Raw genomic sequence first — 1,153,433 nt, forward strand, 5'->3', positions numbered from 1 at the left:
TACAGATATTTTAGCTATAAAGTTTCAGCTTTAGTTCCTTCCCCTTCTTTTTTTCTCTCGAAGTAGGTGAAGTTGTTGTGTATAATTCCTTTGTGTTTTTGCTATGTTACAATGTGCACTTACATCTAACATATTATATATACATATATGCACATATATATACACATAATTTTGTTTATATGCCATTTATATTCTGTGACTTGATTTTTCTGTTTTTGAGATGTATCCATATGTAGGTTTATTTATTTATTTTATAGGTAGTGTAGAATTCCACTGTAACAGCTCTTTCACACTGTAATCTCTTGCTCTTTCCCTGACTACAGAACAGTTAGGTTACCCATTTTTGCTACTATGCAGTATTCAGAAAAAACTGTCGGCTGGGCACAGTGGCTCATGCCTGTAATCCCAGCACTTTGGGAGGCCGAGGTGGGCAGATCACGAGGTCAAGAGATCGAGATCATCCTGGCCAACATGGTGAAACCCTGTCTCTACTAAAAATACAAAAATTAGCTGAGCATGGTAGCGGGCGCCTGTAGTCCCAGCTACTTGGGAGGCTGAGGCAGGAGAATCGCTTGAACCCAGGAGGTGGAGATTGCAGTGAGCTGAGATTGTGCCATTGCACTCCAGCCTGGTGACAGAGTGAGACTCCGTCTCAAAAAAAAAAAAAAAAAAAAAGAAAACACTCTCAAACTGTTTTTCTTCTGCTCTTACACATCAACAATCAACACAGAAGACTTCTGTGACCCCAAAATATGTAAGGATTTCTCCCCACCAGCAAGCAAGCAATCAGTTCTGCTGTGGACACCAGTTGAGTGTCTTCCAATTCAGTTCTGATACTACTTATGCAGTGATAGTGTCAGATCCCACAGGTTGAGGGCTCAGTCCTACAAGATTGCGTCCTCCTTCCCATTGGTCACAAGTCTGGGCCTCTAGAACTTCTGTTCCACTGGCTTCAAGCAGGGGTTTCCATTATACCTTCTTTGGGTTGCATTAATTTGCTAGAGAGGCACAAAGAACTCAGGAAACACATTTTCTGGTTTATTATGAAGGAAATTTTAAGGGATATAGATAAACAGCCAGATGACAAGATACCTAGGATGAGATCTGCAAGGGTCCCGAATGAGCTTCTATCCCGGTGGAGTTGGAGTGCACCACCCTCCCACAACGTGGATGAGTTCTTGTTCACCTTCCGGTCAGCCTCCATGTGTTCAGCTCTCTGAACCCTGTTCTTTGGGCCTTTTATGGAGACTTCATTGGTTGTCCATGGTTGAAGTATGGACAATTATGTCGAAATGTGATTGCATAAAAGGGTATGCTCTAAACCCAACAAGGCCTGTCTGTGCTGTTCAGATTCTTCCTGGTCTTTCTGTGCAGCATTCCTTCCTCCAGAGTGTAGGGCAGGACTCTCTCTGGCCTGAGGGTCTTATGACCCACAATCAGATTAGATTCCTGTCTTGGGCAGGTGAAAGGAGAGCAGAAGGTCCCAGAGAGAGATTCTGTTCCCTGAGGCCTACTTCTGAGGCCTAAAGCACTCTCACATTATAACAAAAGGCTGTAACAAGGGTTACGAGACTTATGAAGTAGGAACCATGGGGGAAAATCTCTATCTATCTATCTATACATACATAGATAATCATAATATGGCAGAAGTGTTCAAGGAGTATCTTTGTAAGTGTACGTTTGGACTTTTCCAGGGAGACATCTAGACATGGAATTGCAGGGTTATAGGTACACATACCTTCACCTTTACTGGGTATTACCAAGTTGTTGTCCAAAGTGTCCATACCTGTTTTGCAATTCCACTATCTATCTAGGAATTCCCAACTTGGCCAGAACTTGGAGACATGGAACTTTGTAATATTTGCCAATTTAATGAGGGTAAATGACATCTCATTAAAAAAAAATTGATTATGGATAATCAATTCCTTCCCTCAGCTTTCAACAACTTTCTCATATGGTCCGTAAGAATGCGCCATCAAAAGAATGGCATTAATAATTTTCTGGATGTTGACACTGAATAGAAATGATAAAGGAAAGACAAAACAACTCATCTGCTTCTCATTCCTTATTTCTGTTCTCTAGCTTTTTTCTGCCTATAAAGCCAACCTCCTCTGCTTAGCTCATTGGAACACTGATTCTATTTTAGAGAATGAAATTTTGCCTATTCTGAAATTGCAAATAAAAGCCAATTAGATCTTTAAAGTAAATTTTTGTCTTTTTTTTCACTTTCAACTTTTTACCAGCCCTGCATACTAGGCCTGGCACCAGGTAGCATTTCCATGACTATTGACTCAGTGGGGTGTATCATCTTGCTGGGTGATCAAAATGAGGGTCAGTGCATGCTGTTACGAGGTTTATATATGTTGTGGGCACACATGTAAACTGTACTTAAAAAAACATAAAACTTATACAAAGATATTTTCACTAGTACACTGAAGTTCCAGTGCATTTCTATGAGAAAAAATTCAGAGTGCTGTACATAAACTTGAAAATTAATTATCATGGCTCCTGTTTACTTATATTTAGTACCTTCTATGTGGCAAGGACATGATAAAGAAAGGAGCAGTCCTTGACATCAGGGTGCTAGTTTGACACTTACAGCTAAGCCTCAATGTTTTTAGAAACTGGCCTGACACTCACAGCTAGGCCATGTTGTTCTGATGAACAGCATCTCACAGAACAGCAGTATCAGACAGGGTCACTCTGTGACCATGATGAAGTTAGACAAAACAAGACCACTTCCATGTTTTTTCTAAGCACAGACAATAACAAGGTCAGTGTGCAAATCACAAAATATCAATGTTAAATACATTCATGGGAAACGATTATAGACTAACCTCAGTTTTGGACTAATCTGCTGCACTAGGCTCCGGCAGACCAGACCTAAGCAGAATGGTCCCTCATGCTTATTGCCACGTAATCCAACTCACCTCTGAAATCGGCCAGTTTTCCAAAACCAGGAAATTCATAGCACCCAATCAGAAGGGGCCAAGTTTATCTGAGCTGGTATGTTAAGAAAGTTCCCCTCTGTTTTAACCCTATAAGGAAAGTAACTTTGAAACAACTCATCTGCTTCTCATTCCTTATTTCTGTTCTCTAGCTTTTTTCTGCCTATAAAGCCAACTTCCTCTGCTTAGCTTACTGGAACACTGATTCTATTTTAGAGAAGGAAGTTTTGCCTATTCTGGAATTGCAAATAAAAGCCAATTAGATCTTTAATTTGTTTTGTCTTTTGAAATCAAACATTCCGTTCTCTCCATGATGTGGATGACTAATGCTTCTTTGTCAGTTACAGCCTTAGGCTTGTCTTTTAGCCTGCCATCCTCCTAGATATGAACCGTCTGCACTTCCTGAAGGCACCTAATCTTAAGCAACCCTTCCCACCTCTTTCCATGGAGTCTTCACCAAATCACCTAATCAAAGCCCAGATCCTTTAAGTGCTTTCTAATACCATTTACCTAAGACATTCCATGGCTCCCCATAATGCATGTTCTCCCTCCCTGAGTAATAATCCCAACTTGTTCAACTACAATATTCCTGTAGGAACATTTACGAAACTCTAAGGGCTTTACATATGCTGTTATTTAGGCCTGAAAATGTCCCTCTTTCATAGGTATTAGTACAATTAGCCCCCTTTTGTAGATGAAGCAGCAACGAAAGTTAAACATCATCTCCAGTACCAAATAGCTAGTAAATGGCAGGAATAAAATCTGTATCTGGGTCTGTCATCAAGACATAAGGAACTACTTGTAGTTCTCCTGACCTTGCTGTTCTCCTGTAAGTTTTCCTAAAGATTATGTGCTCTTTGAGGACAGAGCTGTAGAGTCTGGCACAGTAAAACAAATATTAAAAAAAAAAACCTGTAGCGTGAAGACTTACTGAGAACCAAGGCTCATTTTTTGAACCTCTGTGCCAATCTCCTCAGAGTACCTAGAGTTGCTTCTTTTACCAAAATCAATACTGCATGTTTCTCAGAGTCTTGGCCTACACCACCTCCATATAATCAGAAGACAGATATCTTAAAGGAATAGTCCCAGGAAAAGCTCATTTTTAAAGGGGCTATATTGATGTGTTGAGAAAACAGTATTGGCCTTGTAGCTTGACCTGGGGTTTACACAACAAACTCTTCTGCATGGTTTCAGTTCAAGGCCCTTTGTTATGTGACCTTAAAGTTTCTTCACCTCTATGCTCTCTTGGCCTTGCTCCTGCCTGGAATGGAATGCCTTTTTAAAATGAATGCCCCACCACTGTTTCCTGCCTAGGGAAAACCTATGCAGCCTTCCTTTTACCTTTCCAGATGCACTCCTTCAGATTTAATAACTCCCCTTTTTGCTCTCAAGGAACTTCTAAAACAACTGCTATAGACATTTACATTCCTTGGTTAATTGTGTTACGGTTTGCGAACCAGATGAGACTGTGAGCTCCTGAAGGGCTCAGCTTAGCCTAGCTCTGTCTGATTTTGGGTGGACCCCTCTGCCACCTCAGAGCGAGCACTTAGGCAGGAAATATGTCCAGAAGGCTTCCTTTTGGAGCGTCGTGGGCCCCGTCGTTTTGTCCTGCCTAGTATCCCTTCCAGCACCGTACCCAGTCCCATAACTACTTTTTCCAGCCCCAGACGTGCAAGGAGAGGGCTAGCAGATGGTTTTATATTCCAGCGCTGCTCAAATGGTGGCGCAGGGCCTGTCTCGCCCGCCTTCCAGTTCTGCTGGAACCCTATTTCCAAATCCAAAGAAATCCAGCCCGATGACTTCCTCCACGGTCCCCGGCCTTTCTCCAAATCTGACGCCACTCTACGCCCTTAAGGTGAGCGGCCTGAACCGCCAGAAGGGTTGAGTGGCGGCATTGACAGGCAGCATGGCCAATCATGTTTCGCGACGCCCGGAAGGGGCGGTACCTCAGCGTGTCACTGATCCGGCGGCGCGGGATTGGCCAGTCCGGGCCAACACGGGTGGCGGGAGTTTTCGGATGTGTTGGCTGCGGCCCCGACTTCAGCGGTTGGGCTAGGCTGTGCTGACTGGGTGACGGACCCCGGGAGACAAACCCGTTGCCGATCCCTCAGCTCCCCACTTGCAGCTTGCTGAGTGGCCACCTTCTTTCCGGTCCCCAGAGCTGCGGGGAAAGATGGAACGGCACCGGCCGCGGCTGCACCACTCTACCCAAGGCTCAGCCTCTGGGACTCCCTACCCTTCCTCAGCCTCACTCCGCGGCTGCCGGGAAAGCAAGATGCCGGGCAGGAAGGGCCCCCAACGCCCTCCGCCACCCGGTGGCCCCGAGGAGCCTGGGGAGAAGCGCCCCAAATTTGTAAGTATCGCCTGGAGCTAGGGTGGGGCCGCTCCCGTCCCGCCGTAGGGCTGACTGCCGAGGGTGGGCCCACAAGAACTTGGGGACCAAATTTTATTCTAGAGATCCCGAGGTGCCAATCATCATAGATTGACAACGACCGGGTCTAGTTGTAGCTGGATCCTGTGACAAATGCCCAGATCTTTGTGTTGCCCCCAAATTTCTTAGGGCTGATGTGAAAAGCAGTTCAAATGTCTATATGCATTGACGTCATCTAGGTGGACAATGCATTTTTTAAGTCGAACTTCTCCCTTCTTCCCTAGTGTAAGAAGGTATAAGATATATCAAAGTGAACTTTTAGGTGACAGCATTTTTTTTTCTGCTTATTATTTTAATCTAATACGAACTTTTAATTACATATAAGAAATTTTAAGGTGGATATAATTTTCCAAGTTGAAACAGCTCGTTTTAAAACTTGGCGGGTGATGTGGTCACTACTAAAGAATGTTTTGCTTAGCTTGGAAAGAATTCTGAATATTTGAAACTTGCTATTCTGGTTTGCTTGTCTTTAACACTTAAGGAAAGTGTCATGATTAGCACCTTGTCTTTTCGTTGGTGTCAACTAGTGAAAGTATAGGCAGTGATGATTATTTTGGGGGGTGTGTGTGTAAATAAATCACATAGAGGATTGATAGATTTGGGATGAGTCCAACAGAATTGAAATTTCACATTTACCACTCCACCATTTTCCTAGGAATATGGAAAAACTACGTGTGTGTGTGTGTGTGTGATAGTACAGTATTTGTCTTATGTGGGCAAGTAAAAATTGTGAGAAATTTAATTCATGATTCGCAAATTAAGGGAATAATGGTTTGTGAACCAGTTGCTAACTATAACATTTAGTTAAAAATAATAGTTGAATAAGACTGAGAACCCATATTCTGATACATGAGATATATCAGAATACTGAAAATGAGGAACAGTGTAGATTAGTTATGCCAAATTAAGTATCAAAATGGTCATAGGAATAGTGACATTTTGCAGAAGGATCAAATACGGACTTGATCATTATCCTGACAGATCTGAAGAATGAATAGGACAGAGTTAACTTCCCAATGAAAGATTTTTGCCTCATGTGAGAAGAATCCTCTAAGGCAATGACTTTTCTTCCTTTTATAGTCTACTCTCTGGGTTAATAATCATATTTTATTTGGTTTTAACTTCTGTGGTCCAGAATACAAGGTGTTATTTTCTGTGACTCATTCCCAGCAAGGAGGTCATGAAAACAGGATCTAAATTAATATTTATGTTAAGTTTCATTGAAGGATTTGATCATTTGGTTTCTAGTCTCTGTGCTGTTTTTCATTCTTATGTATGTCACATTGACCATCTCAGCATGCCATTTATTAAAAGGGTTCTCATAAAGATGAAATGACATCTAAAAGATAGCACTCTTAAGCTGTAAAGGTAAAAAACACATCTAAAACACGGTGTTTTGGGGCAGGAGTCTGATTTGAATCATGACTTCCAATTAATTTAGAAGTAATTTGGACTCTTCTTTGAAGCTAATTTAGATTCTTGCTTATATGGTAACTTCTTTAGTTATATCTTCCAGTTCATTAATTTTGTTGTCAGCTATGTCTAATCTGCTGCTTTTCTGAATATTTGATTTTAGCAATTATTTTTTATTTTAATAAGTTCCATTTGCTTATTTTTCAAATCTGCCTGGGCATTCTTGATAGTCCTTTGTTTCTTATTCATTTATTTCTTTAGACATTTCCTACTTGGTTGTTCTTATTCTTTATTTGACAGTTCTGCTATTTGCAATCTGGGCAATCTACATTGACTCAAATTCATGATGCCTTGCTCTCTTTCGTGTCCTTGTTTATCTTTGTAAGATCATTGCTTTATCTTCACCTATAAGATTCCGGGGATGCTTTTCTTTGGAGAGAGTTTGAGTTTGTCTACCAGGAGCCTGGGCATGCTACTGATTTTGGACCACCTTCCTGTTGAACTGGAAATCTTAAGATGGACAGAAGTTCCAGGCACAGCTCTACTCTGTTCCTGTCCTAAAGCTCAGTATCCCAGTCTCAAGGCTGCTTCCTGAGCAGCTCTTCCCAATTTGCCTACCTTTCACTGCTCTGGATTGCATACCAGGAACTCTTGTTTTTTGGATGGAGAGGGATCTTTGAGACCGTCAAAGGTCCCAGCAATGCCTCAGAAAGTAATTGTACTTGCAGGTGTCAAGTCAGTCACTGTTCTTGCAGATCTCATGTCAGTTCTTGGCTTTTTCTTGATTGGATGAAGTGACATTATCCTAAATCTTTTCAGGTCCCCCAGTCATTATCCGAGCCTGGGACAGCTACTTTTGATTGGAACAAGTAATATAGGTTGGTGATGTGATGGATAGGAATAATTTAGGTGGCTAGTGTTTTGCACACTTCTGCAAAGCAGCAAGCAAGTAGTGAAATGGAGTGGTAAACTGGTCACTCCCTTCTGTCTTAGTGTAAGAAAGCAGGAGCTCTGGTACTTGCTGAAATCTTGTTTTACTTTGAGTCCTGATAAAGTAGGCAAACAAATTCTTGTTTTCTACTAAATGTATAGTTGCAGGCTTCACGTAACTTGCGAGTTGGGTAAAAGAGTTTGTAGCATAGATATCTGTTCCCATAAATAAGTATAAATAGTAGAAATTAGTCTATTGTAATTGTATGATACTTTGGCTGTGCCATGAATCAATTGACTTTGGGCTGCTTGTGAATTAACCAACATGGTCTCATTTGAAAATATCTTAAGCCGTGAGCATTGAGATGGTAGGGATAGCTACTGGGGCATAGAAGAGAGATGGAGGAGGCTGAGAGGACAGGGCAAGTATCTGGGTGGAGACTTTGTGAAAGCAGATAAAATTCCGTAGGAATTAAACTTGGAACCTGCCCTAGGCCACCCTCTTAATACCTGGACCCGAGGCCTATATCCTTTGTAGAACAGAACAGTTGTCCTACAGATTGTGGAAAGCCTTTCAGTAATACCTGTTTCTCATTGCTCTTAGCAACACACAGGTAGTGGTGGCAGAGCAAGACATGTGGCTTTTAGGAGAAGTGTCCATCTCCAGGATGTAGGTCAGTCCATTCAAAGGGAGCCTGTAAATTGGTGGTCCAAGTTGATGAAGGAATTGGTTTTAATTAGGAGAGTCCTCTAAAAGTTCTTACAGACTTCAGTTTAAATCATCTAATCGTTTCCATCGAATAGATTGGTAATTATTGATTGATTATGTCATTGTAGTACTTTCAGTTTTGGTTTTGAGATTTTTCTTTTTCCTTTCCTTTTTTTTTTTTTTGAGACGGAGTCTGGCTCTGTCGCCTAGGCTGGAGTGCAGTGGAGCGATCTCGGCTCACTGCAAGCTCCGCCTACCGGGTTCACGCCATTCTCCTGCCTCAGCCTCTCGAGTAGCCTCCCGAGTAGCTGGAACTACAGGCGCCCCCTACCACGCCCGGCTAATTTTTTTTTTTTTGTATTTTAGTAGAGACGGGGTTTCAGCGTGTTAGCCGGGATGGTCTTCATCTCCTGACTTCGTGATCCGCCGGCCTTGGCCTCCCAAAGTGCTGGGATTACAGGTGTGAGCCACCGCGCCCGGCAGGTTTTGAGATTTTTCATCTTGTCCTTTAATTTCTGTATATTTACCAGTTAACTTTTCTGAGTGAGCCAAGCACTGTTCTAGGTATGTTATAATTATCAACTCCTTTAATTCTTAGAAGAATCTTATGAGGTAGGTAGTGTTATTAACCTGGTTTGCCATAGGAGTAAACCAAGGTATACAGAGATTAAGCTGCCTAAAATCACACAGCTGCCAGTTCATGAGGCTGAGATTTGAACCTAGGCATGCTGGCTTCAGAGTATACATTCCTTTTTTTTTTTTGAGATGGAGTCTCGCCCAGACAGGAGTGCAGTGGCACAATCTTGGCTCATTGCAACCTCCACCTCCTGGGTTCAAGCGATTCTCCTGCCTCAGCCTTCTGGTAACTAGGATTACAGGCATGCGTCACCATGCCTGGCTAATTTTGTATTTTTAGTAGAGAAGGGGCTTCACCATGTTGGCCAGGCTAGTTTTGAACTCCCGACTTCAAGTGATCCACCTGCTTCGGCCTCCCAAAGTGCTGGGATTACGGGCGTGAGCCACTGCCCCTGGCTTCATCACTGTCCTGAATTCTCTCCAGTAGCTGTTGGGAACTTTACCGCTTCTTTTCTCATCCAGGAACCATTAGCAATAATTAGTGATGCCTTTAATGAATATATAATATGAGTATAGAATTGATTTTCTGATTATAGGCAGGCTGCGAGGTGAGAAGATTTACAAGGTTGGAGAATTTTTGTTGATTGTACAGGTAGTAGGAATTTGAGTAGAGATGAAATCCCAGTAAGCTTGATGAGATTAGTGCATGTTTGCCAATTACTTTGGGTTATTTGGAAGCAGGTGTAGTAGGCTGAACAATGATCTTCCAAAAGATAGACACTCCTTAATCCCTGGAACCCGTGAATGTTACCTTATACGGCAAAACATGACTTTACAGGTTTTTTTTTTTTTTTTTTTAAAAGAAAGGGGCCAGGCAGGAGCAACAATTAAACGCAATGTATGACTGTGCTGTGGTGTAACTTCTGACAGCAGGATGTCTGAAAGAGATACCGCTCTTTCTCTTCCAGCCCCTGAGAGACAGGGTATCTCATAGCCTCCAGCCTCCTGCCAGAAGGATGAGGAACCATCCTTCAGTGCTTGCCTGCCTGAGTTTGGGCTGCCACTCTTTGGAACTCCCTGCTCAGCTTCCCAGCCAGCCCAGATTGTGGAATGTGGCTGCTTCTACCCCGTTGGCTGGGGCAACCACAGGTGATTCAAGCAACCTCCACCTGGGCCTGTTGAACTCCACCAGGAGGCAGCCCCAAAGTTCCACACATCTGGACATCTGGGGCCTTGGACAGTGATAGGGTCAGCACATGGAGATTGAATCTATGTCTGAGGTGGATACACATTAACTTAGCTCACAAGCTTAATAAATAAACTGTAACCCAACTCATTAATGTATACCAGCCAGTGTGTGGCAGCCAAATCCTTCAAGGCATGCAGGCCCCAGAACAAAGGGGATTAACAAAGAGCAGATGAAAACAATTCTAGCCAGTAAGCTAAAGGAGAAATCTGGGGAATTCTGAGAAAGATGTCTTTGCTTTGTAAAAAGGGACTAACAAAAATTTTGCATCCAGTATTGGCTGAGTGGCTGTCATTGGACCACAGCCTCTCACATGACAAAATTATAAAAAGCAACTATTAAAACACTGGAGAGTGATCAAAAGACATGGCTATTGGAGTCAATACTTGGAAGAACGGACTAGCACTGGATAAGTTTGTCATTTTTTGCAGCTTTTTGCATAGGGGAAGCCCCTAATCAGGTTCATGATGGGTGGTTAAAACTAGAATATAAGCCCACAGTTGTACTGGCATAAGAAACCAGAGGGCAGAGTTCTGGTGACCATATAGCTGATAAATGAGGAGGAAGTCCTAGAAAGGAGAAGGAGCCACAAATGGGTAGCCCCAGATTCTGTGTGTAGACTCCTCAAATTTCTGAACCCCATATGTATGGGACAGACTCCAAGCAGCACAGGTAGGGCTAACGTATCTGAACTAAGATTTCAGGTCCCATCCAGCAGATGGGACAGTATGTGCAGTTTGAGAGTTAAGCCAAGTTAACTGCCTGCTAAAACAAACACAAAAAGCAATACTTCTCAGAAGAATAGAAGGAATTCAGAGTCCCGACACCATACATTCACAATGTTCAGGATACAGTGCAAAGGTACTTGACATTAGGAAAAAACAGGAAAATGTGACCCACACAAACAAGAAAAAGGAATCAGTGGAGACCAACCTCAAGATAACTCAGTTGTAAACATTAATAGACAAGGATTTTAAAGCAGTGGTATAACCATATTTTTTTTTTTTTTTTTTTTTTTTTTTTGAGACGGAGTCTCGCTCTGCCGCCCAGGCTGGAGTGCAATGGCCAGATCTCGGCTCACTGCAAGCTCCACATCCCGGGTTCACGCCATTCTCCTGCCTCAGCCTCCCGAGTATCTGGGACTACAGGCGCCCGCCACCTCGCCCAGCTAGTTTTTTGTATTTTTTAGTAGAGACGGGGTTTCACCGTGTCAGCCAGGATGGTCTTGATCTCCTGACCTCATGATCCGCCCGTCTCGGCCTCCCAAAGTGCTGAGATTACAGGCTTGAGCCACCGCGCCCGGCCGGTATAACCATATTTAAGAATATAAATGAAATATGCTCACAATGAATGAAAAGATAGGAAACCTCAGCAGAGAAACAGAAACTTTAAAAAGACCACAGTGGAAATTCTAGCATTGAAAAATACAACATCTAAAAGAAAAAGGCTAACAAGAAGCAATAGCCCATTTTTTTGCCTTTGGCCATAGTCAGGATGTGATGCTTATTTTGCCATAGTCTTCTTCTGGTCATGAGGATAGTCAGCTGAGGACAAGGCCCATGTGCTGTGCTACATATGGAAGAGCAAGAATATAGGAAGGGACTGGGTACGGTGGCACATGCCTGTAATCCCAGCACTTTGGGAGGCCAAGGCAGGTGGATCACTTGAGGCCAGGAATTCGATGCCAGCCTGGCCAACATAGTGAAACCCCATCTCTACTAAAAATACCAAAATTAGTCAGGCGTGGTGGTGGGCACCTGTAATCCCACCTACTCGGGAGGCTGAGGCAGGAGAATTGCTTGAATCTGGGAGGCAAAGGTTGCAGTAAGACGAGATTGCGCCACTGCCCTCCAGCCTGGGTGACAGAGTGAGACTCCTCTGTCTCAAAACAAAACAAAACAAAACAACACAAAAATATATATATATATATATGAAGGATTTGGGTCTCTGAGCCACTATAGATTAGATTAACCTAGGAACTTACCTGCCAGCAGACATCTTGTACTGGTAGAAAAAGAAAATGCAGTTATTCAAGCAACTTCTGTTTGGAGCTTATGATACTAATATGAGAAAGAAAGCATTGTTAGGGCTCAGAAAGTTATACCCCAAAATATGCCACTCTGGACTTCAAATTGAGAGAACCTGGGGAGCCGGAAATGCAAGAAAGGGTCTTCTCTGAAGTTCCCCTATCTACCTAAAGGTTGTATCCTCCAGAAGATACTCAACTGTTGTGAATCCCTTTCTCAGACATCTCAACTCAAATAGTTGCATCCTGAAGGAAGACTAGAGTTGACACCACACCAAGCCCCGACAAACTTTGTCTCAGACTGTTGTCTCTTCTTTGGGCCCATTCATCCCCCCTAAAGATTATTTACTCATCCTGTAAATTGCCTTACATCCCCCACTTCCTTCTTCCCTATGAAGAAAGTATTTAAGCTTTAGCCATCTGGCCCTTCTTTGAGTTTCATACTTTGTTTGACTCCACACTTGCCACACTGGCACATAATACCTCTGTATGCCTTTTCTCCTGTTTTCTTGTTTAAAGGACTTTACACAGATGATTAAGGATTTTAAAATGAGGAGATTATTCTGGATTATCACAGTGGCCCCTAAATGCAAACACATGTATTGTTATTTGACCACAGAAGAGGAGAAGGTGTTGTGATTGCAGGGGCAGAGATTGGTAATGCAGCCATCTGAAGCTGGAAGAGTCAAGGAATGCTACTCCCCTAGAACTTCTAGAAGGAGAGCATCCCACCTTCATTTTGGTGCAGTAAAACTGATTTGGGACTTCTGGCCTCTAGAACTGAGAGAATGAATTTCTGTTGTTTTAAGCTGCCAATTTGTGGTAATGTGTTAACACCTGCCATAGGAAATGAAGCTAGGTATAGTTACAAGGAGGACCATCAGATTCATTTAAATCTCTCCTTTCACTTTATTTCAGAGGGTTTGTAATTTGGGAGGGCAGAAGATAACCAAATTACAAAAGAAAAATAAACTGTAACTGGAATAACAACCAAAACCTCCATTCATGTTTTGTCTACTCTATGATATTTATGGTTTCTGTAAAGCTGGGAAAAGATAGATGTGATTTCTGAATGCTCTTTTTGGTTTTTTGAACTTGTTCCTTCATTGAATTCTCAGCTTAAGTGATGCTCTCAGTTGTCCTAGGGTTAAACTGTCAAGAATTTAGATACTGTTTTTAGTTGAAAGCTTTAGGCACCTAAATTTTATTCATGTCAGAATTCTACCTAACATACACCAGACATTGTAACCTTCAGAAGGAGGTAAAATCATTTTATTCAGGCTGCTCCTCTAAGAAATTGCTCTCAATTATACCAGCCTTTCTTTCCTTTCTATCCTTCTTAACAAAACAGAAAAACCCAGTTTTTTTTTTTTTTTAAATAAATGATTTATCAAAAGAAGCCATATATGTTAAGTGGCTTTTTGGGGGATATATTTAGTTGCTGAAAGTAGATAACATATGGTGTTTAATACTCCTGGACCACTCTGGGTCTTTTCTTTGAGGGTAAAAAGGGGTAGAGGTAGGGATAGGGATGATTGTCTCAGATTTAGAGCAAGGCTTAATTGCTTTTTTCAAAGACTCATGTCTTTAATTATGAAGCAAGCAAACTGACATACATTTATTACATGGTGAAATCTTGCATCTCATCTAGTCTATCTTGTAGCAATTGCTTCTGAACAGATGTTACCTGAAACACCTTTGTGCAGTTGGTGGAATGCTAAAATTTGTCATGCTTTTATTATTGTTGTCTTGAATTAACTCTACTTTATGACATAACTTTATTGCTGTGTCCTAGAATCTTTATATATTTATTGCCTTATAAATTGGATTTAAAATTGGCTTTTTATATAGAATGTAAATTAACATGTGTATAACTTGTTTATGCTTGCAGAATAATACAGGAAAAAACTGCTACGTATTACACTAATGTCATTGTCTTTAACTCAGCACATAGTATCCTCTAAACTAGGAATCAAATGAATGCTAAAGAATATGCTTATCCTTACACTCTTGCTTGTTTATCTCAGAAACTAATTTGACTTTTAGATCTATAAAATATAGATTAAGCATAACCTTTTACTTCATGGGATATTAAGGATCAAAGCATGGGCTTTCTTTGAACAGGATCTACAAAGGTAACTTTTCTCTCAGTAGCAGCAGGATGGCATTGAAATACCTTACCATTGGGAGTAATTTTTCTCAAATAGCAAATTGAATAGTCTTTATTAACTTAGGGGAAAATTTAGGAGTTTAAATAAGCTTTGGTCCTGAAACATTCATGTTACTAGTTACTTAGTGAAAAGTATTTGGAAATGCTTACCATAGATTTTATTCTTCAAAAGACCCACTGCTATCTTTTCTTACAGTTTTTTTGTAGAAGAAGCATTATGAGTAACATTTATGAGCAGTGACTTGAACCACTCTCAGGGGTTGAATCCCAGCAATATCACTTATTAGCTGTGTGAACTGAGCAATTACTTAACCTTTCTCTGTGCCTCCCCTTTCTCATGTGTAACATGGGGTTGTCATGAAGATTAAAAGTTATGTTTTGGGCCTGGAATAGTACCTGGCTCATTGTAACCTCTATGTAAATATTTACCATTTACAGGATTGTTGTTTTTGTTATCAACAGTAATCATAGTACAATTTTTGCCTATACCTTAGGGCATTAGGAATACATTGGATATTTGAATAGCTTTCTAATGCTGGAAAACTTAATTGAACCAGGCTTTTTCCTCTTGGTGTGGTGGAGGCAGAGGCATTCTGTTCTTAGTTCTTATCCTGGCGTACCAGGTAACATTTGGATTGATGCAGGGTTCTGATCTGATGGCTGAATGGTCAGAGCAAGTTTCTGAAGCTTTCTTAGGGGCCTGTTCTTTATTTCTAAAATGGAGGTAATATGATGATGAAACTTGGGGTACAAATGTAACTTACAAAAAAACCTATAAAGGAAACAACTTTAAACTTAGGAAAAAAAATTCTTGTGATACTCCAATATGGACTTGAATGATAATAAAAATAATGTTACTAATATATGTACAGATAAAAAACTAAGTATAACTCTTTATGCCTATCACTTTTTACAGCTATAAAACTAAAACAGATTTACATCTATAATCCAAAACAAAACTATAAAACCCATAAAATTCAAATTAACGGCAACATTAATTTAATGCGATTGATGATGTTTTGCTGAAATTAAGTCATCATTATTGGATTTAATAGTGGAAAAATATGTGTATATTTTGCTGTTTTTCTTTCTATCAATTTGATTCTTGGGTGGAAATGGAATCCCAGATGCTGAGGAAGATATGTGTAGACTGAGGAGTTCACAGATAGCCTTACACTGTTAGTAGGGGCCTGTCATCAGACACCATTATCTTTTTCATAGTTCTTGGCTTGAGGCTGTAGATGAAGTTGTGAACTGTAATACACCTGTTTTTAAAAAGAAAATAGCCATATATAAACATTTTTTAGTAAATGTTATGAAACTGTTGAAGCAGCAGAAAAAAATCAAAACTCTTATACTACCCGCTTCTATATTCATTTTTGTCTTGAAATCTAATTTTCCATACCTGTGGGTGCATAGTTCCCAGAATAGGGTGATTTTGGAATTATAAATAGGCTTTTGGAACTGAATTCTTCCTAAGTGGAAGAGCTTGTGAAAATCTGTTGTGTCATGATGTTGCTTGGCCCTCATTGGGTACCACATTGGTAGTAAATACAAAAGCATTTACAAAAGTAAAACCAAAAGTTCCTGACAGAACATGGTTATAGAGTGGGTCACTCACAATGTCCAGAATATGCTTACTTTAGTTCTAATGTTTAAGATGATCTTGAAAAAACGTAAGGCTTAAGTAGAATTTATGGAAGGCATCTGTAGACCAGTTTGGGGTACCCAGAGATGACTTGAGTCAAGAAATTAGATGTGTACCTGAACCAGGCAAATGTTTTTCACCTTAGTCCTTTGTTTAGTGATGAGATAAAAGTGATTAGTAAGTATTTATCAGTAGTGAAGGATGTATACAATGTGTTTCAAAACAGTTTGCTTCTAATAGTTTTTTTGGGTAAACAAGAAACTTGCAATCTTTAAAAAATATATTTTATATATGTGTCATACAAAAGAGGTGTAAAACATTGTATACTCACCAATAAGCTTAAAAAAATGAAATACCATAAATTCCATTGAAATGTTCATTTTCTCCCTTCCTATCTTTATCTCCTTTTAATCTTTACTCTTCATTTCCTGGGTTTATAGGGCTTTTTTTTTTTTTAAATTCAATTTTGATTTTTTTAAATTCAATTTTGATTTTTTAGGGTTCCAGTTTATATATATATACACACACACACATATAAATGCACATATATACATATACACATACATACACATATATGTGTGTATATATATGTTGCTAATATATGTACAGATATAAAACTAAGTATAACTCTTTATGCCTATCACTTTTTACATCTATAAAACTAAAACAGATTTACATCTACAATCCAAATATATATATAGATAGCTAGATAGCTAGGTAGATATATGTATCTTTCCCTAAAAGTAAATCTGTGAATGGAATTAATACTCCGTAGCTTTCTGATCTCTCCATCTTTGAGGATCATGGCAGATCTTAAATATCGGAAAGGAAGGGGGAGACTATCATTTAATGTATCAAATGTGAGTTCATTCTGCGTGCTGAGGGATTTGGGATATAACCAAGCAGCTGTGGTCTTAAGTATGCACCCTCTTGAGTTGAAGATGACTGAATACCTGTTCAGAGTACTGTAGTTCTCTCAAAGGAGTTATGGTGTAGAATTTCTTGAAGCCCTTAGTAAAAGCCCTTAGTGGATTAATTGTGATATCCATAATGCTGCATTTATTTGGTTAATTTTATTATGAAGTATCTTCCCAAGATATGGAGAATTTATCCCGTAATTGCTGCATTTTTTCTGAGGTTGGCTGTTTATTTGGGTGTCATAAAATGAAACTTTGTAACATTCAGTTTTTAAATAAAAGATTTGCAAATTGGTGACATTAGTTATGGACTTTACTATAGAATTAAACTGTTTTTGTTTATTAAAACGTTTGATTGAATTCATTGCATAATGACAATTACAATTCTTTTTTAATGAAAAAATTGACAGCCTGGGAAATGAACATGAAAAATGGAGTGCATATAATCTGCATTGAGAAATTCAATGTGACGATTTCACTTCTTTATAAAAGGTGACGGTCTCCAATTAAAACCATGTTCTAACTCCACTCGGTCTCTTTTGAGGGTATAATTTTGCTCTTATTGTTATGTTATATTGAACCTGCTTGTAGTTACTTTATGCATGTGTTTGTAAGCTTTTGGAAGTCACTTTCTCTGTGGTGCCTGGTATAGACTTGTGCTTACAGTAGGAATCTGAATGTTTGGCTAATTGAAAATCGAAACAAAGTACTCTTGTAACTTTATATTTCCTGGTTCATTAACCCATTCATGATGAATTTGTTTAAATGTTATTAATATGCCCTAATTATTCATTTCTTTTTATAAAAGATCCTAGTGGTGGTGGGCAAGGGTATGTAAAGACTACCAGAAACATATGTGGGTTATTGAAGAACTTGGGCCTGGCATTGTGGCTCTGAAGTCCCACCCTTAAACTGTGATAAAAAGACTTGAGAGAGACTCAGACATGGCTATATATCCTTGGGCAAATTATCAATCTTTGTGCCTCTGTTTTCCCTTCTGTAAAATGGAAGTAATTAGTCTCTATGCTTATAGATTGTTGTGAAGATTAGTTGAGTTAACACATGTTAACTCAACATGTTAGCTTAGGCACAGCACAATTAATATGTGGCAGCTATTATTAATAGGGAAGATCTCATCACTGTAGTGTTAAATTCTCAGTTGTTGACAACATTTTAACCTCTTCTTCTTGTTTCCTACTTCCTTTCTCCTCAGCATTTTTTTTTTTTTTTTTTTTTTTTCCTGGGGGACACTGGCATTGTGTCCAGGGACTCAGCCATTCATTTCGGTGGGACACACACCGAAGGTTTGTTTGGTGCCTGGATATATTCCCTTCCTTTCTGTTTCATGTAGACCTACAGTCTCTTGACATTGCCTCTCTTTCTCTGTCTGCCTCCTGCTGTCAACATTTGCTCCACACTAAACCCACACTCCACAAAAGTAACCATGGAGCTCCCTTTGAACTGGGATGCCTTCAAACTCCTCGCTTCCTCACACCTCACATAAGGTAGAATATCAATAAATAATAGAACCTTTGGCCTCCTTGTTCCGTTGCCTCAGATCTCCAAACCTGGAGCAACCTGGCAGGCTTCTGTGGCTGAACTGGGTTCCTGCATCCTGGTGGAAACCACGCCCAGCTTTGTGAACTGATGCCCTTAGACATTGGGTATCTATGTGTCCTCAGTGCTGCTAGATAACAATCATCATCACAATAACTGCATTTGTTCAGCTCGTACAATGGGCTGGGCAGTGTTTCAATCTCTTATCCCTCACACAGTGCCTTGAAATGGGCACTCTCCCTACTGTTACTTTGCACATGATGGGGTTGACACAGAGAGAGGTTAACTGGGAATGGGGTATGATGGGTCCTGGCTTTTAACTCGCTCTTTGGTCATCTCCTTTTCCATTTCTCACAGCATTTATGCTAAACCTTTATCACTGTCTTTACCTTATCTATGGGCCTGATTCTTTTTTGTCCCAAATAGTTTTTTTCAATTGAAAAAGCGGCCGGGCATGGTGGTTCATGTCTATAATCCCAGCACTTTGTGAGGCTGAAGTATGTGGATTGCTTGAGTCCAGGAGTTCAAGACCACCCTGGGCAACATGGTGAAACCCCGTCTGTACAAAAAAAATACAAAAAAATTAGCCTGGCATGGTGGTGCATTTCTGTAGTCCCAGCTGCTTGGGAGTCAGAGGTGGGAGGATTGCTTGAACCCGGAAAGCTGTGGTTGCAGTGAGCCATGATTGTGTCACTGCACTCCAGTCTGGGAAACAGAGCGGGATCCTGTCTTAAAAAATAAATAAACTGAAAAACAACGTCTGTACTTCTTAAAAAGTCCAACAATGTAGGAGTACAAAGGGAAATTCCCTAAGCCTCCCTTCCATCCTAGACCACCAATTAAGGTACCCCCCACCACCCGCCATGATGACATTTATTATTTTTTCTTTTTTAATGTGAAAGAAAGTACCAGAGAAGTAAAGAAACAAAAGATGGCTGCTCCATAGGGAGAGCAGCTCCAAGGGCTGCTGGTTAGCTTATTATTTTCTTTTATATCCTTTTTTTTTTGAGACAGTGTCTCACTCTGTTACCCAGGCTGGCATGCAGTGGTACAATCATGGCTCACTGCAGCCTCCACCTCTTGGACTCAAGCCATCCTCCCACCTCAGCTTCTGGAGTAGCTGGGACCACAGGCACGCTGCACTGCTTAGCTAATTTATTTATTTTTTGTAGAGACAGGGTGTCATCATGTTGTGGCTTGTCTTGAACTCTTGGGTTAAAGTAGTTCTTCTACCTCAACCTCTCGAAGTACTGGGATTGCCGATGTGAGCCACTGCACCTGGCTCTTTTGTATCATTCCAATGATATTCTGTGTATGTGTCAAGCACCCACTTTTTTTCCCACATGGGAACATACCACAGCATTCACTTAAGGTCTTACAAATGATTACTTCTGTCTCTTAGCATGCCCCTTGATACCTGTTTCAGAGAAAGTTTTCCTAGAGCTTGCTGTAATTGTCTATATCTGCAACCATTCTTCATTGTTTCTCTTCCAATATCCACACAAGGAATATATTTTCCTGTTCAAGGTTAATCTCTTTACTGCTGTTTTTGACCCATCCACATTCTGTCAGGAAAGTTTTGCTCTTTACACGCTCCATCCTGTAATGATGCTGAAATGTTTACCATTGTGAAAAAAAAAGCAGAAGGAAAACCAAACAACCCCTTTCTTCAACTTTCTCTTGACCCTTTGTCTCTCTGAATACCATGCTCTGCTTCCTTCCTTTTTAGCCACTTTTTGTGAATCACTTGTTTTCATTTATTCAGTAAAGTTTTGAATGCCAGTTATACTGAGCATAGCACACAGGTAGATGCAATTTGGTCCTTAATTTCAAGAGGTTTATATTCAGTCTGGTATGGGGAAAGAGAGGTGTGAATCAATACATACGCTTCAGTGTTACTGGGGTGTTCATGTAGCATAATCTGTAAGAACTCAGGCTGTGGAGTTCTTAAAGCTGTGGGCTTTTTTTTTGAGTCAGGGTCTTGCTCTGTTGTCCAGGCAGATCAACTGCCAAACCCAGTGCTGATTTTTGTTTTAAGCCTCACCCTATATGACTTCTTCATTGTATTTGTACTAACCTTGCCCTCCTTGAAACCATGGTCTAACATGTTCTTCTCTTCTGATCTTTGGTTACTCCTTTCCCTACCCTTTAAAATGAGTGTTTCCAAGTAATCTCTTTTTCTCTTTTGACTTTATGCATGCTTCTAGTGTGAACTCATCCTTTTTTTTTTTTTCTTTTCTTTTACTACCACTTAGATTAGTGCTTTCTGAGATGATGGAAATGTTGTGTCCTGCCATGTTCAATTTGATAGTCACTAGCTATATGTGGCTTTTGAGCACTTGAATGTGGCTACTGCTACCAAAGAGCTGAATTTTTAATTTGTGTAATTTGAATTAAGTTGTGTTTAAATAGCTACATGTGGCTAATGGCTGGCATATTGGACAGCTCAGATTTAGAAGCTGATGACTTCCTAAACTCCATCTTTATTTTAGGATGCTCTTTTGAGCTTCTGTCCAAAATATTCAACCTTATTTTACATGGATGGCTTAGAGGTACCTCAAACTCACCGTATCTCAACTCGAATTTATCTGCTTTCTTATAAACTTCTTTCTTTTGTTTTCTTTTAGTCAGTGCCATCATTTTATCCTTGAATTTATTTTCAACTTCTTGATCTTTAACTTCCATATGCATTGGTTATTCAGTAACCTTGATTGTGCCTCCTGGATACTTATAGCACTTGCCTCTTCTCTTCTACTGTCCCTGACCTCATTTATCTTACCTTCTATCTCTCTGCTGGGTTATTGCAATAGCTTCCTAACTGATTTCCTTGGCTCTGGTTCTTGGGTCTACCCTGTTTCATCCACCATGTTGCTGCTATAATAGTTTTCTTTGGAACCCAAGTGTGATTATGGAACCTGCTTAAAACCCTTCAGTTTTTCTCCTACATCATCCACAACTTAAAGGCCAAGTAGCATGATCTTGTTCTTTAATGACTTTGTCGTTGCCCACATTTCTAGGTTGGATCCCCCAGTTTCCACCTGAAATTCCAGTTCCTCATCCACACAATTTACTTGTAGGTCCCTGCATGATTGCAATGTATTTCTACAAGCTAGACCTCCTGTCTGGAAAGCTTTTGCTCTCTGCTGGTTTGGTCCATTCCAGTGTCCTCTGTACATGCTTGAAGCAAATCTGGACCCTGAGGTGTTCCCTGGTATCTGTAAGCAGCTCTTCTGGAATGCTTAGATCAGTATCGGTTATAGCACTAATCTCACTGTCCTGTACCTTACTGATTGAAGTTTCTGTTAGCCTTACTTATCTGATAGATGTGCTGGAGAGGGGAAGGGGAGGCCTAAGAGAAAATTTTCCCTATTTGAGTCTCTAGTTCCAAACATGTACTAAGTAGACTGATGAACAAATTTACCTTTTTTTTTTTGGTCCCAATCTCCTATACTTAAGAACCTTGGCTGCTCAGTCTTCCAAAAATGGCTATATTTTCCAAATTACCTTTTCTCTGTAAACAGAAATTTGCACATGTTGAAGACACAGGCTGAGAATTTTCCTATGGTATTCTTGGCCGCATTTTTTTTTTTTTTTCTAGTTCTCTTTCAACTGACAGACATTGGCCTACATTCAAGTTTAAAGGGACTACCTATGGCCTTGGAGGCTTCACCTGTGAGTCAGTGTTTCTTATAAACTACCTTCCAGTAACGTGATTTAACTTTTCGAGATATCATGGACATTTTATTCTGGCAAAGATGATGCACCTTTATAGCCTATGGAGCTACCCTCAATAAGTTTATGAGTGAAACAATATCAGTGATGACAGAAACAGGCATGTGAGAATTATCTTCACATCCTTGCGAGATCTGCAGTCCTTAGTAATTTTCACTAGATTATTAGGATCATTGGGTGCCTTCCCTTACCTGTGGCTGTCAGCTGCTGACTTCCTGCAACCCTTGTTGCCTTTTTTAATTAGTGTGTTTGAATGGTGCGATAATCAACCTAAAACTATTGTCCTTTTTAAAGTCCTATACAAATATGCTTGAATCATTGCTGAAGTCTCCTTTGGCATTGTTGGAAGATTTCCAAGGACAGTTAGACTGCAGTTGCTTGAGCTTGTGGCTGGACTACAGAAATTGGTGCGTTCATAACCAAAGTGCAATATAGAATGTAATGTGTTAGGATTTCACTGTATTGCATATGGCACAGTGCAAATTAGGTACAGTATTGGGCCGCTGTGTGTCAAATCCCATTCTAGAATTTCTCTCTCCAAATTCCCCACATTGCTTTGGATGACAAGTGCAAAGGAAAGCATTAAGGAGATGAATCTGTGTTTTTCAGTATGTTTAGCTCTGGCAGGCAGTTACTAATGTTATATTATTTTTTGAATCACCAAAAAGGGAAAATAAGTGACCCAGCTTATTTCTTTTTCCTCTAGAACTTATTGGATGGTAAACGTCTTCAGGGCAGGTACCATATTTTATAGATCTTTATGACCCAGCCCTCACCTGGTGGCCTGGTAACTTAGATGTGCAGTAACTATATCCTGTTCGGTTAATATTTCTGAAAGAAATGTAAAATGTAACCTACATCTTATGCATAGTACTGGAACTGCATGTAAAATCTGGAATTGTGCTCTTCATTTTTCAGATGCTAATTTTATAAATATGTAATCATCTTTTTGATTCCTTTTAAGAGATAAAACAATTTATAGGGTATAATAAAAAGTAGTATTAAATTATGCAGGAAAACTTAATGGTAATTCAGTTATTTAGAAAAAGTTCCACCGTTATCAATGATTTAAGAAATTAAATTTTCTTTAGCTGTTGTATTATAATTCCTGAGAAGCATTTTTTAGCGACATGTTGGAACGTGGATAGTTTTGGCTTATGCTTCAGTCTGAATTGGGAGGGTATGGTTTATAAGGTTTGTAATATATACCACGGCTTTAAAAATCTATAAATGAGAAATAAAAAAGCTTTTCATTTCTATTATATATTTGAGAGCAACTTAAAAAAAAAAGAGAGGAAACACCCTAGCAAATCATGTGTTCTTATTAGTGTTAGTCGATTGACAGAATTGCAACCCCCCTCTATGCCCATTTATCTCTGAGGTTTTAAGATATGGTTTTGTAGTCAGTGTTGTTGTTATCATTTAGTAATCGTCCAATTGGAATTATGCTCTTTTTTCTTGTTGAGATTTCATTTTTGAATTCTTTGCTTCATAAATAATTCAGAAACTGCTTCAGCAGCTGGCTGTCCCATCATAGTTCTGGGGACTGAGGGAAAGGAAGGAGAATGAGGCTGGATTTTTGACTCATTCCCAGCCTAGGCACTCACCAACCCTTATAAGTCACTTCTGTGCTATTCAATTTCCTGTTCGCTAAGATGGGGATAATAGTAAATGTTTAGGGTTGCTGGGTATACTAGTAATTGCGAAGTGCCCAGTAAGTTGTAGTAGTAGTGATAAAGTGGGCTATATCATATGGGTACTTAGGGACCCATTTAGCAATTTTGGGTTCTGTCTCAAAGGCTCAGTTAAAGGTCTAAAGGAACAGATCCCTATACAATATCTACTTTAATCCTGAAAAGAGGAATTGTAAAGATACGTAAGACTAGCACCTGGAATCAAGCTGGCCCTCATGAAGGACTGGAACCAGGAACTAAAAGCTGACAGCTTTTCTCATTCTCTCTCCCTTTCTCAGGCCATCCAGCGTCTCTGCTTCTCACTAGGCATGGCTCCACTGTTGGTTCTCTGCATTGTGTGGCTTCCACTGCTTTGATCTTCACACAGCCAAGCCTAGAACCTCATAATTCCAGATAGACATATATGTCCTTGGTGCATGCAAGAGTAGAGCCTGATTTTCATCTCTGAATTCCAATTCCAGAATTCTGGGAAAATGGAGATTTGATTGGCTCTGCTTGGGTTTATATTCTGTCTTGTGTTTAGCTGTGGCCAGGGCTGGCTTACAAGGAACAGTGAAGACCGGTGAGCCTACCTCAATGGCACAGGCATTCTCAGAGAAGAGATGGTGTGCAGGAGGCAGATACACTCATATGCGTCTACCTTGTTTACATGTGGGGATCTTTGGAGATTCCTTGATGACAGTCTTGATACTGAAAGACTGAGTCTAAAATAGTTTGCCTAGTTTTAGTCGTTTGTATCCTGGTTGCACATTAGAGTTACCTGGGGGATCTTTAAAATTATCCGTGGCAGGCAGCCTTTCACGTGTTGTCATATTTCTTTGGGGCTCAAATATGGGGGTTGAGAAATCTACGCAGTGGCAGTTTCCTAATGCCATCCCCAGAGCCAGCATGTCGCCAGGGCCTCAGGAGACTCACAGTCAGCTGGATGAATGAGATGTGAGGTAGACAGATCGAGTAGGTACTGCAGATAAAAATTTAGAGTAAGGGTGGATCAACCTTCATTATTATAGAGAAATGATCTCATTTCCATCCTCCCACAGCTCCATCTTTGGGTATTGATTCATTTGGCCTGGGATATTACATAGGCATCTGTATTGGGAAAAGAGCACAAACTTTCAGGTGTTTCTCATATGTAGTCAGGTTGATAACCACTGCCTAAAATGTTCCCTGCACCATGGTAGGGCTGGGGATTCAAAGTTGAGGGGAACATAGTACCTGCCACATGCAAACAGAAGAGGAGGTATAAACACAAACTGCAAGACAGACCATGGTCAGGGACCCGACGGAATTGTAAACAAAAGGGCCTTGGGAGGATGGAAATGAGATCATTTCTCCATAATAATGAAAGTTGATCCACCCTTACTCTAAATTTTTATCTGCGATCTGTTTACCTCACATCTCATTCATCCAGCTGACTGTGAGTCTCCTGAGGCCCTGGCAACATGCTGGCTCTGTGGATGGCATTAGGAAACCGCCACTGCGTAGATTTCTCAACCCCCATATTTGAGCCCCAAAGAAATATGACAACACGTGAAAGGCCCCAGAGGGCAGTCCAACATAACTGACAGCCAGCAAAACAGAGCTGCTGGTAAAGTGACCGTGACAAAAATCAAGCCGACAGGAGAGGCAGTTCACATTTAAAATGGATTCAGATGGATTACAGACTTGTTACAGGGCCCTAGAGGAGAAGACTGTTGGGAGTATCCTTGGGGAGAATGATTAAGAGCTGAACCCAGGTGATGCCTATATGGATCTTACTGTGAAGGGAGCGGCATAACATAGGTCAAAGTTTCTGAACCTCAGGTGTAGTATTTTGTGTACTATGGCCTTTTCTATTAAGTCTCCTACCAACCCTATGGGGAAGATGCTTGCTTGCCTCATGGCACAGTTAAGAAATTCAGGCTCAGAGGGTTTAAGTGCCCAAGATCACACAGATGATTGGTATCAGAGCTGGATTCTAATCCAGGTGAGTTTTATCCCAGAGCCCAGTCTGTTCACCTCTGCTCAGTACTGCTCTATTGTGCCACAGCGCAAGGCAGGACATAAAATTCCCACCAGAGGCATGCTTGATGTGGGTAAACTTAGAGAACCTTCCTGAATCAGGCAGCATTTGAAAGGTGAGCCAGGTATTGAGAGGGAGAGGACTGCAGTAGTGTCTTGGTCAAGGCCCGGAAATAAACAGAAACCAAGGTAGGCTGGTTTAAGGTGGGGATTATTTAGGAAAGTATTAAAAGAGAAAGTCTGGCCAGATGAGATGGCTCACACCTGTAATCCCAGCATTTTGGAAGGCTGAGGCAGAAGGATCACTTGAAGCTAAGAGTTCAAGACCAGTCTGGGCAACATAGTGGGACCACCGTCTGTACCAAAAAAAAAAAAAAAAGAAAAAATGTGGAGCATGGTGGTGTGCTCCTGTAATCCTAGCTACTTGGGAGACTGATTGCTTGAGCTCACTAGTTCGAGACTGCAGTGAGCTATGATCACTCCATTGCATTCCAGCTTGGGCGACACAGCAAGACCCTGCCTCTTTAAAAAAAAAAAAAAAAAGAAAGGAAAAGGGCATATTGGAGATGCTGAGGTAAATCAGAGATTATTAACTGCAGGAAGGAAGAGTCCCTGATCGTAGGTGCTGTAGGAGGGGCAACCATGGCTGGTGCTGGGCTGTCTGCAAGGGTTCCTGTTGCGTGGACTCACACACGTATGGACCACATTACCATCTGAGTTTAGACCTCTTGGGGGGACTCCTTCGGGTTGGTGCTCAAACTTCCGAATTGTCCTCAGATTTATGTTTAAATGGTTGTAAATACTGTTTTTCTTACCCTCTTTTCTCTAGACATGCTTAACTGGTCCCTCTACCCCCTGGACTAATTCCATATTAAAAAAAATAGTTGATAGAATTAACTGAGTTTTTCCAAAAGTTGCCTGTATTGGCTTTACAGTGCTTTGAGAGTATTTCTAATACCTTCTGGTAAATGACTCGTGGAAGCATAACCAAGCCACTTAAAGGGCCCTCAAGTAAATAATGATTATTTGAGTACAGACCTTCCTCTCTGCCTTCAGTAATTTGTATAATATGCTGATCTGATTATTATTTACTGTGTAAGTTGATTACTTACATTTGTATACTTAAAAAATATTTGTGATTATTCAGTTAGAAAAGTAAAAGCCCATGTCTTTGAAATGGTCTGGGACTGATCTGCCTCCTTCCCTCTCACTGACTTCAGTTTGTGCTGTTGGAGCCAGCAAGCTCTCTTGTTTCTTGAACATCAGGCATACTCCTCCTGACAGCCTTGTTATGGCTGTTCTTTCTGTTGGAAACACTCCCCTGCCCATCCACACCTTAGCCTACTGGCAACTTTGCTCAAACACCACTTTGTCAATGAGGCCTATGCCTGCCTCACTTCCCCATGTTTAAAATTGCAACCTGCAAACCCTCTTGGCTTACGCTACTTTTTATTTTTATCAGAGCATTCATCACCTTCTAACATCTTAAATAAGTAATTTGCTTATTGTCTGTTTCCCCAATAAAGATAAGTTCCTTTAGGGCAAAAATTTTTGTTTTATTTATTGATCTCTCCCTTGTCAAGAATATAGCAATATTTAATTAACAGTTGTTGCATGAATGATTGTTTTAGGAATCTCTCATTCTGTTAGAAGAGCAAATTCTACATTCCAAGTTTTACCTGAATTATGGCTAAAATTTTGTTTGCCTTTAGTTTTAGATCGTTGCTATAATGCTTGCCTCTTAATTAGCATGTATTTAAGCATATGTGATTAGCAGGTGGAGACTCCGCCTTTTCTTCCAATCACCATTGAATACCTTGTTATGATGCATTTTGGTTATTGGTTTATCTTGTTTTTTTAGTTATAAGCTCATACGGGGAGAGACTGGGTCTTCATATTTAACGTGTCTCACACATGTTGTTGGCCTAATTATATTGTCTAGTAGAAAAAAACTAGAATTATGAGACTATGTCTTGCTTAAAATCTTAATCTTTTATTTTATTTCTTATATTTCAGCATCTTGACCTTATTTACATTAAGGAATTATCTAGTAAGTGGTATTTACCCTAACTTTCTCAAGGTGGCATGATATCATTTACATTTACAATAAAGAAAAATGATAGATTTCTTTTAACTCTGCCATTAATAAGTGTCATAAAGTAGAAAAATAAAGCAAAGTCAATATATTATTGTTGCCACAGAAATTGAATTTGTGTCAAAAGGATTTGTGCTTGTGATGTAGTGATTCGTATATTTTTCTTGGAATTAAGTCTGTAGCAGGTGACAACATCAATAATTCACAGAACCAAGGAGCTTTTTGAGATTGGTTAATTTATATATGTGAATTAGAAAACACATGAATAATGAGCTTAATATATTCTGACATACTTGAAAATATGCATTAAAAACTAGCCTATTAAAAGTCTGTGCACATAATATTTATTAGATGTTTTTTAGATTTTCATTTTTTCTTTTTCTAATACATACCTTTTTATTTGAAAAGGAACAATCTATATTTTCTGCTCAATCTGAAAAGTATTATCCATAGTAACTTAAAAAAAACTTTCTGTATTGAAAATAAATATGCTTATTGTAGATAGTTGGGAAAATACATGAAGATATGAAAAAATCCCCACAAATCCCATAATCCAGATGTATAAAATTACCTGTGATTCCTGTTTTATATTTTCCATATCTATGTATATTAATGATGTTGGAATTATGTTACATATGCAATTTTAAATGCACTTTTTTTCAGGTACCATTATATTGTAAACATTTTTCCATGTCATTACAGTCCATATTGGTAGGACTGTGATTTATTTAATCTTTCCTATGTTTGGGGAAATGTCAGGCTGATTACAGTTCTAGCTATTTAAAGTAATGCTGTAATGATACATATTTGTATATAAACTTTTGATTCCATTTCTTAATTCCCAAGTATAGATTCTAGAAGTAGAATTATTAGGTTAAAGTGTGAACATGGAATTTGTTTTACCAAATTGTTTCCTAAAATGATTTAACCAAATTTCCTTTCTTTATGGTGATGCTGAAATATAAACAAAATCTTTCTCAAATATATGTGAAAGAATAGGTGATGCTCTGTTAGTCTCAGGAACATCCAATCTAAATTTGTGTTGTGGACAAGATGTCTAGGACGCTAAGCCACTCTCAGAAGTAATTTAGTAGTTGGGATAAGCTTCAATGTGATTCTGGGAGTTCTGCGATCAGTCTAATTCTCGGTATAGCCAATACTGTAAATGCTTTTCAGCCTTCTCCAGACAGTGAAAAAGGTCTTGGATTCCCATAACCTAGAACTGAACCTACTTGTAAAGTGGTTCAGAGGTTCGATTTGCTTTTCCCTGGACATGTTGCAAAAGAGTTTTTGATCTGGTAGTAGAGGTGAAAAGAACTGGAATAGATGAAGAGACATCTTAAAATAAGTACAAAAGCTGTGTTACTAAATTAGCCATTATATTTTTCCTTTTACCCCCACATTGAATGAGATCATTCAAGGGAAAAGAATATTGGAGTTATGTTAGAATGAAAAATGACTTGTTAGGTACCTAGCCTCTGTAGGGTGCAATCTAGTTCAGAGTTCCAAGCCACAATATGATAACTGTTTTTTTCTAGAGAGACAGTTCTTTCCTAGCAGGTATGTTGCCTCCTTAAACCTTGTGTTCTCAGAGAAATGAATCTTTTCACTTCTATGGACACTTGAATCATGCCTCCTCCTGAAAGCTGATCTCTCTTGTTGGCCCTCCTTTCACGATGGAGAATTTGAGGGGCAGAGAGTTCTGGATACTTGAGTGCACGACAGTAGAGAAGCCTTGGATAATGAGTAATACATGGTATGTTTGTCTTTCTGAGGTTGGCAGAATTGCAGTTTTGAATAAATGAGCAGATTAAAAGAGGCTGGAGAGCGTTTCCTAATTCTCACCAGTTCCTAACATCTCCCCTTTCACTTTTTTCCACCTTGGACTGAAAAAACATGTGAACTTAAAAGTTTTTCTTTGTAGTGTCAAAGAGCCAGCTCTACTCTTGTCCTCAGTGCTATGAAAGCTTCAGTGTTATTTTTGGACCTTTCTTAGATGTTAAATCTGGAGCCCTTAAAGAATAATATTTTCACATCTATGTGTGTTGTGTAGTTGCCAGGGAAATGATCCATAGATAGACTCTGTAGGTGTGTTCAGTGTCATGGCTGGTAGGAATATTACTTTAAATTTTCATAGTCTTTATAATTGGTGTTGACGTTGAGATAAACACAGGTGTGTGGACTAGAAATGTTATTAGATTGAAGTACATATTCATAAATTATTGATGGAAAGGAATAATCTGGACTTCAAAACAAAAATGGGAGCAACATCTCAATCTATTATCAGCCATAGATTATGATTAAGAGAAGACTGATCTTTTCTTTTTTCCCTTAAGATATCCTCCCCTCCCCTCCCCTCCCCTCCCTCCCTCCCTCCCTTCCTTCCTGTTAGTAACCTGTGATTTATTCATTTTATCAAGCAAATGGTGTCATGTCATAGTCTGATATAATGAACAATTTTTAACACTTAGGTACTAAGTTTATGTTTGAGACTGAATGATTTGTACCTTAGACTAAGCATTTAAATAAATGATGCAATTGGTAATTAATCCTACATACCAGAGATTGTTGAATTATCTTAAAACAGTACTAATCGATACTTTTCACTTCATGGCAGTAAGGCCTGTCTCAACTCTATCAGCTCCCTGTCTTCACTTCTTTGAAATCCTCTTGTACTTCTTATCTGTACTCTTCATGTGGCTTGTTTCAGGTATGTCCAGTTTTTAAAGTGAGCTACATGATGAGAAATTCATATGTGTGCAGGCTGAGGGAATGTTTAATGGCTGATAGTGGTGGAGTATGGAGTAGAGTTTCTCACGTGGTCCTGGGCATGCTGCCACTTCATTACAGGCATGACTCCTTAAACATGTGGGTTCCCAGGTCCCACCTTAGACTTACTGAATAAGAATATTGGTAGACTGAGGCCCTGTAATCTAGCTTTTCAAAGAAAGCCTTGGTGTGATTCTTGTGCATGCCAAATGAACAAAAACCTGGAAAAACCAGCTGGTCCAGAGGATTTAGCTTATGAAAATTGTGTCTGAGTCTGTAATCTTACAAGTTTTCCTCTTGTTGGTAATCCCTCATAACCCACTTAAATGATGTAAATTTTTGGCCAAGCGTGGTGGCTCACTCCTGTAATCCCAGCACTTTGGGAGGCTGAGGTTGGAGGATCGCCTGAGGTCAGGATTTCGAGACTAGCCTGGCCAACATGGTGAAACCCTGTTTCCACTAAAAATACAAAAATTAGCCGGACATGGCAGCGCACGCCTGTGGTCCCAGCTACTCGAGAGGCTGAGGCAGGAGCATCACTTGAACCTGAGATCAAGTGCACCACTGCACTCCAGCCTGGGTGACCGAGTGAGACTGTGTCTTAAAAAAAAAAAAGTCAATTTTAATGGAATTAAACTGTGTCAGCCAAAGATTATTTAAAAATACTACCACATATTTGGTTCTTATAATAATAAATTGATGCAAGCCTACTGGCTTGAATCTGATGGTGGCTGTCATGTTCCTAATGATATCATTGGACAGACCCTTTGCTCCATTGGCCTGTAGTTCAGATGTGCTAACCAATGAAAGAAAACATAAAATTTGCGAAAAGTCTTGGGCTACAGCTTGGAATCTTTTTCACTGTGTGGACCTCCTGGGTTTGTCTATTGCTTTGTGTACTACAATTTATCTGTCTTTGTTACTTGTAAACTAAGTTAGTGGGGAAACTATTTCATATGCCTCTTGATATTCACAGCATTTAGCACAGTTCTCTGAAAGCTCTAAATCCATTTTTTGACAGCATGCACTATCTTCAATAAAAGTTTTGATGCATTGCTTAAATGGGAATATAGAGACCGATGTTCTGTGTTTCTACTTTTTTTCCCCCCGATTCCTATGTTCTTTTGAAGAAAAATCTATAAAGGCTTTTTTTCCTCTTTCAATTCCAGAGTGACCCTCTTGACCATTCATCCTAGGAACTGTCATTAACAGAAAACATTGTTACCCATCTGTATGTGGTTCTCCTTACTTTTTAGGGAGAAAATAGAAATAGTAAGTTGAGAAACATAGGACCATAGGAAGAAAGATGAGTTTTTAGCTTAGGAAAAGAGTCCTCATGTTCTTTAATATCACACCTTAACCAATAACCACTAGTCCTCTGGATAGAACTGTTTATAATTTAATATCATGAGTTTTATTTGATTTCAGTGCCATAAAACATTAATAACACCTATAGAGTCATAGGCCGGGTAGGTAATATACATAGAGGTCACAAAGTTACATTTATATATGAAAGTCTTAATAATGTCTAAAACTGTATGCTTCTAACTTTTTTTTTTTTTGGTAAATATAACCCTAAAAAGTTGCTATCAGGTTATTATTAGTTTTAAAGGTGTTCCTAGTTGCTTCCATTTAATAGTCAATTTTATGTTTCTATTTCCTTTTTGGAGTAGATGTCCACAATGGCTACTCATGAACTGGATTGATGTTTGCAGTTCCTATTTTCCTGAACTAGAAGATAGTAAAGAGCATTGCTGGTGGCTATAAAACAGAAATACTTCATTTTAAACAATACCTCAAGTTACACCATAAAATCAATATTTTTGTGTTACAAAGTTTTTTCTTATTTTAATTAAGGATATTACCCTTAATATTAAGTTTTGTGTTTACGAAAGTAAGGCTTAAAAGCCTCAGAGTTATCTGAGGATTTAGTCAGTCATTCTCTTCCTTTCTCCCTCTTCTTGGCAATTTCTACTTCATGGAGAGTCCCTATTTTATGTGTATAATACAAACAGGCAGGGCCTTGAGATCATGTAAACTTTCTAATGATAAACTTGCATTTAGTATTAATATTCCAACATCCTACAAAAGAGTACCACTTGATATAGTGTTTACATTTTTTCACTAAGTATTGAGTGTTTATTTTTTCTTTAATTCACGTTTAACGTTTAAAGTAAACTATGATGAGACATTCCAGTTTTTAAGGGAAATTATTAGTGCTTAGATTTATTTAGATTTTTTAATGCTAGCCTATCTTTAGTGGTTTAAGATTGCATGTGTGTACTTAACTATGTAATCTCTATTCTTCAGCAAACTAAATCTTGAAATGAAACCTATTCTGACTTCATTGTTTTGATGTAGACAAACACAATTCTCAGATCAGTTTTCCAGCTCCTTACTCTGTTAGTCAGTTTCTCCAGTCCTGTCTGGACCCTTGAATTTGCTGTGATTTCCTGCCCTATTGACTTCTCTTGCTGACAATGAGAATTGATAGGTAAGTGTTCTCTGGAAGAGAAGGAATAATGAATTTGACCTTCTTTTCTCTCAGACTCGGTTATACTCTCCACATCTACATCCCTTTGAGTTTTCTTACTTCTCCCTGCAAGATACACCTGCATCTTAATTCTGTTGTGATTCATCACATGTTCTTTGGGAAATATATAGGTTATAACTGGGCTTATGTACATACCTATATAGTTTGAAAACAGATCAAGCCTTTAGGAAATTAAATCTTTTAAAAAGCTATACCCTCAATGAGATAGTTTCAGAATGTATATATTAAAAAAAAAAAAAAAACAAAACCATGACCAAAAATGGATTCTTGTGTTGCCTTGTTTTTACATAACAGTGTCTGTTCTTTTTCCTGAACATTGTGAGCCCAGCTGAAATGGTAAAAAGACGGTCTAATTTTAGACCTTTGACAGTATATAAAAGTGTTTCTCTTGGATGTTTACAACTGGATTTTGCATCATGTAACTTGCATTTCCAATTTTCCTATCTAGTGTTATTTTCCTTTTACTTTCTGTATCTTTTGTGTAGTTTTTAGATCATAAATCTTGCCTGGACCCTAGTCGTCTTTATTTTAAAATTACTTATCTATTTTTATTGTCTTTTACTTTTAAAAATATCACATTTGTGGCATTTTCCTGAAGCAACTCAAGCTGGTTTTTGGGAATATTTTATTTGTTTAAATAGATGTTTTCTCTTTATTGTGGCATACCATCCTAAATAGGATTTCAGATTTATACTTTATTTCTTTGGCTTTACTTTTTAAGCATTAGCCCACTTGGCATGCCATTGTGCCAGAAGTTCACTACATGTCACTTTTTGTTTCTTTGTCACAGGAACTTGAACCCTTTTGAGAGTGGAACGAGATGTGATTGGAGTGATACCTCTGATTGTAGAATAACAAGAGTGAAATGTGGTTAACCAAATGCAATAGGCTGGAAGCCTTTACTGGCGGGAAGGCACACATACAACTGTTAGAGGAAGGGCGCCCCACACAGGCATTGCCCCAGCTCCTTTCTCTGCAAACTCAAGAGCCTTCTACATTTGGGTTTAATTTTAGTAATGGTCTCTGGGGTGACACTCTAGCCCTAAGTTCCTTACATACTTTACGGTCCCGCTCAGGATCCCAACCACTTTTAAGGACCACTGTGCCTACTTGTTAATTTCAAAGGCTGAAGATAGTATTTATTAAAAAAGCAAATTCTATAGCCTGGTATTAGACACTAATCCTTAGTTAATCCACTATTATTACTTCCTTATTCCCAAGTCAGTGTAGGTGATTCTAATTCAACAAGGCCGTTCAATCTGGAGCCTAGTGGTGTGGCTAATGGTCTTTCATTTGGCTACATTTTCTTTGGTATACACAACATTCATTTTAGATCCCAGTTACCTTCTTTCCTTTGTACTAGAAGAAGGAACATCTTGGTGAAAGAAAGGGAGAAGAGAATCTGGGATGGTGATTTACATTGTACGGATTTTTAATCTGGATCATCACTGAGGTAGATTCATGAGCATGAAGGTGTACTTGAGTATACCAACATGAATGATAAATTTCATTCTATTAAGTAAATGTTGAATTTAACTGTGTACCACTTAGTCTGTTAGATAATGGTTGTTAACACCTGTCCTTATAAAAGAGTAGACCTTGTTTCCTATTTAGAAAATGTGTTTTATTCTTTCCCTGCCCCTTTAAAAATTGAATGCTCCAGTGAATTAGAGAAGGGAGAATTGGTAATTGATTCTAGTTACTTGAATACAATATCTTGCCCGACACTGGGACTTATACAACTTAGATTTCTGTGTTTTTTCTCTAAATAATTGTTTTTCTTTTGAGTTGTATTTTGCAGGAAACTATTCACTCTCTAGAATGGTCTTATATTTGTCTAGCAAGGAAATCAGCAAAAGGGTTCTTGAAGCTAGCAATGCAATTGAAAATGTCTACTGTCACCACTGGTGATAAATCAAACTGATGTTAAAGATGCAAATAGTCATTTTAGTACATTCTTCTCCGTTACTAGAATTGCTTAAGTTAATTAAGCCAGCAAAGTACTTCATCATCTATTATGCTGCATACTAATGGTAAATTTAAAGTTTCACTGTTTTATAATATGAAAAATTTTCTGAAATATCATCACATTAAAATCTTTTATATCCAGTGTTCTTTTTTGTTTTATTTTTTCTATGTGCCCTCATTCTCAGACAGATCCATTGTGTTCTAAGTTCATATACTTAATGGTAATTAATACTGTTAATTGGGGTAATGTATTTATTGTACCATAATTAATTTTTTAGTTTGTGAGGTTTACAAAGTAAAAAAAATTTAGTAAGTGTTTGGAACTACCGCATGCAGGGTAACTTTTGTCCATCTTTTTGAGAAAGAGATTAAAACTATTATATATAATGTTTTTTTATTGGACTGTCAAAAATTTAATTACGTCCAAGTTAGGATTGTAGAATTTTGAATGTACCCTATTAACTAAAATAAAAAAGCTGTTATAAATTACTGATATGATTGCCTTTTTTTTAATTTGCAGCATTTAAATATTAGGACACTGACGGATGATATGGTAAGATTATCCTCAACTTTTCCTTTGTTATGAATCGTAACTAACCATATAACGTTGATGGTGTGCTGTGCTAACATCTTTGAAATTGCTAAAAGTCACAAATATTGGAAACATACTGTTCTTATAGTGCTGAAATAAGAGGTAGAAATGGTAAAATACACTAAATTGTTGGTTTTAAGTTGTAAAGTGAATGGTGGATATGTTAATTTAAAAAATTTATTTAATTACAAATTGTTAGTCAACTTTGAATCATTCAAATCAACTCTCACTCTTTAGGAATGAGTTGCACACTTCAAAAAACAGGTAAAAATAGCTAAAGACATGTCAGCTTTTCAGAAATACGTAGTTGCTAATTAAAGTAAGCCAGACTAAAATATTATGCATGTATATTTTTAAAATTTTGCTTAAAAATGAGAGAACTGGGCATGCTTTAGTATGTTTTTTATGTTGAAAATAATAGGGCTTCTCATAGTAAGTAACACTTTAAAGCACCATTATAGATTCTTGCATAGTCAAGTAAGTTTTTCTGAGAAATATATTTTTAAATGTAACTTGTGGTTAATAGTAAAAGAATAACCAGAAGAACAACAACAAAACACAAATAAACAATGACACCAAAAATATGTAAGTGTGTTATAGAGGAAAAAACATGGCCCCCCATTGACCAGGCTTTGCATTCAACTTCACCATATATGAAGCATGAAGAATGCCTAGACCATAGTAAGCACTTAGAAAATAGCACCTCTAATATCCAAAGTACTGTCTTATGTACCTGGTAAGGCAGAATACAAAGATGAATGAAACGTAGATCTTGACATGAATGATTTAAAAAATTGTATTAGAATGTTGATATGTTTTATTCCTTTGAATAGTACCTAAGAAAAGCATATTTACATATACTTTTCTGGATGACATTTTCATATACTAACACATAGAAATTGGTAACAGTACAGATTTCTCACCTTGCAAGGTAGATGTCTTTATTTTGCAGTTGACAGTATTGAGGCTCAGACAGATTAAGTAGCTTGCCCAAGTGTGCCCAGCTGGCAAGTGGTACAGTCATAGCTTGAATTTTGTTCCACATTGCTTCAAGTCTTATACTTACTATGCTAAGTTAACTCAGCTTGCAAAATGGCTTCTTAAGGCTGATAAACCATCTGCAATTTTTATGTTTGTATTTTTATGATATTCAATGGTGTATTTGTAACAGCTTTGATCTATAATTCATGGAGCATACAATTCACCCATTAAAAGTGTGTAATTTAGTGGTGTTCAGTATATTCAGAAGAATTGTACAACCATTACTACAGTCATTTTTAGAACATTTTTGTCACCCTTAAAAGAAACGTCATGTTCATAAATAGTCCCTCTCTGTTTTCCCTCAACTCCCTCAGTTCTAGGCAACCACCGGTCTACTTTCTGACTATAGATTTGTCTGTTCTGGACATTTCATATAAATTGACTCATATCATATGTGGTCTTTCGTGACTGACTTATTTCACTTACCATAAGGTGTTCAAGGTTCATTCTTACTGTTGCATGTATCAGTACTTCATTTGCTTTCTTTCTTTCTTTCTTTCTTTTTTTTTTTTTATTTTTGAGACAGAGTTTCACTCTGTTGTCCATGCTGAAATGCAATGATATGATCACGACTTACTGCAGTCTTGACCTCCTGGACTCAAGCAATCTTCCCACTTCAGCCTCCTGAGTAGCAGCGGGATTACAGACATGCACCACCTCACCTAGCTAATTTTTAAGTTTTTATTTTATTTTTATTTTTATTTTTTGGTTGAGACAGAGTCTCGCTTTGTCGCCCAGACTGGAGTGCAGTGGCCGGATCTCAGCTCACTGCAAGCTCCGCCTCCCGGGTTCACGCCATTCTCCTGCCTCAGCCTCCCGAGTAGCTGGGACTACAGACGCCCGCCACCTCGTCCGGCTAGGTTTTTTTTTGTATTTTTTAGTAGAGACGGGGTTTCACCGTGTTAGCCAGGATGGTCTCGATCTCCTGACCTTGTGATCCGCCCGTCTCGGCCTCCCAAAGTGCTGGGATTACAGGCTTGAGCTACCGCGCCCGGCCCAATTTTTAAGTTTTTAATTTTTTGGAGAGACAAGGTCTCCTTGTGTTGCCCAGGTTGGGTTTGAACTCCTGGGCTCAAGCAATCCTCCTGCCTTGGCCTCCAAAAGTTTTGGGATTGTAGGTGTTGAGCCACTGCACCAGCCTTATTCACTTTTATTGCTGGGTAATATTCTGTATGATGACATTTTTGAGGTTTATTCATATTTCATGGACATTGCATTTTTTTCTCTTTTAGCACTGCCCTTACTTTCATTATATGACAGTCGTTGTGCTGTGCACTGCCAACTCACAATCTTTACCTTTAGTTTTAGAAACTAGAGTCATGGGTGACTTCGGAATGCCATTCCAGAAGCCACGTTGCTCTATCTTATATTAATAATTGGATTCCTCATTGAGGACTTTCTTAGTTCTGTCTCTGACCTTCCGCCATTCCTCACCTCTCCCTTTATCCTTGCCATTGGCCTTGGTAAGGTAAAAACTTTTGAGTTGTTACCATAATGCCTGGTGCATATCTTCAACAATACATCATTTATTATCTGCCTTTCTCAATAGTTTAAACCTTTTGAAGGCAGGGATGCTATGTAATGAATACTTCTAGTACCTAGCATGCTTTCTGGTACATAGTGAGTATTTTAATAAATTTTTTGTTGAACAAGTGAGAGAGTCACTGCTCTCATAACCTGCCTGGTATTGGATCTCAGCCTGACTTAGCACTACTCAGGCTTCGCAGAGACAGAGTCTTGCTTTTTTTGCACAAGGTATGGGAGCTGTAATGAGGACCTTCTGTCAGTCTTTCTGACCGCTTGCCTGGATTGCTGAATGTTGCCTTGCCCCTCCTTTCTTCTTAAGTGTACACATGTCTGTCTCTCCTGGATTCCTCATTGACCCTCTTCACATGGACTTGCTGACAGAACTACTGTCTCCTCACTCTCACTGTTCTCTTTTGATCTTGTGCTTTAGCTTCTCTCTTGAGTAGGCCCAGAGTTAGTCCAGGGAAGGATCAGGCAGGTAGCCTAGTTTAGGCATCTGTATCTGTTGCTTTACAGATTTGAGAATAAGCATAGCTATCTTCAACAGGAGACACCAACGAGTAAATTCTTTCTTATTCATTGTTGACTGATGCAGTGTAGAAAGAGCATTGTTGGATTTGGAATCAGAAGATTCTTATTGAAAGACAGAATTTTACTACTTCTTAGCTCTGTTACCTTGGCAAATCAATTATTTGATTTTTCACTTATTTGTAAGTTGGGACTAATTAAACCATTTCTTCCTTTCTCATACAGTTTTGGTGAGTTTCTTAAATTTAAGTAAGTTGACCTGCTGTATTCAGTTCTGTCCCTTTTTACTCCTTTAAAAAATATTTCCTGATATATGGACGGAGAAGTGGTGTGACACATTTGCAGCTGAGCCTTCCAGGGTATATGTGTTACAGATCAATGCAGAGTTGTGAGAAGGGAATGGGTAGCTGGATATTTTGAGGGCTCTTTAAACTATTTCTGGTGTATTAGAGCTCAGGGCAGCATTTGCCAATGATACTTTGATATGTGCTGGCAATATGTTTTCTGATTGAAGTTTGCCCCCTTACAACATATACATTGCATGTATGCTTTCAGTGTAGAAATTCTTAATGTGAATAACCCTTTTTTTGGGCAGAACTTGAGAGAGGCATATAAAAATAGCATTGTGCTGTAGTCATACATTTGAATAACAGTATTTTAGAAACATTAAATGGAAACATCGCGGGAAGCATTAATGTTAAAAACCTATCTCTTTAGTCGTTTTGTTAAGGGTCTGCAAAAGTACTTCATGTTATAAGGTTATTTCTTGAGTTACTATCAGAATTGAATTGCACTGTCTTGTTAAAGGAATAATGGATTACTATAGTGTTGGGTTCCCTAGGCAGAGTAAATAGACTATTAGCAGTGTTTGTGCTATAAATATGAGCATTCTCTTTGTATAAAGTGCAGCTTAGGTGCTAGGGTAATAAATAAAGGTGAATAAATAATTGTTTAGCTTATAACTTCCATTGTTTATACCTGGGTTTTGAAGAAGGTTTTCCTCATAGAGGAAAAAAGTTGGGAGGAGGGAGAGTGAGGGGAGACCGGTTTGAAAAGGTAAGTTGGGACACGTTGAATGTGGATGTGACAATGCTGAATTATCCATCAGTGTGTCCACTGAGTGTTTTTGGAGTCTAGGAGTTGTTTTTGACTTGCTGTTTTCTCCCCTGTCCTTCACAGCCATTTGTCTACAGTATAGTACTTCTATGATCCTCATCTCTTTGTTCTTCTGACTGCAGCCTGCTTTACTGTTGTAATCCCTTGTTTGGCCTGCAGCCATGGTTTTCAAATCTTTTTGACTAGGTACTACAGTAGGAAATACATTTTGTTTTGTAGCCTGGCATGCATAAACTCCTAAACTCTGCTTCTCAGTTGAAACAAAAGTTTAAAAACCAATATTTAACATTTCTAAGCAAAATGAACTCATCTTTTTATTTCCATTCCTTTCTCATTTTCTTCACTCTTCTCCATGCCTTAAAAAAAAAAACAAAAAAAAAGGGTGATGAGTCTACTAAATTGATTTCATGACCCACAAATGGTTAACAGCTATAGCTAGAAAACCAAACTTGGCCTGCACAGAAACTAGAGGAAGTTATGAGGTCTTTTCATTACTGTCTATTGTTTATTATATGTAGTTGCATGTAGGAAAGCCAGGTTAGAGTGCCGCCTCTGCCATTTACTAGCTGTATGACTTTGTGTAAGTTATGTAGCTTTTGAGCCTTGGTATAGAGATAGTTTAAGGGACAAATTAAGTAAGATGCTTGGTAAACCATGCATTTATAATTTAGTGCTATGATTAGTAACATACACTTTTAAAAACTGAGGTATGATCCAGCAATCTCATTGCTGGGTATATACCCAAAGGAATATAAATTTTTCTACCATAAAGACATATGTACACATATGGTCATTGAAGCACCATTTACAATAGCAAAGACATGGAATCAATCTAAATGCCCATCAATGGCAGATTGGATAAAGTAAGTGTGGTACAAATACACCATGGAATACTATGCAGCCATAAAAAAGAACAAGATCATGTCCTTTGCAGGAACGTGGATGGAGCTGGAGGCCTTTATCCTTAGCAAAATAACACAAGAACAGAAAACCAAATACTACATGTTCTCACTTGCAAAGCGGAAGCTAAATGATGGGAACACATGGACACAAAGAGGGGAAAAACAGACACTGGGGCATGCTTGAGGGAGATGGGTGGGAGGAGGGAGAATAGTGGAAAAAATATCTATTAAGTACTAGTACTAGGACCAGTACCTGGCTGAAATACTCTGTACAACAAACCTATGTGACTTGAGTTTATCTATATAACAAACCTGCACATGTACCTCTGAACCTAAAAGTTAAAAAAATAATTGAAGTATGATATACTTACAATATAATGCACCAGTAGTGAGTATAATGTGATGAATTTTCAGAAGTATATACAATAATGTGTGCACTAGTTGTGATATGAAATATTTCCATCACCCCAAAAGGTTCCCTCTGTGCCCCCTTGCAGTCAATTCTCTTGTCCCATCCTGACTTTTGACAAACACTTATCAGCATTCTGAACTATAGTTCAGGTTTTAGAATTTCATATAAATGGAGTCATAAAGTGTGTTGCCTTTGTGTCTGGCTCTTTGTTTGGTAATACTACAATTGGTTTAACTATTCAACAGTTTGGGTTGTTTCCAGTTTTCGGCTATTATTAGTAAAGTTGCTATGAGCCTTTGAGTACAGTGTTTTTTTTTTTTTTTTTTTTTTGAGACGGAGTCTCGCTCTGTCGCCCAGCCCAGGCTGGAGTGCAGTGGCGCGATCTCGGCTCACTGCAAGCTCCGCCTCCCGGGTTCACGCCATTCTCCTGCCTCAGCCTCCCGAGTAGCTGGGACTACAGGCGCCCACAACCGCGCCCGGCTAATTTTTTGTATTTTTAGTAGAGACGGGGTTTCACCGTGGTCTCGATCTCCTGACCTTATGATCCGCCCGCCTCGGCCTCCCAAAGTGCTGGGATTACAGGCGTGAGCCACCGCGCCCGGCCAGTGTTTTTTTTTTTGTGTATATGTTTTTATCTTTGGTGGGAGTCATATAGTAAGTGCATGTTTAACTTGATAAGAAACTGACAAATTGTTTCCCACAATTACTAACGTTGAACATTTTTTTATGTGCTTATTTGACATTATTTTCTTGTTTAAATGTCTGTTACTAGACATAGGACTATTCAAGTAATCTATTTTTTCCTAAGTGAGCCGTGGTAGTTTATGTCTTTCAAGGACATAAATTTTACCTATATTGTTAAATTTAAATTTTTACCTATATTTAAAATTTTACCTATGTTGTTGAATGTATGGGCGTAAAGTTGTTTGTGATATTTTCTTATCCTTTTAATGCGGGATCTGTATTAATTACCACTTTGCAAGCCTCATATTGACAATGTGTTTTCTGTGTTTTTCTCTGTGACTAGTTTGACTAGAGGTTTGCCAGTTTTACTGATCTTTTGAAAAACTAGCTTCTGTTTTCACGAATTTTCTTTACAGTTCTTTTGTTTTTGTTTGTTTCACCTTTATTATTTACTTTCTTTTGTTTTATTATTTTTTTCTCTGATTTCTTAAGGTAGAACTCTAAGTCATTGATTTAAGACCTTTGTTTGCTAGCATATTAGATTTTTTATGCTATAAATTTCCCTCTGACAGCTGCTTTAGCTGCATTCCACAAAGTTTCATTGAATTGAATATTTTTAAACTTCTTATTTTCTTTGACCCATGGGTTATTTTGATATGTGTTATTTAACTTCCAAATATTTAGGGGTTTTACTGATATCTGACTGTGTCTGATTTGTAATTTAATTCCCTCATGGTCAGAGACCTGTACTTTGCATGAATTCTGTCCTTTCTGATTTTTTAAGTCTTACTTTATGTCCCAGAACGTGGTCTATCTTGGTCAGTGTTTGTGTGTATTCTGGATGGTTGATAGTGCTGTTCACATCTTCTGTATTCTTGTTAATTTTCTGTCTGTTTAACAGTTACTGAGAGAAGTGTCGAAGTCACCAACTGTGATTTTAGATTTTATATTTCCTGTTTGATCAGTTTTTGCTTCATGTATTTTGAAGCTTTGCAGTGAAGCGCATATTTAAGATTGTTGGCCTTCTTTATCTTTAATAAATGATGTTTTAAAATCACAAGTAATTTTCATTAGTTTTTAGTTCTTGGAAATTTATTGGATTTACTTACTCTACTTGATATAATCGTATGCTGCTTCTTTGGAGAACAAAGATTTCTTGACTTCTGTGACATCAAATTTTCTCAATTTCATACCCCTTTGACCTTTCATTATCTATCTAATAGCATAATTTTTCCTTTTTGCCTTAAATTATTGTTTTTTTCTCAGTTATTTTTCCTGATTCTACTGTTCTTTTCCTCAGTATGTAGTGTTTTACTTGGGTAATCACCTCTGAAGTTTTCAACTAACCATATATATCTCTGTTTAGGACCTTTTCCTCCAGTTGAGAAATAATTCATTGGCCTACTGAATAACCTCAATGGATATCTCATCTATTCTAGAAGCACTGTGTCCTCTAAGTTAAACCCTTTACTTTCCTCATAAACTTGTTTTATTCCTTATAGTCTCTTAGAAAGTAGCTCCACCTTTCCAATGTTTCTGATTATTTCTTGAATCTCTTCTTCTCTCAGTTCCTTCTATCAGAGTCCTAGTCTTCTCATTTTTTCCTCACTGGACTCTGGCAGCTTCCTGTTGCTACCTAAAATGCTGCCTTCCCACACAGCTATCAGACTGATCTATCTACATTGCCTATCTGTTCATGTTTTATGCTGTTTGAAACTGCTTAATTGCACCTGTTTTATATAGGTCAAGTCTAACATGGCAGATAAGGTCTTCATGGCAGGACCCTGCCTCTCTAACTTGATGATGTATCTCTCATTAGCATGCAGAAATCTTCTAGGGAATAGAAAGCTATAAGTTGCTGGAGAATTTACTTAGGGAGTATAAAAACATAATTAGGGGGCTAGGTGTAGTGGCTCATGCCTGTAATCATAGCACTTTGTTTGGGAGGCTGAAGTGGGAGGATTGCGTGAGCCCAGAAGTTCGAGATTAGCCTGGGCAAGATACGGAGACCTCGTCTCTACAGGAAAAAAAAAAAAAAATTAAATAAATAGCTGGATGTGATGGTATGAAGATGTGAACCTATAGTCCTAGTTCTAGCTACTTGGGAGACTGACGCAGGAGAACCACTTGAACCCAGGAGTTTGAGGCTACAGCGAGCCATGATTGCACCACTATACTCCAGTCTGGGTGACAGAGGGAAACCCTGACTTAAAAAAACAAAACAAAACAATATAGCTAGGGAATTGTTCTTGCTAATTAGAAGAACGGTGTGCTAAGTTACAGTAAGGACTGTGTAATTGTTAGCTATGTGCTAAAGAGTGTTCCAAACGTTTACTGTATAAACACATTTAATTGTAACACCAAGCCTCTGAGTAAGCACTGTTATTGCTCCCATCTTTAAAGATGGGGAAACGGGGAGGGGGGAGCGGGGAAGAGAGAGCTTAGGTATCTTGTTCAGAGTCATAGGGGGCAGCCAGGAAAACTGGCGGATTGGCTCCAGATAACATGATCTTTATCAAAAGCATTACAATGCCATTTAAGTACTATCCTTTTCTCCACTGAGAGCACCAAGTGTAAAATCTAGACGTATATCTCATTCTTTCCCTTTTTTTTTTTTGAGACAGGGTCTCGCTCTGTCACCCAGGGCAGTGGTGTGAACACAGCTCACTGTAGCCCCCACCCTCCAGCTCAGACCCCCAAGTAGCTGGGAATACAGACATACACCACCTTGACTGGCTAATTTTTGTATTTTTTTGTAGCAATGGGGTTTCTCCATGTTACCAAGACTGTATTTTCTGCTTTTCCCTTGATGCTATCTATATGAGACTTTTAAATGGAAAGGAGAAATTGTATCATAGCCATTGACCTTAATCCTGAGAAAATCATTATAATTATAAAGACATACTATATCTTAGATGTTTTCTAAGATGAGAAATGTTTTGAATATCTCAAGTAAACAAAACTGAAAAAAGTCCACCCCAAAGAAATAGTGAGGTGTTGGACTGAGAGGTCATCTGTTAAAGGATATGAGATTCTTTTAATTGTAAAGGACATGGAAAAACTTATCTGTATAGAAAGCACTTCACATATCTCAGAACAACTGCAGCCTGCACCCAGATACAGATACAGGCTTTCCTCGTTCTCCTCAAAGTTCTCGGGGTAATGGGGTCATAGAGCCACTGCAGAAATCACCTGCTGTGGATGTAGGTTCTAGTGAGTGAGTGGAAGCCTTCACCTCACTATTCACTTACCTCCTGACTGTTCTCTGGGCCTTCTTACTCAGTATAACTAACTGTTACCAGACAACTCTAGTACATTCCTGTGTGATTTCTGTGAGACTTCACTCAAAGATGAATGCGGCCTAATAGGACTGAGCTTTGTTTACCTGTACCTACCTAGATGTGATGTGTCTTGTGAGATATATGCTAAATTAGACATCATATTTATGAAAGAAAGGAAAATGACTTTACCTGAATTCGTGCCTAACTTTAAAGTCAAGTAATAGAACATAAGTCAGTAGCTTTTAAAAATAAAAGCTCAACCTAGAATTAAAATAGTTTTCTCTTATTCTAGTAGGATATTCTGTACTATAATTTGCTTTCTATTTTCATTAGCTTTTTATATTTTCCTTGGTAAGTTAATAACAATGAGTGATTAGAAGTGTGACCTCCCATCTGCCCCACCACAGTTTTTCAGTAAAGCTATATATGCATATTATACTCTTCTGTGTAAAGTAGAAATACCAGCATGGACTGGGGTGACTGAATGTAAAATACATCAAAACAAGTTCTGTTTTAAAGAACTTAAACTATTCACTTAGTCAGGTGGGCCTTTCTTAGCCCATTAATGCGTTAATTAGGACTTCCTGTACTTAAAATTTCAGTAATACTTAAGTACTATCTTAGAATCTTTAAATATTTATAGGATAGTTTAGAGAGCTCTTCCTCAAATCAGCACAAACTTGGGAATAAGATCAAGAGCTCTCAGAGTTGAATATACTAATATGTAGTAGGGTGTACAGACTTGTTTATTCATTCTTTTGTCCACTCGTTCATTAATAATTTGTTGAGTGCCTAGTACTATTTCAGAAATACAAATATGGAGAAAGAAGGTCTCTGTCGTCTGGGTGCAGTAGAGAAATGAATGTATAGACAATCAGTAGTTTTGGTGTGGTATGGTAGGAGCTGGAAGGTCAACTTGATCTTGGAAGACTTCATGTGAGGGTGACTTTTCAGCTGAGTTTTGAAGGATAGATTGGAATCTGGGCTGGCAGGAGTTGGTGTAATTTTTACTTCTTAATAATTTTACTTCTGGCATACCAATGAAATGGATTCGTAGTGGAAGCATGTGAGGTTGGCAAGTAGAAAGCGATTACTGATGTCTTCAGATGACTTTTTGTGTATGGGTATTACAGGTCTATGCTTTTTAAAATAAAATGTAATATATACAGAGCTAATTTACATTACTTCTCAAGTATACAGTATTAATATTTAAATATATGCAATTAGAATTGTACTTTGAGTAGATGGGTAGATAGAACTTTGGGGTTTCTTGAATGTTAGATTTTTTTCAATGATATGTGTGCTCCTTTTTGAATGAATGTTTTTCTTACTACCTTATATCATGGTATTAAGTAACATAAATTTATCCTTGTTTTTAATATAGGGGACTACTGTAAATTATCAGTGTTAGGAAGAGTCTGGATTTTCCTATTGAATATATAAAAGGCATAACACCTGGCATTCTCCCTTGATATGCTATGTTAATTATTTTTTATTTAAAATATCGTTGAGAAAAATTTAGCCAAGGCAAGAAGCAATGGCTGGGGTGTTCCAGGCCTAGAAGAAATTATTAATTTATTCACTTAACCAATATTAATATAACATCCACTACATGTTTAGAACTGTGGTAAGTTCAGAGGTGATTTAGTGAATAAAATAACAGTATCTGTTCTCAAGGACTTAAAGCCTAGTTCACAGGTAGTTAAAGAATTGTATACAAATTGACTGGGTGCTGTGGCTCACGCCTGTAATCCCACCATTTTGGGAGGTCAAGGCGGGTGGATCATGAGGTCAGGAGATCGAGACCATCCTGGCTAACACGGCAAAACCCCGTCTCTACTAAAAATACAAAAAAAAAATTAGCCGGGCGTGGTGGCGGGCGCCTGTAGTCCCAGCTACTCGGGAGGCTGAGGCAGGAGAATGGCGTGAACCCGGGAGGCGGAGCTTGCAGTGAGCTGAGATCCCGCCACTGCACTCCAGCCTGGGCGACAGAGCGAGACTCCATCTCCAAGAAAAAAAAAAAAAAGAAAAAAGAATTGTATACATATTATATGATGCAAGCACTAAGTCTTTGAGCATCTAACTCAGTCTTGAGGAATCAAAATAGGCTCTTACATGAGCTGTAGTTTAAGTTGGGAGCTGAAGATTGAGTTGAAATTAGCCAGGTAAGGGGTTGGGGTATGAGATGTGGGTGGGTTTTAGGCACAAGGAACAGCCTGTGCATGTTTAGGAGGCTCTAGGTTGTTCATTGCCTCTAGATCGTTCAGTGTAAGGTGGTGGAGTGGTGAAGAGATTGTCTAGAGAGGAAATAGGTTCAGATCAAGATGGACCTTTGAGCCAAGAGTGTTATCCTTTAAGTAAGGAGGGGGTATTGAAAGAGTTTAACCACAGAAGTGAGGAGCATGATTGAATTTGCATTTTCAGGAGTTTGAATGGTGTTGGGGTACAGAATTGCTATAGCATGGTAGGGAGAGAGGGCAGTGAAGAGATGGAGGCAGGTTAGAAGGTTAGGAGGCAGGTTAGAAGTGGCCCGAGCTAGCGACAGTAGGGACAGAGAGAAGATGAATTAAGGAGGTGCAGTCCACATGCTTTATGTCTTTATTAGTTTTCATTACAGTTATCACAATTCAAATCACCTTTCAGCAGAGCTGAGTCATAATCAATTCATATCATCAGTAAGCACCCCTTTGCTTCTCTCGCCATTGAGGTCCATTCATTCTTCTAATCTGATATTATCTCTCAAGTCCTTGAGACTTTCCAAACCCTCCTACTTTGCCCTTTGGAACTCAAAGTCTGTCATCTTCTTTGAATGTTCTCTTTCCTCCTTGCTGTAGTTGAAACCTGCATGTTCTTTGATGGCTTTATTTTCCTGGTGGCTTCTTACTTCAAAAGCTTCCAGCTCTCTTTGAAGCATAAACCATCAGAGTATACAACCTGTTGGTTCCTCCTTGTTGGTGGTCTCAACTGTAGGTCTTTTAGTCCCTCCCACTGATTCACTGAAGGCATTGGAACTTGAGTTACTTTCTTCTTTTCCACCACAATTTCTGCTATCATTCCGTGTCCACCTACCAGAGGTTCTTAGTTTGTGGTCCATGGACCACCAAGGGGTCTTGGTGGAATTCGTGGTGTCCTTGAAGAAAAAATTAAATCTTTATTTTCTTTAATCTGTAAATGAAATTTAGTATTTCTTTCAATTATGCATATAGGAAAAAAACCTATCAGCATACCAGAAAAACCCACAATAGTATTTGGCCTGTGACTTTATCACCAACAGAAATCAGATATTTTCAAAGCACAGTAGTTACTGAAGATATTTCAAAATGTGGTTTACATTTGGCACTATGTTGAAATTAGACTTGTCATCACCTTTGTTATTTAATGCAATAGTGAAGAACATTTACTGATATATTAAAATTTATTAATATTTTGATAACCTCATTTTACTTTAGTTCTTCGTATATATTTTAGACATTTAAAAGTATTCTATGAGGAACTCTGTAATTATCTATTGCTATATAACATTTCTCAAAACTTGGTGGCTTCAAGCAATAATAAACACTTGGTTTCCAAGCCGTTCTTGGATGGTTCTGTTTTGAGGTCTTTCATGAGATTATAATCATCTGTAGCCTTGATGGGGCTGAAATATCCATTTCCAAAGTGGCTCACTCATGACTGGCAAGTGGGTACTAATTGGTGTGGGGAGGCCTTGGTTCTTCCTTGTGCAGGCATCTCCAAACACTGCTCCATGGCATGACAGCTGGCCTTAGAACACATATTGCATGTTGTAACTTATTTTCAAGCAATTGAAGAAATTTTAAGATCATAAATGTGTTTTTCATTTAATAATAAAATACTATGTGAAACCTAAATGTGGACAAAATATAAGTAGATAATCAAGTATTTTTTGGTAGGGAGGGAACAGTAAGTTTTCGTCTTTTCAAAGAAGCCTCTGGCTAAAGAACTTCTTATAAATTTCACCAAAATACAAATTAAGAGCCAAAAAAGCCCATTTGTAACGTTGAGGAATATTGAAGTCAGAATGCAATTGATGGGATGGTAGGAATTGTTCCTGGATGATAAGTCTATGGCCTAAAACCGGCCTCGGCTTATCATACCTGAAAGATTGAATGGTTGATTTTTCTCTCCACAATAATACATCTTTGTACCAGTGATGTCACTAGTGTTTAAATGTAAAGACCATGGAACAGGCAGACATACTGCTTAGCAGTTAACATGTACTATAATTTTCATATCAGCATCACAAGTTCCCTGTTGTACTCCCATTCCAAAGCCCCCCTCTTAAGGTACTTTTCCCCACTCTAGAATGAATCGTTCATTCCTGTTGCTAGTTCACTTGGCTTATTTTCTTGGGGGCATTTAAAATATTGTACCTTAAATTATGATCCTTTATTGTATATTTTTCTCTCAAATGGTAAGCGTCTACAGGGATGGTAACTATGTTTTATATATTTTATCATCTAGTAATTGCTCATTCATTCATACCTTCAGCAAGTATTAATTGACTGACTGCTAACTATCAGGTACTGTGCTATAGGCTGCATATACAACGTCACTATAATGGTTATCTGTTGGTATGTAACAAGTTGACCCAAAACTTAGTGACTTAAAATAGCAAACATTTATCATTTCATACCACTTCTGTGTGTCAGGAATTTGGTAGTTGCTTAGCTGGGTGGTTCTGGGTTGGGGTCTGCCTTGAGTTTGCACTAAAAATGTTGGCTGGAGCTACGGTCATGTGAAGGCTTGACTGGGACTTTCAAGATGGCTCACTCACATGGCTGTTAGCAAGAAACCTGTTTATCTTTTGGCGGAAGCCCTCAGTTCTTTGTCACGTTCTTTGCCTCCCTTCAGGAGTTCTTGAGTGTTCTCATGATCTGGCAGCTGGCATATTCCAGAGTGAGTGATCCAAGAAGGAGCAAAACAAAAGCTGTAAAGTCTTTTATGATCTAGTCTTGAAAATTGCACTCCATAATTTCCACAATATCTATTGATTACATAAATCAGGATCACTGGCGCCACCTTAGAGACGGGCTGCCACAGTGATTAAAACAGTTGATGGTTTGTCTAGCATGGCTCTTACATTTTAGTTGGAAAGAGACAGAGTTAAAATTATGAAATAAATGAGATAATTATAGATTTTCGTAAGTCATATGAAAGGACATAGGAAGAGAATGTACTGTGTGTTGTGATGGAGAAGGGGTGGGTACATGCGCTACTTTAGATAAAGTGGTCAGGGAAGGCATTTCAGCCTTTTAAATCCAAAGATGAGAGTGAATAGCACTTTTATTTCCTGTTAACACCTCTCTGTAATAGGTACTATCATGGGAGGTTTCAGTAGCTTAGTTATGGTAACACAGTAAGCAAGTGGCTGGGCAGGATTCTGAAGTCAGACTCCAAGAGCCTTGCTTGTTTTTAATCAGCAAGTTCCCAGGTTAGTAATAAAGTTAACTAAAGAGCCAAGCTATGTTAGCTGTTAGGTTTTTGCCCCCTCTTTAAGCATAGTGTAAGACTGCATGAAAATAGAGAATTTCAAGCAATATATTTTATTCTGTATTTCAGGTATGTATTTGGATAGAATTGATTCTATAATGAAAAGGAATTTTTATTTCCTTAATAATTCTCCTGGATTTCGTGAAAATTTCTACTCCCTTCTGGGTTCTAATGAAGTATATTTATGATCATATGTAGTTTTTTCATACTTGTGAAATTGTAAGATGACTAATTATAATATTTTCCTTTTATTTTAAATAAAAAAATCACTTCCCTTGTTGTTTAAAGTGTTGTAATACTGAAAACCTCAAACACCGAGTTTTCACTTTTACAGTGATATACTACAGCTAAAAATTCAGATTGATTTTTTGAACCTTTTTTTTGGTTAATTTTTTTTAAACTGTCATTGCTGATTATCAGTGTGATTACTCAGTATGAGATAATACTCAGTAGGGTGCTCATTTAGCTTCCCCTGAAGATAAGTGATACTAATTTATAAAACTTAGCATACCCCAGACACAGTCAAAGCCATATTAATTAAGTATGGTGTACCATCTCCAAATTGGCATTATAACAGAATCTCCTCAGTCTTGCATGTGTTTAATTCTTCAACAACGGCAAATTGTTTGTATGCTTCACCTCTCTGGCTTGTGTTTCTTGCTCAACTTTAAGAGAAGAATTTTGTATAAAATTATGAAAATTTTACATGAAATAGGAAGTGCACAAACTGTAATACACACACATACACAACCCTCAGCCAAATTGCCAAATACAAGATAACCAACTTACGGTCAATATTAGGGGGATTCCTGTCATATTTTTATGTAAAAAGTATTTTTAAAGTTTGCTCAAGTGTTCTATTGTGCCTTGGTTTAAGCAAATTGTGTGTGCAATTTAATCAAAGATAGATTGAGTGATTTTTCCATGTGTGAATGGAGTCATAGTAACCTCTCTTTTTAAAAATGAAACTTCTTTTAAAACATGTAAAATGATTTGATAGTAAAGCTCACTTTGCACCTAGCTTTGTAATAGTGCCCAGATTTTGTAGAATCTGCTTGGAGTGCTCAATAGTGCATGGAATGCTTTTACTTTTAGCCTGAGATATTCACTAGTTGCTATTCCAGTATAGGAGGAAGTTTCAAGTTGCTATTCAAGTTGCTATTCCAGTATAGGAAGAAGGATTGTACTTACTTTTCTTTTATATTTCTTTCCTTATTTTTTTCTTTTATCCCTTCTTTTCTAGGAAAAGGAATAAAAGCATTATATTGAAAATGTGAAATACTGGTTGATCCTTTTGTATCTCATATTACTATTTTGCCCATTGTGGATTTGGATGCTAGAAGAAGGGAGTGCTATTTTTTTCCTGTCTTGCTTTCATCCGTCTATACTAGTGGTAGTGTACGAATCTATTTTTCCATTTGGGTAAAATTTATCTTTTCCCCAGAGTTTTAGGTGCTAAGCTTATGGGATAGGTGTGATAATTATATTTTATTATTAATATTATTACCTTTACAAATTATGTTATTGGTACAAGTATGGTTTTATTAGCTTTACTCTTGAAAACATTAGGGGCTGATTTTTTTCCTTTGTCCTATTTTTGCGCTCAATACTATGAAATTGTTAGGTACAAAAGTGTTTTGGAACTTGTTCTTTTATTATAATCTACTGTAAGGATTAAACAAATGTATTCAACCTAATGCTGCATTTCAAGCTCTTAGCCTGGTGCTCTTCATATAGAAAAGGCTCAGTAAATATTAGTAAAAATCTTATTAATTTTTATGACTTTTAAGGATTCTTTTTAAAAAAAGTTTTGGTTTTTGGTGAAAATTAAGATTTTATGTCTCCTATCACTGTTAGAACCATTAGGTTATGCATTTTCAAATTAGCTTGTGAAGTGCTTAAGCTTATTATTCCCATTTATTGACATGTTTACATTTATAATATTGATGTTGCATTAATGAAGTTTTGCTTAATTTCACTTCATTATAAGTTTGGCATATTAATTAAGCTACACTGGATTTTTTTTGGGGGGGTGTGTGTATGTAAAGAGCCAGGATAGTTTCTGTGCTTAGGAATTGATATTATCTGCACAGAAATGATGGCAATGAAGTAGTGACTTGGGAGATAAGTAACCAGTCCCATTTCCTAAAACAGTTTTTTTGGTTTCTCTCAGTTTCTTTTTTTTTTTTTTAAACATCAATAATGAGGGTACAAATGTACACAGGGATAGTATCTTCTGGACATATATTCATGTGGAGACAGTTTTATTTTTCTGAGTTATTCCAGAGTAGGAAATGCTTATGGTGGTGGGTTAGATGCCACTCTTTTTTGCTATTATAATACATTTCACATACCTCCTACATTTTCTGTATAGCTATATAATTACCTGTTTATGTGCTTGTCTCCTCCACTTGATAATTATTTAAGGTAAGTCTTATAAAGGCTTATTTATCTTTGTATCACCAATGTCTAATAGACAACTGTTGATTGCTCTTCATTTCTTTTTGTAGATCTGGGATTTCATCCCAGAACAAGTTAAGAAAAAGTTATATATGTATCACTTCCCTACAGCCTGAAAAACTTCTTTTACACTTTTTGTAGTACAGGTCTGCTGGAGACAGATTATCTCCGTTTTTGTCTGAAAGTGTGTTTCTTTTGTTTCTACTTATGAAAAGTAGTTTCACTGTATATGGAATCCCAGGATAAGACTACAGTTGATCCTGGAGCAGCATTGATTTGAACTGCACAGCTCCCCTTACACACAGGTGTTTTTTCAAAGAAATATATTGGAGATATTTCAAGATTTTCAGTAATTTGAAAAAACTTGCAGACAAACTGATTAGAAATATCGAAAAAAGAAAAAGTTCTGTATGTCTTGAATATATTTAAATAGTAGTCTATTTTCTCACTTAATACTGTAAAACATTTACAAATCTATTATAAAAAAGTTAAAATTAATCAAAACTTATAGGCACAAGCATGAACTAAAGATGGTGCCATTTGCAGTCAAGAGAAATGTGAACAAATGTAAAGATGCAGTATTGAACTATAACTTTATGAAATTAACTGTACCGCACACTATATTACTCTGTTAATGTTGTAGTCACCTCTGGTTGCTATTCCGGTGAGCTCAAGTGTGTTGAGTATCTACTTAAAATGTCATGTGACACTAATCACCTCCACTTGAGCAGTTAATCTCTCCAGTAAATTGCGTATTTCAGTAAAAACTGATCTCTTGCGGTTCTTGAGTATTTTTCATCATGTTTAGGGCAATACCGTAAACCCTGAGTAACACCATGGGACCCATACAAAGTGCCACTAGTGATGCTTGAAGTGCTCCCAAGAATCAGAGAAAACTCATAACATTACAAGAAAAAGGTGAATTGCTCGATACGTGAATTGTATAGATTGAGGTCTGTAGCTGCGTTGGTCACCATTTCAGGAGACAATTCATCTTGTAAACATATGATGTAAACTTACAGTATTGATAAATATAGTACAGTATTGTGAATGTATTTTCTTTCTTTTTAATAAAATTTTGTTTTCTCTAACTTATTATAAGAATACAGTAAATACATTTAACATACAACAATGTATTAATTGACTGTTTATGTTATTGGCCAGGTTTCCAGTTAACAGGAGCATATAAGTAGTTAAGTTTCTGGGGAGTCAAAAGTTATATGTGGACTTTGACTGCCCTAATCCCTGTGTTGTTCAAGAGTCAATCCTACCTTTCTTTCAGTACTTTAAAGATGCCATTCCATTATCTTTTGCCACCATTGTTTCTGGTGAGAAATTAGCTGTCATATCATTTTTTTTCTTGTGTATATAATGTATTTTTACTTCTCTGGCTGTACTTTTATGGTTTACTGTTTATTTTTAACTTTCAGCAGTTTGACCATGAAGTGCTTAGGGGTATGTAGGGGTGTGTGTGTGTGTGTGTGTGTGTGTGTCTGTGTGTGTGTCTTTTGTATTCTTTTTGGGTTTTGCTGAGCTTCTTGGATCTGTGAATTGAGTTATACATATATATATATTTAATCAATTTTGGAAAATTCTTAGTCATATCTTCTGAAATATTTCTTCTGTACCATTTCCACTCTCTCTTCTGCTTCTGGACCCCAGTTACACTTGTGTTACAACATCTGATGTTGTATCACAGATCATACTCATTTTTTTTTCTATCTCATTATTTTGTTTGTGTTTGAGTTTGGAACTTTCTATCAATCTGGGTTTAGGTTCACTGATTCTTCCTCAGCTTTCCAGGTGACTGTTAAGCTCATCTAAGAAAATCTTCATTTCTGATCTATTTTTTATTTCTAATTCATCCTTTTTTTTAAAAAAAATAGTTTCTGTGACTTTGCTGCTGCAATTATTCATCTCATGTGTAATGTCTACTCTTCATTATATCCTTTCAGGAAAAAATTGCCAATTTTAGGGTTAATGTAGAGTTCTCTTTTTGTTTTCAGTTCTACTTCTGGCTATTTCTTCAGGAAATCTCTTTGACCAGGCTTTGCCCCAGCCTTTAGATGGCATTATGACATGCTCTTTGAAAGTCCAGAATGTGTCATGGGAATTTCTCTCCATTCTTTTGCCTAGTCTATGGCCTTTGGAGGGCACCTGTTTGCATATGCCTTATGAAGTATTCATACAGCTTTCCTGTTCTGCTCTGAACTGTTGGCTTACTACCCCATTCAGTTGGTGAAGACTAGGGGAAAGAATTGGTAGGTGGGTATAGACTTGCCAAATGGCTTGGGCTTCATGTGGGGCTCCTTGAAATTCTAATGCCAACACCCATGCAGCTATCAATATTTCCTTAAAAATTTGGCTGGCTTTTCTTTACCCTTGTTTAACTTATTCTTCTTCCTCAACTGTTTGTCAGGGATAAGAGCATCTTGTTGTTTTCTGGTATTTGATCCTTGTAAGTTTCTTTGGGTCCTCAATTTTCTGTTGGGTTGATAACAGCAGCAAGTATAACTTTATATGTTTTCTGGTTTGTTTTGCTCGTTAGAATGAGAGCAGTGGTGTTTTTTGACAACTTTCTAAATCCTACAGGAAGCTGTCGTATTCTTAGTACTTTAATGTTTAAGTGATGTTAGGTGGACCATGGGTGAGTGCAGTACATAGTATTTTTCGTAGACATTATCTTCACAGTAAATTTAGAAACCTGTTTCGAAAGATAATACTTACCTTTACGTCTCATTATTTGAAGAAATCCTATTTCTTTAGTGAATTGAGTAAACAATACTGTGACTTAATTGTCCTTTTAAATTGAGACTTTGAGGTATCAGGTGTTTTTAATGGCTATACTAGCTCTGTCTATTAAAACTTTTTGCAATGATGGAGATGTTCTATATGCATTAGTATGCTGGCCACAAGCCACATGTGGCTCTTGAGCACTTGAAATGTAGGCTACTTCAATGAAGGAACTGAATTTTTAATATCATTCAATTTAATTTAATAATCATACATAGCTAGTGGCTACCATAATGAATAGTACAGGTTTATATACAGTATATGTGGTGAGAACAGTAGCTTAAAATGTATACAGCAATGATGAAAAACTCATGGAATCACTGTGCTGTTTGAGTATACTTGTATTCTTGATGCCTGGTTCAGCTTAAGACTTTTTTGCATTTTTGATTGTTGAAACATTGTATGACTCATGAAATGTATGAGTCTGGGTTCTTTGTGAGCAATAGAACTTGTGAAATTCAAACAATTTTGAATAAATGAATTATTAGCTTTGTAAACGAATATCTATGCTTTTTTGAAATGTCAGCAAGCTATTTGATTATCTAGTTATAGAAGAAATCTAATTGCAACAAAAATCTAGCTTATTTCTTAAGGCCTTAACCATTCTCTCGTGTAGATATTCAAGAAGTTTACATACTGACCAGCCTGAACAAAGATAAATAGTTTATCAGGCCAATAAACTATGAAGATAATTCAATTCCTAAAAATTCCTAAATCATGTTCCCCTCCCACCCCTACTCCAAGAGACAGTATGCATTATGGAAAGGGCAATAGGCAAAGGGGCCAGGAAGGGGTGGGGGATGGGACATTGAGTACTAGTTTGGGACCAACCCTAAATTAAGTAATCTTCTTTCTAAACTGCTTAATTTACTAATATATAAAGCAAAGGTCACCTGTCATTAGAATCTCAAATCTATGTGAGGTTTTAAGATTAGAAGGACTCTTTCAATGTTGTCTATCTTTAGATAGAACGGTTACTGAAAAATTTTCACCACTCTTTATTATTATTTTTAATTTTAAATATTCCAATGCTGAATGCCTCCTGATGAAATCACAATGATAACGCGATTGGCCCTCTTTGTTTTTCTCATTTTTGAGATGAGATAAATGTTGGGAAAGGAAATACTTAACGTGTGTCATTCTGTCTTTCTTTGTAGCTGGACAAATTTGCCAGCATAAGAATTCCAGGGAGCAAGAAAGAGAGACCTCCACTTCCCAACCTGAAGATGACATTTGCAAGCAGTGATTGCTCAGCGGCACCTTTAGAGATGATGGAGAACTTTCCAAAGCCATTGTCAGAGAGTGAACTCTTAGAACTTTTTGAAAAAATGATGGTAAGAATTTGATTCTTTAGGAAATGTTTGAGGAAAAAGCCTTAGCTTTTGCTCATGTTAATGGAACTCTAAGCATTTTTGGTAGTCATATTCCATGGCTAATTTCTGATGTCACTTAAGATAGCACTTTGGCCACAAAGAGTTTTTGGATTACAAAAATACGAAATCTGAAGAAAAACAACCTACCAGGTTTTGGTTTCGCAGAGAGTATGTAAAAACAAATACTCCAAAGTATCGAATGGTATATTTTTGTCTTGAGTAGATTATCTAAGTCAGCGGTCCCCATCCTTTTTGGCACCAGGGACTGATTTTATGGAAGACAATTTTTCCATGAGCGTTTCGGGGGTGGTGGAGATGATTTTGGGATGAAACTGTTCCACCTCACATCATCAGGCATTAGTTAGATTCTCATAAGGAGCATGCACAATTTACCATGGAGTTTGTGTTCCTATGAGAATCTAATGCCACTGATGATTTGACAGGAGGCGGAGCTCAGCCGGTAATGCTGGCTGGCCTGCTGCTCACCTCCTGCTGTGTGGCCCAGTTCCTAATGGGGTTGGGGATCCCTGACCTAAGTGGTCTGAGTCCAGTCCATGTTAAAATGATAGTCACTGTGCTCTACTGTTTTCTTTGTTATGGGCTGGATCTTAGACCTGACTTGTTCTATTCTTTCCTTAGTTTTTAGGATAACCAGGTTCTTTATGCATCATTTATGTCTGTAGAGACTTGAACTCACCTTTAAGTCTTTTTCTGGGTGCCTAACCTTTTTCTGGTTAGCCTTTGTCTCTGTTAATGAGGCTTATATGAAGATAACTCTCTTCAGTACTATCTTTGAGGACTCAAGATCGTCAAGTGCTGTTTTCTCCCATCTACGTGCTATATATCGAACCACTCACGTAAGTTATCCATCCATGAGATTCCAGGATGGCACTTTTATGGTTCACTTGTGGCTACTAGGTTAAAAAATTTCATCATAATTGTTGCTGCCATCTGAGTAAGTGGACTAAGTAGCCCATTGATGTTAAATATTTATGGAAGCCACATTTTATTTCCGGAAGTTAAAAGTACAACTACGTAGGAAGTACCGAATATAGTTTATGCTAGTGTTCTGTTACTGTTAGCTGGGAGGGGGCTAATACTATAAATTTTAATATTATTTAGAGGTCAGATGAATATCAGCATTTTTGAAATATTTACAGAATACTTTTTAAAATAACTAGGCCACATCACTTTTTCATCCTTAAGCAGGTCTACCTATTGGCATTAGATTTCGGTGATCAAATCCTCACTGGAGTAACTCAGCAGAAATAAAATGAAATTGTTGCCTTCTCAGGGCTGTCCAGTTTGCTAAGGGACAAGATGGTTACAACGAAGGCCTTTTTAAAAAAGAAGGAACAGATTCTTTCTTTCCCTTACTGATTCCTTGAGTATATTACAATACTCTGCAGGGAAAACTTGCTGTTGATTCTGAAGCTGAAAGGCTTTTGAAGGGTATTTTTGCCTTCTTTAAATGTGGATTAGGATATTTTTCAAACTTCTCAGCATACCATATTTTTGACAAATTTAGAGCTATTTCTATGTCTGGAGAATGCTAGCTTTAAACTGGCTTGATTTGTGGCTTATACATATCTGTTACATTTTTATTAGTAAGAATTCTCTTGAGAAAGCAACATTGAATAATCAGACATGGTAACCTTTTGGCATTTGTACCTACAGAGGCTTTATACCATTTAAAGTTTGCATCTAGGTTCTTTGCTTTGGCATTGTGCAATTTTTAAAATGATTGTTCTTATTTATCATTATCAAAGGTATTTAGTAATTTTTACATGAAGTAACAACTTTGTTTTGAAGAACACCTCTTTTCCCTCCTCAAGACAGTCCTTTGAAAGACTGTGCTGACTTGATTATTTAATGAATGTGAAGTACAGTGTAATAACTTCAACATTTGTATTCATTTCACTTGGGAAATTGATTTACTTCATCTCTGGGTAATAGTTTAGTTTCCGTGTGCATTCTTAAAAGTGGTGTTGAATTTTTAGTTATACCTAAAGGCTTTTTCCCCTGTTTGTCTTTAGGTGAAAGCTGAAATTCTAGCTCAAAGCCCATATTGGTTTCTGTATGACTATTAGATATGTGAAATAGTTGTGTTTGTCACTGCATTTATAACTTACGTTTCTAAAGTCAATTTCAGTGATTACTCCAGAACTCTTAGATACTTGTAAGTAGTTTTTCTTGAACGAGGTGAACATAATCGGTGTAAGTTGGAAGTGGCTAGTTTATTCCAGCTGTTGAACAACCTTTAAATCAGCCTCTCAGCTTATTTTTCTTCTGACCCTGGTTAAAAGTCCCAGGTGGGTTCCAGATATTTCCTATTGGTTTCAGATAATAAAAATCCTAGCTTAATATAAATTAATTTTCACCCAAAGCAAGCTGCTCCTTTTCCCCTGTTCAAGTTTGTTCCATTTCTAGTCTCCGGTAGGGGCAATTGTTGGGGATGTGGTTGGCCTCTTCTGTTTCTCCATCTTGCTTTTCCATTCTTCCCTATTCTCTGGGCTGAATCTGTCTCTTCTAAGATTAGATTGGGGTAGGGGGAGGGAAGAAATGAGCACTTGCTGGCCTAAGGTATCTATTGGTACCCTAGAGTGTTGTATTAGTTTCCTATTGCTGCTATAACAAATTACCATGGACTTTTTGTTTAAAGCAACACACATTTATTATAGTTCTGTAAGTGAGAAATCCTGGTCGGCTTGACTGGTTCTGTGGCAGTCACACACCATGTGAAAGAAGTGTGTGTCACTGTGGCACACACTTGTTTACTTTACTTTTCCTAATTTTCCTTCTCTCTGGCCAGTTTTTTTCCAGTTTACTCTCCATATCCCCTCTTCTATATGTTCTTTTACTTCCTCTGGGTGTTGCCTCTGCCTCTCAGTCTTATCTTTATACACTTGAGTTTTCTGCACACTCCTTTTGGGGGACTGGAGCCCTTTCATGTTGTAGAATATCTTTTATATTGTGACACCTTGGTATGTCTTCTACAGAAGAGCAGTTATAATCCAGCTTTCTAAAAGATGCTGAACCTCAACACATCAGAAAGTGAACTCATCATATTAAATACACCCCCCGACACACCCACCCACCCACTCACCAAAATTTCTGCTTCACTCTTAATTTCCTATCTCAAAAGTCCCCACTGAAGTCATACTTGGGAGTCATACTTGATCTCATTAAGGCATCGGTCACATCCATTTACTTCTCTATCCTCTTTAGCTCTTAATTTTATTTCCCCCCTGCTTTAGTTCAAGCTTTCATGTCCTCTTATCTAGGATATTGCAGTGTTCTCTGCCATTTATCTCCCTTTCTGCCTCTGTTAGAGAATTCTTATACTTCATTTTTGTATTTTTTTTTTTGAGATGGAGTCTTGCTGTGTCACCCAGGCTGGAGTGCAGTGGCACAATCTTGGCTTATTGCAACCTCTGCCGCCTGGGTTCAAGCAATCCCTGCTTCAACCTCCTGAGTAGTGGAGACTACAGGCACACACCACCATGCCAGCTAATTTTTGTATTTTTGGTTGAGATGGGGTTTCACCATGTTGGCCAGGCTGGTCTCGAACTCCTGACCTCACGTGATCCACTTGCCTTGGCCTCCCGAAGTGCTGGGATTATAGATGTGAGCCACCGCGCCTGGCCTTATACATACTTTAAGTCTTAGTTCAAGCATGACTCTAGTTATCTTCGCATATGCTTTCTGGGTTACGGATCCCTTAAATCTGCTTCTCAGAACTGCTTGTGTATGAGTCCATTGTGAAATACATTCTTTTTTTACTTTTCGTTTTTTAGATATCTGTCTTCCCATTAGATTAAATCCATGCAGTATCATCCATTGGTTTATCATACCAAACAAATGTCTGTTAAGTGCAGCTTCCTAACTTAGATTTCTAGGATACTATATTTCTCTTCACCTTAGACACTATACCTAGATGGAGATTAGCTTTAATTGCTAGTCAGCCCAATAACACAAAAATATTAAAATAACGAAAGGAAGATAGCTTTTTTCATGCATTCTACCTTTTCTTATTTTCACTATCAGTTGAGAGAATGAAAGCTGTGCAAGAAAGCTCATCTATCAGGATGCTATCATTAACAGGCATTAAATGAGTGCCAGTGATATCAAAATCATTCTGACAAAAATCATTTTAATTCTGGACTTCCTGTCTAGAATTGTTGTAACTGTAGAAAAAATGACCTGATAAAATTGCACAAAGTACTTAAGTATGAATAGTGATGTTCTATTTTTTTATTGGGAAGATGTTTATCAGACTTTTTTGTAATGTAGGAGAAAGCACATTTATAAAATGCCATCATCATATCTTAAGCATATGTTTGAAGTATGTCCTGGTAGTAAGAACTTAGATGACCTACTGTCTAATACATATATTGGCTTTTCAGTGTGGGAAACCTGGTTTGGATAATACCAAAGACATTCATATTTGACTTTGAAACAATTTTCCGTGTATAACATAGAGTGGAATCTAATTTTGTCCCACAGTGTTTTTTTAAATTATACAGTATTTCAGGCATACAAAAAATGTAGAACATAATATTAAAAATACAACCACAGGTATAATTGAACTCCCTTTTGTAATTCTTCTAATTCCCGCTTTTATCTTCTTTTCTTCCCTGAGGTGAACAGTACCCTGAATCCAATAGTTTTGGTCCCATACATTAAAGAAACTTTCCTTTTTTTTTTTTTTTTTTTTTCTGTATGTTGTATGGAACAAAACCTTTTTTCTTCTGAGATATTTGATGGTAAATTGCTGATTCAATGCCCCACAATCCTCTAATACTTTAGTGTATATTTTCTACAAGTAAGGACTTCCTTCTATATAACCACAATACAACCACCAAAATCAGAAAGTTAACACTAATCAATTTCTACCTCAGACACTATTAAAGTTTTATCAATAGTATCAATATGCTCTTTATAGCAAAAGAATCTAGTTCAGAATCATATGTTGCATTCAGTTACGTTTTTAAAATCTTCAGTCTGGAATATTTCCTATGTTTCCTTGTATTTTATGAATTTGACAATTTTGAAGATTGCAGGCTGGTTGATTTGTAGAACATCCCGGTTTGCATTAGTATTAGACTTTTTAAGTTTTGCAAGTAAACAAATGTAAACAGGATATCTCATACTTTAAAGATTTATATTTTTCTGATTATAAATGTATCCGAACATCTTTTCACATGCTTATTGGCCCTTTGGTTTACTCTTCTGTGAATTTCCTGTTTATATTTTTGCCCATTTTGTTGTTTGAGATTTCCATCTTTTTCATATTGATTTGTAGAATTTCCCGTATAGCCAGAATAATACTCATGTGTTCAGTTTTTAGGTGTTGCAAATATCTTGTCCTAGTCCGAATCTTGTCTTTTTACTTTTGTTAGTGGGGAAGGGGAGCTGAAGTACAAAAATGTAGAATTGTGGTCAAATTTATCAAGCTTTTTATGGTTTGTCCTTTTTGTATATTATTGAAGAAATCTATCCTGACATCATAAATCCATTCTCCTATATTTTCATTTAAAATTATTAGAAATATATATCTCTATGCCTGATGTGAGAGGTGGATCCAATTTTTTTCCACATAGTTTTCCCAGCAGCATTTATTTGAATAGTTCATTCTCTTTTATGATTTGTAATATCTCTAGTGTTACAGATCAAGTTTTTGCACATGTGGGTTTGTTTCTGAGGTTTGATTTTTGTCCATCAGTTGGTTTGTCCAATTCTGCATTTATGTCTGTTGTCTTAGTCACTGCAGCTGTATAATAAACGTTAATATCTAAGAGCCCTTTTTCCAGAGGAGAAAAGAAGAGCTCAGGTGAACCGATAAAAATCAGATATGACCATGTGCTTTTGATATTTTCGGTATAGAGGTGGGGAAGGTTCATCTTGCTAAGCTTATTCCATATTGCTACTCTTAGGGTACATACTAATGACAATTTTTCTTTCTTTCTTTATTCTCTTTAATTCTTGGTGTTAAAAATTTACGCATAGCTATTATGTTGGTCAAATAAATGAATACCTATTGTGTTGAGTGTGCAAGGAATATCTTAAGGATCAACCAAGAGTCTGAATGAAAAGAAAAACCAACAAAGACCCCTTTGTGTTAATTCTCTTAAGTGTTTATTGACAGCTGTGGATTTCTACCAGCAGCTTATTTCAAGTATTAGTATTCTTTACAAATCTCCTTTCCTATATCATGAACATTTTCTATTTCTTACAAACTAAAAACGTATATTAAGGCTTGACTAGATAAAATGAGAGAGGTTCTGTGGGAATGCTTTGTTCTGATTTATTACTTGCCACTCTTTTCCCTCTCCATTGAGTAGAAATTGAAAAATTCAGGGAAAGGTGGTTTAAAAGCAATCCAAATAATAACCCAAGTATGAAGAGGAAGAGGGAGAGAGTATAGTAGTTCAAGGCAATTATCAAGTTGATTCATGGGTTGTGTTTGTCAGGGGGATAATGTCAATGTTTAGTTGTTTCTTCTAGATCCAGATAAATGAGAAAATAAATGATTTAGGTGTATTGGATTTTGCCTGGTGGGATTTTTTTAGCACCACTAAAATGGTTAGAGGGAGGAATTTTAAAGGGATAAATGTTATGGTAACATTTTAGCATGCTATTTCACCAATTAGGAGCTGTGCAGGCAATTATTTGTGTATACCTGTGAAGGCCTTTTCTCAGTCATGTTTTCTTCTGTAAAAAAGTTGGCCTTAAGAAAAAAGTTGTATCTTAAGTCAAATGACCATTTTATCCTTTATGTAATTTATGAAGAAATTGTCATTTACTTAGAAAAGTTGAAAAACAAATATATGAATGAAGATCCTTTTTCATCACTGGTAGTGTGTTTTTTTTTTTTTTTGAGATGGAGTCTCGCTCTGTCCAGGCTGGATGGAGTACTGTGGTGCGATCTCAGCTCACTGCAAGCTCCGCCTCCTGGATTCATGCCATTCTCCTGCCTCAGCCTCCCAAGTAGCTGGGACTACAGGTGCCCGCCACCACTCCTGGCTGATTTTTTTTGTATTTTTAGTAGAGATGGGGTTTCACCGTGTTAGCCAGGATGGTCTCGATCTCCTGACTCGCAATCCGCCTGCCTCGGCCTCCCAAAGTGCTGGGATTACAAGCATGAGCCACCACGCCTGGCCAATCACTGGCAGTGTTCTTATCTGTAGGATTACACAACAGTTGTCTGTGATTGTAGGTGCTTATGCATACACTTGAACAATTCTGGCAAGGTTACATTCCAAAATAAATTAGAGTTGTGCAGCTTTCTGAATATTCAGCTCACTTCTTGTGTGTTCTGCTAAAATTTACAGTATATGAAAGAAAAGTGATATTTAATTTCTTATTATCTCATTGTGTATGTGTGTGTGTGTGTGTGTGTGTTCCTTGATACTGCATTATGATCAACTGAAATTTGTTTTTCAATTAAGATAGTTTACACTCTTCCCATATTCTCCAGTTAGAATATTTGGCCAAAAAATAGTGTTTATGAGTTCATTATCAATCTCTGGGTAAATGTCATTCTTTGGCTGCTGTTCTATTAATGAGCTAGCCATCTGACTTTCTTTTAATTTTAATGGGAATTGAGTAATCCAGTGTCTACTGGATAAGACAATGGAATTTCAACCCTGCTATTAGTAAAACCAAAAAATATAACTTTTTAATAATCACATTTATGTTAAAAATGATTATTTAAAGGTTTACTGTAAGGACATAGTAAAGCTCATAGGCAAAAGACTTTATAGCTGTTTTAAGCTATTTTATAGCCTCAATGTATTTATAGACAGCTTGAATATAGAAAAGTAGTAATAAAGTTAATTCTAAGTTCCAGGTTCTTGGTAGTATTTATCTTTTAGTTTTCTAATTATGTCTAAACCCAATCTAAGAATAAAATTTATTAAATTGCAGAACTAGATAAGATTCATTTTGTCTGCCCTATTCAACAGTGTATAATGACCCTGAATGAGGTCATGAAATCTTCTGTTTTTTTAATTTGGCACTAAGCCTTTCATGGTAGTAAAAACCTTAGTGTAATGAAAAGCTTGACCATTTGATATTGTGTGATGTCAAAGATGAATTCAAATGTAGTTAAGAACAGAATTACACTTTTAGCAGAACTCTGGATAAAATTGTGCTTATATGATGTTGAGCTCTGTCACAAAAGGGGAAATTAGGGGATCATTGTGGACCTCTTAAGATGCTTAACCAATTTGTGGCTTTAATAATATAATGCTAGCAAAACAGAGACTGCTACCAAGAATAATTATGTTGGCTTTAACCCCTAAAACAAAACATAATGTTATTGAAATTAGATGATTTGCTGTTGACTTAGTATGAATAAATGTTTGGTTTTGCTATGGCAGTGCTTCCAATTTTTGTCTTCCAACATTATGCTTATTGTTCCATTATAATACTGTATTTCGCGTATCCATTTTGTAATGCTAGTCATGCTCTGCCTGTCTGTAGTGTTTTTCCTTTTTGGTTGAATATCCTTCCACCTGACCATCTTCAGCAACTTGCTGCTTGTATATATTCACTTAATTCTGCAAATAGTCAATCATTTTAAATTTAATCTGACTCTCCATGGTGTTAACTGTCCTGCTCAACTTGATGTATGTAAATTTAATGAGCATGCTGTCTTGTAAAATCCACAGCCATGAATGAAAGTATTGAGTCTAACGTGTGTAATTCAGTTGGAAAAATGTCTGCTCTCTCCTTGCTGTTCTCTGCTTGATTGTGCCTTAGTGCTCCAACAAGTTGCATGTATGTGCACAGGTACTAAATTACATATTTCCCCCCTCTGTTTTTCCAATAAAATGTGAAAAAATATTTATTTGGTACTATTTTTAAAAAATCAGTCTAGTAGGGACTTAGGGTCCCTAAAAGCAGTAGCAAACTGGCAATTTGCTGGTGTGTGGGAACTTCTGACCCCATGCAACTTGTAGGAAGACTCTTTGGGAATGTCTTAAAAGTTGCTTGCTTGACCTGGTTTCCAGGTCAGGGCTGCTGCTGACTAATTTGGTGTCCTTGCGCAAGTTACAAAAGAGGTGTGTGCTTTCATTCTGGATGGACACAGCACCACACAAGGCCACAAGTTTGGAAGTCTGGAAGGGATGATGGAGTGAATCTGGAAGGGACCTTGACCCCATTCATTCCTCAACCAGGTACTGCTTGGCAGGGGTCAGTAGTTATATTGACTCTGTTCTAGGTCACTGAGGTTTAGTGTGGTTCTACTAGTGTTCCCTGGAAAAGTGGTGGATTTTAGCTTGGCCATCTCTGTGTCAGTGCCACAACCTGAAGATTTCTACCTCCAGAGTTGGAACTTATTCCCATCAGTGTTATCTGAAGATTCTTGAGAATTTTAGGAGCAGCAATTGCTCAGTGTTCTAGTCTGGGGCTGTATCATCTCCAGCTTTAGTTCCATCTCCCAGAAGATTACCTGCATCTCATAGGTTTGTCCTAAAATAGGATGAGCAAATTCTATTTGAGAACTTTTCTGTTATCTTCTTTATTTAGGAAATATTTAAAAAGTGACCATGGTGTTCCATGCATGGTGAAGGAGGCAGCATATATAGAAATATTTCTTTTAAATGTTATCTGTGAGGGAGAAAACAGAGAGTTACATGTAAAGAGCCAGAATTGAGGGAAGTTTTTTTGTTTAATTTTAATCCATTAAAGATTAACTTGCTTATATATTGATACTCAACCAACTGAGAGAATTTAGTGAAATAAAATAGAAGAGGATAATAGACATGTAATGCCCTTTTTGGAGGTGGGAGGAAAGGGGATCTCGAGCATAAATGAACAGGAATGTCTTTGGATAGATGCATTGGTTGGGTAGGGAGAGATTAGTGTGCAAATAAAATGGTAAAACAGCAGGAAATGGAATTATAGCTTTCTTTTCATAAAGGGAATTGAAATTTATTTACTGAGAATGATAGGCAGAAGTAGTAGTTTCATAGTTCCTGGAAAATAGCTAAGGTTTGAAATAAGTACCGTATGAAATGTGAAAAGAGAGACTAGTAGGATTTTCCATAAATGTTGTAAGAATTGATGAATCAACAGTGGCCTGCATTGGAAGAAAATGGAAGGATAAAAAAACTGGAGGTTTTTATTGGGGCGAGGAAAAAGGTGGTTTGGGAGTGGGAGAAGTGGCAAGATGGAAGATTGAGGTCAGAGATAAGGATTATGGAGATTCTGATGGTGCCTGTGGTGGAGCAGGTTTTAGATAATGAAAAGGTACAAGTGTGGTCATTAGGACTGTAGCTGAGGACAGTGGAAGTGGAGGTTGCATTGGCGAGGAAGCCAAGGACACTCTAGGGCAGGGGTGCCCAGTCTTTTGGCTTCCCTGAGCCACATTGGAAGAAGAAGACTTGTCTTGGACCACAACTAACATACACTAACACTTTTGATAGCTGATGAACTAAAAAAAAAAAAAAAAAAAAAAAAAAAAAAAAAAAAAAAAACCGCAAAAAAATCTTATAATGTAAAACATTATGAGATTATTAGAAAGTATTCGAATTTGTGTAGGGCCACATTCAAAACTGTCCTGGGTGCGAGCTGGAGAAGCTTGCTCTAGGTCCATTGTGGGTGATAGCAAGGTGTGGAGTGTCAGAGGAATCAACCCAAGTTGATGGCAGTGGACATGTTCAGTTAGATGGTACTAGCCCCAGGGAAATCGGATTTTAGATGATAACATAGATAAATAATATGGAAATAAGAATGAGGGAGATAAGATAGAACAGAGTTTAAATCTAAATTAAAGAACATGGTCAACTTCCAGAATTTTCCTAAACCTCAGCTCTCTCCTCAATAAAGAGGACATACCTCAAGTTACTGAGGATTAATTAATGCTTATAAATGTTTAGCACAGTGCCTGGCTCAAGAATTTGACCGTGTTTTAAGATTACAGGAGTACTAGAGGTCTTTGTAAAATGGTTCTGGGGGAATGGGTGAGAAGGTCAGTGCACAGAGCAGGTTTGGAATGAAAATAGGAGGAAATGTAAACAGTTGGAGAATTTTGTGTTTTGAATGGAATTCTGTTACCTGTGTCTGACCTACTTAACCCTTCCTCTCAGGACCCTTGGATTTGTCTTGATTGTGGTTTCGTTAGTCTCCTTTCCTCCTTCAATTCAGTGTGTATTTACTATAGCCGAATATTCTACAAACCTCTTCTTTTTATTTAGGGAATGTAAAAAAAAAATCTTCTTCTTTTTTTTTTAATAATGATATTCTGTTTTTCTTTTTTTACCCCAAATTATTTATAAAAAGTTCTGCTATTAAAATATTTTAATTTAGTCTTTTAAAATAACTTTTTATTTTGAAATAATTTTAGACTTACAAAAGAATTGCAAAAATAGTATAGAGAATTCTTGTATACCTTTCACCCAACTAACCCTAATGTTTACATCTTATATAACATTAGTACAATTATTAAAACTAAGAATTGAATACTGAGATAATATTACTAACTAAACTACAGACTTGCTTCAGATTTTGCCAGTTTTCCCACCCATGTCCTTTTTTTTTTTCCTTCCAGAATCTAATCCAGGATCACATCTTGCATTTATTTGTCATATCTCCTTCAGTCAATGACAGTTTCTTATCTTTTATGACCTTGATACTTCTGAAGAATTAGGGCTAGTTATTTTGTAGGGTGCTCTTAATTTGGGTTTGCCTGATTTCTTTTTTTCCTTGTGATTAGATTGAGGTATATTTTGGTATGAATACCACAGAGGTGGTCACCCTTCTCATTAGGTCGTAGCTGGAGGTTTGAAATATCAGTGTGTCCTATTATTGATGGTGTTAGCCTGGACAACTTTGTTAAGATGGTGTCTGCCAGCTTCCTCCCTTGTAAAGTTAGTATTTTCCCTCTATAATTAAGGAGAAAAAGGATATCTGCACAGTCTTAAAGTATCTCCTCAGTTTATTTTGCTATTTAGGTTATAATCTAATAATATCATTTTATTTTTCAAATTGTTCTAGTTTTGGCCACTTAACAGTTCTTGCAGTTTGGCTCATGTCCTTTTGACTTCCTTCCTTCCTTCCTTCCTTCCTTCCTTCCTTCCTTCCTTCCTTCCTTCCTTCCTTCCTTCCTTCCCTCCCTCCCTCCCTCCCTCCCTCCCTCCCTCCCTCCCTCCCTCCCTCCCTCCCTCCCTCCCTCCTTCCCTCCTTCCCTCCTTCCCTCCTTCCCTCCTTCCCTCCTTCCCTCCTTCCCTCCTTCCCTCCTTCCCTCCTTCCCTCCTTCCCTCCTTCCCTCCTTCCCTCCTTCCTTCCTTCCTTCCTTCCTTCCTTCCTTCCTTCCTTCCTTCCTTCCTTCCTTCCTTCCTTCTTTCCTTCCTTTTTCTTACTTTCTGGTACCGCACTAATTTGGTCTTCCTAATTCTGGTCTTTTTGGATGACATAGCTGTGTTCCCATGTATTGAATGAAAAAAGAAGTTTTCCAACTATTCTATTTCTGAAATCTATTCTTAGTGCTAGTCAGATTAGCACAGTAAAACAGCACAGTGATTCCGTTTAGCTATAGATTTTAATTAGAAAGTAATTGGCCAAAGGAAAACTATTTTTTTGATGTGGCAACTCTCAGTTTCCCCTGTCAAAACTGTGTCTATACATTTACAGGTGGTCCCCAACATATAGCAGTTTGACTTAACAATTTTTCGACTTTACAGTGGTGAAAGCAACATGGATTTGGTAGAGACTGTACTTCAAATTTTGAATTTTGATCTTTTCCTAGGCTAGCTATATGCAGTCTGACACTGTCTTGTAATGTGGGGCAGAAACTGAGAGCTGCAGCTCCCCTGTCAGCCATGAAATCATTAGGCTGAACGGCTGACTATACTGTGTCCCCAGCATTTTTTGGATATTGTGCTTTGTGTGTTCGCATTCCACCATGTCTACAAAATGTGCATCTCTGTATTCAAAATGTTATTATAAAATAGCATTTGTGTTAGATGATTTTGTCCACCTGTAGGCCAATGTAAGTGTTCTGAGCACGTTTAAGGGAGGCTAGGCTGAGTTGTGACATGCAGTAGGTTAGGTGTATTAAATGCATTTCTGCATTTCAATTTTTAATGGCTTTTTTGGGACATAACCCCATTGTAAGTTGAGCATCTGTATATTAGGAAGTACTATAAATGAGATAATTCATAATGTATATTGCTAACATGTTGTTAGAACTTTAACATCAAAAACAATAATATGCTCTTCAGACAGATTAAAATTTTGAAGAGGTGACTTGTCAAATAATGTTTTTGAATGAGATATATTCAGCCCAATAGCCAGTTGATAAGATTTTTCCATTTAAAGGGTAGAGATTTATTTCATATATCCATGGAAATTTTAACCTCATTCAGATTACTCACTGAGCCTTATGTATTTATGTTTTCTTTGTATTTCCTGTTCAGTATTTTACCTGTAATAGATATTTAATGAGATACGTACATGTATTGACATACTGATATACTGAGGTAAATGGCCATTTTAGAGCTATTTTACAATCTGTGTCTGCAGTGTCATTTTGTACCTATGCAGTGTTGTAGCACAGTAAAACAGCATGTCTTACTGACCTGTGTTTGAATGGAAGGATCGGTTAATACACAATAGTTTATATTGCCTTTTTTTTTAAGATCATCTATATGTGTTTCTATATTTATTCAGTTCAATTTGAAAGAAGTCTTATTTTAATATCAAGTAAATTATGTTCAGATGGTATAGTGGGTACTGTGGGTACCCCCTCCCAGCCCCTTTTTACCAGGTTGGTGTACCCATGCCCCAGGTGATGAGCATTGGCTTTTTTTTTTTTTTTTTTTTTTTGAGACGGAGTCTCACGCTGTTGCCCAGGCTGGAGTGCAGTGGCGCGATCTCGGCTCACTGCAAGCTCCGCCTCCCGGGTTCCCGCCATTCTCCTGCCTCAGCCTCCTGAGTAGCTGGGACTACAGGCGCCCGCCACCGCGCCCGGCTAATTTTTTGTATTTTTAGTAGAGACGGGGTTTCACTGTGGTCTCGATCTCCTGACCTTGTGATCCGCCCGCCTCGGCCTCCCAAAGTGCTGGGATTACAGGCTTGAGCCACCGCGCCCGGCCGAGCATTGGCTTCTAATGGCTCATAGATGCCCCTTTCTCCAGAGATTTGCCCTCATCAGAACTAGGATTCTGCAGCTAATGACTAACTTGAGGTTGTTGACGCTGGTTTCTGCTACCAGGTTATCTTGACTGTGGTGCATTTCAGGGTGAAGTGAGAATCCACCAGAGGCCACATTTAGTATGTCTTTTTTCCTCTTTTGTCTTACCTCCTTTACTCTATCCTGAGAGCAGCCCCACCTGCACCTGAATCCCTGTTTCAGGCTTTGCTTTTAAGGGAAACTGACCTTAGATAATGGAGACACAACATGATAATTTTGAGGAAATATAAACTAAGAAGCATAAAAAATGATGACTTGCTCACTTCTCCCCCACTGACCTTTCCCAAGTCTAGTTTCTTAGTTAGCCTTGGGAGATGCTTAACCCTTCTGGAATTGCAACATAAAATATGGATATGCGTTTTTTAGGAAAAAAAACTCCCAATAAATTTTCTAAGGACTTTGTGACTCCCTGAAGTTAAGTGCCACTGCCTTGTGGAGTTTTCTTCTTTCAGCCTTGTTTTCCATAAATAGAAATTCAAAATATATTCTAAAAATACTGTACCCCTAATGCTTTCACTCATATTTTCTCTCTACTGCCCCCTTATTTCTTTTTCTCTCTCTCTCATTTTTCTTTTTTAAAGGGCAGAGCTTTTCTTACTCTTTCAAGTGCCATTTCCTCCTGGACATATGGAGAATGACCTGTTAGATGAAGTTACATGCCTAGTGGGTATCCCACAAAGGTTTAGGGTGTTATGTAATTGATTCCAAACTTTTTTTGTTTTGTAGTATTGTCTTAATCCATTTTTATGTTGCTATAAAGGAATACCTGAGACTAAGTAATTTAAAAAAGAGGTTTATTTGGCTCTCAATTCTGCAAGCTATACAAGAAACATGGGACCAGCATCTGCTTTTGGTGAGGGCCTTAGGGAGCTTCCACTCATGATGAAAGGCAAGAAGGAGCTGGTGTGTGCAGAGATCAGATGGTGCGAGAGGAGGCAAGAGAGAAGGTGGTGGGGAGGTTCCAAACTCTTATTAACAGCCTACTCTCATGAGAATTAATAGGGCAAGAACTCAGTCGCCCCCACCGCAGGAAGGTCATTAATCTATGAATGAGGGAACTGCATCCATGACCCAGACACCGCCCACTAGGCCCTACCTCCAACACTGGGGATCAACTTTAAATATGAGATTTGCACGGGACATCATCCAAATTGGAGCAAGTATTATTTGTCTCCTTTTTGTTTTTTACACTACGACTGTCATCATACTTTTGTCAGGAAGGTGAGTGCCATATTTAGGCAAAAGAGGTGGGATAAACCATTGGAAGCAGCTGGGGGAACTTCGAGTTTCTCCCTTAATTCCAGATGTATCACTGTACTAGTCAGAGTTCTCCAGAGAAACAGAACCAATAGGATGTCTGCCTGTCTATGAGAGGGGATTTATTAGGAGGACCGGCTCACATGATTATAAAGGGCGAGAAGTCCTATAGTATGCTGTGTGCAAGCTGGAGAACCAGGAAAGTCAGCAGCATGGCTCAGTTCAGGTTCCAAATTTTCAAAACCAGGGAAGTTGTTGGCATAACTCAGTTGGAGGCTGAGGAGGTGGCTTAAGGCCTGAGAACTCCAGGGAGAGTGCCACTGGTGGAAGTCCCGGGGCCCAAAGGTTGAAGAACCTGTAGTTCTGATGTCCAAGGGCAGAAGAAGTTTGTGCCATTTCCAGAAGAGAGAAGGAGACTTAGCCTTTCTTCTGCCTTTTTGTTCTATCCAAGCTTTCAGCTGATTAGATGGTGCCTGCCCACAATGAGGGCAGATCTTCCTTACTCAGTCCAGTGATTCAAGTGCCAATCTCTTCTGAAAGACATACCTAGAGATAATGCTTTACCAGCTATCTGGGTATACTTTAAGCCAGAAGACTAACCTAAAATTAACCATCACACCTAAAATTAACCAACCCCCAAAATTAACCATCACAACCACTTTTGTGTATGAACTGGTGTTATCATCAAGATGTGTTTCCAAAAAGAAAGCAGAGGCCTTTGTAAAAAATTCTTTCTACTACTCACCTTGAAGTTTTATTTCAGTTTCAGCCATAACTAAAGGACTTTCTGTTTTTTGGTATTCTGCATATATTAAATATTTTAATTTACTAAAGAGACTGGATAATGTTTGGCCATTAGCCTGAAAATAAAAATACAGTGAATAATTTAAAACAGAACTTCCCAATGCTCTCAGGTTTCCCCACGTTTTCTAACAATTATCCCCTAACTATCTCATTACTCTCTTCCAGTGAAATTCTTTGTGGATAAATTAATTCATAAATTAAGAAAATCAATATGTCTTACTGTACTATATAATAAAAATATGTATTTCAATTTAAACAATTGGCCATGACTACTCAAGAAGGTATAGTAAATTCACACTCTTGAATCTCTGCTTCATACCTCTGTGAGTACAGCAGTGGCATTGTAGATTGGTAGATTGATATAGTTGTGCTGTTTTGGAGATTCAGATACCACAAACAGTATTTCCCTGGGACATCTACATTTCAGAGATGAAGCACAAGTATTGGTAAAGCTTAAAAAAAGCACAGTGTAACTATAATTTACAGAATAGTTTGATTCTTGGAAAATTCAGTAAAGTAAAACCATGCAATATAAAGTATTTAATACATAATAATTTTACATTTTACATCTATTTCTGGAATAGGAGACTGGCAGAACGTGTTTTCTAGTCACAACACTGCTGATCAAAACAGAAACTGGTCCAGACAGACTAAAGTATAAAAAAAAAAAAAACAGCAAAAACTGGCAGATGGGGCAAAAGCAATCCCTAGCTGCCCTAATTACTCATTAGCATAAGACACTCCCACAAGCGTCATGGCAATTTACAAATGCCATGGCAATGGCCCAGAAGTTACCACCCCTTTCCTAGAAAATTCTAAGTAATAATTTACATTGACCCACCCCCTAATCTGCATATAGCTAAGTGGGTTTAAGTGAGTATAATTACAGTTGCCAAGAGCCCATACATTGCTGACTCTGGGCACACTGCCTGTGAGTTAGCCCTGTTCCGCAAGGAGCAGCACCATTCGATAAAAGGTTGCTGTGTAACACCACCTTGCCTTTGAATTCTTTCTATGATGAAGCCATGAGCCCCACTGGGCTAAGCCCCAAATTTGGGGCTTACCTGTCCTGCAACAGTTCCATTGAATTTGGCTTAATTAAGGATGATTCTTTCTCTTTTTAAGGTATGTGAATCTCTCTGTGGGGCACAAGGTAGTTTTTACTGTACAGGTCAAACTGTGATGCTACCCCTGTAAATGCTGGTAGCATCACCTCAATTATTGTGACAACTAACATGCCTCAAGAAGTTTCCAAAATTTCCAAAATGCTTCCTGTGTCGTATTAAGGCCTACTGAGCCTTCCCTCACTAGCTTAGACAAGAAAAACGAAACAAAACAAACCTTTATTCACATAATTCGGTGTTTCTAACTAAAACAGCAAAAGTGACATTACTAATTACTACCTTTTATTGTAGTGTCAAATGGAACGGCTTCTAAGATCTTAAATATTTCTATCAAGGTAAAATGAAGAGAATTTTGACTTTTAAGTGCTTGAAGGGTTTGGTAGCCAAGAATTGAGTCAGCTAAAGGCATAAACTACAGTGTTTGATGAATGTAGCACTCTTATAAAATCTGTAAGAAATTTAATTTGCTAGGCTCCATAGGTGATCCAAAGTCCTGAATTTTATGATCCATTCTGAGTAGATATGAAGTTTATATACATTCAGATATTTTACATTGCACATCACAAATGACTCAGGGCTAAGTTCACGAGGACATTCATTTGAGCTGCCCTTCTCCTTTAGCCATTTCTGTCTTACCTCAGACGCCCTTTCCTTTGCCAGAACAGCCTCTTACTTCAGCAGCTTAATTAAGAGCAATTCATATATTTATGTGGATATATACCTGACTTGAATTTTTAGTTAAAATTAAGCTTGTAGCAAGATCTTGGTTACTTAAACCCTTATTTTGGTTGGTGCTGTTGAGAAATGTTCGATTTTAGGTGGTAGCTGTTTTTATAAGTACCACTTTTATGTAACTTAGAACATGCAATAAGTTAACTAGTTAACATTTTTGATAAGAGTAGGGAAAAGACAAAACTATAAAGTGCTTTGTCCTTTGCTGGAATCAGTACTGGATATTTGATATGTGCTTGCGGCTATCAGAATCTGAAACTTGGTTGGTTTATTTACTTTTTAATTTTTATGACTCACACGCAGCTCTTTCAAAGCAAGTGCAAGATAGCTTCAGGTGCAGCTGTTGTAAAAATACATAAATATATTGAAATTGTGAATCCTAATGACCTTATGAATGGCAGAAATCTGCAACTGTCTAATTATCTATAGTGATGTGAATGTAATTTTATTTGCCCGCTGTGAATTTTAAAAGTTCTTTTGGTAAGTATTTTACCTGTTAAAATGATCTAGAATACTTTTTTCTCTCCCTCTCCAGCTCTTTTTTCTCTCCTTCCTTCAGGCAGAACTACACGTAAATCATTCCAAAACAATTAATGCTGCTTTAGTCACAAATTATTGATTTTTCCATTCGTAGTGCATGTAGAATTGCTGCTCTACTTAGATTCCAAACTGAGGCATTTTAATTGTGTTTTCCAGGAAGATATGAATTTAAATGAAGATAAAAAGGCACCATTGCGGGAAAAGGACTTCAGTATCAAAAAAGAAATGGTGATGCAGTACATTAATACTGCTTCTAAGACAGTAAGTAAAACTGTCAAGTTGAAAAATACTGCTGAACATGTTTTCATATGGAAAACAACACATTTGTTTAATGAAGTGCTTAAGTTTGTGGGCAACTGTAATCAGAGGGCTTCTGAATGTATAATTAAGGGCACAAGTATTATACATTTGTTTAAATTAAAAATGTTTCTCATCTTATAACTTTTAAGCTGCTTGTGCTTTTTAGCTAGTTACATTGTTAAGAAACACTGTGGGGGGACTACTCTGTCACCTTTCCTTGTTAGTGAATTAATATAGTCATTTGATTTTTAATGTCACTTATAAATCAGAGTGATATTTGCATTATAGAAAAGTGAGACTGATTTTACTGTCTACATCAAGGTACATAATATTGGCTTAGAAGTGTATCTTAGTAATGTGAATCTCCCTATGAATAAAATTATCTTGTAACAAATTATAAATGTTGATATTAAAAGGAGCATTAGGCCTCTATGTGGCTGCCAATTTTCTAGAGACACATGAAATATGTGGGCGGAAGTAACGACTAAATGTCTAAGAAACCATGACTGGCACACAGAATCAATTGCATTTATTTCATGGGAAAACAAATGAGCTTGACTAGTCATATACAAATTGTGAATAAATGGATTGGATGAAAAATATAAAATGGAAGCCAATGAAGAAGCAATCAGTAGAAAGACAGTAGAAAATGATTTTGGCTCAATTTACAACAGAATTGGATTAGGAAAAAGTAGCTTAACACACTAGTTTTCCTTGTGTATTTTAACCTAAGTTCAGGTTACGAGAACATAAGTTATTTATACTTTAACTACATTTATCTGCTAGACCAGTGACTCTGAGGTATTTCTTTTGGAAGAAAGACACAAGTGATGTTTAATTTTTAAACATGTCTCATGTTTTGGCAACTTGCTCTTCAGGTATAGAAATCACGATGAGTACTGTGCTTTTTTTAGCTCTTTGTATAGATGGACTTTGTATCCCTGCTACTATGATACTGATACTAATTGCCTTTGTCCTTTAATGATATTTATATATCACAAATTGGTATTGGTCGGTTAAGAGTCAGAGCTCTGGTGTTTTGGATCTGCTTATGTATCTCTGCCTGACCTTGGAAATCTTATTTTACCTCTTTGATTCTCAATTTCCTTACCATAAAATGGGAATACCTACATAGTGGACTCATTATCAGAGTTAAATGGGCAGGCATGGTGGTTTGAGATGTCAAGGTGGAAGGACCTCTTGAGGCTAAGAGTTTGAAAGCAGCCTGGACAACATAGCAAAACTTTGTCTCGACCAGAAAAAGAAATTAGCTGGATGTGGTGATGAGATCCTGTAGTCCTGGCTACTTGGGAGACTGAGGTGGGAGGATTGCTTGAACCCAGGAGTTCAAGGCTGCAGTGAGCTTCGATCACATCACTGTACTCCAGCCTGGGTGACAGAATGAGACCCTGTCTCTGAAATAATAATAAAAACAAAATTAAATTGTTTATTCCATGATTAGAACACAACATATTTTATGACTAGTGACTGCCTTTTGTGGTAGCAGTGATGGTGGTAGCAATCATTTGTTTTTCTTTGTAATTTGTTTATTGTTCTTGTTATCGTAATCATTATACCATAATTTAAAATATAGGGAAAAGTACATCAGTAAAAATACAAATTTACTATTTGTAAGTTTACATTTCTAAGGGTTTTTTTTTTGTTGTTGTTTTTTAAGTGTCTATAAGGCCAGGTGTGGTGACTCATGCCTGTAATTCCAGCACCTTGGGAGGCGTAGGCAGGCAGATCACTTGAGCCCAGGAGTTTGAGACCAGCCTGGGCAACATAGTAAGGCCCTGTCTCAACAAAAGATACAAAAATTAGCTGGATGTGGTGTCTTGTGCCTGTAGTCCCAACTACTCAGGAAGCTGAGGTGGGAGGATTGCTTGAGCCCACAAGGCAGAGACCCGAGATAGCACCACTGCAGGTCAGGCAGCATTTTAGGCACTAGAGATGGTGCGTGAAGATAATCTATCACTGTGTCCTCTGGAGCAGCACTGGACGTACATAACAGAAACACATAAACATATATGTAATAGGAGGTGAAATGTGATATGGAAAAAAAATAACAGACGGGTGAGTGGAGATAGTGTTCATGTTTTGTGTAGTGTTCATGTCAGTGAAGACTACCCTGTTAAGGAATTGTAAATCTAACAAGTAGGAATTCATTTAATATAATTATAAGAGATATGACATCAGTTAGAACTGGTTTAGAAAACCTTGGCATGATAGTTCATATTAATTCTTGAATTTGAGATAATAAACATACTTTAAAGAAATAAACAGTTTTGAACGTTGTTATGTGGATCTATTTCAGTTTGCATTCACTGATTTTCAACTTTAATCCTCTAATCATTTTGGACTAAGGTTGAAATTTGTTTACCAGAATTAGGTAATTAAATTATCAGGATTGAAATAGATTAGTTATCTAAAGTGTGATTACAGCATTGACTCATTTAATTAGTGTGTGGAGGATCATGGCTCTTCCTAGGAAGGTTCTGAATAATTTGGCAGATGGTTAACATTCTAGAAAGTTCAAGCTGACCAGTCATTTATTTTTGCTCTGGAAGTAGAAACACATTTTATTAACTCTAGGGTACTGACTTTGTCATGCCACTTTATTTACATTAATGACTGTTGAAAAAGTTATGCTGAAAAGAACAGAATCAAAGTTCTTAGATACATTGTTCTACAAAGGATATGAAAAGGATAGAGGATAAAAAAGATATACTTTTGTTATGGTTTTAGGCTTACAATTGCTTCAAGATTCTCTTTTTTGGGTAAGCATTAATATTATTTTTTGGAAATTAGTACTGATATCTAACAGTGTATATGGTTTGAAAATATTTAACCCTCAAAATATTAACCCTCAAAGTAGGCCTAACGTAGATAAGGTTGGTTTTTAGAATTAAAAAAAAAATGCCACCAATCAAACTAGGTTATTTCTAAACCTTAGTAAGTTTGAATTTAGATGGCACAAGAATAAAACTGAATTTGTGCAGTTAGGAAGGATTATCACAATTTTATTAAGCAAGTGTTGTATTTAGAAGCAGAAAATATCAGATTTACATTTTTCTAACTTCTAGGTCATGGGAACGTGATCCAGGTTATTTTTTTACGTACACTCTCGTGGGCAGTTCCACTTGGGGGTTTTTGAGAAAGGTTTCCCTCCCTCATGAAAGGATCTAGAGTTGGAGAGCCACTTTGTTCTGCCATTGGATGTGGTTGTGAGAGGTTGTACAGTGCTTGATGTCACGGAGCTGCTTCTCTGGCTTAATGAGTTCCTGCCCCTAGACTCTTCATTATGTGAAGTGATGCAAGTTCTCATGGAAGCTGCTCCGAGTTTTTTCTTTGCCACTGTTAAGAGTCCTGATATACCATCCACATGCATTTTTGCCTGTGCTGGATCTTTAATTCTAATTCATTCTGGAAATTACTATTTCCATTCAAAGGAGCATCCTTAAGACGCTCCCCTCACTCAGTGTGGACTCACTCATAGCATAGATGAGAGAGGTGCTACAAGGCACTGTGCCCATTCAATGGTAAATGACTCAACTCAGATGTTTAACAGCAAGTTTATTGGAGAAAATGTCTTTTAGGAAGAATTCAGACTTGACTTGTTTGATCATGTAACTGGAGGGTAAGACTGCGATGCAGTTAGTGGTAAAGACCTTGATAGCAGGATGTGATGTGAATAGGCCAAATGAAAGAGGATCCATAGTTTCCAATAAATGTAAGAACAAAAAATTCTGGACCAGAACAGAGAATGCTCTTGTAAACCACAACTGCCTGAGGATTTTCACTATTTTTTAAAATAGAAAAGAATTAGAAATTAATATACAAATCTATTATATACATATAGATGTATTTAATAGTAATGCTTAACTTTGAGTATAGTTCTCATTCTTTATTAGAGTTTGACTATTTTTAATCTTATCTTCCCTTAGAATGCTTAAAGTACTCCATCAGATACTGTTAAAAGATGATTTCTGTGGTTAAGCTTCTTATGTTCGAGTGCACAAACCAAGCACAGAAGATATATCCTAATAGAATTGCTGCCTTCACTTAGTTTTCTTTTTCCTCTTTTCTTTTTGGGATGGTGCATCATACCCTATGTCTGTGATAGAAGTGTTTATTAATGCTTATTTTCTTGTAGGTGCTTGAGTTATATTAAAGGTGAGCTGTTTCTGGATATATTATTTCTGGATAATGTGAGAAAAATCTCGTGATGGGGGTCATGGGAGACCATGGATTAATTTATATACAATTAAAGTATGTGTTAAAAAGGATTCTTATTGATCTAAATCCATTCTGAACAAGATTTATATATTTTTTTCTCTATCAATCACAAAGGGTTAGTAAAAATAAAATATATGGCTGGGCTTGGTGGCTTACGCCTGTAATCCCAGCACTTTGGGAGGCCAAGGTGGGTGGATAATTTGAGGTCAGGAGTTCCAGACCATCCTGGCCAACATGGTGAAACCCCGTCTCTACTAAAAATACAAAAATTAGCTGGATGTGGTGGCACGCACCTGTAATCCCAGCTACTCAGGAGGCTGAGGCAGGAGAATCACTTGAACCCAGGAGGCGGAGGTTGTGGTGAGCCGAGATTGTGCCACTGCAGTACAGTCTGGGTGACAGAGTGAGACCCTGTCCCCCTCCTTGCCCCCCAAAAATAAATATAGATTATACCTTTCCTGTCTATTGAGAGGAAGGAGTCTTCTATTTGCTGTTCTACTTTTAGGTTTGTCAGGGTAATCTGCAGCAATATGAAACTAGGGAAGTCCTGAGAGGCCAAAACCTATATTCCAGACAAGTGAAAGCAGACCCTTGAAAGGAGGAGAAGATTCTTGAAGGAGGCAGAGACTCAGAGGGGCAGAGTAAGGATAGAGGGAAGGAGGCCAAGTTTGAGAGACAGATTAGAAAGGAGAACCAAAAAGATGTCTGGTCCTTTGTGGGGAGGCGGGGTTTCTGGGAGAGATTTGGAGAGATATTTAAAGAGATTTTGAGGGAAATTTTGGTTTATGTTATGTAGTGCAGTGTGTTTATTGTGTCTCCAAGAATACTTCAGTAGAGATGAACATTTGCTTATCAGTGCTTTGGGAGTTATCTTTTCCCCACAATTAATTTTCGTAGTTCAAGATGATTAAACTGTCCAGACAGTTTAATTACCTACAGATTACAACTGGACTGCTACCTGTTAGCATATTGCACCGCCGCTGTCCCCCCGCCCCACTTTTTGGCTGTACCATTAGGTTTAGATAAATGCTTTAAACATTTCTCTTTGAACTTTGTACTTCTGCTTAAAAGCTCTTCTGAATGCACTAGCTTGGAATCAGAAGTTGTGATAGACTCCTCATCTCCCTTATCCACATATCATTGGCATCTGTATTACAGCTGCATTAACATGTCCAGTTTAGGTGAGTTGATATCTAAGGATAGCCCAATCTCACATTTCTAAGATTCTTAATCAGAACATACAGTATTTTATATGTATGTTTTTGTTTTATCTTTTTTGATTTTTTTGGATCAAGAAGCAGAATTCTTCTTTTATAAATGCTCCTGAAAGTTTGCTAGCTCCTTCTTTTTCCCTGTCAAGCTGGTTTCCAAGTGAATGTAAGGGCTATTCTGAGGCATTTATTAGAAAAGTTTTGGATACAGTTTTAATTCTTTGAACGCTTCCTTAAGTATTATTGTAGTAGTTCTTCCTCAGACTTTTTAAACGTGAAAGTTAAATATCAAGTATTAATGATCATAACTTTATGAGGCATAAAGACCATAACAAAAGTTTTTTAAGCAACACAATGAAACAACTGAGTCTAAATTGAGTTCATAAGTGTAGAATTATAGTTTCTTGTGTGTGTATGTATATATTTGTGTGTATGGATATATGTATAATATAGTGTTTAAAAGCATTTTGAAAGGTCTTGTCATAGTACTGTTGTTCTAGCTCAATAGGCCATGATGTTCTCAAGGATGGAAGACCTTGTATTCTGCAATATTATTCTTCTAGGCGTATCTTGATCAGAAAAGAACTGTTTGAGAAAATATCAGTCATATATTTGGGTTTATGTGCACAGTCGACCCTCTGTATTCATGGGTTTTTCATCCATGAATTCAACTAACCACAGGTTGAAAATATTTGGAGAAACAATTGTGTCTACGCTGGACATGCACAGCTTTCTTTTATTGTTATTCCCTAAACAATATAATGACTATTTACATAGCATTTACTTTGTATTAGGTATCATAAGTCATCTAGAGATGATTTAAAATATATGGGAGGATGTGAATGTTATATGCAAATACTATGCCATTTTATATCAGAGACTGGAGCATCTCTGGATTCTGGTGTCTGTGGGAGGTCCTGGAACCGATCTCCCATGGATACTGAGGGGTGACTGCATTTTCTCTAGGTGGAAAATCTGGAATTGATTTGTTACTTTTAGCACTGATTTGTTAATATTGTAATATTAGTAGGGCATTTTAATGCATTTCAGTGTCAGTTTTTCTTGCTTTCAGTTATGGTTTCCAATGTTAACTTTGTAAAACATTGTCAGGTACAAGTAAATTAAGTTCTTTTTATTTTCTCTCACTTTTTGGTTGTTGTTACTTAAAGGAGGCTTACATTTTAACCACTAGAAACTTAGAAGAACCAAAGTTGCACACATTCTTGTTAACATTAACGTGGGTTTTTTTTTTTTTTGCTTCTATTTCAGATTACGGATTTGATAAAAACACCCCGTAACACAAAAGCTTAGTAAAAAGTTTGTGATTGACATTAGATATATCTAATAAACACAATGCCCTTATGATGCTTTGCCTGCTTGTTTCCAGGTCTTACTTGCTGACTAGCAGAAAATTTCAGAGCCTCAGCACAATGAACTGATTTCTTGTTAAGACTATTTTCTAATAATCTAGCTGGCACTTTAGTTTTCATTTGTCCCTATATAGGATAGGTTTTATGTATGCACAGTTAAAATGATCTTCCAACAGCTAAAATTCATCCAGATTCCTTGTGAGTTGTTTCTGGGCAGCACCAGTGGTGTTTCATGTTCTCTAGTATTACTGCATTGTGTTTTTGTTTAGGTAGGAGATGATAATGAAGAAACGGATCATCTTTTCTTTTTTTATAGGAGTAAATTATATTGCTCACATTAGAATTGTATACTTTCGATCTTTAAAAAATCTTATGGGTAGTTAAGACAGCTTTTCTTTTATTATAGCATTTTTAAAAAAAGGTTTCATCAGATATAGAAAAACTGCTATTTACTAGTTGAATTTTATTAGATCCTGAGTTGATTAATGATGTTTATACCACTTGTTGGCATTAGAGGTCATCCAAGGTTGTTTTCATCTTGTCACTGAATTGTTTTCATCTTGTCACTGAGGTGTTTCTTGGCCTAAGACATTTTCCTGTGCTCGTACTTACTGTTTAGATTTTTGTGAACATAATTAAACTTATGTCAAGTAGCCATGAATGTAGTGATAGCTCTGAAAGTGCCACAAGAGGCATGTGACATCCGTATATACAATTATAAAGAACCTTTTAAAACAAGGAACACTTCTAAAGGAGAAAGTGAAAATTTAAGAAAATAAATGCAATGTATGTGCAGGTGTCTTTCAGTGAGCAAAGGGGCTAAGTAATTGATGAAATGAGGAAAAAGTGTCCAGGAGTAATAGCTCTTGATCTTGATAGCCAGTAGAATCATCTGGGGGAACTTTAAGTATTTAAATGTCCAGGCCTTACCACTTACCACTTCCATAAAACAGTTCCTGTGGATGGGACCCAGGCATCAATATTGAGTAAAGCCCTCCTGGTGATTCTAGGGTACAGCCAAGAATGAGAACCACTGGGCTGTAGAAGATGAGCCTTATCACCAGATGTCTCTTAGTATAACATTAATTTAACAAGAGATCAGGAATTGACAGAATTTAAAGGCTAAGCATGGACCATTTAACTATTAAAACTATTATCTAGTGACAGTGGCTTCAAGGATAGTTTGCCATATGCATAACATCAAAGTGAGTGTTCAAGTAGCATAAATACTGGTAGCTGCCAAGAAATTCTGTATGACATTTGGTTACTAGTAGAAATAATCAAAGGAGAAGGTTAACTATTGTAACAGAGAAGAACCTGCTTTATTTTGGAAAAAGATGCCCAATAGAACAGGTATCAGTAAGGAGAAGAGTATGCCTGGTTTTAAAGCTTCAGTGAACTTATTCACCTTCCTAGTTGGTGGCATTAAACTTAAACACCTAAGCTATTTTGTACTTAAGGGATATCCTTTGATTTCTTAGTTATTCCTAAAGGGCATAAATTCTATACATACTTTAAAAAAATCCTTAATAGGCTAATCAATCACCTTGATGCCCAAAAGGCATTTGTTCCCAATTTAATGGTTTCCTGACTTGTTAGCATTTCCTCGCCAGCTCAGTGTAGTGGTTTCCCCCACAACTCTCAAGACAATAAATATGGTTGGTATAGCCTCTTACTATCAATGTGATGCAAAAATTTTTCAAATGCTTTTATTACCAGAAGGCCTTCCATAGTAGATTAAGTAAATTAAGGATCTGTCCTTAGGATTTGTTGAGGTGTGGAAACCAAATAGTCCAACAGTAAATTTAATCCTAGGTTTTTCCTTGTATATTACTGTTATGGTAGATTTTATTTTTGGATTTTTTTTTTTTTTTAAATTTTCTTGGGAAACTGCTTTGTACTACTTTGGTGAGTTTAAAACCTTTTTCCTTCATTTTTGTTAAGGATGACTTTGTTATACTCTCTTATTTAGTAGATATATTTAGTAGTAGTTTTTTAAATTTTTTTATTTAGGTCTGGAAGATATCTTACACCATCTTTAAATTTTGCACATGAGGGAATGGTTCAAGGGAGTGTGTGACATTCCCACATTAATGCCATGGCTAGGACTAGAAACTAGGGTTTTTGACTTAAAGAAAAAAAAAAACCCTTTGTCAAATAAAAATAGTTACAGAAAACGTCAAAAAACAAATCTGTAGCTTAATGAATTATCATAAGGAGAACACCACACAGATAAGTAAATAGAATAGAACCTTGCCAGTCATCCTGCAAAGTACTCCATCTGCCCTGTCCCATGCTAAAACCTCTCTTCAGTTTTATGTATATTTTAGCCTAAAAGTAATCACCATCTTGACTTTTATGGGAATCACTTCCTTGAGTTTCTTTCTAGTTTTATCACTCAAAAGTGCATCCGCAGACTATAGTATATTCTCTCTCTCTCTCTCTGTCTCTCTCTATCTATCTATCTATCTATCTATCTATCTATCTATCTATCACTCAAAAGTATATCATCAGACTATAGTTTATTCTTCCATCCATCTGTCCATCCATCCATCCATCCATCCATCCATCCATCCATCCATCGGGTCTTGCTCTGTCACCCAGGCTAGAGTACAGTAGTGATCATAGCTCACCGTAATACTGAATTATGTAGTGATCATAGCTCACCATACATAGCTAGAGAACAGTAGTGATCATAGCTCACCGTAATACTGAACTCCTGGGCTCAAGTGATCCTCCCACCTCAGCCTTCCAGAGTGCTGGGATTATAGGCATGCACCACTGTGGCCTTTCTTTATTTAAAAAAATTTTTTGAGAGGGAGTCTCTGGGTCTATTCTGTCCAATCACTGTTGAAGCAAGTGATAGATTCATGGGGTCAACACATGTGCTACTGTTGCTTATATTTTAAAATTTGGAATATCTCTATGTCTTGTTTTATCTTCAGTTATTTTATCCAGGACATTCTGAATTTTGCTGATTTGTATGTTTGTGGTAAAGTGAACATCCTGTCCTCTGTATTTCCTGCACAGAGACAGCTAGATCTAGAGGCATGATCAGACTCAGGTTTCATCTCTTTAACAAGATCATAAGGAGTATTATATTCTTTCATTAATATCTAGTTTGCAATTAGAATTCTATAATTTCATTTTCATTTATTGGAATACTTTTACAAAGAGACATCTCTCAAATACTGTTTGGTTAGCCAGTGATATAGGAAATTTAGGATAAATGCTTTATTCTTTTCCTTTATTTGCCAGCTTTCAATATATTGATTTCATTCTCTATCATTCTCTGAAGATGATCAATCATTTTTAATATCATCAAAAATTTATGCATTACAATTATTTTTAGTGAAAATCAAATTGTCCCATCTTTGGCCATTGGAACTTGTCTAGTTGACTCCTAGTCATTTTGGTCTGATGATCCAGCTCCTCCTCTAGAATATTTATACTGCTAAACCTGGTATCAGTTGACTCTTTCCTTTAGTGTGGGGAACGATATTTCAAAGTTTACAAGCTGAGGGCCAAGGATACTTACTGTTCTTTTTGTTTAATTGCTGTTTTTAGTGGAGAGATAGAAGAATAAAAAGCATGTGTGGATGTGTATTTAAAAAGTTTTTATTTTGCATATGTTCTGTCTCCACCTGCTATTTTTGTCCTACTATGTCAACATTGACTAAGCATATAGCCATTACATTTCACACTCTTCCTTTTAGTCCTCATTTAGTTTTAACCTCATTTAGTAACTATATGTGAATGCTCACCACTGTCCTTACATTATTTCTGCAGACATTTTGTTTGTCTGAAGTTTGTTCTTTAGTAGATTCCTCTGAAGGACTCATGGAAACAGTATTTCCTGAGTTTTGCATGTTAGTAATAGTGTATGCCCTTTATTGTTTAGTCAGCTTTGTTGGATATAAAATCCTTGGCTCACATGTTTTTTTGCTTAGGATCTTGAATAATACTATTTTTTTTTCTAGCGTAAAGCTTAATGGCATTGTTTTCAAAAGGTCAGCTGATAACTAACTTTTAGTTATTGTCTTTCTTTCTTTGGAATATCTGACTTAGGATTATCAAGTACACAGTATGCTCTTTTATTGTGTTTTTCTTTTTTTCTTAAATTTCTTTTTCTTTCATTGATGTGTTCTAGTTTTTTGCTTTGGTTTTCTTTTTCATGGATTCTGTTATCTGTATGTTGGATTTTTGTCTATCTTTAATATGCCATCTTCTCTCAAATGGTTTTTATCTTATTCTTTATTTCTTTTTAAGTTTTAAAAATTTTATTTAATTCATGTCTGCATTCTCTTATGACATTATGTTTATTCTTGTGTTCCTTGTTAGTTTTTATTTCTGAAATAATTTTTTAATTTCTATTTTTTTCTTGAATTCCCTCACTGCATTTTTGAGTGTGGCTTAGTCTACTTTAAATATTTTTTCATGTCTTATATGTTCTCTTAATGTCTCTTAGTTCACTTTGAAATTGTAAATTACAATTTGATTTATGGATTTGTCTTTGAAGTGTCTTTAATCTTTTACAGGAATTTTCTGCTCAATTTTGATTTCACTTTCAGCACTTTCTCTTCAGTGTAGGATCCTGTTCTGGAAGGAGCTGTGGCAACTCATGGGACATAGAGTCCTCCAGCCCCTTCAGATCTTTTCTGGGCCTCTTGTAGTCACCCACACTCCGTCTAGTTTCAGTTGCTGCTTTCAAATTGGCCTACTAAAATGTCCAATGGATATCTCTGGGCCATTTTGGAGTTACCTTGTTTTCATGTTCTTTAACTACTCTGTTGCCTCCCTTTGGTTCTTTCCATACGGATATTGCTACTGTGGGGATCTTGTGGGTGTTGGTGGTTTGTCTTCAACTTCCTTTAGTTTGAGGATTGTTGAGAAGGTATTTTGTCACTCAGTACTGTTGAGTATTTGATTTTGCTACTTAGTTATTTTGTCTTTTTTTGTGTGGGAGATCAGGGAGTTTTCAAAATTGTATTGCTGCTGCCGTCTGCCTAGATCCTCTAGTCTGATTTTGAATCTCATATTCTTTTCTTTATTCTATGCCAATTTATGTCTTTGGTTAAAAAACAATTCGGGGTTATTAGTACCCCCCTGCCCTAACTATTAGGGTAGAAAATGATGACATGTTTTCTATGTAACTTTTAGCTGTTAGCTCTTGGTTTTGCTGTTATTTCATCCATAAACTTACATTAAATCTCTTAATGGTCCATGACCTACAAATAGTTTTAAGCTTAATTTCTACGCTATGCTTATGCAGTGTTATCATTTCCTTATGTAGTTTCAGTAAATTATGCAGGATGCATCCCTTTCTGAATCCCATTGATAGTTGGGAAATTCAGACTGCCCTTCAGTACTATACCCCACCCCTAGAAAAATAGGTCTCATCTGCTTGTATATATCTATAAATTAGTGAGTGTGTTAAATCTATCACAGCATGAAATCACTTCAAGCGCTGTGAAAGACTATCTTAAAGAATTTAAATTGATTGCAGATGTTAGTGCAATTAAGCAGGCCTGATGAGCTCAGAATCATGTTTCTCAGATTTGAATATGAATTCATTTAAAAAAATTATAGTGATGTACTCCATGTAAATGGAGTTCATAGGCATGTAAGAGTTTTTATCACCTTCTGTTTTAAAATGGCTGAGCAATGTGAAAAGTGATGCGTGACCCATTGTGCAGATACTTGTATTACTTTGGATAAATGTGTATTATTTGTCTTAAGTATATAGAGGTGACACTGAATGATTATTTCCTTTGTTAATTCATTTGTCTATTGATTAGTTTGTCTATCTTTCATGTCTATAATTCATTTAAAAATTATCCTATAGACAGAAAGTATAATGTTATTTTGTTGCATTTTTAAGACAAAAAATTGAGTATGATAAACAAGTCAAATGTGTTGGCTTAGATTACAATTTTACTCTTGAGTTCAGATCTCTTGACTAACTGAACTTTACCTACCTTAATTTCTTTTGCTTTATTTTAGCTGAAATGTGAAAGCTTTCTAGTTATTATTTTAAAATACAGCATACTGGGTTTCAAATTAGAAAGTGAATTCTGAAACCAAACTATAACAAGATTAAGTAGAGTGTACGGTATGTTCATTTTCAATTTATTTCAAATTGATCTGTGCACATTAAGTAATTAAACTCATCAATTTCTATAGCACATTGTAGAATGTTATGGACATTAGGGCTTTATTATATATACAGTAGTAAAATAAAGTAGAAGAATGGTGAATAATTGTATTTTGCTACTGTTTTTAAATACTAAGAAAATCACTGAAATATTGTTTGAAGGGTAATGACATTAATGATTTTTAAATAGGGACAAAGAATACAATATATTTTTTCTAGATGGTAAAAATTAAAGCTGTATTCTGTACTATTTTATAATAACTTATTTAGCTTTTAAGACTGTACTTTGTTTCCTGGAGTTAAGAATCTAGCTTTGTTGCTTCTAACTTTGTGATTTCAGAAAATTCATTATTTTTCTTTAGGAGTCAGTTTACTAAATTACAAAATTTAGGGGTTTTTGTGTGGGAAAGTATGGAATAGGGGCTAGGTTTAAAGTCTTAACAGTTCAAGTCTTCTAATACAAGTTCAAGTAAAGTGTAAAATGAGCCTGAGTAAGTAAATGTTACGGTTGAAGCCTTCTTAAATCTGATTCATATCTGTAATGAAAAGTTTAATAAAAAGTTAATAAAACTGGGTATAAGAAAAAATAACACATATAGTATTTTTCCCACACATGAAATATACAAGTATTGTATTCACAGCCAATCTTTAGGTACTGAGTCAAACCCTTTTCTTTGAGTAGGAATGGCTCTCACTTTGTTTTTTCCCACGTAAGACATGCCCATAAGACATCATCTGTGATCATTTTTGTGTATGTTTTGAGTAGACCAATAATTTATACTTGTAAAGCAATCTAAGTTTAGATTTATAGGAGATGTGTATGGTTTTTACAATGTGATTTTTTTTGTTGTCTTAAACCTATATGTAATTTTTAAGATAAATTTTTTTAAGAACTTACCCTAATCTTGTCTTTCTTAAGCCCTAATAACACTCTTTCTTTGAATTCTCATATATGATTATATTAATGAACACAGAACAGTACATAAACAGGGGTACAAAAAGTCAGCTCTTGGTATTCCCAGAATTCAATTTATGGAAGTAGATGTGTAGCCTTCAGTATGCTTTGAGCATCTATTACTTACTATGTTATAGAATAATGGAAAGCCTAATACTGAACATCTATCTCTGGAATCTTAAATAAATCATGCTTTATTTTTTCTGGTGAACTTTGTTTTCTACCCCTTCCCCAACGGAGTCATAGCAATATATTTTTCTATAACTTGTTTTATTTTTCCCCCAGTTAACTTTTCTACCCTTTTTTTCTGTCAGAAATGACCTACTGAATTCAAACTGACTCAAAAACAGAGCATATTGGCTCGTGCATCTGAGAAGCCTGGTATTGGCTTCCGGCAGGCGTAGATCTGGGTTCTCAAATGACCTAAGGATCGGTTCTTTCCGTATCTCTTAGCCCCACTTTTCTAATCTTGGCTTCATTCATGTAAGTTCTTTCTGTATCTAGAAGGTTAGTAGAACCTCCCAGTTTAACACCTATATTTTAGGTCTATTAGTCTCCAAAAATTTTAGGTCACTGACCCCATTGATTTTTTAAAAGTTGATTGTACGTTACTAAGCTAATATATATGTATTATGAACATGTCTATACCTCATATTTGTTATATTCATTTTATATGTAATATAGATTTTATTTCAAATATATGTGAATTGAAAATATAAATAAAACAATGTATTACTATTTCATTTGCAAACTTTGCCTCTTAAATCGGTTTGGTCTCGCTTTAATTTTTATCATATTTTAGGTATGTTAGATTCATGACATAATTCCTTTTATTAGTTTTCTTCTAAAAATTATTCCCTTTTCCACTCCTGAATTTTAACTTTAAAAGACCCATTCTATTCTATCCCGTATAACTGAACTTAACCATATTCACTCAGGGATGTTCTGGGATCATGTGCAAACATGCAGTAACCATTATACTTCTCCAAAGTTCATGCTGACCTCCACCTTGCCCACTTCAAGTCTTTTTTCGTTCTTGCCTTGCCTATACTAATTCTGCCCTTCTTATACTACAAACCAGCTCCTGTTCTCTTTAGCCACATTTAATTATTCAGTTTGAGTTTGCTGTTTGGACTTCAGCATTGCCACTCTTTTTGCCTATTGAGTTAGTAGTTGAGGGCACTGAGTGAGATATAATACGCTTTGGTTCTGCCTTTTTGTGTTGCACTTGGAGGAAAAGACATGTACTGAGGTAATATGTCATTCAGGCAAAATAAATCCTTAAAAGAGTATTACTTTTGTGAATTCTTCATTATTCACTTTGATGGGGATCTTGGAGGCTCACAAACTTGACTGGTCAACATACAAAGACTCAGTTTGCATTTCATGAGCAGGCATACAATCTGTTTTAATGGAGACTGGTATATAAAAATCCAAATGTCACTTTAGTAATTTACAATCAGAAATATTGTTCTTAAGAATCTTGTAGTCTCTTCTCTCCTTATAGGCTAGTCTACACAGGAAGCCAAATGATAGAGAGTTGCTTACTTGGTTTGTTGGATGACCCACTATGGAGATAATCGGGCATATATTTAGACTAAGATCCTGCCACTGTGCTTGCACCCAGCATCATGTGCTTTCCTTTAATGTGATAAACTAGAAGCTCCACGAAGGCAGAGAAATCTAGCTGCAGCAAAAACTAGATAATTATGTTTATGTGTCTGAGCACTCCCTTTCCTGGGGAGTTGCAATGGTATTTTGCAGCACTTTAGGTCTCTGGTACCACGCAGACTGCCTCCTCCTGTAACACATGCTCACCTCTCTTAGAGTACTCTGAAATTGATAAAGTCATACTTTCTTATGGCAACTAAAATAAATTTATTTTATTTTGAGGTCACAAATTAATTTTATTTTGATATTGGTGCAACTGTGTGCGTGTGTGTGTAATCTCCTGGGTCATTTTACTGGGAGGCTCATTTTATCTCATATTTTGATTTTCCTTAATTTAATCTGAAGTTAATTATAATTTAAGATTTGGGAGTATCTTATAGTTGGCAAAATGTATCTCTCCTAAAGTATACTTCTTGTCTGGTTATGTTTTAGAGAAGAGTTAGATGAGAACTAGTGTTCTCATTTTATTTTTTCACTATTTAGATTTTATAGCTCATGATCTTTACACATTTCCCCCTGTCATTTTTGAGGATTTTTTTTTAGGACACAAAGGTTGTTTCAGTAATCAAAATAAAATGATTAGAAATTCTAAGATCAACTTGTTTAGTAATCAAGTAACATTCCAAGTATCATTGATTTATTCATATGCTCAAATTTAAAATTATTAAAATCAAAGATACAACTTAAAAGAATAGAGTATCTCTTAATGAAGCAGTCTTTAACTAGTGTGAAATAATTTGTTACTATTTTATTGCTTTGTTTTGTCTACTTATGTGAAAAAGGTGTATGATTTATATATACTTCTCACATTAACAGTGCTATAGAAGTAATGCTTTTCTTCTGATATATGATCAGAATTCAGATATCATTTTAATGCTCAATAAATAAGTAACAAGATAAATGAGTGAATAAAAGTCTTCAAATAATTACTTTTGTATAATGCTTATTTAAGATTAATAGGAAAATCCAAGTTAAGATTGTGACCAGTGGGTAATGTGCTGAGTAAAGGTATTTAAAATATAACAGTTTTAATAGTCTTTTTTCTTCTTTCAAAAGTGATTCATTGTTACAGAAAATTTAGAAAATATAAGACATTATGCGGAAATAAATAAAAATCCTACCAAAGATGAGGCATTTTTATGTAATATTAAGGTTGTTTTGATTTTTGAAAAGCCTATATAGGAATATTATAACAGTAAAACTAAGATTTCTATAACAGAAAAATTAAATATGACTTTTCCTGTTATGTCAGCGTTTTGACAGAAGCCCAGAGGCTGAGGCTATCAGGTGCTGAAACAACACAGCCATGAAAACAGACTGTGAAGCCTATTGTGCTACCATTAGCCTATCATCTACTTTGAAACTATACAAGATAAGGTTCACAGTAATTTAAGAAATGAAAGGTTGACAGAGGGGGTTTCTTTGGAGAGAGAGGTGTCAGAGTGCTGTGATATTATTTCTTTTTTTTTTTTTTTTTTTTTTTTGAGACGGAGTCTCACGCTGTTGCCCAGGCTGGAGTGCAGTGGCGCGATCTCGGCTCACTGCAAGCTCCGCCTCCCGGGTTCCCGCCATTCTCCTGCCTCAGCCTCCTGAGTAGCTGGGACTACAGGCGCCCGCCACCGCGCCCGGCTAATTTTTTGTATTTTTAGTAGAGACGGGGTTTCACTGTGGTCTCGATCTCCTGACCTTGTGATCCGCCCGCCTCGGCCTCCCAAAGTGCTGGGATTACAGGCTTGAGCCACCGCGCCCGGCCTGTGATATTATTTCTGACCCCTTGTGAGGGACTGGAGCCAAATGAGTGGGCGTTTGACAGAAGTACTCAGAGGTTGATGTGTATCCCTTCCAGTTTGGAGACACAGATTGGAACCTTACTCTATTAACTCTGCTAGGTCCTAAAGGCAAGAAGCTATTCGAACTGCTTTGGTGGCAGAGCAAAGAAACAGGATTAGATTTATGGTTGGAACAAGCTGGACTTGTGCCAAAATATTGGCCAGATGTGGATCTTTCAGAAGCCGTTGACTTTGACTTGTCTTAGGGGAATTTTGTCCCAAGGGGATGCCCTGAATGTGCAGTGACCCCAATAGGGGCAGTTTATGTAGGGTGGACTGCTATTTCTTTAGCAGTATTTCTTTACTGTCTGAGTAATGCACATATGCATTCCATGGAAGATGTAGTCAACACTTGGATTTCAGCTACATCTGGAGGACCATGGCACCAGAGTATAACAGTGATGCTTGATTATCGCAGTTTTCTCCATCTGTCTCCCTTTCCTCCCCACTGTGTCCAGCCCTGAAGGTAATGGAGGAAACCTGATAAGATGGCATGGTGGAATGGAAGTGCAAGGTGGGAAAATGGTGAAGATCTGCAGCCCTGTTCATCACTATAGATTTCTTTGAGTGAGGTTCACACTGAGAAAGGGGAGAAACTTTAACATAGTTAAGACTGTCTCTTCAGAAAGAAAAACTTTATGAGGCTAGATAAGTTAGCTGAAAATTATCATCCTGAGATATTAGCAAAATTAAACTTGAAGTGAGAGAGTGTTATTGAGCAGGTTAAAATCCAGAAGTCATAAGGGAAAAAAGATGGCTACATTTGCTAATACAACTAAAAACTTTTGTATGGGTAGTGAAAGAGACAGAGAGAGGGAGTAAGCAAAGTTAGAAGAAATAAAAAGCTGGAAGAAAATGTTTGCTGTATATCAATAATGTGTAAAGAACACTTACACATCATTAAGAAAAAGATGAACAAACCAACAGGAAGAAATTTATTTCATGTGAATAGGCAGTTCACCCAAGAAAAATTATGAATGTCATACATCCATATGAAAAGATGTTCAGTTTCAATATGTAAATTAAAATAAGTATGGAGAGCATTTTTTGTCTGTCATAATAGAAAAACTAAAGATTTTTGACAGTAAATGTTTGGTGAGAGTATAGAAATATATATCAATGCAAACTATTGCTAGTATAATTTGGCAGTATCTATGAAAATAAAAACTTGTAAACCCTACTGATGTAATAGTCCCACTATTTTGAACCTATTTTGTAAGAATAGCTTGAACATATAAAGATCTATGTATCAGGATGTTCTTGCAGCACATTTCAATTGTGTGAAATGTCAGGAAATTTAAAACTAAAATATTTATCAATAGAGACATGATTAAGTAATTTATAGTACAGTCATGCAGTTGATGGATAATACAGCTATTAAAACCAATGACTTAGATCTGACTTAGAAAATTACCCAATATTTTAAAAAAATAAAAGCATATATATAGTATGAACCAATTTTTGTTTAAAGACAGTGTGTGAGTTTATACTGTGAATAAGTAGATGTCTGTGTGTATCTGCCCATGTAAAGGAAAACCCTTGATGGATTCTAACCAAATGTGTAAAAGCATTTGCAGTGATTATCTTGCACTAGGGTTGGAGAGACTGGGGCAATAACTTTCATTTCCTTGTGTACTTCAAAAAGAGTAGTGAGATTATGGTTGACTTTTTATTGTGAGTGTTTGTGTATCTCAGGATAGTATTTTTTGACACACACACACAAAGGAGAATGTGGTATAAAGAGCTAGGGGAATAGGAAGGGCATCCATCCCTCGGATCACATCAGTCTTCTGGAGCGGTGAGATATAAACCGTTGCATAAATGACTGCTCCTTGATTTTAGGCTAAAATAATCCAGTCTTTCTTCTGTTAAGTGCAAGAAACTTGGCGTAGTTAATGTGAATAAGATAAGGTCTGTAGCACTTCAGAGAGCTCACAGTTTAGTAGAGAGAAAATGTATAAGCAGGTAAGAGGAGTACAATGTGATATATGGGCCCTAAGTATGTGCTAAAGTGCTGAAATATTGGCAGGAGCACAGTGTTGAAAATGCAGTACTCTGACTTATTGGATTTAATGGGAGAGACCCTGGATTGTCATCAGCATCTTAGCTGGCAACCTAAGCACTGCAACAAGCATCTCCTACTGTGGCTTTCTTTATCAAAGTTTTCAGCATTGGTACCAGAAAATATCCCTTTAGAATAATGTTTTCTTAGCAGAAACAAAATCTGATGTTGTTCCTAACAGAGAACACCATTTTTGTCTTGTTTACCAGGTCATTTTGCCACAGTGCAGATGGCCTGATAACATGGACCACATTTCAATTAGGAAAAATAAAAACAAATCAGCAGAGCTAATAGTATGCTGTTTGCAAAGCTTTTAAATGTGACTTGGAATAGCATACAAATTCATTTTATATTCTTGTAGTAAATTGGCACTCATTTAATCACTTTTATTTACAGAATTTAAAGTTTTGGAAACATCTGGGTAAATCTATGAATAATTTAAGTGTTCAGTTTGTGATCATTGCCAAATAGTGTTTATTAAGCATTTACTTATGTGTTACAATGCTGGATGCCATAAATATCACCATAAATGAAGAATAGAGGCAGCTTGGATATTTATCTCATAAAGGAGGTATATTACTACATTAAAATATATGAAAAGTATGATTTTATATTTGAAGAATTCATGTATTATCCATCTGAGAGTTCATTTAATGTTACATAAACGAATTTCTTTAAATCTAAAAAATTAGAGGACTAGATTTGATAACATCTAAGTTACTTTCCATTTTGCAAATCTTTCATTCCTTCATTTACCAGGAAATGCCACCCAATTATAATTCTTGCTTCCAAAACGATTCAGTTGAAAACTTGATATTTTCATCTTTTTTTTTTTTTGAGACAACATCCCACTCTGTTGCCCAGGCTGGAGTACAGTGGTGTCACCTTGGCTCATGGCAACCTCTACCTGCTGGGTTCAAGTGATTCTTCTGCCTCAGCCTCCTGAGTAGCTGAGATTACAGGCACCTGCCACCATGCCTGGCTAATTTTTGTATTTATAATAGAGATGGGGTTTTGCCATGTTGACCAGCCTGGTCTTGAACTCCTGACTTCAGGTGATCTGCCCACCTTGGCCTCCCGAATTGTTGGGATTACAGGTGTGAGCCACTGTGCCCAGCCTATATTTTCATCATAACACAACTTTTCAAAAGTGATGTATTATCATTGTAGAAAATACACAAAACAAAATGCAAGCCATTCATAATTTCTCTACCAGAGATAACTGTTGTTAACATTTTTGGTTACTTTATTTTCAGTCCCTGAAAATGAGATTGAAGACACCAACCTCAAAAGGTTGTTGTGAAGAATAAATGAATATTATTTTATATGTGTTGGCTGGCATATATGTTTGTTAAAGCATCTAGCAGTACTAAATGTAGGTGCATTCTTTAGTTATCTTTTAAGTGTCAGCCTTATTTCTGATATTATTTCTCTTTTATTTCAGTGATGTCCAGATTACGTTTCAACTTTTTATTCTGAGGTTTGTTAGAGACCTTTAGTAACTAGAACTCATAGTAAGCACTATAAGGTACATTTTGATGAAGATACATTTATAATCTAGTGTTTCTTGGTGCTATCCAATTTTCCATTTCAAGGAAAATTTTAATGTTCATATATATGAAAGTTAAGTCTGATAGAGTACTTACCTGTAGAGAAGCGCAAGGAATACACATTTTCCCCTGAAATTAATAAAATTAGTTATGGCCTGCTATAGATTGGTTTTCTTGTTCATGTGTGTAAATGCATGTTTGAAAACTTATCAATGAAGTTAACTCAGCAAGAACAGAGAAAAGACAGAGTGATAGTGAAAGCCTCTGTTAAGTGGATAGAGGAGGAGAAACGCATGAAAGGACAATGACCAGCTGCTACAAGCATATCTATATCTATAGGTACAGTGGAGAGAGGTAGAGAAGAATTAGATGAGATAGTATAGGAAGAGGGCAGTTCAGGCAGGAAAACACATAGTATCTTCCTTCAGGAGACTGGCAGATGCACATTGAGAAGAGACTTGTAGATTATGAGGTTCCTGATGGTCATTTGTAAGAGCTACCATGGGAGAGGACCCATGGGGGAAGGTAACCAAATCTATGGAGCCTTCTGAATTGAGTGTCTAGTGAAGAAGGGGGTTGGTGAATGTACCCAACACTGCTCAGATGTTTGGTGGTTAGCAATGAGGGATGAATTAGTAGCCTAATGGGAAGCAGAATTGAGGGAGGTTTGGGTGAGAGGGTGAGTGATTGAAAGGTTTGTAGAAAAGGAGTCACTAGGGAGAAAGAGATTGAAGATAAAAGCAGCAAATAGGTATTGGGATTAGATTGATGGTTTAGGGTTAAAAGTTTTAAAAATAAGAAATCACACATATTTCTCTGGGCAGAGAGATCAAGTATAGATAGAAGAAAACTTGTTTCCTTGACAGAGGAAATTTGAACCAGTTCGCGCTGCGTAGCTTCACTATTCTCAGTCAAGTAAGGGGCAAAGTTATGTGTTCAGAGTAGAGCAGATTTGAGGATAGTTTTGAGAAGAGCTCATAGGTTTTGAAGAGGCATTGAAGGAAATGGGATATGATAACAATATCTGAAAGCTATCTTGAGGGCCCACGTGAGATTGGAAAATATAAACAAATAATAATGCAGAATAATGGTTCTTAAATTCTGTTTAGTGCAGGAAACCTTTCTGTAAAAATGGAGTCTTACACAGTCCTCCCTCCTCCCTATATCTGAAAGATAAATGTGGAGCTATTCTGTTTGAAGAAGGATAGTGGGACTTAGAAGCCACGGTCAACTCTCTTACAGTCAGTTCTGAATCCTAGAACTCTGAGGAACTCAATGCAGACTGGAATTGTCTGTCCTGATGGGAGAGGAGGAAAGTGATCAGAAAAGGAAGATGATAAAAGAGAAATGGAAACTTTGGGGACAGCTTCTCCTTGGCTACAAATAGGTCAGAACAATCTCAATCTGTAAATAACACAATAGTGATTCTGAGGTTAAGGCTAGAGAACAAACATATAAAATGGGAAGTATTTTCTGATATTAAGTATTAGTCATTGTATCCATAACTTTTGGGTGAATGGAAGTGGGAATAAAAATTTTGTGTATTTAAGAAAAAGAAACATTTGTCAAATGGAAATTCTAAGTGTATTATTACTGTGGTTCTTAGGAATAATTTAAATAATAATGTCAATTATACACAATTTCAAAAACTTTAGCTATTGTGCATCAAGAAATAATTCAATTCCATTTCTCTCAAAATAAACCATGTAATGATATGTTCTTTGTATAAACATGTGGAGACTTAGGAACGCTGACATGGGTGGTGAGAATGGAAAATAATTTGTATAATACCAATTTTCTAGTACTGCCATAAAAACTGCAGTGTATCAAACTCAACAATTCAGTTGGGTAAGTATATGGCAGTGTTAGATTTCTTTGGGTTGTCGGTGACAGAAGCCTAACTTGAGATAATTTGAGCAAAAAGGGTAATTTTATTTGCTTGAATATTTGGAAAGGAAGGGGTAAGGTTTGGGATGACCAGAATGAAGTCTGATGCCAGGACATTTTCTCCTTTCTTCACTTGTCCTCTTTCTGAATGTTGATGTCCTTTTTGCAGACTGCAGAGCAGTTTTCTCCAAAAATTGAAAACTTGAAACTAAAATAAAGCATAGGCATAATCAACTGTTTTTTTGTCAAATTAAGCACAGGCAAAAGACAAATAATAGATCTGGTAAAAAACATTTCTGTTGATTTTTACAAAGAGCTACTACCAATACCCTGCAGTGGGCTTTTAGGACTTGGCTAGAAAAAAAGACCAAAAAAAAAAAAAAAAATCCAACAGAAAAGCCAAATCAAGAATGCAATCCCATTTACAGTAACCACAAAAGGAATAAAATACTTAGTAATGCAGCTGAGACATGAACGATCTCTACAATGAAAATTACAAAACATTGCTGAAATTGGAGAGAACAGAAATGGAAAAATGTCCTGTGCTCATGAATAGGAGGAATCAATATTGTTTAAATGGCCATACTGCCCAAAGCAATTTGCAGATTCAGTGCTATTCCTATCAAGCTACCAACAATATTTTTCACAGAATTAGAAAAAAAAATGTATTCTATAATTTCTGTGAGCCAAAAAAGGAGCTTGAATAGCCAAGGCAATCCTAAGCAAAAAGAACAAAGCCAGAGGCATTTCACTACCCAACTTCAAACTATACAACAAGCCTACAGTAACCAAAACAGCATAGTATTGGTACAAAAACAGACATACAGACCAGTGGAACAGGTTAGAGAAATGAGAAATAAAGCCATACACCTGTAACCATCTGATCTTTGACAAGGTTGATAATAACAAACCATAGGGAAAGGACCCCCTATTTAATTAATGGTGCTGGGATAACTGGCTAGCCATATGCAGAAGATTGAAACTGACCTCTTCTGTACACCATATACAAAAATTAACTCAAGATGGATTGAAGACTTAAATGTAAAATCTAAAACTACAAAAACCCTTAGAAGAAAACCTAGGAAACACCATTTTGGACATAGGACCTGGCAAATATTTCACGATGAAGACTCCAAAGGCAACTGCAACAAACCAAAAATTGACAAATGCGACTTAATTAACCAAAGAGCACCTTCACAGCAAAAGATACCATCAAGAGAGTAAACAGACAACCTACAGAATGAGAGAAAATATTTGCAAACTATACATCCAACAAAGGTCTGATAACCAGAATCCATAAGGAACTTGAATCAACAAGCAAAAAACAACCCCGTTAAAAAATGGGCAATGGACACGAACAGACCCTTTTTCAAAGAAGGCATACAAATAGCCAACAAGCATATGAAATGTGCTCAATATCACGAATCATTAGAGAAATACAAAGCTAAACCATAATGAGATACCATCTTACACCAGTCAGAATGGCTGTTATTAAAAAGTCAAAAAATAACAGGTGCTGGCGAGGCTGTGAAGAAAAATGAATGCTTATACACTGTTGGTTAGAATGTGAAGTAGTTCAACCATTGTTGAAAACAGTATGCTGTTTCCTTAAAGACCTAAAAACAACCACCATTCAGTCCAGCAATCCCATTACTGGGTATATACCCAAAGGAATATAAATCATTCTCCCATAAAGACACATGCATGCACATGTTCATTGCAGCACTTTTCACAATAGCAAAGACATAGAATCAACCTAAATACCCATCTACAGTGGACTGCATAGGAAAATGTGGTACGTATACACCATGGAATACTACACAGGCACACAAAAGAATGAAATCATGATCTTTGCAGCAACATGGATGGAGCTAGAGGTCATTATCCTAAGCAAAGTGATGCAGGAGCAGAAAACTAAATACTGCATTTATAAGCGGAAGCTAAACATTGAGTACACATGGACATGCAAAAGGGAACAAGAGACACTGGAGCCCACTTGAGGGTGGTGGATGGGAGGAGGGTGACGATTGAAAGACTATCAGGTACTGTGCTCATTGCCTGGGTGGCAAAATAATCTGTACATCAAACACCGTAATACGCAGTTTATCCATGTAACAAACCTGCACATGTATCCCTTGAACCTAAAATAAATGTTGGAATAAAAAAAAAAGAAAAATAAAAATGGGCTAACGATCTGAAAAGTCAATTCAGGAAGAACAAATTGAAATAAGTAAATACATCTGTAAAGACAATATGGCCGTGCGCGGTGGGTCAAGCCTGTAATCCCAGCACTTTGGAAGGCCGAGACGGGCTGATCACGAGGTCAGGATATCGAGACCATCCTGGCTAACACGGTGAAACCTCGTTTCTACTAAAAAATACAAAAAGCTAGCCGGGCGAGGTGGCGGGCGCCTGCAGTCCCAGCTACTCGGGAGGCTGAGGCAGGAGAATTGCATAAACCTGGGAGGCGGAGCTTGCAGTGAGCTGAGATCTGGCCACTGCACTCCAGCCTGGGCGACAGAGCGAGACTCCATCTAAAAAAAAAAAAGAAGACTTACAGTATGGATATTCAAATTAAAGTAACCTTATACCTACCAAGTATCTTTACTTTTCTAGTGGAGAAAAAATACCTTCAAACATGGCTGGTGGAACTGTGATGTAATATAGCATTTTTGGTAGAGTTATCTGAAATGTCTATGAAAGAAGAAAATATGCATGCTCATTGACCCGAGTCCACTCCTGGAACTCCATGGTATAGAACTGAAAGCACCCATAGATGAGCACATATGCACAAAGATGTGTTTTCTACAGTTTTATTCATTGCTGTTAAACAGTTGGAAACAAAAGGAGATGGTGAAGTGAAATGAGATACCATCTCACACCAGTTAGAATGGCAATCATTAAAAAGTCAGGAAACAACAGGTGCTGGAGAGGATGTGGAGAAATAGGAACACTTTTACACTGTTGGTGGGATTGTAAACTAGTTCAACCACTATGGAAAACAGTATGGCGTATCCTCAAGGATCTAGAACTAGAAGTACCATATGACCCAGCCATCCCATTACTGGGTATATACCCAAAGGATTATAAATCATGCTGCTATAAAGACACATGCACACGTATGTTTATTGAGGCACTATTCACAATAGCAAAGACTTGGAATCAACCCAAATGTCCATCAGAGACAGACTGGATTAAGAAAATGTGGCACATATACACCATGGAATACTATGCAGCCATAAAAAAGGATGAGTTTGTGTCCTTTGTAGGGACATGGATGCAGCTGGAAACCATCATTCTAAGCAAACTATCACAAGAACAGAAAACTAAACACCGCATGTTCTCACTCATAGGTGGGAACTGAACAATGAGATCACTTGGACTCGGAAAGGGGAACATCACACACCGGGGCCTATCACAGGGATGGGGGAGCGGGGAGGGATTGCATTGGGAGTTATACCTGATGTAAATGATGAGTTGATGGGTGCTGACGAGTTGATGGGTGCAGCACAGCAGCATGGCACAAGTATACATATGTAACAAACCTGCACGTTATGCACATGTACCCTAGAACTTAAAGTATAATAAAAAAAAAAAAAAGAAAAAAAAAGACTATTCATGTTATGGAGTAATATGCCCATATTAAAAAGAATGAATTTGAATAATATCAGATAACTTGAGGAACTTCCATGAGGTGAAAAATGAGAAAAGCAAATCTACAGAAAATCATGTAAGATGATTCTATTAAGAAATAATGGAATTATTCTCTATGTGTATATGTGTGTGTTTGCATGCACACACCTATATAGGATTTTATCTGTAGGGATTAAAATACAGAAAAGTATATATACCAGGCTTTTTACATGGTTTACTTTATGATGGGAAGGAGATAGAGAAGCTAGGCAAAAAATTATGCCGCTATGGATTTATGAAAAAAAAATCAGATAAATATACACTCAAATTAATAAAGAAGAGTTTAAAAATTGTTTAGAAAACTATATTAAAAGGGTAATATAGATTTGGTTACTTTCAGGAATTATGACTAAAGGATTTCAGAATGCCATATTTAAAGTCCATTTTTCAAACCAAAGAAGTTGAGAAATGTGAAAATGAGTCTCCGGACATAGTTTGAAGATGGCAGATAGACTTACTGTGAAGGAAATTAGCTTGAGGTAATGGCGTATATAAGTCTAATTGTATCTCCTCATCCTAGCAAGGGGTCAGCTATCTGTACATATCCATGTCTGTATTTGGCATTTAATAGATGTTGGTTGGATAAAGAGAGATGTTTATGCCTATTTATCCAATATGTATACCTACCAGGCCTGTAAATGTTGGTTGAGTAAATGCATTGGAAGATGTAAACAGTGTGACTTTCAGTAAGAAAGTAATTTTTTTTTTTTTTGAGATAGGGTCTCACACTGTCGCTCAGGCTGGAGTGCAGTGGCGTGATCATGGCTTACTGTAGACTCAATTCCTCGTGCTCAAGCAATCCTCTCACCTTAGCCTCCAGAGTATCTGGGACTACAGACTTATGCCACCATGCCTGCCTAATGTTTTATTTTTATTTTTTGTAGAGATGGGGGTCTCATTGTATTGCCTCGGCTGGTCTTGAACTCCTGGACTCAAGCGATGCTCTGGTCTCAGCCTCCCAAAGTGCTGGGATTATAGGCATGAGCCACCTCACCCAGCCAAGAAAATAATTAAAAAAAAAATGCAATTTAGAATACCAATTATATACCTCAATAAACATAGTTCCTTTTAGGAAAGATCTGTAATTCATTGTCACTTTGATACATTTTGATTAACTTGATGATATTGCGATATGTATGAAATCAGATTGATGATTGAGCAATCTAAAATGAATGTAAGCTGTTGCCAATTTAAGATGGAAAAAATAAATACCTGTTTTAGATTTTTAAGCAGTTTAAAATTCATATGGCATTGTGCCATTTCTGATTTTCACAAGAACTCTAATTTCATTGAGGGCAGGGATTATGTAATTTTTAATCTCCTCAGCCTGTAATGTAGCATATGAACAATAAGTTATTGATGAATAAAAGTGATTTGTAACTATAGTATATCTCAAACACAAATTAGTCTAGCACAATATATCCTTCAGTGGTGGTCTAGATTCACTTTCTCCTTTGCATTCAGTGACATTGCACTGGTTGCTTGTAATCAGCCATCTGGGAGTATTTACATCACATAGATTGGCAAACAATATTAGATTGTTTTTCTGTTACTGAGAAATGGTTGTTAAACATTTACCAGCAGCACCACTGTATTTATGTATGAATCATGACCTGTGGTATGGTAACTATACAAATTAATTCATGAAAGTGAATGTTACATTCTGTAATTTGTGATGTAATTGTCTTCATCAGAAATTAGATATAACATAACGTATAAGATATTTTTCTCACTTAGAAATTTTATTATTGTTTTATTATTATTAAAAAAGTTAATCTGTTAATCCAAGTGTGAATTACTCCACGTCCACTACTAGATTTGAGGGTGGTAGTATTTCAAGGATAAGCCAATTTACTTTCATGTTTAATGAGTGGCTTATTGCTTATGATACATGTTATTGAGTGCAAATGGCACTGAAAAATTATACTTCTATGAAAGTTATACTATTTTCTTGAATTTTCTTAGCTTGTTTCTAAAGAAATGATTTATTTAAAATGACATTTTGTTTTGATATATATGATTTGTAGGAAATGTGTAGGTTTCTGCAGATCATCATGAATATTAATTATTCTGAAATATCCAAAACAATGATTAAAAAATGACTTTTCAGGACCACTGTATTTTCTCCTTGGTTTTCCATTCAACATTAGAAAGATACTTAATTACTTACCCACCCCCACCAGTTTTTTGTTGCTCAAAGCTATGATTGTTGTGCTTTTCTTTCCTGTTAGTAGTTATTTGAGTAGTTGGCCTGGAAGATAGCATATTAATAAAGTATTTTGGGAACTTGTGAAAATTTTTTAAAGATCAACTCCAGAAATGAAAACTTGTTGATGAATTGACATGGATCATGTCTCCAAGTCATGACCTTTAGTTTGAGATACTGTAGCAGCAGTGTATCTCTTAGATTAGTGGAATTGTTTCATCTCTCCCTTGTTCATTCATTTTTCTTTTGACAAATATTGCTGTGTGTCAGGCACTGTTACTAGGCAGCAGGAATACTATGATGAACAAAGTTGATCATGGCCCTACCCTAATGTAGCTTACATTTTATTAGGGGAGTCAAACAATCAGTAAGTGCAACATAAGATCAGATTTGGGAACAGAAGAAATTGTAATAGTTGTATTATAATAGTTTAATAGTTGTGTTTTTGCTATTATTAATATAGATATAACTTGTTTTATTGTGCCTTGCTTTATGGGTCTTTGCAGATGCTGCTTTTTTTTTTTTTTTTTAAATAAAGGACTGGAAACCCTGCATTGAGCAAACCTATTAATGCCATTTTTCCAACAGCATGTGTTTACTTCATATTTCTGTGTCACGTTTTGGTATTTGGTAATTCTTGCAATATTTCAATCTTTCATATTATTTGTTTGTATATCTGTTATGCTGATCTGTGATTAGTGATCTTTGATGCTACTTTTGTAATTGCTTTAAGGTGCCACAAACCACACCCATGTTAGAAAGTAAAGTTAATAAGTGTTATGTGTGTTGTGACTACTCCATTGACCAGCTCTTTTCTGTTTCTCTTCCTCTCCTTGGGCCTCCCTGTTCCCTGAGGCACAGCAATGTTAAAATTAAGGCAGTTTATAACCCTACAATGACTTCTAAGTGTTCAGGTAAAAGGAAGAATCCCAAGTCTCTCATTTTAAATCAAAAGCTAAAAATGATTAAGCTTAGAGGAAGCTGAGATAGGCCAAAAGCTAAGCCTCTTGTGCCAAACAGCCACGCTGTGAATGCAAAGCAAAAATTCTAAAGGGAATTAAAAGTGCACTCCAGTGAACATGTGAATGATAAGAAAGCAAAGCAATCTTATTGTCGACATAGAGAAAGTTTTGAGTGGTTCAGTTAGAAGATCAAACAGCTACAACATTCTGTTAATCCAGAGCCTATTCCAGAGCAAGGACCTAACTCTCTTCAGTTTTATGAAGGCTGAGAGAGGTGAGGAAGTTACAGAAGAAAAGTTGGAACCTAGCAGAGGTTGGTTCATGAGATTTAAGGAAAGAAACTACCTTCACAACGTAAAAGTACAAGGTGAAGCAAGAAGCAAATGCTGATGTATCTGTTGCAGCAAGTTATCCAGAAGGTGTAGCTAATATCATTGATGAGGGTGGCTACACTAAATAACAGATTTTCAATATAGATGAAAAAGCCTTATATTTGAAAAAGATGCTGTCTAGGACTTTCAGCTACAGATAAGTCAATGTCTGGCTTTAATGCTTCAAAAGACAGGCTGACTCCTTTGTTGGGGCTAATGCAGCTGATAACTTGAAGTTGAAACCAGTGCTCAATTACCATTCCAAAAATCCTAGGGCCCCTAGGAATGATGCTAAATCTTCTCTACCTGCACTCCAGAAATGGAACAACAAATGCTGGATGGCAGCACATCTGTTTATAGCATGGTTTACTGAAAATTTTAAGCCCACTTGTTGAGACCTACTGTTCAGAAAAAAGATTCTTTTAAAAATATTTCTGTTCATTGACAATGCACTTAGTCACGTAAGAGTTCTGATGGAGAGGTATAAGGAGAGTAGTGTCTTTTTTTTTTTTTTTTAAGATGGAGTTTTGCTCTTGTTGCCCAGGCTGGAGTGCAATGGTGCGATCTTGGCTCACTGCAACCTCCGCCTCCCGGGTTTAAGCAATTATCCTGCCTCAGCCTCTAGAGTAGCTGGATTACAGGTGCGTGCCACCATGCCCGGCTAATTTTGTGTATTTTTTAGTAGAGACAGGGTTTCACCTTGTTGGCCAGGCGGGTCTCGAACTCCTGACCTCAGGTGATCCACTTGTCTCAGCCTCCCAAAATGTTGGTATTACAGGTGTTAGCCACTGTGCCTGGCTAGGAGAGTAATGTTTTTATGCATGTGAACACAACGTCCATTCTGCATCCCACGGATCAAAGAGTCATTTCAACTTTCAAGTCTTAAGTAAGAAATACATTTCTCAAGGCTGGAGCTGCCATAGATAGTGATTCCTCTCATGGAAAACCTTCTGGATAGGATTCACCATTCTAGAGGCTGTTGAGAGCATTTGTGATTCATGAGGGGAAGGCTATCTATGAACATTAACATGAGTTTTGAAGAAGCTGACTTCAACCCTCGTTGATGACTTTGAGGGGTTCAACACTTTAGTGGAGGAAAAACTGCAGATATGGTGTAAATAGCAAGAGAACTAGAATTAGAAGTGGAGCCTGAAGATGTGACAATTTCTGCAATGTTATGATAAAGCTCAACAAATGAGGAGTTGCTTCTTATGGGTGAGCAAAGAAAATGGTTTATTGAGATGGAAACTACTCCTGGTGAAGATGTTATAAACATTGTTCAAATGGCAATAAAGGATTCAGAATCTTCCATAAGTTTAGTTGATAAAGTAGCATTTGTGATGATTGACTCCAATTTTGAAAGAAGTTTGAAAGTAAAATGCTATCAAGTAGCATTGCATGCTACAGAAAAATCTTTCATGAAAGGAAGAGTCAGTTGACTTCATTGTTGTCTGATTTTAAGAAATTGCCACAGCTACCTTAATTGTCAGCAACCACCACACTGATTAGTCAGCTGCCATCAACATTGAGGGCAAGACCCTTCATCAGCAAAAATAGAACTTGCTGAAGGCTCAGAGAACCGTTACCATTTTTAGGCAAGCAAAATATTTTTAAATTATGTATGTTGTTTTAAGACCTAATGCTGTTGCTCACTTGATAAACTGCAATGTAGTGTAAACATAACTTTTCTGTGTACTGGGAAACCAAAAACTTCACATGACTCACTTTTTGTAATATCTATATGTTTTATTATCATGGTCTGTAACTGATCCTGCAATATCTCTGAGGTATGCCTGTATTTTTGTTCAGGTTCCTTCACAGTACCACAGAACTTGAGAATCTGGCATGTTTACCTTTTCTACTGGCACAGATATCCTTATTTATTCATGATGTTCATGAGGGGCTGTGCTTGGTGTATGTCAGAATGTAAAGGTTTAAAGGTAATTGGAAGGAAATAGTATACAGAAACACTGGTTTAAGTAGTAATCATAAAAAAAAACTACTCTGGGAAGAATTACCCAGCAAATTGGTAAAATTCCCAAGCATGTATTTCCAGAGCACAACAGGAATTTTGCAGGTTTTGTTAATTTTTGTATTTTTAACATGTAAAACACTGCTTGTATATAATAGATGTTCAGCAAAGGTAGAATGAATAAATGAGTATAAGTATCTTGTTTTAACCAGTAGCCCCAATATGGTTTTAATCAAGGAAGGATTACAAATTTTTTTTATGTTAAATTTTGAGTTCCTGTTTTCTGAGATGCATATAAAGATAAACCCAACATTTATCTTACTCTCAAGGAATCTTTAATCTTGCAGTCATAAAATGTCTAAATATGTCACTGAAACAAGGTAGAAATAATTAAGATAAAATAGAGGAAATAAACCTAAGGTGGGAATTTGAGGGTCAGCACTATCTCCTGCGGAGAGGGGTAGAAGAGGTTTTGTTGGGAAGGAACAGATAGGATTTGAACATTTGAAGGTGGGGTTGTAAAGGAGGCTGTAGGCAGTAAAGATGTTTGTATAGGGAAAACCATGGTATGCATAGCTGGATTGGAAAGTTGTTCTCCCCACCTCCCGGAGTTAAGGCTCTTATGAAAGAGAATAGTGGGATACAAGGTTGGAAAGGTAGGTTTTGGAGAATTTTTACCTTTTGTAGATAGTAGAAAATTGAATATTTTTGAGAAGAGTGAGATTGTTTGAGAGACGCTCCTTTGTGTCTATTAACAGGAAAAGCAATTCTCCCTGTATTTTGTCTTTTAAGTTCCTTGAAGTCAGACATGTTTAGTTTCCTTCTTATGTGTGGGGGTGATAGGTGTATCTGGGGGAGGGGCATGTTTTGTGATTAAATGTAGCAATTTTTTCCAGCTGTTTCTTTCTTGATTTTTTTTTTTAATGTTACCGTAGAACTGAGAAGATGTATTTGTTCATGTCTACCTGAACATGCCTCTTTGTGTAACCTTGTAAGCCTCTGGAGAGGCTTATGTCTCAGTCTTCCTCACTGTTGCTTGAATATATTTCTAACATACAGCTTTTTGTAACTTCATTTCCAATCAATTTTGCAGTTCCATCCTGTTGTCTGTGGGTTAAAGTCTCCTTTCCTTAGTATGAGGTAGGCACATTTCACTTTCTTGTTTCTGTGTATTTTGTGCTTCTATTCTCTCCCTTCCTATAAAACCTGTAATTGGGCGTATAGCTCGTAAAACACACCAGCTCTTCCACCTGACTCTGCCATGGCCCATATTGCTTTTGTTATTCTGCTTTCCAATCCTGGTCTTTTAAGACCTGGTTCTTGTAGGATCTCTGCTGGGAAGCTTTCCTGACCTTTACTGATGTCAGGAAAGCTTCCTGACATTAGTTGATGTCCCAACAATTGGGACATCTTCCCTTCTGCTCCCAGAGACTAGGTTCATGCACAGGCTCCCTTACTTTTTAACTGTTTAGATGTTCTTACTCAGCTGATAATGAGAACCTCATGGGCAGAATTTTCTTATTTCTTTTAGAGTTTCAGTAGTTATTATAACAGTATATAATATATACTTACATGGTTATTTGAATGTATCTTTTAGGTGGATAGCTGGGTTTTTACAGAACATCCTAGAAATTATGAATTTATAAAATCACTATATATAATTTTATATGTTATTAAAATTTTAAATTTTCATGTTTGTGAATATTCTTAGGAGCATGGTAGTTCAGTAAATTTAGGTCTATTATCCTTTTTACCCTCTCTTTTATTTAAGAAGTATTTATACATTATCTGTTTAGAACATAATAGTGCCCAGGATTCTGGGAAATATAAAAGGCATATGAGACAATCTGTTCAGTTAGTTACAAGGAGGATGAAGTATAAACAAATGAACAACACAACTCTTTTGGTTGGACTTTAGTTGCTTCTCATTTTGATCTATTCATTTGTTCAAGTTGTTCCCTTTCCCTATCCCGCAAACTATGGGTCAGTACTTTCTTCTTTTGCTTTACTCTATAAACTGCATAGCTTTAAAAACTGTTAATCATAAAAGAGAGTATTTGCTTATTGTGACAACAATGCAGGCATTTTCCCAGTATATTTCAATTCTGCAACTTCTTCCACTGGATAACCACTGTGAGCATTTTATACTGAGGAGACCGGAGGCCAAAGTCCCATAACGGATTGTAGTAGGGTGTGATCCAATGATCCAAAGATTTTGTTTTATCCTCTCTACTGTTTATTTTTTACCTGTATTTAGCTGGTACTGTTATTTATATGAAGAATAATCTAGAAAGTGAATTAGATTTTATTCTCTTTATGTTTTTGAGCTTTTTACTAATATAAACGATTACATTTATAAGCTAGCTTGTACATATGAAGAGGCAAGGTGGTGTTCTTCCAAAAATCAAGAAAATAAAAAAAAGGAAGACAGACTTAAAGTGTAAATGTAACAGTGACACTTGAAAGTAGTACTCTGAATTGTGGAGGCAAATAATTGTGCAATTACCTGAGGGATTGAAAAACAAATTGCCTAATTTTAAAGACTGGAACAGCTGGTGTTTTCTTGTCCCTCCTCCCCTTTTGTTGGTAAATGGCCAATGAAGTTCTGTTGTGGCTTTTCTTTTTACATAAACATAATCTATGCAATAAAGACGATAATGAACCAATGACTAAGAACATCAGTGGATTTTTTCTATCTGTTCAGATGTGCTGAACACATCTTCATCCTTCAATGAACCATCAAATAGAGGCTGGCAAATTAGAACATCCATGTTTATTTAATCAGCTCACCCACCCCCCAACTTTGAGCTGCCTTTAAATCTTTAAATCACAATTTGTTTTTTAGGTGGGATTAAACATTTTCCAGTACCAGAGGTATACTGAAGATGCTAAATAAAAACAAGTGGTCCTGTATGACACCATATGACCTTTTTATTTCATTTTATTGTTCAGAAAGGAAACATAATAATGATAATCTATGTAAAGTATTTTAAATGGCATGTTTAAAAACTTGAATTAAGGATTTCAGAAGAATTTGATTTGAATGTACCTTATAAATAGCATAAAGCATGAAACATTTGTAAATTTAAAAATAGTTGTGTAGTACTTTTAGATTATGTTTATACAGTAAAATCTATAAATCTTAAGGATACCACTTGATAAATTATCAATGAGTAAACACACCCATGTAATCAGTATCTAGCTGGGGAAATAGAATAATGCCCATAAACTCAAATGTTTCAGTCACTACCCTTTCTCCTCTTCAAGACAGCTTCTCTCTTGGCTTCTAACACTACACATTAGTTTTTTTCTATTTTATAAATGTTTTTTAAAACTTTTTATTTTTTAGTTTTTTAACCATTAAAAAATTTTTACTGAACATATAATACATATATAGAACATGTAAATCATACTTTTTACACATATCATATTAACAGTTTTTAATCTAATTCATATTTTTAATTTTAATTTTATTTCAACAGCTTTAGGGGTACAAGTGGTTTTTGGTTACATGTATGAGTTGGATAGTGGTGAAGTCTGGGATTTGGTGTACTTGTCACCTGGATAGTGTACATTGTACTCAACAGGTAATTTTTCATCCTCCAGGGTTTATTATACCACTCTGTATGCCTTTGTGTACACATAGCATAGCTCCAACTTATAAATGAGAACATGCAATATTTGGTTTTCAGTTCCTGAGTTACTTACATAGAATCATGGCCTCCAGGTCCATCCAAGTTGCTGCAAGATATGATTTTCTTCTTTTTCTATGGCCAAGTGTTATTACAGTATATGTGTATGTGTGTGTATATGTGTGTGTGTATACACACACACACACCCCGACACACCTATACACACCACATTTTCTTTATCCACTCACCAGTTGGTAGGCAGTTAGACTGGTTCCATGTCTTTGCAATTGTGGATTGTGCTGTGATAAACATATGCGTCCTGGTGTCTTTTTGATAAAGTGATTTGTGTAACTGCTACATTGAATGGTACATCTACTTTTAGTTCTTTGAGAAATCTCCCTACTGTTTTCCCATAAATGTTGTACTAATTTAAATCCCCACCAGCAGTGTATAAATGTTCCCTTTTTACCACATCCATACCAACATCTGCTATATTTGGCTTTTTAATAACGATCATTCTAGCTGAGTAAGGCAGTACCTCATTATAGTTTTAATTTGCATTTCCATGATGATTAGTGATGAGCAATTTTTCATTTTTTTGGTCCATTTTTATATCTTCTTTTGAGACTTCTTTTGTCAGAAGTGTCTATTCTTGTCATTTGCCCACTTTTTAAAGGAATTACCTGTTTTTTCTTGCTGATTTGAGTTCCTTTTAAGTTCTGGATATTACTTCTTTGTCAGATGCATAATTTGCATATATTTTCTCCCATTTTGTAGGTTGGCTCTTTACACTGATGATTTCTTTTGTTATGTAGAAGCTTTTAAGTTTAGTTAGGTTCCATTTATTTTTTTGTTTTTTGTTGCATTTGCTTTTGGGGTCTCACTCATAAATTATTTGCCAGGGCCAGTGTCCAGAAGAGTTTTTCCTAGGTTTTCATTTAGAATTTTAATGATTTCAGGTCTTAGATTAAGTCTTTAATCTATTTTAAGTTAATTTTTATATGTGGTGAGAGATAGGGATCCAGTTTTATTCTTCTACATGTGGCTATCAAATTTTCTTAGCACTATTTATTGAATAGGGTGTCCTTTCCCCAATTTATGTTTTAGTATGCTTTGTTGATGATCAGTGGTTGTAAGTATTTGGCTTTATTCCTGCATTCTCTATGCCGTTCCCTTGGTCTATGTATCTCCTTTTATACCAGTACCATGCTGTTTTGGTTACTATATCCCTGTTGTATAATTGGAATGTGATGCCTGCAGATTTGTTGTTTTTGCTCAGTATTGCTTTGGGTATCCCCTTCAGGGTCTTTTTTGGTTCCATATAAATTTTAGGAATGCTTTTTCTAATTCTGTGAAGAATGGGGTTGTTATCTTGATAGGAATTTGCACTGAATCTGTAGATTGCTTTAGGCGGTATGGTCGTTTTCATGATGTTGATTCTTTCAATTCAGGAACGTGAGATGTTATTTCCATTTGTGTCATCTGTGATTTCTTTAAGCAGTGTTTTGTTGTTCTCTTTGTAGAGATCTTTCACCTCCTTGGTTAAGTATATTCCTTGGTACTTTATTCTTCTGTAGCAGTTTTAAAAGGGATTGAGTTCTTGATTTGATTCTCAGCTTGGTTGTTGTTGGCATATGGCAGTGCTACTGATTTGTGTACAGTGATTTTGTAACCTGAATTCATTGATCAGATCTAGGAATCTTTTGGAGTAGTTTTTAGGGTTTTCTAGGTATAAGATCACATCATCAACAAACAGAGATAATTCGACTTCTTCTTAATGCCCTTTATTTCTTTCTCTTGCCTGATTGCTCTGGCTAGGACTTCTGGTATAGTGTTGAATAGAAGTGGTGAAAGTGAGCATCCTTGCCTTGTTCAAGTTCTTAGGAGGAAGGAAAAACTTGTTTTAATTGGGCAAAATTTAAATAATATAAAATTTATTATTTTAAATTGCATAGTTCAGTGGCATTTAATATCTTTACAATGTTATGCAATAGCACTACCATCTAGTTCCAGCACATTGTTGTCAACCCAAAAGGAAACTTCATATGGTTTAAGTAGTAACTCCCTATCTCTTCCCACTCCCCCAAATAGATTTGGCCAGTAGAAGTCTCTTCAAGCTAGTTCCTTTCTCCTTTTTTGTCCCTATCATTCTTTGAATACTTCCTCATTATCTTGCACAGTCTTCCAGGATCATTTGGTACTGTTCTACACCCAGCCTTGGAGTCAGGCATTTCTCCAAGGACCCCTAGTTCCTTTTAGTGGAGAATGTTATTTAGAATTCAAGATCTGGATGCTAGGTCTTTTAATGGTATATCTTCTGGGCCCTTATAGACAGAGCTAGGAAAAATAAAATAAAATAAAATAAATGCACATACACACAAATACATATGGGTGTGTATTTACATGTATGTGATACGTGTATATGTACATGAGTATATGTGTGTATATGAAATATGTGTAGATCCATGTATAGAAAAAACATATTTGTATACACATACCCATCTTTATTTTTCTTTTCATCTATATATATCTATGTATCTCTATCCCTCCAACTCTCTCCTTTCTCTGTCTCTATTTCTCCTTCTCTCCTCTCTTTTCTCTGTATATATAGATATTATAGCAGATAATATATATCACATATATAAAATAGACAATAGATAATATAGGTATATTATATATATATTCAAAAACCCAAAGTTCATGTTGATAATCTTCAGTTAGAGTCCAACATTACAGGGTTCATTCTAGCCTTCCATATTTTTATATTCTTATTTCTCAGACATTATTATTCATTTGAAATACAATTAGGTTTCTTGTGTTTGGATTTTTAGGATTTCCTTCCTCTCTTTCTGATATTAGTATTTCTCATTTCAAGTATATGAAACATTAACATAGTTCCAAAAGTCAGAACTATACAAAGAGGACTATTCTAAAAAAGTCAGAACTTCACAAAAAATAACTATGCAAAAAAATTGTCGCTTAGTCTCTCATCCCCCTTTCTTCTCTGGAAATTTTCTCTCCCCATCTTTTCTACCATATTCCCATCCACTCCGAACTAATATGATTGTATTAGTTCCTTGTTCCTTCCTGTGTCTTTTTGCACAAATGAAGAGATACATGTATTTTTTCATTTTTTTCTTTCATAAACTTAAGGTAATATACTGTAGATATTCTTTGGCATGTTTTACCATTACACATGATTTCTAGGATATGATTTTATCAGCTCATAGAGATATTGTCTGTTTTTCTTATAATTGCATGCTACTCCATTATGTGGTTCATCATGGTTTGTTTAAACTAGTATTCTCTGGCTATGGAAGAAACAGTTGACTGTTACCTGTATAGTATATCCTTTTTGAGGCTTAAGAGCTAAAACAATACTTCAGTTCTGGTCACGGTAAGCAGGTAAAAGTGTTAGAACACTGGAGTACTGCATTCAACAGTTGAAGCAACACTTCTTAAATATGTAAAATAGTCTAAATAATCAACTGTCTTATTGAAGGCAATGGGCCAATGCAGGAAAGCTTTTCCATTAGAATAGAGGTCATGCTGGTTAAATATTGATGGATAATAAGAGAATGTTGTGTGTCAAATTTCTTCTGTTATTTCAAGTTAGTTTCTAAGGGTCTAAAATTGGTATTAGATCATTATAATTATTCTTTATAGAGATATTTTAGAAGTGAAAAGGGAGGGAAGTAGCATATTTTCTGTCCTTTATCTTTTTTTTGGGTAAAATAGAGTTGGTAATTTTAAGCTTTTTAATGTACCCTATAACCAGCTTCCAAATTATAGGCAGAGTCTTTGGCACATAATGATACTCATTAAATGTTTGTTTAAAAAGCCAAGTAACTCTTTAAACGAATTCCTTGCTAAACTTTATTTTGTTGGTGAATGCACCTTTCTGCAATATTCTTCAACTTTCATAGTTTCTACTATGTGTTTGCATAAAATTATCTGTGAATAACAGATTTTATTGGCACTGGAGATCTGTTTGTATATGTTCTGAAAATGAGTTATTCATACAGCAGTGACAGCTTAGAGTTTCTGTTGATCAGTTACAGTAGAGATGCTTGAAATCATTTGTAAAATGCAAGGAAATAGTCGCAATGCATTTTAATAGTAATATGCATGGTAGTAATTTAGATTATAATTATCCTCTTGGCGGCAAGTGTGCTTACCCTTGTTTTGTACTGTGCTGACTCTGCTCTTTTCTTAAAATATTGTCCCTATCAGTGCAAACTATTTCTTTAAATAGTCTTGACACTTCATATCATCTCATTCTTCTTCACAAGTCTCATCACCTGAGTAGGTACTGGGAATTCAGCAGTTGCAAAACCAAAGAAAAACCGAGGCAGTTAATTAATGTTTATTGACTTAAATAGAAACTTACAGGCATAGAGATAGACACATATACCCATGCAAGAGTGCATATAACTTTCTTATCACTATGAGAACGTAAGCTTTTTCACTATTTAGGCTTTATGTAGATAACATTTTTCTGTTTTCTTTAATTTACTCGCTTAAATTACAAAGTAAATGTTATGGAGAAGGATCTAGAATCTAGTAACTAACTTCACATAAAAATTAAAGTTCAACCTATTATAGTTCTCTGATATTTTAATATTTTAATCTCTAGAGACTATATATTATAGGCCTTCATGTTAAAAAAAAATACTGGCTTTTTTTTTTTTATAGGTTTAAGTGTGATTTAAAGATTAAGCTAACACCAGCAGTTGAAGATGTTGCATAGTGAATTTTGGTATAGGCTATTATCTGGGAGAAATAAGATATCATTTAGTGAGTTGGAAAACAGTCTACCGTGATTGGAGTAGTGTTTAAGAATATAATTTCTGACTCCTTTGATATCACAGATATTCTAGGCAAACTTTTGCTTTAAGCAACTACCATATGTTAGATACTTTATTAGGCAGATAAAGAAGGTCATTGTCCTGATCGATATTGGCATTATGCTGTATCATCTTCTTTCAGAGTGTGTAGATATTTTAGATTTAGTTTTTTTTTTTTTAAACATTTTTTTATTTTAAAAATCTGATCATTAATAAATGGTAGATTCTTCATGGTTGTATAAATACCATTCGGTTATTTCAAAAATCAACTGGTAACTAGAAATTCAATGTATTTTTATTTTGTCATAGAAATGGTATTCCAAATACCATTTCTATGCAAGCAAACCAGTGAGATAGAATAGTGAGTGAACATATACTGAATAAATGTTACACCTGAACTGAGATGAAATGTAGTCATTTAGATAGGGACAAAATAATCTTTTCAAGACAGGTCAAAGATGAGGGTTACTATTACCTGTAATAGTTACCTAGCAAAAGAAAGAGTGTTTAGTTTTAGACAAACAGAAACGGTAAGGGAAATAAGTATGGGAAAGGGTATATTACTTTTTCTACCTTAGAATACATTTAATAAAGAATATGATAAGAGGAATCTATGTACTTTTCTTTCTATCCTGCATTTGGTATTTTAGAATAAAATTTGCTAAGGGATTTAAAAAGATTTAAAAATTATGTTGGATAAATATCCTTCTAATTTTTGTGATGTCAGGCAGACATCCTTATCTCACTAATGTGTTTTGATACCACAGGGGATAAAGCTTTCTAAGTATTTTCATCTTCATGGCTAATGGACTTAAAGATATGCAGCCGTGAGTATCCTTTCCCCCCTCCCTGTACTTCCCTCTTCCTTTGAAGTTATGTGAAATGAAATACAAGAGCTGTTCTTAAAAGGAGTATTTCTGATTATTCTTGTAATACAATATTTTTCCCCTCAATTTCCTTTCTTTTATACCTGTGTTTGGATAGTAATATAATAAAAGGTAGTTAATTGTGTTGAAAAATAGTCTCTCTGGTCTATTTCCTATTTGTTTAATTTGAGGGTTGTGTGTGACTTATCTTCTTCTTTCTTATTATTATTTCTTTTTTATTCTTTTGAGATGGAGTCTGGCTCTGTCGCCCGGCTGGAGTGCAGTGGCATGATCTCGGCTCTCTACAACCTCTGCCTCCCGGGTTCAAGTGATTCTCCTGCCTCAGCCTCCCAAGTAGCTGGGCCTACAGATGGATCCTACCAAATCTGGCTAATTTTTGTATTTTTAGTAGAGATAGGGTTTCACTGTGTTGGCCAGGCTGGTCTCGAACTCCTGACCTCAGGTGATCCGCCCACCTTGGCTCTTTTCTTATTTTAACCCTTAGTCTATGTGTACCTTCCATTTTATTATAACCTTATTCATTCACTGAACGCCATTCACTTTGCAAAGGACTGGTAATACAGTGATGAATTAGGCAGAAGCAGACACTGCCCTGTTCTAGTGGAGAAGATGGCATCACACAGAGATGCTGGCATGTATGACAGACTTCTTATACCTTGATGACTAGGCTACCTAGTTGATTGCTTTTCCTTATGCTACTACCACTTCTATCATCCCTAATGAGTTCATTATTCACGTTGGTGATGTGTCCAAGATTCCACTTTCTCATTTACTTGACTTTATCACTCCTAGTGAACTTTGTTTTTTCACCCAGTCTCAGCCACCTGGGACAGTAAAATACTACTTCTAAATATGATTTACAGACTTGCTTTCCTGAGCACTGTCTATCTTTCCTATTTACTTGGTATCTTCACTTTAAGAATTGTGCAACCCCATTGGCAATTCTGACCCATTGACTTTACATTTTTCATGTTCGTCACCTCCCTGTTCCTGCCATGCCCTTACTTCTCTCCTTATTTACTTAACACCCTCAGATCTTCACTCTCACACAAACCATCAGTTCGTTTGCCTCATTGTTCATACAAATCCTGCCCTTGGTTAAACTAAATTGCCCCCTCTCCTCTGCATCTGCACCTCAGCACAGCACGCATCTGGGAGGAAGCAGGTAGCTGCTACACTGACTAGTCTTTTTTTGAATGACCACAGTTAATAAGCAAGCCCTTAACAGTGCTCAGATATCCTACCACATGACCCTTTTTATTGCACTTCTTTACTTCCTGAAAACAATTTCCTACCTTCAGCTTGGCGTTCTCACTTTTAGTTGATTATATTGCTGCTTTTTTCACTGAGAATGTTGATGTAATCAGAATAGAACTGCCATACCTCACTTTCTAATCATCAGATCTGACAGTGTACCAGAATCTGTTTCCTTAAACTCTGCGTTTGCTCTTTTTACAGTGATAAACTTTTCTTGCAGCTATATAAGGTCAGTCTCTCCCCTTGTGTAGTAGGGCACATCCTCTGTCATCTACTCAAGTGGTTTTTGTTTGCTTGTTTTTTTTTTTTTTTTGAGACAGAGTTTCTCTCTTGTTGCCCAGGCTGGAGTGCAATGGTGTGATCTCAGCTTACTGCAACCTCTGCTTCCCAGGTTCAAGAAATTGTCCTGCCTCAGCCTCCTGAGTAGCTGGGATTGCAGGCGTGTGCCACCATGCCCGGCTAATTTTTGTATTTTTAGTAGAGACAAGGTTTCGCCATGTTGGCCAGGTTGGCCTCAAACTCCTGACTTCAGGTGATCCACCCGTCTTAGCCTCCCAAAGTATTGGGATTACAGGCGTGAGCCACCTTGCCTGACCGCTTGTTTGTTTTTCTGAGCCTGTACCTACCTCCCTGTGTCAGTTTTGTTTCCTTTACTTGGTCATTATCATCAGCATGCAAACATTACCATATATATATGTATTTTTTCCCACTCCCCCAAAATCATACCCCAGCATTCCCTCTAGCCACTGCACCCAGTTCTTTTCTCCCCTTTACAGAAAATCTAAGAGTTGTCCATTCTTGTTGCTTTTCTTCTTGAATTTATGATCAGGCTTATCCATAATCCACCGCTAAAACTGGTCTTTTCAAGGTCACAGTGATCAGTAGACATCATTCATTTACTTGCTGAGAACAAAAACCTGGACATCATCTTCAAATTTTCCTTTTTTCACTCTTACATATAAACTATCAGCCTCCTGTCTGCTGTACATTGAAAATTTACTTTCACATTGAGGACATCTAATGTTTTCTATCACTGCATCTTATGCCAGGCTAACAACAACTCTTGACCAGACAATGCCATAGTCTTCTAACTGACCTTGTTTCATGTTTTGCCATGTATAGTCTGCTGCCATATAGTAGTTAGAAAAATCCTTAAAAAATGTGTATTTCATCTTATACTTTCCATGCTCAGAGCTCTCCAATACTTATCCATCCCACTCAGAATAAAACCTAAAGTCCCTATCATAGTTTATAAGATCCTATCAGGGGATGGCATACTTTTTCTTAAATGGCCATACAGTAGATATTTTAGACTTTGTCACATATGGTCTCAGTTGCATCTGCTGTTGCTGTTGCTTCTGATTTCCTCACTACTTCCTCCTCCTCCTCTTCATTCTTTTCCTCTTCTTTCTAATAAGCATTTGAAAAATGTAAAAATCATTCTCAGCCCAAAGATCATACAAAAACATTTGACACTCAGGCTGTAGTTTTTCAGCTGCCTGCCTACAGGATCAGTCCTTGTCATCTGTAACTCTTATCATGTTCACTGAGTCTTCTCACTGTCTTCTAAATATGCCAAGTTCATTCCTGCCACAAGGAATGTGTATTTTCTCTTCTGTTGGCTAGAAGTGCTTTTTCTCAGGTTTCCCATGTCCTCTCCTCTTCATTCTAGTCTCTGCACAAGTGATATTTTCTTTGTTTCTGTCTTTTCTTTTTTTGGGACACAGTTTTGCTCTGTTGCCTAGGTTTGCGTGCAGTGGTGCAATCATGGCTCATGGCAACCTCAAACTCCTGGGATCAAGTGATCTTCCAACCTCAGTCTCCTGAGTATCTAGATCTACAGGCATGCACCACCATGCTGGGTTAATTAAGAAAAGTGTTTTTTGTAGAGATAGAGTCTCACTATATTGCCCAGTATATTTTTAAACTCCTAGCCTCTAGCAATCTTCCTGCCCCAGCCTCCCAAAGTGCTGGAATTACAGGCATGAGCCACCACGCTTAGCCTCACAAGCGTTATTTTCTTAGAGCAAAAGATAATATTTTCTCTAGAGGTTCTTAAATAGCTACTTCCCCATCACTCACTCTCTTTATTCTATCTCCCCCATCTGAGTAGATGGTACCATGTTTTGGCATAGACCAAAGTCCTAGGACTTACCTTTGACTTTTATTTCACTTCTGTGTCTACATCATGTAAACAGTACTTGGCACACAATAGGTGTTCAATATATCCTTTAAATAATAAGTAATAATGCAAGTTATTTTAATACAGAATAAGAGTTATGAAAAATGAACCCATAGATTGGGGGAAGGGACTTGTTGTGTGCTCACGAGAGGCCTTCTGTGGGAAGTCACTCTCAGCCCAGGTCTAACCAATGTTTAGGAGTAGGCCTGGGTAAGGCTTGTAGTAATGGTGGTGAGGGTTTGGGTAAGGGGGGAGTGTGTTAGAGGCAGGATTCTCAGGTGGGAATGCAGAATCCTTGAGGCAACAAACTGTTCAAGTTGGACAGTTCAATATTGCTGAAGTAATTATCGTTAGCTAGTGGATTTAGTCTGTCTTTCCTAGTTTATTGGTTAAATGTACTTGCTGCCCTATTTAAAATGTTGCCTCCTTTTTATCCCATCCTTCAGCCAAACACACCAAATTTAATAGCTCTGCTTCTGTGCCTGAATTGTAATGGCCCCAGAGAAAAGATTGACAGGTTAGTTTTGGTTTTTCATATAAATAGAACCATCTACTGTGTACATTTTGTTTGGGCTACTTCAACCTAGCATACTTTTTTGATTCCTTTGTCTTGTTGCATTTATCAATAGTGAATTCTTTTTATTGCTGCATAGTATTTCATTGTGTGGTTGTACTATAATTTGTTGATGAATCCTTGGGTTGTTCTCAGATTTTGACTGTTAAGAATAAAGGTATTCCATACATTGTAGATTTTTTCATTTTTTTCCTCCTACTTAACACCTAACTGTGCAATTGCTGAGTAATATGGGCAATGTATATTTAACTTAAAAGAAACAAACATTTTCCAGGGTATTTCATTTTATATGTCCACCAGTAGTGCAGAAGAGTTCCAGGAGTATCAAATTCTCACTACTCTAGGAGACTACTATAGGGACTATGTAGCACTCCCTCATTTGTGGTTCCAATTTGAACGTCCCTGCTGACAGGTGATCTTGAACATGTCCTCATGTGATTATTGCCCATTCACATATCTTCTGTTATGAAATTTTTAATTTGTTTGTTAATTTCTTTGTCTTATTACTATTGAGTTATAGGAGTTCTTTATTCTGAATACTAGTCCTTTATGAAATGTATCATTGGGAGAGGCAGTGTTGCATGGGTCCTGAGTTTCCCTACATCTTGCTGGCTATTCCAAGAATGCAAAGTTTGATTGCTCTTTACTCATCCCATTTTCAGAGTTGCATTTGCAGTGAGTAGCCTGGAGAGGCGAGGTTGTGCCTCCCTCTGCACAATGAGCATGCCTATTACTGCTCATTATAAAAATGGTGAGTACCCCAAGCTCAGTGTTCTTCTCTTATGATGCAATCCACTGCATGTGCAGGCATTCACCATGGGCCCTGCATTGTTCCCGTGTGATTTGGTGGGTTAGGGACCCAATACATGCATAATAAAGTCCTTTGTCTCTAATCCAGGAGTCTTGTGTTTTCTGCTAGCATCTGTGAAATAGTAACAGGCTAACTTAGCTTGTATGTAAGTTGAAATCTCAGACTCTATACAGTTCTTAACTGTATTGCAAATATTTTCTCCTGGTTTGTGCTTACCTTTCATTTCCTTACTGAAACTAATTTAATAAGAGACTTTTGAATTTAATGAGGTACAATATTTTGGTTTTATAGCTAGTACTCTTTGTGTCCTATTTAAGAAATCTTTTCCTTCTCCAAGGCAGGGAGGATTTTTACCTGTTTTCTTCTAGATGTTTTATAGTTTTAGCTTTTACTTTTAGGTCTAGGATCCAGGTTCACTTTCTTTCATATGAAAGTCCAATTGTTCTAGTACCATTTGTTGAAGAGATTCTTCTTCCCGCCATTGAATTACATTGGAAACTTTTGTGAAAATCGTTGACGATATGTTATATTTCTGGATTCTCTATTCCATTGATGCATGTACCACTCTAATTTGATTACTATAGATTTATAGTTAATCTTGAAATCAGATAATGTAAGCCCCCCAACTTTGTTCTTTATCACAATTGTTTTTCCTATTTTAGTTCTCCTTTATTTTCATATAAATTTTAGGATGTACTTCTCAATTTCTACAAAACACTTGATGGGATTTTGACAATAATCATTGATTGAATCTATGGGTTTTTTTTTTTTTTCCAGAAAATGTACTTAATGGATTTCTTAATAAAATTATGTCTTCTGATCTATGAATATGGTATGACATGTTTTTTTTTTATAGGTTGTCCTCAGTTTCTCTCCACAAATGTATTGTAGTTTTATCTATAGGTATTTCCTTTTTTCTTTTTTTTTTTTTTAAATATGTAAGTTTCTGGGATACATGTGTAGAACATGCAGGTTTGTTACATAGGTATACACATGGCGTGGTGATTTCCTGCACCCATCAACCCATCATTTACATTAGGTATTTGTCCTAATGCTATTCCTCTCCTAGCCCCCAACCCCAGAAAGGCCCCGGTATGTGAGGTTCCCCTCCCTGTGTCCATGTGTTCTCATTGTTCAACTCCAACTTACGAGTGAGAACATGGGGTGTTTGGTTTTCTCATTCTTTTTTATGGCTGCATAGTATTCCATGGTGTATATGTGCCACATTTTCTTTATCCAGTCTATCATTGATGGGCATTTGAGTTGGCTCCAAGTCTTTGCTATTGTGAACAGTGCTGCAATAAACATATGTGTGCATGTGTCTTTATATTAGAATGACTTATAATCCTTTGGGTATATACCCAGTAATGGGATCGCTGGGTCAAATGATATTTCTAGTTCTAGATCCTTGAGGAATCGCCACACTGTCTTCCACAATGGTTGAACTATTTACACTCCCACCAACAGTGTAAAAGTGTTCCTATTTCTCCACATCCTCTCCAGCATCTGTTGTTTCCTGACTTTTTAATGATCGCTATTCTAACTGGCGTGAGATGATATCTCATTTTGGTTTTGATTTGCATTTCTCTAATGACCGGTGATAATGAGCTTTTTTAATGTTTTTTGGCCACATGAACGTCTTCTGTTGAAAAGTGTCTGTTCATACCCTTACAGTAATTGGGTGATTTTATGATTGGGACATATAATATCCTGTTGAGTGATGATAAAATGAACTAAAGCAAAAAGATTTTTGGATGCCTGAACTCATCTCTGTAGGGATGTAGCTGTAAGGACTTTATAAAATGTGTATTCAGTTAGCTCTCATTTCATGGAATGGCATCTTTTGATTCAATTGAGTTTATTGCTATTCAGGAGATGGAAGAGAAGAGGTTCCAATGTTTTAAGATAATTAAAATCCTTATTTTTCATAATACAAATCAAAGGTAATAATGAATATTTAGAAATCTAAAAATATCAGGCACATTATTTAGACATATTAAGTAACTATCAGAAGAAACTGTTAAAGGAATTAGGAATTACTGTCTTTGTGAGACAGGGCTAAGATGTAGGATAGGTGGTTTTTGTTTTTTATCTTTTAATACCACTTTTATTCTTATCCACGTGCACTTATTGGTTATTCTCATACTTAAAAAGTATTTGCTACATGGAGCTTACTTATTGTTGAAGAAAAAAATCTATTTATTCAGTTGTAGTTTATTTCGATCCTACCCGAATTGCAAGTTTTTCGGAAATAAATTTGGAATGGGCTACAAGAGATCATCTAGTTAACCTCTACTGCTATATTTTTGGATAAAAATATTGGCCTGACAGCCTGCACAGGAAACTTGAAAAATTTATGGTATCAAGAAATTGTAAACAACCTACTTGCCCAAGAGCCAGGGACTAATTAAGTAAGTAATGCAATAGTCTGTAGGCAGGAAGAGGTCATATTTTTTATGGCTTATGTACTGACATTGGAATATGTTCATGAAGTGTTGCCTAAAGATAACAGTAGCCTATAGAACAATAGTTATCAAAGGATGTTTTAAATAAGTAAAGTATATTGTATTAGTTTGTTCTCACTCTGCTAATAAGATGTACCTGAGACTGGGTAATTTATTTATTTTTACTCTTATTTTTATTTTTTGAGATGGAGTTTCACTCTTGTTGCCCAGGCTGGAGTGCAATGGCACGATCTCAGCTCACCGCAACCTCTGCCTCCCAGGTTCAAGCGATTCTCCTGCCTCAGCCTCCTGAGTAGCTGGGATTATAGGCATGTGTCACGATGCCTGGCTAGTTTTGTATTTTTAACAGAGACAGGGTTTCTCCACGTTGGTCAGGCTGGTCTCGAACTCCCGACCTCAGGTGATGCGCCCACCTCGACCTCCCAAAGTGCTGGGATTACAGGCATGAGCCACTGTGCCTGGCCGAGACTAGGTAATTTATAAATAAAAAGGTTTAATGTACTCACAGTTTCACATGGCTAGGGAGGCCTCACAATCATGGCAGAAGGCAAAGGAGGAGCAAAGTCACATCTTATATGGCAGCAGGCAAGAAGTGACAGCGAAGGTGGGGGAAAAGCTTCTTATAAAACCATCAGATCTCGTGAGAACTCACTGAGTATCACGAGAACAGCATGGAGGTAAATGCTCTCATGATTCAGTTACCTCCTGTAGGGATTATGGGAACTACTATTCAAGATGAGATTTGGGTGGGGACACAGCCAAACCATATCATATATGTTTTAAAATATAAATATATGCAAATATATTAATACTCTATGAGAAAAATGCTTTATGTAGAAATATATTAGTAGTACTTATTTTGAGGCACCTTTGTTCTTGTTGCTTTTCTGTGTCCAAATTTTCTCTGTTGAACAATCAATCTTTTGGTAATTCAGAGCAAAAAGAGACATTGATAAGTGCTGTGTTGGTGCAAGTTGAATATGTTCTTTGAATGATATCAGTGACTGTGATAAAAATAATTGGATGTTCATTTTCATAGCTCTCACCATTTCCCCTTTTATTTTCTGAGATTGTACCATTGAATTCTTCTTTATTAAATTACTACTTTGATATTGACATGAATAAAAATAACCCTTCTTTACAGTGCTAATTTGTTTTGCTTTATTGGGAATGTTTTCTTGAATAACATTATATTAAATTAATAAAAACAAAAAACATGAAAAACACCTAATTTCCTGCCACTTCACCTGATCTTCTTTTGAACTTACACAATTCATTTCCTGCCATTGGATGGTGAATCTGTAATTTAAATAATATAATTCAGAACTTTATTGTTAGTTCACCATCCTCATCATTTCCTATCTAGGCTGTATAGATACCTTCTCAACAGATCTCTCTGCTTCTGATCTCAGAGTAAAAGTCCAAGTTCTTTGAGTGGACTGTAAAACCTACAGTCCCCTCCATCATAGCGTTTTTTTCCTATATCTGCATGGTTAGCTGTTTTATCTCCTTTAGACTTTTTATTTAAACACTCAAGTTTGAGTCCTTTGAAGTCTTCTCTCTGAGGCTTTCTTTGACCATCCTGTTTAAAATTGCGTGTCTCATATGATGCTACTTATTCTCTTTCCTGCTTTTCTTCTTCTCTACAGTGTGTATTATTTACAGTGCAATGCATTTTAGTTATTTCTCCCCATGTGTAGTAAAGCTACATATAGGTAGGAAGTTCAATCTTTTATTCTTCTTTCATCCCTGCTCTATTCTCAGTACTTAAAACAGTGCCCAATATTTAGTAGGTACTTAATGTTTGTTGAATAATGAGTGAACTCTAACTCTTCTAATTCATATTTCACACTGGAGTGATCCTTCCAAAACTCCCCAGGAGAGCTAGTTGCATAGTAGTGCTTTATCACTCCATGATCTGGCCTCTGTCTTCAGTTGCATATGTTTTTGTTTTTCTCTCCATGTGTACGTGCATATTATGTTTTGGTCTGGAAGTTAATTCCTTTCTCATTCTTTGCCTGCCTAATGCCTACTTACAAAAGAAAAACCAGGAAGATGTACCCCTGTTGTGTAGGCTTCCCTGATCTGTTCTGCCAAGTTAGATGTTCTTTGTTTGAGTCTCTTTGTGCTGTGTTACAGGAACTAGATTGTACTGAAAATTATTATTTTCTTGCTTGCATTTCTTCCAGACTTCACTTTTTGTTAATCCATGTGTCTATAGTGCCTAAAACTAGGCTTATAATGGTAGTTGAATGAATTAATACCTAACAGCCTTTTCTATGCTGCTTTGAATACTAATTTTAATAGGATAGTTCTTATATTGAGTTTTATTTTGTGTGTGCCTAAAAATATTACTGTATTTTAAGATATTTTCTATATTACACAATTGTTCTCCATGACATTTTACATTTGAGAAAGCAATTATTTCAATTTGCACACCTTCTGATGTTATATTAATATCTTTTGTGGATATCACAGATTATGAATTTATAGATTTTTGGGCAGAAGTAAGGAAATTATCTACCACCCCTGCCCAAATAGTGCTAATTAGAGTAGTTAAGTGATGCTGTTAGGGGGATTAACTTGTTATTTTTTAATGGGTAATCTCCATGCAGTATTAATCAAAAGTTTTTTTGACTTATTTTATAGGGGAGTCTTAAGAGAAGCCGACAAATCTCACCTCAGGAATTCATTCATGAGCTGAAAATGGGGTCTGCAGATGAGAGACTTGTCACATGCCTGGAGTCTCTCCGAGTGTCTTTGACCAGCAATCCTGTGAGGTAATTCATCTATTTGAACACCAACAGGGCAGATGTCATTAATGTGTTCTTTTAGTTTAATATTTTTTTTCATTGTGCCTGGTAAACCTCAACAGTTTCTTAAAGTACAAACTGAATACGTGATATTTATATGCAGGAAGAAATATAGTCTCAATAGTACCTTTTGCATTTATTACTGAGTGGTACATTGCTCAGGGACTTTAGAAAAGCTTTTTTCCCCCATAGAATTTTTAGAAACCTAAGGTGTTTTCTGAAAGAGAACTGTCATGTGAGAAACTACTAATTTAATATGACTGACTTTCACTCTGAATTTTGTCATTATATATTTACTTGCTGATGTTATTTGATATAGTAAGAAATACCACTAATTCAGTTTTTCTGTTGTTGGAAATGTCATTGTAGGACCCTATAGGTTAGTTTTGCTATATTTACCAAATAAAAGTACAGAACAACCAGAAATATTCAATTCTAGACACACACTAAAAAAAAATTTATCTGAAGTTCAAATTGAAGTGAGTATCCTGTACTTTATATGCAAACAGTACCATAGGTGTTTCCATAAGTCAGTTTTGAAATGGGGCTAATTTTTGGTGCCTCTAAGAAATAATTGTGAACAAAATTTAACAATCAATGTAAATATATTTTTATAAACTGGGCATATTTAAACTTGTCAGAGTATTGCATGGTGGGAGACAGACTTGTTAAAAAAACAAAAACCAGGAAGATATACCTGAAATATATCACGTATGTTAATTGTGGTGCCTAAAAAGAGAGATTTCAGTCTATTCGGAGGCCATATGCTAACTCGGAATTAAGTGGCTAAACAAGAGTATTCTTGAAAAAATTCAAGCAGAAGTTGTTATGAAATACCTAAACAGTCAGAATCAGAGAATTTCAGAGCTGCAAGGATTGTCGATCGGTTTTGGGTTTTTACTGTGTAAGAAATGAATGATTATTTCTGCATAAGAATATATGTATATGTAGTCATGTATGTGTGTGTGTGTGTGTGTGTGTGTGTGTGTGTTCTGAAAGCTAGAATTGCATACTATAATTGGAGGTTCATGATATGGAGAAGAATTTGCTCTGATTATTACTTTTTTGGAGATTTCTGTGGCTGGATTATAGTATGCAGAAATCCTTGACCATACAAGTATTTAAAAGAAAACAACCTTAACTGCTGAGATGTGAGACTGAGTGACATTTAACTAAGGAGTATGATGAGTAAACAAAGAAACTTTATTGTATTTCAACTTTATTTTTCCATATTTTGCCATTTCCAGTCTGTCCTATAGACTGCAAACTAATGGTGGGCATGAAACTAGGGCTTCATGTGTGTAATTTGCCTCTTGTTACCAGACACACTGTTTAGCATGCAGGAAATGCTCCATAAAGATTTGTTGATTGAAACAATGAGGTTTTAATTTTAGCCTTCTTTAATCTTACCTTGGCTAGTATTAGAAACTGAGAATGGATTAGGGAATTTATTTGACAGGTATATTCATAAATGAAGAGCTTTGGTGTCCAGCCTAATCTTTGCCTGTAAAATATGTTCATTTAAAAAAATGTTTGGCCAGACGTGGTAGCTCAAGCCTGTAATCCCAGCACTTTGGGAGGCTGAGGCGGGTGGATCACTTGAGGTCAGGCATTCCAGACCAGCCTGGCCAACATGGTGAAATCCCATCTGTACTAAAATTACAAAACTTAGCCGGGCATAGTGGCGGGCACCTGTAATCCCAGCTATTTGGGAGGCTGAGTCAGGAGAATTTCTTGAACCTGGGAGGCGGAGGTTGCAGTGAGCTGGGATCATGCCACTGCATTCCAGGCTTGGGTGACGAGAGTGGAAAAAAAAATTACTGAGCACCTGCTGTTTTCCAGTAGTATGTGCAGGTGTAGGGCTTGAGGGAACAAAGTAGATTCACACCATATTTCTGTGGAATTTAAACATAGGAAGAGGGTATTTGGGGGTTGACTGGGGAGACAATTCACACTCATTTCTCAATTTATCTGTCTGCCAGTGGGCACAGGAAATATTCATAGTTTTTTAATATAATGAGAAGTAGACCCTTTATTTACTACCATTATTATTCTCCTCTTCTTTATCTACTCAAAAGTAGATGTCTGTGCTAACAAAGGAAAACAAAATAGAAGGTATATATGAATTCATGCATCTTACAATGGATTATTATTGTGATTTTACCTAAAAACACTGGGAAATTATGCTATGTCTGGTTCATTTGAACCTTATTTGAAGAAGAAAAACTAGAAACTGGTGGAATTGTTTCTCTAAGGATTCACAATTCTAGAATATGTTATTAGGAATCCATGATGTTATCCATGAAGTACTTTTTTTTTTTAATTGAAAAGAATAGAAAATACTATCATTGGAGAATTTTTTCTGAAATCATGCCACTTTATTTTTAGAGAGAAAATTGAGAAGATCCTTTTTTTTTTTTTTTTTTTTGGAGATGGAGTCTCACTCTGTTGCCCAGGCTGGAGGGCAGTGGTGCAATCTCGGATCACTGCGGCCTCCATCTCCCGGGTTCAGGTGATTCTCCTGCCTCAGCCTCCCTGGTAGATGGTATTACACGTGCATGCCTGGCTAATTTTTGTATTTTTAGTAGAAGCAGGCCTCAGCATGTTGGCCAGGCTGGTCTTGAACTCCTGACCTCTAAGGATCCACGTGCCTCAGCCTGCCAAAGTACTGGGATTATAGATATGAGCCACTGTGCCTGGCCCAAGATGATACTTTTTGAATATTTCTTTGTCCAGTGTTCCTATTAGATAAATGACTTAGGTGGACATGTAAAACTGGGAACTTATGCCTGTGATCAAATTTTTGGACTTTCCTGTTAGTTATGATGTGCCTGCTCTTTAAATCAGTTTTTAATTTTTATACAGTATGTGACGAAAAAGGATTTCTAATTTTTGTCAAGTTTTGAGATCATTGTTAGACCTGTCATATCATTAAGTAAATTAAAGTTTTAAAAATGTCTGAATAGAACAAAAAAGAAAATTGAACTGATTGATGGTTTTCCGGTGCTGGTGTAGGTTCAGGATTTATTTAAATAAAAAATGAAGGAAGGCCGAGTACGGTGGCTCATGCCTGTAGTCCTGGCACTTTGGGAGGCTGAGACGGGCAGATCACTTTTAGCCAGGAGTTTGAGACCAGTCTGGTCAACATGGCAAAACCCCGTCTCTACTAAAAACACAAAAATTATCTGGACTTGGTGGTGCATGTCTGTACTCTGTGCCACTTGGGAGGCTGAAGCACAGGAATCCCTTGAACCTGGGAGGCAGAGGTTGCAGTGACCTGAGATCATGCCACTGCACTCCAGCCTGGGCAATAGAGTGAGACTCTATCTCAAAAAAAAAAAAAAAAAAAAAAAAAAAAAAATTCAAGGAAAAAGTAGACTCCTCCGTACTCCCAATTACCTCTCCCCTCTCGTCTCTGGGTATGTAATATTTTTAGAGCCACTCTTCAACTTCTGAAACTGCTTAGCAATTGTGAGCCATGTCAGCCTTTTACTCTCTATGAATTATGTGAAAACCAGTATGCTAAATACTAGATTATTTGTCTTGCTTTATGAGGATTTGATGTAGAGATCACAAACATCTTTTATTTGTTGTTTATTGATTATCTAGTATTCTTGGTGACAGTTTTGAGTTAGTTCTGAACACCAGGGAAAAGACCAATTTCTTCAAATTATCAAATATTACTTTTAGTGGATCTTGACATAGTCAATAATTATGTTTGAATTATGGAATACATTTGGTTAGAAACATAAAAAGGTAGACAGCAACATTATAGATCATACTCATCTATGCATATAGTGAAGGTGTCTTTATTTTCTCAATTTGACGTGCCTGTCAAGGGCAAGATTCTTTGTCTCAAAATCTAGGCTTATCAGGTTTTTGTGTTTTGAGATTTTAGGCATTATTTTCCATTAATCATAGTTAAAATTTTCATTTTCAAATTAACAAGAATAATTTTATCATAAAGTTCTATTTTTGTTAGATTTCTAAAGAGATTCTTAAGTTGATAACTATAATTTTGAGAAAATCATTTTGGAAAATTTTGCAGAAATGTGTGTGCTTACATGAAAACAAATAAATGGCCTTTGAATGTCATTATTCCATTTAATAATGTCATTTTTAGAATCTATTTTTTCTTCATTTCTGGAATTTAAAAACACAAAGCAGGTGGAAGATCTTGACTTTGGAGTTGATCTAGTTCAGTAAAGACAGAAACAGAAAAACTTGTGACAAGCAGTGAGATCATTGTACTCATTTTTATCAACATGATCTGAGGAAGTCTTTCAAGATCAGAAATTTGAAGTTGCTAATACTTTGACTTACTTTAAATTTTCAAATAAAATATTAAACGTTTCCAAAAGACAATTTGTCATAACAGTAAAACATGCATCTCCTTGCCTATTAATGAGGCTGAGACATAATATTGCCTATAGCTTTGAAGCTTTCTTTCATCCCTTCTTAATCCTATACCATCATTCATTCCTAAATACCCCTTCCCTACACTATTCTATGGTAACCACTATCTTGAGTTTTGGGTTTATCGTTCCTTTCAGTTATAGTTTTAGCATATACGTATTCCTAATTAACCTACTGTTTGGTTTTATATGTTTTTGAAGTGTATGTTAATGGATCATCTTCCATGCATTATTCTTAGAGTTGTATTTCCTCTCAATATTGTTTCACAGATTTATCCACCTTGATGTGTGCAGCTTTTCACATTTTTCCCAACTAATCATTTTCATACCTTGTATTTTAGGAATATCTATTATAAATAGCATATGAATAATTTTTTATCTCATCTGATAATCTTTGTCTTTACCTGGTAGTTTTAACTTTTTGTATCAATTGTGAAAATATGTTGGAATTTATGTCTGATGTTTCATTTTGAATTTTTAATTTACGCTGCTTTTTCCAGGTTCATCATCCAGACTGCTCCTGCTCCTCCTCATCTCTTCTTTCTGCTTCTTCCTTTTCTATATTCATCCTTTCTGTTTATTATCCTTAACTTCTTTTGGATTGATATTTAATTTCTTATTTTATTTTTCCTCATTTACTGATTTGGAAGACAAATGATCATTTTCTAATCTTAGAAAAGAAATTTAAAATGAACACACTTTAAAAAGAAATTTAACTTGCATGTACTTAAAAGGTACAAAAGTAAGCAATATCTCTTCTCTTGAACCAAAGAAAACTTTAATATCTTTTTTTACTTATATGCTAGTTTTGAGTGAAATTTCAGTTTATCTGTTTTCTTTTAATAAGTTAGATTTTACTATTATTGAGTCATATTATAAATATGTATATATATATATATATATATTTCTACATACATCATTCTTTTTTATTTTTGTTTGCTGCCGCTGATTATTTTACTTTTGCTTTAAGTATATTGTTAATATCCCTTAGTGAGAGTGTGATTGCAAAATTCTGTTTGAAAGTATCTTTTTAAAAAATGATGTTTAGTCAAGTTGACTCACAATTTTTTGTTGTTGTTGTTATACTTAATGTCTCAAAGTATCTATTTGCCTTTGCTTTGGAAGGATAGTCTTCCTAGGGCATGCAATTGAGATGCAATTGAGGGTTTTAGATATCTATGCTTAACACATTGAAGATATTATTTTCTCTTCTGACTTTCACTGCTATTTTTGAGAACTTGGCGTTTAGTAAAACTAATTCCTTTCCATGTAATCTGCCTTTTCTCTTTTGTCTGGTTCTATAATGTTTTCTTTATCTTTGGTGTTCTCGAGTTTTTTTTACGTGTCTGCGTGAGATTTCTTTCTTTTTTCTTCTGATAGAGATTTTTTTTTTTTTGGCTTTTTTAATATGATGGGTATCTTTCTGTGAAAATGTTGCCATTGTTTTGTCAAGTATTGCCTTTTCCCTTCTAATTATGTATATGTTAGAACTTCTTGTTCTATGCTGTATTATTTCCTATTCTATCATTAATACTTTCCATTTATTTGTCTCTCTCTATTACATTCTGGATATATTTTTTTAGATTTGCATGGCATGTTTTAGTATTTTAGATTAACAAGTTATAAAAACTTATTAAAAATTCACCTTAGGTGAAAAAGAGTTTGAGAATTAACAATATATTCAGATTCATTTTGATACTAGTAGTGATAATTTCTGAAATGGGCAGGTAGAGTAAGGTTTTCCTGGGTGTATTTCTTTTCTCTTTTTCCTTTCCTTTTTTTTTTTCCTTTCTCTCTCTTCTTCCTTTCTCTTTGATATTGATACATGGAGGTAAGTAATGCAGGCAGCTCTGTTTTCTTTCCTGTTATTCAATATGGTAGCCACTAGTTGCCTGTGGCTATTTAAATTTAGTTACCTAAAAATGAATAAAAAGAAACCCCACAACATATTTGCTTGAGAGCCACATGTAGTTAGTGGCTACCATTTTGGACAATATATATAGGCCATTTCTGTCATTGTAAGCAATTCTATTAGACAGTGCTGCCTAAGGGGCCTTGGTTCTGCATATCCACTTCTTTGATATATTAACTATATTATTATTACATTCTCAATGTTATATTCCAGATGGTGAGACTATTATAAAGAAAATAAACTCTGACAGATTGAAGATTATTTAAAAATCTGCAAGAATGATTGGACATTAATCTCAAGAGAATCCCAAGGGAATAAAAGAGTGATCTAAGGAAGGTTCCCTTCAGCAGGGAGTGCTGTCTTAGCAGGATGAGGCTAAGGGAGTGAGTGGGCTTTATACCAGGTATTAAGGAATAGAAAAGGAGAGATGAATTATGTCTGACAGGAAGTGCTATAGTTATGGTCCCTGGCAGTCATTGGTGTAACTGCCTGTAGCTGGGATGAGGGAATCAGCAATATAGTGCATCATAGCAGTCATAGAAACATCTCCTTTGGTAAATTAAAAACATTAGTGGGATGCATTTTTTAAACAGAGTTTTTGTTAGAGAGATGTGCCTACGTGTACCTCTTAAAGGCATTTTTTCAAGAGTACTTTCCAATAAGGAGTCAAAAAGTATTAGGTAGGATATTAATATACTTCTTTACCTGTTTATTTTGACACTGCCATCTATCTTTGAATATGCCTTCTATTATTTCTTAATTGCCATTCAGAGTAGCGTTGCTTATTAAATAAATATTTGTTGAAATTTCGAATTTTAGGTCATGTGACTGTCCTTTCTAAAAGCATGTCAGATTGATGAAATATTAATGAAAAAAATGTCCTGGAAGAAAGTAACTATTAATGTTTTCAAATAAGTACTAACTTTGTATTTTCAAAGGACAAGCGATTACTTTCTCATGCTTTCACAGTCCTTCCAAATCTAGCACCATTTCTCTAAGAGACCTCTAGAAGACTGAATGTTCCCTAGGGGTAGGAGACTGCCTCTTTTGTATGTTGTCATTCATTCTATAGCTTTTTTTTTGGTTTATAGATGTAGCAAAATGTTGTATAAATATTTGGTTTAAAAGTGTATCTGTATCTTAAAAGCTTTGGCTTTGAATACAGGGTTAACAGTAAACAAAGAACACATGGAAAATGTATTAATTGCTTTTAACAGACACGTATCTTCTATAGATGGTAAATAAGAGCTGCTCAGCTTAATTTATAGTTGACCTGAGAGGGCCTGGAATTATAAAATGCTCCAAATCTATTTTTTAAATATCTATATCTATATATGCCATATATATACACACACAGAGCATATATACATATACATGGTAAATATATTTGCCATATATATCTCCCAGTTTATTTAAAATATACATTTCTGTTTAAATGGCCAAGATTGACTATCTTTTTAAAAAAAATTCTGTTAACATGTAAAGTAAGTCACAATGTGACACAGAATCCAAAATCTTCATTTTTAACGCAGTTTCATATGACTACGAGAGCTCATATATTTCTAGAGTAGTTATATTCAGCTACTCTATTAAAAAATAGATTTTGGACCCTACGTTACTGATATTTAAGTACAACCGGGAGAAAATGTAACTAAAACCTAATTATTTGAGCTGGGCATGGTGGCACATGCCTGTAGTCCCGGTTACTTGGGAGGCTGAGGCAGGAGGATCTCTTGAGTCCAGAAATTCTGGACTGTGGTGCTCTGTGCCAATCAGGTGTCCACACTAAGTTCAGCATCAATATGGTGACCTCCTGAGAGCAGCAGACCACCAGATTGCCCAGTGAGGGATGAACCGGCCCAGGTCAGAAACAGAGTAGGTTAAACTCGCATGCTGAACAGTAGTGGGATTGTGCTTGTGAATAGCCACTGTACTCTAGCATGGGCAACACAGTGAGTCCCTGCCTCTTAAAACAGAGCAAAATAAAACAAACGTAATTTTTTGAAACTGTCATTTTACTGTTTAAAAGACAACAACAAAAGGTAAAGTGTTAAGCCAAAACAATTTGGAAAAAAATACTGTTAAACTTTACAGTTTCTTATGGATATAAAGGTGGAATATAATAAACTTTCTTTCTTTTTAATTGTTATTGCCTGTTTTCTGAGAATGCAAACCTTATGTGTTTATGGCTTTACAGCTATCAGTATGAAGCTATTAACTGAATATTTTGGTTTCTGTTGAAAGATAAATATTTTAAATGAGAGAAATTATTGAACTGCAGATACTAAAGCCTCTATTAGTATTTTACATAAAAAGAATCAGTATAGTTTATTCCTTAGATTAATTTTCTGGGCTTGTTATTATATCTTAGAGTATTGCCAGGTTAGTTAAGTAAAAGATTTTTAAAATGATGATGTTTATCTTGGTATTCCCTTACATATCTATACATGAAGAAAGGCCTTAATACAAAGGAAGGCATCACATTGACAGTAGGCGGAAGTTTTAATTTTTATGATTCAGAAAGCTTTTTAAGAGTAAAACTCAATTTTATCATTTAGATTGGTGATGGATTTCTAGTTCTTTTATTAGAGGGGGCGGTATATGTCTGAAAGGAACAGGTGCAGTTTATTTCAGCCTCTATTGTATATTAAATTTCATAAATAATAATTGACATAGTTTGGGTATTTGTTCTTGCTCAGATCTCCTGTTGAATTGAATGCTGAAGGTGGGGCCTGGTGGGAGGTGTTTGGCTCATTGGAGTAGATCCCAATGAATTTGGTGCTGTCTTTGCAATAGTGAGTGAATTTTCATGAGATCTGGTCATTTAAAAGTGTATGTCACCTCTGCCCACATTCTCTTTCTTGCTCCTGGTCTCACCATGTGATGTGCCGGTTGCCCCTTCACCTTCCGCCAAGCTTCCTAAGGCCAACCCAGAAGGCAAGCAGATGCTGGTGTCATGCTTCTTGTGCAGCCTGCAGAACCATGAGCCAATTAAACCTTTTTTCCTTAGAAATTACCCAGATGCAGATATTTCTTTATAGAAATGCAAGAATTGCTTAATACAGAAAATTGGTAATAAAGAGTGGGGCATTTGCTGTAAAAATATCTGAAAATGTGGAAGGAACTTTGGTACTAGGTGATGGGCAGAGGTTGGAAGAATTTGGAGAGCTCAGAAGAATATGGGAAATAAGGAAAAGTTTGAAACCTCCATGAGACTGGTTAAATAATTGTGACCAAAGTGCTGATAGTAATATGGACAGTGAAATCCATGCTGAGGAGGTCTCATGTAAATGAGGAACTTATTGAGAACCGGGAGCAAAGGTCATGCATGCTATGCCTTAGCAAAGAATTTGGCTGCATTTTGCTTCTGCCCTTGGGATTTGTGGAAGGTTGAACTTCAGAGTGATACAGGGTATCTGGTGGAAGAAATTTCTAAGCACCAAAACATTCAAGATGTGGCCTGGTTTCTTCTAATTGCCTATGTTCCGGTGTTGGAGCAAAGAAATTTATATTTGAATAGGAAGAAAAGCATAAAGGTTTGGAAAATTTGCAGCCTGCCCACATGGTAAAGAAAAAGCTTTTTTCAGAGAGTAACTCAAGAAGGCTGTGGAGCGACTACTTGCTAGACAAATTTGCATAACTAAAAAGGAGCGGAGAGTTAATGTCCAAGACAATAAGGGAAAAACCTTGAAGGCATTTCAGAGACCTTTGGCAGCCCCTCCCATCACAGGCCCAGAGGCCTAGTGGGGAAGAATAGTTTTGAGGGCCAGGCCTGGGGCCCTGCTGCTCTTTGTAGCCTTGAGACACTGCTCCTTGCTTCCCTGCCACTGTGGCTCCAGCCTCAGCTCAAAGGGGCCCTGGTCCAGCTTGGGCCACAGCTCCAGAGAGTGTAAGCTGTAAGTCTTGGTGACTTCTATGTGGTGTTAAGCCTGTGGGTGCACAGAGTGCAAGAGTTGAGGTTTGGTAGCCACTGCCTAGATTTCAGAGGATATATGGAGAAAGCCTGGGTGTCCAGGTAGAAGACTACTGTAAGGGCTGGCAGAATCCTCACATAGAACCTCTGCTAAGGTAGTGCCAAGGGGAAATGTGGGGTTGGACCCCCTACACCGAGTCCCCAATGGGACACTGCCTAGTGGAGTTGTGAGAAGGGGGTCGTTGCTCTTCAGACCCAGGAATGGTATATCCACCAGCATCTTGCACCCTATACCTGGAAAAGCCACAGACACTCAATGCTGGCACCTGAGAGCCGCTGTGGGTGGTGCACCCTGTAAAGCCACAGGGGCAGAGCTACCTAAGGCCTTGGGAGCCCACCCCTTGTACCAGTGTGGCCTGGATTGGGACACGGAGTCAAGAAGATTATTTTGGAATTCTAAGATTTAATGACTGCAGGCCAGGCGCGGTGGTTCACACCTGTAATCCCAGCACTTTGGGAGGCCAAGGTGGGCGGATCACGAGGTCAAGAGATTGAGACCATCCTTGCCAATGTGGTGAAATTCTGTCTCTACTAAAAATACAAAAATTAGCTGGGCATAGTGGCATGTGCCAGCTACTCAGGAGGTTGAGGTAGGAGAATCACTTGAACCTGGGAGGTGGAGGTTGCAGTGAGCCGAGATTGTGCCACTGTACTCCAGCCTGGTGACAGAGCGAGAGACTCCATCTCAATTAAAAAAAAAAAAGATTTAATGACTGCCCTACTGAGTTTCAAACTTGCCTATGGCCTACAGCCCCTTTGTTTTGGCTGATTTCTCCTATTTAGAATGGGAATGTTTACCTAATATCTGTACCCCCATTGTATCTTGGAAGTGAATGACTTGTTTTTGATTTTACAGGCTTGTTGGTAGAAGGGACTTGCCTTGTCTCAGATGAGACTTTGCACTTTGGACTTTTGAGTTAATGCTAGAATGAATTAAGACTTTGGGGGACTATTAGGAAGGCATGATCATAGTTTGCAATTTGAAAAGGATATGATATTTGGAAGGGGCTAAGGGCAAACTGATACAGATTGGATATTTGTCCCCACCCAAATCTCATGGTGAATTGTCATCTCTAGTGCTGGAGGTGGGGCCTGGTGGGAGGTGTTTGGATCATGGGTCCGATCCCTCGTGGCTTGGTGCTGTCTTTGTGATCGTGAGTGAGTTTTTGTAAGATCTCATCATTTACAAGTGTGCCTCCCTCGTCCCCTCTCCAGCCAACACACACACTTTGGCTCTGGCCGTGTGACATGCCTGCTACCCCTTCACCTTCTGCCATGATTAGAAGCTTCTTAAGGCCTTCCCAGAAGCAGAGTAGATGCTGGTGCTATACCTCCTGTACAACCTGCAGAACTGCGAGCCAATTAAACCTCTTTTCTTTATAAATTACCACGCCTCAGGCATTTCTTTATAGCAATGCAAGAATGGGCTAATACAATAATATGAAAGAAACACCCGAAAGAAACACCCAAAAGAAAGTTAGAGCCACTGATATCACCTGGAGTCCCTCTGCAGGGCTAAGTAGAAGTTTAGCTCATTTGAACAGAAGTCTGATAGAACTTTCTACAATGACAAAAATGGCCTATGTCTGTCTTGTTCATTACAGAAGCTGCTTACCACATGTGGCTGTTGAGCACTTGAAATATTGCTAGTGTGATTAGGATTTAAATTTTAATTAAAATTTAAATAGCCACATGTGTCTAGAGGCTACCCTATTGGACAACACATCCTTAGAGATCAGAAAAACATATTTCTCGTGCACTTGTTTTGAGCCTTTGTACTCTTGAGTCTGTACATGTGGCTGCCCTTTCCAGCATGCTATGAATTTCTGAGGAGGTGGACAAAGTGTTGTGTCATTGTGAAGCCTTAATATGGGACTCAGGAGAGAAGATCAGAGTACATGTTAAATGGATTTGAATAGTAAAAAGAGAATAAGGAGATTAATGCTTGAAATAAAGTAAAATACATGAGCCTGTACTGCTCATTTTGTAAGACAGGAGAGCAGGTATTTAAAGTGTTTTTATGCATTCTCTGTTTGGTATACTAGATGAGGTGCAAGGATTTCTTTTCTTAAATTGCTGAGATTCCTTTTAGAGAGAAACATCTAACACGTGAAATAATAAAACTCTTAAGCTCCTAAGTATGTGACATGGATAACATGTCACTAAAATATAGCACAGGATTTTGTAATCTGTACATGCAACAGGTATTGCAAGGGCTATGCTAGGTGCCACAGTAAATGAGAAGCATATAGGACAGAGAAACCTAGAACACAAAGAAATAAAATAAAAAGGTGTAATCAGTTCAGTAAAGAAAAAATGGGGACTGAGAGTGATTAATGGAGAGGTTTTTTTGATGTAGCTGATTATAGAAAGTCTTTCTGAGGTGGTGAAGTTTGACACCAAAGGACAAGGAACTAGTTTAGAGAAGAGTGGACAGTAGTACTGAACGTGAGGTGGACAAACTGTGTGGCAGAGGGATGGAAAAATCCAAAACGCTGTCAGAGAAGGTGGGCAGTGGCCAGGCCATGCGGGGGGTCATGGTCATAAAGATCGTGGTAAGGATACTGGATTTTCATTCTATGGAAGTTGGAGTCTGTTGAAGAGTTTCAAGCAGGAGATGAACTACTCTGGCTTTCTAAAAAGATAACTTTAACTGCTGCAGGGAGTGTGTTAGTGTTTTCTCAGGCTGCTATAAAGAACTGCCTGAGACTGGGTAATTTATAAAAGAAAGAGGTTTAATTGACCCACAGTTCTGCTTTACTGGAGAGGCCCCAGGAAACTTACAGTCATGGCAGAAGGCAAAGGAGAAGCAGGCACCTTCTTCACAGGGTGGCAGGATAGAGTGAGTGGAAGCAGGGGAAATGACAAACTCCCCTTATAAAGCCATCAGATCTTGTGAGAACTCACTCGCTTTCGAGAGAATAGCATGCGGGAAACCACTCCCATGATCCCATTACCTCCACGTGGTCCTGCCCTTGACATGTGGGGATTATGGGGATTACAATTTGAGGTGAGATATGGATGGGGACAAAAACCCAAATCATATCAGGGAGAATTGATTGAAGGGAGGAGAGGGCGGACAAGGAAGTGTGAGATAGGAGGCTCTGGCAGTAGTCACATGAATTAGGAGGGTGGCTTGTATGAGGATTGTAGCAGTGGTGGGCCAAGGGGTGGGTGAATCTTGCAGATAAATTGGAGGTGGAAACTGTAGGACCTGTTGGTGAATTGGATGTAGGATGTGAATGAAAAGGAGGAATTGAGAATAAGTTTTTTTTTTTACTTGAGCAAATAGGCAGATAGTAGTGCTGTTAACTGGGGTGGAGGAGGTTGTTACTTGTTCCGTGAATTTTGGAGAAGAAAAAAAATCTCCCCCCCTTTTTTTTTGAGACGGAGTCTTGCTCCGTCACCAGACTGGAGTGTAGTGACACTATCTCAGCTTACTGCAACCTCCGCTTCCCAGGTTCAAGTGATTCTTCTGCCTCAGCCTCCTGAGTAGCTGGGACTACAGGCGCCCGCCGCCACACCTGGCTAATTTTTGTTGTTTTAGTAGGGAAGGGGTTTCACCTTGTTGGCCAGGATGGTCTCGATCTCCTGACCTCGTGATCCGCCCGCCTCGGCCTCCCGAAGTGCTGGGATTACAGGTGTGAGGCACCGTGCCCGGCCCAAAATATCCCTTTTTAACATGTTAAGTTTGACATGTTTAAAATAGAGTATCACAGTTTGAGACATCAGGCAAGCCCCTAGATATGTGAGTCTAGAGCTTACATATGTGGAGTGGAGATATTTAAGCCCTGAGAATGGATGGAATCTCAGTGTGGGCAGGTTGTATGGAGAAGGAAGCTAAAGATGTAGGCGAGTGGTCAGAACAAGTTCTGAGGGACTCCGGGTTCAGAAAGTTCAGAAACAGATGATCCAGAAAGGGAAGAGGAGGCAGAAACACAGACTGAGGAGTAGCCAGTGGGGAGGAGAACGCCAAATGCTGATTTCTGGACCTAAAGGAAAAGTGTTTCAAAATAAGGGAGGGACAAACTGCATAGCGCGCTGCTGTGAGGTAGGGCAAGATGGTATTATTGGAATTGGCAAGAGGAAGGTTGTTGCATCCTTTGAGAAAATAGTTTTTTTTGGAGTCTTGGTGGTAGAAGCCAGACTGAAGTGAGATTGAGTGAATGGATGGCAAAAAGTGCTGACCATGCTTGTGAGAAATTTTTTGAGACCTTTTGCTATAAAAGAGAGGAGAGAAATGGGAACTAACTGGAGGGGTATCTGAGGTCAAGTGAATGGAACTTGGTGAGCACATGGAGAAATCAAATCAGTGAGAGTTCAAAGAAGATGGAACTGTGAATTGGCCTTGAAAGATGAAATTATTTCAGTTCTGTGGAGGGGAGCATTATGAGTGCATTGCTACACAAAGGTAGCAGTGAAATGTATGGAATCAAGGGAAGATCATGGATTTAATAATTAGGACTGCTCTGACTAGCATTGGGTAGTAGTGACAAGTATTTAGGGTGGCAACAAGTGGTGAAAGGCCTGAAACGTGACCATAATGTCTTTTCCACATATATTGTTGGCAAATTAGTCTGTATTTAAAATGAATAATTTAGTGGTTTTTTTTGAACTAACGATATTAAATTTGATACTAAGAAACTACTTAGTATCCAAACAAGGTATTTTCTTTTCTATAATATGTTCCTTTTAATAGGGGACTTAAGTTTTGATTAGAGCACATACCAGTATCTATGTTTTAAAATCTATAGTTCTTTTACTGTTTTTTCATCTAAAGGTCAAGAACTCTTGTTTCTTGTGCTTTGTTTTTTTATCATTCCTGTTAACCTGGTTTTATTTTCATTTTATTTGGAATGCTTTCTCTAGATATTTTATGCCTTTCAGTATGTTATAGCCAAAAAGAAACTAGGAGAATACTACATTTATTACTGTGTTATCTGATATGAAAAGTGGGAATAAATGATTGTTTTTAAATATACAGTGTCCTTAAGAAGTATATTTCAAGAAAATATACATATTCGTGGTTGTATTTTGAAAGTTAGTAGATTTGACAATCTGAACATTATTTATAGTAGTTCCTGAATTCCCAGCCTGGCTGTGTAATTTAGTGTAATTTGGGTGGATGCACCATTGAATGGCATGTAGGTGTATGTTTGTCTTGCCCCCAGGGCATGCTAAGTACTTTGTACTCCCTCCTAGAACTGTTCATTTTAAGTATTTAGTCACCTTGGTAAAGGTAGGTGAAAATGAAAGCTTAAAATAAGCTATAATTATATTCAGCATTGGTGATCTATTACTCTGACAGAGGAATGTAAATTGGATCTAGATATTATACAGTATTAAAGCTGACCTTCCAAGTTTAAGGTACGAAATTTGTTAGTTTGTCACATGTGAGCAGTAATGTATTTTTTTCTCCTTTTAAGAAGCTTTGTGTATTGATTTTAAACCATCTAGGTTTGTGTTTCCCTAGGCATTCATGTAAGATTATTTTTTTGGGTAATTAAAGATATTTTTCTTATTACAAAAAATATAAGTTCATTATAGGACAATAAGAAAATACACAAAAGCAAAATCAAGAAAAATGTATAATATTATCTACTTAAATAGACACTAACTTCTTGGAGGAAGAGAGAGAGAGACAGACAGACAGACACTCTGTCTACAGAGGAAGTCTTCCTGTCTAATACTGTTGGTTGATTGGTTAAAAATTTGCTTAAAGCATATAATCATCAAATAAATGATTCAAATATACTCCAAACATTTTTTTTTCAATCTAAAGGATAAACATTTTTTCTCTAGACATTTCATGTAGTGCCCAGACCTTTTCTTGGAGTGGGCAAAGGCTGATTGCATAAAGCATACCCATAATGCATTGTCTTCCTGATGTTGGTGTTTTAAAGTAGAACAGGATCATAAAGGCTCTGGCAAAGCAATCTGAATGCAGAACTATACTTCTGCTAAAAAAGAAAAAAAACAAACTTTTTTTTTGGTACTACGATTTCCCTTTAATATATGGTGGTTCCCACATTTACTTTTACAGCAATTTAAAAAGTAATCTACTTTTAACTTTCCAAATCATTAGGCTTAGTTTTCACAGAAGTACCTCTTTCCCCAATTGTGTGTTATCTGTTTATATAATATTAATCATATAAATACAATAGTAAGTACAACTGTCAAGAATGGATTTGGAAACAAACCCAACTGGTTCTGGTGGGAGCAGTGTGTGGGGATGTATAAGAGAGTAGAACACAAGCCTTGAATTAGCTGACTAGGTGGAGGATGGTTAAGAATGTGTTTGTATAGCTACACATATGTAATACCTTTCTTATATGTGAACCAAAACATTGAAGAATAATAATAGAAAACACCTTATATACTATTTCTGCTTTTTAAACTTAAGATATATGAGCATCATTCCACTTCAAGATTGTAGGCATAGTTTTTTAAGTTTGGTTTTGTTCCTAGGCCCTAGCTAAGTGAGGTAAGCATCTTCTTTGCTCCTCTAATATTCTCTGTTTATTTTTGTAATAGTGTTTATTGCACACGGTTTTTTTTTTTTTTATTATCCTCATTTCAGTCCTACAAATTTCTTCCATCAACTCTTTAATCCCAAATTATGTGTTTTTCTTTCTTCTTACTACCCCTTTTGTCTTTTAATTCTTTTGCAATCAGGATTTCACTTCCACAGAATTATTTACAAACTGCTCTTGAATTCATTTATTTATAGTTCTTTTTTTAGCCCTTATTTTATTTGACCTCATTTTAGCACCTGACTCTTGACTCCTCTGTCTTTTGAAACTTCTTCTTTTCTTTGGATTTGTTATGTCAGGTTTACTTGGTTCTCCTCTTACCACTGTCACTGCCTTTTTCTGATTTTCTTGGTGGGAGTTTTTGCCTATTCTCACACTCTAGCAGTGGATGTTTCAGACTTGTGTTTGAAAGATAGACTAAATACACTCTTATTTTTTTTTTTTTTTATTTTTTTGCTAAGCACAACTAGACATACTGGACATTATATGTGAAACAAATAGAAGAAGACAGGCTAGGAACCTTGGGACTTAAGGAACAATATGCTTGTGAGTTTGCTGGGTTGTCTTTCTGCCTTTTTGTCAGATTTGGAGGTAAAGAAGTGAGTAACCCAGAAATGACAGTGGGCACAGAACAAAGAAGTCCCAACAGAAGCCTTCTCTCTTAAACCAAAGGACCACGAAAATGGCAGCAAACAAGACAGAACATGTTGGCAATAACTGCTCTATATTTCTGCTGAATACCACAGAAAGAAATCTGTGGCCCCATCTCCACTCCCCCCACCGCCTGTCCCCACTATCAAAAAGCAAAGTGGGTAGCCTGGATTTCTACCTACAGAGGGCCGTAATGAGGCATTCTTCCCCCTCCCCACTGGCATTGTGTCCAAAGTGGCCAATAGAGTCAGGGCTTTCACCACCACCCAGTGATAACAGACGTCCACATCCCCCTTCCATGGTGCTATTGTAGGTTACATGGTGAGCATCATGAGGCAGTCCTTCTCTCCATCAGGGAGTGCCTAGATTCCCATCCATTCCAGGTGGTAACAAAGAATCTCTCTTGGACTTCTGTTTCCACCTTGCAGTAACAAGGTGGTGCTTTCTCTTCTTCCACTGGAACTGTGCCACAGGAAGCTTACTGAAATAAGAGGTTTATATAAGATTTATATAATCTTCTAACACGATATCCCAAATTTTCAAGCTTCAGTATAAAAAATATGTCATACCAAGAAGCGAGAAAATCACAAACTGAGTGAAAAAAGACAATAGATGACAACACTGATATGACAGAGATGGTAGAATTATCTGACAAGAATCTTTTGAAAAGCAGCCATCATAAAAGTGTTACAATAGGCAAATAGGAATGTGCCGAAACAAAAGAAAAAATATAGAAAGTCTCAGCAAAGAAATAGAGGAAACTTTATTTCTTCTTTTAAAGAACCAAATGGAAATCTTAGAAGTGAAAAATACAATAACTGAAGTAAAAAGCTTATTGGAGGGCTTCAAAAGCAAAACATGAGGCTGAAAGGAAAGAATTAGTGAACTAGATTATAGAATGATAGAAAGTATACAATCTGGACAACCAGGAAAAAATAGATTGGGAAAAAAATACATACAGAGTCTCAGGGAGTTATGGGTCTATAACCAAAGATCTAACATTCTTGTCATTGAAGTCTTGAGAGGAGAAAGAGGACAGGATAAAAAAGTACATGAAGAAATAATGGCTGAATAGAGTGGGCACGGTGGCTCATGCCTGTAATCCCAGCACTTTGGGAGGCCAAGGCAGCTGGATCACCTGAGGTCAGGAGTTTGAGAACAGCCTGGTCAACATGGTGAAACCCAATCTCTACTAAAAATACAAAATTAGCCAGGCATGGTGGCATGTGCCTGTAGTCCCAGCTACTCGGAAGGCTGAGGCAGGAGAATCGCTTAGAACCCGGGAGGAGGAGGTTGCAGTGAGCCGAGATTGCGCATTGCACTCCAGCCTGGGTGACAGAGTGAGACTCTGTCTGAAAATAAATAAATAATATATATATATACACATACGTATATATATGTATATGTATGTGGCTGAATAGTTCTCAAATTTGGCAAAAGATATAAACTTACATAAACTGAATCACAAACAGGATAAACTCAAAGAAATTCACACACAAACATATCAAAGTCAAATTCCTGAGAACTAGACTGGGTACGGTGGCCCACGCTTATAATCCCAGCACTTTGGGAGGCTGAGATGGGTGGGTGTCTTGAGGTCAGGAGTTTGAGACTAGCCTGGCCAAGATGGTGAAACCTCGTCTCTACTAAAAATACAAAAATTAGCCGGGTATGGTGGTGCGTTTATCTGTAGTCCCAGCTACTTGGGAGGCTAAGGCAGGATAATTGCTTGAACCCAGGAGGTGGAGGTTGCAGTGAGCTGAGATTGCACCACTGCCCTCCAATTTGGGAGACAGAGTGAGACTCTGTCTGAAAAAAAAAAAAAAAACTGAAAACTAAAGATAAATAAAAACATCTTGAAATCAGTGGCCAGATTGCCAATTTCATGAACTAAATGGGAAATATTACCAAGATATCAACAGGGTAATAAGGAAATACTTTGAACAACTTTAAATACACAGCTCAACAAGTTAGATGAACTAGATCAGTTCTTTGAAAAACACAAACTACTAAAACACACCCAACATGAAATCGATAATTTGGATGGCCCTCTGACTATTAAGAGAATTAAGTTCCTCCTCCCCAGCAAAAGATCTTCAGGTGCAGGTGATTTCACTGGAGAATTTTACCACAAACTTAAAGAAGAATTAATGCCAATTCTCCATAGTCTCTTCCAGAAAATAACAGAGCACAGAACAATTAATTTTCTTTTAAATGAGGCTTGAATTACCTGATAGCAAAACCAGACCAATACAGTACCAAGATAGAACAAAACAAAACCAAAACCCTCAAACTTACAAACCCATGTTCATCATGAATATAGTTACAAAAATCCTTATATAATGCATTGTATTGACAAGCAAAAGAGGAAAAGTCACTTGATCATTTGAATCGATACAGAAATAGCATTTGACAAAATTCAACACTTGTGCATAATGAAAACTCTGAGAAAAGTAGGAATAGAGGGTGAGTTCAGTTGTAAACCTAGAAAGATATATGTAAATTCTTAACACCCTGTCTCTGCAGAATGTGGCCCTTTTTGGAAACAGAGTCATTGCAGTGTAATTACTTAAGATGAGGTCATAAGGGAGTAGGGTGAAGTCTTGATCCAACATGACTTGTGTCCTTAAAAAAAGAAAGCAGAGATACAGAAAGAGTCTCATGTGATGACTGGAAGGATTGGCAGCTTCCATCAGAAGCTAGGAAGAGGCAGTGAAGGATTCTACCCAGAGTGCCAGGCAGCAGCCCTGCTGACACTTTGATTTTGAACACCTTGCTTCCAGAACTACAAGAGAATATATTTGTTGTTTTAAACTCCTCAGTTTGTGGTACTTTGTTGCTGCAGCCCCAGGAAACTAATACAGAGGGGAAATTTCTTAACTTGGTAAAGAGATCTAAAAAAATCCTGTAGTTAATATTCTATTTAGTGATGAAAGACTAAATGCTTTCCCTCTAAGACAGATTGAGAACAAGGCAAGGATGCCTGCTTTCAGGATGCTTATTTTACACCATGGGGAAGTTCTAGGTAGAACACTGAAGCAAGAAAAGGAAATAAAGGCATGCAGGTCAGAAAGGTAGAAATAAAACTGTCCCTATTTGCAAATGACATGGTTGTTTACATAGAGAATCTCAAGAAATCTACCAAAAACTGCTAGAACTTATCACTGAGTTCAGCAAGGTTGCAGGATTCAAGATAAAAATATAAAATTGTATTTCTATGTACTAGCAATGAACTTGTGGAAAATGAAATTAAAAACCCAATACTATTCATAATTGCTCAAAAAATAATTGTAATTTTAATGAATTAGCCATAGACTTTTATGCTGAAAACTACAAAATAATGATGAAAGGAGTTAAAGAAGATCCAAATAAATGGAGACATCTAGTGTTTATGAATAAGAGACTCAATTTGTTTGTCTATTTGGGTTATTGGCAGAATCCAATTTCTTGTGATTGTGGGATTAAGACTCATTTCTTTTCTAGCTGTCAGTTGAGGGCCATTCCCAGGTTTTTCAGTCTACCTACATTTTTTGGCTCTTGTTTGGCCTCCTTCATTTTCAAAACCAGTAAAGGTAAGTTGAGTCCCTTTTATGTTTTTTTTTTTTTTTTTTTGAGACAGAGCCTTGCTCTGTTGCCCAGGCTGGAGTGCAGTAGCACCATCTTGGCTCACTGCAGCCTCCGCCTCCTGGGTTCAAGGGATTCTCCTGCCTCTGCCTCCCAAGTAGCTGGGATTACAGGCACTCACCACCACACCCGGCTATTTTTGTTTTTCAGTAGAGATGGGGTTTTTCCATGTTGCCCAGGCAGGTCTCGAACTCCTGGCCTCAAGTGATCCACCTACCTCAGCCTCCCAAAGTGCTGGGATTACAGGTGTGAGCCAGGGTGCCCATCCCTTTTTATGCTTTGACTCTCTTTCTTTCATCTCATCTGTCTAACTAAGCTGGGAAATTAAGAATTATATGATTAGATTGTAACCACCTGGATAAACTAGGTTAATTTTCCTATTTTAAAATCATCTAATTAGCAACCTTAATTCCATCTGCAACTTGAGTTTCTCCTTTGCTACATGAGCTAATATATTTATAGGTTCTGAGTTTAAGATGTGCAGATCTTTTGTTGGGCAAGGGTAGAATTACTTTCTTTACTACATATGCCTAGTCCTTTTATGCCCTTCCATTGCCCATGGCATTATATATGTGGTTTTTCAAGATCAAGTCCTTTCTTACCTGTTTGGTTTTATCTCTGATACAGCTTTCTCTGTTGCTCAGCACAGGCCATTTCTTTTATGTTTAAGTCTTCATGTGTATACCCTCCTGCTTAGAAAGACTCAGGTCAGACAGCAGATGTTTTGAAGTTCCCAAGAGAGGTAGATATTGTACGTTCTGTTCCCAGAGAGCCATGACTATAGCATTTATTACATTATGGAAATAATTTTGTTCGATATTTGTTTTAACCACTAGTCTGTGATCTTTTCAAGGGCAGAGAACATACTTTATTCAGTTTTGTATTTCTCGTATTTAGTGCAGTATCAAGAACACAGTGTTCCCTTTAATAAAGGCTGACTTGGCCAGGTGTAGTGGCTTACACCTGTAATCCCAGAACTTTTGGAAGCTAAGGTGAGAGGATTTACTTGAGGTCAGGAGTTTGGACTAGCCTGGGCAACATAGTGAGACCTTATCTCTACAAAAATTAAAATTAGATGAATGTGGTGACACATGCTTGTAGTCCCAGTTACTAGGAGGGCTGAGGCAGGAGGATCGCTTGACCCCAAGAGGTTGAGGGGGCAGTGAGACATGATTGTGCCACTGTACTCCAGCCTGTGTGACAGACTGAGACCCTGTCTTTGGTTTTATCATCTTTGATTCAGTATGAATAAATAACAGTTCTGAAATTGCAATTGAAATTTCTAGCTTGAAGGTTGAGACAGGTTCAGTCATGGTGTGGAGATCTGTCATCTCTGTGTTTATTTCTGCATACATAAAGGCCACAAGCCTGGTTATCAGCAGACCTAGATGTTATTTCTAAGTTACTGTAACCTCTTATATATAACAATAGAAGAGACTTAGTTTCATTATAAAAAGATTTATTGAGCGCTCAGTCTATCCCATGCTTGAATAAATATGATATATAAGAAATGGTCCCTATACTCAAGGAGTATGCATCAGGTAAGATTACTCTTATGATCTGAGATTGCTCTTATGATCTGGTATGTTTATTCCAGATCATAAGGGTAATAATTCCAAGATTAATTCCATTATAATTCATGATGCATTTGTCTTTCTCTTTCTACAGCACATCTGGGAAGAAAGGTAGTAACTTTAAACAAAACAAAGGAAGGGTAGGAGGGTCAGTCTTTGGGGAAAAATACTTGAGAGTGCTTTGTTCCTTTTGGCCAGGAGATAAATCTGAGACCTGATTGTTGCCTGTATTGCTCAATGAGGTGACTGCGTTTATTTGCTTCCTAAAGCCAACAACGTGTCAGAAACCACTTTATACACTTTTTTCATCCTGTGTTTCTGGAAGTAGTAACTGAATTTCAAAGCCTAAGCTGCTTTTGACCATTTAAAGGCGGGTTAAACATTGTAATTCTGGGAATTTGTTCTCCCTCTCCTACTATTTGTTTTTGTTTGTTTTAATTTTTATTAAAATTCATCTCTTCTTTTCTCCTATATTGAGACCCCTACTAGGAGTGCTAAAGGGTAATATACTTAGAAGTTTTCCTTGAAGCAATTAGAGGAGTTTGATATTTCCTGTTACAGAATTTTAAGAGGTAGATTTTGTGTTAAATTAGTATTTAGCACACTACGGTTGCTCTTTTAAAGCAGTTTTTTCTGATACAAATGTCATACTGATCTCTATGTCATTTCTATTCATGAAAAAGAAACATGTGCATATTTATCCATGAATGCAGTTTATAGTTAAACCACATAATGCCTGAGGGTACTGTGCTGATAGGCACAGAAGAAATAGTGCAGATTTTAGTTCCTGGAGATTGATCATTTATAGATCAGTTGATAATTTTTTTCTAGGTTGCTGCTTACACTGATGATGAGAAATTTTTCATTTTTGTAGAAAGCTATGGATCTCAATAAACCTCTGTCAAGACAGCAGACCTACCTACTCAATATCACTTTTTATCTTGAACATCTTTTCCGGTGGAAATAGGAAGTGATTTCGTACCCCGTCCTTAAAAATAATATTGCTGAAAATAGTAGGGGTGAGAGTGAAACACTTGAGATTATTGCTTTATGAGTGATACTTGTTAATACAACAGTATGTTGAGTTTGCAAATTTTTAAGAAAACAGGGAGACATTTTATGCATATTTAATTTTTAATCTTTTTAATAAGTACTTTTGTTAGCTTTCTTTTAATTCTTATATTGTTTCTTTGGTTGTCAAGTGTCTCAGTTTTCTTTCCCTGTACCCTGTCCCACTTTTCTTGTTTTTGACATGTTTTATGAAATATAATGTGTAATCTGGTTTTCAGAAGGCCATTGCCCAACTCTCATTTTATTGTTGAGCATGGAACTTTAATAAGTTTTGTTTTATAGAGAATTTGTTTATATATAAAATGAGTGAGTAGGCATACATTGTATTTGAATAGTTCATATTCTATAGTTTAGGAGAGAGTTATATAGTGGGTCTAGAAATAGTTGACTTTAGACCATCTATGAGTCCCACTATTCTAGTTATAATTATGTTAAGGGTAATAAATTTTAAATAGCTATTTTTATTATTAATTATGTAGATCAGAGAACTTACTGATTTACATGGATTTGTGCTTCTTAAATTTTATAATGGGTCATAATGTAAGCATATTAAGTGTAACTAAGTCTTTTCGTTATATTCGCATAATTTAAAATTACTTTGCCTGTTTTGGTGTGAGGCAGTTTGATGAACAGTGATTTTATTCTTCACAATGATTAAAGGTGATAGCAGTATGAATAATCTGAAACCATTTATATTGGCTTTAGAATATCTTTGTGGCTGTACTTTTCAATATGGAGATTGTTGAAAATTTACTTCAAACAAAATACTGAAGGCCCTCTGTGAAGTATTAAAGAGGAGTGCCTTATGAACAGTCTCTCTCCATGCATCTCAATGTCAGCCCAAGTAAAACTCTCAGATTACTTCTCACTTCCCTGCTGCATGTGAAATAGGAATAAATTCAGAATAGGATGTCAACAAGGCAAACAGTTAAGTGAGATGCTGTGTTGTTTTCATGAATCATGAAAACAAGATTCAAAATGCCTATAGGTAATCTGTCTGTCGCTAATAGTAAAGAGTAAACCCTTCACTTTTGAAGTAGCATCCTGGTTTGAAAACAGCAACCTCTGTTTAACATTTTTCCTTACCTTAACTATAATAGCAATCTTCAGTCTTTCACAAGAGAGTATCTTTCCTGTTTAAGTGCATTTTAAAAATTAGTTATTTCATGGCTTTCACTGGCAAGATATGAGTAAAATATTGTCTGACAAGAGATTGCCAATCTATATGGCAAATTTCTTTTTCTTTTTTGTAAAATCAGAAATCCTCAACATTGATAGGTGTCAAGTTGTGTTTACAGAAATGTGCAAATGAAGAAGCTGGATTTTAAATAATATTTGTATTTTTTATATAAATATATTGCATTTGGTTTTTATTCTCTTGTTTTCACTAGAAATGTTATATTGTATCTTAAGGAAAAAATGATATTTTGGTATTTTTTGATGTATGACTTAAGCTTGTTTTTATTCTTTATAATGTTCTGTTTTTCATTCCTTGAAATTTTTTTTGAGATGGAGTTTTGCTCTTGTTGCCCAGGCTGGAGTACAATGGCGTGATCTTGGCTCACTGCAACCTCTGCCTCCTGGGTTCAAGCGATTTTCCTGCCTTAGCCTCTCCAAGTAGCTGGGATTATAGGCATGCACCACCACGCCTGGCTAATTTCGTATTTTTAGTAGAGATAGGGTTTCACCATGTTGGTCAGGCTGGTCTTGAACTCCTGATCTCAGGTGATCTACCTACCTCTGCCTCCACTTTGGGATTACAGGCAGGAGCCACTGTGCCTGGCTGAAATTTTGTTTTTAACGTCTTATTGTTCAAACACTACATATATTCATACATAAAATCACATGTATAAGCACATGCATCCAAATAAATATACACACGTGTATCTTTTCTTTCCTTCATTCTTTTGGCAACAGATTATTATCATTGTATTATTTATTGGCCTAGGTTTACTAATCTCCACTGAAAAAAGGTATTCATCTCTACTAAGGTAGTTTTCCTGTAATCCAGGCAAGCTGTTGTTTAGTGACAGTAATGTTCTAGTTATGTAAAGTCCTGTGATTGGGTCAGTGGGTTTATGGGACAGATTTCGTTTGCTGAAGATGGAGATACTCATTTAAAAACCAGCAATGCATTTTTTTTTTTTAATCGACTGAACTTTGAAACTTAGGAAATTCTTAACATTTATAGGAATGTAGTTCATTGGTTTGGGAAATTCTGCTAAAGCATCTGCTTTTTTTGATTAATTTTTGCCAGTAATCTTTTTCTTTATGTTGATCTACATCTTTCCTCCATAGATCTTTACTCACTTGTACAATTTGTCTTCTTTGGCGTAGCCCCAAATAGGCAGTAATTAGTGGTGTGCTGGTAAATATTTAGAGCCAGCTCTGGGTGCGTGGGCAGGGATGGCTCTGATTGGTTTGCCAGTTTCTTTGGTGTGAATACTTTCACTGTGGCTGATTTCAAGCTACCCATGTGATGTCCCTAAACATGAAGTATGTAAAAGATGTGCACAGTCTGCTCTTACAGACTTGTGTAAGCAGAGTTTAGCACACTATTGGCATATCCCATCTTTGCTTCTTTCGCAACCAAGATTATGAGTCATGAATAATTTTTATGTGTGGTGTTATTCTTATGTTTTAGTTACAATTAGGAATATAGCAAATATAAAATACTTGTAGGTATATAACATTATGATAACACAAGCTGCATTACTGACAATGTGTGACTACCTTTTTTCTGTTTTTCAGTTGGGTGGAAAACTTTGGACATGAGGGGCTTGGATTATTACTAGACATTTTGGAAAAATTGATTAGTGGAAAAATGTAAGTATTGCTAATAATTATTTTCAAGTAAGCATCATTCATGTGTCCAATTATAATTCAAACACTGCTATTTTTATGTCAATACAGCCAAGAAAAAGTTGTAAAGAAAAATCAACATAAAGTCATACAGTGTCTAAAAGCCCTGATGAATACGCAGGTATGTACATAGGTAATTAGTATTTGTCCATGACCAGTTTTGTGATATATGATTTTCAGTTGCAGTAAAGTGATGATATATCCTTCTGATGTGTTTTTCAGTCATGATGGAAAAATATTGAATTTTCTTGAATTCTAGTTTCAACTGTCTTGCAATAGGAGAAACTTGATAATGAAGTTTCTTCTGATGCTGAACTCCTCATGTGTAGGTTAATTCTCTCTCCCCACGCTTTCCTCCCCCTCAACCCTGCCCACCCCAATCCCATCTTCTTTCTTTTTTTCTCTCCCTCCACCACCTTTTCTCCACTTTTTTGTCCTCCTCTTCCTCTTTTCTTCCTTCCTTAATTTCCTCTCTCTCTTAACTCTCAAAAGTATGGCATGAGTCAGCTTTAAGATCATGATTATTAAATGTGAGCTGCAATAATACTTATTACCAAAGGTTCAAGTTGGGAAGATTTCTTATATTTTAGGAATTTAAAATCTACAATGAAATTAATGTAAACAGATACAAGCAGGTCTCAGAAATGGAGCAATGATGTAATATTGAGAACAAATGTAATATGGAGGAATTTGCATAAAGAATTTACATTAGAAGGGAGAAACCTGCTTGTGGCTCTCACCTATAATCTTACCACTTTGGGATATCGAGGCAGGAGGGATTGCTTGAGGCTAGGAGTTTGAGACCAGCCTGGGCAACATAGTGAGACGCCGTCTCTACAAAAAATAAAACAAATAGCTGGGCATGGTGGCATGTGCCTGTAGTCCCAGCTACTCAGGAGGCTGAGGTGAAAGGGTGGCTTGAGCCCAGGAGTTTGAGGTTATAGTGAACTGTGATTGAATCCCTGCACTCCAGCCTGGGAGACAGAGTAAATCCCTGTCTCTAAAACCAAACAAAACAAAGCAAAACAAAACAAAACAAAAAAACTGAAGAAAAGAGGAATTCTTAAGCTCTTTACTGAAGTTAGATTTTAGATTTATCTAGCAATGTTTCTTTTTTGCTTTTATACTGTTAACTGCAGAAATTAGCATTATCTTATGCCGTTTCTTTAAGCTCCAGCATCTAAACACATCTACCTCATGATGTGTGAAGTAATGATAGGTGTTTAAGTTGCTGTTAGACAGCATGGGAGGAAATTTTACCTGTGGTGGTATGATTATTTTTGTTTTATATCAAAACCATCTGTATATTTCTGATTAATTTTAATTTATAATATTTTACCTTATTCTCATTTAAAAATAAACTTTTATAGGGCTACACACTTAAGTACTAGTACACAAATTATTAAGATTTATTTTGTATTTCTTTTACTAAATGTATTAGCAAATATTTATATTTTCTAATTATTTTTGTCTTATTAAACAATGTATTTTTAAGCATTTTCTGGAGGTAAGCTTTCTATTTTTAATTAATGAAATGTTTTTTCTTCCTTTCCTACTCTAATCAGATATTATTTTCAAAGAAAATATATGATGGAGGAATCACAACTCCTTTTATGCTGAATTCATGGTTCTTTGAAAATCAGATATTAGATATATAAGATAGCTTTTTACGTATCTGTTTTAAGAGTAAATGAATGAAATAATCAAATTGCTGATAGGGAAAGGTCTTTTCCCATTAAGTACATAGAACTGGTTTAGGAAGCCCTTTCTAGAGTGAGAATATAGCAATTGGAAATTTTGTTAGTGATGGAAAGGCCGAAAGTAGAAAAAATCTAGGAACTTTTTTTAAACCAAAGGGGCATTTGGATCATAATTTGAATTTAGAAGAAAATCATGGTTAAAGTAAGGTGGTAGATAGAAGATAATATTCTTTCTTTGTTTCAGAATGAATCTGAGGAAGATTGAACTTTATTTATTTTCTAATTAATATACTATTATCCTCTTAAGAGATTTTTGTTGCTTGTAGTTTGTATACGTGGACCTATAAAATATTGCCATTTTATTTGGTGCTTTTATCTGTGTTATTAAGAATAAAAAGTTAAGTTATTGGTACTTAGTATTATAGTGTCTGAACTCTAAACCTAGCAATATGTGAAATTTTTGGTAAAGTTTTTTTTCCCTTCAAGATTGGTTAATGGTTTTCTTAATCTTTATTTGATCACATCTGTAAGTACAAAATTTGTTAAACCTCACTTATACAGTATTTGTTAGCATTCATTGAATGATGAAAATTTAAGTTTTAAGAGGAAAAAAATGTGCCTTATTTGGTACTAGTAATTAATTATACAATTAATGAGCAAATTTGATAACATTACATGAAAGTGAATTTCTTATAACATTAAATTGGACTAAGAGTATTTTTTAAATAGAAGAGAATTTTAATTGCCTAAGGGAAAGAAAATAAAAGATAATACGGATGAAAAGTTAGTATATTCAAATTGAAAGGTGATTAGAACAGAGGCTTCAGTTTGGTCAGTTAACTTTGTGTGTGTTGCTTTGAAGAGTGCACCCAAAGTGAGGGTGCTTTGCTCATGAAGCCAGCAACTTTACCCACATTATTTCTGCTACTGGGATTAGCTCACTGTGGGTGGCTGCTCAGCACCAGTAGTCATGCTGTGTGGGTCCAGATGTTGGGCATCCTACATGAGGATTTAGGGCATTAACTTTCTTCTACCTAAAACATCATCTTCAGTGCCTGAAATTCCATCTGTTAGCTAATAATAGGCCTCATGTGGAATGCAAGTGGAACCTGGCATTGATCCTCAGTTTAGAACAGGCCAGTTATCATATTGTCCGGAGTGTGTCCTTGACATTCAGGAAAGATACATCCTTAGACCTTTCAAAATTTGTCATGCCTCTCTAACCTAGAACAGGCCTCATTAAATATACTTTAATCCTAGCACTGGTAAGTTGACAACTTCTCACACAGAGTCAACAGTTTTTGTTTTGTTTTACTGTGTTTTTTAAATAATTGAGAGTAATTTTATACAAGTAGCAATTCTGTATTTAGGTATACTGAGTAGTAGTAATTGGCCTCATTCCAGTCTTAAAATGAGTGTGACACATTTTTGCATTACCAAAATCAGAGAATGTTACCTGGGATGGACTTTTGGGGTCACAGGATGATGGTTAAAACTGTGAAATCAGAGTATGCTCCTATTTCACCTTTCATACATGATGGTTTAGGGACAGAGGGCTTGACAGGGAAGGTAGGTAGTATCACTTGGAGGAAGTCAGCATGAGTCACCTTGGGTGGCTGGAGGAGTCACAGGATTCTGATTCTAGAAGGGCAGGTGTTAGCCAGGTAGATGGGAAAGGAAAAGGGAATACTAGAGGCAAGCTTTACTCAATTCCCAGGTTTATTAGGACAGAGCCAGCTCTTCTGTACTTGGTAATCATTGACTGACTTTCTGAATTGAATCTAAGTGGTACTTTATAAACCTGACAATTCCCTGGAATGATTATCAAGGCATATTGTAGTTTCTGGTCCTATGCCTGCCTTTTCATTCTTTTTCCAGATAGGTAATAGCCCAGGCTATCATAAAAGTAAGTATTTCCTGACTGTTTAGCTGTCTTGTTGTAAACTTTTCCCTATTACTAACAAGACAGAGTAATCTCTCCAGAATTCATATTCTGGGGCCCTTGGCCTTTCCTTGCACTTTCCCCATTGTTCCTGTGTTTCTTAGATAGTGGTTTAAAGTAAATGCAATATTTCAGTCCAATACAAATGGCCATATACAAGATAGGAAAGTTATAAATAGGATTTTATAACAATCAAAGTACTTGGGTCTAAGCTGGTTATAGATTCAACTTTGATGCTTACATGTAGTGCTGATCTTGAGTTTAGTTCATAGGCCTGTAATTGAGAATAAGGTCCTTTTTTAGTGTTTGGTAGCAACTCTGATTAGTCAATTTCTCATGCTTTAGTAGGATCCTCTGAGATGCATGCTAGGTAAATAGTACTGTTTTATTGTTTCTATTCATCCTCTGTATTTTGATAGTTATCTTTCATAGATATGTCATTAACATAATTTCTTATCTTCTAATTAGATTTGACTTCCTGGCAGTAGTAAATAAACTTTATCTTAATCCCAATTGTCCCATTTATAGAATGAGTTTACAACCGCATTGTTTTCCTTATAATAAATACCTTTGTGATTAGAATACCTGTGCCCATTATGGCAGTTTCTACATGGTAATTGCCCAAATCATACTTCAGTTTTTGCTTATTTATGAACTAAATGCTAATATCTAGGCCTATATTTTGTAATATGGTAGCTACATGTGGCTTCTGAGCATTTGAAATGTGGCTAGTCTGAATTGAGATGTGCTACAGTGTAAAATACACACTGGATTTCAACTGTTTAGGAAGAAAAAGAAGTGAAATGTCATCAATAAATGTTTTATATTGGTTATATGTTGAAATGATAATATTTGGGATGTATTGGATTAATTTTATTGAAAATAGTTTTGCTTGCTTGAAATTTCTAAATTACTCGTGTGATTTACTTTACATTTCTCTTGGACAGTGCTGATCTGTGTGTTTGCTTATGGTAATATATCTCTTACCAACCTTCCTTCCCAGGAAAAAAGATTTTCATGACCTCAGTGTCTGGTTCCGTATCTGGCTGTTTGTTTCATATGTTTCTGTTGGCTAATCCCATATTTCTTACTGTTTCCCTCTTTCTCCATTTGGCTAATTAACCTGTCTTAATAATTATCAGCTGTATTGTTGTAAAATCACCTTGAGTTATCTTTATTTGGTTTAGTTTTGTGGTTCTTGACATAAAGTGAATACCCTTATGAACTTTTGTTTTTTTTTTTGAGACGGAGTTTTGCTTTTGTTGCCCAGGCTGGAGTGCAATGGCACGATCTCGGCTCACTGCAATCTCCGCCTCCCAGGTCTAAGCAATTCTCCTGCCTCAGCCTCCTCCCAAGTAGCTGGGATTACAGGCATGCGCCACCATGCCCAGCTAATTTTGTATTTTTAGTAGAGACAGGGTTTCTCCATGTTGCTCAGGCTAGTCTCGAACTCCTGACCTCAGGTGATCCTCCCACCTTTGCCTCCCAGAGTGCTGGGATTATAGGTGTGAACCATGGTGCCTGGCCATGAACTTTTTAGAGTGTTACACAGTTTATATTTTTTGGCTTTGGTAAGTGTAAAAATATATTATCCTATAATAATTTTTTAGTAATTACATTTCCTTCAGGGCATTATTTTTCTAATTAATTTCTAACATTTGACATCTTATTTTCAAAATATTGCAGTATGGCTTGGAAAGAATTATGAGTGAGGAGAGGAGTCTTTCCTTATTGGCCAAAGCCATGGATCCCAGACACCCCAATATGATGACAGATGTGGTTAAACTTCTCTCTGCGGTATGCATTGTAGGGGAGGAAAGCATGTAAGTGTTATCAACCTTTTTCTCTAATCATATAATAATTTAATACAGATTGATTCATTTAATGTTTCATTATCTACTCTAGGCTAGAATTTACTAGAATTTAAATAAATGTTTAAATATTTAAGCAGCTAAGTTAGATTCTTATTGGCCGGAAATTTTTGAGTAATAATTATTTATCTTAATTGATTTGTTAGTTAGGGGCTAAAATACTTCTATGAAAAACTGATTTCTTTATCATATTTAAACTTTTTTTTTAACCGAAACCCTAAATTTAAAAACATTCTAAATGAAGGCTTTGAAAATATACAAACGGTTCTGTTTCTTATGTGATTTTTTTTTTTCCCCAGATAGAATTATTTCAAACTGTAGGTCTTCTCTATCCCCTTGTAAAAGCAAACATATTATGATTTGGAAATCTATATGTAAGGCAGACTAGAAAATGATTTATGTAATTGTAGTTTACTGGTTGAGGGTACAAAGTCCTTGAGCATAAAGCACATACTAGTGCTGTAAAGAACTTAACCACATTTGTTAGAAGTATAATTAAATACTGTTACATACATATTAAAGATAATTATAAAGATAAAGATTTTTAAAAATTTGGGTTCTAATTATAAGGAAGCATTTAAAAATTATTTAAAATGCCTTTTAAAAAAGATAAATATATAAAAACTAAACAGCCAAAAGAACTAACAGAAATATCCCACCCATGTAGGGGTTGGCAGAGCCCTGTAAGGGCAGCCTCCTGTGTTCATTTGAAAGTCAGCCTTGTGGAGGTCCTGCTGGAGTTGGAGGGATTGAGCAGGTTCAGCTTGATGGTTGGATAGTCAAAGACACCACTCGGCCTTGGCCTGGCAGTCTGCCCGCAAAGGGTGCCTACAGTGTTTATCTATAGAAGAGGTGTAGCCACACCTAGCAGCAGTCCCAAGCTTGCAAAGCCAGGCTTACAACTTCAGTACTTAAGACTGTATAAATGTTGGTGTACAAATCTAAGAGTGACTTTATGTGGACATATACTTTCTGAGCTTCCCTTCCCACTTTCTTCCTTTCCCTTTTCCCCCATCATTTTTTAATTCTCTCTTAACCTCCTCTTTTTCCCTTTTCTTCCTCCTCTTTCCTCTTGGACTCTTCCTTGCTTTTTTTTTCCCTTCCCTATTCTGTTATCCTTCCCTTTCCTTGTTTCAGAATGGGTGTCAATATCCTGTAAATAACATTTACGACTGCATGCCCATGTCCATGAACTGTGAGCTTCTCCAGTGTGCTGGATGCTGTTAACTATTTAAAAGAAGAGGAAGTATAGTTTTTGCATAATTATTATATTTTATATTGAATATTTATAATACCATACTATTATATATTTTTGACTATCATACAACTTCGTTTACTTAAACTTTTGAGGCATAAGGGTGCAGTGGTTAAGAGCATTTATATGGTGTCCACCACATAAACTGTCTGATTTCAGATTCTTGCTCCACCATTTCACAGATGTGAAACCTTGGACAGAATGCTTAACCTTTTTCTGGCTTAGTCTCCTAACCTATAATATGGGTTAATTATAGTACCCACCCCAAACAGTTGTTATATACTTTAAAATGAGTTGATATTTGTAAAGTGGTTTAAATGGTGCCTCATGTTAGTAAGCATTATATAAATGCTTGATAAACATCTTCACAGGGTTATTGTCAGGGATAACTGATTAAAATGTAATATGCTTAGAACTGTGCTTGATACATGGTATGTACTCGGTAAACTGCTTGTAAAATATATTGGCTGCTTAGGATATTGACTTTAGTAGGATAAAGCAATTGTATTATGGCATTTGTGTTTGCTACTTGCAATTTAATTGACTCAAATTTTCTAATAGCCTTGAAGAAGTTTTAGAAGCTTTAACTTCAGCTGGTGAAGAAAAAAAAATTGACAGATTTTTTTGTATTGTGGAAGGCCTCCGGCACAATTCAGTTCAACTGCAAGTAAGTTTTGTGTATATATAAAATCTATTTTTAAATGACATATATTTCTTTTAATTGTTTTGTGATTGGTTTATATGAAAACGTTGATATGAAGCTCTGCATGCCTTTTAATATTCTTTTATAGCATTATTTATTTATTTATTTTGAGGCGGAGTCTTGCATTGTCTCCCAGGCTGGAGTGGTGGCGCGTTCTCAGCTCAGTGCAAGCTCTGCCTCCCAGGTTCATACCATTCTTCTGCCTCAGCCTCCCAAGTAGCTGGGACTACAGGCGCCCGCCACCATGCCCGCCTAATTTTTTTGCATTTTTAGTAGAGACGGGGTTTCACTGTATTAGCCAAGATGGTCTCAATCTCCCCTGACCTCATGATCTGCCCACCTCGGCCTCCCAAAGTGCTGAGATTACAGGCATGAGCCACTGCATCTGGCCTAGCATTATTTTTAACATATAGAATTCCTATTTGTACTATGTCATAATTTATCTTACAGATACATCTTGGCACACAACAATGTAACCATTTCCTAGGTTGCTTTTCCTGTAGTAGAATTACTAGATTACCTTGTATAAGATATAATCATATGAACTGTTTATTCTATGTTAGTCTCATAAATTACTTTAACTTTTGAGATGTTTTGCCAATTAGGTAAATTAGGTCTTTTCATTGTTTTAATGTTAATAACTGAAAAGTTGAGCTTACATGAATAATAAGGAAACCCAAGGTTATAGATGTTTCCAAAAATACTGCTAAAAAGACACATTTAGACTTAAACATTTTAATATTCAAGCTGAATAACTAATATTCATTTAATTTCTCTTTCTTTTCTTAAAAAAGGAAAAGAGGCTTTTATTGGTATAATTGTTCAAGAGTGATCGTCTTAAAAAATATTAATACCTGATTCTCACCTCCATACTTTTAAAACTTAATTGGCATGGTGTGACCTGGACATTGGGAAATTTAAAATGATCCTCAGATGATCCTAATGTGCAGCAAAGTTTCGAAGCCAGTGTGTTAATAGATACGAAGTAAATCTGTTTCACACTTAATAAAAGTAAAAATTATGCATTTTTTTTTTTTAAGGTTCTGGGCAGTTTGGCCATTTTATATTTTCTTGATATGATAGGAATAGAAAAGCGAAATCTGAAATAAAAAAAAATAAAGTTAAAAATTAAAAGTAAACAAATGGTGTTTGAAAAATAATAGGCTGGGTGCGGTGGCTCATGCCTGTAATCCTAGCACTTTGGGAGGCTGAGGCAGGCGGATCACCTGAGGTCAGGAGTTCAAGACCAGCCTACTAAAATACAAAAATTAGCCGGGCATGATGGCGGGTACCTGTCCCAGCTACTCAGGAGGCTGAGACGGGAAAATTGCTTGAACCCCGAAGACAGTGGTTGCAGTGAGCCAAGATCATGCCACTGCATTCCAGCCTGGGTGGCTGAGCGAGACTCCAAGTCAAGAAAAAACAAAATGAGAATATGATAGGAGCTGTGAAACTAATAATTTAGTATGGACATTTCAGATGACAGTGTTAGCGAATAGCTAGTGAGGAACCCTATGTTGTGATTTGTTTCTCTTGGAATAGGCAGAATTGAAGACCTGAGTAGAGGGTCTCTATGGCATGGGTCCAGTAGGAACCTTTGGAAGAGAACCCCTTTTCATGCATTCTGGGCTTGTTAGATGACATTGGCGTGGAGGTCTGGGATGTGTTCCCCATCACTGACATAGACCTTGCCCATTTAGTTGCTGGAGGGACTAGAGTCTTTTAATTCATATACTACTAGCCTCATTTCCCTTCTCCTCCTCCTCTCTTTTCTCTTTGCTTTCTTCCGTCTCTTCTCTCCCATCTTGTCTCTGAGCTCCCCCTTCCCTTCTCTCCTTTTCCTTCCTATTGCTTTTCTTTTTCCTTTCTATTTTTGTGTCTTTCCTTGTCTGGTTGGTCTGTTGTAATCTGGTGCTTTTAACAAGTTTCTCTGTCATCTGATCCCAGGCTTTTTATTCATCTGAATATTAATGAAGAGTAACCCTAAAGAAAAGTTTGTAGAGGAAAGTTGAACAATTACTTTATCTGATTTTTTTGCAACTATCTATGGGTCTATAATTATTTGAGAATAAAAGGTTTATAAAAATGTTGGTAAAACTGGGGTCCCATCCTTTTGTTTACAACAGTATTACATTACATGAGGTTTTAAACTGTGAGGGAATAATGGCTTTAACAAGCCATTATTGTCCTGGTAAATGATATGATCTCCTCATTTATTGGAAAGTTTTGACTATTTCAGTCTAATTCTTGGTTATTTGGAATATTTGTTTTGGCTGTCAGACATAAAGGTAAATCTGTCTGACTTTTATTTTAATTAACTACAAATTAAATTGATGAGTATGAACTTGAAGGCAAACCATGTTGACTTAAAAAATTTAGGGAGTAAATTAAGTAATTTCTTTTATGGGTAGTTGTTCTAATTTTATTGAAGGTGCTCTTCTGTGGAAAAATAACATTTCTATAGTCATGATAAATTTATGTTTAGCTAGTAAATATCTAGAAAGAGAACTATCGGTTAAAAGTTTGGAATTTTATAGGTTGCTATTCTATAGAAAATATTAAGACTTAAATAAATATTGAGAATTCTGTTTATATAAAGTTTTGATACAGGTTTAATTTCTTTTATTAACAACTCTAGTCAGACTAAATTAACGTATCATAACATTTACCCATTTAAAATGTGTGATTCAGGTCAGGTGCAGTGGCTCATGCCTGTAATCCCAGCATTTTGGGAGCCCAAGGTGGGCAGATCATGAGGTCAGGAGATTGAGACCATCCTGGCTAACACGGTGAAACCCCATCTCTACTAAAAATACAAAAAAATTAGCCACGTGTGGTGGCAGGCGCCTGTAGTCCCACCTACTCGGGAGGCTGAGGCAGGAGAATGGTGTGAACCTGGGAGGTGGAGTTTGCAGTGAGCTGAGATTGCACCACTGCACTCTAGCCTAGGCAACAGAGCGAGACTGTCTCAAAAAAAACCAAAAAACAAAAAGTGTGATTCAGTTTTTTTTGTATATTAACAGATTTGTGGAATCTTTACCATAATCAATTTTAGAAGATTTTCATTGCCACACCAAAACAAAGTCCTCATCCCTTAGCTATAACTCCACAATCCTTTATTCTCTGTAGCCTGAGACAACTATTGATCTACTTTCTGTCTTTATAGAGTTGCATATTCCAGACATTTCACGTAAATGTAATCATGCATTATGTGGATCTTTGTGATTGGCTTCTTTTATTTATTAATTGCAAAATATTTTTGAGGTTCATTCATGTTGGAGTAGTGCATTTTAAAAAATTGCCACATATTCTTCATATGGGTGTAACACATTTTATCAGCTGTCAGTTGACAGACATTCGGGTTGTTTCTTCTCTTCAGCTGTTATGAAAAATGTTGCTGTGAACGTTTGTAGAGCTGATTTCTTTTTAAACTGCTGCTTATTTGCCATATTTAGTGTTGAGTGAATACAGCCAGGGAGGAGGAGAGCTTAGAGCCATGTTTTCCTTCCACAATTATGGAAGTCACGGGTATAATATAGTTTCTTTCTAATTTTTAACTTTTGTGGGACATAGTAGGTGATGATTCAATTTTTAAAAAGTTTTTGCCTATATATGTAGCTGATTATATTTGCTTTTAAGAAACTAATTGACTTAGTTGTAATTATATTTTCTGTTACAGTTAGTAGTAGTGTTAATTATTTGATATCCTATAAACAGTAAAATAAATTTCTTGGTGTAGTTCTCAGAGCTTAATTTTTAAGAAGTGAAAGGTTATTTTAGCATCATTCAAATTTATTTCTTTCTCATTTTTCTGATATGCTCAGGTTAAATTTCCATGCTCTTAATTGGGAATAGAAAATGGAAAGAATTGTTCTACATTCTTATTTTTTCTATTCAAATATTTTGTTGAAGGTTTTTACTCCTTGGTAAAGCTTTCTCATTGTTTTTAAGCCTAATGTGTGAAATAGGTAGCAGGTAACAGGCTTCAGAGTAAAAGGTACCATTTTCTAGAGTTCTAACTTAGGCCAAACAAACGAACAAAAAAAGTAACATAGATTCTGTTTTCTGCATCTTGCAGATTATGCTCTTTCTATATTCTTTAAAATTATCAAAAAACATTGTAGTAATATCTAAAAATACTTGTTTCTCTCTGTCTTTCTGAATTTTCCACAAATAAAGTATATTTTCGAGGTGTCTGGCTATCAATTTTCCCATAAAACGATTTGTACCCATTTTATTCCATTTTAATAAATTGCATTACTAAAATGTGCTAAACTAGATGACATTAGCAAATCACCAATTAAAAATAAAACTTTTTTATTGGTGAATAAAATAGGAACCAATTATTTGCTCTTAAATTGGAGAAAATGAGATAGCAAAATAAAAACATTCTTCATTGTTCTTTTACTGCAAAGTATATTTATGACAAAGTCTTTTTTTAAAGGAGAATAAGGAGAATTGTTACTTTTTTTGTTAGTCTGATCCTAATAATGATAATTTGTGATTATGATAGAATTGAGCAGACTTCCCCCATTTGATATTATATAGTAAGAAAATGATAAACTTTGTACCTAGAATAACTTTATTCTCATTATTATTATAATTCTCATTATTATTATCAAAATATTATTATCAGGGGCTGCGTGTGGTGGCTCACGCCTATAATCTCAGCACTTTGGGAGTCCGAGGTGGGCAAATCATGAGGTCAGGAGATCGAGACCATCCTGGCTAACGTGGTGAAACCCTGTCTCTACTAAAAATACAAAAAAAAAAAAAAAAAAAAATTAGCTGTGCGTGGTCGTGGGCACCTGTAGTTCCAGCTACTCAGGAGGCAGGAGAATGGCGTGAACCCAGGAGGCGGAGCTTGCAGTGAGCCAAAATTGCGCCACTGCACTCTAGCCTGGGTGACAGAGCAAAACTCTGTCTCAAAAACAAACAAGCAGAATATATATAAAATATATATATGGCTGCAAGCAACATAATCACTCTAGGTATTTTAAGCAGAAAATGGTATTACATAATTAAATACGCTGTGAAACAAATTGAACAGATTTCATCATAACCTATATCAATCAATTACTTTACAAATTTTGTACCTACCTTACAAGATTTCTGGTAGGCCCAGGGAGTCATGTGAGTAGTACATAGCTAGAAGTAATACAGAAGAAATGCCGTACCATATCACAGCAATGTTCTGATGGAAATGCCACTCCCATCTCTCTGCTGTGGTCAGCACTTGTGACACCAGGGACAGACAGCCTTCTGCCACAGTTGCCCCAGGAGAACCAAACCCTTCATCACAGAGTCCAGTATTCATGTGTGTGGTTGTCCCTCATGTTGGCCAGTTTTTCCTTAGTAGAAAAGGACTGGGATAATATTGGTTAACCAATCTCTAGTTTCTGCCACCCTTTAATTTTCTGTTACTTTTATTTCTATCCTCTTTTTCTTTTCCTTTCTGTGTCTTCTGTCTTCTTTTGTCAGAGTCATGCTTTCCTGGGTTATCAAGAGTATTTTCTAGATTTCAAAGAGTTTGTTGAAATCTTGCTGTTAGTCATAGGACTGATTGAATTGTGATATATTTTTTGAAGGGATTCAAAACATGGGAATCCTAGAGCTTTTGGGGTAGATATTTGGTTCTTCTTCAGTGTATATGTCCTCAAGCCTACAGTGATAGAATGCTGTAACTTCCTTTTCCTGTGGTTTCTCCCTGATCCAGTACCCATGGAGTTGCAGATGGGAGGGTCAGGAACATGAAGGGTCTTAGAGGATCTGCCACTTATAAACTGACATGTTAGTCTGCCACAGTTCTATTGGTGCTGTCAAAAGACATGAACTCCTAGGTTAAAAACAAAGCATTTTATTGCTCACAGCATTAGCAGCAGGCTGACTCGGCTTTGTGTCAGTTCCAAAGCCCATATTATGACACTCATAGTGTAATGTGAATACTGCCAGTTGCAGTGGGTTGTATTTTAGGAAAGAAACTTTGAGCATAGGGAATATTACTTTTATATTATGGGCAGCAATGACTGTGATTGATCTGAGTGATACAGGCTATGATGAAATCTGTTCAATTTGTTTCATAGCATACTTAATTAAGGATGCTGGTCAGTAGGACTGTGGGTAGCAGAAAGAGGCCTGTCTGGAGTATTGGCCTCAGTCCTGCCTTCCAGGTCCCAGATTTAGTCAGCTGAACAAATCCCATAATCTAATAAATCATCAGAGTCTACCTTAGAACATCAAGTGGCTTTTTTGTTTGTTTGTTTTACATCGTGTTTATTGTACTTTATATATCTTTCAATCAATACATACAGATCTATCTCCCTTTTTATTTTTATTATTTTTTAATTATATTTTAAGTTCTAGGGTACATGTGCACAATGTGCAGGTTTGTTACATATGTATACATGTGCCATGTTGGTTTGCTGCACCCATTAACCCGTCATTTACATCAGGTGTATCTCCTAATGCTATCCCTCGCCCCTGCCGCCACTCCATGACAGGCCCTGGTGTGTGATGTTCCTCACCCTGTGTCCAAGTGTTCTCATTGTTCAGTTCCCACCTTGAGAACACCTTGAGCGTGAGAACACGCAGTGTTTGGTTTTCTGTCCTCGCGATAGTTTGCTCAGAATGATGGTGTCTAGCTTCATCCACGTCCCTACAAAGGACATGAACTTTCTTTTTAAATTTTTTGATTTATCTTTCCACTTGGCCTGAGGTATTAATTCAGATACAGTATGACGTGTTAGTGATTATGCAAACTTCCCCTTGTTCAGCAAAGAAGTCTAGGACAATTCTTTCATTCATAACAATCCTGGTCAGTGAGTTGAAGCTGACCTGATTGTCTCCCAGGGCTGATGTGGTGTCACTGATCACTTTAGCTAAAATCAGGCATAGATTTTTTACCACTTCCCACTGTAGGGATAACGGCCTGCAGAGTGCACATAGTAAGTCAATTTTTTTCTCCAGGAAGCTCCCCAGAGTAACTAAGGATAGATTCAGTTTGGAGAGATCTCCATAGTTGCCTAAGGGTTGCATGATATACTGGTGACATGTCTTTAAACACTTGAACATTTCTTATGATCATACCTGTAGAGTTCAAGTCATGGTGTTTTTGAAGAGAGAGGCGAGTTAATGCCTGTCTTTCACACAAGATAAGTAGTCTTGAAAGGTGTACGTGGTGCTCCTGGAAGGAAAGTGTTGTTTATAGTTGTTGGGTGACCAAAATAGGACCTTTATTGGTTGAGGGACAACAGAGTGGCAGAGCTTTCAACTTGGCTTCCAGCTGGCTGATAAATATTACAGTTCTTGGTTCAGGAAATAATTAAGTCTAAACATTTTTGGATGGACTGTCTGAAGACAGTCAGTCCAACTTATCCTTTTTGTCAGTGCCATTCACCCACCCCACAGAATGACTGAGCTACAGTTATGGGACTTGGAATGGGGTAGATATCCAGAGAGAAGGGAAGATGTTTTGCATGGGAGATGCGGGAGCTTGATCTATTCTGATTGACCTCTTAGTAAAGTGTAGATAATGGTAATCAAATCATGGTCAGAACTTTCTGGTGGTGGATGAGAGGATGTGCTGTAGGAGAGGAACTTTGAACCTGCCTGCACTTTGCTGTAAAAGGAGACATTATCTTTATTATACTAGACATGAAGTGAGCCTCCTCTTTGCTCTGGAAAGAGATGCTATTTTCCAAGATTGTTTGGTATACACACATCCTTGAAGAACATGTAGATAAAAGACCATCAATGTCTTTACTTGCAATACAAGTGGAAATGAAATATGAGAGACCCAGGGAGAGTTGTCTTGCAACAGACAGAAGACCACAAACCTCCTAGTGTCATGTTGGCTACTTTTCCTTAAGCCCGGTGCTTCTAATGTTGTTCCTATACATTTGTTATATCTTGGATGTAGATTAAATGGAAGGAAACCCTCATTAATTTTGATTCTAGGGATACCTCAAGAATATTTTCCCTACATTAGTTACTGAATAAAGGGAATACCTGATTTCCACAGTTCCTGAGTCCAGAGAGGAGAAATAATTATGTCAGAGAGCAAATAAAGGAAAAGATGGGAAGCTTGTTTCTGGGTGAAAAAATTGTTTTGTTGTCTTTGATAGTTTGATGTGAATCTGTAGCATCTTTAGTTCTGAGCTTGCTCACTTAAAATATATACTTATATCCTTTTACTTAATTTCATTCAGGTTTCTAAATATGATTTTAGTATACTCTTTAGATATAATACCAATAGCTGGGTTTACATTGTCCTTCTGTGAATCTCTACTTTTTATGATTATCTAGTAAAGATAACCCAGATCTTGTCATTTCTTTACCCACTGTTGAAATACATAGCCATTGTTCACTTTAGGTCTTTTTTTTCCTATTGTAGAAAGATATATAACATAAAATTTACCGTTTTAACCATCTTTGAGAGTATAGTTAGTTCAGTGACATTAAACACATTCACATTGTTGTGCAACCCTTATATCTTCAGGCTTCTTAAGCTATAGCGATAGCATTGATGCAGTACTGGACAGGGGTGGCTGGTGGTTGGTATGTCTTTCTCGGATTCCTGTGGTAGATATTTCTTTACCCTAGGATATATTTTTCAAGGAAGCAAAAGCAAGGGATATAATCCAGGCTATTGGTGTCTCTGGAAATATTGCTAGAGAAAAACTGTGTTCCAAATGTATTTCAGTGTCTGGCATGTACATTGCACATGGTCTTAAGACATATCTCATGATAACATATGAAAATACAGCAGGTGGTCATATATAAAGAAAAATAAGAAAAAGTAAAAGTGTTCTGTTAAATACCTAAAAAATAAGAAATTTGATTAAGCTTCAGGTATAATACTTATGAGTCTAACAATTTGAAAATGACAACCCTTTTTGAAACTTGCTTTGTGAAATGAGGCTATTAGTCTTGGTTCTCTGAGAAGCAAGAGGTTTGATGTTTAAGGGACTAGAGGAAATGCCTGTGAGGGATGCTGGAGGAGGAGCTGGGGGAGGCTGGGAGAGCTGTCAAACTCAATGCAGACCTGACCCTAGGTGAAGGAGAAAGGGAAGGAGTGGAGATTGGGTGAAAGTGTCTCAGGCTGCCCTGCAGTTCTAGGAGAGCTTGGCAAGCCTGTTGGGGAATCCTTGAGCCAAAGTCCCATGTGTCCCAGGAACAGGTCTATTTTAGTATACTTGCTACACTCAAGCCTTGGCTGGGAGCAGGGAACTGTGACTTCAACTCAAATACTGTGATAGGTTTCAGAAGGTAGCAGCTGGGGCTGTAGGCCATTTATGTTTCCTGCAGTCAAAGATTGAGAGTTGCCTTGTTATGGCTGCTGCAAAGATAGTTAAATTTTTCCTTAACTTAAAAAAAAAATCTCTTCAATCTGTGGATTTCATTAAGTTTAATTAGAAGATAGATCTTTGAAAGTTTGATGGGATCTCATTTTTCCATGTCTGAAATAGTAGAAGAAGCAATATTTTAATAAATGAAAAAAGGATAACTTTTTATCATTATATAAATAGTTTCATTAAAGTTTTAAAAATAGTACCAAAAACCTTTCTTAATTGAGTGATAATCACTATATTTTGAAACTTGTCATTGGACAATAATCAGACATGACATTGAATACTCACATTAAAACAAATCAGAGGTTAAATGCCTTTCTTTGGTTGATTTTGTTCCCCCTACGACTTTAATCTTCAAAGTTTACCCAGGTTTTATTATGCCCAAGACCAAGTAAAAGTCTTCTTATAATGAATAGTTATATCTTGATTTACTGTTTTTTGTTTTAAGTATCTCTTCTGTCCCATCAAATCACTATTAATTAATTTTCTATTTTAAATAATTTTTTCTCACATTTAATGAAGGACTAAATGAAGAATACAGACTATTAGAAAAAGGCTAATTTTTAGGATCATTGTTGAGCTATCCCAGAAGGATGCAAAAGTTAAATTAATTCCTTTCTCTTCTGATTACTACTTTTATTGGGGTTTGCATGAATAGGATTGATATTTAAGTACCAGTCAATTAAAACATCAACTAGATTAAAATGGGTCAGTAAATAATAAGCCATTATGGTAGTAGACATTAAAGAAACAGATAATATTCTTATGTGAACTCATATTGTCATATGGAGCATACCCACGTATAAACTAATGGATACCATTATCTTGAGTTTACTGGCAGTTTTCTGAATCTACATTATAAGTCTATATAATACATTTCTTCATTTATTCTACATTGGACAACTAGAAAGATAATTAATGTCTTGAATGTAACTAAAACGTTTCATATTTAACTGATCAATTACTTATTCAGTGACTGCTATGTACTGGGCTATACTAGGTATTGGAACTACAAAGTTAAAAGAAATACACCTCTGCCCTTAAGAAGCTTATACTCAAGAATTTAAAGCCATCTAACATTTCATATGAAAACTGCAATAAATGCAGTTTTAGAAAAAGGCATGGGAGGACATAGAAGAAATTAATGATGTCTTGGGGGAGTTTCTGAATAAATATTTTAAGAATTCAAGTTGGTTCTTTTGTATTCCTGGTATAAATTATAGCTTATTGAGTCCTGCAGTTTATTTCTTTTTTTTTTTTTTTTTTTTGAGACGGAGTCTCACGCTGTTGCCCAGGCTGGAGTGCAGTGGCGCGATCTCGGCTCACTGCAAGCTCCGCCTCCTGGGTTCACGCCATTCTCCTGCCTCAGCCTCCTGAGTAGCTGGGACTACAGGCGCCCGCCACTGCGCCCGGCTAATTTTTTGTATTTTTAGTAGAGACGGGGTTTCACTGTGGTCTCGATCTCCTGACCTTGTGATCCGCCCGCCTCGGCCTCCCAAAGTGCTGGGATTACAGGCTTGAGCCACCGCGCCCGGCCAAGTCCTGCAGTTTATTTCTCTGAGTCTATATGGGGTACATGCAGTTACTTCAATGCATGTGTGTGAAATTTTAAAATCTTTGGAATTTCTCTATTTACACTGGAGGCAAAATATTTCTCCATAAGCATCATTTACCCATTTTAACTTGATAAATGTGAAATTTAATTGTGCAAAGAGAGAAATAATTTCTGCTATGGGGTAGGAAAGATGAATAGCAGTCTAAACTGTATCTTCCAGGCCCAGATAATAAGTTTTTGCGGACTCTGATGGAATTTTTATTTAAGTATTTTACTGGTTCTTGTTTTCAATCTGGATTTAGCTCCTGAAGCTGATATGTTGTTGCAGTGTAGAGCCGTCATTTAATTGTAAAAACATCTACTTATATCCAGGATGAACATGTTGACTCGGGTAAACTTTCTAAGAACTACCTACTTTTGCTGTTAGACAACTTTCTAAATCTTGTCAGCACAATCAGGTTGAAAGCATCTGCTCTGGCCGCCTTTGGAAAAACTGGATGGTCCTCCTGGATGGGGCTCAGGGATAGTGCCTGTTACTGAACCTTGAATTTTGTGCTTAAGTTTGTTGTCCAAAAAGGGTCAGGGAACCAAAGGTTAGAAAAAACAGTCTCATTACTGAGTATCCACCCAAAAGAAAAGAAATAAATATTTCAAAGGGATGCTAGTACTCGCATGTTTATTACAGCACTATTCACAATAGCAAAGATATGGAATAAACCTAAGTGTTTATCAGTGGATGAATGGATAAAGAAAATGTGGTACATATACACTGTGGAATACTATTCAACCATAAAAAGGAATGAAATCCTGTCATTTGCGGCAACATAGATGGAACTGGAGGCTATTATCTTAAGTGAAATCAACCAAGCACAGACAGACAAATATCACATGTTCTCACTTATATGTGGGAGCTAAAAATTGTGATCACATGGATGTAGAAAGTGGAAAGGTAGATAACAGGCTGGGAAGAGTGAAGTCGAGGCAGAGAAGGAAGAATGAAGAGAAGTGTGTAAAGGGTGCAAACGTACGGTAGAAGGGGTAAGTTTAATGTTTGATAGCAGAATGGAGTGACTGTATCTGACCAAATAGCAGAATAGAGTGACTGTATCTGACCAAATAAATGTATTGTACTCAGAGAATAGACACCGTAAATACTTTGACTTGATCACTGCACCTTATATGCATGTAACAAGATTTCTCATGTACAATAAATTTGTATAAACAAACACATTTGTCTTTTCTCATATTTGTGTTGAACATAGTAATTGCAGTAAATTATGTACCAAAGGAAATTTAGGTACTATGTATTCACATATGAAGAAAACTTCTCACTTTATTTTCAAGGGCAGAAAGCCACTTTGCTGATTCAGTGATGTAGATAGCGGCATGTTCCTCTATTTTGTTGTTAACCTCTTTCAGCTTCTAATGATTTTCCTTTGATCATTTGCCATGTTCTTAAGATTGCCTTTGACTGGCTCTGTCCCACATATTGAATATCTTTGAGATTTCTATTTACAGTTTATCTACTTTATTGGCCCCTGTTATGTCTTTACCTTCCCAGTTGATATTGCTACTTTTGTCCCACTCTTTGTCATTACCTTTTTGGCCGCTCACTTTCCTGTCTTAGGCTGTCTGGAGTTTGCTGGTGTCAGTCCTTCTACTATACTTTTAGTTTACTGCTTCCCTAAGGAAATCTTCAACTATCCTGAATCATAGATGGACACACACCCCTCCAGCTAGAAGTTACATTTAAAATACCTTTTCTCACGTAAGATCCTTTTTGATAATTGACACAAGAGTAATAAAGTGAGCTTACAGTATTGGCTTTCCAAACCATTATAATTGAATTTGTAATCCATAAAACCTAAAGATAAGTGTCTTTAAACAGACTTTTTAAAAACAAAGATAAAGGAGCAGTTACTTCTAACATATAAAGTTGCATTTAGGGCAAAGAGGAGAATATTTTAGAGCCAATTGCTTTGTTTACTGGCTGCATACGGCATCTGTGGGGAGGCAAGTGGTTTCCACTTGGAACAGTAACTTTATCCCTTTGTAGAAGCTATTCTTGTCAAGTCACCAGTGTTTTCATTTTGCCAAATGCGGTGGTATTTGGTTAGTCCTTGTTTTATTTGACCACATTTGACACAGTTGATCACTCTCTCACTGTTGAGACCACTTTCCATACTTCCAGGACACCACAATCTCCTTGTTTTCCTTCTACCTCACTTATGGTTTTTAACTTTTTTTTTTCCTTTAACTTATTTCTCTAATCTCCACGTTGAAACCTACAGTTGAAAAATGCCCTAAACAGTTCTTACTCCTCCTTTTTCCTCTGTACTGTCCCCTGGGTGATTCCATCTGAGATCTTGGTTTTTATATATTATTGCTATAGTAATTGCTTTATTTTGAACTGGAGTCTTCCATCTTCAATTTCCTTGTCAGCTTTTAAAATTTAGATCACTAATAGACATTTCCAACTTATCATCTCCAAAACTGAATCCTTCTCTCTTCCCAAGCCTGTTTCTTCCATGGTCATTTCTGTTTCAATAAATTACAATTTTGTCCTTGAAGTTGCTCAGGCCCAAAACCTTGGAGTCAGTCTTGATTCCTCTTTCTCTCAAAGAAATTTCCATCTTTTTTCACACCTGTATATCTAGTACCACGAACGGTGCCTGGTGTATAGTAGGCATCAATAAATAGGCTTTGAAGGAATGAAGTATGTGAGCCAATATCAGGGTAAACTGCCTGATATTGCCCAAAGATGGAAACTTTAGTTAACTAGGTGCTCTCAAGAAGATAGAAGCTCCTTATTTTCTTACCCTTATTAGCTCAGAGGGAGGTTGGTTTTGTAATGTATCACAATGATTTCTATAACATGCAAATTAAGAGAGATCATATGCTACATTTTTGGAACATCAAATACAGCACAGAGATTACTTCCTTATGACAAATATCTCACTTTTGTTTCTCATTTTTTGAGTATGAATATCTCCAGTTGACAGAAGTTGTAGGTACTCAGTAATTATTTTTTTAGTGAATGAATGATTCTAATATACATCTCGATCAGAATTTTGGAAGTAGGATTTATCTTATTCTCTAAAACCTGTTGCTCTTCTTGCATTTTGTATGTCTGCTAATGGTACCACTTTCTATCTAATTAAACAACAAAAGTGGGAAGCCTCTTGTAAATGCTTTTCTTGTACCTCATTCTATCAGTTTATATTTCAAATGTTGTTCAAACCTTCCTCCTTGCTCAAAAATTTACTTCTACAGTAGCTTCTGAACTTGAATCTATTGCCTCTGTTATTGTCCCCCCTTTGCGTAAAATTCCTTACGATTTTCACTATTTCTGGTTGAATCTGAATTTTGTGACTTGACACACAAGGCTATGCCTTATCTGTCTCCTGTCTCCTTGTTCAGCCTCATTTCTTGACTTCTTCCCATTACTTCCCTTTCTACCTTGACAAAGTACTCACAAAATTTGAATTACTTGTAATTTAAAGGTTCCATGTCTTTGAACATGTTAATTCCTGTGCTTAGAACTTCATTCTTCACTTCTGCATCAGGCCATTTTATTAATCCTTGAGTCGGTATTTTATTCAGCTGTCCTAGTTCTCATTTAGCATCTCCATATTCCCATTATTTACCAAACATATTTCTTATAGTATATAGTATGTTTTAATCATTTTACTGATATATCTTCATTGGACAGGCAAAATGTCCTGTTAGCCTTTGTAGTTTTTTAACCTTTCTCGGTGTTTCTAGGAGTTGATTGATATGGCATAAATGCTGATTGACACTCCCTTCTGCTGGTATGCTAAATTATTGTGAAATTATGTGATACCACAGGTATGTATCTCATTACGTATAAAACCTGGAAGGAACTCCTTGGTCTTTACCTTGATTATAGAATTATTTATCCATAAAGAACAATACATTTTAGTGCATACCTATATATATTCACAGACATGTTTGCATGATTTAAATTAAATAGATTGTAAGCCATGCTAATGGAAAATTATGATTAGAATTGGGAAGCAATTTTATAAATTTAACTTGAATTCATTATTTCAATTTAATTTCCTATTTCTTCTTCTATAGAGAATTACCTTTTTGAATATTTCCTGGAAATAATTTGGATTATCCTTTCCCTTATTTCTCAATTTCATGCTACTGTTGTCTACATATATTTATTTTCCATTTAGGTGATATTTACTGCTAGTTTTTGTGTTCCTTGTTTTTGCTACTTTCTTTGAGTTGTCTGTAATTTGTGTTTTTCTAGAAGCCAGGTGACTGAGTTTGATTTAGTTTCTCTGATTGTAGAGAAAAATTATTTATTTGCTCTTTCAGATCTTTGAAAATTATATGGCATTGCTGAAAAAAACATTTGTGGTTCCTGGGTAATGACTGGCAAGGGGGTGGAAGGAAAAAATTTTAAACTTGACTTTTTGAAATGAACTGGTTACAGCTGAATGAACGTGTACCGGAAAGGTAGATTCTGTTAAGTTTTTTTTTTTTTTAAAGTATGTTTTTCTTCTTCCTCTCTCTTCTGACATATTTCCCATTCCCACTTTAAACAACCTTAAGTTTCGACAGTAGAGGCATGCTGGTCAGATTTTAATGCTTAGATATCAAATATAACAATTACTATATATTTCAAACAGCGGGAATTGAGACTCCTGTTGGTGTCTTACTCCAAAACAGCATTTTAAATTCATATAAACCTTGCTTTAAGGGATGGAGAAAAGACAATTTAGGGAACAGCATGAGGTTAAACATATTGATCAGTAGTCCAGTAGTTCTTGCTAGACTTGGATAGAATGTAGACTTTAGAAAAATAGTATTATCAACAACAACAAAGAATGCTTCTCTAGAGAGACTGTCTTTTGTTTGCATTTTATGGATTTTGGAGGATGAAAGATATATTTTAGCCAGGGATTAAAAAAAAGTGGAGAAGTTGAAAGTTGAAGTGTTAAACATGAGCTGAGAAATTTTGTAATTTAAAAATTTTTATCATTTAAGTTCTATATTAAAGGATTTACTGAGCTCTGTTATTTATTTCTAGTTAAAACATAGGGTAATTTTGAATTTTTGCCAAAGTGTGAGAACCATTGCCTGATAAATTAACTTCTAGAAATTAATTATACAGTGTTTATTTATAACCTTGTTAACCAGAGTTAAGACATTTGTTGACCTTGAAGTCCTCGGAACTTTGAGTCTCTCTTGATGAATGGAAAATTATTTTATTATCCTATTTTAGGTAAGTGTTATCTATGCAATAGGTGTTTATCATTTTCAACTAAGATATGTTAAATTTCTCTTGTATGTGTGTAGAGTAATATTATTGGACAGAAACTTAGCTTTTGGTTACAAGTGTTTTTTTTTTTTTTGTTTGTTTTTTTAATGGAGCAGTAGTAATGGCTAATGTTTTTCCATCTTCCTTTCACCTCAGTAACCCTGAAATAAATAAGAAATAAATAACTCCACTGAAACTTTATTTCTTCTGTAGTTTATAACTGACTAAAATATTTTGCTTACAAATTGTTTTAATAGGAAAGATATTTAATAATGCTGGAATAAAACATTGAAGTTTAGTTTTGTTACTCTTTCTTTAATGTTGGAAACCCAGTCTGTCTCACTGTTTGATCTCTTGTAGGTAGCTTGTATGCAGCTCATCAATGCCCTGGTTACATCTCCTGATGATTTGGACTTTAGGCTTCACATCAGAAATGAATTTATGCGTTGTGGATTGAAAGAGATATTGCCAGTAAGTGCCCTGCAGTCTCCTTATTAATATTTAAATTAAAAGAGTACTTCAGTAGGGGGAAATTTAGATAAATTACCTTGAAGAATAATTTGTCTGTAGGAAAAGGCTTGAGTTTAAAAATCCATTTTTGAAATATAGATGATAAGATTTGAGTGTTATTTAACACTTTAAATATTTGAATGCTATAAATCAAGTTGAATGGTTGGTTTATTGTTTATATGTTTTTTATCCTTTTGCATAATTAAAAACAATAATTCATCATATTTTTTATTTCTATCTCTAGAATTTAAAATGCATTAAGAATGATGGCCTGGATATCCAACTTAAAGTCTTTGATGAGCATAAAGAGGAAGATTTGATTGAGTTATCCCATCGCCTCGAAGATATTAGAGCTGAACTTGAATATCCTTTTGTTCTAAAGTCTAGTCAAATCATATATAAAATTATTGCTAAATCCAAAATACTCAACCACAAATATTTAGCTCATTTCTATGTAACCAACATGAAATCAAACCTTCATGCGTCAGAAGAATGTTATTATTTTATTAGTTTGTGTGCTTTTATGAATACACCTATATGTAAGTGCATGCTGCAACTAACAAATGGATGCTGTAGATTAACTTATATGTATGTGTGCAATCTGTTCTGTTTTCTTTTTATATTTGACATTTCTCCTTCTACTCCGGGCTTTTCAGCTCTAGGAAAAGGGCAGTCTTAGTCACTGGCTGCTCTTTCCCTGCACCTTGGGTGCATACTCATGAGTCACATGTTAATCTGTGGGTCTGCAGATATCTGTGCTCCTCATGAGACCCACCAGGTTCCTATCCTCACCTGGGGCTTCTTCGTGATAGATTATGCCTGACCACCAGCTCTGTTGGTCAGGCAACCTTTAGAATTCAACACAGTATTCATAGATAGCTTCTCTACTATCTTTGTTCTCAACAGCCTCTGTGCTTAGGCGAGACAGATAGTTTGAGCTGATTGTAGAAAGGAAGTCAGGAAGTGTCAGGTTAAGTTACCATTTCCAGAGTTTTTCTACTACCCTCAATGCTAAATATCTGTATTTTATATTGAATATATAAGATGCCTGTATTAGAGTTTCAAAACCTTACAGAACAAATTCTGTCATATTATTGTAGTTGTTTGGTGTAGAGTATAAATAAATCCATATATTCCTTAATCAACTCACTGAAGCATATGATGTTTACAACATGGTGTGGAGCACAGTTAAAGAAACTAGAGCAGAGGGATATTTTATTTCTATTCTTCAGCATCTTTTGCTGATTCGAAATGATTATTTTATAAGGTAAGAAGAAGTTATATTCTAATGTTTTCTTTCACTAATAGAAATCTATTAATTGTGAAATTCACATCATATTTGCCTTTGACAAGCAAATGATTTTTATGTTTGTCATAACATTGATTCCTAGAATGTGTTGTTTCCTCTGGGCACATATTTAGATAGATGATGGTAAAATGATATTACTATTACTTTTTAAGCTCCTGTGGATTCCTGGTTACAACCTTTCATCTGAATAAAAATGCAAACAAGCAACAAATTACTAGTTGATCATGTGATAGATAATATGTTCTGGCTATTCCTTAGGCAGTAGAAATGATGTTGATAAGTTTCTTCTTATAAGTTACATGAAGGGCACTAAACATTGCCTTTATTCATGTTTAAGTAGCTGGCAAGCCTTAATAATACAGTTGTGTTTAATGTTGCCAATCTATCAAAAAGCCAGACAAATGGCTTTTAAAGATTGATTATGTCCTAGCCATCTGAATTTAACAAGTTATTTATCTTTTTTTTTTTTTTTTTTTTTTACCTCATCTACATTATAATGTGACTAAATATGGATGTTAGCGCCTAACTCACTGGGTTATTAGGTAGGTGAAATATGGGAAAGTGGGTAAAACTTCTAGCCAAACCCTTGGCATATGGTGTATGCTTAGTAAATGTTCTCTATATCTACTTTCCATTTCTATTACTCTTTTATGGTGGAAGCTGAGCTCTTTGAATATAAAATCATTTTGTTGCCACCAATTTAGGTTTGCTGAAATTTCATTCTCTTATACTTTGGGTGGTTTTTTCTTTTCTACTTAATTTCAAGTAGAATAATTTTTTAGACAAACTTCATTCAGGCTATGTCCTCTGGGTAATGTCAGAGGGTATGACTCAATTATTTTTTGATGTACCTAACAAGCAAGGAGGAGACCCAAAATGTTAAAACTTTAGGTTTTCCGGATGTGGGTAGGACATACATCAAAATTACTCTTTGTAGCCAGAAATCCCATTGATATTCTAAAATATGAGTTTAGTAACTGATTTTTTAAAATTTGCTTCTTTCTCATATTTTATTAAAAATAAACCAGTTTAAATATTTACATACTTGATAAATGCTAGATTAAGAATTGCTAATTTAGATTTTAAAATATCATTTGTATCATGCTGTTTATGATACTAACTACTCCAAATTTACTTAAAAATGAAACTGAAACTTCTACTTACTCTAAAGTAAACTCCATACATTTTTTGATCTGTGTGTGGTCGGTCCTGTCGTCCTTTGGATATTTGCCGCTGTTTGAGTACCCAGGAATTTAAGACTGTTGTTTTTTTTCAATGGTTTGAACGTGCCTGTAGTCCTGCAGGGGTTTATCATGCTTATGACTTTGATCCCTTCACCTGTGCCCTGAGAGGGCATGTGGTTGTATCTAGCTTCAAAACAGATTAAAAAACACAATTGTTTTAGGTTGTGTTCAGGTGATCCTATCATTTGAGTTAACTCAAGAGTCTTGGAGAAAGATTAACTTGTGGCATTACCAAAATGACATTAAGGCATAGAAATTTAGATATTTGGCCATCTTTTGAGTATGAACTTCTACATTTGATGCTCATCTATGTTAATTCCTTCTTTGGCTCTTTAAACTCCAGGTATCTTGGTTCCAGATATGGTTGCCACAAAGGCAGTGTTCTTCCTGTGACTGCTATACTCACGACAACTCCATCAATTTTGTCCTCGTGTTTCCAAACTCTCCTATTTATTATCGTGGTTGTTAATATTTATTAAAAATATGTTATGTTTTTATCCCAAGATTGTGTCAGAATTGTGATAATTCACATATATTTTCGTCGTGCATTTATTTTTTTAAAGTTTTATTTATTTAAATACAGTAAAACTTACTCTTGTTGGTGTACACATCTATGAGTGTTTTTTTTGTTTGTTTGTTTTTTACCTTCATTTTTTGGTTTCATCTACCTCAGAAGGACCTCTATTTTACTGTTTCAGCAATCTTAGATAACCTGTAACATTTTTTGTTTAATGAGCTCTTTAAACTACTTTTGATATGAACATACATAATTTTTCTTTTTCTTTTTACAAACAACAGGTTGTTCCATTGCAGAATGTTAAATGTTCTCATTTGAAATAATTGGTGGATGGAAAAATTAGAATCTTTTTTCATTTCTACTTTTGGAACAAAAGAAAGTTTGACAGAAATGGAATTCGATTGGAGAATATATGTCAAAGGCAGCCCCTTTTCCCCAGGAAAAAGGGAGGGGGCTGAAATAAAGCAAGATAATTGGATAGAGAAGATCAAATTCAGTTTTGCATAGAATAATTAAGGCTTACCATGACTAAAATACTATGGTAGTTAAATGAGCATGGGAGATAATTTCTGACATTTGTTAACAATACTACAGAGAAAAATGAAGATTTCAAAATCTCCTCCAACAAAAATAACATTTTATCAGTAATGGCAACTTAGTGTTCATCCCTTAATTAAGTTATTTGCATATTCCTCAGACACATTTACTACCTCACCAATATTTTCATGGAGATTATTTTCTAGATTTATATTTTTGGAATCCAGAAATGTTGTATATTATTCTTTGCTAGTATTGCCTCCCCAAAGAGTTTTTGCATGAAATTTCAGCTACATTACAGATGAACTCATAATTGGACATTATGGAGTTGAGGAAAAACTTACTAAAATTATGATTTCTTAAAAAAATGACATGAAATAGCTTGTGTTGTTAATTTAAAACATTTTCATTTTAAAAACATTAGAATAATATTAAGAGTAAAAAAGAAATACATCATTGAAATTTTTAAATGTGATAGATATAAATGTGTTTAAATGTATATACCACATGTAAATGTGGTAATTACGGCAGAAATATTTGGGAATGGGAGATAATGTCTTGAAAGAACTTGAACAAATAGAGGCATAGATAACACTTTTGATTTGTGCCCAGGAACCGTTTCTTAAACATTTTTACTCTATGACAGTTAATGATCATTAGTCATCTTTGCTAGTGTTAAGCTGTAGTAGATTTTCTTCACCATAATACATGGTTTATTAGGTGTAAGGTAAGTAGGTCAAGAGCAGTGGGTCATAGTTTATGGAAAGGAAAGCCTAACTGGCTTGAGGGACCAACACTTAGGTGATGAGGAGGATTTACAGAGGAGAAGTATGCTAAAAGTCATTAAGGAAAGAAGTTCTAGGGGATGATTTGGTATGGAGGACTGTGCTTCATTAGAATAGTACCCAACCTGTTTATCACTTTAGTTTGGTTTTACTTATAAAATCTTTTATCTGTTTCACATTTATTAAATCTTAAGGGATGTTTTGCTTATTGCCAAAGTAGATGGACTAGACTTAATTGTAATGACAACATAAAATCTACTTGGAGATTTTAGTTAAACTTCAATTTTTGGACAAATATTATTATACTGAATTTTTCATTTCCCTTTGAGTAAGAAATGTGAATTTGATATTGTATATAACTTACAGTATGAGTTTTAAATTTGATTTCACAAACACTTGGAAAACAGTATACCATATACTACCATAAAACTTTTTAGAAAAGATTTTTGTTTATTTTGATTATATTATGAAGTGAGTTAATGGTAGCTATTTCAGTGTGGTACAGTGGAAAGTTGATGACCTCTGAGCACTAATTTTAAGCACTTATCACTTCACTTTCAGCTAATTTACTTAATTCAAGGTTTTGACTTTTATTAAGAAAATTAAGGGACACTATATTTCCTAAAAGACTATAAAAATATGCTGTTTTGAATTCATTAAAAGCAAAGTGGTGACAATTGTATTTACTCTCACTTCCATGTAAAATCTGTTATGTCAACTGTTGAAACTATATTACTAATAAATTATTGAACTTGAAATCAATCTTAGCAAAAAAGTTTTGTTTTGATGTAAAGTTACACTAATGATTGATTGTACATTTACTCTTTTCTTTGGTTTTAGGCAACAGTACTTCAAATTAATTGATGAGTGTGTATCCCAGATTGTATTGCATAGAGATGGAATGGATCCAGACTTCACATATCGAAAAAGACTAGATTTAGATTTAACCGAGTTTGTAGGTGAGTATTTCTCTACTATTTAAAGGGAAATATCTTATTGTCTCTTATTCTATGAATGAGCTCTAGGGTATTGGTTCTCGGGTTGTGTATCTGGACTCCTGAGGGCCCTAATTGTCAAAACTGTTTTCATAATAGCACAAAAACATTATTTGCCTTTTTTATCGGGTTGGTATTTTGCACTGGTGGTGCAGAACAATGGTGAGTAAAACTCCTGGCACTTTGTTATGAATCAAGGCAGTGGCACTGAACTGTGGGAGTAGTCATTGTCATCTTTACTGTCAATAAAACAACAAAAAAACTGCCATTTTTTTACCTAAGAATGCCTTTGATAAGGTCCTAAAAATGTTAACTTTATGCAAGATGGACCCTTGCATACACATTGTTTTAATATTCTGTGTTAACAAATGGGATTTATACATACAGTACTTCTGCTGCATATGACCAGTGCCTGATGTTACAAATTCTCCATAGGCAAAAGATCTATTAAAAGAGTTCAATAAGAAAATATTTGTGTAATTGAGTTGCAAGCAGAATTGCCTGCCCCGCCGCCAAAGCCTTTTTTTTTTTAAAACTTGGGAATGACTCATACAGACGACAGCTTCTGTAACTTGAGAGTTGTTTTTTTTTTTTTTAAGATAATCAGAGCATTATTACTTAGTGTTGTAACATTTGAGTTTTTATTTACGTTTTCGTCAGGCACTTGCTTTCTTAAAAATGAAATAAAATGAGCCTATAACTTCAAAGAAAATGGCCGATAAATATGCTGCCAATGAGAAAATTTGAGTTTTTAAGTGGAAATTTGAATTTTGAAAAATTTGTATTTGCTGCTTTTAGGCTGACAGGTTCTCAATACTAAAATTATTTCCTGATGTCACTGGTGTTATTAACCTGATTATTCATTGTGATATTGTAGAAAGACATGTTAACATTTGGAACATTTGCATGACTCAGCACACCATTCTTTTCCATATGACCAGTGCCTGATGTTACAAATTCTACATAGGCAAAAGATCTATTACAAGTGCAACATTTATCAAGAGATTTTAGGGTAACAGAGTACAAGTTAATTGATATGATATGTGATTCCACATATCATATATGTTTAAAAATGCAACATTTATCAAGAGATTTTAGGGTAACAGGGTAAAGTTAATTGATATGATACGTGATTCCACATATCATATGTGTTTAAGAAGTCACCATTTGTCAGATTTCGATATAACATCAAAGAAGATTATCCACAATGATTTGAAAAAGCTATTAAAATACACCTCTCATTTTCAGCTGTGTATCTGTGCAGAGTTGTGTTTCTTTTCATATATTATCTGAGTCCAGGGAGAAGAATGAAATATAATTAGTGAAGAACTAGATAATAATGAAAATGCTTGTTTCTCTCTATAAGAGATAAACAATTAGAAGTTCCTGTGGTGGGGGGAGTGGGAAGAGGACGCAGAAATTAAGGAAATGGTGCTGTAAATATGCAGCACACTAAAATGTGGAATGATTTTGAATAGTATCTGAAAAAATTTATTCCACTGAGTCATTTAGGAATGGCAGCTGAGAGGTTTTTTTCACTGAGCTCTTGAGAAGGAAATAAAATATTTGAACACCATTTGCCTGTATAAGTGAAGCATGCTTACATAGTTTTAATAAATTAATTGTATTTACTGATTTTTAAATATTTAGAATAAACTCATAAGTAAATACAAAAGATTTAAATACAGAAGAGAATGTCATTGTATTTCTATGAATAGGTGAGAGAAGAACCAAAGTTGGACAATAGGGGAAAAAGGTGTTGGAAAGCATAAGGCACAGATAATTTGACATACTATAGCAAGAATTTTAAGTTATTGTTAAGGTAATGGGAATCAAAATTAAATATTTCATGCTCTGGAGTAATCCAATTTAGTAAATATCAAAAATTAGGATTAGATAGAGAACAAACACTGTTTTAATCTTTTATACCAGAATCTATAATGTCTTAAATAGATAAATCAAGAAATAATAGTTATGTACATTTTATTTAGAGTTAAGAAACTAACCACCAAAATAATCTGGTATAGAAATGGCCGTAAGAGGTTGCATTTAGGAAGTGTGATTGAGATTTGGATGCAGTAACTTTGTTGACTTATTTTTTATTATAAATTCTTCTGTAATACATTTTTATAAACCTTGTTCATGTATCACTTTCATTCAATAAAAAAGAAGGGATAGCATATATTATGGGAAATCCATATGAATTACTTGTCCTACATTGTGTTCTGTCATGTATATATATCGGAACTTATTTAAGCAATTCATTATTGATGGGCATTTAAGTTATTTTCAGGTTTTTTGTTTTTTTTGCTAACATCAGAAAATATTTTAATGATTATTCTGGCCTAATGGACAAGTCTTTGAAATGGAATTGCTAGGTTAAAAGAAAATCCATATTTACAATTTTAGTACATATTGCCTAGTTTTTCATCAGCAAAGTTCTTAACTTTCACTATTGGTTTCCTCATGTCAACTCCAACACTTGGCATTATCAGTCATTTAATCTTCACATTCATATTGTTAATTTTCATATTGATAGGGAATAATAAACATTATTCATCTGCTTTAGTGATTTTTTTAGTATCAATTTTTCTAACTTTCTGTTTATTACTGTTGCCGGGGTTTTTTTTTTGTTTTTTTTTAGCTTGGTCAGACATCATCTTTTTTCTTTAAAATATGTTCCAATTGGTGATAGAAATACTTGAGTGTTATTACAATTGAACATTCTCCTTTTGCCTGCTAGAAGTTTAAAACTGTTATTGAGTTTGGCTTTTCCTGTTTTCTGTTTTCTGGTATCATGCTTAGAAAAAGCCTTTTTCATTCCAACATTATAATTTTTTTTCCATTTTATTTATTACTGGTAGTATCAGTATTATTTTCTATGATATTTTTTCTTTCTAAACTTTTGAAGTCATAATGAGTTTAAGAACTATCACATTAAAAATTTCCTGTCATTGCAATTTTAGACGTTTGCGTAGATCAAGCAAAACTAGAAGAGTTTGAAGAGAAAGCATCAGAACTTTATAAGAAAGTAAGTAGTTTTGACTAACTTTGTAGTACTCTCTGGGGAACCACTGCAGGCATGCTTCTGCCTCAGGGAATTTGCTTGTTATTCCTTCTTTCTTCTTTATCTGCTTCAGGTGTGTGCACAGATGCCATCCACCAAGGAGGACTTTATAGACCATTGTATCTAAAAAATCTTAACTTCCCACTCCCAACCTTGACCTTCCCTATTCTTTCCTTATTTGTTTTCTTTCAATATATTTATCATCATCTGACATGCTACATAGTTTAGTATTTACATGTGAATGAATTATCTATTTCACCCTAAGAGTAAACTTTGAGGCATTTTGTTGCTTTATTTACTATCCCTGCACCAAGAACTTTTCCCGGCCCTTTGTAAGAACTAAAAAGATACTTTTTGAATGAGTAAGATGATTGAGCAAAATGTATGTAATCAAAATTTTAAGATTGTGGTAATTCTCAAGAAATCATATTATTTAGGCCCTTAAGAATGAAATGATATATAAAAATTTTAAGAGAAAAGTTAACTTGCTTTTAGTTTTGATTAAAGTTGTTTCATTGTATTAGTCCAACTTTATAAAATTGCCATGTTCATGGGTCATAGCTATTGGATATTACCAGTTTTGTTTCAACCCAGTAGTATTTCGAACCATCCAGCCAATTCCTTACTTTTCTTTAACCCATTTTTGCCTGAGATTGCAATTTTTTTGAGTTTTGAAAAATCAGACATTGGCAATGACCTTGAGCAGTAGGATATAAATAACTCCCACATGCTCAGCGTTCCAATAATGGAACAGTAGGCATAAATTTAAGGTACTGTTTTGTCCTTTTATCTCTGGCTTAACAAGTACCTATTTGACTTTTAATTTGTTGTTTCAATTCTTTGCATTTTAAATAGTCAATCTGATTTGAATTATTCAGATGGTTTTTCACATTGAAGGAGTGATAATAATTATTACTACTATTGCCCCCATGATGAACCCACAGCGAACATTTACTAAGTGAATATTTACTGTGTGTTAGGCATCATGCCAAGGAATATACGTTTTTGATGTGGCAGATATTAAATGTATCTTGAGGCAGTCACACATTTCTATAAACTTTGAAGATAAAACTTAAATTATAGGCACTATTTCGGAGGTTAAGACTAACTTAAGAAAAACATTATAAATGTCCTCAGGGGCCTTAAGGTTCTGACTTCACCAAACGCTAAATGAGAGGTTGTTATTTCCCAGGCCTTTGGCTGCAGGTTAGGATTACAGTTGTGAATATGATATTGTCGTTGCTCTGAAGTGACTTAGTTTAGTGGGGGAAACAAATTAATGGATCATTTAAATTTAGTCTCATAGTGTTACAGTGGATAGATGTTCGTGTTGTGGGGTGACCCTTCACCCAGCCAACATTGCATTCTGAGCTCGATAAGCACTTTAACTCTTTATAGGAAAGTAGTAGTAGACTTTCAAGTGCTTGATTTGGATACATCCCAGATAGTATAAATTTGATTTTGTTTCCATTTTTAGATATATAGTATGTATGAATGGAGTTAAAACATGAATGGAGTTAAAGTTTCTCAACAAATTTTTTAAAAATATTGTAGGCTTTAAATATGAATAGAAGAAAGACCTTGTTCAAGGTTAGTTGTCTCCTTTTAGTCAGAAATTATATGTCTTAGGTGTATTCAGAAAATACTATTTGCTCCATAAAATATTTCTATTGCCATATCATTTTGTATATATCAGCAAAAACTTTGTTCTGATAGCTTTATAAGGACACATGTAAATACTTTGCTTTAGGCAGGAAGCTATCATGGTTGCTAGACACATTCTTTATTTTGGTGCATAAATTTGAAAAATGAAGACCAGAAATGTCAGAAAGTATATAGAGAATATTGAATTACCAACCTTCTTGTACAGATGCACTCATACATTCACCCTAGGGAATGAAATTAAGCAGAGCCTCAACCTTAACTGTGTTTTTCAACATTTTTTGCGTGTAATTTTGTAAGTGTATTACCAATTATGACTGTGGTGGTTTTTATAATTTTTATCTTAAGTCCCGAAATAATTCTTTTTAATTATGAATTTTAGTCTAGGGTTTATGAAATAGGATAGTGCACATATTGATATTGTAGTAAGGCTTTTTCATTCTTACTCTTATAAGAAGAACAATTTTTTTTCTTGCTGTGTAGCAGTGAACTTTGTCTTAGTTGTCAAAAAGAGAAAATGACCTCTCAAAGATTTCTGATGCTGGGAGAGTGACTATGTTGACACAGTCATTCAACATATAAAGGAAGACTTGATGGGGTTGGCTCATCACTTCATTCAACAAATATTTATTTGACTTTAATTATAAATGTATGACACTGGAAAGGTGATGAATAAAGTGGAAAAGTTTCTCATATTTATGAGCTTTCAGGTTGGTGAGTGTTATTGAGGTGTATTACAGTAATATGTATGTTGGCGATTTTTTGTTACAGTGTGCAATTGGTGTGGTAGACAAACCCTATGTGGTATGTAAGCCCAGAGGAAAGGTCCCTTACCTAGTCATGGGTGGCCAGGGAAGCCTTCTCCAAGGAAGTGATGTCTAATCTGAGCCTTGAGGAATCACTATGAAGAACAATGCGAGATAGCCAAGAAAGGATGTGTATCTAAATTTCTTTTGAATTTCCTCTACATATCTCAAGCTGAGCATATCCAAAACCAAATTTATCTTTCTTCTCCCTAAAAATATCTTTTTCTCCTGCATTTTATAACCTTATTTATTTTCCCCAAATAACAACACTTTTTTTTCCAGCCTGTAAAACAACAAAACCCTGTAGTCATCTTAGATATACTCCTCTCTCTCATTTCCTTCATTCAGTCAGATACTAACATTTTTGGGTTCTGTAGTCTTTTTTCATTTCTTTGTCATTACCGTCTCCTCCACCTTAATTCAGAAGGCCTTCAGTTCTCTCTTGGATAACTGCAATAGCCTCCAAACCAATTTCCATGCCTCTAGTATGTCTTTTTCAGCCCATCTTTCACACTGCTGCTGGTTGAGTTTTTAAAAGTAAAATTTTGATTATGTTATTTACTTATTATACACACCCTAATAACTCTCTAGGATTTTTAAGAAAAAAGGATTAACTCTTTGGCTTACTGCAAAATTCCTTTCAGCAATTTTATTTCTGTGTACATCCCTGGCTTTATCCCCTTCAGTTTGTTCTCATATCTCTTTTTGTGCCCCTTACAAAGTATTGCTTGTCATTCATCCACACGCTGAAATGCTGGTAAATTTTTCAGACTTTGAGGTCAAGCATCATTCCTCCAGGAATCATTCCCCAGCTTTCAGTCTCTCTCTCTCTGTCTCTCTCTTTATTGCTGGTATTTTTAATGGATTTAGGGTTGTTAGTTTGCTTTTACTTCTCCACCAGCCACTGTGCTTACTAAAAAGTACACTGATCATATTCTGTTTAACTGTGTCTCCAGAACCTACCACTCTGAGGGGGCATATCTCGGGTGTGTTGTTAAATATTTATCGTGTAACGGGAAATAGGTAGATTAGGGCCAGATCCTAGAGGGTTCTTAGATAGTAATGATTGTAATGAAGTCACTGATAGTTTAAGAACAAAGGAGTCGTGTTATTTGAGCTGCCTTTTATAAAGAATAGCAACATTCAAAAAACAAATCTTATAGGGGGAAACATGTTTGGTTTTGAAAATATGTTTTTTTGTCTGTCTTGATAAGTTTTCATTAAGTGGTTGGAAATATATTCATGGACTGATTTGTAGCCTGGAATTCAGATGAGAAGCTGAGATATTGATAGGGATTTGTAAGCCATCAGTGTATGCATGGTGATTTAAACATGGGTGTGGAAGATGAGACAAGTAGGAGGGGGATGAGGAAAGAGTCCTATAGAGTGCCAACATTAGTGGGTTGGATTTTGTAGAAACCCATAACAGGAATTGGTAGGAGCACTCAAGGAGTAGCAGGAGAACCAGAAGTGTGTGTTGTAATGGAACATACAGAAAAGAGGTTGAATATGAAGGCCTATTTGTAGGTATTTATGCTATAGAACTGGCCTGTCTAATATGGGATGGTGGAAATGTTTTATAATCTATATTGTTCTACATGGTAGTCATCAGCCATATGTACCTATAGTGTACTTTTTAAAATGGCTGGTGTGACTGAGGAACTGAATTTTTAAACTTTATTTTTGATAATTTGTGTTTATATTTAAATAATCATTTGTGGTCAGTGGCTATGATATTGAAATAGCATGGCCCTAGAGAGACCACCTAAGATGAGACTGAGAGAAGTCCAGGGAATTTGGACTTCTGGAATTGGAATTTGGTAAGTCAGGGTTTTTAGAATGAATTATAGCTAAGTTGTGACAGATAATGACATGAATGGAGTTCAACAGGTCAGAAAAGTGAGTATGGTTTAAGAATACTCTTTGAAAAAGTTGACTTTTAAGCTAAAGAGAGATTGGTAAGAGGGGTTATAAGGAGTAAAATGAGGGATGAAAGTACAGAGGGGTTAACTATGCAAAGATGGTGTGAAGGCAATTGATTTAGCAAGTCCTTAGGGGGAAGCACTGGGTGACGGGGGAAGATGGGCGGACCTCTGAGACTCATGCATGGCTTGTTTAGTAGATTAGTAATTTGATTAGATTTAGGCTTAGAATCTTTTAAAATATTTAACGGTAAGAGTGGTTTGTAGGAGCTGTAGTAGTAGTGAGGAATGGTAATGTTGCTGTGGCTTAGGTCAACTGAAGGACACTTGGACAGTTTTTACCTATTAGTTTTTGTTAATAAAGGAACACAGGGTTGAGACTGAGAGGATCAGTAGTCTGAAATTTACCTTCCTTCCCTGTAAAATGGGAATTAAAGCGATATTTCTTATTTCACAGAGTTTTTGTAATGAAATCTAAGAATGCCTCTTTTTGTGCTTTAAAAACTATAAAGTATGGGGGGAGATAATACATGTGTAGGGTTAGGGGGTATGTGGAAAATCTCTATTTTCTGTTCAGTTTTGCCTTGAACCTAAAAACTGCTCCAAAAATTCGTCTGTTAAGTAAAACTGTAAAGCATTATCTACACGTTAATTGCAGGGAGGTGGCATAGTTTCATTTGAACTCAGACTCTGAAGGCAGGAAATCTGGCTTTTTAATCTCACATCTTTTACTAGCTATGAAGGACTAGCAACTGCCTCTGTGTTATTAAGGGCAAAATAAGATTCCCTTTATAAACTAAGTAAAAATAAAAGCCCTTTGTAAACGGTGGAGTTCTACATTGTTGTTATTTTCCTAATTGAGGTTTGAGTATATTTAAAATGTAGAGGCCACATTTGTGAGATAGTTGCATTTTTTTGATGGATTTTTTTTTCATTTTTTTTTTAAAGAAAGTCAAATGCTCGTGTTTGATTGTGAGACAAAAAGGAGATTTTTAGTTATAATAATGACAAAGTTGAATCTATTTGAATGCAAGATGAGAACTGGTGATTAGTGCATATATAAATTCTTATAGAAAACTCACTGGATTCACCAAATTTTATTGTTCGCTTTTTTTTTTCCAGAAGGTATTTCACTAGGGACTTTGAAAAATTAATTTATCATTACTTTCCCAATGATATTTGGAGATATTATGTTGTTATAGGAAAAAAAGTTAGAAACTGAATAGAATGGAGTTGTTTAGTAATAAAAAATATTAAAATGGAATCCCCTAAATCATGTTGATATACTTCAGATAAGTTTCAAGAATAAGTTTTTGCAAGTGGAGGGTGCGAGGAATTCGTACAATGCTTTGCTCTCTATTATTTTACACAAAGTCACAATAATATTTAGAGACTTTGAAGAAAATGCCAAGGTTACAGACAACTGTGGCCAGTTTGCTTTGCAGAGAGGTCACAGCTTTTGTCTGCGGCTTTTTTCTGCCCCCTTGTGAATGAATGATTTTGGTTGGGACCTGGAGGGGCCTAGAGAAAGACTCTCAGTGACTTTTCAAAACTCTACCACTCCTTTCATAAAATCAATTCAGGAATTTGTGTTCTACTGGCAGATCATTCGAGTCATATTTCTGTAAGAAGAATAGTGCTTTTCATTTTCATCTTTCTGTTTTTGTTATTATTTTTAATTTGTTTCAGTTTGAAAAAGAGTTTACCGACCACCAAGAAACTCAGGCTGAATTGCAGAAAAAAGAGGCAAAGATTAATGAGCTTCAAACAGAGCTACAAGCTTTTAAATCTCAGGTAAAATTCCACTTCGAGTGAATTTGGGTATTAAAAACACAGTGAGGGAGCGAAGGTTATGTTATATCTTCATAGCATCAAAATGTTTAAACTTTAATTTTGCTTGTGTATTTTTATAGCCTTATTTATATGTACTTGTGTTTTGCTTTTTTTTGGTCTTTTTTTTCTATATGTATGTATAGCTAAGCTTTTACTAATCATTCTGCTTTCTTATGTTTTGTTTGGGTTTTGTTCCTAATGTCACATGTTTCCTAAGTAATTAAGCATAAAGAGTAAGAAAATCTTTTACTCTCAGATTTGTTATTCATCACTGATCTTTATCCCACTACAGGAAATTATTGCTCAAGCTATTTATTTTTCAAAACCTTCAGCCTAGGGGTCCCTTGCAGTAAAAGATAACCTCTAGCTGAATGAGAACATTTTCTGATAATTTTTCAATTTCCAAAGTAAACAGATTTAAAACATGACAAAAAAGAGAGTAAATCTGGATTATGAAGCAGATAGCTCCCATGCACCCTCTACATATAAAACATTTAGATAGCAAGAAATACATAATCTGCATGCTGTATGTTGATGTAAGTAAGGAGGTAGAATATTCATAGCTAAATTTCTTCATGTAGATTTACGTACAGGATGATGAGCAATAAGTATAGTTTTGCTATTTTGCTTTCATCTTAATTTATGGTTATGTTGAAATAGTCTCAGGTATACTGTATCCTCTCTTATTGGCAATTTTGTTTTCTTTTAAATGCTTAGTGGATAGTTTTGTTACTGAGGCTGTCTGGAGATACCTTAAGAGATAGCTATCTGTTAATATTCAATTTGAGAAAAAAATTAAAATCTCCTATCTACAAGAAAATTATTCACATTCATCTTCGTTCTTTAGTGCTGCAAGAGGGAAGTATCACAATTTATTGAATTTTTTTTTTAATCTTTCCCATATGGCTCCTTGTCTTTCATATTGAAAGAAACATTTGATTGTGTCTGTACTTCAGACTGAGTTATAGACAATGGCTGAAATATTTATGACAAGTTTTTCTTGGTCTGGGCTAATGTAAATTTAAGAACTTTCTTTTCTTTTTAATTATATTCAGTTGAAGATTTATTTGTAAATCTTCTCCAGAAAATTCCAGTTTATAAAAAATGTATCCACCATTTTTGGATAAGTTATTGCTGCACAGTGCTTTTATATGATAGGAATAAGTATATGTTTTGAAAGTGAGATTAAATCAAGGAATCTCCTAAATTGTTTTAAATTGTATGCAGTGATGACCCATGTTTATGGCTATGAGAAGAAAAGCTAGAATTAGATACTTAATATTGGCCACCATATGCTCATGTTGGAACAACTGGCAAATTCTTTCTTTGGATGCTGGTTTATTTCTTATGAAATGAGGACATTTATCTTAAGATCTTTCTTTTTGTTCAAAGCTATGCGGACTATGAAGAGTATGAGTAAAATATGTTCTGTTATCTGTGATTTAACTCCTTTGCTCCTGTAGTCTCTTCACAACCAGGTACTTTAGGTGCTGGAGAGACATAGTGATGAGCCGATAGTCACAGTGTCTGGCCTCCCAAACCATATCTTCAAGTCAGTCTTCACACTTTATCAAATGAACTATTCTAGAGCAGAAATTCAGCCATATCTTTAAGACACTGATAGTTAATTATCAAATAACATTCAAAGGTTGGTACCATCTTTGAACACAGCAACCCAGATTACCACTGAACTGGTTTTTCTTTATACTTACTGGTTTTGATAAGGCATGCTTTTGATTTGTGGCCTCAACTTCTTTTATAACACTGTTTTCTTTGATTTCAGACGTCATTGATTTCAAGCTTTTGTACATGGTCTATTTTTCATAATTGTGCCATGAAAATTTAAAATTATGTAACATTTATTAAAGGCCCACCATGTGAAGGGCAGTTAGAATTGAAGTTTGTAATTTCAAGAAGCTAATCATATTACAAAAGTTATTTATTAACCCAGAATATCTTTTTTGTATCCATCGAAATGCATCTGTTAAATTCTTATTATGCCATGGAAACATGAGGACAAAAGTGACCAGTGGACACAGGTGGTTCTTTTTCACCCCTGATTTTACCTTGCTTCTCTGTGGCGTTTGATTCTGCAAAGCAGTCTTTTAGGTGGTGCTCTCTTCACTCATGGTTTTTGACCCTGTGCTTGGCTTTTTCTTTTCTTGTCTTTCATGCATTTATGCTATACATTTCTTCCATAGCTATCATGTACCATTCACTGCTTTAGGTGCTGGGGAAAGAGCAGTAAATAATACAAGATAGTCACTTACCTCATCAAGCTTATAATCTGTCAAAGAGATAAATGCTAATAATTCCTTAAATAAATTAACACTTTTGATAAGAGCTATTGAAAAGTACAAGGTGCTATGAGTGTATAATGAGTGGTCAGATAAGGCTTTCCCAAGGAAGGGACCTGGTAGCTCAGACTGAAGAGGCTAGTAGGAGATGGTCAGGTGAAGAGAATGTTCCAGGCAGAGAGGGAGCAGCATGTCCAAGGGCCCTGAAATTAGCATGAGGTTGGCACATACACGGAATTAGAAGAAAGGCACCTGCAAGACCAGATGGCAGGGACCAGATCATGACATACTTATATAGACCCTATGAAGAATTTTAATATGTTGTTGTTGTTGTTGTTTTCTCAAGTGCATTAGGACACCATTGAGAAGATCTGAGCAAAGGCATGATGTGGCAATATCATTTAAGTCCTTTTTTTGAAATCTTATTTTTTACTTATCACTTAAATGCTTGCGTTCCATAGAACTCTGTGCATAGACCCTTTGTCATGCTACATATTCTCTCCATACTGTGAGTGAACTTCTCTGCTTCCCTGACTTCAATGGTTTTCCAGAGACTACTGATTTTCAAATCTTCTAGATCCACATACCCATTTCCCTCCTGGACATTTCTACCTAGATGGTCATACCTGCCTCAAAACAGGGAATTATACTTCTGGCAATTATGTTTTTATGAGGGAAAAAAACCTGCAATCTTAAATTAGAAGAAAAATTGTTGGAATTTTGAATTTTGGTTTAACCATATGAAATTACTGATGTTTAATTATTTTGGTTTAAATGAATACCTTATTTTTGAGTAAAGTGCATATTTACAAGTTTTTTAGACATGTTCTTAGTTATGTCTCATTGTTTTTTTTCTCCAGTTTGGTGCCTTACCAGTTGATTGTAATATTCCTTTGCCTCCCTCTAAAGAAGGTGGAACTTCCTTATCTTCAGCACTTCCTCCTCCGCCTCCACTGCCTTCTGGTGGAGGGGTGCCGCCTCCACCCCCTCCTCCACCACCTCCTCCACTTCCAGGAATGCGGATGCCACTCGGTGGTCCTGTGCCTCCACCACCTCCCCTGGGATTCCTTGGAGGACAAAATTCTCCTCCTCTACCAACCCTGCCATTTGGGTTGAAACCAAAGAAAGAATTTAAACCTGAAATTAGCATGAGAAGATTGAATTGGTTAAAGGTAAAACAAATTAATAGAGGAAAATACTTTTACCTAGATCTAAATCTAATTTTGGATTTATATATACATAATTTCTAATGGAATTTAATTTATACATAATTTAATTTATATATATGTAATTTCAAATGTCGCTAATCAAAGTGACAATAAAATAGCGTTTTTTTTTTTGTTTTTTTGTTTTTTTTCTTAAAGTATTAGGATAAAGCCCTTTGATATTGACTAAGACTTTCTGGTTTATAAATATGGTGAGAGTTGATGTTGTTCCAGTGGAATGTGATTTGTAATTAAATTGATAATTAAATATTATTGCAGTGAATCCTATGTTTATGAAGCATTTCTCAAAAAAAAAAAAAAAATGATGGTGTTCCTAGGAAATTTTCTCTATTGATAGATGTTGGGAAAGTGTTAACTAGTTGTCAGAAGCTAATGTCTAGTCAGATCGTAAGAATTCAGACTTCTGCAGAAAAATGGTTTTATGGTAACAGAAACATGGAAAATGCTGTATAATGTATCCTGCCCTTCAAGATGTATATAGTGCAGGTAAGAATTGTTAGAGACTATGAGAAATGCAATTGAGAAGAAGCTAATTAAATCATATTTCAAATCCTCAACTATTGGATCATGGAAGCGTTTTCTTCCTAATAAGACGTTAACATCCTGCAGAACTTGTATCTCATTGAACACACTTTGGGGAAAAATCTTACAGATACAACTTTATAAATTTCTGCTGGTAGCTATGATAGTCTATGCATAATGCTTGGCCTCGGACAGGTGAACACTCACCTATTTATGAATCAGTCTTCTCTCTGATTGTAGATCAGACCTCATGAAATGACTGAAAACTGTTTCTGGATAAAAGTAAATGAAAATAAGTATGAAAATGTGGATTTGCTTTGTAAACTTGAGAATACATTTTGTTGCCATCAAAAAGGTAAGTTTTTGATTATTTATTAACTTATAATTTATTGATTATAATTATTATTTAATTAATTTAATTTTAGAATTTTAACATGATACTTTTTACATACCAATTTTTAGAAAACATTGGTTTTTGAATCCTGTACATGATATTTTTACATTCCTAATGGGCAAATAAATGGTATAATGAAATAAAGTGCTTAAAAAGTAAATTCTGTTTTAAAAATACAAAAGGTTAATATAAAATTTTGATTATTAAATTTTCTATATAATATTATTTTTGAAGATATTCCATTGGGATAAATTAGACTTTTGTAAAAGAGGACATTTTCAGAGACAGTTTTGGCATGAGAATGTCCTTTAGTTTGAAAAATAAAAAAACAAAATGTGTGCTTTCTTTTAGTTAGAATTTTACTACCCTTTAGTATTATAGTGACTTGGGGGGCTAGGAGAGGGATAGCATTAGGAGAAATACCCAATGTAGATGACGGGTTGATGGGTACAACTAACCACCATGGCGCATGTATAACTATGTAACAAACCTGCATGTTCTGCACATGTATCCCAGAACTTAAAGTATAATCCAAAAAAAATTACAGTGACTATCACATAATTTAATTAATTGCTATGAGTCACATGGGATAGAAATATCAAATTTATAGTGTCTTAAGAGTTAGCTTGAAAGAGAAGTATCTAAGTAGATTATATGATCTTTTCATTAAAAGCAATGGCATTCATTTTCCAGAATGTTTTGTGATAGGTTTTACCTATGCAGTGTGATTTTTAAAAAATTGTTTAGGTATTACGTAAGTCTGAAAATTGAACTTATTTCATCCAGTTTCGTGGGCCTGCTACTTACATTTCAAGACTGATCTCCACACAGAATTTTTAAGTATTATATAAAACTTACATTTTAGGTCTGTAGTGCAAAACACTTAGATCAATCATTACCTTTTAATTTTCCAAAAGAACTTTTTAACTGTAGACTTATGCCACCTATATCCCTGGGCTCATAGAACAAAGGAAGAGGTGGCAGGGAGAGATTGTACTGGGTGGATACAGGTCAGAGACTTTTGTGTAGAGGGTTGAGTTGACTTCTTAAATGTTGACTGTTATCCAGGCACCATGCTAGATGCCTTATACATCTGATTTAACTTGAGCACAGCAGCCAAAGAATGTTGGCAGATATTTTAAAAATGTATTTGTATTCCTTTGAATGACTTTCTGAAAGATTAGAAACTCTTTCTAAAAGGTAATTGTAAATTAGGAAATTCTTAATGTAAATTAGAAACTCTTTCTAAAAGGTAATTGTAAATTAAGGTAGTTTTCTAGAATTTGGTAAATCAAAAACCGTTAACAGATATTTTTGAGTACCATTTATCCTGACTAAAATATTAAAAATGGTATATTTTTGGTCTTTGAACACAGGGAGAATTTTCTCAGCAAGCTCACCCTAGTAAACTTGTGAATAAGATTTTAATTTTACCTTTTGATTATGAAGGATCAAAATTTTCTTTGAATAAGATTAGTGTACTCTTCTGGCAATCAAGGAAAATATATGGCAGTTAAAATTTGTATTTACATGTAAAACACTTCAGAATTTCAGATTTCATTATCTGGAATTGATTAGTTTTCCTTTTGCTTTCCTAGTAGGTACAAATGGTGGTTCCTAAAAACTATTTAAGTAATGCTGCCATAGAGCTACTCTCTCTTTTTTTCTCCTTACTCTGATTACTTTCTTAATTAATGAGGCTCAAAAGGGAAACTTGTTAGCATGTCTTTAATTTAGCTGTAGTGTTAGCCCTAAATGAAATAATTGGACCTTTAAAAAATTCTTAAGTCATCTAACTTTAGCCTTGAGATTCAAGGTTGAAAAAAAAAATGATATATTTGCTGAATCTAATAGTAGTTAGAAAGATTAAGGTGAAAAGGTGATCAGTTTTTGCATACTCCTTATTTCCATCTCTCTCTGCCTTTGTACTGCTGGTCCTTTGGCCTGAAATCTTTACTTGACTTAGAGGCTGGCAGAGGACTATGATACCTTCTGTCTCAACTCAACTCAAATGCTGCTTTCTTTTTTTCTGTGACAGTAGATGACATTTCCAAGGGGAACACAAAAGGTGGGGAAGCCCAGGGTTGTGACTTCGAGCAGTGCTAACATTTGTCAGTGGTAAGCAGAGATGAGCTGTAAAGGTGGCTATTTTTTTGAGACTTCATTTTAAAGAATAATTCCTAGAAAGCATTATTTGAGGAGTCCTAAGAATGCTTTTTGGCATTACTGGTCGTCTGGCAATCAAGGAAAATACATTGCAGTTAAAATGTGTATTTACATGCAAAACATTTCAGAGTATTTTATAGGAAAGGTCAGTCATTGCTCCGTTCAGAGAAACGGTATTTTATATTGCCATTTAATAGGAAAGATCAGAAAGGAAGGAAAGAGAAAGAGGTCCACAGAGCTTAGACAAGACTGGTCAAGTAGACAGGTTGCTCTTTGTGGTCTCTATTCGTGACCTGGCTGCTGAGGCATTGAGTCCAAATGTTACATTCACCTGTCCCCCTGACTGCAACATACTTCATTTGAATCAATTTTGTAATTGCTGCATAATTCAAAATTATGGCCGGGTGCAGTAGCTCCCGCCTATAATCTCAGCCCTTTGGAAGGCCGAGGTGGGTGAATCACTTGAGGCCGGGAGTTTGAGACCAACCTGGCCAACATGATAAGACCCCCATTTCTACTAAAAAAATTAAAACAAAAACAAACAAACAAAAAAAAAACCAGCCAGGCATGGTGGTGCACACCTGTAGTTCCAGCTACACCGGAGGCTGAGGCATGAGAATTGCTTGAACCTGGGAGGCAGAGGTTGCCGCGAGCCAGGATCATGCCACTGCACTCCAGCCTGGGCAACAGAGTAAGACTCTGTCTCAAAAAAAAGAAAAAAAAAAAAAACAACAACCGAAAACAAAAGTAAACCTGGTCACTTATATATTGTTCATTCCAAGGTGAAAATCCATTTGTCTTTCCACCCTTTAGCAAGCCAGTGTGGGAGATAGAGGCATTGGCTGCTGGCTGATTTTCATCACAACTAGGCGGGAAAGGATGGTAATTACTGAAGAATAGTGGGTTTTTTAGAGAAATGGCGTATCTCTGTTTTTTATTGCAGTAGTAACTGGACTGAGAATCAAGGCTATTTCTTTGATTATAAAGAAGGACATTCCATCCCAGGCATTTAAATGATAGATGCCAATCCTTTGTGCTTCCCAAGCATTCAAAAAAAAACAAAAACAAAAACAAAAACAAAAACAAAAACAAAACAAAACAACAACAAAATAGGTAGTAAGAACAAAGGAACCGAATCCAATCATTTAAAGAGATCCTTGAAGATTTCTCTCATGTAGCCTTTATTTGTTGTCAAATAAGTGGGGTTTTTTTCTTACGGTAGACACTACTTTAGGTTTTCAGGACTTTTACTGTTTAGACCACTGGGATTTACAAGTCTAATACATTGAGAGCTGGAAAAGGAGCTAATATCTATTGCACATACGTGATATATCAGTGCCTGAGCTGGGTTGTCTTCATATTATCTTGTTTAATCTTTACTGTATCTCAGCTGGGATCTTTTCTTTTGGTCTGCTGATGGCAAAACAATTCTGACTTCTTGCTATACTATCCTGCCCTACCTACGTTTACACTACCAAGATATTCTTGATAAAGGCTTGGATATTTCCTCTTAATTCCTGTTGCCTTTTATTACATTCCTACTTTTTTTTTTTTTTTTCCAATTAGATCTTACCTATTCTGCTTTTTAAATTAATCTTTGTGACCATTTATAACGCTTCTGTGGGAAAGTACCTTGTACCATATCTGTAGAGGAATAGGAATCCTCTCTAATCCTTTTCCTGTGAAAAATCAGTAATTTTTTCCTGATTCACTTACATCATTTTCTTTTATACTTTATTTTGCTGTTAAGTAACTCACTTTGGTTTTCTTGATTCTCTCTTGTAAGTTTTTGGGATACATCTCAGCTTTCTATATTTTAAATTATTCTGGAAATATATATAGACACTTTTCCAGATTATCTTTTTTCTTTTTCTCATACCTCCTCTTTCATATCTTCCACTTTTTCTTATTGGCTACCACTGCCCCACTCAACAAATATTTATTGGGTGCATATTGCATGTTGCGCCTCGTGCTTGACACTGGGGATGCCAGCATGAGTAAGGCAGGCGTGCTTCCCTGACTCCTGTTGCTTTTACATTCCTGATGAAACTCAGTCAAGCTCTTAGTTGAAGCATAATAACGAGGAGTGGAATAACAAATGCTGATTTGGATTTTAGAAAAGACTGACATATTTTACTAAATTCAGCTTCTGTTAAGACTTAACAAGGTTATAAAAGAACATTGTTTATATTTCTCTCTGAAATTTAATCATAATATTCACATATTGAACATTTGGTATCATCAAAATAATGCTAATGACCTGTGTGGTTTTTTTTTTTTTTTTTTTACCAGATTGGAAGCATCTGTTGGTTAATTTTTACAGGCTGTTGGAAAATGGATTAGAGTATACCAACAGGTTATTGGTGTTGGATTTGTCAAGTAAAATTAATATTAATTACTTTCATTATTCACAAACTGTTAACTTAATAGGGATTAAAGGGCTTTCTGAAAGTATATGAGTAGTCTAATTCACTTAGACTAATTTATTATGAAAATGTGGTTCCACAATTGTTAGTTTTCTGAAGTAATCATATTTTATAACAGGTATGTCATACTTGCCAGATAGGGCCCATAAATTGGTTTATAAATTATTTCTCAACTGAATAGTTATGGCATATGGAAAAAGTTAATGGATTATCCACTTAAAAACAAATGAAGCTTAGATTTCTGACATCATAGTTCAGTGGACAAAGAATTGAGGTAGTAAGTGATAAACATGGATTATCCCAGCAACTTGGCTGTGTTCAAGATGTTGCATTGTATTTGAAACATAATTTATTCCTCTGTACAAACAAATGTGTATAAAAATTTTGAAACTACCTCACAAGCCTACATTAAGGTGAACATATAGAAATATGTTTTTTTTTTTTTTTTTGGAATGCATGCTAATAAAGAGATGATGCCAAAATAAATGGAACATGTTTTATACATAGTAAAGTTTTCTGAAAAGAACAGAAGATTTCACAAATGCTAATTTGGAAGATTGGGGAGAAAGTCAGTAGAGAATGAAACATTTCTCTAGGGACATATCATTTGGTTCTTGTCTGTGGCTGAATCTCAAAAGTACTAAAGAATTAAGGAAATTATGAAATGGGTCAAGAATATCTTATCTTCCCATTAAAGGATCTCATTGTTACCAGTTACAGTACTTTCTCTGTTAAGGTGCTGAAGAAATGGGGATTTATTTTGAAAGCTTTAGAGAAATGGGAACTAAAGAGAGAGGCTAAAGAAAGTGGATTTATTTAGCTTGGAGCCACAGAAGACTTGCAAGTCCACCAAATGCTTTGGTTAAATGCTTAGTTACAGCATATCTTTGGTATAGTGTGGTAGAAATTTATGCATTGTAACATCTGTACAGTATGCAAGAAATATGTCTATTTTGAATCCCTATAAATAGACATGTTTCTTGCATGCTGTACAGATGTTACAAACAGAAAGAGAAGAAACTAGGGTGTAGGTATATTGGGGTGTGTACGTACATACACATAGCTTTTTCTTTCTTTTTTCTACTTTCCTACTTCTACTGGAGAAAGGAATGATATTAGGGTAATGGATTTAACTGGAGTCACTTGACTAATGGTAGATTGGAGGATACTGTTTCTTTTCCATTTTACAAGTTGACCTTGATATTTTAATATTGGTAGTAAGTTCTTAGTGGTGTGTCTGTAGCTATCATCTCTTAACAAAATTATAAAATTGTTACATTTCATTGTTGTTATCTCACACCTTTTGTCTCAAAATTTATCTTACATTTTCTCTATCTTCTGCCTTACTCTCCATTTCATCAGGGCAATTCTAGTTGCCCTCCTATTGCTTAAAGTGCACTTCCCTATTTTAGGCAGTTCTTTGCCTTGTCTGCATCATGTTCTGTCATTCAGGGCTCCCACTCAAATTAGTGCTTGTTATTAACCACCTGGAAATTTAAATGAGGCTTATCCTTCTGAATGCTCTATTGTAATGTTAAAGCATTAATAACATTTTGAGGCTGGGCACAATGGCTCATGCCTCTAATCTCAGCGCTTTGTGAGGCCAAGACAGGAGGATTGCTTGAGGCCAGGAATTCATGACCAGCGTGGGCAATGTAATGAGACCTGTCTGTACAAAAGTAGACATTGGGTGATAGAGTGAGACCCTGTCTCTATTTAAAAAGAAAAATTTGTAAATGTAGCTATTCACATACCTATCTCCTCCTTCCCCTCCCCCCCTCCTTACACATACTGTTTGCCTGACTAGGAGATGGAATCATCTAGAGTTAGAATGGTAACCTGATACCATCCTTGGAACACAGGAAGAGAATAGGGTCAAGATAGGAGAGTCAGAAGTAGATACAGGGTACTTCTTGCTGGATTAAATGCTATATAGCAATTTGGTATTAAATAAATAGTATAGCAAATAAATGGTATAAATATAGTAAATAGTAAATTCTATATAGCATTTTGATGTTAAACAGAATAAGTTATACATATTCTTAGAAAAATATGTAAAAAATAACTTAATTATATATTTTAGAACCTTGAATTTCACAATTTAGATTTTTAGGTGATTATGCATTCATGTGTTTAGGTAAGCTATTCTTGTCCCTCAAGGTTAAATCATTTGGGCATATGATCTTATAATGTATTCTGTGCATTTAATAGAAGCTTTCACATGTTTGTTGGCATCTGAGTAGGTAAGCCAGGTTAGAGACCTTTTGTTAGCACAACTTTCACTTGTCGAAGTTCATCTCTGTATCTTAAAAGAATGGGTGTTTCAAAGTCAGACACTTTATCCCAGAATTCTTTTTTTTTTTTGAGACTGAGTCTGGCTCTGTCGCCCAGGCTGGAGTGCAGTGGCCGGATCTCAGCTCACTGCAAGCTCTGCCTCCCGGGTTTACGCCATTCTCCTGCCTCAGCCTCCCGAGTAGCTGGGACCACAGGCGCCCGCCACTTCGCCCGGCTAGTTTTTTGTATTTTTTAGTAGAGATGGGGTTTCACCGTGTTAGCCAGGATGGTCTCGATCTCCTGACCTCGTGATCCGCCCGTCTCGGCCTCCCAAAGTGCTGGGATTACAGGCTTGAGCCACCGCGCCCGGCCTAGAATTCTTAACTTGGGGTCTGCAGATAGAATTCTGGGGTCTGAACTTGGATAAGAAAAACAATCACATACTTTAACCTCTAATTGAAATTTAGCTTTTTCTTCAATTATAGGCAACAAACATAGCAGTACCTATTAAATTTCCATGAGTACAGTTCATATATACTTTCAAAATACATTAGAATTATTTTAATTAAGTTGAAATATCATTTAAAATGATCAGTATTTCAAAATTAGAGTAGTTATTAGACCTGCAACTAGATCTTGTTATTTAATTCATTAATAAAGCAGATTTTGTTGATTGGTTCCACCTGGAAGCAGACACGGAGATGCTGGAGTGTGGGTTTCTTTTAAGGGTTAGGATGCAAGACTGCGCAGGTAAAACCTTAGACCATGGTGCAAACCTGACAAATCCTCAGCCAGTCTAGCTAGGAAGGAGCTCTGGAACAAATGATGCCTGTGAGAGGAGTCCCTCATTGGGCCCTAGTGGCAGTCCTTACTACTTGTGCCAGGCTCAGCCATAGGCTGAGGGCTGCCCAGGATGAGTGTGGCCTGGACTCAAAAGTTAAGGAGGATTCTAAAGTTGCTATAACTTGAAGCCTGTCAGCTAAATGCACTCCTTGCGACTGAATGGAAAGTTCTTCCGAAATGGAGATCTGAGCAGCACATCTACATTGCTTCCTCACATGTGTATTACTATTTCATAAACTGGTGTTTAATGCATTTTGATAGCTCCTTTCAAATATAATTTGCTTCCTTTGAAATCCTATATATTTTTGTTTATGCATTTAAAAATACTATTTTGAGAAAGGGTCCACTTCTTTGACTATCAATGGGGTCTTTGGTAAAAAAAAAAGGTCAAGAATTAATTCAGACTCTCTCATTTATGCAGTAGTGAAAGTGAAGTAACATCAAAGACCTGGGCCTGAGCCTGGGCTTAACTGCTGCCTATTTAAATTTATGTTGCCTTTTTTTTTTTTTTTAATTCAAGGAACCAATACATGTAATGAAATATTTCATCTAACTTAGAATAATGTTTTAAGGCAATTTTAACATCAGACTGTCCATTTTTGAATCTCACTTTAACAGACTACTATAATGCATTTATTAATAAAAGTATACTTAGATCAAATCTGGACAAAATATGAAACTCATTAGATGATAATAAAACAACATATTAATAATGTATTTTTTACTAGTTAAATGTTTGCTTATGTTACTTTATTTGCTCCCAGAAACATTTATGTGAAAGAACCAAGACAGATGTTGTATTCATTTATATGTAAGAAAGTTACATTCTTTGGTGAATTTCAGCTAAAAGAATCAGCTACTCTGAAGGGAATACAGATTCAAGTCTAAAGCCATTGGTCTTTGTGCTATGCCATGCTGCTTCTCTGATTAAAAGAAATCCTATTATGTTTTATTTAAAGTGCTCTGCTTTGATTTAAAATAATTTTCCTCTCATCTCCTGCCACCTTACCACTGCCCCACAGCAGTTCACCCTCATTCCACAATTTATATTAAAGGCTTTAAAAACTTGCCGTTTTTTATTAAGACCATCTTTCATCATTTGGTACCTCTATTCACTTCTGTAAGTATTTGAGCTGTAAATACTAACATCATGCTGTGTAATATACATGTGAAGTGAGGGATGTTGTAGAGCCCACCCTACAAGTGTGTGACCCTGGCTTTTACAGCTGTAGTTTCTTTCCTCTATAAAATGGGGGACATAATACCCATCTCATGAGGTTATTGTGAGGATTATATAATGCATATTGTAAAGCATCTTTTGCAGTGCCCAGCTCATTGTAGTTGCTCAGGAAATGTTAGCTGAACTTAAATGTTGAGAATACAGAACTCATTTCAACTTATAAAGTTTTGTGTATCATCTCTGAATCTTCCACAGTGTAACAAGTTAAATGGCCTATATTCACTGTAGCCTTGCTTTCAAGTGAAACTTTCTATATCATGAAACTACTGTGTTAACTGACCTATGTTAATAGCCACTTATGGAGACTACTGTAACACTAGTTCATACCATTAACTTTAGAAAATAATAATAGATTATTCTGTATATCTAGTTTCATTTTTATGTATGTCTTAAATGTCAAGTGCTTCATTAAGTTTCTTGAGACAGGGATTTGTTGAATCAGGGATAAATATAAAGCTCTTTTTTATTTCCTGATTTTCTTTTCCCCCCATGACTTCTTTCCTTTCAGTTGATGACTCATTCATGGAACTGGGGCCTAATAATATTTGAAATTTTGTGAGATTTGAAAGCTGAAATTCTAAACTTTGCTTTTCTTGTTGTGATTTCAGTTTTAGAGCATTGAACTGGTGACTTTGGGGGTGATCTTCAAAAACTCATTCACTCTCTTGTAAAATGTTACTTGTTTTTGCTATAATTCATTATTTTTGACAGTGATTTACATTTTCAGAGATTAGTGAGGATGGTAGAGATGGCTCAATATAATTATGGACCTGGGTTGAATTAAGGCATAGAGAAGCTTTATTTGATAGGCAAATAAGAATGCCAGATAAAGTGTATGGCTAAATTCTCTGAAGGGTTTGCAGGAGGCATGATAACTTTTAGTGTTTTTAGTTTCATAGATTGCTAGCAGAAGGTTCGGAAGAGTGATAATTTTTTAGGAATGGATTACTCCTTTTTTTCTCCTCCATTTGTGTGGTACAAGCTAATAGAAATTAGTTGGGTGAACCATATGTCATTATACCATTTTGACAATCGAAACCTTCACATGATTCAACTAAATATTCATTTCCTAAACTGCTGACAAATTATTAAGGAAATACATAAAGAAATGTCTTTCGTTTTTAGCTTAAATGAAAGTGAGTATTTATACTTTCCCTACTAGCTTGACAGGTAATAGATGAGGAGGACAGAACTCTTTTTTTTTTTTTTTTTTTTTTTGAGACAGAGTCTCGCTTAGTCGCCCAGGCTGGAGTGCAGTGGCGCGATCTCGGCTCACTGCAAGCTCCGCCTCCCGGGTTCACGCCATTCTCCTGCCTCAGCCTCCCGAGTAGCTGGGACTACAGGCGCCCGCCGCCTCGCCCGGCTAATTTTTTGCATTTTTAGTAGAGACGGGGTTTCACAGTGTTAGCCAGGATGGTCTCGATCTCCTGACCTTGTGATCCGCCCGCCTCGGCCTCCCAAAGTGCTGGGATTACAGGCGTGAGCCACCGCGCCCGGCTGAGGAGGACAGAACTCTTGAAGTAAAAATTATTCAACTCAGAATATGACTTACAGCCCCCAAATCTGTGATTGGAAAAAAAACCTTAGAATTTTACATTCTGTATTAGTGTATATAAATCAGTCCTTTCTTGTGAATCAGTGAGGAAATTTGCCTGCAGGGAATGATTAAAACAAGAAGTCTGGTAGTTGGTGGTCCTAGAGTTGGTTCATTCAACATCCCAGTGATGTCAGAACTCTAGGTTAACTTCTCATCTATTTTTCTTAGCTTTCTCTTCAATTTCAGCTTAGCTTAGCTAACAGAGACTGGAAGAATCATTATGCTCACCAATGGGGTTTGTATTAGTTTTCTATTGCTGCTATAACACATTACTATAGATTTAGCAGCTTTAAAAATGCAAATTTATTATCTTCCAATTCTATAGAAGTCCAGTATGGGTTTCACTAGTCTAAAATCAACAGGACTGTGTTCTTTTCTGGATGCTCTGGAGGAGAATATGTTTCCTTGCCTTTTCCAGTGGCTAGAGGCCACCCACATTCCTCAGCTTGTGGTCTCCTTCCTGTATCATCAAAGCCAGCAACAGCAGAGCAAGTCATCTTGTTACATCTCTCTCGCCTGGCTTCCATGATTCCATCTCCTTCTCTAACTCTGACCTAACCTACAAAAGGTTCTTTTAAAGACTCACATGGGATTAAATTGGGCCCACCTGGATAATCCATTCTGCTCTTCCCCATCTCAGAATCCTTAACCTTGATCACATGTGCAAAGTTCCTTTTTCCATGTGAGGTAAATTATTCACTGGTCCCGAAATGAGGACATGGATATCTTTGGCAACGAGGGCTGTGGAACAACTCTATGCCATAAAATTGCAGTATTTCACAGGGTACTTGGGTGTGAAACGAACATTGTTTATGTTATGTCACTTTCTTTTAGCTTGCATTCCTTTTATAGGAATGCCATTTTAGGAGTCCTGGGGCATTTTGACTCAACTTTTTAAATCATTTATTCTATTCACAAAATGTTTATTGAAGACTGGGTACAGTGGTTCACACCTGTAATCCCCGCACTTTGGGAGGCTTAGGTGGGTGGAGCATCTGAGGTCAGGAATTTGAAACCAGCCTGGCCAACATGGTAAAACCCCATCTCTACTAAAAATACAAAAATTAGCTGGGTGTGATGGCGGGCGCCTGTAATCCCAAGTATTTGGGAGGCTGAGGCAGGATAATCACTTGAACCTGGGAGGCGGAGGTTGCGGTGAGCCGAGATCGTGCCATTGCTCTCCAGCCTTGGGAAACAGGAGTGAGACTCCGTCTCAAAAAAAAAAAAAAAAGTTTATTGATGTTTAGATCTATATCAATCACATTAACATATGTTTTTGTCCCCATAGCCAAATATGCCTTTCTAGATTTTAGGAAAAATTCTTATATTGTGTTTTCTTAAGTACCAGGAAACATTTTTTCCCTTCTTTGTCAAAATGTTATATTTAATTAATGTGCATCAAGTATCATAGCGTGTATTTTGCAGTTTGTAATATATACTACTAATTTCATTTTTTTTCTGGGAAATAAATAAATTATATATATTTTTATTTCATATATCTTTTTAAACCTAGAAATACTTTCTATAAACCTAGAGTAAAGAGCCATTGGCATTTAAAAACATTTTTTTGTGACTCTCACTACTATTTAAGATTGAAAGAGAAACTATTTCTAATCTAGAAAAAAATTTATTAACTTTTAAAAGATAACAATGTCTACATTGCCTGTTGATAAACTAAATTTCCTTATCTTAAAGTTTATATTTTAAAACACGGATTGTTACTCTTGTTTTATGATGTTTCACAACATATTTTTACTTGAATATTTCTGTTCATGTGATAGAGACTCTGGGAATAGAGACCTTTTCCTCGTTCAAATGTTACTGAGACCTAATAATGGATATGAATATATATAATTTTATCATAATATGGAAAATATATGTTGTTATAATTACATATTTCAATGGATAATTTAAAATACAGTATATAAAGTTTATTTTAATTGGAAAAACTTCATCACTGAGGGAAATCACATTTATCAAAAGATCTCTAGCTGCGACATTTCACACAAAATAAGCCATTTATTTTAATTTAATTGTTGGCTCTTAGTCATTTTCCAGTCCACTCTTCTATCATCATATTACCTTAGACTCATTCTTCCTGAAGCAGGGCTCTTCTTTCTCGTTTAATCTTCTTTTCTTTTTCATTAGAGAGCCAATTATTTTTCAGGGTTTCACAGGTCACAGTGGGACAGTTTGGCTTTCTGTTCCCCTAGCATAAGATTCAACCCAGGAAAGCTAAAATAGCCAATGGGATAATTGTGTTTGTTTTTAAATGAGGGGTATTAGTCTTTAGAGCTTTTATGTTTTTCTATTTTAAAATTAGGCTTTTTCTGAATATTTTACTTTCCCAAGTTTTATTTTACTTCATTTTGTATCTTCTGTATTTGTATATACATAAATGACATTTTAAAATTGACCAATTATTTGTATTTTCATTAAATACTTTTGCAGATTCAGCAGTTTTTCAGTACTAATAGCAAGAAAAACTGCAGTTTGTGTCAGCTTCAGCATGGTAACTGTAATTGTCTGTTCTCACGCTGCTAATAAAGACATGCTTGAGACTGCGTAATTTATAAAGAAAAAGAGGTTTAATGGCCTCACAGTTCCACATGACTGGGGAGGACCCACAGTCATGGCAGAGGCAATGGAGGAGCAAAAGCCCGTCTTACAGGGTGGCAGGCAAGAGAGCATGTGCAGGGAAACTGACCTTTATAAAACCATCAGATCTCATGAGACTTATTCACTATTATGAGAACAACGTGGGTAAAACCCACCCCCATGATTCAATTACCTCCCACTGGGTCACTCCCACAACACGTGGGGATTATGGGAGTTAAATTCAAGATACGATTTGGATGGGGACATAGCCAAACCATGTCATTCCACCCCTGGTCCCTCCCAAATATCATGTCTTCATATTTTAAAACCAATCATGCCTTCCCAACAGTCCCTCAAAGTCTTAACTCAAAAGCATTAACCCAAAAGACCACAGTCCAAAATCTCATCTGAGACAAGGCAAATTCCTTCCACCTATGAGCCTGTAAAATCAAAAGCAAGTTAGTTACTTCCTAGATACAATGGGGGTACAGGCATTGGGTAAATACACACATTCCAAGTGGGAGAAATTGGCCAAACCAAAAGGTCTACAGGCCTCATGCAACTCTGAAATCCAGCAGGCAGTCAAATCATAAAGCTCCAAAATGATCTCCTTTGACTCCATATCTCACATCCAGGTCACACTAATGCAAGAGGTGTGTTCTCATGGTCTTGGGCAGCTCTGCCTCTTTGGTTTTGCAGGGTACATCCCCACTCCTGGCTGCTTTCATGGGGTGGTGTTGAGTGTCTGTGGGTTTTCCAGGTGCATGGTGCAAACTGTCAGTGGATCTACCATTCTGGGATCTGGAGGACAGTGGCTCCCTTCTCATAGCTCCACCCAGCAGTGCCTGAGTGGGGACTTTTTGTGGGGGCTCCCACTCCACATTTCCCTTCCACACTGCCCTAGCAGAGACTCTCCATGAGAGCTTCATCCCAGCAGCATGCCTCTGCCTGGGTATCCTGGCATTTCTATACATCCTCTGAAATCTAGGTGGAGGTTTCCAAACCTCATTTCTTGACTTCTTTGCACCCACAGTCCTGACACCATGTGTAAGCCGCCCAGGCTTGGGGCTTGCACCCTCTGATGCAACAGCCTGAGCTGTACCTTTGCCCCTTTTAGCTATAGGTGGGACACAGGGCACCAAGTCCTGAGACTGCACGAAGCAGCAAGGCCCTGGGCCCAGCCTGCGAAACCATTTTTCCCTTCTAGGTCTCCAGGCCTATGATAGGAGTGGCTGCCATGAAGACTTCTGACATGCCTTGGAGACATTTTCCCCATTGTCTTGGTGATTAACATTTGACTCCTCATTACTTATGCAAATTTCTGCAGCTGATTTGAATTTCTCCTCAGAAAATGGGTTTTCTTTTCTATTGCATCATCAGGCTGCAAATTTTTTGAACTTTTATGCTCTGCTTTCATTTTAAACATAAGTTCCAGTTTGAAACCATATCTATGTAAATGAATAAAACTGAATGCTTTTAACAGCACCCAGGTAACCTCTTGAATGCTTTGCTGCTTGGAAATTTCTTCTACCAGATACTCTAAATCATCTCTCTCATGTTCAAAGTTCCACAGATCTCTAGGGCAGGGGCAAAATGCTCCCAGTCTCTTTGATAAAACATAGCAAGATTCACCTTTATTCTAGTTCCCAACAAGTTCCTCATTTCCATGTGAGACCACCTCAGCCTGGAGTTTATTGTCCATATTACAATCAGCATTTTGGTTAAAACCATTCAACAAGTCTCTAGGAAGTTCCAAACTTTCCCACATTTTTCTGTCTTCTTCTGAGCCCTCCAAACGATTTCAACCTCTGCCTGTTATCCAATTCCAAAGTCGCTTCCACATTTTTGGGTATCTTTACAGCAGCAGCCGCTCCTTGCAGTGCCAATTTACTGTATTAGTAGCTTCTCATGCTGCTAATAAAGATATACCCGAGACTGGGTAATTTATAAAGAAAAAGAGGTTTAATTAGCTTACAGTTCCACATGGCTGGGGAGGCCTCACAATCATGTAGGAATGCAAAGGAAGAGCAAAGGCAGGTCTTACATGGTGGCAGACAGGAGAGTGTGTGCAGAGAAACTGCCCTTTATAAAAATATCAGCTCTCATGAAACTTATTCACTATCATGACAATAGCACGTGAGAAACACACCCCCATGATTCAGTTACCTCCCACTGGGTTCCTCCCATGATGGGATTATGGGAGCTAGAATTCAAGATGAGATTTTGGTGGGGACACAGCCGAACCATATCAGTAATAATAGTTTCATAATATAATTTTTCATATATAAAAATACATATGTACACATACAAATGCAAATATATATAAAAATGTATGTATATATATATATGAAAGAATATTCCATAAACCAGAAAATCTAAAGTTGAGTAATCATTGGATTGTTTCATTTGTTATTACCTTGATATGGTTTGTCTCTGTGTCCTCACCCAAATCTCATTCTGAATTGTAATTCCTGGTGTTGGAGGTGGGGCCTAGTGGGAGGTGATTGGATTGTGTAGGTGGTTACTGATGGTTCAGCACCATCCCCTTAGTGCTGCCTTATGATTGAGTTCTCATGAGATCTGGTTGTTTAAAAGTGTGTAGCAACTTCCCCTTTGCTCCCTTTTCCTCCTGCTTTAGTCATATAGGATGTACTGGCTTCCCCTTTGCCCTTCTGCTATGATTGTAAGTTTCCTGCCCTCTCTACAGACTATGGAACTGTGAGTCAATTAAACCCCTTTTCTTTACAAATTACCCAGTATCAGGTGGTTCTTTATAGCAGTGTGAGTATGGACTAATACACACCTATATTATTTAATAAGATAGTCAAATGCAGAGAAGTCAACTAACCACCTGACATGATCATCCCCTGTCCACTTTTGTATCTCTGTGGTATCCATTATTAAGACAGTTGTTTTGTGAATGTGTTCTTGATGAATAAGCCTGTCTTACAACCATAATAACCCAAATTTTACCATTATTTATGATTATATTAGGGTTATAAGGCCAGAGCAACTGTTGGAAGCGAAAGGGAATGAGATAAAGGAAGTGACTTACAAGTTAAAGGAAAAATGAGTGCTTTGCATAACCCCGGGGATGGTTCCCAGTCCTCACATTTGTAATTTAGGCTTTTGCCTTGTTTTATTGTAAGAGGCTGAGACTCAGAAATTAAAACTGTGGCCGTCAAGGTTACATTATTAGAAAGGAGTTGAAAATCGAGAATTTACTTTTTGACTCCATAACTTTTGTTCTTTGCTCTCTATCCTGTTCACAGACATTAGAGAACAGGAGGGAGGGAAAGGCATGAGAGCATACTGTGGGTGCATCTTGAAGGACCTTATGCATTGGTATGGAATTGACCTTGGTGTCGGGAACCCTGACTACTTGTACAGCACAGTTACATCTCCTATTTTGCCTTGTTTCTTGACTCTTAGAAACAGTGATAGCCTTTCATTTATTACATACTTTCTTCAAATGCTTTTTAAAAAAGAAATAGATTCCAAATTGCTCTTTCTTTTCATATTCTTTTTTAAAGACAATGATGCAAACTATCTTCGGATTTGTGGTCATGAGAAATATCACATTTATCATATCCTGTGTATGCACACATACAAAAAGATTAAAAAGAAAAGGGACTTCTCAGTCCAGCATTTGTAGCCTTCTATAATCAGGTCTAACTTGTGTATCTAGCTATTTTCTCCTTGTTACTTTTTTGCTCTACACATCCTATACTCCGGTAACATTGGTCAACTTTTTATCTAAATTGGGCTTTGCATTTCATTGCCCCTTCCTTTTGTCCTTGACATTTATGCTTGAGTGTTTTAATTTGTAATCCTTACCCATTCTTTATCTCCTACCAAAATTCCTATTGGGAGCTGTTGCTGACTGACTTAGAGTACGTCTTTCATCAGGCATTGGAGAGCCCACCTGGATTCTGCCCCTGTCCTCCACATTCCATGTAGTTCTCTTTCTACTTTCAAACAATTGAGCCCTTTTTTCTCAGTACCTGGAAAATGCTGAAGCTTTTCGAAACATTTTATTCTCCCGCTCCTTGGCTCGCCAACTTCATTTCCTATTACCTCTCTTTCAGTTCTTTCACTTCAACCATACTAGGCAACCTTCATGATGTACCCCAGACATGCCAGGTTTACTCCTGCCTTGGGCTTTTCCCTGCCAGGAACATTCATGCTCCAGATATCTGCTCCATAAGCCCCTTACTGCCTTCAAGTCTTGATTCAAATGTCGCTTTCTCAATGAGGCTCCTACACTCAACTCCCAGATTAATCCTGCCATGTTTTTCCTTTGTCCTCACCCCATCCCCATTTTCTCTACCGTGTTTAGTTTTCATATTATTTATCTCCTTCTAACATATTGTTAGTTACTTATTTATTCAGTATGTTATCTTATTCTCTCCCTACTCCCACTGGAATTTAAGCTCTTTTACTAAAGAGCTCTTTGTTTCATTTACTGATGTATCGCAAGCACCTAGAAGTATGCTTGGCACATATGGGCACTGAATGTTTGCTGGATAAATGAATGCTTTTTCATTTCTTTAAAGCAGAAGTGCAATAATTTCAGCCTCCTCAAGCAAACTGTCTTTTTTCATTTTAAGCAAATGGGAATTTTGGAAGGAGAGTAAAAATATTTAAATGATCTAGATTCCAATTAACTCTGCCACTGATGACTTTAGCTCTGAGTGAATAGCAGACTCTTTTGTAAATTAGGTTAAAAAAATTCAGAGAGTAATGACGGTGGTTGAGAGTGGAATAAGTTCAGGACCTAGATGCTAAAATGATTCACCTTTTTTTTTCCTTCTGTTTTAGCAGCAAAAAGTAAGGAGGAGGAAAGTAAAAATTATAGGTAAATTCTGTATTATTGTTGGATGCACCCTGATTGCTGTCTACAAACCAGGAGCAATTAATAGCAAACATACTTTAACACATTTTGTAGGTATTTTTCCTGAAAATTGCTCCTTTGTTTGGTGTTGATTTTTGTTAAATTGTGATAAAATTTATATCACATAAAATTAACTATGAATAATTGTGGCCTTTAGTACAGTCACAGTCTTGTGCAGTCATGGCCTCTATCTGGTTCTAAAACATTTTCATCATTCCAAAGTAAAACCCTGGACCCCTTAAGCAGTCTCTCCCCATTATCCACTTCCCCTAGCCCCTGGCAATCATCAGTCTATTTTCTGCCTATGAATTTATGTGTTCTGGATGTTTCATATCAGTGGAATCACACAGTATATGACCTACTGTATCTGGCTTTCACTTTACATAATATTTTTAAGGATGCATTGTAGCATGTGTCAGTACTGTATTTCTTTTAGTGATTGAATAATATTCCATTGTATTTTTATACCATGATTTGTTTATCCATTCATTCACTGGTGATTCTGCCTTCTGGCTATTGTGAATAGTGTTTCTGTGAACCTTGGTGTACATGTATTTGAATGCCTCTTTTCAGTTCTTTTGGATAAATACTTTGGATTGGAATTGCTGTATTATTTGATAATTCTATGTTTAACTATTTGAGGAACTGCTAAGCTGTTAGCACAGTAGCTGAATCATTTTACATTCCTATTAGCAATGTATAAGAGTTCAGTTTCTCCATATCCTTGCGCACACTTGTTATTTTTCATTTTTTATAGGTGTTGATTTTCAGCTTTAAAAACCTCAAAATTTTGCTGAAAATGATGCTCTTATAAAACTTTGATGGGGCATAACAGAAAATCAAGTATATTGACTCCTATTCTTATAGAAACTAATAAAGTCTTTAAGTAGGGAAATATGAAGATCAAAATAGTATTTAATTGTGAAGTTTGTTGAGTAAATGGTGGCAGAAGATTCATAAATGTGACTGAGAAGCTTGCAAGTTTACATGAAAGATAGATGTGTTATAGGTAATACAGTATACAGTATTATGTATGTCTGTATTAGTTCATTCTCACGCTGCTGATAAAGACATACCTGAGACAGGGTAATTTACAAAGGAAAGGTTTAATTGACTCACAGTTCAGCATGGCTTAGGAGGTCTCAGGAAACTTACAATCATGGCAGAAGGGGAAGCAAACACGTCCTTCGCATGATGTCAGGAAGTGCTGAGCAAAGTGGGGAAAATGCCTTTTATAAAACCATCAGACCTTCTGAGAACTCACTCACTATCGCAAGAACAGCATGAGGGTAACTGCCCCCATGATTCAGTTACCTCCCACTGGGACCTCCCATGACATGTGAGGATTATGGGAACTACAGTAGGAGATTTGGGTGGGGACACAACCACACCACATCAATGTCTTAATAGTTGAGTACACATAAACCATTACTTATGTATTTCATTGAGATTATATAAAGATTGTTCACCTAACTAAGCTGCTATAATTTATTCATTATAAAATAATTATGTTACAGAAAATTTAGAAAATTGATGAAAGAAAAAAATACCACCCTAACTCCAATACTCTATTCAGTTTCATTGTAGAATTTGGATAAATTTCCTTTAAGCTCTTCAAAACTTTTGTTTTCTAGTAGTGTTTATACTGCTAGAATAAATAACAATATATGTACATAGTTATTTCCACATATTTCTCATGCTGTTAAATAGCCTTTGTAATATCTTGACTGATCATATAGTATTACATTTAGTCATTATATCACAGCTATTAAGTATATTTAAAAACCTGTTGATTTTAATTGGGATAATTAGAAAAGTATCATGAAGGAGATAGCTTCACCTTGCTCACCCCATATACTTCATTTCTTGGCTTATGTGTCATCTTCTTTGGGAAATGACTTCTGTTACTTCTCAGCTTGGCATAGATTTTGTGATTCAACCCCACAGTACCTTTTATTTTTCATTTATAGCACTGGTTTGTAATTCTAATAAAATTCTTAGTTGTGTGAGTAGTTAGGAACTATGTCTTCTGCTTACTCTACTCCTTTTACTCAGGGCAGTGTCTGATGTTTATCATTGCTTAATAAGCTTGTTGGATGGATGAGTGAATGTACAAATAAGGAGAGGAAGTCAAGAGTGTGAACAAAGGCACTGAGACATGTGCTGCTGGGATGCATGGGGAAATATGTAGACTTGGGAGCTAAAGATCAACAATGAAGTATATTGCACTGTGTTTGAAAATGAGAAGATATATATGGGGCAATGTCACTGGAAGATGAACCTAGAAAGAGTTGTGTTTACATTAGGGAGGTCTTTATATGCAAAATCTAGGCATTTATACTTTCTTCTGTCACTTATGTTTGTAAATAATTTAAAATATTAAATTATATTGTCACAAAGTTTTAAATGTTTTGAATAGAGACATAACATTATAATCTTGTTTTAGCATGACCCGTTAGTATCACACAGCTCTGGGTTGCAGTAGGTAAAGTCCAGAAGCTGAAATATCAATTAAGAGACTGCTTTTATTACCAAGGGCATTGGTGATGAATTTATGAATCTAGGTTATTTCCGTGGGAGTACATTAGATATAAAAGCTCTTTGAGGAAGTACAATCCACAAGGTTTAGACAATCGTTAGCTGGTAGATTTTGGGAAGAAAGCAGAGTATGGGATGACTTAGGATTATAGAGTGAATCAAGCTGGTGTCTGTAGATTTTAGGCTAAAGATAAATGGGTTTTATTTTTATCTGCTTGACTCAAGATACTGTTATGGATCTCCACTATAGATTATAAGTTGGCAACATTTTTTTATACAAGACTGAATAGTAAATGTTTTTGTAGGTCATATGGTCTCTGTCACAGCTACTCAGCTGTGCTATTGCAGTGTGAAAGCAGCCACAGACTCTATAAAACTAATGGTCATATCTGTGTCCCTCTTATACTTCATTTATTAAAACAGGTAGCAAACTGGTCTTGGCCCATGGGGCTATAGTTTACTAACTCTGGTTATATTACTGAGGTTTTATTTCAGATTATATTATTAAATTATAGTAGATCCCATCGTAGGTGATGTGATTTCCTTCAACAAGGAGCACTAATCACAAGTAGGACTAGAGATGTAGACTGTTGTATCTATTAACTTTGTTGATTCCTGTCTCCCAGATATTTGTGACTAAATGTTGCTAAACAGTATTCATAGGAGACCATTGTTTTCGACTAAGCTTTTGCACTTGGCCTTAACAGACCAGATCAAACCAGAATGGAGTAACTTGTGCTAGGTGCCATTTAATCCAACTGAACTTTGACATGGGCCAGTTTTCCAAAAAATAGGAGATTCACAGCAGCCAGTCAGAAGGGGCCTCTTTTACCTGAGCCTGTATGATAAACAAGTCCCCTGTTCTAACCCGATAAAGAAAGTAACTCTAAAATGACAAGTCTGTTTTTTGTTCGTTTTTCCTGCTTTGTTTACCTTCTCTAGCTGTAAAATCAACCATTTCTGCTCAGTTTATTGTGGCACTTTTCTACATTTTTAGATGAGATGCTACCTGATTTGTGAATCAGGCTCAAAACAATTGTTATTAGTAAAATGTGAAACTTTTCTCTTCCTCCTCCTCTACCTCCTCCTGCTTTTCTGTCTTTGAATGACATCACAAATTTAGATCATGTCTGCTTGTACCACATCAAAAATATTACTTCTATTCATGAAATAGTACAGTAACCAGGGTCAATGCTTTTTATTGGTTTATTTCAAAATAGGAAAGTATTAAGAGAATCAGGTGGTGGACCATGCAGAGTTAAAGTTAGCAGAGATTGCTGTTTGTGATAATGACATTTCCTTTACTTCTATTGAAAGCTATTCAACACGAACATGTGACTCTTTTACTAATTGTAATGCATTACAGTACCCCATAATCTATGAGAGTGTTCACCTCTGCACTCTGCCTGTCCAGCTGTTGTCTTGAACAATTATCAGCGAGTTATGATTCCGGTATGAGCTGTGTCATGCTCGAAAGCGTGATGGAAAAAATGTTAATGAGCATGCATGAATGTTGGTTGATGAAGGTTAAGTGGTTGCAGATATGCCCTCTTCATTCTTTCCTATGAATGTTCAGACTGAGGCAATGGGTTCTGATGAGGGATTACAAACAAATGGTGCTGATTGACAGTTCTTGATTTAACATTAAAATGGTATCTAAAGGCAAATTCTGTGTTTCAGCTGAATAATAGACACAATGTTGTTGACCCCTGGGTGCAACTCAACACTTCAGCATCCATTTTATTTTAACAGTTTTTTTCCCCAATCGTACCAGATTTTCAAATATTCTCATTTTTGTATTACATTTTATTTTAAAGTTGTGCCTGGCAGAGGTGGTAGAGTTAAAAAAAAAATTAACATATCCGTTATGTACTTACATTTTTAGAATAATAACTTTGCAATTTTAAGTATGATTCAATTAAAATATTGTACACAATAGCTATCTATGTAGGTAAGCATGGGCAAGAACTCATCAGCAACATGTTTGTTTCTCCTTGTGTGTTTGCATGTATTTTAAATGACTCAGGTGCTTTTTTAGCATTTGCTTATTTGTATGCTGCTTCAAATTAGCTGTCTATATACTCTTTAGGAACTTTTAAAATTTATTGTTGTGAACATTGTGTTTCATATGCTATCTATTGAGCATAAACTTGAAATACTTTTTTTTTTTGGAAGAAATGAACAATGTAAGGAATAGTATCAGGTAGTGTTCAGGAGGTTTTTTTCTCTCATCATTTTCCCCATTATTAATAATCCTGAACTTGGTGTGCAAACTGGATTCTGTGCTTTGTAAACTGTAAAATGTTGTGCAAATACTTGTTTTTACTAAACTATTTTAGCTGAAAGGACAACATATTAGGAACACAATGCTTTTCAACATGTAACAGAAGTACAAAAAAGTGAAAGATTGTTCAGTCATCATAGGATTGTAAAGTTACTAGATCATAGCTATCATTTTCTCATTTAATAGATGAAAAATTTGAGAGCTAAGTGTGGAAGCCATAAAAGTGTTGCCAATAGAAATACCGTTTGATATATTTGGGTTATTTGTTGATCATTGAGAAATATTTTCTTATTTTTTATGTCCCCTATGGAGACAGCTCCCTGTAACTCACTGCCTACTTAATGTATAAGCTTTCAGTAATAATCCAGAGTGTTCTTCATTTTTTCTTTATAAGCATATTTTTAATATGTGAAACTTGCTTTTAAATTTTAATTCATAAGTTTTTAATCTTTTTTGGTAAAATTCATTTATAATTGTTATAGAAAATACTTGTAAATTAACCTTGCGTCGTAAAGGAAACAGGACAGAAAAACTCACCTGTACCTCTTGACCCTGGTCCTTATGTCGATATTCCTCTGTGGAAGAGAGCCTTCCTATTTCCTAGCCCAGCCGCTTTGTGCTTAACGACTATTTCTTCTCAGAGCTCTGTAATTCCTATTGTATTAAGTGCTTAAGTCTTAGTGTTAGTGTGGCTTTTTTTTCTTTTCTGTCAGCAAGTGAAATTGGATATACAAGTCATATTCTCTCAAGGCTAGCTGCTACTTAGTACTATGCCTAGGATTGCAGCCATCTGCCATCAGTAAGCAGGGCTCTCATTTTGGTTACTGGGTCCATTATGGCAAATCATGCAGCTGGCTGACGAGTTATTTGGCCAAGCAACAAATAATATTGGATGCCTCTCCCAAGAAAGGTACTGTCCTAGCTCCTGCGATACAGTGCTGAGCAGATAACTTCTTGCTTTCCTGTAGTATATAATCTAATGGAGAAGATAGAAAACAAATAGGCCAACAAAAATGACTAGTTTTTGAAAGTACTATGAAAGTAAATGAGCAAGGAATGATGAGGGGTGTGTTTAGAGAGGATAGTCATGGAAGATCCTCAGGTTGGAAAGAATCTGTGATCTAGGATCCATGAGAAGTTTAGTGTGACTGGAGACAAGGGCAGGAGATGAGATTTGAGGTGTGGATTGTTTGGAAAAGCTTCAAAGAAACATTTGAGTTGTTTTGAAGCATGAGTATATGATTTTTGAAAGCAGGGAGGAAGGAGAAAGCCAATCCAGCAGTAGGAGTGTTGGAGGCAATGGAAGCCTTGGTGCAGTAGTGAAATACCTGTAGCTTAGGGCATAGTTATGTAGATGTTGATGATGGTGTCGCTGGCCAGCAAGAGGGAGTGGTGGGGTTACAAGTTAGTTAGTGGCCAGATATGAGCCTGGAAAGATTGATTACTAAGGGCAAGTTCTTTCCAGATGTTTTGCTTCTCTCCTTTCTAGAAGGAGGTGTAAAGGATAATAGGCCTTTTTTTTTTTTCTAACACACAGAAAAGTTGCCAGAAAAAAGTTAGTGTTAAACATAGTAGTTTTTTATTCAACTATGCATTAATAATAAATGTATATATTTAAACAAACTATCAAAAAAAATCCCATTGTATACAAGGTATGGGTAGCAGTAGAAGTCAGATCTATCTATTTTTCTTTCCAAATTTGGGTCCTTACGATTCTGCTTCCTTGTGAGGATTGGTTTGTCTTGTGTCCCAGAGATGCACTAGGAGTTTATGTGTGATAATTTTTGAAATAAGTGTTCTTATTCTTCAGTTGCCTTCCAGAAAGTAAAATTGGAAATGCGTAAAGCTTTTGGATTCATCTATTTTTTAGTCAACTTTTCTTCTACACTCTGTGGAAAACTTATTCAGAACTATAGTTTGCTTCTTTATATGTATACAACTGCATATATTTATATTTAGAAAATAACTCTTCACAGAGAAGAGAAGAAAGGAATGCATTCCAGTTCTGTCCCCTGTTAATCATTCATGGCCTACATGTAATACCGTTTACTTTGTGAAGATTTTTCTGGTCCATCTACTGAGATGTTATTGCCTCTTTTAACTTTCTAAGTGCTCCATCTTTTTTTTTTTTTTTTTTTTTTTTTTGAGACAGCGTCATGCTCAGTCACCCAGGCTGGAGTGCAGTGACATGATTATCATGCACTGCAGCCTTGAATTCCTGGGCTTAAGGGATCCTCCTGCCTCAGCCTCTCAAGTAGCTAGGACTACAAGTATGTGTTAGTATGCCCAGCTAGTTTTACAATTTTTCTTGTAGAGACATGGTCTCGCCATGTTGCCTAGGCTGGTCTTGAACTCCTGGCTCAAGTGATCCTTCCATCTTGACCTCTCAAAGTGTTGGGTTTGCAAGCATGAGCCACTGTGCCCAGCCTCCATCATCTTTTCCCTTGGTTGGCCCCAAGGAAATAGTAGTAATTGTTATTATTAACGAGTATTAGTGAAACCTCAAAAAATTGAGGCCAATGAAAGCCTTTGGTCATTGAAAAATTTACTAACCTTTTAATAAACTTTTACTGGACTTCTGATAGAATAAATATCAGAATTTGGTTGAACTCTGTAATGCTCTTCACTTTATATAAATCATTCTGTTATTGTGTAATTTTATATCTTCACATCTTATTGTTCCAATATCAACTGAGGTTCTTTATGAGCAAGCCTTACATTTGACTTTTCTGTATTCTTCAATAGAGAGCCTAATTCAATGACTTGGGAGGGAGGGAGTGAGTGAATGAATGAATTAATGAATGAATGAATGAAATAGATTAAGATTTTCTTTTTCATGACAGGGAAGCCCTCAGAGGAGCTCCATATTGAGAACTATTACATTTCCAGTTGCTATTATTGTTCTAACGGGGCTTTCTTGGTCCTGTGTGTCTGTGTTCGTCATTCCCCAGGAAATGGAGTGTGGTACAGTAATTGGCCTAGAACCAGGGAGCCTGTTTCTTGTCTTGAATCAACCACTAGGTAGCTGTGTGGCCTTGGAGAAATCAGTTCTCCAGGCCTTAGTTACATATCTATAAAATAAGAGTTCTTGGTAGCTTAACATTCTAGGATTCTTAGAAACTGCTGATCTTTGTTAACATTAAGAAATAAACTGCCAAAATAAACTTTTTTAAAAAACCAAAAAGCCCATTTTTTTCAGACTTAATAGAAGAGATGTGCTAATGGTGTTAAATTGATCATATTTCTTTTCTCATAAGAGAATGAGATTATTACATAGGCACAGTTAAAAGTAGATGCAACAAATGCTTATATGAAAAAATATGCAAGAATATTTATTTTAGTAATATTGATAGGAAAGATTTATAAACAACTTAAATGCTCATTAACAAGGAAAATAGCTAAATTATGTATGATATGTAGCCAAATTATGGTACCAGGTGATATGCTATGAAGCTGTTAAATGTTGTTGATCTAGACATATGAACATGGAAAATTACACTGGGTTTATTGCTTTGTGAAACAAGTAAAATGCAAAATAATGTATATGGTATGAGCTCATTTAATTAAGGAAAAAACCCTTAAATTGTATATTTGTATACATGTGTATACATCTTTTTTGTTTATGTACGCTCTTATACACTTATAAGCTTTTGTTGATAATAACTATGATTTCAATAGTTTCCTTTGGGGAATATTTGTATTAATGTGTGGGGAAACTTTACTTTTTAAAATTGTACTTCTATGTTGTTTGAATTGTTTCACAATGAACTTTAAGAAATCAATATCTTCCTAGGGGACAAATCTAGAATAATATGACAATTAGCTGGAATAGCATGTTTAGTTTTTTTAAAAATCCGTATATATTTTGATGTGTATTGTTTAACTAGAAAATAAAAAGGCAGCTTTGCCTTAGTCAATATAAATGAATCTAAAAAAATTGTTGTAAGATCTGAGTCATTTGTTTTATTTTTGAAGTTACAGCTTAGAAATGACCTTAGCTTTTCAAAGTGAAAGAAATTTTTGTCAAGTATATTACATACGCAGGGTTCCATTAATTCAATAAACTCCGTTCAGAAAGCAATATATTTGATAGTTAATTATTCCAAAGGGTGCCTGTGATCAAAAGGGATACTTGTTTGTAATGAAGGAAATCTGTGTAATGGTTATCCTGAAGAATATTTGCTCAAATGTGAGGATGGAAGTAATTGATGAAGTGAAAAATCATATATATCTTCTTCAGGCTTAAAAGGAGCAGCTTATGAAAAGCTGAGAAATAATTATGAGCATTTGAGAAACTAAGCCAAAAGAACTAAGTTTGGGGGTAAGATGTTAAATTTGATAATTTGAGATAAGGTATTATATAGCTCAATAGAAATACGTGTTTTATGTGTTATAATCCCTTTGGGCCTTTGCATGTACATATTGGGAAGAAATAGATATTTTTCTACTGTCCTTCTCACTGCCTTATTTTTTGAAATTTGAAATCTAATATTTGCTTCTAGTATAGATTTTTTTCCTAATTGAGTTGCAGGGGATTTTATATCCAATGAGAATTTTTCAGTTGTTGCTTGAAGAATCTAGTGAGATGTAGTAAATATTTTTTGAAAACATGTCTGCTGACTCTTTTAGTGCTTTTACATCTCCCATTAACCACTTACAAAGCAAGATGTTGTCACAAGCACACTTGTCTAAACATACTATGCACTATTTTTGTTCTCTAGTGCTTGCCCCATATTGGTAGAGGCTACTGTGAGATGGTCTTCCTGTGGAGGTCCAGACAGGAAGCTGGCCACAAATACCCTCTGCTCTGGGGTCTCCAATATCTCTTTAGTCGTCTGTTACTCCCCAGGTGGCTCTCCTCCAGCCCTGCACCATAAGGGAGGAGGAAGAGAGCACACCCTCCAGAGGTGTATCTGAATTCTGATCTTGCCCTTCTGATCCCCTGCAAGTTCTCCCTTGGTCTAGGAAGGGCTTTTGTGTCTTCCCTATGTCTGACACTCTGTCCTTTTCTCATATGCTGCATCCTTCATAGCCACTGCTTATAGTAGCGCCCTGTTCTGTTTTATATAGTTAAAGGAATGTTTTGTGACTGCATTAAGTTTTTTTTTTTCCTGTAAGTACCCAGCTTTTGCAATTGAACCACATAGCTTTCAAGACTATTGTCTCACTGTAGATATTAACAGAAATCTAATTTTACACTCAGTGCTGAAGAATGACCTCTTATTCTAAGGTTTATCTTTTCTCCCCAGAGGAAATAAATGCCATTGATCCTGAAATGGCAAGGCTATGGGACAAATTTCAGAAAAGAAAAATATTAATCTCCAGTTATCATCTCCAATTATTATCTGGCTCCACTTTCTCTGCAGGGTAGAATGAATCTTAGTCATTCTGCTTTTAATTCCATTTAGTTCTTTTGTCATCACATTTGCAGTTTCTGCTGATGGGCTAGATAGGCTTTGGATGGCCAGGATGGCATAAGCACAAGAATGAGTATCCAGAGTCCTCATTTTCGTTTGCCAGACCCTTAGCCTCTTATGGGTTAGTTTTCTTATTGGAAAATGATATTTTTTTTTATTAGATGATATTCCACGGTCCATTTTAATTGGGAAAAAAAGGATTTGAATCTTTCAGAAATTCAAGAAATTATATGAAATACAGATTTGATGTTTCCAACATAAAGTAAAATAGTCTTAAGAATATGAATATGATTTATTAAAACATTTTAGAGATTAGAAATTTTGACATGAGCCAGAGAGTCCCAATTAATAGGTGTTCCTGGATGTCAGAGGTGTTCTGTTTAGTATTGTGTTTCTGTTCTCGTTGGCTTTTTGGTGTATGTCTTTCGAACAATAACTTTTACTGTCTGACATTTTCATGAGGCATTTAAAGTTAAAGATAGTTTTTAATTAGTTAGGTTGGGGAGTTTACAGTGAGGGATATTTCAGTTCTTGTAAAGATTCTTCTTCACTAAGATGTTAATTCTTCTCTGCCCAAGTGTCAGGTGGCCAAACGTAATTGTGAAGTAATTGAGTTTAAAGTGAGATTTCTAATACAATTTAAGCCACTGCATTCCCATTAATGAAAAATTACCTCGCTCCCCATTTCATAATACAGCTCTGTTAAGTATGTTCTTCTTAATAGCAGATTTGGTTGTTACGCTGAAAGTAAGATTGTTTGGGGGGTGGGGGCAGGCTCGAAAATATTGGGAGATTTTGATTTTATAAGTAGCCTAACTTCAAATATGGACATTGGCAAGGGGATGAAAGTATTGCTTATTTTATATTCTTTGGAGTTTTTGTTGGGGCTTGGAGGATTATAAACCATCCAGGGATTTCTGAGTCCTGACTTGGCTTAGCTCTCCATTTTTCTTGTGGGATTCCTTGGTGAGATACACACACACACACACACACACACACACACACACACACACATCTCATTCTGTCTGTATATACATATACATATGTATTGTTTAACTAGAAAATAAAAAGGTGACTTTGCCTTAGGCAATATAAGTCAATATGTATATACAGGGATCCACAACAAACCTAGATAAAGAGCCATTTCATTGTTAACTTGACTTTTGTCTGAATATTCCAGATACATCTTGCTGGTCTCTGGTCCTGGGTAAATGTTTTGAGACTTTGAAGTATAAGGATGGCTGGGGTTTTCTTTCCAAAATCTAATTCTATACATTATCCATGTGCCACCTGTCTTTATGCGACAAAGAACAAGAAGCTGAAGAGAGTCAGTTTCTGTGTAGGAAAAGATGAAGATCTTCCTTTTGTGTAAAAGTCTGCCCTGGCTTTATCACTATGCACCTTTAATGACAGAGTAATTGATATGGGCTACTACAAGCTTAGAAATCTAAGAGCTGGGTATTCAAGGAAATAGGAATGTGATTAGGTTCTTGAAACATGGAATTGCCCAATAATGAAATTCTTTGTACAATTTGGAGAGGAAATCCGGGTGAAAGGTAGAAGAGGAATCATTATTTTTGTAACAGCAGTATCTATACCATCATGTAAATAGTCAAACCAATGTATAAGTTTGAGGTGTGCAGTGAATAAGGACCAACTTTGCCTTTGAACAGCTCTTGAGAAAGAACATATACATTTTAAATGATCCCAGTTTGGTCTGATTAATTTTATAGCCACTTAGATTTTGTTCTTCATTTGACAAAGCAAAATATTGACTACATCATTCCTACATAAATTTTCAAATCAAGAGGTCAAATTAAAATGAGTGATTTGAAATCAAGCCTCATAAAGAATTTTTTTCTATTTTTAAATGTTGTGGATAAGTATACATAACAAAATATTACCATTTTAACCATGTTTAAGTGTACAGTTCTGTGGCATTAGCAACACTAATGCTGTGTATCCATCAGTACCATCCGTCTTTAGAACTTCTCATCTTCTCCAGTTGATACTCTGTACCCATTGAATACTGACTCCCGATTCTCTACTCTCTCATAGGGAGATTATTTTTTTAAATATCATTTTCTAATCACAATATAAAATGAATCCTGCTAGTCTTCCTTTAACCTCTCCTCCTTATACTACTAGGGAAGTGTATATGGAACATTTGGGTTGCAGTTCGATGGTACGGTGGAAAAGAGGTCTGTATGTGAGCTGAACATTTTATTAAAAATTTTTTGTTTTGTTTTTCAAAACAAGATCTGCCACTGTTGCCTAGGCTGGAATGCAGTGGCATGATCTTAGCTCACTGCAGCCTCAAACTCCTGGGCGCAAATGATCCTCCCACTTCATCCTCCTGAGTAGCTAGCACTACAGGTGCATACCACTATGCCCAGCTAATTTTTATGTTTTTTGTAGAGATGAGTACTCATTTTGTTGTCCAGGCTGGTCTTGAAATCCTGGCCTCAAATAGTAATCCAGCCTTGGCCTCCTAAAGTGCTGGGATTACAGGCTTGTGCCACTGTAAGCCGGGTGTTATAAGTAGCTATATAGGATGTACACAACACAAGCTCCAGCCAGAAGGTAAGATAACATAGAACTACAAATTTTAACAGCCCAGATTAACAAAAATTCCAAATTCTGGAGATTGTGGGGACAGAAACTAGCACAGAATAGTTGATTCTAGAACACAGATCAGGCAAATAATGGAACTCCAATTAGCTAGACTAATTGGAGACCAGAATAATCTGGAATGCTAACTGGAGCATTATTCTTAGAGCACAGGAATAACGATTCAGTAACTGAGAAACTGGGCAAGTGACTTGAATTCCCAACTGAGCTATCAAAAACGAGAACATAAAAGCAGAAAGAGGATAACTACGTATCAGAAAGTCTAGATAATAAAAGTTGAGTTCAGTTGAACAAATACCTAGGTATTATCTCTACCTTGCCTACCTTTTTTCTACCCTGGCACACTCACACCCTATGCCCCACAGAATAAAGCATTTTCTTTCTTTCTTTTTTTGCTTCCCGTCCCCTCCCCAACCTTCCCTGTCTCCCAATACAGGATCACAAAATTATGGGCAGGCCGTCATCAAATATAGAAGTAAGTTTATTGTAAAATTCTACTACTTAAGCTTGACCATTTTGCTATCGGTGTAATTCTTTTTCAGTATTTTGGAATAATGGTCATTTTTGTGTCAGATCACTTCTCTTCTATCAAGTTTTGGATAATCACTCTGGCTGGTTTTTTAAAATTTTTTTTAATTTTTTTTGAGATGGAGTCTCGCTGTGTTTCCCAGGCTGGAGTGCAGTGGCGCGATCTCAGCTCACTGCAAGCTCGGTCTCCCAGGTTCACACCGTTCTCCTGCCTCAGCCTCCCGAGTAGCTGGGAGTACAGGTGCCCACCACCACGCCTGGCTAATTGTTTTTGTATTTTTAGTAGAGACGGAGTTTCACCATGTTAGCCAGGATGGCCTCGATCTCCTGACCTCGTGATCCGCCCGCCTCGGCCTCCCAAAGTGCTGGCATTACAGACCACCGCACCTGGCCACTCTGGCTGTTTTGATGATTGTGTTCTGTTTTCCCCAGGAATACACCAGGATGGTCTGCCCATGATTTAATATGGCATTCCTTTTTATCTGTTAGTTAATATAATGTACTGTTACTTTTTCTATTCTCAAGTTGCTTAGCATTGTTTGTACAAATACTAGTAAGTTGGTTTATCAACTCTTTCCATTCAACACCATGCTAGAAATCTTGAATTACCTGTGTTATCATTTGGATTTAATTCTTCTAAATTAGGAATGTACACTGAGTTCTCATTCATGACTGTTCTCCTCTCTTGTACTTTCTCTTGTATATGCCTTTGGATGTCATACATTAACTTTCAGAGTTGGCTTTGTAATTTATTTTAGCAGAGATATATTTCTACCTTCTGATACCATCAGAGAACATATGAGAGAATGTTATACGTAAAAATAGTGGAAAAAATATTATTTATTTATTTATTTATTTATTTATTTATTTATTTATTTTGAGACGGAGTCTCTCTCTGTTGCCCAGGCTGGAGTGCATTGGCGTGATCTCGGCTCACTGCAAGCTCCACCTTCTGGGTTCACGCCATTCTCCTGCCTCAGCCTCCGAAGTAGCTGAGACTACAGGCGCCCGCCACCATGCCCAGCTAATTTTTTGTATTTTTAGTAGAGACGGGGTTTCACCGTGTTAGCCAGGATGGTCTCGATCTCCTGACCTCGTGATCTGCCCGCCTCAGCCTCCCAAAGTGCTGGGATTACAGGCGTGAACCGTCGCACCCGGCTGGAAAAATTATTTTTTATGAATGTACATGTGTTGTTCCATGATTGGGAAACACCAGCATTCAAGAAGAATTCACAGGGGCCAGATACTAGAAGTATTTCTTATGGTGGGGAGAGTTTGAGGACACATGAAAATTTAGGGATGTTTTCTTGAGAAGTTGTGACGAGCCAAGAGAGATCACGTTAGAACAGGATTCAGTTTTCTTTCAGTCGGGTTTTTAACTCTCTTTCCTGATATCTTTTACTTCTCTTAGTCCTTAGATCCATTCGGTCAGAGCTCATCTCAAATTGCAATGAACCCAATTAACACTAAGATATATGTGATAAATAGGCTTAACTTTTCAGGATTACTTTTCTCCCTAATCTACAGCTTGTGAATTTAAAAAGTTGTTTCATCTGCAAATTTGAATGGTGTTAATATTTTATATGATTTGAACTCTTGTTTTTCTGCTAGTTAAATCTTTCGTTATGAGGGGAAGATTATACCCAAGGAAACTTCAATAAAATGGTTCTTTTTGTAGGGTTCATACTTTTGAGATGAGCAAAGTTGCTAATTTAGAAGATCCTTGGATATTAAACAGTTTTTATGAAATATTTTGATTTTTAATTTCTTATAGGAATAAAGAGGTAGGGGAAGCATTCTTTAGGTCATCTTTGTAAAAATCGTTATTGTTTTGAGGTATATACTTTAAGTTTTTTTAACAGAATATTTCCTAATACTTTAACAGTTCTTTTGTACATATAACTGTGGTTAAAAAAATCTAGATATACCCATAATGAAGGGTTTATTAAGTAGTGAGGTTCTTATTCCTGTGCATATAGGACTTGAGTTGTAGAGAAAAGACTATTTGTTTTGTGACTTTGTCTGCTGAAACAGAATGTCACAGAAAGAGAAATATGCATTTATCTGCTACATTTTTGATGATTGCTACAGTTGAAATAATCTGTTTCACAAAATTTTATTTAGGGCTTCAGCTACTCTTTCTCTATATTATATAATTATTAGCCTTGAATTGTCAAACAGACTTCTTTTTGCTAGTAAAATACACTGATTTGTTATGGCAGTCATATATTAGTATTTGAATAGAAAAATAGCCTGTTTCTCCACTGATTATATGTTTTTAGGTACATACCCATTTATTTATGTGCCTAGAAATATTAAAACTTGGTTTGAGAGGCCAGATATGACTAAAGTGATTTATACAATGTGGTTTTCAATACCAAAGCATTTACTTCGATGTTTTCCCAAGGGTCTATTGCCAACTCACAAAAACATTCCAAATTTTTTCACTTTTTTCCCTATGTATTCTGAATCATTTGCTTTTGAGCTACCTAAACCTTCTTTGAAACCATATTGTCCTATCAACCACCAATGTTGTTAACTCTCAGAAATTTAGTTTTTTTCTCAGTCATTTGCCTATTCTCCATTTCTGACCTTCAAGTTTCAGATTATCAGGTGTATTCCATTTACTATATGGCTGAATAACTGAACCCTATCCAAAGTTACCTACTACTTGAGAGGCAGTGATAGGCAAATTCTTGACTTTTCCTTTGGAAGTAGAATCTTCCTTCTGTATTTGCAGGGGATTATTTCCAGGAACCCAACAAATACTAAAATCCACACATACTCAAGTCCTAAAGTTGATTCTGCCCAGCCTGCAGTTGACCTTCAATATCCATGGGCTTTGCTTCTTGAGAATACTGTAGTTTCAGTCTGTGCTTGATTGCAAATAGGAATCTGCCAGTATGGAAAGCTGACTACATTTATTGAAAAATACCTGCTTATAAGTGTACCTGTGCAGTGCAAGCATGTGTTGTTCAAGAGTCAACTATATAGTTATTTCCCAAAGCTTTAAATCCTGTTCATTGTGTTCTGGAGACTAAACATTTCTCTTTCCTCCCTCAGGCCTATTCAGTTTCCCACTAACTGTTCTGGTGAACATGTACAGGAAGGGAAAATTTGGATCAAGTTAAATGCGAAGTGTAGGGAGTTATCCTTACTAATGTGCTTGGTTGCAGACTGCTTTCCTCATGCAGATTCCCTGTCCCAGAGGATGCTCTAGGCTTGCTGTGTGGTGGTCAGTTCCTGGTCTCAGGACTGCTCATAGCCAAGCCTTGTGCCACCTTCAGCAAGTAACTTATATTCTCTGTGCTTAGGTTTCCTGATTTATAGAATGAAGTGATTAAAGTCCGTACTGAAGGGCTGTTCTGGTTAAAAAATTTGTATCTTTTAAATTTTGATACTCTTTATCAGCCTCTTAGAATCTTATGAGTTAGAAAGCAAAGAAAAATAACAGCGATTATGCAAATATTTCATAGATGTCTCCCCATTTGAAGACTGTTAGGGACTGGTGTTTTTCATTTTCTAGACAAATTATTTTGCTTACTTTATTTTTTTAGTTGAGTTGAATTTATTGACTTCTCTCTATGTCATAGAGAAGAATGCTTGCTTATTTAATCAGATATACTTATTTTCATCCTCTTAAGGCTAGTGTAATTACAGTCTATTTAAAAAGGTAATTTATTATAAACATTAACATGTAAAATTTAATAATATCTGTGCTAAAGACATACCAGAAAAAAAGCTTAAAATGCTTAATATTTTAAATGCATATTGTCATAAGATACATTTAACCAGGGAGCACCAAGAAAAGCAGAATAAACACTTATTAGTAACATTTGCTGATTTAAAATACTCAGTTACAGAAAGAGAAAGGTGTTTTTTATTACCTTTTATGCCTACACTGACTACTAAAACATTTAAAACTGCGTATTCTGAGGTGTTTTTTCTTTTGCAATGGTGAAATAATGTATGATAACATTTATATGGAGTCTTACTCCTAGAAAGCTATATTTTTAATCAATCTGATTAGTCGATTAATCAATCTGATTATGTACTAATATGTATAACCATGTGACATGGAATTATGATTTTTTAAATGGAAAGTTTAGTATGAAAGAAAAGATTTTGAAAGGATATTCTTTATATAATTTTGCAACTATTTTTGAAACTTTGAAAATAGAAAAAGAATGAAGTGAAAATGTAATTAAAAGAGACTTTTTCAGTTCATGGCTCTTGGCAACATAGAAACTTTTGTCATCTTTGACTTCATTCTGACATAAAACCCTTATAAAATGCGGCATATGCTGTGTTAGTGATCAGAACAGTTTTTGAACAGTATTAATCTTCTCTTGGAAAAATGGAGCGTTACACAGCATCTCTAGGAAGTAAGATTAAACACAGAACTCTAATGGCAACAAAGCTAGATCACAAGTATAGATGGCACTAATAATCTGACTTTATGATTCAGAGTTTCATGTTATATTTGAGAAAATCTAGTATTTCAGAGTAAATGTATTTTGAACTGGCTTTAGAAGAATAGCTCCACCGATTCATGGGTTTGAGCCTAAAGTGTGCTTTACTCTTGAATGCTAAATTGTGTTTATGGACTCTGATTGTATTCTTCTTTGTCACCACAGGGGGAGGGTTACATGAAGGTATTTATCATCTCACTTCATGTTCATAACTACTCGTAGAGGGACAGTGTCCCTATATCATAGATGAGGAATCACAGCCATAATGAGGTTTAGTGACTAGTATGTAGTGGGCTGGGATGTAGAACCTGCTGCAGGATACCAGGCCTGAGTTCTCTGAAGGAGGACCCTGCCCTTCCTCCAGGCATGCTAGTATTTTACCAGAGGTTTTGCCAGCATGACTAACGGAAATAGTATTCTGTATAAAAACTTTATTCTCACTAAATGTCCTCCTTTATTCTCATTCGTTGTTAATTCATCCTTATTGTTGCCAACATTAGGTTATCAGTGATCTTTGCATAAAACATTTTTGCTGGTTTTCCACTGATGCAGCCCTGATTGCATTAAAAAATAAAAAAACAAACAAACAAAAAAACCCCCTCTTGTTATCTCTTAATATGAAAGATTTTTCCAAATCAATCTTTTTGGATAATAGACTCATTATCTGGCTTCATATCAACAAAAAAGTATTTCTCTTTTGGTTTTAAAATTTCTATTGTCTTCTCTCTTAGGCAATTCTGCTGCTTTGTATCCCTTTGTCCATATTCTCACTCTCTAAGTTCCATTGATCCTTTGTCCCAACAATCCTATGACTATATGATAGCAGTGAAGATGGGAGAAGAGCATTATCTTACTGGGTATATACTCACCATCCTGAGTATCCCGATACATTAAATTCAGTAAGAGTCTAATTTGTCATTTTTATTTTCAAAAGGTAGAATTGGTTAAATTATGTCAGTGTCTTATTTGGAGGTTGAAACGGTGAAGGTTGCTTGTATTTTTTTTTTTAAACTGTGACACCTAATGTACTTCATAGATAGTGAAAAGAATATTGGAGTCCAAGTCAGGTGGTCATCATTCTTTTATCAGATTTGTTGCTTAAAATTAACCTAAGCATTATTTTTTCTTATTGTGATGATGATGATGACAATGATAGTAGTAGTAGTATTAGGATGACTATAATGAGAATTATATAGGAAACAGAAACAGAAAGCATTCAGTGCAGTACTTAATAGGTGTTCAGAAAATGTGATTTAAAATTTACAGTTACTTGTGTCTTTAACATTTTTCTTTAGGTAGACTACGAAATGTTTCAGAATGTAAAAGGATACTGATAATGATAAGAAAAATAAACATTTAAAAAAGTTACAGTCTACTCTTAAGAATAAAGACAAGAAAATAAAACGTATATATTTTCTGAGAAGTTGAGGATTGCTATTTGGTCAGGTTAAGGAAGAGAATCCTAGTAACTTTTTTATTAGCCTTCATCTGAAAATTTTAACTAATACAACAAGACCAGAAACAAAGTTTAAATTCTGGGAATAAGGAGATGAAAGTGTCGTTATATGGTACCTGGAAAACCTGTGACAGTCAATGGAGTAGTTACTAGGACTGATACCTGTATCATCATTCCCATTTTCTCTTCTCCTTATCTGTATGTCCAGCTGCCTCTTGTACATGACTATGTGGATATAGAAGAGCTTCTGTAACTGAACATGTTTTAAACTGGACTAGTGTCCAAACCTGTTCCTCATTTGTTTGCTGAATTAAATAAACATCACCATCGTTTATCTAAATAAACATCATCATTATCATCTATCTGATAGCTTAAGCCTGAGTATCCTCTTTTTATTCTCTTTTACTCTGCCGATTCATACATACATACATACACACAAGTGACCATATATATGTCCATCCAAAAGATATTTGTTGAGTACCTGATGTGTTCCAGGCTTTAATCTTGGTGCTAAGAATATAGTGGCAATCAAAGTTTCTGCCTCTAAGGGTCTTATTTTCTAATGGAGGAAGTGGGACAATATCAAATTTATGATACGTAAGGAGTAAGTGCTTTGAAGGAGAAAAAAGGCAGAGCAATGTTGATACGGAACTCCAGGTGAAGAGTTTGCTTTCTATATAAGGCAGTAAGGAAAGGCTTTACCAATAAGTTTTAGCAGGGTTCATTTGCTGCACTGTAGTGGAGAGACTACAGCTGGTTAAGCCTGAAAGCAAGGAGATTAGTTAGAAACAAGTTGTGGTCCAGATGAAAAAAGATGTTAGCCACAAGAAGAAATCGTACCAGGGCGATGGTGAGGAGTGATTACTTTAGTGAATATTTTGGAGTTAGAATCGACTAGATTCACTGATGGATTGGATATTATTGTGAGGGGAATAGTAGCAAAAATTCAAGTGTTGGACTTGAAAATAGCAAAAAGAACATTCCCATTTTTTTAAGCTGAAGAAAATAGTTAGGAGAGCAGGTATGGAGGTAGGCACGTATATGTCAGGAGTTTGCTTTTGGGCATGTTAAGTACAGTTGCTCATTAGACATCCAAATAAAGATATTGAGAGAGAGTAGTTGGTTGTTCAGGTCTGGAGTTCAAGAGACAAATTTGGGCTAGATCAATAATTAGTCTATTTCCCACTATAGAATCTACTTTTGGAACTTATCCACACTCCCCCTGTTGTTACTGCCCTTGGTGAAGGTACCCTTTACTTTCTTTTGGATTTTGTCAACTTCCTTCGGTCTTGCCCTTCTATTGTCATTTTTGCCATTCTTCTAAACTACCTTCTTTAGCCTGAGTTTTTCCTAAAATGTAGTTCTCCTGATGTCTCATGTGCTTAAATCTTCAGTGGCTCCTCATTACTGTGAGAATAAAATCCAAGTGTCTTATTCTGGCTTAAAATATCTTGTGTTATCTGGTACCTGACTCATTTCTGGTGTCATTTATTTCTGTTTATATTTTCTGTTCTTATTATCCTCACATCTTTCAGTGCCTTTAGAGTTTGCACCTTTACACCTTCAAATACTATCCTTCTATTATTGTGTCTTTGCCACATATCCCCACCTTCTTACTTGGCTGACTCCTTTTTCCTTTCAAGCTTTGCTTAGGTATTTAACCTAAAAGGACTATTTTTGACAAGTATGTTTAGGGTGCTCTTCTTTATTCTTGTGTAGTTCTCACTATAACATCACTAATACATCTACATATTATAATTGTCATTTATTTTATAGTCACTTCAATTAGACCTTAAATTCTTTGAGGCAAGGAATTTCTCTATCTTGTCTAGCATTGTATCTTTGTTGCCTAACTCAGTCTCTTTTAGTTGCTTAATACATTTTTTTTATCTGAATGAAAGACAAAATAAGTAAAATCCTGATTATAAAATGTGTATGCAAAATTAGGCAAAGTTTCTACATAATACCTAGGACTATAAATTAAATGTCCTTTTGATACCTAACACTTACCAAAAAATATACAGGTCATGCATGAAGAACAATGTGCTAAGTTGAATAATTATAAACACATGCCGTGTTTATGATAAGGAAGTTCGGAAATTGTCAAGATATCAAATCTCTCAGAATCTATTTACAATTGCCTTGCAATTCAAATACAATTTAAATGGATTTTATTTTTAGATCTTTTGGGTTGCTCTAAAGTTCATGTGGAAAAATAAATGAGGGCCGGGCGCGGTGGCTCACACCTGTAATCCCAACACTTTGGGAGGCCGAGGCAGGTGGATCACTTGAGGCCAGGAGTTCGAGACTAACCTGGCCAACTGGTGAAACCCCGTCTCTATTTAAAAAAAAATACAAAAATTAGCTGGGCATAGTGGCATGCGCCTGTAGTCCCAGCTACTCAGGAGGCTGAGGCAGGAGAATCGCTTGAACCTGGGAGGCAGAGGTTGCAGTGAGCCGAGATCGCACCACTGCACTCTGGCGTGGGCGACAGAGCAAGACTCCATCTCAAAAAAGCAAACAAAAAAATGAACAAAATTTAGATATGGAGAAAAATAATTTGAACAGCCAATGAATAAAATGTATCATAAATCTATAGTATGTAAGACAGGGTGATAGCAGTGTTAACAGTAGCACAGGGAATAATAGAGCAGAACTAGTAGCCCAGAAAAATAGAAATAACATATCTAGACACTAAGTATATGATCAAAGTGTAACTTAAAATCAGTTGAGAAAGATGGTTAGTTATATAAAATGACACAGAAATATCAAATGTTTTGGAAAATGGAAAATTTGATTCTTACCTCATGCTATGTACCAAAATATGTAATTGTAATATACAGGTTGAATATCCCCTATCTGAAATGCTTCAGACCAGAAGTGTTTTGTATTTTAGATTTTGGAATGTTTGTATAATACTTACTGGTTGAGCACCTCTAATCCAAATCTCTCTAATCTGAAATGCTCCAATGAACATTTCCTTTGAACATAACCTTTGAGTGCCATCTTGATGCTCAAAGTTTCAGATTTTGGAGCATTTCAGAGTTTGAACTTTACCTTTAGTGGTTTACATATCTACCAAAACACATTGCTACACTCTTCTTTCTTATCAAGTTCCCAATTTTGTCCAATAGCGACCTTGCCACCTCCACTGTGGGACTGCCATACGATCACATGTGCCACCTGACTGTTATTGCCAGTGCCTAAGTACAACCCCCAGGGGCCCAAGGACTGGTCTTCCCAGAACCTATGTTTGCTGCCCAGGGAATTAAGGACTGATGTGACTAGAGCCTGCTGGTATCCATATACATGCCACCTGGGCTCAAGGACAGACCCACTTTGGGTCTGGCTCTTCATCTTCATCACTAGGAAAGTCATACCAAAGCCTCCACAAACAACTGCAGCCTAAGCCACTGAGGAAATCTCAGACACAGCTGATGATTATAGCTGAATAAATCACACAGAGACTATGTGGCTGCTCCCACCCAAAACTCCAAACACTCTACTAAATTGATGCTATAAATCTACTCTATAAAATTAGAAGTCATTATTATAGGAGGTGCACGGATATCACTATAGGAACACAAAAAAACATGAAAAAGAAAAGAAACATGATACCTCAAAGGAACATAGTAATTCTCCTGCAGCACACCCCAAATAACAAGAAATTTATAAAAGACCTGAAAGGGAATTCAAAATAATGATCATTACAGAACTCCATGAAACACAGAGAACACAAGTAGACAATATAAAGAAATCAGGAAAACAATTGATTAGAATGAGAAATTCAACAAAGAGATAGATATTAAAAAAAGAGCCAAATAGAAATTCTTGAATTGAAGAATTCAATAAAGGAAATAAAAAATACAACCAAGATCTTTATCAGTAGACTAGGTAACGAAAAGAAGTAATTTCTTGAGTTTGGAAATAAGGTCTTTTGAAATAACCCAGACAAACCAAAAAAAAAAAAAAAAAGAAAAAAGAAAAATAGAGAAAAGGATTTAAGAAAGTCTGTGTGACATGTGACATGTGGGACACAATTAAGCAAATATATATTTGTGTTTTGGGATTACTGGAAGGAGAAGAGATGGAAAAAGGCATAGACAACCTATTTAATGAAATAATAGCTGAAAACTTTCTAAGTCTTGGGAAAGAAATAGACATCCAGATACACGAAGCTCAAAGATTCCCAAATAGATTCAACTCAAAAAGTCTTCTGTGAGACATATTATATTCAAATTTTCAAAAGTCAACGGCAAATAATGCATTATAAAAATAGCAAAAGAAAAGTGTCAAGTCACATGTAAGGGAATCCCCATCAGACTAACATCAGTTTTTTTAGCAGAAAACTTACAGGCTGGGAGAGAATTGGATGATACATACAAAATGCTTAAAGAAAAGAACTGTAAGATAAGAATACTTTACTCAGTATAGCTATTCTTCAGAGATGAGGGAGAAATAGTCTTTCCCAGCCAAGCAAACACTGAAGAAATTCATCACCACTAGACTCCTTGCTTAAGAGAGTCATATATCTGGAAGCAAAGAAAGCTGTATCTACCACTGTTAAAACACATAAAAGTGTAAAACTCCCTATAGAGCAGATACACAAATGAGAAAGGACGCAAATATTGTTACTACAGAAACCCACCAAACTGCAAAGATAAACAGAGAGGAAGAGAGGAACAAAGCATATACAAAACAATCAGAAAATGATCAACAAAATGACAGGCGTAAGTGCTCACCCATTAGTAATGACCTTGATTATAAGTAGTGTAAATTATTTAATTAAAAGTTATAGACTGGCTGAATGGATTAAAAAATATGCTGCCTACAATAACTCACTTCACCTGTAAAGATACACAGTGACTGAAAGCGAAGGGATTGAAAAAAATGTATATAAATGAAAAGCAAAAGTGTGCAGGAATAAACTACACTTGTATCAGTCAAAATAGATTTTGTCAAAAAAGATAAAAAGAGACAAGATCATTATATAATAATAAAGGGACCAATTCAGCATGAGAATATAACAGTTTTAAATGTATGCATGCCCAATGCCAGAACACCCAGATGTTTAAAGCAGATATCTACAAGGAGAGAGACACTCCAATATAGTTGTAGTTGGAGAATTTAACTTTCAGCATTTGTCAGACCATCTAGCTAGAAAATTGTCAAATAAATATCAATCTGAAACTGCACTGTAGACCAAATGGATCTAATAGACATTTTAGAACATAGCATCCAGTAGGTGCACAACGCACATCTTCTCTTCAGTGCATGGAACACTCTCCAGAATAGACCATTTGTTAGGCCAGAAAACAAGTTTCAACAAATTTTCAAAAATCAAAATTATATTAAGTACTTTTGTAGCTCACAATGGAGTAACACTAGAAATCAATAACAGGAACTTTGGGAACTTTTCAAATAATATGGAAATTAAACAGCTTGCTTCTGTAATGTACAATAAGTCACGAAGAAATTAAGAAAATAAAAAATATTTCTGAAATGAGTTAAAGTAGAAACAAAATATACCAAAACCTTTGGAATATAGCACAAACAGTACTAGGAGGGAATTTTGTAGCAAAAAATACCTACATAAAAAAATAGATTGCAATTCAAGAACTTAGTGATGTATTTTAAGGAACTAGGAAAAGAACAAACCAAACCCAAAGTTAGTAGAAGGAAACAAATAATAAAGTTCAGAGCAGAACTAAATGAAATAGAGACAAAAAAAAGAAGACACATTGCTGGGTGAGGTGGCTCACACCTGTAATCTCAGCACTTTGGGAGGCTGAGGTGGGAGGATCACTTGAGGGCAGGAGCACTTGAGGACAGGAGTTCAAGACTGGCCTGGGCAACATAGTGGGACTCTGTCTCTATGAAAAATAAAAAGAAATTAGCTGAATGTGGTGGCACACATCTGTAGTCCCAGCTACACAGGAGGCGGAGGTGGGAGGATCAATTGAGCCTGAGAAGTCAAGGTTACAGTGAACTCTGATCATGCTGCTGCACTCCAGCCTGGGTGACAGAGTGAGACCCTGTCTCAAATCAAACAAACAAACAAAAAACAAACAATATGAGATTAAGAGATAAAAAGTTGTTTTTTAAAAAAAAGATTATATTGATAAACCGCTAGAAGAAAAAAGAGAGAAAACCCAAATAAATAAAATCAGAATCACAAAAGGAGATACTACAACTGATACCACAGAAATAAAAAGGATTGTTAGAGGCTAATTATGAACAAATGTTTGCCAACACACTGGAAAACCTAGAAGAAATGAAGAAATTTCTGGACACTTAGCTACCAAGATTGAATCAGAAACAATAGGAAACCTGAACAAACCAATAATGAGTAAGGAAATTGAATCAGTAGTAAACAGTCTTCCAACAAAGAAGGGCCCACGACTGGATGGCTTCACTGCTGAATTCTACCAAGGTTTTAAGGAAGAACTAACACCAATTCCTTTCAAGCTATTCTTCCTAACTCATACTACAAGGCCAGCTTGACACTGATACCAAGACAAGACAAGGACTCAACATAAAAAGAAAACTTAGACCAATATTCCTGATGAATTTAGATGCAGAAATCCTCAACAAAATAGCAGCAAAACAAATCCAACAGTACATCAAGAAGATAATACACTATGATCAAATGGGATTTATTTCAAGGATGCATAGATGATTCGACATTCACAATCAATAAAATCTATTATTTTAATTTTCCATAAGCCATGTTTTTAAATAAGAATGATATTGTACATTAGACATAAAATGACTGTGTTTTAGTTAGCATTCTTAGAGCTAGCTTCATAATCCAATTTAAAAATATAATCCAATTAATATACTTGCAACTTGAGTGCAGGTATATTAATTTTTATAACTGTGTCCTGTATGCTATTCAAATGAGCTAATTGTAGTTATTCTTAAACCCAATGGTATTGGTTTCCATAGTATACATGTTTTTTTGTTGCTTTTCCTGTTAGACCTTCAAATACTTACTTTCCATAGTTTCTCTGACATAAAAGCTCCCAGTTTCTATCTTCAACAGTTCAGGTCTTGGGATATCTATTGTTTTATTTATTTTTATAAGTTTTATTTAGAAGAGTTACATCCTTTTTAGCTTATTTAATGATAAAAGTTCACTTTTTACACTTCTGTATTTGAATGAATTACTGCCCCTAACATGGACCTACTCTTGGTTTTACAGAGAGAAGAGAAGAGGAAGATACTGAAGAGAAGAAATCTATTAAGAAAAAAATTAAAGAACTTAAGTTTCTAGATTCTAAAATTGCCCAGAACCTTTGTAAGTATCATATTCCAATACCATTGAAAGACAGTGGAAATATTTCTTTAAATGATTTCATTTTATTTAAGACCGATTATTCATTATTTGCTATTTTCATTTTGTTATTATATGCATGATAAATTCACAAATAACTCCTTTAGGTAAATTATGGGATTAAATGCTTCAAAAGATAATGCATATTAGAAAATACAAATAAGAAAAGGTTTTAAAATGAAATTCTACCTTTCATAACTGAAGAAAAACTACTCTTTAAAGTCCCTTTTTTAAAATATAAAAATAAAGACTTAAGGAATTTAGGTAATGACATCATATTTGAAAAAAAATTGGTAATGTATTCTTCTTTTGTAACTCTGAATTTCTAGTATTTGTGATACTTGGCTACGCATAAAGGAGGTTAGAATATTAACGGAAATAAGGCTGGTGGGTAAAGTGAATTCAGTTATCCCATCTGAGCAGTTCAAAGCCTTGTCTCAAAAGTTCTGAGTAGAAATATTTTAGATTTAATTACTGTTACAGGAGCTAAATACGGAGTATTGAATTATCTTCTTGACCAAATTACTGTGAAAGAAGAAGGCAAATAGTTTTGCTCTTAACTCATTTCTAACTACTCTTAAGTTCATCAAAGGTAGTTATGCTTAGAGGTGATGTACTATGGTCTGTAATATCACTTTCTGATGGTGCAAGAGGGATATAAATAATGTGGAAAATCTAGAGTGATGACGAATTAACATGGTTTTTCGTCTGTCCCTCAATTACTACATGCCTCAGCTGAGCTTTTAGCAAATATTGGAATAAAACAGTTCTTCAGCAAGAGGATAAAGATCTATGCTACTGATTAAAGAGGGAGTTACGTTAGAGGCAATGTATCCAAATGGTAGAGTTGGCATTCCTTTTATGAAAATTTCAGAACCTCCTCTCCTTCATAATCACTTTGATCTAAACTCATCCCTTTTCTACAATGCAGGCCTGCCAAGATCCCCATGGATAGTATGGTGGCATTGATGTATTGTTTAGTAGTCAATTCTCTATTTCTGGGCACTGCTGATTGCACATCTCTGCCCCTGTCAAGTTAGGAGTCACCAAGTGATGTGCTTGGACCAGTGAAGATGGGAGTGGAGATAATGTCACTTTTTGAGTGGAAGCATTTCATTGGTGGTTGAAGAAGCTCCCCCTGGCACCCAGAATGGCATTCAGAGCGGTGTCCATCATGCTGATGTAGGGATCATAATTAATAGAGCTCTGCGTTTCTGGTTTGATGAACCATGTCATCTTCATGAGAAATAATTTGTGTGTGTTGCTTAGACCACAGAGATTTTGTTTGTGTTTGTTTTTTGTATGATATGCTTACTTTAGGGAATTTCCCTCCCAAAAGAATTTGGTCTCAGTTCAAAGCACTGTGTTTTGAACTATGTCAGATAATGTCAAAAAGTTCTGTGTCTGTGATCTAAAGAGATGATTTTGTTTTGAAGAATGTTCATGAACTGCATTACTATTTAGTAGTGTTGATTCTAAATAGTCTTGTAATAGTTTCTGAAGAAATATAATGTTTAATAGAATTCTTTCTGGATGGGTCAGCTGTGATAAGTTAGCCTAAATGTCCATCTCAAAGTTAAATAACTTTTTGAACAAGGTTATTTATTTATGTATTACAGAACGTGTTCTACATGGGCTTTCAAATATAGTTAAAACAGCCAATAAATACTGATTACCTTTGTTTATTAGTTCTGTATTTGGCCCTTTAATCTTCACTACAATCCCACTAGGTGGGTATTAGCATTGACAGTATAGATAGGGAATCTGGTGGGTGTAGCAGTTAAGTGATTTCAATAAGATTGCTCATTTTGAAAATATTTTAATGTTTATATAGTTTAATGTATATCTGTTCCTTTTTACAGATAACAGAATAATGTTTTTATGGAAAGGGTCCTGTTTGCCTTGTTTCATTTAGCTAGAGTATATATATCCTGTTCATTTAATTGAGAAACATGTTTTAAAGTGTAAGATGAAAAGATACAGAATTTATACCATGTCATGTTATGATGTAATCCATTTTAAGATTATTCTTGCCCTCTCTGATGGTAGCAGGCATTATGATTTAAGCTTTAAGAAGCTTTAGGAGCCTATAATCTTTATTGTAATTATAGTTTGATTCACAGCTGGTTTTTGTCATGAAATTTAGAGTTTTGAGAGTCTGAATTCTGAGAAGAGTCTTAAAACTGTTTTAGATTGAGATAAATTGAAATAAAACAGTGGTCAGTAGTAGAATACTGATACTGAAATGGAGAGGTTCATTTCTAAAGTTGATTGAAGAGAAATATTATGGTTGTGTACTAGATTAGAATTTGGGAGAAAGAATCTAAAAGTCATTCATTTGTCTACTTGTTTATTTAAGAGTGTTTTTGGTTTCCTATATTTTTGAGTTCATAAAGGTTTTGGCCAAGATTTTGGGCCCATCATGAAGGATAGAATTCCAGGCACACTAGGATCAAGAGAAGGCTCAGGAGTTTTGTGAGATTCATTTGTTTTACCAGATTTGTTTACACTGGCAGTAAGAGCTGTAAAAGGAGGAACCCTGGAATGTACAAATTGTCATCAAGGTTTAAATATTTATAAATTTCCTAGCAGAAAACAAGCATGACTGGCTCTAAAATCTGTACACTTTAAACAAGCTGAATCCAAAGCTTCCTATTGGATCTGTATAGTCATCTTCTGAAAGATAAAGATGTATGTTAGTAAAAAGATTCCTTTTGATCGATCTCTTGGACACATTAACTGAATATCTCTCATTTTCAGTAACTTAAAGTATTTAGAAAATGTATATTTGTCTTCTGAATTGTCTCTTAGGCATCAGGTCATTTTCAACTCTTGTATTTTTTTTTGTCCTTAGTTGTTATAACAAATGCTTTCCAAAAGACAGTTTATTCATAAACTATTTTTTAAACCCTAGTTTGATCTTTATATATGTGCTAGGTACTACTTTAATTATAGAATATCTCAAAGGAGTGAACAAATGACAACGATAGGAGAAAGTAAAAGAATATTCCATCTGTAAAGCAAATTCTACTATCACCATTGTATCTTTTCTGCTTTTTCTTGTATTTATTATTTGCTATTATATTTATCATTATGTTATGCTATTTGTTTATCTTATGTATTTGTTTGTTTATTTATTTTTTTGAGACAGAGTCTGGCTCTACTCTGTCACACAGGCTGGAGTGCAGTGGCATGACCTCAGCTTACTGCAGCCTTCACCTCTTGAGTTCACTCTCATGCCTCAGTCTCCTGAGTAGCTGTACAGGTGTACACCACCACACCTGGCTAATTTTTGTGTTTTTTTAGTAGAGACAGGGTTTTGCCGTATTGGCCAGGCTGGTCTTGAACTCCTGACCTCAAGCAATCCACCTGCCTCGGCCACCCAAAGTGCTGAGATTATAGGCATGAACCACCACATCTGGCCTGTTCTTTTTTATGTCTGAGTAGTATTCCATTTTGTATATATACCACATTTACTTTATCCAGTCCTTCATTGATGGTCTCTTACGCTGATTTCATATCCTGCCTATTGTAAATAGTATTCCAGTGAACATGAGAATGCAGATCTCTTTGTGATACTGATTTTATTTCTTGTGGATATATATCCAATAATGGAATTGCTTGGTTATATGGTAATTCCATTTTGAATATTTTAAGGAGACTCCATACTGTTTTTTAATAATGGTTTACTACTTTACATTCATACCAAAAGTGTATAAGAATTCCTTTTTCTCAACATCTTTTCTAACACTTGTTATTTTTGTCTTTTTAAAAACATTTTTGTGGGTACATAGTAGTTTTATGTATTTATGGGGTACATGAGATGTTTGGATTTGGGCATAACAATAGCATCATGGAGAATGGGATATCTATCCCCAACCATTTACCCTTTGTGTTACAAACGATCCAATTAAATTATTTTAGTTATTTTTAAATGCATGATTAAATTATTATTGACTATAATCACTCTGTTGTGCTATCAATTAGTAGGTCTTATTCATTCTTTCAAATTTTTTGTACCCATTAACCACCCTCACCTACATCCCACCACCCCGACTCCCCTACAGCATTTCCCAGCCTGTGGTAACTGTACTTCTACTCCTATCTCCCTGAGTTAAATTATTTTGAGTTTTAGATCCCACAAAGAAGTGAGAACATGTGACGTTTGTCTCTCTCTGCTTGGCTTATTTTACTTAATATGATGATCTTCAGTTCCGTCTATGTTGTTGCAAATGAGAGGATCTCATTCTTTTTTATGGCTAAATAATACTCCATTGCATAGTATGTCCCACAGTTTTTTATCCGTTTTTGTCTTTTTGATAATAGCCATTCTAACAGGGGTTTAGGTGGTATCTCATTGTGGTTTTGTTTTGCCTGTCATTGATGATTAGAGACGTTGAACCTGTTTTAAATATACCTGTTGAACATTTGTATGTCTTCTTTTGAGAAATGTGTTTAGGTCTTTTATCCACTTTTTATTTTGGTTAATTGTTTTCTTTTCCTTAAATTGTTTCAGTTCTTTATATATTTTAGATATTAATCCCTTATTAGGTATATTGTTTACAAATATTTCCTCCTATTCTGTAGTTTGTCTGTTCACTCTGTGGATTATATATTTTATGCAGAAGCTTTTTAAGCTTGGTGTAATACTATTTGTCTATTTTTGCCTGTGCTTTTGAGGTGATAGTCAAAATTTTATTATAGAGACCAATGTCCTGGAGCTTTCTCCCTCTTTTCTTCTAGTAGTTTCTTAGTTTTGGTTCTTACGTGTAGTAGTTTCTTAGTCTCTTTTTTCATTTTGAGTTTTTTTTTTTGAAATCCATTAACCATCCATCTGCATCTCTCCCCACTCCCCTACTACCCTTCCCAGCCTGTGGTAATCATTCCTTCTTCTCTATCTCCCTGAGTTAAATTGTTCTGATTTTTAGATCCTACAAATAAGTGAGAAATTGTGATATTTGCCTTTCTCTGTCTGACTTATTTCACTTAACATAATGATCTCTAATAGTTGGTAGCTGTTGTACATGGAATTTTCTTGATTACTTTTTCAGATAGTTTGCTATTAGTGTGTAGAAATGGTACTGATTTTTATGTTGATTTTGTGTCCTGAAATTTTACTGAATTTATTTGATCTAACAGTTTGTTGGTGGAGTCTTTATGATTTTTTTTTGTTTAAGCTTGTTTTCTGCAAGCAAGTACAGTTTAACTTATTTCTGCCTTTTTTTTTTTTTTCTCTTGCCTAATTGTCCTGGTTAGAACTTCAAGTAATATGTTGAACAGAAGTGGTGAAAGTAGAGATCCTCATCTTCCAGATTTTATAGGAAAAGCTTTTAACTTTTCTCTATTTGTTATGATGATAACTGTGTGTTTGTCATATATAACACGTATATTTATTGTGTTGTGACAGATTTCTTCTATTCCTAATTTGTTAAAATTTTTTATCATAAAAGAGTGATGAATTCTGTCAAATTATTTTTCTATCTATTGAAATGATTATATGATTTTGTCCTTCATACTGTGAATAGGATGTGTCACATTTATTGATTTACATATTTTGAACCATCCTTGCATCTCCGGAATGAATCCTATTTGATCATGGTGATTGATCTTTAAATTCAGTTTCTTGAGAATTTTTGCTTCAGGGTTAGTGACAAGTAGTTTTCTTCTGTTGCATCCTTGCAGGTTTTGGTGTCGGGGGAATGCCAGCCTTGTGGAGTGAGTTTGGTAGTAGTCTCTACTTTTTTATTGTTGTTTTGAATGTTTTCATAAGAATTGGTAATAGTTTTTACTTACATGTTTGATATAATTAAGCAGCGAATATATTAGATCCTCAGCTTTTCTTTGGTGAGAAACTACTTATTACTGATTTCAGTTTCCTTACTAGTTATTGGTTTATTCAGGTATTCTATTGTTTTATAATTAAATCTTGATAAGTTTTAATTTTCTAGGATTTTATCAATTTTTTTTCTAGGTTATCCAATTTATTGATGTATAAGAAATCATTCAAAATAGTCTCATATAATTCTTTTTATTTTTGTGTTGTCAGTTGTAATATCTTTTCATTTATGACTATATTTATTTGAGTCTTCTTAGTCTAAATAAACATTTGATTATTTTGTTTATTTTTCCAAAAATCAACTTTTTGTTTTTTGTTTTCTTTTTTCTTTCTTTATTTTTTCTTTTTTAGTATTTTCTAGTCTCCATTTCATTTATTTCTGATTGGATCTTTAATACTTTCTTCTAATAATTTTGGGTTGAATTTATCTTGTTTTTCTAATTCCTCCAGGTGCAATGTTAGATTGAGATTTTTTTGTTTTTTAAATGTAGATGCTTATTTCTGTAAGCTTCTCACTTAGATCTGCTTTTGCTATATCCCATATATTTTGGTATGTTCTATTTCCCTTTTCATTTTTCTAAATAAATTTTAAAATTGAAGACTTTTAATTTCTTCATTGACCCATTGGTTATTTAGAAACATGTGGTTTTGTTTTCATGTATTTGAAAAGTTTTTGAATTTTCTTCTGTTATTGATTTCTAGTTTTATTCCATTGTGGTCAGAAAATATACTTGATATGATTCGAGTCTCCTTAAATTTGTTAAGACTTGTTTTGTGGCGTAACATATGATCTGTCCTGGAGAATGTTCCACGTGCAGTTGAGAGAAGGATGTTTATTCTGATTTTGTTATATGAAATGTTCTGTAAATATTTGTTAGGTCCTTTTGGCCTAGAGTTTATTTTCTATTTAATGTTTTTTGATTTTCTGTCTAGATGATTGTTTTATTACTGAAAATGAGGTGTTGAAGTCTCCTAATATTATTGTATTGAAATGTATGTCTCCCTGTAGATCTATTTGCTTTGTATATTTAGATTCTTTGGTGTTGGATACATAATATATATATGTACACATACACATATATATATATACATATTTTACAAGTGTTACATCCTTTTGCTGAGTTGATCACTTTATTATGTAATATCCTTCTTTGTTTCCTTTTACAGTTTTTGGTTTAAAGTATATTTTATCTGATGTTAATATAGCTACTCCTGTTCTCTCTAGGTTTTCATGTGCATGGAATATCTTTTTCTATCTTTACACTTGGTTTATATGTGTCTTTACAGGTGATGAGTCTTCAGTAGTCAGCATATTGTTGTAGTTTTGTTTTGTTTTCATTCAGCCACTGTCTTTTAATTTGAGAATTCAATCCATTTAGATTCTAGATAATTATTGATAGTGAAGGTCGTATAACTACCATTTTGTTGATTGTTTTCTACTTGTTTTGTAGATCCTTTTTACTTTTTTCCTTTCTGGATAAGTGATTATTCTCTAATAGTATGTTTTGATTTTTTGCTTTTGATTTGTAGTGCATTTAGTGTAGATTTTTTGTGGTTATCATGAGGCTAACTAAAATATTTTTTATAGTTAAAACAGTTTATTTGAAACTGATAACCTTGATCACTTATAAAAAAAAAAGACTACATGTTAATTGTACTCTCTCCTTCAATTTTGAATTTTTGATGTCACAATTCACATCTTTCCATATTGAATATTCCTTAACAATTTATTGTAGTTACTGTAAATTTTAATAGTTTTGTCCTCTATTCTCTCTTTTAAAGATATAAGTGATTTTACATACCACCATTACATTATTAGAATATTCAAAATTTGACTATATACTTACTTTTACTGGTGAGTTATACTTTCAGATATTTTTGTATTTCTCATTATCATCCTTTTCTTTCAACTGGAAGAATTTCATTTAGCAATTTTTATAAGACAGTGCTGTTGATTGTGAACTTCCTTAGCTTGTGTTTATCTGGGAAACTCTATCCTTGATTTCTGAAAAATAAATTTTTATGGTACAGTATTCTTAGTTAGAAGTTGTTTTTCTTCAGTACTTTTAATATGTCATCATATTTTCTCCTGGCATGTAAGGTTTCTGTTGAGAAGTCTGCTGTTAGGTATACTGGAACTCTCTTGTTTGCTTTTTTATTATTTTCTCTTGTTGCTTTCTGGATCCCCTCTTTGTCTTTGATCTTTGACAGTTTGTTTATAATGTCATGGTAGTATTGGATTCAATCATACTGGACACCTTTTACCTTCTCATATCTGGATATTTATACCTTTTTCCAGGTTTGGAAAGTTTTCTGCTGTTACTTTTTAAAATAAATTTTCTACAGTGTTATCTACTCTCTCAAACCTCAATGACACGTTTTTGCTCTTTAATGCTGTCCCATAAATTTTACGTTTTCTTCATTCCTTTTCATTCATTTTTCTTATTCTCTTACTGTATACGTTTAAATGAATTGTCTTTAAGTTTACAGATTTTTTTTCTTCTGCTTGATCACTTCTACAGTTGATGCTCTCTATTGAATTTCTCATTTTGTACCTTGTGTATTTTAGCTCTAGTATTTCTGTTTAATTTTTAAAAACTATTTTCTTTGTTAAAAATTACTGTTTTTTCTTGAAGTTCACTGAACTTTCTTTTTTTTTGATTTTTTTATATTATTATTATACTTTAAGTTCTAGGGTACATGTGCATAACGTGCAGGTTTGTTACATATGTATACTTGTACCATGTTGCTGTGCTGCACCCATCAACTCGTCAGCACCCATCAACTCATCATTTACATCAGGTATAACTCCCAATGCAATCCCTCCCCCCTCCCCCCTCCCCATGATAGGCCCCGGTGTGTGATGTCCCCCTTCCCGAGTCCAAGTGATCTCATTGTTCAGTTCCCACCTATGAGTGAGAACATGCGGTGTTTGGTTTTCTGTTCTTGTGATAGTTTGCTTAGAATGATGGTTTCCAGCTGCATCCATGTCCCTACAAAGGATGCAAACTCATCCTTTTTTATGGCTGCATGGTATTCCATGGTGTATATGTGCCACATTTTCTTAATCCAGTCTGTCACTTATGGACATTTGGGTTGATTCCAAGTCTTTGCTATTGTGAATAGTGCCGCAATGAACATGCATGTGCATGTGTCTTTATAGCAGCATGATTTATAATCCTTTGGGTATATACCCAGTAATGGGATGTCTGGGTCCTATGGTACTTCTAGTTCTAGATCCTTGAGGAATCGCCATACTGTTTTCCATAATGGTTGAATTAGTTTACAATCCCATCAACAGTGTAAAAGTGTTCCTATTTCTCCACATCCTCTCCAGCACCTGTTGTTTCCAGACTTTTTAATGATTGCCATTCTAACTGGAGTGAGATTGTATCTCATTGTGGTTTTGATTTGCATTTCTCTGATGGCTAGTGATGATGAGCATTTTTTCCATGTGTCTGTTGGCTGTATGCATGCCTTCTTTTGAGAAATGTCTGTTCATATCCCTTGCCCACTTTTTGATGGGATTGTTTTTTTTTTTTTTCTTGTAAATTTGTTTGAGTTCTTTGTAGGTTCTGGATATTAGGCCTTTGTCAGATGAGTAGATTGCAAAAATTTTCTCCCATTCTGTAGGTTGCTTGTTCACTCTGATGGTAGTTTCTTTTGCTGTGTAGAAGCTCTTTAGTTTAATGAGATCCCATTTGTCAATTTTGGCTTTTGTTGCCGTTGCTTTTGATGTTTTAAACATGAAGTCCTTGCCCATGCGTATGTCCTGAATGGTAGGTATTACCTAGGTTTTCTTCTAGGGTTTTTATAGTATTAGGTCTAACATTTAAATTTTTTTTTTTTTATATTTTCTTGAAGTTCACTGAACTTTCTTAAACTACAGCTTTGAATTCCTTGCCAGATAGTTCATACATGTCGGTCTCTAGTGTGCATCACTGGCAGCTTATTTTGTCCCTTTGGTGATGTCATGTTTCCCTGATTGTCTTTTTGTATTGTGGTCAAGTGTTGCTGTCTACACGTTGAAGAAGTAGATATTTATTCCATTCTTCTCAGTTTGACTTTATTTTAGGTCATCGTTCAACAGTAAGTCTGTCTAGGGTTTCTGAGCAGACCATCTGGTATGGATTGCTGTTATTGGTGCAGTGCTGGGGAGTGCCCTAAGCCTAGAAGTGCTTTGGGTGGTGCAGCCCAGGCTGGAAAATTTTGGGCTCCCACAGCTGACCCAGCATCAGGCTTACTTTCATGGTTCCTAATGCTGTTGCAGTCCTGGGTGGTTCCTGAATCCCACGGCTGCTGTTGCCTGCTTGCCGCTAAGTATTTTCTGTAAAGGAAGGTCGCTGCAGTCATCTGTCGGTGATATGGGCCAGAACTCGAATTTTTCTCAAAGGACCATTGGATTCCTGTCTGGTACCAGTGTCAGTTTAGATGCTTAGATTGCAGGTACCTGTCAGGAATCAGAGTCCATGAGCGTTTTATAGTGGTAGATTTGTTGTTAAGCACAAAGGCAAATTTATATGTTCACTTCCCTCTCTATTTTTCAAGTAGACAGTATCTTTTTTTTTTTTGCTCTACTGCCTGACGTTGGGGGAGGGATTGATATGGGTAATGTAAAACATTCTTTACATCATCAATGTTTCTTTTTTAGTATTAGTCTATAGCAGGTACTATGATTTTTTGCTTGTTTTCTCATTTTTGAATGTATTTTCTTTCACATATGGCTAGTTCAAATTGATGTTTCTGTGAGGGTGGAGAATTACTGGAGAGCCCTACTTCACCATCTTCAGTGATTATATTTTTTGCATGTTCTATTGTCTGCTATGGAGTTATCTTTTGTAATTTTACAAATCTCTACTACTTTTTTTTTTTTTTTTTTTTTGAGACAGAGTCTAACGGTATCGCCCAGGCTGGAGTGCAGTGGCTCAATCTTGGTTCACTGCAACCTCTACTTCTTGTGTTCAAGTGATACTCCTGCCTCAGCCTCCCGAGTAGCTGGGACTACAGGTGCATGCCACCACGCCTGGCTAATTTTTTTGTATTTTTAGTAGAGACGGAGTTTCCCTGTGTTAGCCAAGATGGTCTTGATCTCCTGACCTCGTGATCCGCCTGCCTCTGCCTCCCCAAGTGCTGGGATTACAGGCGTGAGCCACCACGCCTGGCCAAATCTCTATTTACTCTTATACCATTTATATATTTTATCTTGTTCTTGGGATATTAAGGATTATAGACATCTGTGAGTTTTATAATAATTATTTCATATTTAAGACTTCTTGGGTTCAGAACTGTGTGTATTGGTGATATGAACACAGATGGTGCCCTTGTTAACCTGTAGGTAGTACATGATAGTCTCACAAGTCAGGAATACAACCTCAATACAGAAAAGAAGCTGATCCTGTTTCCTGAGTTTTATAAAAAATAGTCATCCTTTGATATCAGAGGGATTGGTTCCAGGACTCCTGATGAATACCAAAATCCACAGATGCTCAAGTTCCTTATAGTCAGCTTTTATATCTGTGGTTTCTGTATCGTTAGATTTAACCTACTGTGGATTGAATTTGATCCACAGTTGGTCAGATTTGTGAATGTGGAACCCACAGATATGAGGTGTTGAACATAGTGTCTTTATCTAGAAATACACATACTAGATGACATAGACATTCATTAAATAAAAAAGAAAAATAATAGGCTATTGATTTGCAGGTGCTGAGTATGGTTAAGAAGTGACATCTTGAATGTAGAAACATAATAGTAGAATAAGGGGTGAACTAGCAAAAGCATTGTATCTGTTGCTGTGAAAATATCCTTCTACTTCAGTAACTTTTGAGAAAATCATTATAATAGTTAATATAAGAGGCATCAAGAAAGATGTAAATAATGTTTAGAATTCTCAGTAATAACATATTATACTATCTATTACATTTGGATAGTTTTCAATGAGAATTTGTTTTCTAAAATTGGATATTTTAAGCTTTGGTTACATGTAAGATTTCTCTAGCATACTGTTTACAATGTTTCTGAATAGTGAAGTGCTACTATTACTTGTAAAAGTGTTAATGTACTGCTTAGCAGTTTTCTTAAAATACTTTTTGCTGAACTCTTTTCTAAGGCTAGAAGAGATACAAGCAAATAACACCTACGTTTAGACAAATATTACATGCACCTATTGTGGTTTTCTCATTATTTTCATTACAATGTGATGTTTTTATTGTGTACCTTATTTCATTTTTTGTTATCACATGAAAACTGGCATCATTCTTATGGTAGATAAATAACTGAGCATTTAAAAATCAACCTTGGATCCAGTGCAATAATACAGGACTGTTGTTTAAACACTAGTTTTAAAACTAGAGAAGAGTATAAAATGTGGTAATGGAAGTTTCCCCCATAATAATTACATTAAATGTTTGAATTCTCTTGTTTTCTGAATTTATTTTTGATTTTATAAATAGAACTACATCTGAAATACTTTTTTAAACCTTATTCATTATAAACCTTTCTCTCTTTCTCCCTCTTAGCAATCTTCCTGAGCTCTTTTCGGGTGCCATATGAGGAAATCAGAATGATGATATTGGAGGTAGATGAAACACGGTTGGCAGAGTCTATGATTCAGGTAAACAAACAGGCACAGCTTAAATTTCAATATTTCATTGCAAGCTTCTCATTAAATAGAAATCTGTAAGTGAAGCAAAATTCTTCACCCAAATCATTCAACTGGAAAATCATTGCTGCATAATTAGTTTTAGCATAACTTCTGCATTGCCAGGAGAGAAAGCTGCATCTTCTCTTAACTGCTCATGAAATATAATGCTATCAAATGATTGCATTTTAAGTATTTTAAGTTATTGTTTCTGAAAGGCAAATTGTTTAATTTTATGTTTTTATTTTTGTTATACTTTAGATTATTAATGTGTTACTTAAAATTTGTTTCTATAGCCCTTTTAGAATGTGTTTTTCTTTGGCTTATGAAGATATTATTATACGGTTTAGAAGATCGAGGGAGTTTTCATTTATAGTTACCTTTACTAACAATTCTTCTTTGAGTCATTTGGGCTACTACGAGTATTAGAGATTGTTTACATAGTATTTTGAATTTATTCAGAAGGCTAGAAGATTTTTGTTAATGATTTTTATTCATAGTATTTTCAAATGAATGCTAGCATCATGTTGAAGTTATTGCTGAGTTCCACATAAGAAATCAATAATGTATATCTTGATAAAATTTAAAGTTGGAGAATCAAAACACAAATTATATAGTGAGAGATTATCTTCAGCTTACCATCTTTTGTTCTGATATCGGATATATTTAGGAAAATGATTACTTAGCAATAAAAAGAAACCAAATACTTGTTAGTGCCAACAAGCAATTAAAATTATTTTGAACATTTTAACTAATCAATAAATTATATCTTTGGAAGTTGTTCTAAGTTTTGCCTTTCCTATCTTGTCTTCTAAATGTAGTGGTCATAATTTCACTAGTGATTTGTGCTGTGAGTCTCTGAGACTAATAAACTACCTGATTCAGCTGCTCTTATTTAAGCATTTTTTTCTCTTTCACTTTCTTTTTACTGGATTTTCATCTTCATTCATGTTGATTATGTGTGTGCCTTCTTGCTGGGAATAGATTCCAACTTCCTTAAATAAAATTTTTCTACTTAATACTTGTTTGTATTTCTTATAATGAATTAGTTAAATATTTACAGAGTAGCTTTTAGCTTGATTACATGAATGTTTTAAATGAACACGTCGTTTTGTTATATAATAGAAAAGAGATGATTTGCTTTTTAAAATTCATGTCTAACGTACATTCAGCTCCATATATTTTGTAACGTATTAGTTTTTTATTGGTACTGTAACAATTCACCAAAAACTTATTTGCTTAAAATAATACAAATGTATTATCTTACATTCCTGTAAAACAGAAGTCTGGTATTGGTCTTACTATGCTAACATCAAAGTACTGGCAGAATGGCCTGTGTTTCTTTTTGTAGGCTCTAGGGAAGAATCTGTTTGTATTTCCAGCTTCTCATGGTTGTTCATACTCCATGGCTAATAGAACCATTCCTTCATCTTCCAAGCCAGCAATCTTGCATTCCTCGATTCCTTTGTCTCACAGTCACATCTCCCTCCAGCTCTATTGTTTTTCTCTCTTCTACTTTTAAGAACTTTTTGATTACATTGGGTACATCCAAATAATTCAGGATAACCACTCTAAGGTCAGCTGATAGCAACTTTAATTCCATCTATAACCTAAATTCCCTTTGCCATGTAACTTAATATTTTCATAGGTGTTGGTGATTAGTCATGTACATCTTTAGGAATGGATGTCATTATTGTGCTTATCATACTTTCTAAATATAAAACCAGCCTTGGGTATTTCTAAAATGTAAAAATTTATTTTGAACATATATAAGGTTTTAATATATTCATTAAAAAGTAAAAATTTCTTGCTATTTGAACTCTTAATTTTAAAAGTATAGTCCTCATTTTAATGTGAAGAACTTCCTATTTGACCAGGGCATGGAAACAGAGCTTTATGTTGTAATAATCATGATTTTGGTTCTTTGTGTTCACTGTGATGGTTATATTTTGACATATTTAGTTATTTATTCGTATATATGTACAGGTCAGCAGTATGTCATTGTTTTGCCATTTTTCATGCCACTTTTCCACATCATTTCTTACCCATTTACTTTTGTTTGTCACACCAGTCATTTATTAATTCATTTTGCAAATAGTTTATTTTATGTACCATATTCAGGGCATTGTATTAGGCTCAATAATTTTTATTTTTTATTACCTTTGTTTCTTTTTGAGACAGAATGAGACTCTGTCACCGAGGCTGGAGTGCAATGGTGTGATCTCAGCTCAGTGCAACCTCCGCCTCCCGGGTTCAAGCTCTTCTTCTGCCTCAGCCTCCTGAGTAGCTGGAATTTCAGGCGCCCGCTACCATGCGCAGCTAATTTTTGTATTTTTAGTAGAAATGGGGTTTCACCAGGTTGGCCAGGCTGGTTTTGAACTCTTGATCTCAAGTGATCTGCCCACCTTGGCCTCTCAAAGTGCTGGATTACAGGCGTGAGCCGCAGCACCCGGCTGTATGTTAGGCTCAATAAGAATTAGACTTGATCTTCTTGGAATTTATGATTTGGCAAGGGAAATGATATTTACATACATAATTGTAAAGCAAGGAAAGCAAAGTTTTAAGATTGGTTTAGACCTATAGAATATATTGAGGGCGTATGCTTTGTGAGTGTACATGTGGAGGCAAGGGTACGTAAAGGTTGAATAAGTATAGATGTAGAATAGAGCAGAGGAGTTGCATGAAAAATGTAGTGAGAGGCAATTGTTTTGGCAGTAATAATACTGTGGGCTGTGAGGGAAGCTGGGCATGTGTGCATATCTGTGCAGAATTTAGCTGAACAAGAGCTTAAGATTTGCAAAGGGTATGGGGAATTTGTAAGGGGAGAAACAAAGGGAGATTGCGACCATGCACTTAAAATCACAATGGTATTTTTATGTTAGAATGTAAAATTAATGAAGTGAAAAAATTTAAAAAGTTTGGATTAAAGATGAAAATCTAATTATATATGAGCTATTCAGGGGGATTTGATTGTCATCTAAAAGGATGCTAAAGAAATTCAGAAGCCTGAAGTAATAAAATCTAACTCACAATCCAGCCGTCAACTAGAATGGGTCAAAAGAAAATATAAACAACCATGTCTTTTGGTCTCAAGCAATTCCGCTAAGAGAAATTTCTGTTTATGCGGGGAAATCATATACTTTTATTTTTATTCAATTTGATATTATTAGTAGTGAATACTTGTTTAGGGATGATCTTAAAATGCCACTTTTTGTTTTGTTTTGTTTTTGGCCAGTTAACCAAGTTTTTGTCCAAAGGTACACAGTGAGTCAATAACTTATTCTTTGATCTAATTGCTTTTGATGTATAACATTCTCTAACAGTATTTTTAACTAATAACACCTTTGGGGAATTTCTCCCCATAAATCTATATAGCATGATTTAGGCTTAATTATAGTTTGTATTCGACTTTGGGCTTGTACAGAATTTACTTATGCTGTAATTTGGAATTGTGAGCACCAACCACTCTTTTTTATCTTATTTTTAATATCAATGCACTAACTTCTTGTAACACTATTATAGTTGACTGTATTTTGATACAGAGGATCTATATAGACTTTGTCCAAGGGATTGTTTAATCATTTAAGTTCTATCAGGAAGACATAGTCTTGTGTATTCCTTTAATCTTTCTTCAAGTAGTTCTGTTGTTGAAGTGTGTGGCTTACTTAAGTTTCTAAAGGACCTCTACATGCCTTTTATCTGCAAGGTATATCAATCATCATGTGTCTTCAACACCTTTTAAAATTTCTTTCACATCAGAAAAGTTACTTTGTTTTAGAGACATCTTCAGTTTTTAATATTAAAACTGTAATCCTATTAGTAAATCTTGCAAGCACTGCCATTAAAATTCCCTTGATTTCTATTCTGTCCCTTCCCATGCCTTTTTGTAACAATATGATGATTTCTTTTATACCCCTGAGTGAAGTGTTAAAATATGTTTGGCTTTGCCTGAAATTTCTGACATTTAATTCCCTAAAGCTGAAATGTAATGGATCACATTCATCCAGGTGAGAAAGCTGTTCCTTTGGTATAGGTTGAGTTCTCTTTCTCAATTATATAGCTAATCAAATAAACATTCAGTTTCAGTAGTGCTTGATTTGAATATATAATAACTCCAGGATAGAGAAATGGAAAATTGACTGTTTTCAAGATGCAGGGAATTTTCCTTAAGGCTTATTAGGAGGTAGGTTACCTAGAAATAAAACTGAAGATTAACTTCACTGGTTTTCTTTCAGTAGTTTTTAAATTATATTTTTAAAATTCAAGAAGTACATTTAGTGAAGATCTTTCCTTCTGGTTTTAATTTTTAGAACTTAATAAAGCATCTTCCTGATCAAGAGCAATTAAATTCATTGTCTCAGTTCAAGAGTGAATATAACAACTTATGTGAACCTGAGCAGTTTGCTGTCGTGGTAAGTACCGAGTCTCAGAGAGGATTTTTATACTGTGCCAAACAAGAGAACCTGTCAAGTGTTTTTATATCGCCAAATGTAAAAAAGCATGTAAGCAATCACCTACATTTCATATCCATCTTACTTTTTTTTAACTTAAGGTTATTCATGTGAAATTATCTTGATTTAAAATATACATTGAAACTCTGGCATTAAGTGAAGTCCAAAGGGCTTTTGAAGAGTGTATGTATAATTTCTTTTGCTCTCTATTTAATGTCAAAATGTAAAATAAAACTGTACTTCTTATGAATAGAGAGGTATATTTGTGATTTATTCTAGAGCTGTGTATTCCAACATATTGCAAGAGTAGCTTCAGTTTCTCTTTCTGATCACTTACTTGAATTCAACTCATAGTAGACTGAAATTATAAATATAGCCTCTTTCTTAGCAATGAAGATGAAAAATGAATTCACTTTAGAAAATCTTTGAGGTACCTTGATAATCATCTTGTTCCAGCCTTTTATTTATAGAAGCTGGGGTCTAAAGTGGTGAAAAATAATTTCCAATGGCATATATTAGCTGTATTGCAACTTAAAATTTTAAGATTTTTATCAAGATTTCTTTTCTGTGCTTTTTTATCCTACCGTCAAATTATTATTTTTAGGTTGGTTACACTTTGTCATTATAACAATATTATAGTGTTGTTTCTCTAGTAAGATTATTTTCCCCTTTCATCTTCAGTTATATTAATAATCTCCAGGAATTTTGTTTGACAGAATTTTAAAAATTCAGGTTGATTTACTTAATAGCTGTGCCTGCACCTCATATTTGGCATGTTGTAGACATTTGCTTTTAAATTCCTTCCTATCTCTTCATAAACACACTCTACTCCTCGCTACCACCAAAGTTAAAAAAAAAAAAACTCCAAATAGAACACAAAAGGAAAAAGCATGATTTTCCTTATTCACAGTCTATTTTTTTTTTTTTAATACTTGAGAGAGAATCTTGCTCTATCACCCAGACTGGAGTGCAAGTGATGCGATCGACTCACCACAACCTGCGCATCCCGGGTTCAAGTGATTCTCCTGCCTCAACCTCCTGATTAGCTGGGACTACAGGCGCCAGCCACTACACACAGCTATTTTTTTGTGTTTTTAGTAGAGACAAGGTTTCAACACATTGGCCAGGCTGGTCTCAAACTCCTGACCTCAGGTGATCCACCTGCCTCTGCTTCCCAAAGTTCTGGGATTACAGATGTGAGCCACCCTGCCGGGCCTGTTCTAAAACTTTTAAACTCATTGTCTGTAAGAAAACAAAAAAAGTTTTTGCTTTTTAATCCAATTCTTGAGGGTATTCTCTTCCCTGCCTGCCCTTTTTCTGTCTCCTTTTTTCTGTATTTCCTTGCTTGCTTTCTTTTCTATTATCTGGTCAGTTTGTCTATTTGACACTCTATTTGCCATGTCTTCCATATGAGAATAGGTGGATAAGGGAGAATTTGCATTACATTTTAACCACAGACTATTTAGAGTGTTTGTTTTTACCTATGTTTTGACACTTGAATTAAAATAATATGTTAAATTACAATTTTGAAATATTTCCCATATATATTAAATCTGATACCATGCAGGGTTATATGAAAATGCCTATCTAACAAGTAGCTTTTTTTTTTTTTTTTTTTTTTTTTTTGAGACGGAGTCTCGCTCTGTCACCGAGGCTGGAGTGCAGTGGCCGGATCTCAGCTGACTGCAAGCTCCGCCTCCCGGGTTCACGCCATTCTCCTGCCTCAGCCTCCCGAGTAGCTGGGACTACAGGCGTCCGCCACCTCGCCCGGCTAGTTTTTTGTATTTTTTAGTAGAGACGGGGTTTCACCATGTTAACCAGGATGGTCTCGATCTCCTGACCTCGTGATCCGCCCGCCTCGGCCTCCCAAAGTGCTGGGATTACAGGCTTGAGCCACCGCGCCCGGCCACAAGTAGCTTTTTATGTTGCCTATCATTATAGTAAAGATTTATAACTACTGTGTTCTAGTGATTCAAGAAGACTGCTCAAATTTGCAGATATTTTCAATTTACTTAAAATCGCCATGTTATGCCTTGTTAAGAGTTCACATCAAAGAGCTTTGATTTACAAAGAGTGTACTTTTAGGGATCAGCAGTTAAAACAAATGTATTCCCAGATACCAATGCTAAAGGTAATAGTTTTGATTTTAAGATGGGAATGGACCACTTCCCTTTCAGGACATGTCAACTCAAACTTGATCTGGAATCTACACATTCCATGCTGGGTCATACCTGAGTGCCATTGGAATATAATTTGGAAAGTGTAATGGTGTTGAAAAACATCCTCTATAAGCAGTATGAACAATGCTTTAGTCACCTATTGATTATGACAATATACTCTTGAACAAATTGTTTTAACTTCTGGTTTCTGTGGTACTAATATTTTAAAAGGTAATTGTATTGGTGGAAAAATCAGACTGAAAGTTGAGGAACAAAATGAAATATTTTTGTTTTGTTCTATTTTTTGTCAAGTAGTAATGTTCTTAGATTTTACCTTTTTCCCTTTCTATTTTTCACCATTTCCAATCTGGCTCCCACTACTTCTCAACTTCTGCTCTCCAAAAAGAAGTTGGAAACCTGCTTAAAGATCCAAACAATCCTTGATAATTAACTACCCCCCCACCCCCACCAAAAAAAAAAAAAAAAAACTGGACAAAGAGTGTTAGACAGTCTGGAATGTCTGAAATTTTCTGTACTCCTTTCTAGATTAAACACTTTTGCTAACTTACTAAACAATGATGTGTTTTCAGTTTATCAACATTGTATCAGTAATACAGTAATTTGATGATTTTAAGAAATTGATTATAATTACCATATATATTTCTGTAAGTCTTCCATAATATTATTTCATTTTTAAAGTAATAAACTTTTTGAAGTGTTTGTATAAAAAATGGGCAATTAACTTGAAGTGAACTAAACTCCAGATATCTACAAGACATCCTTGCCTTAAAAACATGTTTACTTCTTGATTTAGCCTAGATTTAAAGTGTGTTAGAAATGTACTAATCATTTTTACCTCAGAAGTCATCACACAGTTAGAAATAAGAAAAAGTCAAGAGTTTGGGTTAATGTTAGTGCTTTCCCAGCTCCAAATAGGACCAAAGCTTGACTTTTCATTTGTTTTTCACTGAATAAAAATTAACTGTTAACTCTTTCATGTTTAAGTTCCATAGACTGATGTTGTGATTTCCAGCAATTTCATTTGAACAAAAATTAGTTAAAATTCTACAATTTTTACTTGCCACTAAGTTTGTTTTCTTTTATCCAGTTATGTGAATTCATTAATTTGATTCACATTAATTACAAATTTTTCTGAAAGGTTGTGTTTATTTAAACTGTCACCCAAACTTGAGACAGTAGATTAAATTCAGTCAAGTTGCTTGCATTATATAATGAACTTTAATTCTCCATAAGAATTAGTTAAAAAACATAAGGTGTAGCTCCACCGGGACATTGATGTTTATTTATGTTATTTTCTTTTTGATAGGCAGGGTGTAAAAGTAACACATCTAAAATATTAGTAACCAATGTCAATTAAGGTCAATTAGCATATATAGTTAGTATACTGGAAATGTCTTACTTTTTTTTTTTTTTTTTTTGTGATACGGAGTCTAGCTCTGTCATCAGGCTGGAGTGCAGTGGTGTGATCTTGGCTCACTGCAACCTCTGCCTCCTGGGTTCAAGTGATTCTCCTGCCTCAGCTACCCTAGTAGCTGGAACTACAGATGCACACCACCAAGCCAAGCTAATTTTTTTTTGTATTTTTAGTACACATGGGGTTTCACTATGTTGGCCAGGATGATCTTAATCTCTTGACCTTGTGATCCACCCACCTCGGTCTCCCAAGGTGCTGGGATTACAGGTGTGAACCACTGTGCCCGGCCATATGTCTTACTTTTATCATGTATTACTTAGATACAGTTTTCCGGGCCTCTATATCCTATAGAGTATGGTATACAAATTTACTATGGGAACTATTATGTCAATTTCTATTAACTTGTATATCCTTGAAACTTTTGACCACTAAACCATTAATATTCTTTTTTTTCATGTTTTCTGTAATATAGACTTTATGTTCATATTTATGTCTCTGTTGAAATTGGAAGCAAAATTATTTAATGCTGATATTACCTCTCTTTCTGGTTAAGAGTCTTAAATGTATATGTAGTAGACATGGATACTTTTTGTGGTACTCAGTTCTTAGTCTTTCATCTGTCACTTATATAGTAATTCAGAAACTTAAGTTACCTTCTAAAACTGATCTCCTTGTGGTTCTTATGACTGGCCATGCACTCATTTGATCAGGATAGCTCTCAAGGTGTTCTAGCACTGATCATCCATGTGTGGGGTGAAGTAGTGCTGGTGACATGTGGTCGTAGGTTGACTTGTACCTGTTAGGATTGAAATCCAGTTATATGATTTCAAGGCCTTAGAGCTTAATTATATTATTGACTTTTTTTTTGTATATGATCATATATTTATTTGTCCTATGTTTTCTAGGAGATTTTGGTATATGAAAAGTAACACATCAAAAATCCAATAACTCTCATTTAATGCTAAAAGACTAAGGATCCTAGCCAATGGTGTTTTAGAGGAGTGCACTGAGAGGTGGTCTATCTCATGTAGTGGCTTGTAATGAATAAGGCCATTTATATGCTGTTTTTGTTTGTTTAGGTTCTGGGCAGAGGACAGTGAATACTGACTAATGTGCTTAATTTGAAATATTCTTGGCCGGGCGCGGTGGCTCAAGCCTGTAATCCCAGCACTTTGGGAGGCCGAGACGGGTGGATCACGAGGTCAGGAGATCGAGACCATCCTGGCTAACACGGTGAAACCCCGTCTCTACTAAAAAATACAAAAAAATAGCCGGGCGAGGTGGCGGGTGCCTGTAGTCCCAGCTACTCGGGAGGCTGAGGCAGGAGAATGGCGTAAACCCGGGAGGCGGAGCTTGCAGTCAGCTGAGATCCGGCCACTGCACTCCAGCCTGGACCACAAAGCGAGACTCCGTCTCAAAAAAAAAAAAAAAAAAAAGAAATATTCTTTTCCCTGGACAGTCCAGGACAAAATTTTCTTATGGAGAAATTGATTTATATTTGAGAGGCAATAGCCTTCTCTTTTACTCAGCTTAATTTTCTATCACTAGATTAACAAATGAAAATATACTTTGTCATTAATTGGAGTCATTGCTTGTGTCTCTTCTTGGGTTCTTTCCATCCCTGTTTATACCCAACACCTTCTCGTCCATCTTTCCAAAATATTACCTACTTACCAAAGGTTGGTTCCGGTGGAGTAGAGCCTGACTTTAGTTGTATGACTACATTTCTTGTATTTGTAGGCTTTCTTTGATCAATAAGCTATTAGGTAAAATCACTGTGCTCACAGTGGCATGATTTAACTGTGAGAAATGATTTATATAAATATACAGTGGATCAGAAGATTAGCTGAAGTTTGGAAAGAAGCCTAAAAATTTGCAGTTGAAGCTTGGTGTACTAGACTTTCTTTGATTAAAAATTCTAGGTTTTTGAGTATTTGTCTCTGCGTTATTTAATTCTGTTAAGCTTCCTGTTCTTCAAAGAAATCAAACATAGGAAGATTGAATCGAACAGATGTCTTGTTTGTGTGCTGTATTTTGATCTACCACCATTTGGTGTCACTGTAGGGCAGGGCTTTTAAACTTTGTGCAGCTGAGGCCTTTTTAATGAAAAATATTGTAGGAAGTTCATGCATATCTCCCTGCATTAAAAATCCCTTGCTTTAAAATACATCATATATTCTTGTTGTAAAACATTCAAATAACATAAAAATATCGAATATAACGTAGATATCCACTGTATCCCACTGCCTCATTTCATTCCACACAAATGATCATTTTTAACAATCTGTTGGACTTCTAATTCCATTTCTATGTATTTACCAATGTGTGCATGTTCATATGAACATTAAAAAAAATCCATTGTTCTGAAACTTTTTGGCTGTGTCATATGTTTTGAATATGTTTTTCATGTTGTACTGTTTTTAAATTCTTGCATTGTATTTCATAGCCCGTATTATGATTTTTCCTTTTAATCATTTTCTTAATGAAGGACACTTACTTGTAGTTTCCCTCCCTGCCTCAGGTTTTTAAAAAAATAATTCTGTATGCATCTTTATATATGTATTTGAAGGCAGTGCATTAGTATTGCACATGGTCTGGGTTTAAATCCTAGCTGTACCTCTTCCTAGCTATACAATTTTTGGAAGTTACTCATTTTTTCGTATCTCCGTTTTCTTATTTATGAAGTAGGACTATTTTAGTTTCCTGTTGCTGCTATAACCAATTAACCACAAACTTAGTGACTTAAAACAACACAAGTTTATGATCTTACAATTCTGGACATCAGTAGTCCAAAATGGTTTAACTTGGGTACATTCCTTCTGAGGACTCTAGGGGAAAAATTTATTTCCTTACTTTTTCCAGCTTTGAGAAGCTGTTTGCATTCCTTGGCTCATGGTTCAGCATGCTCTGACTTCTATTTTTGTCGTCACAACCCCTTCTCTTACCCTCCTGCTTCCCTTATAAGGACCCTGTGATTATATTGGGCCTTCCCAGATAATCCAAGATAATCTTCCCCATCTCAGGATCCTTAATGACCTCTGCAAATTCCCTTTTGCTAGGTAAGGTAACACATTCAAAAGTTTCGGGTATTAGGACATGGATATCTTTGAGGGACATTATTTTGCCTGTAACAGGGACAATAATAGTGCCTACCTACTTTGTATCGTTCTGAATATTAAATAAATTGAGAGTGAATAGGTGTAAATCATCTCACAATCATACTTAGTCTTTGAATTGCTAAATTGAAAGACCTTTTTAATCTTGCTAGTTACTGTCAAATTGTCTTTCAATAAGGCATGTGACCTTATACTTTTTTTGGTTTTTTTTTTTTTTTTTTTGGAGATGGAGTCTCACTCTGTCACCCAGGCTGGAGTGCAGTAGTGCGATTTTGGCTCACTGCAAGCTCCGCCTTCCGGGTTCACACCATTCTCCTGCCTCAACCTCCTGAGTAGCTGGAACTACAGGCGCCCAGCACCATGCTCAACTAATTTTTTGTATTTTTAGTAGAGATGGGGTTTCACCGTGTTAGCCAGGATGGTCTCGATCTCCTGACCTCATGATCTGCCCGCCTCAGCCTCCCAAAGTGCTGGGATTATGGGCGTGAGCCACCACTCCTGGCAGAGCTTACCCTTTTATGAATAATGTAAGTGAGGATTCTTTCCTTGCATAATCACTGATACTGTTTTTCTTTTTTGGTTGGTGACTTTTATTTTACTTATTTCATATTTCCTGGTTATTAAATGAGATTGAAGCAGTTATTATATATTTATTGGTTGTTTATATTTTTTCTTAGAATTGCCTATTAATATTGTTTATTTTCCTATTTTATTGCCTTATAGCTTGTAAGAGCTCCTTATATATTCCATAGTGCTACTCTTGTAAATATTTGCAGTTTTTCTCACTGCCTCTTACTTGTCTTTTTACTTTTATTTATGATGTCTGCTGTATCTTGCATCTTTGAAGTTTGGTTTTAAAAGTGAATTAAAATAAAGAAGATCTGTATAACTCTCTTAACGATAGAGATGTGATTTTTTTTTAGGGACACATTGGTCCTTTGTACATGGTAGGTGCATGGAAAATAGCAGTTGATTAATTCTTTAATTTGATTAAATAGAGGATCTTGTAAAGATGTAAAATGGAGAATGAAATGCCCCTAAATGAGTTTCACTGACTCTAAATTCCTTCAGTTGCTCCCCGAGACTTTCACACTGATACCCAAAATTCTTAGAATAGCATTAGAACTTTTAAAAAAAGTATCATTTAGGTAAACTGATACAACATATGGCATATATTTAAAGTGTAGCAGTTGATTAATTTTGACATATGAAAACGTCCATGAAATGATTACAACAATCAAGATAATGAACATACCCATTACCCCTAAATGTTTCCTCAGGCTCATCTCTAATCTCATCCTTTCCACCCGGCATTACGTCTTTAAATGAAGCAGTTCCTGCCATTCACCTTCTACCTCCTATCTTACTTTTTTCTCTCTGCCTCATCATTGCTAGACAATTTGTTGAGCTCTGAAACCATCATGCTCAAGCCTGTCAATATTCCGCCTTTCCCTTCTTTCCCCTTTGAGGAAGCCTCTTTGGGGAGCTTTCCCTAACACTTCATTCTATACAAAATTCAGTATCTTTCCTCTTTGTTACCACAGAACCCTGTACATATCTCTAAATAGCTTGCATTATACTGGAATATAAGTGTGATTTTACAAGTCACAGTCTTCATTTGTTCTCTGAACTTTTTGACAGGCTAGAGTGTATTGTGCTCATCTTTCTATTCACAGCACATGGCACATCTACTGGCACATAGTGTCACATAATATATACATATAGGTTAAGTGAATGTAAGAAATAAGGAAGTGTTGAACAGAAAGGATGGAAAAAATATAGCAAGAACCATAAAATGAAAACAGTGTTTTTAAAAATCATGTTGAATATTTTTGATATTTTTGTTAAAAATGAATCTGTAGATGATTTCTCTATGAGTGAAAATGGATTAATTCAAAAGTAGACCAAGAAATCAATAACTTGGTGCATAATTCACCTTTTTTTTTTTTTGTTTTAAAGAACAGAACTTAAACCCTAAGTGATCTTGCCATTTAACTTGTAGGTTTGTCTAGTACAACACCTTTTAGATGGAGCGTGTTCCTGATCTTTACCTCAGAAAGCCATGTTGTTTTGAGTGTGACTACTCATGGCATTCTATACAAATACTTGTTTTAGTACTTAGTGCTTTTATTTCATAACAGATGTTGAGGAAATTGTGATTTGGTATAAGAATCATGGCTTACTGAAACACTTACAAAAAACATTAACCAAGATAGGTGAAAGGATATCTCCACCAAACCAACGCTTTCCCAGACTAAATATCTCCAGGTCTTTCTTGCATTCCTCAGGTGTTGAATATTTCAAGGCTTTGCAAATGTCCAGATACAAAATCAGTCATGTTTCCCAGAGTTCAATCTCCTAACAAAAGGCAAACAGTTACTCTGATATAATTTTTTTCAAGAACCCATTTTAGTTTCTTGTAATTACTACTGCCTTTTCTCTAATAATTCATCTTTGATCTTGTCTGTCAATTACATAAATTGTGCCAGTCTGAAGTTGGCAGAATCTACCGTCTTCTCTTCCTGGAAAAGAGAAGTTCCTTTCATCCACTGCTACTGCTTTGTCCAGTTGTCCAAGGTCCCTCAAGTTCCATGATGCTGTAGACAGCCATTTGGTAATCTCGTCTGGGAATCTTTCATTACACAGTGAGAACATTTGTTTGAAATAATAGACTATTATTTCGTAACTATATTTTTAGCTATTTTAAATCTTAGAGGTATGCATCTCTTAAAATCATAAGCATTCAGTCATTGTTTTCAGTTATTTTTGTCACTTTATTTTTACTTTTATTTTTTGAAGACAATTTCACTTCACTGCCCGGGCTGGAGTGCAGTGGCACGATCTTGGCTCACAGCAACCTGCGCCTCCCTGGTTCAAGCGATTCCCATGCCTCAGCCACCCGAGTAGCTAGGATTACAGGTGTGTGCCACCGTGCTTGGCTAAATTTATTGAATTTTTAGTAGCGATGGAGTTTCACCAAGTTAGCCAGGCTTGTCTTGAGCTCCTGACCTCAAGGGATCTGCCTGCCTTGGCCTCCCAAAGTGCTAGGACTATAAAGAAATACCTGGCACTGGGTAATTTATAAATAAAATAGTTTAATTGGTTTACAGTTCTGCAAGCTGTACAGGAAGCATGGCAACATCAGCTTCTGGGAAAGCCTCAGGAAACTTATGATCGTGGTGGAAGGTGTAGGGGAAGCAGGCATGTCTTACATGGCCAGAGCAGGAGGATGGTGGGAGGGAGGTGCAACACACTTTTAAACAGCTGGATCTCCTGAGAACTCTTATCATAAGAACAGCACCAAAGGGTGAAATCTGCCCCCATGATCCAGTCACCTCCCACTAGGCCTCACCTCATTAGGAATTACAATTTGACTTGGGATTTGGGTGGAGGCTCAAATCCAAACCATATCAACCATACCCCTTTTTTCTTTATGTGTTTAACAGTCCAAAATAATGTGTAATCCATTCATTGATTTAACCAAATATACTGACATTCATGGAAAATTAGAGGCTTTTTAATGGTGAAACTTAACATTGCTTTTACTGCTGATAGGTTGGGTATACTTAAGAACTTTGTACATTTTTATTTGCACTCTCATTAGGTGATTCTGGGGAAATGCCTCCTGGTAGCAACTATTCCAGTAGTGTATGTTTCAGTCTTAGGATGTTTCAGGGACTTGGATTTTGTTGGATGAACTTAAACTTTGAGTTTGTATTGGTAGACTGTACCATTGTCTGATAAATTTTCTTTGATTACTTTGTCTCCTTGATTCAGCAATAATTTGTTCATCCTTTGACAAATACATATTGAACACCTACTGTGTGCTAGGTATTGCTGCAGACTCTGAGTTTAATGCGAAGATCCTTCTCTTAGACCTTATTTGTCTTATATTTTCATTGGAGATGGTAATAATATATGCATAAATAATAATGTAATATCAGATAGTAGTGAACGCTCTGCAGGAAGTGGTAGGATGAGTGTGTTTGTGTGTGCAATTTGCATGGTTAGGAAGGACTTTGGGAAGAGGTAAGAGTTGAGCAGAAGGCTGAGTGGCTTTAGTTAGAGGTGTGGATATCTCAAGGAAGCATGTTATAGACAGAAGAGACCACAAACACCAAGGCCTTGAGGGATAAGTGAGTTTGGCTATGTGAGGCCAGTGGCTGTGGCAGAGGAAACTAGGGATATGGTGGGAGATGGTATACAGAGGCCACCAGGGCCTTGTTCATGCGTGACCTTGCAGCCATAGTGTGAGAATCATGGATTTTATTCTAAGAAAGCTTTTATTCTAAGGAAGCTGTTAGTGAGTTATAAACAAAGGGGTGAAATGATCAGACTGATGCCATAGAAGTGTTATGCTTGTAGCTATATGGAGAAGCAGATAGTAGGGTGAGGTGAGGAATATAATTAAAGCCAGTGACTGGTTAACATGCTATTTCAATGATCTCATTATTAATGTGTGAATTAGTGGTAGCTTGACAGACTTGGCAGCAGTGTCATTGGTGAGAAGTAGATTCTGGATGATTTTGAAAGAGGGAAGTAGAGTTTCCGACAGATTGGATTTGGGATATAGGAGGAATCATGAATAACTCCACGGTTCTTAGGCTGTAGAATTAGATAAGAGTTTTATAGAGATGAAGGAAAGTCTCGAAAGAGAAGCAGATTATGGAAGGGAAAATAACTGTTGACCTCTAAGTGGACATATGAAGTATGCATTTGGGGGTATAAGCTGGGAGTTCAGGGATGAAGGTATAAATTTGGAAGCTGGTAGCATACGGGTCACATACAAAGCTATAGGAGTGGATGAGATCACTGAGGGAGTGAATTAGAAATGTAACGCAAGAGGCAGTGAAAGGCAAGGTGAAATATGCAAACCTTACTGTTTTTCTCAGTCTTCTCTCTGGAGAGGGGCACACCATCAGCAAGGTTTTGTTTGTTTTTGCTGCTGGTTACCACCTCTCAAAGGACAATTGCAAGCCCTTATCTAGGGAATTCTACAAGTTGATTTTATAATATGACACTATTGCAGTTTGTTTCAAAAACTAACCATAAGTTGGAGTGAGAGTGATATTTGGCATTTGTAGGGTATATAATTCATCAGGGACATTTAGAAAGAAGCTAGTGGTCATGAGAATGTGTGTCTGTGCAGTGAAAGAAAAAAAAAAAACTGCTTTTGCCTCCAGACCTTGCTCTCATATGGAAGAAAATGGAATAATCTCTAATACATCATGATAATAAATATATAGTTCCTATATTATGAACTAAGACAAAGTTAAAATGCCAGAAGTGTGCAGGCATATTCCTTGATAAAATAACTCTCATTTAATCAAGGGATTGAGTTCATTTAGTTCAAATCTCCATCAAAATAGTAATATCAAATCCTGACGTTACAGGGAAAAATCACTCACATGCTGCCAATTGTGTTCTCTGTAGAGTGGGAGGATAAGTGGAATTGAGCTCTGAATGAATTCTCTTATGAGCTTTTGTTACTCTTGTTCCCTTGAAATTAGAATGTCAGCTATATTAAATAACTCTGCAATTCTTTAATTTATTAGAACTAATAAAAACACAGCATGATCAGAATAATATGCTATTCCCTTGAGCTGCTAATACTGGTGAGTTTCTCAAAAAGTTTGAAATTTCAACTGTGACTTATATTGATCTCTCTTCTTTTTAATTGATGGTAAAAGGCACAAAATTTTGCTTGTGTTTTGTATCACATGCATGTAAAATTTGTGAAAGAATTTGATATAGCATCTCAAGTTATATTTAACACAGTCTATTATTAATACAACAGCCAACGACTTCAGTCACATAATGTTCTGTTTTACCTATTACCCTACAATGGCTTCCCATCTCAGAGGAAAGTCCAAAATTCTTGTAGTAGTCTACAAGGCTCTACATAATTTGTCCCTGACTTGGTATTTCTTACTTCATCTTCTACCATTCCCCCTGGCTGGTCTCGAACTCCTGACCTCAAGTGATCTACCTGCCTCGGCCTCCCAAAGTGCTGGGATTATAGGCGTGAGCCACTATGCCCAGCCTTCATTCTCTTATTTTTATTTTGCAGGTTTTTCTTCTCATCTGTTGTGATCTAGTTCAGCACCCACTTTTGTTTATTTTTATTTTTATTTCTCTTTTTTTTTTTGAGATGGAGCCTTGCTCTGTTGCCCAGGCTGGAATGCAATGACATGGTCTTGGCTCACTGTAACCTCCGCCTCTTGGGTCCAAATGATTCTCCTGCCTCAACCTCACGAGCAGCTGCAATTATGGTGCACACAACCATGCCCAGCTAATTTTTGTATTTTTAGTAGAGACAGGGTTTCACCATGTTAGCCAGGCTGGTCTTGAACTCCTGACCTCGTGATCCACCTGCCTCAGCCTCCCAAAGTGCTGGGATTACAGGCATGAGCCACTGTGCCCGGCCAGCACCCATTTTCTTTAAGAACTATATTCCACTTTAGAGTTAGAATTTTCTCTCTCACTATTCTACGATTCTTTAGCATGTTATATATATATGCTTTTGTTCCCATCACTGTTGTAGAGTTATTCTCTTTGTGATATAGACAACCTCATAATTCCAGATTCAGCTTAGGTCCTTTCATTTCTCATTTTGTGTGCTCTTGACCTCTGGTCAGCATTTCACCCTATTAGTTTTATCTACTTTTTGTTCTCTCTTCTGGCTCCCTTGTGCTTTTAATGTCTGACTCCTCCCTGGCTCTTTTCCCTTATCTTCTAACACTTGAATAAGAGTCTTACTCAGATGCTCTCCTGTACTCTGTCTTCTTTTGATACCCTCTTATTTCTCAATGATTTTATGAAACACATATAATTTTTTTAATAACTCTTTTTGAGCAATTTTTACCTTCCAGACTTTCTGTACTTTGGCTTTCAAGCAGACACAATTGATTTCAGTGAAAAGTAGCAAACGGGATGCCATATAGGGGTTGACATAAAGGTAGATACTAACTGATGAGCATTTCAGTGTGATCAATTATTGTGACTTCCAGATCTCATATTGAGACACGGTGCTGGGTTATTTATTTGCTTTTCAACAGAATGGGTTTCAAGAGTATAATCTAAATTACAAAAACAGTAATTAGAATAAGCTTCTCTTCTGATATTAGTTGCACATGTTGAGGCTAGAAATATGAGCCTTTAAATGCATTTTACCTCTAACTCTCTGACTAGGTATCCTGGATTTCTCAGAATCCCCTGAAATTAAAATCAATGAGTTGTATATAATAACAGACTAGTAGTTGTTATGGAAGTCTGTTCAAGGACTGCCCTCCTCCCCGACCCTTCCTCCCCCACCAAAAATACTGCAGTTCATGGAACTATCTGAGATACTATAAAACATCAGGTCAGCCTTCTGTTTGTAATTCATATAATGCTTTAGGATACCTAGAGGAGATTAAAATCTTACTCTACATTCCTTTAGTCTGATTAATTTTTAAAATATGGTATCTGTGACTTATGATACTCAAAAGATGATGGTTTGGATAAAGGGAGTGGGGAGAGAGGTCAATTTTGGAGTTTCAGGTTAATGGCATAATATCGCATCAAATGAGCCACTATAGAGCAGACAAGAAATTACATAGCAGTTATATGAAGTTTATTTAGTGATTTAGTTCACAAAGTATGCTTATATACATGTATATTATATATTCTTTATAATAGCTCCTCAGGGTTACAGGAACAGAAACTCATATAGAATACACTACTTATCCAAAACTCCCTCCACATGCCATAAGCAAAAGAGAAAAATTGAAACTGAGGATTTCTAAACTTACATTTCCATATTTCATTTTGCTTCTACCACACTGTGGTTTTTTTAGGCGCAGAGTTCTTGATATATTTGGTAAAGGATTAGGTACACAGGAGGTGGGAAAAAGGTAAATGAATGCAAAGGGAAAGGTTTTTAAAAATAGAGTTTAACTTACTTATGTTTTTGTTTAGGATTGGTCTTGTCCCTATTTTCTGTCTTCAGAAATAAAAGACCCAAATGGGAGAGGAATGCCCTGCCCATCCTTAAAGAGCCCAGTGAGTGTGTACACTTCTAGAATGTCGACTACCTCGTCTGGCTCATTATTCTTGTGGCCTGACCACCGACTTCTCTTCCCTGACCACTGACTTTCTCCATTTTCTGTCCCCAGCTTAACAAGCAAACTGGCACTCCGAGGCCAAGCACTTGAAAATTTCTCTGAGATACTCAGAATCAACTTTTAGAAGTTTTATTTAACTTCGTTCACGTTGTGGCTACTGAGACAAAGGGTGGTGGTGTTTTGGCCCCATGTGTATTTGGTTAATTATAATCTTTGTCTGAGTTGATTTTTCTTCCCTTTTTTGCTTTTCTTATATTTTTATTTTGTATTAAATTATACGCATCATTAGACGTCCTTGTCTTCCATACCAAACTTGGCTCTTTCTACAAGATAAATGTGTTTTGTCGTTTTGTTTTGTTTTTTTTTCCTTTAACATTGGGTCAAGTTTCCTATCCTGCAAGTCTGCTATTTTCCATTACTGCTATTTTTCTTTGTTTTCCAAGGATGCCAATTTTATATCCATGTCCAGATATTACAGTTATTTAGAAGAGCAGATACCAAATAGCCAAAGTGATTTTTTCCCGTTTAGTGAAACACTAGCACTAACTTATATGCCACCAGCATCACCACTACCAAATCATTTGACTTACTATGTTTGTCCAAATTCCTTCTGCAGGGAAAATCTAGGAATTTGTTAAAATTGTTATATGTTAGGAAAATCCTTTTTTTGTATTTATACTGTCCCACTTACAGTATATTGACTTACATTTATGCATTAAATAGTCAATACTTAGTAATATAAATTTTAATTTGTTTAAGGGTTCTCAGTTTGTGGCTTTATGCTGAAATTGTCATTAGGTCAGTTTTTATTCTGTCAATATTTTGTTCCTTGTAGCATTATGTGTCATCTTCTTATAGTAAACTATGTGGTGTTACTGAAGTTTTATGTTGTGGACAGATGGAGTCTTTCTACCCTATTTTATCAATGTTTCCTTTTTAAGTAGCTCCCCTTGGAATCACTAGCCACAGTAAAGTGCCTAAATCATTCTGATCACTTGAATGCTAGTGTGTTCTGAAAAGATTTAAGGTTCCAGCAGCTTTATATTATTATAAGTTTCCTTGACACTGTATTTGTTTTTCCTAAGTTCTGACCCAGAATTTCCAAAAGCATTTTATATTTTTAATGTAATTAAGAGAGAACGAGTTCAGTTAGCTTCATGACAATCTTTATTTAGTGATTTGCAGTTCATTTACAGGAGTTCTTTACTGCTCAATTGTCTGTTCTATTATTCTATTACTTTATGTGCTTTTGGGTGGGTCGGGGGGGCTTCTTTTCTTCTCTCTCTCTCTCTCTCTTTTTTTTTTTTTTCCCTTGGGAGGGACTGTGTCTGCTATGGTTAGCTCCTTACTTCTTACTGAATTCTTATTACCACTTCCTTTGGAATTATCCGTGATTTTGACTGCTGGCCTCACTGATGATCTCTCGTAGCAGTTAGAGACCACTGTTTCCTCAACCTGTACTTCCTAACATGCAGGTTTCTGCCTATTTTTTTATGCCCACGAGTCTTAATTATAGCCTTATCCTTTATTATGTCCATCACCTGAATGCCACCTGATGTCTCATCTTCAATAGGTTTTCCTTTGTCTTCCCACATTTTAGTATCTCCCATTCTGCTTAAATTGCAGATCACAGACCTGGCCCTTCTGACATCCTCAGACAATAACAACGGGCATACTTTATTACTGAAGGGCAGAGGAGTTGCCTGGAAAAAAAAAATGTATCACAGTGATTTGATCTGAATGCTCCCAAAATGCACCCACCAAATCAAAGGCTTGAAGTAAAGCATAACCCAAATACCAGATGAATTATTGAAAGGCCACCAATTTATTTTTAGAAGTCCCTGAATGAATTTTACTTGTCCTAACATGGAAACAAAGAATAAAAACTGCATGCAATCAATACTAACACAGAAAGCTGTAGTTCTTAATGGGTTTATGTTTGGAATATAGAGAAATACTTTAGTTATTAGTATTCTGGCATCAGTGAAAAACAAGAATTTGTAAAGTCGCATAGATTAAAAAGGCAAGGAATTAGTAATTTAAGAGTATGTGGGCAGAGTTATTGTTCAAAATATGAGCTGGTTAGCAAATATCATAGAAAAAGATTCTCTTGTTCATTATTTTTTAATAAACTAATCTGCAACATAGAAGGCTTTTCCTGTGTCACACTGTGTGTATCTCTACCCCTGACCCTGCCTCCCTAAAAGACCATCACAAATTTGAATGTCTACTAGTGATGTCCGCTTTTAAAGATAGATATAAAACCATTAGCTGGCTGGAATTGCATTCAGGGATCTGACTGCATTGTTTTTTGTTTGGATCCTACCTCCCCAGCTCCAGCTTTCCCTTTTACTCTGTGACTAACTGACCTTTACCTGGTCCATGATCAATCTTGAACATGTAGTTAATTAACCACTTGCAAGTTCAGAGGATTTAGCCAAGTGACTGTAGAATGTAAGTATCACATTTGTAGTATTTTAATGAATTCTCATAATCCCTCTTTTGTTAAATAAAATTCTGAAAGTACGGCAGGGGTTGCCATGCTTATAGTGTGTTTGTTTCGTAAATGTTAATGAAATGGCAATGTAAAGCCAAATTTAAAGTAGAATAAAATCTGGTTATTAATCTTAGAACAATATTGTTGAGAAAAGATGTAATGTTAGAGTTGATGATGCTATGGCGGTTCATCATGCCATATGTATTTTTGTATTTGCCATTTATTATTTACTGTGTTTCAGGACCTGTGCTTCATGTTTTGAATATACTATTTTCACATAGCAGCTACTGACTCTTGTTATAAAATTAAATGAGATTTTATGTCATTCACAAGCTTCAAATACTCTAATGGTTTCTGAAACTTACTTTGTGTTATCTTAATATAGCCACTTCAGCTTTATTTTGATTACTGATAGCATGCTATGTCTTTTTCAGTCCTTTTCCTTTTAACCTACAGTTTTTATAGACAGTCTATTGAGTTTTGCTTTTTAATTCAGTCTGACCATTTCTGCCTTTTAATTGAAATGTTTAGACCATTTTAATTTAATCTGGTTATTCATATGGCAGGGTTTAAATCTAGCATCTTACTATTTCTTTTCTATTTATCTCATCTATTCTTTGCTACTGTTTTTCTACTTTCTTTTGGATTGAGTATTTTTAATGAGTCTATGTTATCTTTTTTGACTTATTCACTCTTATTCTTTGTTTTGCTATATTATTGGTGCTTTAGGACTTGGAGTATTTATTTTTGAAAGAAATTTTAAGTCTTTTTATTTTTTTAAAAAAAGTCTTTTATATCTACTTACCTATATGCCATTTCCAGTGTTATTCATATCATTGTATAAATCTAGACTTCTATCCTAAATCACTTCCTTTCTTCCTGAAGAAATGCCTTTAACATTTCTTTTAGTGCCAATGAATTCTTTCAGTTTTTTTCTTTGACCCTTCTAATGGTTTCCAGTTTCATGATAATTTCTAAGATAATGTAGTCTCTGTTTCTGTAATCCCAACTTTTACTACCCTTGTCCTTTTCCACTGTTTCAGCTATGTACATTTTCTTGTTCTTGTTTTAGGTTTTTTCTTGCTGTTTCCTCTAGGGCCCAAATGCCACTTCCTTATAGAAGTTTTCATTATAAAGATGCTGCACCCATCATTCTCTATCTATGTTACCCTATTTGTCATTTATTTATAGCATTTATTTTTGTTTAAAATGATCTGATTTGTTTGTGGTTTTTCTCTCTCTTTTCCTCCCCTTCTCCCTCTGCTTGCTTATGGTATATTCCATGTGTACCAGGTTCTTGTTTTTTTGTTGTTGTTGCTTGTTTGTTTGTTTAATATGAATCTTCAGGGCCTAAATCAGTGTTTGACACATAAATAAGGGTTCAATAAATATTTGATACACAAATGAATGAGTAAAGTTAAATCTCATTTTCATATAACCCCAGAAATAGGCATTACCATTACATAGATGAGGCAACTTTTTAACCTGTGTTCTCAACCGGTAACTATTACAGCTCAGCTATGAACCATGGTTTTTTTGACACTAAGGCCATGCTTCATTTCTTATGGTGGCACTCACTCTTGTGTTTCCGTTTGCTGTAGGTGCCTACTGTACTTAAAGTTGCTTTGAGCAGTGGTTTCTGTGTTTCAGTGCTTTCACAATTTATTTTTAATGGCTGAAGATTAACTTTGAGGTAAAAAATTACCTAGAATATTTAAGCAGGAACTTGAATTGATGGCTAATTCAAAGTATGTCTTGGGAACTTTTCTTAGTTTCTGCTTTTTCTAATTTGTGATTTAAAATCTAAAATCCCCACTGCACCACTAAATTCCTGCTAAAAAGTGGGGGCATTTTATTTCATCATAGAATTGTGGATTGTTTTTATTTTTTTGATGATAATTTTTGGTTTTTTTTGGATATGGAAACATGATGCTTTCTAGTTAGACCATCTATGTAGTGTTGAAATTTTATGGCACAATCTGCTTAATTTCTTTCATTTGGAAAAACAAAGCAAAACATCATTATAGTCACATACTAAATACTAGCCATGCATCATTCATTTGAAATACAGCCTAAAGCATTTTGTAGTTATAAGCAAAAAGGTCTCTTATGATTCATCACTTTGCAAACAACATTGTTTTAAGGTTGCTTTTAGATGTGACTTTCATCTAGTGCCTAAGAATCATTTTTCTGTACTCTTCAAATCTCATTATGAGGTTTGAGATTTGCTTTACCTATACTCTTGTAAGACTATTTTGGAAACATAATGGAAAAGGGGAGGCTGGACTTATGGAACTAAATTACTGAAGAGTTAGGCAATTTTGTTGCAGTTGTGGCTTAAAGGGTAATTATTGTAGATATATTCTGGTTCATTTGCACTTTTATGTCATGCTCTTGAAGGTACTGTTGTTTCTGAAAGGGTCCATAAAGTTCAGTTTTAATAAAGTTGAGTAGATTCTGTATTTTTCTAGTTAGTATGCTATCTCTGTTGATACAAATGTGAAAATTTGGTGAAAACAGGTTATATACATACTATTTACATAGCCTCAACGCAGCTTCCATAAATTATTAATTATAAAGGAAATAAATAGTAATTTAACATTGGAAAAACTTGTGGAGAGCACCTTATACATACATACATACATACATACATACATACATACATATATATATGTATATATGTGAAGAGGAAGAGAGAGAAAGAATATGATAAATTAAGTGGAGCAATATGTGGACAGCATGTTTAATTTGGGTACACGATTTTTTTTGTATTTTAAAAACTGAAATTATAGTAAAAAGTTGTAAAAAAATTATGTTGACATCAACATCAGAAAACTTTAAAAATGCTTAGGAATACATATAAAAAAACATATATAAACTGCTAACAATGATAAAACTGGACAAAATATCCAGGTCAACCGTTTTCAGACAGTGGACAAGCAGTAGAGAAAAGCTGCAGTTCTTGAGAGAACAGAAACTTACAAGTTTCGTGAATACTCAGCCTATAGCTTGGTGACAGTTTTCCAGTTAGATCTCAGAGATTTGAGTTCTAGCAGAGAATATAGTTCTCTGAGCTGAGGAGGCAAAGATCAGAATTTATGGCAGTGAAACAGCTGGTATCTACAAGGCAGAGCACTAATGGAGAAGGAATTGTGCAGAAAGAAACTCCAGTAGTCCATGTGGGTATCTCCCTTGTGTCTGTGCTGGGAGCTGGAGTGTTCATACACTAGCAATACTAGTCAGATAGCAGCTGCTACAGGGTGAGAGTGGAACAGAGATACTAGAGGTTCAGCTTTGGACTTCTGGCTCTGCCAAATTACAGAGATCACCTTAACACTTCACTAGCATATTTGGCATTCAGTCAAATAAGGAAAAGCTGGTGCTTTAGGAAGTAGGGCCACATCCTAAAGAAAGACCTACTCTAGAGCCACACTAATAAAACCTACATCATATCTTGATGAACTCCCCAGGGAAAACAGTTTGGCGATTGAGTTTCACTAAGAGGGGCTAAGAAAACAAATCTTACTTTCCACAGAGCTACACTAACAAAGTTTATAGTGAACTGTACAACTTAAGGTGATCACCCAGTGATTGATTTGATGGCTAAAATAAGAACAAATAGTTTTCAAAGTTTCAGTATTACAGAACTGAGAGTGGTTATATGTAAGTAAGTATTCAATATTGAATGCAATATTGAATAAAAATTAAAGAATAATAAAATGGGATGTATTGTCAAGAAAAAAAAAGTCCAAAATGGCCCAGGTTTTGGATTTCACTTGCAAAGACAAAATATGGATACTATAAATATGTTCAAAGAACTAAAGCAAATGATCTTCAAAGAATTAAAGAAAAACATGGTCATAATTAGGAATATTTGCAGGGAAATGAAAACTTTCAGAAAAATTGCTATGTAGAAATTCTTGAAAAACTCAATAACTAAATTAAAAGTTTTAGTGTGTGGGTTTAATAGTATATTGGAGAAGGCAGAGGAGTCAGTGAAATTTGAAGGCAGTTTTGTAGTGATTAGTTTCTCTTAGTTATGTAGGAAGGAAGACTGAATAAAATAATAAATAACAGGTATTATTGGGTAGATATCATTCAGTCTAGAATACCTGTAATTGGAGTCCCCAAAGGAGAAAAGAGTGAGATTGTGGCTGACAAAATATTTGAAGAAATAATGGCCAAAAAAGTCTCATTCAGTGAAAAACATAAACAGGGTTTAAGAGGCTCAGCAGATCCCAACCAGGATTAATATAAAGAGAAAAAAGATATCATAGCATAGCCTAGTAAAATTGCTGAAAACCAAAGAAAAAGAAAGTGATAAAAGTATCTTGAGGGGAGGAAAAAGATAAAAGGCACAGTACATGTAGGAAAACAAAGATAAAAGATTTTGCTGGCTTCACAGAAGTGATAGACAGCAGAAGTAACAGAAGAGTGTTTAAAATGCAAGAAGCTCAACAGAAAGGTGTTAAAAAATATCCTGTAAACTCGGACTTCTCTATCTTTATGGATATCTTTAAAAAACAGAAGGTGACTTGAAGACATTTTCAGTATTATAAAATCTGAAAGAGTTTGTGACAGTCATACCTACCCTACAATGCTAAAGGTTGTCCTTCAGGTAACAGGGAAATATGCCAGATGGAAACTCAGATCTACAAAAAGTAATGAAGAGTACCTGAAAATAGTAAATGAAACCTTTTTTCTTATGATTTTTTTGAAAGAAAATTTGTAATAAAAAATATACTGCAAACAGGGTTTATAATGTACATAGTGTAAAATATATGATATAATTGCACAAACGATGGTATAGAACAAATAGAATTGTGCAGAAAGGGTGAAATATGAAATCTGAAAGGGTAAGGTAGAAAATGAGAAATATGAAGAGGTACAATTCTGACTTAATAGTAATTCTAATTAGATTGATACATTAAGATATATTAATCCTAGACAAACCAGAGAAAATATAAAAAGAGGTATAGTTAAGCCAGTAGACGAAATAGAATACTAAAAATTGCTTGACTAACACAAAGCAGAAAAGGGATAAAAGAGGTTGTCTTGGTCTATTTTAGCTGCTGTAACAAAATACTATAAACTGAATGGATTATAAACAACTGAAATTTATTTCTCACAGTTCTGGAAGCCAGGACTTCCATGATCAGGGTGCTGGTAGACTCCATGTTTGGTGAGGGACCGCTGATTTCTGATTCATATATATTGCCTTCTATCTGTGTTCTCAGATGGTGGAGGGACAAGGCAGCTCTCTGTACCCTCTTTTATGAGGGTGCTAATCCTATTCATGAGGACTCTGCCCTCATGATCCAATCACCCCCAAAGGCCCCCTGTCATAATCCTGTCACACTGGTGAGTAGGTTTTCAACATTTATGTTTAATGGGACACAAACACTCAAACCATATCAGTGGGGAAAAAAGCAGAAAGGACACATGGAAAACAAATAGTAATAAAATAAGCACATGAAAAGTATCATGGGTATGTGTGTTTCTAAGAAGGTATCTTTCAAGGCAAACTATATTATAAGAAATAAAGTATCAGTATACAATAACAAAAATAATAACTTGCCAGGAAGAGATAATCATCTTAAATATGTATGCCTAAAAATTGAGCATCAGAATTTATGAAGCAAAACCTGGCAGAAATAAATGGAAAAATATACAAATTCTCACTCATAATGAGACTTTAACACTCGTCTTTGAATAAATTCTAGAAAAAGTATACCAAAAAATCAGTAAAATACTTGGAAAATCAAGATACTTCTATCATCGAACTTGTTCTGATATTTATAGAACACTATCTACAACAACTGCAAAATACACATTATTTTTAAACGCATGTCAAATGTTTACCAAGGTGGACCATATGGGAATATAAAATAAGCCTCAGTAATTTTCAAAATATAGATATCTTGCAAGATATGTTTTCTCTCTATAACAGAATTAAGTTAGACAACAACAATAATAGAACATCTACCACAGTCTAAAAATTGCATAACATAATTTAAAATTACTGGTGGGCCAAAGAAAGAATTATTTTGAGCCAAATGAAAATGAAGCACTGAAAAAGAACCAAATTCTCAAATTACTGGTATCAGGAATCAAAGAAGGGAATCTAGTACAGCAAAATTAGAAACTCATATCATATATGAACATAGATGCAAAAGTTGTCAACAAAATATTTCTGTATCAAACATTGCTGAACTTAGTAAGGAGAGTGTGTTATGACCACATGGAATTAATCCCAGGAATGCAAGGTTGGTTTTATATTTCAAAATTAATTAGTTAGCCGTATTATCAGATTAAAAAAACCAGGTGATTATGAGAAAAATCATAATCACCTAAATACGTGCAAAATAAGAAGCATTTGACAGAATTCAGTCATTTTTTATGAAAAAACACTCAGCAAACTAGAAATAGAAGCAAACTTCCTCATTTTGATAAAGGATGTCCATGAAAAACCTGGAGTTATACTCAACTTAATGGTGAATGATTAGATACCTTGTCTTTTATGGTAGAGAACCTGGTAAAAGTGTCTATTTGCATTACTTCCTTTCAGCATTATAATGTACTAATCTGTGTAACAAGAAGACATAAAAGATGAGTATATGAGAAGAAAGAAAGTATACCATCTTTTTCTTTTTGTCAGCTGACCTAATTGTCCATGTGAATTCAGCAGGTCATAGAGTACAGTCAACGTACCAAAAATAGTTATTTTTTTCTAGAAACAGCAAAAATTTCAATGAATTAAAACAGTATTATTGACAATGTCATAAAAAAACTAAAAATACCTTGGGATACATTTCACTAAATATGTGCAGATTTTCCACTGAAAACTGTAAGATATTGCTGAGAAAAATTAAAGAAGTTGTAAAGAAATGGTGATACATATTATGCTTATAGACTGGAAGAGTTGGTATTGTTAAGATATCGTTTCTCCCACACATGACCTAGGAATGTCACACATTCCCAATCAAAATCCCAGCAGGTTTTATTATAGAAATTGACAAATGGTTTGTAAAACTCATATGGCATGCAAAGGACATAGAATGTAGAAAACCAATTTTAAAGAAGAACAGTCTTGGTGGACCTAAACTACTGATACAGCATCAAGGTAAAAGTTTTGCTTAAGGATATAGAAATAAGCTTTCTAGAAGGTTAGAAACAGACCCACAAACATACCATCATTTGATGTTCAGTGATGTTCTTTGTATCAAATGATTTTGTAAAGTCTATACATCTTAGGGACCAAAATGTATCTCAACTCCTGCATCAGACCTCACTGAATAATTAGAGGAATGGAGTACGGACCTATACATGAAAAGAAAAAAGATAGCTAGAATAAAACGTAAATTTGTGAAGGGAATATAGAATCATTTAATCTACTTTGTAAAAACAGTTTGGCAATGTTTTAGGTTAGGTATACATTTGTACTATATTTTTTACTAATTTAATAGAAATGAAAACACTCATACAAAAGTATTAATAATAGCCTGTGTTAGTTTCTTAGGGCTGCCCCCACAAATGTCTATGATCTTAGTGGCTTAAAACAACGGAGATTTATGCTTTCACATTTCTGGGGTCCAGAAATCATAAATGAAGGTGTTAGCAGGGTTCCTTTCTTCCAGAGGCTCTGAGTGAGAATCTGGTCCATTCCTCTCTGCTAGCTTCATTAAGCCATGCGCAATCCTTGGCGTTTCTGGGTAGATGCATCACTCCAGTCTAGGACTCACCCTAAATCCAGAATGATTTCATCTTGAGATTCTTAATTTAATTACGTGTGCTAAAACTGTTTCCAAATATGTTTAGAGGTTAGGATTTAGACATACCTTTTGTGGGTCTCTGTTCAACTCAACCCACTACATAGCTCCAAACTGGGGTGGGGTAGGGGGAAGTCCATCAGCAGGAAAGTAGATACACAAATTTTGGTATGTTCTTGCATGGAAATCTGTTAATAAAAGGGAGCAAAGTACCGAATTATACATGTGTATAAATCTCAAAGTCAATTTTTTTTGAGTGAAAGAAGCCAGCTATATAAACTGTTTACCGTATAGTTTCATTAATATAAATTTCAAGAACAGGCAAAACTAAGCTATAGTGATTGAAAAAACACTGGTTTTCTATGATGGGATGGGGATTGTCTGGAAGCGGGCATGAATGAATTTAAGACACTAATATGATTCTGGGGTTTATGCCAGCTTTTTAATTCAAGAGATATGGAACTTATGTGTTAAGACTGTGTGCTCAGATTGCCAAATTAAATAGGAAGTCTCTTTGTTCTTTAGCTTTACCATTCACAGCTTTACTAGTTGATGATCCTGAGAATCTTCAAAACTCATTTGGCCCTCCTGTGAAATCCTTAGTGACCCAGAATTGATAGGGATTTATAAACAAAGGTGCAACAATCTATGATGTCTATAGCCGATTGTTTATTTCTTGACTAAGTGGAGGAATATACATTTTTAGCCTTTTAATATTTTTGTACAAGCCTTGGCTTTACCTTTCTCCTATGAAATATGTAAAAATTATACCATATGTACTTTGTTTTTGTGTAGTTTTCTTAAATAACTTTAGCGTAGCAGCTTTAATATCATGAGTACATTTATTTTAAAAACATTTTTGATATTCTGAGTATTACCTCAAGCATAAGTCACTTGAATAGCTTTTTTTTTTTTTTTTAAGCCTTTCTCCAAGTGAAATGAACTTGTGTTTTTTTCTGAGAATTCTGGAGATCATGAACATATTGGTCTGTTAACAATGAAAGATATTTTTTATATCATTAGAAAAATCAAGTTCAAAAATTATTTCCCTAGTGTCTTAATTCTCTGTGATGTAAGTATTAGATCACACTACTTTCTCTTGTCTTTCATAAAAATGCATTTGTTTTTTCACATTCTTCTTGCTTATTATACCTCTCCCATAGAGAACTGAAGAATTAGCTAATAGGAGAGTATGAGTGGAGAGTGTAGTGTGGAGCAGCAGTCCCCAACCGTTTTGGCACCAGTAAATGGTTTCATGGAAGACACTTTTTCCACAGATGGCAGGGGGATGATTTTGAGATGATTCAACCACATTACATTTATTGTGCATTTTATTTCTATTATTATATTATACTATATAATGAAATAATTTTACAACTCACCATAATGTAGAATCAGTGGGTGCCCTGAGCTTGTTTTCCTGTAACTAAATGGACCCATCTGGGGGTGATGGGAGACAGTGACAGATCATCAGGCATTAGATTCTCATAAGGAGCATGCAACCTAGATCTTTTGTGTGTGCAGTTCACAATAGGGTTCTCGCTCCTGTGAGAATCTAATGTCACTACTGATCTCACAGGAGATCGAGCTCAGGTGGTAATGCAAGAAATAGGGAGCAGCTATAAATACAGATGAAGCTTCACCTGCTCCTGCTTGCTCAGGCCAGCTGCTCACCTCCTGCTGTGCAGCCTGTTTCCTAACAGTTACTGGTGTGGGATCCCTGATGTGGAGGGACAACAAAAGTAGATCTGAAAAAGTATTAAAGATTCAGCACAATAGGAGGTAGTTGGGTATACTAAGGAGAAAGGTAAGAAATATTGAGATAGTACAGGTGGCAGGCAGAGCTCATTGCAGGGTCATTTTCTGTAGTGTGTTACTTGATAACTACTGTGAAGAAATTAAAGTTCATTCTTACAAGAAAACATAAGAGAGGAAGTTTGAGTTCCAGATGATTTGTAAATTGTAGTTATTAATTCCCACGTTGTGATGCTCTGAGTGCTAAGGACAGTTGATTAGCAGCAAGTTAGCTCTAGGCCTGGGTCCTACTCGCCAGGTGACTTGAAAGAGTCATTTCACCTTCCTGAAATGCTTTTCTATTATTCCTTATAATGTGATATCTACCAAGTATATGAACTAATGCTTTTAGAGTATTATAAATTAAGACTGAGGCCAGTAAATTCCCAGTCAGCAGGTTATTGTACTATTAGAAAGTTAAGTGAACAGTTAGTTTCATAATGACTTCAGGGAAGAATAAAAAAGAATAAAAAATAAATCCTTTTGAGGGGTGCGGTGTAAGTCTGCATAGTAGGACAGGGGGAAAAAAACATCAGACAACCTGTATTTATAAAAGAAAATGTGTAAAGAAAACTAGATATGGTGTTAAACAAAGTTGTTGTAAAAATGATTCTTTTTCCTTATAGAATAATGGATAAAATTAAAATTATATGTGAAAAATATAAGCATAATGAGATTACGAGAGATTACGTCTTCCTGGGAACCTTTCCAATTTTCTGCTCCTTAAGACAGGCAGAAAGAATTCAATGATAAGGGCTGCAGGGGCAGCTACTATGGCTCCTGTGCCCCTCACAGCACTGAATGGGGCCCATTCAATACTTGTTGGTTCATTGATTTTTCTAAAGGTCTTTTTACGTTGTTCCCTCTCCAACAACATATATTGCCAACAAACAAAATTTTGAAATAAAATTACCCTTAGGGTTCTGGATATTGCTTCTTCATTTTTACCAGTCATTGCTTTTAAGATCTCTTCATTCTGACATGTGACATCTGTGGGTGGGGAGGTTACAGGAGTACTGCTCCCTGCCTTCAAGAAAAACAGGAGTGAAATCAATGTATTTTTACTTTTTTGGATTGATCTTCAGATTACATCTCACTATTGTCATAGATTTGAGTTTCGTGAATTTGTATTGCTAAGACTTCATAACAATAGATTTAAAGGATAATTGTAAAAATGAAATTCTAATTTCTTCTAACATTCTAATTATTAACTAGGCTACATTTTATGTTTATAGATTTTTTACCCTTTCCTTCTTCTCATTTTTAAAAATGACTTTCTGTTGCCCTTCAGAATATTATTTGAGCTTCATAGTTCTCCATTTCTGCATTCCACTTAGTCTTAGACAAGTCAGAAGTTTAGTTTTCTTAGCAGGAAAACAGAATGCAAATCCCCAATGTTGATAGAATATGAGAAGTGGTGAAGATGGGGAAACATTGGTCAGGGTTTTTACATATACATATATTTTCCCCCCTCTGAACCTTTTTTATTTGATTCCACCTGAAGAAATAGTTTGATCAAATAATGAGGGAAAGGACTGAGTGCAGTGGCTCATGCTTGTAATCCCAGCACTTTGGGAAACCTAGGTGGGCGGATCACTTGAGGTCAGAAGTTAGAGACCAGCCTGATCAACATGGTGAAACCTTGTCTCTACTGAAAATACAAAAAATTAGCCAGGCGTGGTGGGTCACGGCTGTAATCCCAGCCACTCAAGAGGCCGAGGCAGGAGAATTGCTTGATCCCGGGAGGCAGAGGTTGCATTGAGCGGAGATTGTGCCACTGCACTCCGACCTGGGCGACAGAGTGAGACTCTGCCTTAAAAAAAGAAAAATAACCCTTCTGTTATTATCATAGATTCCAAGATTTAGATCTTGGAACATTAACCTTAAATGATATTTTGTTGTTAAATAAAAAGGGCAACCATTTGGCCTAGGGGTCATCATATGGCTAAATAGTGAACTAAAGACAGGCACCATCTCCAGGTGACCTTTCAAGTTCCTTTCCCACTCAATAATTTTGTTCATTAAAATACATTTACTCAATAATAGTCAAATACTGATTTATCTAAACTTGGAAGAAAGAACATTGGGAAGAGGACATCTAATTTTTTTTAAAGTGTCGTTCAAAGCTTTGTTTTTAGGTTACTTTCCTGACTTTGCCTTGTCAGGGATTTTCATGAACTCGTAGCACTTTGTTCTGCATGACATCATAGACTTACTCTGTCTTTTCAAGGTACCTGTCCCTAGTGCCAGATACACTCATTATTCATACAAATCTAGGTTATATTTTTCTAGGAGAATTAATTACTTTATGCTGGCTACATATGGTTAGCTTGTCAGCAGGAAAGCTTTAACATGTTTTGGGGTGGTATAATGTAGGCATTTAAGCAGTCTCTTTTTTCTTCTGTGCATGAAAATAGTAGTACATTAATATATATTAGAATTAATATATTTTGTAATACAAATGTTTTGCACAGAATACTGGATAATTTCTTCTCATATTTATTGCAAGTATCTGACTTCATAATCATGAGTAATGGTAGTTACTGAAAACAGAGATGCTATGAGCCCGTTAGACACCTTTAGAATGGCCATAACTACAGGTGCTACACGTGAGTGCTCTTTTGTACGTCTGACTGCTCTAAAGGACATATTACGTGTAACAGAGCATTACTCATGTTACCAATGTCATATGAACATCTTCCTTTTGCAACGGTTAAGGATAAAAAAAAATCCAGGCAAGTGAACCCATCTGGAGACATATATTTTAAGACAAAAGTCTTTGTGATAAGTGATCACTGCTTTAAAAGAACAATTCATGCCCAGTAAGAATCAATATTCTAATAGTGCATCTCTTTGTCTCTTTATAAATTTTATATCGCTTACACTTACTCTATAAACTTTTAATGATGTTTCTTCTTTTTTTTTTTTTTTTGGTCCTTATTGAGCTTACATTCTTTCTTTTTCCTAGACAGTGGATTATGAAGACATTCCTTAAAGTGCCTTGTAAAGTAGACTTCTTATTAATAACTACATTAATTGAGCTCTTAGAATCTTGATTGTATACACATAACCATTTAATTTGGCAAGGGGCTGGGGAGAAAGCTAAGTATAAATTAGATATTTATATTATTTGAAAATGGAACTCTTCATTCACTATAAGGCTTTGGTCTATATGAAAATACTCTCTCAGAGTTGTGTACAAAGAACTAATTGCTCAATTTTTGTCAGGTGAGTAAGCTGAGTTATGTTAAGTCATTAAGGCAGTGTCTATAAAATACTGGAGTCTAATAAGCCTTTGTCTAGTATACTTTAAGTAACGGTCATTATTATATTATGAACTGATAGCTTTCTGTGTCCCAAACAATCATGATTTTCATTATATTTGGCACCCTACAGGCTTCATATAGCATTGTTTTTTAGCCTTTCCTTTACAGTCTGTGACTAAGAGAAACAGTCCCTATTTTAACCTGTCTCTGCTTTTTTTCTGACCTTGCCTTAACCTGCTTTTGATATTTACAATAGTCGAAGTTCAACAATTTTACTGTTACTGCCCCTTCAGTGCATTTTAAGTCCTGAAGCCCTAATACGTTTGGTCAAGGAATTCATATCTAGCTTAATATGTGGTATATCTTCAGCCTACACCTAATTGATTATTTCTTGCATGTGTGTTGATATAACACAGGAGTAAGGATAAAGGCAGGAACTTGCCCCTTTGTTCTTTTAGACATCTCCAGTCCCCCACATTCCCAATAGAGAAACCCAGAGTCCCAGACAGGGTTAACTTGGCATGTGATAGATTTGTGGGTTTGCACTGCTTCTGCGGTTCTGCTACTCCCATGTTTCCTAACTCTGATTCTGCTAATTTAGTATGTGTCAGGAGTCATTCTACTTTCCTGTGTTTCTGAAGAAAGTCAATTTAGTACAAATTGGGACCTATTTACTCTCCCTCTATCTAACACATACTGTTAGTCAGCAGGGTTTCTGAGGACAGCAGTTGCTATTTGAAGAAAACAAACCCTCTTTAGACTTTTCTGAATATGTTTTAAACATGACCCAGTATATTGCAGTATTGAACAAAAATTATTCAAAATAATGACATGAATGCCTTGTAATTTGTGGCCTATGTATCCTGTTACCTTTTTAGAATTTAGTTTAAAAAATGCTTACTTTATTGCTTAATTAAACATTATCATTTAATTAAAGCTTTCTTTTCATTGAGCATCCAAATTGTTAATTTGGGTTTTGAGGGATGACTCTGGATTCCTTACAAAAACAAGCAGGGCTTTTCTCTCTTCCTGCTATCAGTTTTGGGAGACATATTGCTTCTTCGGTACTGTCATACCAATAAATCATCCCAGATTACTTGCAGTCGTACAGTACTAAAGTATACCATGCATTTTAAAGGAAATCTGCTGTTTTCTTTTCATCAGATGAGCAATGTGAAGAGACTACGGCCACGGCTCAGTGCTATTCTCTTTAAGCTTCAGTTTGAAGAGCAGGTGAACAACATCAAACCTGACATCATGGCTGTCAGTACTGCCTGCGAAGAGATAAAGAAGAGCAAAAGCTTTAGCAAGTTGCTGGAACTTGTATTGCTAATGGGAAACTACATGAATGCTGGCTCCCGGAATGCTCAAACCTTCGGATTTAACCTTAGCTCTCTCTGTAAAGTGAGTTTGTTTTTTAAAAACACATATTTGCCTGAACACTTGCTCTTAAATGTCAGCCCTGATTACATTATTTAAATATTTTTTATTTTGATGTGCTCATTATCAAGAACTTGAACTGAACCATGAACTCAAACCCAGAGTGAACTGAGCTAATTTACTCAACCTCTGAACTAAATCCAAATACTAATTTTCTTCAATCTGTAAATCCAACTCAAGGATTTTATTTAATAACAAAATTATATCGTAAACCTATGCTTTCTCAAACCAATGAAATGGAACATCAAAATATTATTAATACTGACTCATACTTACTCAGTTCAGATACCTGTATATATATTGAATATTGCTTAGGATTGCCATTAACATTTTTACCTTTTAACTATTTAAATATTTCTCTGCATTGCTTTCAAAAGCAGACTAAAAGGAGAGAAAAATGAGACCCCTTTATATAAAGGGGAAATTATTATTTTGGAATACATGCAACTCAGATATCATTGATTTTGAAGTGTTTCTATCTAAATATAATTGTAGAGGACATGAAAATAGAGTAAGTTTAGAGCCTTTTTTTCTTTCTGTGTTTTTCATAGGTTGAATTTCCTTACAGCAAATGTATTCAATGTTTTATAAAACAGAGCTCTTTCCTGAGGAGTGGGCCATAGTAATAGGGCTTTATTGATCTGCTTGCAACAAATTCTTCTTAGTTACACATCACAAGAAAACCGTTTTCTTGTCTTGACCTCGTAACAACTACACTCCCTGATTAAGGAATTTGATTATTGCTATTGCCAGTTAGGTAGGGAAGGTGAAAAACAAGTTCAGCTTTACCTATAGGTTTACTGCATGAAATTTCTTGTACAATTTCCCTGGCCTAAGCCTCTCATTTCTGTCAATGCCTTGTGAGTGTTGCCCTTGCCCCATCTCCATTCTTTTATTTTCCTCTCTGTTTTCTTAGGCAGCTATATTTGGTGAAGATCGCTAGCATGGGCGATACAATTCCTAAAACACATCCTGAAGACCTGGCACATCTATCCTGGGCTTACTCAGAGTGAAGTCCTGTGCCAGATGCTTTGCCAGATTCTTTCTTTAATGTATGTGATTAATATTTACCTGGCATACATGATACTGATATTTTCCACATGTAAACCATTAATTATGATTAAATGCTTTAATGAAGCCATATATAAAAAGTATGGCAGCAGAGTTTAGACAGAGAGCCTAGCTCAGCCATGAGAGGGTAGTTAGGTATTCAGAGAGAAATGGGAATTTAAACTGGATCTTGAAGGATGAGCAGATGTTCTGTGAGAGGAAAAGGCATTTAAGCAAGAGTCAGCAGCTTCTATAAGGGTTATAGCACGGCATGTGTGAGTACAGTGAGTGGCCTACTACGTGTGCAAACTAGATGGGAAAGGAGTGGGGCTAATGAGACTGAGGTGGAAGTTGGTCTAGATTGTAAAGAGCTTTGAATATCCTGCCTAATGATGGGGATTTTATGGAGACACATTCTGTAAGGCAAGTAATATGATCAGATGTTTTGTAGCAAGATATGTCTATCAGCAGTATAGAAAAAGATTAAGCTGCACTGTTTAGTACTGTTGCCATTAAACATATATGGCTACTTAAATTCAAATTAGTTGAAATGTAAATAAAATTTAAAACATAGTTTCTCAGTCACACTCGCCGCATGTCAAGTGCTCAGTGTCCATACCCATTGGCAGTATATATATGGCACATTACCATCATTGCATAAAGTTCTATTGGACAGCGCTGGGTTAGAGGGTTACAGTGAGGAGGTATTTGGTGTTTGACTGACATGTAGTGTGAGACCTAAGAGAGCAACAGAGGAAACCAAACTGAGAAGGTAATAGGAAGGATGGTATGGGAGATGGCAGAGAAGAGAGAAAGGTCAAAGATAATTCCTAATTGTCTACCTTAGGCAACTAATGGGAGATATTGCTACTGGCATGTTTGAAGTGATTGCTCAAAGGAGAATAAGATCAGGGGTTTTTTGTTGTTATTCTATTCTTGTTTACCTCAGTATCTTAAAGGGCATATAATTGAAGCTTCCTTTTTTAATTATTTGGCAAAGGTTTGAGTGTCCACTAAGTTAACTATCATTGTGCTTTGAGATGATGGAGTTCCAAGCTAAGGTAACGGCAGAGGGGTTTGAGGTAGAATGTAGTGGGGATATAGGGAAGTATACAAATTCAGGGACATATGAGGAATTGTCAGGGTGTGCTGGTTATGAACTTGGAAGCTGAAGGAGAAGGAGGCAAGCAAGAATGGCAGATTCAGGCTTTCCCTGAAAAGGAAGGCAAAGTAAGAAAAACAGGGTGGGGGGCAAGATAGGGGAAAGTTAAGTCCACAGCCACACGTGTACTACAGTCTGTTTCCTCGTGCAGAAGTGTCTGTGATCCTCTTTAAGTTTTACATCTCAGAACTATAGTTGACTCACAAAAAAACTGGCTGCATGCTCTTCCTCATGTCCTAATGCCTTCTTCTAAGGAAAGCTGTTGACAGGAGACTAGGTCTGATTACTGAGGTAAGATAGCCTACTACAGTGGGTGGTATATAGTAAGTACTCAATAAATAGCTTGAATGAATGAAATTTATTGCCATAAGACAAAAAGTAGTGTCTTATGTTTATTTTGTAGTTGAAAATAAATAGACATCCTCTCATTGAGATACAATCACTGATGCATAGTAATTTTAAAATCTTTTACAAATGTACCATAGCTGTTATTATTTTACTACAGTTAGTTGGCAAACCAGTTAATCTGTCTGCAGATAAAGAGTTGACTTTATTTTCATGCAATGATACTAAGTATTTTGATCATCCCTCTTAGGAGCCTTCTGTTGTGGAAGAAACAAAATAAATACTACACCTTCATGTTTTTTATTAGCCTACATGTCAAGTTGAAAGCATATATTGAACAAGATGATATCTCATCATATTTGTTATCAGAAGTAGCAGCTTGATCTTTGACAATTGTGATTGAATTTTCACACTGAGTATAAAGCATTTGGTTTGATGATAAGCTCCTACACAAGGAATTCCATATATATTTGACAGTAGAAAGACAGGGAAGTATTTTAATCTGTTAAAACATGCTGGATAATTATATGACATTTAACATTTTATATCCCAAATCCTTACTTTTAAATGCCCTTTACAAATTTAACTCAAGTATGAAAAATTCATGAAAATTCATATTAAATTAACTTTGCATTGTTTAGAAATAAGAGCATGAATACTTGAGTTTCATGCCCATTATACTTTAGTTTGGGGAGCTGTATCGTAGCTTTGTAGACATTTGTAGTCAGGATGGCAATGAGTAACTATAATATCTCTGGATTCAGAGAGAAAAAGATTTACTTTCTTATATCCCAAAGATTTGATGTGGCATATGACAAAAAAGTAAAATATGACATATAAGGTAAATATAACTGAATTTATGATTAAGATCTAAATAAAAATTAAAGTTGCTGTATAGGTGCTTGACTTTTTGGTGATCAAAGTGATGCGAAGACTTCACTTCATGAGCAAAAACAGTGTTTTCCCTGATTAAACCTTCATAAGAAATTTTGCATATGTATCTTTACAAAAGGAAAACATGTTGAATAGTGTTATAAACAACAAACGAGTAAGTTTCATCAGAATCTTTTTTTTTAGAACCATCTCCCTCTCTCCTCCTCTCTTCCCCTCTCCCCCAAAATACGTATTCTGGGCCTCTTAAGGACCTGGCACCTCATGCGAACCCTCATGATGAGAAACAAGATGTACGTTTCGGTCACAGTAATGCTACTTCTAGTTTAGCTAAAATAGTATAAGTACCTTGTTTTCTGATGGCTTGACTTTTTAAAAGGATAAACCTTGTAGAAATAATGGAGAACTGCTTGTCATTAAAAAATCCTCCAAATGTAGTACTGAACTTTAGATAAAAAAAATGTATAATAGGCATTTTGAGATTATATTAATTTTGAGAGTGGGGGGACTGCTGTTGATTAAGTGGAAAACATATCTTTAGAAATTAAATTGGCAGATGATAGATGTTTATCTGACCAATGTGCCGACCTAGAAAAGTTTGTATCTGGTTAGTGTCAAAGATATTTCTCCAAGAGACGTGTTGATAGGGCCAAGTTCGTTTTTTTCAAAGGATTTTAGGTAAAGAGTGAATTGACCCCACCATCAAAGTTCAACATCATATTAAAATATATGAGATAATTTTGACTGGTAAATTTAAGAAGCAGATGTTACTAATCCACATATAATAGCTATAACATGTTTTTAATAATGTTTACTAATGTCTAATAAGATGTATAATTTCTGAGTAACAGATCATTCTGATCAGTACAACAAGGTGATGCAGCTCTTTGTTCCAGGTGATTAAATCAACTGACTTCCTATGTTGGGGTAATAGATACAAATTTTGAAGGAGTTTACCACATGTAATAACTAATTTTTATTAGTATTTATGCTGTTATTCTTTGGGAAAATTGCAGAAACAAGTAACTATTGATCCCACTTTAAATTTATCCATACTGTCACTTTGTAGGAAGCCTTCTGTTTTCTGTGGCAGTAGAATATCTAATGAGTTCATCTCAAAGTTGAAGTCATCGAAGAATACATGGTAATGGGGCTATGCGTGTTGAGGATTAGGTGCTAAGACAGTGAGGGGGTGACAGACAAAATTACTTTTTCCTAAATTCTCTTTTCTAATGCATGAATTTTTTATATGATTCTGGATATTCCTTTTATAAGCAAAAAGTGGAAAAAGTAGAATAACTCCACCAGAGTTGTGATGGGGATAATTAAAACAACATAAACAACAACAAACATTGAATTCTCATGTTCTTTAATGTTTCCACCAAGCCTAATGAGACTCTTTCCAAAATTGTGACAAATCTCTTTCGGATGACATTGATTAGCAACCTGGAGTACCCTTTAAGAAATACTGATGCCGCAGTCCCCACACAGTTCAATTAACTTAGAAAAAGAATGGTTGTGGATCCTGACTGGTGGCATTTTTAAAACCACTTCCTAGGTGAGTTTAATACTCAACTTGAAGTGTGAATCACTTGGTCTTCTGCCCTGCTTTCATATCCCAGAATGGAAAATCCCTGACTGGTGGTCTGGAACCAAAAGCAAACATGAAAAAATGAAAATTAACCAACACCAAAGCCAAAACAAAAAAGAAACAACTTGACTTCTTCACTTAAGAATGAGTGGTGAGGCCCGGCACCATGGCTCACACCTGTAATCCCAGCATTTTGCGAGGCTAAGGCGGGCCTGTCACCTGAGGTCAGGAGTTCGAGACCAGCCTGGCCAACGTGGAGAAACCCTGTCTCTACTAAACTACAAAAATTATCCGGGCGTAGTGACGGGCGCCTGTAATCCCAGCTACTCTATTCAGGAGACTGAGGCAGGAGAATCACTTGAACCCAGGAGGCAGAGGTTGCAGCGAGTCGAGATGGTGCCACTGCACTCCAGCCTGGGTAAAAAGAGTGAGACTCTGTCTCAAAAAAAAAAAAAAAGAATGAGTAGTGAAAATATTTTCAAAAATTGCTGCTTTCCTCTCATGCCAAGCTAAACATTACTCTGAAAATGAAAACTTTGAAAAGGAGTGTGAATTTCAGGCATGTAGTGGAACTGAAATAAGTTGAAGGGCTGTTTCTCGAGTCATTTTGCAAGTCTCTACCTTGTACAAGAAGAGTTTCAGTGACTATAAAAGCGTGAGACAGGATACCTTTGCCTATTTCAGGCAGTTTGTATTTTGCATACCTGTCACACTCACACAAGTTAATACTGTGAGTCGTTTTTGTGAAATTTTGATCCCTATGTTATCACTTTTTCCTTTACTCTATGAATTTATTTTTAAGAAAGATCTCTGCCAAGCAAATCCATTGTTCCATTTGCATTCAGGTTATTTTGGGAAGGATTTTTATTCTTTATTAGATTGGCAAAATTATACCAGTAAATTTTGGCAACCTTTTAAAGTAAAGCAGTATGGGCCAAAGACTTGCAAATAACAAATGCCATTCTTATTTTACATGCAGCCAATTAAATCACAGAAATACTGATTTCCAAAGCAATGTGAAACTATTTAGAATGCTCAACCCCCTTTGACTCATTCATTAACACATTTAATCTATGACATTTTCTAAGAAATATTTAATTGACTTTTCTAAATAGCATTTTGGTAAATTCTTTTCACGTCACCTTTGTTTTTCAATTGCTATTAAATGTTGTAAATGAGAATGATTCTTTTAATAGAATTATAAAAGATAGAGTGACTTTGCTCAGGCTCAGCAAATAGGCTACTTGTGGGCCTTCATCTTCCTGCTCTCATAGCAAACATAGCTTCTCTATCACACTACGCTTTCCCCCAAACACCCAGCCTCCAAATCCTCCTCAGCATCATGCTTATAGACAACTGCCTCCTCAGAGATAGCACCTAAAGTGAATATTACCATCCCTGTTTAATTCAGATTTCTCTTTTATATATTTTATAAGTGAAAAATAAAAAACGGAAACAAGACACTCCATTCCTGATACTCTAACAAGTGTCTTACCTCTCCTTTATCAAGGGTCTGCATTGTTTCTACATTTTTGGAATCAGAGACAAAACATGCAACATTATTATCCACATAGTAATACTTAGCCATTGGTACCTATGAACATTTGTTCTTGGGGGATGGGGAGAGGATGATGATGAAATGTGTCATAGCTGGCTTTGAACTGTGGTTCCAGCATTGGGAGGTACATAATCCACCACCACCAGAAGAAATTGAAAAATATCACTTGAGATATATCAGGCATGTGTTTTGTTAAGTAAAGTTCACAAGTTTCTGTATTTATATTTAAAAAAACAAAAACATCTCATTTAAAATCATTCTGTTTGATCTGCTTATATGAAACATGAAAATGAAAATACAACTTATAAAATTTTGTTGGATACAATGAAAGCAATGCTTACAGGGAAATTTATAGCATCAAGTGCATACATTAGAAAATAAGAAAGATCTAAAAATAATAATTTTTAACCTTAGGAAACAAGAAAAAGAAGAGCAAATGGACTCTAAAGAAGGTAAGACAAAGCACTAATATATACTAGAGCAGATATCAATGAAATTGATACAGAAAATTAATAAAGTCAAACCCACCAATATCTGATTGAGTCTTTAAAAAGATCAATAGCCAAGCTAACCAAGAGAAAAAGTAGATACAAATTACCCGTATCAAAAATGAAAGAGAGACTATCATTACTGATCCTATGGATGTTAAAAAGATAGCAGAAGAATATTATTAACACGACCAAGCCTACAAATGTGATAACCTAGATGAAATGGACCTTGATAGACGCCATCTACCAAAAGTCACACCAGAGGAAATGGATAATCTGAATCTATTAAAGTACTTGAATCAATAATGAATAACCTTCAAAAACAGAAAGAACAAGACTCAGATGGTTTCACCAGTAAATTCTATCAAACATGTAAGGAAGAAATAATTTCAATTCTCTAAATCTGTTCAAGTAAATAGAAGCAGAGGGAACACTTTTTAATTATTTGCATCCAAGCTGGGTGCGACATTTGAAAATCCGTTAATGTAATCTATCACCATCAATGAACTAAAGAAGAAAACTCACCAACAGATGCAGAAAATGCATTTGACAAAATCCAACATTCATTAATGAGAAAAATTCTCACCAAATTAGGGATGGAGGGGAACTTCCTCAAGTTGTGATAAAGAACATCTACATAAAACCGACCGCTAGCATCATACTTAATAGTAAGAAACTAGATGTTTTTTCCCTAAAATTGGAAACAATGCAGGTGTATCTTCTCTCACTACTCCTCTTGAACATTGTGTTGGAAGTCCTAGCTAATACAATAAGACAAGAAAAATAAAAGCTATAAAAATTGGGGTAGAATAAACACAACTCTTTCTTCACAGATGAAATGATTGCCTATGTAGAACCCCCTCCTCCACCCCGCCACCAAATTGACAAAAAATAAACCTCCTGGAACTGTTAAGCAATGATATCAAAGTTTTAAATTATGAGGTCCCCTATTTTAAAAAGCCATTGGTTTCCTGTATACCAGCAATGAACAATTGGAATTGGAAATTTAAAACATAGGTATTAATCTAACAAAATACATATAAGATCTGTATGAGGAAAACTACAAAACTTTGAAAGAAATCAAAGAAGATCTAATAAAGTAATAGATATTTCATGTTCATAGAAAGCATGTCTCAGTATGGCTAAGGTGTCATTTCTTCCCAACTTGATCTATAGGTTCAATAGAGCCCCAGTGAGAGTTCTAGCAAGTTGTTTTATGGATATTAACAAAATGATTTCAAAGTTTGTATGGGGAGGCAAAAGATCCAGAATAGCTAACACAATACTGAAGAAGAACAACTAAGTTGGAAATCTGACACTCTGACTTCCAGACTTAGTATAAAACTGCAGTAAGGAAAAGATTGTGGTATTAGCCACAGGGAAAAAAAAAAAAAAATTTTAAATAATGGACCAGAATATAGTCCTCAGAAATAGATTCGTATAAATATAGTTGGTTGATATTTGACAAAGGAACAAAGGTAATTCAATAGTGAAAGAATAGTCTTTCTTTTAAAGAAAAGGTGCTAGAACATCTACATTAAAAAAAAAAAAAGTTACCAGACCTAATATCTTTCACAAAAATTAACTAAAAATTTATCATAGACCTAAATATAAAATGTAAGACTATACATTTTATAGAAGATAAGAGAAAATCTATGTGACCTTTGTTTTGATTATGATGTTTTAGATATAACACTAAAAGCATGATCTATGAAAGAAAAAAATTGATAAATTGAACTTTATTAAAATTTAAAACTGTGGCAAACAGTTAAGACAATGAAAAGACAACAGGCTGTAAGAAAATTTTTCCAGAACACATATCTGATAAAAGACTTTTATCTAAAATGTACAAAAACTCTTAAAACTAAGAAAATAAACCAGTTTAAAGAAATGATCAAAAGATGTGAACAGATACCCATCAAAACGTATAGGTGTTAAGTAAATATTGAAGGGATTAAAATATGCTATTCTGGTATATTGACTATTTAATTTAAAGATACTTGAAAAATAGTAGGTATAGAAAGATCACTTTGACCTCCTTGCTATTTCTTAAAAGCAGAAGATAAAATTTTGATGCAAAAGATGGCCTTCGTATACCAGAAAGATGCAGTATCTTTAATCTTCAACAATAAAAAGTTTCAACAAAGAGAATTTTGTAGAGGCCTTGTTAAAAATAATTTCCCACCTAATGTAGTTGCTTCTTAACAACTATTCTTTGCTCAACCCAGTATATGGGTAACTGACTCTATTTCTTTCAATCTTCATTCCTTTGATGGCCTTTGTGCTATGGAAAACGTGCATTACACGTTTCTCCTGTTAATCTATCTCACGTCAAATTAAATTGTCAGACCAGCAAGGACCCTAAGAGGATGGAGCTGTAATTTTTCTGACCCTATAATAGTCAGCAGCATATGTCATTAAAGAATTGCAAACTAAAACAATGAGACGCCACTGCATATGTACTGGCATTGCTAAAATACTAAACGCTGACAGCACCAAGTGCTGGTTAGTATATAGTACAACCTTCATTCATTGCTAGTGGGAAAGCAAAATATGGCACATCAACTTTAGATAACTGGCAGTTACAAAGCTATATGTAGAACAAACCATCCAGTAATCACACTCCCGGATATTTACCCAAATGAATTGAAAACAACACACAAAAACCTGCATACAAATGTTTACAGCCATTTTATTCGTAATTGCCTGAACTTGGAAGCAAGCAACATGTCCTTCAGTAGGTGAATGGATAAACTATGGTATATTCATTTGGAATATTATTCAATATTAAAAATAAATGATCTCCTTAAGCCAAGGAAAAACATGGAAGAACATTAAATTCCTATTGCTAAGTGAAAGAAACCAGACTGGAAGGGCTATGTACTGTATGATTCCAACTATGTGATGTTCTGTAAGTGACAAAAGTCTAGAGACAGTAAAACATCAGTAGTTGCCAGGGGTTCTGGGGAGAGGGAAGAAGGAAAGAATGAATAGGTGAGACACATAATTTTTTAGGGTGGTAAAGCTATTCTGTATAACACTGTAGTGATGGATGAATAACACTGAGTTTATCAAAACACATAGAACTGCAGAACACAAAGAGCGAACCTTAATGTGGAAACTGGTTAACAATAACGTGTCAATACTGATACATTACTTGTCACGAATGTACCACACAAATGTAAAATGTTTACCACAGGATAATTTGTGTGTTCGCATAGGGAAGGATATATAGGAACTCTGTTTTCTGTTCGTTTTTCCTGTAAAGCTAAAATTGCTCTAAAATATAAAGTCTGTTAATTATTAATAAAATTTTAAGGGTTAAAAAAGCGTTAATTTAAAATTAATGTATTTGGTCCAGTTGTATAAACAATCTAAACATGTTCACTTTCTAAGCACTTTCTCCAATTTTTGTTAATTGTTCCCATGAGAAATTCTTCTTATTAGATTAAGAAATCCGTGCTCTAAAATAGCAGTTTAGTTATATAGCTTTGGCTGGACAGTATTGGACTCCAGTGAATTTTCTGAAACTACTCCAAACAAGAATATCTTTAAAAGTTTTGACATATGTTACTAAATTATTTGCCTGGAGGTTTTACTGATTTGCACATGCCTGCAGTGGCTTTCATAGACTGGCACTATGAAAGTGCCGGTCTCACTGCAACCCTGCCATGATTCGTTGTTCTTGGTGAGAGTGTTTTTGTTAGGGTAGAGAGTGCTGATATAGTTGGCGAAGCAGTATCTTGTATATTTTTATGTCTTTGATCATCTGAGTTTAGCGTTTTAAAAATATATTTGTATTCTAATCATATTTGTTCCCTTGCAGATTGTTTATTCTAGTAGTTTTTCCCATTTGCCTGTTATGAATGTGTGTTTTCTGATCTCTCAGTACTAAAAGAACTGAAAATAGTCCTTTTTTATAAAGAACATTGAGCTGTTTTATAACTTTTGCGGGAAAAAGGGGGCAGTATGAACAGAACAGTGCAATATAATAGACAATGTAATATGCTAAACTTTTACTAAAAAACAAAAATGCTTTTTATATAGAAGTTTCTACACTCACTGTAATTCAAGAGAAATGTGTTAAAAATATAATTCAGAGAAAGTGTGTGGGGATATGGTAGCATATTATAATTATGGAAGTCCACATTATTTAAAGCACTTTCTTGGTCACTTAATGTTTTAATTCTCATCATTTTAAAATGAAAATTAATATAAATTGTTTTTATATATGAGTGCCATAAGTAATTTAATATTTGTATGCCTTAATATCTAATTTACCTAATATCAATTAGTTTCTATCTTTAAAATTATTAAGAAAGTTGTATTTTAGTATTAACGGTTATGGTTATGGCAGTGGCATAAGCACCTCGGGCTTGTTTTGTTTTGTTGTTTGTTTTAAGAGCCAGGTCTCACTCTGTCACCTATGCTGGGGTACAGTGGTGAGTTTATATAGCTCACTGCAGTCTTGAACTCCTAGGCTCATGCAATTCTCCTGCCTCAACCATCTTGTTTTATTTATTTCAAGATTTTCATTGCCATTTGTCTTGGAATGATACTGTTTTGTTTTGAAAAATTTCATTAGCACAATGATTATTTAAAAAATATATATATTTAAACATATATATATATATATATATATGTAAATAAAGCAAGAGCCCATCTCAAATACACACACACACACAAAATACCAGGCACACACACAAGCACACACACATACCAGAAAACAATATCCATTCTATAATGGTGGTTGGTTTTGTTAGTGAATTTGTACTACCATATTGACTTTTCGAGCTTTCTATCTGAGCAACTGTGATATAGTCTTTGTCAGTGTGTCTTCATACATTCATTTTCACATGGATACCTTTATGCTATTTTATGCATACGCAATCCACTTTTTTCTGCAAAAGATTTGAAATGGGATATGATGCTATTAAAATATAGTTGTATAAATCCATTGAAGGTTAAACTTTATAGATACCTTTTTCTTCAATCATGTGATATTATATTTTGTCAGCAGTTATCCATTAGAAATATATAAAGAGTTGCTATTTGATTGATATGATTCAGATGGCATTTCATTTATTTTATAGATAAAACAATAGAATTTTGTGCTCTTAGAGCTAGAAATGACCTCAAGGGAGCGTGGTGTCTGTTTTTAGATGCTTTCCATGCTAGAATTAGCAGGTTAAAGGGTGCTAATATTTTTAATTGCATTAGTGCTCTTTTGTTGTTTTACTACCATTTTTTGAGAATTTGCTTTCTTTTGTTAATAATAAGCTAGGCTAAAGACTTCTATAAAGAAACTATATTTTATAGTGGATAAGAGCTTTGTATTCACACAGACATGCGTTCCAATCGTTGGCTCCATGTGATCCAGCGTAAGCTATATGATCTCTCTAAATTTCCTTTTTCCTTTTTAAATAATGGATATAATGCTAGTTGGGGGTTGTATGTTTTAAGCAGTTAACATGTGTTATATTATTTGACTAGTGTCTGTCTCATAGTAAGTACCAAACAAGAATTGCTACTGTCATCCTCAGCATTAATATTATTCAAAGGTTGTATTCTTCTAAACTGTTAATGGTGCCATGACAAGATTTTTCAGAACTTTGTCATGTTTCTGGTGGTCACTAATGTCCACAGCATCTAAACATCTAAATATTCAATGCTGCTTTGATACATACCTAGATTATAGGAACATAATGATGAGGAATAGAGTTATTAATGTGATAATATTCTTAGGATGTAAGTTTCATTATTTCAAACAGGAAGGGATTCTAGTTCCTTGACTTCTGAAGATCATCAAGATGCTGAGTTTTTATTTTAGGGTTTAAATTTAAATTATTTCTATGTAACTAAGATAATGGAATATTCTTTAAATGTCATCCAAATTTGTGCTGAATACCTCAAAAATATCCCCAAACCTTACACTGTAACTACAAGGGAGTTTTACTTCAGACTGACAACTAGGCCATGATTTATTACAGGATCCACTTTTAACATTATTTTGTCTGGAATGAACAGAGTGGTTGGAGAAACTCCATCCATCTTTTGTTTATTTGACATTTATGCCACATTAAATGTACCTTAAAGAAACAATACATAAATAGGAAATTCTATTTAACAGTGATGATTACTCATCAGTAAGATAAATCTCTTGACAATAATACAAAAGAAATCCTGTCAAGCACTGACTGTTAAAGTTTAAATAAAGCATACTTTTAACCTGAACATATTTTTAAAGCCAATATTTTATTTTCTTTCCAAGATTTAGCATTGCAAAGTGTACTTAAGTTGTTACTCATCTTCAACAAAATTAACACTGTCTTCCAAGATTTAATTGTTCTAACTCAGAAACTGATTATGATATGAATGAATATGATAGGAGTAGAAGTAGAATGTGCCTTTTTAGTTGGTAATGTTCATTAATGAAACAAAAAAATATTGAGCAAATGGATAAGGACCTAATATATTTTATGCTTTCATGCTTTTGGAAGACTTTTTGAAAAATGATTAGAGAGAGGGGAAGGAGAGAATAGAGTAGTTGAGGCAGGAAGAGTGTCTTGGCAGCATTGTGAAATTTTTCTAGAGAATGTTAGAACATGAATGAAAAATCTCTGCCCTGGAGTTTAGAGTTGCATAGTAATTTCTAAATGAGACACCATGCATTATCAACAACATGCTTCTTTTCTGAACCTCTTATTTATTAGGCTCAGTTTCAAATTTATTTACTTGAAAGTTTGAATGGTGTCTTTCAATTGTTAAATACCCATTTTGAAATGATAGGAGTAATGTGCTACGCTTTACTATTCAGTGAGTGTACTTTTTAATATTAGACTGTTCCCAGTATGCTGCTTGCTACTCAGTTGATGTATTCAACAAGACAACCCATGGTAGCACCCTCCACCTAAATCAGTGTTTAGCTTTATAATTGTCTCTGAATAACTCAAATCTGTGTTTGACTTGAGTACTTAACATTTATTAAACTAGTAGTTGCTACAAACTACATTGTGTTCCATGATTCTAAATTCTGAATTCTCATTGCTTATAAATAAAGACCAAGATTGATCCAATTGGTTGTTCTTCCATCATTGAGATTTCTTGATACGTTAATCCTAGCAGTTGCTGGCTGTTTAGCTATATCACAAATACTACTGGAATACTCTCTCTAGGCTTTACAAATTATGGAAGTAGATGGTGATTGTCTTAACATTCCACACAGACTACAAGGGTGTAGACTGGTAATAATGGATTGCTGAGAGTTCAGAGTAGGAAGGATGTTCCCCAAGTAGTCCTTGCTGTAAATGAGGGTAGGTGAGAAAAAGGATCTTTGCTACTAGGGTGGTTTTTAACAAAACAGAATACAACTTTCATGTTAACTTTTGGTGGCTGTACAAAGAGAAAACTATTTGTAAGAGTTTGCTGCTTTTAATCTGGCCTTACCTATTTAAAATGATAGTATGAATGAAATTATAGGATTGTAAGGAAACTTTTAAAAATTGTGTTTGACATTCATGAGTCTATATGTAAAAACAGAAGCCTATAGAATGATTCCAAGTGACCCAAACGTACAGAAATAACTCTGAAATGAGATGATTAATACATTTCTCCATTCTTCTAGTTTTTTAAAATTAGATTGTACTGTGTCTACTAACTCTTAGTTCCACTATAATATATACTTAATATTTTTAGAGTAAAAGGTGAGTTTAGAGTTTCTATGTTGTTTCATTTTCTTATTTTACCTGTGTGAAAGCTAAGGTCCAGTAACTTGCTCAAGACTATTAATTAGTCAAGGGCATGCTTTAACATTGCCAAATCATCCACATATGTTAGTGACAATTTGTCTAGGTAGTCAATGGAGTCATATTTTTGAAGCGTCCTTTTATAAAACACTCAGCTCTATGTTGTGAAATCTGTATTTCTTTTAAATAAGGTACCAAATAATGGACTAAGTGTTCATATTCAGTCTGTTTTTAAAGTACTGGGAACCACTGTATAACTTGCATGTTGTGTAGGTCAGCATAGCATTTAAACCTATTACATGTGTCATGTTGTGAAAGTAAGGCTGTCTAGGTGGGTAACTCACTGTTCTCAGGGCTATGATAGTTTTTGAATCAATAAGTAGTCAGTATGTTAATATGTCTGATGGCACAGAAATCTCTCATTCTTCCACTACCGGACATTCACAGTTATTTGGTATTTTTCTGATAGTGATAGAATATTTAGTGAGGTTGGAGTTTTAAAAATATTACTTATGGGAATTTATTTAGGAATCAATTTTAAAGTGGGAAATTCTTGGAAAGGAAGCAAGTAAATAGGGCTGTGCCTAATTAGATATGCCTTGAATTTCCAGCTCTAAATTAAATTCTGGTGGAAAAGACTCATTTTTTTTAACCCTTTATTTGTATCTCTGCTCTAAATGATTACTTGATGGTAGGGAATGCTACTAGATTACCTATTAGTCCTGTGTTCATACCACTCCTCCTTGCCAATACTTTCTACCCCAACGCTACACAAAACCCAAGATAACTTCTATCATTGTTCAAGTTTTTGCTTTACTACCTCTCCCTGTGATTGTACTCCTTAGCCATTTCAGATTAGGATTGGTCCACCCTGGTCATGTCAAGCCCGTATCCTCTTTTCATTCATTCTACATGCCTGTTTATGTTAATTTGATCAACTGGTCACAAGTTGGTGCCCCAGTTTATTCCTCTGAGGTCTAGCTATGTATCTTCAATAGGTATTTTTCAGGGATAAAAAATTGGTTCTTGGAGAGCAAAAATGTTTTACTTGTTTAACTAGTTTTTCGGTGTAAAGCACAGAAATGCATACAGTATATAAACAAATGCATCACCTTTGTGGTTTTAAAATTTTATAGGTGCAATTAGGAAAAAACTGCCTAAAAACTCCTTAGGGGGCAATCATGAAAAAAAATAATGAAAACGTGTTCTATACATAGATAGATAAATTTATGTTCTTTCAAGACATCTGGATACTGCCGAAAAGCTTCCAAGTTACCTTGTCCAAAGCAAACAATTTTCTTCTTTGGCCACCTCATACAAATCTGTTTCTCATCTTTTCTGACCTGTGTTAGTTTACAGCATCTGGGTTTCCACACCCACATGGTCTCATTGTCCCCATTTCCCAGGCACAACCTCTGTTCAGACTGCCCTCTTTCCCTGCCTGATTATTGCCACGGGTTTTTTAATTACTATTCATGCTTCTCTTAGTACTCTTGCCCTAATCTTTTTAGCCACACTCACTGGAGGAAGCTTTCTAAAATGTATATCTGATCATCTCTCATCTAGATGGAAAACTGGCATTACTTCAAAATCAAAATCCTATTTCCATTGCATGACATTACCTTTCCTTTTATTTTCTGGTCTTTTCAGATTTATATCTTTGCCATGTCCCTACTTGCCTTCCCTAATACAGATACACTTTAATTCTGGAGGCACTCAGCCACCTCAGATGTGTCATATCCTTCCTCATCTATAGTCCTTGTAAATGCTGCTGCATGAACCTGTGTTATTGCACTTTTGTATTTTTTCCTTCTCTTCCCTAAGCCCATACAACTTCTTGTCTTTGAAGTTTCAGTTCTGATGCCATGTCCTCCTAGATGAACTTTGTGATTATTTTTACTATACTATTTGTCACACCAAGGAAAATATGTATATTTTTTAACTAAACAGCTTCTTGAGGAAAGTCTGTGATTTATTTGTTGTTAGATCTTCAACTACTACAGTGTCTAGTAGGCATTCTATGAGTGTGTGCAAGTGATAAATGGATAAATGCCCAGGGATGTTTAAATACTCCTATTAAATAGACTCATAGGTTACTCTGTTTTCCTAGACATTTTGCCACATATTTTTTTTTTTTTTATAAAACATTGCATACTGGATTAAACTTACTCCTTTTTTGCAACAAATAATGATTTTCACCAAGCAGCAGCAAGTCAAAAGTAGTTTGTCAAGTATTTAAATAGTTGTTTTTCAAAAACGAAATCAACTAATTTTACAACTTTGAGTCCTTATCTACAAAGTACAGTATTAACATTATTTAAATAGACAGAATATCAACATACTTATGACTCTGTGTTTTTTCTCCCTCCTATTCTATTTAGCTAAAGGACACAAAGTCAGCAGATCAGAAAACAACGCTACTTCATTTCCTGGTGGAAGTATGTGAAGAGAAGTACCCTGATATACTGAATTTTGTGGGTGATTTGGAACCTTTAGACAAAGCTAGTAAAGGTTTGTGCCTTTTTAAGAAACATTTCATGGCTCTGGTCTTCAGTGCTAAAAGACTGAAAATTATACCTTTTATTTGTATATACTTTCCACTTTATCACAGTGTTTTCATACCCAGTATCTCATTTTAAAAATAGAGAGTTGTAGAATATTGTGAGTTGTAATGAATGCAGGTATGAGTTTAATTTGTTTAGTTAGATGATGAGGCCTTATATTATAAATTACTTTGTTTTGCAGTTTAAACCTTATGGATACCTGCTAGCCCTACCTTCTACTGCTAAATCTCCACTTTGGCCAGGGCGATGCTCTCTTGATTCAATGTCATTCATAGGCACTGATAGCTTATTATGTACCTGAGACCAGAACCAGCAATCAGTGTCCCCACTTGCCTGAGTACCGAGTCTATCTCTGCCCAACTTGTTGGTGCTCTCTTTTTTTGTTATAGAAGACACCATACCTGCCAGAGTTTCATTTTCACACTCGGCCTGTCTTGATTTGTAAGACAAAAAATAATGCCCAAATTTCTAACCTGATTCTAGTCTCAATTGTGGGCTTAGATCAGGCCGTAAAGGGTTATAGAACAGATAGACCTATTATTAATACTTGGTTATAATATGATTTAAATATAATTTTTTGACTACCTTAATAATTCAATTTTCCTTTTTTTTTTTTTTTTTTATGAGACAGAGTCTCGCTTTGTCGCCCAGGCTGGAGTGCCATGGCCTGATATCGGCTCATTGCAAGCTCCGCCTCCCAGGTTCACATCATTTTTCTGCCTCAGCCTCTCAAGTAGCTGGGACTACAGGCACCCGCCACCATACGCAGCTAATTTATTGTATTTTTGTAGAGACAGGGTTTCACCATGTTTGCCAGGATGGTCTTGATCTCCTGACCTCATGATCCGCCTGCCTCAGCCTCCCAAAGTGCTGGGATGACAGGCGTGAGCCACTGCACCTGGCCTCAATTTTCATTTATATTTCACATGGATTCTGTCAACTGTACTTGGTGTCAAACAACCAATTTATGAATACATTTTGGAAAACAACTCATCTAGAATGCTGGAATATCTGTATTCTTTTTTTGTTGACTACTAGTCATTAGTAATATGAAATTGTCTTTATAATCTCTTTATTTTCTTTTTAATATTGGAATTCAAGTTAAAGAAGGATATTTTATTGTTTTCCATGTTAGAATGAATATTTCTTCTTTAAAAAAATCAATTTTATCTTTTCCTACTCCCTTTAAATTGTTCTTCTTCTATAAAATGAGGCTTATAGAACTTTATTGACAAAGAAACATGTGATTGGATGAGATTTCTTTGAAAGTTTGTTCTGAGATGTATGTTTCTTTGAAGTAAATATTTCATATGGCCTGTCTTGATTTGTAAGACAAAAGCTTTAAAAAATAAGCTTTTTACTTAAATTTTTACTAGTAAATCCTAGTGTTATAATGAATGATTGAATTACTTACTTTACCCCTCTGCTACCAAAAGAAGTCCTTGCTATAAGAAGAATCTTTCCATATATATAGTTATAGATGTTTTAATAGGATTCAAGAAGGGAAAATAATTGAAATTATTTTCTTGTGTTAAACCACCTGAGATAGGGCAAAAGGGCATTGATCTGAATGGGTTGGCAACATTCAAAATTACTCAGTGATATTCAGAATAACTCTTACTGATTGGTCCGTTAACTCAGGGAAATCAACTCTTCTAAAGAGAGAATTCTGATATTTTGGAATTTTTGACCAAATGGGATGAAAAAAATTGGAAATGAATGTTCTTGATGGACATTAAGCAGTTTGATAGATAACAGAGTAGTGGATGAAAACATGGTACAAAGTACCTTGAAATACACAGGGAGTTTTTCTTCCTGGAGAAAAATATGGTTGAGTAGATGTATTTTTTATTGTAGAATTTATTGTTTAGCAGGTTTTGCTGTAAATGAAATTTTTAAAATATTTATGTTGACTCATACTTAAAATTCTTTATTAATATTCTAATTTGTTCTTTAAAAATATTTACCTTTGATAAGGACTTCCAGAACTGTAACTTGGTTTGGTTCTTCTGGGTATTTTTCAGTTTGTTGCTTTGGTGTTTCAGCAGGGCGTGCTGGGGTTTGAGGGCTTTTCAGTTTCCATCTGTTAAGAGTGGAGTCTAGTGTCTGTGGATGGGTCCACAGATACCGTTAATATGTTTCACAGGGAGCAGCCAGCTTCATCTTTAACACAGAAAAGCCATCACTGAAACACTGTTTATAGTATAGGTGATTGTTGAGCATAACTTTTTTATTATTATATTACTTTATTAATGAATGAGACTTGAGGAGAAAATGTAATGTTTTGAATTAAGTAAGTCTGTGTTTGCTTTGGAGTGTTTTTGTGCTCTTATACATGTATTATGTATCATCATTTAAAAGTTTCCAGATTTGAAACCTCCTCAGTGAGCTATCACATGAATTAAAAAGTACCTTTGTTTTTGAGACATAACAAATCCTGATCATTAAGTACTCCTAGATCAGCAGGGAGAACTTTCATTGCAACTAATGAGCTTACCTGTATGATAGTTTTCAAAAATCTACTTCATTAGGACTGCTTCTTTTCTAAGATAGAATGGCTTACAGTTTTTCTGTTGCTTTTCAGTGGAAGTATTTTGAGTCATTATTGTATTTCTGTATACCGTTGTAATATTTCTTTTTGTACTTCTAAGGTTCAATACATTTTTCCTTGTCTAAGCAGTTAAAATTAATCTACAAAAGTTTTACTGATTACTTCCCAATAATCTATTTCATTGTTAAATTTTATTAAAGAGTAGAAAATACTACAGAACTTACTCTTTTTTGGTTGGTGAGTATATTAAAATAAAACTAAGGTAAGTTTACAGCATCACCTTGGTCTGAACTTCTTAGAGTTATCATAATTTTACCATGTATTTCCATCCTTTCCTAGTCAACTCTTAATTCTAGAAATGCCATGCTAGTTCAGTCTGTAACTCATTCATCCAGTCATTAATTTAACAAGCCTTTATTGGGTGATTACACTGTGTCAGAAACTGTGCTGTTGTCTTCCTCTTGGTTCAGGTGTAATGTCTGTGTCTTAGTGAAACCCAATCTGTCTCACTCCCATCTATCTCTTTCCCAGCTGGCTCTTCTCTCTTACAGTCAATTTCCTTTACTTTCTCCTCTTCTTCTGTGCAGTGTCTATGCATTGCTTTTTTTTTTTTTTTTGAGACGGAGTCTCGCTCTGTCGCCCAGGCTGGAGTGCAGTGGCCGGATCTCAGCTCACTGCAAGCTCCGCCTCCCGGGTTCACGCCATTCTCCTGCCTCAGCTTCCCGAGTAGCTGGGACTACAGGCGCCGCCACCTCGCCCGGCTAGTTTTTTGTATTTTTTAGTAGAGACGGGGTTTCACCATGTTAGCCAGGATGGTCTGGATCTCCTGACCTTGTGATCCTCCCGTCTTGGCCTCGCAAAGTGCTGGGATTACAGGCTTGAGCCACTGTGCCCGGCCTATGCATTGCTTTTTTAAAAATGACTTTCACTAACCTAGTGGTGAACCCTTCTCTTTTTTTCTCCCTAGATCTTCTCTTTAGGTGATGCTTTCAATTCCCATAATACCACCATTATGTTAATGACTTACAAATTTATATCCCAGACTTTCCTTCTAAGATCCACACTTGTATAGACAATAGCTTTTGCCATTTCCATTGCACCTCAAAAAAGGTATCAGAATCATATTATGCCACAAAATGGGACTCTTGATTCCTACACCCTTAACCCCTCCTTCCAAATTTTATTTACCTGAGAAAATCCTGCTTTCCCCCACCCCTTCTTTGGATATCTTTTCTCTCATTTATCATATATCTATATAGCCTTCAGCATCTCAATACAGAGCTGCATGGTGGGTTTTGCCTAAGTTAAATCCGTGGGAAGCCGCAGCTGTGACCAAGAATGTTGTCTGGTTTTCTCCTTCATCAAGAAACTTAAAAGTAAATGTCACCTTCCCTTTGGTGCTTTTTGCTGGGAACCTCACCTAAATTTGTGTGTTCTACTGTTTCTTTAAGGATAAATTCATAGGTTTTCCAGGAATTCTTATACTACTATTTACGAACTGCTACGCTAGACCAGGGTTTATTCCTGGGACAGCTGGGAATAGAATTAAGCTTCTAGAAGAGATCAATATTCAGTGTATTATCAGAGTAGATTCAATGATAACTCATTTTTAATTTTTGCCATATTTCTCTGTTTCCATATTTTAGCATTAAGAGCATTCATTGATGTATTTGATTTTTAAATCCTTTCCATTTAATACTACCCTTTCTGCTTTTAAGACTCTGTTTGTATGTTCTTAGCTAGCAATTCCTTGATTTGACCCTAATATTTGTCTGCTTAAATATGTCTCCTGGTTTCCAGTTCCTCATGAGTTTCCATCATTTTATGATAAATGTCTTACTAAATACCAAATGTTTATCTTTTATTCACCTACTGTGAGCACTTAGAACACTTAATTTCCAGTTGGCAACCACCTGGAAAATTTATAGTGTTTGAAAATTTCAAATTCATCTACTATCACAGGCAGATATATTAATCTCTTTGTTGCTATAGCCTTCTAAAAATGCCAATTAAAATTTGTCAGTGAGTTTGATACATATTTTGAATAATCAGTATTAGTTATTAGTTTAATTGCATTTTATATCCCCTGAAGCAGAGTCAACACAGCTAACATTGTGTTGGTTGGAATCATTATGTCATGGAAGTTGTAGGTTGGGGCCTCATAATTTGTGTATGATCTATTAATTCATTTGGTCTTTCAAATCAGGTGTAGAATATTAGAATGTTATCTGCCTATATGATGTAGTTAATAGGATACGTTGTTGGTGGTGGAAATATTTATAATAAAATAGTTTAGTTATAGAAGACAACCGTGTGGGATCTTGCTTTTATTGAATGGTCAAGGGAACAAAAATGTTTTCTAACTGTTACAGGCTGTACTGTGTCCCTCATAAATTCCTATGTTAAAGCCCTAAACCTCAGTATGTCAGAACTTGATTATGTTTGGAGATAGGGCCTTTAAAGAGAGGAGAGTTAAAATGAGATCTTTAGGATATCCCTAATTCAATCTGACTTGTGTCCTTATAAGAAGAGGAAATTTAGAGTCACAGCCATTCAGGGATGTACATGTACATAGGATAGACCATGTGAAGACACAGTGAGGAGGTGGCCATCTGCAAGCCATGGGGAGGGGCCTGGAGCAAATCATTTCCTTATGGCCCTCAGAGGAAACCAACTCTGCTGACACCTTGATCTTGGACTTCTGGCCTCCAGAATTGAGGAAATGAATTTCTGTTGTTTAAGCCACTCAGCCTGGGGTATTTTGTGAAGGCAGCCCTAGCAAACTGATATACTAAGTTAAGACATTTTTCTCATTTGCTTAGAGGTCTTTGGCTATAGAATAGAGTAGCCTATACTGAATGACTTTCCACTTTATCAAATCAGTTGAAGTAGCAGTTGTAGACCTGCTGTGTTGGATGTGCACTAGTAATCAATTTAGAAATATCAAAGGTTCTTCTACAAACTATGAATTATCACATGATTTGAATTAATTGCAAGTATGCTTCAATTCCTCTTTTGAGTAGACATGAAACATAAATTAGTACATATATAAGGTTATGTTAAAGCATTTTAAATAAATATATTCATGAAAATTCTCATTTAATTTCAGGATTAGATCTATGGCATTTCCTAGATTTTGTTTTAGAATACACTTAATCATGCTGTACTATACTAAGTTTTTGTTTTGTCTTTTTCTTTTACTCACTATATCCATATATATGTTTTTTATATATATCCATAAATATATATATATATCCATAAATATATATATTTATTTTCCATTTCTCCTTGTTTTGCTACTATAATAGTTGTAATTTTCGTATAAGCAGGTAACTGATAAAAATTAGTAACACTTTGCATTATTTCTTGAGACCTTTCCAAAAGTAAGGCATAGGTGGATGATGTTACTTTTTTTTTTTTTCATTTTCCTTTGGGAATAATGAAAATATTTAGTATATCCAAGTTGTGTACTGCTGGTTCTACAGATAGATTGTGGAGTAAAAACTATGTTCGTAAAGCCAGCTTATGATTCCTAATGGTTTTATGTCTCAGGGAACTAATTTGACTATCTGCAGTCATCTAGTAAATATACTTAGGAATTTACTTAGGAATTTTAAAGCATACATTAGTATACTTTACGTATATTTTTATATATATTTAGTAAGTATACTTAAGAATTCTAAAATAATTTTAATGTTGATATAAGCCAAATATTATAAAAGTTAAATTTATTTTTAAAATGTAATTTATGTATGTTTGCATATACTTACCAAAATGTTAGAATATGTAAAATTTTATGTTCAACAAATTAATACTTTTTTCACAAAAAGGTATGATGAGATATAACTGGACCATTCCCAAGGTAATTATAGGATTTGTGAAAAATATTTAGAGTATATTGCAAGTGTGGTATACTGGTAAGAGACCACATGTTTAAATCCTGCCAGTTTATTTCCAGGGATTGTCTGTATAGAGTTGGCATCAAAAGTTTAAGTTGTAGACTTGGATATAAGATTGTAAGAGTGATCATTTTGTAGTGCGAATATAAACTGTTTTGAAAAGCAGCAGAGCGGAATAGAAAGAGCATGTCCCAAAATCACTAGAAGGATTAAGGATTCTGTAGATTGACACTGAAGAACACTGTGCATGGAGGAACTACTTGCAGCGAAAGATTGCTTTTTGAGATACTGAGCTAGGAACATTTCCTGAATCTGCTGTGGCTTGGGCTGATAGATGATGATGAAGAAGAAAACTACATCAGGAAGACCTCTATATCTTTTTGGAGGTTAACAGGCTGAAAGTGGCATCAATACGTCATTAATCTTTTCGAGAAACTAACAGTTTACAGTGTTTGCAGATTTTGGGCCAGCTACGGATTTGAAGTAGCTACTTGAGCAGTTCTGTCAGTGTCACCTATGAATCATAGCGAACATCAAGTAACAGGACAGAACCACCAGTGACGACCAAGGTTTTAGAACTCTCTTACACTCGTGGTTGTAAAGCAATATTTACTGCACCTTAGTTTTGCAATATGAAGTAGGAAATTACAAACAAAGTAGGTGAAAGAAAATTTCAGAATAGTGTTTTCTGAAGGACAGTTTAACGTAACAAATCTGTTTATTGCAAAGAAACCTAAGCAGTGGATGGAGCGGACACATTAATGGCAATCTTATGAATCTTATTGGAGACAAGGTTGACATGTAAGCAGTTGGGGGAAGAGGTATGGAGATAATCAGATGCTGCAGGTAGAATTGTCAGCTGCTCTCCAGAAACCAGATTGTATTTATGTATCTTACAGAATCTTGAATTAGGAGTTGTATTGGTTTGTTAGGGCTGCCATAACCAATTACCACAAACTGAGTAAACAACAGAAATTAGTCTCTCACTAAAGTCCCTGAAATCACCGTATTAGTAGAATTGGCATCTTCAGAAGGCTCCAAGGGAGGAAGCATCCCATGCTTCTCTTCCAGCTTCTAGTGGCTACCTGGAGTCCTTCGTGTTCCTTGGCTTGTAGATGCATCACTCCACTCTCTGCCTGCATCTTCTCACCATCTTCTCCATGTCTCTTGGGGTCCTCTGCTTATGGACACTAGTCATTGGATGATGTCAGTCATAGGATGATTTCATCTCAAGATCCTTAACTAATTTCATCTGCAAAGTTCCTATTTCCAAATAAGTCACATTCTGAGGTTCTGGGTGGATAGGCATTTTTGGGGGACACTATTCACCCACTACAGTCATCTTTGGCATAAGTCCTATAACTGCATGGAGATAGCACCCATCTTTGAGTATTACGAAATAGTTCAGGGAAATTATACTAACAAGTATATCTGGAAAGCATTTATCATTAAATTGTGAAATAGTTTGGTTTTTAAGGGTTATTGTTAACATGCTTCCAAAATACCCTTTTCTTTGTCATTGTGTGAAAATACTAAACCAGTTAAAACTGAAATTATTGTATGCCTTTGTATTAGTCCGTTCTCACATAGCTATAAAGAGCTACCTGAGACCGAGTAATTTATAAAGAAAGTGGTTTAAGTGGCTCACAGTTCCATAGGCTATACCAGAAGCATGGCTGGGGAGGACTCAGAAAACTTACAATCATGGCAGAGGGCAAAGGAGCAGCACACACATCTTACATGACTGGAGAAGGAGGAAGAGAATGCAGGGGGAGGTGCTGCACACTTTTAAACAACCAGATCTCATGCAAACTCACTCACTATCATGAGAACAGCAAGAGGAAAATTCACCACCGTGATCCAATCACCTCCAATCAGTGCCCTTCTCCAACACTGGGGGTCACAATTCGACGTGAGATTTAGGAGGGGACACAAATCCAAACCATATCAGCCAGTGAATTTAAGGAATTTTTTTATTGATAGGCCATGATAACAACAATAACTATAATAAGTGATTTTAGTGGGCAAAATTAAAAATATATTTGCAATTAGATTATAGAAACATTATACGGAGAGAAACTGTTATTTGGACCATGGACTCTGAGGTTAGGTAACTGGTTCACCTGGAGTTGAAACCCCAGCTTGTTACAGGTATAATCTTAGACAAGTATCTTATTCTGTCTGAGCTTCCCTTTTCCTACCTATAAAATGGGTGCAATATTAGTACTTAACCCAGAGGTTTGTTGTGAGGATTAAATAGGTTAATATGTATAAATGTTTATAAAGTTTGAAAAGTACCTATTAATCATTGTATAAATATTCTCTATGTTTGTTATAGTTGTTGCTTTTATTTTTCCGTGATTATTTATTGTTGACACACATCTGCCTATCTGTCATTAACAGTGCAGGTAAACATGAGTCTCTGTGAATAATATGTTACAGAATTTTGATATGTATTGTCAGAAATTATTTGAACAGATTCAAATAATTGAATCTCTCCACCGCTCTTTTAGGTTTTCCTCCAAGACCACTTTCTCTACAGGACCTTCTGTGATCACTCAATCTAAAACTGCAAAAAACCCTGCCTCGGCATGCCAGAGCCAGACATAAGACATACATTGGCTTCTTTAATTGGCTGGGTTCTATATCTGCCACCTAAAATGTAAACTTCATTTTAGTTTGTTGTGTGTTGCCTGAGGCTTATTCAAACTTTAGAACATAACAGCCACACATTTTTTAGGCTTATGTTGGTACTTTTCTAAAAATGTTGGTACTTTTCTAAAAATTAAAGAATAATACACATACAGTTACATAAATGTACATAAGTGTACAGGGATCATAAGTGTACAGCTCAATGCATTTTCATGAGTTGGACATGCTAACATAGGGAATGGAATTTGCAAAATGGGTTCTATTTTTCTTCCTCTACTTCAGCCCACAACACTTTCTTTTGTATTTTGAACTTTGGCATAAGATTTCTCTTGAAAACGGAGTTCTAGACCTAAACAACCTTTGAAAACAACTGGTCTCCAGCAACTCTTCAACTCTGAGTTTATTTTTCTGGAGGTGTATGCATGAATTTAAAAAAGAAATTTTTTTCATTTCAGCCAAGAATTATGAAGGACTGCCATATGGAAATATAAAGTAACTTGTGAGAAATGATATAAGTGATAGGAAAATCTAAAATGATATTTATTCACACTCATAGGAAAACCTAAAGAAAATAAGATCTTGGGTAATCGTCCTTTCTCCCCTCAGAAGCGATCAGCCTTAAGCACAGATTTAAAATTGATCAGCAGTGAGACCCTTTTGTCATATAAATGTCTATCACTGTGATGGTGGTTTCTCGGCAGCTATCTTTCAAACTACATATTTTATGGAAAAAAAGAACTAGTGTTTTTAGTAGTTTTTGATATGTTTTGACTCTATAAGGAAAGGACTCTCAAAACAGCTTGTCGAACTCCTGTTTGGTAGGCATTGTGCTAGGCACTTGTATTAGCGAGGATTAGGCTTGACTGTGAGTGACAGAAAAAAAAGTTAGTTTAAATAAGATTCATCTATTTGGCCGGGCGCGGTGGCTCACGCCTGTAATCCCAGCACTTTGGGAGACCGAGGCGGGTGGATCACGAGGTCAAGAGATTGAGACCATCCTAACCAACATGGTGAAACCCCGTCTCCACTAAAAATACAAAAATTAGCTAGGCATGGTGGCACATGTGTGTAATATCAGCTACTCGGGAGGCTGAGGTAGGAGAATCACTTGAACCCGGGAGGCAGAGGTTGTGCCCTTGCACTCCAACCTGGGCAAAGAGAGAAACTTTGTCTCAAAAAAAAAAAAAAAAAGATTCGTCTATTCATTGTCTAATCAGTCATTTCGTGAATACCTCATCCATTCTAAGGCACCAAAGAGCTGTGAACACAAAAGCCTCTGCTTTCTTGAAGTTTACATTTTAGGTGGCAGATATAGAACCCAGCCAATTAAAGAAATCAATGTATGTCTTATATCTGGCTCTGGCATGCCGAGGCAGGGTTTTTTGAAGTTTTAGATTGAGTGGTCACAGAAGGTCCTGTAGAGAAAGTGGTCTTGGAGGAAAACCTAAAAGAGTTGTGGAGAGGCCATTTATGTTGGTATTTGAGAGAAGCCTATTCCAGGCAGAGGGAAAAGCAAGTGTAAAGGCCTCAAGGTATGGAAGTAAGACTGGAGCAGAGGGAGGGAGGGGGAACATAATAGGAGATAGTAGGGCATTACTGTCCATTGTAAGGATTTGACTTTACTCTGAGATGAGGAGCCACTGGAAGGTTTTGAGCAGAAGAGTAACATCTGACTTAAATTTTCAAAGGATTATTTTGGCTGCTCTGTTGAGGAAAAAGTGTAGATGAATAATGGTAGAATTAGTGAAACCACTCTGATGCTGTTAAAATAATCCAGAGGAGTAATAATGTTGACTTGGATCGGGAAGAGTAGTGAGGGTGGTAAGAAGTATTTGGAAAATCAATGCATTTTGAGGTTAGAACCAACAAGATGCGCTCTCTGGTTAGATGTGTGAGGCATGAAAGAGAAAAGAGTTATAAAAACTGATAATTTACTGAGATGTAGGGGCAAGTCAAGGAGGAAGATAAATTCTAGTTGTAAATGTGAGTTTAAGGTGCCTACTAAACATTAAGGAAACATGTCCAAATAGGCCATTGGAGTTCAGGGGAAGGATCTAGGCATGAGAAAAAATTTGAACATTTTTGAAGTCCTGCTAACATGCAGTCTTGGACTTCTGGGGCTGAGCTGGTCTCCAGTAGCAGCAAGTGAAAACTAGTCTCATTTGAAAGTGAGTTAGTCTGCACTTAACATTTCCCCTGTGACAAAGTAAAAAGCAGTAAAATTGCCCTCCCATGTACATGTACACAGAACCATTATACTAACAGAACATTTTGAATATTGTTATTAAACATTTCTGTTATGCACCTCTTTTTATTTAATATTTATACCATGGTTTTGAACAACTTCTCTAAGGGAATTCTCAAATCTTATAAGTAAACATGATTTCCTTTGAGATGGGCTTCTCCCACTAATACACTTTCTCTTCTAAAAAACTGCCTGCCTTTAATACCCTCTTTGTACTTGTAGAGGACAGGCTGGCTCTTTCTCTCAGGGGATGAAATAGCTCAACAGAATTGACTGGTGGCCTTTAATTGGTTGTATTCATTTCCTCCACTTGCCTTCTCCCTTTCCTCTTTCCATGTTCCATAGCAAATGAAGGCATTTCTCTTACAGTATTATGTAAAAACAACAAAAATTAAACCATCATTGCATACATTATAGTAAATTAATTAGGGAATGCAAATTCCATTTGTTATTACATGGGGTTCCATCAAGAATCAGAACAATGGGAAGAAAGATCTGAGTCAAGTGAGTCAAGGAAGGTACGACTACTTGATGAGGATGACTGGCTGTTCACTTAGCATTGCTCCTTTGTCTTTTTTTTTTTTTTGAGACAAGTTCTCCCTCTGTCACCCAGGTTAGAGTGCAGTGATGTAATCACTGCTTACTGTAACCTCAAATTCCTGGGCTCAAGCTGTCCTCCTGCCTTAGGCTCCTGAGTAGCTAGGACTATAGGCAGGCATCACTACCCCTGGCTAATTTTTTTTAAAGTTTTTATAGAGATGGGGTTTCACTACGTTGCCCAGTCTGGTCTCAAACCCCTGGCCTCAAGTGATCCTCTCACCTTAGCTTCCCAAAGTGCTGGGATTATAGGAGTGAACCACTGCACCTGGCAGCACAGTTTCCTTCAATTTATCTTTGCCTGTTACGAACCAAGTTTGCCTGTTACGAACCAAGTTTGCCTGTTACGAACTACAATTTATTTTTACCTTGATTTTTTTTTTTTTTGCAGTGTTGTTTTAGTTTCTTTTTGTCATGTAATGGATTTTATAATGATATTCTAGAATTTAGGTTTTGTTGTAGACCTGCTTAATAGTCAAGATTTTTTTTTATACTACTGAGGTTTGTTTTGGACCATCTTGTCCATACAATTTTGTTATTTTAACTTGCATTTATAAAATGTTGTTATAGCTTTATACAATGCTTTTATTATTACAATTGTCTAGGAAGAAATGTATTGCTTGGAGCCTGAAACTAAATAATTCACACATGAAACAATTGATTCTATGAGTGTAGGAAGGTTGATTTAGTTTGCATGTTTAAATTGTCTGTGGTAATAAGTTGTTCTTTAAGCTTTCCTTAAAGAAATCAGTTTCCCTGGGTTGTATCATGATATGTAAGAGTGTGGCATTTTTTAGTAAGCTTGTTATGAAATAATGACCAACACCTCCAGGAGATATTCATAGAGGATTTTTTTAAATTACAAAGATTACCTTATGTAACCTCTCCTCTCCTTTATTACTTGAAATCTTAATCTAGTAAATCACAGAGGCCATAGTGTTATAAAAAGCATGTATTCATGATTGCTTTAAACTTAAATATTTATAGTTTCGATTTTAACTTTTACTCTAAAGCTTCTTTAACACCTCTGGTGTATAATTATCATAATAATAAGACACTTGGAAAAAAGTCTGTATCTTAGATTTTAATGTCTGGGATATTTAATCTGTTGTATTTTCCTATTTCATTTTTAATGCTCGTATCTGAAGAGGTTAAAGTTAAATCCAAAACCCATTCCTTCAGCAAACATTTGAGTATCTGTAATATGTTTTTTAACTGATACAAAGATGAATGGTGTCTTCTCTTAAGGAATTCCCAGCCATTTGGGAGAGGAAGACAGATAAAAAGATAAATGTAAATGCAGAGTAGTAATTGCAAAGATAGAGATAATTACCAGTTGTGATGGGGATAAAGGTCACTTTACCTGTGTACTTGCTGTAGTTTTTGATTCCTTGTAAATTATGAATGGTTATGACCCACGGGTGAAGTGCACAAGGCAGATAGACATACATTGTTTCAAGGGTCAGTGACAGATTAGATGAGGAGTGATATGGACAGGGGAACTATAAGCAGTATGTATTTTTTAGATGAGTATTTGGCAGGATCTGAAGTAGAGCACCCCAGGTTGTAGGTGGTCCCTTGTTTAGGAACTCAGATGTTACATAAGCAGTTTACTGACATGCATTACACAGGAAAGGGGCAGCTTTACTGATTGTCTGGAAACCCCTATGCACAGTGTAAACAACACTGGAGAAAAACAGTAGGAGACCAGAGATCAGAGAATAGAAAAGGGTTCCCGGCCGGGCGCGGTGGCTCAAGCCTGTAATCCCAGCACTTTGGGAGGCCGAGACGGGCGGATCACGAGGCCAGGAGATCGAGACCATCCTGGCTAACACAGTGAAACCCCGTCTCTACTAAAAAAATACAAAAAAAAAACTAGCCGGGCGAGGTGGCGGGCGCCTATAGTCCCAGCTACTCGGGAGGCTGAGGCAGGAGAATGACGTAAACCCGGGAGGCGGAGCTTGCAGTGAGCTGAGATCCGGCCACTGTACTCCAGCCCGGGCGACAGAGTGAGACTCCGTCTCAAAAAAAAAAAAAAAAAAAAAAAAAAAGAAAAGGGTTCCCGATGACTTTAAAAGTGTTAAGTTGGCCAGGTGAGGTGGCTCACTCCTGTAATTCCAGCACTTTGGGAGGCCGAGGGAGGCAGATCATGAGGTCAGGAGTTCCAGACCAGCCTCACTAACATGGTGAAACCCCATCTCTACTAAAAATACAAAAATTAGCCGGTCGTGGTGGCGGGCGCCTGTGGTCCCAGCTACTCAAGAGGCTGAGGCAGGAGAATCTCTTGAACCTGGGAGGCGGAGGTTGCAGTGAGCCAAGATCGCGCCAGTGCACTCCAGCCTGGGCAACAGAGTGAGACTCCGTCTCGAAAGGAAAGAAAGAAAGAAAGAGAGAGAGAGAGAGAGAGAGAGAGAGAGAGAGAGAGAAGGAAGGAAGGAAGGAAGGAAGGAAGGAAGGAAGGAAGGAAGGAAGGAAGGAAGGAAGGAAGGAAGGAAGGAGGAAAGAAAAAAAAAGGTGTTAAGTCAGGAATAAATTAAGTACTGCTTGTCAAGTAAAATACCTGAGGTGTCATGATTGTTTGAATCTGAGAATTGCAAGAGAGGAAAGGGTCAAGACCAGCAGGTTTCTAGCACAAGAAATGGAATGTATGGTCCTTTTGCCTTCTGGGGTGTGGAGATTACAGATAGGGAGCTGGTTGGAGGTAGAGACACATGATGTCTGAAGTGATGAGAGATGTCATCTGGTGGAATGTTAACTGAGGAAAATGCAAAGTCAAAATTGTCTAGCTAGCTCTGTTTGATGATGGCTCTGTTTTGCTAGTTTTCTTCCAAAGAATGAACAGGAATACAAAAAATATGATTAATTTCTTGGTGAGAAGATTGAAAGATAAAATTCACACATAGGTCACATACAGAGACACCAGTAAATTAACACTTCTTTGAGAGTGTACAGTTTAATACTCCCTGATATAGTTCAGAATTTTAAGACATAAAATATAGTTCCTGACTCAAAGAACTTGACACATGTGAAAAATGTGGATAAAATTATGTTTGAAGATACATACAAGAATTGTCTATAGAAATTGAATAATTGCTGAACAAATAAAAACACCAAGAGAGTTTTTTTCTTTTCTTTTTTTAAGTTCTTGGGTATATATGTAGGATGTGCAGGTTTGTTACATAGGTAAACGTGTGCCATGGTGGTTTCCTGCCCCTATCAACCCATTACCTAGGTGTTAAGCATGCCATGCATTAATTATTTTTCCTGATGCTCTCCCTCCTCCTGCCTGCCACCACCACAGGCTCCACTGTATGTTGTTCCCCTCCCTGTGTCCATGTGTTCCCGTTATTCAGATCCCACTTATAAATACACCCAGGGAATTCTTAAAATGCTCTTTAGTTTTACCCATCAGATGGCATACATTTGCTTAGCCCAGAATTCTCACACTCCTTTCTTTCTTCCAAGTGTGTGTTGGTCCTTATTTAAATACCAAGTGAGAGGTTGGTCAATTACATTTAAATCCGCTTAACCATAATGTACAAGTAATATAATCAGAGACTTCTGATGAAGCATAAGAAATGACTTAGTGAGATTTGTATCTGTAGAGTAGCCTCAAGAACTATTTTATCTTTTTGAAGATAGCTTGCTTGTTTTTCATGATGTTGACCTGAAATATTTGAATATGCCCCCAAACATTCCTACTATTTTACTCTTTAAAATAGCAATCCTTCTTCTTAGACTGACTGTCCCTGGTCTGGTGATGATGATGTTGAAGATATGATGACTTTACTTTTTCTTTGATTCTAATATCACTTATTTCAATCTTTAAGATTTTCATGTCTTATTTAGTTCTAATAATAACATAGAGCTATTCTTTTTAAAAATTTTACCCTATATTATGACATGCAAACTTTTATGAAATGTCTGTGAGGTAAACATATGCAGTGAGATCCTTCCCATTTCACTAATGTGGAAATCAAGCCCAGGAGAAGTTGCTTCCAATCATAAAGAGCATAGTTCCTGACCCACTGACAACCACAGAATTGGAAAAGGCACGAGCCTCTTATCCAGTGAAGTAAGTCCCTCTCCCACCTAGTGGAGAAGCACTCACTCATTGGGGTGGCTCTATCTTCAGTTACCAGTAGCTGGCTTCCTCTGAGGGCAGCCCAGACTGTTAGGCACCTCCAAGAATGAGCCAAAAATGTGCTTCTCTTACACTTCCCCACTGGAGTTCAGCCCTCTGACCAGACATGTACTTGTATATCCATATGGTACAATAAAAAGTAAATATTTGGTCTTTGCCCCCTGGTTCCTGACATAAAGCTCCTAGAAGTTTTGGAATTTCCTGAGTGACGCGTCTTTTGTATGTTAATGTGGTGACTAAAGGTAGGTAGGGGTATAGCTTCAGGATGAAGACTGGTCTCTAGAAGTACTAAACATATGATTAAAGGGTTAGAACTATCGGCTTATACCCAATGTATGGGTGCGAGAGGGGCTGAAGATTGAGCTCAATCACAAATGCCAGTGATTTAATCAATAGTGCCTTTGTAATGAGGCTTCAATAAGGACTCTGAAAGAGGATAGGGGAGCTTCTGGGTTGGTAACACATGGATGTGCTTGGAGAGTGGATGTGCTGGAAGGGCAATGAAACTGTCCACCACCCCCGTCCCTCCATTCCTTGTCCTGTACATCTCTTCCATTTGGTTGTTCATGAGTTGTATCGTTTATAATAAAGCTATGATCGTAAGTATAGTGCTTTCCTGATTTCTGTGAGTCATTCTAGTGAATTGTGGAACTTCAAGGAAGGGAGTTTTGGGAATCCCCAAATTTATAGTGAGTCAGTCTAGAGTGGTCTTCTCGACTGGCAACTGGCATCTGAAATGAGGGTAGTTTTGTGGGAGTGAGCTCTTCTACCTGTACAGCCTGACACTAAATCTGGGTATTTAGTATCGGAATTGAAGGATTTTGCCCTTAATTTATGGAGTCGGCGCTAACTCCAATTGTAGGACACCCAGTTGGTATTGGAGAATTAGACAATTGATTGGTGTTGGAAAAATGTATTTGGTGTCAGAAAAAAAATCAAACAATCTATGTTCTCTCCCAACATTTGCCCTGTGCATTTTCTCATATGGGAGTCCCTCAGACCTATTGGTCTGTTCTCTAGATCTTTTGCTAATTTGACATGTGTGCATAATAAAATTGGTTAAGCAGACTAAGTATTTTAAGTACATGGTTTTATTCAAGGTGAGATACTACTTTAATATATAGACTACTTAAAAATAAATACATATATAAAAAGTTATATATATAACTGCACACTCTCCCATCCATCCAGAATGCTTAGGCATACATTCCCTGGGTTTAGGAAGGGAATATGGATTGCTTGTGATTGCAATGGGCAAGAATGTACAAGAAACCCCTTATTATGTGAAAATTATATCTGTTTATTTAAATGTTACTGATGGGGGTTATGAAAATAAAATGGTGATTTCTATAGTAATTTATATATAACACAGTAGTTAAAAATAAGGTCTAGAATGAAACTGCTTGAATTCAAATTCTAGCTTCACCAATTTTTAGTTGTTTGACCTTTTTACTTAGCTACTGATCTCCAGTTTCCTCATCTGTAAAACAGGAATAATAATAATGCCTACTTCATGATGTTCTTGTGGGTTTGAATGAGTTAATTAATAGAAAACACTTAAGACAGTACCTGACATACGTAAACACTTACTACATTTTAGCTGTTGTTATTACCATTACTGTTGTTTTTATTGTCACTGCTACTATTATAACAATTACTACTACCATTATACTACTAATACACTACTTTTTTGGACCTAATTTATAGCACAAAGTGGATGTATGGCTTATAAACATTTCTGAGCATTAATTTACTTAATAAAAGAGACAGGGTCTTGCTCTGTCATTCAGGCTGTAGTGCATTGGTGCCATCACTGGTCACTGTAGCTTCAAACTTCTGGGCTCAAGAAATTTTCCCACCTCAGCCTCCGTACTAGCTGGGACTACAGGCACATGCCACCATGCCTGGCTAATTTTTTTTTTTTTTTTTTTTTAATTTTTGGAGAGACAGAGTCTTACTTTGCTGTCCAGGCTGGTCTTGAACTCCTGGCTTCAAGTTGATCCTCCTGACTCAGCTCCTAAAGTGCTGGGGTTACAGATATGCATCACCATGTCCAGCTTGCTTTTGAACCTTTATTTAATCAGAAGTTGCAGAGTTTTTGGAAGTATAAAAAGTGACTGAACCACCTGTAAGAGTTCTTGAAAAATGATAGAGGAAATGCTAATGAGACTTTAAGGCAGAGATCAAATAGACTAGGAGAGCAAAAGGAATCTCTTCTGTAATGCTGATAGAGAACTTTGAAAGAAGCAAAGAAAAAAAATTGCAAATGGGAAGAGTAAATGAAACACCATTGGCGCAATCAAATAGAATCTTGGTTGTGGATAATTGACAAGCAGACATAAAAATGAAAGAGCATAACATAGGAAATATGTGTTACCACTATAAGCAGTGTACAGCAAGGTATTGGGGAAATGAGTTAAATAGTTAAAAAGGTAAGAATCTGTGATTCTTAATATTGAGAACATGACTCAGATAATGGGGTGTATTATAGCATTTGTTGTGTAAATTCAAAGAATCACAGAAAGGGAATACATGAGAAGTAAAACAAACAAAAAAACCTATTGAGAAAATATGCATGAGTATAAATCCACACTAGCTTCATCACGGTGGGAGCAAAACGTTAAAGTACCATCACTCTTCAAGCACAAACCAAGTATTATATGTGGTTCTCAGAATAGTTTAATCATTGAACTCCTGAAACATTGCATCTAAGAATTAGATCGCTAATTTTTAAAAATAAGAAAATACATTTAGGTTGTATTAAAAGATGTTAATGTCAGAATACCAAATGTTATTTTCTGTACAATTAGGTTTAAAAAAAAAATAAAACACCATTTCATATTCTTATACATTATTTTTAATATCTCCTTACTATTTTATTCTTTTGAACCAAGCTTAAAATTAAAAAAAAAAACTCAGTTTCATTTTGTTGGGCGTTTAGAGGATATTCCTATCCTTACAGATAAAACGTGAATTGTACCCATTCTTCAGGATTAATTCAAATCCTAAGAATGGCAGATTACTTGAATTTCTATATTCATTCTTTAATCATCATTTTATATAGTTCACAATGATCAATAACAATAGATTTTTTTTAACCTAGAATTCGTTTGTACTAAAACAAATAGTTTAAAAGTTGGTTTAGGTCACTCTATCTTTTTTTTTGTACTACTAAATCTTTTTGCTAGTGTCATATAAAATTGACTGTGAAAAGATTTTCAGAAATGATCCTTAATGTCTGTTCTGCTGGGTGACCAGTATATTCTCTTAGTGACACAGTGCCCTGGTTTACTATTTCTTCTTCATGTGTACTGTGAGAGCCACTTTAAGTCAAAGAAGGAAAAATATTATTAGATAATAAAGTGTTCAGGATATCAGTAAAGAAAGCTTGACATTTGTCATTATAAATGGCCTCTGCTACTTTTTCTTTCCCATTGTCGATAAGCTTGGACAATAGAAAGCATTTTTCCCCATCTTTCCCGTCTACTCACTGTTCCCTGTCAAGAGATGATTTTGAAAAATGTTAAAATTATATTTAAATCAGTTGAACTTTAAAAAATGTTTTATTTTTGTCTGTGAATAGACTGATGATTTTGTAGTATTTCCAATGGTCAAGAATTCTAATAAAACTTATTTCTTAAGTGTAGTTATTTGTGTATGTGAGCACTTCTTAAATTTTGTCTTATGTTTTAAAGACTGTCTTATTGAATTTCTTTTATAACTAGATTTTAAATTGAAAGGTTAAAAATTAGTGAATTTTATTTTTCCTATTTTATAATGAATTTTCTTACATTATTATGAATTTTTTTCATGGATGTTTTGTTTCTAGGGTGTCTTACCTTTTATATATTATAATTTTGTCCCTTCAAGACATTTAATATACTCTCTTTTAGTCTCTGTAGAAATGCTGGAAAAGAATTTGAGGCAGATGGGAAGGCAGCTTCAACAGCTTGAGAAGGAATTGGAAACCTTTCCCCCTCCTGAGGACTTGCATGACAAGTTTGTGACAAAGATGTCCATATCCTTTTGATATCTAAATAACTTAAGTCACTAGTCAACTGGAGATACAGTTTATTTAATATTTTAGGTGTCTTTGTGTATCCAGAGATCATTCTGTAGTGCCAAATTACAGAAAATTTAACCTTTGCCTTCTTGCAGGGAAATTTATCAAAGCGTCTGTCTATCATGAATAATACACAAATGTCTGTCTGTCTGTCTGTTTGTTTGTTTTTTGAGACGGAGTCTCACTCTGTCACCTAGGCTGGAGTGCAGTGGCATGATCTTGGCTCACTGCAACCTCTGCTTCCCAGGTTCAAGCAATTCTCCTGCCTCAATCTCCTGAGTAGCTGGGCGTACAGGCTCTCACCACCACGCCCAGCTAATGTTTTTGTATTTTTAGTAGCGACAGGGTTTCATCATATTGGCCAGACTGGTATCGAACTCCTGACCTCAAGTGATCTGCCCACCTCAGCCTCCCAAACTGCTGGGATTAGAGGCATGAGCCACCATGCCCGCCCACAAATGTATACCCATTAATTTCTATTCTTTTTTCCTTTTTATCAGCTTGGATAATAGTATGTTCTCTCATCTTTTCCCTGTCATGTGCCTTATTTTCTTCTGATGTTCATTAAGAATTGAAAAGACATTAAAACTTAGTTTGAGGAAGTTTGACTCTAAAGTCATGATGTGGTTTAGATACCTTTGAAATGTTTGAAGAAGCAGGTACAAGACTTCATAAGCGAGTTTAACTAGTCAGCTTAACTTCAAGAATTGGCATGTATTGTAAATTAGTTTTTGCTCCATAAAATTTAATATTTCCTTTAGAAATACTATATTCTTACAAAGTCAAAATGGAGTTTATTATAGTCACTACTTGTATTGATATTTTCCTAACCTAAATAAATCGATAAATATATGTGTGTATATTCATACACGCACACACACACACACACACACACACAAAATAAATAGCATGAGGCTTGTGTCCTGTTTAAGGTTTTCTTTGTATTCAATTATATTTATTATCACTAACTTTGTAGCTTAATCTCTAATGAGTAACTGAAGTAATAAACTTTTTTATTTCTTGAAACTAATGTTGAGTTGCTTTGCAAACCATTTTGTGAAATTGCAGACTGATATCTTTTGTGTTGTAATAAAATATTACTACAATGCATTATTAAAATCCCATATGGACAAATGAATTCTGTGTGAAAGATAACTCACTTCTAAAATGAGCTCTTATAAATAGACACTCCTAATATCTTAAACTGAGGTACTTGAAATAAAATGACTAGTTTCCCTCTTTCTACCTCTTCTCTCCTGAGATTTAGTGAATCACAAAATTAATATTTGGCTTGTCATAGATTTTATTGTATATGCTTTCAGCTTAATTGTGAACTAGTTGAATTTTAGCTTCCTTCACTGTCTCTGTCGGGAAATATCATAAAAATATGCTCCAGCAACAATCAATTCAGGCTAATGTGTTTGTTTCCTTTTGTATCTTCCCACCCATCCAGTTTCTTATTTCATTAGGAAGGCTGCCTTTATCACCACACTGAGGAAGGCTTTTTTTTTTTTTTTTTAAGTAAAGGTGAAATCTGTATTCCTCAAAAAATTTTTGTGCTACCTTCTCATATGACAAAGTATGCTTTTTAAAATAAATATATTATTGCCGTTATATGTTTCATCATTCTTAGCTTTTTTCTTAATTTTATCATGTTAAAATGTTCATATGTGACAGTTTGTTAATAGCTAAGTACTGTTAATTGAACTACTTATTATTGTTCCCTATAGATATAAAGCAGTTCAGAAAAGATTTTGCTTGCATGTAGCTTCTGGTAGTACACTGTGAGTCCACTAATTATGAAGCTCAGGTTTATAGAACCAAGATGAATTCCTGAGCTTAGAGTAAAGGTTGTAGAATCTTGCTTAGCAGACGATCTCAGGACATATCTATACTTGTATTTATATGACACAAGAAACTGAATGATGTCGGCTTCTTGAAAGGTATGTGGCTCATAAAAAGCAACCAGCAGGAAATCAGAAACAGGAAGGATGATGCTTTGTTGGAAACAATTTTTCATTCTGAGTACAATTATACTCCATGGACAAGAAAGCTACTACATCCTGTCGCTAAATATCACAACCTAGAAGCCTCTAATGAACTGATTAGCATTCATGTATCTCTTGGAAGTCAGATATATGAACAGTTGGTGCACTTTGCTATTGACAAAGCTTATAATCATAAATATTCTTTGCTGAGATTAGATTGCACTCGTTTGCTTTTCATCTTAGTTAGACATACTAGTTTTCAAGTAATTAAATTCATTCATTGAAGTCTTTGTTTACTTTAATTAGGACTGACAAGTCAGATTTTGCATATTAAATGCATTTATACAGATCTTATTAAAATGGCAAATTGTGAGCTCCTTAGATGTTAAAAAATTGAAGAATTTGGAATCTAAAGTGCACAATGAATAAAATATACTTAAAGTTTGTTATTAACCACTTAAACTTTGTTCATGTTTTTCATTTAAATGCTTGTTAATCGAGGTACATATCAAACGTTTGGTTCATTCACCAATTCTGGAAGAATATGTGTATTTTTTAAATTGTTAACAATGTATCTTACAAGTATGTACTTAAACAATTATGATTTAGTGAACTGTTAAATCAATTAATTGAATTGTTTTAAATTATTGAGATACAATTTTATTGTAATGTGAAATTTTACTAATAGCATTTGATGATAGTATATTGTATTTTTATTCTTTCAATGTATGCTCACTCTTTACCTATACAGCTTAATATTTAAAAAGTTGAATTTAGTGCATCCTTTAAAAAGCATGCACTATCATTTCAAATATCATTGACTTTTTAGTAATAATTATTACCTCCCACTTGCTAAGTCTAGTCAGAGCCTTAATTAGAGTTGACCATTTCCACAGTAACTACTTGCTTGAAAAATGTGAAACCAAATTCAGCGTATATCAGTATTGTTACATGCAAACTATTGTATGTGAGGTGTATGTACTTACTAAATTTTTATCGGTGAGAAAATTAACAATATGCCAGGATTTGTGTCATGTAGTGCTTGTTCCTTTCTCATGATCTTTAAATTCTGTGATATGTCTTATTTTAAGGAGAATAACAAATAGAATTTAGAGCATTGCACTTGAAATTCTTCTTGCATGAGCACTTGCCTTTCTATTTTCTTCCTACTCCCTCTCCTGTGTCTTTCAGAAAAACTTATTTTGCTAGACATTTATATATTTCTGTATTTATTACAACTTATGTGACAAGTTACTTGACTCCTTTCCATGTTATATTCTTTAAATTTGTTCATTGAAATCCCACTTTATTTTCACACTTTTGTGTGTGTTATTCTATATAGCAATGCTTTAGAAACTTCTGAAATCACTGGGTGGATGCTAAAGCCAGCCCAGTAAATTCATTGAGAGAAAGATTTACTTATATCTATATTCTACACTGCATAATGTACAGCATTTTTCAAATAAAGGAATTTAGTATGTTGAACTTTGAACTGTGGCGACTAGGAAGTAAAATAGAAGGTTGGAATGGATGAAGTGTAAACTTGTGTAATACACAGTCCAGTTGTAAGAGTGGGAAATGGGGCAATTGGGTGATTTATTGTAGCAGATTTTTCTTCTCTTGAATTAGTCTTCTCCCTTTCTTCTCCTTTTTTTCTTCCGATCTTTCTTTCTTGCCTGTCTTCCACTTAATTCCTTCTTAGCCAACTTTTAAAGCTAGCATTAAATGTGCTGCTCTTAATTCTCTCGGAGTCCCCAAATTTATAATAATCTTTTCTTTCTCTGAAGTCGTATTATACTTGCAGGCGAGTACTGCCTAATGGAGGGCTCACTGCTCTTTAACAGTCAAGCCTCTGTTGTTTTAGTTAATCTGACTTTCTTAGCCAAGACTTTAACTACCTAACCTCTGTCACTCTATGTAATATCAATTTTTTTTCTACATCATACTTATACTATGTTGAAAATCTGATTCATTATTTATTATCTGTCTCCATACTCTAAAATGTTTCATGACAGCAGGGACTTTGCCTGACTTGTTAGCTACTATTTTTCCTGGTGCCTAGAATACAGTGGAACTCAGTGAACACTTACTGAATGGCTTGCTGGATCCTGTGTACTTAAGAAAGTCTATGAAATATATTAGACACATAGGACTGAATGATGCTGATCCTTGAAAAGTGTGTTAATGGAAGTTGTGGGCATCCTCGGTGACAGAACCCTAATAATGGCAGTATGACCTAAGAATAAATGCAGGATATGTTTGTGGTAGGTGGTTTGGTGATGAGCAGTACTGGCAGACCAGGAGAAGAATTCCAAGTCTTAGTTGGCCAACACTTAATGCTTGTGTTTCAATGCATGTAAACACAGATTTGGTTATTGTATCTGCCTCTCAAATTGGAGGATTACAGTGATTCTAGTAGAAATTCATGAGAATTTGGCCTCAGTGTTGGTAAAGGAAAACAAAATAGATTTCTCAAAACATCAAGTAATTGGGCTTATATTAATATTTTATAATGAATTTTATGAAATGTTTATTTTGTTGAGTATCCCACATATTTTTCCAAAGCTCTTGACAAATACAGAAGTTGGAATTTAACAGTTTGCCCAAGGACAGCTAACTACATTGTGTTTTCTTTTTGATGATGATGATGATGATGATGATGATGATGATCATGAAGAATTAGAATTCTGTCATATGCTAGTCTACATTTACTCCCTACCTGGCAGTAGTGCTGTCTCTTTTTTCCTTGGTCTTTCATTATTTTTCTCAAAGTAAAGGGCCTGCATCAATTTCCTTATTTCATCCTCTACTGATGAAAGTTCTGGCCAGAAGAACCATATATTTTTGAAATTGTGGGCCAAAATAAATTGTAGACATAAAAATCCCATTTTTAGCTTCTTTCTCTTGGCCTGCCTGAATACTGGTTTTTATTTGTTTTACATTTTGCTAATGGCTAGTCAAAGTTAATAAAAGGACTTCTGCAAATTTAGCTATGTTCCATTTCTTTAAATGTCCCTATTTAAAGGAGCCATGGGCAATTATGAGTGATGCTCTCTCTAAAAGAATCATTTTTTCTGGATGTGGTATAGTCATATTATATCTGACTGCATTAGCAGTTTGCCACACAAGAAAGAAAATTTCATTGTTTATTTAGAAAATGTTTTCTAATATCAGTGACTGTCACATTCACATCAAATTCATCTTCTTAATTTCAGTGGGTTTTGAACTATATTGTCATGAGTGAGAGAAGAACATTTCTATATGTGTGTGCCTATGTATGTAATAATAATTTTTAATAATCTAATGCATAAAGGAAATTATATACCAGTTTTCTAAGAGAAGTTAGAACACTAATTTGCTTACATAATGGAAGAAGTTTTCAGTTTAACTCTTAAAATTGTATTTTGTTTGCTTTTAGAACCTTAAAGTTTAAAATAAATGAGGGATAATAATAACAAGTATTTTTGTGTGCTACTAAATGCCCACTTTTCTGAGAACTTTGCATGTGTTAACTCATTGAGTCCTCTCAGTAGCCCTGTCAGTTGGTGATATTATTATTCCCATTTTACAGATGAGGAAACTGAAGCACAGAGACATGAAGGCACTTGCCCACAGGCACACTACCACCAAGTATAGGAGCTAGAAATTGATCCCAAGTTGTCCAATTTAACTGTTGTGCTTAATGCTTGTACTGTTGATTTCAGTATCATTGCAATTACTCAGCTGCCAACTACTGAACTATAATTTTAAATCATATTGTATGATCTGCATATTATATATTATTATGGTAAGTTGGAAGAAAAAATTTTTAAATATGTTAAAGAGAAATATTAAATACATAAATCTTTTCTAATGATTTCCCAAAGTTAATTGGCAATTGAATTTAAGATTTTGTTGCTATGCAGTATAGACTGACTTTAAGAATGGTAAACTATTAGAAGTAATTTTAGAATTTTGGAAATGTAATAATGGTGGCTATTAGACTAAAGCATTGGATTTACAGAGTTCTCACCCCCCAAAGCATTACTTTGTAAATTTCAGAATACCTTAACTATAGTATACAGATTTGTTATCAGTGCAAAAGAACAATATGAGACAGTTTCGAAGTTACACGAAAACATGGAAAAGTTATACCAGAGTATAATGGGATACTATGCCATTGATGTGAAGAAGGTGTCCGTGGAAGACTTTCTTACTGACCTGAATAACTTCAGAACCACATTCATGGTATGGTAAAAAAAAAATTGTTTTTTAAAAAGTTTTTTTTATTTATACTGTCTTATTTATTATCTCATTACGTCGTTCTACTCTTGTTGCTGTAGGAAAACCTATATTTTCTGATTTTGAAAGTCAACTATAAAATTTCAGATTTAAAAATCTATTGAAAAATGTACGGTTTGTTCTCCTTTTGACCTTTCCAACATTAAGCTGTAATCAGACATTTTGATTGAAAAAGTGACAAATTCTGAAGTTCTTCATAAAGACTCCCTTGCTGACTGATTACAGAGCAATTCTGTAATAAGTTTTTGGCTATGAATTTGTTTCTTTATACTTAAGATCAATTTGTATTTTTGTGATATAATTTTACCAAATTCCATGCAGCTTTTATAAGGCTTTTTTTCCTTTTCTTAATGCATTGTACAATAAGCTACATGCAATTTGCCTTTGAATAGGTTTTACATTCGTAGGGCTTCCTTTCGATACTTTAATAGGGAGATCAGGCCTTTGATGTGGAATACTTTCATTTAGGCATTAAAAATATCTTTTCAAAAATATTAGCTGATTAGATGGGGGGAAGAAAATAACTACACATATATTAAAGTGAGGAGGCATCTTTGCCTCCCTAGGGAAACTGGTGATACATTTCTACAGTGAAAAATGGTTATTCTTAATAGATGGGTAAGTCATTTCTGTATTTTAGCAATTGTTTGTGGCGATTAAAAAGTTTTGAGGTGTGAAGAAAAAGAAGGTTGAATTTAAAGAACTGGTTCTTTTTAATCTCAGGAAAACTTTATTGCTGAGGTTGTTGGACTTGGTTATAATTATTTAGTTAGGATTAGATAACCTTTTAATAAAAATAGTATGTTAAAGGAAAACTAGTTTACAAGAAATACACATTTGGTCACAGTTCTAATTTATTTTCTCCACAAATTCAAAGCAATCTGTAAATTATTTTTCACTGTCAGAAATGAATTTGGTTAATAAATATATTTATGATATACCTGTATGTGTCACATACTTTGCAATATATTATTTTAAATTTTGCAATGTTTTGTGAAGCAATATGGCTTAGTGGAACTAGTAAAGACTTTGCTGTCTGAGAGAGCTAGATTTGAATTTTATACGAGTTATGTGTCTATGAAGACTTATTTAACCTTGACCTTCAGTTTCCCCATTTGTTTTAAAAAAGTAATGTGAATTCCTTCCCCATGAGAATGTTTTAAGTATTAAATGATATAATATATAGTTAATGTTTATCATAGGTCCTGGCACATGGTAGTTGCTCAATAAATTATGCAGTAAACGGTTAATTCAGCAGGCTTGGGGTGCTCAAAACCTTCATATTCCAGAGAACACTGACCCCTGACTGGCTACTAAGAGACCTAGAAATATCCTGCCTGATAAGGGCATTTTATATACCTGGGGTCTTGGGCCAACCTATATAGATATGCTAACAATGTGATTTATGGTGAACACCTGTTTTGTTTACCTGGGGCCTTGGGCCACACTGTCTCCATTTGACCTCTTACTGAGCTGAAGATAGAATAGCTAAGATTAGTCTTCCAGGCAGTCTATGCTTAAGTGACTGACTCTCAATAATAAAATCCTTGACACCAAGACTCGCGGAGGCTTCCCAGGTTTGCAATACTTTGTACATATTGTCACATATTGTTTTGGGGAAGATGAAGCATTGTCTGTTGGACTCCACTGAGAGAGGGCAATGGGAAACTTGGACCTGGTTTCTCCTGAAGTCTGCCCTTTGCACATTTTTTCTTTTAATAGTGTTTGTAATAAACCATCATAGTTAATATAATGGCTTTTCTGAGTTCTATGAGCCTTTCCAGCAAATTATCAAACATGAGGGTGTCTTGGGGACCTCTGACACAATTGTGCATCAAGTATAAAATGGATATATGAAGTAATAATATCCTTCTATTCTGAGTATTTTCTATAAGCCAGGTGTTCTTCTAAATGCCTTACATATAGTATGTCAGACAAGCCACACAATTCTTCTATGGCAGATAAAGGAGCTGAGGCACAGAGATGGAACATATCCAGCTCAGTGTTGTACTGTTATAAAATGGTCGAACTAGAATTTAAACCCATAAAATCTTCTTTATAGCCTTCTTTAAGGGCCCTAACTCTTAAACATTATGTCACGCTGACTCTTGTATTCTACAGTTTATGTTCCATTTCACAAATTATAACACTGACGTTTGGAGGGTTTCCTAATGAGATCAATGCCATATTGATTGTAAGGGATCCAGTTGGGATTTGAATCCAGATCCCAACTATGTAAAGTATACATATTTTAGATCGATTATTTACAAACCAAATTATTGTTCCAAAAAAATGACCACTTTTTCTTTTTTTCTATTGGGAGAGGGGTTAGGTTTCAAGCTAGTCCGGTTTGACACAGCAATAGCAGTCATGCATTTAATAGATGTTCATAGATCTAAAAGGATTAGAGGGTTTTGGCATTCTATGGGTAACTTTGCATTTCATGTGGGCAAGTAGTGGGCAGAGAGAGAAAGTGTTTGAATGAGAAAAGGGTTCCAAAAAGTGGGTAACAGAGTGACAGCTATACTTTGTTTCAGAGTTCTTATGGGTCCTAAAAGTCACTACTACCACACACACATTCATGTGTACACTGTACTAAATTAAAATTGTTAACACTAGATTTAATAAAAAATTATTAAATCTAAACAATAGTATATAGAAGAAATTTTATTTAGGAGATAAATAAGCATGAAGGCTGGAAAGGAAGTGATTGTAACAAGGTGGTGAGATTTTCTACAGGTACTTCATTCTCTTCTATTTTTCTTTCTTTTTTTGGGATAAATATGATTATACTGCTTAAATTTTAAACAAAATATATCTCTTTGAAGTCTGGAGTGGTAATATTGGCAAAAACTCCTGACAAATAAATGTCTCATTTTGTCAGAGTCTTCTGAGCTCTTGGGTTGCTCTTTAATTCCGTATTATTCAACTTTGAAAACCAGGTTAATATGAGTGAGTCAGTATGGAAATGTTAGATCTGTAGCTAAAGAAAGATGTAGAGTTTTATTTGTTGAAGATCTTGTTCTGGAAATCCACAATCATAGGCAAAAATTTTCTTCTTAAAAAGTACTGTTAAAATGTTTCCATTGTTTATCCTCTGGCATTTAGTTATACTTCTGGTCATGAATGAGCAGGTTTTATTATAAGGTGAAGGCTTATTTTTGTATTACATATCGGGGGTTGGAACCACTGTCTTCACTCCATACCTACTCCCCACATTGGCAGTTTTCCATGGAATGTTTTCTCTCAAGTTCAGGCCACTGTACTTAAGTGTTTCCTATGCTTGGAGCACTTTCTCCATACTCTGCCTGGCTAAATTATCATACCCATCCCTCTAATCTCTGTTCAGACATTTCTTCCTTTAGTAAGATCTGTCTGTCATATTTATCTTTGTATCTCTAGTGCAATTCATGGCATATAATAGATAAATCTGTTGAGTAACAGATGATCAATGGGTGATTTAATAGCTAACATATATAGAGCTAACCATGCATTTGAAGCTATATTTACTCATTTAATCCTTATGGTAGCAAACAGATGTAGTATGCGTACTGTTATTATTCCCATTTTTCAGATGAGGAAACAGGTAGAGAGAGATCCTGACTTGTCCATCATTACATAGCTGGCAAGGAGCTCAGATGCTTCCCCAGGCTGTCTGACTCCAGCGTCTATACTATACATGGCTGACCTGTGTTAACATCTATAAAATGCATAACTGCTATTGCTGTGTCAAACAGAACTAGCTTGAAACCTAACCCCTCTCCCAATAGAAAAAAAAAAAAAGAAAAAGTGGCCATTTTTTGGAAAAATCATTTGGTTTGTGAATAATTGATCTAAAATATGTATAATTTAAGATTGTCTTGGGATTTAAACTTAAGCAGTTAAAGGCTGGGTTTAAAAGCTTTCTGCTATACATTTGACTAACTCATACAGTCTCTCCTCAGTGTTTCTGGGATCTTATGACTAATTTGTATAGATACAGCCCTTTGGGTTCATTTTTTTGTTTGCTCTATGAGAGCCTTGTTACAATAGCTAAAGAAGGAACATCTGTTCCAGACTGCTGCCTCAAGCCATGTAGACCAAGGGGGAAAAGTTTCAAAATCTTGTAGCTTCTCTGAGGAACAGCTGTTTACTTTGACAGCAGTTTCAGTCACTCCTCTTCTACTTAAGAATTCTCAACTGGGAATTAATTTTTTTAAACAGTCTACTATAGATAATATGCTCATTGGGAATGGTTCTATTTCGAACTACTGATCAATTTCCCAAGAAATAGGGAGTAAGTTTGCATTGTAATTTTGTTTAGCTTTATGTTTGTTACCATGATCAACAGAACAAAACCAAAACAACTACCATGGTTTGAATAGTTGCTTCTTACTAGATCCAGTGTCCGGTGCTTTGCATGAAGCGTCTCACCTCGTCTTTACAGTGTTTTTTGAGGTCCAGAATGTGACAGGTGAGAGAACTGCAGGGTGGAAAAGCTCCATGTCTTTGCAGAGAAGCTTCAGACTTGGTAGGGCTAAGACTGAATGGAAGCCTGCCTGACTCCAAGGCCTGTTCTTTAACAGCTTCAGGTACATTGCTGCTCAGAGAGTTTGCAAGAAAAGCCAAGGTTGTAATTTTTAAGAGTGTTTTTGATAACTTACTAGAGAGAATCAGCACAGGGGCATACTTTATTTTCATACTCCTTGGGTATAATAATTGTCTATTTACATTGATGGGTTCATGATAGAAGAATGTTTTCAGATCTGCTTCTATTTCAAAGCATGAAATGTGTTCTCTTAAAATTAGAGGACTATTAATGTAAAGCCAGGTTCCTGGGATGAAGGATAAGGTGAAGGGTAGAGGGTCAGCATCTTTCCGTAATAGATTTTTATTTACTGTAAGACTTGAGTGAAGATAAAAGTTCAGATTGGAGGTACTAGGTGGAAATATCTGACCTCATACTATATGCTGAGTAAATCGGTAGTGTGTCAGGCATCAAGCTTTATACCAAGTGAAGTTCATACATTTATTCATGTAGTGCTGTATAGCAATAATCATTGTTTTCTATTTGTGACTGGTTTTAGATTCATTACATGCTATTAACCAATCTATTTGTTATTAGCAAATGATATCATGCTTCTACAGGATGAATTGAGCTCATGGAATTTTTGTTGAATCTTGTGAGCAACCTCATCCTCCTTAATCTGTCCAACAGCTGTAGCATGTTCATGTTTGTCCTTGGAGTTTAAACCTAGTTTTTCTGCCTTTCATTGGTCACTGTGGCTTTGAAGCATAATGTATGTACTGTTCCCACTTTCCATTCGTATTAGAGGATTTTGATCTAATTGCTTTTTCTCACATACCCCAAACTACATGGTCTCTTCCTTAATGCTCTGTTATCCGGGTGATGCTTCTCCTAATTAGTACGAGTAGAATCCCGTACTAATTAATCCATTAACCCAACTTTACTGAAAGTTCTTTTACTATTCTCTTTTTTTATCCAGAATTATTAGCACGGTATAACGCTTTTAGCTACTTAAGCAAATTTCATCTGATGTCTTATTTGTTTTGCTTAACATCTCATCTTAAAGAAATTCTTCCTAATGCTTTCATCCTCTTCACACTCCTTTGTTACAGATCTCCTTACAGGTAACCTATTTCAAAATAATTTTTCTACCAAATTATACTTCTTAAAAATGTGTCGTTTTTCTGTTTTAGTTAGACATATGTAGCTATTATGTGGAGTCTCTGAGTTTGCAGTATCACCTATTCTCATAGAGAATACTTTTTTTTATTTCTGTGACTTATTTTTGAGCACATGAACATTTCCTGTTGGGATTTTAAAGTACTGAAAAAGGCCACTACACTCCTTTCTTAATCATAGTTTCTAAGACGTTGAATATCTGGAAACCCCACTTTGAGTTTAGGATTTAGAGGGCAACAAAAAAAATCCCTGCCTTAAAAAAAGATCATTTTTGCATACAATAAATGGAGAAGCATTATATTGGTATTCTCTTTTTTTGTATATGGGTATAGACATATGTGCCAAACTTTGTAGTTATTATTTTCTAGTTCATAAAATCCAGTCTCTTTCTCCCGTAACTTAATTTCCTATATATAACTCCCATCTGAATTGCCTGTGATGACAATCAAAGAGAGACATGGTTAGTCCTGTTTTCTTCAAATCTTGCATGATTGATGAAACCTGCCTATGATAGGCCTCAGCAAATTCATTTGTTATTAATAGTGATGTTTTGCTGTTTGCCGTTCTAGTGGGAATACAGCAGTGGTTGAGATGCAAGTCCTGGCATCAGAGCACCTTGGAGTTGAGTCCCATCTCTGTAGATTATTAGTGATATGAGTATAGGCAAATTACTTAACCTTACTGAGCCTCAGTTTTCTGATAACAACAGCATGCATCTCTTAGGGATGTTACTTTTTGAAGATCAAATCACATAACATACATATACCTTCAAAACAAGTTATCCATGTACAAATAATAGAAGTCTAGTAATTTTACATTTTCAATCTCATTATAACAGGATCAATACTGTATTTTATCCTTTTTTATTTTTATGCTCCCATATAGAATACTGTGAAATAAATAGCGACCTATTTTGCATGTATAGCTCTGGCTTTAGAGTATTTCTACAGTTTTGTTAAAGTTATGTTTCATTTAGGTAAAAATTTGTCATTCGTGCTGTTTGCCGACTTTAAGTCAATTTTTGGTTTATAAAATTGAAATCTATCTTGTGAACAAATATAAAATCAATTATAACTCAGTTAATCTTGCTGCATCTGTTGATCAAGTATAATTTATTATTCTACTGAATTCTCAGACTAAAGTAGTGAAGTGCCAAACAAAAATGAAATCATCCAGTCAGAGGATATTTTTAGTGTAAAATTGTTTTTGATAAGGAGGACAGCCAGAACAAAACTCATTTTGCCAAATCATTTAGATTACACAAATTTGATCCTTGTCAACTCTAAATGCCATTTGTGCTGACTACTATGTGGACCAACTAGATCATCAAAAGGAATGTCAAAGCACTAAGCGTTTCCTGTGTGCTCCTAAATCTTGTAGATTGACTCATTATATGTGTTAGAGGAAGGAAAATCATGTACAAGTCCTGTGGTTGAGTGTTGAGCCAGCTTGTGCAATTATAATAGGAAGCATCTTCTATCCTTGCTTAATTTGGTGGGCTTACAACTTGAAAATTGTATTTGGAGTCTTTTCACATAAGACTTATGTCTTCATTAGCACCTTTGTTATTCTGAGATCAAACTTGGAGCTATAATGCTCCAAACCTAGAACAAAATAAATATGCTAACTATAAGACTGTTTTTCTTATTATCCTTTAGTATCTGTTTATTAAGGAATTAGATCAATTTCAGGTGCTGAATATTTTGAGTTTGCAACTTTGAAAAATAATTTAATTCTGATAGGTTCTCCTAATCTTTAAGTTCTTCACAATAAAAACAGACCTTACTAATTGGCTTACTTTTCTTTCTTTCTTGGTAAGATTTATTCTTACTATGCGTTGCTAAATGGGATAATAACTGGATTTGACTGCCAGGTTCTGTATGAGTAAGTGACTGCTAATTTTTATTTCTTTTCCACATTTTAAGTATTTTGTTTGTTCCCTGAAATAATGTAGCAAAAGGTAATGCCTAGATTATTCTAACACGGTAGTGAGAATAAAAATAGATTGATAGTGTAGGGAAAAGAAATCAACTTAATAACTAATACATAATAATAAGATATATTAACTCATGTAATTAAAAAGGTGACATTAACCTAGAATACCACAAACAAAATTGAATAAAATGGTATGTTCTTTGTACATCAGATGCAGTGGCCTTTTCTAGATTATTCTCATACACCCTCACATAGAGACAAGAGGAGAGGGAGAGATAGAGAGGATACATGTTAACTTAAGGCTATTTTTTATGTTATATTTTAAACATAATTAGGTTTATGTGGCCAGGCATGGTGGCTCAGGCCCATAATCCCAGCACTTTGGGAGGCCAAGTGCGTGGATCATGAGGTCAGGAGATAGAGACCATCCTGGACAACATGGTGAAACCCCGTCTCTACTAAAATACACACAAAAAAATTTGCCAGGCATGGTGGTGCGCGCCTGTAATCCCAGCTACTCGGGAGGCTGAGGCAGGGGAATCACTTGAACCCAGGAGGCAGAGATTGCAGTGAGCCGAGATCGCACCACTGCACTCTAGCCTGGCGACAGTGCGAGACTTTGTCTCAAAAAAAATAAAATAAATAAAAATAAAATAAATAAATAGATAAATTAAGTTCATTTGAGACTAGTGGGACTTTAGTTGGATGTTTGTCTTGAATAGGTGATTAGCAGCAACTCAAAAAACTGCTGCCTTATCAGCAAGCATACCTTTAAGCACACTATGACTGCCATCTTGTGCATAGCTAGCTGTGCTTGTATTTAGCCTCGTAATTGGGAGATAGAAATAATATTTTTATTGTATAGTACTTCCGAACAAAAGGGAACAGAACACACAATGGGAAATCAAATTATACTCTGGGAAAAACCTTATTACAAACATCTTATACTTTATCTATTAAAGAAATGTGAATAGGTTGAAGTATCTCATTTACTTGAAAATTTTGAGAAGTGTGGAAGGAATTGCAAAGAAACTCATAGCAAAGTTAAGAAGGACCAGTAATGTTACATCCCTGATGGGTTAATAAGTAATTTGTTGTTTTTGCCTGAGACCGATTTCACAATAAATAGCAACTTAAGCTGAGACAGTTTACTAATCAGCACCTGCACATCCTTTGGGATATTCTAGTTTGTTCCTCAAAGGATAGTTTCCCATTTTCATAAGTTTCACGGTCATAAAAGTTCAACTAATAGCAACGCATATTGAATGTTAAGATGATGAATTGTTTGTGCCAGAGCACAGTATATCATGTTCTCCTGTTTTCATTGATAGCAGTTTTTTAATTGGATTTGGTAATACTAGAAGAATTATTTTGATTAATTTTACTGTCATTAAAGATTTTTTTCTAAAACATCTACCTTGTAATTATTACAATAAACTTATTTTCCACAAAGTAGCTATAATTTATTGTTTGTTTTTGGCACTTTGGGAAAATTTTTACAGTTTTACATTTAGTTACCAAAGAAAATAATTTTAATGGAAAACTGAAAAGTAGATCACATAATTTCTATATTCTTACAGACTTTGGTGACTAGTATTAATGTTTTAAATTTTTTTCCCGTTCCACTACAGGAATATTTATGAGAATACAGAAATGTATTTTTAAGGATTTTTTTCCAAATTAAAATATTTTCCACTTATTCCTAAAGCTGAAGTCATCAGGGGTTCCTAGAAAGTAGTAATTAAGTATGGTGAAGCATTGCCTTTTCTTAAAGTTAAATAACCCTAAGCAAGGTGTTTAGTGGGAATGTGTGAGACCTGCATGTGCTTGTTTACCTTGAGAAAATTAGTCTTGTTTTCATAGTACCTAACAGTCACTCCCCTGGAAAACATGGAGATTTAAGTTAGGTTTGTCTAATCTAATCTCATGTAGTTGAATACTTAGGAAAAAGTAAAGATTTTCGAGTTGAGTGAAATCTGTGCTAGAGAGATCCCTGACTTGTATAGCTTGAGTATCCATTAATATTGAATGAAATAGAACTCTGAACAAGAAGACATTCATAAGCTTTTCAACTTTTTTTTCAAATAATTAAATCTCCTAGTTTTCTGTGCCACAAAAATATACAGGATATCATGTTGAAAAATGTTGAGCTGGATAGGTGAATCTATTTAAATGGACTAAGACTCAAATAGAGATGAAGTACGATCAAAAAGTCAGAATCTATGGCAGCCTACTTGTATTTAATGCTATCATTTTTATGTTTCATGTTTTATTAAAATTTTATTTTATAACATAAAATTAGACTGATATACCTGTCAAGTAAAGGCATATTTGGAATATAGGCTGTTTATGATGCTTTTTTCGGAAGGAGGGGAAAATACACATTGATATTTTAAATTGTACTTTTAGGGAAAAATATAAAACAAATGTTAATTGTATTATTGGGCAGTGTTTTAAGTTAATTTTTTAGGAATGTCTAATTTCAAGTGAAAGCAGTACTTTTGTGGAGAAAACACAGGAGAGCTAACTCTTATTTTCCAGAATGAAATATCATAATGAACATTAGATTTAGAATATTAAAAACAATGTGCATATATATGTAAATTAAATCTTTAGAGGTATAATAGCTAGACTTGAGGTTGAGAACTACATCTTGCCTTCCATATTTAATTCGCCACTATAGCTTCCCTGCCAAGTGATACAGCTTGTATTGGATGCAACCATTTTACTCCTGATCAACTCAATGTACCATCGTATTCCAACATCTCTGAATAGAAAGCATTCATATTCTCATAGGAACTATGAAAATTGGCACTCCCCCATATGTTTGATGGAAGCATATATAATTGATAAAAGCCAGAAAATGTTTTTTCTTGAATTGTTGCTGGATAAATGTGTTTGAGGCATTTCATTAATGATATTGTAATAATAAAAAAATTATTGATGTTATTATAAAGAAATAATACTTGTTAACATTTATATAAGGCTAAAATTTATGTGTGAAGCAATGATATAAGCTATTTACATGTTTTATCTCATTTATTTCTTAAAATATCCTTATATTGCAGGTACTATTTTGTCCATGTTACAGTAGAGGAAACTGAGACATAGTCACACAGCTATTTAGTGCTAGGTGGTTATTTAAACCAAACAATATAATTTCAATTTCTACCCCCTTATAATTATACTGTCTTTATAATATGCAGCAATAAGCTCAGATCGATTTTTTTTTTACAACTTCTAAAAGTGGCGAAATGTCATACTTAATGTATTCTTGAAGACATTCTTGATCTTCAGTTCCACAGTCTTTTTTTTTGAGTGCTTGTTCAGGACTCATATGATATGGCTGTCCAATTACCTTTTTTTTTTTTTTTTTTTTGGTTTATAACCTTTGGGTCATGAAACACACGTGTATAAAGTATCCCCCAAAATACATAGTGAATAAGAGCTGCTGCATTATATGAACATTTTAAAAAAATAAGATCTCTGTGTTGTTAACCCTATAAAACAGTATACTTTTGAGGACTTTGCTTATCACAATACAATTTACTAGGGACTCTTAAAAATCCATGCCACCAAAATACAACAAACTATTTTAAAAATGTGGCTGTCCTGTGAGAAAATTAGGGAAATCTCCAAGGCAAAAGTAGTTAAAGAGAAAGAATGAAGTTGAAACCTGAACAATAAGCACAGGTGAGCAAAGGGGAAAACTAGGCTTGCCCTGGGAAATGAAAAACAAGACTACAACTTGGTGAATACAATGAATAAAACGTTTACAATAAACCTGTGACAAAAGCAAATTAAAGTTATTCAGGTTAGAAATGATCCTTGGTTATTTACAGAAGCAAATTCAAATCTGTGCCAGAGGACCTACAATTTAGATCCTCAAGAGTCTCACAAATTAAGTTCAATTAAGTGAGAACACTCAGTCGTAACCACCAAACATACAAAGAAACCAGGGATTGTGTGGTGAAATGATCAGAAAAAGTTAATACATATAGGCCTCCAAGACCCCAGATATTTAGTATCAATATATGAAATATTTAAGGAAATTTAACATTAAAGTTTTAAAAAGAGAAAAAGCAACAGGAGAACACTAAAAATGAACAATTTTGAAAAAAACAAATAGAATGTATGGAAATGAAAGTGTGATGGTTGAAATTAAACATTCAGTGGATTAAAGAGCAGGTTATGTTCACTTAAGGATAGAAATGGTGAATTGCACAATACCTCTGAATAAATTGTCCAGAGTGCAAACCAGGGAGACGGTATAATTAGAAGTGTAAAATACTTCTTAAGAAACATGGGGAACAGGATGAGAAGGCCTACCACTTGTATAATTAAAGTCTCAGAAGAATAGACTCAAAAAGAATGAAAGACAATATTCAAAATGGTGGCTAAGAATTTTCCAGATCAGGAATCCATAGAATAGGAAATACAACTTATACCAAGCCAGATAAATAAAATGAGACTCACTTCAAATAAATAATGAAGCTGCAGAACACTAAAGTCAAAAAGATTTGCAGCCAGAGAGAAAAGATATGACCCCCAACGCAACAACAATTAGATACAGATTACTTTTCTGCAAAAATGGAAGGCTAAGGAGAGTGAGATCTTTAAGTGATGCACAAACATAAATGTTCTTCTAATTTAGGGTATACAGCAAAAGATCTTTATAGAGCACAGGTGGAATTATCTACTGTCTGTAGATAAACAAAAAACAAGAGTGTTTTTCATCAACATCTTTATGTTAAAAGATTTTTTTTAAGAGACTGTCAAACATTTTCTTAAGTAGCCAGATAGTAAATATTTCAGGTTTGCAGGCAATACAGTCTCTGTTGCAACTCTCGTGTAACAGTGCAAAAGCAGCTATGCCCAATATGTAAATAAACAGCTGTGGCTATTTACCAGTAAAACTTTATTTACAGAATACATGGTCAATCTAAGGATTGTAGTTTGCTAGCTTCTGCTTTAAAGGTTGTATTTTAAGAAGCAACAAATTTAAAAAAAAAAAAAAAAAAAAAGAAGAAAAAGATTTGAGAGATAAGAAGCCATAGCTATTATGAAAACAAATGTAAAGAAAGTACACAATAAAACAATGTTATATAAATTTATAAATTGAGTGAGAGAGATTTAGAATTTGGGTTTTGTTTATTCAAGGGAGAAAGGGAGATATAGATATTAATTAACTTTAGGTCTAGTTAAGTTGCTAATTTGTGTAATAAAAATACAAGGATAACCAGTGAAAGGATAGAAATATCAAGTATAAATTCTAAACTGTAGTGAGAGAAATAGACTAAGAAAGACACACCAAAAAAAAAAAAAATGAGGAAAAATAAAAGTAATTGCATAGCTAAAGCTAGACAAATAGATGGAAACAAACATTTTATAAATCACAATAATTTTTTTAAAGGACTGTAATATCATATAAAAAATAAAATCTAGTTTTATGCTCTTTATAAGAGACCCCCCTGTAACCTATGGATATAGAAATGTTTGAAGTAACAGGACAGTTAATGAAATATAAGGCAAATATTAATCAAAAGGAAGAGGGAAACTATGTTAATAGGTACAGTTGACTCAAGACATTAATTACTTCATGACAACAAAAAGCTTAATTCACCTGAAAGATACAACAATTTAAAAATGGCATGTGCTTAATAACATAGCCCCAAAATGACATTGTAAAAATTAATAAACTATATGGATAAGTTGACAGATTTAGGATTATGTTAGGAAATTTCAACAAAGTTCTCTAACTTAACTGATAAGCAGAAAAATATAATTAAAGACAAGGGTTAAACAATTAACAGACTTGATTTGATTAGTGTATATAGAATTCAAACTCAATAATTAAAGAATACACATTTTTTCATGTACAAGTTGAACTTTTATAAAATTGGTTATGTACTAGAGACCATGAAATAAATCTCAATACATTTTTCAGTTGTCAGTTTTATTTTTTTATTGACCACAATGACATGAAATTAGAAATACAATTAAAAGGATGAAATTTTAAAACCTCTATTTTGAAAATTCTAAAAACACATTTAAAAAGCCATATGTCAAAGATGAAATTATGGAAAACAATTATACTTGAACAATATTAAAAATACCCCACTTTAGAATTTGCTGGATGCAGTAAAAGTAGTATAAAGAAATTTATACCATATGTGCTTAAGAGAACAAGTCAAATGTTCCTACATAAAGAAAAGATAAATATTTAAGGTTATGGATGTTCCATTTACCCTGATTTGATCTTTGCACATTATATAAATATATCAGATTATATGCACCCCCAAAATATGTACATGTATTATGTGTCAATAAAAAAGCTTTTATCAGAAAGACTTAAAGATATAAGCATCTGACTTTAGAAATTTAAAAAGGATTTATATGATCCTAGAGAAAACAGAAGGAGGGATATGAAAGATTAAATGAAAGAAAAAGTGACATAAACTTAACAGGCAAAAATGAGGTTATTCTGAAAAGACAAGTTAATTCGATATATTGCTAAAAAGATTAATCAAGGAAAAAGAGAAGAGAAATAATATTGAGAATGTAAAAAGGAATGTAACTAAAGATACAGAAAATAGTAAAAAGAGAAGAGCTTTCTATAAAAATTTGTAGGATAGTATTGGAAAAGGTGAATGAAATGGGTAAGTTCCTAGAAAAAAATAACTTATTGAAATTACTTTAAAAGAAATAGAAAGCACGAATAGTTCTATAACTAATTTTTATTTTCATGACTTTTAATCTTCAAAATAAATACTTGGCCTAGAAGTTTTTCAGATACATTTTACCAAATTTTAATGAAATGATTATCTCAAACAAATGGAATACAAAAATGTATTTTATGACTAAATGTTCGAAAAGATAAATTCTTCCTGTCCAAGTTGAGTTTATCCCAGAAGTGAAATTATGGCTTAATATTAGAATATTCATAAATATAATTTACTATATTGAGTCTAATGGGAAAAAAATTGTGAAATTTCTCTCAGTCAAGTCAGAAAATCCTACTCAGATTTCAAAACAAGAACCATGAACTAATTTAGCCCTTCACCCTACTCCGAAGTAGGAAAGGAGTCAAAGGAAACCCTTTAACCTAATACTTGGAATCTAACTCCTAGTCAGTATAGTAAGATAAGACAAGTAGGAGTTGAAAATGTAAAGATTGAAAAGGGAGAAAATCAAGCTGACATTATAGCACTCTAAGAATAGCAAAAACAAATCCTATAGAAAAACTATCAGAAATAATAAAAATTATCAGTAGTATATATAAAAATTACATTTTTTAGGCTGGGTGAGGTGGCTCATCCCTGTAATCCCAGCACATTGGGAGGCTAAGGTGAGAGGATCGCTTGAACCCAGGAGTTCAAGACCAGCTTAGACAATATTATCAAGACCCCCATCTCTACATAAAGTAAAAATTACCTTTTTATATGTTATAAAACAATAGAAAGCATAATTTTTAAAGAAGGCACCATTTGCAATAGCAAAAGAAATGTAAGGTACAGAGAGTAAATCTAACAAAAATGTCCAAGACCTGAATGGAGAAAATGAGTTTTTTTTCTAAAGGCTTTTTTAAAGATCCAAGTTAATAAAAAGCCACATGCTGTTCACAGATACAAGACTCAAAATTGTGAAGATACCAATTAAAAATCCTTATAGTCCTTTTCAACAAAACTTAACAAGTCTATTCTAAAATATAGATGGAAGAGCAAAAGCCCAAGGACATGGACGACGTTCCTAAGTAAGAAAAATAAAATGTAAGCCATAATAATTAAAATAGAGTATTATTCTTGAAGACATGGATATATTGATCAAATGGACTAAAAGAGCCGTAAATCAACACACATGTGCCAATTGAAATCCAAAAGAAGTGACTTTGCATATTAATGGATAAAGGATGGGCAAAAATGAATTGGATCTCCACCTCATACTGTTCAAAAATGTTGATTCCAACAATGAATGATTGGATTTTTAAAATGTGGTTTATATACACAGTGGAATACTATTCAGTCTTAAACGAAAAAATGGAAATTCTGTCATTTGCAACAACATAGATGAAACCAGAAGACATTATGTTAAGTGAAATAAGCCATTCACTGAGAAACAAATAACATAATATCATCTTGCTTATGTGTGGTATATGAAAAAGTCCAACTTACAGAAATGGAGAATAGAATGGTGGTTATCATTCTACATCGAGGGTAAGGGGGTTGCACCAAACTCTATCTGGCAAGTAACACTCAAAGAATTTCTTTAGGCAAAGTGTAGCTGAAAGTAGTTGGTGGCAGTGCAGTTTATTTGCCAGTTGACTAAATATAAAACAAGGTCAAGAAAAGATGATGTTTTTAAAAAATTTTTGTCTTATAGTCAATTATCTTTATATCTGGCTAACCCTTAACTTTTCTTTCTTAATTCAAATTTAGGATGGAAGTCACTGAGAGGCAGTCACATCCAAAATAATATTGTTCTCTTTTAATTATTAAGCTTTTCTGTTTTAAGCTACTTTTACTTCTTAACATTTAGAATAAAAGAAAATCTCAAATTACTGTTTGAACTGGGATATTAGTCTCAGACTGAACACCTGTGTCTGTGTTCTTTATTGGTATTTTTTTCAGCTAAAATTCTTCTAATAGTTATAATATCAGAATATGCTATGTTTTAAATGAAGTAGGTTTTTAACTGAAAATCAATAGTGCATTTTTCATAAAACAAAATAGGTTTAAGTACCTCTTCAGACCTTATTTCTAAATGTAAACATTGTTTTTATAGGTCTTAGAAAAGTAATTTTGACTTTTTATTACCCATGGGAATGCTAAAAGGGTGTGGCAATTGTATCTGATAGCAGATGGCCTATTATGTACTCACATTTAAATGTATTCAGTCATTAGAGTAGAAAATTCACATCAGAAAATGTTATACCTTAATTAGACTCATAAATAAGCTACATGATATATTATTTATTTATTGTAGGTTCCTCTTGTTAATTTCTCTCAAGCAAGAAATACAATTTTTATTCCTGAATATTTGCTTATCCTTTCTCTATCACAACCTATCTTCTTACCCCATCTCCCTTATAGATACATAGATACATGAGTATGCATGCACACACACATACAAATATACACACTTGTCTTTGAACCCATGATTGTCTTCTCCTACCATTCTCATATTGATGTATGTATGTGTGTGTGTGTGTGTGCACGCGCGCGTGTGTGATGGAGTCTTGCTCTGTTGCCAGGCTGGAGTGTGGTGGTGTGATCTTGGCTCACTGAAACCTCCGCCTCCCGCCTCCCAGGTTCAAGTGATTCTCCTGCTTCAGCCTCCCAAGTAGCTAGGACTACAGGTGTGTGCCACCATGCCCAGCTAATTTTTGTATTTTTAGTAGAGGTGGGGTTTCACCATGTTGGCCAGGATGGTCTCAATCTCCTGACCTCGTGATCCACCTGCCTTGGCCTCCCAAAGTGCTGGGATTACAGGCATGAACCACCATGCCCAGCCTCTTATGTTGATTTTTATTACAACTTTTGTCTCATTAGCTGCCTCTTAATATACATGACCATAATATGAAGCAATATGGTAGAAAACCACTGACTGTAGCTAGCTTTCAAATCTTGCAACTTACTGCCTCTTACTACTTTTATTACAGTAAACAAGTATTTAACCACTCTGGGCCAGATTAGAGAATGCAGAATCCAATTTGAGAATTAAAGGGATTGCATAATAAAGTATCTAGTATTGCAGCTGGTATTTTATAGCTTGGCAATAATAACTATCATTTATATATGTCAAGAACTGTGAAGAGTTTGAGAGTTTACCTACTAACAGGCTAACAAGTTAACTTGACACCATTTCATTCATTTGGGGTCAGAGACAAAGAATTCTTTGCCACTCACACAATAACAATAGCCAGATTAAACAATTTTTTGTTTTTAGGTTTCTGAACCCGTACTCCCACAGGGCTATGTGAAACGGACAGATGACACTTGCATCCATAGTGGTTTGTGTCATTGGAGGGAAATCCTGAATTTAGGGAATGCAGTCTTTTATAATAGGTAGTAAGACTGTCCAGCCTTTGCTCCAGTTTATCATTCTGGGCAGTAACAAACCCCTTAGCTCAGGAGGGAGATACTACATCTGTCTTCAAATACTGTTCATTATGCAAATATCTTTGAAAAGATAGTTCAAAACAAAGGTGCTTTGTTGGTGCTTGTATCTCAGTGTACGTAGTTTTGCACTTGTCTGCTTGAAAATCTGTAGTCATTTTCCAGAAGCATTAAAAGAAAATCCAGCCTCTCTATCTTGGCCTAGAAGACCTGAGGGATCAGGCCTTAGCATACCTCCCTGACCTCATCTTATACCTTTATACTGGCTTTCTTTCTGTCTCCTAAACCCACCAGCAGCCTTTGCATTAGCAGTTCCCTCTGCCTGATGTGTTCTAGATCGTCACTTACCTAGCTCCTTGACATTCAAGATTCAGCTTGAATCAAGTCAGAGTGAGACCTTATCTCTCTACCTAATGTAAAGTAACCTCTCAGGAATGCTGTCACAGCACTCTTATTTTGTTGTTGTTATTTATTATTTATCTCTGCCTCCTGTGATACCCTACCATATAGAATGTAAACTTATTTTAGTGTCCTCTCTTATGCACTCTTCCTTCTCCCCTCTCTACCTTCCTTTCCTCTCTCTTTTTCTTTCTCCTCCACTTTACAACAATACTATTTAGTAGTTTCTCAGTAAGTATTAATTGGATGGATGGATGGATGGATGGATGGATGGATGGGTGGATGGATGCATGCATGCATGCATGCATGCATGAGTTACTATCCCCTCTACTCTATGCTTTTTGTTTCTTTTTGTTGTTGGTCAAAAATATTAAACTTTATTATTTGATTTTTAATGAAGAACTTGTGCTAACTCTAGGGTTAAAATAAAGAATGTCACAGTAAAGAAATAAAAGCCTTCCCCCAAAACAACATAAACCACCTACTTGTTATAGTTTAATTACACACTTTTCTATTTAGTACCAGTGGTGATAAACTTCCAGTGTGTTAACCTGTTTGGTTTCACTGGTATTTAATATAATGTTACTCTCTTTGTTGGCACTTGAAAACCCCATATTTACCTGCTAATTTCCCTTAATGCCACATGAGGGGCATTTCTTGATGTGTGTAACACTTAAGAAATAAGAAATTAAACAAATAATCACATATCTATTGAGATCTTCTTATGATTAGCATGTTATTATTAGTTTTGATCAATAGCCTGAGGACCTGGCTTAGAAATGACAAACATTTCTTTGGTTATCTTTACGATATTTCTCTCTATATGAGAAAAATTCATATATGATTATAATAAAAAGTAGCCACTACAAGATTTCACTTCTTTTATCATGTTTTTAATTTGATAATTTGTCTTGTACTTGACAATTTGCTTTGCAAAGAAGATATGGAAAACCCTAATTCAGTTGCTAGACACTTTTGGAAATGTATATGGTAAAAGTTTTGATTTGTGAATTAAATGCTTGTTTTATTTTCAGTTTCTGTCTCCCATCTCCCTTTTAGTTAGTTAATTCCATCAAGATGTAGATGTTTTAAAGATGCAGGTTTAAGTTTAATAACAGTTGTATTTATAGATACCTAACATATTTAACAAGGGTTTCTGTGCATACCTTTCAGAAGAATGTATTACTAACATAACTCACCATTATCTAAAAGATAATCATGTCTCTACCTGAAGTATATTTTCAAATAGATAATTTTCCATTTTGTGGGGTGAATCACTGGTTAAAATTGATCATTTTTCAAAAATTTTTGTAATAGCAAGCAATAAAGGAGAACATCAAAAAAAGAGAAGCAGAGGAAAAAGAAAAACGTGCCAGAATAGCTAAAGAATTAGCAGAGAGAGAAAGACTTGAACGCCAACAAAAGAAAAAGCGTTTATTAGAAGTGAAGACTGGTGAGTACTATCAAATTTGCTATTTATTCTATGTATACTTAAGATTTATACTGGCTGCTTTATTAGCATATTAATGAACTTAGTGAAAAAAGGAAAATACAATCACTTGTTTCTGTAATTAAACCACAGAACAATTGTTTCTTTATAGTCTTTTCTCCCTTCCATTTACTAACAAGTAGTGTAGTGTCTTCATTCTAATGGTCATAGGTGATTTGGTCCTCTGTTATGCTGTTTTGCTTCCAGCGTATTCACGTTTCTTTCATTACTAACTCAATAAGCAATCTTTAATAATGTATGTCAGTTAATAAAGTAACTATCAGAAAATGACTGTGGAGAATTCTATAGGACATGTAACCTGGTTTCTTCAACGAAATATCCCAAGGGAGGGAAAAAAAGTGATGGAGGATAAACATTGTTTAAAAGAAAGAGACTTAAGTGAAATATTAGCCAATTGCAATGGATGGAATTTATGTGTATTCCAATCTGTGGTCCCAGCTACTCAGGAGGTTGAGGTAGGAGGATCGCCTGAGTCTGGAAGGTTGAGGCTGCAGTATGCCTTGATCTTGCCACTGCACTGCAGTCTGGGAGACAGAGTGAGATTTTGTTTCAAAAAAACAACAAAAAGAAAAAAGCAGTCTGAACATTTTGGATACTTTTTTTTCCCTGTAAACATGACAAAATTGTTGTCAATATGTTTCAAAGTATCTTTTAGAGTCTGGTACTGAAATTTTACAGAAACATATGTATGTATGTATTTCAAGAAGCTAAAAGATACCACTTATTTAGAAGCAAAAGAATTATGTAAAATGTAGTTATACTTTCATTCCCTGAAAAATTTGGCTTTTCTACTTCCAAGTCAGTAAGGATTGAACAAGGCTTTAATTAAAATCCATCCGCTTCACTGCTAAATCACCATAGTTTACAATTCAGGGTTGCAAATTCACCTCAGGTTTCCCCAGGAATAGACAGAGATGCCTACTTTGCCTTCTTTACTTTCACTTTACAGGTATATTTTGTGCTTACTAAAGTGAACGGAGTACCTTAACGTATTGCACTTGTTTCTTCCTGGGAAGAAACATCATCTAAGCACAATTTCTTGTTTATATTTGAAATTCAGGGAATATTCTCAGAATTATTTTTAAGTATGAATGAAAATGGAGATCAGAAAGATTTAGTATTTATTTTTAAAATATGCTTCTGGAAAGAATTTTAAATTAATATATTATTTCCTAACTTACAGAAGATTCTGGTGTTTGAACATTAACTCTTTATTTATTTATTTATTTGTTTTTGAGATGGAGTTTTGCTCTTCTTGCCCAGCCTGGAGTGCAATGGCGCGTTCTTGGCTCACTGCAACTTCCACCTCCTGGGTTCAAGGGATTCTCTTGCCTCAGCCTCCCGAGTGACTGGGATTACAGCGGCCTGCCACCATGCCCGGCTAATTTTGTATTTTTAGTAGAGACAGAGTTTCACCATGTTGGCCAGGCTGGTCTTTAACTCCTGACCTCAGGTGATCTACCTGCCTCAGCCTCCCAAAGTGCTGGGATTACAGGCATGAGCCACCACTCCCAGCCTGAACATTAGCTCTTTTAGCATTGGCTAAAGTTATCTAGATGAGTTGCTAGATGGCAGATTGGATGCATTGTTTGTGGGTTTTGCCCAGAGTCTGATCACACAGAGTGTCTCAGTCATTCTCTCTTATACCAATTTGAAAGATTGAAACTTGATAGGACACAGAAATTCTATAAAACTTCCAGTATAATCTCAGTCATGTTTTAATTTAAATTTGTGTCTCCGTAAGGAAATTTTCATTTTTAAGAATGAGTTTATTTTTCAAATTTATTTACATTATAGAAAACACCTAAAAAAATAGATCAAAAGACTGTTACCCATAATCTTCCTATCCAAAGAATCACTGTAAACATTTCTGCACACTGTTCTTTCAGTTTTAAATTTTTCTGCTTTCTAATAGTAGCTATGCAGTTCAGTGTCACACTTTATATTGCTGAACTTTTGAATGTTTCGTGTTATTAATAACTTGTAATTCTTATAATTTTTAATATCTATATGATTGATTCCACTGGATGTGCCATATATAATTTAACTTGCATTAGTCAGTAATGAAGTCATGGAACAATAGTTATTGCTGATTTTTCAATGTGATTAATCTTTTTATTCATAAATAGAAAATAATTATTTTATTGGACATGGAATAGAAAAGGATATTTTTAAGACTTTTGATGCATACTTAAAATTGATTTTCAGAAGCATAACTTTAATTTTCTCAACTTTCAACATTGAGTTATGATTGTGCCTTGGTTTAATATTCTTATTTTTTAAAGATTTTTGCTAATTTTATAGATTTTAAATTTATGTTTTATTATCTTAATTTGCATTTCTTTGAGTATTACTAAAGTTGGACTTTTAAAAGTGTTTATAGTTCAGTTTTCATTCCTCTGTCGTGAATTGTGTTATCTTTTTTTTATTGATTTGTACAAGTTAGCTCAGTATGTATTCATATTTACATTTTAAATATCTCTTTCCAATGTGGCTTTTTTATTTCTATATCTTGACATATATAAAACTATTTTATTTTCATTCTATGATGTTTTAATATTTGCCTTTGTTATTTTTTTCTATCACCTTTAAGTTTATAAAATCATCCTTTCAGTGATTTCATATCAACTTCATTTCTTTTCTAGTTTTGATTATTTATAATATGACTCTACTCCACTTATTTATAATTCTTCCTTAATTATTCATATATTTGATAGATAGGTTTTAATATACTAGGATCTGTTTCTGAATCTTACCAAAACCATTCTAATATTTAGCCATCAATTGTTTTTAATAGCTGTTTTATGTTGCTTTAAAATAGGTAATTTTATGTTGATGACATTACCTTCTTTTCTTAATTTTAAAATAGGCTTGAATGTTTTTAATTTTAACAATAGATTTACAGAAAGATTTTATTATATCTTTCATTAATCATAGAGCCCATCTTATTTGACCTATTGGATTATTTTATTAGACTTTTTCTGTACTATCTCTTCCTAAACATGGTCTGCAAATTGTCATAGGTGGGCCTCAAGTAATTGTAAAATCCTTACCCAATAGGACTTTCCAAACCTCTAATTTGCTGAGGTGCATATGCATCATACATTTTAACATTTTTCAGGAGTGCCCTCTGCAGAGCATAGTCTGAGTAACTTTGATTTATATAAATGATATTAAAATAATTTTAAATATATTTGTAAAATAAATACAGATATATGCTGTATCTATATCATACCTATGAATATGCTATAGATGTAATAAAACTCATTTGATACAGGATGCTGAAACAGCTATGATTTAAGAAGCTACTGTGAGACTTTGTCTTTTAAAAACATTTGAAATTTTTGCAAGTCAACTTTGAGTTTTTTTTTTTTTTAGACTGTGGGATTTAAAATAATCTAGGGATAATAGCCCAAATTTCATAATATTTGTAAACACATAATTTTCTCACCAAAGTCAAAGACCTCTTCTAAAATCCCAATAAATTATGATGATTCTGAATGGTCCTTAGTTTTCCTTTAAAATCAACACAATTATTAACGTAGAAGAACCAAGTATTTGATTTCTTAAAGTAACTGTTATTACCAAGTGAGTCATATAATCATATAACAAATATATTACATGCTTATTTATTGATAACTTTTTCATTTTTAAAAACATCACAAATATACAATCACCTTTTTTCCATATTATATGTGGAATATGCTTTTTGTTAAGTCATGATTTTTATAACATTTGAAGGCTTTATGAAATGGAGGTTACTAAAGTAGTGTATCTAATTTAGCACTTAATTACTGAAAACATGTAAAATATCAGTTTTTTATACTTTTAAATTGATACATTGAATTTTATCCTTATGTGATATTTGACAAATATGATCTTCAATAAAGACACTATACTATTATAAAAATATGTGTTATCATTTCTATTATTTTATTGGTAAAAAACAAAATACAGCAAGGCCACTTTTTATTGTTCTTTTATTCATCAAGTTTTTTTCTATATGTTGAGATTACAGTGATAAATAAGAATAAAAAGGTTCCTGCTGTAATGAAGTTTAAAATTCTAATGAATGCTTCAAATAACCAAATATAAAATAATATCAGATAATAATTTATAGGAACTAAAGTAAGAACGATAATGAGATGGAGACTGCTTAGGCTGGTGGCAGTAACAAAATTTGGTCTCAGAGAACTAAGGAGACTATTAGTATATATCAAACTTTCTAATTTAAATATTGTTTAATAAAAATCCTCAGAAGTTGATTAAGATTTATATAATCAGTGTATGTGGTTTTCGGATAACCAAGCTTATAAGCTATTCTATATGTGCTAATATGGTAAATATTTTAAACATTGTGAGGATCAGTTGAAACTTTATGTAATTTTTCTCCGCAGGTGTTATATTTTAGTACAGAATATGGTACTGCTCAAATCTTTGTAAAAATTTTTAGCCTGACTTTCTTAGCCTTGAAAGAATGTGGAAGGGTGAATTATTGAATTTAGTTTTGTTACCTCACTGAGCCAAGAACTTTTTGTTTTAGTTTATTTTCGTATGTAAGACACATATCCCTGGATGGTAGAGGAAGAGAAAAATCTTCACATAACTCTGCCATAAACCCACAGGGAGCTTCCTTCCATATATTTTCATGACTTTAGTATTTCCTCCATGCAAATAAGAACTGAATTTTTTCACAGGTGTTGAAATTCTTATATCACTATCTGAGGTAGCAGAGTAAATTAAATTCCTGTTCTTTCTTACCCACAGTAAATCATTACTTGCTGTTGGCAAGAGAACAGGCAACTATTTCCAAATCTACTATTATTTATTATCACTATCATTTCAGAATGTGACTTTCGTTAATAGAATGAAAATAAAGGTAAAAATAGTGGACTAAATTTCTCCAAGAAGAAAAATGAAGCATTAAAAATCCTTTTGAGCCTCAAAACTAAGAAAGCAGTCTCCTATTATATTATGATGTTAAAACATGATGTTTTTTGTTTCTGTTTTCTCATTTTTTTTTTAAATGATGAGCGTGAAGGTCTCTTAAATATTCACATACACAGTTTTGGTTATTTCTGTTGAATGTTTTGGTATTACATAAACAAGCAAGTTACATTTTCACGATGTCTTTATTTAATCAATATATGAATTTTGAATAAGCGTCTAAGGTTGATCCTTGAGTTTGAACTATTTTAATTTAAGAAATACCTACAGTATTCATCTGACATGAAGACTACCAAGCATAGACACTAGTGTTTATTAATTTAAAATGCATAACTATTCTTATGTGTAATCATTTCTAGTAAGGCAAGTAGTAGTAATAATTTTATGTGATTATGCACAACTTTCTCTAAATTCCATTTCTGTTTCTTAATCATGGACACAAATAGGGCATTTGAGAATAGAATTCAAACATTATACTCTAAGACTTCCTGAGTATGTAAGTTGATTCACATCATTTTTAAATAGCAGATCAAAATGGCCTTGAAATGGACCCAGTGTTGTGTAATTATGTTTTGTGGGGGAAGTAAATAAGAGCTTATTTAATGGAGCAATAAAAACTGTATGAGCAGCTCCTATATTTTAGTCTTTAGGTTACAATTTGTCTATTATTTATTAGACTTAAATGTCTCATTTGGTGCAACTTCAGTCTATTAAATAAAGAGATAATTAGCTTTTAGAAATCTGTTGTTTACCCACATGGCCAAAACTGCTCCTTTGTTTTCCATTCTGCAATTTAGAATAACTAAGCAATTAGGCCTCTATTTTCGAGGAAATGCATATTACATAAATACTACTTGGGAATGTCTCTGCCAATCTCAACAGATATGCAATTAATGTTTGTACTTGCTTTCATAAAGGCTTTAACAATTACCCTGTCTTCTACAGATATCATAAAACTTAGATTACTTTCCATCATTGCCCATATTCTAGTTTTGTGCAGTAATGCTTTCAGTTTTCTAGTGTTATTGGCAATTGGTGCATATAAATAAGCCAATAGTTTTAATACTTTCTCAATATAGAAGGGTAGAATAAATGGAATTGCATTGGCTTGGATATATTTATCTTTTCTTTACTCCATCATTTATAGAACAGACATTGTAATAACAACAACAACAACTACTACTACTACTGCTAGCATTTATTGATCAGATATTATTTGCCAGCCTATATTTATTATTACATGTAATACTTATAAATCATGAGACTATTTTATATATCAAAAAGTTTAAGTTACTTGCACATGATCACAGATTTAGCAAGCCATGAGGCCAGTATTGAAGTCTTCTCATGAGGTCATATTTTTAACTATTGTGCTATTATATTTTACCACTGTTGATTTAACCGTGGTACAGGAGAAAAGGGCCCAAAATGATTATTAGTAATTGCTAACTGTCACTAGACTATACCTATATAGGAAGATTGAGAATTATTTTCCATGCAAATCTGTGAGAGGGTCAGCTGTGTCTTTGGTAACATAATCAGTGGTTTTACGCCAGGTGGTCTCTCCCTTTGTGTTTGGAACTTCTGGGAGGATTGTCACAGTCAATGGAGGGATTCTTCAATATTCTGAATAGTTCTGACCCAACATAGTTGCCAGAGGTCAACTTTTCTGAGGAAGGTAGAAATGTGTCCAGTACTTTCATTGTTTGACTCAGAATAGAAGTTAAGGAAACAGAGAATTTATAATATAGTAGGTTTTAGAAGTAGCACAAACATTTTATGTGCTTTACTCAGGATGTGTGCCCTGAGACGTTCTTCCATGTCCACCAACTGTACCATGTTACAATTTTTTCCTCCTGATGGTATTAAGAAACTGAAATTCTGTTCCATACATAGTATCAAGCAATGTCTGGTGGGAAATTTTTCCAAGAGTCTCTCTGTCAGTTAGCTATGCAGCTTTTCACTTATGTGCGGGCATCTCTTTCACTGGAATAACGTAGCTTAAATTATGAAAACTCATTCAGAGTTCAGCCATTTTGTGCACTAATTTGCGTCTTCTCCATTCAGCTATACGAGGCTCACACAACATCCTCTGTCCCCTTCCAACAAGACCCGGAAAAGAGAAGGAGGTTCTCAGACTTCCAGCATAACTTAATTTGAAAGTCATTATTTTTTTCTTTTGTCTTTTTCTTTCTTTCTTTTTAAACTTTCTTGAGGGTTATTAGTGCCACTCTTGTTAAATATTTTTGTGGCACATCATCATACTAATTAGTTTATTGCTCATCCAATATTTTAAAATCATTTTCAAAATGTTTTTCATATTATAATATGAGATTTACTATATTCTCAACTTTACTTTTTGTTGTTTAACTTTTTTGGGAATAAAAGATTAAATGCCAATTTTCATAAACTTTATCTGAGGCAAAATAATTTAAGTTTTTAAGGTGTAGCATGGTCTACCTCTAAGAATTTTACCCAAGAAATCTTTATATTAACATCACTTATTCATAACTTCACCCTGTTCATATTCTAGGACAAAAAAATCATACCAATCAGTCCTTATCACAATGTGGAAAACTCTGTAACGTTGATAATATCAGCCACATTTATTGTATTATAATTGAGAACTCAATCACAGCATTGCATCTTCTGTGTCTGTAACATTCAATACTCCTTAGCTGTCTCCACTAATCAACATAAACCATATATCCCACAAAACCTAAAATATAGCTGGCCCTTTACAGAAAAATTTTGCTGATTCATAATATAGATCAATAATTTGTAGACTCTATTTTTTTATTTTAAGAGACTGAGTAAAAAAAAAAACATAAAGTAAAAAAAAAAAACTTTTTTCTTGTCTTCCTATAGCCAAAAGCATGCATTTGCAAAATGACCAGTCTGTGTTGAAAAAAATAATGAGTTATTGTTATTTTGATAAAATTGATGTATTTATAAATTGATAAATAATAGATAAATTAAAATTGATATATTGATAAAATTAATGATAATTGTCAAGGAAAACGTCATCTTTAAGCATATCTCTCACTGCAGAGAATTGTGTGATTTTTAGATCTATTAATTTGAAGTGGAAAGTCATGCAGTTGAACTTTTGAAATGCTAGCAAGCATCTGGGCTGCTGATTGTTTCAGTAACCGATCTAGCACAACCATTGTGCTTCTTATCCTTTTAGCCCAGCTTATAGACCCCAGTATTTCTATGGTATTGTTTGTATATCTTTCAAGAGGAAAATATCAGTGTGTCAAAAGGTCATAGGTGGAGCCAGGTTTTTCTTTTTTTATTAATAGGCTCTCTTCTTTGTATTTTTGGTCATTCTGACATTAAATCCTTAAAGTTGAAGGAAATCTATTCATTGGTGTTGAACTTGGTCATGAAGGTTGCTCAAAGTCTAAAGTGATTATCTCAAAGAGAGGAAAAAAAAAACAATTCAATAGTATTTGGCATTTGATGATGAATAAATATACCTTAGGGCAGACTGGGAAAATTAAGCAAAGAAATTGAATATTGATATGTTACTTGTAAATGGTATAAATAGGCATTAGTGTTTAGATGAAATTAGACTTTATTTTGTAATAGGATTTTAAAATATTGTTTCCTGGATAGCTTCCTTCCTCATATATCCAATGTTTTTCAAGAGAACTATAAGCAATATGATAGTAACAGAGTTAACATTGAGGGCAGCCTTAACATAGGCTAGAATGCCCCAAGGCGGGAAGAATATGACAGACTAGCGTAGTAACAGAAAATAGATGACTGACTGTTTTTAGAGCAAACAATTCTTAGAGACCATTGCCTGACTAGAGTGAATTGCCATCATAGAACTTCCAATAATAATTATCATTAATGGGTATAAGTGACAGTAATTTCAGTTCAATAGAATCCTTTGAATGTTTATTTTTAAACTATTAGTGCTATTCAGGCAGGAACTCTTGTAAAATTAGTGCTGAATCTGAGGTTCTATTACTAGCTTTCATGAGTGTTGTGTAAAGGATCACTGCTTTAGGAAACTGGATAGATTCCCTCCAAAGTCATTCCAACTCTGATTCTGTGACTGGCAATTAGTTTGAAGATTCTAAATGTGTGACAGTTCCTCTTTTTAACTGCAAAGTAGCCTTCAAGTGTTACAAAGTCAAGAAGATTGTTTGCTTGGGGAACAAAAGATTATTTTAATTCAAAGGCCAAGAACTAAGAAAAAGGCAGTCTTTCTGCTGCATTTCAGATATATTTCAGAAGTGATGATTCTGTTAGTGCTGAATTGCAATTATGATCTCTGATTTGCAGTGGATGTTCTCACTGCTAATTAGATTGTACTTTCTGCTGGATTCACGTGTGAAGAAAAGTACTTTTTTAAAACCTTTATCCTTTATTATTTATTTTAAGGTTTGATATGGAACAATAATGTACTTCTCTCAAAAAAGGGACAGTGCCTTTTGATAGTAGTCACTCATTATTTCTTGAATGCATGGGATATTTTTATTAAATAAAAAGTAAATTTATTAACTATTTTAACAGCTTATTTTATCATTTTGCTGTGACTCTGTTGATTGTACTCTGTGATTTTGGCTTTGGTAGACGAAAATATTGTTTATGATCATTGGAAATACCTTTCACCCTTGAGCAAAGATGCTAGTTCTGCTCCCACTACCCACAGACAAACTTTCAGAGACCCTTTCCATGGGATTCTGAAGGAATTTGGTATGAGGAAACATGTGGTTTGGATTATACTGTATTCTAATTGATTCTACCATTAAGGTAAATAGCATTGCAATCTGAGGAAATGCTGTTTCCTAAGTCATGGTATCTGCTGAGATCAAGCATAAAATGTCATAATGTTACATTTGGAGGCATTGTGGGAAATTAAATAAACGTTCTTCTCTGCCTAGAAAATATTAGAAGAACCCAAATGATGTCAAGCTTTGTTCAGAATTGTTACACTCATGTGATGGGGAAATCTTGGGAAGAAGTGTTGTTGTTCACATCTTCCTATGAGATAATTTCCATTTTATGCTTGATACTGTCCTATTCCTAAAACATTGCACTTTGATATAAGTAGGATATGAACTCGGTCATCTTTTATCAGCTATGAAAAGGGAAAGGTAAGAAAAGAAGGGGAAAATATATCTCATGGTGTTTACCATTTTAGAAACTGAGGAACCCTTAGAAATAAAATTTTCCATCTGGATGTATTACAACTTAACTAATGGGGGTTTCTGTATGGGGGAGAATGCATGTGTATGTTTACACACGCACTTGTGTGCATGTTTTTAGCCTGCTCCAATTTGAGGTCAGCTGATTCTGAAACAGAAGTTTTGACAATTTGGTGTATTCCTCCTAGAAACTTCTTCAAAAAGAAGTCGTTTTGAAGTAAGGGTTTATCTCATTTCATTAATTAGATACTCAGTATTAATCTTTAATGAAGTATAAGAAAGGAGGGACATGATATGAAACATTTACTATAGTTATTTTAAATGATACTTCAGTTAATATTTTGATTTTGCTATGAAAAATTTGCTTTTTTATAAAGATCAAACATGCCATTATTTCTCAAATAATAAATCTTTCAAAAATAACACTTTTATACAAAATTAGCCATGTTTTAAAAAAAAATCTTTTACAGTGAGCTGTTGCTTCCAATTTCTTTTCATAGCAGGTGTTTAATAAGCACTTTAAAAATATTTATGGAATTCACATTTGTGGGACAAAAACTCCTCAACTGTACATGTTCTATTTATGCAGACCCACATAAAATAGATTGGCACAATCCTAGGACAAGATATGACATATGTCAAGTTTGTTTTATGTGCTCTTACAGTTTTGGTAACAAACGGGAAATTTCATAGTTATGACAGCAAGTTCAGATATGCAAATATATAACTATTTCTATAAATGCAGTTTAATTTATGACTGAGCCATCAACCTACCTGATGGTTAACAATGTAGTCAATTCTCTGTCTCTGCGTGTGTGTGTGTGTGCGCGCGTGCACGCGCGCATATTTTCAGTAATTTCAGTAGAGAGTTGTTATTTGTGTTTGAAATTCCCTTCCATGATCTCTTCTTATCTCCCTTCTTCCTTGGATGAAGGAAGCCAGTTGGGGCACCCTTCTGTGCATGTGCCCTCTTTCTGGTTCAGTTGGCATCTAGGTCCATAACAGCCTTCCTGCTTTGGCATCATTCCTCCTGTCTGCTTGTGGTAAAGGTGATGACTGGTTTGCCTTTGAATGGTAACCAAATAGTTCCCTCCTTGGCTTCCTTATGTTAATAATTCTTGGAAACATTCTTCTCTTGCACTTGCGCTCTTTCTTTGTGAACATTTTTTTCCTCCCCAGGCAGGGCGCATAGGAAATTACTGTGCTTCAACCGCATTACTCAGCTTCTTGTGGTTCTTCTGCAGCCTTCTTGTACCCTAGTCTTGTTTCCTTAGCCCATTCTCAACAATTCTGCATGTTGGACTCAAGACACCTCCACTTTTGGACTCAACGCCCTGTGATTTCCTAGGAAAGTCTGCCCAACATGCACCACTTCCTCCCGGGATGAATGCGCAGGGCTACTGCACTGCATGTAATCTCACTCCCAATTTCTCTTCCACCAGATGGGGACATCTTTTCTGTTCATAGCCTGAGAAGGTGTGCATTTTCTGCTACATGGTTAGTTCCTGTACTAAGAATTATCCTTTGGCTCGCATATTGGGGTGGGAGAAAGGAGGATGGATTGACATCTGAGCAATAAATGCAGAAAAGACTACCTTTGTTGTTCCTTTGAAATGTGGAATCTTGAATTAGGTGGATACCAAATGAACGCAGTGAAATAAAGGGCCAGAGTTTCTGTGCCTGGGCATCCAGTGGGCTAAGTAAATTCAGATACAGAGGTGTGACATTTATATATGGACTAACAAGTAATGTAGCAGACCTGAATGATCTTCGGGTAGAACTGTGGGCAGAAATGAGGCTAAATTGGAAGTCAAGAGAGCATGCTATGCTTTGTTTTTTTTTTTTTTTTTTTTTTTTGCTTTATTTCATAGGCACATTTCAAGGGCATTAAACAGAGCAGTGATATGATTTGCTTTTAGAGAAATGGCTCTGTAGCAAAAACGCAGATGGATCAGAGGGTGTTGGGACTAGGAGGAATGAGACCAATTAGGACTCTGTTGCAATTTTGCAAGAGATAAATGCAGAAGACCTTAACTAGGATGCACTAAGAAAGAGAAGACAAGATGGATTTGAAAGGCAGTTTAGTGGCAGAATCAATAGGGCTTTCTAGTGGATTGAGAGTGAGAAGACAGGGAAAATACTTCATGAACAGGTAGATGATGCTTCTTGTACCAGCTTTAGAACCCATAGATTTTACATCTCCAATTTAAAGGCTTTTTAATCTTGGGAATGTTTTTTACCTGAATGGGCCTGGCATAGGATAAGAAACAACATCTGCACGTAACTATTAACTTCTTTCATAGAGGAGAATAAAAACAAATTTGCTAATAAAGACAACTGTGCAAGTTTTTATAACTAGATTAACCAAGAACCTGTGAAAATAAATCATTGTTTAGTTCATGAGGATAAGCTGGAGGTGGCCCTTTTCTGGAGAATCTGAGGCATGGGGTTCAGGTAGGGTCAGGGAGAGAATGTGTCCCATTATCCCCTTGAAGGAAAACAGGTCAGTCCCACTCCTTCACCTTCATCTAAAAATAGCCCAGACATTCAGTTCCAAGGCTCTAGGATTCTCATTATTGAAGTTTGCATTCATTTATTTTGCTGGCATGTGATATTGTTGTAGTCAGTCTTTAGTCATTGTTTTTTGTTAGGTACTAATTACACCTTATCTAACATTCTGAAAGACATTCCCAAGGCTCTTGTATGATTTGCTTTTGTGACCATTAAATTTCTGACAAAAGGAATTATAAAAATGGGCATTGAAATACTTTGATCATTAGTAGAATTATTAGTGTGATGGTGAAAAAAAAAAAACTATTTCTATCAAAACTTTCCTTCAACAAATATTTATTTATCACATATTATGTCATGATACTATCCTAGGCACTAGGGTTACAGCAGAAAATAAAACAAGCAAGTGTCCTGACCCTCATGGATATGTATTCTGGCAGGAGACAGACAACATTTAAGATAAATACAGCATTAGGAGTCCACAACTTATGAAGAGAACAAAATAAAGTAGGGATGGGGGGATAGGAAGTGTGGGAAGGAGTGACATTTTACATAGGGTGTTTTTTTTTTTCATTTACAAAATTATTGACATTATATACAATATTGCTATTCTCTGTGAATAGTGGTGTCATGAAATGTTTCATGCTCAAACTTAGGAGTTCGGTTACCAGTATTCCAGTCCCTGCTCCACCAGTGGCTAAGTAATAGCAGGCCGGTTATCTTCAGACCATAATTCTCTTTATCTGCAAAATAAGATTCCTTCTAATTTGGACAATTCCATCTGTATTCTGTAAATAATAACAAACTTTATTAGAACCCAAGGAATCAAGTTTTGCCTACTCTTCCACTCACTTGTTCTATGACACTGTCCTCTTTTACAACATAAACTCTACTTTAAGACACTTTTTATTACACAGTAAAGATGACTCTCTTCTTATACAGTATGGTTTTTTCCCCTTTGGTTATAGGATGAATTTAGTTTAAAATTACCTATTTAGAATGTTTGCCCACAATATGGATCAGTAAAAGATATGCTTAGAAAAAGTTACTGATATGGGGAAGTTAGGGAAATATATCTGTATGCACATATGTGTGTGTATATGGACAACTCTTCATTTATCTGGTTTCCTGTCTCTAGAAAACTAGAATCTGTAGTTTTCTGTCTATGCTCTTAATTTTCTGAATGGAAGGTACTTAATATGTGTGTAGAACAGAAATGAAAATGTCATATATTATAGAAATGGTTGACCTTTCAACAGATTGACACCTTCTCATTTTCTCTGACAAATAATCCACACTTCAGTCTATTAAGAACAGACCTCATTAACATGCATAAACTAGCAGTCTGATCTAGTTATGATGCATCCTTAATGTGTGACATGTTCAGCATAGTGTAACTGCTTAGTCTTGTCATAAAAGGTAGAGTGGCCTCTAGTGCTCAAGGTTCTGAGATCAATTTAACCTGGATAAAATCTTTATCCATAACAACTGTCATTAGAAATGACTAGCATTTCCCTAATTAGCCCACCATTTACACCCCATAAGCTTCTCACAGATGGTAAATGTTTATAAACACCCACAGATGTGTGCACAGCTGACTCTCAGTTATCCGCAGGAATAGGGGACACAGATAATTTACATTCACTTACAATACAAACCTCTCATTTTAGCTAGTTTCAATCGTTTTTCTCCTTGGACTTTTTACCACAGCTGTTAATGAAGTAGCAAATTAACTAATCTAATTTCAACTTCTCCTCTTATTGATGCACTTACCCCCTGATGAAAGCACTAATATGTACAAATGTGGTCACAAGATGGCTGGTAAGAGGGTGGAAATGGTAAGCATGAGCTTAGATAAATACATTGAACAATGGAGAATATATTTGTAACTGTCTGTCTAGTAACAAACTTTTAAGTTGTGAAACCACAGCAAGCCACCCAGTTCAAGAGTGATATACCTGGCCGGGTGCAGTGGCTCACGCCTGTAATCCCAGCACTTTGGGAGACTGAAGCAGGCGGATCATGAGGTCAGGAGATCGAGACCATCCTGGCTAGCACAATGAAACCCTGTCTCTACTAAAAATACGAAAAATTAGCCGGGCGTGGTGGCGGGCACCTGTAGTCCCAGCTGCTCGGGAGGCTGAGGCAGGAGAATGGTGTGAACCCTGGAGGTGGAGCTTGCAGTGAGCCGAGATCACCCCACTGCATACCAGCCTGGGCGACAGAGTGAGACTCTGCTCAAAAAAAAAGAGAATGATATACCTAAATTCCCTGGGACAGAAGCAGCTCCTTAAATTCAAGAGAAGGGAAAGGATGCCATTTTCCTTGGTGGCCAGGCCCTGTAGTAATAATAATTTCTTTTCAGATAGTTCTTCCTGAAATTTAGTCTTAATTTTTCATTATATCATCAGCCCATCTACTGTCTCATGCTGAATGAAGATGAATAAATATAAATATAATAACCCAGAGCACCATGAAGTCACTTTTTTGTCTTACTTCCTTTGGCCTGAAGAGTCTTGGGTCTTGTGCTTCTCGTACATTCTTAATCTGAAGCTTTCGTTCATTCTCCCTTGTGCAGTTGTCCAGGCAAATTTAAAGGCAATATTTGATGGAGCCCACACAGAGTGAGGAGACGTGTGGAGCTAACTGCGGCCCACAGGCCATTTACAGAATGAACTATGAAGGACAACCATTTTGTTTCCTAATGACCTACAAAGCATGTACTGCATCTTGCAGACTGAGGCATTCACAGGTTAATACAAATTGTTTTCCAGAGTTTCATTACTTGAGGAACATGTCTGTCTTTCAGCTTATTGGGAAGAAAAATTAATCATTCCTAAACAGCATGTTAGAAATATTCTAAAATGTTTAAAGAAGAATACTTATACTAGGCTGGGTGTGGTAGCTCGTGCCTGTAATCCCAACACTGTGGGAGGCTGAAGTGGGAGGATCTCTTGAGGCCAGGAGTTTGAGACCAGTCTGGGCAACACAATGAGACCCTGCCTCTATAAAAATAAATCAATAAATGATATTTATAGTGGATTAGATAGTGATCAAAATTAGCATCAAGCACTTGAACAGAAGAATGTAGCATTGAAGAAAAAAAATCTTGCACCACTGGCACTATCCAACAGATCTGTAACTTTTCAAATAAATGGTATGTTTTTTAATTGTTTTTTTTTTTTTTTCCACTAAAGATTTGAAATTGCTGACAGGCTATATAAGAATCCTATTGTTGGGGGACTGAGTCGGGAGAATGGCGTGAACCCAGGAGGCAGAGCTTGCAGTGAGCCAAGATCATGCCACTGCACTCCAGCCTGGGCGACAGAGCGAGACTCCGTCTCAGAAAAAAAAATAAAATAAAAAATAAAAAATCCTATTGAATATTCCCCTAATAAGAAATGTGACTGGAAACTCAGTGCTTGGAGATACAGAAATCCTTCTATTATATTTACTTTCAACAGTTGTCAAAAAGCACTCATAGTGTTTTGACATGAGTAGGTGGTGCCATTCACTGAGATAAGGGACACAATAAGAGGTAGAGGTTTGGAGAAAATGGTAATTAATTCAAGTTTGTATATACCGATGCACCTCGACTTATGATGGGCTTATGTCCAGATAAACCCATCATAATTCGGAAAGTCAAAGCTGCATTTAATACGCCTAAGCCTACCAAACATCATAGCTTAGCCTAGCCTACCTAAAACATTCCAGAACACTTACAGTAGCCGCCCACAGTTGGGCAAAATCATATAACACAGAACCTATTTTATAATTAAGTTTTGAATGTCTCATGTAATTTGTTGAATACAGAATGTGAAAAACAATGGTTCTATGGGTAGTCAAGTACAGTTTCTATTGAATGTGTATTGCTTTGTATCATTATAAAGTCAAAAAATGTAAGTTGGGAACAGTCTGTATGATATTTGAGGTATCTGTGGGACATCCAGGTTACCATGTCTAGTGAGCAGGAAGGGGCTAGTATGACCAGCTCGTCCCAGATTGCCTGATTCTCCCAGTTTTATCCCTGAAAGTCCTGTGTTCCAGGAAACCCCTTAGTCTTGCAAGTCAGGATGGTTGGTCACCCTAGTTGGAACTCAGGAATAGCACTTGTTGCTGGTGATAAAAACTTGGAAGTTTCCAGTAAATGAAGCCATGGAATGAATAAAACACCAATGGAAAATTCGAGGAATGGTGTAAGAATGAGCAGAGCAAGAAGATCCAGAAGGGGACCTTGAAAAGGGAGTCACTATGGAGGTAGGAAGACCAACAAAGTCTGGTATCATGAAGCCCAAGGAAGAGACCATTTCAAAAAGGAGGGGGTAGTCAACATCATGTAATGAACTAACAGCCATCCCATTGACTTTTGCTCAAAGAAGAGCGTAAAGAGTTAATGAATGAATATGGGAGATGAGACTGAAATATGAGTAAGAAAGGATAGTAACTACAGGGGATTTGGAAGTCAAAGGGGAGGGCAAAGCAGGTGTTTTAATTTGTTTAAATGCAGACTGTAAGGAATGAGAAAGGAGGGCAATTGGAAGAGAATGATGATCAATGGAGTAAACTTCTGAGGGCGGCAGGAGCGGTGGAGAGCAACAAGATACTAGCACAGGTGGAGGAAATTGTCTTGGAAATCCACATGCTCTGCCATTGTGATAGGTAGAAAGGAGGAAAGGTTGGGCCTAAGTGCGGATACATTTGTAGGTTTGATGGAGGGAAGTTAAGGAAGCTTTCATCAAGTGGTTCCTGTTTTCTATCTAAAAGGAAGGCCTTTGCAGAGGAAGGGCAGTGGTTGGTTGTGAGGCTTGAGTGAAGTGTGTAAGCATGTAAAGTCTCTCAGGGAGTGGGAGATCCTCCTGATGAAACACAGAGGAGTGCTGAATAGCAGTAAGAATCCAGTTGAGGTAGCAGTTGGGCGTATGTACTAGTCTGGATCTTGTCATATTGTTTCTCACCAGGACTACTCAGCATCTGGAGTAATGCCAAGAAGATGGAGTTTGAGGCTTATTTACATTTTAGTGGGAGTCTGAAAAAGTAGGAGAATGAAGGAGGGAAGTAAGATACCAGCATGTGAACCATGGTCAAAGTGATGCACCACAGAGTCTAAGCTAGATAGTCAAGGCTATGAAGACAGTGGGGCCAGGGCATTGGAGATTTTCATGGATAGGTGACAGGAAAAGAGAGAGAGGAAAAGGAAAAGGACATGGGTCAGAAAATGGTTGTATGAATTTAACTTATTAGAAGTAAAACAGCTCTGGGTAGTGACAAGATTTTGATTATGGCCAAGGAAGTTGGTGATGGGAAGTAGAAGGGATTGCTCCCTGGAGAGAAGGAGGTCAAGGAACTCTTGGGACCTGGTGTTGGATTAGATATTAACATTAAACTGAATTCTCACAAGATGATGGCAGAGCCTGGCTTGATGAAGAAGACTGACAGTTTATTCTGAATGAGAGGGTAGACTTATGCATGATTAGATGAGAGTGACCCAGAGGGATGGCAGCAGTGTAACTGAATGACATGTGTCTCAAAGGCGGGTGCTTTTTACATGTGGGAAAAAAAGTGACAGCCTGACATAGCTTTGATCAAGGAGAAAGCAGACATTCCCATGTCCTCCACCTGTGCCCTGCAGACTTTAAGCATGTAAGATAGGAGGGGAACAAGCAACATCTACCAGAAGGGGTCAGCGGAGATCATCTGTCCAGTTTCCAAGTGGAACCCATTTTCAATTAAGAGAACAAGGTGAAAGGAGTGTATGCTGAAGAAATTGAGGTAGTAGAGAGGTTGTTCATGTTAATAATGCTGGAAGAAATAAAGATCAGAAGGACATTGTTGTCTAAGAATGATGGTGATGGTGGTTTAGCTGCCTTCAAAGTTTTAGCCCAACTACAGCAATCCCCAGTGGCTAGGTTGTAAGGAGGAGTCAGGAGGCCATGGCAGATTGAAGTAATTTTAATATTTTCAGATACTCCTGGTCTCAGGAGGAGGAGTGTTTCTGGTCTTTCTCTGTGGGGAAGGAGCATCTGTGAATGACCTGCATCTCTCTTATTGTCAGGTTCTGGGAAAAGGCTCCCATTGAATTTGGGGAAACGAATTTGTGCTTGCCTGTTCCAGTTTCCTGCTCTGAAAGCTACTATCTCTTTGTGCCTTAAGGCATTTCCTAAAACACCTTTAAATATAAGTCAGTAAACCTAAGGATCTGAATAGTTATAAATTTTCATGTAACACCTCTCTCAAGAAAAGTCTGTAGTGGAAAGAATGAGCTTTAGAATCAGATATCAAATCTCCCCTCTGCTACCACCCTGTGGCAGGGCTTTGGGCACCTTACTTTACCTTTTTGAGCTCCAAGTTCCCTAACTTTAAAATGGATCAGGTAATAGCTACTTTGAAAGAGGGGAGTGAGAATTAAATTAGAAAATCTAGGTAAAATGTTCCACACAGACCCTAGCACATAGACATTCAATCAAAGTGATAGTTCCTAGTGTATCTTAATTCATGTTTAAGTTTTTTATTCTTTATTTTATGTATCCCTTATTTCCTAAATAAAACTGTTCTTGGCCAATAATGATGACTCACACCCGTAATCCCAACACTTTGGTAGGCTGAGGTGGGAGGATTGCATGAGGCCAGGAGCTTGAGACCATCCTGAGCAATATAGTGAGACCCTGTCTTTATAAAACAAAATATTTTTTTAATTACTTGGGCATTGGTTCCAGGTACTCAGGAGGCTGTAGCAGGAGGATCCTTTGAGCCCAGGAGTTTGAGATTATTATGGTGAGCTATGACTGTGCCACTGCACTCTCTAGCCTGGGGCAACACAGAGAGACCTCATCTCTTTCAAAAAAATAAATAAATAAAAGTAAAATAAAATTGTTCTCAAAGTTACCTAATATCAGCTTTTATGGTGAGGCGCGTGTATTCATTGTGTCAGCTTTTTATAGTTGTGGGGCAGGGGGAGGGAGTCTTTCATTGTTCTTTTGAGACTATAGCACATTTTTGCCTTCAGTTTTTTTACAATTGTTAATGAGTTCATTGAAAGTTCAGTTGTCTCCTCTTCATTTTTCTCTTACTTGCTTTCTTCTGAAGGCATATGTCAATTCTTTTTCTCCCCCAATTTTCACTCCTTCAGATTTGCCTTATTCTCCTTGCTGACTTCCTCTTTTTCATAACTATGTTGCTGTTATTCTGAATAGGATTTTAAAATTTCCTCTGTATTTAATACTAATGGGATGATTTCTACATCTCGTTGTGGAAGGAATAAGGAAGGACATTATATTTGGGCAGAATAAATCTGCATTTCTCCTTTAAAATGAAACAGAAAGTTAATGAATACCTACAGTACTTTGAACACAAAGTTTATGTTAGAAATGAACCAAGAACTTGAGTCTGGTAAAAATTACTTTGTGCAAGGTTGGCAGCAGTGAGGTGGGCTTTAACTCTTAAAGCTCAAAATGAGAAAACACAGATTTCCACAGTTTACTGTGATATCTATATGGTTCTGTGCTTTAAGGTACAAATAAAATATATCTTCAGAAATTTAAGTACAAATCCAGGTATCAAAGAATAACCCCTGAAATCATCACTAGGCAACCATAGCTATAAGTCTTCACCTCCCCCGCCTCAGTACTAAGCAATTTCATAGCACCCTGATTTATTTTGTGTAACGTTCGTCATATGGGTAGTCACTAATTATGTGTTGAACTTGCTCTTATGTTTAAGTCTCATGGGAACAGGGGCTGGGGCTAGTTCAGTGCCTGACACTTAGTCCTTAGTGTATCTTTGTAGAATTGAATTAAATTATAGACTTTATAGTTTTATATTCCAACTACTTCCTGAACAAAACAGAATATTCTGCCAGTACCTTAAAATCAATTCATCTAAAACCTAACTTGTCATGTTCCACATAAAACCTGATTTTCATGTTCTTATTTTGGGTTAATGATACCACCATTTTCCCAGTCACCCAGGCTTGACACCTTCACACTATGCCAGCTTTAATCATCATGGAGTACAGTTTTGATTATTTCACACCTTTCAAAAACATTTGATGGCAGTTCTTCAGCCTCAAATCCAAGCTCCCACAGCCTGCCTTCCTGACCTTATTTTCCCCTTCTTCCAGTGCGCACCATATGCTGCTGTCAGAGCATGACTGCTGGGCCCCTCTGGGCATCATACGGTGTTCCAGGCACCACTTACTGGCTCCTCATGGCCTCAAGTCCGTTTATCCTGGCTTCTCCTGAAAGAAAAATCCTGTGAAATTACCGATATTATTCCCCTTCTTTTTAAAATTCTTGTTGAATTAAGCATTTTCATTATCTGAAATATTTCATTCTTTATTCAAAAACTTCATAAGGAAAAAAGCCATTGAAAAGTCAATTCTTCACTAATAAGAAAATACTAAAACAAATCCTAATATATTTTCAATGAGAAGTAAGCATTTGTCAAGCTTAAGCTTGTCACACTTAACTCAGAATAAAGTGAAGCTCTCGTGGGTGACAAGTGAAACTTCTACCCAGAAGTGGAGGTGGTGTGCCATGTAATTAACCTTTTCCTCCCTGGGTTACTCTGTGATTAAAAGATCGTGGGTGTTCGCTCTGTGTGATAGTCACATTTTGTTAAATGTCATTATCGCCTCACATCTACATATGTATTTAAATAGATACATTTTTTTCCCCCTGACATTCTGTGCTTTTGCAACTGAAGGCATCTGTTCAGCCCCCTAGATCCTAAGTAACACACAAGGTCGACTGTGGTAGCATTCTTTTTTTTGCCAGGGAGTCAATGCCAGTTTTTAAATTTTGCTTTCTTTAGTAATTTTAGAATAGGTCAGAGTGAACAAGCTTACCAGAGTGGGTCACTTGAATACTTACATGCGATATATTTTAACAATCATTTACTACTGGAAGAATGATTAAGTAGTGCCTTTCTTCAGCACCATGTGGTGGAATAATTGCTAAGCTGCTGGAAGTCATAAAACCTATTGCTGGCTCTGTAGCTAATAGCCATAAGCGGTCATAGAAAGGTCTTCATTCAATGTCCTCATTGATAAAATAAGGACTTGGCTTATTTCACTTACTATATTTTGGAGATGGTCCATATCAATAATTTAGATATGCCTCATTTTTTCACAGTACAAAATATTCTGGTATATGGATGTCATAGTTTATTTAGTCAGTCTCTTGTAGATGGATATTTAGTTTGTTTCTAGTCTCCTGTTACAATAAACAACAGTATAACAGACATCCTTTTACATATGTTTTTCCACACATGTAAGTTATACATGTAGAATAACTTTCTCAGAGAAAAATTATTTCATTATGTGATATGTGCAATCTTTTTTCTTTTAAAACAAATTTTTTTAGAGGAGAGGTCTCACTGTGTTGCCCAGGCTGGTCTCAAACTCCTGGCCTCAAGCGATTCACCCAACTTGACCTTCCAAAGTGCTAGGATTACAGGCATGAGCCACCACAGATGGCCACAATTTTATTTCTAATAAAAATTACTAAATTATATTCCGAAGTGATTGTATTAGTTTTATATTTTCAGCAACAAATGTGTGAAATGACCTGTTGCCCAACCCTTCACCAATACTGACTTATCGTAATTTTTTATTGTTGCTATGCTGTTAGATGAAAATGATCTCTCACTGATGTATTTGGAATATCTTTAATTATGAATAAGGTTGAGGATTATATCAAATCTAAAACATGGTTTATTTATTTTTGTTATAGTGTCTTAGTCCATTCAGTCCACTATAAAAAATATCACAAACTGAGTAGCTTATGACGAACAGAAGTTTATTTATCACAGTTATGGAGGCTGGAAAATCCTAAATCAAGATGCTAGCAGATTCGGTGTTCACTGAGGGCCTGTAACCTCCTAACTGTGTCCTCACATTGTGGAAGGGACAAAGGCAGCTCTCTAGAACCCCTTCTATAAAAGCACTAATCTCATTAACAAAGGCTCTGCCCTTATGATCTCCTCACCTCCCAAAGCCCTTTCTCCTAATACCATCACCTTGGGATTAGGATTTCAACATATAAATTTGTGGTTGGTAGGGACACAAAGATTTAGATCATAGAAGATGGGTTCCCTGAATAGTATTTGCCCATTTCTTGGTCTGTTTCTTACTGAGTTATAAGCATTCTTTATTTTAAGAAAATCAGACCTGGGGAATGCCCATGTTTCAAATGCTTTTTTCCAGCTTATCCTTTCATTGTTTATGTGTACACTTTGTTATTATTTGATTTTTTATTATTTTTAATAGAAACAAAGTCTCACTATGTTGTCCAGGCTGGTTTCAAATTCCTAGGCTCAAGTGATTCTCTCTCCTTGGCCTCACAAAGTGCTGAGGGTACAGGCATGAGCCACTGTACCTGTCCTATTTGATTTTTACATATTTATATAACTTTTGGATTTTTCTTAGGAATATCTTCCCATTCCAGAGCTATTGAAATTTTATACTTTTCCATATTCTCTGCTATAATTTTACACTTTAATCTTTTAATGTTGAAATGTTTGATCCTCTTGGAATTTATTTTAGTATAAATAACAAGGTGAGATCCAAATAGGCTGTTGCTACCACAGTAGTTATTGAACACAATTTTTTTAATCTTCTACTGATTTGAAATGCCACCTTTATCATGAATTGACTTGTCATGTGTATTTGATATAAATTACCAAGAGTAGTACATGTTACGCATTATTATTATTATTATTATTATTGTTATTATTATTGAGACAAGGTCTCACTTTGTCACCCAGGCTGCAATGCAGTGGTTCAACTATGGTCACTGCAGCCTCAACTTCCTGGGCTCGAGTGATCCCCTCACGTCAGCCCCTCGAGTAGCTGGGACTACAGGCATGCACCACCATACTGGCTATTGTTTTTAAGGGACAAGGTCTCACTATGTTGCCCAGGCTAGTCTTGAACTTTTGGGTTCGAGCAATCCTCCTGCCTCAGTCTCTCAAATTGCTGGGATTACAGGCATGAGCCACAGCACCCAGCCTCTGTTGCACATTATTATCCAAACTTATTTGACCGCAGAGCCACCTTCTCTACCTCCTCTCCCTAAACACATATACAGAGAGCTTCTTATAGGACTAGTGTTCTGTGGTGCACGCTTTGGGAAATGCTGTCTTACATATTGAAGTGTTCTTTTTTTTTTTTTTTTTTTTTTTTGTTAATGTGATATATCTCCTTATTTTGTAATGACAAATTCATCCATTATATGGTTACTCTTAAATCTTGTGCCTTAGTATGTTTATATTCCAAAAATGATTGTACCCTTTTTATTTGGGTAGACAATGAGCAGATAAGTAACTTTTTTATTCTGAATTACTTTCTTACAACCGAATCTAAATCATAGGAAATTTGGAAATTAAGACTTAATAACAATATGATACAATATGTTATAGTATATTTATATTACCATTTTTGCTGGTTGTGTATATAGTTAAAATTCAATCATAGTTTATTCGTAACATCCAAGGATAGGTTTTTTGTAAGCTGGAGAGTTTGTATAATAATAATCCTTTATTTCATAGATCTCGTCTCTGTAATGCTGTTTAGTGTAAGACATGAAATTATTTAGATTCAAATTTGGATACAATGTAATAAATTGTATACTAATTATGGTTTACACATTCTAATGTAGCTGCAAAATATTTTTCACTTAAACTTTGAAAATGTAGCCTTATTTTTTGTTGTTGGTCATGGGATTTTTTTTAGAGAGGGTCTTGCTCTGTCACCCAGGCTGTAGTGCAGCGGCGTGATCTCGGCTCACTGTAACCTCTGCCTCCTGGGCTCCAGCAAGCCGTATGTTTTATCCAGAGCAACTAAAAGAATAATCTTATGGTCTGTACTCATAAGATGGATGCTACAGATCCAAGCCTATTCAAGATACGAAGAAGGAGGTGGTAACATATGATAGCAGTCATAGCTGCCATAATTCCAGGCCATATTTAAGATAGGAAGAGAAAGAGTGATTATTAACATATACATCTTTTATTTCTAGAAATACTATACTTTATGTACACATATGCCTTATTAGACAGAAATGCATCACGTGGCCACCCCTAGCTTAGCTGCAAGGGAGCCACAGAGAGAAATTTTAGCTTTCCTAGCCTCTGTAGGAAGGAAGGAGAAGGTAGGGAATGAATGTGTTGCACTGACTAATCAGCAATATTTGCTATATTAGTGTACAAGAATAGTCACCAAAATATTAAAAATATGAATAGCTGATATTTTTTAGGCCTTACATATGGGGGGCACTGTGCTGAGGTCTTTATACCTTGCTTAATCTTCCAGTAGTTTTTGAGGATAAATACTATTATTATCCTCATCTTATAGGTATGAGGAGGCACAAGGAGATGTGGTGGTCTTTAAGGAGCACACAGCTGATAAAAGTAAGAAGCAAGATTCAAGTCCAGGAGTTTCACTCTTTAACTTTGCTCTTAGGTGCTCTATTTTAAGGGAAAAAAAAAAAAAATAACAAAACTTCCTTTTTTGTGAAATATTCTAATTTTTTCTTCTAACTTAGAAATATATTTAATGAAATTCATACAAATCATGAAGAATAAGGCGAAAAAAAACCCAGAAATATTAACCTATTGGAGTTTTTTCCCGTAAAATTCCACTTCTTATGGTTGAGCCAGTCACTTAATTACAGTATGAAAGAGAACTGTTCTGATTATCATTTTATCAGTTAAATCCCAGTGAAAATTGGCTTTCTAACTCCCTTGACTCAAATAAATTTTCAGTTTCACATCTGGATTAAGACAAGTTCAAAGACTTTGTTTGAAGTTATTCCTGTCTTTTTGCTGTCTGGTTTAAGTAGTATTTTGAGCTTTGTTCTAGCTGGTTAAAGACTGAACTGGGTTACCAAGAGAAGTCGTATAATCTTTTTCCCAAAAATCTCTATAACCAGAATCATAGAGGAATAATTCATATAATTATGTTAGGGCAGCTATGTGTGTGTGTGTGTGTGTGTGTGTGCATGTGTTTTTTCTTCTAGAATTGGGTTAAACTATAAGCCTATGAATTTTGTGTATCAACTGCACACTTTCAGCCTTTGGGGAAACTGAGCTTTCCTTCCCTAGTCCCATTCCAAATTCCAGGTTGTAATCTTTATGTCACTTACTACTACTGAAGTATTAGAAAATGTCTCTGGGCATGGTGGCTCACGCCTGTAATCCCAACACTTTGGGAGGCCAAAGCGGGCAGATTGCCTGAGCTCAGGAGTTCAAGACCAGCCTGGGCAACATGGTGAAACCTCGTCTCTACTAAAAATACAAAAAAATTAGCCAGGCATTTTGGCACATGCCTATAATCCCACTACTCTGGAGGCTGAAGCATGAGAATCACTTGAACCTGGGAGGCAGAGGTTGCCATGAGCTGAGATCGTACCACTTCACTCCCGCTTGGGTGACAGAGCGGTCTTCAAAAAATAATAGTAATATAGGCTAGGAGCAGTGGCTCACGCTTGTAATCCCAGCACTCTGGGAGTCTCAGGCAGGCAGATCACGAGGTCAGGAGATTGAGACCATCCTGGCTAACATGATGAAACCCCATCTCTACTAAAAATACAAAAAATTGGCCTGCCGCAGTGGCGTGCGCCTATAGTCCCAGCTACTCAAGAGGCTGAGACAGAAGAATCGCTTGAACCCGGGAGGCGGAGTTTGTAGTGAGTTGAGATTGCACCACTGCACTCCAGCCTGGGCAACAGAGCAAGACTTTGCCTCTAAATAAATAATAATAATAATTATATATATAGTTGTTTGACTTTAGGAAAGTATGTCAGGAGACAATGGGGAGTAAAAGGAGAAGATATAAAAGCACACACAAAGTAAACACAATGGAAAATGGTCACAGGTTGATAATAGTCATTTCCTCTTAAAAGCACCTTTTCTTATTAGTTTGCCTTGTGCATTACCCTCAGCTCTCCTTTCTTTTCACTACACACTGTCTCCCTAATAGAGCTCAAGCTCATCATAATATAAGTAAGTAAAATAACAAAGATTCACTGTCCGTAAGCTCTTAATATGTGCCAGGCACTCTACTGAGCATTGTACGTGATTTATCTCTTTTAATCCTCCCAATATTTTGTGAAATAGGTGCTGTTTTTCTTGCCCTTTCAACATTGAGGGGGAATAGATGAGGGTTTTAGAGACTAAGTAATATGCCCAGTAATACTGATTGTTAGTTGGGGAGCCATTGGTTTGAATCCAAATGAATGAATTCAAAACTTCTGTTCTCTACCACTTTACTATGCTTGTACTCTTTTCTATAGTTTCAGTTATGACCTATGCTTCTAAGTTGAATGTATTAGTATAACCAATTCCTCTTTACCAAGTTTTAAACCTGTGACTCTATCAGCCCTCTAGACACCTTGAATCACTTTGTATTTGTATATCTCATGAACATTTCAACTTAACATATCCAAAATTCAACTAGATCCAACTCATTCTACCACCAAACAAAGACAGTTCTGTACTTGGCAAATGATATCAATATATATACAATTGGCTGAGCCAAATGCCTGGAAATCAACCTTAACTTTATTTCTTTATAGTATTCACACCCACACAGACCAAGATTTCTCTCTGTCTCCTCCTTTCTCTTTTCTATTTTCACCACTTCTATAACTTACTTGGGCCCTGCAATCAATCACATTTTGTCTAGATTTAAATCACTAAACATGCCTCTCGGGTTTGTTTTTTGTTTGTTTTTTGCCTTTAGTCTTGTCTCTTCTCAAAATATTCTTTCTGAAGTAGAAATTTGACCATGTTACTTCCTAGCTTAAAATGACTTCATGACTCCTTTAAAGTCTAAACTCCATAGCATGATATATTCAGCCCTTGGTGAGTCGGCCCTGGCTCTCTCTTCACCTTCACCTCGCAGCATTACCCCTGTTATCTCTTCCTACTCATATCCCTTGCACATTCTTCAAGAATCCCAGCCTTGTACAGCTTTACTGACAGCTTTAGCTGTGTCTTGTCTCTTTTGGCAGCTCTGGCACTCTTAAATCGGTTCTTTAAGTCTCAGGTATTCTGAGTCTTCTGTGACTGCTGTTCCTTCTCTCTCTGTCCCATGCTACATGCCCACCACCCTGTACCACATGCTGAATATCTCTGTCATAATATTCATCCTATCGTGTTGTACCATTTTTACCTGTCTTCCTCCCCTTCTCAGAGGTAAGCACCTTTAGGTCAAGAATCGTTGAACCTCTTCCTTCACATTTTCTTCCTCAGTCATCTTCTTTCCCTTTCAAGAAAATTTTTAACTTTCTTGTATTATCAATGTCTGCAAATTCCTCAATTTAATAGAATAGGCTCATAGCGTGATAAAATATTTTCTCCCTCACTCCTCTCAACCTTCTCCCAACTTCCCAGAGGCAATCACTTTTAATTCTTAGTTATTTCTTCTGATATTTATGTGTTCCCTATTTCTAGATAATAACATAAACTGTTATGTATCAATTTTTTATTTTAGACATTACTAAGTTCCTGATTTAGTTCCCTACTGCCCTCTCACCACTAATCCACCTTGTGTACCCCTCTTCCTTTACCCCATTGTCTTTCATTGTATCACAGTTGATGGTCAACAGAATGGCCAGTGTTTATAATATTGGCAGTATGTAAATATACCTCATTTTCTTTATTTTTCTTCTTTTTTTTAACTTTTAAGTTTTTTTTTTTCTTTACCCCAAATTTTAGTAATCCTTGTTTTCTGTCTTAGTTTGTTCCTGCTGTTATAACAAAAACACCTTAGACTGGGTAATTTATAAACAACAGAAATTTATTTCTTGCAGTTCTGAAGGCTGGAAAATACAAGATCATGATGCCAGCAAATTCTATGCCTGGTGATGGCTCACTCTCTGCTCCATACATGGTGTCTTGCTGCTGCGTCCTCACGTGGTGGGAGGAACTAACAGCTTCCTCGAACTCTTTTATAAGGCCACTAATCCCATTCACGAGATTTCTGCCCTCATGACCTAATCACCCCATAAAGATCCTACCTTTTAATACAATTACATTGGAGATTAAGTCTAACATATTCAGATTGCAGCATTTCCTATGGGACAATCTAGGTTTTGCAAATGGTCCGACACAATAGATTTGCTATCAGTTCCATGGCCATTACTCTGTCCCATGGCCCAGTTTCCTCCCATGTGATCCGTGTGATCTGAACTGGCTGCTCTGAGACTGGGACGTCCTGGGAATTCCTTTTGCCACTTTGCTTTCTTGTCCCTTGCCCTTTTCTGGATGCCATGTTTTCCTCTTTCTTACTCTTCTACCCCTCTTGTTTTGGTTTTGCAAAAGCACATCTTGCAGTCTCTTTCTAAGACGGCATGTATAGACACTCGCATGTTTGAAAAATGTCCATTTCCTATCCTCGTCCAATTAACAATAATCATTTCTTCACTGGAAATAATTTCACTTCAGAATTTGGGAATCGTTTCTTGCCTATCTTTTGGAATTCAGGGTTACCATTGAGAAATCCAGTCCTAGTCTTATTTCCTTCCTATGTATTTGACCTGTTTTCATTTGTTTACTTGCTTTCAGCATTCTAGAACTTTTAGGATCTTCTTTGCATCCTTAGTTATCTAAAATTTCAGTGCTATACCTTGGCTGAAGAAAATGGAATAAGGAAAGAGAGTTCCTACTGGATCACTGACTTTTTTCTCCTGTCCTTTAAATTTAGGTGGTTTCCAAGATGCCACCTGTCCTTATTCAGGCATTTACTTTTCCAAAGTGCTGAATGAGTATTTTTTACAATATGGAAATGACTTCCAAAAATACTACCCACGTTTTTGTCTGAATTTGAGGCCACAATTTCCAGCTGTCTTCCAGAAGTTATCTGGAGGTCCTTGCTAGCACCTTCCATTAACATGTACAAAAGGAAACTCATTATATTTTCCAATCTTTGTTCGCCATCAAAATCAAAAATATCTAAATTTCATATTTTCTTTTCCGCAAGCCATAGGCTGCAGAGATCTCAGACATGTCCTTAGCAGCTCCGCCCTCTTTCGATTCCTAAGACCTATTGATTCCACTTTAGAAATGTCCTTAACTCTCCCTTCTCCATTTCCTTTGACACTGTGCAATTTTTAAAAATATCATTTACAAATTAAGATGATATGTTATTCAGATATAGAAAGCTTTGACTTTTGCAGTTAGTCTATTTAAGAGTTTTCTCAGCAGGGGAGAAACTATAAATATTTTTAATATAAATTATAGCTGGAGAAATTGAATTCTGCTCTACAAGAAAAACTGACTAATTTCAACTTCTCTGGTCTGTGTTAGAATATTGTAAATATAAATCATTTAAACACCTTACTACACCTCATTTTTTGTTTTTATTCATACTTTTTACCTTCGTACCTGTTATTCCTTTTGCCAAGAATGCTATTCCCTCTCCGGTCCCTAACATGAGTAACTCCTGCTTATTCTTCAAGTCATCATTCACTAGGAAGCTGTACATCTCCAGTAACTCATATATACACATTTTTTGCTTATGAGAGCAGAAATGCTTTCGTGTTTACCCTTGGGGCCTAGGTATCTCGGTGCCTAGTAACATCCTGGCACACAGTACCATATGCATCGGTCTTAGGTATCTTTAGTGCCTAGTAACATCCTGGCACACAGTACCATATGCCAGGTGAACATGTGTTGGTTGAATGTTCTAAATGCATTTTTAACATTTGGAAGAACATCTTCTTCATATGTCCCCATATTACACTTTGGTTTATTTCAAGAGTCTGTTTGTACTTCAAGTCAGAGTTTTTCTTAGAAATGATGTTATACCTAATGAAGAACATAATAGAATACACTCTAAAAGACTTCCTTCGGCCGTGCGTGTTGACTTATGCCTGTAATCCCAGCACTTTGGGAAGCCTAGTGCTTCCCATGTGATCCGTGTGATCTGAACTGGCTGCTCTGAGACTGGGACATCCTGGGAATTCCTTTTGCCACTTTGCTTTCTCGTCCCTTGTCCTTTTCTGGATGCCATGTTTTCCTCTTTCTTACTCTTCTACCCCTCTTGTTTTGGTTTTGCAAAAGCACATCTTGCAGTCTCTTTCTAAGACGGCATGTATAGACACTCACATGTTTGAAAAATGGCAGATCACATGAGGTCAGGAGTTCGAGACCAGCCTGGCCAACATGGTGAAACCCTGTCTCTAGTAAAAATGCAAAAATTAGCTGGGCGTGGTGGTGCACACCTGTAATCCCAGCTACTTGGGAGGCTGAGACTGGAGAATCACTTGAACCCAGGAGGCAGAGGTTGCAGTGAGCTGAGGTCATACCACTGCACTGCAGTCTGGGTGACAAGCAAGACTCCATCTCAAAAAAAAAAAAAAAGACTTCCTTCATTTGTAATATATCTAAGCAGTTCTTGAAACATTCAATAATAAGCGGGCATTTCATACATGTCCTGTAATTTACTATGGATTTTATCTGTGAATTTGTTTCCCTATATTTTTATAACACTTAGCAATTTACCAAGTGCTTTCATTTGTATTTTCTCATTTGATTCCCTCATTAACCCTAGACAGGTATTGTCTGTGTTGCATATGTCAGGAATGATTATGTAAATAATAGTCTAGTGTCTCACAGGTAGTTAGTTGAAAGCTCAGACTAGAATGCAGGTTGTTTTACTTCATTATTATATTCTTCCCCTTATGCATGTGAGAGTGAAGGCCAAAAATAGCCATCTGCTCTGGGGGATGACAGCAGGGGTAGAGGTTCCGGGTGGACAGTGATGGACAAGAGAAAGAATGTTTGTAGAGAATCACAGGCAGTTGCCTTTAGCTAAAGAATAGGTTGTGATGGTTGGAAGTAAGAGGTAAGATTGGAAACACAATTGAAGTCATTGTTGGAGTAAGAATAAGAGTTTGGACTTTGTCAGAATCCATTTGAGTGAAAAAAAGAAAATTAAAAATAAAAATGAAAAAAGGAGTTGGGACTCTATATTGTAAGAACTGAGATATACTGAAACTTTGTGACTGGGGGAACTGAAGATCATTTCTGCTGTTGGACTTCCTTGTCAGTAATGCATGGGCTGAATTAGGGAGAAACTGGAAGCAAGGTGACTAGGCACCTCATGCAGTATTCCAGGTAAAAAATAATTCAGTTCTGTTCTACCAACATAAAGTGTAGTTAGAAAAGGAACAGCAGATTAGTTCAGGAGATAATGGGGAGTTTCAATCTATAATATTTGACAACTAAATAGATGTATGTGACAAGGGAAAAGGAAGAAAGAAAGCTGTGTTGTTTAGAATGGTGGCGGGAATGTACTCCCATCTCTTCCCTAGACCCCTGTCCATCTATGACCTTTATTCTCCTGCATAACCAACCCTTCCAGCTGACCATCTTAGTTAAGTTAGTCAACATATATTTAGCTAATTTAGCCAACGTATATTTGTTGAACACTCTCTATGTAATAGTTGCATTTTGCCAGGTGTTGAAGATAAATGAAATCTATAATCCCTGCCCTCAGTGAGCTCACGATTTAGAGGTAGAAACAGTCACATAAACAATATAACATTGTAAAAAATTTATTGTTTTATGTACTACAGACCACTGGGACACAGAGGGGCACCTAGTTAGGTCACATGGGTTAGGAAAGGATTCTCAGTTCTCTGTTTTGAAGGAAGGGTAAGAGCTAGCTTGGTGAAGACAGTGAGTCAGATGTTCTGTGTAGATACAATAGCATGTTCAAAGGCATGAAGTTAATAAACATGAGACTGTGTAAGTTGCTTTGTGAGCCTAAAGCTGTGAGCCTAAGAACAATGAGATTATTCTAGTGAACCATAATACAGTTATCACACTCTGATAACTTAACATTGGTACAATGTAATTATCTGATATCCAGTTATATTAAAATTTCTCCAGTTATCCCAATAACGTCATGTATAACTTCTTCCAATTCAGGAGCTAATCAGGGACTCCGCTATACTTAACTGTCATGTCTCTTTAGTCTTCTTTAATCCAGAATAGTTATCTAGCCTTTTCTTCTCTCTTTCTCTGTTTCTTCCTCTCTTTATCTTTCATGATATTGATACATTTTTAGATCCTAGGCCAATTGTGTCACAGAATGTCCCTCGCTTTGGATTTGTATGATTGTTACCTCACATTCAGATTCAAGTTCAATATTTTTGTGCAAAGTGCTACACAGATTAAGTTGTGCATCACTTCAGGAGGCAATTGGTATCAGCATATTCCACATTATTGGTAATGTCAAATTTGATTATTTGGATAAGGTGGTATCTACCAAATTTCTCTATATCCTGTTCCTCCACATCCTTACACACAATAGTTTTTGAAGCCATTGACGACTCCTGCCTGAATCATTTCTTACTATGTGAATTGTAATGTGGTGAATTTTGTATTTCCCTCATATCTTTGACATCTATTAGTTGATGCTTTTCTTTAAAGAGGAACTCTCCTTCCTACATTTTTATTACTATGTATATTTTAGTATCACTATGGATGCATGATTCTTTTTTCCCCAATGTGCAATAATCCCATTCCCATCATTATTTATTTGATATTCAGTTGTCCTAAATTTGGCCAAGGCAATGTTTCAATCTGGCTTCTCTGTCTTTTCAACATATCACTATCTATTTTTGAGCACTTTCTTATTTTCTGTCACAACAATATGTTTCTGACTCATTTCACACTTTTCTTGGCCTCAGTTCTAGAATCAGCCATTTCTGTAAGCATTGTCATTCCTTTTAGGGAGTAATGGTATGTAGAAACCAAGATCTTAGGGAGAGAGAGGTAATTGGAAACCAAGATTTTAGGGCTAGTAATGGTAGCTAGAAACCAAGATCCAAATGCTCATTGATACTACTATAGTGTTACAGGAAAAGGGTTTTGTTTGTTTGTTTTGTTTTTTTAAGGCTTGAGTCTACATTAATACCTATAAATCCAATCCAACCCTTCATGGTTCTTTTTCTTTTTCTCCAATTCCATATTTCATTTTCTTTCCCACAGTGAGCACATCAGCACATTTACACATCTGCTCCACCTTTTATACACACACAATAGTCTCAGAATCACTACATCAATACCACTACCAACAACAAATTTAAGAAGAAAGTTCACATTTTCTTTATAGATTTTTCCCTTAAACTTTATGCCATTAAAGTATTCAAAAGTTACTTGGGTTTATTCTTTTTTCCCCTCCTTTATAATTAATGCTATCAATTTGAAAACATGTTTATTTGTTTCTATTTGATTTCAGTACTAGGATTTTTTTTCAATCTCATGACTGCTTGAAAAAGATTCAAAATTTTAATTTTAGATTTAGAAATGTTTTCTTTTTCTTTTACTACCTTAAATATTTGACATTGCCTGCAGTTTTTAAGGAAAAAATATAGTTGAATTTGAATATAAATTTTCAAATAGCTACTTATTTAACTGTCTGAAATATTTAATGTATTTTAGTTAAAATAGCCATCAAATCACTTAGAATTACATTTACTGTAAATTAACAACTTCCAAATATTCTATTTCTCACCCACCTTTTTTGATAACACCTACAAGGTTTAGTACTGTTCTAAAAATATGTAACAGCAGCAGATGGAAAAGTGGCTGATACATATTTATATTTATATATCTGTTTATAAACTGTAAATGAGTATGTTATTTGTATTCTACTGCATTCACTTTTCATCTTTGTAAAGGAATTGTGTATGAAAATGGAAAAAAAAATAAAAAGTTCGAAGGAAAATAGCTTTCCATTATTTTAAATGTAGCAGTATACCGGCCATACAATTTCATAAAGAATGCCTGCAAGTTACCTTGTCTGGTCGGACAAAAAATCCTTAGTGCTTCCTTGAATTTGGTTTGGGCCAGTAGTTCCTTTGAAACTTTTTCTCCTGCTTTCTTTGAATACTATTTAACACTGATAACTATAAATACTTAAAAATATTACAGGCATAATCTGTTCTTTGTAGAGATAATTGGCTCTATATCCATGTCTTTCGTTAATTATATACAAGATATCAATTTAAAGTAATCTTAATGGAATGCAGTCCTTTTTAGAGAGCCTCTTTTGATTTATTTTTCATTATAGAAGATAAATTTATACATTCTGTAAAATTTTGTAGTGATTGTTCTGTGTCACCTCAAGTCAGGGGATGATTATCTTCTGATATGAAAAATCAATTGTTGGAAGCATGTTCACAAAAGTTAGCATGGAAATATAATTTCATAAGTTTAGACAGCAGAATATCAGTAACAACAAAAACGCTCTCCGGGCCTTGTGTGGTGGCTCACGCCTGTAATCCCAGCACTTTGGGAGTCTGAGGCGGGCAGATCACGGGGTCAGGAGATTGAGACCATCTGACTAACATGGTGAAACCCCATCTCTACTAAAAATTTGAAAAATATCTGGGCGTGGTGGCGGGCACCTGTAGTCCTAGCTACTCAGGAGGCTGAGCAGGAGAACAGTGTGAACCTGGGAGGTGGAGCTTGCAGTGAGCAGAGATTGCGCCACTGCACTCCAGGCTGGGCAACAGAGCGAGACTCCGTCTCAAAAAAAAAAAAAAGAAAAAAAGAAAAAAAAAACCACTCTCCTATACCTGGTTGACTTTAGAATATAGGATGATGCCTTGAAAATAGCTCATTTCTACAAAGGAAATGTGATTTTTGATAACTGAAGACTCAAACATGACTAGAACCACATTCCATTTAAGGTAATTATGCTGTTGGACTATAAAAGCAGTGCTCTGAAGTGAATCAGTGGAACTCGGTCCTCTTTAGTGCACAGTAACATAGGCACTAATGAGGCCCTTTTCATTAAAAGATAGTTGATTTATGAGAGAGTTACAGTCCTATCTTATTTTGAAATTGCTAGCTTAGTTCCGGCATCTGATCTTTTTTCTCCCTACCATCACCATCACCAGTTTCTGTGGAGCTTTGACATTGCTATGGTAACCCTGAGGGCTGATGGAATTCCCTGCATCTCTTTTCACAGAGGGTGATGAGACAGGAGTGATGGATAATCTGCTGGAGGCCTTGCAGTCCGGGGCTGCCTTCCGCGACAGAAGAAAAAGGACACCGATGCCGAAAGGTGAACCCTATATTTGTTTCATGCTACTTTCTAGGGAGCTATCACAGAGAAAGAACCTGTTTTTCTCATTCTTTTAAAGTCATGTGTCAAGAATGCAGTGCCGTGGGCAACAACTGTTCAGAAGTTTCATAAGTTTGCTTAATCCCTTGCACAGACAAATGTCAGAGAGATATGCATTCCAGTTGGCCGATGTCAGTAGCACATTAACAAATCAATGCACTGAACCTAGAAAATCCTGATTAGTGTGACAAGTCTCATCTAAAGAACCATATGTACCTTATCCCAGTGGAGTTTACAGTAGCATAATTAAATGGGAAGTAAAAGTCATAACATTATTGCTTCAAGTATTTCAGGGTATTGAAGCATTACTTTGCTGCCAGAAATACTTAACCTTGGAAAAAAGTATATCTAATACTGTTTTCCTTCTTGAGATGCATAGACCTCTATATTAAGTTTATTTTATATATTTTTTAACAGATGTTCGGCAGAGTCTCAGTCCAATGTCTCAGAGGCCTGTTCTGAAAGTTTGTAACCATGGTAATAAACCGTATTTATAAATTGCACGTTCTTCTTATCTACTTTTATCCTATTGATCTGTGATTTTAGTAGACTGCTGTGAAATTCTCAAGTTTCAATATAACTAAAATAGTAAAAATGTGTGCATGTACATATTTGCCATGAGATTGTGTACTCGTATTTTTCATCCTTATATTATTGCCTTGAGGTTGTGTCTTAAGTTCTTCTATCAGGTCTTTAGTGAATTTTTTATTATAATTATCTGAAGTTAACGTTCAATCATTGCTCATCAGTGTTATCCAAGGCACTCTTTCTCATAACACTTTTTAAAATAGTGGACTTACTATAAGTCAAGATACAATTTGAAGTATTGAATCTGTCATCTGTTTTAATCTCTCACATTCACCAGTGTAGTTAGAAATACCTTAACTGGCATTTTGGCAAAATCATAAACGTAGATGAGCTTCATGTGGTATTATTGTGGAAGGATGTGATAAAATCACTAAGAAGGTGAATTAACTTAGTCTCTGATATTCATCTAAGATGGACTCCTCTCAAAAATCTCTAACCAGTCCTCCATGCCCAACCTCATAGAACTCTCTGCTCTGTTCAGGGTGCCATTTCATGTTGATTGGGTTTTATTTGCTTTGGTTCTTTTCCCTCTGTGTTATGTCCTTGGGTCCTGCCTGCCTTCCACAGTCAAAACATATTCATTGATTGTGAGTGCTGTTTTTCAGAGTGAGATTGTCACTAATGTTTGCCAGATTTATAAATGTAAAAAAACTTGACAGATTTTGTACGAGTTTTTTGGGTGCAGATGAGTTAAGTAGAATTATTAACATGTGACTGAGAGAAAAACCTTTGCCAATTTCTAGGGAAGCCTAAAATAATTACGAGGTAAATAAGAAAAAGACATGGATGTAATTATCTTTTAATAGGTGTGTGGATCCTTACTGCCTAAGGTAAAGTATATATAGTGCTTAACAAATGACAGTAAAGGTAAAAATATACTGCAGTCTCTTAAATAGATCTTTTTTGTGTTTTGTCTTGCCTTTCTCTTGTATAGCAATACAAACAGGAAGAGTTGGAATAAGTCAGAGAAGTTCACTGTGAATAATTAAGTAATTCCTAAATTTAGGGTTATGATTTAGAGCCCTTGTGACATATTTTACAATGGCAAAACCTGTAGAGAGGAGAACTATCCTGATCTTAGGATTATTTTGTATTATCCATGAATAAATGGAAACCCAGAGAGGCTGAAAACTTCCTAAGAGTACAGAGCTGGTTAGTGACACAACTGTGACCAGAATATAGTTCCAATTCCTATTGTATTTCTTCCTTGATTTTGTATATGTACTTCAGTTATTTTTTTTATTGTTATTAACAAGATAATCAACTCAGCCCCCATTTTAAGTCATTAACAAAGAGCCACAGCCAAACACAATGATTGTGATATGATTAATGATACGCATATACCATTCTACAGTTAACTTAAAATATATATTTTTAGATACTATTTGGGGCAAAATTAGTTCAGATAACTTTGTACACTGGTCTGGGAGAACTCAGCTTTGTGACTATAATATTAGTAAAGTGTCTGGGATATAATGTCTCAGATGCAATTACTTATAAATTGTGATGTTTCTGTTTATTATATATACAGCAGATGAGCACTGCATTTTTATAAAGCTAGTATGTACTGGCTTAAGTTCTAAGGCTGTTGTGATAATTAAGCTAGTAGATTATACAGCAAGCCAAACAAGATATATCAAAAAGATCAAATTCTCTGTTCTAATATAAATGTGATGGGTTCCTACATTTTTAGAAATTATTTTCTATTCATATTTCTGTTGTGTTTTCCCTTCATATTTCTAACCAAGTAGAAAGAAATCCAAATGACCAAATTTATCTTAAGAACTATGTGTATGTAGATTTATTGGACTAGATGTTGAAAAATGCAGGATTTGGTTAAGGAAAATGTCTTCATTGAAAAAAGTGTAGTGATTGTTTTTACTACGGGATGACATTTTGGAGTTCATTGTGTAATCTATTTCTAAAAACTACTTTGTTTTCATTGAAAATACTAACCCTACGACTGACCTATGTGATTGAAATGTAAGATTGAACTTACTTTTTAAATTTGCTTTTATGTACTTAAAAGAAAATTGATGTCTAATATTTATATTTTCTACAAGTATATATTGTTGATATTGATCTCATAACTTATTTTTAAAGACGTAAAAGATTTTCTACAGCTATTTGAAATTCATTTATAGGCTATGTAAAATAATAATAATATTAATAATAAGCTAATGTTGACTGAGATATTTGGCTTACTAAATGCCAAGCACTATGATGAATGTCTTATGCATATTACCCATTTAATCTTCTCAAACATTTCTCTCAGAGAGTCAATATTTTTATCTCCATTTCATAGTTGAAACCAGTCAAGTATTAAGCAGGTCTGATAACTTGTTTAAGGGCATGTAGTCATGTAGTCAAATTTTGAATGCATGCCTATCTGACTTCAGAGTCCAAGTTGTTAATTTCTTTGCCATGCCATACTCTTAACATAACTGCTTGAATCCATGTCTAATTCACTTCCCATCCATGAGCTAATGACTTATGTGCGTACTTCTTTTAGCTTGTAACATAAAGTTGATCAATTGAGACACAGCCTCTCAGAGGTTCTCCAGCCTCTGGTGTGCCTCATCTCTTCTTCCCAAATTTAACCACTAGATAGCACTGTTTTCCTAGTCTGAGGTTTAGATTATGAAAATAATCTAGAATTAATTATGACCACTTTTTATTTCTTTTAATAAAGTCAGTATTAAAACATTTATGTTAATTTTAATAAACCTATGCTCTGTTAGAAATATTATAGAAGACTTGGGTAAAAAATAGATATCCAAAGCCCAAATTTGAGTTTATTAGCTGCAGTTTTAATTTTTTATTGTCTGTATATCTTTTGCTGTCTGTGTATTGTCTGTGCTTTCTTAAATCAAAGCTATAGTCTCAGACTTCTTAGGTTTCTTTTTATATATAGAAAGAGCATCTTTTATCTCAGAATAGAAAAAAAAATCTGCTAAAGTATCCTCCTGGTCGTTGGTGCTAAAATGTCCCTATATGTATTTTAGCAAACTGACCTCAAGCATTCTAACTTCAGTGAACTTCAGAAGCAGACGTCTCATGCACTGAATCATCCAGCCTTTGTGCTGTGGTCCAAACATCTACCAAAAACACTTTGGTTACAAGTTGTACCTGTTCTCTTTTGCTTTGGCTGTAAAGCCACAGGCAGAAATTAAGTATGTGCTAAATCTTTATTTATTCAGCAAAATTTATTAAGCGGTTGCTAAGCACTTAAGATTTATAGATACCTTCTAAGAATGCACCATCTAGTTGAAAGACAGACTAGTAATAATTGCCCTACTTGTGGTAAATGCCAGGTTAGAGTTAACACAAAAAATTTTGGCAAGAAAGTCAGAAAGACTGATCCAGACTTCATGAGGACAGTTTAGAGTTGGCTTCTAGAAAGGATCTGAAATGCAAGCTGAGACTTGAAGGATGAATACAAATGAGGCCAAAACCCAAGGACAAGAGTGAGCCTAGCAGCAGCAGCAGCAACAGTAGCATGTATGCACTTTTTCAGGATGCCCTTTCTGAACCCCAGTCTGAACCTTGTAGAACTGTACATTCTGGTGACACCCTAGTCTTCCCATTTTATAATACATACTGTCCTGAAGATGTTTTTATTCAATGTCTGTCACACTACTCATGAATTTCATCAGAGTGGAAATAAGGCATAAAGGAGCATATCTGTCTTGTTGACTGCTATAACCCCAATACTTAGCTGGATTGGTATCAGGCATATAAGTGTTTATAAGAATGTGTTGAATGAACAGACATGTTTATGTTTATACTTGAATGGAACTATTAATGTATATATTAAGGAGAAAAATCAAATCTCTTAATGTCACCCAAATAAGTGGAATTTGATGTGCCAGTTGCTAAAGTTCCAGCTGTGAACACAGTTAACCGCTTCCCATCTCCTCCCTTTAAGTTATCTATCATCAAAAGGAGATATTTGATTATTTGGTCTATGCATAGCTTCAAAGAGTTGTTGGATCAGATGTAGGGGAGGTTCGATTTTGATTGGGTTACTCACTTCTTAGAAGTGGAGGGCTACTTATTAAATATCTTTCACTTAGTCAAGCAAAGTGTGGCAACATTAAAACAAAAGAACGTATTTGTTGATGAGTACAGGGCATTATCTATTTTCTTTATTCAACACAGTCCAAACCTAAAGATTTTCTGTAGTCTACAGAAAATAGTGAAATTCCTTCTTTTAAATCAAGATAATTAAAATATTTGTTACTGCATTTTAATAAATGCCATACTATGGGATTTGAGTGTTAAGAAATCAGCTGGCCAGTTTAAAATAAAGTACCAGATGGGGAAGAAGTATATTGCGAGTCTGACACCACGCCAAGAAATTTGGACTGTTGAGGTTTTTGAGCATGAAAATGATAGGTCCCCATAGTTTATATGGAACTAAAGTGTAAGTGAGAAGGAGGGATTGAAAGGACTTCATGGCAAACTCTGTGCCAATATGAATCAACTGCTAGGGATGGTGGAAAAGTCAAAGAGGGGAAGACAAAAAAAGTCAAAAGGAAAGAAGCCCAGCCTAGAGCTCTAGGTTAAGACACCCTCACAGATAATTGCTAATAATTCATAAGCAAGTGAGTTATCTAAAGGAGAATCTTTAAAACAAAAGAATGGCAAGTTAAGGACTGAGCTTTAGGAATGGCGTCAGGTGAGTAATGAAGTGAAGGAGAAGCAGAAAAGAGATCAAGAAGTTGGGAGGAATTACGCAGTGGTGGAGCCTATACAATGAAGGTTGAAAGAAGAGTTTGATTTTCTCATTTGTTTTTCTTTTCTTGATTGTTTTCTTTGTAACCTCTGGTATACCACTGAGTGACTAGTGTTTTTCAGGATACATTTATTCCTACTCTCCTAGGGACTTCCCTTCCTCTGTACGCTCTGTAAACTCTCCGTAAAACTTCTGTGACAAAGGCTCCACAGATGTGAATTGTTGAACCACACCTTATGCTGCATCTGCCTGCAGTTTGTTTGCATCCTCATTAGGTGGTTCTCTTTTCATAAGTGGTACAGTGGGATTTTTTTTCCAGTTAAATGGATAGAGAGTAATCAGAAAGAATTCTATAAACTATATGCAATTAAAACCCCTAATGATAAAACTATTTAACTGTGACAAAATAAGATAAAACATAATCAAAATTTTAGGCAAACAAGTATTATGCATTTTTAGAGAGCATCCATAACCTAAACAAAATCTTGCTATATTATCTTTACACTAAATCAATTCTTAATAGCCTTAATTTGGATTTGATTATCTATTTTTACTCTTCCACTTATATATGGCACTTTGAGAGATTTTTATAGAAATAAGATTGTATTGCCTCCAGGCACAGCTGCTCTGCCACTCTAAGATTTGAAGTCAGAGTTAAATGTGAAGCTGGTTAGATATCTTTAAATTAGCACACAAGACAGGCTTCGTTGTTGATATATCAAAACTCCATATAGAGCCACCTCTCCCCCATCCCCAATCCACTCTATCTTGGGTCGCCTTGTTTCTTGACCTGCCTTTTCTCAAACAGCAAGAGTTTATCTTGAGGCAGAATTAGGAAATTTCTAAGGTTTCCATTGGTGTCTACTGAGCACTAACTGCCTTAAATCTTCTTTGGAAACCTTGAGGACAACTCTACTGAGGTAATGAATGAGTGAATGTTGACAACTCTATGTCTACTGAGCACTAACTGCCTTAAATCTTCTTTGGAAACCTTGAGGACAACTCTATTGAAGTAATGAATGAGTGAATGTTGACAACTCTATCGAAGTAGTAAATGTTGACAACTACCATTTTCATTTATTTTAACTCTATCTTATTTTGAAGTAGAAAGAGCATAAGGAACAATATATTAAAATTACTTGATTTTCTAAATGTCATTGGCCTATTTTCTTGAGAGTATTTTTTGTTCTTTTCTTGATGAACTTATGCCTGCCAAATAACCCAAGAAAGGGAGCTATTAAAATACTAATTGTTTTTGACACCCTTACACTTGGGCTTTCATGCAGAATCACATGCTACCTGTAGCTGTCAAAAGACTTAAATATTTTTTAAGGAGATTTTTCTAGGCCAGGAATGTAAAATAATTTGGATGATTTCACAACTTATTCAAACATCAGTCTCTTATATTTACCATGTAGTCAAGCAAAAGGCAGAACAGACTCAGCAGGGCTCCCGCCTAGGTAAGGATGCCCTGCGGGTAGACAGGAAAGGCTCTTCTTATCTAATTTATAGTCAGGGCAGGACAACCTTTTGGCATAGTCATTATCAAACAGACTCTTAAGCATGAACAGGTTAGAAAAGTCTCAAGTAGTGAAGACTTCAAGTTGTTTTAAAAGGACATTTATGCAAGAAATAGCAAGTGTCTTTCATTTAATGAGCATTCACAAATGTATGCTGAAGGCTGGAATAAATTTAGTGAGAAGGAGATAAAGAACTGTATTGTATAAGGAAAGTAATGTCCTTGACTTCCCTGAAATGGTTGTTATGATTAATATGTCTCTTGTTCTGCTTGTGTTCCATAGTGGACTCTAATTATTATGATCTTTTTAAATTGTTTGCCCATTCTGAATCTCTCCCTTTTCTCGTAGCAGAAGTTCAGAATCTAAGTTTATAAGGAATCAATGGACAGACTTTAGAAGCTCCTTGAACTCTGAACTTTTGTTTTAAATTTTGTGCTTGGACTTTTAAAAAAACTGGTGAAAGGATATATTGATTTCATCAAATTTCTCCCAAAATAAAAATCCCTTTTAAAAGAGGATTAAAGAATTACTGATTTTGTCATTTGATTACTGATTTGTTATACATTGTCTCTGTTTCTATGTGTTGTGTAATTTTGCATTACTTAAAAGGGAAGCCATTTCTATGATATTAATACTTGTTTGCCATTTGAGAACTAAACTTTCATGGGCATATCAAATGCTTGGTGAATCTACAGTTTTAGAGACAAATAAATTGTTTAGCCTAAACAATTACAGTCCAACGAGGTGGTGCTACTGTGGAGGTTCACTGAGCATACAGAAGAAATGACATCATCTGTACTTGGGATAGTCTTTGGTCTTACTAGATCTCCCAAGCTGGAAGGAGTGCAGGGCTCATCTGGGTCATACAATTTGGAAGGAGCAAGAAAGAAAAAGAGGAGCCAGAGGAGGAGCGTTCTCCCCTAGGAGCCACCAGTGACACAGAAAGGGATGGCGTTAGGAGATATAACTAATGTAAATGATGAGTTAATGGGTGCTGCACACCAACATGGCACGTGTAACAAACCTGTGTAACAAACCTGCACATTGTGTAACAAACCTGCACATTGTGCACATGTACCCTAGATCTTAAAGTATTAAAAAAAAAAAAAAAAATTAGTGTGGAAAAAAAAAGAATAGTCACCAAAGCCACATGTTCAGAAAGACCAGGTAGAAAAAGGATGGATTAACACCTGAGCACAGATTGGTTCGAAGGACCCAGGTATCACTGCTTACCTTGAGAAACGCAGTATTGGTAGAAACTGAAGCCAGGTAGCCTTGGCTGGAGGAGGAGTGGAGCTGTTTTTTCTTTCTTTCTTTCTTTTTTCTTTCTTTCTTTCTTTTTTTTTTTTTAAGCCTAGATATGAAGAAAAGAAAAAGTAGGGAAATAGCTGGACCAAATGGCTTGTGATTTAATGAGCATATTATGTTTATTTGCCATTCATATGACAAAGGCTTTCCTGTCTTTGTATTCTGAAAGGAAGTGTTAATAGCTCTGGAGGTGTGGGGTTAAGACTTAGGGGAGCAGTAGCTTAGGTTAGGTTCCTGGGGAATGGGATGTGAGAGCATAGGTGCAGAGCACCTGGACAGTTACAAAGGAAGGATGTTTGAACAGAAGTGGTGGCAGACAGCAATTGAGGGAAAATTCGGAACTCCTACCTGATAACACCTGTTTTCTCTGAGAATTAGGAGATAAGGTCTCTTCCTTAAAGTCATAGTCTCTGGCTGGGGGAGGGAGGCAAGGTCAATGGGGGATGATGCATCTCCTCTAAGGAATGTCAGAGGAAAGTGATCAGGGAGACACAAAATAAGTTTTACATTAATTGCAGAGGGAGATGATTACTTATGTAGTGATAGTACAGTGTGTGAAATCCACGGGAAGAAAAGTAGCCAAGGTGCCTCCCAGGCCCTGTGAAAAAGGGCAGATTGTCCCCAGTAGCCTAAAGGTTCTAAAAAGTAATCTCTGCGTGTGACCACAATGCTCAGTTAGGCAGTAGGCAGACTGGGTGTGCTATAGAGCACCAGCCAAGCAGTCATCAGATTTTCTGAGAGGATGAGATATTTTGTGTTTTGAAAAGTGTAGTAGTTATAGGAAAATAATGAAAACTCTTTTGGATTATAACCATGTGTGCTTCACCAGTGTTTTTGCTGTTGTATTCCATCTGTAGTAGGCGTTAGGGCAGAGATAGGGGGACCCTACTGTAGCTGAATTTCTTCCAGGCATGTGCCAACTGCATTTTGTGTCTGAAATCTTTTCTAAGAAAACAACACTTGGTATTTATTTATAAGATACCATTGGATTTATATTTTACTTTATTTGCCATCCTTAAAGGTCAGTTCCAAGTAGCCACAGATACAGAAACCACCTTTTAAAATTGCTGTCAGTATTAAAAATAAATAATTTGCAAAATATCTTACACATAGTAGGCACTTTAAAAAAAATAGCAGTAGTCATTCTTATTCAGTAACTATTTGTGAATGCATAAAACTAGCCATATTTTCAAACACTATTTCTACAAGTGAATGGTCTGGCAGAGGAGTTTGACCTTGAAAAACAGTTCAGAGTCAGGTTTGGGCTTTGAGTTCAAACAGGTCTCGGTTTAAATTCTTGACTTACTATCAGGGTGACTGTGGCAGGTTATTTGTCTTCACATTTTCTTTTCCTCAGCTATAAGAAGAGAAATTACACTATGTGTTTCATAGGCTGTTAGGAAGACTAAATGAAAGTGTGTGAAGGTGCCCAGATTTGTGATGTAGTGCCTGGAATTGAGTAGCTACTCAATAAATTCAAACTATGCTGGCACTTCCTCATTCCTTCCCCTTCTTCACTTTCCTTCCGTGATACATTTGCCAATAGAAAGTTATTGTAAATCCTTCAATGAGAATGGTACATAGAATGGGTTTAGTAATTGGAGACATGGAAATTAATTTTCTTGCCGTGACTATGTCTTGGACTGTACTTAAAATACATGAAGTAATATGAACTAGTTTAGCAGAAAAAAGTTGAAAATTAAGACTATGGAGAATTTTGCTTTTAAAATAGAATAATAAAGATATTTTTTACCTCCTTTTGTCCTTGGGAGTCAGTCACCACAGAGCCACCAAGAGAAAGAGTCACAAAAACAATTTCCAGTACCTGTAGCATCAAGATATCTTTAATCTGGAACAACAATATATAGAGACAGGAAAGATGGAAAAGATGATGATGCGAGAGTAAAGCTGGAATCCTGATGTATTATTTTCCTAGGGCTACCATAGCAAATTATCACAAATTGGAAGGCTGCAAACAAAAATTTATTGCCTCACAATTCTGGAGGCTGGAAGTCTGAAATAAGATGTTGGCAATGCTGGTTCCTTCTGGCAGTTCTGTGGGAGAATCTGTTCCATGCCTCTCTCCTAGCCCTGGGCGTTGCTGGCGGTCCTTGGTGTTCTTTGGTTTGTTGCTGCATCACTCCAGTGTGTGTCTCCATCATCACATAGTGTTCTCCTCATGTGTCCTTTAACTTGTCATGTGGCCGCCTTATAGGGACACCAGTCATTGGATGAGGACTCAACCTAATCTAGTGTGACCCTGAGTTTGCCTGATAACATCTTCAAAGATCCTATTTCAAATACAGTTGACATTCACAGGTACTAGGGGTTAGGATTTCAACATTTCTTTTTGAGGGGACACAGTTCAACCCACAACACAACAGGGCCCCAGTGGCAAATGGACTAGTCCATCCCTCCCAGGACTCTGAGAGCTCAGGAATTATTGGGGCCAGGAACTGCTGACAGAACTAGTGAGCCATACAATGAAAAATGGGACTGGAAAAGGAGCAGTTCAGCCACCATCTAGACAGTCTGACTCCGAAGTCCAGAATTTTAACCATTATGCTGTACTGCATCAACTCACTTCCCTTTCCCCCACCCTTCCAGGAGATCAGAGATTTATCATTTGAAACAATTGCACTCAAGAATCTAGAATGGGAATATGAAACAGGAGCGAGATTTCTACTGCAAACAGAGATTATGTAAACACAAGATGACCTAAAGAGAAAAAAGTGGAAATGAATGGAAAAAGCCTCTTCTGACTCCCTTCAGCCACGTAGTTCTTAGCATACAGAAGCCTGGTTTATGTTCCAAGCAGATGACAGAATACATCTCTGGATATAATAAACAGTCTAGAGAACAGGCTTTCTGATACTAGTCTGCTCCTCCCCACAGTACTAGCTCAGAGCAAGAGAATTACACAGAGGAACCCATTAGCTGACCAACTTACTTATTCACACAAAATGTTTACTCTTAAATGTTAATTTGGGCCAGGAATTCATTAGCTAACATTTGAGGAAAACATTTAACATGGAGAAAAAAGGAAAAACAAAGGAGCTCTTAATAAAAAGAGAAAATACGAAGAACAAAAGAAAAATTTCAAGCAAAACACCACAATTATAATTTCAGACATATCAAAGACAATTTTTTTTTTTTTTTGGTGACGGTTTCTCTCTGTTGCCTAGGCTGAAGTGCAGTGGCATGATCATAACTCACTGCAGCCTTGATCTCCCAGACTCAAGCCATCCTTCCACATCAGCCTCCTGAGTAGCTGGGACTACAGGCATGTACCACCATGCCCAACTAATTTTTTTATTTTTTGTGAAGACAGAATCTCACTATGATGCCCAGATTGGTCTTAAACTCCTGAGTTCAAATGATTCTCCCTCCTGAGCCTCCCAAAGTGCTGGGATTCAGGTATGAGCCACCGTGCGCAGCCTAAAAGACTATTTCAATGATGAAAGGAAGAGGATACATGCATACACATATGTGTGTGTACACACATATATGTATATACATATGTACACATATATACATATGTGTATACACTTATGTGTGTGTATATATATACACATATGTATACACATACATAAAGATGTATGTATGAAAAAGAATTAGGAAACAAGGATCTCTTGGATATGGAAAACAAGGTAGCAGAAAAAAATTAGTACAATATTTGAAAAAGCATAAAGATAGAAGGTTCTTGGAAATTGTTTTGTCTATTTATTACTGTTTTAACGGATTACACAGACTGGGTAAGTTATTATGAACAGAAGTGTATTGGCTCACAGCTCTGGAGGCTGGGAAGTTCAAGATTGAGGCTGTGGCATCTAGTGAGGGCCTTCTTACTGCATCTTCCCATGGTGATGGGCTAAGGGAGACCAAACAAGTCTGGACTCATCATCCTTTGTAAGGAACCTATTCTCACAATAATGGCATCAATCCATTAATTAAGAGACGCCTCATGGCCTAATTACTTTGTAAAGTTCTCATGTCACAATACTACTGCAATGGCAATTAAATTTCAACATGAGTTTGTGAGGGGACAGCCATTCAAAGCATAGCAGGGAAGATCAGGGGAAAATGTGAAACTTACAGTTAATCTGAATGATCATTTGTACAATTGTATTCAAAAGCTTTGGGGATAATTTTAGAAAGCCTTAATGATAGACACTAAAAAAAAAAGATAATTATTAATTTTAGAAAAAAAGACATGATATATGATTATGGTACACTGTTTGGCATAGTCCTAGATACTATTTTACTTTGCCATAATAATAGAAACACTGTAACCAGACTTTAAAATGGTACCCAGTGATCTCTGCCTCTTTGTTTTCACACCTTTATATAATCCACTCCCCCCTCAAACATTGTTCCAATTAAATATGGCAGAAATGATATCTCACTAACAAGCTTGGATTATAAAAGATGCAGCCGGGCACAGTGACTCACGCCTGTAATCCCAGCACCTTGGGAGGCTAAGGTGGGCAAATCACAAGGTCAGGAGATTGAGACCATCCTGGCCAACATGGTGAAACCCCGTCTCTACTAAAATACAAAAAATAAGCCGGGCATGGTCACACGCGCCTGTAGTCCCAGCTACTTGGGAGGCTGAGGCAGGGAAATCGCTTGAACTCAGGAGGCAGAGGTTGCAGTGAGTTGAGATTGTGCCACTGCACTCCAGTCGGGCAACAGAGCAAGACTCCGTCTCAAAAAAAAAAAAAAAAAAAAAGATGCTGAAGCTTTCATCTTGGGTGCTCTGTTCTCTCTCCGTCTTCTTTGGCTATGGGAGACACCATGTTGTGAGCAGCCCTTTGGAGAAACCTAAATTGTAAGGAACTGGAGCTTCCATCTAGCAGCTGTTTGAGCTTCTAAGTTTATCTCTATTAAGATATAACCAGAAGCTGAAATCTTTTCTTTCATTTAGTTATCTATCTCCTTTTCTCCTAAAATACACTGGTTGTACTTTTATTTTGCATTATTCCTCTTCACTTTCTCTCTTCCAATACTGTATATAAACCTAAAGGGGAATTTTCTCTGTTCTAACTCTCAGCTTATCATTTTTATGTGATCCAGAAATTAAAGTGCTCTTCAATATGCATTCCTAAGGAACGATAGGGATGATAGGAGTCAATAATGGTAGTGCCACTAGCTCAGGATAATAAATGTGCTTTTGCATATAAAATGAACAACTTTCCAACCTTTTGTGTTCTATAGATAACATTGGCCAGTGATTTTGCAGTACATTTCTGAATTATTTTCTTCCCTTGTCATTCTTAATGTGCAAAAAAAGAAAAACAAAAAATGATAGAAATGAGCAATAGAGAAAAATCAGGTACCACTGTACTTTTTTTTTTTTTTTTTTTTTTTTTTTTTTTTTTGCTTTTTAGAGCAAAGGTACCCTTCTGGTAGTGTGTAAAACTCTGGTAGATAATGTGTATGCACTGACTCCTTAGTAAGCAAGAGGGTAGGATGAAATTAGCATTTTGAAACACTGATGTTAGTTATAATTATTGGCTTTTTTGTAAAGAAGTGACTTTTCATATATTACACTGATCTCATGAAAGCCAGGGATATAGTTAGCATAGCTGGAACTGTGGTTTGGAGGGGAAATGATGGTTAGACAGCTTGTTATTTCATCTAGGTAAAGAGATAAATACTAAATATTTTTCTACTTTTAAAGGGTTTATGAATTTTTTGAAGCAGGAATTGACATGCATTAAAAATGCTAAAATGTCTTATTGATTCCCAAGCAAATTAGAAATTATTAGTGTTAGCCTTGATGTACATTATTGTGATGTGACGGCATTTGGCCTAAACAGTTTTACCGTTTATTAGCACTAATATTGGAATAAATGAGAATGATCATTAAGTGCTATGTACATGATCATTTAAGTAATCATGCTTGCCGTCTCCTTCTATTAGTCAAACCTCTTTGGGTTAATTAGTCAGAAGAGCTGTCTTATTCCAATTTCTAGAAGAATAATGAAACAAAGGAACACTGAGATATACCAAAGAAAACAATAGAGCATCACTCATTTACCTCATATATTGACTTTATGTACCCTCACCTAGTTCGTATTGCCACCTTAAGGTTAAAAAAAGTCTGACAACATTTTTTATTTTCAGATAAGATAATTAGGCCTATTAAATTACATTTGCATACTTTCCTCCGTTAAAGCATGTATGCAGCATAACAATGCTAATATGATATGCAAATAACAACAAAGTACACATTTACCAACATATTCATACTGAAAAATGAACTAGTAAATACTGTTAGGATTTAGCATTTAAAAAAAATGTTAAAACATCTTCTTGTATTTTAGCTCTGACAAGCCAGTAACTCAATCTATATAACTTCAAGGCTACAAATATAAGAGACAACTAAGAAACTTTTATTATCAGCTCTTTTATTACTCACATCTTGTTAATATAGTTACTCTGAAGAGTTTTTAAGTTGATATTTGATAAACCATGAACAGAGTTTTATTAAATCCAAAGTGCTATTTTATCACTGGATGGAAAGAATATGTCATAACTTTTTCTTAGTTTTCCCCATGCACTAAAGGAGGAGAAAATAGAAAGTAAAAGATCTTTTAAAATTCTTTGTTATCTGTTATCAGGCAGCTTCTCAAATGAGAGTCATGATGTATGCTCTATGTTTTAATATGCCAGAAGAAAAAAGTGAAGGGCATAGTGGATTAAGGAAAATCTCTGACAGTCTTATAGGGCAAAGTCCTGCCTGAGACATCTCCCAGGACCTGTTTCTACACTTGCAGCCTTTGACAATAGCAGCCTCTCTAATAAGTCTCAAGGCTTTCATCACTTTTTGTTTTTTGGTTGTTTGTTTATTTGGTTTGTTTTGAGATGGAGTCTTGCACTGTCTCCTGGACTGGAGTGCAGTGGCGTGATCTCGGCTCACTACAACCTCCACCTCCCAGGTTCAAGCAATTCTCCTTGCCTCAGCCTCCCAAGTAGCTGGGATTACTGGCACACACCACCACACCTGGCTACTTTTTTTGTATTTTTAGTAGAGATGGGGTTTCACCATGTTGGCCAGGCTGGTCTCGAACTCCTGACCTCATGATCCGCCCACCTCTGCCTCCCAAAGCCACAGCGCCCAGCCACTTTCATCACTTTTTAAACACTGGTCTCTCTGTTTGCTACTCACTTACTGGAAGCTGAACACCGCCTATTACTTTTCATTCTGTTAACTGACTTTCTCTTCATTTACTGATCCCTGTTCCCTTTCCTTGCCTAAATATAAGAAGTCTTGATCTGCTGAGGGTGAGAAAGAAATGTATTTAGTGATGGGATGAAGTAATACAAGTCAGTAACTCTAGGTACTATGTTGTAGAAATGTGATATTTCCTAGAAATTAACTCTGTGCCTTCTACATATTGTTTTCTTAACTAGAAAAGGAGTTTTGAGAATAATTAAGTTATTTGTGATTAGTTTTCATATCCTGCTGATACCACTCTCCTTGTGGTAGTTTCTGTGCCCCAGGCCCATCCTTATATGTTTTCCAAAGTTTGCTTTTTTGTGTTGTAGGCCTGTATGGTTCACCACACACTCTTCTAAACAAATCTCCAGTTCTATCTATAATCTCTTTGTATTTTTGCACTAAGATCTTCTTTAACCATGTTAAAAAGGTATTTTTCTTTCAAAAAATGCCAAGCACTATTTCAAAATCAGAAATAAAAGACTATAACTGATCCAGATGTGGTGTCTCATGCCTGTAACCTAGCACTTTGGGAGGCTGAGGCAGGAGGATAGCTTGAGCCCAGGAGTTCGAGACCAGCCTGAGCAACTAGTGAGATACTGTTTCTACAAAAAAAAAATTCAAAATTAGCCAGTTCTGGTGGCGTGCACCCATGGTCCCACCTACTCAGGAGCCTGGGTTAGGAGGATCAGTCAAGCCCAAAAGGTTGAGGCTGCAGTGAGCCATGATCCCACCACTGCACTCCAACCTAGGGGACAGAGCAGACACTGTCTCTTAAAAAAAAAAAAAAGAGAGAGAGAGAGAGAGACAGAGAAAATTATTGCCTCTGTGAAGCTGAAGCCCCGTCTTCACTAAATTGCTTGGCATTGTGTATTGAGATTTAAGAAGGTTTTTTAAATTTTATTTAAACTTTCCATATACTCCCTAGCTTCTTCCTTCATTTTAAATGTAAACTTTATATGGTAGAATCACATACATATGGAAAAGTAAACCATCCTAAGTATATGGCTTGATGAATGTTGATTAAATGAGCTTGCCTCTATAACTAGCACCCAGATCAAGAAACAGAATTTAATTAGAAACACAGTAGCCCCGTGGCCAGTCATTACCTCACATTTCATACATGTCCTGACTCTGAGCATAAACTAGCTTTACCTTGTTCTTTCCAAAAATAGGATTGTACACTTTGTATCCATGTTGTTGTATGAAGCTGTAATTCATTTATTCTTACAATTGTTTAGTATTCCACTATAAGGGCATATCACGACTTTTTTCCCTTTTATCAGTGGATATTTATGTTGTATCTAGATTTGAACTATTACAAATAACATGGCTAAGAATGTTCTTATTGTGTATGTCTTTTGCTTCTATCAGACATACACCTAGGAGTGTAATTGATGTTTTGTTGGATATGCATATATTCAGCTTTAGTAAATACTGTCCAACAGTTTTCCAAAATAGTTGCACCAGTTTATACTTCCATAAGCCAGGTATAAGAGTTTTAGTAATTCCAGTAGGGTATCTCAGTGTGGTTTTGATTTGCATTTTTTCTATGAGTAATACGAGTACCTTTTCATAGGCTTATTTGCTTTTGTGGATATCCTGTTATGTGAAGTGCTTATTCAAGTCTGTCCTCTGTTATTTCTCTATTAGGATAAATTATTATCATTACTGTTTGTGATGATTTTTCAGTGCTGCCATTGAGTAGGTTTTATTTCTACGTTTTTATCATTACTGATAATAAATACTATTAACTCTGATGCACTGGAGTAATGGGTTGGAAATAGGTGAATGAAAATCAGACAGACCTAAATCCCAGTGGCAAGAAATAGCTGGAACCTCAGATGGGTTCACACCTCCTTCCCCAAGGGTTTTGGGTAATTAGGTAGCAGATTAATGGATCTGTAAAAATAACTGTGACTTACCTTAGTCTACATGATGCCAACTGAGCCAACCAATGAATTAAGTTCTCTTCCATGCAATTTTAACAGCAACTTTAGCAGATTTCCCCCGCTGCCTGCCTGCCTGCCTTCCTTCCTTCCTTCCTTCCTTCCTTTCTTCCTCCCTTCCTTCCTTTTTACTAAATTTACCACATGTATCTGTTTAATAAAAGGTATATCAATAGTGAAAGTATTAGTAGATTATAACTTTTTAAAAGTTAGTTTATATACCCTACTTATTTCTAGGAAGAATTTGAAATGGCTTACAAAAAAAGGCACATAATAATTATGTAATTATAAGAGAAAACAGATGCTATAAGAAAAGAAAGTTAGCTTCTTAGCTTATAGCCTTGGTTCTCAAATTTCAGCATGCACCAGAATTACCTGTGGTCTTGTCAAAATACAGGTTTCTGGGCTCAACCCAGAGTTACTAATTCAGTAGGTTTATGGTAGGCATGAGAATTTGCATTTCTCAATTCCCAAATGCTACTCATTTAAGAACCACACTTTGAGAACCACAAGATCTAGATCACCTTTATCCATTTTGAGTATTTGGAATCATCATTGATTAATATTATATTTTTATTAGTCTTTTTGTGAGCCATATATTTCAGTGTCTGATCATACATAATAATAGCTATTATTTTTTATAAGGCTCATTATATGGCTATACAGGATGTGATTAATTCTATATCATATCCTGTATATTATCCTGTATATTCATATGTATTCTGAACCTTGGCCACATTAGAAATACCTAGAGAATTTTTCTATTGGCTCCAATATGGAGCCTTATCTCCACATATTCTGATGTAATTGGTTTAAGATAGGGTCTGAGCACTGTATTTTTTTGAAACTATCTTTGTGATTTCAATGTGCAAAACAAAATTGTAAGCCACTGATAGGTAAAGATAAAAAAATAGCCCCTTTTGCCAACAAGTAGCAGATTGTATCATTTGTGGCTTCTTTTCCATCAATGTGCCTAGCCACTCATTCTTTCTTTAATCTGTGTGGTATGTTTTTGGTTCTTGAGTATACCATTTTGTTCTTCTCTTAATTGAACTTCATCCTGTTTTTGATGAACTATTTCTCTAATCTATCAAGGTCATTTTAAATTCTATGTCTTCTAAAGCATTTAACCCCTGCCCAACTAAGTATCATCTGCAAGTTTAATGAGCAGATTTTCAATTTCCTAATTGAGACTGTGCTCATTAAGTTTTAATATTTTATAATTTTATTGCAAATTATTTCCAGCATGTGGGTGATGCTACGTTGACCTTGCCCTGGCTGTGCACATTTTCTTCATTATCAATGAACGTTTATTTAGTGCTTAGAAGTTGTGTGGTATTGAAACAAGTTCTGTGACTTCTAAATAATTGAAAATAAGTACTGAATCTGACACCATGTAGTTTGAACTCTAAGGAGAATATGTATATAACATAAGCTGTATGAGCAATACAGAACATATAAGCATTTAAACAGAAAAACTAAACGTTGAACGAATAGTTCATAGGTCTGTTCATAAGTCTGTAATGATCTTTACTATACCTGTATGGAAAAGAGGTTAAGTATGTAGGCTGCCACTTTACTAGCTGTGTAACCTTTAGCAAGTCACTTGCTTCTTGTGCCTCAGGTTTTTTGGTCAGTAAAATGGGATTATTATCATTCTAGCCTTGGTTCTTTGTGAGGCTTAAAATCCAGTAATGCCTGAAAACTTCTCAGTACAACCTAGCACATAGCAAGAGTTCAAGTAAATTAAGAGCCAAATGAGAAATTGATAGTAGAAAGTATTTTAGGTTAGGTTTGACAAGACTGATAATAATCCAAGTGACAAAAGGATGATTAGTCTCAGATCTACCTTCTTCAGTGACTAATTAAGCTAATGTGGAACCTTCCATTTTTACAAACTAGAGCTTATTTTTCTGTAAGCAAACAGTTTCGATTTTCATTCTCAATTTGCTATATTTATAATTGGAAAGGGTGCTTTTGCAGCTCATTATAGCTATTAAGTGGCAGAGTCAAGATACAAACTCAGAAATTCTGTCTACAGGTTGGTTACTGCTAAATGGCAGAGCAGAGGGAATAGATTGCCCCAGACATAAGAGGTGAGAGAAGTGAGAATCTATTTTAGAAAGATAAGATTCCAAAAAGAATAAAGTAGCTAGTGTTTGACCACTTACTACATGTCAGACACTATTGAGTGTATTATTTGCATTGTCTCAAACTGAGGCTTAGAAAGGTTAAGTAACTTGCCCAAAATCATAAAGCTGATAAATGACAGAGGCAAGAATTAAACCCAGATCTGTGACAGCAAATTCCATTCTCTAAATCACTTCAATAAATTGCCTTTCTTTGAATGGAATCAGGAGATTACTTTTTCTGGAACAGAAGATGCACTCAAAAATATCAGAAGTAGAGAGCAGAAAGATAAGTTGGATACAGAAGTTGTATTTACTCCCTGTTTTGTGACATATTAAATGGGAAAAGTCAGCTGAGGGATTTCTCTTCAGTTTAGCATGTATTTAAATTAGTTAAATAGCTAAAACGTGAAGGTGTCTCAGAAGGAGAAGGCTGGAGATGGCCTAAATGAGGGTTTTAGAAATAGAGATAGATTAGAAGGCGTCGGTTAGAAGGGCATAGAATTTATATACTTTATCTTCTTTTGTTCTTTGATTTCCTTAAAATAAGTAAATGCCAAGGGTGATCTCTTTGAGCCCATAAAAGCTAATGCTGTTTTTGTGAAACACACATTTTTATAGCACTTTACAGTTTTCAGAGTGCTTTCAGATACCATATTTTGTTTGATCTTAATATAGTGCTGGCACTTTTACAATTTTGTTTCTATTATCCTAAAACATCCATAAGCCTAAGAAATATATTTATAACAAATTGGATGGAAGACACACCTATTCTGGAGTTTCTTTGAATATACCTGTTTAAATGTGTTTATTTCGTTGTAAGTGACAAGTATAATTATGATCAACAATTAAAATATAGATATTACTCAGAAAATACCAGCCATTAGGCAGTGTCACCAGAGGATCTTTGCTTTTCTATCTCAAAAATCTCAATACTGCTACTGCTCAAACATGTTCAAAGCAGTTTTCCCCCATGCAATAGTTTTGAGTCCAAAAAATATCAGTATAACAAAAACTTATATTTTCAGATTTGTATTACTGTATTATTTGGAGTCACGAAAATCAACTGCATTTTGTCTGAAGTTTAGTGATTTATAAACACTCTTGATCTCATAAATTAGAATTACATAAATATCTGTGGTTCATGAGAGAGTAGAAGCCTCAGGTATCGAATTTCTTGAAAAGTTTTCTAATATTTGCCCTTTACTAACAGATTGGACAAAAGTTAGGCTTCGTCCAGTTTGTCTATTTATAAAAATCATTTTTAACCTTGAAATTATTTCTGTTTTTGTTCTTTAACCCAACTCGTTTGGTATTAGCCTCAGAACTAAATAATACAGTATGATCTGAACTATCCAGATAGTATTTAAAAAGCTAGAAAGCAGAATCATTTCTGCCAGACAGTAAAATATTTGTAATTTTCATTAGTAGCTACTTACCGCTAATAAAGAATTTACTTTTAAAAAAATCTTTTATAAAATGAAAATAAATGTCTAAATGTGTTCTTAAGGGAGATAATTTCTGTTCAGATACTTTACATGTATATATTCAGACATTTTATACCAAAACCAGAACTAGCTAATGTGTTTCATTCTCTCCATTCCCCACTTACCCACATCCCCAGATAATTATTTAAGAAATTTGAATGGTTAAATTAAATATTATTCTTACATGCTAAGAGTTTTTTGTTTAGACCTTTCCCATTATAGAATTTGTACTTAGCCTTGTTCTAAAAGAGACTGAAGCTTTAAAATGACTACATTAGCTAGGTGCAGTGGCTCACGTCTGTAATCCCAGCACTTTGGGAGGCCAAGACGTGGGGATTCTTGAGCCCAGGAGTTGGAAACCAGCCCTACGCAACATGACAAAACCCCATCTCTAAATACAAAAATTATCTGGGTGTGGTGGTGTGCGCCTGTAGTCCCAGCTACTGGGAAGGTTGAGATGGGAGGATTGCTTGAGCCTGGGAGGTTGAGGTTGCAGTGAGGCATGATAGCACCACTGCTCTCCAGCCTAGGTGATAGAGGAAGACTGTGTCTCCAAAAAAAAAAAAAAAAATTGACTACATTATTGCTTATTGTGGTACAATACTAATAATGTACCTGAAGTAAAGAAAACCCTATAGAGGTCTACTTAGTTTTGAATCCCAGCTTTGCTGTTTATATGCTGGTAGTTACTGAATCTCTTTGCACCTCGGTTTCCTTATCTAAATTATTCCTACCTTATAGAGTATTTGTGAAAACTAAATTAAACAAGCCATGCAAAGCACTATGCACTCAATAAAATGTTAACTGTTATTACTGATGATAATATTTAGTTCTGTACTAACAAGGATGTTGGCTGGGAAAGAGACTGTACTCTGGAAATATTTGAGTTTTGAAAATTTTAGGCCACTGTCATCTGCCAGGTTATACCAACTAGCCCCATTGTCCTGTGTTGCTTGAATATATTCTGCTTCTTGGCTCATTAAGAAGTGTTACTGGATAAGATCCATAGAATGTTTTACATGACTATGAGTGGAACTGATCCAATTTATGAAGCTTGACTGCAGAGGTATTTAATAGTGGCTGAGGTAACCCACTTTTATGTCATTTGATTAATTTTTCCATTTTACTTATAGTACTGTTACACCAATTTCAAGATGTTTTCAGTGTCCTGCTTTAAAAGTTTACTTCAAAAACAGTGTAATAGATATTCTCCTGTTTGATGTAAAATTATTTAGAAGACATGCAAGGTTGTAGCTCCTAATATAAAATGTTTAGATATGGTTACTCCTTCCTTCATACAATTACAGACATCTAGAGGTTGAATATCCAGGTGTAAAGAAGCAAGTTAATTTTTTACAGGTTGTATACATTTGTGTCATAGCAGTTGATTGAAGAAAAAAATGGATTTGTAAATAACACTTGTAGCAATGAAAGTAAACGCTGACTCTTAAGGTGTTTACAAATAGAAAAATCAAATTAGGAGGATTTTAATTTAATGATTAATTATTTTACTGGTATTTTAAAGGAATGGATCGATAATGATATTTGTTTCAGGCTATTAACAGCCAGAACCTTGGCTCCCAGAATTAAGAAAAGAAATCAGTTCTTGTTAATTAAACTTAAAGATCATGGCAGAGATCTTTGCGCCGTGAAGCGGGAGCCTGATCTATGGCTATTTTGTTCCATACTTGGTATAACGCAGTACACTGTTCTCAGCCAAAGCCCTATGTTGTCTGGGCAACTCCCGTTGCCATAGCAATGAAATTCTTTTGCGGGAGCAGGGCGAATGCTAATTGTAGCCATTTGTTGTTCCTTCTGTCGATCCCTTAACTAGCACAGTTGTAGAGCAGCCAGAGACTCTGGGTGAACAGCACGCAGTGCCCCCAAAAGCATTGCTGCTGAAGGCAACCGGCTGCTCTGCTTAAAAAATCATTTGAGCAGCCGACAGTGCTGACAGTGCCACTATGTGGGCAGAAGCACAGCTTGACTCAGACCCTGACAACTGTTGATCTGGGACTTAGAGGGAAAGAGAAGACTGTTTAAAACCTGTTGAGAAGGTACTGATGACATGGAGATTAATTTGACACCAGTCCCTCAGAGGTAGGTGCTAGGCATATCATAACAACTGTTTATACAGACCTGAGCTCAATATTGGAATGCCCAGAGGCTGTAGGAGACAGATCAGTGGTTATTCCTTTTATTTCAATCTGAAACTGCATTACCGTGGCCTACGGTAAAAATATTCATTTGGTTGGAACCAACCAATTGTAATTCACACAGGTATTAGATTCGGTTTGTACTGGTAGCTCCCTCCTCTCTTTATAATCCCTTATTTTTAGAGACTTATGATTTAACTGCCAAAAGTGACTTGAAGCTGAAAATCAACTCAACATAAACGAGAGCAGACCCCTTTTGAAAAATAAAAGGCAAAGTGATACCTACCAATTGCATGATCTTTCATGCTAGTTTAATTTGATAAAATGTTCTTAAACCTGGAAAGTAGTAATTGTTGTAAAACCTAATTGCTATAGGTACTTGGAGATGAAAATACTTATTATCATGGTAAGAAGAAACATGTGAGGTACTATTTATATTATTATATCCTCCCTTTGAAAGTGTATTGACCCATAAAAATGGTTAAGTTCATGAGGTTTTTGAAACCAGCTATTGTGTAAACAACAATAAATTTCAAAGTAGTTTTTTAGGTATAAATTTAACATATGTGCCTCTTAATTGAGTAGACTGATAGTGCATCCTAGCTGAAATGTTCTTAAAATTCAGGAGAACTAATACTGTAGGCTCGTTATATCAAGCTATTTCTTACTATTGCTTTATGGTTTTTTGTATTGGGAGAGTCAAAATCAGTAATAACAATGGCCCATTCATTACCACAGATTCCTCTTTTTATTGACCAGGAGGGAAGGAAGGTTTCAACTCAATGTGGTTTTCTTTTCCTTGAAAGAACTCCGTGTATGTTTAATGTTTGTATCACTTGTCCTGCTCTTTCCAGGGAGATAGCTAACAGAGTATCATGAAGGGCCCTGAAATAAATTAGTTTCTGATGATGGTGATCCTAATATGTCATTCGTGTGCATCAAACACTTGACAAATTAGTTTCATTAAAACAGATACCAATCCATAAATTCTAAGGAGAAAAAATTTGAAATTTATTTTTTGAAATTTTCTAAGACCTGTTTTTTCTTTGAAGAAATACCTATGAACTGTGTAACAAATACTATTTTTAAAATAGTATATACTTCTTGTTTGTGAATTGTGTATGCAAGGTATCTTGCATATAAAATTGTAAATTATATATGTGAGATACTCTTTAATAAGCCCTATTGGATATAATAAAAGGTTATTTTATTAAATCATCTACTTTAAAATATTTGGCGTTACTTTTTTTTTTTTTTTTTTTTTTTGAGACAGAGTCTCACTCAGTCACCCAGGCTGGAGTGCAGTGTCACTATCTCGACTCACTTCAACCTCTGCCTCCCGGGCACAAGCAATTCTACTGCCTCAGCCTCCCAAGTAGCTGGGACTATAGGTGCATACCACCACACCTGGCTAACTGTCTCACTCTCAGTAGAGAAGGGGCTTCACCATGTTGGCCAGACTGGTCTCGAACTCCTGACCTCAAGTAATGCACAAACCTCAGCCTCCCAAAGTGCTGGGATTGTAGGCGTGAGCCACCGCACCTGACCTGGCTTTAATGTTGAAACACTGCGTGCTCAGTGTGATAAAAGAGCTCTAAAATGTCAGAAATACTCTTAATTCCTCAGTCAACAGAGATTGAGATGCTTTCAGATTACCACCAACCGTGGCTTCTAGCTTCTGGCCCCCTCTAATATAAAATGCTTAGATATGGTTATACCTTCTTTCATACAAGTACAGACATCTAGAGATTGGTTGAATATCCAGGTGTAAGGAAGCAATTTAATTTTTTACAGGTTGCATACATTTATATCATAGCAGCTGATTGAAGAAAAATGGATTTGTAGATAACACTTGCAGCAATGAAAGTAAAGGCTGCCTCTTAAGGTGTTTACAAATAGAAAAATCAAGTTAGGAGGATTCTAATTTAATGATTTATTATTTTACTGGAATTTTAAAGGAATGGATCAATCATGACACTTTGTTTCAGACTATTAACAACCAGAAACGTGGATAGGTCTCCTATAGGATTCTGAGAACAAGTGAAGTCTAAAAGGTCTTTATAATGAGGCTGCACATCCATTTTTTTCTTGGCAGAGAGTATTTGTGTTTTCACAAAACCTTGCAACGTATTGCATGAGAACTGGTAGGAAAGATTTCCGTAATGATCAAGCCACAGCAGCCTTCTGGAGAAATAAGAGTAGATATTCCACCCTCACTCTGCCAAAGTTCTTTTCCCTAATGACCAAAGATCTGAAGGGCCTAAAACTGGAATGTAGGTTGAGGAGTGCTCTAATATCAAGAAGTTTTCTACAAGTACATAATATTCAAACTTATCAGGAAAGCAGCTCTTCTGGTACTGGGAACTCTACCAATGTTGTTCCGGGGGCAGAATCAGAGCCACTGCTGACACTCTGTTCCATAGTCTTCCAGTGTAAAAACCTGCAGCCACTTATCTTATTGCATGGTTTGTAGACCTTTGCTTTTAGTGGTGCAGCATGCTCTGGCTAGCTAAGCTCATTTGGGCCAAGACATAGCATTCTCAAATAATTTACAGTGGAAGGCATAGAGTCTGCAGGCGTTTAGAATCAGGCCACTTGATTATAGTGGCATTTATAAGAATTATTACCTAGGAAGGAAGAGTTGACTAGGTGGAAAAGAAATCCAGGAACCAAAATGGCTCTCCTTTCATTCTTGTGTGGACAACAGGACAGTCACTTCCTGAAGTGAGAAGAATGCAGTCATAGATGTCATTAAAATTTGACACATTGCCACCTTGAGGAGAGAGTGCCTCTATAGTAGGATGTAACTCAAGCCCAAGAGGAGATCTTGCCTGGGTGCTCATAAGGTTAGATGGCCCTCTCTTTCCAGCTTGACGTTTCTTAGGTCCCAATGGCCAAGGCAGGACCTGATGGCTTGAAAATACACTCCAATGGGAGAATGGGGGAATGAGTGGCCTGAATTTTAAAATTCATTTTTTAACCCTTACTTAAACCACTCATGCCTTGTCCCTCCTTTTAAATAAAGGAAACTTGAAGCAGCTACATCTCATGAAGATCCACTCACCTTCCTACCAGGAAAGCTGATGAGCCATTCTAGCAACATATGGGTGTAAATGGGCTGATTTAAAATACGTAGATGCAAAATCTGTAAATCACATAAATATTTATTAAAAGATTCATTCCCTCTTGATTTATGCCAGAGTCAAGCCTTACTAGGACATTGTCTGGAAGATCCTTCCCTAAGTGCACATGTTTCAGTGATCATCCCGAATAATACTGATTTTTTTTTTTCATATTGGTACTTGGCAATCAGTTATTTTTTAGTATATTTGTATTTTGTAGTTTGGTTTGCTATTATGGTTATTTTCTCAATCATTTTCAGCCAAATATACCTTCTTTGCAGCTTAGTGATGTTATCTGAATTATTTTTATTGTATGCAGCATTAAGCAATTTGCTTCTAAGAAAACTAGTCAAAAATGAATGTTTCCGAGTAATTATATATTCATAATTTTTTGCATCTCATTATGATTTTATAACTTGTGGGTAATAGTAGTTCAAGTTTTTACTTTTTAAGACTTAAATTCATTTTTCTCTTTGTCAATCGTTGTAGGAAAATGATGAGTCAAGCCAGAAACTATCACTATTTAAATTATAAATTATACATAATGAGAAATATGCTGTCAGTGGTTCCAAACCTTGCTATGTGTCATAAGCAAGTGGGCAGCTTCTTTAAAAAATACTTTTATGAACTTCATTCCAGACTTACTGAATCAGAATTTCTGGGCATGGGTGCCTAGGAACTGTTTTTAAACAAATTCCTCAAAAACTTGTTGTGTAGCTGAAATGTCTCTGATCAGGAAAGGAGGATTTTGGAGATAATGATCTGGAATAACTCTCACCTTTCAATGTCAAATTCCAATGTGAAAACAGGGTTAAAATCTTGAGGGTGACTATTCAAAACCCAGCTGGTGCTGGTTGCAGTGGCTCACACCTGTAATCTCAGCACTTTGGGAGGCCGAGGTGGGCAGATCACTTGAGGTCAGGAGTTTCAAGACCAACCTGGCCAACATGGTGAAACTCAATCTCTACTTTAAAAAAAAAAAAAAAAAAAAAAAGCCAGATGTGGTGGCACACACCTGTAATCTCAGCTAATCAGGAGGCTGAGACACAAGAATCGGTTGAACCTGGGAGGCAGAAGTTGCAGTGAGCTAAGATCGTACCACTACATTCTAGCCTGGGCAACAGAGCAAGACTCTGTCTCAAAACAAACAAAAACCCTGCTGGCTTATATTTTTCTTGTTGGTCCTTGTTTGATGTTTTGTTTTTCACTAAAAATAAAATATTTTTAAAGCTACCAGAATATAAAAGATATATACAATAAAATCATGCTAAATAAGTAATATTATTACTGACTGAAAATAAACATCAAATAAATGTAATGTACAACATGGACAGAATTGCTGTTTTTAAGATGTAAACATTGTTTAACAAGAACAGCCTGAGAGTGCAAAAAGAAAAAAATTATTGCACGAACTTAGTGATTAGAAATATTCACTTTCAATCCGTATCATTCCAGAATATTTACTCAGAGCTTGAAACGTATTTTTAACATTAGTGAAAACTGCCAAACAAGCAGAGCAGAGTAGTTGGGTGAAACTATTAGAATATTTCTTTGTTTAAGAAATAATTTTTACATATCCCTAAAGTATGCATTGATTGTATGCATTCTTTTTTTTTTTTTTTTTTTTTTAAATCAGTTTGCTAGTGACAGTTCACTGGAGCTGAGAACAATGCTGGATAGGCTGCTCCTCTCCAGCCTGCCTTCTCTAGCTAATAGCAATACATTGTTTCAGTGAAGTCCGGGCTTCTGATTAACCAGAGCATTATGAATGACTGTTTAACTTAATCTGTGTTTGCATGTGCAGCCTTACCTCATATGTTACATATTCTTGAGAACTGGCAACCATTGGCTTTCAGGTAATTCTCAGTTGTGCAAGGAATATCTCTATTACACACACTAGTCATTTTTTTTTTAGTCAATTGTCTTTCTCTACCCACTAAGATCATGAGAAAACTCAACAACCTTGGTACACTTGTCTGAAATACCTCTTCCAAGATATTTTGCTGATCCCCTATTGGAAATGTCATTCTCCAGATATACCAGAAGAAATTACTAAAACTTTAGTATTCTGTTTTTAAAAGATAATTAACCTCTAGGTTAAACAATTCAGTATTCACACTCAAAATAGTACTGGCCCCTGCTGTGTTGTTTTTTAGTCCCACCTCCCTTCTCTTTTGCCTTCTCTTTCACATTCTTGCTTGGTTCTTGTTAAACATGCTGACAAACCTCAGGCTGTGTGTTAAAGCTAGAGGAAAAAGCAAAGCAAACAAATAACCAAGTTTTTAAATTCTTCCTTTCTGGCAGGCGAAAGTTGTTCCTGTGAAAGCAACTATAGCAAGAAGCCTTCTTGAAACAAAAAGGCTCCAAGTCTTAAGGTTATCCGTAAACTCTACTCTAGCTATTTGTACTGTCATGCAGACCTATGAGGGGTGCGTCCAGGGTGAGAGCATTCTCTCCCTGAGTGTTCTCATCTACTCGGTGACTCTTCCCTCAGGCATCCCCAACATGGTACATCTCTATCCTCTTAAAGTGCTTTTGCCTTCACATCTTTGGTCAGTCACCCTGATTGGAATTTTTTTCTCCCTTGTCCAGGTGCACTGTTGGTTCCAAAACTCTCTTTCAGATGTCGCCTTCAAGGCCCACTCTTGCTCCACACCTGGCCAAAGAAAGCTAACCAGGGCTGCTCTGTGCTACAGTAATAAGTTATACCTCTGTTTAAACTTGGTTAGTGGTAGTTATAGTTGTCTTTCCTAATAGAGAAGGAGTCCCCAATCTTTTGGCTTCCCTGGGCCACATTGGAAGAAGAAGAATTGTCTTGGCCCACACATAAAATACACTAACACTAACGATAGCTGATGAGCTAAAACAAAAACAAAAACAAATCACACACAAAACTCTCATAATGTTTTAAGAAAGTTTACGAATTTGTGTTGGGCCGCATTCAAAGCCATCCTGGACTGCAAGTTGGACAAGCTTGTAATAGAATGTGCCCTCTTGGAGGGCAGAGGCCATCTTCTTCATCACTGATTCCCTAATGCCTAAGAGAATACCCAGCACCCCAGCACATAGTACATATTAACTGAACTTGGTGGACATTATTTCTACTCATAATGTCATCTATCCTTGAGTCACAATTTTCAGATAATTAACCAATATAATCTGTGCAATAATTGGATATCATGTCATCATCTGGCATCAGATTAATTCATAACTATCATTAAAATTTGGGGTTTTATTTTTGGTGATTGTTACTGTTATTATCTTACTGAAATATTATATACATGCAGAAAATGCACAAGTCATAGGACAGAGTTCAATGTATTTTTCTCAAAATGAACGTATGTGACCAGGACCCATATAGTTGTTTAGAAATATAGAAACTTAACTCCCAAAATAAAAAGTTGATCCTAACAAATTTAATGTAAGAATAGCATGATTTGCCACCATTTTACTTGATTATGTGTGTATATGTGTGTATTTTGAGACAAGAAAGGGACAGTGATGCCTGTGGGGTGTAGACTTTTTTCCTCTATTAAAGTGCTTTTTTTATTCTCCCTATTGCAGTCCCTTGGCAATTTCAAAGGAAACTGAATTTAAATATGCTTTTCTAGCTGCATTTAAATGTATGTAAATGGATTGTAAATAAAAACTTTAAAGGAAATGAAAATGCTTTACAAATATCCCATTAATTCCCCAAGCATCCTATGTAACGCTGAAAAAGGCAGTTGTCATAGAATCAAAAGGGCTAGAAGAGACCCTTCAGTAGATCTGTGAAGGGTCATTAGAGAAAGATAATATGCCACTTTTTCTTTAAAATGTTCAGAAAAGGAATATTTGCACTTTTGCTTGGCAGTTCTTAGTTTGGGCTCTCACATAGACCTTTAAGGGGTGAGACCAGGGTGACAGCACTCTCTCCTTGGGTGTTCTCATCCACCCCCAACAAGGTACATCTCTGTCCTCTTATCTCACCTCCCAAACTCCAGCCCAACTTGCTGCCCCATGCTGGAAACTTCCTCCTTTGCCTTACTCACGACCACTACTACATACATACCACATTTGTCACCAAGCACAATTTATTGTATCTCCTTAAGGTTGCTAAAGTCTGGCCTTCTATCTCTTTAAGTGCCACTGCTTCATCTCAGGCCGTCTTCATTTCCAGACTGCTTTGTTGTGGTAACATCCCAATCATTCTCCCTTCCTCCAGTTGTCCTCTTATCCATTTCATTCCTTCATACTATCGCTGCCAAAGAGATCATCAAAAAATACAAATATTTTCTTGAACTCTCTGTGTAAGTTCCAGTAGTTTAGAATGTGAATTCCCCACGTGATTTTGTTCGTGCCTCCTAGGCTGATTTCATCCCTCTCCATCGCCAGATTACACTGCCTGGCTATACTTGAGCCATACTGATGGTTCTTGAGCCATACTGATGGCTATACTGATGGTTCCCAGTGTGATCCACACTTTTCAACTCTGTACAATTCTTTCACCTTCTAGGAATGTTACCTCTTTATTTCATTTTCCAACATTTCATTAAGATTCAAAATGTGATGTTCTCTTTGAAAATGTGTACCCCAAAATCTACCATTTCTTTATTTCTGTTGAGTCATGTCAACTTATGAAGGATGAATTGTCAAAGCTACTTAAATATCAACATAAAATATAAGCATAAAAAGTAAAAACAGGACCTACTGTGTAGAAGAGACATGTCTTGATCTGCTTCTTTTCTTTTCTTTTCCTTTTATTTCTTTTCATTCTTTCTCCCTTTCTTCCTTCCTTTCTTCCTCTCCTTTCCTTTTTCCTTCCTTCCTTCTTTTTTCTCTTTTTTCGTTTTTCTTTCCTTCTTTACTTTCTTTTCTCTTTTCTTCTTTTAGCAGCATCCATGGTTACATCAGAAGCCAGCCCTTTTAGATTACTACTCATCTGTGGATTGACTCTAAAGTTAGTCATAAGAACCAGAAAAATCCTCCCTATTATCCAGAAGGATGCACAGATACATCAGGAAGAATATAAACAAACAGTCCTTCATAAGTTCCCCACAGTTTATCTGCATGACTGTCCGCTTTTTGTCAAACCTAAGTATAAAAATATGCAACTTTTCCTGTTTCTTTGGGTCTTCATTTCTGAAGTTTCACCTGTCATGTAAAACTTATATTAAATAAATATGTATGTGATGTGATTTGGCTATGTCTCCCAAATCTCACCTTGAATTGTAATAATCCCCACGTGTCTAGGGTGGGGCCAGGTAGAGATAATTGAATCATGGGGGTGGTTTCCCTCATACTGTTCTCATGATAGTGAATAAGTCTCATGAGATCTGATGGTTTTATAAATGGGAGTTCCCCTGCACAAGCTCTCTTAAGGGGCCATGTAAGAAGCCCCTTTGCTCTTCCTTCTTCTTCTGTCATGATTGGGAGGCCTCCCCAGCCATGTGGAACTGTGAGTCCAATTAAACCTCTTTCCTTTATAAATTACCTAGTCTTGAGTATGTCTTTATTAGCAGCATGAGAAAAGACTAATACAATATGCTTTTCTCTTATTAGTCTGTCTTTTGTTATAGGGGTCTCAGTCATGAACCATGCAATGGTTAGGAAGTATTTTACCCCCTACATCATTTTGAATTTATTTAAGATGATATCAGTTGTTTAGAATTATAGAGTGGAATATCTTATTAAAAGTTGTATTTTGTAACCCTCTTTTTTCTCTTTTCTTTTCTTTTTTTTCTTGCTTTGTTGCCCAGCCTGGAAGTCAGTGGTGCAATCATGGCTTACTGCAGCCCTTACCTCCTAGGCTCAAGCAGTCCTTCCACCTCAGCTCCTGCCTAATTTTTTTTTTTTTTAAACAGGATCTCACTATGTTGCCCAGGCTGGTCATGAACTCCTGGGCTCAAGTGATTCCACCTTCTCAGCCTCCCAAAGTGCTAGGATCACAGGCATGAGCCATTGCGCCTGCCCCCCAACTTTCTTAGTGCTAACAATACTTATAGTTTTGTCTTCTGTTTTTGTCTCTCTGAAATACACTTAAATCTGTAATATTTTCATTAGGTGGAATATGAGAAACTCATATACGTAGTGCAATAGCATAAATGCTACAAGAATATAATTTTTCTTTCCCCTCTATAGATATTCACTTAGATTTTTTATGTGTTTGTTCTCTATAGATACACTTTTCAAAGTATCCATATAATGAAAGGAAATTCAAGAAAAAAGCTCCCCTTTGTATTTCTTCTTTCCTAACTGCTCCATCCCTTATACTCATTCATTTTCTTTCAGAAAACACCTGCTTTATTTTAAAGTTTTCTTTTAGTTGATCATGTTTGTCTTGTCAGGAGTAACAGTGGGTCAAGCTGTAAAAATAACCCGTTAACAGCCAGAGTGAGGCACAACAAATAACTAGTCACCCTGCTTTCCTACAATTCCAGGTCACCACTTACCCTCACCTCTATGTGCTCATCATCCTTATTGTTTCTTTTCTCTTCCCAGCCTTGGGTATAGATTCCTTGAGCTGTTCACCAACCATCTTTGAGAAAATGGCCTTCATGCTTTGGGGCTACACCTTCTTTGTTCATCTCTTCTTACTTATTTCCTCATTTCCTGACCCCTATTCCTTTATAAAAGTGTGAAAAATATGAAGGGGGAAGTAAATACATTTCTTCTCTAATATAGATCAAGTGATTCTAATTTGTTACAGAAAGGTAGATAAGTTACCTAATTCCAGCTTGCTGTACATTACATGACCCTTTATATATAACTTGTTGAAATTTTTCTCAGGATACCTAAGTTAAAATTAAGTTTGCTTTTGCTTCCTTCTGTGGCATTTTTATTTATTGCTTAAATGTACATTGTTTGCTAATTTTACAAACTATAGAAGAGCTTCGTGCTTGGTGTTAGACTTAACATCTGAGAAATCCCTGCAAACAGGCTAATTAAATGTCACCAGTGCTATCACTGTAATTAATATTCTCAGACATCACTTACTGAGCACTCTGTATGTGACAGGTACTATCTATTATCTTATTTAACTCTTACAACAGTTCTGGAAAACAAGTCACATTATTCTCATCTCCAAGGTAAAGAGAAAGAGATGAAATCATTAGTATACAGTCTCATAGGTATAATATGGTAGAGGTGAATTGGAACTCAGATCTTTCTGACTCGAAAATAGGTATTTCTTAAATGCTGTGCTTAAAATATTCCTTAATGGTTCTTAGATGGGGTGTATTTTTAAGGAAACAAAGAATAGTCTAAAATGATTCTGTACCATAACCTCGAATAAGTAGGTAAATGGATGTATACACATCAAAAATGTGAATGGTGTATGTCTGCTGAAGTTTCATTATTGGCATGTAAGTATAGTCATCCTTTAGTATTTTATAGGAGAGTGGTTCAAATCTCCTACAAACATGGCATAGGATCTACATATAACCTAGGCACATCCTCTAGATTATTTATCATACCAAATACAGTGCCTACACGTCACTTCATGTGGATTCAAGTTGTCGGTGCACAGCAAATCCAAATTTTGCTTGTTGGAACTTTCTAGAACTTTTTTTTCTGAATATTTTTGAATCACAGTTGGTTGAATTTGTGGATTCAGAGGGTTGATTTTATACTCTTGTGTATTTTTCAGGGTCCTCCATTATATTTGTGTAGTGCTTTGCAGGAGTTTCTGTAGCGCTGTGATAAAGAGGATGTACGTTGGGATAAGCAGATTTGGATTCAAATCTCAGTTTTGATATTTACTTGATGTTTAACGTCTCTATGTCTCAGTTTTCTCTATTTAAAATCAATAAAATAAACATATTTAGTAGATGTCCATGGTTACTAAATAAGTTCTGTATATAAAAGCAGTTCACAGAATGCCTGTTCCTGAGTAATACTCAAGTAGACCTGAAAGACCACAGAGACCATTGTACTTCTGATGCTACTAGTACCGGTGTTGTAATCATTGATACTCAAAAGGGTATTGTAAGGGCACATGTTGATATTAGTGTTACCAATTGACAAATGAATACTTAGAGGAGTTAAGGCACCAGCTCATAGTGTTACATATGGAGTTAAAAATTTCTGACTCTTATATTTGATATGGTTTTTGTATTATACCATGCAAGCTCCAACAGTTCAGTATTAGGATGCCAAATACATTCAAGATTCGAATTGCAATGCAATAGATGAAACGTAGTCAGTTTATTTTATACAGCACATTATTCTAAAGGATCACATTCTTAACAAAATGCAAATTCAAACCTTCAAATCCCTGTACTAATCCCTCTACTAACAGTTGTTAATTTTGATACTTTGGACCTAAGCACGAGGGATAGTTCTTTAGAAACATGATCAGGAGAGATGGGAGGCCAGAAAGGAGAGCGTTTAAATGTCAGCCCTGAAATGTTCTTAATACACGTAATTGTATTGCTACTATTCTGTAAAAGGAAAAATTCAAAAAGGGGGATAAAAGAAAGCAAAGCTTCCAAAAGTGAGAAAGCCATTGGTTGTAAATATAGTCAAGTTATGGGCAGATGATGTGTTAGGGAAAATATCTCAGTATACAAGGAGCCATATAGGTAAATATGTACAGTGGTCAAACTGACTTTCCAAAATTTGAAAAGATACATTTCAAGTCAGTCTGTAACAGTTACTGGAACAGATGCAGAACTGACTTGATCTAAAGAATTCCCTTATGGGTTTTGCAAGCTGTTATGTGAAGGAGTAGATTTTTAAAGTGGTGCCACTTAAAGATACCTTCATGGATTAGTGGGATTATAGGTTTTCATCAGTTGAGGAATATATTCCCTTGTGCATATCCTCTTCTTAGTAGTCTTAGTATTTGACAGTAGGGTAAATCCATCTTGGTGGGGACCTGCCTGTCATAACAGCCCCTCCCTTCCCCAGTACAAGGAGGGAGAAGAAAATTAAAGGAGTAAGACAATTCTTAAGCAATTTAGGTACTGCTTTAGCAAGTTGGCATGCTTTGGGTCTGGTCAGTCCACAGAGCTCACTGTGTCCCTGGAGGCTCCTGTGCTGAGTCTTTTCTACTCCTTCAGCCAACCACTTCTGATCCCACCCATTCCCCATTCACCCCCACCCTCTTGCCTCTGTGGTCCCCTTGCTTTGGCAGGCCACCTTCTTGAGCAGGATCTCTCCTAAGATGACCCCAGGCCATTGTTGTCATGGACACCAGTTCTGGTCAGATAATTCTATACATCAGGTAATTTTATATTTTATTTTATTTTATTTATTTTTTGAGATGGGTTCTCCCTCTATTGCCCAGGCTGGAGTGCAGTGGCATGATCTCAGCTGACTGCAACCTCCCCTGCCAGGTTCACACAATTCTCCTGCCTCAGCCTCTCAAGTAGCTAGGATTACAGGTGCCCACCATCACGCCCGGCTAATTTTTGTATTTTTGGTAAAGACAAGTTTTCACCATGTTGGCCAGGCTGGTCTCGAACTCCTGACCTCAAGTGATCTACCAGCTTTATAATCCCAAAATGCTGGGATTATAGCCATGAGCCACTGTGCCTGGTCTAATTTTATATTTTAAATGAAGAAGATAGGCCTTGTGTATTTCTGATGATGGCAACTAAACATAGGATGTATTTGAAAGTAAGAGTTTGTGTATAATGAGCAACTACTATAATGGCCAGTGTTTTGTTGTATAGGTTCATTCATTTGGAATTCAGAATAACCTTTTTGCGGTAAATCCATTTTTTACAGACGAGAAAAGGTGAGGTTAAGAGAATAAGTTACTCTAGGCCTTACAGCTCTTGGCCTAAATCAAGATTTAAATCAAGCTTTATAAGTCCACGTATGTTGGGGTTTGGAGCTAGTAAAACTATTGCTGCCTTACTCACTATGATACTATCTTTTTTATGCTCTGTGGCCAACAAAAAACTTCCCTGGTTTTACACTGATTTTGTTTAACAATTGTCCCAATACCTAAGTTTTGTTCATTTTTCTGTGTCTCATGCTTGGCTTAACATAGAATATACAGTAGATTCTCAATAAGTGGTGAATAAAATGAGAAATGAGTATGCAAAGAATATAGGCATTAAAATTAGGCAGAACTGTTCATGTCCTTTGCCCACTTTTTAATGGCGTTGTTTATTTTTTCTTTTGTAAATTTAATTTCCTTATAGATGCTGGATATTAGACCTTTTTCAAATGCATAGTTTGTAAATATTTTCTCCCATTTTGTAGATTGTCTGTTTACTCTGTTGATAGTTTCTTTGGCTGCACAGAAGCTCTTTAGTTTAATTAGATTCCATTTGTCAATTGTTTTTGTTGCAATTGCTTTTGGCGTCTTCATCATGAAATCTTTGCCCGTGCCTACGCCCTGAATGGTATTGCCTAGGTTGTCTTCCAGGGTTTTTATGGTTTTCGGTTTTACACTTAAGTCTTTAATCCACCTTGTGTTAATTTTTTTTTATATAGTGTAAGGAAGGGGTCCAGTTTCAATTTTCTGCATGTGGCGAGCCAGTTATCCCAGCACCATTTATTGAATAGGGAATTCTTTTCCCATTGCTTGTTTTGTCAGGTTTATCAAAGATCAGATAGTTGTAGGTGTGCAGTCTTACTTCTCTATTTTGTTGCTTCAGACTGTGTTTCTGTTTTTGTACCAGTACCATGCTGTTTTGGTTACTGTGGCCCTGTTGTGTAGTTTGAAGTTGGCTAGCATGATGCCTCCAACTTTGTCGTGTTTGCTTAGGATTGCCTTGGCTATTGGAGCTCTTTTTGGGTTCCACATGAATTTTAAATTTTTTTTTCTGGTTCTGTGAAGAATGTCAATGGTAGTTTAGTGCGAATAGCATTGAATCTATTTTTTGCTTTGGGTAGTATGGCCATTTTAATGACATTTCTCAAAAGAAGTACATACATGCAGCCAACAAGCATGTAAGTCTCAAAACGATGGTGAGGTACTTCCTCATGCCAGTCAGAATAGCTATTATTAAAAAGCCAAAAAATAACAGATGCTGGTGAGGTTGTGGAGAAAAAGGAACACTTATACACAGTTTGTGGGGGTGTAAATTAGTTCAACCATGTGGAAGACAGCATGGTGACTCCTCAAAGACCTCAAAACAGAAATACCATTCGATCCAGCAATCCCATTACTGGGTATATATCCAAGGAAATATAAATCATTCTGTTGTAAAGACACATGCACAGGTATGTTCACTGCAGCACTAATTCACAATAACAAAAACATGGAATTAACCCGTGGCCATCAATGATAGATTGGATAAACAAAATGTGGAACATGTACACTAGGGAATACTATGCAGCCATAAAAAAAGAACACAAGCATGTCCTTTGCAGGGACATGAATGGAGCTTGAGGCCATTATCCTTAGCAAACTAACACAGGAACAGAAAACCCAATACTGCATGTTCTCACTTATAAGCGAGATCTAAATGATGAGAACACATGGGCGCATAGAGCGGAACAACACAAACTGGGGCCTGTCAGAGGGTTTAGGGTGGCAGGAGAGAGGATCAGGAAAAATAACTAATGGATACTAGGGTTAATGCCTGGGTAATGAAATAATCTGCGCAACAAACCCCATCACAAATATTTACCTATGTAACAAACCTGCACATCTGCACATGTACCCCTGAACTTAAAATAGAAGTTAAAACAAACAACAACAACAAAAGAAATTAGGCAGAACTGAATTCAAATTCAGTCTCTTTGACAGGATTCTATGCCTTTATTTTTGTAAGTTGGGAAAAAAATATCTACCTTATGGGTTTGAGGAGCCAATGAAATCATGTCTGTAAGGCATCTGTTACCATCTTATAGAAAATAGACACTTGATATATGTTACTTTCATTCCCTTCTCTTCTCCCCCTCATATAAATGCCTTATGGTCTTTTGAGTTACCTTTGTTCTGCTCATACTGTACAAGATACCTGCAAAATCGTTCTTTCCCATTTAATTTAGCCTGCTACCTAATATGATGTCAAATGTATCCGGATTTTTTATTAAATATTTTTTGACATTGAAGATTGCATAGTAAAGTGTTAACAGATTTTCCAAATGTTCTTCAAATTCTGCAAATTAGATCAGTGTTTTTTTCTTTTCCTTCAAATGACCAGGTATTTATTTAACTTCACAAAATATCTAAATTGTAGTGGTTTTAGTCTGCAACTAATAACTTTTCCAATAATTTTTTATTTTTATATCTGTAAAGCCAGTCTTCTATATGCAATTAATATTCAGTGCTACTAATATTTGCTTATAATACTGCATTTTTATTTCATTTTTGTAATGACATTGCTTAATAGTAAAAAAAAAAAGAATTCTGTTTTTCAAGAAGTTTTATTAAAATATTTTGTAAACATTCTATTTAAAACATGGCATCATATCTGGAATAACCTGAAAGAAAATGTCATTTTTCTTACTAAATATAAAAGTCACAGATTTCAGAATGTAAAATTTTCTTTTTCAAAGTTTTAGTGACTCGCTTTAGAAATTGAATTAAATAATAGGAGTCTTCTGTGGTGTTAAATTTTTGTTTAGAGTTTCTGTATTATGGGATTACTTACAGGTGATGTTAGATACTTCAAGAAATAAACTTTTGGCATTAATCTTGCTTAATAGTTATATATTTTTTTATTTGAAAATAAAATGAGACCAGATGGACTGAAGAGAGCCTCCCGCACCTTTCTGCGTGGTGGAATTGCTATTGATTTATGACAAACGCCAGGAAGAGAAGGCAGGGACTGGGTTGTTGCTGTCAGATGAGAACTGAAAGCAGACAGGTTTTGTTATCAATCACTGGTTGTCGGTGTAAGACAGCAGCGGCTGTTATAATTGATTTGATGGCTCCGAATGACTTGAGCTTTAGTGGCCAAAGCGGATTGTAGCAACTCAGCCATGCATGACATTGACATGAAGAGGAAGTGACATGACTCCTCAGAGGCAAAGTTAAATGATTTAAAGGGGCAAATCTACTCATCAATTCAATAATTCATAAACTTTAACTTTTGATATGAGATGAAATTGATGAGAAAAAAGGAAAAAATAAGCTTTTATTTTTCATAGTTAGGCTTTAGGTGCTTTTTGTTTGGGTGAAACCAACTTTTCATATCTTCTTTTTTCACCCTCAATACTCTGTTATCCATAAATGTTACTCATATGTTATAATGCAGAATATCACATATTATGTATCATTCCTACCAAGCTGTTTGATGGGAACATGAGTTTCAAAGGGGAGCCAAAAAAGGAAGATAATAAGAAACAAATATCTTTTATATATGACCTTACTCCTCAGTTTGAAGAATGTAAATAAATAGTTTCATCAAGTCAGGTAACTTTAGGAACTAAACACAATAAAAGGTTAGAATTCGATGATATCATGCCTAATTATAATCTTAAATCAACCAGATTTCTGAAGGCATGTATGTATTAGCCAATTGGGCATGAACACTGGGAATGCATAGGGTGTGTATATGTGATGACAAGTTGGTTTCCATACTAATCTTGCCATAGATTCTGGCCTGGGCCAAATCAGAAACTGTCTCCTCTCAACAACTCATTGGTTGGTATTCGCTTCTTTGAGCACTGGGTTGGAAAATGCTCAATTGGAAAGAACATGGTGCTCATTTAGTGATGTCTGTGGTGATGGGTGCTGAAGAGGGAAGTGTCGTATTCCATACCACATGTCTGTCCTCACTGAACAGTGCTTGAACTGTCAAGGCTGATAGTGGAAGGAGATTGGGGGTGACTATTTCCTTGGGATTTTTGTTTCCTACACAAGCATGGATCAGAAACCTAAAGGGCAATAGTACTGGCGGTACAGAAGACTTTAATACAACTAAACCTTCATATCTTAGATATTATTCTTCAAATTTTACTTGTAGAGAATTTTTCAAAGTTATATACTTTTCTTTTATCAGGACTTTTTCCAGAAATCTGAAATTTGGTAGTTTTATTTTAAACTTCAGGATAAGATGATAGGACACAAGTTTCACACTAGTTTTATTTTAAACTTCAGGATAAGATGATAGGACACAAGTTACACACTAATTTTTCAATATCACCTTTCGTTATTTTGTTTTCAGTCTTTATACTCAGATTATGGGTGTTTTAGATTGAAAGATTTTGTGGAAATTAAGTTCTGATTTTGTTGTTTGTTTTGAGGAAAAGTAATGGTTAGATATATATTTCTTGCAAGTTTTACTCAATTGTGAACATTTTCATATTCATTAATGTGCTTATCTATTAAATACTTTTTAATAGTCTCCTTTGGATAAAATTGTCTATAATTCAGTAATAGTTCTTAGTGAGCTATGATGTAAGAAGAAAAGTTAACATCTAAATGAGTGCCTTAGAAATTAAAGAATGTACATAATGAAGAAACCTAAACATCATCTATCCTAGTGGCTTTCAAACTTTTTTAACTGAAACTCACATTTAGAAAAACATAATATACTAAGACCCACTACATACAAATACACATATACACACACACACCTCTACTAAAAACTGAAAACAAAAATTTCACAACTTTTACTTGTACTACAGGTGATGTATTCTATTTTCTTTTCTAATCCATTATTTTCTACTTTTTCCACTAAAAAAATGGAATATATAATGCCAGTTTTGGTGGATGGAGAACTGAAGTTTAAAAATAATGTTCTAATTGTCTGATTTTACTGATTAAGTAAACCTAAAACTTGAGAGGTACTTTTCATCAGACATATGTATATCTACCTTATGGATTTGAGGAGCCAATGAATTCATGTCTGTGAAGCATCTGTTATCATCTTATAGAAAATAGACAGTTGATATATGTTACTTTCATTCCCTTCTCTTCTCCCCCTCATATAAATGCCTTATGGTCTTTTGAATTACCTTTGTTCTGCTCGTACTGTGCAAGATACCTGTAAAATCATTCTTTCCCATTTAATTTAGCATGCCACCTAATATGATATCAAATGTATCCAGATTTTTTATTAAATATTTTTTGACATTGAAGATTGCATAGTAAGGTGTTACAGATTTTCAAAATGTTCTTCAGATTAGATCAGTGTTGTTTTCTTTTCCTTCAAATGACCAGGTGTCTATTTAACTTCACAAAATATCTAAATTGTAGTGGTTTTAGTCTGCAACTAATAACTTTTCCAATAATTTTTTATTTTTATATCTGTAAAGCCAGTCTTCTATGTGTAATTAATATTCAATGCTACTAATATTTGCTTATAATACTGCATTAAGTTTTTATTTCATTTTTGTAATGACATTGCTTAATAGTAAAAAGAATTCTGTTTTTCAAGAAGTTTTATTAAAATATTTTATAAACACTCTATTTAAAACATGACATCGTATCTGGAATAACCTGAAAGAAAATGTCATTTTTCTTACTAAATATAAAAGTCACAGATTTCAGAATGTAAAATTTTCTCTTTCAAAGTTTTAGTGACTCGCTTTAGAAATTGAATTAAACAATAGGAGTCTTCTGTGATGTTAAATTTTTGTTTAGAGATTCTGTGTTATGGGATTACTTACAGGTAATGTTAGATACTTCAAGAAATAAACTTTTGGTATTAATCTTGCTTAATAGTTATATTTAAATAAATAAATATATATATATATCAGGCCAGCACAGTGACTCTCACGCATAATCCCAGCACTTTGGGAGGCTTAAGTGGGCAGATTGCTTGAGCCCAGGAGTTTGAGACTAGCTTGGGCAATGTGGTGAAACCCTGTCTCTACTAAAAATACAAAAAACTAGCAGGCTGGGGAGGAATGCACCTGTAGTCCCAGCTACATGAGAGACTGAGGTGGGAGGATCACCTTAGCCCAGGAATTCGAGGCTGCAGTAAGCTGTGATCGCCACTGCACTCCAACCTGGGCAATGGGGGTGAGACTCTGTCTCAAAAAAAAAAAAAAAAAAAAAGTACCAAAAATTAAGCTGCAGGCCCTCAAGGAATTTACAGACTGAATTATAAATAGGACAAAACAATTAAATATGCTTAATTGTTTTGTCCTGTTTATAATTCAGTCTGTAAATTATATTTGTTATTTGCAATTCTATTTGTTTTAAGTTGGTATTAAGGGGGTTGTAACATTAGTGAGAAGAATATAGATAGACTCAAAAAAAGACTTGAGATACTAAATATAATTTGAGCTAAATTTTGAAGGAATGGAAAACAATAAACTTTTTTTTCCACAAGAGGACTTTTTTAGGAAGATGTTAAAAAATAGCATTTTGTACAAATAAGAAAACATGACAAACCAAATCTTATGGAACAATGAGGGTCAGAATAAGAGATTAATTCACTTTGGCTATATTAAGAATACTATGCTGATGTTGTTCTAATCTAATCCCTAAACTGATATCCCACAAATATTCAGCATAGTTTAGCACAGTGGATCAATTCTCATAATAATAGGCTTTTAAGTATTTTCAGTGACATAAGACACCAGGATTGAGAAAGATGGTCAGTAAAGACATCTAGATGTTAAAAATCTTCAAATTCAAGTGAAACCAGCAGAAAATAAACAAGAAATCTTTCTAACTTTAGGTACAAACATTTTTCAGCTGTGAAAAGCTAAGCAACTTTACTTTTTGGTTCTTCTTACTATATTCCTTTTTTATTTTTTAATAACTATATTGAACTGTAGATAACAAGCAAACTCGTATGATCTTTGAATATGGCAATTATGTCTCTTAACGTTGATTTACTCACTCATTCTGTTTCTAAGCTTTTTAACTGTGGTGATCAGTGTAATTACAGAACTACCTTTATGGTGAGAAGGCACAATTTACAGGTCAAAATGTTATAGAGAAGTAGGCACGGTATCTGTCTAATTAGATTGCTTAATATTTATCAGAATGGCATTCTTTTTTGTTGTGCTATTGCTTGACTCTGAGTCTCAAATATTCTTTCTTAATATAATTATATAATTGGATTTTCTGTAAACTTTATAGAGCATTAATCAGAATTAAACATTTAAGCTTGAAGTTTTATTTGCTGTTGGACATAAAATCGACAGTTTTTTCCCCAATGTCTTATAGTTTAATGCTAAGAAATTCATTCCATAGAGGTTCATTGTGCAGCTCCAGGGAGCATCTGTTTTAGATGCTGGATTGCTCTAGCTGTTCATGCCCTTGTAGACTTTACAGGGTCCACCTTCTTCTGCAACAGCAAGTAAATAAATAAAGTAGCAGCTTATTATGCTGTCAGTGAAACAAATGAGAATATATGATAAGCAGCAGAAGCCTTTCTTAATCACATTCAAGCTACAGTGAAGGGAGGTCCCAGAAGTTTGCAGGTAAGAAGCAACAATGAATGGAAGGAGGCAGGAAACATCTGAGCTTTTTAGAAGAACCAGTAGAAGAGTGATGTTGACAAGAAGGGAATAATGGGGAATGGCAAGCAGTTAGAGAAATTAGCAAGGTAGGCTGGGACCATACAGGTAAGGTAAGGATTTGGGATTATATGCTGACAGCAATAATACTATCTCATTTTTATTAGGCACTGATAGGTGCTGGGAATTATGCTAAATGTTTCACATGCACACTTATGTGATCATCTCAACATCCTATGAAGTAGACGGTAATACTATCTCTGCTTCATAGATGGCAAATGGAAGATGTAAGGAAGGGAATTAACTTGCCAATATAACAAAAGCAGAGTGTTTTGAGGGCAAGGCAGAGTGGCCTCAAATCTTAAATGTCAGGTTCCAGAGCTCACATTCTCAACTACTATTATACGTTTTATACCAATTTCATTTTACCTTTAACTAAGCCTATATTTACTTTCCTGTTGTTGTTGTTGTTTTTAAGTTATTTTTTTGGAATAGCTAAATGTATGAGCAACAAAAAAATAGCAGGCTTACTTTTCTGTGATGCATTTCCACCCTACAGTCTCTCCTTTTATAATGAAAATAACTGAAAAGCTATAGACTCTTCTCAGTTTATTGTATTTCCTTTTGTTTTGTTTGTCCTTGTGTAGTCAAATGCTATACTTTTCCTTTATGATTTTTTTCAGGCACTTCCAGATTTATGAAACATAAAGGTGTAAAATTATTCTACTGGTAGAGTAGAAATAAAAGCTAAAAAATATTGCCAGAAACCAGGCATATAATGGAAATGGGCATGCCAGGCAGAGGCCTGAGGCAGATTGAAGAGCGTGTCCTGTCTGAAGAGGTCAGTTGCTGCCCAGCTCAGTCACATGATGTCTAAGACTAGTTTTGCTATTTCTCACAGAAAAATCAGAAATCTACATTTTTATGTGAAATGTCACATTTAAGATTTAGGGCTCCCTGCTTTTTTAAGTAGCTGACCAGATAAAACCAAATACTGTAATAGCTTTCAACTCAAGAGCCTAACTAAACTGTTGTCCTCTGATTTTTTTAGAACTATACTTAATTCTGTGATCCATCTGAATTTTATTTTGATTCATAGTATTTTGTATAAATTTCAATTTGCTGAAGTGGGAAGATCACTTGAGCCCCAGAAGTCACAGCTACAGTGAGCCAAGGTCACACCACCACACTCCAGCCTGGTCAACAGAACAAGACCCTGTCTCAAAAAAAAAAAAAAAAATTAATATATTCACCGGAAGTCACAAAAATAGTAGAGAAAGATTCCCTGGACCCAGTTTTCCCCCAATAATAATATCTGGTACATAACCAGGAAATTGGCAAATTGACATTGGTACATTCTACAGGCCTTATTCAGACTTTACAAGTTTTACATGCATTTGTTTTTGTATGTGTGTTGTATATTTGTATATAGGTCTTTGCAATTTATCACATGTATAAATAACTAACATCACAATCAAGATACAGATTTCACTACCACAAAGATCTCACGCTACCGCATTATGGTAAATTGTTTTTTGTTCTCCTCCCTACCCCATGCCCCACCCGCACCCCTCCTCACCCCCACACACAACTGCCAGGAGTAACTGTAGTGCAAATTATTGAATGATATCTTTCTAATCTATTTAATTACTGTTTGCTTCTATATTAGAGTTCTTTCTGGTCATTATTCCAACTCATCTCCATGCCTGCTCACAGTTACTGTAATCTTACTGGACTAAAAAAGAGACAGAATATGATTTCAGACCAGCCAAGGGGAAATGTCATAAGTAACTGCCTGACTGATACATACCTAGGATCTTGCTTCTGCCAAGGTGAGTGCTGGCTCTGTGGTTTCTTTGAGCCAGTCCACTGACTATAGTCAAGCTTTCCATTGGTGGACATTTTCACACCTTGCCAGGAATTCTGATGCCTCTCTTCTTTGCCACATGAATGTCTTGGTCACAGGCAGTTCCAGTGTACTTCACCAGTAACATTCTTGTGCCTTCTGAGCATCCCATTGTAATTAGTGAAGTTATTCAGAGATATCAGCTCCCAGTAGCTTGGAGGGTTCGTGGTGCACAGTCAGCTGTCCTCTCAAGAGACTGATTTATCCATCCTCTCACAGCCCTTCTTTGGAGCTTCCTACTTCTTCTTATAATATATCCTACCTTTGTAAAACCATGTTTCTTACTTAGAGTTCCCCATGTATACACTTTTCTACTTCATACATAGAGAAAAATTCGTCTACATAAGTACATTTTTTTCCATTAAATATCAATACTTTCCTGTGTATTGGTAAAAGTTAAATATATCCTATTATAGTCACCTGTTTTTATATTACTTCACATTCTACATATTAATTTTCCTTTTCTATGTGCCATGATTAGTGTTTATGCATAATTCAACTTGTTCCAGTTAACCATGATTATATTCATTTTATAACTTTATTTTTAATAGGTAATACATTATTATACCTAAAAATGGAAAATTTACAAAAATTTTACTCCTGTGTCCATTATACACACAATTTCTTTCTACAGTGTCAATGTAACCACTATCTCTTCTATCTTTTCTTTTTTATGTAACTTAAGTCTCTTTATATCCTTATACCTTAAATATCTTTTCCCATTTTTATTGGGTTATTAGTTCTTTTTCTTAATTCCAGGAATTCTTTATGTATTAATTCATACAGATGTCAGTCAACATTACATCATTTACAATAAAAATTGTCTATAGAAGTTTTCTTAGGAACAGATAAGCTAATTCTTAAATTCAAATGGAAAAGCAAATAAGCAAAAACTAGAGAAAGTAAGAATTAAAAATAAAAAGAGTAACCAGTGGGGGTGTCTAGCCTTACCAGATACTAAAACATGAAGCAACAAACAAGAAACCAGGAGAATATATTTCAACTCATGTAGGACTTTCTCCTTTATTTTCTTTCTGATGCCCTGTCAGACTGGTCTAGTAAGGACTTTCTTTAAGTTTCAGTGTACTTTTAAGACTACCCTAGGCATTTTTAAATTTATCTTTAAAAGTTGACAACAAGATGTCCCAGGCCCATTTGACTTTTTTTTTTTTTTTTTTTTTTTTTAAACTCTGCTGCAGGACTTAGAATCAATTACTCTCCACACTCACCTTCTTTAGTGGAAGAGAGTGTCTGAAACCAAAATAGGGGTATTAGGGCTGCATGTCAAATTGTGTATGGTGGTAGACCTGCTGTATGAAGCCGCAGCCAGGCCTTTTTAATAACAGACTAGACAAGAAATTTCCTTTTCAAGTTCATAAGTTCACGATGGTTTATTTATTTTCTCTACATCACATCTTCCTAACCATAGAAATAAGAGCCAATGCTTATATAACTCCTACTCTAGGTAGGCAGTGTTTTGCCATTATATGTGCCAACTTCATCCCCAAAATCCCATAACGCCCAGGGCTTATATATATGTATACACATACCACGCACATAGGCGAGGAACTTTAGACACAGAGAGGTTAAGTAAACTTGCTCAAAGTTAAATAGCTAGTAAATGGCAGAGGTGGGATTCAAGCCCATACATTTATCCATATTTTTTATTTGAGAAAGAAGGATGGATGCTGATAATGACTCCTATGGAAAAGTTTCCAAATTCCCAGTTTCGTTTTAGGCAGACATTTGGGAAGAAGACAGATTGTGGATCAGCCCAGAGAAGTTCTAAGTCTTCTTCCCTGAATAACAAACAATTCTTTTATTTTGCTCTGTGTGACCTCAGGGATATTGGACCTAATTATCATTCCAGTTTCCTAAACAACCACCTGTACCACTAAGGAACTATAGCCTGGATTTGACCACCAGCTGTTGTCAGGGGAAAGTAAACACCTACTTTGTTAACTGTAGGTCACAGTAACCTTGCAGGAAATCCTCAGAGGGTTGCTTTGTTTTTGAAGAGGTTTCTTCAGATAGAACTAATTCACTGCCCCATTGAAAGACATGATAAGGAACAAAACATTAATGTAAAAAGAGACCCATTTCTATTTCTTTGCAGTTTTTAAATCTCTATAAACAGAAAAGATAATTTATATTAAAAGGCTTTATAAATGAGTACATTTTATTATTATTCTTGATTTCTAACATCTAATTTCTACTCCATTCACCAGGACCTCTTAATCAATAATCTTATACAGTTTTATTTTTAATATGTTTGTATTTACATCTTTGATCCTAAGGCTAATGTTTTATTATATTGCATTTTCACACTCAATTACTCGTTTTTCTTAAATGTCTAGTGAGGACAGTTAAACTATCAGTTGAAAACTAAAATGTTGAGACAGAATGGTCCCACAGATCACTTCTTTTATGAGTGAAGGGTCACTACATCAGCCATCTGAACCCCTCTTGGCCAGGCATTGAGGACTGAGACTTTCAGGCTGGATCCATGACTAAGTACAAATGGAAGAAATATGTAAAGCATTGGGGGATTCTTGAGTTGGTTAACTGGACCAGGATGCTCAATTATCCCATGAAAATAAGGTCCTGAGGTAGATAACAGGAGGTATACATTGTATGGAACATAGGCTGGGAAAATCAGATAAGAGCAGGCAAATAGACTTACCCATTGCTTGGGACCGATGACTGCCCTTTCCCAAAGTTTTATATTCAGATTAACTGGTTCTATCTGTGAATAACACATTCACACAAATTCAGCATTATTTGATTCAGTGATCCTTGTTTTATTGTATGTGCATTCCAGAGAATACATCAGTTACCTATAAAAGATGACATATGTAGGTCAAGACACACACAAAAACACACATGGACATACACAGACATATGAACATATTAATTATATAGAAATAGAAATAAGTGGTTTTATATAAAATGCTTTCTATAAATTTGGTTATATGAAATAATATATGCAAATCTATATAGTTCTAGAATAATGTACTTGTAAAGTGAAATTTTAATTCATAGAATGGAATAGGCTTTTTATATTCTGTTGAATATGGCAGCTATGTTTTCAAGAGAAGTATTTCCCCACCAAGTTAATAATCAGGTTTGAATTTTAATAAGTAATTATAAATTTTTAGCAGAGGAAAGGCATTGGTCATCAAAGCATATGATGCTATTTTTCCCCTCTCTCTTTTACCTTTGTAATAAGGCTTTTTTCTTAAGTTGCTTTCTGCTGTTTAAAACGGTAACATTCGTGTTCTAGCAATAATTGTAGAGGTTTGGGTTATTATAAACTTTGAATATCAATTCCTCCCCTTCTGTGACAGTTCTACCACTAGGGAAGTCAGGCTTGCAAGGTCTAATTACTGCAGCATTTTGATATCCCTAGCTACAATATTGGCAGGAATTTAAGCTATGGTAGAATTCACTGGTGACACTGTTGTAACTAAAAAGCACAGAATCTGTTTTCAAGCCTGTTCAGTATGGAATCAAGTATTGGATGATGTCAAATAGTCTTGCTGCAAGTTCAGAAGTTACTTGGATGAATCCAATAGGAAATGCTAATTATTTGCAATAGAATGTAAATAAGGTGGCACTAAGTCTTATTTGCAGTGACTAATGAAAGCTGTTGTACTATAATCATTGAGATACAGAATAACAGGACAATTCATTAGGAAAACCATAGTTGACAAGCAGTTAATGCATGCCAGTCTGGACTTTTCCTCTTGCTTCTGTTTACTTCTATTATTTCTTCTTGATAATAAGAAGTCCCATATGGAAACATATAACAAGGATAAGAAACTAGCAGCTAAATTTTGCCAAGCTATGCTGAATATCTACAGACTGTAAGTCTTCCTTAGCTTTTCTTTGCCTATGAAAAACAACTGCCATATTAGGCTGATTGAAAATATAGTCATTTTCTAGTCAGCAAATTGCTAGTCTGAAAATTTTTCATGTTCTCTCTCCAGACTTGAGCAAAACTTAGCTATGCTGCAAATTATTTTATTTCCCAGACATATATTACATTTCAAAGTTTAGCCACATTTTCACTTCTCAGATTTTAGCAGTAGAACACTTTTAACAACTAAAAACAGTGAATTGCTTGATACAGCTCTCTTCTATGTATTATAGAATACAGGCCTTGGTAAATAAAAGTTGAAACTCTAAAATAACTTTTCTGTTCTGGGGCATATTCATCACAGCAACAACAGTGCAAGATACTACCCTATTTTCAATTCGTATAGCCAAATTTTGAACTTATAGAGAATTAAAGTAAACAAAGTATTTTCTATTCCCCAAAGATGTAAAAATTAGAAAGGTGATTTATATTATGTGTAATTTTCAGAACTATTTATTTCACTATCTGTGACTACCATAAAGGAAAGCCAGCTCATTTGACTCAATCAGCAATTTATGGCCCATCCTCTTTTGAAAGGATTTCAGGTAGCTTATCTTTTTAAGGATGAAGAAGTGAAAAGTTAATACTGTGATTTATTTTTGAGCTTCCTAACAGCCAGGGGAAAAAGAGGAAATAGAGCTGGTTATAGAGTGCCGAAACTTGGGCTGCATCCTCTAGGCAAATGCATACTTGAATTTAGGCTCAAGGAAATAAAACCCAAGAAATACCGAGAGTAAGGCCAACCAAGAGTTTCATGTACCATTTGTTCCTCATGATTTATAAGGCCATAGATTACCCATACTGAGCTCATTCTTTCTATCTGAAAATGGGTGTCTTAAATTCTTTAGACAGTCTCAGGCTCCCAAGCTGGTGTGGAATAAGATCATTCTGCAGTGATAGTTCACGCGAGAGTTTTTCTACAACTAGGGACCAGATAAAACATAGAAATGTCAGTTAAATTTGAATTTCAGGTAAACAATGAATAATTTTTAATATAAATATGTCCTAAATATTGCATAGGGTATACATATACTAGAAAGTTATTCATTGTTTATCTAAAATTCATATTTCACTAAGTGTACTCATTTTTTATATTGTTTTATTTTGCTAAATCTCGCAACCCTACCCACACTTGCTGTTGAAGCCCCTCACAGTGTCTAATAGAGAACTATTCCTTTATCACAAAAACTGAGGACCCATAGTGACAGCCAATCATATATATATATATTTTTTTAACTTTTAACACATTGAGGTGAACAGATAGAAAGACTATCTAATTTTCTGGCTGGGTGCGGTGGCTCACGCCTGTAATCCCAGCACTTTGGGAGGCAGAGGCAGGCAGATCACAAGGTCAGGAGTTCGAGACCAGCCTGACCAACATAGTGAAACCCCATCTCTACTAAAAATACACAAAAAAATTAGCGGGGCGTGGTGGTGCGCACCTGTAATCCCAGCTACTAGGGAGGCTGAGGCAGGAGAATTGCTTGAACCCAGGAGGCGGAGATTACAGCGAGCCGAGATCGCGCCACTGCACACCAGCCCAGGCAACAGTGTGAGACTTTGTCTCAAAAAAAAGAAAAGAAAGACTGTCATTTTCTATCAGTGACACTTAACAAAGAATCTAGACAGAGTACAATAAAACAAAAAAACTTTTACCAGGAGACTTGAATACTTCAAGGGAGCTGTGGATTGGTGGGGAAAGACCACACACACACACACACACACACACACACACACACACACACACAGAGGATATAGTTAAGTTAGGTTTCCACTTTCATTAGCCAGTGGTATAACATCTTATGGAAAGTTGGATGACTGCATAACAGGAACAGATGTAGCATGTCTCGGAACCCATTGCCTCTAGAAATGAATGGGCACCTGCAGCTACCAGGACACTGTTGCTAGAAAATAGGGTCTCACTGACTCTAAGAAGCTTAGTTCTTACTGCACTACTGTCCTTTTATACTTGGGGTTTACATTCTAGAAGTACACTAACAATCTGGACACCTCGGCTCAAGCAAATACTTTAAACATTGAGCTCTCCTGGTCCTGGAATATATCTCAGTGTCACCAAGAACACATCTTCATTCAGAGTGGGGGAAAGAGTTCACACCCATTAGTCCCTGAACATTATTCTGGAGAGTTATTTTTCCTATAGACTTTTAGAACCTCCTCCTCATCACTACAAAATAGGAAATCCATTTCTTGTAAGGGGTATATATGTGCTGGCACACTGTATAGGTCAGGATTCTGGCTCAGAGACTAGAATCCAGTTTAAGCAGTGAAGTATTTAATCATGATATTGTAAGTGGATTCGGGGTTATTAGGAGGACTGAAGAAACAATTTAGATCAAGCTTTGATGAGCTACATGTAAAGCCCTAACACAGGCTACCATGGCATTTGCTCCCCGCTCTATGATACAGAAACTGCCTGCTGAATTGGGTAGTTGCTGGCTCCAGAACCTCACTGCCACTCCCTAACAGGAAGTCCCCATGATCAGGAAGCCACCACTGTTACTGCCAGATACAGAACCTTGCAGTGCCTGTTACAATTCCACACCAGCATAACAGAGAGTTGTCTTTCTGCCTTTTAGTACTACCCAGCTAGTGACTAGATACAGGGAATGCTGCTGGTGCTATGAGAGGAAACCAAATGCTTCCACAGTCACACTTGCAAGCAAAACCCACAAAAACGTGGCCTCCACCTTACTTCCAACATCCTAATTTTGAGCAGTTTGAAGACTGGCCAAACCAAATCACATCCAAACTGCATGGGATCTCTGATGTGGTTTTTAGCTTTCAGCCACTGCAGTACAGGAAGACACTCTAGTAGATGGTTAAAAATGGATGTTGAATGTCAGTCCACCATAACTAGGACCCATTACCTGTTCACAAGTAATAATCACATTTTATTAATTCCTTTGAACCCTACAGAAGGGAAAAATCAATAAAGGCCATGTCATAAGGCTCTCAGACTCTTTTTGAAAAATGTTTCCGAAGGACCTCTGTAGGTTAAATCATCATTATTTCCTTCTATAAGGACGTATACCGATTCTTGAAGAGTGGCAAGCTTTTTTTGTGGCTTTGAATTCCTAAGGGCTCTGAATGCAGAACCTTTGACAGGGATAATTAGATGTTTTATGGACAATATTTTGACAGCAGCTTTATATAAAGTGTAAAAGCTGCTTCATATGGTTATATCTTTATTCAAAAGCTTTTATCTTGCTTTTGCTGCCAGGTAAAGCCCTGCTTCTGAAAGAGCACAAGCAGCCAGTATCATTCTGACCATTACTTTGGTGGTGCCCAGAAGCTGCTTTCAAAACTCCCTATTATCGTCCTTGATTAGTTTTGCTCTTGTTCCTCTGGACACAAGCAACCCAATGGGACTGGAATTCCTTCCCTCTTTCGCCTACTGTCATGTCTGGATTGGTGCCAAATGGGACAAACTCAAATCCACCCACATTTTGTTCTGTGTATGGTACAACCTCTTGCCCACTGTCGTTACCATTATTTTGTCAGATGAACATAAAATGAAAAGGATCCTAAGTCAGTGGTGAAAGGCAAATAGAGTAGAATTAGTGACAATCCACAAATATTTATAGGGCTATTACACTCATTGCTTTTCCTTGGGATTTTTTATGATTTAGAACATAGAGAAACTCATGCTGTCAATTCACCTAGTTCTTATGCAGATGAAGAGACATTGACAAATAACTTTAAAAGAAACATGAGTTAACAGCTTGAGTACTGAAATATGGTTCTTCCTCTTATGTTACTTGAAGAACCATGCTTGTATAAAAATCACCATGCAATAAATGCAACAAAATCATCTTTATTTATCAAAATAACATTTATTACCAAGACATGAAAAATGAAACCGACAAATTAAGTTACATATCCCTATCAATCTTTTGAAAGTTTTATGCATTTGCTCAGTGAAAAGTCCTTACTTGCCAATTCCATTTGAGCTGTTCTAATCAAATTTTCATATAAGCTGGTTATAATTGTTAACAATCCCTTTTGGGAAGGTGGGTGATTTTTGTAATAGAACTACCCAAAAAAATATGTGTTATATATGTAAACTATCAATCAAAATTCTTGATTTGTGTAATGGTTAGCGAGTTATTTGCAGAATTTTACAGTATGAAAATTTAGCCAAGTGTGCATTTAGTTGTATTCTTTGGGTTGTTTTAATAGAATACAAATATTAGAAAAACAAAAATCATGGAAATTAGGCTAAATTCCTACAGTGCTCCTTTAACGGCAGCTCTCCACCCCACCCTACATATATACTTTTAAACTTTCACTTGGGGATTATTACATATGCCAGATAGTCAGTGAATACTTGCAGAGGAAAATGAGTTATTGGGGCAGATAAATAAATGGGCTTATAATGTTTGCTTACTAGCTTAAATGACTGCCAATAACTGTGTTCTGCTAAGCTTCTTCTCAAAAATTCTAATCTTTCTTTTTTTCTGTGTTTGCCCAAAATCTTCCTCATATATTCAGTTTTATAGATAACTGTCAGGCACATACAGAGGACAGCTCTTTGCAATGGGGATATATTTTACAGCATTTTATTTGTTCAACCGTCATTTACAAGCACCAGCCACATGCAGAATACCGACTGGATGTTCTAGTTGCAAAGATGAACACAATGTTTCCCATCCTGATAAAATTCTCAGTTTTGCAAAAGAAATGATTATAACTTATATCACATTGCCCATGTTTATTAAAATAAATATTTTATGTTCAATTTTTTTAGAACTTTTTCACAAAATAAAAATATTTTAATAATTTCTAATATTTTGAGCATAGTGTTTTTATGGCTTTTAGAATTTAGTTTTGGACTAAGTAATAAATATGGTTCAAAATTCAAGTTTTGAAAAGAAAATATAGTCATATACCACATAATGACACTTAGGTCAATGACAGACCCAATATACAGTGGTGGCCCAATAAGATTATAATGGAGCTGTCCTATACAGGTGTACCATTTTTATCTTTTTTTTTTTTTTTTTACTGTACCTTTTCTGTGTTTAGATACACTTAGATACACAAATACTTATAATCGTGTTACATTATAGCCTAGGGGTATAGTAGGCTATATCAATTACGTAAGTATAGACTATAATGTTCCCATGACAGCAAAATCGCAATGACACATTTCTTCAGAACATAGCCCATTGTTCTCCAAGTATACAGTTTCTCCTTCCCAACTATCCAGTTTCTCCTCCTCAATTGTTTAGGATTAAGTTCAAGTGCATAGGAGAGAATCCTCAAATTATTATTGGCTTTTATACTTCATTTAAACGGAGAAATTCAAAGGTAGTCTGATGCTTGTATGGAGGTTCCAAAATGTCATCACAGACTTGGGCTCCCTCTGTCTTAAAGCCTACCCTCTTTATCCTTTAGCTTCTAATTCCCAAGTCTGCCTCTCAGTCCAATTTCACCACTAGAGTGCCATCTATCATTTCCTTATTCAGAGAGGAAAAAGAAGACAGTAACAAATAGGTCTTTAAAGAGCTTTCTCCAACACCAAGAAGAAGAGGTATAGACACAAATTCAGGTCGCAGGGTACTTCACATGAAGGAATGTCTTTAGTAGATAGGCCATGAGCAACATGAGAGAACCCATTGCCTGGAATGTTTCTTCAGTAGCTGCTCATGGCCTAACCAAGGAAAACAACATCCAAAGCAGGCTTCATTTAATTCACCTTTTTGCTTAGAGCCAACCTCTCTCCATAAGTTTTAAGTATCATAGCTTTCAAATTAATCCATTCTTCATTAAATCAGTGTTTTATTTCTTACGTAAAATTTTACCTAGAAATAGGAAACAGAACTAATGCTAGTATTGTATTTGATAGATATCTTCTCTAAGTAAAAATGTGGCTCTCTTCATTATATGTTCTACAGTTGAACTCAAATCACACAAATATGTTTGTCCCCATTCACTAATATATTGATTTTCAAGCAAGACATTTTATTTTATGGCTTAATTTCAAAGGGAAAAATATTCTGGAAGGAAGGCTTTATATGGTATGTCAGAAGAAAAAGAGCAGTCTACTGTTTTGTTTTGTTTCGGTTTGTTTCTAAAGAAAACTGAGTGCTTTTTAGAAACATGCATTTCCTTATCAGAGGCATACCATGAGCTAAATCTTAGGGAAAGAAATGGACTATCCATCATCATTATACTGTGTTTGTTTTCAGGTTATATTCTGAATATATTTTCTTCAAGTTATCAGTTAGGTGGGGGGGGGGTACATTTTGAGGTGGCATTGTCATTAAAATATATGAATTTGAAGTATCTGTTACATCTCTGAGAAGCCTTAATAAAATATACAGAAAGATATTCCCCAACCTTTGTGATGATTGAAAACTAGTTCAAGATATTGCTTTCTTGGAATACAGCCTACCAAAAGGATTCAACAAATAACAATTACTTTAAAAAAAGAAGTATTACATTTTCCTATTTCAACATTCCACCATTGAAAATGTCTCAATTATATATGTCGTATAGTACATGTGTTAATATTAATGTCTCTTTACAAGATCTATTATTAGACGACATTATAATTTGACTTTGGAAACTTGCTTCTGGTGATCCCCTTTCTACCTTGTATCATCTTAACAGGCACATTAACCTAATTCATTAAGTTCTTTATATTCAGTAGCTATGAATAGGATCAGAGAGTGTGTTTCATTTAGTCCAGTGACATTTTGGTGTTTATAATTTATAATGATTTGCCTTGAGTAAAACACTATTGCTGTTTCTGAAACTTTGAACAAATTGTCAAGTGCTAAACATCTGATTTTCTTTTTGAGCTATTCAAGGAGACTTCAGAACAAGAATTTAGCTTTGTAATGACAAGAACTTTCCATAGTAATTCCTCTAAATACTTAGGACCTTATTAGGGTGGCTTATGTTCTGTGATATTCTTTTTAAAGAAAGGAAAGTTTAGTGTGAGCTTTTTCCTCACCACCAGCAGCATGGTATCAGGGAGGTGGCCAAGGGTCTGACCTTGTGCCTTTAAGACTGTTTTCTCACCTGTAAAACTGGAATAACAATTCCAACCATGAGAGGCTGTGATAAGTCTGAAACGGAATAAATAATGTAAAAGGACTTGGCTAGTGCCTAATATATACAGTACCAGCTCAGTAATTGTGAATTTTTCTGTCATTGTGTTGTTAAAATTACAGGTTGTATGTTTAGTGATTTCTGTATCGGTGATTAGAAATAAAAAGTTCAGTACAATTGATGACAAATAAGATTGTCCATTTTAACAGTCTGTCTCTTTTTTCTTTTTCTTTGTTTGTTTATTTTTTTTTCGTTTGTTTGTTTGGTTTGGTTTGGTTTGGTTTGGGGTTTTTTTGTTTGTTTTTTGAGTGGGGTAGAATGGAACTCCAAGGGTAGCATTTCAGAAGATTTATCCTCCTATACCTATAATTTTCTTGGTTGCCACCTAACAATGCTGAGGTGGATTTACAGTTATGTGGGAAAGCCAACCAGTATTTTGCACAGATAACTGAAAACAAAATCTAATCATTTATGGAGTTTTTAAAAGTTCTTTAAATACAGTATTTGTGTTGTAAAATCATTTGTAACCGAATAGGAGGCAAGTGGCTAGAAAGTAAGATTTATCCCAAATGGTCTGAGTGAGTGGTCAGACTGTACTAACTGGCCTTGGTTGGACCAGGAAGAGTGGGCTGTTGGGTGGCAAATTAATGCAAGACTTGAAAGTAGAGGAAGCAACAGAGACCAGAAGTTCCTGCCACCATGGATCACTGGATGGCACTGAAGGTAACTAGTTGGCTGATGGCTACTCCATCTGCACACTGTTAAGTAGGCCCCTGAGAAGATACTTCAAAATACTTGAAGTATGGAAAAAGTACTTAAAGCTTAATCAGTATGTATAGATACCATTCTTATTTAAAAATTTAACTGACGTATTATAAATTCTTAACATTTGAATGATTTTTTAATTCCTTCACAAACTCAGAGTAGTTCTAAGGTATCATTAACTTACTGGGCTTAATATTTTTTTTCTAATGTCAACCCTCCTGGACTGCTGCATTGCAGATCTTTTGAATATATTTTGTCAGTGTTTTTAAGACAGTATGTACGTGCTTGACACTATACTGTTCTTTGTTTCTGTTGTATTTTGTGATAGTTAACACAGTACATGAAATTTTAAAAAAATTAAGTGAGATTTTTTTATTCTTACTACTTTTATTTTTTTAATAGGTCCATCTGTCATTGTAGTTACAGAATCATCACAAAAGAGAGCTGACGTAATAATGTATGCTACCAAAGAGTCAGGTATTCCCCTGTTGATAATCTCATTTAAAGCAGAATTTAGTGAGTAATATATTTTAAACACAGTAATTGTGTCAGACCCACCCATTATATGTATTAAGGAAGCAAATAAAGGGAGTCTAACACCAAAGAACAGATTTCAAATCCAGCCTCAGCTGCTTACAATGTGATTGAATTATTTAAGTGATGTTACATTCACTTTCATATTTGTAAAATGGAGGTGATAATAATGTCTACTTCAAAAGAGTTTCCGAGCACTGGAAGCTATTCAGCATATGAAGGGTTTAGTGTATTGCCTGGCACAGAGCACGTCTCCATGAGAGGTACCTGTATTTTTGTTGCCGATACCTCTTCTTTGTCATCTCTTTTTAAAAAAATGTTTCTTGGATATACAAGCCCAGCATTATTCCTGTGAATGTAAGAAAGGCAGAATCATGAATATTAATGCATTTTAACTTAAAAATAGTCATCAAAAGATTAGCATGTCCATAGCCAACTGCTTACAATATGTAGCTGCAGTTGTCTATTAAGTGACATTTTTGTGCATTAAGACTTTAAATATATTTAACATTAATGTGGCATGTCCACTTAAAAATTTTTTTTAACTTTCATCTTTCTGTAAAGGGTTATCCTTAGAAGTGTTCAGTGGTATCATTATCTTCTTGCATACCTTAAAAAAATGTTTTATCTGCAAGCAGGCACTGCGTACTTTCACTTACATAATCTCACTTATTTCTGACAATAAGTGTGGCAGGTGAAGATTATCCTCATCTTAGAGAAAGAAAAAAATGAATCTCAGCAAGATTGTGCGCCTTGTTCAAAGTTATACCTGGTCTTGTGTCACCAGGTCACTGTTAATTCCATTAAACCACAACCACTTTCTTCAAGTGCTATAATTGGGACAAACGATGGAAATTTCCTCTCCCCTCTGAACGGGGGAACAGGTTTTCTTTTTTTTTAACTCCAAAGAACATTATAATGGTCAGGACTGTACAGTGATACACTGACCTCTCTTAGGACAGCATGACTTCCTTACAAGTTGTAATATTCAAGCAAAATAAGGATTGTTGCTTGTCAAGGATGTTATGGAAGAAATAGAGGCATGTGTGTTATGTGTCTATAAGGAACTTTCAAAGCTTAAAATGATGCCTTCTAGTCATCTCTTTCCTCATCCCCTCCTCTAATCAGATGCCATATCCTGAAGCTTTTATCTTCACAAGTTTTCTTTAGAACCCTCTAAAAAGTGTAATGCTACAGAACAGATGCATTAAGCAAATATTTGATCATCTACCATGTGCTGGGAACTTTGCTAAGCAGATAATTTGTGATGTCTTCTTGAGGTGAATTCTGAATTATTCTTGGAGGGCAGAGATAATGATGTGTTCTCATTACCATCTAGATAATAGATGGTTACATCATAAATGGTAACAAATATTAAATGAATGAAAGAGAGGAGTACAACCATATGCTGCATCTAGATAGATAAATGGGGAAAACGGGGTCTATCCTACTTGCTAGCTTATAATAAGCATCTCAATTTATGAGAAGCTGGTTAAAAGAGAAAAACTATGTCAGTACTGCCCCTCTTCATTCTTCTCCCTCTCCCTTCTTGTTCTTGGGAGAGGGAGAATATGGATTGGTGATTTTTTTGTTTGTTTGTTTGTACAGGTAGAATACTTATTTTTGTTCTCAAAAACAATTTTCTTATAAAATTGAGCTGTATGATTCACACTAGAAAATGGAGTTGCACAGTCTTCACACCCCCAGCCAGCTCCCTGAGGCCCCAGTTAGCCGCACCAAAACGTCAAAACTTAGGATTTCTTGTTAAGTGAGACAATAAATACACCTTGTAATAAGCAATCTGCCACTTTTGGGAACATCCTAACTGATACAGACAGGATGGATGGAAGAAACATTGGGAAGGTAAAGTTGAGGATGTGGCATCTTATTAGAGGAAGGGGGACAAGAAAAAGGTAAAGTTATAAACTGAGGTTTAACACCTGAAGTTTGTTTCCTTATCATTAAAACTTATTTCTAATTTAGACAAGGTCTCACTCTGTTGCCCAGGCTAGCAGGCAGTGGTGTGATCATAGCCCATTGCAGCCTCAAGCTCCTGAGCTCATAAGATCCTTCCACCTTCACCTCCCAAGTAGCTGGGACTACAGGTGTGCACCACCATGCCTAGCTAATTCTTGAAAACAGGTTTTGTATTACCCAGGCTGGTCTCTAACTCCTGTCATTAAGGGACCCTCCTGCCTCAGCCTCCCAAAACACTGGAATTACAGGCACGAGCCATGATGCCAGCCGTGATTCAGACTCTTAACTTTCCTCTTTGCTCTCCATGGCTGTTATCCGTGGCTCAGCAACTCATGCTTACAGAATAACTGGCATCAGATCCACACACAGCTGTGCCCAAAGATATATAGATCTTGGGACAGGCCGTCTTCTTTTGAGTCTCTGTTTTTATGAGGGAGAATTGTTCTTGGAAGTCCTTTAACAGACTTTCTTTTTTAAGCTTTAGTAGCCAGAACTAGGTTACATGGCCATGTAGGTGGCTAGCTCTGCCATCAAAAAAACCTCTTTCTTATAGTAATTTAATAGCTCCCTAACAGCTCCCCTTCCTCAAGTATTAACACACTTTAGTCCCAACACTGCTGCCAAATTTTTCTTCCTAAAACACAGATCTGATCCTGTCACTCCACTGCTTAAATTGTTGAGAACTTCCCTTTGAATACTACTTCCCCTTTCCAGATCACTCTGCATGGTACCTGTATAATGTCAGTCCTCAGTGGAGGTGGACTGAATTTTAGTTCTTTTAATTGTAAGATGTTTACAAACACATTTGAGATCATTTATTGAGAGTTTTTTTTTTAGGTTTCAGAAAACAGACTGTGCCAGATGCAGCAGCACATGCTTGTAGTCCCAGCTACTCCAGAGGCCAAAGTGGGAGGATTGCTTAATACCAGCCTGGGGAAAATAGTGAAACCCCATCTCAAAAAAAAAAAAAAAAAGAGAGAGAGACCTTCAGATTACTACAGATGATGTATTTGTTGAGAAAATATGTTTCACTTCTTATGTGCCAGGTACTGTAGCACTGTACTTGGTGTACAGGGGTCCCCAACCCCCAGGCCACAGATAGGACCTGGTTAGCGGCATGTTAGGAACTGGGCCGCACCTCAGGAGGTGAGCAACAGGCAAGTGAGCATTACCCACTGAGCTCCGCCTCCTGTCAGATCAGCAGCAGCATTAGATTCTCATAGAAGCATGAACCCTACTGTGAACTGCACATGCGAGGTATGTAGTTGTGTACTCCTTATGAAAATCTAACTAATGCCTGATGATATGAGGTGGAATGGGTTCATCCTGAAACTATCCTTCCCCCTCACTCCTGTGGAAAAATTGTCTTCCATGAAACCAGTCCCTGGCGCCAAAAAGGTTGCCTCTGGTGCATAGCATTAAAGAAAATAGACACAGGATTGTTTTCATGGAAACTGCCATCTAGAAGGGAAGACTTATTAAAGTGAACAAGTAACTGTAAATGTGGTAGTGTTAAGAAAGGAAAATGGAGAATGACAAGTCAATAACAGGAAGATCAACCTACTCGGAAGGTGAGCCTCCCCAAAAGAAGTAGTATTTAAGTGAGAGCTGAATACGTCTGAGCTAGGTGCAGAAGATATGTGTGAGAGCCAGCTATATGGAGAACAGATTGAGGGGGCCAGAGTCGATGACTGGAGACTAGGTCAGAGGGAATTGCTGTAATCCAGATAAGAGATAGTGGTGGCTTGGGCCAGAGTTCAACCAGTGGGAATAGAGAGAAAATACAGAACATTGTATGTGATTGTATATGGGGAATAAAACATGTGGCTATTGAGTTACTGACTTGAACAGACAGATGAATCTCTTGTTTCCTGAGAAAAGGACCACTGCTTTATTAGAGAAAGAGAAGCCAGACAAAAAGTTTAAAAGACCATGTCAGCAGCTACCTAACCAACCACTTGGAAAACTGGAAGGTTGTTCAGGATATTGCCATTGCCCCAAGAGTGCAGTGTCATCTTAATGATGTATCTTCTGCCTCTCTCTGCCTCTGTTTCTCTTGTCATTACCAGCTGGATATAATGCTGTTACCTTTTTGGCTAATATTTACATGGTTTTCTTGACTTTGTGGTTCTAACATATTGTCTTCTCTCTGGTCCTTGATTTCAGTGATCCTATTCTATTTGTAACTTTCTCTTTGTGTTTTATTGTCCCAAAGAGAGGAGCTTACAAGGTGAGTTGGATATCTACTATAGAATGTCTCATAAGGCATTCTTCTGCCAGGTTGCCTCATGCCAAGTTCACACTGCCTGTGGATCAGATACCATCCTTTGTCCATTGAGCCCTGTTACCCAAAGCATGACAAATTTTATTTATTCGTGCAACAAATTTTTCTTAGTGTTAACTCTGTACCAAATGATATGCTAAGCCTTGGAGTTATTCAAACTTTGATCTGAATTCTGGCTTTCCCATTCACCTAATATAGGAACATATGCCAAAAATTATTAAGTTCTCTGTGCCTTGACTTCCTCATCAACATAATGAATACAGCATATCTTGAATTGTTCTGAGGACTAAATGAAGTAATTCAAGTAAAGGACTTAGTTTACTTCTAGCTTATCATTAGTGGTGTTGGTAAGAGATAGGGTAGTGGTGGTGATGGTGGTGGTGACAACGATGGTACTGGCGGTGTTAGTAAGAGAGGTGGTGGTGGTGTGGTAATGGTGATGGTAGTAAGAGCAATAGCATTCGTTATGGTAGTAACAAAAGAAGTCATTGAGTCAGTGAGAATGGTGTGGTAGAAATGAAGGTAAATAGTTCTTGATCATGACAGTTGTGGGGATGGCGGTAGTAGATTATAGGAAAAAAAAACCTGCTGTTAGCTGCAGGATGCTCAGAAGGGCTGTCGATAAGAAAGCCACTCAAAGCTTCAAGGACTGTCCAGTACAAAGGAGTTTTTAATTGTGGTTGGGCTCCATTGTTAGGAAACAAATCACTATGCTCGCTTAAACTTGGACCTTGGGGAGTATATTTTATGAGTTCAGTACTGAATTACTTTCACAGTTCAAGAACACTGGCAAAGTGACTTAAAAGTACACAACAATTATCTAACTATTTCATAAAGTCAATTTAAGGGTGGAAAGTCTATATTAAAATGACAAGAACAGTGCTCACTTGCATGTACTTTAAAGAGCAAGATAAAGCCTCGCTTCTTGGCCAGGGTGCATTATAGTCATTCAGTTAAATCCTCTGAGTATTTTGTCTTTTTGACAGAAGAAACTCATCTCAAAGTATAGTTTTGTTCTGTATAATAAATTGTGTTGCTTAAAAACTTTCAAGCTGAATTCAGAGCTCTGTGAATTTTCTCTTTAATTTTTTTTTGCTTGTTTATTTGAATAGCTTTTGTAAGTAAACCTGTTTTGAAAAAGAAGGTAGTAAATCAGTTTAAGAAATTAATACAAAGGCAGTAATAGCCAACTTTTGTTGAAAAGGCCTGATACTCTGCTAGGATATTTATGTATATTATCTCACTTAATCACAACAATATTAAGATGAGAGCCAGCAAATAAATGAAGACTCAGATTTTCCCATGCTCACACAACTGGCAAGCCATTCTGTTGGCAGAGCCATTTTAAACCAGATTGTTAATTGAGCAAGTTCTTTATTATTCCTTCTCCCATGATTGTTTAACAATAAGAGAGATGAGTCACCATTTTATTAATATATCCCTAATCTACTCCCATATTTCAAATAGTATGTCTTTTTCAGCTTTATAATTTGTTGTGCCATTTTTTAACTAACTTTAAATGTAGAGAGTACATTTGAAATAATCAAAATGAAGTTGTTGGGTTTTTTTTTAAGATCTTTGCAGATACACCATAGTATTACTTTTTAACACTTTTCTATCTTAGCTGTAGTCAATCTGTTGTTTTGAAAGAAGACCAACTTAATAAAAGTAAATCATGTTAAACTAATGATTCTATAAAATTATAGGCTCACCCAGAAATAAAAGTTATTCATCTGAAAGAATACAAAAGATTATGTATTCATTTAAAAACTTTTTCTCAGGTATGATTTTGTTCCAAATGGGCATAGATCTGCTTTTTAAAGAGTTTATGTGTGTATGAAAGTAGTTATCTCTACGTGTTGAGAGGACAGATGATTTTTAAGTTTCTTTATTCATCTTTGTAGTCCTCATGACTGGCAACTTTTTAAAAAATTATACACGGGAATGAAGGTCTTTTAGTAAAGGATTTTTAGTCTATACGGTCTTTTTAAAATCCAGAATAAATAGGATGTTTTTTAAAAATATTTATTAGTACCATAAAAGCAGTATGTCTTATTTAAAGCATTCAGAAAATGCATTCCAGAGATAGGTCAGAGCTGTGGAAATATAAACTGGGGGATTGCCAGTAGGTAAATGGTATTTAAACAATATGACTGGAGTAGATTGCTTTGAAATTAAGTGTAGATATAAGAGAGTTAATATTCAAGGACAGCCCTGGAACATACTGACATTGGGGCTCAGGAGGAGGAGGAGGAGGAAACACAAAACACTGAGAAGGAAAACCAAGCAAGGGTGAAGTCCTGGAAGCCAAAGGAAGAAAGAATTTTAGGTAGCAGAGAATGACCACTGTGTCCAGTCTGCTGAAAAGTCAAGTAAGGTCAAAATTGTAAAACGATGATTGGTTTTGGTAATGTGGAGGCTACTGTGACCTCAAGAAGAAGCAGAATTTTAGTGCTGTGGTAGGGACAAATATCTGATTGGAATGAGTTCAAGAGAGAATAAGAGAAATTAGAAACTGCAATTATAGGTGACTCTTTCAAGGGAGTTTGCTATAAAAGGAAAGAGAGGATGAGGTTGGAGGAGTTCAAGACTAACCTGGGCAATACAGTGAGACTCCATCTCTAAAACTTTTTTTTTTTTAAGTTAGCTAGGCATGGTGGCTCTCACCTGTTGTCTCAGCTACTTGGGAGGCTGAGGCAGGAGGATCACTTGAGCCCCAGAGTTCAAGACTACAGAGAGCTATGGTGATGCTGCTGCACACCAGCTTGGTTGGCAGAGCCAGACGCTGTCTCTAAAAAAGTAATCAAATGAAAGGAAGGAAAGAAATGAATTAGTAGTTTGAAGAGGAATTAGGATCAAGGGAAGGTTTTGTTTTTGTTTTTGTTTTTGTTTTAAGATGAAAGAAATAGTATGTTTGTTTAATCAAATGAAGTGGGGAGAAATTGGTATATTAGAAAAAGATGAGTAAATTGTTGGAGCATTGTCCTTGAATGAGAGATTATGAAGTCTAGGTTGCAAGTGGAGGAGTTGACCTTATTGGAGCATGGACAGTTCATCGGTAGAAATGGGAGGGAAGGTGGAGTCTACTGGCAAAGTGATGTAGGTGGAAAGATGTCAGCAGTGAAGGGAGTTTGTAGAAGTTCTTGTTTCACTGACTTAGTAATTTATTTTCATTTCTTACCTTGCAGTTTAAGAATTTAATAAAAGCTTTTTTTGAATCATACAGTATATTTAAACCACCTTCATAGAAATATTAAACCTTGATATGAAATGTATCATCAGCTCTTCGAAGTTATAAACTTTGGGGAATTTAAACTCCCAGAAATACCAGATTTTCTACTTCAATCCCTTTGATTCCAATTCCCTTTAATATGTTCACCCATTTTTAACTTTCTAAAACCTTATTCTGCAGTTTTCTTCCTGATACGTTGTAACTGTGAGAAAGTCCATTTTATTTCTGTGAGCTTTCACATTTAACTTGAGAAACCTCTGTTTTCCAGGTACTTAACTAGTTTCCAAATTACTTAACCAGGTGCCAGCGTACTACATTGAATGTACCAAGTAATGATTACTGATTGCTGGTCAATCCATATTCTAATTGCTTTTCACCTCAAGGTATTGTTCTCTTGGGGGAAATTGTCAGCTGTTCAATGTTTTGAGACCAGAAACATTTAAAAATGCATTAAAACTTAAACTTGGAGCTTAGTAGAAACACATTTAGCTGGCTTTACTACTAGGTTCTAATCACTTCTTTCATGTAATGAATATGACTTCATTTTGTGTTAAAGTCTGTTTTCTCAGACAGATGGATATAACCATTTTCTGAAATTATTGCCACAATAACTGCTAATAATATAATCATAATTACTTCCTTGCATTTATATGCATGTGTCAATTCTACCCAATCAAACTATTTCCATGGAAAATATGTGTTATTACTATAAAATAGCAACATATTTTTGTTAGTACTTTCCATTTGAAGAAATCAATTTGGCTATCTTGATTGTCCACAAATGCAAATATAGCCAATCCGAATTATTAATAGTAATCTGAGAATGACTAACAGGAGAGAAAAAAAAGGAGACAAAAGAAAGTTGACCTCTCAGAGGCTACTTTATTTTCTCTTATTAATAGCAGACCATTCACAGTCAAAGCTTGTTTCGTTCAGGAGCTAGATAAAAGAAATAGTCTCTTAAAGTGGTAGCTTATGTATGGGTTATGGACACTTTAAAGTGTTTTATCATTTGGAGTTCTATAGTAGTTTGTAAATTAAAATGTCAGAACTTTTACGAAGTATACATTAAGCAATATATTAGAGTAACTTAATCACCATTACGAGCAGCCAGCTTTCAGTTTCGTAGTTTGTATTAGTTTGTATTTTATTTTGTATTCTTAATATTTCTCCTTTCTTTCTTCTTCCCTGTTTGACCTACTAGCTCCTCAACTGAAAATGGGAACAAGTTACTTTTCTCTTCACAGTTGGTTGTTATTTTATGTGTTCTCAAGTTCATGTTAGAGGGTGATTCAAAAATTATATGATGTAAAAGATATACAGTTGACCCTCCGTATCCAGGGGTTCAGCATTCATGGCTGCAACCAACCACAGATAAGAAATACTCAAAAATTGCGTCTGTACTAAACATGTGCAGACTTTTTTTCTTGCTATTATTCCTTAAAAAATATAGTATAACAACTATTTATATAGCATTTACATTGCATTAGGTATTAGAAGTAAATCTAGAGGTGATTTAAAGTATACAGGAGGATGTGCATAAGTTATTTGCAAGTACTGTGCCATTTTATATCAAGGACTGGAGCATCTTTGGATTTTATTATCCTTGGGAGGTCCTAGAACAATCCCCCATGGATACTGAGAAACGTCTACATAGTCCTAGTGGATAGCAACAGTAAATAAGGAAAACCGAAGTATTACATACATAGTTCAAATATCATGAAACACAAAATAGAACTACTCATTATTAAAAACCTGCTTAGTAATATTAGCACAGGAAAGTTGTGTATTTTAAGCCATGAAATACAGGATTTGAGAAATCTCAATAGTCTCATTTACCATAACAATTAATAATATACTTCCTTATATTCCCAATATACTAATTGTTCATCCCTGCATTCTTTCATTCTTAACTTTCAGTGGGTATTGTATACTTTAAAAATTGTATGTTCAACCACAGGACTAAAATAATGAAAGAAAACACTAAAGTACTTACTTCAACAATATTTTCATGCTTCTGTATTTTCAAGTTTCTTGAAGTTGCCTTCAGAGCCAGTTTACAAAAAACACAAGGAGTCCCGCTTACTTTATAGTTGTCCCTCACTGATCTGAAATGATTTTATGAGGTTCCTTTTTTATCAGGCCTCACTCCAAAGGGCTTCTGACTATTTCTAAAGTCAAATCTACTTTCAAGGGGAAAAATGTTTGCCACCATTGAAAACAAAGATGCTGCAGACCCTGAAGGCAATTATAGAAAAATTGGCAGATTGTTCTGAGTAGAATCCGAGTGGCACTGTGGGAGTAATAAGAGTATAACTTCCCACAGAAATTTTCGAAGGGGTTTGTGGTTAATTAGGGTCTTCATGTGTTTAAAACTTCATGGCTGCTGTCTCGTCATGAGTCAAGAAAGTAGGTGGTTATTTTGTTTTTAATCCCTATTTTTTTTGCTGGTCTGTTTCTTTGGAGTGAGGATTATGCTATAATCATTTTTGAATGCAAACCTCTCACACACTGTTTGGCACACAGTAAGAACATAGTAAATTATGGTAAAAAAAAAAAATTCTGTTTTCTTGGCTGTCAGACTGGGAAGACAAATCAGTTCATTTTTATTTAATAATCACTTTCATTCAGGTTTCTCCTATCTTACCATTGTAATGGCTATGGAATTAATTCTTTTCACATTTTTGAGGGTGCAGCTGTGAAAAGAATAGTCAAACCCTACCCCTCCTGGAAGTTACATTCTGCTGAAGGAAGATGATGATAAACTACATAAATAAAATATAGTCAGATGGCACTTAATGATGAAATACATTGTCAGGCGATTTCATTGTTATGCGAACATACTAGAGTGTACCTACACAGACCTAGAAGGGATAGCCTATTACACACCTAGACTGTTGGTATAACCTGTTGCTCCTAGGCTGCAAACCTACACAACATGTTACTATGCTGAATACTGTAGCCAATTATAACACAATGGTAAGTATTTGTGTATCTAACCATATCTACACATAAAAAAGATATAGTAAAAATGCAGTATCATCTTATGGGATCACCATCATACATGCAGTCCTTCATTGACTGAAGTGTCATTCTGCAGCACATGACTGTACATAGCTTGTTAGATGGTAAAGAGTACTAAGAAGCACAGCAAGCTTCTGCTTCTGTGTGGGAGTGAAGATGGTGGCAGATCAACATTCCAGCCAAGAGCAACCAGCATACCAGAGGAAACAAAGATCATCCAAGAGCTGTGGAAACAGTGAGGACCACAGCTACTTAAATTTTGGAGCAAAGTCTACCTGCCTGTAGGAAGATACTTGCAGCTGCCAAGGCGAGAGATTGACAATCTGGGTTTGGCCCCAGGCAGAGGGCTTCTGCTTTGGGCCAAGAAGCCAACCACGTTTTGGCAGTTGTGTGAGGCTGGACTGGCAAAAAGGAAACTTGAAGGGCCTCAGCACAGAGTCCATTTCCCCTTCATAAGATTTACTGAATTCTGAAGCTGTGGATGGTGAGGGGTTTCACAAGAGACGAAGTCTAAGAAGACCTCTTTTTGCTGAGGAAATGGTAACCTGCCAGACAATCAGTCGAAAACCCTGGAAGCCTATGCCCTAGGAAACAGAGCAAATCAAAATAGGCCCAATCTTAGTAAAACTGCAACTTAGCCTGGGGTTAGCTCAGTTCCTGAATGGATGGAGGTTAGTAAGACATTTACCTTTTCTTTCCAGGAGAAGAAAGTGAATCCTCAGAAGACAACATCATCTGGGGCCTCCTAGGTTTTTGTTTTCTTTTTATATTTTGTTTTTTTAATATATATACAATGTCCAGATTTCAATAAAACACTGCTAGACATGCTAAGAGATAGGACATTTGGACACACACACACATAAACATGCATATAAGAAACAGTTATTTAGATGATCCAAGTACTGGAGTTACTAGACAGGAACTTTGAAATGAATATATTTCAGAAACTAGAGGAAGAGAAAATACATAAAAAGAGGGAGTGCTTCACCCGATAATAAGAATCTATCAAAAGAATCTAATGGAATTTCTAGAACCGAAAAATACAAAATATAAAATTAAGAACTTAGTGCTGGATGAAATAGCAGTTTAGACAAGCGGAAAACAGGATAGGCAAACGAGAAGACTCTCAGAAATTATCCAGCAGAAGCAGAGAGCGAAAAAAGATGCTGCATATAGAAAAAAGTATAATGGACATGCAATACAGCAAAAAAGTCTAATACTGCATTGTCCAATCGACTCCTAGTGAGGAACACATATGTTAAACAGATGAAGTTAATTTTAATAATTTATTTTACCCAATATATTCAAAGTATTATTTCAACATGTAATTAATATGAAAATTTTAATCAGATACTCTGCTTTCTTTTAGTCATGCAAAGTCTTCAAAATCAGTGTGCATTTTACACTTCACCACATCTCAAGTTGGGCTAGCCATTTCAAGTGCTCTGTCATCACAATTGGCTATGGCTATATTGGACAGCTCAGATTTACATGTATGTAAGGAGACTCCCAGAAAGAAAGAGAAAAGAAAGGAGAGCCATATTTAATTTTTTTTAAAGATTAGGAAAAGGGATAGAGAGTGCCAAATATTGGTAGTGGCAAGCATGAGGGCATACAGTTTTAAATGGAGAGATTCCATTTAAATGGAATAAAGCCTGATGTAAGGCAGGCTTCCCCACAGGGTGGTGTTTGAGGATAGACATAAAGGAGATGAGGAAGTGAATGAGCCTTGCACATGAGTGCAGGAAGGAGTTTAAGGAGGGACTCAAGGCAGAAGTGTGCTGGTATGCAGCAAGAAGGTAGGTATATTGTAGAGGGATTAACTAGGAGATTAGGTCAGAGAAGCAAAAGGAGGCCATAAAGCTTTGATATACTTCTTGATATATAGATAAAGAATATATCTGTATATTTTCATGTTTTGTGTACTCACTTCATCTTAAGGAGGGGGGATCTCAAGGCTTAAATATTAGCTTTGGTTTTTCTACCGCTGTTAATAAGAAAATAAAAATACTTCCTAAGAGAGACTGAATGGTAAAGTCATGTAATGCCTTTGTAAGTGCAGTGTGAAAGGTCAGGGAAGGTTTGTGTGCGTGTGTTCTAAAGCTGATTTTCAGAAGTCCTTTTCCCCTAATCAAGCTCTGTCAGCAAAAAGTATTTTAAATAAACAGCTTTTCTACATTGTGAATTTAATATCTAGCAAGACCAATATAATGCTTCATTTTCAGATTTCTCACATTTTATTTTCTTCTTTAAAGACTGAAAATAACCACATTCAATTTGTAAGTTAAGCATAATTTTTTTTTTATGACAAGTGGCTCAGTCTTCATTATAAGTTAGGTAATGAGAAGGCATCTAGTTAGAAAGCTAGGGCATTTCTTCATCTCACAAATGCAGATTTTAATACTGAGTATGCCTAGCTGTTATATATCATCTTCCTAATTAAAGGTAAGAAAAATACAATTACTATGGCCAAGATGGTAAAATAAATAATAACAAATCTTTATTCGTTGAGGTTGGATGAGAGGTTTACTTTTGGTAAAGGAACTATCTTAGGAAAGGAAAACAAACAGTAAGAAGAAAAGGTTGAGAAGTTTAAGGAATAGGTTTCTTTAGGGATTGATATTAGCTCTAGGCTTACTTAACACTTTTACAAATAATCTGGAGAAAGGCAGTACTCAGTCAAATATCAGAGGTTTTAAGGAACGCTAAACTTTCTAGTAGGAAAGAATCAATAAGTTGGAGAGCTTCCCAGGGAAGACCTTGCAGATCTGTGCGGGTGGGCAGATGAATATGGAGTGGTAAGAATGCAGTGATGTATGTATGGCCATTAAGTTAGTATGTTTATGTATGTGTGTTTGTGATCTTCAAACAATGGCTTTTAGCCTTTTTGAAAGATTTCCCAATTCCTTTGAGAATCCAATCATAGTTAAGAACTTTTTCCCGAGGGAAAAAAACTCACAACCCCCACAATAGGAAGCCATGGTCTTGAATGAGCTAAACATTTCAGAAATAATTTTCCTCAGTTCATTTATTCAGTGAACAAACAAATATTTATTGAGCTTCAGCTATGAGCTATGACCTACCTGAAGTGCTGGGAATACAGAGAGATAAAGACACACTTGGCCTCTGACCTCAAACTGACCTAGGTTACAATTTGGAAGGAGCTAGATAAGCAAGCATTTATGCAGCAATGTGATCACTGTTTACCACCTCTATGCCCAAGTGCTGTGTATGTCTCTAGAGAGGCACTGGATTCGGACTGTGGAGGGAACCAAGGATTTCAGAGATGGCTTGTGAGAGAGCATCTAATTAACACACAATGATTACCTTCCATCAAAATTACCAAAAATGTCAAAGGCCAAGATCTTTGTTATATCATGTTGTGAACATTCAGTATCTGTGATTTTGATGTACCTCAAGGTAGGTACAATGAAATGCATGCAACTAAAATTAACAGAAGGATAAGATCAATTTCTAAATGTGTAATTTTTTAGACTTGGAGGCAAAGACTGGAAGAGAACATTATAAAATATACATACATGCAATATATATATACATACAGAAAGAGAAAAATGGTGTTAGTAAAGGCTGATATACCGAATCTTCAAATACTAAAATAAAAAATGAATATCTTTGAAATTCAATCTGAGTAACTTATTTTACTAAGTAAATAAACTGCTGAACTAATTATCTCAAAGAAAATAGTAAAAGGAACTATTAACGGAAATGATTTTTGATAAATTTCCAAATGCCAGAAGTACTAAAATAATCTACTCTTTAACATTTATGGTTGATTTAACCAGGATAACCAAGCAATCTTTATTTTTCAGCATGAAGACTGTTATAGCAGATGAACTCTAGAATCTCAAGGGCTTAACACAATAAAGGTTTATTTCTTTCCCATATGAAGTCCAGTGTGGGTCAGACAACTTCTCCCCATCAACTGGCTTTATCCTCTGGAAGATCATGGTCTTTGCACCATGGAAAGAGGGATGGAGGAGATACTTTGACTCTTAACTACCTCACCCTAAATATACCACAAGTTAAGTCATACCCATGAACCAGAGATTGTCACACGGCCTCAACCTAATTGCAGAAAGATGTAGGAAAGGAAGGAAAGTACATAGAATATTTGGTGAGCTCTCTCTCTCTGCCGCATCCTACAATGTTACATTCTTGGGGATACTTGTCAGAAAAAAATATCATTGTGACCTAATAAAGGAATTTGTGTGTGTCTGTGTATTCACCCTTCAAGCACACATTCATCCCTCTATTCCAGAGTTCTCCAAACAGGAAGTCCCCACCAGAGAAATATTTGGCTACTATTACAAAGGTTTCCAGCTGAGTAATTGCTAGATAAAAGGAAAGGGGGCAATTAGGTGTTATACTATGGGGAGATGCACTATTATTAGAATTACTCTTTCCTCCCCATTCATCTTTCTCCATGGTAGAAATAATGGGCTAAATGGGAAAATGGTGGTACCAGTAACTAAAATGGGGAATGTAAAGAGAAGCAAGTTTTTTCTTTCAGAAGAAAAACAATGTCCATTCAGATGTGAGGAATTTGAACAAGAGTGAGATACACTATACACAAATAGAAACCGAGATTTGCAGCTCAGAAATATATTTAGCACAGACGTATAAAGTTTGAAGCTGAAGCCTGTGTTTAAGCCATGGAGACAGATGACCTCCAGCTCTCTCCCTCAGGGAAGTGTTCACATTTAAGGCTGACCAAGGGAGAGTGTGTGTGCAGTTGGAGCAGCAAGGGTGGGTGTCACCAGGGTAAGAGAAGTGAATGAGCTGTATACTCAAGTTTGGAAGAAAAATAATAGCTCTTTCCACCTGACTTAAAGATTAGAAAATCCAAGTAAGCCTATCATTCTAATTCAGCTCCAACAGCCCATAGGAGGTCACTGCACGGACTTTTCCCAGTGGGCTCTGATTCCAAACTGTTCAAAGTCCTGTAAGGAAGCCCTGGGGAAAATCCAGCTGTAAATGAAGATGGAGTGAATTACTGAAATCACTTTCTGATAAAACCGGGATTTAAGACCATTCTGTGCCCCAAAGTGTTTCTGAAAAGAGTGGGACACAGGGAAATAAATTAGTAAGTCATTAAAATAATTGTTATTGAATTGACATATCCCATTTTCTCTGGATCTCTTAAATAGGAGAACAAATTAATTACATCACTCTCACCTGGATTATTGGACTTGCCCCCTTCACTGGCCTCCTTGCTTCCACCCTGTCCTCCACCAGTCTGTTCTGAACACAACAGCCAGGGTGAGCTTGCTTAAATGCAGATTGGATGAGATAACTCTTCTCAAAACCGTCCAGTGAAGTAAGAGACCAAGGGCCAAACCATCTGTCCCCATCATCTCTCTGACCTCATTTCTGCTACTCTGGCCCTGGCTCACTCCCCTTCAGCTGTTCCAGCCATCTTGCTATTCCCAGAACACATCAGTCTTTGTACTTGCTGCTCCTGTCTGGAACATCTTCAAAATATATGTATGCTCACTCCATCTCTTCACACAGATCTCTGCTCCATTATCCCTTTATGAGAGAGGACTACACCGAGCATTCTTTGTAAAATAGCAACCACAAACCTCAGCATGTTGACCCTGCCTTTTTCTCCAATATACTGACCACCCTCTAACATATTATGTGTTCACCTGTGTGTCTCTTGTGAGCTGCCTCCTGCCTTACTCCTAGAATATAAGCTCCATGAGAGCCAGGGACCTTTTCAACTTTGTTGTCTACTATTCCTAGAACAGAGCTTGACCCATGTTAGAAGTTCAGTATCTGTTGAATTAGTAAATGGGTATTAAAGATTATCCTTTGCAATCACTAATATTTTACTCTTAGTGAGCATGTTTTAATACCAAAAAGGAGAGAGGACATAATTTTAAATTTGTATAAATTTAACTTCCAGAATCATTATTTTCTCTTTTTGCCTCAGTGAACACATGTAAGCTGCAGAGGGAGACCACTGCACCCTGCCATCCTAATTCTTTTAGGTCTGTTAATCCTTGCCATCCAGTATTTGTGTTCTTCACAGGAAATAATTACTTCAAGCTGATTTAAGGAAATAAGAATATTGCTTACTTCCTATTTTTTAAGGAAGCAGGAATATGGCTTATTGTGCTATTCCTTTTGATAATACTTTTTCATGCACTAATTTAGCAACTTTTTTTGCACATTTGCTCTAATATTTGTGCAAGAGAGATTTTAAAAAGATAGATGAAAGGGATTTTTGCTTTGTTAAGTATTGTTAAATAGGATTTCTATATTCAGGTTGCTTCAGCAACTGTTGTGTTTGGTAGCTCTGATTTTCAAATGTAGCAGGTTGTCATGCAAGGTCTATTGTTACTTCGTTTATTTTTTTTCTTTCATTAGTTGTTTGAGTCTGTAAAATAGGCTTGTGTTCCCTCAACTACAAAGACATCATTTTAAGTTATTTTAAGTCCTTGAGAAGATCAGTTTACCATAAGGAAAAGACTTAAAATCTCATTTTAAGCTCAGAGTGAAATTGTAATCAGACAAGCAATTATTTAATTTTCTTCATGGTGTACTTTATAAATGTCAGTGTGATAACTTGTTGAGAGAAAAATGACAAAAGCATGAAATGTATTGGTAAGTATGAGGAGAAGGAAGACAGATCATTGGAAGGATGCTACCCGTATTTTAGTGGTTGAACAATAAGCATTTAGTTTACGCACATTTGGGCATATGCATTTTATTGGACTTTCTTGAGTGTTTTATTTTTACCAATACATAACTTTCTTTAACTACCATAATTTAAGATAATGTAAAAAAATGCCAGGAGCATTATTTACTTCTGAACAAAATTGTTTGTAAAAGCAACTATTATTTTCAAACACGATTAACATCTTAAAATAAAAGCGTAATTATTCACTATATCTAACCCTTTTCTGGGAAATGTAAGACATTAGCACAATAATCAAGTAGCTGATAATTAGTTGAATGATTTAAAGTTGTTTTTAAACATCCTGAACATTTATCCTTTCCTTTTATCAATAGGTAATCTTTTTCTCATAGCTTGTGTTGAAGCAAAAACCCAACCTCCCATCCTCAGATTCCAGTTTGTTACAATGGTGGGCTTCACAGGGAGTAATGATTCTTAGATCTGTCACGTATCTCTAATAATACTTCTGTCAGAGCTGAAGAGGCAGTGCAGTTTCCTGGTAGCTGTGATGACTAATGATCATTCACATAGAGTGTATTTGTAGTGATATTTAAATAAATTTCATGAAATAATCACAGATGTTGTTATATGAGTTGAATCCCCTCTTCTAAAAACCTTTCTGCTCTCTTACCTATCCAATTGTCAGCATGTGGAGTAGTTTGAGGAAGTATTATTACTAATATTTCAAATTGGAATTTCTGAATTTTTACAATCATTAGGGTATATAGCCCTCAATATACCACGTGTTAGTCAAGTTCCTACTCAAGTTAAATGATTCAGAGTTTTAGAATTGGATAATCCAAATCTATTGGGAATATGATTCGCTAATTCATTTGAAATGCAATTAAAAGTTTATTTTACAACTAACTAGGATAGAATTACAAGTTTACTTTTACTTTCTGCAAGCAGAAGCAAATACATGTCAATAAAATGAGAAGATGTTTTTGGTTTCTTTATTAATGATTTACATAACATCGGGAACCTACTTAACACATACAAATAAGGAAACAAAAAGCACCATAGAAAATTCAGTTTAGCATTACAGAAATTACTGCAAGCCAACTTTGTCTGTACTAGTGTATAAAAACACTTTTAACAGTGCATCCATTTTCACAGCCATTTGGTAGATTAGAAAGCAATTGTAAACAGCGTAAAACCCACATTAATGCCTGTCAACATCCTGCCTTTTGCTCAGTTATGGATTTGTTTGAAATAACAGTGAGATCTAAAGTGATTGCATGAACATCATAGACTGTATAAATATGAATGAACCCACCGTAATGGGATGCATAGCGCTATATAGCAGGCATTCATCCTCCCTGTCATAGTAACAGGTTTGTGATGTAAGAGAACATGGCATTGTCTCAAAGAAATAACTCCACATGTTCTTATACTGTAATCATAGCAACTGATGGGTTTTCATATTGCCCTAAATTTTATATTCTAATATTGTACTATTAATAACCATCTGTTGTTTAATGTTCAAAAATCAATCCAGATAATATGAAATCCATTGAGCTATTTCTAAAAAGTGATTGTTAATTTCAGTAACATGCCATTTTGATTTTCAGTGGATTATCTTGATTGATCTCTGCCTAAAAGCGTAAGATCAACAGAACCATCTCATCTGAATAGAAGCTAGTGAATGGGATTGGGTGCAGTAAAATGGAAATCCTTTTTAATGAAATATAAGAGCTGCATCCTTACCTCTCAACCTTTCAGTCCTTTCATTTGAGGATTTAGTAAGTTGTTGTTTTCCTTTGTTTGGAATATAAGGGTTCATGTTAACTTAGTTCTAGTTCTAATTCTACTGTTTTATTTTTAAAGATGACCACATAAGAGGTTTTGGTGGTAGAACAAATAATTTTTTAAAGACCTTTTTTTATTAGATTAGAGGAAAGGGTACCAGTGCATATCTTTTTAATTGCTTGACTCAGCTTAAATTGTCATTCTTATTTAGATAAGGGTCATTTTATTCTAGTACTTAATTTTTTTTTGTTGGAATACTCTTCTGCTGGTAAAAGTTTTAGTACTAACTTCTTAAGTACATGTTTTAGTCTTCAGAAAGGGTAGAATGTACGTTTCAGTATTAAAACCATTAATCCAGCTTTGTTGTATATTGACATTTCACTTATTAGCAGATCATTTACCTGACTGCAGATCTCTCTTCTTTGTTAAGAATGTTGCTTTTACAGTTTTCTGATACTTAGGAGAGGAGACCAATGGCCATTTAATAGTACTAATATTTGTCTAGTGACTTTTCAATGTGAGGTACTGTGCTTTGTGCTTTCATGCATTGTGTTATCTCATTTAATGCATTCTCCCTTTTACTTCTATTTGAAGGGGGGAACCATCTGGATTGTAAGAGCAGGTTCTTTTCGAGCACGAAAGTTCCAGGAGAGAGAATATAGATTTAGTATTATTCCTCCTGGCATTCCTCATTCTAACTTTCGCCATCACCTGAGTTCTAGCATTGGGGAAGATAAGAGCACCAGGGTGCACATCTTTAAAGACATTTATGCTGCTTGCCTTCAAGTAAATATCAGCTACAACCAGGAATGTTAGACTCTCTCCTTTTTCCCTGTAAAGTGGGCCTTTAATGGGATGGCCACACTTTATTGATGGGAATCCTTTGTTCAAGTTGAAATCACAGGTACAAATGAAGCCTAACTAGTAACCTACAAAATATATGCACTAGAAGCTATGGCAGTGGTTCAAAGTGAGAAAGATGATTAGTATATTCATTTTTATAGACTATAGCACTTTATGATGCTTATGGAAATAATCTTAGTAAATTATTCAATCAAATAAATTTTACATGAGGGTTTTACTAACAAGTCTAAAAAATTATTTTCAACTAGGTTCAGTCAGACAGATGGATTTTGTTCTCCAGGTGGTTACATATTTTTTGCTTGATAACCTATTTGGCAGTACTCTTTTGAACCTGTGAATATTTATATTTTAGGGCCCTCTCAATAATTAAGAAATCCACTTTCAGTACCAGATGTTTCCAATGACTGAACAACTTTGTTTCATTCTACAACTGTAACATTTTTTTTACTTTGTTTGTGTTTTCAATAATATTTTCCCAAGAACCAGGAACAAAGGAAGCATTTACTAAAGTCATATGTTCACTAAGAAACTATATAAAGGCTAATTTACTTTATTAAGCAGAAATGTAGGCATCCCAAGAGCGTTGTTTATTTTAACAATCAAGCATTTTAGAAGCTATAAAAATTAGCTAGTTTATAACATTTTCAGTGACTTTTCTTAAGTTGTTGAAGTACCCAACTAATACACAAATTTAATTTTAGAAACCATGAAATTATGCTTTCCTGTAATGTATTATCTAACCTTTGAATGAAAAGCTTTAAATTTTTCAACAACTGTGCAACAAATGAAGAGTAAAATAACTTCTTTTATAGTAAACTAGACCAAAATCAGTGTATAAACCTCATACACTTACTCTTGGAATAAACCTTGGCCTGAGACAAGATTTTTATTCTTTAGCAAATAAATCTTGAGTATCCTGTGATGGTTGGAGTCATACACAATTATCTGAGTTTTTGCCAGTCTCCTATTTCATTTTACCTTGACTAAGTCCATTCTAGAATTATTTTTCTTGATGTCACTGAGGCTAACTATTGGTTCTTAATATTTCAAAGACAAAAGTATTTAATATCTTTCATATCTGTCCTTTCTTATAATGGTAGACAAATTGAAGGGGGAGTATTTGGTGACTTTGGTTTATGTATAGCACCATAAGAACAATTAGAAATCAAAGGAATGAAGTCACTTGTTTAAGAATCACATTTTAGGATATTGCTAAGGATTTTTCTTTATGTTGAATTTAGAAGGTTGGATACTAAACATGTCATCATTTCATAATTTATTTCAGAAACTATTTCCTGGAAAATTCACTTTTGGCCTTGCTTTCTAAATGAGGATTATAAGGATCATTTAAAATTCAGATTTAAATATATAATTCCCTATATAAAGGAAAATTTCAAGTTTATTCTGCAAGTAAGAAACTCAAATTTGTCATATAATTTTACAATAATTTTCTTTCTCTTTTTATTAAAAACATTATCATTTTTACTGTTTTTGAGATACTCCATCACGTGCTTCATGAATTTTGCATAAACTTTGTTACTTTTTTCTAAGATTAGGAAATATGCTGTTTTTGTTCTGCAGTGAGTTTTCATGTGAGGTTGCAGATAATTCTGATACTATATAAAGACCATCCAAGGAGCATTTGCTTTAAATTGTCTTTGCAAGTAACAGAGAGGGATTTGCACTGATAATTTTCCTAATTCCTTGGAATAATGTCACACACTTTTAAGCCTGAGTTTTGACAATCAGAGTCAGACAAAGAACTGAGTTCCATGACATCAGAGAGCTTATAAAAGCACATCTGGCCAGCCCATACTCCTGCCTAACATCTTTTAGTGGCTTCCCGTAGTTCTTTGAATAAAATCTCAGTTCACACAATGTCCCAGAACACCCTCACCCACAGGCCCAGGCTACCTCTCCCATCTCAGTCCAGTCACTCTTCTCTTTGGTCACTACATTCCAGTCATAAGCGCCTTCCACTGGAGTCCTTCAAGCTGTTCCCTCTACCTGGAATGCCATTCTTCCAGTAAACCTGTCTTGCTAACTCTTTCTTGTTCTGGTCTCAAATATAATTTTCTCATAGTAATTTTCCTGTAACTGCCTTCCCTCTAAAACTTAAATCAGGTCCCTTGTTACACTTCATAATTGCACCCTTTACTTTTCCTTCATTGTACTTACAAGTTATAATTACATATTTGTTTGATTATTTGTTTAATGCCTGCCTCTCCCAATAGAGTGTAAGCTCTGTGATTAAAGAAAGAGTTGGAGTCAGAGGAAAGATTTTATTATAATCAGTATTTCACACTTTTGACAGGTAAATTAGACCCAAAATAACTCCCAGGGAGCAATACACAGCCTGGAAAACATGAAATCAAGGAGAGGCTGTTTGGTGTAATAAAGGAGGAGCACCAGGCTGAATTTTCAGAGGCCTAATAGAGTAGGTTGTGGCTGATGGAAGTGGTGGTAGTGGGTCAATTTCTGCATGGCAAAAGAGTGTACCCTGACTATTTCACTGTGTCATTTGGGGCATGTCTTTGACCATTCTGAGCCTGTTTCCTTGTCATTAAAAGGAAAACTAAAGTTCTATGACTATAACATTGTCACCTTCAAACTGGAAAATGGAGGAAGGCTTGGGCTTCAGCATTCTTTAGTGTCCAGAAGATAGATTATAGTGGTGAGCCTTACCAAGAATTCCAGAAACAGCCAAGAATATAGACCTTATTTGGTGGGGGGGTGTCAGCTGGGGAAGTAGGGGGATGTAAAAGGTCTGGAAAAGAGGATACAACTAGAAATGATTTAAATGACCTCTTTGGCTCAAAATTCGTAATTATTTATTTACCATTCATACCTCTTATTAGCCCTCGAATTTTAAACCTCAACCTTCCTTTTGCCTCATCAGATTTCATAGATATATTCTCAGATACTCAGAAAAATAGCAAAGCTATCAGGAGTAAAAGTTTGTATTCTTTTCTAAAAGAAAAAAAAAAACAAGAATTTCTCAAAACTATGAGTAATCTGTACCAAGTAATTGAAAAAAAATTAGTTTTATTGTATTATTTTTATCAAAACCATAGAACAGAGAATACTGTGAACTATACATGGGGTATTCTACATTCTAAATTCTATACTTGGCTTTTTAAAATCCTTTTGACTTGTCTTAGACTGAATGAAGTATTTGAGTCCTAACATGTACATTGCATAAGCTTCACACTGAAGAGTCAGAATTATTTTTAACTAATGTTTACAAAGGATCAGTGGACTGTATCCTTTTGTTTATGTTGTACATGAAAGAAATACAGTTTACATAGTCATAAACACCCTCAGTCAGCCCTCTGCAAATGGATTATGTACTTGAATATAAAAAAGTTTCTCACACATTTTAAATGTACTTGAGTTAAAACATTCTTTCCTCCTTGTTTACTTCTTTCCCTTTCTCTAGCTTTGCTTCCTGTCTTTTGCTTATTTTATTCGTTCTACATGCTTTAACTAAAATTGATTAATATACAGACTGCAATTTCAGGTTGAGTTTTATTCTGAATATTCCTTAATCATTTGTTCACAGTGAGACCTTTTCTTATGGTCAAAAAGATTTTAATTTTGCTGATATAAAGTATATTAATTTAATAGAAGCAAGCATAAGGAAATGATTCAAATGTGCCAGGTTTTATTTTAACCACTGATCTTTTACCATATTTCCTAAAACACTTAGATATCATTAAGTAAGCTTTTATAATCTTTGATCTGATCTCATAATTGAGCAAAACATTGCTGAAGGTTGACAGTATGACCCATGGGAATAAAAAACAAGACTAATGAAATGAGTAAGCAAAAATTCTTATCTTTTATGCAAGGCAAAGTCTGTGTAATTTTCTCAATCTAGTCATCCCCTTTCCTTTGGAAAATCCAAAAAGATAAGATAATTGAAGAGGTCCCGATATGGACTAACCTTGCTTATATACTAATTTTGATTCCTATTAGATTTTTCTCCAGAAATTACTTAAATTTTTAATGACTAAAAATCAACTGATAATTAACAGCCATACTGCCTTCCTGTGTGTTGCTGCCATCATTTTCCCTAAACACCAAACCCTTTTACCTCCCAGCATTTTGTATTTACTCCTTTCTCTACCTGCAATGCCCTACTATTCTTTATTTGACAGACTCCTACTTACATGTCAAGACCCAACACAAATGTACTTTCATAGTAAATCCCTTGGAGGCTTAGTTCCTCTGTCCTTTCTGCTTCTGCAGTATTTTTCCTCATAGCTCTATTTTAGCATTTATTTATAATTTATTTGTTTTAATAATTTGTTTCACTCTGATGGATATGAGTGCCTCAATGCCTAAGATCTTATTCATCCTGGCATTCCTGGCCTCAACACAGCGGCTGGTAGATGCATAGTAGGCAATCCATTATTGTTTGCTACAATTGCATGAATTAAGCAACCAATTACATGAAATGTCCCACCAACAACCTTCTACTTTGAAACCGGTATATTCCCAAAGTTAATTTTTAAATCAGTTGTTTTGGAATTCACAAAGCAATTTCCCATAGAAAGAATGTTCTAAATGGTGGTTAGGTTCCCAGGCTAGCCCTCAAGAGTCTATTTAACCCATAATGTAGCTGTAACACTATGCAATTGTAATGAAAAATAGCAGAAAACAACACTGTTACAAATGTGCAATGTTTTCATTACATTAAGTAAATACAGTTCCTCTTCTGTATAGAAAATGCAATCTAGGGCAAATTATACCAACCAGCAAGTGTAATATGATCTAGTGACAAGAGCAGGACAGCTGAACATAGGCCAAGCTCTTTCACTAATTTGCCTTATAAATTGTTTAAATTTACTATGCCTGAGTTTCTGCATCTGTCCAGCCAACTTGGTAGTTCTTGCCTGCTCACCCTGAAGAAAAGGTAAAGTAATGTATATAAGAATGCATTGAAACACATAAAGCCCTTAAAAATGCAAAGTGTATCATCACATAAAGTGCTCACAGACAAATGAAATTATATTGAATTTTGGACTTTTAAAGGAGTGAAAAATAAAGAAGCAGAGTTGATGTTTCAACTTCAATTGCCCAACCCCATTACCTGGGAGCTGGGTAACCACCATGTTATCCTTTCTCTGCCATGACCAAATTGAAAACACATGAGTTAATATCTCTGGGCCTTGGTTTCCTCTTGGGTAAAGTGACATTGTGCAAATTAGATGACCTTCCAGTTCTTTTAATCTGGATATCTGTATTTAACATTATTTGGATAGAGTAGCAACTTTCATGACATAAAAAAATGTCCTGGAAGGGTCATAATTATAGGGTCTGAATTTCTTCAGTTTTCTCCTCTGTGATCAGCTTACTTAAAGCATCACTTGCATAGCATACACACACACACACACACACACACACACACACACACACACACACTGCTTAATACAGTTTTTTTCTTAATCTGCCAAATCTGTCCACCCTAAAACCAACTTATCCCCCGGCGTCTGCCGAATCTTTCCACCCTAAAACCAATTTGTTCTCCAACGTCTGCCATCAAAATCAGCATGGAAACCAACTTCCATCAAATAATATCTCCATCCAAACCTGCAGAATAGCAATCTTCTCATTTCTTACTCAGATTTTCGCTTTCTTCCATGAAGAAGAAAGTTTTCCTTCATGATTTGCCTAAAAATTTCTCCTTGATTCTGGTGCAGCAGATATATACTCCAGCAAACTGTCTAATCAAATTTTATTCTCTATTAGGAGCCATCTGTTTGCTGATGACGACTCTGTTTGTTTTTTATTTTAGTGCAGTGCATTTTCAATCCTTCATCTGTTTTATCATACCACCTGCACTTCCCATTTTCCCAGCTCATTCCTTCCTTCCTCTTGTGTGGGTGAAGAAAGAGACAGGGTGTGGACAGCAGGAGGCCGCTGTACTCCAAACAAAATACTTGAGGCTCAAACTCTTCTCTCTGACTGATTAGAATGCCTCTCTCTCCATGTAGTCCAGGCCTTCTTTACTTTCTGCCCTGTATTTAAGCTTCCTCAGAAATCTTGTGGCCTTTCAAGAGACTTTCCTGCAGCAGAAGAAAGAAGGTGCTAAATTCTTGCAATCTTTAACTTTCTATAACGAGAGATTCACAGTTATCTCTCCCTCAATCATTGCTTTCTTTCTGTGCCTGGGGGTTGAGTAGTACATAATAAAGATGAAACCCAGTCTAAGTCTATGTAGTTGATTGCTTTTTGGTGAAACTCTATTACATAAACATCTTCTATGTGAAATTTCCAACATAATTTGATACTAAAAATGTTAGTATTAGGTAACCCATGTTATGGTTTTTCCATTGTCTTCATATATTCATCTGCATGAACATGGCCTGTCTTGAATCCTAACCATCCACTAAATGGGTACTTGGTAGCATTTTTAATAGATTTTTGCTTTAGGTAAAGTTCCCTGCAAGTTGTTTCTGATGTATCTAATCCCATTGTTACTTCCAAACTGAAATGAGACCCTGCCTTTATGAAGCATGGTATCACTTAAACTATCTCTAGGTGGACCTCATGCCACCAAAATTCTGTTGTATTTATTATGTGCACAATTCATTTGACACTTGAATGACACTAAAAATGAGTCAACAGAAGCTCCTCTTTTGTCCCTGGTCCCTTTCAGACCAATGACAGTACCTTAAACTTCTTGGTGGTTCCTGGCTCTGTGTCTTATGCATATAGGTGCTCAATAAACATTTATGGATCATTATTCATTTATGTTTGGACTTATTTGTGAGGTTGAAATGTTCAATTGATCTACTTTTTGACCTTTTCAGTTATCATTTTTTTTGTCAGTGGTTTTGATTATTCAGGTGCACTTTTACCATCAATAGGTCATATCTATAAATAGAAGTCTAGAGACATTTTTAATGTGTTTGGGAAAAGAATAAAGAAATTCAGGTTTTAAAATTGCAGATGAATATTGTGCTAGTGATTAGCTTGACCAACATATTTTGAAGCAGTTTATCAAGCTGAGAAAAAGACAACAATAGAGCCATCCCTTCTGACCACAATTTCAATGACTTCCTTCAAAAATAGCCATTTTAAAGTTTTTGTTTCCTTCTTCTTTTAATCTCTCATGTTATGAATAATATTTAGCTGAACTCCCAAAGCAACTGGGGGAAGAAAATCTTTGGTGTTGATTTTGGATAAAATATGAGACATTTACTTTTGTGAATGCTAATCTCTGAAGGCTTCGGTGCAATCTTTTGTTCTCTGGGTTCTTGTGTTGTTCAAAGATTTAAATTTAAACACCAATATGTTTTTGACCACCAGAAAACCCTCTGAAACACCTAAGTATGAAAGTTTTAGTTATTAATATCTATAGGATTTCATCATTTTAATTACCATCTCAGCAATTCCCAGTGGGTAATAATGGCATGTGGTTGTCCTGCCTGTACTTCTATGGGCTAGAATAATCATCCTTATGTTACACTACATTGTGGTTCATTGTCTCTCTGAACTTTTTATTTTATCCATATTTGCTTAGCAACCAAGTTATAATTGTTTAAAATTTATCCTAACATTCTCTGAGTTTTTTCGATGTATCATTTTAAGACACTAAGAGGGGATGTCAGATTTGTCCTGACTTCTGGTCAAATGGGTTAAAACTCTACTTCCTATATTCTTAGCCTCATAAAATCCTTTCTTCCTATAAATTCCAAAATCTGACTGATCACAAAGCATATTCATAGATCTAAAAATGGGTATGTTTTCTTTAAAACTGTATTTGTTGGAGACAAATACTTATACTCCATCAAAAGTTTTATCAGCTATAATTCTCTCTTATAATTGTTTTTTAAAAGTCCAAACTAAGTTATTTTGCTCTGGTTGAGGCATGTTGGCTGATTTTTAGACTTGGATGAATTTCACTGTAAATTGCTGTTGGATGTGACTGGAGTACCCGGGAGCTGTCAGGATGGCTCAGTGATTTAACGCTGGTGTCCTGCAGCTTTGACTGTAATCAGCAGATGCTGTGGTATTACCATAAATGTTTTCCTAACTGCTTCTGTCAAAAAGAGAAAATTCTTCCTGCACCCAGTCTACTGCTTCTGATTAAATTCAGTTTGCCTTCTTTTGCATAATTAATGTCCCATGATGATCTCTAACCTTTTGTTTTTAATATTGCCTCTTGGTCTAGACTCAGTCTTTACAGGGAAGCTCAACTAAGAGCAGACAAAGAGAAATGGATGGTGCTTTTACATGAACCCCCAGCACCTCCATGGCTGTGAAGTCGTTACTGTTTTATATACCATGACTTGTCAAAGATCATGAAAGGTTCTGGTCTTTGCAATGTTTTTCATTGTTGTCCTAGTGCTCTGTTTTACTTCAGAAGGCTATTTCTATAATGCTTTGGTGCACATGGTTTTGCCTGAGGATGTGTGATGATAGGGTCTGCTTTAGAATGTGCTTACCCTGGTTGTGTAAATTGATAAACCTCTGACACAAGCCAGGCAAAAGGCTACCTATTCTCCGGCACAACTTTCTATACCTCTAGCCCGAAATAACTCAGAGATTATATTTGCTACAACAAAGTAAATGTGTATAAAACATAAGTATGTTAAAAATGAATACCTTGTTTTTGTCAGTGAACACATTTTATACATTATCTCAATGGGAGAAGATCCTTGAGTTTATTAAAGAGCAGTACTTTTTTTTCCTGAAGAGCCCAGAGTGCTTTCTTATTTGTTCTTTTCAAACCTCTGAGTACTCTTGCCTGACAGCCATCTGTGAGCTGATTTTTTTTACTCTTTTGAGTAGAACATTGATGTGAATAGATATCCTTTGTGATTTTATTCTTACAGTATAAGATAAAAGGTGTACGTGACATCTCTAAGGTACTAAATAAGGCCTGTAGTAACTGGCAAATTTACAGCTTAGAACTAGCCTGTAATCATATTATCTGAAGTTAGAATTCTTCCAGTTCCCTTTGTTTCAGAAAAAGAGATAGAATGACTGAGCGCCACGTTTTCTGGGATTTATCTACTTCTTTCTCCTATAGCAGATTCCACTAACAAATATTTATAACATTATTTTCAATGTCATTTTATGTGCTTATAGAATCAAATACCTTTCAAATCAAAAAGGATCTTAGAGATCACAAAGTATTTTGTGACTGATGAAGCTGAGTCTAGATACACAGAGTCACATGCAGTGGCACATTGAGTTTGGGGATTGCCAACTTTTAACTACTGCAGTGTTAACTTGGACTATAGATTTTAATTGATCTCAGATTAAAACCAAATAAAAGAGAAACACAGGAATTTCAAAATAATTCTAGCAGTCCCCACATATCTTCCACATAAAAACAAAATTTATGATCAATAGAACTTTATTTTTTCTTACTCAAACTGTTACTACAAAATCTTTAAGCCTGTAGCTGCTTAGATCTCCTGCAGCTCCAGTGTATTATTTTTTTCCCACAAAACCAACAGTGATACCACTTCTCCATCTCTATTTACCATCTCTTTGTATTACAAGAGAGTCCACCCTTTCAACAGAACAACTAATCCACGATCTAGAAGATAACAGAGTACCCCTTGAAACTGAGGCTTTCAGGTTTTCATTCTGGTTCTATCTTTTCCTTGCTCTGTCACTAAAGTGATCCACTTAACTTCTGGGCCCAATGTTTTTGTTGGTAAATGGAGATAAGCAATAACCACCTCAAAGGAGGATTCAGTGGATGCTCTGTGGGCTAATGTGTCCACATACCTGCTTCTTTGAGACCTATATTTAATAGCCAGCAAGAACTTGGAAAAGGCAAGAATATAAGAACAAGAGGTCTTCAGTGTAATTAAATAAGAGATGTCAATTGTTCTTCTCTCATTCTCATTTATTCATGAGCATAATGTATTCGTTACTACTCAGAACAAACGTCACAGATATTTCAATATATTTGAAGGTATATTTCAAGATATTTGAAGGTAAGAGTAGAAGGAAGTCAGTTTAAAAAGCACCAATATTTTAAGAAAATATGAAATGTTTCTCTGACTCTAAGAAAACCTCTTTCCTACCCTTCACCCCTACACTCCCCAATAAGCTTTCCATAAATTCTTTCTTACCTTGATAACTCTAGGTGCCCTGAAATCCTCAAACTTGATATTAAGTGTATTGCTGTTACCATGCTGCAAGAGAAAGCTGTCAGGTTATTTTAAGGACAAAGAGCTGTAATTCATATGTATTACAGCTGCCATTCTTATAGGATATATTATTCTGAATTTGGATATCCACCCACCTTATCCCCAGCAAATTAGCACATAAATCCACATCATAGGATTTATCATTGTAACCATGAATTTAATGATACTATGTGTAAGCATAAACCAGTTTGCTGATGAGATAGATTACATTGAAAGTCTTAGATATGAAAGTTCTTTCTTTATTTATACAACATTGAAAGACATATGTTGATCAATTATTCCCAAAGCTTCTTTGACTATTTTAACCCAGAGTTATCTATCTTTAGTTAGTGTCTGTTACTAATCTATCTGCTGTAACCATCAGAAAAGAGGCCCAAACCCAGCCACTTTCAAGACTTGTGATGAGTATGATGATCTGTACTTTTCAAAGAGCTTTTGCATATGTTGTTTTTGTCATAAAAATCCTTTGTAGGTTTAGCTTGTTTAATCATCCCCAGTAAACAAAGAAACGTGCTGAAATCTAAAGAGATGAAGAGCATTGTTCCAAGATATAAAAAGTAAATGATGGAGCCAAGAAGAAACCTTTGCAATTTTTCCTTTTATGTATAAACTAACCCCATAATACAACACCCTCTGATCTAAGCTGTCACAAGTGTACAGTTTGCAGCTAACCAGATGAGCCGGGGAAAATTGTTTTGGTTCTCTTTCATGTAAATCCATAGAACAAACAAATCAATAAGCGTACAGCTTGATAAACAAAAAGGTTTTTCCGTGGCAGAAAGCTCAGGCAGTAAGCTCCAAATCTGTGGAAACAACAGATGCTTCCCAACCTTGCTTCCCACAAATGGGTTTTTAATTTGCCTGAGATATTCAGAGTTCTTTTCAGAAGGCCCAGAAGAAAGTGACAGCAGCAAACCAAGAACGTTGTCAGAGTCTCACAGGTAACAGCTGGCCCCTTGGCCTTGTTTTTCCCCCGCCCCCTGCAGGATGGGAATATTAACAACTTCACTGAGTATGTCAGAATTCACAGGAGAAATGTTATTCAAGTTCCTCCTCATGTCTGGCACACACACAGGCACATTATGTAAGTGGTAGCATTACCATCATCACCATTTGGATTAAGACCTACTTTCAGACTGACTGTGAAGAGAATGGGAAACTGGAATATTAATCTCTTAGGAGAGGCCCAGGTGGAATGATGAATTCATTTTATTCTCCCTCTTTAGTATAGCATTGACAACAAGGAGAGTAAAAAGAGGTTAACCTCAGTGAAAGAAAGTTAGAGGAAGCCACCATTTTTATTGACATCTGGGACAGATGTGTCTCAAACTCAGACTTCTGATTATAAATCCATTTCCTTTTTCATATGTTGCTCTTCAGATTCTGCCCAATGCACCCTTTATAAACTGTTCCAGATTTGATCACTTCATGCCTGCATTTCTATGTAGCTTCCTTTTTATTTCCTGCCTCTTGTCTTTCAATGAGTCCCCTAAACATCCTAGTTCGTTAGTTTGGATTAGAAGATTTCCTCTAATTAGTGTCTAGTACCTTCACATGGCTTATGTTCCCTTCATTCATCATCTACTGCTACAGATGATACCCCACCCCCAGCTCTGTGTATTTTCTTTTGGAATCTAACACAACCACAGGACTTAAATGTTTGTATTTAGTATTTAAGATAAAATGGACCCTAATTTTGCTAAAAGTCGTAACAGATTCCAGATTCAATACTGCTTTGAAAAAAAAATGAGAGGTTTGACTCACTACTCAATACAATCCAAGCTGTTCTTACTGTTTCTACTTGTTACATAGGGAAGGTAATACGCAAATCTCTCTGTTAATATAGCTATATGAATGTGGTTAGATTGTAGGCTTCCTGAAGGCAGGGACTGTGTCTGTTTATTCTCTGCTATATTCCTGAAACGTAAAACAGCATGGCCCACTGTTCATACTTTTGACTAAATGAAAGAAAGCATATTCTTTATCTTGTGTTTTGCAGTACACCAAAGAATTATGAAGCATTGTCCTCTTGAATGTAGGATCTTATGATGAAATATGACACATCTGCATTAAAGTACTGCTTTTAACATAAAGAATGGGAAGTACATAGACTCTACTTCGAATAGTTTATGGTTTTATCACTAGACTTGAGTATGTGGCAGGGGCACAAAAAACTACACCACCAGGCTAACTAGGATACAAAACGGAGAGAAATACAAGTTGGCATCTCTATGTTTTGGAAAATCAGGAGGTCATATTTGATTGAGATTTGAGAGATCAAAGATTATTATAGACAATGATTCAGACTAGGGAATAGAGTATTCCCTATTATATAGAGTGTTTATGCAGTGTTATATACAGAGTTTAATGCAGTATTTTATATAGAGTTTGCTGCATAAGTACAGCTAAAAAATTTAAAGGCATTTTAAGAAATTATACTATTTCCTAATAGAAGAATAGTGTCCTAAAGCATAGATTGCTAGTGAGAGAAAACTATATGCTAAAACTTTAACCTTTAAAATAGATTGAAGCCAGGCATGGAGGCTTACACCTGTAATCCCAGCTACTCAGAAGGGTGAGGGAGGAGGATCACTTGAGCCCAGGATTTTGAGGCTACAGTTAGCTATAATGGTGCCACTGTACCCCAACCTGGGCGACAGACAAGACCCTGTCAATAAATAATTATTAAATAAATAATAGAGCCAGATTTTTGTGGTTAGTTCATTTTTGTTAAAAAAAAACAACTGGAAAATAATTTTATGACTCTGGACCCTTCGTATAAATTGGGTAGTATTTCTTAAAATGTGAGGATTTATGTATAATAACATCAAAATAACTACATTCTAATATTTTCTAATGTACTAGTGAACCTGGGCCATAGATTTTGCTGCTTTTGTAAGTAGATATACAGCAAAGGTAAGTATGGACAGTACTCTGTACCATATAAGCAGAAAACCTGGAAATTAATATTCCTGGTTCTCTTTAGAGAGCTAACTAGATTTTTAGGATATTTCTCTGAAGCAATATCAGTAAAAATGAAGTGTCTCATAGTTTCTTTTTGGTTTGTTGTACTGATATATAAATACTTCCTGCTTCTTTCACAGCATTTATAGTTTAAAAATGTTATTAAAGTGCTATAGTTTGGAGCCAGGAGCTGAATTGGATTACTTGAGCTTGAATCAGCTCCACCCTAACTTGCCTCTTAACTGGGACAGGTTTCTTAATTCCACAAAGCCTCCTTCCTCATTGTGAATTGGAGAGTATAAAAATTATACCTTCTAAGGCTATATAATGATTTTTGTAAAGCAGCTTGTGCAAACCTGGCACTTAATAAATGCTGTAACATACTAGTATTGTTGTTATAATGAGTCTTGTAACACATAGCCTGAAATGGGGGGGAAAAAAAACCTTAAAACAGTTATTTTATTAATAAGTTGGTGAGAAAGTGAACATAATTTTATTATAATTAAATTTGAGTTCCTTATTTGTGGATCGTGTTATAGTGGAAAATTTTACTATTTTTTAAATCTTTGTTTTTGAGAGAGGCTCTCACTCTGCTGCCCAGACTGGACTGCAGTGGTGCAGTCATGGCTCACTGCAGCCTCAACCTCCCAGACTTGAGTGATCCTCCCACCTCAGCCTTCCAAGTAGCTAGGACTACAGGTGTGTGCCACCATGCCCTGGCTAATTATTTCTCTTAACTTTTTGTAGAGATGGAGTCTTACTATGTTGCCCAGGCTGATCTTCAAGTCCTGGGCTCAAGCAATCCTACCATCTCTGCCTCCCAAAGAAAGAGTTGGGATTACAGGCATGAGCCACTGAGCCCGGCATTTTATTGTTTTTTTAACAAAGTATTTGTGATATGTCACTTAATAAACCTTATTGGAAAGATAAGGAGTAACACCCCCCATTATAATAATCTTTAATAAGTAAAGCTATAACTGCGTACAATAAGGTTTGTATATACGAGGAGAAAATAAGCAAGAGATTACATTAGATAAATAAAATTATTCAGATTGGAAAGTTCGTAAGAGTTGTACTACCAAATGGGTTTGGTAAAACTACAGAGCACATTGCTTCCGTGTTCTACTCCAGAGAGCGGTCTTTTCAGATCATGAGATTCCGTTAATTGCAAAGGTTTCTGGATTCCATTATTGCGATGTTTTCCTTCCTCTTCCAAATAAAATGAAAGCCAATAGAGAAAAGTAGTACCATTGCAAAATCTAAGACCTTTAGAAATAGAATAATTAATTAGTAAACATGTTATTATTATTATATCATAATAGTTTTAAATGAGTGTACTGTGTTCTATATTTTTTAAGTCAACAAAAGTTACGCAGGGTACTACAATGCCCCATCAAATTTAATGATTGGTGACAGGTGTAGATGTCTGACCTCTAGTGGCTATAGCTTATAGCTGCATTTTCGTTGATTGAGTTAAAAAAAAAAAAAAAAGACTAAGGAAATAAGTCTTCTTAGATCCTAATAATAGAATTCTACCAAGTAAGTGTACGATTAGTGTCCCTGAAGTTCTGCTGGTCTAATTGTTGGGGTACTACCTCAAGGAACAGAGGTCAAAACCAACTTCGTTAATCTATGAATTTAAATGCTTGCAATGTGTCAGCAGATCCTGCCCTGAGGCCCAGCAGCCAAGCAATCTCTACAGCTTTTTTTTAATAGACATTGTAAAGTTCATAACAAGCTCTCAATGTTGATATTCAACAACATGTCATAGGCTTGCATGAAATATTTTTAAAATCCTGATAGGATATCTATGTATGACAATGTATGTTTTTATTAGATATCTATATGAATAATATATCTTTCCTAATGTGTAGGTGTGTGTTTCTTAAATATTTGGGGGTTTAAATTTACAGCATTACTGTTCCTCATATACTCCACCATGTTTTTGAGACAGCCCTTCTGAGTTCAGGGTGCTGCTTATGACCAAGAAACCAAACGGAATTGACCAACAATTTGAGGACATAAACCTGATTATTTTGAACCACTGAACTTATAGATGCTACATTTACTATGATGCCCCAAATTGAAAAAAAGTAGGAAAATTTGTATTCAGAGTTGCAAAATAAAAAAGAGAACATTCTGCCATGCAATAGTAACATATTTGTCTTTAACATAAACCATACCATAATACTTGATGTAATTTATTCTTTTTGTGCATTGTGTCTCCACTGAGAATTCTTATTTCTCTCAGTAACTTAATGAATTGCCAAGTATTTATGGCCAATATGGGTCTCCAGTATTTTTTTAAATTTCAAATACCATATGGATTATAAAGTTCCACATACTTTAAGGCTTCTATGCTAACACTTGTAGCTTGTTTAAGAGAATGTATGTGAAATGGAACAACTAACAGTTACTGTATCTTGTCCTCCTTGTCCATTTACCTGCCGTCAGCACCTTCTTTAGCTTACCAAGGGTACTGTACTCTAATTTCTTTCTTTTCTGCCCTCTGTATGGTACATTTCTAGTCTTTGTGTTTTGTGTTACCATAGAGACAGGAGGTGCTCCAAAGCCCAAAACCCCGAGAAAGCAGACTGGAAGCAGGTCTTTGAGGAAACAGTCCCTGTGGACAAGAGAAGCCTGAGGCAAGAATCTACGGCAGTAAACGGGAAGAGGGGGATTGTGTGGCCCAATCTGATTGTGTGTCGACAGTCTCAGAAAGCACAAGCTCTGCCAATGCTGTGTTAAAAATGAGTTGTTTACTGAAACCAATTTTACAGAGACCTCAGTGCAGCCTGGGATTTCATAGGAATCAAACTTGGTGTTTTATTTGCAAAAAAATAACTGAAGTGACACTGACCTATTCCTTTTACTATTTTCCTCATTAAAAGGGAGCAGCTTCTGAAAAAGGTCCTCTTTGACTGACTTGTTTTGCTGATCAAAAATCTCACCTTTAAAATAAAGGTTCATATTCTTCGACTCAGCAAAAACCATCAGAATTGAACCTGCCGTTTGAGTGCAGGAGACTCTACAACCAGCACCCAAATCATTGATCCAAATATGCTAGTTATAGAAATAAGTAGTTTCTATTTATCCTAAGTTGTCATGTAGTCATGTACTCCCTTCATATTTTAGATAACTTACAGCTTTTAAACGTTTCTCTGTATTTAATGAATTGTTATGTTTCCTACTATATTAACTCACGTCATACTTTTTAATATTTTTATTTAGGAGGAGGCTTCTGAAAGATTTAAAAATAGTATAGATTTTTGTTTCTCTTGTCTTTTTCTTAGAGATGTGATGTGAGGTCCTGTAGGGGAAGTGGGAAGAAGAGAAAAATGAAAAATTTAACAACAAAATAATGTGAAATAGAATTTAAACGAACAGATGTTTTCTGAATTACCTTTAAAACCAGTTTCTTTTTTGGAATGGGAAAAGATCCATGCTCACGGTGTTTGATGGACATTTTTTCACAGATCTAGCAGTCTAAGCAGGGAAGACTTCAGAGAAATTCAGAGAACATCAATATTTCTTCCTAGGTTATCTGCACAAAATTGTCCTTTGAAGGAAGAAGGCCACTTGTCTGTAAATCTGTAAATAGGAATAAGGATGAGTAGGGCTCTCTCACTTTCCTCAAACTGACAGTAGGAGGCAGTAGTGTACTAGCCTGAGTACTCTCTTTAGGGTAATGTCTGTGACTCATGCCAGATTTCTCTTTTTCACTCATTTCTAGAAATACATGAAACTAAAATCTTAGAAATCATTTCAGATTTCATAGTGAAGTTTGGTACCGTCAATCTAGTACAAGATAATGCTGCTATGCTATGAATAGAACAATAAAAAGAGGCCAGTCTGTCAGTTTCTCATAGTGGCAACACTTGAACCTAACCCCCACATAGGTCTTGATCCAATATGAATAGGAGAATAGCATGGAATAAAGGTCAATCTCATTTTGAAAGGAAGGAGAATTAGATTTAATAAATTAGATCCTCCTAATTTTCATTTATTTACTAAAACATGTACAGAACTAGTAAGTAAAAGTAGAAGAGTCTCTGAACGGTAACCCAGTCTCCCCATGCCTAGATGGCTGGATAAACAGATGCCAAAACATAGACGGTAGCAACAGTAGGCTTGTCATTATTAGCATTCAAATTTTGTGAGTATATTTTTAATCTTTAGCCTTTGTCTATTTTGCCATTCACAGAAGCTACCTAAATCAAAATTATCTAGAAATGTATAACTGCTCCTTCCTCTTTATATGAAACAAAATCACAATGAAGTGCTAAATATTGGAACAATTCATTTTCACTTGATTGTTTATAATATATACATATGCAACTCAAAATAATGTATAGGTAATAGCACTGTGAAAAACTCCAGGTTCTAGATCTGTGCTGTCTAATATGGTAGACAATAGCCAAGTGTGGCTCCCTTTTTTTTTTTTTTTTTTTTTTTTTTTGAGATGGAGTCTCGCTCTGTCACCCAGGCTGGAGTGCAGTGGTGCAATCTCGGCTCACTGCAAGCTCTGCCTCCCGGGTTCACGCCATTCTCCTGCCTCAGCCTCCCAAGTAGCTGGGAATACAGGCACCAGCCACCACACTCGGCTAATTTTTTTTGTATTTTTTTTCAGTAGAGACGGGGTTTCACCATGTTAGCTAGGATGGTCTCGATCTCCTGACCTCATGATCCACCCTCCTCGGCCTCCCAAAGTGCTGGGATTTCAGGCCTGAGCCACTGAGCCTGGCCCAGGTGTGGCTCTTAAGCTCCTGAAATGTAGCTGGTCTGAATAGAGATCTGCTATAAGTATGAAATACACATTTGATTGTGAAGACTTAGTACAAAAAAATGCCAAAGATATCATTAATATATTTTTGCTATATCTATGTCAAAGTGAGAATATTTGACATTGGGTTAAATACAACACTTTATTAAAACTAATTTCACCTGATTTTTTTTTCAATGTTTAATGTGGCTTCTAGACATTTTTACCTTGCATGTATAGCCCATTTTTGTCATTCTCATTAAATTTCTATTGGACAGTTCCATTCTAGACTCAATGTTGAGTCCTCAAGGGACCCAAAAGCATAAAAAATGTACAATAAACCAAAAATGATATGTCATCAGCTGTATCTGGGTAGTATTACCCCAAAGTGTTTCTTTTTTTTTTTTTTTAAGGTTTAGTTTAAAACATTAAGTGAAACAAAATGATAAAATCATGCCATGCTTAGGTTTAGTCACTCAATAAATAAATTATCAAGCCCTTATTATGAGGCAGGCACTATGCTAGGGCTTGGGAATACACCAGTGAATAAAACAAAGATACCTACCTTCATGGAGCTTATGTTCTAGCAAGTTAGGTCACAGTTAGATGGATATGAATTAGATTTCTTACTACTTGAACATATGTTTAGACATGGCTAATGTAGTATATATGTAGTAATAGGCCAGAGAGAAGTAAAGGAACACTTCTTTTCTTTTTTTTTTTTTTGAGACAGAGTTTCGCTCTTCTTGCCGAGGCTGGAGTGCAGTGGCACTATCTCGGCTCGCTGCAACCTCCACCTCCCAGGTTCAAGCAATTCTCCTGCCTCAGCCACCCGAGTAGCTGGGATTACAGGCATGCACTACCACACCCAGCTAATCTTATATTTTTAGTAGAGACAGGGTTTCTCCATGTTAAGGCTGGTCTCAAACTCGTGACCTCAGGTGATCCGCCCACCTTGGCCTCCCAAAGTGCTAGAATTACAGGCATGAGCCACCACGCCCAGCCGTAAAGGAACGTTTCTATGTATATAGTCATACATAAAATTATTTTATTATAAAATGGTTATAAACACAAATGTATCCCAGGATTGAATTTTCTAATGAATAAAAACATTATTTTAAGCAGATTCTTATTAAATGCATACCAAAAATCAACCTGAAGTATTAAGTCTACATGGAAATTTTTTAAGAGTCTATGAACATATAATCGTATTGTTTTACAGTACTGGACACCCTAATTGGCTTCAGGTTTTCCCCAGAATTTTGAACTACTAAGCAAATATTGTTTTGCATGTTCATTATAGAAATGACAGGATCTTAAATGTTTCAAAAACTTCGCACCTAGGATGGTGGGCTAAACCCTCATGAAATTAACTAATAAACTGACTTAACCATAATTTCAACTCATGATCACTGAAGGAACAGTTGAAGAAACTATAGCTGTTTGGCTTGGAGAAGAAAAGATTGAGAAAATATAGTATCTGTCTTCAAATATTTGAAGGGCTGGTGGGTGGAAGAGGAATTGGATTTAATACAGCTGTAATGGAAAAAATCAACAGAGCCAGTGACTAAGATTTCAGAGAAACAAACACTGGATAAATCTAAGGTAAAACATGTAATTATTAGAGCTGACCAAAGGTAGAATATATTGCCTGATGAGATTGTGAGGCAATGACTCGAGGTCTTCAAACTGAGGCTGGAGAGCCACTTGATAGGATGCTAACTAAATGTAATTCAAGCATTGGCTAGGTGGTTCCACCAAGTAACAAGGGGTCTTTCCATTTGATTCTACATTACATGATTCTGCGAATCAAAATGAAATGAAACAGAAATAGCATAAGTTATTCAGAAGAAATACCTGTACATTCAAAATGTCTAATAAATGTTGAAGAAGTATAAGAAATAAAGGAATACACTTAAAAGCACACTATGTGATGAGACTTAGAAATGGCTTCAGAAATATGTTCTAGTCCTAAAGCATTTTAAAATAGTTAGCTAGTTAGTTTCTAACACAGCTCCCAAGTTATTAGCACTCGGAATCAACCTCTCCCCAGCCTCTTCATCCTGGGGAAGTGTTCTTTCCATTTCATAGACATTCCAAATAGACATTCCAAACAGCATGTCTATTTGCCATGGCCTAATCATGTGTCCCTGAAACCATGAGGGCCAATGATCTGGACTCAATTTGCCAGAGGCAAATAGCAAAGCCTATGTGGCCTTGGCAGTTCATGGACTTCTCTAAACCTCAATTTCCTTATCTATAAAATGGGCTTGTTGATACCTGCACTTTGGGATTGTTGTAAAAGTTTTAAAATAGCATGTACAGTGCAGGCACAGTGGCTCACACCTGTAATTCCGGCACTTTGGGAAACTGAGGCAGGAGAATCACTTGGGACTAGGAGTTCTAGGTGAACATAGCAAGACCCCGTCTCGATTTTTAAAATTTTTAAGTTGCCAGACATGGTGATGCTTGCCTGTATTCCTAGCTACTCCGAAGGCCAAGACAGGAGGATACCTTGAGCCCATGAGTTCAAGGCTACAATGAGCCATCATGGCACCACTGCACTCCAACCCGAGCAAGTGACAGAGCCAGACCCTGTCTCTAAAAACAAAACAAAAAAAGATAGCATGTAAAAGGTTTATCAGGTATGTCATATGTGTTTAATAAGTATACTGTCAAACCATACCCCTGTATTATTTCTCTGCCGTCTCCCTCATGAACCACCAGATCAACTGACGAAATTACTTCCGACCTGGCATCTATTAGCTGACAAGCCACTACATACTTTAGAAATATTTATTTAATATCTGCCAAGCCACCTCCAGGTGACCACAAGTGTATAGTAGTCTGAGACAGCTGTCAATAACTGAGAGCATGACTGATAAACAGATGCTATGGTTGGTTTCAGTCTGTTAGTATGAAGAGCATGAAAGCGTGGTTTGAGAATGTGTTATTTGAAGTAGTAGTAGGGCATATGTAGGAATGTTTAGGGAGGCCATGGTGGATACAGTATTGGAGCTCTGTTGTCAGGGCTGGAAATGCAGATATGAGTCTTCTTCCTAGAGGAAATGATTGAAGCTGTGAGATCTTGATGGAGAGAAGGTAGAAAGGGCAGAAAAGTGGGCCAAGGATGTAACTGTGAGAAATGGCCGCATTGAGAGTTATGATTGTTTGGTAGAGGTTAGGAAGGTAGAACAAATTACTAAAAAAAAGATTTAAAATGAATCATCAAAAAGTAGAAGAGCAAGCACGGTCAAGGGCCATATCATGATAGAGCACATTAACCAGGAGTCTGAGGACTTAGTTTTATCTCTGGCTCTGCCTGAAAGTTATCTCTGCTTTCTCAATTTTATGTCAAACAAGGTAAATATACCCATATTACCTATTTCACAGGGCTGTTATAAGAATCACATAAGTGGATATACAGGGAAAGTGTTTGCAAACTATAGAATAACCATATATAAAGATAATATGATCATATCTATATTATTCCATAATAATGTTCAAAGTCACAAATAACATCTACATTGACTTCTAACACCAGCTACATGAAGTTAAGCCAGATTTCACAGGTAACAGTCCTCTAAAAGATTGCCTTCACTTCAGTACCAGCTGCAGATTTGAGGGTCCCTAGGTTACCCTCACTTTGATCACTTGACTACAAATTCAGTGCTTCCTACTACCCTCTCAAATTCAATAATTTGCTAGAATGACAGAATTCAGGAAAGTACTTACTGTTACAGCTTTATTATAGCAAAAGAATACAAATCAGAAGTAGCCAAAGGAGAGACACATGAAGCCCCTATTGTCCTCAGAGATGCATCACCCTCCCTGCACATTGATGTGTAAGGATGCACAGGGGATTACCAACCAAAAAACTCACCTGAATATCAGTGTCTTGAGTTTGCACTGAGGCTTTGTTACTTAGGCACAATTAGTTGAATCATCACCCACATGATTAAGCTGAAGCTCCTGTACCCATCTCCTGCTCAGAAATCAGGCTGATAATCATTTGGCTCAAAACCCCAACCCTCTAATCACATGATTGGTCTTTCTGACTTGGGTAACCCCCATCCTGAGTCATTCATTACTATAAACTATCTAGGGGCCCAACATGATTAAAAAATTCCAAGGCTTTAGAGGCCACTTCCCAGGGACTGGGACAAAGACCAGCTGAATTCTTTATTACACACATTCCAAAACATTGCAAATGTAAGAGGAAAAAGAGGCATGAGTAAATGCAATTGAGTTTAGGAGTTTTGATGCTTTGGGTAATATTGTAAGAAGCAATTTCAATAGAGAGGTATGGAGGAAAGCCAAATTAGAATTGCTAAGAATTGAGGGGAGAGATGAAAAAGAAGAAGGCAGATATGGAGAAAAGTATCCAACTCAGGTAGCATATTACAAATCAGGAAGATAAGCAGTCAAACAGAAGAGTTTACTTTACTGTTCTCTTAAAAGGCTGAACCTATCCTGGGTGTCGTGTGCACAGAGCCTGTGTCATCTTGAACTTCCTTCTAGCCCTACACTCAATTAGAAAAACTCAGCATAGGAAACTGTGAAATGGCAGTGCTGTCTTTGAATTTTATTTAAAGGGTAGTGATACAGAACGAGAATGAATAGAAGTTTACATATGAGTTTCTGCAAAGAAAGTTCTTCATCAATTGTCTCCTCTATTCAAAGATATTATCTTCTGCTTTGCCTACTGTGTTTAGATAGGGAGAGTATTGTTTTGTTTAGTTGTTTGTTTTTACTTAATTGGTTTTAATAAGTGTTTCTGGCACCCCTAAAAGATTTTAACTATATGCAAAATGACCTTTTGCTCTTTGAATTATTTTTATATATTTTCAATACATAAGATAAACAGCAAAATGAAAGCAAGGAAAGACAATTATTTATAGCATCAGTAAATCAACGGTAAGGAAAACCACAGGGATATGGGCTGCTGGCGGCCACCACTAACTTCCGTTACTGCATAGATTAAAAACATATATTTGTCACACACTTTACTATCATGTAGACCCAGTGGTGCTTTAAAATTGTATTTATGGGTGATTCTTTTTCCTTCACCAAAGTAAAGCCATTGCTGGGGTGAAACAAAACAGCTACTTAGTAGGTCAAAGTAATAGTTAGAAGCAAAAGGTAAAGAATTGTGAGGAGAGACCAAATTTCAGGAACACAGAATAGATACAGTCAATTTATAGACACCAGAGTTCTACATTCTTCTTCCTGTCAAAGCTGCCACAGACTCACCATTGACCACAAAAGACAGGAGCTCAATTTTATATTTCATCTGAGAGTTGGCACTCCTAAGAAGCCAGTGCCCATTAGAACCACAATGTGAGGGGGGATCAATACTGACTTAAAAGGAATAATGCCTCTTTCTGAACCATAACTGATATTTCCTGCAGCAGAGAAGTCTTCCCCAAGGGCCGTCTGCTAGGGCCTTAGTTAGCCTTACCTTCTTAGCTCAAGAAGTATAACAACTATTGGTTGAAATATTTCCTCATTTAGATGCCAAGTTGCATATATTCATATATATATATAAAATTTTTTTGTCAGCAACTTTCCTAGTTTCCTGTGTCTTTTGTGTTTCTCAAGAAGCAATGGAAATGTTAGCACAGGATGATTGAGTTTTTTTAAGCTTTCTTTGTCATCCAAATCTACGCTCTGCCAAAGGTCATGTGGGACCCAACACTAGATGTAGCTTAAGGCCTTTATTCTCATTTTTAAGTCCAGTGGGTATCAGTAGTTAAGAGGCATTCAACTCTCCAACAACGTTCAACTTTTAGTTCGGTTTCAAAGAAAAAGCTGTGGTGGGTCTCTAGATTTAATTCTTATAGTAAGAATCCTATGAAGAATTACATTGAAATGAGTAAGTATTCCTATCTTAAAGGAAAATAGCATGTATTCTCATCGTGTTTATTTCCACAGAAACACAAATACAAGATGTGTGGATTGCATTTTCATAGTGAATTGGTACTAAGAATAGCAGCTGGTTCTTTGCCTACCAGTACTACAATCAACAGTGGCCCTGAATATTGGCAGTAGTCCTAGATATATTGTACATAGAGATCAATTGTAGTATCTTAAACAGAAAAAAAAAAAGGGCCTATGATTCAATTTGTAAAATAATAAAAGAAACTCCTCGCCTTGAAGAGTTAATCATCCCACTTTGCCTTAATATTTTTAGTTTCCATTTAAAAGTGTGTATGGTGAAGGTTTGAGTTGAGAAAAAGAAATGTTTGTCTTTTTATTGATACCCCAGCCTTACCTTTCATTGAGTCCATATGTCCTAGGTATCATCTTGCATTTGTAACTCACTTCATATGAGAAGAATGGGCCCACCTGCCTCAAATTACAATTTATTTATGCTTCTGAGCACCTAGATCAAGTATAGATTTTTCTCCAACTTACAGGGTTGTGGGATCACTCTGTTGTTTGCACATCAACCATTTAGAAACAGCACATGTTTTTGCATGGAATTTAGGTCTCCAGCCCACACAAAGCCACCAATAACAAACTTCTAAAATAATGGTAATAACAGAAGACACCTGGCCTTGACACATTATAATAAGATTTCTGTGTAAGAGTGAATTTCTGGGGTCAGCGGGCACAGTGGCTCACACCTGTAATCCCAGCACTTTGTGAGGCTGAGGCGGGTAGATAGCTTATCCCCAGCCTGGCAACAAAGCCAGGCTTAAACAAAGTGAACTTCCAACTTGAGCACTTCCTCTTCCTGCACTATCTCTAATTATAGTGGGATAGGCAACCTTCTGTCCAGCTTCGTTTACCTGCTTTGCAGTTTAAGATCTGACTTGCTCAGTTCTACAGTTTTGGTGTCCCATGGCTGGAGACAAAGCAAAAAGAAGGTGAGGACCAGAATGGGGGCTGTTGGGGTGCTGAGAGCTAATGTGAGGGCTGGGAGTGAAGAGTTGTTAAGTAGGAATTTCTAACAAAGCTATAAACATCCTTTAAAAAACTCTTGTGCACTTTTCTATTTCTTCAGTGGTCTTAGGAATGGCCTCTCCTTTTTATACTGTTTTGTCTGTTGCTTCTCATGAAAGATTCCTCACCTGAAACCACAGAGGAGATAAATACCATCATAGTTTTTCTCTTATCATTTTGTCCCTAAAGCAAGCCCACAGCTATTTTGAGTTTTCTCAGAAGGATAGAAATGGTTTTGCCTGCCTTGGCCCGTCCAATATTATTTACCTAAGTCTCCAGAGAAGTTCAAAGACCAAACACTAAAAGAAAAACTCACGCAATGCTTGGATCTGGTATAGATCAAGGAGTACTAAGACATTCAAATAGATATGCAGTCCTTGTTTTTGGCAGCATGCAGTTCATTAGCGACCTTGACAAGAACTGTTTGAGAAGAGTAAAGGGTCAAAAGCATGATTGGAGTGGGTTCAAGAGAAAAATAGGGAGAGAGAAATTGAGAGAGTAAGTATGGGCAATTCTTTCAAGGTATTTTTGCTATAAAGGGAGCCAAGAATTTAGATAGCTGGAGCAGGATGTGGAGACAAATAGAGATCCCCCCCCACCTCCTAAATTTATGATTATTAGAGCTTCTCTGCTGAGGGGAATGAGCACCTGGAGAAAGAAACCTTTACAATGCAGCAGAGAGAGGGCAAAGCAGCCAGAAGGATGTCCTTGAATAGACAAGCAAAAATCACATCCATCACTCACCTTGAGGGCTGTCCTCAGAGGGGAGCTTGGAAGGTTGATTCATCCTAATAGGAGGGGCAGATGTAAGTGTGTACAGTAGGCAGATAATAGGTGTTGGGGAACAGGTGAGACACGTGCAGGGGCTCCTTCTGATTGCCTCTATGAATGAGTTAAATGAGAAAGAGGGAGGACATGTTGGAAGTTTGGAAGAGTGGGGAAGGTGTGAAATAGTTGTCCAGGAGAATGGAAGAGTGAATGGACTAGGGAATTGTAGTGGGTTAAAGGTCGTGCTTTTGAAGTTCATAGGCATGAATCTAAGTGAGACCAGGAAAGAAATGGAGGATGTGTGTGACCTTGGACATAATGTGTTAAGGTAGTTTACATGGGTGTACTATCTGCTTTACAAAACTGTTGCGAGAATTCAGTGTGTCAGAAGGCATTTTGAAGTATAAGTACAGGACACCATTATTATGACTTAGCTTTGAATTACTTAGCACTTTCCTTTGGCAAAAAGGTTTTCAGATTTCTTGAAGACAGCCTCAGTATCTCTAGAGACAGCATTTGGCGTCAACCACTGATTTACTCAGTAACTAAGTCTAAGCAAATGACTTAACCTTCTTTCGCTTTTACCCCTCAGTCTATATGCTGAGGGTGGTAATGTTTGAAGTGCAACAAATGCTTTATACATAAAAGTACTATATAAATACAGGCGATTCATAAGATGGTATGTGTGTATGAGTTTTGTGTGTATGTGTGTTTGTGCGTGTGTATATATATATAAAGTTGTAATAATTTGCCTACCAAGTTCAGTATTTCTCTGAAGGAAAACCACTGACTTTAAAAATTCTGATTAGAAACTTTCCTTCTTGCTTTCATTCAAGAAAGAAATTAATGGCATTACTATTCAAACTAATGCTTATCTTGTGTCATAGATTGTGGAAATAATTTCTTTACCCAACACATATTTATTGAGCACCTACTGTGCACCAGCGACATTGTAGGCACTAAAGCTATAGCAATATTTAAAACAATGTCCCTACTTTCTTGGAGTGCATACATGTGCACGCACATCCACACATACACATTTCATATTCCAGACCCATATTTTGGCTAATTTAATTTCTTCTTTGCCATTTGACATTTAACTAGAGTTTCCAATAGCAGAATAAACTGGTTTGTTGGAGATACCATCATGATGGAGTGGTTTGCAAGAAATCAAATAAGCAAAGATAGGAACATTTTGGGGAAGGAGCAGTAAGCTGGCCAACATTCTACGTTTAGCTACAAATGCAGTTTTCAAGCATTCTTTGGGACAGAAGTGTGGGTGCTAGAAAAGAAAAGGATGTGGTCATAGGAACTGCAGGAATACCACATCTACTGTGCTCTTTCCAGCAAACACAATATGTACAATATAAGCTACAGAGCATACACTCCTTTAAGAGAAAATCACTGCTCTATTAGATTTTGATTTTTGAGTAACAATTGCCCACCTGATATAGAAGGTGAAAGAAAAAGTGTGTTTATTTTCTTCCAGCAGCTAAAAGGTGATCATACTTCTAAAATTTGTTGAGATTGTCCAAGAAAGTGTGTAAAATCCTCATCCGTCACTGGAAGCCCCTGGTCAGGAAATGACAGTGCAGTAAATATCTTCAGCAGCCACCTTTTAATGTACAAGCTGTTTTCAGTTGGAATTTTCAGCACTCACATAAAACACACTGTCATGAGTGACTGCTTGTGCTCCAAAGTCATTACTGTTGGGACAATGGAACATCTCTCAGAGAATAACCAAAAAACTTTAAATGTCATGTCAGGTTTGTTGAAGCCATTTTCAAGCCCCGTTCAAGGTTACATGAATATTGAGGTTGTCTGTTTCTTATAAGTCACCATTATCATCACTTACCAATAAAAGGATGTATGTGTATATGTATATATGTACATGCATATATGTGTAGATGTGTATATACTTGACAATTACATATAACATTCTGGTTTGCTAGGAAGTTTTATTTGTTTGCTTGCCAAGTTCATTATTTCTTTTTTTTTTTTTTTTTTTTTTGAGACGGAGTTTCACTCTTGTTCTCTTGTTGCCCAGGCTGGAGTATAATGGCACGATCTTGCCTCACCACAACCTCCACCTCCCAGGTTCAAGTGATTCTCCTGCCTCAGCCTCTTGAGTAGCTGGTATTACAGGCATGCGCCACCACGCCCAGCTAATTTTGTATTTTTAGTAGAGATGGAGTTTCTCCATGTTGGTCAGGCTGGTCTCGAACTCCCGACCTAAAGGTGATCCACCTGCCTCGGCCTCCCAAAGTGATGGGACTACAGGTGTGAGCCACTGCGCCTAGCCAAGTTCATTATTTCTTTAAAGGAAAATAATTGACTTTTTAAATTCTTTTTTTTTTTTTTTTTTAGACGGAGTCTCACTCTGTCGCCCAAGCTGGAGTGCAGTGGTGCGATCTCGGCTCACTGCGAGCTCCACCTCCCGGGTTCATGCCAGTCTCCTGTCTCAGCCTCCTGAGTAGCTGGGACTATAGGCACCTGCCACCATGCCCGGATAATTTTTTTTGTATTTTTAGTAGAGACGGGGTTTCACTGTGTTAGCCAGGATGGTCTCGATTTCCTGACCTTGTGATCCACCCATCTCGGCCTCCCAAAATGCTGGGATTACAGGCGTGAGCCACCACACCTGACCCTTAAATTCTTAATAGAAACTTTTCTTCTTGATTTCATTCAAAAAGGAAATTAATCTCATTATTATTCAAGCTAATGTTTATCTTGTGTCACAGAGTGTGGAAATTATTTATCCAACAAATATTTATTGAGGACCTAGTTTGCATCAGGGCCATTTTAGGCCCTAAAGTTACAGCAGTAGTTAAAATAATGTCCCTACTGTCTTGGAGCACACATTCTAGTAAGACAGACAATGGACAAGTGAGCAAATATATGATGTGTCCAGCCATCATCAGTCCTGTGAAGGAAAACATGACAGGGAAGGATAGAGCATTGCCAAGGGCAAATGCTATTTTGGATGGGTGGCTAGAGAAGGCCTCTCTTTTTAGGTAGTGTTTGAACAGAGACCTGAAAGAAATATGGGACCAGGCCCTGATAATAACCACGTGACAGGCATGTCAAGCATAAAGGAAGAAGGAAATGGGCATTAGTGCTAATGAAATGGTTGGCTGTTATATTTTAGTTTATTCTTAAAATCCTGTGTGATTACTTTAAACCTGTCTTACTCTGTTAAATGTTTCTTTGTTCAGTCTATGTAAGAAGACTACTTATTTATTAAGAATAATTACTTTAAATGTGTTTTATAATGTGCACAGTCCTTGGTTTTCATGGTGATAAGTTTTATGTTTCTTTTTTCCTTACTGTAGAAAATCAGAAAGTGCAGTTGACAGAAGGGTCACGTTCACACTACAATATCAATTGCAACTCAACAAGGACTCCAGTCGCCAAGGAGCTTAATTATAATCTAGACACTCATACGTCTACCGGGAGGATCAAGGCAGTTGAGAAGAAGGAAGCCTGTAATGTAGAAAGCAACAGAAAAAAGGAAACAGAACTTCTTGGCTCTTTTTCTAAAAATGAATCAGTTCCCGAAGTTGAAGCCCTGCTGGCAAGATTACGAGCTTTATAAGTTAAACTGGTTTAAAAAAAAAAATGATTAAGCCAAATATAAAGCCATGCTCTAAACTATAACACTTGAAAAAATTGCTTTTATGTAAGTGACTTTATATAGGTTTAAATTATGACATATATTAGAAAAATAAAGCTAAATATATGATTGCAATGCTTTTTCTGTGTACTGGAGGTTTTGGTTTATTCAAGATTGTAATGGGCTTTAATGCTTTTTTTTTTTTTTTTTTTGTCTCCTGGTATTCCTCTGTTCTATATTTGGTGGTTAAATTATACATATTGCTTTAGAGAGCAGGTAGGTGGCCATGTGTTCAGCAGTGTGTCCTGAAGAAAATACCATCTTTCTAAGCCACTGGAATTTTTACTTTACTATTTTTAATCCATTAACGGATGTCAAGTCATCAACCTCAAGTCTTTACATATCCACGTATATTCCATATATATTGTTTATATAGGTCCAGGTTTCTCCCTAATTGGGATCTGTATACTACCAGCACAACATCAAAAACATGTAATTGAATACATTAGGGCCATATATGTAAGGAAATGACTGGTGACCTCATTATCATCACTGTTGAATTTGTGTTAAGTAGACCCTCTAGGGGACCATAAAGCAATACAGCACATAACGAAGAAAGATGCAATAAGAACGTATGCACTCTCTTTGCCAAATGCATGTGCTTTTGTGTAACGTGGATATAAACAGTATTGCAGTGCTGCCGAAACTCTTGGTCTTAGCTAAGAGAGTATTTTTCCCTTGTAATTATGACTCTGAGATAAAATTACCATTTTGAAATTTCCAAAGTAACAACATTTTTTAATTTTATGAATAAACTTGGAGTTGCAATTTCTCTGATCTGACAATCAATAACTTTAACAAAGATCTAAATAAGTGTGTCAAGGAAAGTTATCCTATGCAAATGTAATATTACCTCATTTGGGCATCATTGCTCTGTTAATTCTATATCAAAGAAAATAAACTTGCTACTTGCACTAAATGAAAAAAAAATGCTTTCTTTTGTCTCTTTTTTTGAAAACATATTCTGTGGATAAGCTGGGAATAGCCTGTGCTATGCAGTCTGTCTAAGCATCTATTTTGCTTTATTACATGTAATAAGTAAGTGACTGTTCTTTTACCTTCAGTTAAAAAGCAGTTATATGGAACTAGTCAGGCAAGGTCTATTGCTTTTTATTTCCTTAAGTTGCCACCTCCTTTCAGCTCCAAGTTAATAAAGTTAATTAATTAGAACTATGAACCAGGCCCTGTTTATAGACATTGGAGAATAGAGTATTCTCTATAGCCAGTGTAGGAGTAAATGTGAAGCTGTATGTATTGCTAAAGTGTGCCTTTTGCCCTCCAGTTGTAATTCCTGTTTTTCTGAAAACAAACCTTAAAAATCAAGAAAAGTGAAGGACATTTACACATTTAAGCTGACAGCACCCCTAACAGCAAGGCAGGATTGTTTTGTTTAGGAAAGAATTTAAATGAAAGAACTCTGACTATCAGTTCTTAATGTGATTTTGCAGACTTGGGTTTTTCAGAAAGAAAACTTAAATTCAACTGGATAGTTTGGACACGCCAGGAAGCAGGTAAACACTCTGGAAACTTAGGACCGGGGAGCAGCCACAGGGAAGAAGAAGCCTGGCAAGTAAAGGAAAAGTAAAGATGACGGAGACTCCCAGGGCAGAGGAAGGCAGGGAAGTCCAGTAAAGGAACGGTCAAGCTCCAGAGCATCTGTCTGCAGGGGCTGAGGACAACTTTCAAGCAAGAGGGTCAGGAGCCCAAGGCTAGCAGAGTATCAGAAGCAGCTGGCCACCCGCAGGTCAGCAGCCAACACTCCCTCTCCCTTGATGACAGCAGCTGGCTCCAAAAGGGACCATAGCTGTGGAAAGGAAACCTCTAAACCACTGATAAAGGTGAGTACCAACTCAAGGAACAGATCATTTGGAGTTACTTTACTTGGTAGATGCTCCTTCAGCAATGGGCTAGAGGTATGATTAGGGTTTTTAAATGTATAATATTTCCTTAGCCAAACCATAGCAATGACCTTAAATTTGAGGGCAGGCATTAAGGTACAAGTTTATTTTTTTGAATAAGCAGTTTGTTCATTTGAATGAGCCAGTATGATGATTAATTTTTTTTTTTTTTTTTTTTTTTTTGAGATGGAGTCTGTCGCCCAGGCTGGAGTGCAGTGGTGCGAGCTCCGCTCACTGCCAGCTCCACCTCCTGGGTTCACACCATTCTCCTGCCTCAGCCTCCCGAGCATCTGGGACTACAGGCGCCTGCCGCCACGTCCGGCTAATTTTTTTGTATTTTTAGTAGAGACGGGGTTTCACCTTGTTAGCCAGAATGGTCTCAATCTCCTAACCTTGTGTTCTGCCCACCTCAGCCTCCCAAAATGCTGGGATTACAGACATGAGCCACCATGCCCAGCCAATGATTAATTTTATGTGTCAACTTGACTGGGCCAAAGGATGCCCCAGACAAGCGGTACGGCTTTATTTCTGGGTGTACCTATAAGTGTGTTTCTGGAAGAGATGTGCATTTGCATCCATAGACTGAATAAAGAAGATAGCCCTACCATTGTAGATGGGCATCATCCGGTCTCCTGAGGGCCAGAATAGAACAGAAAGTGGAGGAAGGGCAACTTTGCACACTCTACTTGAGTTGGGATATCATCTCCTGCCCTTGCTCATTGGCCTTCCTGGTTCTTGGACCTTTGAACTCAGACTAGGATTTACATCACGGGCTTTTTTGCTTCTCAGGCCTTTGAGCTTGGACTGGCATTACATCTTCAGCTGGCAGGTGGCAGATGGTGGGACTTCTCAGCTTCCAAAATCACCTGGTCCAATCCCTCATAATAAACCTTGTGCTCTCCTTCTTCTCTTTCTTTTGACTGTCTCTCTTTCTCTAAGTTGTGTGTGTGTGTGTGTGTGTGTGTGTGTGTGTGTGTGTGTGTGTCTTGACAAGGATGTTCCATCCAGGCCAGTGACAAACCCCATGATATGGTTTGGCTGTGTCCCCACCCAAATCTCATCTTGAATTGTAGCTCCCATAATTCCCATGTGTAATGGGAGGGACCTGGTGGGAGGTCTTTCCCATGCTGTTCTCGTGATAGTGAATAAGTCTCATGAGATCTGATGGTTTATAAAGGGGAGCTCCCCTGCACAAGCTCTCTCTTGTCTGTCGCCGTGTAAGACATCCCTTGCTCTTCTGCCATGATTGTGAGGCCATGTGGAACTGTGAGTCCATTAAACCTCTTTCCTTTATAAATTACCCAGTTTGGGTTATATCTTTATTAACAGCGTGAGAACAGAGTAATAAACCCCTGATCCCAGAAAGATGATTGTGCCCTTTCTCATGTTAGTGTAGAGAATTTGGCTAGAACACAGACAACTGGGTGGTCATTGTGTTGTCCTAGATCAATGACCCACTGCTAACAAGTTTTCCCCAACAAATATTTAAAGTAACTTAAAAATAATGGAAGTAATCTCATTACATGAGCTTGTATCTCCTTTATTGTTAACATATTTGCATATTTAAACAAAATATATCAAAGACACCTAGTTTTTATATGTGGCAGTGGGTATTTCAATAATTCATATCAAAATTTTCTGGTAAGTCTAAAAAACACAATTTACAACAAGTTGCTCCAAAAGTCTTTTAATTGTTAACATACTATTTATTCAACAACAAGAACTATTAATGACATTAAAATACTAGTTTACCCATAAGTGATTATTTCCTGGGTGATTCATTTTTATTTTAAAATATGATAATCTGAAATAGATCTGCATTTAGCTAGAAACTAAATTATTTAGGCTATAACATACATTTGTGCTAGATTTCCTCTGATGAATTAAGCTTTCTTTGATATGTAAACACATGTAGACTGGAAATATTTTTGGTGATAAGCTGTGTGAAAAACTTGTAGGGACTGTGTGACTTTTGGAAAGTAATAGGTCCTAACATGTAAACTGCTAGTTTGATTGAAAACCAAAAAAGTGACATGTACTTTCTTTGCCTTTCATATAAATTATTTAAAATGTTGAAATGTAAGAATTGTAGCTGGCAGTGACCTGGTAATCATTTTTGTCTGGTGAATTCTTAAATGGTAACCAGGCATGAGTGTTCTTAAAATATGTCCTAGGGCCCCACTATTCAATCGTTTTGCCGAAGAGCTGCTGTTTAGCAAAACACGTGGAGTTCCCAAAGACCCACAGAGACCGCATAGTATTTCAGAACTGAATCCAGATCTTCCATAAAATGAAAATAATGGAACCTTGATCCATGAAGGTTCATTATTCCTAAGCAGACCTTTGCCTTTTAAAGTGGATCTAAGAAGAAGGTTAAAGCTAGAATGGGGGATAGGGCTTGAAGTAGAACAAAATGTCCTCTAATTAGGATTCAACTATAGAGGCCTCTTTGTCTCCTATTCGGCTAGTTATATTTGAGTGTCGTATTTTACTTCAACAATAGGCTCCCTTTAGGCATCTCCAAGAAGGAAGAATTTAAAAGGAACCTTGGTTTTTTTTCAGAAAACCTCTAAAATGATAGATGTTATTCTTCTATCCATTTTGAAACCCCAACCATTGGACAAAAAGTGTTTTAAAAGCTCCAGATATTGCCTTCTTGCAATTGATATTATCAACATTCACCGTGTGCCTATGGATCTACATTATTATAGATTTCTTATTTGAAATCTAATTGTTGAAAAGGCATTCTAATGACAGAATTGGAAACCAAATATCTGGATTATCTCTTCAGGACAAATTACTCATTTTCATTTACAACAGCTTTTTAAAGTATTTTAGTAAGTTTCTGTTGTGTTACTTAACTACTTTTTAACAGTATTTAAAGATTAAGACTTTCCATTTTTATCTTGACATTTTTATCTCATGTTATATTTGGACTATAACCTCATTAGCAAAAATTTATTTTTTCTCCTTATTTTCTAACTCAGGGTTACTAGCATTTATTTTAAAGATGAATGTCCAATCAGAATCTATCTAATCTTAATATTTTATGTATAATCTGAGTTTGTGTGATTGATGGTCAAACATAAGGCCTATTATAGGAAGCTATAATAAAATAATTAGATTAAACAGATTAAAACAAATGTTCTGGTTTCTTGAGAGTGGGACTTAGTCTTCAGGTATGTATATTCCAGTGGAGTTCTACCTAAAGTATCTGCTTTCTCACAGACATGACTGGTTCTGGTGGAGAATATTCATGTATGCATCAAAAAAATAGAAGATTGACTATAAATATTTAATATGTATCTAATTTAATACACTTAATAGCCGTAAAGGCAAATATAGTTAGGTGCAGATATTAGTATATAGAAATGTCTATTTACATATTTGGTAATTGTTTCCTTTCAAGGCTTAATCTGTGTGAAGTATTCTCTATTAAAAGCCTACAAAATTAGGCAACAAAAGCTTAGACTTCATAACTAAAGTACCCAATTCATCAGGGATGAAATCAAAATCAATTTTGATTTTAAAATGGGATATTTCTTTCCTTCCCTTATTTCAGGCACAAACACATGGCTCTTCCAATGCAAAACCAACTAGGTGCCTAATAAAAGCAAACAGGTGCCTCTCCAGCCTGAAGAAAATGACATTTTCTCTGGAGGGCCTCATCTTGAAACCTTTCCTTTCCTTAATGACCTAACGAGAGCCATTCTGATGAGTGTAAGAGCCATGACTGACATTCCACACCTGTGGCCTACCCAGGCATAAGAGTCCAATTTGACTGTGATCATAAATAAAATCTTGTAGTACTGTTATAGGATGTTTGGCAAGGACAAGAATTAAGGCACCTTTACAACTCCCCAAGGAATCTGGTGATATTTCTAACATGATTTCACACATCATTCTGTCCAGCCTGACCTTCCTTGTGTCACCTTCCTGAGTTATAGCTTGTATCCATTACCCTCTCCTCCTTCCACAGCCTCTCCCCAAAATAAAGAATTGCTGACTGGAAGAAAACAAACCTGTGTTTTTTTGTTTTTTTTTTTTTAAATCTTTATAAGGACATTGGTTAAAATGTTCTGGAAATCATGCCATACATTTTCTGCAAAATATTTACTGCCTCCCTTAGATTAAATGTTGTATCTCCCGTTATGAAATGAATACTGAAGGTCTCTTAGAGATTAAGGGACCTCATCAAGAAGTGTCCAGCCTCATCCCTTAATAACTTCGGGGCCCGGGATCTTAGAGGAAACATTGTCTATTCACCAAGTCCACCAATTCGCCACCCAGCTTCTCAGTGATTAGTTCCTTTATGCTGGCAGTCAATGGGGAAAGCTGCCTCTCAGGCACTTCCTTGTGAATCCGCCTGGAAAAGGAGTTTTTTTTTTAATATTGTAATAGCTTTTCTCATACTCTCCAGAGATGCTTAACAACTTCTGTCTGATTAGCCAAAGAAAGCACACTTATATAAGAAGAACAGGCACACTTCAAGGACACTATTAAGCATGAGGATGTTAGAAGCACATGGGGATGGCAAGCCTGCAGAGACCAAATGCCCTGTTCACGGAGAGTCACTCAGGGTGACCGTTCTCTAGGCCTGGCCCAGATACAGCACAAGGAAGGCAAAGTTAGATTTTGATCCGCTCCCATCTTCCTGAGAAGCTACACCTTTGCTACTCTTATGGCTTCTCTTTCTCTGTTAACTGAGCCTCCTTTCAGTTCTTTAGGTGGATGGTAACAGCAAAATGTTACCCTTCCAAGGGAATATTTGCATTTTAACTTACATCTGACCTATAAGGGTTAAAAGTCTACTAATGGATTGGGAGGCCGAGACGGGCGGATCACGAGGTCAGGAGATCGAGACCATCCTGGCTAGCACGGTGAAACCCCATCTCTAGTAAAAAATACAAAAAACTAGCCAGGCGAGGTGGCGGGCGCCTGTAGTCCCAGCTACTCGGGAGGCTGAGGCAGGAGAATGGCATAAACCTGGGAGGCGGAGCTTGCAGTGAGCTGAGATCCGGCCACTGCACTCCAGCCTGGGCGACAGAGCGAGACTTCGTCTCAAAAAAAAAAAAGTCTACTAATGGAGAATTGGGAAGCAACAAACCAAGGCAACCTATGCTCACTTATTTAACTGAGCCCTGAATCGCACCTACCTCTTGGCGTTCTTTCGGTATGGATATCCTTGTTACCACCACCCTGGGCTTCAAAGGAAGTTACTTCCCCTTAATGATGAGGCCAAAGCACAGACAGAAGTTCCTCCATTCTTTGTGGAGTTGAGACAAGATGGGTCTTTCAAAAAGCTTGCTCTGAGTAGAGAAGTGGAGAGTTAGAAAAAGGCAGCAAGAAATAGATATCCAAGCTAACAGACAACAGTTTTCATCCTCCACAGCTACCACGTGCCTCTCATTTTGAGAAAAAGCCATTGAGTGTGTCCTCTGATAGGACAGCAGATAATGAAGGGGACCAAGGTTCATTCCTGAGAAACAATGCGGCCACCTTTCATCTTCAGGTATCTTGCAGAATAACAACCATCGATTCAGTCCTAGAATTATATCCCACACGCCTAGGAGGATTACATGGGCATTTTGGCCTTTCCTAAACCTCAGAAACGAGACAAGAGGCCTTACCTGAACTGTACAGTGTTGTCAGCTCTGCTAGAGTGAGTTGGACCTTGGGTTTGATGTGGACATGTGGTTCCTTTGCTATAAGCTGCATAATGCTAAACAGCAACTGCCTTCAGAAGTCACACTCACCAACTGGCTGACAGGTGCACTGATGGAGGGTATGGGTGAGGACAGAGACCATGCACACATATGGAGAGTGAAGAGAAGGGCAGAATAAGAAGCATGAGATAAGAGGAGTTTGCTGAGGGGGACATGAAGCAGGAGTCCTCGGCAGTGAGGGCTGGACGCTATACACATCACAAGTTCAGAGGGAGGCAGGACTCAAAGAAGACAGGAGAGCTGCCGGCAAATCCTTCAGGAACTCACATGGAGAAGATAATGAACTGACTTTCTGTGTCTCCAGAGGACAGAGCTAAAGCCAACAGATAAAAATAGAGTATAGTGTGTACGCGAAAGCATTTTAACTGTAGAGCTGCCCAGTGATGACAGAGGCTGCTCTCCAAAGTTATAAAGTCATTGAGTCTTAGAATTTGAGCAAGTTCTTAGAAGGAACATTGGACGTCATCTCATTGGAACCCCTTGGTCTTCTCCTGATGGGGGAGTGACCTGTCCCAGCTGGAGCGCCTGTCTCCTGGGTCTTCCCACTCCCTCCATCACACAGCCTCTCACTCACTAAGCTACCTCAGCAAGCAGAGGCTAGTCTCGGTTTGGTTGGGAGATAATAAAGGAATCTATTACTCAGGGAGGAGGCTGGCATATATGAGCTCTGAAGGACTTTATCTTGCTTGGAATCCGTGTTCTGTGATTTTATGGAATCATAAGTGGGCACCCTAGCCTTGGGGCTTATCACCTTCCTCATGCCATCACATATTCCGTTTGCTTATCTCCTTGAGGGACATAATAACTGTCTTGGTTTATTCATGTGCCTGCACCAGGTCTTGTAACTGAAATAGATCAGCACTGCCCTCGAAAGGAGTGGTCTGTACAGGCAAAAAGCCTAGTGGGAAGGAGCACCTGCCAAGGACCTGGGCTGCCACACTGCTCAGTCTGAGCGGTAAAGCAGCTCACTCCCAGCATGCGGAAATGCAGTGAGGAATCCAACCACTCACTGACGCGGCTTGTGCGCTCAAACGCCAGGCACTGTTCTAAACATGTTATGCATATTATCTTACTTTATGTATATTACAACCTTATGGGAAGAAATTGCTATTGGGGCTGCATTTTAACAATGAGGAAACTCATGTGTAAAGAAGTTAAGTAACTAACTCATGGTCATACAGCTAGTACGAAGCGAACAGGGTAAAAATGTCAGCGTTCCCAAACTCTAGACTCTGTGATCTTAGAACATCACTGTTTCCCTGCACTGCTCTGAACTGCCCCATGGAACGACACTGGCAATTAGCACCGAACACGCTGCCTCTGCCAAGCCTTGCACGCAGTTGTGCAGCTGCTCTTGTGGACGACTCTCCCCTCAGCTTCATTGTTCCAGAGTGCTAAGAATCTTCAGAAAACCTATGTACCAAAGACGACAATGGAGAAATTTCTCATTTGAGTTTCTGTCATCTCTGTTTATCTTTTAGTATAGTGTTGTGAGATAATCACATATATAAACTTAAGGTAAGTTTAAACGTGGATGTTTGCTGCCAGAGTTGGTCAAACGACCATCAGTTGACAGGAATTCCGGGTCCTCTGAGAGTGGCGCCCTCCCGTGCACTGCTCCCCCAGGAGTGCTGCTTCTGCACAGACGAACAGCTGGTCAGACCCTTTGCGTCTGGAAGACTCTGGAGATTTCTGCGAGTCTGGTTTGTACAGGAGGTGAGTGCTTCCCAAACCGTTAGCCTCTCTGCAAAGTACCAATGCTCATCATTTTTTGCTTTCTTTTTCCTTTTCTTCCTTTTTTTTCTGAATTTAGGGAGAAATAGAAGCACAATACATAAATAGAAACTTTCACAAGCCTGGTTTTTTGCCAAAACAATCACTTTGTTTAAGATAGGCCTTTTAATAGTATCTAAAAAATAGAGTACTTTCAAGTGGGGTTTTTAAAATTCCAAATGTGTGAAGTTCTAAGGAGACAAGTCCACTTGTGACAGTATTTCTCACACCTTCCTTGGATCAGTAGTAAGCTGTGTGTTTTGGAATACCATATTTTGAGAAATTTCTGACTTTCATCATTTGGATAAGAGGCAATTTTTGTTCCATTCATACTGAACTTTGGATAACAGGCAATTTATACTCCATTCATACTGAAGGTAAGAGATTTATTGTAGATGAACTAAAGTTGGTGTGGTCCTCCCATAGATAATGCCTTTTGTAGTCCATAACCAGCAATACTGACAAACAAATAATTGAGTCTTTAAAGACAACTTAAAAAGGAAATATGCTCCTGCTATTGCTAAAGCATTCCCGTGTAAGTCTTCTATCTGTTCGTCCTATTTGTTTCCACAGTTTAATCCTTATATTATATTTTGTTATAATTATATAGAACAAAGTTAAAAGTTAAAAGTTCCTGACATCCTTTGCACACTGATCTAGTACCATATGTACCCATTATCTGATTTGCTTACTAAGAACAAGAGTATTCATGGTCTTGTATGACACCTGACATAAAGCTCAATAAAATTTACTTCATCTGTAAAAAAAAAAAAAAAATCTAATCAACTATTTGTTGAATCAAAGAAGACCAAGGGATTCATTAGAGAATTTTCTTGGTTTATTCTTTAAAAACTCATCCTTTTATTAAATCACATGTATGTATACACAATAGTAATTAGAAGCAAGAGTCCATCATAAGTTGTTCAGATGTCTATCCCTAACATAGACCCATCCATTCAGTAATGCCAGGGACTGTGCTAAATACCGGGAATGTGAAGTGCAACAAGCAAATACAGCCGACCTTTGAACAATGCAGGGGTTAGGGCCACTGACCCCCTAGGCTATCAAAAATCCACAGATAATTTTTGACTCCCTAAAAACTTAACTACTAATAGGCTACTATTGACTGGAATGCTTGCTGGTAACATAAATAATCAATTAACAGTATTTTTTGTGTTATATGTATTACATACTGTATTTTTTTTTTTTTTTTGAGACAGAGTTTCACTCTTGTGGCCCAGTCTAGAGTGCAACAGCACAATCTCAGCTCACTGAAACCTCCGCTTCTGGGTTCAAGCAATTCTCCTACCTCAGCCTCCCAAGTAGCTGGGATTACAGGCATGCACAACCATGCCCAGCAAATTTTTGTATTTTTAGTAGAGACGAGATTTCACCATGTTGGTCAGACTGGTCTCGAACTCCTGACCTCAAGTGATCTACCCACCTCAGCCTCCCAAAGTGCTGGGGTTACAGAGGTGAGCCACTCCGCCCTGCCTACATACTGTGTTCTTAACAAAAGCTAGAGAAAAGAAAATTCTATTAAGAAAATCATAAGGAGGCCGGGCACAGTGGCTCGTGCCTGTAATCCCAGCACTTTGGGAGGCCGAGGTGAGTGGATCACGAGGTCAAGAGATTGAGACCATCCTGGCCAACGTGGTGAAACCCCATCTCTACTAAAAATACAAAAAATTAGCGAGGCATGGTGGCGGGCACCTGTAGTCCCAGATACTCGGGAGGCTGAGGCAGGAGAATGGCGTGAACCCGGAAGGCGGAGGTTGCAGTGAACCAAGATTGCGCCACTGCACTCCAGCCTGTGTGACAGAGCGAGACTCTGTCTCAAAAAAAAGAAAAAAAGAAAAGAAAAGAAAATCATAAGGAAGAGAAACTAAATTTACTACTCATTAAATGGAAGTGGATCATCATAAAGGTCTTTATCTTCATTGTCTTCACCTAGAGTAGGCTGAGGAGGAGGAAGAAGAGGGGTTGGCCTTGCTGTCTCAGGGGCAGCAGAGGCAGAAGAAAATCTATGTGTGTAAGTGGACCCACATAGTTCAAACCCGTATTGTTCAAGAATTAACTATATGGTCCCTGCCCTAGAGGGGTGCATAATCTAACAGAGAAGACAAACGTAGGATAACTGTGTTTGGTATAAGAAGTATAGGTTTAGGGGGAGAATATAATGGAAGGCTAACAGAGCTGAAAGGGGGATCAGGGAAGCCCTCCTGTGTAGCGACTTAAGTTGAAGTTAAGAGGATGTGCAGGACTAGACAGAGGTGGGAAGGAGTGGAAGAGTTCCAGGTAGAAGGAACAACATGTATAACAGTTTGTAAGAGGGAAACAGCATGTAATTTTCATTTGGGGCACAAAGTAGGTCTGAGACTGAGGGTAAGCTAAGCATATTGCATCTTCTATAGCATAAAAGTTCGTACTTTTTAAAAAAGTCATTAGAATTTATTTTTGGGAGAAAGGGCTGTATAAATTTTACCAAGCCAACTACAAAATGAAAACAACTAATAATTACTTATGATATCAAACTTCCTTAAATTTTGTTTCATCTTCATAAAAATATATATAATTAAGTTAGAAGGCTTCAACCTTTAATTAATTTTAAATGCATTAAGATTTCTATTTTTAAGGTATTACAAGGTGAACATCTGTTATATTAATTATTCCAAAGATTTCTCTACACTAAATTATCTTGGTATTTAAGGCAAGCACATCACTTTCCTACATGATACAAGTATATTTTTTTCAAGTATACATTTCAATATATGCTTTCATGTGTGATTTTAGATTGTAACCATACAGTTTGAGATGAAGTCTGTCACACCAATTTTTAACATTGCTGGTACAAAATGCCATTAGATCATCCACATCACCATGGGATGTACATTCTTTAGAAATGATGGGAAGAAAAAAAAGAATATGTAAAAATAGCCATTTTGTCTGATTTTTCAGAGAGCCCTTTTTTCCTCCATAGATACATACTTTTATGACAACTATGCACAGTGGTATTTTGTCTAAGATCCATGCAGGCAAGGTTGTATCCACTAGGGAGCTTCCCGGAGACAGTAATTTTCAAACAATAGAGGAAAAATGCATAGATCAGCCAACTAATTTATGCTACATCAATTTTACACACCCAGAAAGCATGAAACTTTAATATGATCTCACCAAAGTCAAGCAAGACAAACAGAAGCTACCAAAACAGGCTTGGCCCTTTCATCTAAACAAGCTTATGTCATGCCGGCTTTCAGAATACAATGGATTCCGAAAGGGCAGGGTGGCCGTGCTTCTAAATGTATGTTATATTAGACAGCAAAGAACTACAAAAGACTCTCAAAGCGAAGTGTCTGGACCCAAGTTGATTAATGTGCAGCTTTATTTCACTCCAGGGGCAAAGGACTAGAGGGGGGGAAAAAAAAGACCATAAGCTCATTTGACAACTGTAAAGGTCACAGAGGAAATGATGGTAGGTAACGTGAAGCTGTCAGAGACCCCATACACAGAAGTGTGCGGCAGATGCCCCAGGAGTGAGGTGCCAGGTGGGTGTTGGCCATCAGAGGGTTCAGGCCAAAGGAAACGCGTGTCCCTAGAATTCTCAGTTCTAGTTCAGGGTTCTCATCCCCAGTAAGAGACAGGAAGCAGATCATCCAGGACTAGGAGTCTCAGCCACCCTCTTGGAGAACTTAGGGCCCTCATTGTGGTCAGATATCTCAAACTCGCCTGCTCACAATGGCTCCTGGCAGCTCCTAACACAGGCCTCCCCGTCCAGTGACACGACAAAATGGCAGTGCCAGGTAATCACCATCATTCCTCTTCGTGAAGCAAGGCTGAGGGACAGCTACAGCAATCTCAGGACGCAGGGTGGGTGCTCCAGTTTGGTTGCTTCAGGGAAAGCTCCAAGCGAACAACCTGAAGAAGTACTTGTCCTCCAGCATTATCTAAAGGACAAGCAAGCCTTCCAGAACTGCTCTTTTATGAATTCCATAGCATTAGAATCCTGGGTAAAAATGGAAACAAACAGAACATTTAAGAGTAAATCTTTGCATCCCTAAAGGCTCTTCAGTCATTTCTCAAGTGTTTGTCAGTGGACTGAAGCATCTGCTCCCCAAAAATGGTAACCAAGAATTACAACTGATATCTGTAGAGATCAAAGCCGCACCCCCAATTTCTGGGCCTTGCCCTTCCGCACACTTTCCCAGTTCATTCAGTGAAGGGCTACAGTGCTGTTGGGGGAACTAACAGCTTTTCCTTGAAAAGTGGAAAGAGCATAGAAAAGAATCTTATGATTTATACAATCTCATAAAACTTCAATATCATTATGACAGAAACAAAAAGATTCATACTTAGGAATTCACAACCTTTTTCCAACCTCTGTTCCTTTCCCTGGACCTTTCCTTCTAGCTCAGTGTATTGAACAAGGCATGGAGTATCTGAAGGAACTGTAGCAGGATTTGCCTTGAAAAGAACAGAGGAGCTAGCAAAAGAAGAGGGAGAGGAAAGTGGAGGAAAGCAAAGAGACAGCCATGGGAGAGATGTTTGAGCAACCACTGTAGGGAACTGGTAGAGATGGACGGGTGAAGTGGAATTTGAAAACATTTTTCTGTGTGTCCTGTGTATAAAGTCTCACAGCACTCCTTGCAGAAATCTTTAGTCAATATTCATATAATTTATCAAGGCTTCTAGAGTCAGATTTGTGGGATATGTGTAAATGGCTCCGCTACATTTGAGTGCCATCTGAGACAGGCTAATGAAGAACAGTCAAAACAGCAGGCTCATTCTGGAGGAGACAACTCTCCTGAAATGTCTGCGGCCTCTTCCAGAACAGCACGTTACAGGAGCCCCCCCTTATCCGCAGCCATACATTCCAAGACGTCCAGTGGATGCCTGAGACCAACGATGGTTCCAAGCCCTATATAAAAAATGTTTTTCCTATACATACACATCTATGATAAAGTCTAGTTTATAAATTAGGTACAGTAAAAGAGTAACAGCAATAACTAAGAAAATAGAATGATTATAACAGTAAACTGTAATAAAATTATGTGAATGTGGTCTTTCTCTCTGAAAATATCTTATTGTGCTGTACCGCAGGTAACTGAACAGTGGAAAGGAAACTGAGGATCAGGGAGGACTACTGGAGTATTGAGTTTTAGTTATAACTATGACTTTAAACCTTTGGTTTTCTCTAAATAGGAGGCTTCTGCTATTTTTCCACTTTGAAAACTGCAGTTTCAGCTTCCACATCACATTCCCACCCGTAATTGTAACAAACCAAATGGATGTAGTGGAAAACACTGCTCTGTGTAACTTTTGGCATCTGAGATGTACCCCACAGAGTGTGCCTCTGTTTCACACTGAGTGAAAAGATGAACAGTTTTGCACCCAGGAGATCAAATTAACTAATGAAGTAAATCTGACATTCATGGGTGAAACACCACACAGTGTTTGAGGAATCCTCTGAAGAGGACTGTTACAAATAGAGTCATTAGAGAAAAAAATTTCATTCTCAAGCCATTACGAGCCACTCTCGAGAATGTGCCACTGTTTTCTTTAGGGTAGGCAAGATAGTGGAAACAAGCAGACCCAAAGACTCAAAGCCTGACAGCAGCTAATCTCCTGAGCACACGTGGTCTAGAGAGGTTTGAGGTGGCAGCGGGGTTGGGAGTAGCATGCTCCACACAGTCATTCAGAGCCCCAGGCTGATGGTAACATTGCCATTTCAGCATGTGGCTTTGTGGTTGCCGTCGCTGGGGAGGTGAGTCAGGTGAGGGGTAGGCAGCCTGAAGGAAAAAAGAGTTTGGAGGAGGGGATGTGGGAGTTTTTGATGGCCAGGCCTAGGAGTAGCGGACAGCACTTGTGCTCACATTCCACTGAAGAGAACTTAGTCATCACCTCATGATAGGGAAGGCTGAGAATGCTAATCTAGCTGTGTGCCCAAAGGAGGGGAAACCATTGGGCAAAACAACAGTCTCTACCACAGCCATTTCTCTGATCTGATTTTCTGCTTTTAAATATATTATTTACACATATTAATAATTATAGAAGTCCGACAATGTGGAAATCCTCTGTTAGAAGGTGACTTAGTCTTATGCAACAGCATGAGTTACAGATTTCTGTTTTGATAAAATGATCTCTTGAGGGCAGAATGATTGCCAAAATACTAACTTCCACGTGGGAAAAGATGATGACAATGAGAGCAGATACGGGCTTTACAGTTTCTAAAGCACAGCTGCCGTAGGAAATTCAATTAGAACATTAAAAACTACAACCAAAATAATGTTTTCAGGGCAACTTCTAGGGAATTACAAACACTGGTCTTTTCAAGACACAGAAAAGTCCCCTTGTTACATCCTACAATCAGATGAGTTTAGTTTTATACATATCTGGGGTATTTTATGTTAACCTTATAAATGAAAATATAAAGAAACTAAAAGTCACCTGAAATTTCACCAAAGATCATCACCACATTTGGTGAGTGAGGTGTTTTGTTTTGTTTTGTTCTCAGACAATGAAATATCTGATTCCTTAATTCACGTAAGTCAGATGTTGTGACCTGAGCTGTCACCTCATTGGCCAGGGGAAAATCCCCCTCATCACATCTGGGACCCCATCCTCTCCTTCATGGGATCGTACAATTCTCCCAAGCTGAAATTGTGCCAGAGAATTCAGGAAGGGAATGTGGGATCTTAATCGATGTTTTTCTCCATCTTCACCATAGACCCTTCGGCTACCAAAGGTGCTGCTGAGAACTCGTTCTCGGGTTCCCTCTGTGTACTCCACTCTTGGCATTTAGAGGCACCCTTGAGTGTATCCTGTGGCCAACTTCACTGACCCCAGACTAAGGGAGACCATGTAGAGTGCCACAGTTTGTGTTCTGCCTCCACAGACTTTCTCAATTTTCTGTTCACTGTCTCTTACTTTTGTGATATTTCCATATATATGTGTGTGTTATATATATGTATGTATACATATGTATGTGTGTATGTGTATATATACACACACTCTCAAACAATGCGTTTTGGTCTCTCTTCCAACTATTCTCACTGCATTACTTTCCTCTACAAGTTTAGAAATTATACATTTTTCTTTTAGTGGTTTCCCTAGCTATTTTGATAGTCTAGCTTTAAAAATCTAAAGTTAACTGTTTTTATTACTATTCTTCCAAATAATGCAAGCTCTAAATAAATAACACCAATTAGGCCCTCCAAAACTATATGCTTAAATTGTCCAATATTTTACTTTAATCTCTCTTTAGCTCAATATATTTGTCATTCTTACTGCTGTTTTACACAATTTTTTCTTCATCCCAAACCTTTCTGGAACTATCTTGCACCTACTTTCAAAAATTGCCTTAGTAAAACTCTATTGGTGGTAAACTCTCTCAGTTTTTGTTTGACTGAGAGATTTTCTTTATTTCACTCTCATTCTTGAAAGATTTTATGTTTGCAGATTTTCTTTCAGCACAATGATGATATTATTCCATGCGTTGCACTGTGGCTGTTGAGACATCAGTTGTCAGTCTAACTGCTGTTCTTTAAAAGTAATCTCCCTTTTCTCTCTAACTGCTTTCAAATATCATTATCTTTCGGATTCTGCAGCTTCACCATGACATATCTAGGTATTGTTTTGTTTCTATTTATTCTTCCTAAGATTGATTGAATTTCCTGAATTTGAGCTCTGATGTATCTCCATAATTCTGAAAAATTCTGGCTATTATCTCATCAAATATTGCTTTTCTGTTCTATAACCTTTGGCACTTCTATTAGATACATATAACAGTTTGTCTATCTTCTATGTCTCGTAACTCTGCTTTAAAATATTCTATGTGAGCCAGGTGCAGGGGCTCACGTCAGTAATCCAAATAATTTGGGAGATAAAGGCGGGCAGATCATTTGAGGTTAGGAATTTGAGACCAGCTTGGGCCACATGACAAAACCCCATCTCTACTAAAAATACAAAAATTATCTGGGAGTGGTGGTGCATGCTTATAATCCCAGCTACTCAGTTGGCTGAGGCAGAAGGATCACTTGAACCTGGGATTCAGAGGTTGCAGTTAGCCAAAGTTGTGCTGTGCCCGGAATTGGTGAGTTCTTCATCTCGCTGACCTCAAGAATGAAGCTGCAGACCCTCACAGCGAGTGTTACAGTTCTTAAAGACAGTGTGTCCAGAGTTTGTTCCTTCAGATGTTCAGATGTGTCTGGAGTTTCTTTCTTCTGGTGGGTTCGTGGTCTTGCTGGCTTCAGGAGTGACGCTGCAGACCTTTGTGGTGAGTGTTACAGCTCTTACAGGCGGTGCATCTGGAATTGTTCGTTCCTCCCAGTGGGTTCGGGTCTTTCTGGCTTCAGGAATGAAGCTGCAGACCTTTCCGCTGAGTGCTACAGCTCTCAAAGGCGGGGCAGACCCAAAGGGTGAGCAGCCGCAAGATGTATTGAGAAGAGCGAAAGAACAAAGCTTCCACAGGGTGGAATGAAACACTAGTGGGTTGCCACTGCTAGCACCAGCAGCCTGCTTTTAGTCCCTTATCTGGCCCCGCCCACATCCTGCTGATTGGTCCATTTTACAGAGAGCTGATTGGTCCGTTTTGAAAGGGTGCTGATTGGTGCGTTTACAATCCCTGAGCTAGACACAGAGTGCTGATTGGTGCATTTACAATCCTTTAGCTAGACACAAAAGTTCTGGAAGTCCCCGCTAGATTAGCTAGACATAGAGCACTGATGGGTACATTTACAAACCTTGAGATAGACACAGGGTGCTGATTGGTGCATTTAGAATCCTCCAGCTAGACATAAAAGTTCTCCAAGTCCCCACCAGATTAGCTAGATAGAGACTGCTGATTGGTGCATCCACAAACCCCAAGCTAGACACAGAGTGCTGGCTGATTGGCGCATATACAATCCTCCAGCTAGACATAAAAGTTCTCCAAGTCCCTACCCCACTCAGGAGCCCAGCTGGCTTGGCCTAGTGGATGCTGCGCAGGGGCTGTGGGTGGAGCTGCCCCTCAGTCCCACACCACATGCCGGCACTTCTCAGCCCTTGGGCGGTCGATGGGACTGGGCACTGTGGAGCAGGGGGCAGTGCCCATCCGGGAGGCTCCGGCCCTGCGGGAGTCCCCCCGGGTGGGGGGGTTCTCAGGCATGGCGAGCTACAGGTCCCGAGCCCTGCCCTTTAGGGAGGTGGCTGAGGCCTGGCAAGAATTTGAGCATAGCAGGGGCAGGCCGGCAGTGCTGGGGGACCTGGCGCACCCTCCGCACCCTCCGCACCCTCCGCAGCTGCTGGTCCAGGTGCTAAGCCCCTCACTACCTGGGGCCAGCAGTGCTGGCTGGCTGCTCCATGTGCAGGGCCCCCGGAACCTACACCCACCCGGAACTCATGCTGGCCTGTGAGCACCATGCACAGCCCCGGTTCCCGCCTTCGCCTTCCCTCCACATCTCCCACAAGCAGAGGGAGCCAGCTCCAGCCTTGGTCAGCCCAGAGAGGGGCTCCCACAGTGCCATGGCGGGCTGAAGGGCTCCTCAAGCACCACCAGAGTAGACGTCAAGGCCAAGGAGGTGCCGAGAGCGAGGGTTACTAGCACGTTGTCACCTCTCAGTGCCGCTGCACTTCAGTCTGGGAAACAGAGTGAGATGCCATCTCAAAAAAAAAAAAAATTATATTTGATGTTCTATGTGGTACTCTGGATAATGTCTTCCAAACTATCTTTCAGGATACTAACTTCTTTCCATCTGTGTTTAATCTTCCGTTTAACCCACCCACTGAATATTTGATATTAATTATTATATGGTTCAATTTTAGAACTCTACTTGCTTCTTTTCCAAATCTGCTTGTTTGCTTCTGATAGTCTCGCATTCCTTTCTCATCTTTCTGTTTCTCATACACACATTTACTTACACATACTAAATGTGTTATTTTATACTTTGTGTCTGATAACTCTAGTATCTAAAGATGTTGCCAGCTTATATCTGCTGGCTCTTGCATCTAGTACCTTGTTTCTTTCCTTTTTGACTGCATGCTCATTTTCTTTGGCACATTATTTCTGAGAGTTCTTTAGGCCTGGGTTTTGAATTTGCACGTCCTCAGAGAAGATCTGCACTTGTTTCTGCCGGTTGCCTGGGGCCACTGCTAGCTTGAAGTTTCTTGAACTAACTGCATCAGATAATGAGAACTCTGGCCCCATGAGGCCTGACACATCCTCAGAGGAGGTTTCCCTTCTGTCTGCTCAGTGCCAAGGTGGTCCTAGACACTTTTCCTAGCTTTCCCCTTCTATCCAACAAGGTGTGTTTCTCATTCGCCCCAACAGTAAAGGGCCAGGCCCTTGCTTCGTTGTGTCCCCTTCTCCCTGAGCAACCACCATAAAGAGCAGGTGTGGTGGCAATGCCCTGAGAATGGAAACAGTTTCCGTGCTCACTCAGCTCACAGGCTCCTGCTTTAATTTCACTTTTGACCTCTGCAGATTCCTTAATTTCTGTCCAGCTCAGCAATGTATTTAAATAACTTAAATTTTTTTTTTTTTTTTTTTTAGCTGAACTTTTAGTTGTTTTCAGCAGGAAAATTGTTCAGGCTATTTTTTCCACAATAAAGCCAATAACTAGTTTTGTCAGTTTTTTTCCTCATAATGTCATCTTCTAAAAAATATATAGAATTTTGTATTTTCTAAAAGAAAAAATAATGTTCTGTATTATTTATTTTCATATACTTAGAAAGAATTATACACACTTATTCCAAGATTATAAAAATATTTAAGTATGTGTTTTTCTAGTTTGGCTTTTCTCCCATTAAAATATTTGATTCCTTGGCTACTTATTGTGATATAAGTAATGAGGTTGTAGATCCAACTTCTTAGTTTTTACAAATGGCTGGCCAGTTCCCTAACGCACTTTATTAAATGATTATTATTTTCCCTAATGGTTAGAAATATTATGATTTTTATGAACTATATTCCTATATAGTACACCCATCTATTCTGGTGTGGATTTCTAGGTCCTTGTATTAGTCCACTTCATGTTGCTGAGAAAGACATACCTAAGACTGGGAAGAAAAAGAGGTTTCATTGGGCTTACAGTTCCATATGGCTGGGTAGGCCTCAGAATCATGGTAGACAGTAAAAGATGCTTCTTACATGGTGGTGGCAACAGAGAATGAGGAGGAAACAAAAGTGGAAACCCCTGATAAACCCATCAGATCTCATGAGACTTATTTACTATTATGAGAATAGCACAGGAAAGACTGGCCCCCATGATTCAATTACCTCCCCCTGGGTCCCTCCCACAACATGTGGGAATTCTGGGAGATACAATTCAAGTTGAGATTTGTGTGGGGACACAGCCAAACCATATCATTCTGCCACTGGCCCCTCAAAATCTCATGTCCTCACATTTCAAAACCAATCATGCCCACCCGAAGTCATAATTAATTTCAGCATTAATGCAAAAGTCCACAGTACAAAGTCTCATCTGAGACAAGCCAAGTCTCTTCCGCCTATGAGCCTGTAATATCAAAAGCAAGTTAGTTATTTCCTAGAGACAATTGGGGTACAGGTACTAGGTAAATACAGCCATTCCAAATGGGAGAAATTGGCTTAAAAAAAGGGGGTTACAAGGCCATGCAAGTCTGAAATCCAGCAGGGCAGTCAAGTTTTAGGGCTCCAAGATGGTCTCCTTTGATGCCAGGTCTCACATCCAGGTCAGCTGATCAAAGAGTTGGGTTCCCACGGTCTTGAGCAGCTCTGTCCCTGTGGCTTTGCAGGGTACAACCTCTCTTCCAGCTGCTTTCATGGAGTGGCGTTGAGTGTCTACAACTTTTCCAGGTGCACAATGCAAGCTGTTGGTGAATCTACCATTGGGGAGTCTGGAGGATGGTGGCCCTCTTCTCATAGCTCCACTAGGCAGTGCTCCATTAGGGACTCTGTGTGGGGGCTGTGACCCCACATTTCACTTCTGCACTGCCCTAGCAGAGGTTCTCCATGAAGGTCCCATCCCTGCAGCAAACTTCTGCCTGGGCATCCAGTCATTTCCACATATCCAAAATCTAAGCAGAGGTTCCCAAACCTCAATTCTTGACTTCTGTGCTCCCACAGGCTCAACACCACATGGAAGCTGCCAAGGCTTGGGCTTCCACCCTCTGAAGCCACAGCCTGAACTGTACATTGGCCCCTTTCAGCCATGGCTGGAGCAGCTGAGACACAGGGCACCAAGTCCCCAGGCTGCTCACAGCACGGGGACCCTGTGCCTGACCCACAACACCAGTGTTTTCTCCTGGGTCTCAGGGCCTGTGATGGGAGGGGCTGCTGTGAATGTCTCTGACATGGCCTGGAGATATCTTCCCCATGGTCTTGGGGATTAACATTAGGCTCCTTGCTACTTATACAAGTTTCTGCAGCTGGCTTGAATTTCTCCTCAAAAAATGGGTTCTTTTTTACTGCATCATCAGGCTGCAAATTTTCTGAACTTCCATGCTCTGTTTCACTTTAAAAATGGAATGCTTTTAACAGCACCCAAGTCACCTTTTGAATGCTTTGCTGCTTAGAAGTTTCTTCTACCAAATACCCTAAATCATCTCCCCCAAGTTCAAAGTTCCACATATCTCTATGGCAGGGAGAAAATGTTGCCAGTCTCTTTGCAAAAGCATAACAAGAATCACCTTTGCTCCAGTTCCTAACAAGTTCCTCATCTCCATCTGAGACCACCTCAACCTGGACCTCATTGTTCATATCACTATCAGCATGTTTGTCAAAGCCATTCAACAAGTTTCTAGGAGGTTCCAAACTTTCCCACATTTTCCTGTCTTCTTCTGAGCCCTCCAAACTGTTCCAACCTCTACCTGTTACCCAATTCCACAGGCAATCCCACATTTTCGGGTATCTTTTCAGCAATGCCCCACTCTGCTGGTACCAATTTACTGTATTAGTCCATATGCACGCTGCTGACAAAGACATACCAAAGACTGGGAAGAAAAAGAGGTTTCATTGGGCTTACATTTCCACATGGCTGGAGAGGCCTCAGAATCATGGCTTACGGTGAAAGGCACTTCTAACATGGCAGGGGCAAGAGAGAATGAGGAGGAAGCAAAAGTGGAAACCCCTGATAAACCCATCAGATCACCTGAGACTTATTCACTATCACAAGAATAGCACAGGAAAGATTGGCCCCCACGATTCAATTACCTCCCCCTGGGTCCCTCCCACAACTTGTGGGAATTCTGGGAGACACAAATCAAGTTGAGATTTGGGTAGAGACACAGCTAAACCATATCAGCCCTCTATTTTCTTTAACTGATCTATCTTCTATTCCTGTACTAGTGTTACTTTGTTTCAGTTAGGGAAGATTTGTAGTCAATTTTAATATCTGCTAAGTTAAAAGCTTTAGGCTAGGCATGATGGCTCAAGCCTGTAATCCCACCACTTTGGGAGGCCAAGGCAGGATGATCATTTGAGGTCAGGAATTTAAGACCAGCCTGGTCAACACAGCAAGATCCTTTCTGTACAAATAATAATAAAAAAAAATTAGCCAAGTCTGGTGGTGTGTTCTTGATTCCTAGCACTGGGGAGACTGAGGCAGGGGTTTGAGGTTACAGTAAGTTTTAGCCCAGGAGTTTGAAGTTACGGTGAGCTATGAGTGCACCACTGCACCCTAGTCTGGGCAACAGAAAAAGATCCTGTCTCCAAACAAACAAACCAAACAAAAAACAGCTCAGAAAATTAAAAAAAAAAAAAAAAAGCCAGATTTTTCCTGACTATATTCATAGAAATTTTTCTTCTATAAGAAATTTAGAATTATTCTATCAAATTTCCTAATACAGCTATCAAAATGTTTGCTTGTTGGACACAGTTGTTCCCATACTCACTTTTATATTATTTTACAAATAGTACCTTATGAAAATATGACTGTTGTCTCCATCAGAGAGGACACAGGAAACACATGACACCCTTAAAGGGTTTCATTGAAAAGAGGCTAATAAAGGGATGACTTACAGGGGTATGGGCAGGTATGGTAGCACCAACAAGGGTTGGGGAAGCCCTGAGCACCCCTGAACCTGAAGGGGCAAAGGTAGAGTCCCTGCTCCTGGAGGCCAGAGGGGCCATCTGGCAGGAACCTCCACAGGGCAGGTAGGGACTAGCAAGGGGACTGAGGAAATTGGTACCCTGAGTGCTTTTACATCCTGCCCTGTGGTCTCCTAGTGGTGCCCCCATTACACAAACCCAACCAGAATCCAGAGAATGGGGAGATTAGCGAAGCTCTTTCTAGAGAGCAACCTCCTGCCACATAGAGAAGGCCAGAAAACAGACCTGAGGTGCAAATGGAGAATGACTGGCACAGCTCCACCTACAGCCTGGTAGCTTTTCCACGTGCAACCCTGAGTGCTGTTAAAATTTGAAACGTATTCAGAGAAATTCTATTGAAAGTCATTCCAGAGAAATAATGGACTCATTATCCTGAAGCCAGATGACTTTGTGAAAATGCATGGTTACCTGCATGGGTAACACTTGTTTTTCACTTGAGGGTTGATGTGTTCTAGGCTGCAAACCTTCCTTGTCAGGTTGTGAAGTTGAAATTTTTTCTGGTAACAGAGAACAGCAGCCGTCAAATTGCCTGTTTCCTTCATCCCTTCCCTCCACAGACACAGAGCCTTATATCTCACCTATTACAGGATGATCTCTCATTAGCTTCAGCTTTGAAATATAATTTTCTACTTCCTGATTGTAAAATCCCCAAAGATGCCTCAGAAGGTTTTATAGACATTTTGCACCCAAGAAATGCAAGAACAATAAATCTTTCCACAAAGAGAATCCACAGAAACTAATAAACAGTAGTTTAAATTCCAGAGCACCTGACAGGAATGCAGAACTCAGCAGGTGAGAACAAACTGGGCTTTTTCCAGGAAAGGTTGTCTGGGATCATCACTCTCCTCCTTCTGCTAATGTCTCCAGCAGCCTAACCACCAGCAGCTGCGGTCAAATGCCTTTGACCCAAACAGTGGCAAATAAAAACCCAGTGAAATCAGCCTTTGTCCATCCTCTGCTGGGTGGGCATTTTCCCTCCAGGTTATACCTAGAGTCAAGGAGGATTCAGAGCCTTCACTCGAAAGAACAGACACATCCCATCCTTCCCAGGAGGGAAGGGCAGCATGAGAATATAAGGCAAGCAGACAGGATGCTGTTGAAGGCCAGATGTAGTATGCAGCTGAAGGACAGATGTAGGCTGCAGTGAACTCTCAGTCCTCACATTATCACCAGTCATCTCCCTTGTTATATGCCAACAGGGTGGTATTAACCACAAGTCATTGTTTTCTATGGAAACAATGACCTTCAGACCTGATAATGTGCTTTGGCATCGGGGCTTCAAAGCAAACGCAGAGAATGCCCCTGCGCCTGCCCTGGCTGCTCTGATAAATCACCCATCAATGGAGTCTCGAGAAGAGACTCTAGCAAATGAACAGATTATTGAATTTGTTCAGGTCATTGGAAGTATGCGAGCCTGTCTTGGATAAAGAAAGCAAATAGGGCTGCCTCTTCTGTGTCACGTTCTTCATGATGCAGGCTCTTGAATAGAAGGGGGCAGCGCCAACCCTAAGGCTAGACTCACCCTGGCTAATTTTATTACATAATTTCTGGTTAGTGCACCAGGCTGTTGATGTATTTTGATAATTTCAGAAACAGATATGTACTTTGTTTGCTTTCTGGAGATGGATTTGCTTGGGGCTGATTTCACTTTTCCTTCTTAAAACCTTCCTTGTCTGCCTCCTGTGGCTTTCTGCAGTCCTGGGTCACTTAGTACCTTTTCCTTTCTTCACTCAGTGTCTACCTGAAGATCATCACCAGGGTCTGTCCTTGGGCACCACACCTTCCCTCTCTCCTGTCTCTCAACCCTTCACCCGAATCTGCATCTACAGCACCTGTCCCTTGCTTAAGTCCCACATTTGCTCTAGTCTGTTAGCTACCCCACTGCATGTCCTCCTAACACCTTAAACTGGACACATAAGCTCAGCTGGCCATTTCCCCTCAACACCAAAGCAATCTTTCTCCTAACATCCTTGTTTCTCTCCTATTAGCCGTATGTCATTATCTAATACCCAGAATAAAACCTTGGAGATAATTTTGCAGTATTCCTCATCTGCCCACTTTCAGTCTTTTCAGGTGAAATTCATCGTCTCTTATCTAGAGTGTTGGAACAGGCTCCTAACTGCTCCTCTCTGTGCCTCTAATCTCTTCTGATTCCGTTCATCAGAGGTGTTCCTAGATTAAGAATACTGACATGGTTTGGCTGTGTCCCCACCAAAATCTCATCTTGAGTTGTAATCCCATACTCCCCACGTGTTGAGGGAGGAACCTGATGGGAGGTGACTGGATCTCAGGGGTGATTTTCCCCATGCTGTTCTCATAATAGTGAGTCCTCATGAGATATGATGGTTTTATAAGGGTCTAGTCATTTCCCTCTTGCTCTTCTGTCTCCTGCCACCATGTGAGGAGGTCCAAGTTTGCTTACCTTTTGCCTTCTGCCATGATTGTAAGTTTCCTGAGGCCTCCCCAGTCATGCGTAACTCTGAGTCGATTAAACCTATTTCCTTTATAAATTACCCAGTCCCAGGCAGTTCATTATAGCAGTGTGAAAAAGAACTAATAGAAATACTAAAAATAATTTTACTCACACACCTTCTTTTACTTCTTTTCTCACATACCTTTCAATCTGCTGTGACTTCCTATGAATTATTAAAACTCCACAGCTTAGGCGTAAGGGTACTACACCGGCCTCCACTTATAGCCCTCTCAGTATTCCCTAGACCAGGTGTCAGCAACCTACAACCCAAGAGCCAAATCCAGCCCAGCACATGTTCTTACAAATAAGATTTTATTAGAACTCAGCTACACTCACTTGTACATCTATTTTCCAGGTACTCTGATACACCATATGGATGTTGTGTGAAATAGTGGCCTACTGAAGTTTACCATCCAATGGTAAAGATTCACATCAAATGAATAGTCACATACCTAGGTGTGTGATTGCAAACTGTGATCAGTGGTATGAAGATAAAGTCAAGGTGCTATTAGATAATATGACAGAGAATCTAATTTAAATAAGCAATCAAGAGAGTCCTCCTTAAGGCTAAGAGCAAAGGATTGGGGTGACAGTATTCCAGTCTCAGGGAGTGGCTGGGAGAAGGCCCTGGGGCAGAACAGAACATGGCAAGTCTGAGGACCTGAACACAGGGGCCACTGTGGCTGGTGCCTATGTGGAGAGCAAGGAGGAGTGTGGACCAGGCAAGGCTGAAAGGTGAGTAGGGGTTTCGAAGGTCATACCAGGAGTGGGATTTTTTCTTTTCTTTTCCCCACATAGATCTATTGTATAGTTTTGAGCCTGGAAGAGCCTGCTTTGAGCCTGTGCAGTTTATTTTTAACTCATTTTGGCTTCTCTGTGGAGACAGAATAGAAGGGATGACAAAGAATATCCTCTCATCTAACTCTAACTGCACTTTGTTAATCCTCTTTCATGACCTTCACCACCTTCTACCTTGTATTATAGTTATTTGCATAATATTGTGCATTGTAGTTATATGTGAACATGTCCTGTTGCCCTGCTATGTGGAGGTCCTGAACTCTCTTCTCCATCTGAAAATCTTCTACACCATTCACCACAGTATATTGCACAAAGTAAACACATAATAAAGAATTGATGAATTATGTTGAATTAGTTGTCCAGATTACCCTGCTTTCACAAACTTCCACATTTCTCTGACCCTTAACGTTTTATTTTCAGCTCTATTCATTAGTCTTATTGCAAAAGAACTGAATTTATCCCTCAGTATTTCTATAGGCAGAAGTAGGACTGATGGGGGAAAATTACATACATGCTGATTTGGGCATAACATGAAGATTATCATTTATGAAATTAGAGTTTAGCAAAAAATGGAATCAGCTGTCACGTGAGAGAAGAAATTGCCAGTCATTACAAATTTGAGCTGTGATCATACACTGTTGGTCAGAGATGCTATGGCTGATGTAATATGTAGAATGATGGCTCCCAAAAAGATACGACCATGTTCTAACACCAGGAACTTGTGAATGTGGCCTTATTTGGAAAGACTATTTTTGCAGGTATAATTGGGTTAAGAATCTCAAGATGATATTACCCTAGAGTATCCAAGTGAAGTAAGGGGTATGGCTGGGGCTCTGCATAGTGGGCATGCTGGCAGGTCTGGGAAAAAAAACTCAACACAGAAATGGAGAAGATGTTAAAGAAGTTGGTTCCAGATACTCTGTGTAACACCAACAATATGTAAGATCATCTATGCTGTCCAGGTGAGGACAGACAGAATAAGCCCTTTATCTCTCCACTGTGTCTCTTAACCTGGGAATGGACTTTTCTTTGGGACCAGTTTTTGTGTAGTTAGTTGTATTAGTTCATCCTCATACTGCTGTAAAGAAATACCTGACACTGAGTAATTAATAAAGAGGTTTAATTGGCTCATGGTTCTGCAGGCTGTACATGAAGCATAGCAGCTTCTGCTTGGCTTCTGGGGAGGCCTCAGGAAGCTTACAATTATGGAAGAATGTGTAAAGGAAGCAGGCATGTCTTACATGGCTGGAGCAGGAAGAAAAGAGCAGGGGTGGGTGGTGGGGTGCTATACACTTTTAGACAACCAGATCTCATGAGAACCCTATCATGAGAACCTCACCAAAGGGCGAAATCTGCACCCATGATCCAATCACCTTCTACCACACCCCACCTCCAACAATGGGGATTATAAATGAACATGAGATTTTGATGTGGACAAAGATCCAAACAATATCATTAGTCAATTGAATAGTTATGTAAATAAACCATTCAACAACTGAGCTTTTGAAACACGCTAGTGACACAAATACAGTGTATAGGTATAGGAAGGAAAGGAACAGAAAATACTAGCTATCCAAATAACTTCACTATCAGTTTTTTGTTTGTTCGTTTTTTTGAGACATAGTCTCTCTCTGTTGCCCAGGCTGGAGTGCAATGGCATGATCTCGGCTCACTGCAACCTCTGCCTCCTGGGTTCAAGTGATTCTCCTGCCTCAGCCACCCGATTAGCTGGGATTACAGGTGTGTGCCACCACACCCAGCTAATTTTTGTATTTCTGGTAGACAGGGGGTTTCACCATGTTGACCAGGCTGGTCTCAAACTCCTGACCTCAGGTGATGCTCCTGCCTTGGCCTCCTAAAGTTCTGGGATTACAGGCGTGAGCCACTGCACCTGGCCCACTGTCTGTTTTAAAATCAGTTCTCAGGAAGAAAAATTAGAAACCTTGTCACTAATATTTTTATTGAAAGGTGTTGAGGGTAAGAAGCCCTAAAACTAAGGAATATGGGTGTGCTTATCGTGTTAGATAGCGGGATACCAAAGATACATGCAAACAGCAAACAACCCTGAGCTCATCACTGTGCTGGAAAGTCCATTTGTCACAGGATTGGGATCTTAGGGTAGTGGTTAAAAGCAGATGGTCAAGTCCCATCAGACTTGGGGCTAAATCCCAGCTGCACCACACCAACTTACTCATGACATGACCTTAAGCAAATGACTTTTTCTCCTGTGCTGTGAAAAGGGACAGCATAATTCCAATGAGGCCCGAGGAGTGACACATTGAGACCTAGACATGGGTCTCGTGCCTATACCTAGCAGGTTCTCAACACATTCCTGTGTTTACCTATATTATTTGCAAGGTGCTCAAGCCTCTGGTTTCTGTGTCACTCAGGGAAACATAACTGAGGAAAACAGCAGAGAGGAGGAGAATTTGGACCACCTGCTCTCCATGGCCCAGAGCAAGGGAACTAAACACTAAGTTCAGTTACTGAGTGTTCCTATCAAGATGCTCAAACCTGGCGTGCACCAGCTGGTTTAAAGCACATAAAGCAGAAGCTTAAGAACCAAAGTAAAATCTAAGTCTGCAGAACAAGAGAAATAATCTCTGTGCCCAGGAATAGAACTTCCTGAAAGTCCTGGAATTCCCTGGTCAGAGGGGAACTGTGTGCTTTTGGTGAGCAGGCTCCTGTGGGGAGCTTCTGGTTTACCAAATACACAGTCCCACTCCAGCTCCCCAAACTGTCTCCCTTGGCTTTCCCCAGATCATCCACATTTCCGTCTAACTTCACAAAAATGCCCCCACTCTGAGCCTTGTGCTGTTACCTCCTACCGACTGTTGATAAGTATTTTAAGCAGATGTAGTGGAATTAACAGAAAATCTATTTATAGGATATTTTTCTTGAGGAACTTGAATATACAATTTGAGAGATGCCAAAGTCCTCCTGGAGCTATTTCTGTACCTGCAGAAAGGTAGATTAGAAAGATGACTGCCGTCTGATGAATGGTGTGGATAGTCTTCGGGCTACGATCCTGGAGTTTCTGTGCAAGCTATGCTGCCCACCCACTGGCAGGCCGAGGCACATTTGCTGACACTCGCTGCGCCTCAGTTTTCCCGCATGCAAAGTGGAGATAAAAATATACCTCCCCACCGGGGATGTTCTGAGGATTAACAAAACAATATCAGTGAAGCACTTTGTGGTGTTATATACCCCAAAAGGTATTACCATTATAAAAATGCACAATATAAGACTCTATTTTTACTTGGTGACTTTGATGGCATGAACAAACTTCACCCTCCAGCTTTTTAATATGATTATAAGCCCTTTACAAGAATACAGCTTTCACTTTGCACAGCAGGATACATAATATTTCTTATAAATTTAATTTAGAAAACGGCAGGAAAATAATGTTAAGGATTTGCCTTAAACCTACTAAAGCAAGGCAATTCCATTAATATTGCCACTCCATCTTTAACTCGACACATTGTGCTTTAAGATGACAGTCTTCTAAGATCCCTGCTATTCTTTGGAACAATAAAGGTAAACTTGAGATACAGGACACATTTTGTCTCTGAATCTTTTTTTCTAAAGCTGCCTAGTCAGATCCTTAACAGCCTCCTTAATGTGGATTTCTTCTTTTGAAGCAGTAGTCTGAAAAGTTCTGAGGTAAGTTTCACGTTGACTTCCAATAATGGATGTCCTTCATTTCGCACTCTGCCCATCTAGAACTTCTGAATGCCTGCGGTCACAGGGGATCTGGCTTAAACTCTCTATGCCACAGGAAGAAGTGGAACTTAGGAAGCTTTTAGGTTGTGGTTAAAGATGAGAAGTTGCTCTCTTCAGGGACTGAGAATACGATTGGCGGCTTTGAACAAATCGGCTGGTGGAACGAATCCTGCATCTCCTCTCAGAAGGGACCTGTATTAGTTTCTGATGGCTGCTATAACATATTCTCACAAACTTTGTGGCTTAAAACAACACAGATTTGTTATCTGACAGTTCTGTAGGTTACAAATCCAACGTGGGTCTCACTGGACCAAAGTCAAGGTATTGGCGTGGCTGCGTTCCCTCTGTAGTCTCCAGGGGTCACTCTTTTTCCTTGTCCTTTTCAGCTTCTAGAGGCCACCTGCATCCCTTGCTGGGAGGTAACTCTCTTCCTCCATCTTCAGAGTTAGCAAGAGTGGGTCAAGACTTTCTTATGTCATCACTCCGGCCTTCTGTACTGCTTCCCTCCTCCACTTTTAAAGATCTTTGTGATTACATTTGGCCAAACGAGATGATCCAGGATAACTTCATCCATCTCCAGGTGAGCTGATCAGCAACCTTAATTTTATCTGCAACCTTTACTCTCCTTTACCACATAACTTAACATATTCATAGGATTAGGACACAGACATCTACGGAGGGAGCATTATTCTGCCTACCACAGGACCCAAATATATTTCCAAACTCTTGCTAAAGTGGACGGCAGGGTCACCTGAGCTACAGGGAAGGTGTAATAGGAAGCTGTTACCAGTGTCAAAAAGTATGCTGGACCACCAACTTTCCCCACCCCCCAAGTTTCTCACTCCACAGGCAGTGAATGCCCTCTTCCTTATCAGACCCCACACTCCAAATTCCAGTCTGCACTCTATTCACAGATAAGAAGCCCATCAAACTGAGGCCACTGCTGACCCAAGTATCCCGTGTAGACAGCAGTTACCTTCCTACAGTGATCTGGATGCATCTTGATTATTCTAAATGCCCGAAGTGGAGGTTACGAGTCTCACCCTAGACCCCCACCCTCCATCTGTTGAAGTAGCCACTGATTTGTGTTTTTGTGTTCTTGACTGAAGCCAAGTCTGGCCAAAAGTAAATTTGGCAGTGATTGGTATTTGTATTTATTACAATGCACCTACATGGTGGGTCATATAGTTTAATGACCTTGAACAAACCCAGATGGTTTGTTTGACTCTAGGGTCATGTTGCATCCTCACTTAGAGTCTTACTACTTGCAGGGACCCAGTCCCCTCAAATGTCTCAAAACACCCAGAATCCCATCATCAGTTCCCTTTTCCTTTCCTTTCCCCTTGTCTCTGTATGAACTCTGTCTTAGAACACCACTGCCTTGTGAGAGGCAATTGGTTAATTTTTCTAGGAATTTTTTATTCTTGGAAAGAAGTCCTCAGGAGTAATGGAAAGGGGCTAGGAGTGAGTTCCCACACCCTGACACTCTGACAAGGAGACACCTTTGGTTGTCAGGGCCCTCAGATCATTCTATAGGGCAGCTGTCTGTGTTTCAGCCACAGCTCATCTCATAGGGAAGCAAACGAAGCCCAAAGCATCCCCTCTGCGAAATTCTGTAGTATGCAAGGAGGGAAGTGTGCTGGATTTACTGGCAACCAAAGATTAATTGGGTCTGTGTGGGTAAGTGGTTGATGGGACAAGGTCAGCCTTTGCTCTGTGTCAGCTTGAAAGGGGATGTTGGGAGTGGAGTCAGGAGGCTGTGAAGGGCGGCCTCAGGGTCAGAATGACAGCAGCTCGGGGAAGGCTCTGGGCTGTGAAGTAAAACAACCACAAGTGTAAATGACCCGAGGCTCTGATGATGTGCAGCAGTGATGTGCGTGCTTTTAGACTGACATTCAAATGACTGAAATATCACCCGCCTCAGCAGCCTGATCTATACTAAGGGAGAGTGAACTCAGATCATCAACTGAGGGTTTAACGTTTACTAAACAGAGTGTTAAAAGATTTCTCAGTCCCTGAGGTTTGAAGCCTTTGTGATAATGTCACAGCAAGGTGCAGTTAATGCAATGCATGGGTGGCCTGTTTAAAATATTTACCTCTAAATGAGCCTATTAAATTTCTAAAAATATTAAGTCTCTAACAGATACAACCCTTTTCCACAAAGACAGATTCAAAGAAAAACACATCAAATGCATAAGCGGGCATCACTCCTGATCCATTTGAAGGTGGGAACTGAAAAACAACCCTAGTTATTTCTTATTCCATCTGGATATCTGTGCTCAAGGAAAGATTGGAAGGAGGAAAGTAAAAGAAAAATAGGAATTTTTCAAGTATGAAAATGTTATCATGTAGAAGAGTGATCTGATTTAAGGCATGTGCTTCTACATGACACAAGTGGAATGGCTGATGTTGAGAGACAAAATCCCGTTGTCAGGACAGCCTGTTGCTCACTCTCCGAGGGGTGGGTCTTCTTGGTGCAGTCACTGATCCAGGGTGTGAACTTTGTCCTCAGAACACAAAGCACATCTCAGAGTTTGGTTCTTCTTAGAAATGAATATAAGTTTAGGGGCCTGACTCAAGCTAACCTAACTCAACAGAAACTACATGTAAACACAGTGTTATCTTCTTACTATTCATTTAGAAATATGCTTTTATTGGTGGCCAAGATACTCATAAAGGAGCTCTCTAAGAAGCCAAGTTAATAATCAGAGTTTCCTGATTTGTAGAGACATATATCAAAAGAAGGTAGACGCTGTGAGGTCTAGTTTGTCCAGGTCATGGAGTGACCTGTTAGAGTTTTCTAAGCCCATCACAGAGCATACCTAGTAGTATCACAATAAAACTAATATTTATTTAGCACTCAAACATAGCAAGCAGAGAACTAAGTAGTTTACAGTCTGGCAATTATTACTCCTATTTTACCGAAGAGGACATTGTGGCTTAGAATTGATCGCTTGTTCTAGATCACATAAGCTGCAGAGTGATAGATTTGAGGTTACACCCAGGTCTGTCTGACTCCAAGCCCAGACTCTTACCGGCCATTATATACTTCCTCTATGGTCACTGGGATGCTCAGATTCTCAGATTTACTGCCTCTTCCCTGACAGTGTTGGAAAAACACTGCCAAATCCCTGCTTTCCGACTCCCCTTTGTTTAAGCTGCCACATTGACCATTCCTTTCTGTTAACATAATTTTTCTTTTGTCTTCTTCTAATTCATTCTTTACATCCCAGCCACAGTGATCTTTCTAAAACACAAATCTGATCCTGTCACTCCCCTGCTTAAAACCTTTAATTGGTTTCCATAGAATAAAGCACAATCTGTTTTTCTTGGATTTCGAAGTTCTTGATAATCTGCCCGCTGCCGGCCTCTCCAACCTCACCTCTCCACCCTCTTCCTCACCCCACTTTATACTCCTGCCGCACTTAACTTTTTCCGTCCTTGAAGTCTCAATCTCAAAGCCAGTTAATTTCCCTCACTGTCTCTCTGGCTCTCACTCTGCCAACATTTCTCCATATCTTTTCATTCCCCAGTCTCTCCTTTTCTCCTCACCTCCTCTCCCTCCAGTGCTCATTACCCCCTCCTCTTCTACTATCATCATTCATTCATTCATTCCACGTATATTTATTGAGCATCAAATGTGTATCAGGCAAAATTCCAGGCCCCAGGGATACAGTAGCAGACAAGATGACAAAGAGTTTCTGTTCCAGTGGTGGTAGAGAAACAAGAATCAAATAAGCCAAAAAAAGAGGGTAAATCACAGATGTTGATAAGTGGTATGCTGAAAATTACAGTGGTAGTGATGTGAAATTGAGTGGAAGGTCAAAGAAGGTGTCTGAGGAGGTGACCCTTCTTTGTGATCCGAACGATGAGGAAACCAGCTCTGTGAAGATCAGAAGGACCAGCCTTCTGGAAGATCAAAGGCCCGGAGCTGGGAAGGAAGTTGGTGAATGGGAGGCACAGAAAGGTCAGCATGTCTGGATGAAGGCAACAATAGTGGGAGTTGAGGCGGGAGAGAGAAACAGGGGCTACATCACATACGCCTTTATAGGTCAGGAAGAGGAGCTTGGATTTGATTTCACATGCACGGGAAGCCACTTGATGCTGGTAAGTGGCACAGTCTGGTTTAGCTTTTACGAGAATTACACTCTGGATGCTGAGTCAGGAAGCGATGTGTGTGTGTTGGGCTTGGACAAGAAGAACAGAAGCAGGGGGACCTGTCAGGACTTCTTCCCTGTGGGCCACATGAGAAGTGACAGTGCTACACCAGAGAAGTAACTGTAGAGACTGTGAAAAAAGGGAAGATTCACGGTGTGTTTTGGAGTGAGCAAAATTTGTTACTGGATTGTGCGTGGGTCTGAGAGGACTGGGAGTGAGGGTAGGGGTTTGAGGTTGAGGGAATTAGAAGAATCAAAGATGACTCCTACAATTTGGTTTATGCAATTGAATCGATGTGGTGACATTTTTACAGCTGGGAAGGACAGACTGAAACTGGTAAATCGGTACTATATGTTCTGTGAGGGCAGGGAAAGGTACACATACAATACGTGTGATATATGAGGGAGTGAATTCAGTTCATTATCTCTACATGTCTATTCATTTTATCTGGATTAGATAATAGCTCCAATTTAACACATGCATAATTGTTTATCAGTTATGTGTCTTAACATTTTCTCAGCCAACCTGCACAGATTATTTCTTGAGGTCAGTCATTTCTATATCTAATGAATCTCATCTCTTGGCTTTTGATTCTAATTTTACTTTCAGCAGCTGCAGAGGTGTCAAAGGAGGGCAGAGACTGTGCTTTGTTTTATTATCAGTACCTAGTGCAGTGTGTAGCAGGTGGCAGATGTTCAGTAATAATTTATTAAATGAATAAATCGACCAATGTCTAAAAAATACTTGGAGCCAGACTTCAGCTTTATCAAACATTTTATAACAATAGGGACATCAGGGAATGCCAATCTGTCCTCTCCCAAATCTCAGTTTTTCACAATAGACATAATTGGCTGAGGTGACCTATGTACTATAAAGAGATATAATTCAAGGAATATATTATTTACAACACAACAAAATGAAATTTCAAACATTCCTATGACTTTATTTATCATCATCCATTTTCTTATGAGAAAATCATTTGGAAACTTCTCATACTGAGGAGGCCCCTGGGAACGAAATGATGTTCTGAATGTCTAGTTTAGATCTCCAAACCAATTTCAAGTCGCTCAGTTCCTTTGCTATAATGCAAAGGATCATATTATTTCCTGCCCTCTGCCCACCAACTTCATGGATAACTTGAGGACTAAGAAATGGGTGTAAAACACTTTTCTCAAGCCAGTGCTGTGTGTTACATTACACTGCCAATTTCAGCAACATCTGCATTTATTCCATGACGCTTGCATTATAATAATACGTATTTAATTGTTCTGTAATACTAGGGCTATGGTCATTTTGGGTGCAAGTTCTAAGGTTGAGTAAAAACACAAAGCAGGCTGATACTATTTGCAAGGTTTGGACTCCAGAATGGCTTTCGTCTCTATTTCAATAATCAGGCTTAAAGAAGGCTTGGTTATTCAACCATCATTTATTGAGGTCTGTCATGGTTATAAAGTATGTGACAAAATAAACACTTTGGGATTCAGAATAAGCACTCTTCCAGGAGTGACAGAAATTTAAGTTTCTTCCATGATTAATTGTAAGTTTTTAATGGAAAGCAATAATGAGTAAAGATTCCAGTCTTAACAAAATTTTCCTTGGGCGCTGTGGCACCAGCATGATCTTATAGTCAGAAAAGCACCTAGGTAAAGCAATCAGATTATGTCTTGTACTTTAGGTTTATTCTTCTGACCTAGAGAATGGATACTAAGATAGACTAGGTAACTGAGGAATTTTTTTTTTTTTTTTTTTCAGAGAAGAGGAAAAAAAGGCAGGAATTAACTTGTTTTCTCATATAGGAAAATAAAACAAACTCCTTCAATGTAGCTAAGTCTTGATGATTTTGTCTTCCAACAAACCCCTAAACATAGATAAAGTGGTTCAAGTGCCAATTTGAATTTGGCAGGCAAGTTGGGCTGCAAATGATCTAATTTATCTCAATTCAAATCAGCTTAGCAAATTTGGAAGATGCTACATGAAAATAGGTAACATGGGAGTCACAAACACATGAATTTTAAGGTCTTTAAGCAAAAGTGACTTTCTAGGACAAACCACTTCCTGTTCTCCTTCCAGCAAACAGTGCACACAGAAACCAGGGAGACAGGACAGGCTACTGGGTACACAGCTTTCCGATTTAAATGCTTGGCTGAAAAATAAGAATTATAAACCACCTGCCTTCATTTCAGAGGGAAAGAAACTTTCAAAAGGCAACAATCTAGCTGAAACCCTAGGAAGAAGTGGGAGTACAAAGAGAGGCCTCAGTAGGAGAACACAGTAATTATTCAATAATTATTGGCAGTGAATAAAGTGCATGAAATGCAGGTGTAAATTATAACGCAGGAATGCCATCATCGTCTAATGGCAGTGCCTCCTCAGTCCAGAAAAGAGCACCCCCGTGGATTCCTCTTCCAAACCCTTTACTTTGCTAGGGGAGCTTTAGAAAGAGCAGCAGACTGTGAGTTTAAGAAAGTCACTAAAATTTTATAAGAGGATTGCAACTCGTGTCATCTAAGCATTTTAGGATTTTATCTTCCCTTTTCTGAGTTTGGCAATTTTACTATAAAATATAAAGGACAAGTTGCTGATTTGGTTTCTTAACTTACAAAAAAACAGCAGCACAAAAAGAAAACTGAGCCAAAAATTAGACTTTTGGGCATGGGCAAATCTAGTCCATTATTTTTAAGGCAGTTAGGGCCACTGAAAACAATGACTAGTGGTATACAATGACCTATGCTGATATATTGCTTTGTGGTTTTCGCAGTGCTTTTATATCCATCTTCTCATTTGACTCTCACAGCATCCTGTTTTAGGTAGGAATTATTAAGTGAAACAAGGAGTATGTAAGGTCTCTGGACTACGCTTGGCTCATGGTTGGTGTTTTACAAGTGAGACCATTGGGATGCAGAGAAGTTAAGTGAGGTGCCCAAGGTCATGCTTTCTGTTCAGGCCAAAACCACCTCTCAAATGCAAGTCTTCTGATTGCAAGTGCAAATCACCTTTCCACTACCTAATTCTGACTTTCTGACTTCCCAAGGCACGTTAAGAGAAAACCTGAAAACATCCATCTACACAACAGCTTCTAGTCCTTCCCTGGATGGAAGCTGTTAATTGGTAGTAATGTCAAATAATGTACATATCACCTCTTTATTTCATCTTTTGTTCTTTGATAGAGGTGAAGATGGGCAGAAAAATGAACCATCAAAAAAGGAGGAGGATCAATGCATGACTCATGAATCAGTCTTGCTTTACTGAAAACTTGCAGAAGAAAACTCAAGATTTTCTTCATGCACTTGATTTGCGGTAATACAGCCTCAAGCAAATAGTGCATTTATCTGACATGTGCACGCTGGAAACTTTCTGTCTCATACTCTCCAGAATCTCAGGACTCACCCAGCACAAGAGAGGGCTGGAATTTGGAAAACATAAGTTTGATTTAAAACCGAAGGACTCAGTGAAGATTTCTGTATCTGAATCTCTCTGCCTACCTATTAAATGTTGTTCCCAGGGAGATCAGCTCCAACCGGAACCAGAGTGAAGCTTCAATTCCCCTATCGATGGACAACACCTTCACCCACCTAGGCATCTAGACATCTAGACAGTGACCTATGTCCCACCTAGACATCTAGGCACCGAGACATCTAGATACCTAGACATGTCTAGACACCTTCCCAGCTCAAAATCCCAATCCAACTCGTTCCTGGTCGTTCCTACTTGGATGTCTCACAGACACTTCAAAATCAATGTTATAAATGAAATTAATCCTCTATCTCCTGACCCTCAATGGCCCTCCCTCCTCATTTGTGTCTTGCAGAATGACCCCACCATTCACCAGTTGTTCTAGCTGAAACCCAGGAGGCCACAACAGGATGTGAGTGACCCACAGAGATCCAAATGCTACTGAGAGCAGCACTGAGGGCCCACTCAACTCCAGGATGAGGGGCCCTGGCGTGACAGGTACTCCTGATGAGTACTTTAGCCATCCTGCTCCAAACTACTTCACTTGCTTTATCCCTGCAATTCCCTAAGATAACAGTCCCCGGAACTGATCAGCCAGTTTCATCTAAGGCGGGGTCAGTAAACTGCTTAATTTTCCAAATACAGTTTTATTGGGACTCAGTCACACCCATTCATTGATGTCTTACCTATGGCTGCTTTTGCTCTACAGTGGCAGAACTGAGTGTTCATAACAGGGACCGTATGATCACACAGCTAAAGTGTTTATAATCAGGCTCTTTACAGAAAATGTTTGCTGGTTGTGCCTTAAGAGGACATCGGGATTAATCCCTGATATACTATATTACTTCCTACCTCAGTTTCCACACATAAAAAAGCCCACAACCCATCCAAGGAACTATCTCTGTAATGGCTCCATGCAGCCCTCTTCTGACCCAAGCCCCTACTCCTCCCTGAGTCCCTAGACCTTGCAGCTGGGTTCTCTGGAACTCACAGAATGCCATGAGCAAAAATTCTTAAATCCTCAACCTCAATATTCCTTCCATTTTGCTCTTGCAGATACCTGACTTTCCCTTAAGACAATGCTTCCCATGTCACCTCTCTCCAGTGATGCCTGTTTTTCTCCCACCATCCCATGTACCACATGTTCATCATCACTTCTAGACTATTATTCTTCCTGCTCCTCTCCCCTGCAAATGTCTCTGACTGTCATACTTGATACTCCTCCTTTTAAGAATCACTTACTATCCTTCCAGTTTTCTACCTTTATTAGTTGAAGAACTTAGGCTTGGCTTGCTGGAAATTTCCCTATCACTCTGTTATCATTCTTTGTGTCTTTAATATCTATGTAGATAATTTGTCCACCTTGTCCTTGCCTTCAATGACTTTATCTTCCATTGCACCTTAGTTATCCAAACCCATGGTATGCTTTGTTACCAACACAGACGTCTCCAAAATCTCAGTTTAAAGCACCCCACTTTGATCACCACCTCCTATTTTTCTAGCTCACTTGCTCTAATACTTTTGTACCAATGGTTTTGTTTTGTTTCGTTTTACCGCATTGGAATTTTCTATCCATTGGCTCTACCGCTTTTTACTTTCTATCACTGTCCATGTTCTCACTTCCATTCTTTACCCAGCTTAGACTCTGTGGTCCATATTTATAATTGCTCCCTTGCATTGACCCATGAATCACTTCTCCCCTTCTCTCTCCATCATGTTCACATTTAAAATCCCAATCCCTATTAAATCTACCATTTCACACTCTCCATTACTGCTCCCAAGCAGCTGATCACGGCTAAGAAAAACAGGCACACAACCCTGCTAGTTTTAAACTAATGACTACAATCCTCAAGGGGCTTTCCACGTTGCTCAGGAAATCTTCAACATTTCCCATGTCAACACATTCTCCCACTCTCTTAAATAAATATTTCACACTTATTCCTCTCTCTTGTAATCATCAACACCCCACAACCACACACATACACAGCAATACCCTCGCTTTGTATTCCATCAGGGGAATAGGTAGAACACGCTGGTCTCTCTCTGTCTGTCCCTTCTCTCTTGTTCCACCTTCACCCTTGTTAACAAAGGCAGAGTGATTTCTGCTCCTGTCAAGATCAACCCCTCCATGTGTACACTGGATCCTGTTGTGCTCTGGCTTAGCCAAGTGCTGTACTTCTACTTCTAACCCCTTTTATTCCTGTGTTTTCCTCTTCGCTGTATGCTATATTCCCATCAGCAGACAGACTTGCTGAAATATCTCCAATGTAAAAAATAAAATAAAAACGCAGCAACAAAAACACCTCCTTTGACCACACATTGCCCTTCAGCCCCTTTTTTCTGTTCCTCTTTGGAATACAATTTTTTGAAAATATTCTCCACACTGCATCAAAAGTGAACCTTCAAAGCTATAAATTAAATCATGCTACAACTTGGGCTGTAGATTCTCTGAAGTTTTCCCAATATACTGAGAATAAAATCCCAAGTCCCTACCACGGCTTATAGACCCCCTCCTTGACCTCATTTTTTATTTCTTTTCTCTCTAGGGACACTTTCTATCTGCTTACCCAGCTTTACTTTCCTCATTGCCATCAGCCGGATAATGCCAACCCCACCCCACCCCCACCACTAAATGTCCATATTCTAATCTCCAGAACCCATCATGGCAAAAGAGATTTTGCAGATGTGTTTAAATTAAGGATATTGAGATGTGAAGATTGTCCTAGATTATCTGAGTGGAACAGGAGCCCTTGCAAGAGGAAGGTAGGAAGATCAGAGTCCTAGAAGGAGCTATACCCACAGAAGCACAGGTCAGAGTAGGGCCATGGCAGGAAGGGAGCCAGGAGCCCATGAAGGCACATGGCCTCTGGAAGCTGGAAGAGGCAAGGAAATGGATTCTCAGAAAGAACACTGTGCCACTGACACCTTGACTTAACCCATAAGATTCTCTTTTAGACTTCTGACCTCCAGAACGGTAAGAAAATATACTTAAGGTATTTTAAATCACTAAGCTTATGGGTCATCTGTGACAGCAGCAATAGGAAGTTAATGCACTGGTATTACTTTGTTTCTTTACCTGTTTATTATCTGTTTTAACTAGTGCAATGTAGGCCCCATAAACTGAGGGGTTTCTTTCTCTTTTTCACTGTAACGTTCCTAGTGGTCAGTATAGTGGATATTTGTTGAATTAACAAATGTTTGTAGAAAAATGAATGAGAACCGCTTCCTCCTTGACTGAAATATATTTTTTTTATTCTTCTTTTTACTCTCTGCCACTAGTCTCTGGTACCAAAGACACAATACATAGCCCGAGGCCCTCCTTTTACCCCATACGTCTGCATTTCCATGTTCAGTCTAACAGTATTGAAAAGCAAGCCTTTAAAAACTGAACTCTCAGGCTAGATAATCTGCCTCAGTCCATCATTTTCAGAATACAAAACTAAGGAATTTGTTTTACCTTATGGAAAGTTGTCCATGTATCCTGTATTCTGCATGATAAATGAGGGGACAGATTAATAGGAAGGGTACCAACTAGAAATTAATTAAGCCTTAAATTCCCTTAAATCCATTCATTATCTTTCTCTCTCACTAGAATATAAGCTCATGATGGCCCAGAATGTCTTATTTACTGCTTTATCCTCAAAGCCTAGAAGCACATTGGTACTTATTAATAGTAGGCCCTCCATCAGAGTTTAGTGAGTGAATGAGATTTCTTTGGTTCCTCCTTCCTCTCAATCCCAAATCCAGACAGTCACCAAATCCAACAGATTGCTTTTCTTAGCATGTTTAAATCTATTCTCTATTCCCCACCTCTTACCTTTACTGCACTTCGCCTTAGTTCAGGGTTCCCATGAGGACACTGAGATGAAGGCAGTATTCTCTACATTCCCAAACCTTCTACCCTCTGCTGTCAGGGGGGGTTTCTCAGATCTGATTATTTTAGCCTCCCCTCCCCACAAGACGTCTTCTATGGTTTCCCTATTGCCCATAGGGTGGGATCCTCACTCCTGGGTATGGCCTCAGTGATCAGCCACATCCTGCCCCTGATCCTGCTGCTTGCCCATTCTTTCCTTCTATTGCCTTCCTCAATCTCAGTGAACCTGCAACATCCAAGGTCTAGCTGTTGCTTAGCATCTCTGTGCTGTTACATAGGCTTCCTCCTGTGTCTGCGTTCTAGTTGTCTGTTACTGTATGGTAAATCATTCCAAAACATTGCAGCTTAGAACAACAGTCACAATGTTTTGTGGTGATTTATTCTTCCTATCTTCATGGTGTTAGACATTTGATGCATCTACGTGGTTCTTGCTTGTATTCTCTCATGAGGTTGCAGTCGGCTGGTGGCTGGGGCTGGAGGCATCTCAAAGGTTTCCTCATTCATATGTCTGGCAATTGTTGCTGTCCATGGTCTGGGAGCTGGGGGCTCACAAGGGCCTCTCCATGTGACCTGGACTTCCTCATAACATGGAGTCTAGATTCTAAGAGCAAGCATTCCAGACAGACTAGGTAAAAGTGGCACGGCCTTTTCTAACCTAACCTTGGAAGTCACATGGCATATTTCTGTCACATTCTACTATTAAAAGTGAATCAGTAAGATCAGCCCATATTCAGGGGCAGGGGAAATCCTCTGACACTTGATGTGAACAGCATCGTGCACGTACACGAGGGGCAGGAATTGACGGTGACAGTCTTTGGAGACTAGCAACAGTGGTCAGGAGCGCATTCTTCTCTTCCATTCTTCTATCTTCATCTACTAGCAGACATGCCATTCACATTTCAAGACCAGGCTTGTCCCTGACTCCCACACCTTGAGGCAGAATTCAGCCTCCCTCTTTCAGGGGCCTTGTTCTTCCCCTGGTTTGCTTCTCTCTTGGCATTGATGGAGTTCAGGACACACTATCCCAAAATATGACACGTTGGCATTGGAGAAAACAGCAGAAGCAGGAAGGTCTCTCTGCCCTTCTCCCCTGAAGCAGGCAGTGAAAGAGTTCTCTGACTTTCCTCTGACGTGGTTTAAGACCCTCACTGGAGAAGTACTATCTGTAGACCCAGAGGAAGGAAATATGCTTATCCTCAGAGAGAGAGAAAGAGAGATGCCAAGAAGAATCTGAACAAACAGGCTTTGCTAAGTTTCCCCCAGTTTACTACCATGAGCTCACACCCACTGTGTTCAATCATACTTTTCCATGACTGTCCACTCTTCCTCAAACTTAGTACAAAAATACATAGATCTTCCCTTTTCTTTAGATCTTCATTTCTGAAGGCTCATGTGTCATGTAAAATTTGTATTAAATACATTTGTAGGCTTTTCTCTAGTTAACCTGTCTTTTGCTGTTGGTGTATCAGCCATAAATCTAGAGAGAGATGAGGGAAAAAAATACTGTTCTTTCCTACAGCATCTACAATATATAATTTAAATTCCTTGTTTACACAACTGTCTCTCCTGCTAAACTGTAAGCACATTGGGATCTGAGTCTGTGTTTTCTTATCTGTGCCCAGGAAAGGGTTGGGTACAAGGTAGGCCCGTAAAAACATGTCTTGAAGGAAAAAAAAAAAAATCAGTTTCTTTGTTTTTGAAGATTAAATTAGCCAGAAACATGCTTCACACAATTGATATTTGATAAAAGAAAGTCTAAATGGAAAGGCTGACAGGTGAGTTTTAGGGAGCTGTCATCTGAGCCATACAAACCATGTTCTGTCTGTGTATTGGTAGGATTTCACAGGATCCTGGGTACATTTAAGGCAAAAGACAAAAAATTACCTCAGTGTAAGAAGGTATTTTAAACTCATTTGAAGAGGTCGAGGGTCACAGCAGTAAATGAAACTTTCTACTGAAGAAAAGAGAAATTTTGAATGTCGCTGAGCCTTACAAGTCCTGGTAAGCCGGAAACACCTTTGCAGGTAGAAAAAGCTTTAGTGTTTTTTTTCTCAGTGGACTCCAGCTGTTTGTGGTTTGAGCCCACAGGGCGCCAGGGCACCCACAGAGAAAATGGTCAGGCTCTCAAGCTCCAGCTGACACCATGACTGGGAATTATCCCAAAAGTTTACCGACTGATCAAGCGCATAATAAATTAAGGAAACGTTTAGCCAGGAGTGATAAGAAAATCTAAAATACTTCTCTGTTCAGATTTAATTTTCCAAGCAATAAAGTTTCTAATATTAACAAAGGTGGTGGAGCTCTTAAATTATTTTTTTAATCTTTTTACATTTCTTTGAATATCTCCTTCCAATGACTAATCGGGAGATGGCACCAAAATAGCAGGTGAGCTGAATTGTTACCATCAGCATTACAAAGCCAACATTTTAAGGATTCAGTCCTTTTGGATTTAATTTCCTAATTAGCTTTTTTAAAGAGAAGTACAAAGGTTCAAAGCTGCTGCCTTTCTAGAATTCAGGTATTTAAAGCTCCACTGCAAACCTGGAAACTTAATTTCAAAATTAAACAAAGCAATCTGTACAGAGCATCTAAATAAATATCTAATAAAATCTGTTTATAGTTTAGCCAAACTGAAATTTAGGACAAATCTTACTATGATCTGCTCCTTTTAAAAATCTAACACTTTGTGGGCATAAATCGTGTCTTCATAAACCCTGTACTGAGGTTTATTTCATGCTGTTGGTAAGGTGTGAAACAGCAATTTTATAAATATGGCTGATATTCTTTAAGCTAGTATTCTAGATCAGACTAACAAGAGGTGCTGATTTTTCCCGAGTGGTTAGGGAAGCAGGAAAGAGTTATGAATGGTAAAGGGCAGGCTAGGGAACGTGATAACTCTTGTATTTCTCGAGAATCATGTCTATATAGCACAGTTTTTCTGTTTAATTTGACTCACCAAATTTTAAATACATTCACTATGCATCCTTTCCTCTGATTACTTTCATGAGTTTATATTTTGAAAGCTCCTCCAAATCCAGATTTTAGGGAAATGTACACCTGTATTCTCTTTTGTAATTGTATTTATTTATATTTTTACTGATGTCAAATTCATATAACATAAATTAACCATTTTAAAGTGGCATTTAGTATATTCACAATGTTGTGCAACCATCACCTTTACTTAGTTTCAAAACATTTAATCACCTCCAAGGGAGAACAAAAATTCATAAAGCATTCATTCCCTATTTCCTATTCCCCTCAAGCCCCAGCAACCAATAATCTGCTTTCTATCTTTTTGGATTTAGTTATTCTGGATATTTTATATAAATGGAGTCACATGATATGTGACTTTTTGGTATAATTTCTTTCACTTAGTATGTTTTTGAGGTTCATCCGCATTGTAGCTGACACAAGTACTCCAGTCTTTTAAGTGAATGATATTCCATTGTATGACATACCACATTTTGTTTACCCATTCATCCATTGACAGACGTTTCCACCTTTGTGGAAATGGGGTGGAAAAGGGGTATTTCCACCTTTTGGCTATTATGAACAGTGCTGCTGTAAACATGTGTGTATAAATATTGGTTTGAGGCCGGGCGCGGTGGCTCAAGCCTGTAATCCCAGCACTTTGGGAGGCCGAGACGGGCGGATCACAAGGTCAGGAGATCGAGACCATCCTGGCTAACATGGTGAAACCCCGTCTCTACTAAAAATACAAAAAATTAGCCGGGCGAGGTGGCGGGCGCCTGTAGTCCCAGCTACTCGGGAGGCTGAGGCAGGAGAATGGCGTAAACCCGGGAGGCGGAGCTTGCAGTGAGCTGAGATCCGGCCACTGCACTCCAGCCTGGGCGACAGAGCGAGACTCCGTCTCAAAAAAAAAAAAAATATTGGTTTGAATCCCTTCTTTTAATTATTTTGAGTATATACCTAGAAGTAGAGTCGTTGGGTCTTAGGATAATTCTTTATTTAACATTTTGAGAAGCATGTTTTTATTTTTGTGTTTAATTTTTAAAATCCATCTGTAAAGTTAGGTTCTGAATGGATTATTTCCAAATTACCCATTTTACCTAAGCTATTTATTGAATAATTCATTCCTTACTCTTTAAATTTGTGGAGCAGGCGCCAGAGATGAGGCAAGTAGGCAAGGTAAAAAAAACTTTATTAGCTGGCCAATGTGAAGGAGGAAAGGGCGAGGTTCACCGGTCTCCTGCCGTGGAGGCCAAGGAAGTCGCTCGGGAGTTCTCAGGTGAGGTTCCTAGGTCCGCATATGAGCGGGGCCAGGAAGTTCGCGCCAATGTCTTCGGGGAGCAGCCTTTTATGGATGGGGCTTGAGGTGGGCAGGACAAGGGGGTGGTGGGGGGGAGTGGTAAGGGCATCTTCATAGGCGTGGCTGGGTAAGTTTCGATTTCTTTGTTTTGACATCACAATGCAGAGGCGCAGCCAATCAGTGTTTTTCCCGGGTGGGGGAGTTTTTCCCAGGCGCGGGGAAGTCGCTGATGAAGAACCCGGAACTGCGCCATCTTGTTTACCTTCTTTACCTTCTTTCATCTTGTCCTTTCTCCCTCACCTGAACAATTTTCCAGCATCAGATACTTAAAAAATATTATTACTATGGCTCTGAAGATTTTCAAATATCTTGTAAAGAAAGACCTTTATTATTTATCTTTTTCAAAATTTTCTTGGTTTCTTTCCTTTTATTACTTTTCAGATTAAATTTAGTATCATTTCTGTAAAGTTAAACATTTCATTGCTATTTTAATTGAAATTGCATTTAAGTTTTATATGTTATTTTGGGAGGAATTGACATTGTATACTTTTTAGTTAGTATGACTCTGCATTTTGTTTTATATTCTTTAGGATATTTCTTATAATTTATTTCAGTTTGGTATTGCATATTCCTTGGTAAGGTGTCTGGCTATTTTATCATTTTACTGCCTTCATGAATAATACTTCCTCCCAACTTTAATTTGGAGACTGCTATAAACTGAATGTTTGAGTCCCCTCAAAATTTCTATGTTGAAGTCGAACCCCCAAGGCAATGGTATTAGGAGATGGGGCTGTTGGGAGATGACTGGGTCACCAGAAGGAAACCCTTTTAAAATTAGTGCCCTTATGCTAGAGGCCCCAGAGAGCTCTCTGGCCTTTCTGTCGTGTGAGGACACAGTGAGAAGATTGCTATCTGTGAACAAAGACACTGACCATCACCACAACTTGACTGTGCTGGCATGGTCTTCCAGACCTCAGACTTCCAGCCTCCAGAACTATGAGAAATAAATTCCTATGGTTAGTCACCCAGCCTATGGCTGTTTATTATTGAACCTAAAAAGACTAAGACAGGAATATTTATATTTTTAATCTCATTAATTCTAGAATATTTTCAGTTTATTATCTGATATTTTCTACATAAACAATAACATTATTTGTAAGTAGTGATTATTTTCTTTCTCTTTCATATATATATATATGTATTTTTTTTTGAGACAGGGCCTCGCTGTGTCACCCAGGCTGCAGTGCATTGGCGCCATCTCGGCTCCCTGCAAGCTCCGCCTCCTGGGTTCACGCCATTCTCCTGCCTTAGCCTCCCGAGTAGCTGGGACTACAGGTGCCTGCTACAGCACCCGGCTAATTTTTTGTATTTTTAGTAGAGATGGGGTTTCACCATGTTAGCCAGGATGGTCTTGATCTCCTGACCTTGTGATCCACCCGCCTCGGCCTCCCAAAGTGCTGGGATTACAGGCGTGAGCCACCGCTCCTGGCCTCTAATGGTTATATTTTTATATATTTTTGTTTAGTTAGAACTTTCACAACAATAAACTTTATTTTGTTTATTATACTCCCAGTGCCTATGAAAATGTGTGTGAACTTTATATATATATATATATATTTGTCTCACATAATAGTTGTACATATTTATGATAGTGATGTTTCAATACATACAATGTATAATATATAATATATAATGATCAGATCAAGGTAATTAGCATATCATCATCTCATCATTTATTTGTGTTGGGTACATTCGTTATCATCCTTGCAGCTATTTGAAACTACATATCATATTTATTGTTAACTACAGTCATCTTGCAGTGCTATAGAAGGCTAGAACTTCATCCTATCTAGTTGCAAATTTGTCTTTTTTAACAAACATCTCCCAATCCTCCACTTCCCCCTACTCTGCCAGCCTCTAGCATTCCCCCCTCCTCTGTCCAGCCTCTATTCTACTTTTTACTTCTATGAGGCTCAACTTTTTTTCAGCTTCCAAATATAAGTGAAAACATGCAGTGTTTAACTTTCTGTTCCTAGCTAGTATCACTTAACATAATGTCTTCCAGTTCCATCTAGGTTGTACAAATGACATGATTTCTTTCATTTTTATTGCAGAATAGTATCCCGTTGTGTACATATACCACATTTCCCTTTTCCATTCGTCTGTTGTTGAACACTGGGGTTGATTTCATATCTTGGCTATGTGAATTGTGCTGGCAAAAACATAGAGGTGCTGATGTCTCTTCAGTTTACTCACTAATTTCCTGTCTTTGGAATAAATGCTTAGTAGCGAGATTGCTGGATAATACGGTAGTTCTGTTTGTAGTTTTTGTTGAGAAAGCTTCATACTGTTTCCCACAGTGGTTGTACTCCTTTACATTCCCAGATACAGTGCGTGAGTGTTCTCTTTTCTCCACATCTTCACCAGCACTTGTGATTTTTTTTGACTTTTTGATAGTAGCCATCCTAACTTGAGTCAGATAACACCTCATTGTGGTTTTGATTTGCATTTTCCTGATAATTAGTAATGTTGAGTATATTTTCATGTATTTATTGGCCATTTGTATGGCTTGTTTCAAGAAATGTGTGTTCAGACCATCTGCCCAATTTTCAATCAGACTTTTTTTTTTTTTTTTTGCTGTTGAAATGTTTGATTTCCTTGTATATTCTGGATATTAATCTCCTGTTGGATAGTTTGCAAATCTTTTCTCCCATTGCAGATTGTCCATTCACTCTGTTAATTGTTTATCCTTTACTTTGTAGAAGCTTTTAAGTTTGATATAATACCATTTGATTATTTTTGCTTTTGTTGCCTGTGCTTTTGAGGTCATATTCAGGAAGTCTTTTTCCAGAATAATGTCCTGAAACTTTTCCCCTATGTTTTCATCTAGTAGTTTTTTTGTTTTGGGTCTTACATTTAGGTTTTTAATCCATTTGAGTTTATTTTTGTTTAGGGTGAGAGGCAGGAATGTAGTTTTATTCTTCTGCATATGAATATCTTGTTTCTCCAGCACCATTATTGAAGAGACCATCCTTTCCCCAGTGTGTTATTGGCATCTTTGTGAAAAATCAGTTGACTGTATCTATGAGGGCTAATTTCTGAGTTCTCTATTCCATTCCACTGATTTGTGTGTCTGTTTTTGTGCCAGTACCATGCTGTTGTATTACCTCACTTAATATTATCTTTTGAAGGCCGGTAGTGTAATATCTCCAGCTTTGATTTTTTTGCTCATGATTACTTTGACTATTTGAGTTTTTATATGGTTCCATACAAATTTTAGGCTTATTTAGGGTTATTTTTTCTATTTATGTGAAGAATGTCATTGATATTTTAATAGGAAGTGCATTGAATATGTTGACTACTTTGGGTAGTGATATGGTTTGGCTGTGTCCTCACCCAAATCTCAATTAAACCTCCTTTTCTTTCCAGTCTCGGGTACGTCTGTATGAGCAGCGTTAAAACAGACTAATACAGGTAGTATGGTGTTTTTTTTTTTTTGAGACAGAGTTTCACTCTTGTTGCCCAGGCTGTAGTGCAATGGCGCCATCTCGGCTCACCACAACCTCTGCCTCCTGGGTTCAAGTGATTCTCCTGCCTCAGTCTCCCCAGTAGCTGGGATTACAGGCATGCGCCACCACACCTGGCTAATTTTGTGTTTTTAGTAGAGATGAGGTTTCTCCATGTTGGTCAGACTGGTCTCGAACTCCTGACCTCGGGTGATCCACCCACCTCAGCCTCCCAAAGCGCTGGGATTACAGGTGTGAGCCACCATGTCTGGCAAGTTATTTTGACAATATTAATTCTTCAGATCCATGAGCATCGGATGTATTTTCATTTGTTTGTATCCTCTCAATTTATTTAATTCCATGTTATCCATGTTTTGTAGTTTTCCTTATAGAGGTCTTTCATCTCCTCGGTTAAATTTGTTCCTAGGTTTTTTGGATCTTTTTTTTTGTTTTTTTGTTGTTGTTGTTTCTTTGAGGTGGAGTCTTACTCTGTTGCCCAGGCTGGAGTCCAATGGTGCAATCTCGGCTCACTGCAACCTCCGCCTCCCGGGTTCATGCCATTCTCCTGCCTCAGCCTCCCAAGTAGCTGGGATTACAGGCGCCCGCCACCACGCCCAGCTAATTTTTTGTGTTTTTAGTAGAGATGGGGTTTCACCATGTTAGCCAGGATGGTCTCGATCTCCTGACCTCATGATTCACCTGCCTCGGCCTCCCAAAGTGCTGGGATTATGGGCATGAGCCACTGTCCCCGGCCACTAGGTATTTTATTTTATAGTGATCATAAAAAATAGGATTGCCCTCCTGGTTTATTTTCAGCTAGTTCATTATGTGTAGAAATGCTACTGATTTTTGTATGTTGATTTTGTATCCTGCAACTTTACTGAGTTAATTTAGCAGTTCTGAGAGTTTTGGGAGAGTCTTTAGGTTTATCTATATATGATCATGTTGCCAGCAAACAGAGATGATTTGATTTCCTCTTTTCCAATATGGATGCTCTTTATTTCTTTCTCTTGTCTAATTGGTCTGGTTAGGACTTTTAGTACTATGTTGAGTAAGAGTGGTCATAGTGGGCATCTTTGTCTTGCTTGTTCCAATTCTTAGAGAAAAAGCTTTTAGCCTTCCCCTATTTGCTCTGACATTAGTTGTACCTTTATTGTATTGCTGTACTTTCCTTCTATACCTAACTTAATAAGAGATTTTATGATGAAGGAAGGTTACATTTTATGAAATGCTTTCAGTATCAATTGAGATGGTTATATGGCTTTTGTCCTTGATTCTATTCATGTGATGTGTCACATTTATTGATTTGGGTATGTTGAATCATTTTTGCATCCCTGGAATAAATTCCATTTGATTATGGTGAATAATATTTTTGATGTATTTTTTGCTGGTATTTTGCTGAGAATTTTTGTGTCTATATTGGTCTGGGATATTGTTCGACAGTTTTTTGTTGTGTCTTTGTCTAGTGTTGGTACCACGGTGATACTGACCTCATAGAATAAGTTAGGAAGAATTTAATCCTCTTCAATTTTCTGAAATACTTTGAGAATAATTGATATTAATTCTTTAAAAGTTTGGTAGAATTAAACAGTAAAGTCATCTGGTCCTGGACTTTTTTTTTTTTTTTTTTTTTTTTTTGTGATAGACTTTTATTACTGATTCAGTCTTGTTACTTGTTATTGGTCTGTTCAGGCTTTCTGTTTCTTCTTGAATCCATCTTGGTAGTTTATATATTTCTGGGGATGTTTCCATTTCCTCTAGGCTTTTTATTTATTGGCATATGGTTGTTCACAATAATTTCTAATGATCCTTTGTATTTATGTAGTATCCATTGTGATGTCTCCTTTTTGACTTCTGATTTTATTTATTGGGGTCTTCTTTCTTTTTTTTACAGTGCACTGAGTGGTTTGCCAATTTTGTTTGTCTTTTGAAAAGCTAACTTTTTATTTACTTGATCTTTTTTATTTTGGGGGAGTCTCAAATTCATTTATTTTTGCTTTAATCTTCATTATTCCTTTGCTTTTCCTAATTTGGGGTTTGGTTTGTTTCTGCTTTTTCAGTTCCTTGAGATCGATCATTAGTTTGTTTATTTGAAATCTTTTACTTTTTTAGTATAGGAATTTATTTCTGTAAACTTGCTTCTTAAAACTGCTTTTTCGGCCGGGCACGGTGGCTCACGCCTGTAATCCCAGCCCATCGGGAGGCTGAGGCGTGTGGATCACAAAGCCAAGAGATTGAGACCATCCTGGCTAACATGGTGAAATCCCGTCTCTACTAAAAATACACAAATTAGCTGGGCATGGTGGCACGTGCCTGTAATCCCAGCTACACGGGAGGTTGAGGTAGGAGAATGGCTTGAACCCAGGAGGCAGAGTTTGCAGTGAGGGGAGATGGCGCCACTGCACTCCAGACTGGGCGGCAAGAGCGAAACTGTGTTTCAAAAACAAACAAAAAATGCTTCTTCTCTTTTCCAAAGCATTTGGTATGTTGTGTTTCAATTTTTATTTGTTTCAAGGAATTTTGCAATTTTCTCCTTCATTTCTTCCTTTACCCACTGGTTATTCAGGAGCATGTCATTTAATTTTTTTATTGGTATAATTTCCAAAGTTTCTCTATTATTTATTTCTAGTTTTATTTCATTGTGGTCAGGTAAAATGCCTGATATGATTTTGACTTTAAAATTTGTTGGGACTTGTTTTGTGTACTAACCTATGGACAATCCTGGAGAATGTTCCAGGTGCTTATAAAACGTTCTGCAACTGTTGGATGAAATATTTTATAAATGTCTGTTAGGTCCATTTGTTCTATGGTGCAGTTTAAAACTTATGTTTCTTTGTTCATTTTCTGTCCACATGATCTCCGTCTAATGCTGACAGCAGGGTGTTGAAGTCCTCAACTATTATTACATTGGGGGCCTCTCTCTCCCTTCAGATCTAACATTTGCTTTATATATCTGTGTGTTCCAGTGTTAGATGCATGAATTTACAGTTGTTATATCTTCTTGATGAATTGATCTCTTTACTATTACATAATGTCCTTCTTTGTCTCTTTTAACAGCTTTGACCTGAAATCTGTTTTATCTAAGTATAGCTACTCCTGCTTGCTTTCGGTTCCTGTTTTTGTGGAATTTTTTTTTCCATCCTTTCACTTTCAGTGTATGTCTGTCTTTACAGGTGAGGTGAGTTTCCTTAGGCAGTATATAGTTAGGTTTTTTATTTTATTTTATTTTATTTTTATTCAGCCAGTCTTTATCTTTTAATTGGAGAATTTAGTCCATGTATATCCAAGGTAATTATTGATAGGTGGGAGCTTACTCATTTTGATTTAGTTCTATTTTATTTTATTGATTGTATTCTGGTTGTTTTGCATACCCTTTGTTCCTTATCTACTTTCTTAATGTTTGTTTTGGCTGTTGGGTATTTTTCTGTAGTTAAAATGTTTGATTCCTTTCTCTTTCTGCTTTAGGTATCAGCTCTGCCATTGATTTTTATAACTTTGTGTTGTTTTCATGATGGTGGTTATTGTCTTTTCACCTCCAGATGTAAGATATCCCTTGAGCATTTTTGTAACACTAGTCTAATGCTTAGTTTATGCTTCTCTGAAAGACTTTGTTTCTCTTCGTCTCTGAAGAATACCTTTTCTGAGTATGATATTCCTGGCTGGCAGTATTTTTCTTTCAGTGCCTTGAATGTGTCATTCTATTCTCTCCTGGTCTGTAAGGTTTCTTCTGAAAAATCTGGTGTTGGTCTGGTGGAGAGTCCCATATATGTGACTTGATGCCTTTCTTTTGTTGTTTTTAGAATTCTTTGTCTTTGACTTTTGACAATTTGACTAAAGTCTGTCTTGGAGAGGACCTTTATGAGTTAAATCTATGTGGGGACATTTGAGCTTCCTGAATCTAGATGTCCATCTCTCTCCCAAGACTTGGGAAGTTTTCAGCTATTTTTAAATTAAATATATTTTATACATGTTTTTCTTTTCTTCTTCTTCTGGGACACCCATAATGCAAATATTTGTTCACTTAATGGTGTCCCATAAATCCTGTAGGCTTTATTTTTTAAATTTTTAAAATAATTCTTCTTCTTCCTCTTCTTCTTCTTTGTCTGCCTGTTATTTCAAAGGATGCCTTTGAGTTCAGAAAGTCTTTGTTCTGCTTGTTCTAGTCTGTTGTTGAAGCTCTTGATTGTGTTTTTTATTTCCTTCAAGAATTCTCAGTTCTAAAATGTCTGATTCATTCTTTTTTAATGATATCTATCTCTGTTGAATGTCTCACTCAATAAGTTATTTTTTCTGATGTCATTAAATATCTGTCTGTATTCGCTGATTCCCTGAGTCTCCTTAAGATCATTATTTTAAATTCTTTTCCTGACATTTTATATATTTCCTTATGATTGAGGTCTATTACAAAGAATTATTGTGTTCCTTTGGAGAGGGGTCATGTTTTCTTGATTTTTTATGATGTTTGATGTGTTAATATGTTGATTTCTATGCATCTGATAGAAGAGTCACCTCTTCCAATTTTCTGGGGTAGGACCAGGTGTGGTGGCTCATGCCTGTAATCCCAGCACTTTGGGAGGCCGAGACAGATGGATCACTTGAGGTCAGGAGTTCAAGACTAGCCTGGGCAATATGATGAAACCCCATCTCTACTAAAAATACAAAATTAGCCAGGTATGGTGGTACACACCTGTAATCCCAGTTACTTGAGAGGCTGAGGCAGAAGAATCACCTAAACCTGGGAGGTGGAGGCTGCAGTGAGCTGAGATTTTTTCATTGCACTCCAGCCTGGGTGACAGAGTGACATTCTCTCAAAAAATAAATAAATAAATAAAAATAAATAATTTTATGGGATAGGTTTTCTAGGGAAACACTTATTTTTATGGGTGGGTTTTGGCATGTCAGTTGGGCAGGGTAGTTTCATTATAGGTAGATGCAGTAGTATAGTCTTTGTGCAATTTCTTCAGCTATAATCCATGCTAGTAATATTTGTGAGTGTCTCAGTGGCATAGGCGGTGTATTGTGGCAGTGGAGGCATAGCTTTGCTGGGGGTTGGTTTCCTAAAGTGTTTCTCCAGTCAAAGGCATTTGTGCACACGTGATGGGTCAGCCAACTTGAAGTCTGGCTTGCTTAGGTTGGGGTCACAGGGCTATTACTCTGGCCAGAGGCTCAGGCATGCAACTCCTCAGCCAGCTTGGAGGCATGACTTGCCTCCAAGTCATGGGGTGGGACTGCCTGGCTGTTTCTCTGGCCTTGGGTACTGCTGTTCATCTGCTCACCCAACCTAAAGGTGTGTCTGTTGGGGGTGGGCCCATTATGTCTTTTTCTCGGAACTTAGGTGCCAGTGTGCAGCTGCTTGGCTGGCCTGGGGGGTGTCTTCACTGGGGATGGCTCCTGAGTTTTTTCTCAGACCCAGAGTATGCGTGTGTGTCTCCTTCAGGGCTAGGGGTGTTTCCACTAGGAGTGGGTGTGCTGGGCTGTTTCTCAGATCCACAAGCCTGCATGGGCAGCCTAAGGGTGTGTTTGCCAAAGGTGGCCCACAAGACTGTTTCTCAGACCCCGAGTGTAGGCACAGGGCTGTTGGGTAAGCTAGGGACATGTTCATGGCAGTGGAAGACGTGGGGCTATTTCTCAGGCATGGAAGGCAGGCATAAGCCATTGGTCAGGTCAGAGGTATGTCTGCAAGAGGAGAGTGCCCCAGGTCTGTTTCTCAGACCTAGGTGTCGAAGCATATCCACTATGCTGGCCTGGGAGGGTGTCAACTGCTTGGTGGTTGTGGACCTCTCTCTTAAGGGAGGGTGTGCAGCAGTTTGGCCAGCCCGAGGGTGGATTTGTTCCGGGTAGGACTGCCAGACTGTTTCTGAGACTGGAAGTGCAGGCAGTGGGAGTTGGTATCCTGGTTGTGCAGGACCAAAGACACAGCTGATCCTGGGCCCAGGCTTCACACAGCTGGGGTTGTGGAGTTCAGTCACTCATGTGAGCTTGGTATAATGAAGATGGAACCCCAGTGCTGGAGATGTACAGTGGCTACTGGCCCCTGGAGCAGGGTGCACTCCAGAAGTGGCTCTGATCTCTAGATGGGGCCATGCTGTGGCAGCTTGGCTTACAGGGGTTTGGTAGGGGATAGAGAGTACACACCTTGTACTCCTAATGTGGAACAATACAGCTGCTCGAATTCTTGGAAATTCTCCAAACTGGGCTCAGAGCTTGTGAGGATTGTTGGATTCTCCTGTGGTAAAGATTACAGGGTTTGTGGTGGCAATGGGGACTGATAGGGTACTTCTGCTTACTTTCCCCACAAACGGATGTCCCTTCTGACTCCAGGTCAACCCAGGCATGAGAGCTAGGGCTACAGGGGCCAGGTTCTTGCAATGGGCTTGCAATTAGCACAGATTCCTCTCTATTTCCCTGCTGAACTCCAGTGCTCTCCCTTCAATACTCTAGCCAAATCTCAGCTGCTTATGTGTTATCTTGATCCTTTCTTGTAGCGGGGATGAGTGCCAGGTGCCTCTGGTCAACTGTCTTGCCAATGTCATCTTAATATATATTTTTAAAGAAGAAATGGACTTTGCATAATTATTGTAGTAGGCATCCTTTTTATTTAGAGCTCAGTAGAAATGCTTATGGTATTTTACCACTAAATGTTGATATAGTTTGTACATTTATTCCCACTCAGATCTCACGTTGAATTGTAATCCCCAGGATTGGAGATGGGGCCTGGTGGGACGTTTGAATCACGGGGGCAGATCCCTCATGAGTGGCTTGGGACCATCTCCTTGGTGATGAGTGAGCTTTTGCTCTGAGTTCACATGAGATCTGGTTGTTTAAAATGTGTGGCCCCTTCCCCCCATTGCTCCCTTTTTTGCCATGTGACAGGCCTGCTCCCCTGTCACCCTCTGCCATGATAGTAAACTTCCTAAGGCCTCCCTAGAAGCCAAGCTGATGCCAGCACCATGCTTCCTGTAAAGCCTGCAGAACTGTGAGTCAATTAAACCTCTTTTCTTTACAAATTACCTTTATAAATTACAGTCTCAGGTGTTTCTTTAAAGCAATGCAAGAACAGCCTAATACAAATATGATATGACCTTTTGGGTTGAGATAGACATTCATCATTATAGAAAAACAGTCTTCTATTCCTAATTGTTAGAGACCTTAAAATTAAGAATGGAAATAAATTTTTATCAAATTCCTTTTCAGCATATACTGAGACTATCCTATAATATTTCCTACTTAATTGACTTTTTATGTTTTTATGTACCTTAACCTTTTTATGTACCTTAGCAAATTTTCTGTAACAAATTATGCTTGATGATAGTGGATTATTATTTTAACATACTGTTGAATTAAATGCACTGGTACCTGATTTGGAATTTTTGCAACAAGTTTCCAAAGTAGCTTGGAGGGTATGAAGTTCAACCACATGCCACTAAGTTCACTTCCTGCCTCACTTCCTCATGGAGTGTATCCCATGTGTTCCTGAAAGGAATGGAACTGATACCAGAATGGACAGTATTAGCACAGCCTCTAAGATAATTAGCTGATCTTGCACCCAGGCTCTGTGTAGCCAGGGTTGTGGCACCCATGTGGGCTTGGAGGAATGAAGATGGACCCCCAAGGCTGGAGAGGTACAGTGGCTACTTGGAAATCAATCCTCTTTTCCTTCAAATCTTCTGGAGCCACTGACTGACCTTAGCTAGTGATGTCTGATTCCTATTGTTAAGCCAAAGACCTTCCACCAATCCCTAATTACCTGAAGATTTGTACTCTCTTTTCCATTGTTGTTTCCTTGAACGAGACTAGAGTTATCATAAAATTTGCATTTTCCCATCTTTTGGGATGGTTTTATTGTTGTCGTTTATTTGAGACAGGTCTAGCACTGTTATTTGCACGCACTTTGTTGGACATCAGAAGTTAAAGCCCAATTCATCTCAGAGTAACTAGTAAAAAGGATTAAACAATACACAGGCAGAGCACAACAACACAGAATAACCTGAGTGCTACCTGACTGGTCACCATCAGGAACAACTGTTAACATAGCACCAAGAATGCACAGTGCAGTCTACCATGCATATTTTTGTCTCTCAGAGTACATAATGGTGTACTCTGGGCATGGGGAAAATCATCAAGTAACTTTTTTTGGTGGGGAGGAAATGCTTCAGACACAAACTTTTGGGACTAATCAGTGCTACTTATGACAGCATTAAACAGAATATGCCTGCTTTAGAAAACCCCCAAAGACAAACAGAAATGATTATCTTTAATGTGCCAATTTGAATTATAGAGAATATTATTGCTTCTTTGCAGAATGTAAAGTTGACTCTAATCTAGGTCCATTTCTAGGTGAACACGGTGGATTTGGAAGAGGCCAAAATCATGTTTGGGTTGTTAAACTGTATTTCTTCACCCATACTGTAGGTGGAGTTATGGAAACATTCCTGATATTCTCAGACTGTTAAGAGGCACCTAGGTAAGTTGACTTGACCTAAAGTCAATGCCAGATCCACTAGATATGGTATTCACAGTACCTGGTACATTCTAAATGTTTAATAAATATTTGTGGAATAAGTCTATGAATGGCTATTTTTGTACCTAAAGATGCAGCTGTAATGTTTTAATAAATATGAAGAAAGTGGTCAATATTTTCCACCCTTTGTGTAACATTATAATCTTTGACATAAGAACACTATAATCTTGAAATACACAACCTAAAAAAAAAAAAAAAAAACAGAGCACCAGCTTGCATGAAACTACTTAAAATATCTTAGCCAGAGACATTGGGTAGCTCAGAAAGTTATGCATGTAAGATTTATCTGAGCATCTTCTTTTTCCCTCATATATGTTCAAATTAACGGAGATGGGGATGGGGTGGGGTAGAAACTCAAAATGGACTTTACCTAAGAGCAATAAAAATGAGCACGGGCGGGGCGCTGTTGGTCACGCCTGTAATCCCAGCACTTTGGGAGGTCGAGGCAGGCGGATCATGAGGTCAGGAGATCGAGACCATCCTGGCTAACAGGGTGAAACCCCGTCTCTACTAAAAATACAAAAAATTAGCCGGGCGTGGTCGGATGTGCCTGTAGTTGCAGATACTCGGGAGGCTGAGGCAGGAGAATGGCGTGAACCCGGGAGGCGGAGCTTGCAGGGAGCCCAGATGGCACCACCGCACTCCAGCCTGGGCGACAGAGCCAGACTCTGTCTCAAAAGAAAGAAAGAAAAAAAAATACAAAAAATTAGCCAGGAGTGGCGGGAGCCTGTAGTCCCAGCTACTTGGGAGGCTGAGGCAGGAAAATTGCTTGAACTTGGGAGGCAGAGGTTGCAGTGAGCCGAGATTGCGCCACTGTACTCCAACCTGGGCGGCAGAGAGGCTCCATCTCAAAAAAAATGATGAGCACGTTGGATATGTTATCATCAGGAAAGGCTAAGGGAATCAGGACTTCAGATAGGTGAAGAGGAGAATAAGGAGAACATTTGTCTTCAAGGATATGAGATGTTATAATGAAGAAGGTGCTGATCAGATGTTCTTTGCTGTCACAGAGGACACAACTAATACAAGAGAGATACTTTACAGAGAAGTAATAGAACTTCATCGTGAGGCCTATTTAATACTTGTCTCTATTACCAAAGTAGGTGGGCTTTGGGCAGATGAGAGGGTCTCAAGTGTTGCCAATGAACCAGCATCATTAATATCACCTGGAAACTTGTTAGAAATGCAAATCCTTGAACCTTGCCCCAGACCTGCTGAATAAGATACTCTGGGATTGGAGCTCAGCACTAGGTCTTTTAACAAGCCCTCAGGTGATTCTGGTAGATGTGAAGTTTGAGAATCATTGGGATAGGTAAACTCTTGTGGACACTGTGCTTTCAGATGTCCTTGGAAAGCAGGGTTCCAGAAGAAATGAAGACTTTAAGCTTCTTCCAGCTTACTGTTGTCTATCTTTTGTGAAGAAGCCACCCTTATCAATGTAGTTCATATCCATCTGTATTCTAAACTATAAGGGATAAAAGCTGTCTGTCTTGGAAGATAAAGTTAGCGGCTATAGTGAGGTATAGTTTGTAATCAATGGTAGTAAAACCTGCCCCGAATGAAAACGAAATTCCTTTTGCTCCAAGAGTTATTGAAGATATTCCACAAAGAGTGCTACCTTAGAAAAAATGTGAACCACCAGTCTGATGTCAAGACTTTCAGGATCTAGCAAGTGATGTGAGCACATAGAGGGATGATTATGATTAGAGATAGTCTTATCAAGTAGAGTCAGTGAAGAGATAAGTATAAGAATACTGAAAACTGGGGAGGGTGCTGTACAATAGGCCCTCATATACTCTGTGATATGGTTAGGCTTTGTGTCTCCACCCAAGTCTCATCTTGAACTGTAATCCCCAGGTGTTTAGGAAGTAACCTCATGGGAAGCAGCTGAGTTATGGGGGCGGTTCCCCCGTGTTGTTCTCGTGATAGTGAATTCTCAGGAGATCTGATGGTTTTATAAGTGTTTGGCAAGTTCCTCCATGTACTCTTCTCTCTCCTGCCACCACGTGAAGAAGGCGCCTTGCTTTCCCTTCCGCTTCACCTTCGGCTATGATTGTAAGTTTCCTGAGACCTCCCCAGCCATGTGGAACAGTGAGTCAATTAAACCTCTCTCCTTTATAAATTACCCGGTCTCGGGTAGTATCTTTATAGCAGTGTGAAATTGGACTAATACACTCTGCTAGGTGGATTTAAAAGGCCACAACCACAGTCTATCTTGAGAAAAATTTGGCAACATCATTAAGAATCTTAAAAATGTTCTAACTCATTAATTTGCTAGTTTAACTTTTAGGAATTCAGTCCAAGGAAACAATCGGAGGTGTAGTCTAAAATGTTCATTGCAGTTTCATTTGTAATAGTGAACATTCTTAAAGCAAAAGAAGAAACCCAGAAGCCACAAAGAAAAAGATAGGCATGCTTGACTATATACAAATCAAACATTTAAACAATTGCTGATAGCAAATGCCAAATCAAGACACAAATGATTTATTAGGAAAAATAAGTGCAACACATATATGATAGACTAAACTTACAATATGCAATAACCGCCTACAAAGCAGAATAAAAAGATCTTGTTAAATAGACGAAAGATATAAATAGACGTTTTACACAAAAGGAAATCCAAGTGGAAAATAAACATATAAAAGGATTAAACTTTACTAGTGGTCATGAAAAGACTCATTGAACTAGCAATGAGAGAGAGGATTTCTCCCATTAGAATGACAAAAAATGAAAGAGTGATCACACCTCCCACTGGTAAAAATCTGAGGAAAAGAGCATTCTTCCACTTGGCAAACAGATGTGTGAATTCTGAAAGGTTTTGTGGCACATGATTTGGCAAAATTCATTAGAATAAAAAATATACACAATGTTCAACATAGCAATCCTACTCCTAGAAATAGTCAAGGGGATAAAAGTGCCTGGCATATTGAGAATATATGTAAGAAGATAAGTACTCATACCTGGTTTGTAGGGACCAAAAAAAAAAAAAAACTAGAAAAAAATATGAATCCCCATTATGCAGAGAATGAATAAACTCCAGCTATCTGTATTATGGAACATTATGCTGACATTAAAAAATGAATGAAACGTGAACCATTGGCTTGGAGAAATTTACAATGTTTATTACTAAGTGATAAAAGCAAGATAAAGTGAAGAATATATACAAGTTTTCATTCAAAACAATGACAAGTCCCCCGTGTGTGTACAGATGTTTATGATTCTACTAGAATGCGTGACTGTGGAAGTAAGCCACGATTTAAAAGTTGTTAAATATGTTAAAAAAATTTTTTAATTGTGTTAAAATTTAAAAATGTGTTAAAGAACCATGATATGGTAAAAGTAACACGGATAAGATGGTCCCATTTATGTAAAATTATACAAATTTACATGTATTTGTATTAATAAGACATAAAAGTTAGTTTGCTAACAGTGGCACTCTTTGGATTGTAGGAGTTAAGGTGATTTTTACTTATTTTTTTACATGTCACTTGAGTTCTTTTTATAATAGGCAAGTAGAATAAAGCAAAGCTTTTTTTAATTATAAAAAGAAAAATATAGGCCGAGTGCAGTGGCTCATGCTTGTAATCCTGACACTTAGGAAGGCTGAGGCGGGAGGATTGCTTGAGCTCAGGAATTTGAGACCAGCCTGGCAACATGGTGAGACCTCATGTCTACTAAAGAAAAAACAACAACAAAAACCAGCCAGGTGTGGTGCAGTGTGCCTGTAGTCCCAGTTACTCAGGAGACTGAGGTGGGAGATCACTTGGGTCCGAGAGATCGAGGTTGCAGTGAGGCCAAGATTGTGCCACTGTACTCCAGCCTGGGCAACAAGTGAGACCCCATCTGAAAAAAAGAAAAATATAGCAGAAACGTAAAAATGAACAGAATCACTAGTTGACATCATTTTGGAACTAGGAAGCAGAGGAAAGGGTGTGTTGAAAAATATAAATGACCAGTTTTTGCCTTTCCAGAGATCTAACAGTCTCTAGAAAAGTGTTAGATCAGGCTGAGTAGAAAGGAGGTTGTTAAGGAGAAATGGTGGAGACAGTAGTTTCAACAGTTTAGAGTTGGTTGGTGGGAAATGGACTCAGAATGGTGTGTATTCTGTGAAGAACAAATCCATGTGTCTAAGGACTGCTGAGGCTACTGTACCAGCCCTGCTGGTGATTGGGGAAGTTACGAGTTGAGTGTTCATAGGACACTTTCATGTTACTCTCTGGCACTGATGCTATCTGTCCCCTCTAACTAACTATCATGATTTCTGCTATGAAATGTTGGTGTCCTGCAAAATTCATGTTGAAACTTAATCCCCAATGTGATAGTATGAAGGGTGGGGGGGGGGGAGTAGGCCATCAGGAGGATGTTAAGTCCTGAAGAATTAGATATATGGTATTAATGCCCTTATAAAAGAGGTTGGAGTTGCCTTTCACTTCACCATTTATTTATTAAAATAAAACCCACTCTTAAGAGAAAAGACCATTGGTGAAGTGAAAGGCAGCAACAAAGCACCATCTTTGAAGTGGACCCTGAATCTGCTGGTGGCTATATCTTGGACTTCCCAGCCTCTACAACTGTAAGAAATAAATGTTGCTATTTATAAATTAACCAGACTAAGGTATTTTGTAGCAGCCGAAATGCACTAGACAATTCTAATTCTCTACTCCTGGCTAATGCCTCCCTAAATATTTTCCATTCTTCCCTAGTTATACTTTTAGACAACTGAGGCAGGACTGCAGGAAAAGGAAAAGTAGGAAAGGTGATTCCTGACTCTTGACTCCCACAACCAGTCTTGGGTCGCTGGAAACAGAAAACTGTTTCCTCTCTATTAAAAACCCTGTCATGGGCTTCCCATATAGCACTTACCATGGTTGCTACTTTCTTAGCTGTTGTTGTTACAATATCTGTAATTACTTTCAAAGTTCTTTAGCATTATCTAGAAAGCACAGTCAAGAAGTGGTCAGTTAGTCTACCAATTAAGAAAGTGTAGCCCAGGGTGTCAAATAACATTCTATCAGCAAGGACCACACTCCAGAGGCAGCTATCACAGGTCTTCCTGTTATCCGCATCTCCATCAACAACAGATGCTTTCTAATTAGCACACTACGTGTCAGAAATAGGCTTTTATTAGTGTAAAACAGCCTGTTGCTTAATGTGAGTAATATTAGAAATGACCTGTCAATTGTGAAATAAAGATATTAAATATACATTGATTGTTTTTAAAATAACATGAGTAGGATATAAGAATTCAATAGGATCTGTAACTATATGCATCCTAAGGGACTGCACTTAAAGGGCCTGGTTTCTAGAACTCTAGATTCTTTCAGATAAAGGTGGCAGAATTCTGCCTCTGGAATCTTGCATTGTTCTAGAATGAGCCTTTCATACAAAATTGGTGGTCAGATCATCTGAAAAGAAAGACAACAGAAGCCTTCTCCAGTCTACAGAAGTCATATAAATAGTTTATTTAATATTGTCTTTGCTAATAAAATTTTAATTGATAAACATCTAATTAGCAACTCAGATTGCTTTTAGTCTAACCTATTGTAAGGAACCAGCTGATCCTCTCCACTTCAAACTTCTTTGGCAGACACGATAAAAGACCTTAGGAGTTGTGCATACAGTCAATAGGTCAGTCTGAAATAGTTTGCATTATTGTTGATTGTCTTCCTCCTTTCTTAGACTATAAACTCATCATGTTTAATACATGGGAGGCTAGCACGTGGACGGCTATGGAAGAGATATGAAAATAATTAGGTGCATGTTGTGAATATGTTGGCTGAGCTCTCCAGAGCTCTTTCCCACGCTTCTCCAATCTTCCCACTGAAAGTAATCAAAGTAGCAGGATCTTTTGAACTGCCCAGAGCATAATCCAAAGCTTCAGTGGGTTCTGGCAGTGAAGAGATGCTCTTTCCAGGCTAAGTTAATTTTATTCTTGGGCCTTTTGGAAGTTTTACATCATGGCCATATGTTTACCCAAACTTCTCTTCAGGTGTGGTTGTGGCAGATTGGACAAGTGTAGATAGAATAGTGTTGTGATAAAAAGAGTGGTCATGGAATCACATAGCAGAATTAAACTGTGGTTCACTACTTACTGGTATGATTGTAGGCAGCTGGTACTTTAGTCTCCTTATAAAAACAGTAACTACTTGTAGGTTTGTTGGATTAAAGGAGATAATACATACAAAATACTTAGAATAGTGCCTGCCTGGCCTGAGGTAAGCTCTAGGTGATAATTAGCATTTCTTATTACTATCATTATTTATCCCAGGAAACACAGAGTTGCAAATAGTGTGTGGGTGCCAGGTGCTCATTTTTTTTTTTTTAAGTAAGTATTTTCAAACTGGAGAAACATTAGAGTCAGCTGGAGAACCTGTTAAATATTCAGATTTTCAGCCCCTGCCCCTGGGGACTGATTCAGAAAGTCTGTTATCCATAGCCAGAGATTCCCCTCAGGTGATCTGTATTATAAGGCAAGTTGGGGAAACACTACTTTAAGTGAATAAGGAAATGAATTTCTAAGCCTACAATCAACTAGTTTAAAGTTGGCTTCTGATTAAGAAGCCTGCCTAGGGCAGTTTTTGGTGCCTTAGGGCATCTTTTGGAAGTCAGAGCTAATTTTATTTCTTAAAGCAGTAGGTTAAGAGTATGGACTTTGGACTTTAAAACACTAGGTTTGAATCTGTTATTGGAATGTAACCTGGGGCCTTTCTTCACTTCTATTTCCTTATCTGTAAAACGTAAATAATAACAGTTACTTCTCACTGGGACTCCTGTAGGACTAAATGAGATAATGTATAAAAGGCACAGTTCCTGTGCAGAGCAAAGACTCAGTAAGTGATTATAAATCATAATCAGGAATGTTGAATTTTCCCTTCCTGTATGACTGAGTAGCTCCCACTAAATCTCACCCTCCTGCTAATAAAATCCGCAAATTCTGGACAAGATAAAACACCAATGACCTAAACTCACTGGGGAGAGAACAAAAGCAGGTTGATTCTGGAGAAGAGCTGACACTTAAAAAGATGAGTTACCAGTTTTTTTTTTTTTTTTTTTTCTTTTTTTTAACAACATTCTATCTGAGGGTCGGTCAAAGTTGATACCAAGATGTCACTATAATTCTGAAAGGAAATTCTCAGTTTTTCTGGTCTGAAGAACCAAATAGCAGAGTTAGGGCAAGTGAAAGGGAAATTCTGGAGAGCTAGGGACAGAGAAAGCATCCAAGTTCTGTTACAAACTCTGCCCAAATCTTTGTCTAGCTGCCAAACCGTCAACATGTGTGATAGACTCCAGCTACAGGTTAAAGAACTGAACTGAACTTGAAGGTGCTTCCCAAGAGTCTGTGTTTGCAGTTTGAATTCAACCAAATGAATGCTTGCTAAAACAGCAAATGTACAATTTTCAGAAGAATGTAAAAGAACCCAGTCTCTCAAACAATATTCACAATGTCTGAGATAAAAATCTCAACTTATTTGCCATTCAAAGAACCAGAAAAATCCATTCTTAAGAGAAAAGACAAACACTGAGATAAGTGAGATGTTCGAAATAGTGACTAAAGATTTAAAGCAACTTATTTAACTATCCTTGAGGACACAAAGAAAAATATATTTGCAACGAATGAAAATATTTTTAAAAATTCAGCAGAAAATAGCAGCAATGTAGAAGAAACATTTAGACATTCTAGAACTGAAATGTGTAAAATATCTGAAATTAAAAATCACTGAATGAAGTTAACAGCAGAATGTAGATGACGGTAGAAAGTAAGACTTCCTGGAAGACTGGTTAAGAATAATCCAATGAGAATAATAGAAAATAGATTGAAAAAACTGAATGGTGCCTCAGGAACATATGAAATAATATAAGAGTATAACACGTAAAATTGTATGTAGCATAAAGGTGGGGGAGATAATGAAATAAACCATTAATTTTTTTTTTCTTCTTTTTTTTTGAGACGGAGTCTCACTCTGTCTCCCAGGCTGGAGTGCAGTGGCGTGATCTCTACTCACTGCAACCTCCACCTGCTGGGTTCAAGCAATTCTCTTGCCTCAGCCTCCCAAATAGCTGGGGCTACAGGCATGTGCCACCATGCCCAGCTAATTTTTTGTATTTTTAGTAGAGACGGAGTTTCACCATGCTGGCCAGGCTGGTCTTAAACTCCTGACCTCATGATCCACCCTCCTCAACCTCCCAATGTGCGGGGATTACAGGCGTGAGCCACCATGCCCAGCCAATATATCTTAATTCCAATCCAAATAAGTGACTAAAGATGAGATAAAGAGGTAGGAGGAAGCATAAGAAATTTAACATAACTTCACCCTGTGGGAACAAGTTCTTTTTAGATGTTTTTGTGTTTCATCTATGGAAGCCCTTTTAAGCTTTCTTTTTTAAAAAAGGAAAAAAGAATCTATTTTTATATAAATTTACAAGTTACATATGTAATTTTGTTACATGGATAGATTGCATAGTGGTGAAGTCAGGGTTTTTAGTATATCTATCAACAGAATAACATACATTGTACCTATTAAGTAGTTTTTCATCATCTACCTACCTCTCATCCCCTCACCTCTCCAGGTCTCCATTGGCTAGCATTCCACACTCTACGTCCACGTGTATACGTTATTTAGCTCCCACTTATAAGTGAGAGTTTGTGGAACTTGTTTTTTCTGCGTCTGAGTTGTTTCACTGAAGATAATGGCCTTCAATTCCATCCACATTGTTGCAAAATACATGATTTCACTCTTGCTTAAGGCTGAATGCTATACTATTGTGTATACTTTGTAGACTTTCAAAGTGAAAATGGGCTCTCCTATTTCAAGTGATGATTCTCCTTCCTTCCTCCCTCCCTCGTCTTCTCTCCTCTCCTCTCCTTTCCTTTCCTTGTCTTTCTTTTTCCCTTCCTTTCCCTTCCTTTCCAAACTTTTCCTTTCCTTCTGCTTAATGTCTTTCCACTATATTTTGTGAAGAACAATTATTTTATCTAGTTCCTTTGTGTTACAGTCCCACCTGAGAGTACTGATAAAACTCTCTACTTGGTTAAAAGGGTTCAATGCATGCCTAGGGTGAATTGAAGGAATCTGATTCTGCAGGATTTTTTCCCCCTTGCGTTACAGATTTGGTTGAGGTGTGAAAGGTCAGAGGCAAAAAGCCACAACCATCATCTACTAAGAACACAGTGGAAGCCTGGTCTTCATGGCACCATGGATGTGGATGCTATAGTTGCTGTTTTCATTCTCTTGAGGACTTCTGAGAGTATTTACTTACGTAATCTCTGTACTATTGCTGCTAGTAGCTTCCTTGCAGGTTTACATTCCTTAAACTTCTCTTTTGCTGGATGAGAGTAATTTTTCTTGAATAAAATTTTTTTTTATTTGTACAAACTTCTAGTGTACATGAGTAATTTTACTACATGTATATAATGTGTAGTGATCACGTCAGGGTATTTAGAGTGTCCATCATATGAGTAATATACATTTTTTTTTTTTTAAATTTTGAAGCGAAGTCTTGCTCTGTCACCCAGGCAGGAGTGCAGTGGAGCGATCTCAGCTCACTGCAAGCTCCGCCTCCCGGGTTCACGCCATTCTCCTGCCTCAGCCTCCCGAGTAGCTGGGACTACAGGCGCCTGCCACCACACCCGGCTAACTTTTTTGTATTTTTAGTAGAGACGGGGTTTCACCGTGTTAGCCAGGATGGTCTCGATCTCCTGAACTCGTGATCTGCCCACCTCGGCCTCCCAAAGTGCTGGGATTACAGGCGTGAGCCACCGCGCCAGGCCAAGTACAATATGTTTTCTACTATCAAATATTGAATTTATTTATTAAATCTTACTTAATGTTTATACCTTTTAGTCTGCTTGTCTTCATCTTCCCTCTTCTCCCATACTCTCTTTCTAGTTTCTATTATGTATATTTCTCCTTTCTACTTCCATGTGATCGAATATTTTAACTCCCACACATAAGTGAGACATGCGATATTTGTCCTTTTCTGTCTGGCTTCTTTCACTTAAGAAAATGACCTCTGGTTCCATCCATGTTGCTGCAATCATGTGATTTCATTCCTTTACCACATTTTCTTTATCCATTCAACTACTGATGAACACTTTTAGCCTTCCAACTGGCTGGGGTTGCTGGCGTGAAACACTGGGCCCAGATGAAGTTCCCCACCATTATTGTATTGCAATCTCTCTCTCTCTTTAGATCTAAGAATATTTACTTTATGAATCTGGGTATTGCAGTGTTGGATGCATATATATTTAAAATTGTGTATCCTCTTGCTGGATAGATTTTTAAAATTATTATATAATGACCCTTTTTTTCTTTTCCTACTTTTCTTGACCTAAAATCTGTTTTATCTGATATAGTATAGTGACTCCTGCCCACTTTTTGCTTTTGATTGTGTAGAATATCTTTTTTCATTTCTTTCCTTTCAGTTTATGTGACTTTACTCATAAGGGGAGTTTCTTGTAAACAGTATATAGTTGGATCATTTTTTAAAAATCCATTCAGCCATCCTATACCTTTCTAGTAGAGAATTTAATCCATTTACATTCAAGGTTATTATTAATATGTAAGGCTTTGTTTCTGTCATATCATAAATTTGTTTTATATATTTGTTGTTTCTTTATTTTTCTCTTATTGTTTGTTATGGTTTGGTTGCATGCTCAGTTGCCTAAGGTGGTGGATTGTGTTGAGCAATCCCCGGGAACCTGGGCTATGTGCTCTTTCTTAGAGCTAGGGGGTGAAGCTGGGCTAGGTTGGCTAGTGTTCAGGTTACCCAATGGTGAGAACCAGCACTAGCCGTGGTGGACAGAGTGGGGTGATCCTTGGGTTCCAGGTGAAGTGCTCAGGTGAGGGGCAGTAGCAACTATGGTGAGACTTTACCACTGGAACAGGTTGTGCCATCATCATTGCCCACAGCATAAGCTGGTGGGTGGGAAATGTGTGTCCTTCCTGTACCCCATTTTTGGTGGGGCTCACCCTCTGGCCCTGATGGCCATAGCTCAAGCCTAGCTCATGTCCCTGCCCTGGCTGCAGGAGCAAACACCCAGCTTGTGACCAAGTCCCAGTAGCACCTCTATGTTCGCATTCCGGTAGCAGTCCTGGCAGTGTTCCCTTTCTAGCACTGGCAGCTGTAGCCTGTGCCATGCTTGCTTCTTAGCCCTGGCCATGGCAGTATTCCCAGCTGGCTTCCCAGTCCCAGCAGTGACAGCCTGACTTCCATAACACTTCAGTCCCGGTGCCACTGGGCCCAGGACAGCATTCAGTCTGTGAGGTTTGAAAATGTCACCTCGCTGTAGCTACTTAGCTCACAGAAAGGGTGTAGGACCCAGCAGGAGCTCCATCTCAGAGCAGTTCTCCCCCATCATCTTCCAGCAGCTTCCCATGTTAGTTTCAGGGGTTGGGAGGGTCAAGGGGTTCTCCTGTGGCATGGATTGCACAATCCCACAGTGGGACTGTGGGCTAGTGGAAGTCCCTTACTCATCCTTCCCTGCATTGGGAAGAAGTTACTCCCTGTTCCCAGCCAATTCTGTCCCAGCAGATTGCCTCTTCCTTCTCCTTCCCCACTTTTGATGTGCCCTGTCACTGCTCTGTTCAATTCTAGCATTCTCTTAGATAATGTATTCAAAATGTGGCTATCTATTTTTGTTTTTTCTAAGTGAAGGAGGTGGGTATGAAATGCTTCTAGTCATCCATCTTAAGCCTCTCTGAATCAGATCCTAACACTCATTTAACATCTTGGTAGCTCAATAGTAGCTTGCCCAACAGAGTCTACACTTCTTGTTTTAACATATAGACCCTTTTGACATTTGTCTAGATATCCAGACTCATCTTAAGTTCTCACCAACTGCTTCAATCCCCAGCTTACCCTGTTGCTTTATGTCTCCATGTATTCCCCTTTTATACCTGTTGAATGCTTGTTCAACAATTAAATACACAAACAGAAAACCAAATGTGGTCAGGTGTGACTGTTTCTCAGAAACCATCCCCAGTAATCCCAGAAAAATGTAACCATTCTTTCCTTTATACTATCATATCAAATCCAAAACACACACTATTTTTTCCTCCACATCTTAGTTCTGAAATCAGGATGTCTTTATCATTACTGATATTTTGTGATCACTGGTAGCCGGGAAGCAGTTACAACATGGTTGTTGTTTCATGCACATACTCAAAGCTGGTTATTATTCATGGAAGCATGACTGAAAAACTGCAAACTCTCATTGTCAACAAACTTTAAGAGAGCCATTCAAAGAAGGATTATGAGTCTTAATTATTTGAAAGTCTTTTGTTGACAATTTCTCCATAAAGTCAAGAAAGAGTTATCAAAACTTGCAGATACTTGTAGAAAGAGTATCCGCAACTTGAAAGTAAGTCCTAGAAACATGAGTAAAGCACTCTTTCAAGAATTGTTGCATCACCATTATTATTGAGGGCACAGAAAACTATACTTTGTGGAAAGACATAGACATGAAGAGCTCTGACTCAAAAAGTGATGTTAAAAAATAAAACTCTGAATATGAAGTTTCAGGAACATGTTAGCCAATTTATTTTCCTTTTAATGTATATATCATATAAAAATCTACATCCGAATAAATTTTATAAGTTCTTTCAATAAGTATAACATAAAGATCCTGTTATAAAAATGTATTGTGTTTAAGCAACAGTGGCTTTTCTTTCTTAATGGTACATAGAATTATGCAGCATCTATGGTATCTTAGACTTGATAAAATACAGTAATTCTGCATATTCTATTTTGTATCTTTCCTTCAGTATTTTATTTATTTGAAATCTATTAGTTGTAAGCTTCTTAAAAGCCAGGTGATATCATATATCTGTATCTGTAGATATAGATAGATATATAATCTTGCACAAATCAGTATCTGTATGTAAAAGACTTTTATAAGTCTTTTTCAAAGTGAGCTAAACAAAATATGTAAAGGAGATCAGAAGCTGGCAAAACTAGCATTAAAAAGATCAAATGAATCAAAGAGTCCCAGATAAATGGTGCTCCAGACACAAAACCTCTGTGGCTAACCCCCACTCATTCAGTCTTTGTTGAGATTAGCATAGAGTCTACTTTCCTCACACTCAGAATACCTGAGACTGCCTCTGGAGAGGGTTCATAATGACTGTGACAGAAGTACAAATAGGAGAGGAGCCGAACCTAGGAACCTAGTGTGAGTGGCTATGTGGCCATATGTGAGTGATAGATGGTCTGACCCAGAGTGGTTTCGGACCAGCTAGAAAGAGAAAGGGAGTAGTTCTGAAAGATGCTGGGCTTATGTATGTGGTCTTCAAACTTTTTTTTTTAATTTGCCCAACCACACATATTTTAATTGACCTCGAAGATTCTTCGTAACTTTAATTGGGAAAGACGTAGTTTCTGGTGTTTTATAAATGCTGACATTTAAATATAAAACTGCTACATCATTTTCTTAGAGTATCCAATGATATCCAAATATGACAATAATTTAATACTATCATTCATTTAAAAATATATAATTAAGTTATTCATTAAACTTGAAAAATTATATAACTTTTGTCTCCTTGGACTTGAGTTTCCAATTTCAGGAAAGTATAGTATACTAAAAAGATGCTATCAAGACTTATAAAACAATAAACAATTTTACATATTTTTAAAATTTAGAGGCATCCTATTTACCCAAGCCCTATATACATTCAGAAAAGACAGGGAAAATAAAACATTGTTGATTTTATTATACTTTTGCCAGGATAGTATGTTTGATATAATACTTTCATTTTATCATGTGGCTTAAACAGTTTTTTACCTAGAGTAGAAAATTTAGCTCATTAGTGATCAATACAGAGCCTAATTAGAAAGCAAGGACATGTTGTTAAACCAGCCAACCAAATGTCTGACTTCATTTTTTGGAAAAAAATTTTAAAACTTATTTTGAGATAATGATAGATTCACAGAAAACTGCAAAAGCAATAGAGCAAGGTCTCATACACACATCACTCACTGAGTTTCCTCCAATAGTTACACCTTACATATCAAAACCAGGAAATTGACATGGGCATAAAGTGGTGTATAGTTCCACACATTTTTATTATATGTATATATTCCTGTGACCATATCACAATTAAGATACAGAACTGTTCTATCACCACAATGTTATTGAGGGCACAGAAGACTCAGAGATCTTCCTTATGATATCCTTTTGTGGTCACACCCAAAATTCTCCCTAACAATCATCTCTGGCTTAAGTCTGTCATTTTATTTTTGTTTTCCATTTATTCCCTCTATTTTCTTTTCCTTTTCTCATTTTTGTCTCTTTTTCTTTATTGCCTCCCTGTGCATTACTGAAACATTTTAGAATTTTATTTTGATTTATTTAAAGTGCTTTTGAGTATATATCTTTGTGTAGTTTATGTGTGTGTGTGGTTATTCTGGATGTTACGTAACTTATCACAGTCTATTGGTATTGACATTTTACCAGTTTGCATGAAATATAGAAACCTTACTTCCCTTTTATCCTTCCACATTTCTAATATAATCATCTTAAACATTTCCTCTAGGTACACTGAAAACTAAAGAGAATGTTATTAGTATGGCTTGAAACATCAAACTTAATTTAGAAAACTTAGAGGAGCCAAGATCTACCGTATTTACTCATATTTTGATTCCATCCATTGTTTTTTCTTCATTCCTTCTTAGGAAATGACATTAACTATTCTTTTAAGGTAGAACTCCTGATGAAAACTTCTTAGTTTCCCTTCTTTTAAAAATGTCTTAATTTCCCTTTCATTCTGAATGATATTTTTGCTGGATATAAGATTCTGGGTTGACAGCAATTTTCTTTAAGCACATGAAAAATGTTTTACCATTTCTTTCTGCCTCCAGGTTTTCTGATAATAAAATGTGCTATCAATTTTTTCTCCTTTATAGGTAAGATGTTTCTTTCTCACTGCTTTCAATTTTTTTCTTTCATTGGTTTTCAGAAGCTTAATTATAATGTGTCTTGGCATGGGTGTCTTTGGGTTTAATCTGTTTGAGATTTGCTCAGTTTTTTGTGTCTGTAGGCTTACATTATTTTCTAGATTTGGAAAATTTTCAGCCATTATTTTCTTTAAATATCTTTTTAGTACTGCTCTCTTCTCTCATCTTGGGATCCTAATGATATAAATTGATATGGTTTGGCTGTGTCCCAACCCAAATCTCATCTTGAATTGTAGTTCCCATAATTTCCACAGATTATGGGAGGGACCTGGTGGAAGATAATTGAATCATGGGAGTGGTTTCCCCCATACTGTTCTCGTGGTAGTGAATATGTTTTCTAAGGGGTTTCCCTTTTTGTTTGGCTTCATTCTCTCTTGTCTGCCACTGAGTAAGATGTGTTTTTCAGCTTCCACCATGATTGTGAGGCCTCCCCAGCTACATGGAGCTATGAGTCCATTAAACCTCTTTTTCTTTGTAAATTACCTAGTCTCGGATATGTCTTTATCAGTAGTGTGAAATGGACTAATACATAAATGTTAGATTTTTAATTATAGCCTGGTAAACTCCTAAGGCTCTCTTTATTTTTTCAGTTTATTTTTTTTTTCGTCTATTGTTCTGATTGGGTAATTTCTATTGCTCTGTCTTTCAGTTCACTGACTGTCATCTCTACTGTGCAGTTGAGCTCACCAACTGAGCTCTTTATTTCAGCTACTGTATTTTTAGTCCTAAAATTTCCATTTTGTTCTTTTTTTATCTTCTTTTTCTTAGCTGAAACTTTTTTTACTTTGTTTAAACCATGTTCATAATTGCTCATTGAAACATTTTTTCTCACAGTGACTTTAGAATTTTTGTCAGATACTGTCACCATCTCTACCACTTATGTGGGAGGAGTGTTGATGATCTTCATTCATTCATTCATTCAAATTAAGCTCTTGGTATGATTTTTAAATTTTTCCTGGACATTTTGAGAATCATGGGACTCTGGATTTTATTTAAATATTGTGTTTTAGCAGATATCTTTTGACACCATGATGGTCGTGCCACCCAGTTGATGTCAGGTTGGGGCAGATGTCTAAGTTCCATTAATACCCTGGAGGAGGGTACCTCATTACTGCTGGGCAGGGCTGGGAGGTCAGGCTCCCCATGTGGCCTTTTCTGACACCATGGGTGGTAGAGGGAGCTCTAGTTACCACTAGCCGTTGGTGGAAGCTCTGGCTCCCCACTCACGCTTCTCTGACACCATCCCAGCAGTAAAGAGGCACACTTTGTTATAGACTTCTGATAAGATGGATTTCTGATCTTCCTATTTGGCCTTTGTACCTGATGGAAGCACGGCCTTAGCTTTTTCCACTTTGTATGGCCAGAGTAAGGAAGTCATTATCCAAAAGTTTTTGTCTTACTGGGCAGCCCTTTCCTGGTTTTTTGGCTACAGAGAGCGGACTATTGGGGAGACTTTGTAAAATCTCCACCATTGATGTTTCTGGATTACTAGCTCCTCTATCACCCTGTATAGCGTATGTATACAAAGCAAACAGAAAAACCAGGAAACTCTTTGCTAGGTGTTTCTTGGAGCCCAAGGCCCCACACTAGCCTGCCTTCTTCTCTCCACCTTTCAGTCTTCTTGCTTATTTTTATATAATGTCCAGAGCTTACAGCTGTACTTAGCAGGTGGAAGATAGATATGTATGTTTACTTTTGTCCTAGAAGTGAAAATAACTCTGACTTAGTTTTTGAATTAAACAAGCATGTGTCAATAAGCATGTTTTAAGGTATACAATAGAAACTCTAAAGAAAGAAATTATAGAGTGCATCTTATAAAATGATTACCAAGGCCGGGCGTGGTGGCTCATGCTTGTAATCCCAACACTTTGGCAGGCCAAGGCAGGCGGATCATGAGGTCAGGAGTTCGAGACCATCCTGGCCAACATGGTGAAACTCTGTCTGTACTAAAAAATACAACAATTAGATGGGCATGGTGGCGTGTGCCTGTAGTCCCAGCTACTCAGGAGGCTGAGGCAGTACAATAGCTTGAACCAGGGAGTCAAAGGATGCAATGAGCTGAGACCATGCCACTGTACTCCAGCCTGGGAGACAGAGCGAGACTTCGTCTCAAAAAGAGAGAGAGAGAAAGAGAGAAAGAGAAAGAGAGAGAAAGAAAGAAACTTAAATCAAGATTAAAATGCTTCAGATCTAATATAACTAATTTATCCCTTTTGTACAATGATATAAAAACAAGATAATTCAATACATACTTTCTCATTACTTAATTTTCTAAAAATGTAATGTAATATGTAGGTAAAATTATAAGTTACCAAATGGGTTTGATACGGTTTTTCTATGTCCCCACCCAAATCTCATCTTGAATTGTAGTTTCTGTAATCTCCATGTGTCATGGGAGGGACCTGGTGGGAGGTAATTGAATCATGGGGGCAGTTATCCCCATGCTGGTGTTCTTATGATAGTGAGTGAGTTCTCATGAAATCTGATGGTTTTTTTCTTTTTCTTCTTCTTCTTTTTTTTTTTTTTTAATTATACTTAAAGTTCTAGGGTATATGTGCACAAAGTACACATTCACTGCATAGGTGTACATGTGCCATGTTGGTTTGCTGCACCCATCAACTCATCATTTACATTAGGTATTTATCCTAACACTATCCCTCCCCCAGTCCCTCACCCGATGACAGGCCCCAGTGTGTGATGTTCCCTGCCCTGTGTCCAAGTGATCTCATTGTTCAATTCCCACCTATGAGTGAGAACATGCAGTGGTTGGTTTTCTGTCCTTGTGATAGTTTGCTGAGAATGATGGTTTCCAGTTTCATCTATGTCCCTGCAAAGGACATGAACTCATCCTTTTTTTATAGCTGCATAGTATTCCATGGTGTATATGTGCCACATTTTTTTAGTCTATCATTGATGGACATTTGGGTTGGTTCCAAGTCTTTGCTATTGTGAATAAGTGTTGCAATAAACATACGTGTGCATATGTCTTTATAGTAGCATGATTTATAATCCTTTGGGTATATACCCAGTAATGGGATCGCTGGGTCAAATGGTAATTCTAGTTGTAGATCCTTGAGGAACTGCCACACTGTCATCCACAATGGTTGAACTAATGTACACTCCCACCAACAGCATAAAAGTGTTCCTATTTCTCCACATCCTCTCAAGCATCTGTTGTTTCCTGACTTCTTAATGATTGCCATTCTAACAGGTGTGAGATAGTATCTCATTGTGGTTTTGATTTGCATTTCTCTGATGGCCAGTGATGATGAGCATTTTTCGTGTGTCTGTTGGTTGCATAAACTTCTTCTTTTGAGAAGTGTCTGTTCATATCCTTTGCCCACTTTTTGATGGGGTTTTTTTTTTTTCTTGTAAATTTGTTTGAGTTCTTTGTAGATTCTGGATATTAGCCCTTTGTCAGATGGGTAGATTGCAAAAATTTTCTCCCATTCTGTAGGTTGCCTGTTCACTCTGATGGTAGTTTCTTTTGCTGTGCAGAAGCTCTTTAGTTTAATTAGATCCCATTTGTCTACTTGGGCTTTTGTTGCCATTGCTTTTGGTGTTTTAGTCATGAAGTCCTTGCCCATGCCTATGTCCTGAATTGTATTGCCTAGGTTTTCTTCTAGGGTTTTTATGGTTTTGGGTCAAACATTTAAGTCTTTAATCCATCTTGAATTAATTTTTGTATAAGGTATAAGGAAGGAATCCACTTTCAGCTTTCTACATATGGCTAGCCAGTCTTCCCAGCACCATTTGTTAAATAGGGAATGCTTTCCCCATTTCTTGTTTTTGTCATTTCTTGATCTTTTGTCAAAGATCAGATGGTTGTCGGTGTATGGTGTTATTTCTGAGGCCTCTGTTTTGTTCCATTGGTCTGTATCTCTGTTTTGGTACCAGTACCATGCTCTTTTAGTTACTGTAACCTTGTAATATAGTTTGAAGTCAGGTAGCATGATGCCTCGAGCTTTGTTCTTTTTGCTTAGGATTGTCTTAGCAATGTAGACTCTTTTTTGGTTCCATATGAACTTTAAAGTAATTTTTCCCAATTCTGTGAAGAAAGCCATTGGTAGCTTGATGGGGATGGCATTGAATCTATAAATTACTTTGGGCAGTATGGCCATTTTCATGATATTGATTCTTCCTATCCATGAGCATGGAATATTCTTCCATTTGTTTGTGTCCTCTTTTATTTCATTGAGCAGTGGTTTGTAGATCTCCTTGAAGAGGTCCTTCACATCCCTTGTAAGTTGGATTCCTAGGTATTTTATTCTCTTTGTAGCAATTGTGAATGGGACTTCACTCATGATTTGGCTCTGTTTGTCTGTCATTGGTGTATAGGAATGCTTGTGATTTTTACACATTGATTTTGTAACCTGAAACTTTGCTGAAGTTGCTTATCAGTTTAAGGAGATTTTGGGCTGAGATGATGTGGTTTTCTAAACATACAATCATGTCATCTGCAAGCAGGGACAATTTGACTTCCTCTTTTCCTAATTGAATACGCTTTATTTCTTTCTCTTGCCTGATTGCCCTAGCCAGAACTTCCAACACTATGTTGAATAGGAGTGGTGAGAGAAGGCATCTTTGTCTTACAACTGTTTTTAAAGGGAATGCTTCCAGTTTTTGCCCATTCAGTATGATATTGGCTATGGGTTCATCATAAATAGCTCTTATTGTTTTGAGATACATTCCATCAATACCTAGTTTATTGAGAGTGTTTAGCATGGAAGGCTGTTGAATTTTGTCAAAGGCCTTTTCTGCATCTATTGAGATAATCATGTGGTTTTTGTTGTGGTTCTGTTTATGTGATGGATTACATTTATTGATTTGCATATGTTGAACCAGCCTTGTATCCCAGGGATGAAGCCGACTTGATTGCAGTGGATAAACTTTTTGATGTGCTGCTGGATTCAGTTTGCCAGTATTTTATTGAGGATTTTTGCATCAATGGCCATCAGGGATATTGGTCTAAAATTCTGTTTTTTTGTTGTGTCTCTGCCAGGCTTTGGTAACAGGACGATGTTGGCCTCATAAAATGAGTTAGGGAGGATTCCCTCTTTTTCTATTGTTTGGAATAGTTTCAGAAGGAATGGTACCAGCTCCATTTTGTACCTCTGGTAGAATTTGGCTGTGAATCCATCTGGTCCTGCACTTTTTTTGGTTGGTAAGCTATTAATTATTGCCTCAATTTCAGAGCCTGTTATTGATCTATTCAGAGATTCAACTTATTCCTGGTTTAGTCTTGGGAGGGTGTATGTGTCCAGGAATTTATCCATTTCTTCTAGATTTTCTGGTTTATTTGCATAGAGGTGTTTATAGTATTCTCTGATCGTAGTTTGTGTTTCTGTGGGGTCGGTGGTGATATCCCCTGTTTCACTTTTTATTGCATCTATTTGATTCTTCTCTCTTTTCTTCTTTATTAGTCTTACTAGCAGTCTATAAACTTTGTTGATTCTTCTTTTTTTTTTCCCCGAAAACCAGCTCCTGGATTCATTGATTTTTTTGGAGCATTTTTTGTGTCTCTATCTCTTTCAGTTCTGCTCTGATCTTAGTTATTTCTTGCCTTCCGCTAACTTTTGAATGTGTTTGCTCTTGCTTCTCTAGTTCTTTTAATGGTGATGTTAGGGTGTAGATATTAGATCTTCCCTGCTTTCTCTTGTGGGCATTTAGTGCTATAAATTTCCCGCTACATACTACTTTAAATGTGTCCCAGAGATTCTAGTACGTTGTGTCTTTGTTCTCATTGGTTTCAAAGAACATCTTTATTTCTGCCTTCATTTTGTTATGTACCCAGTAGTCATTCAGGAGCAGGTTGTTCAGTTTCCATGCAGTTGTGTGGTTTTGAGTGAGTTTCTTAATCCTGAGTTCTAATTTGATTGCACTGTGGTCTGAGAGACAGTTTGTTATACTTTCTATTCTTTTACATTGGCTGAAGAGTGCTTTATTTCCATTTATGTGGTCAATTTTAGAATAAGTGTGACATGGCGCTGAGAAGAATGTATATTCTGTTGATTTAGGGTGCAGAGTTCTGTAGATGTATATTAGGTCTGCTTGGCGCAGAGCTGGGTTCAGGTCCTGGATATCCTTGTTAACCTTCTGTCTCATTGATCTAATATTGACAGTGGCATGTTAAAGTCTCCCATTATTATTCTGTGGGAGTCTGAGTGTCTTTGTAGGTATCTAAGGACTTGCTTTATGAATCTGGGTGCTCCTGTATTGGGTGCATATATATTTAGGATAGTTAGGTCTTCTTGTTGAATTGATCCCTTTACAATTATGTAATGGCCTTGTCTCTTTTGATCTTTGTTGGTTTAAAAGCTGTTTTATCAGAGTAGTCTCTGAGTGCAGGGATTGCAACCCCTGCTTTTTTCTGCTTTCCATTTGCTTGGTAGATCTTCCCTTTATTTTGAGCCTATGTGCGTCTTTGCATGTGAGATGGGTCTCCTGAATACAGCACACTGATGGATCTTGACTCTTTATCCAATTTGCCAGTCTGTGTCTTTTAACTGGGGCATTTAGTCCATTTACATTTAAGGTTAATATTATGTGTGAATTTGATCCTGTCATTATGATGTTAGCTGATAATTTTGCCTGTTAATTGATGCAGTTTCTTCATAACATCGATGGTCTTTACAGTTTGGTGTGTGTTTGCCATGAGTGGTACCGGTTGTTTCTTTCCATGTTTAGTACTTCCTTCAGGATCTCTTGTAAGGCAGGCCTGGTGGTGACAACAACTCTCAGCATTTGCTTGTCTGTAAAGGATTTTATTTCTCCTTCACTTATGAAGCTTAGTTTGGCTGGAGGTGAAATTCTGTGTTGAAAATTCTTTTCTTTAAGAATGTTGAATATTGGCCCCCACTCTCTTCTGGCTTGTAGAGTTTCTGCTGAGAGATCTACTGTTAGTCTGATGGGCTTCCCTTTGTGGGTAACTCGACTTTTCTCTTTGGCTGCCGTTAACATTTTTTCCTCCATTTCAACCTTGGTGCATCTGACCATTATGTGTCTTGGGGTTGTTCTTCTCAAGGAGTATCTTTGTGGTGTTCTCTGTAATTCCTGAATTTGAATGTTAGCCTGCCTTGCTAGGTTGGGGAAGTTCTCCTGGATAATATCCTGTAGAGTGTTTTCTAACTTGGTTCCGTTCTCCCCATCACTTTCAGGTACACCAATGAAATGTGGATTTGGTCTTTTCACATAATCCCATATTTCTTAGAGGCTTTGTTCATTTCTTTTTACTCCTTTTATCTAAACTTCTCTTCTCACTTTTTCATTAATTTGATCTTCAATCACTGATAACCTTTCTTCCACTTGATCGAATTGGCTATTTGAAGCTTGTGCATGTGTCATGAAGTTCTTGTGCCATGGTTTTCAGCTCCATCAGGTCCTTTAAGGTCTTCTCTACACTGTTTATTCTAGTTAGCCATTCATCTAATCTTTTTTCAAGGTTTTTAGCTTCCTTGCAATGGGTTTGAACATCCTTCTTTAGCTCAGAGAAGTTTGTTATTACCGGCCTTCTGAAGCCTACTTCTGTCAACTCGTCAAAGTCATTCTCTGTCCAGCTTTGTTCCATTGCTGGTGAGGAGCTATGATACTTTGGAGGAGGACAGGTGCTCTGATTTTTAGAATTTTCAGCTTTTCTGCTCTGGTTTCTCCCCATCTTTGTGATTTTATCTACTTTTGGTCTCTGATGTTGGTGACCTACAGATGGAGTTTTGGTGTAGATGACCTTTTTGTTGATGTTGATGCTATTCCTTTCTCTATTAGTTTTCCTTCTAACAGTCAGGTCCCTCAGCTCCAGGTTTGTTGGAGTTTGCTGGAGGTCCACTCCAGACTCTGTTTGCCTGGGTATCACCAGCGGTGACTGCAGAACAACAAATATTGCAGAACAGTAAATATTACTGCCTGATCCTTCCTTTGGAAGCTTTGTCCCAGAGGGGCAGCTGCCTATATGAGGTGTCTGTTGGTTCCTACTGGGAGGTGTCTCCCAGTTAGGCTACACGGGGGTCAGGGACCCACTTGAGGAGGGACCCACTCGAAATCTGTGCTGGGAGAACCATTGCTCTCTTCAGAGCTGTCAGTCAGGGATGTTTAAGTCTGTAGAAGTTGCTGCCTTTTGTTCAGGTTTGCCTTGCCCACAGAGATGGAGTCTAGAGGCAGTAGGCCTTGTTGACCTGCGATGGGCTCTGCCCAGTTTGAGCTTCCTGGCTGCTTTGTTTACCTGGTCAAGCCTCAGCAATGGTGGACGCCTCTCCCCCAGCCAGGCTGCCACCTTGCAGATCAATCTCAGACTGCTGTGCTAGCAGTGAGCAAGGCTCCACGGGTGTGGGACCCGCTGATCCAGGCACAGGAGAGAATCATGTTGTCTGCCAGTTGCTAAGACCTTGGGAAAAGCACAGTATTTGGGCAGGAGTGCCCCATTTTTCCAGGTAGTCTGTTATGGCTTCTCTTGGGTAGGAAACGGAAATCCCAACCCCTTGCACTTCCCGGTGCAGTCAATGCCCCACCCTGCTTTAGCTCACTCTCTGTGGGCTGCATCCACTGTCCAACCAGTCCCAATGAGATGAACCAGGTACCTCAGTTGGAAATGCAGAAATCACCGTCTTCTGCGTTGATCATGCTGGGAGCCGCAGACTGGGGCTGTTCCTATTGGCCATCTTGGAATGTCCCCTCTCTTTTCTTTCTTTGAGTCAGAGTCTCACTCTGTCACCCAGGCCGGAGTGCAGTGGTGCGATCTCGGCTCACTGCAACCTTGGTTTCCCAGTCTCCTGCCTCAGCCTCCTGAGTAGCTGGGATTACAGATGTGTGGCTGTAATCCCAGCAATTTGGGTGGCCAAGGCAGGTGGATCACTTGAGGTCAGGAGTTCGAGACCAGACTGGCCAATATGGTGAAACCCTGTCTCTACTTAAAAATACAGAAACCTTATGGTTTTATAAGGGGCTTTTCCCCTTTTTGTTTGGCACTTCTTCCTTGTTACCATGTGAAGAAGGATGGGTTTGTTTCCCCTTCTGCCATTACTGTAAGGTTCCTGAGGCCTCCCCAGCCATGTGGAACTGTGAGTCAATTAAACCTCTTTCCTTTGTAAATTACCCAGTCTCGGGTAGTCCTTTTGCAGTGTGTGCATATGTGGTATGTGCGTTTCATATTTTGGTGTTTGGTTTTTACATATAATTAATAAAATTTGGGTATAAACAGAATACATAACACCATTTTTTTAGTTTGACACTATAATCAAAGTTCCACAGATGAAACAAAAAAGAAAGGTATGTAAACTGCTAAATATGAATTGGTCTGGCAGATAGCATAATTTTATATTTTATTAATAAGAGGGGGACATGTTAAACTTTTCATAAGATGAAGTTTAAAATAAACACTTTAACGTATAACACACACCAAATCTGAAAAGTAATTACATAGAAGTTTATCTGTGAGTTTTATCAAATCTATCTTAAACAATTTGGAGTCCCAGAAAACATTCCACTTACATTTAAAAGATCTGCATCACTAACCCATACTGTTTTGGCTAATGGAAGGTGCTTTTCTTTGGATGATGGAAACTGCTTTTTCTCCAGCTAATAACGTGTCTTAGGAATGAGCATTAAGAATAGCTGTAAAAGAAGTGCTTACATTTAAGTATATGAAAAAGAACTATTTTTTAGTGTTCAATATTTCCCACAGATGCCCTTTTTACCTTGCTGTCAACAGATTTGTCCTTGTGAATAATGAATTCTTTGATAATAGGAGAATAGAAGAGGTAACGTCATTAAACAAAAATTGTCATCACTCCCACTTTATTTCATTTTTATTTTTATTATCCTTAACCCCACTTTATTGTACACCTGAATTTAGAACATCCAAACAGGGATCCAAATTTCTCTCTAATTTTTGTCCAAAGGGCTAATTTCTCTTTAATGCTCAGCTTCATCCTTTTCAGGAAAGTGTACATAAAAGATAAGGAATGATGGGAAGCCCTAAGACCTTACACTGTCTTGCGTAGTCATGAAAGGAAGACTCCACTTTTTCTTTTTTTTTTTTTGGCACCTGATAATTTTTCACTGAGAGTGAAGCAATGGTTCATTTTTGGTAAAGTTGGAAAAAAGGGCTATTGGTGAACACATTGTATACTCAGGTAAATCTTATTTAAGAGAAGGTGTAAATGGAATTTGGGAATCTGGAAATTGATTTTCTGACAATTATAGGAATTCTTTTACCCCTTGGGAAATCATTCTGTAATGCCAGGGCTGTGAGTACCCCAGTTTGATCATCACTGTACAGATTATTGCTCTAGCATGTGGACCCTGGGGTCCACATGCTAGAGCAATGAGAGGGAACAAAAGAACACTTAGGAGCACTGAGGTGATGTGTGCTCGGTGATAGCACTAACATGCAAGTTGTGAATTATACCAGAATACCAGCTGAGCTTGAAAACTTAGAGTTGTCGTTTTCCACATTGGTTAGAATAACCAAATATTCCCTTTCTGTGCACTCTTGTTGATTTCTGAAATTGTGACTCTCTTCATTAAAGTTACGTGGGGATAATCACCCATCAAGATAGGTTTTTACATTAGCTGTAAGGGTACACTAACCGGATTAATTAAATCAAACAATGAAGCTTTCTCAGGGTGAAAAATACTGTGCTACACTCTTTCTCATGTGACTACTTCAACTTTTGTTGATCACATTAGCATTTGTGAAGATAGGAGGCAAAACAACTTGCAGGTTGCTTCTCTAGCAGTTAAAGAAACCCTATAGGATTTTTGCAATTGAAATTAAGACCTATTTGTTAGGAATCATTAAGATTGTAAAAATCTGAGCCTGAAAGCTGATGATGCAACATCCCTGAGTAGGAAAGACTGAATTGATATTACCATTAATATACGTGTTTCTGAAAAGCCAGAGTGGAAATAATTTCATATGTCAGAAATCACAGGCATTTTATCAGCCTTCCAGACTTACAAATACCTACTTGCTATTGCCAATCAGGTCCAATGTGTTTAGTTTGCAAATTAACACTTCCCTCCTGAGCAAAGTTTTATGAGATGGTTAACAAAACGTTTGAAGGAGCTGTGAAAAGGAAGTTACATGCAGCACACACCAGGCAACCAAGAGCTTTTGGTGGTCCTCTGAAGATGGAAACTGTGATAGACAGAACTCTGCTTCCTGAAGAGAAACTACGTATTGAGTATGCATGATCTGTGTGCCCGGATGTCATCTTTACCTGCTTTGTTCTGTGTCTTGTCAAAGAGGATTGCTTTGGGGAGCAGTGTGTCTGTACACTCTGGATGAACCCCTCTGAAGCAGGAGGTAGGATGGAATACTTGTACTTTTGTTTAAAACATGCCTGGGGCCTATATTTACAATTTTGTTAGGTTCTTTATTAAAAATTTATTTGAATAAACCATAATTAATTTATGCCAGAACAAAGCAGCAGAAATTGTGCTGCTTTTCACAGGTTATGGCTGAAGGAATTGATTCTAACCAGTGAATCTGTACATTTGAGTTTTATTTCCTGGATCTTTTCTCAGTAAGTCCAATGGAGTGATGAGCTTGGGATGGAGGCTTGATAGAGATATCTTTTAATAGACTTTTGATAAAGCACTAAGAAAGTTTATAATAATTTTAATTGATAATGAGGAAGCAGAGGAGCAGAACAGAAGATAGTTTCTTAGTGTTTAGAGACCTTGAATTTGTTGTTTCCTTTGCAAAATCTATTAGTCACCCCTGACAAGAAGCCTGTAATTTCAGGTGTTTGCAGTTTCCTGACCCTTCAGAGCTACTCTCTGTGGGCTCTTTATCTGGCCTGGCTGCTGAGACTGTGGCTGTTTTATATTCATTATTTGATTAAAGACTGAACAACTTTATTAAGGAGGTATCTCTCTCGCTTTGCAGCCGGGAGGTTCAGAGAGGGCAGTGCGCTGCCCATGGGCCACAGCTGTAGTCACTGTTGAAGCTGAGATTGACCCAGATCTACCCAGCTCCGCAGGACACACCCTTTCCACTGTATTATTCTCACCCCAACCATCAAATCAAAGGGTCAGAGTGAACACGGACAGAAGGTTCTTAGGAGCTAGCTGACAGTTTGTGTCAAACAAGGTGAGAGCAGGTAAGTCTCCTCCAGGAATATCCCCTACTTTCTACTGAGCAGCAAACCCCAAAGTAGTTCCTATAGTCTTGGCTTGTAGGAAAGGGTTGAAGTCTAAATTAGGCTTCACAGTCCTAGCTCTATGCCTTCTCCTTATCCTTTAGAGCTTAGCCTAGATTTGATTCCTTCAAGAAAGCCTTCTGTGACATTCCTCTAAAATGGGTTTCCAGATCATAACACCTACCAAGTCATGTTTATCTGTGGCAAGCATTCGACTGTGAGATTTGTAAGTACTTTGCTTACTGATTTTTCATTACCTAGCAAAGATGTCTGGAGCTCAAATATTTGTTGAATAAAGGAAGAATATCGCTAGCAGCCTGAGTGACTTGGGGAAGCAAGATGCCTCTAGGTCTCACTTTCCCCTAATGAAAAATGAGTGTTTTGTAAATGACCTCTAAGATCGTTTCAGATATAGTATTTTGTGATACTGGCTGCAAGCTATGCATCCTGCTAGAAGATACTTGACATTCTTGACCTAAATTCCGGGAACATTTTTATGCTTATTGCTGAAGGGGAAGAAAGGACTCTGTCTTTTTTCCATTGTTTCTGAGCCCCCAAAATATGTGCTCCATACATAACTATCAAATGGATGGATATGTAGTTCCCAAAACCAACGTACAAATACAACAAATCTCCATCAGCATTATCATGTGGTTTTAAGGGCACAATTCTAAATCTGACTCTGAGACAAAGTCAACATTCTCCATAACTGCCTTCATTTAAAGTTATTTAGTTAGAGGGAGTGGGAAAAGGCTCAGTTCCACATTGAGACATAGAAATGTATACGTCTAGTCACTTTTAATATTCTATTGACATTGCACAGCTGAGGATATCTGAGATCCTTGGAAGTGGAATGATTTTTCCAGCATCCCACTGGCAGGGAGTGGCAGAGCTGGAACTAGGTCCCAGGTCTTCTGACCCCAAGTCTAATGCATTTTAAACCCCTCTTTGTTGCTTCCAATACGTCAATAATCTTTGCTGACCAAGACCAGCATCCTGAAAATCCATACCACTGATCACACAAGAATGATTTACTGCAAACCCGTTACTTGAGATAATGGCAGATACATACCCTGCTCCTTAACAGAACACCATTACAGTGATGATGTTGAGATGAGGGCGTGACTTACAGTCCATAGAACACCTTTGTTCAATACTATTGAAATTCCCACTGAGAATCAGGGATTTCCTGCCTGTCCTTGCCTCCTTCAAGAGGATCACTAAATGATTGTGTTGTACCAATCAGTAGATCTATGTATTTTCTCTCCAGACTGTCAGGTTCCTCAGGCCAGTGACTGTGAGTATCCTTTCTGACAATCCATACCTATCACAGTAACTATCACACTGGGAAACTCACCTATAGATGCTGAATGAATGAAAGGGCTTAGAAACTGAGGTGACCTGTCTAGATTGAGTTAGCAGTGACAGAAGTTAAATAAACATTTTGTTATTGAAACAAAATAAAACCTTAGATGACTCTGCTAGTGACAGGCCACCTAGAAATGCCAGTTTCCTTCGCTGTTAGAGGCTTCCTCCAGCCTTGCTGAATTTGACTCCCTAAGACAATAGTTTTATTGGCTGCAATTCTGAGGATCCAATCTTTCCTGCTCTGTTAATTGTCAAGCTGCTTCCCTTTTAATGCAGCATAACAAACTATTTTAATAATGCATTCGTTGTAGAATGAGGTCCTCCTAAATCTAGTTCTGATGGTCATTTGGAAGCACGATGTGCTTATAGTCTTCAAATTTTACTATTGAGAAAAAACTAAATCTGAATATTTCTCTATCATTCTGATAAATTTTCATCATGGACCCTCATGTGAATAGTACAATTTAGCCAATGGCCTCTTATAGATAATAGACCAATATATCAGAATTAAACAGCACAGAGTCCATGCATCTTTTAAAATCATCAAATACAGAGTCCTCCTGGCCACATAAATATAAATGAAAGCTTGATTGTATCACAGTCTGCAGGCGTACAGTGCTTGTGATGATAGCCAGCATAAGCTATCGATTATTAAAGACAGGCATGAATTTTTCCAGCAGTGTGTCCAGAGTTTGTACTCTTTAGTTTTCTCTTGTTGGCCACATTTTGTAAAATCCATATTCTTCCTCATCTCTCCTCTATGCAGGAGGGAGGGAATCTTTCTCCAGGGGCCAGAACAGTGTCTTGGATATCAACCCAAGGTCTAGTATGAGAAAAATGCCTTATCTTCTCACACTCGCATGTGGTGGCATTGTGTCCTCAGCAAAGCAAGACCACACCAGACCTTGGTAGGGGGTCCTAGGATGCTATAGGAGGAGCCCACATCCCTGCACTAACTCTGATACAAGCTAGACTCTAGGTGGCCTTCCTTGTTTTTTTGTCCAAGAAAGCCCCTACCTTTTTCAGAATTCCTTGTTATTTCTCACCAAAGCCAACACAAACTTTATAGGAGGGAGAATCCTCAAGTAGAATAGAAAAAATTGGGGAGTCACAGAGGTGTATAACAGGTGGCATAGGCGGAAAGAATGGCTTAGAATGTTTTTCTTCCCTATGATCTCAGAAGGGACACATTCTGTGTAACAGTGAATCCAGAATTTCTACATATTAACTTGAACCATGTGAAATTGAGGACAGTCAACTGTGCTTGACATATAAAAAGGGTTGTTCAATATGGTTCAACCTAGTAGAAGGGGCTTAGGAATAGAAGCTAGTCAGAGGTGGGGACCAGGGAGACTTGTAATTGGGTTTGCAAAAAAAAAAAAAACAAAACAAAACCACATGATTTTACTTGCATTTTTACACTGTACTTGTATATGGATTACTTCAGGGAAGCACTAACAGAAATTACTGGGGGTGGGCGGTGGAGCAAAAACGCTGTCTGTAGCCACTCCTTGACATCACCTCTTCTGGGCTTGATGAGAAAAGGCAAGTGAGGAATAACCCTGATAGAAGCATCAAAAATTAACACCAGTTTAGATTACTTTTATATACACAGTCTGTTTTCTTCCTTTTTCTTTTTGGTTCTTTATTTTATTTGCCAGTGACCTGAAGAAGATGGGAAGAGAGAATTCACCAAGAATTAGAAAATGCCCCCAAAATATATCAGCTATAAATAGTCAAAATTCAGTGAAGCTGAATCAGGCATATGAATCATAAGCTATGATTTTACTAGTGTAAGCACTTACAGGAGTACTTTTTTCAATATAAAAAGATATATTTTGAAAATCAAAGAAAATGTACTCGATGCAAGAGTATGTCTATTCCATGAAGTGCAAGAATCCCATCCAAACAGACGGTGTGTGCATGGCACAAATAGGATTCTTTGACCACTCACGAGACTTTCTCTAGCCACTTTGTTTCTGGGGCTCAATTTGTGTGTGTGTGTATGTGTGTGTGATTTAGATTATAAGAAAGTTTATTGGTATAAAAACCTCTTTGCAGTCGGGGGGGGGGTGGTGGCTCACACCTGTAATCCCAGCACTTTGGGAGGCCGAGGTGGGTGGATTACGAGGTCAGGAGATCGAGACCATCCTGGCTATAACACGGTGAAACCCCGTCTCTACTAAAAATACAAACAATTCAGATGGGCATGGTGGCGGGAGCCTGTAGTCCCAGGTACTCGGGAGGCTTAGGCAGCAGAATGGTGTGAACCCGGGAGGTGGAGTTTGCAGTGAGCTGAGATTGCACCACTGCACTCCAGCCTGAGCGACAGAGCGAGACTTCATCTCTAAAACAAAATAAAACACCACAAAAAAAAAAAAAAAAAAAAATTCCTGCCTCCAAGCTTCAGTCTTGGGTGTCAACCTGAGCTATAGCTCCTTAGTGGAAAGAAAAGATGTTTCCCCCTCACACTGCTATGTGCTGTGTCCGCAGCACCACAAAACCACCCAAGGCCCTCCTCTGTGAAATACAAATACTCCTAGCGAGGGTGATAGATTGCTGTTTTCATTTCTATTTTCTTTTTATATCCTAATGTTTTTCAAGGTTTTTTATTTTTGTTTTGTTTCTCTTTTTGCTATGTCAACCCCCACTACCTCATTTCAGTCTCTCATCACCTTTGTCTTTTACTTCTGCAACCACCTCCTGATGGTGTTTCTGCCTGTAGGAGGGCCAAGGTGATCTGCCTCTAGGAGGGCCAGGCATTTGAAGCTGACCAGTTACTGTTCAAAAACACTTTCTCCACAGTCGGGTCATCATTACGTTCATCACCCTGCCTCGCCTCCTATGGAAGGGTCCAGTCTCTTGCACTGCCCCTTCACACTTGTAATTTGCCACAGACTGCATCGCACTTCACACCTCTTCCCTCGCCTCAGGCTGTCTCTTCTGCCCAGAATGACTTTAATCAGGCCCACACAGTGTTTGATATAGTCCCACCAATGGTGAATTGGGCTTCCATGCATTCATTCATTTACTTATTCTTTCTTTCTCTGCTGTGTTGTAATGGATAGAAGGTCAAACCCCAGGGGATATTGGCCTTACTTCTACTTCAGGACAAACACTAACTTTCAACAAGTGGAATTTTGAACTGTGGGCAGAAAAGGAGTAAGAAGGCATTTTGTCTTGGATTAATTGTCTAATATTATTCCTTAGAAGATGGGTTCTTACCTTGTGGTCCATGGGCTCTGTATGTCACTATGTTTCATTTTAGGAAGAAAGTCTATAGCTTTATTTAGATTATCAAAGGAGTCCAAGACCCTAAAGATATTAAGAACCATTACCTTAGAGAAAAGTACGTGTGTGTGAAAGTATATTCAAAACATTCTTTTTTTATTAAAATTTTCTTCCATTTTTGATCATTTCTCATCACATACTGTTTGCAATAAATTGTTTCTCTTTTGTGCATTTCCATTTATGACTCAAAAAATCTTTGCTGACATTTAAAGCCATTCTTTATTTTTTCAACAAAACCATGTTATTAGTAAAAACAGATCTTTGACAGTCCATAGAAAACATTTAAGCCTCTGCTTCAAAGTTTTTGAAACATGTCAGATTATAGAAATGATTACTTTTATCACAAATCTATTACTAAAGCTTAATGTCATAAAATATGAGTTGTCAACAGAAGTTAAATAAGGGTAAAACAAGAATAATAATCACAATAGATATAAGAAAATATACAAAGGGGTTAAAATGTACACTTAAATCTGTTCTTGAAAATAAATAGTTTAACAAAATAAAGTAAATAAAGAGTTATGCAGACAGACAAAAAGCCTATCAAATGCTTGGTTAAAATACAACTACCTAATAAGGCTATGGCTCTGAAAGAAGATTTTTATTTTGAAAGATAAATGATCTTAGATAGAGGCTGAAACTGAGAAAGTTTATAAAGATTGTACGGGGGAATTTGCAAATACTTCCCCTGATACTTCATATATCTTTGCAGTGAAAGATCAAAGCTTGAACTCTTAAAGACAAATGACAAAGATTGATTTTTTTATGCTAGAAAGAATAACTTAATGTAATATTCTCAAGGTTATTTTTCTTCTTGCGTGTGCCATGTTTTCTATGACATAGTAGGCCTGAAAGTTAATCAGGAAAAAGGTTGCTTTGGGAAACTTAAGTAGGGATTGGGCTTCATTCCATTTGGAGAAGGTAATAGAGGTTAGAACTACAAAAATGAAGAGTGCAAGATGAAGAAGGAGAAGAAAGAATTAGAAGAAAAAGAAGAAAAAAAGAATAAAAAAGAACATGAGAAGAAAAGGGCTAAAAGGAGAGAGAATGAATGAATGAATGAATTAGAGACTGCTATATAACTTTGGTCTCTCAGAACCAAAGTTGGTGGGATGCAATGTCTTGCTTGTGATTGTTATGTGATCCTGAAGAAGCTTAAGAATTATGTCCTTTGGGCCGGGTGCGGTGGCTCACGCCTGTAGTCCCAGCACTTTGGGAGGCTGAGAGGGGCAGATCACGAGGTCAGGAGATCAAGACCATCCTGGCTAACACAGTGAAACCCCGTCTCTACTAAAAATACAAAAAAATTAGCTGGGCATAGTGGGGAGTGCCTGTAGTCCCAGCTACTCGGGAGGCTGAGGCAGGAGAATGGCATGAACCTGGAAGGCAGAGCTTGCAGTGAGCTGAGATTGCACCACTGCACTCCAGCCTGGGTGACAGAGCGAGACTCCATCTCCAAAATAAATAAATATAAATTAATTAATTGAAAAAAAAATCGTGTCCTTTGACCCCAACATGTCTGGAAAAGGGTAAAGAAGGACTGTATGGAGGCAATATCCCAGGGGATACTACTCAGTTGGAAAATGAAGGATAATTGCCTTTTATAAGGTCTGAGCTGGAGCCAGAGTTTATGGAGCGAAGGATTTATTTCAAAGCAAAATACGTGAGCCAATGTGCTCATGCCATGGGATTCACTGGTCTTACTGTGTACCCCACCGTCTAGAAGCAGCTGGACTAATAGCACAGTGGAATGGTCCATTTAAGACTCAGTTACACCTCTGGCTGGGAGACAGCTCCTTGTGCAGCCCATGTACTGTTTAAGATGTAGGTTTGATGTGAACCAGTGACCGATACCTGGTGCTATTTCCTTCATAGCCACGACACAGGGTTTAATGAAACTAAGATGCGGAAGTGAGAGTGGTGCATCTCACTGTCATAAGTCTTGGCTCCAGCAGCTAGAACAAAATATTAGAAACTGGGTGGCTTATCAAGAACGGAAATTTGTTTCTCACAGTTCTGGGGGCTGGAAGTTTGAGATCATGGTGCCATCATGGTCCAGTTCTGGTGAGGGCCCACTTCCGGGTTGTAAACAGTTGACTTAAAATAAATCTTCTTATGGAGGTAGAAGCTCAAGCTAGCTCTATAACCAAATTACTCCAACAGCCTTTGTTTTCTCTATGTCTTTGGAATCTCCTTGTTTAAGTGTGTTAGTAACCAAGAGAAAAATGTTTCTGTCAATAAACGCAACAATGATGGAAGTTGAGATTGAGAACACCATCTGGCATTCCTCTTGCTTCTGGAAAACAGGTAAAGTTTAGAATTCCATGTTAACTGAGGTGATGGATCCTTGTTATCAATGAAAAACTGATAATACTTTTATACATGGAGACAGACAGGAAGAATTCTTCATGTAACCCAGGGAATCTCAGTGATGTCTCCTAGTTTTTCCTTATTCAGCGATGAAGATAAAACTACAGTAACCATCTACAGGCAAGATTACCAAGGACTTGTATATTCTATGGGTAAGATTTTGAGAATCCCACCATGTAAAGAACCTTGACCAGCTGAGGTACTGGCTGCTTAGATTGGGAACATGGAATGGATAGAAGAGAAAGAAAATTTAAAATACTGTAACTTTGTCACTAATTCAGAGACAAGTACTATTGTTCTTACTCATATTTTCTTCCTTACTGTTTCATGTATAAATTTACGTATACTAACTTTCCCTGCTTTCCTGTTGCCTTTCATATTTTATTTACAGTGAGTAAAGTTTACAAAATAGTGCATAACTGAAAGACTGTCCAGATGGAATTGTGAAAGATGTAGAGGAGGAATAGACCTTTCAGAGCTCTTGGATTTGGGCCTGGAGGCAGTGGCAGTTAACGATTTATCTCCCTTTTACAGATGTCTTCTATAAGGGGTATATTTGATGGCAGTATTTTGCATTGCATAGTTGCTAAATCAGTTGCTGCTTAATTATAAGCATGGAAGAAGTATGTGTATGTGAGTGGCAGCCAAGTCCTCGAGTGGACATTTGTTATGTTATTCATAATAAGCCCCTCTCACCCATACCTGAGTTTACGTGAATCAAGTGGCTCTGGATGGGCCCCTAGATAGCTTCAGGATGGGGGCTGGTTGCCAGAGGTACCAACCATGTAATAGAGGGCTGGAACTTTTAGCCCCATCCTGCAACCTCCTGGGAGATTGAGTTAATCACCAAAGGACAATAATTTAATTAATCATGCCTAAGTAATAACTCCTCCATAAAAGCCCTAAATGACAAGGTTAAGAGAGCCTCTGGGTTGGTGGACACATAGATGTTGGAGTACTCACCCTGCATTCCAAGGGGATAGAAGCTCATGCACTCAGGATCCCTCTGGACCTTGCCTGATGGACCTCTTCATCTGGCCGCTCATTTGTATGCTTTATAATATCCTTTATAAAGGATACAAATATAATGCTTGGTAAATGTAATCAAAGTGTTTCTGTGAGTTCTGTGAACCATTATAGCAAATTATTGAACCTCACAATGGGATGTGGGAACCCCAGATTTGTAACCAAGTCATGCAGAAGCGTGAGTAAGCTGTGGATCAACTATTTGTGACTGACATCTTAAGGTGGGGAGCAATCTTAAGGGACTGAGCTCTTGATGTATGGGGTTTGTGCTAAGTTGGTTTTATTTATTTATTTATTTTATTTATTTTTTTTGAGACGGAGTCTCACGCTATTGCCCAGGCTGGAGTGCAGTGGCGCGATCTCGGCTCACTGCAAGCTCCGCCTCCCGGGTTCCCGCCATTCTCCTGCCTCAGCCTCCTGAGTAGCTGGGACTACAGGCGCCCGCCACCGCGCCCGGCTAATTTTTTGTATTTTTAGTAGAGACGGGGTTTCACTGTGGTCTCGATCTCCTGACCTTGTGATCCGCCCGCCTCGGCCTCCCAAAGTGCTGGGATTACAGGCTTGAGCCACCGCGCCCGGCGCTAAGTTGGTTTTAATGTCAGAATCGAATTACATTGTAGGACACCATTTTGTGTCCACAGACAACCGGAGAATTTCTTGGTGCACAAAATCCACCCATTTGGTGTCAGAAGTGTTGTGAGTAGAGAAACAGTTTTTTTCTTTAGCACTTCTTTCATGTAATTATTTTAACTACCCAGAAGGGATGGGAGGAGAACTTGTCACAATTGAGAGTACGTTGCAATAGCATAAGTTCATTGTTGTCAGAATGTATCAATATTCACTAGACAAATTGGTTTATCCCCAGTACACCTGCTACTGTGATGGATCAGCTACTTACCATCACAGGAGCATTAATTCTTAGAGGACATCAGAGATCTCTTCTAAGTATTTCCTATAATATATGACTGGAGTCTTTTCTGCTTATCCTTTCCAAGACTGGAGGGACGAATTCTGAAAAGCATTATTTCTCTTTCTTGCTTTTTTCCTTCTTTTTATTTATTTATTTAATTAAAAAACCTTTATTTCCTTTCTTTTTCATCTCTTCCTACTCTTCTTGTCCTCTGGTAACCACTAATTTACTCTCTATTTTTGTGAGATCCATTTTTTTTTTTTTCTTTTTTAGCTCTCACATATGAGTGAGAACGTGTAACATTTGTTTTTCTGTTCCTGGCTTATTTCACTTAACAGAATGACCTCCAGCTCCACCCATGTTGTTGCAAATGGCATGATTTCCTTCTTTTTATCACCAAATAGTATTACACTGCATATATATTTATATACATATATTCATATATACACACACACACACACATATATATACACACACACACTTTCTGTATCTTTTCATCTATTGATAGACATTTAGGTTGATTCTATATCTTTGCAATTATTAATAGTGCTGCAATAGACATGTGAGTGCAGATGTCCTTTTGATATACTGATTTCTTTTTCTTTGAGTAAATATTCAGTAGTAATCATATAGTAGTTCTACTTTTAGTTTTTGGAAAAATCGCTATACTGTTTTCCACAGTGGCTGTACTAATTTAAATTCCTACTAACAGTATACAAGGATTCCCTTTTCTCTACGTCCTGGCCAGCATCAATTCTTTTTTTTTTTTTTAATAAAAGTCATATTACCTGGAGTGAGATAACATCTCATTGTGATTTTGATTTATATTTCTCTGATAATTAGTGATGTTGAACATTTTTTTCCCCATGTGCCTGCTGGCCATTTGTATGTTTTCTTTCAAGAAATGTCTATTCAGGTTTTTTTTTTTTTTTTTTTTTACCTATTTTAAAATCAGAATATTTCTCTCTCTCTCTCTCTCTCTCTCTCTCTCTGTGTGTGTGTGTGTGTGTGTGTGTGTGTGTGTGTGCGCGCGCTATTGAGTTTAAACTCCTTGTTTATTCTGATTATTAATCTCTTGTCAGATGAATAGTTTACAAATATTTTCTCCCATTCCATGGGTTACCTCTTTATTATTTCCTTTTCTCTTCAGAAGCTTTTTAGCTTGATATAATCCTACTTGTCTATTTTTGCTTTGGTTGCCTGTGCTTTTGAGGTCTTTTACACACACAAAAATCTTTGCCCAGATCAATGTCTTACATTGATTTCCAAATGTTTTCTTCTAGTACTTTCATAGTTTAAGTCTTAGATAAGTCCTTAATCCATTTTGATTTAATTTTTGTATATGGTGAGAGACACACATATAGTTTCATTCTTCTACATATGGATATCCAGTTTTTCCAGCACCATTTATTGAAGAGACAGTCCTTCCCCTAATGTATGTTCTTGGAGCCTTTGTCAAAAATGAGTTGGCTATAAATGCATGGACTTATATTGGGTTCTCTATGCTGGCAGTGGTCTCTGTGTCTGTTTTTATGCCAGTAGCATGCTGATTTGGTTACTATAATGTTGTAATATACTTTGAAATTAGATATTATGATACCTTTAGCTTTGTTCTTTTTGCTCAGGATTGCTTTGGCTATTTGGGATTTTTTGTGGTTCCACATAAATGTTAGGATTTTCTTTTTTCTACTTCTGTGAAGAAATTATATTTTGATAGGAATTGCATTGAATCTATGAATTGCTTTGGGTAGTATTGCCTTTTTAACAGTCCATGAGCATGGAATATCTTTCCATTTTTTTGTGTCCTATTTAATTTATTTCATCAGTGTTTTGTATAAAACCTTTCATTTTTTGGCTGAACTGATTCCTACATATTTTATTTTCTGTGTAGTTATTGTACATGGGATTGCTTCCTTGATTTCTCTTCAGATTGTTCACTATTGGCATATAAAAATGCTACTGGTTTTTGTATGTTGATTTTTGTATCCTGCAACTTTACTGAATTTGATTACGAGTTATAACAATTTTTGGATAGAGGTTTTAGATTTTTCTAAGATTACGTTTTCTGTGAACAAGGCTAATTTGACTTCTTTTCCAATTTGGATACCTTTTCTTTCTTTCATTTGCCTAATTGCTTTGGCCAGGATTTCTAGTATCATGTTGAATAAAACTGGTGAAAGTAGGCACCTTTGTCTTGTTCAGATCTTAGATAAAAGGTTTTATGTTTTTCCCCATTCAGACAACATTAGCTTTTGGTTTGTTACATGTGGCTTTTATTATTCTGAGGTATGCTTTTTCTATACCCAGTTTGATGAGTATTTTTTTTAAACCATAAAGGGTGTTAAATATTAATGAATGCTTTTCCAGTATCTATTAAAATAACCATGTGATTTTTGTTCTTGATTTTGTTAATGTGATGTATCCCATTTATTGATTTTCATGTATCAAACCATCTTTGCATCCCTTGGAGGAATCCTACTTGATTGTGGTGAATAGTCTTTTTAATGTGTTTATAAATTCAACTTACTACTATTTTATCGAGGATTTTTTGCATCCATTTTCATCAAGGATATTCTCTTGCAGTTTTCTTTTTGTGTTATGTCCTTCCTTGGTTTGGTAGAAGAGTAATGCTGGCCTCATAGAATGGGTTTAAAAGTATTCTCTCCTCTCTAATTCTTTTGAAGAGTTTGAGTACAATCGGTATTAGTTCTTCTTTAAATATTTAGTAGAATTCAGCAGTGAAGCCATCAGGTTCTGGAATTTTTTTCAATGGAAGACTTTTTATTACTGCTTAATCTCATTACTCATTGTTGGTTTGTTGAGGTTTTCTATTTCTTCAAGGTTCAGTCTTCAATGTATGTGTCCAGGAACTTATCCATTTATTTTCCATTTGTTGGTGTATATTTTTTCATAGTAGTCTCTTAAAATTCTTCATATTCCTGTGGTCTCAGTTGTTATGTCTCCTTTCATTTCTAATTTTGTTTAGTTGGGTCTTCTTTCTTTTTTCCTTAGGCTAACTATAGGTTTGTTCATTTTGTTTCTTTTCAAAAACCCAAATTTTTATTTTGTTGATATCCTTTATTGTGTTTTTAGTCTCAATTTCATTTGTTTCTGCTCTGGTCTTTATTATTTCTTTCCTTTTACTAATTTATTTTTCCTTGCTTTTCTAGTTCCTTGAGGTGCATACATTGTTAGGTTGTTTATTTGGAGTATTCCTACTTTTTTATAGAGATGTTTATTGCTATAAACTTTCCTGTTAGTAGGCTTTTGTTGTATCCCATATGTTTTGATATATTTTATTTCCATTTTCATTTGTTTCAATAAATTTTTAAATTTTCTTCTCAGTTGGGCATGGTGGCTCTTTCTTGTAATCCCAGCACTTTGGGAGGCTGAGGCAGGAGGACAACTTGAGCCCAGGATTTTAAGAATAAGCTGGGCAACAATGTGAGACCTTGTTTCTACTTTTTTAAAAAAGGAAAAAAGACAAAATTTTCTTCTTAATTTCTTCATGACCCATTGTTTGTTCAGGGGAAATCAATACATGTTAATTTCCATGTGTTTGTATAGTTTCCAAGGTTACTCTTGTTATTGATTTCTAGTGTTATTCTTTTGTGGTCATAAAACTTGATATGATTTCTATTTTCTTGAATTTGTTGAGACTTGTTTTGTGGGCTAAGATATGTTCTATTCTGGAAAATACTCCATGTGCTGTTGAAAAGAATGTGTATTCTGCGGCAGTTGGGTAAATGTTCTATAAATGTCATTTAGGACTATTTGGTCTAGTTTGTAGCTTAACTCGAATATTTCCTTGTTGATTTTCTGTCTGGATGATCTGTCCATTACTGAGAGTGGGGGTTGAAGTCCCCTATCCATTATTATATTGCAGTCTCTCTCTCCCTTTAAATATATTAATGTTTGTGTTTTACACTTGGGAGCTTTGGTGTTTGGTGCTTAGATATTTATAATTGTTACATCCTTTTGCTGAATAGACCTTTTTATCATTATATAGTAACCTTTTTTTATCTGTTTTTACAGTCTTTGATTTGTAGTCTATTTGATCTGATAAGTATAACTATTCCTGCTCTTTTTTAGTTTCCAGTTGTATGAAATATCTTTTTCTACCTCTTCCCTTTCAGTTTATATGTGTCTTTACAGGTGAAGTGGGTTTCTTGTAGGTAGCATGTAGTTGGCTCTTATTTTTTATCCATTCAGCCACTCTCTTTTTAATTGGAGAACTGAGTTTGTTTACATTCAATGTTATTGCCGATAAGTAATGATTTACTATTGCCATATTTTTGCTTGTTTTCTGGTTGTTTTGTAACTCCTCCTTCCTTTCTTACTCTATTTCTTTGTGGCTAAGTGATTTTCTCTGGTAGTATGTTTCAATTTGTTGCCTTTTATTTTTAGCAAATCTATTATAGGTTTTTGCATTGTGGTTACCACAAGGCTTCCCCCAAACAATATATATGTGTGCATAAATAAAAATAAATATGTGTGTATGTGTGTATATAATATACATATCTACATATATATATTATTTTAAAGAGATGACAGCTTATCTTAGACCATAAAGCAAAGAACAGAAACAAATTAAAAAAAGAAAAATTCTACATTTCAAATCTGTCCCCACACAGTTTGACTATTGATTCTCATTATATATATATATTTTTTGTCTCATTATATATATATTTTTTGTTGCCTATCTCTTAACAGATTGCTGTAGCTATTATTTTTGATAGATTTGTCTTTTGGCAGCTTCATACTAGAATTATGAGTGGATTACACATCATCATTACAGTATTTGAGTATACTAGGTTTGTCCATGTACTTAATTTTACCAGTGGGTTTTATATCTTCAATTTGTGTGTGTGTGTGCACATTAGTGTTTTCTTATTTCAGGTTGAAGAACTTTCTTTAGCATTTCTTGTAAGTCAAGTCTGGTAGTGAATTCTGTTTTTGTTTGTCTAGAAAAGAATATTTCTCCTTCAGATTTGAAGAATAGCTTTGCTAAATATAGTATTCTTGGATGGCAGTTTTCTTTCAGCATTTTGAAAATGTTGTCCCACTCTCTCCTGGACTGTATGGTTTCTGTTTAAAAGTCTGCCAGACAAATTGCAGCTTCTTTATTATTATTTATGTCTTTTCTCTTGCTGCTTTTAGCATCCTCTCTTTGTCCTTGGCCTTTAAGGGTTTGATTATTAAGTACTTTGGGCTGGTCTTATTTGGGTTGAATTTATTTGGTGTAATCTGACCTCTTTGTATCTGAATATTTATATCCTTCTCAACTTTTGGAAAATTTTTTGTTACTACTTCTTTGAACAGACTTTCTACTCCTTGCTCTTGCTCAAATCTGTTAAACCCCAAAAATTCTTAGATTTGGTCTTTTGAGGTAATTTTCTATATCTCGTAGGTCATCTTTGTTCCTTTTTATTCCTCCTTCCTTTTACTCCTATGACTACGTATTTTCAAATAATCTGTCTTTGAGCTCATTGATTCTTTGCTTGATGCATTCTGTCATTGAGAGCCTCTAATGAATTTAGTTCAGCACATGTATTTCTCAGTTTTTACTTTTCTGTTTAGTTTTTAAGAATTATCTCAACATCTTTGTTAAATTTCTCTGATAAATTTCTGAATTGGTTTTCTGGGTTATTCTGGAGAACGCTGAGTTTCCTTAAAACTACTATTATGAATTTTTGGTTGGAGAGCTCACATATTGAGGTCAGTCACAGGGTCCTTGCTATGTCCGTTGGAAGGTCATGGTTCCCTGTTTGTTGTTGTTCCTTGTGGATGTATGTCTATGTCTTTGCATTGAAAGATTGGTTATTTATTCCAGTCTTCTCTGTCTAGCTTTTTTTTTTTTTTTTTTAAATTAGATATATTTGCCTAGATTTTCTTTGTAATCTACCTGGTTGTCCTGTTGATTTTCTTTCTTTTTTTTTTCCTGCTATGTCACTGCCTCCTTTTCAGTACTAGATGGCACCTTCAACATAGGTTTGCCTCTATTCTAGCAAACAATCAGAGTGCTGCCTATCCTGAGTGAGGAAGATCCCAAAGGGGATATCTTGGTAGTGTAAGAGGGCTGGTCGGGAGTTTGTGTCCAGGATACCTGTGAAACAAAGCTCTTCCAGCATGCTGCTGCTGAACAGCAACTTTGATTTGATGTCTCCTTTGGCTGAGTTACACAGTAGAGTTTCTAGGACTAGGAATGTCACTCCACCCTCCCTCCTTAGTCTCTGGCTGTCTTCAGGGGTATCTCTCTCCAGGCATTCTGGATGCTTCTCGTGGGTGGAGACAAGAACAGGGCTTCTGGCAGGGAAACCAGGATGGTGGGGAAGCTTGTTGTCCAACTCAATCTCACTTTTTCTAGTATACAAACCATAAGCTGGGGATAAATTTTCAACATACTTGGTGCTGCGCAGATTAAGGGAAGGAGCATCTTAAATGGAAGTCCAATTTTCACTTCTCTGTGACCCCATGAACTGCCTAATCCTCATAATTTGAATTCTAAGATATTGCTGGGGATAATCTCAGCACTGTATATTTGTGTTTAATTTTCTATGTGTGGGGCGAAGCCAGCTTGCTTCTATACTGATATTTAGGAACTCAGAGTCCCTCCCCTTTTTGCTTCTAATAAATATGTTTCCTTGGCTTCGTAAGCTTGGAGACACAGCTCCTCAAATCAAGGCTCCCAGAGGACTCTGTTGGTGCTACTAAGCTCCAGGTCTCTGCTACTCCAGGTCCCTGGTGGGCTAATCCTTTCTCTTAAATTACTTTACAATTCTTTTCACTACTTTTCCTCTTCCCCACAGAAAGGACGGTTCTGGAAAAATGTTATTTGCATATACTGCTTAGATCTAATAGCCGGAAAGAAAATTCCTGATATTTTTGAAATAATGTCATACATAAGATTATTTCTAGGTGTGAGCCTTTTCTGAAGCTAAATAATTGCTCTTCTTCATAGTGTTTGCACCTATTAAATAATTGCAGATGTTTCTTTTGTATTGAAATTATAAATATTTATCCCTATTAACCTTTTTATTTGCATCACCCTTGGTGAGTCTCAGTTCAGATCTGTTCTGTAGTCTCAGACTTTTGCAGGTTGAATACTCGGTGCCAAGTTAGACATGCTGTTCTAAGTTCAGCTCCACAGAGTCAGGAGGAAGGGAAAATTTCTTCTCTCCCATGAAGCAGTATCTTCATATTTACCCTAAAATAGATCTCTTTTTTGGGGGAGTGGGTTTAGGGTGGGATGATAGCTTTCATATAACATCACGAAATGTGCATGTTCTGTGTCACTTTCAGACATGTCCTATCTTTCCCCCTTTTTTCCTTGTACTTTTAACCATCATGAGTTTATTACTCTGTTGTCTTTACTGATATTAGCAACAGCTCTGAATTTAGCATAATCTGCAAACTCATTTAGGTACCATTTGCTGTCTCTGCAAGATCCTTAATAAAGATGTCAACCAGAGCATTTTAGAAAGTTGCTACAATATTTCTTCATCTTCAAGAAAAAGGCAAAGATGTAGAGAAAGTTTACTCTGATCTAAACTATTGAGATCTTCTCCTTGTTTGTTTGAGTTTCAGGCCCTCACAAGTATCTTCTGAGAGACAGCCCATCTCTTTAGCAGAGACTTGGCCACATGCTGCCTCTTGTCATGTTTTCACTGTGTGTTGAAATTAATTTTCTTTTAAAAAAAAAGCAACCTTAGGATAAAATTGTCCAGTAATTCCAAAGATTGACTTTCTTGCCATCCAGATGACACAGGGCTTGGGGTCAGATTGAAAATATTTGAAGATAAAAAAGAATGTAATTACTTATTCCCACCTAAGTTTGTGGTCTGAGATTTATTCTGTATTTATTTATCTGTATTTATTCTGGTCTGAGATTTATTCTGCCGTAATTTGACTATCTGGTTGCTCAATTACTAGTAAACTAAAGCAGAGACTGGTTTACTAATCAACAGTGTTTCCAATACTAACATAAGGACAAAAAGCAAACTTATATATTTTGGGAACAGTTAGTAAAGGATCTTTGAGGACCAATTATGTTCTAGTAGGTGTCGAAGAGATTATTGTCCCCAGCCATCCCTTCTCTCCTTCTTTAAGTCATAGAGCACACTGCCCCTCTGCCTACTATATTTCTTAGCCTGCCATACAGTTGTATGACAATGTGACCAAATTTTGGCTAATGAGATATGAGCAGAGTGATGTGAGCAACGTTTGCTACACATCCTTAAAAATAAAAGTGCTTGAATTTGCTGCTCTCTTTTACATTTCCTGTGGGCTAGAACATGGGCATGGTACCAACTTAGCTTTGATCATACATAAAAAAACAAAAACCAAAAACCAAAACAAAAACCCAGAGAAAGGTCAGGTACCAAGATAAAAGAAACATGGTTCCATGAATGACCTTGTGAGATAGAGCTACTCAGTGAGCCTAGATTAGCCAAATGATTAAATGAGAGAGAAATAAATCTTGTCTTATTTGAGCTGTTGCCTTTTTTTTGTCTTTGTTACAGCAGCTTAGCATTTGCCTTAGCATATAACACAAATACCAATCTTTGTTTTAATAAATCTTTCTCAAAAATATAAATAATGATGTTAGTATATTCTGTTTAAGAAGTGCAGGGATTGAATCCAAAAGTTTCAAAAGAAAGATTTGATGTTCAAGTTTTAGGCAATACCATATACATGAACGTATAGCTTTATGCTTGAATTTTGCATTTAAAATATAATGAGCAGCTCCACCTCCCCTTTCTCCCCACATCACTGAGTATTCTTTGGAAACATTTTTTTGAATGGTATGATATCTGGGTATACATAATTTATTAATAAATCTCATGTTGTGAGGCATTTAAATCACTTCCACATTTTCATTTTATTTTGTAGTGCTACCATAAATATTTGGTACATAAATATTGGTCTTCATTTTTTATATTTTTCTAGGGATGGCATCTTAGATGGAGAATATGCTGTATCACTTTACTCTTTTTTTCTAACCGTGGACCACCCAAGACCCATCTTCAAAGAGCTCTAATACCAAAACTTTCCCACATGTACTCCAAAAAGAAAATATTTTAAAATCAAATTTTACCTAAGCTTGCTTCTAGAATCAAATTTGTCCTCTCTAATATGCACTTCAGGGCCCTCCTCAATTAGCCCACAATTTACCTTTCAAAACAGTATTTTTTTTATCACGCCTGTATATGAACACTGCTGCAGTTGAAATACCCTATTCTACTTTTTAACCATATCTAAACATTGCTTATCTTCATGTTCTTTAACCTTGTGTCACATAGTCAAACTGTGTCATTCTCAAAGATACCGCTTAACAGTCACTTTCTCTATTTAGACTTCCCAGTGCTTGCAGTTCACTTAGATATCTGATACCATGGAATTGTTGGAGGACTTCTGTTTTTACTATGTGCATTGGGCAACATACAATATATATCATGTGATACCTTAGAATAGCTGTGAATGACTACCTTTGCATGGTGCTTGAACTTTTATACATATATTGTCTTAGTCCATACAGGTGGCTATAACAAAGTGCCATTGACTGGGTGGCTCATAAACAACAGAAATGTATCACTGTTCTGGGGACTAGAAGTCCGAGATCAGAGTGCTAGCATGGTGGGTTCTGGTGAGAACCCTCTTCCTAGTTGCAGACTGCCAACTTCTCGTTGCATCCTTACATGGTAGAGAGAGGGTAAAGGAGCTCTCTGGCTCCCTTTTATAAGGGCACTAATCCTTTTTTTTTTTTTTTAGACGGAGTCTCACTCTGTCGCCCAGGCTGGAGTGCAGTGGCGCGATCTCGGCTCACTGCAAGCTCCGCCTCCCGGGTTCACGCCATTCTCCTGCCTCAGCCTCCCGAGTAGCTGGGACTACAGGAGCCCGCCACAGCGCCCGGCTATTTTTTTTTTGTATTTTCAGTAGAGACGGGGTTTCGCCGTGTTCGCCAGGATGGTCTTGATCTCCTGACCTCGTGATCCGCCCGCCTCGGCCTCCCAAAGTGCTGGGATTACAGGCGTGAGCTACCGCGCCCGGCTAATCCCATTTTTGAGGGCTCTACCCTCATGACCTAATTACATCCTGTAAGTCTCTACCTCCTAATATCACAGTTTTATAGGGGTCAAATCTAGACTCAGTGTGCTCACAAACCTCCTGCCAAGCCAATTGACAACTGATAAATTTCTTGGCCAAAGGCAAACAATACAGCTGACTGCGATGATGAGAGGGGGACACCGCCTGACAGAAAAGAGAGAGATGTGCGGGTAGCATAAAGTGATGGACTCCAGAGTTAAGAGTCAGGCTGCATTGGGCTATTTTTAGATATGCCAGCAGAGGAAACCGGGTGAAGCAGAAAGGAATTCAGAGCAAATAATCCATGGAAGGTTGAGATTAGAGAATTTGTCCTGAGCAGGAAAGATTAAGTGCCTGCCTCAATCCCTAACACTGTTTCACTTTGCAATTCTAGTTTACTTGGCTCAGGCACACTTCCTTTTCTTTCTTTGAAACAGCCTTACGATAAAGCATCTGAGTTATCTTGAATGGGTTTTTGTTCATGTGACTTAAAAGAACCTTGAATACAATGTCTAAGTTCTTCATTGGTAGGAAGAATATCTTATACTCTTTTGCCTCTCTTGAAGCATTGCCCTATAAATTAGTTTAATTAAAAAATTTTCGATGTCTCTTCACAATCTGTTATTCTATCACAAAGGATATGTTCTCCAAAAATGTACTGTATCATTCTGAATACTCTTTTGTTGTTGTTCTGTTTTTTGTTTTAAGGAGCAGAGAGTTTAATAGGCAAGAAGGGGCATGAATGAAGGGAGAAGGAAGAAGCTCCCCTGTACAGAGAAAGGGGGAGGGGGACTCCAAAGCCAAGAGAGGAAACCCCTCATTCTATATATTATCACAACTTCAACATTTATTTCTGGGTCCGATTGGATTTGAGCCCAATTCTATCATTTACTAGCTGAGCGATCTCACTAAAGAGAGAGGTCTATACCAGAAAACTCCGGGAAAGCTCTTTCTGTTGGGATTGGAAACCGTGATCCACCAGGGAAATAAATTTGAGTTAGTGGCCTAACAATTACATTCATAAGTTTCCCACTGAGCAAATGCTGTGCATAGAATAAAAATATAGAATTTTCAATAAAACTAAGCTCATCAATAGAGCAAATGAAAATATTTACCATATTTAGGGTTGGAAGGTGCAGTACTCTGTTTAGATACAGTGTGTATTTATATACAATACCATTTAAGGGAAAATAAAATAAATGTAAAATTGGAAGGTAATTGAGACATTGTTACTGAATAAAATTTTAAAAATCTAAGACAATAAGATCTTTAAGGCAATACACTATCAAGCTTTGTTACACGCATTCATATTTAACAGAAATCTTTATTTGGGGATAGTAATAACAAGAGTTCACATTTATGGATAACTTAATACTTGCTTGATTGCTTTTTGCATGTACTAAATTAACCCTTAAACAGACCTATAATATGAACGGTAATATTTTCCATTTTACAAAAGAGAAAATTGAAGTTTAAGCAATAATCTCATTTTTCCATGGACTGAACACAGATAATCTCTTATATTTATGTCAAACTATATCACTTGATTTAAAACTCTCTTTCAACATGTAAGAGTGAACAGGAACAACAAACTCATAAGTGTATCATGGTGTTTTTGCTTATACCTGATAGAGCAGGACCTTCAGAGCTTTGTCAAGTTCAGCCTAGTTATTTCTAGCAGTGCCTGGGGGTGTTTCATGTGTGTTAATGACCAGTCCTGATGGGCCACCATGGTGTGCTGCAATTACTTGAGGTCAGGTATTTGAAAGGACTCACAGGACTCTAACAAGGTATACTTATGAAAGATTTATTACAGGCAAAGTGTACACAAAACCAGGAGCAAGAAAGCATATAGCAACATTATGACAGCCAGGAACACCTGAGCCCGGTGTTGGTCCTCTCTCAGTTGCACAGACTCTGCTCTATCTCAGGATCATGATCCACCAATATGAGAAAGAGATGTCTGTCTCAAGCAAGGTGAGGAACAACTTTACTGGGTTGTCTTTGATTTTTCTGATCGAACAGCTAACACTGGGCTGAGTGACCAGGTAAACCAGGTGAGGACCATCAATCCATACATTTTCACCAAACAGTGTAGACAAGCTGGTACCCAGTGCCTCTGGGGGGAATTCCAGGCTTTAAACAGTACATTATAAATCATTAGCTAGTACATTTCATCCCTATTTTGGCCCAGGGTTTGTACCATAGCTCCAGGCTTCCTTGAAGATGCTGCAGATAAGCTATAATTTAATCTTATTTTTACGCATGTGGATTCATCATTTAAGAAGTTCTTCCCTTGCTATAGCCCAGTGCTGTCTACTAAACTTTCTGTAAAAATGGAACTGTTCTTGTCCAAGAGGGCAGCCATTAGCCACAAGTGGCTCACTTGAAATGTGGTTAGTGTGACCGAAGAACTGAATGTTAAATTTTGTTTAATTTTAGTTTTAGTTTAAATAGCCACCTGTGGACAATGGCTACCGTATTGGACAGTGCAGCTATAGTTTCTCCGTGTGCTTGACTCTGCGGTCTGTTGGGCACCACTGTGTCTACCAGGAACCACTGATGCTTCCATTTGGTACTGCCTTTCCTTCTGGGCAATGCTATCTCTGGTAGGCATTGCAGCCACTTCTGTTGAGTATGGTTCTGTCTACTGGTCACTGCTGTGCCGCCTGCTAGGTACTGTAGTGGATATTCTGTGGCACCCATGGTGAGTGGTAGGCACTGTTAATAAGTTTGCCTATCCAACAGCCATTCCACACCCCCACTTAAACTTACTAGCAGAACCTGCCTCCCAGTCTAGAGATGGAAAATCCCACCTTTCCTTGTTCTATTCTCCCTTGCATTGATAGCATGAGTACGTGGCCCAGCCTGGTGAATGTGACCTGGAGGAGTGCATACCTGCACTCCATACATGCAATGGATGGAATGTTTGTGTCATCCCCAAACTCATATGTTACAATTCTAACCCCCAGTGTAATGGCATTAAGAGATGTGTTTCTGGGAGGGAATTAGGTCATGAAGGCCCCTATGAATGGGATTGGTGCCCTTAAAAAAGAGAACCCAGAGAGCTCGCTCTCTCTCTCGCTCTCTCTCTCTCTCTCTCTCTCTCTCTCTCTCTCGCTCTCTCTCTCTCTCTCTCGCTCTCTGCCATATGAGGATAAAAGAAGTCAGTAGTCTGCAACCCAGAAGAAAGCTCCTCTATAATAAAAGAGAGATGCATGGCAGGAAACAACTCTTTTCTTCACGTAGATATTGGGGGCTGTGGCAACTTCCGTGGGACTACTACACGGGGGCAAATCTGAGGACCAAGTCAGTGATCTGAGGATGCTAGTGTAGAAGCAGCCTGGCTCCTGATGGCATTGCGTTGCATGACTAAACCAATCTTGGAAATAGCTACTTCCTGACTTTTCATTATGTTCAATAATAAAATTGTCCTTCAAATCTCACAGTGCAGTTAATTATAGCTTCGCCTCTCCGAAGACGTGACTGCATGGTGGGTGGAGGTAGGAAATAATTATAATTGATAACATCATATTTGACTCTGAATTTATCCTATTGAAGCTTTGTTAGTTTTAAAAAAAAAATCTTTAAAAGAAAAAGTGGATGGGAGGCAAGAAAATGGAGGCCTCATGTATAACAACCCTTCCAGGCAGTTTGACTGAACAGGACTTTAACTGCAGGTGGGAACAGTCACTGCAAGAACATGAATGCTGTTGGAAAAACAAATCAAAACAGAGAGGGAGAAGTGAAAAAAAGAGCCTACATGGATAGAGTGAAAAAAAGGAAAATATCTTTTTTTTTTTTTTTTGAGACAGAGTCTTGCTCTGTTGCCCAGCCTGGAGTGCGGTGGCATGATCTTGGTTAACTGCAACCTCCACCTGCTGGATTCAAGCAATTCTCCTGCCTCAGCCTCCCGAGTAGCTGGAATTACAGGTGCTATGCCACTATGCCTGGCTAATTTTTTTTTTGTATTTTTAGTAGAGACGGGGTTTCACCATGTTAGCCAGGATGGTCTCGATCTCCTGACCTCATGATCCTCCTACCTCGGCTTCCCAAAGTACTGGGATTACAGGCATGAGCCACCATGCCTGGCCAGAAGATATCTTTGATTTAAAAGTTTTTATTGTTTTTCATGTTTATTTTTGTCTTTCTTGCCTCTTTAACTTTTCCTTCCTGCTTTATGTAACTGTATTACTTCACCTCATTTGCTTAAGAGAAATCATATTTAAGAACTAAAACATCCTATCATGGAAACACTTCAGAGCCTACTCATTGTCCTCTCTCCAAGAGGCAACCACATTCTGAATTGGTTATTTTTCCCATGCAAGATTTTATTATTTAGTACATATTTTCGTAGAAATATAATATTGTATTTCATGTTTTTTTAATAGAGTCAGCCATACTCTACATATCTTTTTCAATTTGCTTGTTTTGTTGTTTTGTTCAGCATTGTTATTGGGATTTTTCCATCTTGAAACATGAAAGCTCCATTTTATTACTTTAAGAGCTATACAATCAGCCAGGCATGGTGGCTCACACCTGTAATCCCAGCACTTTGGGAGGCTGAGGTGGGCGGATCACAAGGTCAGGAGTTTGAGACCAGCCTGACCAACATGGTGAAACCCTGTCTCTACTAAAAATACAAAAATTAGCTGGGCGTGGTGGCACGCGCCTGTAATCTCAGCTACTCAGAAGGCTGAGGCAGGAGAATCACTTGAACCCAGAGTGAAGGTTGCAGTGAGCTGAGATTGTGCCACTGCACTCCAGCCTGGGTGACAGAGGAAGACTGTCTCACCAAAAAAAAAAAAAAAAAAAAAAAGCTACACACACAATCCATTGATTAAATATGCCAGTGGTTATTTTCATGGTGATGGAAAACTATTTGTTACTCTTGAAGTGTTTTTAAAAATCAAAGTTTTATATATGCACATAGTTTAAAAAGTCAAATTGTTCTACAAGGCTTGTTTTCTTTAAAAAATTTATCAGATTTAAGGGGCACATGTGCAGGTTTGTTTGTTACAAGGGTATATTGAATCATGGTGAATGGGAGGCAGGACTAGATTGCAGCTCTGGACAGAGCAGCATACAGAGGCTTGCACTGTGAATTTTGGCTCCAGATCAACTGCAAGAACAAACCAGCAATCCCGAGAGGACTCACAGACCCTCTTAAGGAAGCGGTCTGCTCCTGCAGGACCCGGGAGACACCAAATACTGTGAGTACCACAACTGCAGAAGTGGGAAAGGGACAGCCTCCTTTTCCAAACACACACCCCCACTGGAGAAACTGAAGGTCTGTTTGCAGGAGAAGTTTCTGACCTTATCTGGAACTGAGTCAATTTAGAGAGCTGAGCAAAATACAGGGGTAGATGAAGCAGCAGAAAAGCCCTTGGAGCTCACTGGGTCCCCAAGGAGGCCATTCCTGCCTGGCACCACAGAGATCAATTGAGAAGGTGACCAGAGGAATGAGGGATAAAAATCCACAGGAGGCGGAAATCTCTAGTTGAACTGTGTAACAATTTGAACAGAGTAAGAAGCCTCCTGGCTAGAACTCGGGGGAGGGCGCAAATCCAGTGTGCAGACTCCACAGGCAGGGGGAGAACCCAAGACCTTTTCTTTCACAGCTGGAAGGTGGGTAGTCTGGGGCAAGTTTTCAAGCCCAGCTAACCCCCAGCTTGGAAACAGACTTGGGACTTTTGGGGGCAGGGGTACGGAGGGAGTGAGAGCATCCCTTCAGTTTGCATGGGAGCTGGCTGAGGCCTGTGACTGCTGGCTTTCCCCTGCTTCCCTGACAACCTGCATGACTCAGCAGAGGCAGCCATAATCCTCCCACATATACAGCTCCAGCAACCTGTGACTGTCAACCATATCCCCGACAGCAGCCCCAGCAAGACAGCCCAAGGAGAGTCAGCTCAGACACGCCTAGCCCTGCCCCCAGCTGATGGTCCTTCACTACCCACCCTCACTGTGGAAGACAAAGGACATATAATCTTGGGAGTTCTAGGGCCCTGCCCACCAGTGGTCCCTATTCAAACTATCATAACTGATGCTCTCTGGAAAGCGCCACCTCCCGGCAGGAGGCCAACCAGCACAAAAATTGACCATTAAACCACCAAAGCTAAGAACCCTCACCAGGTCCATTGCACACCCCTGCAGCCTCCGCCGGAACAGGTGCTGGCATCCACGGCTGAGAGACCCATAGATGGTTCATATCACAGGCCCCTGTGCAGACAACCCCTAGTACCAGCCTGGAGCTGGGTAGACTTGCTGGGTGGCTAGACTCAAGAGAGAGACAACAATCACTGCAATTCAGCTGACTGGAAGCCACATCCATAGGAAAAGGGAGAGAGTACTATATCAAGGGAACACTCTGGGGGACAAAAGAATCTTAACAACAGCCTTCGGCCCTAGACCTTCCCTCTGACAGAGTCTACCCAAACGAGAAGGAACCAGAAAACCAACCCTGGTAATATGAAAAAACAAGATTCTTAGCACTCCCCAAAGAATTACACTAATTTCACCAGCAATGGATCCAAACCAAGAAATCCCTGATTTACCTGAAAAAGAATTCAGGAGGGTGGTTATTAAGCTAATCAGGGAGGCACGAGAGAAAGGCAAAGTCCAATGCTAGGAAATCCAAAAAATGATGCAAGAAGTGAAGGGAGAAATATTCAAGGAAATAGATATCTTAAAAAAAAACAAAAATTCAGGAAACATTGGACATACTTAGAGAAATGCAAAATGCTCTGGAAAGTCCCAGCAATAGAATTGAATAAGTAGTAGAAAGAAATTCAGATCTTGAAGACAAGGTCTTCTAATTAACCCAATCCAACAAAGACAAAAAAGAACAAGAAAATATGAATAAAGTCTCCAAGAAGTCTGGGATTATGTTAAACAACTGAACCTAAGAATAATCAGTGTTCCTGAGGAAGAAGAGAATTCTAAAAGTTTGGAAAGTATATTTGGCGGAATAGTCTAGGAAAAATTCCCAGCCTTGCTATAGACCTAGATATCCAGATACAAGAAGCATAAGAACACCTGGGAAATTAATCACAAAAAGATCATTGCCTAGGCACATTGTCATCAGGTTTTCCAAAGTTAAGACAAAGGAAAGAATCTTAAGAGCTGTGAAACAGAAGCACCAGGTGACCTATAAAGGAAAACCGATCAGATTAACAAAGCAATTATCAGCCAAGAATTTTGTATCCAGCAAAACTAAGCATCATATATGAAGGAAAGATAGTCTTTCTCAGATAAACAAATGCCAAGAGAATTCGCCACTACCAAACCACCACTACAAGAACTGCTAAAAGGAGCTCTAAATCTTGAAACAAATCCTGGAAACACATAAAAACAGAACCTCTTCAAAGCATAAATCACACAAGACCTAAAAAACAAAAATGCAAGTTAAAAAGTAAAAACAAAAAACAAAAAACCAAAGGTCACAGGCAGCAAGTAGCATGATGAATGCAACGGTACCTCACATCTCAATGTGAACATTGAATGTAAACAGCCTAAAAGCTCCACTGAAAAGATACAGAACCACAGAATGGATGAGAACTCACCAACCATCTGCTGCCTTCAGGGGGCTTACCTAGCACATAAGCATTGACATAAACTTAAAGGGATAGAAAAAGGCATTTCATGCAAATGGACACCAAACATTAGCAGGGGTAGCTATTCTTATATCAGACAAAACAAACTTTAAAGCAACGGCAGTTAAAAGACACAAAGGGGGACATTATATAATAGTAAAAGGCCTTGTCCAACAGGAAAATATCACACTCCTAAACATATATGCACCTAACACTGGAGCTCCTAAATTTATAAAACAATTACTGATAGACCTAAGAACTTATATAGACAGTGACGCAATAATAGCGGAGGACTTCACTATTGCACCAACAGCACTAGATAGGTCATCAAGACAGAAAGTCAACAAAGAAACAATGAATTTAAACTTATACCTTGGATCAAATGAATTTAACAGATATATAGAGAACATTTTATCCAACAACCACAGAACACACATTCTATTCAACAATGCATGGAACTGTGTCAAGATAGGCTATATTATAGGCCATAAAATGAGTCTCAATAAATTTAAGAAAATTGAAATTATATCAAGCACTCTTTCAGGCCACTGGAATAAAACTGGAAATCAAATTAAAAGGAACCCTCAAAATAATGCAAATACATAAAAATTAAGTAACCTGCTCCTGAATCAAAAACAAAATGAGTCAAAAACATTGAGTCAAAAACAAAATCAAGATGAATATTAAAAAATTCTTTGAACAGAATGACAATAATGATACAACCTACCAAAACCTCTGGGATACAGCAAAGGCAGTGCTAAGAGGAAAGTTCATAGCCCTAAATGCCTACATCAAAAAGACTGAAAGGGCACAAACACATTCTCTAAGGTCACACCTCAAAGAAGTAGAGAAACAAGAACAAACCAAACCCAAACCCAGCAGAAGAAAGAAAATAACCAAGATCAGGGCAGAACTAAATAAAATTGAAACAAAAATATACAAAAGATAAATGAAACAAAAAGCTGGTTCCTTGAAAAGATAAAATTGATAGACCATTAGCAAGATTAACCAAAAAGGAAGAGAGAAGATCAAAATGACCTCACTAAGAAAAGAAAGAGGAGATATTACAACTGACACCACTGAAATACAAAAGACCATTCAAGACTACTATGAACACCTTTATGCAAATAAACTAGAAAACCTAGAAGACATGGATAAATTCCTGGAAAAGTACAATCCTCCTAGCTTAAATCAGGAAGAATTAGATAACCTGAACCGACCAATAACGAGCAGTGAGATTCAAATGGTAATTTAAAAATTACCAATAAAAGAAGTCCAGGACCAGATAGATTCACAGCAGCATTCTACCACACATTCAAATAAGAATTGGTACCAATCCTTTTGACACTATACCACAAGACAGAGAAAGAAGGAATCCTCCCTAATTTATTCTATGAAGCCAGCATGACCCTAATACCAAAACCAGGAAAGGACATGACCAAGAAAGAAAACTACGGACTAATATCCTGGATGAACATAGATGCTAAAATTCTTAACAAAATACCAGCCAACCGAATCCAACAATATATCGAAAAGATAATCCACCATGATGAAGTAAGTTTCATACCAGGGATGCAGGGATGGTTTAACATATGCAAGTCAATAAATATGATACACCACATAAACAGAATTAAAAACAAAAATCACATGAGCATCTCAGAAGATGCAGAAAAAGCATTTGAGAAAATCCAGCATCATTTATGATTAAAACTCTCAGCAAAATCAGCATACAAGGGACATACCTCAATGTAATAAAAGCCATCTATGACAAATTCAGAGCCAACATAATACTAAATGGGGAAAAGTTGAAAGCATTCCCTCTGAGAACTGGAGCAAGACAATGACACCCACTCTCACCAGTCCTCTTCAACATAGTACTGAAAGTCCTAGCCAGAGCAATCAGACAAGAGAAAGAAAGAAAGGGCATCCAGACTGGCAAAGAAGAAGTCAAACTGTCACTGTTTGCTGATGATATGATTGTTTATCTTGAAAACCTTAAAGACTTCTCCAGAAAGGTCCTAGAACTAATAAAATAATTCAGCAAAGTTTCTGGATACAGATTAATGTACACAAATCAGTATCTCTTCTATACACCAACAGTGACAAAGCAGAGAATCAAATCAAGAACTCAATCTCTTCTACAATAGCTGCAACAAAACAAAATAAAACTTAGAAATATACTTAACCATGGAGTCAAAATGGAAACACATCCCATGCTCATGGATGGGTAGAATCAATACTGTGAAAATGACCATACTGGCAAAAGCAATCTACAAATTCAATGCAATCCCCATCAAAATGCCACCATCATTCTTCACAGAATTAGAAAAAACAATTCTAAAATTTGTATGGAACTAAAAAAGAGTCAGCGTAGCCAAAGCAAGACTAAGCAAAAATAAAAAAATCTGGAGGCATCACACTACCTGATTTCAAAGTCACCAAAACAGCATGGGACTGGTATGAAAATAGACACATAGACTAATGGAACAGAATAGAGAACCTAGAAATAAACCCAAATACTTACAGCCAACTGATCTTCGACAAAGCAAACAAAAACATAAAGCGGGGGAAAGGACATGCTTTTCAATAAATGGTGCTGGGATAATTGGCTAGCGACATGTAGGAGAATGAAACTGGATCCTCATCTCTCACCTTATACAGAAATCAACTCAAGATGGATTAAGGACTTAAACCTAAGACCTGAAACTATAAAAATTCTGGAAGATAACACTGGAAAAACCCTTCCAGACATTGGCTTATGCAAGGATTTCATGACCAATAACCCAAAAGTAAATGCAATAAAAACAAGAATAAATAGCTGGGGACTTAATTAAACTGAAAAGCTTTTGCATGGCAAAAGAAACAGTCAGCAGGGTAAACAGACAATCCACAGAGTGGGAGAAAATCTTCACAATCTATACAACTGACAAAGGACTAATATCCAGAATCTGCGATAAACTCAAACAAATCAGTAAGAAAAAAGCAATCACATCAAAAAGTGGGCTAAGGACATGAATAGACAATTCTCAAAGGAAGATATACAAATGGCTAACAAGTATATGAAAAAATGCTCAACATCACTAATGATCAGGGAAATGCAAATCAAAACCACCATGCGATACCACATTACTCCAGCAAGAATGGCCATAATCAAAAAACCAAAAAACAGTAGATGTTGGCGTGGATGTGGTGATCAGGGGACACTTTTACGCTGGTGGGAATGTAAATCAGTACAACCACTATGGAAAAGTGTGGAGATTCCTTAAAGAACTAAAAATAGATCTATCATTTGATAACAGGAATCCCACTACTGGGTATCTACCCAGAGGAAAAGTAGTTTTTTGAAAAAGACACTTGCACATGCATTTATATAGCAGCACAGTTCATAAATGCAAAATCATGGAACCAACACAAATGCCCATCAATCAATGAGTGGATAAAGAAACTGTGATATATATATATACAATGGAATACTGGTCAACCGTAAAACGAAATGAATTAACAGCATTTGCAGTGACCTGGATGAGATTGGAGACTATTATTCTAAATGAAGTAATTCAGGAATGGAAAACCAAACATTGTATGTTCTTGCTGAGCTATAAGGACACAAAGGGAGCTAAGCTGTAAGGACACAAAGCCACAAGAATGATACAATGGATTTTGGGGACTTGTGGGGAAGACTGGGAGTGGGGCGAGGGATAAAAGACTACAAATATGGTACAGTGTATATTGCTCGGGTGATGGTGCACCAAAATCTCACAAATCACCACTAAAGAACTTACTCATGTAACCAAATACCACTTGTACCCCAGTAACTTATGGAAAAAATAAAAGGTTCCCTGAATTAAAAACAAACAAACAAAAAACAAGGGTAATTGCATGGTGCTGAGGTTTTGGATTCTATTGATCCCGTCATGCAGATAGTAAACATAGTACCCAATAGAAAGTTTTTCAGCCCTTGTCTTCTTCCTTTCTTCCCTCTTTTTGGAGTCCTCAGTGTCTATTATTCACATCTTTATGTCCATGTGAACCCAAGATTTACGTCTCACTTATATGTGAAAACATGCAATATTTGGGTTTCTGTTTTTGCATTAGTTCCCTTAGGGTAATGGCCTCTAGCTGCATCCATGCTATTGCAAAGGACATGATTTCTTTCTTTTTTATGACTGTGTAGTGTTCCATGGTGTATATGTACCACATTTTCTGTAGGCAATTCATTATTGATGGGCACATAGGTTGATTCTGTGTCTTTGCTATTGTGAATAATGTGGCAATGAACATATGAGTGCATGTGTGTTTTTGGTAAAATGATTTATTTTCCTTTGGGTACATACCCAGTAATAGGATTGCTGGGTCAAATGATAGTTCTATTTTTAGTTCTTTGAGAAATCTCCAAACTGCTTTTCACAGTGGCTGAACTAGTTTGCATTCTCAGCAACAGTGCACTCCCTTTACTCCACAACCTTGCCAGCATCTCTTGTTTTCTGACTTTTTAATAATGGCCATTTTGACTGGTATGAGATGGTGTCTTATTGTGGTTTTGATTTGCTTCTCCTGCTGACTAGTGATGTTGAGCATTTTTTCATATGTTTGTTGGCCACCTGTATGTCTTCTTTTGAGAAGTGTCTGTTCATGCCTTTTGTACAAGGCTTGTTAAAACTACCTCACAACCTCCAGAATAATCATATTCAACTTTTGTAGCTGACTTTGCAATTTACCTTTAAAGCTCTAAATACATATAGCAATCACTTATTTTTACATTTAGGCTTTATCTATTATCATTTGGAAAACAAAGCTTTAGCTGTCTTTCTCACAAATACTCTTCTCCACCACAGGCCAGCACTGTCATTCTTCTTTCCACCTTTTCAATGTAAGTTTATTATAATTTTGATTAGATCAATATATAGTTTTATTAAGACTCTGAGAACACTATCAGATCTGAGTCATACAAAGGTCAATGATTATTATCTTTTTTTTCCTTTTGAGATGGAGTCTCGCTCCGTCACCCAGGTTGGAGTGCAGTGGCACGATCTCGGCTCACTGCAAGCTCTGCCTCCCGGGTTCACACCATTCACCTGCCTTAGCCTCCACAGTAGCTGGGACTACAGGTGCCTGCCACCACGCCCAGCTAATTTTTTGTATTTTTTAGTAGAGACGGGGTTTCACCATGTTAGCCGGGATGGTCTCAATCTCCTTACCTCGTGATCTGCCCACCTTGGCCTCCCAAAGTGCTGGGATTACAGGTGTGAGCCACTGTGCCCAGCCTATTTTTTCATATACAACTTTTTGCTATCGCTGAAGTTAATAACTGCTTTTTAAAATTTCCATAGTTTTTTCATATGCTTAAAATTACTGCACACGAAGAACCTTCCCTAGTTGTGTAAGTATTCTCTGATCCATATAAACACAATTGATATTCTCTCATTTTTATCTTTTTATTTTTTAAGAGACTTAAAAAGCTTTTATGATTATCTTTATATGACACGTAATTATAGATATTTGTGGGGTACAGTGTGATGTTTTGATACATGTATAAAATGGGCAATGATCAAATCAGGGCAATTACCTTATCTATCACCTCAAATATTTATCTTTTTTGTGGGTTCAGAACATTCAAACTCTGCTCTTCTAGCTATTTGAAAATATATAATAAATTGTTCATTAGAGTCACTCTACAGTGCTATAGAATATTAAAACTTATCCAGCTGTAGGCCAGGCATGGTGGCTCACGCTTGTAATCCCAGCACTTTTTGAGGCCGAGGAGGGCAGATCACCTGAGGTCAGGAGTTCAAGATCAGCCTGGCCAACATGGTGAAACCCCATCTCTACTAAAAATACAAAAACTAGCTGGGCATGGTGGCAGGCACCTCTAATCCCAGGTACCAGGGAGGTTGAGGCAGAAGAATTGCTTGAACCCGAGAGGCAGAGGTTGCAGTGAGCTGAGATTGTACCACTGCATTCCAGCTTGGGTGACAGAGTGAGATTCTGTCTCAAAACAAAAAACAAAAACAAACAACTTCTCCAGTTGTAATTCTGTATTTATTAACTAACCTCTGGCTATCTCCTCCTCCTCATTACCCTTCCCATCCTCTCATAACCACTATTCTACTCTCTACTTCTGTGAGATCAACTTTCTTTAGCATCCACATATGAATGAGAACATGTGGTATTGTCTTTCTATGCATGGCTTATTTCCCTTAACACAATATACCACATTTTCTTTATCCACTCATTTTTTTGAGGGACAGTTAGGTTGTTTCCATATCTTGGCTATGATGAATAGTGCTGCAATAAACATGGGAGTGCAGACATCTCTTCAACATACAGATTTCCTTTCCTTTGGATGCATATCCAATAGTAAGATTGTTGGATCATATGATAGTCCTATTTTTAGTTTTTGCGGAAGGAATCTCCATGCTGTTTTCCTTAACAGCTGTGCTAATGTACATTCCCACCAACAGCAAATAAGAGTTTCCTTTTCTCCACATCCTTGCCTGCATTTGTTATTATTATTTTTTTGGTCTTTTTGATAATAGCCATTCTAACTGGAGCCAGATGCTATCTCATTGTGGTTTTGATTTAATTCCTTGATGATTAGTAATATTAAACATTTTCTTCATATACCTGTAGGCCATTTGTATGTCTTGAGAGATGTCTATTTAGCTCATTTGCCCATTTTAAAATTTAATTATTTGTGTTTTTTTTGTTTGTTTTTTGCTATTGAATTGTTTTAGTTCCTTGTATACTCTGGACATTAATTCCTTGTGGGATGAATAGTTTGCAAATATTTTCTCCCATTCTGCTGGTTGTCTCTTCACTCTGTTGACTGTTTCCTTTGCTGCGCAGAAGCTTTAAAGTTTGATATAATCTCATTTATCTATTTTTACCTTTGTTACCTGTGTTTTTGAGATTTTATCCAAAAAACCTTTGCCCAGACCAATGCTCTAAAGTGTTTTCCCTATGTTTTCTTCTAGTAGTTTTATAGTTTTGTGTCTTACTATTAAGTAAGACGGATCACGAGGTCAGGAAATCAAGACCATCCTGGCTAACACGGTGAAATTCTGTCTCTACTAAAGATACCAAAAAATTAACCAGGCATGGTGGCACGTGCCTGTAGTCCCAGCTGCTTGGGAGGCTAAGGCAGGAGAATGGTGTGAACCTGGGAAGTGGAACTTGCAGTGAGCCAAGATCACGCCACTGCACTCCTGCCTGGGCGACAGAGCGAGAACAATTACCTTTTTCAAACTTCTAGACTGGCTTTCATAAGGAAAGACTTCCACCTGCAGATGGGTCTTAGTGTGCTGTTTGAAAAGGATGTGTTAAATCTGCTTCCAGATATATAGTGGTACAGTCTCCATGCAGCTTCTTTGGTTGTGTTTGACATCAGCTGTAACTTTAGGTACTTCATTGGCCTAGGCTGTAGAATTTTGGAAGCTGTAGAATGGCATAGGTTGTTAAGGTCCTCAGGAGCAAGGGTTTCTGGGGTCTTCCTATTCTCATTTTCTCTACGATAAGCTGAAACTTTCCTTCTTGATGTCAAGTCTGACATGTCCTACAGGCAGCTGCAGTGGTTCTGGGCTCTGGGTGCATATGTCCAGAGCATCTGTGGGACTGGGGTCCTAGGCTTAGGGTCTCACATACTGTGGCACCAGAGTCTTGGGGCATAGTTTTTCTCTCGGTGGCAGTGTTGGATATAGGTTGCCCACAGCCAGGACCTGTGACTCTGAGGTACCCCCTAGCAGCTTGGGCCCAGGGGCCCATTTGTGATTCTACCCTTGGGAGACGGAGCACAGGACTGGTCTAACTCAGAGTAAGAAGGGGTGCTCTGGATGTTTGAGCTCAGAGACCAGAGTATAGCTGCAATCTGGGAACATGAGCCAATAGGGCTCCGTGGCAATTTGTGTCTCAGAGGACGAAACACTGTGTAGTCATGCCTTTAGCCCTTGGGATGGCAGACCTTGGCTGTATTTCAGACTGTGCATCCAGGTATAAGTATCCTAGAATGGTGGAGCCCACCTCTTGTTTGGGTGCTGGGTGGCATGGAATAACATAGTGATGAGTCCACTCTGGGGAGAGGGGTGTCTCAGCAGTTCAGACTCGAGACAACTAGTCCAGCTCCAGGGGAGCAGGATATTAGAGCTGTTTGGCCTGTAGGGTGGGGTGTCTTGGCTTAGCTACATCTGTTTCCCTAGAACACACAGTACTATGTCAGTTCAGCCCTGGATGTGCAGCTGCTCAGTTTGGTCAAAGCACTGCCTCCCCAGGGGAAAATGTGCCTCTTCAGCTCAGGCCCAGAAGGCATGACTATTCTAAATGGCGCGGGCACTGTTTCTCTGGGATTTAAGACACTGCATCAATTTAGGCACTGGGAAGGTGTGACTGCTCTGGGCAGTGAAGGCGCTGCTTTCTCAGGAGGGCAGGGTGTTGCTTCAGCTCAGGCACAGAAAGGTCCTTGCATTCTCTGTGTGATTATTCTGAGTTTCTGTGCTCTGGGTAGCCAAGGCACCATTTCCCCAGGATGACTGATATTGTTTCAGCCCCAGCACAGGAGTGCAGGGTGCAGCAGTGACTAGGAGAGGTATTTGAAGCAGCTCTGCCAAGGCACCATATCTCCAGGAGGCAATGTGCAGCTTCAGCTTAGCACCCTAGGGGCAACTGGGAGAGGTAGATGGAGTTGTTCTGCCAAGGCACTGTTTCTTTCAGAGAGAGTGGGCAGCTTTAGCACCAGTTCCCAAGTGCAAGGTGCAGCAGCAACTGAGATGGGTAGATGGAGTAGCTCTGCCAAGGCACCATTTCCCTAGGAAGGAGTGTGCAGCTTCAGCTTTAGCCTGAGCGGGCAGGCTGCACCTGGGCACTCTGAGAGAGGTAGGTAGAGTGGCTCCACCCCTAGCTGTCACACAGGGATGGGTGTAACAGCTGCTTGTAGCTCAGTTTGGAATTGTTGGGCTACTGAGTGGGGCTGGTTCAATGGCAGCTTAGCCTCAGGGATTAAGGGGTGCCATGAGCACTTGCCCCCAGTGCAGGACATACTCCAGTAGCAGTTTCAGTTCCAAGATGGCATGGCAGAGTAGCCAGGTGGGTGGTCACAGGGAGTGGGGTACAGTGCTGGCTCCTTCTCTGAAGGAACACAGCTATGTAGACTCCAGGTAGCTCTCTTAGCCGGGCTTAGTGTTTGTGAGGACTGCAGGGAACCCCAGTGGAGAGGACTGCAGGTGTTCCAGGTATTGATGGGACTGCTGGGACTCACGCGCTTACCTTTTTCCTGCAGGGAGAAGTTCCTTCTGGTTCCCAGCTGGGGGATGGGATGGTGGAGGCCCAGGTGTTTTCTTTTGTTCTCTGTGTGGTTATTCTGAGTTTCTGTGCTCATCAGAGTTTCTGTTACTACTTTGGTGTACTGTGGCACTTTCCTTTTGCTATTTTCATTAAAATCTAGTTGTTTATTTCCTGTCTTTGGCTATCTTTGCTGGAAGGACAAACTCTAGGGACTTCTACATGGCCATCTTGCCGATGTTGCTACAATTTTATCTTCTTGAAGCAGTTTCTACCAGAGCCAAATGATCTGCTTCAATCTAGAGCACTTGTCCTCTATACTGAGTGACTTGTAGACTTTGTATTTTGCTTCGACATAATCTGTAGATCCAAGAAACGGAACCTAATTCCTAGGGATTTTTTTGTTTGTTTTTTTTGAGACGGAGCCTCGCTCTGTCACCCAGGCTGGAGTGCAGTGGCGCAATCTCAGCTCACTGCAACCACCACCTCCTGGGTTCAAGTGGTTTTCCTGCCTCAGCCTGCTGAGTAGCTAGGACTACAGGTGCGTGGCACCACGCCCAGCCAGTTTTTTGTATTTTTAGTAGAGATGGGGTTTCACTGTGTTAGCCAGGATGGTCTCGATCTCCTGACCTTGTGATCTGCACGCCTTGGCCTCCCAAAGTGCTGGGATTACAGGCATGAGCCACCGCGCCCGGCCTATACTGAGTGACTTGTAGACTTTGTCTTTTGCTTTGAAATAATCTGTAGATCCAGGAAATTAAAAGTAATTCCTAGTTTTATGATCCCATGTTTTTATTTTATTTTATTTTCTGATTTTGATGAAGACCACTCTTGGTTAGCTTCCTGAGAAAAGGCCAATGGGAGATAAAGGGAGATAGTCACCCCTCATGTTTATTTGATAATATGGCTGGGGATAGAATGATAAAGATACGTTTCCTTCAGAATTTTATCAACATTGAGCAAGTCATCTAGTCTTCAGTTTATTTAAAGTCTGGCGCCATTCTGATTCTTGATTCTTTATATAAGTCAGAGGTTAGCGAACTACTGCCCACAGGACAAATCCAGCACAATGTCTCTTTTTGTTAATAAAGCTTTATTGGAACACAACCAAGCTCATTTATTTACATGCTTTCTATTGTTGTCTTTCATGCTACAAGAGCAGAGCTGGGTAGTTTTGACAGACTGGCCCCAAAAGCCTAAAATAGTTATGATCTGTTGTCGTCTTTTTTTTTTTTTTTGATACATAAAAGGTTTTCAATCTCTTATGTAAATGCTGGGTTTGTTTTCTTAGAAGTTTGTGAGATTTTCTTTTTGTCCTCAGTGTTTTAATGTAGCTTGATATGGGTCTATGTTTTTGTATTGTGTTGAGTGCAATATCCTTCATTTCTGGTATATTATCTTGAATTATTTCCACTATACTTTCTCCTCCTCCTCTTATACTTTCCTCATTTCTTTCTTTTTATGGTTTCTATTATTTGAAACATCTTCTTTTTATTCTCTCAAAATACTTTTTTAACTTGTCTTTTTACTCTAATTTCTGAAATATTTTTGTAACTATGTTCTAAAGTTTCTATTAAGATTTCTGGTTCTGCTGTCACATTTAATTCCCCCCTACACTAGCCTCTAAACAGCATCCTATTTGTGTTTTAATATAGTCCTTTTCGTCTCTGAGGATAGTTAATAGTATTTTTCCTTTTTGAGGTTTGCCTCTTTCCCGTATAGCGTCTGTATTCCATGAGTTTTGCTTGTTTGTTTGTTTAGGGCTCTGATATTCATATCTGTTGCCTTTCTCAAATGTTGGTGATAGTTGGTTTATATCTAACATGTGGCAATAACTAGTTGTTTAAAGATGTATATCCATGAGTTTGTTTGCCACTGTGAACTTCTCTATGGTCTTTTTTGGAGAAAGATATCAGTATTTCTCAGGTCTTTTCTCTTGGGTTGGTCAGATTCTCTAGGGAAAGCTCTTCCAGTATCTGGCCCAGAAGGTAAAAACCTGGCTAATACCTGCAGGAGTTGATGGGGGAAGAGAGCTAGAAGGTCCAAACATTTAATATGTTTATTTTCTCTTAACTGCCCTGTTTTAAGAACTGTATCCCCCGCCATCAACTGAGTTTAGTGTTCTAGTCTAGAGATCATCTGTTTTATACCTCATCATCCTGCACCAGGGAGGGGCAATTACGCAGTTGGACAAATGAGGAATGGGGTCCAGGAAGTGCTCTCTGCTGGACTAACAGATGGCAACACAGCTCCATGAATCCCCCTGCTCCCCCTGCCATCATGCCTCTTCTGTCTCCTCTCATGTTTCAGGGGCTGGAAGAGCAGGAACTGTGTTCCCAGAGTCATTTGCCTGTCATATTCTGGATTGAAGTCTGACAATGAGAGGTACACCTCAAGATTTGGAAAACATAAAAAAGGCACGAACTATATTTTTGCCATCAGCAGCAGTAGGCAATTTAGCAGATTTCAGCAAAAATGACATTTTACAGCAGCCTCAGGGTGTTTCTTTGCAAATCCCCTGCTCTGATGCTTCAGATAGCTATAGTCATCTCCGACACTTTCTGAAGTTCTTGCAACTTCCTGACTCTCTGATAGCTGACAAATCTCAGGAGTAGCCATGGCTTTCCCTGACCTGTGCTTCTCTAGTCTTTGCAATTAGGCGGCTAATTCTCTGTATTACGTTCCTTCCTGACCGGTACAGTTTAAGTGCTTCTTGAATGGTGTTTTTAACCAGTGCTTTTGTTTTTAGCCTCGCCCTTCCCCTATTTCACCAGGTAAATCGGTAAACTGGGTAACTTCTTAGTTTTCTGCACTGTGGCTTTTGTCGGATTTGATAAAACCAATTGACAAGCTTTTCAAACTCTAAGGATTCTGTTGTTTCACCTGCATCTCTCTTTGTTCTTGGGGATTTATGCCTTTCATAAAAAATTACTCTCTGTCATTTTATAATGGGTATTTGGAAGGGGACAGAGGAATTCGATCCTGCATTCCATTCATTACCATTCTGTATCAAGTTCCCCATTCACTCTTCAACCTTCTCCCATATGGACACTGGCCACCTCTCCAGCCTCTTCCTGGGCCATGTTTTCCTTTATTCCAGCTATGCTGACCTTGACTGATAGTCCTCGAACTCATCAGGGTCTTTCCTGCTTCAGGATCTTTTGCATACTGTTACTCTTGTCTGGTCTCTCTTCTCACTTAACTTGTCTCTGCTCTTTGCAGTTCTCAGAGAGGCCTTCCCTGATGACACGTACAAACTGGGTTATCCTTTTTTTTTTTTTTTCTATCCTAGAACACCATTCTTTTCCGTTATTGCACTTGTATTTTATACTCATATTTATTTGTTAATTTATTTAATGTCTGTCTCCTGCAAGAGCATGAACTTTAGACCTAGTGGACATAATCAGATCTCCGTTAGTAATTGAAAATAGAGAAGAATTATTTTTAAGGAAACTTACAGAAAGGAAATATTATGCCCTGTCTGGTCTGAGTATTGCAATACTGGCAATATCATTCAAATAGAAGGGACATTACAAAAGATCCATTTCTTAAAAGACTCAATCTCAAACTATAAGTTTTCCCATACTATTTTAATTCTACAAACTACCATCAAGGAAAAAAGAACAGGATCAATTTATAGCTATAAGGCTTAGTATCCCCATAAGCCTTTTCTTTTCTTTTCTTTTCTTTTCTTTTCTTTTCTTTTCTTTTCTTTTCTTTTCTTTTCTTTTCTTTTCTTTTCTTTCTCTCTCTCTCTCTCTCTTTCTTTCTTCCTCTTCCTCCCTCCCTCCCTGTCTCCCTCCCTCCCTTCCTTGCTTGCTTGCTTGTCTTGAACAGGAAAAACCCCATTCATTTTCTATTATATCCCCTTAGGCTTGAGCCTGTTGAAAAAACTTCCTTAATAGTGTTCAAATGAAAAAAAAATAAAAAGAAAAAAAGGAAAAGTGATGAGAAAATTAATATAATGAAATAATCAATGCAAATGACAGACCGTTGTCCAGAAAACCCCTCAATCAAGTCTCTTAGAATTACTGAATCTGAGGGGTAATTGTGCCCTAATCTCTAATTGTAAGATCAAGGCATGCTGTCAGAAGTACTGCCAATATTAAATAGATATTTTATGTTACTCATTTTAAGGTGGAATTTCTAAGAAATCAAAAACCATTTATCCAAAACATAAATCATTCACAGGAGTATTAACTAAAAATCCTTAATTTTGGTAAAATCAAAATTTATATTCATCCTCAAATAGCACCCATTAATGCTTTATTTTTCTAGAGTCTGCAAGTGCAGAAAAAGTTTGAATAATTTTTTAAATAATAATTTTAAATTATACCTGTATCAGGTGAGTTAATCTGAAGTGTGTTGACATAGCTAAAGAATCAGAGGTTTCGGAGGAGAAGAGACTTATGTATAATATTTGTTTTATGAAAATACATAACAATGTATCTACTGTTTAAATTCTACGTTGTTTTGGGGAAACAATTTAATGTGCATACATAGTAGCGGTTTACAATTTATAAATGATTTTTCATTTATTACTCATTTTACAATACATGTTATGTTTATAATGAATTTTTTAACCTCCCCTAGACCTTATAAAATGATGTGATTGGCTTAAGCAATCATTAAGGTTCTTTCCAGCTTTGATTCCATTATGTTTTCAAACTGTGACTCTGCCTAATCACAAGTACAGCTCAGTAAATCCCCTTTCCTCTGTTTCTGTGTTTGTCTCCGTCACTTTGGTGTTCTCCCAGTAGACACATCGAAGGGCATGCTGATTAAACTAGTCAAATTAACTCTTTGCCTGACTCCATCCTCATTAGGCTAATGAGCAGACTTAGGAGTACATCTGTGTGTCTCAGTTGTCTTATGTCAGAAGTACTGTCACTGGGAGCACCAGTGAAAAGTTGTAATTGTGACATTCTGTAGGAGTTTTTAGCTGGCAGCTCATTTTCCATCCTTTCTCAAGAGGGAGCATGTGGCTCTGCTGAATAGAAGTTATAATGTGTTGGGCAATCTCATTTTCTCTGCTGGATCATTGTTAAAGAGGGTGTAATTTTGTTTCCTCCCCTGGAAAGAGTTTCTTGGGTAGGCATGTGTGAAAGATGTTGAACAAGTATTAATCAAAGGGTGAGGGGGTAAGATCCTATTATCACCATAAGGTGCTGTGAAGTGATCGATCTTCATGATGAAGTAGCCATGTGAGTAGCTACACTACAGATTTGTTAATGATTAAGTGTGTGTTTGTGTGTAGGGGATGAGAGAAGGTATCTTGGAGATAGATTTGGGGGAAGGACAGACAAGGAAGGGAGAGAAAAAAACAACCAGTTTCAAAGATTGAGTGTCCTCTGATTCTAAAAAGCATACTTCCCCTGTTCAAATTACACATCAGAGCACTCATTTGACTAAGTGACAAGTCATATACATATTAAAACATAGGTCTAAAATTTTTACACTGGCCAAATGATGTTTAGTGCTTGGATATATTTGTAAAACAGAAAACACTGAGGGTTGATAGCAAAGTAGCCAGCATATGGTAGGTGCCAAATACATGTTTTTGAGTAGACAGAAGGACACTGTGAACAGTAGTTGTGTTTAGATATTACAGCTGGCTGAGTCCCCCAGTGGGAGCTGGTGATAGCCTACACGATACCTTCCTTTGGCTCATCAAATAGTGTGAATGAAGATACGGTAATACCTCCAGGGATTATGGTCCATTTATGATGGAAACTATTTGTTTTCTAGAAAGAAAAAAAATTTTGCTGTCTCTAACTCTGAGATTGGGTTAGGTAGAAGTTTCTCTCTTTGGGGCTCTCAGGGGTACAACTGTGTTGCTACATGAGCCCTACATGGGCTAAAATGTGAATATAGTCATACACTGCATAATGATGTTTTGGACAATGACAGGCCACATATACCGTGATGGTCCCATAAAACAACTGTATTTTATTGTATTTTATTTTTTATATTTAGATATGCTTAGATACACAAATACCATTGTGTACAATTGCCTTCAGTATTCAGTACACTACATGCTGTACAGGTTTGTAGCCTAGGAACAATAGGCTATGCCATATAACCTAGGTATATAGTAGACCATATCATTTAGGCTTGTGTAAGTACACTCTATAATGTTCACACAATGACAAAATCACCTAATGATTCATTTCTCAGAACCTACACCCCTAGTCAAGTGATGCATCACTGTATATACAACCAGCAAACATCTAATATTCTGGAAATTATGAGGAAACTATGAGTTTTCTAAAAATATAAGACATTTAAATTATGGCTTTGTTTTTTCACAGTTCAAATCTTACTACTTTCCAGTTGTGTAACACTATCCTCACAGGGCTCAAAGCATTGAACAGTAGATCCCAGCGCTTCATTTATGGTTCTGCGGCAGCTGAGAAAGTCATCTATTGGGAACCACAGCAGATCCAGGGAGTGCCTGGCACAATTTCTGTATCAACAGTCTACGTTTCTATGTTTCCTAACTTTTTATTTACACAGATCTTGCCAAAATGCTTAGCAATTGTAGAACATCTAGACCCATCTTTGCAATGAGGATTAGGTGTACTGTAGACACCAGTACCATGTGAAAAACAAAACCTGTTGGTAATGGAAGACTCCTTTGTCACTATACTGTTTCAGATTTCACCAGTAGGTTTACGTCCTGGCTCTGCCTCTTAGCATGCATCTGTTTTTTTTTTTTTTTGAGATGGAGTCTCACTCTGTCGCCCAGGCTGGAGTGCAGTGGTGCGATCTTGCTCATGGCAAGCTCCACCTTCCTGGGTTTACACCATTCTCCTGCCTCAACCTCCCGAGTAGCTGGGACTACAGGTGCCTGCCACCACACCTGGCTAATTTTTTTTTGTATTTTTAGTAGAGACGGGGTTTCACCATGTTAGGCAGGATGGTCTCGATCTCCTGACCTCATGATCTGCCTGCCTCAGTCTCCCAAAGTTCTGGGATTACAGACGTGAGCCAACATTCTCGGCCAGCATGTGTCTGTTCTTATCATGAGTCTCCTCAACTATAAAATGGGGATAATTAAAACCACCTACATCGTAAGTTCATTGTGAGGAATAAATGAAAAAATGCATGCAAAATGCTTAATACACTTCTTTGCACATAGAAAGCTCTCAGTAAATGCCAGCTGCAATTACAAATGTAGCTCACTGTGGCTGGGTTGGAGTAGCTTCTTGAATCTCAAGGTGTTACAATAATCAGTGACATAGCATTTTTTTTTTTTTGAGTCTCGCTCTGTTGCCCAGGCTGGAGTGCAGTGGCCAGATCTCAGCTCACTGCAAGCTCCGCCTCCCGGGTTTATGCCATTCTCCTGCCTCAGCCTCCCGAGTAGCTGGGACTACAGGTGCCCGCCACCTCGCCCGGCTAGTTGTTTTGTATTTTTCAGTAGAGACGGGGTTTCACCGTGTTAGCCAGGATGGTCTCGATCTCCTGACCTCGTGATCTGCCCGTCTTGGCCTCCCAAAGTGCTGGGATTATAGGCTTGAGCCACCGCGCCCGGCCCCAACATAACATTTTTATTTGATAAAATGCAACTTTTAAAATTTGGTGTAATTAAATCCTCCTAGCCAAGAGGAGGTCCCTCGGCTACTGTGGTACCAGGGAATTAGAATGGTTCCTTGGAAATTTATATCAGTGTTGTCTCTCTTGCAAAATAAACAGGATGCTCTACTCTCTTTTTCTCCATCGGAGAGAAAGGCTACCCAAGCAAAGTGACTTAAGCCCTACAGTGTAACTGAGTTTGGCGAATTAGCTCTTTTTCTGTGAACACCAGCCTGTGCCTACCCATTATGCACAGAGGAATGAACTTTTAAAGGTGCACTGAAGTATCACAGGAGTTTATTGATTATGGTGAGCATTCCAACCCAAACCATGCTCGAAGACCCAGAAGTTTAAGAGTGTAGAAAAAGTTCAGGAGATGTGAGGAAGAATTGTTGCCAATGTTACCTGGGCCAACAAGGAGGGCAGCCCAATAATCTGGACGTAAAAAATCAATTATCCACCAAGTGTTTCTATAAAACAAACAATATATCAGAGCAAAGATATATGATTATCTTAAAAAGGCAGAATATCTTCCATCCAGGCTCAAACTTGAAGGAAAAGTATTTTTATGGCAAAAGGAAAAAGGAAATAAAAAAAGTCTTAAAGCTGATTGATCAACAGTATGGCAGGGCACAGTGGAAAAATATAAACTTTCCATCTCTAGCTATGTCCAGAAGACTGGCTTTTCTGAGCTGTGGGTCCAAGGACCTGGCCTGTGCAGCACACATATTCCTCAGGACTCTGGTGACTTGACCACAGCAGCCATTTGGCTCAGGCAATAAGCTTCTAATTCTATATCCATCAAGCAACTTTCCAGTGAGCCTTGGCCTGCCCAGATCCATCAATGGAGCATTATATTTTTTTAACATAAGTGAATACATTGGCATTCTAGATTCCTTAATGTCAGACTTGTGAGTTGGGTTGGTGTGAGTTATTTCCTTGTGCCTGATTAACTCTGGATGTGCTGACTATTGACTTTCCAATCTCCATATTTAAGACCATGCCCTTGGTAACCACACCAGGGTGACTTTTTTCAGGAAGCCACACCAGCTGGCTTTTCCCAGGAAGTATTGCTTTCTCTTTCTCAGACTGCAGTGTGCATATGACATGAATATAAGGAAATATCAAGACGTTATCGATGCAGGTCATATTAACATGGTGTTAACATCACCAATGAAATACTTGCGAAGGGGATTTATAAGTTGCCTCTGAATTTGAACTTCTTTCCAAAGTCTGCTGAATGCTGAAAATAAACATCTGTCCAATAGGAGATGGTGGAGCAAAATGGCTGAATAGAAGCCTTTGCTCTTCATCCCCCGCAGCAGGAACACTAAATTTTAACAACTAGGTGTAAAAAAGCACCATCACAAGAACCAAAAAGCAGGTGAGCAATCACAGTACCTGGTTTTAACTCTTCTTGCTGAAAGAGGCACTAAAGAGGGTAGAAAAGTCTTGAGTCAATAATGTCACGCCTCTGCCATCCTCTGGCAGTGGCCATGTGGTGTGGAGACAGAGTCTGTGCACTTGGGGGAGGGAAAGCACAGTGACTGGGGCACTTTGCGTTGAACTCAGTGCTGCCCTGTCACAGCAGAGAACAGAGCCCTGCTGTGCTCAGCTGGTGCCCACACACGGAGGGAGCATTTGGACCAGATCTAGCCAGAGGGGAATCACCTATCCCAGTGGCTGGAACTTGAGTTTCTTAGCAAGCCTCACTACCATGGGCCATAGTGGCCTTGGGTCCCAGGTAAACTTGAAAGGCAGTCTAGGACACACTGATTCCTAGGCAACTCCTAGTGGCATGTGACCTAGCCATGTGGCATGTGACCTAGGGAGATACCAGATGAGGAGGCTAAGGAAGTTCTTGTGCCACCCCTCCCCCAACTCTAGGCAGTGCAGCTTGCAGCAAATGAAAGTGACTCCTCCCTTCTGCTTTAGGAGAGGAGAGCAAATAGTGAAGAGGACTTTGTCTCAGATGTTAGATTCCAGCTCAGCCACTGTAGGGCACTGCGTCATGAGGTCCCCATTCCAGGCCTTAGCTCATGAACAACATTTTGAAACATTCCCTCGACCAAAAGGGAGCCTGCTGCCTAAAGAGCTCTTGAGCCCTAAATAATCAGCAATACCCAGGGAGTGTGCCGTGGGCCTTAAGTGAGACTCTCAGATGTGCTGGCTTCAGATGTGACCCAGCACATTCCCACCTGTGGTGGCTATGGTGAAAGGCCCCTTCTGTTTGAGAAAAGCAGAGGGAAAGATAAAGGAGACTCTGTCTTACACTTTAAGTACCAGCTCAACCACAGTTGGATAGAGCACCAAACAGGCTGTTGGGGTTCCCAAGTCTAGGTCTGGGCCCCTGGACAGCATTTCTGGACCCGCCCTTGACCAGAGGGAAGCCTACTGCTCTGAAGGGTGAGTCCCAGGTCTGGCAGCATTCACTACAAGCTGAAGAGCTCTTGGGCCATTAGCGAGTATCAGTGGTGGTCTGGTGAACCTCCCCTGTGGGCCGGTGGCCGTGGTCGCCACAAGGAGAGGCTCCTTGGCCTGTAGAAAAGGGAGGGAAGAGGGGAAAGGACTTTGTACTGTGGCCTGAGTGCTGGCTTAGCCACAGTAGAATAGAACATCAAATGCATTTCTAAGGTTTTTGACTTCAATCCCTGGCTCCAAACAGCATTTCTGGACCTTCCCTGGGCCAAGGGGAACTCACTACTCTGAATGGAGGGAAACAAACCTGGTTGGCTTTACCACCTGCTGATCGTAGAGCCCTAGGGACTTGAGTAGACATAGGTAGTAGCCAGGTAGTGGTTACAGTAGGCCTTGGACGAGACCCAGTGCTGTTCTGGCTTCAGGTCTGAACCACTGCAGTTCCAGTGGTGGTGGCCACAGTGGTGCTTGTGTCCCCCATTCCCAGTTCCAGGTGGCTTAGCACAGAGAAAGAGACTTCGGTTGTTTGGGAGAAAGGGGAAAGAACCAGAGTCTCTAGTAATCCAGAGAATTATTCTGAATCTTTTTTTTTTTTGAGACGGAGTCTCGCTCTGCCGCCCAGGCTGGAGTGCAGTGGCCGGATCTCAGCTCACTGCAAGCTCCGCCTCCCGGGTTTACGCCATTCTCCTGCCTCAGCCTCCCGAGTAGTTGGGACTACAGGCGCCTGCCACCGCACCCGGCTAGATTTTGTATTTTTTAGTAGAGACGGGGTTTCACCGTGTTAGCCAGGATGGTCTCGATCTCCTGGCCTCGTGATCCACCCGTCTCGGCCTCCCAAAGTGCTGGGATTACAGGCTTGAGCCACCGCGCCCGGCCTGAATTATTCTGAATCTTATCCAAGACCCACCAACACAGTACCTCTATGAGTCTGCAAGAACCATAGCATTATTGGGCTTGGGGCCAAAGTTACTTTGAATATTTACAAAATCTCCTCAAGAAGGATGGGCACGAACAAGCCCAGACTGCAAAGACTACAATAAATACCTAATTGTTTCTTGCTAAGACACCTATGAACATCTATAAGTATCCAGACTATTCAGATGACCTCACCAAAAGAACTAAACAAGGCACCAGGGACCAGTTATGGAGAAACAGAAATCTGTGACTTTTCAGACAGATAATTCAAAATAGCTGTATTGAGGAAACTCAAATTCAAGATAATGCAGAAAGAGAATTCAGATTTCTATCAGATAATTTTAACAAATAGATTGAAATAATTAAAAAGAAGCAGAAATTCTAAAGTTCATAAAATGCAATTGATATTCTGAAGAATGCATCAGTCTCTTAAGAGCAAAATTGATCAAGCAGAAGAACTAGTGAACTTGAAGACAGGCCATTTAAAAATACACAGAGGGGACAAAAGTAAAAAAAACAGTAAAGCATGCCTACTGGGTCTAGAAAATAGACTTGAAAGGGCAAATTTAAGAGTTATTGGACTTTAAAAAGAGGTAGAGAAAGAGATAGGGGTCAAACGTTAGATAGTAGAGGACTTTCCAAACCTAGAGAAAGATATCCGTATTTAAGTACAAGAAGGTTGTAGAATACTAAGAAGATTATACCCTAAGAAGACTACCTGAAAGCATTTTATAGGCTGGGCACTGTGGCTCACACCTGTAATCCTAGCAGTTTGGGAGGCCGAGGCTGGAGGATCACGAGGTCAAGAGATTGAAACCATCCTGACCAAAATGGTGAAACCCCGTCTCTACTAAAAATACAAAAATTTTCCAGGTGTGGTAACACACATCTGTAGTCCCCAGCTATTCGGGACTCTGAGGCAGGAGAATCACTTGAACCCAGGAGGCGGAGGTTGCAGTGAGCTGAGATTGTGTCATTGTACTGCAGCCTGGGCGATAGAGCCAGACTCTGTCTCCAGAAAAAAAAAAAAAAAAAAAAAAAAAAAAAAATATATATATATATATATATATGTGTGTGTGTGTGTGTGTATATATATATAATCAAACTCCCACTTATTTGTGGGAACATCAAAATAAAAGCGATTGAACTCATGGAGATATAGAGTAGAAGAATGATTACCAGAGGCTGGGAAGGGTTGTTGGCAGATGGCTGGGGGGAAGTGGGGATGGTTAATGAGTACAAAAACATAGAATGAGTAAAACCTAGTATTTGATAGCACAACAGGGTGACTTGTGGATAATAATTTAATTGTACATTTTAAAATAGCTAAAAGAGTATAATTGGATTGTAACAGAAAAGAAAAATGCTTGATGGGATGTTTACCCCATTTCCCCTGATATGATTATTATGCACTGCATGGCTGTATTAAAGTATCTCATGTACCCCATAAATATATACACCTACTATGTACTCACAAAAATTCACAATTAAACTCTACATAGGACTTTTGCACTTTCAGTAAGACAAGAACAAAAGAGAAGTACCCCTTTGCAACAACCGTCTCAATTTGCTCTTTTTAAAGTAAGAATGTGTTGATATAAAGTTTGGAAGACAATAAATCTACTATCAATGGCATATTTTGCTATAAAAGCTGAGCCTTGAGCAAATGTGAGAATAAACTCTGGCAACTTTGATCAACAAATACTAATAATGCTGTATGTTTATAAGTGCTTTCAATATTTCTAAAGTTCTTTCTACTTCTTTCACATCATTTGATATTCAATAACACCCCAGTAAGGCAGTAGAGAAGGCAGAATTGTTATTCCTACTTGAAAACAAGAAGCAAAGAGACAGGGAGCTTATCAGGCTTCCTCAACATCAACTGACTAGTTAGTGGAAGAGCAGAGGAGGTAAAGCTCACCTGTAGTACCTGTGTGTTTCCCTCAACACAAGATACTGTCTGTTCATATTCACTTTGGCTGTTGACAGTACTCATGGCTATAGAATGGATGGTAGAACAATCTCCACAGATAGTAAGGATTCCCAGCCTCTGGTAATCATTCTTCTACTCTATATCTCCATGAGTTCAATCGCTTTTATTTTGATGTTCCCACAAATAAGTGGGAGTTTGATTATATATATATACACACACACACACACACATATATATATATATATATATATATTTTTTTTTTTTTTTTTTTTTTTTTTTTTCTGGAGACAGAGTCTGGCTCTATCGCCCAGGCTGCAGTACAATGACACAATCTCAGATTATGTCTGTAATCCCAGCACTTTGGGAGGCCAAGGCGGGTGGATCACTTGAGACCAGCAGTTCGAGATCAACCATGGCCAACGTGGTGAAACCCCATCTCTCCTAAACATACAAAAATTTTGGAGTGGTGGCCCACGCCTGTAGTCCCAGCTAGTAAGGAGGCTAAGGCAGGAGAATCACTTGAACTCGGAAGGGGGAGGTTGCAGTGAGTCGAGATTGTACCACTCCACTCCAGCCTGGAAAACAGAATGAGACTCTGTATCGGAGGGAAAAAAAAAAAAAAAAGGTTGTGCTGTATTCTGCTTATTTCATGTCAGTTGTCATTTGTCTATAGTCATAGCCTGGGAAACTTTCAGCTCTAGTCATCATTCAGATTATTTTGTGGGGACTGTTTTCAATTAACATTGTAACACTGGTCCTTTGTTACATATTGTTTATCCACAAATGGTGATGGAATCAACTCTATATGATCGGTTCTGTATTTCCACATCTTTTCAAGATGTTTAGCCAAGATGGAAATCTCGTTTGTTGTCATGGAAAAAATTTGATTCCCACAGAGGCATTGCACCTGTAATTCTGGTCTTTTCATTATAGCCTCAGATGAAAAATATCATCTTATCCTTTCCAACACAGCTCTCGAAATAGCTATGTATTCTTTCATAAAATCTTTTTACTTTGTTGCAGTTTCCTTCTGAGACTTCCTGATTTTCAATGATTCTACTCTGGATGGTTGAAAATGCTAAAACATTTTTCTTTTTCATCAGATCTGTTCTCTTCAAATCCCTCTGCTGCTTTTCCAAACCACATTTAAACTTTGTGAGTTTTTTTTCTTTAAGATTTCTATCAAACTAAAATTTTAAACCGATCAAAAGAAATAATAACTATAATACAATTCCTCAATTTTCAGCAATAAATAATTCTGGCAACAAGAAGGAAAAGAAAAGAAAATTAAACTACTGAATGCATTTTCATACCATGCTGGGAAGGACAGCTATAGAGAATTATTAGATTCTCCTCCATAAATGTCTTAGTACAGAACCTGGCATTTTGCTAAGTTTTTTTAAATCCCCCCAAAGGATGTGAATTATCTAGCCAAAAATGTTTATAGAGGTAAATGAGAACCAGATACTTTATAAATAGAATAAGAAAGGGAGCCAGCGAGGGAAGGAAGAAGGGGAGGGGAGTGGGAAAGGATCAGGAGAAGAAGAGAGAGAGTGAGAGGGAGTGAGAGAAGGAAAAGACTGGAGAAAGAAAAATCTGCCCAGCACAAGCTGGTGCCTTGCAGTAGTCTGACATGATACTGGGTAGTAGAAGGATCTAGCAAGATTCTTCTACTTACAGATGAAGCAGGAAGCTCTGAAACTTTCCAATTTCTTTAGAACAATATGAGATAGATCTTACAGTTCTTCTCTTGTCCCAAGGACTGGACCTGACATATAAGGAACAACCACAGAACCATTCACTTGTAATAGTAAAACTGAATTTTAATTTTTGTTCTATTTTATAAATGCACAATTTATTGAACAAAATGATCAATGCACTCCACGATGCATTGTAAATATTTCTATAGGCAGTTGTAAAGGATATTATCTCTTGAGAAAAGTGCTTCTGGTATTTTCTATAAATGTGGCTGGGGTCAAGACCTGTTGGTCTTGACTAACTGGTATTTTATGCTGTTACAGGAAGTCTGGGGCTGGTGGGGGACGGCTTAGTAAACATTAGCTCTTTCTGAATCAACAGGAATATTGAACCTGATATCTGAATACTCAGGTTAGAATGTTATTTCAATCCTGTCAGTCTCCCATTAGTAGGTACTGATTGCAATAAGCTCTAGATTTTCAGAAGTACTTTATGGAAAATGCCATAAATCAGAAATTAAGACAAAGTGCAATTTTGACAAAAGTACATTACAATTAGCATTAACTGTATTGATTGGTCTATAACAGAACACTGTTTACCAATGCAATCTAGATGCATCTGCTCTTCTGTAACTGCTTATTTAGGTGGAAGTTTGAGTTTTCTATGCTAAGTGTCTTGCTTTAAATCTTTTTCTTTCACACTAGTAAATAGAAATAAGAAGCTTTCTCCCTTGTACAGACCAGAAAGAGATTAATAGAATGCCAGTACTATGTTTTTCAAGATTAATAGATGTTAATAAAATGAAGTGATAAAATTACTAATTGGATTCAGAAGGTAGAACTGTGACAAGAAATACTTTTTAAAGGGTTTTTAAAAATTGTGATTCTTATTGGAAGGAGGTGGATGGGAAGATACTCCTTATGATGGGATCTGGAATGGCCTAATTATCTTTGGAAAGTCCCTGTTTTATTTAATTCTGTAGTCATATCTTCCTTAGAATACTTAGTTTTCTTCGATTTTGTTCTCTTGCAAAATGAGAGGGTTCAAAATTACTTAATTTCAATTGATGCCATTTTCTCTGGAAAGCTGCAAAAAGTCATCAGACAGCAATTATTTATGCATTTACTATTTTATTGTTAGTGCCATGTACCTTCCAAATGGAACTGCTACAAATAAAAATTTCATATTTGTCAGCCTTCACAATGTTACGTTGGTGATATTAACTGGGTCTACCTTTGCACATGTGTGTATATCTGTACATGCCTTTCTGGAAAAGAATATTCAGCACATGGAGAAATTTTAATAAATAGTTATCTAAGATAGACTACAAGAAAACACACATTTAGTTTTAGGCCTATTGCAGAGATAATTTGAGGCCTAAAAATCATAAGCCTTTCATTAACACATTTATTTGTAGAGAAAATTTGTCTCTGAATATATAGTGGATTGAAAATTCCTGGACAGTGAATGAGTCATATGCCTTTGTATTTGCTGTAGCAACTAATAAGAAGCCTGAGTAATTTACCTGGTAATCTGTAATCTTGATTCAAAAAAGTATTTAAGATAGAGTACTGTAGAAGCCACACATAGAGGTGCAAAAGATAAAAGAATTAAAATCTGTTAGGAAAGAGAATGACGCTCTCCAACCTGGGCTAATATTGAATTCTGCAATTTTAGCTCTGAGTTTCCTGGAAAATAAGACAAGAAGTAAAACATGATGGATAAATATTTGTCATTATCAAATGTAAGAAAGTAAGTCATTTTGACAAGAACAGCAAGCTTTTACTGATAAAAGAATCTGAAATGAATTCATATGGAACTGTATGAGGAGAATATTGAGCTACATGAAGTGCAGCTTGAAGACCAGATATTTAAAAAGCAGAAATGTTTTTGGTATAAATATTTTTTATATTGATATTTGAAAAAAAATAAAGCTCTGCCTGCTTAATATTAAAATATAAGTCAGCAGTCATGAACAAAAATGTTATGTGGAAAGATTGTCATATCCTAGAAATTAGATGGCTGCCTAGAGAGTTACATAAACAAAGAATAGCTGGAAAGAGTTCAGCATAACAGCAGCAGCTACAAAAATAAACTCGGGCAAAAGCTGTACTAAACAAAAGCTTCACCCTGGCAAGCTGCCAAGGGAAGTTACTCAGGCTAGGCAGAGCCTTTCCTGAGAAACCTCTGCCTCCTGGTCGGGAAGTTTCCCCCTCAAATCCTAAGCTTTTCTGGTCGTTTTATCTAAGAATTCTGCCTAGAGTAACATTTGTTAGGTTCTACCTCGCTTAGCATACTGTGATCTTGACATCAGGGCAAGGAGCTCGCTCTTATCTCAGTGCATCTGCACAGTCAGCTTCCTCAGTTACAAACCTCTCCCACCTATCCTCAGCCCCTGCTGGGCCCAGTATCTACTTATCAGTTCACATATAGCCTCTACTTAACTACTGCTTCCTTCAGGAAGTCTTCCCTGACTGCCTAAATCTGAGTAAGTTTTCCCCAGGTCAGTGATTCTCATGCCTGGCTGCATATCAGTATCACCTGGTATGCATTTGAAATACACAAGGCCTAGGCTCCACTTTTCGTTATTTAGACCAGGAAGTTCTGCTTTAATTGTCCTGGGTGAGGCACAGGTGTAGAGAGTTGTGAAAGTTCTCCAGGTGATTCTTTTTCCTTTAATTTTTATTTTTCAGAGCCAGCACACTGGACCCAGCTGATTCTAAGGAGCAGGTGATACTAAGAAACTCTATTCTGTATTATCTATTAGATCTCTGCATTTCCCTGTCATAACACTTACCAATTCAATTTGATGCAATATTAATTTATTGAGCATCTGCTATGTGTCAAGGATAACTTGGTGAATAATTAGTGAATAAAATATACAGGATCACTAGGTTTATAAAGCTTACAGAAGACTAGTGCAATGAATACTGAGCCAGTTCTTTGTAAATGCAAAGAGTATTTAAAGAGGAACATTACAGAGTACAATGTACTCTGTATTTTGTAACCAAAAAAAGTAATCTGCAGCAGGTTGAATCATCTTTTGCAATTTTTTTTTCTTAGGATCTCACTCTGTTGGAGTACAGTAGTGTGATCTTGGCTCACTGCAACCTTGACTTTCTGAGCCTCCTGAGTAGCTGGGACTACAGGCATGCATACCATGCCTGGCTAATTTTTTATTTTTAGTAGAAATGGGGTTTCACTATGTTGCCCAGGCTGGTCTCGAACTTCTGAGCTCGAGCAATCTGCCCGCTTCAGCCTCCCAAAGTGCTGGGATTACAAGTGTCAACCACCGTGCCTGGCCTATCTTTTGCAATTCTTGACACCAACCTATCTATATTGACAATACAATATAGATGTATTAGAATTATACATCTATATCTTTTATCATATGACTTTGCAGTACTTTCCTACAATGAGCCTTTCCTGCACTATGGACATTGAGCACATGGGACTTGCTTTGGCCAATGGAAAGTTAATGAACATCATGGGGCAGAGGCTTATAATGTATTTGACATTTTGTGCTCTAGTGATTCACCAGGCAGAGAACATGCTCTGAGAAGCCTGTGCCCCAGAATTAGCACAAAAGTGTCTTCGACCTGAACCCAACTCACAGTGAGGAACCATGCCCAAACTTCAGTCTGAAGTAGAACCTCCCACTGGAGCCTAGCCTAGATCAAGCAAAGTAGAGAGAACCTGCAGACCCATGGGCATGAGAATGAATGCTTTTGTAAGCTGCTGACCTTTGGGATGGTTATATAGCATTACTGTGGCAACAGCCAACTAACACATGAGTCTGGGGCTCAGACCACACTGCATTTGCCTAAATAAGCCATGTTTCCTTTATCTTGTTCATCATTGTATTTCTTATTCCTATTATACTGTGTAATATGTAGCAGGTGCAAAAAATGTGTGTTGAAGGAATAAAAATATGGTTTTTGACTCCAGCGATCTCATAGGATAGTGTATGAGACAGTTCTGTGAACAAATAATTACAATGCGAAGTGATAAATGCAGTAATAGAAGAGCTATGATAGCATGGAGGTAGGAAGTCTTCAAGTCTGGTGTTACCTACACCAGGGAAAAGTGTCAAAAAAAAAACCAAAAAAACAAAGCACCCAGATTTGAATATAATAAGAGCTACTTATTTTGTCCATCAGAAGTTTTTATTAAACTTGCTGGTATAAGGTGGGCTACTTTGGAAGTCATATAAAAAGACTTACAGTTCCTACCGTGACTTAATAAATTATATGTTCAAACATTTTCAATATATGCACTGAATAACATGAGATATATAGAATCTACATTGCACACAATAAAAAGGGCAATGGGCTTACAGCTGGGGTCTAGTGAATGAAATTCCAGAGAGTTGTAGACTGGAATATGTGTTTATTCTGAAAAGGCAAGTTGTGGCCTTATAAATCAAAGTGAGAACTCATCAGAAATTGCATAGTGAGGGATAAGGAGTGGGAGAAGATGAAAGTGCGAGATGCACCTACTCCCTGTTTTCAACTGTGCATTGTAAATAAACGTCCTCCCCAAATCACCAGTGACCAACAACTGTCTTCCTTCTTCTGACTACTTGACTCAGTCTCTTCTTCTGACTACTTGACTTCACACATGGCCCTGTGAGAGCTTATGGATTCATAATTTGATCAAGGTTAGAAATGCATTGTCACTCCTGACTAGGTATTGCAGAGAGATATTTAGAAGGGTTGTTTATAGGGAAGAAATAGCAACATATTTTGAAGAGCTGTGCCTCTCAGTGTTCATTAGTACCAATTTGTTGGCTTCTCATTGGAACCCCTCTGCAGCCTTCTGCTAAGTCAGTTACTCCTCTCTATTCTTTGTCTTCCAAAAAATGTGTTAAAATCTCTAACTTGCTGAGGTCTCCTCTATTTTTATCTTCCAAATATACACTGAAATCTTTAATTTGCTGAGATCTCCTTTACACTATCTTTTTTCCTTATGGATTAATGCCCCCTTTCTGGTATTTTAGCAGGGTTTGGAGAAGCAGAGGGCTAAAGTGTGTGTGATCAGTCTGACATTTTTAAAACCAGAAATCTACAACCTTATTCATTATAAGTAAAAATGGGAAACAACGTACATTTGCAAAGACAAGGAAGTTGTTAAATAAATCAGGTGTATGCCCAGGCTGAAATTACATGTGGGCACTAAAAATTATGGCTTTGAAGATTATTTAATGACAAGGTGAAATGCTCAGAATAGAAATTAAGGACAAAAGTCAGATTGTAGAATTCTCTTTACAGTCTGACCCTAATTCTCCATTCACATATCAAAATGATAATAGTTGCTAGTACATTTGGATGGTGAGGTTATAGCAAATTTATCTTATTTCATTATTTTTGCAATTTGAGATATCAGCTTATTTTGTGTATTGCTTTTATAATTGAAATAATACAAAATTATATGCAAGTCTTTTTTTCATCTAATGTTTTAAAGAGCAAATCCCTCAAATCTTAGCAATAGATGCTTTTATCTGTAGGTGACTAAAGCAATCACAATTTGATTATTTTACTGTTCAATTTCCAGATTAATTGATAACAATTTTTAAAGATCTCAAACTCCCAAATTTTAGATGATTAAAAGTCTCCAAAGATACTATTTCTTCTGGAACATTTTGCTGTCCCCCACTACTTTCCAGATAATAAGAGAAGATGGTGGGGTTTTGGAGATAAAGAAAGGTCTTTATGATATAGCACTGCTAGCACAAATACACTTTTTCAGCACTCCACCCTTATGCATTCAGCTATGCACAACTGGGTATGAAAAGCATTCACATTTCATCTATATTAAATGTTGTAAATTACATTCTCAAAAGCCCCTGAGGTGTACCTACCGGTCGCACTAATAACTTTCAAACAGCATGACCAAAGCAGGAAGTAGCATCCCTAAATAAGACAGGAGGTTCTGCTTAAAGCCTCACCATGGGACATTTCATTTATTTTGAATGTGTGTGCAATGATTTGTTCATTTCTAGTTTTTCAGATTGCAAGCAAGCCTTCTAGATTATAGGGGTGAGAGTACTAACATTTTCTTCTAGGTTGTTAAGTTTCTTAGCTCAAGTGAGAGGGTACATCTATAGTCGATTATCTTAAATGTTATGATGGTTCGGTTTTTTCAAAGTCTATTGCCCTTGAATAAAAATCCAAGCTCCCTGTTATGTTCTTCAAGGTTCTGTATTGCTGACTGTAAAGGTAATGTTAAAGGAATGAACAAGGTGAGCAAGGGTCTTGTTGGAATGGTCAGAAATAGCTGTTATAAATGTGAAAGATGAGCACAGTGTGGACGAGAGCACAGAGACTCTTGGCTGTGGTATAGTGGAGTGGGGTGGAGCTTGGCTTTTTCGAGGGATGGAAAGAAAGCCTATGTGATTGTAGCACATGTAGCAAGATGGAGAATCATGCAATATGGGACCTGGGGAAGCTGTGGTTTTCAACAATACTAGTCTTGAGTAACCCAGATCTCTGACTTGGGCATTATTTTCTCCTCCTCAGTTTCGATTCAGTGCCCTGTGTTCCTGATAGCCAACACTATGTGTCTTCTACCCAGCATCGTGCCTTGCAGTGGGCCCTGGAGCAGGGGAGCAGGAGGCACAGAAGTGGGCTCCAATCCTAGGACAGAAGCTCTCTACAACAACCTTCTCTGCTGGCCAAAGATGGCCTTTGACTGAGAGTTATTTCTTATAGAATGCAAGATCACAGTGCCCTAGATTTAGACAAGAGAGAAATTTAGAGATTATTAGAAGGTAACTTAAGACTCATTCCAATACCTTTCAATTCAATTGGTGAGAAATTTGTGTACTTCACAACAACAGGGTAAATGAGTGTGAGGCATGGAGAAACAAAAAGATTAATGTCTGTCTCATCTACTTCCATTAGGAAAAGCACAGTGTCTACTATGGCCCATCACCATGTTTGTGGAGCCCAGCAGAGTGCCTGGCGTATGGCAGGTTTTATAATAATGTGTGTGATGCAAATAAATAAATGGCTACTTTCAGGACTGGGGCAGGGAAGGTCCAAGATGAGCCTGGACCATTCTGTTATACCAGAAAGTGAGGAAGTAATTAAAAAATTTGTGGACATATTGAAAGGATCTAGAAGCCAGCTTGAAGAGGTTTTAACTGGCCAAATACAGAACGATTTTAATTATAAATGTAAATAAGGACATAACTCATTAAAGAAAATAGAAATTGGCTGGGCGCGGTGGCTCATGCCTCTAATCCCAGCACTTTGGGAGGCTGAAGCAGGCAGATCACGAGGTCAGGAGATCGAGACTGTCCTGGCTAACACAGTGAAACCCCGTCTCTACTAAAAATACAAAAAAAATTAGCTGGGCGTGGTGGCAGGCACCTGTAGTCCCAGCTACTCGGGACGCTGAGGCAGGAGAATGGCATGAATCCGGGAGGCGGAGCTTGCAGTGAGCTAAGATTGCACCACTGCACTCCAGCCTGGGCAACAGAGCGAGACTCTGTCTCAAAAAAAAGAAAAAAAGAAAAAAGAAAAGAAAATAGAAATCTATGAGTCTATACTGAAAAGAATTAGATAGTAAATAAAAATGGGAAACAAGAGGGCCCTTCCTTATAGGTTATTTTAGACAGATAAATATAGATAGGATAGTGGAGTCGGAAATTCATCATTTTGCAATTATCGGAGTAAACATTGGTTCAGGCAAGAATCATCAATGGTCACTAAATCTATGGAGAAGAGTGTGATGAAGAGCAGGATATTTATATGTTCTTAAGATGACTAATCCCAGAGAGCTTACTAGTTGCAGTGATACATGGCATTACTTAGAATAAATGCAATCTATATACAACATGTGATCTTAGACTGGATTCTGCATTGGAAGTAAAGGTAAATATCATAAAGGACTTTAGTAGAACAATGAACAAAGTTAGAATATAGACTGCTTTCTTAAAAGGTATATATCATTGTTAAATCTCCACAGTTACATTAATGAATAGCCTTATTCTTAGGAAATACAGACTAAAATATTAAGGAATAAAAGGGCGTGACATATGCAACCTATTCAAAAGAAGTTCAGGAAGGAAATATACGTAACATACACAGAAAAAAGAAAAGGTACAACAAATATTGCAAATGTGAATGTATCTGTGCAAGGGGTATTATGTTCAGTATAATTTTTGTGACTTTTCTGTGAGTTTGAAAGTATTTCGAAATACAAAGTTAAAAAACTAATATGACAAGTACATAAAACAAAATAAGGTCAGGGAAGGTACAAACTGAGTACTAATGCTAGTCAAATAATGAGAGGAATTTTGACCAGTGGAAATTAGGGCGAAGAAGTCTTTCAGTCAGAGGGAAAAAAAAAATGCAGACAAAAACTGTAGGAACTGAGCTACCAAAGAGGGAAAACAAAGGCATAAGGGAGAGCAAAGAGTCCTGTTCAACTAAACTGTATAAAGTTAGAAAGATAAATCGGCCGGGCATGGTGGCTCACGCCTGTAATCCCAGCACTTTGGGAGGCTGAGGCAGGCGGATCACGAGGTCAAGAAATCGAGACCATCCTGGTCAACATGGTGAAACCCCATCTCTACTAAAAATACAAAAATTATCTGGGCATGGTGGCGCGTGCCTGTGGTTCCAACTACTCAGGAGGCTGAGGCAGGAGAATTACTTGAACCCTGAAGGCGAGGTTGCAGTGAGCCGAGATTGTGCCATGGCACTCCCACCTGGCAACAGAGTGAGACTCTATCTCAAAACAAAGAAAAAGAAATAAATCAGCAGTTGTGATTTGGAGATACGTTGTGAGAAGCTATCTTGAAAGTCCAAGGGCAGACTATCAATGCATGCAAATTCAAACCACCACCGAGGTTGAGCATCCCTAATCCAAAAATCTAAAATCTGAAATCCTCCAAAATCCAAAACTTTTTGAACACCGACTTTATGCTACAAGTGAAAAATTTCACACATGACCTCACGTGATGGGTCACAGACAAAATGCAGTCAAAATTTTGTTTCATGCACAAAATTATTAAAAAATATTGTATAGACTGGCCACAGTGGCTCACACCTGGAATCCCAGCCCTTTAGGAGGCCAAGGCCAGTGGATCCCTTGAGCTCAGGAGTTCAAGACCTGCCTGAGTAACTTGGTGAAATCCCATCTTTACCAAAAAAAGAAGAAGAAGAAGAAGAAAAAAGGCCAGGCTCAGTGGCTCACACCTGTAACCCCAGCACTTTGGGAGCCTGAGGCAGGTGGATCACGAGGTCAGGAGTTCAAGACCAGCCTGACCAATATGGTGAAACCCCATCTCTACTAAAAATACAAAAATTAGCCAGGCATGGTGGCAGGTGCCTGTAATCCCAGCTACTTGGGAGACTGAGGCAGTAGAATCTCTTGAACCTGGGAGGCAGAGGTTGCAGTGAGCCAAGATCGTGCCACTGCACTCTAGCCTGGGTGACAGAGTGAGACTGTCTCAAAAAAAATAAAAAAATAAAAATAAAAGATATAAAATTACCTTCAGGCTATGTGTATATGGTATATATGAAACACAAATGAATTTTATGTTTAAACTGGGTTTTCATCCCCATAGTATCTCATTATGTATATGCAATATTCCAAAATTGAAAAAATTCAAAATTCGAAATGCTTCTGGTCCCAATCATTTTAGATAATGGATACTCAGATTGTACTATAAATAATACATCCAGTCTTAATAAGTGATAGCATACCATAAGGGTGGAGAGAAAAAATTTTTAAGTGTGATTTTAGAGAAGAAAATATTATTTCTAGCTCTTTCTAAATCTAAGTTAAAAAAACCAACCAGAAACCCCAAATACGCTGCTCATATATTTACTTATAAAACTAAAACTCAAGTGTGCTACTCAGAAAAAAAAGGGACAAGTTTTTACAGTGAACTTTGGACTCAATTCAAATTCCTTCAGAAATTTTATTTTATACTGCTATTTGTTAAATTGCTGTAAAATTATTTGAAAGAAGGTCTGCATTTTCTAATCATTGGCAGCTCTTTCTTTCCTCAAGGTTACTTCAGCGTACTCGATCAATCCTTCATTCAGCATTCAAATGATAAAACTGATTCTCATCTCAAGGCTCCCCCCTTTAGCTGGGAGCTACTTTACAGCGTGCAATATGCCCTGGACAGCCAGCTGCTTCAGCTGGCCCTTGTGGGAGCCATCAGTTGACCCAGAGAGAGTGTTTGACAAGATCAAAGGCAGCTGTAAGGTCAAGGAGGCTAAGGTTGGCACAGAGGCCAGGAGGCTTAGCCCCTGAGGAGGAGGTAATTGGTAGTTCTGTATTTCAATGGAGTGAAGTGGGTAAAAGCCAGATTAGAGAAGGTCAAAGAGAGAATTGAAGGAAAGAAATTTAAGGGCACAGATGCAAACTATTGGCCAGAAGAATTGCTTAACCAAAAGAATAAGGTTAAGAGGAGAAGGAATCAAAGCCAAAGGAGACAACAGGGGATACAGCACTCTCCCGGGACATAGTTCAGAGTTTGGGCAAGATGAGAGAAAGGAGAATGGCATTACAACCAGATGAGGGGGTTGAAAATAAAGGTTATAGAAAAAGCTACCAGTTATGAGACAGAGTTGGGAAAATTGGACCCAGAGAAATTAGATCCTATAGAGTGTAATAAGAAGGGCGTTTAAATCCATATGTCAGAGTGGTTAATGGATTGGCAGCTGTGAAAAATACATGTGGGACAAGGATAAAAGAGGAAAGAGTGTGACTAAAGAAAAAGGAACAGAAAGAGAGACTTCCAGGAAGAAATATTTTATGTTAAAAGCCGTCACTAAGCCAAAAAAAAAAAAAGAGCCCAGTACAATGTTCCTTTATAGGTGCCTATAAGATTTCTTATTAAAGAAAGTTATAACCATAAAATATTTGCTTTATAAAAAGTCTGTTTAATATACATGCAGGATATAAAGAATAATAATAAAATACTCATGAACCTATCACCCTACCAAGCAGAACTTTACCAAATACATGTAAAATGGAAGCCTCTTCTCCTGACTCCATGCACAGCAATAATGTGCATTTATGCATTTGTGTTTATCCTTTCCTAAGATAATTTTTCCACATATGTATAGATTCCTAACATTAGATTGTTTAGTTTTCCCTCCTTTTTGACCTTTCTAATTATGGTAGAGCAGTACCCCTATACTCAGTTTTATATGCTTTTTTTGCACCAATGTTTATGTTTTGTCTTTGTCAAGACTCTCCACAGAGATAAGAGTCAATAGGAGAAAGAGGTGGGGGCAAGAGAAAGAGAGTGAGACAAATTTTAAGGAATTGGCTCATGCAGTTGTGAGGACTGGCAAGTCTGAAATGTCTAGGTCAGGCCAGCAGGCTGGAAATGAAGACTCAGGCAGGGTTGGATTTCTTTTTTCTTCTTTTTAATTTGTTTTAAATTAACAAATATTATATATATTCATGGTGTACAACACAATGTTCTGAAATATGTATGCATTGTGAAATGGCTAAATTGAGTTAATATTTATATCACCACACACACTTATTTATTTGTAATGAGAAAGCTCAAAATCTACTTGCCCAGCAATTTTCACGTAATGTTATGAACTATAGTCCATGTTGTACAATAGGTCTCATGAACTCATTCCTCCTGTCTGACTGAAATTTTGTGTTCTTTGACGAACATCCACACAATTCACTGCCCTCCGCCACCAGGCACTAGTAACTACCATTCCATTCTCTGCTTCTATGTATTTGACTTTTTAAAATTCCATATATAAGTGAGATCATGTGGTATTTGTCTTTCTGTGCCTGGTTTATTTCTCTCAGGCCAATGTTCTCCAGTTTCATCAATGTTGTCACAAATGACAAGATTTCCTTCTTTTTTAAGGCTGACTAGTATTCTATTCTGTTCATATACCACATTTTCTTTATTCATTCATCTATTGATGGATAGTTAGGTTGATTCAATAAGCTATTTTGAATAATGGGGCAATGAACATGGGAGTGAAGATAATCTCTTTGATATATTGATCTCATCTCCTTTGGACACATATCCATTAGTGGGATTGCTGGATTATGTGGTAGTTCTATTTTCAACTTTTTGAGAAGCCTCCAAACTGCTTTAATGGCCACACTCATTTACCTTCCCACCAACAGTATACAGGTTTCTTTTTTCTCTACATCCTCACCGACACCTTTTTTCTTTCATCTTTTTGATAATAGCTATTCTGACAAGTGTAAGGTTATCCATCATTGTGGTTTTAATTTTCATTTCCCTGATGATTACAGATACCACTGAATATTTTTCATATACCTATTGGCCATTCGTGTGTCTTTTTTTGAGAAATTTTTATCCAGGTCTTTTGCCCATTTAAAAAATCTCATTATTTGACTTCTTGCTATTTAGTTGTTTGAGCTCCTTAAATGTTTTGGATATTAACCCCTTATCTCATGTGTAGTTTGCAAATATTTCTCCCATTGCAGAGGTCGTCTCTTTACTCTGTTGAATGTTTCCTTTGTAGTACAGGAGTTTTTTAGCTTGATATAATCTCGCTTGTCTAGTTTTGCTTTTGTTGTTTGTGCTTTTGGAGTCATATTCAGGCAGTGTTTCTATGTTGCAGTCTTGAGGAAGAATTTCTTCTTTTGTGAGAAACCTCAATCTTTGCTCTTAAGACTATCGACTGATTAAATAAGGCCCAACCACATTATGGAATGGGGAGACTTGCTTTACATAGTGTCTACTGATTGTAAATGTTCATCTCATATAAAAATAGCTTCACAGAAATATCTAGACTAGGTTTTGACCAAAGATCTGGGCTTTATAGCTTAGCCATGATGACACATAAAATGAACCATCCCATGTTTCTAAGAGTGACTTATTGTTGTGTGTAGCTCTAGTTTATTTTAGAACACTTGCCATTCCATTATTTTAGCATTCTCTTCTCAGTTGACACTTAGATGTTTTCATTTATCTGCTGTTGTGGACCAAGCGGCAATAAATATTCTTGTACATGTCACTTGTGCACATATGCAAGAGTTTAGGAATGGAATTGCTAGTTCATAGGCTACATTAATTAAACTTTAAGAGACTGTAGGCTGGGCGCGGTGGCTCACCTGTAATCCCAGCACTTTGGGAGGCCGAGGTGGGTGGATTGCCTGAGCTCAGGAGTTCAAGACCAGTCTGAGCAACACAGTGAAACCCTGTCTCTACTAAAAATACAAAAAATTAGCCAGGCGTGGTGGCGTGCACCTGTAGTCCCAGCTACTCAGGAGGCTGAGGCAGGAGAACTGCTCGAACCCGGGAGGTGGAGGTTGTAGTGAGCCAAGATCGTGCCACTGCACTCCAGCCTGGGGGAAAGAGCGAGACTCTGTCTCAGAAAACATAATAAAAAAAAAGTGTAAAACCTGTTTGCTAAGGTGATTGTATCAACTTATTTCAAAACATTTTAATAAATAGAGTTATAGTTTTCAATATTTGAGTTCCAAAAATAGCTTTAGGTACATGAAAAGAGTTCATTTGTTTTGACAATTTGACCCTCATCTACTCTTCTACTCCCTTTGCACTTTTATATTTACCCCAGGTGATTTAGAAGCAGGAATCAGAAGTGAGGAAAAATTTTTAAGGAGCTTTTAGTAAAGACATTGTAAGCTACTCCTTTGTGTAGTAAATATTTATTGAGCATCTGCTATGTACCTAGCACTGTGCTAGGCATTAGATAGGGTATATAATGATTTATCACAACTCATACCTGCCTTCAGAACTAAGAGATTGAAGGACAGATGCGTAAATAGGTAAATAATTACTAACAGTTTAAAGTAAGTGTAGGATACCATGTTGGCACACAGGAGGAGTACCTATTTGTAACCTTGAGGATTGAAAGGCATTCCATAAGATAATTTAACCACTTATTCTAACTATAATATATAGGCATGGTTAGATATGGATAGGTATATGCATAAGTAGATGTGTGGCATTATACCTAATCAATATTTGAATTGTTATGTAGTATCTATTGGAGTTTGTACTAAGTCTGCCTCCCTGGAGTTGTACATTATAGAACTTCTCACACGTACAGAGATATGATGGTTAATTTTACGTGTCAACTTGACTGGGCTAAGAGATGCCCAGATAGTAGAACATAATTTCTGTGGTATGTCCATAAGTATGTTTTCAGAAGAAAGGAGCATTTGTATCAGTAGACTGAGTAAAGATTGCCCCTACCAATGTGGATGGGCATAATCCAATCCACTGAGGGCCTAAACAGAATAAAAAGGAAGAATAAGAGTGCATTTTTTCTCTGTTTAAGCTAATTGGACTGGGGACTTAGCACCATCATCCCCAGACTTGGACTGAATTACTTCACCAGCTTTGCTAGTTCTCCAGATGGCAAGTTGTGGGATGCTCAGCCACCATAATCATGTGAGACAATTCTTGTAATGCATTCCCGTGTGTGTGTGTGTATGTGTGTGTGTATCTCCTGTTGGTTCTGTTTCTCTGGAGAACCCTGACTATTGCAAGGGAAATTCAGTAGAACAGTTTTTCAGCTATCTGCAGCAAGAAAGCACTATCCTTAAACTCGGAATGACTAGTAATAGGTACCCCAAATCCTTTAGGTCATGTCAAAGCCATTTCTGAACTCACCTTATGGACAACTGACTTTATTTCTTTCAGCACTATACCAAAGTAGCTTGAGAAGTGAAATTTTCTTAATTCTGACATGAGCCTAACTTGAACTGAGAGTCTAGAAAGAATGTAGAGAGACATTTCTTCATTCCCTTCCAGTGATGACACAAGGTAAAGCTCTCATGGACTAAACCCTTTTCATCTGCTTGAAGTTCACATAAATTTACCAGATGATACAGGTTATTTGTAAATAATACATTTCTTAGAATAATAAGCATTTATTTTTAAGATAGTAGCTGGTTTTTAGCCTATTGTTTCTTTGCTGCGTATTTGTTAACAAGTATTTGTATTAAGAATGTAAGATATTTCCTTTGCATAATTCATTTTCTGTAGCTACTTTTCATAATCAGGTCTTTGCAGTCTGTAGTAAGTGTCTTTATAGGAATGCATGACTATAAAAATAGGCTAAAATTCAATACATAGGAACAGTGAGCTTCAGATCAGCTACCAGGAAGATTTATTTTAGCAATATCACTCTATGTGAGGCTGCTGCCTGGTACTTTTTATCCAGCTTACAACATTTTATCTCCTTACGTTGGCTAGAGTTAGTCCTAAGAGTAGGATTCATCTTTAGGAAACTTTAAGTGTCAATAAGCTATACTGGTCTTGCAGAAGACTCCAGCCCCATCTATTCTAAAGAGTACGACACTTCATTCCAGTAATCTAACAGTTCCTTTAGTTTCTACACTTCATCTGTTCCTGGTGTCAATTTGTCTGTCTTCCTTCTCCTAGTCACACTAGGTATCATAGTACTTACAATGGTACTGTAGAAGGCAAGGGAGTAGGGAGGGCACAGAGCTGAAAGCAGGCTACTAAATGAAACTCTATGCACCGATCTTTAAAATCATCAGTGATCTCCCACTGTCCCACTTTTGGAATTCTGATTGGGCCAGAAGTATGATGTGTATTCACAAAGTTCCCTCACCTCCAGCAGGGAATTAGATAATTTTTGGAGAAATGTAACACTTCTAGAGTTGGGATCCCCAGATTCTAACATTTGCTCTCTCACCAAGCCTTGTTTACTTCAGGGCTAAACATCTTCCAAATTCATTCATCGGTGGACAAATCATGGCCTTGCACACCACACTTCCACTGATGGATGAGTCAGAATCAAGAACACTGAGCTTCCAATCATCAACTTTGGAATTGCCAGCCTTAAATGTGAATGTACAGCCAAGGAACACTATATATTTCAGCAAGTCATCCACCATTAAAGGAAAAAACAAACAAACAAACAAATAAAAAAGGACCCATAAAAAACAGAGGTGAAGAAGAAAACAAAAATCTATATTTAATATCTTCAGAACAATAAAAGATACTACATCTATAAAACAAACACAGGTGCCATAAAAAGAAATAATCAAGGGATTAGAAAGAGCCCTGAAGAATGAGAAATATGGTAGTAACATAAACAATCCAATAAAAGGATTGGAGGATGAAGTTGAGGAACTCTGAGAAAATAGAACAAAAAGAATGCGGAGGAAAGAGAAAGATATTAGAGCAATCTAAAAAGTTCAACATCAGGTTAATGAGAGAGAAATCAAAAACAAAGATGAGGAAATTATAAAAGAAATAAAGGTTTTCCCAGACATGCAAATAGTGAAGGAAAAAAAGAGAAGGATCTCCCTTGTTCCTCTTTTTAGGAAGCTGCTGGAAGTTGTGCTTAAGCAAACTAGGGAGTGAGCAAAGATAAAGACCAAGAAAAATGGATATTCACCTAACACAGGAGAAAGAAGAAAGGGAAGTCCTAGGAAGTTCTTGTGAGGGAGGACTGACTATATGATCTATTTAAACATCTGGAAACATTAGGAAAATATTAGAGATAATTACATAGAAATAACAACTATTAACTTAAAAATTGTACAGGAAAGGAAATCATGTAATCATAGCACAGTTCTTGGCTTAATACAATATTTACACTGCTATAATGAAATTAAATGAAGGTTGTGATATAACAAAATTGGGAGCAGGAAAGGACAGAAAGTAAAGATGAGTGGTGTTGATGATGAGGGGAGAGTGGACCTCTCGGCCCCAACAATATCAAGATAGTTTATCTAAAACTCGAAAAACAAAAAGCAGCAAGGTAAGCATATTATTTAAAAATATAGAGTTACATATTAGAAGAAACATCAAAGAGTGGAGGGAGGTAGAAACTGAGGAATGGGCTTATGGGAATGGGGAGCCTTGAGTCAAGGCTGCTATGTTCACTAGAGGCTTATGCTATGTTGTAAGCCTTATAACCTACTTTGTGTTTCAAACATGCACTTGTATTCCATTCATAGAAACAAAAATTAACTTTAAAATAATGTAATTCTTATATATAAATTGCTGAGCATAGCTCTAATTTTTTCTCTTAGGATTAATTACTGGAAATGGAATTACTGGGTCAAAGGATTTGATCATTTTTGCAGCTGTTTATATATATAACTCAGTTTTCTCCAAAGCTCACTGGTGGTACAGAGAATGCCCATTTCCTCACATCCCCATCAATATGGGGTATCCACTTTTAAAAAGTCTTTGCCTGTTTGGGCAACCTACAGAATGGGAGGAAATTTTTGCAATCTATCCATCTGACAAAGGGCTAATATCCAGAATCTACAAAGAACTCAAACAAATTTACAAGAAAAAAACAAACAACCCTATCAAAAAGTGGGCAAAGGATATGAACAGACACTTTTCAAAAGAAGACATTTATGCAGCCAACAGACACATGAAAAAATACTCATCATCACTGGTCATCAGAGAAATGCGAATCAAAACCACAATGAGATACCATCTCACACCAGTTAGAATGGCGATCGTTAAAAGTCAGGAAACAACAGGCGCTGGAGAGGATGTGGAGAAATAGGAACACTTTTACACTGTTGGTGGGAGTGTAAACTAGTTCAACCATTGTGGAAGACAGTGTGGCAATTCCTCAAGGATCTAGAACTAGAAATACCATTTGACCCAGTGATCCCATTACTGGGTACATACCCAAAGGATTATAAATCACGCTACTATAAAGACATATGCACATGTATGTTTATTGAGACACTATTCACAATAGCAAAGACTTGGAACCAACCCAAATGTCCATCAATGATAGACTGGATTAAGAAAATGTGGCACTTATACACCATGGAATACTCTGCAGCCATAAAAAAGGATGAGTTCATGTCCTTTGTAGCAACATGGATGAAGCTGAAAACCATTCTGAGCAAACTATCGCAAGGACAGAAAACCAAACACTGCATGTTTTCACTCATAGGTGGGAATTGAACAACGAGAACACTTGGAAACAGAGTGGGGAACACCACACGCTGGGGCCTATCGTGGGGTGGGGGGGGGATGGGGGAGGGATAGATAGCATTAGGAGCTATACCTAATGTAAATGACAAGTGAATGGGTGCAGCACACCAACACGGCACATGTATACTATATGTAACAAACCTGCTCATTGTGCACATGTACCCTAGAACTTAAAGTATAATTTTTAAAAAAAGTCTTTGCTTGTTTGATGAGTAAAAACTGTTTTTCAATTAGTTTAAAACATGTTCAACTCCTCCATATTCCGCACTCCCCTAGGAGTGGCCCTGGTTAACAGGTTTCAGATCATTGTATATATACATATATAAAAAATACTTATTTTTATATAAATGAAATCTTACAACCCATGTCATTTTGCAAATTGCTTTCTATGCTTAAGAAAATGTCTTGGGATTGTAGCCACCCGGGGCTCAAGCTGGCATTTTCCCTGAGCCTGTTAATAATTTTGATTTGAGTTTTAAGTACCTGTAGATTTTCCTTTACTTTCCTAGAAGTGTTGATCCAAAAGCAGCATGTTTCACTTAAAAGTGCATTACTAAACCCAATAAAAAGTTCCAGCGGACTTAGTGATAGCAAAACTTTCGTGTTTCCTTTTTGTTAGTGACTATTATCCCTGCTATACGGATAATAATTAAGCAAAATATACAGCAATGAATGTTCTCTGTTCAATATTTCAGTTAGAAGGTGCTACCGTGCATAACTCTGTTGCAAATAGTAGAGTGAGGATAGCAATTCCCACAAGTGTGGTATAGTAGATAATTTCCATCTAAAATTTTACTTGCCAAGATATAAAATTTCCCTTTGGGGGTTTTGAAGTTCCTTGGTTTTATTTTCCCAAACAAATTTCTGGGTTATGGGCATCCTACTTACTTTCATTACCTGGCAGAATTTGCAGGATAATTGCCCAGAACTAGCATATTGATTTAAATTTTTACATCACCCATCCCCCCTTTTTTTTATCCAAGCTGCAGGAGATCACTGCTTGATTCACAGAAATAAGCAGGGTTAGTCTAAAATGTAGGCGAAAAGCCTAAAAACAATTTGTGAGACTAGGAATTAATGACAAATATATGATAAGCTTTGGAGCAAAATTTTTCTCTCCAGTTTTCATTTTTGGTAAAAACCAATTATGAATAAACTTTATTCTTGGCCTGATTATTTGCACAAAGTGCAGCAAGAATGGTTATTTCTATATAGGCTTCTTAAAACCAAATAATAATAATAATATGTCTTCGATGTCTCCTGGTCAAGTATTGCCAGTATGCATTTTAAACAATGTGTTGTGGTCAACCCACAGAGGTGGGGTGGACCTCTAACTGAAATTTGGTTGAGATGACATACATGCACCAAGAATGTGCAAAGGTTTATTAGTCATAGAATGAGACTCTCTATGGAGAGCAAGGAAAGCTCCAAAGCTGGTCTGAAAACAGCTTGAGAAGGCAGAGAAAGGAGATTTTTATAGTGATTAGTGAGGTGTGGCCAGGGTGAGAGTTCTGTGCATGGACAGTGGCTTCTGTTATTTGGACTTGTTTTTGATGCCAAAAGAGGGACCACCTGGGCTTTCTTAAGAGAGTGCTCAGACGTGGGGCAGAGAGGAAGAAGGAGTGGTGGGGCTTAAAAGCTGTCAGCATTCAAACATCAAAAATGGAGTCTGACTCTTCGTTACACAGTGTTTGCTATTCCTTGAGTGCTGAGTTACACAGATCCTCTTTACTTTTGGAAAATAATCCTTACAATTAAAAAATGGACAGAGCAGAGTGACATACTAAGGCAGTGAATGTGTGTTTCTCTTTGGTTTAGTAACCTCCCATGCATGATGGCTGTGCTCCTGATGGCAAATAAATGGCAGTGACAAGCCACCGTCAAGCCGGCACACACAGCAGCATCCAGCACCATCCAGAGTCTCCATCTGGAGAGGCCGATGCCCTCTCGCTCTTCTGGCTCTGGTCTCATTTTATTGCTTTGTACAAACCAACCCACTTCATTCTTGAGAGTCCACGTTGCCAGCCTGGTTGTGCCCTAGTTTTTGAATGTGACCTTGTGTTGCTTCAGGCCTGCCTCCCGTATGCCTCTGAAGGGCTTTCTCTGTCTCTTTTCTATAAGTGAGTTATACTCTGCTTTAGTCCCAGGAGGAGCACTCATCTTTGGTCTTCTCCCCTCAGTGCTCTGTAGGCACAGAGATTAAAGGTGGAAGGAGGCCTAATACTTTTCCAATCTCAGAACCACAGGATCGACTATTGCCTGCTCAGCAAGTGTGAAGGGCTAAGTGAGGGTAACCAGAAGGCATGCCGACTGAGGTCTAATCACTGATTTTTGGGTAAAACCTTAAAAACGGCCTGTTGATAGTACATAATAGCCAGAACAATTATTCTCTCTCTTGTAAAGAATTCTAATTAATGTGGAAATGTAAAAGAAAAGCCTGGGCTTAGACCATAAGGTCTAAGGCAATAAGATCTTAGTTCTCCCAGAAGCATTTAGAGCACTAGGAAGTGTTTAGGCCCAATTTCACATTTCAGATCAAGCAGATTAAAGCACGTGGTTTTTTCCACCTGGCATAATCCTAGCCTATGGAAGCCACAGTTAATAATTATTTCCCTGAACCCAGAGGGTGTTTCACAATAGAATCTCTTTTGTCCTGGCAAACCGAAGTCATATTGTGGCCAGCATTTTCAAAGCTGGCAGACAAAGGTTTGGCCTGCTCTGGGTGAAAATGTCTTTAGCATGACAAGCACTGTTGTTCCCTCACCCTCTAGCACCTTCCGGGCCACGTTGTGTCTTTGCATCATGAATCTCTCCATTCCATTTGTGCCTTTTGTACTTCTGGGTGACTTTGCACTTGGAAGAGCTTGTGGGTGTGTGGAGGTAAAGAAGGGAGAGGTTCACGGTTTACATGTTGGGGATACATCAGCCAAAGACTCACAGTAGGTATTCTCTGGCTATGTCTGGTCAAGCATTTTGGAAATCTGAATTGCTGACAAACTGAGGGGTAAGGATTTGGACACTCACTAATGACAAAAATGGGGAGTCCCTCAGGACACAAAAAATTATAACCCGAAGCAAACCAAGAAGTGAATATTGGGCATCTGCTCTACCCAGGATACTGTGACAGTTATTACGGGACACTCAAAGCAAAGCTGATAAAATAGCAGGTAATGTTTCTCGAGGAAAGCCTATAAAGCAGAGCTTCTGCCATTGACTTTCTGTTATCAAACCACAGGCACCAATTTTGTCATCCATAAATGATGTACATTTGCTCAGTTACTTCTCCTATAGGTAAGTATTTGGAGACAGGTATGAATCCACTAATTACTACAGTTTGTTCCGGGAGATCTAAAGTCATAAATGCCATCGAATAAGATAAGGTATATAAATCGTAGCATGGCGCTGAGAACACAGTGCTCACATAACTGTTATTACAGCCTACTTAAAGGTGTATGTGCTATCCTTTGCCCTTCACCCATTTACATTTTCCTTTTCCACCCATTTCTCTCTTCCCTTCCTCTGATCTTGATATTGTTGGCCATCTTTCTACAGAGATGCTGTCTCTCTTCCATGGAGCTCTAAGCTCATGAGAGTAGGGTTTGTGTTTCTATGTTCTTTCTACTCTTATTGACTTATGCAGCGTAGGGGCTTGCTGTGGATTGACTTAAACACACCAGAAAGTGTCTTGTAACTGTAACATCTTCTTATCCCAAGAGGGCATTACCTCTCAATGGGAATTGCCCACCCCATTATATGTTTACTCAGTTTAAAGCAGAGTAGGACCTGCTTAGCTTAGAACCCCTAAGTGTCACCATAATCACCTCGTCCAGCACAGCACACACAACGTTTGAAGGTGGGAAGAGAGGAAGAAGGCAGAAGTGTTGCCAGATGGTCACTGTACGTCTTCTCCTGTACTTCGTGGGCTTCAGAACTTACTACATTCTTGAGGAAGCTTTGTAGCAAAATGATGGGAAGATGATGACTTGTTTGGGAGGTTTTCCCTTGCTGTCTGAACTCAGGGAGACTTTTCTAAAATGGACTTTCTGGTTAAAGGATCGACCACCTTTTGGCCATACATACCCAGAGAAAACCTTAGGCAAGAGTGTTTAAGATAGACACAGAAGTTTTCTTGCCTTTTCTGAGTGAGAAGGGGTTAAAACAGGAAAACACTCAATGGAGATATAATTCTCCAGAGATGGTAGCGCTGGTGATTGGTCATTCATGGTTTCCAGTGTGTGGGTATTACTCATCCACTCCAGTGCTCTTCGTCAGAGCCTTGTCTCTTTTATTTCCCAGTCTATTATAAGCACTCACTTCTGCCCCTCCAAAGCTTGTTTCCTATCCAGACCTTCAGATTCCAGGTACTCACCATTGTTCTCAACCATGTCCAATGTCCCTTCTTGTCAATGCATTCTGTCAGTTACCTCCATCAAATATGATCTGTCCCCTGTCCCACCAATTTAGGCCCTGATTTCCAGCTTGGTAATCATGCTGAAGGATTCCTTGGACAATTTCAGGGGATAGCCCCTGTTGTATAATACATGATTTCCATTTTAACAGTATTCTCCTAGGAATGCAATGGTGTAAATTTAGAGAAAGACCTACAATGGTGAGATTTTTCAGGCATAAAGCCAGACTAGAGGCGATGACCTATTTGGGTGGAGAAGGAAACAAAGTTCTACTCTTTGGTATTGCATTTCTCAGGCAGGAGCAAAGCTTCAGGCTTTACTTGTGACTCTCAGTAACCCTTACTGACATGTGCTCCAGTACATGCCCCAAACTATCCCTGGCTTTGGTGTCAGGAAGTCTGAGCTTCAGTTCCAGACTGCTGCCCTAAAACTGTGATTTTTTTGGACAGTCTGGGTCTGAGTTTCTTATTTGTTAAATGAATGTAGGGATTAGAGAATCTGTAAAATTCTTTTCGGCTATGATTCTATGACTTTCTGATACCAGGCTTTATAGCACTTGATGTAAACATGGCAGTAGGAGATAATCAAATGGTACTTAGAGAGGAAGGTTGACTGAGAATGGAATACCACTGTAAATCTGGTAATCTTGCCTGCTCTGTGTTAAAGACAACTATGGAGGCAGTACTTCCCTAAACAGCTCTAATTTGTGTGGAACTTCTATAGCCAAAATAGAAAAGCTCAACTAACACTTTCAATTAAGTTAAATGACTTCATATTCTGTTAAGTTCAGGCTGGCTGGGAATTTCATAACTTTAACTGACTTCATTACAAAAATGGTTACCATTAGGTTCACATAGGTGATGTCTACTTGATAGTATTTTCATAATTGTACAGCTATCATCAAATTATGTTGATTTATAGCTGGATGAAAAATGACAGTGAATAGCATAATTGTGAAATTTCACAAGGCACTGACATTTGTCTTTAAAGCAGAAAAATTCAGCAAGTACGACTACTGCAATGGAAGTGCAATTGTAAAGACTTCATGGAAAGTTCACGGATTCAAATGTAATTAAGCATGAATTAAACATGATGAGCTACAGGGCTAATTCTAGCACTGCTGAAGCTCCATTATGGAAATCCGCTTCAGAAATATGACCAGCTCTTTTTTAACATATGTCAGATGCCTAACATATGGTCTCCTAAGGCCTCCAGCATACCTTGGGTGATCCAGGGCAGTCAACGTATGTTTGGCACTGTTGAAGGTCTAGTTTATTGAGCCAAGAAGCTAGGAAACATAATGGGAAATCAACCCATGCTTGTCAGAATCCCACTTCTTCTCCTTTAGAACAAGTATTATAAATTCAAAGAAAAATTTGAGCCCTTGTAGTGCAGTTTTCTGACTTTTCATGCTGCTGCAACAAACAATAAATCATGAATGTAGGCTAATGCCTATTTACAATTAATTTATCAAAGATAATAAACTAAAGGGACAAATTTTATAAGCCACAGCCACAAACAAAATCAATTGCTTGACAACTCTATATCTTGCATATGTCGTGGGACACAGATAACCTGGAGAACATCTTCTTGTAATATTGTCTTTCATCCCTGACCTCCCTTGCATCTCAATCCCTCAACCTCAAAAGGAAAGAGCAAACTAGGAGACTGAAAGGCAGAAATTCAGGCACAAATCTTCCATTGATTGCTGTGGCACAGTTGTTCTGCTTCATTTGGTGTAGCTTTTCTGTATGTAAAATTAAGATAATTTTATCACTGAGGCCAGGCATGGTGGCTCATGCCTGTTATCCCAGCACTTTGGGAGTCCAAGGTGGGTGGATCGAGAGGTCAGGAGTTCAAGATCAGCCTGGCCAACATGGCAAAACCCCGTCTCTACTAAAAATACAAAAATTAGCTGGGTGTGGTGGCGGGCACCTGTAATCCCAGCTATTCGGGGGGCTGAGGCAGGAGAATCGCTTGAACCTGGGAGACGGAGGTTGCAGTGAGCCGAGATTGCACCACTGCACTCCAGCCTGGGTGACAGAGTGAGACTCCATCTCAAAAAAAAAAAAAAAAAGATAATTATATTACCTTACCCATGTCACAGGGATCCTAAGTGAAGGTGATGTGATAAATGCAAAAGTCATTCATGTATATGTATATATATGTGAACATACATACATAACTATCTAATCTCCCTAAATAGAAGACATACTAATACATACTAACAGTTGCCTCTGTCCTCTGGTCATATCCCCACTGGAGTATGGGAGTTGATAATCATAATGACAATAATAACAACAGCAATGATGATGTTTGTTATACTTACCCTGTGTTAGGCACTAGCACCATGTTTATATACACAAGTAAATTTTATGAAAATCTTTTCTGAATCCTAGAATAATAAGGAGTAAGAAGAATAAAAATGTCTAAAATGTAATAGCTAGTATCTCTTTTAAAAAATAATGTGCTTTTGGCCAGGTGCAGTGGCTCACGCCTGTAATCCCAGCACTTTGGGAGGCCGAGACGGGCGGATCACGAGGTCAGGAGATCGAGACCATCCTGGCTAACATGGTGAAACCCCGTTTCTACTAAAAATACAAATAATTAGCCGGGCGTGGTGGCGGGTGCCTGTAGTCCCAGCTACTCGGGAGGCTGAGGCAGGAGAATGGCGTGAACCCGGGAGGCGGAGCTTGCAGTGAGCCGAGATCGCGCCACTGCATTCCAGCCTGCGCGACAGAGCAAGACTCCGTCTCAAAATAAATAAATAAATAAATAAATAAACAAAATTAGCTGGGTGTGGTGGTGGGTGCCTGTTGTCCCAGCTACTTGGGAGGCTGAGGCAGGAGAATGGTGTGAACCTGGGAGGCGGAGCTTGCAGTGAGCAGAGATCGTGCCACTGCATTCCAGCCTGGCAACCTGGGTGACAGAGCGAGACTCCGTCTAAAAAAAAAAAAAAAAAAAAAAAGCTTTTCTTTTGCCTTTCATTATTGGCAGTGGTTTGTGGTCTTTGTGTTGGATGAAAGTAGTGGCTGTATCCTGCCCCAGTGAAAGATTTGGGGGAACAGTATTTTGCCATTTTATCTCATGGTTTTACTCAAATGTTTTCTCCTTTAGCCCTTTATTGTTTTTTTCCCTCAAATCTAGGTATATCGGAGTGACCCCTTTAGATCTGAAAGAAATAAGTTTGGAATGTGAGAAACTCACTGTCCACAAATGTTAGAGGAGGCTAATAACGTAAATAGTTTGTCAACCTGGTTTAGATAAATAACAATGACAGATCATTAAGGGAAGTTCAGGCGTGTCTTAGAGGTTGCTGTGAAAGAGCACAGAGACATCCTTTTGCAGCATAAATTTCAGTGCCTCTGACAGAGACAAGGTCTGCCACCTGTGATTCTGCAAGATGACTGTATTTTCATGTAAACCCTCCTTAAGGTTACCAGGTTCTGGAAATTTCTCTTGTCAAACGTATGTCATATAGGTGGGTTAGAGAAGAGACACTGTTGATCAGCATCTTCATTGTCATCATTTGATCATTTTTTTCATCATTGATTACCTGGGGAACATCAGTTACAACTTGAGTTTCCACTGAGTGCAATACAGTTCTTATCCTATATGTGTCGATACTCAAAGATTTCAGACAGAAAAAGCAAAGATCTTATCCATTAACCAGCAGCATCAGTTAGAACATGTTTCCACTGAGTGAAATATAGTTCATCTTATCCTGTATGTGTCTATTCTAAAAGATTTCAAAAAATGAAAAAGCAAACAAGAAAATGCTAACAAATCATTCCCAATAGAGGTAAAAATAAGAAAGAAAGAGATCTCATGGTTAATGTACTCTTTATCCCAAATTGCTCTGCCTACTTACATGTGGGTTGTAGAAATCAGAAATTCAATCTTTAAGCCACTGAAGGCCTTAACTGATATCACGTCAACCATTTCTTCCCAAGTAAACTGGAATCTGAAGTCTGCTGGGCCCACACTTGGTTTTCTGGGCACCTTAACACTGGGATGCAAATCACCAAATCCTCTGCTGAGCATCTCAGTTATTTATTTATTGAACATTTATTGAGTTTTTACTAGAAGATTACATAATTTTTTGAGTACTCTTTTGTGTGGAACCCTCTTCTAAACCTTTTACATATAATGAACTCATGAAATACTATGCAATAAGTATTATCAACTTACCTATAATGTACTGATTTTGAGGGGGAAGTAATGATGTTCTTCAGATTGGGAATAACTTATGTGACATGGTAGAAGTTTTGTTATTTTCCCCAAAATTTGTCTTTTAAAAAATAAAAGCATAGAACTCTGGAGGACGAATTTAAGATAAGAGTATAGCAGAGGCGATGAGATAAATTAGGAGTGGAGTCCCTTACTACAGTTCCGGAAAGTAATGATGAGCGCCTTAACTGTAGCAGTGAAAGTGAAGATAGACTTGAGTAGAGCTGTTAAGACTTATTTAAGAGGACAAATCAACCGTATTTGGTGAACAACTGTGTGTGAAGGGCAAAGGATAGGCAAGATTCTAGACTGATTCTTAAGCTCTGGGTTTGGGTGACTTTGGGGGAATTGAGTAATCATCAGAGACTGAAAACAATAAAATAAGGAATTTCTGTGAGGAAGCGCATGAGTTCAATTTGGGATGTGATGAGTTGGAGATCGTTCTGGAATGCCCGCATAGAAACGATTAATAGACTCTTTGCACAGAGTAGCCTGGAGCTAAGGAGATCAGGGTTGGCTCTTTGAAAGTCCTCTGTATATATGTGGTTGGTGAAAGCTGGTGTCGGTGAGATTTTATAAGTAATAAGGGTACTGTAAGAAGAGAAAGGGAGAAGAAGAGGTATCAGTGAAAGAGTCTATGCAGCAATAGAGAGAGAATAAGATAGAAGAGACTGGTGTCACAAGAGCCAGTGAAAGAAAAAGTGGACAACGGTGTTAAATGCAGTGAGTGAGACATAGAAAAGTGTCCATTGGTTTCCATCATGAGCAGGTGGTTGTTGACTTGGTGAGGGCTGTTTCAGTTGTGCCAGGTGAATAGGAGGTGACAAAGGAGACATTTTTGAGTTATAGAAGAGCCTTTTAAGTCACCTGGGAAAGGAAAAAGGTAAAGGTATAACTTTTTTCTTTTTTTAATGTGGAAAGAGTAGCTAAGAATTGGTGCAAGAAAGAAGTTGAAGATAGAGGAAAGGAAAGGAGGATGTAATTGATGGAGCAAGTTTGCTGAGGACTTGGACAGGGTATAATTGAGAGTGCACGTGGAGGGCTTAACTTTGAGGAGCAGAAGAGTCACCACTTTTTCTGAGGTTGAAAGGAAGAAGGTCAGGTGCGGTGACTTATGCCTGTAATCCTAGCGCTTTGGGAGGCCGAGGCGGGTGGATCGCGAGATCAGGAGATCGAGACCATCCTTGCTAACATGGTAAAACCCCATCTCTACTAAAAATGCAAAAACAAAATTAGCCAGGCATGGTGGTGGGCGCCTGTAGTCCCAGCTACCCGGGAGGCTGAGGCAGGAGAATGGCGTGAATCTGGGAGGTGGAACTTGCAGTGAACTGAGATCATGCCACTGCACTCCAGCCTGGGAGACAGAGAGAGACTCTGTCTTAAAAAAAATAAGTAAATAAATAAAAAAGGAAGAAAGCAAAGGTCCAGATACCTTTTCAAGTCAAAGGGTAGGGGCAGGAGATTGAGTTATTTTTACCCTAAGATTTTGGTTCTCTTCACAAAATAGAAGGTCCAGTTGGCAGAGAGTCGTGGTGAGAATGGAATATAATGGGAGTGGAGAGGTTGAAAGAACCCACTGAGATGTCAGTATTTTTAAATGGAATCTTGAGGAAGATGACTGGGTACACTGGGCACGCTCAGATGGAGGTGAGGTAGGTCATTTATTTTAGTAATTAGACCATCCTGCTCAGTTAGGATAATTTTCTCCTGAGTTACCTGATTAGCTGACCAGGTATGTGAATAGAGATGTAGGTGGTTGAATTGATCCAGGGTTGGGGATGTCCCTGGCAGATTCATCACAGGGACAAAGATGAAAAAATGAGCCCATTAAGAGCGTACACCCTTACGGAATCTCAATAAAATTCAAAGACGAGTGTGATGAGCGACAGGGAGTCAGTCTGGTTGGCTTTTTGTCCTCTCTGTTTCTCAATTACCCCTGCTCCTTTCCATAAACCAGGTTTACTTGGCCAAGGACAGTGATTCTTCTTGCGTGCTTACTACTGGCCCCTTTCTTAGAGTTGGATGCTGCTTCTATCATCTTTCACAGCCCATGGCTGATGCCCAGAACCCCTGCCACCTGTAAGTCCTTTGTGGTGCTCAGCCAGCACCTGGGGACTGGACACATGCATACTGACTCCTTCCTGGAGTAGGTGAGCATTCACTGCATACACTGGGCCCAGCGTTTGGCCTCTTGGCTCCTTCCCAGAGGTGGCCATCTCGCCTCCCTAGGTTGGTCATTTCTCTGCCTTCCACATCCCATATGGTCAAGACGTGATATCTTTGTGGGAGCTACAAAAGAGAGGGTCAGAAAGCATTACCCTTATTTTTGTCTCACTAAAATATGTCACCTGGAAATGCCAGAAAGAAGAAAAATCACTGTCAAAGCATTTAGTCTCTTGCTCTTGGAGGTGAAAAAGATGTTAGCACATTTGCAGATAATACAGAGCGGCTGAAAAACGGTCACATATTTAAACATTGGTCATATATTCAAATTGTCTGGAATAATTCCAAGACAGCAGCTCACCCCTTCTCTACATTTTTGCCATGTTTTACTGGACCTGAGAGGGTCAAAGCCGGAGCTAGCCTTGTATTTTATGGATGTCAACAGGCTGCCGGCACTCGGCTCTGGAGCATCATCCTGCTCTCTGCTTTATATGCGGGTCATATCTGAGAGCCATTCTGCGAGGCTGCTGCAGGGTTTCCATCTGTCTTGAGCACAGCAGAACTTCAGGGATCACAATAGGAGGTTCACGTGCCCTGACAGGATTTTTATTCCACCTGCTGTTGATGGTTGATGAAGAAAGCAAAAGTGAAAATTCCGTATATTCAGGCTATTTCTTTTCTCTATCCAGTATTCATTCAATAAACACATATTGATTACCTACTAAGTGCCAAACTCTGATGCTCTTAGGAGCAAAGGACATTATAGAGAACCCACATGTAGTCTAGTGGAGGTAGAAAAATAGTAATTAAACAATTTTCCAGACACATGTAGAATTTCAACTATAATTAGTGCTGTGAAGAAAAAGTCCATTGTATTTAGAGAATATATGAGAGGTACTCTGACTTTTTACATGGGTGCTAGGGAGGATTTCTTAGTGGAGGTGACTTTTGTATTGAGTTATGAACAATGGTGAGGAATTAAGCCAGTATAGCAAAGAGGGAGGAATAGGCAAAGTCCCTGAGGAGAAAGGAAATGATCCAGGAGCTGAAGGATGGCTGTGGGATTGAGTTCAGAGTGAAGAGTGGGTCAAGATGAGTCCCCAAAAGGGACCAGACCAAGCATGGTCTTTTACCGACAAGAAAATGGGAGGCCTTGAACATTTTTTTTTTTTTTTTTTTTTGAGACGGAGTCTCGCTCTGTCGCCCAGGCTGGAGTGCAGTGGCACAATCTAGGCTCACTGCAAGCTCTGCCTTCCGGGTTCAAGCCATTCTCCTGCCTCAGCCTCCCGAGTAACCAGGACTACAGGCGCTCGCCACCACAGCTGGCTAATTTTTTGTATTTTTTAGTAGAGACAGGATTTCACCATGTTAGCCAGATGGTCTCGATCTCCTGACCTCGTGATCCGCCTGCCTCGGCCTCCCAAAGTGCTGGAATTACAGGCGCGAGCCACCGTGCCCGGCCGAACATTCTTTAAACAAAGCAGTATGATGATTCAATTTATATTTGTGAAAAATGACTGAGTGGCTGCAGTCACAGAGGATGGATGCAAGGTAGGAAAAGTGAATATTGGGAGAGGAGTTTAGGGGCTACCTCAGTGGTCCACTAATAGTGTATAGTGGGCTGGATTAGAGCTGTGGCTGTAGAGACGGAAAAATGGAGATGAACTCATGCTGCATTTTGGAGCTAGAACTAATAGGATTTATTGATGGATTGAACTTGTCCCAGGGTAGAGAGAAATAGAGGAATGATGAATGATTGCTATGCTCTGCCTTGAGGGGATGCTGTGTGGATATTGGTGACATTTAGTGCTCAATTAGAAGACTAGGGGAGGGGCAACTTTGGTTAATTAGGTCCTAAAACTAATAGAACACAATAATGCAGATTTTTTCCATTCCATATGAAATTCAGAACTCCTAAATTATTATTAATATCTTAAAATTTAAAAACAAGTTTTTCATGAAAAGTGTATTTGCAGGTCAGTTGATATCATCAGAAATACTTTGTAGTCAAAGATAGAATAACTCCATTTGCAGCAAGAGTCGTAATATTTATATGGAAATTTGTAAAAGAAAAAATCAAGTAGAAGTGGGAATTTAAGGCTCCCAGCGATGGAGATATGTATCTGTATGTGTGTGTATGTGTGTATGTGTGTGTGTGTGTACATATATATATATATATATCTTTGGGGGGCTGTATGAAGGGGTACATGTGGGTAGATTATAGTCAACAGATGAGCTTGTTTCCACAGCTACCACATCCATAAATTTGCTATGGTCTTCCCCCACCTTAGTGTGTTACAAGCATAGTAGACCTTATCCGCCTGTGTAATGATAAATCGAGAGAGATTTTCTCCTTATTGGTTTTATGGATATTTCTTTTCCCTACAATCTGGAATAATGTTTTTTCTTTAAGTTATTGTAAATAACCATTTCAACTTCAATGACTGAGTATTCCAGCTATTATTTTTCCCCTCTAGTTCATTGCTATTGCTGTTTTGTGTTAGATGGGGCACTGGGTCCAATTATAGCTTTGCATTTAATTATAAACTTTGCATATGTGTGCATTAATTAGAAGATTTTATTGCTTTGTATTTTATGGCTGGAGGTTGTGAACTATAGCAATTCAATATACCACTTAAGGGGATAATACAAATTTAGAATAGTAAAAAGAAATTTATAATGTTCATCTCAGGCATCCGAAGTAGTATATAGAAAAATAATATAGCATAAATACAATATGCACAAGAGTCAAGCCTATTCTTATTTAATGAAGAGCTTTAACCTGATAAGGAAGACAAAGATCTGGTACAATATATAATTGCCACTCAATTAGACTGCACATTTAAAAGCAGGACCTAAAAGTATGACCTTAAAAGCATGTTTAGTTGTGTCTGCCCTAAGAATGAACTACCTAGGCAACTCTGGAAAAAGGTATTTTGACTAAATATTGTAAAGACAAAAATAACTGTATACTAGTAATGTATTTTAGTTAGTAAATGTGTTTCTCACGGGGTCATGGGTTAGAAATCCTGAAATACTTTATGCATATACTGGAGTTGAATAAACAAGTAAATATATCTATTTATATAATAAATAGAATCAGAAAGTAGATAATAAGCCAGATTTTTCACTATTGAAGAAAGATGTTACAGATAAGGAAAAGGGTAAGGCTAAAATGAAACCTATGGTGCTGGACTAGAATCAGAGGTATCAGCATAAACTCATGGACTTTGATCTATATATAGATAGATAGGTACAAAAATATAGATATGTGGGTATGCATAGGTTAGTCTACAGATACGCATTCCCACCTCTCTCTGCTGAAAGGGCCTACGACCAATGACACTACGACAGCAATGAATACACCTGATGCCCAGATCTTGGTTTCTCAACTCTGTTTTTCAATAAAGGAAACCAGAGCTTCATAAAGAAGTGATAAATTCCTGGGTAGGCTGAGAAAATACAAAATTAATCTGGATCATCTCATGGAGTAAGGAAGTGTGTAAAAAGAAAGATCTCTTTCTGGAAAGACACAAGTGTCAACCTAGAGTAACTTTTTTTGTCGTTGTTGTTGAGACTGAGTCTCCCTCTGTCACCAGGCTGGAGTGCGGTGGCGCCATCTCGGCTCGCTGCAAGCTCCGCCTCCCTGGTTCAAGCAATTCTCCTGCCTCAGCCTCCTGAGTAGCTAGGATTACAGGCATGCACCACCATGCCCAGATAATTTTTGTATTTTTAGTAGATATGGGGTTTCACCATGTTGGCCAGAATGGTCTCAATCTCCTGACCTTGTGATCCACCCGCCTCTGCCTCCCAAAGTGCTGGGATTACAGGTGTGAGCCGCCGAGCCCCAACCCGGAGTAACTTTTAAGAGTGCCAAAGTTGGAACAATTTGAGCAAGAAAATAAATGATAGAAACATTAGATGATAACGAGGGTTTCCTCAGGGAGTGCCTAAAGAGGGTTAGCTTCTTTGAGAGGAGCTGACCCCAGAGGCTATAAGGAATTCCAAGAAGGAGTTTGGAGGTCTAGGGATGGAAACTGGCAGGAGTCATTCAGGCTGTTCTTTGGTTGCTTGTTGGAGCAGAATCAGTCCCCCAGGGGAACAAAGCCTGTAGGGGATGGTGAGGGCAATGACTAAGTGAAGTGAGGCTTCTGAAGGAAGCAAGCCTTACTTAGGCAAAGTGGATTCCAAGGGGAAGAGGACCCTGGAGCCTGGGTTAGTTTGGGTCATATTAGGTTGGTGCAAAAGTAATTGTTGTTTTTGCCATTGAAAGTAATGCCCAAAACTGCAATTACTTTTGCAGCAACCTAATATGTGTGTAACAAGACCCTCCCATGCTAATCATTCAGGATAAACAGACCAAATGTTCCCCTTGTTTTCTTCTCGAAGGTAAAGAAAGGTCTTTGGAAGGAGAATGGAAAGAGATTTCTAGGACTGACATCAACGGGGCAGCCTATCTATGTCTCTCTGCAGTGAACATACTGGTTCTTCTCTGAGGGAGGGGTCTAGAAGGAGATCTTAAAAGACATGGTGATCCCCTACCTTCAGGCTCTCAAAAACCTTGAGAGCAGAATATGCTGGGAAATATTATGGGTTATGCCATAAATGTCTGATGTTCATTATGAAGCTTGCTGCCTTTCCCAACCAGCTGGGGTGCTTTGAATAGCCTGATATCAGTCTAATGGCTTTCCTCAGCCCCTTTTACTGCTTCCATTAATTTCTTTAGTTGGTTATTACCAGGAGAAACCCCCTCCTTCCTTCCTTCCTTCCTTCCTTCCTTCCTTCCTTCCTTCCTTCCTTCCTTCCTTCCTTCCTTCCTTCCTTCCTCTCTCTCTCTCTCTCTCTCTCTCTCTCTCTCTCTTTCTCTCTCTCTTTCTCTCTTTCTTTCTCTCTTTGTCCCAGCTACTGAGAGGCTGAGGTAATCCTCCTGTCTAAGCCTCTGAGTAGCTGGGACTACAAGTATATGCCTCTGCACCCAGCTAATTTTTTAAATTTTTCTTAGAGATGGGGGTCTGTCTATGTTTCCCAGGCTGGTCTTGAACTCCTGGCCTCAAGTGATCTTCTAGCCTCAGCCTCCCAAAGTGTTGGGATTACAGGCATGAGCCACTCTGCCTGGCTGAGAAACCCCCTTCTTGTTAGCATGTAAACTTCAGGTAAATTGTTTCCTCAGAATTCTAAGAGTAAATTATATAAAGTATTACAAACTGTTGGAATAGCAAAGATTAAATAAAACTACTGGACTTGATTAGTAATCATTCCTTCTACCGTAAATGATAATAGCATAAATGAATCTCTGAAAAGAAGTTTCTACCTATCTAGTTTGGACCAGGACTCCTTGGAAGAAAAGATGACCTGAGACCTGTAAGCCCCTCTAAGATTTGACATGCCCATCTGTCAATGTTGGTGATGGTCATGGTGGGAAATGAAGTAAAGTGTGAGGATGTAGGTTGCCTATCTAGCATTTGCTCACCACACCTTCTCATAACATTAACTCAATATTGTTCTGTAATTCATCCTCCCCACCACAGCCATATGACTTAGGAGAGGTGGATCTTATTTTTTGCACCAAGGGCTTGATTAGTTCGAGGGTTATAACTCTTTCAATTATGTAACAATATCAAGAGACCCTTATTATGTGACAGATACTGTTTTAAGTGAATAAAACAACCCTGGATCCCTAACACAATTAAACTGACATTCTCGTGTGTGTGGAAGAAAAAGTACAAATAAAAAAGCAAATCGTGTGATGATAAAAACTAAGGAGAAAAACCCGGCCTCAGCAGGGGCAGAAGGGAATGCTGGGAGACGTTGTCAGGAGCACTTGCTGTTTTAAAAGGGTGATGAAGGGATCAAGGAAGGCCTTGATGAAGTGACATGTTCTCATTCCCTTGCCTTGTTTTAAAATTAGGTCAATTCTGCCAATGAAACTAGAGGGAAGTCTACCAGGGGAACTTGTGGGAAAACGTTTCCTCACAACAAAGATAGAGGCACAGGAAGAGACAATCGCCCTTCTTCCTCTGGATGTTGTTTTAATTGGATGTGATGCCAGAAAGAGCCACAGACACCTTGCTCCCAACTTGAGACACAAGAATGTCAGCGTGGAGAGAGATAATGAAACTGGGACCTTGATTATTTTTCTGAGCCACAGAGTTAACTAACCCTGAAGTCTGATCCGTGTCTGTGCTTCTTGTAATGTGAAATAGTAATTTTTCATATTGTGTATGCCAGTTTAAATCAATTTCTTTTTCTTGCAGCTGAAGGCATCCTAACTGATATAGAATGGGTCTTGGTAGCTTTAATAGGCTACAGTAAACCAGTTTGCAAAATTCCATGTAGATAGGAGTGGAAACTTATGATACTCGTTATAACACCGGCACTTCCCCTGTACACACTATTAGATGTTAGCAACTTCTTAGAGCTTGAAGTGGCGGGGATAGAAAAATGACTACCTGTTAGAGTTCATTTTCCCAAGACAATGACATACAGGATTCTAGACACTATTCTTGAAAACCTCATATTCAGGTGCTCATAGTCCACATGTCCTAATTTACAACTATGTATGGAGAAGAGCTGTACAGATGCAGGGACAGATGGGTGAAGACTACTTCACAGTAAATAAGAGCAACAATTTTAGACTATTGGGGCTGCTGTATAGTGGTTGTGGAGGGGATTGGGCCATATCGAGGTTGTAGTTAGCTTTTTAAAAATCCCCATTGTAATGGAGAGTGGGTGAGAACTAGAATCTCTGATTTCTTCCTGTTTTTTTTTCTTTTTTTTTTTTTTTTTGAGACAGGGTCTTGCTCTGTTGCCCAGGCTGGAATACAGTGGCATGATCACGACTCACTGTAGCCTCGACCTCTTGGGCTCAAGAGATCTTCCTGCCTCAGCTACCTGAGCAGCTGGGACTACAGGTGCATGCCACCACACCTGGCTATTTTCAAAAAATCTTTTGAAAGCAAGGGGTCTGTGTTACCCAGGCTGGTCTCAAATTCCTCAACTCAAGTGATCCTCTTGCCTCAGCCTCCCAAAATGCTGGGATTACAGAAGTGAGCCATCACTGCCAGGCTGTCTCTCATTTCATTGCCATAAGTTGCCAACTATTGTAGTCAGAATAATGTATCCCTTATTTTTTGAAAATATCCACATCCTCATCCCCAGATCCTATGAATGTGCTATGTTATGTGTCAAAAGGGGCTTTTTACAGATGTGATCAAGGTTATGGATCTGGAGATGGGGAGATCATCCTGGATTATCAGGGTGGGCCCAGTCTAATCACATAAACCCTTAAAAGCGAGAAATTTCCTCACTGGAGTCAGAGAAATGTGATAAATGAAGAGGCAGAAGAGATTTGAAACATGAGAGGGACTTGACCTACCTTGCTGGCTTTGAAGATCAAGGAAAGGAACTAACAGCTGAAACATGTGGGTGGCCCCTGGAGGCTGGGAACACCCCTTAGCTCACAGCCAGCAAGAAAACAGAGCTCTCCATCCTACAGCAGCAAGAAAATAAATTCTACCAACAATCTGAATAGCAAGGAAACTGATTCAGAGCCTCCAGGAAGGAACGTAGTTCTGCCGACACCTTGATTTTAACCTGGTGAGATCCATGTCAAGCTTCTGACCTACAGACCTTGGAGATAATAAATATGCATGCTGTTTTAAGTTGCAAAGTTTATGATAATTTGTTATCATAGCAAGAGAAAATGAATACGCTCACCCAGCAGAGAGTGGTGTCTTGAGTGGATGAGGCACCAGACTGAACTACTGGCTAGTTGGAGAGGGTAGGTGAGAGTTGAATAAAGGAGTGAGGCTTTGAAGCAGCCCAAGTAAGCAAGAAACAAAGAAGATAGTCTGAGTATTAGGGTAGAGAAGACATGGGAAGTGGGTAGGTGGTGTACCAGTTGCCTCATGTATGTAACAAACTACCTCAAAACTCAGTGGCTTAAAACAATAGCAGTGTTCTGTGGATCCGCAGTTGGGACTGGTCTCAGCTGTGTGGCTCTTCTGCTGATCTCTATTGGAGTCTCTCATGCATGTGCGGTGACTGGCAGTCAGCTAGGCAGCTGCATCTGGGGTTTGACTTGATGAGCTGACTGGCCATGTTATCACCCCATCCAGCAGATTAGCCCAGACTTAGTTGCTGGCAGGGCTCTCAAGAGCAGCAAGAGATACTTTCCAAGTCTTTGCTTATATCATGTTTGCTACTGCCCCTTGGCCAAAGAAAGTCACATGATTGGCCCAGTGTCAGTATATTAGTTTTCCTGGGCTGCCATAACAAAATACCCCAGGTTAGGTGGCTTAAACAACAGAAATGTGTTTACTCACGGTTCTAGCATCTGAAACTCCAAGATCAAGGTGTATGGGGTTGGTTTCCTCTGAAGCCTATCTCCTTGGCTTGCATATGGCTGCCCTCTTGCTGCCTCTTCACATGGTCTTTTCTCTATGTTTGCATCTCTGATGTCTCTTCCTCTTCTTATAAGGACACTGGTTATGTTGGATTAGGGGTCATGGCCTTATTTTTAACTTAATCATCCCTCTGAAGACCTTATCTGCACATATGGTTACATTCTGAAGTACTAAGCGTTAGGCCTTCAGCATATGAATTTTGGGAGGATGCAATTCAGCCCATAACAGTCAGTATGGGAGGAGACTCCCCCGGGACCCGGAGAGTGGGAGATATGAACAAATGAGGGAGCTCTGGCTCTAATAATCTACCACAGAGTTATCAAAGTGTAGAAAAGTAAATAAAACCCACAGTATTTCCCAGAGCTGACTTTGTTTAAGATACAGTGTCTTAGAGAAAAGATCCCCAAATTATGGCTATGGGCTAAATGTGACACCCAACCTATATTTGTAGATAACGTTTCTTGGGGCTCAGACATGCCTATTTATTTGTGTATTGTCTGTGGCTGCTGTCATGCTATAACCTCAGCGTTAAGTAGTTGTGACGGAAATTGTATGGTCTGCAAACTTTTAATCTATTTACTATCTGTCCTTTTACAGAAAAATTTTTCTGACCCCAGCGTTAGAGGATTATAAGAAAGCTATGAATCAGGTGGTGAAAGGGTAAAATAAAATAACCAGACAACTACCAGCAGGAAACATATGGTCTAAGGGAGGGAAGGAAGGCGGCAGGCATGATTCTCCTTGCTCATTTTATGAAAACAAATGACCAGATAAGCAACAGTCCAGGAATTGTTACACAGACGGGTCCTAATGGTGCCACTTATGAAGCCTGCTGAAACTCTTTCTTAGAGGGTTGTTTTACACAGCCTTGGCCTCCCACCCATCTGCTGCCACACCTCTCAGTCCTTTCAAGTATTATCTAGAGAGATCCAATTGTCAGACACTGAGAACAAAGCCTGAGTCTCAGCTTTAATAGGGGTTTCCCCTCCTGTAATATTTCATACAAAGCCTCATTCACACCCAATATGAAGGCAGTGCTGTTTTAAAAACCCATTTCACATTTTAAAACCAATTCTGTTAAGCATGACTTCAGCTGTCACTTCTTGTTATTTTTGGAGAAGCTTGATGCTCGTAGGTTTGAAACGTCCCATCCATTTGTTCAGTGGGCTTCTGATAACTATCCCTGCCCATTGGGTATGAAGTTGACACCAATTAAGCAGCTGACTGCCTTCATGATAGAGTATTTTAGAACAGGCCACAATGCCACGTAGTTATAATTGTTCTTACCTTGTCTAGATACTTGGCACTTACTATTTTAGAAAACCCAGGACTTCCAAACTGGTGAGATTTTATTATTGCTGCAAATGATGAGTGCAGAGAGAATTTGGGAATGAATGAATGTTGATAGTGGGCTCAAGGCTGTCCGCACTGCAGACATAGTCTGTAACCCCCCTGGAATCAAGAGAAGCAGGCTTTTCAAACTCTTGCTACATAAGCCTTGTTATCGCTGAAATAGACCACTTGAGATGGAAGTACAGACAGATTTGCTGCTGATGACAGCTCACCAGGACCCAGCTCTCCATTCAGGTACATTGATATGCATATTCACTCTACTGGAAAAAAAATCATCTCCTCTTCTACCCTGGGACACGGCTTCTGTAGGCTCCGGAATTTGCTATTTTATACCCACCTGCTGGTACAATATAAGCAGCTGCAATAGGCATCAAGCTATGAAAAGCTCTGAGGAGCACTATTGCAGTGCGAATTGCTTCCTTGCTCTGCACTGTTTGGTGATTGTAAGATGGATTGCCAGATTAGCACAGGCACACAGTATTTGTGTAGGGAACAGGGAGGGTGATTTTTCCCTGCTTCTCCTACCAGCTATTTCTTACCAGTCCCTTTGCCACCTGTAAAAAATTGGTTATTTGCTAATGTTTCTTAGTGGAAATTCAAAGGCCGGAATCACTAACTCAAGCCCACAGTAATACCACTCTGTTTCTTTCCACCCTCGAACTGCCATATAAGAGCCTCTGATGCTACTGGCCAAAGAGGCCACTTGCCTATGCAATTGCTCACTCACAGAAGCTTCCAGCACAGCAATTCTCTGTTCTTAATGTTTTATATCACTAACTAACTAAACATAGCCACCTTTCACAAATGCAGAAAGTTGTTTCCAAAACACGAAAACAACTTGACGAAAAAAAAAAAAAGTAGAAGTACAGATAACTTGGAGGTGTGGAGGCTGTCTCATGCTTTGGGAGACTGGTGCAGCCGTGTGGGTAATCTATGTTAACATCTTGTCTTCAAGATGCTGACCTCACTTTGATTCAGACATTCTAGAAAAGGATTCATTTCTTCTCCATTTCAAAGCTGTTTATCTGGCTTGGAAAATAGCTGTTTTAAACAGAAGCCTTTACACTTGTCTGAGTAAATTCCATTCCAATTTTTGTTTTGGCCATAAGTCAAAGATAACAGCTGTGCGCTTGTGGGTTCACTGAACTCTACGTGCTTGTTGGCTGCATCACCGACCAGAGGGAATAACCAATAATTAGAACATTTCGGGTCATCTTGGGAAGAACAGAGTTTTCTCTTGTTTGGAAAGGTGGTGTGACCTCCCTCTGATTTTCCCAAATGCGGATCTTTCAGTGACTGAGTGTATAGCTGAATATGTAAGCCTGGACTCATCGCCACTGCGTCCTCCCTTTCCCAAAATATTGCCTGATAAATGGAAGCTTAAAGCCATATTTACTGTTTTTCAGCTTAATTCTTGCTCTGCAACAGGCCTGGGCCATGATAATAAGCAAAAATACTTGTGCATTCCTAGCACATCAGCATTTCTGATCACAATGATTTGCGACTCAGGCCTTGAAAGCTGTGGGGTTTCTTCCTAGCTGAATCAATACAAGTTTACATAAATATATGTTTCTGTTTTTCTTTCGTTCTTGATTCAGCATTCATATTTACTTGTTGGTAACTACAGACAATGGGAGCATGGGGGCAGGGGAGAAGTCGAGCAGATAGAGAGATGATTCAGAAGAAATTATTTGGGTGGGTTCTAATGTCTTAACTGATCATGACTTTTTTTTTTTTTCTTGTGAAGAGTAATGTGTTGGAATTTTCATTTGAAAAGATAAAATTTATTCTATATGTCTAAAGAATATAACTGCTCATTTATTGCACTGAGTGTATACTACTATATCCATGCCTACAGTAGGAAGTGTTCTTGTATCAGGGCATTTGGTGTGCTAGAGCCTTTCATATCAGAGATATGTATCCTAAAGCATTATTAATCCAATAGTGACATAGGGGCTGGTTTGCTACTGATGCAAGAGCATTTGTTCTATATTTAAAATCCCCCTGAGTCAAGGAGACAAAGTTGGCAAGAGATATGGTGATTATTTTTTGCTCAGTTTTATGTCATGACAGGGAAACCTTTCACTTTCACTTGAATAAGCACAAGGATGAAGCAGAGGCCACCTTTTCAAAGATCCTCCTGCAAGACAGTCTCTGTTATTAAGCAAGGACTCATTACTGATTCGCTCTCTCACTCTGTTGTGGAATGCAGCTCGGGCTGCTTTCGGTGACTGTACTGTTTGTGAAATGTAAAAATGCACCTGGCTGAGGTAGAACAAGGGGTCTGAAATTTAGTTCCCCCTACTTCTGTTCAACAAACTCTTGGCCCACAGGGCTGCTCAGGGTTGGAGTGGGAAGACAACAAGTTTTTCCTGGATTGCCTACATTTTCCATATTGACTAATGGCATCTCTGAGCATGTTTAGGCTTCTTGGTGTCAGTTTGAACCCAAGACATTTTACTTTAATCATCCCTGGTTTCCTTACTCGTAAGTCCTGTTTCAATAAGGAAATAAATGATTTATTAATAAAAGTAAATCAATAATTATTGGTTAATATGGGTACATTTTCTATGACTGGTTTCATTTAGGTAAAGCCTGCCTAGATATAGATATTTTTGTGGAATATCCACATATTTTTCATTTATTTCCTTAGGAAGATTTAAATGACATTTTATATTCAAAGGGAAAAATTAGAACTAATTTGAAGTTGATGTGATTATATTCTATTGGGCTATTGGTCAGTGTAGGATCATTTAAATGGATTCTTGAAGTGTGACCTGGATTAGGACTGATATTACTGATTGGTAACAAAAAATCCTGCCCGGGAAGTCATGATAAGAAAATATCATAGCTGGCCGGGTGCAGTGGCTCATGCCTGTAATCCCAGCACTTTGAGAGGCCAAGGCGGGTGGATCACCTGAAGTTGGGAGTTCAAGACCAGCCTGATCAACATGAAGAAACCCTGTCTCTACTAAAAATATATAATTAGCCGGGCATGGTAGCGGGTGCCTGTAATCCCAGCTACTCGGGAGGTTGAGGTGGAGAATCGCATGACACCCAGGAGGCAGAGGTTGTGGTGAGCTGAGATCGTGCCATTGCAATCCAACCTGGGAACAAGAGCCAAACTCCATCTCAAAAAAAAAAAAAAAAAAAAAAAAGGAAAAAGAAAATCAGTAGCATACTCCCATCCCTGAAGGTATGTATTCAAAGTGCTGTGCCCACCACGGCCATTGTGTCCCTGCAGGCAGCTTCCTAAACTGGTCCTAAGAACAAAGGACTCTGAATAAGCCAGAACTGTTTAAAACTTTCTCCAAAGACGGAATGTGTGAGTTCATCTAGAGGAGACTGAGAAACACTCATCTTCCTAAAACAAGACACAAATGTGTTGCCACACTTCTGGGTCACATTTCCTGTCTGCTTGGAGCATCCCTCTAGGATTAAAAGAACAAAGAGGGGTGGTAGGGAAAACCCACTGAATCCCAGAGATGCCTGTGCTTGCAAATTATTTTCAGTGTGAAGATTTAGAATCTGGGGAAAGACAGGAAAGTGTGCAGCAGGGATTTTTTTTTTCCACCTCAGCATTTCTTGCGATGGACTGATTGGTGTGAGAAATTAGCTGTCCTGCTGAGAGTTAGGTGTAGCATCATAAAGAGTACTTCAAGGAAGCCTTTGTTTCTAGCATAGTGGTCTTTAAACGGTGGGCCCTCTCCACGAGTTTCCCTGATGACCTTTATCACGTTGTCACACAGGGGGTGTAGAAAACAGATTGCAGGTCTCTATCTACTAATGCCCTTAATCTGATTAATTTTTATGCTAGTGCCTTTTCTCTTTTATTCCTCAAAGTGCCTTTATCTCCTTCATCTGTGACAATACCACATAGGTGCTCATTTAACAATGAAAAAGAGCCTCCAGAATGTCTCCTTCTGTTGTGTGAACTGAAATAAATCTAATGATTTTAGCAGAACAGATCCCCTCTTAACACACAGGAATAAATTATGATTCAGTTTTCTAGGGACCAAAAAAGAAAACCATAGACTTTTCTATGAAAGAAACAGAAGCCAATTTTCCTACACTTCTGAAGCTAGATATTATTAGTGATTATTACTATTATTATACTCATTTAATTCCTATATTGAAGTCATTCTTTCTGACCTATCTACATTAAGAAAAACACGCATTTGGGGAAAGAATAAATCAGTAGATATGGTATAGGCAGCAGTGGCTTAATGACAGAACTAATTCCCCACTTCCCACTAGGCTTTTTACCTTAAGCCATTAGTCCCTTAAGAGTGTTTAGTAAGGGCTGTCTGTAGCTTAAGGAAAGAAGGAAAGAAATGAATATAATCGGCCCTCTGTACCCATGGGTTCCACACCATGGATTCAAGAAACTGCAGATCAAAAATATTTGAAAAGAAATGTATCAGTAGTGACCATGTACAGATTTTTTGTCATTATTCGCTATACAACTATTTATATAGCATTTACATTGTATTAGGTATTATAAGTAATCTAGAGATGATGTGAACTATATAGGAGGATGTGCATAGGATGACACCTACAAATCCTACACCCTTTACATCAAGGACTCTAGCATTGCTGATTTTGGGATCGGAGGGAGGTTCTGGAACCAATCCATACAGATATCGAGAGACAATTGTATTTTTAAACTATCTACTGTATGTCAGGCACTGTGCTAGCTCCTTTTTATTTGTTCTATCATTTAATAAAAAGGAGCTCATCATGATACTGTGAGGTGGGTGGTGGTTTTATTTTTCAGATGAGGGAACTGAGTGAAATAGAAGTGGGGGCCAGAAGAAAGGGGCTCTAGGGTTTCAGCTGTTAAATCATTTGACTTCTGAGTTAAATAGACTTTCTGTTCTTGGAATTATGAAAGGGGCACAGCAGAACTCTTGCGGTATGGCCATAAGCTGTTCCTGCTGGGAGGCTACAGGGGCGCAGTTGGATTCTTCTGGAATGAGTCCTTTCTGAGTCTCAATAGGATGATTTGCTGGAGCAAGCACAAGATGTGAGAGCAGGTCATGGGACATATTTCTGCTTTGGGCAGATAATGATATGGCCCCACCCAATTCAAAAGAGGTCAAATACCATATGTGTAATAAGGACTGACACCTACTAACCACTCTGAACCAGGCACTATCCTAATGACTTAATGGGTATCAATTCATTTAACCCTCAGAACCAGATAAGGGAGATGTTAATATTATTCTTACTTTATAGAAGGGAAAACTGAGGTAGCGGTTGAGTAGCACAGAGATTCAGTAACTTGTCAAGGGTCACAAAACTAGTAAATAGCGAAACTGGGGTCTGATCCAAGGGAGGCTGGCTTCAGAGTCATTGCTGTTTAAAACTTTTACTTACTGCCTTTAACCCATTCCCTTCAGAATTGTCCTTTGTTAAGCTGACTTTCTGGGATAAGGCTTCTGTCCCTGTTCACCTCCTCCTTCTCAGTTGCTTTCTTCTGACTTACTTTCATTCTGGGGAAATCTTTCTCTCTTAGAGGAACTTCAGCTCTCTTGAAATCGTATTTTTCTTTGTTCTTGCAGAGTGGATGGCCCATTACACTTAGAACCCTTGGCATCCAAATTGTCAGCAACTCATCGGCTAGTGTTTCTTTCTGGAAGGGTGAAGTCTCAATCCTCAGATGTTCTAGGAGGTGAGTAGAAATGTTAGCATATTCCATCCTTTTAATGTAGCAAAGCAAAAAACAACACAACAGCTGAAAAGGGTAGTTCACAAAACTACTGTAGCATCTCAGGCTCTGATGTCAGCCTGGGTTTATGTCTCCACTATTCCATTCTACGTAACTAGCTGGCTGAATATATAACCAGTGCAAATCCTTGGTATGTCCCCTGTAAATCAGCTTTACTTTCTAGTTCACTGACTGGCTATCAGAATCAATGGAAATGGTGTGCAGAAAGTGCTCATCACTATACCTGGTAGCTACAAGCTTTTAACAACAGATATTTTCATTAGTTGTGATGACGATAATTATTACAGCCCTGGATGACTAATGAACTGGCTAAGGTTATTGCATTTTAACTCTGCAAATGCATGGAAGACACTCCCTGTGACTGGGACTCTTAAATCAATGTGGGACTTGCCGTATTCTGATGGCTCCTTATAACATGTTAAGGTGGCCTCACCTAATTTCAGATTTCACTCAAGATCTGTTATGAGAGGCTGGGAGGAGACTTTTATAAAGCTGTTTTCAAAAGCAATTATATTATTTTCAGTGTACTTTTAAAAGATTCAGAAAGAATGAATTATTTTCCAGAAGTAAGGTTTTTAAAAATTCCTTGATAATATATAAGGCTGGGCATGGTGGCTCACGCCTGTAATCCCAGCACTGTGGGAGGCCAAGGCAGGTGGATCACAAGGTTAGGAGTTAGAGACCAGCCTGGCCAACATAGTGAAACCCCGTCTCTACTAAAAATACAAAGAATTAGCCGGGCATGGTGGCGGGCACCTGTAATCCCAGCTACTCGGGAAGCTGAGGCAGGAGAATTGCTTGAACCCAGGAGGCAGAGGTTGCAGTGAGCTGAGATAATGCCATTGCACTCCAGCCTGGGCGACAGAGCGAGATTCCATCTAAAAAAAATGAATAATAATAAAAATAAAAAGATAATATATAAGAAGTCAAATATATAAAGAGTGAAATATGTAGAAAGGGGAATGAGGAGAAGAGAGGTTGATAAATTGAATTAACAACTCAGCCATTTAGATCGAAAATAGCAAAATTTGAAAGTAAGGTCATGGTTTGGTGCCAGACAAAAGACCACCCCAATTTCTAGTTGTGCATCTTTTCAAGTAAGATAGTAACAGGAAGAAAGGGTAAAGAGAGGGAACTGAGTTGACTGTTCTGAACAGGAGAGGAGGTAATGCTCTGTACATTATTTTCTTTTTGAAACAAAGCCACAAAACAAGCAAACACACAAACATGTTAGCGGCACGGGCCTTAAAATAATACAGACACAAATTCCATATCTGACCAACTATATTGGGAAGAGTGGCAAATTCTCATTTCACAGATAAAATATCTTCCCAGACATGGGCAATAACCAAGCACATAGGGTAGGAAGTCTTGACCCTATGAGTCAGAGGAAACCTACAAGCTAAGAACAGATCAAGTGGCAACTAATAAAAAGCAAGGATTATAAACAAAGAGCCAGCCTCTGAGATGTTCAGTAATTCTGTTTTCAGTCTTTCAGTAAACAAATCTTTCTCAGGAATCTATCCTATGTCAAGCACTGGACAAATCATGATAATAAAGATTTCAGAATAATCCCTAACCGCAGAGAGCAGGCAAGTTAGTTTCTGCCAATCTTGCTTTAAACGGAATTTTCCATAAGCCTCATATGTAGACACAAGTCTCATTTTCAGTTAAGATTCATTGTTATATAAAAGTAATGGCCATAATTTTAATAGGGAAATTTGTAGTACTTAAATTATGTGTGATAATTTTTGAAATCTTAGAGAAATACACTTTGCTAAAGTTTCTGAGGGATAGGCCCATGCCTAATGATAGACACTCTAATTTGATAGGCACAAAGTGGTTATGAGGATTTAACCATTTTCTAGAAAGTATATATGAAAATTGACTTATGGGCTCTAATACTGTATCCTGCCTGGTATCCACATCGCTTGCTGTGGGACTTTGTGCCCTGTCCCCCTAGTGGGGAGTGCTACTTGATTACTTGATCTTGGTCTCAGCCAGGTAGTTTGTATTGGATTTTGGCACAATTGCTTGAACTGTGCTCAGATGTTGGCCTTGACTGCTTGCACATCTGCTGTTTGACAAAAGAAGAGCCAGTTCTAAGGCATAAAAGACAGAAGGATTAACCCTATACCAGCCTTCATGGAGGTAAGTCCAGCTTAGTACCACCCAGATCAACTGATTCCAAGCTAGCCAACTGACGCATGTATACTGCGTCATGAATACTGGCTTAGAGTGGCATATTGCATGGCAATAGTTGACTGATACAACGTACCTTGTGATATAGTTTGGATGTGTGTTCTCCAGGTCTTATGTTAAAATATGATCCCCAGTGTTGGAGGTGGGCCTAGTGGGAGGTATCTGAGTCATGGGGGTAGATCCCTCATGAATGACTTGGTACCCTCCTCTTGGTAATAAGTCAGTTCTTGCTCTATTAGATTAGGGGAGAGCTGGTTGTTTAAATAGCTTGTCACCTCCTCCCTTCCCTCTTGCTCCCTCTCTCACTGTGTGACACATCTGCTCCCCCTTTGCCTTCTGCTAGGATTGTAAGCTTCCTGAGGTTGCACCAGAAGCAGATACCAGCACTATGCTTCTTGTACAGCCTGTAGAACCATGCACCAAATAAATCTCTCTTCTTTATAAATTACCCAGCCTCAGTTATTCCTTTATAGCAATGCAAAATGGAGTAACACACCTTGCAAATTCAATTCTGTTTCAGTGAGCAAACACTGGAGATATCATTGTGAGTTTTTCTTGGAGCCATTTATAATTCAAAATCATGGAAGTCCCAAGTTCTTTGCCCAAAAAGTACCTTCCACAGAGAAGGCAGTCAATAAATGCTTAGTGAATTTGGCCTCAAATATGTCTCAATCTGTCTTACTGTACAACATGAATCCAAGTGAAAATGAGAAAACAACCATTTGGAACAACACCTATGATGTTTGGAAACATCTCTTATGTGTAGGCAAGTTCTTAGTGGCCTTTGGAGGTGTAGGCTGGAAGGGCCTTGTTCAGCTAATGAATTCCCTTGCACTCTGTATTTAAATAAATTCCCAAAGCTGCTTCTGCTCATATCCAGAATAGTAGCACTTTGAAGAAAAATTTAACACTCCTTCAGGGGAAGGCATTTTTTCTGTTTCTAGCCTGTGAATTCTTACAGTGGTATGGGAATTTTGTTATTATTATTACAATTACGAAGACCACTATTATTATTTGAGTGCTCGTTGTTCTGAATGATACTGTTTTAAACCCATCTGCACTAAGTTTCTAATGTAAACGTTTTCCATCTTGCTTTGACTCACTACCAGAATCAAATAGAAGTTTCCATACATGAAGGCCAACTGGGTAAGGACGTATCCCTAAGTAAGAAATTGGATACTAAAACCCAAGATGATTAGAAGTTTCCATGAAAATATAATAACATAATGGCAGCAGCCAATATTTATTGAACACTTTACAGCATGGGATGCAGTGAAATACTTTCCATATACTTTGTAATATTCACAAACACCTTATGAGGCACATACATCTCTAGACTCATCTCATTCAGTGGTTCAACCCTTTTACCAAGTTCTGCAGCTGGGAAGGAACAGAGGTGGGATGTGAACCCAGGCTTCAGAGCTTACCCACTACATTTTGCTTGTGGCCAGAAACAGAAGCAGGAAGACTCAGTGACAAGATTCCAGGTTTTGGATGGAGACCGTTAAGATTCAAATTCCGGAATGCTAAGTGAACTTAATCCTCTGTATCTCTGATTCTAGTTTCTTCCACTAGAAAATGGCAAGAGGATGACCAATACTACATAGCTTTTTTTAAGAAACAAATTGGTCAGTTCAGTGGCCTACACCTGTAATCCCAGCATTTTGGGAGGTCAAGGAGGGTGGATCATGAGGTCAGGAGATCGAGACCATCCTGGCTGACACAGGTGAAACCCCGTCTCTACTAAAAATATAAAAAAGTAGCCAGGCATGGTGGCAGGCACCTGTAGTCCCAGCTACTCGGGAGGCTGAGGCAGGAGAATGGTGTGAACCTGGGAGGCGGAGCTTGCAGTGAGCCGAGATCTCGCCACTGCACTCCAGCCTGGGCGACAGAGCAAGACTCCATCTCAAAAAAACAAAACAACAACAAAAAATTAAGTAACGGCCAGGGGCTGGCATTGATGCTAACTGGATCTGATGTTATTTTTCCCACAGCATAAAACACTTGAGGTCGGAATGGGTTGAGCGTTGGTTGTCTTCCCACTTCAGGGAAGCTGAGCAATGGGTTTACTCAGTATAATGAAGCTGCTTTAGGAGAAAGTGCTCACCCTGCAAAATAGCAGGGAAGGCAGTCTATTTCCACAAAACCCACTTTTCACCTGTCGGAATGTGACTAAGAGAACACTCTAAATATAGAAGATGTAACCATCAATGACCAACTATTCCTTTCTAGAAGTAAACCTGATTCTTTGATAAGAAACTGTAAATTATCTACTTCCGGTTCTGCAGTTACAATAATGTGATCAGGAAACAAAGAATAGTCTAGGTCCTGAAGGCATGAGTTCTGTGTTAAAATAAATCAGTTTATGGCAAGTGAAAACCTGAATAACTTTGTAAAATATTGCCCAGAGAGCCCAAGTTTTCCACTATTCAGGCTTTTGATGCCATTATATGCATCATTTTGACAACAGGCATAAAAGGATGATTTGAGTCTATGACAATTTTGCTTCCTTGTAAGGAATTTTGCTAGTTTGATTTTAAATATGTAGGGAAGGCTTATTCTTATAATATTTGAAATAAAAATTTAAAATGTGAATAAGGTGGTAAATGAAAAAAATCAACAATTCTCTAAATGTCACTTCATTCAGCAATATACATTGTGTTTCTCCTCAGCAAGTGGGGGAATGAAAAATGTCATGTACACACAAGGTTGATAAGTTGATTTTTCTTTGTGGGTATACATCTTTGCATTAAGAATCAGAAAAAAAAATATTTGTACTTTGCAGGTTTAAATGCTGAATTTATACCATTTGGCCCATTAAAAAATTGCTAAGACGAGCATAGAGGTAAAACATCAATATTTCTGTGATGTTTTGATTCTTACTGGTGATGGTTTCTTAAATACCACCTGCTCCACTGAAGCTGAATTCAGAAGGTAAATCATAATTTTCAGACATTATTGTTTATTTTCAGCATTTCTAGATAGAAAACATAAAATGTTAAAAATACTTCAAAAGTGACTTGATATGTAATTCTTGTTCTTTCAAAAATGGCTTGGCATGTCATTTTTGTTCTTTCTTCACTCAGAATTCCTAGATGCACATATGGCTTTTGCTCTCAACTTTGCTCCTCTGAGAACCCACAGACCTCAGAATAAATATAAAATATATAATTTTTCCCCTGAGACCACCTGTAAGATTATTTCCTAAAAGAACGAAAAATTGCTTTTAAACGAGGGATAAACCTGGAGTTCTGGTAACTCTGATTAAACTTCTTTGAAAGTTTTAAGCCAAGGCAGAGGGGGACAAGTGAAACTGCAATGAAATTCATCTTGCCAGCAGCATCATACAACATTTGCTCTCCTGAACGCTAACTTCAGCTGTGATTTATTAGGGGACCAAGTTCATGTCATTGTGTCTGATCTTCAGAGACCTGGCTTCAAATCCTGATTTTACTCACAATTGAAAATGAGGCTGGTGGTCACATCCTAGCCCCATTTGACATGATTGTCAGCCTGCGCTTGGAGAACCGCCCTCTGGAAAAACAGGGAGTGTTAACTTGCAGGTCAGGGACTTAAGTGCCTATCAGTGGAGTTGTTATCTGCAATGAGGCTGGGAGGGACTGCAGCTCCTGACCCTCTCAGTGGGACACTTACTAAGCTGCCTGACAAAGTAGGGTAATACTAACCTAATGTCCTCCTAAGGAGATTTTGTCCTCTATCTCTTCTTGTTGTTGTTAAAGCTTAAGAAAATGACTAATTATTAAAAGTTTGGAAAATAAATTGCTCTGGGACTTGGAATGTCTGTGTAAAATCTTAAAGGCAGCCAATTTTGCTTCCTGGCATTTACTTGCCTTGTGCAGCTTACAAATAGTTTCCATGTGGTTGCTGCTCCAGTACAGACCTCTGATAAGAGGATGGGGAAATTAGTTTTGTAGAAGTCTGTCAGTCTAGGCATAATGTGTATGCCTAAGTGGAATTTTTTTTTAATGTTCTAGAGAAGGAGGGTTGTTTGCTAACTTTTGTGGACAATAGGGAAAGCTGAAGATTTCTGAAAATTAATTTTATAATCCGAGATAAGACAAAAAATCCAATCAGTGTAATTAAATTTGATGCTGAATTTACGAAAAGAGACATATGAAAAGATATATGTCAGTTATAATGCTAATTTGTTATCACATCCTGGGATCTCTGCTCCTTTAATATGAGAGAGCCTCTTGTGTTTTTTGAACATCTATTGTTAATTCAGGAGAAGAGATGATGGGTACCACCATGCCAAGAGTCTTTTGGGAAAACGTATTCCATTCATATCTGGAGGGAAGGGGACCCTAGAGCTATTTTTTATTTGAATATGGTCAGTGTATTAGTCAGGGTTCTATAGAGGGACAGAACTAATAGGAGATATATATAGAGGAGTTTATTAAGTTGTATTAATTCACACAATCACAAGGTCCCACAATAAGCCATCTGCAAGCTTAGGAGCAAGGAAACCAGTCCAAGTCCCAGAGCTGAAGAATTTGGAGTCTGATGTTCGAGGTCAGGAAACATCCAGCATGGGGGAAAGATGTAGGCTGGGAGGCTAGACCGGTCTCTTCACATTTTTCTGCCTGCTTTCTAACTGCGCTGACAGCTGATTAGATTGTGCCCACCCAGATTAAGGGTGGGTCTGCCTTTCCCACCTTTCCCGCCTGTCTGTGTGGCAACACTCTCACAGACACACCCAGGATCAATACTTTGCATCTTTCGATCCAATCAGGTTGACACTCAGTATTAACTAACAGTCACGGTAGGTCTTTTTGGTTGAGATGGAGGCTACATCAGACATTTTTTTCCCCCATAGGAAGGTCATCTCATCCTTAGAAAAAGTAGGTATTACCTAGAATAAATGCTTCAGCCACCTTGTCTTGAGAGACTTTGAATTAGGGGCCTGGTGACACTGACATTTACTTAACCCGTTCAAAGCACTAAGGGTCAAGCACTATTCTAAATACTATAGAAATATAAACTTATTTCTTTCTCATAACAACCCTATGAGGTAGATATGATTATTATCCCCATTTTTCCGATAAGGAAATCGGAATGTGATATAGAGAGGTTGAGCTGAAAGTCAAATTTCTAGTAAATGGGAGAACCAGGCTTCAAACCCAGTCAGTCCAGCTCTGGAGTCCTTGCTTGTTCCAAGCTGCTTGAAGGTGATGCATTCCTGACTAGCAAGACTTCCCCAATAAACCAACTATAGATTGCCTACAATGTACTTGGTACATGAGGATTTTCTAAGGGGGCCAATGAGTTCATCTTCATGTCAGATTTCCAACTCCTTTGAATTTGGTAATGTGGTTCCATAATAACTTGTTTTGTGTGTGTCCATCATTGTTCTACTTAAATTCCTTAGTCAAACTATAAACTCTTAGAGGTGGTTAACCCTGACTAAGCATATCCAGGTCTACCAAAACCTGCATCAGAATTAACTTCTAAGAATGAACTCTTGGAGGGACATTTTCCCCTAATTGGTCAGGAATCCATTCCTGACCCTCAGTAGGTAGCTGCCCCTGTTATATTAATAAATCTGTATTATGATTATTCTTTCTTTAATTGTCTCCCTCGTAAATACATCAGCTCTGTGAGATAGAGTTTATGCCTTATTTGTCCTCTTGTAGCCTCTGCCTAGCAAAGTGCATGATAGGTAGCAGCTATGCAAAGGTGCTCAGAGAGGTTTGTTGATTGAGTGAGGCCAGTTGACCTTTGCTGCCTACTTTCTGTAGATCTCCAGGCTGTGCTGATGGACAAAGACTGTCTCCTCTCTACCTTGGAAGAGAGTTTTGTGACTGACTTTATGAAGCGATAAAATAGCTTTACTTGAACTTGTCAAACAAAATTTAATGATTATTGGAAATTCTGAAATAGAAATGGGGAAAAAATGGGATTTTTATTGGGAGAAACTCCCCAAATAGCTGTTAAACACCAATTTCATAAAAGAAACTAGAGGGACTTTAATTGCTTCTGGATCCATTTTGCCAACTCTAAGGTGCCTTAAAAAATTAAAATTGTACCTAATGAGAGGTTATCATGAAAGCAGAAGCAGCCATGTTAAGAGTAGGAAAGCTTCCTTCATATTTGTCCTGTTTGTGATTTGCAGTATCTAAATTATAGGACGTAGTATAGTAATGGATCTTCCTTGATCTAATATCCCACATTTCCCAAGTAATCTGAATAGTCTAACCTCTTAGCCTTCACACGACACTCCTACTCACTCTAATCATCGCTGTTCCCTGGAGTTTTCTGTCTTGTCTATTTTATTGTCATCTGGGGTAATTTTCAATTTTTATGTGATTGTCTCTGTCTCCCTCCCACATAGCTACACACGCGCACACACACACTCTCTCTCTCTCACACACACACACATGCACACGCACTCACACAGCGTGGAGACATTTTAATCTCGTTTTCCTCTCTTCTCCCTAGTTTTGTAGTAAAGATCATAAGATAGCAGGGCTGTTTTTATGGATGTGGAGGGAGGAGATAATTGAGGATGAAAATCTGCTACTCTTCACCTTCTAGATGTGCTGCATTTTCTTATCAGCTTGTAGGAGAGGGTTAAGGTTTACTCAGTTAGGAAGGAGTTATTTTCAGGAGTCCAGAGGATTTTCCAACAGGAGTGGGTTGGACTGTTTGCTGAAGCAGTGAGATTACAGGCAACCTGGTGAGGGTATTTGTAGCACTGACCTCTAAGCAGGGATGCGTGTGTTAGATCCAGCCTCCCTTTGAGGTTTCTCAGGCTTGACTATTTCTACATCTGGTGGGTACATCACCGTTTAAAAAATAAACTCAAAATTTGAGAATAACCATATCCTTGACAAGATGTATTCTTTTCTAAGGAGGATTGCTGCAGCTGCCTAACAATGAATTACAACATTCCACAGCTGTCTGGGCAGGAAATGAAGAAAATTATCCTGGCTATCTCAAAATGGGTGTTTGGGGAATGGGGAAGGGTGTATGAGTTGCTAGAGAGTATTTTGGAATTAGGGCGGTGGGATTACAGGGTCCTTGGCCATCAGATTCAGAGAGTATTAAAAAATCTGAATAATCTAAAATAGTATGGTTACATAGATTCCAGATAGTGAACTAAAGTGAAAAATATGTTATTTTTGGCCACAACCTGATTTTACTGCCTTATCCTCCCATCTGATGAATAAATTGCACTTAAAAATTAATATCCTAATTACCTTACAGTCAAATATGATGGAGCTATGAGTACAGGAGTATCATTTATTAATCATCATTCCAATAGATGACTGTTCATATTATTTTCTATTTTCACTTTCTATGGTTTTTCTAGTACAAACCAGAAAACCTGCTAGACCAATTCTAAAAGAGCTGTAACACTTAACATTCATATTTTCAAAAGATTTTGTTGGTTGAATAACTGCTCATTCGTTTGGTAATTCTGTGTGCCCTCTACTCTGCTTCCTAAAGTTGCATTTCCCAAGCACATCTAAGAACAGATTTCTCCTCTCTCCCAGGGACCTCCAATGGCTCCCCATTGTCTGCAGGAATGTTTCTCAAACCTTCATGTGCATATGAGTCACCTGGGGATCTTGTAAAAATGCAGATTCTGATGCATTTGGTCCAGGGTGGCACCTGGGTTTTTTGTATGTTGAAGTTTCTAAGTGTTTCCAAGGATGCTCTGGCTTTGACCTCACTTTGAGTGGCATGGGTCTACAGGATGGGCCTGTCACTCTACTCTCTGGCCTTCCCAGGACATTATTGTTTTTCCAGATACCTGCACAACCTCTGCTTCTATGCTTTTGGGATGCTAGTATTCATTCACATCTTACTTGCCTTTATCCACAGAGCCCACACTCTCCACAAGCTCTTCTCACATTTGTCTCTACCCTGACCAACAATTAGAATCACTGTCTCCCTCTCTTGTTCTCCTCTTGCACTTTGTTGGAAATCCATTTTCCAACTTAGTACTGTCTGCCGGACTATACATATTGGGTGTGTATCTGTCTCTACCAATGAACTGTGAACCTCCGGTGGAGAACATCTCATTCTGTACATCTTACCCTCTTCTGCTGTGTTCTGCACAATTCCTACATAGAGCAACTGTAAATACAAGTTGAATTGAATAAAATTCACAAATTGTATAAAATTGCTTTTCTAGATGGATTTCTTTTGACTAGGTGAAACTTGCTGACATTCAGATAAACCTCTTCAATGTTCTTTCCTGAAAGGATGTCTTACTCCTTGGTAGTTAGGGATCGCTCCTGGGTGTTTTTAAAAAAGATTTTGACTTAGAGGATCTATGAATGTGACTATGTGGGCTAAGCTTCTTAAAGGGGCAACCCAGCTGAGAATCACAAAAGAAAGCGGAGGCTGCTACTTTTGCGGACCGTACAAGCTGGGTTTTTATTGTTGCTAATGAGAGCCACTCGTGTTGACTGTCTAACGGGAAGTACCTTAATCCTTTCTCATTAGACTTCTAAAATTAGCCTTGCTTTGCCCGGCTGGAAGAATCATGAGATGTGCTACCTTTTCAGATTTAGGTGGGATGATAGAATTGAAGGTGCATTCCGGGAATCTGGACAGATATTCCTGTAGAGCTGGGCATCATTAATGAATAAGCTTTTTGAATCAGAGTGACCTGGGCTCTAATTTTCATTCTGCAATGTGGTAACTTTGTCATCTTGAACAAATTAGTTAGCCAGTTTGATCCTTGGTTTTCTCATCTTTTAATGGGGTAATCACACCACTTTGAAGGATTATTAAGATTAAATGGAAGAATGTGTATCAACAAATAATGGTGAATGTTATTGCAATCAGAGCTCTGGCATGTCACCAGCCAATCTTTCAGGGCTGTAAGGGAAAACTATTTCCTTTTTTCCACCAACTAAAGGAAAAATGTTTTTTCCTCTATTCTCTACTACCCTCAATACTTTACTTCTGACACCAGATGTGTGGGTTTTCCACACCAGGCAATTCTCCAATTCTCTGTGGACACCAACTGTGTATCCTACAAGTCAATTCTGACACGATCTACTTGGAGATAGCATCAAATCCCACAGGTTAAGGGATCAGTCCCATACGACTGGCTGGGCGTGGTAGCTCACACCTGTAATCCCAGTACTTTGGGAGGCTAAGGTGGGCAGATCACGAGGTCAGGTGATTGAGACCATCCTGACTAACATGGTGAAACCCCATCTCTACTAAAAATACAAAATATTAGCTGGGCACGGCGGTGTGCGCCTGTAGTCCCAGCTACTTGGGAGGCTGAGGCAGGAGAATGGCGTGAACCTGGGAGGCGGAGCTTGCAGTGAGTGAAGATCATCCCACTGCACTCCAGCCTGGGCATCACAGCGAGACTCTGTCTCAAAAAAAAAAAAAAAAAAAAAAAAAAGACGGCTTCTACTTCAGGTCACTGACAGGTCCAGGTTGCCACCTTTCACCTGTGTTTCTGACTGGCTGGCTATAAATCAGAGGTTCCTGTGACGTCCTCCTTGGGTTTGACAATTTGCTAGAATGGCTCACAAAACTCAGGAAAACATTTATTTACATTTACCAGTTAACTCAAGAACAGCTAAATGGAAGCGATGCAAAGGACAAGGCATGAAGGAAGGGACACAGAGCTTCCATGCCCGCTCTGGGCATGTCATCCTCCTTAATCACCAACCCAGAAGCTCTCTAAACCCTGTCCTTTTGAGTTTTCATGGACATTTCATTCTGTAGGCATGACTGATTAAATCACTGACCAATGATGATCAATTCAGGCTTCAGCTCCTTGCCCCTTGGAGGTTGGGGGTCAAGTTCCAACTTCTAATCACATGATTAATTCCTCCAGCATCTAGCCCCATCCAGTGATTTTCTGGGGGCTTTTGAAAAATCACCTCATTAATATAAACTTGGGTGTGGTTGAAACGGGCTTGGTATGAATAACAAGAGATACTCTGGAGCTAGTTTAGGAACCCAGGACAAAAGACCAAATATTATAACCAAAGATACTACCAAAGCTCTTATCACTTAGGAAATTACTAGGATTTTAGGAGCAGTGTGTCAGAAATGAGATTACAGACCAAATATGTATTTCTCATTATAAATCACAATATCACGGGACTTAAAGTCTATCACCAGTGTTTATTGATCGCATCTCAACTATTAAAAGCTGGAATGAGAGAAGGGCTCTTGACTTCAGCACACAGGTTCTGTTCTTTTTTACAGAACTCTGGCTGCTATGTTGTACCCACTCACTGCCCCGACTAGTGGCAGAGGCAGTAACTTCATCAGTGACTTGATTCTATTCCAAATCCATCAAAATTGAGACTTTTTAGTCTTTTCTGGATCATGGACTTCTTTCAAAATCTAATGAAAACTATTAGCCTTCTCCCAAGAAAAAAAAAAAATGCAGGTTTTTACATAATTTTGCTTTTATTTTCTGGAGGTTGATGAGCCCCAGGGTAAAAAACACTGCTTCCTCTATGGGCTTACAAACTTCTGGTTCCTCATGAGGCAAGAAGCCAAGAATAACACAACGAAGTTGATTGGGCACAATTAAAGATTAGAAAAGTTAGTGCAAGGATGGAGAGAATCACTCACTTCTCCCCCAATTCATTTTTCCTGCTCGGGAAAACCTAGAGCCAAGATTAAGACTTGAAGGGTAGGGGGATAGTGGTTTGATAATCTTTCCTGTTATATTTTGCATTGGGAATTATGGTCATTTAAGTATATCTGTGTTTTTAGATGGTTTCTGATATAATACATTAATCTCCACAAGGGTTGTGATAAAAATGAGTAATATCCCAATTTAGGAAACCGTTTTAGACATGGAGTGAAAGCTGCCCAAGCAGCAAAGTATACTGCTCACCATTTTTCTTGGTCCAGGTGGTAGATCTCTGTGCAGGGCTGACTCGCATTAACAAACATGAACACAGTAGATGTGGAAACATGTCCAGGCCTTGCTCATCAGTTCCCATTTTCATACTTTCCGAGTAGGCTGGGAAACATGGAAGGACAGCATGAATTCAATTTAACAGTCCAGTAAGTGCCAAAGAAATGATCACATCTCTGAAAATAAGTGTTTTAGACAAAATTTTTCAGATGGTAAAAAAAGACAAATCCTTTGTTTAGTAAACAGCAAACACTTTATACATTAATCATCCAGCTGACATTAAGTGTAATCAAAGGTTCCGTTTTAGTTCAAATACAACTTATGTTCCCAATTAATTACTTGCAGGACTACATAGTTTGCATTTTAAAATAAATGTTCTGCTTCCCAGATGTCTTCTTATAGGCATGCTGTGACCCTTCTTAGAGAGGCTGATTCTCTTATCACAGTGATTTCAAGGCCTGCTGGGGTGTGAAAAAACTGTTATGGTTTAAGTACCACCTGCCATTTTGGACCTAATAAGGAATTTGTGGAGCTGGAATGCAGTTCCTACACTTAAGTGGGTTATATTCTTGGCAAAGAAGCTGTGAATTGAGATGATGTCATTCAAATTTGATTTTTTCCAGAGAAACATTATTATAATGGAGTTATCTTCCTGACCAAGGGTCAAGTTTTAGTGGATTCACAGAAACGAGGCTATCATACTGGTAAGGAACCTCAAGGGAAATGTGGGTCAGTCCTCTTTCCTGAGTCAAAAAAGTGTTATCCTCACTTTTCAGATGAGACAAGTGAGATTTCTTTAGAGGCTGTGTTCTGCTAATATTCTAATTATGAGTAGGGATTTTGGAGGGTAAGGATAGGATCTAGAACAGAGCTATCCAATAGAACTTTCTGCAATGATAAAAATATTCTGTATCTGTGCTGTCCAATATAGTAATCTAGTCACATGTGGCTGTTGAGTGCTTCAAATGTGGCTAATGTGACTAGGATACTAAAATTTAGATTTTATATAATTCTAAATAATTTAAATTTAAATATATATAGTTACATGTGGAGAGAAGAGGTAAATTGAATATAATTCCTGGCATTTGAAAGGCAAGGCCTACGTAACAAAGTGAAAAGTATAACCAAGAAAATAAAATCAGACAAGATAACTACCTTGCTGGCTGCATTGGTTATTTTAAAATGAAGTTTGTTTGTTTGTTTGTTTGTTTTAGACAGGGTCTCACTCTGTTGTCTAGGCTGGAGAGCAGTGGTATGACCTTGGCTCAGTGACTTTCCCCTCCTGGGTTCAAGTGATCCTCCTGCCTCAGCCTCCTGAGTACCTGGGATTATAGGCATAAACCACCATGCTGGGCTAACTTTTGTATTTTCAGTAGAGATGGGATTTTTGCCATGTTGCCCAGGCTGGTCTTGAACTTCTGGCCTCAAGTGCATAATGAAGTTTAAAGATCATCAATCTGCTGGACAATACCAAGGAAAGTCTCAGAGTCATTTTAAAAAAATATTTATGGTATAAGGAAGGAAAAGCACACACACACAAATCCCAGGGGTATGGACAAGTACCAAATAAAATATTTAAACTTGGCCGGGTGGGGTGGGTCACGCCTGTAATCCCAGCACTTTGGGAGGCTGAGGTGGGTGGATCACGAGGTCAGGAGATTGAGACCATCCTGGTCAACACAGTGAAACTCCGTCTCTACTAAAAATACAAAAAAGTAGCCGGGGGTGGTGGTGGGTGCCTGTAGTACCAGCTACTCGGGAGGCTGAGACAGTAGAATGGCGTGAACCTGGGAGCCGGAGCTTGCAGTGAGCCGAGATTGCGCCACTGCACTCCAGCCTGGGCGACAGAGCGAGACTGTCTCAAAAAACAAACAAACAAAAATTAAACAAATGCCGTATTTAATGACAGAGTTAGGACACATTTAAAGAAAAACTTCCTAAGGGTAATGGAGGAAGTTGCCATGGAAAATTATGGAATATACTTTGAAAAACAAAACCAAAAACAGTTTTTTTGTGGCTGGCCATAGGTCTAGAAGCAAAATTTATACTACTGTAATTCTTTCCACTTATTTGGTTTTTACTTTCAATTTTAACATATGTACTTTCTCTTAATTTTGATACAAAATACATAACACGAGATCTGTCTTGGCAAATATTTAAGCATACATGACAATATTGTTAATTATAAGCACAATGTTGTTCAGCAGACCTCTAGAACTTTTTTCATCTTGCATGATTGAAATTTTATGCCCATTGAAAAGCAGCTCCCCATTTCTTGTCACCCCAACTCCTGACAGCCACCATTCTATTTTCTGCTTTGATGAATTAGACTCCTCATATAAGTGGAATGATACAGTATTTGTCGTTTTGTGACTGGCTTATTTTGCTTAGCATAATGTCCTGAAGGTTCATCCATGTTGTAGTATATGACAAGATTTCCTTCCTTAAGGCCAAATAAAATTCAGTTACATGTATATGTCACTTTTTTGTCCATTTATTCATTGATGAACATTTAGGTTGTACGACTTGGCTATTGTGAACAACGCTGCAAGGAATATGGGACTGCAAGTATCTCTTTGAGATCCTGATTTCAGTTCTTTTGGATTAAAACTCAGAAAGCTGGATCATATAGTAATTCTATTTTTAGATTTTCATCATAGTGGCTTCCACCATTTTACATTCCTGACAGTGCATAAGGGTTCCAATTAATTTTTCCACATCCTTGTTTACCCATATATATACACACACATATATACACACATGTATATATATATACGTACACACAATTTTATATATATATATATATATATATATTTTTTTTTTTTTTTTTTGAGACAGAGCCTTGCTCTGTCACCCAGGCTGGAGTGCAGTGGCACAATCTTGGCTCACTGCAACCTCCGCTTCCTGAGTTCAAGTGATTCTCCTGCCTCAGCCTCCTGCATAGCTGAGATTACAGGCACACACTGCCACGCCCAGCTAATTTTTGTGTTTTTGGTAGAGATGGGGTTTTACCACATTGGCTAGGCTGGTATCGAACGCCTCACCTCAGGTGATCTGCCTACCTCGGCCTATATTCGTTTTTAAATTTTATTTTTTTTATAGGTGCGAGATGATATATCATTGTAGTTTTGCATTTCTTTGATGACTAGTGATGCTGAGCACCTTTTCATATTCCTGTTGGCTATTTGTATATCGTCTTTGGAGAAACGTCTATTTAACTATTTTGCTTATTTTGTAATAGTGAGAGGTGACAATGTGCTAGTAGCCCTCACTCTCAGCACCTCCTTGGCAGTCCACTCTGGCGGCGCTTGAGGAGCCCTTCAACCTGCCACGGCATCGTGGGAGCCCCTCTCTGGGATGGTTGAGACTGGAGCCTCCTCCCTCTGCTTGCTGGGAGGTGTGGAGGGAGAAGCGCAGGCGGGAACCGGGCTGCATTCACTGGCTGGTGTGAGTTCCGGCAGGCGCAGGCTCCGTGGGCCAGTACACAGAGCGGCTGGCCGGCGCCCACCAGCCCAGAGCAGTGAGGGGCTTAGCACCCGGGCTAGCAGCTGGGGAGGTTGCACCGGGTCCCCAGCAGTGCTGCCTGCTGGGGCTGCACTCAAATTCTCCTGGGGCCTTAGCTGCTTCCCCGCAGGGCAGGGCTAGGGACCTGCAGCCCACCATATCTGAGCTCTTCCCCATGCGGTGGGCTCCCGGGCAGGCCTGAGCCTCCCCAAGGGGTCCCGCCCCCTGCTCTGTGGGGCCTGGTCCCGTGGACAGCCCAAGGGCTAAGGAGTGCAGGCAGGGCTGGGGACTGAAAGGCAGCTCTGCCTGCAACCCTAGTACAAGATCCCTGGGTGAAGCCAGCTGGGCTCCTGAACTGGATGGTGACTTGGAGAACTTTTATATCTAGCCAGAGGATCCTATGTGCACCAATCAGCACTCCATATCTAGCTAACTTAGTGGCCACTTGGAGAACTTTTCCGTCTAGCACTCTGTGTCTGCCTCAAGGATTGCAAACGCACCAATCAGCACTCTGTGTCTAGCTCAGGGTTTGTAAATACACCAATCAGTACTCTGTCTAGCTCAAGGTTTGTGAATACACCAATTGGTACTCTGTATCTACCTAATTCTGTATCTAGCTAACTAGTACTCTGTGACTCTGTGTCTAGCTCAAGGATTGTAAATGCACCAATCAGCACTCTGTGAAAACGGACCAGTCAGCTCTCTGTAAAGTGGACCAATCAGCAACATGTGGGTTGGGCCAGATAAGGGAATAAAAGCTGGCTGCCCGAGCAAGCAGTGGCAACTGGCTCAGGTCATCTTACACACTGTGGAAGCTTTGTTCTTTGGCTCTTTGCAGTAAATCTTGCTGCTGCACACTCTTTCGGTCCACACTGCCTTTATGAGCTGTAAAACTCACCATGAAGGTTTGCAGTTTCACTCCTGAAGCCACTGAGACCACGAACTCTCTGTGAGGAACAAACAACTCCAGACTCGCTGTTTTTAAGATCTATAACACTCACCAGGAAGGTCTGCGGCCTCGCTCCTGACAGTGAGATCACGAACCCACCAGAAGGCAGAAGTTCCAGACACATCTGAACCTCTGAAGGAACAAACTCCGGACGTACCATCCTTAAGAACTGTAGCACTCACCACAAGGGTCCACTGCTTCATTCTTGAAGTCAGGGAGACCAAGAACCCACCAATTAAGGACACGATAGTACTGGTTTTTGCTATTGAGTTGTTGGCGTTCCTTATATATTTTGGATATTAACCCTTTGTTAGATATGTGGTTTGCAAATATTTTCTCCTATTCCATAAGCTTCCATTTCACGCTATTGATTGTTTCCTTTGCTTCGTAGTTTACAGAAGCTTTGTAAATTTGATGTGGTCTCACTTGTCAATTTTTGCTTTCGTTGCCTGTGTTATTGGTGTCACATGCGAGAAACCATTGAGACTAATGTCATAAATCTTCCTCTCTGTCTTCTTTCAGGAGTTTATAGTTGCAGGTCTTACATTAAGTCTTTAAACCATTTTAAGTTGGTTTTGTGTATGGTGTAAGATACAGGTACAGTTTATTTTTGCATGTGGATATTCAGTTTTCCCGACATCATTTGCAGAGGAAATAATCGTTTCCCCATTGTAAATTCTTTGTGTTCTTACTGAAGATCAGTTGACCATGTGAGTGTGGTCCTATTTCTGTGCTCTGTTCTGTTCCATTGGTCTATATGTCTGTCTTTGTGCTAGTACTATACCATTTAAATTTCTGTAACTTGCAAAATGCTTTGAAATTAAGGAAGTGTGGGGCCTTTAGCTATTTTTTTTTTTTCCTCAAGATTGTTTTGGCTCTTCAGGATTGTTTGTGGTTTCATATAAATTTTAGGAATATTGTTTCTATTTCTGTAAAAAGTACCAGTGGGATTTTGATACACGTTGCACTGAATCTGCAGATAGCTTTGGGTAATATGGACATTTTAACAATATTGTCTTTTAACCCATGAACACGGGATGTCTTCCAATTTATTTGTATCTTTTTAAGTTCTTTCAGCAATGTTTTGTAGTTTTCAGTATATAGGTTTTTTTCTCTCCTTCGTTAAGCTTCTTTCTAAATATTTTATTCTCTGATGCTTTTATAAGCAGTATTGTTTTCTTAATTTCCTTTTCGAGTTGGACATTGTTAGTATATAGTAACATAGCCGTTGATTTCGAATCTTGCTTTTTTTTTTTTTTTTTTTTTTTTGAGACAGCGTCTCTCTTAGTCACCCAGGCTGGAGTGCAGTAGCGGGATCTCGCACTCCTAGCTCCGGCTCACTCCTAGCTCCACCTCCCGAGTTCACGCCATTCTCCTGTCCCAGCCTCCCGAGTAGCTGGGACTACAGGCACCTGCCACTACGCCCAGCTAATTTTTTTGTATTTTTAGTAGAGACAGGGTTTCACCGTGTGTTAGCCAGAATGGTCTCCATCTCCTGACTTCCTGATCCGCCTGTCTCGGCCTCCCGAAGTGCTGGGATTACAGGCATGAGCCACCGCGCCCAGCCGCAATCTTAATGAATTAATTTATTTAATAGATTTTGTGGGATCCTTAGCATTTTCTATATATAAGATCATGTCATCTGTAAACAGAGATAATTTTACTTCTTCCTTTTGGATTTGGTTGCCTTTTCTCTCTTTTGCTTAATTGCTCTGGCCAGGACTTCCAGTACTAGCCAAATTCTGTTAAAAAGAAGTGGCAAGAGTAGGAATCCTGGCTGTGTTCTTCTTATCCTGGCTGTGTTCTTAATCGTAGAGGGAAAAATTTCAGTTTTTCACCATTGAGTATGATGTTAACTGACGGTTTGTCATATATGGTCTTCATTATGTTGAAATATATTCCTTCTATGGCTAATTTGTTGAGAGCTTTTTTCATGAAGGAATATGGAATTTTATCAGTGCTTTTTCTGAGTCTATTGAGATGATTATATGGTTTTTGTCTTTCATTCTGTTGCTATGATGTATCACATTTATTGATTTGTGTAAGTTGAATCATCCTCGCATCCTTGGAATAAATCCCAGTTGGTCATGGCATATGATGCCGTTAATGTGCTGTTGAATTCTGTTTGCTGGTGTTTTGTGGAGGATTTTTGCATAAACATTTATCAGAGTATTGGCCTGTAGTTTTATTTTCTTGTAATGTCTTTATCTGAGTAATGCTGGCCTCATGAATTGAGTTTGAGAGTGTTCCTTCTCTTTAATGTTTTTGAAGGCTGTGAGTAGAATCGGTATTAGTTCTTTACCTGTTTGGGAGAATTCAACAGTAAAGCCACCGGGGCTTTTCTTTGACGAGCGACTTTTTATTAAGGCTTTAATCTCATTACTCATTATTGGTTTATTGAGGCTTTCTGTTTCTTCATGATTCAATCTTGGTAAGTTGTATGTGTCCAGGAATTTATCCATTTGTTAGACTATAGTTGTTTGTAATAGTCTGTAATGATGTCCGTGGTATCAGTTGTTATGTCCCCTTTTTTGCTTCTGATTTTATTTGGGTCATCTCTTTAAGTTTGTCTTGCTTTTGTTGGTCTTTTCAAAAAACAACTCTTAGTTTCATTGATTTTTTTCTGTTATGTTTCTATTGTTATTTTATTTATTTCTGCACTGATCTTTATTGTTTTCTTCCATCTGGTAACTTTGTGCTTAGCTTGTTTTTCTTTTTTTATTTCTTTGAGATATAGAATTATGTTGTTCATTTGAATTATTTCTTCATTTCTAGTGTAGGCATTTATTATAAACTTCCCTCTTAGTCTTGCTTTAGCTGCATCTCGTAAGTGTTGGGAATGCTATGTTTCCGTTTTCATTTGTTTGATATTTTCTAATTTCCCCTTTGACTTTGTTCTTCGACCTGTGGGTTGTTCAATAGTGCATTGTTTAACTTCCACATATTTGTGAATTTTCCAGGTTTACTTTGGCTTTTGATTTCTAGTTTCATTACATTGTGACGGGAAAATAAACTTGATATGATTTCAATGTTCTTACATTTGTTAAGACTTCTTTCTTGACCTAATGTGTGATTCTGTCTTGGAGAATGTTCTGTGTGTGCTTGAGAAGGATGTGTATTCTGCTGCTGTTGGGCAAAATGTTCTGTATATGTATGTTTGGTCAATTTGTTCCTTAGTGTTATTCAAGTCCTGTGTTTCTTTATTGATTTTTCTGTTTTGATGTTCTATTTGTTATCTAAATTGGGGTATTGACATCTCCTATTATTGTGTTGTTGTATATTTCTCCCTTCAATTATGTTAATGTTTGCTTCATATTTTAGGTGCTGTAATGTTGGCTGCATTACATATTTATAATTTTTTTAAATTTTCCTGGTAAATTGACAGTTTGCCATTATATAATGTCTTTGTCTCTTGTGACAGTTGTCAACTTACAGTATATTTTGCCTAGATAAATATGGGCAGCTGTGCTCTCTTTTGGTTACAATTCGCATGAAATGTCCTTTTAAAAAATGTTTTAAAAATCCTTTTACTTTCAGCCTATTTGTGTCTTTAAATCTAAAGTGAGAATTTTGTAGACAGCATATAGTTGGATCTTGTTTCATTTTTATTCATTAAGCCACCTTATGTTTTCTGATTGGGGAATTTGATGCATTTACATGTGAAGTAATTAATTATAAAGAAAGACATATTACCGCATTTTATTACTTTGTGTGTGTCTGATAGCTCTTTTGTCCTTCTTTTCCTCTCTTACAATATTTTGTGTTTTGTTGATATTTTTGAAATAACGTTTTTCATTTTATTTTCTGTGTTTTGCTAGGTATTTTCTGTGTGGTTACCATAGGGCTTACATAAAACATGTTACAATGATCTAGTTAAAGCTGATACAAATTAAGTTTAATCACATACAAAAACTCTGCACTTCACTCTTTCCCCCCAAACTTGTGATATTGATATAACAAATTTTTTTATATTGTGTCCCCAGTAGCATATTTTAATAGTTATAGTTATTTTTTATACTTTTGTCTTATAACTTCCACCAGAATCAGAAGTCATTTATGCACCACTATTACAGTATTACAACATTCAATATTTGTTTATATATTGGCCTTTACCAGCATGCTTTATATTTTCATATACATTTGTGTTGTTGTTTAGCATCTTTTTGTTTAAATTTGAAGGATTCCCTTTAGTGTTTCTTATTAGGCAAGTCTTGTGGTGATGAACTTCCACAACTTTTGCTTATCTGGGAAAGTCTTCATCTCTCCATTTTTGAAGGACAGTTTTGCAGTATATAGTGTATTTTATTGTCAGTTTGTTTTCTTTCCGCACTTTGAATATATAACCCTACTTCCTTCTGGCCTATGATGTTTTTGCTGAAAAATCTGCTGATAGTCTCATGGAGTGTATTTTTGTGTGATGAGTTGTTTTTCTCTTTCTGCTTTTGAAATTCTCTCTGTTTCTGAATTTGGACGATTTGATTATAAGGTATCTCAGTGTTAACTTCTTTGAATTCATCTTATTTGAAATTCATTGGAATGTTTAAACCTGGATGTCCATTTCCTTCCCCAGATTCAGGAAGTTCCCAACCATTGTTTCTTTACATAAGTTTTCTGCTCCTTTATCTCTCTCTGTTCTCCTTATGGAACTCCTATAATGTATTCGTTGGTCTGCTTGGTGGTATCCCATAAGTTCCTTAGGCTTTTTAATCTTTGTCATTCTTTTTTCTTTTTGAATCTCTGAATAATTTCAAATCACCCGTCTTTTAGTTTACTGATTTTTTTTGTACCTGATCAAGACTGCTGTTGAACTCTTCTAGTACATTTTTCTCTTCAGTAACTGCATTCTTCTGCTGCAAGTTTTCTATTTGCTTCTCTCTTTAAAAAATGTATATTTTTGTTGAAATTCTCATTTTGTTTATGTGTCTTTTTAATCTTATTGAACATTTTATTGACAGTTATTTTGAATTCCTGTCAGGTAATTTATATATCTCCACTTCTTTAGGGTTGGTGTCTGGAGATTTATTTTGTTCCTTTAATTGGGACTTTTCACCTTATTTCTTCATTGGTTTCATAACTTTGTGTGGTTATCCCACATTTGAAAAATAGCAACTCTTCCATTCTTTATGGACTGGCTTCATAAAGGGAACAACCTTCACCAATCAGCCTGGCTAGAGATTTTGGGACCCTCTCAAATCTTTTTTTGCATTTTTGTCTTCTCTGAACTTGTACATGTAGATTCCCAATTAGAGAGATCAGCTGGTTGTTTCTTCTTTTTCTACTCCTTTGTCTTCTTCTTTCTTCCTTCTTCTTTTTGGAAGCTCATATTTTCTGGCTTCCTCTGATAACTGTCTGCTGTAGCATGTGTTCTTTGAAACTGAAACACGCCTCCTCACTCTTTCTTGTCCTCAGTGGCATCAAGACTATGTTGGGTCTCCTAAGTACCCTGAGGCAGGCTAGACAGAAACCAGTCCCTTGGGTAGCCCCCTGAAAAGCTGGAACATGAGACTTATGTTTCACTCTTCTCTTTCTCCCTAAAGGAGACGTCACAGAGCTGTATCAACCTCTGTCTGCTATACTGTGGGTTTTCTGGAGCAGCAGCTCACCACACAGCTCTTTTGTTATCAGTGTTTCCCAGGCATCTAGAACATGCTGGGTTTCATCAGTGCTTCCAGACAAGCAAAACCAAAACCGGGCTCTTCTGAAGTCCCCTGACAAAAGTCACAACATTGGAGGTATGGTTCAGCCTTTTGTTTCTCTCCCCAGGAAGAAGCCAGGAGATAGGAGTTTCACCATGCAAAGGGGAGGAACTATAGTGAGATAATGCCACCATTTTTAGTTCTTCCTTCAATATGGGCTGGTTTAACACTCACCTGGGTTGCAAGAGCCTCTTAGCTCATTTCTGGATTTTACATAGAGAAAATTTGTCAGATATTGTGGAATAAGTGTTTTTATGGGAAAAAGGAGGCTCTGGGTCTTCCTATTCCACCATCTTAATGAGGTTGCTTCAATATACCTCCTTTTGATTGTGTTTAGTGCTCTGATATAGGCCTAATGATTGCAAAACACCATATTCACCATATTCAAAATCTATAAATGATTTTACTTCACTTCATACTTATATCAGTCAGGGTTCTCTGGAGAAACAGAACAAATAGTATGTATATATATCTACATTTAAAGGAATTGCTGCTGGTAAGTCTAACATCTGTAGGGTTGGCATACTGGAATCTCAGTTAAGAGCTGAGGCAAAATTGCTTTTTCTCTGTGAAACCTCAGTTTTTGCTCTTAAGTCCTTTGACTGACTGAGGCCCACCCATATTAACAAGGATATTCTCCTTTACTTAAGGTCAACTGAATATAAATGTGAATCACATCTAACAAATATCTTTATCACAGCCGGGTGCGGTGGCTCATGCTTGTAATCCCAGCACTTTGGGAGGCCAAGGTGGGTGGATCACGAGGTCAGGAGATCGAGACCATCCTGGCTAACACGGTGAAACCCCATCTTGTTGGGGTCCGTGCCAGGGGTGGTGGAAAATGAAAGAACACACAAAAGACAAAGACACACAGAGAACATGGCGGCCGCGCTCAGAGCCTCCGCCTCACTTTATTTATACTCCATAAACCCCATGTCAGCAGAAAGAATGCAATGCAAAACAAACTTTCTTTTCCCAGATGTAACCTTCTACTCAGTTCTTTGTTTCTATGCTCTTCCTTATCTGCCCGCCTTCTTGGCGCCTATGGGAGTTCATTAAAAGTTCAATTGGAGATACTGTCCTTGAGCCCTATCTATTCTCAGCATACTGTTTTCAAAGGCCCCTGCACCATCTCTACTAAAAAAATACAAAAAATTAGCCAGGTGTGGTGGCAGACACTTGTAGTCCCAGCTACTCTGGAGGCTGAGGCAGGAGAATGGCTTCAACCCGGGAGGTGGAGGTTGCAGTGAGCCGAGATTGCGCCACTGCACTCCAGCCTGGGTGACACAGCAAGACTCTGTCTCAAAAAAAAAAAAAAAAGAAATACCTTGATCACGTCATCTAGACTACTATTAGACTAAATAACTGGGCACCATAGTTTAGCTTAGCCAAATTGACACGTAACGTGTATCATCACATTACTCTATACAACTAACCTAAGCTCACAGAGAATCAAAGATTATCAGGGCTAGAAAGGACATGGGAGATGATCCAGCTAACGTCTTTATTTTACAAATGAGAAGGCTGAGATGCAGTTAGGCAGGATGACTTAGCAGAGGCAGCGTTAATTAGTGAAAAGGACTTTGTGGTTTGAAAGATATAAATATGATGGCTAGGTTCATCTTTTATCACCTATCAATTTTCAGATAAGATACTTAACCTCTCTGTGCCTCTGTTTCATCATCTGTAGGATGGAAATTTTATATACCAACCTTATGGCAAAATTTTGTAATAACAATCTCTCATGGAGAGTAATTACTCAATAAATGGAAATTAGTTATTATATTATCATCATTGACAACATTATGGGCACTTAAAATGTAGCTTGTAACTCACTCAAGAACTCACTGGTAAAATGGGAGAGTTCCCTTACCCCCCTTGCAGAGGATGTGAGACAGGGGTGTGGCTCGTCTGTTCAGCTGCTGTTGGCGCTCAAACCCCCTACAGGACGGGGAGCATGTGGACAGGCACGTGTAGGAACTGGAGTGAGCACCCCTGGGTTCCGGCCCCACAGGAGCATCTAGGGGTGGGAGCCTGCGACTCCTGAAGCCCAAGTGGGCATGTGTTACAGTGCTATTTTAGCCATGCCATCCATGGACAGCTTAAGTGTTAACCAGCTCAGTGCCCTCTTGGTACCTGGGTCCTTGTCCAGGTGTCCAGGAAGAATCAGGTCACACATGGACTTGAAGGATGAATGTGAGGATTTTATTGAGTGCTGGAGGTGGCTCTCAGTGGGATGGATGGGAAGCTGAAAGGCAGGTGGAGTGGGAAGTTGATCTTCCCTGGAGTTTGGCCATCCAGCCGTAAGTTTTTTCTTTGACATCCCCAGCCAAACTCCTCTTGACATTCAGATGCTCCTTCTCTTCTCTCCTTCTCTACTGCTCTCCTGCTTCTCTGCTTGTCTGCTCATCTGCTTGTGCAGACTGGAGTTTGGGGTTTGTATGGGTTTAGAATGGGGGGGCATGGTAAACCAAAAGGCAACATTTGGGCATGAAAACAGGAATGCCTATTCCCATCTAGGGTCATGTGTTTCTAGGACTGAAGGTAGGGTCTTTAACGGAGAACTTCCCTCTTCTACCCAGTATTTCCTTGTCTCCTATCTGTATTACTGGGAAGTTATTAAGACTGTCACCATTCTTATTATTTATTCTCTGTTACAGTGGTGCTATCGCTAATAATCTAAAATTATGTTACTTGTACTATTCAATCAACTGCATATACTTTTTAATCTACATATTTCTCACTTATTTATACTGAAATAAAATCAGAGGATATTCTGTCAGTTGCTGATTCTTATCATGGTTAGTGGATTCAGTAGGATATTCCCAGCAAGATTTTGAAAAGTATTTTGAGGACTGTTGTGGGTAGACTTAGGTCTATGTTGGATAAACTTTTGAGGTGTTGATCCAGGGCTGTTTGTTTTGTGGCTCTTCCTTCCTTATGAATGCCCCTTCACAGGCATAGGCCTTAGAGATCATCCTGCTATCCTCTCTGTGCTTGTTATCAGAATGTCTGTTTTTGCTGCCTTGAGCCGCCAGCTCACCAACTTAGTAGTTTCTCTGTGCTGTGCTTGCTGATGTTATGCAGAGAATACCTGTGTTGGCAGAGGCCAAGCTAACCTCGACATGCAGAGAATTCTCCATCCTTTGATCTGTGACTATGTTGTTGCTTCATAATGTCAAGAGCCTAAAAGCTTTGGTTTGAATGGTGGCCAAATGCAAAGGCATTCAGAACCAAGTTTGATCCTTAATCCACAAAATCAAAGGTTCTTCTCTCTCAGCCACAGGTCCTGATTGTTGCCTTATAAAATTGGATTACTACTGTCACTAGAGCACTGCATTTTCCTTTTATCCATCATTTTAAAAGCTTGACTATGGGTGTGCTGATAAAATAATGAGCTATCCCCACCTCCCACAAACATAGCAAAGAAACTGCCAACTAAATGTGTCTTTGGAAATCATTTTTCTTCAAACATTTCTGTAACTCACATTTTAGAACTATTTTAAAAATGCCTTCTTGTGACAATTTTACTGAAAGAAAAAATTAGTTTTTCTATATTATACTCATAAGGCATTCTTCCGGGCTGTACTACATTTTTTTCTCTTCATATTTTCCCTTCATTTTTTCCTCTTTCTTTCTTTTTTTCTTGAGGGTGAGAAGTGGGGTAAGGAAAGGTAGCGTTAAGGCTAGAAGTCAGGGAGAAGCCCGGGGACCTGGATGGGGAACATTCTAGAATGATTACATAGGGTAATACTTTTCAAGTTTTAATGTGTAGAAATTTGGGGGGATAATATCCAAATGCAGATTCAGATTCAGTGGGTCTGGGGTGGGGCCTGGGAATCCACATTTCCAACATGTTTCCAGGTCATGATGCCACTGCTGATCCATCCACCACAATTTGAGTAAGAGGACTTAGGAGGAGGAGGAAGTCAAGGTATCAGGAGCACTCTGAATGAGGCATTTTACAAGTTTGCTCAGTCACATCTCAAAACAGCCCTGTAAGATTATTCTTCCTGTGTTACAAATAAGTTTACAGATTTAGAGAGGTTAAGGAAATGGAACCAAGCTGGAGTATAAATGCGGTTTGGGGTGACATCAGGGGCCACAGGTGGCTTCCTCTCTGCATTCCTTCTTGATATGAGTGCTTCCCTCCTTCCTGCTGTTGCTCAGTGTCCTGGCAAGGTGCATACATTCTGCTCCAGGGATGTTTCTCACGATAACTGCCCCTTTCCACTTGCACTTGTTCAGGGTCTTTGGTTTGACTTATTGTGGGATCTGGCCAGCAGCGCACAATGCAATGGGGCTCTTTCTTTGTTCCCAAGTGGATCGGCAGGTCGAGAAATAATAGACACACACAAGATAGTGAAAGCTAGGCCCAGGGGGTTCACTGCCTTCTGGTCCCGCGATGCCGCCAATGCACTGGATACACCAGCATTTATTATTAAGTTTAGTAGTGGCGGGGGTAGGTTAGTGAGGGATTTATGGTCATTTGACTATGAGGGGAGATGGTCACATGGGGATGAAGTAATTCTTTTAATATAACATCTGTATGCAGAAGTACAGTATACAGAGTGAAGAATTTACAATATAGTGTGTGCATCAGTAATTTCTAACAGAGCCTTGAAACAGAAACACAGTCTTTCCATAACCTATGATTAGCAAGATATTAATCAGCAGTAAGAGTCGCAGCAAAAGCTGGTTACAAACAATCCACAGAAACAGGACATGAAGCTAGACAACCGGTTAGACCAGAAATTCTCATAAGTGAGTATGCGTTAACCCTAAAGAGGCCTAGAAGAGCCGTGGCAAGATGAGGGCATTTATAGCCCTATCTTATCCATATGAACAGGCGCCCCTCGTGTCCATTTACAGGCTCGCCACAAGGGTCACGTTCCATTCCCAGAGCTATGAACATCTGCTTTTCTGGGGTAGGAATCTTGGTGATGTGAAATCTCCCTGGCTGCACATCCATTCATAGGCTCTCTGCAGGGGAAAGCACATCATGCACCATTGGCACATTCTGGCAGTCCAACCTGGCATTGTCTTTACACAATCCTGCATGCAACTTCGTACTTACAATAAGCAGGAGTATTTCATCTTTTATTCCATAGCGATAGTTTCAGGGTGTCTCCCTACATCTCCCCCTTTTCTCTAATTTAAATGAACCATAGCAATCATAACTTGGCACTGATCACAATTGGATTGAAGAATATTTTTTCCAATTTTACACATGAACAATAAACCAATAGCACAAATTATACACAGAACAAAATTAATAATAGTGGATCCTCCCAAAGATTTTACCCATTTTGTTGGACTCCATATAGATAGTATACATATTTTAGGATGGTACTCTTTTTTGTGAATGTGGCGTGGGGGGGAATAGGTTGTATGAGAGGTGGTTGGGGGACATTAGCAACAGGGGGAAGGACATAAGTCCATATAATCTTTACTGTCCCATCTTTGAATTGACTTTTTGGTGATTGCCATAGTGATATTTTTGGCTGCGTGGAAATAGTAGTATAAATCAATCTATTGTCTTGGTTTTCGAGGTGACAAGGTGGATTTACTTTCTCCAGCCCAAACTCTCATACCAGTCACAGCTATGGTTAATCTCCATAATTCTGAATATTCAAGCCCTAAGTGGGGAACCCTTTCCACTTAAAAGGAAAAAATGGTTTGACTATTGTTCTCTTCCCTGTCCACAGACTCTTTTTCTCTTCCAAACACCCTACATGGTGCTGCTAGAGTGAGTTTAAAGTGCAGCTCTAACTAAACACTCTTTAGTTCCCAAACCTTCTGAACATATGACATGCTTCCCGGCTTCACATTCAAGGCTCTCCATAATATCATCTCCCCTTTGCAGGTTTCTCCTGCATATTTCTTTGGCCACAACCAACCAAAACCAACCAAATGGGGCTTAACTGTTTGTTTGAATAGACCCTGAACTTCCCGACCTCCCTGCCTTTGCTTATGTGAGCTTTTTCCTGCAGTGCTCAACTTTCCATCATAACACAATGAGATTCTTTCCTATACCTTCCCTGTCCCTTCAGCCAGACACGAGTGCTTCCTTCTTTGGAAACTCTGCAGGCTCTTTCCTAACAGCATATTTTTTATTCCATCTCACATGATATGAACACATTTATTTGTACTCACCTTATTATTAATAGCCTATGAAAAATGTGAGACAGTCTTCCCAGGCTATTATCATTTAGTGATATGTAGTCTTCCCTCACCCTACATATCAATAGCCAAAATAGCAAAACAAACACTAAATAATATTTCATGAATTAAGTTGCGCGATACTATAAGGTTAAGAATAATAAATGAGATTCAATGGTAAGTGAATTATAACTTAGGTGCTCTTAGAGTATTAGTTTTTAGGGTTTTTGTTTATTTTTTTTTTGAGACTCCAATGAGCAAAATGGACCCCAGAATAAAACCTACGCATAAAACAGTAAGTAATGTGTCCAACAGTAATTCTCATCATCATCTGGAAAATGCAACAAATAAACTTTGCCTGCTAGAACTGCAGTGGAAACTTTCTGAATCAGTAGCAATAGAATAACTAGAACAGTGACCGGCATGAGGAGAGGCTCACTAAATGTTGAATTCCATCATTTTGCTCCCTAACTTAATTTTGTAGGACTGCTGAAGGGATTTCTTTGATCTAGAAAGCTTGCACAGCAGTAAGAAGAAAGCATTTGGTTTTCAGCATTTCATTTAACTGCCAGGTGTAGATACATCTTGTGAAGGAGAAGTGGAAAGCCACATCTCCTTGGAAACCTTTTTGGTATTCTTAGACAAATCAGAAGAGCAATGAATAGCCACCGATAGTACAATAACCCACTAGGCACCATGCTCCTTTGTTTTGGATGAATAGTTTAGAATGATTGCCAGTCTTGGTAGTTCTCCTATAAAGCAATCCTCTTGTTATGATTCAGTTTAAGGAAAGGCTATAACTTCTTCATCTATGATGGAGGTTAAAGAGAGAAGACAAAGTATAATACAGATGTCAGCTTAGAGATTATTCCAATTACTGCTCCTCTTTTTGGCATTACTGGAACTGATGCACACATCACTAGCACTGATGTTGACATAGAAAAGACTGTTCCTTACATTTGTTGACTATAGTGATTCAAATGAAAATGTGCCTAAGCATCACCTGGGAAGCTTGTTAAAAATGTAAACCTCTGAGAAATTCTGATTCAGTAATTACAGGGTAGGACTGAAGAATGTGATGCAAGTGACTCTTGGATCACTTTACACTTTTCATATACTGTTGAAGGAATTGAGGGTCAGAAATGCAAAGTGATTTTCCAAAGGTCACTCAAGTAGAAATAGAACAGAACCAGCCTAGGTCTTTTGATGCCAATCCAAGGCTAGTTCCTCTGTCTCACAGCTGTTTCCAATTATCTGGAGATGTGCATCTCAAAAATTAATGTACATGTGAATTAGCCATAAGACTTGTCATAATATGGATTCTGCGACACTAAGTCTAAGGACGGGCCAGAGATTCTGCATTTTGAACAGTCTCCTAGGTAATGCTGCTGCTGGTCTGTGGACTGCATTTTGAATAACTAGAATCTAGGACATCACTGGGCATGGATTAAAGCATTTAAGGAAACAAGAGCTGGCCATGGAACTCAAATACATTGGCCTTTTGTGATGTTGTAGCCTCTACTGTGGATAACACAGGACTGAGCACATGAAAGACTATTAGAAAAACAGGAATAAAACTTAGCTATTGAAAGTCCCGTGGGAGTAAGTGAGCCCCAAATCAGGTGGTGGTCTCAAATTACTCTTGCCTTGACTGTTTTTCCTCTTTGGTATAGTTTTCATGGTGATCTGTTTCCTTGGAGTACTGAGATAGTCTAATGAAGGCAAATGCTGGTTCCTAGAGTTATAGACAAGGTAGCAGGAAATGGAGAAGACGTACAGGAAAAAATAGAATCGAAAGCATGGCTAGGGTTCATGTGGATTTTTTAGTTTATGGATGACCTGAAACCAAAAATAAAATGATAAACATTTAAGTGTGTTCGTTAGTACAGTTAACAGGGTTTTTAAAAATAGCATAAAATTGCTGGGCGTGGTGGCTTATGCCTGTAATCCCAGCACTTTGGGAGGCTGAGGCACGTGGATCACTTGAGGTCAGGAGTTCGAGATCAGCCTGGCCAACATGGTGAAACCCCGTTTCTACGACAAATACAAAAATTAGCTGGGCATGATGGCTGGCACCTGTAGTTCCAGCTACTCGAGAAGCAGAGGCACAAGAATCACGTGTGTCTGGGAGGCGGAGGTTGCAGTGAGCCCAGATCACACCACTGCACTCCAGCCTAGGTGACAGAGCAAAACCCTGTCTCAAAAAAATAATAATAATAATAAAATAAAGTTAGATTATCAATTGAGTTATTTAACCAGGAAAAGAAAAATGGACACATACAATTACCTGATATTTTTTGGAAATTTTCAAAACCAGTTGTATACATCCTCAGAAAAGAGAAAAGTAAGAATTTGCATTGAAGTAGCAGTATTTTATCTGGTATAAAGAAGAGTTTGGATTCTCTAAAGTCAGAGAATAGTATATGGGGGAAGGATACAGACATAACATCTCTAGAAATTTTTATAAAACGAAGCACCTTCTTTGGAGGACTTTAATCAGTCAAGGTTTGAGTTCCTATTATGTTCCAGGCACTGGGCTAGGTACTGGGGCTGCTGCAGTGACAAGATACAGTAGCTACACATAAGACAGGAAACAGATGTACAAATAGATAACATAATACAATGGAATGAGGACAAGAGTGGAATTGTGATCTCAATGTGGGAAGTCAGAGGAATTCACTTTGTCCTGGGCAGTTAGGGGAGTCTTCAGAGAAGACTTAATATAAGCATTGAAGGATAAGTAAGAGATGGCCTGAAGAAGTTTGCTAACACTCACTTTAGCAAGTGTTATATTGTTACATGATAAGGGTAATAAAAGGACATGCCCTATGGAATCTAACACTCCTGAGTTCAGTGCCTTGCTCCACCACTTTCTTCTTCTTCCCCCCCCCGCCCCCCCTTGAGACAGGGTTGCCCAGGCTGGAGTGCAGTGGCATTATCTTGGCTCACTGAAACCACCACCTCCAGCATTCAAGCGATTCTCATGCCTCAACCTGCAGAGTAGCTGGGATTACAGGCATGCACCACCATGTCTGGCTAATTTTTGTATTTTTTTGGTAGAGACGTGGTTTTACCATGTTGATCAGGCTGGTCTCGAACTCCTGAGCTCATGTGATCCACCTGCCTCAGCTTCCCCGGGTGCTGGGATTACAGGCGTGAGACACCGCGCTCGGCCGACTTTCTGATGGCATAGTTTGGGCATATTATTTAATCTCTCTCTCAGCCTATATTTTCTCTTTTGAATAACAACATGGTATGCTGTATGAGAAAATAAATGAGATAAATGAGAAAACAGTAAACGCATGCCTTTGAGTCTTATAGATATTTCTGTACCTAATGTCAACAAATTTAGGGTCTAACTGATATCATAACTACACTCCTGAACACATAGTTATTTGGAACAAAGCCGCTCCTTTTATAAGTGCCCACATTCTTTGCTTGAACCCTCTGTTCTAAGATTTTTGTTCATTTTCTGTTCTAGATTTTCCCTTATAACACTTGTATTGGATTGAATTCTGTCCCCCACAAAATTCATGTCCATATAGAACCTCAGAATATGACTGACTTCAGAAATAGTGTCTTTGCAGATATAATTAATTAACTTATGATGAGGTCATACAGAATTAGTGTGGGCTCTAAATCTAGTATGACTTGTGCGCTTATAAGAGAGGGGAAGACACACAGGGTCACAGGGGAGAAGGCCATATAAAGAGAGTGGCAGAGAGTGGACCAGGCTGCCACAAGTCACAGAATGCCAAGGATTGCTGGCAACCACCAGAAACTTGAAGAGGCAAGGAAGGACTCTTCCTTAGGCTCTGAAGGGCCTTCGGAGGAAGCATGCCCTTGCTGATGCTTTGATTTTGGATTTCTAGCCTCTAATGCTATGAGAGAATACATTTCTTTTGTTTTAGGCTACCCAGTTTTTGTTACTTTGCTATAGCAGCCCTTGGAAACTAATATAACATCTATATGCCATCTACCTTCCATTTAAAGTCATGAGTTAATTCTGAAGGCATGTGGTGGCTTCGTAACATGTTGAACTGACAGGGCTGTGTTGCATTTCCTAGAACCCCCTTATCTGTCTGTTTCTAATTAAGCTGTGCCACAGGATACATTTTTGTGCAAGGTTTGGGGGCACAAACGTTAGCAGCAGTCATATTGTTTTTATGCTTAGACTATTGGGGCAGGGCCACCAAGTGCTTTTGTGGCTCATATACCTTATATCTGCTTGCTCACCTCATTGGTGTTTAAGGCAGCAGCCACACCTGCAATTGCTGTGCCTTCCCCTGCATCCTTTTTCAGCTTCTCTGACTCCTGGCCCAGGTGTGTATTTTACCTCTGTGAAGAAGAGTCCATCCTCTCCTGCAGGAGACAGTGAGAAACTGACATGGTTTGAGCTTATCCTTGTTCTCCCTACTTGATTTACATCCACCCATTCCTTCCAGACTGCCTGCCCAGCAGACATCAAGCTCCAGCATCAAATGCAAAGACAACGGCCTTGCAGACACTGTTTTACCAGCTCCATCAATTTTCTAACGTCAAATCTCTATAATAAATTGCTTCTCTAATTAGACCCTCAAAGATGTAGGCACTCAGGGTCCCATAGCTTCGTCCCAAGTTTTCAGACAAGATCATTTCTTCCTGTCTACAGATGAGACAGTTATAATTTAAAAATCCTTGCACCCAAAGTTCTCAAACATACCAGGTGAAATGCCAAGTGGTGTTTTATGTGAACTTACTTTTGTGGTTTTCAGCCTCCAGTGAATTTAGTGGCTCAGCATAAAGATCTCTCATTTCCTCTCCCTCATGTTTGTGACACTTCTTTCCCTTGTTCTGCTGCCACAGAGAAAGAAAATTACAGGCAGCTCCTACTGTTCCCTTCTTCGACTCCCACCAGGAGCTGTTGGCTCCAGGGTTCACATTCTGTTTTATAAAGGCTTTTTCAGCCATGGTTTGGGAAGACCTTGGCTCGACTGTCAGCAGGAAGCGTGGCTATCTGCAGCTGGAGCCTCAGAGGAGAGGCCCTGACTCCACAGTGGCAACTCTTCCCTTCAACCTTGCCCTAGTTCTCTTTCCCGAGAGCCAGACAATGTAATCTGAGACATCCTGGTGCTGATGGGAAGAAGATGAATCACAATGTAATGGGCGTTGGATACTTTTTTTTTAAAGCTCTCATTTCCTTTGTGCATAAAAGCTGGACATGACATTTGCAGCTGGCTCTACCAGGCAGTTCTCCTTGTGCCAGCACTGCGTATGCTCTCACAATATGGCCCACAGTGAAAGCTTCATGCAATTGTAATGAAGATCCTGTAGCCAGAATGAATGACTCCATTCACTGCAAACATAGAACTTGCTATGGATGTTCAATTACATTTGATGTCTCCTGGATAGTGTAGAAGGGGAGGTGAACAGTGTTGTCAGCTTGGGCGAACACAGGTTAGAATAAGCAAAAAGGGGGCTTGCTGTTCTCATTTCTAGTCAGCATGCCAGTAGAATGGTGTCTGTAACCTGGCGCTCTGCTCTTAATAGGTTATTGATAACAGTCTTTATTTGTTTTTAGAGGACTCTTTCATAGCTCCAGTTGCCCCACAACCCAGCCCCAACTCAGTGTCTCTAAGTTGTCATATTTCTGTGACTTGATTTGCCCTATTCTTTCTGCAAGGATATTTCTTGCCTTTTCTGTACTCGAAGAACTCCTGCTCATGTTTTGAGAACTAGCTGAAACATTACTATCATTGACATCTTCAGAGAAACAACATTTTTTCTACTGTGTTCCCAGAGCATCTTTTAAGAAACTTTATTATAATCCACAGTACAAATAATATAATTTTTTTTTTTTTTTTTTTTTTTTTTTTTGTGAGACAGAGTCTCGCTCTGTCGCCCAGGCTGGAGTGCTGTGGCCGGATCTCAGCTCACTGCAAGCTCTGCCTTCCGGGTTCCCGCCATTCTCCTGCCTCAGCCTCCCGAGTAGCTGGGACTACAGGCGCCCGCCACCTCGCCCGGCTAGTTTTTTGTATTTTTTAGTAGAGACGGGGTTTCACCGTGTTAGCCAGGATGGTCTCGATCTCCTGACCTCCTGATCCGCCCGTCTCGGCCTCCCAAAGTGCTGGGATTACAGGCTTGAGCCACCGCGCCCGGCCCAAATAATATAATTATTTACTTCTCTGTCTAGTATCTAAATTTCTTGTGGACTTGACTGATTCATCAGAACCTAGAACAGTTCCTGGAACTAATGTGGAACTAATAGCTTTTCTTTTTTCAAGAGAATTGGATAATATTGAGAAGAGAGTGATTGGCTTGGCTGAAGAACATTAAATTAGCATTTTGAGTACCTGGATTGTAATCCCAGTTCTGTTACTATCCATATGACCTTAAAGGTTTTAAATGGCTGGTCAGGGTTGAATGACACTGACCGGTGAAGCAAGTCTCAATTTATTTTGCCTTGATGTCTTCATTTGCTAATTGGCGGATATGATAATCACCCTTGCTAACTCATGGGTTGGTCTTAAGAATCAAATGAAATACAAAATATAAGAATGTCCCTGTTCCCCCCATCAGTAAAGCACAGAGCAATGCCAGTTACTTTTGTTAATGCTTTTATAATATCTTCAGAGGTTCAGGGATGGACATGCTCTTTGTAACCTAGGACTCTTCTCTCTGCTGCTGGGCTGTTAGAACAGGCTGACCTGGACTAAGGACTTGTTTCTCTGACCTGTGATTGGTGGGAGGAGTCCCAATGAAGGCCATTGGCTTCTGAGATTTAGGAGAATGAACTTTGTTATGTGGCTTGTTTGTTGTGGGCTTTCTGCCTGCCTCCCCAGGCTCCTAACAGGTGATATATATGGTAAAAATACTAGTGATCACTTGGAAGACACGAGTTTGAAATCGCAAGTTGGTGAATGGGCTGACTTCCCTAGGAACAGTCATTCAATCAATAAATATTTCTTAGGCAGCTATGGAAAGAGCTGTTGAGGGACATAACAGATTTTTCAGAGATCTTTACAAGGAAAGAGATTCTCATTGGTCTGGGATGGACCAGGGCTTCTCTTATTTGAGGTTCTTTCTGCTTCCTTCTCAGGTATGAGCTGACCTAACTCTTTTCTTTGGCAGTTAGGTTCGCGATAACCTGGGCAAAACCAAAAGTCAAGTAAAAATAGCATCTGGTGTCTTCACATCTCCCTTATGTACTCATTCCAACTTCCTAACCAGCTCTTTTCCTTACCTCTAAGAGTGCAGGGGCCTCATTTTGTCCCTTAGCTGTCCAAAAATCACTGCTTCCTTTTTGCCTTTCCCCAAACAGTAGAAAAAGATTTAGTAGCTTATTCTAATTATTAAAAAGAGCTCTTCCTTTATGGATTGATATATCTTTTTTCCCTGTGTCTTCAGACTTTTGTTGGGGGTAATATAGTACAATTTCAAAACAGAATATAGTGATACAAACTACTGAGGGACATTTTTCTCTGATAAACTCAGCACCTTTGCTAATTAGTAGTTGTGGACATCTGCACATTTGATTATGTTGTGCATTGTCAGAGTTTTAGTGATTTTCCCCATGTCTATAAATGAAAGATGAGTTTCAAAAGCTTTCAAAATGGGGATTTTTAAAATCAGCAAACTGTTCACACTGTTTAGGGAAGTCACAATAAGATTAGATTTTGGAGGGGCAAGACAGTGGAAGTAAGAATAAAAGGAGCAGATTTTGTTTTGCTTTTGTATTAATAACACAGATGGTCACACTAAAGACAATCACATCTTAATAAATTATAGTTACACCAGCAGCAGCAAAGACACCAGCAATGAATACAAAGTGAAGATACCACATGTCCTAATGAAGTTTAGTGATAAGAATTGTCATTAATGTGATGTGTGTTTACTGGTCAGGTAAAAATAAAATTTGTCAATGAGATGCGATAGCCTTGAATAAGGCACAGAAAAAGGATTTACATATTAGGTATAGAAAAAAAAGAATTTCCTAGTTGTAAACATAAGATATTTGTATCTCATTAGCAAAAAATAAATTGAATAGGTGATAGCCTTGTTGTATCAGGGACATTGAGAGTGCCTTAATAGTTGTAATTCTGAAGAACTGCCTTCTATGCATGTTAGCAACGTATACTAAAAATATCCCCTGTGAAAATGAATGATTTATTGCTGTTCCTGAGACAGGAATGGTTTCATTTAGAGCAGTAATAAATACCTGGCATTTGCTCATCTCTGTCTTCTCTTTTTGTCCAGCTTTTCTCTCCATTTCATAGAAGAAATAGGAAAAGTCACCTTGTTCATCCACTCATCTGATGCTTGGATCTTTTCCAAAGAAGAACAAACAGAAGGGCTTGAACTGCTCTAGTGAGTGACCTCCTGAGGTCACCCGTTCTGCCTTTGGATGCCCCTAACTGCTCAGAAGTCTCTCCTCTGTGCGTCTCCTTCGCACTGGCCCTGACTCTGCTCTCTGGAACTACACAGAATAGTGCCAACTGCTCCCAAAAATGACACAGTCATAGGTCACTCGAGGGCTTTTTTTTTTTTCTTAGGTTAAACTTCCACATCCTATCATTCCTCACATGGCAAGGTTCAAAATCCCCTTCACTCTTCTGGTCACTTTCTTCTGAGCATATTTCTCGTTGTCCACATGCATCTTAAATATGGCTTCAAAACGGAATGCAACACTCCAGGTGTGTTCTAACCAAACAGGACAGGACTATAATTGTCCTTGCTCTGTGCTAAAGTCAACATATATAAATACTGCTCGAACTGAAATTAACCCTTTCAAGTCATATAAGACTTTAATTGGAGTCAGCGATTGTTATTTAATCATACAGTTGCTAAGTCTTATCTTCACCTCATCCTGTTCTTGTTCAGTTTATATGAATCCACATGTTGGACTTTTAATTTATTTCTTTGTTTTAGGCTTGATTCATTATTCCCACCTATCATAGTTTTTCAAATAACTTTCAGAATATGAGAGAAACTAGAGATCATCTAGTTCAATCTGAGTCAAAGGCAAAGACTTGTTGACCCCAGTGAGAAACTGAGTTAGATCTCCTGAGGTTTTATTGCATCTCCTTTATAGTATCTCTTGGTCCTTCTTCCCTTGCAGTAAACTCTGTGCTTTCAGCAATATTGTCTTTCCCCTTTGGGTTGTTGCATTTAAGAGCCCATTTACTTTTGGCCGGGCATGGTGGCTCACACCTGTAATCCCAGCACTTTAGGAGGATGAGGCAGGCAGATCACTCAAGCTTAGGAATTCTAGACTAGCCCAGGCAACATGATGAAACCCCATCCTATAAAAAATACAAAAATTAGCTGGTCATGGTGGTGCATGCCTGTAGTCCAGCTACTTGGGAGGTTGGGGTGTGAGGATTGTTTGAGCTCGGGAGACTGAGGCTACAGTGAGCCATGATCATGCCACTGCACTCCAGCCTGGGCAACAGAGCCCAACCTTGTCTCAGAAGAAAAGGGAAAAAAAGCCCATTAACTTTAGGTTAGATAACTGCTATAAAGCATTATTGTGGAATATACTTTCTCTTTTCCTTTATGGAAGAAACCTTGAAGTGCTAGCCATCCGCTGTCTGAGATCTGGTCTGCCCTTGCCTCTTTTTGGGAGACAAAGTTAATCATCATGTTGATTGGTCAGCACTTACCTCAAACTGCAGCAGCCTTCATAATAAGAAGAATGAAAAAAGATGAAGCTGCTTGCAACGTTGAGATTTGAGAAATATTAGTTCTAATTCTAGCGGCATCTTCTTGGGCAAGTGAGTTAATCTCTCTGGGCCTCAGTTGCTGAAATGAAAAGAGTAGGATTGTGCTTTGTGGGCTATTTATAGAAACGCCATAGTTCCCTCATTAGGAAAACAAGCTTAAAATTTCATCATTAGAAATTGAGGCTGGGCACGGTGGCTCACGCCTGTAATCCCAGCATTTTAAGAGGCCGAGGCGGTTGGATCACTTGAGGTCAGGAGTTTGAGACCATCCTGGCCAACATGATGAAACCCCATCTCTACCAAAATACAAAAATTAGCCAGGCATGGTGGCATGCACCTGTAGTCCCAGCTACTTGGGAGGCTGAAGCATGATAATCACTGGAGCGCAGGAAGCAGGGGTTGCAGTGAGCTAAGATCGTGCCACTGCACTACAGCCTGGGTGACAGAGTGAGACTCCATCTTGAAAGAAAGAAAAAACGAAATTGAGTCCCCTGTGCTAAGGAAAGACTTTCCCATTCAAATCCAAAAACTCCACAGGAGGGTTAATGCATTTAGATTAGCTGCTAGTACTTTAGGGCATTTCTTTCTGGAAGGTTGCCGCAGGGATGGCTCGCTGAAGCAGGCTCTGAATCTGATGAGATTCAGAGTAGAAAACTGTAGGTAGGAGAGAGCTGAGAAGTCCCACACTGGGGAACTGCCTGAAATCAGAAGTTCTAAAAATATACTTTATGGAGGTACCTCGCTGCTGGACATGGACTTAGAAGCGAAGAGCCCAAGTGTGGAAGGATGATGACAAATTATTGTAGGAACTGGAAGGGAATTAGGAAAGAGTCCAATTCAGTCCCCTCATTTTAGGGATGAGGAGATTGAGGCTTAAGTGCCTTGCCCCAGGTCACATAGCTGGTTAGTGGTGGGGTCAGAGCCCCATTTCCTGTACAGTACTTTTCCTCTACATCATGAAGACAAACGACACAATTTTGCCTAAAATGGCACTGCTCTCAGGTTCCGCCACCACGCAAAGTGAACAAGATTGATGAAGTGCTTGAAGCAGTCTATTTGGGAGTAGATAATGCCTGTCCCTAAGGCTGCCCAGCCATCCCCTTGGTAATGTTTGAGTAAATGGATCAGTGTGGTCTGTCTCTGCAGAGATTGGCAGAGACCACAAAATAGAGTCCTTGCATACCGTTATTCCGTGGAGGCGGAATGAACTGATGAATAGGACTCAAAGTTCTGGTTGAGGACATTCACAGAATAATTTGATGCTGAACATGTAGTCACAGATGAAGATAAATATCACAAATCAAACAGATCCTAAATGGATGGAGAATGTTCCTGGAATGATGTGTGAAAGATGTGATTGTGGAGGTACCCAGCCACATCATCTCTGCTCTCTCTCAGGGCACATGCTGGGTACTTTGAGTATTAACATTTTAGGATTTGTTCCTGAAGGGTTGACTGTTTGGGATTTCTTTTAAAGCATCCAGTTTGCTCATTATGGCTGAGTAACTGGTGGTCATCTTTTGGATACCAACTTTGCTCTCATTTTCAAGGACAGCTTCCAAGGGCAGTCCCCACACGGACTTAGCTTACTTAGTGTAAGTTGGTACCAAGAGCAGCCTTCTATCTTGAGCAGGCTTGTATTTGAATACAAAGGTGCATATGAATCACTTGAGTACCTTATCATGATGCAAATTCTAATTTAGAGGTCTGGGGTAGGGCCCAAGATTCTGCCTTCCAAACTCCCAGAGGAAACCCATGCTGCTGGTCCACAGACCACACTTCTAGTAGCAAGGCAAAGTTCCAGATTAGCCTTCAGCCTGTCATGGGGGAGGCTCGTGAGTTTGGCTCAGGCAGGGCTTTCTCCACTCCAATCCTAGAAAAGTGTTTAACCAGGACCTTCCTGGGCCCAGAGGGAAGATTATTGAGCCTATTAGGCACTAGCAATGAACATGGATCTTTTCACCTAAGCCTTCTTAATCAAATCTGCAATATTTGTGGGTGGGACTGTTTGCTTGCACAAACACCCTACACTTGCCCACAGTAATTAGGTAATTGAATTGCAAACAGTAATTAGCTGCCTAACTGCCTGCTTGTTCATGCAGGTATCCAATTTGCTTTTGAAATGTGGGTTCATACTGGTGAAAATGGAAGCTGCTGTTAAAAACTGCAGACACAATTAAGAAGACCCATTGAAAACCTGGCCCTGAGTGAGCGGCTGGTATATATATATACTTCTCCCTGATATATTTTCTTTCCTCCTATTTCAGCTACTCTGATTACATTTTCTCTGTGACTAGGAGAATCTCAGTTCTATTACGCTACTTGAGAGAAATGAGAGGTGGTATTGGTCTTCTGCTTTCCTGTCTTTGGAATAAAATTAAAAACTAAGTGTTGTGCAATAGAGTGATAGCTGGTCTGCCGCTTCCTTAGTGAGCTGACAAGCTTGTTTGCTTCCCAAGAGCTTGTCTGTCTGCGCAGCCCATCATGAAAACAGGTGAGGGCTTCTGATGCCGTCTCTCCCATTACACCGGCATGCATGCTCCAAATTGTGGCCCAACACATGCAGTTCTCTTTTAACCTGTGATCATTTTCATAACGAAGAGAAAAACAGAAATCGTAAACATCTGCTTTTCTGGTGAAGGAAATTTGTGTTCCAGCTTCCCAAGAAACTTCAGTGAGAATATTAGATTATTTCCCTCACTCTTTAGGAACTGTTAATTCTTTCAAACATGTCTCACAGTTTCCTCTTCCTACCTATCTCAAATAGGTAACATCTTGACTCTCCTGTATCCCTGGCTTTGGGTCCCAGAGCACCAGGGCACCAAGCTGTGCTGAGGTCGGTACACATATCTAATTCACATTACACCTTGGGGCTCTTCTGAAGCCACTTCTATAGGATTACCTTGAACCTGCTGACCTACAAAACAGTGCTCCACTGAGCTATCTCATCCTTTCTAACAGGTAAAAATCTGTGGAACACACAATTATCTTGAGCACGGATCAATGGAGAATTTTTGTTAGCACAGTGCAATCTTTGTAAATTATGATGATGGTGTTCATTTGTTAATCCTGCATGCTGCATGGATCCTTTAAGTTCTTGCACATGATGATAGTTTTGACTGGATTTTAACATTAGAGCTACATTTTTAGGGAAAAAGTATCTTGCAAAATCTCCCTCCTCCTTTTTTTTTTTTTTTTTTTTCTTCCCGTAACTAGCACAAAGACCATTGTGCAGTCTACAACTTTAAAGGATGTCTATGCAAGAGGACTGGGAAACATATAAACTCAATCATTGAAATCCACTTAGTTTTAATTTCATTATGAAATGTACTAAAGGGCTGGGGGTCAAGTCTGTTACTGGAGCTTTCAGAGGCAGAAATCTGAGGCATCATTAGGAAAATAAAGTAAAAAAATTGGGGCATTATTATGTTCAGCATATAGGAATACATTAGGATGCAGATAACTATGGCTTTTTAAAATAATAGGGAAGCAACCTTTATGTAAAGATGAGAAATTAAAATATTAAAGACTATTGTACTATAAGATAAAGAAGTCAGGGGTATAATTTTAAGACCTTTTTAAAAGAGTAATCTTCAACAGGCACATTCCAAGTCTCCTTAATATTGTTCCTCATATAGAAGGGGCTGCAAAAATCCAGAACGGGATTTCTCAGGGAGTTTTCTCTTGCATTGTTTCCTCGAAGTGAAGGGAGTCAGTTTTCCCATTGTATAAATCTAACCACAAAATTGAACTGGGTCCTTGCTCTCCACCCCTCTAGGAGTCTGGAGTCTGGCCTTCATCGCCTCTCTGCCAGACCTTGGCAATCTCACCAAATTAGTCTCCCTCTCATCCACTTTTTTTTTTTTCTTCTTGTGCATACTGTTCATACTGTCACCAGAATTATGTCTTTAAAACAATATGCATCACGTTATTCTCAAGGCTTCCTGATGTTCAGAAGGTAAAATTCATACCATAGCATGCAAGGCCATTCACACTCTGCCTCCTATCTCTTTAGGCAGATCTCTCAGCAGCCGCTGCCTGACCATGCAGCCAACACTCTTGTCACATTAAACTTTTCGATATTCCCTGAATGCCATGTCTTCTCACTACACTGTCACTTGGTCCCATGGATGGGGAATCAGAATGGGGTAGAAACAGGGATCAGTTGGAGGATATAGTGAAAACTCAGAAAGGGAAGAACAGATAATTGGGAGTGATTGTACTTTAATCCTTTCAAAGGTTTATTGAGTAGAAAGAACACTTGTCTAAATAAGCTTAGTGCATAGCAGTCATCCATATCACATTGCTTTATAACCAACATTCAAGGAATTATATTAGCCTCTGGGCTACAGAGCATATGGAAGTCCAGATGGGTGTAGATTTTTTTCTCTTTTCATTTTGTTCCACTTGTGCTGACAGTATCAGATTTTCCATCTCCAGAGTCAGAGCTTGTACTTGTAAACATAGTGGGTTCAGTGGAGGAGTGAGGGGGAAAGACAAAAGTGTGTTTTATGAAGAAAGAACAGAGTTCACCTTCCTTCTTAATGTCTAGCAATAGGCAGGTATCCTTGAAGATTAGTTCCTGTCTAGCAGGAAAAATTTCAGGTTTGGTGCTCTTTAGGAAAGACTCAGTTTATAACATCTTTAGCTTCATGGAGCTGAATGAATTTTTTGGTTGAGTTAAATTTTCCCTTTAGATAATCTATAATGCAAGAATGAGGACAAAATTTTTGAAAACAGCATCCAGTGTTTCATTTTGCTGCTTATTCCACTTTCTCCACCCTGGTGCTCTACAGATCAGGTCAGGGACCCTTAGTCTTCTAACAAAGAGGAATGACCTTCCTTCTTCTTGCAGGAAGCTGGGGAGGGAAGGAAGAGAAAAAACAATCTTAGAGGATGCTGATATGGAGATTCCACTTGTAGTTGGGCGCTATCTCTAATGATTGTTACATGCTTCCTTCCTGGGAATCTTGGCAAATGAGAGGATAGAGGAGTCCTTGCACTAGGAAATCGAACCATGCAAGTAGACAGACTTTACATTTGCATAGACCACAATAAAGGTACCCCTGGACACATCTCCTTTCAGTCACACAATGGAAATGAGCACTTGTTCATTCACCATCTAGGAGGACACTTTGTGTTTGGATCACTTTATTGAGAAATATAATACAATGGATAATGTCAGATATTTGATCAGAGGAAACAAAAATTACTCCGCACTATGTGAAAATATAAAAAGCACCAAGATTTCAGTACATGTGCTGTTGCTGACAGATGCCATCTTGTGAAGGCTCTTCCCTGATTGGGCTGCATGTGAATCAAACCAAAAGTAAATGGTATTAAGGGAAGGCTGTTCATATTCAGAGTTATCTCCTTCAGCTACATAAAATAGTACTGTAACTAGATTGTATACAGCGGTAGAAAAAGAGTGAAATACCCATGATTTATGATAACATCTTCTCTTAGCTAGAATGGGCAGAAAATTCTGAATCACATTACTCAGAAAACCCAAAGGCAGTAATTTTTGAAATTACAACTTATCTTACCTATGATTGTGCTAGCTCTAGCTCTAGAACTTCTCTTTTTTTTTTTTTTTTTTGAGACAGAGTCTCGCTCTGTCACCCAGATTGGAGTGCAGTGGTGCAATCTCGGCTCATCACAACCTCTGCCTCAAGTGATTCTCCTGCCTCAGCCTCCCGGGTAGCTGGGACTACAGGTGCCCACCATCACGCCCGGCTAATTTTTTTGTATTTTTAGTAGAGATGGGGTTTCACCGTATTAGCCAGGATGGTCTCAATCTCCTGACCTCGTGATCCTCCTGCCTTGGCCACCCAAAGTGCTGGGATTACATGCGTGAGTCACCATGCCCAGCCACTCTAGAGCTTGTCTAAAGGAGAAGGTAAGCTCCCTCTGCAGGTTCTGAGTGATTTCTGTGTGTCTGCTACCGTGCTGGGAGCTGGGGAAACCATGTGCATGTGGCAAATCCCTGCCCTTATAGGAGTCACTGATGAGAGGTGCAAACAAGAAGGGGTATGATGGCAGCCAATATACCAAGACATGTACTACTCAGATAGCTCCTAATTGTTCTAGACCCTGTACTAGTCAGGGCTTTGAAATCTGCTAGTAGATCCCATGTTCTAACTTGAGATTTCTAAAGTGTTGACACTTATAATCCACACTGCATTGATGTATGTAGTCATTTCCTCTCTATTCCCAGGGTAGAAAGGCGAGACCAGAAACCTTAGGAGGGGTTAGGTTACCTTAGCAGTCCACGTTGTTTTGCTATTTTTTCCTCCATTCAGGCAAATAACAGAGTTGCAGCTTTCACAGCTGAATAAGACAAAGCCTCCATTCATCCTTTGAGCAGGAAGAATGTGAAAAACTTTAGGAATGGAAGAATCATTACCACTGAGCCCAACCAACGGTTCCCACATTGCTTGCTGGTATGGGCAGAATTGTCCTCCCCTCCCCTCCAGTTCTTGTGTCAACACCCTAATCCACAGAATGTAACTGTGTTTGGAGACAGGGACTTTAAAGAAGTCATTGGGTTAAAATGAGGGCATTAGGGTAAACTCTATCCAATCTGACTGGTGTCCTTGTTATAAGAAGAGATTAGGAAACACTGGTACACATTGGAAACAGACATAACGGATGCTCATGCACAGAGCAAGACCATGCGAGGACACAGCAAGAAGGTGGCCATCTGCAAGCCAAGAGGAGAGGCCTGGAAAAGATCATTTCCTTATGGCCTTCAGAGGAAACCAACTCTGCTAGCACCTTGATATTGAAGTTCCGGCCTCCAGAACTGTGAGAAATAAAATTCTGCTGTTTAAGCCACTCAGTGTGTGCTAGTTTGTTTTGGCAACACAAGCAAACCAACACATATGCCTTTGCATCTTTCAGATATTCTGTGGCTTGGTAAGTTGATGGACTAACCTCCGAAAGGAGAGGAACCTCACCTTTTCCTAGTTCACATTCAGACAAGGAAAGGTGCTTGGATTATTCCTCTACCACTTTCCATGGCCACCAAATTGGACACCTTATGAATACTTTATTTACTATTTGGTCATCTCTCAAGTCCACAGGAGCTCTGTTAACTTTGCGGATTAAGATTCTTTAAGAGCAGAACCCAAAAAGTCTCCCAATATTTGATATTTTAATATTGACATGCTTGAAGAGAGTGCTCAGAAATAAATGACCACTTCAGATCTGTTCTGGCTCAGTGATCCACAAGCATACCTTGAAAGGACTTTGGTCTTCTCTAAGGCTTTATAGAAATTCAAATTAGTTAGTGTTTTGAAGATATTATCTGCGATTTAAATTTTTTTTCTATTGGATGCAGTTGAAAATCACATAGATAATATTTAATAATCAAGAGATTGACATGTAAATCACCATTGTTTGAAAAAGCTCACTGATGCAAAGATGTAATTTTCTTTCTCCTCCCCAAACCAGTAAGGAAGCAAATAACAACCTTCTTGTAGTCCTGTGGTTAATAGATTGAGGATTTGTGTTGGGAGATATCAGAAATGCTTTTTTCTGGAGCTTTCTGGTTGATAAAGTGCTAGATAAAGCAGGCTTTTTACCGAAATTCATTTCCTCTGCTTAATGACTAATTGCAGCAAAATAGACATGGCTTCAAAATCATGTCTTTCTTATTTGCATTTTTTTCTTCTGATTCTTAGATTTAAAATTCCAGTTGTGCTAGAAATCATGATATGTCTAACACTTTTTGAAAATTATATAGATCAAAAGAGAAAGCATGTTCATAAAAAGCTTTGATAGTCTCCTTCTAATAAACCCCCTTTTAGACATTTTTAATTTATACAGAAAAGTAATGTTCAGTTGGGAAATGCTCACATATTATGCTTTAAAGCCCTAATTTATGTGATCAACTTGATCCACATGGTGCACATTACCCCTAACTTGTTGGCAAAGGGAAAAATTTAGCTTGATAATATTTTCTACCCTTTGTGAAAAGAAAATATGGTTATTAAGAAACCAGGGAGCTGAGCCCATTCTGTGCTGCTACTAGCACAGGTACCAGCCCAGTGAATGCAGAGCTGTTCTGGGTGGGCTAAGGACACCTTGGCCTGTCTAATTTTCTGTTGCTCTGGTTCCCAAGAGATTACTAATTCCTTTCTTATTTTATAGCCAAAGCCAATGGTAATGGATGACAACATCTGTGTTCAATAGGTATATTTTTGCCAGCTTGCATTAAATAATTCATTATGGATGTTTGTAGGGCTGAAATTAGCCTTTATTAAATATAGAAGCAGGCATCACCACCATTCTCTAATGAGAGCAATCAACCCCTTTAACGATTTCTCTCTCCAAGTGAAATTGTCAGGACTTAAAAAAACATTTTTTTTTGGTGTTTCCTATTTACCAACTGTTATGGATTGAATTATGCTCCCCCCCCACCCCAAAGATGTTGAAGTCCTAATCTCCAGTACCTGTGAATGTGACTTTATTTGGAAATAGAGTCTTTACAATGATCATGTTAAGAGGAGGTCATGGGTTGGGTGTGGTGTAATTTGGTATTAAAAAGGGGAAATTTGGACACAGACACAGACATGCACAGAGGGAAGAAAGGGAAAATACTGTAAGTCAAGGAAAGCCTGAGACCACGAGATGCTGGGAGAAGGAGATGCAACTGATTATCTCCCACAGGTCCTCAAAAGTCCCTGCTGACACTTTTACTTCAAACTTCTGGTCTCCAGAGCTGTGAGACAATAAAATAGCTGTTTGAAGGAGCCAGTTTGCGGTACTGTGTGACAGCAGCCCCAGGAAACTAATGCACCAACTGATTAAGCCTACTCTACCAGGGTTAGGTATTTCCACTCATTTGAAGACTTTGTATGGATGACATGGGCTCCCATGTTAAATGATCACCTTATTTAAAATTGCACTCCCAGACACTTTTTATCTCCCTCTATTGTATTTTTCTCCTTATTGTTAGTGTACATTCTGTATTATATCTTTTTGTCAGCTTTTCCTCTCACCAAAATATGAGCTTCACAGAGCCAGATTGTTGACCGTTTTTGCTTATGTTCCCCAGCAGTAAACAACGTCGATACTCAGATATTCATGAAATGAATGAATTGCTTCCTCTTCTTTGTCATCATATTTTATTCCACATAATCCTCAACACCTCTCTTACTTCTGAACACAGCCACTCCACAGAGACCCCTGCAAGGGGAAGAAAAAAAGGAATGAAAAGGGGTCCTGTATAAGATCCCGGGAAATTTGCCTAATCTAAGATGTATTTTATTCGAAGTTGCAAGTAGTAGGAGAGTAAGATTATTATTCTTTAGGATAGATCTTTTCATCTTTTCTTTCTATTATCGCTATACCTTGGTGTCAGCCCATTTCAAGTCCATGGGATTTTAATAATTTTTGAATAAGTAACATTTATTTCCTAAAGGATGGCACTGCATTTTGAATGTCCATATTTTACTTGAAATCTCTGATTTTAGATTAACTACTCATAGAGAAAAGCCCTGAATTTATAATGTGCTTGGGTTCAGATTTTCATCCAGTACACTTTAGTAGGCACTATGCATGAGTGGAGGAATCATCAGCCCCATGTTTAGGTTCTGAGATGGTTTTCACGCCTGTGAAATTACTGTCCCTGGAGACAACAAGTAATACTTCATAATAGTGGCCCCTATGGGCTGGGCATCTTATTGTTTGTATGAGGTTATAATGTCCTAGGCTGGATCCCTTCCTTTGTCTCTTCTAACCTGGAATAGTATGCTCTGGGCTTCCCAAAGGTTTTTCGTTTATTTTAGGATTAGCCCAATATATAGTTACTACCTAGTTGATGGCCATGTTTTTATGTTGCTGAAATCGAAATTTACAATTTACTTGCGTGTTCTAGTTCCAATCCCAGAGCAAAGTAGAGCGATGCTTTGGGATCAAAAAAAGTCTTGCTGTGCCTGTGGCCTTGGGCAGATTATTTAGACTTTTGAGGCCTATGAAAAAGAAACAACAATAGCTAACCCTACATAATTATTATTTAGAGAACAAAATGAATGTAAGGCTCTTGAGCATGATAGGTGTTCTGCAAATGGCAGAGACTGCTATTTTCCCTTGTAGGCTGGCATGTTCGATTCAGTATTTACTTAACTTAAGGACTCCAGGCTGCTCAGATTTCAGCAGAAATATTAACAGCGGAGCCTTTCCCCACAAGTGTAGGCAGTGCAGGATGCCTCTGATCCACTTTGATTCTTGCACATTGTAGACATGGATGTGATTCCCTGCAGAAAATTCAGGTTGCGGGTGTCAATGGGAAAAGGAGGGATGTGTGCGAGTGTTCAGAAAGAGCCTTGAGGACTCTCTAACAAAGTCCTCCTTAAAATTCCACTTGGAAAACTTCCCAGTGACCACAACCCTCTTTCTTTGATAGTTGCTACGATTGTCCAAAACCTACTGGGAGGTCTGTGAGTCCACTGCTGTATCACTCAAACAGAAACACAGTATGTCCTTCAGCAACAACCTCACCTGTTTTTCACAAATAACTCACTCCCAATTCCACTAAGGAGGTGTAGATGTTCATTAAAGCATTTCATTAGCATATAGAGAAAAAGAAAATCAACCTGAAAGATAATTTATGAGCAACCTTCTTCAGTTTGAAAATATGCCAACAAACCTAGCAGAAGCCACTCTGGTTTTTATGTTTTTTTTTTTGTTGTTGTTGTTGTTATTGTTGTTTGTCATTTTGGTATGATAACCACCTGTAGTCATTAACACTTCCTATTTCTAACACAGGGTCTCAAACATCTGCTGCTGCAGCCAAAATGTCCCTCAACACACTTAAACTTTATGTCCCTGAAATGGGAATTTCATATCCCACTGTTGGAATTATGCACATGCCTTCTTTCGCCTGCAGTCTGGTGATTCTCCACTGTAGCTCTGCGTTCCTAAAGTAGTTTGCCCCATCCTGTTCATCCTCACAACTGTGCTTTTGTTTTTTAGGTATCCCCATAAGTATCTTACCTTTCCTGCTGGATTTCAGGCTCACTGAAGGCAAACATGAAATCTCCTACGATTTTATGTCTCCCTGTGCACCTAGCAGAGTGGGGGCTCAGTAAATGCTTAGTGGATATATTTTGCATGCAATTCTGTAAACATAATAACACAGAGGCAACAGAGAGAGTGGGATAAAGGATGAGGGAAAGGAAATGGAAAAACATCACTTTTTTTTTTTAACTGAAATTATTTTATAACATATAGTCAAGAATTAGGTCCTAAATTCAAGGTCCCAAATTATGCCAACACTTTAAAATAGCCAGTCTTACAAGGATTGAAAACTCCGTGTTTGTATATGTTAGAGGTTTTTTCTTCCACCCTGAACATAGGTTCTGAAAATAAAGAAGCTTAGATTGAATTTTCCTTGCAAATGGTTTATCCTGGAAATCCTTTTCTCCTAAGCACAACTCCGGGTATCAAACGGCTGCTGAAGCTCATCAGTCTCATCTTCAGTAAATTATCCCAAGAGAACACAATATCGAGTCGCGGAGGTTTTAAAGATATTAACATTCTAATATGATGCTTTTTTTTTTTTAATGGAAAGAAACTGATGTAATTTGACCTTACAATATGAAATGTGATCTTCCATTCAGACCAAACAGAGGCTCTGTATCTCGTGGACCACATTTCCTGTAAATGCCCTATGTGTGTTCTAAAGGACGTATTTTTTCATGGTCCCTAAGTGAAACTTAAATTGTGTGTGCTCAAAAATGTTGTTTTGCTTTCAAGAATTTCATGACGCTTTAAAAATAATTTTCAAGGATGAACCATAATGTGAACATAATTTACCATCCAGGTAGCAGTTATTTTCACTAAAGAATAAATGTTTTCATTTTGTTTAGATACAGGCATATTATTCTTATAAATAGAGAATATTATAGTTGTGTGTTTATGATACAAAAAAAGTAAAAGTAGAAAATTCGACATTTGTATAAAGGCAAATGCAGAATTAAGCCCACGTAGAGCTGTGTGGTATCCTCTGGTAGGTGAGAGTCACTGTCTCGGCCTGGACACTGACATTGTCCGGGCTTAACTAAACATACCATTTCTAACTAGAAAATCAGATGAAACCAGGGAAAGCAAAATGTATTGTTTTTCTTAATTTAAGGCATAAGTGACAAGGACAGCATCTGCAGAGTTGAGGACAATGCTGCCGAAGGCCCCTTGTTAGGCTTTCAAGCTAGCTCCCCTGGCAGGCTTACTGAGCTCAGAAATATCCAAATGAATCTGGAAAAGAAAAAGTCTTTCTAATGTTGGGTCATTAGAAGTGGAAGATGAAGATGTGTAACATTCCTTTCTGCATGCTGAAGTTTCTGGATAATGTCTAGTCTGTGTTCAGCGAGGCAGAAAATAAATGATATAAAGAAATCTTAGTGAACATTATGTTTCTGAGTTCATTTACCTCATGATTTGGGCAAGGGAATGCATGTATATGTGAGTATATGTATGTGTGTATGTATGTATAGTGTATGCAGTGTTATGTGGGTGGTTTATATGTAGTATGTATGCATGTGTGTGTGTGGCATTGTGTGGCATGTTTGAGTATGCATATACATATGCGCGTGTGGTATATGTATAGGGACTGTGAGTGCATGTGGTATGTGTATGTGTGGTGTGGTGTATGTGTGAGTGGTGGGTATATGTGCGTATGTATCTGGTATATGAATGTATGTAGTGCATATTTGATGTCTATGTGTGTACGTTGTAATTCACATGTGTATATTTGGGGTATGCGTGGTATATGTGTGTTTATGTGTAGTGTATGTGTGTGAGTTTTGTGCGTGTGTGTGGATGGTTACTTGTAAATATATTTTTATTGAAAGAAAAGTGGCTCCAGCTTTCATCCCTTCCAATCCACGCTCCTCTTTGCTCCAGGCTTATCTTTCTAAAACACAAAGCCGAGCTTAGCTTATCCCTGTTAAAAAACAAAAACCCCAAAACATGGCTCTTCAAAGCCTGAGAAGACAATTGGCAGCGCTTGTCAGCCTGACCCCAAGATACCTTTGTCAGGTGTTGATTGTCTGGCCCTGCCCCACCCATCGCTCCTGAATTTCATATGCAGTCTCTGCAGGGGTGGTGCTTGCAGGGGTCAGGAGAATTTAGGAACACAGGCTTGAGAGCTAGATCACTTGGGTTCGCTCTACCATTTACTAGCTGCTGCTCGCATTTAGGCTGGTTACTTGATCTCTCTGAGCCTCGTTTCCCTGATTTATACAGTGGGAATGATAATAGGACTTCTCCTCCTTAGAGATATAAGACTTAGCTATTATTTTCCCTGTCTCAGGGACTCATGCGGTAGCCTCCATGTATCCTTTTCTTCTTCTGGAATGCCTGTCTCCCTCTTAAACATGTTCAAATCCTGCCTGGTCCAGCTAAAATGTCATCATTGAAGTAAACTATAATACTTAAACTAGGGAAGCATTACAGGTTAGTAGTTTAGTGTTTAGGTTAGGAATCAGAGACTCCTAGTGTCAAATCCGGGCTCCGCCCTGTATCAGCATCTTTTTAAAGTGTAGCTTTCTTGTCGGTGAACTGGAGGTATTGTCAGTGTTAAATGAGCTAACATGTGGGAGGCATGTAATGAAGCAGTTCCCTCCAATTTGTGTTCCCTTGCATTTTGTTGTCTTCTGAACATGTACATCCAATTATGTGCTTTGTGTTATCCTGATGTTGGTGCCTGTCTAGATTGCATCAAGTATTTTTCTTTCCCTCCATTGCCTAGCACAGTGCTATGTTCATAACGCATCTTCAAAAAACACTATGAAATAAACAAATAATAAGAATGAAACAGGAATCAGAAAATGAATTGTGAGCTTCTAGGGTCAGCCTAAAAGCCATTACTATAAGAATATACAACAATATTGATAAGCATTCAAAGAGCTGCCTTTAAAAGTTTCATAGCTCAAAGATACCCTTAAATCTTTAGAAGGCAAAAAAGACTTTTAAGAACTTACTTTAATTTGTTTTCATCCTCCATTTCTTTTGTTGTCGTGTGGTGAAGAAGGCTGATTCTCAGGGTCATTGCAAATTGATTTTGTGCTGTGCACTTAAAAGAACTGAAGTAGGTTCTTAGAGTTTTGTTCACTACTATTGCTCCTAAGAATTCTCATTCTGATCATTGATTTAATTTTTTTCTTTTGGTAATAGCTTTTGAACTACAATAAAAAATTATTTCAGCAAACATATTAGCCCTGTGGAAAAGTGGCATAAGATATTTTTGGTGTTGTAAAATATATGTACAGAAATACCATAACTCATATGATTCTCAAAAATCAAATGCAACAAAAAGGATGTATTTTTGGTAGTTAGGTTTTTAAATGCCATTAAAAGTCTTCAGATAATTTGTTTTGGAGATGTTCATGACCTGTATTGGTAGTAAAAATTCGGAAGGTAGGCGATAATGTGTGTAAAATCTCATATTTATTATTTTGTTATTTGCTTATTTGTATATCTTAAAGAGGATATTCTTAAAGCTGACATTTCTTTCTTAATTTTTCTCACTGTACTTTAGATGGACTTTCAGGTTGCCTGTTCTAACAATTTAGAGCAGAATCCAACAATCACCTTTGTAAATATCAGAACTGGTACCTAAACTCCAGAGGGACCCAATCTTCAGCAGCCTGAGTTGGTAACTGGGAGATTGATTTTATGAATTGGTATTCAAAGTGTTTCTTGCCTTGATAAAATGTAGCCTCTTCCTCTACCTGAATAGGGTTCTATAATCCACCATTTTTTTTTCAGATTCTTCAGCTGTTTTTTCAGATAGTATTCTGCTGAGATGCTATGTCCAACCATTCTACAAAATAGTAATAAATAGAATACTTGCCCTTTGCTGTGGTTTCAGTCAGCACCTTGGAGAGCAGAGGTTAAACCATAAAGAAGGAAGTGATGAAAAATAAAAGGGGAAGTTTCACAAGGTGATAAAAAATATCATTCCAATTATAAGTGGGAGATGTATACAAATGTTCCATTGATGAAATGGCTTTCCTCACAATGTGAAAATTAAAGAATCCCTGGACCCACACCCCTTTAAAAACCCCAAACAAGACTCCTGCCACTGCAGGAAGTCAATTATCTCCATGGCAACCAAAACAAATGGTGAATATTGCCTTAGCAGACAAGATGGATAAAAGGTGCATCTAAAATTAATTTATGTCTTGAGATCAGACACTTGAGATGAGAGAACTGGTCCATAAAGTACCCAAGAGAAGCTATTAAAAGAGAAACAAAATAAGTCCCTTGTTGAGTTCCCAAGGGAGCTGTGATTGAAGCATATAAATCCTGTTTGTGTCTGCCTTTAAGGGGGAAAGTTGTCAATATGTCCCCATTTACATGGCTGCTTTGATGATTGCCCTCTGTAAATCTCAGGCCTGCCAAAGAATGTTTAAGAAATGTCTTAAAGGGTGATCTCTTAATCCAAACTTTCGTATCGTTGGGGACGTTATTATTATTATATAACAATTCTGAGATGCAGAGATGCCCCCAAAGTTCAGAAGATTTTGAGTCTATAAAAATCTTGCATTAAAAAATAGGAAGAACGAAAAAATAACACACAATCACACAGAAGTTTCAGAGCAACCATGGAGCTATAAATTTTTCATTAAGTTTAGAAATTAAAAACACTAATTAAACCACTGTTTGGAAAATAACTCCAAATATTAAAAGGAACTTTTCAGAAGGAAAAAATGCCTCTGCTTTTCTCTGCCTGGAGATGTGGCTTTTGAAGTCAGGGGGATTCCAGTGGGGAGCCTGCTTTGTGAAGGAGTCCATTTCTTACCTTTAAATGGGAAGATGGTGGCACGTGAAGGCTGAGCAGGATGGAGACCCCAGCTGTTCCTTTTTAGGGAAGAGCTGTTCTCTCTAGACTGAATTGCATTTACTGCTTTACCTGACTCAGGCTTCCTCTTTGTAGCAGATTTTACCCCATTCCTCCCGATCCCTCTTTTTCCAAGATCACAGTTATTCTCTTTCATGTGCAACCTTCAATCAAGCCATACTCCAGCTGTTTCTTTCTTCCTGGAATCTCTCACCAGTATCCCTTCCTCTCTATCAACCTTATTGTACAACTGGTTGATTATAATTTACTTGGCTATCTTCCACCCACCTCACTCCCATCTTTCCTGTACACTGATTGAATTCACTTCCGCGGATCATTTTAATTTTTCAGTCTTTCACTCAAAAACCTAATGATTTCCTGTAGCCTGTAGAATAAAACCCAAATTCCTCTATGTGGCACTTATGGCTCTCCACTGGCTGACCTTATCTGCACTCTAACATACTATTCCTCTAATTGTTCTCACAAATTCATCATTCTAATCATCATCACTTATCACAAATGTCCTACACTTTCCTGTGGCTCTACGTGTGTGATTCTTGTTGCTTTTCTGGACAGCTTCTCCCATAGGCTTATACTTTTTCCTCCCCAACACAAGGAGGACCTCGTAATACCTTACATATCTCTTAAAATCCAACTCAATTTTACCTCCATGGATACTTACTAATCACCCGGCCTACAAAAATGTCCACATCCTAATCCCTGCATCCTATGATGTACTCCATTACAAGGTAACAGGGAATGTGCAGGTGTAACCTGCAAACCTTAAGAGAAAGGGTTACGAACTTTAAGAGAAAGAGGCTGTCCTGGATTATCTGGGTGTTCCCAATTATTCACATGAGCCCCTAAAGGCAGAGAAACTTCTCTGTCTGCAGTCAGACAGGTGTGGCAGAAAAGGAGGCAGGAGAGTTGCAGCAGAAAAGGTTACAGATTCTAAGTGTGAGAAGAATTCGAGGCACAGTTACTGGGTTGGAGATATAAATATATATATGATATATATAATATGTATTATATCTTATAGTATTATATATATAATATATATTATATCTTATAGTGTTATATATATAAGTGGGAGGTGTAGGCCTCCAGGAGCGAAGGGTGGACTCCAGCTGACAGCCAACAAGAGAATGAATCCTCAGGCCTTTGATTGTAAGGAACTTAATTTTTCCAGCAAACTGGATGAACTTGCCATAGATTATTCCCAGGCTTCTGAGATTAATAACTCAGCCTTGATTTAGTCTTTGTAAAACCTGAAATGGAGAAACAAGTCAAGCCACTTCAAACTTCTGACCTACAGTACTGTGAGATAATACATTTGTATTGTTTTAATTCACTAAGTTTGTGGCAAAGTGTTATGACAGCAAAAGAAAGCTTGTATGATAGCCTTACTGTATGTTTTATAAAGTATGGTGATCAAGAGATTGGGATTTATAGTTTGATTGGACCTGAATCTGCTTCAGCATCACAGACTGTATGACCTTTGGCAAGTTACTTAACCTTTTATGTAGTACAGTTTCATCATCTCTAATAATGACATTTATATTCATTCATGGTCATTCATAGAATTATAATAAATGCTTAGATGTTGCGTATAAGGCATTAGCTGGCATATGCTGGCATTCAATAATGCTTTGCTTTATGGTATTTATGATGTAAGCAGTGGATTAAAGATGTTCATGAACTCTTCACAGCTCTTTCCTTGAGGAGATGATGCCTTTTTTTTCCCAATACTTGCATCTAGGGTGGACTTTGACTTTCATTGACCGTAGTAGATTGGGAGAGAAGAGGAAAATGGTGGATAAGAGGCAGGACTAACTTGCAGCTCCCACTAGGAGGGAGAGAGCAGTGTGTGGAGACCCATATAGTGAACTTTTTCTCCAAGAACTACCACAGGAACATACCAGGAAAGCTGAGAGAATCTACAGACCTTTGAAGGAGGTAGATTGCCACTGCAGGCTCCATGGGACAGCTGAAGAACTGTGAATGTGCTTGCTTTCTCAGCTGGGAGGCTTGTAGCCTGGGACAAGTATTCAGCCCTGCTGAAGGGCTGCCTGGAAATAAACTCAGTGCCGCTGGGGGCACACAGTGGGAGTGAGACTGGTCTTTCTGGCTGTGGGTAAGGCCTATGGTTGCTGGCTTTACCCCCTTCCTTGGCAACCTGTGTGATGCAGCAGAGACGGCCATAGTCCCCCTGGGAATATAACTCCATTGGTCTGAGAACCACACCCCTGTCTCCCACAGTGGCCACAACAAACCCTGCGCAAGGAGAGTCTGAGCTCAGACATGTATAATCCTGCCCCCACCTGATGGTCTTTCTCTACCTACCCTGGTAACCAAAGACAAAGAACGTAATCTCTTGGGAGCTCTGTGACCCTGCCCAATGCCTGAGAAACCTGAATACTTATCCAAAGGCAACCCTAGGGCAAGCATGTATCCTCCCTATACAATCACAGCTGATGTGTTCTCGAAAGCACCTCCTCTTGGCTGGAGGCCAGTTAACACAAAACCATCACACTTAATGAAAATACAACCAAGAACCATCACAGAGTCCATTTCATTCCCCTGCTGCCTCCACCAGAGTAGGTGCTGATATCTACAGCTGAGAGAACTGAAGACGGATCATATTACAGGACTCTTTGTAGTCAGTCCCCAGTACCAGCTCAGAGCCCAGTAGCTCTGCTGGGTTGCTACATCCAGAAGAAAAATATCAATCACTACAGTTCAGCTCTCAGGAAGCCTCATCCATAGGGGAAAAGGGAGAGCACCACATCAAAGCAGCACTCCCATGGGACAAAAAAATCTGTAAAGCAGCCCTTGAGTACCAGATTGTCCCTCTGACATTGTCCATCTAAATGAGAATAATCCAGAAAAACAATTCTAATATGACAAAACAAGCTTTCTTAACACCCACAAAAGATCACACTAGCTCACTAGCAATGGATTCAAGCTAAGATGAAATCTCTAAATTGCCAGAAAAAGAATTTGTAATGTTGATTATTAAGTCAAACAAAAAGGAACCAAGAAAGGTGAAGTCCAACTTAAACAAAAATGATACAGGACATGAAAGTAAAAAATCTCTATAGATAGCATTAAAAAAATCACCACTTCTGGAAATCAAGGACACATTTACAGAAATAAAAACTGCACTGGAAAGTCATAGCAATAAAATTGAACAAGTAGAAGAAAGGACTTCAGTGCTCAAAAGCAAGGCTTTCAAATTAATCCAACAAAGCCAAAGAAAAAAGAATTTTAAAAAATGAACAAAGCCTCTAAGAAGCTTGGGATTATGTTAAATGACCAAATCTAAGAATACTTGGTGTTACCAAGGAAGAAGGGAAATCCAAAATTTGGAAAACATATTTGAAGGAATAATCAAGGAAAACTTCCCTGGCCTTGCTAGAGATCTAGACATTCAAATACAAGAAGCTCAAAGAACACCTGGGAACTTCACTGCAAAAAGACAATCGTCTAGGTGTATAGTCATCAGATTATCTAAGTCAAGATAAAGGAAAGAATCTTGAGAACTGTGAGGCAAAAGCATCAGGTAACCTATAAAGGAAAATCTATCAGAATAACAGCAGATTTATCAGCAGAAACCCTACAAGCTAGAAGGGATTGGGGTCCTATCTTTAGCCTCCTTAAACAAAACAATTATCAACCAAGAATTCTGTATCCAGCAAAACTAAGCTTCATAAATAGAGGAAAGATAACAATCCTCAAACAAACAAATGCTGAGAGAATTTGCCACTACCAAGCCAGCACCACTAGAACTGCTAAAAGAAGCTCTAAATCTTGAAACAAAGCCTTGAAACATGCAAAATAGAATCTCTTTAAAGCATACATCTCACAGGACCTATAAAACAGTAACACAATGAAGAAAAAACAAAAACAAAACCAAGTATTCAGGCAACAAATAGCATGATGAATAAAATAGTACCTAACATCTCAATACTAATATTGAATGTTAATGGCCTAAATGCTCCACTTAAAAGATACAGAATGTCAGAATGGATAAAAATTCACCAACCAAGTATCTGCTGTCTTCAAAAGAGTCACCTAATACACAAGGACTTGTATAAACTTAAGGTAAAGGGGTGGAAAATGATATTCCATGCAAATGGACACCAAATGCAAGCAGGAGTAGCTATTCTTATATCAGATAAAACACACTTTAAAGTAACAGTAGTTAAAAAAGACAGAGGGACATTATATAATGATAAAAGGAGTAGTCCAACAGGGAAATATCACAATCCCAAAAATATATGCACCTAATGCTGGAGCTCCCCAATGTATGAAACAATTGCTACTAGATTTAAGAGATGAGATAGACAGCAACATAATAATAGTGGGGGACTTTGATACTCCACTGGTAGCACAAGACAGGTCATCAAGATAGAAAGTCAACAAAGAAACAATGGACTTTCACTATATTCTACAACAAATGGACTTAACAGATATTTATAAAACATTCTGCCCCAAAACTGCAGAGCATACATTCTATTCATCAGCACATGGAACATTCTCCAGGATAGGCCATATGATAGGCTGCAAAGCAAGTCTCAACAAATTTAAGAAAATCAAAATTATAGCATGTAGTCTCAGACCACAATGGAATAAAGTTAGAAATCAACTGCAAAAGGAACCCTCAAAGCCATGAAAATTAAATAACCTGCTCCTGAACAATTTTTGGGTTAACAATGAAATAAAACATTCTTTGAACTGAACAATAATAGTGACACAACTTAACAAAACTTTTGCTGGATACAGCAAAAGTGGTGGTAAGAGGAAAGTTCATAGCATTAAATGCTTACATCAAAAAGCCTGAAAGAGCACAAATAGACAATTTGTGCTTTTGAATTAACCTAATCCAACAAAGTCAAAGAAAAAAGAATCACCTAAGGTCATGCCTCAAGGAATTAGATAAACAAGAATAAACTAAACCCAAATCCAGAAGAAGAAAAGAACATATAACCAAGATCAGAGCAGAACCAAATAAAATTGAAACAAAAAACACAAAAGATAAAAGAATTTAAAAGCTGGTACATTTAAATGATAAAATTGATAGACCATTAGCGAAGTTAAACACGAAAAGAAGAGAGAAGATCCAAATAAGCTCAATTAGAAATGACACAGGAGATATTACAGCTGATACCATAAAAATACCAAAGATCATTCAAGGATACTATGAACACCTTTACGCACATAAACAAGAAAATCTAGAGGGGATGGATAACTTCCTGAAAAAATAAAACCCTCCTAGATTAAAACAGGAAGAAATAAGAACTCTGAACAGAGCAATAACAAGTAGCAAGATTTAAATGGCAATTCAAAAGTTACCACCAACAACAAAAAATGTCCAGGACCAGATGAATTCACAGCTGATTCTACAAGATATTCAAAGAGGAATTGGTACCAATCCTATTGACACTCTTCCAAAAGATAGAGAAAGAGGTAATCCTCCCTAAATCATTCTATGAAGCCAGTATCACCCTAATACCAAAACAGGGAAGGATATACCCAAAAAAGAAAACTACAGACCAATATCCCTGATTAACACAGGTGCAAAAATCCTCAACAAAATATTAGCTAACAGAATCCCACAGCATATCAAAAAGATAATCCACCATGATCAAGTCAGTTTCAAACCAAGGATGCAGGGATGGTTTAACATATGTAAGTCAATAAATGTAATACATGACATAAACAGATGTGAAAATGAAAGTCACATGTTCATCTCAATAGACACAGAAAAAGCATTTGACGAAATTCAGGATCCTTTATGATTAAAACCCTCAGCAAAATTGGCATAGAAGGGATATATCTTAAGGTAATAAAAGCCATCTATTACAAACCCACAGCCAACATTATATTTAACAGGGAAAACTTGAAAGCATTCCACCTGAGAACTGGAGCAGGATAACGATGCCCACTTTCATCACTTCTATTCAACATAGTACTCTGGGAGTCCTAGTCAGAGCAATCAGACAAGAGAAAGAAGTAAAAGGCATCCAAAGTGGTAATGAGGAAGTCAAAGTGTTGCTATTTGCTGATGACATGATTGTATACCTAGAAAACCCTAAAGCTTCATCCAAAAAGCTCCTGGAACTGGTAATTCAGCAAAGTTACACAGTACAAAATTAATGTACACAAATCAGTAGCTCTGCTATACACCAATAGCGACCAAGCCAATAATCAAATCAAGAACTCAACCCCTTTCACAATACCAAAAACAACAACAACAAAACAAACAAACAAAAAACCCCAAACAACAACAACAAAAAACTTAGGATTATACCTAACCAAGGATGTGAAAGGCCTCTACAAGGAAAACTACAAAACACTGCTGAAATAAATCATAGATGACCCAACAAATACAAACACATCCCATGCTCATGGATGGGTAGAATCAATATTGTGAAAATGATCATACTGCCAACAGCAATCTATAAATTCAATGCAATTTGCATCAAAATCCCACCATCATTCTTCACAAAACTAGAAGAAACTCCCTACAATTTATATGGAACCAAAAAGAGCCCGCATAACCAAATCAAGACTAAACAAAAAGAACAAATTCATAGGCAACACATTACCTGACTTCAAACTAAACTATAAGGCCATAGTCACCAAAACAGCATGGTACTGGTATAAAAATAGGCATATAGAGCAATGAAACAGAATGGAGAACTCAGAGGTAAAGCCAATGCTTACAGTCAACTGATCTTTGACAAAGTGAACAAAAACATAAAGTGCAAAAAGGACACCCTGTTTAACAAATGGTGCTGAGATAACTGGCAAGCCACACATAGAAGAATGAAACTGTATCTTCATCTCTCACCCTATATAAAATTCAACTCAAGGTGAATCAAAGTTTTACAGACTTGAAACTATAAAGACTCTAGAAGATAACATTGGAAGGAACCTTCTAGACACTGGCTTAGGCAAAGATTTTATGACCAAGAATCCAAAAGCAAACACAACAAAAACAAAGATGAATAGGTGGGATTTAGTTAACCTAAAAAGCTGCACAGCAAAAGAAATAGTCAGCAGAATAAGCAGACAACCCACAGAGTGGGAGAAAATGTTCACAATCTATACATCCAACAAAGGACTACTCTCCAGAATCTCTAAGGGACTCAAACAAATCAGCAAGAACAAAACAATCCCATAGAAAAGTGGGCTAAGGGTATGAATAGACAATTCTCAGAAGAAGATATACAAAAGGCCAATAAACATATGAAAAAAGCTCAACATTACTAATTGTCAGGGAAATACAAATCAAAACTGTAATGCAATACCACCTCATTCTTGCAAGAATGGGCGTAATCAAAAAATCCAAAAATAGTAGATGTTAGTGTGGATGTGGTGAAAAGGGAACACTTTTACATTATTGGTGGGAATGTAAACTAGTACAACCATTATGGAAAACAGTGTGGAGATTCCTTAAAGAACTAAGAGATCTACCATTTGATCCAGCAATCCCACTCTTAGGTATCTACCCAGAGCAAAAGACATCATTAAATAAAAAGATACTTGCACATGCATATTTATAGAAGCACAATTTGCAATTGCAAAAATATGGAACCAGTCCAAATGCCCATCAATCATGGAGTGGATAAAGAAAACATAATATTGGCCAGGCTTGTATCCCAGCACTTTGGGAGATGCTTGTATCCCAGCACTTTGGGAGACCGAGGCTGGCAGATCACCTGAGGTCAGGAGTTCAAGAACAGCTTGGCCAACATGGCAAAACCCCGTCTCTACTAAAAATACAAAAATTAATTGGGTGTGGTGGCGGCTGCCTGTAATCCTAGCTACTCAGGAGGTTGAGGCAGGAGAACTGCTTGAACCCAGGAGGTGGAGGCTGCAGCGAGATGAGATCGTGCCACTGCCCTCCAGCCTGGGTGACAGAGTGAAATAACATTTCGAAAAAAGAAAATATAGTATATCTCTTCCTCTTTCTCTCTCTCTCACATAAAACTACTCAGCCATAAAAAGGAACAAAATAATGGCATGCACAGACATCCTGGATGGAATTGGAAACCCTTATTCTTTTATTTTTTATTTTTCATAGGTTATTGGAGTACGGGTGTTGCTTGATTACATGAATAAGTTCTTTAGTGGTGATTTGTGAGATTTTGGTGTACCCATCACCCAAGCAGTATACACTGCACCCTATTTGTAGTCTTTTATTCCTAGCCTCCCTCCCACCCTTCCTCTCAAGTCCCCAAAGTCCATTGTATCATTCCTATCCCTTTGAGTCCTCATAGCTTAGCTCCCACATATCAGTGAGAACATACGATGTTTGGTTTTTCATTCCTGAGTTACTTCACTTAGAATAATAGTCTCTAATCTCATCGAGGTTGCTGTGAATGCCGGAAATTCATTCCTTTTTATGGCTGAGTAGTATTCCATTGTGTGTGTGTGTGTGTGTTTGTATATATCACAATTTATCCACTAGTTGATTGATGGGCATTTGGATTGGTTCCATGATTTTGCAATTGCGAATTGCGCTGCTATAAACATGCGTGTGCAAGTATCTTTTTAGTATAATGACTTCTTTTCCTCTGGGTAGATACCCTGTAGGATTGCTTTGTCAAATGGTAGATCTACTTTTAATTCTTTAAGGAATCTCCACACTGTTTTCCATAGTGGCTGTACTAGTTTACACTCCCACCAGCAGTATAGAAGTGTTCCCTGATCACCGCATCCATTCCAACATCTACTGTTTTTTGATTTTTTTATTATGGCCATTCATGCAGGAGTAAGGTGGTATTGCATTGTGGTTTTGATTTGCATTTCCCTGGTCATTACTGATGTTGAGCATTTTTTTCATACGCTTGTTGGCCATTCGTATATCTTTTGCGAATTGTCTATTCATGTCCTTAGCCCATTTTTTGATGGGATTTTTTTTTTTTTTCTTGCCGAGTTGTTTGAGGTTGTCGTAGATTCTGGATATTAGTCCTTTTTCAGATGTACAGATTGTGAAGATTTTCTCCCACTCTGTGGATTGTTTGCTTACTCTTCTGATTGTTCCTTTTGCATGCAAAAGCTCTTTAGTTTAATTAAGTCCCAGTTATTTATCTTTGTTTTTATTGCATTTGCTTTTGGGTTCTTGGTCATGAAATCCTTACTTAAGCCAATGTCTAGAAGGGTTTTCCAAATGTTATCTTCCAGAATTTTTACACTTTCAGGTCTGAGATTTAAGTCTTATTCCATCTTGAGTTGATTTTTGCATACTGTGAGAGATGAGGATCCAGTTTCATTCTCCTACATGTGGCTAGCCAGTTATCCCAGCATCACTTGTTGAAAAGGGTGTCCTTTTTCTACTGTATGTTTTTGTTTGCTTTGTTGAAGATCAGCTGGCTGTAAGTATTTGGTTTATTTCTGGGTTCTCTATTCTGTTCCACTGTTCTATGTGCCTATATTTATACCAGTACCATGCTGTTTTGGTGATTATGGCCTTATAGTATAGTTTGAAATCAGGTAGTGTGAAGCCTCCAGATTTATTCTTTTTACTTAGCCTTGCTTTGGTTATGCAGGTTCTTTTTTGGTTCTATATGTATTTTAGGGTTGTTTTTTCTAGTTCTGTGAAGAATGATGGTGATATTTTGATGGGAATTGCATTGAATTTGTAGAATGCTTTAGGCAGTTTGGTAGAGACCATTATTCTAAGTGAAGTTACTCAGGAATGGAAAACATTGTATGTTAACATTTATAAGTGGAAGCTAAGCTATGAGGACGCAAAGGCATACAAATAATATCATGGACTTGGGGGACTCGAGGAAAGGTTGGGGGGGGAGTGAGGGATAAAAAGACTACACATTGGGTATAGTGTACATTGCTCAGGTGATGGGTGCACCAACATCTCAGGAATCACCACTAAAGAACTAATTCATGTTACTACACACCACCTGTTCCCCCAAAATTTACTGAAACAATTTTAAAAAGACCAAAGTAAATTGGATGCTGTGGGTTCTCAAGGGGGACTCGTGGCTTAAGCTCTTGCTTTTTTGGAATGCTTCTGCCATAACATTAAGAAACCTGGGATAAAAGACCAAATTGCCAGAGGCTTGGCCATCTCTGTCCCTTTAGATACCCCATCTTAGGCCCCAGATATGTGATAGCTCCAGCGTTAGAGCATTCAGCACCAACCAAGCTACTTACTGAAGCCACTGAGTCCAGGTGAGACCAGCAGAACAACTGCCCAGTCTACAAAATTTTGAGATCAAATCACTTGTTTCTCCTGCTCAGTTTCATTTTCATTTTATTTTGCTCCTGCAGTAATACATGGCTGATACCTGAGGCTCTCCTAAATTGGTTTTGCATCCTCCTTAAAACATAGATTAGAGCCTTGTACATTATAAGCATTCAGATATTTTAATAGAATTATTCCCCACTCTTTTCTTGATTTTTTTTTTTTTTTTTTTTTTTTTTTGAGGCAGAGTCTCACTCTGTCACCCAGGCTGGAGTGTAGTGGTGCGATCTCGGTTCACTGCAAGCTCCGCCTCCTGGATTTACACCAATCTCCTGTCTCAGCCTCCCAAGTAGCTGGGACTACAGGTGCCCGCTACCACGCCCAGCTAATTTTTTTGTATTTTTAGTAGAGACAGGGTTTCACCATGTTTGCCAGGATGGTCTCAATCTCCTGACCTCATGATCTGCCTGCCTCAGCCTTCCAAAGTGCTGGGATTACAGGCATGAGCCACTGCGACTGTCTTCTTTTCTTGATTTTTAATATCTTAATCTGGTTATAAAGAAACCCAAGCACACGTTTGCAAACTAGTTTCATAATTTGGGTAAAAATATGTTTTCCATAATATTGTATAGTCTGGGTAAGGCAAGTAAAAAAAGTTCTCACTGACTAAAATAACTAGAAAAATTTGGGAGTAATAGGGCTTTAACTCATTATAGTGATTTTGTGCAAGTCACTCATCCTTGATGGATGTTGGTGAGCTCTTCCGTAAATTGGGAAGTTTGTATCAGATGAGCTCTACCCTTTCTTCTAAATCCACATTCTATCATGGAACCCATTGTAAAGACCAAGTTTAAACAGCTGTGGCCATGGGTGCAGGAGTTGAGTCCTTCCAAGTTTAAATCAGTCATCAGAAAGGAAAAAGACTGTTGCTTCTGGGGTAGAAGCCAAGACCCAGTGGCCACTGGTTTAAGTGATTCTGTTTCATGATATGTTTTGTCATTTGTTGGGAAGGAAATTAATTGGTGGTCTTTGTCTAGCTCCCTGTGTCCATGTCATAAAGTACATCACAATTGGCAGGTGGCTGGCAGCTTCAGCAGGGAGAAGAGAACAGAATCATTTTAAGAATGAGTGGACCTCTTTATACCTCATCTAAAGGCAGTTTCTTTCGCATAAACACGTGTTGCAGCAATGCTACAGGATGCTCAACATAGTTCTATGTTTGGTCAGTAAGGGGAAGTAAGAAGATAATTTTCTTAATCTAAACCAATCTAAATAATGTCTTACGTCTCCAGGGACACAGTTTATGAATACAAATTATTTTTTGTTATACAATTATTGTTCTCTCTTAGTAAATGTATGCTGCTGATCACAACAGAATGAAAACAATCTCTTCCCCTAGACAGAGTATTCAAGTGCCTACTAAGGGAGAGAAGTAGGTGTTGGGTTACACTTTTACTGTGGCTGGTTTCTTTGTTCCCCACTCCATAGTTACACACTTGAACCTGCATTCATCCTGCTCCCCCTTTTCACCCCCTCTCCTGATCCTAAGTCAGTGACCTGCAGTCTGAGGGCAACTGTCCTCCCCTCTCTGAGCCTAGTTAAGCTCTTTGACCTTACAGTTTTTTCCTGGCTTGAGAAGTACAGATAAAATATCTTTCAAGGTTTCTGTAGCAACAGAAACAAGTAAACTGAATCTCTCAAAAGTTCTCTAGTCTCCTTCGTGCAAAGAAAATATACCTCCCTCCATAAATCAATGGAATGGAAATAATTTCATTATCATTCAAGGACGCTAGCCATTTCCAGTGTGTTTAATCATGAATCATGTTATAGATAGTTATGTGTCACACGCTTGCACATTTTATAACTTCATTCCAATGTATTTCACATAGCAAACTTAGAAGTCATTGCCAAATATTTTGGACCTTTTTTTTTTTTTTAAAAAAAAGAGCAGCATGATAAAAGAAATGGCCATTAGACCACTTGCAAAAGTTTAATGTAGATTAAAGAAAAAAAATTGTTAGAAAAATTTTGATAGCCATGTATTTTAAACCAGTATAAATTGACTACATGGCAAAGTGTGCCATAGTCACTAAGCTTTAAAGATATAAATATTAGACTTAAAAATACATTTCAAAACTCTTGCAAGTACTTCTGCTTCCAGTTATAGTAAAGTTCAGGGACCAGAAGTGCCCTCCTTCCTTAAACAACTGGAAAACTGGACAACACCTATGAAATAATGGTATTTAGCTACTGTGCCAGAGGTACAATGTAACAGTGATTCCTGAGAAAAGGAACACAAATAAGGGAGCCCTATGACTGCTCCAGTTTATTGATTAGAGAGCATTTTCAGGCTACGGTGTAGGAAGAAAGAACCGAAACAGAGCCAGAAGGTCTCACAGACTCTAGGGTAGAGAAACGTAGAGATAACAATTTAATGCAATATTTTAACAATCAAATTTAATGTAACAAGTTACAATGGAAAAAATATCAAATGTTAAAGATAAAGACTGACTCTGTACTTTCACAAATCTGGCTTTGTTTGCCTTATCCTAATCCTAGCCCTGTCTGAGAATTTTCATTTTGATAAAGTCCAACTTCTCATTTTTTTTTCTTTTGTGATTAGTGCCTCTTCAATCCTGTTTAAGAAATCTTTGGCTATATCAAGTTTACAAAGATTTTCGCCTATATTTTCTCCTGGGAATTTTACTGTTTTCATTTCTAAATTTGGATATGATGAATATAAAATTAATTTTTGTGTATGGTGTGAGAAAGAGATCAAAGTTCATTTTCTTCCACATCAGATATCTAGTGGTTTCAGCACCATCTGATGAACTGAATGTGTTTCTTTATCACATTACCTTGGGGCTTTTGTCAAAAATCAATTGACTATATATGCGTGGAGGTATTTTGGACTCTATTTTGTCTGTCATTACATCATTATCACGTTGTCTCAGTGTGACACAGTATCAGAAAGTGATTACTGTCACTTTGTAGTAAGTCTCGAAATCAGATGGTATAATTATTCTAGCTTGTTTTTTGGTTTCAAAATTGCTTTGGCTGCATGTTATCGGCAGCAGTCCCCAAGCTTTTTGGCACCAGGGGTTGGTTTCGTGGAAGACAATTTTTCCATGGACGAGGGGTGGCGGGGGATGATTTGGGGATGAAACTGTACCACAAGCAGTGCAAGAATGTGAGCCTTGAAAAAGGAACTCAGGATGTGAGCCCAGCTGTCTGACTGGGGACAAATTCCTGACTAGAGGTGCAGTGAGCTGTTGTCCAAGCAGATCCTGGTACCCGTCTGAGGCCTGGGGATTGGGAACTCCTTAAATCTGGAGAGGCTTCTTTTGTTTTAAACTGCCAGTCTGCAGTTCAATGATTGTCTGATCGTCTTGCATTGTGTAACTGTAGGCTTAGTGATATACTTTGTTAGGGCAGATATTTGGAAAAGCCAAGGTGTTTTCCAGACCTCTCTAACCTGGTGGGACTAAGCCTCTGAACTCTGTCTTCCTACAGATCTTGCTGGGGTTTTGTTTTCGACTTTGTTGGGTGGGCATGGAATAGGGCACAGCCCTTACTTCTAAGATGCAGCCTTTTTTGTGTCTCTGGAGGATATCCGAGGTGTTAACAACATTTTTACAAGCAGAGCTTGACCACTAATCTCTTTCCAATGTTGCATCCTGAAGCAGCTTCTTAATCTCACTCTGACCATGCATAGCACAGCCATTAGCACAAGACCCATTCCAAACTTTTGGAGTCTCCTCTCTGTGCAGCTTCCTCCTCTGCAGTCCTGCCCTGTAGATTCCAGTTGCTTCATCTGCTCCTGCTGCGATCTCTGCCTCCTCAGTTGGGATGGACTAGCACCATCTGCTTGCACAGCAACTCACTGCTCACTAGTCAGGAATTTGTCCCGAGTCAGACAACTGGGCAGTTGTGAGACTCACATCCTGAGTTCCTCTTCTCAGGGATCACATTCTTGTACTGCTTGTGGTCCACTGTTTCAACACAGTTGCCTCATATATTTGACCTACTGCTTGTTTATGACAGGAGCACTACTTTGGTACCAGTTACTCCACTATTATCGGAAATCATTGCAGTCTTTATATAATATTAATGAAAGGGCTCTTTTCTATTTATTTGGATTAGTATTTTTTAATCATGCATAATTCCTGTGCATAAATGAAAACTAAAAATATAAGTGAAATGAATTGGATAAAGTATTTCTAAAATGTCAAATTCTCCTGAATTACTTCAACTCAGTGTTGTCGGTGCTTGTATTTTTCCATACAATAGTGTTCTCTGTGCTATTGAGATCATTGGTGATCCAGTATTCCTCCAAAGAGTGATACACTATTGATTCTGTGGGTTTTTTTTTTTCCAAGTTGCTGTCACTTCTGAATTTTGATGTTGGTACTTTTTAGAAGTGTAAATGTGCAGACAGTGTCACTGTGTTATGATTGCCACCTGGTCCACTGCAATTATAAGATGTCATAGACAGTAAGAAGGCATTCAGATTTCAAAGATACTAAAATGTGAAAAAAATGTGCATCTTAGGATCAGTGTAATATGGTATTTTACTTTTAAACACATGCATTTTAATTTTGAGAAAAAAGAAATCAACTATCTAAAAAATAAAAATATTTTTTCTTATATCATGGAGACCAGCAAGATTCCAGAATTGATTCCCAGTCTTTACTGTTGCAGCAAACACAGGGTATATAATTTAATCACTGATAATTTTTTATGAATGTAGTTAATAGGAGGTAGAAGTTAATTGTGAATATCAATGCACAAAAGGAACATAGAACAAAGAACAGTATCAATCTACAAATGTCTATTTATTTCCTGACGAGAAGTCAGGAGAAATGAGTTCTAAACTTGTATATTAATAGCTAACATTTGTTCAGTGCTTTATATATGTTGGCATTGTTCTAGAAACTTTCAGTAGAAACTTCCTTAACCACTTGAATTTAAAAGATGACTTGGCTTTCTTCATTCTGTCTGTAAAGCACACTGACATACTTATAGCACCCTGACAGCTCCAGGGAGCGGGCCCACCTCCAGGAAGCTGATCACTTTTGCTCCTGCAAGTTGAGATGGATGTTGTCAAGAGAGTCGGGGGTGTTTGGACCCAATTTGATTATATCAGTTGCACTTATGAATGCAATTGCATATTTTCACTAAATATAACAAAATTCAACGAAATAAGAACTTTAATAGAATAAAGATTGCTTTTGTAAAATCTAAGTTAACTATATTGGAAGGATTCAATTAATATAATTTGTGTTTTTAATGCTGTTGAATTAGGTAGAAGTGTGCTTTGGTCCAAATGTTTGTGTCCCTTCAAAATTCATATATGGAAACCTAATCACCAATGTGCTGGTGTTAGGATATGGGGCCTTTGGGATGTGTTTATGTCATGGAAGAGAATCCTCATGAATGGGATTAGCACCCTTATAAAAGAGGCCCCAGAGAGCAGCCCAGCCTCTCATACTACATGAGGACAAAGCCAGAAGGCAGCATCTATGAACCAGGGAATGGCCCTCATTAGGCATAGAATCTGATGGTGCCTTCTTGGTCTCAGATTTCTCAGCTTCTAGAACTATGAGAAATAAATCTCTGTCATTTATAAGCTACCTTGTTTATGATATTTTGTTATAGTAGCCTCAATAGACAAAGACAATGTGAAACAACAACTACAAAATGGGAAATTATAAAAATCTAAAAGAATGCTGTATTTAGAGTGACTCATAATTGTATTTATTTCTGCAAATTAAAGGGATGGAAGCTTATGGGTATGGTTTATATGAAGAAAAAAGAATGGAAGCCAGGCATGGTGGCTCACATCTGTAATCCCAGCACTTTGAGAGGTCAATGCAGGTAGATAAGGTCGGGAGTTCGAGACCAGCCTGACCAACATGGAGAAACCCCGTCTCTATTTTAAAAAAATACAAAATTAGCTGGGTGTGGTAGTGCATACCTGTAATTCCAGCTACTCGGGAGGCTGAGGCAGGAGAATCCCTTGAACCCAGGAGGCGGAGGTTGAGGTGAGCCGAGATTACACCATTTCACTCCAGCCTGGGCAATAAGAGTGAAACTCCGTCTCAAAAAAACAAAAAAGGAAAGATGAATGGAAACAACATCAGAGGACCCATACTCAAAGAAAGGGCCTTGATTCTACATGAAAATGGGTAAATTATATGCACATACACACACACACCAACAACACACAGCTGACCCTTGAACAACATGCATTTGAACTGCACAGGGTTCACTTATACATGGGCTGTTTTCAATAAAAATTACACCAAGTATGACTCCCTCTCTTGCTTCCCCTTCTACCTCCTCCATCAACTCTGCTTCTGCCACCCCTGAGACAGCAAGACCAAACCTTCCTCTTACTCCTCCTCCTCATTTCTATTCAATGTGAAGACAATGATGATGAAGTCCTTTATGATGATCCATTTCCACTTAATAAATAGTAAAAATATTTCTCTTCCCTATGATTTTCTTAATATTTGATTTTCTCTAGCTTACTTAATTTTAATAATATAGTATATAATAAATATAACATACACAATGCATGTTAATTGTTTATGTTATCAGCAAAACTTCTAGTCAACAGTAGGCTATTAATAGTTATGTTTGGGGGAGTCAAAAGTTATATGAAGATTTTCAACTGAGTCGGGGAATTGGTGCCCCTAACCTCACATTGTTCAAGGGTCAACTGTATACATCTTAGGTTAAAAATAAATAATTTAGTGTTTGATATGTTTAGGCTTTGTGTCCCCACCCAAATCTCATGTTGAATTGTAATCCCCAGGTGTTTAGGGAGCGACCTGGTGGGAAGTGATTGGATTTGGGGGCAGTCCCCCTTGCTGTTCTCATGATAGTGAATGAATTCTCATGAGATCTGAGGTTTTCTAAGGGGCTCTTCCCTCTTTGTGTCTTTCACATGCTCTCTTGTCTGCTGCCATGTAAGATGTGTGTGCTTCCCCTTCCACTATGATTGTAAGTTTCCTGGGGCCTCCCCAGTCATGTGGAACTTTGGGTCAATTAAATCTCTTTTCTTTATAAATTACCCATTCTTGGGTATGTCTTTATAGAAGTGTGAAAATGGACTAATACAGTATTTGTATGTTTTAATGAGTCTCTGCTTACACTAATGTTTTACTGCATTTGTTTTCATTATCGCAGCTATTTTTCAGATAAAGAAATTGAAACCCAGATAAAGTAAGGAACATGCGTATGGTAACACAGTCACCCAATAGTGAAGATGGGACACATATTTAGATAACACAATTTCAGAGCTCCCCACCTCAAACTTACCAACCTCCCATTAACTTGCTGTGTGTCGTTTGAGAAAACATCCGGCTTCTCCAAGTTTATTTTTTATCTGTAAAACAAGGAAGTTGTATCAGATATCTTAGGTCCCTTTTTAATTCTAAAAAAATTAACTTCTATGATTTAATTCTGTGCCACAAAAGTATGGCTCTGATAGCTATGTTCTTCATGGGTATTTTTTACTGGAAAAGTCCCTACCAACAGCAGGTGAGGAAAAATACCTTCAGTCTTTGAATTATCACTACCTCATACTGATTACAGCATGGTGAAACTGGGGCAATCCTGGTAATAAATAGTTTCTCTTTGATGATTTTATACTTATTCTAAGATCAAAATCTTATTTATTTATTTATTTGAGACAGGGTCTGGCTATGTTGCCTAGGCTGGTCTCAAACTCCTAACCTCAAATGATCCTCCTGCCTCAGTCTCCCTAGTAGCTGGGATTGCAGGCATGTGCTACCATGCTTGACCTTCAAAATATTTCTTTTTTTTTTTTTTAGAGTTCAAACATCAAGATGGTGGTGGAGTAAACCAGCTGGAGTCTTACCAGTGGTTGGTTGGAGGTATATTACTGAGTTTCTGGGAGCAAATGGCTCCTGTTCAGGATAACCAATGCTCATCTTTGGCCTCTCCTGAGGACCCTTCATACTAAAGCTTGTTTTAAAATTCCTCTTGTCAGATGTCTTACAACTAATGCCATTCATGTTTTTGATACTTAGATTCAAACACCTTTTTTGGATAAGGTCATACCCTGCTCCTTTTGTGGCCTCATTAATCTTTCCTGGCCTTGAATAATGAATGGCCTTTGGTGAACAACTAATATCACAGTCTGATAGCATAGCACTGGTCCTGGAACCCTTCGACAATCTCTCCACGGTGGCCAAAATGTGGTAGGCATTATTATTCATTTTAATTTTAACCTTAAAATCTACCCTTTATTTGGTTAACTTCACAAAGCATTTGGTTTTGTTAGTTACTATTGGGCAGTATATCAAAGACTGTATGTGTCTTTATAAGTAGACTTGAACTAAAAATGCATATAAAATAAATGATGTTGATTAGTTTGGAGAGTCATTAAGAAAGTATATAACAAGTGCATTCGTCGGTTTTGTGTTACTGTAACAGAATACTTCAGACTGGGTAATTCATAAATAAAAGAGATTTTTTTTCTTACAATTTTGGAGGCTGGAAAGTCCAAGGTCAAGGATCCCACATCTGAAGAGGGCCTTCTTGTTGCATCATCCTATAGCACAGGTGGAAGGGCAAAAGAGCAAATGCAGGCCAGAAAGAGCAAGAGAGGGTCAAACTTGCTTTTATAACAACCAACTTGTGATGACAAACCTACTCTCCTAATAAGGGTGTTAATCCATTCAGTGGGGGCAGAGCCTTGATGACCTAATCACCTCTGACAAGTTGTACCACTCAACCCTGTTTCACTGGGAATTAAGTTTCCACCTCTCGAACTTTGCGGGGGAACATGCAAACCATAGCAACACTGTATAATAAAACAGATATTAACAGGGAAGTACAATCTTGCAGGGTATGGAAAAAAATTATTTTCTCATAATTTATCATTTGATTTAGGTCATGGAATTTTCTAATTAATTCCCAATCAATTTTTGGCAAGGTGTGTTGCTTCTACTTTCAGAAGATAAAGCACATAGCAAAAGTAAGCTATTTCTGAATTTTTTCATGGTCTTGTATCCTATTACCTCAGCCCTGCATTTATCTCTGGGTGTTCATGTACAATGATCTAAATGAAATTTTTGAGATGAATATTAGTTTTTCACAACATACCAACATCTGTTCCCAATCGAGGTAATAGGGTTACAGTCAACGGGATATAAATAACTCACAGAAACATTCATGTTGAAAAAGAACCTTCTGGGACAATTGAAAGATGGACTTTCTGTTTCCCATGTGAGTGACTTACATTCAAGGGCTGGCAAAGCATTGTGACTGGAAGACAACACAGATTAGGGCAGATACAAAGATGAACCTTGGGCACAATCTAAGATCAGCCACCCACAGAGTTTTGTTTATTTTTTAAATGGATTGTTCAGATATGGCATTCCTCATATAGAAAAATGTAGTAAATGGAAAGACGGGTAGAGGGGTGACTTTTCTCAGATAAGACTGACGATTTATTAAACATTGTTTGACCTTAAACATTTCAGCAGGAGACTCTAAGTGTAACGTCGACTTCATTTCAGGGTGGAAACTGGGGAAACTAAGCATATCTCAGAATATTTATCTTTAAATGGATTCTCTTTTTAAAAAAATTTAAGTTCCTGGATACACGTCAGAACATGCAGGTTTGTTACATAGGTATGCATGTGCCATGGTGGTTTTCTGCACCTATCAACCCATCATCTAGGTTTTAAGCTCCGCACGCATTAGGGATTTGTTCTAATGTTCTCCCTCCCCTTGCCCTACAGCCCCCTAAATGGATTCTTTAGTTAACAATAAAAAAAAAGAAAAAACCCCCACAAAAACTGTGTTCTGATCCATATGAAAATTTGAGGTTTCAGAAACAAAGGGAACTATGTAGAAGAAGATACTAGTAAAGAGAACAGAAGTAATTATACACCTCCTTGCCTTTTTTATGTTTATTAGCCTTGTTTAATTCAATTTTAAAGTGCTTTTGTGTCAAATGGCATATTGGCAATTATTGTCAACAAAACCCAAGCAAGAGTGAGGCAATGTGTTCTGAGCTGCCGTTGTCACAGAGACACTGTTTCCTTTCCATCCTGAGACAAACACTGTGGAGATGTGTGCATCTGTCTTCCCAAACTCCTTGCTTTTTAACAGACAGCACGCACATTGCCTGAGGATCTTGTAAGTGCTTGCCCAGGTCTTGGTGAACTTCCTTGGTCACAGCTGCTCTGACAGTGTGACTGGCTCAATTTCCTCATTATGTGAAAGAACAAATGTTTAGTCTATACTTCTTGAAGCATGCATAGCCCCTGGGAATATTTCTGAATACACAGTTGTCAGTCAGATGACTTTTTCCCCTTTAGTCCTTTGTTATTCTAGAGGATTGATATCCTAGAAAGCTTTGAGGCTCTTCTAGGCCAAGCATGCAAGCAATGTCACCCAAGTTAGGTGCCCCTAACTTGGCCACTTATTTTGGTCATTTGCTTAACATTCTCTAATCCAGGCAACTACTGAAAGAACTGTCCTCCATATTAAATATATACAAGTCTTTAGAAAATAAGTATTCCTTCCTTCTGCCGTTAGCCACTCCTGTCTAAACCTACAGCTCACATCCTAAATACAAATGATCTATAGGTTTTGAGATGGCACCTCCTGTGTTGCTCCTCTCTCTTTTACTCTCACTGCCTCAAACCCCTTTCAAGCCCTTTTTGAAGCTGGGATCGTCCTTAACCAGAAAGCTTTAAAGTGAACTCTACAAAGTGTGCGTGTGTGCGTGCATTTTCAGAGATGGAAGGAGAATAATACCTTTTAAGGACTTCTGACAAAAAAAACCTATTAATTAAAAATTTTCAGAGTTCATTTAGGGTCCTAGGGGGAAGGACTTGGACAAAAGCAGGCCCGAAATAGTTGGGTTCGCCTAAAACCTATATTACTCCTAGGAGTTTATCAAATGGTTTTATCCTTTAATTAGAAGAACAATTTTTGAACATGGGGTAAATCCTGTGAGGTGCCACTTAGTTCATTGTAGTAGTAATTTCAAAAATGGCACCCTGGTGACTTGACAGATTTCATGCCAGTTTCAAAAGTACCAAGCTTATACTCAGACACAGGAAAAATCTGGAATGTTATCTGCATAAACCTTAATCAGTGATTTCTTCACAAAGAGACTACAATTACCAGTGCACTACAAAACCAGGGTTTCTGTAGGTGTTATCAGTGCCACCTCGCTGAGCTCTCAGGAGCAGTGACCTCTGTTCACCTTAAAACTATTATGCCTTAGCTCTGTGTTTTACAAGGGTTTCACCTCCACTGCGCTATTTCACTGCCAGGCTCTTATCTCAGCGGAGAGAGTCAGTGCCAGTGCCCCTACTAACATTTCAAGAGGGTAAAGGAAAGAACTCTCAGCTCGGGTCAGAGATGTCAGGATTCACAGACCTTAACACCAGGCTCAAGGCTGGAAATCTGATACGAACATGACAAATCAAGACAAAATGGTCAAGCATTGGAATATAATCACCTACTAAGTCACTGCTATTCAAAAGGCCCTTTAGAGAACAAATTGGCCTAACACGGAATAGGAAAACTTCAGGTTTAAGAAGAAAGTGTAGAGGGGGCAACTGTTGCATTGTCAGAATTTACGGCGTGAATTTCAACAGTTTAAAGGTGGTGAACTCTAATCCTACCTTCAAAGTTTTCTTATTCCTTGTGATTTTGTTCCCTCATTTGTTATAACATCCTCCTCGTGGGAGTATGGTGATAAATAATATAATATGTTTTAAGGGATTTTCTCCATTTTTAATTTTCTTTTAAAAAAAAGGCAATATTTATTTTTTATTTCAGAAATTATTTTTCTCCGTGTGAGGTGTTGAACAAGTTGGAAACTGAATATATATATATATATATATTTTTTATATATATATATTATTTTTTTCTTTCTTTCTTTGAGACGGAGTCTCACTCTGTCATCCAGGCTGGAGTGCAGTGGCGCAGCCTCGGCTCACTGCAACCTCTGCCTCCCGGGTTTATGGCATTCTCCTGCCTCAGCCTCCCGAGTAACTGGGACTACAGGCACCCGCCACCACACCTGGCTAATTTTTTGTATTTTTTTAGCAGAGACGGGGTTTCACCATGTTAGCCAGGATGGTCTCGATCTTCTGACCTTGTGATCTGCCCGCCTCAGCCTCCCAAAGGGCTGGGATTACAGGCGTGAGCCACTGCGCCTGGCCTGTGATCAAATATTTTTAAAAGCAGTAACTAAAAGGAATTTCTATTACATGCCAGGTGTGTGGCTCATACCTGTAATTCCAACAGTTTGGGAGCCAAGGTAGGAGGATCACTTGTGTCCAGGAGTTTGAAACCAGCTTGGGAAATATAGGAGTTTGAGGCTGCAGTAAGCCATGGTCATGCACTGCCCTTCAGCCTGGGTGACAGAGCAAGACTCTGTCTCTAAAAAACAAACAGATAAACAAAATCCAGAAAAACAAAAACTAAAGGACATATAGCAATATAGCAGACATTTTGACCCCTTACATTGGGACCTACTTGACCTTTGGGTCTCTTTCTGTAGACCAGGCTAGAGTGTAGTGGTCCAATTGCAACCCCAAACTCCTGGGCTCAAGTGATCCACCTGCCTCAGCCTCCTGAGTGACTAGGACTGCAGTGTGACTACCATGCCCAACTATTTTTTTTTTTAATTTTTTTGTGGAGACTGGATCTCACTATGTTGCCCAGGCTGGTCTCAAACTCCTGGCCTCAAGCCATCCTCCTGCCTCAGCCTCCTAAAACATTGGGTTACAGGAGTGAGTCACCATGCCTAGTCCAACTAGCAGACCTTTAGATTAGTAGATTTTCAGAAAGAATGATTTCTGTAACTACATGCTTTCTCTGTGCTTGAGAATGGAATACATACAGAATCAATGAGTTCAACCCCACAGTATGAATGATGCATCATGTTACTCTTCATACACTATAACTCCCATTGCCTAATTATACACAATGAGTGTTTTAGTGATTTGGATTTCCTCCCCTAGTCCTAACAAAAAAAAAAAAAGAGCACAAATTTTCTAGTGTTACTAGCATGCTCTGTGATCTTTCTTCACATCCATTTATGGAAATTTTTGGTCACAGGACAGCCTCCATCCAAATCCCTGTAGCCAAGAACTTGGTGGTAAAATCTCTGAAGGAAATGTTTTCGGCTGGAGCTTTGTCACAGAGCCATAGGACTTTCTTGGGAGTCTAGGTATTCATGGAGTCTTAGTATTGGTGGTCCATACTGTCTGGACCTGTCTTTTTCCTCAGGAAAACAGAGAGCCATGACATAGGATGGTTTTTGGGTATTAGGTTTACTATTGAGTAGGATAATTCTTTGTCGTGAGGAGCTGTCCTGAGCCTTGTAGGACATTTAGCAGCATCTCTGGCTGTTATCCAGTAGATGCCAGTAGTACCTCTCTCCTTCCCTCAGTTGTGACAATCAAAAATGTTCCCAGACATTGCCAAAGAACTCCTGGTGGCAAAATCTCTCCCACCTCCACAGTGAAAATCAATAGATTAAAGGAATGTTCCACCGTATCGTGCTGTTAGTACTTGGAATTTCAATCTCATCTGAGTTAACACATTAGTAACAGTGTGTTGCATTTATAATTTGCAGAGAGCTTTTCACATAGAGCACTATATTTAACTCTCACAACAGCCCTGAGATATATTTGTTGATATCCTTCTTCTAAAGACTTAGAAACTGGCTTTTAAGTGACAAACTCTTAAAGTGACAGGTGACTAAGCACATAAAGTCGGGTTTCTGGGACTTTCACCTTGGCCTTCAGCTTCCTCATTCCTGTGGTTCAGTTTGTCTGACATTACTGTGCACTAGACTACCCTGTTAATTTCTCTTACATTAGGGTTGGAAGAAATATTAGAGGTTTTCTCTTCCTTCTTAGAAAAAACTGGATTGCAGAGGAATTAAGTGACTTGCCCAGATAACCAAGTCTACATTGGTTTAAAAATATTATTCACAACACTTGTTAAAGAATTCTAAGGCAGACTTTATTCAGGACCACCACGATAGGTATGGGGACCACTGAAATAAGATTTTGCGGGAGGGGAGAGAGTCTGGGCTCAACTTTAAACACAAGGAAAAATGGGAATTTATAGCGAAGGAGGTGCGAGGTGGGGGTCAGTGGATGGAAAATTACTAAGAGGAAATAACAGATGTAAGGGAGAGGGAATTCTACCAAAATTGACCTGATAGGATTCTTGCTGAAGGCAGGCCAGGGTGATCATCCATCATCTGAGGGATGATGCAGGAGGAAGAACCTGATCAGACATCAAAGGTGATCAGATACTAAGGATGGGAGCTTCTGGCTAAAGTGACCTAGTAAGATTCTTGTTAAAGTTGAACAATGCAGAAACTAACACCAAAGCCTAAAAGGTCCTATTGAAGAAAAAGTTAAGAGGAGCCTGATTAGTTTGGTCAAGGAGAGACTCTTTGTCTGACTTAAATCCAGCTCTCCAAGCTTCCTAACCAGTGCTGTTACATAAGTGTTACATGAATGAATGATAAAATGGATACAAGCTAAATACATTTTGGGGTGTGTGTGTGTGTGTGTGTGTGTGTGTGTGTATGTATGTATGTATGTTGCAGGGAGAGTAGCTTTAGGGGAAAGTGGATTGAGAGGAATACGTGATCTCAGAATAGAGTCATATCAGTGGGGCCAAATAATCAGGAAAAAACCAGGATGTGTTTGAGAGCCACTGTGTTTCTCAAAAAGCCTTTACCTGGTCAATTATAACTTAACTGAAGTAACTAATTGTTGTGGGGGAGGAGTAGGGATGAAGGAGGAAATGATAAGTATCTGCAAAGAGTCAAAACCAATGTGTAAGAATTGGTTAAGGTGGCCCTATGCAGTCCTATTTAGCACAAGGATGATCAACTTCATTTTTTCCCCTATAGATCCTTTGGTCCTGGCTTAGGCATCTCCTCCCCTGAGATGCTCTCTCCTGCTCTCATTCGGCTGGTTGCTGGCTTAGTGCTCCTTCTTTATTCTCTCAGCACACTGTTTGTATTAGTCTGTTCTCATGCTGCTAATAAAGACATACCTGAGATTGGGTAATTTACAAAGAAAAGAGGTTTAATGGACTCACAGTTCAACATAGCTGAGGAGGCCTCACAGTCGTAGCAAAAGACGAAGGAAGAGCAAAGCTACGTCTCACATGGCAACAGGCAAGAGAGCTTGTGCAGGGAAACTCCCATTTATAAAACCATCAGATCTTGTGAGACTTATTCACTACCATGAGAACTACTGGTATGGGGGAAACCATCCCCATGATTCAATTATCTCCACCTGGTCCCACCCTTGACACATGGGGATTATTACAATTCAAGGTGAGATTTGTTACATAAATCTAGGTGGGGACACAGCTAAACCATATCACTATTGTAGCACTAAACACACTACATTACATCTTTGTTTCCCCTACTAGCCTGGGAGTTCCTTGATGGCAAGAACACTGTTTCATTCATTTTTATAACCATAAACCCTCAGCGATCATAGGCATTTGAGGAATCAAGGGAGTTGATGATGGTGGAAGAGCAATTCATCCCAGTGCCCTTGATTTGTAAACAGGGACCTTAGTTTTAAAAACATATTTTAATCAACCACTATTTGTCTTTCTTCCCTCCACTCTCACCCCTTTATTTCTTCTCTTTCTAGATACTCCCTTCTGGCAATGCAGGATTATCTAACTGTGTTCTTGCTTAAGAAATTCCAGAGGCTAATCTTGAAATAAACCAGGCACAGAGCCCAGATTGCAGAATCCTCCCGCTTAGCAGGACTCATGAACAATTAGTACATGACCATTGGGCCATAGTCAACATAATGCCAACTATGTCTATCTCTCACCCGAGATAGCCATTGGAACAAGACACACAGACCCCACACCCTGCACCACTCCCACATGCCTCCCATATCAAGTTTTCCTTTAAAACCCCTGTGGTAAATTGACAAATTTAAGATGGTACTTTAGAACACATGTTCACCATCTTCTCTGTTTGCTGGCTCTCTGATCAAACCTACTTTTTCTCTCACCAACCATCTCTTGGGTTTTCAACCTGCAAGTAGAGACTAATAGAAGGGCCCCTGAGGACACTATTTGCTCTGATTCTGTGCTCATCCATTAACCTCCCTTCTCTAGCCTGGACACCTGAGGCTGGACACCTGACTTCCCACAATAAGAAGCAAGACCTGCAACCTCATCAGCTCCTTGAGGCTCATGTTAGGTTCATCTCCCCTGTAAGTTAATCAAGAGGAGTGAGAGAAATAGCCAGAAGAACCATTCAGAAGAGAGCTGGAAGGGCTCAACCAATTTTTTTTTTTTTTTTTTAATGGAGTCTTGCTCTGTTGCCCAGGCTGGAGTGCAGTGGCGCGATCTCGGCTCACAGCAAGCTCCACCTCCTGGGTTTGCACCTTTCTCCTACCTTGGCATCCCAAGTAGCTGGGACTACAGGCGCCTGCCACCATGCCTGGCTAATTTTTTTTTTTTTTTTTGTATTTTTAGTAGAGATGGGGTTTCGCTGTGTTAGCCAGGATGGTCTCAATCTTATGACCTTGTGATCCGCCTGCCTCGGCTTCCCAAAGTGCTGGGATTACAGGCATGAGCCACCGCGCCCAGCCGGGTTCAACTAATTTTGTAATTTTGCCAGACGCCACCCAATAGTTTGAGCACCCAAAGTGCTCTAGTTGGGAGATCTTAATGCGTCCCAGGAGGTATTAGTAAGGTTACAGTGGTGTGTATGTGTGTGTCTGTGTGTGTGGTTACACAGAGGGTGGGCTGATAATGATGGAGCTACTGCCTGAGTTTCCAGCATTCAGAAATGGCTGTGACTGGGCTTTTCCAGAATTATCAGGTAGAATATTTCTGCCTTGAAATGAATATAAGAAGAAGTAAAAAAAAGTGATAGGAGGAGGGAAATCTTTTAAGGAAAGATTAATTATTGTACTTAAGAAGACAGCATTTCTAGTAAACCTCATTCCATACCCCAACTCCCTAACCTCTTTCCTGACTGTGGATGAAAAATTGTCAAATCCTATAAACTCCACGCTTGTGGCGAAGGTGCGGGATTGTTTGCCTGGCCAGGCTGTCTGAAAATCTGAACGCACTATGCTAATAGTACTCTTGTCATGCACACTGATGCTTTGTTTCCAGGCCCCCAAAGTCTTTGCTATGCAAATCAAACCACAGGGGCACTTTAACATGTAAATCACATAATCTCCCTCACGTGGGATGAATTGACGGATTTTAAACTCCTTGACTGTTGGGAGGTAATGAACTGTGCTTATTTAGCCAGCATTATTGCACTGGGCATATCCCCTACACTGGGCTTTACTTTGTGGTACAGCTATGCCAGGGGAGAGCTGGGGCGATTTTTAATATTGCTGTCAAAAGAATAAGAGAGGCTCAAACTTGAGAAATTCTGACCCCCTTTGGGGTGGAAAATAAGGCCCTCCTCAGAAACTGTGTTGAGTTCTGTGTCCCCCTGGAGGGGTGGTGGGTTTTGCTTCTTTGATTAGTGAATGAACACTGAATCTTCCTGGGAAAGGCTGTTTTCAGCTTGTTTCACAGGTGAAGGGAGCCAAGGAGACTTAAAGGGACATTTCAGGCCCTGCAGCTGGGAGGAAATCCAGGCTGGGGCAAGGAGCCAGGAACCTGTGTGAAGGCTATGGAAGACTGTGCTTTCACCAGCTGCTGCAGTCCTGATCCCTAGTTTGTGGCTAAAGTCACTTAAGCACCTCGTGCCAGCTTCCTTTTCAGTAAAACAGGGATAATGCTAGGGATAGAGGGAGCAGTGACTAGATCCTGTTTGTAATGACAGCTGAGCTGCTTGGCAAGATGTGCTTGTTCCAGAAATGAAGTGTGATTCCATTAAAATGTGTGATCTTTTGAAACAGCCTACCTTGTTTTGGAGTATGCGGTACTGGATTTATTTGTTGGGAACAAATTGATGAGAACAATATTTTGGCCTTAAGGCATCAGTTTAAGCAAGGCACAGTTAAAAAGCAACTTCAGCTCCTAATGGGCTTTTACTCTCTCTGTATGTGTTTGAAGAGTTTGACAATTGTAACGTGCTCATTTTAGCCATTACCTGTGTGGCAGTCCTCACCCGGGCACTGTTCCAGAACTTCTTTTGAGCTTAGTGTTTGGAACTCAATATACATTTTCTCATAGAAACAATGGCTGTAAGCCTTCTTGGATGGTGGACAAAAATTGATCTCACCCCAATGTAACTGAAATACTGTGCATTTGCAATTAAAAGCTAGCAAGAGAAATTAGAAATGAGTATTAAAAATTCCCTCTAAAAATATTACAAAATGTGGCCGGGCGCGGTGGCTCATGCCTGTAATCCCAGCACTTTGGGAGGCCGAGGCGGGCAGATCACAAGGTCAGGAGATCGAGACCACGGTGAAACCCCGTCTCTACTAAAAATACAAAAAAATTAGCCGGGCGCAGTTGTGGGCACCTGTAGTCCCAGCTACTCGGGAGGCTGAGGCAGGAGAATGGCGTGAACCCGGGAGGTGGAGCTTGCAGTGAGCCGAGATCGCGCCACTGCACTCCAGCCTGGGCGACAGAGCCAGACTCCGCCTCAAAAAAAAAAAAAAAAAAAAAAAAAAAAAAAAAAAAGATTAAAAAGAAATATATATTACAAAATGTATTTAAGTCTATCAAAACATACACAATTTAAAACCACCAGACCCTAGGCCTAAGCTGCTTGCCTTTGCATGACACTTTTGGAGGAGCAGAAGCAGGAGTCCCCTCAGGGTATGACCCTAACGCATTGCTGGAATTTGCCAGCAAGGAGGAATGACAGAAGGATGTTGAACCAAATGGAGAGCGGAGAAAAGGTGGTTACATCACTCTAAACTCTTCCTGACATTATTGGGGTGAGAGGATATGAAAGGTTCTCTGGGGCACTGCTCACATTCGTCTTCTGGTTCAAGACCCCTATTCCCTAGATTCTGGGAGTGTTGCTGCTGAGGGCTCACAGCTAAGCCTCTCTCCAGAAATTGCCCTCTGCCTGCTGGAGCTGCCTTGTCCTCAAGGTTATAACCTTTTCCTAGAGCAGCCTTTGCCAGTAATCTGTTGATTTGGGAATATAAAGTCCTGGCCACATTGCCTTAATTTGGAAACAATGAATAAATATGTTAGCTTCAGAAGGCCCTGTACAATTGGCCTCTGTTGTGACTACACCTCAGTTCAATTTCTTCTACTCCAAACCTGCTTTCTTCAGTCCCTTGGATGTGTGGATCCTAACTACATTCCCCAGTAATTCTGCATGCAAATCTTTCTCAGAATCGGTTTCCCCATGAACCTAACTCAAGACAAACAAGCAGACAAGGGTAGGAATGGAGAGGCGATTAGTAAAGACTTCATTATTATTAGTTGGTAGCAGAGGGCTGAAAGCTGATCTACAGGAAAGAGGAGTACCAGCCAGGATACTAGTGGAGAGAATGCTAGAAATGATAAGAGCTATTCTGGCAGGGTAGGCATTCAAGATTACTTCTGTATGAAGTAGATCCGATGACTTAGTCAAAGCCACTAAAGATGTCCAATTTTTATGCAAATAGAGGTCTGAAAACAGGCAACCTACAGAATGGGAGAAAATATTTGCAAGCTATATATTTGACAAAGGTCTAATATCCAGCACTATAAATAAACAAGTTTACAAGAAATAATCCCATTAAAAAGTGGGCAAGGGACATAAATAAACATTCAAAGGAAGACATACATGTGGCCAACAAGCATATGAAATAAGTTCAACATCACTGATCATTAGAGAAATGCAAATGAAAACCACAATGAGGTACCATCTCACACCGCTCTCAGAATGGCTATTATTAAAAAGGCAGAAAATAGTGGATCTTGGCAAGATTGCAAATAAAAGGGAATGCTTACATACTGTTGATGGGAATATAAATTAGTTCAACCATTGTGGAAAGCAGTGTGGCGATTTCTCAAAGAGTTGTAAACAGAACTACCATTCACCCCAGCAATCCCATTACTGGGTATATACCCAGAGGACTATAAATCATTCTACCATAAAGACACATGCACGTGAATGTTCATTGCAGCACTGTTCAATAGCACAGACATGGAAACAACCCAAAAGCCCATCAATGATAGACTGGAAAAAGAAAATGTGGTACATACACACCATGGAATACTATGCAACCATAGAAAAGAAAGATTATGTCTTTTGTGGGAACATGGATGGAGCTGGAGGTCATAGCAAGCTAATACAGAAACAGAAAACCAAATACTTCATGTTCTCACTTATAAGTGGGAGCTAAATTATGAGAACACATGGACACAAAGAAGGGAACAACAACACTAGGGCCTACTTGAGGACAGAGGGTAGAAGGAGGGAGAGGAGCAGAAAAAATAATTATTGGGTATAAGTACCTGAGTGATGAAATAATCTGCACAACAAACCCCATGACACAAGTTAACCTATATAACATACCTGTACATATAATCGTGAACCTAAAATAAAAGTTGGAAAAAAAAAAAGAATTCAAGTGAATTGGTCCTTTAGAACTATACTCTCTTTGAAAACAAACAAACAAACAAACAAAAAACCCCAAAACTCTGCCAAGTCTCAGGAAGACCTAAACTCTTGATCTTCCTCCAGAGTTTTAGCTTGAATAACAGTGTCTTCATTTATTTTGCATTGCTGTAACAGAATACCACAGACTACATAATTTATAAAGAAAATAAATTTCTCTCTCACAGTTTTGGAGGCTGGGAAGTCCAATATTAAGATGCCAACATCTGGTAAGGGTTTTTTTTTTTTTTTTTTTTTCTGTGTCATTCCATGGCAGAAGGTAAGAGGATGAGATAGAGAGAAAGCTCAAACTCAGAGCCACAAGCTATTTTTATAATTGGAATTAAATTATTCATGAAGTTGGAGCCCTCATGATCTAAACACCCCCTTTTAGGCTCCAGGTAAAACTGGCCCAATTGTCCCTTAGAACTCCCATAGAACTGATACTTATGGTTTCTTTTGAATAAACATAGGAACTGACCCTCCTAGTCTTGAATCTTGAGAAAGTTACACTTGTCTTATCTGAGTTCCTTTCTCAGGAAACTCATTGGTTAACCATCAGTCCTCCAAGATAGTATCAAAGAACTGAAACTTACCAGATTATGCATCTAAACAATGAGACACCAGACCTCTCACCCATCATGATTGCCTAACCAACCACCTGCTTCCTGTTGATCAACTCCTCTTTCTTATCCCTCCTTAATTCCTGTTTTCCTGCATGTAATTAAATTTATTTCCTGCTATATAAACCCTTGATTTTAGTTGGTAAGGGAGATGAGGAGATGAATTTGAGACTCATCTCCCATCTCCTTGGGTGCAGCACCCAATTAAAACTTTCTTCCCTGGTAATACTCCTTCTCTCAGTGATTGGCTTTCTGTGCAGCAAGCATTAGGATGTAGACCAAACCCCTGGTGTTTTGGTAACACACCTTCCAACACTGCTGCTTTGGGGAGGACACATTCAAACTATAGCAAACACAGTTCTATTGCTGAAGCAATTTGGAAGGGTTGCTTTCTCAGAAAGCCTCTTATTTAGTTCCAAGCCTGGTATTTGTATATAAGATGTTCAAAGGTTATTGATCACAAAAGCATCTCTCCTCCAAATGACTTCTTGCTGCCAGCTGCAATCAGTAATGGTGCCAGATTGAGGCTGGGGATTTGCTTACTTTGTCAGTCTTAGGTTTGGATTACGGTATTACTCATTCCATAGCTGCAGTTCTTAATTTTATCACACCAAGTTTTTTCCTGTGCACTAGATATACACAAAATAAATGAAGAGTATACAAAAGTGTTTCTAAGAGATCTAAAAGATTTCTAAGAGCTAGCCATCTTCCTCAAAAGCTGAGACTAAAGTATGTCCAGCAAGCAGTGGGCTCTAAACAGATGTGAATGTGTAGTGCTGTGGGAGGACTTGGGAGGCAGGGCAAAGATCTTGAGATCAAAGTGTAACGCTCTCCCATGACTGGCTGGCTGGAAGGACAAACCTCAGAAACTGGCTGTCAGGGTCCATCAACTCTTGTTTTCCAAGTCTGTTTTCCTGAGGACCAAATGTGGTGCAATGCTATTATGGGATCTCACAAAACAATTTGAAGGCCAAACAGAGATTTTGACCTGACACGCTTGACAGACCCCTGAACAAAACATTGTTTCATGCTCTGATGTTTAGCTATTGTTTTCCGGAAGGATGAAAAATGTAAAACTGCAGTGCTGATACCCATCCAAGGATCAGCAGTTTGTAGGAACTACCAGAATACGCAGAATTGTTCTTGAGTCAGAGTGGATGATTTAAACCCAATCTTCACAAGTCCAGCTCTGTGTTAGCTAATCTGAGGGTAACAGATGCAAGGACTGAGTCTTAAGAGGCAATCTAGATGGAAACCTAGGTTCTAGGGTAGAATTACTACCAGGATTGCTACAGAGAAAGTCTGTCTTAACATGTCCATAAGAGATCATTTAAAAAACCTCCGATTTGGAATCACTGTGATGGTAAGATGTGAATCATAATATCCTCAGAAAAGGCCTAAACCAGTCATTTATTAAACAAATGTCACTGAGTGCCAACCATGTGGTGCTGAGCAAATGTTTGAAAAGCTGCAAAAGTGAAAATTTCTTTCCAGACTGTTTGCAAATTATTTTACAGGGAACAAATAATTTCAGTTATTAATTTTAATATTTTAGGAATATTTTAGCACTTGTATTGATGTCAGGGTAAAATACAAACTCTCTACTAAGGTTTATAAAAGACTCTTTGTGACTCTGCCTCTGCTAATCTTTTCATAGACGGTGTCCCCCAGCTTTATGACCCATTCAGTATGGACTGTAAATGTGTCTTGCTCTCTTTCACATGAGCTCTTCTCTTTGTCTGGGAAACCATTTTCATTCAACAACTTTCCCTACCCCCTTCACCAATTCTCTCTTTGTCCTGATAACACTCATTTTTGTAGCTAATATTACATTTCATTTTTCTCTTAGGACGCCTTCTATGAACCCCTAAGATTGGATTAGGTGCTCCTATAACACTCTGCAATTTTCCCATTGTATTAGTCTGCCTGGGCTGCCATTAAAAAATACCATAGACCAGGTGGCTTACAGAGCAGAAATTTATTTTCTCACAGTTCTGAAGGCTAGAAATGCCAGATCAAGGTCCAACAGGGATGGTTTCTGATGAAGATTTTCTCCCTGGCTTGTAGATGGCCACTTTCTTGCAGTGTTCTTACATGGTGGAAACAGAGTAAGTTCTCTAGTGCCTCTTATAAAGACACTAATATTATAAGATCAGGACCCACCCTTATGATCTCATTTAACCTTAATTACCTCCATAATGACTCTATCTTCAAGTACAATTACATTAAGGGTTGGGGTCCAAACATACGAATTTTGAGGGGAGAGATAAACATTCAGTTCATAACACCCATTATATATTTCTTTAAATTTTTAAATTTTTAATTTTTGTGGGTACACAGTAGGTGTATAATGTATGGGGTACATGATATGTTTGATACAGGCATGGAATGTGAAATAAGCACATCATGGAGAATGGAGTATCCATCCCTTTGTGCATTTATCCTTTGTGTTATAAGTAATTCAATTACACTCTTTCAGTTTATTTTAAATGTATAATTAAGTTATTACTGACTATAGTCACCCTGTTGTGCTATCAAATAGTAGGTCTTATTCATTCTTTCTAACTTTTTTTTATTCATTAATCATCCTTACCTCTCATCCCACCCACCCACTATCTTTCCCAGCCTCTACTAACCATTCTATGTACATGAGTTCAATTATTTTTATTTTTGGATCCCACAAATAAGTGAGATCATGTGATGTTTGTCTTTCTGTGTGCAGCTTTTTCCACTTAACATCGTGATCTCCAGTTTCATCCATGTTGTTGCAATTGACAGGATCTCATTCTTTTTTTATGGCTGAATAGTACTCCATTGTGTATATGTACCACATTTTCTTGATCCATGCATCTGTTGATGGACACTTAAGTTGCTTCCAAATCTTAGCTATTGTGAACAATGCTGTAACAATCATGGAAGTGCAAATATCTCTTCAAAATTCTGATTTCCTTTCTTTTGGGTATATACCCAGCAGTGGGACGCTGGATCATATGGTAGTGCTATTTTTAGTTTTTTGAGGAACCTCCAAACTGTTCTCCATAGTTGTTGTACTAATTTATATTCCCGTCAACAATGTATGAGGGTTTTCTCCATTATATTTCTTATCCAGGGCACCATTCACATTGTAGTTTGTGAAAATGTACTTCAGGGGTGTCAGTTACATAGACTACTTATCTTTATGTTTCATTAGAACTTAAGCTTCATGAGGGCAAGAAACATGCTTATCTTGTTTATTGTTGTCTTCTTAGCACTGACCACAGTGCTTCAGAAATACAAACACTTAGTTAATATTTATAAGCAGAATTCAATAAGACTATTCTGCTGATTTCTGGCCTCTTCCAACCATTCGTTGTCAGTAATATTTTTCTAAATTGTACGTACAATTATGTCATTCCTTTGCTTAGAGTCTTTTATTGAAACCTGCATCAGTTAAAAATATTTTAATAGGAAGTAACAAAAAATAAATCCCAAACTGGCTTAAATAATAAATAGAATTGTACTGGCTTACTCACTAGTTTGTTAGCGCTGCCATAACAGAATACCACAGATTGGGTGGCTTAAACAACAGAAATTTGTTTTCTCACAGTTCTGGACGCTGGAAGTCAAGGAGTCAGCAGGTTTGGTTTTTACTGAGGTCTCTCTCTTTGACTTGTGGATGGTGGTATCCTCACATGGTCACCAATTGAAATGGACTAGGGCCGCCTCTAACAGCCTCATTGTAGCTTAATCACTTATTTAAGGATCCTGTCTCCAAATACAGTCACATTCTGAGCTACTGGGGGTTAATGATTCAACATATGAGTTTTTTTGAGAAACAATTCAGCTCATAACATTCACATAATTGAAGATCTCAATACAGGGGAACTTAAGGTAAGGCTTGATTTTGGGGTGTTTAGGTTTATACTGTTTATGATTTCCTAGAACCATGTAAATCTCCCAGTGGAAAATGGAGGCTGGTGGGAAGTAGAGGCGGTGTGCTGAGGGAGCAACCACATATTTCCTCCGAAGCACTTTATCGTTTTGAGAATAAAGTACAAATGATTTAGCATGATTTATAAGGCCCTTTACCATGGGGTCTCTTTATCTTCTCTTTTTCTTTTTTTGAGACAGGGACTCACTGTGTCACCTGGGCTGGAGTGCAGTGGCGCAATCTTGGTTCACTGCAACCTCGACCTCCTGGGCTCAAGTGATCCTCCCACCTCAGCCTCCTGAGTAGCTGGGACCACAAGCACATGGCACCATGCCTGGCTAATTCTTGTATTTTTATTTTTTTGGTAGAGACAGGGTTCTGCCATGTTGCCTAGGCTGCTCTTGAACTCCTGAGCTGAAGTAATCTGCCCGTCTCAGCCTCCCAGCATTTTATCTTTTGAATATAATTTTTCTATCATATATACCTTCCATACAATATGGCAATGGTAATCTTGCAATTCCATATTCATTTCATTCATTCTCATGGACTTTTTCCCTTTTCTGGAATGAACTAAACTAAATGTCACCTGTATGAAACCTTTATTCACCTTTGTTACCAGAAGGGCTGGTGTCCATGGCTTCTAAGGTCATGGATTATATAACTCCAACTGTGTTTTCTCTCACATACACTGTGACATAAATATTGCCTCCTGGATTGTATAGTGTAAAATCTTCATAATTATACATGATTGCCTTGGCCTGCTTTCCTTAATATAAAATTACATTGTAATGGTTTACTTAAATGTCTGCCATCCTTCTAGTCTGTAAGGCCAGCATGGTAACTTAAATAGTACAGTTACATTGCTTGCTGTTTTTAGATCTTTATCATTCTTCTCAACTACCAAAACACTAAAATATTTGCTAAATTAGTGATTCAATCAATATACATCATTTTTAATGTCAAGTTAAAAAATTATTTAACCGTGACATCATTCTTATGAGGTAGGTATTCTTTTCTTTATTTTTCAGCTGAGGCAACTGAAGTTCAGAGAAGTTTGGTCATTTGCCCAGGACCATACAGCTAGTAAGTAATAGAATTGAATAGTGCTCTCTCACTCTCTCTCTCTCTCAAGTCAGGGTTTTCAGTTTTGATCAATAGTGGACATAAATTTCAGCATTGAGAATAATTATGTCTTGTTTAGTTGCTTTAGCTACATGATGGAAAGACTGACCACAGTCTACCTCCTAGAGTTCCCAGAAGTAAGTGGGATTATGCATGTGACTGTGCTCTGAGCACAGAGGTACCTATACTAGGCAAATATAAGGTATTCATTTTATAATGGTAGTTTTGTATTAATAGCTTCCAATTCCATAACTAGCCTAGGATGCATGTTTTAAGAGATGCATGTTTTAATATTTTTATTGATGCAATAATGGAATCTTGAAATACATTTGCAGAATCAGTGTTGTGGCCCTAAAGGGAAGCAAAGCAACCTAGTTTTATGGCTCATCTAAGGACCAAGATGAAGCAGTTTTGCAAGAAGTCCTCCTTTTGCCATTAGCTCTCGTTAGCTGAATTTAAATTCCAGTAGTGATAATACACAATTCTTCAACTACATATAGATTCTGTCTCTATAAAAGGAAAAAAAAAATCCGTAAATGTAATCATTTCTCCCTTGTCAGCTAATGTAACATAGTAGTAACTATAAAACAGTTTTCTTTAGGTGCTTTTGTGTGATTTATTCCTCCTGGCATGGATGGGGATATGAGCAGCATTTTGTTTCAATAGAGCTTTTCTGTAGCTTTTAACCAGTTACAAAGGGCCTCTGTCTATACCTGGACACAATCCTGCAATAGAAATGAAACAGGCTTTTAAGGATTGAAAAAAAGGAAAATAGAAGGCCGGGGCAAATTGTCGTTTCATCGTTTTGTGAAGCAAATATTATATATCTGGGAAAAAGATTTTTTAAAGGTATATAATTTAGGAGTGTCTAAAGGTGTTTTGTTAGGTCAATTGTGTATCAGAAGTATAAAAGGAAGGGCTTATGGATCTTTAAATGTCCCCTAGATAAGTGAGCTTAATCTATTTCAAATTATACTTCCCACTCTCTGATCTGAGAGAAGGGCTTTCTGTCTTGCTTTCAGTATTTAAAATCTGAAATAATATAGACTCGACTACCCAGGGAGCTGCCTCTTGGCCTGGTGCTTTGTCACCACAATTGAGATGGGCAGGTTGGAAGCAGCGGCGTGCTCCCCAGCATTACTCACAAAAGTGGGAGGTAGTGTTGTCTGCCTTTTTTCCAGAGGCTGGCTGGCACAGTACTCCCCTTGAGTTTGTGCCAAGGCACATCACTAAGTAAGAAGGAGGTAAAATAAGGATAAGATTTAACTGCTTCTTTCCAGGAAAGCTTGGAGACAGTATCACTTCCTTTTTTTAAAGTTGGAGGCAGTTTTATTTGTTTGGGTAAATCCCGTGGGAAATGAATAAGTAAAGTTATCAACTGACGTGCTTCAGAGGCTGAAAATAGATCCCAGAACATGATTTCCTTTTTATTTATCAACCATATATATTTATTCCTGGTTTTCTTCTCATAGGCTCCCTGATTGGGGGAGTCAGAGATAATAATAACTAAAAAGAACTGATCTTTTTTAGTTTGCTTGTTTTTGGGAGTTACCTCCCCAACATTTTGTTTAAAAAAATTTCAAACCTACAGTATAATAAACATTTTTCACATTTGTTTTCTCTCTCATTTTTTCTTTTTTTTTTTTGGCTGAAAGTTTGAAAGTAAGATTCATGCAGGGTCATGATACTTTCTCTCAAAACATTTGAACATACATCTCCTAAGAACAAAGATATTACCCTATCATTATCATATCCAAGGTATTTAACATTGATACAATAGTATATTGTAACATGCAGTCCAATTTCAAATTTCCCATAGTTGTCCCAATAATGTTTTTTATAGTCATTCTTCTGTTAAATCCAAGATCCAAGGAAGGATAACACATTGTGTTTGCTTCTCTTGTCTCTTTAGTTTCTGTCCATCTAGAACAGCTCTTCCTTGCCATTTTGTTGTTTGCAACATTAATATTTTTGAAGACTCCAGGACAGATGTCCTAGAGAAACTTCCACAGTCTGAATTTGTTTGATACAATTCCACCAAGAATGTTTAGTCAGACAACTGTGTTCAAAACCTACTTAATTATTTCTCTTTTTATGTGTGTGGTTATATTATCAACTTGATATGTAGTTAGTTTCATTTGTTTCTGTTTGATTTCAATTTTAAGAGTTTGCTTTTGGTAAGTCCTTTTTAATATAAATTTAAATTTAGAATTGTGAAACATTTACATGGTTCAAAAGGCAAAACTACATTTAAAATGTCTGTTCAGAAGTTTTACTCCTGTTTCTTTCTCCCAATTTCCATCCACCCCTTATGATAAACCATTTTCATTAGTTTCTGATTTGTTCTTCCTATATTTTATTTTTTAAAAATAAGCAAAAAAGTTATACATGAATGTATATATACACATAGGTATATATGGGTGTATATACATATGCATAGGTATATATGTGTGTATATATATGTGTGTATATATATGTGTGTCTATATATACATATATATTTTCTTCCCTATGGGAAAAAATATATATATATATAAAATATTATTTATCAGTCTATCTATATATCTTCTGTGGCTGCGCATTTAGGTTTTTCCCAATATTTGCTATTACAAATAAAGCCTTAGCAAATGATCTTGTGCCTTTGCTGTACTTGTGGAGAGGCAACTGTAGTATGGGTGCCATGCTGTACCAAAGGTAAGTGCATGTATCGTTTTAGTATGTATTGCAAATTGCCCTCCATAGGTTGTATCATTCTTCACCTCCACAAGCAATGTGTGAATGGATCTGGCATGAATCTGAACACTTTACATTATCTTACTGAATCCTCACAACAACTTTTCCTTATTATGACATTATTTCTTTCTTTTATGACCCTTATTGTATACTTAGGAGATTAAGGCTCAGAGATCTTCAGTAATGTCTCCAGGGTCATATGGTAAGTAAATGGCATAGCTAGGATTTGAACCAAGATGTTGATGCCAGACTCATGCAACTAACCACCTCACTGTACCATATACCCCTTACATTAACCTTCTTGAATCATACTTTTGGTATCTGGATAGGATTAATAGGAAATTTCCTATTCCCAGAGATGATGTTCCTGAAAAGCTCAAGGACTTCTGGAGAATCAAAAGAACTTACTTCCTCAAGGAATGCCAGAGAAGTACGAGAACAGCTTTCATGTTCATCCTGTTTCTTAAGGAGATAAGTGTTTAATCCAAGTTCCTAGGTCTCATCCAAAGATTCTAACCTAGTAGGTTTAGCTTTGACAGCAAGAGTTTGAAAGTGGAAAAGTTTTAGGAAGGCCCCTTTCTCAGAAAAAGGCATGAGAGTACAGAGAGCTGGATCCAGTTCTAAGGCAGAGTAGGCTGTTGGGAGGAAAACAGGGAATCAAAACCAAGGTAAACAGTTTAGGATTTAGGGCAGGCTCCAGTCCCAGCAGAGAACTGGAAAACAAACCAGGAACCTGGAGAGGCTCTTAGGACCAGACTTAGGGGGTCAGCTTTTCCCATGACAGAGACAAGAGGTAAATAAATGTTTTCAGATACAGATAAATGCTATGGTCCAGCACAGTAGAATAGAGAGGAGTTAGGATGTTTAGGGAAGACCTCTCTGAGAAGGTGGCCTTTGAAGTAAGACATGAATAATGAGTTGGCCAAAGACTTGGGGGCAACAAACTTCCAGGAAAAGAGAACAGCAAATGCAAGTCCTGAGGGGAAAATGAGGCTGGAAAAATAAGTTACACAAAGCCTGGTACAGCTGGAATAGATTAGGTTAAAGAGGAGGTTAAAGGCACAGATCAGGCGGGGCCTTGTTGGTTAAGGTAAAAGAGTTTGAGCTGGATGCTGTGGCTCATGCCTGTAATCCCAGCACTTTGGGAGACTGAGGTGGGTGAATCATGAGGTAGGAGTTTGCGACAAGCCTGGCTAACACAGTGAAACCCCCTCTCTACTAAAAATACAAAAAATTAGTGGGGCATGGTGGTGGGTGCCTGTAATCCCAGCTACTCAAGAGGCTGAGGCAGGAGAATTGCTTGAACCTGGGAGGTGGAGGTTGCAGTGAGCGGAGATCGTGCCATTGCACTCCAGCCTGGGCAACAAGAGTGAGACTCTGTCTCAAAACAAAAAAAGAATTTGGACTTTATTCTAAGAACATCTGAGCATGCCTGGGGGAGGCAAGTTTTAATGGATTTCTGGAATGCGTTGCAATTTAGTCATCAGGAAATGTATTTAAATTCAGTTCTATGAGGTATGATAAGTTCTAAGGAGATAAGAACAGAAATAACTGCTATTGATTGTATATACTTATTTAAATAAGAGTTATGCTATGGATTGGATGTTTCTGTCCTCACCTGAAATTCATGTTAGAACTTTAATCTTCAGCGAAATGGTAGTTGGAGATGGGACCTTTGAGAGGTAATTAGGTTATAAGGATGAAGATCTCGGGATGGAATTAGTGCATAAGAGACCTAAGGGAGCTTGCTTTCTCTCTTTACTCTCTGCTGTGTAAAATGAGAAGACAGCCATCTCCAAACCAGGAAGCAAGCCCTCACCAGGCACCGGAAGTGCCAGCACCTTGATCTTGGAATTCCTAGCCTCCAAAACTGTGAGAAATAAATGTTTGTTGTTTAAGCTGCTCAGTCTGTGATATTTTTAAATATGTATAGCAGCTGAACTGACTAAGACAAGTTATTTTTTTTAAGGCAGGGTATAATAGGAGGCTGAATGTGAAGTTTGGCCAGTAGTGTGAGTTAAAGGACATTTATACAAAAATAAGTGCCTTGCTACTCATGCTTACTGCCCCCAGATGATTGATCAAGTGAAGTATATTCTTCACATTCTAGTAAGGATACAATACTTATTCCAGTATATATGCATAGTAAACATATTTCATTTTATGGAAAGAAATAAGAATTTTAAAATATCTTGTTATGTGCCACATGTGAAGCTCAGAAAGTATGCCACTGATGAATTCATTAGACAGTACAATTTCCCCACACCCGGTTCATCAAATTTTCATTTTTTGTGTGTATGACATCAGGTAACATAAGCTTTCTTTTGATTATCTCTCTCATTTTGCCCTCAGTATTTTTTGTAGATTCTTGAAATCAGAGAAGTTACCATTAAGTGAGAAATCTAGCTATGGCATAAATCCTGAAGAAAGAATGAAAAAAAAAAATGGCATCATGTCATATCCTAATCATGATAGAGCTAAAATAGAGTAAATGGCGAGAGTGTAACTTAGAAGAAACATTGAAATGAAATGAATGACAGTAAATATATTTAAAAGTCATGACAGGCACATCAAAATAAGGATAATTTAGTACTAAGTCACCTTTATAAGGAAAAAAACCTCAAACATAAAATATAACATTTAAGCAAAATCATTATTAGCCAAGTAAAAATTCAGTAAGAACACGAAAAGCATATGCTTTATACGTTTTAACTTTTCTTCTTAAGCTGATCTATAAGATATGTCAATGATCCAGGTATTTTTAAATATCTAGGTGTTTGATACCATGCAAAAAATGCAGACATTTGGCTCAATTTTCTATTTTTATCTGGCTATTTATAATCATATAAATCATATAGACTCATATAAAATCAGATAAATCATATACAAAATCACACAACATGAACCATCTTTTCAAATCCTATAAATTAGGCACAGACCATTTTCCTTGTAGGTAACATATAATAAAACCAGAAGAATGACCATAGAATCAACTAAAGATGATAGCTGTTTAATTATGAAAAATAATCATTTATTAGTAGATAGTTGTTTATGTAATAAACATTTTTAAAGATATCCTTCTGTGGAAATTTACCTGGCAGGTATTTGTGGCTGTCAAAGGGTTACAATATTTGGCTGACGGAAATAGACAAACTACATAAGTAGCTTTAATGCAGGTAAAAGATAACTATTTATTGTACACAGATTGCCTCTTATTGTGGAGGTACAGCAACCCTCAGGGTTGAAGAATGATGATTTCCAGGACTTCAAATCCCTCTGAGGATGCCTGGTGGAACCTGACAGCATGTAACTGGGGGGAAGGAGTGCTTCAAGCCTGTCCAAGAAGCTTTTTCATTTCTAAAAGGATTCCTTCTTGCTTTTGTCAAGTTTTATGGAGTCTCTGGCTCCCCATTCACCTATCCCTAGTGTACTGTACTCCTGCATGTTAGCTGTGAGACTGGCCAAACCGTAGACCAGCTTCCCAGGCATCTTATTCTCCCAGTAGGTCTATTTCTATAGGCTGTTACTAGTTCCACTAGTTCCTTCTACACACACATACACAGATAAAGCTGGAAGAATTTGAGTTTGTTACTAAAGCAAGAGCTACAAAATGGAAAAATCAGTCTAAGACTATAAAATGTTGTCAGTTTAATTGGTTGAAGCTATCCTAATGATACCCAGGGTCTAAGTCAGTGGTTAGACTTGATCTGATGGGCAATAGGGAATCATTGTACATTCTAGAGGAAGGGGGAGATAAGATGAAAATTATGTTTGAGAAAAATACTGATGGATTCTTTATAATGGCCTGGAGATGGGAGAAATGGAAGAGAGGCAAAATAAGTGATATAGGCATGAGAAGCACAGGTTTGTCTACCTTTCTCTACTACCTTCAGTTTCAACAATTGGCTATGTTCCTAGCTTGAGTCAGGAGCCTTTTACAGGTGATCTCACTGGGAGGTAAGATTTAAAGGGAAATGGCTGGAGGCAATCAGGTAGAGCAAACCTGTCTGTTCTCTAAGGGGCCAGCAGACATGAATAGAAAATGCTAGATGTGGTGACAAGAGTTTCTTAGAGAGCTAAGTTAGCCTGAATAATCACAGAGACTGAAAATATTTGAGAAATGCTTATCTCTAATGGGTTGGTGAAGAACTGACTTAGCTTAGGATATAAGATTATCCCCAGGGGATCTTGGCATAGAGTCTAAAGAAGAGTCTAAGGAGGATGTACAGCTCATCTGTGTCCGTCAGAGTCCAGCCAGGACATAAAATACACACCTGTTATTTTAATAGAAGGAGTTTAAAATAAAGAATTGTTAACTAGGAATTAAAGAAATGAAAAGGCAAAAAGAGAACACTATAACCCTAGGCCTGGAGGATGAGGGAAGAGGTTGAAATTATTAATACTTAGTGACTTGGAAGAGAGGCTCTGCAGAGCTGGTGAACAAGAGAGGTGAGATGAGGCTGGTCTTTAAGTGTTGGAAAAATTGCAAACTGGTATCAGCTATTCTACTGGAACAAACCAGTGCTTCCAGGTGTAAGGGTTGCTAGAGTGACATAGGAACAGGAAACTAAATAAGAACAGAAAATCAAGACAGGAGCAAGACGCAGACAGGAAGTGTTTGTGGTCCTTGCCTTTAGCCTAGCTGTCTCCCTCTGGTGCTCCCTAGTGACAATGCCTAACAGAACCGCTGGCAAAAGAAAAGTCTCAGCCCCAGCATTACCAAAGGGAATATAGAAAAATGAGTTTGATGCTGAGACAACAGTCTAATAACTGGGAAGATATGCATAGTCACTAGTTGGTAAGATGAATGTCATAACTAGAGTGAAGTGACCAGAAGACACTCAGTCATGGACATTCTGGGACAGAACATAATTGAGACAAATAATGAGCTCAGAGTCTCTTCCCAAAGGAAGACTTATATCTTGAGATAATATAGAAGCTAGTGATAAATAACAATAATGCTATCAACAGCATCATTTCATGAGTTCTTTCTATGAGCTAGACAAAGTTACAGTTCATCTTATTTAATCTCCACAGCAGTACTAAAACAGTAGGTAGATACTATTGTAGCCATTTTGCAGATGTGGAAACAGGAGGCAGGCAGAAGAACATCTAACATGGTTAATAGATCATGATTGAAACCCAAGTTTTTCTGATTCCGTGGCCTAGGAACAAAAGTGCTACTTGGGTTTGACTCATGATTTTCAGCTTCATCAAATTCTTAAAAATCGCTACCAGGGATTGCTTTAGTAAATTTCAACTATCAACATGGGAGAGTACGTATAGAAGAACATGGGGAAAATTAAAATTTGTGTTGAGAATGGAAGTGCCCATTCAAAAAACATCTACGATTACATGTGAGGACTTTGTAGCAACCCTGTGCATGCTCCACGAATATTGTCTAATAAATATACCAATGTTGGATACAGGTTACGATGGAAGATAGGAAGCAGGACTAGCTTGCAGCTCCTGCTCGGATGGACAGAGCAGCGTGTAGAGACTCACATCATGAATTTTGCTCTAGGAACTACCATAGGAACATACCAGTAAAGCAGAAAGAATCCACAGACCCTTTGAGGGAACTACATAACTGCTTCAGGCTCCCTGAGATGCTGAAAAACTGTGTCTGCTTGCTTTCTCAGCAGAGAGGCTGGTGGTCTGGAGCAAGTTCTCAGCCATGGTCACCTGCTGCCAGGAAGTAGACTCGGTGCTGTTGTGGGGGCATGATGGGGGTGAGACCGGCCTTTAGGCCTGTGGGCTGTGTGGGAACAAGGTGAGGCCTGTGACTGCTGCCTTTCCCTGGTGAACTGTATGACTCAGCAGAGGCAGCCATAATGCCCCTGAGAATATAACTCCATTGGCCTGAGAACCACACCTCCGTCACCCACAGCAGCTGCAGCAAGCCCTGCCCAAGGAGAGACTGAGCTCAGACATGGCTAACCCTGCCCCCACCTGATTTTCTGTACCCACCTTGGTAGCTGAAGACGAAGGTCATAATCTCTTGGGCACTCTATGACCCTGCCCACTGCCTGAGAAGCCTGAATGCTTAACCAGGTGTCCCTAGGGCAAGTTTGCTCCTTCCTATAGGATCACAGCTGATGTGATCTTGAAAGTGCTACTTCCTGGCTGGAGGTCAACCATCGCAAAACCAGCACACTACACAAAAACACAGCCAAGGATCCTCACGGAGTCCACTTCACTTCCCTGCTACCTCCACTGGATCAAGTGCTGATATCCATGACTGCAAGACCTGAAGATGGTTCACATCACAGGACTCCTTGCAGACACTCCCCAGCACTAGCCTGGAGCCTGTTAGCTCTGCTGGGTGCTAGACCCAGAAGAGCAAAACAATCACAACAGTTTGGTTCTCAGGAAACCCCATTCCTAGGGAAAGGGTGAGAACACCACATCAAGGGACCACTCCCATGGGATAAAAGAATCTCAACAGCAACTCTTGAATCTCAGATCTTCCCTCTGACACAGTCTACCCAAATAAGAAGAAACCAGAAAAACAATTCTGTTAATATGACAAAACAAGGTTCCTCAACACCCCCCAAAAATCATACCAGCTCACCAGCAATGGATCAAAACCAAGGTGAAATCACTGAATTTCCAATAAAAAGAATTCAGAAGGTTGATTATTATGCTAATCAAGGGGGCACTACAGAAAAGTGAAGTCTAACTTAAATAAAAAACATGATACAGGATATGAATGGAAAATTCTTTAGCGAAATAGCATGAATAAAAAACAATCACAACTTCTGGAAATTAAGGACACACTTACAGAAATGCAAAAGGCACTGGAAGATCTCAGCAATAGAATCAAACAAGAAGAAGAAGGAACTTAAGAGCTCAAAGACAAGTCTTTTAAACTAACCCAATTCATTAGAAAAAGAAAGAAGAATTAAAAAAAATAAAGCCTCCAAGAAGTTTGGGACTATGTTAAATGTCCAAACCCAAGAATAATTAGTGCTCCTGAGGAAGAAGAGAAATCTAAAAGTTCAGAAAACATATTTGAGGGAATAATAGAGGAAAACTTCCCCAGCCTTGCTAGAGATCTAGATGTCCAAATATAAGAAACTCAAAGAACACCTGGGAAATTCATTGCAAAAAGATCATGGCCTAGGCATATAGTCATCAAGTTATCTAAAGTCAAGACAAAGGAAATAATCTTAAGAGCCATGCTATAGATGGCAACACAATAATAGTGGGTGACTTTAATAGTCCATTGACAACAGTAGACAGCTCATCAAGACAGAAAGTCAACTAAGAAGCAATGGACTTAAACTATACCCTACAACAAATGAACTTAACGGATATTTACAGAACATTCTACCCAACAATTACAGAATATACATTCATCAGTACATGGAACATTCTCCAAGATAGACCATACGATAGGCCACAAAACAAGTCTCAGTAAATTTAAGAAAATTAAATTCTATCAAGTACTCTCTCAGAGCACAGTAGAATAAAATTGGAAATCAACTCCAAAAGGAAATAAAACAATGCAAATACGTGGAAATTAAATAACCTCCTGAATAATCAATGTGTCAACAATGAAATCAAGATGGAAATTTAAACATTCTTTGAACCGAACAATAACGGTGACACAACATATGGAAACCTCTGGGATAGAGCAAAAGTGGTGCTAAGAGGAAACTTCATAGCATTAAATACCTACATTAAAAAGTCTGAAAGAACATAAAGAGACAATTTAAGGTCATACCTCACAGAAATGGAGAAACAAGAACAAACCCAAACCAAAGAAGAAAAATAATGATAAAGATCAGAATGCAACAAAATTAAATTGAAATAAAATACAAAAGATAAATGAAATGAGAAGCTGGTTCTTTGAAAAGATAAATAAAATTGATAGACCATTAGCGAGATTAACCAAGAAAAAAAGAAAGATCCATCATCAAAAAGTTCCAAGAACTCGTAAATCAATTCAGCAAAGTTTCAGGATACAGAATTAATGTACACAAATCATTAGGTCTGCTATACAACAACAGTGACCAAACTGAGAATCAAATCAAGCACTTAACCCCTTTTACACTAGCTGCAAAGAAAATAAAATACTAAGAAATATACCTAACCAAGGATGTGAAAGACCTCTACAAGGAAAACTACAAATATAGACAAGACAAGCAAATGGAAACACATCCCATGCTCATAGATGGGTAGAATCAATATTGTGAAAGTGACCACACTGCCAATAGCAATTTATAAATTCAATGCAATTCCCATCAAAATACAACCATCATCCTTCCCAAAACTAGAAAAAACAAACCTAAAATTCATATGGAATAAAAAAAGAGCCCACATGGACAAAACAAGACTAAGTAAAAAGCACAAATTTGAAGGCATTATGTTACCTGAGTTTGAAGGCCATACTCACCAAAACAGCATGATACTGTCATAAAAAAGGCACATAGACCAATGGAAAAGAATAGAGAACCCAGAAATAAAGCCAGATACTTAGAACCAATTGATCTTTGACAAAGAAAACAAAAACAAAGTGGGGGAAAGGACACTCTATTTAACAAATGGTGCTGGGATAATTGGCAAGCCACATGTAGAAGAATGAAATTGGATCTTCATCTCTCACTCTATACAAAATCAACTCAGGGTGGATCAAAGACTTAAATTTAAGACCTGAAACTATAAAGATTCTAGAAGATAACCTCAGAAAACCCTTCTAGACATTGGCTTAAGCCAGAACCCAAAAGAAAATGCAATGAAAACAAAGATGAATAGATGGGACTTAATTAAACTGAAAAGTTCCGGCACAGCAAAAGAAATAATCAGCAGAGTAAACACACAACCCACAGAGTGAGAAAAAATCTATACATCCAACAATCTATACATCCAACAAAGGACTATTATCCAGAATCTACAAAGAACTCAAACAAATCAGCAAGAACAAAACAAACAATCCCATCAAAAAGTGGGCAAAGGACATAAATAGAAATCCTCAAAAGAAGATATACAAATGGCCAACAAGCATATGGAAAAATGCTCAACATCACTAATTATCAGGGAAAGGCACATCTAAACCAAAATGTGATACCACTTCACTCCTACAAAAATGGCAATAACCAAAAAAAAAAAAAAAAAAAAAAAAAAAAAAAGATATTGGCATGGATGCAGTGAAAAGGAAATACTTTTACACTGTTGGTGGGAAATTAAACCAGGACCACCACTGTGGAAAACACTGCAGAAATTCCCAAAAGAACTAAAAGTTTATCTACCATTCGATCCAGCAATTTCACTACTAGGTATCTATTCAGAGGAAAAGAAACCATTATACGAAAAAGACATTTACACACACATGCTTATAGCAGCACAGTTTGCAATTGGAAAAATATGGAACCAGCCCAAATGCCCATCAATCGATGAATGGATAAAGAAAATGCGGTATCAGTGCATACTGCTTGGGTGATGGGTGCACCAAAGTCTCAGAAATCACCTCTAAAGAACTTATTCACGTAACCAAACACCACCTATTCCCCAAAAACCTATTGAAATAAATAAAGAATTAAAACATGCATAAATAAAGCACTGCTGTCTTTTTGTTCTGGATCATTTTGTCCTTTCCTTGTTCGTTTTCGCATCTTGAAAGCCTTGCTCAGGAATTTGATGACCATTGGTTGACCATTCATACCTTGGTGTGAGGCACTAGAAACTTGATGGATCCTGTGTTTTCTGCAAGAGTTTGTTGACTGGGGTTCTGGTAGCTATCTGATTTTTCCTTGGGCAAATCCTTTTTTTATGTTTGTTTGTTTGCAATGGAGTCTCACTCTGTCATACAGGCTGAAGTGCAGTGGCGCTATCTTGGCTAACTTCAACCTCCACCTCCTGGGTTCGAGCGATTCTCCTGCCTCAGTCTCCCAAGTAGCTGGGACTACGGTTCCCAGCTACACCACCATGCCAGGCTAATTTTTGTATTTTTAGTAGAGACGGGGTTTCACCATGTTGACCAGGCACATAGGTCTCGAACTCCTGACCTCAAGCGATCCAACCACCTCAGCCTCCCAAAGTGCTGGGATTACAGGCATGAGTCACTACACCCAACTGAGCAATTGCTAATTATCAATATCTGTAGGCATTTTCTCTGATACCAGTTCCTATATATATTTTAAACTTTTTGATTTGAAAAATTCAAATTTACAGAAAAATTTTAAGAGTACTGCAAATATACCTATTTTTCTACACTGTTTGAAAATAAGTGGCTTACCTTTTTATATGATACTTTTATGTGTATTTCCTGTATACTAGGAAATTAATGTTGATGTTCATTGCTACCATCAAATCTTCAGACCTCATTTAAGTTTTCCCAAAATGTCTTTTATAAGAAGAATCCAGGAGAAAGTCATATGTTGCATTTTGCTGTCACATCTGTTAGTCTTCTTCACTCTAGAAAAGCTTCTTAGTTCTTCCTAAAATTTTATCACCTTAACATTTCTGAAGATCCCTCAGTTTTGTGTTTTATAGATTTCTTTTTCTTATGATTATTTTCAGGTTGTATGTCTTCTGAAGGAATATCACAGCAGTAAAATTTCTTATTGCACTCTACCAAGTGATGGTGTACAATTTTGATTTGACCCATTATTGATGGCATCAAGTTTAATCACTTGAATAAGGTGGTATCTTCTATGCGTTTCCACAGTAAAGTTTCTATAGTTTGTGGGTGAGGTACTTCAAGATTTTTAAAATACCCTGCTTTTCATTCAATTAGTTAATATCTTTATCAATATAAATACCTATATTAATTGCCATTTCTATTTTATTCAATGATTATCATTTGTTTCTATTCTTATTTATTTTGATGCTTAAATTGTCAAGATTTGACCAGAGGAACCACTTCAAAATGATCTTTGACTCATCCCCATCATTCTTTGAGCATTTTCTTTTGTCTTGACACACCAGGTTGTTCCAGGCCCATCTTGAAGTTTTCTAGTTCCCAACTTGCAAATCGGTGCTGGTTCCTTTGATTTACAAACAGTATTTAGCCACCACAATCTGCACACTGGATATGTTCTACTTAAGTCCTGACAGCCCATTCTAGGTGCTCAAGCCCTCAGCTCTCCTCACCCTTCTTAGGCTCCAACATGCCATGTGCTGCCATGACCCTCCATTCCTCCCCCGCAAAGATGGCGACTCTGCTTGAGCTTAGCTGCAGGATTTTCAGGTAAATTTTTCAAGAATGAAAATTGAATAAAATTTTTATAAATTTAAAATTTTAAAAAAATTTTAATAAAAATGGAATAAAATAGAAATGACAATTTATATAGATACCTATTTATATAGATGTTAATTAATTGGATGAGAAGCAGGGTATTTTAAAATTTTTGACATACCTCCCTCACATGCTATAATAACATTACTGCGGAAAAGCATGGACAATACCACCTTATTCAAGTGGTTGAACTTGATGTCATTAATAATAGGACAAATAAAAATTGTACACCATCACATGATAGGATGCAATAAGTTTAACTGCTGTGGTATTCCTCCAGAAGACACACAACCTGAAAATAATCATGAGAAAGGAAGAGAAGAGGAAGATCTAGTATCTGCATTCTAAATAAATCTCTCACAGGAATGATGAAACTTCTAGAAATAGAAGTGGGAAGGCAGAACCACAATTTTGAGTCCCCCTATGATTTCAATTCTAAGGAGATACATATACAGACATACATGTATACATACTCTGTGGCCTCTAAACTAAGTCAGTTACTTTACTAGATCCTTAACAAAAAAGGAACAATTTGTTTCCAGATTTATTGAACAAAAATGTGGCTATAGTAGATTTATTGAGAGGTAGTGTCTTGATTTGGATTCCCCAGAAGCTGACTCTGGGACAAGGATTCAAGTGTATGTAATGTATTATTTGGGAGATCATCCCAGGAAACACCAAGAGAGAGAGAATTCAGTCGGGAAAGGGAAGGAAGACAACAAAATATGTGTTCTGAGATAGTTATATCTGAGGACCTCTGGAGCTCTGCCCCTGGAAGGAACTCTGGGAGACAGTGAGCACACATTTCACTTCTTTCAACTGATGGTTAAGGTAGTGATGACATTTATCTACTGATTTCTTTGTTTTCATTGGTTGGGGTTCTGGAGGGCATTAGCTCTCCAGACTTCCAGCTGACCCTGCCCATGAATTGAGGGTATTCCTACAGCCAAATGAAAACTCCTTAGGCAGAGAGTGGCAGATGTTTGTATGCAGTAAGTGGTCTCCAATACACAAAATATCAACAGGGCATCCACAGTGTTTGCTACACATGCTATGTCTTTGCCAGACTATGTACCCAAGAGAAGACATACCACTTTAGGGGGATTTTCAAGAGTGCGTTATATTATACTATAATTTTTTGTGTTAAATCCTGATAAGCCAGGTGCAATGGCATGCCTATAGTCCCAGCACACTAGAGGCTGAGGCAGCAAGATTGCTTGACAACAGAAGTGCTAAGCCAGAGTACACTGTAGTACACGATCATAGTACATTTGCTGTGATCACGCCTGTAAATAGGCACAGCACTCCAGCCTGGTCAACTTAGCATGACCCTGCTTCTCTTAAATAAAAAATCCTAGTGAGACACCAGTGAACCAGAAACTGTGTGTATATATATGTATATACACACACTTACACACACACATCTATCTATCTATATATATACACCTTTACGCATTTATATATGTGTTATATATGTAAAAATAACAGCTTATAATAGCCCACAGTTTGAGTGCTAATTACATTGTTACAGTATTTTTTACGTACTGCTTAATTTAATCCTCAAACCACCCCTTTAAATATGGTATTGTAATTATTTACATTTAATATATGAGGAAACTGAGGCTTTGGGAGGGTTAGCAACTTGCTTAAGTGACATTGGTAAGAGGTGGTGCTGGTATAAATCGAAGTAGCATAGCTCCAGAGCCCATGCTTACAGCCATTTGATCTGTTTGCTAAAGCAAAGCTGTTGGAGATTCCCCAAAAGCAATAGAAAGAAGATGTCAGAGGAAGATCCACTGAAATGCTCCCACAATCAATCATCTAGTAAAAAAAAGCATTGATCCAGTGATAAGGAAAGCTAGGATTCAGCCAGGAAGTCTATAAATTCAAGTAATCAGCCTTAGGTTCCAATTGGAACCCTGGTGCAAAATTTTACCCTGAAGAAATTTATTCAGTTCAAAGCATCAGTCCTGTTTGTAGGACTCACTTCCAGCTTCTGATGAGAGGATCCCAGCAAATGCAACAGGGAACTAGACTCTAGGAAAACACCATTTTGCTATTCTAGGACTCTGAATGAAGACGTGATCCATACAAGTCATACACTTGACATCTTTTACTCAGTTTTCAGTTAAAAAAAGTAGTTACCCCACTTAGTCTTTTTGGTCCTGATTTCTGACAGAGTAGAAATTCTTAATATAACTAAGATTCTCATTTACAACATAGAGAAATACTTCTTGTTTCCAAAAAACTCAGGAAAAAAAGAAAGATGAGTAATGGATTGTAAAGTCAATCTAAGTTTAACTTTGAATGGAAATGCTTGAAATTCATGTTAGGACATTACACAATAACTTATATTGCATTTTTAAATGTCTTTAAGAAAATTTTAAACTGCCTTCAGAACATAGGTGTAATACAGTGAGAATGTTTTTTGTTGAAAGTAGGTCACTTCCTATTCTAACTAGGAAACTTTTGTTTTAGCTTTAGTATATTTTTAAATATTATATTGAAAAAGTACAGTTGTTTAGAGACATTATTTATATCTCAGCTGATGACCTCTTTAAATGTGTACCTAGGAAAATGGGTAGAGCTTCAAATCCAATTAATGTGGATCTCAATTGAAGAGATTTAAAGAGCTTATTAATCCACATCTAGAGAAATCATTCAACAAGGGGAGCTAGACAAAAAATACCAGGGCATAAGGAAGAGAAGGAAACCCGTGGGTGTAAAAGTGAAAAGGAGGCCTAGCATGACTAACTCCATTTTGCTCCTAACCCCCACTGCCATGATACCTTTTAGGTTAACTGCTTTGGCTTATCTCTGAACTTCAAAGGAAGAATGATAATAGTCCCTTCCCAAAACTAATCCCCAAGAATATAAGGAGGGTGTACACACAAGTAACAATGTTGTTAAAAATTTATAGGAGCATGGTGATGTGACCAAGGACAATGATGTTTATCTTTTTTTTTTTTTTTAATACTTTAAGTTCTGGGATACATGTGCAGAATGTGCAGGTTTGTTACATAGGTATACACGGGCCATGGTGGTTTGCTGCACCCATCAACCCCATCATCTATATTAGGTATTTCTCCTAATGCTATCCCTCCCCTAGTTCCACACCCACCAACAGGCTTTGGTATGTGATGTTTCCCTCCCTGTGTCCATGTGTTCTCATTATTCAACTCCCAATTATGAATGAGAACATGCGGTGTTTGGTTTTCTGTTCCTGTGTTAGTTTGCTGACAATTATGGTTTCCAGTTTCACCATGTCCCCACAAAGGACATGAACTCATCCTTTTTTTTTTTATCACTGCATAGTATTCCATGGTGTATATGTGCCACATCTTTATCCAGTCTATCATTGATGGGCATTTGAGTTGGTTCCAAGTCTTTGCTATTGTGAATAGTGCTGCAATAAACATACGTGTGCCTGTGTCTTTATGGTAGGGTGATTCATAATCCTTTGGGTATATCCCCAGTAATGGGATTGCTGGGTCAAATTATATTTCTGGTTCTAGATCCTTGAGGAATCACCACACTGTGTTCCACAATGGTTGAACTAATTTACACTTACACCAACAGTGTAAAATCATTCCTATTTCTCCACATCCTCTCCAGCATCTGTTGTTTCCTGACTTTTTAATGATTGCCATTCTAACTGGCATGAGATAATATCTCATTGTGGTTTTGATTTGCATTTCTCTAATGACCAGTGATAATAACCATTTTTTCGTATTTTGTTGGCTGCATAAATGTCCTCATTTTTTTTTTTTTTTTTTTTTTTGAGACAGAGTCTCACTCTGTCACCCAGGCTGGAGTGCAGTGGCGTGATCTAGGCTCACTGCAAGCTCCGCCTTCTGGGTTGACGCCATTCTCCTGCCTCAGCCTCCTGAGTAGCTGGGACTATAGGTACCCACAACCACGCCTGGCTAATTTTTTTGTGTTTTTAGTAGAGATGGGGTTTCACCGTGTTAGCCAGGATGGTCTTGATCTCCTGACCTCGTGATCCACCCCTCAGCCTTCCAAAGTGCTGGGATTACAGGGGTGAGCCACCACACCCAGCCGAATGTCCTCTTTTGAGAAGTGTCTGTTCATATCCTTTGCCCACTTTTTGATGGGGTTGCTTTTTTTTCTTATAAATTTGTTTCAGTTTTTTGTAGATTCTGGATATTAGCCCTTTGTCAGATGCGTAGATTGCCAAAATTTTCTCCCATTCTGTAGGTTGCCTGTTCACTCTGATGATAGTCTCTTTTGCTGTGCAGAAGCTCTTTAATTTAATTAGATCCCATTTGTCAATTTTGGCTTTTATTGCTGTAGCTTTTGGTGTTTTAGACATGAAGTCTTTGCCCATGTCTGTGTCCTGAATGGTATTGCCTAGGTTTTCTTCTAGGGTTTTTATGGTTTTAGGTCTTATGTTTAAGTCTTTAATTAATCTTCAGTTAATTTTTTGTATAAGGTGTAAGGAAGGGGTCCAGTTTCAGTTTTCTGCATATAGCTAGCCAGTTTTGCCAACATCATTTATTAAAAAAGGGAATCCTTTTCCCCACTGCTTGTTTTTGTCAGGTCTGTCAAAAATCAGATGGTTGTAGATGTGTGGCATTATTTCTGAGGCCTCTGTTCTGTTCCACTGGTCTACATATTTGTTTTAGTACCAGTACCATCCTGTTTTGGTTACTGTAACCTTTTAGTATAGTTTGAAGTCAGGTAGCATGATGCCTCCAGCTTTGTTCTCTTTGCTTAGGATTGTCTTGGCTATACGGGCTCTTTTTTAGTTCCATATGAAATTTAAAGTAGTGTTTTTCAAATTCTGTGAAGAAAGTCAATGGTGGCTTGATGGGGATATCATTGAATCTATCAATTACTTTGGGTGGTATGGCCATTTTCATGATATTGATTCTTTCTATCCATGAACATGGAATGTTTTCCATTTGCTTGTGTCCTCTCTTATTTCCTTGATCAGTGGTTTGTAGTTCTCCTTGAAGAAGTCCTTCATATCTCTTGTAAGTTGTATTCCTAGGTATTTTATTCTCTTTGTAGCAATTGTGAATGGGAGTTCACTCATGATTTGGCTCTCTGTCTATTATTAGTGTATAGGAATAGCTTGTGATTTTTGCACATTGATTTTGTATTCTGAGACTTTGCTAAAGTTGCTTATCAGCTTAGGGAGATTTTGGGCTGAGATGATGGGGTTTTCTGAATATAAAATCATGGCATCTGCAAACAGAGACTATTTTACTTCCTCTCTTTCTATTAGAATACGCTTTATTTCTTTCTCTTGCCTGATAGCCCTGGCCAGAACTTCCAATACTATGTTGAATAGGAGTGGTGAGAGAGGGCATCCTTGTCTTGTGCCAGATTCCAAAGGGAATGCTTCCAGCTTTTGCCCATTCAGTGTGATATAGGCTATGGGTTTGTCACAAATAGCTCTTATTATTTTGAGATATGTCCATCAATACCTAGTTTATTGAGAGTTTTTAGCATGAATGGGTGTTGAATTTTATCAAAGGCCTTTTCTGCATCTATTGAGATAATCATGTATTTTTTGTCATTGGTTCTGTTTATGTGATGGATTACGTTTATTGATTTGTGTATGTTGAACCAGGCTTGCACCCCAGCGATGAACTCAACTTGATCGTGGTGGATAAGTTTTTTGGTGTGCTCCTGGATTCAGTTTGCCAGTATTTTATTGAGGATTTTCGTATCAGTGTTCATCAGGGATATTGGGCTGAAATTTTCTTTTTTTGTTGTGTCTCTGCCAGGTTTTGGCATCAGGATGATGGTGGCCTTATAAAATGAGTTAGGGAGGGGCCCCTCTTTTCCTGTTGTTTGGAATAGTTTTAGAAGGAATGGTACCAACTCCTCTTTGTACCTCTGATAGAATTTGGCTGTGAATCCATCTGGTCCTGGGCCTTTTTTGGTTGGTAGACTGTTAATTACTGTCTCAATTTCAGAACTTGTTATTGGTCTATTCAGGGATTAGACTTCTTCCTGGTTTAGTACTGGGGGAAGTGTATATGTCCAGGAATTTATCAATTTCTTCTAGATTTTCTAGTTTGTGTAGAGGTGTTTACAGTATTCTCTGATGATAGTTTGTATTTCTGTGGGATCAGTGGTGATATCCCCTTTATCATTTTTTATAGTTTCTATTTGATTCTTCTTTCTTTTCTTCTTTGTTAGTCTGGCTAGCAGTCTACCTATTTTGTTAATCTTTTCAAAAAACCAGCTTCTGGATTCACTGATTTTTTGAAGGGTTTTTTTTGTGCCTCTATCTCCCTCAATTCTGCCCTGTTCTTAGTTATTTCTTGTCTTCTGCTAGCTTTTGAATTTTTTGCTCTTGCTTCTCTAGTTCTTTTAATTGTGATCTTAGGATGTCAATTGTAGATCTTTCCCACTTTCTCCCGTTGTCATTTAGTGCTATAAATTTCCTTTTAAACACTGCTTTAGCTATGTCTCCGAGATACTTGTACATTGGCTTCAAAGAGCTTATTTATTTCTGCCTTAATTTTGTTATTTACCCAATAATCATACAGGAGCAGGTTGTTCAGTTTCCATGTATTTGTGTGATTTTGAGTGAGTTTCTTAATCCTGAGTTCTAATTTGATTGCACTGTGGTCTGAGAGACTGTTTGTGATGATTTCCCTTCTTTTATATTTGCTGAGGAATGTTTTACTTCCAATTAATTGGTGAATTTTAGAATAAGTGTGATGTGGTGCTGAGAAGAATGTATATTGTGTTGACACTGAGTGGAGAGTTCTGTAGATGTTTATTAGGTTTACTTCATCCAGAGCTGAGTTCAAGTCCTGAATATCCTTGTTAATTTTCTGTCTCGTTGATCTGTCTAATATTGACAGTGGGGTGTTAAAGTCTCCCACTATTATTGTGTGGGAGTCTAAGTCTCTTTGTAGGTCTCTAAGAACTTGCTTTATGAATCTGGGTGCTCCTGTTTTGGGTGCATATATATTTAGGATAGTTAGGTCTTCTTGTTGCATTGATCCCTTTACCATTATGTAATGCCCTTCTTTGTCTTTTTTGATATTTGTTGGTTTAAAGTCTGTTTTATCTGAGAGTAGGATTGCAACTCCTGCTTTTTTTGCTTTGCATTTGCTTGATAAATATTGCTCCATCCCTTTATTTTGAGCCTACGTGTGTCTCTGCACGTGAGATGGGTCTCCTGAATACAGCACACCAGGGTCTTGACTCTTTATCCAATTTGCCAGTCTGTGTCTTTTAATTGGGGCATATAACCCATTTACATTTAATGTTAATATTGTTATGAGTAAATTTGATCTGGTCATTATGATTCTAGCTGGTAATTTTGCCTGTTAGTTGATGAAGTTTCTTCTTAGCATTGATGTTTTTTACAATTTGGAATGTTTTTGCAGTGGCTCGTACCAGTTTATCCTTTCTGTATTTAGTGCTTCCTTCAGGAACTCTTGTAAGGCAGGCTTGGTGGTGACAAAATCCCTCATCATTTGCTTATCTGTAGAGGATTTTATTTCTCCTTCGCTTATGAAGCTTAGTTTGGCTAGATATGAAATTCTAGGTTGAAAAGTCTTTTCTTTAAGAATGTTGAATATTGGCCCCCACTCTCTTCTGGCTTGTAGGGTTTCTGCAGAGAGATCTGCTGTTAGTCTGATGGGCTTCCCTTTGTGGGTAACCTGGTCTTTCTCTCTGACTGACCTTAATATTTTTTCCTTCATTTCAACCTTGGTGTATCTGATGATTATGTGTCTCGGGGTTGCTCTTCTCGAGGAATGTCTTTGTGGTGCTCGCTTTATTTCCTGAATTTGAATGTTGGCCTGCCTTGCTAAGCTGGGGAAGTTCTCCTGAAGGGGGTTTTCCAACTTGTTTTCATTCTCCCCATCACTTTCAGGTACACCAATCAAACGTAGGTTTGGTCTTTTCACATAGTTCCATATTTCTTGGAGGCTTTGTTCATTCCTTTTCATTCTTTTTTCTCTAATCTTGTCTTCATGCTTTATTTCATTAAGTTGATCTTCAATCTCTGATATCCTTTCTTCTGCTTGATCGATTTTGCTATTGATACTTGTGTATGGTTCACAAAGTTCTCATGCTGTATTTTTCAGCTCCATCAGGTCATTTATGTTCTTCTTTCAAGTAGTTATTCTAGTTAGCAATTCCTCAAACCTTTTATCAAGGTTCTTAGCTTCCTTGCATTGGATTAGAACCTGCTCCTTTAGCTCAGAGGGGTTTGTTATTACCCACCTTCTGAAGCCTACTTCTGTCAATTTGTCAAACTCATTCTCAAACCAGTTTTGTTCCCTTGCTGGAGAGGAGTTGTGACCCCTCTGAGGAGAAGAGGTGTTCTGGTTTTTGGAATTTTCAGTCTTTTTGCACCAGTTTTTCCTCATCTTTGTGAGTTTATCTACCTTTGGTCTTTGATGTTGGTGACCTTTGGATGGAGTTTTTGCGTGGATGTCCTTTTTGTTGATATTGATGCTAATCCTTTCTGTTTGTTAGTTTTCCTTCTATAATCAGGCCCCTCTTCTGCAGGTCTGCTGGAGTTTGCTGGAGGTCCACTCCAGATCCTGTTTGCCTGGGTATCACCATTAGAGGCTGCAGAACAGCAAAGATTGCTGCCTGTTCCTTCCTCTGGAAGGTTCATTCCAGAGGGTCACCTGCCAGATGCCAGCCAGAACTCTCTTGTATGAGGCGTCTGTCAACCCCCGCTCGGACATTTCTTTCAGTCAGGAGGCATGGGGGTCAGCGACCCACTTGAGGAGACAGTCTGTCCCTTAGCAGAGCTCAAGCACTGTGCTGGGAGATCCACTGCACTCTTCAAAGCCAGCAGGCAGGAACATTTAAGCCTGTTGAATCTCCGTCCACAGCCGCTCCTTCCCCCAGGTGTTCTATTCCAGGGAGATGGGAGTTTGATCTGTAAGCCCCTGACTGGGGCTGCTGTCTTTCTTTCAGAGATGCCCTGCCCAGAAAGAAGGAATCTAGAGAGGCAGTCTGGCTCCAGTGGCCAAGCTGCGGTGGGCTCCGCCCAGTTCGAACTTCCCGGTGGCTTTGTTTACACTGTGAGGGGAAAACTGCCTACTGAATCTTCAGTAGTGGTGAACGCCCCTTCCCCCACCAAGCTCAAGAGTCCCAAATCAACTTCAGACTGCTGTGCTGGCAACGAGATTTCAAGCCAGTGGATCTTAGCTTGCTGGGCTCTGTGGGGGTAGGATCTGCTGAGCTAGACCACTTGGCTCTCTGGCTTTAGCCCCCTTTCCAGGGGAGTAAATGGTTCTGTCTCACTGGCATTCCAGGCACCACTGGGGTATGAAGTAAAAACTCCTGCAGCTAGCTCAGTGTCTGTCCAAACAGCTGCCCAGTTTTGGGCTTGAAACCCAGGACCCTGGTGGTGTAGGCACCTGAGAGAATCTCCTGGTCTGCAGGTTGTGAAGACCATGGGAAATATGTAGTATCTGGGCCAGAATGCCCCGTTACTCATGGCACAGTCCCTCAAGACTTCTTGGCTAGGGGAGGGAGTTCATTGACCCCTTGTGCTTCCTGGTTGAAGGGATGCCCCACCCTGCTTCTGCGCGCCCTCTGTGGCCTGCACCCACTATCTAACTTGCCCCAATGAGATGAGCTGGGTACCTCAGTTGGAAATTCTGCATTGATCTCTCTAGGAGCTGCAGACCAGAGCTGTTTCTATTCAATCATCTTGCCCAGGTCCCTCCAGATGTTATCTTTGATGCTGCTTGGATGTCTGTAATCATCAGTCACCTTTTGACCTCAACCCCCTTCTGCTTACCACTTTCCTTAACATAAAAGGAGCCCCACATCCATATTAGCATAAGATAGTTCTTTAGGACATTAGTCTGCCATCTTCTTGGTTTGCTGATTCCCAGAAACAAAGTCATCTTCATTGCCCCAACAGCTTGTCTCTCCCCTTACTGGCTGTTGTGCACTGAGTGGTACGAGCTTTGTACTCAGCTACATGGGGAGGACAACACTCTCTTGACCTTAAAAAGCTATTTCTAGCCCAGGCATGGTGGCCTATAATCTCAGCACTTTGAGAGGCTGAGGTGGGTGGATTGCTTGAGTTCAGGCATTCGAGACCAGCCTGGGGAATATAATGAAACCCTGTTGCTATAAAAAATTTAAAAACTGGCTGGTCACGATGCCTCATACCTGTAATCCCAGCATTTTAGGAGGCCAAGGCTGGTGGATCATCTGAGGGCAGGAGTTTGAGACCAGCCTGGCCAACATGGTGAAACCCCATCTGTACTAAAAATACACACACACACAAATCAACTGGGCATGGTGGCATGCACCTGTAGTCCCAGCTATTCAAGAGGCTGAGGCAGGAGAATCGCTTGAACCCGGAAGCAGAGGTTGCAGTGAGCCCAGATCGCACCATTGCTCTTGTTGCCTGGGCAACAAGAGCTGGGTACCTCAGTATTGCCAAGGAGCAATACTCCATCTCAAAAAAAAAAAAATTAAAAAATAAAAAACAAGCAAACAAACAAACATAAACTAGCCTGGCATGATGGCACATGATCTGTAGTCCCAGCTACTCTGGAAGGCTGAGGTGCAAGGATCAAGTAAGCCTGGGAGGCTGAGGGCTGCAGTGAGCTATGACCACACCACTGCACTCCAGCATGAGTAATGGAGTGAGACGCTGTTGAAAAAAAAAAAAAAGAAAAAAAAATGCTATTTATAATGTCTATCCTATTGTTGATAAGATTTTCTGGCTATAAAGATGTTAAGAGATTACCTAAATTTTCAGACTACTGAAGGGTCTGGAGTAGACTGGTAACTAAGTTATTTAGCTTTGGTCATAGTTAGGACCCAAGTGGATAAGGAAGGCATTGTTTGGTATTCCATGTCAGTCACACATTTTTGTGGGAAAAAATATTAAATTGTTTACCTTTTTTTTTCCTTGTGAAAGATGGATACATTTTGGAAGAGCTGGTCTTGGCTTTTTGCATCATGTACTTCAGTGATCTAAATGATTAAATGCTCTTCCCCTACTTCCTTCCATAGATTTTGAGCAATGGTCTTAGCTTCCTTCTTAGTCCTGTACAAGGAAACTTTCCAGTAGTAACCATTAAAATCCAAATAAAGTTAAGAGATAACCAAAAAAATGAATATGTTTCCATCTGGAATCTCTTCATATTTCAGTGTGAATAAATTGGCAGATACCTGGTGGAGCCCTAGGGCCAAAAATGGAGCTTATTTTGTTTCTGTTTTCCTTTCTCCTTTTTCTTTCTTGTCAGTTGGATAACATCTCTGCTGATTTGTGGAGACTCAAGCCTTCGTGATGGCCATTTGTCATTCTCTCAGCTTCCATGGCTTCTGGCTATGGGTACTAAAAAGCACCAAGGTGAAGAAAAATCAGGAAATCATATTTATCCAAATATTCTCTTCCAGAATTTCAACCAAATTGAAATTTGTGGAAACCTAAGCCAAGTGACAAAGTAAAGATTTCCTTTCCATGGATCTTCTAATTGCCCCAAAAAGGCGGCCCCTGGGAGCACTGCAGATTTTTAAGCATTCAAGGTGTGTGACTGTAGACTGTTAGTCATAAGGCAGATGGCAGGGAATCTGCTGGAAGGCTGAATTTTCACTGGCGCCAAATAGGGCTGACTGCACAGTAGTTAAGTGGGGAAGCTGTCAAGGAAAGAGACACTTTCCCTCCCCTACAGGGACAGTTGAACCACATACTTCCCTCCTTCTCCGGTTCCCAGTTGCCCTGGGCATTTTTCTCTGTTACAGCATTTCACTCTTGAAATGAATGGCACTTAGCAGGGAAGGTGTCTTTGGTAAGTATTTTACAACAGTGCAGGAGTTAACAGTTTCTTTTTTCATTAAAAGTGAGTTTTTGGTGGCTTTGTGACTGGCAGCCTGGAAACTTCTTACTTCCCTTTGATCCAGTGATTTCATAAAGAGTCTCCTTTTCCCAGACATCTGCCAAAGGGAAGGTTACGCTCCTTTCCTTGCTTCCTTCCGCCTTTGTTCCCTGCTTCCTTTTCCTCCCAAGAGTCATCAGAGAGATTTTTTGTAAGATCCCTGTGAATATATGCACAGTGATGGATGCTGGATAACACTCCAACCACAACAACCTTTTATTCACTGTGTGTGTGTGTTTGCACGCGCACGTGCATGCGTGTTACTGTGTGTTGTGTGTGTGTGTATATATGGGGGAAGAGTTTTAAAAAGTGACATGGAAGGTAGCCATTGCTCATTTTAGAACATAAAAGAAAGGAGAAGAGAAAAGTAGTACTCACTTTACAAAATCAGTGGACATACCAATTGTAATTTTTAAAAATGTAGATCTGCTGCTGTTAATATTCCACTTACAGCCAATTAAATATTGACAAGGTAATTCTATTGCAAGGGAAATAATGTACTGTTCCAAAGTCAAAATGTATCCTCCTTAAGGACAGGCATTATATCACACTTATTACTACTGTCCGGAGCTTACCACAGGGCTTGGCGCAAAGAAGGCACTAGATAAAGATTTGTTAACTTGGATTGAAAAAAAGTTAGTAGATCACTACATCATGAACTCTGCAAAAGTATTTATGAGAATTAGGATAGTGATTATATGTAAGTGGAAGCTGATTTATCTGTTATTCTTCTGACCTACACTTTATTAGTGCAATCACTCTTCCACAGGATGATGCACCTGAGACATTACAAGGGCTTAAAGTATCATCTGAAGCATCCAAGAAAAATTTGATTATATTCTGTGGAATTTTAGTACTTTTGGTCTTAAGGGTATTTTACTATACTTTAATTCTTTAAAAATTAGCAATTCATTAATGATATGTAGGATACATTGTTATAATCAGAGTCTATAATTAATCAGAATGCCGAATGTGTAACAATAAAATATGTTTTTACGTGGACAGAGCTGGGTTGAAAAGCGGGTTTGACTGTTGCTAGCTTTGTCATCTTGGGCAGGTTCTTTAACCTGTCTAAGCTCTGGATTCCTCATCTCTGTAAAATGGAAAGACCTAAAATAACCTCTACCCTCCAGGGCTGTTGTTAAGATTAAAGGAGGTAAACTATGTGGGGAGCTCAGCACAGTGTCAGGGATTTGGCAATTCTTCAGCAAGCAGTAGGAATAGGAGCAGTAGGCTACCCTGGAGTCTGTGGATGCTCCCCATTTGTGGCCCTGTGATTATTATATGGAAGACGTACTGGGACAGAGGAAAACCTGGGTGTGTGCCATCGGGCAGCCTATGTTCCTGCTTCAGGGCTTGGAACCCTATAAAAAGACAGAAAGTCATAGGAGCTGGAAAAGCTTCTCCAGTATTTGGCAGCATGTATTTAGTGACATGGGTGGAATTAGCCTAGATGTACATTTTTCCAAATATAATTTGTTGCTTTCTAAGGTGGATCTATACACATGCCTGTGTTTTTCCTCCAGTCCCACAGGCAATTTGAGATCAATTCACTGAAAATGCCATCTGTTCTTTGCAGTGGGAAATGAATAGAAACTGAGTTTTCAGCATCACTGGGAGATTTGCATTTGAAAAATAGGTGTCACATACTTTGGTCCCCATTTCTTTTAAGTGTGAAGCTAAATGCTAGTGACTTCACTAAGTGTTTGGAAGCAAGATGTTAATATCATAATTATCTTTTTCCTTAATGAGATAATATTGAGCAGCAACTTTAGAAAAAAAAAATCTGAATCAGATGCTGAGAATAAAAGAAAGATGAGTTGACTGGCTTTCCTTTCTTTCTGTTGATAGGGCCCAGGCTGAAGAGATGGGGATGTACCCATGCGAAGTTGCTTGAAAACTCAAACTACCCTTCCTGTATACCCTAAACCACTCTCTGTGAACTGCATAAGAGCTAAAGTCTGAGGAGGCTCTGTTTTTAGACAACTGTTGGTTTCTTTAGGCATAGAACCCTCAGGAAGTCACCGTAGAATTTCTGGAGAGTTGCAGTTTCTCCCCCATCCCTCCATGCACTTCCACTTGCAATTTCAGGAGTTTCCAAGACCACTCTCATTTCTGAAATCGAATGCACATTCAGAGATTCCCCCAAGACCTGCACGGAGACCCCGATTGAGAGATCCCTATTGTTCAGGCTTGATAATTCACTAGAAGGACTTTGGAGAACGTAGAAAAGCTGTTATATTCATGGTTACTGTATCAGTCTGTTTTCACACTGCTATGAAGATACTACCTGCAACTGGGTAATTTATAAAGGAAGGAGGTTTAACTGACTCACAGTTCTTCATGGCTAGGGAGGCCTCAGGAAACTTCCAATCATGACGAAAGGCAAAGGAAAAGCAAGGCATCTCTTCTCATGGTGGCAAGATAGAGAAAGAGCACAGGGGAAACTGCCACTTTTATTTATTTTTATTTTATTTTTATTTTTTTAGACAGAGTTTCACTCTTGCCACCCAGGCTGGACTGCAATAGTGTGATCTTGGCTCACTGCAACCTCCGCCTCCTGAGTTCAAGCGATTCTCCTGCCTCAGCCTCCCGAGTAGCTGGGATTCCAGGTGTGCACCACCAAGCCCAGGTAATTTTTGTATTTTTAGTAGAGACAGGGTTTTACCATGTTGTCCAGGCTGGTCTCAAATTCCTGACCTCAGGTGATCCACCCACCTGGACCTCCCAAAGTGCTGGGATTACAGGGGTGAGCCACTGTGCCCGGCAGAAACTGCCACTTTAAACATCAGACCTTATGAGAACTCCCTCACTATCATAAAAACAGCATGAGGGAAACCACCCCCATGATCCAATCACATCCCACCAGGTCCTCCCTCAACACATGGAGATTACAATTCAAAATGGGATTTGGGTGGGGACACAGAGCCAAACCACATCAGTTACTGTTTATTACAGTAAAAGGATGCAGATTAAAATCGGAGAGGAACGAGGAGCATGGGGAAGGGTCCAGTGGAAAAGGCATGGGGCTTCCACTTTGGTTCTCCCAATGGATTTGTGTTGGATAGTGTCTATTTATTTCAACAACATGTACGGCAATGTACATGGAGTACTGCCAACCATACAAGCATACCTGATTCTTGCTGTCCAGAGTTTATTGGAACTTAGTCATGTAGACATGGTTGACCCCCGCATGGCCTAGCTTAGGCTCTAGCCCCGTCAGAGGTTGAGCTAATATCACATGGACCAAGGCTCCCCACTCTAGGTCATATTGTAAACTTAGACTATTTGGCATGGCCCAAGTCCCCCAGGTAAGCAAGGACACTCTTATCAACAAAACATTCCAAGGCCTTAAAGGTTACCTCTCAGGATCTGAGGGCAAAGACCAAACCTCAATATGGACAAGGTTAATCCTTTACTACACAGCACTCTGCCTTTTTTCAACACAGATATGCAATTTAAGATCCTGATACAGATTTAAGTGAGGTGGCCACACATATCAAATCTTGGTACAACTTATCCCTGGCCCCTTGATCTTCTGAAGCTTGCAATTATTGGTAGCACTCTGTATGTAGGTAGGATCCTGCCAGAATTAAGGAAATGGACAAATTGTTGTTATGCCACCACCCTTTTGTACTCAGGCCTGACCTCACCACACCATAAAATATGGCCTAATAATTATGTAATTTTGTTTAAGGGATGGTTTATAAGTATTATTTTCCTGATCCCTGAACCAAATTTAGCACTGGATAACAACATCCTCATCCTTGAAAGAAAGTGCATATTCTTGCTGGTATCTATTAGAGGAGTGAATTCCTCTAAGTATGCAAGCTCTCTCATCCCTAACAACTACAGAAGGCTTTCTTAGGAATTATTAAGAAAGAGAATGACTTTTTTCCTTTAGTTTACCTTATGCATCCATCCATAAGAAGAAGGTTTGCAAAAGTGAAATTTAATCAATGTTCTCATTTTCTCACTACATTTCCAACAAACTTATTGTTAGAATGTTTTCAGTTATCATCAGAAGTTCATGTCTCTCCATATCTCACCTCCCACTTGGGTGAGATACACTCAGCTTAGGAATCAGACACTGAAATACTTCTGGAACTAGGTGAGTAATATAAATGTGTGCAGTGGTACAAGTATGTGACAACTGATATTACTGGAGAGTGTTGCAAGGTGTAGATTGCCAGCCTGCCTAGAACATTCATATTTAGACTTTTAAAGTATTTTTCAGGTAGTCAGGTGCAGTGGTGCATACCTATTGTCCCTGCTACTCAGGAGGCTGAGGCAGGAACATTGCTTGAGGCTAAGAGGGTAGGGGCTGTAGTACATTATAATTGCACTTATGAATAGCCACTGCATTCCAGCTTGGGCAACACAGTGAGACCCCATCTCTGATAAAAGCAGAGAAAAATATTTTGCAGACAAATAAAACACATCTTTTGACATGGCCTATGCAATACCATTTTAGGACTGACCTAAATGACCAAATATTAGTAGGAAAGCAGATAGAGCTTAAGATTTGGCTCAACATTTCAAGTATTTTCAGATTATGGAATTATGCCTGAGGTTGACCATACAGATTCAGTTTTCCAATTTCCCCAAGAAATGTAAAAAACAAAAGCTAAACAAATAAATGTCTCAAACATTGGGTGGAGAAACTAAACAAAAATAATTTCCTTTGTTATCTTATTTGTCTTTATTGTTTATGGCATGAACTCATAACACTGGTGATTGTACTTGACTTGGAAAGGGGAAGTTAGTGAAAGTTTTTTACTTAAAAGCACCTGATCTGCTCTGTAATAGGAATAATAGAAATACATATTTTAAAGTTGTAGGAAGTAAATAACAGTATCTAATATTTAAATTAAATTCTACACGTTGAAACAAGGGTGGTAGGAAGATTTAGCCAGTAACATTTTTGTCATTTTCTGTCTAATTTAAGGTTGCACAAAAGATATGTGGTCTGTAAGGTATATTTATGGAAAGCAAATACATAATTATTTTATGGAGATTGAAGTAAAGTCCAGTTTCCTGCGTTTCCAGCACATAGTAGTCATGAATAAATTATTACTGAATGAATGAATGAATGAATGAATGAATGAATGAATGTTTGAGTTTCCTTCTCAGTGTCACGTGTACCAGGCTCTCTAATCATACAGAACTCACATCATGTGAAAAAAGATAAATGATTCATAATAAACAATGACCATCTTCTTTTCATCTTATGGAAAATAAAGAGCAGAAAGGCCAATGTTTGAAGGGAAGTTATTCTCTTGATAAAATTCCAAGTAGTTAAAGTTTTCTAAGGCCGACCTTCCCAGTGAGATTTTAGATCCAAAGAGTTTCAGTAAAAATTGGCGTAAGCACTCACAAGTTTGGGTGCTTATCTAATCCGAAATTAATCTCTGAACTTTTTGAGGTTTTCTGACTTCTAAAGAAAGCTGAGAAAGTCAGAGAGGGCAGAGAAATCACAGAGAAAAATGGAGGAGAGTGATCATAGGATCACAAGGGCTGAGAGAGCAGAGGAGGGCAGAGAAAGGGTTAGGAAATAGAAGAGAGGGATAACAGAGGAGCAGAGGTAGCTTGGAGAAGCCAAGGAGGCCAGAGCAATCACAGAAGAGATGCTGAGGGCAGAGAGAGCACTAAGAAAACAGAACTGAGTGGAGAGATTAGAGAGGAGCAGGAGGTGAAATTGTGGACAGAGCAATCAGTGCAGAGGAGGAGGGGGCAAGAAACATGCACTCAAGAAGGGCTAGACTACAAACTCTGACTGCTTAAGGGAAGAATGTTTGTCATGCCTTTTATTTTGATTGTGATCATTTGAAACCTGGAAAAGATTTTCATCTTCTTTCCTCTTTTCTCTCCTCTTCACCCTTGTCTCATCTCCTCTGAGAGAAGAGGTAGATAGGAGAGGAGAGTAAGGGAGTGAATTGAATATTTCCTAGAAATTTTGCAGTTTGATTATCAATATGTCATGCTAAATGAATGCAAGTCTTAAAAAATGAAACTGACTTGAAGTAGGATACAAGCTGTGTTTCTTCCTTCTGAAAATTAATCTTTCTTCCTTCTTAAAGGAAGAAACTACTATATTTGGTGAAAAGGAAAAAGCATGCATTTTTAAAAACAAATAAAGAAATAAAATGTTAGTAATAGCACAGCAAAATCAGGTTTTATTGAAGAGTACTACTGTTTCCTGGACAGACTCCCTTTATCACACGATGAAAGAGCAGCTTGAGTGAATTACATCAATGTATTGCAGTGCGTTACAGACCACTTACGCATGACACAGTGCCTAGAGTCACAGTTTTAGCTGATCTCCTTGGAGGCCATACCTCTTCTCAATTCAACCCAATCCTTTACAGTGAAGAAATTGACATCCAGGGAAATTGACATACTGTCTCTAGGCCATGCACCTACTTAATAGGAAAGCTTTAAAGTTCATCTGTGCTAAACAAAATTCTGATAAGATGTGTAACTGCATTTTCTCAGGTTCTGAATTATAATTTATCTACAGGCTATGTAGATTGTAATTGAAATGAAAAGTAGAGAAAGCAGCTATTTTAGCCCCACCCTCAAAATAACTCCTTGGCCTGGCTTCTGGGTACTTTTGGTGGTATGTCTCCTAGTGCCATTGTAACATGTTGATCAGAGCCAGCTTTCTTATTTTCCCCAAATAGCTCTCACACATACACACTAACGCAATCCATCTGGGTTTGTATTGTTCAGTTATTGTAAGTGTGTGATGTTTATTCAGGACTAGGGTGGGGTGGGGGAAGAGTCAAGCCAGAGAGTTGATTAATAAGCCATATCTACCACCAACATAAAAACATGCGACTAAGAACATAACAGGTAGAGTCAGTTTTCTTTATATTCAAAATACAGCATAGAATTTTTACCATTATCAAAGTCTCCTTTTCTCCAACTGCCTTGTTACAGAACAAGTGACAAAAATAGCATAGCCTTTCCTCTTACTAACTTCTTATACTTTCTGTGTTCTATAACTTCTTATATTTTCTGGGTAACTTTTTATACTTTCTGCGTTCTATAACCCTTATACTTTATACATGCTACTGTCAAACTTCATAACTAATTTTCCTATTTCAGACCTTGGGCCTGAGTTAAAACAATGGAAACTTTTAACATTACTTCTAACTTCCAGCAGCAACTGGATTACAAGTCCTCAAACCTCAGCATTGTTCTACTCATCAAAACAAAGTCCTTTGTTTCATTTCAAGAATCTTATCTAATGACTGCATTGTACTATTTACTATATTTACTTTTTTCTCAAGAATAATTTTAATATTGATAGTTTCTTACCAACCAGTAATCACTGTTGTTTTGTATCTTCTTTACCAGTAGCCATCTTCTGGAGTAGAGGGATATAAAAAAAATCAGAAGACAGTTACTTTTTCCAAGGATCTTTTTTGGGAGATAAGGTAGACCAACACGAACTCTTGTTCTTATTTACAACGACTTATGTGCATCTGTCCCTTTTTCTTTTTCCTTTTCTTTTTCTTTCTTTTTTTTTCTTTTTTCTTTTTTTTTGAGATGGAGTCTCTCTCTGTCACATAGGCTGGAGTGCAATGGCACGATCTCGGCTCACTGCAACCTCTGCCTCTTGGGTTCAAGCAATTCTCCTGCTGCAGCATCTTGAGTACCTGGGACTACAGGTGCCTTCCACCATGCCCAGCTAATTTTTGCATTTTTAGTAGAGACGGGGTTTTACCATGTTGGCCAGGCTGGTCTTGAACTCCCGACCTCCTGATCCGCCCACCTTGGCCTCCCAAAATGCTGGGATTATAGGCATGAGCCAACACACCCAGCCATTTGTCCCTTTTTCTGATGGTAAGTTCTTTAAGGTTAGAGGGTTTGGCATCTCCTTGTAGCCTATGGTATGGTCTTCATAACCCAGTAATTGTGATTTCTTGGCTGATAGGCCTCTGCTAAGCCTGTCTAGGATCTTGAGCAGTGTGTCTGTCTTGCTCACTCGTTGGTGTGGGCAAGCCAGCTTGATTTCCTTTAGTCATTGCTTCCATCATTTTCCTTCTTCCTCCTGTATTTTTCAGAGCTGATCCTATTGTCTGTTGTCTTCGATTTTCCCATGCCTGGTTGCTTGGTCTTTCACTCTGAGAAAATAGCACCTACGTGGCTTCATGAACTTGTTGTGAGGACCAAATGAAATGCTGTGCACATTTGGGAAGTAAATGTGGAAATTTTTACAACTAGATGTGATTTTTACAGAGCTGATTACTTTAGAGTAAAAGTAGAGAATATAGGTAATTTACTTGGAAAATGCTATAAATATATTATTCATACATTTGGTATGTATGTAGAAATACCAGTAATTTTATAACATTTAATAACAATTAGAAGCAAATTTTTATCTGAGCAACTACCACTAGTAATAATCATGAAAAACAACAGGTAATAGAAAAGCAGTTTTGTTTTATTGCTCCGTAGACCAGAAATGTGCAATTAGATGCAAGCACTTAGATGTGCATGAAGCACAGTCGTAAGCACACGCAGTTACCCTCATAGGCTCAGTAAATACTGTCAGGCCGGAGTGTGGACTCTGGACAAAATTACCTAGGTCTGAATTCTCCTAACAGCTGAGGGATCCCTCCTCCCTCTTGTTCATTGTCTGTGAGATGGAGATGATGGAAATAAGAGTACTTACTTTTTTGGGTTGTTGTGACAAGTAAGTTAGATTTACTGTCTATAAAGTGCTCACAAAAGTGCTTAGCATACTGAAACACCATATAATTGTTAGATGGAATTATTCTAGTACAACAAACATCTGAATTAAAGATGAAAAGTGTAGGGAGAGATTTATTAAAGGAAACAAAATTACAGCTAAATAGGAGTAAGTTCTAGTGTTCTACACCATTATAGGATGACTCTAGTTAGCAATAACATATTATAGAGTTTCAAATAATGAGAAGAAGGATATTAAAGTTTCCCGAGACAAACAAATGATAAAAGTTTGAGATGATGGAGATGCTGATTACCCTGATTTGATCACTATACATTACATGTATCAAAACATCACTGTGTTTGGTGGCTATGTACAGATATTATTTGTCAATTAAAAAATAAAATTAAAGGAAGATGTGAAATATAGCCAGGGATACCCATTTTTGTTTGTTAAGGCATTTAACATCAAGTTGTTGTTGACTTCTAACCCTGACTGAGGTTTCCTGGTGAAGACCTCAGATTCAGCTGAGGAGGGTGAAGAGCAACAAAGGGTAGACTAATTCAAATGCTGGATGAGAGGAAATCAAACTGGAAAGTCTACTATTGCCAAATGGTCAAGGGAACAGGCAGTGGCTAAGTTCTGGGTCTTCATCCCAGCTCTGCCAGTGGCCAGCTGTATGTACTACATCTCCCAAGCGGGGAGGCTGCATTGTGGTTGCGATGTGATAGTGCGTGAATAGCAATGAGTACATGGCAGAAGGGCATGCTGTGTGGATGTTAGTTTCTGTTCAGTTTGCCAACTACGCATGATTCTGTTTTGTTTCAACTCTCCGGCTTTGCTTTAATGACTTGGAAGAAACAGCAGATTTCTATTCCCTTTTGCAAATATTTTAGCACTTAAACATTGTCATTCACACAGTTGTTACATCGATAACAAAGCAAGCCTGAGCCCTGCTTGAGCAAGGTCTGTTCCTGGGGAAATAGCCTGTCTGTTTCCACTCTGCCTCATCTGCCATATTTTAGTTGTTAATTGGAGATGGAAATATTTCCAAGTTTTCTTCTTCCCTAGGAATTGATCTTTTGGGTGAACATAAGCCTTAACCCCTTAAGCTTTATCACCATGCTTTCTCTACCTTATCAATTCAAATGGATTTAGCATGTATTATCGGTATTTAGATCTTGATTTTCTTTCTACTTCATTCTCCTTTAAAGCAATCTGTCTAGCTGAAAACCTCTTGTTAGAAGAGATTATATGATTGTTTTTTGGTTTTATAATCTGTTTGAAGAAGTGGCTGCACACTTGAGGATTTACAATGATGTCTCAACAGGAAACGGCTTCTCTGTTGAAAACCTGATTTCTCACAGGGCTGCTTATTCTTTATTTAAAAAAAAAAAAAAAACTTTTCAGATTCGATCACATTGCTGCCAGGACACTTAGTTTTATTTAAATGCAACAACACAAACATCACTAATCTGGTTTCCCCAAATTCATTTGCGTACTCCCTGTCAATGGTTTTATCAGCCATCAAAATCTAATTGAAATGGCAGTGCAGCATGTAGTCATCCAATAATTATAAAATAAGCACACTGAAAATTCAGATGCATTTGAACAAAAGCCATCAAAGTAACATAAACAGGAGAAAAGGTAATTAAAGAGCTTTCTCTCCTCAGCTTTCCACACTGCAGGTTTATTTAAATGTAGCTCTAGCAGAAGACCAGAGGTGGATTGATTGGCCAAATTTGTTGGCTGATGCTATTCTGAAATGTGTCCCATTAAAAATATGGTAAAGAAATTTAAAAAGCATGACAATCATGGCACCCAGAAGCCTACTTTACTTCCTTCTCTGAGAACTTCTGTGGTAATGTGCACATGTGACAGTTAGTAATAGGTGACAAAGAGCCTTGCTCTTTATCACCTGGACACCAGATCTTTAGAGACGTGGGCAAACAGAACAGTCTTGTTTCTGACTATAAAATTCTGACGTCATAAGGTTGCTCAGCATAGCCTGCAAATCTCACTTGGGGTTTTCACGTGCTGGAGAAAAGGAAGCTGCCCAACTCTCAGAGGCTGTAATGTGTGAATGCAAGCAATTTGGCAATAAGAGATTCAAACTTTTGAAAGAGAGGTAACAAAGCCCTAAGAATAAGCCCTGGTCATGAATGTATATATAGTCCTGGGGCTGGTTGGCATAGCAACTATTTCTGAGAACCCTGGTGCTGCTTAAGTAAACAGCTGAAGCACAGAGCGTGCCTCAGCTAAGCTGGGTCCATCTGTAGTATCAGCATGTGAGGATCAGAACAGGAACATTTTCTCCAGCGAATCAGTGATATTTTGGTATCTCCTCCTAATACGTATTGTTCTCAGCACTTCATGGCAAGCCTCCCATTCTTTCTGGTTTTCTGAATGGCTGTTTTGTTGAACAATCCCAACATAGGTAAATCTAACGAAGTTAGTTTTGGAATAACTGAAAAAGTCTAAGCTCAACATCTTTCACTTGTTTTTGCCAATAATTTCCTAGGAAGGAAAACTGATGATTAAACAGCAACTCATTGTGATGATCCAACAGATAGGATAGCTATTGGAGTTTTCATTTCAAAGTTCAGCGCACTGGGTAATGGCAAATGTCTTAGAATCAGACAAACTTGGCCATAGTGTCTGGTTCTACCATGAAAGAGGTGTGACATCAGTTGTATTACTGATCCATTCGGGCATATGACTGATCCTTTCTGCAATTTTTTTCTCATATGTAGAATAAGCATAGTGATAACTACCTCACAGGTATTTGATGATTTACTAAGATAATGTATTTAAAATGTTAAGCACACACACTTCTCAAGAAATGGCAATGCTAACATACCCTGTTGAGTTCCTATACCATGGCTATTTTAGAATTGGATGCATTTGCCAGGTGCGGTGGCTTATGCCAGTAATCCCAGCACTTTGGGAGGCCGAGGTGGGTGGATCACAAGGTCAGGAGATCGAGACCATCCTGGCTAACATGGTGAAACCCCGTCTCTGCTAAAATTACAAAAAAAAAAAAAAATATTAGCTGGGCGTGGTGGTGGATGCCTGTAGTCCCAGCTACTTGGGAGGCTGAGGCAGGAGAATGGCGTGAACCTGGGAGGTGGAGCTTGCACTGAGCCGAGATCCCGCCACTGCACTGCAGCCTGGGTGACAGAAGGAGACTCTATCTCAAAAAAAAAAAAAAAAAAAAAAAAAAAAAAAAAATTGGATGCATTCAGTGTCCGGCACTCTCCATGTGATTCAGCAGTAAATTCTAACTTGTCTAAGAAGTCCAGTGTGGTGGTCTAAGTCGCTTCGCTTGTGACTGATTTATGATGGACATGCAACCTAGTTTTGGCCACTGAGATAGAGGGGAGGTACACAGAATCGTGCTAAGAGATCAGATGCACTTGGAGTAGGATAGCAAGAGGCTCCTAGGAATGTTAAGGTAACAGAGTGTCCAAGAAAACACATTGTGAGAGTTTGTGTGCACTTGCAAATGGACCCTCTAAATATCTGAGATTCGTGAGTAATGATAAGAAATTTCTATGTGGGCTGGGCTTCATTATATGTGATACTCTTCTGAAAGTGGACTATGCAGGCTATAGCATTTCAAAAGTACAAAGCATTTAAAAATATACAATAGGCTGGGCGTGGTGGCTCACGCCTGTAATCCCAGTACTTTGGGAGGCCGAGGTGGGCGGATCACAAGGTCAGGAAATTGAAACCATCCTGGCTAACACGGTGAAAACCCATCTCTACTAAAAATACAGAAAATTAGCCAGGCGTGGTGGCAGGCGCCTGTAGTCCCAGCTACTCGGGAGGCTGAGGCAGGAGAATGGCGTGAACCCGGGAGGCGGAGCTTGCAGTGAGCCGAGATCGCACCACTGCACTCCAGCCTGGGCGACAGAGTGAGACTCCATCTCAATAAATAAATAAATAAATAAATAAAAATAAAAATATACAATATAGGAGGCTGGGCACAGTGACTCACCCCAGTAATTCCAGTACTTTGGGAGGCCGAGGTGGGTGGATCACTAGAGGTCAGGAGTTCGAGACTAGCCTGGCCAACTTGGCCAAACCCCGTCTCCACTAAAAATAGAAAAATTAGCCAGGCGTGGTGATGGGTGCCTGTAATCCCAGCTCCTGGGGAGGCTGAGGTAGGAGAATTGGTTGAACTTGGGAGGCAGAGGTTGCCGTGAGCTGAGATGGCACTGCACTGCAGCCTGGTAGACAGAGCAAGACTCTGTCTCAATAAAAAGAAAAAGAAACACACACACACACACACACACACACACACACTCTCTCTCTCTCTCTATAATGCTTTGAAAAACATGTAGTTGAATAATTCACCTGTGTCTTGTTTCCACAGAGAAAGGTTACAAGAGAAGAGTTCTGTCTCTTGGAAACTTTTGAGTTCTTTCTGAACAGCTCTTTTTGGACCCATATGAGAACCTAGTAAGGGCTGTAACTGATAGGTCCCTTCCTTCCTTGGGGAGTCTTCTCTAGACCACCCATTTCTGATGAGGGAAGAAACTTTAATGATTAAAAATCAGTGCTGAGGCCAATTTGAGTGTCTTTTATTGACATCAAAAGAACTGTGCTTTCTGAGAAACATGAACTGAGAAATGAGAACTTCTGAGTGTCTGGAAGAGAATTCTGAATGTTTTATATTCAGACTCCCATGTCTTGATCTCCCTTATAAATCTTTGCCCGAAAAGTAGTTCTTCTAAGTCCAGAATGATTTATTTTTATATTGCTTTTACCACTGATAATTTTAAAGTTTTGTGTTTCTAGGAATTTGGAAATATTTTTATGAATCATATTTTTTCTGATTGTTGTAAGTTAAGATTTTTCTTATTCTGTAAAACTTAGGATATGGTGAAGAAGGATCAGATAACAAAGGATGAAGCCTAGTGTCTGTGAGCTGCAAGTTCCTCTCCTTGGGACTTTCACTGAATAATCTGCCTCTAATATGATGCATGATATTGTCTTGGCAGTTTATTATTTTAAGGCAGTAGAACATAATACATGGGAAGGAGCTATCTTGATCTATTATATCAAGAATCCACTATTTATAGCTCTGTCTATTTGGTAGTAAAAAGATACTCCGTGAGAGCTAGAAGGCTGTGTATATCTGTAGTGATAAGAATGCAGTCCTTTAAAAGTATCTTGATATCGTTATATTTGTATGAAATCTATCATTGGGATGAAAATTCTTTTGTTTACAACTTTATATTTTATATAAACATATGAAATATGTGTGTTTGTTAATATGCATTATTACATTAAATTTCCACAATAGTCCTGTAAATTATGTGAATTCCTGATTCACAGCTAAACAGCCTGAAGTATAGGGGAAGTTGGCTAACTTGGCTGAAATCACAGAGCAAATGAGTGGCAGAAGGACTCAACTCCCGGTCTTTTGATTAACCATATTGGTTTATTGTTTTTATTTTGTTTTGTCTTTTCACAGTTGTTTCTCTGAGTATTTATGGTTTGGCATAGGGCTAACACTATTAATAACTATTTGTAAAAAAAATGTGGGAGATGTTTTATAGCCAGTTTTAAGGCCATGGCTAAAGGCTAGTTAGTTCTTGTCTCACAAGGCTACATATGCTACTATGCACCTGCCTTAATTACCTCTGGGCCAAATACCAAACAACTAGGGCAGGTCCTCTGCCCTGGAGCATGAGTCCCAGGAATTATTCAAATTAGCCGATTCACAGGAAGCTCTCTTAAGTTGCCTCTCATAGTCCCAGCTTGCTGTTATGCTTCCTCTGCCTAACTTCCTGTGTGGCCCTGCCTGGCAGCCTTCTCTCTTTAGGAGCTGTGAGTAATAAAGAGTTCTGCTTTTTATCTATCTGAGTTTCATTGTGTTGTGTTTTGCCCTCCAAAGAATCTTTGGAGTTTAAATTTGTCTCTTACCTTTTTAGTTGAACTGTGGTATAACTAGAAAAGCTTTGGATAGGAAGACAGGCAACTGAGTTTCTTCTACAATAGGCTTTGCGTGGCCCAGTAGAGGTTTATTCAACCTCTTTGAATCTCGACTTCCTTCCTATAAAATAAACAACAATCCTAAAAGCAATGGTTCCTGATCTGGATTGGAATTCCATAATTTTGTCGTATAAATTGGTGGTGCCAAAGTACAAGAGCACCCGAGGACAAATTGAAACATGAGTATTCAACTGGAAGGCAGTGCCTGTATTCTATAAATGGGAATATATTAGTTTGGTTTATCCACATATAAGTTATGATAACATGATACAAGATATCATGAGGCTGGGTATGGTGGCTCACGCCTGTAATCCCAGCCCTTTGGGAGGCCAAGGCAAGTGGATCACCTGAGGTTGGGAATTCGCAACTAGTGTGACCAACATAGTGAAACCTCATCTCTACTAAAAATACAAAATTAGCTGAGCATGGTGGCACATGCCTGGAATCCCAGCTACTCAGGAGGCTGAGGCAGGAGAACTGCTTGAACCTGGGAGGTAGAGGTTGTGGTGAGCTGAGATCATGCCATTGCACTCCAGCCTGGGCAACAGGAGTGAAACTCCATCTCAAAAAAAAAAAAAAAAAAATATATATATATATATATATATCTCATGAAGAAACCCTTTTGTCAAAATAATTTTTTAAAGCACACATAACTAGGCACTAGCTATAAAACAATAAAGATAAGTGCCTGCTTGGTAGCCCATTATTTTAGCACCAGAAGCTTGTATGTTGTAGGACTCTGAAAGTCTCCTTTCCAGAATGTAAACTATGAATTCTGAGATGGTTTGTTAAAGTTCCTTTGAGATTTTTTTTTTTTTTTCACACTGTCTCTCCCTCTCTCTCTCTCTCTCTTGTTTTTTTGGTCAGGAACTTCAGAAGCTGCTGGAGCTGCAGATTTTGGTGTCATTGACCTGCCTTCCTCTTTGTTTGGCGGTTGATGAATCCTTGGGGAGAGGTGTCTGCAACCCTGATGGAGAGCCAGAAAATAGAGTTTCTCTGAATGGCAGCCCCTAGACACTTGATTTTTCTGAAAGATAGGCTCTTGATCAGGCCAGCAGGGGCTTAATGATTTATGCCTTTATGCCCAACTCCAGATAAAGTTAGACTACATCCTAAAGCGTGCATAGGACGAAAAGCTATTACTGCACTTTGCTTGTTGGTGATAAATTCTACTAAAAAAAAGAGAAAAAGAGAGACAGTATTAAATAGCTTTTATTTGAAATGGTTTCCAAATTTTGCAACCTAGGGAGGATGATAATAGAATAGGGAGTATAAAACACTTAGGTGGGTCTCATCCTCTTCCCACCAGGCTTCCTTTTTATTTAGGATTGAGGCCAGGGTTTTATGTAGTATCTGTATTTTAGAACCAGAATAGATGAATAATAGCATTGCTAAAATTCGGGAGAAGCATGTGATTTTTTTTTAACCTCCTATCATTCCTTATCTAAAGACAAATTATTGTGTTTAATAACTTAAATAAGAGATGAACTCGGGATTCCTCCTTGGGACTGGAAATAGAATTAAGAGCCTAGGTTATAGCTTCCCATCATTCTAGAGCACCTGGAGGATTCTGCTACTTTTAGAATTAGTCTTAGAATAGTAGATTCTATAAAATACTTTCTCCTCCATGTCTATACCAATTCTGCCTGTCCTTTAAGGCTCAGTACAGGTGAAGAGCCAGCTCCTTCAATGGAACTTTCTCCAACAGAGCAGACCTTGATGCTTTACTTAGATGCCCTCAGCTCCCTTTACCACTTCTGTGTGTTTTCTTGGGCTCAGTGTGCTCTTTCCTCTGACCACAAGCACCTGAAACTTTCTTTGAAGGACTGCCCAGGCTACTGCAGCCACTTAGTCTACACGTCCAGAGGCTCCCGCAGAGAGCTGTAGTGCCTAAGAGCTCGCTTCCCAGAGAGGATCGTGACCAATGGGTGACCGGTGCGAAGCTTGGAAGCTCGTTTCCTTTGTCGCAGGACAATCTCTGAGGTGTTAACTTATTCTGCAAACATCCTATGGAGGATCAGGCTGAAGCAATCTTCTGTGAGATGTTGAGATATTACCCTGGCTTGACTTCTTCCCCCTTCTGGTCTGGCTTTCCCCATTCCCTTAGCAGTTTATTTTAAGAGTACTTTCATAATGCACATCCTATCTCAAGGTCTGCTTCACAGGAAATTGACCTAAAACGCAACTTTTCTGTTGTACCATTTCTTTGAATTCTAAGAGCAATTGCTAGTTAGTTGAACACTAGTAACAGGCTCTGCCGTATTGCTTGCTCTTTTTTCCCTCCGAGATTGTGATCTCTCTGATGGTGGCTGGAATCCTATCTCATGTCTACTGTTTTTATTTTGTTGTTTTATCGCTCATCTAATTTTTAAAAAGGTCTTTAAGGCCAGAGGTGGTGGTTCAGGTCTGTAATCCCAGCACTTTGAGAGGCCGAGGTGGGCGGATCACATGAGGCCAGGAGTTCGAGACCAGCCTGACCAACATGGAGAAATCCCGTCTCTACTAAAAATACAAAATTAGCCAGGCATGGTAGCACATGCCTGTAATCCCGGCTACTCGGGAGGCTGAGGCAGGAGAATTGCTTGAACTCGGGAGGCGGAGGTTGTGGTGAGCTGAGATCGTGCCATTGAACACCAGCCTGGGCAACAAGAGCAAAACTCTGTCTTAAAAAAAAAAGAAAAAAAAAAAAGAAAAAATCTTTAACAGCTTTGCAATAAATGAGTAAATAGGATAAAACAAAACCAAAGTCAGTGGATAGAAAATGAAGTATGAGAATCAAAAAACAAAGGGAGTAGGAAAGAGGAAAAACCAGCAATTTCAGACTGAGAAAGGCAACTGAAATCAAGAATCATATTTAGTTTGTGCTTCTTAGCAGCTTGGACAAAGATGGAGACATAATTTCCTAGATAATTTTTAATCTTTAGTAGTACAAAGTTGTTTTAGTTATCTATTGCTGTGTAACAAATTACCCCCAAATTTAGCTGCTTGAAACAACAAACATGTTTTATCTCTCACAGTTTCTGAGGGGCAGAAAACGGGGAGTAGCTTAGCTGGGTGGCTATGGCTCACTGTCTCTCACAAGGTAGCAGTCAAGCTGTTGGCAACAGCTGCAGTCCCATCAAGGCTTGACTGGGGCTGGAGAATCCATTTCCAAGCTCGCTCATGTGGTTGTTGGCAGGCCCCAGTTCCTCGCTGGCTGATGTCCAGAGGCCTCCCTTCCCGCCACATGTGCTTCTCTACAGGCTGCTGAATGTGCTCATGACACAGCAGCTGCTTTCCCTGGAGTGGCTTATCTGAGAAAAAGAGAGAAAGCCGAGATGGAAGCTGCAGTGTGTTATAGCTTACTCTGGGAAATGATAAACTCTCACTTCTGCTGTGTGTTATGTATCTCACCGATCAACCCCAGTGCAGCGTGGGAGGGGATGCCACGCTGTGCGAATGCCGGGAAGTGGAGATCACTGGAGGCCATCCTGGAGGAGGATGACTGCAGAAGTATATGGCCTATATTAATTTCTCCTGATTAGATGAAGTTGACAGGAGTGAAAAAGATAATTCAAAGGAGGATCATGTGTACTTTCTTTTTGTATGCTCCATTTACTCATCATATAAAGGGTTCTCAGCAAATATTTACGGATATTCAAAAATCTACTATCTTCCAAGTTGTTTTCTCCATAAAGAAGAGTAGGCCAGCTGCAAGCATAAAGGACAAAATATAATGTACAGCATACTGTAGTGGATGCTAACTTGGGTATTTTAAGTCAATGTTCTTTTAAAAAGTGTCATAGCTACGTCATCTCCTCTATGTTTCTAATGCTAACACTCTAAAGCAAGTGCTTAGATTTCTGCAGCAGCTTCTCAATGTACTCTCTCTTTGTCTAGATTCTCTTATGCTATATCTCACTTTCATCATGTCATTATTGTTTAATGACTCATCACTAATAGAATAAAATCCAATCACCTTGACTTTTCAAAAGCACAATTCATCTATTCAAGTCTCTATTCCATTGCTTCCATCAGGAGCCCTTTACTTTAACTTGGAAGTATTCTCACTGCTTCCCAAATGTCCATGCTAATGTTTAACTCTTAACTTTTTCTTGTTGCTGTATCCCCTTCTGGGAATTTCTTGTTCTATTATTTGGCATCTCCACGTCCTTGTTCAGCCAGCCTTCCCAGTGTTTACATGTCTTCAGCACGTCTGCCTTAGCGCAAGGTCTCAGTATTTCTTAGGTGGATTGTTATCTTAATGACTTTTTCAATTCCCAGGTTCCTTCTGCTTTATCCTCCCTATTTCTCCATTGTTGTTTTTACACGTCAAACGGATTGTATAATTTTGTTTACAACAAAACACTTTGAGAGTTTGACACTTAGTAGGTACTCAGTAATTCTTAATTGCATGAATAAAATGTCCAGGCAAACTCCCACTCCCATTTCCATGAAGTTTTAACATGATTTTGCCTCTCACTTTGATCTTTTCCTTGTTTGAAGTCCTATGATGCTTATTGTCTGCATCACTTATTTTGATGTTCTATAATATGCTTCCTCCTATTATAACTTAATTCTTCTCTTATCTTTCATTCATTCATGTATTTGTTCATTCATTTATTCAACATCTTTCTTCATAGGCTACTTTATGTCACAGATTATGCTAGGTCTTGGGAGAATAGAACGCTTGGCAAACACAGATAAGATTTCTGCTTTTCTGGCCCTTGGAGTCTACTTGTAAACAGAGACAACAATTAAATTATCACATCAAGAGAGTGTATTAGTTCGTCTCACACTGCTATAAAGATACTACCTGAGACTGGGTAATCTATAAATAAAAAAGTTTTAATTGACTCACAGTTCCACATGGCCGGGGAGGCCTCAGGAAACTTACAATAATGGCAGAAGGTGAAGAGGAAACAGACACTTCTTACCTGGTGGCAGGAGAGAGAGAAAGAGAAGGGGGAAGTGCCAGACACATATCCACAGATCTTACGAGAGCTCGCTCACTATCATGAGAATAGTATCCATGATCCAATCCCCTCCCACCAGGTCCCTCCCTCGACACGTGGGAATTGCAATTTGAGATGAGAATTTTGTGGAGACACAGCCAAACCATATCTGAGAGTGTAATTACAGATTGAGAAAAGTGCTGTGAAGGAAGAGTACATGGTTGCATGAAGGCATATAATAAAGGAAGCAGTTCTAGACCTGGACCTCAGAGAGGCTCCTCTGAGGAAGTGCCCTTTGGACTGAGATCTGAACAATGAGTAGAAATCACACAGCAAAGAGGGTTAGGAGGAAGGAGTGAGGGTAAAAGACAGTGTTTTAAGCATTGCAGTGGCATGCACAATGACCCTGTGGTAGGATAAAGATTTAAAAGAAGGCCAGGGTGTTTAGATGCAGAAACAGAAAAAGGACACTAATGGAAGCATTGATGAAATCTGAATAATGTACAGAGCTTAGTTACTAATTAATGTTCTAATATTGGTTTCTAAGTTTTCACAAACATTTCACAGTAATGGAAGATGATAACATTAAGAGAAACTGAACCTAGGTGAAGGGTATATGGGGACTATCTATGCAATTTTTCTGTAAATCTAAAATTCTTCTAAATGTAAATTTATGTTTAAAAGATAAGGTCAGAATGAAAGAAATTCACTGCATAAAAGAAAAATGGTACAAGATAAGGTTGAAGATTAAGACCAATCTAGGACTTCCAGAGGCTTTGAGCACTATCTTAAGAATGTTGACATTAATCTTGGAGTAAGGTGTGATGGTTTTACATAGTGAATTACACAGCGGGAGCTCCATTTGAAAATATCACTAACCTGGGGGCAGTGTACAGAGTGGACTGGAGGGGTACATGGGTGGGTAAAGGAGGCCAGGTCAGATACTCTCACGGTTTCCAGACTAGATATGTTGAGTTAAGGTGGGGACAGATTCTCTTTAGCAAGATAAATGTTTACAAACTGCATTTATCTTTTCTTTCTTTTTTTTTTTTTTTTTTTTTTTTGAGATGGTGTCTCGCCCTGTCGCCCAGGCTAGAGTACAGTAGTGTGATCTCGGCTCACTGCAACCTCTGCCTCCAGGGTTCAAGTGATTCTCCTGCCTCAGCTTCCCAAGTAGCTGAGATTACAGCCATGCCCCACCACGCCTGGGTAATTTTTGTATTTTTAGTAGAGACAGGGTTTCACCACGTTGACCAGGCCGGTCTTGAACTCCTGACCTCAGGTGATTCACCCGCCTCAGCCTCCCAAAGTGTTGGGATTACAGGCATGAGCCACCGTGCCCCAGCCCATTTTTCTTTCACTTACGTACCTATCATAGAATTCTTTAGATAATATCTACATAATACATATTCTTTGGATAAATAAGTGAATAGATAAATAGATGAATTAATTAAAAAAGGGTTAGATCAGGTTAAGCAGTCCTTGAAGACAGCAGCCTCTTGGCAGTATTATGGTGGCTCTGTCCCAAACTCTAGAACCAGGACTGGTGATTTCAAGTAGAAATCAACAGACTACCTCAGTTTTTCCCTCTGCTTCCAAGGGCCCTTTTTCCAGAAATGAGTGATCCTTTGTCTTATTTTTGGAATGCCCATTATTTGCACAAAGGTTCAGGGAGGAGCACTGGGTGGAAAACAGAGGCTCAAAAGACATTTGGAAAGAAAATTTGAAAGTGTTCAGTACCTGGAAATGGAAGAAGCAAGTTAAAGTGTGGTGAGCCATCTGCATCATGCCTTCTTCTTCAGAGCAAATTCATTCTGCATATCATTTGCGTTTTGCCCTTTTGGCAATAGCGATAATCTTAGCTTTTTTAGAGGCATCTGTAATTAGAGGTTCTTCACCTTCTGGGGGAAAGTGTTCTAATTTCTCGATGGATAAAGGAAACCTGGGGAAAGGCTGCAGCGTAAGGACGAGGGAAGGGCAGTATCAAGAGTTCTGCTTGTTTAGTTCAGTTGAGATCCAGCAGTTAGGTAGTAGCAGGTGTGTGTTTTCCGCAAGCCTTTCTCATTTGAAAAGACAATGCTGGTTTTTAAGAACCATATCTTGGGCTAATTAGTGTGAAGATCATCAGGTGGAGACTGCCGGGTTACTTTCAATTTAGAGAACGAAGAAAATAAGAATGATTAACATTCCAAGATTATTTCAGCCAGGTGACCCTAAGATCCCAGTTTCTCTCCTAGTATCTTTGTTCCAACATTTGTGCTCAGTGTTCAGACAGGGCTATCACTACCCATGTTTGTTTTCTAACACATGACCAATTTTAGCCAATGGAGTTCATATCATGGATCTCAGAGGTTAATCTTTTCCCTTTCTTGTCTCCTCTGCTTCCCAGACATGCATTCATTTGACTGGCAGCCTGGAAAATTGAAAAATGCCACAGGGGTTATTAAGGTGGAAATCGTTTCTGCTCTTTGAGGCTCTGCAAGCTAGTTATTGCTGCACCTATAATATCCAGGCATCAGAATAGCACGCATTGTTCTTAACTTGCCTGACACAGGCCCATATCAGTTGTAACACCCAGATAGAATGAAGGGGTCTCAAGATATCATTTCTCTACTCAAAATATATCCCTTTAGTCGATTAAAACAGAGTCCCTGAAGTTATTAGAATGTATTCTGTGTCTTTGTGCACACACGTTTGATTTACTTTTGTTCTTATTAAAAGGGTAAGCCTAGAGAAAAGGAGAAAAGAGAGTCTTCCATAATCCATATTTTAATAATTGCCTGAGTGCACATTTACTCTACAGAGACTTTCGTGTTTCTCTAACTATTTACTTGGCTCTTTTACACAATGCGTATTACTTACCTGGCCTGGTAGACCATGAGCCAGCTTCTGGCCTATCATGTAATCCTGCATTTGGCTCCCTCTGAGCCATTATGGCATAGTCTGGCTGTAGGATGGCGATATTATTTTAATGGATCGTTTTTCACAATAAATGGCTCCATATTGTATAAATTGTATTGAGCTGTTGTGATGTTAATATATAAATATTAAGAAAACCACTGGGGAAAAGTTACTGTGTAATTGAGATAGCCTGTTTTCCAATGTTAATAAGTTCTTCATTAACTTTTTTCTCCATAAAAATATTCAGGGAGTTTAATTCACATTAAAAACTTATAAACATATATTTTAAAAAATGAAATTACTTTACATCCCAACTCAGCAACAGGAAACAACACCACTCCTCAACTGGAAAACCTCTATGCATCATTTAAATACAGCATAGAGAAAAGAAAAACACCCCAAAGCCAAAGTACCCCATGGTGACAAAAAAAACTTCAGAGAGGTTTTTCAGGAGAGAGAATTTGTTTGTTTCTATTTAGCTTTAGGGCAATGATCTTTTTAACCATGTTGCCGCAGGCAAAAGATTCAATATTAGCATTAATGCCTACTTTTGATAAAGTATAAGAGAATGAAATATAATCTACAATAACACAAAACCCTGATCATAAAAGTGAACTTAAATTCATGTCCTGCTTCAAAACTGCCAGGCGTGTTGTTGGCCTCCTGTATTGGTATATCAATCAGGGCCCCGGCAGGAAACAGAATTCATTCCAGATGGTTCAGATAAGACTTTAATAAAAGGAGTTACAGGGACATAGGCTGGAATCAAACAGAGGATGGTGGGGTGCTCTACCCAGGGACTGAAAGCAGGAAGCTGTCACCACGCCTAGGACCTAGGGCTGAGCAGAGGAAATAGTGTACTGGAACCCAGTGAGCCCTGGGACTGTGCAGGACATGAGGCTGTCTTAGTGGATGGACATAGTTACTGCCAGGGAAGTGATTTGAAAACAGAATGAGTGGAGATGAAATGCCCTGTCACTGCTCCTCCTGTCATCCATCTCTCACTGGTGCCTCTGTTGGCCAACGCCACCCAGAAGGCAGCCAGTGAGGGAGTCCATATGGTGTAGATTTTAGTGGGCACTTTCTGAGCTTGAAAGTTGGGCAGATGAAGTGGGGAAGGGGATGAAAAGTAGAAAATATCCACAACAGTTGGTTTTCAGATCACTAAAGTGTTAGCATTACTGGTGTTTAAATAACACAATTACTATAAAGGGATTATATTTTTTAACCCCTCATGGGAAAGAAGCTAGAACTTCTATATTTTATTTTGTAGAAGGCAGGATGTAAAAATGACTATTAGCAGGGTTTTCTTCTTGCTGGGCAAAAAATGTTCAAAACTTTACCTAATAGTCTAATACTCCTGTAGGAAATTACAGTTTCCAAAGGACTTTCCACTGATAGTATTTCATTGGATTCCAACTAAAGTCGTAAGAGGGAGGTATTATCTTATTAACTTTATAGGTGAAGAGTCGAGGGTCACAGCCTCAGATGACTTTCTTACTATCCAAAGTTAGAACTAAGCAGCATCAAGATGCAGATTTAGGTCTGACTTTACATCCCAACTCAACAACAGGAAACAATACCACTCCTCAACTGGAAAACCTCTATGCATCATTTAAATACAGCATAGAGAAAAGAAATACACCCCAAAGCCAAAGTACCCCATGGTAACAAAAAGGTTCTTTATGTCAAACCACTATGCCATTTTAAAAATAATAATGTCACACACTTTTGACAGCATGTATGCTGAAAGAAGAACAGAACTGTCTGTACTCTGCAGAAAATTGCATTTGCAGGGGAACTACAGTCTCTGTGTCAGGTAAGCTCAGTATCAAGAAGCAAAGAACAGTCCAAAGCATCAAGTAGTCCAGTGGAATAAAATGATTCAGGAAGAGAGGCAAAGAGAACATTTGGGAGGAGAGACTGGAAAGAGACTCCCAGGAAACAGTAAGAAGCAAGGAGGATCCTTTTATGAGGTGTGTGCATGCCTGAGAGTGGTTGGGAAGAGAATAGTTAAGAGTGTAAAGCGAGGTTTCTCAAGAGTTAAGGCAGAGGCTACAATATTTCTCAATGTATTGTTCATGGACCACTTGCATCAGAATCACCTAGGTTACCTATTTCAAAGGTCAATCCTGGATCCCCCTCTGACTTGTAGAGTCAGAATCTGCATGAGGAGAACTCTGCTGTTTGGCATTTTGACATGTCCTCTCCATTAGTCCCTGCTCTCCCCACTACTCCCACCACACACACAGACACACATACACAAAGGTTGAGAACTGCTGACAGAGAGCACATTTGGGCAGCTTGACTAAAAAGAGCTCTGTAACAGAACTATAAATATTTGGTTACAGCTCAGTTTTCTGGCATGGCTGAGCATAAGCCATCTGACTACCCATCGATCATCCCAACTTCTGTTTCTTTGCTTCAATCATAGTTTTTGAATAATCTTTTGAAAATATGTTTTCTAATTTTATGCTTTAATAAACAAGGCATATTAAACACAAATTGACTTTTCAGATTCTTATAGTGCTTTGAGTTAAATATTTTAAACATCAATTATGGTAAACATTAAAGATGTAAATGTAGTAAGTTAGGGAATTGGGTTAAACTGTATGGGTGCTAAGATTGCTTTTCAAAAGGAATCCCTAATATGAGCCTGTGTTCTTGTTATTTAATCTTATTTTCATAAAAGGAGTGTGAAGAATGGGCAACTGCAAGACCTCAAAGGTGAGATAATATGGCTACCTTTTCTTTTTTTGCAAAATTAATTAACGAACACAGATGCAGTCATCTGCAAGATGTTTTCCAAACAACACTAAAAGCTTCTTTTCTGTTTTTATCATTATCCTTTTGCAGCATCAAAAACATGTATTGTTGCGCATGAAAAACAATATCTCACTTCAACTTCTCTTGTTAGTTTTAAGACTCTTTCCCAGTGCTACATATTTGGGTAAGAGTGTTTATGGTATGGAACAAAATGTTGATTATTGTTCTTGTAACCAAAGGTCATATTGATCATTTGGAACATTATTTTGTAGAGGATGGATGTGCTACCTTTCTACTGTAACTTTTTTTTTTTTCCGGTTGAAACCGTATAATCTGAGTCATGGTTCAAACAAACAGTATTTCAAATACTGTTTATCAAAAGTTTTAAAACAGTAACTGAAGCTGGCTGTAATTTAACTGTGAATTTGATTTGCCTTGCTGATTTATAGAGAGGTGCAGATACTTTGTAACTAGTACCCAGGTCAAGTTTGAGTTAGTTGTAGAATTTTTCTTTGTTTATTGTGATTCAGAATGGCAAACATATTGTTTGTATCCCTTAAATGAAGGTGGAATTATTGATTAACCACAAAACAATACATATTGGTTGATTTTTCCCCCCACATTAATAGGTTATCTTTTGGCTGAGTCTCTCAGCCAAAAAATAACACTTTGAGTTACTTTCCTGTAATGGCCATGAGTTAGAGTTGACCTCTTCACACTAGAGAGTAGTCTCTGTTGAATTAACAGCTGCAGTTTTGATCTGATTGGCTTGAGATGAAGTTACAACCTATAGTCATGGAACAAACCAAAATAAACAGCTTATTTTAGAATTAACTCAAGAGTATGACCTCACTTGGAACATGCTCTATACCAGAGTTCACTGATATTAACCTAATGGCTATTTTAAAAATTAAAGTCCTTATCTTTGGGGGCTTTTCCAGAAAATCCAGCAATTACTTTTTCAAATATCCATTATTTCTTCAGGGACATATTTTATAAGAAGCAGAAGAAAATATAAGCGTTAGATATTTTGGTGTATATAAATTACTACAGCAATCTCTGTAGTATTTTCCTGTAAGTTCTTATCAAAGCAATTTAAGGCAAACAATTGGAAAGTGAGAATTAAATGCGATCATCTTTCTTAGAGAAGTGTGTTCACAATGCCAAATAATCCATTTTATTGAATTTCCACCCCTCAGAACTGACCAGTTGTTTTGCTTTCCAGCAGTGTCACCTACATCTATCCCAGAGAGCTCTTTCTTTCTTTCTTTCTTTCTTTCTTTCTTTCTTTCTTTCTTTCTTTCTTTCTTTCTTTCTTTCTTTCTTTCTTTCTTTCTTTCTTTCTTTCTTTCTTTCTTTCTTTCTGTCTCTCTCTCTCTCTCTCCCTCCCTCCCTCCCTCCCTCCCTCCCTCCCTCCCTCCCTCCCTTCCTTCCTTCCTTCCTTCCTTCCTTCCTTCCTTTCTTCTTTCTTTCTTTCATTTTATTTTGTATTTTTTGAGATGGAGTCTCACTCTGTTACCCACGCTGTAGTGTAATGGCACAATCTTGGCTCACTGCAACCTCTGCCTCCCGGGTTCAAGCAATTCTCCTGCCTCAGCCTCCCGAGTAGCTGGGATTACAGGCATGTGCCATCATGCCTGGCTAATTTTTGTATTTTTGTAGAGGTGAGGTTTCACCATGTTGGCTAGGCTGGGCTCAAACTCCTGACCTCAGGTGATTCTCCCACCTCAGCCTCCCACAGTGCTGGGATTACAGGCATGAACCACTGTACCTGGCACAGACAGCTCTTTCTAAACTGAAAGACCTTAACAGGTGTGTCCTTCTGAATTAGCCCATTATATTTAAGAAAGCACTTTTATAAGACCTGACTTTGACTTAGGTATTATTTATTGTTGGACTGGTATGAAAAAAATCCATCAGCTTTTTTTTTAAAAAGGTTTAATTACATATACACATGAGTGTATGTCACTGCTCACACCCAATTTTCTTTGCCTTCTGTTATGCTAGGACTGGAAAGCAGATGTTTGTTATAAATTATATTTCTTTTAATATGTGACTAAGTAAATATATGGGATTGAATTATTTCTTTTTGGAACTTCTGCCTAAAACATTAAACTATACTAATATCAACTCTGCAGAATCTGTTTAAAAATAGGAGCAACTGGGGTGCAGTATTTCATGAGTGAATGCTAAAACTTTCATTTAGAAAGAAAGCTGGGCGGTCGGAACAACTGAAAGACTCCAAATGCATCATGTCCAAAAAAGCCAAAAGATAAGCAAAAGCTATAAAAATTTCTTGTCATATTCATTTCTTCTTTCTATCTATACAGTAAGAGTACTATAAAGCTTTTGATTTCTTTCAAAACTCCTGGCTGGACATTTGTTCTCAAATTATTAGAATTTTTTTATTGTATAGAGAGTGTGTATTCTTAATTTGGTGCTAGGAGGCAGGACTTGACTCTGAAGGCGGGGCTTGGACACTGGAACAAATTGAGAACTAGCTAAAACAGGGATGAGGTGGAGGCAGCTTTCCATAAGACACTCCCACCAGTGTGCCACGTCAGTTTACCATTGCCATGGCAACACCCAGAAGTTACATCCCCTTTCCATGGCAACAACCCAACAACCTGGAAGTTACCCCCCTTTTCCTAGCTAGAAATTTCTGTATAATCCACCCTTTAATTTGCATGTAATTACAAGTAGGTATAAATATGATTGTAGAACTGCCTCTGAGCCGCCACTCTGGGCACACTGCCTCTGGGGTAGCCCCGCTCCAAAGGGAGTAGTGCCTCTGCTGCTACTGGACACTGCTGCTTCAGTAAAAGTTGCTGTCTAACACCTCCTGCTCACCCTTGAATTCTTTCCAGGGTGAAGTTAAGAACCAATCATCCTGATCTAAGCCCCAATTTTGGGACTTGCCCACTCTACATCCATGCCCTGAAATTAAATAAAATTACAGTCCAAAACTTTCTCCCAAAGTTTTCTTCACTTGCACTATTGCAGAACAGAACAACAATAAAGAACTGCTGATTTCCATCCCCTTAGTTGACAGTCATTGCTATTTTTCTTCTTCTGTTTACCATTTGAAATTTTGGCACTTTTCCTCTATATTGGTATGAAACAGAAAAGTTTGACGTGACAAGACACTGAAACTATTTATGTATTTCTTTCCTTGTGGTTTAAAACACAGGTCTCTGCATTCTAAAGTGGTAGTTTTCAACTGAGGGTGGTATTGCTGCATTTCCCCCTACCCTCCAGGACACTGGGCAATGTCTGGAGATATTTTTTTACTGTCATGCCTTGGGGACTAGAGGAGCTACTGGCATCCAGTGGTTAGAGGTTGGGGATGCAGCTAGACATCTACAAAGCACAGGACAGCCCCCACGGCAATTATCTGGCACAAAATGTCAATGGAACCAAGGTGGAGAAACTGTTCTAAAATAATCCCTCCAAAACCTTGCTCAACCCTTCTAGGCATTCTCAATCTGGCTTATGACAATCTGGCAACTCCGTTCCATCTGCTATTGGGAGTACTATGGTCTTGTGAAATTCAAAGGTCTTTAAAAAATTTTTTGCATGTCATCTCCTTTAATTATGGGGCATTTGATCCTTCTGGTGCGTATATATATATGTGTATTATTTTTCTGACATTATGCCTCCCTTATGACTCCATTTTTATGTTCTTTCATGTCTCCCCTTCATCTTTCCATTCTCTAAACAGTTCATTAAAAATTTTTTTTTTAACTTTTACTTTTTAGATGTGGAATCTTGATTTGTCACCCAGGCTGCAGTGCAGTGGTGCAATCATATCTCACTATCTTCTTGAACTCCTGGGCTCAAGGAATCCCCTGCTTCACCCTCCCAAGTAGCTAGAACTACAGGTGCATGCCACCATGCCTGGCTAATTAAAATAAATTTTTTTTTTGTAGAGTCTGGGTCTTGCCAGCTTGCCTACTCTGGTCTGGAACTCTTGGGCTCAAGCAATCCTCCCACCTTGGCCCCCCAAAGCATAAGGATTACAGGTATGATCCACTTACAGTTCTAATCTATGATGTCCTTCCATCATTCCCTATGTGCTCAAACACTCCTGACTCTATTATAAGTTTGTGCTGTTTATTAGGTAGTGCTGAGACTTGAATTGCCCTGTTTGGAGCAGAGAGAAACCTGGGAATTGTTCTGCTGACTCTGTTTTCTTTAGCTTACTTTGGGGTCACATTGGGAGTATCTGGTCCTGAGCCAGGGGAGTGTCATTGCATGGAGATTGTGCTGCTAACAGAGGACTCACATCACTGTTGTTGGCTCTTCTCCATAGATGGCCAACCACATATCAGGCCCTGTGTGAGGTGCTTCTCACATATTTATCTCTACAGGATAGCTGTTATTAACCCTACTATGAATAAGAGGAAAGGGAGGCCCAGCAAGTCATCCAAAGACAATGGCTAGCAATATGTACAACTAGGAATTGTACCCAGGATGATTTGATTTAAAACCTTCGCTCTTTCCATAGGACGATGGTGTCTCTGAGTGTTGCAAATAGTTAGGGACATCGCAACACAGCTAGGTTTGTTTTAGAGCTTGGTGAAACCATGTAAAGGCTTTTAGATGACCAGAATGGCTCGAATCAAATTGACCTGGTATTCTCAAGGCTGGAAAATATTTCATTGCTTATTACTCTCTCTCTCTCTCTCTCTCTTTTTTTTCGTGGCCAGAGGAGAATTGGTTTCATTCACATATTCAATTTATAACATAATTCAGCAGTTATGCTAGTTGCTGGGGTCTTCGGCACGTGACGTAGAATTCTCGTCAGGGTGGTGTCCCCTGGCTCTGCAGTCTTACTGGCGTGGCTTGATACCACACAGCTCCTCCATGACTCACTCTTTCTCAGTCATCTAACTTGAATTTTCTAACCCTCAAACTATTCCCCTTTCAGATCAGGATAGTGACACTTCGAATCACAGTGTTGCCAGGAGGCTCAAAAGACCCCATGCACAAAGACTTCGCTGACATGAAGTAAGTGGGGATGAAAACCCCCTTCATTTTCCCCTTCATTAAAGGAACCAGGGACATGGTACTGGGTGTCCAGCAGGGCATGCCTGTGAACAAATAAAACATCCACAAACAAGATAAAGTGCCTTAGCACTACATAAAACAGATGTCACTTGTTTGATAACAAACCAGAGAAGAGATAGATGGAAATGTGGAACATCGGTGGGAGATTCTTTAGGCAGATATAGTCTATTCTTATAACCCGTTTTTGTAGTTTTGCTCTCGTGAAAGTGGCTTCTATTTCCATGCTTAACCTGTGTTGGAAAATTCCTGTGTGCAGCGTGGCAAATTACTGCCATATCCTGTTTCAGAGATGGCTGCTCTTTTGTCACAAGTGGAAATTTTCCAGTGCATAAAAGTATGAAAGCGTATTTTAAGGGTGTGAATGTTTTTGTAAACAAGATATTCTAGACATTATTTCTACCCACAATTTACTTTTGTGCTTTGTGTGTGCGTGTGTATGCTTTGGAAAAATGTTTCAAAATCCCATCCAGATGGTTTCAGTCCCTCAAGCTAATCTCACCATCACCTGTATTTTCTTACATTCATCTGTCCAAGTGCGGCAGACACAGTCCCTTGGCAGACTCTCGGTCTTTCCCAATCTCTTTTTGCCAGCTAGTCGGGGCTCCAGAAAGGCTTTCAGTTTTCCTAATAAAGGGGGCCCATTTATTCTTTTAGTCCCCCTTTTGTTCGCTCCTCTCTGCTCCTTTTCTTTTCTTTTTTTTAAATTTTGATCAAAGTTATGATGACTGGAGCTGTAGCAGCCATCTTGTGATCAAGAAACAGAGCCAAGACAATCACAGAACTTCCAGCTCGTGTCTCTGAGACTGCAGACCTAACACCAGTGGCTGATCTCCAGACTTCCTGTTAAGTGAGACAAAGAAATGCACATTGCCTTGAATTGCTGTCAGTCACATTCTTCTGTTACTCGTATATCCCTACATTATGATATGGTTCCGTTCACTGGTGAATTTTCATAGATCCTCTCCATCAATTCATTTTCTGCTAAAAACTCATCTTTTTGAGGAAAGCATGAATGATTGAATCCTCATTCTCATCCCAAGTATATTCATTTTCTTTTCATGGTGTTCAGTGAACATTATCATTGAGCAGTCCTTTACTTCCGTTAATACATTGCACTTTGCAATACTAATATATCCTATTTGTCACTATGTAATACTACAGAGGTATTCTTCTTTTTGTGTTTTGCTTTTTGTCTTTCCAGATAGTGAGTCATAAAGTCTGAGTGGTTTTTTTTTTTTTTTATTCACTTAAGATGTATAATCCAGAACATTCTTCTCATTAGACACTTTAGTAGGTATTTTTGATGGATGGACACACCACATACTGAATTAATTCTTGCAGCTGCTACTAGGCAACAAGATAAGGTGTCAGTGTGTGGTGGTGGTGTTCACACATACAGAGTTAGGCCTAGACAGACTTTCATAGTGTCAGTTACTTCAACTGGGCAAGAACCAGACTTGTAACTAGCTCCCGCCCCGCCTTCTTTTGCTCAGAACTGCTTTTCTCAATACTTTCCCACTGCAGGATTCCTTTCAGAGCTCAAGTCCTGAACGTTTACATGTGGCATATGCATAAAGAGAGTTCCTTTTTTTTCAAAGTGCAGATCTTTTCTTCTTGATTTGGCATCTGACTGTGGTTATTTCTATTATTAAACATCAATGGTTCATATTATATAACAGTAGTTATTCAGAATGAGAAGGTATAATATAAAGTAATAAGGTACCTTCAACTATGCATTGCTTTACAGAACTTGGATTATTTAATTTTTTTCATATTTCACTTCTAGCTGTCCCTATCATTTCCATTGAATTGCACACACAGTATTTCCCTACATAAAAATTTATCTCTTTTTTTTTCTTAAAGGAAAACATTGAAAAGGGCAATAGATTCAAGCCCTTCGAATGTTGACTCCCATTCCTTACACAAATACTTGAAAACCGTTGTTAATTAGAAAGAAAACAGCACCTCCCACATTCATTTTGCTTCTTTGTGTCATCTCTGACAGTTATGAAAGACAAATGTGTTCCCCTTCATTACTGGCACCACTCAAGCAGTAAAGCTCAAAGAGAAGAAAATGTGAACAAATGCAAAGACGTAGGAAATGCGTTAAATATGGTCATAGGCTAACACGTACAATGATTTCATCTTAAACAGAGACAGGAAACACCCAATCTCATTCTATTTTTTTTTTCACATTATCAAGAATTTGAAGCCTTAAATAGCTCTCCTATGTTATTTCTTCAGGAACTGATTTAATATCCTTGTTTCTGATTTGAAAACGGTAAGAAAGAGATTGCATTTTTGTTTTATAAATTCAAAAGGAATGCTAGCTGGGAAAGACTCGTTGACTGAAATGAATTGTTCAGGCACATGACGAAGACACTAACACATCTTCAAAAACTCTGAAGCCTTCTCTGTGCACTCGATACAGGGCTATCCTACTCTTGTCCCACTGGCTTATACAAAAATCTAACTTCCTGATGTTTCCCTTTTTGCTGTCTTCCCATTAGACTCCCGCTTGAGAGGCAGGAAAGCTGCTGGCAAATGCATATGAAGCACAAGTGTACTCTGAGATGAAAGTGTTATGGATATAGAGCTGTTATCACACTCGCATAGTCTCATTCTCACTTGCTTCTCAGCTACATAATCTTGGCTTCCTGGCAATCCACTTGATTACAACGTGTAAATGTCTAGGTCCAAAGTCGGATTCACATTTTGATCTACTTGTGGAGATTGTTTTTCTTCCCTATCTCCATATTACTTTGCTTTGAGCCCTTTTAATTAAAGAAGCTAAATCTTTTGACTTCTGAATCCTATATTCCACTGATTTTTGTTGTTGACAGATGGAAGCAGGACAGCAAGACTGCCTGGAAATGTGTTGTTGAAGAGAAAACTGCTTCCTGGAAGACACATCCGGGCATGTCGGTCTCAGATATTCTGTTTGGAGATCAAAGTACGGCAGCCCATAGCAGTCAAGCCATGAGCTGCTGCCATTCACCTGGCTCTGCATAAGCAACATTATTTTGAACTGATCCTCTTCTAGTGCTGTTTCCATCTTACTACAGTTCTCAACTATCCCAGTCTTTGTAAGCATGGCAGGGGCACAAGTAATGGGCGCAATAGTCCCCTGACCAGCTCGTTATACTTGAAGCTTTCCTTTTTCTTTTCTTTTTTTTGAGACGGAGTTTCACTCTTGTTGCCCAGGCTGGAGAGCAATGGCATGATCTTGGCTCACCACAACCTCCGCCTACTGGGTTCAAGTGATTCTCCGGCCTCAGCCTCCCAAGTAGCTGGGATTACAGGCGTGCACCACCACGCCCGGGTAATTTTGTATAATTTTGTGTTTTTAGTAGAGATGGAGTTTCTCCATGTTGGTCAGGCTGGTCTTGAACTCCCTACCTCAGGTGATTCTCCCACCTCGGCCTCCCAAAATGCTGGGATTACAGGTGTGAGCCACTGTGACTCACCTTTATTTATTTATTTGTTTTTGCTGTTGTCGCCCAGGCTGGAGTGCAATGGCACAATCTAGGCTCACTGCAACCTCCATCTCCTGGGTTCAAGTGATTCTCCTGCCTCAGCTTCCCGAGTAGCTGGGATTACAGGAGCCCGCCACCACACCCAGCTAATTTTTGTATTTTTAGTAGAGATGCGGTTTTGCCATGTTGACCAGGCTGGTCTCAAACTTCCGACTTCTTGATCCGCCCACCTTGGCCTCCCGAAGTTTTGGGATTACAAGCATAAACCACCACGCCCGGCCTACTTGCAGCTTTCTAAAGGAATGGTTCTTTGGATTGAGTGTGTTCTGTTGTGAGAGAAAACATTTGAGAAATCACCCAATATAATAGCTGTCACTGCTATATTATCTGGAAGTTCTTTACAATTGCAGAGTACCATTTCATACAGCACATCCTTGGACTGGTACACAAGGCTTCACAGTAAATGGCATTATTAAGATAGTGTTATTATCCCCACTTGAAAGATAGGGAGACATGTTTAGTCATACAATTAGTGAAGTCAGGACTGGAATTCAAACCTGTTGTTGCTGACTTCACGAGTTTTATTCTTAATCATCTCATTCCACCACATTCAGAATAGTGATTAAAGACCGTTTTGAGGCCATCAATACCTTTGAAGTCTCATACAAAATATGAACATTTCCTGAGAAATATGCACAATATTTTTATATAAGATTAAGAGGTTTATGGTCAACTGTTTCCATAATGAGATAGCAGCCATGTTTTGGGATAGGAAAGCAGAAAGAGGCATAAGACAACATAGAATTAAGCTTATCAGGGCAGAGAAGCCACACCAAAATTAACCACTGCCTGTGTGTTTCAGAATGATTATGATGATGCAGTCATTGTTTTTATTGGGTGCTTATTCGTGTGTTCTTCTGAAGTATTCTTATTCAGGTATTCTTCTAAATGTTTTGCAGAGATTATTTCATCTCATGCTCAGTGCAATTTCATAAGTTAAGTACCTTATTCTTCCATTTCCCAAACAGAAACTGAGGTTTAAACAATGCACCCAATGTCACATGATCATTTCAACTGTTGGTGTTTAAGCCAGAATTTGAACACAGGCAGTTTACCTTCAGATCCTGACTCTTTATCCACTGTATGGATGAACTTCACTTCAAGTTATGATATGGAGCTAACCACATGAATTTTGTTGTGGTCTGTCTTCACTATGATTCAAACACTATGTACCAGGCAGGGCACTCTCTACCAGTCCCTTGCAGACAGCATCTTTATTAGAGAGGTAGAATGCTCTGTGTTCTCTACTCTGCCTAAGAAGAGCTCTTTGAAATATTGCATTATTTTATTCTCTATGACTTTATTTGATTTACTATGTCTAATGCTGTCCTTCTTTTGCACTGGTATTAGTTTTATGATGTTAACCTGTTGTGTTTTATGATGGGGATGATTTTTCTCTCCAACTTAAATTGCAATTCCCTTGAGTGGGAACCACACATTCGTACATACCTTATAGTCTAGAGTAGTGCTTCTCAAACATTTTCATGTACATTAGTCTCTTGTGAGTTTTGATAAAATGCAGATTCTGATTTAATAGATCCAGGGTGGAGACTTAGAATTTGCATTTCTATCAGGTTTCCTAGTAGTGCTGGTTCTTGGACCACAATTTACAATAGAAAATTATAGAGCATGCGATGCTTACTGTGAACCTAAGCAGATAGCAAACATATGAGGTAGGAGGTACCTATATGGCAGGAACAAGCTTATTTATTCAATAAACATGTATTAAGCTCCTACTGTGTGCCAGATACAGGCACAAGATAGAATACGTTTAAACACTGGCTCTCTCACTATCCTACTTCAAGAATGACAGAATGGATAAGCTTATTTCCACTTTCTGTGTAAAGTAAGGACATTCATCTATGACTACCTGGGAGTCAGTATGGTACATTGGAGGAAGAAAGGATTTAAAATCAGATACATTGGTGTTTCAATCCTTCTGCCCATGATTTCATAGCCACATGACATCTATTCATTTCTGAGTCAGTCAGTAAAGTTTTATTGAACATCTTTGAGGTGCCAGGCATTGGGCTATGCACTGGGAGCATAAAGGGCTTGTGGGCTTTTTCTAGACACTAGAGGAAAGACTACCAAATAAATCCCTGCAGATAAGTAAGACAGGTGCTGTGATAAAATAATAGTTGTTTAGAGAGAATAGGGAACACCATCTAATTCAAATTATGAAGTGAGAAACATTTGTTTGGAGTGCGAGTCAGCCAAACAAAGGGCAAGGAGTGGCATGATACATGATACAATGAACTTTAGAGGCAAATTCCTCCATTTAACCTCTTAAGGCTGTGAATTATTGTATAAGTTACTCTACTCTTTAAGCCTCAGTTTCCTTGTCTGTAGAAAAGAGTAATAGTTATTGTAGTCTCTTCAGGGGTATTCTATGAGCCGTTCACATTGAGCAATTGGAAAAATGCCCAGCATAGACAATAAGTCATCAAATGTAAGTGTAGGTAGAAACAAATAGGATGAAAGAGCATGTTGCATGTGTGGGTCTGAATTTTTTTCCATATGGGATGAAGAGTGAGAGCAACGACAAGGCAGAAAGTGGTTGGAAGGAACGCTCTTGGAAGTCTGTTTTTGTTTTTGTTTTTGTTTTTGCCACCCAGGCTGGAGTGCAATGGCGTGATCTCAGCTCACTGCAACCTCCGCCTCCTGAGTTCAATCGATTCTTCTTCCTCAGCCTCCTGAGTAGCTAGGATTACAGGTGCCTGCCACCACGCCTGGCTAATTTTTGTATTCTTGGAAACCTTTTTGTAGTAAGATAAGGGGTTTCAGCAGAAACTTACAAAGATGGAAGTGGTAATATGGTGATAGGGTGACATAGGGGCTATGGAATAAACAAGATTGTACATGAGTTTGATCAGCCTCAATTTCCCCATCTGTGATAGGAGAGTTTGTTTTCCTGAATTTAGATTGAGCACCTCTCTGAACAGCTGGGTGGATCCAGGGGCCTGAGGGCCCAGGTTCTCTCACGGGCTTCACTATCTGCCCAAGTATCTGATCTTTCTCTTTGTTTTCTTTAACTTGAATTTCTCATTCCTGTTGCCTGACTCCCAGCTGTGTCAACTTTAGCCACCTACAAACTGTTATCTGTGAAATAACTGAGACAAGTTTGAACTTGGAATATTGTAGGTGCTCACTAAATATTTATGAGTGTTGATGGATGAAGAATATTGAATGGATGAATAACTTCTCGTTGACAAATTCAATAGATATCTGTTCGCACCTTGTCTTGGCTGACCTTCCTTAATTTGACCACTGCTTGATATATGCTTCTTACTTGATCATCTCTAATTTAACTAGACTCACATACAGCCCTATTCTGAAAGGTATTTTCCTGCAATTCTAGCATACAACCTTTTTTTTTTCCTGAATGGGGTATATTCTTTTTTAGTAATTACTAAGTATTTGAACATTGCATGGAATGAAAAAATTATTGTTTATCTATTTTGGGTTCTCTCTGTGAGTTTTACTGTATATTTTTTTCTCTCTTCCGTGTGTATGCATGTACACACATGTGTACATATATGCATGTGTGCGCTTACACCAGGCCTGGTGAGAAAAGTTTGACAAATTGTGAATTTGCTAATGTGTGTGTGGGGTGTGTGTGTGTGTTCATGTGTGTGTGTGTGTATTTGGGTAGAATCCAATATGTTTCCACAAAAACAAATACATAATTTATTTGAGCCTTGTCTCAATGCAACATAGGGTTTTGTCCTCCTGTTTTCAAAGTGACTTGCTCCCAAGGCTTCCTGCTGTTGTCTGCGTGCAAAGATTTACTGTAAACTGGGTCTGTTTAAGTTGTGAAATCATACTTCCCTGCAGAATGAAGTCAGAGATGAAGTTAGAGTATGGACGCAGAGAGTAGATAGTGTAAAATGAAAAACCCCAGAGAAAGGAAGTCATTTTTATTTTTGTTGATCCTTTCAGGCTGTTTGGCTGATTGCTGCTCCTGGGGACAAGGCTGCTTCCTGCCCGTTCATTGCTTGACTTGCTGCTCATCTCCTCTATTAATGGAAGAGAAATATCTCTCCTTATGTTTCTTTGTCTCTGCTAACTAAACAACCTGGGTTTTTTTCTTTCCAACTTTCTCTATCAGAAAAGATCAGGTGGAAGTGACTGTTCTTGACTGACAACTGAAATCGTAGATGGAGTTATGCCAACCATTGAGTGTCAAACTGGATGTATGAATCGAAAAAGGAAGGGGGATATAGAGAATTCTAAGAAAACGAAAATCGCACCTTAGCATAGAAATGATTTGGTGTTTAGGTAACCTGAAGTTTGCAGTAAATGACCTTTTTCCCATTTGGGTTTCTAACAAGTGTCCTGTTGACTGGGTAGCTTTCTTTTTACTGAGCATACAATCATTACATGAGAATTGTGGACTGTTAAGGTAACAGATTCAACTCTGGTTACTTGCTTTTTGAACCTCACCGATTATTTTTAACAACTTTTAAAACATACATGTTGAATATGTTTGTGGTGAATGTAGCGAAATGATTCTACATGCTACCTTTAAAGGAATGTCACAGTTGTAGCACCTTTTCCTTTTTCTTCATTTTATTCCTTTCCATAAGTTATTCCTTAAGTTTCTATTCTTTAATAGATAAAGAATAATATAAAGCTATCTTATTTCTAAATGCCATATAAAAGTTATATCAAAAATAAAATGTTCATGAAAACTATAGGTTTTCCTAAATTAACTGTCAACATTTTGACACATGTTCTGTTTATATATCAGCACTCAGTGTCCACTGAGAGTAGCGTGGGGTGTATGTGTGTGTGTGTTGTAATGAGGAAATAGATTTTAATTCATGCTAGGAAAATAAGGGTTCTCAACTTAAAATCAACCTAAGTGTTTTCTGTTTAAAGCATTTAATATAGTTTACCCAAACCATTAAATCATGGTATTAAAAAATTACCTGGTTTAATTTCTTATGTTGCAAAACTACAGTAGTGCTTATAATTTAGTTTAGTATTCATAGACCTCAAGAAACAAAGGTGAAAGGACTCAATTATATATAATTGATCCCCCCTTCCTTGAAACAAGGGTCAGAATCCTTCTGTATCCTCATCTTTACTCTTTGAATGAGTAAATAAATATGCATCCGTTGGTAAAGTTGGAGAGAAGAAGAAATTCATGTATGATTTCAATGCATTCTCTACATGTAGCCAAATGTGTTTCCAAGTTTTCTGAAAATGCATTTACTTTTCTGAATTGTAATTGCCAATGCTTGTGCAAATTTTGCATAAACCTTAATTTCTCTTTTGAATACTTTTTACATCTGGTCTTTGCCCTTCCTTTTATTATTTTACTCGACAAAGCTTAACCTCAGTACAGACAATATTCTCCCCCAAAATTGCTGTGCTGAAATAGACTGATTATCATTGCATAAATATCATCTCCAAATAAGATTTTTTGACTGAATACCCGTGGAAGGCACTGAACTAGACCTTGCAATAAATGTTATTGAATAACTTCCACCTCCGTTCATAAGATTTGTGCTGCTCAAAAGTAAGGCAAAAAATTACCTCATATCCTATTTCCCCTTCTATGCTCTGAATATAGATTTATAGTTGGATTTCTTCTTTCTACTTTGTGATCTGGAAACTCTCATTATGAAGTAGTTGTTCTTTCCATAAACTTTTTAGATCTTTGTGAGCTCCCTTTTATTACTTTTTTATGCTGATAGGCTCTGGCATCAAGGAATCCTTACAAGGGATATCCATGGACCTATTCTTTGGTGATTATAGAAAACAAGACATTTTTTTTTCTTCCATAAAATATAAATTTAGTGCAAATGTGAGTCATAGGCTAAAGTTCCATTCACTTAATGGAAAGTTTATCACTATCAATTTAGTAATGTTTTAAATACTTTTTATTTTTAAAATTTGATTTGATTTTTAATTTTTAATTGACAATAACTATATATATTTATGGGGTATAATATGATATTTTGATATATGTATATATTATGAAATTATTAAATCAAACTAATGTATCCTTCACCTTACATACTGATTTTTTTGTGGTATGAACATTTAAAATCTGTTCTATTAGCAATTTTGAAATATACACTACATTATTATTAAGTACAGTCACCATGCTGTGCAATAGATCTCTAAAACCTTCTCCTTCTGTCTGACTGAAACTTTGTACCCTTTGATCAGATTCTCCCCATCTCCCTCCTGCTAGCCCCTGGTAACCACCATTATACTCTCTACTTCTCTAGTTCAATGTTTTCAGATTCCTCATACAACTGAGAACACACAGTATTTGATTTTGAGCCTGCCTTATTTCACTTAGTATTTTGTCCTCTAGATTCAACCATCTAGTCTCAAATGACAGGACTGCCTTCTTTTTAAAGGCTGAATAATCTTCCATTGTATATACATACCACTTTTTCTTTATCCATTCATCTGTTGATGGATACGTTGGTTGATTCCATATCCTGGATATTGTGAATAATGCTTCAATGAACATGTGAGTGGTTAGATTTTAAACACGGTCAAATAAATTGGTTTTAAAAAATTAAAGGAAAGGTTTGATAACATTAATTGCTTGCTTGAGTTTCACATCATTTAGAAAATATGTTAAATGGTTTGTGCATGAGCATTTTGGAGGTGTAGACAAGTAATAAATATACTCATAAATTCATATCTTAGAAGAGGACATTGCCTCATTTGTCCTTTTGCTTTTAGTGTAAAAATTTGCATTTAAGGTATGCATTCAGTATTGCATTCAAGGTATGGCACTGAACAAACCGAGATTCAAATCATGGCTTTGTCTTGCTTGACTGCATGACTTTGGGCACTTTTATGACCCTCAATTTCCTAACCTGTAAAATTGGAGCAGCAGTATCTATTTAGCAGGGTGGTTGTTATGAGTATTATAGATAATTCAATGTAAAAATGCCTTATACATAGTCAGTATTAGATATACAGTAACTCTTAGTATAACTTTTAGCAGACCTCGAAAATGTGTTCAGAACTCATTTAGGTCTCCGAAATTATATTTGATCTGTAAATTTTATTAAGCCTATCATGTTTAAAGTGATAGCCTTCCTGTTTTTCTCTTAGTATTCCTATACCTCACATTGCTTTCCTTAACCAATTAGTTTATAGAAAATATACAATGTACAACCACAAATGAATTTTTTAAAAGCCTACATAGCAGGACTTAAACAACAAGTGAATCCTTTAAAATGCCCCCACAGGGGAGCTCTATGTTACACCAACATTACTGCTATTGTTTAAGATCATTTTAGAGTTTCCCTTTGAAAATTGCCTTCAAAGTCAGTATGTGAACCACCCAAGAAAATCGATTACATTGCTTTAGAGTCATTCCTTATTGTAGTTGAAAGAACAGTGTTACCTAGCTTGACTCTCCATTTATTAAAATAAAATTTACCTTAGAATTACTTTTAGATCTTGCCCTTTCTTTTCCTTTTTCCTTCCTTCTTTCCCTCCTGTTTTTGGTGCCTATCCAATTTGGATCAAAAAATATTTACTAGGTACTTACTATATGTTGCACTGGTGAGCAAAAAAGATAGATTCCTGTCCTCATGAAGCTTTGCATTCTAGCATTCATTTCCTTTTTTCTTTTTTTACTAAAGAAGACCCCAACTCCCCCTCCAGTAATTCCTTCTCCTCCATCCTATGAGGACTGAGTGGGAAGGTAACTCCATGTGCTTGCTTTCTTACTAGGGACACTAAAAAGGCCCTGTAGATCCCTTGCTTTATATAGATCCTTCTTCTTAACACCGGTACTGTCAAGAGCATCTTGACCAACTAGATATAATTCCTCATGGGAAAATTGAACCTTGAACGGGGTGACGCAGAAACAGATTTTATTTATTCTTATTATAGTGTGCCAAGGCGGAACTTCCAGGTGTTTCCTGTGACTGAGATAGGGACTGCCTGCCGCCTAGTCCCATCTTACTTCCTTTTGGTCCTGTGAATATTCATGCCCTTCCAATAAATTATTAATATCGTGATTACTAGGCTGGCTAGCTAGTAGTAATTTCTGCTGCGGGTATGTACAGATAATATGTCAGCTATTATTTCAGCTCTGATGGTGATGTTAGGTTTGTGTTCAGAACAGCATTTGTGCAATTATTTGAATATTCTATTTTATCCTCACCATTGTCCAAAAATATGTCAGAGAATGCAAAAAGGAAAATGCTTATATGAGTAATAGAAAATAAAACTCTCAAATGAAGATAGTAGAGATAAAATGAAAATTTGGCATACAGACAAGAATCATTAGACTCAATAGAATTAAGCTAATTGATTGCAAATTCATTTATGAGAAAAAGAAGAAAACCAAAGCATACCCATTAAATACTTAAAATATACCACCAAAGTTTGCATCTCTAAGGAGAAAGAAAATAGAACAGATTTTTAAAAATAAATAATATTTTATCTCTTTAGGAACTTCCCTGTATATTTTTAAGTCAATTTTTATTCTCTTGGCACATACATATTTTTAGGCATTAATGATGTAGTTATGTAATAGTAAGCAATAAAGGACATTAAATATTTAACCATAGAGAAATGGTTAAATAAATTAGGATACATTTATATGATGAAATACTATATAGCCATCAAAAACTATTTTCCGTGAATATTTACAGATTTGGGAAAGTGTTGACCAAAATAAAATTACCTGGGGAGGAAAGAATACTAAATATGAATGATGAGGTATCTAAAATGGTCAAACTCATAGAAGCAGAGTAGCAATGCTGGTTGCCAGGGGCTGGGGAAAGGGGGAAATGAGTTTCTGTTCAAAGAGTATGAAGTTTCAATTACACAAGACAACAGAAATTTGCTGTACAATATCATTGCTATAGTTAACACTATATTGTAGTCTTAAAAATTAGTTATGGGAAGATCTCATATTAAATGTTTTTAACACACACACACACACAAAGCTAGATTAAATATATTATCCCAAATTTGCTTTTAATACTCTTTATTTATTTACTTATTTTCTAGAGATGGGGTCTTGCCCTGTTGCCCAGGTTGGAGTGCAGTGGTGTGATCATAGCTCACTGCAGCCTCTAACTCCTGGACTCAAGCAATCCTCCCACCCAGTCTCCTAAATAGCCACCACTCTGGCATAAAACTTTTTATACACGCACACACACGCACACACACACATACACACACATATATATATAAACACTCACAAGCATGTGTATATATGTGTGTGTGTATATAAAGAGTTTTTCTGTGTGTGTGTATATATGAAAGAAATACACCAAAATGTTCATTCTGGGTAGTGAATTTGTAGGAGATTTTAAAAATTGAAACATTCTTATATTTTCCCAATTTATTTTGAAAACGAATTTGTAAAATCTGTAAGAATTTTTTAACAGGAGAAAAAAATACACATCTGTACTTAGAGTTAAATATTTGGAAATAAATTAACAAAATATTTAAAGATAAGGTCAAATGGTTTGGATAAAAAGTGACAAATAGGCCTGACATTCTTTAATAAATTACATATTCTCAAATTCTACAAAATCTCATGTGATACTTTTCTGTGTTTAAGCAACTCTTAATTGTCGTTTATTTTCTGTGATCTGTACCCAAGTGTTAAAAATTTACAGGAGTATGAGGAAATACCCATTGAATAAAACTAATATGGAAAGCATAGCTGGAAACTTCAGCTACTTAAAGTGATTTTCTGCTTTAATATCACCATTCCACCTTATTTAGGCCCCCAACCAGCCTCATAAATAATCAGTTATCATATCAACCTAAATTAATTCTACTTATGGGAGCAACCAAAAGTTTCAGATGCCTTAAACCATTAAATAAGCCCTTAAACGAATAAACGCAATGAAACCCCACTTGTAATATTAACAATTGGTTATAAACTTAGAAATAGCTACAATCCAATAGAGCTCAGTATTGCTTATACACAATATTTTAAAAAATTTTAATCAGCACAGTTTTATGTTTCCCCAAATTCTTCTTAATATTGTAAACTGCTGCTGTTGCTGTGGTTTCTATCCAGATATGGTAATGAACTGGATAAAAATGAAAGTAGTCTGTTGTAGCAAATTCTTCCTTGTTTTTTTCTTGGATTGTATTCATTGTAGCATTGCTGTGACTTATTGGAATGCATTGGGCAAGTCTATTCTGCCCTAATGAGCAGTAAATATCATGTCATACAAAGTATATCTCATATGTGTTGTGTTGAATAGTTAAAACAACAATAACAAAAAAAGCATCATGGACCTTAATGAGATGGCCTCCAAATATTTTCCAGAATAATTTGACATGTGTCATAGAATGCCAAAACTCCCCAAATGACTCACAGTTAAGCCATGGCTCCTTTTAGGCATGAATACTACCAAAAAGTATCTGAAAATCTTGACTTTGAAACTCTAGAGAGCATATTTAATTTCTCTGGTCTTCAGAAATATGCTTGACTACACGCTGGGCATTCAACTTCATTTTTCATCTGAGCAAGCTGTTGAATGTGAATTTGTTGATCCGTTGGGGTGGGTTTGTATGTAGAAGAGACCATTCAGGAGTTAACTTGCTTTTAAAGAATAATACTCATTTTATTAAGGTTAGATATTTAAAAACTGAATTCCTCTTTAAACTTTTAGGTTTATTTGACAAAACTTACTATTCTGCTTATAATCCCAGGCTGGGATTACAGGTGCCTGCCACCACAACCAGCTACTTTTTGTATTTTTAGTAGAGATGGGATTTCACCATGTTAGCCAGGATAGTCTCGATCTCCTGACCTTGTGATCCTCCCACCTCGGCCTCCCAAAGTGCTGGGATTACAGGTGTGAGCCACCACGCCTGGCCCTTTTAATATACTACATGATTTGTTTGTTTAGAAGCAGACACATTCTCCTAGAAGAAGATCCTGAGATAAAATTTGAGTCAGTAGTTTATTTGGGAATTTACTCCAAGCAAACGGACAGGGGAGTAGGGTAGCAAGTCAGGGGGAGGTAGAGTATTAAGCAGATTATCTCTGTGGACAACCAAGGCTGGATAGCTTTCCACCAAAAGGTGAGGAATATGGGATATGGATCTACCAGACCCCTTCTGTCCTTGGTTGAGAGATGCTTTTGGGACTTGCACAGTCATTTCCGCCTTGCCTTGAGTGTGGGTGGAGTGTGCTTCTCGTGCTTGGGCAGAGAGTTGCAGTTGTTCACAGTTAACAGTCTTCAACCAGTGAGTGTAGAGGAGATGTGAACAGGGCACTGGTATCATCAGCTATACTTGATAATAATGTTTACTATATTTATCTCCTAACTAGAAAGCAAGGTCTACAAATGTAGAGATTTTTTCTGTTTTACTCACTTCACAGTTTCCAAAATAGTACTTGGCACCTAGTACTACTCAATAAATATTTGCTGAATGAATAAATGATCATCTTAAATATTCTACATTCATTCTACATTTGCTTGGCTTGAACAATGTTTCCTTTGGGAGGTACAATTTTGTTGCCTCAAACACTTTTGAGGGTAGCTTTCTCACCTGATGCTTTTGGTTGCCTTCTCAGTTTGCTGAAGTTATTAAGAATCAGCGTTTCTGGTCAAGAAACAACTGGTTCTTTGTGATGTGGATAGGACAGGTTGATCCTGTGCATTGTATCTGACAAGGATTTCATAACTTAAAGTCAAAATTAATCATAGAGTCCAAAAGTCAGATTGCTCCATAATCCTCTCCCAGGCTATACTTAATGATTGGATTTTGCATTTCTTTGGCTCATAAAATATGCAGAATGTTTTTTCCTTTTAATGTTAGAGACCCTGAACTTAACTAAATTGTGTGTTTTTATTATGTAGTTTAAAAAGCTTTTAAAATCTCAACTCTTAAGAATGAAAAATTAATACCTGGCTGAGTTCTGGACATCTCACATAACTTCCAAGGTTATTCCACTAAAAGAAACATTTTATCAAATAAAATATTATTTGAAAGCTTGGTGAACTAAACAAATTAATTCTGATATTCTCTTGGAAGGAATGTGAGGTTTGGTACCCTACTTTCTTGAAACTCCCCATAACTGAAGAAGTCCTGGAGGCACAAAGGAGGTCCATAGGAATGGAAGATTGGCAGAGGCCCTTACAATTCCAACTCTCAGGATTTCTGTGCAAGAATCTGCTGCCTTCTTTTGGTCTCTTCTTAAGCTTTCTAATGCTCTTTAGCATTGTATTAAAGTATAACTGTAATCTTAAGAGTCATCATTCAGCCTGGTGCAGTGGCTCACACCTGTAATCCCAACACTTTGGGACGCCTAGGCGGGTGAATCATGAGGGCAAGAGATTGAAGCCATCTTGGCCAACATGGTGAAACGCCATGTCTACTCAAAATATAAAAAAATTAGCCAGGCTTCTTGGTGTGTGCCTGTAATCCCAACTACTTGAAAGGCTGAGGCAGGAGAATCACTTAAACCAGGGAGTCAGAGGTTGCAGTGAGCCAAGATCATGCTACTGCACTCCAGTCTGTGACAGAGCAAGACTCTGGCTCAAAAAAAAAAAAAAAAAAAAAAAAAAAAAAAAAAAAAAAAAGTCATCATTCTTTTTGGGTGCTTACTATGTGCAAGACCATAGTAATTTGATTTGTCCTCTAACTTTTATAGTCATCCTGGCATCATAAGTAAAGTTATTCCCATTAAACAAGCAGAAATAGGTGCAGCAGTGTTAAGTTTCCAATTTATACATCTAGTAAGTAGAATCAATATTTGAGCCAAGACTGTTTGTTCTAAATCTTCCTGGGTTTGAATAATGCTTTATCATTAATGGATATTCAATAAAGAAGAGTTAAGAGCCAGCATTTAATGTAAACAATGTTACTGGTTTTGTTTTTGTTTTGAGGAAGCTCAGGATCTAGGATCCAGAATAAAAAACACTTTATTTTAGTGTGTGTATGTTTATTTTCTTTTAACTTTTAAGTTCAGAGGTACATGTTCAGGGTGTATAGGTTTGTTACATATTTTTTGAGACAGAGTCTTGCTCTGTCACCAGGCTGGAATGCAGTGGCGCAATCTCAGCTCACTGCAACCTCTGACAGACTGGTTCAAGCAATTATCCTGCCTCAGCCTCCCGAGTAGCTGGGATTGCAGGCACGTGCCACCACATCCAGCTCATTTTTGTATTTTTAGTAGAGATGTTGTTTCACCATGTTGGCCAGGATGGTCTCGATCTCCTGACCTTGTGATCCACCCTCCTTGGCCTCCCAAAGTGCTGGGATTGCAGGTGTGAGTCACTGCACCTGGCCACCTTCCTTATTTTTATGATCTAGTGTTAAGTTAACAAATTCACCAGTGGTATATGTGAGAGATAAAAATTGTATTCAACAAAAGTTTTCATCTCCAACATAGCAGTTTTAATGAGATAATTCCTTGAGCAGAAAGGGCGTGACCATTTATCTATGCAGTTTTATCCCTAAGGGACAGATAAATGAACCCGATATGAAGGAATATGATGTTGTTGCAAAGGTCCTTAAAGGGCCCTAGATAGCGGGGAAGAACAGAATAAAGGGCAGGTGGGGAAAGATCGCCAGTAGTACTCGTGGTATTGTGAACATGTTCAAAGTGGTAACAGAGATGAGAATTGAAGGACAAAGCCCTATATCAACTCTAAGATCATCATTTTTGTCATTCATACCCATTATTTTGGCCAGAAATAAAATATGCTTTCAATGATACCAGCTCAGGTGAGGGGAAAAATATTAATAAGAGAAACAGAATACCAAGGCATTGGAATACAGGGAAGCTATAAGGGCAAGAGAAAATTATAATAGTTATAATCATTCTATTTTTATGAGAAGCAATATGAATGCAATATCTGTTTGTCAGCTAGACCTTCTGTCTTATATCATGAATGCATCTTTGAATAATAATGTCTCTAAATTGAGTATGCTTGTATCGTAGTGATATGATTTAGATAATTGTCATGATCCTGAACATGTTTTGGATTGCTTCTCAATTCCCATTTCTAACTACTTCTTCCTTCTCTGGGACCCAAGAGAGGCAAAATTTGAGGAGATGATTTTTGTAGCCAGTTGCCCCTCTTAATGAGATTAATTTATATTAGATAGAAATTAAATATTAACTTAATCTATATTAGACAACTTAAATATTCCCTTTGAAGTCCCCAGTGTGATTTTTCCAAAGTAATGTTATGATTTATGTAAATCATATGCTATAAAAGAGTTTGAATAACTTAATACTCTACATTCAGAAAAAGTTTTGCAACATCATCACAGCAAAATGAAAATCTAAACTATTTAGAATTTTAGAAAGTCACCAGAATGTTCCTTATTCTTTCACAATATGTTTTCTAATATTAGTGCCATGCATTGAGAAATAAAACTTTCCTTACTCCTATTCTAATTTACTCCTTTTGCCTCATAAGGCTATTTCTTTACTCATCAACTGCCATTATCTACTGATACATGTTTTAGCTATCATCCTAGCCCATGCTATTTAGTTTCATCAGATTCTGTGGTATATTCCTTTGGAACTGAAAGGCAGGATAGCCTATGAGAGCCCTGCAATTAGACAGCTAGAGTTCAAAATCCTGATTGTGGGAACTTATGGGCAAAATTGCTTAGTAATTCTAGATCTCAGTTTCTCATGGAGTTAGTATATAGCTCTTAAGATGGTTTAAGTACTAAATGGGACTTTATAGGTGAAAAATCCAGGACAATGCCTGGTATATAGTAAGTTCTTGATACAATTAGCAAATATTTTTTCCTATCTTTTTATTCTAAGATAATTTATTTTTGATAAAGTAGAAATTCTTTGACTCCTGGAGTCTATAATTTCAAGCTCAATTTCACCAGAGGTTTTTTTTTTTTTTTAATTTTTCAATTTTGCTCTTTGAGTTATCTGACTATATGTTGTATAGGTCAGAAAATAACTATAAATATTTGAAGGTTTCTTTAGCCATGTACTCATTAAATATGCTTTCAATGATACCAGCTCAGGTGAGGGGGAAAATATTAATAAGAGAAACGGAATACCAAGGCTTTGGAATACTGGGAAGATATTTTTTTGAAATACTATTGAAAGATTGAGTATATTTATTCTTTTGAGTATATCCAGCAACTGATATCCCAGACATACCATTGATTGTCTATATGCTAGAGATTGTTCTTTCTCTTTAATGTAAATCACGATTGGAAACAACTCGAATCCATTTATTGTTGGTCCTGCTGCCTAATGAAAGCAACTGGTTCTTTTGAGACCTTGTTCCCTTTATGCATCTTTATTTCCTCCCTTGCTTGGCTTTGCTTTCAAGCTGAACATCAACTGACTTCTCTTGATCTCTGAAAGCAAGTCTGATTTTCTAAGCCTTGTGGTTGATAGTTTCTTTTGTCTATCTAGCTATCTTCTATCTATTGACATTTATTTATTTTTCTTTGTGCTTGTTTTTTTGTTCTCCTGTAAACTCTGTGTAACTTTCTGTGTAATGATTGTGGCCCAAAGTACTGCACTTTTCCAATTTTGGCCTAACCAATAGGGTTGAGAAATGCTGCTGCTGAAAAATTACCTTGCTTGTTTTACATGATATGTCTATTAATGCAATCCGATATAGCATTTGCCTTTTGGTGACAGTGTTACACTGCTGAATCATATTCAATTTTTCATCCATTATTTCTTCCCTGGTGAATCATAGTATGTTTGCCTTTATTAGCCCTCACAGTATTGATTTCTGCCCTTTCTTTTTTCTATTGATATCATACCACATTTTAATCATATCTTCCAAACTGGTTTCTTGTGTCTTAACATAAAAAATGTCCAAGTGGGAAAAAAATTAGTAATCAATTTCAGCAAGCTGCATTCTGTTTCATTATGTTATAAAGTACTGGGTATACAGGATCTTGGAGAATGGTGGGAAGCATTCAATCAATGATTGACATTATTTTTCTTTTGCCTTGAAGAGGGCTTTGTAGATATATTAATAAATTACCAGTGGCAATTGGCTTAGGTGAATTTACCATGGAGAACAAAGTGAAGAGTTTATGCTTACAAAACTCTATAGAATGGGCAGAACTGGTCTTCTCATCAACCAATATTTCTTTAATGTTTACTATATTTAAGGCATCATTTTAGAAGTGATTTTGAATGAAAATGTTTTCTTTTTGTGACAATTTAAACACATATCCTCAGATTATGTAAGTATAATAGTGGTATTTTGATATTTATTTTCAGCCAGTTAAATATTACAACTATGCAGCATTTATAGAATGCCACACATTTTTTCAAAATATAAGCACAATAATGTTATATTTCATACCTCAAACTATTTTCTTTTAGTTGGTATATTTTAGAAAATAATTCCTTTCCCAGTTCTTATAAAATAATTGACTATTTGTAACTTGGTCACTAGAAACTTTCAAAACTTAGTCTTGCATGAAAAAAATTCATTTTAAAAAAATTAACAGAACATTAAATAACTGAGTAGGATACAAATTACCAGCTAGCAGTTTACATCTCAATAGAAACAAAATATTAGAAAGTTTCATGACAGAATTGCTACAAAGAATGATTAATTGGATCAGATTTCTTTGACATATGACTTTGCTTTCTTTATGGCTTCATTTATTTGTAGCCTCTAAAAGGGAGTTTCAGTCATGGTAGCTATAGGCAATTCATTATTCCTTTTAAGAAAAAATATCAAAATGACAACCCTTTATTTTTAAATGATCAACTGCATTGTCCTTGCTATTTCTAATGATAGCTATTTGTTGAAAGTGACTGTAAAAGCTGGCATAACCTAAAAAGAATATTGGTTGTATCTCTTCCAGCTGTGAAGATTTTTCAAATAGAAAAAGCCTGATTTAATTTGGTTCTCTATTTTTTATATTTAAATTCACAACAGAACTCTGCGATAGTCTCAGGTGGGCTCAATCAAGGTGCACTAGTTTGATGCATCATTGTAAAATTCTGACACCATCTCACAGGGCTGCTGCGGTGACAGCGTTCACAGACAGAAAACATGAAGGCGAAAGTCTCTGCCTGTTTCTTTTGAGTGTAATTTACAGGCAACTTAAACTCTGGACCTGTTTAATGGTCCTAACAGCAGAGTTTCTAGGCCAACAGCTAAATCAGCTGCAGTGCTCTGCATTCACAGACAAGCCTTATGATTTACAAAATTTAATAAGCTGAGCCCTCATGACATTTTCCCCCCAAGATTCTGCTTTTATAATTGCTGCCAAGAAGGTTGTCAAAGGAGCATATACCCATTGACATGATGAAATCTTACTGTCTTGTCTTTTTTTTTTTTTTTTTTTTGGCACAAAAGCATATAAATATACTCCTACTATTGTTAATTCATTAACAGTGAATAAATTCTAGAGCATTCCTCTTGCGGGATCTGATAATACATTAGTGACTTCTTTACGTTGCTTTATGGAAGTGATATTTCTCGGGTAGTATTTTTGTGAGTGTCTGCCAAATAGAGTACAGACGAAGGTCAGATGACTTAACGGTTGCTCATCTGTACCCTGATGCTTTGTCAAGGTTTGCCATATGTCAGAATCCCTTGTCACAACTTGAAAGTTTATCTTTTCTACTGAGGGAACATACAGTGTCTGGTTTGGGTTTCTTTGTCTTCATTTGCTTTGAAAGGTACAACTATTTAGCAGCTTTGCCTAAGAGGCTATCATTATATCAGCCTGGGTTGTGCTGTTTTGTTATATCAGATGGCTCTTCGAGGCCAAATTTGGTTTTTGAATAGGAAAACAAAAGTACTTGGATGATTCTATTTCATTAAAACAGGCACTACTCTAGCCACACTTTGGTGGCCTCTGGTGTCTTGGCTTGCCCATTGCGTGATGTTACTAAGTGAGAAGCCTGCAAAAATCACAGCCTAATCTACCTGGAATACCTGACGTGGTTAATAGTCATTTGGTAGCTGACATATATAGTGGTACTATTTGCTATTAAATAAAATTATAATATTCATCAAACATGAATTAGAAGTTACCCTGAGGCTACTCTTTTGAAGGGATGTTATTTCTGTTGAGATTGTATACAAAAAATAATGGATCTTCCATTGTTTTAGGCATATTCTCCCTTCCTTTTAAAGATATACTTCCTGATACCAAAATAGGCACATACTCCAAATCTTCAAATCAAATTGTCTTCTGTGTCCTGTTTCCTGTCTCCCATTGTTCTTGTCTCTTATTTCTCCCAAAGTCTTGTTTTCCCCATTACACAATCCAAGTTCATGTAGATTAGTTCTGCAGCTTCCCCGCTGCCCCCAGTTCAACTCAATCCTGGGGGAATAGTATCCTTATTACAAATGTACACATTTTGCTGTGTTTGGGAAGATTGGCCTAAATATAATGATAAATGTGAGAAAAATAGATACATTCTATTATCATAACCTGACTGCTCTATTTTCTTTTCACTACGGGGAGTTTTCATGGGTGCATGGCAAAACAAATTGCAATCACCTGGGTATTTTCCACTCTGGTTCTGTCATTCTGAATGATAAATGTATTTATTCTTTAGCTGAGAATTAATATATCTGTACATCTCTCTCTATATATACACATATATCTTTCCATATGCATGGGCAGATGATAAGCAACAACTAAGGAGAACAAGTTGAAAATATTTTTTTATGAAATCAATGGAAAAATGTTTTATGTTCACACTGAAACGTTTAAGGCCTGGGGTAAGACAGCTTTTAAGGTCAACCAGAAAGGAAGATTTTCTTCTCATAAGCATCTATCAACGGTCCTTGGAGGAGCAGTCAGCGCTAGCATAATTTAATATGCCTTCTCTGTGAAAAGAATACCTCTTTGACATCATGCCACGACTTGTACTTCAACTGAAGATTTTCAGGTGGTCTATGTTTTGCTGCATTGATTTTCTTTTATCATTTTAGTCACAGTTTCAAATCCCTTTTTGTCTTATGTGTTCTAGAAACAAGGAAAATAAAGACTCATACAAAATATGTATTCCTCTGGCATTCTCTTTCCACACTGAAAACAAGGAAGTGTTGCTGCCCTGCAGATGGTTAGGCAGCCGCATTCTAGGATCTGCTGAAGCTAGAGGTTAATTGTGGCTAGACTGTGGCATTGTTCCTTGGAAATTCAGACTTGACAAGCAGAGCTGACGAGGGATAAATTGTATAGTGTCTTTTACCAGCAGGGGCCGCTGCAGAGCAATAATAGTTGGGATGCTTCTTTAGTTTGTTCTTCGGAAATAGAACATATAAGAATGGATATTCGCGGGGGCGGAGCAAGATGGCCGAATAGGAACAGCTCCAGTCTCCAACTCCCAGCGCGAGCGACACAGAAGACCGGTGATTTCTGCATTTTCAACTGAGGTACTGGGTTCATCTCACTGGGGAGTGCCGGACGATCGGTGCTGGTCAGCTGCTGCAGCCCGACCAGCGAGAGCTGAAGCAGGGCGAGGCATCGCCTCACCTGAGAAGCGCAAGGGGGAAGGGAATCCCTTTTCCTAGCCAGGGGAACTGAGACACACAACACCTGGAAAATCGGGTAACTCCCACCCCAATACTGCACTTTAAGCAATCAGGCACACCAGGAGATCATATCCCACACCTGGCCGGGAGGGTCCCACGCCCAGGGAGCCTCCCTCATTGCTAGCACAGCAGTCTGCAATATCGCCGGCAAGGCAGCAACGAGGCTGGGGGAGGGGTGCCCGCCATTGCTGAGGCTTAAGTAGGTAAACAAAGCTGCTGGGAAGCTCGAACTGGGTGGAGCTCATAGCAGCTCAAGGAAACCTGCCTGTCTCTGTAGACTCCACCTCTGGGGACAGGGCACAGTAAAAATAACAAAAACAGCAGAAACCTCTGCAGACGCAAACGACTCTGTCTGACAGCTTTGAAGAGAACAGTGGATCTCCCAACACGGAGGTTGAGATCTGAGAAGGGACAGACTCCCTGCTCAAGTGGGTCCCTGACCCCTGAGTAGCCTAACTGGGAGACATCCCCCACTAGGGGCAGTCTGACACCCCACACCTCACAGGGTGGAGTACACCCCTGAGAGGAAGCTTCCAAAGCAAGAATCAGACAGGTACACTCACTGTTCAGAAATATTCTATCTTCTGCAGCCTCTGCTTCTGATACCCAGGCAAACAGGGTCTGGAGTGGACCTCAAGCAATCTCCAACAGACCTACAGCTGAGGGTCCTGACTGTTAGAAGGAAAACTATCAAACAGGAAGGACACCTACACCAAAACCCCATCAGTACATCACCATCATCAAAGACCAGAGGCAGATAAAACCACAAAGATGGGGAAAAAGCAGGGCAGAAAAGCTGGAAATTCCAAAAATAAGAGCGCATCTCCCCCGGCAAAGGAGCGCAGCTCATCGCCAGCAACGGATCAAAGCTGGACGGAGAATGACTTTGACGAGATGAGAGAAGAAGGCTTCAGTCCATCAAACTTCTCAGAGCTAAAGGAGGAATTACGTACCCAGCGCAAAGAAACTAAAAATCTTGAAAAGAAAAGTGGAAGAATTGATGGCTAGAGTAATTAATGCAGAGAAGGTCATAAACGAAATGAAAGAGATGAAAACCATGACACGAGAAATACGTGACAAATGCACAAGCTTCAGTAACCGACTCGATCAACTGGAAGAAAGAGTATCAGCGATTGAGGATCAAATGAATGAAATGAAGCGAGAAGAGAAACCAAAAGAAAAAAGAAGAAAAAGAAATGAACAAAGCCTGCAAGAAGTATGGGATTATGTGAAAAGACCAAATCTACGTCTGATTGGGGTGCCTGAAAGTGAGGGGGAAGATGGAACCAAGTTGGAAAACACTCTTCAGGATATCATCCAGGAGAACTTCCCCAACCTAGTAGGGCAGGCCAACATTCAAATCCAGGAAATACAGAGAACACCACAAAGATACTCCTCGAGAAGAGCAACTCCAAGACACATAATTGCCAGATTCACCAAAGTTGAAATGAAGGAAAAAATCTTAAGGGCAGCCAGAGAGAAAGGTCAAGTTACCGACAAAGGGAAGCCCATCAGACTAACAGCAGATCTCTCGGCAGAAACTCTCCAAGCCAGAAGAGAGTGGGGGCCAATATTCAACATTCTGAAAGAAAAGAATTTTAAACCCAGAATTTCATATCCAGCCAAACTAAGTTTCGTAAGTGAAGGAGAAATAAAATCCTTTACGGATAAGCAAATGCTTAGAGATTTTGTCACCACCAGGCCTGCCTTACAAGAGACCCTGAAGGAAGCACTACACATGGAAAGGAACAACCGGTACCAGCCATTGCAAAAACATGCCAAAATGTAAAGACCATCAAGGCTAGGAAGAAACTGCATCAACTAACGAGCAAAATAACCAGTTAATATCATAATGGCAGGATCAAGTTCACACATAACAATATTAACCTTAAATGTAAATGGACTAAATGCTCCAATTAAAAGACACAGACTGGCAAACTGGATAAAGAGTCAAGACCCATCAGTCTGCTGTATTCAGGAGACCCATCTCACACGCAGAGACATACATAGGCTCAAAATAAAGGGATGGAGGAAGATTTACCAAGCAAATGGAGAACAAAAAAAAGCGGGGGTTGCAATACTAGTCTCTGATAAAACAGACTTTAAACCATCAAAGATCAAAAGAGACAAAGAAGGCCATTACATAATGGTAAAGGGATCAATTCAACAGGAAGAGCTAACTATCCTAAATATATATGCACCCAATACAGGAGCACCCAGATTCATCAAGCAAGTCCTTAGAGACTTACAAAGAGACTTAGACTCCCATACAATAATAATGGGAGACTTCAACACTCCACTGTCAACATTAGACAGATCAACGAGACCGAAAGTTAACAAGGATATCCAGGAATTGAACTCATCTCTGCAGCAAGCAGACCTAATAGACATCTATAGAACTCTCCACCCCAAATCAACAGAATATACATTCTTCTCAGCACCACATCGTACTTACTCCAAAATTGACCACGTAATTGGAAGTAAAGCACTCCTCAGCAAATGTACAAGAACAGAAATTATAACAAACTGTCTCTCAGACCACAGTGCAATCAAACTAGAACTCAGGACTAAGAAACTCAATCAAAACCGCTCAACTACATGGAAACTGAACAACCTGCTCCTGAATGACTACTGGGTACATAACGAAATGAAGGCAGAAATAAAGATGTTCTTTGAAACCATTGAGAACAAAGATACAACATACCAGAATCTCTGGGACACATTTAAAGCAGTGTGTAGAGGGAAATTTATAGCACTAAATGCCCACAAGAGAAAGCAGGAAAGATCTAAAATTGACACTCTAACATCGCAATTAAAAGAACTAGAGAAGCAAGAGCAAACACATTCGAAAGCTAGCAGAAGGCAAGAAATAACTAAGATCAGAGCAGAACTGAAGGAGATAGAGACACAAAAAACCCTCCAAAAAATCAATGAATCCAGGAGTTGGTTTTTTGAAAAGATCAACAAAATTGACAGACCACTAGCAAGACTAATAAAGAAGAAAAGAGAGAAGAATCAAATAGATGCAATTAAAAATGATAAAGGGGATATCACCACCGACCCCACAGAAATACAAACTACCATCAGAGAATACTATAAACACCTCTACGCAAATAAACTGGAAAATTTAGAAGAAATGGATACTTTCCTGGACACTTACACTCTTCCAAGACTAAACCAGGAAGAAGTTGAATCCCTGAATAGACCAATAGCAGGCTCTGAAATTGAGGCAATAATTAATAGCCTACCAACCAAAAAAAGTCCAGGACCAGATGGATTCACAGCTGAATTCTACCTGAGGTACAAGGAGGAGTTGGTACCATTCCTTCTGAAACTATTCCAATCAATAGAAAAAGAGGGAATCCTCCCTAACTCATTTTATGAGGCCAACATCATCCTGATACCAAAGCCTGGCAGAGACACAACAAAAAAAGAGAATTTTAGACCAATATCCCTGATGAACATCGATGCAAAAATCCTCAATAAAATACTGGCAAACCGGATTCAGTAACACATCAAAAAGCTTATCCACCATGATCAAGTGGGCTTCATCCCTGGGATGCAAGGCTGGTTCAACATTTGCAAATCAATCAACATAATCCAGCATATAAACAGAACCAAAGACAAGAACCACATGATTATCTCAATAGATGCAGAAAAGGCTTTTGACAAAATTCACCAGCCCTTCATGCTAAAAACGCTCAATAAATTCGGTATTGATGGAACGTACCTCAAAATAATAAGAGCTATTTATGACAAACCCACAGCCAATATCATACTGAATGGGCAAAAACTGGAAAAATTCCCTTTGAAAACTGGCACAAGACAGGGATGCCCTCTCTCACCACTCCTATTCAACATAGTGTTGGAAGTTCTGGCTAGGGCAATTAGGCAAGAGAAAGAAATCAAGGGTATTCAGTTAGGAAAAGAAGAAGTCCAATTGTCCCTGTTTGCAGATGACATGATTGTATATTTAGAAAACCCCATTGTCTCAGCCCAAAATCTCCTTAAGCTGATAAGCAACTTCAGCAAAGTCTCAGGATACAAAATTAATGTGCAAAAATCACAAGCATTCTTATACACCAGTAACAGACAAACAGAGAGCCAAATCAGGAATGAACTTCCATTCACAATTGCTTCAAAGAGAATCAAATACCTAGGAATCCAACTGACAAGGGATGTAAAGGACCTCTTCAAGGAGAACTACAAACCACTGCTCAGTGAAATCAAAGAGGACACAAACAAATGGAAGAACATACCATGCTCATGGATAGGAAGAATCAATATCGTGAAAATGGCCATACTGCCCAAGGTAATTTATAGATTCAATGCCATCCCCATCAAGCTACCAATGAGTTTCTTCACAGAATTGGAAAAAACTGCTTTAAAGTTCATATGGAACCAAAAAAGAGCCCGCATCTCCAAGACAATCCTAAGTCAAAAGAACAAAGCTGGAGGCATCACGCTACCTGACTTCAAACTATACTACAAGGCTACAGTAACCAAAACAGCATGGTACTGGTACCAAAACAGAGATATAGACCAATGGAACAGAACAGAGTCCTCAGAAATAATTCCACACATCTACAGCCATCTGATCTTTGACAACCCTGAGAGAAACAAGAAATGGGGAAAGGATTCCCTATTTAATAAATGGTGCTGGGAAAATTGGCTAGCCATAAGTAGAAAGCTAAAACTGGATCCTTTCCCCACTCCTTATACGAAAATTAATTCAAGATGGATTAGAGACTTAAATGTTAGACCTAATACCATAAAAATCCTAGAGGAAAACCTAGGTAGTACCATTCAGGATATAGGCATGGGCAAAGACTTCATGTCTAAAACACCAAAAGCAACAGCAGCAAAAGCCAAAATTGACAAATGGGATCTCATTAAACTAAAGAGCTTCTGCACAGCAAAAGAAACTACCATCAGAGTGAACAGGCAACCTACAGAATGGGAGAAAATTTTTGCAATCTACTCATCTGACAAAGGGCTAATATCCAGAACCTACAAAGAACTCAAACAAATTTACAAGAAAAAAACAAACAACCCCATCAAAAAGTGGGCAAAGGATATGAACAGACATTTCTCAAAAGAAGACATTCATACAGCCAACAGACACATGAAAAAATGCTCATCATCACTGGCCATCAGAGAAATGCAAATCAAAACCACAATGAGATACCATCTCACACCAGTTAGAATGGCGATCATTAAAAAGTCAGGAAACAACAGGTGCTGGAGAGGATGTGGAGAAATAGGAACACTTTTACACTGTTGGTGGGATTGTAAACTAGTTCAACCATTATGGAAAACAGTATGGCGATTCCTCAAGGATCTAGAACTAGATGTACCATATGACCCAGCCATCCCATTACTGGGTATATACCCAAAGGATTATAAATTATGCTGCTATAAAGACACATGCACACGTATGTTTATTGCGGCACTATTCACAATAGCAAAGACTTGGAATCAACCCAAATGTCCATCAGTGACAGATTGGATTAAGAAAATGTGGCACATATACACCATGGAATACTATGCAGCCATCAAAAAGGATGAGTTTGTGTCCTTTGTAGGGACATGGATGCAGCTGGAAACCATCATTCTTAGCAAACTATCACAAGAACAGAAAACCAAACACCGCACGTTCTCACTCATAGGTGGGAACTGAACAATGAGATCACTTGGACTCGGGAAGGGGAACATCACACACCGGGGCCTATCATGGGGAGGGGGGAGGGGGGAGGGATTGCATTGGGAGTTATACCTGACGTAAATGACGAGTTGATGGGTGCTGACGAGTTGATGGGTGCAGCACACCAACATGGCAGAAGTATACATATGTAACAAACCTGCACGTTATGCACATGTACCCTAGAACTTAAAGTATAATAATAATAAATAAATTAAAAAACAAAAAAACAAAAAAAAAAACAAAAAACAAAAAAAACCATATAAGAATGTTAATTCTGTTGAGGCAAGAGATTTGTGGGAAGGGAAAATAACAGGAAATAATGAATACAGTTGAAATCAGTCAGACAAATAAAGTAAGCTTTTAAAATGTTTTGCCAGAATCATATGTCAAAATAATGTAGATTTTTTACCTGCATTTTACGCATTGCTTCTGCACATGTGTATGTAAAGCAACATATAAAATTATTGAAAACAGAAGAATGAAGCAACACCAGAGGAGTTCAGGATTTGTACATGGCAAATCTAACTTTTTAAAAAAACTTTGAAAATCTAAACATTTTTGGAAATATGACTAGAGCTATAACAGTGAAGACCGCAGAAAAATGACTCCCTCTTAACCCTCACCATTCTTCACCCAAGACAAACCATATACCTTGAATATATTGCAGTAAATTTTTTTCCTGGGAAGGTCTCTTCTCAGAAAAATAAATCAAACATTTGTATACTTTTCACAATGTTTGTTTTTAAAGGCAGTTTTCTGTGGATTGTGGTGTTTTAAAGATATATGGAGGTTGCACAGATGGGTAAACAGTTACATGTTTACCAAAGAAAATTATCTGGAATATACGGATTCATGCTGGTATGTAATTTTGGAAGGGGGAAAATTAAGCTATGATTTCTTAAGAGTGAGGTTTTCCTTCTGTTTGGAATATTGAGAGTTGTGAATATAAACATATTGTCCTGGAATATCTTTTTCCCCAATATTTCAGTGCTGAGTGAAGGTATAGGAAAGAAAACACCAGGATGCTATCTATTGACCATACATCACATAATGTTGAGGAACAGTTGGCCCCCTAATTTTAATTCTGTATGTAATCCAGAATAGCCTTATTTATTTAAACAGATCTGGCCTTTTCAGCAATTGCAGTAAATTCTCTTGTTTTAGTAATTGAAAAGTAAAGGGAAAGTGTACAGATAATTAAGAAGCTGGAGCACCTGTTGATAGAATCCCATGGGAAAATACTGGCTCTAATAGAAATGCATTTGCTCTATCCAGCAGTTCAGAAATATCAGCAAAAATGTCATGCTAAATGAAAGAAAAGAAATGGAAGAAACTGTTGAGTTTAGCTTTATATAAATACAGCAAACACTTATGTATGCATTGAATTTTCTGATACCTAATTTAAACTAGTATTGATCAGAATTCTTTTAAAATGAGTCTGGTACCCTGAAAGTGGTCCAGAAAGTTTTTATGAAATGATATGTTATCATTCCTTCCAGGTATGAATAGGGATTAGCTGAAAAACGGGTTGAAATCTAATGCATGAGTAAATCAGGTTATAAAATTGATACCATCTCTGAAACTCTTCAAAGATTCAGGTCACTTTGACGAAAACTTATTTAGCATCTACTAAGTGTCAGATACCATGTTAGGAATTAGCAATCATTAGAAGAATAAGACAATGTTGCTATCCTAACAGAACTTAGACACTGGTGGAAGGGAGCTCAGTGGATTTCAAAACAGTGAAAAGAGTGCTATGAAACAAATATTCCCATACAGCCACAGCAGTTCAGGGGTGTGTGTGTGTATGTGAGTATGTGTTGAATACTTAACTCAGACTGGGAGTGAAGACAGGCTTTTCAGTGCAGGTGGGTGCTTGCGTTGATTTTTAAGGATTAATAGCCATTAACTAAGGAAACAGAACTGGAAATTATTCTAAAGGGATTATCTTACGTGTTCTACCACCTTGCTTTTTAAAACCATTTCATATATGCGATTTATCTTATTTTTCAGAAACTTTGAATTAAATCTCTCTAAGGACAGCCTGGCACTTCAAAGAATAGGATTTAACCATTCAACAAATGTGGTTAATAAATTCTTCTGTTAGCTTATTTGAATAAGAGGGATAGCCATTTATTCATTAACAAGCAAGTAGTGAGCTTCTACTATGTTCTGCTACTGTTCTCAACACTGGGGTTAGAGCTGTGAATAAAAGACTTTCCCTGCCCTCATCAATCTTATCTCACATTACATAGGCTTAAATCAAATCTATGAACAACAGCTTTTCTAGCTTATAAAACACTTTTGCATGCATAGTGTTATTTAATTTACAGTCCTTTGAGATGGTGACAGCATCTGCCTTGCTCCCCTTCTTTGAGGCAGCATGACTCACCAGCACATCCACAGAGCATTAAACGTGAGGCCTAGAATCCCAAGACCACCTCTCCTCCAACTTGACCCAGCTTGATCCTGAACTTTGATGCTTTGAACTTTAAACCTAATCTTGTCTATGGCCTCTTGGTCAAATTTAATAGATCAAATTCAATAAAATATTTGTTGATTCCTGGGCCAATCTTGTTTAGTATTAAGAATGACTTCAGGGGGCTTCCAGGATAGTCACGGAGTAAAATAGTTATATAAGCTTAAATCAACGCATAATTAGACACTATGAAAAAACGATAAAGGAAATGTACATTGTGCTATGAAGAGATATAACGGGGAGGGGATTAGAGGTGAAGGAGGGGCAGGTTATGAAGGTTTGTTTATGTATTTAGGAATAGTGTATTTGAGTCAACTGAGAAAAGTTGTGTGTGTGTGTAAGAAAGATGGAAGTAATAGATAGATAGATAGATAGATAGATAGATAGATAGATAGATAGATAGATAGATAGATTCCAGGAAGAGGAAAGAATACAAGCCAAAACAAAGTGATAGAATGTGTGAGATGAGAGTCAGGCTGGAGAGACAAACAGGGGCCGGATCATGCGGGGCCTTGTAAGATCCTAAGAGTCATAAGAAGCACTAAAAAGCTTTAAGTGAGGGAGTGACAAGATCAGATTTGAAATATAATACTAGTTGTACTGTAGAAAACCAATTGGAGGTCAGGCACGGTGGCTTACACCTATAATCCCAGCACTTTAGGAGGCCAAGGGGGGCAGATCACCGGAGGTCAGGAGTTTTGAGACCAGCCTGGCCACCATGGCAAAACCCTATCTCTACTAAAATTACAAAAAATAGCAGGACGTGGTGGCACATACCTGTAATCCCAGCTACAGGGGAGGCTGAAGTATAAGAGTCACTTGTACCTGGGGGGCGAAGGTTGCGGTGAGCCAAGATCATACCACTGCACCACTGCACACCAGCCTGGGTGACAGAGTGAGACATCATCACAAAAAAAAGAAAGAAAAAAAGAAAGAAAACTAATTGGAGGCCAGAGTAGATGTAGAGAGATGAGTTAGGGTTTGATTACAGCAATGTGAGGGAAAGATGATAGTAGTTTGGACTGGAATGGTGATTGCAGGAACAAAGAGAAATGGAAAAACTCCAGAGATGTTCAGGAGGTAAAATCTTATGGCTTATAAATGAAGTGGATATGGAAGTATAAGCGTTACTCATACATTTCTGGATTGTACAAGTTACATTAATTCAAAGAAGGAACAATGTAAGAAAATCAGGTTTAGGGTGAGAGAAGATCTTGAGTTCATTTTGGAGCAGGAACAGCTTGAAAAATGTTTGTACTAATGGGGATTTTAAAGTAGAAAGTTCAGTTTGTGGAACTAGAGACCAGAAGAGAGGACTGGAGTGAGTATAGACATTGGGGGTTATTAATTTACAGATGGGCATGGAAGCTAGTCGTGGGAGAGAGCATAGAATGAGAAAAGGGTTGGGAAGTGATACTACCAATAGCTAAATATTAACAGCCAAGTAGAACAGAATGGGTCAGGAAAGAAGATTAAGAAGGAATAAACCAAACAAAAAAACACAGGAGAATATGTGTCCTGTTACTTGAGCTGAGTAGAGTTTCTCAATTTCTAGACTGAGGGAGTGACTATTGTTAGGAGTGATTCCTAAGAATTCAAGTAGGGTGAAAGCTGAAAATGCCAATTGAATGTGCTCAAGGTGGAGTGACCACAATAGAACTAAGAATCACTTCAGTAGGGTGACGGACTGGGAGCGAGTTGGAGAATGTTAGAATTAAAGAGGTTGATGGCAACATAGGGACAATGAGACTGAACCTCTCTACTTAGAAATCTAGCTCAGACCTGGGGTAGGGGTTAAAATAAAAATAAAAAGAAAGCCTTAGGCATTCTTTTTTTTTTTTTTTTTTTTTGTATTTTCAGTAGAGACGGGGTTTCACCGTGTTAGCCAGTATGGTCTCGATCTCCTGACCTCATGATCCACCCGCCTTGGCCTCCCAAAGAGCTGGGATTACAGCCGTGAGCCACCACGAAGCCTTGGGCATTCTCAAGGATGAAAAGAATCCGGTTAAGAGGGAGAAGATGAAGATATAGGAAAGAGAGTGAGTAATCAACAATTTGTTAGAAGAAAAAGAAGGGTTCTTAGAAAGTCAGTGAGGGTGGAATTCAAAGTGCACATACAAGGTACAAAGATTGACCTAATATATAAGAAAGGATCTTTCTGAATTGTAAGAGAAGAGAAGCAGGGGAAGAGGGTGAGTGGGATGCAGGCAGTGGAAAATGATGGAGTTCCCATGTGGCACTTTCTTTTTTTTCCTGTAAAATGGAAATGGAGGCTGTTAGCTAAAATTGAGATGGTGGTTGGTGCTGGTACATGGTCTCTAAGTTATTTTATTTTATTTTATTTTGATTTACTTTGGAGATAGAGTCTTACTCTGTAGCCCAGGCTGGAGTGCAGTGGCACCATCTTGGCTCACTGCAACCTCCACCTCCTGGGTTCAAGCGATTATCCTGCCTCAGCTTCCCAAGTAGCTGGGATTACAGGCGTGCGCCACCATGTCTGCCCAATTTTTGTATTTTTAGTAGAGATAGGGTTTCACCATGTTGGCCAGGCTCATCTTGAATCCCTGACCTCAGGTGATCCACCCGCCTCGGCCTCCCAAACTGCTAAGATTACCTGCGTGAGCCACAGTGCATGGCCTCTAAGTTATTTTAAACTTAGTTTTCCCTTATGGAGTTTGACTTGGTTTGTCCTTCATGCTCTAGACATTGTGGGCTGCTTTCTGCTGTCCAAATGTGGCCTTGGAAGTTGGGATGGACTTGGGGTGGCCAAATGGCCAGGAGACCCAGAAATATCTGAATTCTAGTCCAGCTCAAAATCAACTTCCTCAGTGAGGGATATATGCAAGTAAGGAGTAATGGAAAGGAAAAAACAGTGACACTGTATTGCTAAGTTGACTTAGCACCCAGACCTCATCAGGAAACACTCTGGTAGGCTGGATTGCAGCGCATGATCCAGAGGTCTAAAGCCCTGTCCTGGCCAACCATCCCACCCCCATCATCAAAACAAAAGTAAACTTGAATTTTGGCTGACCTAATTTAAAGAAAAGAGGGACACATGATACTGCACATGTGTCCTCAGTGCCTTGGACAAACTGGCCTCAAGCCCAACATGGGGTAAAAGTGCTGGCTTAGCTATTACAGCATAACGAGCTCAAGCTCTTCTGTTCCAAGACAGCCTCTGTGCCAGGGGCAGCATCCAGAAGGTAGAGCCCTAGTCAGCTGTGCTGGATAGACTGCACAGATGAAATCAATCTTTTACACCTGTCACACATACCTGGACTTTTTCTGCAAATGCAGTGCACTTCCCTGACTCACACAGATAAAAACAGTTCACAAATCTTCAGTTTAATAGACATTTCTGAGTTTGAGGTAAATTTTTTCATGGTTAAAATAAGTTATTAAAATGCTTTGCCACCTAGTGTTAGCCAAATAGCCCAATGACAGTAGCAATTAAAACATTCTCCGTTGACCTTGCTGATCCAGGTACTACCATTTTTTTCTTCCCTTTCTTTCAGTGTTAAACTTCTTGGAGCCCTATACATGCTGCCTTTCTTTTCTCATTGACTAAGTCAATCCCATCATCTGCCTTCTACTCCAGATAATACTCTCAGAATTCACCAGTAACTTTCCCATGGTCAAATCTATGGGTTTGTTGTTGTTGTTGTTGTTGTTTGTTTGTTGTTGTTGGTGTTGTCTTAGTACATCTTTGATATTTGTAGAATTGGAATTCATTCATCTGGCCTCTGTGGCACTGCATCTTTCTGGTACAGCTTCTGTCTAAATACTACTTAGTCATGTCTACTTGTTCCTTCACCTCTTCCCATTCTACCTCCATGGATATCATTAAAATTTTGCCTTTAACCCCTGTATTTCTTTTCTTCCTGGAAGACCCTGCATGACTCCAACTATCATCTCCATGCAGACAATTTCAAAATTTATTCCTCTAGTTCTGATATTTCTTTTCAGCTCTGGTCTCATGTCTCTAGCTAAATTATTCCTTGAGTCTACTGAGTGCCCTGCCATTATCTCAAATTCAGTAAATCTAATGCTGAATTAATAATCTAGTGGACTTAGCTTCTTTTTCAGTAGAATGACTAGACAATCACCTAGATTGCAGCAGAAGTTTCCTAACTGTACTGATCATCAGAATAATTTTGGTGTGGGGTGATGAACTGGGTAGTCTGAACAGCTCTTCAGGTGATTCCAATGATTAGCCAAGATGAACGCTCTAGTCTAAAGACAGGATTATCATAGTAATTGATCTAAGGTCTCTTGTAGACTAGGATATTGTAAGTCAATTTTGTACAATCTCTTCCCCTAAATTGGCATTGATATTTAATAGCAATGTGATCCTGGGCAAGCTATTTTGTTTCCTTTAGCCTTAGTTCTCTCATTTGTAAAATGAATATGAAAATATCTATTGCAATGAGTGAGATTAGATGTGTGAAATACACTGTTTAGTGACATATACATAGCAGGAGCTTTCTAATTCTCTTTTGCACCTCTGTCCTTTCTGGCTCACTCTTCACACCACTAACAAATTGATTTTCTGTGTCACGTTTCTTTTGTCACTCTTGCTTGTAACCTCAGTGGTTTCTCTGACTTTCCGCAGTGATACTCAGACCCCTGCTCTAGAGACAAATACGTCTCATCAAGAGTGATTTGTGTTGTTTAAGTGCCTTTAATTTTTGATTTAGCATTCATGTAATTTGAAGTCTCAAACAGGTTGCTTTCTAAAAGTATGGATGTCAGTGGTTTTGAAATTTAGATCATGTCCCCTCATTGAACAATATTTTTTAAATTGTTATATTTCATGCTACTCCACAAAAATGCATTTAGCCTTGTATAGCAGAAAACTATATATTTATAATGAAAATATTAAAAACAGTGGAAATAATAGAAAACAATTACACTGTACAAGTATATGAAATACTTTATCTGCATACATTTCTGGAACAGGCCACTGGGCAATTAAGCTAGGTCCACCTTGACTCTGAGACATATCCCTGCTAAGCTGTAAAGGATTGATTTTTAGATAAGCCTTTGTGCTAAAAGCAGGAAAAAGGAGAGAGAGCATGAAAATTTGGATGCCTATATGGAGTCAGAGGTAGTAACAAAAATAACTTTAAATGTCTTACTAGCATGATTTTATTGTGTTGGCCTCCTGCAATCCATGCAGGTCATTTACTTTTTATATTGTCAGGTGAATTTTCACTCTGCTTTTTCTAGTTCCCATTAATGATCAGGGTTGAAGAGTGCAGCAGGTCCTCAAATAACATCTTTTTGTTCAATGTTGTTTCTTTATAACGTTGATAAGAAAAAAAATGATTCTGGGCCGAGGCCACCATCTGTGTGGAGTTTGCACTTTCTTCCCATGTCTTTATGGGTTTTCTCTGGGTGCTCCAGTTTCCTTCCACATCTGAAAGATATGCATGTCAGGTGAATTGGCATGTCTACATTGTCCCTGCATGAGCGAATTTGAGTGTTTGTAAGAGTGTGCCCTGCGATGGGATGGAGTCCTATTCAGGTCCAGTCCTTCCTGGTGCCCTGACCTGCTGGCATAGGCTCTGGCCACCCCAGACCCTGAACTAGAAAAGTTGGGTAAATAATTATCTTACTTATTTTTATTAATCTTTCTTAAATGTATGTATGATTCACATTTACTTCAATGTTTGATGTTGGAATTGTTTTGGTCTTTAAAATTTCATTGATATTTTTGTGACCAGAAATACGTCATGGAAACTTAACTCTTGTTTATATCAATTAGCCTATGGTAAAACTGGTTTGGTTTTATACTTCATTTTGCTTATAGTCACACTTCCCAAAAACTTATCCATGATGTTTAGTGAGGACTTACTGTATTGTTATTAGCTGTTTGGGGTATAAAGAGTAAAAAAGTGTCTGGGTGTGGTGGCTCATGCCTGTAATCCCAGCACTTTGGGAGGCTGAGGTAGGAGGATCACTTGAGGTCAGGAGTTCGAGACTAGCCTGGACAATGTGGTCAAACCCCATCTCTATTAAAAATACAAAAATTAGCCGATGTGGTGGCGAGCACCTGTAATCCCAGCTACTCGGGAGGCTGAGGCAGGAGGATCACTTGAACACTTGAACCTGGGAGGAGGAGGTTGCAGTGAACCACAATCGTGCCACTATACTCTAGCCTGGGTGACAGAGCAATAATTTATCTCAAAAAAAAAAAAAAAAAGAAAGAAAAGAAAAGAAAAAGAGTAAAAAAGCTTTTCCTAGAACAATCCATGTATACCTGAGCTCCCTCACAGACAGGCACCAAGACTTTAAAGAGGAAGCGATAGTTGGCAGCTATTTTTAAACATTCTTATTCTACATGTACATTCTTATTTTTACTTGCTATATATTGTTCCAAGGTATGGCTCTTCCATAATTTATTTTAAAACACTCTTATTGATGAGCATTGATTTTTTTTTTCATTATTGCCAACAATGCTACAATGAACCTTCATATATGTGACGTACCTATGGATGCATATGAGCATTTAAAAAAATTATTCCTGGATGTAGTGAAGGGAGACTCTGTTCTAGACAGGAACAGTACCAATGGTCCCCAGAGTAGCTTTAAAGAAAAGATGCAAGTAGTAAAGAAAGAAATTGGAGGTGATAATTTCCTTTTTCTTGTAATTATTACATACTTCTGCAAGAATTTCGTATTTTTAAAGTAGAAAATTTTCTCTATGCTGAATTTTTAAATTAAAAATTAGCAATGTAGGAAGCTAACCATACTCTTGGGGAGAAAGAAGATGTGAAGCTGGCCGTTGCTGACTCCGATATGGTTTGGCTATGTCCCCACCCAAATCTCATCTTGAATTGTAGTTCCCATAATCCCCATGTGTTGTGGGAGGGACCAGGTGGAGATAATTGAATCATGGGGCTGGTTTCCCTGATCCTATATAGTGAGTATGTTCTCACAAATCTGATGGTTTTAAAAGGGACTTTCCCCTTCACTCAGCTCTCACTCTTCTTCTCCCTGTCATCATATGAAGAAGGATGTGTTTGCTTCCTCTTCTGCCATGATTTTATGTTTCCTGAGGCCTCCCCAGCCAAGTTGAACTGTGAGTCAATTAAACCTCTTTCCTTTATACATTAGCCCATCTCATGTATGTCTTTATTAGCAGCATGAGAACAGACTAATACAGAAAATTAATACTGCGGAGAGCAGAGTGCTGCTATACAGATACCCAAAAATGTGGAAGCGACTTTGGAACTGGGTAACAGGCAGAGATTGGAACAGTTTGGAGGGCTCAGAAGAAAACAGGAAAATGTCAGAAAGTCTGGACCTTCCTAGAGACTTGGAGGGCTCAGAAAATAGGAAGACGTGGAAAAGTTTGGGACTTCCTAGACACTTGTTGAATGGTCTTGACCAAAATGCTGATAGTAATATGGACAACGAAGTCCAGGCTGAGGTGGTCTTAGATGAATGAAGAAAGTGTTGGGAATTGGAGTAAAGGTCAGTCTTGCTATGCAAAGAGACTGGTGGCATTTTGCCCCTGCCCTAGGGATCTATAGAACTTTAAACTTGAGAGAGATGATTTAGGGTATCTGGAGAAAGAAATTTCTAAGCATCAAAGCATTCAAGAGGAAGCAGAATATAAAAGTCTGGAAAATTTGCAGCCTGACTATAATGTGATAGAAAACAAAACCCCATTTTCTGGGGAGATATTCAAGCTGGCTGCAGAAATTTGCATAAGTAATAAGGAGCTGATGTTAATCACCAAGACAATGGGGAAAATGTTTCCAGGGCATGTCAGAGACCTTCACAGCAGCCCCACCTATCACAGATCCAGAGGCCTAGGAGGGAAAAATGGTTCTGTGGGTTGGACCCAGGGCTCTCCTGCTCTATGCAATCTCAGGACATGTTGTCCTGTGTGCCAGCTGCTTCAGCTCCAGCAGTGGCTAAAAGGGGCCAAGGTACAGCTCAGGCCATGGCTTCAGAGGGTCTAATCCCAAAGCCCTGGCAGCTTTCATGTGGTGGTGGGCCTGTGGGTGCACGAAAGTCAAGAAGTTAAGTCTGAGAACCTCTCCCTAGATTTCAGACAATGTATGGAAATACCTGGATGTCCAAGCAGAAGTTTGCTGCAGAAGCAGACCTCTCATGGAGAACATCTGCTAGGGCAGTGCAGAAGGGAAATGTGGGTCAAATCCCCCACATAGAGTCCCCACTGGGGTATTGCCTAGTGGAGCTGTGAGGAGAGGGCTACCATCCTCTAGACCCTAGAATGGTAGATCCACTGACAGCTTGCACCATGTGCCTGGTAAAGCTGCAGACACTCAACACCAGCCTGTGAAAGCAGCCAGGAGCAGGGATGTACCTTAACAAACCACAGGGGTAGAACTGCCCAAGGCTGTGGGACCACACCTCTTGTATCAGCATGCCTTGGATGTGAGACATGGAGTCAAAGGAGATCATTTTGGAACTTTAAAGTTTAATGACTGCCCTATTGCATTTTGGCCTTGCATGGGGCTTGTAATCCCTTTGTTTTCTCATTTGATCTAGGAAATAACTAACTTGTTTGATTTTACAGGCTCATAGGCCAAAGAGATTTGCCTTGTCTCAGATGAGACTTTGGACTTGGACTTTTGAGTTAATGCTGGAATGGGTTAAGACTTTGGGGGACTATTGGAAGGGCATGATTGTGTTTTGAATTGTAAGGACATGAGATTTGGGAGGGGCGGGAGTGGAATGATATGGTTTGGCTGTGTCCCCACCCAAATCTCATCTTCAATCATAGTTCCCATAATCCCCACAGGTCATGGAAGGGACCAGGTGGAGATAATTGAATCATGGGGGAGTTCCCCCATCTTGTTCTGATGATAGTGAGTTACTTCTCTGAGATCTGATGGTTTTATAAGGGGCTTCCCCCTTTGCTTGGCTCTCATTCTTCTTCTCCCTGCCATCATGTGAAGAAGGATATGTTTGCTTCCCCTTGTGCCATGATTGTAAGTTTTCTGAGGCCTCCCCAGCTACGCTGTGCTATGAGTCAATTAAGCCTCTTTCCTTTTTAAATTACCCAGTCTTGGGTATGTCTTTATTAGCAGAGTGAGAGCGAACTAATACTGACCTCTAGGTGTTTAGGATGGCCTTTCTTTGAACCAACCACATAGCACAGAGGGAGAAGTTTTAGGTTCCCTCTCTCAGCATGAAAGCCACCTGCTTATAATGAAAATATTATAGGCCTTAATAGGCCCATGCACACACAAACATTTTCCTATGTTAACCACAAATTTATTTCCCTCCAAAAATGCTAACCTTCAAATTAGCTTTATAAAGAAGTGATGAATGGGAACTCAGTGCTCTCCATGCTCTCCATGCAGCTCATTCTTTGAAAGGCTCCTTCTTTGCTACTGTCTCCTCTCAGGTCTTTCTGCCCCTCTCCTTCATCCTCCCTCTCACTTGCAGACCTGGATAAGACCTGACTTGTTTCTGTAAAGTTTTATTTCAGAACTTATAAATAAAGCTGGCTAAGAAAGTTGATCTGCCGCTTAGGCGTTGGGCTGACCTGAGGAAGGGACATAATTTCCCAGAGCCTCAATTTCCATACCTTTGAAGTGGTTATGCAGAAATTCCAACCTATGCCATTACTGAAGGAACCAGTTGATATACTGCTTGACTTAATGGTGATGTCTGTCTATTACCTGAAGCTGCTGCTGTGGCTCCTGTGCATGCTAGGTACTGGAAATATGTTTGATGATTTCTTATCAGTTTGTCTGTTAGTCGATGCCAAACTACTTTCCTTTCTGGTATAATATACACTGCTGAAGGAGGAGGAAAGGAATCAGAAGAAGATAGAAGAGATTGAAGATTTCTCCTAACTTCCTGAGGTCTGCTTTGATCTCTTTCCTCTGTCAAGAGTTCTTTTTTTCACTTTTATCTTGTAGGAAGGCAAACAGATACTATTTATAAGATATTTGAGTTTATCCAGCCCTTATGATATATTCTTTTCACCTCCTTTCCACCATAAAGGCCATAGTGATGGTCAAAGTGGCTTGCACAGAAGGAAACTATTAGTGGGACAGAGCTCCTGTCCACTAGCTCAGTGGTCTCCAACATTTTTGGCACCAGAGACTGGATTTGTGGATGACAATTTTTCCGTGGAAGGAGTATGGGGGTGGAGGATAGTTTGGGGATGAAACTGTTCCACTTCAGATAATAAGGTATTAGTTATATTCTCGTAAGGAATACACAACCTAGATCTCTCACATGCATGTCCAATTCACAATAGGGTTCGCACTCCTACGAGAATCGAATGCTGCCGCTGATCTGACAGGAGGCGGAGCTCAGGTGGTGATGCTCACTCGCCCACTGCTCACCTTCTGCTGTGTGGCCAGGTCCTTGGCCTGTTAGGAACTGGACCACACAGCAGGACCCCTGCACTAGGGTGCACCCTTGGTGGGTGGTGGGGGGATCCCCACTAGGAGACCTAATAGACTGTTTGCAAATGAGGCTCTTTCCTGCACTGGGGACCCCTACACTAGCTCATTTAGAAAGAGCCTGTCTTACTAGAACATTGCTCTTTAAGGGGGACTGCTTATTTGCTTTGGTCTGTTCACTGTAAGGGGAAAATGTTTTCAAGATTTCTTTTTCCTAAGAGATGTTTATACGTGTTCTTTGAAAAAAAATAGAGAAATGTGAGTAAAGTATAAGAAAATAATTGAAATCACACACAAGATTACCACATGAAGATTCTTTAGTTAACAAAAATTATTTCACTCTATGAGGGTACTATAACATTTCTCACCAGACTCTTATAAGTTGTTAAGAGTTTTTTCCAAAACAATACTAATGCACAATGCAGTGATGTGTATCTTTATATGCCTCATTTTTCCTATATGTCCACATCTTTTTAAAATAAATTCTTACATGTGTAACTTCTCAATGAAGGTATGCACTTATGAAATACTTTTAACACACATTTTGACACGCTTTTCATAAAGGCAAATATCAGATTCCAAAAGATCTTACAAGTCACTTAAAGGCATTTTAGGTTTAATGTGAGAACAGTAGTGAACCAGTGAATTATTTAAAGCAGAAATGTGATGTGGTCAGACATTAATTTTAGATAGCTGCATTGGTTAAGGTTCAGTAGTGGACAATGGAACTCTCTGGCCAGTTTTAGCAGAATGGGATTTGTTACCAGGTATTAAGCAGCTTACAGACTTGTTGGGAGGGCTGGAGAAGCTGCTTTAGGCTGATTTTCAAGAAACAATAATCACGCAAGTCACACTGCTATGCTGACTGGCCAAAAAACTGCTGTGTCTGTGGCCACCACCTCCTACACAAGAACTACACTGGTCACACAGGAAAGCTGCTGAATCAGGATCAGCTGCAGCTACCATGGCCTAGGCTTGGTAACTAGAAACATAGGGACCAGCTGGACATCAGAGTAATGTTTCCCAATTCTGGCTGCATGTCAGAATCACCTGGAGTGCTTTACAAAAGTACTGGTACTTGGTTAGCACCCCCAAAGACTGCATTTAATTGATCTGGAGCAGGGCCCGGCCATGGTATTGAAACAAAACAAAAAAGCCATGGGTGATGCTTGTGCACAGTCAAGGTTGAAAGCCAGGGCAGAAGGACATCCGTGAAAGCTGCCACTGACTAACCAAGCTACTTCCCTGCCAGTGCTTTCTGATGGCTTGTGTGGCTGCCACTTCCCCATACTCACTTCTGTCCTCTAACCTGGAGGGTGATTCTGCTTGGAAGTTCTGTGTGTGAAAAACACAAGATGGAAGGGAAATTGGGAAATGTAGTCCTTAAACATATCAGCTTTTGTTCATGCTGTTCATATGAAGATTATGAGGGGTGTTGCCTCAAAGGATAAAACATTTGATATGAGAAGACCCGTTGGGAATAGAGTAGAGAAGTCATTACTGGAAGTTCAAATAATTAATGAACAGGGCTGATATAGGTGATTGATAATTAAGAAAAGGGCAGAAAACCCTACTTGGAGGACAATTTAAATTTTGCCCAGAATTTAATTTGGTCACTTTAGATGTACAGTTGATGAAAAGGGAAAAGGAGGATAGCAAGAATTTGAGCTTGGGTGTTTTGCTGAATTATTGGACCATTCATCCTGGGAAAAATGGGTTGGGGTTTGGTGGAGAACAATAAATTTAAGTTTAAACATGTTCAGTAAATAGTTTGATAGCCAAATCTGGATATTTAAAGAGAGAACTGAACTGGAGAATTAGAAATAATTGACTTTTAGATTTTAACAAATGCCTGAGCATCGATGAGATCATCCTGGGATAGGATCTGGGGCAGAATAATGAGGAAATTCAATATTTAATGCAAGGACAGAAGACAAGGAATCCATACAGGAGACAGAGGAAAACTGATAGAATATGATCTCGAAAATCAGGGAAGAATAAACATTTCTTCAAAGAAGACATACAGATGGCTAGTAAGCACATGACAGATATTCTACATCATTAGTCATTAGGGTACTGTGAATCCAAATCACAATGAGATACCATGTCGTATCCACTAGAATGGCTATAATTTAAAAGATGGACAGTAACAAGTGTTGGCAAGCATGTAGTGAAATTTGAACCCTCTTGCATTGCTGGTGTAGCCACTTCAGAAAAGAGTTTGGCAGTTCTTCAAAAAGTTAAACATGGATTAACCATATGATTCAACAATTCCAAGCCTAGGTGTATAACCAAAGAGAATTGAAAACATATTTACATAAAAACTTGTATGCGAATGTTCAATAGCAGAATTGTTCATAATAGTCAAAAAGTGGAAACAACTCAAATGCCCATCAATTGATGAACTGATAAACAATATGTGATATATCCATGCAATAGAATATCATTCAACCATAAAAAGAAATAAAGTTTTGATATATACTACAGTATGGGTAAATCTTCAAAACATGCTAAGCTAAAGAGGCCAAATATAAAAGGCCACAAAGTATATGATTCCATTTACATGAAGTGTCCAAAGCAGGCAAATCTATAGAGACAGAGAGAGGGTTAATGTTTGTCAGGGGAGTGGACAAGAGGTAGTGACTGGTAATGGGTACAGTGTTACTTTCTAGGGTAATAAAGTATTCTGGAATTAGTGGTCATGATACACAACTTTGTGAGTATACTAAAACTCACTGAATTGCATTCTTTAAAAGGGTGAACTTTATGGCATGTGAATAACATCTCAATAAAACTGTTATTTAAAAAATCTCAAGGGAATAAAGCATTCAAGAAAAAAATATCTAGAAGTTAAAATGTCAATTGTTGCCAAAATGCCAAACTTCAATTGCAGCAAATAACATTGACAAGAGAAGTTTCAGTTATGGGGTGAGAATGCAAACATACCAAGGAGTAAGTGGGAAATAAGAAAGTGTCAACTGTGAGTATAAATAATACTTTCAAGGAATTTCCATGGAAAAAGCAGAAGAGAAATAGGGCAGTAACTGGAGAGGATCTGAGGAAAAAAGATGCTTGGACATGCTGTTTTGTTTTCATGTGGGCAGGAGAGAGACTCATGGATGATTCAATGCTGATAGAGAAGATCCAGTAGAGAAGGAATACAGGAGTGGGAGGAAGGCACAGATTGCAGTCCCTGAGAAATTAGGTGAGCGGGCTTGGAGTTTGAGAAGAATGACAGCCAAAATAACTACTTTGAAAAAAAAGGAGAGAGAGAACTACGAAATAAAGCTTCTGGGTACCTCTAATTTTCTCCTCGAGGATACAGGCCTTGGATTTATGGTAGCATCCATCCATTCATTCTACTTACTAAACACCTACACTGTCCTAAGGACAGTATACCCAGTGGTATGCCCTTTAAAATTTTATATGTATTTATTATTTGGTGGCAGCCTAGGGTGAGGGTTTTACAGACAGAATGCATTGGAAGTACAGTGGGACAATGAGGTGAGATTTGAGAACATTGGTAGGAGGGTGACTAAAGTGAATGTCCAAATTGTCTAAGACTGGGGTGCAGGGTGTTTGGGGGGAAGAGAGTTTAAAAATTGGCTAATAAAGAAGAAAGTGGAAAAGTGAAGTAACTAGAGGTCTTGATGAGGTCAGGTAATAATAAAAAGGAGTATGATATATTGCATGTTTTGTCAGTGTTGTCGTGCTAAATGTTATAGTTTATATTATCCTCCCAATGACAACTATTATTTTCACAGGAAAGACAGATGCTTAGCAAGATTAAGAAACTTGCTTGTGTTCACACATTCTGAACATGGCAGAATTGCTCTTAGCCTAGGGCATCTGATACCAGAGCACTTTCTGTAACCATTGATCTACTTTGCAGCTAGAGGCATTGTATAAGTAGCCAAGTGAGACAACTGGAAGGATAGGACTTGTGGTTATTAGATAGCAATATTTTTGTTTAGGAAATCAGACATGAGCATTTCAAGGGATGAAAAAATACCAGGCCTGCTCCATGGAATGTGGAGAGCAGAATTAGAATGGTGGGAAAGTCATTGAAATTATGAAAATAAAGTAATGTTTGAAGTAATCTTTGAAGGCACTGAAAAGTAGTGTTTAAAGCCAAATTTTGGATGTATTGTCCATCTATACGCTCAACTTTCTGAGAATGATGGCAGAACTTGGAATGGAGAGGAAGACTGTGAATTAAACTGCTTGGAATTGTCTTTCATTTTCTCTCTCTCTGAAAAAAATAAAAGAATTATCTGCCCGGAATTTAATTAGATGCATCAAGATTTACCCTGTGGAAAATCAGAAAATCTGGTATAGTTGTAAAAAATTTTACATTCTGCTTTCATTTCTCGATGAAACCTCAGGAAAAACTGGTCTCAATCATGTTTAGTATTTGATGAAGTTAATGATTTTCTCAGTGGAAAACAAGATTTGATGCCAATACATACCGATGGCAATAGCAATGATTCACAGAGACATATGGAGTCTTTTTTATTCCCAAAGCTATCAAAAATATCAGGCACACTCTAGTCCCGAGTCTTTTCACTTGTTCCCGTTGCCTGGAACATTCTTCTCTCAGACATCTGTATAGATCACTCACAACTTCCTTCATATCTCTGCTCAAATGTTATCTTAGAGAGATCCCCCGTTCTCCTTTACAAAATGTTACCAAGCCTTCCCCTCGGCAGCTGCTATCCCTGCACCTTCCTTTGCTTTTCTCCATTACATTTCTTACCATGTGACATAATTTGTGCTTGTTTATTGTCTATCTCTTGCACAGGGCCCTATGCTCCACAGAGGCTGGGTCATGGTCAGTTTTGTTCACATCTGTTATCCGCAGCACCTAGAACAGTGTCAGGCACTGAAAATATAGATTTGCTGAATCAATGTTCCATCCGTGTAGAGTACAAAATTTTGTGTGAGGATCTCCAGAAGAGGAGGGCGTATGTTTCCTGGGTTATTTTCCTTCACTGTTCATTCCTAACTACTGCTTAAGGCTCCTCATGAATACTTCTGGCCTTGCCATCACCACACTGCAAGCTGCTGTCCTCTCCCCACACTGCTTTGCCTCAAGCATAAATAAAGCCCATTTATTTCCTTCTCTAAGGCTATACTAACATGTTTTGCTAAACATATGAGGCTCTCATAGTAGTAAATTCTTATAATTCTATGTTGCCTCAGCATTAATTTTGAATCCAACTTTATCACACCAGAAGCTAGGCTCAGTGGTCCTTGACAGTTTGTAGTTCTACACCACACCCAGCTGGCTCAAGCCAGTGGCCTGAGATAAGAACCTAGAAGCATCTCTCCCACCTAGCAGGTTGGGATCCCCGCTTTTCTGCTTCCTTTAAACAAGTCATTCAGGCATTTGCTGCAAAGTTGAAGTGACCTACATTCGATTCCTTTCTACATACTGCCAGTGGCCACACACGCTCGCTCGCTCGCTCGCTCTCTGCCTGACTCTTCATTCCTGCCTCGCGGGAGATGGAGGACTGACCTCTCCACTCATTACACCCTCTCTTCCTGGGATCTGTGAGTAAAAATCTTTGAACTTGTTTCCTACTGTGATGGTGTATTGAATTTGCGCCTTCCATCTGAAGAACCACGGGCTGCCCCAGGCCATTTTCCTCAGGATGCCAGGGAGAACACAAAAGCGAGCTCCCAGTGCCAGAGCAATGGTCAGGCGGGCATAGATGGGATACAGGTCAGACAAGAGCCACAAGGGCATCTGCCAGGATAAACAAGTTTCCTGTGTGAGGGCCTCCGTGATCTTGGGTCGAAGAACTAGGCATGAGGCCGTCTGCCAGCTAATAGAAGGATCTTGCAAAAGCCACGCTGGAAACACCGACTTTCAGCTCCCCTGCTCTTTTTTTCCTGTTAGAGCAGGATTGCTAGCAGTTCTGGTATCAGAACCCCAATTTAGCTGGGAGCTTGTAAAAGACTCATAAGAGTATTACAAAGCAGAAAAAGAAAACTCGGAACTCGGTTACTTTGTCATTATCTGTCACAAGGGGTTCCTTGCTCGTTTCTTCTCTTGACTTCGGCCATCCCACGGGTTGATGCAATCTGTGGTCTGTTCTTCCTCAAATCAGAACCTCTCTTACCCCATCAATGCTGAACCCAAGAAGACAAAAGAACTACTCCTTTCTTTGGTCAGAGAGATGACAAATTTAAATTCCCTAGCATTAGAAAAAAACAAGTCAACAAACTCTCATTACCCAAAGACATCCCCAAATTTCTTCGTTATCTTACTTGCAATTACACTACAAATTAGCTCCAAGAACTTTAGTCTTCCATAAACTAAACAAAGTGATTTTTAAGCTTTTATTCCACCCCAATACAGTTTCCTCTCCATCATACCTCTCTCAGAGTTTTTAAACAGTTATCCCTCAGTATCCTTGAGGGATTGCTTCTAGGAACCTCTAAATGCCAAAATTCATGGATGCACAAGTCCTTCATATAGAGTGGTGTAATATTTGCATATAACCTACATACACCCTCCTATTTACAGCTGATACTTGAACAATATGGGTTTGAACTGCATGGGTCCACTTATACTTTCTTCTGCCTCTGCCACCCCTGAGACAGCAACACCAAAACCTCTTCTCCCTGCTCCTCCTCAGCCTACTCCACCTGAAGATGAGAAGGATGAAGATGATCCACCTCCACTTAATAAATAATAAATATAGGATCTGGGTGTGGTGGCACATGCCTGTAGTCCCAGCTACTCAGGAAGCAGAGACAGAAGAATTGCTTGAGCCCAGAAATTCGAGTCCAGCCTTGGTAACATAGTGAGAAGTATCTCTATTTAAAAAAGTATATAAAATATGTGTTTTATTCTTTATGATTGTGTTAATATTTTCTCTAGCTTACTTTATTGTAGGAATACAGTATATAATATATATAACATGCAAAATATGTGTTAATTAACTATATTATCAGTAAGACTTCCTGTCAACAATTGGATAATAGTTAAGTTTTTGGGAAGTCAAAAGTGAAACAGATTTTTGACTGTGTGCGGGGGAGATTGGCATCTCTAACCCTCATGTTGTTCAAGTGTCAAACAATACTTCAAATCATTTCTAGAGTACTTATATCTAATACAATGTAAATGTATGTAAATCATTGTTATACTATATTGTTTCTTGTATTATTTTATCTTTATATACTTCTTCCTAGTATTTTTGATCTGCAGTTGGTTGGAGCTGCAGATGTGTAACCTGTAGATAGGGACGGCCGACTGTTTCAAAAACACCTTGGTGTATGTGCCCTCTCTTTGTCTCCAATACAAGAATCACCCTGCCTGAGTATAGAATTTAGGATAGGAAGGGGTAAAACCAAAGGCACAGAAAATAATGTAGCAATTTTAAGAGCCAGGTAATAGATGGCATTGGCTTGGACGAGAGTGATTGATGGCTGTGGTTATGGAGACAAGTGGATAAATTTGAGAGGTATTTAGGGGGTTTGATACATAGGAGTTGGAAAGTGAGTAGATGTGGGGTCAAGGATGAGCAACACAATAGGTCTTGATTCCTGGTTTGGCAAATTTTTGGTAAAGTTTCAATATTTCCAATTCAAGTGTTCTCATTTTTAAAAAACTCTACTAATTCAAGGTAAACCTTTATGTTTGTTGGTTTTGTGTTTCTATCCCTATACACCTTCCAACACAGCAAAGATTGTGGCTTTTGTATCCAACCTCAAAGATAAAAGCAAAACCAAAGGATACAGAAGCATCTTTAAAACCTTTATAACCTCTGAAACTTTTTTCTGCTTAATCATGCATAAAGAATGATGGATTTATTTAATCATAAAGTAGAAACATTTTATTTATTTTGTCAAAGGAAACTCTTCTAGATATTGTAATATGGTTTTGATGATGATTGTATGTTACTTGATCATATATGCTAAGTAACATAGGCCATTTGATGTGAGGCAATATTCTTTTTTTCCTAAATTATACTTCAAGTTTTGGAATACATGTGCAGAACATGCAGGTTTGTTACACAAGTAGACATATGCCATGGTGGTTTGCTGCACCCATCAATCCATCATATACATTAGGTATTTCTCCTAACGCTATCCCTCCTCTAGCCCCCCACCTCCTGACAGGCCCCAGTGTGTGATGTTCCCCTCTCTGAGTCCACATGTTCTCATTGTTTAACTCCCACTTATGAGTGAGAACATGTGGTGTTTGGTTTTCTGTTCCTGCGTTAGTTTGCTGAGAATGATGATTTCCAGCTTCATCCATGTCCCTGCAAAGAACATAAACTCAACCTTTTTTATGGCTGCATAGTATTCCATGGTATATATGTGCCACATTTTCTTTATCCAGTGTTTCATTGATGGGCATTTGGGTTGGTTCCAAGTCTTTGCTATTGTGAATAGTGTTGCAATAAATGTACGTGTACATGTGTCTTTATACAATGATTTATAATCCTTTGGGTATATACCCAGTAATGGGATTGCTGGGTCAAATGGTATTTCTGGTTCTAGATCCTTGAGGAATCACCACACTGTCTTCCACAATGGTTGAACTAATTTACACTCCCACCAACAGTGTAAAAGCATTCCTATTTCTCCACATCCTCTCCAGCATCTGTTGTTTCCTGACTTTTTAATGATTGTCGTTCTAACTGGCATGAGATGGTATCTTATTGTGGTTTTGATTAGCATTTCTCTAACGAGGAGTGAGGATGAGCTTTTTTAAATATGTTTGACCATATAAATGCCTTCTTTTGAGAAGTGTCTTTTCATATCCTTTGCCCACTTTTTGATGGGCTTTTGTTTTTTGTTGCTTTTTTTTTTTTTTTTTTTGTTTGTTTGTAAATTTGCTTGAGTTCCTTGTAGATTCTGGATATCAGCCCTTTGTCAGATGAATAGATTGCCAAAATGTTCTCCCATTCTGTAGGTTGCCTATTCACTCTGATGATAGTTTCTTTTGCTGTGCAGAAGCTCTTTAGTTTAATTAGATCCCATTTATCAATTTTGGCTTTTGTTGCCATTTGCTTTTGGTGTTTTAGTCATGAAGTCTTTGCCCATACCTATGTTCTGAATGGTATTGCCTAGGCTTTCTTCTAGGGTTTTTGTGGTTTTACGTCTCATGTTTAAGTCTTTAATCCACCTTGAGTTAATTTTTGTGTTAGGTGTAAGGAAGGGGTCCAGTTTCAGTTTTCTGCATATAGCTAGCCAGTTTTGCCAACACCATTTATTAAATAGGGAATCCTTTCCCCATTGCTTGTTTTTGTCAGGTCTGTCAAAGATCAGATGGTTGCAGATGTGTGCTGGTATTTCTGAGACTTCTGTTCTGTTCCATGGGTCTATAATCTGTTTTGGTACCAGTACCATGCTGTTTTGGTTTGAAGTCAGGTAGCGTGATGCCTCCAACTTTGTTCTTTTTGCTGAGGATTGTCTTGGCTATATGGGCTCTTTTTTCATTCCGTATGAAATTTAAAATAGTTTTTTCTAATTCTGTGAAGAAAGTCAATGGTAGCTTGATGGGAATAGCATTGACTCTATAACTTGAGGTAGTATGGCCATTTTCACGATACTGATTCTTCCTGTCCATGAGCATGGAATATTTTTCCATTTGCTTGTGTCCTCTCTTATTTCCTTGAGCAGTGGTTTGTACTTCTCCTTGGAGAGGTCCTTCACAACCCTTGTTGTATTCCTAGGTATTTTATTATCTTTGTAGCAATTGTGAATGGGAGTTCACTCATGATTTGGCTCTCCGTTTGTCTATTATTGGTGTATAGGAATGCTTGTGATTTTTGCACATTGATTTTGTATCCTGAGACTTTGCTCAAGTTGCTTATCAGCTTAAGAAGTTTTTAGACTGAGATGATGGGATTTTCTGAATATACAATCATGTCATCTGCAAACAGAGACAATTTGACTTCCTCTCTTCCTATTTGAATACACTTTATTTCTTTATCTTGCCTGATAGCCGTGGTCAGAATTTCCAATACTATGTTGAATAGGAGTGGTGAGAGAAGGCATCCTTGTCTTGTGCTGGTTTTCAAAGGGAAGGCTTCCAGTTTTTGCCCACTCAGTATGATATTGGCTGTGGGTTTGTCATAAGTATCTCTTATTATTTTGAGATACTTTCCATCAATACGTAGTTTATAGAGTGTTTTTAGCATGAATCGGTTTTGAATTTTATGGAAGGCCTTTTCTCCATATAATGAGATAATCATGTGGTTTTCGTCATTGGTTCTGTTTATGTGATGGATTACGTTTATTGAGTTGCATGTGTTCAACCAGCCCTGTATCCTGGGGATAAAGCCAACTTGATCGTTTTTTGATGTGCTGCTGGATTCAGTTTGCCAGTATTTAATTGAAGATTTTTGCATCAGTGTTCATCAGGGATATTGGCCTGAAATTTTCTTTTTGTTGTTTCTCTGCCAGGTTTTGGTATCAGGATGATGCTGACTTCATAAAATGAGTTAGGGAGGAGTCCCTCTTTTTCTATTGTTTGGAATAGTTTCAGAAGGAATGATACCAGCTCCTCTTTCTACCTCTGGTAGAATTTGGCTGTGAATCCATCTGGTCCTGGGCTTTTTTTGGTTGGTAGGCTATTAATTACTACCTCAATTTCAGAACTTGTTCATTGGTCTATTCAGGGATTCGACTTGTTCCTGGTTTAGTCTTTTGAGGGTGTATGTGTCCAGGAATTTATCAATTTCTTCTAGATTTTCTAGTTTATTTGTGTAGAGGTGTTTGTAGTATTGTCTGATGATAGTTTGCATTTCTGTGGGATCAGTGGTGATATCCCCTTTATCATTTTTTATTGTGTCTATTTGATTCTTCTCTCTTTTCTTCTTTATTAATCTGGCTAGTGGTCCATCTATTTTGTTAATCTTTTTTAAAAAACCAGCTGCTGCATTCATTGATTTTTTGAAGGTTTTCTTGTGTCTCTATCTCCCTCAGTTCTGCTCTGATCTGTTATTTCTTGTCTTCTGCTAGCTTTTAAATTTGTTTGCTCTTGTTTCTCTAGTTCTTTTAATTGTAATGTTAGGGTGACAATTTTAGATCCTTCCTGCTTTCTCTTGTGGGCATTTAGTGCTATAAATTTTCCTGTAAACACTGCTTTAGCTGTGGCGCAGAGATTCTGGTATGTCGTGTCTTTGTTCTTACTGGTTTCAAATAACTGATTTATTCCTGCCTTAATTTCAGTTATTTACCCAGTAGTCATTCAAGAGCAGGTTTTTCAGTTTCCATGTAGTTGTGCAGTTTTGAGTGAGTTTCTTAATCCTGAGTTCTAATTTCATTACAATGAGAGACTGTTTGTTATGATTTCTGTTGTTTTGCATTCACTGAGGAGTGTTTTACTTCCAATTATGTGTTCAATTTTAGAATAAGTGATATGTGGTGCTGAGAAGAATGTATATTTTGTTGACTTGAGGTGGTTAGTTCTGTAGATGTCTATTAGGTCTGCTTGGTCCAGAACTGAGTTCAAGTCTTGAATATCCTTATTAATTTTCTGTCTCATCGATCTAATATCGGCATTGGGGTGTTAAAGTCTCTCACTATTATTATTTGGGAGTCTAAGTCTCTTTGTAGGTCTCTAAGAACTTGCTTTATGAGTCTAGGTGCTCCTGTATTGGGTGCATATATATTTAGGATAGTTAGCTCTTCTTCTTGCATTGATCCCTTTACCGTTATGTAATGCCCTTCTTTGTCTTTTTTGGTCTTTTTTGGTTTAAAGTCTGTTTTATCAGAGACTAAGATTTGAACTCCTGCTTTTCTTTTGCTTTCCATTTGCTTGGTAGATCTTCCGCCATCCCTTTATTTTGAGCCTGTGTGTGTCTTTGCATGTGAGATGACTCTTCTGAATACAGCACACCAATGTGTCTTGACTCTTTATCCAATTTGCCAGACTGTATTTTTAGTTGGAGCATTTAGCCAATTTACATTTAAGGTTAATATTATTATGTGTGAATTTGATCCTGTCCTCTTGATGCTAGCTGGTAATTTTGTCCATTAGTTGATGCAGTTTATTCATAGTGTTGATGGTCTTTGCAATTTGATATGCTTTTGAAGTGACTAGTACCGGTTTTTCCTTTCCATATTTAGTGCTTCCTTCAGGAACTCTTGTAAGGCAGGCCTGGTGGTGACAAAACCCCTCATCATTTGCTTATCTGAAAGGATTTTATTTCTCCTTTGTTTATGAAGCTTAGTTTGGCTGGATATGAAATTCTGGGTTGAAAAATCTTTTCTTTAAGAATGTTAAATATTGGCCCCCACTCTCTTCTGCCTTGTGGAGTTTCTGCAGTGTGATCTACTGTTAGTCTGATGGGCTTCCCTCTGTGGGTAACCCGACCTTTCTCTCTGGCTGCCCTTACCATTTTTTCCTTCATTTCAACCTTGGTGAATCTGGTGGTTATGTGTTCTGGGGTTGCTCATCTTGAGGATTATCTTTGTGGTGTTCTCTGTATTTCCTGAATTTGAATGTTGGCTCTGTCTTGCTAGGTTGGGGAAGTTCTTCTGGATGATATCCTGAAGGGTGTTTTCCAACTTGGTTCCATTCTCCCTGTCACTTTCAGGTACACCAATCAAATGTAGGTTTGGTCTTTCACATAATCCCATATTTCTTGGAGGCTTTGTTCATTCCTTTTCATTCTTTTTTCTCTAATCTTATCTTCATGCTTTATTTCATTAAGTTGATCTTCAATCTCTGATTTCCTTTCTTCTGCTTGATCAATTTGGCTATTGATACTTGTGTGTGCTTCACAAAGTTCTCGTGCTGTGTTTTTCAGCTCCATCAGGTCATTTATGTTCTTCTCTAAACTGGTTATTCTAGTTAGCAGTTTCTGTAACCTTTTTATCAAAGTTCTCAGCTTCCTTGCATTGGGTTAGAACCTGCTCCTTTAGCTCTGAGCAGTTTGTTATTACCCACCTTCTGAAGCCTACTTCTGTCAATTCGTCAAACTCATTCTCCATCCAGTTTTCGTCCTGTGCTGGAGAGGAGGTATGATCCTTTGGAGGAGAAGAGGCATTCTGGTTTTTGGAATTTTCAGCCTTTTCGCACTAGTTTTTCCTCGTCTTCCTGGATTTATCTACCTTTGGTCTTTCATGCTGGTGATCTTTGGATGAGGTGTTTTCATGGGCATTCTTTTGGTTGATGTTGATGTTATTGCTTTCTCTTTGTTAGTTTTCCTTCTAACAGTCAGTCCCCTTTTCTGCAGGTGTGCTGGAGTTTGCTGGAGGTCCACTCCAGATCCTGTTTGCCTGTGTGTATCTCTGTGTCCAGAATTGGTGGGTTCTTGGTCTCGCTGACTCCAAAAATGAAGCCGTGGACCCTTGTGGTGAGTGTTACAGTTCTTAAAGATGATGTGTCTGGAGTTTGTTCCGATGTTTGGACATGTCCAGAGTTTCTTCCCTCTTGGTCTCGCTGACCTCAGGAGTGAAGCTGCAGATCTTCGCAGTGAGTTTTACAGGTCTTAAAGGTGGCACCTCCAAAGTTGTTTATTCCTCCCAGTGGGTTCGTGGTCTCACTGGCTTCTGGAGTGAAGCTGCAGACCTTTGCGGTGAGTGTTACAGCTCATAAAGGTAGTGCAGACCCAAAGAGTGAGCAGCAGCAAGATTTATTGCAAAGAGCGAAAGAACAAAGCTTCCACAATGTGGAAGGGGGTGCGAGCAGGTTGCCGCTGCTGGCTTGGATGGCCTGCTTTTATTCCCTTATCTGGCCCCATCCACATCCTACTGATTGGTCCATTTTACAGAGAGCTGATTGGTCTCGTTTATAGAGAGCTGATTGGTCCGTTTTGACAGAGTGCTGATTGATGCATTTACAAACCTTTAGCTAGACCCAGAGTGCTGATTGGTGTGTTTACAATCTTTTAGCTAGACAGAAAAGTTCTCTAAGTCCCCACCTGATAAACTAGACATAGAGCACTGATTGGTGCATTTACAAACCTTTAGCTAGACAGAGTGCTGATTGGTGCGTTTAGAATCCTTTAGCTAGACAGAAAAATTCTTCAAGTCCCCACCCCTCCCAGAAGCCCAGCTGGCTTCACCTCTCACTGGCACTTGCCCTGGGCACTCCGGCAGCACAGAGGGAGCTCATCCCTCCATCAAACCCCACAGGCACTGGCTGGCCGCACCAAGTGCGGGCTGCCAAGCCCGGGCCCACTCAGAACTCATGCTGGCCTGTGATGCCGCATGCAGCCCGGCCTCCCACCCAAGCCTCTTCTTCCACACCTCCCCACAAACAGAGGGTGCTGGCTCTGGCCTTGGCCAGCCCCAGAGAGGGGCCCCCACCGTGCAGCAGCAGGCTGAAGGGCTCCCCTAGCATGGCCAGAGCAGAGGCTGAGGCCAAGGAGGCGCCAAGAGCGAGCAAGGGCTGCTAGCACATTGTCACTTCTCATCACCAGTGGTGGCTGCAGAACAGCATAAAGATTGCCACCTGCTCCTTCCTCTGGAAGCTCTGTCTCAGAGGGGCACCCACCTGATGCTGGCCAGATCTCTCCTGTATGAGGTATCTGTGGACCCCTGCTGGGAGGTATCTTGCAGTCAGGAGCCATGGGTGTCAGGGACCCACTTGAGGAGGCAGTCTGTCCCTTAGCAGAGATCGAGCACTGTGCTGGGAGATCCACTGCTCTCTCCAGAGCTGGGATGCAGTAATGTTTAAGTCTGCTGAAGCTGTGCCCACAGTTGCCCCTTCTCCTAGGGGCTCTGTCTCAGGGAGATAGGAATTTTATCTATAAGCCCCTGACTAGGGCTGCTGCCTTTCTTTCAGAGATGCCCTGCCCAGAGAGGAGGAATCTAGAGAGGCAGTCTGGCTACAGTGGCTTTGCTGAGCAGTGGTGGGTTCCACCCAGTTCAAACTTCCCAGCAGCTTTGTTAACACTGTGAGGGGAAAACTGCCTACTCAAGGCTCAGTATGGCAGATGCCCCCCCCCCCCCCAACCAAGCTTGAACATCCCAGGTTGACTTCAGACTGCGGTGCTGGCATCAAGAATTTCAAGCCAGTGGATCTTCACTTGCTGGGCTTCGTGGGGGTGGGATCCGCTGAGCAAGATCTCTTGGCTCCCTGGCTTCAGCTCCCTTTCCAGGAGAGTGATCGGTTCTGTCTTGCTGGTGTTCCAGGTGCCACTGGGGTACAAAAAAAGAAAAACTCCTGCCACTTGCTCGATGTCTGCCCAAACAGCTGCCCCAGTTTCATGGTTTAAACCCAGGGCCCTGGTGGTGTAGGCGTCCGAGGGAATCTTCTGGTCTGTAGGTTTCAGAGACTGTGGGAAAAGCCTAGTATCTGGTCTGGGTAGCACGGTCCCTCATGGCACAGTCCCTCATGGCTTCCCTTGGCTAGGGGAGGGAGTTCCTCGACCCCTTGTGCTTCCCGGGTGAGGTGACGCCCCACCCTGCTTCTGCTCATCCTCCGTGGGCTGCACCCACTATCTAACCAGTCCAAATGAGATGAGCTGGGTACCTCAGTTGGAAATGCAGAAATCACCTGCCTTCTGCATTGGTCTTTCTGGGAGCTACAGACCAGAGCTGTTCCTATTCAGCCATCTTGCCAACCACACCATGTGAGGCATTATTCTTGTAATATACTAACAATTTTTAGTTTAGAAAGATGTATATAAAAATAACAAAAAGGAAACAATAAATCTTTAGAAGTATTTCACTGAGTCCTTGAAACAGTTCAGAGATCTCCTGTTAGAACTTTGGATTTCTAAGGTAGAAGATGAATTGTTCTGAGAGATTGAATGTGTAAGGATTAATCAGATTGGGTTTCCAGAGAATGCAGATGAATGATTTGGGAAAGTGGGGAACAGTGGGGCATGGGTTGGTAAAAACAAGTAGCAAGCAGTTTTGGGGTTGGAGGGCTGAGTAAACAAGAAGGTTTAGTTTAGCATCTAACAAAGATAGAGTATGAAGTAGCTAATTTGAAGACTGTCACACAATGTGTCCCAGACATTCTCTCATTGATGGGGAATGGTTTGCAACTCAGAAGGTACAAGGATTTGGATTGATTACAACTCCAAAGAGCTCTAGTCTCTTGCATATAGGAAATTGGTTCTGCGAAGGAATTAAGCAGGAATTCATATGGATTATGGAAGCAGCTAACATATCTTGGAGGCATTTTTGAATTGTTTCATGCTTATTTTAATATTTAACTTTGGCTTCAGTACTCTCTTACAATGAAATGAAGAGGAAACACATTGTTCCTTGTTTTTACTAATCTGGAAACAAGAAAGATGGACTCCTTTAAAGAAATTCTCAGCCCTAGATCCTGAAAAAAAAAAGGAAAGAAAAAACAAAAAAGTAATTCGACCCCATTCTTCTTTCATAACTGTTGTTAAAGGGCCTTATCAAATTTTTCCCTTTTTTGAGAATCTTTCTTTGAGAGTCTCTTTCAGACTTCTGGAATGGACTCTATGTGGTTTGTGGAAAGATCCAGATATTTTCGTATCTCTTTTACACATATCAGTCACAGTGACACTGGATCATGTTGTTCCTGTTTTTTCTTAAAACTTTTTTAGAGATGGGGTCTTGCTATAATTACTTAGGGTGGAGTACAGGGGCTATTCATAGGCACAGTCGTGGCACACTACAGCTTCAAACTCCTGGGCTTAAGTGATCCTCCTGCCTCAGCCTCCCAAATAGCTGGGACTACAGGCACACTCCACTATGCTTAGCTTATCTCTGTTTTTCTCTTCCATGGCACTCTGTTGCTTTTCTCCATGTATTTATAATTTAATAAATTAATACTTCATATTTGATCAGTATCTGTCTCTCACTAGACTATAGGTGCCAAGAGAGTTTGCTTTTATCTACACTACCTAACACAGTACTTGGCATAGGTAGTTGCCATTGATTGATTGGTTAAATATATGCCCAAGGAACTGTTTTGCCTTTTTCTATTTTATTTTACATATTTCATATGAAGAAAACATTTCAATCTGTTTTTAAGGCAGAACATTTTCTCACTTGAGGAGGGAATTTGACCATATCGACAAAGAACAAATTGTACAACGTGGCTAACAGTGCATGTGTAAATAATTTATGAATTAAAATGTTTTTGGGGTGTTAATTCCTAAAGTTAGATATTTACATTGTCTAATTCTCATTGATCTTGTTTGATTTTTCTCTTTGGTGGTATAATTGAACTTCTTCATTGCTGAGAAAACAAAAGAGGTAGGTGGCTGTATTAGCTCTTTCTCATGTTGCTAATAAAGACATATCAGAGACTGGGTAATTTATAAAGGAAAGAGGCTTAATTGGCTCACATTTCAGCATGGCTGGGAAGGCCACAGGAAACTTACAATCATGGCGTAAGGGGAAGCAAACATGTTCTTCTTCATATGGCAGCAGCAAGGAGAAGTGCCAAGCAAAAGTGGGGAAAGCCCCTTATAAAACCATCAGATCTTGTGAGAACTAACTTACTATCATGAGAATGGGATGAGGGAAACTGCTCCTATGATTCAATTACCTCCCACTGGGTCCCTCTAATGACACGTGGGGATTATGGGAACTACAATTTAAGATGAGATTTGGGTGGAGACACATCCATATCAGCGTCATTAGAGCTTGGTTTCATTTCTGGCTTTACATGTGACTTTCAGCAAGGCATAAGCTGTGAGCCTAAACCTCATCTGTTGTAAAACTGAGAGAAACTCATTTGGCTATATTGTTTCTCCACAGAATGTTGTGAGGATGAAACAAAATAATTAAACATGAATTTTCTTTTGGTAAAGGTATTTGATAAATAGTATATGTTTGTATGTATATGCACACATATATAATTATTCCTTTTGTTTTGGCTATGCCAAATTTTAATATGGTATATAGTATTTGAATGATAGGGATGACTCCATAGAAATGATAAAAAATCATGATGGCAACTATTTAGCAGTACTTTATAATGGCCAAGTGTTGAGTTAAATCCGTATGTTTTCTTATTTCATTTACCCAAAAATATGTTAATGACCTTTTTCATTCTCATTTTCACCCCTGCCACTCTCACTTGAACTCACTCCAGTGAATAAGACATTTGTACCCATGACTCTACTGAGTCATTTCCTCTCAGGGTTACTATTGGCTTCTATGTTGCCAAACGTCAGTGGTCCATTCTGCCCTCATCTCACTCAGCCCCACTGAACGTATGACAGTAGGTTCTTCTTTCTCTCGATGCACTTTGTTCACTTGACTCTAGGGCACCACCATCCCCTGGTTTTCCTGCATCGTCTTCATCTTCTTGACCTCTAAATATTGGAGACCCCCAGAGCTCAGATCCTGGCCCTCTTTTCTCTTCTATTTTAGTATATTCCTATAGGGATCTCACTCAGTCCTCATAAATTAAATATGTTTTATTCTCCGATAATGCACAATTAAGATCCATTTTTGATCTCTTTCTCAAATACATACCATATTCAATGGTCTACTAAAAATTTACATGTGAATATTTAATTCATATCTCTAACTAAACTCTTTATAGTTCACTTTCTTTTTACTTATTCCGAATTTAGTCTTCCCCATTTCAGTAAATGGCACTGCCATTTACTCAGTTACTTAGGCCCAAAACTTTAGAATCATTCTTATTTATCATAACTCACAATCTACCAGAAGTTATATTGAATCGACTTTAAATTCATCATGAATCCAACCACTTTTAGCTACTTCCAAGTGTCATCTTCCCCTTTTAAGTCACCATCATCACTTGTCTGCCCTATTGGGACTTCCTTTACCTGGTCATCCTGTATCCATTCCTGATTCCCTAGGGTCTGCTCTCCACATAGGAGCCAAAGTGATCCTTTCAAAACACAATTGTATCATGATACTCCCCTACTCAAAAGTGTGCAATGGCTTCCCATCACTGTTAGAATAAAATCAAAATCCTACTGTGGCATATAAATTTCTCTATAAGTTACCGGGGCTACCTTTTATTTATTTATTATTTTTATTTTGAGACAGAGTATCACTCTGCTGCCTATGCTGGAGTGCAGTGGCATGATCTTGGTTCACTGTAACCTCCACCTCCCCTATTCAAGCAATTCTCCCACCTCAACGTCCCAAGTAGCTGACACTACAGTCACCTGCCACCACGCCTGGCTAATTTTTGTATTTTTAGTAGAGATGGGGTTTCACCATGTTGGCCAGGCTGGTCTCAAATTCCTGACCTCAAGTGATTCACCTAGGCTAACTTTTAAATTCAACTCGTAAGTCAGTGAATAATAGTGTTACTGATTTCCTTGCTTTATCTCAAATTCAGCAGAATATTCCTGCCAGTAGGTCTCTCATTTGTTCTTCCCTCTGCTTGAAATGCTCTTCCTCAAATATTCACAAGGATCACTATCCCATATTCTTCATGTCTTGACTCAAATGATAACATCCTAAGAGGACTTACCAGCCCCTACTCTTGTCTGGTCATGATTAGCTTATCTAGAATTATTTTCTTTGCAATCATTATTACGATCTGAGATTACATGTAATTTCAATCTTGTTATTACAAGCTGCATGAGGGTAGTTCACTGTCACATCCTTTCTGTCTAGAACAGTGCTCAGCATATGGTAGTGTAAAATGTAATTTAAAAAATTTACCTTTGGATACCCCCTCTGTGATCAGTCTGATTTTCCATCTTTTATAGGAAAGGTAACTGAGACTCAGGGTGATCAAGTCACTTTGTCAAGATCACATAGTAAATTATACACCTTGGATTTGAAGACTGATCTGACAATAAATCTTATACTTCTAACTACTATACCATATTGCTTTCCTTTGTATGCTATACTGTCTTCACTCATTAATTTTGGAAATTAAGAATGCTGAAATTTCCATAAACATTAAAGTTTTTAGAATACTTATATGCGTGCTTTGTTGTCTTCCTAGGATTTTTTTTAAGGTTCACACACATACATGCTCACCAGCTTGTTTCAGCTTCCCTGAAGGAGATATAAAGAGGAGAAAAACACCTTGCAAAACACATCAATACAAAAGATTGTTAAAAAACAATCAATGACACATCACTGACAATTGGATAAATGTACAGATCCTTAGAATTTCAGACTCTAAAGTGAAATTGATATAGTCAGGTGACTTTTATCTCTTTGATCCCATGTGCAAGTTTAGCATAGGCCTGAAGCAGTACTTAAACCATAACACTGTTACAAGAGGAGCTATTGACTTTGGCATTAGAGAAGACCTAATGCCAGTTATTGAAGTAAGGTTTTACTGATTTTTAACACTAAAAAGATTTCTCTAAAAGTAGATCTAGCAATTGTCTTGTTAAAACGCTCTTAAGAAATGCTAAATTGTCTCCTCTATTAGCCATTACTTCATTTTATCTACATTTAAGACAAAAATCTAAGTGCAGAAATCAAAACACACAGCTTACCAATTTTGTAGGAGTTTTGTAGATGTTTGAATAGAAGTGGAAAAGTTGTCATTCTTGTGGCAAGAGTTGGACATCTGAAGACACCTGAACAAGTTTTTCCTTTTCCATGAAATGTAATAGTTAGCATTTATGGAATCCTGGTTCTACCCCCTACTAGTTGTGTGACCTTGTGTACATTACTTCTTTTTTGTGTTTCTGAGTCTGTAACCTGGGTGTATTACTAGAACCAACCTCATGGGATTTTGGTGAGGGTTAGAAGAGACAATGCTAAGCACTTAAGTGTGGTTACTTGGGAAATGCCAACTATTATAATGCATGTATGACCACTACACCAGCGTTTCTCATCCTTGGCACCACTGACATTTGGGGTTAGGTCATTCTTTATTGTGGGGTGCTATATGTATGTGTAGGGTATTTAGCAGCATCTCTGGCCTCTACCCACTCCTACCAAAGCTGTGATAACCAAAAATGTCTCCAAACATTGCCAGATGCCTTCATGGGAGGCAAAAATACCCACTTGTTGAGAGTCACTCTATTAGACTAATGCTTTCTATATGCTATCTCATTTAATCTTTACAAACAAGTTTGTGGAATAGGTAATAATGTTATTTCGTGTTTACAAATGAGGAAAGTAGAACTTAAGACAGTTAAATATTTGCCCTAGACACACAGATGATGAGAAATGGACTGTTGGTAGAATCTGACTCTGCCTAACAACAAAGCTTTGATGGTGTGTTACTTGCATTGACCTCAATTAAGATTGTCTTTGGTAATGTCTCTAGTTGATAGGTTGCTCCCGTGCAAATCGCCAAGTCAACATTTCACTGTATTTCTACTAACCCCTGACTCAGGAGCCTATGCTATCTTTATAGCCCATTCTCTTTCCTCCTTACAACTTGTTGCTCTTCTTCTCTTTTGCATTGAAGAATGGTATACCTTTCTATTAGGACCAATTTGTGAGTGAGGCTTCACAATTCTCACAAAATATCAATTGCACTCTCAGCTTGACATTAAAGCAAAAGTTTCTACCCTTAACTGGCAATAGATACAATCTGTGCTTCTGAGACTTGTTACTAAGAATAACATTTAACTGACTTTTGCATAAAATTTACTACAAGCTTAATCGAGAAGAATGAATTCAGGAAGTGTTATTCTAAGGAATTTGTAGTGCTTTGAGGACTAAGCAGAGAATAAATAAAATAAATGGATAGGCCTTCTCTTGCTTAGAAATTAAGGAGGCCAGGCACAGTGGCTCATGCGTATAATCTCAGCACTTTGGGAAGCCGAGGTGGGAGGATCGCTGGAGCTCCGGAATTCGAGAAAGTATTCAGCTAGAAGGAGATGGAGAGGGAGATTAGGTATATTTTTCCATCTTTATCTTACTGCACCTTTCTGCTGCGTTTTTCACTTTTGTGGCTTTCATAATATTAACATTACGGGTTCTCCTCCTATGACTGATGAACTCCTTCTGTTTCTTTTCTTGGCTTCTTTTCTTTTTGGCAGTCTCTAAAATTATTGTGCCCCAGGGTTGGGTCCTCAATCCACAAGTCATCTCACTTTCTATATTCTTTCAGCAATGTTATTCAGCCTTATGGTTTCAGATACCATTCTTTACCAATAGATTTCAAGTCTGTGTCTTTAAGGCTATGCTCTAACTTGAAACTCAACTGTTCAATTACCAAATAAGCATCTCTAAGGAATGTTCCACAGTCACTTCTGTTTCAATAGGCTCCCCAAAATGGGCTCCATTTCCTCAGGTGGTGGCACCACCATCCACCCAGTTGCTTAAACTAGAGTTTGTGCATCATATAGAATTTTGCAATTACTTACCCCTCCATGCCCAATCAATCACCAAGTTCTAATAACACTAATTCCTAAAGATTCCTTCAGTTCATCTTTTCTCTGTATATTTACTGTCGCTGCCATTATCTGTCATCAGAGCTACTGCCACCACCACCCCAAAGATCATAAGACAGGATATTGTCCAAGTTGTTAGCAATGACTACCAGCCTTTCTTGGCGCAGCCTCCACCGTTGCATTACTCTTTGTTCATTACTCTTTGTTCCTGCTACTTGTCTTACAGTGAACACTCAAGCACAACTTAACTCCTTGTGATTCTCTATACCAACCAGACTGATTTTCACTTCTCTGCCTTTGCCCAGCTACTCCTTTTGTATGGAATGCCCTTTCTCAATTATCTCATTTCAGAAAGTTTTTGGCAAACCTTACTGTTCCCTCCCCAATACCTCTCTCTCATAATCTCTACCTTGATATACCTTCTGCATATACACAGCCAACTCTTTGGGACAAAGCCATAGCAAACATTTCATAAATGTTTGTTGAGTGAATGACTATGTCAGCTATCTCACTGAATTGGTAGCAATCTACTTCACTAAAAGTGCTTTTTAAAATAATGATCTCAATGCAGTTTAGATTTTATGTGATTTACAGATGGGGGTTAGAGATGGCAGAGATCCTGGCTTATCAAACTAGATGTTGGTATAAAGTTCTTATGCAGTAGGAAGAAATGTATGGACAGTGGAATTAGATTCTGGGTAGGAAAGCTGGATGTTTGATCCAGTATTTTTGTTCAAATCTCTTGGCTCCAACGTACAGCCCTTGACGCTACACCTCTCAGCATTACCTCTGGGGGAAGAGTAATGGGGAAAATTCAAACAACAAATATAGGCATGTAGGTTAAAATTTTTTATATTAAACACTGTATTTAAAAATCATAGGTATAAACATGTAAAGTGGCAAAACAGATATAGAGAGGATAGTTTTTTATATTACTATCCTCATTTACTGAAATGATCATTGCAAAATTTATTCAAGTAGTCATGTCTCAGTGAATTAGAATACTACATGATTTTAAAAAGTATTACATACATTTTAGGAACAGATTGCACATATTAGAAGATACCTGTTCTTTAGATCCAGAAATATACATTTCTCATTAGTGTTTATAGTGTTATGTGAATATATATTCACTGCCTCTTTTCAGGGTTGTTTAAATGTGACCATATTTATGATATATGCTATGTATTTGAACATGTATCATGTACGTATACAAAGTAACAAGCCTTTCAAAATGTCATTGTCCTGAATATTTATAAAATGTCACATCAGCGTTAAAAAGATTTTCAAGTAATAGATATTCTGTGGCATATGCAGTAGTTGTTGAGTGTATCATTTAATGAATTAAAATTGTTGGAATTTTTAGGGTGTATCGTTATTGACCAATTTTAACCAAAAACTCAGAAAGTTTCATTATTTTCTTTGTCAAAAATCTCTCTCACTGAGGGCTGAAAGACATCTATACAGTTATAAATAGCGTCATAAGGATGTCAAACTTGACTCAGGTGGATCAACAAGCCATTATTCCTCTCATTTGTACTCATTTTTAATGATCAGCACCTGAGCTCAACAGTATTTTTGTGACAATTTCAATCTACAGGACTGAGAGAGCTGCTGTTTATCTATATCTCACTGGAGACATTAGCATTAACGAGCTGACTGCTGCACTGCCTGGTGCCAACTGTGGGTCACATTGGTATGAAGGTAGCTGCCTCTTGAGGTGGACCATGCCATCTCTATTTTCCGGGCAACAACTGGCAGATAAATCTTCCACTATTAACATCAGTGTGAACTGTAATGCTAGCTACCTGCATTATGGCCTCGGGTCTAGGAAGGGAAGCATGGCACTATTAGCACAACCTATACACATTACCCATAAGAAGCAGAAGGAACTACATATATCAGGTGAACAAAAGACACCATTAGCCTTCCCCTTGTCCGTATACAGTTAACTGATACTGTTGTCCTCACTATTTTGAATCAACATGAACAAATTCAGAGCTACCAATACACTGATTCTAGGTTGGCATAGTTTTATTTTATAGTGGTTTATAGATGTCTGCTGTAAAACAAGTAGGGTTTATTCATTGAAACAATTACTTTGATTTTCAATCATCTACATTCTCTGAAATCCACTAATATTAATAATATTTTGTGTGCCTGTGTGTTGAAGAGGGAGGGAAAAATTACCATATTCTTTTTGATGTGAAAGCTCTTTCTGTTCCTGGTAGTGAAATCAAGCTTTTAGAGCAAATATGACCCTGGAAATCTGGTTTTAACTTAAAAAAAATATATTATTGCATTACTATTTATTAAAAATTTTAAAAAGTAGTTTAGATAGTTTAGTTTTTCTTTTCTTTTCTTTTTTTTCTTTTTTTTTTTTTTTTTGAGACAGAGTCTCGGTCTCTTGCTCAGGCTGGAGTGCCGTGGTGCTATCTGGGCTTACTGCAACTTCTGCCTCTCAGGTTCAAGGGATTCTCGTGCATCAGCCTCATGAATAGCTGGGATTACAGGCACACGCCACCATATGTGTCTAATTTTTTGTACTTTTTTTCTTTTTTTGTAGAGATGTGGTTTCACCATGTTCCCCAGGTGGCCTCAAACTCCAGAGCTCAGACAGTCCACCCGCCTCGGCCTTCCAAAGTGCTAGGATTATAGATGTGAGCCACCGTGCCTGCCTAAAAAGTAGTTCTGATTGGCAGAACTTTGCATAACAAATATTTCCTTCTCTACTTCCTGGGATTCTCACAGTTCTTTGCACTTTCAATCTTAGAGTAGGATAACATCTGATCAATTTAATTGTTGATGGCCCAGAACATCTCCCAGTAAAAATTCTTTTTGCTTTGAGCAAAGGATGAATCAATTTGGGAAGGAATGAAAGTATCCTTTAAAAGGTGGCTGCACAATGGCAAAGCAAACAACTGGAAATTGAAAACTGGTTATTTGCTTTATTTTAGGTGAAAAAAAGGGAAAATCTCATTATTTAAATTTAGTTTTTAAAATGAACTAAATGAGTTACTTGTTGAGATACATACCAAACCTAGATTGGAAACACATGTCTTATGGAAAAATTATTCTTACTCTGTACCTCAGAAAAATAGTTTCCTATCCATTTTTTCCTGGTGCAAATATATGAGTTCTTGCTATTTGCATCATTTGGAAAACAAATGTATCAGAATTACTTTCTTTTTTTGCTCCCCAAGGGCATAGTAGTTTTATCATTAAATTCAGGAGTAGATAAATGCTGAAATAACATAAACAGATCCCATTGTATATAAGTAAGCCAATTTAAAGTAATTTAGTAAGGGAAAGGCTCTATTGCTTTCTTAATTTTTTTTCTGAACACTTTGCTTCATTGTAACATGTACTGGGCCTGCATGTTTTAATGTTCTTTTTTCTCTTTACATCCCCCTTTGGGGTTTCAGTCCACTAAACTCAAAAATCATTGCCTTTCGGGGATTTATTGATATTTAAAAGCAGATCCCAACATCTTACAAATTGCAATTGTAGCCTGTGTAAGGTAATGGTCAATAAATAAGGGAGAATAAGAACACTACAGCTAGATCGTGAGAAAAGAAAAGGAAAAAAGCTTACTACATTCTTTCTAAACAAACAAAAAGGCATAATTGGAAAAATTCATTTTTATGTTTCCTTACATTAGATGGGACCACTGAGTGAAACATTCACTGATGAATTACTCCTGTAATCTGTGTAGGAAAAACAGCTACTGGCAAATTAAAGAGTCCTGGAACAGAGCCATGAGAACTAAATGGCTAAAAATGAAAACAGGAAAACATTTGAGAGTATTCTACAGAATACAGATCTTTCAACACCTCCCCCTTTTCACTGGTTAATTCATCGTCATGGAAACAGAATTTATCAAAATGTACTTGCTCACTCCTAGTGACCCAGTGAGTAGACTTAGAGAGCTGGTGAAAGGTAACTCAGGCTGAAGCAATTTTTACAAATGATATGCTGTGGTTCATACACTGGTGAATTTTGAATGGTGCCATTGTGTCAGTCGAACAGGTTTCCAAATCTCAAAGGGTTCGCTTTTTTGTTTGATTTTTAAAAATCTGCCAGGCAGAGAAACCAGAAATCTTTGCTAGTGAGTGAGCACAGGTGACTAACTCCATGGAAAGTGGCCAAATTTAGGTTTGAACTCACCTTTGCCCCTCAATTTGCTTCCCCCACCCCGCTTGTCTAAAGGATGTTCAAATCCAGAATTTGGTAGACATTTCTTTGGTTCATTTATCTGCCTCAGCAGCTCTCTTCTGTTCTGTAGCTCAGAAATGCAAAAATCCTTCATTCCTCATTGTAACCATCTCCTCTTATCTTTACCAAAAGCTAGGTGTTGGTAATCAAAGCCTGGCGCGTCTGGGCAGTTTGCCGCTGACACCTTTGCCAGACTAGAATTAACCCTACGATGGAGTACCTTCTCGGATTCAGGAAAATGACTCGAGGGATTCCCTAAGGAAAAGTGCCATTTCACTGTTTAAAAAAAATTAGGCATCATCTTTGTAGCTGCCAAATTCAAGGAAGGCTGATTTTTTACTTTATTTTATGTTCGCAATTAGTGACTTGTTGTCATGGAAACCACGCTTCAGATGATTCTTGAACTTAAATGGCTGAATGTGATCAGGCAAAAGCCCTCCTCTTTTTTAGGCTCAGTAGTCAATGTCTCTCTCTTTGGTTATTCTGATACAGAATCACATGAAACATCTATAAACATGCAAAATAATAGCATGGGGCAACATCAATTAAAACTGAATATTCAATAATTCATTCTTTAATTAAGGCTCTTTCCTCCTTTCCTGAAGCTGTAACCTTTCAAGTGTTAAAACAGACATAAAAACTAAATCATTTAGTAAAAGAAATCTTTTCTAATTAGCTGTTTGTGATACACTAATGAAGAAAAACAGGATTTGAAATTCCTTTTTGGTTTTTAATGTTTTGATACAGAAAGAAAAATGAAAGGGCTTCATTTGGAAAGTCTATTCAAGGTGAAATAACTATGGTTTGAGGCTGTCGCCTCTCTCTGTGTGTTTCTTTTGTCTCTGAGTGAGGGAGGGTTGGGGTTTATCATGGAAACAGCATAGCCCACTCATGGTTTCTGGCAGCTAGATAATTAATCTATATTGAGACTACAGGCAAAGTGTCCGTGTTTGCATCTGTGACTACTCTGTGTTAGAGCTGGAAAATGAAAACTTGCAACCATCAGAGCAGCTCATCTTTAAAAAGAAAATAATCAAGCACTCAGACACTCTGGATTTATTTGCTGACCTCTGTTTGAATATAGAATTCACTACTCTTCAGAAATACCATTATGCAGCATGTACACTAAGCCCTCAGTATATCTGGGGCTTGCTTTACTCTCCAGATAAGGGAAGTTCACTCTTGTTCTTCCCTTCATTAATGCTAATTCATGAACAAGAGACTGGTAAGAGAGGGAACAAAGTAAGTCTGGTCAATTTTCTTTTTTAATTTAGGGAGCATTTTGGCATATTTTTTTCCAGTGAAAAATAAAGTTGACTTTGAACATCTTTTTAATTAAAACAGAGTGTAAAGTCACCACAGATTTTATGTAACTGAGGTAAAAGCAAATACTTGCATTATGTTACATGATTATCTACCTATTAATATCTATCTATCTACCTACCATCTATCTATCTCACGCTTCCTAAAGGATGGCAACATTTGGAGCTGTTGTGTGAAATGTAAGTGAAGTGATTTGGCTGTCAATCACTAAGCCTGACTCAAAAAAAATCTCATTTTTGCAATTATATTCCATTTCTTAGTTTCGATAAATCATCTAACTTCTCTGTGACTTTGTTTCTTCATCTTTAAAATGAGAAAAGTGTCCATTTTAAGTTCCCACAGACATGTATAAAGAACATTTATGAATATTGAGGCACTCAATGCATTTTGGTGACTGAATAAATAATTGTCATATTTTCTTTTTCAAATTGAATAGTGACAATGGTGATAGCCATTTTTTTTTTTTGTAAGACAAAGGTGTTATGGAGGACAATGTTTGCTTCTTTTTCCCTGAAAATCTATCCAAAGAAACAGATTAGGATGAAATGCATATTTTATAGCAATGTAGCAATTGGGTTATAATGTATGTGGGACCAGAGAAAATTGGTAAAATGGGAACACTGTGTTGTTACATATTTTGTGTGTCTTTCTTAAATACATGTTTCTAGTAGGAAGCAGAATTCTCACTCTATTTCTTACTGAGAAATGGTATGCATAGTGGGCAAAGATAATAGAAAAGATGTGATGCATGAGACCTCTTCTTTTGATTCTGAGGCCAGAGAGGGCTGGTTAAAGACAAGAGGGTTCTTATCTTCATCTCATAGCCTTTACTCACACATAGCCCTCCATGTGGATGTAGAGCAAAGCACTCTCCTCCTCCCTAAGAAAGGTGTCCAGGAAGGTCAAACACAGTCGAGAACTAAAAGGAATGATGTTGTCCTGATGCCTTTCCCTTACTGCTGTGTGTCATATGTGTACAGAGGGGAAGTTAGTTTAATGTGATCCCTTGAAAACTAGGAGAGAGGAAGCACATTCATCTTTAACTTGAATTCAAGTGAAAAGCAAGCACTAATAGAATACTATGCTTTCTTCCTACATTGATTTTATATGCTTCAGAAAATTGACAGCCTAAATTGAAATCAGGTAGATGAAAAATACATTTCTTCAAACATTGTGCTCTTGAGGGAAAAATTACACACACAGAGTGATATGTGCATGCACACATGTGCACACACACAGAAACACACACACAACCCTAGGCTGCAGCCTACGTTTTTATCTTTGCTTCTTCAAGCCACGTGTTTAGTAGAGGCATAGCTAAAAATATTTTGGGACAGGTGACATAGTGAAATAACTCAAGGAATGGGACTATCAAGAATGTACAGCTGTACAGCTGCTTGAACAATGAATGTACAGTGTACAGCTGCTTTTGGGATGGCAGATCAATATCTTTCTACTCTCTTTGTACCTGTCAGTCCTGGTCTGTCACAAGAGTGCACTGGGTGGTCTGGGAAGTCTGGCTTGGGTTCTGTTGACTTTCAGAGTTTACCCCAGGACTGTCACCAGCAATGTTACATTTCACACTCCCTGCGCCAGCATGGGTGATATCATTCTCCATTGGGGTATTCGTTCTCAATAGTTGACATTATTGGTGGGGAATGCACAACATAATTTCAATGAGAGTTTAAGACAGAAATGGAGCTCAACAAGAAAAGGATATATTGACTCAAAGTTACCATTTTCTTTGGAAACTTGTTTGCCTTTTGCAACATGCTACCAAATGCCTAGAAATTTTGATAAATTAATAACATACTATGAGGCCACTATGCCAATGGTCCCTTCCAAACATGAAGTAGGAAGCATCTTCTTGTCTTTAATTCATTTTATTACATGACTTTGCTTTGATCTCAAATATTATTAGATTGGGAATTGACACCAGAGCCAAATACAATCATCTATCAACCTATCAGGTGGATTGAAGAATGAATTATGTCTAGTAGGGATGGTTATGTTAGGGAGTGATTAACCCAGTCAGATTATCCCTTGTGGAGTAGAATAGGAACATAGAGAGAGGTACGCAGACACTAAACGGATCAGAAGGCCTTTAAGAGACACCCAGAGAAAAGCAGCTGGCATAAGGTGACAGAAACCATGTAAACAAAGAACATGAGGTAGAAGAAGGAAGAAAGTAGTCAGAAAACAGAACCAGACCCACTCATAGTAGAAAAATGATCTATGGGAATATCTACTACTAGATTATGTTGTGTGATGAGACAGATAAGGTATTCTAATTCTCCATGAGGTACTTTCCTTGGTAGCTGAAACAGTTTTTTACATTCCCTAATTTCCCCTTTTATCCTCATAGCAAGTCCCATCCATTGAAAATTCTTGGCCATTAATGCTGCAAATATTATTTCTGTCTTTTTTCTTTCTTCTCTTTTGGAAATTCTTATTATTTGTATGTTCCATCTTGTATATTTGCCCCACACTTCTTGGATAGTCTACTCCTTTTTTTCCAGGTTTTTTTTTTTTTTCCTATTTTAAATAAATCTCTGCTTTTTAGTTTGAGGAGTTTCTATTGACATATCTTCAAGCTCACTGATTCTTTCCTTGGCTGTGTCCACTCTGCCGATGAGCCCATTAAAGGCGTTTTTCATTTCTGTCACAGCAAATTTTACTTCTGGGATGATTTTTTTATTCTCAGAGTTTTCATCTCTCTGCTTACATTACCCAACTGTTTTTGCATATTGCTCCTTTTTTCATTAGAGTCATTAGCATATTACTTGTACTTAAATTCTAGGTCTGATCATTCCAGAACCTCTGCCATACCTAAGTTCAGCTCTGTCTCTTCAGACTGGTTTTTTTTTTTTTTTTTTTTTTTTTTTTTTGCCTTTTAGCATGGCTTATATTTTTTTGTTGAAAGGTAAACTTCATATATTGGTAAAGGAATGGAGGTAACTTTTTGTGTGAGGTTTTATAGTTTGTCTGTGTTTATAATTTGCTGTAGCTGTAGATGTCAGAGGCTAAAATTTCTTTTGATGTCCTGTTTTTTACTTCACTGTTGTCTTTGCATTTCCCTATAGGCTCATTTGTAAATAGGGTCTGAGACTTGCAGGGCTTTTTAGCTGTAATCTCTTGTTATTATTTATGAGCCCTATTGATGTGGTTGTAGGATATGTGTGTGGAGTGATAGTGGTGGGAGAATAACTCTATAGTCCTCCGATTTTACTTAAGTCTTTTAGTTGGCCTGTGCCCCTGGGCTGTCACTTTCACTAATGCTTCTTAGTTTTGTTTTGTTTCTCAACTTAAATGACACAGGAAGGCTAGAGGGGACTGAAGTTGTGTATTTCCCTTCCTCTGGGTCTATTAGGGTCTGGTAAATCCAAGTCAGTTAGGGTCTGGGAAAATTTTTTTCCCTTAAAGGGAGCCCTTGTTAAGAAGGCTAAAATGCTCTGGGCATATTTCAAAATGGTTACTTTTCTCCCTCCCTTACTGGAAGGATAAGGTGATTTTTTTTTTTCTTTAATATTTCAGTAAGAATCTTGTGGGGCTACTCAAGGTAAAACTCATGAAAGTGTGAGGGCACCCCCACGGCTGCCAGGAGCTTTTCCTTCTCAAGCTAGTCCATGTTTACTCTTCAGTAATTAGTCAACTACCCTTTAAGAATTCCTGGCCGGCGCGGTGGCTCACGCCTGTAATCCCAGCACTTTGGGAGGCCGAGGCGGGGCGGATCACAAGGTCAAGAGATCGAGACCATCCTGGCTAACACGGTGAAACCCCGTCTCTGCTGAAAATACGAAAAATTAGCCGGGCGTGGTGGCGGGCGCCTGTAGTCCCAGCTACTCGGGAGGCTGAGGCAGGAGAATGGAGTGAACCTGGGAGGCGGAGCTTGCCGTGAGCTGAGATCCGGCCACTGCACTCCAACATGGGAGACAGAGCGAGACTCCGTCTCAAAAAAAAAAAAAAAAAAAAAAAAAAAGAATTCCTCACCAGTGCTGGTGCTAGCTGAGGTTTCTGATCCTGGTAAGCTGTGATTCTCTATGTCTGCCTGTCTATCATGTTTTGGGGATAGTGCTTTGTCCTGTAACCTCAATTTTCTGAAGGATCTAAGAAGAGTTGTTGATTCTCATTTTGCTCAGCTTTTCAGCTTTTTTTTTTTTTTTTTTTTTTTTTTTTTTCTTGTGAAGATGGGAGTGATGACTTCCACGCTCTTTACAGGTTGAGCTAGAAAGTAGAAGTGACCCCTACCACTGACATAACCTAAAACAATGTTGTTTAAACCATGACTAAGGACTAATTTTTCTTTCTCTTTTATTTTAAAGTTGGCCAGACATAACCCCTTTTATCATATTTGAAAATTCTCTTATTAGATGTTCTGAATCGTGTCTCTTTTTCAGTATGAGCTGAGACAAGTTACTCAACTCATTTCCTTCTCAATTTCTTTATCAGAATAAAAGAGAGAAAAGGGAAGAGAGAGTGAGAGAGGATTTGTCTAATTTATAATCAAGTAGCCACAGAAAAATACTGCTAAGAATTCATGCATAGGTGATGTTTGAAAAATGTGCAGTGCTATAGAAACCTAAATAATGTAATCTCACATGTCCTTTTTGACTCTATTTTGAAGCACCTGATGCAGAGTAGTTTTTTTTAAAATTGTAAAGTGATATATTTTAGTATTATTTGAAAGAATTTTATTCCTTTAGATTCTTCTCCCTGCCTCTTATTTTCAGATATGCCCATTATTTCAGGCAACTCTTCCATAGCTATAATTTTAAAGAAATAATATATGAGCAGGTATACCCTTGAGAAAGTATTTTCTCATTATCAGATTGGACAATATACCTATTATAGAAAGGCAGTCTTTGAAATGTAAGTTGTAACATCAATAATCATTTTAACAATGTAATTCATATGCTACAATAGTCTCCATTACGTTCTCTGCATTTTGGTTTGTTTCATGCATTTTTGGTGCCTATACTGTATTAACACCTCTTATTTGTTATGCTCATTTAATTGTTTTTATGAACTTACCAAATTTTATCTCCATGTACATTAAAAATATGTTGAGTGAAGAGGAACAATTCACTAATTCAAATTTATAAAGAACAAAGCACTTGCCCTTGAATTTGTATCATGGCTACTACTTTGCAGTGTCTTCAAAGAGAAAAATAAAAGCCCTTTAGAACAGCAATGTTTTTGTTTTTCTTATTTATTTAGACACAAAGTAGCCTTGCAAGATTAGCTATCACATAATCCTGGAGACATTTTTCTATTTATTTACTTATTTAATACTTTGAGGGGGTGGGGAAGTCTGTGTGTGAAGAAAAATAATTAAGTGTGACAGGTTATTTGACAGCTTGCTAAGACAAATTAACTTTCTTTTAACACTGGCTGCATGTGAACATCCAGTTTTACTTCTCCGGCTTGGTGACACAGTCACAGTTTGTAGGGACTATCCTAAAGCACGTAAAAGTTTGGAGAGCAAAGCTACTTCTGCTCTATTCTGAGCACTGTGAAGCTTTCCATGAACAATGCAATGTTTTTGCTTGACTTGGGACCTGTCTATTGATGATGAGTACTTTGGGCAAGAATGCATTTTCCCCTTCTCATTTAATGGTTGAAAAAACGAATGCACAGTGAAATGATGTGGCTGAGGCAGGGCTGTGAGACTGAGATCAGCCAGCACTCACCATGCTCACATTTGTTGTTGTGGCTGTTATTTTTGTCACTTGTATTTTAGGCTCAGGGAGTACGTGTGTGGGATTGTTACATGGGTAAACTGTGTGTCACTGAGGTTTGGTATACAAATGATCCCATCACCTAGGTAGTGAGCATAGTACCTGATAGGTAGCATTTTAACCCTCACCTCACTCCCACGCTCCTCCATCTAGTAGTCTCCAGTTGTTCCCATCTTTATGTCCATGTGTGCCTAATGTTTAGGTCCCACTTATATGTGGGAACATGTGGTATTTGGTTTTCTGTTCCTGCAGTAATTTACTTAGAATAACAGCCCCCAGCTGCATCCATGTTGCTACAAAGGACATTATTTCATTCCTTTTTATGGCTGCGTCCCATTGAGAACATACTTAAAAATAATAAGAGCCATTTATGACAAACCTATAGCCAACATTATACTGAATGGGAAGAAGCTGGAACTAGAACAAGACAAGGATGCCCACTCTCACCACTCTTATTCCACATAGTACTGGAAGTTCTAGCCAGAGCCATCTGGCAAGAGAAATAAATAAAAGGCACCCAAATAGGAAAAGAAGTAGTTAAATTATCTCTGTTTGCTGATGATATGATTCTATACTTAGAAGATACTAAAGACTCCACCAAAAGGCTTCTAGAGCTATTAAATGATTTCAGTAAAGTTTCAGGATACTAAATCAACATGCTCATATTTGAATCCTGTTGCTTTACCATCTGCCATCTTGCTTGTGGTATTCTTGAGTTCAGAGATCATCTCTTCTTTCTCAGAACCTCTGGGGCTCTTTATCTGTATCTCTCTCTGAAAGCACACACCATTGTACAGATTATGTATTAGCTCCTTATGCATGCCTTATCTTCTCTCCTATCCTGTGGAATCCTTGAAGACAGATGGATCCTATCCTCACTCATGCTTGTAAAATGTCAACACTAGCCCGTAAGGCTAATAATAAAAATGTTATCTTCTGTACAACAGTTGTATAATTCAAGCAATTATTTTGTATACCATGTGAATGAGAACTCCATAACTTTCTGAACATTTTTATATGTTTATTTTATGAAACAGAAACATGCTTAAGTGAAACTCAGTGAAGGACATGAGTACACTTAGAGACCAAAGACACATATCCCTCCTGTGCTTGGGCATGAAATTTCCAGAATCAGAAGAAAAGAATCTCTTATAGCATTTAGCAGAGGAGAAATGAGTCCCAGAGCTTGTAGATGCTTTATCTCCATTTGGAACATACCTTGCCTAGCCTACTACTTAGCTAACCCTCTCTAGGCACATCTGTCTCTAACTACAACAGCACAAACCTCATATAACCCAACTCTCATTTTCTGCTGATCCCATCCCAATTCTTCCAATTCCTACTTATCAAGTGAAAAGCTGCTATCACCACAGTGGTCATCATCAGCTTTCTTTTATCCAGCATGGCAGCATTGACCTTTCCCCTCCCTGACAGCCTGGTTTGAGGGATTTGAGGTTTAAACTATATTTTATCTCTGTACCTTCCTGATATTGGTAATAGAATAGGTTGGCTGGAAGACAGATTGTGAATGAGAAACTATGTTTCTCCTAAACTGTGAACCTGGCTTTACACTCTTAAAAATCTAGCTTGAAAAATGACTTTTACTCTCCTGGTATGAGGTAAATGCCGCTCCTGACCATTTTCATTTTGCCTTTTTGACATAACACTAGTTGTGGAAGCAGAGAAAAGTGACAGAAGTTCCTTATAGGATGTCTGCCCTTAGGTGTCAAACCCAGAGATTAGTTCCTGATTAAATTTACAATGCCCTTGCTAAATTGCCAGTTGGCTAAATTTCAGTTTCATTTTTTTTTCGTTTTAAAAATAACTATTTTAGGTTACATTTATTTTGGTTATTATTACATCCTGTGGGCTCAATATATTTGATTTTAGCAGGTAACCAAGTGAATTAGATATCATAACACAGATGGTAAATATCTCATTGGTGTCACCAAAGCTTAGTGAGCAGGGTATGTTTGAAATATGGTAATGGGAGAACAGCTCCAATTCAGTAGGAACAGATTTTGTTTAGCGGAAAAAGTCACAGTCATATTCTGTGTCTTATCATTTATGCTTAGAACTCCAAAATTGTAAGAAAATAATTTATGGGAGATCATGGAGTATTAATGAAAGGTGAAAGGACAGATGTACTATTATTGTGAAGATGTACTAAATATCATTTAGCTTCACATAAGAAATAAATGACTTATTTCTGATTTAGGTCATACAAGTTGCACAGATATAACATATAGAACAAAAGGGGAATTTTAAAAATTAGGGGATATACAATGGAACTCTCATTCACTTAATAGTACATGTCTGACAACTTCTTACCTGCTTTGTCTCAAAATTTATCTTCCAGAGTTATTAAAAACAACTGGAAATAATAATTGCTTTATATTTGTATTTGATAGTGAAAAGATAATTTTTCAGCAAAATGGAAGTTGTTATGTAATTGGAGAGGACGTGGCCACCTCCTTTCAAGAAATGCAATAGCAAGGAAAGGAATGAGCAGGTATAGTCATACTTATTCTCTGGACTTTGGAGAAGTACATTTCCACGTGTTCAGAATGATACTGTGACATGAAGATCTGAAAGGGCAACTGTCTCAAGAGGAGTCGGGTAGCTGAAGGCTTGTCACTTAGAACAGGGATTGAATGTGCTGAAATGGCTCTAAAGATCAGGACTAGAATGAGTGGATTGAAGCTAGAGGAAAACAGATTCCAGCTTAATGTCAAAAACAAAAATTTAACTTTCAGAATTGTTCAAAGATAAAAATGGGCAGGCATGGGAAGTATAGTTACTCATCATCTGATGTAGCCAAACACAATTGGATGACTTCTTACCTAAATATTCCAGAGGAGAGTTGAGCATCAGATGGGTTATTAAACTGGTTGATTCATGATTCTTTTCAATACTAAAATGTGCTAGTTATTGACAAAAATATTTGCTTAGGTAGAAGGTCTGTTGTCCAACTCTAAAGTGGGTAATTGTGCCCTCATAAGAAGTGTTTCCTTAAGTTGTGCTCTGTATTTTCTCCTGCCCTGTTAATAATTACTAACACTGCCGATGAAAACTTCCAGGCTGGGCGCAGTGGCTCATGCCTGTAATCCCAGCACTTTGGGAGGCCGAGGAGGGTGGATCACAAGATCAAGAGATCAAGACCATCCTGGCCAACATGGTGAAACCCTGTCTCTACTAAAAATACAAACATTAACTGGGCATGGTGGCACACACCTGTAGTCCCAGGTACTCAGCAGGCTGAGGCAGGAGAATCACTTGAACCCAGGAGGCGGAGCTTGCAGTGAGCTGAGATCATGCCTCTGCACTCTAGCCTGGAGACAGAGCGAGACTCCATCTCAAAACAAACAAACAAACAAAAAAACAAACAAAAAAGCTTCTAATTCCCTTCTTCCTCCAAAGGACATGTATTTAGCTTCAACTGTACACATACTTCATCTAACGGGGGCACAACACTGAAATTGTGCTGGCAACTGACCTGACTATAATCACATAGGCAAGACAGAAATTTGTTTTTCTTCCACACAATTCAAGCCTGGAGCTGGAAATTCCAGAGCTGGTATCGCAGCTCCAGAAAATCATTAGAGACCTGGCCTTACAATATCTTTCTGTTCCAGCATCCTCAAAATTACAAGATGACTCATGGAGTTCCAGCCATCATGTCTTCATTCCAGGCAGGGATAATAATAGTAAGAGCCAGGGGCAAAAGAGTTTCCCTGGAGGTCTCTTACATCACAGTAACTACTTGGATTTACAAATGTGGTTGGGAAATACAATTCTTCAGCTAGGCACATTCCTCAGGTTCTCTCATTAAGCATGAAAGGGAGAAAAGCAACTTCCAGTCTTTGCCACAGGCATCTTATTTCACATTTTCATAGCTGGGCAAGCAATGACTGCTTTCCCTAGTATGTATGTAATTTTCAGTGACATACAGCCAAGCCCTAACAGATTTATAAATGTCCTACCAGTTTGCAATTTGGCATCCTTTAAAAAAAATCATCATTCCTTATTTGTTCAACAAAGGTTTACAGGAAACTCTGAACTCTAAATGAGGAAGAGGAAGAGAGGAATAGCAGCTGGTAGGTGCACTCAGGCTTTTTTTCTAAGACTTGAGAAAATCAGCGCTGCTCTCTAATTTGCTTACCCTTCTCCACAAGAGAAAACGCTGTAAGCAGTGGGGCATACCTTCCTTATTAAGGAGCTAAACTTGATATGGTCTTTTGAATCTATGGGGCATACCTTCCTAATTAACGAGCTAAGCTTCTTAATATGGTCTTTTGAATCTATCGTGCATTCGTTCATTTATCCATTAGTCCAACAATTATTAATATTTATTGAACAGTTACTATATGCTAGGTAGTGTTTTTGGAGTATAGAAATGACTGAAATAGACAAAATTTCTTATCTCTATGATACACACATATAATATCCTTCCTGAAAGAAGTTCTTGGGAAAACTTTACCTGTATATTCAGATGATACCATAACTGATTGGCAGCTATCTAGCTCTCTACTGATAGTTCCTCCACAAGGGAAATCAATCAAGACCGTTCACACACTCCATTTCCCTTTCTCCTTCTATATCAGAGGCCTGATGTGCCCCTCTGGCAGTTCCAAAACTCCTGTACACTCCCGCAACATCTGGCCTCTTAAAAATCCAAATTCTCTAAGCTTACCTCTCTCACGTTTGCCCCCAGAATCTTCTTTAAAAACACTTGTCTCTTGTCAAGAACCTGTTTGGTTATAGTGGATTTTTTTTTTTTTAAAGCTCATATTTGCTAATTGCTTGTGCCCTGTGCTAAGAGTTCATTGACTCTTCATAAGAAGTGTATTTTAAAAATTAGGAAATTAAACCTTAAAGAGGTTAAAAGACATGTTCAATGTCTTTGAATGCTTTGCTAAACTCTAACTCAGATCGGCCTGGCTTCAGAACCTTGCTCTTAACCACTGACCGCATGCATAGTTTTTGCTGTTTCAATGCCTGATGAATTTAACTTGCTCAGAGAGCATCTAGATTATATTTCATTAAAATATTGCTTATTATCCTAAACACATAAATGATTTGATGTGTGTGTGTGTGTGATATACTCTTTCATTCACAAATTTTTCAGCAATGATCTTTTCTCCAGGTGAAGACAAATAATGTAGCTGACATCTGTTCCTAACTCTTAAGGAAGGCGGATGTCGAAGGTTTCCAAAAAAAAGATGTGTCTAACCCTGGAATGATCTAGGCAAAAATTACAGATGATTGAAGTTGGGAGAGAGAGTAGGCTTTAAACAGGGCAGATTTTAATGTCAGGAAGAATGAGCTGGACTTTGATGGAGAGAGGATGGGACAGTGAAAAGAGCATGGGTTTTAGAGACAGGCAGCTTAGGATTTCTGTCTTGCATTCGCTAGTTAGTGGCACAAAAAATATAAGTTATGTACTTCTGAGTATCAATTTATTCATATTTAAATGCAGGTAATAATATTATAATATTATCAGTCTATTAGCCTTATGGTGAGGACAAGTGATAATATGCTTAGTAAGTTTTCATTTAATTGCTCTCTGGTGGAGGCAAGGTATGAGCATTTAAAAAAATCTCCTCAGGTGGAATTCCAAACACTAAGTGTAGACAAACACCATTAGACAAACACCAAACACCATTAGACAAACACCACAATAACAATTGTTGTAGACAAGATCTATCAACGGATGTTAAAATAAGTGGGTGCAAGTTTGACAAGAAACAGGATTTGCAGAGTTGCAAAGTGGTATCCCTAAGATATGTGTAACTACAAAGGGAAAAATAGTAATATTACCATGGATAAACCCAGTCAATGTGACCTGAACCGAGCAATCAAAGTTAACAGCAGCAAGAATAGGACATTAATATCACAAACCCCTTGATCTGACACACTGAGAAGCGCCCATCACTTCTGTGGTATTCTTACAGAAATGCATCACTTCATTCTGAATGTGAGAAAACATCAGGAAAACCCACACTGAGGGAAATTCTACAAAATAACTTGATCAGCACACTGCAAAAGTTTTGAGGTTATGAATGGTAAGGAAAGACTGAGGAAGTATCAAAGATTGGAAGAAACTAAGAAGAAATAACAATTAAATTCAATACTGAATAAAGAAAAAAGTGTTAGTGAGACAACTAATACAAGTCTAATAATCTAGTTAATAATACTGTACCAATGTTAACTGTCTGACTCTGATAATTGTACTATGATCATGTAAAGAGTTAATGTTAGAGGAAGCAGACAAAGGATATATGAGAACCCTTCATGCTATTTTTTCTACCACTCTGAGTCTAAATTAATTTAAAATAAAAAGTTAAACAACAAAACGAAACAAAAATTTCTTCAGTGATTCTAGTATGTAATGAAGATTGAGAACCTGCGGCTAAGAATATAGAGAATTCTTAGCAAATGATAGCTATTACCTAACCTGGCTACAGTGTTATGCATACCAATTAGTTTTGCTGTTAGGGAAGTACAGTTCATTTTTTAAATATTTGTCTGACTGACCTATGTGTGTCTTTCCAGATAGTGATACTTGGACATATTCAAATATAGCATAGTCTTGAAAAATATAAGTAGTCAAAGGAACTTTTGCATGATTCAACTTTAGGAATTCTGTGTTTTTCTAGATAACGGAAACAAGGGAACACTCTTGACTTCCTGTCAAGAATGTGAGTGAACGTCACCCTTGCTTGACTCTCTTGATCCTCCTTAATTTTGCAATATTTTTTCACAAATAAGAAGGGGTGCCTCTTTAAGTGTGGTTTCTCATATGAAAAACAATAGTATCTGTTAGTCATTGGGCAATTTCTAGGGCAGAACAATTATCTTGGTTTGATTAGCAAGGAAGGAAGGAAGAGGAACTATGGAGGGGAAACTTTTGTTTATTTTCCTGACCCAAATTTAGACATTCAGATTGTTTCTCTTAAGTAGAAAATGTTAAGTAAAGCATAAATATTTTCTTCAGCATGTATCACCCACAAGAGAGTTTAGGAAGGAAAGAGGCTGCAATAGTTATTTGCCTGTTCGTAGAGTTTTAATAATTACTTGTATAGGCAAGACTGCTCAATTTGTAATCTTAGATAATTTGAAATAAAAATTCCACTCAACTTTGTAGCAGGGTTTAAAGTTCTTAACTTCTTCCAAAAGGATCTGCAGATAATGGCATGGTTATTTCTACACTCAAGTGAAAATTGGAAATTTTAACTATTTTAATGGAAAATATTTCAGGTTTTCCCCCCTAAATCATGAAGACTTTAACCTGTAGAAGCAAAGGTCTGTGAAGCTAGTAGTTCCGAAAGTGGTATGGTTATCTGCATAAGTTGCTTAACATCTTTGTATATATCTTCCTTATCTGCAAATGGCACTAATAATAGCGATTTCCTCACAGACTGGTGTAAGGAGCAGCGAGTTTATGTTTTTAAACAGTGCCTAGCATAGTACGTGATACACGGTATGAAATATACATTACCAATTTTGTGTTTGTGTGTGTTGTGTTGTGTGTCTGTGTGTGTGTGTGTGTTTTCAAGAAGCATGAAAAAGAAAAAAAAGGAAGGCTTGGTTAAGGAACAAATCTACATCCAGTTCTGGTAGAAGCCCTAGACAGCAGCCAGTACTTACAACTCCCTATGGCTTAGCTGGATAGTTTTGGCTAGTTACTGATAGATACCAGGAGTTCTGGTTATTATATTATTGATAACTAAATTAATATAATCTTGCTAACTAAATGATTATTGCTAACTAAATTAACATGATCTTGCTCTTGCAAAAGTCCTCAATTCCAGTTACTCTCCGTTTCTCTCCATCTTGACCTAAAATAGCTTGTGTTTAGTTGAGTCCGCACAGCTTCTCCTTGGCTATCCCTGGCTTTCCAAATATTGCTGGAGAAAGTTACATGGATGGCTGACTGGTTTCACTTTAAATTATTACTAACTTCGAATGGACCTTCCGCAGTACTCAGAAATCATTTCCTCTGTAACTCTGCTTCTCTACCCAGCAAGATTTTAATTTCAAACTTTCTCTATTCTCACACCTCCCACCCTCTCATTCTTAGCTGAATACTTCACTTCATTTTTCATTCAGAAAATAGAAAACACAGAATGAAAACTCCATCTGCCCACAACTAAATCTAGAAACCTAAATTCATGGGCCCCCATCACCGTTACATTCCCACCCGTTACTATGGAGGCCAATCTCTCCACTAGGGCTCTGAATTCTCTCTGCTGACTGTCAAGGACACCCCCTTTTCTGATATATATAGACACACACACACACAGACACACACACACACATTTTATAGCATTCTTAATCTCTCCCACTTCCCTTGATTATTTCCATGAATATATAAACATATCCCATTACTTCCCTTCTCATAATGTAATCTTCCATTGATCTGACATCCCCTTTAGCTATGGCTCCATTTCTCTGTTCCTCTTCAGAACCCAGCTTTATGAAGTATCAAGTATTATTTTCTCTCTTACTTCTTCACTTTCTGTAGGCTCTTCATCCCACTCCAATTTCACTTTCACCTTCATCATTCCAGGTGGTGAGTTTGTAGTATGGTGATTTGAGTTCAGTTCAGGAGGACATATTAGGAAAGTCATTGGCCTTAAATCCAAGCCACAGGCTCTAGTTTAGATCCATTAGTAAATGATAACTTGATTTCTAATTCAGACTTCCATCTAGAATCTGGGAAAGGAAGAAAGGAAGGTCATTTATTGGCCCCAATGAAACCTTAGCATCTTTGTGGATTAGCTGAGAATGGTAAAAATAGACAAGGACTGGAAATTGGGACTCAGTATGAAGATTAGGTTTTCTAAATGGTTACTTGGCTTTTGTAAGTGTGCATTGTATTGATTTTGACCTTGGTGGGATACAGCAGGTAAATATGGCTGATGTCTTAAGAGCAAAGATAATTTTGGTTCTCATAAGTAAAGATAATTCTATCACCTTACCAAGGTGAGGGCTTTGGTAAGAGAAGGCTTGATAGACAGGCTGGGGTGGCAGATGCTGACCTCAGTCAGTCAGGTGCAGTTTCTACCTAAATGGCATAGCCAATGTATAGATTCGTTTATATGGAAAAATAGTCTTTCCATCCTAATTAAAATTTGCCTCAAAACAAGAAGATCTTTAACATATGGAGAGAAAGTAATTGGAGTTGAGAAACTCAAGAAATTGACAGGGAATGTGTCAGATGGCAGACAAAAAAGGAGAACAGGATCTGAGTCAAAATAACAATTTGCAAATTTGGTTGGAATTTTCTATAGAAGAAAATCAAGGAATGTTTTGTACAATTTTGAAAGATTTCCATGAAAACAATATTTTTAAAAAATAGTTTTGGTGTTCAAAGTATGTTAGATATTTGAACAATTTACTCAAGTGAATTACATGAATCAGCCCATTCTCTAATGGAACTGTTGGCTCAACTTCTAATTTGTATCTTGAATACAGTCCTATCTTACCATTTCCACTGCTACTATCAGAGTCCCAGCCATCATCATCTTTTACCTAGGCTATTGCACTAGCTTCCTGGTTTTCCTCGTATTTTTGCCCCTCTAGAGTCTTCCTCTACACAGCAGCCAGAATGACCTTTTACAAATGTAAATCAAATCATACCACTCTCCTGCTTCAAATCCTACAGTGGTTCCCATAGCAATTAAGTTAAAATCCGCATTACTTATCATGACTTACAAGGACCCTACATAATCTGGTCCCAATCATCCCTCATCATCATTCCCCTGACAGTTATGCTCCAACTACAATCCCAGGCCATTCTGTTTTTAGAGACTGTGCAAGTTTTATTCCTTCTGTCCTGGAAGACTTTTTTCCCCCCACCTCCCTTCGGACCTTAGTTCAAATATTATCTCCTGAGAGGGGTGTTTACTAACCTCATTATCTAAATCAGTGCCCAACCTCATCTTGTTCCCATCTTTTTAAATAATTATTATTTTAAAACTTTGTAACTTTTATGGTGGACAGTCATTATTTGCCCCAACAGCCTTCTCAAGCCAATAGTCATGATTATTAAAAATAGCAAAGTTGTAAAAATGTTTCTCTTTTTAAAAAAACAATATTCATTTTCTCTTTATGAAACAAGGCTGTCCGCAAAGTCTTGAACTGACAATTTAATCCATGGAACTAACTTTGTTTAATCAGAGTAGTGAGCCAGCTGTTCCATTAGGCGACAGATCCTCTCTGGAAGTATGCAACCAGTGATTGTATATAAGGATGCTTTGCCACCACTGTCCTTGGCTGAGGGCAGCATTGAGTTGACATGAGATTATTAGGCTTATTGTTTTTGTATAATGCCAAGCCAAAAGAAAACTAAATTTCAATGGCTTCTTTTCCTTGGAGGGCCAAGACATTCTTTCATACGTCTTAGAATCTGGGTTAAAGGATAAACCTATCAAATCAATGAAAACACTAAATGTCATGATTTTCTGCCAGAATACTCAGGTGAATGTCCTTGAAGTCTAGTTTTTTCATGTCTTTATCCAGTGATAAAATTAATTTTCTGTTTCCTACCAGGGCAGTAATATTATCTTCATTAATATTTGCATTGTATTTTAGTGCATTGCATTTTAGTGCAACCATGTAATCATGACAGTGTGTCTCCATGAGATGCAGGTGGTGTAACTAGTGGCAGAATTTGGATTTCTGGCAGACCAACAAGTGTCCAGGGGCCTCTTGCAGGGGCCTCTCTCAGCTCCCTCTGGGAGCTATGCGCACCCCACTCTCATCTTGCTACCTTCTAAGCCATGGCTTTTTTCTTTCCATAATGCCTAGACAAATATCATCTTATTTGTTTATGTATTTGCCTATTGTCTGCTGTGTCTCAGTAGAATGGAAGCTGGATGAGGACAGAGACTTTGCCTGCTTTGTGGTTGTAGCCCTAATATCTAAAACCATGCCTAACACTTGATGAATATTTGTTGCATCTTTTATTAAGCTATTTGCCTCTCAACATCAGACACACCTTTCTATATTTTGCTTTGTGCAATTGGGGCTGGGACCCTGCACATCAAGTTTCTTCCTTAGAGTTGAACCCCTGTTTGGTTCTGCCACTTGGGGGGCAATAGAGGAAACCTGCAAGGCTAGGGAAGGAAAAGACTTCATCCTTGTTTCTCTATCGCCCCTATCAGAACCACTGTAACAAGAGGTGTCTTTACCGTGGCAGGGACCATTGATTCAGCAGCAATTGGTTCCAATTTGCAGATTTTTACAGTGCTGGAACCAGCCTTATCATTTACTCTCAGATACACTAACATCAGCCTCTAGCACCCTCTCCAAAGACTGTGTCCAAGCTCCATGGGAGCCTTCCTCTGAGCCTGTAAGCCAGCCCTGTCCAGTGAAATAACATGCAAGTCACATATGAAATTTTAAACTTTCTAGTAATGACATTATAGATATTTTAATGCTATTACAAGGAAGTCATGATTTGTTATAAGTAAAAAAGAAATAGGTGAAATAAATATATGTGTAACCCAATGTATCAAAAAATATCATTTCAACATATAAGCAATCTAAAAATTATTGAGATATTTTACCTCCTTTTTCATACTAAGTCTTTGCAATCTTATTTGTGTTTTACTCTTTCAGCACATCACAATTTGGGCTAAACACATTCCAAGTGTTCCATGCCACTTGTGACTAGTGACTACCACATTGACAATGTAGCTCTAACTTTAATATTCCCAACATCTCCCCTTGTTCTCCAGCCCCTGGGGAGGTAGTTGCTTTCTACATTTAGCACCTCTAGGAAACCTTCATGTTTTCAGTTTTGTAAATCCTATTTAAAATTTCTTTGCATTAATTAAATTCTCTTTATTAAAATAACTGGTATGGTTTTGATTCCTTAACTGGATCCTGTCTGATACTTTTGTTCAGCAAATGAATGATGATGCTACAAAACTGAGGTTTATTTATCTTAAAATGCTGCATAGACAATATGGCATAATTGTACATTTGGAACAAGGCAAAAGGACAGTGTACTCCTGGAGAAATAGAGCATGGCAGATTGGCCATGTAATCTGAGATCTGCCCACACATGAGCTGGGAAAATTCTGTCTTTCTTTTGGACTGTGAAGTAAATCCCAATGTGGTCACTTTCCGACCCCCTCTTTTACCTCACACCACAAAGAGAGATGTGACCACAAAATCTGATGGATTTTGTTCAAGACTTTTACAAAACCACAGGATGGGTTTTGGAATTACCTATGTATAATAGCAAAGTGTGGTATAATATCTTAGCCCCTAACAATTTATGTAAATTTTAAAATGTTTACCTTTTGTAGGCTCTATTGTCAGCTACATCGAGGTAAAGATTAAGTGATTGAGATTAAAAAACAAACCACTGATCAACAAAAAGCTAACCATTTACATGATTGTAAGAGCCTGCAAACCAATATAATTATGTTCAACTTTTCAACTAAGTTCTGTTAAATTGCTTTTTTATATACAAACACAGTTTTGGTGGTCAGTATATTTTATATTTTATGGTAGAATATGAATATGAATAAAATATTTCTTTTTGCCATATGCCAAGAGGCTAGACCACATCCATTGTATTTAGTCAAATTATTTTGTATCGGGAAGGTGACAGGCTGGGCTGACTCTGATTTCATGAAGTCAGGGAAGCAGTCCTTGCTCTTATAATGAATGGGAGCTAATGGACTCTTAGAGATCCTGTTAAAGTTCTTAAGAGTTTCATTCTCTATTGTTTCATCATGCCTCTTACTGCCTTTTAACCTTTTTCTTTCTCTTCTTCCCTGGTATTCTTTTGCTGCTTTTTTTTTTTCTTTTCTCCACTTAGAATTCTGATTCTTTTCCTGTCTAATGAATGTGCTTCCCTTTAGGACCCACAGGAGCATTCCTTGATGGAGCCAACACAGCCGGAGAAAACCTTTCCTACTGCCTACTTTGTGTCTGATCTTTCATCTTTTCCTTAGACCTGTTCAACTTATATTTTTCATTATAACTTTGTGTAACTTTCCATTCCTTTTGCCATTCTCTAGTCTTTCCCCTCCCACTAATATAAATTTTCAGCACTTAAATCAAGACTTTTCTCTTCAAGGCAATATGTGAACTTTACTTAATCCTCAGCTCACGCTCCTTTATTACCACTGCTATATAAGGCAGGAAGGAGATTGAGACTTCCCTAACTCCCAGAGGGGTCAATTTGGTGTCTGAACTAGAAGTCAGATAGGCCTTATGCTTAGTTCTTTATTAAGACTGGGAGATAAAGGCTCCGTCTCTCTCACATAATAGTCCCCTGGATTTATACAGTGCTCTTTTCCTGAGGATCCAAAAGCATCTGAACACATTTTGCCCATAGCCTCTCAGGTCCAAGGAAATAAATGTTCGCCAGTATACCTGTTTGCTAAACATAATCAGAATGGGTCAGATAGGATTCAGTCAATGGCACTGAAACAAATGTAATAGTCTCCCTCTTCCTTTCTTTGTAATTTGGATTTTCCAGGGAATGTGTATATGGAAGAGAACTCTGCCTTTGCATTTACCGCAGGCAGGTGCTTGCCTCCTTGGCATAGCTGCATGGTATGCAAATCAGTAGCTCTGGGAGATACAAATCTCACAGGCTGAATGGATTTTCTATGGGCCAAAGGGCATTTACAAATTAATTGCAAAGCTGCCCTAGGACACTGTTGTGAAGTAGGTTAGTAACTTGCTCAAAGTCACTTTGTTGATGAATGCTGGACTGAGAGAAGAGTATCCTACTCCAGGAGCCTTCCTTCCTATCACTCCACACTGGCCTCTGAGTTCTCCCTACCGGTGAGATGTACAAACTGAGGTGCTACCACAATGTTTCCAGTTGGAACTGGCTGCAGTAATTTGCATGGAAAGTGATGTAGTCACTTACCCTCTGCCTAACTGTGCTACTGAGTGGGCTTGCCTGTTCTGATTCCACAGAAGTTTGAATCTCCTCTGGTGTGAGGATACTCAGGAGATTGCCTACACTCAACAGCCTTCAGTTAAAGCAGTTAAAGCTCTGCCTCTTTTATGAGGTTACACGCCTAAGGCCCTGAGTGCATTGTATAGAACTGCTGAGTGCAGAGTGAATGATGAGAAATTTCCCCATTCTCTACTACACCCAAGGCATCTGTATTAGCTTCCTGTGGCTGCTCCAACAAGTTACTACAAACTTGAAAAAGTTATTCTATGATGGTTCTGGAGGTCAGAAGCCCAAAATCAGTATCACTGGGCCAAAATCAAGGTGTGGGCGAGGACACCTCTCTCTATGCAGGCTCTAGGGGTGACTCCTCCTTTGCCTCTTTGAGCTTCTGGTAACCCTAAGGCTTCCGTGGCTTGTGGCCACGTCAGTGCAATCCCTGCTTCCATGGTCACATCCCTTCTCCTCTTTGACCATATCAAATGTCCCTCTGTGTCTCTCCTACAAGGACACTTGTGATTGCATTTAGGGCCCATTCATGTAATCCAGGATCATTTTCCCATCTCAAAACCATTAACTTAATCACATCTGCAAAGACTCTTTTTCCACATTGGGTGACATTTACAGATTCCAGGAGTGAGAACCTGATATCTTTGGCAGCTATTGTTCTTCTAAGGTAGGGTGCTAGATCAAGGTAGGTGTGTGTCTAATTTCTCACCTCTCTAAAACTACTTAAACAATTTGTCATTTTAAAGACGTAAGACAATTTTTTAAAAAGGTGTAGTGCCAGTAAATACTACTCAGGGTAATTTAATATACGCGTCATGTTTTTTGTGCAGTTCTTTTGTAATGATTGGAGAATTTTCTGGTTTGGCCATGTATTTGCTGGGCTATATCCAAGGCTTGTAATGTTAGGGTGTTGTTTTTCCCAGACTCAAACCTATCAACATACATTTACTGGATTTGTACTTTTGGCCATCCAGGGAAGGAGCAGTAAAAGAATAATGTTCTCTTGAGTATTGTGTGAGTTGGCTTGTTATGTGGGGTTTGGGGAAGATTTTTCTTTGTGAACAGCTCCCTTGCCTCTTCTCCCTTCATGTTATATAACTGATATTTTTAGCACCCTATGGCATTTATATTTTCTCAGAAGTCTGTGTTACTTTTATTTCCTTAAAAGAGACTATCAGGATGGTATGTTTGGATTTTCACTGTTATTCGTCTCTGTTTGCTCAAGGCACAAACTATTTTCCTATTTTTTTTTTTTTCTTGGATAATGGTTGATGTAGTAAAAGGCAAAGACTGGATGATACTTGGAACATTTTGAAATGTGCTTACATTTATCTTTGCTTGAGAAGTCTCTTAATAGGGAACTATACTTACCATATCAATTTCATGCAAATATGAAAAGGATTTCAGTCTATTCTCAGATTTTTGGAGGAAGAAGAACCCTAACGGCTTATAATTAGATTTGAGGTTTGCTTAAATTCCAAGTTCAAAGAAAGACTCATAGGATGTGAACTCATGTAAAATAATAGTTATAGAAACTTCTTTTGATTTGAGCAGAAACACCACACTAAATTCAGAAACACAACAGATTCACTGAGGCATTTAGGGTTGTTTATTACGCTATTAGTAATTTATATGCGGAATACTAATCACAAACTTGTCATTATTCTTATCTTTTTAGGTATTTTTCATTTTTGTTCCCTAGGTATAATCTTGAATGTTCCATTTTTTTTTTTTTTTTTTCCTAGAGCAACGAAAATGTAACTGTTAGTTGGACAAGAAGTTTCACATTTGTTAGTGCTCTTAGCCCATCAGGGTAATGACTAGATGCAGCCCACATAGCTGCCTTGGGTGACTTCTTAGGATGGTTAGCCACCATGAGTGATTAGGTTCCACAGATCACATAACACAAAAATAAAATAAAAAATACATGATATAAATAACCTAGAGAGATATTTCTTCTTCTTAAAATCTCTACACTTACATATAGTAAGTCCCATTATTGTTTCCTCCTTAATACTGTTCCAATTTATCCATGTCTTTCCAAATCATCTCCACTGTCTTGGGTTAGGCCATCGTTACCTCTTACCTGGGTTACCAAAACAATCTCCAGACTGTCTCCAATCTTGTCTTTTCCCATGCCAATGGCTTATGGTCTTTCTAAAACCTAAATTATGGAATTCCTTGCTTCCAAGTACAATTCACAGTCCTCAGAATAAAATCCAAACTCCTTAACATATCTTATCAGATTTTTCATGATCTTGCCTTTGTTACCTTTTCAGCCTCTTCTGTCTTTTCTTCCATATAGTATATGTTACGAGATATTGAAGTATTTGCAACTTCATTAAAAATATGCTTTTCACTGCTTTTGAGGATGCTGTTCTTTCAGACTAGGACATCCACTCTCTGTCCTCTGATTCTTTTTTTCCCATTCCTCTGCCACCCTTCTTTACTGAATTAACTCAGTATCTCAGTATAACAGTGATCCTCCCACCCTGCCTTCTTGCCACTTGCAAGTCCTTGCTAAAGTTCCTATGTCACTAAATTATGTTCTTTACTCCCTGCTTTCTCAGTTTATCCCTGATCACACATTGATTTTCTCTTTGATTTTTAAAAATCTGCCTGATAAGCTTCAGGGCAAGGAATGTGGTTTGCTAGCCATTATGTTCACATAATAGCAAAGCAATAAGCATTTATTGACTGAATGAAGAACTCTAGTCAAATAAGTTTGTCATGAAAATGAGAATAGGCAAGGAAAAGGCAAAACAGATACTGATTGGAAGTGTCAGCTATGTTTCATATTTGCTATTGCTAACAGGAACTTTAACTTTCTTTGTTCTGTTTCTTTCTCCAAAGAAGCAAAAATGTTAATAACAGAACTTTGCAAACTAAAGCTACATGTTTTCTTACAACTTACTTATGCAGTACTCTAGGCCTTAATAAGTGACAGCTATTATTCACTATCAGCTCCTCCTCCAGCTTTAACTCATGTAAATTAACTATAATGTTTTTTTTTTAATATTGAAGTTTTCTTATTTATTCCTGTAATAATTTTTTAAAGGATTTTTGTATTTCATCAAGAAATGGACTTTTGGGGCTTTAAGATTTAATGCCTCCCCCCCCTCCAAAAAAGAAAGAAACCATGAACTATAGTTTAATTTTTGAAATGTTGTATTTCATGATTGTAACCCTGACAGTCAGTTGCAGCTGTCTAGAAAGAAGGCAGCAACTAGACAACACAGTGGAGAGATATGGTACTCTTCCAGTGGTACAGCAAATTCACAAGTACTTTATAAACAGTTGCATTTTCCTTCGCTTACTTTGTATAGTTGCACCTTTTAATTGAGTGGTAGACATTTTTGGACTTGCATAACTCTACAGGCCTTAAGAAAAAGTGAAGAAAGTTAAATATTTAATTAAAAATGGCTTTTCCTAAAAGATGTGTTTTTACTCTGTCTCCTAATAACTTAAAATGCAATTTAGAATAAACCCTCTAGTTATTGAATTGTTTCAGAAGGTCTATTAAAGCAAAGTAATTAGCAGGAAGACAGAGGAATAGAGATACTCAGCCTTCTCTCTACTTTACTGTATGGATCTACTGAACATTTCACAGGGAATGTTCATTGAAAAACTTAATATATAAATGGCTGAGCTCCTTTCTTTCTATATTTATTTCCCGTCTTCCTCTCCTTCTTCCACTCTTCCTTCCTTCCTTTGTTTCTTTTTTCCGTCTTTCTTTCCTCAGTCTCTACTTCCTTTTGTTCCACAATCCCTCCTTTCCTTCTTTTTTCATTCAATAGTTACTGAATTTATGTGTGTGTCATTTAGTCCTGCTTCCAGAGATGAAGACCAGTTAAGAAATTTAACATCTATATAAGAAGAAAGAAGATAAATAACCATTGTAAAGCAGTTTGATAAATGCAGTGTTAGAAATATGCATAGATATCATGGGAAGAGTCTTCTACTCAGTCTGAACCCAGTGGTATGATGAAAAGTAAGCATTAAGATTAACAAAAGCTATGTGGAGGAAGGGAGGCATGAGTTGCTGTCTTGAAATGTAGGTAGTAAATAAGAAATATATCTAGATAGAAAAGAGAAATAGAAAGAAGAGCACAAAGACAGCAAATGTGAGGAGAAAGAGCAAAGAATACTCAGACAACTGTAAATAATTTGGTAAACTTGGAATTAGAACTCATATGAGAGTTAAGTAGCAATTTGTGGGGCTGTGACAGGGTACAAAGTTGGAGAAATAGTCAGGGTCAGATGTGGAAGGGTCTTGTATACAGGTCAAAATATTTTGAATATAGTACTTAGATACATTGCCAGGCATTGGCAATATAATAATAAATGGGAAAACATCTCTGTAATGCAAGAACTCCGAAGAACTAGAAATGTAGTAGAATAAAAAGATACGGCAACAAATCATTGCAATAAACACAATACTGACAGGCATTTGGATGTTATCCTGGAGCTGACTGGGAGCACTTAGTTTTAAGTGGAAGAATAGTGTGATTACATTGCGTCTTAGAATATCTCAGAATTGCAAAGAACGAAATGGAAGGTTGTGAAGTCAGAGACTAGGACATCATTTGGGAGATTCTGCTGCACTGATCTAGGGGACATGAAGAAAATACCAGTGAGGATGGGCAAGTGGAGACAAGGTTGTGATGTATCTGAAGATAGAACTGATAGGACTTAGGGATTGCCTGATTATCATGAGAGAAGAGAATAGGAGAAAACTATCAGGCGAGAAGATGATTCTCAGGTTTCTGACTTTAAAAATATGGGACAGAAATTTTCTGTTCTTTTTATTCTGCTGTAAGTTTGACTTTTGCAGGTTCACACTGAGAAAGAAGCTCCTGCCTCTTTCTCTGTTTTCTTTGAGGAGGTGGATTGGTCGATCCACTTGGCCAGAGTTGGATACTCCTGGGACTATTATTTATTAAAAGGAAGGGCAGCTGTCTTCTAAAGAAAAATCCAGGTAGGAAACCTCCCCTTCCTTTGTCTGTGCTTATGTGGAGAGGTTTCCTCTGCATCTTGTCTCCACCCGCATCCACAGGACTGGGCCCCTCTTCTTGGCAGATGTGCTTGCCATTTTATCTGTCTGTCTCACCTCTGTCTGAGTTTGGGAAGGTGCTCCTTGATGCTGATGGAGACGACTACTCAGAATCTGCCCTGCGGAAGACTGACTTGGAGCAAAAATTAAGAGTGCTCTTGGTAGATCTCCTGTATAGTGCTCGAAACCTCTCTTTTTGTTGTTGTTCTTCACCAGCCATTAATAAAGTTGATTATTTGGCCTCATTTGCCACTGATCTTGGCATGTATTCTCTAAGGGCCAGAAACGTGAAGCAAAGACTAGACCCTGTTTTTTTTTTTTTTTTTCTTTTTGAGACAGAGTTTCATTCTATTGCCCAGGTTGGAGTGCAACGGCAGGATCTTGGCTCGTTGAAACCCCTGCCTCCCCGATTCAAGTGATTCTGCTGCCTTAGCCTCCCAAGTAGCTAGGATTACAGGCATGTGCCACCATGTCTGGCTAATTTTGTGTTTTCAGTAGAAATGGGGTTTCTCCATGTCGGTCAGGCTGGTCTCGAACTCCCGACCTCAGGTGATCTGCTCGCCTCAGCATCCCAAAGTGCTAGGATTACAGGCATGAGCCACCACACCCGGCTAGACCCTAACTTCTGATGAGTGATTAAGTTCCATTCACCAGGATAGGAGAACACAAAGTTAACCTGTTTAGCCCTCTAAGTCTTTCTTCATTCTCCTTTTCATTTCCCAGGTGATGGAATAACACCCACCTTCACCCAGGCTCTACAGCTTGCTCATGATCTGTAATTATCCCCTCTCTCTCATTACCAAGCGGCAGCAATTTCATACTTGAAATGACACTTGAATCCATCACATCCTTTCTATTTCAGTCATCACAGTTGTGGTTCAGATGACTGCCGAAATTTTTTCACCAACCTTTCTCTATCCAGTCCCTTCTCACTAGCCTCAGGGTTTTCTCTGGTGTGATACGCATGTCGGATCATATCACTCTCCTCTCAGAAACTTCCAACACTCACCAGAGCCACCTTCCACAATATGATGCCAGCCTACACATGGGATGGTGCAAAAGAAACTGGTTTGGATGACAGAGTATTTGGGTCCAATTCTGGCTAGAAGTAGTTATCCTTGTGATCTTTACAAGTCACTCTAGCTACTTTTTGTTTCTTCATCTATAAAACTAGGGAGTAGAATTGGATGGTCTCACAGGCCTATTCAGATGTACATTTCTAGGTGGCCATGATTCTACTTTTTAGCCTTACATTTTGCAAGTAACTCTTTTGTTGTCGTTGTTCAAATGGAGTCTCACTCTGTCACCCAGGTTGGAGTGCAGTGGCGGGATCTTGGCTCACTACAAGCCCTGCCCCCCAGATTCAAGTGATTCTCCTGCCTAAGCCTCCCAAGTATCTGGGATTACAGGCACACTCCATAGAACCTGGCTAAATTTTTGCTTTTATAGTAGAGATGGGGTTTCACTATGTTGGCCAGGCTGGTCTCGAACTCCTGACCTCAAGTAATCCACCCGCTTCAGCCTCCCAAAGTGCTGGACTCACAGGTGTGAGCCACCATGTCAGGACCTTTTTACAAATAACTCTTGACTTACAAAAGGATATCTATATTACACAAACACACTATGTACTTTCTTGTGCTCTGTGACTTTATCCTCACATTTGTTTGACATATGCTTACTTTCTTATCCTTCACTGATCATACTTGTTGAACTCTCACTCATCTTTCAAGACCCAGACCAAATTAAACTTTCTCTTCTCATGATCCCTTCAACTGAAATTAATCATTCATTTGTAAGTACTCTAAGAGCACTTTGCTATAAACAATTTAAGGTGCTAGAATTGTCCAACTAAGGGAAGGAAATATTGAGCAGAAGAGGGTGGTTCCTGGGAGGGCCCCACCCTCAAGCTTGGAACCATGGCCCAAAGTGAGAACTTTACATCCCCATTTTCCCCCCTTGAACGTTGCCTTTTCGAAAACTGCCCTGGCCTGGCCTACCCTCCATCCTATTAAAACCCCATAAAAACCCCAGGTTCTCATAAAAACCCTAAGTTCCCATAAAAACCCCAGGTTCCACTGGCAGAGGAGCAGCAGAGAAAAAAGAAAAGAAGTAGCCAAATGTCAGAGAGAAGCAGCTTGATTTTAGAGGGATGGCTTGATGCTGGGACTTCAGAGAAGAACCTGGCAGGGGATGGCCAGCCTCCACAAAAAGACCACCTTCTCACTCCACCCCTTTCCAGCTCCCTTTGCCCTTGAAAGCCTATTTCATAGGCAATAAAATCCTCCGTATTCATGACCCATCAATTGGTTCATGTGACCTATGACCCTTCAATTCGTTCATGTGACCTGATTCTTCCTGGATGCCAAGCAAGAACTTGGGAGGCACAGGTATGGGCACTTCAGCTGTTTAACATTTAAGCCACCTATGGATGGCAAAGCTAAAAGAACACATGGTAACACACCCTCTGGGGCTCCAGGGGTCTCAGGTACCCTTCTAGATGCTGCTGTAGGGTTGCATGGAGTTCTGTTCCTGCTGGCACCCAGAAACATTTGTCCCAACTCCTGTGCCTGCTCACCTGCATGCTCCCTGTCCCAGCTGAGAGCTGCAGACTGAGTAAGTGAGGCACCCTTGTCTCAAGGCCTGTGAAGCGGTCAAGGAGAATTTCCCATCTGGGAGATGGGAATTTCCCATTTCCCATCTCTCTCTCTCTCTGATACATAGTCAATAAATATTTGTTGCTTAACTAAATGGACATGATAAACATGTTGCTCATTAAGGAGTGAGTGTTGATTTCCAGAGTAGTCACTGGGGACTCTTGTTTACTGGACTTGACTGATGAATTTTCAAATGAATTTGGAAGTTTTCAAAAATCAAATTCGGCCTGTAAAAGCAAATATAAAGAGAGTGAATTCACTCTATATTTACATTAAATTCCAAAACAAAGTATTTAAAAAATCCAGTGCAATCAAAAAATGATTGGATTAAGTATAGCCTCTCGATGTAACACAAACGGATAAAACACCCTCTCATATTCTTTGCACTTTTTAAAACAAAATCACTAATACTATATTTAAACTTTATAATTACTTAAAGATGATTAAAACTGAAATGACTTATTCTCATGGAGATAAAAGATTGTCTGGTCACTATATTCTGTATAAGCTCTTATTTTAATGTTGAAGATGCTGACCATGTGGTGATTCTTTACTCTTAAATACTCTTCAAATTGAAGTTAGAATACAAAGCTTTAATTTTGTCTTTGTATGCAGAGAAGAGGGATTAATTGCTGCCTATTCAAAAAGTCAGTTAATGGGAAAAAAAAAGAAACCAGCCCCATTGTGGGAATGCAGTCCTCCTTTTCTCCACCAGAAATAATCATAGGACACTTGTCTGATTTAGGCTCTTCAGATGTGGAGATAAAAACTTCAGCTAATTGTATCTTTAGAATGGGATAAACACTTGGGTCTTTCTCTGAGTTTCAGCAGAGAGGTTCAGTGTCGTCAATGATGCTTGCCATCTGAAATTGCACTTTCACAATCAGAGTAATTTTCCATTTAGGAGCCTCCTGCAGCAGCTGAACATTGGCAGAGCACTCCAGTCCCCCGTGCTTGATAACTTCGTGGCCTTTGTAGCACTGAGGGTGAGGAAGAGGGTAGAGAAAATCTTCTTATATCTTAGCAACTAATTGATTTAGTAGGATTCATGACATTCAACAGACATCCTTATTACTTGCCTTGTCTTGTCCTAAATCCATCTCAGACCACTGTGACATGAAAATGCAATTTCTTTCTGTGGAGCTACTTAAGTAATCCCACAGTGTCTAATAATGTCCAGTGTTCAGTCTGTCTTCCCGGCATGCTACTTCTTCAATTTTGTGACCAGATTTGAGTGAATGACATGCATTTTGCAGGGAGGAGGGCTGATGTATGTATGATTCTTCCTGGCCTGCTGCTGCTTCAGTTTTGTGACCAGATTCGAGTGAATGACATGCATTGTTGGAGAAGGAGGGCTGATGTGTTTATGACTGAAAAAAAAAAAAAAAGAACTTACAAAAGGAGATTTCATTTTAAAAATGGAAGAAATGATGCAGCACCGAGAAGATCTCTGTATGCAAATCAACCAAAATAAACTGTGCTGTAAGGTGTTTGACATGCACAGTGTCATTTAATGAGGCATAGTTATCCTAGTTATTTGAACTGTTTAAAAATCATTGTTAGTATCTGGTGAGAGACTGCCAAGTTTTATAGCTAATCTCCACACACACAGAACTGCATATGGGTTACAAGACAGAATAGAGTATACTTGCTAATTTTCTTGCTTGGAGTTGTTTCTGTCCTTTCCCCAACAACTTTAAACTCAATTCTCCATGGTGATTCTCTAATTCAGGAACCCAAAGCCCATATTACTTAATGGTTCTATATTTAAATATTGGGAAAAGGTATGGGTAAGCACCCAAGAGAATGCTGTATTGAGACAGAATTAAGTAAATGGTAAGAAGGTGAGAAAAGTAAAAGGAATCAGATTTATCCAGTAGGATGAGAGAGGGTCACTGGGGAATTTAGGAACAGGCATACACTGCAATAGACATCAGCTATTAGTGATACAATAACCATGCCCACTACATTGTTGGGTAGAGTAAGATTATGGGGTGTAGAGAGAGGATAAAATTGTTCCAGGTACAGGGTTTAAAGAGGAGACTGTGTCCAAATATGTGTTCTCATAAAACACATTTCCAAGTTGGTTGGTTATAGTCATATTTTGGGGAGTTGCCACATTAATCTAAAAGCACGAATTTATCCAAATAGCCTAATCTGTACAAGAATCTTGGTTTCCTTTCCTACATAAATGTCAATTTTTTTCCCACCACATTGCCAAATCAATTTCCTCTTTCCTGGAACATATAAAATGGTTTCCTAGAGGTTCCCACAAGTGGAGTTTGTTTGGAAATATCACTGTTTTGTCCTGTTGGCTGGCATTCATTATTTTTTATTTTTCTCTGGGGGATTAGAGGATTTGGCTACTTTTTCTCCTTGAGGACAAAGCAGGAACTTCCAAATGTCCAGGAAATAAATGTGTTACTGTCTAGTTGCCCAGTAGAATAATGCAGCTGAAAGTATTGTTTATTTATGATTATTAATACTGAATTAAGCTGTTAAAAGTGGTCTAAGATCCTATGATAACAGGCGCTATATAAATATAAAATCACACTGTTAAACAACAGCTACATCCTTAAAGAATATTGGAAATTCACTTATCTAGATTTAAATATGAGAAAGAGCGTGAAATGTGTTAGCTTTTGAGATAGGGATGTGGATAAATTTGCAGGTTCATATATAGTGATTATTTGAAGTGTATTCTGATTTATCCAGCTGGCTCTTCCCTACTGGATTGATAGCAGATTTTAATATACAGTATTTCTTTCGTGTTTCAGCCACCCATATGACTTATGCCATTAGGTAATGACACAGGGTAGGTTCTAGTAACTGCTGGCCTTCGATAATCAGGGAACATGATCTTTGCTCTAAATAAACAGAATACAAGGAGCATGCTTAACATGCTGCTCTAAATCCTTTATATTTAAATTGGGAATTTTGAAACATTTTATTAGGAAAAATCTCTTCCATTTCTCATCTTTTCTTTTTCTCAAATACCTATTAGGGTGAAAAAGTGTAGAATATTTACCCAGGGCTATACCAGAGACCCAGTAGAAGATGTCAGTGTCATGAGAGGGGCACAGTGGGGTAGAAATATCCTCTAAGGGGCTCTCCTGCAGGGTCCCTTCTTTTGTCCCATGCCTACAAAATCTCCTTGACACCACCTTCTTAGGTTTACCAGATCCAGCCTCTTATACTGCCTCTCTCTCTATTGCCTAAGACTCCATGGGGATATGGGGAACAATGGAGCGTATGGGACAGAGCAGAGAAGGGACATCTTAGGTGACTATTGACTTATTTCAGCTTTACTTGAGTCTTTTTCGATTATATGTGTGACATGGGAAACCTCGAATGGGTAACTTGGGAGAAGGAGGTACAAAGCCTTTCCGTTGTTTCAGAGCCGTATTCATTTGCGGTTTGTTGCCTTTTTTTTTTTTTGAGAGGGAGTCTCACTCTGTTGCCCAGGCAGGAGTGCAGTGGCGCGATCTCGGCTCACTGCAAGCTCCGCCTCCTGGGTTCACGCCATTTTCCTGCCTGAGCCTCCTGAGTAGCTGGGACTACAGGTGCCCGCCACCACGCCCGGCTAGTTTTTTGTATTTTTAGTAGAGACGGGGTTTTCACCATGTTAGCCAGGATGGTCTCAATCTCCTGACCTCGTGATCCGCCCGCCTCAGCCTCCCAAAGTGCTGGGATTACAGGCATGAGCCACTGCACCTGGCCGGTTTGTTGCTTTAAGACAGGCCAAGGTTAGCCATGTGTCTATCTCTATCCATTTTTAAGAATTCCTTTAGGGGTAGGGTTATTAGATATAGCAAATAAAAATACAGTAAATACAAATATTGCATGAGACATACTTACACTAAAAAATTATTTGTAATTTATCTAAGATTTAAATTTCATTGGCCCTCCTTTATTTTATCTAGCAACTCTATCTGGAAGACAGTGTGGGGTTTACTACCATTCACGGTTTCCTCAGATTGCACTATGTGTGTGGTGAAATACGGTCTAAGATCCTATAATGTGTTATCATTTGGGAAACATTTTTTTTGTGTGTGTGACCAGGGATGACCAGCCAGATCAAGAGAAGGAGTTAGAAATTATCGGTATTATTAGCTATAGGCCTCTCAATAGTCCCTCTTTCCAAAATTGTTTGCTAAATATTTCGTATACTCTATTGAACAGCTGAGATGTATACATTCAGAGTTTCCTTTAAAACTCTCCCTAAGCCTCCTCAATGATTTCACTTTCTATATATGACCCTGGCTACCATTGCAGAAGGAAGTGGAGACCAAGAAGAACCATCACAATGGCCTTTGCAGCCTCTGCAGCCTGGAAGAACTTGTTGGCAGATGTCCAGAAGGACCCAGAGCACTAGGGAAGGCCATGCCTCCACAGGCCCACAGCAGCAGAGTCTAGGAGAGTAGCTGTGCCCTAGGAATGAGATTGCCCTTTCTCATTCCCATGCTTTCCTCATTAGGAGTAAAGGGGGAGCTCCAGAATTCAAGCTCTTGGCAACAGCCCCCCTCCCCTAATACTTCCAGCCCCTCCTCCATCATGTTACTTGGTACCAGGAGAACTAATCCCATCATGACTTTTGCTTCTGCTCATATCAGTTACTAAAAGAAGCTCAGGAATCCCAAACCATTCCAGACTCTCATCCTCATTGTCTTACTTCTTCTCATTTCCTGAAACACTGACTTTTCTGGAGCAAAAGGCCAACCACTCCTGTGGCTACAATCTTGATCTTTTCATTACTCATACCCATCCATTATTGCAGTTTCCAACAACCCATTAACTGGTTACCACTCTATGCCTATCTTCCTAGCTTATTCCCTCAATTACCTCAATTGCAGCAATCTTTCAACAGCCACCTCCCATTCTGCCCCAAGTTCCTGCTACCTTTTCTCTGTCCCTAACCTCCTCTCCTAATCCTCTCTCACGTTTAAATCCTGTAATCAATCAACATGCTTACTTACTTGCAAATACTTTCAACTCCCTTGCCCCTCTCTGCTTTTCTGGTTATACTCACTTGATCAAATCAAAACCTGGGTTAAAACAAGCTTTCTGACTACTCTGTGCTTAAACCCAGGCAGCTAAAGTAAGTGGGACCAAATACACAATCAAGATGAATAGTTTCACTTTTAACACGTGATTATTAATTTCAAAGTGGGTCTTAATGGTGCCAGCTGTCCTACCAATCTACTTATTTTCCCAGTCTCCAAGATTACTGCGATATACTTCTCTTTCCGTCCTCCAAACCTCTCCGCATCTATCCTGACCCTCACCTGACAGACCTGGTCTCTACTTTACTGATAAAAGCAATCAGGAGAAAACCTCCACATGCTCTCATCACCTACCTGTGTCTCAACACACATACTCTACCTTCTCTTCTTTGTAAATAAACTATGGCTATTTCTGGCTAAGACCAAATACTCCATGTATGATTAAACCTCATCCTGCCTTCTCTACTCAAAGACAACAACAACGGCAATTCTCCCCTCTCATTCATGGCTCACCCTTCCCCCAACCCCGTTGGATTATTCCAGTTAGTTTATAAATGTTTGTTTGTTATTTTTCCATCCTTTAAAAAAAAAAAAAAAAAACCCTCTCATGGCCCCACTTCATCCTCTGGGTATTCCTCATTTTTCTTTGAAAGGGTCATCTATATGTGCTGACTTGCTGTTTCCAATTACTCTTCTTTTTCTTTCTTTCTTTTTTTTTCTTTTTTTTTTTTTGAGAAAGAGTCTTACTCTGTTACCCAGGCTGGAGTGCAGTGGCACAATCTCGGCTCACTGCAACCTCTGCCTCCTGGGTTCAAGCGATTCTCCTGCCTCAGCCTCCTGAGTAACTGGGATTACAGGTGCCCACCACCACGCCCGGCTAATTTTTGTATTTTTAGTAGAGATGGGGTTTCATCATGTTGGCCAGGCTGGTCTCCTGACCTCAGGCAATCCGCCCGCCTCGGCATCCTAAAGTGCTGGGATTACAGGCATGAGCCACTATGCCCAGCCTACTCTTCTTTTTCACTCAAACCATCTTTTGCCTCCTCTACTCCACTGAAACCATTCTTACCAGGTTATCTATGATTTCCTTATTGCTAAGCCTAATCAGAAGCTTTTGACATAGGTAACCACTCTGCCCTTGAAATATTTCCTTCACTTTACTTCTAAATCACAATTACCTAGCTTTCCTTTTAGTATTCTAGATACTTCTTTGCTGTGTTCTTTGTCTTCCCAGTCTCTAAATGTTGAAATGTGTTGGGACTTCTTAAATTTTTTCCCTTTTCTATTCATTCTCCCTCCCTTCCCCACAAAAGGGGATCTCACCCTATTTCATGTCTTTAAATACCATCATCTACATGCTTTTAATGTCTACATTTAGTCTCCTGCCTGGACCTCTCCTCTGAACTTCAATATCTAAATGCATTCAAATATCCCATATACACAAATGCCTACTTGATGTTCCATGGCGATGTCTATACATTACACACTTAACAATTCCCGAACAAATCTGCTGATATCCCTCCACCTTCACTTCTGCTCTTACATCTGTCTTCCACATCATAGTGAATAGGGGAATTCATTTACCTACTTCTTCCAGCTAAGATCTTGGTGTTGTCTTTGACTCCTCCCATTCTCTGGCATCCTACATCTACTTTGACCTAAATTCTATTGATTCTACCTTCAAAATATATCTTAAATTTATCCTATTCTCACCACCCCCCACAACTGCTGAGTCACTTGCCTGGATCAATGGACACCTAATGATGTTTCTGTTTCTTCCATTGCCCCTTTTGGCCTATTTTCAACTGTGAAGATAGAGATGTTGTAAAGTATAAATTTGTTCCTATCATGTTCTGTTCACATGGCTCTTCATCTGCTATCAGACCTTATATTATTATCCCTAGTGCCTCTCTGATTTCACCTCCTACCACGATTGTGTTCATTCACTGAACTCTGACCACACAGGCTTTTTTCTTGTTACTTAAAACACACGGACATGGCTCCATCCCAGGGCCTTTGAACTTACTACTCCTTTATATGGAAAGCTCTTCCCTCAGACATCTCCATAGCTAGTTCCTTTGCTTCAATCAAGGTTTTACTCAAAAGTCGTCTTCTCAGTGAAGCCTTACATAATCACTTTATCTAAATTTCAACTCCTTGTCTCTATCCTAATATTTCTTTTCCTATTTACCTAATTTATATGTTTTAGTCTATCCAACACTATAAATTTCTTAATTATATTGTTTACCATCTGTCTTCCTAGTTAGAATCTAAACTCAATGAGGGCAGGAATGTTAGTCTGTTTTATTCTCTGTTTTATATTCTCAGTGTCTTGGCACCTAGCAGGTACTCAAATATTTATTGAATAAATGAATGAAAGCATCAACACTCATAGGGAAGATGTTCCAGAATCTGTGAGGCATTCGAAATGAGTAACCTATGGATCTTACTCACTTATCTATTTGTTGGAATGTTATGAATGCAAATATGCTTTTCAGAAAACTAAAGAAAGAGTCCTAGAAAAATTTATGTATTAAGAATCATTGCTTGGGGTACAAGATTAGTTTAAGTGAATAAATATTTTTAATAGAATAAATAGCATTCTAAGAGCTTAGACTATTAAGGGAAAAAGGCAGATCATTCTAGATACAGTGGAACACTTAAGTAGCCAGGAAGGTGGAGGATTTTAAATAAAACGATCAGGAATGCTTACCTATAGTGCATCATTTTGTGTATTGAAAAGCACCAGAAATCTGAACATGCAAGTATTCAAGCAGAAATGAGGCTAGATTTCTCATTTTTAAAAATGAGATATTAATATCTGTTCTACGTTGACTTCCTTAGTGAGCTTCTGTGATTATCAAATGATATGGATATAGAAATGTACTGTAGCTTCTGAAATGTTACACAAAATGTGAGGAATTATTTTGGGCACCACCACCGAGGAATAATCTGGTAGGGAATGTGAAGCAATCAACAGTCAGCAGAATGAAAGTCATAATTTATCTAGAGGCTCACTCTTGGCTATTAAGAACAGGTAGAATGTGGCTAAACCAGCGTGTGCTGATGGATTATTGTGGTCTGCGGTACATAAGAGGTTAAGGCAACCGATTTGAAATCTAATGGAATTTCTGTGTGTAGTTTGAAGTCTGCTCACCATTACTCCTTGGGGCTATAATGTGATTTGAAGTGGAGGAGAGACTGAAGGCATAAAGTACGTTTCAGGAATCTGTGTACAAAGCAAACAGCGTCTGGCCAATCACTTTGGTGTGCATGAATTCTGGGAAAAGGATCACCAGAGTGTTCATGAAAACTGCCTTGGCAATGCCATAAACTTGAAAGACAAAAGATGGCAGGACAACACAGAGCAAAACAAAGGGTCATGGGCTTTAAGGTTGAGCAGATCCCTGGTTTGGCTAATAGGAGTGACAAATCTTAATTTTTTTTAAAAAAGGTGTCATATCAAAATACTAAGATTATGCCCACTCTAGAGTCTCACTGCCTTTTCAGTTATAAAGTTTTTCCTTATTTCTAACCTCCTGCAGCAATTTAAGCCTGTCTCCTTTTTTACAGTGGTCATAAAATTATTCAGCCTCCTTTTAAAATACAGCTACTGCGTTTGACTCTCTGATCTCCTGCAGCACTGAATTCCACTGTGTGCAGAAGTATTTCATTTTATTGGTTTTTAAATTTTCTTGCTGCGCCATTCATATGAGTACTTATTCTCATATTGTGCAATGGCATTTTAAGCTTGGAATTGATAACTTTGTTCCCCCTGTACCTTTCCTAATCTTAAATAGTGCAATTAAGTTTCTTTCTAACTATGCTCATTGTCAGGCTGGGAGAAACCAGGTTTTTATAATCTTTCATTGCATGTCAGTCCTGACAGACACCTCACCTCTCTCACTGCCCTAATCTGGACTTTATACTAAGTACACTGCATCCTACCCTATAATCACCACCAGGCAGCAATTGTGAGATACTTTGAAAATTGTGAGGTCATTACCTGACAAAATCTTATGTTTAGGTAATGCTTTTTTTCTGTAAAGATACCCATTGTTCTTTGCCAACAATCTCTACTCTCTAGACAGCAGCCATCTTGTAAAGAGGTATGTGCTTGTGTTGTGGGTCCGTATGTGGATCCTTAAGAGGGGTTCACCCCATCTTTGTGGTCACCACAAGGTGGAGTGTATGAGGATTGATAGAGTGGTCTCATCAGTCTCGCCAAAGGGATCCATGTTTGCTGTCGCTGCAGGCTGGTCATTTAGGTGGTCAGCCAAAAGCCAAATAATAAAGCCAAATAAAATAAAACAGAACATTGAGTGGTTGCTGGAGGCAAAGAAAAGTGTTAGTGCAGCCTTTTGTTATGTCTCTGCTTTCAGCATCAGTGCATGTAAGAAGCCCTGGACTGGCACTAGGATGATGCTGTGTAATTTGAAGCAAGCAAAGTACAGATGCTGGTTCTTATTAAATAGCTGCAGGTTTTAGTAGTTCTACACACCTTCCTTTTAAAAAGAAGAAGAATCCCTCCAAAGGGGCTCGCCGTTTTTACTATTCACCTGATTCGCAGCTTTTTGATGTGACCACATAGCTCCTATCACAGATAGTTTGACCGACTATAAACATGCCTAGCAAATGTAAAGGACTTGTATTTTTTAGGGCAACAACAAGACTGATTGAAGTTATTTAATGCCACCTCTTCAGAGATCATGCATGGCACAGGCGTTTCCTCATTATCATATAATAATGTGAAGCAAAAAAGCATCAACTGGTATTACACTGCTGGTGTTCTAAGATTCGGAAATGCAGATGAGCTTGACAGAAGTCATACAAATAGCCATTGCTAGGTTCTGAAATGCAGGCTAGGACTAGGCTGAAACCCACGAGATCATTTTATAGATCCTCATACACTTTCATCTTGAGTTCCAAATTTAAAAGAGGAGCTAATAAACTCAGCAATCAAGGTTTTTTTTTTTTTTTTTTTCCTTTGGAGACGGAGTCTCCCTCTGTTGCCCAGGCTGGAGTGCAGTGGCACAATCTCGGCTCACTGCAATCTCTGCCTCCCGGGTTCAAGTGATAAGCCTACCTCAGCCTACTGAGTAGCTGAGATTACAGGTTCACGCCACCATATCCAGCTAATTTTTGTATTTTTAGTAGAGACGGGATTTCACCATGTTGACCAGGATAGTCTCGATCTCCTGACCTTGTGATCCACCCGCCTCAGCTGCCCAAAGTGCTGGGATTACATTCATGAGCTGGTGCACCTGGCCAAGATAATATTTTAATGCAATATATACAAAATCAAAATTTAGTGCAAAAAATTCATAATAAACAAACTATCAAAATTTTAAGTAAAGGCAGCAACAGTATAACTGATTTTTTTTCTTTTGTCTCAGGGTTCAGTATAGCTTGGCATGGTACTCTGTAATGGTACACAACTCCGGATTTTTCCATCTACTGGAATGTGATAACATGTAACTACTGTCTGCTGTATAAGGTTTATTCCCTGGCATGCTTCTTAGACATATATAAGGTGTTGAATGTATGTTCAAAACAAAACAAAAATGCCTGGAGTGTGACACTTGTTTCCCTGGGCATTGCATTCCTATTAATATCACTGAAGACACTGCTCAGTGAATTGAAAATTGTGCTATTTTGTTGTGCTTTATCTGAAGCTCAGATAACTAATATATACAGTGGTGATACTTTTGTGTGTTGTTTTATTTGATATAATTTTTTAAACCACAGACCCAAAGAGGAAGAAGAAAAGCATACAATTTTTATAAAATCATAATTATTTTAAATGGACAAATATATAGAACCTGAGAATTAAGGACTAATCATATACCTGATATGACCTTGCCGCTATACTGTGGGGCAGCTCATAATATTACTCCTGGGCTAGTCTAATCACTCACTCCTCTTCTTCTCAAGACTCTTATCTAAGTTGAGAACTATCACAGCAAGGCAGGATGAGTTTAAAATAACTGTCCTATTCAGTTTAGCTCAACTGCAGAATTGGGCTTGGTCTTGAGACCAAAATGGACCTCCTTCTCCATCCCCACTCTCCTGAATTTCGAAATCCAGTTGCAAGAGCAAAATGTGGAACCTGACTTACCTTATTCCCTTATTCTTGCTTGGGAGTCTGAAGGTTAATGTCCCTTTTTTTTTTTTTTTTTCTTTCTCTCATAGACAGAATGAAGAGACTAGACCAGGAATGAACAGAGACCTTCCCCATGTTAATTCTGACCAAGAAATAAACGTGGCCAATTCAAGTCAGGTTGTTACCAGAATTAGTCACTGGTGGAGAAAGCCTGAAAATTCAGACTGGTAGAACTATTTCCTGTAGAAGGCAGAGATATTGATAAAAAGCCAATTTTGTAAGCCTAGCTTCTTTTCCTAAACAACAGACATGTACTTGCTTGAGATCACTGTCTAAATAACTAATTGTCAGCAATTGCAAGGGTTATGAATATCAGCAGGTTTCAGAAAAGATTAGGGACAGCTCTTAGAGATTAAACAAATAAAACAGAACAAAACAAAAATTAGCAGTGGCTTAGACAAGAGGGAAATACATTTATTTTCAGGTCATAGTCTAGAGGTAGATAGCTTAGGGCAGGTATGGTATCAGGACTCAGATTTCCTCTGTCTTGTTCTACTGTTTTTTGTGTCTTCTATTGTTCAGATCACCTGACGGAGAACAAGGGTTAGTCCAGCTTTTGTCAGCCCATCAGCATTCAGAAAGCAAGGAGAAAGAGCAAATCAAAAAGGGATAAAGGTAGGCATCAGCTGCCTCTTAATTAAAGCATTTAGAAACCACTATGTGACTTATCCTTATATCCCATTTGGTGAATCTAAAGCCATGGTTGTACCTAACAGCATGGGAAGCTGGGAAAATTGAAATATTTTCAGTGGCAAGGTACCCAGCAAAAATTTGGAGGGAGAAGGAAGTATTAAGGAAGAAGAGAACAGCTATTGGGGGGGTACAACCAGCAGTCTCCACATGACAACAACTATTGTTCTCAGAATTTTGCAAATACGGAGCAGTTCCTTGTGGCGTCAGATCACAAGTCTGTTTCTTGTTGAACACGAAATCATTCTTGTTCTAAGGACTGGGTTCCTAACAGTGGCAGCTCAATGATTCAATCATTAAGTGGTTGAAAATTTAAATATACTGATTTTCATGTCCTGCTCTTTTATCTTTTACCTTTGATAACCCTGTTTTATTATCTGATCACTTTATTAGCACATGATTATGCTGAAATTCTTGCTTTCATTCTTTTCTTAATGATAGTTTATTTTGTAGTTTTCTCTTTGTTTCCTTTACTTTTTTCTCTCTAGGTAAAATTAGGTGTTACCTGATTAACTACTTCATTCTCATTCAGTGTAACTTATCCTTTTCTTCTTTCCTGAGTTTTATAATACATTAACCTTATCCACTTCTTCCTTTGCAGGTTATTTTTAAAAGATTTCAAAACAATGTATAGAAATATCACATGGATCTATCTATCTATCTATCTATCTATCTATCTATCTATCTATTCATTATGTTGGCTATGAAAGGTTACACTTAGATAAACTTTCAATAGAAATTCATCAAACTTTGCTGAACATTTACTACTGAGCATGTTTAAATAATTGTTGCTTTAACATTAAAAGTCTATTTTCTCCTACCAAAAGCAAAGATTATTAAGTTTAGGGTTTTTGCAACAATTGGCATAAGTAAACTGAGCATTTATGGTTCTGACATTTCTTGAGGGATCCCAATGTCTGTAAACATATCTACTTCCTAAAGACATTAAATGATATGACCCTTGGGAGTGCCAATATGAATTTCAGTTATATGGCTGCAAGGCTGGAAATTAGGTAGGTTTAATATACTGGTGAGGAAACCTAGCCAGCTGCCCAGAATCTGTTTCTCAATTAGAAAAATTCATAATTTTGAGGATTATACAATTCTGAGGATATATCTATTGAGAATGCCAAAGATGTATATTATATCAATTTTGTGGAGGTCAAATTCCTAGATAAGATTATCTTTCTTGTAATTTAGAAATAGGAGTGTCAATTAAGTTGGATGCTGCATATTGTTTGTGATTTTACAGCTCTTTGCTAGAAGGAATTCTTAAAATCCAGGTACATAGAGAGAAAATTTGTCTACTCAGATAAACAAATGACAAATTTAGCAATCTTAGGATGGGGTAATATTAAGACATGGTGTAAATATTATTTATTAAATCATAATGGCCCAATAGTTAATAATCTGAATAATACCCATTATTAAGGCCATGGCAGCAAATTCTTCTCTTTGACCCTTGGTTTAACCCATTATTTTAGTCCCAACATGGCCAAAGAATCTACTTTGTACTATTCTATTTAGTTTATTCCTGCATAAGTAATGGTAACTAGTAAATTGGCTGGAGGTGGGACAATCACATAGAATAAGTTAACATATGCAAACCTAAACCTGTTACAAAGCAATATTTTATGTGATTCCTTATTGTGGATTCCCTGTTTCAGGAGTCCTAGAACCACACTCTCTTATGACCTGATTTTTCATGGGTGAGGGTTGTGAACATCTATTAAATCTTTGACCCCCAAACATAGTGGCTATTTTTTTAAAATTTAAGTCACTTTAATAATGGTAGGATTCATGCTTATGAAAATTACACCAATAGCTATAAATCATATATTGCATTAAAGATTAATGAGGTGGGGCAAGTGAGATTCTGGTCTTGCATAAATGAAAAATAGTCTTAAAGTCAGATTTTAAGGATAGTCCAGGGGGCTTAAACAAACTCCGTATATCTCGTGGATCTTGTTAATGCTCCCTTTGGTTAATTGCTGCTACATAAGCTGAATTTATCTGCCAATGAGAAAGAACTAAATCAATACAATTGGCTAAAAGAAAGAAAGCATATGATGCTCTTGACTGTAGAATTCATTGCCTAAGTTGAAACAAGAAAGTAAATAACTTTGGAATACAGCCAGCCTCACACTAGGAAGCAGGGAGAAATTGAGAAAGCCAGATGATGTGAGCAAACTTTGATGCTACGCTACTTTTTGCTTTGATTTGCACTAAGCTTATATCACCAGTCAAAGGACTTAGAAGCTTAAATGAACAACACAGTAACATTTCCAATAGTGTTAGCTTTGGTTTCAATTTTGAATTTTCAGATCTCTTATTTTTCTTTGTGTTAAATGTTTGTAACCTTTTTCTAATCATTATAAAATTAGACTGGTTCTGAATGTTGTTAAATAATGTTAATTTGTGGCTGTCTTTTACACTTTTGCCTGTTGACATTTTACTATTTGTAAAGTAAATATAGAATTTAGATAAGTGCCAGTGGAGCAGCATGAATTTTTGTTTTCTTTGTGTAAGAAAACCCTTATAATCTGAGATTGCCTCAAGCAGTGTTTATGATAAACCCTTGATGTAAAAATATAACAACCACTTCAACAAAAGTCTTTCTTAAGGTATTATGAATATGCAGGGTCAAAAAATTTCTATTCTCTCCTTGTTTAGAAATTTTAAGTAGATCTTCGTCTCTGAACACTTTTCCATTGTGTGAGGGAGTATATAGGAGTGTTTTAGTATTTTTGACTTTCAGAGAGTTCCATTCTTAAGAAGTATCTCGTCCTGAGGGAATGTTTGGAGATCCATGACTGTGTTATAAAAAGAAGTGCTGTGCAGTGAAAACGCGCTTCATAATAGCTCATCAGCTAGCAGTGCCAGAAAACAATTTTAAAATATGAACATTCTTGGTTTATTTTTGTTTGTTTGTGTTTTTACTTAATTATTCTTTGCTAGAGGATTAGTGACCAGAGACGCACATTCACACTTCATCGCTGGGATGCTTATACACACACGCAGACACACACATGGACTCAACATTCACACACAATGCTAATTGAAGATATAATCATGGTACTTACTGTAATTTGCTATCCCCTTGCTAGTGTCTGTTACTAGCCACTTTGCTACAGGCTGTCATTTTTATTGCCAGTGGGAGTCAGTGATAGGCATAGAATTATTGCCTGATAATGATACCATTGCTGCGTGTCACTACTGTATTCGGACTTAGGGCTGTTTGTAACTTGTTTGATCCCCAGCTCAGAGCAGTAACTAAACAGGCTATTCTAAATGTGCACATTTGTTATCCAGATAGCACAGATCAGGGTCAGCTGGGAAGCACCCAGCAGTCCGTTCAGGGCTGTTGTAAACTCATGTTGAGTTATGTCTGTGCACCCAACCCAACACCATTCACTCTTGGCATTTTCAGATGGCACCAGCCTCTGTACTGATAATTTGTGCATATTTGTGATTGAAAGTAGGTCCAGTAAAGGAAGCCATATGGTTTGCCGTTCAAGTCTGATGCATTTGTGAAGTAACAGATGCAAAATTGAGCACACCTGGAATTCAGAGGCAGAAGCCCTGACAGAGCAATCTGTTGTGTAACACCATAGATGCTTGAGAATTTGTGAGGATGAAGTCCCTACAGAAATAACCTGCCTTGAGAGGACCCACATCTTAATACATAACCTACATTGGCTGTTGGGCATTTATTTTTTATGGCTGGCTACATTTATACTCTCATTAGTTTTCTGATGATTGAATAAATATGGTCACATACAGTTTATTTGAGTGAATAAAGAGAATAAGAGGTATAATATGAAAATGCAGGCAGTGTCTTAGCTGTATTGTTTTGCAATATTAGAGTTTCACATATGGTGGTGGTTGTGTGTGGTCATTGCTGAGTTTTGTGTAACTCTTTTACACAAAAAGGGCTTATTTTGCATTATTTTATGTGCTCTACTAATGGTGGTAACTCATCTAGGATAGAGGTTGGCAGTGTTGCAGAATGTCACATGGATTATATGTCTGGATTGTTTAGACAAAATATTACTGTACAAATCTGGGCTCAAGGAGGAGTTGGGCTGAGGCACAATCTAGTCCTAATGCATCTGTCAGTTACAAATCCCTCTCATATCTCTATTGCATATTAGTGCAATAACCCTAAGTGACTGATAGCCAGAGAGGTAGTATAGCCACATAGAAACAAAGATTTTTTATGATCTAGAGATATATAGGAAGGGCTCCTCTCGTTTGGGTGGTATGGTCAACATCTAAGCTGCCATATGAGGGTATATTGACCATCTTAGAAGAAATTTTAGGATTTTTTGTATGTGAGAAACAATAGAACAAAGAAAAAGAGCAAATCTGTCTATAGTGGTCAAAAGATATGCTTAAGCAACATGGATAGAACTGGAAGCCATTATGTTAAATGAAATAAGACATACACAGAAAGACAAATTTCACATGTTCTCATTTATATGTGGGAGCTAAAATATTGATCTTATGAAGAGAGAAAGTAGAAGGATAGATACTAGAGACTAGAAACAGTGTGTAGGTAGGAGCAAAGGATGAAGAGGGATTGGCTAATGGGAACAAACGTGCAGTTGGATAGAAAGTATAAGTTCTCATGTTTGCTAGCAGAGTAAAATGACTATAGTAAGCAACAGTGTATTGTATATTTTAAAGCAGCTACAAGAGAGAAGTTGAAATGTTTTCAATACATAGGAATGATAAATGGACAAAATCCTCCCAGATTACCTACAGACTTCCTCCAAAATGGAAATAATTAGGTGCCCACCCTCCCCTAAGAAATTTGCATGTTTTGATTTTAATTATAATGCCATTGTCATAAAGTCCTATTGACAAGGCAAACTTCAGTGCAATTTTGATCGATAACTTGAACTTCTTTGGTGAGAGTATTTCTTGTTATTGAGTGCCCTTACACTTAGGTTAAAGTAATGCAAATCCTTCCTCAATTCAGCCACATCTCTCCTAGTCTGGTCTCTCACTCTTCAATATGACCTAAAGATTTGCCTCTCTGACCCACACTTCTTTCTCAACATCTCTCCACTTAGAAGTTTCTAACATTTTATCTCCTCATTAAAACAAAAAATAAAAATTAAAAGCCCATTGGTGAGTTTACCTTTAAAAAATCAATTAGCTGGCCAGGCGAGGTGGCTCACACACATAATACCAGCACTTTGGGAGGCTGAGGTGGGCCAGTCACGAGGTCAGGAGATCGAGACCATCCTGGCTAACATGGTGAAACCCCATCTCTACTAAAAATAAAAAAAATTAGCCGGGCATGGTGGTTGGCGCCTGTAGTCCCAGCTACTCAGGAGGCTGAGGCAGGAGAATGGAGTGAACCCGGGAGGTGGAGCTTGCAGTGAGCCAATGCACTCTAGCCTCGGTGACAGAGCAAGACTCCGTCTCAAAAAAAAAAAAAAGTTGATTTGCTTACTTTTTCTACCTTTTATAATTGCTTTTAGAATATAATATTAGTTGAAAAATAATTATACCCTTCACTATTATAATTCTCATATAAAAACTATATAAAATGTTGAAACTTGCAACTTCTCAATCTACATAGTGACATTCTCTTAACCTAACAAAGTTGCTGGATACTGAAGCAGGTTTTTTTTAAATTGATAAATAATATTTTGCTTATCTATGGGGTACTAGTGATATTTTGTTACAAGCATAGAATACACATCAAGTTGGGGTATTTGGCATATTATCATTTGTGATAATCATATTATCAACTTATGTAATTAATGGAAACAATATTACTTTTGTATAAACAGATTAATGAGATAGTGTGCACAAGAGAATTTCCAGGTACTGCTGGTCCATTGCTACTCCTACTCACTCTTACCATATCAATCATGTGCATTATAACAACATTTTGGTCAATGCCAAACTGCATCTAGGATGGTGGTCCCCTAAGATTATAAAACCATATTTTTACTATACCTTTTCTATATTTAGACACTGAAATACTTACCATTGTGTTAAAATTACCTACAGCATTCAGTACAATAATATTCTGTACAGGTTTGTAGCCTAGGAGTAATAAACTATACCCTATAGCTTAGGCATGTAGTAGGATATACAGCTTAGGGTTGTGTAAGCACATTCTGTGACATTTGCATGACAAAATCACCTAACGATGCATTTCTCAGAACATAGCCCTTTGTTAAGCAGTTCATAATGGGATGAATTCTCTATCTACCTTACTACCCTGCTACTCATCATCACCATGACTGCTTGGAAGAAGAACCAAGAAATTAGAAACCCTGGACTGGGAAAAGACAGCAGTTCTACTCTTGGGGAACTGGAAAAGGTTCAGAGAAATCTAGATAGTTGCTGCTCACATTTCTTCCCATCTTTGCCATTATAGCCAAAACATCTTCCACAGATCTGTGTCAACGTAGTTCGTGCTCTTTCTTTTCATACTATTGTGCATTTGGGAGACAGCTACTGGGACGTGTATTTTGTTCTACTAGCAATTATGCCATGTAACATCAATAGGTTTTTAGCAGTTAACAAGAGGATCAGAGTCGTTTCAAAACAGTTTAATTTGTTTAATATATTAGTCTAACATTTATATAGTGTTCAATATATGGCAGGCACTGTTCTTAACACTTTACCAACAGTAACATACTGTCATAGATATAATTAGATAAATAATTTCAGGTAGGAGGTGGTGCAGTTTATTTTGGTTTAAATCATTTAGATTATTGAAGAATTTATTATGTTTACATTGGGAAAGGGAAAGAGCAGAGGTTCAAATGTTGAAAAAATCAAACCTAAAATCCGCATTCACTGAGGTTTTCTTAAGTCTGGTTCATGGTTCTCAAAAGAGCCTATGAATGGGCTTTTAGGGAACTGCATTTATGAGTCTGCCTATTCATTTTTTTTAACAGAGGAAAGGCTATATGTTCATTAGACTCAAAGGCATCTGCAACTAACCATGGTGGTGGTAGGTTACACTGCTTATCTTCTTTTATCATTTCTTCCTTTCAACTTCAGTTTTACACAAGTAACTGAAGAGAAAAATGGAAATATTTACTGTGTAAATGTGCATGGAATACAAATTGATAATGTTGACATAGAAGAATTTTAGTTAAATGTCCTCTATCAAAATGCTTTAAATACAGCAATAATAACAAAAAGAAAAATAGAGGTAAACTTTTAAAAAATGATTTGCAGTATAATAAGAATAGTGAAACAACCCTAAACTGCCAAATATTAAGCATATCTCCCAAATCCTTGATACCTAGCTTGAGAGAGAAGAGAGTTTCTGGATTCTGACACAAGCCTTCAATCTAAAGCAAAATACAGATCTCCTCCATAGTGTTGCAGTTCTGAATAGCAGTAGTGAACAAAATATTCATTTTGTTATGAAATTTACATGATAGTGTGGGAAGACAGAAATTAAAGTGCTGGGGAAGGGGATTTCTAATAGCGATAAATTCTCTAGAGAAATTAGAACAAAGTAATATGTTGAGTTTATCTTGAGGCTCCGTTGGTGAGGGAGGCCTCTCTGAGAGGACGACATTTGAGCTGAGACCTGAAAGACAAGAAGATGCCAGCCTGGAAAATATTTGGGGGGCAGAATGTGCTAGGAATAAGGAGAAGCAAGTGAAAGGAATCTAAGGCACGAATGATATTGGTAGGGTTAGGGAATAACAGAAGGGTGATTATGGCTGGACTGAGCCAGCGGGAAATGTGGTAGGGAACTGTTATAAATCTTGGCAAAGTAATCAAATACAAGTAAAAAAATTAGAAGGTGGAAAGCATTGGAAGTGTATTAATTTCTTCCTTTTTTTTTTTTTTTTGAGACGGTGTCTCGCTCTGTTGCCCAGGCTGGAGTGCAGTGGTGCGATCTCGGCTCGCTGCAAGCTCCGCCTCCTGGGTTCACGCCATTCTCCTACTTCAGCCTCCCAAGTAGCTGGGACTACAGGTGCCTGCCACCAAACCCGGCTAATTTTTTGTATTTTCAGTAGAGACGGGGTTTAGCCAGGATGGTCTTGATCTCCTGACCTCGTAATCCGCCCACCTTGGCCTCCCAAAGTGCTGGGATTACAGGCGTGAGCCACCGCACCCGGCCCCATTTCTTCATCTTTTATAGCAGGGCAACAGTTAACACAGGTTAAGGGTCTAAGTTAACCCATGTTAAATTGTACAATCATTCCAACCTTTTCAAAATTTTGAACTAAATTCTTAAAATTTAAAATATGAATATCTATTGTGATAAGAAAAATTTTAGGCTTCTGGTAAATTCAAAGGAACTTTAATGTTTGTTTGCTAAAAGTAACATTGGTATGATTCCAGTTTCATAGAGTTTTCCTTCCTTCCTTCCTTCCCTTCCTTTCCATCCTTCCCTTCCTCCTTTCCTCCCTCCCTCCCTTCTTTCCCCTTCTCTTCATCCTTCTCTTCTCCTTTTCTCCTTCCTTTTTCTTTCTTTTCTTGTCCTCCCTCCCTCTCTTCCTTATTTCCTCTTATGTAGATAGCCTATATATAAGCTGTCTGGAATGATGTTCAATAAATAGCAATGATGGTTGTTTCCATTCATTATCTACTTATTTTTTTCTTAGTTTTACTGTAGGTATAAATTGTTATTTAATTGTTATTCATAGTGGTATTTTGTGGGTTGTTTGCTGTTGTTATAATTTTTTGCTCTTACCATCTTTGGCCTAAGAAATTAATTGAATGATTTTGTGTATGTGTTTCTCTCTTTCCCACTTCATTTCTAGCATTTTAATTTTACCCAAGATCTTTAATCAGTCTTTTATAAATTGTAGCTCTCTCATTTTTTCAAAGATACTGCAACTTAAACAACTTTATGAAAATATTTTGTAGCCTTTTCTACACTCTTGAATTTGAATGCTTTCTTCCAGCCCATATTAAATGGAATCTTTACTTTTTAATTATTTTTACTTTTACATTGATCTTTAATATCTTTCTACAGGTAAGACCTAAAAACTAACATCTTGTGATAAATTTTAGTGGTTAATGGCTATTGATATGACAAGTTTAAAAATTACTCTTGCTGTTAATCAATATTTTTTTGTATATGGGAGTTTTGAAACCACCAGCTTCTATTTTTGATACATTCTGTTCAATACTGTTCTCAAAACAGTTGTAAATGCTTACCTTTCACTTTGTAAATAAGTATGTATCTCAGAATAAGTGTTTTGTCAATAAATTAGTTTTGAACAGGTTGATCTAATTTATTCACTTTTATCTTCTCTTTAAGTATAATAACTGGATCCCAGATTGCTCCATGAACTCAAAGACTAGAAGTGTGAATGCTGTAGTAGGTCACATTATTGTTCCTGATTCTTCACTCTCTTCATTTGATAGGTTTATACATTCATACCTCTTACTATGGAACTTTGCAGTACCTCAGATAGTCACCTAAGTCAGGGGTCCCCAACCCCTGGACCACGGACTGGTAGTGGTCTGTGGCCTCTTAGGAAGCAGGCTACAAAGCAGGAGGTGAGCAGCAGGCTAGCCAGCATTACCACCTAAACTCCACCTCTATCAGATCAGAGCATGAACCCCACTGTGAACTATCTAGATTGTGCACTCCTATGAGAAGCTAACTAATACCTGATGATTTGAGGTGGAACAGTTTCATCCCGAAACCACCCTCCACCCCTGTCCGTGGATTATCTTCCCCAAAAGCAGTCCCTGGTGACAAAAAGGTTGAGGACTGCTGACCTACGTGAAGTGTATTTCCTTGCCTCTTTGAAATTGGACCTGGCTATGTGACTTGACTTGGTCAACACAACATGAAAGGGAGCAGAATCTATAAATAAATGTTGCCACTTGTTGCCATTTGTCTCAGCCAATTGTGCTTCTGCCATGTGCCCCAAGTACTTCCTGCCTCAGAACGATGAGGGAATGAACAGACCTGAATCTGACATACACCCTGGAGGTCAGACAGAGAAGTGACAAGATACTTATTTTTGTGAGTTACCTGTCAGTCAAGGTAAGGCCACATATTATTTCAGAACACCCATAGCCTATGGAAAACAAAGCTGGGAGGGAAGGACAGTACAGAGAAGAAATGGGTCATGGATTCATTAAATGAAAGTTAAATCTGAACCAAGACAACAAAATTATGCATAGATAAGCATCAGTGACTACAAATAAACCATGCGTATGTGAGGTGGTTAGACACAAATTTCTGTAAAAACTATCAGCTATATTCTGTTCTATTGAGAAAACATGAATAAACTAAGTACTAATAAGTAATATTCAAAGTGGCTGTTACAACTGATTTCACAGGCATTAAGTCATGACTTACATATGTACTTGAGTGACTCCTACTTATCAGGCATTGTACGTATTAGGCTAAGTGAACTGGTGAATGAGACAGATATGGCCCTGCCTCCATGAAGTTTACAATCTTGCAGGGAGACACAAAGACTGTCTTTTAAAATGTTTTTCTTTCAGTTTCTCAAACACATAATTCTTTCAACCTCCGATCAGGACCTTTCTACATGCTTGTAGGGGCTCTTCTTATCTCTGCCTGGATCCTCTTCTCCTTTCTCTTGGCAGCCACTCTATGTAATTATAGACTGAATTGCTAAAAGGTAATTGAAATGAGTGTAGAGATAGAGAGCTAACAATTCTGCAGGAAACTGAAGGATGAGAAGGAGCTGGACATGTGATATCTCAGAGACAGGAAGGAGCTGTGCCTTTCCCAGAAGTGAGAGGAGGTGGCTGTGGCTGGTACACAGAGAACCAAAGTGAGAGGAAGAGCCAGACCATGCAAGACTGTGGGTAGTATATGATACCAAAAAGGGTAAGGACCTTGTTTGAAGTGCAGTGGGAAGCAAAGGAAGTATTTCAAGGGGTACATAATTAGGTTTTGCTTCAAAATCTTACTTTGCATAGATAATGGATTGGGGATGTGGAAGAGATAAAATGGGGAGAATGATAAGAGGGCTATTGTAGAAATCCAGTTGAGAGGCAATTAGAGATCTGGAGTAGAAGGACAGTTAAGGAAATACAAGTGGAAAGATTAAAGGGATACTTTGAATGTAGAAACAACAGAACTTGATGATGGATTGTAAGGAGTGACTTGGAGGGAACACTTAAAGACAACATCCAGGTTTCCACAGAGCTGAATAACAATGATCAAAGGAGATTGCTAGCTAGATTTGTAGACCAGGCTGCTGGCTGGAGACATGCCAAGATGACTGATCAGGAGTAGCATTGATTTAAAGAGAGCCTTTGATCATAAAAACTAAAGTACAGACAGAACACGGTGGCAGGTGGACTCAGAGAAGAGAGGCACAGACAAGCAAAAGTCTAGACAGGTCATGTCCGCAGGCTATTCTCAGACTGGAGACCTGGTCCTACCATCATGTTTTAAAACCACCAGGTCACCAATGCAGGGTGGGAAGCAGCATCAAGGATGACAAAGTGATAGAGTGCAAAGAGGTTCCAGAATCAAGCATGTCTGAGAAACAATTACTGATTATGAAACAATTAATGATCTTATTTGAGTTCCTTGAATTACTTAACCTTTCAGAACCTCAGATTCTTTATTTATAAAATAAGATGAAAATGTTTACCTAGTATGTTTGTTATGAAGATTAATTCCACCAATGTTTACAAAATACCTTGCACAGAGTAGATGCTAAGAATGTAGTTCTCCTGGCCTCCCCACTGTGTAAATTAATTCATATCATTGAGAGCTCTCACTCATTCAGCAACATGACTAATCAAATCCTGACACTAAAGGGCTTGGTTCTTGTCCAGCTCGCCTCCAGGCTGGGAGTGGGAAGTGAGGAGATAGGAATGGGAAAGGATGGAACTAATAATTATGGGGTGTTCTAAATATACAGTGTATCCTAAATCATATGACATTATATACCATGCTGCGTGGTGTTAAATGCTTTAATTCTTATATGTTCAGAATAACTCTGTGAGAACAGTGTGTTTCTTGCTTTCTTTTACAAATGAGTACATTTAAGCAGCATTTTGGAGATCTGAGCAAGAAGATCTCAGCAATCCTGCCAGAAGAATCAGGATTGAAATATGCTGGGTCTGATGCTCATACATTTCTTTCTCGACACTGTGCAGCCTCTGCAAAAGACAGGACTTTCTGAACGCTAGTCCTAACACCTTAAAACAAGTCCTGATTTCCAAAGTGAGAAGATGTCATTGTCTATAAAATAACATTTCCCCCCCTTGGGAGGGACATGAGAGGTTTATTTGTGGGAAATGATTTTGAAGGATTTATATCCTCTTTGAATTTGGTAGAGCTGAGTCATTTTATTCACGAAATTTAGTCATACTTCTTTATTTTAGAGAGGGGAGACTACTGAGTCTCCAAAAGGTTGTTTGACACTTTGAGACAATTCAGCTGGTGGCATTTTGATTATTTTAGTTCAATAGTCTTTCAGTATTTTCATGTTGCCTCAGGCATCTTGTCCTAAGATTTTTTCTTTTATACCGTGATTCAATCTTTTCCAGAAAGAACAATAAATTTTCTTAGTAACATGACCAGTGGAAACACACACACACACACACACACACACACACACACACACACACACCCCTCCTCTTGGATAACTGTCATCTCAATTTTGATATGATCAAAACAGAACTCTTAATTTCCCTGCCTTAAACCTGCCCCATCTGCTCCTAGAATCTTTCTCTCTCAGTAAATGGCGACTCCAGAACATAAACCTCCATCATCCTTGACTCTTCTTTCTCTATGGACATAGACCTCCCATCTGTACCTTCTTTAAATTGTCACACCCTTCACTACCACAACCCAACACTATTTTTTGTCAGGACAACTTCAGTAACTTCCTAAGTAGTCCTCTACCCTTGTCCTGCTCCCTACCCACTCACTTCCATTCTTGCCAGAAGAGCCCACCGATCCCTTGTAATCAGGATCCCTTGTAATCCCTGTTGGATCTTTGTAAGATCCAACATCTGCACAAGGACTTTCTAGTCTGCTTGATCTGAACTCTCTGACCTCATGGTCTGACCTCATGGTCTACTTTTCTCTCCCACTCCCTTTGCTCCAACCCCACTGGCATGTAGCTCCTCCAGTGTGCCCACTAACTGTCATCTCAGGCCTTTTGCACTTTCTATTCTTTCTGCATGGAACAGTCCTCTCTCAGATGGGCAAATTGCTGATTTCTACAAGTGCTTGATGGCTCTGCTAAAAGATCACCTTGTCAGAAAGGCCTTTCGTGACCACTCATTATTAAATAGCAACACCCTCCCCAAACATCAGCTCTCTTTCCCCCTTCTGCTTTAGTTTCCTCTGTAGCATTCATCACCTCATCACTGTATATAGTTGTTTCTTGTTTCTCTCACTAGACCCTCCATCCTGCTTTGCCGGCACATTCAATGAGGACGGGGAATTTTTTTGTCAGTTTCGCTCATAGAGTAATGCTTGACTTGAACTAAGAACTCAATTTACATTTGTTGAATGAATAAATTGATATTAATATTTGCAATATACATTGTCATTGTTGGAGGCTGTGTCAAAGTTTTAAAGTGTTTTAATTTTAATTATTTTTTTATTGCTTTTAGACTGCTGACCTCTAGATTTATTATAACTAACTATGGCTTTGATAAGAAATAGTCCCAATTTGGGGAAATAATAATTTTTACAGTATATCCTTTCCACTGAATGGATAATATTATAGATAAGTCACTTTTTTTTGCAAAAAGTATTGTGAAACAACACATATCTTTATAGACCTCATTTTTGGTGTAGAAATTTTCCATATTCCCATGTAACACTAGGTTCTGGTGCATTTATTTTGTTTGCTTTAAAATTTAATGCTTATTGTATATGCAGAGCTAGAACTGAATAAAAGTGAAAACGTTTTCTGATGCTATTAACAGATATGCTACCAAGAGTTTTTAATCTATTTCTTGTAAGTTTTAACATGTAGGATGAGTAAGGATTCTGTTTTCCTGACTTAATTCCTGTTGACCATCATTTGTGCTGCAAAAATGAAGGTCTGCATTTTAACTTGTCTTTAGACAAACTAAGACTGTCGTATTGAATTCTGAAACATGTTCACTTGAAATTGGAAGTCCACTGTCAGTGAGGAGAACCTGCCTTAACCACATCTTTTCTTCTCTCCTGTGATGTGATACAGCTAATCTCAGCTGAACTACTTGAGATGCTTGTTACTGCTGCAATCTCAATGAATTTAGAGTGGTAATCAATTAACAGTAAATAGGTTTCTTTGTCAATTTGGAAGCATCCCAATGAAGGTAAAGAGAGTGGAATAAGGTGATAAATAATTTATAGCTAGAAAGAATCACTAATTCCTTCTGCCCACTTACAGGTTCTAAGTTATTTTTTAGGGGAAACATGAGACCAATAACCAGAAACCTGGGAAATAAATTAACTATGTTTAAGAAAGATATATTTAAATTTAAAAACGCGCTGCTAATTTTGCTACTTACACCTGGATTTTATACAAATGCTGCAATTGCAAAAGGCCACTTGTCTCTGACCTTTCTGAGGAACTCTGCTATTTCCCTCTAGTTATTTTGCTTTTTCTTGGGCCCTCTCCTCCAGGATTATTTTCTGATTTATTTGCATTTCAATTTGTACCAGTAAAATGCACATGATAATGCACACACACACAATTGCTGGTAAATCTCTCTATGCCTCTCAAGGTCTCACCTTGGCTAGGCTTTCCCTGTGTTGGTACCTTACCAGCGTGGAGATGGTGATTAGGATATTTAGAGGTCTGAGGCTTCGATGCTCTGTAGAGACTCTCATCCAGCATGGATAACAGTGAGTCCTCACTTAATGTCATCAATAGGTTCTTGGAAACTGCTACTTTAAGCAAAACAGCTGTATAATGAAGCCAGTTTTTACCATAGGTTAATTGATATAAATGAGAGTTAAGTTTCTACTGAATATTTTTGGTCCCAAATAGATCACTAAACTTTTAAGTGAAGACTCAAAATGATTCTAATATTAAACATTAAAATAAATGTGAGCTATACATACATTTAAGAAAGATTAATAAAAACAAGTAAGATAATTACTTCCCCAATTTTTGGTGAATGAGGAGTGAGGGTGGTCATAGTGGTGGTGGGTTCAATCAAGGAATAAATGTTTGCCAAGTGAAAATTGGAAGGAGCCCCTCCTACCAGCATGATGGGCTCACTGAGCACTTTCCTAACGCACTCTTTATTGTTGTGTATTTGGATGATTATCATAGACTTCCCAAACTTTTGACAACACTTTTTATTCATTCATTCATTCATTCATTCATTCATTCATTCATTCATTCAATTCATTCACTTATTTTCCAACCCATTTATGCCAGTTCAGGGTCATGGGTGGTTGGAGCCTCTCCTAGAAGCTCAGGGTACAAGGTGAAAGCCAACCCGAGACAAGAAAGCAACCCACAGCAGGGCACACTCAAACATGCTCACACTCAGTCTGGGACAGAGTAGACACACCAGTTACCCAAGGTGCACATCTTTGGGATCTGGGAGGAAACTGGAGTGCCTGGAGAAAACCCATGGAGACATGGGGAGAATGAGTAAACTCCACATAGACAGTGGTCTCTGCTGGAAATAAATTCTTTTTTTTTTTCTCATCAATGTTATAACAACACTCATTGTTATAACACCACCATGTTATTGGAGGGCTTGCTGTGATTCTTCATTGCTTACGTGTCTGTCTGGTCCTACTCTGCTCAGGTGTGGATAATAAGTGCCTGTTTTCCATGACTCAACCCTGGAGACAATGGGGACCCCTACAGTAGGGCTTCAGCAGCTCCCTCCCTACCAGTGACATCTAGGGAGAGTGATGTCACAATTTAGTTTACCCATCTTCCCTATGCACCAATGAGGTCAGTCTGTTGACTGGTAGGCCTGGCTTCCTGCTCTTCTCAACCCTTTTCTCCTTCTCTCAAGTCTAGAGGCTAGTTCTAACTCATAGCCTGTTGATAAGATCTCTAGATTTCTCTTTTTGATCTTGCCAGCCCCTTACCTTGCTTGGGATCCCACTTTTGATTTGTGTTTTGTTTTGTTTCTTACTGTCCCACATGGACTTTCCTTTTCTGGAGCTCTCATCCAACCACACTGAGAACTGCCCACACCTTGAACTTGCTTGCCCCTTAGGCACCTGTCCTTCTCCCTTGAATTGGACCCTTGGATATTGACTCTGGCCCAAATTGAAGAATGAGAACTCCCTGGTCCAATGAACTTGGTGATTTTGTATTTCAGAAGGGAGACAGCTCTTCTGCCTTTTGAGATGCACTTATCCTATGCTAGTTTTATTTGGCTGAGAGTTTTAGGGATTTAGGAGTTGGACTTGATCTCAATGATAGTGCATGTCTGATAAAAATAAATTATCACCTTTAGAAACAAGGTAGATTTGTGTGAAGCTAAAGCATTTTAAGATTCAGGGTGTTCATTTGCAGGACCCCTTCCAATGTCCTGGCAGGGTCTCTAGCACATGTCCACATAGAAATATGCTTCTGTAATTTTTCAAAAGATATCTTATCTGCAATCAGTTAAGACCACTGTGTCTTTTAACTGCAACTTCCCCTCTGTCCTATTTCCACTCATGTCTGGTGGCACAGGAATAAGCTGGGACTTTTTTTGGGGATATGACTAAAAATAATGTCAATGAGATACATTCAGTTTGGGTTTATTGGAATGGATTTATATGCTTAGGAATGACTTCTATACATAAGCTATGGCCAGCGGTCAGGGCCTGGAGGTGCATGACTCATACTTTCCTTTAAGAGAATATGTTGGTATGCTTCCTCCAGATGCCACACAAAATCGTACTCTTAGCATCCTCACAAAATCGTACTCTTCCATCTTAGCATCCCCACAAAATCGTACTCTTCCCGAGGTGCTCTCAGCCAGTGAAGAAACACGGCCAGAGTTCTCGAGCTGGACAATTCCCGTTCAATGCAGAACTTCTCTGATGGGCAGCCTTTGCCTTCCAGCTGAGACTTTCTCAGAGCTGTACTGCAGTCTGAAGGTCTTCTGACCCAATCCTCCTTTCTTCTCTCTTTCCTTTTATGGGTGTCAGATCTTCATCATGATTTGAAAGGCTCTCAATAGCTTCTGTTTCCTTTCTTTATTTTCCATGGCTATTTCCTTCAATAAATCTCTTGCACATTTAATTCTATCTTGGTATCTGCTTCTTAGAGGACATGAGCTGACACAGTTAAAGATTTCACAGGCTACTTTGTGTCAGATCAGTATTTAAACTGACGTTTGGCTGATTTGAATGCTAATGATTGTCACATTACACTTTCATATGCCTAGTGGCCCATCAACCAACCTTTGATTCTTTAACTCAAATTTAAGTCATGGTCCTCTATTCTCAGTCACTGGCCAGCATTTGATATTTCCCACTCCTTCCCTGACTCCAGAGCATTTTTCTAAATTTCTCATTCACTGCTGCCTTCCCTATGTACTACACTCTACCCAAACTGACTTTTTGTCATTATTGGGACAGACCTTTGCTATGCTCTTCCTGTGTCTGAAGTGTCATTGCCCAACTAGGCCTATGTAGATTTCTTATTAATTTTTTCCTGAGGGGACATGACAATCTGACATTGATAATGGTAACATAAAATCATAATACACCACTGCAATAATGACACTCATGAAAAACTGGTAAAAATGTCATTAATTCAAAGAGCTTTTATGATTAATCCTTATTTCAGAAAAGCTGAAATGTCCTAAAATCTTATAGGTCATTTATGAAAGAAGCTTGATGTTTTCTGAAATTTGACAACAACCCTAAACATTTATAAAATATCACCAATTAAATGTTGTAAAACCAATAAAAACTCTTCCAGAAATATTAAAGCAATTTTTTGAGCAATCATACTAGAAAAAAGATTTAATTATCTATATGCTATGGACTGAATTGTGTTCCCCCAACTTTCATATGTTGAAGCTCTAACCCCCAATGTGACTATATTATTTGGAGATGAGGCCTACAGGAGGTAAGTCAGGTTAAACAATGTCAGAAGAGTGAGGCCTAAGTGAGGCCTATATGATAGGCTCCTTATAAGAAAAGTCACAAGAGCCAGGCACGGTGGCTCACACCTGTAATTCCAACACTTTGGGAGGCTGAAGCGGGCAGATCACTTGAGGTCAGGAGTTCGAGACCAGCCTGGTCAACATGGTGAAACTCCATCTTTATTAAAAATATAAAAATTGGCCAGGCATGGTGGTGCATGCCTGTAATGCCAGCTACTTGGGAGACTGAGGCAGGAGAATCTCTTGAACCCAGGAGGTGGCGTTGCAGTGAGCAGAGATTGCACCACTGCATTCTAGCCTGGGTGACAGAGCAAGACTCTGTCTCAAAACAAAAAAAAAAACACAAAAAGTCTAGATATAAGAGAGCACACATGCTGTCTCCTCTGTGTGGAGATACAGAGAGAAGGAAGTTGTCTGCAAGGCAGTAAGAGAGCCCTCACCAGAAACCAAATCCTGCTGGAACCTTGATCTTGGGCTTCCAGCCTCTAGAACTGTGAGAAGATAAAGTTCTGCTATTTGAGCCACCGAATCTATGATATTCTGTTATGGCAGGCTGAGCAGACTAAAACACTGTCTCTCTATTCTTTCCACAGAATGGTGATTCTCAATTGAATGAGTCTCCCAGGGGACATTTGACAATGGCTGGAGACATTTTTGATGGTTACAACTAGTGGAGGATGCTATTAGCATATAGTAGATATAGGCCAGAGATGCTGCAGTTCCTGCAATACATGGAACATCTCCTTCCCTTCTCCCCTTCTCCTGCTCTCAACAATTACTTGTCTCAAAATGTCAATAGTGCCAAGGCTGCAAAAGCTGAGAAGATCCTCCATAGAAAATGTTATAAAATCTTATGGAGAGACAATCAAAGAGTAGCCAATTATATGGGAATAGCATTATAAAGACATGTTAAAAAGCAAGTTATATATTTTCTTCAATTTTCTGGGTGATATTTTCATCTTTTAAAAATCTGTGATTTGCCATTTTTTCCTATTCCCCAGTAGAAACTGATTTTATGTGCAATTTTGTATTATTTTTAAAAAGACATCCCTATATCCTATATCCGTAACAATTTGGAATTATGTTTAATAACTTACATACAACATGAGTAAATTTTGACTTCACTATGATTTTGGATCTCAGCATTTTAGTTTTCTTTTTTTGGGATATAGTCTGACAATCTAAAAATGTTTAGTAAAGTTTAATGAAACAGAACATTTTTATAAGTGGAATAAAATGCTGTTATTATTGTATATGCAGGCAGGAGATTTGGCCTTTCTCACTAAATCCTCTCTGCCCTTTGCAGAAGATTTTCCTAAGCTGTTAAATAATAGAGCATTCACATCATGTATCCTGGGGTTTTTCTTTAGTGGTATATGTTCACACGAGTGTTATCCATAACTTACTGACATCTTTCATCTCACCCCCATAAAATTAATTATCGAGTCATGCCAGTAAAATTTCTTAGATGTTTCTAGTCCACTTACTATCTTACTTGGGGCCTTCATTTTTCCCCCTGTGGACAGCTAAACAGCCTCCTATTTACACATCCTGCTCCTACTTCATAGTCTACACAGCTACCAAGATGATCTATTTCAACTGTCCATTTGACCATGTCAGTGCATGTTAAAACCATTCAATGATTTCCAGTTTCTAGTTTTGACTGCTAACGCTTGTTTTTTAGAAGAAAGCTATAAGGCCCTATGTATAGCACTGATCCAATTGAATCAGAGGAAGAAACTAGAGTCTCTCCCTCTTGGACCATCCCTTACACTTTGCCCTTTTCTGTGACCCCAGGGCACCTTCCCTATATCCCTGCAGGACTAGAATGACCATAATAATTTATCCTAAAAAGGAGGACACATTTGCAAATGAATGACAAATTTATTACTAATCATGCTGAGACAATAGGTGAAAAGTTAGGCTTTCCCGGGCATACTGAGATGGGCACTCCTAATGTTTCCTGAAGTATAATTTGCAGAATCCATCTGCAAATCAACCCAATTAACTTGGCTTGAAGGTTTCTTGGCCACATTCTACAACCAGAGAATCATAATATTGGGCCTGAGGATGAGAGTGGGGTAGCTCTGGGAAGCACAGTTACCACCAGTTTACAGGATCCATGAACTGATTTGCTAACCCTTGCTGACTTTGCTCCTGACCATGCCTTGAGACACTTAGCTAAGCGCCTAACAACTAGAGCGTTCTCTGAACACCATGTTAATTTTTGAAATTGTATCTTCATGTAGACTGCCTCCTCTTTTTGAACAGCTTTCACTTCCTAACCAGGGATCATCAATCCCTTTGGGAAGTGACTTCTGCAACCCTCAGGTGGAGCTGGGTGTATTCTTCTATGGTCCAACAGAACTCATTGTATGTTATTGCTGAACTTATATTTGCGGGTTATTGCTGTTATTTTAAGTGTTCATTTCATCCACTAAATTGTGCGATTCTAGAGGATAAGGGCCATAACTTACTGATTTTGGATTGAAACACAAGGTTTGACACATAATAATTGCTCAATAAGTAGTTGATGAATAAATGAGTTGGTAGATAAATGAATGAAGATAATGTTCATTTTGTCTCCTAATCCTTTGACTACCTAGTAACATTCTAGTTCAACCTCAAACTATCTGACAATTTGTTTTTACTGAATGATTATATTAACATGCTGTAGAGAAAGTTCACCCCAAATCCTTGTATGGATATTAAAGCCCTAAATTTAATACATATGTTTGAAGATCTTATCATATGGCATTTTCGAACTGGGAAAGAGCTTAGAAATCCCTTAGATCAACTCTCCTGTTTAATGGATGAGAAACTAATGCTCAGAATAATCCATCAGAAACAGAACAATGCATTTAGTCCCAAACACAAACCACAGCTCTGTGTTCTTGACACATTTCTAAAACTCTGCCCCAAGAGGTAATGCCTGGCCTAAATGTTAGAGCCTGGCACGGAGTAAAATAACATCATTATATGTCTTAATGCTTTTGGTTGGTTTCCCTGGGAAGCTGACTCTGAGTGGAGTTTAGCTTGCAGGATGTTCGTAAGCAGCGCCTTTGAGATGGACACTTGTGAAATAGAAGGAGAACAAGCAGGATTGGGCAGAAGGAGAGGTTGCAATGCAGTGCGCTCCCAATGGTTGCCTCAGCTAATTCCAAAAGGAATGACAGGCCCTTCAGAATTGTCCTGAGTTGAGTCAGGAAGCCTAGGACTTTATACTACAGTATGGAAGGTGGGTGACCTCAAGCGAAGGCTGACTCTGGGTGAAAGAGCTCTCTGTATTTGAGATAATCCCTACAGGACTGAAAGCTGAAGGCTGTCTGCTGGTAGCATTCCAAGCATCTGGGCCAACAACAATGTTACCAGAATATGCTTTCATAAAGATCTATTTTCACATGGATATAAATGGGGTCTCTGGTTTAAATCAAGTGACCTCAGCAGCTGGAGTGGTTTTGCAGTTGTCATCTGCATCTCAGTTCACAATGAAACCCTACAGAGTGATAGAGTAGATCAAATTTATATTAGAGACTGCTGAAATGTTTGCTGTGATCTTTTGGAGATTTCCTGGATCTGGAACTCTTCCTTTTTTTTTTTTTTTTTTTTTTTTTTTTTTTTGTAGAGTCTTTGTTACTATGTTGGGATATGTGAAGAATTTTAGCAAATTTCTTTTTAGCATTCATTGAGGTAACTATTTTTGATAAGCATTCTTAAAGTTATCATTTGATAACAGATTTCTTAATATAAATAAGCTTTTGCTGTGTTACAAAGATAAATAGAGCAACCATGGTGAATAATTTTTAAAATATAATGCTGTCATATATTTTATAAGATTTTACTTACAATTTTCAAACCTGTATGTATATATAAAATTGGCCTGAATTCCCATTTTGCCTATTTTTATGTCTTGGTATCAAGATTATGCAAAAGATTATAAAATAAACTAGAAAGCTCATCACTTATTTTTATATTGCAGAAAGATTTATACACACAATACCTTGTTGTTCTAATTTGGCACATTTTTTTGCTAAGTAATTAACTAATTAACATTTAAATTTCTTCCATGGTTTCTACTTCTTCTTGGTCAATATTGTTAATTATATTTCCTAGGAAAAATTTACATTGCATTAATAGTTTGAAAGCTTTAGCATAGCTTAATATATGATATTATTTTTAATTACCTCTGTACTGTGATATTCCCCTTCTAATTCTAAATTTGTGTATTAGGATTTTTATTTTAAGTGGTTATTTTATGAAGAATTACTATTTTGATTGATTTCTTTCATTTTTCAAAGATCTGCTTCTTATTCTACTTTTTAATTTTTACCTTAAATTGTTTACTTATGCATTTAAGAAATAATTAGTTTCTTTCTTCTACTTTTCCTAAAATTGCCTTATTGTGCTTTCTTTCCTAATTTATGGCATTAAGAAGTTAGTTAATATTTTTGTCCTTCTTCCTTCCCTCTGTGTCTCATTCCCCTTCCCTCTCCTCTCCCTCCTCCCCTTCCTTCCTTCCTTCCTTCCTTCCTTCCTTCCTTCCTTCCTTCCTTCCTTCCTTCCTTCCTTCCTTCCTTCCTTCCTTCCCCCTTTCCTCCTCCCTTCCTCCCTCCCTCCCTTACTTCCTTCCTCCATTCCTTCCTTCCCTCCTTCCCTCGTTCTCCCCTTCACCCCTTCTCCCTTTGCCCTTCCCCCTTCCTTTCTTCCCCCTTTCCCCCCTCCCTTCCTCCCTCCCTCCCTCCTTCTTAATCTAGAAGAATAGTCAGTCTATTGAGTAGTTCTGGCCACTTCCCAGATGTTTGGTATACAATCTTATCATTAGTGTTATTTTAACATTTTTCTATAATTGTTATTTTTATTTTTTTAACGTAAGCTATTTATAAGATTAATAATTTTTTTCAAAGATTTAAAATTTTTGTTTAACATTTTAATATTAACATGTAGGTTTCTGAGGGTTTTTTGGTATTGGCTTTAAAGAATACGAACCATTTAGACCGGGCGTCGTGGCTCACACCTGTAATCCAAGCACTTTGTGAGGCGGAGGCGGGCGGATCACGAGGTCAGGAGATCGAGACCACCCTGGCTAACACGGTGAAACCCCGTCTCTACTAAAAATACAAAAGAAATTAGTCGGGCATGGTGGCGGTCCCCTGTAGTCCCAGCTACTTGGGAGGCTGAGGCAGGAGAATGGCGTGAACCCGGGAGGCGGAGCTTGCAGTGAGCCGAGATTGCACCACTGCACTCCAGCCTGGGCGACAGAGCGAGACTCTGTCTCAAAAAAACAAAAAACAAAAAACAAAAAACAAGAATATGAACCATTGAGTTTTTAAAAATTATTTTGCTTGTTTTGTGGCCTCATATAAGAACTATTCTTGCAAAAGTTCCATGAACATTTCTCTTTTCCTTATATAGTTCAATATAAATGTTAAATAAATCTTAAGTATTTAGATTTTTTTATATCATTTTAAATCTATTTACTCAACAAAGCCTATGCATTTTGTATTAAAATATCTCCCTGCATTGTATTTCTATTTATTTATTTTTTTATTTTTGCCTAAATTATTTTATACTACATTATATAGTATAATTGCTTAGGACTCCAGAATCATAATTACAGATTGTATCTATCTATATATTTAGTGTATAAAGAGAGATATATAAAATTATGCACATTTTAATTTTTGTTACCTTTTACTTTTCTGTTAGTAATATGCCTTATCTGTCTCTTTCTCTTTGGGTTTAACTGATGTATCTTTGCCCAAATATTTACTTTTAGTTTTGCTTTGTCCTTTTGTGTTAGGAAGGCCTATTATTGCGAGATTTTATTTTGTAGCCAAGTGTAAGAGTTATATTTTAGTAAGGTGTTCATTATCATAGCTGGGATTTTGAGTTTATTCTGTCATTTTCTTTGGAGATATCTGTCTTTTATTGGTTGTATATTTTGCTCCTTTTTTATTTTCTTTGTTTGCTCCTGTTGTCATATGAAATGTTGTTTTGACTTTTTTGTCTCAATGATTTGGAAGAAAAAGTCCCTGAAAACAGTATTTTATGATATTTATTTATTTATTTATTTATTTATTTATTTATTTATTTATATTTATTTTTGAGACAGAGTCTCATCTGTTGCCCAGGCTGGAGTACAGTGGTATAATCTCAGTTTACTGCAGCCTTGACCTTCTGGGCTCAAATGACCCTCTGTCCTCAGCCTCCTGAGTAGCTGGGACTACAGGTGCACACCACCACATCTGGCTAATTTTTTGTTTTGTTTTGTTTTGTTTTGTTTTTCAGAGACAGGGTTTCACCATGTTGGCCAGGCTGGTCTCCAACTCCTGAGCTCAAATGATCCATCCACCTAAGCCTCCTCAAACACTGGGATTACAGGTGTGAGCCACCAAGCCCAGATACTATTTATTGGTGGTATTTTTATTTTTTATAATTTCAACTCTTATTTTTGATTTGAGGAATACGTGCAGGTTTGTTACATGGGTATATTGTGTGATGCTGAGGTTTGGCATATGAATGGTTCTGTCACCCAAGTAGTGAGGATAGTACCCAATAGGTACTTTTTCAGTGCATTTCACCCCTGCCTTCCCCCGTCTAGTAGTCCCCAGTGTCCATTGTTGCCACCTTTATGTCCATGAGGACCCACCCGTTAGTTCCCACTTACTGAAAATAGTAGAGTTAACCTTAAAATAAAAAAGTACATATTTGAACATATGTTTTGCTAATAATGTCATGAATAAATCAGAAACTGTTGCTACCTTCTTGATCTACCGAGTACCCGCTTTTATTCATCCCTTCTTTTGTTTCAGAGTTTTTTTCTTATGATATGGGATTTTTAAATAAATACATATTTTAAAGTTATTAATAATAAGTATTCTTTCAAAACGCTTTTGGGTTCAGTGCCTTCTGTGCATCTTTTTATGCCACAGGTTAACAATTTCTGGGTTCTCTTTTGACTGATCTTTTGAACAGTTTCACATTTTCAGGAAGAACTCTGGCAGATATCCTTCCTGAGCCTTTGCATTACTAAGAATATTTTTTTCTCATTTTATTATTTGAATGACACTTTGGCTGAGCATCGAGTTTAGCGGTAACCCTTTCCTTTTAAAAAACTTACTTAAGAATTCTTAAAAACAACAACAAAAAACCCCTTCTTACTTTAAACTCTTTAGAGATGCCCATGGCCTGCCTCAGAAGTTTTCTTCTGAGAGAGAGAACTCCTGAGTGTCCTGTCCCAGCCTCAGAGATGCATGATTTATTCCTTTTTTTTTTTTTTGGAAAATTGTAACTTCAACAGAGTATGATGAAAAAAAGGTAAACTCTTTTGATCTAAGACCTCAGTACTTTCTTGAGAAATTTCCTAGGCTTCTTTTTTATAGCTTAAGGAAAAATTAGTGATGTTCTAATCTATTATGAAAACAGTATTATTTTTGTCCATTAGGAAAGTCTTACTCATTTATGTTGTTCTTTTATTTATTGTCTTATTTGTTCTTTTCTCCCTGCCCTCCCCCCACTAGGAAATCAATTACCCATTTCTTATATTTTATTTTCTGTATTCTATTTTCATCCTCCCTAATCACATAATTGTTCTCTTCTTTTTTTGTGCATTCTTGAAGTGCTCCTTAAGTTTGTCGTCTTACAGACAATTTTCTATAATGTTGTCCCAGAGATCTTTCGAGTCTTCATATTGTGAGATTTCTTAGCCCTGCAGAAAGGTACATTAAATCAATAATTTGTTTGTAATTTTATGTCATTACAATCTTTCCTTTTTAAAAATCTATCCTCTTTTTTATATTTGCCTGATCCAGACTGTTCCCCTTCTATCTAAATGTTAACCTTATATTATTGTTACAGAGCCTATGTTTTCTTGAATTTCATTGGGAAAAAAATCAAGTTCCTGTAAAAAATAATCTACTAGTTTACCATTTCCTATAGTAGATCTTTTTCAAAGGTTTGTTTTTCTTATGCATCTTTAGTACTTAGGTTCTCTCCCTTTTTGAAAGTACAGACTATTTTCACGAATACCATGCTTATTTTTGTTTGGTTTTGTTTTTCCTGTCCTTGGATGAACAGAGTATGCTCTTGTATGACATGTGCCTGCTAACTGTTGTTGGTGATTTCCCTTGGGTTCTCTTCATTGTCCATTTGACAGATTTTGGTAGATCCTCAGATTTTAAACTGGAGACAAGTGTTGTTGGTGTTCTGAGTCTCTGAAATTCCTGGTTTTTATGTAGGGAGGTCTTTTATGTAGGAGTCCTTTATGTAGGGATGTTCGTCGGGCTTTGGAGAGCTCTATTTCCTGGTCTAACTGCATTATATTGCTGTGAGTTGGGGAGTAAATTCCTGGGTAATTGAAGCAGTCTTTAGTTTTTTTCCTTTGCCCTAAACAGTGAATAATGATCGATAACCTTCCCCCTGCTTCCGGATCTCTCAGCCTTCGTCCTCTACAGTTTCATTAATGCCCCTGGAGATGAAGCATCACATTTTGATAAATTTCCCATCCTAGCCACAGTCTGTTTTACATTTCCTACAGTCATTGTCTTGCAATGTGCTATAGTTTGGATGTCTGTTCCCCAAAACCTCATGTTGAAGTTTGATCCCCAATGTTGAATGTGGGGCTTAATGGGAGGTGTTTGGGTCATGGAGGTAGATTCTTCATGAAGGGTTTATTGCACCTTTGCACTAATGAGTGAGTTCCTGCTATATTAGTTTCTGGTTGTTAAAAAGAGTTGGCACTTATCCCCTCTCTCTCTTGCCTCCTCTCTCACCATGTAATCTCTGGACATACCAGCTCCCCTTTGCCTTCAGCTATGAGTGGAAGAAGTCTGAGGGTCTCATCAGAAGCAGATGCTGACATCATGCTTTTTGTACAGCCTGCAGAACTGTGAGTCAAATAAACTTATTTATTTCTTTTATAAATTACCCAGCCTCAAGTATCTCTTTTATAGCAACACAAAAATGGACTAAGACCCAGTGGGTAAAAAGAGTGGTACTATATTCACATGGACATTGATCACAGGAATATAGGCAGATGTTGGCCATGTGACTCTGGCTACATTAGAAAGCAAGCTGCAAACAGAAAGACAGAGTTTTTTCTTTATTGGTCAGGAATGTCTCCAACAAGGCAGGGACAGAGGTCAAGTACTAGTAAGGTTGTTACTGGCCTTAGCACTGAAGCAGGAACTTGCTAGCATTGTTCCTTTAGTTTCTGACTCCTGGGAAGTTCTAGAAGATTCCAGAGAAAAGGCCAGGATTTTTAAGGGACTAGAGCCAGTGCCAATTAATCAAGCAGCTCAGAAATATGTCAATATTTTACCAACCAGTATGGCCCTACTGGTACAGACATCTCCTACATAGCCTCCACTCCAACCTATTTTTCTGAGAAAATACACCTCGTTTAGATAGAATTACTCTTGGAGTCATTGATTATTTCTAGTGGGAATAAAACTTTGCATTTCTTTTTGAGTTTTCAAGAGTGCTTGATTGTGAAATACCATGACAGAGATAAGTCATGGAGTATCATAACTATTTACTCTATTTCACAGGGAGGAAATAGAAACTCAACAACTTTGTCTAAATTAACATGGCCTGTGACTAGAATACTTATTTATTCTTTTGCCTCCTGTCATATTGTAATTGTATATCATATTCTTTCCTGTGTGCAGCCCATCCTATAAGAAATAAAATTGTTGCCAAAGAAACTTTGCTTAGAACACAAAGGCACAGAATGATATAATGAACTTTGGCAACTCAGGGAGTAGGATGGGAGGGGGTTGAAGGATAAAAGACTACACATTTGATACACTGTACACTGCCCGGGTGATGGGTGCACCAAAATCTCAGAAAACACCACTGAAGAACTTTTCCAGCAACCAAACGCCTGTTCCCCCAATACTATTGAAATAAAAATAAAGAAAGAAAAAACCTTGCTTAGAAACTATAGATTAGAACTCCAACTCTGTTAGTTTCTTAGCCGTCTCATCTTGAATGACTCCCTTAACCTCTGTGAATTTTATTAACCTGTAAAATATGCTGTCCATAGGATCAAATGAAATGAAGGGTGTGAGAAAGCTTTATACATCATACAATTTTAATGTTAGATGCTTTTGTATGTGTGTATGTTTTACATTTCCCCTGCGCTTTAAACATACCTGATGTTATGTGTTTGATCACTATTTAAAGAACAGTGCATTGTGCATGAGATATACTATAAATATTTGTTGATCAAGTGAGTATATTCAGGATTTTTCACCCCATTTTTCAGATAAGTCCTATACAATTCAGAAAGAAATATTTAAATTGTGGTTTAAAAAACTATATTTATTTTGAGCAGTGTAAATACCCTAAATTTATTTTGGATTATTTCTTATTTCTTATAACCTTCCTTATTTAAATGAATATATACTTATTTTATCTCATTAGTGTTACATGGCAAGTTTCTTTCATTGCAAAATTTATTCTTTTGTTTCTTCCATTTACTCCATTAAAAAAAAATAGACATTTTGAATATAATGGGTAAGGAAGGACATAGCTTTTATAGAATGCCCATTCTTTTTATCTTGAGCATGTAGATTCCTTTTGGTAGGGGTATGAGAAAATTTACTGATATAGTAAATTCAGTAAAAGCAAGCTACTAATTTTTTTTGTTTATTCTTTAATAGAACACATTCCAGAGGTTCTGATGCCAGTAGCTAAGGGAGTGTGCTCACGGTGGAAAGGCTGTGGGAATTCGGAGTCTGCCTCTCATTCCCTTCCTCCGTGCTGAGCTTTCACTGGTTACTGTTGTAAGCGTGGCCCTGACTTTTTGGTGTTTTTTCCCTCTTCACCCGTCAGGCCCCAAGGTGGGAAGTGGACATTTGTTCAATTCTGCATAATTTAGTTGACGGGACTCTGAGCATTTCACCAGCCGTTATTAGATAAAAAGTGTTGGCCGGGCACGGTCGCTCATGCCTGTAATCCCAGCACTTTGGGAGGCAGAGGCGGAGGATCCTTTGAGCCCAGGAGTTTGTGACCAGCCTGGACAACATGTGAAATCCCATTTTTACCCAAAAAATAAAAGAAAAAAAATTAGCTGGGAGTAGTGGTCTGTGCCTGTAGCCCCAACTACTCAGGAGGCTGAGATGAGAGGATCACCTGAGCTCGGGAAGTTGTGACTTCAGTGAGCTGAGATCGGGCCACTTACACTCCAGCCTGGGTGACAGAGGGAAACCCTGTCTCAAAAACAAAAACAAAAGAAAACCCCACAAAGTGTTATACTAGGAGTGAAGGTACACCGACTCACTAGCTCTGGTGGAGCTCAGCTGGGGCACTTCCTTCACTTCCTTGTGGGCCCTACCTAGGGGTACCTGCTTCATCCTAGGGCTGTGGTTTCCTCAGCTCCTGGTCTCCTGACCCAATGGCCTTACCCGGTGTACATCAGAACTGTGCCGTCCTCTCTAGTAGGAAAACAATGTCATTTATTCAAACTGGGACACTTATGAAAATAAAAAAGGGTGAGTTGATAATTTCATTAGGATAACAAGAACCACCTGGGATTGTCCTAGGCAAACTGCGGTAAATTGTTTCCAAAATGATAAGAAATCACATACAGCGGTGAGCAGGAGGAAAGTTGAAGAGGGTATCATTTCCTTATAGAATAGGTAGATTTTAAAAAATAGTAGCCTCCATACAAGAGTCAACTAACCACGCTTAGATTCATCCAGCTTAAGAACAATTTTGACTTTCACATTTAGAAATAATTATTTTATCTTGCTATAAGAACGGAATCTAAAACTTGAGATTTGGCTTGGCAGCTATTCTTTTCAGAGGACACTCACACAGACAAATTAAAAAAATTTACATTAGCTTTTAGGTATTCTATCTGCAAAATATTAGTTCATAGACTTAGAAAATGTGGCTTCATATTCAGAGATCAAATTTATAAAGTGCTACTTTGCAACCCCCTTTTTATCCCTGATAACCGCCCTTGAAATACATGTCTCTGTCCTGGTTTATTCTTTCATTCCCAGACACTTTTACTGTTTAAATTCCTAGACACTTTTACTGTTTAAATTGCTCATAGTACTTTTCAAGGAAACCTTACCTGAAACCCAAGCAAAGCATTGCACCATTCCCCTCCATTTTTTATCAAATACTTCCACTCCCTTCCTTCTTTCTTCCCCTCTACCCCACACAGACCTTTATCTGGCAATAGAAAGAAAAACACATTTTATGAAAGCTTTGGAAAAGGATTCAATTCCCTACATCAGAGCTCCACCTCTCCTGGGACCTCATTATTTCTTTGAGGTTCTTGCCCAGCAAATCAGGTCTGTACCTCTGGCTCTCTCTTCTGCTTTTCCAGCCCTTTGCTCCCCTATGGGATTCATCTAGATAGGTGGAATGCACTGTTTTCCAGCTCTGGGCAATACCCCAATAACGTAACTATATTTCTAATTTTTAAAACAACATGTTAAAAATATCAGGTTTTTTTCTTTTTTCTTTTTCTTTTTTTTGAATAAAAAACTGAAGACCTGTGAAGACAAGGAAGCCTGGAGCTTAAAGAATTTCTTAAGACTAGAAGATCAAGGAAGCACATGGATTTGGGAAAGTTTGATTTTCTGTTAAGTTCAAAACAAACAAGGCAGGGGGAAAAAAAAGTGTCCTGACAAATGTTACCAGCAGCCTGAAACCAAAGAACACATTTGAAAATCCTGTCTGCTCAGGTGAAAACTTGACAGGTGGCACCCTGAAGGTAGCTTGGACTTGCTCAGTGTGCCTGACCCTGTGGCTCCGGATATTCACTGAGTCTTTTTCCAGCAGGCAGACTGGTCAGGCGGTGTCTGGACATAGCATGGGGTGCCCTGTCCACTGTTTTCAGGGCATTAATACCTGGAGGCAGTTGGGAGGTTCCCTCTCAGTGAAGGATGTTTTTTGCTTTTTTCCTTCTCGTCACTGATGGGTGCAGAACCACTTCTGCCTATCATTCTCTTTTAATCTGGCCCAGCAATGAAAAAGACCTACTGGGGCCCGCCTGGCAGGTGAAGCATCCAGATGCTAAGCTCCAGGATTAATTTTACTGGCAGAGGCATCTGGGAGCCAGCTCCTTTTCTCCTGGCTTGGCTGGCAGACTGGGTTAACCCCTTGTAGTCCAAAAGGTGCATCTATGCGTCAAATTAGCAGTCTAGCTCTCTTGGCAGGAGGAGCAGAAGCGATGCTCTTTAAATGCAGGAATCTGTATTTCAACATCAGAGCCTTGAAGTTTTATCAGAGCCTTTGTCCCATGAGGGACAAAGAACAACAGTCCCTGGAGATGATAAGGAAACTGAGTGATGTGCATCCCTTTCCGAGCAACACCTGCAGAGTGCATTTTGAACAGGAGAGGCCACTGTCAGTGTCCATCAAATGAAAGGAAAGGCAGATGCACCATGCACATGCACACTCGACATTCACATCTCACCCTCTTTTCATTTGAATTTTGCTTTTGCTTGGTGAAACTGTCTTCCTTGTCTCCAAAAGTCAGTAAGAAAATTTACAGTCTGATTCTGCCTTCATGAAATCTTGCCTCTACTGTCGCGTTTTTTGTTGTTGTTGTTGGAAAGTTTACGACTGAGTGTCTGCAAGCAACAGTACTTTTGAAAGGGGCTCTAAATATTAAACTCATTTCAAGTGTGACTTGAGACTCAGGCAGACTGCAGGAGTGGTGACAATTTATTACTCTTCAGAAGCCCTAAAGCAGAGTAAATATAGATTTACCAGTGATAATATGAGAACAACAGATCAATTTGATTTTAAGTAAATCCTTCCCCCCAAAAGCCAGAATTTGATTAATCCATCGAACCTTGCTGGAATCACAGGGAACTAATTGAAACATACATTAGTTCCTCTTCTGACACAGTTAAATGTACCCAACTGAAGAAAAAAATATTCCAAACTTTTTTCATTGGTGCAGATTGTCATTTTTTCTGTAATTGCTTACTCCCAAATTTAAATGTCGGATGTTTAGTTTCAAAACAGTTGGAAAGCCTGAGATAATATATTCATTATGTATGCAGGAAAAACAGCCTCATCCAACAGTGTCATAATGGAATTCTGAGATTCTGTATCCAGCTTTGACCCCAGTCTGTGTGCAGAGATGGCTGTTTGCAGCTGCTCTCAAGGACCCAGTAACCCTCATCCAATTTATTCTGTTTGTGTCCTAAGTATAGAAAAGCCCTACAAATTCCAGAGAGATGCGGTAATATTTTAGTGTCATGAAAATCTAACTAGCACTTTGAATTTGCAGCCTGCTTTTTGCTCGGAGTCTCTCAGAGAACTTTTGAAACATTTATGTAGTTCACAGATATTTGTGACTAGTGGAGATCCACTCAGTTTCACAGGCAGGAAAAAGAGAGAGTAGGGACATATCTAGCAGTACAAAGAAAGTCAATGCCAAGATGGTCTAGAGGTAAAATATCTACGGGGTCAACTGAGAAGCTTTGTATACAGGAACTCAAGGTTGTAAAGACTTTATAAAAGTGTGGCAATCACGACCTCTTACATTTTACAGTTTACAGAGTGTGTCTATATATGTTTTCTTTCTTTCTTTCTTTCTTTCTTTCTTTCTTTCTTTCTTTCTTTCTTTTTCTTTCTTTCTTTCTTTCCTTCTTTCTCTCTTTCTTTCTTTTTCTTTCTCTCTCTTTCCCTCCCTCCCTCCGTCCCTCCTTCCCTCCCTCCCTCCCTTTCCTTCCTTCCTTCCTTCCTTCCTTCCTTCCTTCCTTCCTTCCTTCCTTCCTTCCTTCCTTCCTTCCTTCCTTCCTTCCTTCCTTCCTTCCTTCCTTCCTTCCTTCTTTTTTTGAGACAGTCTTGCTCTGTTGCCCAGGTTGGAGTGCAGTGGTGGTGCAATCAGTCTCGGCTCACTGCAGTCTCTGCACCCTGGATTCCAGTGATTCTCCTGCCTCAGCCTCCTGGGTAGCTGGGATTACAGGCATGTGCCACCATACCCGGCTAAGTTTTGTATTTTTAGTAGAGACAAGTTTTCGCCATGTTGACTAGACTGGTCTTGAACTCCTGACCTCAGGTGATCCCCTGCCTCAGCCTCTCAAAGTGCTGGGATTACAGGTGTAAGCCACAGCACCCAGCCTATATATTTTTAAATTTGATGCTTGAACAACTCTAGGATGACTATTTGAATGCCGTTTTCAGGCGAGGAAAGTGAGAAAAGAAAGTGGCTTTTTCATGTCAACTACTAAGCTGTTATAGCTAATATATTTGAGTCTGAGGCCAAGGTCTTTTGAATCACTGCTCAGTGTGTGCGTATATATATACACACACACAAACATATATATGTTATATATATATATATATATATATATATATATATATATATATATATATATATATATATATATATATTTTTTTTTTTTTTTTTTTTTTTACCTAGTTTGGGCCCCTAGTATGGTTGTGCAGAAAGTTGAGAGACTGCTTTTGTCTCTTTTTGGAAAGTAGCTGCTGATTACATTAAATTTTTAAGCCGGGAAACTTAAAAATTTTTTTGAACATTGAGACTTTAGTTCCATTCAGATTCATGGACTCTGACAGTTAATGTACTATTCCCCCCACCCCCAGAATATGCCCATTATGTCACTTACTTTAAGAATGGTAGCAATGATATTAACTTCACTGAGTCAAAGCATTGAAGAGTGTTCATATAATGGCAGAGTCTTCATATTTAGGTCCAATTTTTATTCTGGAGAAGTTGATAAGCATTCTTTTATAGGGTTCTTCTTGAAAATTAAGTGGGTATTTTCTGCAAGTGCCATGAAGTTCTGATTCCATTCACCTAAAAAAAGAATGATTTATGCACAATTGCATATAAATGATATGTGAACTATATTCCTGTGTGTCCTGAAAGCTCTATTGCTTTTTAATATTGCTTAATAAAATTGAATATGAGTTTTTTAAAAAGGTTTTACTTTGCTTTGCAAAATAAATAATAGATCCAGGTGGCTTTTGTTCTGCTATACATTTCATCATGACTTCAGGAAATTTCCCCAAATCATGTTGCTGCCCACTTTTGTAGGTGAGATATGAAGTTAAAAATTTACATTTCTTTTAATCCCTTCATCCTGGAATTTCTCAAGTGAGAAAAGTAATGGTTGGAAAGGGCTGTAGAAATGTGCTTTGACTATTGCTAGGAAGGGAGTGTCGGTGAAAATGTTGACTAATGAATTTTTCCCAGTGAATTATGAGGCCTATAATCATGCCTTATCAGTTGGCTGCACCATCAAGTCTAGTTAACTAACAATTTTCACCACTATTAATCCCTGGCTGGGGTTCAGTGCTTTGGATTAAAGCTCTGACCCATATAGAAGAAATAAAATACAGAAAGGTAGTCTACTTTGAGAAAGATTCTGACTCAAGGTGTTGACAGGGCTGGGCCTTCATAGGCCAACAATTCTGAGGAATGTATAGACCCTGAATTAATTTCTAATGACCTGTATGCTTTGAAATCTCTACTTTGCAAAAAATTGTTAGAGAGAGTAGCTAGGTTAAATTATGCAGATCTTAAAACATAACTCTCCCCTCACCTCCTGACAAATCTCAGAAAGTATTGATGATACACATCAGGAAAATGGCGAGTCATGTTACTGAGAGAACAGCTCTGCCTTGTTATAGGCTGGTGCAAAAGTAATTGTAGTTTTTGCCATAAAAAGTAATGTCTAGATCAGGGCCACACTGAAGAGATGGGTAGTCATGCCTTGCTTATATGAAGACAGGCTCCTGTATGTATTTCCTACCGATCTTTCAAGGCCCGTTTAAAGGTACCTCCTCCATGAACTTTCTCTGACTTTCTTCAATTGTAATTTCTTATCTCTCAGTTCTCATGTATCATTTTATGTACATCTTTCTGATGCCATTGATTATGCTCTCATTTTATTAGGAGTATAAATTAAGTTTCTGTTTTTAAACTTTTAGACTTTCTTTTTTTACTTTTAGATTTTTTTCACTTTTAGAACTTGAAAGCAATTTCTGTGTCTTATTTATTTTAGAACACTAACTTTATTGAATCCTGTAGTTTACATATATTCTCAATATATATTTGTTACATGAATTAATAAGTGTCCATGATAACTGAATTGTTATGATTATCTGCCCTTCAAAATGAATTCCATGAGTTCTAACCACATCACAGAATTTGAAAACTATCATATATCAACTGAAACATAACTACAGACATACTACTTCTCTTTGTAACAGATACTTTCTAGTAAAAGTTAACATGTTTTAAAGACAAATTTAATTTTCTTATTTGTTTTGATTTTAAAACTAGATATAGAATCTTGTGGGGGAAATTGCTTCAAATTGAACATTTATGGCTGGATAATGTATTATTTCTTTCGTCGCTATATTTTTATATTTTATATTTTTTACACATTTAGTTATTAGTGTTTTGGTGAAGTTGTTTTGCAGAAGAGAAATCTTTGAAAATCATATAGTTTACAGGAAAAATAATTTTCAAATTAAACAATAAAATGAACCCTTTAAAATAAATGCTGTGTTGAAATTGTGAAAACTTAATAATTATATTAAATGAGGAAGATAAGTCTGATCTCACAAGTGGAAAACTCAGGAGTGGGTCATAAATTATAACTGCCTGTTTTCTTGTGTAATTTTATAACTTAGACTTATAGTCTTTATAATTCAACATAGTATACATTATTCTGTGGTAACAAACTGAAAATCTCAGAGGCTTGCACAAACGACAGTTATATCTTACGGATGTTACATGTTCACTGAGGGCCAGCCATGGCTCTGTGCCACATTCTCTTCACTGAGGACTCAGACAGGTAGAGTAGGCCCTATCTGGTCATTTTTTATTTCACGTGTCAAAAGATAAGACCACCATTCAGTATTTTAAATAAAAACCTTAAGGCTGAATTTCTTGCTTATTTAAATGAGGGAAAGCTATGTGAATCAAGAATACATTTAACAAAGCAGATAACTGATCCTTTATAGAGCTTTTGGAAAGACTGGAGTTTGGGGATTGGCAGATTTACAGTATTGGAGTGTGTTGACATCATCTGTAGAACCATAGTTACTAGGGAGAAACTGTTATTGATTAATTGACATTCAGGGAATCTTTCTTGTATAAATCCATTCTCGAATCAATGACTTTTAGAAGTAAGAGGTTGTCACTGATTGTCTGATGTTCTTGAGCAGTTCTGATCTATTGAGCAGTTCTGGTTCTATTACTATGGCTATAGAACCATCACTGATTGCTTAGATAGGTTTAGAGAATTCTGGTGTTTACTTGTTATTATACCTTCCATAAAGTTTTTTTCTAAGAGTGTGGAAGCTTTTAATATTTCATTTTTCCATGGCAGTCAGAGATGGTGGAACCATGTGAAGGCTTTTATAGCTTCTATTTGGAAGTGGCACATGTCACTACTCTTCATATCTTATTGCTCAAAGAAACTCGCAGAGACAAGCTTAATAGCAATGGACAGAGAAGGTACAATCACCATCCCCCCCCCCACCAGGGGCAGCAAATATTTTGAACACTAATAAAATCTACTCCATAGGTAGAAGTGAAAAGTAGTGTACTTACATCAACAACAACAACAAAAGTCTCTTTAAAAATATAACCAAGCACTGTGACATTAAAAATACCCATTTCTGATTAGTTTTTAAGAGCACCTTCTTGTAAGTATCTTCATTTATGGCACCAGAAGGCTGACTGATAGCCAGGAAACCCTGCTCATGAATGTCACAAGTTGTTTTTTAATCTATATTTTCTATAGAAAATTCTAAGGAGCAAGAACATATTGTGTAGATTGTCTTTATTTGCTATCTTTTCTGACTTACAAGAAGAAAAACATGACCCAGTCAAAAGAAGGCCATGTGTGGCTGTAAGAACAACCCATTAAAACATCACTTTGGGCTGGGCTCATGTCTGTAATCCCAGCACTTTGGGAGGCTGAGGCGGGTGGATGACGAGGTCAGGAGATCGAGACCATCCTGGCCAACATGGTGAAACCCCGTCTCTTCTAAAATACAAAAAAAATTATCTGGGCGTGGTGGTGAGTGCCTGTAGTCACAGCTACTCGGGAGATTCAGGCGGGGGATTGCTTGAACCTGGGAGGCAGAGATTGCAGTGAGCCGAGGTTACACCACTGCAGTCCAGCCTGGTGACAGAGAGAGATTCTGTCTCAAAAACAATAAAAAACAAACAAACAAACAAAAAAACGCATCACTTTGATCATCTCACTTAAAGTTTCCTTATTGGTTTTTCCTAAGCTAGAGTGGAAAGTCTAACTTCTTTGAAGTAGTCTTTCTAGTTTTACTTTTTAAACCTCATATTAAAAGTATCTCTGATGAGTTTAATAATAAATTATATTTTTTTCCAGTTTTGAAAAATCTTAGAGTTTTCACATGCAGTTCCTCATTTCATATCATACAAACCTTTGCTTTATAGCTGATATGAAAACCAATCAACCCAACATTTAGGCTCAAAGAAAAAGTTCAATGTTCCTATTGCATGCTGGGTAGTAGAAGCTGGGATTTGTCTCAGGTCCAGAGGGCTTTACGTTACAATCTGTTGAGCCAGACAAGTACTTGTTACTTTCCCTCAGTACCTTTTGCTTTAGTTGCTTCTTGCCTTTGATCATGTTAACTCATCCTTTATGGCATGATTCAACTGGTCTATAAATGAGTAGATAAGATAATGCTGTTTTATCTAGGTGGACTAGCTGACAAGATGGGTTAATATTGAACAGATTTTTCTCTACTAATTAGCTGACCATTTGATTAAGTTTGAACTTGGAGATATTTTCCTGAGTTTTATTTCACAATATTTTCTAAAGAAAAATTAACAGAATTTTCCAAAGTCCAAATCTTTGTTAAGCCTTAGACCCCTATGTTCATGTACAAACCTATAGAGACTTCTAATCCTACAGATGTACATTGATAATCAATCCTATGAATGTGTATAATGATAGTGATGATGACAATGATGATATCTGACATTTATTGACTATTTGGTGCCTCAGGCTGCATTTTCATGTATTATCCTTTATAATACTTGTCACAATAGTATATATAATATATGAACTATAAAATCTCTATTCCATAGATACAGCTTGCACAGCAGTAAATGGTTAAAGTTGGCATTCAAATCTAAGTAGTCTAACTCCAGAGCAAATACTTTTAATCCCAATACATTCTGTTTTTCATGTGCATGACTCTGTGTGTGTGTGTGTGTGTCCCTTCAGAGGCTGTTTGTTATGGAGAAGGTAGGGAAAAATAGGAAGAATGAATCCAATGGATTATCTGAGGCAGCATCAGTGCTGGGTATGTGGTAGATCAATATTACCATGTCATTACCTGTAATTCTGCCATTTAAACTAGCATTTAGCAAACTGGGCGGCAAAATTTTTAGATTTATCTGATGCTAATGAATATCTTCCTAATGACAGCTATATTTGTCTGACATAAAGCAACTTCTCCACACTTTTTGCCCTTGCCTCTCTCCTGAACTGTTTTGGACCACTTCTCTCTGGTACACAAATTACTGAACAATCTAAGCTTTGCATGGTATGCTGCAAATATACTCCAGACACCACTATGTGAGTTTAAATTACCCGATGCCAATAAAATACTCACTTTCCATGTCAAACAATGTGTGGAAGAAACATGCTTCACTTCCCCTTATTGGTGGACATGATGTATTGGCTCTATAAACAGAGTGCTCAGCATAGAAAAACACAGTTTTCAGACAAACAGGCTGTTTTATTCTCTTCATTTTTCTTCCCTGCATATTTTTTCTCAAAAATATGTGAAATATATGTTTTGTTATTGCCTCAATTGGCACTTTCAGGTTGGTTTCTTTTAGGATGAACAGGTTTTAGTTTTCCAAGCAGAACAATGAAAGGAACACTGTGAAATCTGACTTCTGCAACAGCCCAAAGGGATGGAACAAAGTCAGTTGTCTGGTAGAGGTGGTCTTTAACTAAAGGTCAAATAAAATTGTACTGGAAGCTTTGAGATTAGCTTCAAGTGGCTGTTTTAGGTAGTGGGGCTGACCTTGTGAGAATTGGAGAGAAAAAATAATATTTTAAAGTCACAGTTCTTTGTTTCCTCTGACTCCTCTCTTCCTCAATTTAAGAAATAGGAAATGTTAAGTTGTCTGCAATGTGTTTTCCTTCATTAGATTATACAATGGTGTAGACTAGGTCAAGAAGTTTGTAATGAAGGGTAGCCAAATATATGCCTCAAAATTTACCACTTCTATATAAGGATTATTTTGAGTTAATGCACTTGAAAAACAGCAGATGCAAGAAGGGCATTCTAATCTCTTTTTCTTCCTGAAAACAGGCGATTAAAATTCTCATGTCACAGATGCCCTTCCTGGACCAAGAGAAGAAAAATATTCTTCAATGAGGAGTCATAGCTGGGAGAATTCTGTACAAACAGATATTACTAAAATAATTCTTTTCTTCCTCTAGCCTCACCACATTATTTAGTTGCTTTACTACAATTACATCTCTTTGTAATTGTACCTAATATAAAAGCATTTGGGTTTTGACACTTCTTTGTGTTTTCATTTCCTTCTATCACATAGAAGTTACGTGCTTGTCTTCTGTTAATCTATCTTATGTCAATTTAATTGTCACGCCCAGCTGGGACTCTAAGAGAGTAGAGGGTAGAGGTTAAAGGTTCGCCTCTCTTACAGTAACAATTTGTATGAAATTGAAAGGTATATCCTAAGGGGCTATAACACATTAAAAAAAATTGTGGCTTAAAACACACAGTTCTCTTGCAGTTCTGAATGCTGGAAGACCAAAATCAATGTATCAGCAGGGCCATGTTTTCTCTGAAAGCTCTAGAGGATGATTTTTTTCTGCCTCCTCATAACTTCTAGTAGTTGCTGGGAATCCTTGGCATTTCTGGCTGGGCTTGTAGACATTTTGCTCCAATCTCTGCCTCCATTGTCAGGTGGTGTTATTTCCTATGTATCTATCTGAGTCCAAATTTCCTTCTTCTAAAGACACTAGTCATTGGATTTAGTGCCCACCCTTATTCAGTATGATCTCATCTTAACTCGAACAGATCTAAAAGGCCCTATTTCCAAATAAGGTCACATTCTCAGGTGCAAAAGGCTAGGATATTTTTGGAGACACATACAGTTTTCGGGAGACACAATACTACTCATAACAAGAGGCAAGGCAACATAGTGAAAAAAGCAGTAGCTTTGGAGGAAAAGTACCACCAAGTATTGGATTATATTGCACTGGGATGATGGTTAACTCTCATCATTTCCATCAGCCCCTCTGCCCTTTTTTTTTTTTTTTTTTTTTTTAGGAGAACAGCTGAGTTTTTTTCAGCCTTACATTAAATGCTATGCAAATGCAGCTTTCAGAAAAGTCTGCTAGTTCCTTCTTCTAACCTGCCTGCCAGTCACAAATACTTTGAATGAAGAAATTATGGAGCCACTGACTTGCAATCAGAAGACTTGAGTTAGCTGCAAACTTCACCACTTCCCAACAGTGTGCTCTTGAGTTATAGTCCATATCCCTTCCAAAGGTCTATCTGATAAATAACAATAAATTACAGCTCTATCAACCCAGTTAGGTTAAATCATAGAATAACACCGTAATAATAAGAATGGGAATATTCCTTTTGCCTCAGAATGGGCAACTCTACCCCACAGTTAGAGTCTAAGAAATGTCAATAAAATATATTGTTTAAAACCAAACACCAAAATTGAGGTTTCTTTCTAAAAGCTTTGAATCTGTATTGCCATTCTCCATCATTGCCAACATAGTGTCTCATAAACCACCATGTCCTTCCTCCCACCTCTACCCCACATCTCCTTAAGCAGAGGGCTGAGGAAGAGAGTGAGAGTGGAGGGGTTGTCTGAATGCCCTGTCTTTAGCCCAGTGGGGAATGCTGTGATTTCTCCATTCTTTCTGTCCTGGAGTGCTCCACATTTGCCGTAAAGACTGTAAAATAACACTCCCTCCCTTATATCCAAATGCTTTATATTGTGACTTTTCATGTTTTTCTAGTAACAGGTAGATCTTCATATATTTTTTATGGACTGACTTTGCATGTTGCTACCTGTTGCTTGACTTGCTTTGGGTAATAGAAAACAGCAGAAGTGAGTGCTGAGTCTAGTTCTCAAGAAGTCTTGCATATTTCCACTCTCTGTATAATCTAGCCACCACCATGAGAACAAGCCCATGCTAGCGTCTCAAAGGATATGAAGGGCATGTGCAATGGAGGGGACCTGAGCTGTCCCAGCTGGAGCCATCACAGCCCAGCCAGTTTCCAGCTGACTCACCAGCTGACTGTAGATGCATGAATGATTCCATATATGTTCAGCAGAGCCTTGACTGGATTGGCTGAAATGCCTAGCCACACTTAGATTCTGGAAGTAATAAATTATTGCTGTTTTCAATCATGAGGTTATGGGGTACTTAGTTATGCAGCATTATCTAAATGATACAGAAATTATTACCTATAAGTAGAATTTTGCCAAAGCAAAATCCTAATATGTTGCTTTGATTTTGCAATAAGGTGGTAGGTGGAGGCTGGAAACATGACCTTTTTTATACAGGAGCACAACAGGTGTTAAAATATGGCCTTTGGTAATTTGGAAGATAAAAACTGTTCCTAATGCACTCTTGGAGTTGATCAAGATGATTTCCAGGCAAATGTTAAAAGTGTCATGTGGTTGCTTGTAGCTGAATTGATAAGGTAACCTAAAGAAAGAGATGAGCTAAGAAAAGAATTGGCCAGTTTACAAACAGAATTTAGAGGGAATATAGAGAACTTTCTTGGTTGGAAATAAAAGCTATTTCTCATCTCTAATCTCTTTTGCCTTTAATGGATTCTCAAGGTAAAAATGAAGCCTGATGACAAAGATCAAATTAGAGTAAGGCTGAAAGACTTTTCATTAAGACTTAGGAATTCAGTATTAAGTGTTAAAAATTAAGTCTTAACAAAAAAATGAGAATGATTTTCTGCAATAATTAAGGCCGTGCTTAGTAGGGCTTCTCAGCTGGAGAAAAATGACTTTTTAGGAAACTTTATGTAGGTGTGGTCTCACAGAAGTCTGATCCCAAAGTAATAGTGATTACATCTAGAAAGGGACACTGAAAAACAATTTTGAGTATAACTTTTGAAACACGAAGTAGACAATAATCAGGTCTGTATAAAGTCCACAAAGTTGTAATGACAAAAGAGCAGCCTAATCAAACTGAAAGGAGCTGACACTGTTCAACTTTTTGAAAGTAAATTTACTCCCTCAATTTGATATAGGCAGGAATCAGGTTGAAAAAGGTACTCAGCAGTAAGCACAGGCTCTTTCTTCAGAAATAAGATGTGATGGAAAAGAGATGTTTCAAAATCAAGAGGCAAGAGGGTTGTGGCAAGATCTGAAGAGAACATTGGAAAAGAGGGCCACCCCCAGAGAGTAGAACCAGGATCTAATAAAGGAACATTACCCAAACCCTGAATTGGGTGTTCTTGCAACATTTCCCAGGCAGGGAAATGATTTAGAATGAATATTGAGACTATTCTGTTCCTCTTCTTCTCCACATTTTTGAATGAAGTGTCATTTCTGAATGGAGAGTATGGGTTATTCTGTCTTAGCTTTGTTTTGCATTTGGACTCTAGAAGGCTTGACTTTTTAGGTAAAAATCTCTGGATCACAAGAAGCCACAACAAGACCTGATGTAGATCACAATCATCATGTCAGGGCTGAGTGGGTGGGACTTGCAAAGGTCTTGGGAGATGGTGAGTATATTTTGCATGGGAAATGTATGCAAATAATTGAGGCTGGAGGTCCTCTCTAGTAATTTGATTACGAAAATTACCCTAATTTTCTGTCCTTTCCTTTATCCTTGCTCTTTAAAATGTAACCTTTAAGCTTCTGCCATTAATAAGTGGAGTCTGTTTCCCTACTTCTTGAATCTGGGATGAGGTTTCGGCTTTTTTTGCTAAATAACATAGCAGAAGTGATGATATTCCAGTTCTACACCTATGCCTTAAGATACTTTGCATGGTTCCTTTCTCCTTGGGATTTTGCTATTGTCAAGAGAACAAATCCCAGTTAGCCTGCCAGATGAGAGACACATGGAGGAGAACTATGTCTTCCAGTTGGGACCCTGGTAGAGCAGTTAGCTCCAGCTTACCTGCCTGCTGACCGTAGATGCATGAATGACTCCACTGACATGAATTGAGCCTTACCCAGATCAGCCGAACTCTATAGTTGGATCTAGGGTTATTATAAATAATACATGTTTGATGTTTAAGAGTATTATATGACTGTATAATTTCTTATACAGTAATAAGCTAACTAATATGCTGCCTATGTTTGTCCATTTATGCTACTATAATTAAGTACCTGAGACTGGGTAATGTATCAACAACAGAAACTTATTTCTCACAGTTCTGGAGGCTGGAAGGTCTAAAATAGAGGCAAGTTCTGTGTGTGGCAAGGGCTGCTCTCTGCTTCCCAGATGACACCTTGTTGCTCCTAGTTCTCCAGAGGGAACTAATGCTACATCCTTATATGGCAGAAGGGACGGAAGGGAATGAATCCACTTCCTCAAGCCCTTTTATAAGGGTCCTAATCCCATCCATGAGGGCTCTGCTTTTCTGATTTAATCACCCCCTAAATGTTCCACCTCTTAATACTATCACATTTGTAATTAAATTTCAAAACACATGAATCTGGGGGGACATTCAGCTATATGATTGCCTAAGCCAAGCAAGGAGAAAGATCCAACAGAACCATCCGCAGAGTTTAGGATGCCCATCAGAATGGATGATTAGCATGTATCCCACCACAGGGATTCCCTTATGCAGTGGACTTCTGGAATCCCACCATAGGGATTCCCTCATGCGTAGGCTCTGTCTCTGTGCCTGTTTGAGCTGTTATCCTAACCAAAAGGGTTTGCTGGCTACCAGGCTAGCTGCCTTCTCCCCCACCATCTCCAGCCTAGTGGATTGCCTATGATGTGAGCCACCAGTGTAAGTTGAGGCATGTTAGAAAACTCTGTGCTATAACTTCCTCATCTTCAGGGAAGTACACAAGAAATACGTTATGGGAGAGTTAGTAGTGGACACATCCACAATGAAGGTAGAGAAGCCAGTCAGTGTTAGCTGGAGAACAGTCACTGCAGCCCAGTGAAGAGACCTTTCTCTCTTTTCTTCCATCCTTCTACGTCTCTGATATGGTTTGGCTGTGTCCCCACCCAAAATCTCATTTTGAATTGTAATCCCCATCATCCCTATAACCCCCACATGTCTAGGGAGAGACCAGGTGGAGGTAACTGAATCATGAGGCAGGGAGTTTCCCCCATGCTATTCTCATGATAGTGAGTTCTCACGAGATCTGATGGTATTATAAGTGCTTGGTAGTTCCTCCTGCAGTCATTCTCCTTCCTGACGCTTTGTGAAGAAGGTGCCTTATTTCCCTTTCAACTTCCTCCATGATTGTAAGTTTCCTGAGGCCTTCCCACCCGTGCTGAACTGTGAGTCAATTAAAACTCTTTCCTTTATAAATTATCCAGTCTCGAGCAATTCTTTATAGCATTGTGAAACTGGACTAATACAGTCTCCAAACTGAGAGAAGCTGAAACCAGGAAGTCTAGTTAGGGGCATAATAAGCAGATTATCCTCACTCCTGATGCAAAGCCCCATGGTTGGTTTTGGGGAAGAAAAAATATATGATATTGTTGTTTTAAATTATGCTGGATTGGGTTTTTAAAGTTGAAAATGACCCCAAATCTATGGGATCTGCCGAAGATATCCTTAATGAACAGAAAATATTTGGTAGAAATTGGAGAAAAATAAAACTGTTTCAAGTGCATAACTGAGCAAGTTAAAATTGTTCAATAAAATGCCCATAAATTGCTATCGATATTTTACATTTGCATCTGTTTTACAGTTTATGAAAAAGATTTACAAACATGTTAGTATATATTCATCAATAAAAATATATAACATTTAGGCCCAGCACAGTGGCTCATCCCTGTAATCCTAGCATTTTGGGAGGCCAAGGCTGGCAGGTCACTTCGAGCTCAGAAGTTCAAGACCAACTTGGGCAACATGATGAAACCCTGTCTCTACAAAAAAATACAAAAATTTAGCCTGGCATTAGTGGATTGTGCCTGTAGTCCCAGCTACTTGGGAGGCTGAGGCTGGAGAATTACTTGAACCTGGGAAGTGGAGGTTGCAGTGAGCTGAGATTGTGTCACTACACTCCAGCCTGGGTGACAGACTGAGACCTCATCTCAAAAAAGAAAAAAATTACATAACATTCATTTAAGTGTTTTGTAAACTGTAAAGTTCTATGAAAATGAAGCATTATATCACGTATAATTCCAAATGTTTGTTTCCAAATATTTTATTATTTTAAAAGTAGAGAGAGTTACTAAATATCTAAAACTACCTTCACTTGCTCCTAAATTGAATGATATTTTTTTTCACATCCTCATGTGCTCTTCCATGACTCGTTGGTTACAACCTATAAAAATAAGAATTTCTGACTTTTTTTTCAAATGTATGCTATTCATACAAGACATTTCAAACCTTAGAGTTAATTTTAACTCAGGAATTTTCAATTTTTTTGATAGACAAAATTATTGCATATTTGCGTAATATCTACTTTGCTGAATGTTCATGTGTTTTGCCTGCTGCATATGCAGTACTGGTTCGAGATTGCTTTTATGCATGTTTTGCTGTCTGTATTAGTCAAGGTTCTCCACAGAAACAGAATCAATAGGAGACAGACAGATAGGTAGATAGAGATTTATTATGAAAGACTGGCTCACACAATTATAAATGCTGAGATGGTTCCTCTTCTGTAATGCTATACTCACATTAACTTATTCATATCCAATAAAGGCTTAATATCATGGGCCTCCTCTTGAGAATTATTCATCCCTAAGACTCATAGAGTCATCTACCCATTTAAGCATGTCCTGTCCCTGTGTCCCAGTGCCATACTCACACTATGTATCTGAACTGATTTTAACCGCAAGCTCCTTTTAATGTTGAATTCATTACTCCTTCTCCCATCTCCAAAGAGCACTTTACTTCTTAAGTTTTTTTTTTTTTTGGTCTTCATTCCTGAATAGGCCACAATAGTTTTCTCCTTCCTTTTAACCAATCTTGGTGCTGTAGTCTTCCATCTTGGATCTAATGAATACAATTGGATTTATTTGCCTCAAATCTATTTGTCTCATAATAGATTATTGATTCCATAAAATATTATTTTTTCTGCATGAAATATAGTATTATTGTATTAATAACATGAAAAAGTTGAAACTTACCTTGACATGCAAAGTCCCCCATACTCTGACCTCTTTAGTTCTCCAAGTTCATCTCAGCCCCAATGAGAGTTCATCTCAACCCCATTCTCAAACACCAATGCTCTATTACAGCAAGGATGATTTTTTACTCTCCCCTCAAATTACCTGCTTGGGCTACACTTTAAGTCCTTCTTCAAAATCTTCCTGCCTGCCATGTCCTTCTATTTGTTTCACATTCAAGTTCTAGCAGACTTCAAGGTTCAGATGCACTCTAACTTCTTACAGGAGCTCTAACAACCCCGACCATATCAATCCAAGTTACCAATTTCTCTGTACAAAAAAGGGCCTTGTAGTCGTCACTTGTTTTATTGTTGAGTGAAGATGACACATAACAACTAGTTATTTATAACATATCTTTTCTTCGAGAAGGATTTATAGACACTTCCTACATCTACTTTTTTTTACAGTTCACAATGCATTTCAACGTACATTCCCTCATTTGATCCTTATGAAAACTCTTGCCAGAGAGGCAGGACAGATATTAATCTTGTTTGAAGATAAGAAGCTGTGGCTCAGAGCAAACAGGACTCAAAAAGTTTAGAAAATAACCTCAGGTTAGGGGACTTGGAATGTCAGGGTTTTGAGCTCAGGGCTTTGGACTTCTTTTGCCATGTTCCAGCTGTATACCTCAAGATTGTTTTATACATTAAATAAATGAAGTATGCACGTGGAAGTCTTTTATCATCTGTATGGGATTATGGCAATGAAAGTTTTTAAAATTATATTTTTATAATGTTCTCTATTTCAGAAGCAGGGATTACATTTTATATTCCCAAAATTGATTATTTCAAGAGGTAGCTAATCTGAGTTTATTATGTGTTCTAAAGGTACTAGGATTTGAGGATATAATGATGAAAATATGTGTTCCTGTCCTTACAGAGTTTACAGTCAAGATGATAATCCTCATAATAGAGAGAAAAATGACTAAGGAAGGGCAGAAATAAAGAATAGAGGATGAAGAGGGCAAAGAAGGAAAGAATGAAATGTTTTTTTTAAAGCAGAAAGAAAACTAACATAATGAGTATCTGCTTTATGAACTGTGCTAGGCTCTCTGACATATTTAGTCATTGCAAAATATTACAAAATATTACTATTACTGTCACCCAAACTGAAAGCCTGAGAAGCTAAGAGGTTTTTAAAAGGTCATGCAAATAATGCTGAGTTCATAGTAATACTGATAAATTGTTTCATTGAGTCAAACACTAGCTACAAATGTATTATCTAAAACATTATTTCTATTGAAAGAAAAAAAAAACACCAAGTTCCCCAACACTGCCTCTGTTTTATTTTAAACAGAATACTTTAGCATTCCTTAAGTATCAATAGGCAGAAGTCCATTTTGGCACAATATGGTCTAAGTTATGTTGATGAGCAAAGGGCAGGTATATCTTAACAAATACAAAAGTTATCTAGGAAAGCTTCATTTTGTGAAATTACTGTTTTAGAACACTTTGAGAACTTCTGCATACTTATCAAAGCCATACTTAGCCTACTTTGAGAGTTCAACCAGCCATTGATAATTGAATAATAAGCCAGATTTTTGCTAATAATACATTTTTACTGTGCTTAAGTGTTCAGCTGCCACCACCAACAATCTGATGAGAATAGAAAGAGTACTACACATCTGAAATATAAGGATATATCCACAGTAGGATTAGCTGGGTGATGATGTTCACCTGTAAAATTACATATTAGATCTCTGTACCCTGTCAAATATTTAAGTAACAGATCAAGCAAGAGAGCCTTTGTCAACCTCTTATTTGGAACCAGATGCACCCTAGACTTTGTCACCATCTGCATATTTAATCTTAGATATGAAAACATCATATTAGCTCTAAATGCCCAGTAATTACATCTGATTGTTTAGGACATGAGGTTTAGGACTTACTATATCTTTCAGTGCAGGTGGTATGATTTTTAGTAGAACTATAATATTCATGGCAAACTGGACAATTTATTTATAATTCAACCTGAGTGAAATTCATTTCATCAAGAAAGTAGATAGATACTTCAATCATTAGAAAAAAATCACAGTCCCTTTTGTTGTAGTAATTTTTCTTTTTATAATAAAATTTTTTCTTGTAGAAGAAAAACGACTTTGCTGTAATTGGTTTCTACTATACTTTATTCTTTTATGCATACACCTGTCTTCTTATCTGCATGTCTCTTAGATTTAAGGCTGCAGCATTGGCTCTAGTTCATGGTGGTATTTGTGATGCACTATGGATTGAATTGAAATCCTTTGAACTCATTTAGGCTGTGACATTTTATGGCAGATTAATTAACATGATTCGTAGTTACTTTAGCCTCAGTGGGAGAAGTGAACAGGTTTCTGATGTGAAATTCTCTCTTTGGCCTCTCTCTCTTCCTGCCTGATTACATTGGCAATCTCTAAATTATCATGTTTCCTTTACAACTTATTGAACAATGGTATTTGGGTTGCATACATAGCTAATTTAGTATTTGTGGACGAAGTAAAAACCCTTGCAATACCAGGTGTTTGTAACTCAATACCTATTCTTGAATCAAGGGACACACGAACTTACTGGGAATAGAACATCGCAAATGCTGGATGAGGCTCTGTTGTTATGATTTGTCCCAGCAACGCATCAGCTCGACCTGCCTGAAGAGTAAAAGCTGAGACTACCTTATGCCATAGCACCAAGTTGCCAAGAAACTGATTCCTAAGAGTTATTTCTTTCTAGGCAGTGCAAATTCATGCCAGGTAACATGAAATTTTTCAACTATTTTATCTAAGACTGGTGATTCTTTCACATAGTATCTGAATCTGGAAGTGACAATCTTCTTCTACTTCATTATCCATGAACATTTTAGCTTCAACTGTAATCATTTTCAAAGGCTTTGTCTGTTTTAGGCAATCCATTCCATATGTGAATTACATCTAACGGAATACTCTATTAAGTAAGATGAAGAGGGAGTTAACTCTTGATTTTTTTTAGCTGATTTTCCAGTCAGTTATTTCTCCTTAAATTTTTTTTCCTCTTATGTCTTCTCTCTCAAGATTTGTGCTCCCATTTGATTACTTTACTGCTCATTAATTCTAAAAAAAAGAAAGAAAGGAATTGGACAATGTTCAGACTTGTTAACAGTTCTGATAAAAGGTGTACTAAAACTGAAGGAAAAGAGAATCATGAAGTCTTAGAGCTGAAGGAAATTTAGAAGACATATAGTTCAATTCTCATATTTAGATACAAAATTTTAGAATTAGGTGTTAGGTGAATACCTAAAAATATTGGAAAAGAGATTAGCCTGGCAAAAACATTTAACAACTAATGAGCACAGTAATATCTGGTGTTATGTGGAGTTTTCATTTTTAATATCTCTACTAAAAATTGAGAGTTGAATAGTGAATTTCAAAAGTCTTATGATACTATGGCCCATTTTTGGTAGGTACTGTAATAATTACTGCTCTTAATTCATGGATACAAAACTACTGTTCATCATTGTTATATCATTGACCCAGTTTTTCAATATTTTGGTGGGTACTGTAATTCAAATCTTTTGATTCCAATCAAAAATTTTTTTTCTTTATACCATGGTACACTTGAGATAAATAATTCAAAAATGAGAAGAATTATTAACATATACTTTAGAATTATATTATCTTTATTTTATGTTTGTGCTCCTTTTTTTAAAAAAAAATATGACATTTATAAACATATTTATGTTCAGAGAGTATTTCCACACCATCTGATGAATGTTAGTCTCATCTCATAACACTTTGGGACTTCTGGTTTGGATCAGTCAACTTTAGATATTATTACACTCTAATTCAATGCTCTCTCTCCAAGAAACAGAGCAGAGGTTTTACACGGCTGTGGAGAAGCTTATTTAAAATTTTATAAAACCAGTGGCCAGGGAGAGTGTCAGGCCTCTCTCAGTCCCAGGCACTGTTTGGAGCTGCAGGAGGCTACAGTCCATTCTTGTGATTGTCGGACAGTTACCAATGTGGCCATTGGTTCTCTCCAGGCTGCAGGCCTTCAAATGCTAGATCTTTCATGGGGTTCATCTGGTGGTTCTTTGAGGCCTTAACTGTTCAGTTCCCTGGCCTGGGTACCCTGCTGAGATATACTCTTCCTCCCATTGTCTCCACAGATGACTATTGTTAAAATAAAAATTTTAGACAAAATTAATTTAACACATTTTATTTGAGTAAAGGATGGTGAATGAATTGGGCAGCTCTCAAAACCAGAAGAGGTTCAGAGAGCTTGACTCCAGCAGCTTGAGCAGCGGGCTTATACAGACTAAACGCAGAAGCAAAGTAAAGGGCTCTACTAGATTGGCCACAGCTGAGCCTTTGCCATATATGGGTATTATCCATGAACATTTTAGCTTCAACTGTAATCATTTTCAAAGGCTTTGTCTGTTTTAGGCAATCCAATCCATTTGTGAATTAGATGACAGACCCCAAATTATTTAACCATTGGGCTAGTTGGCTATCTATGACTGGCTGAAGCTTGATTCAAAATTAATCAGTTTCTGCATAGCAAAGGAAACAGTAGATGGAATGAAGAGACAACTGGTGAAATGGGAGAAATATTTGCAAAACCAAACATCTGATACAAGGAGTTAATATCCAAAATATTATAGGAACTCCAACAATCCAGTGGCTAGAAAACAAATAACCCAATTAAAAAATGGGCAAAGTTCCTGAACAGACATTCTCAAAGGAAGATATATAAATGCCAATAGGTATAAATACTCAACATCACTAATCATCAGAGAAATGAAAATCAAAACCATAATGAGATGTCACCTCATACTTGTTACAATGGATTTTATCAAAAAGAGATGGGAGAACAAATTTTGGCAAGGAAGTGGAGAAAAGGGAAACCTTGAACCTCTGCTTGAGAATGCAAGTTAGCATAGCCATCATGGAATACAGTATGGAAGTTCCTTAGAAAGCTAAAAATAGAATTAACATATGCTCCAGCAATCCCACTACTGGTTATATATCCAAAGGAAATAAAATTATTTTGAAGAGATATCTGCACTCTCATGTTTATTGCAGCAATATTCGCCAATAGCCAAGATATGAAATCAACCTAAGTGTCCATCAACGGATGAATGAATAAAGAAAATGTGGTATATGTTCATAACAGAATACTATTCAACTTAAAAAAGTGAAAATTTGTTTTCAGTTGCAACAGTATGGATGAACCTGGAGGATATCACGTTAAGTCAAAGAAGCTGGGCACAGAGACACAAATACTGCATGATCTCACTTATAGGTGAAGTCTAAAAATGTTTGGCTCATAGAAGCAGAGAGTAGAGTGCTGGCTACCAGGGGCCATGGTTTGGGAGTTGGAGAGATATTGGAAAAAGGATACAAAATTTCAGTTAGATGGGAACCATAAATTCAAGAGATCAACTGTGCAATATGGTGACTACAGTTAACAATGTATTGTATTGTATTTTTTTTTATTAATTAATCATTATTATTTTTTTGAGACAGAGTCTTGCTCTGTCACCCAGGCTGGAGTTCAGTGGTACAATCTTGGCTCACTGCAACCTCCACCTCCAGGCTGAGGCATTTCTTCCTGCCTCAGCCTTCTGAGTAGCTGGGATTACAGGCACGCAGCACCAGACCTGACTAATTTTCATATTTTTTAGTAGAGATGGAGTTTTGCCATGTTGGCCAGGCTGGTCTTGAACTCCTGACCTCAGGTGTTCATGCCCGCCATGTCCTTCCAAAGTGCTGGGATTACAGGTGTGAGCCACCACGCCCAGCCCAATGTATTGTATTGTAAAAATAGCTAAGTAGATTTTGCATTCTCACCACTTATCAAAAAAGCCAAGTTTATGAGAGAATGAACATTATGAACATTGTCATTAGTTCGTTGATCTATTCCATAATGTGCCTATATTTTAAAACAAGATGTTGTACATGATAAATACGTACAACTTTCATTTGTCAATTAGAAAAATAACAACATGTTCTAAGAAATGCCGCTAAGTTTCAGCTTGCTTGTGTAAGGGTTCTGGGAACAGAAACAGCCTCAGGCTAATGGCCTTTTGCTTATTTTGCTTTAACACATATGTCCTACAACCTCTTGCTTACAGGCTCCTCTAATTCTTGTTGGTGACTGGAAAGTTGACCAAAGTCCCAATTGCCTAATGTGGCATCCATTTGACTCATATCAAATTCATGAACCCTTGTGTGCCAAGTTCTGGGACTGTGGATTATGTCTATGCAACATGCCTCTCAGTTTCACTGCCTTTCTCCTGACCATTTCCTGGGCACATCGTTTGTCGCTTGATCATTTCACCCGTTTTAGACAGAAGACAGGTTCCAGTTCTCCAGCCTGGGGAATGATGGATTGAGTACCGTAATGGGAGGAATAAGTTAAATGTTCCACCACTACCGATCTTACCCCATGGAGGAAAAGAGAAAGAAATAGCTTATTACCTGATGACTTAAATCTCCTCAGGAAGATATTCCTCCCTTCCCAAAAGAAGTTACTTTTTGGAGAGTTATTTAAACTGTGTGATTCTAGGACCATGAATCAAGCTTCCTTTGAACATGACTGCAGATAACTTAGCATCTTTTAACCTGTGAGTCATTCCCATATTTCTGAACCAGTTAGTAGCCCCTTGGGGCCGGAAAGACATCCCAGTTGGTGTTTTATTTACATAGCACTATATGTTTAAATATATAAATTGATAGATATGCATTATATGTATGCAAAAATTATATATTGTTTTCCGAGTTTTGACAATCATGCCTAACAGAAGTGATTGTGCGACTTTAAATAGACACTTGGGAACAGGTCTTTAAAGGTCAGGTATAGACCCAATAATAGCTGACCTCTGAGCTGTCCCTCAAACAGTAGTAAAACTAACACAAAGTTTTTGTTTGTTATAAATGGATTCCAGAGCCCTACCATGAGTGAGTCAGAATGGGAAGGAACATCCTGAAGTCTGCATTTTAAACAAATGTCAGATATGGTTTTCATGCAAATGAAGTTTGAGAATCACTGATACTGGCAATGGGGAGTTAGTGATGAATTTCAAATAAGAGCACAACAGGACAGCAGCGGTATTTTTCTACGCTAGGTTGTTCTGGAGAGTGGACTGGAGGAGAGAGAGAGGCTAAAAAGCTGATGGAAGACCCCAGGTAGGGAGTCTTGTAATTGCCCAAGTGAGGAGGTAGATTTGCTGGTGACAGCATGGAAGGAAATGAAAAGATGAGAACAAGAAAGATGATAAATTACAATGAAATCACAGCACAGAGGGAAGGAGTCTAAGGTGACTCCAAGCTTTTAAGTTTGGTTGATGGGGACACTCTACCCTCCTCTTCACCGCAAACATAGCTGCAGAGAAGGATAGTGGCAGCTGCTGCCTGTGGATGCATGCTGATCTGTGGGCAGCTTCATATCCCACACGCGTGAGTCACGCTCTGTTTGGGAGTACAGGTGCGCATAAGAAAACTTGGCCTCTGTTCTGCGTGTGGTGTCTCCCTACTCTACTCGTGGTTAGAAGCGTTAGAGCCCTGGGTAAAGCCCAGTAATGCTAATGATGCCACATTTAGGCTGAAGTTAGGCAGTTGGGTTTTAGGCTCCCCTGGCATTTAGCCTACTAGGAATTTTCTTTAAAAGTAATTTTAAACTACTCATAGCATAATTACAATCTCTCATATTTATACAGAATTTTACAAAATTCTGTCGTGTGGGTCATTCCATCTGCTCTTCAAGCAGCATTCTGAGCGGGATGGAGCTTGCACAGAAGTTATCTTTCTCATTATATCCAGGAGGAGAGTTTTGCGTCTGCTGGCCCTTCAGGTGGCAGACCCTTCATTTCCCACCTCCTCTCTACCTGGTCTTCAAGGCCCTGACCAAATGTCACTTCTTGAAACATTTACCTAATTCTCTCTGACAGTCTCTTATTTCTTTGAGTTGCTGTAGAACTTTCTACACACTTGTATTATAACTTTTAGTTCATTTCTTTTCAATTGCTTGTTTATTTCTCTCTCTCTCTCTCTGAACAGACTATGGGCCAGGACGGCATCTCTAAACCAAAGCTGTGATTCCATCTGTATGGAAGAAGCAGGCGGGGTTGAGAAAGTCAGGGTTGAGGAAGGATATATCAATTTCTCCCATCCAGTTATGGTCAAACAGCCAAGGTATTCAGTGGACGTCATGAGGTTTTTGCCAGTCATATGCTGTCCTAAAGTCAAGGTTAGGGGAAGAATCCCAGACCGTTAAATGAGTCATGGAAGAATGCAATTGGAGAAGGTAAAGAGAGAACACAACCCAGGATTCTCGGTCCCTAGGGCTTTCCCCTTATCTCAGTCTGTTTTATTTTAGTCAAGAGATAGTTGTTACAGGGATCTCACCTACGATCCTTTTAGATTATCCATTGTATTTTAAAATCTGCCTAATTGTGTTCTATGAAATGCGCTATTCACTGACATGTTATTTACAATTCTGATATACTTTTTCCTTTTCATCAGTTTAGAAAATGCAGTGAATGAGCTTTATTAACTCTAGCATCCCACAACGGCCTTCATTGTCATTATCTGTGACATTGTACATTTTTTTTCCCAGGCCTTTTTAGAAAGTATTCATGGCTGAGTCAGTTTTATCTACAGTTGAATTTAAAATTTGCGGGGACCATTTTAAATGCATTGTGATAGTGCAAATAGGCAACACTTACCTGATTCCCTTCTTCCTCTAATTTTGTCATTCTGCTGAAAAGAGCTATTGATTGTGTCGGGTATGATTTGCTCTTTATAAAACCATGCTACTTATTGCTCATGATTCCATCAACCTCCAGATTTTGATAAATTTCATCTTGTCAGGCCCGTTTCATCATTTTACTGTTGATATTAGACTTACCAGGCCATCATTCACAGGTTCACTTCTCTTGCCTTTTGTTAAATGTGTATTTACCCCCCATATGCCAAGATTATCTCTATTGTACAGTTGGTACTATAGTGACAAATTTCACTGTTTGAGGCTTGCACAATATATTAAGCATAACCATTAGAGAAAAGCCTATTTTGAAATGCAGGTATCATGGGAAGTATGGCATATCTTTAATATTTTAGTGACAATTTTTTTAAAATCACGTTGTTTTATATTGAAGTATCATCATGAGGACATTTAGCAGGAAGAGAGAATGTTGAAAAGTAGTGGGAGGAATGGCAAGTGGGGACAGAGGGTAAGTGAAAGGGTGTCTATGCCAGCTTCTTGCTATCTGGAATAAATGGCTCCTTTTCTTTCAAGGAAAAGAACTTCATTAGGTATAACTGTCCTTCTCACCCTTCCCAAACGTCCCTATTATAATGCTTGAATAAGAATTAAACACCAAATTTTAATCTACATCAAATTTAGAAAGAGAAAAACACTTAATTCATAAATCAACTTTAGGGCAAGTGATACTTGGAAAAAAAACAGATAATTTAAAAATGCTGTCTGTTTCCCAGAAAAAGAGTCTGGGTTCTCTGTAATGATAGTAATCCCTAACATTTATCGAAAACTTACTCTGTGCCAGGGATTTTTATGTGCATGTTCTCATTTAATTCTTCTCTTAAGTTTATGAGGTAGATGCTGTTATCCAATCTTACCTACAAGAAACTGAGGTTACTTGTCCTATGAATCAAAGCTAAGAATTGGTGAGGCTGGGATTCAGACCCTGTGGTCTAACACCAGAGCCCATGTTCTTCAGCACCACCTGTTATGCTCAAGGTAGTGCCTGGCAGGGTTAATCCTCTTTCCTGGAGTCTTTATTTTCCGTTAGAGCCTAGGAAGGATTCAGGCTCCGATCTTGTACTTACACTTGTGTATTCTGCTTTGGATTATTTTTTTGGAGAGAAGGTCTCACTCTGTCACCCAGGCTGGAGTGCAGTGGTACAATCATGGCTCTCTGCAGCCTTGACCTCCTGGGTTCAACCCATCCTCCCACCTCAGCCTCTTGAGTAGCTGCAATTGCAGGTGCACACCACAATGCCTGGCTAATTTTTTTTTGTAGAGTTGGGGTCTCACTATATTGCCCAGGCTGGTCTCAAACTCCCAGGCTCAAGTGATCCTCTGTCTTGGCTTCCCAAAATGCTGGGATCAAGCATAAGCCACTGTGCTCAGCTGTTTGTTTGTTTGTTTGTTTGACAAATAATTGTATGTATTTATTGTATACAACATGATGTTTTGAAGTATTTCTAAATTGTGGAATAGTTAATTTTAGCTAATTAGCAAATGCACGGAATGCCATATGCAGGGTTTGTAAAAAGAAAAAAGAAACAAAAAAAGGAAAAAAATAAATGCATTACCTCACAGTTATCATTTTTGTGATGAAAGCACTTGACATCCACTCTCTTTGCATTTTTCAAGAATGTAGTATATTGTCATTAACTATAGACACTTTGATATATAACACCTAGATTGCTTGCTAAACATAGCCTTTCAACAATAACATGTAAAATGGACTTATAGCACAAGATAACTGATATTTATGAAAATCTATGGGAGAGATTTAAAACTTTCAGTTGGGCAGGAATTCTTAATATGAAAAATAAAGAAGGTAGTAAAATTTGCTAATTTAAAATTAACAAATGCAAATGCTGTATAATTTTTTTGAGAGGTAAGGAATGTTAACCATGTTGTTTCAATAAAAACAAATCTTTATTTAGTGCCTAAAGTTTGAAAATTACCATGCTGAATACAGTAATAGATCTCAAGAAATAGAATGTAATGTAACATTTTATTCAGTTCTGGTTAGATATAAACTTGTACTTTTATTCAACTATTTATTCACCCATTCATTAATTCATTCATTCATTTGATAAATGATCATGAGACCTCACTGGGTGCCAGTTAGCCAGTTAGGATATTGACTTGCATATAATAAGAAATAGAAAAGGATAAAGTTAAAGTTATATCTAGGAAGAGCTACAGTACATCTAGAACTGATAAGCAGAAAAATCTAGCCATTATATGGTCAGTGAACACCATTTGGGTCTTACAAATAATTTCTTATGTTTGTTATCAATTCAGACGTTTACTTTCCCAGAACATACATGTCATGTCATGAGTTTTCCATCGCCATCAAGAACATCAAATTTAAAGGTAAGCTATTGCCAAGGCATATTAACATTGATTACATGATGGGGATTCTGTATGAATAAAGATTATCCCTGTCTCTTTTCTGGACTCTGGTACTGCTTTCATAATACAGATGCATGCTTTAAAAAAAAACAAACAACTAAGTTTACCATGTAAATATATTGGAAACTGTTCCCAAGTATGCTGCAAGTAGAGATTTAATACTTCGGTTGTGCAGTTAAATACCTGGCAAAAATAGCATGCTTTTTTTAGAAATATGTGTTCAATTCAATACCTCAGGACCCAGACTATGAATAAAGAGGCTATTATAAATATGTGGTAAGAAAAGGAAATGACTATGTTGAAGAGAGATCTGTACTCCTATGTTTGTTTCAGCACTATTTACAATAGCCAAGTTACGAATCAATCAAAGTGTCCATCAAGAGATGAATGGATATAGAAAATGTATACACTGGTGCAGTGGCTCGCACATGTAGTCCCAGCTACTTGGGAGGATTGCTTGAGCCCAGGAGTTGAGGCTGTAGTGAACTGTGATCATACCACTGCCCTCCAGCCTTGGGATCTTGTCTCTCAAAAAAAAAAAAAGGAAAGAAGAAAGAAAATGTGGCATATATATTCTTCAGTTATATTTTTTGAAAAAATGAAATCCGACCAGGCATGGTGGCTCACACTTGTAATCCCAGCACTTTGGGAGGCCAAGGCGGGCGGATCACCTGAAGTCAGGAGTTACCAGCCTGGCCAACATGGTGAAACCGCATCTCTACCAAAAATGCAAAAAAACCCCAAAAAAACAAAAAAACAAACAAAAAAAAAACTTGCCAGGCATGGTTTCAGGAGTCTCTAACCCCAGCTACTTGGGAGGCTGAGGCAGGAGAATCACTTGAACCCGGGAGGCCGAGGTTGCAGTGAGCCGGGACCATGCTATTGCACTCCAGCATAGGCAACAAGTACGAAACTCCATCTCAAAAAAAAAAAAAAAAAAAATTAAAAAAAAGAAGAATTCTGTCACTCACAGCAACATGGATGAACCTGGAAGACTTTATGTTAAGTGAAAAAAGTCAGGCACAGATAGATAAATACATGTTCTCACTCATATGTGGAAGCTGAAATTTGACTAACAGAAGTAGACGATAAAATAGTGGTTACTAGAGGCTGGGAAGGTTTAGGGGAGGTGGGAATAGGGAAAGATCTGGTTAGAGGTTACAAAACTACAACTATATAGGGGGAGTACATGCTAGTGCTCTGTAGCTCTGTAGAGTGACTATAGTAAATAATAGTTTATTGCATTTGTTTCAAATACCTAGAAGAAAGGATTTTGAATGTTACCAACACACAAAAATATAAAGTTTGGAGGTGATAGATATGCTAATTGGCCTGGTTTGATCATTACTCTATACATGTATCAAAATATTACCCTGTACCCCATAAATATGTACAATTATTATGTGTCAATTAAAAATACATACCTAGTTTTTAAAAATGAATTTTAAAAAATTAGTGGTCTGGGTGCCATGGCTAATGCCTGTAATCCCAGAGGCAGGTGGATCACCTGAGGTCAGGAGTTTGAGACCAGCCTGGCCAACATGGTGAAACAACATGTCTACTAAAAATACAAAAATTAGCCGGGTGTGGTGGCACGCACCTGTAGTCCCAGCTACTCAGCAAGCTGAGGCAGGAGAATCACTTGAACCTGGGAGGCAGACATTGCAGTGAACCGAGATCGCACCACTGGACTCTAGCCTGGGTGACAGAACAAGACTCCATCTCAAAAAAAAAAAAAAAATTAAAGAGATTTCTGAATCCTCTACCAAAATGATGTGAAAGGTACATCATAATTTTTATAACCTTATTTGCTATATTTTGTGTATACTACAATTTAACGCTTTAAAGTTGGCCTAGAATACTAGAAAAGCTTTCTGGAATTATATAGTTATACATCACCCAGATCCATTAAAATTGTGCCTAGAACCTTTATTGGAAACATAAGTATAATTTTCTAACACGTGAGATTTTAAGTACTTAGTGTTATTTTTTTTTCTTTTTTCCTCTCCACAGAAGTAGACAGAATCCACTGGTATAATTACACTGGTGAAGATAGTAAATTGTGTTTTTGTTGTTTTTATCATTCCTCATTATTTTGTTTACATGAATAAACTTATTGAGACATTTTATTTGTAAGTACAAAGACTCCCATAAGCCACTCTTTACAGCTTCCATCTTTTATTCCCTTTGTGAAAACGTGAAGTCCTCACAGCTGCTTTAGAGGTATTAGAAGGTCTGACTTGTTTGAAAAAGCTTCAGGGCTCATAGGCAATGTTTAAAGAGGCTTTGGCAAAATAAAATGTAGAAAGCTTTTAAGCAGCTGTAGGGATTCTGTCAATTGAGAAGTGAGTCCAAGATGGCAGCGTACATTGGAAACCCATTCAACTTGGGTCATTAGTGGCTTTTTGAGGTTAGTCTAACAGCTAGGGTAGTGTTATTATTGACTAAGGGTCCTTACTGACCGAGGAGCAAATTCAGCCTTATCTACAGGGTCCTCCAAAAATGCTTTGCTGAGTAGCTGCAATGGTTTAATTTAAGGAAAAAAACAAATAATTATAACTGCTCGGTCATATACCTTTGACTAAAGCAATAAAAACTGATTTCTAAGATGTTAGAAGGCCTTTTCGATCATGAAAGAGAATTGAAATTATGTAGTCATATTTTATTTTGTATTTAAAATATTCCTTTCACTTTGAAGTATCATTTTTTCCTCTTTGAAAAATTTATATTATTCATATCAAAGGTTTCAACTAACAATAAGAGAACTGATGGTTAGTGTACTTATTTTGTGTTAACTGAATGTTGATTTATGGTCTGTGCTAGATACTATGAAAGATGTAAAAAGCCAATAGGTGAAGTTTTTGCCTTCAGAAAGAGTGTCCTCTCTTTGAGGGAGAAAAAAATGTACAAATGAATAATTAGAATAAATAGCAATGGAAGGAACTATAAAAAATATACTGAGTTCCTTATGGTAGAAAATATAGATAACCACACACCAAAATAATTTTTATAGGTACAGTGGTCCTCTTAAAATATTACCGTAGCCCGCAGAAGTGGTGTAGAGATCATTCAGATTTCGAAAAAAAAAAAAAAAATCAGGATTTAATGTCTGTTACTCTTACCTACAATTTAATTCACTTTGATTTCCCTAAGATAATTCCTACATTGCAAGATCCTTTTAATCACTGAGCAAGTAAAGGTCAAATGTCAAGATGGATAAACATGGCCCTGCCTCTTTTTTCAAGTGAGACAACACTCATGTCAGGACTATCACATAGACTTGATATCTTTTTCTAAATCTTTCCTTGCCAAGAGCAGCAATAGAGGGGAAAAAAAGCATAAAGGGGTCATCTAAAGGTGAGTGTTGAAGAGCATTGTGGAAGACCAGATGAGGGCATGTCCTCCAGTTCAGTGCTCTCAAAATTTGGTCAGGTGAGGCTCATGGACTGCTTGTACTAAATAGTGCTGAAATTGAGAGTTCAGTGTTTAGAAATTTCTATAGCAATTTGACAAAGTAATTCTATGTCTGTCAATTTAATAATAAAATTTGGGGATTATATATTCTTACATCTTCTTGGATTTTTTCTTTTTCTAATGAGTTATTTTTATTGAAATTTACAGTTTTATCAGTGTGCAATTGGTTATCACAAGTATTTTGAAAAGCCTTGTTCTAGTAGACAATTTGAACTCCACTAATTGAAACTTGATAGCACATTTTTTTTAAAACCAACTGCACAGCTTCTCCTGTTTTTCAACTGTGATGTACACAATATGTTCTTGACAGGGTGACGTTGGCAGTTGGGGCTTTGTGGACTTCATGGTACAAGTCTGTCTGTGGGCTGTTTGAATGAAGAACTTCTGGGAGGCAGGCACAATACAGAGAATTTTTGCCAGTGTTTTAGATGAGATGGATGTGTTTTCCTCAATAAATTGGTGGAGGTTTATGAACACAGAATATCACAGCAGCAAGGGAATAGCATTGGTCCCACAAACAACATCGAGGAAAATGCCAGGCCCTCTAGAATACTCGTAGGATCATAGGTACATTGCTTCAGGCTGACTGCTGCTATGCAGGTAAACACCAGCAGTCAGCATTTCCCTCTCTGGTGACTTAGAAGACCCAGTCTTAAACTCTGGTAAATAACTTGGAGGAAGTGAGGCCCAAAGAAGAAATTTCTGACATTGTAAGTAAGCCACATGGGAAGGGCAGGAAAGACATCCACAAACAAAAGCTCTCTGTTTCCTTCTCCCATTTCCTTCCAACTTGTTGCTGCTTTTTAAAAATGTGTGTATGTGTTTGTAAAGTTCTCAGGCACAATGGATTCTAGACTCTCAGATCGCAGATGTCAGGAGCTCAGGATGAGCTATTTTTGGATTTGGTGGCTGGAAGTCAGAAAAGTCAGTATAAATTAATCTTACTTTAGATTGTACATAAATTGTCAATGAATGCCTAATTTTAGTCCTTCCTTTTTGAAGGAAAAAAATAGTTGGACAAAGTAATCTATTTGCCTATAAATTCTAGGCTTTTATTTTTAAAAAAGGATTTTTAATAACTCTAAAGTATATTTCTACAAATACATTTTTATTTGGGCATTGTTCTCAGGTCTTCATCTTCAATAAGAAAAAAACTAAAGGCAGAATGACAATTATAGGAACCCCAGGAAATTATTTTAGTAGTTGTTATTTTATTTAACTTTTTGTAGATAACTGTAGAGTTGCCTGTAGTGGTAGGAAATAAAAGAGCTAGTCTATGGGCTTTTTACTTAGTTTTTCCACAAAATAACAAACACCTTGCATAACTGTAGTACAATATTACAACCAGAAAATTGACATAATCCACAGAATGTATTCAAATCTTACCAGTTTTACATGCACTTAAATTGCATTAAATTAATATATACAAGTGTGTATATGTCTGCGTTAACTTAATGCGATTTAAAGTGCATGTCATGTCTGCATTAATTTTATGCAATTTTCTACTATCTGTAGATTTGTGTTACCCAAGATAACAGAGCAATTGCATCCCAACTATCCCTTGTGCTGTCCTTCTATAACCAAAGCCACTTTACTCTTTCTCCACTCATGTAACGCCTGGCAAACACTAATCTGTTTCCATCCTTATTATTTTTTAAATTTAAGTAATACTATATAAGTTGAATCATATGGCATGCAAGATTATATGCTTGGCTTTTTAAACTCACAATTATCCCCTTTAAATCCATTGAAGTTGATTCAATAATTCATTCCTTTTTTTACTGCTGAGTAATATTCCCTGGTATGAATATACCAACGTTTTTAAAATGTTCACCCATTGAAGGACATTTGGATTGTTGCTTTAGAGTCTTTTCTTTATATTGGAAATACTCCTCTCCATTATCTTATGTGAGAAATGTAGTATAAATTTACTGAGCACTCACGTGTGCCAGGTGGTACACTAAACGTTTTTCATACACCAACTTCTTCACAGAACAGCTCTCTGCAGTGGATGCTGTTACTGTCTGCGCTCGGTGAGTACTCCTCACCTGAAGTCCCAGGAGTGATCTCAATTCCTGGATGCAGTAGCAACGTGCAGGCACCAAGCACAGCTTCCCATCCTCGGAGGGAAAGCACTCACGGAGTGTGGGCAGCCGGTGGCCCAAGAACTCAAGCAGCTGCGTATTTACAAGAATGGCAGTGAGGCCAAAACTGGGAAAATGAAGTTGTCTTTTCTTTGGAGAGACGGGATAGTCTTGTTTGGGCAATCCCAAAATATAGAGGCCAAGACCTAGATTTTATTCTATGATCGATCCTCAAGGCTTAGTCAGGATTTGAGGAGAATTTGGGTGAGGAGCAGGCCCTGAAGCAGCAAAGCACACACAGCCATGAGGGGGATCATATGGTGGGGACATTTTCCTACAACCTGAGGGGGTGTGGGTTCACATCAAGAATGTAAGCAATGAACTGTTAGGGAGTGAAGAGACTGAGATGATGTCACTAGTTATGCTCTGGGGTACAAGGTCAGCAGGACAGGAATGCTGTCAGCTTCTCTCATTTGCTTATTCATCTTTATTTGATCCTTCAGGGAGTTACAGTGGCCCCAGGTAGGTATTGAGTTGATCACTTCAACAATTTTCCAGTAAGACTTATAAAAAGCCTAAGAGGTGTGTGATGTTGTTGTGTAAAACACATACAGACACATACAATGGACCAGGAGAGAAGCGACCTTGGCTCTTGTTCTGAGTGGGCAGAGTCCTTCAGGCAAGTCACTTCATCATTCAGTGTCCTCAAATGCAAAATGAGAAGATAATTTAGAATAATTCTTCAACGTTAAAATGGAATAATTCTGTGAAAAACACTGTGAACATTTCCATGCTATTTTGAACTATCACCCTTAATTACTAGTACTATTGTTTTTTAAATTGAACAACTTGTATTGCAGAATTATTTAGGTGATGTTTATCTGGAGATAACTATACACTACATAATGAAGATATATATGTACTCTATATAAATGCATTTTCCCATTTAGGAAATACAGAAAGAAGACTCTTTTTGGGGGGTGTACCATTAGCAGCTTTAAATATTTTCTTTGTTTGTATTTATCCAAATAAATGTAGCATTTTGTTTTATGATCCTTTCATTGGAATTTGAGCAGGGAAAGCCAGAGTGTAGAGAGCAAAGGTAGAGGTGATGCTGTGTGAATGCATGCTGCTAACCAAGGTAAAATCCATTTGCTTACTGAATGGCCTACATGGTCAGGGATGAGAAGAGAGGAATGAGATTTGAATAGGCAAAGCTTGGGAGGTCTTCTTAAAATTGTTCCCTCTTCAATTGATTAAAAATTCCTGTATACTGGAGATTCTCCTTTGGGAAAGAGTTAAGCATATAATGCATTGCATTACTAATATTCATACCTAGAGGTGATCTGTTAGGGAGTTAACTGGGGAAGGAGTGAGATGAGGCAGAAGAGACAATAAGGGAAAAGAAACAGAGGAGCAGCCAGCAGAGGTCAGTCTTTTAAGGGCCTTTTTTTTTTTCTTTATTATTCTTTAAGTTCAAGAGTACATGTTCACAACGTGCAGGTTTGTTACATATGAATACATGGGCCATGTTGGTGTGCTGCGCCCTTTAACTCATCATTTACATTAGGTATATCTCCTAATGTTATCCCTCCCCCCTCCCCGCAACCCACGACAGGCCCCAGTGTGTGGTGTTCCCCACCCTGTGTCCAAGTGTTCTCATTGTTCATTTCCCACCTATGAGTGAGAACATGCAGTGTTTGGTGTTCTGTCTTTGCTATAGTTTGCTCAGAATGATGGTTTCCATCTTCATCCATGTCCCTACAAAGGACATAAACCCATCCTTTTTTATGGTTGCATAGTATTCCATGGTATATATGTGCCACATTTTCTTAATCCAGTCTGTCATTGATGGACATTTGGGTTGGTTCCAAGTCTTTGCTATTGTGAATAGTGCCACAATAAACATATTTGTGCATGTGTCTTTATAGCAGCATGATTTATAATCCTTTGGGTATATACCCAGTAATGGGACGGCTGGGTCAAATGGTATTTCTAGTTCTAGATCCTTGAGGAATTGTCACACTGTCTTCCACAATGATTGAACTAGTTTACAATCCCATCAACAGAGTAAAAGTGTTCCTATTTCTCTACATCATCTCCAGAACCTGTTGTTTCCTGACTTTTTAATGATCACAATTCTAACTGGCATGAGATGGTGTCTCATTGTGGTTTTGATTTGCATTTCTCTGACGGCAAGTGATGATGAGCATTTTTTCATGTGTCTGTTGGCTGCATAAATGTCTTCTTTTGAGAAGTGCCTGTTCATATCCTTTGCCTACTTTTTGATGGGGTTTGTTTTTTTCTTGTAAATTTGTTTGAGTTCTTTGTAGGTTCTGGATATTAGCCCTTTGTCAGATGAGTAGATTGCAAAAATTTTCTCCCATTCTGTAGGTTGCCTGTTCACTCTAATGGTAGTTTCTTTTGCTGTGCAGAAGCTCTTTAGTTTAGTTAGATCCCATTTGTCAATTTTGGCTTTTGTTGCCATTGCTTTTGGTGTTTTAGACATGAAGTCCTTGCCCATGCCTATGTCCTGAATTGTATTACCTAGGTTTTCTTCTAGGATTTTTTTTTTTTTAATACTTTTAAGTTCTAGGATACATGTGCACAACGTGCAGGTTTGTTACATATTTATACTTGTGCCATGTTGGTGTGCTGCACCCATCAACTTGTCAGCACCCAACTTCTAGAGTTTCTTCTAGGGTTTTTATGGTTTTAGGTCTAACATTTAAGTCTCTAATCCATCTTGAATTAATTTTTCTATAAGGGATAAGGAAGGGATCCAGTTTCAGCTTTCTACTTATGGCTAGCCAGTTTTCCCAGCACCATTTATTAAATAGGGAATCTTTTCCCCATTTCTTGTTTTTGTCAGGTTTGTCAAAGGTCAGATGGTTGTAGATGTGTGGTATTATTTCTGAGGGCTCTGTTCTGTTCCATTGGTCTATATCTCTGTTTTCATACCAGTACCGTGCTGTTTTGGTTACTGTAGGCTTGTAGTATAGTTTGAAGTCAGGTAGCATGATGCCTCCAGCTTTGTTCTTTTGGCTTAGGTCTACCTTGGCAATGCGGGCTCTTTTTTGGTTCCATATGAAGTTTAAAGTAGTTATTTCAATTCTGTGAAGAAAGTCATTGGTAACTTGATGGGGATGACGTTGAATCTATAAATAACCTTGGGCAGTATGGCCATTTTCACAATATTGATTCTTCCTATCCATGAGCATGGAATGTTCTTCCATTTTTTTGTGTCCTCTTTTATTTCATTGAGCAGTGGTTTGTAGTTCTCCTTGAAGAGGTCCTTCACATCCCTTGTAAGTTGGAGTCCTGGATATTTTATTTTCTTTGAAGCAATTGTAAATGGGAGTTCACTCATGATTTGGCTCTCTGTTTGTCTATTATTGGTGTATAAGAATGTTTGTGACTTTTGCACATTGATTTTGTATCCTAAGACTTTGCTGAAGTTGCTTATCAGCTTAAGGAGATTTTGGGCTGAAACGATGGGGTTTTCTAAATTAACAATCATGTCATCTGCAAGCAGGGACAATTTGACTTCCTCTTTTCCTAATTGAATACACTTTATTTCTTTCTCTTGCCTGATTGCCCTAGCCAGAACTTCCAACACTATGTTGAATAGGAGTGGTGAGAGAGGGCATCCCTGTCTTGTGCCAGTTTTCAAGGGGAATGCTTCCAGTTTTTTGCCCATTCAGTCTGACATTGCCTGTGGGTTTGTCATAAATAGCTCTTATTATTTTGAGATATATTCTATCAATACCGAATTTATTGAGAGTTTTTATCATGAAGGACCGTTAAATTTTGCCAAAGGCCTTTTCGGCATCTATTGAGATAATCATGTGGTTTTTGTCTTTGGTTCTGTTTATACGCTGGATTACATTTACTAATTTGCATATGTTGAACCAGCCTTGCATCCCAGGGATGAAGCCCACTTGATCATGGTGGATAAGCTTTTTGATGTGCTGCTGGATTCGGTTTGTCAGTATTTTATTGAGGATTTTTGCATCAATGTTCATGAGGGATATTGGTCTAAAATTCTCTTTTTTTGTGTGTGGTCACTCTGCCAGACTTTGGTATCAGGAAGATTCTGGCCTCATAAAATGAGTTAGGGAGGATTCCCTCTTTTTCAATTGATTGGAATAGTTTCAGAAGGAATGGTACCAGCTCCTCCTTGTACCTCCGTTAGAATTCGGCTGTGAATCCATCTGGTCCTGGACTTTTTTCCGTTGGTAGGCTAATACTTATTGCCTCAGTTTCAGAGGCTGTTATTGGTCTATTCGGGGATTCAACTTCTTCCTGGTTTAGTCTTGGGAGGGTGTATGTGTCCAGGAATTTATCCATTTCTTCTAGATTTTCTAGTTTATTTGCATAGAGGTGTTTATAGTATTCTCTGATGGTAATTTGTATTTCTGTGGGATCAGTGATGATATCCCCTTTATCATTTTTTATTGCATCTATTTGATTCTTCTCTCTTTTCTTCTTTATTAGTCTTGCTAACGGTCTATCAATTTTGTTGATCGTTACAAAAAAACAGTTCCTGGATTCATTGATTTTTTGAAGGGTTTTTTGTGTCTTTATCTCCTTCAGTTCTGCTCTGATCTTAGTTATTTCTTGCCTTCTGCTAGCTTTTAAATGTGTTTACTCTTGCTTCTCCAGTTCTTTTAATTGTGATGTTAGGATGTTGATCTTAGATCTTTCCTGCTTTCTCTTGTGGGCATTTAGTGGTATGAATTTCCCTGTACACACTGCTTTAAATGTGTCCCAGAGAGTCTGGTATATTGTGTCTTTGTTCTCATTGGTTTCAAAGAACATCTTTATTTCTGCCTTCATTTCGTTATGTACCCAGTAGTCATTCAGGAGCAGGTTGTTCAGTTTCCATGTAGTTGAGTGGTTTTGATTGAGTTTCTTAATCCTGAGTTCTAGTTTGATTGCACTGTGGTCTGAGAGACCCACAAAGATATTCCTTGAGAAGAGCAACTCCAAGACACATAATTGTCAGATTCACCAAAGTTGAAATGAAGGAAAAAATGTTAAGCGTAGTCAGAGAGAAAGGTCAGGTTACCCACAAAGGGAAGCCCATCAGACTAACAGTGGATCTCTCAGCAGAAACTCTATAAGCCAGAAGAGAGTGGGGGCCAATATTCAACATTCTTAAAGAAAAGAATTTTCAACCCAGAATTTCATATCCAGCCAAACTAAGCTTCATAAGTGAAGAAGAAATAAAATCGTTTACAGACAAGCAAATGCTGAGAGATTTTATCACCACCAGGCCTGCCCTACATGAGCTCCTGAAGGAAGCACTAAACATGGAAAGGAACAATCAGTACCAGCTACTGCAAAAACATGCAAAATTGTAAAGACCATCAATGCTAGGAAGAAACTGCATCAACTAATGAGCAAAATAACCAGCTAACATCATAATGACAGGATCAAATTCACACATAAAAATATTAACCTTTAATGTGAATGGACTAAATGTTCCAATTAAAATACACAGATGGGCAAATTGGATAAAGAGTCAAGACCCATCAGTGTGCTGTATTCAGGAGACCCATCTCACGTGCAGAGATACACGTAGGCTCAAAATAAAGGGAGGAAGATCTACCAAGCAAATGGAAAACAAAAAAAGGCAGGGGTTGCAATCCTAGTCTCTGATAAAACAGACTTTAAATCAGCAAAGATCTAAAGAGACAAAGAAGGCCATTACATAATGGTAAAGGGATCAATTCAGCAAGAAGAGCTAACTATCCTAAATATATATGAACCCAATATAGGAGCACCTAGATTAATAAAGCAAGTCCTTGGAGACCTACAAAGAGACTTGGATTCCTACACAATAATAATGGGAGACTTTAACACTCCACTATCAACATTAGACAGATCAACAAGACAGAAAGTTAACAAGGATGTCCACGAATTGAACTCAGCTCTGCACCAAGTGGACCTAATAGACATCTACAGAAGTCTCCACCCCAAATCAACAGACTATATATTCTTCTCAGCACCACATCACACTTATTCCAAAATTGACCACATAGTTTGAAGTAAAGCACTCCTCAGCAAACGTAAAAGAACAGAAATTGGGAGGCCGAGACGGGCGGATCACGAGGTCAGGAGATCGAGACCATCCTGGCTAACACGGTGAAACCCCGTCTCTACTAAAAATACAAAAAAAAAAAACTAGCCGGGCGTGGTGGCGGGCGCCTGTAGTCCCAGCTACTCGGGAGGCTGAGGCAGGAGAATGGCGTAAACCCGGGAGGCGGAGCTTGCAGTGAGCTGAGATCCGGCCACTGCACTCCAGCCTGGGCGACAGACAGAGCAAGACTCCGTCTCAAAAAAAAAAAAAAAAAAAAAAAAAAAAGAACAGAAATTAGGTGACTTCTTTAGGCTTCCTCAGCACTTCATTGGACATACAATGAAGGATCTGGGCTCGAGGGAACCCCTCCAGGAAAACCTAGAGTGAAGTGCCTCTATTATCATTCTGTCCTAACATTAGATATAAATTGCCACTGATAAAAATAACTTTACAGGGAAATTGCTCCTGAGGAAGAAATTCATTGTCTAACTGAAGCAAACAATTTCATCTGAATCTGAATAAAAGCAATAATCTTTAACAAAAAGCTTCTGTCAACACTAAACTCATTTCGCTAGTTTCTTAAAGTGTTTAACCTCAGCAATATATCTTTCATGCTCATTAAAAGGGAAGCTTTGACATGCTTTTGTTTTTGGATGCTTATATCTCTTTATTAATTTCAGTTAAATATCTTACAAGCTGTCATTTTCTTTCAAATGTTAATACTTAAAAAAATGGTGGATATTATGATAAGCCTCAATAAATATGTTGTAACAGAGATTTTTGACTTTATTATGCACTTCTGTTTATTTCATTACTGATCATTTTACCACTTAGAAGACCAAAGCACTTCACAAACATTAAGAGGAAAACATAATCCATAGGAATATTTCTATTATGAGATAGTCAATTGCAATGATAAGGCTAGTATATGTTGATGTAACATTTACTGTAAATAAATTATTTGTTTATTATGGCATCCGGTAAAAGAAGTAGAACAGCTATAATTTATTGTTTGTATTACGGATGAAGAAACAGAGCTTACGAAGCTTATGGACAGTGACCAAGGCATTTAATTAGTAGGGGTGCAAAGAGAATCTAGAACTTATGGCTCCTGATTTATTTCTCCCTCCCTCCCTCCCCTCTTCCTCTCTTCCTCCCTCCCTCCCTCCCTCCCTCCCTCCCTCCCTCCCTTCCTTCCTTCCTTCCTTCCTTCCTTCCTTCCTTCCTTCCTTCCTTCCTTCCTTCCTTTCTTCCTTTCTTCCTTTCTTCCTTCCCTCCCTCCTCCCATAGGATCTCACTCTGTTGCCTAGGCTGCAGTGCAGTAGTGTGATCATGGCTCACTGCAACTTCAACTTCCCAGGCTTAAGTTATCCTCCTGCCTCAGACTCCCAAATAGCTGGGATTACAGATGCATGCAGCCATACCCAGCTAATTTTCTCTATTTTTTATAGTAATGAGGTCTCACTATGTGGCCTAGGCTGGTCTCGAACTCCTGGGCTCAAGCAATCTGCCTGTCTTGGCCTCCCAAAGTGCTGGGATTAAGGGGTTAGCCACTGTGCCTGGTCTTCATTTTTTATTTAATCATTCAAATAAATGGAAAATATTCGGGACCATTTTGGACCTGTTGGATTCTCTGTGCCATTTCTTGTTTTGTTAACAGTCTCTAATAAATAACTAAGAGGAGTCCTCAAAATTGTAGACAGGAATCCTACTGACAAATTTGAATTCCTTAACCATTTCAACAATTTGAAAGTATGAAGAAACTGAAGAGAGAGCAAGTGACTTGTGAGGCCTCTCTGGAGAGAGAAACAGAGATTGTAAGACTCCCATCCTCCTAGGGATGTGGGGATGCCACTGCCCCCTTGCCTCAAGCCTGGAGGAGTGGGCTTCCAACAGCTGGACCAGATTGCCCTAGGTGTCTTCCCTCAGTTCATGACTCAATCCCAAGAGCAAGACAGGAAGAGGTCATCATTTTTGATTACTGAAACCTCTGAAGGGCAAAGAATGAACTTGCATTTTTTGAGGACCACATGCCTGGGGATACTATGGGAGAGAAGAGCTGATTAAAATCCTGCTTAAGAGACCTGTCCAGTGGGTGAGGGAGTAACAAAAGAGCAAGGACCCTAAGGCCCAAGTTAATAATCTGGGGAGGAGGAGGAAGAGAAAAAAGAAAACCTTCTCCCTTCCCAGTCCCCAGGTTCTAGCCCCAGCTGGATAGGGAGTAAGGGAGTAAGGTTTTTTTTTTTAATCTTTCAGTGAACACTGGAGTATTGAATTGGGATGTTTGACTTAAGATTGGAATAAGGATTGGAATATATGGAACTGGGTACTTTTAACTACTGAGTAGAGACTGTGTGTTTGCAACTTAAAAGAATTGGATGTTTTTTGCTGTAGTGAAAACCAAAAATAGACCAGGAGCAGTGGCTCACACTTATAATTCCAGCACTTTGGGAAGCTGAGGAGGGTGGATCACCTGAGGTCAGGAGTTCAAGACCATCCTGGCCAACATGGTAAAACCCCATCTCTACTAAAAATAAGAAGTAGTTGGGCATAGTGACTCATGCCTGTAGTCCCTTGGGAGGCTGAGGCAGGAGAATCACTTGAACCCGGGAGGTGGAGGTTGCAGTGAGCTGAGATTGCACCACTGCACTCCAACCTGGGTGATAGAGCAAGACTCTGTCTCAGAAAAAAAAAAGAGAACCAAAAATAAAATTCTAAGCCCCCAGCCAACTGATAAACCCTCCCCTCTGCCAAGGACATTCCAAAGTTAACCCAAAAAACTAGTTCAGGATATAATGGCAAATGAGGGTCAGACATTCCTCAATATACCCTCCTCCTGTTGGAATTCAGGCACAGCTGACCAGCATTAGCATTAAAACAGAGACCTTGAGACTGATTGAACAGACCCTTTAAGTCTGATAAGAAATATTTACAGTCCGTTCTCTCTGAAATCAGCTACCTGGAGGCTTCATCTGCATAATAAGAACCCTGTTCTCCAAAACCCCTTATCTTAACCCAGACTCTCCCTTTTATTGATTCCAGATCTTTAGGTAATAACTCTTTCAATCAATTGTCAATCAAACAGATCTTTGGATCCACCTATGACCTGAAAGCCCCACCCACTTCCTGTTGTCCTGTCTCTCTGGGCTAAACCATTGTACATCTTACGTGTATTGACTGATGCCTTATGTCTCCATAAAATGAATAAACCAAGCTGTAACCTGACCAGCTTGGGCACATGTTCTCAGAATCTCCTGGGGCTGTGTCATGGGCCATTGGTCACTCACATTTGGCTCAGAAATCTCTTCAAATATTTTAGTTTGACTCTTTGTCGACAGTTGTTTAAAAAGAGATACTAAGTTATTGATTTAGGGGATTTCTTTCCAGTTTTATTCTTTTGCTACCACGAACATGATTTTATATTTTGCTTTTGTGTTTTTTTATGATGGAATTATCATAAGTATTTCCATGCTGTTATGTAATCTTCCTGATCATCATTTTAATGGCAGCATTGAGTTCCCTGTATGTGGGCCATAATTCGCTTTCCCATTTCTGTGCTGTTGGATATACAGGCTCTTTTAAAGCTTTCAAAAATAGCCTTTTAAAACTATTTTAATGTTGTTTGTTTGTTTCTTAGGATATGGGTTTACTATCATCAAGAAATTTCTGACAACTTATAAGCATTGTTTATAATTACAAATTGTTCCCTAAATGTAACTGCAACTTCTACTATTACCAAAAGTATAAGAGAACATTTCTATTTTATGCAAGCCAGTTTTGAATGTTATTTTTTTTTAAATTTGCTAATTTTATAGATTACAAGTTTTAAAGTGTTTTTTTTTTTTTTTTTTTAATTTTACCTTTGACTTATACTTCTTTGATAACTAGTGGTGCTTGGTGTTTTTCTAATTAATTTTGTACTCTGAAATCATTTCCTGCTTTGTTTATTTATTTAAAGTATTCTTCCTAAATGTAGAATGATTAGGAAAAGACTGAGACTTTAACAGATACATAGTAAGATAACATAAAATAACATAAACAGGTAGCATATCGGGGTAGAATTATAACTATTAAGTAAACATGTGAGACAGTGCTGAATCACAGTAGTTATCAAATAAATGCAAATTAGAAGAGGAATGAGGTTTATAAATGTATTACCTCTTTGTTTACTTGCTATTGATTTGAACGCAATCTTTTATTTACCTTTAGTTTCTATTAACTTTTTCATATGTGAGAGCTTTTATTTTTATGGAGTTGATTATAGGATTATTTCCTCTTTTTTGTATGTTTGTTTTACTTAGAAACTCAGCCTCCAAAATAAATAATCAGATAAATTTTCTCTAATTTTCTTTAATAATAATAATTTTTTTAATTCCTCAGGAATTAAATATGTTGTATGGTATGAATTGAAATGTACACGGATTCTCCCTTCCCTTTGCTCCTTACCAAACTGTACTAAGGTCATTTAATAGATGATCCTTTTATTATTCTTTAATCTGTGATGCCTTTTTTGGTGGGGGGAAGGTAGGGTCTCCCTCTGTGATCAGACTGGAGGGCAGTGGCATAATCACAGCTCACTGCAGTCTTGACCTCATGGGCTCAAGCGATCCTCCTGCCTCAGCCTCCTGAGTATCTGGGACAACAGCCACACATCACCATGCCTGGCTAATTTTTGTGTTTTTTGTAGAGATGAGCTTTGCCATGTTGCCCATGCTGGTCTTGAACTCCTGAACTCAAGTGATCCACCCACTTGGCCTCCCAAAGTTCTGGGATTATAGGCATGAGCTGCCACTCCTGGCCTGTGAGGCCTCTTTTATCATGTATACAATATCATTTCTTTTTAGTCACCTGAATTGTTGCAATGGTCCGTATGCTTATTTGTAGACAAGTAGGCCACTATTTTAATGACTGTACCTATACAATTTATTTTAAATATATGGCTTTGTTACCAGAAAGGAGCAGGAGAAAAATGAGATAAGAAAACCTTCTGGATTGGAAAGGGGCTCTGATCCATACCCCAAGAGAGGGTTGTTGAATCTCATGCAAGAAATAATTTGGATGAGTCCACAGACTAACGTGAAAGCAAATTTATTAGAGAAGTAAGGAAGCAAAAGAACGGCTACTCCCTAGACAGAGCAGCAGCATGGAATGATCACTTAGTATATTTATGGCAATTTCTTCATTATATGCTAAACCAGTTGTGGATTATTAATGAGCTTTCCGGGAAAGGGATGGGGAGTTCCCAGAACTGAATGTTCGGCTCTTTTTTAGACCATATTAACTTCCGGATGTTGCCATGACATTTATAAACTGTCATGGTGCTGATGGGAGTGTCTTTCAGTATGCTAATGCATAATTAGCATATAATGAGCTTCGAGGACTACCAGAGGTCTATTTTATCACCATCTTGGTTTTGGCAAGTTTTGACCAGCTTCTTTACTGTATCCTGTTTTATCAGTGGGGTCCTTATGATCTATATTTTGTGCCAACCTCCTAGCTCATCCTGTGTCTAAGAATGCCTAACATCCTGGGAATGTCGTCCAGAAGGTCTCAGGCTTATTTTACCCAGCCCCTGTTCAGGGTGGAGGTGCTCTGGTTGGAATGCCTTGGAATGCCTCTGGTAGTTTGGCTAGTTATTATCTTTTGAAAAATTTCAAAGATGTTCTCAACTGGTTATTCTTTATTTATTTATTTATGTTTTGAGATGGAGTTCTGCTCTTGTTGCCCATGCTAGAGTACAATGGCGCAATCTCGGCTCACTGCAACCTCTACCTACCAGGTTCAAGCAATTCTCCTGCCCCAGGCTACCCAGTAGCTGGGCTTATAGGCGCCTGCCATCACATCTGGCTGATTTTTGTATTTTTGGAGACAGACGGGTTTTCGCCATGTTGGCCAGACTGGTCTCAGACTCCTGACCTCAAGTGATCTGCCTGCCTCCACCTCCTACAGTGCTGGGGTTACAGGCAAGAGCCACTGTGCTGGGTCTCGCCTGGTTATTCTTACAGATTAGTTTAATTCCCTCAATACTCAAAAACTGATTCCATTACAATTTTTATTCTAATTGAACTAAGTCTATAGATTAATGTGAGCAGATTTAAAATCTTGACATTATTGAGAAATATAAAATAATAATGGAAATATATATATGTTAGATATAAACATAAAATAAATGTTTACAGTTTTATCCCTATAGGTCTCTTACTTTTCTCATTGGAATAATTCTTACAATTTTTTTTAATTTTAAATGGGAATTCTTGAATTTGGTATGTAGAATTAGAACAAATGTTTTCACATGCATTTCTTACTCTTCCACTTTGATGAGCTCCTCTATGAATTCTATTTTTCAATCAATTGCTTTTCTAGAGCTTTTGCATTATGCCTTCTACAACTAACAAAAATATTTCCTGTTTCTTTCTATTATGTTTTCACTTATTTTTGATTCATAAATTATGAAATTGATCAGAATTTCTTAAATGTCAGTAGTTTAAAAATAGAGAGAAATCTTATTTGCTTTGCTAGTGATTTAAAGGAAGCAACTGTAGCTTATTCCCCACTAAGTATAATACTGGATGTCGATTGGAAATAAACTCTGAGCCCATCTTTCTTGTCCTTTTTAAAGGGTTTTAAAATATAAATGGGCATAATATTTTATCAAATGCTTTTTACCATCCCATTAAAGGGATAATATAATTTTTCTTATTTATCCTTTTTATGTGACATATGATGTTAATCAAGTTTATAAATGTAATCCACTTTTCATTCCTCAGATGAATATCATTTGGCATAATAAATTGTTGGCTTCTATTCCTGTTGTGCAAAGCAATCATGGACAACATCGCTAGCAAAGCAGACTAGATTTAACACAGGGTTTTGGGGAGGAAATTTACTAGCAGAAATAAGTAGAGCACAGGCATATTTCCCCAAATCTTATAGACCCACAACTTAGGGAGCATGGATGGCTCATAATGCACAGAGGCTCATGTGTCAGAGGGAAGCGTCTTGCCCTCTGTATTTATGCAGAGGGCCAGGAGCATCTAGGTGTGTATTTAAGAGTGGAAGCTCCCTGGTCTGGAAGGGGCCTTTTTAGAAAGGGAGACCCCTGGAGACACAGTGGCTGGTATCAGCCTGTTCTTCCCTCGAGGCAACTCAAGTCTCCTGAGCCAGCTCTGCTAAATTATCAAAAGGGAGAGGAAATGCGCCTCTAGGGAATAGGAAGATTTGTCTCTCCTCTGTTCCCTGTTACTTTATTTCCAGTTTGAGTGTCCATATTTGTGGGGAAAAGAAAGAGATCAGACTGCTACTGTGTCTATACAGAAAGAAGTAGACATAAGAGAATCCATTTGGTTCTGTATTTGAGATGCTGTTAATCTGTGACCCTAATCCCAACCTTGTCCTCACCTGTCTTGTATCTCTCTTCAAACTTAACCTTGTCCTCTCTTCGGTCCGTACGTCCAAGATGACAAAGAAAAGAAGGAGCAACGGTTGTGCCAAAAAGGGCCGCAGCCAAGTGCAGCCTATTCACTGCACTAACTGTGCCTGATGCATGCCCAAGGACAAAACCATTAAGAAATTCATCATTCGAAACATAGTGGAGGCCGCAGCAGTCAGGTACATTTCTGAAATGAGCATCTTCTATGCCTATGTGCTTCCCAAGCTGTATGTGAAGCTACATTACTGTGTGAGTTGTGCAATTCACAGCAAAGTAGTCAGGAATCAATCTCGTGAAGCCCGCAAGGACTGAACCACCCCTCCCTGATTTAGACCCGCGGGTGCTGCCCCACATTGGGCATCAGAGGAAGGGGTGGCCTGCCCCTCCACACCTGTGAGCGTTTCTCGTTAGGTGGAACGAGAGACTTGAGAAAAGAAATGAGATACAAAGTGTAGAGAAAGAAAAAGTGGGCCCAGGGGACTGGCGCTCAGCACTCAGAGACCGGTGCTGGTGTGGGTCCTCTGTATGCTTAGCGCCCAACATGGGTGCTTTTCTCTAAGGTGAAGGTACGCTTGAGCATGGTCATTGAGGACAAGTCGATGAGAGACTCCCGAGTACGTCTACAATCAGCCTTGCAGTAAGCTTGTGAGCTCGGAAGAACCTAGAGTAACAATGGGGCAAGCCTCTTATCACAGCTTTATTAAAATTCTCTTAAAAAGAGGGGGAGTTAAAGTCTCTACCAAAAATCTAATTACGCTATTTCAAACAATAGAACAGTTTTGCCCATGGTTTCCGGAACAGGGAACTTTAGCTCTAAAAGACTGGGAAAAAATTGGCAAAGAGTTAAAACAAGCAAGTAGGGAAGGTAAAATCATCCCACTTACAGTATGGAATGATTGGGTCATTATTAAAGTAGCTTTAGAGCCGTTTCAAACAGAAGAAGATAGCGTTTCAGTTTCTGATGTCCCTGAAAGCTGTGCAGTAGATTGTGAAAAAGAGGCAGGGATAGAATCCCAGAAAGGAACGGAAAGTTCACACTGTAAATGTGTAGCAGAGCCAGTAATGGCTCGGTCAATGCAAAATGTTGACAATAATCAATTACAGGAGGTGATATATCTTGAAATATTAAAATTAGAAGAAAAAGGTCCAGAATTAGCAGAGCCATCAGAGTCTAAACCACGATGGCCAACTACTCTTACAGCAGCTCAGATGCCTGTAACTTTACAACCTCAAATGCAGGTTAAACAAGTACAAACTCCAAAAGAAGATCAAATGGAAAAAGATAAGAGTCTCTGTCATGGCGATGAAAATCCAAATACAGTGTCCACAATATCAGCCGGTAGAAAATAAGACCAGCCACCAGTAGCCTATCAATACTGGCCGCCAGTCGAACTTCAGTATCGGCTGCCCCCAGAAAATCTGTATGGACAGCCAGGAATGTTTCCAGCGCCACAAGGCAGGGTGCCATATCCTCAGCCGCCCACCATGAGACTTAATCCTACAGCACCGCCTAGTAGACAGGGTAGTGCATTACATAAAATTATTGATGAGGCAAGAAAACAAGGAGATATTGAAGCATGGCAATTCCCAGTAATATTAGAATCATGACCACCTGGAGAAGGGGCCCAAGAGGGAGAGCCTCCCATAGCTGAAGCCAGATATGAGTCCTTTTCTATAAAAATGCTAAAAGAAATGAAAGAGGGGGTAAAACAGTATGGACCCAACTCTCCTAACATGAGAACATTATTAGATTCCATTGCTCATGGACATAGACTCATTCCTTATGATTGGGAGAGTCTGGCAAAATCATCACTTTCACCCTCTCAATTTTTACAATTTAAGACTTGGTGGATTGATGGGGCACAAGAACAAGTCTGAAGAAATAGGACTGCAAATCCTCCAATTAACATAGACATAGATCAACTATTAGGAACAGGTCAAAATGGGAGCACTGCTATCAACAAGTAATAATGCCAAATGAGGCCATTGAGCAAATTAGGGCTATCTGCCTTAGGGCCTGGGAGAAAATCCAAGACCCAGGAATGGCCTGCCCCTCATTCAATACAATAAGACAAGGCTCTAAAGAGCCTACCCTGATTTTGTAGCAAGGCTTCAAGATGCTGCTCAAAAGTCAATTACCAATGAGAATGCCCATAAGGTCATAGTGGAGTTGATGGCATATGAAAACGCCAATCCTGATTGTCAATCAGCCATTAAGCCATTAAAAGGAAGGGTCCTGGCAGGATCAGATGTAATCTCAGAGTACGTTAAAGCCTGTGATGGAATTGCAGGAGCTATGCATAAAGCTATGCTTATGGCTCAAGCAATCACAGGAATTGCTTTAAGAGGACAAGTTAGAACATTTGGGGGAAAATGTTATAATTGTGGTCAAACTGGTCCATCTAAAAAAGAATTGCCTAGTCTCAAATAAATAAAATGGAATCTCTTATGTCTACTTCTTTCTATATAGACACAGTAAGAGTCTGATCTCTTTCTTTTCCACATATTCATCTAGAAGATTGAGCTGTAGTATTACAGTTTCAAATTTTCTATGTAGTTCTGTATTTTATACTGTATTTCCTCTGAAATAACAGTCATTTAATACTATTCCAACGCTTGGGGGTATTTTCATTTGAACCATTTGATTAATATTGAATTTAACTTTATTATAATTAATTTTCATTCTTTTTCTAGGCCTGACTTGTGTTAATTTTATGCCTCTTTTAGTGAAGCTGTTTCTTTCACTGTGTTCTGTTTCATAGAAAATGTTTTGTGTGGAAGGAACAGAAAGGGATGATCCCTTTCCTCCTCATCATCAGGGTCACAATTCATATCCCTATAACAAAAGAAAGGTTAACAAGAGAAAAGCGTAACAAATTTCTCAATGTATATAAGCATGGTAGCCGAACAAAAAATATGAAGCATCAGAGGATGGCCAGATGATTGAAGCTTAAATACTGTCTTCAAAGGGGACAGGTAAGTGATGGCTGTAGGCAATTTTAGAGAGACAGTAAATGATTTTAGGAGAGATGAATGGACAGAAATTAGCTTATAAATGAGTCTCTTTGTAAACTGAGTGGGATCAGAGAACAAACAATAGCTTGGGACAAACTTTATTTGGGCTGTAGGTGTGGTGTTTAATTTTCAGTCTCTGTGATATGAGTTTTAATCTTCTCTGGTTAATGAAATTTTAGAGAAGGGATCGAAGGCAATTGTGTTCCTCTTTGGCAGGTCCGGTTTCTAGGTAGATAAGGGCACTTCAGAGAACAGTCTCATCCTATGTTTTGGGATAGACAGAAGATTGAGAGACAGGAAGGAAGGGGGGAAGGTCAGAGAGACCTTGAGGCAGCTGCTTTAGTTCAGCATGTCAAAGTGACAGATTTGGGGATATTATATCTGAACCCCAACAGTATTTTCTTATCATTGGTAATAATTTGGAAAATGGATAATTTGATTTTAATTTGATTATTGGCAACTTTAGCAATTTTCATAGATTAATTTGTATATGTTAGCTGTTATAAAAACAAAAAATGACAACTTTGAACTCCATTTCATGGAAACCTAAGTATAATATTTTTGTGCTTTTTTTATTCCTATCTGATATATTTTTAATCTGGGGTGGCAAACTCTGCTGTTTTTCTTAAAAAGTATTCTTTTTACAAAGCATGTTTTGTCATTCACATCCTATGTTAGTTACCATAGTTACATCAGTTATTGAGACCCAGCAGCGTCAATCTTTTTCCCAATGATGCTTAGTGATTTTTGAAGATTTTTCTTGCTTGTTTCTGTATTTATAGCTAGTTCTTTTCTATCACAGCTTCTCAATGATAAAGTTTTAAATGTGATTCATTTTTGTTTTCCAGTGGACTTATTAATATCTTTAATCTTGTTTTCTTCTCTAGGAATATTGGAGTATTTGAGTTTTTGTTTTTCCAAAACTCTGAAGCTCTGCCATTCTGCTCTAAAACATGAGTGCTAAATTGACTGGTGACTATATTTTTGAGTCATCACCTTCTTCAATTTTCACTGCCAAACTCAAAAGACATATTTCTATATTGTTTATGGCAGACAAAAGAACAAAAAAATTGAACTCTTCCTGATTGTAAGTTAATTATTGGAAGATTACTTGTTTTTCAGTTTAGGTTTCAGGATCACACTGATTTTGTTGGATATAAAATTCAAAATTAGTGGAAAATACATTGGTTGTTAAATTTGCCATGACACAGTGAGACATCTTAGTTTCCATTAGTATCAGGTCCTTTTTCTAATCTGGAAAGATCTTTTCTAAAAATTGACTTTTGATCCATTTTTCTCCTCCTTTGGAGTTGACCATTACTTATAAGTCGGCTCTCTGTCATTTACCCTTTATATATATTATCTTCTCTTACCATTGTGTGTCTTCATTCTAAATTGTAGAATTACATCTCAGATTATCTCTTTATGCTTAAAAATTTATTGTTCTGCTGTGTTATATCTGCCTTTTTGTGCTGCAATGCAGAATTTATTTCAGTTTCTAAATTTAAAAAACACTGATTTGACCTCTTCTTATTTGTGCCTATTTGCTAAGAGCCTGGCTTTATATCTCATTAAGAACTTGAGTCAGGAATCAAACTTTTAAAAAAATTTTTCTGAGTCAGAGCCTTGCTCTGTCTCCCAGGCTGGAGTGCAGTGGCGTGATCTCAGTTCACTGCAACCTCCCCCTCCTGGGTTCAAGTGTTTCTCCTGTCTCAGTCTCCCGAGTAGCTGGGACTAGGGGTGTGCTACCACACCCAGCCAATTTTTGTACTTTTAGTAGAGACGGGGTTTCACCATGTTGGCCAGGCTGGTCTCGAACTTCTGACCTCAAATGATCCACCTACCGCAGCCTCCCAAAGTGCTGGGTTTACAGGTGTGAGCCACCGTGCTGGTTCAGAAATTAAATTTTTTTCCCTGTTTCCTGGAGTAAATCTATTTCTGGGAAAGTATCTATTTTTACCATTTAAAACTTGAATAGGCCGGGCGCGGTGGCTCAAGCCTGTAATCCCAGCACTTTGGGAGGCCGAGGCGGGCGGATCACAAGGTCAGGAGATCGAGACCACAGTGAAACCCCGTCTCTACTAAAAATACAAAAAATTAGCCGGGCGCGGTGGCGGGCGCCTGTAGTCCCAGCTACTCAGGAGGCTGAGGCAGGAGAATGGCGGGAACCCGGGAGGCGGAGCTTGCAGTGAGCCGAGATCGCGCCACTGCACTCCAGCCTGGGCAACAGCGTGAGACTCCGTCTCAAAAAAAAAAAAAAAAAAATAAATAAATAAATAAATAAAACTTGAATAATATTAAATATATACAGAAAATTGCATAAAATATATGTATGGTATAACCAATGGTTAAAACTTAACACCCATATAACTCCAATGTAAGTCGAAAAGTTGAACACAGCCAGCATTGTAAAAGTGCTTTGCAAGACCAGCTATACAATACACAGGGCTCAGTGCAAAATTAAATTGTGGGTTTCTTTTTCCAAAGTATTAAAAATTTCAGGACACTAAGAGTAGAGCCTTAAACCAAGCTGGCCCAGGGCCTTTCTGAGCATGTGTTCCCCGCACAACACCACAAGTTGTATGCTAACTTTCAAAGATGGTGTGAGGAGTAAAGGAGATTATGTATGTGTAACCAGTATGTTGAATAGGTGTGATGCATGGATTTTGATCAACATGCAGCTTTATTTTCTTGTCTCCCACAGTCAGTCAGGGTAATCTTTTGCTCCTGGAAGAAACTTCCAGCAGGCCCAAAATTATCATGCAGATTCTTACATAAGACACAGCCCTGCAGAAAAATAAGTTGCAAACCTTGTCTCAATTAAATCATTAGAATGCTTAGTACTGTTAATAATTGAAGCTTCTAACTTTTATACCTTAAGTATTTTCCTCCTTTAGCTTGGACCTGCTTCAGCCTGGAGACCTATAGTGGGAAAGGTAGGGTCTTCAACCATACTAACTTGCTATTCTTTGACTCTGAATTTAAGTAAGAAAGTGATTAATCGAATGGGACATTATTGCTTGGTTTTGTGACTTAGATCAGTGGCCTCCATAAAACCACCTTTGCAAAAATTGTATCAGTGAGAAAATTAGGACAGTGAAATCTGAGCTAACCCACCCCCCATCTTGTTACAGCAGGTGGGTAGGTAGTCAGGCATGAGTGAGGACGGGACTCTCCCCACCCACCAGGAATGTCAGGCGACCATCAGGTGATGGTTCAGCAGCTGTGACACTAGAATAATAGTTGGTCGCAGATGCCAGGGAAAGGCAATTTCCCAGTATGTAAAAACACTTGAAATTGATCACTGGCAGCTTCCAATAAAATCTCAGGAATTGGACAAGTGGGCTCAAGCATGAGTATTAAGAGACAAAATGGCGGAGTATGACCTTGCGGGGGCATTCCACCAGAAAAGGGAAGAAAGCCTCAGATGGGCATGTGCACAGCTTCCTAAACAAACTGCACATGCTCACCTCCCAAGTGCAAGGAGGGCACTGCACATGTGGGAGCCTCACCCTAAGGGAAGAATGAAGGGAAAGGGGCACAAGACTCTGGAAGAGAGCATATAAAGTCCTAGGATCAAGGTTGAACAGAACACTTGACCTCCAAAGTGCCCACTTGGGTCTCTTCCAAGTGTACTTTCCTTTCTTGCTTGCTCTAGATATTTAATAAACTTCCACTCCTGCTCTGAAACTTGCCTTGGTCTCCTTTTCTGCCTTATGCCCCTCTGTCAAATTCTTTCTTCTGAGGAGGCAAGAATTGAGGTTGTTGCAGATCTGTATGGATTTACCATTGGTAACCTGGATATTCGCCAGCCCCAACAATCTTGTCTTTCCCTTAATTATTCCTGGGTCATTGGGCCAAGCTAACTTTGGAAGATATTTCAGCTATAGTTTAAATGATAATAGACCTTGCCCAAATTGGAAGGTTTTTGCATAACTAATGAAAGTTCTTCAGGCTAGCGGGAGGAGAGGCATCAGAGTTCTGCTACAGTGCAGAACTGTCAGCTATTATTACAGATGTTATAAGATAGGCAACTTCCCCAATCAATCCTGCAAATATCATCACTACCGTAGAACCTAGGATCAATTGGCCTTTTGAGATATCTTTTCAAGTATTGTAACGTCTGACACCCATGGATCCACCTGCACCCACCAACCCTGCTCCTGTGGCTCCATCCAGAAGTGATTTAGCCTATAGGAGGACAGTTTCAACCCTCTATGATTTCATCTTTGCCCCGACCAATCAGCAGCAAGCACCCATCACCTGGCCACCCCCACCCATTTCCCTAAACTGCCTTTGAAAAACTCCTAACCTAGGAGCTTTGGGCAAGAGTGACTTGAGTACTAACTCCACCTCCCATGAGGTGTGGCCAGCCTCATATCTATTAAACTCTTTTTCTACTACAATGCCATAGTCTTTCTTTGTGTAGCTGGCAGGAAAGCCGCCTCAGTTGGTTACATCTGCAGATCTTCCAAGTTGCCTTTCTTTCTTGTGTATTTAATGAGTGCTTTAGTTCAGGTTGGGTCCTCTTTTGCAGTTTCCTAAAGCAACATTCCCCATCCTTTTTGGCACAGAGACCAGTTTCATGAAGATAGTTTTTCCACAGACTGGGGGGTGGGGAAAGGTTTCAGGATGAAATTTTACCGTCTCAGAATCATTAGATTCTCATAAGGAGTGTGCAACCTAGATCCCTCAGATGTGCAGTTCACAGTAAGGTTCACACTCCTATAAGAATCTAATGCAACTGCTGATCTCATAGGACGCAGAGCTCAGCTTTGCTCGCTCACTGCTCACTTCCTGCTGTGGGACCCTGTTCCTAACAGGCCAGACCACAGACCGGTAACAGTCCTTGGCCAGGGGTTGGGGACCCCTCCCCTAAAGGATGTGTCTCAGTTCTGTGGTTGCTGTGATTTCTTTCTAAGTTAACAGCAATTTACAGCACCTACTTATTGCTGCATCTTTCTGTTGTAGTTCTCCTCCATCCCCTTGTAAATCCTACATAATTTGGGGTGGGAATTATTGTACGTTCAGTTTGCTATCTGACAATTATCTTTTGGAGCCCAATCCTTCTAATATCCTGAAACATGTATAAAATTTTTAGAATACTCAATAAATGGTAACTATTTGTCTTCCTCAATAGATCTCATGACACTTTTTTTTTTTTTCCCCTACTTGTCCTTCTATAGAAGAGTAAACCATGTGGATTCATTGGGAGAGTTGCTATAAACCACTTCACAGTGGACCTGGGTAGAAAAGATGTTCCTTTAAGGACTGAGACAGGCAAAGTCAGTTTGTCTCCCACTCTGAAACAGTTGTGGTCCACAGTAGATATTTTTAAAATGCCATTTCTTCTTTCCAGGGAACCTAAAAAGACTTGTGGATATCCTGGGAGGAAAAGGTGGGAGAGCTTATACTTCTGTAGCTTGATGAATTTCAAAGTTCCTGCATAAAGAAGCAAAAAGAAACTTCAAGTAAGAGACTTTATATGGAACCTGAAGGCAAAATGCAAATTTGGTCTGAGGCAACTGAGCTTCCACCCTAAGAGGTGGAACTCTAAGAACCAGTTAACTTGAATAGCTAGTGGAAGCAGAGAAGTGAAATTAAGAGAGCAGTTTCCAAAAGGGAGCAGACTTTCAATTCGAATTCATGAATAAGGCATAAGGAGAATAGTGTCAAACCCTAGAAGAACACAACATTTCCTTGATCTTTTTTTTTTCCCCATTGAAGTGCATAAAAGATTCTTTTCAAAATAGTTTTATGAGTATTTTAATAAAAAAATTTGCAAAGGAGTTTTGAAGTTATCTTCTCTAGCATTTTTCTCACACATCAGAAGTTGTTGCTTAAAACATAAGAAAAAGTTAATTTTGCTTTGTTATCTTTAACATCAACATTCACTCTTCAGCTTAACACAATGTTTCCCTAATAAATTGTTGCTGAACCTGTATCATGTCAGGCATTTTGTAAGAAATAGGGAAGCAACAGTGAACAAAAGTAGGTAAAGTCCTGTTCTCATAGAGCCTGCCTTTTAGAGAGGGAATCAAGAATAAACAAATAAACACAGAAATATGCAATATTTTGTTTGCTTGTAAGTGCCAAGAAGAAAAATAAATCATGGTAAAGGGATAGAGTAGAAGCAAGGAAAAGTGGAATGATGGAGCATAGTTCGTTGAGATAAGTTGTCAAGGAAGTGATGTTGCTTGTGGCAAAATTCTCAGATACTTAAACCAGATGAGCTATTTGAAGGAGGAGTATTAGGCATGAGAACAAATACAAGTTCAAATATTGATGATAATAGTTATAGAAGTATTAATAATTGTGATAGCAATAGCAGTAGGTACAATCCGTTAAATATGTACTATATATCCATTGTTCTAAGCAATTTCTGTGTGTGTTTATGGTAGTGTCAGTTTTTTTGATGCTCTTAAGAGTTTTGCTTTTTGTTCTTTGTGCATAGAAGGGACTATTTGAGATTTACTTCTCTTTTTATTATGTTTTAAAAAAATGTGAATGTAGATTCATGTACAGGTGTAAGGAATAATACAGAGAAGGCCTGCACACTTCACCTGGTTTCTCCTAACAACATCTTACCGTACTGGAGTACAGTAAGATAATGAGGATATTGATGTTAATGCAATCCATCAATATTATTCAAACATTGCCAGTTTTACATGCTCATTTGTATGTGTGTTTATTTAATTTTATGCAATTTTATCACATCGTAGATTTGTGTGACCACCACTGCAGTCAAGACACAAACAGTTCCATAACTCTGAGGATTCCTCATACTGTCCTTAGCTACACCATCTTCCTTTTCACCCTGGCTTTTGGTAGACTGTAACTCCCGGCAACCACTAATATGTTTTCCACCTCTATAATTTTCGGTGGTGTAATATGAATGAAACCTGACAGTATATAATCATTTAGGATTGGCTTTTTTCACTCAGTATAATTCCCTAAGATTAATCCAAGTTGTTGCATCTATCATTAGTTCATTCCTTTTTTACTGTTGAGTGGTATTCTATGGCACAGATGTACGACAACTTGTTTAACCATTTACTTTTTAAGAGGCATTTGTACTGTTTCTACTTTTTGGCCATTAAAAATAAATGTGCTATGAGCAGTTATGTGCAAGTTTTTATGTAAACAAAATTTTTCATTTCTCTTTAATAAATGCCTAAGGGTAGAATTGCTGAGTCATATGGTAAGTCATGTTTAGTTTTGTAAAACACTGCCAACTATTCTCCATAGTGGTTGTATCATTTTACATTCCCAAGAACAATGTATGAAGGATTCAGTTTCTCTACGTTATTTCCAGAATTTGGTATTTTTGTTATTTTTTTATTTTAGCTATTCTAACAGGGGTTACTTTGTTTTTTAGAATTAGTGTTCAGTTTACCACATTCATACATTCAAAATGACTGTTTTATCTTTAAGTATGAAACTGCAGCTTATGAGACTTATTCTGTTAATATTTCTAGAAAGTTTTAGCAATTTACAAGGGCCGTTTAATAGTGTTTGGTCTCATTTGCACATTTAATCACTTTTCAACATTTTAAACAGTATTTATACCTTTGATATGATCTATTTTATTTTAAATTACTTCAATTGTCTGACTAACAAATGAAAACTTCAAAGTACTCAAAAATTATAAACATAACAAATTCAATTTTTAAATAAGGTGAAACTATGCCCCATAATGGCTTTGGACTTGTGATTTTAAATTGAAAGCTTATTAAATTTACATAGCTTAACTAAAGTTATAGTTTTTGACAAATGTGCAAAAGTAATTCAATGGAAAAAGGATACTTTTTAACAAATGATGTTGGAACAATTGGATATCAATAGCCCCAAAAAAGAACCTTGACCTAAACTTCCCATACAAAACTTAACTCAAAATGGATTCTTATGACCTAAATGTAAAACATAAAACTACAAAACTTTTAGGAGAGAATATAATAGAAGTTCTTCCTGACTTAATGTTAGGTGACAAATTCTTGGACATGACACCAAAGGCACAATCCATAAGAAAATCCGTAAGTTGGACTTTTCAAAATTAAAAACCTTTGCTCTGTGAAAGTCCTTGTTAATGCAGTGAAAAGACAAGCTACCAACTGTGAGAAAATATTTTGCAAATTACATATTTGGCAAAGAAGTCATTTGCAGAATATATTAAAAAATTCTTCAAACTAAAACTTAAAAAAAATCTAATTAGAAAATGAACAAAAGTCTCGGACACTTCACCAACGTAGACATCTAGATGGTAAATAAACACATGGAAACATGTTTAACATTTTTGGCGGTCAAGGAAATACAAATTAAGCCTTTAGGAGATACCCTGCACACTAATTAAAATGACCTCCCCCAAAAAGAAACCAAATAATTCCAAATGCTAGTGAGAATATGGAGAAACATTCTTTCCTATATTGTTGGTGTGAGTGTAAAGCGGTACAAAACTCTAGAAATTGGTCTGGCACTTTCTTGGAATTAAATGCACACTTTACCTATGACCTCTCAATAGACAGTTCTATTTCTTCCTCTCAAATATGTTTGCATTTTATTTTTATTTTATTTTGTTGCTTCAGCTAGGAATTCAAGTATAATATTGAATAGAAGTGAAAGTGGACATCTTGACCTTGTACCCATTCTTGGGAGAAAAGTGTCCAGTTTCTCACAATTAAGAATTGTGTTGACACTGGGAATTTTGTAAATAGTCTTTACCAAGTTGAGGACATTTCCATTTTTCCTGTACAAACTGATGTGATCATGTGATTTTTCTATTTTATCCTGATAATATGTAGGATTACATTGATTGGTTTTCAAATGTTGAACCAGCCTTGCATACCTGGAGTAAATTCCACTTGGTCATGGTATATAATTTTTAATATATTGTTGGGTTTGCTTTGTTAATGTTTTCTTGCAGATTTTTCTGTTAATGTTCATGAGAAATATTAGTTTGTAGTCTTATTTTCTCATAAAGCTTTTATCTGGTTTATATTAAAGTAATTCTGGTCTTATAGAATGAGTTAAGGAGTATTTACAGTGCTTCTATTTTCTGAATGTGATTGTGGAGACTTGGTACTATTTCTTCAATAAATGTTTGATAGTGAGTGAAACCATATGGGCTTGATGCTTTCTTTTCTTGTGATGCCATTAATTATTGATTCAATTTCTTTAAAAATAAGGACTTCAGGTTACTCATTTCTTCTTGTGTGAGTTTTGATAGTTTACATCTTTCAAGGAATTTTATCTAAGTAATGATGTAAGTGTAATTTTTGGCCCTAGATTCATTCATAGTGTTTCATTATTACCTATTTAACTTACTTTTTCATTTCTGATGTTGCTAATTTGTGTCTTCTCTCTACTTTCTTGGTTAGCATGACTAGTGGTTTATCAATTCTGTTGATCTTTCCAAAGAAATCGCTTTTGGTTCTATTGACTTTCTCAACTGGTTTCCTGTTTCCAATTTTATTGATTTCTGTTCTACTTTTTATTATTTCTTTTTTGCCTGCTTAGGATAAGTTGATTAAATCTTAATCTTTTATAGGGCTTATGTCTTAGGTTGGCTGAGAGGAGATGGTGTGGGGAGGAATTCCCTTCCCCCAGAGGGGAACATTTCAAAAATGTGCTTTAGGAAAGCTATGTCGCTGGAGAGTATGCCTTTTTATGGAAAAAGCTTTGGACATGTCCTACAGTGTTATTCTTTCCTTCCCCGTGCCAGAGCCTCAAGGGGATCTTTCTTAGCTCTCCATCTTGAGAACCTGAAGGTGGGCTTCCTGGAGTTAGAGTCCGTGAAAGTGTGATGCCCTCCTATGAGTGTGGTCACCAAAAGTGTCTCACTGTCATTCCATTCCACACTAGGCCTCCAGAAATGTGTTGAAATTACCCTTTAAGAGTTCCTATCAGCTTATGCTCCACTGGCTCTGCTCACAGTGCAAAGATTTTGGTTGATGTATCTTTTAGGGATACACCTGTTTCTCCAGATTTCAGGGTGACAATTTGCTTAGTAACCTCAGTCTTCTGACGGGTCCAAGAAAAATAATTGCTTACAGTTGATCCAGATTTTCTTGTTATAGGATGGGAGTGACAACTTTGCAGTTGGTGGAGTTGAAATAAGAAGCCTCCACTGTGTTTAATTTTAAACAGGATATATTTAAGAACAAATGTATCCCTTTTGAAAGATGTTTACGACTAGGAAGAAAATAATTATCTTGAATACCTGAAATTGTATACCAGCTGATAATTTGGTTTACTGTGTGAGGTGGAGTTTCAGATGTCCAGGGCCTTCTTTGTACTGACTAACTTCCATAATAGTACCGTATATTTATATTAATATAAATTATATTCTAGATTTTATAATTTTAAGAGTCCATGGTCAAGTAACACAAATCTCCAGTTTAGCTGTCTTCATGACATCATGGAAGTCTGCCAATTTCCCCAAATTGCTTATTTTTTTTTTTTGATTTTGCATTTTAAAAGATATTTTACAATATTTAAGTATCTTTATGAGTAGGTCTAAAGGTCTTACCTTGACAGGTATTCCACAATATGTAAATATATTTTCTGTCTTTTGAAAAAAATCTTTGACCTTGATTGAATCCTGTATTCTCAGGATCTCAGACATTTATGGATATTATAAATACTGCTAATTGTAAAGAGATAATGTTACTTCTATTTCCACATAGAAAAACTTACACTTTGGAAAATTAAGTGACATTTTTCAAAGGAGAAAATTTGGTTAAGTGTTGGATCTGATATTCAAATCCAAGTCTTCTGACTTTAGATACTAAACTCAGTCACTGTAGAGGTTAGATGAGCAATAGTCAGAAATATTCATAGCATAAGACACCATGTACCATTGAATTTTAAGAAATAACACACTATTAGGGTTGTAAGGAAAGATTTATCACATCTTATTGGGGAGATTTGGAAAGTGTGAAAATATCATTTTTGAAAAGATTTAAATAAGATTCTACATATTTATGCATAACAAACTTCATCCCTAAAAGGTATGACAATATAGCTTTAGTCATGTAAGAGCTTAAATGTTTAAATAGATATGAAATTTTAATTCAACAATTTCCCACTAGTAATGTTTTCTAATAGAGCTCATACTAAGTATTTCCATGTATGAAACAATGTTTTTGTACTCATTGAGATGTTAAGAGGAGGATTAAAACATTACAAACTCTTGGAAAATATAATATGCAATGATAATGATTACCCCTAGCAAAATCTTGGCTTCTAAATACCATTCCTTACTCCAAGGAACCAGGGATCACTGGATAAATGATTTACTCTGCTTGTGGCAGGGAAAGTATGCGGTGGATACATTGTATCAGAAAGTAAGGTGGCACTTGAAAATTTATGGGGACATTTCACACCTACTTAAGAGCTGGCCTGAAGAAATTATCACTGGCCAAATTTCAAACACTTTGAACTTCAAAATAGATTATGAGGATAATGAATTAGAAATATTAAATAAAAAGGAATAACATAATACATGAGTCAACTGAGCTAACTTCCCCCAAAATAAAGAGATGGAGGGGCAAAGGAGAACTCTTCTTTACAGAAGAATGCCAGCTAATACTTTGTTTGAAAACGAGTTAGAAATAATCATTTTTTTACCTAAAATATAATAACTATTTTGGGCAAAATGCATAAATAGATACTAAAAGCATTGCATGAAATGTTGCTGGGGAATGAGATATTTACACCATGTCAACATGTCAGCAAACAGATTATTTATGAATTACAAAAGGAAACGGCTATATACATAATGAAATCTGACAGATACTGTGTTAGCATTACTAATAATAGAACAAACTAACATCATTTGCCGTCTAATGTCATGCAGCAGCAGGGGCGAAGAAACACCTATTCCAGTATTCTGGTCTGCGGTGTTTAAAGTAAAATTGATCATGAAGGCCGGGCGCGGTGGCTCAAGCCTGTAATCCCAGCACTTTGGGAGGCCGAGACGGGCGGATCACGAGGTCAGGAGATCGAGACCATCCTGGCTGACACAGTGAAACCCCGTCTCTACTAAAAAATACAAAAAAAAAAAAAAAAAAAAACTAGCCGGGCGAGGTGGCGGGCGCCTGTAGTCCCAGCTACTCGGGAGGCTGAGGCAGGAGAATGGCGTGAACCCGGGAGGCGGAGCTTGCAGTGAGCCAAGATCACGCCACTGCACTCCAGCCTGGGCGGCAGAGCGAGACTCTGTCTCAAAAAAAAAAAAAAAAAAAAAAAAAAAAAAAAAAAATTGATCATGAAGTGACACCAAACAAAATCGTCTGTTGGAGCATTCTACAAATCAACTAACCTGGAATCTTCAAAGGGTCAATGTTATAAATATCAAAGAGAGAGAGAGAGGGAAAGAGAAGAAGAATCACTTTCTTAGATTGTAAGAGAATAAAGAGGCATAATTCTTGCTTGGGTCACATTAATAATGTAATTGATGGGGTATTTGGTGTCGCTTGAATATTTACTCAGTGTCAAAATAGTGCTATTACAAGTATGACCTTTAAGACAGTGCCAGTTGGCTTTTAGATTTTTTTAAAATGGTTTTTATTGATCAACAAGGAGTTAAGTACAGAAATTAAGAGTAAACAAGTAGAAATTTCTATTGACTTGACATTGTTGTGGCATGGAGGTGCCTTCTCATTTTCTTAGTAATTCATTTTTATTTTATTTTACAAAAGTATTGTTTCTCAGTTGATCGGAGATGACAAATACTGAGTCTCCTCCATAGATAATTTGAGAAACACTGGATTAGCTAATATTGTTATACCAATGTTTTATTTCTTGAGTGTGATCACGATGGTGTGGCTATGTAGAACAATGGCCTGATTTCCTACATCTTAGGACATATAGGCTGTGTTGTTTAATAGTTAGAGGTGAATATTTTATTATGTGCAGCTTAGTTACAAGCAGTTCAGCAAAAAAAAAAAAAGTATGTGTCTTTGTGTATGTGTGTGTGTTTAGACATATAGCATATATGGCAAAATGTTAACAATTGGTGAATATAGCTGAAGGGTATGTGGTATTCATTGTAGGTTTTTTTTTTTTTTTTTTTTTTTTTTTTTTTTTTTTTACTATTTTTATGTAAGTTTGATATTTTTCAAAATAAAAGGATGGGGTCAAAAGGGGTCTTGAGTCAAAGGAAACTTTGCAACCCATAGACCCTTGGACTTTTTTAGCTCTCCAAATATATCTCTCTTTAATATCTCTTTTTTAGCTTATAAAAATCATGATCTTGTACCAGAGTTGTATATTTAAAAATGAATAATAACCTTTATAAATTAAATGATATATTCATTATTACAACATAACGCATATAAGATAAGTCATTTCAGAAATATATTCAGGGACTAAAGAATAAACATCAACTGTGATCTGAATAAACTGCTGTTGGGATAAATAGTAACTGAGATAACTTCAAAGTTGTTTCTGTAGCCCCTTTGTTTCTGATATAGGTTGCTATTGAATCCAGAGTTATTTTATTTCATTATAATCATTTTTATAAGTCATAGTCCTCTCCATTAATCTTTATATAGTACTTTTATATTATAATTTATTTCATAGCTGGTTTCTCCCACCCTTCCTGTAAGGTAAATTTAAAAAATTTTTACTACTAAGTAATAGAGAGGTTGAGTGGCTTGTTCTGTGTCATGCTGAGAGCTAATTATATAGGCAGAATTTAAAGGTATAGGCTTTGCAGTTTTAGCAAAAGAATCATAGCAATACTAATAATAAATATCACATTTAAAAATCAAACCCTAATTTTTCTAAAACAAAATATTGGTAATACTCTTGATTTTATTTCCTTTTCTGGCTCTGATTACTTAAAACTCAAATATAAATTTATTACTTATTATTTAAGACATTCAATAAGTGCCATAGGTAATGGATACCAAATTACATAAAACAAGATCCTTCCCCTCCAGATGATATGTCATGGCAAATGAGATAGATTTATAAAGAAGTACAATAAAGTGTTATGTGGTATAAGAGAAGTTTGAATGGGGTGTAAAGATGGAGTGGTCAGATTTATCTGGCTGAGGAGCGTCAGACATCTCCAGATTTTAGTCACACTCATTGAGATTATTTGTAAGAGTTATGAGTGGTTACTGAAGAAACGCAAATACCTTACTCAGCAACTGCAGTGGTTTTCAACTGATTTGTCTTTGACTCAGCTTTCTAGTATTAGAATTTTGTCAGAACAAGCAAAGGAGTAAAAGCCTAAAACATTTTTAAAAATCCATAATTATAATGCTATCTGTAATAGAGTATGATGGTATCTTCACGTTTATAAAAATAGTTTGCTCTGTTTCTGTTCAGCATGATGTTGCTTCTTGAGAAGAAAATTTCACTTTCTGGTTGTGCTGTCTTGTGTCTCTTGTGATCTGTTTAGCCTGTTGATTGTTTTTCTTAAGCACAAATATTATTCATTTAATTTTCAAAATTCATAGTCTTCAAAAAAAATCTTATAAAGACCCTTAGAATATGTAGATATCCAGCTTTCCCAGCATCATTTATTAAAGAGACTATCCTTTGCCAATTTTGTATTCTAGGCATTCTTGTCAAATATTAGTCGACTGTGTATGTGTGGGTTTATTTCAGGACCCTCTATTCTATTGATATATGTGTCTGTTTTTATGCCAGCACAATATTGTTTTGATTACTATAGCTTTGTAATATAGCTTAAAGTCAGGAAGTATGATGTTTCCAGATTTATTCTTCTTTCTTGAAATTGCTTTGGCTATTGCAGGTCTTCTGTGGTTCCATATGAGTTTTAGGATTTCTTTTCTATTTCTCTGAAAAATGGCATTGGAATTTTGATAGGGATTGATTGAATTTGTAAATTGCTTTGAATAGTATGAACATCTTAACAATATTAATTCTTCCAATACATGAACACAGGCTATCTTTCCATTGATTTTTGTCTTCTTCAATTTATTTTATCAGTGTTTTATAGTTTCAGTGTATAGATCTTTCACTCCCTTGGTTAAATTTATTCTTAAGTACTTTATTCTTTTCTTAACTTTTATTTTAAGTTCAGGGACACAAATACAGATTTGTTACATAGGTAAACTTGTGTCATGGGGGTTTGTTGTACAGATTTTTTCATTGTCATTAAGCCTAGTACCCATTAGTTGTTTTTCCTGATCCTCTCCCTCGTCCCACCCTCTACCCTCCAAAAGGCCCCAATGTTTGTTGTTCCCCTCTTTGTGTCCGTGTGTTCTCATCGTTTAGCTTCCACTTACAAGTGAGAACATGTGGTATTTGGTTTTCTGTTCCTGTGTTATATTGCTAAGGATAATGGTCTCCAGCCTCATCCATGTCCCCGCAAAGGACGTGATCTCATTCTTTTTTATCAGGCTGTTGATTCTTGGTGCCAGGTTGCTATTTACCTGGGCTTCTGGGGCCTCTTGTTCACATTCACAGTGAATATATCCACACATTACATGCTCATCTCAGGAAATGTTGTTTCTATTATATATCACATTAATATATTTGGGATTGTTTTTAAGAATCAAATATGCCTAACATAACCTTACTAAAAATACACTAAAGGTAGCTATTTATGTTTCTTTTGATAGGAACATCTGTCACAGATTCTGGCACCCAGTGGGCTCTCAGAAGTACTTCTTGAATAAATAGGAGGCTGTCCCAGTAGGTGTGGCTGTCACTTGAGTATGAATGAGAAGTTTTGTGCCAGAAAAAGTATGTTTCTATTTGTAAAACAAAATACGTTTGGAAGAATTTATTGCATAATAGTGTTTTTATGATATAATTGTTAATTTTATACTACAAGCATTTAAAAATAATTGGAAATGCTGGTGTTTATTGAAGATTAACACAGTTGTTTTTATGAAGACAACTTGTGAGGTTTCCCGGTTCTCTCTTTTCATCCTCATTCAGTCCTCTACTTCTTTTGTGGGACCCTTTTCCTACCAGCGTTTTGTGGCTAAGCTGTCTTTTCCTACTTTTATTTAAGCATGTTTGGGGACATGTAAGGTTAAAGGTATTAGCAAATAAAGTTTTTTTTTTTTCTTTTAAAAACCGATACTGTGTTTCAGAAGTTGAAATCTTTTATATGTAGCTCTGTTTTTAGTTTTTTCCACAATTTTGCTTCTGGTATCATGAATAAAATATATGTTATTTTCACTGCTTTATGGATGACTGAAAACAATTACTACAGAAAGTTGTAGGAGGAGAATATGAAGCAGCTTTAACCATTAGAACATGAAAGATTATGCTCAGAGCTTTGCTAATTTGTGGGGAGAGAATAGTTAACCAACTACCCACAAATACAGAGCAATATTGCATCTGCTAAACTTTTTAAATATTATAATTCTTTTTTTCTTACTCAGTGGTGATTGATTACATTTTTTTTTTCTTAAGAATCACTTATTTGCAACAGCTGTTTATCCTGATACCAGGTTATGTCAAAATGGTTGCTGACTTAAAAAGGTCTTGCCATACACTTTATTATATACCGAATGAGAACTGACATTACTACTGAGAAATAGGGCTCTCTGCATCAAAACATCTTCTAGATTTGTGTTTGGATAGACCTGCTGAACTAATGCAACCTGACTGTGAACCAGGGCTAGTGTTTTACACTTGGAAATCATAAATCCTGACAGAGCAATGAAAATAAGTCTATAAAGAAAAATTTAAAAATAATAGCAGGGATAACTTATCATCATTCAGGAAGGTTTTATGATTAGTTTTTAATGTGGTCTTTCCTGTGGTCTGGCTCTAACCGTGAGATAAATTGACAGTTGGTGAGGGCCGTTGAGTGCTACATTTTTCTCAGGTATTTGGGCTAGCTAGTCTCATTATAGCAGTAAGGTGAACAGTGGAAGATGTGGTTTGTTTTCAGTGTATTTGAGATTTAAACAAGGCTACAGACACTTAACAACCCCTGACTAGCCCAGTCTGCAGGTTTACTAAGCGATTTCCCAGAGGGGTGGTGTGGTTAATTCTTTCTGAATGAGATTTTCCCTCCCATGGTTACCTAATGTTAATAAAATGGTTCTAAAAGCTGTCTTATCTTAGTGTGAGCCAGAGAAGGTCAAGATGAAATGTGTGAGAAACCCTCCTACATAGTCACTAGTCATTTTCACCGAGGATTTTTGATGGCTCTGGATCAACGTGTTGCAGCTGCCAAAATGCTGTATAAACAACAGGCCGTAGAAAAGATATAAAAAACGATATTTTCTTTGGTGTCTTGAAAAAGAGAGTTTTTGTTTGTTTGTTTTTCTTTGTTTTTTCTTTGTTTCTTTCTTTTTGTTTTTTGAGACGGAGTCTCACTCTTTTCGCGCCCAGGCAGGAGTGCAATGGCGCGACCTCGGCTCACTGCAAGCTCCGCCTTCTGGGTTTACGCCATTCTCCTGCCTCAGTCTTCTGAGGAGCTGGGACTACAGGCGCCCTCCACCACGCCCGGATAATTTTTTGTATTTTTAGTAGAGACGGGGTTTCACCGTGTTAGCCAGGATGGTCTCAATCTGCTGACCTCGTGATCCGCCCATCTCGGCCTCCCAAAGGGCTGGGGTTTCAGGCATGAGCCACCGCGCCCGGTCTTTTTTTTTTTTTTTTTTTTTTTTTCTTTGTTGGGGGTAGAATTGTGGAGAGAGTGATGCTTTTCCCTTAAATGTGTTATGCATGCGGAAAGAACAGTAGGTGTACTGATTATCTTGGGCTTTCAAATTAGAATGAGAGAAAAAAATAACAATGAATCTTTTAGCTAATTTGGCTTTGATAAAAAGTGATATGTTTCTGTTTCGCTAGTGTCAATGAATACTTTGCATAAAAATCCCGTACTCATTCAATGTACACCTTGCCTTGAAGAGTAAAATGTTTCATCTTTTCCAAGTGAACAATAATGTAAATTAGGAAATAGGCAATTGATTTGTTGAAAATATAAAATCTATTCAATTCATTACAAATGCAGAGGAAGAAAACACAAGGTCCATTCAACCATCTACAGTAGGTAGTTCTTTGTTTTAATAATTATTAAAGAATAATGGAAACGTAATGAGACTAATCTTTACATCTTTGATGTGAGTTTTACAGAATTAGTCATGCATAATTGCTCATCTACCCCATAACATGAAGGAGATCGTGCTTTGGTCCTGAGAAGAAAGTCATATTAAGCATGCAACAGTGTTAGCTTCAATTCTTAGTGTAGGGAGAAGAAATCAGCATTAACGAATAGTCTTACTACAAATTTTACAAATTCTTCCTCAACGAAGAGACAGAGCCTTTGCTTTAATTATTAAGCATTGCCTTTTAGCAAGAACCTGCTTTTCATCCTGGAAATACTGTAGGAAGTAATCAGTCAATGACTGAGTTATATGCCAAGAGAGTATGATGATTCCATGTATATAATGTTTCTTTCTGACATTATTTAAAAAGTTTATTTAGTGTTATATCTAAGAGATTTTGCATGTTCAACCCTTTTTTTCTTTTCCACAATAGTGTGATAAGGACCTGCTCAACTTCCCTTTGCCTCATATGTAGCCATTGTTTTATCTCAGGGCTTTTGGTAGGTATTCATGGTAAAATATTAAAATAGTTAGAAAGCAAGTAGACAGTATAAATTCACTCTCAAGTACTACTGGGGAAAAATCGAATATATACTCCCTTATTGAATAGAAAATTTTGGTCTGAATTCATTGCTTCAGCTACTTCTTACTATTCCCCTCCCTCTCCCGCCCTTCATCACACTGATTATCCCAGATCACTTACCATTGTATATCTTTATGCCTTTGCATATGCTTTTTTGTTTTTCCTTGCCAGGGAAAGTTCTCTATTTCAGGAAATCTCAAACAGGAGCTTTATCCTACTAAGCTTCTATGCGTCTATGTATTTCTTTACATTTTCTTTATAGGGCTTTTAAATTACATTGAAACCCAGATACGGTTCTCCTCTGATTTCTCCATCAAGCATGAAACAACCCTGGGCACTTATTTTGCATTCTCCCAAAATAAAACATGCTCCACAAAGTGTCAGTGTGAAGTATGGAATTTATTGAAAAAGCATAGTAGAATCTAAACGAAGAATTCTATACTACACATAACACAAACATTTCACCTCCAAATATCCTCTGGATATCCCCTTTCTGCTGCCAGTTACTCCCTCTTTCAGTCTTTCCCCAACTCCCAACAGTGTCTCTATTTCCTTCTGCATTCCTGTGCATATAGCTAGACCCCAGGTCTTCAAATCCTAGTTGTCAGCCCTGATTCTGAGCAGGTTTATCAAAACACTTCCTAAACAAATGATTGGCTCTCCTTAAGATGATATCTTACTTCAGCTGGTAAGAAAAGGTTTTCCGAGGCTGAGGCAGGAGAATGGCGTGAACCTGGGAGGCGGAGCTTGCAGTGAGCTGAGATCCGGCCACTGCACTCTAGCCCGGGCGACGGAGCGAGACTCCGTCTCAAAAAAAAAAAAAAAAAAAAAAAGAAAAGGTTTTCCTGCATATTAATATCATGGTATAGGTGATTGCTGATGGTATATCTTTCTTTATTAGATCATGCACTGTTCAGGAGCAGAAAAATGTGACTGTTCTCTCCACCACACATTGTCCTACTACTGTGTACCCTGTCTCAGTAAATGCCAGTCAGTTACCCAAGCTTGATTCTTGCATTCTTTCACTACTTCCCTGGTTCACATTCCAGTTGGCCACCAGGTTATACTTATTTATTTATTTATTTATTTATTTATTTATTTATTTATTTTTTGAGACGGAGTCTCGCTCTGTCGCCCAGGCTAGAGTGCAGTGGCCGGATCTCAGCTCACTGCAAGCTGCGCCTCCCGGGTTCCCGCCATTCTCCTGCCTCAGCCTCCCGAGTAGCTGGGACTACAGGCGCCCGCCACCTCGCCCGGCTAGTTTTTTGTATTTTTTTTTTTAGTAGAGACGGGGTTTCACCGTGTTAGCCAGGATAGTCTCGATCTCCTGACCTCGTGATCTACCCGTCTCGGCCTCCCAAAGTGCTGGGATTACAGGCTTGAGCCACCGCGCCCGGCCGGTTATACTTATTTTATCTTCAAAATTCTCTCTCTGAAATGCAAATCAAAACTACAATGAGATACCATCTCATACCAGTGAGTTTGAGATGGCAGTTATTAAAAAGTTCAAACATAACAGATGCGAGATTGTGGAGAACAGAAAACACTTATGCACTGTTGGTGGGAGTGTAAATTAGTTCAACCATTGTGGAAAGTAGTGTGGTGATTTCTCAAAGAGCTGAAAGTAGAACTACCAATCCATCCAATCATTCCATTATTGGGTATATACCCAGAGGTATACAAATTGTTCTATCATAAAGACACATGCATAGGTAGGTCTACTGTATCACTACTTACAATAGCAAAGACATGGAATCAACCTAAATGCCCATCGGTGATAGACTGGATTTAAAAAAAGTGGTAGATATACATTATGGAATATTATACAGTCATAAAAATGAATGGGATCATGTCCTTTGCAGGCACATGGATGAAGCTGGAGGCCATCATCCTTAGTAAACAGGGCAGGAACAGAAAACCAAATACCGCATGTTCTCACTTATAAGTGGGAGCTAAATGATGAGAACACATGGATACAAAGAGGGGAACAAAAGACACTGGGGCATACTTGAGGATGGAGGGTGGGAGGAGGGAGGGGATCAGAAAAAAATAACTATTGAGTACTAAGCTTAGTACCTGGTGACGAAATAATCTGTACAACAAACACATGTGGCACAAATTTATCTATATAACAAACCTGCACATGTACCCCTGAACCTAAAAGTTAAAAAAGAAGATAAAAATCCCCAAATTCTCTCTCTATCCCCATTGCTATGCTCTAATTATGGCTTCATTAGATCATTGTAATAGGTTTCTATGGGACTTTCTGCCTCTCATATTGCCATTCCTCTCTACCACTTTGCCACCTACTATATTTTGCAAAAATCATGCCACCTGAGAGAAAGAGAGAGAAGATCCCACTGTGTTCAGAAAAAGTGTAGTCTCAAGATCTTTGCATAGTAATTCACAGCTGTGGCAATTCTAGACAGCTACCTCTTTTTCTAATCTTGGGCTACTCTCCTCCATACACCACCTGTTCTAGACACAAAGAAGCATTCATTCCAAGTTCCTTGTACCTGACATGTGTGCCAACACCTTCTTGACTTTGCTCATGCTGTTCTTTATGCCTAGGATATCTTTTTCCCCAAAGTCTTTACCTCACTAACTTTAGATCTTTCTTCAAAGTCCAGCACAAGTGTCAGCTTTGCTTTGAAGCCTGCATGCCCTGTCCCTTCCATTTAGAATTAATTGGATTTTCCTCTCCAAAAACTTGTATGGTACATTTCTTTACTACAATAGTTATCACACTGCATTATGCATTTAATTATTTGTGTAAGTTTCTTTCCCACCAGATAGGAGAACAGGAACCAGGATTTATTTATCTTAAAATTGCTTTTGCCACCTCAGAACCTAGTACATATTAATTGGTCATTCATTCATTCATTCATTCGCAATATGGTTTAGACAGCAAAGGGGTTTAAACTACAATTTACAATTACAACAGTGAAAAAGACTATTATGAGGGTGCATAGCAGGGAGATACGCTGCTATATCTATGTTGTTATGTTTATGCTGAGGGAGATTTAGTTGAGAAAAGTGAAGTATTATTTAAGATTAAAAAAATGTTGATGAAGGGTTAAATAAAACCAACAGGGTATCTGAGTGAAGAGCATTTCAGTTAGTGGGAGAAACAGCACATACTCTGGAAGGATGGAGCATGCTTTGAGACGTGAAAAAAGGTAAACATGCCTGACATGCAGAGAGTGAAAGGAGTACAGTGAGAGAGATAATGGAGAGATGGGCAAGGGCCGTGAATGGTAATGACTTTTTAAAACACATAAACAAAGCCCCACAAACCATTGAAAACTCCTTTCAGGGTTTTTAGCAAACAATGATATACTCAACCTTGTGTTTTAAAAAATATCATTCTGGCTGCAAAATAGAGAGCAGATTTGAGGGAGGCAAGAATAAAAGCAGGGACACCAGTCAAGATACAGTAGAGGGAGAAAATAGGAGATGTATTATAGGAGGCAAAAATGAGCCAGGTTTGGTATTAAGTTGGTTCAGGGTGCAAGGAAGAGGTGTTACAAATGATGCTAAAATATGTGGCATGTGCTACTTAATGAAGTGAGATATCCATTCAATGAGATGCAAAACATGAGAATAAAGTTATGGGTAGTAGTGATGGAGTAGACTGTGGCAGAGTTTGAATTTAATGTTCTGAAGCCTCTTAAATATCCTGGTGGTGGTGTTAAACAGGCAGTCAGAAAAGTGGCTGGAGCTTAAGATAAAATTTGGTAAAAGCTTGTAGGGTAATAATGAAAACCATCAGCATGAGTGAAATCACCTAAAGTGATTTTATATTTTAAAAGCAAAGATCCCAAGCCAACATTTAATGTTTTGGTGGCGAAGTTTGACTATACCAAGGAGACAGAATAGGAATTGTCCAACTCATTGAACTTAGTTCAAAATCACAGAAGCTAAAGGAAGGGAGTGTTTGAAAAATAGGGGAAGGATAGGAGAGTAGCATCAAGGGTAAATATCAAGAGGACATGCAGCAAGGCACACACACACACACACACACACACACACACTTGAATTTAATTACATGAAGGTAATTGGATTGAGAGTGATTGTGAGAACATAAAATATAGATAGAAACTATAGAACAGTCTTTTGAAATGTTTTGTTGTGAAGGGAGGAAAGAGATCGGTGGTTACTAGAAGTCATGTGAGGTCAATAAAGGATTTTCCGCTTTTTTGGTGTATGTCTATTTATTGTATGGGAGAGAAATTTAGCCCATTTACTTGTGGATGGGAAGGAACTACTAAAGAGTAAGAGGTTAGAGGTTAACATACAAAAAAGAAGAAATACCTGATAGTCCAAAATCCTGAGAAATTTGATGGAAATGGGGGATGAAAACAGAGGTGGGATAGATTGAGTCTCAGTTTAATCATTTCAGAGGCTGAAAGACTTGATTCTCTTGGTTCAGCTGGGACTGATGATGGCACCAACAATTATGAGCTCAGCTTATCCTTCCTGGGGTTTTTGACAAGGCCAGTAGCTTGATACTTTCTATCTACACAACCCAGGCTGTTAGGGCTCCCGAACGTCACATGCACGTTCTATGATGATAGAGTTCCCATCAATTAAGGTTAACTAGGCTGCAAATGTATGATAAGTGTAAATGAACTTGGAATTTGCAAAGAGGTTCCCATATCATTTTATTTTAATCCACATTGCGTCACCTCATTTAAACACGTTATGTGTATATAGCCAAAGAAGGTGAACTTATACGAACTATGCATACTTGACAGACCATTTCCATGCTTGATAGTGAAGTGTAACTTTGAGAAGTCTCTACCCTTAGGCAACACCATATCTACTAGCAATCTTCAGCCCACTTCTCACACTGCAGAAAATCAAATAGGCTTTATTCTTTAGGTCCATCTCAACTTAAGCATCTCTTTATTTCAGAGTGTTTTACTTGTTCAATACTTCAAGAGGATATTGTTTTGTGATGGGTAAAGAATGATCAAAAGTAAACATCACAAAAGTAATAATTATTTATTTTGAAAATTTGAAAAATATGGGAAAGTATTAAGAAGTAAATGAAAATCTTACTCTAAAAATTCACATATAACCATTATATATATATATATATATATATATTCCTGTATTTTTCACCAGCCTTATGTATCTATTGTCTATTCCCTCTGTCTAAATATGTGGAGAGAGGAAAAAAATAGGAATTCTAATATACATACAATTTAGTTTTTCACTTTTTTTCTCCTAATAAAAAGTGCCTAATGGGCATATTCAAATGCATGCTTTTAAAACGGCATTTCAATGGCTGCAAAATGTTCCATCATTAGCATACAGCATCATTATTTAACCATCTTTGGACATTAAGGCTAATTTCAGAATTTTATAATAATAATATAATAATTGACATATTTACACAGAATAATTTATGCTTATTTCTAATAATTTCAGTGGGATAGATTCACAGAAGCAGAATTCCTGAAAAGTGGTGTATGTATATGCCTTCGAGAAAAACTACACAAATTTGTAACCTTATTAAAAGCGGTTTATGTAACACTGGAACACAAAACCAAACACTGCATGTTCTCACTCATAAGTGGCATTTCAACAAGAGAATGCATAGACACAGGGAGGGGAACAACACACACCGGGGCCAGTTGAGGGGTGGGGACCGAGGGGAGGAAGAGCATTAGGACAAATAGCTAATGCCTGCGGGGCTTAAAACCTAGATGACGGGTTGATAGGTGCAGCAAACCACTATGGCACACGTATACCTATGTACCAAACCTACATGGTCTTGCACTTGTATTCAGGAACTTTAAAAAAAAAAAAAAGCAGTTTATGAGTGTGCTCATCCCATCACACCCTTGTGAGCATTGAGTATTTCAGCATGCACGTATTCATTAGGTACTGCTATTTTTGTTTTTATGTTTCTCAGGATTGATGTTTTTTTGCTTATATTTCTCAGAGTGTTAACATTGACCACATTGATTTCATAAGCCTTTTTTAATTTTTAATTTTACTTTAAGTCCCAGGATACATGTGTAGAATGTGCAGGTTTGTTACATAGGTAAACATGTGTGCCATAGTGGTTTGCTGCACCTATCAACCTGTTACCTAGGTGTTAAGCCCCACATGCATTAGCTATTTGTCCTGATGCTCTCTCTCCCCCCAGCCCCACCCCGACAGGCCCCAGTGTGTGATGTTCCCCTCCCTGTGTCCATGTGTTCTCATTGTTCAGCTCCCACTCATGAGTAAGAACATACAGTGTTTGGTTTTCTGTTCCTGTGTTAGTTTGCTGAGGATGATGGGTTCCAGCTCATAAACCTGTTTATAGAGTACTTTTTGCTGTTTGTTATGTCACAGCAATGTTGGCCAATTAATTTTTCTACTTTTTAAATTTTAAAAATATTTTCTGATATTCATATATTTCAAACAGCTGATTGATATTTATGTATTCAAATATTTAGCAAAATAAAGTGAAAGAAAAAAACAATTATTTCCTTTTACTTTGTTTTGCTAAATATTCTTTCTCTGTACAATTATTAGAAAATATTCCCTTGATTTATTTTCAATTTTTATTGGAGTAAATTTTTTATGTTGAACTCTATTTATTTTTGTTTAAGACGTGATCTCTTATTTTCTGGGATTCCAAGTACAGTAAAATATTTCTAACGGCTCTGAGCATTAAGTCAACAAATCATATATCAAATCTTTGATTATATATCAGCTATTTTAGTCCACATGTAGCCCTTACATTTTTCTCAAAATAGGAATGAAATGTAGAATTCAGCTTCTGAAGTGGTTTCAACAAGAAAAACCACTCATACCAAACCTTTCATGATTTATGTCAAATTTACTTAAAAATGATGTGGTCATTCATTGCTGTGTATAGAATCCATCATCTTTCTCTTTTCTCTGTGCTATCTATATTCTTTCTTTTTCCTTTCTTCTTAGTCTACCTCCTTTCCTCCTCCAGTATTATCTTAAATTCCCCTCCTGAACTTTTACATCTCTCATCACCCTAAGCATGCCTTCATTGTATCTAAGTTATTTCTCAAATTAGTTTTTCTAACAAATGCTGTGTTCTTCTTAAAACTAATCTCAGTAAACTAAATTTTCTCTATGGTTTTAAAGGTTACTTTTATGAAAGTGATTCATGGAATTCCTTACATACATCAAATATTGAGCAAAAATATTGAGAATTCTTTAGTTGAAACTTCCAGAGTCACTTATTAGGCAAATTGGGTCAGCGCCTCTGAGCTATATTCCATCTAAAAGAAGTCCCTCCCGGCCGGGCACGGTGGCTCATGCCTGTAATTCCAGCAATTTCCGAGGCGGAGGCAGACGGGTCACCTGAGGTCAGGAATTCAAGACAAACCTGGCCAACATGGTGAAAGCCTGTCTCTACTAAAAATACAAAAATTAGCTGGGTGTGGTGGTGTGTGCCTGTAATCCCAGCTACTCAGGAGGCCGAGGCGGGAGAATCACTTGAACCCGGGAGGCAGAGGTTGCAGTGAGCCGAGATCGTTGCCATTGCACTCCTGCCTGGGAGAAAAGAGTGAGACTCCGTCTCAAAAACAGAAAAACAAACAAAAAACCCAAAAAACAAAACAAACAAACAAAAAGAAGTCCATCCCACAGCTGATTATATGACAACTAAATAACCAAGACAAACTCTAAGTGTTCCTTGAACAAATATATGTCTTCAAGTTCTACATAACGCTGAATCAGACCTACCGGAAATGAAGTTGTCCCACTGGAGGCAAGCACAAGGGCAATTTCTAAGCAGTCGTTATCTTCTGCATCTGTGCTTTTGCACTACATCGAACAGAAACCATTGCTCAACCTGGGAGTTTTGATTTAGCTTCAAATGCCACAAAGCAATGAAACACCAATTGTCTACTCTTCAGGAAGTATTGCTCAGGAACCAGGCCTTTCACAAACATTCATGTGAACTGTCTATGCATAAAGTATACGTTTTAAAGGGGGGGAATTACATTGCTTTTCTCAAGTGAAATGATTGCATTATGTTTGCCACACCAAGCGCTCACATTCTGAATTGTTCGTATAAAAGCTTTGGCTTTCAAATGTAGCTGTTTCCATGGAAGTTATTCTGATATTTAAGTCTGTAAAGGTGTGTGGCACGTGCCAATTTGCCGTTGTAACAAATCCAAAGTACTTACTTTGCTGGGTGTGGGGACCAAAGCAGCCACGGTCAAGAGAACAAGTTACTTTGCCGGATCATTCTGGAGAAAACCGTTCATGATTCTGGGACACTATTCAACGTTTCTCCAAGTGCTCCTAGTTCTAAATTAAATCCCTGCCATCCGGGCACAGCTCCTCTGTGTCACTTATTTACAGCATCTCAGATTGACAGACATTATTGTTTCTGTTATTTTAACCTCAGCTGAGTTTGAGGAATGTGCAGACAGAAACCTTATCGAACCTGTCACAATTGTGCCTCATCACCCTCAAACAAATAGTGAGTCTGAACGCAGAGAACAGATAAGTAAAGGCCTTCTGAAACACATTGCTGGAGGCCACTGGCCAAGAAGACTTGCCAAATTTCTCATTGCTTAACCTTCCACTCCATGTTCAACAAGAAAAACCCATCCTGTTAATGGTCTGACTTTGGAAGTTACCTCAAACATTTCCATCCACATTTAACCAAAGGCATATGAGAGACACAAACACATTTTCAAGAAACCTTTCTGTCTGCACTTAGGCATATAGAATTTTCACTGCAACTATCCGTTTGTGAAGAATTGTACAACTGGGGCTAGAGTTTTCACTGCAACTATCCGTTTGCAAAGAATTGTACAACTGGGGTTAAACAAGGTCTTCCCACTATAGGGAGGAGGTGATGGGGCTGTGCTACTTTAAGTCTAGAGTGTCTATAAGTCAAGATTGCTGGGTTGATCCCTGCAAAGACACTTCATCTCTGGGTCATTGGCAGCAGTAGGAAAGTTTTGAGACCATCTGGCTTTTATTTTACAGTTATATCTGATGTAGATTCACTGACTCACAATGTGAAGAAGGAGGAATTCTTCTCTGACCATTCAGAGGGCTGGGATGGCATCATCTGCCATCTCCGTGACTCCTCTACAGAGAGTCTCTCAGCAGTCTGCTCTCTTACCGGCTGAAAAATGATTTTAGCTAAAAAGAAAAGGATGCCATGCTTGCCATGGGGGACTGTGGCCCAATGTATGTTTCTTACTTTTAACTTAATTTGTTTTGTACTTTTTGTGGGTCTATGCATGCTTCAGGAATGTGGAGATGGCTTAACTGTGAGTGATACTTGTCATAATAAAGTGTTCTTTTTGAAGACCCTTTGATCCCTTGTGTGGCTGCTACCAAAAACAAACTGAGACAAGGATGAATGCAAACAATACAGCCAATAACATCTCTGCCGAAGACTTCAGCACAGCTTTGTTCTTAACTTTTTCGGGTGTTATCTAACACAAATTGTAAGGAATTTATTTCCCTCTATTTCTCTTCCCTGTATTCTTTCCTTTTCATTCTCATTTCAGATGACCAGAATATTGTATTTTTCTGGTAACGTCTGAGAGCACTAGGAGAGACCTCAGGTTTTTAAACTACTCCAAGGAGCTAAGCCTGCCTTGTAGTGGTAGAAGGTAGAAGACAGCTGAGAAGCAAAGGCAGTGTGTACATTCAATATTCCCCTAAACCAGAAGGGCTGCTTCTCTCTCACGTCTGTATTAGGCTTTTGCTTGAAATTTGGTTGAAAACAAGCAAACAGAATCACAGAACTAGCCAACAGAAAGAACTAGCCATGTAAAAATCACTTGATCCCCAGACTCGGTAGTGGTGGTTGCAGGTGCCTATATGTGTATGCACAGTGATAATGACAGATAATGGGGTCCAGCAGTGGGAGTAGTGCACATATCAATATTACCCAAGGAACCCAGTCAACTCGTACATCCTATCCCCAGATTGGCCTGTATCCCTACCAGTATGTGTTGGTTTGTGAGACGGACAGATAGAATAAGAACCAGAGAGAGAATGAGAGTGTGTGGGAGGAGGGATAGGGAGTAGGGTGGGGTACAGAGGAAGCATGTGACTACAAAAGAGTCAAAAGACTTGTTAAGTATTCCACGGGGATTCCTATCTTCTATTTAGAGAGGGGTATTGAATAGAAGAATGGATTGCCCATGGTCCACGGAATGGGGCACTGGACTAGAAGAAAGACATGGGCATGTATTTAAAGATTATTAAAATGCAATTATCCAGCAAAATGTGAGAAAAGCAATTTACTTGTGAAAAGAAATTACAGGAAAGGTACTCCGATTTTCCAACCACTCGGCAAAACACAATTGGAAATGGAAATCAGGAAGGTGGAAGAAGTTATGTGGAAATAACACTTCTTCTCTAGATCATCCTCTTCCTGACTGGGTGGAGTGCTATATGAACAAGCAATTTGGGGTGAATTGATATGAGAAATTCATGCATAATAAGTAAAATCGGCACTGGTCACCTTCGCTCAGGGTCTTCCTCTGTCTGAAGGACACATACCCTGTTCTGTTGCCTCTTGGGTTGTTGGCATAATTTCCTGAAGTCACAATGGAAGTTCTTTATGTCTCTTTGAAGACAACAAAATAAGAAAATTAGACTACAGTTATTGTTTCAAAATGTATAGCCAGGTGCAGTGGCTCATACGTGTAATCCCAGTGATTTTGGAGGACTGCATAAGGCCAGGAGTTAGAGACCAGCTTGGTCAACAGAGCAAGATCTTGTCTTAACAAAAAAGAAAGCAATTAGCTGGGCATGGTGGTATGCTCCTGTAGTCCCAGGTACTTGGGAGGTTGAGGCTGTTGGGTCGATTGATCCCAGGATCTTGAGGTTGCAATGAGCTATGATCATGCCATTGAATTCCAGCTTTGGTGACAGAGCAAGACCCTGTCTCAAAAAAAAAAAAAAAAAAAAAAAAAAAAAAAAAAAAAAAAAAAAGGTCATAGTCTCTTAGCAAATAGTGAAATTATTATTTTATTTTGTCTGCATACCATTAAAAAAGAAATACAGTAACATATACTAGAAAGGAATAGAGAACCTGGGTGTATCATATGTAGTAAGTATTGTTTCAAGAAATTTTTGTTTCTCGTGTATGTGGTAATAATGAATGATGTGAAATATATTTCTCACCATATCTTCAAAAATGGTTGAAAACCAGTGACTTTTGATTCACAAGCAACATCTCTGTTGTATATGGTAGAAAGAGGAACCTGCCCCAAAACTGTTGATGGATATTCAGAAGATTTCAATTCTAGTCATGGCTACACGACTAACTAGCTAAGTGACTGTTGATTCACTCTCCTCAACTATAAAATCAGGACATTTAATTAGATCATATCCAAAACCCCTTCCAGTCTGAAGTTCAGACTTAACCTTATCTTTAACTGTGTGGCTTACATGATGATGTGTGGAGAATTGTTCAGAGGTTGGGTGTGTGAAGCAGCCTTTGCTGTGCTCAAACTTGATTCTTTTACTGTTCTTAGCCAGAAGAGGAGAGCTACAGCCTCTATTTTATTTCAGTGGATGAACAGGAAGACTAACAATATTCCCTTTATAGGTTCTTTTAAAATCTCTACATTGAGAGCTCAAAGGCTTCCTATTGATTTTTGTATCTGGCTAATAAAACTCTTGGTAGCCAGAACTCGATATGTTTTTGGTGTTTTTATTTTTTTTTTTTCACTTTATCCTCTCTGTTACTCTCTGAGATTGAATCAGTAGGCTACTGGTTTGCCCAATGTGTAATCTCAAGTCCCAAGGAACAAGGGCTCACAGGCACTAGACTTTCTGACTGTGGAATTTACTTTTCATTTTTATTCATAAAGCACTGTGAGCTCCGTTTTAAAAATTAAAGTGAAAACATAACTGTCTGGTAATGAATTTGAAATCTCTTAAGGAGAACATATTTTAATGCATCCTGCTAGTGTTGAAAAAATACATCTCTAGATATTGAAAATATATCAAGTTCTTGTTTTTTAGGTTTGGTTTGTGATATTTAAAATGGTGGTCATTATATTTTGTCTCAAGATCTAGTCATTAGGATTCATTTTAATATTGCATGTCCGTTTTCTTTTTTAAAAAGTTACTTAGTCTTCAGAAGTGGGGACTGGGTAAACAGCAGGAAGAAAAGATGATTATCAGCAGGACAAGAAATATTGTGCCAAGTGCACTTTTAAAGATGCAATGGGGAGGCAATCCTTTTGTCACCATTCAAATGTTTCTTAAATTGAGTTTTTGTATGCTAATAGATGTAAATCCTACTCAGTATCCCTTACTGAACTTCTACCATGCAAAATCTACAGTTGGAGAACACAGTTGGATTTCTATTCTTGAAAGAGCTTTATTTTGGAGAGGAGACCTATTTGTAAAGGTGAGATGGTTGGAATTTTATATATTTTGGCGCTTTGTCTGATTCTCTTCCTTCATCCTGAAAGTTAGCACACGTGTCAAAAGTTATCAACTAAAAACATGAACCCAATACACCATGCACCTGCCATAACCAAGGAAATTCTACATTTAATGTTGAAATGTTCAGAGGAAGAAAACATACCAGCTTACTCTCTCACACAACATCATCCAATTATTTTTGCTTTCTTGTTGGACTCACACAATTCTTCCTTTAAATAAAAGTTATCCATTGCTCCATACTTAGCAATTTCCTATGCTAGCATTTGCAATATATTGTGGACACATAGATCATATGATCTGTGATGGCAGAGTTAAACACAGATCCATATTTTATTCCAATCAATACTTTGATGAATTCAATACAAAAATTTTTCAACTCTAGCCTACGAATTTGGCTCCAGAAATAATAATTTTTAAAAATGATCATAAGACCTTACTTTAGAATAACAGACTATTTATAGTGGGGAGGGGAACCCACATGCACAAAAAACAGCCTATCCTCCACTTTCTGCAGGTCTAGATTTTATCTTATGAATACTGTGTATTTATTTCTGTAGCACTTTTCTGTGTTTTAATTCTATCAGTTAATGCATGGGGACATTATTCCCAGTCACATACAAAAATCTTGAAACTCAGTCCTTTGCCTGATGAAAAATTCAAAAAAAAAAATGGTATAGTTGGTAAATTTTCCACAAGTTCTACAACTACAAATAAAGAAAACCCCAATTACTTTCCAAACTACTGCTCCTTGTATTAGATTAGAAAACCACTAATAGCTTTTGAGCATGATTGTCTAATATTTTATTCAGGTCTTGCTTAGAAACACATTGAAATCATTACCTGACTTTTAAGAAAGAGGAGTTCTTTTTCCAATTAAAAATAAACCCACTGGCACACCCTAGCTCTTATTTATTTTGCCTGAAAATGTTCATTTGACTTTCAGATGAGGATATAAAGGATATCAACTGAAGAAAGTGATGTTCCTAGAGGTAGCATTTTTCAAAGGTGGTGTGGGCAGTATTTAGCCACAAAATTATGCTCTTTGTTTTCATAGCATGACCAATAAAATAACTAGAAAATGCATACCACACATCACCTTGCATTCTATTTTATGTTTTCAGAGAACATTACCTTTCTTTGGAATACCAGCAAATAAAATACTAAAAATGACAATATAACAAAACATATAATGTTAAAATGAAAGTTCACAGATGTTACTTTTGGAAACTCTAAGCTAACCTAACACAATTTGTCACAAATCAGCACGTCTCTATTCAAGTGAACTGTGAGATCATAAAACCTGAATTGTTTGTAGAACTTTAGCATGGTAGTCAGTCCTTTGCAATTGGAAGATACAAAGGGTAAATTTTAGGTTTGAAATGTTGATCCTAAAAAAAATAAAGAAAAACAGATGAGGTAATGTATTTTGTGACACTTAATCGGACACTGGTAGAATTCCAAGCCTTTGTCTACATATACAACTTGTTAAAGGAGATTTCTTTTATTAATGATACATGACCTTGAATATGTGGTTTACTGGTTTACCTATTTTTCCCCATTGAGTTGGATATTTTTGTGTAAAATACAAAGAATCAAAGAAATATGTGATGCAAGTTATCTTGTCTATTACTTTGACCAAACAGGTAATTCACAATATGTATTTTGGAGATAATTTTGTAGTGTGGAATGACACACTCTTATTTTAGATTTAAGAGATGGGCACATGTGTCTTAGAAGATGGAGAGAGTACTAAATACATATAAGGCTGTTTTGGTGTGCAGGATTCGGCTTTGCTCCAGCAGACAGATGCTTTTGTAAGATCAGTGACTATACTATAAAATTCTTGAGCTCGTTTTCTATTTTCATATAGTATGGCTCACGTCTATGGCCTAAAGATATACTGCAATTTTGCGATCTCACTTTTGGTGGAATAACACTGAAATAAGCCCTATTAAGTTTTGTTAAAAATTTTTTGGAATCTTAGAATAATACAATATTTCAAGATGACATTACAAGCATGCAAGAAATTTCAAATCAGCCCATCAATCACTGAACACATTTTAATGGCTTTTGAGCAAACATCAAAATAAAATTCATAACCAAGGAAATTTTCAGTGAATTTTATTTTGAACTTCTGATTATTTTAATAGTCAAACTAAAATGGAAGACATTTAAAAAATAAATAAATGCATAAATTCTCTGTGATCGTAAATTGCTGAGTGAAGCCAACTTCTGAATACTTAGATAAATATTTATGTTTTATATTATATATTAGTTATATACATTTAAAAATATGTAGTCAGTTTTCTCCCCTGCAGGTTTCTTCTTTGATATAGAGTGCTATAAAAATATCATAAAATTTCTTCATAGCATTATTATATTTCATAAATTATTTTTTCTTTTTATCTTTTACTCCTAATTATATTCCATTAATTAATAATTTGAGTGCAGTGAGGTTGCCTTACTAATAACATTACTAATGTTAGTTGGGTTATTTACAAGATAATGTTAAGCTTATTCACTTTCTTTACTTTTAAATCAATTGAAAAATGTGTTAATAATTTATAAAAATACAAGAACACCATAATATTATTCAACATATTATCTTTCTCCAAGTTTCAAGTGGTTTCATTACAGATCAGTGCATTTCTAAAATGCGCATTAATGAAATAATTAATGTTATTGAATTCTTCTTTTTCTCTCATAGTATGTGTTGTTTTATGGTCTGGCAGGAAAAGTGAATTATATAAAGTAAGGGTAGGGGAGAGTTGAGCTGTTTCATTATATAATGAATTCTCTGTCTTACGAAAATTGAACAGAAGTTTGATGACTTCCCAAGAACAATTTGGTAGAAAAGAGTACTGATGAAGAAGAGAAGGCATGTGTCTAATCCCATCAATTCTAAATTTCTATGATCATTTTAAATTCTGCAGTTCCTTCTGGGGTAATCTTTATCTCCTATTGATGGTCTATCAGAAAAGCTAACGACTCAGAATGAAAGGAAATAGGAGGCTTTGGCATGCCACAGGTCAGTGCAGGGTTCTTTAAGGTGCACTAGCTTGTTTGGACCCTTTTATCTACAAGTCGTGAAATACCAGGAAAAATACGTGCACTGAAGTGAAAGGAAAATGTTAAGTATAGGAAGTCTATAGGTAGCCTTTCCCTGGTCAGTTTAGCAGATCAAGAGCTCACCAAGATCCAGGCCCCTTCTGGCTTTCTGCTTTGTGATCTACAGTACGTGATCACTCTGCCTTCCTGGTCAAAAGATGGCTTCAGCAGCTTCCAAGCCTCAGTCCTCAGGCTACCAGGTGTCAAAAATAGGAAGAAAGGTTGGAGGTTGGGATGGGATGGAGTAGGGGAGTGACAAAGCTTTTGTTCTAGCAGATATCTTTTATCTGGGAGAAAAATGCCTTTGGACTCCCTCCAGTAGACTTCCTCTTGGGTCAGTACTAGCTTCTAGGAAAAAAGAAAATTAAGTATATTAAAATTCTAGCATCTTTATTCTCAGAACTTTAGGGCTTTGATATTGAAGAAGAAAGGGCTGGAAACAGCTGTTGGGTGAGGGACAAAAGTTTCTTCAACAAATTACCAGAGTACTGCAGCTTTCACTGAATGGATTCTCAGCATTGATCTCTAATCAGTTCAAAAACTGCTTGCTTCCATCAATGGAGTTGAAAACATTCCTCCTTTTATTGTTGCCAAAGATACAGATCCAAGACCAGGAGCATAGAGATTAGAGAGGCAACTGTCAGAGCAAACACACCAGAAGTAATCTTGGAGTAACTAATTGGTGATCTGATCTTTTGTTTATGTAGTTCCCAGATAAATAATGTCCCTGTCAGCGTCATGTTTCCATCTGTTGTGATCATTTCCCACTCATTTGTCAGCCTTTAGGTGACAGCGGTCCTCTCCGACTCGTAGATGCTGCTTCATGATTAGCCTCTCCATCTGAGATATGACTCCCCTCATCACTCTTCAAGTCTCTGCCCCTCCTTTTCCATTTTACTTCCTCCCTGATATGGTTTGGCTCTGTGTCCCCACCCAAATCTCATGTTGAATTGTGATCCCCAGTATTGGAGGAGGGGCCTGGTGGGAGGTGATTGGAGCTTGGGGGAGGACTTCCTTCTTGCTGTTCTTGTGATGACAGTGAAAGAGTTCTCACGAGATCTGGTTGTTTAGAAGTGTGTAGCATTTCCTCCTTGGTTCTCTCTCCTGCCAGCTATGTGAAGATGTGCTTGCTTCCCCTTCATCTTCCACCATGATTGTAAGTTTCCTGAGACCTCCCCGGAAGCAGAAGCCTGTACAGCCTGCAGAACTGTGAGCAGATTAAGCCTCTTTTCTTTTCTTTTCTCTCTCACTTTTCTTTCTTTTTTTTTTTTTAAGAGATGGGCTCTCGTGTTGTTGCCCAGGTTGAAGTGCAGTGGCACAATCTCAGCTCACTGCAGCCTCCGCCTCCCAGATTCAAGCAATTCTCCTGCCCCGGCCTCCCAAGTAGCTGGGACTACAGGGGCATGCTGCCATGCCCAGCTAATTTTTTTTTTTTGTATTTTAGTAGATATAGGGTTTCACCACGTCGCCCAGGCTGGCCTCGAACTCCTGACCTCAAGTGATCCACCTGCCTCAGCCTCCCAAAGTGCTAGGTTTGCAGACATGAGCCACTGTGCCCAGCCTAAGCCTCTTTTCTTTTCTTTTCCTTTCTTTTCTTTTCTTTTCCTTTCCTTTTTTTTTTTTTTTTTTTTTGACCGAGTCTCACTCTGTCACCTAGGCTGGAGTACAGTGGCCCAATATTGGCTCATTGCAACCTCTGTCTCCCAGGTTCAAGCGATTCTGCTGCCTCAGCACCTCAAGCAGCTGAAATTACAGGTGCATGCCACCACGCCAGGCTAATTTTTTGTATTTTTAGTAGAGATAGGGTTTCACCACGTTGGCCAGGCTGCTCTTGAACTCCTGATCTCAAGTGATCCACCTGCCTCAGCCTCCCAAAGTGTTGGAATTACAGGCATAAGCCACCACGCCCAGCCAGGCCTCTTTTCTATACAAGTTACCCAGTCTCAGGTATGTCTTTACAGCAGTGTGAAAACAGACGAATGCACTATCTCTGTGGAACAGTCAAAAATCAATATTCAAAAAACAGGAACCAGAGAGAATGAGAAAGAAGCAGTGGAAGGACAAGAAGGGCATGAAGATTGGTTGTTGCTGGGATTATGGAGCCAGGGGCCAGGGCTTTTATCTTCCTTGCTTACCAGGAGCATGAGACAGCTGAACACCTGGTGTGAATCAGGAGCACGCTGGTGTCAACTGGTGAGGTGGGGCTGCCAGATGCCAACATATTAACTGGGACAAAAATAACGGGGAAATAAGAAAGGGGAAGAGAGTGCAATTACAGTTAGTGATAGCTGAGGAAGGTAGGGGCCTTATGTGCCAGGAGACAAGCAAACTTGGTATGTTCCTAGGATTAGGAGAACTGATAAGCATAGGGAAGAAGTGCATGGGGACGGGGTGGCAAATTTAGGTGAGTGTAACAAATACGGCTTCACTGTAGCTCGCTGGGGTACGTGCTCTTCTAACTATTAAATGTGTTTTGGCAGATATTTAGGCAACCTCCCCCGCCGACCTTTTCTGACTCACAGGGTTAGTCACCACCCAGCAGGAAATAAGTTGTTAAAAAGACCCGTGCTCTTTAAAAATTTTCCTGGACAAAGCACTGTGCAGCACCTGCATTTGACAATTGCCTCAGCAGGCTCTTCACTTACTACTTGAGCATGGTCCCTGTTCCTCTTTCTGGGCAGATTATGGGCATTTCTTGTGGAAGATCATAGAATAGGTTCTCTTCAGTTTGATTGCAAAGCTGGCTCTCCTGTCCTGATATTTAGAACAAATAGCAGAATCTGGGAGCAGAGCGTCAGCTCTGTGCACAGTGCCTGATCAAGGAAAAAAATGTTCTGGAATTACAGTGTATGTAGGGTTTTGAGAGAAACCATATGTGCTGGAATTTATGTTATTAAATCATGCTACTGCTTATTACATCTGATGTTTACCAATCAAAATGAAACTATTTAAATATTTTAATAATCAGTACTGCCATAACAGTGCATATTGGCTTAAAAACACTCCTGGATCCTCGCTGCATGAATAGTAGTGTCATGATTATGGTCCCTTCAGTGCAAAACTAGGTCAGTGGCACCTTTTAGACAACATAATCTCTGTAGTGATAAATAATATCTTTCTGGATTTTTCTGATTGAAGTTCAGCTTTAAAAATAAATAATGGGATTTTTACTTTCCATGGCTGCTAAGAGAGGTTAGTTTCAGAGCAATATATCTCATTCACTAATAACTTTATAAAAGCTCTGTACAGTTTTGGACACTTGTTGAAAAGAAACGATGCTGTGATGCTTTAACATCATGATAGGTTTTAATCTTTAATTTCATTGAATTTCATAATCTTTGTCTAAAGGTTGTTATTATTTAACAACAAATAACAAATGTGACATTGTCTCATGACATATACTACAATTTGTACAATTTGTATAAACATAAGCCCATGTTTGGTTTTGGAAAGATTTTGTACAAACACAAGCCAATGTTTGGTCTGAAAAGCCAATTTGTACAAACATAAAGCACCCACACAACTGTACTCCCATTCCAAAACACTCAGAACCCGACGGAAGAGAATAAGGCACGGTGGAAAGAATACAACCTCGAACCACAGAGGGACCCTGTGACCATGTGATCTCTGCCACTTTCTTGCTCTGCGGATTGAGAGAGATTATTTCAATTCTCTCGGTGTTCACTTTCTTAATCCTTTCCTTATTCAATCTTTTTATTTACCTTGCTCAGGCAACACAAAAGAGGACCCAAAGCACCATGGGCAAATCATGGAAGAAGAACTGGAATGCATATCTAGTCCACTGTCTGAGCCAAAGACTTCAGTTGGAGAAAGGGAAGACAAGGGTTTAACTGGCAATTCAAAGGGAGGTGATCAGCCTTCTGTTACAGAGTTAACTCTGTGTGAAAGGTAAGGAGGCCGTCATACTGCCCCCTTTGCCTCATTTACACAAATAAGTTTAGTTCACTTCTTTACACTGAAAGGTCTACTTCACTAAGGGATTTTTGACTTTAAACTAGATGAAGGGATTTCTTATTCCTGATCTCTTTTTCTTGTGCTCTGCCTCTGCCGCTCTTTTGCTTCAGCTCATTTTTTAGTCTGTTCTTTTCTCTCTTTGAAGGTTTCTTAGTAAAAGAGTGTTTGAATTTTAGCTATTTTCTCCTCCAACATGATCCAGCTATATTTTGTCCTCTGTCCAGGAGGCTTTAGACACTGTCTGTAACTACTGCTGCTCCCGACACAGCTCCACGGCCACCACTAAGAAAGTCGGGAGGCACAGCAGCAGAATTGGCCCTCCAAAAGCAACAACAGAAATGCATTTCTGTACCTAGAGTCTTTACTTTTTATCCAAGATTATTCTAATTTTTGAATGGTTTACATTTCAAACAGTAATATTGTATTTTTCTCAGTTCATGTGTGCGTGTGCATGTTTAGTGTATACTATGTCAGAAAAATCAGCTAACACTAAGTCATGATGGAATGTGGAAAAGGGATAATGATCATGGAAATGGCACTGTTTCAAACTGTGTTATGATCTTTGCCTTTCTACATCCTTTGCAAAGGCAGGGAGGGCTGCGCTCTCACAGAGCCATTTGTGTGCATCTGTATGGGAGTGTGTGTAAGTGTGAGGGTGGCAGAGGTTGGGCATGAGTATACACAGAAGCAAAATAGCTTGAGCTCAGTTTAGGAAAACTTGGGATAGTTCTAGTTTAAACTATAAAACGTCAAGAGTCCAGAAACCACCTTCAACTTTGAATATGCTCTCACTACAAAGAAGAAAAAGAAATGAGATCAAATGTCATATATAGCTCAGATCTCATTTCCAAAAATCACATCTCATAGTTTTTTGTTTTTTGTTTATCCTGAATGTATACCATGTATTTGGCTCTTTTTAAGTACTAATGGTTTTTTAAAGAGTTGCTTATATTATCTTTGAAACCCCACTTAGCTGAAGGGTATAATGCAGAAGGAATCTGTTATGCTTTGGGTTGCTGAAATCGGGGAAGCAAGGTTTTTAAAATGGAGTATTTATTAAAAAAGCAAAAACAAAACCTTTCAGGTCCTTTTATGTGTCTTGGCCTTTTACTGACTAGCACCCATGTTTTGTGTTTCTGATGCGTATTACCTGTCATGAATAACAGATGTTGGGAGACTATTGCAGCCATGGAGAGTAACTGACATTGGGATAGCCCACTCACCATAAACAGCTATCAAACTGGGCACAATATATGAGACAACTGTTTAGACATTTGACAAGAAGCAACACAGGGCTGTGGTCTTAGAAAGGAAACACACATAGTAAGCTCAGTGATCACCATGACTTTCTCTGCCTGGAGGCAGTTTCCAGTTTGCAAAGCAGGAAGGTGGATCCCAAACAGAGCTTGATGGTCTTGCTGAATTTAGGAGGTGGAGATTGTAGTACAGGGTTGTTGGGTGGATTGGAATTTTTAAGGCCAAAGACTACAGAGAAAGGAATTATGCAAAAATGAAATCTTCCTAGAAATTGTTTTTAAATTTTTTGCTAAATATTAAGCTGTAAGTGTACAAGGAAAGAGGCAACGAGGCTAGGGAACTGTGAAAGTAAATATAGATTTTAGAGGATGCACATTTCTTAAGAGGTGGGGTCATGACAAGTTTTGCTAAACACAATAGACATTCAGTTTAGTTCCTAAAAGTTACATATTGGGAATAGGGCTACCTTAGACTTAGAATAAGAAATAATATGGACCTCTTTTAGCAATCAACTTGATACACTATTAAATAAATTTCCTGCCACAATAACACTCAGTTCGCTTTAAATAAAGATTTAAAAACAATTCTGACTCTCAACAACATAGTGCCTGTAATGTTTAGCATAACATAAAATATTACTGAGTGGCATAGAAACAAGAAATTGGGTGATCCGTAACCAGGGGGAAATAAAATATAATATAGACAGATACAGAGACAAAAGATGTTGGAATTAGCCAAGAATTTAAAATAACAATTTAAATTATGTGTAGGAATTTAAAGGAAAGGATGAACATGATAAATAGATAGATGGAAAATTCCAACAGAGAAATAAAAACTTTAAGAAATGGAAATTCTAGAACTGAAAAATGCAATAACTGAAATGAAAAATTGATAATTTATTCCTCATAAATATTAAAAATTTCTGCTCATCAAAAACCTAAATGGAAGAAAGTATTTGTGCATATATATCTGATTATGGACTTATGCCAGATTATGTAAAGAACTTTCATAAATCAGTTTAAAAAAACCCAAACAACACTATTTTTAATAAATGGATGGAAGTCTTGAACAGGTACTTACAAAGGGAGACAAATGTCACATAAAAACATGTTCAACATCACTAGTCGTTAGGCTTATGAGAATTGAAACCACAATGAGATATTAGTACATACTTAGATAAATTTTAAAATGCTGAAAAAAATAATATGTTGATACTGACATGTATTTATAGCAACCAGAAACCTCATATGTTGGAAGAGGTGCAAAACTGATACATCTAATTTGGAGCTCCATTTGGCAGATCTTTTAAAGTTACAATTACCTACCCTATGATTCAGCAATTCTACTCCTAGGTATTTATCCAACAAAAATAAAAACATACATTGAAAAATACTTGTTCAATAATGTTCATTTATTCATAGAAGTTTCATTTATAATAACCTGAAATTAGAAACAATTCAAATGTTTGTTGATGAGTGAATGCCTAATCGATTTGAATAGAGGCAATGAAATATTACTCAGCAGTGAAATAAAAGAAGTACTGTACATGTAAACACATGAATTACTTTGAAAACCATTATGCTGAATGACAGAAGTCAATCACAAAAGTGTCTATTTCCACGTTTTAGTGTAATTTTAGAGAAGACAAAACTGATCTATGGTATGAGAAATCAGAACAGTGGTTGCTTCTTGTGGAAAGAGGGTTGATAGGGGAACACAATGAGTGGGTAGGAGTTTCTGGGATGATAGAAATGTTCCTTATTATAATAGATTTGTGGGTTACACAAGTGAGTGTATCCACTGCTCAAAATGCATCAAATTGTCACATAGGTCTGTGTGCATTTTATTGTATGAAAATTATACCTCAATTTAAGATTGAGGTACATGTGGCATCATTCAATTATTTTTATTTTCTTTGTGATTTCAGACAAACTTTGCAGTTGTCTATTTGTGCCTATAGTTTGAAATCTGTAAGCTAAATAGGATATTTTAATTTTTGTAAGTTTCTCTTAACAATATGTCACTCTACAAATGATTTATTTCAAGTCTTGGGTATGTCTAATAGAGACACAAACACATTTTTCTGGCCCACCTAATTATAAGATAGTAAATAGCTGTCTCACAACATAAATGTAGATGACAATGTATTATTGCCCTAGCATAAGCTCAAAGAAAATAGTCTTACATGCTAGAAAATGGTCAGGATCTAGTGGGCTGCATTAGAAAATGTGCACTCACATATATAGTCACTCAACAAGAGCCCTACAAAATTGCCAAGGGTCACACTTCTGGCATTTTCATTTCCGATCACTTTAGCAAATTTTACCCATGACTTCTGTTTCAACAAATGCTCCCACCCTTTTCTTGGATGGGGACAAGGGGTACAGTCTTAAAAGACAAATCTGACCTAAGAATTTTGCCAGAGAGGAGAGAAGAGAAAGAAACTAAGAAAGAGACTGTTAAAAAAAAAATTCTTTTAAGTATACAGTAAAAGGACAAAAAAAAAAAAAAATCAAAAAAGAATCAAAAGTACAGGTTGGTGCTACAAGGCAGGGATGAGTGACACCTAACCCCTACCATGCCATGGCAAACTATACAAATGTGTCTCATTGCTGCACCATTTCTGGGGATAGTAGTTTTGCCCACTCTTTAGTCTCCAAGTGTTTCCATTATAGCTCCCTATTTTTAGGAGTTAATAGCTAGGCTATAATAATTTGCTTCAGGCTGGCATACCAGGTCTCAGTCAGGGAGTACATTTACAGTAATAGAATACAGTCTATTTCAGATGCTTTTACTGTGTATGTGTGTGTGTCTGTGTATGTGTGCATGCTCCTGTAATCTAAAAATGTTTGCTGTTGCAAAAACTTAAATTTGATAACAGATTGACTTCTAATGTGATGTAGTCAGTTTTGTCTACCCTAAATACTAGAAAAAAATCAAGTCACTGAAAAATGTCTTTTTGCAGAAGAAATGTGTTAATTCACATTCATTTCCTTGAGCTCCAGTACCTAGTGGGTGTTTAATAAGTGTTCACTGACAAGAGTAAAAGCAACAATTCTATTTATTGCACATGGTATTGTCTTCACCAGCCCTTTATAAGTGTGCTTCTGTAAATGTGATTTACTCTTAAAAAGAATAAGTTAAAATAACTGTAATATCCTAAACAATGTTTATGGCATACCTAACATCTCTTGAATGTTAATCTCAGGAAATAGAATTTCATGAGTTTCATGGAGTTTGTTTTAAGGGATCTGCCTATTTGGGAAAGTCAGCTACTTGTCTATATATTTTTAAAGGTATTTTATTGAGTACTGATTACTTTTGGAACTCAATGACATGCAGAAAACTGCATTGTCATCAAACGCTGATCCTATATGAGAATGGTTGTGTAACCTCATGGGTAAGCATGTGATGTTCAAGAATAAAACCTTAGACTCATTTTCTCCTTATGGTTTGAAGAAGGGGAGTGAAACACAATGGTTAGAGGAGAAAGTCCTACTGTAGCTGAATGAGAATCCGAGCTACTTGGCAGTGCCTGGTTTATGCAAGGAGCTGGTTGTACATTATCCTTAAACATAAAAACTGTGCACTGTAATGTAATTTTCTGCATGTGGCAGAAAGGGAAACTGGAATTTCAGACAGATAAATAACTTGCCCAGGATCAAACATCTAGGAAAGGAATTGTAACTGGTCATCAGAGAAAATCATGAATAATTGGTGAAATAAGAAATTATTTCTTTTTATGCAATACATGTTCAGAGAAATGAATTTGAAAAATACATTTTTTTCCTGAAAAATTGGGCCATAACACAGGAGACAGATCAAGGCCTATCTTCTGCCTAAGACCCTCTTTATTTTAATTCATCCAAAATCCAGAGAAAGATACATCGGAGACTTCAGGCGGGATCATTTCTCTGGCTCAGTACATGCATGACCTACATGTCGTCAAATACAGTTGTTGCTTTTGGGTTCTCATCTTGTCAGCACTGGTGCACACAGTTGATTATTCCCTTCTTGAAACACTTTGTCCTTTGGCTGGAATGATGCAACACTAAGCTGGTTCTCCATTAATTCCTCCTCAGTCTTCTCTTGTTTGTTCATCCACCTCCTTCATATGACTTTCTCAAAATATTCTTCTCTATCGCTTTCATTCTCCCCACTGATGTCCCCTGCCTCATCTTCCAACATGTGCCGTTTCTCCCTCAGAGCTTCATTCATGCTGAACTTCTCTCATTTTCTCTGCATGCCAAGCTCTTTCTGTAAGGCATTCACTCATTTTTTTTTCCGTTTATCTGAAACTTTTCCTTTTCCTCTGCATTGTGTGGAATTTAGCACTAGTTATTTACATATAATTTTTTGCCATGTCTCTAGATACTGATACTATTATCTTCCTTTAATTCGCTAAATTACTTGAAATCAATCATTCTTTTTACTAAAAGTAATATACTAGAAAAAGAAACCTAATATCATTGCAGTAACTGTAAAATAAAATCATGATTATTTGCCATAATTAAGAGAAAGTTATTAAAAACAAATACACTAAAATACACTGTGTAATAATAATTTATATCATTTACGCTTACTTGCATTTTGGGTATAATGGCCTGGTTCACCTCTTTCTCTCTGTCTCTCTCTCTCTCTCTCTTTTATTAGTGTTAACTCATAAGAAAACCTTGCTTAGCCATTTCTTCCCTAAATGAAATCACGCTACCTATGATATATTTTAATAACATCACATTTTTTTCCTCCTCTATAGAACTTGTTATCAGTGAAATAATTAATCATGTAGTAAGTTGTTTGATATCTTTCTCTTTTAGAATGTAAGATTCATGTATACATCTGACAATCACAGCTGTATGTCCACAGCCTCAGTGAGTATTTTTTGTAGGGGACACTTGATATCTATATGCATATTTATTGATGGAATAAAATAATGCATTAATTTTTACATTAAAACCATATTTAGTAGGAGTTATCATGGTTTTATTTCTTACCATATGCCAAGAACTGAGGCTGCAAATATATACAAGACACAGTGTTCAAGTTGCCTATGCCTAGAGTGCAGGGCTTGGCTATAAATAAACAATTACAGTATAACATCATGAGCACTATAGTTGAGGTAAGAACAGTGTTCTGTGGTGGTGTGAAGCAAGACTAAGCTTGCTTGGGCAGTAAGGAGGCACCTCATATGGTAACCTCTGAGCTGTGTCTTAAAGCTGAGAAGTGTCCTGGGCACAGAGACAGTGAAAGAGAATTCCAGGCAAGGCAGTGGACGAACCTGGAGACTGCTGAGGAGTTTTATGCTGTTGGATCAGAGTACACATGGATTGAAGTAGCAAGAAATACATTTGCCAAAGTAAGCTGGAGTATGCTTATAAAAGGCTTTATATCCTGAGCTATCAAATATAGACTTGAGTCTATTGGAAACAATGAAACATTCAAATATTTAAGCAGGGGATGACATGAATAGATTTATTTTTTGGACAATAACTTGGCATTGTGAAGGCTTAAGTGAGTGGGAAGTGCCTGGAAGCATGAGATAAAGATAGTGTGGGCTCTGGTGTGGGCTGTGAGTGGGGACCTAGTGTCCTTCTTGTATTTTAAATGTGTGTTCTCTTCCCTTTGTATGAAAATGAGATTCTCTTTTTAAGGGCTACATCCACTATCTAAAGTATCTATCAGAAAGGAAGAACAGGTTGACTTACCAGGAGGTATTTTCAAAGGAAGAAGGAAAGGACTTTATGATAACTTTAGGAAGAGCTGCAGCTCCTAATTTATTGCCCGTTTCCTCTCTAGGTCCTTTTGAAATGTATCTACAATCTTCAATTGGAACTTCTAAAACGCTTCATGTCCTATTTTATATACTCAATTTATTTAAATGTATTATCTGTATTTTACCATTAAAAGGAGACAGGATTAGATGATAGGTCTTATGATTTGTCATTTTCTGAGCAACAATGTAGAGTTGCCAAATTTGACATTTATTGTACCACACTGGATACTCTGAAGGGTGGTGAGGTATAATATTGTCAAAATGAAAGAGCTCGTGTTATGGACTGAATTGTGTGCCATCAAATTGCATGCGAGAGTCCTAAACCATAATGTGATTATATTTGTAGATAGGGCTTTTAAAGAGGTAATTAAGCTTAAGTGAATTCATAAGGATGGGGCTCTAATCCAGTGTGACTGACATCTTCATAAGAAATGAAGGAGACACCAGGGAGGAATGCACAGAAATAATGTGATATGAGGACACAGCAAGAGGGTGGCCCATCTGCAAGCCAAAAAGAGAGATCTCAGGAGAAGTCTAACCTGCTGACACTTTGTTCTTGGACTTCCAGCCTCTAAAAGAATGAGAAAATAAATTTCTGTTGTTTGAGCCACCCAGTCTGTGGTGTTTTGTTATGGTGGCCCTAGCAAACTGATACTGCTTGTTTATGGCTTTTCAATAAAACAGTCAAACAAACTACAAAAGAATATTGAGAGAGAGTGCACATGAGAAGTGGGGTGGAGGGATGGGAGGTCCAAGGTGATACGCTTTCAGCAATTCAAATGGCACTAATTAGGAAATTATGAAACTGAATGGAAGAAAACAGAGACAAAATGTCCATTATTTTATTTAAATGGATAGCATAGTTGACCATTATTCTTCTTTACTAAAACAAGTTATTCTTCAAGGCAATTGTTAACCTAGTTTGAAATATCTCTTTACAGCATTAATTGAAAATATGAATACATTTCTTAAAGTATATTTCATCATTTAGAATGCCCATCAGTGAAGCAAAAATGCCTCATTTTCATTTCTCATTAAGTTCCCTTCTCACATGTTCAAAAAATTATAGCTAATAACAACCTCGTAACCTCCAACAAAAAACAATTTCATAAAAAAGAAAGATTTTATTGTTCTGTATGGCCTTCTGCAGTGAGAGAATAACTCTTTTCTTTCTTTTAATTGTTAATGTGAATTATAACAGACTTACAGAAAAGTGCATAAATATAATTGTACAATTTCACAAAGCATTATAAAGTGAACACCATGAAATCAGATCAAGAAATATAACATTCCCCTCACTTCAGAAGCAACTGAACACCCTCCTGATCACAATCCCCTTCTCCCCTTCCTGGAAATAGTATTATCCAGATTTATATGGTAATTCCTTCCTTGTTTTTTTTTTACAGTTTTACTGCCTAGTATGCAATCTTAAATAATGTGATTTAGTTCAACCTGTTCTTGAGTTTTTATCAAATGAATTATGCTTGTAGGAATTATTTCCATTGTTGGTGTAGCTATAGATTGTGCATTTTCATTATTGTATGGTATTCCATCTAATAAATAAACCTCAGTTTATTTGTTCATCTTATTGATGGCAATTTTATTTATTTTTAGTATAAAGCCAAATAGAACAATGTTGTTATAAGCAATCTTTTGTAGGTATCCAGGTGCACATGTCTTAGTTTTCTAGGGTATAAGCCTAGGATTTGAATTTCTGGGTCAATTTCCAGCTTTTCTAGATAATCCAAAGTGTTTCTGAAAGTGGTTGTTCTAATCTACAATCCCAACAGCATGAAAGAGGAACCCATCGTTCACTTCTTAGCCAATGTTATTGTTAGTTTTCCCCTCTAAATCTGGTGAGTATGTAGTATTTTCTCTTTTTTTTTTTTTTTAATATTTTGCTGCTTATAAATAAGTTCGAGCACTTTTTCACGTTTGTTGTCCATTTGCATTTTACCTTCTTTGAAGAGCCTGTTGGAGTCATTGGCCCATTTTTCTATTGAGTTTTCAGGCTTTTTATTGTTGATTATGGAAGTTTTAATATACTCTGCATATAAATTCATTACTGATTTTAGGTGTTGGCTCTCACTGGGTCATTATTACAGAAATTGGAAATTGTTTCCAAATCTTGACTATCATGAATACTGCTGCAATAAACATGGGTGTGCACATATTTCTTTGATTTACTGATTTCCCTTCTTTTGAGTATATAGCTAGGTGTGGGGTTACTGGATCATATGGTAGTTCTTTTTTTAAAGGCGGTGTCTTGCTCTGTCTTGCCCATGCTGTAGTGCAGTGGTGCAATCTTGGCTCACTGCAACCTCTGCCTCCTGGGTTCAAGGAATTCTCGTGCTTCAGCCTCCTGAGTAGCTAGGATTACAGGTGTGCACCACCATACCCGGCTATTTTTTTTTTTTTTTTTTTTTTTTTAGTAGAGACAGGGTTTTACCATGTTTGCCAAACTGGTCTCGAACTCCTCACCTCAAATAATCCTCCTGCCTCAGCCTCCCAAAGTGCTGGGATTACAGGTGGAAACCACCGTGCCTGGCCCTGGTAGTTCTATTTTCAGATTTCTGAGGAACCTCCATACTTTTCTCCACAGTGGCTGTACTAATTTACATTCCCAGCAGTGTATGAAGGTTCCCTTTTCCCTATATCCTCGTCAGCATTCATTATTGTCTAAAAGTCATGAGAAATGGGATGAGTTGATATCTCATTGTAGCCTTGATTTGCAATTCTCTGATGATCAATGATATTGAGCACCTTTTCATATACTTGTTTACCATGTGTATGTCTTCTTTTGAGAAATTTCTATTCAGATCCTTTGTCCATTTTTATTGGATTATTATATTTTCTTTTACCTATTGAATTGTTTGAATTCCTTCTATATTGTGGTTATTAATCCCCTGGGTTGTCTCTTCACTTTGTTGATTTTTTCTTTTGCTGTGTGGAAGCTTTTTAACTTGATGTGATCCCATTTGTCCAATTTTCCTTTGGTTGCCTGTACTTTTGGTGTATTACTCAATAATTCGTTGCCTAGACCAATGTCCTTAAAGTTTCCCCAATGAAATGGTGACTTTAAAAAACGTATTTTCTAAGTGTTTGATACTGGCATATAAATACAACTGATTTTTTTTCTGCAACCTTGCTACAAAATACTTCTAATTAATCTGTAGATTCTGTTAGATTTTCTACAAATGAAATTATGTTAACTGAGAATAATGACAATCTTAATTTTCCTTTCCTATTCATTATGCCTTTCATTTCTCTTTCTTGCCTTTCAGTGCTATCAAGGCCTTTCAGTACAGGATTGAAGTGAAGTGATGATATTTGACATCCTTGACTTCAAAGGAAAGCTTTGAAAATATCACCATTAGATAAGATGCTTGCAGTGGATTTTTTAAATTTGTAATTAGCCTTTATCAGATTGAGGAAGCTCCATTCTAGTTCTAGTTTGCCACGAGTTTTTATTTTTAACTTTTATTATGAATGGGTTTTAAAACTCATCAAATGCTTCTTATGTGTCAATGAGGTGATATCTATTTTTTATTTTATTCTTAATATGACCAATTGCATTGCCTTTCTAATGTTAAGCTAACATGAATTTTTAGTATAAACCAACTTGCTTATGATAAAGTCTCCTTTTTACCAACTGCTGGGTTTACATTTTTAAGAATTTTGGGGTCTATGTTCATAATGAGATTGAATTGTATGTTTCTCTTGTCATACTCTCTTTATTGGTTTTTGGTATCAAGAAAATCCAGTCTGATACCATGTATTAGAGTTTATCTGTTTTTATCGTTCTCTGGAAATATGTAGGATTGATATTAATTTTTCCTTGATCCTGTTAGTAAAGGATATTTGAACCTAAATATTATTTTGGAGGAAGTTTTATATTGCTGTTTCAGTTTCTTTACGTTTATCTCAGATTTTTTATTATATCTTTTGTCAAATTTTTAAGTGGCAGTTTTCTAGAAATTTTCTGGACAGTTTCTTCTGAATTTCTCAATTTACTGAAATAAAGTTATTACATACAGTTATTATCTTCGTAATATCTATAGAATCTCCTCTATTTTATTCCTGAGTTAATTTTCTCTTCTTCATTATTCTCTTGAAAATATATATATATAAATATTACTAGTCCCCAATTTTTGGCTTTGTCTTCTCTATTATATTTAATCGTTTATTTCACCATCATTCATCAATGCTCTTTTTCTTTAATGTTTCTTCTTTCTACTTTTTTTGCTGTTCTTTTTGTAATTTCTCAAGACAGATGCTTAAATCATTACTTTTAAGCCATTTTTCTTTTGAATGTGTGCTAAGTCTATACATTTTATATGCTGTACTTTTAAAATTTTAATATGTAGTATTTTCATTATCGTTCAGTTTAGTATACTTTCTTTTTTCTCTCATGACTTCCTTTTGATATGTGTTTTTACAATATCCAAACATATAGTGATTTTTCTAGGTGTATTTTGATTATTTTTTTTTTAATTTATTTATTATTATTATACTTTAAGTTGTAGGGTACATGTGCATAACGTGCAGGTTTGTTACTTATGTATACTTGTGCCATGTTGGTGTGCTGCACCCATCAACTCATCATTTACATCAGGTATAACTCCCAATGCAATCCCTCCCCCCTCCCCCCTCCCCATGATAGGCCCCGGTGTGTGATGTTCCCCTTCCTGAGTCCAAGTGATCTCATTGTTCAGTTCCCACCTATGAGTGAGAACATGCTGTGTTTGGTTTTCTGTTCTTGTGATAGTTTGCTAAGAATGATGGTTTCCAGCTGCATCCATGTCCCTACAAAGGACACAAACTCATCCTTTTTGATGGCTGCATAGTATTCCATGGTGTATATGTGCCACATTTTCTTAATCCAATCTGTCACTGATGGACATTTGGGTTGATTCCAAGTCTTTGCTATTGTGAATAGTGCTGCAATAAACATACGTGTGCATGTGTCTTTATAGCAGCATAATTTATAATCCTTTGGGTATATACCCAGTAATGGGATGGCTGGGTCATATGGTACATCTAGTTCTAGATCCTTGAGGAATCGCCATACTGTTTTCCATAATGGTTGAACTAGTTTACAATCCCACCAACAGTGTAAAAGTGTTCCTATTTCTCCACATCCTCTCCAGCACTTGTTGTTTCCTGACTTTTTAATGCTCGCCATTCTAACTGGTGTGAGATGGTATCTCATTGTGGTTTTGATTTGCATTTCTCTGATGGCCAGTGATGATGAGCATTTTTTCATGTGTCTGTTGGCTGTATGAATGTCTTCTTTTGAGAAATGTCTGTTCATATCCTTTGCCCACTTTTTGATGGGGTTGTTTGTTTTTTTCTTGTAAATTTGTTTGAGTTCTTTGTAGGTTCTGGATATTAGCCCTTTGTCAGATGAGTAGATTGCAAAATTTTTCTCCCATTCTGTAGGTTGCCTGTTCACTCTGATGGTAGTTTCTTTTGCTGTGCAGAAGCTCTTTAGTTTAATTAGATCCCATTTGTCAATTTTGGCTTTTGCTGCCGTTGCTTTTGGTGTTTTAGACATGAAGTCTTTGCCCATGCCTATGTCCTGAATGGTACTACCTAGGTTTTCCTCTAGGATTTTTATGGTATTAGGTCTAACATTTAAGTCTCTAATCCATCTAGAATTAATTTTCATATAAGGAGTAAGGAAAGGATCCAGTTTCAGCTTTCTACTTATGGCTAGCCAATTTTCCCAGCACCATTTATTAAATAGGGAATCCTTTCCCCATTTCTTGTTTTTGTCAGGTTTGTCAAAGATCAGATGGCTGTAGATGTGTGGTATTATTTCTGAGGACTCTGTTCTGTTCCATTGGTCTATATCTCTGTTTTGGTACCAGTACCATGCTGTTTTGGTTACTGTAGCCTTGTAGTATAGTTTGAAGTCAGGTAGCGTGATGCCTCCAGCTTTGTTCTTTTGACTTAGGATTGTCTTGGAAATGCGGGCTCTTTTTTGGTTCCATATGAACTTTAAAGCAGTTTTTTCCAATTCTGTGAAGTAACTCATTGGTAGCTTGATGGGGATGGCATTGAATCTATAAATAACCTTGGGCAGTATGGCCATTTTCACGATATTGATTCTTCCTATCCATGAGCATGGTATGTTCTTCCATTTGTTTGTGTCCTCTTTTATTTCACTGAGCAGTGGTTTGTAGTTCTCCTTGAAGAGGTCCTTTACATCCCTTGTCAGTTGGATTCCTAGGTATTTTATTCTCTTTGAAGCAATTGTGAATGGAAGTTCATTCCTGATTTGGCTCTCTGTCTGTTACTGGTGTATAAGAATGCTTGTGATTTTTGCACATTAATTTTGTATCCTGAGACTTTGCTGAAGTTGCTTATCAGCTTAAGGAGATTTTGGGCTGAGACAATGGGGTTTTCTAAATATACAATCATGTCATCTGCAAACAGGGACAATTTGACTTCTTCTTTTCCTAACTGAATACCCTTGATTTCTTTCTCTTGCCTGATTGCCCTAGCCAGAACTTCCAACACTATGTTGAATAGGAGTGGTGAGAGAGGGCATCCCTGTCTTGTGCCAGTTTTCAAAGGGAATTTTTCCAGTTTTTGCCCTTTCAGTATGATATTGGCTGTGGGTTTGTCATAAATAGCTCTTATTATTTTGAGGTACGTTCCATCAATACCGAATTTATTGAGCGTTTTTAGCATGAAGGGCTGTTGAATTTTGTCAAAAGCCTTTTCTGCATCTATTGAGATCATCATGTGGTTCTTGTCTTTGGTTCTGTTTATATGCTGGATTATGTTGATTGATTTGCAAATGTTGAACCAGCCTTGCATCCCAGGGATGAAGCCCACTTGATCATGGTGGATAAGCTTTTTGATGTGCTGCTGAATCTGGTTTGCCAGTATTTTATTGAGGATTTTTGCATCGATGTTCATCAGGGATATTGGTCTAAAATTCTCTTTTTTAGTTGTGTCTCTGCCAGGCTTTGGTATCAGGATGATGTTGGCCTCATAAAATGAGTTAGGGAGGATTCCCTCTTTTTCTATTGATTGGAATAGTTTCAGAAGGAATGGTACCAACTCCTCCTTGTACCTCTGGTAGAATTCAGCTGTGAATCCATCTGGTCCTGGACTTTTTTTGGTTGGTAGGCTATTAATTATTGCCTCAATTTCAGAGCCTACTATTGGTCTATTCAGGGATTCAACTTCTTCCTGGTTTAGTCTTGGAAGAGTGTAAGTGTCCAGGAAATTATCCATTTCTTCTAGATTTTCCAGTTTATTTGCATAGAGGTGTTTATAGTATTCTCTGATGGTAGTTTGTATTTCTGTGGGGTCGGTGGTGATATCCCCTTTATCATTTTTAATTGCGTCGATTTGATTCTTCTCTCTTTTCTTCTTTATTAGTCTTGCTAGTGGTCTGTCAATTTTGTTGATCTTTTCAAAAAACCAACTCCTGGATTCATTGATTTTTTGGAGGATTTTTTGTGTCTCTATCTCCTTCAGTTCTGATCTGATCTTAGTTATTTCTTGCCTTCTGCTAGCTTTCGAATGTGTTTGCTCTTCCTTCTCTAGTTCTTTTAATTGCGATGTTAGAGTATCAATTTTAGATCTTTCCAGCTTTCTCTTGTGGGCATTTAGTGCTATAAATTTCCCTCTACACACTACTTTAAATGTGTCCCAGAGATTCTGGTATGTTGTATCTTTGTTCTCATTGGTTTCAAAGAACATCTTTATTTCTGCCTTCATTTCGTTATGTACCCAGTAGTCATTCAGGAGCAGGTTGTTCAGTTTCCATGTAGTTGAGCGGTTTTGATTGAGTTTCTTAGTCCTGAGTTCTAGTTTGATTGCACTGTGGTCTGAGAGACAGTTTGTTATAATTTCTGTTCTTGTACATTTGCTGAGGAGTGATTTACTTCCAATTACGTGGTCAATTTTGGAGTAAGTACGATGTGGTGCTGAGAAGAATGTTTATTCTGTTGATTTGGGGTGGAGAGTTCTATAGATGTCTATTAGCTCTGCTTGCTGCAGAGATGAGTTCAATTCCTGGATATCCTTGTTAACTTTCTGTCTCGTTGATCTGTCTAATGTTGACAGTGGAGTGTTGAAGTCTCCCATTATTATTGTATGGGAGTCTAAGTCTCTTTGTAAGTCTCTAAGGACTTGCTTGATGAATCTGGGTGCTCCTGTTTGGGTGCATATATATTTAGGATAGTTAGCTCTTCCTGTTGAATTGATCCCTTTACCATTATGTAATGGCCTTCTTCGTCTCTTTTGATCTTTGATGGTTTAAAGTCTTTTTTATCAGAGACTAGTATTGCAACCCCCACTTTTTTTTGTTCTCCATTTGCTTGGTAAATCTTCCTCCATCCCTTTATTTTGAGCCTTTGTATGTCTCTGTGTGTGAGATGGGTCTCCTGAATACAGCAGACTGATGGGTCTTGACTCTTTATCCAGTTTGCCAGTCTGTGTCTTTTAATTGGAGCATTTAGTTCATTTACATTTAAGGTTAAGATTGTTATGTGTGAACTTGATCCTGCCATTATGATATTAACTGGTTCTTTTGCTCGTTAGTTGATGCAGTTTCTTCCTAGCCTCGATGGTCTTTACATTTTGGCATGTTTTTGCAATGGCTGGTACCGGTTGTTCCTTTCCATGCTTAGTGCTTCCTTCAGGGTTTCTTGTAAGGCAGGCCTAGTGGTGACAAAATCTCTAAGCATTTGCTTATCCGTAAAGGATTTTATTTCTCCTTCACTTATGAAGCTTAGTTTGGCTGGATATGAAATTCTGGGTTTAAAATTCTTTTCTTTAAGAATGTTGAATATTGGCCCCCACTCTCTTCTGGCTTGTAGAGTTTCTGCCGAGAGATCTGCTGTTAGTCTGATGGGCTTCCCTTTGTGGGTAACCCGACCTTTCTCTCTGGCTGCCCTTAAGATTTTTTCCTTCATTTCAACTTTGGTGAATCTGGCAATTATGTGTCTTGGAGTTGCTCTTCTTGAGGAGTATCTTTGTGGCGTTCTCTGTATTTCCTGGATTTGAATGTTGGCCTGGCCTACTAGGTTGGGGAAGTTCTCCTGGATGATATCCTGAAGAGTGTTTTCCAACTTGGTTCCATTTTCCCCCTCACTTTCAGGCACCCCAATCAGACGTAGATTTGGTCTTTTTACATAATTCCATACTTCTTGCAGGCTTTGTTCATTTCTTTTTCTTCTTTTTTCTTTTGGTTTCTCTTCTCGCTTCATTTCATTCATTTGATCCTCAATCGCTGATACTCTTTCTTCCAGTTGATCGAGTCGGTTACTGAAGCTTGTGCATTTGTCACGTATTTCTCGTGTCATGGTTTTCATCTCTTTCATTTCGTTTATGACCTTCTCTGCATTAATTACTCTAGCCATCAATTCTTCCACTTTTTTTTCAAGATTTTTAGTTTCTTTGCACCGGGTACGTAATTCCTTCTTTAGCTCTGAGAAATTTGATGGACTGAAGCCTTTTTCTCTCATCTCGTCAAAGTCATTCTCCGTCCAGCTTTGATCCGTTGCTGGCGAGGGCTGCGCTCCTTTGCCGGGGGAGATGAACTCTTATTTTTTGAATTTCCAGCTTTTCTGCCCTGCTTTTTCCCCATCTTTGTGGTTCTATCTGCCTCTGGTCTTTGATGATGGTGATGTACTGATGGGGTTTTGGTGTAGGTGTCCTTCCTGTTTGATAGTTTTCCTTCTAACAGTCAGGACCCTCAGCTGTAGGTCTGCTGGAGATTGCTTGAGGTGCACTCCAGACCCTGTTTGTCTGGGTATCAGCAGCAGAGGCTGCAGAAGATAGAATATTTCTGAACAGTGAGTGTACCTGTGTGATTCTTGCTTTGGAAGCTTCCTCTCAGGGGTGTACTCCACCCTGTGAGGTGTGGGGTGTCAGACTGCCCCTAGTGGGGGATGTCTCCCAGTTAGGCTACTCAGGGGTCAGGGACCCACTTGAGCAGGGAGTCTGTTCCTTCTCAGATCTCAACCTCCATGTTGGGAGATCCACTGCTCTCTTCAAAGCTGTCAGACAGAGTCATTTGCGTCTGCAGAGGTTTCTGCTGTGTTTGTTATTGTTTACTGTGCCCTGTCCCCAGAGGTGGAGTCTACAGAGACAGGCAGGTTTCCTTGAGCTGCTGTGAGCTCCACCCAGTTCGAGCTTCCCAGCAGCTTTGTTTACCTACTTAAGCCTCAGCAATGGCGGGCGCCCCTCCCCCAGCCTCGCTGCTGCCTTGCCGGTAGATCGCAGACTGCTGTGCTAGCAATGACGGAGGCTCCGTGGGTGTGGGACCCTCCCGGCCAGGTGTGGGATATGATCTCCTGGTGTGCCTGTTTGCTTAAAGCGCAGTATTGGGGTGGGAGTTACCCGATTTTCCAGGTGTTGTGTGTCTCAGTTCCCCTGGCTAGGAAAAGGGATTCCCTTCCCCCTTGCGCTTCCCAGGTGAGGCGATGCCTCGCCCTGCTTCAGCTCTCGCTGGTCGGGCTGCAGCAGCTGACCAGCACCGATCGTCCGGCACTCCCCAGTGAGATGAACCCAGTACCTCAGTTGAAAATGCAGAAATCACCGGTCTTCTGTGTCGCTCGCGCTGGGAGTTGGAGACTGGAGCTGTTCCTATTCGGCCATCTTGCTCCGGATCCCGTATTTTGATTATTAATAGTTGTTAAAAATATATACCTTTTTATTTATTTGCACTTGCTTTATGGCATAGGATATTGTCCAATTTTTATATTTTTGCATTTGGGTGCTATAATATTTATTTAATCTTTTTTTCTCTGTATCTTTCTTGAATTTATATATGCAAACTGCCACTGACTGTACATTTGGGTTCTTCTTATAATTTTATTATTTTATAAAATTATGCATTTTGAGATCATGTAATTGAGTGGATATGTATTTTAAACTGTTAAACTTTCTTGGTGATTCTTTTATCATTATTAATTTATTTATATTTAATGTGGTAACTGATATTTTTGTCACAAGTTCTAATTCACTATCTTTTTAAATTCTTAAATATATTGTTTTATACAGTTAATACTTATTTAGGGCTGCCTACAAATTTACCACTTTATTTATTCTTCATTTCTTCTTTCATCTCAACCTTCTTTAGTGGCAGCAATTTTGTTTGGCATGAAGAAAATGCCTTATTTACCTTTAGGGAGAAATGTAATAATCTAGTCTTGCATAGATTAATCTGGAGAATAGCTTGAACCCAGGAGGCGGAGGTTACAGTGAGCTGAGATTGTGCCATTGTACTCTAGCCTGGGTGACAGAACTAGATTCTGTTTCAAAAAAAAAAAAAAAAAAAAAAAAAAAAAAAAAGAGTGGATCTCAGTGAAGCCCTGGAATGAACATAAAAATTGAGGTATCATTGGCTTAGCTGTTTTCAAAGTTCTGAAAAATGGATGAGATCACCTTAGGTGAAAGTATGGCAAGAGAATATAAAGAGCTATGACTGAGTCCTTAAGAATTTCAAGATCTGAATGTTGTGTGAGAGGCAGATAGCCCAGGGAGAGAGGAAATTCGTGGTATTACAGAAGACGAAGGACCCAAAACTTCCGTAAGGAAGGGCAAATTTTTTCCCAGGTAGGAGGAGTGTTTGCCAATTTCATTTGACAAATGGGAAGACAGAGCCACTGATTTCTTGACCAGCTTAGCCTTAAATCACATAATAAGGTTTACCATGATCTTCAGATTTGTTAAAACTGTGTTCAGATGATTTGGCTACTACTGGCCTTACTGAGGATATTTAAGTCATTGAGACATTTTGAAGGACAAAACTTGATGACTTTTGGATTCCACTTCAGGATAAAATAAGCCATGATAGATTGAACCAAGTAATAAAATAGTAATCACAAGTCTATTCTGAAGCTGCTTGAAAAAATAACAGACTTCTCTTTCAGTTTTTCTCTACTGAAGTCAGCAGGAACATCACTTTGGATTACGTGATGCTAAAAGGAAAAGGTGAATTTGTTTCAGATTTGTCCATGGTCTTGTTGATGATAGTTGGATCAACTTTAGTGATAGTTTTCTTTATATTAATATTGTCAGGAATATCCCACATTTTAAATAAAATATAAACTGCTTGAAGGCTGATTGTGGTTAAGTAGTGAGGATCTTCTATTAGGCTTTTATGAAACCTCACCACTGATCAAGAATGCCAATGCTTGGGGGGGGGGCGGGGAATGTCTGTTGTCAGTCAGAGCTTTAATTAAAAACTATACTTTGTTTTCAATCCAATTTTGGAAAGAATACAGGAGAAAAAGCAAGATGTAAATTTTACAATGCCTTGGCAATGTATCCAATTCTCAGCTGAACAAAGAAGCTTATATGCAGAAAATCTTGTAGGAATAAAGCATGTAAAATAAATAAAAAGCTTCCAGTGCTTAATTCCAATCTTCTCCACAGCAACTGGAGCTGCTGATAAGACACCTACTCAGAGTAATGATGCATAATATGAAAATGCAATAACCCAGACCTCATAAGTGCGGACGAATGCCATCTTTTTAAAGGAAATGGTTGCAAATGTGAAGTGCAATGTGCTGAGCCATTTTCAAAGGTATTTTCATAAACATGGCAAAATGCCAAGGCTTGGTTTTTCCCAACATGATAGGAAGAGCAAGGAATGTAACTATTATAGGGGCATCCGGTATTTGTCCGTGCCCTATCATATAAATGTTTACGTACTGTCGATTCATTATTAGTGGCAGTTTTAATGGGAATATAAATATTATAAAGTATGTTTACTACAGATAAATCATAGGGGTGCTGAAGTAATTTGCAGTACTAAAGCTCATTTTGGATAATTACAGTGTCCCCGAAGAATGTGTTTATGTATTACAAAGAAGGGGATTGTTAAGAAGAAAACTGTTTTGGGTTGGTGACATTCTGAAAAGAGTAGAGGCTGATCCAGTTTGGGGATAGCTTAGAAATGTGTGAGAACATTAATGGAAAAAGATTTTATGAAATGGAAAAAGAGGAAAGCCCCAGTACTTTCAGTTGCTGGGCTAACCTTATTCAGTCAAATTTCATGCAGATGACTTACTGTAACTACAGAAATAACATAAGAAATGATTAGTTAAGATTATGCTGGCGGTAAAGATACTAATATTTTATTGCACATTGAGCTCTAGTTTACATTTTATGCAGAGGTAAATTAGACTGCAACGTTGTTTATCCTTGTTTTATGGAAGGCTATTTTCATCACAGTATTAAAGGTTATTATTGGTTTACCTCCTCCCACTTCCTATTTTATTAGAGTAAGGTGATTTTTAGTTTCCTTATTTTCCCTGATAACATAAGACAGTAAACTTTAAACACAATGAGTTGACAAGGAGGATTAAACAATTGTGTCCTAATCTTTGGAAGGTCATATTATAATGAGATTAAAATCTCTCCCTTCAGGTATTGTTCTTTTGTCAACAAGTCTGGCTTGGTTTCTCATAAATGTTCCGCTGATTGGATTAATTTCCTATGAAACATAAATTCCTTTTCCTTTCTGACAAGCTAGTCAGAGTCTGCCAGTTTGGTGATTGTTCAAGAAAAATGCAGCATGGGAGACAAAAAATGCTGCAGCAAAGTGAAATGAGCATAAAATGAGATTTAGCTGAGATTGAGGTATCTATATTATCATTCAAAAAGGAATTCGATAGCCATTACATGAGTTTTGTGTTTAGGCTGAGAAAGTGAGTAGCAGCTGGATGGAGAGAAACAATGGGCTTTTCACCCCCTGGCTGCTCTTCCCATCGCTGTCTGCCCTCTGCCCCTGCCTATGCCATGCTTCCGGGGCCCCACACACAAGAGCATTAACACGTGGGCACTGGTGCAAGCAGACCCAGTCCTTAACAAAAACTTGAATAAATTTGTTATTTATGTTACCTGCCTCAAAGTGTTAGTTTTCTCTTAACCTCAGGCTTTCCTCAGGGAAAAATTTAATCAGTTCTACCGGGCAAAAATATCCACATCCTTGACTAGCAATATTATTTCCTGGATTTTTCACTTTGGCTGAAATTTGAGGAGCCTCGTCTAATTCAGATGTGATAACAGATATTTTATTTTATTTTATTTTTGAGACGGGGTCTTGCTCTGTTGCCCAGGCTGTAGTGCAGGTGCGAGATCATAGCTCACTGTAGACTCTAACTCCTGGGCTCAAGTGATCCTCCCTCTTCGGCCTCCTAAAGTGCTGGGATTACAGGTATGTCCTTGCACTTCTGACCTTATTCAAATTTGGGTTGCTTAAGCTGGCTGCAAAGCTCTTGGTGGTATCAGATGCACAGATTGCATTTCACAACTCATCTGCCATTCTTTATTTAAAGAGTGAATATCAATAATGCTAATTTTCTTAAGAAAAGAAGCTCTGAGGTCTTAGCCTTTTCACAACTATTCCAATTATCTTCACATCCAAATATGATACCCTTTTTCTTTAAAATGGTTTCAAATGCCAATATGGGGTAGTTAAATGTTGAGAACCGAACTTTCATGTTTCATTGGCATGTAGATGAATGCCAGCAAACTTGATTGGAAAAATAGTTCCTTACAAGAAAATTAGGTTTTTCACCGGTTATCATTAGAAATTGGATTTACATTTTTTAGAAAAATAAAAAGAAACTGACACTGCATTGAGAATTTTGGACAGAGATAGAAGATTATAATATATGCTGAACATTAAAGTGCAATAACATCCTCATTAGACCTTTTGGAAGTTACTTCCTCTATGTGATACCCAAGTGCTGGGAAGGGAAGGGCTGGTCCCTTTAAACAATAGGGAAGAGGGGAAGGGAAGTGCTGGGTAGAGAAGGGTTTGGTCCTTGGCTAGGGCTCCATCCCTGGACCTGTGCCCATGGACCTAGGCGAAGACATGCATTTTTGTTTTCCTGTCCAAATGTTGCATTTCCCAAGACCACCCTGGCCTGCCATGCCCCCATCCTGTGTCTATAAAAACCGGAGACCCCAGAAGGCAGACGCAGAGGTGGTTGGACATTGAAAGGAACACATCAGTGGAGGAACACACAGGGCTGGACGTTCAGAGGGATGCACTGGCGTGGGAGCACAGCGCCTTGCTGGCATGCCATCAAGGAGCGGAATGATGCGGATTTGCCGGGGAGGCATGGTTTGGAGAAAAGTTGGAACTCTGAGTAAACTTGGAACTCGGAGTGGCCTGTCTCCAGGGGAAAACCATCTCTCTTCTGGCTCCCCCATCTGCTGACAATTGCTTCCGCTCAATAAAACCTTGCACTCCTTCTCCAAGCCCGCATGTGATCTGATACTTCTGATATATCAAGGCAAGAGTCCCTGGATATAGAAAGGCCTTTGTCCTTGCCATAAGGCAGGGGTCTAATTGAACTGACTAACACAAGCTGCCTAGGGACAGGTAAACTAAAAGGGCACCCTGTGACACACGCCCACTGGGGCTTCAGGAGCTGTAAACATTCACCCCTAGACACTGCCATGGGGTCGGAACCTGCCCGTCCATATGCTCCCCTAGAGGTTTGAGCAGCAGGGACACTGAAAAAGAGAGTCACACCCCTATCACACGCCTTGCCCTCGAAGGGGACAAGGGAACCTTTCCTGTTTCCTATGCAATATATATTTTTTTCTTTAGTACTTTCCCTACTCTAGAAATGTATTCACTCCATGGTAAATAAATCTTCTAAATCCAGAGAAAATTTTTGATGCCAAAGTATGTATATTATGTATATATATGACATCTAGGATAATTTTTCCCCATATTCTCCCCACACTCAACTGCTTCACTGTTGTGTTCATTATCAGTTATTACCTAGGTGTATATAACAGCAATCAAAATTTCAGGTTAAATCTCTGGTTAACTGTTAGCAGGCCTCTGTAGCGGAAGAACCATATCAAAATCTCACATTATTTCAGCCTCCAAAATAAACCAATGAATCAAAAATAAGATCCAAGGATACAGAGTTGAACAGACTCGTTACTATTACTTGCTTGCTGTGTAATTTGTACAAATTATTTTACCTCTTTAGAACTCAATGTCCCCATCTATAAAATGGCAATATTAATACTTACCGTGCAGGAATTATGAGAATGAATGAGATGTAAAACTCCCAGCACAGACTCTGGCACATGGCAGGTGCTTAGTTTCACATATATATATATGTGTGTGTGTGTGTGTGTGTGTGTGCGCGCGCGCGCTTATTTTTAACAGTCATGATTGACTTGCACACTTTGTATCTCCTGCTCCTAGTTTTCTCCATGTAAGCTTTGTATAGCATGAGTTCTCCTTCACCCCGACTTAGAGGAACTCATCTTACATTTGACCTTGCTGGGTCCCATGCTCATGGAAGTGGGTATTAAACTTTGCTGGCACTGAAGCTGGTCTCAGCACCTGCTAAGTTAGGAGTGGGTTGCATCTTTAAGTGGCTTATCTGGCATCACACTTTCCACCGGTGTAATAACCCCTCGATCATACGACCATTTTCACCTATCACCACAACATGAAACCCGATACTTTCTACTCCAGAGGGCTTCAGGGGTGTTGTAAGCATGAATGCACAGGGAGGGAGTAACATCATGAGGAGCCTACGGTGTGCCGTGTAGCTAACACTCATTTTTTTATTTAATCTTCATAATATTTCTGAGTGAGATATTATGTTGCCCATTATAATTCAAATAATATAAATATTTTTTCTAGGTTTATGCAGCTAATATGTGCCAGAGCTGGAAGGAGGATACAGATCTTTTTGATTTCAAGCTCAAGAATGCCATTGAGATTGGTCTCAGGGAGCTGTAACTTCAAAACCAGTAGATGTATCTTAGAGGGGAATGAGCTTAAAAGAAAACTAGCTAAAAAGATGCTAAATCAACTGTGTACCTCCTGGCTCTGCTTCTGCCTGCTTCTTAATTCCCACTGGGTTTGTTGCCTGATTTATCCCATAGAGTCTATGAATCCACATCAAATTGATCTTCTTCAGCACCTGGTCCTGGCTATGCTTCTCATTCTTCTTTTCTTCAGTGATCGGGTTTTTCATCTTGCCCATCATCTTCTGGACCTCAAATAATTGCTGAAGACCAGATTTTGCCTTAATTTAGTGGACTTGAACTCTACTGATGATATGAAGCAACCCTGCCCTACCTGGTCGAGAAGGAAAATGTAAGATCTATGGACCTTACTTTAGGATGAACTTTTAAAAACAAATATGAAATATTCCCAGGCAGTTCCAGAACTTGTGTTTTATATGTTAAAATGTGTTTACACTAATATAAAATGTAACTGTCTTTTTATTATTGCCAACAAACCAAGTAATACCAATTAATTGAGCTGTGCTTCTTAAACACTATTTTAAAATTAACCGTGATTAGTTTACTTAGCTCAGGCTTTCACCTGATCCTTGGCTTTTGTTTCTGTATCCACATCTTCAAGGTTAAATAATTTAAGTTGTCATTATGTTCTGTGATTAAATTTGCATATCATGAGTGCTACTTTTCATTTCCAGGTCAACTTGTCTCCCAAGTCTGGTGTAGTCTGAGGAATTATTCCCTAAAGTGAAAATTTAAAGAGCAAACCTTGTTTCAAGTATCTAAGCTATCCTTTTATATTGGAGTACTTTATGAATTTTTTTTTTCATTTAGATCTCCTTCTCCCCCTATAATTGCTTGTTGAATAACTTCAAGAACGTATTACTATTATTTTTTTCTAATCGGCTATCTTTAGAACCATAACAGGTATTATCTTCTAAGATGTAGTTATATAGGGCCCAGATCACTGCTACCGGATAAGACACAAAAGGAAAATCTGTCATCTGAAGAGACCCGTATAGCTCCACCTACAGAGACAGGAGGAAAGGGAGTTTGAAATGTGGAATCAAAAGCTAGAGGCCATAATAGCAGAAAGCAGCAACAATTTTGGACGATGGATTCTCAGTAACTTATATGAGGAGCACATCCCCTGAGACTTCAAGGGAAGTAACCAAATGGGAAGTGGTAAGGTCTTAAGTCTGGATTGAGAGTCAAAGTTCAGAGGAGGAATGGCAGGAGTAAAACATAATCTCTCTTCTTAGCAGGACTGAGATCTACGCAACACACTGGAATCCTAAACAAAGGGGAAACATTACAGGAGTACAGGTGGGGTTGAGTTTCAGGCATGTATCTGAGTTCTCAGAACAGGACATAAGGTTACTTAAGCCCAGCTTCTATAGTGTCAGGCAAAACAGATTGAACATCCCCAATCTGCAAATCCGAAATCTGAACTGCTCCCAAATCCAATACTTTTTGAGCACCAACATGATGCCGCAAGTGAAAAATTCCACACATAACTACTTAACACAACTTCATTTCATGCGCAAAATTATTTACAATATTGTATAAAATTATCTTTAGGCTATGTGTATAAGGTGTACATGAAACAAATGAATTTTATGTTTAGACTAGGGCCCCAAGTCCCAGATATCTCATTATGCATGTACAAATATTCCCAAATCCAAAAACATTCAAAATCCAAACACTTCTGTCCCCAAGTATTTTGAATGAGGGATAGACAACCTGTAGTTCCAAAAATTGCTTCTGCTTGAAGCCCCATTTGGTTCTGGGGATAAATTTTCATGTACGTACTAGCCATGGGGAGTGGAGGCAAATAGAATATTTTTTGTAACAAAGCACCTGTGGTCCTCTGATTACATTTGCACTATTTCCTAAAGTATCACAGGAATGTGTTCTCTTAACTCGGTGTCCCTAGAAACAGAATGTGAGAGAAGGATTAAGGAAGTTCCTTCAGGAGAAACAGTGAGGCCGTGGAAGATGATGACACCAAACAAGGGTATAATTTCAAATGAACCTCAGCTAGCCTGATCATGCGGAGTGCTGGGTCTAATCGGCAATTTTTAACTCAAACAGTAGTCAACTATACAGCTAAATGAGTTCAAGAATAATTATAAGCAAAGATCTTTCGTTTTTTTCTCAACTTTTATTTTAGATTCAGGGGGCACACGTGCAGGTTTGTTACATGGGTAAGTTGCATGTTGCTGAGGTTTGGTGTACAAATGACCCTGTTATCCAGCTAGTGAGCATAATATCCAATAGGAAGTTTTTTAGCCCTTGCCCCTTTCTCACCCTTTCCCCTCTAGGAGTCCCCAGTGTCTCTTGTTCCCATCTTTATGTCCATTTGTACTCAATATTTAGCTCCCACTTATAAGTGAGAATATGTGGTATTTAGTTTTCTGTTCCTGAATTAATTCGAGATTTTTATTTTATTATTTTTCTTAAAAAGAAAAAAAAAAAAAACAGGATCTTGCTCTGTCACCCAGGCTGGAGTGCAGTGGTGCAATTATAGTTCACTGCAGCCTTGAACGCCCAGGCTCAAGCAATCCTCCAGCCTCACCTTCTTGAGTAGCTGGGACTACAGGTGCATATCAACATGCCCAGATAATTTGTTTTCATTTTTTGTAGAGACAGGGTCTCCTTAAGTTGCCCAGGCTGTCTCGAACTCCTAACCTCAAGTGATCTTCCTGCTTTGGCTTCCCAAAGTGCTGGGATTACGGGTACGAACCACCATGCCCGGCCTCAGAATCTGTCTTTACTACAACTCTGTAGAGATACTGTTGCTGCTCTGCTTGGATCCCTGGAATTCTTTATACTGCCCAGTACTGTTTCTGTATGTCCTCCTCTTTCTTCATAGGATTACTTTGGGCAGCTGGAGTCCCTTACCAGTGCAAACTCTGTGGCGTAATGTATGCTTCAGAAGGCTCTGCATAATCAGGCTAGCTGAGGTTCATTTGAAATCACACCTTTGGTGTCTCCTTCACTGCCTCACTGTTTCACCTGGAAGAACTTTCTTTATCCTTCTGTCATGTTCTGCTTCTAGGAACACAGAAGTAAGGCAACCCATACCTGTGATACTTTAGGAATTCGTGCAAATATAATTGTAGCAGCCTAGGTGCTATGTCATAGAGAATATTAATTGTTGGTTTGAGAATGTAATAGAATTTGAATGTATCAATTACTTTGTTGCAAAGCTCTGCAACTATTCTATGTTGTTTTTCTAGTTTTTATTGTTTTCCATGATCGGACGGTCATTGAAGTACATTAATCTAAATCTCAATCTTATAGTCACTTTCACAGATTAGCATTTAGCTTGATGTTTGGTGATGTTCACCATAGTAGCTTGGAAGTAGAATGCACCCTTTCAAGTAACCTTTTTTAATAAAAACAGAACCAAGAAATGTTAACGTCTTGCTACTGTGTACTTACCTTTGTATTTAATAATCCTTCCATATTGCAGCACTGTTGTTGCCGGCTTAATACTGAAAATTTAATAGTATTTAATTAAAATCCGGAAATATGCTTTCAATTCTATTACCCTAAAATGTGAGGAAGAAAGGCTCCTCCTTACCATTTGCATTATACTGGAAACTGTTAAACACTTAATCTTCTCCCATAGTGGCTCTGTGCTTTTAAGAGGATTACATAATTAATTGTTTAATTATTCATTATGCTGCATTTTGCCATTCAGTACAAAAGCTTTTTTTAAATTAATTTAATGTTTCATCCTTCTTAGCAGTCCTTCTTTGCACTGGGCTCTCTGTTCTTTCATGATAGGATGTTGCAGCAAAGAATGAAGAGGATGCCTTGTTGAAAGCTAAGCCTGTTGCTGTAGCAAGCAGATCTTTCGCCAGAGCAACGACTCAACACACCACAAGGCAACTGAGTCTTGCTGCACTCCAGAGACTGTGGTTAGAAATATGTCACCAGTGGGAGCATCATTAATCACAATTGTAGGAGTGACAGTCAGTTTCTTGACCTCGTTGAGACAGGCAGGGAGGTCAGAGCTTCAAGCAGTTCATCCTCCAGGCAAGGAAAACTATTGGGAAGATTTCCTTTTTGTTATCGCTGGCATTTTTATTTAATCTCATCATTTTCCCCACAGTCTGGGCAGAAGTACAAAAGCTTCAGACAGGCACATTCTGCCCTTTTCTCTTTTTCTCTCTGCCAAAAGTAACCTTGGCAATTGATGGTTTAGGGAAAAGCTACCATTCCCCTTTTCCTCAATCTTATTTTCTCTCATCCATCTTCTCTTATTCTCTTTTTTTCTTCACACTTCTCTTGGGGTCTAAAGATCAGGAGGGTAGAATAGTCATCTTAATGGAGCCTGATGTTAGCAGCCCTGCCTATTTCTCTGTATTGATTGTAGGGGAAGGTTAGGAAGAAATCTTCCCTGCATGAGGGCACATATGTCCCTCCCACAGTGGTCAGCCTGGTTGCTGCTGTTGGAAGAGGGCTGGTGTTGTTATTAGAGCCTGTCACAGCCGATGAATTTCATTCCAGGCCCTACATAGACAGCTTCATAAAGGAAAAACACCAAGAATGAAAAGAATTCAAGAACGTTGGTTTGTATATCTGAGTGCACGTTAGGACATTAAAAGCATATTTAATTTCATACAGAAAATCATCGTGATATCATAACAAAAGGCAGGTTTGAAATCAGAAAGTGAATAGGGTAAAAGGAGATTTAAATCATTCACTGCATGACTACTGTGCCATGTGCATAATAGGCCCCTGGGCATACAGAATTTAAGATGCTGGATGTAGTCCTACATTTGTAGGCTGTACATTCTTGGGGGAGGGAGATGGATAATTAAACAAGTTTTTTAAAAAGAAGAAAATTGAAAATAGAGACAAGAAAAATAAAAGAAATAAAAGAGTGAGACGTGGAAGCATGGTGGTAGAGTAAGTACATCCCCAAGAAAGTATAATATAAATATATACATGTTTATGGGTACTGCATGGAAATCTAAAAAAAATTCTGAATGTGCTAATTTTTCAATAAAAGAGAAAGAAGATCATTGATATTTATCATTATTCAAAGGAAATTGTTGTTTTTCAAGAAAAACAGTTTTAGATTAGTTCCTAACACATTTGGTTCTTTCTCTTTCTTTCTTTCTTTCTTTCTTTCTTTCTTTCTTTCTTTCTTTCTTTCTTTCTTTCTTTCTTTCTTTCTTTCTTTCTCTCTCTTTCTCTCTCTCTTTCTCTCTCTCTCTTTCTTTCTTTCTTTCTTTCTTTCTTTCTTTCTTTCTTTCTTTCTTTCTTTCTTTCTTTCTCTTTCTGTCTTTCTCTTTCTTTCTGTCTTTCTTTCTGTGTTTCTTTCTGTCTTTCTGTCTTTCCTTCTTTCTTTTTCTTTCCTTCCTTCCTTCCTTCCTCCCTCCCTCCCTCCCTTCCTCCCTCCCTCCCTCCCTCCCTCCCTCCCTCCCTTCCTTCCTTCCTTCCTTCCTTCCTTCCTTCCTTCCTTCCTTCCTTCCTTCCTTCCTTCCTTCTTTCCTTCCTTCTCTCTCTCTCTGTCTGTCTTTCTTTCTTAAAACCAAACCAAACAATAAAACAAGAAAAACCCCAAAACCTCATTTTAGTTCAGTCTAGTCTATAACTAAGCAGGGTTTTATGTTTCTTAGAATGTAATTAATTCCTAGTAAATTACTATCTTATGAGGGATTTAGATTTCTGTGTAATTCTGTGCCCTTTATTCCAGTCCAAAGAGTATGCATGTATTTGGGGTTATAACACCAGTGTCATAAAGTGAGAGTATCTGTTTACATGATGTGTCACACTTTCTCTGTCTCCACAAATTGCTTTATTTTAAAAGCAATTAATGGGCTTAGCCATTATCTTCAAAGAGATCTGAACAATTAGGGCTATCCTATTCTTTCCCTTTTCCCCCCCCGCCGTTTCTGAAAGATACTACCTTTACCCTTGCTATCATTAAGATGTGTTGCAAGATCTCTCTGAGGTCATGCTGTAAAGATTTAAGCCTTAGAAAATTAAAGCTTATGATAATATGTATCATGGAAACTTCAAAGATCCACATTATCAAATATAGTGATTTCAAACCTCAATTGATGTAGTTTTATACATGAATACAAACACCCGAACCTATTAAGACAGTGAATTAATGTATACATAAATAATTGTCAATGTAGAACAAAAGGGTTTGATGTAAGTCTATGGCTGAGGTTTATTTATTTTGTGAAAATTTTTACCTTTTTAGTTTTATTAGTGATGAACAGATATACAAATGTTATAGACAAATTACATACTGAAATATATGTACTCTGACTTCTTTCTTGATTGTGTCAATTCTATTTAGTTATTTTTCAGAGGCTGCTGAGAGAATTACTTCTTTATTTAAGAAATTGGGAATTGAAGATTCTGAGTAGTTTTTAGTCAGAGTCATTACCCCTCTGTCTTTACATGAAAATAGTAGCATCAACAAGGCATCTCAAATGGCATTTTAACTATTAATCAGAAAACTGTTTTGGTGATTATTTTAGCACATGAGAAATTTTCGATCTAGCAGTTGACTATTGCTTAATTAACAGGGGATTTAATGAAAAGTTTAATAATGGGAGTGCCCAAGAATATCTGGAGGAAGTTTTTACCAAATTCAATTCTACTACACTTTCCCTAAAAGTTGTCATTGAAAAAACTTCATATTCCATGTTGTCCTTTTATTACTACAAAATAAGTGTTACCATGGAGTTTGAACATGAACACAAAGCCCTGAACATATATGATGACAGTGAATTAATTTATTTGAGACACTTATGTTTTTCTCAGGTAGCCAGTGGGAATGTAAAGCAAACTTTTTCTTTTTTCAAAGAATCTCTAAGGATAACAAATTGAATTACAGGATTTGTTGTATAAATAGATTTGTTTTTCATTGGAGGGGGCAGAATTTTATAGTAGAATGTGTTTAGGGTAAGATTTGTGTGGTCGCAGGATGAAAAAGGAGGAAGAAATATAAGGAAAATTATTTATAGAAAACAATCGGTAAATTTGAATCTTGACCTCGAGTTGTTTATGTCAACTGAAACATAACTGTGGACCACCTTAATTATGTTTCGCTTTCCTGTTTCTGTCTGGCTGCTTTATTTGTCTACATTAAAGAAAGATTTTCCATACTATCTGGTTTCCTCTTCCTCATTTTATTTCTTCAGAACATCATTTTTTGGGAAAAGTGAGTTGCTTATTAAAAGCATCTTCCTTATGACAGTGTCCTCCTTTTCCTAAACGATGAGTTAGAGATTGTCACCATTTATATTAACCCAAAGAAAACAAAATAAAAATTAGAATTTTTTTGGTATAGAAATTTGGAAAATGGGTGAAGCCAGATAGACACATTTTACTGTGAAATATATCTTTTTTAAAAAGAGAAACTTTACCACACTTTACAGTTATTACCATTTAAACTTGCAAAATTAATAGGTAAAAGATAAATGTTCTTACATATCAAATAAATCTCCAAGGTCAGATTCAATTTTAATACATCGAGTCACCCTTCTCTGGAGAAACACCCTCTCAACCTTTAGTGCAGCCTGGAATGAGGCAAAGTTTTTGGTAATCTTCATTTCAGTGTTCTGGAAATCAGATAGTGTTTCTATAACTGGAATTATTATGATAAAATGGGATAAGAATTCAACTTACTTTCCTGAATTGGAATTCTTAACTCCATGCATATATGAGATTTGTACTGGTAAGATTTTGTTTTGGTATGTGTGAAGGCAAGTAAGTAGCATTTCTGCAGGTAGATCAGGTATCATTAACTTAGTTCTTATAACATTTTAGTAACTTTTTAACAAAAAATAAAGAATAAGAAAGACAAATGACTAGGGAAAATTTACTTTTCAGCAATAATATATTGAATATCTATAATATTCTGGGCAACATAATTAACACTAGTAAATTAGATATTAAAAGAAAAATTAGTGCTCACATTTTAATTGAGAGAAAAATAAGAAGCTAATAATTGAAACACTTTGAGTGCATCATGAATGATAAGGGGGTATATTAATCCATTTTCACACTGCTATGAAGAAATACCTGACACTGGGGGATGTATAAAGGAAAGAGTTTTAATTGACTCACAGTTCTGCATGACTGGAGAAGACCTTAGGAAACTTACAGTCCTGGCAGAAGACAAAGAGAAGCAGGCACATTCTTCACAGGGTGGCAGGATGGAGTGAGCAGAGAGTGAAGGGGGAAGAACCCCTGGTAAAACCATCAGATCTCATGAGAATGAACTCACTATCATGAGAACAACATGGGGGAAACAACCCCCATGATCCAATCACCTCCCACCAGGTTCGTCCCTTGACACCTGGGATCTATGGGGATTACAATTCAAGATGAGATTTAGGTAGGGACACAAAGCCTAACCATATCATTTCATTCCTGGCCCCTTCCAAATCTCATGTCCTCACATTTCAAAACACAATCATGCCTTCGCAATAGTCCCCTAAAGTCTTATTTTAGCATTAATTCAAAAGTCCAAGTCCAAGATCTTATCTAAGACAAGGCAAATCCCTTCCACCTAGGAGCCTGTAAAATCAAAAGCAAATTAGTTACTTCCTAGATGAAATGGGAGTACAAGCATTGGGTGAATACTTCTTTTCAGAAAGGGAGAAATTGGCAACACAAAGGGGCCCACAGGCTTCATGCAATTCCGAAATCCAACAGGACAGTCATTAAATCTTAAAGCTCCAACATGATCTCCTTTGACTCCATGTCTCACATCCAGGTCATGCTGATGCAAGAGGTGGGCTTGCATAGTCTTGGGCAACTTCTCCCTTGTGGCTCTGCAGGGTATAGGCCTCTTCCTGGCTGCGTTCACAGGCTGATGTTGAGTGTCTGTGGCTTTTTCAGGTGTACGGCACAAGCTGTCAGTGGATCTACCATTCTGGGGTCTGGAGGATGCTGGCCCTCTTCTCAAAGCTGCACTTGGCAGTGCCCCAGTAGGGACTTTGTGTGGGGGCTCCCACCCCACATTTCCCTTCCACACTGCCCTGGCAGAGGCTTTCCATAAGGGCTCCACCCCTGCATAGACTTTTGCCTGAACATCCAGGCATTTCCATACATCCTCTAAAATGTAGGCAGAGGTTCCCAAACCTCAATTCTTGCCTTCTGCACACCCACAGGCCCAACATCATGCAAAAGTGACCAAGGTATGGGGCTTGCACCCTCTGAAGCAACAGCCTGAGCTGTATCTTGGCCCCTTTTAGCCACAGGTGGAGTGGCTGGGACACAAGGCACCAAGTTCCCCACCTGGACCCAGCCCATGAAACCATTTTTCCCTCTTAGGCCCCTGGGCCTGTGATAGGAGGGGCTGGCTTGAAAGTCTGTGACATGCCCTGGAGACACTGTCCCCATTGTCTTGGCAATTTACATTTAGCTCCTTGTTATTTATGCATATTTCTTCAGCAGACTTGAATTTCTCCCCCGAAAATGGGTTTTTCTTTTCTACTTCATCTTCAGGCTGTAAATTTTCCAAATCTTTGTGCTCTGCTTCCCTTTTAAACATAAGTTCCAATTTCAAACCACCTCTTTGTGAATGCATAAACTGAATGCACCCAGTCACCTCTTGAGCTTCTTAGAAATGTATTCCACCAGATGCCCTAAATTCTCACGTTCAAAGTTCCACAGATCTCTAGGGCAGGGGCGAAATGGCACCAGTCTCTTTGCTAAAGCATTGCAAGAGTCACCATTATTCCAGTTCCCAAAAAGTTCCTCATGTCCATCTGAGACCACTTCATCCTGGACTTCATTGTTGTTATCACTATCAGCATTTTGGTCAAAGCCAACTTTGCCACATCTTGCTGTCTTCTGAGCCCCCCAAGTCTCAAGGAAGTTCCAAACTTTTCCACATTTTTCTGTCTTCTTTTGAGTCCTCTAAACTGTTCCCCAACCTTTGCCTGTTGTCCAGTTCCAAAATTGCTTCCACATTTTTGGGTATCTTTATAGCAGTACCCCATTCTTTGTGGTACCAATTTTCTGTATTCATCCATTTTCACACTGCTATGAAGAAAAACTCAAAGCTGGGTGATTTATAAAGGAAAGAGGTCTAATTGACTCACAGTTCTGCAGGGATGGGGAGGCCTTAGGAAACTTACAATCATTGCAGAAGCCAAAGGAGAAGCAGGCGTGTCTTACAGGGCAGCGGTTGAGAGAGAGAGAGAATGTGAAGGAAGCAAAGAGAGAAGAGCCCCTTATGAAACCATCAGATCTCATGAGAATTCCTTCACTATCATGAGAACAGAATTGGGAAAACCACCCCCATGATCCAATCATCTCCCACCAGGTCCATCCCTCAACAAGTGGAGATTATGAAGATTACAATTCAGTATGAGATGTGAGTAGGGCCCAAAGCTTAACCATATCAAAAGATGAGGAGAGTGACCTGGCAGCACAGTCCTCAGTCTGAGGTAAAGTTTCTTGGAAGAGCATCTACTTAATGTTTCCTCAAGAATAATAGGCCACATTATTATAGGTCATATTAACAGGTCACATTATTATAAGAATAGGCTGCCTACTGCCTGGGCTAGTCTTGAATCCCTGATCTCATGCATGGTGGAAAGCTTGAGATTAGGAGCTCAAGACTAGACTGGACAACATGTTGAAACTCCACCTCTACAAAAAACAAACAAACAAACAAACAAACAAAACACAAATATTAGTCAAGTGTGATGGTATGTGCCTGTAGTCTCAGCTACTCAGGAGGCTGAGGTGGGAGGATTGCTTGAGCCTGGGGACTTGAGGCTGCAGTGAACTGTGATTACACCACTGCACTCCAGCCTGGACCACAGAGACCCTGTCTCAAAAAAAAAAAAAAAAAAAAAAAAAGGCAAAAAATAAGTATGGAGAACTCTTAGGGAATGGGAGGGGCCAGTGGAAAGGAACAGCTTAGTGGAGCTGTGAGATGCTTTGGGAGAGCTTTCAGTTTCAGAAGACTGGACATTGGGGTGTGAGTGGTGAGGAGCTGGAGGGGAGAGGAAGCTCTAGAAGGAAGCTAGATCTCGGGAAGTCTGCAAGAAGGAATTTGCATTTTACCCTCAAGATGATGGCCAGTTAATGAAGGATTTCAAGCAAGGAATAACCTAAGCATATATGTGTTTAATGAGAGCATTTCAACAGCACCATCAAGGATAAAGTGGAATGAGGAGACTGAGACAAGAAAATCTGTTAGTAACACAAGAGTTGAGGTGAGGGTTTGAATTTCAACAGTGATAACAGTGTTTGAGGCAAAAATATCAAACTGGTCACTACTAATGACCTAGCATTAGCAATCTAGGGAGAATTGGATAGTAATGGATGGTGGTTCTAGTCACCAAGAAAAGAAATGTAAGAAAATGGGCAGGTATTAAGAGGAGAAGGGGTAGATTTTGATTTTGACACATGGCTTTCTAGGAGCTTGAGATGACTATAGAATACAGATATGTGGTAAGCAGTTGGTTTTGAATGGGATAGAATTTTAAATAAGAAATGGAAATATGGGAGCCAAGTAGCTGAAGCCATGAATTGAATGTTGAGATTGTCTAGGGGACCATTTTGTTTGTGACAACAGGGGGAAGGGAGATCGGGAGAGTGGGACAGGAAAACTTAATGTTTACATAGATGGACATTTTATAGTTCAAAAGTGTTTTAAAATACATTATCTTTTTTCAATGCCCATAACCATATTATGAAGAAGGCATTATTATGCTCACCTTTTTCCTTTTATTATGGGGACTGAAGCTCAGGGAAATTATCGTACTCCCATAAATAGCAAGGAGTAGGTCCTAGTCACAAACCAATGTCTTCTGATTCCAAGTTTAGTATTCATTTCCTTATATCAGAACTGCATTGTGACCACACATAGCTAATTTCATCTAATATCTCATACTTGTGTTATACTCATGACATGGTTGGAAAATTATCTCTCCTTCTATGCTTTCATTGAGACCAAAGGGAAATTTTCTAAAGTTAGTATTATGATAGGCAGGAAATAACAGCTGAATTTCAGTGGGGGCAGTAACACTGCCTGAAGTAATTTTGAGTTGATATTTTCAATTGATGTAGTCAGAACTGAACTAGTTCACATTTAAGATGGCAGAAAATACAGTATTAGCCATATTGTGGTTTGCTTTGCTAATGATTTAGCTTCTGCTTAAGTCTCATTTGTTGTGGAAAGATAGATATTTTTAAAATGGACTTAGGTAAAGGAGGAAACACAAATTAAAATACCACCATCTTACTTAATATGCATCCAATCTTACTGAATCAGAATGTTCTATCTTGAGGGAAGTATCTGACAACCTGTCATGTTCACAAAGGGTAGGTAGAAAAATGTGTATTAAAATCTAGCTTGCCCTTACAAAGTGCTAAAAATATTGGGTGGTGTTTCCTTATCTTCCCACCAACAAATTAGGCAATCTGTGCTGTAAACACATCTGGAAAATAAGTGTCTTAATAAGGAGAAACATTAGTGAGAATTAACATAGGGCTAATGGCCTAGAATACATACTTGCCAATTTTGTATTTTTCAGCTACGTTTTTATGAAGACATTTTACAAATATTTAAGCTGTTTTCTGGAAATTTCTGTGGGTTGAGAGTCACCAATTTATTCTGCTGCGTTTTTGACCATGTGACATTCAATATGCAAAATGATAGGGTTCTAATGTTGGTGAGGGCAAAGTAGAATATAATTATAAAAGGTAAGAAAATAGCTCTCTTACTAAACACGGCTATTGCCTAAGTACAGTTGACTGATCATAAAATGTGCAATTCAAGATTTTATATCAATATTTTAGATTGACAGTACCCTTGCGTTAGTGGAGTGAGCTTCATTTACTGAGAAGTCATAGAAAGTCAGGTTGGTTGAGCAGGTGGATACTTGCTTGAAGGATAATGCTAAAAAGGCAAGAGAATAGAAAACTAGTCCTTATGATGACTGTAGACTACTACAGTTGCCTATCTGATACACACAGGGGAGCAAAAATTGGAAGAGACCTCAGTGTAAATTCTATCAGATTTTAAATATTTTTGCTTTAATCTTTTCAGTATTCATTTTTTCATTCACCAAATACAAGAAAATGGTGTGTAAACAATCTCTTCTATGGAAGAAAATGTGGCTGATTGTGCAATATAAGAAACACAATTTGTAATCCTCTCCATTTTCCCTGCTGCTTATATCTTCGTGAGCACAGGCAAGGATTTGTGTATTAAAACTGACTCGAGTGATAAAATGTTTGTTTATTCAATTTCAGAAAGAATGTTTATTTTTCTGTGGCTATAGGGCCAAAGATTATGCTAATATGTTCCATATATATATAAAGAGAGGCTACCATTAAGGCAATCTCTAGATGCTCAGTTCTCTCTGTCATATAAGAAGACTGAGAAAGGGTTTGTGCAATATTTTGCAGCCATATTTATTGCCATATGGCCATTTCCAAATTACATTGTGTTGTAAGTTGAGATTGTCTGAAGGAGTTTGGCTAACTTCCAACTTGGGAATACCTTTCACAGAGGCTGATGCTAATGGGAATGTGATTGTCTGGTAATGTAACAGCGTTAATATTGTTTTTATTGAGTTAGCTGGACTACTAGCTATTGTGTGCTGGAGAAAATACAGTTTATGGTACAATGATCTAATGTTGATAACTTGCCAGACATCCCTCTTGCTAAGCATGTAATTCATCTAAGTAACCCAGGCTGTATGATTTTTTTTTTCTGTGGTCCGAACCACTTTTTAGCAAAGCTCTCAAAAATTGACACTGAAATGAGCAGGGACATAAAAATGTTTATCTTATTCTATAGCCACATTTTATGTATTTTATAGTTACTATTTTTATGTGTGTTCACAAAACAAAGCTAGTCTGAATTTACAAAATGTAAATTCATCTGAGAATGTTAGTTTCTATTCAGAATGTTAGTTTCTGAATCAGAAACTAAGGACAGGGCCAATAATTATGTGTTTTAACAAGATTTCTATGTGATTTTCACACTCATTCAAGTTTGAAAACCATTGCTTTAGACCTCTACTTTTTAATAGTTATTGAAATACAACAAAAGATGAAATATAATAACTTTGGAATTATAAATGTGTCATCTTACTTGATACTTCCTTAGAAGATTCTAAGATGAGATCTCAAAATTTATCTACATAAACCAATTAAAATAAAATTCACATACTGTTGAAATTGATGGTTACTTTCATACCTATTTAACAAATGGACAGAACAAGGATTTTTTAAAACTTATTTCCTCAGGGGCATAAAGTGAGCTTATTATAAGAAAGAAATATCTGATTTTAACCAGTCATCCTGTACTTTACTACGTCCCAATGATTAAGAATAACAACAATAAAAACATAAAACAAAACAGAATTCCTCATACAGTGACATTTTTATCATACTTTTACAGCTCAAAAAGTCCCAGCGTATGAAGTTAGACCTGAAAAGAAATAGTTTTTGGAATATGAATATTTATAGAAAATATTAATTACCAAGTAAACCCCTTGATATATGAAAACAAAAATATACTCTTTTTATGTTTTTCCTTTTACACTCAGTAAAAGGAGTGTAATATTATCTCTCATGTGATCACCAGCCCTAGAAATTGGAAATGACCATGATGGGAGACTGCTGCTCTAAATTAAACAAAGTAAAATGGAGTAACCCTCCAGAGATACCCGTTTGTACTTTTCTGATAATGTCGCCTAGCTAAATATAGCTTTCAAAAGGATAAATGGGTATCATCTCCTTTCTCTTCTATATGTAATCATAGTTGATATTTTCTAGTATTTAAGTTTCTTTCCTAGTAAGTTTCTTTCCCATATGTGATAAGTCACATCCATAGCAATTTTTTAATCACAATCTAATTTGTGAATACTAAATGTGGAAGAGAAAGTAATTGTGGGTCTTACCTTCCTGCCAGAGCCAGCAGTGTTAAGTTTCATGACATTAAAAAAAAAAAAAAAAAAAAAAAAAAAAAAGGAATTGTCAGGGCTGTAAGTCAGCAGCCGAAGCAGGAATTACTGCAACTTAGGGACTATAAATTTTGGAGTGTGAATGTGACTTACCATACATGAATTTTCAAAAAAATTAAAATATTTAAAGTATCCAGCCTGGATACAGTTTATCCTGAGCTACTGAAAATTTATTTTCGATATATTTCAGCTACTTCTGAAGTAACTTGAGATGTAAGATAGAAGTCAGAACTAGTGCAAATGTAAGCAAATGTGTAAAGTAAGCATGATCATTTATGTCTGACCCAATATTTTCTATCCAATTGTGCTATGTGTTTTTCTTCAACCTTTCCACTAACTCTTAAAATACATTCCTAGCTGGCACCTGTTTCAAAAGTGGTTATTCCCTAGCTGAAGGAACAGGCAAGTTCAAGCTTTCTTATTTTTTGAATGTCACACGTATAAGAACAATAAAGAATGACTTTTAAAAATGTATGCCACAAAATTATTAGCAATTCCCTCAAATATACAAAATCTATAAAAGTATAATACTGGCAACTGAAATTCCATCTTCATTTAATAACTGGCTTTTGTAACTGAAAAATCAAGGAACCAATTATGTCACTGATTTCAGAGCAATTGCCCCAAAAGGTGAGTGCTGGATGCTTCAAAAGCTTTCAGGGGGAAAATAAATGAATCAAGTGATTATTCTTTAGTGTTTATCACATACAGTTTGTGAGTAGCCGTGTTAGCTGAGTATTAGCCATAATCCATCTCTTGCTATAGGGAATAGAAATCTAGAGAGTATTTTATAAATCAAAAAAATTATTTCTATGTAGAGATTTCTAGCTGTTATATCTTTTCTAAGACTCTTTCCACTTCTGAAAATCTTATAATTACAGCTGGACCTCAGGAAAACATGATGTCACTTGAGGGAAGGTACAGGTGGTTACTATTACAGGAACATATGACATCTTGCCATTAGCTGAATAAATTGGTAGGTTTTCTAATAAATGTCAATAGCATTGAAATTTGAAGTTGTTGCAATTATTCATTAAAAAAAATCAACCAGAGCAACTGTTGGTTCTTATGGACTGAGACCACTGATCAGCCAGAAACTCCAGACTTCTTTCGTACCTGTTTTGTTGTGTTATTGATACTGTCTATAGGCATACACATTCTAGGTTAGTTAGCTTCTGAAGTAATATTTTCTAAGAATTTAAACACAAAAATTTTTCCTAAAAAATGGGCTAATATTACCTCCTTTTTCCTATGAGCTTCTGAAGATAAAATGTTTTAATTGTAAGTATAACAAGATTACTAATACAAGATTAGTAACAGGATTACTAATATGATTTTCTGATGCCAGAATTGGACATTGTTTTTCCATTTTTAATACATGCTGTCTTTTGCTTCAGGTTTTCAAAAATCTGTTCAGTATTCCACGTTTCTGATATTTACATCTCATAAATAATAAATCTGGAATGGCATCAAAAAAAGGAGCTAAGTCCTAAATTATTCCCTATTGATATTGTCCTAATGTGAGGTTCTTCTCAAGGCTGAATTGGAATTCTAGTTCAAAATTTCTACTTAAAAGGACTATAACTATATTACTGCACTGAAAAAGTCTGTGAACTGGAAGATAAGTATATGGGTTTCACTTCCACTGCCCTTTGGTTTACAGGGTTCACATCTCATTGGAAAGAGGAGGGCGCTATTGCCTGAGGACATTTGCCCTGTGCTCTTGATACTTGTCACATGTAATGTACTGTGTTACACATATGAATTCATGTCAGGATCTGTCATTCCATAGTAAGGCAGAAATTTATGCAAATTATGTTTGCTCATGTTGAATGGCTAAATTCTTTGTGGGTCTGAAATGTGATACTTCTTTTAAAATGTGTATGTGAAACAGGTTTGGAAATGTGGTAAGGTTGCAAATTTATACACTACACTCAGATGTACAAAAATTCCTCTGTAACTGATTTGAACTTTCTCATAACCTCTATCCACAAGGTGTTAGATAGTATGTAAACTTACTAAGTTAATGTATTTCAGTCTCTTCTGGCTTAAGCCTCTCTCCTTTTGGATAAATATTGAGGCTACAGAGCTCATCTCTATTTCAGAGATGTTTCCTTCTTTGCAAATTCCCAAGATACTTTGTGGGCTCAAGGGGGAGACTGCTGAGCCCTTTCTCAGTGTGAGGGTGGGGAGCTTAGCTCTCACACAGGCCCTTGCGAGGTCCTTTTGATTCCTTGCTGGTCTCTGTGACAAGGCTTTTTTCGCAGTGGCTCATCACTCATCCTGTTGTCATTTCTGGCAGAGTTAGGAAAGCTGGTGACATTTGGAGTACTTCTTGGGCTCAGTTGGCCTCTCCTAGGCTTGCCTTGTTTCTCTGGGTCCTCTGAGGCTTAATCAAGTTCTACATTTGCTGACTTAGGCTTTTCTTCTCCACCCTGACTTAGGTTCAACATGATATTTACCTTAGTGTCCCTTCAGTAGGCAGGCTAGTTCTGATTTCTCAGCTACTTCTGATGCCTCTACTGGGAATATCAAACCCTATGAAAGGTGAGGAATTTCCGCAGAACCAGTCCCAGATCATCCTTTCTCTATTGCTGCCATGCCACTGGTTCTATGCAGTGGCTAGTACATGGTGATGGGAGGCCTTCTAGAAGATGCTTTCCCAGTCGGGCATAAGATCTCTTATAAGGACCTAAGCTCCTTGGATTACCTTCCTCCTAAACTATCTAGAATTCTTTCTACTTAAGCATGTGAGGTAGGCAGAAAATGATATTAGCAGCTCTCTTTTTGTCTTTCTTCTTTTGCCCTCTACCCTTGCAAAAACTCCGATTTTATTTTTTTGTCTTCAGGAATATTTTCTGTGTCATAGCTTCTCCTTCCAACATAGCATTTCCAGGGATGTACTTACTGAGAAGGAAACAACGTCAGGAAATATTAGAAAATATTATCCTCATTTTTTATAATATCAAACTGACAGGAATCACTGGATCATATCTTAGAAAAAAATTCTTTTTTTTTTTTTTTTTTAGTTTGGAGATATTTGTATGCATTTTTTTTTAAATTTATTTATTATTATTGTACTTTAAGTTGTAGGGTACATGTGCATAATGTACAGGTTTGTTACATATGTATACTTGTGCCATGTTGGTGTGCTGCACCCATCAACTCGTCATTTACATCAGGTATAACTCCCAATGCAATCCCTCCCCCCTCCCCCCTCCCCATGATAGGCCCCGGTGTGTGATGTTCCCCTTCCTGAGTCCAAGTGATCTCATTGTTCAGTTCCCACCTATGAGTGAGAACATGTGGTGTTTGGTTTTCTGTTCTTGTGATAGTTTGCTAAGAATGATGGTTTCCAGCTGCATCCATGTCCCTACAAAGGATGCAAACTCATCCTTTTTTATGGCTGCATAGTATTCCATGGTGTATATGTGCCACATTTTCTTAATCCAATCTGTCACTGATGGACATTTGGGTTGATTCCAAGTCTTTGCTATTGTGAATAGTGCCGCAATAAACATACGTGTGCATGTGTCTTTATAGCAGCATAATTTATAATCCTTTGGATATATACCCAGTAATGGGATGGCTGGGTCATATGGTACATCTAGTTCTAGATCCTTGAGGAATCGCCATACTGTTTTCCATAATGGTTGAACTAGTTTACAATCCCACCAACAGTGTAAAAGCGTTCCTATTTCTCCACATCCTCTCCAGCACTTGTTGTTTCCTGACTTTTTAATGCTCGCCATTCTAACTGGTGTGAGATGGTATCTCATTGTGGTTTGGATTTGCATTTCTCTGATGGCCAGTGATGATGAGCATTTTTTCATGTGTCTGTTGGCTGTATGAATGTCTTCTTTTGAGAAATGTCTGTTCATATCCTTTGCCCACTTTTTGATGGGGTTGTTTGTTTTTTTCTTGTAAATTTGTTTGAGTTCTTTGTAGGTTCTGGATATTAGCCCTTTATCAGATGAGTAGATTGCAAAAATTTTCTCCCATTCTGTAGGTTGCCTGTTCACTCTGATGGTAGTGTCTTTTGCTGTGCAGAAGCTCTTTAGTTTAATGAGATCCCATTTGTCAATTTTGGCTTTTGCTGCTGTTGCTTTTGGTGTTTTAGACATGAAGTCTTTGCCCATGCCTATGTCCTGAATGGTACTACCTAGGTTTTCCTCTAGGATTTTTATGGTATTAGGTCTAACATTTAAGTCTCTAATCCATCTTGAATTAATTTTCGTATAAGGAGTAAGGAAAGGATCCAGTTTCAGCTTTCTACTTATGGCTAGCCAATTTTCCCAGCACCATTTATTAAATAGGGAATCCTTTCCCCATTTCTTGTTTCTCTCAGGTTTGTCAAAGATCAGATGGCTGTAGATGTGTGGTATTATTTCTGAGGACTCTGTTCTGTTCCATTGGTCTGTATCTCTGTTTTGGTACCAGTACCATGCTGTTTTGGTTACTGTAGCCTTGTAGTATAGTTTGAAGTCAGGTAGCGTGATGCCTCCAGCTTTGTTCTTTTGACTTAGGATTGTCTTGGAGATGCGGGCTCTTTTTTGGTTCCATATGAACTTTAAAGCAGTTTTTTCCAATTCTGTGAAGAAACTCATTGGTAGCTTGATGGGGATGGCATTGAATCTATAAATTACCTTGGGCAGTATGGCCATTTTCACGATATTGATTCTTCCTATCCATGAGCATGGTATGTTCTTCCATTTGTTTGTGTCCTCTTTGATTTCACTGAGCAGTGGTTTGTAGTTCTCCTTGAAGAGGTCCTTTACATCCCTTGTCAGTTGGATTCCTAGGTATTTGATTCTCTTTGAAGCAATTGTGAATGGAAGTTCATTCCTGATTTGGCTCTCTGTTTGTCTGTTACTGGTGTATATGAATGCTTGTGATTTTTGCACATTAATTTTGTATCCTGAGACTTTGCTGAAGTTGCTTATCAGCTTAAGGAGATTTTGGGCTGAGACAATGGGGTTTTCTAAATATACAATCATGTCATCTGCAAAAAGGAACAATTGGACTTCTTCTTTTCCTAACTGAATACCCTTGATTTCTTTCTCTTGTCTGATTGCCCTAGCCAGAACTTCCAACACTATGTTGAATAGGAGTGGTGAGAGAGGGCATCCCTGTCTTGTGCCAGTTTTCAAAGGGAATTTTTCCAGTTTTTTCCCATTCAGTATGATATTGGCTGTGGGTTTGTCATAAATAGCTCTTATTATTTTGAGGTACGTTCCATCAATACCGAATTTATTGAGCGTTTTTAGCATGAAGGGCTGTTGAATTTTGTCAAAAGCCTTTTCTGCATCAATTGAGACAATCATGTGGTTCTTGTCTTTGGTTCTGTTTATATGCTGGATTATGTTTACTAATTTGCAAATGTTGAACCAGCCTTGCATCCCAGGGATGAAGCCCACTTGATCATGGTGGATAAGCTTTTTGATGTGTTGCTGAATCCGGTTTGCCAGTATTTTATTGAGGATTTTTGCATCGATGTTCATCAGGGATATTGGTCTAAAATTCTCTTTTTTTGTTGTGTCTCTGCCAGGCTTTGGTATCAGGATGATGTTGGCCTCATAAAATGAGTTAGGGAGGATTCCCTCTTTTTCTATTGATTGGAATAGTTTCAGAAGGAATGGTACCAACTCCTCCTTGTACCTCTGGTAGTATTCAGCTGTGAATCCATCTGGTCCTGGACTTTTTTTGGTTGGTAGGCTATTAATTGTTGCCTCAATTTCAGAGCCTGCTATTGGTCTATTCAGGGATTCAACTTCTTCCTGGTTTAGTCTTGGAAGAGTGTAAGTGTCCAGGAAATTATCCATTTCTTCTAGATTTTCCAGTTTATTTGCGTAGAGGTGTTTAGAGTATTCTCTGATGGTAGTTTGTATTTCTGTGGGTTCGGTGGTGATATCCCCTTTATCATTTTTAATTGCGTCGATTTGATTCTTCTCTCTTTTCTTCTTTATTAGTGTTGCTAGTGGTCTGTCAATTTTGTTGATCTTTTCAAAAAACCAACTCCTGGATTCATTGATTTTTTGGAGGGTTTTTTGTGTCTCTATCTCCTTCAGTTCTGCTCTGATCTTAGTTATTTCTTGCCTTCTGCTAGCTTTCGAATGTGTTTGCTCTTGCTTCTCTAGTTCTTTTAATTGTGATGTTAGGGTGTCAATTTTAGATCTTTCCTGCTTTCTCTTGTGGGCATTTAGTGCTATAAATTTCCCTCTACACACTGCTTTAAATGTGTCCCAGAGATTCTGGTATGTTGTATCTTTGTTCTCATTGGTTTCAAAGAACATCTTTATTTCTGCCTTCATTTCGTTATATACCCAGTAGTCATTCAGGAGCAGGTTGTTCAGTTTCCATGTAGTTGAGCGGTTTTGATTGAGTTTCTTAGTCCTGAGTTCTAGTTTGATTGCACTGTGGTCTGAGAGACAGTTTGTTATAATTTCTGTTCTTGTACATTTGCTGAGGAGTGCTTTACTTCCAATTACGTGGTCGATTTTGGAATAAGTACGATGTGGTGCTGAGAAGAATGTATATTCTGTTGATTTGGGGTGGAGAGTTCTATAGATGTCTATTAGGTCTGCTTGCTGCAGAGATGAGTTCAATTCCTGGATATCCTTGTTAACTTTCTGTCTCGTTGATCTGTCTAATGTTGACAGTGGAGTGTTGAAGTCTCCCATTATTATTGTATGGGAGTCTAAGTCTCTTTGTAAGTCTCTAAGGACTTGCTTGATGAATCTGGGTGCTCCTGTATTGGGTGCATGTATATTTAGGATAGTTAGCTCTTCCTGTTTAATTGATCCCTTTACCATTATGTAATGGCCTTCTTTGTCTCTTTTGATCTTTGATGGTTTAAAGTCTGTTTTATCAGAGACTAGTATTGCAACCCCTGCTTTTTTTTGTTCTCCATTTGCTTGGTAAATCTTCCTCCATCCCTTTATTTTGAGCCTATGTATGTCTCTGCGTGTGAGATGGGTCTCCTGAATACAGCAGACTGATGGGTCTTGACTCTTTATCCAGTTTGCCAGTCTGTGTCTTTTAATTGGAGCATTTAGTCCATTTACATTTAAGGTTAATATTGTTATGTGTGAACTTGATCCTGCCATTATGATATTAACTGGTTATTTTGCTCGTTAGTTGATGCAGTTTCTTCCTAGCCTCGATGGTCTTTACATTTTGGCATGTTTTTGCAATGGCTGGTACCGGTTGTTCCTTTCCATGTTTAGTGCTTCCTTCAGGGTCTCTTGTAAGGCAGGCCTAGTGGTGACAAAATCTCTAAGCATTTGCTTATCTGTAAAGGATTTTATTTCTCCTTCACTTACGAAACTTAGTTTGGCTGGATATGAAATTCTGGGTTTAAAATTCTTTTCTTTAAGAATGTTGAATATTGGCCCCCACTCTCTTCTGGCTTGTAGAGTTTCTGCCGAGAGATCTGCTGTTAGTCTGATGGGCTTCCCTTTGTGGGTACCCCGACCTTTCTCTCTGGCTGCCCTTAAGATTTTTTCCTTCATTTCAACTTTGGTGAATCTGGCAATTATGTGTCTTGGAGTTGCTCTTCTCGAGGAGTATCTTTGTGGCGTTCTCTGTATTTCCTGGATTTGAATGTTGGCCTGCCCTACTAGGTTGGGGAAGTTCTCCTGGATGATATCCTGAAGAGTGTTTTCCGACTTGGTTCCATTTTCCCCCTCACTTTCAGGCACCCCAATCAGACGTAGATTTGGTCTTTTTACATAATCCCATACTTCTTGCAGGCTTTGTTCATTTCTTTTTCTTCTTTTTTCTTTTGGTTTCTCTTCTCACTTCATTTCATTCATTTGATCCTCAATCGCTGATACTCTTTCTTCCAGTTGATCGAGTCGGTTACTGAAGCTTGTGCATTTGTCACGTATTTCTCGTGTCATGGTTTTCATCTCTTTCATTTTGTTTATGACCTTCTCTGCATTAATTACTCTAGCCATCAATTCTTCCACTTTTTTTTCAAGATTTTTAGTTTCTTTATGCTGGGTACGTAATTCCTCCTTTAGCTCTGAGAAATTTGATGGACTGAAGCCTTCTTCTCTCATCTCATCAAAGTCATTCTCCGTCCAGCTTTGATCCGTTGCTGGCGATGAGCTGCACTCCTTTGCCGGGGAAGATTCACTCTTATTTTTTGAATTTCCAGCTTTTCTGCCTTGCCTTTTCCCCATCTTTGTGGTTTTATCTGCCTCTGGTCTTTGATGATGGTGATGTACTGATGGGGTTTTGGTGTAGGTGTCCTTCCTGTTTGATAGTTTTCCTTCTAACAGTCAGGACCCTCAGCTGTAGGTCTGTTGGAGATTGCTTGAGGTCCACTCCAGACCCTGTTTGCCTGGGTATCAGCAGCAGAGGCTGCAGAAGATAGAATATTTCTGAACAGCGAGTGTACCTGTCTGATTCTTGCTTTGGAAGCTTCCTCTCAGGGGTGTACTCCACCCTGTGAGGTGTGGGGTGTCAGACTGCCCCTAGTGGGGGATGTCTCCCAGTTAGGCTACTCAGGGGTCAGGGACCCACTTGAGCAGGGAGTCTGTCCCTTCTCAGATCTCCACCTCCGTGTTGGGAGATCCACTGCTCTCTTCAAAGCTGTCAGACAGAGTCGTTTGCGTCTGCAGAGGCTTCTGCTGTGTTTGTTATTGTTTACTGTGCCCTGTCCCCAGAGGTGGAGTCTACAGAGACAGGCAGGTTTCCTTGAGCTGCTGTGAGCTCCACCCAGTTCGAGCTTCCCAGCAGCTTTGTTTACCTACTTAACCCTCAGCAATGGCAGGCGCCCCTCCCCCAGCCTCGCTGCTGCCTTGCCGGTAGATCACAGACTGCTGTGCTAGCAATGAGGGAGGCTCCGTGGGTGTGGGACCCTCCTGGCCAGGTGTGGGATATGATCTCCTGGTGTGCCTGTTTGCTTAAAGCGCAGTATTTGGGTGGGAGTTACCCGATTTTCCAGGTGTTGTGTGTCTCAGTTCCCCTGGCTAGGAAAAGGGATTCCCTTTCCCCTTGCGCTTCCCAGGTGAGGGGATGCCTCATCCTGCTTCAGCTCTCGCTGGTCGGGCTGCAGCAGCTGACCAGCACCGATCGTCCGGCACTCCCCAGTAGATGAACCCAGTACCTCAGTTGAAAATGCAGAAATCACCGGTCTTCTGTGTCACTCGCGCTGGGAGTTGGAGACTGGAGCTGTTCCTATTCGGCCATCTTGCTCCGCCCCTTAGAAAAAAATTCTAAAGCCATTAAGTTGATATATTTTTATATATTATATATTTTAGTTCAATAGTTACTAAAGTGCCCCAATCATGAGCAAAGAAAATTTTAGGCTTTCGAAATTTTAATGGCAACATTTAGGAAAGCCTATTAAAAGATCCTTTTCTGAGACCTGTAGCTGTCATAAATCTATGCTACATGATTGAGTTTCAAAAAATATTTTTAATAATATTTATTTAATGCTTTCTACTTTGCAAAGTACTTTAGTATTCATTGTCTTATTTGATCTTCACAACACTCTTGTGATGTAGGCAAGGTATATGTTATTCTGTTTTCCAGATGAGGAAATTAAAGTATTAAGTGAATTGCTTTGAATCACATGGGACCTTGACATTTATGTTGGAGGTAGAAGGAACTAGCTATTCTCAATTCTGCTTCTGGCTTGGTATTCTTTCCTTGAAACTGTGTTTGTAATGTATTACTTAAGAAATTTTTTAAAAAGAGAGAAAAATCACCCTTTACTTGTCTTCTTATAAAGAGAGTCACTAATATACTTGTGTCTCCTGCATAGGGGTTAAATGTCTGTGCAAGAGTCTTTGACATATTGGGCATGCCCTTGTCCCAAAGTCACATGAGCTTCTTTCCCTATTCTTCTGATAGTTCTGTCCTGCATGCTCCCAGGCTTCTCCAGTCATTCTCATCTCCTCTTTTCTTGAATCATCTACTTGTTTACTGTCTTTGTTTATCTCTTGGCCATGATATTTTGTGTTGCCACTCCAACCCCAAAAGACGTCAGGAGCTTTGCCTTCTGTCTTTTCTCCATGATCATGTTTAATAGTTATCTTGATTATAGCATTTTCACTTGTTCTAGTCATACTATTGCTGAATCTACCACACAATTGTATAGGCCTGTATTAGTCTGGGTTCTCTAAAGGGAAAGAACTAATTGGATATGTGAATATGTGAAGGGCAGTTTATTAAGGAGTATTGACTCACAAGATCACAAGGTGAATCCCACAATATGCCGTCTGCATGCTGAGGAGCAAGGAAGCCAGTCCAAGTTCCAAAACCTCAAAAGTAGGGAAGCCAATAGTACCACCTTCCATCTGTGGCCAAAGGCGCAAGAACCACTGGCAAATCACTGATGTGAGTCCAAGAGTCCAAAAGCTGAAGAACTTGGAGTCTGATGTTCGAGGGCAGGAAGCATCCAGCACAGGAGAAACATGGAGGCCAGAACACTCAGCAAGTCTGTTCTTTCCTTGCCTGCTTTTATGCTAGCAGTTGATTAGATGGTGCCCACCTAGATTGAGGGTGGGTCTGCCTCTTCTAGTCCAGTGACTCAAATGTTAGTCTCCTTTGGCAACACCCTTATAGACATACCCCCCAAAAATACTTTACATCCTTCAATTCAATCAAGTTGACACTCAATATTAACCATCACAAGACCCTTGATATCTTACACAATTTCTCATGAACTAATTCTCCTTTGATCTAATCAGGTATAAATGTAAATTATTTTAGAAAAAAAAATTTATTTCATGGCTTAGGCAAATTGTTACACTTATAGACCATGTTGGCCTGGATGACTGAATATGTTGAGAATGTTCAGTACTGATAGCTTTCTTTAGTTTTGGTGAATCTTGGAAACCAGCACATTATTCAGAGTGAACAGTAATTCATCAGAGTGAACAGAAAGAAGAGTGATTAAATTGAATTTATCATCCTCAAATAGGGGGCTTAATAAATAGCACACTCAAATAGGGGGCTATTTACTAAGGTGTGGGAAGAATTTAAGTACTCTAACAAGACATGGGATGGTAGGCAGCTGTCAAGATGACCCCAATTATCCTGACCTTGTGCTATTCACTGCCTCATGTAATCTCTTCCCCTTGATTAAGTTGTTTATAACCAATAGAATATCTCAACTTTAAGGGTATGCCACTTCTATGATTAAATTACAAAAGACTCTGACTTATGTCTTTCTAGCAGACACTTGCCCTCACTGGCTTTGAAGCAGCAAGTGGCCAGGCTGGAGAGGGCTACATGGCAAGGGATTGAGGATACCCTCTGGTCAATAGCCAGAAAGGAACTCAGCCCCTTAGTCCTACAATCCAAAAGAAAATAAATACAGCAACAATAAATTTGAACTAAATCCTTTCTTAGTGGAGCTTTCAGATGAGCACCAGTCCTGGCCAGTACCTTGATTGCTTCTGCTGGGACATCCAGAGTCAGAGGATACAGCTAATCCATGCCTGATTCCTGATCCATGGAAACTTTGAGATAATTAATGTGTGTTGGTTTAAGCCACTAAATTCATGGTAATTGATTATGCTGCAATTGATACTTAATATAGATGATGACACTTGGGAGCCACTACCATCCAAGTCTGAGTGGGAAAGGAGATAAAGCAGGTACCAGACTCCAGAGGGCAGCTTTATGGAGAGAGACTGGAGCTGTAGCTGTTGGGAGAGGAACAAACACATCAAAGCAACTTAGCAGGAGGGAACTGGCAGAATACTTAACGGCCTTAATCTCCCACTATCCTTGCATTCCTGCCAGAGCTTTATTTTAACCTGCCTGAACCAGATGTGAGAGGAGACCTACTGTTGCTTGTCTCTGTGGGCCATCTTCCTGGGCACTAAGCATAATGAACAGTGTATCCATTTGTTAGGGCTGCTGTGACAAAGTACTACAAAACAGATGGCTTAAAACAACAGGAATTTATTATCTTGGGGCAGCGTTTTCTACCCCTGAGACCATGGGCTGGTACGGGTCTGTGGCCAGTTAGGAACTGGGCTGCAAGTCAGGAGGTGAGTAGTGAGTGACTAAGCATTACCACTTGAGCTCCACCTCCTGTCAGATCAGCTGGCCGTTAGATTTCCATAAAAGTGTGAACCCTATGGTGAACTGCGTAAGCCAGGGATCTAGGTTGCACACTCTTTATGAGAAGCTAGTGCCTGATGACCTGAGGGGAAGCAGTTTCATTCTGAAACCACCCCCACACACCCACCGTTCATGAAAAAATTGTCTTTCATGAAACTGGTCCCTGGAGCCAAAGAGGTTGGGGACTGCTGTCTTAGCGTTCTGTAAGTTAGAAGCCTGAAATCAAGGTTTCAACAGGACTATATTTCCTCTGAAGCCTAGAGAAGAGAATACTTCCTCACCTCTTCTTAGATTCTGACGGTTTGCAGTGATCCTCGATGGTCCTTGCTTTGCAGCTGCTGCTTAGACAGCTGGCTCTGTCATCGCATAATGTTTTACCCCCATGTGTCTGTGTCTTTTCTTTTACAAGGACCCCGAACATATTGCATTAGGGTTCACCCAAATCCAGTGTGACCTCATCTTAAACTTGATTACATCTGCAAAGACCCTATTTCCAAATAAGAGCACACTCACAGTTACTGGGGGTTTGGATTTAAACATACCTCTTTGCAGGACACAAACCCATAATTGACAGGAAGCAGAGTACATCAGGAAGGACAAATAGAAGAGATCCAGCACATAACACCATGGGAAGAGAAAGGTGTGTTTGGGTATTTATTTATAATGTTGATATTAAACATAAGCTTGCAACTAATTAAATGAATGAAATGAGCATTTTCTCATCTTCTTTGCGAACGGATTTCTTTTGTAATCTATGCTTTGTGGAGAAAAAGCTATCAAAGCAGAGTAACTGGTGCAGGCTGTCTGAACACAGAAGACAAGTTTGTTGCCTTTATTGTACTGCCCTAGGCTTTGGAATTGGCATGCTCTTTATAAATCTCCCCAAACCACTAAAATAAGACTCATGCAATTTTGGATGTTATAGGAAGAGGGAACTATATCAACCGTGGTAGCTACATCTTACATGGCAGAATATTTAGACTTGTGAAATGTATTTTATAAAGTACTGCACATTATTCAAGCTTTGCATTTATTTTCTTTTTAATATTGCCTGTTTAGATTAGAAATAATCATAACTTTCAGGAAACATGTTTCACAGTTTTGTGATGATTTTTAAAAATTTTACATAGATATTTAATGGCATTCAAAGAAAAGAATCCGCAGTTTAGCCACTACACTTTTTCCCCATAAACTCTAAAGACGACTTTTTTTTTTCTGGTAAAAATAATTGGGCAAATTTCAGTGGCATGAAAGAATAGGCAATATTTCATTCTTGAATCATTAGAACTTTTCATATTTAAATTTAATTGCTTAATCTGGAAGACAACTTTGATGATTTAAAGTTGTAGTGAAAAGCACTGCAAGCCTTCAAACCTACAATCAATTTACAAAAACATGCCAGTTCTGAATTTATTGACCATCTGTCAATCTTCCCTCACTCCTAGCTAGCTGTCGGTGTTTATTATTTGATGCACTGTGTAATGAGTCACTGCACGGAACAACTCATATCTATAGCACGATGATTAATGGGGTCATTGTCTACCCACAATCACCTCAGCCATCATTCTTTCCTTCCAGGCATGGGTAAATGGCAATCCCCAAATCAAATGGAGATTCCCAGAGCCATCCTGAAGCACAAAGTTACTTGTGTACTGCACTAATTTGATTGGCATGTAATAAATTCAGCTACACTCAGTCAAACCTCTTCTATGACAATGCTTACAAATGTTAAATCCATAATAATTTAAAAAGACATCCTAAATAAGTTCGTCTAGAGCTTGTTTTTTTAACACACAAATACACTCACACACACACCCATGTAATTATTATTTGCTTATAATGTAGTATTTAAAATAATTAAAACTGAAATTGACAAAGTCAAATTTTAGGACCGTGTTGACTCTGATCTATTTTTTATTAGATACCACAGATAGATTTAAAGCACTCAGATGACACTGTCATTGCGAGACAGTCTCTTATAATAGGAAGGGCATGGACATTTGAGTTAGGCAGACCAGAATCTACTGCTGATGAGCTGTGATGCATTGGACAGCTACCATTCTTCTTTCATCTTCAGCATCTTTGCAAATACAATATGGATAATGTTCACTACCTGGTATGCTTGTTGGTAATATCACATGAGATAATACTGCAAAGCATCTGGCAGTAAAACATCTGTTCTCGATCATGGTATTGGAGGAAACAAGAAATAGAATGCAGAAATCAGGAGAAAAGGAGTTGGAAAAAATTCAAAGCCCAAAACTCTACTAAGTTATCTTCTAGCTTGGTAAGAAAGTTCTATGATTTATACCTTTTAGAATATTGAGCTATTAATCTTTAGGACAAGAATCCCTAGGACTTAGGTTGTGATAGTGGATATTTGCTTTAACCTATTTGGGGGAGACAAAAGTGCTTAGGAGAGAGAACAAAATAGACAAAAATGCATAAGAAGATATCTATCTATATCTATCTATCTATCTATCTATCTATCTATCTATCTATCTATCTATCACGTATTAGGGTGCAAAGGCATATATTTGGAATATATGTATATGTGTACTATTTAAAAAATAGAAGCAGAGCTTTCATATAGGAGACTGAAGGCATCCTGAGAAGTAAGTGATGAAAAAAAGAAAGAGCACTTTGGGAGGCTGAGGCAGGCAGATCACTTGAGCCCAGGAGTTCAAGACCAGCCTGGGCAATATGGTAAAACCCTGTCTCCATAAAAAGTACAAAATTTAGCCAGCTGTAGTGGCATGTGCCTGTAGTCCTAGCTACTCTGGAGTCTCAGGCGTGAGGATTGCTTGAGCCTAGGAGGTCGAGGCTGCAGTCAGCTGTGACCATGCCACTGCACTCCAGCCTGGGCGACAGAGGGAGACTCTGTCTTAAAAAACAAACAAACAAAGCAGAAGGAACAAATATGGCTGGACCTAGGTGAGAGTTATATCCATATCAAAAGATGACTGTAGAAGGTGTCTTTAAAATGGCTTGAACGATTAACACATCTCTAGACCCTTCAGCAATGCATGACAATGACCTGGCTACGAGATAAATGATAGTTATTACCTAGATACATCAGTACAAATTTTAGAGTGGACTCTAAGCAGGTCATGAAAGTAGGATGGCAGAAAAAGTTTGGTCCAGGATGTGGATGCCTGCTCATTTTGGCAGGGGTGACTGAGAATTAGATGTATGGTTTCTCTAAATGGAAAAAATCTGCACTTTGAAGTAAAATAGTTTGTCTTTAGGCTTTGTGCACCTAGTGAACTGCCTGAATTTGGTGTTAGACATATAAGTCATTATATAAAACTAAAAACTAAATATTCAATATAACTTAATGATTTGAGTTTGAATCATTCCATCATTCACTTTAATATCCTGGTCCCTAGAATCATCACTTTGAGTGTTTGCCTTTATGATTATATCTTGCTCACATTTTCTTCATATTTAAATGGAAAAGGTTGAATTTTTTGATTGGCAGCTCTTATCTAACAGTATTTTTCTATCAAGTAAACCTCTAAGAATTAGGTCCAAAATTACTAGAGCCCTTTCTACCTGAATAGCCCTGATATTTGGCTTGAGGCTTGCAGAAATGTTCAATGTAGAACTCAGGAAGTAATACATTCCAAGAGAAACTGATGGTGAAGTGGAGTTATCACTGGGGCAAGGTCTGCTGACTCTCTATTATCAGACTTCAGCATCTTGGTGAATTTGCCAGGGCCCAGGATGATAGCTTTGCTGATCCACTAGTTCAGAAACTTGATTTTTGTCAGTTTTGTAGCGAAATCAGAACATGAAGGAGTTGTTTCATATTAACCAAACTCACATAAGGATAAAATATTCACCAGAATGCATCTTATTGATATTGTGAAAATTATCAGGCAGATTAGAATGTTTGTGCAGTGCCTGTGAAAGCAAATTATTATGGAAGCCAAATTATAATAAGAAGGCAGTTTGGGGATAATAAAAAAGAGAAAAATTTAGTAGAGTAATGTAAATGTTTACTAACATAAAGGAAATACATGCAGACTATGTGTAGTAAAATATTATGATTTGGATGTTGATAATTTGAATCAGGGATATTTCATTTTTTGATTATGACTAAATGGTATTCTGAGAAGGCGCTAGGCTAAAGTTACACATCATTTGGATATAATATGCTAAGTGGAACTATAATTAGAATTTCAGAAATATAACAAGAATCAAAACATTTTTTTTTTACAATAAAAAGAATTTTAAGTCTTAAAGTAACCATAAAAGATGTCATGATCCAACTTTCTCATTTTACAGATAAATAACCACAGTGAGTGATGGTTATGTTACTCTCACAAGATCACATAACTAATTAGTATTGAGCTCAATCTGGATACTGGTCTCCTGACTATTAGGTACCAGTGCTTTACTCCATCTATTTATCCAAATCATCTCTAATCTATGTAGAGAGCAAAATGCATCTAGCAGGACCAATTAGTTTGTTTTACTATAAATATTTAAAAGCTGAAAATTTAATTTATCAACAATTAATATGTAATTAAGACTTTTAAATATTATTTTTTTCAGTAAAATGTTGCTCTATAACAAAGAAGTATATAAAAACTACTCAGTATCATAAAATAGTAGAATTTTCAAATTTTCTTATTACTCATTTGGCACTCCATTGAACTGTTCAGAAAATTAGTATTGGGAATCAGGAGTAAAGTGGTATCATAAAAGCCAAAATATACGAACCTTAAGAAAGAACAGTATAAGTGTAAAGTTTAAAAATATATCTGAACTTCCCAGCATATAGAAAAGCACCTTTGAAGATATTTCTTCACATATATTCTAGTGATAAGGAGTTTTTCTCTGGATTCTTTACCCTTAACCAATAACAAATCTACTTTCACAAATATATAGTGATTTTTTAAGTTTTCTTTTGATCTTCACAGTGAGGATAGGCCCATAGATTCTTTCAGAAACATGACGACTTAAAAAAAAGAAAAAGAAAAATAGAAGCATAGGGTGCGTTAGTAAATAAATATATTTAGACACCATTCTGTTACTTCTCAGGGTCACTCAGACAATGTTATTTGGCTAATTTTGTTCTTAGTGTATTCTATTCTCCTGTTTCCAATCAGAGACAGTCATTTTTGTGAGGATTTAGTGTTCTTTGTGCTGAGGTTTTAATGTAGTTCTAAAACTACGTTTTAAGCAGATACTGTTTTTATGATGATAACATAGCCTGATAAAAGACATATTGAACAGATAAAAAACATTTTCCTCTGATGCCTAAATGGGTGGTTTCTCTTAACATTTGTTGTTAGATGAATCAATTAAATATTAGTTTGTTCACAGTTAACAGTAAATGTTATTATATGATTATGTCCAATAAATGTAGAAGTGATTAGAAATCATCCTTTGGCAATTTCCATAGTAATAACTGTTTTAGGTAAAATCATTGCATGGTGAGACTAGTGGACAAAAATATAGTGAGCAATAGAATATTGACTTAGTCTTAAAATATCTCCTCACAGATGTTTATTGGTTACAAAAGGAAATTGAATAACTCTATAGGGGAGGGGAGATCATTCACACACCACCTTAATCTAGTGGTCAAAGTTAATATCGTTATTAGTGGGACAAATTGACTTTATATGCCTCCTAATATGATGCACTGAGAAGGACGCAATATCACTCTTGTATTGCTTTGCCAATAGGGCATAAACTGATGTAAACATGAGAAAAAAAATGGACAAACCAAAATTGAGAAACAGTCTACAAAATCAGACCTGTATTCTTCAAATGTCAAGGTTGAGAAAGACAAAGAAAGGTAGGGAAATTTTTCTAGATTGGAGGAACTAAAGAAACATAACTTGCAAATGGAATGTGAGGGCCTAAATTAAATTTGGAGCCAGAAGACATTTTGTTTTCTTTTGCTATGAAGGACATTAGTGGAACAATTGATGAAATGAGTAAGTATAGATTGTTATAATACTGTATCAATGTTTGTTTCTAATTTTGATAATTCTACTCTGGTTGTGTAAGTGAATGTTGCTGTTCTTGAGAAATACTACAGTATGTAGGAGTGAAGGAACGTTATGTCTGAAAATTACTTTCAAAAATTTAGAAATTATATTTTTGAAATATTGTTTATATGAGAATACTATAAATAATCTGAGGAATCAGAGCCAAGGCTATGAGAGAACTTGTATTGCTTTACAACTTTTCTCTAAGTCTTAAATTATTTCAAAATAAAACAGTTAAGGAGTTATTACATGTTTGACATCTAATGTATCATTTGTATAGTAATTTATTTGACTAAAACAACATTTATTGAATGCCTACTAAGGACCAGAAGCTGTGCTGCAATTTCCATAAATTATTTCAAGTGGTCTTCACATGACCCTGTGAGTAGGTCATTGTTACAACAGTTTCACAGTTAAGGATACTCATGTTTAGGGAATAACCACTTAACTGAGACCTGTGAAGTCACATAGCCAGAAAATGGCAGATACGATTTGAACTGGGGTGGTCTAATTTTATTTCCATCACTCTCTTCACTATACCAGACCATCAATCTATATTGTAGCAAATAATTGCATCTTCCAAGAGTCATGAATGACTTTAGAGATAAATAAATAGAGTTCTATCTCTTGATAGAGAGTTCTATCAAGAAGTAGCTTCTTTCTCCTGTGTTAGAATGTCATTATTGAAATTGTAGAGCCCCAAAATTTGTGAATTTCTTGGACAAGGAGTACTTTCTTCTGTTGTATGTTTTTGAAGCATCTAGAGAAGTATCTGGTACATAGTACCATTTTGAATATTTGTTGAATAAATAAATGAAAGGGAAACAAAAGTTTGATACAAGAAGTATAGAGACATGGCGGAGAACAAACCAAGGAGGTTATCAGAGGACTCTGGTAATAGCAGCATAAGAATTAAAGGAAGTAAAAACTAGATGAAGATTTCCATTTCCAGTAAATGGAAACAGCTTCTCCCTGTGATGGTACAGAGTTTATTTTGGCATCTGCCCCTTGAAGTGGTGAGTAAAGTAAGGCAAACTCACCGTGAGTCACACAGCCCCTGAAAGGCATGCATCAGGCAACAACCTGAACTGACAGAGAGAGCCAAGAGGAGAGATCAGTTTTGATATGAGAATTGAAGGGAATTACTGGGTACTCTTTCTGTAGTGGAGTCCTAGAAATTCCTGGAACACTGAACACAGATATAGAGGGTCATCCAAGGCCTCCATCTTTTTCTGGGTAGCAGAGAACATCATTGCTTATAACGTGATAAATGAATTTGGAGGCCAAAGGCACCCATGATTTTCACTGTTTGTGTGCATTCTTTTTCCTATAAGTCAGACATCTGTGTAATCTGTTGCTTTGTTGTTATTTAAACAAAACTTCTTAATATGGTTTCATTTTTAAAAGTTGGTCACTCAAATAATGGGAAAGGTGGGGTGAAACAGGGATGGCATAATATTATTTGCCTGTGGAAGTTTTTGAAAAATTGGATGTGTGAATGTTTTATAAGTGAATGAATTCTAATCATGGTAGACATTGTTTATAGAGTTAGGCATAGGCAAAGCCCTTTGCATTTTGAGGGTGTCATTCTGTGGCCAATGTACTAAAGAATGACTACATTCCTTATCACTCTTTTAGCACTGGATGGCTGTTATGGACATCAAGTCCCTTGCCAAATCTATAAGTAAAGTGGCTCCCACACGGAGAAAATTTCCTATGGTTATTCTACGCACTCCAAGTGTAACCTTGAAATTAATGACAACAGAGTCCTAGCAACACCCAAACGATAGTATGTACAAGAGCCTGGGTGTGGAACATTTTGGTTCGATCACATAATCTCTCTTATTATTTTTGATATCAACTTGAATGAAAAAGAAAAGCAAACAAAAAGGAGATATTTTAACCACAGTTGAAGTTGAATGGTCAACTCATGATAGGCATTGCAACAATCTACGGTTCAGTTACAGATTCCGTTTACTTACTAGTATTACAATATTTCACCACTGATGCCTTTCTATGGTAGGCACAGTCCTTTTGCAAGTAAAATATTTTTAAGTCTGAAAGTAAAATTCCACTGAAAATAGTTTCAATATGGCATCCATTATGTTTAGAAATAAAATGAAATTTATGACAATGTTTTCATGAAATAAGCAATGAAATGTTCCACTTCAATTTGCTCAATCATAGTGTGCTTTTGGATACCAGTTCAGTAGGGCAGATACAACACAGTGATATGCTGTAATGACATCGGTGATATCACCTACGTCAGTAGGTTTATCTGAGGGAGAAAAATTTAGGAAAAAAACCATGAGACGTGTTGTCAATCCACTAGAATTGAGAAAATCAGCTGTTTGTCTTAGCTGTGCAACTAACCTAATTGGTTTGTGAATTTAGTAAGGAATACTTTATCTGTGTTTCCCATCAGTAAAATATTGGGGATTTCATAAGAGCTCAAAAGACCCCTACCAGATTGTAAATACAGTCATCCATCACTTAAAGACAAGAATACATTCTGAGAAATGGTCATTAGGCAATTTTGTCATTGTGTTACCGAACGTACTTAACAGAACTAGACAGTATAGTCTACTACACACCTAGGCTATATGGTATAGTCTGTTGCTCCTAGGCTACAAACTTGTACAGCATGTTGTTGTACTGAATATTGTAGACAATTGTAACACAATGGTAATTATGTGTGCATTTAAACATATTTAAACATAGAAAAGGTACAGTATAAATATGGTATGAAAGATCAAAATGGTACACCTGTATAGTGTACTTAGCATGAATGGAACCTGCAGTACTGAAAGTTGCTCTGGGTAAGTTAGTGAGTGAGTGGTGCGTGAACGTGAAGGCCTAGGATGTTACTATACACTGCTGTAGACTGTATAAACACTGTATACTTAGACTAAACTGAATTTATAAAAATACTTCTTCTTTCTTCAATAATAAGTTACCCCTAGCTTACTGTAAGTTTTTTACTTTATAAACTTTTTAATTCTTTAAAACTTTTGGACTCTTCAGTAATACCACTTAGCTTAAAATACAAACACATTGTATAACTGTACAAAATATTTTCTTCATACTATTATTCTATAAGCTTTTTATTTTTAAGTCTTTTATTTTTATTTTTACTATTTAAACTTTTTTGTTAAAAACTAAGACACAAACTCATACGTTAGCCTGGGCCTACACAGGGTCAGCATCATGAATACAACTGTCTTTCACCTCCACATCTTGTCCCACTAGAAAGTCTTAAAGGGCAGTAACACGCATGGAGCTGTCATCTCCTATGATAACAATGCCTTCTTCTGGAATACCTCCTGAAGGACTTTCCTGAGGCTGTTTTACAGTTAGCTTTTTTTTTTTTTTTTTAATTAGCAGAAGGAGTATACTCTAAAATTATGATAAAATATAGTTTAGTAAAGATACAAACTTGTAACACAGTCGTTTGTTATCAAGTACATAATTGTGTGTGCAACACTTTTATGTGACTGGCAGCACAGTAGGTTTGTTTACACCAACATTGCCACAAAAATGTGAGTAATGTGTTGTGCTATGACATTACTGTGGCTACAACTCACTAGGCTATAAGAATTTTTCAGCTCTGTTGTAATCTTAAGGGCCACTGGTATACAAGAGATCTGTTGTTGACTGAGACATTGTTATGTGGTGCATAACTGTGCTGTAATGCTAAGGGTGTCTTCGATGAAATACAATAGTTTGAAAAATGATGGAATGAGATTAGCATTCTCCTCTCAATAGGCACAGTTACCTTTTTCCTTCAATGGCTCCTTTTTCCATTTTGTCTACAGATGTTATAAAGCTGAAAACGTTGCAAACCTTGTAAAACTGGGAAATATTCAATGCTTCTTTTTGAACTCTTTTTACATTCGACTCCATCCTTACTCTGCTTTCTGATGCTCCATCCTTACAAGATGCTCCAATAGACAAGCCCTATCGGTCAAGATCTTTACCAGGACTTTTTGCTTTTATTTTGCTATAAAACTGCTCTTTTCTAGAATTAAAAGAGATGATTACTAAATCCTAAATATCTTTAAATTAATAAAAAGAAATCATGCTGGTTCAATTTCAGATGTTGTAACTGGTGGTAGACAGTTAGGGAAGATGTTTATGTCTGTCCTCTGAATCGCTGTAAGTTGGCTGACTTTCTCCTCTATGTTCGTAAAGACATTCCTAATTCACACTGTCTCTATGGCTTTCAAATCATGTCTCCTCAGTGTCTATCTAATATAGGACTACAGGTAGACAGTTTTGCTTATTTTTGCATTGTTTGGTTTGTTATTTTTTCTGTGATATTTGTTGAATGTCACTGAGTTATAAAGAACTTTAATATGCCAATGTTGGCAAAATAATCAGAAATATTGTATTTAACCAATACAAACTATTATTTTCTTTTATTCTTTTTAAAGTCATATTCTTTTAGGAAAATTAAATGTGAACTAATGAAAATCAAATACAAATTCCTTTTTATTAACAACTGACTTTTTCCCCTTGGTATTTGCTTCTGAGAAGTTCTCATTACAAATTTTTAGCCTGAGGTCTGTTGAAAATCATTCAGGTCCTTTAGAAACTTAGGTGTCAAATCCTTCTAGATGTATATTTTAACACTCTAGCCTTGTTTGAATCATTTATTCCCTTTGGACCTTTGAGTGTCATGATTTTAATCACTTTTCCTTGAAGAACTTAGGGTTCTTTTTTTCATTCTTTTTGACTAATAGCCTTGGTTTTTAAAATTTTATTCTCTGCCTTTCCTTGCACAAATTCACTTCTGCCAGTTTTCTTTGTTAGTATCAAGGGGATAAACAGTATATCAGATGAGCTCCCCACCCCTTTAAAACACAGGACATTTTTTGAGGTGTTAGTGATGCTGATGGCTATTGAGACTTACAAGACAATATGAAGACAGTGCCTTGATTACTTGTTGCCAAATTTCTTTCAGGTTATAGATCAGTGCAAACTTTATACCAAAACATAAATGTTAAAATCCTTTTTTATGTATTGGCATTATCATGAATAATTATTTTTGGGAATATCTTTTTTAAAAAATTAGTTTACTATTTTATATTTTTATTTTTTGAATATCTCCTATCCTTTAGCAGTAGAAGTATTTCTGTATTCAATAATCAAAGTGCTCACCCTATATATTAATTTACCCTTCTACTTTTTATTCATAGGTTTAAAACCTTTTGGTGGTGTATTACTTTTTTCACCCCTTTTCCTTGAATATTAATATATTAGGTGTATATAACTAGTCATTTTGCCATTCTGTTTATCATGTTTTTGCTAAATTATTCCCATTTGCAATTATTTTGGTATGTCAAACCAGTCGTGTGTTTTTAGTGTCTCCCCTTGAACTTATTTTCTGCTGGATTTTGAATGCAGACAGTTCCTCGGCACAGAAGTACTTTTGATGTGTTGCAGGAGTGACTCCTTTGGGTGGTGCACGTGTGAAAGACGGATGACAGATGGATTCCTAGGCAGCTGCTCGATGGCAAATGGAGGACAGAGCCCTCAAGTATGTGGGCAGAAGGACACAATGAAGCAAAACTCAAGCAGCGAGGCATAGCTGCGGAACCCAGGGACATGTCAGCAAGACTCTCCACAACAGGAAATCAGGGCCTCTTTTTGAAATTCAAATTAGCATCTATCCTCACTGTCTCTGAAGCAAATCTTTTAAAATCAAAGCACATTAACTGCTTGTTTTGTAATCAAAAATAATTTTCCGTTCACCAGCATAGCAGCTCTTGAAGGTTAAGTATCAGATTCCTTAATTTCAATGATAAAACTTAAATCAAAATATCTTATAGCTGAACCTTTTATTCTACCTGCGTATTTAGAAAGACTTTTCCATTTCCATGTAAAATGCTCTTTCTTGTAGTTGTTTATTAAGTATACATCTGATTCACCGATGTTATTGCCTTAGAGACAATTTGCAGAAAGATTTGCAAAAAACGTTCAGGCACACAACTCTATAGAATAACTAGTTCAAATATATCTACAGTCAGACAAGAGTCATAGTGTATGTGAGTTCAGATATCTGGCATTCTGGAATTATATATAAAATTGAAGATTTTGTATGTCTGGGACTGAATCTAGGAATTGATGTTTGAGATTTAAAACCCTAGAAACCCATTATGTTTCCTGTATTATATTCAAACGAACACCTATATATTTATTTGAAGCAAATATTTATTAAGTGTTGAATTTGTACATAGTGTGTTAAACCAAGCATACACTGTGATGACAAATTAATGCTAATTCTTTTTTTTTTTTTTTTTTTTTTTTTGAGTCGGAGCCTTGTTCTGTCACCCAGGCTGGAGTGCAGTGGCCGGATCTCAGCTCACTCCAAGCTCCGCCTCCCGGGTTTAGGCCATTCTCCTGCCTCAGCCTCCGGAGTAGCTGGGACTACAGGCGCCCGACACCTCGCCCGGCTAGTTTTTTTTGTATTTTTCTTTTTTTTTTTTTAGTAGAGACAGGTTTCACTGTGTTAGCCAGGATGGTCTCAATCTCCTGACCTCGTGATCCGCCCGTCTCGGACTCCCAAAGTGCTAAGTTTCTTAAGGTGCTATGATCCTACTGGAAGATAAACACAGATACACAGACACAGACAGAGACACAGACACACACACACATACACACACGCACATACACACCCAGAGCAATATAGTATGGTTTAAGAGGGGTACAAATTAAGATCCCAAATTTGAGCTGGCAAACAGGGTTGTAATGTTTGGGAAGAACAGAAATTGAAGAAATAAAAGGTGTTCCCTTCAGGATCAACAGCCTCGGTTTGGTTCCTAATCCTGCCCAGGACTTCATGAAGCTTGGTTCTTCTAATCGCAGCCCAAACTATTTCAAGTCCTCTCCACTATCATCAAACCTCCCCCAATATCTTTCTATTTCTTGGCAGGTATCTTTTCCCACTTTACAAAACGTGTAGAATTCACTTTTAATGCCATGCTAATCAAATGTCCCAGTCTACCTGCATTTGTTTCCCATCTCTCATCCCCACTGCTTTTATAGTAGAGAAGTTCCCTGTATGTCTGTCTGAGGCGAGAGCTTCCAGTTGTTTTTTGGTCTCCTGCTGCCCTATCTTCTCAGGAATCTTTCATTACCAATAATACCCTTACTTTCTCCTCCTTTTTCTCTGCTCCTTATCTCTTTGTGTCGTATGGTATGTATATGTGTGTGTGTGTGTGTGTGTGTGAATGCCTCTTATTAAAACAAATAAAATAAAACACCATATTCATTGTGTAAGTCCTAAAGCTATTGTCCATTTTTTTCTTTGCAATCAAACTTTCTGAAAGAATTATCTATGCTTGTGGTTTGCATTTCTTCATTTTTCACTCCTAAGTTATTTCAATTGAACTTTTACTCTATTATTCCACATAAGAGCTCTCACTATGTCACTGAAGATTTCCGTGTTTCTATGTTCAGTGGACACTTTTCAGTTATCTTCTGGTTTGACTGTCCAGCATCATTTAACAGTGCTGATCATATCCTTAAACCTCTCTCCTCCCTTGGCTTTTCCAGCACATTATTATCCTGGATTTCTTCCTGCCTCTAAGGCTTCTTTTCTGTCTCTCTTGTCAGGGTCATCTTCCTTCCTTAACATACCTATTCAATGCTATTCAATGTTGGAATTGGTTTCTTTTCTTTTTCTTTTTTTTTTTTTTTTTTTTTTTTTTTTGAGACGGAGTTTTGCTTCACTCTGTCATCCAGGCTGGAGTGCAGTAGTGTGATCTCAGCTCACTGCAGCCTCCCCCTCCCGGTTCAAGCAATTCTCCCACCTCAGCCTCCCAAGTAGATTGGACTACAGGTGCGCGCCACCATGCCCAGGTAATTTTTTTTTTTTCTTGCATTTTTAGTAGAGACGGGGGTTTCACCATGTTAGCCAGGATAGTCTCGATCTCTTGACCTCGTGATGCACCCACCTCTGCCTCTCAAAGTGCTGGGATTACAGGAGTGAGCCACCACACCTAGCCAGATTTCTTCTATTCTTATTCTGTATTCTTTACCTATGCAACGTCATCCATGCTATGGTTTCAATTATTGCATGTAAAATGATCATCTCTGAAAATATCTCCAGCTCAATTCTGTTCTCTGAGCTTCAGACCTAAATGTCTAACTGCCAATTTAACATTTTGCTTCTTGACTATCTCAAAATAGTTCAAATTTATCAGGTACAAAATTAAACTCGTTATCACTAAACTGTCCCCAAGTTTAAAAAATGACACTTTACTTGTAAAATAGAAGAACTGGAAGCAATCCCTGACTCCTCAACTGCCATATCAAGCCCACCCTGTGTTTCTTTCACGAATTGATCCACTTCCCTTTATCTCCATTACCACCATCATAATCCAAATTAATCTTATCTTTTGCCAAGAATACAGAATTGCCTCAAAACAGATTTTCTATATTTTGTCTTCTCAATGAGATATCATTGGCCTTAGGAAAAAAAAAAATCTTTAAAATGATCAGCAAGGCCCTGATAGTCTAGCCCCTTGCTACCCATGATGCCTCTGGTTTCCCCTGGGCCTCTGCCGTTCATTCTATTAACCTTGGATACCTGGGACCTGACTTCTCATTTTCACCACAGGGATTTTACCTACACTGTTTTTCTCTGTCATGAGCACACCCTTCCTCTTCCTTCTTTGTGTGTTAACTCATTCATCCTTCATGTCACAGCCCAATTATTTTCCGGAAGCTTCCCCTGGTTCCTAGTATAAATCTGGTATTTGTGAAATATCCTCTCACAGAACTGTCATTATTTCCCTAATTATACCTATCTTGATTGATAATTATATATCATCAATGTGGTTATTTGATTAATATATGACTCCCCTCCTAGACTGGAAGCTTGTTAGGTATAGGGACTGTGTACTTTTTGCTCATTGCTTGTATCACCAGCACATAGCACAGAGCTATCACATTGTGGATGCTTTTATAAATATTTGTGTAATTAATAAGTTAATCTTGGCAGTAGATACAAAGCAGAGGTGCAGCTATTTATGGTAAACAAATCTGGAAGAAAAACTTAGCTATCCAGATACATGTAATCACTGATTAGGTTCAACTCCTGATGCAAAATAATTTTTGTTTTGCTTTTTCTATCTTTTTCTAATGTGTCAGCATCCATTAATATTGAGTCTATATTGGCCATTTTTAACTAGGGCAGAACACTCAGAACAATGCAGAATGGCCAAGAGGGTTTTTCAAAATACCTGTGCTTCCTCAACCCATATAACTAAGGAATAATATAATGTGGCTGTGAGGTGGAGCAAGGTGGGAACAGGGATATGTGCAGCTATATTTTGAAGAAAGCTGTCCAGGTAGTTCGGATGCAGACTCCCTCAACAAGGTGAGAACCAGTGGTTTATACAAGTGTTTGTATTTCAGTACCTGAGAAATTCATTGCTTTGGGTTGGTTTAATTGAATATTCTTCATGTGAATGTTTGGGAGACTGAATCACTTGGATGACAAATGATTGTGAAGTTCAACCACTCAAAACCATTAAATTATTGAAGGTGTGTGTTTGTGTATCTTTAGAAATTTAACATATCTAAATATAAATACTATATATATATACACATATATATATATTTATATAGTGTGTGTGTATGTGTATACACAGTGTGCAGGAAAGAGAACAGTCTTTCATTGATGCAAAGTACAGCATGAATCAGGGAGTGGTGAGTTGAAGCTAGTGACACAAACACAGACTTGATCATCGAAAATCACATGTGCCATCTTAAGGAACCATTTGTGGGCTTTCAACAAGGAAGTTTCAAAGTCAGATTTTTACCTAGAATTTCTTGATTCTTCACCAGTGGGATGGTATGGGGATGGAGGTAGGAGGTGATGTTTCAGAATGACTTTAGGGATTTTTTCAAATTGCCTCTGCTTCCATGTACCTAGAAGACTTCAATTATGTATCTGGCCAGGAGGGCATCACCTCTTGCTGCCCTGTCTAGTTAAGAATCATTTTTTAGGATATGTGGAAAAGTGCTCACCTTTGAGATGTGCTGACTTCAGAAAACTATTGAGCTCTGGAAACCATTTTAAAAAGTATTGTCCTCCTATTGGTTGAATGGAGATTATAGGTTTTTGAAAGGAGGGAGATCCTTTGTTCATGCCACAGATATTGGTGGAATTTAGGGTCACTATATTCCATATATTCCAATTAATATGCAGTTACTGGCATATTAACTGCAGGTGTAACCATGGCATTTTGTTATATCTGTCTGTATCAGGCTTGCACTGTCATGAGGAGGTAAACAACAAACAAATAAATTTATATAAATAAATGATATATATATGTGTGTGAAATAAAATAATATTTTGCAGTAAATGCAATGGATAGAATAAGGAAAGTCCTGTAATTGAGGGTAATAAGGGAAAGCTGAAGAATTCTTTATGAAAGGCCTTTTGGAAGAGGAAATATCTACTCTTAGAATTGAAGGACAAGAAGAGGTCATTCATGCAAAGACCAGAAAGAAAAATATGTTCAGAGAGAACAGCAAGCCCAAAGACCTGCATAAGTAAAGAGGTTGTTGAGTTCTGAGACCTGAAAAACCATGGTACCCTGTTGCACAGAGAGCTGGAGCTAGATAGAGACCCAGAGAGCAAGTGTCATGTACTGAGGAGAAAAGGTGACCAAGGGCCAAATTACACTGGTTCAGTTCAAGGTAACAAGTTTCTATGAAGTTATAAGTGCAAGGAACAGCTACAGAAGTCTTCAGTAGTTCTGTAAAAAGACATGCTAGCTGCCACATGAAGAATGGTTTGGATGGGCCAGGAGTGGAAGAACAGAGGTTAGTTAGGGAGTTATTTCAGAATTATAGATTAAATAATAATAGAGGTTTGGGCCACAGAGCAAACATTGGCAGTGAGTTGGTTTGAGATTTATATTAGATTCCGATTCTGAACTATGGTTTCTCTGGTGCTTAAAAGTGGATTGGAAAATTTTTTTGAATTAGTGACTGAATGACCTTGATACAGGAAATAGAGAAAGGTTTGAGATTTATTAATCAAAGTACAATGGTATCATTTATTGAGGTAAGGATTCTAAGGATGCCTAGGTATAGGAACTATCATGAGTGAAATTGTAGTCTTATTAAACTTGAGATGAAACATCAAATGAATGTGGTAAGATGGTAATTGAGTAAATTATTAAGTATGCATTAAGTAAAGAGAGAAATGAAGATAGGCAGATGATAGATGATGGGAATTTGGTGAGGTTCATGCATTGGAGGTCATAAAGAACTGGAAGAACATTGGACTTGGTGTAATGAAATGTGAGCTGGAAAGGTAGGAACAGGTCAACAGAGAATAGGATGTTTGGAATTATTTTTGAAGTGACACAGTTTTGTTGATGACAAACTCATGATATTACCATGAGAGTGGATTACTGAATTGGATTAGGGATGAAAACATCATTTCTAGTGAATAGATCAGTGGACTGGAAGTCCAGAATATGATACTGTTATTGAGAATGACAACAGAAGTGGCTATGGAAAGAAAGCGGGCCAGAGGGTAAGGCTTTTGTTGTGAAGAGAAATAGTTGGGAAGTCAGAAGATGGCAGGATTGAGGTGAGAAAGTTATAAGATGGCTAAAATGACTTGCACTTCAGCAGTGCAGAATTTAGCAAAATGGAAGGGGGATAAATGACCTGGAAGCAACAGGAGAGCAAGAAGGACACTTACCCTCATCTCCTGAATGGATGGGACCTTGCTGAGATTGAGAAAAAGAACATCCTTTACTTGTATGGACTAAAGGAGAAAGAGTGACCTCAAAGAATATTCAGGTTAGGGTTAAGGCAAGGGGGTGTAGGGGTTACTCAGAGGAGAGTGAGGTTTCAGAGGAGTTTGCTAATGCTGCATTGAAAATTCCAGAGAAACAGAAGTGTGGGAGACTGTAGGGAAAATATTTTTATGTTTCTGCACAGGCAGGGAGTTCTGAGCAAATTTTTCTGAAACTTGGGACCTAGATTATAAGACAAGCCTAACTTATCTTATGACTGAGTAGATAATGAGATAACATCCAGAGAGATTTGCCTGCCCAGAGCCATGAGTTTATATTTTAAGAGGAGATGAGACTCGAGACTGTAGAGATACTCTTGGATTGTAAATATGCTGGTCTTACCTTTCCTTTGGAAAACTTATTTACTGCCAAAAAGATTAGAACCCAGAGTCCTCTCTGCTATATTTCTAAGGAAACATTCTCAGGAAAGGAGGAGGCAGCTGTCTCTCTCTTATATAAATGTCCAGATTTATGTATTTTTGATTTCTCACCTACAATATTGATCTCCTATGTGCAAGACAACATGTAGCTTTCAACACATGTCTCCAGAGGTAAGAATTGGAGCACAAAAGAACTACACATGTATTATTTTCGATAAGTAATTAATAATCTCTTCTGCTTCAGCAACCTTGTGTGTATATTCAGAATAATATTAATAAATATAGAAATTAAAAACTTAACAAAGGCCATGTGCAGTGGTTCACATTTGTAATCCCAGCGTTTTGGGAAGATGAGGTGGAAGGATAGCTTGAGCCCAGGAGTTCGAAACCAGCCTGGGCAACATACCGAGACTCCATCTCTACAAAATAAATAAATAAATAAATAAATAAAAATTTAAAAATTAGCCAGGGATACTGGTGCATGCAATAGTTCTAGATACCAGGGGGTCTGAGGTGGGAGGATGGCTTGAGCTCAGGAGTTCCAGGCAACAGTGAGCAATAATCTCATCACTGTACTCCAGCCCGGGTGACAGGGTGAGACCCTATCTCTAAAAAATATAAAAAAGAGAAAAAGAGAAAGAAAATGATGCAATAAATACCTCTTGAAGCAAAAGCCAAATTAATGTTAACAATGTTGAATCGAATTGGGTAATGCTATTACTTAATGAAATAAACTTAAAATAATTCAATGTGGAGAACCAAAGATAATGATATGGTTTGGCTGTGTCCCCATCCAAATCTCATCTTGAATTCCCACATGTTGTGGGAGGGAGCCAGTGGGAGGTAATTGAATCATGGTGGCAGGTCATTTCTGTGCTGTTCTCAGGATAGTGAATAAGTCTCATGAGATCTGATGGTTTTATAAGGGGTAGTTTCCCTGCACAAGCTCTCTTTGCCTACTGCCATTCATGTAAGATGCAACTTGCTCCTCCTTGCCTTCCACCATGATTATGAGGCCTCCCCAGCCACATGGAACTGTAAGTTCATTAAACCTCTTTCTTCTGTAAATTGTCCAGTCTTGGGTATGTCTTTATCAGCAATGTGAAAAGGATTAATACAGTAAATTTATACCAGGAGTAGGGTGCTGCTGAAAAGATACTTGAAAATGTGGAAACAACTTTGGAACTGTGTAACAGGCAGGTGTGGGAACAGTTTGGAAGGCTCAGAAGAAGTTAGGAAAATGTGGGAAAGTTTGGAACTCCCTAGAGACTTGTTGAATCACTGTTAACAAAATTCTGATAATGATATGAACAGTGAAATTCATGTTGAGGTGGTCTCAGATGGAGATGAGGAACTTGTTGGAAATTGGAGCAAAGCTGACTCTTGTTATGTTTTAGCAAAGAGACTGGCAGCATTTTGCCCCTGTTCTAGAGATTTGTGGAATTTTGAAATTGAGAGAGATGATTTAGAGTATCTGGCAGAAGAAATTTCTAAGCAGCAAAGCATTCAAGAGGTGACTTGGGTGCTGTTAAAGATGTTCAGTTTCAAAAGGGAAACAGAGAATAAAAGTTTGGAAAATTTGCAGTCTAACAATGTGATAGAAAAGAAAATTCTATTTTTTTCTGAGGAGATATTCAAGCTGGCTGAAGAAATTTGCATAGGTAACAAGGAGCTGAATGTTAAGCCCCAGGACAATGGGTAAAATGTCTCCAGGCATGTCAGAGGACTTCATGGCAGCCCCTCCCATCACAGGGCCAGAGGCCTAGGAGGAAAAGGTGGTTTTGTGCTGTGTGCAGCTTAGGTACTTGGTGCCCTGCATCCCAGCCACTCCACATGACTGAAAAGGGCCAATGTAGAGCTTGGGCCATGACTTCAGAGGATGCAAGCCTCAAGCCTTGGCAGCTTCCACATGGTGTTGAGCCTGCCAGTGCACAGAAGTCAAGAATTGTTTTTTGGGAACCTTTGCCTACATTTCAGAGGATGTATGGAATGCCTGGATGCCCAGTCAGAAGTTTGCTTCATGTGTGGGGCCCTCATGGAGAACCTGTGCTAGGACAGTGTGGAAGGGAAATGTAAGTTTGGAGCCCTCACACAGAGTCCCTACTGGGTTACTGCCTAGTGGAGCTGTGAGAAGAGAGTCACCATCCTCCAGACCACATAATTGGAGATCTACTGATAGTTTGCACCATGTACCTGGAAAACCTGTGGACTTTCAACATCAACCTGTGAAAGCAGCCAGGATAAAGGCTGTACCCTTCAAATCCACACAGGTGGAGCTGCACAAGACCATGGGAACCCAACTCTTGCATCAGTGTGACCTGCATGTGAGACATGGAGTCAAAGGAGATCATTTTGGAGCTTTAAGATTTGAATACCCCACTGGATTTCAGACTTGCATGGGGACTGTAGTCCCTTTGTTTTGACCAACTTCTCCCATTTGGAATGGTATTTACCTAATGCCCATACCCCCATTGTATCTAGGAAGTAACTAACTTGCTTTTGATTTTACAGGCTTATAGGCAGAAGGGAATTGCCTTGTCTTGGATGAGACTTTGGACTATGGAATTTTGATTTAATGATGAAATGAGTCAAGACTTTGAGGGATTGTTGGAAAGGCATGGTTGGTTTTGAAATGTGGGGATATGAGATTTGGAAGAGATCAGGCGTGGAATGATATGATTTGGCTGTGTCCCCACCCAAATCTCATCTTGAATTCCCATGTGTTGTAGGAGGAAGCCAGTGGGAGGTAATTAAATCATGGGGGTGGGTCTTTCCCATGCTGTTATCATGATAGTGGGTAAGTCTCATGAGATCTGAAGGTTTTGTAAGGGGGAGTTTCCCTGCACAAGCTCTCTTTGCTTACTGCCATCCATGTAAGATGTGACTTGCTCCTCTTTGCCTTCCACCATGATTGTGAGGCCTCTCCAGCCACGTGGAACTGTAAGCCCATTAAACCTTGGGTATGTATTTATCAGCAGCGTGAAAATGGACTAATCCAGATAGCTTCAGGTTTAAACAGTTGTCTTGAGATGAAAAGATTTTTTGTGTGTATGTATGTGGTGGGGAAAATGATGGGATTCTACCTTAGTGTTTGGACTCATTGTCATCTTGCTGAGACTAGTACAGGATCTGCCAGAACAAGTCCCCTCCTGATCAGTTTTTAACTCAGGTAGGCAAGAGTTCCAGGGAAGAGGATTTCATCAAGTGGGCAATAAGCACATAGAAATAACTTTAAGAAGACTGAATTCTTCCAACAACTGTGTGAGTGAACTTGAAACTGTATACTAGCTCATTTAAACCTTCGTTTGAGACCAAAGCCCTGGCTGGCACCTTGCCTGCAGTCTTTTGAGAGACATTGAATTTCTGACCAACTGAAACTGTGATATAATAAATATGTGTTCTCTTAAGCTGTTAAGCTGCTAAACTAGCTGACTAGTAATTTAGGCATTAATAAATAACATACATGTCCTGACTCCTAATTAGGGAAGTCACTTTGGTAGCTTGAAATTGTCCATGGTGGTGGACGTTTCTGTCATTAAAACTACTAAATGGTATGAACTGGGGCTTTTGCTCCTCTAGAAGAGCTGGTTGTTAAATATTTACACTCATACCAATGCATACAAAATTCAGAATTTTGAAAGTCAGAAAGCAGGGTTCCCATTGATAGTAAGATATGAGAACAAATTCAAGAAGGATATTTGGGAAGGAAGGATAACTGGCCTCATAAAGCATTTGGACAGTAGGCAAAGGGTGCCAAGAAGAGAGCTTAATAGAGAACTGGAGAGTTCCTATATGCTTCATGCCCAGAAAAGGTCCCTTTGGGTAGATAAGCATGACTGAAGTATGATAATAAATTGGTAGGTGCCCAGGCATATTATGTGGAGCATGAACTGGTGAGCAATAGGATACTGCTTTTGCCTTATTTTCCAACAAAAGAATTAGTACTATTAGATTACCACTTTTAAAATAGCACTGGTACATAGCATATTACTGAGTGCAAAATTCAAATTACTACTAAAAAAAAAAAAAGCCTGGATGTAATAGAAAATCGCCACCATCAGAAAAATTTTGAATATTAGAAAATTTATTCAGATTAAAATAACACACGTATTCCCTTAATGAAATTAGTAAATGAGACTGGCCTAATAGCAAATAAACACACTACATTCACTTAGAATTGTTTTAATGTGGAATATTCCATTTTAAATTCATATGTACTTCTAATGATAATAGTGAAATAAATTCACATTGCTATCTTTGTGTTAAAATTAAGGAAACATTTTATTTCTTTGTAATTTTGTTTTATTAGTTACACTTATGTATATGTTACTCATCATTTGTGGTAGTAAATTGTTGCTATTAGAAAGATTGAATAATAGAATGTTTCAATAAGCATGAAGATAGAAACAAGAAAATTGAATGTTGGAGCAGCTAGAGATATTTATATTCGGGGAAGCAGATAGGCAGCCACGTAAATAGTGTCACAGGGGTCTGTCAGCATGAAGCAGAGACTGGAATGCAGAAACAGAAATTTCCTCTTCTGAGACTGAGAAGGGGATGTATGATTAGTAAGAAGAAGGAAAAACTCAAGCCACAGCAACCGGAGAGCCGTCACATTACAAAGATGGGACTAAAGCAAGCACAGGGGAGACAGGTGGAAAAGGGCTTCAAGTTAGACTCAGGAAGATGGCAGGAACTCAATTATATAACTGAGCTGCAACATTAGCCCAGATTAGCAGAGAGGTTCTGGGCTGTCCATCTTGCTCTAGATTATTGGATGGACTTTCTTCTAGGCCCATGAGCTACAGTCAAGATTGTTCAAAGAGTGAAGCAAAGCTGGCAGTGCTGCGAGAGTTCACAGTGCTTAGCTATACAGAAAAACCGATGGTCAACAACAAATGAGTTTCATGGTCTAAGTCTGTATGTAATTATTTGTCTGCGATTTCTCTGTACACCTTATAAAATTTTCACTTTCATCTCTATGGGCAAATAAAAACACATTAAGGATATTGACTACATTTAAACAAAAAGTCACCTTTGTCCAATTTCTTTGAAAATTTACAAAATATCTCTGCAATATAAGATTTAAAACATTATTCCATTACATTTTTGTTGAAATACAAATTCTGTAGAAGTCTTTTGTTTTAAAGTTTATTTCTGAGCATATTTGAACTAAGCCCTCTGGACTGACACTTTTTATAGATTGATACTTGGACGTAATGGCTCCAGAGATTTAATTAACGTGCTGTCTCTTTCTTCTGCCTGATCATTGATGAAGCTGTTAAAAGAGCCTAACTGGACCTAACAACCATCCCAGTGACACATACAAGACCCTTCCGATCAACTTAATGAACAGTTATTTGCTACTATACTTTAATAACTATTTACACATCTTTCAACCCATGTGCTAATGCCAGCAAGCAACTAACTTTTTTCAAGTATTATTTCTTGAGAAAACCTGTCAAAAATACGTTCCCAAAATTAAATTTATGATCTCTAAAATATTTCTTCTATGGGGAGGGGGGAGGGGGGAGGGATTGCACTGGGAGTTATACCTGATGTAAATGACGAGTTGATGGGTGCTGACGAGTTGATGGGTGCAGCACACCAACATGGCACAAGTATACATATGTAACAAACCTGCACGTTATGCACATGTACCCTAGAACTTAAAGTATAATAATAATAAATAAATTAAAAAAAATAAATAAAAATAAAATAAAATAATTAATACAGTCAAATAAAATATAAACTTTATCTACTTCTAAACATTTTTAAAATTCATAGGTATCATAATCTTATAAACTAGAATATTAAAACAATTTTTGCAAATATAAACACCACAATTTTGTATATAATACAATGAAAGAGGAATTAACCTAACTTACAATTCTATAGACAGCCATCGTGATAACACAAATAGATATTTTAATTTTGGTTCAGCATTCAGTCTAATGACTGACTTTCTACTAGAGAACAAAACATTTCCTATAAAAGTTTTAGAATACAATCAGGAAATTATAAAATTATTTAAAGAATATTTTCTGGGCCCGGCGCGGTGGCTCAAGCCTGTAATCCCAGCACTTTGGGAGGCCGAGACGGGCGGATCACGAGGTCAGGAGATCAAGACCATCCGGGCTAACACGGTGAAACCCCGTCTCTACTAAAAAAATACAAAAAATTAGCCGGGCGTGGTGGCGGGCGCCTGTAGTCCCAGCTACTCGGGAGGCTGAGGCAGGAGAATGGCGTAAACCCGGGAGGCGGAGCTTGCAGTGAGCTGAGATCCGGCCACTGTACTCCAGCCTGGGTGACAGAGCGAGACTCCGTCTCAAAAAAAAAAAAAAAAAAAAAAAAAAAAGAATATTTTCTGGCTGGGAGCTGGAGCCTGTGGGTTGGAGTCTCAGACAGTAATGCCGTTTTGCCCGGGCTGGGGAATGAGCTGATCCTGGGGGAGGGACAGAGTTGTCACTGCTCCACCTACAACACATGCACTCCCAGTACAGTATCACCTACAAGGTCACAAATTGGAAGTATCCAAAACTGAAAGAAGTGGATAATGTGCTTGGGGGAGCAGCTGCCTGGGAGAATGTCAACTCTCCTGCCCAGCCATGTCCCCAGTGCGAACATCCTCCTGTTCACTTTATGTAGCACAAGACTCACCCTGCAGATGAGCCAATGACTGCCTTCTACAAGGGCAGCAGTGCTCAGTGTGGACACTGCTGGGGGAATGAGGGCCAGGAGGGCCTAGCTGCCTCAGTGTCTATTTGTCTTGTCCCCCAGGGTGGATTCTCAGCCGGGAGTATGAATTGTGGGTCCTGAGGATCCTTTCTGGTGGAAAGCTAACCCTTTTAGAGTGAAAAACCAAAGTCTTAGGAACTGTAGCCCATCTGCCAGTCAGGGTAGATAAAATCATTAATGTCCGGGGAGTTTTCGTGTGTGGGGAGGAGACCCATAGCTAAGTGTGCACTGTTTAAAGTCCTGTTCTTTCACCTTTTATATTTATTGGCAGTTGACATTTCCTCACCACCAGTCAACACTTAAATACTTGTACTGGTTCCACAACTTAGTACATTGTCCCTAAATATTAAACTATTAACCGTAAACTTATTTAATCCATTTTTTTCTGAATATTTCATGAAAGATGAGAAGTCTAAAAAAAGAATATTTTATAGTTTATTACTCTTATAAAGACCTCTCCTCTGCAACACTTTCTTCTTTTTCAATTTTTTAAAATTTCCAGAATCCTTTAGCATATATCTAAATAGGTAAAACTAAGTAGAGATGTTTGATGAATATCAAAGCTGATTTGCAATTGCATTTCTCAAGAAAAATAGGTGACATTGGTGGCAACCAACAGCATGTCATTTTTAAAAATGCTTTTCTTTTGTAGGTAAAATAAAACTTGATGTTAACTGTCAATAGTAATCCATTGGGTTTTATGAATTTATGTAGTGCCATCTATCTGACTCTACCTGGAGCCTACTTATACAGCCATTTTATGAATAATGGTGTTTTATTCCAGATACACAGTATACTAGTTTGACTATATAGTCAAGCATTAGTCTACATTAGGCTTTATTATCTGTTTTTAGATATATACTCTCTATGTTTTTAAATACATTCTTGGCCATTTTTCAAAGCTCAGTACTATTTTAAGACCAGGGTTCTTGCCAAAGCTAGAAAATTTATAATGAAATAAATACTCTCTACTGTTATCAAATGACAGTATTTCCTACTAGTTACCCCAAATTATAAATATAGCTTCCTGTTTTATTGACAAAGAAGTAACTATATTTTAAAATAAATTGGAAGACTATGCATTTGAAATCTTTTTTCAAGATTTTTATGCCTCTTTATTTTGCTGTGCATAGCAATTTATAACTAAAAGAGATTTAAATATTAAATACTTATACTATGTTGGTTGATGAAATAAAGACTTCCAGGTATGAAAGGATAATAAAAAAAAATTGCAGAGGGACCTAGGAATAAAGATAAAGAAAAAAGTCTTTTTAGACTTTTATCATCAAATAATATGCTACAGACCATGAGTAGGTGAGAACAAACAAGCAAATGTTTTCTACCTTATGATAAGGTTCTTTTGTATATTTCAAGATATCGTTTAGTGAATTATTAGAGAGTGATACTAATGAGGTACATACTGAGTGACTGGAATGTTTTCACTTCGTTAACATGGCCAATCACATTGTTTGTCTCATCACCTAAATGTCCCTAGGAGAGAAAATTGCCGATAATCAGAGAAAATCAAGGTAGAAAATTGATACTTTCTGGACACTTGAAGCAACATAGGTCATGATGCCCTTCAAGAGCACACTAACAAGATGATCCAGGAAAGCTCCTGCCAATTTGGTTGTGGAGTGTCATTTGATCATTGTTAAAACTTTCAAAAGACCTTAAAGCTAGACAAAGTATTGGCTCGAGGTGGGTATAAAGCCAGGATTAACATTTACTGTCTCCCCTTTCTCTGCTTTTCTATATTTCTCTGTCAATAAATATGGAACAGACAATCTCACATGTTAGAGTAATATAAAATAATTGAGTATATTTTTAGCCTTTTCTTTAAATCAATATTAAGCAGCATTCGAATGTAATATTTTTTCATACATATTTGTTATATTATTCTCAGGCATAGCACTGGGCAGAGATTATTGCCTTGTGATGTAGGGAAAAGTAGTACTGGTTCAAATCCTTGTACAACTCCTTGTGATTTGGAGCAGGCCACTCATATCTAAAGCCTAGTTTCCTTGTATGTAGGTTAGAGATAACACTACGTATCTTATAGAATCATTGTTAGGATTAAGTAGATAAGAAATGAATAGCATTGGCACATCTAAAGTCACTCAATTAACAACATAGCTCTTTTTTGATCATGTTATTAATTTTCCTGTGTTGAACTTCATATTCTAAGAAGTTGGCAAATATTTTCAGACACACAGGGTCTCACTTGAAACTACTAAAATCATTTAATATATTGCAAATACATCGGAATAAAAGCACATGCAAAACCATTAAAATATAGATGACTTCCAAGTGGCACTGAATTTAGACCCAGAATGAAATAGGGACAAGTTCTTTGGTTCACTCATGTAGATTTTCTCCTACCTAAGAGTTATCTCTGTAACCTTAATAAGAAGAGTTCCTTTAACTTGTTTTGCAACACCTTATGGCTTGAATGTATAAACAAAATTATAAAGCGCATCTGAAGTGTGAGATATAGTTGAAATCTGTTTATGACATGTGTTATAAGTGTTAGGGAAGTGAGAGTCATGTGATTTGCTCAGGAGACATAGTATTTCATCTACGGTATAGCATTTAGAGTGTTCTTCAGCTGCTAAGAAAGTAACACATAACGTGTGGTATACCTCTCACTTCAGCAATCAACAAGCGTACAACAGTACTGCTGCCTGCATAACACCAAACGCATAGGTATCATAAGGGTGTTATACTGAGACTCCATGAATTTCACTGATTAAAATGCTATCAAATCAGAATGTGCCCAATTCAACAAGTACCCCATGTAGCACCTACTCTTTACATGTCAAATAACAACATTATGCTGCTAAGAGATACGGCCTAGGCAATGTTCTTTCTGAGAAAAAAAATACCACCACAACATAGTTCTATGGCTAATATTCCCATTACACAATATTGCCCATATTTGCCGTGAAATATGTGAAATTTTAATTAGTAATGTCACAAACATTTTGTTAACTGGTATGTGTAGCTCTTCTTTTTCCATTGAAGTTATATATGCTCAATGGTATTAAAATTTATTTGTATTCACTCAGAGAAAATAATAAGTTGTTTTACAAACCTACAGATAAGGAGTTAAACTTTCTAGAAATACTGGTATTCACCAACAACACTTTTGTGCGGAAATCAGAAGATTCTGTCTGAAGAACTACAATAACAATACTTTCTTCTCATGTAGGTACCTGATTGCAATAGACACTTGAAAACATTCATGCTTCAGTCAGAATTCAAACAATATCAAACAAAAGAGAGGTAGCAATGACTAAAAATAAGCAATACTAGTAACCATCAAGAAAACATCCAAGTAAAGCTCTGACTTTAATATATTGAAAAGCACATTTAAAAATTTTTATTACACACACACACACACACACACACAGTTGTAACCGTATTATTTAATTTCTTAATCTATGAAGACAGTAATTTGAAAGAGGAGGTCATGGAATACATACATATATATAACACACACACACACACTTTTTTTTTTTTTTTTGAGACAGAGTCTCACCTTGTTGCCCAGGATGGAGTGCAGTACGATCTCAGCTCACTGTCACCTCTGCCTTCATGGATCAAACCATCCTCCCACCTCAGTCTCTCCAGTAGCTGGGACTACAGACATTTGCCACCAAGCCTGGATAATTTTTGTATTTTTTGTAGAGACAGCGTTTTGCCATGTTGGCCATTCTAGTCTTGAACCTCTGGGCTCAAGCCATCTGCCCACCTTGGCCTCCCAATGTGTTGGGATTACAGGCATGAGCCACTATGCCGGGCCTAAGAAGACATTTTTAATAGAAGTGCTAGCTAAAGAAAGGAGAGAAGAAACCTATCACAGAGTGTATAATAATCAATGAATGCATTTACCAAGTATTTGTTGTTTGTTTCCTACATATATGGACTGAGACGCAAAGATGAACAAACACATCTATGGCCTTAAAGTGAATGAAATTACTCAGTTTTGTTCATAATTTTCTTGTTGGGAAAGCATGAAAATTTAATAGATAAAACAAGTAAAATTTTATTATCTGCATACTTCTCTTATCTGAATACCCTCCCTAGAATTAGACAAATTAGCTGATGAGATATCCACCATTTAATGTTTACTCCCATAAGTGACAGTGGATAATATCAGGGCACAAAAATTGAGTTTCTTTTCAGATATCCTGTGTATCATATTTCCTTTTGGTGTGTTTTTATTCCATGTAATAATATTTTGCCATAATTTTAAGTCCATAATTCCTAAATGTAGTTTTTCTTACTTTTTCCTACATCTACTCATCTACTGTATGTATTGCTTCAGTCATTTCTCCTGTTTTTGTTTAATGCCTGCAGTGTCCTGGGTGACCTCATGTTGGGTTCTGAAGAGGACATAAAGATTAACAAAGTGAAATTTTATCCAAGAAAGCATTTTTAACATAGATGGGAAGACTCACATGTAAATAATGCATCACAAATGCCATAGTAGAGTTTTGAAGGAAGCTATTGATGTCAAAGCTGGAAAAAGCATTTCCACCCAGGGAAGCTCAGCAAAACTTTGTAGGAGACAGGAAAGTTAAGCAAGATAGCGAGAGTTAAGTCGGAGTTTGCCAGATAAAGAATAAGTGGAAAATCTGTATTGCAGAATACGGAACATAGAGTTTGGAAGTAATGCTAAAAACTTACAAAGCATTGAGGGATATGAAACTTTAGGCAGATAATCTTGGAAGTGAAAAAAATAGCCAAGGACATTGTTTATTTCATATAAAATGATTTGTTGGCGCTATGCATTGTTGACATGGCTTTCGGTTAGGGCAAATATCAAAGGAATTACTGGAGTAAAAACCATTGTCCTCCAAACTTCCTTATCAACTTGGAAAAAGGTTGTTCTGTTAGTCTCCCATCTAAATATGAAAAACTATTATACACGTCTTGGAAAACACGTAACTCCGAATGTGTTTTTTGTTTTTGTTCGTCTTGTTTTGTTTTTGGTTACACAGGGAGGGAGTCTATGAGCTGCTAAGATATTCTTAGTATCTTGTGTTGATAGTGCGTCTAACCTATGGAATAGATACAAAGACCACACCGGAACAGAGGTGTAAGATCTGAGGGTCTGACCCTCAAAAAAGAGAGACGTGTTCATTAGTACTTACAAGAGCATAATTGGGAGCAGATATTTACATGGGGCCTATTATGTATACCAAGAATCAGGCAAAATATAAAGTGATAAACCCTTATAGTTAGAAAACATTTTGGAATCATGTCAACATTTTCCACAACATCCTTGATAAATGGTCGTTCAACATTTTATCATTTCCCCAATGCTCACTTCTTAGAAGGAAATCCATTTACCAGTCCATATCATTTTAAATGTCTTCCTGATAAGGAGTCATATCTGACTCTCTGGAAGTTTTACTCATACTAGTTTCTACCTCTGGAAATTCCTAGAATAAGTCTACTTCCCCTTATACACAGTAGACATTCACATATTTGAAGATTTCAGTCAAGCATACTTCTCTCTCTCCAGGCTAAATATTCTACGTTCCACATTTTACAGGTATGGTTTTTGGGACGCATCACCAGTCCTGCTCCTATTTCCTGTACACTTTTGGGCCTAACTCCGTGAACTACATAAAGGCGTGGAAAGCTCCCTTTACAGCCTTGTTACCTTTTTGGAATAATGTGATACCTCTGGCTCAAATTACTTTCATGTTTACCTAAAGCTCTTGCATTTTTACCCAAACTGTAATTAATTAGTTTCTTCCAGCCTGTATTTTCATATTTAATTGTTGAACAAAACAGAGGTGCATAGAATTTAAATGAAAACTTTAAATATCCTGATACCACTATCCAATAATTTAGTTATTCCTCTTAAATTACAGCATCTCGAAAATATCTTAGATACAGATTATGTGACTTCATCTGATCTATGATTAAAAACATTTCACAGGACAATACCCAGGACACCTTCAAGATGTGCCCTAAGAGGCTGGTTTCTAGATTGAACATAATCCAGGAGTCACCACTTTGTATAGCCATCTATTAGTCTACTGTGGGTACTGTTGCTAGACCTCATTTCTCTACCTTGTTCAAAGGAATATTATGAAGGATTCTGTCAAACATCACCTTCTCAAACGGTTTTGAACTAAACTTGATGAATGGCCTTATGTACTCATGGGGTGAACTGTATCACTTTCTCTTTCCCTTGTTTATAACAAATGTTCTCATTTATTTGGTTTTTCAATGAATGGAATATAAATTATGCAAGGGGTGACCTCATAATGCAAGTGAAACGGTTATGCAGAAACACAAAATATGTTATCCATGCTTCAAAATAATTTTAAAAATCAGAAAGACATGAGGATACTTGAAATAAGAAACATGTACAAAAATTACTAAAATGAAAGATTAAACACGTGTCAGTTAAGAAAACTTGTTAACTTTGTGCATTATAATAAACTATGCATATAACGCATTGCTCTTCATTGTCTTATCAGAGCAAGTATGCAACAGTTTTATTTTTTCTTGCCTTGGTCTCCATATTATAGTGTGAATTTTATAGAATTGATATAATCCTGAATTTCACCTTAAAATATAAGCTTCTTAAGGGCAAGGGCTGAATCTTAATCACCAAGCAGCCACAGGGCTTTTCTAGCACAGAATCTGGCACTGGAAATCTATTTTTTCAAAAAATATAGATGTGTGTAATAAATGAGTGTTTATGGGCTTCTTGAGTTGTTAAATGCAAGTTGTACTACCCTACCACTTAGCCCAGATAGCCAAATTAATCATTTTGTTACATAGACTTCACTCATATTTTCTGTCTGCATGTTGGAGTGTCTATCTAAAATAATTTTGGTTTTGGCACAGTAGATATTAAACTGACAGTGTATAGCCAGCAGGCTTGGTAGATTATGAAGGCATCTCCTGCAACCTAATAATGAGAAACCTGTGCTATCAGTGCAGAAGTAAGTGCTTGTCTTGTTTCCTGTGGCAGAAGGGTATTCATTCAGATCAATTGAAAACTGTATCAAATTATTTTGAAATAAATTAAAAAGAAGTACAGTTAGGACACAAATATCTTTCTTGGATTTTGATTGGAATTTAATGTGGAGAGTCCGTTCCTACCTGCTCTGATTCTCCCAGTGGTATTATGCTTCTTTGAAGGAATCTTCATAGCCTGAGATCTGTGCTGAGATCACATAGCTTGGCCTATAGTGAGTCCTGTCTATAGAATCAAAGGCTCATGGTAGATCAATACTGCTGACAAAGGCTTACATTGTTCTCAAATATCTTCTCAGTAAGGTGAAAATTTTCCACCAGTGCAGATAAAAAATAGGGTAGATGTTTAGCAATGGTCAACAATGGAATAGCTTTATCTGAGACCCTCATTTTTCTTATAAAGGATATTTTAGTAAGGGGCCCAGTTCTGTGGCATTCCAAAGTATAATCCTCCCCAGGGAGGTCCTCATTCATCCTTTCTAAGTTGAATTGTATGAGCATATTTGAAATTTGTGAACATGTTTTTAGCAATGAAAACCTTATTCTCAAGTCAAATTATTTGGATCTATCTTTCTAAATCCCAGATCCAACAAGCGCTTTAGTACTCACAACTAACAGATGCACTTAACCAGTTATGATTCCTTATGTTATGATTCCTCATGAGTGATAAAACATGTGACTAAAGTCAGTATTAAAACAAAGCGTGTGTTGGCTCACTTATCTGAAAAGTCCCGAGGTGTGGCTGTGTCAGTCAAGCCTGATCCTGTGGCTCAATAATGCCACCCATTTTTCTTACCACTCTGCTTTCTGTTGTGTTGGCTTCAGCTCAGTACTCACACAGTCCTGCTTCTCATGCAGTGAAGTGTTGTCTTTCTCTACCCTTTTCCACCTGGTCCCTTCTTTATCCAGCAATAGGTGGAAGAAATTAGTCAATTCCCAGTGCTTATTTATGTTAAAACTATGGCTTTTTAATTTACATATTTTCTTATGTGAATAACAGCTACTTAACAAGTAAGTTTTTAAGGCTCTTTTAGATCCATAATTTGATCTGACCCTGATAATCATCCCAGGAAGTAGACAAAGATTTTATTATTACCTTTCCTTCACAAAGTCAGAGAGTCAATTTCTTGTTTCAGGTCACAGTTAATAGGGGACTAAACAGGGATTAAAGATAGACTTTCTCATCCTAGATCTCATGCATTGCTATCTCTACCATGATACCTCTGCATTGTTCTGGAAATGAGGTGAAGGTGATGCTGTTGGACCAACAGGAGCCTAGTTTGTGAGTGGGGCTGACTGTACTGATCTGGCACAGGCCAGCAATGCACCTGACTGTTCATCTGATGCCTGCACCTCTTGTTCCACATTTGAAAAGGAAAGAACAAAAAGGTGGATGAAAATAAATAAAACAAAGATACATTGACAGATAGTACTTTAAAGAAAAATGAGATGAAACAGTAAAAGTAGACAAGGTGAAAACACAAAATTCAACTGAACAGACGGAATACCCTCAAAGGCCTAACTTAAGTCTTTTGTCTGAATTTAAAATAGTTAAAAGCAAGAAGTTAGTGCAGTGCTAGAGCAAGAATCAGGGCTACTGCAGAAATCAAAGGGTGCAGCTCTGCTGAAGATTATAGGTGGAATTTGTGGGTTTGATATCACCAAACATTTGTAGCAAGCAAGGATGGAAACAGAAATAACCAAAGACACAAAGAAAAGAAAGATTTTTCAAAAGTTAGAAGTTAATCAGTGGTAGGAAGAAGATACATAAATTCCACAAAATTTCAATTTCCTATGATTCAAACCAATTTAATCCAAATCTCGGAAATAAGGGAACCACACCTAACTTCCTGTTTAAGAGTGAAAGAAGTACAGGCTATCAGAAACCAGAAACTCTTTCAGAAGTGTAGGAATTAGCTAATAGAGGATTCTAATGCCCAACTCGAAAGCCATAACAATGGGAACTCCTGTTAAAAATACAAATGTTCTGGATTCATTTCTGAAGATTTAGATTTAGTACTTTGAGATGTGGTCAAGAATTGGTCATTTTAACCTGAGACATTTTTAGTAATTGGGCCTGTCCTTGTCAGTTGGGAACCTTTGGTTTAGTGAAGTCTCAACTGTGAAATAAAAGATAAACATACAGAAACACAAATGATCATTTTAGTTAAAGGATTTTGAACTAAGTATTGAGACTGTGCTATGTAATTCTCAGGTGACTATCCACAGCGTTGTCAACATATACAGAATCTCTGTTAGCACTTTATCCATGATTCAAATAAATTATGACTGCGATAAATGCTGAGGTTTTTTTTTTTTTTTTTTTTTTCCCCAGAACATTGATTTGTCAGTTTTATCAAATGTTTTCAAATGTGAAGGCAAATGCAATGTTCTGTCTTTGTCAGGCATTCTGACAATCTTAGCAAAGTGTTAATGCTTCTGTGAGTAGGGCTTAATATGTTCCTGGGCTTATTTTGATCCTTGCAGCAAGAGAAATTATTAGTAAAAATCAGTATGTATATGGCACTTTTCATCTTCAAAATGCTTTAGAAATATTAACTAATCTATGTCCCTGTTCACAAAATGTAGCACAAGCCTTATTACTGCGGGGGAAGAAAATCTGTCAGAAATCTGCTATGGGAGCTGTTGCACAGCATGCCATGGTTTCTGCAGATTCAGCACTTTGTCAAACTGCCAGTGGACATTGACAGAGAGCAAATATAATTTGGCAAGAAATGGCGATAGAACCCCAGAGCTGGCAGAATGGAGGCTGTGGGAAACAAAAAAAATCAGAGCCCATTGCTGGTAGCTATATGTAATGCACATCCAGCCTTCATTTGATGTTTTGCTTTTCATTTTACCAAATTTGGTATAATTATAATTAATAAAAGCCCATATGAATAACAAAGGAACATAATAGTTATATGGTAGATTTAAGTACAAATCTAGAAAATAGGGACCCAGACACTGAGAATTTTTGAGGTTCTATTGCAAAACCTTGCTGACTCTTCCAAGGAGAAAAACATTCATGTATTTTAATAAAACTTTTCTTGTGACTTTTTTGTTATTTGGTTTTAACCACCATGAAAACTGGTCTGAAAGGTTTTATTTTGTGGAGGGCTATTATAAAATATTATAGGGCATTTTTTTATCATAATTTTTTTTGTGTGTGACAGAATTTCATTCTGTCGCCCAGACTGGAGTGCAGTGGCGCGGTCTCGGCTCACTACAAGCTCTGCGCCCCAGGTTCACGCCATTCTCCTGTCTCAGCCTCCCGAGTAGCTGGGACTACAGACACCCACCAGCACGCCTGGCTAATTTTTTGTTTTTTAGTAGAGACGGGGTTTCACCATGTTAGCAAGGATGATCTCTTTCTTCTGACCCTGTGATTAACCCGCCTCGGCCTCCCAAAGTGCTGGGAATACAGGTATGAACCAGCGCCCCTGGCCTATAGGGCATTATTATGTTCACTACCTCTAAATTATCACAGATTGCTCTAACTCTTCATCTGGGTTTCAGTAAAGTTGTGTTTTTGTCAAACTGAGACATTTTTCCCCATGACTTCTGTTTGACTTCTCCACAACTTGGTTCACATTCGATTTAATTTTTAACAACCTCTTTAACCAATCATATAAAGAAGCAAAACTTGAATGAGGTATGATTTTATGGCTTTTTCTTTATATAGGTGTCTCTCATTAACACATTGGTTCATTCATTTTTCACTGATTTAGCCCAAAATATCTATTGATGAAATAATTTTTGCAGGATGTTCAGCACTATCACAAAGTGAGTACTCAGCAAAATGTTTTCCTATTATAATCATATCATACATACTGAAAAAAATGATCTATTAAGTGCCTATTACTATTTAACTTGCATAGTTTCTTTACAGCTTTCCTTAATCTTTTCACTTTTATGTAAAAATTATTAGGATGGAAAGACATTAGTCAAACATTCGAGTAATGTTCCCCTGCTTCCTTCTGAACTTGACCAATTCTTTTCCTGCCCTGACCTTATTCTATAGATCACCTAGTCTTAGGGAATGCATTGATTATCTTTTACCTAATCTCTTAATTCTGAAGTAATTACCTACAATGAGCCTGGTTGTCTTGGCAGGATTCACTGATTTCTTATTCCTTTCTAAAGACATGTGCTGGTTTAGGTCTTGACTTCTGCCTCTCATAGTCATACATTTCCCACAATGGCGATTCTGTTCACTGGTGTAGGCCAGTCAGTGACTCGAAATCCTCTGGCGACTGTTAATCTCCTGAAGGTAAGCCACCCTTGGATGGCTCAACTGGACTGAAGGGAAGGACAGTTAGAGGAAGAAGCTCAGGTGAATCAAAACCATATTCCCCACTTGTTGCTGGCAGCCATCTTAGGACCATGAAGAAAACCCACTTTTGGATGAAACTGACTCCGTAGGTAGAAGTAGCAATAAGAAAATTCCTAGATGTTATCTCTGAAGCCCTAAATCAACTAATCTTAATATATTATTGGACTGTTATGATTGAAATCATTGTATTTTCTCATTAATTGAGGCAGTTCGAGTGGAGGTGTTTCTTACTTGAATGGGAGGACTTTCTAACTGCTCCATTGTGCAACCCTCCTAGCCTTTTACTACCCAGTGGAGGACACCTGAAATCTGCCAAAAGATCCCTCGAATCCCAACTGCCAAATAATTTGGGCATAAAATGATAGTATCCTAGGTAAGGAATCTTAAAGTCATTTCATCCAACCACCTATCTGATATTTGACTCTTTTCTGTATCATCCCCATGAAAAGGACTTCTGAACTATGCAATCTATTATCAGGAATGCACACCTTTTGAAGATGATGCATTTCTCTTTGGAAAGCAATGCTCTTTTTAAAAAAGGTCTGTGCTAAGGACTTTAAAGGATTTTTTTTTTTTATTTAAACTTTAGGAACACCATATGAAGAAACTTTTCATTATTACTTTTATTAGCCCTATTATAGAGTTGAGGAAACAGAGGCTTAGAAAAGTTAAGTAAGTTGTCTGCAATTTTAAAGCAAATAAATATCACAGATCATATGCTTAGTTTGAACGTGGGTGTCCCTCCAAAATTCACATGCTGAAAGCTAATCACCAAGGTGATGGTATTTAAAAGTGGGAATCTTCAGGAGGTGGTTAAGTTATGAGGGCAGAAGGAGCTCTTATATAAGAGGTTGAAGAGGGCACCCTAGAGCCTTTTGTCCTTCCACCTTCTGCCATGTACGGACTGAGCAAGAAGACCCTCACCAGACACCAAATCTGCTGGTGATTTGACCGTGGCCTTCCCAGCCTCTGGATCTGGAAGAAATACATTTCTTCTCTCATAAATAACCTGGTCTCAGACATTTTATTATTGCAGTGCAAACAAACTAAGAAGTCATACCTTGAGTTCTGTCAGATTACTAAACTAAGTGATGTTCTCTGTAATTGTTATTCTCTGAGTATGCTGTTAAACCAGGTAGTATTAACTCATTTGCATTTTTCTTTCACAGAACTTTTATCATTTTGTCCCATCTTCATTCCCATTCTACATGAATATCTTGTTCATTGCCTCTCTAAACACTGATATACTAGGCCTATAACATTTTTTTTTCAATCACGATTCTAGTAACTTGACAAAAAAGATTATTCTGATACAATTTATCATAAGAAATCGGGTTTATTTATGGGGCTGACACTTAAAGGGAGAACCTAGAGACAGGATCTAATGACCTCGCATTTTATCTGAATCATCATAAATATGTAGGAAGTGTGTGTGTGTGAGAGAGAGAGAGAGAAAGAAAGGGTGAGAGAAAGAAAGAAAGAAAGAGAAAAAAGAGAAAGAAGAAAGAAAAAGAAAAAGAGACAATGTATCCATATGTGTGAGTGTGCAAGAGTGTGTGTGTGTACAAAAAAGTTAGAGCATAGCTAGCCAAAATCATAGTTGACACCCTTTTTATCAATTTCAACACTTTATGTGGGTAACAACACATTTTCAGGTTTTGCTGCCCTTATATTGTCTCTATATGGAAATTAGCTGACTAGTAAATCTTAAGCTCCATGCAGAGTCCAGAAAAGATTCAGAATTAGTGTATCTCTCTTATACTCTAAATGGGCTTAGAAGTGTCAGACTCTTTTCATAAATTGGCTAAAATATTCACAAATTATTTTTAGAAGCAACACGAGCATTCCAGCTTTTCTATCCCTTTTCAGGGTCCCCTTTCAATCCTCGACAGCCTGCTGAGCTAGCCCTGCTGGGTGCCAGTATTATTGTCTGTCCTCAATACTCTGAAATAATTTTCTCCATATTCCATTCACCAGAGCTCTACTGCAACACTGGCTTGCAGCGTCAGTTGTGAAATTCACCTCGTGTGGCCTGCAACTGCCTTATTTTCTCACATTTTTAGCAGGTCCCACACTTCATTCCATACAGGTTAATTATTTCCATATCCAGTTTACCCTGTAAAGTAGGTGGGTGATTAATAGTAATTCTAAGCAAATCACTGCTAGAAACCTGTTAACTCCAGATACTGCAACACCAAACAGAAAATAGAATAAAAGCCCAGGTGTTCTTATAGACCCAACATGTAATATTTAGAGAAATGATACAGCTTTGGGGTGAGGGTAAAGATTGGGGACTTGGGGATTACCCAATGTACATAGGCTACCAAGCCTGAGATACTACAGTGTCAATTATTAATATGTTGCATCCTACCCAATAAAAGGATAGAAAATTCTAGCACACTCTCCCTTTCAGGCTTGGCTCAGTAATTTCTCTATAGCTAGACTCATTTGAAAAAGATAGTCTTACATTATCAAATTTTACTTTCATTTTATTAGCCAAAGGTTAAAAAAATTTGGTCAAAAAGACTGAAGAAAAGTAGGATATATTTGTATCAATATTATCTGTTAAACCATGCAGTATTTTTCAGAAGCAGGATGCCTACCTTATCCTATCATCATCATTATGGTGTTCATCACCCTAATTAACATTTCCTGATTATTCAGCACAACCCAGCTATCACGTTAAACACTTCATAAACATTGGTTTGTTATTCATCTATAAATCCTATGAAGAAGAAGGTAAAGTTTACAGAACTTGAGTGAGTTGTCCAAGGTTAAATACTGGCCAAGTGGTTCTTCAACCCAGGCTCTTTGATTACAAAGTCTGTGTTGGTAACTACTGCCTTTCTAAAGTGATTAAAAAACATTCCCTGGGCTGGGTGCGGTGGCTCACGCCTGTAATCCCAGCACTTTGGGAGGCCGAGGCGGGCAGATCACAAGGTCAGGAGATCGAGACCATCCTGCCAACATGGTGAAACCCCATCTCTACTAAAATACAACAAATTAGCTGGGTGTGGTGGCACATGTCTGTAGTGCCAGCTACTCGAGAGACTGAGGCAGGGAATTCCTTGAACCTGGTAGGCGGAGGTTGCAATGAGCTGAGATCACACCACTGCACTCCAGCCTGGTGACAGAGCAAGACTGTCTAAAAAAACAAAAAAACAAAATCCCTTGACATATCCCATTCTTATTCATTGTTTGCCTGTTTGTTTTTAGCATGACTGCCTGCTATTTGGATCTCCCAGATGCTGTTTTTTGTTGGATTGTTATATCATATCTTGAATGATTTTAAGCTTCAGGTTACGGCGCACCCATCTGGCCTCCCATTTTCTTGAAAGGATTTCAGGATGATCTTCTTGACTTATATCCATGCTGGTCTACACCTAGAGTCAAGGTCCCCTGTCTCTGGACTTTAGTTTGGACCCCCAGCCTATCTGGGGCCTTGTACATCTGCTCTCCCCTAGGCTGGTCCTATCTGGTATTGCTTAAGCATTGATTTTGACAGCCCACATCCGAATCTACTACCACCTCCAGTATCTATTGATAACTGCTATAAATTACCCTTCCTACTTATTAACTAAGAGCCACCTACTGTTGCATATTGTAAAGTGACATAGTTAAGCTAATCTAGGTCTAATAATACTTTTCTTCAACAACACTTACATGTTCATAAAACAGATCAAGAGTGAAAATGATGCTAAGCAATTGAAAAAGAATATTATTTCTGATTTACTTTCTTCAAAATGTCATCTTTGAAGTATATAATTATCTGTTCCAAAAATAAGAGGGAATGGTAAATGTTATGAAGCTGGCTCCTTGGTCATGTCTGACTAATCTTCATTTCTAAAGACTGGAAACCCCAGAACTCAACAACAACAAAATGTTCCAGCTTCTGCAATTTACCCATAAGCTAAAACAGAGCTCTTCGAAAACCTAACCTCATAACCTAAATTTATATTTTTTATTTACATGCTTCTTCTGGAGGCAAAATAGTGTGTAGGATTCTGACTGCCTCTCTTTCTCCTTCTGGGCGTCTGCTTCTCAGTTGTGTGACTCTGAGTAAATAAATTATTCATCTTGCTTATACCTCAGTTTTCTCATCTGTGAAGTGGCACAAAAATAGTACACATATCATAAGATGTGGTAAGAATTAAATGTTTACATTTCTTAGATAATTATCATATATACAGAGGTATTTTATTTTTTAACATTTAATATAGGTTCAGGGGTACATGTGCAGGTTTATTATATAGGCACACTTGTGTCATGGGGGTTTGTTGTACAGGTTATTTCATCACCCAGGTACTAAGCCTAATACCCAATAGTTATTTTTCTGTTCTTCATCCTTCTCCCACCCTCCACCCTCAAGGAGGCCCCAGTGTCTATTATTCCCCACTATGTGTCCATGTCTTCTCATCATTTAGCTCGTTCTTATAAGTAAGAATGTGCAGTATTCAGTTTTCTGTTCCTGCATTAGTTTGCTAAGCATAATGACCTCCAGCTCCATCCGTGTTCCCGCAGAAGACATGATATCATTCTTCTTTATGGCTGCATAGCTTCCATGGTGTGTATGTACCACATTTTCTTTATCTAATCTGTCACTGATGGGCATTTAGGTTGATTCCATGTTCGCTATTGTGAATAGTGCTGCAGTGAACATTTGCATGCATATGTGTTTATGGTAGAATGATTTCTATTTCTCTGGGTGCATCACAAGAATGGGATTGCTGGGTTGAATGGTAGTTCTGTTTTTAGCTGTTTGAGGAATTGCCACACTCCTTCCCACAATGGTTGAACTAATTTACACTCCCATCAACAGTGTATAAGCATTCCCTTTTCTCTGAAACCTCACCAACGTCTGTTATTTTTTGACTTTTTAATAGTAGCCATTCTGACTGGTGTGAAATGGTATCTCTTTGTGGTTTTGACTTGTATTTTTCCATTGATCAGTAATACTGAGATTTTTTTCATATGCTTATTGACTGCATGTATGTTTTCTTTTGACAAGTGTCTGTTCATGTCCTTTGGCCACTTTTTAATGGGGTTTGTTTTGTTCTTATAAATGTGTTTAAGTTGCTTGTAGATGCTAGATATTCGACCTTTGTCAGATGTATAGTTTGCAAACATTTTCTCCCCTTCTGTAGATTGTCAGTTTATTCTGTTGATAGTTTCTTTTGCTGTGCAGAAGCTCTTAAGTTTAATTAGATCCCATTTGTCAATTTTTCTGTGTTATGGCTTTTGCTGCCTTTGTCACCAAAAAAAAAAAAAAAATCTTTTATCTGTTCCTATGTCTGAAATGGTATTGCCTAGGTTGTCTTCCAGGGTTTCTATAGTTCACATTTTAATCCATCTTGAGTTGATTTTTGTATATGGTGCAAGGAAGGGGTCCAGTTTCAATCTTCTGTATATGGCTAGTCAGGTCTCCCACCACCATTTACTGAATAGGGGGTCTTTCCTCTATTGCTTGTTTTTGTCAGCTTTGTTGAAGGTCAAATGGGCATAGGTTTGTGGCCTTATTTCTGGGCTATGTGTTATTTATAAACATTCATTATTAATATTTATTATTTATTACTATTGGTATTGTTTGTTAATATCAATGTTTTGGGTTCTAAACTCATATAGTCTACTGCCTACTCAAAATCTTCAGTCATTGCAAAATCAATACTTCTACCCTGAATACATTCTTTTTTCTCTACATCTACACCTTCTACATGTGCCCAATCACGCTTTCCCAATTTTTTCTGTTCAGTAAAGAACTCTGTAATTTATTCAATAGCTCGTGCCAAAATCTAATTGTCATTCTTTCCAATTTCCTCTGTCTCAATACAAACCCTTCAATCTAATTATTCATTAAGTAGTACCCATTTTGATATGTAAATAATATGTAAATAACATGTAAATTAATTTTAATATGTAAGCAGCCATCTAGTCTACTACTCAAATAGTGATCCATGGGCTAATTCTAACCTATAAATTGCTGCTGCTGTTGCTGTTGTTGTTGTTGTTTGGGGGCAATAAATTATCAAAATATAAAGTAAACATTTACAAATTTTTATAGAAATTTGATGTTGAGAGATTTTTAAGCATGTAATATATTTCACTTGGTCTGGAATGAATTTTAAAAACAAAACAACCCAAAACCTGGACAGACATTCCCGCTACAGACTGAGGAGCACTGCTGGAAGCCTGTGTGATCTCTCACTTCAGCCACAGCCATGGCTCCTAAAGCACCCTTTGCTAAACCCACTTACCCCACTCTCATCCACGTCTCTCTGGAGCTGAAAGCTTTTCCAAATGCAAACAGTCCTATTACAAGCTCTGCATCCCTTAAGTCCCCTCAATTACTTCACATTGATATTAGCAAAAAATCAAAACTCTGTACAAGTGTCACCCGCCTTTGGGTTATTCATCCAGACTTTTTTTTTTTTTTTTTTTTTTTTGAGATGGAGTCTCACACTGTCACCTGGACTGGAGTGCAGTGGTGCGATCTTGGCTCACTGCAACCTCCACCTCCCAGGTTCGAGTGATTCTCCTACCTCAGCCTCCCGAGTAGCTGGGATTACAGGCACCTGCCACCATGCCCAGCTAATTTTTTTTTATTTTTTATTTTATTTTTAGTAGAGATGGGGTTTCTCTATGTTGACCAGGCTGGTCTCGAACTCCTGACCTCATGATCCATCCACCTCGGCCTCCCAAAGTGCTGGGATTACAGGCATGAGCCACCGCACCTGGACTCATCCAGACTTCTGTTACATGCCCCTCACTTCTCGACTAACATCAGCCACGTGGGCCTCCCATTCTGGCGTCTTTGGACATACTGTTTCAGTGTCCTGTGAGTCCTTTTAGTTCTCTCTAAAATAGGATTTCTTCAAGGAGTATTTCCTGAACCCCAGAACAGGCAAGACTCTCTACACTTGTATGGTCTTATATCCTTTTGTGGAGCTTGTCACAACTTTAAATAATTATTTACAGAATTATGTCATCAATAGCTAAGGCTGCGTCTCTTCCTCTCTGCTGTTAAATGTATACCTGGGAGGGCATTGGGTACAACGTTGTGTAGTAGTTAAGAGTAGAGACTCTGGAGCTTTGTTTGAGTGCTTGTGTTTGAATTTGGACTCCACCCTGTGTGTCCTCGGATGAGTTCCTCAATCCTTCTATACTTCACTTTCTTCATCTTAAAATCAGGATACCATGTCTTTTCTTAACATATTTTTACAGGGACTAGATCATTGTAATCATCTGTTAGGCATGGTTCTCCTACGAAACAGAACTAAGAGACTTATTAAAAGGAATTGGCTCACATGATTACAGAGGCCCAGAAGTCCCAAGGTCTGTAGTCCACAAGCTGGAGATCCAGAAGAGCTGATGCTATAGTTGTAATCTGAGGGCAGCACAAGACTGATGTCCCAGGTCAGCCAATCAGGCAGACGTTCTTTCTTATGTGGACTTTTGGTTCTATTTAGGTCTTTGATTGATTATATGAAAGCCACTCATATTAGGGAGGGCAATCTGCTTTATCCCATCTTCTGATTCAAATGTTAATCTTGTTCAAAAACACACTGACAGACACAGCCAGAATAATGTTTGAGCAAATGTCTAGGCACTGCATAGCCCAGTCACTAATAGATATAAAACTCTTTGTACAGTGTTTGGCACATGATGGGAGATAGGTAATGTTGGGGAAAAAAAAAAAAAAGGTGATGGCAGAATTGTTAATACTTACGAGTGTATAGCTAGCACTTGCTGAAAGAAAAAAATCAGAAACAGAAGGGAACAGGCAGTATGCATGTTTAAGTGACTTCATAAAATAAAAGATATTCCATTTTTGGAAATGCCTCTCAATTATTTTACATGTGTCTCATTCAATGTTCCTGTGTCTAACAGGCTAATCTGGCTTTGTTGTCACTGTTAGTTGGGGCCTGACTCTACTCTGCATCCCCATTGAACCTATTTGTTTCTTCTTCTTCTTTTTTGTTTTTTGACAGAGTCTCACTCTGTTACTCAGGCTGGATGGAAGCAGCGCAATCTCAGCTCACCGCAACTTCCACCTCCTGGGTTCAAGCAATTCTATTGTCTCAGCCTCCCAAGTAGCTAGGACTACAGGCGTCTTCCTCCATGCCTGGCTAATTTTTGTATTTTTAGTAGAGATGCAGTTTCACCATATTGTTCAGGCTGGTCTCGAACTCCTAACCTAAGGTGACCCACCCACCTCGGCCTCCCAAAGTTCTGGGATTACAGGTGTGAGCCACCGCACCCGGCCCCATTTGTTTCTTCTTATCTCATCCTAGGTGGTTCTCCTTCCCCAGCTCAGGCACACATGTACATCCCCTTCCCCAGCTCAGGCACACATGTTTCTCCCTTGGACCATTATAGTCAGATGCTGGGTGCTTTCTTGTTCTTGCCTCAAGTATTGTCCTTTTAAAATTCCTCCTCACAGCTGCCTGAGTAATTTTTTCAAAACAAGTATGCAACCATACCACTTGCTTGTAAACCATTTCCAGTAGTCCACCACTGTCACTGGATAAAAGCCTGGTATATTAGCATGAAACTGGGGGCTTTAAAATGCTGGACCCCAGCTTGGCTCCCTGACATAATTTCCAGTCACAAATACATACACCATGTCCAGATTCACTCTGCTCATCTAGCCCCTCTCACTGGAATAGTCTTTCTCTTCTTGTTTAACTTTAATCTTTTGCTCAAATATCACCCTTTTCCACTCTCCCAGAAAATGCGACTTGCTCCTTTTCATATTCCATATCTCTTAATAGATTTGACAAAAACTGTCTGTTAGAACCTACACAGTGTATTTCACTGTTCAATTTTACATACATGCACTTATTTTTACACCAGTCATTTCAAAGCTTCTTAAGGATAAGCATTGTATTTTGCTCATTTTTGACTTGTAGTTCCCCATACTAGATATCACTGTGTGCTGTACGGTAATTAGCTAGTAATAAGTGATTGTTAAATATGTGCTGATCACTTGTATTGTGAACTTCCCATGTATTCTGTCTCATTTCCCTCTTCTTTTTGACTTTCCTCAATGGCCACCCTGGTATCTTCCTCCATTTACTGCATTACATGCATTACTGTGTCAATCTGATATCATTTCAGGGGACTTTCCAGAAAATGCCCTAAGAAGCCAGAACTTTCATTTATCAACCAGCTGCCAAATCCTCCCTGAGCCAGTGGTTGTGAGTGACAGAGAAGATAAGGATGCAGTAAGAAAAATTTGCCCTGGCATAGAGAAGCAATCCTTAATATTGTACCCGTTCTGCCATCTCGGGTATTAGAAGCAATCAAAAGCACCCTAACACTTCTTGAATTCAATCTTCCATGAACTTTAGCACAAACAAAATGCATTTTATAGACACATGAAGACATAACATATTTTCTCTTCTCATTGATTAATTTTTCAAAACACATAAATTAAAACTGTGATCACAGTGGAAAATTGCAAAGATAATTATTTTTTTCCCTCGAAAATTCTGACGAGAAAATAATAATAGTAAAAACGAAAGCATCATCTGTAAAATGTGAATGCTAAAAAACCCAAAACTAATGTGTATTATGCACTTGCTGTATGTCAGGCACTGATACTGACTGATTTACATACACTGTCTCATTTAAGAAACACACTAAACCTATGAGGTGTGCAGTTTTAGCATTTGCATTTCACTGATGAAGATACTAAGATTAAGAGAAATGCGAAACAGTAGTAGAACAAGAGGAAAGAATATGTCATCTTGAAATTCTGTTCATTTTAAAACTGAAGTTTGGCAATATGCTTGTTCTGCTGTCTTTGGGGCATCAACATTAAAGAAAATAATTGCAACTGCAATGAGATTCTCTTTTGGGAACAGACTAGCTTGATTAAAATGCTTGATGATGGGTTAAAGGAGCAGGAGGATTCGTGCCACCATTTATTTGCTCACTAAATTAGCTATTCCAGTCTTTTATACAAAATGACTGCCTCTGTCAGTATTATACATCTTTCATGTTAAGGTACTAAGACAAGAAAAATAATACCATATACAAGGATAGGAAAAAGTTAATTTCATTGCAACTCTTTCCTTTGTAGTGCAGGTTCCTTGATTTAAGATCTGAGGCACTTCAAAAGCATTGTGAATTTGGAGAAGTAATACATCAGCTAAAATCTAGAGGCTTAAGGCTTGCACTCCTTCACCCCATCAGGCTTTGTGTGATATGTAACAGAAAATGTCTTTTCATTAGTAGAGTTGATAAAGTTAAAACTTTTCTTGATTAATATTCTCTTGCGAAAATCAGTAACTGCCACGGATTTACACTGCAGATTTGCTGTAGTAGTTATAATTTCTTTTGTGCTGAAGATTCATCTGATACATTTATTTAATAAGGATAATTGTTGTTGAAGGACTGAGTTGGTTAGTATTCCTTAGGTATCTCTGCTGGCAAATCTAAAAAAAATGTTAGAATCTCTGATACTTGACAATGACCTTCAGTGATATTATAGGAAGTTTTACAAGTCTCATTCAGGGAAATGGTTCAGGGAACAGGTTGTTCTATTGTTTAAGAAAATGCAATGTGTGGCAAATGTGCATGCCAGATAACTGAATTAAATTCTGACAAATAACAGGAGAATTTCTGGTATTCCACCTAGTTTTTCAAATTGACACTTTATAATAAAGTTTCAGTAAGTATATTTAATTTCATGTATAAATCAAGTTCAATTTATTTAGCATTGGTGGACAAATTATTTTCTGAGTAGCTTTCTTATCCATGTGAGGTAAATTAATCCTATCAAAATGCTATTACTTGCAATAAAATAGTGAATTCAAAGATGCTCCACAATATTAGATTTGTTTCCCAGGATTTGTTGTTTCTTTAACCTTCATCTTGTTCTCCCACCTCTTGTCTTCTCTCTCATTTTCTAATTGTGATCATTTCTTTCTGTAGTTTCTTCTGAAGAAAGTATCCTTTTCTCAGATATGTAAAAGGAAGAATGATGAATTCCTCAAAAGAAGGGTTTTGTTTTTTTTAAAAAATAAGCTATTGATAATACTTTTTGAAAGACAGCTAAAGCTTTGGATAAATTACCTTAAATTATTGTATTCATAATAGGCCAGAATAATGTATACCTTGGGAAAAAAACATGATGCCTGGCAAATGTAATTCAAATTAGGTTTGTTCTCATTTTATTGAATCAAATATAATCAGTGTATTTGTTTACATTATATTTTCAAAAGAAGTTCAAATATGCCATTTTAGGGAGGAGAAAGTCTTATCTTCACCTCCCAATTTTGTCTTGTAATTGAGGAAGCAAAATTCATTAAAGAAAGAAGCTTTTTTTTTTTTTTTTTTTTTTTGTCTTTTCTTGAAGAGAACGTTCTCATTTTAAATTCTTGAAGAGGTGTTTTTGGTGTTTTTTCAAAAGCTAACATCACTCCTGTGCTTATACAGCCTGCCTTCTCCTTTCATCAGACCACCCAGGTTGTAAGTTCGTAATAAGCAAATCTCTTTTCCCTCTGAACTTCTTGACATATTATTTTTCCTCAAAAGCAACCTATATAAATTAACTAACTATAGTAACCTCACCAAGCCAACAAGCTTCTAAGTGTGCATTATTAACCCATTTTGGGGTAAACAGGTTTCGAGACCCTTTAAAAAAACTGTTAAAAGCAGTGGACTCTGTCCTGAGTTAATGCATGTATGCAATTTAAACTTTTCAAATATAATTTCAGGAACTCCATTAATCCTTAAATGCTTTTTTTTAAGATCCCAATAGGAATTTTCATTTCAGGCCTTTTTACCATAGGAGATTCTGGGAACTTTCTTTTGAATTATTACTATAGAAAGAATAAGGAGGAATTAAAAGTGTATTTATTATTCATCAATTGACACCATGCCAATGACAACAATAGCTACCATTTACTGCTCATCTACTGTGTGTTAAATTTTATCTTTTTAATGCATATTGTCTTTTTTCACGCTATGAGCAATTTCTACAACTTGCCAGTATTATTATCCCCATTTGATAGTTGTGAGAAGTTTCAAAAACAATAATATCTTGTTTATAGTTATGCAGAATGTCTTCAGTTGCAGGTAAGCTAACTGAAGCATTTATAGTAATTGCAGGATTATTTTATTCTCATGGCAACAAGTTTGTGGGTAGGTGACTGCTGGCTTTGAGCAAGAGCTTCACAGCATTCAGGCTCTGAATCAGCATGCCAGTACCCTTTTGACATTCCTCTCATGCTCAAAAAATGGCAACCTCAGCTCTATGCAAGGCACCTTAACCCAAATGAGAAACAGAGGCTTTCTCTAAGAAAGACAATAATTTCCAGAATATTTCACTTATATTTTTCTTACATCTCATTGGTTGTAACTTGGTCTTCTGTCACCTCCAAGCCAGGAGGAAAGTTGGAAAGTTAATATTTATTTTATTTATCTTCAGTAATCCTAACCCAGTTGTGATTATATTACTCAGGGAACATTTAGCAATGTCTGGAGTTATTGTTATTGTTATTACTATTATTATTATTATATTTTATTTTTGAGATTGAGTTTCACTTTTGTTGCGCAGGCTGGAGTGCAATGGTGTGATCTCGGCTCACCGCAACCTCTGCCTCCCAGGTTCAAGCAATTCTCCTGCCTCAGTCTCCCGAGTAGCTGGGATTACAGGCATGTACCTCCACGCCCAGCTAATTTTGTATTTTTAGTAGAGACGGGGTTTTCTCCATGTTGGTCAGGCTCGCCTCAAACTCCCAACCTCAGGTGATCTGCCTGCCTCAGCCTTCCAAAGTACTGGGATTACAGACGTGAGCCACCGTATTTTTTGTTGTTGTTGTCACTATTTTGAGGGTAGAAGTGCTACTGTCATTCAGCAAGTCCTGGCCAGGGATGCTGCTAAACACCTTACAGTGCACAGGAATCTCCTCACCAGCATTACATCACAAATACTTTTCCTACCTCCAATGTCAAAATGCCTAGGTTAAGGAAGCCTGTTCTATAGTGAAGAGTGGACAAGAGAAAGGCTGTCAGAAATGGTCATTTTGTAGGTTTACCGTGTCCTGTCCATGCAACATGTAAATAAAAGTTCTAACTATTGTGATAATTCTTCAACAGAGCAAGAAATATTTAAATTTGCTTGGGAAGCATCAAATACGATTTTACAATATTATGTATTATAATTTTGCATTTTCTTTTCCAATGTCTTACTTGAATAATGAACCTTTTTCTAACAGGTTCTCTCGTTAGTTATTACCAAATACCTGATTGAAAAATTGCTCAACATTTTATAGAAAATATAAAGCCCATATTAAGACTTGGGGTTTGCTGTCTAAGCAAAATTTTCCTAACTAAAACATACTGAAAATATTTTGTTATAAATATACATAAGTGGCGCTCACTATATTTTTGCTAAATTTAATTAATTTATGTCAAATAAGAGAAAACACAAAATATATGTGTGTATGTGTATAATGTATAAAGCTCAAATCATTAGAATATAAGTTTTCTTAGATCTTGCTTTGACTTTAAGTACATGTAAAACTTGGTTTTGATTTAATGATCGAGTATTTTCCCTAAGGAAGCTGTAGTAACCCTCATTAAAATGAAAATAGAAAAATAAAGGATCAATAGCAGGCCAGGTAATAAAATGTTATAAACAAGGATAGAGGATGGATGGAGAAATTGCATATTACCTAATCATGAATTTTAGAAAACATGGCACTTTTGTTAGACTGTTATTTAGAATCAGTTATAGATAATGAAAATAGTAGATTCAGAAGACTGGTGATGGACTGATCTCATTGACTTATTAGAAAGAAACAAATGCTGGTCAGAAAAAAATATTTTTGAAAGTTTAAATTGTACATTCATTTTTTTCATTATTCATATTTTTATTGCCTTGGATTTTTATCATGACTCTACATTTCCCAGTAATATCACTAAAATGCTACAGTTTTTGTTTTTCCAGCTCACCCACTTTCATTAACTTGCAATGCTTTTGGCCACCAGGAGATAGGGCTGTGCATAGGGAAAAGCTTGAATGTATGAGTCCCTGAGGTTGTGGTTTTGTGTCTGACAGACTAGTGCCGTATCTGAATGGATCATTTAATTGATCTTATTGATCTTTATTTATTATAGGGAGTTCAAAAGACTAGTCTTTCTCATTTTTGGGAAATCATACACATCAAGCAAAGGAATTATTTTTAAGAATTCCAAATAAAAGCCAATGCCAGGATACACACTCAAATCTGATAGTGCCAGCTTCACACATGAAACTTTTGCTTCCTTTTGTAAATGATCTCTTCCTGTTTTTTGCTTTGTGTCAAGGTGCTCCTATCACAGTTCAGTTGTCCCTTGGTTTCCGCAGGTTTTGCATCCACAGAAACAGGACAAACAGGGGGACTTCAGCATTCTGGTGAGGTTTTGGGAGCAATGACCTGTGGATATGGGGGGGGGGGGATACTGTGATGGGAGGTCTTCTGAGCACTACTCTGCAGCAGGTGCATCTTTTAGAATTAATTTAATTTTCACAACAACCCTAGGAGGCAGGAGCAATTTTTCATTCTATATTACAGATAAAGTAACAGAAGCAGAAAAAGGAAAAGGAAATTGCCCAACTTTATTTTAGTTGGTAATTGACTGATAGAGCTGAAATTTGTCACAAGTCAAGGTCTGTGGCTAGATCCTGTTTTCATAACTACTGTGCTATAAAAATAAAATGCATACAAAGTTATTTTTGAACTTCTCTTCTTCCTCATCCTCTTGCAGCTGGTTAATCAACAAATGCTGCATATTTGACCTTTGAAAAGTTCCACATACCAACCCCCGCCACACAATCCTCCTTATATTATCCTATTGTCTGTGTTCATCACTTCTCACTTACTTATTGTTGCAGTCTCAATATGTCTTTTTCTTTTCATCTTCTATT

At 37.6% G+C, this 1,153,433-nt stretch overlaps 1 protein-coding gene, 6 long non-coding RNA genes, 1 other non-coding gene and 1 pseudogene across 17 annotated transcripts; 4 read left to right on the forward strand and 5 right to left on the reverse strand.

Annotated features, from left to right (window-relative positions):
* Window positions 1-4,940: 4,940 nt before the first annotated feature.
* On the forward strand, window positions 4,941-503,234 carry LOC105485577 (diaphanous related formin 3). Of its 8 annotated transcripts, XR_011614754.1 has the most exons (30): window positions 4,943-5,301; window positions 35,905-35,937; window positions 57,389-57,565; window positions 76,421-76,525; window positions 128,001-128,131; window positions 154,669-154,743; window positions 154,831-154,900; window positions 160,108-160,244; window positions 162,109-162,214; window positions 178,812-178,922; window positions 179,206-179,324; window positions 180,112-180,228; window positions 184,194-184,312; window positions 187,315-187,379; window positions 193,495-193,599; window positions 196,796-197,107; window positions 197,924-198,038; window positions 242,646-242,741; window positions 255,132-255,226; window positions 259,564-259,665; window positions 291,010-291,249; window positions 308,497-308,626; window positions 328,661-328,784; window positions 334,880-335,045; window positions 354,552-354,687; window positions 390,352-390,447; window positions 390,925-390,984; window positions 497,032-497,378; window positions 498,821-499,210; window positions 502,833-503,234. XR_011614754.1 is itself a non-coding variant. In XM_071081266.1 (29 exons), the coding sequence occupies exons 1-28, from the start codon at window positions 5,122-5,124 to the stop codon at window positions 419,078-419,080; spliced, it is 3,369 nt and encodes a 1,122-aa protein (XP_070937367.1). In that variant the 5' UTR covers window positions 4,942-5,121; the 3' UTR covers window positions 419,081-419,104; window positions 497,032-497,156. The 8 variants fall into 8 exon arrangements, 7 of the variants coding, with proteins under 7 accessions (XP_070937366.1, XP_070937367.1, XP_070937368.1 ...); XM_071081266.1 differs by lacking the exons at window positions 498,821-499,210; window positions 502,833-503,234 and adding an exon at window positions 419,034-419,104 and having other exon boundaries at window positions 4,942-5,301; window positions 497,032-497,156; XM_071081265.1 differs by lacking the exons at window positions 497,032-497,378; window positions 498,821-499,210; window positions 502,833-503,234 and adding an exon at window positions 448,112-448,317 and having other exon boundaries at window positions 4,941-5,301.
* LOC139359098 (uncharacterized) lies at window positions 420,818-423,317 on the reverse strand. Its single transcript, XR_011614755.1, has 3 exons — window positions 423,167-423,317; window positions 421,420-421,650; window positions 420,818-420,969 (listed from the first exon to the last, which is right to left on the reverse strand). It is a non-coding gene; the product is annotated as an uncharacterized lncRNA (long non-coding RNA).
* Window positions 438,223-467,692, reverse strand: LOC105485573 (uncharacterized). Its single transcript, XR_989674.3, has 3 exons — window positions 467,614-467,692; window positions 448,511-448,592; window positions 438,223-438,782 (listed from the first exon to the last, which is right to left on the reverse strand). It is a non-coding gene; the product is annotated as an uncharacterized lncRNA (long non-coding RNA).
* A 78,550-nt stretch (window positions 503,235-581,784) lies between the features above and the next one.
* Window positions 581,785-823,960, forward strand: LOC105485580 (uncharacterized). Of its 2 annotated transcripts, none has more exons than XR_989682.2 (4): window positions 581,785-581,861; window positions 582,447-582,660; window positions 677,229-677,338; window positions 823,869-823,960. It is a non-coding gene; the product is annotated as an uncharacterized lncRNA (long non-coding RNA). The 2 variants fall into 2 exon arrangements; XR_011614756.1 differs by lacking the exon at window positions 823,869-823,960 and adding an exon at window positions 768,706-768,782.
* LOC112427394 (U7 small nuclear RNA) lies at window positions 686,917-686,979 on the reverse strand. Its single transcript, XR_003018926.1, has one exon. It is a non-coding gene; the product is annotated as a U7 small nuclear RNA (small nuclear RNA).
* LOC105485579 (uncharacterized) lies at window positions 709,780-711,743 on the reverse strand. The gene is made up of 3 exons (XR_989681.2): window positions 711,527-711,743; window positions 711,024-711,149; window positions 709,780-710,045 (listed from the first exon to the last, which is right to left on the reverse strand). It is a non-coding gene; the product is annotated as an uncharacterized lncRNA (long non-coding RNA).
* A 58,779-nt stretch (window positions 823,961-882,739) lies between the features above and the next one.
* LOC105485581 (uncharacterized) lies at window positions 882,740-892,579 on the reverse strand. The gene is made up of 3 exons (XR_989684.2): window positions 892,495-892,579; window positions 886,982-887,065; window positions 882,740-882,879 (listed from the first exon to the last, which is right to left on the reverse strand). It is a non-coding gene; the product is annotated as an uncharacterized lncRNA (long non-coding RNA).
* A 39,559-nt stretch (window positions 892,580-932,138) lies between these two features.
* Window positions 932,139-1,059,974, forward strand: LOC105485584 (uncharacterized). 2 transcript variants are annotated; one of them, XR_011614757.1, is made up of 7 exons: window positions 932,139-932,266; window positions 933,455-933,547; window positions 957,950-958,042; window positions 960,456-960,548; window positions 1,051,110-1,051,287; window positions 1,057,428-1,057,481; window positions 1,058,407-1,059,974. It is a non-coding gene; the product is annotated as an uncharacterized lncRNA (long non-coding RNA). The 2 variants fall into 2 exon arrangements; XR_003018923.2 differs by lacking the exons at window positions 932,139-932,266; window positions 933,455-933,547; window positions 957,950-958,042; window positions 960,456-960,548 and adding exons at window positions 1,031,181-1,031,209; window positions 1,044,165-1,044,232.
* LOC112427392 (small ribosomal subunit protein eS26 pseudogene) lies at window positions 1,009,847-1,010,610 on the forward strand (annotated as a pseudogene).
* Window positions 1,059,975-1,153,433: the final 93,459 nt, after the last annotated feature.

This window comes from Macaca nemestrina, chromosome 16 (genome assembly GCF_043159975.1).
Source record: "Macaca nemestrina isolate mMacNem1 chromosome 16, mMacNem.hap1, whole genome shotgun sequence".
In the NCBI taxonomy this organism is placed as follows: Eukaryota; Metazoa; Chordata; class Mammalia; order Primates; family Cercopithecidae; genus Macaca; species Macaca nemestrina.

Excerpts from the sequence above, each read along its gene's own strand:
- LOC105485577 (XM_071081263.1), top strand. The coding sequence starts at position 5,122 with ATGGAACGGCACCGGCCGCGGCTGCACCACTCTACCCAAGGCTCAGCC. Across the intron at positions 160,245-162,108 it reads ATTGTAGGGGAGGAAAGCAT|CCTTGAAGAAGTTTTAGAAG; the intron begins GTAAGTGTTATC and ends ATTTTCTAATAG. Across the intron at positions 162,215-178,811 it reads ACAATTCAGTTCAACTGCAA|GTAGCTTGTATGCAGCTCAT; the intron begins GTAAGTTTTGTG and ends GATCTCTTGTAG.